Source organism: Tyto alba, unplaced genomic scaffold (genome assembly GCF_018691265.1).
Source record: "Tyto alba isolate M040663 unplaced genomic scaffold, T.alba_DEE_v4.0 Super-Scaffold_6, whole genome shotgun sequence".
In the NCBI taxonomy this organism is placed as follows: Eukaryota; Metazoa; Chordata; class Aves; order Strigiformes; family Tytonidae; genus Tyto; species Tyto alba.
Genome location: NW_024881327.1, coordinates 12,132,659 through 13,252,988, shown reverse-complemented (window position 1 = coordinate 13,252,988; position 1,120,330 = coordinate 12,132,659). Strand labels below are relative to the sequence as shown.

The 1,120,330-nt window shown below is 39.3% G+C and overlaps 5 protein-coding genes across 14 annotated transcripts; 1 reads left to right on the top strand and 4 right to left on the bottom strand.

Annotated features, from left to right (window-relative positions):
- Window positions 1-30,462: 30,462 nt before the first annotated feature.
- On the bottom strand, window positions 30,463-70,967 carry LOC104357003 (melanopsin). 7 transcript variants are annotated; one of them, XR_004408796.2, is made up of 13 exons: window positions 70,406-70,471; window positions 58,143-58,321; window positions 57,255-57,397; window positions 54,687-54,820; window positions 52,995-53,198; window positions 52,396-52,567; window positions 50,437-50,592; window positions 49,205-49,312; window positions 43,148-43,322; window positions 40,852-40,938; window positions 38,142-38,291; window positions 37,580-37,666; window positions 33,847-36,268 (listed from the first exon to the last, which is right to left on the bottom strand). XR_004408796.2 is itself a non-coding variant. In XM_033004494.2 (12 exons), the coding sequence occupies exons 3-12, from the start codon at window positions 57,386-57,388 to the stop codon at window positions 33,576-33,578; spliced, it is 1,710 nt and encodes a 569-aa protein (XP_032860385.1). In that variant the 5' UTR covers window positions 57,389-57,397; window positions 58,143-58,321; window positions 70,907-70,967; the 3' UTR covers window positions 30,463-33,575. The 7 variants fall into 7 exon arrangements, 4 of the variants coding, with proteins under 4 accessions (XP_032860385.1, XP_032860384.1, XP_032860386.1 ...); XR_004408797.2 differs by having other exon boundaries at window positions 33,847-35,643; XR_004408795.2 differs by having other exon boundaries at window positions 33,878-33,965.
- Window positions 70,968-102,937: 31,970 nt separating this feature from the next.
- Window positions 102,938-130,289, top strand: HPGDS (hematopoietic prostaglandin D synthase). Its single transcript, XM_033004490.2, has 6 exons — window positions 102,938-103,069; window positions 115,147-115,288; window positions 122,895-122,987; window positions 125,612-125,721; window positions 129,095-129,193; window positions 129,876-130,289. Exons 1-6 carry the CDS (start codon window positions 102,941-102,943, stop codon window positions 130,038-130,040), a joined length of 738 nt encoding a protein of 245 aa, XP_032860381.2. The 5' UTR covers window positions 102,938-102,940; the 3' UTR covers window positions 130,041-130,289.
- Window positions 130,290-132,990: 2,701 nt separating this feature from the next.
- Window positions 132,991-177,521, bottom strand: SMARCAD1 (SWI/SNF-related, matrix-associated actin-dependent regulator of chromatin, subfamily a, containing DEAD/H box 1). 2 transcript variants are annotated; one of them, XM_042808073.1, is made up of 24 exons: window positions 177,076-177,521; window positions 176,672-176,894; window positions 166,738-166,912; window positions 163,385-163,559; window positions 161,312-161,375; window positions 157,771-157,859; window positions 155,658-155,747; window positions 154,925-155,009; window positions 153,066-153,457; window positions 146,029-146,231; window positions 144,677-144,767; window positions 143,331-143,430; window positions 141,827-141,886; window positions 141,541-141,616; window positions 140,951-141,086; window positions 139,845-139,982; window positions 139,446-139,541; window positions 138,465-138,582; window positions 138,082-138,203; window positions 136,744-136,932; window positions 135,762-135,880; window positions 134,624-134,806; window positions 133,826-133,935; window positions 132,991-133,535 (listed from the first exon to the last, which is right to left on the bottom strand). In XM_042808073.1, exons 2-24 carry the CDS (start codon window positions 176,871-176,873, stop codon window positions 133,474-133,476), a joined length of 3,075 nt encoding a protein of 1,024 aa, XP_042664007.1. In that variant the 5' UTR covers window positions 176,874-176,894; window positions 177,076-177,521; the 3' UTR covers window positions 132,991-133,473. The 2 variants fall into 2 exon arrangements, with proteins under 2 accessions (XP_042664007.1, XP_042664008.1); XM_042808074.1 differs by having other exon boundaries at window positions 154,931-155,009; window positions 177,076-177,518.
- Window positions 177,522-270,960: 93,439 nt separating this feature from the next.
- On the bottom strand, window positions 270,961-271,887 carry ATOH1 (atonal bHLH transcription factor 1). The gene has a single exon (XM_042808357.1). It carries the CDS (start codon window positions 271,885-271,887, stop codon window positions 270,961-270,963), a length of 927 nt encoding a protein of 308 aa, XP_042664291.1.
- A 17,620-nt stretch (window positions 271,888-289,507) lies between these two features.
- GRID2 (glutamate ionotropic receptor delta type subunit 2) lies at window positions 289,508-1,036,193 on the bottom strand. Of its 3 annotated transcripts, XM_032999395.2 has the most exons (17): window positions 1,035,459-1,035,513; window positions 977,854-977,942; window positions 883,601-883,756; window positions 601,386-601,670; window positions 583,853-584,058; window positions 528,878-528,931; window positions 520,795-520,968; window positions 515,554-515,715; window positions 507,429-507,548; window positions 448,640-448,741; window positions 432,155-432,352; window positions 424,962-425,274; window positions 403,320-403,458; window positions 392,785-392,980; window positions 360,648-360,814; window positions 296,400-296,640; window positions 289,508-292,243 (listed from the first exon to the last, which is right to left on the bottom strand). In XM_032999395.2, exons 3-17 carry the CDS (start codon window positions 883,707-883,709, stop codon window positions 291,821-291,823), a joined length of 2,889 nt encoding a protein of 962 aa, XP_032855286.1. In that variant the 5' UTR covers window positions 883,710-883,756; window positions 977,854-977,942; window positions 1,035,459-1,035,513; the 3' UTR covers window positions 289,508-291,820. The 3 variants fall into 3 exon arrangements, with proteins under 3 accessions (XP_032855286.1, XP_032855285.2, XP_032855287.1); XM_032999394.2 differs by lacking the exon at window positions 977,854-977,942 and having other exon boundaries at window positions 1,035,459-1,036,193; XM_032999396.2 differs by lacking the exons at window positions 977,854-977,942; window positions 1,035,459-1,035,513 and adding an exon at window positions 910,193-910,260.
- Between the last annotated feature and the right edge of the window lie 84,137 nt (window positions 1,036,194-1,120,330).

The window sequence follows — 1,120,330 nt, the reverse complement described above, 5'->3', positions numbered from 1 at the left end:
CGTTGGGCTGAGGGGGGGGGGAACAAAGGGGCCCGGCCCCCAAAGTGCCCCCCCAGGCTGCTCGCACTATGTCAGGTGTACAGTGTCTTCTGTACAGCCCCATACAGGCTGCTGCGGCTGCAGCGGAGCAGGAGGACCTTACAAAAAAAAAGGGGGAGTTTGGTTTATTTAATGTGGAGTAACATGAGGACCGACAGGGATATACTCGCCTCCTGAAGTACATCGAAGTGGGGAACAGCAGAGAGGCAGAAGAGCTGTTCAAGCTAAAAGACAATGCTGTCACGAGAACAAATGGGTATAAAGTGGCCACGAATAAATTCGGCTCAGAAATCAGAAGGGGTCCACCAGCGCGGAGGAAAGGGAGGTTTCTGTCACAGCCCCTCCGGAGGAGTGGGTGCAAGAAACCAAACTGGTTCTAAGGCAATGCTTAATCAGATTATGCTATACAATATGCTTGCCGGCGATCAGAATCATTCCTTAACACGGAGACTATGGGTTTGACAATCCGCAAGCTGGCTGAGCTTGACGCAGGCCAGACGGGCGGGCAGAGCGCGGTGCTGAGCTTAACAGAGCCGGGCCCTGCGGGGGGGGTGCAGGGCTGGGGGGGGAACCAGGCAGTGGCAGAGCATTTGCACTGCATTTGGGGGTTCGGCTGCACCCCACAGCAAGGTAAGGCTTCGGTCATACCCCTCGTGTAGTAGAAGTCATTCCAAGTAAAAATAACAGTGAAAGAAATAGGCATCTAATTAACGGTACCATTAGCACTACGGTTCAAAGGATTTCAATCCCCTCCTCGAGCATGGATTTACCGTGGAGAAAAAGTGCAGAAGAAAGCTTTAAATTCGTATTTATCACCAGATGACACGACACGCAATCCTGATCACAGACGGCCCTGCCTTGCCCCTCTGTCCCCATTTAGGAGGGAGGGACCATCCCTTGCTTTGGTTGTCCCCTGCAGAGCCTGGAGACCGAGTTTGGCCCTGCTTGCCCATGCCCCCAGAGGATACCCCAAGTGGGACCCCCGGGGCTGGAGGTGGTGCTGGGGTAGGAGAAACGAGCCCCATGTGCCTGGGTGTGCGTGAAACCAGGGCCCGACCAGTCCTCCCAGCCCTAGTTACGTGAACCTTAACAGGGGTATTTTAACATTGCCCTGCTGAGCTGTGCATCTTCTCAGTTGCTGTGACTAGGACGAATGCATCTCAAACCGCATCTCAAAAATAAAAGCATCTCAACCCCATGCTAATGTAGCCAAGCCACTCTTTTGGAAATCTTTCTTCTTTACTCTGCTCTTTTCCTATTAAGCATTTATAATCAGGCAAAACTGAAAATCCCCATTACACGCACAGACTCTGTCACATGATTTTAATTCATGGAGGTGAAAATTCCCCAACACGGAGATTTTTTCATTGTGTCACAAGGGCCTTAGGTCCCTCCCATGCTGTTTTATTTATTAGAGTAGAAAAAGCTCCAGGACCCCACTCCCCGACATGACTCATGTGACATCTCCCGGGTCAGCGTGTCCCTGTGCTGACCGGGCAGCAATCTGCTCTCGGTTCACCGGAGCACACAGCCTGGGGTCCTGCTTGATTTTGCACTTAGCCTGGAATACTGGCTAGCCACATTAGTGAAAAACATCCTTTTCCACTTCAGTTCTCCAAAAGCATTCAGCTTTACTTGTTGGAGGAGAAGCTTGCCCGAGCTGTCTGCACAGGCAGCGAGCATCTCAAGACCACATTACATTAATTCATCAGGACTGAAGGAGAACTTGCAGAGAGACTTCTGCTGATAGGTGTTGCAGCCCGTTTCACCCTTGGCGAGCCTGCGTGCACTCTGCACCATACCCACCCACTGCACCCAGGCCAGTGCCACCCCCAGCTCCAAACTGGCAGTCTTGCCTTTAAGTCAGTCATCGCTTTTCTGCAGTGTGATCAGTTTGTGACAAATGAATCTGTTTTCCTTTGCCTCCAGAGACAGGGCACAAAAATCAGAGGCAACTCATTGGTTTGAGTTCTCTCCATTCTTGGTCACTATTCAAATATTCTCCTCTTTGAGAAAAAGCTTTTCATTAGAGCTGAATAGTGAAATAAGAGATAGCAAGTTGAGCAAGAAACCTCAGCAGCAGCCAGAACTGTGGCCTGCCTGTTCTTCCTACCACCATCGGATTTTAGACAGAGCTTGCATTTTTCCCTCTGAACAAGGAAGGAAGAAGTCTGCAAATTAATTAAATGCAGTAGTCAGCTAGCCATGCAGATACAGCCTATCTCAAAATTACTCAGGCACTTAAGTCTTGTTTAAATGCTAATGAAATGCCTTAGGTGCCGGATAATGGGCACTGCAAAACTCTGACAGACAATATCACCTGCGGTCCTGAAGTACAAAAAGGCACTTGTAACTGGAAGAAGCAGCCCATAAATTATGGCCAGATTAACAATGCACAGTAAAATGATTCTCAATTAAGCAGCAGTTAATCTAACATTAACTTTCTCGGTGCTAAGGCACTGAACTACGAGTTGTGATTTTTACTGCACTGCTACTTTCGCTTTTGCTTTTCTTCCAGAGGCAAAGCTAATGCAAGTATTTACATTCAGCATATAGCTGAAGTTCAGCATAAAGTAACCCTCTCTCTAAAGAGGTTAGTGTGAGTATCGTCTATAGCCTAACAGCTTGCTTCCAGTTCCAAGATAGCTCTCTGGCCAAACAATTAAATAAATAATTCTAATTATTAAATTAAATTCAATAATTCTAAGTGATTCTGAGAAGCAGGGGCTGCAGTCAGCTTTTGACAGGGCAAGCTGTTACACTTAGGTCATGGTGAAGCCCAGTCTGCCTCGAACTGGTACCACAGAAGCACTTTTATTTTTCTGTTTGTTTGGTGGTTTGTGGGTTGGATTTTTTTTGTTGGTTGTTTTTTTTTTTTTTTTTTTTTTTTTTTTTCTCTTTTCCTGCCCCTGGTTTGGAAAGATACCCAGTGCTGAATTACAACCTCTCTCATACATCCTGTCCACCCCAGTATCTCCAGTTAGCTGAAAGACTTCCTCATGCCGGAGGAGCCAGCGGTGGGGCACAGAGCAGCTGGCTGGGGGGATCAGGGTCTGGCCAGCTACACTCCCCCCCCCCCCCCAGTTCATTTTGGGTCAGCTTTGTCAGCCAAGAAAACCCCATGGTCAAGTTTAGTCTTACTTGTCACCTCTTTTTTCCTCCTTAGAGCCCTGTTCTTCCCCTGGCTGTGCCAACCGTCTTTACTTTTCATCGGCCCGTTTCTCCACCAGGCACGTTTTCTCGCATTACTGCTTCGGTAGCTGTCGTTCTCTCTGCCTGCAGCTCACTCACCACATCCATGGGCAGGCCAGTTTTTAAGCTCATGGCTTTCATCAGATTGAAATGTTAACAGCATTTGTCTTCCCACTTTAGGTAGTTAGCCATTAAAGCTCTTAATGTTGCAAAAATTGAGTTGTGGTCTTTTTTGTATCCTGATTTCTTCTTTATTTTAGCTTATAGAGCCTTCTTTAATTTTTCTTTATTGGTGCTTTTGTTTTTAAGGAAGAAGTGACATTTACTAATGAAGTACTCTTTATTTATAATGTCCTCCAGAATCTTGGTAAATTGTGTAAACAAAGGAAATAAGCATACGTTATTACTGAACTCTTTTGTAGTGACTGAGGGCATGCATCCGGAGCCTGGTCATTCCTCAAGAAGCTCTAAACTAGGCAAATCTGGTTTATTCACTCTTTCTCAGGTAAAAAAAAGGGCCACCTACCTGGAGGCCACAACCCATGCTACAAGTTAAACATTTCCTCCCTGTGAGTCCAAATCTATGAAACAGCAACTAAATCTTTTCATTCCGGGGAACACGAGAAGCCTTTTGAGGAACTGCAGGTTACCTACTTATCACGTTAAACATGGCCCATTTTAGGGACTGAAACCAATCTGAAGCTTCTCAGTACATCACAGCCTGGACAGCTTCATCCTCAGCCCCGCTGTGAAGCATTAGCCTCATTTTACAGATGGTGACCAGAGGCAATAAACATTTATACATGTGAGGAATCAGCTGTCAGATAAAGAATTGAAACCAGTTCTTCCAAATTCCTGCGCAGCTCCTAACTACCGGATTACCCTACTCTGGGCTGACATAGCCCTTTCTGCTTTTTCAACCACAGCGATGCATGGGAAGAGAAAATTTAAAAAAAAAAAAAAAAAAATCAGATTTCATATTTACCTTTTTTGACAGAGCCAAGAATATTACGGGAGTAACACCTTCAATCATCCACACTCTTACTTTTTGAAGCGAGCCGCCTACCCAAATTTCCTTTTCCTTAATGGCAGGGAACAGTTAATACAGAAATCTGTGTCTTGGTGTGGTTTAATTACAGTCCACCAGCCGTGTGGCGTGGGAAGGGCTTGCTGGGTGATGTTTTTGAGCTATGTTTGACATACACTGCGAACACCAGTTAAGTAGGGCTTGGCAGGTAAACATCCAAACTTTCAGAGAGATCCTTGCAGTTATTTATATTAATTAATGTCATGGGAGAAGAGGTGCAGCTTTGCCTATAATCTTTTATGTAATGTATTGCCTTAGCGAGGGAGGGAGCGGGTGCAAGCTGTGGCACGAAGAGTGCTTTGCCCGGCAGGTCGGGAGCAGCCTGGCGTGCGGGTTTGGGCAGACGTGGCAGGAGGGGAGCAGGCAGCTCCCCTGCGCTATTCCTACCGGCACCCCTGGTTCACACAAGCACGGCTAATTGACACTGCCTTTTCACAGGACAGGTCTGTTCTGCAGTTCAGGCACCAGCACTCGGTAGGTGCCATCTGGGGCTTGGCCACCACGACCCCGCGTCAGCTTCACCAAGTCAAATCACGTCAGCCTGTTCACGTATCTGAACTGGTACAAAAATTAATGTAGTCCAAACCAGTGAAATCCCAGTGCATTGACAGGTCAAACAATACATTTACAAGCATATGGAAATAAACTAAGGGGGGGAAAAAAAAAAAAATCAACATAGCTTTCCTGCTGCGTTGACTCAATTGACCTGGATTTTATAACTATTTAGGTAAAACCATACAAAACCCTCTGCATGCAGAGAAGCCTCTTTAGGCTTTTGTAACCACCTCTAGAGTTATAATTCTCTGGGAAAAAAAAAAAAAATATAATGAAACCACGAGAGCAGTAAAATCTGAGAAAACATCAAGGAGATCTTATTTTAGCCGCTGACCACAAAAAATATTAAAGCAGCTAATAGCTATTCCCACAGTAAATAAAATATGTCTAATCTTTACTGACGGAGGAGAATGGGGAGAAAAAAAAAAAAAAACAAAAACACACCAGAATTTGGACCAAATTTGCACACACCAGTGGCATATTTATGTGTGAGTTACGTTACAATGATTTATTTGTGAAAACTCTGGTTCCTGTTGGCTTTGCAAGGTTGGCTACCACATAGATCCGGGTGTTATCGTCAGAAGAATGAAACTTGGATTGTGCCAATATTTTTGGCTGAAATGCTGGACATAAATCAAGACAAGCAGGAGGGATGGAAGGGACCACAGGCACCTAAGAGCATCCTGCATCCCCGGCTGGCAGTTGGAAACTGTCACCTCCCTAGGCACTCCCTGGGTGGACCCAGGAGTTACGCAAACGTGAAGTGTCACCAAGCCACAGCCAAAGTCCTTCCCTTCCGAGCTGCTATAGCATTTCTTCCCAATCAAATTTATGTCTTAAAAGCGCTTGTGCTTTTCTGTTCCCAGCTGTTCCCATTGGAAGGCTATCCTCGCCTCTGTTTGTTTTAATGGCCAGCAACCTGCATCTTATTTCCAGACTAAGTTTAGTCACAGACAAGTTTAAATAGTTTTCCCTCACCACTGTTTCACTCCCAGTTATTTTTAGGTGGAAACCATATCCCCTGTCAGCCTTCATTTTCCTGGGCTGAATAAGTCGAGCTTGCTTTGCCTCCATTTGTAAGGAAAGATAGTGGCACTCCGGGTGATGTCAGTAGCCTTTCTTTACACCTGTTCAGATTAGTATTTTCCTTGGACACGAGACATCGAAACTGTATATAACATCCTGAGGACACCTTACCGATGTAGTCTTCTGTGACGGATTTAGTGTTTCCACTGGAAACTTCTTGTTTGACGTGTCCCAGAACAACATTTCTTTTTTCTCCAAAGAAAAGTGTATTGGTGCTCCAGGGTTACCAGAGAGTTGCCAAGTTGATTAATTATTTCTACTCCTCTTCCATATTCAGCTTACTGATAAGTAATCTCCGTATGTGTGTTTTTGTCATCTATGCTTCCAAACTTAACGTCATTGCATTTTTGTTATTTTCATAACATTTTTCAGATCTTCCTTCTTCCTGATAGTGCCTCCCAACCTGTCATCCACAAATGCCATCAGCAAACTTGTGGTCTTTGTGCCTAGATTACTCATTAAAACATTAAGCAGGAAAGAGTCCAAGACCTTTTGATTTTATAACCACATATTTATATAATTACATATATGTATGTATATAAACTCTATTAACTACCTTCCTGCCTGGTACTTTTTTTTTGCAGCACTACCTGCTGTAGGCTTCCTGCTCACCTTGCACAAAAACAATGGCCTTCAGCAAAAGCCAGCAGGAGTCAATGACCACTCAGAAGTCTGGGTGAAGAAGGAAGCAGAGAGAGCCAGTATTAAAATATGGAGAAGTTTCACGATGTCTTAGACACGAAACATTATCATGTCAATGCTGGCAAGGCAGCAGAGGCAGAGAACTTAGCAGCGTCATAGAATCATAGAATAGTTTGGGTTGGAAGGGACCTTTAAAGGTCATCTAGTTCAACCCTCTGCAGTGAGCAGGGACATCTTCAGATAGATCAGGCTGCTTAGAGCTCTGTTTGTTTCAAAACAGGACAGGGAACAAAAGGAGGATGGGGAAAACAGTATTTTTGAGTTGCTTTTAGGCTGTTAAAGCAAGGATAAAAAAATCTTTTACATAGATTAAGGGAAGAGGAAAAGAAAGAAAAAGCTGTTGTTGATTGAGATGCAAGTGTCTTTCAACCATGCTTTCTATCAGCAAGGTGGTGGGCTAACATGGATAAATCAAAACTGTGGATATCTGTGTTATTCTCTAAGAGCTTATTTACTATGCCCACCTATGGAACAAGATATTAGCCAGTTCCTGTAGAGGATGGACAGTATATAAACAACTGCAAGTGAAACAGAACCTTATGCAATTGGCTTTACGTGCTGCCTTGTGCAGTCCGCTGCATCTGGGGGACATGTAGTCAAATTAATCAATCCAGGGATAAACAGGAGCTGACAGTACTTTGGAGGAGTATGAAGTGCCTGCAGTGTATTAGCTGGGCACAGGCCTGCACTTCTCTTCGTATGAGGACAACCCTCCAAGCACAGGGATATAATCCCCTCATTCTCTAAGCTTTCATTTTAATGAAAATATGACAGGAGGAGGAGGGTGGCATCAATCACCTTTGGCATGGTGTACATGTCAAATGTGTGACCCAGGTTGCACAGCAGTAGCTGCTGTGTCTGTGCTACATGATGGAAACATATATTAGAGACTAATTAAAGCAACAGTTAGAAAGCCAGTGGAAGGGGAAAAAAAAAAAAAAAAAAAAGTGAAAATAAGAGGGGGAAGAGTGAAAAGTTTTTGCCACCACCCATTGCCTCTAAGCTCGTATTATTTCTAAAAATACAAAAGCAGAAAGCTGGTAGGATATGTTGATGCTGGTACAAAACTTCCAGCAAATAGAGCGCCATGCCGACGCCCAGTATAAAACTGAGCCTCCAGAGCACCGGGATCGAATCAGCCAGCCACGTCCTAGCGCTGTTGCTCAGCTCCACCATCAGCTTGACTGAAGCTTCAAAGTCTATTAAAATCAAGTCGAAACTTTCTGTGGCTCCGGCTCCCAAGTTTAAAATTGTCACTGGGCTTTGTCTCGCATTTCACCTCTTCCCCAGCCCTGTAGCTCGATACCCCTTGTTAGCCTGCCCAGGACGGCTTCTGTCCGTCTCTCTGGAGAACATATGTCACCCGGGACCGCTCCATCCCCTGCTCATTTTGTGGAGAAGGAATTTTGGCAGCAATTAGCTGAAGTGAGTTTCTGGACCTTCAGCCTGTTTGTTTGACCTCTGGAAGTAGGTGGCTAATTCAAGGACAATGGAAGCTGTCATGTTACCTGTTTCCAACATGAAATCAATCAGGGGAGAGCGGGAGTGAAGTCAGCTTTTCTGTTTTGATAAGGGGGTGGCCAAAGATCTCTGGAATGAGAGGCACTCCAGCAGCCACCAGGGCACAGGGATGCCTGCTATTTATACACTCAGGGGCAGGGCTGGGGAACAAAGTTGTTCTTCTGCTCCCATTTTATTTTTATTTGCCTGAAACTGAAGGGGAAGGGCATAGCTTTTATCATCCAGAAGCATGCACGGGTAACGTTCTTTTTTTTTTTTTTAATTTTTGGTTAAAAGAAAGAAGTTATCAGGATAGCATTATGTTATATACATATTATTATTATATGTCTAAACATTGTTTTAACTTTCAAAACCAGAATTGCCCTACAGACAACACTTTAAAAAAAAAAAAAATTAAAATCCAGTATCCTATGTATAACAACAATGTACCTGGTCTGTGCTCCGCACACCAGCAAACAGAAGACCACTTCACTCAGGAACTGGTTGCCTGAGTGACACAGAGGGTCTGGAATAGCAAAGCAGAACAGCTGAGAGACACGAGGCATGTACCTTTTCAGCTTTTATATGACAAAAGCAAAGTTAACAGTATTTCGTAGAGTTTAATTCGCGTGCAGAACTGTTTGAAACTCAATTATACAGATATTTAGGCTAAGCCTCATTGGAGCCAGATCCAAGTCATCCCAAGTGTTGGGATTTGTCAAACCAACCCGAGACATAACTTATACCCATTGCAGTGTTTTTTGCCTTTGAGGAAGGGAGCAGTAGCAATTTCAGTCAAAAGGGCTCTTTTCCTGTTGACAGAGATAAGCCCCAAGAGAGTCACATCCAATTCTCCTGTGCTAAATATGACAGAAAAGAGTCCTTGGGAAAAGCAGCCCAGCACAGAACCGTAGGGGACACTACTTGTAAGCTTATTTTAAGCATCTTGCATGGTCTGAATAGTTTACAATGCTGTTCCAGTTGCTGAGAAGTCAGAAGTCTTGGTAATAAAGACCCTTGGGAAACTGATCCATCAGTTTTACAAGTTTACAGCGCTGCTGGAAAAGGGCCAGCAAGTTGGTCCCTGAAAATGAATGAAATATTTCTGTATTACCTCATATAGCTTGCAACACCGTAGTAGCTGAGCAACTTGCAAGCGTTACCGCATTCATTGTTGCAGTATCTGAATAACCCAGGGAAGTGCAAGCACAAGCAGCTATAAGAATAGTTTCACCTCTCTTTTGCGGGCAAGGTTTCCACCACTCCTAGTCTAGCAGGGAAAAGGCTCCATCAGAAGCTTCCCACCACGGGGACAGCCCAGACCCCAAGCGTGGAGCCTGGCCCTCGCCAAGGCAGGCTGCTCTCCCGTTCCCACCCCAGCCTGCTCTAGCAGGGCAGCAATGCTCACTTAACCTCAATTCCTGTTTCTCAGTGGACTAGCCGGTGGATTAATGATAATTTACTGGGGAGACAGAGGCATGTACAAGAACTACCAGATTAGCCTCTATGGGCTGGTTTCCCTCATGCCACAAACTGCGTGAACTGAGACAACATGAACCAAGTATGTTGGAAAGGGCACTTAGGAGCCATAGGAGCTTTTCATTAATAGCTACATGACCTATAATGTAGGCTTTCTCATAGATTACCACCATTATGTTATTTTTAACATATTTTAGCAGTCACCCAGTATATATCTATGTTTTCAAACAAAAGCATGGCTCCAGCCCAGATGCTTTTTGCAAAACAATTTGCGGCTCCTTCCCCCTCCACCTCCTCTTTTCCTTCCCTCTCCACCCATAAAATTTACATCCAGATTCAGTTGTCTCTGTTTAGCTGACAGGAAGGGCAGAAGGAAAAAAAATAATTGATGATAGATTTAAGAAAATAACACATCGTGTATGCAGTACATACCTACCATAAAACACTTTAAAATGCCATAAGCCAAAACGTGTGCTAGGAGGTGGCTAATCAGACTTAATTCAAAATAGCTGCTGTTAGAAGAAAAAAAAGATGAGAGGAGCTGATTGCAAACTCAGAATGGAGCACATTTTTCATGTCTCACCAAACTTTTGCAAAAAAAAAAAAAAACAACAAAACAAAAAAACGCTTCTAACCAGCTCTATTTATGAGAGGGAAAACAGCAGGAGAAATTGCTTTTTTCCTTCTTGCACAAATCAGAACTTGACTGCTGAGAACAATACGCCCCATCCCACAGCATTAACCTTACAGCCTCGGGCGCTCTGCTTGAAATGCCTCATAAAGCAAACAAACCCTTCTGGAGTGAACCACCTCCTTATCTCTTCAGCAAGAAAGGAAGACGTAAAGGATGAGCGATGGCAGGAAACTTGCATTTCATTCCAGTGACGAATTTTGACCAGCCTTTCGTTCCTGTCGCTGGAGGTGCAAGCACTTAAGAGGACCACAGAGACAGGAATGAATGTGCACACCTCCTTGTAAGGAGGAGAGAAGCTAGCTTTTTGGCAAATAAACATGTTTCCACTGTCGTTCAGTCATCAGGATCACCAGACGGAGGGTGTGGGCTTATGTTTTTTCTTTTTTGGGTCTGTCTAGCCAGACTTCTGCGTAACTTCCCCCACCACACCTCGCTGATCTCTCTGCAGCGATTTGGGCAGTCCATCTGCACAACTTGTCTGTTTGGGCTAACCCGATGAGTGAATTCCTAGGAAATCAACTGTGTCAGGAATGCCTTAATCCTTGCATAGGTGCACCACCACGCCAGGGGCTGGGGTAGGTCCCTGCATCGCTGGGTACAGCTCTCATCATCAGAGGCAGCTTCTGGGGCTGGAGCAGCCTTGGGCAAGGTGGGCATGCCAAACTGTGGCTACCAAAATTGTGGGCACCTCTAGCAGGTGGGGCTTGTAATCAGTCGCTTGAAATGGTGTTAGTAAGTTCTGAGTTAAGAACAAACGCATGGGGAAAAAGTTGAGTTTAACAGCCATATATAGTTATTGCAAGCCCTGAAATATGCAGGAGTGTAAAGAAGCTTTTCATACAATGGAGGTAGATACAGATGTGAGTGAAAGATAGGACAAAACAAAGCATATCAGCTAAATACAGGTGCTGTAGTGCTCACTCCATAGCTGTCCTGGATAGAAGAGTCCCTTTCCTAGACTATAGAAACGAAGTAGATTTTATCTCCTTGCACTTCAGGAAAGCATCAGATCTAGGACTGCTTGGGAAGCTATTAAACAAACTTCAGGAAATGGAGATGTCTACAAATAAAAAATGCAAAGTTGATAAGAAACTACCAAAGGGGAAATTTCAAAGAAATGCACGAGTCTTTCTAACAGCACTGAGAAGGGACGTATGGGGCTGCAGGAGGATTTTGTGTTGAGTTACTCAAGGTAAGTTTTGAAATGGAACATGTTACCTATCTCATTGGCTGTACTAATGAAAAAAAAATCTGTTTTCTTCTTTTTGATGGTAAATAACTAAGTGTGTGGGGGTGTATTCTTAACCCAGAGAGAGAGGGGGCTAAACTGAGGCTGGGTCTTGGCAGCCTTGCAGGACTGAAATCCTGGAGCAAGCTTCAGAGCAGATGGGACAAGGCAACCTCATTGATTTTTCTGGGTGGCATTTGTTCTGTTTACAAAAGAGTGTGTGGTACAGCAGAATAGTTAAAGCAGTATAAGACCAGTTGGCTTGCTGTAGGAGAAATCAACTTTAAAGAAAATTCATTCCGAGTTCTCCACCCGCTTGAATACAGGTAGATTCTCTTCTCACCCCCAGAGAAAATTCTTAAGTGTATTTTCTGAGGCATCTTCAGTTTTCTCCAAATAAGAGCAGCCAGGCCCATCAAACTTACTGCTGCCCCCTCAATCAGAAAGAAAAACTATTGAACCTGGAAAACAGTTTTGGCTGTTCGTTTCAGCCTGTGACTTTGTTGATTGCTGGCCAACCTCTTCACAGCTGGGTGTGGCTTGTGAACGGTGACTTGGTCCCTTCAGCCTTAGGGAAGGGACCTTTCACTCTCTTAAACATCTCCCTTCACGTGTTGAGTCTGACAAAGGGTTGGTGTCTACTGCTAGTTGTGATGGGAGTTTGCTCTTTAGGAGCAAAACCAGGAGCACCTCTTTTCACACAGCCTTGCAACTTCCTGGCGGAAACCTGCAATTACTCATCCGTGAATTGGGATTGTTAAGGCCAAGAAAAAAGCCTGACAAAAACCTTGTGAGGTGGTTTAATATTCAGACTGCAGGAATTGATAAAACTAGAACCTATTGTATCTGTTATCAGGAATAATAATACACGCTTGGCCTTTATACTCATTAATGGGTTTTGGAGGACAGCTATTTTCAGAGGGGAATGGCCTTGAATAATTTTACATTTTCCCTTTGTCTTAAAAATTTGTGATATTGAACATAATCTTGAATCCTTGAAACATTAAAAATATCATGAATAAATTATTAGTTTATGGCGTTTGGCTCTTCCTCCTATCTTTGGGAAGTATCGATTTCTCTAGCTAAGGACAAGATACAGAACGTATCATTCCAATAGTGATCGTTCTTCACATTCAGCTTTATTCCAATGGCTAGAAACCTGGCTTGACCCTATCTAAATTAAAAGAAGGAACTAAAACAAGAAAGAGTTTTAATAAAAGTAACATTGCATCAGGTGCACAAACTTTCTGGCACAGATAAAATTCGCAAACAGAGTCATGGATTTTGGCAAAGTGCTGGCATGCCTTGATGAGGTCAGCAAAGGTGTAAAGTGACTGCAAGACATTGTATTTGATTATCTCTTAGATTTATGGAGGATTTGCTTGCTTGGAAAGAATTTTTAGAATGATTGGCATACACAATTTGTGTAAGCTAACGGTGCTGGGATTTTATATACAATTCTATTTATATACAAACTGGGGGTAGTTCTGCTTCTTGATCTAAGCTCGTGCGTAGGCAGGGGGTGTGAGTCTCCATTTGCTGCTTGCATGTTCATTTGGACACATCCCCACAGCAAATGCCAAATGATCCCACGGCAGAAGGGCAGCATTTTACTCCCACTCCAGACTGCCAGAGACCTAGTCAGCAGCCATCAGGGCAATAACAAAATTGCTCTACTGAGAAATGGCCTTGGCCAGCAAGGAACCAGACAAGATTTATTAGTGGCCTTTATGTAATGGGTGGAGAAGACTCTGTGTACCTTTATTCTAATAATAGCCTATCCTAGTGACGATAGGGATTTAACGGAAAGATAGCTGTAGACCCTTGGTGCTTTAAAAAACATGTCCTAGGTTCTGAGTGTTTATCTCTTTGCTCACCCTCATCTTTCAACTCCACTCAAAGGTATGCTTAAGCCATGTATGTATACATCCATAAATTCCCCGAAGCTTAAAGTAAAAGCAAGGAAAGAAATATTCGTTTTAAGATATGAAGGGGACTAGGTGGAGTTATGCTGCTGACATTAAGTTATGAGCCCTCTTCCAAAAGACAGTGGTCTCTTCCCAAGGTCTCACCACCTGCCCCAGAGTTTGGTGAAAAAAGGATTGAACAAAATCCTCCATTTTCCCATAAGTGTTCCTCAAAAATGGATCTTGAGCACCTCTAAAGGTAGCTAACTGCTTTCTTCCCTCTGCAAATGAGTAAAACTACACCTAAAGGCACAACCCCAGCATATTTCAGCAGGAGCAGAAGAACAATGGCAAAGGACTGAACACAAACACTTCCTTCTTTAGAAGAAGTGATTGCTTACTAGAAAAATGGTGAGAAAGGAGGAAGATCATGCCATAGGTCTTTTAGCTTTTGTCTTCTTTGTTTTTAAATGCTAGGGGAAGCATTCTAAGGATGGAACCATGAGGGGGGGAGGGAAGCAGGCTGAAGATGGGGAAGCAGAGGAGAATCAGAGAAACAAAGCCTCTTACCTGTGTGTTGAGTGTGTGGGTAGAAGAGAAGACATCACAGGGTTTGTAAGTGAATTTCATGGATTCACTCTACTGTGTGTTGCTCTCCAGCTGGAGCAACCTAAGTGAGAGGCAACCCTGTCATCCCTGTAGATAGAGTGTTCAGACCAATAGAAATAAAAAAATGTGTATTCCAGCCAAATTTAAAAGAGAAAAAAGTGACTGAGAAAAGGCTGAGCTAATGCATCCTATAGGTCCACAATAGCTTTTGTGCATCTCTTGTTTTAAGAGTGATTTGTAAGGCACATTGTTAGTTAAGGACTATTTTGAGAGCTGAATCAGAGGCAGAAGTATGGTCAAAGAACGGACAAAATGGCCAGCTCTACCATAGAGGACAAAATGTAAACAGCAAAACATGATTTTTTGCAATCCCTCCTTCTGCAGAAGCACTGACCTTCTCCCAGAATGTACTCAGTGTTTAGTTGCAGTCACTGAAAACCACATTGCCCACCTTCCCTCTGGCTTTGTGTAACGCAGCCAGTGCTCAGCAGCACGCATGGCTGAGAATTACCACCTAGGGTCATGCAGGCTGGGAAGTGAAGCAGACTGTGGACAAAGATCTGTTTCCTCATCAGATGGGGAAGAAAAAGCGCTGTTTAAAAACCATTCTAGTTAGGAAGTAGCTATAGAAACTGGATGCTAAGTGCAGAATGTGACAGAGGAACATCTCAGCTAGCATGGTTCTACATGGTGTTCCTTTTCCTACCAGGGTCAACTCAAAACCTGCTTGTATGCTTAACCATAACAGAAAGCCATTTTATCATTTGCAACTCTCTAAGTTTTATTTTGCCAACATCTATTTATGGTGGCATTCTCTCCCACAGATGCTGCCATCTCTTTTGCTTACATCTAATTCCTCACGCACTGCAATTTCCTGAATGGCTTCTTGTTTTTTCATGAGTTAAGTGTATTCTCACTGTCTAATCCAGAATTTGCACCAGTCAGTTAAGGGGAACTGGACTAGGCCATACATTTCCTTTTCAGACTCTGTGAAGAGTGTCTGCTTTAGTTTCAAAGATGCTAGATTAGATTTTATCTTAAATATAGATCTTAGTTTTATAGATGCTACCACTTGAGCTACACTCCTTTTATAAAAGGGGTCTGAGATATTGCCAAAGCTGGTAGGGGAGGCAAGAGGGTTTTCTTGTAGCCCAGAGTGAACAGTCTCTTGTGCAATGTGATGTTATAAAGGTTTTTGAACCTAAATTATGGCTAGACTGTGTGGGTGCCAGCATTTGGAAGTCTCTAGTGCCACTACAGCTGACACCTGCAAGAACTTAATTGAGAATTTGAAGCATCTGTGGTGAGTTTAATCCCTAAACACAAACAGATGAAACTCCCTCATTCGTAGCCAGCTCAGAGAATGGATCTCCAAAAAAAAAGGAAATAAAAATCCTAGTTACCTAGAGTATACTGAAAAAACCCTCTTCTATTTAGTATTAATAATACACATGCACAAGTCTAGGAGAAGAAGTGAAAAGTAGATAAAATGACTTTTATCTTTCTGGAGTTTTTATCTTTCTGGCTGCCACCTCCATCCTTGTAAGCTTTGCACCAGAAGTGACCAGGAGGGAGAGAAAAAGAGCAAAAACAATTGTCCAGAATGAAAAAAGTGGTGGCCTCCTTGTGGCCAAAAAAAAGCCACTTTTCTTCTCTGGGGTCTGGGGACAGTGAAGCCAGAGCAGAGGAAAAAGGAGATTTTTTTTTTTTTTCCCCTGCCTGAGGAGTTTTAACCTCTTTGAAAATTATCAGGGCAGCTTCAGCTCCTTGCATTTGTCTCTTTGTCTCTGTTCTCTTTGTAATTTTTAAAAAAACAACCAACCAACCAACAACAACAACAACAAAAAGCAAGAAACCACATAATCAGTTATTTAGTGAGTTCCCTGCCCTTTCTGGGGACACAAAGTTCCTCTCAGATGCGGAGGCTGACCTGTACAGGTGCACTACTGTTCATGTCTCTATGACAGAAAATAGCCTCTCTGAACAAGGCAATTCTCATTTTTTTTTAGGGACACAGTACTGCAACAGGGAGAGATTCATGCAGAGAGGAGAAAGAGCTACACAGAGAAAAGGAAAAAAAAAAAAACAAACTCAATAAGATCTAACTGATAACTAAAAAACAAATAAAAGACAAATTCAATTACACTTGGTATTTTAATAATGTTTTCATTCTTCATCAAAGTCGGCTTTTAAAAATAGCCTTCTATGCACTTAAAAATCAAACCTAATCCTGACACGGTTTTTACTGTACAACCTGAGCTTTTGGCTAGACTTGTCTGGGACCAGGATTTCAGAGGCTCTTCCTGGCTTTCCGATAAAAATGCAACGACTCTATCAACAGCATCGCTGGGGGTTCTCAAATGCAGATGTTACTGCTGGAAAAAGAAACCTCACTGATGACACCTAGTGTTTTCCCAAATCGCAGCTGAGAAGACTTTAAATTCAGAAGAGGCCTCTTCTCCCATGGGTGGCCCTGGGAGGAGGCACGGGTGGGCGAAGCTGCAGTCTATGCCCAAGGGCTCACTTTTCCACAACTCCAACCATGAAACGCCCCAAAACGACATCGCAGCCATCATGTCAGTGGGGAAGGACACCAAATCTCAGGGAATTCACATCTGCTGACAAAGCACAAAACCTCACTGATTACAAGGCTTTGCCGCTTTCCCAGCAACCTGGTAACCAAATCTTCATGAGAATGTTTGTGTAAGGAGGCTTACTTGCGTAAAAATAAAATCACAGTCTTTGATACAGTAACACGCAACCTCCAAGTTGATTACATTTGCTGTAAACCCATCACAGCATCTGATAATAAAAACCATTGGAGGTGCAAGCAGTGGTTTCTAATAATCTTCAGTAGAAGAAATGGACTTTTAATTTTGGATGTATAATGAATGGACTTTTAATTTTGGATGTATAATGAATTTAGGAATTAAAAATTCTCTTTTTACTAGTTTGAAGAAGCAGCTATAAAGAATTTAACAGTGACCACTTTTAGCAGCAGGTATACAACTGTGCTTCCTGACAGAGCCTATTTAGCAGCTGTACAATAGCACAGTAGAAAAAAATTTTGAGTCACACTTTTCAGCCAATGTGAAGCACTCAACATCAGTATTATGATATGAAGTCCAAAAGCACAGCTAGGAAAAAGCCCCATCATACAGGAGTTCTGCTGGTTCCCTCCAAGTGACAAGTGGGAGGTTTTGCTGGTTGTGAGGAACACAGTGTAGTCACACATCTTTGTTTTCCACTCCTGCCTTCAGGCAGGCAGAGAACCAGCCAAAGCAACTGAGAGGATCATGGAGGAAAGAAAGAACAAATGAGTTTTCCCGAATCTCTTAATCCTCAGACACCAGCCCAAACAAACAGGACTAGTCACATGCATCACAAAAAGCCAGTACCCAGACTAATTCCTGCAGTTACAGACAGTGGATAAAGATTTACAAACAAAAACCACCAAAACCCCAAAACCCAACATGTTTTTAAAGCATAAGAGAAGAGCACAGAGACTAGCTGAAAAAGTGAGAGAGCAGACTTGTCTTTGCCTCGCACTGTTGCACACAGCATCCTGTAAAATTCAGCCTAGGTCTATACATCTTGAAGGCAAATGAAGAAAGATACAGAATTACAGATAAATGTGGGAATGCAGATGCTGCGAATAAATCAGCAGAGACATTTCAATAGAGGTACAAGGCTGGCAGAGCAGTGCATTGGCACAGCCTCTATTTAACAAATGAATCCTCAGGGCAGTGTATTTCTGGGAAAGCTTTTGGTCATTCCTTTCTCACCACTCCCTTGCACCCTGAGAGAAGTGATGACTGAGTATTTGCAGCCTGGCTGTGTCAGAAGGTTGACAGTCCTGCTGATTTAAAGCACGATTCTACTAGGAAAAGTGACGCTGGGAATGATAACCTCATGGCTGTTTTTTTATTGCATCTCACTGATTTCCAGATCAAATGAACTGGGGAAAAAAAAATTACAAATAACTCATCCAGATTAGGTTCTTTCTTATTTACCCATCAATGGCAATTAACAATCCATGAGTCTAGCTCTGTCTTTTTTCATAGCTGAGCAAACCAAAACTGAAAGGTTCAGTGTAGCTTTTTTATTTCTGCTGTTTAAATGAAAGAAATGCCTCCCTCCAGAGCTCTCTTCCCTGTAATTTACAGGTCCACCTTGGGAGCCAGGTGCCCTGGAGTCCTCCCCTGAAGAGGAGAGTCTCCAGAGTCTCCTCTCCCAGATAACAGAGGAGGGAGAAGGGGATGCTGTACCTGCTCATTTTTTTTTTTCCTTATTGTAAAGAAAAGTGAACTTTAGGCACAATTTTAGTGAACACTTTCTCCTCTACTATTTTTTTAAGCTCTCCTCCCCACCTAAAACTGTCCTATACACTTGAAATGCCTGTTGTTCTTCTACGGTAGCCCTACTCTGCTACCTATATATGTTGCATGGCAACATAAATCATTAATAACTCCATCAAAGTAGGTGGAACCAAGCCAGTAAAAGAAAAAACAGTCCCATTTTTTCCCTATTAATCTGGCCCATGTGTTCTCCATTTTCTTTTCCATTAAGCAAATAGCCATTGAGTATTAAATGCTGTATATAACATATTGCAAAAATGTAACCAGGCAGCTTAGTTCAGCTGCTTGAATCATAAGAGGCTGTCAGCATTTTAAGACTGCCTCTCAATTTTCTCTTGATCAAACTAGGGACCAGACCTGGCCACAGAATGTTTTTTTATTATTATTATTATTCCAATTTTTCTCTTATTCCATTTTTGCACAAAAATAAATGAATGCGGAAAACTATTCTGAAGAGATTTTTCAACTTTGTTTTCCACCAAAGCAGAAAAGGCTGGATTTTCCAATGTGTTTTTACCTCCTGCTCACTCCCTTCACTCTGCTACGTGGTCCAGAGATCCTCTTCCATCAGTTTGCTTTGTTATGCTGCAGCTTTTCAAAAATTGGCTATGTTTAAGAAAGCATTGGAAAAGAGCAAAGGGAAAAATGAAAAAAGGGAGAACTGCCAAGCCATTGATGCAATTGACTCTGTTACCTTCAGTGAGGAAGCATGGAAACCAAAGAAGAATGCTTTTAAGATGTAAATACTTCCTTTAGAAGTATTTCATGAGAATTGGGAGACAAACAATCCATATAAAGCAAAGTTTTAACATGTTTAAGGAATCTCAGCTCTGTTTTCTCACAGGAAGCTGAACTCAAACTTTGACCTCCACTTCCTCCATCTCTCAGCTTTAGGTAACAGATGGGATCCTGAGGCACTCTTAGAGCAATGTTTCCATTTTTAACTGGTAAAAATGGAAAAGAAGGGAGCTCTGGTAATCCCCAAGGAAACATTGCTTCTCTTTAGGCAAGTTGCATGAATAATAGATTATATTAAAAAAAAAAAAAAAACAACCAAAAAAAAACCAAAACAACCAAACTTCTGAAAGAACACAGTGCAGAACCAGCTATTTTCTTTCAGCTTTTTCTTGCTTGTGCTCACTTTGTGTTCAGGGTGCACAGTCACTGTCAGTTCTTCTGCAGGTCAGAGCACATGAAACTAGGAATAGACTGACAAGCACCACTTCAAAACTGTCTGGTTTAAGATGACTGATTGCTCTTCAATTAGCACATGGCTCTTAATAAACTCCCTTGTATCTCTGAACACAACTAATGGTGAGCTGCAGCCTCTCCCAGAAAAGACCCTGAAAACAGTTAGTGGAAAAATTAGTAACTACTATTAATAGCTACATTTTCTACACCTACTGCTTTAATAGCAACTCCTGCTGCTATCTCATCCATTATCTTCTAACAGCATGATGGGTGGCCACAGATACTCCTCAGACTGTTTTTTTGGTTTTTTTTTTTTTTTTTACTGCACTGAACAATCAGCTCTTGATAGCAGAGTACCCTTTCCATCTATTTATAAATTTTATCTGTCTATCTCCTTCATCTGCCCTTTGTCTCCTCCTCATCACTGCCAGCATTCTACCTATTGGAAGAATTGCGACCACATATTAATTCCAGCAACAATTTGGTAGCAGCCTTTGCAAAGCACATCAATACTGGGATGCAGAGCATGGCAATCAAGGAGCATCTTGATTCAAAGCTTAATTTGCCTGTACATCTCACAGTTACTAACCTATTAGTGGCTTTGTATATTATTAGTAGTATTTCACAGGCAAGCTTGCAAAGCCACAGCAGAAAAAAAAGGTATTTTTCCTCGTTTAGAGGATATATTAATTTTCATTATAGTTTCTCTCCAGCTTCTCTGAAGCAACAAGGTTATTAGAAGCCAGTTCTGTACTTCTTGCTGGCTGCATAAAAAGTTATCATCAGCAATGATTTTGCAGAAGAAATTCAACTCACCTATCACCTAAAGCTCCGCTAACTGAAGGTATCTTATTTTCACCTGGTAGCAAACATCAAGCATTTTTGAATCCAGATGTAAGTGAATAATGTCCAGGTGTAACAAAGTACCAGGGGCTGCAGGACAGACTGGAAAACAGTGCTAGAGACTTTTTCCAGGCCTCATACTTGTGGCTTATGAGTATCTGAGATTGAAAAAAGCACTACATCTCGTCGGTATCTCCTACACTAATAAAAGCAGCTGAGAAACACCATACATACCTTTTATACAACAGAAAAAGGGCTCAACTACAGATGTGTACTGAAGATTTTTCTCCTGGGAAAATAGCCCTGTAACCCCTTAGCACCCTATTTGCTGGGCCTCAGGGAGATAAAGCTACGCTGGGAGGAGGAAGGTGTGAAGCACAGCATGAACCAGAGCCTGTGTAAGTGGGGGAACAGTAGAGGCTCACGCACACCCCAGCCCCCCCTTACTGCCTGCATTGGGCCATCGCAAAGGGGATGCCAGGAACAGCAGGGCCGTGACAACCACCCATCCCCAGCATGCTGCTCAGCCACACAAAGCACCAGGGAGAAATCAGGCCCTCCAACAAATTCTCCCTCAGTGCACTAATTGAGCACTGTATATATGTATATATATATATATATATATATATATATACATGCAGCATTTAAAGGCAACACTGGCAGGCATATCCTTAGATGGCTGCCTGCTAAAGGGATGCAGTCTGCAATCACATTATCTGCCCCTTCAAATTTGCCTGTTCTTTTGAATCTTTCTTTACAGCATATCTGAACAATTTTTCACTTACCACATCTTATTTTGTTCACACTGAAATATTCCATTATTTATTTCTTGTAGGAACTGAGATAAATAAAAAGAAGCATTACCTAACTCAGACCTATTTCTTCAAACCCTTTCTTTGCAGAAGTGCCCCTCCGAGCCCCAATCTGTAAGAGGGAGCAAAATCACTCTGGTTTGCTTGATGTTAACTTGAGACACCTGCCATGGTGGCAGAGGTGTAGCAGAAGAGTGTCTGAAAGAAATACTCAAGAGCTGCAACTGGCTGTGAATTGTTTTCCAAATTACCCTCCTGTGCCGGTTTTAGGCAGTTTTCATCCTGCATCCCTTTATTCTGCACTTGTGTCTTCCCCACTGTATTCCCAGTCACTGCTCTCTTCTGTGCAACTCTTCCAAGTTTCAGCTCATACCACTAAAATTTTCTAACTTCTTGGTCCATATATTTCATGCTTAAAATGCCAACACCTCTGTCTCTTCCCCCAAAACAGTGTGCCTCCGCTATACAATAGCTTTTAGCTGTGCTGTAACTTTCAGTTGCATTGCATATTCATCTTAAAAATTAAATTTAAGAAGGCAATGATCCCTGCTGCTTTTCCGCTGGAATGGGCTTTGCCAGACACTTTCTTGTTATGTCACTCAGATTCAATTTCACTTTCCTTCAGACTAAATATTGCTGCAGATACCTAACACTTTCACTCTGCTATATAAAAATAGAGGGACCTTTTGTCCACCTTTTTTTTTTTTTTTTTTTTTAATATCTATTGCAGTTCATGTGTAATACAACAGAAACCTTTGCAGTGAGCGTTTCTGATTTCTCCCCAAACTACCAACCAATTGCTTGTGTTTAGATGGCTGGAGTCTAGCCCTTCTTTATTAATGCAGCGAGAAGTGTTTCCATTCACCCCAGTGCCCGGGAGCTGGATATAGCTTCTGCGTCACCTGAAATCCAAGAGGACCCCTGTGGCATGTGGCACAGGACATTCCCGGGAGCTGCAGGTCACTGCCTCAGTTTTAATGTGCTTGTTTCCTCTGAATGCTGTAGAGCAGAATGAGAATAAAAGGTTATATTTTTAAAAGATATCACTGCTTCAAATTGCAGTAACATATGTGGATTTTCCCTTGATAATGCCGCTAAAGGGCCTTGTCCTTTATCTATAAAACAGCCTTCTTGCTTTCACTGCTCCCCTCTTTGGCTGCTAGTGAAGCTGGGAGAAGATTTTTTTACTGGTAAAAAATCCCACCAAATAGGTGTTGAGACACTCATGATGAATTCGGTGTAGTGAGGGACTTGGGACAAAGTTCAGGCATGATACAAAATCCCTAAATCAGTGATGAAATATTTTAAAAATACATGAAATACAGTTGTGGGAGGGAAAAGACTAAGCCCAGGGTCCTGGCCTTCATGCCTAGGCACCCTTTGCAGACAGCCAGGTGATGCATAGGTGGGTGCATTTTGGGTCATAACAGCATGAAAGCACACAGAACGTATCAGCTACAGAAGCTGAAGTTATCGATGGAAAGGTTTTTTCCATAGAATCATAGAATGGTTTGGGCTGGAAGGGACCTTAAAGATCATTTAGTCCCAACCCCCCTGCCACGGGCAGGGCCCCCTTCCCCCAGCCCAGGCTGCTCCCAGCCCCGTCCAACCTGGCCTTGAACCCTTCCAGGGAGGGGGCACCCACAGCTGCTCTGGGCACCCTGGGCCACTGCCTCACCACCCTCACAGGAAAGAATTTCTTCCTAATATCTAACCTAAATCTACCCTCTTTCAGTTTAAAACCATTATCCCTTGTCCTATCCCTACACTCCCTGATAAAGAGTCCCTCCCCATCTTTCCTGTAGCCCCCTCTAAGTACTGGAAGGTGCTATAATGTCTTCCTGGAGCCTTCTCCTCTCCAGGATGAATGACCCCAACTCTCTCAACCTGTACTCATAGGAGAGGTGCTCCAGTCCTCTGATCTTTTTTGTGGCCTCCTCTGGACCCACTCCAAGAGATTAATGTCTTTTTTATGTTGTGGGCCCCAGAGCTGGACACAGCATTGCAGGTGGTTCTGATGAGAGTAGAATAGAGAGGAAGAATCCCTTCCCTCAAACTGCTGGCCAAGCTTCTCTTGATGCACCCCAGGATATGGTTAGCTTTGTGGGCTGCAAGAACACATTGCTGACTCATACTCAGTTTTTCATCCACCAACACCCCAAAGTCTTCCTCAGGGCTGCTCTCAATCCACTCTTCACCCAGCCTGTATTTGTGTTTGGGAAAACCCTGACCCAGGTGCATTTTCTATGTAAAACACTTTTGCTCAATGGGGGTGGCAGCAGCAGGGTGGAGGCAATTACCACAATATTTGACCATCTGCCCAAAAGCAAACCCTCTTCCCTGGAAGTTCATGACCCTCTTTTGCTCATGTTTCTGCTTGCGGGGCTACAACAGATCTGGTGATACCAGTATAGTCACCACAGCAGCACCTACCTGTAAGCATTAGCCAGGAAGAACAGCATATGGAGAAAAGCCACTCATTAAATAGGCTATTACTTCATGTAACACATTCCAGGAAAATGCGTTATATTTTGATTACAGGCATTCGGAGCGGGAACTGCTAGTACAGCACTTGAGATAAGGAAGAGGCCAGATAGACTTAAATAGAAAATCTTAGTATGACTTCTTATGTAATTATCTGCCCCCCCATCCCCATGAGGTCTGTATGTCTCAGGCAGCTAAAAATAGAGCAGCCTTCCCCCGCCTTTCTCTCTGTCCAGCCTGTGGGTGGAAAGACTTGACTCATTCACTCATGTTCGGGTGAGTCCTGCAAGCTGCGTGGGCAAGAGGAAACAAGGGTCACGCATGCTGAAGCAATACTGGTCTCTTTCTATGCTGCAGCATACAGGCAGACAGAGAAAATATCGTCACCCAAGTTATTAGTTGACCTGAATGGATGAGAGGCTGCCCTTGGAAAGTGTCATTTCTCCGTGCCCTGGCTCTGGGGACATGATACCTCCTGCAGGGACACGGTATGCTCCCAGCTGCTCTGGGCCGTAGAAACCAGACAGGGCTTATAGATACCTAACTTTATTTTTTGGGGGGTTTGCTGCACCAAAAATAGACCAAGGGTTTTCCTCATCTGCCTGTCCACGAGCCTAAGGGAGGCGATGCCTGCCTGCAGCGGTGGCTCTGGCACGGCAGGATGGGCACTGGGGATAACAGTGATCCTCCTGCTTCACCAGGGCAGCACAAGGACATTTAGGCAGATGTGCTGCATGTCCTCATCCTTACGCCACCCTCAGCTCTTTCCTTTCAAAGACAATATAAGCACAGTACTGATTTTCTAACGGGACATCCCATGCGGCAGACTCACAAGATGCTGGGACTGTCACTGTTGCTGCTGATGTTTTATAAGATTGAGACTAGAAAGTTCAGTTACTATGCCAAAAATAAAACATCCTATAGGCTGGAATAGAATCATGGGCAACACTTTATCCAAATTAGCTAATAAAAAAAGTTATATTCTTTGGGAGAGAAGGCTTGGAAAACTTGCCCGTAGAAATACCATTTTTATATTAATTTCTGGTTACTGCCATAAGGAATGCCAGATTAGGGAGTGAGGATAATATTAATCCAGCGCCTGCTATTTAGTCATGTGTCCTAGAGTGGGTCCCAGGTGTACGTTTTGGTGACAATTCCAGCTGTGCGTTTGAATCCATCACTGAAATTCACTGTGTTATACAGGTACAAATACTAAGTGGCAAAATTTGGATCCCATTTGAGATCCAACATCACGGTTGTTGTACTGTTTGGATCTAGGAGTTTGTTTTGTTTTTTTTTTGATGTGATATCTACAGCTGAAACCCAAATATTTTAGTGACTTCTTGATCACGTGCTGCAGTCGGGGAGGGTGAAGGGTCTGGTGCTTGGGCTTGGGACAGGAGGAGACTGCCACCACACTGCTACCATCTGGGCACATGCTCACGCCTCATCCCAGCCTCTGCTAATGTTAAATGAAGATAATTATATTTTTCTCCCTCCCAGAAGAGCTGGGAGACAGCCTGTTGATAAATTATTCCCCAAAGTGCTTGCCAACTGCTTAAATAATCTGTAAATATTTTGCAGATACTCTTTAACTGCAATCACATCACATTTCTACTCCAAGCTTTTCAAGCTTTTTCCCAAATTCCCAGTGATGCTGTCAGAAGAGCAGGTGGAGGGCAGGGACACTTCAGGGTGTGAGAGGAGGGGGCAAGGGTCCAGAGCAGGGTGTCCAGGAGCAAGAACAAGGACAAATGACCCAGGACCTCCTCCTGGGATGAGCAACCAAAGGAACTCTGCAGTTTGACTGTGGTATCCAGTGGCTTCACTGCGCTGCTTTGTCAATGGGATGGAGCTCCTGGGTTCAAGTGGACAGAGTGGGACCCCTCAGCTGGGACAGGAGACCATCAGTGGAGATGATGCAGCCTCAGTGGGGCTCCAGGGAAGGTGCTCCCCAGGCAGTGATCACCCACTGTCTCACACCCTATGAGAAATGGAGGGCACCAAATGCAATTACCAGACATTGCCGCAAAACAAGTAAAGGGAGGCTTTGCTCGTGTAAATCACAATTAAACCACAGAGTCCATGGGATGTTTTGGTACTTAGACTCTTACATGAGTCCCAGAAGCAATTGCCACAAATCTGTGGAAGAAAAAGAGGCCTATGAAAGCTTATTAAATACGATTTTGCTATAGAACTGCTGAAGGCTGGGAGAACATAGCAGGAAAGTATCAGCACCTGGTTTACGTCTCTTCCTAGACACTTTTTCCTCATCACTGTTGCAAACAGGATATTAAGTCAACTGGACCCTTGGTCTGAGTCCATATGATTTTGTTTTTTCATTTTTCTGTGAAAAAAAAATCATGTTTCTGTCTATTGAAGCTGGTGAGCAAAGCTTGAAAAGAAGGTCAAGACTCATAAAAAGTCACTGTGGTAGTCCTCTGCTTTTTACAATTTCATGGTTGTTTTGGAGTCTGGTTTGTTTGGATGTTTGCAATTAGCCATCCTGAGCCTCACTGTGTCTGCCAGAGCCCAGGCCTGGACTTTAGGAGCACAGTGGAGGAGACTACTATCTGCCCTTTACCTCGGACATGTCCATTGATTCCCACCTACACACTGATTTTCTCCCTTTTTTCCTTGAGAAACTGCTGATTTCTCTGTAGTTTGTGGTATCAGAGTTTTCAGTATTTTAGCAATGATAATGTTCCAGCAGTGCAAAACAGCCTTTTCTGAAACAGAGGCATATGAAGAAGAGAGAATCAAACCAGCAGACTTTGTGGGGTGGTTAAAACCACCCTCTAAATTTTCCATTTTCAGCCCTTCTCTTACAAAAGTTTGGAAAGAGCACCTCAGTTAAAACGGAAACATGCCGTGGGAGTTTCTCCTCTGGAAATCTGAGTTGCTAACCCTTGCTGGACAGGAAGATTTTCACCCAAAAGCAAATGTCTCGGTGCATCAGAAACACCAGAGTGTGGCAGGACAACCCAACTGTGAAGGACCATCTGCCAGGCATCTTCAGCGGTGCTCAGAAGCTGTTCCAGAAAAAATAATCACATGGGGAAAATAAATCCAGACCAGCACAAAAACAAAGGCTTTCTGAGGAAGCATCCTATGCCAGCAGGGATGCATGCCAAGGGATCCATGAGAAAAAAAAAGAAGAAAGAAAAAAGAAAAAAACAACCACTCACTCCCAAAATAGGCAAGATAGTGAAACCGTGGAAAACCACAGAAGTCTTCTTTTCATTTGCCCATTTCCCTTGGCCTCACAGACCAGCACATCTGGTAGACTAAAGGTTGGAAGGATAAGGCATGTAGTGGAGAGCCCCGGGGGCCTGTCAGGGGTTCGGCACTTGCTGCTGGACTCTCTGATGTTGCAAAATACTGTCTTAAGCTACACTCTGATTGTAAACACAATTTGGGGTCAGGAGGAGAAGGCCAAACCAACTCAGCTCCCAGCCCCAGAAAAGTGTGTGGATTTTAAGCAGCATGACGGCAAGGAGGGAAATATAACAAAATGCAGGTTTGGTCCTTCCAGGCAGCTGAAGGTCAAGTTATTTCCACACTGCAAAACACCTTAAGGGACAGGCAATTTTTCCACTGAAGTCTGAAAAAAAGGATGACAGAGATCCTTCTGGTTGCTTGGCAAATTTTCCCCTCAGCAAATCAGAAGCAGTTATTTGCTCGACGGCTGTACATTGTCAGGAAGTTTGCTGCTTTTCTCCAGCAAGAATCCTGCCTTGTGCACTCTCCTGACAGTCACCTGTGAACTGAGACTCAGAACAACCTCAGCCTATTTAAAACCATCAGCAAATTAGTCAGATCAAGACATTTTTAATACCAGGATTTGTTTGTGTGGGCTTTTGCACTTAAAAAAAAAGTTTACTATTAAGCTCCTGAAGCAATCAGTGTCTGGGACTGGCTGCTGATGGCTGTCACTGCAGCTACGGCTGGCCAGATGTCACCGCTTGTATGAGGCTTGACCTCAGTATAAAATACTAGAAAAAGTTTCTTTTGTGTCCCCACAATTCACATGCCCCAGGCTCAAAAAAATCCCCAACACTTAAAACCCCACGTAATTTTCAGAATACATTAACTCACAGACAGTTTATGCTAACTTATTCCTGTGCCAAAATTGCCACTTCGCTTGAACAGCCTGCTTTCCTCCCCAGACACGTATAAAGATAGCAGTCATATCCCCCTCAGTCTTTTTCTGCTGGGTTTAACAAGGTGAATGAAGTTTGCTCTTGTAAGAGAAACTTTTCATCCCCCTTTCCTTCATGCGCTGCTTCCCAGATGGTCAAACCTGGTGACAGTACCCAAGTGTGACCAAGCTGCCCACTTCTGCTGGGTTGTCTGCAGGTGGAGTTAGACAAAAAGACCTGGGTTTTATTAACTGGTTGGATACAGCTTTTTACATTTTTTATGAAGATGGAGTTGGCCATTTTGCTACACTCCTGGTGGCTCGACAATTTCCACTATAAGCTGCTGTTTTCATTTGTTTCACATTTACCTAACTTGAATGTGTTCAGTCTCACATTTTCCACACTTGTAGTGTGCTCTGGGCTGGATTTTTTTCTCCATCTCAGGAAATAGGGATCATTTGTTTCCAAGTGCATGTCCATGGAAAATTAGTTCCTAACGTTAAATACATCCATCTGTTCCTTTGAAGAACTTTACCACCTGCTTACAGTGGAAAGGAACCTGAAATTTGGCAAGGAGAAAATCTAGGGAGTCATCTTCTGCTGTCCCCATGAAAATCTACCCACACGTAGTTCTCCATTAATTTCTGGAAAATACAATTTCCACGTGCACTCACTACACCACATGTGTCTGACTTTTCCGTGGGGACCAGACCTGCTCCTCGGCACAGAGGGAGAGGGGCTGGGGCACATCTCCCTAAGGACCATGCACTGCTGGAAACGGCAGAAGCCCATCTCCTCGTGTATTATTACCTATGCCTCTGGCTCATTTAGTCCAGCACAAAGTCCTGAAGATGACAAGGGTCTTCTGAAGCTTTGCTTTGAGGTGAAGAACACATCTGACTTTTTAAATAAAAATGTCTGCATGACACATAACCACAAATAAAGACCAAAAAAGTTTCAGAATAAAAATGTCAGTATATAAGACTCTATCTCCTACAGAATTTTTCTCTGAGGATATTTCACCGTGAAGTATTGGCACCAGGATTGCTGGCACAGTGATGTAGCCCCATGCTGGCACAGGGGAGAATTAGTAACAGTGGATTTACAACTGACTTTGCCATTTTGTACTTAGCTTTTCATGCCCTGCTACCACCTGTAGCATTAACAAGTGCAACCAGAGTGCAGACATGAGTGCAACCCAGATACATCATAAAGCAAGTAAAATATACAGACAGATATCTAAATTCTTAGTAAGTCATAGTGTATGTTAATACACGGGTAAATGTGACAGGCACAACAGAGGCATCCCAGCACTAAACTCTCCACTTAAATATGTGTCCATTCCAGGTGTGCAGACAGAACGCTGATTTATAGACTGAGGCTATGGATGAGGCACAAATCAAGAAATAATCATCAGCTTGTGTTGAGATAACCCAGAAACAATAGCTGCATCTCAGCTGCTTCCACCTTGTCTGAGTTCATCCTAGAGTTACCTGGTACAGGCACTTGCTGAACCAAAGTGCTGTGGTCAGTTTTGGTCTACTCCTATGAGAGAAAGGTGTCCACAATTAAAACATGGCAAAATACACACCTAAGTATCCGGTTTCCCAGTAGCTAACATGGTTTTCATGTATATCTGAAAGAACCAGACGAAAAATAACAAGGATAACCTACACAGGAAATCAGTAAAGACCAGCTGTAAAAAAAGGAGGGGGAGAGGGGAGAAAGAGTAAGGAAATTAAAAAAGGGGTTATTTGCCTCCCTGTATTTTCCAGTTTTGCACACCACGACATAAACCTTTTCCATACAGCAGAGTGAAAGGGTTTTCTTGTTCAGGGGTGTCTCCTGAAAGGAGGGAAATGGATGCATGTCTGGGAACTGAATGAGCTTTCCGGAAGAAAGTGGTTTTAGGTGCTGCTTCATACCAGCCCAAGGCAGTAAGTTTCACTAAGATCCAAATAATTTATTTCTTTCTTATTATTTGGAACCTTTATCTAACCATTGATTTAATTATAAAAAATAAATTAAATGTCCGTGGTAAAAGAAAATGTTTACACTTGTGGTCTGAATTTTCTTTTACTCATGAAAGTTGGAATATATCCTATAACTGTTATACAAAGATTTAGCAGAAACAAACAATTGCTGGTTAACCGTCATTCAGATTTAGGACAAAGATCAAAGACCGCTGTCACAGTTTTAATGTATTGACTTTGGTTAATTTTTTTCCATTTTTTTCACCTGATTCCTGACATCCCAGTTTAAGTCATCGTATTTCAAAAGTTGCTGGGCAACTTCAGATTTTACCAAGTGAGTGAGCTCTAATTTTGGATGCTCTGCACTGAAGTAGGTGAGTGCTTGGTTGCATGTGAGCAGTCTAAATGACTTGAAAGGAGCTGCTCATGTAAATAAAGTTATATATGTACCTTAGTATTCACTACATCAGAGCTCAGGTTTCAAACGCTTTGACTCAACCTTTTCATTCCTCTTCCTAGATCCTGAAATTAATGATTAAATAAGAAAACCAAACAATGGATAGTTTAGTTTAACTCCTAAGTATTTTTTATTCCATTTGAATGAACTGATACATACGTAAAATCGGAAGCAACAGTTAATATTGTACATTTTTATGTGCCATCTATTCTAATGTGGCAACAGAGAAGTTTGCAAAATTTTTCTACATTGTGGTAGTTAATTTAAGACTCATTTACTCTGCAACTGTTTCTGCAAAAGTCTTACATTGAGAGTGCTAAGTCTATCTGATATTTCATATAACTTCATGTTTTATCTCTCTACTGTTATCTCATTTGGCATTCTAGCCTACATCAGTTGAAGTAAACAGTAATCTTGACATTAGCTTCAGAAGCAACAGTACTAATAGTATAAGACATTAGCAGTATAGAAGTGAAACACTTCTTTGCACATATCTCAAAGCCCACTAGTTTTCTGACACACTTTATTAGTACAAGCATGTATGCAAGACATAACTGGAGAGTCATCTTATAGGCTAACAAGGAGAACACAAAATGTGTCTGGATACAGAGCAGTTTGTTGACTGTTACTTTAGTTCTTACTTTCTTCATTCCATCAGAAACTATGGCAATATCCTGCCTACAGTCTTACCAGTACAAATCTGTCAACATCTGAATGTAAAATTTGCTCCAGGGTATGTTTTTCTATCTTGGAACATCAAATATATTTTCTTACTGTTATTTAGAGTAATTACAACAGAAAAAGTCAGGTATAAGGCTTGGAAGCCTTATAAGAACACCTGCTTCCCAACATCTGGCTCAAGAAGAAACGACATACAGCAGCTGAGGATATCAAATGCAAGAGAAGGTAAGGTTGGTTGACGTAGGAAAAACAAACAAACCAGAGAGAACAGATTCAGCAAAAGAATTAAAAGAATCAGAGGTGGCAGGACAGTATGTTTAGCCTAGGATTAAGCATCCCCCATTTACCATGAATGTTATATTCAGTTAGCATTTGATTACTCATTGTGGCCAAAACCACGCCCCAGACGAAATCCTGGCACCGAGGAACTGCAGGCGACCACGTCCCCATCCCAGTCCGCAGCAGCTGCCCCACGCTGCCCGCTCACTGCACCAGCCCTCGGATGGAGGAATTGCCTTTGGAAACACTGAGCTGATTGCAGATCACCTTGGCACGACTCCTGGCCCCGGCAGAAAACCTGGCAGCAGGAGGGCAGTGCTTGGGCAGTGCTGCCCTGGCTGAGCCCTGGCCCCGGCACCACGCACCGGGGCTGCACGCAGACAACCACACGCTTGGTGTGGCTCCACCACCCTTTCCCCCTCCTCTCTACAAGGTAAGGAGGTATGTTGGCCTCGTTTCTGATGAGGGTGCCTAGACAGCAGAGCACCTCGTGTAATGGCATCATTAAGAGTGTTAGCATTGGACTGGGCAGCCTGACTCAGCAGTCACCTCTAACCCACCAGTGGCGTTTTTTCCTAAAAAGACCACAGCCTATACCAAAAGCAAGTGTCTCAATCCTCTCAAAAGTCTGCTGTGCTGACACCCTGCAAAGTCTTGGGTGTGTGAGTTTGGAGGCATTCCTCTGTCTCCTGTGCTGCTTTGGGGTTTACTTTGCTCTTCAGTTGTGTTCCTGTCTAGGTACTTGTAAACAAGATTTGTGTTATCTTCTTTTGTAATAAAAAAATAATTTAAAAAGTACTTCTATGCTTTCCATCTTTCAGTCTGTTTTTTGTATCAGGAGAACAGGAAAAAATAAATTACTTCTCAAGACCAGCAAGTACATATGCAAACCTTGGAAATGCTCTCAGTGGTGTCTGGGCAATCTAGGGTACAGTCAAGGGAATAAACTGAGACTATGAACATAAACTCTTACTCTCTTGTATGTCTGAATGCTACCAGACTCACTGGACCAAATATTTGCACTGTTATATCCAGAGAAACACCTGCTTTCTACTAAGACATACTGACATTATGTGGAGAACAATATAGTTCAACTTGCCCACATTTGAAAGCCAGAGACTTTAAAAGGAGGATGTGGAGAACATGTTGTAAAAAGGGAAAATGAGTAATGAAAGGAAGAATGCGGTAAAGAATAAAATGGTAGGAGGGTCTTGTGAGCATGAGGCACAATATGAAGCACAGATAAAACAAGCACAATCAGTAAACACAGATAACAATGTGACTGTAGATTCTATAGCAAACACCACAGTATTGTGGATTTTTCTACCCGAGACGATGTTTTACCCACTCTGATAGTCTCCTGTAAGTGACCTGTAGGAGAAGACATCTGATGGGACATTTTAGAAGAGGAGAGGAGAAGAATCTCCTCTGAAGAGACAAGTGATATATAGCAGCCAAGGCTTTATTTTTATCAATGACTTGTCAAGCCAGCTGTGAACATTCACCATTTAATCAGAGACTCACTAGGATCCATACATATTTAATTAAGACCATAGTTCTGAAGGTGCTCTAAATGCTTCTACAGGTAGCAGTGTATGTTTTAGCATATAGCACTATGAATTTCAACATTCAGCTCATCACACTAATGCTGAGGTAAAATCCAGACTTCTAGCACTAAACTTTAAAAGCAAGCAGTCACTTCCCAGTTACACCATCAGTTTGTTTATTTACGTTTAGTAAGCTGCCTATTTAAAAACAAATTAAACCAAAACCAGTGCTGAAAATAATTTGATTAAAAGATAGTTCAGATTATCTAGCCATCTGCGTTACCACCGGGGCTGGTGAAAGCTGTGGTGTTGTGGTGCTTTTTGTCACCGTCCAGAGGAGAGTTGCCAACACAGCAGTGCTGTTTCACATGCAGGTAGCAGAAACATTCAGCAGCTGCCCTGCTCTTGCTCAATCGTTTTTCCTTCTGCTGGCACCTCCATCTGTGGTTGCAAATCAGGGCCCCATGAAGCAGGCAGCCGACCTGACCAGTCCCACTTGATCACGCTGCCAGATCTTCCACTGCTCATTTCCTGCAGCACAATCTGAAAGAAAGCCTGTTTCCATGCCTGAGCTGGTCTGGACAAAGATAAATCTGAAGGCTGCCTAGTGACTACCATATAAACATACAAAAAGTCTGATGACCTAACCTACAAGGCTTTGGTTATTTGGTATAATTAAGTGGAGAAGATGCCAAGAAAATAATTACCGGAAAGTTTTCCTTTGACAAACTTATGATAGAAATTTCTCAACAGCTTCAAGGAACTCCGCGGATGAACTAAGTCCTTCCAATTCCAGCAGATTGCTCTTTTTGTCATGAAAGTGGAATAATTCATTCTCCTCCACTTCCAGTTCCTCTCGAAATAGGTTGGTTTCTGAGGTAGGAATAATAATGATACGAGGGACTATATTGCTAATGGTAGACCCCAGGACTCCATGAACTTGACTTTCTTGAGTTGCCACCTGTGAAGTATCGGAGCCTCCTCCTCTGCTGACACTGCCGCTATTCAAACCGACAGGCAGAGAAGCTGCTCTGAGGGAGCTGGTCACACGTGTTGCAGGGGGACTGTGTAGGGATGACCGCACAAGCACCTTCTCCAAACAGCTGGAGGAGAGCGAAACCTGGAGCAGAGACAGGACCTTCAGTGTTGTCATACAGCATATGATTATGGAAACCAGTATTTGAAATAGTCACTACCACTAGTCGCTATTTGACTCACCAGTCATATTTTCTAAACAGCTGAATCACTGACTGGGAAGTGGGAAAGTCATGGTGTGTTAACATCTACAGCTTGGAAAGCAGGATGTCAAATGATGCAAAAGAAGACATGCTCAAATATCAGCAGAGACCAAAAAGAAGCAAGGAAAACCCCATTCCTATATATGAATTACTTTATGTTTTAAAAAAAAAAAAAATTCTCCATTTTTAACACATCTCAAGGTACTAGATAATTGTATGTTTGTCTCTCTCATGGAAGAAATCTCACATAAGACTCTAGCACATTGTATTTTTTATTTGCCTAAAGTTTCACCATGCTTGTGACAATCTCTATCATGGTGTCCCCAAATGGCTCCTGGTACTGCCTTGGGGCAGTCAGTGGCTTTGCATTCATACGTTGGAGAGCGCTTCCACCAACCAAGAAGGGAAAAACAGTGACTGTGATTTTGCTTTGCAAAATTTCTCATCTGCCTACTTTGAGAGAACTCTAATTTCTAGCTTGGCCCTGATGACAACTCCCCTGTGACCTTTCCATTATCTTCATGCATAGTATGCAAATCAAGAGTAAACTAAATAAGCTTTGACAGTTAGTTAATATTTAAATACAGTGGCAACAGAAGGCATGAGTGATCAATTTTGGCTTGCTCTAGAAAATGACAGTTCAGGTTACAAAATCACTGTGCCAGATACAGACAGAAGTTAGAAGTGTCTCCTTCCCAGGGAAAAATCAACATTTAAAGTAGAATGCACGTTTTAGTTCATTACTATGTGAATTCCCATGAAGCCTAATGGAATTCAGAGTACAACTAAGCTTTACTCAGAATGCTATAAAGCCTCTTTCAGAGTTATAGTTCTATTTATTTCTCTTAATACAGTTGTAAAGCATATTAATTAGCCACACTCAGTCTCTCCATAGCTTGAGCTTCCCATAATAGTTTTGTAAATTTTTTCCTAAATTGCAGATATTCCTTTTCTAGTCATAAACATCATCAATTTAATTTTGTTCTTCTTAAAGCATTCAGGCATGTAATTCCAATGGATTTATAGAGGTCTGGTGCTGAAACATCTTTTAGAAATCCTAGATCAGTTTCTTGGACCCCTTCGTCTCCGCGTAGTCCATGGCCTGTGATACTGCCTTTATACTGACAAACTAAATGGTTCATTAAATGAAAAAGGGAAGATGGGGTTTTTGTTGTTTTTTTTTGCTGTTTTTTTTTTTTATTTTTTATTTTTTAAGATTTAAGGGTCATCATCTCATTCTTGGCAAGTAGTTTGGCAGAATATGTTATTGCATAACATGGGTGTGGTCTGATTTTTCAGACATAAAATCAAACACATTTGTTTTTCACACAAATATTGTAGTCTAAAAAAAAGAAGTAATCAGAAGTTTTAGTCTCTCTCTCTCTCCCCTCTGTCAGTCTGGACTTAAAATTAGATACTGGTATATACTGACGCATTGTGTAATTCTACTCCACAAGCAGAAATCATTCACCAATACCTACTGATAACAATTTCTCCAGCTGCTGTACCTACCCAAATGCAGGGAAGCACAATGTGCTAAAAAAAGTTGTTTAAGTGACCCTGAAAGAGAAGAAAAGTCCATTCTTCCAAGTCAAAGATAACAATAGAATGAAAAAACCCAAACCTAGAACCATTCCTCCCTGCTTCAAGTGCTGCTTTCACTGCAGCAGAAGGATGGGTTACTTTTGGATATGGCTTAGTGGGCAGGACACCACTTCCAAGGTTTTTTTAATAGTTTTCACACTGGGTAATTCCCTTGACATAAAACCTGGATGCACAAAGAACACTTTGTAATCAGGTATCCAAACCCATCTTATCCTCATAATACATTTTAATGCTTCCAAAATGGCCTCTCCACTGCCATGCCAGGTTTCCAGGTGTCAGTCTATATCAAGCCTGTTACCATCCCAGCTAACTGCAGTAAGTCATGGGGTTTGATCAAATCTTTGCAGTAGCCCAGAAAACAGTCCTGTGTGTTTTTATGCTCTGGAAAGCACCAAGCCTGGGACGCTGATTGGCTTCTTTACATTCACTTGAGGGATGCCGTTTCTTTTTGACAACTCATCTGCAACCGTGCATTAAGTAGTCTTGATCTCAGTCAGTGAAAAGAATTCAGAGGTACATAAATTTTTCAGATGCTGGTGAGATGGCCTTTTTAAAGAAAATTAAGTGTAAGATTATTTTCCTAAAAAAAAAATTATATTTTGTTAAATCAAAAAGTTGGGTGAACTTGCACCAAATTCACAGTTTTATTTCCATAACTGAGCATTTTTGAGCCTGCTATAATTGGAATTCAGTCACAGACAATCCAGTAATGTTATTAAAACCTTAAAATAAATACCTAAACATGCAGTTTCTTCAGGGTTGTTTTTTTTTTTTTTTTTTTTTTTTTTTTTAAGGAGAAATTGGTGAAACACTCAAATATACATTTAATTTGATAGAATGAATATTGACGCACTGCATTTAGCTAGCACACAAAGGACCTTCACACCACACAGGAATCTTTGCTGAAAATATTAAGTAAAGCAAATGAGGCTTTGAACACTCAATGTAAATAAACTCCACACATCTCACTGAACACCACTGAAAGACTCAGCATGAAGGTACTCTGTTTAGAGGTTATTTATCAAAATAATCTAACAGATGTCTTTCAAAGACAAAGTATAGCATCTGAGCCTTCTTGCTGCTAAATTCCAGAATACAGGAATATTTATTTAATTACTGAACACTTTTATGCAGACCACCTCGGATTTATTTTCCTTCTCCTTCCTTGTGAGACCAAAAGCTAGTGGTCCTCCAGAACCTGGAGACAGTCTCTTGTCTTTGCCACTTGCTTACAACCTTGGACACACTGTGCTACTGCTGGAGGGCAGCAGAGGTGGGTGGTAGATTTGAGCCCGTGTTGCCTGCCACCACGTTTGAAGCCATTGTTTCCATCAATATTATTCACAACAGTTATGGGAAAAGACCGAGGTTTCTCAGGACTTGATCTTAAGGAGACACATGAAATAAGACAGGGCAGACGCATGCAGGAACCGGGTCATTGGATGGCTGGAAATTTCCAGAACAGCTCCAGCTTTAAACTCTGCTGTCTCTAGGCAATTAGCCTCAGAGCTGGAGGGGAGCACAGGGGACAGAAGCAGATGCTGTAGCTGCCCAGGGTGTGGGTGTTTGGTTTCACGCACTAGACTAATCTCATGGAAGGGTGCCTCCATCAAAAAGTGAGTGTTACTCAGTCCAGCCACAGAAAGGGGATTGTAAACCTATGTCTGTCTTTTCTTGAAAATGCAGCACTGATATACACTTGATATTGTGCCACCCATACAAATACTCGCTTTGAAACTGGTTCTGGCAGAAGCTGGCTCGTGCATGACCTACTGCTCCCCTCCTCAGCAGTTCCTCAGGGAATGGGGTGCTCCTCAACAGCATGACACCAAACCTCAGTGGTTTGGGCAATGAGCATGATGCATCCACAGAAGATGTGCTGAGTACTCACCGTCTCCTCTTTCAGTGAGGGAAGGGTGGCAGCTGCCAGACTCTCCCACCCTTAGGGAGAAATGGGAGTTTCTTTCTCGTCTTCCCCCTCAACAAAAATAAAACATTTTAATGTACACTGAAAAGAAGAAAAAGGGTGGCTTCTATCATGTCAAACTCTATTTTACAGACCTGACTTTCTAATAAAAAGAAGCTGCCATAATGTGGACACAAGGGTCAGGATGCGAGGAACCAGAATTGGGGTAGATAAACAGGCAAAGAAGTCAGCTTCCTACATTTGATGCTACTGATTGTGTTTTAATGCAACTTTAGAGTTATAAGCTGATGCTGGCTTTCAAAAAACACGCAACATATCAGAGAAAAAAGTTAATAAGTCATTATTGGCATTCTCATTAGTCAAAAAGAGAAACAACAAGGATGTAGTGGACATTGGAATCAGTATAAATAAAACCAACAGAGGAAACAGATGGGTATAAAGGCTGAATTATTATTCCAGAGATGATGTACTGTAGCAAGATTAACACTGAAATGGAGAGTCCCTGGTAGAGACTTTTTCCCCCTACCTTTTCTGCAGTTGCTGCATTGCAGCTGCAGGTCTGTGGGAGCAGGTCTCTCTTCTCCTGTCTCAGACTTGTTGAGAAAGAATAACTTCTGCGAGGCTGCAGTTTCTTATGAGCTGGCTCTACAGGATCAAGCTCTACATCGCTCCAGGCCTAATCACAAATGATGGAGGATTTCAGATAGTTACATCCTTTCTGAAATTCTAAAAGTTCTCAAACTCTAGAAGAAACCTTGCACACTTACAGAAAAAAAAAGCTGTTGTAACACAGATCTCACATTCAAAACACCCCTGGGAAGAGGCTTGAATTTTGTTCAGTGTAATCTTGTTGTTTACCCTAAACTATTTTTCTGAACAAAAAAATTGTTTGAAATAACGTAAAATTATTTAATCTCTTTTCAACAGCATGGTTTTCACCCCTTTTTATCTCATTGCTTGTGCTATGCTTATAGCTGCATAACACCTGAAGTCTAAAAATGGGAGAAAATATCATAGGATCATAGAACTGTTTGGGTTAGAAGGGACCCTAAAGATCATTTAGTTCCAACCCCCCCTGCCCCGGGCAGGGCCCCCTTCCCCCAGCCCAGGGTGCTCCCAGCCCCGTCCAACCTGGCCTTGAACCCTTCCAGGGAGGGGGCAGCCACAGCTGCTCTGGGCACCCTGTGCCAGTGCCTCACTGCCTGCACAGGAAAGAACTTCTTCTTTACATTTAATCTACATCTACCCTCTTTCAGTTTAAAGCCATTAGCCCTTGTCCTACACACCCTTGTAAAATGTCCCTCCCCAGCTTACCTGTAGCCCCCTTTCAGTACTGGAAGGCCACTCTAAGGTCTCCCCGGAGCCTTCTCTTCTCCAGGCTGAACAGCCCCAACTCTCTCAGCCTGTCTTCATAGGAGAGGTGCTTCAGTCCTCTGATCATTTTTGTGGCCTTCCTCTGGACTCGCTCCAACAGGTCTATATTCTTCTTATGTTGGGGTCCCCAGAGCTGGATACAGGATTCCAGGTGGGGTCTCACAAGAGTGGAGTAGAGGGGGAGAATCCCCTCCCTTGATCTGTTGGCCACCCTTCTCTTGGTGCAGCCCAGGATATGGTTGGCTTTCTGGGCTGTGAGTGCACATTGCCGACTCATACTTAGTTTTTCATCCACCAACACCCCCCTCAAGTCCTTCCCTGCAGGGCTGCTCTCAATCCAGCCTGTATCTGTGCTTGGGATTGCCCCGACCCATGTGCAGGACCTTGCACTTGGCCTTGTTGAACTTCATGCAGTTTGCACAGGCCCACCTCTCAAGTTTGGCAAGGTCCATCTGGATGGCATCACTTCCCTCCAACGTGTTGACCACACCACATAGTCTTGTTACTGTTTAATAGGGCTTATGGCTTTCTGTGTGACCATCCACTGGTACAAAACCATGAACATGGACAGGTCCAAAACCACATTTATATACATTCCAGCTGGACACGCAGAACACCCAGGGCTTCTCAAGCCCCATGAGCTTGCTTCTTTGAACTGTTATTAGTGGATGGAAGGCAATGGGTGGGTTCTGCACTAATTTTCTAAGAGCATGCCAGTAATGGAGCACAACTGTGACATTGCAACCATGACGTTCATTTACAGGCTTTGGCAGAGGCCATTCATTATCCCTAACTTTGTGGTGGCTTTTTATTGAGTATCAATGATGAGACAATTCCACTATTTTCGACACCAGATTTTAGATATAGATAGACAGATAGATAGAGCTCCACACAAGTGGGAAGCTAATGCATAATTCCACTGCATCACCTTACTCATACATCTATGTATTGCCACCTGTTTATTTCTCTTCCCCTGTAGAATCAAACTGTAAATACCACTTTATATGACTCACAGATATCTTGGCTCCCTACATCAACAGGTAGACAACACACAGAGGAAAGTGTTGGTGGCAACAGCTGTGTCTTTTACAGTGTTCCTGGTGTCATTCCTGCCTGTCAATACTTTATTGGAGCATTCCAGAATTTCACTCGGTCCTGCTGTCATGCAAGAGTCATTGAGATTAACTTTTATTTCAGCAGCTGCTGTTTCAGCTAAGAGCTGTACAACTGCACTGAACTGTCAGTTGTCCCAAGAAGAATTACCTTTGCTTGTGCCAACTCAGGACAACACAGCGCTGTGCATCGCTAACAGGAGGTGTTTTACTTGACACTCTTAAGCCAAAAATTGTGCTGAAGGCTGAAGCCTCTTATTCACATTAACCTGTCTCTTTAAACAGCAACCCCAACCAAACATACACAATAGCATGCTAATCCAAATGAGCCAAAACCAAGTAGCAACCAGCAGTGAAGAACAGAAAGCTGCTTGGATCAGGATGGGTGACCCAGCAGAAATTACCTCATTTGACATCAAACAAAGGATCGATGGGGAAAAAATTTAGGAATAAATTTAAAGTCAATTTAAAGAAAATTAAAAGGAGCAAAAAAGGTTGGAAATAAGTAAATTAGGATCTTCCCTGTTTTACCTATGTCAACATATTTCCATGTCACTACACGTGCTATCTACAACCACTGAGTGAAGCACAAGTGTAAGAAGACAAGTAGTCACCATGATCTCAAGGGGGGATAAAGGTATGTGTGGGTGCTCTGTTTGCTTAAGCTGTTAAGCAATCCCGAACAAAATATACTCTTTTATTATTTTTTTTTTTTTAATGGTAAGATATTGGAATGTTGCATATACTAACCTCATATTGCAAGGATAATCTGGGTATTTTACAGTTTGTGAAATCATCACAGTTGATACTCTCATGCCTCATTGTGCAATCAGTGGTCTGTGAATGGAATTAAATCAGCAGGATAGATTATCTCATTTTCATTTACATTGCAACAAAAATATTTATACATTTATTTATATCTTCAAGAGCCAAGGCAAATGCTAAATTTCATAGCCCCTACAAAGCAAATCACTCTTTGTTTCAATCTCATGAAGGTCTTTTGCCTTAATATAGCATCAGCCAGCTTAACACGAAAGCTGAAGACCATGAGAGCCTAGGCAAGCAAATTCGGGAAGCCTTGTGCTGTGCGATGTGGTAGAGTAGCATCACACTCCACAAGAGTCCCATCACACAGTTCAAACTCACTTGGGCTCAAATCTGAACGATGGTAGGCTAAAAAGGGCTTTGCCCAGGCTAAGAGAGGCCTTTCACTCTTCTATTTATTGCTTTAGTTTAAAAGAAATTTTATGGTAGACATATTTTATGAAGCACTATAGAAAAAGCTTGTCAATTCTAGGCCAGGTCTCCCCTGAGAAAAAGCTTGTCTATTGCATGGTATTTAAACACCTTCTAATTTTGAATGACAAAATGTGCCCCATTTAAGAGAGTTCATGATCTTTAATTATCATCATTATTACCTGTCTGTAACACAGTAACCTGTAGGCTGTTTAGTGATAGCTGGAAATGCTGCTGGTACACGTGATACACAGTCACAAAGTGGAAGAGGATCCTTGTACCCAGACAGTTCACAAGTTGTGCAGCTGAAGCTACCCAGAAAAGTGCAATTAGTCATTTTAACTAGAAGTCTACCTGATGCAGCTGTATGATTAATGTGCAAGAGATGCAGCAGCGCAGACTGCAAAATACCTTATCTTTTGTAATGGGACAGATTTTGTTTCATTAGATCTCAGGCAGTAAACCTTCTCTTCAGGCACTTAAAGTGTCTTTTTGTTCTGTTTTTTGATTTCACAGCCAGAAGGTCTGAATTTCTTGTCAGCACTCTGAGCACAGTTCTAGCATTGGCTGAGACTGCTTGGTTTCCTGGTAAACAGTGCATTTTTTCTCACGTGCATTTGCTTTACTGTCTGTCTGCCATGAAAAAGTTCAGAAATCTCCCAGGTGCTGTTACCTGAAAAGAGCAACTTCCATTCTCTAACAGAAAATTCAGTGCAAAATTATCTTGTTTGAGAATGGTGCACTGTTCATGCTGATTTTCCTGGTGGTCCTAGGTCCGTTTCCAAATCAAGGACCCCAGTCTTCCCATAAATACTCAACATAGTTACGATCTCACTGAAATGCAGCTCCATGGCCTGACTCTCAGTGACAGCACCCCGAAAGCAGCAGCCTACAGGCTACAGCACGCAAACAACTGAGCCCCATCCTTGCTCAGAGCACTGCCACCCGGCTCAAGGGGACAGCCAAGTGCTTGCCACTCAGCCCATCATGGTGATCCAGACCTTCGTGAAAGGCTACTGACTGCAGCCATCACTCTGGGGGGTTTCTTATGCCCAAGCTGAACACGAAGCAGTGCGGGTTCCCGGGAGGGCCAGCCCCAGCCTGGCCCCCGCCATGGCTGCCACCCCACCCCGGGACCCACCTCCCCAGCACCTCTGTGGGCAAGGCTGGCTTCTTGTGACCTAGAAAAGCAAGCCAGGTCATGCCCAGGGAGGCCGTGAAGACTCTGAAGGGAATCCTTTTATTTCTAATTCCCTCAGCCACCAGCCTTACCGAGGCTTGGGGTACGCTGCTTACAAAACGTTCCACTTTGCTCCAGGTGCAGGAGGCTTCCACTCCTCATGGTTAAAATCCAGAGAAATGAATCAAAAAGTCTCCTGTCTTACAGAAAATGAACTTCCTTTCAAATAATAATACAGCGTTTAGATAGGTCAGAAAACTTTGGATGGGAGACTGTTTTTCAGACCTCCATCCGTCTCAGACTTATAGGAGGTGGCTGATGACATGGGGAGTGCCTGACAATGGTTCTTTGTAATTCACATTAAAGACTTAACCTGAACATCCATGGTCCCAGAAAGCATTTGAACGACACAGATATGCTGGCCTGGATGCTTTTTCTGGTCATAAATCATCACACATGAACTCCCAGAAAGGCTTTGCAGAAATGACCTCACGTGACCCCAAAAGTTTAGCTACTCCCTCCCCATTTTCCCATTCTCTAATTTTGAATATGTATTTATAGCATCATTTATTCTGGGAGTCAGAGAAACATTATACTCACTTCCCTTCACAGAAACAAGAAAAGACTTACAGCTTCTCCAGTGGAAATGGATGAAACACAAGTGTTCTTGGTCCTGCCAGCAAGAGACTGATGGCTGGAGAGAGAGGTCCTGAATGATGACTCATTTATGGATCCTCTCAGGAGGTCATTCTTCGATAGCCGTATTAGGAACCTCAAGCAGGGAACAGCACTGTGGATGGTTTTTCTGAAGGAAAAGAGAAGGAAAAAAACAAATGACATATTGATGACACGGCTTTGAAAATCATATGGTGAAAGTACTGTCTCTTTCCATAACCTCAGCACAGCTTCCATTTCAGTTGAGGAGTTCTTAAAGACTACATGGAAACAGCATGGTCTATCTAGTGAAAACTGCTCAACAAGATGAAAGGAAAATAGCAGGTGGCTTCTGAGCCTTGGGTCAAAACACATATGGAAGAGCTGCATGGATGAGTTGTAGGAATTGAAAATATCTCAAAGAGCATGATTGCTTCTTATTTAGTTAAAAGGTTAAACCAGAAAACTTTCAGGTTAGCTGGTACAAATGCCTTCCCCGTGCAAAGGCACAGGACAAGTGGAAAAAGGAAGGGGGAGAGTATCAGAAGGATCAGATACTGTTATTTATTTGTATCACAGCAGCTCCCATAAACTCCTGGTAGGAATTAACACTCCATAAAAGCACAGAGAAGAAGGATGATCTAGGCCCCAAAGAACTTAAAACCTGCTTTATTCATTAAATAATAATCTCAGTCATGAGTGTGAGTCTATTCCTCCTGGCTGCAGCCCTGGCCTCACATGGAGCAGAAGAGCCCAAGAGCCTCCCCTGGGCGATGCCAGCTGGCCTTGCCCCTTGATGCTGCCGAGGACTGGCAGGGCAATGCTAGCCAGAGAGCTGCATTTCGTGTATCACCTCCCCAGTGCCTCCCAATCCATTATTTCAGCCCAACAGGCAAAGCTAATACTGGCACAAAACTGAATGAACAGCTGAAGAAGAGAGGGCAGGAAAAAGGCACATAGAAAACAACTGATGCACGGGACTTACAGATCAGTGGAGGATGCTAGTATATTGACTTTACACTGAGATGCAAGTCAAGTGGTTGTATTTTGTAAAATCTTTGCTTCTATAGTGACCAGGTTTCTTGAATAACTAGAACATTTTAAATCATCATCTCTATTCTCAGAAAAGATAGACCTGATCCTATTTGGGATGACAAGATGAGACCATTAGTTTGTCAATCCAAAAAAAATAAGAAACCCACCACCACCAAACCCCAATATTTGGTATCATCACCACTCTCATCATAGACTTCTACGTATCTTTCCTCTCTAAATTCAATGGTGACTGAACAAGCAGCTCTGTGGCTACTGTGGAGGTGAAGACTGAAGACAGATTTCTGCCCACACCATCATTCCTGATTCTGCTGAGACGCCTGCCGGTGAGATGGCAGAGCCCCACCGGGCTGCTGGGGGGTGCAGGAGGCTGCCCACATGGTGCTGGATAGAACAAAGAGCTGGTGTTATGCAGAAAATAAAAAGTTTTGAGAATCAGCAAGGGTTTACAGGACGCAAGAAAATGCCAAGCCCCCATAAGTTCATTTTCATGTTGAAGACCTCAGACTGGTGCTGAAAAACCAGCTGCCAGCTTTCTTCCCTAGCTGAGAAACTGAACCACTTCTCTCAGACATAGACATAGCTTTTGATGTTTGCCCCACAGACTACCTGGGACTGTAAACTATTTGGTAACTTCAGGCTAGTGTAAAACATACCATTCTGTTTATTAAGTGGGATTTAATACAGAGATCTCACGCTAGAGATTCAGGAAATGTATGTCTGATGATAAATTTTCATGGACAACATAAGTACATTTTTGATGTCTTGAGGTACCAGGGTTTCAATTTTACTAAGATGTGAGGACTGCTGAAGGACATTTTGTGGACTGCGATGAAAGTACAGATTTTGAAGGGAGCTTTAATACCATATGTGTGAAATACAGAATGGGTACAAACTGAGGTGCTTGTTTAATGGTATTTTTATAATCCTCTGAAATAAGAGTCACTCAAAGTAATAGTTTGCACAGTAATTTCAAATGAATTTTTGAGAAAATGCTGCAAATCAAAATTATTCATGATTATTCAGTTATTTATGATTGAGCAGTTTTGAAAAAATTACTTCTGTATAGTTGTGCTTCACTTGGGAGAAAATTGGAAACGTAGAGATGCAGAATTTCCCTGTTTGCTATGAGCAAATGATTACAAAACCTAAATCTTCCAAAATCAAAGGAAATGTCTGCAATAACTCTAACAGAGCTAAGCGTCATTCTCTCACATACAAGTTGTAAAAGGAGTGAAAACTTTCTTCCCCCACAAAATAACATATCATGAATTAAAACTTCACATACATTTCGTCACTTACATTTGTTGCTTCCAGTGATACCTATCAGGGAGGTAAGTGGTTTTCCCCTTTATACTGGTGGGGAGTGGGTGGGCAAGGGGATATATAACAATTAACCTCTCAGACCAGTTCTTAAAAGCCAAGTGCTAGCATAAAGGTCACTATTACATTTTCAGTTACATTAATTGCAATGTACTTGTTTCGTTGCTTAAGGTAAGGAAACCCCACAAAAAGACTTGTTTGATTTGTTGGTGTTACGATACAGTGACAGCAATTCTCTGTGCAAAAAAAAGCATCTTGCTTTGGTAGCAGTACATCACTGGTTTGAGCCATGTCTGAATTCTTTAGATCCTGATTTCTAGATACCTCTTTCCAGAGAGATTTGGAAAATATCTTAGATTTAGCTCAGGTCAGTAGTTCCAATACAAAATAGCAATTTATCCCCTGCCCGAACCCTTAAGTCTTGGACCTGAACACACTGGCCCATTTATCCGTCATCGGATAATTGACTTTTGTGGAATAAGGTGAATTATTAGAAGATTTGGAAGTTATCCAGAAACACTGATCTTTACCTACATATTAATCATTCACTGTTCAGGCAAAATTGGTCCTGCCAACATATTTTCACCAGCTGACTTGATGTACTGTAGCTGCTTTTTTAGTTTTAAAATGGCATTCATGATTCGTCACGATGGACCCAACATTACTTCTTTTCCTGACTGGATGACTCACAAGTCTATGAAACGTTTTCACAATAACTCCATAAACACTTCTCTTGTTGATATGTCTAGAAATACAAATTGGGAAGCAGGGGAAAATGAAATCAAAACAATTTTTAAGAGCATGGACTCCAGCCTTTTCCTTAATACAGTCTTAGAAAAGCCAATGCTGGTAGAAAAAAAGATTAATTGAGGCAGTTCACTATATGGTATCTGCTTTCACTTGACCTTGCAAAAATAGTACAAGGAATCACTGAACATAATAGATTAAGGTCAGAAAAAATCACCAGATTCAAAATGTGTCAGCCAGCCATGCAAAACTTCTAATTCAACTTCTTCAAGCCATCAGAGACTAGTCTTTCTCCTATTCTAAACTGAAATGCTCTGCAACCTTCAAAAAATAAGATGGACTCGGGTTTCCGGAGGGTGCAAAATGGTGTTAGTCATAACAGACATTTTCAAACAAAACATATGTTTTTTACCATTTCTGGGTGTGTTTGCACGAGCTTTCTGAGAAACTTTAACTGTTCTTACAACCACACTGTCATTCGTCAGACATTCAAAACAATTAACTCAATTTCCAGCTCCCAAATCCTAGTTTTCAGGCAATATAATTTAGCAGCTTTTCCACTTCTTGAGTGAGACAAACCTCATACAGACGACTAACCCTGCCATCTAGTGGTCTTTATACATCGATCACATTTATCACCGCGGCATCCCCGTGTTTTGTCCAAACTTCTGATGCATCATCCCTTTGTGGGAGATATGCTTTGAGAGATTTGCAGAAAATTCTAGAGATATGCTGAATAGCAGTTCTGTTACAAGCGTTTCTCCTTTTGTATAATAAAGTATTTTTCACTGCTGGTGTTTCAAAAACACATTACATACAGCTCTGCAAGGAAATTGCAATCTCTGAGCTGTATCTTCTGTGTGAAGTGTAGCTTCGCCTGACTACACTGCTGTGAGATGCAAAGGTGAAAATCAAATATTTAGGAGCCCAGCTAGTGCTGGAGATAGGGCTGAGAGCACAGTGGAGTTGTGTCCCTTTCCTTATGTTAAACAAACAAAAACTCCAAAAAAAAACACGAAAAAACAAAAACAAACACACACACACCCCAAATATTTTTGCTGGATTTTGGAAACCACCAAGTATTTTAGAAGTTTTAACAGAAGTGACTTACGTTACCCGTACTTGAACATGCTTCTCAGCTGAAGCTGGGAGTACATTTCTAAATAAAATGTTGACTTCAAAAAAGTTTTATCTTGCACAGTGCCTGGGAAGCGCAGGGTGAGTTTGCCCTTGTTTGAAATCATTCAGCGGAACACCACACCAGCTTGTTCCTTTGCAAAATTACTTTGCAACTCCTTTTAGGACCACACAACTGAAGACACAGTGATTTCTGATGTGTCCTCCCTAGCTCAAAGAGCGGGTGTCCTTTCTGAAATGCAAGGTGGTTCTTTCTCATGCTTCCCCTAAATGTTGAGGCTGTCTCAGCTGGGCACTGGAGACCAAATGGGATGCTCTAGAGAAGTTATTAACGGAGATTATGAAGGACCTTCTGCAAAGGGAAAAGTTTCTGATTCTTTGGAGGAGGGTCTATTATGGTATATTTAATTACCATTCTATTCACCTAATCTTGTAGGTTTCCCATCAGAACAACGGTATGAAAATTTTTTTTTTTTTTTTTTTTTTTACTGTCTACTCTGTGGAAACAAGTTATCTTTACACTCTCTATCCCTTACCTTACCGCAGTCAGAGGGCCTGAATAAAAAGCAGAATTCATACCTCTCAGCTCAGAAACTCATTCACTGGCTGTGAGAGGCTTAAGAAGGAAATAAAAAGACAAGAAAAGTTGGCTAACCATGCAGCTTATTGAGATTGAATAGTGTTTGATTAGTTGTTAATGAAATTGCGCCAGGTTGGCACAGTGTTCTGTTTTAAAATATAGAGTAATTGATACCTGTAATAATAACTAGAATTAAAGTCTAGTATAATTTGCTTATGAAGGCATAGGTTCGGAAATATTTCATATCTGCAAAAAACCCCGAAGTATTTCAGAGAAGTGATCAACATCATATTTTGTCCACTGAACCCCATCAGTGTAAAATTTTTTCTTTTAATTCAAATTTAATGTTTTTGAAAAATGTAAAGAATGGAAAGACTTTTCCCTGAAAAAAATCTAAATGAAACCAATATGAAAACATCCTTCAGAAGAGACTTCTCTCCACAAAGTAGAGTAATTTCAGAAATGTCTGCTTTAGTTTTCGAAGGCAAATACTTGTTAACCCAAGTTAGCAAGCCTGATAATGAAAAAGCAATATATTCAGCATATTTGGAAAACTTTCTCATTTACAGGGAGCTCCGTCTGAATGAATGTCTTTCTACAGCTCTCATTTTGCACAGAACTTCTATGAAAAAGCTGTTTGCTTCTTACAGAGCTTCTCCCAAAGTCCAGTAACTTGTTTACGTTAGTACTGAAGTTGGTGTAAAGAGAATAACTTACATGCTTCAGAAAACAAATCCTCAAATACATGCCTATGTGGCTTCATAAATCGGAGATGATGTGATTTTTGAGCCTAGCTGGTTGGGACCTGTTATCTGGAGAGTGCTCTTCAGCGGCCGTCCCTGATATGGCAAAAGCTGACCCCGAGCATCACCCCCGCCTCCGGTCAGTCACGGTGCGGTGCAGCTCCACAGGACAGAGCAGGGCTGTGGGGAGAGGGATGGCGAAGGGGGGGTCTGTTCTCCTCTGCGGGCTGCCCCGAGGCCGTGCCCAGAGCTCCACGTGCCCAGAGCTCCACGTGCAGCCTGGGCTGCCCCGTACCAGGTGGACGTGGTGCAGGGTCTGACCACCCGGACCCCATCATGGGGTGGTCAGGGCGGGAGCGCGCACTGCGTGGGGTGGGGCGGAAGGAATGAGGACAGCTCCTTCACTGTAAAGAACACGTGCACGTACAGTTACACACATGTTTACTGTACCTGTATCTTGGATGAATTATTGCATATATGATAGGGTTGTAGATTGCAGAAGCTTTGGCAATAACTGCTGGCACAGATTTGGAATACGGTGTTAGGGTGTTGCCTCGACTAAAACAGAGCAGAAACATTACACACAGCTAAGCCATGGATTATCACTAAATTACCAAAACATATTACTCTTTTCTTACTGTTTTTGTGCTGTGATCTTTTTACGAGAAATATGCCTGAAATGTTAATACATTCAAATGTATTCTTTGCTCAAATGAAAGGCTTGTGTTTGACAGCACACACTTGGCTTCATTCATTTGGAGAAGATGAAAGACATGCAAGCAATCTATTTAAGGATGACCAGGAACACAAAGAATCACCTTCTCTGTTTCTACACTAGACAAAAAAAAACACCAAAACTACCCCCACTGTGACCATCCGGGAAAAGGGAATGGCAATAAAAAAGAAAACAGAATCAACCTAAAAATCTTTCAGCAGCACCATCCATGCTGCACAGTAATGGGTGTCAATGACTCAGTTGCAAACACTGCAGAAGGAAGAGAGCACTGGAAGTGGTTTGAAACCAATATTCTCCTCTTCACTTTAAGCTCCCACAGTCAGTCACATGTGATTAACACCAGCGCAGGATAAGCACGATTAATATCATAGAACCACAGGATGGTTTGGGTTGGAAGGGACCTTTAAAGATCACCTAGTCCAAACTCTCTGCTACAGGCAGGGACAGCTTTCTCTAGATAAGGTTGCTCAAAACCTCGTCCAACCTGACCTCGAAATAAAGAACATGCACTGACAAGACAAAAGATCCCTTGAAGTGGAGAGCAGTTGGAGGAAGACGGGTGCTATGGGCTGAATATCAGGGATTATAACCTCTTTTCTACCCTCTGTCAGAGGCAGCAGTGTATGGAGGAAGCTTCTTGAGAGAACATATATTGGGAGAGGATAGAGGTAACTCCTACAATTCATACAAGGAAAGTATTATGAGGGAGAAGAAACAATGCATACCAAAAAAAGCTGTTAAAAAGTCATAATAGTTCTAAAATACATAGACAAATAATCCCTTTTCTGGCTTTATTCACAAGGATGTAGTGAAGAATGCAATATCACCTCTAATGTAGTAAGTATTTAAAACCCTTTCAAAAGGGAAATCTGCTTCTTGTGAGCGACTACTGATCATATTTATAGTTCAGAATAATCCATACTCTTTTGATTACATTTCTGCTTACCCTGCCCAGGCAATCAGGGTGACACAAGCATACGGAGACCAGGACAAGACAAACACAATGATGACCACAAAAGCAATTTTTGCCAGCTTCCATTCATTCTTCATGGACTGAGAGAGGTAGGATTTCCGGCTGCAGGACCCCAGTTTTTGAACATCTCTGAGAGGGGAAAAAAATGCAGATATGTCATCAGGAGAGTGAAAAAGCAAGGTGCAACCTCTCTAATACATTCTCAAAAATATGCAAAATTAAGCAGATTTCATCTTTCCCTGCTCTAACTCTTCTTTTGTCCTCTGACATTTAAAAACTTTAGAAGGTAATTAATGTAGTAAAATAGTCCTAGGCATTCTGTCTGAGCTTTGTTTACCTGTGAGACTGATCCAGAAGAACCCCTGGGACTACAGGATGGAACTGCTCTGTCCTTATCGTAACACAAGGAGAGTTTCAGGTTGGGAGGGTGAAGAAATTAGTCCCCCCTTGCCCTCCATTGCTCTCAGAGGTGGAGCAAGCAAAGGCACAGCTGGATGCAAAAATAAAATGTTATGGTTTTTCCTTTTCAAGGGAGGAACAGCTTGCAGAAATTGTAGCTCATGAGGTAACATGCCTGAATACCTTGACTACTCTGAGGAATCTGGCCCCAAATGCTTACAGGGACATTTTTACTTCCCTGCAGATTTATTCACTGAAGAAGAGTACTTTCAGGGGGGAGTACAACAGGCAGTACTACATTTTTGCCATAAAATGTCCCATCAAATTCTCTTCTCACATCAAACAAACACCCCACACTATTAAAAAGAAATGATTTTATACGGTTTAGCATTTTATATAGCATAGCACTAGAATAACAAATTTTAACGTATCAGTGTTGTTAAGAAAAGATATATTTCAGGCTGAAGACAGTAATTACCAGCCAGTAGGGTAACAAACCTCTTCCTGGTGCACTGTGAGCATACTCGTAAAGTGAGTTTATTGTGTTAATGGGCAAAAGGCATAGAAAAATCTTGTGGCCAGTGCTTCATGGGTGTACAAGACATCATTCTTTTAAGGATGCATTCTTTGCTCCTTTGCTTGGTATCAAATATGCATACACAAAGCATAGTAAAAACCAAGACCAAGGCCAAAAAATAGAGTTTGGTGAGAACTTCAGTTTAGAGATACAGCTAAGCATGCTTGCAAAAATGGAATTCAGCGTTGTTGAATGACTTTGACAAGTGCCTGCAGATAGGCACAGAGAAAAGCTCTCGGAGCTACTGACACTGCGAGCATTGGGAAGGACTCACAACTCCAGCTGGTGCTGGATAAGACCAAAGATAAGTCATGTACTCATTAGGAAAAAAATAACCAACAGAATGAAGTTACTTTACAGATCTAACACTATGCTGATGTTTTATTTCAAATATAGACCAAGAATTTTGGAAAAAAAAAAAAAAAAAGTATCCTAAGAACCATAGCCATCTATTGTGCATGTAGTTGTGATGCTTGAGTGGACCACGAGGTTTTCTGGGATGCCTGCCTTAAATAAAACTGTCAAAAAATATGAGGATTGTTATGTTTACAGAGCAGCTCAAGGGCAGATGATGTCCCCATTGCTACATGCTATTTATCATCCCTTGGGGCTGAAAACTGTGCTGGAACGCACAGGACCATGTTCTTTGTATTGCAAATCTGAAATACAGATAATCCAAACTACCAAATTATCTGATATACTATTAATTACCATTTACTCTACGATAAGGTTAGAACCACCAGAGACTTCTTTCCCTATTCCAAAATACATACATCCATTCCAGTTTTTCATTGTCAAAAATATTTATCCAGTTACAGCCATTAATGATCTGCCACTTTATTTCCAATTTCAATTCAGATTAATTTTTGATTCATATTTTTGTGCAGCTAAAAAAATTGATAAAATCTTCTAATACAAGAAAAGAGAGATTTACTTATTTCAGCTACATTGCTTACCTGCCAGTACGTCTTATGGCCAGGAACATAAATAAATAGCAATGGAATATTATTATCAGGGGAATAAAAAACACGCAGCAACATAAAATCATGGTGTAACTTCTGTTTGCAGGGGAGTAGGTTACATAGTCCCACGTACAGGATATCATCAAGCCCTCAGGCACATAGGAACCTATGAAATACATGGAATACATTATTCAAACATACACCCAAAGCTTGTGCAGTTGCTGATCCAGCAACTGAGCACTTAAAATAAACCCTGTACTGTATACATAGTCCTCAAGAGCTACGCTGGCTGTATTATACATGTGGTCTGAGAATGAGAGTGCACATGTGGAGAGGAGATCCCGACTGCCAAACTCTCAGATACATCTAATACTCCATCTGCAATTTGTTCTGCTTGTATACAACCTGGGGGCAGCAGGGAGGAGGGTATCCGCACTGCAATAGGTGCAGAGAGACAGCATGACAACAAGCCATCAGGTGGTGGCTAAGCATCCACCCAAGGACTCGCCAAAACCTCGTTTTGTTATACCCCGAACAAGGCTGAAACAGACCACATAGGGAACGTCAGAAGAGATAGAGACCGGACGACATACTCCACCCCAAGAGCGGAGCCACGCTCCATCCCAGCGAGTACAGCCACACGACGGTGATGGTCTGCACGGTGCGCTTCTTTGAAGTCCACTGTATGGATCGCAGGGGCTTAGTGATCACAAGGTAGCGGTCAACAGAGATCGCTAATAAAGTCATCATTGAGGTTATTCCAAAGAGTGCCCCACAGAAAGCGTACAATTCACAGCCTGAAGCAGAAAATGGCAATGTCAGCGATTTTCTTAAAACAGACACAAATTTTCTCTCAGAGCCTGACATGATAAACCTCCCACTTTTTTCCTGGCTCAGGTCTTCTCTCCCGTTAGAAGAATTTTCTTAGCCTCACGATTTCATAGTTATTAGATGTTTATTAGAAAAAATCATAAATATTAAAATACAAACATATGTACTTAGCAAGTCCTACTCTCCACTGCAGGCTGCAACTGGGAACCTTTTGTCAATGGAAAACTGCCTCAAGAAAAATCCAATCTAATTAAAGTTACATTTGCCTGGACTGTTGCCCAATATATTGATCTTTAAGAGACAGATTTCTGCTGCAGTCTGTTATGACAGATGGGTGTTTCAAAAAGTGACTTTGGTTTATGTGGCTTAAAAATGTAGAAGTGGTTTAAACTTGATGGCTAAAAGGTCAGATGTAAAACATAGCTCCAGCTCCTATTTTTATCAGCAACACTTTTTAAAAAACCCGACAGTTTTTACATGATACAGGACTTTCCCCCCCTCTTTGCATTAAGTCATTGTGCTTGCAGATGAAAACTTGCAGAGATACACTGTCCCTAACTTGATTCAGAAACGTGTGTTGAATGATCATTCACTTTTGTGATCTTGGGTCACCCCATATGATTACAGGCGACGGCCCACCAGGAATGGGAGGCAGTCAAAATATGAGATTCAACCTTAAATACAAACTTCAGAAGAAGTCTGATAAGTAACCTGCAATTAAGGACCAAATGACACTCAACTCAAATCAACGGCTTCATTTGTGGCAGCATGATAATTCACACTGATCCTATCTAAGGGGACGAGTAAGTCTAAAAACATCCTTGAACTAAAGAGCCCCTTCTGTGCCATTAAATAATACATGGTCTTTGGGCTTGCTCCACCAACACACAACTACTACTTGGTGCAAATATTCTCCCACTGATGTGATGAGCAGTACCAAGCAGATCATCGAGCCTTCTGATGAACATGCTATACTCACATTTTATCTATAATTTGAGCATGTATCACCTTTTCTTTCTTGCAGTTGGAAAGAAAGGAGTTTAAATCTGCAGAGTCCTAAACTGACTGTCATTATTTACATCTCTTAATTAAATGTGGGATTTCTAGAAGTATGCTAATGGATTTAACTCCCTCTTAAACTAACACAGAAAAAAATATTTACAACTTAAAACTGTTCTACCCATCTTCAGACATAACATCTGCCCTTATAAGCTGAAGAGTAATGTGATTACATGTTGATGTTGACCCCTTTCTTTCTAAAATAAGTAAGATGAAAAAATCAAACCTATGACACAAAACATGTACCATCATGCTGACTGATGATGTCAAGAACTGGGGTTGTCACTCAAGAGTTTTGTGCTGCTGTCTCCATGGCACAAGCCAAGATTGTTATGGCTAAAATATGCTGCAGACTGCTTAGAGCTGGTGAGGTATGAATTAGTGTGGAAAAGTACCTATATCTCCAAGTATCCACTCTCTGTGCAAGCTGTTGACAAAGCACATGGGTGCCTGAGAAGCTGACATCAGGAAGTCACTCACAGCCAAATTCATTATAAAGTAGTTCTGGGATGTCCTCAGTTTCTTGTTGCTTAAAAACATGAGAAATACGTGATTTAAAATAGACAAAGTGAACAGTTAAATTTATAATTTTGCTTACTAGCATAAACAAATACTATCCGGGTTGGAATTGGTGGTTACTTACAGTCAATCAACTGCTAATTGTCAATCAATTACTTCAGCTACAGATGCGGTCATTTCAAAATGATGACTAAAAATAGCAGGGGGGATAAAATGGATTGTTTCTTCAAACTGAGGAGAATTCCAGCTGTCTCAAAAAATATGGATTTGTTTATTTGTTTAAAATTCTAGCTGTCTTGAAAAAATATGAATTCCAACTATCTTGAAAAATATGGCTTGTTTCTTCAAACTGAGGAGAAATCCATCTGTCTTGAAAAACATGGATTTGTTCAGGAGAAAAGCTGTTGCCTACAAGTGCAGTAACACTGAGCATGTCCTGTACTGCACAAGACCAGGATCCAAAGCAGGTTAGAGAGCCAAAGGACCTGCTTTTGGTGAATTTTTAAAAGCTGTTAACCCAAAGAGTCACTACATTACTACCACTAACTAAATGACCCTTTGCAAAATGCTGTGGTACAAGCAGAGATTGCACAGAGATTTTGTTCATATACATATAAGAGAGAACAAAAGCTCTCAGCTGCAGATGAACAGACAACATTAAATGCCACAACAAGGAGTGTGAAAGCAGCAGCCAGTCTGCAAGCAAAGTTTATCCAAAGAAAACAAACATCAGTTCCAGGTTTTTTCCCCACATCTCACCACCTCACATAGTCTCCCTTCTTAGGAATATCTGGAGTTACGACCTCCTCAGAAACTTTCAGCTGGTATTCAAGATTACCCTTGGCTCTGGATAAGAGGAATAAAGATACCAGTAACATGATAAAAAAACCTCGCGCTTTTACCTAAGGTTATTTGGTTGAATATGCCCTTGTTGCTCTGATGAGCAACAGAGCAACAGTGCCACTAGGAAAGTTAAATTAATTTGTGACTTCAGCTCACCCCAATCTACCTTAAAACTGTCACTTTTAAGGGATATACTGAGAAGGTGTAATGCTAAACTAGCAGTCCCTCACTGTGAACCACTATATTGGTTGCATGGCGAGGTAAAGAGCTTTGATACTTTGAGTTAGAAATCAGGACTTTTCACAGTGTTAGGTACATATAAGACAAAAAGACATGACTTGGCACACTCTGTGAGACGTAGAGAGGAAGCAGGATTTTAGAAATAGCTTTGTTCGTGCAACCTGAATGCAGTAATTCTCAATAGTTTGAGATAATTGTTTCTTTTCCCCTAAATGCCTCCTTCAGAACAACTGAGGCCATTCTGATGTGCTCTAAGATACCAGGATTTGCAGATAACATGAATTTGTTTCCTCATGCTCATAAAGGAATACTGCAAAAGAAATTGAGAAAACCATCTCAATGCTGCTGCAATTCTAACAAAATCTTAGATCTCATAACTACCTGCAACAACTGGGTGAGAGAGGGTGCAGAGTTCACATCTTCACAGGTGCTCATCTGCCTATGGCAATTTTCCTACTTTGACAATTTAATGCTTTTATTACACCAGCTAAAAAAAATAAAAACAGATTTCAGGAAAAATGGAGAGCTTGTGCTGCATTTCAAAAATCATGAAGGTATCTATGGTTGCAGTGAATCCAGCTTCTCCTCTATGTCATATTAAGGGCCAGTTATTCAAAATCACTAATTTATTTGTCTTAAACATTTAAGAATAGGAATCTAACTCTTCATAACCCCACCTGTGTTTCTAGCATTGTAACCCCCCTCTGTATCAACATGTATGATGACAGCAAGTAGTGAGTGAGGAGGATTTTGTGTCCCACCACAGTATGGAACAGAAGTCGGCTATTTATTTTTTCCATGAGACTTTTGTATATGGTATTTGCAGTGGTTTTGGCTCTCTATAACACTGTCAGAAGTCAAGCAAGCACACAAACTGACAGAAATCCTATGATCTGCCTGGAGCAGGGAATATACTGATGGCATAAGCTCATTTCATGTAGCACATTGCTTTCTTGGTCTTTCCAGGGCATCTGCACTGCTGGGAAGAATGTCAGGTTTTGTAAAGTATTTCTGCAAATTCTACGGGGTGAGGGAAGAAGTTTGCAACAGGAAGACTGTGGTTTCTACCATTAAAATTATTAAACTTTTCTTTTGACTTTCAACTGGAATTCTTTATAGAACGAGGTATTTATTTTCTCATTTTCTTTGGTTTCTTAAAGCATAAGGAATTTACACTGAAGTTACCAGTGATGTGCATGGATGGGGGGGGGAGGTTGCCTGCCTCCCTCCTCCCCACCATTTGTTGCTATCAGCCTTTGCTTGGAGATTTAATCCAAGAGGGAACCAATGCAGAACATCTGCATGCAGGTACACATGAACCTCAAGGCCAGACAGGTTAACTGTAAAAGGAATTTTTGTACCTGTAAAACGCGTAGAGAACTAGGAGGTTTCCGATGATGCCAATGGAGCCAATAATGAGCACACACGTTCCTACGGTGTAAAGAACATGGTCGGGAATCTCTGCCTTAGTAACAGAGTAGGACTGCGTGCCCATGTTCAAACCCTGAGTGGAAAATAGAGGAAAAGGAAAATTTAGACCATTCAGGACACTTATTCCATTCGCTTCCACAGTTTGTGCAAATCAAATACACATTTCTGAGCTCTTCTCACATCCCATGTAATCAAGTTTCCCTCAAGTAGCCTTCCTTAGTTTAACAGTACTTATTTATATTAAAAAAACAACAGAAAACAGACTGGAAAAAAATACTAAGGAAGTTATGATGATGATGTGAAAAGGGCAAAGATGTGCTAGCATAAAACTTGCTCTGGGTAACTGCTGCACTTTGGGGTACAGAGCTAGCTGACAACACAAACCTCAGTTCAGCATGGAATAGCCCATCATACTTTGGTTTTATTAGGAGCAATGATGCCAAATCCCACACTTACAAATATTAAATCCCCTGGGTCTCCCCAAGCTCCTTGTCCAGTGATGTACAGTGCTGCAAAACCTGGGAATTCCCCATGGAAACAGTAGTGGACCAGAACTAAAACAGCAGTAGCAGCATTGCAAGTGTAAGCACAAATACATTAAATTGTCTTGACACCTCTTGCACTGCCCTTTATCTCCAGCACATGAATAAAACCCCACCAACTCTCTACATTTTTGGGGGTGTTTTTTTAAGCAAATTCAGATTTATCACTGGCTAAATTCAGCAGCGGGGCAGGGCAGCCTACAGCTAATCCTCTCAGCTCTCATTAACATTGTCGATGAGAAGAGTCTGAATTTCCTGATGAAGATTCTTATTTACCGAGTCAAAAGCAGCTAAGCCACACAGAGTGCTCACACACGCGGTCACATCTGGACAGCTCAGTCAAAGATATGGCATCTTGTCACAGCGGGGGATCTGCTTCGCATCACCTTATTTTGCTGCTGTGCAGCGACGTGTCGGGTGTGGGACAAGGCTGATTTTGGCCTGCGGGAGAGGAGCTGGGTGACAGAACAGGTTCAGAATGATACTTATCACTGGTAGCATTTAAGCAGGCATTTGAAAATGGTGAGAACAGACTTTCTTTTTCCCCTGTTGCTAGCTTCTAATCTCCCATACTGCTGCTTCTCCTTTCTGTCTTCTATTATTTCTTACTCACCTATGAAGTGCACACACTCCAGCTTTCTTTGTGTACAACAGTTCTACCTGTGGCTATTATCCCCTTAACTGCATGGTCCCACTGTGGGTACTCCCACAGATGGGTTGCTTTCAATGATAGGAAGTGCCCGGTGAGTTGCGTAGCACACCCCGAGCATCCGCAGAGCAGCGGGTCTGGAGCAGAAACGCTGACAGCAAAGCTCCTAGGGCTGAAGTGAGGTAGAAAATGGTAAAAAAGCTATGGCTTCAAAGCAGAAAGCTGCTTGCAAGCCTTCTCGGTGGTCTGACAGACTCTACCCATAATAGGATGGCTACCACCAACCTGACACTTCGCCAAATATAAAAAAAAAAAGTAAAAGGAAATTAAAGGGAATGTCTGCTGGTGCTGGCCGCAGCAGGGGGTTGTCACTGCTATTCCCAGCGATTAGGCAGCAAGGGAAAACATCACGCTATGCAGCATTTAAACTCGAGGAAGGTGCGAGCAGCAGTGTAAGAGCGGGCAGCGCGCAGGGAGGTGGCCCAGTGAGGAAACAAAGCCATGGCCGCTCAGTGGCACCAGGCACCGACGGCGCAGTGCTCTCTGAGCAGGGCTGCCTGGGCAGCATGCAAATTAACCATGTTAAACTCCTTTCCTCTTCTCTCAAACCTAATCTTCTTAGCAGCGTGGGTGCACCACATGGGTGCCCCGCCTCATTTCTGGCAGTGCATACCAAAGAGGATAAACTGGGAAGAAAGGAAAAGGATCCTTTTTTTTTTTTTTTTCTCCCTTTCCAGCTTATCTGTCAGGCGTGCTAAGGATTTACCCCTGTTTAGAGGGTTAATATATAGATGCAGCAGTTCAGGGCAAGTAGTATTTGCCTGTCATATGCATTATGCTTTATTTTATCACTGTTGCAGAAACTCATTTGAGAAATGGACTATGAACTTCACACCAAAAGGTTTCTCGCCTTATCTCTCTGCTGAAGAGAAGCTGACTTGGACATTTTGGCCTCATTTATTCGGTTACGGGTGGTGAGCTGTGTCAAAAGCTGAAAAACGTCTCATGTGACACATTTGTAAACTCAGATTGCAGTTTGTTGGCAATACTGGAAGAAATATAAACTGTTGATGCTTACAGAGTAGAATCTGGAAGGCAATAAATAACAGGGATTACACAGACCCTGTAATCTCAGCGAGAGTCTAAAGTGAGGGATGTTTAGATTACACAAGCTTTGGAGAAAGAACCTTGCCTTCAGGGGAGTCCATAAAATACCATGGTCACTTCTGCTGCAATGTTAACAGCAGTTAAGAACAACTTTAAGATCTGAATGAAAAGACAGCTACTTATTCACTCTGTCGGTGTTACCCTTAGACAGCAGGATGTGGCAGGCATCCAGCTGTATGAAAAGTGGCAAACTGATAAAGGCTGAAATCCATTTATAACACTGTAATTTGGATCTAAGAAGATAAATGTACATATCTATGTGTGTGCCTATATATATTTCAACAGAAAACCTCAACTTTGATAAAAAATAATCTCATTAAACTAGTGGAAATTTTCTAATTGCTAAATGCAATTGGAAAACTTACAAAGATAAAAGACATGCTGTGAAATGCTTCCTCAGCTTCAGCTGTTTCACACTGCCATGGTAATGCACGGCTGCCCTGGATTCAGCACATCTATCTCAATAAATTGGGTTTATGGGTGCTCAGTATCTTCGCAGCCATGTAATATAGAATGAAAAACCTGTTCTGTATAAACCACAGTCTTGCTCCTCCTCTTTAATGATTTGATTTAACATAAAGATAATGAAGGCAGGCATTACGTATTATTCAACCAATATATTGAATCTTTAATGGGTGAAGTGAGTTTTCAAGGGCTCATGTGAGATGTATTCACCCGCCCATTTTTCCCCCAGGTTGGCTTTTCCACCTTCCGTTTGTGGTCCTGGGACAGAATCCCAAGCACTCTGCTGAAGGCACATCCATTTCCTAAAGTTAGATTTTAAAGACACTGTCCAGAAAGACCTGATTGTTTCAGTCAAAAATAAAAATGTAAATAAGCAGCCCTTGAAGATGCCAGTAATTGCAGCAGGGCCAGCTTCTGGCATACTTGCTTATCCTGTACTTGCTTTGTTTGGCTCCTTTTAAATTAACACTACAATCACTTGTGTTTTGACCCTATGGGATGCTAGACCTGACAACTCACATAAACGATGATGTGGCCTTACCCTTATATGCGATGTGACTACAACATCAATATGCTGTCACCTACGTGGCTGCTTGGAGGGCTTTCCTGGCAGGGTAACTAACAGATCTGCAGGCAAATGGAGGATAAACAAATAACTGCTGTCCCTCAACTAGCTGGCAAAGGAAGCAGACACTAGATAGAAACATAAACTTGATCTATTTCTCCCAAAATAAAGATGGAAAATTTAACAGATGAGGAAAGTTATTCTAAGAAAGCTTTTATAATTTGATTTTTCAGTGATAAAATGATGTCCAAATAATCGGACCCATCTGTTTCTGCTTTCCAGCTGGTAAGAATAATAAAGATTGCAATGCAGAACACAAAAATGTGGTTAAAAAAGGAGGGCAAGTGCAGGTCTCCTTCAATGGGTAGGGATAGAAAATAATGGATTGAATTCAGAAATGTTTTTCTCATTTACATTAGATGCATATAAGAATAGCTGAAGCTCTGATTTTGGTCATGGATGCAAGCTCATCTTGTGAAAACGGTTTACACTGAAATGAGCTTAAGTAAGGGCTTGCTTACATGGAGGATTAATGTGCACTAACAAGGGAGTGAATTAACATCATAGCAGCCTCCCTGTGCTGACCTGCTACGTGGATTCACAACATAGGAATTTGATTTTACTGTACAAAAAACCTTAAGTTTATACAGTTATGCTTGGAAACTTTAAATAAAAATAGTCAACAATACTTAGGTATGATGAGATAGGAGCAAATCCATACGTGCCAGCTATCTGGCAGTACTTGCCAAGTTCCTTGTAATTTCACTCATGGTTGATGGAAGAGGTGCTTTCAGTATGAAGCACCATCTGGTTTAAAATGACAACAAGATTTGGGGCTTAATGAATATCTTGTTCGTAGGAACTTTTGAATCAGTAAACAGAAGACCACTGCTATGTGGTGACTGTAGTGATGGTTAGATATTTTTCAAAAGATGGTGTATCTAGAATGAACACTTGTGGAAAATATTATTAATAGCTTTGGGTATTAAAAAAAGAAAAAAACTAAACCAAAATCAAAATAACAGTTTTGCTTGTTCTGGTTAACAGTACTGCATTACAACACCAAACAGTACGTACAAATTAATTCAGTCCTCAGAAAGTCAAATCAAACCACTATCATCCACATGTAGAAAAATTACTTTTCTTATCAGACTCTAGGCAACACTCTTCTTCAACAGCTCATTCCAATCATTTCACATGCCAAAGCCAGGAGCACTCAAACACATATATAGCATGCATTTAATCAAGATGACAATTGGTTTAGCAAACAGAACTGTGAATTTGATGCAGTACATCCAAAAGTGACAAACGAGAACAGGAACTGCCGGTGCTGTGTACAGGAGGACAAATAGCAAAGGCAGCCGGGTGCCAAAGTCAGGCATCTGCTTCAGACCTTGGCAGGTATTTATCCCGACCAAGGTTGTAAGTTTGTGGAAAAACCTAGAGAAGTTTTTTCTATGATAAAATATGTATCTGGCTAATTCTATTCTAGCAAGTGCTTCTGGGCTGTTACTGAAATGAACAGCAAATGGAAAAAAAAATATTTAATATTTGACTTCAAAACTCATTTGGGGTTTGTACCCTTACGATACCATGTTTTGCACAGCTCCTGCTTTGACAAAATGCTTTCTTTTGGGCCCTTGATATCTGTGATATCTGTGCTTAAACTTCTCATAGTTGCAAGCAATCTAATGGCACATGGCAGAGGGGTGGAAAAATCTCAGAAAAAAACCCAAAGAGTAAACCATCAAAGCCTGATCAAATTCTCAGTATCATGAGATACTCAACAAGGTAGGTAAACTCTGATGTCCACATATCCAGCCTTATGAGTCAATGTAAGCAAGGCGTATTAATAATTCATATGTTTTATAATTAATAAGACATGATATAAAAATGATTCACATGAGAATAATACAGCAATCAGAAGCAAACAATGAGAGTGAAAATAAGTAGTTTTAATATCTGTCTGCTTACACACACACACACACACACAGCCCCAACACAAAAAATCAGCCTATCTGAAAACCAAACTGGCTTGTGTTCCAGCTCAAACACTGTCTGCACCACTTGAGCAGAGGTTAGCAAACGTGATGGCTTACTCGAAGTTTTACAAGTTATTCTACTGAGCGTGCCTGCACAACCTGGTCTTGGGAGGAACGCTGTGTTACTCACTCCCTTGTTTTTGTGGGGAAGAACTGGCAAGTAACTAGCACATTTTTTTTCCCTGTCTTAATCTGAGTTACTATAATCAAACTTTGAGGCAATGGATTTTTATTCCAAGACCTGAAAATTTTAAAGCAAGATACCAAAGGCATGTTTTCTGAGGGCACTACTGGTGCATTTGTATAATCAAGACAGGTAGCGTTAACCAGGTCTTCACAATACTTTCCTCTATAGAATTTTCATGTTCTATTCAAACACATCCAGTTCTAACCTGAGAGCACAAAACCTAAAAGAACCAATTTCAACCACAACTTAAGCGTTTCTGAAAAACAATCATATAAAAGTCCACTACCAGAAGCTGTTAATACTCAGTTGTGTTGAGGGCTCAATCCATCTTCTCCTTCTCATCTCCCACAGGCTTGCACATCAGCACGGCCTGCTCTTTAATGTGACTCCCTGAGACACCATATTGTCCCCTTGGCCATAAACGCCTTCAAAATTATCTGATGCTACGTCCAAATGCAGCTCAAATTACAACACAGGCATGCTTGCTTAGGCAGGCAGCGCACTGAACGAGCCTAACCAATGTTTACACTGCATCAAAATCAGCTGGACTGTTACAGTTCAGTGCATATTTGTTTGGCCGCAAGGGAACAGGTGACTTAGCACAGTGCAACAACAAAACAGAAGGCAGAAATATCAGGATATATTTTTTAGAGCATTAGAGCACGTTAATCATGTGCAGTCAAAACATGATATCAGAATTATTTCCTTAAATATAAGAAATTTTGCAGTCTTCAGGGAGAAATTATTTCTATGCTACCGCAAATATTTATCTTACTATGCATGATACTTTCATAGGTTATTTTTCTCCCTCTCAGCATCTTATTACCAACTGCAGCTCTTTAATAATCACACAAAGTTCACCTGAAAAAAGAAATCCCTTTATTCTACGTTTGCCGCTCCATGGTGAGAGTGCTCCAAACTCGCTGGCTCTGTAACCCTTTGGCATAACATGGGCTCTTCACCTGAGCTGCTCTCCCCTCTCCACCTCTTTTGAGCTCCTGTAGCTTGCCCTGGTCCATTTTACTCATCCCAGGCTGCCAGATGGCTGCTGCTCCTGTTTCACCAGCCATGGATGCCTCTGACCAGGATGCTCCTGCGCCAGCCTGCCCACCACACATCAAAAGCGACGTGATGGGCTGCCACTATTTGCTGATGGGAACCTGGTTGCCTGGACCAAGCCCTCTCCAGCTCCTGCAGCTTCAGGCCAAGCTGCAGTGAGCACGACTGACAGGTGATGCCCGCATGTTACTGGCTTTAACAGGAGCACACAAAGAAATGTCTTTGCCTGCCCACAAATGTCACCACAGTTTGAAATACTGATCTCTGCCAGTGGATATAACATCCTGCCCTGAGGTTTCAAAGAACTTGAACATACACTGGTTTCTGGACAGCTAAACTTTGTATTCTATTTAAAAAAAAAAAATAAAAAAAATTCCTTACTGTTGATAACTGAGGGTGAATCCTTCACCAGCCACCTCTGGCTTTATACATCTTGTCTAGACATTAGTCTTTCCATTGCACTGTTCCGCTTCTCAGGGAGACCCACTCAGCTGCTGCTAGAAGTGTGTGAAAACTGCTCTGAGAAGTGGGCCCTGCATTTTAAATAGATCCCATGTAAACGTGTGCTTATTTTAGGGATTGTGGGAAAAACAAAACAAAACAAAACAAAAACATCAGCTGACATCAGCTTTTCAAAGCGTGATTACAAAATGAAAACACACCCTAATAAACCTGTTAAGGCAAGATATTAATAACTTATATCCTTATCCTATATAGTCTTTCTAATGCTACTTTAAAAAATGCATATGCTAATATTATTTGTCAATGTGTTCATCTGGTTCCTTCTGGATTCTCTGCTCTATATTTTTTCTGTTCTGCCACCAGTGATGAAATGTGGTGAATGATGAAGGAAGAACAATGATAACAGTAGAAATACACTTCCCCTATTAACTACATTTCAGTGATGTTTTATTTACAGTTTTTGTTAGCTGAGCAAAAAGAACTGCAGTTTTACCAAAGAATCCATCTCTCTACACTTCCCTATTTATAAAAAAATTGTTTTTTCTTCTGCACTAAATATATTTTGGTCATGGGTGGTAGGGTGGGGGTGGAAGGCAATTTAAAGCAACCCCCCAGCTTCTTGATGCTTTTTGTATCATTCCATCATGTACATTTAGGAACACAAAAACTGCTAAAAGTAGTCAGATCAGAAGCCCACCGATGCCCATATCTTACCCCTGACAGTGTCTGGCAACAGATGCTTTTAGGGGAAAAACATGGGGAATACAGCAAATGCTCATTCTCAATCTGCTAACTTCAAGCACCTTTGTGATATTAGTACAAACACTGTATCCTTCCATTTCTGTTTATATCAAAGAAATGTCTAATAGCTTTAAGTTGAAGATTATTCCCATGCAGTATCTGCTTGCTTCTGTTTAATATTCCTCTATGCATGGAAGGGGGCTACGCAGAAGGCAGAGCCAGACTCTTCCCGGAGGTGCCCAGTGAACGGACAAGAGGCAACAGACTCAGGTTGCAGCAGGCAAATGTTTCAATGAGATTGGTGAAGAACAGAAACAGGGGCCCAGAGGGGCTGCTGAATCTTCATCCACAGAGAATTTCAAATTGTTGAAGTTAGCCCTGCCTGGAGCAGGGGTTGGGACTTCATGATCATCTTTCCAACCTAAAATATTCCATGATGCCAAGAATAAAACCCTCCAAAACTTACAGTTGAGAAAAAATGGATTTAAGCCACAAGTAAAATGAAATATTTCAGTTACTTGAAGACAGGTATGCTGTCTCAGCAAACTGAAAATCTTCCTACCTACTTTCTTTTACTTTCACAAGGAACTGGGGACAGACAACAAAAGACAAGTGAAGCTATATGCATGTTTTGCACCCAGATGCTGCAGACTAACTTGAATAGTAATCTGTACATGAATCATATTAAATAGGAAGGCTGCAGTAAGTGCTCCACTTCATTTGTAACAGTTTCTCTGACTGTGGCTTTAGGTCCCACATGAAAAGACAGAATTCCTGAGGTTTTTAGGCACTTCACACTTAATGATTGCACTGGTGGCAATACACCTACTCTTCTGTGTTGTTAAAAGTACTCCTTGGTGTTTATCTGCTCTGTTAGATGCCTAAATATCATGAAAATCTGGCTGTGGAATATTTTATGATTAATTTTAGAGAAATCAGCTGGATCACTGATACACTGTTTAGGCTAATAACCTATGCATTTTAGTCTGACAGATTCCTATTAGATATTGTAAATACTCTGTTTACAATAAACCACCTAGCCACCACAGGTAATGGAGGTGACTGGGAAGAGAATGAAATTATCAGGTGAGATGTATTCAAGATGACCTATCTCTGCAGTGAAAGGCAAACTTTACTGACAAGTGAAAGTATTTGGCAGTAGTGCAACCTTCCCTAACTCTCCAAAACGAGAAAAACAAACTCTCATCCAGGAGGAAGATAATTGCTTTTCTAGTCGCCTGGAGAGTGAAGCACTTACAAATTCCTTGTGGATCTAGCATTGCTAAAGGAACAAACAGACCAACTTCCAATCAACAATAGAAACTGGCAACTCCATCTATGATTAGCAAGCTGCTGCAGTACTGAAGACTTATTTCAGAGGAAGACCGAAGCAACACTGGCAAACTAATAAGAAACGGCAACAGGCGCAGAGAGAAATTACAGCAATCACAAGACTCCCAGATTTATAAAACAGTAAAATAAGGGAGCACACGTTGATACCTTTGGTGGGAATAGGTGTGTATATTAAAGGTAACTTCTGTATCTCAGAAAACTTAATTATCTCATGGCAGTGCTCATCTTGGAGAAAGAAACAGTATCTCACACAAAAGCAAGTGCCTTTACTTTGATCTGGAGAAGCATCAAGGCAACTTTGATACACAGTAAAGCAGCTTCATCCTTTCCCTCTCCTCTGCTGTGTGTAACATGCTGAAAATAAGGGTCTCTTAATGTGGTCGACTCAGCAAAATGTGAGAAAAGTTTTAGCACATGTATATTAGGAAACATCTTCCTCTCACCCTCACAATAGTCTCCAGATATGGGATGCATTTGAAGCAATTCTTACATTGCTATTGCATCATCTTGAAACTGTGATGAACTACCAGAAAAGAAAATCTCAACAAAAGGCAGCTTCCTTTTCTGAGTTAAGGAAAAAAATGCCAATTTACAAAACGAGAAGCCCACAAGCTGGTTAGGTTCAAACCTGTTTCTACTGTGCTAAGTCAGAAAGCCTCAGGGAGCTCCCACAAGATTTCTCTGCAGAACCCTATCTCTCCTCTCAGACAAAAACTAGCCTTTTCTGAACATTTATTTTTAAAAAGCACATAAGCAAGCCAGCAAAGTAATATGCACTGGAGAATCTCAAAAAAACAAACAAAAATAAGTCTAACAAAACAAAATACTGTGTGTGTCTTAAGTTATGTTCATACTAAATTTAAACCCACACTGGGCCTTTCACTGTCAACCCAACTCCAGAAAAGCATTACACTAAAGAGCATCTCTCCACAGAAAAATGGGTGAAGGGACAATCTGCTCACAACTGCCATGAGTGTAAGAGAGATACTAATTTAAGATTTCTTTGCAAGTAGAGAGCCACTTGAAAACAAACAGTTACTGTTGATTGAAAACTTGTATTGAACTTTCACAGTAGATTATTGCTGTTAGTTTTGTTCTGTTCCAACTGTAAACACTGAGCTAACAACAGAGTTGAAAAGCAGTTTCACAGCACTGGTACTGTCATTATGGCTGAATACAAAATAATTCTATTGCAAATGGATTACCTCAGGGTCCTGAAGCCTCATCCAGGACACCATCAGACTGCTCCCTCATGCACTGTTGAGGAAGGACTGCAAATACCGCAGATCCTGCAGCCCTCTGGTATTTGAGACAACCTGCCTTCCCTCATCAGCTGCTTTAGGAGCAACTGACTGGCACTTACCTGCAGCAGCACCACTCGAGTTTTCCAAAGCACCAGTGCTAATCCAGGGGCTCTCTGGTGCTCTTGCTGTCACTGCTAATGCTCATCTTATGTGCAGTGGTCTACTGCAATGCCAAGCCTTCTGGTCTGCACTCTCTATTAAACTCAGCAGCCTCTCACAGTGCTCTGTCTGTTTGCATGGCAAACATCAGAAAAGTCCATCTGCCTATTTCTTGGGCTTTCTACTAGGGCACGTTTCAACTTGGCAAATGACCTCAAAGGAAGCAGATGATACCATTCCTTGTGTCTGCTCTCAGCAGGGGAGCCGGTGACTCCAGGCTCAGGCTTCTCTTCAACAGGCTGCCCCAGAGGTGCACACAGTGATCCAGCTGCACAGTCCGCATACCCGAACCATGGCATGCATTCTGCTTGTGCCACATCACATGCTGGACTGCTGGCTACCATCCTGTATCAGGCATTTCTGACTCGTTAGTTATCTACTTGCTAAGCATGCTCTCAAGTCACAGTATCTACCAAAGATGCACATGAAGTTTGAGCAACATCTTTTTATTTCAGTGTTTCCCAGGATGACGGGGAAACATCACAGAACTTATAAATGGTGTCTAGTGGCCATATTCTCGAATGCTTTAGTAGAGTGCAAGCAGTTTGTGCAAGTAAGCCTGACGGTTGCCTCTCAGATGCATTATGAGTTACTCCTTCAATTCACTTGCACCAGTATACTAAGATTTCCTTCATTTCAGGGATCAGAGAGCTTGGCTTGTATTGCAGCTCCAGCGTCTTGCAGTTCCATACTTCTTGTCATGTCTGCATAACTTTGAGAAACTCTTGGGTGCAATGATACCAAAGGCTGAATCATCTCATCTAATAACATCGCTTTGTCATGCTCTGGTGGTTCAGGAATGTTATCAGCCTCATTTAATTACCTGCAATGATAGGTGAGCACACATTTCTATTCTGGGCCCAGTGTAGCACGTGCAATGAAATCTGCCTCAAACTCTGCTTGGCCAAGGACTGCTGGATTAAGCAGATCATCTACAGCAGTCACAGTCTGCAGGCTGGCACCCCAGCACACTGGAAGTACAAGACATCCCAGAGGGGATAATTTGCAACCTCTGAAGGCAGTCAAACAATGTCAATAAAAAATTTCAACTTTAAATCCATCGATCAACTTACTGAGGTATATTTGCACATACGCATGTTTTTGTACAGCTAAGTTCATGGCAAGAGAAAGTAATATAGAATGTGAACTGCTTCAACATTTGGTGAGTATAAGACAAGGAACAAAACTTGGACTTCCTAGGAAACTTTAGAGAAAGTTTAACAGTAAAAATAACCCACACAGCCACCACGATAAAGATCTGATTAAAAAGACAAAATCAATTAAAAATGAAGACCCCCAGCAGTGACAGAAGGCACTCAGTGCTTTTAAATAACTTGGAGTTATGAGTTACATGCTCAAACTCCTGTTCACTTGCCACTTATTTATTACTTAACTTAATGGGACTCTATAAAAAGCTTGACCAAACTTTTTCTTTCTGATTTATTCCAGGACAAGAACCTGTTGTAATGAGATGGCAGCCACAGCTTCCCTCCCAAGCTGGAGTTTCTCCCATACCATTCCCATAACCCTTTCTCTTCCATGCTCAAGACTAGAAAAACAAACAAATATTCTTGGTAGACTTCTTTGAGTGCCAGGGCTGGGCTGGCTAATGAAATTAAGTCCAGGCAAGTTATCAAAGATTTAGGAGGAAATATTCTATCCTAAAATCAATATAAAATATTATAATGGTATAAGGTCAGGTGTATACAGGAACAAGGGTGTACGAGGACAGGGGTACACAAATTCTTCATATTCAGTTTGCTGACCTACCTCAGTCTTCTGCCCCAAATCCTCATAACTAATTTGCAGTGCACAAGAAAATCCTCTTTTCTTTACAAATGTTTTCAAATAATCCTAGCTAAACATATAAACACATGACAGACCTTCTTATAGCACTTCATTTAGGTCACTTTACATTACATTAATCAGTTCCACAAAAGGATGACTCTGAAACCTGATTTAGGGCTTCATTTATATTTCCTTTTACATTGAATCCTTCCTGCTATTAATGACCAGATCACAATAAGGTTTAATCAGCTTGATGATGCGATGAGTACCATCATAAAGCAATGACCTGTTACATCCACCCCTGTATAGCCAGTTTTCCCACCAGCCAAAATTCCAAATCCATGCTAAAAATCTAAACAAAACAGCACAGAGAAAATACATTTCCTTTTGGGGAGGACTAGGTCAGCTGCACAAAAAAATAAATCAAAAATCATTACATCAAAACAACTTCAATGTGATTCTTTTTTTTTTTTTTTTCCTCTTAAAGGAGAAGCAATTCATTTTAACCATTCATTAGAAAATAAATCAGAAGAGAAACGCCCCCTTCCCTTCTCCCTGCCCAGCTCCCACTTTCTGAAGCCTTCCTCCTGGCACATACTTTTTGGGTTCAGCCGAAAGCATCTCCCTTCCCTCCGCACATCTGCTCTGTGCAGGACTGCCGAGCTGCAACTCATGCCAAGGAGCATTTGAAATCCCAGGGTTTAAAAAGCCACTCACGAGCAAGCCCTCCTCCGCTCCCAGCCTGACAGCTCCGGGAGCATATCGAACCTCAGCTCTAGCCCCCAGCAAACCACCGATCCCGTTATTCAGCCTGACTGGCTCCACCACGACTGTTAAGTGCAAAAAGATGACTTAAAAATAAAAATAAACCACAAAACCAAATACCCCACACTTCTTAAAAATTGTTTTTGGTTTTGGTTTTTTTTTTTTTTAAAAAAAAAAAAAAAGGACAGACACTCAGAAGAGCTTGTTTCTATGGCATCCCAGCAGGCTACCTCTGCCCAGTCCAGCCCAGGAGCATCCCAAGCCCCCAAGGGTACCAGCCCCAAGTCTGGGCATCCTCGGGCAGTCAGTGCCCGGGGATCAGCCTGCTCCCTACCTGCTCCCCGCAGTCCTGGGCTGTCAGCGTGGGCAGCCAGGGATGGAGGGTGGTGTCTGGGATTTCCCTCGCAGCGACTCACACCCTTGGCCTCTTATGCTGTTTCTGCGAAGAGCCTGGCTCTGCCGTCCCTGTAACCCCCCTTTAGGTGGCTGAAAACAGCAGCTGGGCACCCCCCCACTGCCCCCCCTGCACCCTCACCTCCCGCCTCTTCTCCTGGCTGGTCAAACCCGGCTCTGCCTTTCTCCTTGTGTGCCCTGTGCTCCATCTTCATGGCCTACAAACACCCACGGCTAGGTTAGGGTGGCTCTGTCCTGCTGCAGATGTGAGCCTAAACCCACGTCTGGGTTTCTTGCCAGGCTGTCAAGGAACAGGGACTGGGTATAAGATGTAGTTGCTTCCCAGCAACTCACCCTGGAGTTACCAAAATTTCATCTGCAGAGTATGCCTTGACATTCAAGCATTGCCTGTCCGGGAGACACTTGAATAACCACAGAAAAAGAAAGTGAATGGCACCAAACAGGCACAGGAATTTCTTGCCTCACGGCATCTTGCTGGTGTCATGTTTGTAAAGCTGAGCTCTTCAGAAGCACTGAAACGTGATGAAGAGAGCAGGGATCTGATGGCAGGCATGCTCTTCGAGAACCTCTTTCTATTACACGCTGGCCACAAAGACATCACAAAAATAGTTACATTTCTATACCTATCATTATTTTCTTCAATGCGTTGACAGTATTTTCAGTGTAATTGGTTTCAGCGTTCCCCTTTTCAAAGACATGAATGGAGAGGAATTGTGAGACTGAGCTTTGTCTGGAGAAAAAAGGCTTGAAGTAGGAGAGAGAGGAGTAGAAATAGCAATTTAAAAATATTCAAGAAGTTTACATGCCCCCTCCATCTAGGGCATGACAGCAGTCACAGCTTGGCAGGAGAACCTTAAAACTGTATCTGCCCACAGATTAGCTCTTTTAACTGATGATTTTAAAGACAATAGAAATTCAGCTACAGACATAAAATTAAAAAGTATAGTGAGCATATACCACACAGATAATAAGTAAATACTGGAGAATACAGCAGAACTTCCTAAATTGGAGGTCTAGATTTCAAAATAAAGTTTTCTTCTACATTTAATATTCCAAATGTGAAAACACAATATACTGTTATGCACTGTATTATAAAAGCCATAATTATGGTATCATCTTCATACATAAATGTTTAGACATTGGTATTATATATTGCTCGTTATTATTTCATCCTTGGTTTTCATTCCTACTGAACTACCCTATCTCCATTCAATTATTTGACTTGCAAGGTTTTACTTCCCTACTCTCAAGATGCTCAGTAAAACAAAAGATCAATATTAGCTGCTCTCTCTTACACTCAGTTGTACCTTGGCACCTTGATGATTTATTTTTCATGTCCACCTGTTGACTCGATCTCTGTGATCTACCAATTACAGATAGGTTTGGAAGCAACTGACGTTTTTTCCATTGCTTTATGTGCTCCAAGCTGAAATCCACCAAACGACACATACTTTAGACACTGTAACAGTCACATAATTACTTTTTTTCTTTGTTCATTGCATCTCTCTATTACTTAAATTATGTGGTCCATTAGATTACTTTTGTTGCCCTCAAAGATATTACGTTGATGGTCTAGCTGTACTATGAGGCATAAAGTTTTTGCTTACCTTACAACTTTTTCCATAAACATTAGCTTTCAGAAGAAAATTTATACACAATTTCAGAAGTACTATATACTGTCCTTGCAGTTTCTGAACTTAATTTATTGGCTGGTAGCGTATTGTGTCACTAATGTGTTTTAAATATTTTTTAAGGCAACAGAGGTCACATGAGAAATGTTCAGGCCTCTAACATCTACTAGTAGGTTCCCTTTTTTTTCTTTACTTACAGAAATGTGCAAATGTGGCTCTCTGAATCAATGAGACCCCTGACAAACTGTTCAGATGTCCTTTCTGAGGAACTGCTCGCTTTGCTCATGTTTTTCACTCCTACATCTGCAAGTTGGAGCTGAAACTTCTCCGAGGTCAGGCCACTACACACAATACCTCACAGAGCTGGACTCCAAATGAACCCTATTTTGTGTGAGATACTCTAATTAAAGCTAAGAACTGAATGACAAGGGAAAGCTAAATGCCAACTAAAGCAAACTTTTTCAAGCTTCAGACTTGTTTAGACTGACAGGGTTTTGATTGAAGGTTTGAGTTGGCTCCATGAACGACAGTGTTTAAATGCAACTAAGCCTCCGTCTAGAGGCTTACTGGACAGCTGTCTCACACATCCCTCTTCCCTGCACTAACACCAAGATTAGTTCTTCATCAGCTCTTTTTATATCAGCTCTTTGTCATTAATCCTGGGACATGGGAAAATATGGTAAATCAATCAAGTGACTACAACCAAAGTATTTGGATTCACTGAGCATCATGAACTGCATTTGCATGCTTAAACTCACAATATGTTTGAGTAAAAAGCACTGAAAATCAGTGCCTTAAAATTAGTCACAGAGAACAGATTGTTCAAGTAACTCAAGAAGTAGGTAAGGTAAATAATTGTCTAAGCAAAGGTCAGAAAAATGTCCTTTCTGAGGGTAGTCAACATCCTAGGCTAAAGGACTAATGGTAGTAGTCCCATGTGGAGACTTAAACAAATCAAACAAACATTCAACAAAATGCAGGAAAGAAGCATAAGTACACCCTTTTTTTTTTTTTTTTTTTTTTTTTTTTTTACAAAATGGAGCAGAGCCATTTAGGATGAATAATAGCACTTTACATTTCTATGACACCTTCCATCCCACAGGCAGCTCCCAAAGCAGTTGGCAAATTTAACAAATTGAAGGACATTATCTACCGTACACCAAAATCATTTTATCTGTTGCTAAAGGCATCCCCACTGGAGCAAAAAGCAGTATCTGTTTAACAGGTTAGATCTGTTGTGACAAACACCGCATCTAAGCCAAGCTACAGGGAGAGTATAATTCTCAACAGCTGGAACTGCTGCTGAATCCTGGACTGAGTGGTTGTCAGGAAAAGTCTGCTAGTTCTCCAGTTACCACTGGTGATGAAGGCTTTATCGCAGACCTTGCAGACCTGCCGTGCCCAGGTCATGGGCAGCAGCTCCTCACCAGCCAGCTCCTCGGGGCTCCCGCCTCAGCACCAGGTGCCTTCACAACCCATAGCCCCCCCCTCCTTGCAACACTTGAGTGTTATATTCACTGGACAGGGAGAGCAAAGATTGACTGTAAACATCAAGGCACAAAGACAGACCCAGTGGTCATTCAAGAGGTGCTAAACACTTCAACAGTCAACTTTGATCTGAACCTTCACTTCACCAAGGTCATCTTTCTTTCACTGCAGCCTGAACATGGGCCCTCCACAAAATACATTATTTCTAGCAACACAGCGAGGTTCAAAGGTGTGTTCACGTCCAACAGACGATTCACAAGTGCTGCTTCCTGAGGCACATGGGTCTCACAACAAGCCTGCCTGACCAGCTCCTCGGAAATCTGTGAACACTAGCAATACAGAGTGGCAAAGCAGGATAAATTCAGTGTACATTAAGGAAAATTATCTGGAATTGGAAAGGAAACAGTCGAACCAAAAAGCTCCTCCGGGCTATAGGTTCAGTGGGATGGGAGCGAGTTTCACAATCCCTCTCTCTCACAGTTGTGTCAGGGATCTCAGTCCTTTTAAGGAATTAAGGCCATGCTTGTGACCACCGATGCTATGATCACTGAAGAGTGTAAAACAAGGCAAGCACAACGTGATTATTAAAAAAAAAAAAATTAAAAAAATTTAAAAAAACTGGCAGGGAGAAGAGAGTGTAATGAAAGAAAAATACATGGCCACTGAACTGGTATATCCTATCTTTAAAAGGAAAAGAAATATCATCCAAATTCCTTTCCAGATTCGCTGTAAGACCAAAAGAAAGGCTAGGCTGTCAAAGATTGAGGAATAATCAACAGCCTCATGTTCATTTTGGGATGGCACAGAGACATGTTTGGAAATGTGTTTTGAGCTGTAGAATAAGGAAGAGTGAAATAAAACTGGGAACAGAATCATATGCCAATGAGCAAAATGGATTAATTCAGCAGTCCGTACCTTCCATTGGTTTGAAATAGCTACCAGGTTGATTTGGGAATTAATTTTGGGATTGTTACAAACTGCAGTGCTAACACTCAATGTCATCCTACTGACCTTCCGAAAACTCTGAAAAGTCTCACATATTTCACATGGCTGCTGAAACATTTTTACCGCAAAAGAAAATGAAGAGTGAGCATGGGCCAGGCCAGCATGTCTTTTGAATGAAAGAACTATAGAAACTGAAGGGTTTAGAAAAACTCTCAAAGAATTGCTTAATCAAGTGCTTCTTAGGTAGGGTTAGTCATCATGGGAAACCAGTAATTTTTCCATTTCTGAACATCTAAAGTAGAATCTAAGCTTTGGGATATGAATGAAGCCAGTTAACATCAAGGTACTGGTTAGACTTAATCACAGGATTAGACTGTGTGTCTCACTGTTACAGTTTGCTCACAAGGGACGAAGAGGAAAACATGGCACTTCTTATCTAAGATACCTCTCACGTACAGGTCATTACACTAGCAAAAGGGTAAAGCTGTACAAGTTTTGATTCTTTTCTTCTCCTCACCCACTAACAGAGGGCATATCTTAATGCCAGTGGTGGAATTCAGTTACGCATTTGTCTTTTCTTCCTACTTTGCCTATGGCAAGCCTACAGAAACCCTTGTTTGCTGTCACTCTGAGAGGGAGAAGCTGGAGGTATCTAAGGTGGTAGCCTCTGCTGGAACAAGAGCTTCAGCATAATTCCTATCCCCTTCTCCCAGACTCTTTCCCCTTACCCCATAGGGGCCAATATCTCTCCTAGCCCCTTATTCCACCAGCAGGAACAAATTATCAGGACTCATCCATGACTTTTCATGCCAGATGCATCCTTCTCTAGTGTCCTTCTGTGGAAAGAACAAGCCAGTCAAGATCCGCTCCCAATCTCATTCTTTGAGTGAGGACATTAACTTTTTCAGGTACAGCAGTGGATTTGTAGCTACATCTTATAGTCTCCATGGCCTCTGAAGCTCCTGTCTCCCAGGAGAGGGGCCTCAGCACTGAGCCACAGCCAAGGAATGTTATCTCTCTTGGAGACAGACAATGGCAGAGGAAGAAATGCAAGTGTCAAAGGTCTAGAGGGCAAGGGAAAAGGAATTCAACTTCATAGTTTCCTGGGAGACACTCAGGGGATGGGAACCTTGGCTCTTAGTTGCTGCTTCAAGCGCTGTTACATACCCTCTAGAACGGCTGTTTGAACTGGAATGGAAACGGAACTGTCTTGGAACAGGGTCCTTGGATTAACATTTTTGCTGCACCACCAATCCTGTAAACCAACCCCAAATTATGGTTGTTTGACAAAATTTCAGTAAATAAAATATAGTATTTTTACTTTTAACACAGATTTTGGTTGAAAAACACATTTTATGATACCACAATTTTCCACAGGAAAGACATTCTGCTTTTTGTGAACTCACAAGTTTTCCTCTGGCCCCATTCAATCACAAAGTTTTTTCCAACAACTTTGGAAAAACTCTAAAAGTCACAACTTCTGCTGTCAAAGTCATGACAGTGACATCCATAAAGACTTTTTTTTTTTTTTTTTTTTTTTTTTTTTTTTTTTTCCTGTGGTACTCTTATCTTCTATACTGAAGTTTTCTATTTCTGGCCAAAGGTGACTTATTTCTATAAACAGAAACATTTTCACACTTTAAATGTTTAAAACAAGATCCTTTTGTGTAAAAAGCTGGCCTAGAGGCTTTCATCCTGGAAGCTGAATGCATCAGAGTCCTATCAATGCTTACAAGGTTTGTATCTTGCTTACCAATGCTTACCTCTTGATAGTGAGATTAAAAGAAAGGAAACCCAAACTTGGTATTGCCTCCCCAATTCAAACCCTGTTTTAAAAAGAGACATGCAGAAATAAGGAAGCCCTTATAGGTCTTCAGTTTCTATATGCTAAAGGAGGGAAAAATATATTTGGATGTAAAGTGACGATGACCAGCGCATCCTTGAAGAGCCAGAGGGACAACTGTTAAAATCCAGAAGGAATACATGTTAGGCAACAGCTGTGCCACCGCCCTGATGTCCCAGCCCTGAACACTTAGCAGAAAATGCTCTGCCCTGTTAAGTGTTGGCTCCTGGGGATCCACCACGGCACCTAACACAGCTCCGACCGTCCCTGGTGATGGGGTGACGTCGGCTCTGCGTGTGCCGGGCATCACGCTTGCGGGTGATGGCCTGCCATGTCCTAGCTATGGCACTGCACAGAGCACGGTGACAGAAGCACGTGTGACCTGACCTTCCTGAGCTTTGCCCTGACAGACAGCACCCCAGTGGTCAGACACCAGCTCCAGCTCGGCAGGCCCCTTCATTGTGATCAATTCCCACCCGCCAACGCTCAAATCAGGGGAACTAAAATCCAGTTCTCATTAAAATTAAGGATATGAGATAGTAATAAATTTCAGAAGCTCTCAAGATGTATTGTGACACAAAGATCAATACATAACAATTTCTTCAGCCATTTAGGCCCAAAAGTCCTGTATTTTGAATTATTCTTCCCATAAAATTGTTCCAAAACAAAGACTGACTCATAATAAAATGGAATTTAAACGACAAACTCCTTTAACATACTGCTTAGTCTTGTCTTAACTATCTTCAAGACTCAATGGCAAATACAAAACCCAGTGTTGATTCTTACCTCAGAAAAAAGAAGCAATAGTGTGCAGTAACTGAATTAGATGTATAATAATACATTTATCCTGAAGTGAGAAGAAACTCGAATTTCATCTCTGCTCTGAAAATAAGCCATCAGCAATACCTTCTGTATGACAATTTGACATGTGCATCTGAGATTGGTTTTCAAATGTAGGTGTTAAAATGCAAGAAAAACAAACTCACATTATCTAATCTTTCTAACTCACACTATCTAATCTAATCTAGGGCAGGATCTTCTGTGATTTTTATCGTCACAAATTTCAGTTCTGCTCCAGAAAAAAAGAAACACAATTTGGAAGAAACTCCTTAGAAAGAGATTTAATACTTAAATTCACATTTTTTTCCAGAAGAAACAAACAAAAAAAGCAACTCAAAACCCTGTTCTTCCCTTCACGATACAACCTCTGGTCTATAATCTCTTCTGTGTCACTGATTGAGCCCATTTCTGGTCTTTTCTTGGTCTAATGCCACATGAGTTTCTGTAATCCCTAGCCCATCTGGTACAGAAGTCGTCAGGGTGCACTCACCTTCTTCAGCAAAATAGATATTACTGAAAATCCAGCACTTGACTAAAATCAAGCATTTAAGATAAAACACCTTTCCTAAAAGCAGGGCATACAAATGAAGGAACTTGATGAATACCACGAAGGAAGTTGGTATGGGACTCGGGTGTCTGGGCTTCTGTGACCAGCTGGTGTCCTCCTTCCCTTTGCATCAGGCATAGGCAAGAACAGCTACTTCCAGAGCTTCTTTCCCACATTTCTCAGAGAAACCAAAACACAAAGGTGCATGTTCCCAGAGAAGGAGACGAAGCTTTGCTTCTTCTAGAAATAATTCATGAAGAAAGCTTTGAAATGAGTTAAACCTTTTTCCCTAAACACCCAGTGAATAGGAGATACCTGAATGTAAAAACAGCTATCAGCTCTAGGTGGTTTCAGGGACAGATACTATTCCCAAAGCTCAAAACTGCAGGGCAAAGACAGCAGCAGATGGAATAAGATATTAAAACAACAGGCTAAAAGGAGATGTTTGTCAGGAGATGTGGTGAGTTACACAGGACTACTCTGAGGACCATTTCAGCTATATCTGAAACAAGGTTCATATTTCTTTTAAACATTTTAAATAGATTGGGGTTTTTTAAACCACAATTTTATGCATAAATGTTACAGAATATTTTGGGTTAGAGCTATAAACAGGTCAGATTATACACCCTAAACTGCTGGGAGTGCCGGCATGCACGTACATACATATACACACTCTGATAAAAATCTATTTAAATTAAAAAAACATTTCCTAATATAGTGAATAATTCTCATTACGAAAGTTAAATGTGTCTTTACTGATCATTTCTTCTGACAATCACAATTCTGAACTCTCCATCTGACTGTTCAGCTCAGGAGAAGGCTAATCTACAGAACAAAACATCCTTTGCTCTTTCAGAAACAATGGGACGTTAGACTATAAAGTAAGCTTTGTTACATCTAAATTCAAGAAATACAGCTGCATAGGATAACAGGGAAACAGTACTGAATAAATACTTCAGTTCTCTTATTCTTTTTAAGCTTTTCCCAATGCTCTCAAGTAGTCTCCCCATCTTTTTCCCAAATGATACAAAGAAAATTAAATAAATGTTTCTTTGTCAGAGATATACTCTGGCAGCAAGGCATGTGTCTGAGATTTAAACAGTTTAGCAACAGCCATACTTCTGTCCAAACTAATTTCCAGATGAAAAGAAAGGTACAAAACAGTGAGAAACCAAAAATTCAGAGATGGAAAAGATCCAGCTAGATCATCCAATTCTCTCTTGCCCACTCCCATCAGTCAAAATGGTGCATTGCCATCATTGAAGGAATGACTGAAACCATTCATTTTTATAACTGGAATACAAGAAGCATTTACCAAATTTGCTTCAGAGGAACCTAAGCAGCCAGTGCCTAGTGCAGGTTCTGTCAGGCAGAGAGCATAAATCTGTGAGCTCTTAGGTATGTTTAATGTTGTAGTATTTGTCCAGCTACACCATTAAGTTCAGTGTTGCAGCTCTGTCAGAAACCAAGAGATAATGCCCAGGAAACAGATGAAGATGTTTGATGCAGAATCACAGCTACAGCGTAGCTTCATAAGCCAAGGAGGGAAAAAACTCCTGTGCTCAACTGGCAAGATTTGCTATGGGTTTTTTGTTATTAACAAAATAAAAATTAAATTAAAATGTCACTCCATCCATCTCAATCTAGTAAAGCCATATGATGGCAAATTTGGGCTTGGTACAATACACAAGAGAAACACTAAGCTGCATTTCAGCAAAACCGTTTCATACAAAGTTGGTTTCTCATTTAGCCATTAGGACCTGAGTAGCAAATAACTTCCTTTAAGTTATGGAACCCAATTCTACTGATATATCACAAGCTTCATTTGGTCTTATGCATTTGTGCTCAAGTAGTGAGAACAGAAGTTGGTCTACAGCACTGATCTTCACACATGCATTAAAAACACAGCCTTATTCTATTTTCACATTGCTGATGAGTGCTATTTTTAGGCACAAATCACTATTTTGAAAGTAGTCGCCCTTCTTTTTCGAACTTCCTCACTCTGCTCACTTTTTTCACCACCTAATTTCTGAATTTAAAAGCCTGCCCAACACACAGCTGTTCTCATTAAGTCCCTGCTGGGGCTTCTGGGCATTGCGTAGCTAACAGTCCTGACAGAAAATGAGAATGTACCACCAATTTTGAAGGAAACAAATCTTCCAGGAAGCAACAGACCCTGAGCAGATATTGAGGTGCTAGCAGAAGTGGCGATTTAGGCTAATACAGTTAACTGCCAAAAGGAATTAAAAGTTATTGCAAAATAATGGGCTGTGCTAGGAACCAAAAATGTGACTTCTCACTTAGGGCTTCTGAATTTCAACAGGAAGGTTAGATAAATCTAAGTATGTGTCACCTGCCAACAGAGACCTGATCCCTCGGGATATCTAGAATTCTGCCCCAAATCTATATTCAGTGACTGGAAAACAGTACATTGTTCCATCACCAGCAAGATCTGATCAGGTCAGGTTTTGTAAGGAAGGCGCACAGTAACAACCAATGTCCTGAGAAAGAAGGATTTTGGCAACTTGGCAGTGCAGAAGAAAAGTAATACATTAGACTACAAGAAACTGGCTGTTGTGGAACAACAAAAAAAAAATGCTACAGCTCATGTTTCATGGCACTACCTTGCAGATTTTAGAAGCGAGACAAAAACCTGCAAGTGTCATGTAGCCCTCCCTCTCTGGGCAACTTCTACAAAGAAACTCACTTCAAAGTACAAAATGGTTACGTACTGGCTAATATATTCAGTAGCTAGCTAGGACTGCAGAGATACTGGAGTGAGGATTATTGTGCTTTCCCTTCAAGATCAGATCTCCACTGAGCCTTTGCTGCCAGATCTGCCAGGGAGGTAGTGAAGGGCCAGCTGCCTGTCTTCTCCTTCGGTTCTATAGTTCTTCACATCACTGTATTTTTTTCTTGAACCCCTGAGCCGCTAATCTTGCCTCTGCCTGCAGTTTTGCCTTTCTTATCTTGCACAGCTCTCATCTCTGTACTTTCTCACAATTAAGCAATTTTCTCAGAAGTCCAGGCCAAGGTTTTGCAGCTGTGCTATATCACAGCAAGGTCTTGGACCACAGACAACTGAATCCTTTGGAAGAGGGTCACAGCTCTAAGATCAGGGCTACAAAAGGTAACTGGAAGGAACTGAAGTACCAGACAAAGTGGCCAACAGACTAAGCCTTTGAAAAGCTAGACAGAAAAAGGCTATCAGGTAGGTAAAGGAGGAGGAAGTAGTGAAGAGAGGAAATGTATTACCAGGTGGCTGGGCTAGTAGGCTGGAGACAGAAGTGAAAGTCATTACACGAAGGAATCATAAGGAAAAAAAGCAGAGCACAAGACAACATCTGTCTGACTATGACAAAGAAACAGTGATGAGAAGCAGATTGGAGAAGAAACTAAAGGGTAATAGAAGAATATGGTCAAACACAGAAATAGGCCAAGACTGTTTAAATATGGGATGTAACATCTTTGTATGTCTTTTTACTGCTTCTCTTCAGAAAGTGTTGCAGTTACCTTAACAAAATAGCTTGAATCCTGGAATATTATTTTGATTTTAGTTTAAAATATGGCTTTGATTTAAAATGAAGTTATAGTAGCTATGAGAACATATGATATGTTAAGATCTTAGGAGCAATTAGCATTGTGTTTGCCTCGATTACTATGGAAATCGTTATGGACTCTGAATCAAAACAATGGGCACTGGCTATGGATCTTGATTTGAAACAATAGGTACCAGAAGAAACTGGGTTTGATTGGGAAGATCAGCCAAAGATAAAATGAGCATGCGCAGGGATGGAGTTCAATCAGCAGGCACAGTGAGGAAGACTATCGATGACCCCCAGAGGACCCCCATCCAACACAACCATGCATGCGTTAGAGACATTTGCATATGATAATGATTTCCAGGAAATAACATGAATAAGCTAATCACTACCCTCCCCTCATTCTATTCAAATCAATCAGTAAAGATGACCAATGATTTCTGTAGAATAGGAATACAGGTAAGGTGAGGTAACTGAAAGCCAATCATTATTAAGGTCAAACTAAACTTTGTGAATTTTGTTGATCTTATGTAACCATGACTCTGCTGAAAAAGTGTATAAATATGTTGTGCTTTGTACCTGTCGGTGATCACGTTTTTTTGGTGGAGCTATCCCCCGTGTTCCCCAGCTCTGGAATAAAGAAGTGCCTGCTTATCTGCTTTATGTAGGTAAGTTTTATTCACGATTGCAACTGCTAACAGAAGCAGCCATCTCAGACATGAATCTGCCCCAAAGGATCTTATTTATATAGGGCTTATAATGGAATGAGAGAGAAACCTCTGCTTTCGGATCCTTTATAGTTGTGGATAAGTACACAGAGATTTGAAATACTCCCATATATGTTTGTAAGATCCAGTTTTTCCCTTGGACAAATACCACATAATGATCACAGAAATAATAGCTGAGGATGTAATTTGGTATGACCAAACTGTTTGCATCCAAAACGATTTGAGAGTTTTAACAGCAACAACAAGAATTGATAAATGGAGATTTGACCAGAATATTCCAGGCTCTCTAGATCCCAGCGACACTGGACGGTGAAGAAATATATTCTCACGCAGTCAGCTGGATGCCTATGTTCTACTGATCCTGAAGGACCATCTGGCCATGGGAATGCCTCTCAGAATACAGGGAAGCAATAGCACCTGACAGTGTTACTGCCGTCTAATGAGTTCCTGACTTGACTGAGCAACATGAGCTGATCACCCCCCTTTGCTCCTGGTCCACTACATAACAAGATCTCCTTTTGAAAGCATATTCATGCATGGTAATTTGCAGCTGAAATGGGCTAGAAGCATAGATGCAGCCATTCAGTTAATTATAACATAGAAGACTGCAATAACCAGGTCGGCTGCAGTTGCCCCTGTCTGGGCAGGGACATGAGACAGGCCCTTGAGAGTCTGTTTCCACCATCTGCTGTTGGGTGCAGCTTGTGGTTCCTCCCCTCTGCTTGGGGAGGCTATTTGTACTAGCTAAATGTGGCCAGAAAGGGCTGCTCGCATGGCTGACATAGGAGATCCCAACAATCCTTGCCCAGGCAAGCTTCAGCCTCCCAACAACTAGAAAATTTCCAGTAGCCAGCTGCCTGGTCTCCTGTTGGGAGTTGTTTCACACTGTATGTAAATGATACTGGTGGGCCCCAAAGCAGCTTTTCTACCAGCAAGTGGTATGGGAAGCACATGCCTGGGGCTTGGAAAAGCCTAACCATGAGTCACCTCACTTGACTTTAAATGCTGGAGAAAAAAAAAAGAAAAGAAAAAAAAAAAAAAAAGGAAAAATGCCAAGTTTATTCAATGGAGTCAAGGCTTAAATTTTGGATTATGAGCATGAAACAATGGTAGAAGAGAAAAACACAGACATGACAACACTTAGAACAAACCTAACCTCAGTCTATCCTTCTAGCTTGACCAGGAATTTCTTCGAGGCATATCTTGGCCCAGGAAACCAGGCTGGTGTCTCAGCATGCCATGTCCACCATCTTGTCTTGCCTGCCAAAGCTTATCTGTGACCTTGTTCACCCACAGAGCCAAGATAGCAGCTCCCAGACCCATCTTCCTCCCAGGCACTGTCTTTCAGAGCCGACTTTTCAGTGTAACAGGCACCTCCACCCCAGCTGCCCTGGAGCACCACTGCCTGAGATGCAGCTGAGGCTGTATCTTCTCTCCCGTTCCTGTTTCTTTCAGTGCCTCTTGCTTCAGACCTCCCTGATGCTGTTTTGGTCTAACAAGAACATAGCATGGTGCATAGCGTGGCACCATGCAAAATCGTGCAACTTCAATTTTACCCATGCATCAGCTTGTTTTTATTTCATTTAAGTGGTGTCACTGAAGGCATGACATTCTCATTACCATTGTAGCAGTTTAAAAACCATACTTCAACCGAAGGATTAAACACATAAACATCTTGTTAAATTTGCTGTCACTATTGCACTGTGATCTGATGATAACTGCATAAGTTATTGCTAATACTAATTATTAGGCTTGACAGATTTGGCATGTATAACTATTTCTACAGTCCCTTCCCAGCATAAGCATTTCCTGGCCTCCTGATCACCACTGTGCCTTTGCCTTTACCTGAGGGGCCTCCTGCTTTCTCCACAGGATTTCTTAACTCTTCCATCTGATCCCACAGCTGCTCTACATCCACCTAATTGAAGTGGTCACATCTGGAAAAGAAATGTAAGCATGAGTTTTTACCATATGATTGCTTCTGGACATGGTATTTCCTAGTGATGTCATACATCTCATGAAAAGACTGCAGGCAAAATGTATCTCAGGCAGAATTGAAAAGAAGAATTCAAGTCAAAGAAGAATTGATGAAGGCATCTTTCTTTTTTTTTCTTTGTGGCAGAAAAATTACAGCCACTGACCTGATTTAATAGTTGGCTCATTAAAAGATGTACTACAGTCAAACCTCTAAAAAAGTAGAACCATTTTTAAGTTTATAAAATTTACTTTAATAATTATAAAGTATTTTTGTTTGAAAGTGGCAAGTCAGAACACTTAACAACAAGGGTGCCAAGTAAACTGATAAATTTAGTTCCACAAATACTGCTACAAAAATGTCTTCCAAAAAACTTTTGGCTTCAAGGTATGAGAAGTAGGTAACTAGCAGACTTTGCCTGGGGTTCAGACTTAGTTTCCAAAACTATGTTTTTTCTGGATGTTTATACTGACAAATAAATTTGTGGTTAACAGAGGTTAAAAAAGGTACTGCTAAACCCTCACTGTTTTAGAGAAAAGGATATTTGGTAGATTTTGAAGAAAAGTATAAAAGCAGAATTTCTGAATGCGAGCATGTTAGCTAGTACATGTCCGTCACATTTTATAGAAGGCAAAAGATTCCCAAAAAGAGACCAATAGTTTCCAACTATGTGTTTACTGTATAGATTTATCTTGTATCTTTTTAAGAACAAAATTAATTTTGTTTCAGAGCAAAAAAGTATCCATATATATTCTTTTAACATTACTAATGTAGTAAAAGGCACATTTCTTAAAAATATATTTCTAGCATATGTTAGCTAACAGATTTGCATGAAGCTTTAAACCCTTGAGATTCTTGCTTAGTATAAAGAATTAAAAAAGTCTCTTAAAGCTAGTGTTGTTCTGTTTGTAAGGTCTAGCATAAAATGATATTGCCTTCATAAAATGGTATTACATTCACCTACTGCTTTGCACTCACCCACAGCTCAAAACGTGTATATAGAGCAGTACAACTTTGCTAAGCATAATGGTTCTGTGATTATTTCACCTGGCAATAAAGAACTGTTGAAATGTGATTAACCTGTGAAAAGTAAAGAGACAATGAGCTATGGAGGTAGCACTTGCTTCTCCCATAGTAAAGCATCTGTCCCATTATGCTGTTAAAATAGTGCTACTATCTGGGAGGGACCTCTCCCAACAGAATGGACACCTTACACACCACATGGTCTGCCCTTCAAAAACCATTGCTAGACAGGAGATATCCTACCTTATCAAATGGACTGCTGCAACAGTTCACATCCCAACATTAATGGTATGTTTTTGTCCATCAGTGGTAATATCCCATCCAGACTAGCTTTAAAAGATGTAGGTAAATGAAGATAGAACCATTATAAACTTATTACATCTAAAAATACATTAAAATGCTAGAAATTATTCAAATGGATTATGTTTTGCAGCCATATTTAATTGTATAAGGACTTTTACTTTTTCGCTTTGGCTTGCCTGCTTAAGAGCTCTCAAGCTGTCTTCCAAAATGTATTCGCAGACATTTTCTATACTTAATCTGTCATTGGCTAAAAATTTTAAGCATTTAATACTACTTCTTAGTTATAATTTAGGAAGTCAGTAATACAGTGAAAAAAAAAATCAGTGTGATATTGCAGAGATGTATTAATATTACTCAACATTCAAAGTTTCGCTAAAACCAAGAACTCAGAAAAGGACAAAATACATCTTGAATGTATTACATAGAACAAATGAGATCTTTATTCGGGTTATTTCAAACAGAAATACATTTTCAATTAACTTTTTCCGGGGAAGCACAGATTTTATGGGAAATTTTCTATATTAATCTAGAATATTAAAAAACCCCAATGGCATTTCTTTTCAGGTTGGCTCATACAGAAATTAGTGTATTTCATTTTGCAGAGCTGATTGACATGATTTACTTTCTGGCAGTTAACAAAACAGGAAGCTACTTCTCCATTTACTTCTGAGGAAATATATTGCTCGAAATATTCTCATCGAGGGATGACATTACAAGTTCCTCTCTTGCTGAACTGCTTGATGTGTGGGAGTCACACAAAAGTAGGTGATTCACAAGAAAATTATTTCTATAATGGAAATGTATCTATAAAAGATTTTTTTTTTTTTTAAAGCACACTTTTTGCCTTGCCCATCCCTCCAAGGCACTCAAAATAGGAAAGCCTGGCTAAGTACTGAAATTACAAAGTGCCTTGGGAGATTTCAATAATTCCACTCATGTGCAATTTACAGACTTTTGAGTACTAAAATACCTTGTTAAGATTGAAAATATTTCTACATTTATAAATTCGTGACTTTTAAGGACTTTGATTCCTAGGAAAAAGCCTTGAAACATGAGCATTTCATATCAGCAAAGTTCTACATGCAAATACCAGACTTCCTCATGCGGGGCAATTGCAAATCCTGCTTACCTCTCATAATAGTCCACTTCAGTCTAAGAGATTTCTGTAGCATGCATTATGTAAGTGTAATTATTACTCTCCTAGAAATTCTTCTACTATCACTTTCTGCTTACATTTGAAGGTAAAGCATATTTCCTCACCCAGGCTACTACTCAGTGATACAACTGCAACTTCCTGGAGCTGAAATTTCTGTTTATCACACTATAAATACAAGAAATCTGTTAAAGACCTTTCTCAGCTACATCCTGATTGTGCAAACACAAGTCCATGAGGCATCCAGGTAGAGAAGCTTTGCCCTCTCAAACGTACCTTTCCCAGATCACTGTCTGCATGGAAGGCACCATGGAAAAAACAAAACAAAACCACACCCCAGAGCAAAAGCACTTAGGAATCTTGAATTTCTTTGGACCTGCTGTGCATTTAAATTATTTAAACCCAAAAAAATTCAGAGTCTACTTATGCCTAACATTTCTACAAAGTACTCTCATGTGTTTACCCATAAGGACATGATGGATTCCCCATTCCAGCTCAGCAAAGAACTTATTCTGTGATCAAAAGGTAAAGGAACCATTGAAGTTTTTTGAAGTCCTGTTTTTCTCCCCATGACACAAGTCTGGCCACATCAAAACAACCAGTCGCTATTGCACTTGTCCTGGGTTGAGTGAGTGGTGGAGTTTTTTGGTGGCAGGGGAGGGGGCTATCGGGGCGGCCCCCTGTGAGAAGCTTCTCGAAGCTCCCCCAGCTCCACGTCAGCTCCACTTCTGTTTGGGAAATTGAGCCAATCAGCTGCGCCTCTGCGATAACGTATTTAAGAAGGGACGTGGTGACGGGCAGTCGGACTTGTGAGGAGGAGTTGCTGCAGCTGCATGAACACCAAGGTCAGTGGGGGAACGGAGGAAGAAAGGAGGGGGGAGGTGTGCCGGAGCAGAGACCCCCCTGTATCCTGTGGTGAGACGGCAGGGCAGCCCCCCCTGACACCCATGAAGATCTACGGTGGAACAGACATTGATTTATGGCCTGTTGTTCCTGCTCAGCTGATCAAGGTTCTGTGCCCGAAGAAGGCCGGGGTCTCATGGGAAAAGGCAGCCCCGCTGCTGTAATTCAGTGCTGGGAGGATTGCAGCATGCGGGGGTGTCCCACGCCGGAGCAGCTCGGGAAGGGCTGCAGCCGTGGGAGGGAATCCAGTCGGAGGAAGTTAGTGACCCATGATGGAGCAGTGTGGGGAACGCTGCGGCCCATGGGAGGAATTCAAGTCAGAGAAAGTTTGTGGAGGACTGTCTCCTGTGAGAGGGGGACCACGATGGAGCAGGGGGTAACAAGTTTCGGACACTCCCCTCACCGAAGATGAAGGAAGTGGCAGCACTGACTGCACCCCCCATTCCCTGCCCCTGCGCCACTGGGGGAGGAGGTAGAGATATCGGGAGCAGAGCTGAGCCCGGGAAGAAGGGAGGGGTGGGGGGAAGGTGTTCTCAAGATGTGGTAATGCTTCTCACTGTCCTACTCTGTTATGTGTTGTTAGTGTCTGTAATAAATGTATGTTCTTTTTTTTCTTCCCCTAATGAGTCTGCCTTTTGCTCGTGATCATAAAAGGGGGATTTTCCCCCATCCCAGTCCTATCTTGAACCCCAAGCCTGGCTCTCTGTCCCTTCTCATTGCCGGAGGGGAAGGGAGAGAGAGCTGCTGCATTGTGGTTGGCTGCCAATCAGGCCTAAACCACGACACACTGATGACCCCTCAGACTGAGCGTTCGCTTACATATCACTAAGTAAAACTAGTCAGACAGTTCTATGACAGCTAAACTAAGACTAATGACTTCTTCACTAGCAGCCCCTGGGCTCTAACCACCAGAAAGTGACATTGATCTTAATCAGATCAGACACCAGCTTCTCTCAACTCTCTCTCACAGTCTATTTGACTTCATGTTTCATTATAAAATCAATTAATTGTTTCATTGCCTAGTCATTTTATATGTTACTTATAAAACATATTATATTGATATTCAAAAGATAGCAGGCAGGCAGAGTATTTTGTACTAGCCTCAAACAGTATGCACGGAAAACAGCATTATTTTTAAAAGATGCAGCGCATGCAAATCAATGACACCAATGAGCTCACCTGATCATCCACAGTGGCTGATCAGTTGTACCAGCCAGAGGGCATTCCCTGCACACCCAAAAGCCCTGCTTTCACAGGGTCTTCACAGCCTTTGACAAGGAGAGAAGTGCCTCTCACAAATCCATCCTCAGTGTCACCTTTTGCCAGTGCACTCGCACTTCCTCGCAGAAGAGCTCAACATCCTTAGAGCTGAGAGCCAAAACATCTTCAGTGCAGTGAGATATTTTAGAAGCTGAAACTAAGCATGGAACACCAAGTTAATAATAAGGACATTACAACATGATGGACATGTGGACAATTTAAGCCACAATGAGGCTCTTTTGTTGATTTGCAATAATTATTTCTTTTTCCAAGCAAGTTGGAAATTTGAGTGGATGTTTATGGAAAACAAGATCATTCACTCAAGCATGAGTTTCCAAGTGAAGTTTATTTTTAAGTAAGTTATTTATAGTTTACACTATAAAGTTTTTCATTTACATCTAGATTCAATAAAACACTCGGCAATGATACATTTGTGTTCAAGATGCACTTCCATGAATATAAAACTAGAAACATTCATTTCAAACAAACAGGATTCTAACACTAGCAATAAGAGAAAGAATTTGATAAGCTTCAACCCTGCAAAAAATATGCATATATCTTTTTCTACTGCAGATAGTCACTGCAATATGTGTGGACTGGAAAACTGTATTTCTGGTCTTATCTTAACTTTTGTCCCAGCCGTCATACGTATATTTCAAAGAACACTTCGCCTTATCTTTCCTGAATAAGTGCTCTTATAACAAATATTTGATGCTTTTACCTTGGATTTAAATTATACAGTGTAGTTTCATCCACTATTCCTTAAGCTTATTCATTGAAAATCTGCCCTGTTCTCCTCTTCTGTGACTTATAAATATTCTCTGGAAGTGGCACAATGACATCACTTTAACTTTGCCCTACTTCTGAGGTATCAATAATTTATATAACCCTGTCTTGCAGCTCTTCTGAAACTGTTCCTTACTCATATTGAAGCTGTACAAGTCACAGTCAGAGCTGAGTTTCACCCAGTACAGTATCCCACTTTTGACACTAACCACCACTAGTTCTTTCAAAGGACATGCACCCAGACTTACAAAAGGCAGATATGGAAAAGCCTGTTGCCTGTAGAACAACTTTTTGCCCTCTTAATTAGAAGTTGATTTAGGTTTCCTCCCACATTTTAATTTAATTTAATCAATATCATGCAGCTTGTGATAGTTGAATTATCTGTAAAAGAATATACCTTTTTTTGGAGTCCTAAAGCTCTGGGTGTGTAACGGGGCATGTCTGACCACCCTGGGACACCCACAAAGGCAGTCCACTGCTTTTCTCAGGCAGGACATCTCTTGCCAGTCAATACGATCAACTCCACAGACATCTCTGAAGTTTGGCAAGTATCCTACTGGCAATGCAGAGGAACGACTGGAGTTACAAGTGACTTGATGGCTTTCAATAAGCTAAGTAATATTCACCCAGAACACAAGTATTCAAGGGGGAAATATTAATCTCAAACCAGCTTGAAGTATCTTATGTTTTAGGTGTTCCTTTTTCTTTTACACAGGGGCAGCTGAAGTCCACAGCGTTTCACATCCTCCCTGCTAGGTTTGTGTCTGCCAGTCAGAGACTCATTTCCATCCATTCCTGGAAAGTGATCCTTACACAAACTTTTTATTTCTTGAAGCTTCTTCACTACTGTTATGTCCTCCTTTCCCAGTACAAAGCCCTAACAGCTGCATTTAGCTGCACGGCTTTACCGCTGAGCAATTGCCTTTGTCAAATTTGACCGACTAAGGAAACCCCCAAGTGTGTAAGTTGAAGTCACGCACTGAGAACCATGTCTTGTGGCAGATACGCCCCTGTGAATGGGATGAGCACACTGATTGCTGCTCGGGAACCTGCCTTCCAAGGACAAGCTCCAGCAGCTCACATACAACCTCTGCTCTGGCTCTCCAAGGGGCCTGACATATTTGGCATATTGAGTAGAGCCGTACCTAAATCATGGGCTCCCAGGATGGGAAGGCAGCAAAACTTCCATTCTACAACTGTAGTAAATGACAGGTGGTAATCACTGGGAAACAGGATCTGAAGGAATGAGTCTCTCAACACCCAAGACCAATTTGACAAGTCCTCAGCTTCTGGAAGATGAAAACTATTACTCTTTTGGAGTAAGGATCTGCATATTACAAGTAAACACTTGGCCTCACTAAATTACTGATGGTTTCCATTGACTTGGTGAGAGATTTAACAATTCTTTAATTTAAACTATGCGCTACTAGGAGGCATTTTTATTTAAATATAAATTTCCAATATTTCTCTGAGGCATAGAGGTATAATACAGCTGGATTACTTATTCATCAGTCCTTGTTCTTTTTGCTTGAAAGATACCTATCTCTAAGAATAAGGTAACATATTTCTTCTGGCAAATCTATTTACAACAGCACTTTCATAACCTTCCATAAGTTAAGTTGATTATATACAGTATTCATAAGCTGAGAATTTCATTTCCGCATGTATGTCATCCATGAGAACATGAAACTTTGCTTCCAGGCTTCTGCCTTCACTATTTCAGAATCAAACAGTGATTCAGAACTTGCTAAATAACACTCCCATCCTGTGACTAGGAAGATAGTCATTGATTTCAAATTCAGAGAAGGAACTGCTTTCAGGACTGTGCCCCAGTAGAGAAGAGGAAAAAAAGAGCCATAGATTATAACATCAGTGCTTTTGACATCCATGATCTGTCTACTCAGTTTATTAAAAATTAACATCACCATTTGGCTGCTGCAAGGATGCCATGTAGGAATAAGTGGGTTTAAGCCTAATTTAATCATGAACGGTCCAGGTTATTTTCACATTTCACATGTGTAGGATTCAAAAGGCTTTTGCTTAGTGCTAAGAACTCAGATCAAGTGCTATTGAAATTGGAATACACCTTCCTGGAATAAATTTGCATAATTTACCAGAGGACAGCACAAGTCCATAGTTTTAGCTTTTCACGTCTGGTGAGTGTACCTTCCACCAGATCCAGTCACAGTTCTGGGCATCCCAGTAGAAGACTTACTGGAGTGGGGTCAGCCCAGGGCCACAAAGATGACTAAGGGATCGGAGCATCATTCATACATGGAGAGGCTGAGTACTGGGGTTGTTCAGCCTGGAGAAGATAAGGCTCAAGGGATCTTATCAATATATATAAATAACTGAGGTGACGGGGGTGAAGGTAAGGGAGCCAGACTCTGTTCAGTAGTGCTCACAGACAGGAAAAGAGGCAATGGATATATATTAAAGCACATGCAATTCCATCTGAATAGAAGAATACACCTTTTTACTGTGAAGTTGGTCAAACACGGGAACAGGTTGCCCAGAGAGGTTGTGGACATATTAAAAACCCAACTGGACATGCTCCTGAGCAATTGGCTTTAGCTGACCCTGCTTGAGCAGGGGGGCTGGACTAGAAGATCTTAAGAGGTCCCTTCCAATTTAAATGACTCATTAACATCAGAATCTGCAACAGCAACACTAAAAATTTATTTTATTATTGCTATGTTCTTGCACACATAACATCAATTTTTGCATCATCTGTAGTTTTTATTGGGCTACAAGTAACTGCAAATAGTTCCTATTGATTAGCCTGTAGTTGGTGGATAATGTGAGGAAATGAGGTCAAAGATAGCTTCAGCAACGGAACAAACATGTCATCGGCAGCATTAGTGGTTGGTTAAAGTGTGTGCAACCAAAGTCATACAAAGGGCAAATCCTCTTTCCAGCAGCTCATTGTGCTAAAAGGGATAATCTTTGCATTGCCTCTGACTGCTTTTGGTTCAGTTCTCTGCTTAGGAGTAGAAAGCACTACGGAAAGTAAACCTTGTGAGAAAGTGTAAACTATGCTAAACTCAGAGGATGCATGCCAATATTTTTTACCTTTTGCTTTTTTTCCTTGAAGAATGCAAATACATTCCTGAGCTACTGAATAACTAAATCAACAAATGTACTTCTGCAGGTGGCAAAATTCTCCATTGCTTTCAAACACTAACATGCATGTATAACTACTCCCAGATAAATTCTTACTGTACTTTCATTCCAGAGCACTGCGCTGTGTCTCATGCAGTGTCCTCGAAGCCCTTACCCCTTCTGATTTCTATCAGAAGGTGACTGATCCATCTTGGGTTGGAAAGAGAAATGTCACTCCTCAGCTTCTGCTGGGGATAGAAATCTCCACAGACAACTGAGAAAAGAGAGATCCTTACCTCATTAGCTGGATTTTATCATCTGCAGACTCTTTTAATTTCCTTTCTGGCCGGAATTATCCTCACTCTTGGTAAGAGCTCAGCAGTGTAGGCAGATAACACTGTTCCTCCTTTTTTTAATATCAATTTTCTTAAATGAATGTACAACTTCAATTGCAGTTACTTTAACTCAACAACTTTCAAAAATTTGCAAAATATTATATATTAACTATGAAAACCACAAACCTACTTCAATTTCTTTTAATACTGTGGTAAAAAAAAATCAAAAGAACTCTGCAATGATTTTGTTGTTTCTTTAGAGGAAAAACAGAAGCGTACTACTGAAAGCCTGTATAATAGCAGAGTTTGGCTAAAAGAAAAATTAAAAGGAACTTAGTAAGTTTACTGACGTCTTAACAAAAGTGGAAATTTCAAAGCAAAAAGTATTCAGGAGGGAACATTTTAGTATGGAAGAAGAGCTGTATGCAGCATAGTTCATACATTCTGAAATGTTTTTCTATTGCCTGAAGCCAGGAAACCAATTTATGAGGATTATGTATTCTACAGTGAGAAGCAGATAACGTTCACTACTTAAGCAAACTACACTTTTCACACCCAGCACCGAAGGAAATTATACAGTACCATCTCTTGTTGGGGAATGCAGCAATCGTGCAAAGGGAATGAGGGGGAAATTGCATCTGAAAAGAGAGAGCAGTACCTGAGCAAGCGCTCTCTGCCTCTCTCCCATGTCACGACTGCAAACCCGTTCACACACGGGTGGGGATCCGTGCAGGACCCGGCACTCAGCCTGTGAGCTCTCACTTGGCCGTGAGCGTAGACTGTGTCTCTTCAGCTCCGACTGTCACCCTGCCAGGAGGGATCTCATGCCCTGTCCGAGCTGCTGGCGTTTGCTGCGTGATGGGAAAGAAGCAGCTCTTGCTATATGGAGATCAGCAGGGAGACTGAGATGGAGACGAGATGAGGATGGCTTGGGTGACTTCCAACAAACTCAGGAGACTATCTGGATAAGCAAAAACTCCCTAATCACTCATTCAGACAGGCCAGGAGATCAGTAAAGAGGTGAGAAATCTGCCTGCAGGCAAGCTGTCGGACTGACAGCTAACATTTAGGGTTGGACAAATACCTCTGCTTTATCCTTAGGCATGTAACCGACCGGGTGCAGCCGTACATCTGATATTCAACCCCACCCTAACAATAAACTCAGCTCCCCCGAGCCCCATGTTGCAACCTGCTTTCCTCTTGTCTTGCTGCTGTCTGAATCAGTGGAAACAAAAGGGCGCATTGTCTGAAGGGGTGACCGGTTTCATCACCACTTCCAGAAAAGCTAAGCACTGAAAATCAAAACAGACAGATAGATTATCTTGCCTCAGTTTCAGTCCCCTGCAGAAGTGCTGTGATTATTTAACACACAGAGGACTGGGGGGACCCTCTATCACTTGTGGGCTGCTGTATATTCACAATTTGGATGCTTAATGTAAAATAGCATTGTATGCCAAAGCATGTGCCATGCAGTAAAACTTTGATAAATAGAACTCCACAAGAAATTGTAGGTAAGAAATTATCTTAGTTATCAAAACAGTAAGAAAAACAAACCACCATGTACACAAGGACAAGTTGCACAGGTACTTAAAGCTCTTGGAAAAATATATTTTCACTAAGAAAAACACACTTGCAGATAAAGATGATGTTGCGAAAGCATTTAAGATTACAACCAATATTTTGGATATCACATCAAAATAGTTGTAGTTCAATAAATTTGTCTTCCTACAATTTTATGAGGGTAGATGGAACAGTCCAAAATACGTACAAGTAAATCAAATGTTTTACATCAATGTCCAAGCATTTTTCCTTCCCACAGTAGACAATGACAAAAATATCAACATCTACAACACTGCAGAACTTGGTCTCTTCACATGGTGCACTTAGAACTTTTTGTTTTGCTTTGTTCCTTTCTGTTAACAAAGGACTCTCAAACACCAGTTGCACCCGAACCCAGAACCATTTCTGGTGAAGTGTCAATTGTACTCATCTAACCCTCTAAGTAGTGCAATAGTAACACTCCCAGTACGCGCAGCAAACATGAAAAGCAAACGGCTGTGCAAATATCACTGCAGTTTGCCACTAAGACTTCCTGTAATTCAAAATGAACAACAACAAATGGTATAAATTTAAACAGCAAAACATATGTAGCCCCTTCAGAGTCATCACAGTCAGGATTTCCTGGATGTGTGAAGTCAGTTATATAGCAACATCTGCCAAAAACAGGAGTCTCTTTTCTGATTTTTACTCCTTAGAAGTCTGCAGTTTACAGAGAAAAAGGAGTGGAACGATTAAGTAAAGAATGTTGGCCATTTAAAAGTATTAGTATTTCTCAGAGACTGTTATGCTATCTGCATCTCCGGAAAAGAAAATCTGAAGGAGGAGGGAGGGCAGAAATAAACATTTTCACAATATCATGATTTGTGAAGGAGCAAAACCAGAAACCTCTTAGGAACAACTCACCAAATAGGAATCTTGATCATTTGAGGCTGTTGCAAGGGAGGCAGGTGGAAGGTGGAATGTATTCTGATTTTGGCAAGGCAATAAAAGTACTGATACTGACCTTGGACGGCTCATCTTTGGAAAGTTGGAGGCATTTCACATTATTTTCTGTTATGTTGAGGAAAAAAGAACACAAATCCAGGAACACTTACAGGGCAAGCTCTGGTCTTCATATGAATTAAAGCTCAAAACACTGAAGTTGATGAATAATTTTGCACTGACAGAAGACAGTCATTGAATTGGTTTTATGTAAGATCACTTTACCCAAAAGTGACTTACTTCAGCTATGTCACTTTGCTCGGTGCCATCTCTGTCACTTTGGAAACCGTACTGTTATAAGCAAATATCTCTAGCTCATTGCTGACGATGGGCACATCATGGCAAAACACTCAGCAATAACTTCAGATATCTCCCCAAAGATAAAATGTTACCAGAAAATACAGTATTTCTTTAATTTTACATCTACAGAAGCAGTGTAAAGCAGTTTGCAGTTTTGCTCTGTGCTTTCATACTTACCACTATGTCTGGTTACGAGAGCAGGAACATAGAACACAACTACTATTGGAAAATGTATTTTGACTCAGATCATCTTTCCAGCACCATGCTGACAGGGCTATTTTATGCTCTCTGGCACCTGAGAAAAAGTAGAAGGACAGACATCCCTCTCTTGTCCAAATCTGTGAGAGGAGAGTCTGAAGCCAAAGGTAACCCCTGTTGCTCTCCCTGCAGAGCTTTTCCCAACTGATTCCCATTCCAATCATGCTTGGTATTTGTTAATTTTTAATTAGTTTTGCAGTTTACACCTGTCTAACCAAACAAATACTATGTCTCTTCCTCTTCTGCTTCACTTTAAGCCACTAAACAAAAAACACTGCCTTAATATATTTAACCTCTGGGCCTCAACAACTGCAGACAAGCACAAGATAAAGCAGTAAAATATTTATGGCTAGATTTAGAAATGGCCTCCAGGTCTATGTACCTCGCTTTATGCTTCTTTCCTTTCTATGGGTGAATCAGGAATGCAGCTGCCTCCCACGCACAGTTATCTGTTGTTTTGCACCCAGAGCTTCAAGCAACTGGAAACAGGTACCCTTACAGACGTGCCCACAGATCCAAACACAGCATCAGTCCCAAAGAGGATGCGAATGCAAGGCCGGGAGGTGGAATGATTGAGCCATGGGCTAGGGCAGCACAGGTTAGCTGAAGCCCCCGTAAGCCTCAGCCAGCCTGAGCATCACCCCAGGCTGCCTGTGGCTCGTGTGCAGCACATCCCACTCATCCAGAGCACACACGCTACCGGATCAAGCCGTGCTTGGGCAAGAGCTGTCTGTCTGCAGCTTCAGAAACCATCAGATAAATGCATTGGGCAAAGAACAGAGGAAGATAAACCCCTTTTACCCACCTACTTTGCTTTTTCCATAGCCAGCATAAACTCAGACAAAGAACATCTGAGAAACTTCTGTTTAAGCACTTCAGACTATTGCTTAATTCAGGGAGGAAGGAGAATGGCTAGTAATCCGAATACGAGATTATTTTTATTTTGCCATTGCCTTTGAGAAGCAGAACACACAGAGTCCCCCTCTCCTTAAGCACAAAAGAATAAATGGGTTATTTCCTTGCTCATAAATCCAATACAATTTTCTATTCACTTCTGTTAATCTTCTATTGAGTTTCACACTCAAAGCTTCCCTGGGGTTTGGGTTCAGATTTGTTTCTGGTGCGCAGAGACAGAGTCACCATTTCCTCTTCCTGTCTCTGCAGTTGGCTCTAAGAACTGCCTCAGTCCCTTGGTGTTAATTCTTCCTCAAGACTAACCATTAATCAAAGACATCCTTTGTTTCAGCTAAACAAGTGAATTCCTCACCTAGTATTTTCAATATGGTTTTCTTATGTGTATTATACATATGCTTCCTCTAACCTCCTTCAGCATACCAATGCAAGGTGGGGACAGTGAGCTTTAGATGTAGGCTAGCTACGGGACCAGCTAAGTTCTGTCATCTGGAAAAAAATGCAACTATTCCCCTAGCACAATTATGTTGGATTTACCAGTATTGGTTTCTATCATCTTTAGAGCAGTTGTTGCTGGAAAATTACTACTGGAGCCACAGACAATGCTTCACTCCTTTAAAAGTAGAATTCTGGTTTTAGGGCAGGATGAAGTATTTCACTAATGTGCTTCACAAGGCACCTACGGATCTACTACATGGTAGCAAAAGTAAGGCTTAGACATTGATCCTTTTGTCTCTCTCACTTTGCCAGATCGCCCCCACATACTTCCAGAAACAGAAATCCGGAAAAGACAAAAAAAAAAACAACACACACCCCGCCCCGCCCCCCCCCCCCCCCCCCCCCAAAAAAAAAAAAACCACCAAACAAACAAAAAACCCAAACAAAAAAAAACCAAAACAACAAACAAAAAAACAAAAACAAAAACAAAAAGCAGGTTTTGAACCCTGTTCTTCTTAATCCACGTTAGTTTTCTTGAAAGTGATTATGACATTGAATGATTCATCTTACTGAATCACAAAGGACGGCATAAAAAGATGAGGTTTTTTGGGAACTCTCACATTTCAAAGGTTGAAGTAAAGGATTTATCCTCCTTTAGCCTTTTGATGCATATATGTAAATGGGCAGTGTGCCCTCCCTGCCCAGGTCTTGTGTTGGCTCAGGACTCCCTGGGGGCTTCCCGGTGAGACCACCCAGTACTTGCTCATGAGATGAAGCAACTTAATGATTTTAAGAGGGCTTCTTTTTAAAAGTTTCTGATATTTGCTTGTTAAGTAACACATTTGTGTAATGTTATCCTGTTGAAACTGACGTGGATGGAATCAGGCAGACAGCACATGTTACATTACATTGCTAGGCTTAACATTGCATTGGCCTACTTCTGTGAATCACACATTGTTCTACTCACAAAGCACATTTGATGCCTTTACATAGTTTTTCATGCACTGTGATACAATTGCAAGGGTCCATAGGGGGATGAAACCTCGTGATTTAACTATCCAAATAAAAACAGAAAGAATCTCCAATTTTCATCAATACTTTGATCATTTGCACGAAATGAGGAACAAAACTCTCTTATCTTCTGCAACTTGTACACAGATGTTTATTTCTTAACTCTTATTTCCCTTTTATAGAGGGGTAACAAAACATTAATTGAAATAAGAAAAGCAGCTGACTGGCCCTGACTTGGCTATGTGGTTTTTTCAGTTCATGAAGGAATTTCAGCAGGATGTAATGGGAAACAAAGCATCAATACAGAGACCACCAACGGCTACAGGTCAGCCATCAGCTGACATGGCAAGGACTTCCACTGTGTGTTTCTATGCTGAACTGCATTTTCTGAATAGATGGCAATTCATCAAGAATTTGTGCTTAAATGTCATGTATGCATGTAACTCCCTATGAGTTGGGAACAGTGTCATTGCTCCCCTGCTAAGCTGGAGAAGCTATTAAGATAAATGCATTCTATAGGGTAACTGGCTTTTCATTACCTTGGCAAGTTTCTCATAAATAAGTGTGCTAAGATAAAGAAAGTAAATAGTCTGACAGATAACTCAGGACTGAGCATTACTTACATGAAATGTTGAAGGAAATGCACTAGAAAGAGTAATTCCAAACTCCTCAGCTAAATGAGCCATTATGGTCCTGCCCAAATTCTCAAGTGCAAAACCAGCACCTGAGGCAAGAGCCCACTGAAGTCAGCACAAGTCCTTAAGCCAGCTTCACTGGGCTTTGGATCAAGGTCTTTCCTATACAACCACGGGCACCCATGAACTTTCCTGATTCTTATGAATAAAGCCAAGACACCACTTCTGAACATGAAGATCTGTGTCTAATTGTCTGCTTTTCACTGCTTTTGCTCTCCGTCTAGCAATTTGAAGATGAAACTTTCAGATGATGCTTTTCATTCTTCTATGCACAAAAACTTCCTGCTGCCAGGAACAGAGGAAAAAAAAGTTATCAACTAAACTCAAAGCCCCAAAATTGCAGAATTCTCTGTAGTTCATTACTTCTTTAATCTGCTCTGCTTCAAAAGCAAATCTCATTATTGCTCATTTAATGATCTCATTGATCATTAAACATTGCCTTTTACTAGAGATACAGTAACACTGGAAGGGTGTTTGATCCTACAATAGCCTGTGTATGCTCTGAAAGGGACATCTGTTGAACTAAATGTTGGATTTAATTTTAATCCATGTGAATTCCTCTGCATTTATCTAGGGCTTTTGAACCGAGAGGAGAGCCTCCATGCTGACCAAGAAAGAAAACGTGTCATTTAGTGAATGTCTTTGCATCCCAGTATAAAATGCACAGAAAAGATCCCTTCACTCACTTGGTGACTCCACTCGATTGCTAGACACACACCTGCAAAGTTGTCCACGGGGCTTGGCTAACTGCCAGAAAACTCGATGATGCTCTGTGACCAAAGGGCAAATTGTCAAAATGCAAACTGCAGAGCCACAGGGCGTTACACCACAGATCCTCACAAGAAAATGCCTCTGCCACAGCCCAAGGGGAAGGTGTCTGACCTGAACGGATGTCTCTCCTCACAGGTTTTATACATGCTTCATTTAATACATCATGATCTTGACTGGTTTGTCTTCCCTAGAGCTTTCAGAAGTTGGACAGAAGCTAAACACACTGTAGGCGAAGAGCCTCATGCAACAAACTCATACACAGTCCCAGCTTGGCTGCATACAACTGTCAGCTCAGAAAATTTTTCATGCCATCAAATGTGGTTACAGTCCAAAAGGGCAACAGAAATGGAGAACTTAATCTGTAAGAAATCATCAACAGAGGGAGCTAAGGTTAAATCAGTTCGGTGCATTATTAACTTCATTATTTTAAACTTGCAGACACAAATCACTTCCCATTTTAAGAAGCGCAGGAATTTATTTGATCGTTCCCACGCACGTTGAGCAGAATCAGGCAGTAAGGCAGTATTACTTTTTCTGCAGGAGAAGAAACCTACCTCCTGATCTTGTAAAGAGCTGAACTCACCTGAGTAATAGGTGCTCCTGAGCACAGGCTCTGTAAATCCCCCTGTGTGGATAACTGTGCTCCCTGCCAGACCCGAAGGTGGTCAGAGCAGTGCTGAGGGAAGGGAATAACGCCTGCCCACGATGCATGGCCTGAGCACAGCTTCCACTGGACAGGGACTGAGTTACCCAGTCAAAATGTGAAGTTAAAAATTTGGTACCAGCACAGATCTGCCACAGGTTGGAAAGCTTTTCTCCCTGATACACATTAAGATTTCCTACAAGCAAAGGGAAAAAGGGTTTTTTACAACCTTGCCAGTCATTTCAGGTATAATTTTAGTGCAAAGAAGTGCTTGTGCTTCATACCAACTCCATGAAGGGAACTCTTGGAGTGAAGGTAAAGATTTAACTCATTAATCACCTCACATCAAAAGTAAAAGCCAGATTGCCAATTTTCTTACTTATGCTTTACCATGTGTTATCCCTTTTCACCTTGCCAAGATACGAGTAAACTGCTGTCTGTTGAAAACAATTCCTGGAGAATACCTTCTGCTTCTCTTTGAGAAAGCTGAGAAACAGATCCCGTAACATACAGAACGCTCCATACTCTGCTCCAACTTAAAATAATTTAAACTTCTTAGCGATTCAAAATCTTGCAAATGTTTGTAAAATAAGTTGGTTTCGTATTCCTTATACTTGCCTCCAACAGTAAAGTTTTTGAGAACCACAAATATTGCTTCAGTTTTCTGCTAATGAAATGAAGAAAAAAATGTCAACTGCTTCTCTACAACTGAAGGAACTGTTGTACCCCATAGAGGCTGCTTTATGTACAATCAACAATAAAAAACGGGTGAAATACGTTATTTGTTAAACCACTTTAAACTTCCTTTTTTGAGATGTACTCAAAACCAACCCCCCCCATTAACGTTTCTTTTGTCCAGCACGTGTAAGTATGAATCTGCAGCCAACACAAGGCCAAAAGCAAGGAAGTGTCACCAATAAGGTAAACCTTGGCAATTTGTCTCAAAACTCAGATTATACCAGTCCTGGTCAGAAGACACTTTGGGGTTTTTTTGTAAACTTTCTCTTAGCTGTAAAGGCTGCCAGTGGTTGAAAACTCACCTGTTTACACCTGGGAAGAACACATATTGCATGGAAATGAGTTGACACGCAGCAAGTGACGGGAACTACAAGGATCTGGCACCTTCCTCATCCCAGGGGAGAGCGCTTGGTTAGCACTGCTCTCTGCACCTACAAAGAACACCTACAACCATTTATTTATACGAAGTGAACAAGGCCTCAAAGCAGATTTGTGTGGCATACACCAAGCCTAAGTCTTTAACACCACAAAGCTTTGTTCCAATGCTGCTGTGTTCAGGTCACACACAAAGAGGAAAGCAAAGCAGACCAACGTTGAATGGACTTTGTTAAGGTCAAAGTACAAATGAATTGGAAAAATCAAAAAAAAACAAACAAAAAAGCACACCATCCATGACAGATAAAAAGCAGTAACAACACAGAGGGCTAACTACTAATGTGCATCACTAATTGACAGATTTTGCTTGAATTGTCTTTCCTCTTCTTCACCGATACAGGGGCGGAAAAAAAAAAAAAAAAAAAAATTAAATCATTTTGTCCTTTATCACAAAAACTTGGAAGTTATATTTTCTTTTTGTAGTTCTTTTTATTTCTGACTCTGTTTTAATGAGATTGCAACTGTTTAAGACATTGTTCTATAATTAGTTCAGATACTGTAGGGCTTCACATTAGTTAGAAATAATCTAAGACAACAGACATTTCTTGGCTTGCTCCACACTTTTTGCATTTTAAAAAAACACCCATCATCTGACTCAGCTCCCCAGTGTCTATTTCTTAAGTATTATTATCTTTCTTAAATGTCACTTTAAAGTATTTCTTGCCTTTGAACACAAGCTGAAAAACTCCAGTACTTAATTTGCTGTACTAGTCCAAAAAGTCACAATGCTTGTTTGTTATCTGAGGAAATGATGTGTTTGCTTTGTGTGTGTCTGTGTGTGAGAGAGAGTGTGGGGGGAGAGAGAATCATGATGGCATACTTGTCACGGGGAGTGGTTTGCATATTAATAAACAGTATATATGAGGCTTTTGCACCGAGGTTGGCACTCAAGGGACTCCTGTGCACTGAGGAAGGGACCACGTATCGCTGCACCAGAGTGAGTTCTGTTTTGGCTTTGCTTACTGCCACAGCCTGGCTCCTCTCTTTCCCCTTTCTTCTTCTAATCCTATTCTGCCCTCCCTAGGGCTACTGTTACACCAGCTGCGAGGGGTCTAGTCTTGTCAAATTATGCCAATGTAGAGCAAGTATCGAGAGCATTTAATTTTTAGAGTTTTGTCAGATTTATTCAACATGAGTCTCTGACTATTTCTACTGGCATAGAGAGGGATAACCGTGAGCTTTATGCAGCGGCTGCAAGCGTAACTCAAGTCCCCCATCTGTATACTTTTCTCGCTACTTACAGGCATCTTTAAACTGCCTGCTGTATTTAAGACATCTGTACAATCACAAGCACTGCTACAATCAGACTTCAGAAATTATGAACTGCTTTTCTAAAGGCAAAAAGATCACTAGCCTGCTGTTACAGCAAGCCCCTGTTTCTCACCAGTGCCTGATGCTGTCAGTAATGAGCTACTTTGATAATTAGGGTAAGTATCAGAGAGACACTGCCCAAAGAAAAAACAATCCCATCAGCATAGCAGCAAAAAATTGGTGTGGGAAAGCTTCTGGCATTCTGCAGGGAGTTTTCAGTAAGTGAAAACACATTTCAAAGCAATATTCTATTAGATGTAAAGTCTGACTTATATGCATTCACTTACATAAACAAGCCAAGCCTAGACTAATGTCAGAGGAATTAGATTAATATTAAGCAGCACTAACCAGTTCCTCTAGGTCGCTTTTGTGTACTACTCTCTTAGTTTTCCAAATTCGTGTCTTGAAGTTCACCAATGGAATAACATCCTCTTGTCCTAATTCCCACTATTACTCTATAGAGGAAAACGTCCCACATCTGCTTCCACTCCTTCCATTTTCCCCCTTATCAAAACTCACAGGGTTTTTTTGCTGTTCATTTTGTCTTTTACTTCAAAATGGTATTCTGAATAACTGTTCAGGATTTTTTTTTTCTTTAAATTCTAACTGCTGTCATTTGCCCATGCACATAATCCTCCTGCACTCATTTCCTCTGTTAAAAGCCATCCTTTATTCACTGCTCATTTCAAACTATCTAAGCAAACAAACTGTAGCGTTAAAGTATTTTTCATGGACTTTTATGTTCCTTAGAACTGTCTGTAAACACTGGGACTTTCATACTCAAAAGTTGCAACTTTTGTAAGGGAAAAAAAAAATAGTCACAGAGGCCTTTCTAAGTTTACTTGTGTTTATTCTTTTGTTTTCTTTAATCCAAAATAGAATCCACCTCTCCCTAAAAACGTGTACATAGTGTGAATTACTCCCTGATGCAGAAGCACGCATACCCAGACACATAATCAAATCTATCTGAATAGAAATAAGACTGAAGCTCTCCAAATTTTAAACTGAGAATGTATGCAAAGTAATTCCTAAAATTCTGGGTTTCTGCACATGAAAGCATGTTAGCCAGTCATCTTCAGTGCAGCACACTCCTGTGCCACTGACAAACATACTCTGCTGCTCTAAGGGTTTGCTCTTAACATTTCTGGTTGCCATCTGCCATGCACAACCTTCTTCTAAGAAGTTAGAAAGCAGAAGGAATTGAAGATGGCTCTCAGTTTCAAAATACCTTCGATCAAAATCTCACGGGCAAGTAATTACACTGCCTAGGAGCCACTGACATATCGCTGATGTTTGATTTGCAAGTGGCATGCCATGCCACAAAAAAGCTCTGCTTATTCACATCAGCTGAAGACTTATCATATATGCTGCAAATCTCAAACAGGTAAATTTTTCACCCTTTTGCCAGTGAGTCCAGGGGAGGCGGGGGGGGGGGGGGGGGGGGGGGGGGGGGGGTAGGGGTGTGTGTAGAGAAAGAAGGAAAAAGGGGGCAGAGAAAGAAGGGGGGGAAAGAAGAAGAATAAAAAAAAGATTCTGCCAAATCCAACATGCACATTTTAAAGTGCCCTCATTTTGAAGAAACTCAGTTATCTGCAGTCAATCTTCTACAAATCCCATAAAATAAGCTATGAATGACGTAACAATGAACTGCAAAAAGTTAAATGCTTAATTTTGCACCTCTTTAGAAGTGACATAAAACACTGCTGGAATGACTCTCTAAAGCATGAGCATGAAATGGAATAGGAGGGAAAGCAAGGACATTCAGCAATACCAGACACACATCTATGCTTTGGATTTGGGCAGCAGATGGCAAAGGGAGAAGGAAAACAAAGAAAGGTATACAGCAAGGATGATTTGAACTGTCTCACAGTCTTTCATTAGTTGATGTTTGACAACAGGAAAGAACAAATATGGGACACCAGCCTCTGTAACTGTATGCCTCAGATAAACAAGCATCTTTTTTTTGTGCAAGGAACCTGCAGCAATGAGCACTGCCCCAGAGCCAGACTCTGCCTGGTGTTTCCACGAACAAAGGTGAAATTGGCTGCAAACCGCAGCTAAAAGTACTTTCTTCTTAAGTGTAGGGACACAGAGGTTAGAGGTTTACGTACTGAGCAGTTTGTGGCTATAACTCATAGGGTCTTGGACATTTACTGCTCACAGCCAAATTTAGGTGGTCCTTAAGCTTCTGGCCAGGTGTTGTACAGGGCTGTGGGTCCACACTTGCCAGCACTGATCCTCTCAAGAAGACTGGCAATGTCCAAAGAGCCTTTTAGGGAGGCCCTGCATCTCCTCAGGCTCACTCTGGCCATGAAAACAATTTCAAAATATCTGAAAATACATGAGATCTGTGCCCCAGGCCACTGTGTTCATGCCTCCTGGGCAGGGCAGTATGTGCCAGGCACCCCAGGGCAGAGCCAGGGGCCACCAGGAATTCCTGACCAGGAGACCTGGTGGGTGGTGCTGGAGAGCTCTGCAAAGTGAATAAAACCTTGCTTGGTCTCACCTGTGCCGGCTACAGGGAACATATATCGTGCTGAGAAACCTACATAATTCTTTTTCTTTCATGCCCGTAATCTTGTTTATTTTTGGCAAATTGTGCAGCAGATTCACAACATGCAACAGTTCAAGAGCAAAGTAGTTTAGACTAGCAGGGGGAAGGATTTGGTGTTTGTACTCCCCCTTGCAGATATACACACACATATACACGTGGCTGGGATAGGAAAAATGCTTGTTTTTTTCACATCCAAGGAAAGTTGCTAGGTGGCCAAGACAGTTATTATACAAATTACTGTGCTGGACACACTTGAAAGTTCAGGAATGGACATGACATCATCCTGGCAAAAACAGCAGCTGCCTTTGGAGAGCTGACAAAAAACACTTAACACACAGCAACATGATTCACAACTGCACTCCTTGCTTTGTAGGGATATTGTGAGGGGGCGCTGGTTTATCTGAAGACTACAGAGACAGATGCAAGGCATGAATTTTACAGGAATGACTGGTGTTGGCAAGAATTAACATTATTTAGGCTTTTGCTCTACCACAAAATGCTTCAGGGAATTCTTAAAACATCTGATGAGGAAATAAAAGACTTAAATAGTCTCTCCTGAGAAACCATCCTAACCACTCCTTAGTCTGCATATTTCCTGAGATCTCTCCTCTTGCAATTTTCTTTACCGGTATTTCGTGGTCTCAGGTGTGCAATTTATTCATTTGAAGTTCATTACAGCTTGGGAGGCCGCACAAAACAATTTAAAAAGTTATTTACATAAAACTGGGGCCAAGTAGCTGCAAATCAAAAGCCTGAGGATCAGACAGAAAGCAAAATCATCACAGATGCTCAGGCCCTAAACCGAAGAGCCTGGCACACAAGGCAGGAGGAGCAGCCCAGCGAAGCCCTGTCCATCACCGCCTCTCTGCCTCCTTGTACCTGCTGACATGCAAGTGCTCCCTCATCCACTTCAGTTGAAAGGAATGGGGTGAACTCCAATTATCTGAAGTCTTATCCTTCTGACTGCAGTTGCCCGAGGGGCAGTCAGATGAAGAGCAGCAGCTGCAAAGTCAGGTTGGAGAAAACCAGTGGACCCTGGTGTCCTCCTTCAACAGCAGTCTTGACAGTTACCATCCATTCACTGTCGAGTCACATTGGACTCTCACCTTCAGAAAACCCTCTCAGAATAAGTATTTTTCTAATCCTCCACTTTCACCAAGATGTGTTTTCCCCCCCTGTGTCTTCAAAGGATTTTTCTAGAGCTCCGATTTCCCACATCAGCAAACCAAGCCTGGAGCTTCCTTGGACAGATAATTGCTTTAGGGTCTCCTACAGCCTCTTTTTTTAAACCCACATGTTGACAGATCTGACTTCCAAAATCCCTCACCCTCACAGCAGAGCTTTACTCATCAGGTCACTTATGATACTCATATCATTAGTACTCCTCAGTAATCCCACAGCAATGCCTTAAAAACTTTTCTTATGTTAAGAGGCTAATTTTCACCACAGGTTGTAAATAATGAGCACAACTGGTTAAAGACATGAAAAATTCCACCAAAATAAAAGAACAAAACAAAACAAAAAAAAACCATGTGCTTTAAGCCATGCATATATCTAATCTTGAAAATCATGCTGAGAAGTATCAGGCCACAACCAACACATTTGGGATTTGCTATTTTAAAACTCAATCCTACATCAAATTGCATAAATATTTACTTCAGATGATTTATATATTAAACAAAAAAGAGTGTGCAGATATTTTTTTTTCTCTCAAAGGTCCAGACTACTATCTGACATAGAAAAAGAAAGGATCAAATTAAAATGTTTATTTTATATAATTGGGCTGGAGCGGGAAAAGAGATCATCACTCTTCAGAAAGAGAGTTTACCTCAGACTGAGAGCTGACAGGAATTAGAATTACTTAAAACTTTTCATTTTATTCTCTGTCAAAGCAGACCTTGCTATGGAAATCTTTCACTGAAAGATTTGCAGTCTTCCATTAATCTGCCAATGTTCTTCAATCCTTCTCCCCCAAAAGAGGGGCAGAAATTTTCTTATTTTCTTTGCTAAAAAAATTAATAAAAATATCTTTTGTCAGAAAAATCCACAAATGAACAAATCATTACTATTTTTAGTTTTCAAAGGCTGAAAATATCTCTTAATCTTCTAATATTTTCTGACTCTGTGTTAAAAGCAGAAGTTTATGCCTGAGAAAAGGAGAGTGAGCGTTTTTCCTTTTTGCTCTACCATAAGAGAGGACCATCACGATTCTTCAGTTCTCTGTTTCTTAACAGGAATCCCAAAGTCATTAACTTCCCCAATCAGGGAGTACGTCACGTAAGATAACTACTTTACCCACCCCTCAGTTTTTTCCAGGGAAAAGGCAAAAGTTATTTATCTTAGTGCTACTTACATCTGGATAAACAGCTTGGATTAAGCCAGTGCTTTTTCCAGGCAGAGTCACTGACCTTTCTCACAAGTGAGGACTAACAGAAGGGAATCAACAGCCACCCCAAGGCTGGTTCTTGCTGGCATGGATGGATTTCTCACCATCAAAATCTTTTTTCTCCAAAAACAGCCAGTGTATCACTATTTCTGTTTGTAATTTCAGCTCTGAATTTAGACATGAAAAATAAACAAAGAGAGTCTTTAGAAAGAATAATTTTTCATCCTAGGGAAAAAATTTAAGGCATTTCTGCAGCAATCAATTTGACCAGCATTGTGCCCTGCTTTCCAGCTGGCTCCTGCCCTTTCAGCATTGCTCAAGCAAAAGTTAACCAAGCATGCCTTTCCCCAAACCTTTCTGACCAATAAGTTATGTTGGTTAAATAAAAAGGAAGAAATACTGGACATGGACATTTTCTCTTTCCTACCTTGCTAAAACTGCAAAGTGCATATTATAAAGTTATAGCTGTGGAAGCTTTTCTTTACTTGCCTTCTACAATAACTACTTAAGTCTTGTCTCTCTGGTTCCTTCCACTGAAAATTTAAAAAGTGAAGTCAGGAAGACTAACTTGGACAGGGAAACATTTTTTAAAACTGAGGAAGGAGAAAGCTGCTTTAATACTCAGCTCCCCAAATACAGAGATGAGGAATTTGCATCTCTGAGAAGGACAATAAGCAAGACAGACAAAACTGAACTTATATTCCTAATGTGTCTCAGGTGAAATAAAGCAGAGTAAGTATTTTACCTGGTTAAAAATCTTTATCTGTACTTCATAAAGTAACACAATTATTCTCAACCCCTAAGGACCAGAACGAAAAATCCAGGCCTCATATTTGGATAGGTCACTCCTGAGATAATAGCCTAAGGAAAAACTCTCCTTTAATATGTAAAGACTCTTTTGTCTGTATATACAAAGCAAAAAATCCCATAGACCCACCCAGCTTTTCTCCTTTCCCTTTCTAAATTGAGTTTCCTAATTGACATTAGCACCACTGGGCCCTGTGACTGGTACTAAGGAAGAAAATAAATAGTTTTCCCTCTGAAATCCCTCTGTTACCATTAATGGAAAATGCTCAGCTGATACTGGTCATAAGAACTTCAAGCTGTATATATGTGGCGTGCTACATCTATGACATCACAGAAATACATGAGTAAATATATGAATTGGCTGAAATTTCAGTGCCCCCTCCAGCTCAGTAGGATACCCAAATCAGGTTATTGGGTATGCATCTATTTCAAACCTACTCATCTAATTTACAGGGCAACTTTGCAGAAACACCTTGTAAAGAAGTAGAAACTGCTTTAAAATCAGCACTAAGAAAAACAAAACAAAACAAAAGAACGAACAGTGTCTACCAAGCTTTTCAGCTTTGGCTAGATTACTGGTTAGAGAAGGCAAAAACTCTGTTTCACACTTCATGAAGCAAGATACTTCTTGGCAGAAAGATACCCGTAGACTTATGTGAGTGGAAGCTGATTTGTTGTTGCACTTTCATCTTATAAAGTCATGAAAATGGAACTTATAATATCAACTCCAGCAACCCAAACACTCCAAACGGATATAATGGCTTAATCTTATAAGAACATAAACAGAGGTATCCACTGACTGAATCATCACTCACTACTCAGAGGGACTTTTTCACTTTCCTCATGAGACATGGCAGCACATTCCTTTCTCATGCTCTTCAGCAAGCACTGGCTTTCCCCAGGAGATCCTAAGGTCCAGCCTGCTCTTCTGGTGACTGATCACAGGCCCTGAGTTCACAAATGCAGCCCCAAGCACAGGGAGATGAATGGGGCCTCCCTCAAGGACCACATCTTGGTCTGGTCACAATTCATGTGCAGACGATGACACTAGGCAGCCAGGACCTCCAGCTTCCCCTTTTTGGCAGGCCCATGGCCAGGGCAGCGTTGTGTCGGGTGCTAGCTGTGGTGTTTTCCATAAGTGACTCCTCAATTAATGAAGGACTCTCATGTTACATAAATAGACATACAGTGCAATGCATCGTCTCTTCCAGGCACACAGCTCAAGCCCCAAATTTTTAGAAATACCCAGATGAACCTTAACCCAACCCCACTGGTTCTGCTTTTTGAAGGGAACAGTTGAGCTTTTTCAAAACCTCTAACAATGCTGAAACTTTAAGGCAAAAAAACCCTTAATTTCTCACAGGGCAAAGTACAATTTAAGGAAACTTTGCACCATGAGGTCTTTTGTCAGAATTTGGATGGATGTGAAAAAATAGCTCAACTTAGCTGGTTTCTCCCCCTCCACCAGCAGCTTGGGGGAAATCTCTCTGCTGCCTGTTGCCTCAAATATTAATAAGCTTATCCAAGATTTTTTTTTCTGAATTCGCATACTGAGTATATGCATCTAGGTTTTCATGTCTGTTTCTAGCCTGAGGAATATTTCCTTGTATTACTTTGAGGTCTGGATTTTCCAAAACCCACCAGAGTTTTGGTGTTTACTTTCATGAGGCAGAGCTCAGGCTGGGCATGCAGGACTGCACACTGGCTGGCAGAGGGAACCTGCTCTAGGTTGCGCTGAGCACACAGCTGAAATTCATCTTGAGCAGGAGAAATGCAGGCGGTGTGCTTGTGATTTACCCTTTAAAACAGAGCAGGGACACGTACACTGTCATCCAGTAAAAACAAAAGTATTGCATACCTTTCAAAGACCAGAAATGTCTGCTTCTGTGTCCTATTGGTATGTTTATACAGTTTCTGGTGTGACAGTGTTTCTTCTCTTCTGTGCCAGTGTTTCTTCTCTTCTGTGCCAGTGTTTCTTCTTTTCTATACCAGTGTTTCTTCTTTTCTGTACCAGCGCTCTCTGAAATTCAGCATTTTAGTTCTCGAAGAATGACGCTGATTATTTCCTGGGCTCCCTTTTTTCACCCTAACCTGGCATGAAGTTTTCAAACTGATTTCTTGGTCCTGCTTCAACTGGAATAAAAGCATACCAAATTAATTAGGTAATACAGTATCTCCATAAAGTCATAAATAGTTTTAAATTATTTGAAATATGGACTAAGATGTCTGAGATACTTGTAACTTCAACATGAATTTTGACTCATGAGTAATGTGGAAACCACTTTTCCACACTTTTGACCTCCTCTCAGATTTTCTGTTTGAGTTTGTCACCAAGTGGCTTCAAAAGTTCAGTTTAATCACAAGATCCATTAATCTTTTGTTTAAAGGTATGTTAAAGCCAGTTAAGCCGGCTTTAAGAAAGCCGCAGAGGAAAGCTAGAAAATCAGCTAAGTGGGTCAACAACTTTAAAGTATTAAAGCTAAATTAATAGTAAATTCAGACTAGTTGAGTTCACTGCTTTGAAAGTTGCACGTGACAAAACTGGGGCTGAAGTTTCCTCAGGTGCTGACTGTCAACATAGGGCAGGGCAGGTGTACAGATGGGACGCAGCCATGTATTCATGGCTTTAGAAACTGAAAAACCACTGCTTAGATGGCAGATTTATTGGTGGAAAGTAAATCAGCCCGCTCCTGCACTTATACACACTTGGCTTTGCAATGAACTCAGCCAGACAAATTTAATAGCGCTAGGCAGGTGGCTAAATGGTTGCAAGTCTGAGCACTAAGTTTCTCCCTCCATCAATGTCTTCTAGTGCTTTTAAGTCATGACCAAAAATAAAAAAAGAAAAATAATTTTCAAGAGTTTTAAAAATTCTCCTGTCCCCGCCAATAAAAACAAAAGTATAACATTAAAGACCCAAAATAGACCTTCTTCCCTGAAAGTGACGTTTTTCAATCATTTGATCACCTTGGGTGATTTTAAATTGTTTTAATTTGTTCCTTGTGTTCTGTTCCTTTACAAAACACACTGACAGAATGGGGTAAAGGAGGATAAGGAGAAAACCCAACAGTTTTCTTTGTATGCTTGGAAAAAGCTATTCTAAACACAACCATTTCTTTTCTTTAGAAACCTATGTGGAATTGTTTAGGAAGCGCTACTTCTGACATTTCACAGTGAATACAAATATAAAATAAAACCAACAAACGTTTACTAAAACATGCTTACAATAGATTTATAGAGGCATTTAAAATGTCAAATATTTTTTGTAAACTCCTTGTAGGGTTGTGTTTTGTTCACAGATGGGAAAAAAAATCATAAGTTTAAATGTGCATCAGCACTGCAAATATTTGATTATTTCTTACAGTGCATTCATTAGAAATCTGTTTAGCTTTGCTTTAGACAATTCAAACAATAGTTTCCACTGCTTTCTTGACAGACCAAAATATTCCACAGTCTACTACAACAGCCAGGAGGACTTCCTGGTCTTCAGCCAAAATTCCCTTTTCTTTACATCATCTCACTACTCCTGATTATACATGTCTTTGTATACAAAGTTCTCCCACAGTAAGAATCAGACTCTTTCAAAATATTCACCCCCAGAAATCTTATGCTTCACTCATCTCCAGCCTGCTCTATATGTAGCTGTCTACTGCCTTCCTCACGACTGTAACTTCAAATTTTCTAATCTTGTGCTTTAAATGCCTTCCAGTTGTCAACAACTCCCCACTAACCCAGGGCTAAGCAGGACAGGGGTAGCTGAGGTACAGGAGCCACCTGTGAGCAGTGTAGTAAGTCCAGGGCATTAGAACTACTAACGCTGTTTATGAAGAAAGCTCTGCGGACACCCCTACAGAAGGGAAGCAGACACTGGGGGTGTTGCATGTTAAAGGTCATATCCTCTCCAAATGTAAACAGAATCACTAGTATTCTCTTGACTCTAAAAAAACCCGTAAAGTAAGAATCAAGTGTTTGTTTTTTTTTTTCCCCCCCTTTTTACTCCCAAATCAAGAAGTCATGCCTAATTTGAACCTCAGATAACACATGCTCCTTTAAAAATGCCATTCCTTGCTCTCAAATAACCACACAAAATCGGAAGCAGGGACATATAGAGAAAAAAAAAGAAAAAAAAAGCTGCAATCTCATCCTCCCTTCTTACATTACCTTTGTAGACATATAATCCAAACTCATCCTGCATAAATAAATAATAAAGAATAATAATATATACTATTATTATATAAGCACAATAAAGCATAATAAGTAAGAAAACTGGGCACAACATCTGAAAATAGAGAAGCAAAGTTTTGCCACTTACCTAAAATATGCTTGAAAAATTTGGAATTCTTAAAATTTCTCTCTCTCTTGAGAAAGAAACAGTTACACCTGTAATCTACAAGCTGTGTTTGCCAAGCAGCAGACAAATGTATTTTCTGGCAATTAACACATCTAGAAAACTAATCACATCCTAATGTAACCCATTTTGCCTGAGGCTTTCCTCTTTTATATGGTGCAGAGGAGCATACTTGCTTGGCTTAAAAAAAAAAAATAACTGTAGCTGTGTCTTTGCTTTGAAGCACTTGCAGACATCTCCATTGGTAACTCTGTCTCTGCTGGGCCATCAACTGTGAAAAATACCCATTTACTAATAATGTCTTCTGGCCCTGCTGTGTGTTATAGGGGAGCAGGTAATTTTCACGATAAATTAAGCAGCCTCCACTGTGCTCATTTCCTGTGATTATTTTTGCCTTTGTTACTCTGAGGACAGAAAGTAGATGTTTTGACTTTGGAGGAGAAAGCAGCAAGGGTAATTTGTTCTTTTCAGCATGAGTTAAATGCAAGCTTTCCCAGTTTGTGAACAAAGAGCCTCTGCCTCTAAAGTGGGAGCTGATGATACATCTGCCCTGAAGTGTATGTTTTCAAAGGCAAGATGACTAAATAGGGGGTTGTTTCTATTGCCAGATTGTGTAGTAGCACTTATTCATTTAAAAAAAACAGTTCCCTTTCTTCTCTAGTACAGATGATCTGTGATACATGCTTTATTAATAACACTGGATCTGATGGATAGAAAAGAAGGGTAAATGACATGCAAGGTCTACTTTAAGGCCAAAATGTGAAACGGTTTTGCTTTAGGTGAGGAAGTGGATGGTTTTTTTAAATTTCCTTGAGCTGGTACATTTAAATCTCAGCTGAACTCATAGATCTCTCTTACTGAGATGCTATGTGTGCATAGTTTAAAAGCTTATTTTTTGGTTTAAAGTGGCCTTAGCCATTCACCTTTTCTGTACCATCCTTGTTGTGCAAACTCTGGAGTATTGTCTTTTATTGCTTGTTAGTCTGAGAAACAAACAGAGTCTTCCTGTTACATGACTTCTAACTAGAACTGAAGGGAAAAAAAAAACCTCACATGAAAACCTAATACAGTAATTTCAAGTTTTCTTATGTCTTCTTTACAAGAAAGTGAGAATTTGATGATGACTTTCTCAAAACAACAGTGTAGACTGGTTTCCATAGCAAATTTTCCTTCTAAAATAACTTGGGTTGACTGTCTATGTGACTAGGGTAATAGTTAATGAGAAAAGTCACAATAGTTTGGCAATTCTCGTGATTTGGTCTTGGATGAAAGTCTCCATAAGCAATACAGGCTGAGTCACAGGAAAAGTAAATGAAAGCTGAAAGTTCAAAATATGTCTGAAAAACGTCAAGCCATCGTTCTGGAGATACACAAGGAGGAACTGCAGGTTTAACTGTCATTGTCTACATTTGAATATTGTGGCTGACAAGTGCAGAACGAAAAGGTGTGACTAATGCAGTGATTGCAAAGTACAACACACCACGGCTTAGCATAATATGTCCTTTGCATTGTACAAGCATGTGTTTCAAAAACAAGCATATGATGTGTTTTTGTAAAAAAGGAGTCAAGTTACTCATACCAAAAGCAACACGGTGTCTTCCCTTTCAGGGATCCAGCATGCCACAGTACAAGCTGACATACTTCAATCTGCGAGGACGAGCAGAAATCAGCCGTTACCTGTTTGCCTATTCGGGCAAGAAATATGAAGACAACAGGATAGCAGCAGCAGACTGGCCCAAAATCAAACCAAGTAAGTAGCATGGGATCTTATATCCAATGCTCTGCTAGAAATGTGGTCAAAACCCAAAGCGATTGAGGTAACTATTTGTTTCATGACCAGAAACACATTTAATGCCTGGCTCTAGTGAAGCTTATGGGAATTTATTGACTAGACAGTCAAAACATCATTCCTGATGCTCACACAGAATTCTGGTTGGAAATCTTCAGACTGTCTAAAATGACTGACCAGCTGTCATCCAGCTGGGCTTTTACTCCTTATCAATTCACTTCAGCTTTTGTCTGCTTGAAGCTGACCAGGTGTGTGATAATCTTCCCAGCTTCTTTGGAGGTTTTGGTCTCAAAAACCACACTGCATCCTTCACCCCAGTTTTAGAAAGCCAAATCGGAAATAAATGTCAAGGATACTGCTTTGCAACCAGAAATGTCTTCAGAGAAAGAAGGTGATGAGAGAGAACAAAAGAAATCGGTTGATACAGTAAAGAGAAAACAAAAGAATAAGAAGAGTGCTAAAATATCATTGTTCCTAAGAACAGCCCTTCTGAGAGTACTCTTCAGGCTACAATACTCCATTTCATGTTTTTTAGTTACAAGGAACCTCTTTCCAGCTATTAAAACTTATTTCTTAAAAAGTTTGTTATTTCTCTTCATGAACCTTAGTTCAAATGAAACAAATCTTGAGTTTGGAGACTGGGGATATGAAATCAGAAATATCTGTGTCTTCATTTCATGGGTTTGGCCTGTGTTTTTCTACTTTGCATGTCTTGAATGAAGAATAATACTTTAATTTGGGGAAAATACACAACTAATGGACAATGTGATTTCCATTGATCAAGCAATGTTTCTTGGTATGCTTTCGCACCATTTAAGAAGACCAGCCAGCAAGCTACCAAATTCTTGTAGGGTCCAGTAAAATTTGATCTTTCCCATAACATTCTCAGGGACTTGAATGACAAGTACTCAAGCATTACTGATGTCCAAGTGCCAACTGAAGCCCATCTGTGGCACTCAAATCTAGACAACACTAGCTAACAACCCACAGAAAGCACCGAAAAAGGGATATTTTCACTTAGGGATAGCTGACTTCAAAAACCTTCTCTTTTTAAGATCTTAAACCCGTTGACCATGTGATACAGCTTATATATCTCCCACTGCAGTTCTCAGGGAAGCAGGGCAGAAGCTAAACATGAGACTGAGAATTCAGAGGAATAGAGGAAAGCTCTGCATAGGATTTTTTCATACTTAACTACACATATATTCACATGTACACACACCCACTTATGTCCTGAAATAAAGTTCAGAGTATATTAGCAAAGTATAATTCTATGCAGAGTTTTTCATACTGATTTTTAAGTAAGACAAATTAAAAAGACAAAGCATAAGTAGTGACTTAGGCTACAGAGGCATTCATATCTCAGGACAAGATCTATCAGCCAATGTTGATGATGTCCCCAGTGTCCAAGCCAGCACAAGCAGCAATGAAGGAAAATCCTTCCCATGCCTTTACTTCAGTGCTCACATCATGAATTTCCCGGTGAACCTTTACATGTACGGTACTTGTTCACCACAGCATATGCCCAGCTGCAACACAGTTACCACTGAAACACTGGGAGAAGAGGCATCCTAGAAATCCTAAGCCATACAGTTTTTAGTTCTATCTACTTCATTAACCAATGTTGGTTAAGTCATTTAACTTTTGGATATCTTTGTTTCTCTTTCCATATCATAAAAAGTTTGTTAACAGGTTTACCAAGGGTTAATTAACATTTTTAATTTTCTCCTCATAATGGCCTTTCATAGCAGCCTCTACGATGATTGATGTCTAGATGAATTTCCAAAGCAGTTAAGAAGTTTAGTAAAACGTGGGAGCTGCTGAGTTGTAATGGCTACAACACTAAAGCTGGGCTGAAGTTAAATCAGAGCACCATTCTGGTCATCCTTTTCTAGAAAATATGGATTCTGGATGCCTCCCAGCTCCAGGCCAATCACTTCCCAGGGAGCTTGCTCCTCTGTCAGCCTTACAAAAAAAATGTATCTTTCATATACTACTTATTGGAAGATACAAATTATCTCATATTTTTTCCTCATGATCCAATTTAAATATGAATGGAAAGGAAAAGAAGTTACAGTTAGCTTTCAAGGCAAAGGAAAATTTATTTTGACAGAGATATTGTAGTAAGAAGCGTGGCGGTGACATTTATTTTCCTCCATCTTTGTCCAATCCAGCTGCCTTACTATGGCATTCAATCTAAGCTTCTTGAGAGCAAAACTATTAATTATTCAGGTTTTGAGGAACAATCAAATGCTTAAACACAGAAGTTAAGATGAGTGGAAAAGGAAGAAAAAGCTAAGGAGCACAGCGCTAAGCTCTGTTTTCTCCACGCCAGCAGCCAGCCAGACTAGCTGCCGGGCTTGGACAAAACTGAACTCAACTCAATGCTGTGTTCGCCCTCCCTGTCCTTGACAGAGAAACAGGCCCACATGAACACCATCCAGTGTCATGCCCAGGAGGAAGAGAGACTTGTTCATGGTCACAGGGAAGGCCTGAACACTAGTGAGAACCTATAGGCTTGCCAGGATGGGAATAGTTACCCCAAGCCCTTAGGGACTTCATGGGATGGACACCATTTATACAGATGTCCTTGCTTTTAACACACTTCAGGCCTCATCTCCCCTGCTTAGTATCCAGCAGAGACTACATAAACACCACAGTTCTAGTCACAAAAGCCAAGCAAAATTAAAGTATGTGTAAAAAGGAACTCATCCAGCTCCTAAACACTGCATAGAAAGTTCCTAAAATGAGAAAAGACTGCAGATCATTTTGATGACTTACACTCACCCTCTGTCAAAGTTTTCTTCGTGGGGTGTGTAAAGTCTGTGCAGATTTCATTGCAGCGTGCAATGTTGAAGATGAATAACCAAGATAATAGGAAAAGCAAGAATTTGCTGAAGAAATTTCAATTTAAAGAAGGCTACAGGATTCGTTATCTAAACAGCATGCTTTTTAAAAACCCTGTTCCTCTTTTTAGTGAGCATTCAGTCTAAATCTGGAAATCAACACAAGTGTTCATAGCACCTTCTACTTCAGATGAGCAACAGCAAGCAGAAACTAAAAGGGAAAGGTCATATATTTTGTGCATTCCTGAGAAATGATGCTGTTTGTACAATGACGGCAACAGATTTTACTAGTTTTCCTTCTTAAAATGGATTTACTCAAGTGGGAGTCGGAAACTTCGCAAGACAACATTGTTTTGAAAAACATGGAAAGGACATCCATCTGGATACACAAGAGTATAAACTGACGTAAGTACGAAGCAGCCCCCTAACCAATCAAGGTTAAAGAAAAAACAGCAAAGTGACATGCACATCCTTCCAGTCTGCACTACTTGAGCTTAACTGTTCATTCACTATTGCTCTCTGACGCATATTGTTTCACGATTTGCCCCCACAACCCTCATTCTACCCAAATGAGATCCCTCTCACACTCCAGCTTCATGGGCCACCTCTTTCGCTTGCTCATCTAATGTAGGAGCCTGGCAGGAACCAACCTACATGCTTTGTTCATCTGGAGTTGCACAAGCCATGCCTTTCACCGAAAATGTGTAAAAATTAGCAGTTTTAATTCAATGCTTATAGACATGGCACACTTGAACATCCCCAAGGGTTCCTTAAATGGGCGTTGTCAACAAGCAGAGCTAGGGCCAAAAGCACCACAGGAGGCTCAAAGCACGCCACAGCAGCTCATTATCCATCCATGAGTCTAAAGGTAAAACCGCTTCAATTCATGTATAGACAGATGGTTTTCCATTGTAGTTTGGAGCCCCTGAGTAGGTGGCCTGGCTGTGGTTTTTGCTGCGCTTTATAAAATGGGCTACAGGGCAAGGTGTCTCAAGGCCACATCAAGGTCATTTGTCAAACCTTGACCTTGCCTCCAGCAATCAAACTGCGCCCGCTCAGTGTGAAGGTTCTTCACATTCTTCCTTAGGATGAACTGCGTGACACAAACCCACCCTCCTCCACTTGGAAAAGGAAGTCTTCAGTTCTTACAGGGAACACATTCCTGCCCACAACAGCCAAACTTACCTACACAATCAATCTCCTGGTTTTGCTATGAATATATCAATATAGGAAATTGTTCTTTTAAGTTACAAGAGCCAAAAGATACTTCACTGCAGGTTACTAAAAACTTTGGTCATGTTGCAAGAGTTTTGGATAATAATGTTTCAAAAGCAAAGAGATTTTCCTTTTTCCCTAATCTTTTCCAGACTGAAAATGCAACTTCATAAGCAATTATACATTTTTCCTCTAATACAGAGGAAATGTACTATAAATATTTTCTGCCCCTTGACTGCTCTTTGCTATTCTATTAATCTGTAAAGCAGCCTGGATATCTGCCATACTTTCTGGTGTGCAAGAATAGCATGCCCTGCACCCAGGAAGAAATAACAGATTTTTACAGCCATCTACACGGCAAAAATGTGCTTTCTTCAAATCTCTCAGAATTGCATTCATTTACAGCTTATTAACTCAATACTCACCAGAAGTCAGTGTACAATCATATACATACATTTCATCAGCAAGAAAAAAAAAAAAAAAATCTATGTTTACATTCACCTTTTTTTTTTTTTCCTTTTTTTAATAAGAAAAAATCAAATGGCATTTTGAACACACAAGAAAGGAAGAAACATCTCCCATTTGCCATCTGTTATATTTTAAAGAGTCTATTGTTTAGTAATGATGGCAACCGATATGCTGCCTCTCTTTTTAAAAAAAAAAAGCAAAAACCAAAAACCACCAAATCCAAGATTCATTATAGATCAAAGCATAATGTGTTTGGATATTTAAGATGCTCGGGACAACGTGCAATAAAATTTGCTCTCATTTATTAATTTTATACTTGCATAATGAATGATGCAAGTGTATGAATATTTTTATTGCATACAAAACTGTATTTGTATATTTTTAATTGTAAACTCAGGTTCTTTTCCAGGAAAGAATAACCAGATCTTAATGAAAATCGTTCAGCACTGAGGACAAAGCAGTTTGTAGGCATTATTCATGATCTCAAGGAATGAAAAGCAATTCCCCTGAATCTTATGGACTGCTAGGAAAAAAGAAAAGCGAATCCAGAAATGGGCAGATTCCTGAAAACAGAACATGAAATTACTATCACTCTGCCACCTAGCTGCCTTTCACACCTTAATCTGTGTTTCTCAACTATCAGAAAGATGCGTCCCTCCCTTTTGCTTTAATCAAGGGTTTCTTGAAAAAAAAAAAAAATCTATACAAACAAACCATTTTTCGTTTTCCTTGTAGTGATCGATGAAGTGAAATGTCTGTCAAAGATGTGGCTTTTAGACTTTCCCCCATATGTAAACACAGTGGAAAATGGTCTGTTCAGTTTATGATGAAGCAATTGTCGTTTCCCAACCTGAGCAGTGATCATCGCGTTTTGACAGTTATTGCTACAGCGTCTGGCTTAGTCACTTTGACCTAGCCAAGACTGCATCAGCCCAGTGGTATTCCTACTGGGGCCTCCGAAAAAGGCTGGTTAACTCCTTCAGGGGCAGCAGTTAGTTACTGCTCCTCAGCTGGCTGCACCTCCCTGCCAGGCACTTGTGTACAGCCGTTTGGGGCCGGGGGGACCTGAAGATGGCTGTAGGCTGACCACGCTGGCACGTCCAGCGGTCACGCAGGCTCTCACCCCCTCTACTCACGCTTGCTTGAAAGATGTGCTGGTATCCTGCATAAGCAAACGTTATTTCACAGCTCTGTGGCTTTGGAGGCAGTGGTGCTCAGGGCACTCTGCACCGTTAATCCACAGCGCAGAAACAAGGCTCTTCTCATTTTCACAACCAGAAAGCTTTTCAGTTTAGCATTTGGGGAGGCATCTTTTCCTCTCTGGATTCTCAATGAAGCAATAGATGGACTTGCCAGGACCTTGCTGCTCTCTGGATAATAAACATATGAAGTCTTCTGTACAATAAGTCTATTATTGTTTCAGTAACAACTAGTAGTGCATGCTTTCTCCCTGGGGTACAGCAGCTAGTGCTCTTTCAGATCTCTTGTTTCTGCTAGTCATCAGCATCAAAATGCATACTGGCTTCACAGTGTGCTGAACTCGGAGAAAAAGGAAAAGGGTATAATGAGTACTGTGTTCAGATGCAGAGAAAACATGCATAGAGGAGTCCTGGATGTCTTGTGCAGCTGCCCAATTAATTTTGTTGATAGAGATTTGACATCTAAGATCCCATACCTAATGGAATTCACATACTTTTATGCTAAACCACAGAGCTACGTGGCAGTGTTTATCGTTGATGAAGTTGCCTTGGTAAAGAGGTCACAAATGCATGGGGTTTCATCGTTTTTCCCTTTTCATTAGGAACTAAAACACCTCATGGAATACAAATGTCATTCCAGCTGTCCTATAAATACAGTTTTCCTGGGTTTGAAAGCACCTTGCATGTTTGAAGAGCCAATGTTCTCACTTTTCTGCTACTGCCCTTTTACATTACAAGACAGACTTAAAATTGGCATATATCTTATTTACATAAAGTGTAATCCAGATGAAAAAAATTGGGTACAAAGCATTTGGCTATGACCAGCACTTGCAATCACGTACTTGGAATTTATGAAATAGCATCCTCTGAAATGCAGAGATTTAAAGTTTCTCTGGTGAACAGCACCGAGTTCCCACAAGCAGATTATCAGTGCCCTAAACTCAACAGTTTTTCCCAGCTTAAGCTTTACTCTGAGGTTCCAGCCCCGTTTGATATCATGCCAGCAGCTTCTCCAAAACATGGCAAAACAACAGTCCAAGTTTTCATGTAAGTTATGCTACTAAAAAATAGTAACTGGAAGATAAGATTGATTTCTTACCTCAAACTCTCTTACAGATATCCATGACACCTGTTACGGGGTGTTCTATATAGGGGAAGTTAGTCTTCCCCTATTCTTAAGGTCTGGAGGCTCCTTCCCCATGACTGACAGAATTTCTTTTTGAATGCAAGTCGAATAAATTTGAGTATCTTCTTAACATTTGCAGTTCATTGTGAAAGTTATAACAGTCGTCACCAAGAGACAAATAAGTGAAACATCACAGTATAAGTTCTGAAATACAGAATCACTGCTTCTGAGTTTAAAACAAGTGTAAATGAAAAAGCACTTTTGTAGTCTTTACCCAAGCTCTTACTTCATACTTCAACTGGATCCTGCACTACAAAATCTTCAGTACTACTTTGCTTAACCTTGGCAGTCTCCTGGGGAGGAAAAAGTAAGGAAAAAGCAAGATTCCACTGAAAAGTTTCCCTGCAAAAAGAATTCAGGGTCTGTAGGAACACATTCAGGCTTTACAGCACAAGGCTAGGAAATAGGAAATACAATACCTGGTTTCTACACTATAGCTGCCTTCTTGCAGTGCAATCTGGTTATACCTTTAAACTTTTTTTTTTTTTTTTCAGTCCACGCATTTCCCTACAGAAATACTGCGAAACTCTTAATTACTATAACACCACATGCCTCTGAGTGGTAAAAGTGCAACTATTACAGACTCCCACTGTTAAGGGCTAAGATTTAACTTTTGGTTGGTTTTAATTTTTTTTTTTTTTGCCCCCCTCAAGCTATCCCGTTCGGCAAAATCCCCATTCTGGAAGTGGACGGAGTTACCATTCACCAGAGCTTGGCAATAGCAAGATACCTTGCCAGAGAATCAGGTAACACATATTTGGCTATTTTCGTGCTCTGTTCTGAACCCACCTTTAAGGCTCAGGAAAAATACATCCACAGCAAAAATAGAAACAAACCAACAGCTTGGCAAGCCCAGCCAACCAGAAGTCAGCACCAGTGTAGCAATACTGGCACTAGTGCTTTTCCCAGGCACAAACAGCTAATAGTTACCAGTCTCTTCTTGCATCTGTAGTTTGTCTGCCAGTGCCAAGTGCTGACCACAGAAACACAGCATACCATATAGGATGCCATTCTATGCGATGCAATTAGAGGTGCCACTCACAGAGCAGTGGATTTAAAAAGCACCGAGCAGCACTGTGTGGTGGTATGCCTGTGTTCAGTGGCCTTCCTTACTGTAATTTAGCACCAATTTTGCTCGCTGGATTGGGGCTGCTGTGGCAATCCCAATGAGATCTTGGGCTACATCCCCTGTGGTTCCAAGATCAGAAAGAAGAAACAGAGCAAGTACATCCACAAGGATGATGTACAACAGGGTTTAGGGTTTCACTCAAATGTCACATAAAGAACAAATAAAAGACAAAAAAAAAAACATTCAAAGTAACAGCCTGTAGTGTGAAACGCTATGATGTTCAGAGCTGAAGTCACATGGCTGAGCTCCATATTTGCGCTTTAAGTGTGTACACCTAAAAGAAAAGTGTGAAATAATTCCCCCCCTCCTTACATCTGATTGAGTTTCCCCTCTGCACACAATATCTGGAGTTTGGGCCGACTTCTCCAACCAATAAACTTTAGTCACCTGTCGCTGCACGACAGAAAGTGTGTACCTGTGGCTTCCCTAAGGCTCTTGGGGCAGCTTCTTCTGGAGCTAAACTTTGAGTTTCCAGGCTAACTAGAGAGATGACCAGAAGGAAGAGGTTTTGGAAGCATGAGAAATTATAACAGTCAGCAGGTCGAGCACTCTGAAGCAGATCTAGGCAACAATTCTGAGCTGGCAGAGAGATTAGATCGGATGGTGACATCACTTACATCTTTAAACGCTTACATGACAAGGAAATACTCAACTGGTTAAAGTGATATAAGACTTAGTAATGCAAGTAATCTAAGAGAGTAGCCAGAGCTTGCTTTAGGTCAGCAAACTGCCATTCAAAAACATCTGCAAAACTGGTCTGGCTGAAGGCAGACGTGTTCGTGGTATGATAAACATCAATGAATTAAAGAGGGGGGGCTAGGAAGCAAGTACTATCCTACTGTTGTACACTCTGAGAAGAGACATGTAACCTGCCTTTCAAAATATTTCACATATTCCAAATGAGGAAACAAGCAGAAGCGCAGAGCGTTATTCTTCAAGGCACTAGCACAATGTATTTTCAAGCATATCTGCAATGCTGTGATCCTGCCAATTTCCTCCATCCTTGATATAATCTGCTACTTGCAAGAGAAGTATGGTAATGAAAAACGATGAGAAAGCCTGCCTTCCACCCACGCTGCCTCCCTCCCTGCCCCTTGTCAGGAGGCTGATCTGGAGCTGTGCTCCTTTTACACTCTAAAGTTCTGATTCAGGCATTCTCCTGACAATTTTCCATCAGCTTGCAACAGCCCCAAAGGCTAGGGTTCTAGGGCACACCCAGACCATGCTGTTCTCCTTTTGAGTTAGTCACACTGTCAGATACAGCAGGAAAAAGAGCATGAATGGAAGGGGAAAAAGTATTTTCACCTTCATAGTCAAAACTTGATAGTTCTGCCATTAAGCCTGCACACGTGTCATTAATCCTTTAAAATTAAGAAATCGCATTTTTAGGTGCCCGTCACCAACAACTCTTTACTGAAAGCTCAGAGAACTTGATGTCCAAAAGGAGAGGTGCACCCCTCGGCTTCAAAAGCATAAAGTTTCAGCAAGGGAAATGACTTGGCAGAAGAAGGGCATATGGTTTATGGGAAAAACAGAACTTCCAGGTGAGGCTTGAAGAACAGAGAAGAAGATAAGGATGACCTGAACCCGCAAAGAGGGGAAAGTATGAACGCAGGTCTGTGAAACATGAGCAAGGGCAAAAAGCAGTAGCGTTAAGAAGACTGCAGGGGGAAGGAAAGCAGATTTACAAACATGACAAAGTTTGGCTAAGGTGCCCGATTAAAACAAAGTAATCAAAAGCAAGCAGGATGTCACAAAAAGGTTATAAATGGGGCTGAATGGGCAGGAGAGGGGGAAAGAGAAGCAGACTTCCACAGAAGCACTTCTGGAGATTGGGTTGACCGAGATGGAGAGATCACGAGATAGAGAAGAACACTGAAAGCTGAGATAGGGAAAGATTAACAGGAAGGAATTAGTGCTGGCCTTCACTGAACATGATAGGATGGTGGAAGGCAGGGAGAAGGATAAAGAAGCAGTAGGCAGGCTGTGGGCTCAGGTGGTGGAAAGGACAACTCACTACATCAGATGGCTGTATGGGGTTGGAGGTGGGAAAAAGCAAAGGTGGGTGCAATAGCACCTGGATGCAAAGACTCAAACGCATGTTGTCAGCATCAAAAAAAGCTCTGGAGAGCATGTATTTTTATGGAAATGTTCACAAAGAACAGAGTTTACCTTTCGGGGTATCAACAAACCCCTGCTGATGCTGTCTCTAACCTGCATTCACATGCTTGCTTCCCACAGGGCTGGCAGGTCAGACGCCTGTGGAACAGGCACTAGCTGATGCCATTGTGGACACCATAGATGATTTCATGACGCTGTTCCCTTGGGCAGAAAAGAACCAGGATGTGAGAGTAAGACAATCACTAATTTAAACAAAGATAGCACTTAAGTCATGACCCCACCTGAGCATCTTCTCTGGAGAAACTGCCCTGTGTCAACCCCTGGGTCCATCACCTCACCTCAGCAAGGCTGAGCTGGAAGAGCCCTGTGGGTCTTCCTTGAGGCTAATCCAGCCAAGGTCTTCTGCTCCCTCCCACCTCATCCTTCACCAGATATTTTTTCATCTTGAATCAAGGATGCTATATGTGCATACATCAAACTGTTCTTCAAAGGGGAAAGACAGGACATTTCCACCCCAGCAGCACTGTGCAATACCTGTATCTGGTCACAGACTAAGCTCAAATCTTTTTCTGCTAACTCAACAAGATTAACCGCCTCATTCCATCTTCTTTTTGCGCTTCTGCGTCTTGATTTCTTCTTGGTTTTTAGTAAGTGCCAATCTTGGATAACATCAGCTGCCAGGGACAAAAGCTTTTCAGTTACCAGAGTGGTGTAAGCCAGCGGGTGCTGCTAAAGAGAGGAGGTAGCACATCCCTCACTGTCACTGCAGATGTGCTCTTCAGACCCCTGCAGCCCCACCTCGGTCCTTTGTGGTGCTTCTGCAAATACTGACACCAGGCTGACGGGCTGCCATAGCTACTTTAATGCACAGTTACGGGCAAGTCCTACAGCATTTGTTTGTGGGGGTTTTTTGTGTGTGTTTGTTGTTTGGTTGGTTGTTGTTGGTTTTGGGGTTGGTTTGTTTGTTTGGGGGTTTGTTTTTTTGTTTTGTTGTTGTGTGGGTTTGGTTTTTTTTTTTGGCATCCATCCAGTCCCTCTCACAGAAGCCCCAAATTCAAGCATGCAGATCAGCTGCTGGGAGAAGAGGGTGATGGATGAGTTAACTCCAGCCTTACAATGGCTCCATGCAGCTCTGACTCAAGCAGATGACCTGACCCTTCTAGGGAAATGATAGTATAACAACAGATTTCACTATTAACTCCCAGTACAGCTACCTTTCACTTATTCAAAGGTAACATTTCAGATCAGCTAGGGTATCTTATAGAAACTACAGAGTATAAAACGTTGCCCCAAACCAACTAAATAATGAAGCAGTACAAGAGTGCTCTGAAATCTTGCAGGGGAAAATCTGAAAATTTATTTGGAGGTCTTATTATGCAGAAGTATAAATTATTTAATTTCCTGAAGTTTCCTAATTTGGGGAGGGGATGTTGAGTCATGATTTTTAGTCATTTGGGCACAGCCACACTGTTGCTAACGTGTCCGTGTGGAAGCAGCACTACCATGCCTTCACAGGGAAACTCCCACAGTAACGCCTGCGTGTGTTCCGGCTCGTACTCAAGCACTTCTCCAAAATGAGGACCCAGATCGTGTCACCGCTGATTAATTTAAAAGGGAAGAGAGAGTTCACAGGCAACCCTTATATGCCTGTTCGCACGTATGCATGCAAGGGAGTGTTTTGGGGCCAAAGAAGATGGAGAAATTTTACTTTCTGGGACTCTCTAACACTCTTCTGACTGTTAGCTGTTCTCCCTCTCTCCTCCTGGGTCCACTGCCACCACCTTGTGGTAGAAGAGGCATCTCATGGTCTCACAAGGCCAGATGTAAGTGATTTACACACAGTGAAGTCAAAAAAACTCCCTCAGGCCTGCCAAGTGACTACAGAACACACATCCCTCAGAGAAAGACGGAAGATGGGTTATGCTACCTAGCGAGCAGCAAAAGAAAACCAAAGCAAGGTAAAAGGATCAGAGGTCTAAGCTGCTCATGGAAGCTCCCTCTGTGTCAGGCACAGACTCTCCCTTCACCCTACACCCCCCCCCCCCCCCCCCCCCCCCCGAAAAATAGCTGGCGTTACAACAGCTTTGTCATGCATTGCTGGAGAGTTTCAGGGTTGAGACAAGTAGGTTGTGCCACTCCAGAAAGTGGATCCTGGTCACGTCCCCACCAGCTCCACGAGTTGACTGTGTACTTGGGGGAGGTCATTGCCGCCGTGATCACACAACAGGGCGCCGGGGGAGCATGGGATCTTACCTGAAAAAATGAAATGCTACATCACCGGGTACAAATATGAAATTTCTTGACTGGAAACCCGGCTGTCACTTGCAGTCACCACATTCAGTCATTAAGCTCTTAATGGACAGCAGAAAACTATTGTCACATCTGACCAAATCTGCAGAAAACCTAACTTTATTTCAGCCTGTATTTTGGGGACTATTTAGGCTGCTGCCTCTTCTAAATTTTATTCTTTTTTTCATTAACCTAGATTTCAAAGCTGTTGAAATAATTCCATTCCTGTACAGCAGTGCTTATTTAACCAAGCCCAAGTATGTTCCTCCAAACTGAAGCCAAGCACATTAACTGCACAAACTGTGCCACATGGGTCAGACTAGATGTTCCCAGCAGTTTTCAATCTCAGTTGATTCCGTGCAGGCCAGAAGAGAAAACCAGAAACCGTTTCCCTCTCCTAAGGAAACGGTTAACCCTTTAAAAGCAGGCTTAAAACTTTCTGCTCTGGATAACCACCACCATACACAACCTCATCCTTCATCCATTAACATACCAAGGCCCATACCCTTCAGCCTTTGAAAACATATTTTAGTCACCTCAAATCTCATTGCTGTAGAGACAAAAAAGCAGAACAACCTGCTAACATAAAAGTTCAAAGACAAATCCTGCAGAATCTCAAAACTCAGGTTCCACATCTCGCACAAGAAGGGCTGGTAAGGAAATATAACTGACCAGCATCTGACTGACAGCACAAAGACTGAACTTAAGGGATTCTGGAAATTTGAGACTCTGTACACTAGAAAACATAACATCCAAAAGAGCCCTCCAAAAAAATGACCGTGAGACACTGGGAATGTATTTTATAGATGGATTCTTCCCAAATCCAAGGCAGGGCTCCTGTCGTGCTGTGGCTGGGTGGCTGTTAGCACAAACAAGCAGCATCACCCCACACACCATGTCTCAGCACCTAGCTCTCAGGTGCTCACCAAGGGAGCATTTGGCATAAGTCATGGCTCACTGAGCCACGAAATGCCATGTTTTGGGCACCTAACTCTCTTCATGGGTAATTACCTCAGCTTTCCTATATTCTAAAGTGCCTGTTCGCATGTATCCAAATGACAGCTACTTCTGCATTTCTTTACTTACCTTAAATCCTTGCTGCTTGCTGTATTAATCCTGACTTGGATGTTAACACGTCTTCTTCCAAAGGGAACTGAGAGTACTCTAAAGTTTGGGTGAGACCAATGATTTCAGCATCACCTTTTTCAGATTTCAGCTTTCTTTTTCACAAGTAAGAAATCCTCAAAAATTCAATTTTGCTGACTGCTGTGCTTACAAATTGGTGTGTATCTTTATGTTTCTTTCTTCCCCCAGAAACAAGCATTTGATGATATCCTCACCAACAAAGCACCTGAGTTACTGAAAGATCTGGATACTTTCTTAGGGGATAACAACTGGCTGGTAGGGAAGTCTGTAAGTATAATTTTTATTTCTCCCATTCCAATCAGGTCGCCAGAGAAATAAAATCCTTGAGTATTCTTGAATTTCATGAAAGTCCATGAAACAACTCTCCTCACTCGTTTAACTCTTTGTTCTTACCAATACACAATTGGTCACTCAATTGTGAAGTGAAGATTGTTTTCCATACTACTAGCAAAATGGGGCAAACCAGGACTAGGATCTGAGTTTTCTAAACCAGTTCAGAAAGAAGTATGTTGACACAGAACATTAAAAATACTTTTGTACTAGTCAATACAGATGAGATTTCTCTAGAACTCTGCTTATAATCACTAATGAATTTATAGGAAAATGTGAAAAAAACCCTCTGAACATGTAATCCCTTTTTTTATCCAAAACTATTTGGAAACTGATTAAAACACTTTTCTACAGTAGTTTCCGCAGGAAAGATTAATATTACAATGCAAGTAGTTGTTGTAGCAAGGGCTTTATTTAACCAATTTTTACTTAAGTCAAGCCTTGCGTTACAACCTAATTACTAGCTCTGTAATTATAGGCTTTAAATAAAAAACTAAAAAAAACTTACAGAAAACAGATCAGTTCATGCTTCATTTCTGCAATTTGCTGAGAATACTAGTAGTCCCTGCTTTTGAGATGGCCAACTAATATTTATTGCTTTCTGTCTCATTTCCACCAGGTAACATGGGCTGATTTCTACTGGGATGTGTGCAGTACGACACTTCTGTCCTGTAAACCTGACCTGGCAGACAACTACCCCAGGCTTTTGGCTCTCAGAGACAGAGTGGAAGCACTGCCAGCTATTGCAGCCTGGATCCAGAAAAGACCGAAGACTACCATGTAGATCAGCTGTTCAGACTGGAAAAAAACAAATGCATGTTTAGTTTTCAACATGAAAAGTGTCCTAAGTTATTAATTTTAGAATAATTTAAATTAATTTCAGATGTGTATGCTATACCAATTAAAAATCTATCACTTTTATCCATTTGTAGGAGAGAATCTAAAAAGCTGATTTAGTAGAGTAGAGCCTGAGGGAGAGGTGTGATTTCAACCACATTCCCCCCACTACTAATAAAGTGCTTGATCAACCTAATTAACCTTCTGTGGGCTCTCAAAGGGAAGAGAGATGAATAAATCTTCTGGGAGAGATGAAATCTCAACAACAGTTTACTGAAGATATTCAATCTGGAGGAAAGCAGGCTAATTAACAGAGAGGATAAACCTATGGGAGGACTAAGGACACTAAGCAAAAAATGTGAAGAAAAAAAGACCCACCTAGTCAACAAACTTCAAGCTTTTCAATCACTTTCCTCAGTCTCTTGAAGCTTATGCTGTCCCATTCAAAAAAACACTCCCCAAAACCCCCCAAACCAACAGAACAACAACAAAAAACCCCCAATAACAAAAACAAACAAAACCCCCACCCAAAACAATAAAGAAACCTGACCAAATCAAAAAGCAGCTGCCCAGCTGAGCTGGTGCCCATACCAGCACCAGTTCTCCCTAAGCACACCAGCTGCTAAAACTGAGCAGTTCAGTATCTCTTCCAGTAAGTAGGAGACACAAATTGGGGGGGTGGGGGTGGTTGTAGGGGTATAAACAACGTTTAGAACAAATGAATGAACAGTTCTTTCTTCTGGCACTGGGGAGAACAGGTAGGTGGAAATCCTGACAGATGTAGATGGAAGTGGTTTACACAAACTCAAGGGGAGACAATTGCTTGCAAGAGGGCTCCACTGTGTGGTGTAAGCACACAAACCACAACAAAATTGAGCAATCCTCTGGGCTGAAAATGGCCACTGTTGGGAAAAAAGTATTTCCCTTCACACTTGCTTTTCCCTCCCACTGTAACTATTATTTCATTGAATCATATGAACGACAGAAACCAACCACTAGCAGTTCAGGTTAAACCAGGTATTGGCAGAACTGAAAGCAAGGTCCAATCTTTTGCTCATACCAATACGGTATCTCCACCTGCTTTGCATTTCCTTGCACGCTTTGTTCTAGTACTTCACAGACTTCAACTTCTTTGGCTCCCACACTCTTCTTCAGCAACAGACTTCAGATAGGGGGGGTTTTTGGGGTGGTGTTCCCTGCCCCACCCCTGCCCTTCTTTTACCCCCTGTACATCTTTCCCAACCAGAGACAGAATCACAGAATGGTTGAGGCTGAAGGGACATCTGGAAGTCATCTGGTCCAAATCCCCTGCTCACGCAGGGCCACCCAGTCAGCTGCCCAGGACTGTGCCCAGACAGCTTCTGAGTATCTACAAGAACCATGACTCTACAATCTTTTAAGACGCACAATTAAAGAGGGTAGAAACAGTTACAATAAGCAAAAAAAAAAAAAAAAAAAAAGGCAGAAACTTACAAGCTTCATAGAACTTAAAGACAGTTATTGATCCCAAGGATCTAGGGATGAGATTGTTTAAGGAGCAACCACAGCTCAGTCAGATTATGGACACATACCAAACCAAACCACCACACAAAGCACACTACAGGTCAGGCATTTCGTTTCATTTCACATTTGAAGCAAACAGGTGAGAACATGCAAACACAATGGGCTAAGAGCTGGGTTAGGATCATGCTCAACAGAAAGACAACCTATTTAACTGCAGCATTAAACATGTGCGGTTGGCTGTTAAAGCCCATTATTTAATCTACAAAACAGGTGGAATTAAAGCAGCACAGTAGACAAGCTGATTCTTACCCTTTTCCCTTCCCATATAATAAAGTACTTCACCCTGTTTCAGCTGTGCGTTTTGGAACATGCAGCACAGCCACAGATTTACAGTAAAAGCCAAGTAATGTTTAGTTCAAACTCTGAAAACATTTTAAAAGCTTTAATTTTCTATCCATTTTGTACTTGCAGTAATCATGCACAGTTGGAAAAAATACCCACAGCCGTAACTGAGCCAAAAAAAAAAAAAGATGCCCCACTCACAGACCACCTCACTAGCAGTATCTGAAGACAGGCTGAAATACTAAGCAACCATGGACTCAAGCTCCTCTTCCCTACTCTTCATACAAACCCGTTTAATTTCCTTCAGAAGATGCAACAGGTGTCTTCTGACTGTGATAACCACATATGTAAAAGTGGCAGCTATCAACCCCATATTGCAAACCAGAGTGAATTCTAGGACACAATCCTCCAAGAGATTCAGCCTGTCACAGATTTGCTGAGCCCTTCACAGACCATAGAGCAGCTGAGGCTTTAATAGGAGTCAGGGGCAATATGAACTTCCCCATACTTTGCTTTTCCCCAGCTTCTAAAATAGCAGCTGTCTGCATCGTACGTACTCCAAGTTCAAAAGACCAAATTTCAGTCTTTTCATCTGTCCAGGGAAATGGACATCCTCCTCTCCTACGTCCCCAAATCACATCCTTGTCAGCAGATTATAAACTTCAGGTGGAGGCATGCCTCATCACTGATACCACTGAAGCTCTCTTCATTTCACTGAGATGAATTAAAAATTCACCGAAACTTCAACCAAGAAAGCAAGTATATAGGGCACTTCACTGGCAGAACACAGATGGGATATCTACTCCAAGGACTGACAAAATAATTGCAAGCTGGATGGAAAGTTCCATTTGGCAGGAATTCTGGTTTTACAATCAATGTTATAACACAACTCCAATTAGAGTATAATGAAACATTAGTAATTAACTACTGCTGCATAAAGCCATGTCAGTTCAAAAGGAACGTTTCAGCTAGTTTGTAAAGCTGCCTATTTGATTTATAACATGCAAGTTATCACCCCCTCCCCCCACAAATAACCACAAAAATGAAAACAATTTGTTAATCTATGGAATTTTATTTGAACAAGTTGATACAAAACCAGTACGGTACATTAAATGAACCAGAACAAGCAGAAACAAACTTGAGCATTGTCAAATAAGGCACATATAAAAAAAATCTACACGCGTAATCCAGTGAAACAGACATTTTATATATATATATATTTGGAGGTAGAAATAATTACAAAAATACTGACAAATCTTAAGCAGTAGCAGATTTGTTAAAACAATTACTACTTAGGTCCCTGTTTTGAAAAGTGATCTGTATAATAATGTTTATTCAGCATTTGATGTTGGCACGTTTGGCCCATTTATGTTTTTAAGCATCAAAAGAATGCTATCGGTGTTAAAAATTTTCAGTACCATGAGGAATACAAGGGAACTACAAAAAGTTTGTAAAACTCATGGTCATCAGTAATTTAAGAGTCCTTGGGGTCCAACATCACCTTTCTTCCTTGAATTCCACAACATATTTACATTTTAGAGACCTAATGAAGCTTTTAATAGTGTGGCTATATCTGCTGGAATGGTTCCTTCTTCTCCTGAGGAATGAAAACAAGCATTAGTATAGCTCAAAATACTTCACATAAACAGAATTCTAGATCCCCAAAACCGTACAAAATCTTCTATTTGTAGGAGTCTGTCCTTTATTTGTGGGTCAGACTCAGGGGCACTTTCTGTCAAACTGAACAACATCTTTCTAGTTTATTTAACTTTTAAAATAAAATAATAAAAAGGCTTCTCTGCATCAATCAAGAATGTTGTTTTGTCAGAATACACTGCAGCAACCTGAATTCACTTACATGGACATCGTTATGTGCAAGAGACTTACCTGAATCTGCTGCAGTCATATCTTGTTCTAACTTCAATTTCTGCTGGCTGATTTTGAGCATGGATTCTTCAATAGTCCCCTTACTGATTAGCTTTATGACTTTTACTTCTCTGAAAACCACAGAACAGGATAAATCCATTTCTACAGTTACTTTGGATTAGTGTAAAATGGAAGGATGATATGCCTTTGCTCAGTTGGTAGTGGTTTAAAACAAGAAGGAGGAAATGAACAAACGGGCAATACAAAGAGCTTCTAGTTTTTCTGTCTGGACCAAGTGTGCCACAAGACTTTTTTCCTGCACTCCCAGCCCCTGCAAAGTCTGGACAGTCACAAAAATCTCCATTAATAGAAACAAATCCCCCCTCATCCCAAACTACAGTTGAAATACCAATTATTAGATGCATTCCATTGCTCACGTTAGCTTATTCTGATGGAGGACTCTAAAACAGTCCATGGTTTCACTCTTTATGATACAGTGGCACTTTAGAGCTTACAAGTCTCCTGAAGAGACCAATCAGCTTCACTAAACAGTCCCAAAGACTTCAGATCTGCTTTGAAATACCTCCCAGCACTACAAATTTGAGAGTTATAGAGAAATGGAAAAAAGAGGAGAATCTCAGTGAGGTTTGTTCTGGCAGCAACATGCGCTAAGACAATTACAAGCTCCCACACAACCCAGAGCTGGTTTACACAAGTCTCTGCTTAAAATGGAACTCTAATCATAAAATATTGTCCTGCTAGTCTCCTTTGAGAGCTTGCCTCTAAGAAAAGCCAAGCATCATAACTAAAAAGTCTTACCTTGTCTGACCTACTCTATGACATCGGTCTTCTGCTTGCTTATCATTGTATGGGTTGCAATCAATGTCATGAAGAATAACAACATTTGCTGAGGTCAGATTAATTCCCAAGCCACCAGCTTTGGTTGACAGGAGGAATACAAATATACCCATATCTGTATTGAACTGATCAATTAGATGTATCCTGCAGAACACAAGAAAACACACATCAGGCCTTGGAGAAAACACCGCACTGGCTCCAGAGTTGAAAACATAAATTAGGATGATCTTTTGAAAGGGAGGACAGTGGCATTGCAAAGCAGTTGAAAAGTACTGGTGTTACGCAGAAGTAAAAGGGTACCAACAGTCCTTAGCAGTGACCAGAGAACAGAGTGACAGATCAATAGCAAAGAATGAAGAGAGGCTTGGAAAAAGATTTTAGATGATCATAGAGTACAAAGAGCAAGTTGAAGGACGAGGGAAGACTTAAGTACATGAAACCAATTGGTGGGTGTGTCAGGGTGAGGCAGGAGAAGGAGGAATTTCACTTCATGACTGTCTTCTATACTAATTGCATGTACAAGGGAAGTAACAGACTTCAACTGTAAGTGGGAAGCAATACCACAGCAAGAATTACAGTTTTTTGAAACTAAGGGAAGAGCATCTAAAAAAATTAAAAAAAAAAAAGTCATGAAACAGGAAACAGCAGAAAACCAGCACAGCTCAAGTGCCAGAAAAGCATTGCAACATTTTCAGCTGTGAAGGACAAAGTAAATGATTAATGGTTTGTCCTGGAGAAATGAAGGGATTTATCTGCCTATTGTAACAGAGATACACTATACTTTTTCAAGTAACATCTACACAAGAACTTCTGCTACGGCATGCTGACACACAAGGAAATCAAACAAACCATTAACTGTTTAAGACACAAGTCTTCCATTTCAATAGCTGAGACTGTAAACCAACTGTCTAAAACACACCTTTCAGCCTCACCCTTACTAAGGTGATCTGAAATCCAGTATGAAACCCCTTCTATAGTCAATGTCCAGTGACCAGAGTTCTATACATTGGAAAACAAAGGTAAGATTTTTAAGACACCTCCCCCCCTTCATGCACACATCCATTTTTTCTCTCTCATCTTCAGCCAACAAGTAACATACCTATCAGAAATCTGTGTTTTTCCATCCAACCTAATATATCTATGTTGCCAATGTTTTAGGAAAACTTCCAAAATATCCAACATCATAGTAAACTGGCTAAACAATACAACTCTGTCACCCTGGAAATGACAAAGCAAAACAAAAGTTTTAAAACATTACAATTACGGATAACGAACAACACAAATATTTTACCGGTGTAAATATGTGATTTTACTTTGACTGAAACCCTATTTTCCAAACTAAAAGACTAAACTGAAGTTCATCAAGTCAATATTTCTGGTGCATTAACCAACCTTTAGTCAGTGCAATAATTTTAGTTACTTTGCACTCAGGTGACTCAAGCAACCTCGAAAACACGTCAAATGCATAAATGACAGATCTACACCATCTATATATATAATGAAATATTTTCATTGAAAACTTAAAGAGAAGCTATATTCCACATAATACAGAGCAGCAGCACTCTTTCGTCTGAAATAATTGAAGAGATGCACGGCACACACTTGTGCAAATTCAGGCTACTCTGAAGTATTTTGGTACATCCTTATTTGTAAAATAAGCCCGTTTGAATCTGTGACTCAAAGCAGTGACTTCTTGTCTTTATATTGGCTTAACACATACATGACTATTTTAACATAATACAGTCTTACTCAGTTGCCAAAAGGTCAAAGTTCATGACCTGTGAAAATGAGTCTAGTCCTCTGTATATTGAGAAAGTAGTGTTAACTTGGGATGAATATTCTGAAACTTAGAAAAAAAGAAAAGCTTGCTTCAGCTGCCTCTGAACATGTGTAGGCAGGACTGCACATTAAAAGCTGCAATGCTGCTTTGCAATACTGCACATGAACTAAATCACACTGTAATACCCCACAGAAAAGCAACTGGGTTGCATATACATCCAGCAGACATTAATTTAACCAGTCATTTAGAGCCACCCTTTAGAGGGACAGGAAAAGATGTTTCACCTATCTGTAGTACCAACCTTCTCTTTAAGGTCAGAGAGAATGCGTTCCAGTGCTCTAAACTTTCCAGAATCCAAGATCTGATCCATGTCTAACTTGAAGTCACTGACGTGAGAATATTGCTTACAAAGCAAATGTAGCTCAAAATCTGTCATTACTGTCATATCTTCAAAGATAAGGTCAGGGTTAGCATCACAATGTGTGGGCTCCTGTTAGCAAAAACGAAGGAAAAGAATGCAATATACAGTCTCGCCAGACAGACGAGAGAAAACACACACACACACCACACAAGAACATCCAAAATTTCTGAAAGAACGAAGCAGGACAACTAGACATGGACAAATGCCAGAGTGAGGCTCATGCAAGCAACAAAAGATGAACTCTGCAACCCCAGGTTTAGAGTAGAGGATCATTACTTTGCAATTTAGCTTTTACAAGAACTTGTACTACCAAAAACTAGAAGTATATGCTCAACCTCCATAGCATTTACCTAGTTCCCATCAAGCCCTATGACCTTTTACCCCTGTATCAGACCTCTTCCCCTGAAGACACATTCCCTAAAAGGGAGGTCCAATCCTTGGATAGATGGTAGAAGACATGGGAAGCCCAGCCCAAGATGTAGGGTGGGTAGAGGGATGTCATGCCTGGAAGAAAGAGGAAAAGAAAAGCCACATCTGGAGAGTACGGTGGTATGAGTAGGAATAAAAAGGGACAAAAATCCTTCATAAACCAATGGGTCACTTCTTCCCTTCCCCACAACCTTGACTGGCTTTATGTTAGAACAAAGCTGTAGATATTCAAAGCCAACTGCAACTTTCTTAGAGCACCTGCTGCACAATCAGATTTTTTTTTTTTGCATACTTTAGAAAGAAGTAACAATTTTCCCCAAACTCCACAGGCATTAAACCCAGCCAAATTACAAAAAAAAAAAAAAAAAAATCATCTTAAACAGTTCAATACTTCCCTATTTTAGTTCCGTACAGCCTAGGTTTCTTGCTACTCAGAAAATACTAGTGAACTCAAGTGCCCACTGAAGATTTTTTTCCTAAGTACTTTGGTTTTAAATTTTGGGGTGGAGGGAAGAGGTGTTAAGGGGGAGATAACAAAAAGCAGATCACTGCAGTCCCACAACTGTTCGCTCCATTCTAATATCTGATACAAAAATCAGTGTTAAACACATACAGAGCTTGATTAGAGCACTGGATAGATGCAGGGTAATAAAAAGCAGCAACAATGAATTAGGTTTTGCAAAGACACACTTTTGACCAGAAGACTGACAATACAAAAAAAAAAAATCTATTTAAGAGTTGCATTTAAAATTCTGAGAAATTGACTGCTTCTCAATCTCATCACCTTACCTTGAGCATAAGCATGGACATTGTTCTGAGCTTGTCAGTTGTGAAATACTGACGATGTAAGAGAGGGTGATTAGCCATTTTTCTAAGTTGCATCATTACATTTCCCATATCAGAGTTTTTCTCTGTAAACAAAGAAATTAAGTATATTCACAAGTAGTACGTAAATGCCTGTCTGACACATCTTCATCTCTCAGGACAACTTTATTTGTAAGAATTGAATCTGACATTTCACCTATTACCTGAACTTAGGACAAATGCATAGAAGGGATATAGTCAGTTTTTGAGTATTAGACATTTCTACAAAGCAGTGGCTTTGTAGTCAACATTTGACATACGTCTAGGTGTGAAAAAAATCCAGAGAAAGGAAATGAGACCTCACATACCATTACTGTTAATAGTTTTCTTGAGCTTGTTTAAGAGATCACAGTATAGTTGTTCCTGTTTCTCAGACATGGCACACAACTCAATGAGATCTTTTTTGGGAGGTAGTTGTTTAAGGACCTGACAACATAAAAACATACCAGGTAAAAACTTTACTGTACTTAAGTCAGTAATTCTGTACTATCTTACAAGCCTGCCTTTAAGCTACTCTAAGCTACTCTATAAAAAATTCTCCCCACCCCAGCTCATTGGCTGCAGCTTCACTGAGTCAGCAGTTCAACTTGTTCAGAACTTTATTTGGATTATACATCACCTCCCGCATCGAGTAACATGGTCTGCACAAACCTGAACTGCACAAAATATTAATACATGCAATACCTGGAACCCACTCCCCTGCTAATCAGAGATACCCTCTTTAAGCCACTGACTAGTAAATTATGCAAATACACAGAAACACTTTTCAGATCGCTATTAAGTTTTCTCTTTCTTTTATATATGCAACTGCAACTAGAAGAATTTAAGAACAGTTTTTTTAGAATGAAAAAGAAACATTTTTATGATAGCAAAATAACTTAACACATACAATCCTAGGCATACATATACACATGCACAGTCACTGCCTTATCCTTTCAGTTAAAATAAAACATCATTACTATCAAGTCACAAATATTTTTGTCATTAATTTGGAGCATTTCTCACTTCTCATTGCTTAGCAGTGTGCCAAATCATCTTTCAGTGACCCTTCCTAACTAAAATTCTCAACTGTAAATAGTGACCAAATAATAAACATCAAAACCCAAAGCTGCAGAAGGTCATATTTTTACTTGCAAACTCCTGAAAGGTAGCTCAAGTTTCTTGCTCTTCCTAGATTAACAGCTAAAACTAGCACTGAGAGAATTTGACCTTAAATTCTACTATTAGTCGCAAAGATTACCAGGGCCTTTTGATAATATGAAACCATTATTTTCAAGATAACACATTACCTCATCTTTTACTCTTCTCAAGATGAATGGTTTTATTATCTGCTTTGCATGTGCAATCCTCTCCTTTTCATATATGCTTTGTTCTTCAGCACTCTTCTAAGGAAAACATTGCAAGAATTCAATTGTAGTGTGAAGCTTTCAGCTGCACCACCACCTTAACTATTCTAACTTGATGAAAAACCCAGCCAGAACAGACAGATCTAACAGGCTCATTAGTATTCCGAGATCCTGTTAGGACACGTCCTTACTTTAAATGGTTTATTTCACTGTTTCATTTTTTAGATTTTCTCAATCACAGTACCTATTTCCATAAAATACCAATAAAACATAAGTTATGCAGCAACAGCAGTGTTCAAGCAAAAAAAAAAAATGATCAAGAAGAGAATATATAATACTTACTGTTTTTGAAGAAAACATCCTTCGGATTTCACTTGTGCTACTGCTGAACATATGCGGCATGACAAAATTCAAGAGGGACATCAATTCCAAGAGATTATTTTGAACTGGAGTCCCCGTTAGCAGTAAGCGATTCTTTGCCTGTTTGTCCGAAGTGGAAAACAGCAGTGAGAAACATTAGTTGAACGGGTTAAAAATTAATACTGACAGAAACAGTTACGGAGAACCAAGAAAATGAGCTTGCTTTAAGTTATAATTATTTAAACTTAATATATAAATATGTATCATGGAATAATTTCCTGGTTAAGGCAACAAAACAGTTTATAGATCTGTGAGGAACTGAGCACGTATCAATTTAAGACTATTCAAGAAGCCTAATACAGATGTAAGAAAAGCCTTCCCAGCTCTATTATGATTTTTTGTTGTTGGGTTGTTTGTTTGTTTTTTGTTATTTTTTTTGTTTGTTTTATTTTTTTTAAATTAATGTGCTAATTGTTTTCTAATGTCATACAGTACTTATGCAGAAGTTCTGAATTACAGGTACAAGCCTTAGTTTAACTGCTTAAAGAGCAGCTTCTTAAAAAGGCTTTTGATGAAAATATGATCTTGAAAAATAAGTCATAATAAGTGATCATAAATATATTATTATTGTATGACTATTACAGTGTTAAATCACAATCTTTTTTAAAATGCTGCTGACTCAAGCTGCAAGCTAGAAGAAAAAAATATTTTAAAGCTAGCTTTTCTTGCACAGTCCTATCGGAGTAGGTCCTTAAATACTACAATGTTCCAGCACAAGTCATCAGAGTAGCAGTTTTACAATCTTAACTACTGTGGGATAAAACTGGAAAATTGCTTAATACTGAAACTGAATCACTACCCTTATTGCAATGATGCTCTAGGAAACTGATTACATTTCTTGGGTAGCTTGTCTCACAAAGAGTTCACAATGCAGGATCCACTGCTAAGCACACCAATATCTGCATGCTGTTGTTTCTGAAACATGTATATTAACTTTACAGTGAATACTCCATTTTCTCCAGCCTGTAACTACAAAACAGAAAAAAAATAGTTGTCCCCTCTAACCCAAGAATAACTAAACCTCTTACATTGATTGTCATAAGGTGCTGGTAGCGTACAGAGCTCATGTTCTTGAGCATATGACCTTCATCAAAAATTGCATAGTTAAGTTTCAACCTGCGAAACAGTCCTCGATCATCTGAGCTGCTAATCGCACAGTTGTATCTGTCAGAGAAAGATACATTAAATGCAAATTTAACATGAACATACTGTTACCACTATCAAATTAAATTCTCTAAAATTGTTAAGAGTTATGGGGAGAATACATGAGGGGCAGTAAATAAAACTGCCTAGAAGTAACCAACCATAACACAATTTACTACCGATAAATAATTCTGGTTTGATGACCCAGTGCTCTCAGTAACACTTTCAAAAAAAACCTGTTCACATCTATTACAAAGTAATACGTACCTATTAGCATGTATTATATAATTATTACATAATATCTAAAGCATCTATTACATAGTATCTGTTACACATTAATATAACCTTAGTTAACCATCACCTGAAAACAGAATTAAGTTCCCATCTCCCCAAACTCCAAACATTGTTTTGTTGTACCGCTAGAGGTCAGTAGGAGCTAACTAAATCTCACTTGTGATTTAATCACTGTACTTACGTAGTTACTATCACATTGAAATCAACGACTTTATTATTAATGTCCACCCTGAGATGTTTCCTATCTTCCTGGGATCCTAGAAAATGACAGAACATAAAATGAGTACAATTGCATATATTTATACACATATGAAAAATAAGACAATACACAGAAACACATTCAGCAATAAATATGTGGATTTGAACAACTGTCTTAAAACAATGCTTCCATGAGTAATTAATCTTTTCTTAGGTTGACCATGCAAGCAACTATATTATTGGATTCATTTCTAAATTAGATTCCTCACCATAGTAAAAAAGGACATTCAGTTCAGGACACCACAGATGAACTTCTCTTATCCAGTTATCTGTAAGACATCATTAAAAAAAAACAACAGGTAATTTATTACGTCTTGCATAACTTCAGGTACACTTCAGCATTAACAACCAAACAACTGTTTTTAAAGCAAATCACTTTAAATTCTCCTGAAAGTTAAGAAACTTTCCGTCTAAACGCTGGAAAACTGATGTTTAGGGAAATTAAACAACCCTTCACAGGGCTGTCACTAACTCTTGCTTAACCTGTTTGCCCTTTGAATTCCTAAAGAAACAGACCCTCCATGGTCTGTAAGGACCGTGTAACAACCAAGCAACGCTTAACCTTTCAGCCTGATCTCTTCCCTGGGCAGTTAACTCCCCAGAGAGCAAATCCCTTGATTTGTCAGTACGGGCACCCAGCAGTGCTTCAGCGGGAGGGGCAGTGCCAGGAAGCCTGACACCTCCACCCAGCTCCAGGCGTGGGCCACCAGCGCCCTTGCTGTGCCCGGGGGGAGCTGCCTGACCGCCAGCACAAGAGCTGACCCCACACCATGGCAGAAGGGGGGGGGGGTCTCTGGTAAATGCCACTTGACCCGGGCCCGACCCGCACCAGGGCTCAGGAGGTGCCTCCACAGAAGCGCTGGGAAAGGTGCAGGTAGGCTGCACTTCCCAGGCATCCCCGTGGTCAGAGGGCTCGGGCCAGCCTGCCACTGTAAACCATCAGCCTCTACAATTCACTTCACAAAAGATGGGTTCTAGTGGATTTTAAACGAACACTGAAAACAGCAATTTCAAACTGACTTTGAACAACCCATCAGAAAAGCTTCCAGTTCAGAAATTTTGGAAGCTCAAACAAGCGTTTTATATTAAAAGCATTATTTTCTTTCTAAATTAAATTTGCTACTTTCTGCTTTCTGATATTCAACAAAACCAATTTTAACTCCACAGAGAACTAGTTTCTGCTCAAACTCACCAGCTTTGCTGACATATTTCATTCCACCACCCTCTTCCTGGTTTTGACTGGGGTCATTAAAAAAAAATCAAAACATACAACTAAAAGAGAGTCAGCCTCATCGTTCTAGAATTTTGATCTGCTTTGACAGATTCTGTGCAGCAAAGAGGAAAAAAGACACTGAGTCTCTCAAATGCCATGAAACCTAATCCTAAGCACAGCCTGAAGACTAGGAATTTCAGCCAATATTCATTAAGTAAAATGACTACTTTGCTAAACAAGTTCAAATTGTAACAAGTAGTTCTATTTTTTGTGAAGCACACAGCGCACATGAAAAAAAATTCCATGTTACGTCTAATTAATTCAGGACAAGCATGCCTTCAGTGTGGTGGGCATTCCAATTCAAATTACTTAAGGAGTTGAATATCACCAGAAGAAAATTAAGTTCTCTTTCACAAAATTATCTTTGCTTCAGTCTATCCATGACTTTTAAAAAAAAAAAACAAAAACAAAAACAAATAATTTTGAAGCTTGTAACTTACCTAATGTTGAAGCTGGCACAACTATCAAATGGGGACCCCTGTTGCCCTCTTGGTAAAGATAAGCTAGAAAGGCAATAGCTTGAATTGTTTTTCCTAAGCCCTAAGAGAAAACAAATCCATTTCAACAGAATTTACAATCTGTAGAACATAATAATGTTTTGTACTTGTAAGACAATTACAGTGTAGTCCATGTTAACTAAAGATTATAAATCTGCACAGAAAAATTGTTCTGTTTAATCATGCTGTTTTACAGAAGACAATTCCTTAAGTACAACTGCAGTCAAACTCAATTATCTTTTCAGCTCAATATTTGCATATCAGGGACTCATCTTTTCTATTTATGAAGGTTTTCCACTGCAGTTCAAGTTCATCCCTCAAACCTTCTTAAAAAGTTTACTTTCCCCAAACAGTGCTGCAGACAAACAATTACTTGGAAACTAATTGTTTCTTTCCGTTTGAGCTGTTGTACAAAGGATATTCCAGGTATTTCTGAAGGGGAATTTAATATGGAAATCAGATTTCTTTAAGATAAGCCTATGCTTCTCCCAGTACTCACTTTCTTGTCTTTTGTATCATGGATTTAAAAAATTCATCTTATATGCATGCACGTAAAATAGTTCTTATAAATACGAAACACATGGAAGTTGAGAAGTACTGTGTAAGTCTTAGTGAATCAAACCCATCCATTCACTCACAGCTTGTCACAAGATGAACAGCAGCCAGGACTAAAAGCAACTGACAACACATTTAGCATTTAGTGGTTGCATCCCTAAGTTTGTTCTGCTGTACAATTACTGGTGGCGTCAGCACCAACCAACCTCAAACCAATAAACTCTTCTCTCATTTCAAAACTTAAGGGGAGCATAATGACAAGAGATGGTTGAAATGCTGAAGAAGGAAGAAAGGTTTCTACCTGCTTCATTTTTTCTGTATTGTTAACTACCTGTTTGAAGCTGATGAAGAAATGTAGAAGAAGAAATGCAAAAGATAGGGGCTCGCTACAATTAAATTCTGGACAAGTAGAATGAACTCTATTTATGGGCAAGGAGCTATTAAAACTAATGGTTTGAGGATAATCTGTTGTGGTAGAAACTACTTCCATTGCCTCAGAAGACACCATGTGGCTTTTAATTATCAGTGTCCATCAATCTTAGGCTACCTCTGACTTTCAAATAGAAAGTAAGAGCTTAGCAGCTTCTAAACATTTGGAGAAAGTGTGTGCAATTTAAGCCGTATTAGCTAAACCGAATTACAATCTGCTTGGAGTTTCTAGGAAATAAAAGAATTTAACAAAGTCTTTTCTGCAAAACTTTTAGCGATTCTTAAATAATCAGGTTCACACTTACCATTTCATCAGCCAATATGCCATTCAATCCATGTTTATGCAGCAGAGCTAACCAGTTCAAACCAATCTTCTGATATGGCTTGAGTTCCAAACTGTTAAGAAATCAAGCTTAACGTGTGACCAACTTTTATTTGTTTCTCCACGAAACACAACTTTACACTTAGGTTTATCACAGTAGGTTAAGTTTAATGTTGCCTATATTTTAACGTGCACCAGATGTCCTCTTGTAGTGAAAAACACACCAAACTATTTAATCAGCCACATGAATACCAAAGAGTTTTTCTGAACTAAGTAGTTTATCTGAATTTTCATACAACTTAAATAATCAAAACGAACATGACAATAAATATCTATCTTCTAAAATCAGTGATCCAGAGTCAGTTAAAAGCAGTTACACAACTGCTAATTTTTAAAACGCACAAAAAATTAAGTGGCATTTAGCAGCTACATCACTAAGTTTGCTCTGTTGTACAACTACATGTGGTGTCAGCACCAAACAAAATAACAGAACACACAACACCCCACAGAACACACTCAACAGCAAGTCACCTAGTTCAACATCTTTTCCAAAGAAGAAACATTACCAACGAGCCCCCTCCAAATATTTCCCTCTTCCTCTCGGGTTTTGTTTTGACACAGCTGAAAATACTGTTGCTATTTACCACTAAGATTCCAAGTCTAATCCAGGTTGCTACTCCAGCCATTCCCACTTCACCCCTATGCTTCCTAACCCCGATGATAATGCCCCCCACAATATCCATTTCCATTCCTCCTACGCTCTTTTTTCCCAATATCCATTTGGAGATCCTTACCAATTTACCGCTCTGAAACAAATCCTTCCCCACAACACATCCCCACTGCCCTCTTCCCCCGCCAGCTACAGAGTTCCAGGTCATTTTGCACATCTGAACCTCCCGACCAAGGTCTTCGGTCCATCTGACAAACTTTACACATTTGCTCAGATTCATTCCAATTTGGCATCTTTGAAATTTTAGGTCCCCTTACAGAAGCAATTTTGTTTGGCCTTTTGTTTGGAATAACCTGACAATTCACGATCCCATCACTCAAGGTTGGCTTCTACATTCATCAAAAACTGGAGCAAGTAAAACAAGGTATTGAGCATTGTTATATATTTTTGCGGTTATGTTCTTATCTTCCTCACCAGCTTTCTTGATACACTTAAAAACATTTGTTGGATTCCCTCAGGCGTTGCACATCACTATCTAGCTCACTAAGAGCTGCTAAGTGTCAAGCATTTGCAACTCTACTTTGGGAGATTACAGTTTTGAAAATCCCAGCCTTCAAGTATACTTCAGCATCCAACACCCCTGTAAGTATAAAAAAGGAAGATACCTCTGATTCAGAATGGAGGGTTGCTCTATGTTCCATCCACATCCTCCATCTTCAGTAATCCTGGTTACTTGCTTTGTCAGTTTATTTGAAATGTCTTCACATTTATTCATGAGCTTTAGAACCACATCCCTCTCCTTCAGCAATATCTTGCAGTTCCACACTATGTCTTCTGACAAACCAGTAGTCTTAGTCATTTTTGTAAACTGTAAAATAATAGGAAAAAAAAATACTATGAACACTGGTAATAGCAGCAAAGGTGCTATGGTGAAGATCCACAGCTGCTGCAGGCAGCAAGTCATTCAAGTAGCAGACAGCAACAGCAGCCTGATCTCCTCCCAAAACTTAAAATACTCCTGACACACTTGGCCCACTGCAAAACTGTGTGAATCCACACTGAAGGTCATCATTACAGCTCCTCACACTGTAAAACGTATCTTAAAATAAGAGGCACAAATTCTCTGAAGAGTTTCTAATGTAAAAAAAAAAAAATAGGAGTTTTAAAATTCTTATAATCCTCAAGGGTAGGCAATGCACAGCGCAAAGCAAGCTTTGAAGGTCAGGCCCACTAACAGAACAAAACCACAAAAGGAAGAGGGAAAAGTAGTACTAATTATCATTAGATCTCCTTTTAAGCAATCCCTATTCGATAGTAAAGATGGAAGATATAAGCATAATACAAGGCATCAAGGCAAGCCAGATATTAAGATTTTGTTATGAATCTGTCCGGAGTTCAGCATTAGTCAATCCCAGTTCTAACTGTACCACAAACAGAATATTCAAGTCAGACTTCGGCAGATCGAATAAAAAAAAAAATAAAGATTTAAGGGATAAAAAGTTTCCCAAAACTATGTCAGGTTTTTGTTGTCACCAAGCACTAACAGGCCCAAAAGATCATCAAGAACTGTTTAATTTTTTCCAGTCTTCACATTTCAGTGCTGGAGGAGAATTTCTTCACCAAGCTAAAATTCACCTAAACTCTTTTTCTTCTTGCAATTAACCCGACCTCCTGAGAAATCTATGAAACACAAGCTTACACAAATCTACCAGGTCATTAGCACTCGCCAATACATTTTCAGGGGCAGTACCATCATCCTGATGTGGTTTTAGCACCATTCAGTTTCTCTGTTTTTTTGCATGTACACACTTCAAGGCAGTGTTATCCTCATTTTACAGAGGGTCAAACCAGATAAAACACACAAATACATTTTCTAAACATCATAACAAACAAGCTGGCACAGGACAAGTCAAGATACCAGAATCTCAGTGTAAATATAAACTAACAGGAGGACTGTCCACTGCTCCCGAGTGCGTGTGCCTGGTTTACAAAGATGAACACTGGTGTCTGAATCAAAAGCTTGCAGCTGAGCCATGTGGACAGCCCACAGCCCTTATCACTGCAGCTCCCCATCCCGCAATAGGGTAATTCCCTCCTATCTTGGCTGAGAAGAGATCTTTAAGTGCTTTAACTGCTCTGCCACCGTGTCCTCATCTTCTCAGAACACGTGTTCCCACCTTGACCAAGGTTAACTTCCTCCGCTGCTTTGTACCCTGATTCTGCTACTAAGAGCAGAGGTTGCTTCACCCACGCTTCCTAGAAGATTCATTTAATCTAGCATCAATTTTTTTTTCCCCTCAATAATGGCTCGATGTTACAATCCTTCCTACATCAACCATGAACAACACTTTCCCCCAAGAGTTCTCGATCTCTTTGTTGTGAGAATTGCTACTCCCGAATCTCATTCTCACAACCTTGTGCCAGCCACAGACCTATCAAGCGACACTGCCTTTAATTAAAACTTAAGTTTGCTATTAATTTTGACACAGAAGCCTTACTCCACCACTTGTTTCCTCAAGTCCACACTAGTTACTTTATATTTTGTTCCTTTAAACTTTGTGTCTTCACTATAATATGGATATTCTCAGTTTTAGAGCCAAGCAGCCTGAAGTTGTGTTGAAATATGCCCTTCAGGCCCATCAGCTTTGTCTGGATTCCATGTAGGGCCAGCTGAAGAAAGTATAAAACCTTCTAATAAATCTGTTTCTGCAGTAACTGGGGTCATATTTGCAATTATAGTACTTTTATGTGTGTTCATGCATGAAGGTATTCCACGGTAAAGAACAGACAACTTCCTTTCTTATTAACTGATTTAAGGAGTTGAAGAATACAAGATCCTTTGGATTTGCCATTCTTTTGTTAAATAGAAGTAATTTCCACATAGATTTTTCTGAATTTTAAATCAGGGATTCGTTAAAATTTAGCACAAGACTTCACAGGCATATATCCTCCTAGAATTCCTTCCTTAAAAAAAACAAGTGGGTCATATGATCCAGCTATTATGTGTTAAGTAACAGATCAATATTGTCACGTTGCAGATTAAAAGAAAGCTTTGTTAAGGTAAAGTGTATGAGCAGGCTATGCTTTGACTCTAGAAAGAAAAAAAAAAGGAGCAATGCCCCCTACTGACAGCTTGCCATTACAGTTTTGGGTGTTTTTTGTTTGTGGTTTTGTTCCATTTTAAGCAAAACCCAGCAAGTTTACCAACACACAGAGGTTCAACCAAGCTCAAGCACACATGTCAACACTTGTGAAGAACTTTTCTAAACAGACACCTTTATTTAGGAATAAAAAGAAATGTAAAGGCAGCAATTAAAAAATTTCGACATTTGTTTTGATGCCTAAAGCTTTGGTTGGCATGAATATAAATCCTGTAATCTATAAAGGCGTGGGGAATGAAGCCATCTGTTATGAACAGAAATTGTATTGTTTCACATCAGCACGTTAACATTCATCTCCCAAGTTACAACAAGAAAAACTTTAGCCGCTGGTTTACACGTGAAACACACCATGTCACCCCGTCATGCAGAACACAAGGCAGATCCTCAGGTAGCCTTTGGTTTACTAGAGATTCCAACATCCTCCCAGGTTCATATTTTTCAAATGAGGTTCAAAAATGTGAGACCATCATGGACGACTGAACCCGTGAGCTCCCACGTCACGCTTTGAGGAAAGGTCCACCGAACTCCCAGGCTGCAGCAGAGCCCCACGGTGCACAACCACCACAGCAGCACGCTCTGCTTGGACTTACTTTACACCACTGGAAGGCCATTTATGACTTCACTTTACTGCTTAAGTGTGAAAGTCAGCCTGAATCTCGACCAACAAACTTCAGTTCCACTTCAAGCAGCTCCAATTTCTAACCTGATGCATTTGTTGCTTCCCTTCGTTTTGCTTTGGTGCAAGGTGATTCTGGATTTCCTGCTAGTTTGGCCTTCACAGCAGTTTGTACATGTGCAGCCCAAAAAAATGAGAGAGAGTAAAACAGCCAAAGCTACCCTCCCTGGAGTTTACACCTCCTAGCTCATATACCATTGCAGCGTGCAGAATATGATGGACAAGCAAGTCCATCTGACTGCTCAGTCCTCCCATTCCCCTAACAGGTATAAGCCAAATATATGCTATGTCAGAATCTCTACATAATATTTGGCATCGGTTTAACTTGCGCGTACTCCTTAAGAATTTGTATTTTTTAAAAACAACTGACATTGTTTAATTCACAAAGTCTTTTAATGCTAAAAGAGGTGGCTTCTTTTGCGATAGAACAACACTGTCAATGAGATAATACGGCAAAACTCATACAGATACATGTTTCTACGCTAAGAGGAAATTCAAGCAGTTAATTATAAACCTTAAAAATAAGGAACTAAATAGCATTAAACTCCCTCCAGTCTGTACCCAGAGGCAACATGAAATTGCGTTGGGCATACACAACAGGCAAAGGAACAGAACACATCCCCAGACCCCAGCAGCTCAGCTGGGCTCCTTCTGGAGCCAGCCTTGGCTCTCCCTTGTTTCTTGACACGCACTGAACACAGGCGGGTATTGCTGTTGTGTGATGGTGTTTACAGCCTGTCTGCTGAGGAAACAGCACTGAGAGCTGCCGTTTCCAGCACTGGCCAATTCCAACAGTCTGGAAAAGAGAGGGCTGTAAAATATAACTAAGTGCCAATGAGTTTTTTAGAGGACTGAGGGTGAGGAGGAAGGGTGATGGGAGTCCAGAAGTGATTCCACCAAGGGAAGAAACCATGCTGTCTGCCAGCCCACAATGAGTGCCAATGGGGCGTCACCAGGACCCCAAAGCAAACAGGAGAGGAAAGTGGAAAGTCACCGTAGGAAAGGACCCACCAGGAGGGGTGGTATCTCTAATGGCTGTCAGTTTACTGACAGCATGTTTATCATGAGGAGGTGTAGGGCACGAAGCTGGCACAGAGCAGGCCTGCACTGCCAGAGGAAAACACTGCTGAACACTGACCCCTTGCACAAAAGCCACCCAACACGTGAAATCAGACCAAGACACAGGGAGCTGAACCTTCCTCCTCACCCTGTCCTGCAGTCTGCTCTAAACCCTCATCTTCGCCTCTGCCCTCCCCAGCCAGCCACGTTCTTGGTGCTCCTCCCTCTCTCTCCCCCTAGCCCCGCTTTCTGCTGACCACCCTTTAGCTTACCTACTCCTGCATCCCATCTTCTCCCCTTGTGTTATAATCCCCAATTCCCAGCATGGGAGAGCTGATCCTCATAAACTTCAGCTCCAGCACCTCCAATTTGGGCACCACACCCCCCCTTCTGTCTCAGCTCCATGCTTGCGCTTGCTTCTACAGCACAGGCACCTGGGACCACCCTTCCATGCCTTCTGCCCTCAGAAAGCAATGTGCAATCGGGAGTTGTGAATACGAGTAGTACTCAGAAGGGTGCTCCCTCAGAGCACACATCCCAGTCGATTTTGTTACCTACTACTCTCCCTACATACACAATGCATTCTGGAGAGAGGCCACAAGCCCTTGCACAGAGAAGCATCGCTTCCCGGAATGAGGAGACAGACACTTAAAGCCTCAAGGACATACCCGAGCGCTCTTTATGCAAGTTAGCATTTGAAAGCAGGCACTCCCAGACTGGATAAAAACTACCCTCCCGGAAAATGTAGTTTATCGAAAGTATAGACATTTCTAAAATGCCAAATGAATTAACCTTGCAAGCAAGGACCTTTTCAGCGCTCTCCATTTATTTTTTGAGAACCATGTTTGGTTTTTTTGTTTTTTGTTTTTTTTTTTCCCCTGTATATTTTAAGTGTTACTAGATGAATATCTGTCTTAAATATCTGCTCCAAGGAAGTAGTATTTTCAAGCACTGTTAGTAACTTCACAAGCTCGAAATTCTCTTAAGTCCAACTGAAAAACATCTTAGCCCAACTTAAAAAGTTTCCCTAGAATAAGAAAGCCATTTTAACTTATGTTTTCCTGGAATAAGACGTTCTATTTCCAAGTAAGTAGGCTTTAGTCTTAATCTCTGGCTGAGAGCCTTAAAATCTTCCTCAATTCTAATAATGAACAAGTGGTAACAACTTCTAGTGCTTCACATTGTGTTACAAAAGATACCATTACAGTAAAAAGAGACCTTATAACTAAGCCAATTTCTTTAATGCTAAAACTGAATCAGCTCTCTCCATTATTCTACCACTCTTATTAATTAGTAGGAAAATGTTGGGTCACTGAGGTACCAGGTCTTTATAAACAATTAAATCCGCACTGATATGAAACATCTGCTAAAACATGCTGCAAACTACTTCTATTCTGGGCAAGTATTCACAATACTACACAAACACACAGTTGCTGACAGCAGCAGTCTTTATGAAAGAAAAATTCTGAACACAAACAGGCCCATACAGCTTTTCTTCTGTTAAATATTTTACACAGAGAAAAGGAAAACAGCCCTGTAGCAAATATTTCTGCAAAGAATTAAGCTCAGGCAAAATCCAACAAGTTTAGAAAGGAACAGCCGTGTGACAGATGTTCTGTGAGAAGCCAAAGGCTTGGGGCAAAACGGATTTCTCTCGCAGCATACCTGCACCTTGTATTTTTCTCAAGTATCCTCCTCTTGTCCCCCCCCTTTGCAACACAACATACAAAGATCATTTTGTTTTCCTTAAAAATCTGTTTAGTATCTCCTACTGTTTTGTGGTAAAACATTTCACACACTGAACAATAAATGTTATTGTTTTTACACACATTCAAGAAGTTCTATTCTGCTCTGAAAAAATCCAAGCGGATCTTGCATACATCTGTGGGGGAAGTTTCAGAACACATACTGATGAAAAAACATACCGATTACTCTGTAAAAGGGCCTACACACAGTTACTGCTGTAAAATCCAAAGCATTAATAAATTAAACCAAGAAAATCGGCTGTAATGCACTTCAAATTTCTTATCAAGACATTTGTCTTATCAAGTCTGATGTCTTGCAGTTAACTGAAACTGCATGAAAAGTGAAGGCAACAAACAAACCATGGGAAACATTTGAAAGTAACATCCCAGTGACAGTAGATAATCTACTTACCAAGAGATATCGTTTTCCCTTCTGTTGTGGATTGTGGTTTAGCCTTCTGATGCTTTACCTTTTATTAATAAAAACACAGCAACTCGCTCCACTAAAAAATGGCTGCATTGCTCAGCTAGCAAAACCATGCTAGAGACTGAGCTGCAGTAGATTAAAGAAAAAAGACCCCAAAAAAATAAAAGGCAACGACTGTTTCTTGTATGAAACTGAAAATATTCGTGCTGGCACCTCCAGTCATGGCGCTATTCTGGAAGCTGCTGCTGCTGCTGTTCAAGTGTCTGCAGTAAAGGTCCTGCCACATTCTCGCCTCCTGCATGGGTTTTCAGCTACAAGAGCTCAGAACAGGCTAGCAAACACCTCCTTCCCAAGTGAAAGCTCTAATTTCTTCTTCTGCAGGGGAATCAACCAACTTTCTATGCTACAGAGTGAGTGACAGTAATGTCAGCCAATCAGCTTGAGTTTTCCAGAAAAATCACCCCTTAATTCATTCAAAATCAGGTCATATGACACTATTTGAAATGCTATTGGCTTAGGAGGAACATAGCATTTTAGCCTAATCAGGATAAGGCCACCCATCTAAGCCTCCCTAGGCTGAAGCCACCTTGACTCTAGGCAGGCTGGGGATAGAAAAAGAAGAATGCAGACCTACCAGAGCCTCCCAGCTGTTAAAGGGCCGGAGCGCTATTATCTTCTGAGCCTTTTTCTGAGAACACTGGGGAATCAAAGTCAGTTCGCTCGGGGAAGCGTCCTGCAAGAAGCTGAGGATTTTCACTTTGTAGCCGTCCTCCATCACTTCGTCGCTGCTGCTGTAGTCCTCGTCAAGGGAGCTACCACCGTCTTCGGAAGCTGACTCGTCTTCCGAGTCTTCTGTTTCTCTCTTAGTACTCCAAATGTTCCTTCTGCCTTTGTCCTTTTTCTGAAAGCCATTCTGTTCTTTCCCAGAAGATTTCTGCTTCGGCTTCTCTTCACTCTCATCACTTCTGCTCTTGGTGGAGGCTTCGGTCCAGTCAGAAGCTTCACTTTTGGGAGGAAATTCCATGCCTATGTATGCAATATAGAAGGCAACAAGCCAACGCATACTGGTTAAGGGTGAATCAAACCCCACCGTTCTTCCAAAGTAAAACACATATAGATATAAGACACCATTCTAGTATTTATACACAACAACTCAACAGCAGGTGTTACTAAGAGAAAAGAGAAGCAAGCTCCATGCAAGTCTGCTTAAAACATGTAAATAATACCAACTCTGAGCATACGATGAGCAATGCTAATTTGTATACTGCTCAAATAGCAGAAGGTTTTAAGTAACTATCATTAAATACAGATGATCAATGCTCTAACGCGTGAGCTGCAGAAGCTCTGAGGTAAGAGCTAATAGTTAAGGACTCTGATGTATCCCTGGGATGAGACACTGGTCCCGCTCCAACCAATTGCAGAGGTATTAATTCTGCTGATTTCAGAAAAAAAGCTTTTCACAACAGAAATTATGTATTTTTGCCATTTTAATGCATCTCAGTACAGCATTAGAGGTGGGACAACAAAACCACGCGGCTGCTAAAGAAACTGGAAGAATGAGGTACTTCTGACCAAAGTTAACTGCACTGTCTTAAAGTAAGGTAGAGGTTATTTAATGGGATGTGAGCAAGTCATTTTCCCAAGTAACTTGTAGGGGCTTTTCCTTTGGAAAAAAGTGCTTGCAATGCTTTATGTTCTGCCCAATCCCAGCTTGCTGGTTGGATTGACTCCAACCCCCAACATCTACCTTCTCAGAAGCAGCAGCAGCAGAGACCCAACCTCATGCATACTGATAGCTCTTTCCACTTGTAAACAATTCAACCAAGAATACTCTCCTATCCCAAGAATACTTAAATAGCTGAAACAGCAAAACATAGCTATCTGACAGCTGTGTAACACTCTGGAAAGTAATCAACTCATTAAATAGTATTCAAATTACAACTCAGATTTACCAGGATTCACGATTCCCTACCACACTTAATGCACTGGTATTTAATAAATTGGTTGCATAATTTCAGACATATTTCCAGTATTTTTCTCTCTATAACATATTTTAGAAGGATAAAATAGCATATGTCACTTGTCACCTATGCAGTTATTTGCAATTACTGATTTACAAATTACCAGTTAAAAAAACCCAAACTTATTTTTAAACAAGCAGAAGGGGAGCAGGTGTCAGCTTTGACACATTTCAAAATATATTTTATGATATACCCATAGGTAATTACAGCTTCTTATGTAAATCTATATTAGCAAGGCAAAGATATTTATCTTTACTTACAGAGCAAAAGATAAAATAATCATGACACTTAAAAACACAGAAAAATTTAGTTTCCTTCCTTTATCCTCCCCATAATACTAGTTTCAAGTATCAGTGAAAGTCTGTAGGCATACCGCTGTCAGGACCGTCATTGATGGACATTAGAATAAGATTTGTATCACAAGTCTGTCTGTCTTATCTTGGGATAAAATGGATTATAAATCTGTCTTTACCCTCACCATCTTCTGCAAATACTCTCAGGGCCTCCAGTGCTTCATGAAACACCCAGTTGTGTTCCTGAAGTACATCTCTCAGCTCCTAGTAAATAAGAAATTTTGTATTATGTTAAGATAAGCAAAAACTAAATTTCTATGCATTAAGGCACTAACACTTAATTTGAATTGCAGAAGACAAAGAAAATCCCTGTATATCAGATAATTCAAAATAAAGGAAATCAAAAGGAAAAACACTCTTCAGTTTATCCTTATACACTCAGTTTAGATAGAGCTGCACTCCAGTTTTCAAAAGGGCAAGAACACACATAAACAAGCTTTGCTTCCAACAATTTCAAGCACAGCATTAAAATGTCCTGACCAGTTGCTGAGTATCATCAGGTACTGAACTAATACAAAATGGACAGTATATCTAGTTGTCTGGGGGAGAAGAGTGCAAGTGAGGGAGGTATAATTTCCCCATGTATTTTTATAATAGGCCAAATTTGATTATGCCAGACTTGTCATGGGACCAAAAAAAGTAGGAGGAGAAGTTTGATATAGTCCTGATTACATCCAACTGCTCTCATTTCAGGGCAAGTTACATTCCAAAAGCAGCAACAGTGAAGACCTTCCTACCCTGGGCTCTTTCCAAGAGTGCTGCTGGTGTAAGGACTGTTCGTTTGGACTATCAAAAGCTGCAATTTTCTTAAGTCGTCAAGACCTGACGTGCCATCAGGAGACACGAGCTCACCTCCTTATCCAGTCCAGGGAATGTATTTTGCAGCTTCTTCACAAGCATCTCTTGCCTCTCCCATTCTCTCTGGGGTTCTGACTCATCCAGCTATGTTAAAAAAAAAAGAATCTATTAGATTTAATGTAAACTACAAGCATAGAAAAAAAAGAAAACAATTAAAGCAATCAAGCCTAATCAATATTGCTCATCCTTAAAAAGCAACTCTAAAGAGCAAAAGTACTTAACATAAATCCAAGCTGCAGAAGTGGTTCTTCATACATACCCAATGATCAAAATAAAACCAAAACTTACAGAAGCATAAAAAATGTCTTCAGTCAAAGACTGGCATTCTTTACTTGATAAGCATACACAGTGCAAAGTTACATACCAAAATGTAAATAATTTAGAACTATTTAGTTTGTATTTCTTCAAAATAAGAAGTAGAGATTCTGAATGATACTTAAGGAAGAAGATAGCAGAAATTACCGTCAATCAGATTAGATTACAAAGCGTGCAATATTTAACCCACTAGAGTCTATAAACACATCAAATGGTGTGTTTATATCAAGTTTTAGGGGTAAAAAAATCCACAAATATTCTGTCACAGCACCATGGAGTCACATTAAAAGCTGGCAAAAGTTTTCATCAGTAATAGCTTCACTAACAGATACTATCAGCCTGCAAAAAGGGAGGTTTCTTATGACCGAGTGCCAAAACTTCTCCGTGCCACAAGCTGCTCTGTAATATTCACCACAAAGAATTACGCAAGTTTCTTCACAGAGCATTGAATGTGAAGTGGTTACAGACCTACTTATCTACAGCAGAGATGCCAACAGGTTTGATCAATATTTACTTCACTGAATGATGCTATTTGCTGAAAGGGCACAAACCAGATCACCCAGAAGCACTCCGAGCAACAGAGGATGTGGTTCTTCCCTCGGTGAGCCTCTGGTATCACTATGAGTGATACTATTCTACAGTACGTAGAATAGCTGGCAAAGTACACACTAGTCTTAGGAAGCAGCTTAAGAACCAGAGGAAAAGCAAGAGTGAGAAAAAGACACCCTGCAAGTTGTCTCGCTACAATTCTCTATTAGAATTCTAAAAACCTGTGTTTTAGCTTTATTTTTCCCAACCCTTCCCCTTTTAATAGTAATGGAACTGTTAAGCACAGAAGTTAACCTGCTGCATGAAACCAGGTCCAGGGAAGCATTGTTTACCAAATTGCTACCTAGACAGCCTAGCAGTCTTTGTAACCTAATCCAGCGGTTTGGTGATGAAGGATAAACCCAAACCCCAGCAAATCTTGCCTCACAAAATTCACAGCTCTCCTCCAGGAAGTAGGGGAATATCTGAGTAATATTATTTTTGCTTTCATAGGAAACTCTGTTCTCTTCATTTTGTTCTGACCGAGGACAACATTTGGTTAAATTTCAACAGAAAAACAGTCACCATCTTCTATCCAACCTCCAGTATTTACTGTAGAATTCCCTTTCTCTATCACAAGTGGTTTTCAGGGATGTCTACTGGCACATCTGGGAGCTGGCCTCATGTCAGCGCTGCAGGACTGTGCATAAGATGGGCTAAATACCAACCTGAATGCACCAGGATAGTTACATAGTTTCTGTTTATTAGCAAAGGTCACAGTAATCTTTCCCTTAAATGTAAACAACGTAATTCCTTTTAAAGATTTCCCCTAGTCATTTTCAAATATATAATTAAACATCACTTCTGTAACACAGAAGAACAGTAGCAACAGATGCAGAACTTCATCTATTTGAGGAAACACAAGGAATGAGGTGATGAGGCCAGGTGATATGTAGCCTGTAACTCCCACTGATGTCCAAAAGAAATGAATGGTACTCAGCACCTCACATACTGTTACCTGCCATCAACAACTTCCACAAAAGCAGTGAATGGCTATTGGGATACACATCCACAAACACTAAAGAACAAAGCAGATAATTCCATTCAGAATCACCAAAGGGAAGAAAAACCTCATTCAGGTGGCAAGATTTGAATTTGACTGGATTTTCTGATAAAATATACCAAATTCATGACACCACTGTCTTTGACCAAGTCAGGTAATTACACTTGTTCTACAATGCACAGAAAGAAAAACAGTACTTACCAAATTAGCTTTCGGCTTTTTTATAACTTGCTCATTTCTGGTTTCGCAATTTGTGGGAGAATCTTTCAGTTTCCTTTTACGAGAAGCAGCTTTAAAAAGAATCAAGGCAGAAAATAACTAATTAAGTTCACCCCAAAACAGCAGGATCATTCAAACCAACACTACAGTAACTACTCATTAGCTGTTCAAGATGTTTAGCAGCCTCCATAAGAGCTACCTATTACAGTCCACTGATACATTGAAACTTCAAGCAAAGCAGCTGCTTGAAAGTACATGGGTTTTTTTACCTCTACGTTTTCTTTAGTTTTCTTTAATAGTTTGACAATTAACCAACCAATTACCTTTCTGATATAACAATTGAAATAGTTTGGGTTTTTTTAATTGCCAAGTGTTTTACACACAAGTTGTATAAAGGCATATGTCTGTCTGTTTTTATTCAAGCTGACTGCTTGTGGAAAGTTGGTATTTAATCAAGGCTGAACCCCAGCCATGAGTTGGAACCTATATATCACTGCCAATTTGGAAGCACTGATGACTGATTTCTGGCTCAGGTGCACACCTGAGAGGTTACCACCACACCGTTTTCAACATTAAATCCATATGTCTGAAATAAAACTATGCATATTAAGTCACTGATAAATAAATATCAGTGATAACCATATTATTTATGAATAGTTCATATGAGCCAGAACTTTCTGAATATCTTTGGGTCCTGGTGATTATCAAGAGATTATCATCTTAGCATTAAGACCTGCCCAGTCAGGTGCATTTTCTGACTGCTGCCTTGCACAGCTCACAAAGGCAAGAACGTACTGCCACTATTTCTGCACATTAGGTTTACTTGAAGTAGCAACTGTTTCCAGACCAAATTATTGTAAAAGTTCCTAGTCCATGATCTGAAATAATACTGCAGGTTACATCTATTTTTACAGAATAACTGCCTGCAGAGCTCTGATGTCTGATATCAGCACCTCTGCCCAACCACCCTTCCAACTGCCGAAGGAGACCAGTGAACAAGCATGCACAGACACACAGACACTCCATGCTTGCTTTCCAACTGAATGATCAAAATAGTTTTAGTGGGGGGAAATTATGTAGCCACATCTTTGCACAAGAGGACAAAACACAGCACTGTACCAGCTACTAGGAAGAAAATTATCCCAGCCAAAATCAGGACAGATGTACCTGTAATTACTTCCACCGTTATTTGCCACTACCACTACAAAAAAAAACCCTAATTACCGTGACTTGCCCCATCATTACAAAAGAAATAGTCATTTATGCCTGTTCAAAAAGCAGTGGACAGGTTTTACATGAGGCTTCCGCTCAGAAACGCCCTCACTGATTTCATGGTTTTCAAGATGTACAGAAAACACCACCAGAAACAAATCAGAAGTAGCAGCTATTACTATAACTTCACATCTTTCACTCAAACGTATTTTCAGTGTCTCATCTAATCTTTGTACCAGTAAGTCATCTGTAATGCTTCTTGTTTTAGCTATGTACAACTACTGAATTCAAGCTAGAAATAAAAGGGTTTGTCATTTCAACAGGACAGAAAAATTTGAAGGTGACTCGGCCACACTTTTTTAGCAAAACCATGCTTCACAAAACTTTATCTTGTCCCTGACCTCTCACACAGTCATAACACTTCACAAGTGCATCATAAATTGACATAGATAAGCAGATGTTCAGTAATGTCTCCATTTTTAAAAAATGTGTCCAAAGCAAGGTGATTTATACCATCACTTTCAGGCACGTTTACTCCTAACTAAATATTTTACAAAACAGCTGTATATTAGTTAGAATTTTGCTGCCAAGAAGATATTTCTGCGGGCTCATATTTAAAGGATGTGAAACAGCATTCTCAGATCAACACAAAAATGGCCAAAAGGCAGGGCCTACATACCAGAAATCAAAGTATTCCAGTTCAAACACTGAACTGTAACAGAGTTTAAGGATATATATTAAATTGGTTTAATGTTAATCAAAACCCTTGAAAAGTAAAGTAATCTTAGTCTTCCAGGAAGGAATCTTCTAGGAGCAGCAGCACTCAGAGGCAGCGTGTCCCTCAGAAATATGCCAGCTTTAGTTTTCTGTTGCCAGGATCCAACAAGTCCCATCTATAGAATCTGATCACGCACACAGTGATAACCTCAAAACATTGATCTAGCTGGGTAGAAAACACCCAAACAAAACACAAAAGCAACCCTTTATTAAAAATAGCCCAGTGTTTTAAAGCTTTATGATAATTCTTAAAAAGCTTTGAAGTTGTATATAAAAAACAGAAGATGAAAATATGATAAGTAAAATAGGGGCAACTGAATTAGCAAAAAATAACCTCCTTTAGAAAGGGACTAAAACTGTTCTCCCCCAGCACATTAGCTTCCTGAACGTATTGCTTCCAAATCCACAGGATACTGCATGAGAAGCCATATGAACTGCATAGAACAACTGAAATAATCAAGAGTGATCATAAGTAGTTTCTTCTACCACATCCAAACCACAAAGATCTCTCAGGAAAACCACAGACATCTGAATGGCAAACAGATGAAGACTGCTGAAACAGATCAGCTTTTTAGAATTACAGTAATATTCATATCAGCCTTCTACTCCTCCCTCACCAATCCCAGTAAATCAGTCAAAAGATGAATATAAGACAAGAGATTTAACTTTGGACTTAGGTGAAGTCAAGAAACAAACTCAAAGCCCCAAAATGACAACCCTTTTACATGCTTACCACTTTCTACATACTCCCACAGTCATGTGCTGGGTTTTTTGGCTTCGGGTGGTTTTGTTGCGGTGGTTTTTTTTGTTTGTTTGGGGTTTTTTTGTTTGTTTGTTTGTTTTGGTTTGGTTTTTTTTTTTGTTTGTTTGGTTTTTTGTTGTGTTTTGGTTTTTTTTTTTTTTTTTTTTGGACAACAGCATGAGACTGGTCAAATTCAAATGCAGAACAAAAAATCCTAAATAAGCTTTAAGGGCTCAGAAGCATGGTTTGGTGGATGTTTTGATAGAGAACCATGGGGATTTGTCTAACGTTTGAGACTAACAGTTCTTATTCAGGTTTACAAGCAAGTCTTGAAGTCAGCCTGAAGAGAAAACAGTGATGGGCTTTGACACAAAAAATATCTAGTTATGAGTGTCTACATACTCCATTATATTTATTCCCTGCCACCAGATTTCTCACCTACAATATTTAGAATTACTATTGTTAACCTGTAACTATTTGCCTAAACTCCCAGGCAAAAAAAGAACCAGAAAGAACATAAATCAATTAAGGACCCACATGTAAAGCAACCCTGAGTTTCACATAACAAATTCCCCGTTTTTGCTCTATTTTTGGATTATGGTCCGCATACTCTTTTCACCTTTCCCCTCATAAAGCCTGTTATTTCAGTTGCGTGTTATTCAATAAACAAACAATAGCATAATTTTTAGTGTATGCTTTATCACCTTTTAAATACCTACTAATCAAGTTTACTTCACTGAATTAGCTAAAGCTTCTAAAGTTTGGTTTGGAGGCTTTTTTTGTTACACATACCTTCATCACTGAACTTCAAACCAGCAGCTATTGCTTCATCTATTGTGCGTGCTGATTCTATCAACTGCAAAAAAAAAAAGTCAACTGCTAAGTGGTGAGATTTGATCCAGTTAAACAGAGGATGGCAAAGATAGATCAGCGTCCTTGAAATACACTTCAAGAAACACTCCAAAAATACATGCATTCTAACATACAAGAACAAAATTACCAGGTATCAAACTAACTAGACTGATCATATAAATCTGTATTTGGAAACACTTTAACTACTGGAAAACATTTTTAATGCAATCTCATTTATTATCGCTTTTTTCCCTACTTCACAAACTTACTGTGCAGTTTTACTTAAAAGCTTTTTTTCATGAACTATTTGATGTTACTATCACAAACCCAGATGATTCAAAACCGAATTTCCCAAGTCATAAAATCTCTGTATACTGTTATGTCACATTGGTCAATTTCCTGCAAGTATCTGCATAAAACTTACGCCTCAAACTTTATATATACTTCTTTGCAGTTCTAGATTCTTTCTCCATCCATGTGTAATCTCCAAATAGATAATTTTTACAAATTAATTGGATGTTGAGACTTTTAAAATGCTTTCTGCAAGTGAGGTAAGTGCTACAGAAGCAAATGGTCTAAAGGTTATAAATATGAAAAAAAAAAAAAAAAACAACAAAAAAATGAAGTTATAAGGGATCCTGATTCCCAAGCATCTGTCTATGTTTTTAAAGATCACCTTACAATTTTGCTATCAACACACAACTTCCTTTTCAAAAGGCTCATGATTTTTCCTTAATAGCCTTCATCAGTTGCATATGGTTTGTCGGGACAGTCCATTACAGATCCTTCATGAAAGAACAATGGTTTTGCTTAATATTCCTCTGTACTGTCAAAAATGTTGTGGATATGTAACTGCAGATAAAAACTTGCACAGCTTCTAGAGACTACAAAACTCTGCTGACACACAAGCTATCTTATATTCTCCTGAGATAAATACCATCAGCACTATGTATCACTGAATAGTTAAAAACATAACTGAAGTCACAGAAAAGCAGTCAGACACACCATGTGCCATTTCTAGCTAGATTCTAAGCTACAGTGTGCTGTTACCACTCTTTGGTGTGAATACATCCTATGTGGCCAAAAATTGAAAATTCATACATTCTGAACATCTACAACATAAATTTTATGACAACATCCAGGAGAAAAATTCTAAAACTGCTATTTGCAACCCTTTCTTTCTTCCTGAAGCAGAAAGCCTAAACATAGAGCTTGATCCACTGGGGAAGAAAAGCACCCAGCAAGGAGCACTGGTAAAATTTTCTTTAATGACATTTCAACAACCAGGAAACACTTAACAGATTAATTTAAACATGTTTATATTTGAAAAGTAAAGCTAGTGAAAACCTAGTTACATACCAGCATTGAAAAGTAACTTGCTAAAATTGTATTTTATTGTACTGAAGATATTTTACTGTAATAAGCTACTATGTTACTGTAGATTTGTACTCTACATTGGACAATGGCCAAGAGTATCTTGGGTTCACAAGTCCGCATAATCAGAATAAATTATAGTAAATTCAAACTTACCCTCTTTTTGCCTCACTTTAAGTACTAAGGGCTTTGCACATTAAATCTTATAAATGTGATGGTGCAACATTTCATCTACCAGAGAAGATGGCAATGATTTCACTCATTCTGCATTTAATCTGCACTCCAGCAACAGCAGTTATCAATAGTTATCAACCAAGACAGCTATAACTAGACTAAATGTCACAACAATAAGTAGTAATACAAAAATTTTCTATACACCAGGATTCACTGTTGCCAAGTTGATCTAAAGGTTTATATATATATATTATACATATATAAATAAAAAAACCACACGTATATATACATTTTTATATATAGGTGTTTGTGTATGTATGAATGCGTATATAGAAACATTACATGGCTGTAGTTCCCCTAAAATACATTACTTTGATATACCCTTTTGCTAATAAAGCCAGAGGCTTAGGAATACTACCTATGAAACAGTCACCAAAACAGATCAAAAGAACAGAGTATTATTACTTGTAGTAATTCTTGGTCACTTCTTTGGGGAAAAAGTTCCTTCAGTGTTTGCAGCTTTGCACCTCTGATATCTTCCTCTACATCAGTCTTCACAGCTGGCAGCTGATCCCCGCCATTCACATATGCCAACTGGGGTAGTTCTTCAGGCTGTTCATCATCATCAGACTGTTCAGATCTGATGTATGGGAGAGGAAAAAAATAATTAAAATTTATTTTTGTTTATGAATGTTTTACTCTACTGGAACATTAGTGTAAACCAAAACCAACAGGATCACACAAAATGTGTTTAGAAGCATCCAGTAACACCGAATCAACTTGTACCCAAAGTGATATCTCCAATTCAGAACAAAATAAAGCATGTATGATTAAGCACAGCCTTTCGTTTGCAGTAAACACATTTCAGTTTAGCAAAGAAGAAAGACGACAAGGGAAATACTATGACTTATCCTTGTATTGTGCTATAAAAGGTTACTTGCCCATTTAGCAGCAACCATCTTAATATATTTCATCATGTCAAATTTGCCTCAAACGGTCTTGCTAGTTCTTATTTGCCCAATAGATAAAAAGATGAGCATAAGTTCTTTGTAAAAATTTTCCACGTGAAGTATCAACTCTCTGTCCTAGTTCTCAGCTCACCAACAAAGAAAATTCCAAGATCCTTATGCATCACCTTAAACAACTCAACAAGGGAAGAACCTTACTGAAAAAATCAGAAGTCCTGAATTTACTGGAAGATTTATTATTAGAGCTATCTTGCAGGAAAAGCAATCCCTATCTATTTTTCACAACATTCAGTTGCACAAACGAGAGCCAACATAAGCACAGGTCTCCCGTCCTACCGCCTTCCACAGACACATATAAATCTCCTTTCCTAATGATAATTAATTGAACTGCATGGAGTTGGCCATTTCAGAGAGACTTCATCATCGGGAAGACTTGCCTGCAGGTGTGCCTATGCAGATATTGCTACAAGACTAAAAAGAAACCCGGGTTTCCTCACTGTATCTTTCTTTAGCAGTTCCAACAGGCAGGCTGCAACACAGTTCTGAAAAAGTAGTAACATGCAACTTACATAGAAGATAGACACTATTTGAGACTACTGTTCATCAAATAATCCTTTTCTCCCTATCCCATTCAAAAGGCACACACAGCCACATAGACTCCCTGGTTGTGCCTCTTACAGTAAAAAAAAAATATCTTCAAAACAAAAAATAACCCAAACTCCTCTTGAATCCACCAAGCCATCTGGTTTCATGCTTCAGAAGGTGAATCCAGCATCCACTTTAAAAAAAGTCTTAGCTAAATGGCGTATTAAAATTCTGTTAGCATATTTTAGACCTTTTTGCCTTGATATGGAAAAAAGTTTTTTTATAAACTCCATTTAAAAAAGAAAAATCAATCCAAATGGATATGGTAGTGCTGCAATTACCTTATCCTTTTCTATCAGGGATTAACTTCTAGATACTTGTCAACAAAGCCAGAGTTGCACGTATCACAAATCTTGTCCTCTCGGTATAATCACATTCTTATCAAGCACAAAGAAACGCTCATTTAACCACTAAACAAGTACGACTCCAACCCACGAAACCTTGTGTTACAAATTCTGCTTTTTTTCCAGCAGAGTCCAAACAGTAAGTCTGGTAGTGAAGCTTGCAGCACACTTCCTTTTAGGAAAGACATGCTTTCTGCTCTGAACTTTCTGCTTTTTCCTCTATCCCTTATTTAGGATAAGGGCAGCTGAGATACCCTGCAAAAAAGGAAAAAATACACAAAACCCCCAAACACTAGGTAATACATAGACTAAAATGCACAGGGAAAAGACATTCAACTGACTGATACTGTGCAAAGCCAGGCTCAGTTCAGAACAAGCCAGAGCTCATCTGCCTAGCCAGTTCCAAACTCACTCCTGCCCCTCAACGCATTTATTAGCTCAACCAGAACAACACTTGTGAGACAGCTTAGTGGCTTCAGTACATGCCAGTTAGCACCTGAGCCAATACACCATGCCAAAGCGTCAGGCACAGGGGTGCCGGGTGTGTAAGAGACCAGTGACTACACAGGAATAATGAAGAGTACATCAATCCCACCAGGAGCCACTTCGCTGTTTCACACGTCTGGTAATTCGGAAAACAGTATAGAAATAGTAAGTTGTGGCTCTGCAAGTTGGATCCTGCATGACTATCTACATGGCACAAAACTGCTTGTACTGCTTCCAAACCGGGTTGATCCCAGAACTAGTGTAACTGTGTTTACACAGCACTGCATACAAGCCAATTCAGTGCACGCAGTCAGCTTGCCATCTCCGTATCCTTACACAATCTCCAACTTAAACCATGGACAGAAACAGGAGTTCACTCTGCTAACTAATAAATTTAATGTTTTTTCTTACTAAGTATCTGCATTAAGTGGAATCTTCAGGGAAGATACATTCAAAAAAAAAATCAAGAATTTCAGATAACAGCAGCAGGGTCAAACGTTATTTAATTTCTGCTGACAAGCTCCAGTAGCTTCATGTTCAGTGCAAGGATTGAAAATCTGACAAGAGACTACCCCTGTTAAGGTTGCTATTCCCATAAAACTTCTCCACTGATTAGTTCAGTCAGAATATCAAAAAAGCAGGTTAAGCCATCTTGTTTTTCTTAGTACAAGAACATTTAAGGGGCACAAACAGTTACCACTTTTCAGTCACACAGACATTTAACTAGCAGATAATAAACAGCAGGGGTTTCTTTAAACCATTCCAACTGGTTGCGCGAGATGTCTGTCTACATCTTGTCTCTCCTACACTCCCAACGCCGCCTTTCTAGCACCCACGCAAGTGACTCTTGCACACTATTCTCTCCCAGCTTATTCAAAAATCCAAATTCCAAATCACTAAATAAAAGGTTTCCACTAAGCACAGCAAAACCACCATGAAACTAGTACTTAACTTTAGCTCGGGAACTTTTATACTACACACTGAAGCTCTACTTGGTTTCCTGTCCACTATGGTTTCATAAAAAAATGAAAGAAGATAAAATCAACTCTGATATAGTTTAAAACCAATAAAGCAAATATTTCACGGTTAAGCTTTCAAGTGCCATTAGAAGAACTTCAGAGGGGCAAATGCACAAACGTGTAACGAATATTACACGTATCATTCAACATCACAGAACTCCTCCCTCGTCTTCTCTGAGAAAATGTCTTAAGAGTTCAATTCTTCTTACCCTGGAAATCCAGAAAAGGTTAGTTACGGGCAGGTGAATCACAAACCAGTAAACCAGAACCTCGCCTCTGATTTTCAATTCAGTATTTCAATTTAGAACATCACATCAGGTTGTACAAACATTACAGAAAACTGGCTTAAAGCATACATTACAACCACATCTCTCCTTGGAGCCCTGTTTTCTTTTGCAGCACTGAAGTTTCTTGGTTCTTCATCTTCACTGTCTGAAGACATATCTAGGAACTGTACTCCTCTTCGATGCTTGAAGTAAGGTTGTTTCCTTGTCCTTTTGGCTTCAGGAGTTTCTGGGATGGCAGTGTACCCTGTGCGAGACATTTCAACAGGAGAAAAGATAGGAGACAATGACTTATGACTTACAACTTCCAATATTTGCCTGTACGTAGAGCAAACAGCTATGATTTCTTCCTTACACGTAGCAACCATTTAAACAGAACTCACATCCTTATGCATGGAAAATTCCTGTAAGCTGTATTCCCTAAAGTGGTAACTTACCTGGCAAAAGATCCTCAGCCCTCTTACACCAAACAATTTTTATACCACTAAGTTGAAAAGATCATGTATTTTATGTTAATAACTACTCATAAATACATTTTTATCTTCCGAAAAATGAATGATTGGCAAAATCCTCAGAACTATTCCAGGCTGATCAGGACATGGATAGACACATACTGGTGTATCTAATGGCTGCTTTATGATCTGCTTGCCTTGACAGCTTTTCAGAAAGGGAACATCAGTGTTATACCGCAGAAAATTAGGAAGCTACATTGAGAAACTTGACAGGTAAATTGCAGCTCCTGTACAGATATAATCTACTCAGCCAGTCTTTCCATGTGCTCCAGATGATTCTTAACAAGGAAACTCAGCATATGGAGAGATGCTTTGTGCTATATATGAAGCATCAAGATATACAGAATCTACACATAATCAGGATACGTCACTGTGAAGTCATATCACAAATCATATACTACCTTCAGTGACACTTGCAAAATTCACCCACTATGCGTGCATTAGCATGTGTTAACTTCTCAGTTCTGAACATGCTTGTAAGACAACCAAAAGTATAAGCAGCCAGTCTATTAATATAATTCCTGAATTAGTCATGAATAATATACAACTAAGTCCCTCAGTGCTAGCTACACCTGAAACCAGCTCCATGAACATATCTAGATGGGGAAAACATGACCACACAGGGTAATCTACACAAAACATACAAAGTAGGTTCTGAACCTGAAGCAGAGAGAGGATTAAGACACTTCAAAACAAACTCAGAAAGCCTATGCTTTTATTAGACTTTGCTCTGTCGCCCTCTTTCAGCACAGTACCAAATGCAGCTAAGGCACAGTACACTCTAATTGCATATATTGTGTATTGCAAAGGTGGTTCCAACTAAAACTCTGATGCTCCCATATAAGTCTGGACAAGGTAAACACACAGTTCAGTCCATTGCCTACGGAGGCTAGAACTGTTGTGCTACCATCTTTAGATGGTAAGAAAATAAAAAAGAAGACCCTAAGAAAATAAAAAGCGATTCTTAGTTGATACATGTAGACTTGAATGTGCAGCTTCTAGCTCTTCTCTCTTTAAATCTGCATTAAACAGAACTAAATACTTGGATGCAATTGACACCTCATAAGTGTGCTATTTCATGTCAGTAATTGAAAAAAAGCACTCAAGGTGTTTTGTGAAAAGTATAAGCCAAGAACCATACCTAGTACAGCAGTCCCATGCATTCAATATTTCATTCCTTTCTACCATTTTTACAGCCAGTGATGGAAATCAAGAAGTTGGTAAACTGAGTAATTTTATTTAAGACCAGAGAAAGTATGGACCCCGGAGGCATATGACTGAAGAGAGGAAGAACGCATGGAGCAGACAACGTGACAGCTGCAGAAAGCATTTTCTGTATTAAAGTAATCTTGCAGAAAATAAATTTGAAATAACTCACTGTGGCAGCATTTGATGGAAACAAAGATAAATCCTAAAAGTACAAGCAATTTGCTGACACAGGAAACTATCAGATGATCCTGGCACTTTGAAAGGGAAAGGTACCCAATAAACTAAAAAATGTAGTACCAAATGTTACATAGTGCATTACTGAAAAGGAAGGAAAGAACTTGAAAATGGAGCTTAACACTGGTTGAAGGGATTGGAGTAAGCATAACTCATTTCTTTAATATCCATGAGGAAATTTAAATAATGATTCAGTGACAGTTCAATAAAACAATCATTGAAGCCTTAAGTCTTCAGATGACCTTAGCTACACACATGAAAAATCCTACTGAAAATATGGAACATGCTTCTAACCAGTCATTAGTCCATCAGTTTGGAAACCGAGCAGGAAGGAGAAGGAAAAGCTCACAATTATCATCATCTCAGCTTTTAACTCACGAAAGAACATCACAGTCTGTCAGAGTTAGTTACAAGAATTGTCTTGTTTTGGCATCCTGTTTCAGCAGAGAAACCCATGCTTTAAAAACCTCTATAACCTAGCATTTCCATATTTCTTACTGACCAGGTTTAATAAGAAGGGGCTTGTCTTTCCTTCGAGCCAAAGAAGAATCTGCTTCCCAAGTGACCGGTGAGTTTTACCTCCTGCCTGCCGCTGCTGCCACCCAGCCCGCGCTCACTTCTCTGCTCCAGAACCCGGGCACACAGACAACGCCTGCCTCCCGCTCCCCTCCCGGCTGATGGGGACAAAGGCCCGCTGGCAGCACACACAGACATATAACAGAGACCCCTCCACTCACCAGCCTCAGGCACCCAGCCCACCCAGGATGGAGCCTCAGCCTCCTCGCTTGCTGGCACCAGAGCACAGCAGCGCCCAGAGCCCACACCCCACTCCGGCTGTCGGCACAGATGCCCTTGCACAGGCTCGCCGACGGATCTCTCTACCCCGTGGCTGGCACCAGGGCCCCTCATCTTGGGCTGCCCCATGCCCAAGTGGGCACCTCGACCCTCCGGTTCCTCCCTGGCTTCCCAGGTCGCCCCAAGGGCTTGCTGGCTCACGCCCTGGTATCTCCACTCCCTCCGCAGGGGCTGCACGGGGGGCGAGGGGCACCACAGACACGCAGGACATAGCTTGATTTTTCCACTCCCTTCGGCCCCTCCAGCTGCCGGCATCCCAGACACATGGGCCCCTGGGACCCCCCGTCCTCACTCCAGCTGCTGGCACTTAGACCCCCCTGCACACAGAACGGGTTCCCCTCACTCAGGGGAGCAGCTAAAAAGGATTTTAGCAAGGAGACAGGACTGACTATGGTGATCATAAACAGGGTATGGCCAGACAAGCATACTGACCTATGTGTAACCAACCCACTACCCTCTTATCTTCCTCATATTTTTTCCTCTTCAAATCACTCTGAACCCCACCTTTCCCTACCTTCAGTTCCTTCCCTTAAACATGCCACAGCAAGCTTCAAACCTAAAAAGCTCTTACTTGCATCTCGTAAGTCCCATACCCCCAAAGTTATCAACCCCTCTCGGCCCGAGTGGTGCTCCCAACAGCCGTCGATTCACAGCGATGAGCATCACCCTGAAGCCCAGGGGCTGACGGCCCTCCTGTGACAGCTGTGGGAGAAGTCAGAGCAGGGGCCATTCCCCCGATCAGGTTATTCACCCTCCCCCCCAACACCACTGTGTAAAGCCTTTTACCCTGTGACACAATACAGCAAATCCCACCTACGTGGTTGGTATTGAAGAAACAGGAGCTCCCCACCGTTGATAGCATCTGATTTACACTGTAAGATAGGTGAGAACACAGAACATGATAGAAGAGGCAGAAGAGACCCCAAAATTAGAGAAAGAATAGCTATGATTTATTAAGAGCCTCAGTGAAGGACAACAGAAAGTCCCAACTCTGGATTGGAGTGGTGGATGAGTAAAAAAAAATTTCCACACTCATTTCCTTCACCAGAGGGCTTTGAATCACAAATAAGAAAACAGACCAAAACAATTACACAGGGAAGGTGCAGGAGAGTCAGCTACACAACTCCTGGGAGAGTTAACTTTTTATGACATAACTGCCAGTGTAAGTCCTCATATAAAACGATTTTACATCTTCATAATGCAAATACAGCATCATGGACATCCCCTCCCCTCTAGCACGCCAATCCTTCCTTAAAACTCATATGCCTATAATCGAGACACCAGTGCTTTCTCAGATGCTAACTCTGGAACCATAATCTCCGCTGGAAATAAAGGTAGTTTATTCTGCTTCTGTTCACTAACACAGAAACTTTCTGAGACAAATTACTACAGAGCATAACACCAGTTTTCAAAGCTGATTTGCCAGTAGAGTCTAGAATAAATTCATCTGATTACCAAATGTATAAATGAGCTACATGGTGTCTAATTCCTTCGTCTATGATAAAAGGCCTCAATTTTAATTGAGTTATAAAACATCTAAACTTTTTCTATCGCTTTCAAAACATGACAGAGAATTTTGGTAATGATTTTTAGAAGAGGCAAAAGTCTCACTTTGCAAAGTAATCTTGTTATCTTATAAAGCCCATATACATGTGAACTTAGGAAGGCCTAAAAATTACTAGTTCTGAAGCAGTAACATACTGTCCCAAGACAGGCCTCCATGCAACTAAGACCTACGTGTTGGCAGTAGAAAATTACTCAGCGATACCTTCTCCTATCTGTCCATGTTTGGAAGGAGACACGTTGTCCTTCACAAGGTTGCTTTGCTGTGTATCTGAAAACCATTTAAGTTTTAAGATCAATACAGAAGGACAAGAGAGACCTTTGGGAATGTATCAAACATTTTTATTGTATTTAAATAAAGATGAGGGAAAACTTATTTCAGAAATTCCTCTCTAGCAAAGAAAAATAAAGCAGAAAAACTCTGAAGATTATAAAGTTGGACTAGCTGAGCAAGGGCTATCACAAAAGGACAGAAATATGAGATGCATAAAAAGATGCAAATGGAAATGCCAAAACAGGTCTAAAAGAAAGATGGGAAGTTCACATCTCTACTGAATTAACAGAACTGATCAAGCCATTTTCACCATCTTTGTCATGTAGGTTAGGCTATATACCAAACATATTCCCCCCAGCAAGTAGCACGGCATGCAAATGACAGGTACTCATGACAGCTTTGCTGAGAAGTATCCTTATTGGGTTGTTTAAAAAACAAGCAATCAAAGTGTACAGAAATAATATGGTCTTAACAATAATTTTATTCTTTACAATACAAACCTTGAAAGAAGTTTAGATTTAAATAAAAAGAGCATTTACTGTTTCATTTGGTGACTTCTCATTTGATTTTTACTTTAAATAGCAATCACCATCCAATCTTCATGACAACTAACTCCTATGCCCACGAAGTGCTGAGTTGTCTGGAAAAAGTGTTCTCCCTTTCAAAAGGGCACCATTTCCTTCTCCTGCTCCTCCACCTATGCCACTGAACAGAACGGGGGCAGGGAAGAGAATAGAAATCACATATGTAATGGAGTCCTCATATTTAGAGCAAATTATAACCTTGTAGAGTGGTAACAGATTAAACAGTTATTGCCACACCATGTAATTACTGAAGGCAGAATTTCCTGATCATAGGCGATTAAAAAGGACTATTATGGAATGCCTGCAATCATAACACCAGTGTTTGATTACAAGGCCAGAAATAAGAAAACACAGAAGTATCCCTCACTGGAGGTGTAAACAACAAAAAACCCAATAGCAACTGATTTTTGCTATCATACAAAGAGAATCCATGAGAACAACTGGATCAATCTGTCTGATTATATGGAGACAGTGTTAAGTCATGGATGAAGGTACACTAATGCAACTGTTTTTATAATGTTAGAGGAAATGTTTTGTTTAGCTTGGCCAGTAAACACACAGCTTCAACTTCTCTTGGAAAAAACTTCACCCTGAAAATGTATTTTTTTTTTTTAATCATACTCACCACAGTCTTTTGAGAAGCATATACCTACTGCAGAACCATAATACATTGCCCTGTAATTCTAAATATAACCTCCTACACAAACCATACATCACACTTGGAGAAAGCCAGCCTCTTCTCTCCCAGATAAAGACAAAACTGAGGTAATACTTACAGGCTTACCACATTTACTAACGCTTCACAACAAACACTGTCAAATGGAGAGTAATTTCCACCTATTTCTAGAAAGCAGTATCAAATGCATGCTGCTCAAGTCTACAGGCTAATTAATGCTCCATTTTCAAAGGAAAGTCTTTTTCATTCACTAAAAAACCCTAAGTATCAGTGCTACTCTAAAATGCTTCTTAAAGAGGCCATTTTAAAACAACTACTTCACCACATCTTCCCATGAATCCTCAGAAAAGTTCACTAGGTACCAGTCATTATTTTTTTCCAGAAATGCTTTAGGTAGAATTATACTCTATGACGTAAATGGAAGATGGGACTTCATCTGATCATAAAGAAAATGACAACAGATAAAAACAAAAAAGAGAAGCCCCAGTGCAAGTGAATGATGTGACATACTAAACATCATAACCCCATGGTATAGTAATTTGGGTTATTTAAATTAGTAATACAGCGAGAATACCAACAAAATCAACCATCAGTAACAGGATTTCATCTACAACTTTTATTTCAAGTCATTGTTGAAGCCTAGTAAGCATGCTTTTGAATAAAAATCTCATTCTGGAATTCATGATCACAATTATTCTAATTTGTGTATTTCCAATACATTTCTGCTCCATTTCTACAATTGAAATGATGTCATCATCATCTTAGAATACCAGGCTATTTACATAATTAAAAACATCTAATTGAAAATTATAAAGATAGCTTCACTGTTTTCTTAACAGACTAGTAGAAACCAAATGTGTTTATTATTTAGTAATTAATAGTAATTTTTACAGAAATTGTAGTAAGCCACTCCAATGCATCTGTCCAACTTTTAAGAGAGGTATCTTTCAGATATAACTTGATAACTGCCCCCATAGCTGGTTTCTACCCCTCAGTTAAGTAACATTCAGAATTACCACCTACAACTTGGCCGCAAAGTCACTGCAAGCCTGTGTAATTTTGAATACAGACAAGCATATGAAGATGACCAATTCTTCTGGCCACCATAATGCAAACTGCTTATTAAAGTGTAGGGTACGCACATTCAATACAAAGCAACAAGAAGCATTACATACATACATGTCCAGGGTACAGATCAATATTTTTTTTTCCCCCAGAACAAACTAAACACAAAAAATTTTGCTAAAAAGATAATGGTGTTTCATTATACAATAGACACCATCTGACTATTTTTTTTTATGAAGATGAATGAAATTAAAACAACCCTATATTTTTGTTAGGTGCATATTTCAGGACACTTGACAAAACAGAAACCTAAAGAAATCCCTAGGAAGTGATACTGAACCATTTGCGCTCCGTAAGGAAAAAGTCTCATGTTTTGGGTTTTGGTTTTTTTTTTTTGATTGCATGATACAAAATGAAATAGGACAAAAAAAGTCATGAGGTATTTAATAAAGACCACATTCCTCTTGTTTCCTCTGTTTGATGTACAAGTATTTTGTGAATCCACTGTGTTCGTCTTTAGAAGAAATACAATTGTTGTCCTCGATTTATTGAGCATTAGGGCAAGTTACATTAGTTAACTTGGCGTAAACTGCTCTTACACAAACCAATTCAATACTTTGACTTATGTATTTAGCTGCAGAGAGAGCACACAGTACCATAAGATGGTGATCTCTGTACTTTTTCCATAATACAAGAAAAACAACAAATAGCTGTCCAATTTATTTGAACCAAAGCAAGAAAACTTCTGTCTTCCTGTCAAGAATTAGGAAACATGGAGGACAAGATTTGCTAATCTAATCTAGTTTCTTCTTTTACATTTAAGTGCCTTATATCCCACGGACAAAATCAAGAGTGTTTTATTTTCAGTTAACTTCTATAGATGTAGGAAATTTTTTTTAAAGGTTAATTCCTTTAAATGGGTGACAAAACGTGCAAAAAAGTGAAAAAAACTCAAACCAATCCATTTCCTTTAAACACTCAATATCCATGAAAGATGAAGTGTTATGTAAATTTAAAATGCTACTACTTACATCCCTATTTTAAATGTTAATGAGCACCCCAGTTCTACACCAGCATCTGTGTCCGTGGACTCTAAGTCAGCCACTTGCTGCCATTTTGTCTGCACTTCTACTCTACTCTGTTTCACTAATAGCTACCATCATCTCCCACGAGTTTTCACTCACAACAGCTCAGCCTTCCACAACTGGTCCGCTTTTAGGCTGCCTTTCATCTTCCCTTTCACTACTTCACATCTAAACTCATATTCATGCCTCCAAATTGGTTATGACATCCCTTTTCCTCCTCAGGCCTACCCCTGTAGAATATAAGCCAAGAGAGACGAGTATTTTGAAAAACAACAAGCTCCAAAGTTTGTTGACTTTGGTAGCTATGGTCTACCTACATGCTTCCACCGACAAAGTCAAGTCCATAGGCAGAATAAAGAAAAAGAATATTATATTAAAAAAAAAAAAAATCACAAAGATAAATAAGCCACAAAACAAGGAGCACCATCCATGACTTGACATCCATGTTCACAGTTCAAGAAGGGTACCTGCATTCAGTGACTCCTACACCACACAAGACGGTGACTTCTCACAGACAGGAAGACGACACCTGTTGCAAAGTGCACTTCCTCAGAACGTCACTTTTTCACAGAATCCATTACTAAGCACACACATGCAGAAGCCACAACTAACAGTTGATTGTTTCTTGTGTTAATGTCTCTCTGCCACCAAAGCATCCTCTCTGACAGTGGACAGAATACTTAACTCCATGCTGGCAACTCCCAAGCCAAGATTTAGAAGTTGTTTGGGTGGGGTTTTTGCTGTTGTTGGTTTTGTTTTGTTTTTTTTTAATACACAGAGCACCAATTGATTTTTACCACTGTAAACACAAAAGCACTCCAGTCAACTGAAAAGTCAAGCTGTATAAAAACAAAACTCACAGAATCGTAAGTATCAAACTACTATAATATTGATTTGGCTCACCTTTAAAAGAGAAACTCCTCCTTGTACATGAAAGGTTTCCCGTTATCACATAGATAAGGTACTATGATAAACTGCCTTCCATCAAGGAGAAGTTGTATGCAAAACAAATGTAGCCAAATCACACCAACTCATACTGTTCTATCACTGACTAAATGCATAGGCAAAGTCTACCTTATCTCTCCAATAACACTTGTATACTGGCATCTGTATCAGAAGTTATATGGAATGCCCAAAATGTATAAAATAATCAACAAGTTATTTTTGTTCTTTCATTCTTACTCCTTCAGTAACAGAAAAGCTACTGGTGAATGTGATTATGCAGCTGACAGCCATTACATATGTTTATTAGTATTAACCAATGAATCCAAACAGAAACAGCACATCTGCAGTGTATCAGCCAAACCAGACAGTAAATTACTACACATGCAAGTTCTTCTCACTTCCACAAAACCCACAAGCTACTGACAGCAAAGAGGGCAAACACTGCTACCTCACCGTTAACACAATTGGCTTGTGAGGATCTGCAGCAGGTTTCTCAGCTCTTTATAAAACCAGACCCAACTGAAAAGAAACTGTTATTTTTCTTTTCAGCTTTATCCGAGATATTCCACACTGTATTAGTCTAGGACTTCAGTGAAAAGGTTAAGTCTGTGTAGTGATGCATTTATTAGAAAACTAAAAGGGTGGGGTTTTTTCCCTTTTGAAAATCCTGAGATACTATATTAGCATGAAATAATTATCAGTAAAAATAATTAATAAATAGGATACCATAACATACTTTAACCATTTAAGTTACAGCTTGTTTGCTTAACTGAAAAATTTTTTAGCTTTAGTTCTCAGAAGGTTTTGACTTGACCAATTCAATTAGAGCAAGCACCGTTACAAAGAAGGATACTTTCAGGGAAGTTGCTGTGAAATATGTGTGCACAGGAAAGCCCACTTGTAAAATAAAAGATGGGGGGAAAAAAAAAAGACAGCAGTGATTTTATTTCTAGAAATGGAGTATTTGCGCTGTTGTTACGCTACACGCACAGCACCTGACTCACCAGTTGCCTCCGTCACATCCGAAGCCGGAGTACCTGGCCTGCTGCTGTCATCTGTAGCTTCATCCTCATCCCCTCCAGCAGCACCCCCCGCTGCGCCGCGATCAGCTGCCGGCACCCGGCCCGCCGGGGCACACGCCGCTTCCTGCTCCGCGTTTTTCCTCTTCCTCTCGAAGCGAAACCGATCCAGGTTGTACAGGCTCATGTTCCCGGCCCGCCGCGGCGCCTGTGGGGGGGGGGGGGGGGGGGGGGGGAAGCCGGGCAGAGGCGGGAGGCGGCGGGGCAGCCGCAGCCCCGAAACGCGCCGCCGCCCGAGTGACCGCGGGTGGGGACGGACACACGCCCGCGCCCACTCACCTTCCCCCCCCCCCCGCTCCCCTCACCACCGCCGGCACCCCGCCCCGCACCGCCCCGCCGGGCCCCGCACGCACCTGCCGCGCACCGGGGCCGACACCGACGCGGCGGGGAGCGACACCGGCCGGGCCCGGCCCGGCCCCCGCGGCGGCGGCGGGGGGGGGGGGAGGCAGCGCGAGCGGCGAGCAGCGCAACACGCTCCCCGATGGCGGCAGCTACGGCCCGCTCCCTGCTGAGGCAGATGCGCGGTGGCGCCGGCGCTCGGTTATGACGTCACAGCGTCGTTTTCCCCGCCTCCAACCTCCCCACCGCCACCAATCACCTCCGCCCGGACGGAGCGCGCGGGCGCCTTCGCGCCTATTTTGCTCGAGGCCGGCGCGGGCGGGTTCTTTTCGCGCGCGTGGGGCGGCTTGTCGCGGAGGGTGTCGTGTCCCTCTCCCCCCCTCGGTCTGGTAGCGGATGAGGTGTGTACTCCTGTGATAAGTAATAGAAAAATTTTGCTTTCGCTAAAAGTAATTAAACAATTACTTCCTAGGCTAAAGCTATTATTAGTACAATGATCCAAATTTTAGAAAAAGACTTTACTACTGGGAAAAGGGGGGAATTGATCTGAGGAAACACCAACCCAACAGCCCCCCCTCTTGGGATGCTCACCAGATGATCCATATCAAAGGGCGGTAACTCCTTTGCAATGGATTGAGAAAGAACAGAATGGGCCATCCCTGGTATCCCTTGTCCTTGAGATAGGAGGGGAACTGAAACCACTGAGCCATAAGAGACAAAGGAGCTGCAAATTGGCCCAGACTTGAAGGACAAGGTGTACTGCCCACGGGACTGAAGAAAGAAGATGAGATTGTAGAAGCAGCCAGGAGGCGTGCCGAAGGTGTTGAAACCGGCAGCTGGGTGGATAAAAGGGGGTTTGAAACTTAAACAATTTGGTGAGCCTGGACGGAGCTGCGACTCCTCGGCCACCCCAGCGCTGCATTTGCTCTCTTACCTTAATAAAGATTCATTAATCCATATTTGGATGTGATTTGCCTTAATCTACCTATAACACTCCTCTTCCTACCACCCCCTCCACGAGTGGAAGTGTTGGGGCGGGGCGCGGCGAAAAGGCCACCAGAAAAGCTCTGGAGCCGTAAAGCACAGGATTGAGGGCAGTTTCCAGCAGCACGCCTCCAGGATGGCATGCCTTCGGCAGGGTGGCTGGAAAAAAACGCCTCCCGCCAAAGCCGTGGGTCAGGGCACGCTGCCCCGATGGGGTTTGATGCCGCGTGGTGGCGGAGCGCAGGCAGCGTGGTCTGGGCTGGCTGTGGCCCGTGGGGCCAGCTGGCATCCCACCGAGGACGCCAGGGCTGAAATGGCGCCCTTAAGTACTGTAAGTGGCAGAGAGGTACCGAAACTGCCTTTACACATCTGTCCCTTCAACTACTAGTCACCTGTGAAATAAACTGCTTCAAGGCCTGGCAGAAATTATTAAGTGTTAGAGCGGGGAGCCAGGTGCAGCAGCTATTGAAAACATTCGGCAGAGGTTACGCTAGTCAACCGAGAAAAAAAAAGCCACTTCCTTATCTGTCACACCAGCTCTGTAGCACTGGGCTCACCGAGAGCTCCTTCACCATGGATGATTTTTGCCATTCAAATTGCAGTAGCCAGACCACCCGAGCGAGGGTCATGGCTGGGCTGGGCTGGGCTGTGTGTTGCTGTCAGCACTACTTACTACCAGGCTGCATGGAGGAGGCAGGGCTGACTGTGCTGTCTGGCAGACTTGCTACAGCCTGAAAGCTGGAGGTGATCCAGGTACTTCCAGAAATGCCACCTACACATACGTTGCCTCTACCTGGAAATTTCTTCCTATCAAAATTACTTTCTATCACCAGTAGTCAGCAAATCTAGGTCTTGGCTACCTCATACTGAATCATAATTATACTAAAGTCTGGTTTCCTGAAGGAGACTCTCATGGAAGTTGTTTGGTGCTCCCTTTGCCACTGCATCTTTTACAACACATCGTGGTGCTTGACAGTCACATTCACTCAGCTCGAGCAGCTGCCTTGATTAATTTGTGCCTGATTCCAGTTGTCCTGCCCTTTCTATCAGGCAAACGGCAAGGAGAAGTGGTACGGGATTCCAAAGGCTTTTCCATCTCACACATTTAAGTGACAGACCTATCTCTCATATTTATCAGTAGTGTCTCCTCTTACTCCAGCCTCAGGGCTGCGGCAGAACAGTTTGTCATTTTGTTCTGTGCTAGAGCAAGAAAATAAAACTCAATACTGAACAAGCAGATAAGCTTTGAGGACCAAAAGGATTTGGGGGAACCTCTTTCCAAATCAAGCTTTAGTGGCAATGTCTTGCCTCCAAATCAGATATTAATCTAGTATTTGGATAGCAGATGTGTTGAAATTGGTTGGAAGCTGCATTGTGTTAATCCCAAAGTCAAACATAAGTTGCAGCTGAACGTGTAAATTAAACAGAGGGCAGGTTTCCCCCCACAGAGATGGATGCCAAGGCACGGGTGGATTTGCAGATGTAGCTGGTGGTAAATGGTGCAGAGACCACCTGGGGTTATCCTCTGAGGACGGCTAAATTGTGCTGGAGAAGGATGAGTGCCTGGGCTGGAGACACTGTTGATGTAGAAAAAGGCAACTGGTTTAGGGCTCTTATAGAATAATTCTGCTTTGCATCTCCTATCTAAGATAAATAAGCAAACAGCAGGTCGGCCAGAAAAAGAAGAGATGGATCTGCCTGTCAACACAGGGTTGAGCTGCTACCAACTTGAAATTCCACCCACTTGAAAGGCAAGTTACCCTCAAAAATGAGAATAAGTCAGTTCATAGGTACATCAGAAGCTAAGCTGGGTGAGGGTTACAGGAGGAAAAATAATGGACCATGAGGACCCTTTCACTTGAGCATGTGGGTTTAGCTCCTTCCTGGGACCTGATAACCATCACAAAGTTCATCAGCTTCTTTGTGAAGTGTCAGTACTGGTGTTAGCAACTCTGATGTGTCTGCTTCACACAAACTTACAGCAACACATATAAACATCTATAGTTTAAGAATCCTGACAAGACTTGGACCATTCTTCCCATGAGGAGAAGATAACAAAATACATGTGTGGTAGATGTTAAGCCATATTGCTTGACTGACTTTGAGGACACTGTCAAACAGTGATGGTAAATGTACAGAGAGAAATAGGCTGTGAAACTAAAAAGCTGAAAGAGTAATAGGAGAAGAGTTGAGAAAAGAAAAATAAAACTGGAGAGAGCAAGTTTAAAGGGGAGCATACAGTCAGGTCAGTCTGTATTGGTGACTCAGCAAGGCAGTTAGGACCACCAGTCTTGTGGGGTTAAAAAAAAAAAAAGACATAAATCCTAGAACTTGGGAGAGAAATCAAGTACGAGCTAAGAAAAAAGTGAAAATGAAAGGCATTAAATTCAACACTCCAGAACATGTCAGATTTTAAAAGCATTGTGTTTAACAGGAATTAGCATGAACCTAGAAAATGCTGCAGCAGATTATTTCAGTTTCTTACAGTGCTTTGAACTTGAAAAGACTAGGTAATTGGTAGGTATTAGTATTATTAACAAGCTATCATGAATTCCTGGCAAGCAAGGCAGGCAAAATGTCTTTTTTGAGGTGCTAATGACACTGGTTAGACAGCTCATACTTACTGGAGAACTGACAGATTGCTGTCTGCTATTGTTTTGAAGGTTGATTTGTGAGATTTTCTGGAAGAATGGTAACAAAAATTTGAAAAAAACTATTTATATACAGAATTGCTTTACATGCAACATTAGAGCTGTTAAATTTGACTTGTTTTTTCTTAAGCTACAGTTTTGATGCTACGCCAGTAATAAGGAGGAGCATGCCAGATGGTATGTAGGCCCTCTGAAGTAAGTATGAAGGTTTATAGAGCAGTGATATATATTAATGGCCCAAACACTGAGAGGAGCAAAAGAAAACAAAAATATCAGAGTAAAAGGACTCTTTTTGAAATTGACACAAACTGAATTTGCTTTGTCTTTAGTCAAAATAAATTCAATTTTAAGGGTTTGATAATAGAAGGTAAAATCTGTCCAGATACAAAGAGTCGCATTTTATATTACATTTTACAAATTGGCAAGGTGCTAGTAAAATTGTTGTTCATTAGTAAACAATGGGCCAAGACAAAATGATCCATAGCCATTCCTAACAATTCTCTTTTGTTTCAACTATTGTTCTTTCATCTTTGATTCATGCCCTTTTTTGTGCCCCATCACTTCAAGGAGTATTGGTAGGGGTGCTGTTTTGTATAAAAAAAAGAGGAGGGGGAGGAGGGGAGAAAAGTTTACGTTAATTACAATGTGAGAACACACCAAAGCTGCACTGAGGTATAAAATCAACAGCGTCTGTGACACAGATAGATCCTTATAGCACATCTGTTGGGGCTTGCCCCCAAATACTGTATAGGATTGGTGGGAAGTGTTTCTGCTTTGTTATAAATTGTGAGCAACGAGACAAGCTGTCAAATGCAGATGGGTTTGTACTTGATCATAAATTAAAAAAAAAAAAAAAACATAAAAAGAAAAAAATCTAATAAAATGTTGAAACTAGCTCAGCTGCAGCTGGAAAAGCAATGGGAGTTATATGTAGTACATGATGTTGCTGTAGCAACCTCACCATACCTAAATACATGAATATCCATACTATTTTGATGTGTGAGCTGCACAGTGACTACAGAGTAAGGCCTCAGGTCGGAACCGTCCCAGAGCTGTCTCTTTCTCTCTTACCCAAGGGGGTGTTCCTTTTTATTGTCCATTGAATAGACAGCTTATTCTATTCAGCAGACAATAAAAACGAATACTCTATGGGTAAGAGTAAGAGGATAAGACTGGTTCTGCAGTATGGCTGGTTTTGTATTGGTATTACTTTACATGGGTCTCATTTTTTGGTGCCTGAAGATACTTTAAAAGTGTCTAGTGTGGTTGATGTTTACTAGGAGAGTGTTATTCTGATATCTTTTTTCTTACCTGAGATTATTCGAGTTTATTTCAAGCACTATTATTTCAAGATTAATCTTACAGAAATATTTTTTTTGTTGTTTTACTTGTAAAAAAGTAAACGCATCCTAGTTATTTTAATTTCCTCCACTTATCTGAAGTAGTCAATTGCTCTTTTTGGTTTTATCTGTATTTGATTAAGAAATGAGAGAGAGAAAAACTGACTAGAATTTAGGACACTGTGCTTGTTAGCCATTTCATTCACTTGGGCAAATGCTATCTTAGAAATCAAGCTAAGCGTATTTTAAAAACTGACTAGCTCTCAACTGTCTATGTCTTGTCAGAAACTGCATCTATGATACTTCCACTGTGGGTTTTTTTAATAGTTTGAGGTTTATTGTCATGTATTTTCCAGCATGATGCTCCAGAAGAAATGTGCAATATGATTCAGTACTTAATCATAGCATGAGTGGATTCTGCTCCGGTAAGGATGTTGGTTATCCCTCCAGAGATCGAAATGGCAGCATGCTCAAGTTGAGTATGCACAACTTTCCACCCTTCCATGCTGCAGGCACTCCTCCTCCAAAGACTTGCGTGCATGTTAAGCAATCCTGCTCCTTTTTCTGCTCCTGTCTTTGTAATGGCTCAATGAGAAGGTAACTTTACTTGGGAACAGCGGAGTTAATGAAGCTGGGTTTCCTATTAGGTTAGGTCTTTGCCTTTCAGCTCCTCCTCTCTCCCTCTCTAGGAGGTGGTGTCCCAGCTCCCCATTTAAGCCCTCACCTAGCAAAGAGCTGCCTTGCCATTGCACATGCTGCAAATGCCGAGCAGCTGACTGAGGAACGGAACAGTTCTCCCTTGTCCTCTCTGAGTTTCGCTTCCAAGGAACTTCTGCTTACTGAGAAGACGACTACTTCTCTCAGATTTGGTTGAAATGTGCGTGTTCATTTCAGATTTTTTGTGGAGAGCAGGAAAGAGTTTGCCTGATTGGAAGCTTGTCCTCCCTAGGAAACTGGGCTAAACGTTACAGCAGCCAAACAGTCCCCTGTAGTAAACTACATTGAAGATACCATTTTGACACTTGTGAAATTACTTATTTACAGTAATAATTATAGGAGGAAGGTGCTAGATTTTCTCTAAGCTCTTAGTAGAGACGATTCTTAGACATTTCCATTCAAACTTTTTTTTTTTTTTTTTCTGTCTAAACTAACTTCATTTTTATGAGAGAAGGTTGTATTTGGAAAGAGCAGAGCAACAGCAGGATATTCTCACAAAGCAATCTTGGAGAAAAGTCCAGAGGGCATTTCTGGATGGTTTAGATGCTGAGAAGTTGCATCAGCACTTGATACCTTACAGGATCATGATTGTGTGCCATGGTTAGGAGTGTAAACCAGGGTATTTGCACTGTCAGGCTCTCCTTGGGCATCATCTCTGGCTTTCATTTGCAAGGTCTTGGAAGGGACACAGCATGACCGTGGCTGCATCAGGGAAGTTCTTTGGCCAGATATTACCTATTAATGCTCCTGCCTGTTTAGCTAGGCTTTCCCCATTGTTTCTGTATCTTGCTCTTCATATGTAATACAATTCTTAGAAACTTTCTCCACAAAGCAGGAATTGCTCCTGAGGTGTGCTAAATGGTACCGATCCCCAGAAGTAATGCCCAGTCAGTTGCTGATTGAACAAAGAGTAGAATTCCACTAGTTATTTCCCCAAAATACTTTCTACTTATGAAATACGATTTTGAAAACATTTATTTTATCTAAATATGGAGACATTTATAAATTGTTTGCTTACAAAAATATGAATATTAATTTTAAAGTGCTATATATTTTCTCAAAGTCCATTCATGATCTTAACGTAATAAAACTGTGTGCAATACCGGCACTGGAATGATTGCTTAAGTAGGGGATTCAGGTCAGGGGAAAATAAACCCAACCCAAATCTTTGCTGCTTTCCGTATCTGTTGGAGAAGCAATTTTATTGTGAGTGGCAGCTGCAAATATTGGTACCGCTTCCATTCTATGTACCTTATGATATTACAGTTGACATTTCCTCTTGTTGTTCTAAGAAATGGAAGCAGATTAGTCTGAACTAGCCTTGTAGGTTGTCTGATGAAAAGCTCAGTTTCACGAAATACATTTAAATCTATGGTTTATACCAGAGGACTTTCTTCTGTCCAGATCTGTTCCTTACAAGAACATGCTGAGTTGTAGATAAATCTGTCCGAGGCTGGAATATTAGTTTCATTGGAACAATCAAGGAGTTCCACATTTCATTCTGCTCCTGCGATACTTGCATTTGGACACAGCAGATCACCCATGCAGAGTTCACCACAGGACTGCAGACTATCTTTAGATCATTTAAAACTTTCTTGATAGAGCATAGTCAAGGATGATCATCTACTGCACAACTTGTTTTCCCTCAACACCCCTGATTTAGTGGCATCCTATATGTCCTAAGAACTTAGAATCAATATTGGGTCAGAAAATAATGCTAGAAAGGAAAGCAGTAGGTGCTGTTTAATACATAAGGAGTTAAATACATTTGAAGAAAATGCAGCTTCATTAAAATCAGTTTTGCCTGCACTGCTGAATAAATGACCTTCAGAATAATAAGAAGGGACATAAATGTCTTATTCCTGTAAGTAACTGCTGGTGTTATTAACTAGCAAAATACACAGTATAATAGTAAGCCATTATTTTTAATACAGCACTGGTCAGGAAGCACACTGGGTTACATTTGAAGATTATTCTAATGTTAAGACGTTATTTTAAAACCTGGGGACATTTCTTACATTATAGGTCTTTGTAAGACAAAACCGGCTGTAATAACTGGGGAAGTTTCTTTTAATACAGATCTGTGGATGACAAAACCTGTTAGAATGGTTCCTAAATTGTTTAGTTGCTCCAGATTTGACACATCTAAAAAAATCCAGGCATGTGCTTAGGGTTTGATTCCTCTAGGTGACCACAGGATGCTATGGCGGTGAGCTTAAGCTGCTCTCTAATGCTGAGAATGGACCTAAGTGAGAACCTTAGAAAGACTTTTTGAAGATACTTTTCTATGCAGCACCTTCATTTGCTAAGTTACTTTGCAAAAAATGCCCACAGTTTATTAGTTAGATGCAGTTCTTCAGCAAGACAGTTTCCATTGTTTATAAACACATTTTTTATTTCTCTTTATACTATATTTAGAATTTGTACATTACAAGGAAAACTACTAGCTATCAATAAAAGCCCAAAGTCAATGTCTGGTGACTGAAGAAATAAACATATCAAGGCTTCAGAGACAAACTAGTTCAGTGTGAGAAACTGGGTTTTCAAGGTGCTAGTGATCTTGTGGACATCAGTTTGCCAGTCCTCAGGACTTAAAAGGGAACTTAGATTCAGAAGTGTATGGACGTACATCATCCTCAAGGATCTTGGGTTGGTCACCCACAACTGAGACCTCCCATATTATTTGCACATCACAGACTAATCACTTTTTCCTTCAAGGAGCAACTTGAGGGATGTAAGCTAGAAAGTGCATGCAAATAAAAATATTTTAGTCCTTCTGACACAAGTGAAACAAGTAAGTTTCCAATGTATGCTTGGATGCTTACTTTTTGGCTTACTGCCATCAGGCTACACTGCTGTAAATCTCCTATACTGTTGCATATTTGACACTGCGTAGTACATAAGCTGAGAGGGTAAAAATTATCAGAAAATAAAAGTTCTTTGGCCCAGCATTCATATAACTGTCCCCATATTTCACCAAAGCCATGTCACAGGGGCTTGCATAAATAAATACAAACATAAACAAATAAATGTAAACAAATACACATTTGCACAAACACCTTTTTTTTTTTTTTTTTTTTTTTTTCAAAAATTGTATTTGTAAAAACCGGACCTAGCTATTTTTTTCCCAGCTACTTTTGAGAGAGAGGAGGACTGAACTGGACTTCGGAAAGAGTATCTTTCAAAGAAGAATTTGGCCTTAAGCAAATAAAATTTACTCACTGACACATTATTAATGCATAAGCAGTAACAGAGTTCTGTCGTGTACTGTTCTGAATCTCAAAGAAACTGGAGCAAGAAATATATACAGTCTTTCATTAGATACATTTACATGTCATTTTATGCTTCTTCCTTTGTCTTTAAATCATGCTTTTAAATTCTAAAGCCTCATTTTACTTCAAATAGTTACCTGCGCTGGATAAAAAAAATAAGCTAACTCTAAATATACTTAGACCAGTTCTTTTTCTAGAATAAAAATAGTTCTTTGTACTATTTTTATACTTTCATCAAGTTTCTTTATAACCTACTATAATTTCTTGCTTCAATTTTTGATATTTAAAAACTTGAGTAAAGGTTTGTGTACATGCCTTATTTTGCATACATGAGTAGATTAAGTACAGGTGCACTGCCACTTCTAGGATCAGTGTCGCTTCCTTCACTTCTGTTTCTGTAATTGGATCAATTCACTTTGTTTCATTTTATTTTGCTTTCCAGGAAAATAAGACTTATTCCCCCAAAACACATCTTAATATTAGAAAAATATTTTAACTTCTTGTTGCCAAACTTGATAATATCGTTAAGAAGCTAGCTTTAAAAGTTTGGGATTTAGAAAGCTCACATAGTTAAACTGGGATTTACGTAACATTTTTTTTAATAGTAACTGCTTTTTATTTCAATTTTGTCATATTATTATAAGCTTTGCAATTAACAGTTATTGTTATTAGACTGCATTTCACTATTTGCACATAGTAAAATCTTCACAGATTACCAATTTCCTGTTGGTATCTATGTAGTGAGTTTTGTATTTACGCTGAAGAGAAGGTAATTTTCAGTGCCACACCACCATCAGCTGAAGCTTGAAACACTTTTAGTGAGAGGGAATGATTATGCTAATAAAATGCCAAGAAGTTATAGGAACTTAGCGCACACCCACATACACTCCCCACACACACACCTAAGGAGCAACAGCCAGCATGGATTTGTGAAAAAGCAATGTCAAACCTATTTATCTTGTCTTGAATCAGAGCAGAAAGGCTTATGAATATGAGGAAAACAGCAAATGTTATGTATGTTGACTTCATTAAGGCTTTTTGCAGTGTGTCATTATGACACATCCATAACTTGGGGTATCCTGTAGCATACCCATACACCATAGAAACACGGTCCTGATTAAATTCCAGAATTAGTTAATGGCCCAATAGTGAACGGTCAGCATAGAAGAATGTATCAAAGGCGGGGTGTTCACATGGCTTCTGTCCGATCCTTGTATTTACCACCCAGATCAAGGGATACATAATGCACATACCAGATTTAAAGATGACGCCAAACTGAGACAGGACTAAGCGTGCTGGAGGTAAAGATTAAAATTCAAAGTGATCTTGCAAATTAAAGGCGTTTGGAAAAATTACGTGTTACGCAACAGCAGAAAGCACAAGTTCCACACAGGACAAATACCCCAAACTGAGAAGCACAAACACAGTTGAGGAAAGGAAAAAAGCCAACATAACCACTCTGCAGATGCAGATCTGGGAGCAGTAGCAGGTCATGCCCCTGAAAAATGGAAACACCACGTCTGGGTGTATGGAAATGAGTACATTCCCAAGACTGCTCTTTGAGTAGAACCGTTATACCCAGTGCCCGGTGAGAAAAGAGCACTGTGTCCTGTTTGGGACATGGAGCTTTTTTTGTTGCAACTGAATTGCAGATCAGAAAAGACCTCTGTTTATTCTTGTTTCCCTGGATCGTGGCCTTTAAATAAAGATTAAATAAATGGAATGTGCTGAATATAAAGCAGAGAATACTGAGACGAATATGCCTGCAAGTACGCAGAAAGATACTGGAAGAGGTAGAGAAACATCTGTCCCCATCTTCATGAAAAACAGAGCAAGTAATGATTGCATTAGGCTTAAGAAGTTCTTTCAAACCATAGAGATAATTAAACACTGGAGTATAACATCTGGTGAGTTTGTGAATTCGTCATCATTAGAAACTTTTAAGAACCAGTTAGGCAAACATCTGTCAAAGCCAACACAGGTATAGCTGATCCTGCCGCTGGGCAGAGAACAGACTGGATGATCTCCCGCAGTCCCTTCCAGCTACATTTTTTAAATGATTCTTTCTTTTTCCCTCTGTTTCATCTATATGCTTTTCCCCAGCCTTCTTGCACCTGATTTTAACAAGAACAACGCAGGACAATTCAGGAAGTCATGTAGACCTCATGGAGGCTTTCCTTAGTTTAGCCTTTTAATAATTTTTGCTGCGTAAGACGACAATATCACATGAATAAGCCCATGCAGTTGATTTTAGCACATTACAGTTTTCTTTGGTCAATATGTATATACTTCAAATGGAAAAAAAAAAAACCCAATATTTGAGTCTACGTACAACATGGGTTATAATTAGATTATTAGCGATGTAACAAACCCCCAAATTCCCAGCTCCTGCTTTTGAAGTAAGAACAAAAAGACGGAAGAAGTAAATGCTGAGTAAGGACTCTAGTTCTCAAGCCATGATGAACTGAACTCCTAGAGATAGATATTACTGCCTCTAGCTACCTGACTCTTCTTCGCTGCATGGTCTCTGCCTCTCTGTAGCGTAGGGACAAAAGGAAAGACAGGCCACAGTTTTGTGGGCAGAGTTCACAGCTGCTTACGGTAACTGCAGCTGTTGCTGAGGTCCGATATTCACTGGTCTGCTGAGGTCTGGGGCTGACAAGAGTTCTCTTATCCCTGCTGCCATCCACAGCTTGTGATGAACGTCAGAAAGACAGGCAGACAACCATGGCCAGCGTGGAAACAGGGAAACTTCCCTTCTCCTCCCGCCATCCCAGCAAAGCCAAGAGCTGGAGCACAGAGGTCATCCAGATCTTGCATCTCCAGCCCCAGAGATGGGGAAACCAAGCTGATAGAGCCGTCCATAAAGCAGCTATCGACTAAGGACATGGCCCCTTGGAAATACAATGTTCTCCCCGGTTTGTTCCTGTACCACATGTTTATAAAAGGTCCCTTTTTCACCGTGAGAACCAGCACAATGGGAGCTCGGTACCACACAGAATTCATCTCCAGAGTTTTTTCAATTACTGTTTTTTTTATATTCACTTCTTTTTGGAGGGCAGGGCAAGGGGAATATTTAATAAGTGTTTCTGAAGACATGCTTCACATTTAAGGCTTTGTTAAGATTTTCAATTAAAACAGAATAAACCTTTTGGGATGAAAACAAATGTGCCTCTTAATTGGCATGGCACATTAAACACAAATAAACACACTGTATTTGCCTACATAGCAAAAGCCAAGAGGATATTTGCTAAGTATTCCCTAGCAAGTACTGTGGTGCCTTATTTTCTAACTCACTGCTATGCTGACAGCTCAGTTTTCAAATACTCATTAAGTGAAGTCATTAACATTTCTGTCACTTCCATCTTAGCTTTATAAACAAATGAATTGCAAGTACATTCTCTCCTTCAAAAAGACTACTGCTAATAAAATACATATTCTTAGGCCTTTGTCTTTCTATGGTTATTTGGATAAGCAATCTAATCATAGCAGAATTTTCCACCAGAGCAAGGCAGGCTCCATCATCTGTGTGTCAAGAGTTTCATTACTGCTCCATTAACGTCACGAATGGCAGTCTGGAGAAATCTCTTGCCTCTGCTGATCTGTAGCAAAGAATGACTCTGGTGCTAAATACCGGTCCACTAGCAATTTTCATTTTCGGCAGAAACCCAGTCGTCGAGCACCTGAGCAAGGCGAGCGGCACTGGAGATGCTGCTGGTTGGGAAAGCGGAGCGAGCCCGTTCTCACGGCCGCCAGAGGGAGGAAACTGCTGCCAGGATTTGTAATGCACTCAAATCCAACTTAAAGACACACCTTTTTTTCTTGCTAAGACTTTTCAGAGACTTACGTCCATCAATTGTAGTAGTAGTCTTACTGAATTGGTTGTGAGAAAATTAAGCATTTTAGGTTTTTTTCTAAAGTATTGTAAAACCCCCATGTAAGACAATTTCACTTAATTAATAACTATAAAATAATTTAATTATTAGATGGATCACGTCCTCACCTTCTGTTGCAGATTACCTTATTTCAAAATCAGTCCTATTTTAAGAGAATTAAGTGCACAGTAAGATATAACTTAGTGTGAGTAAGTACAGCGAAATATTGCTCTAAGTGAAAGGAACAAATCTATTCAAAGCACCTATGCAACATAACACATACCTACACCTGGGCCTCTACTAAACTCTGAATTAAAACATGAAAGAAAAGAAAAAATAACGTAACTCATTTAAATGTTGACTTGATACTTGACGAGAGTGATGTGCACTTGCATTAAATTCAGAATGTAAAGAAAGAAGAAATTTAGGGGGGTTCACTTCATGTTGGAACTACTAATATAAATACAGTTGGCATTAAATGACAATAATGTGAGTTCTCTTAGTACCTTTTATGGATATTGTATCTTGCATCTCTCATTCTGAGCAGGTGTTCAGAATTATTTCCTCATATACCTTCTGACATTGTTTTTTCCACACATTTATCTTCATTGTGGTGAAAAAACACAGAAAATAGGATGTACGGCACAAAAAGCAAGTCCCATGAAAGAACTGTTTAAAATACAACTCAATTGCACCTTTTTAAGTGGCAGTTGCTCAGATTTAAGAGTCGGCATGAATATTTAACCTCAGTTAGGACTAAAGCTCACTGCAGCTTGCGGTCAGGCACATGAACTTAGGGTCAGGACCAGCTTTGGGGTGATGTATAGGTAGCTCTCAGCTCTACTAACCAAAAAGGTAGAAGTGATGCAACAGCTAAATGTCCACTAGATGCCAGGCTTCCTTTGCGCAGCAGAGCAGCCGCGCCAGCTTTCCACACGCTTCACACAGATGGCCTCTGTTCACGCTCTCACTGATGTACTGGACACCAGCTTTAGTGTTTAGCACCAAATCCTGATCCCACTCAGGTTCCATGGCGAACCCTCCGGATTTACCTCTGGTATCTCCCAGAAATTTCCGAGAGAGGCAAAACACTTTTCAGAAGGATTAAAAATAGGAGTCATCGGTGAGAAGAATTGGGGGGGTTTCTGTGTCCCTCTCTTCTGCATCAGCAGAAAGCTCCCAGTGAAGAGAATGGGATGAGTTTTGTGACTGACATTCTCAATCATCAGACAAACCTAGTTGAACAGTGGCAAGGAAGATTGCTGACTTGGCCTCCTGTGCTCCTGGTGCCGTCATCGACAGGTAGGTGACCTCCAGCCTCCGGCTGTCATCAAATAGGCCAGGCAGCAGCTCAAAATATTGACTTAAAACTACATCGGGGCAATATTTGCTTTCTGATTATCTCGCTTCTGCAGTGGAGAGAGGCTTCCAGAGTGCAAGCATCCCTCTGCACGGGGGGAGCAGGGGGTGACGGGCCAGCAGCTCTCCCACCACCAGCAGCGCCCGGGGCAGGGCGCGCTCCGTCTCACGCGATGGAGCAGCCAGAGCATCAGCGTGGGGCACACCACGCTCGGGCAGGACCGCATACCTCTCCAGGGGCTCACGGCTCTACACGGTGCTACTCCCTCGTGCTGGCACAAATTCAGGCTCTCCTGTTGGGATTTGGGTTGCCTTTAAGAAAACGGTGATCGGAAACCACACTGGCTCCAATTTCTGAAGAGATTGGAGTTGTGCACTGCTTGTTGTCTTATTAAACGGAGGATTCAGTGATCTGACTCCCCCATCATCAGTTCAGCACACCTTAATTTCAAAGGGCTGCTTGCAGGAGAAGAAAATACCTGATTTGAGTAGGGGCCTCTGGCAAGTTAGAAGCTACAATAGTTAAATTACCTATTGCTAACTTAGAACATTAACTACTCAAAAATGCCTACCTCCATTATTAAGAAAGCCCTTTCATGAATTCAAAATAGGAGGATGGATATGAAATCTTTCTGGAAAACAGAACAGTTAATTTGACAAAAATTACTACTGGAAAATAAATTAATAATAATAATAATAATAATAATAATAATAATAATAATAATAATAATAAAAAATATTATTAATAATAAACGCTTGTTTCCATCTAGGGCAACATAACTGACACTCTGCAACTAACACATTTTCTTCGGTTTCATTTTTAAAAAAATGAAACTTCTTTCATTCCTTTATTAAACTGAACTTTGGTGAGCGGCCGGTTTATATGTATTTAGTATTCATATCCATATTTCTCTCAGCTCTCAGGTTTTGCCTCTGGCTCTGCGGTCCCTGTGTAGCTTTATGGCTTGATTTGCAGAGAGCATGCTGCACAGCTCCCACAGACTGAGCAGAGATCCAGGCGCTTGGGGGTTTTGAGAAAACCACTCGGAGCAGAGCAGTTCTCTGCTCACCTACTGGCTCTTCCCAATAATCCCGCCACGCACTACACGCTGGAAACAATTAGGGGGGATAGCGTAGGGCTCTCTGCCACTCTGCCTCTTGTCAGCTTCTCTGCTGAGATCAAATTGCATAAATGTTAATGGTCCGGCCCGGTCTTGTGCTCGTCATTGTCACATCCCTAAACGCAGCAAAACTCTGGTACTGAGTCAGAGGAATCAATATGCGTGACAGGATTGCTGCGGTATTAAACTTTGTCAGCACCGTGAGCTGGAGATTTATTTTAGAACTTGATTTTCCTTGTGAGTAAAAAGGAAAACCGATAAAATCGGCCACTAATATCGCATACCGGAAAAAATGTTATTCTCTAAACACATTGGAGGAACAAGCCTTTTTACACTGGGCAGATCCTCGTAGATAGAGACATTTCTTTATTCATGTATCTCAGTGAGTGGTAAATGAGGCATGCTCATAGAAGTTATTTGGGATGGAAATGAGTCTAATTAGTCTATCCAACTTAGGAATAGCACTGTGAGGCAAGTCTGGGGAAGATGGGAGTTAGCAACAGAAACAGCAGTGGAGAAACAGAGTTATGCACTTTCTGCAGTTAAGCAGAATATTTATTTGAGGTTTCATTTGACAGAATAAACAATAGATAAGGGGACAGTACAAGCAGGCAAACACTTCCAAGAAACTAGTTTAAAAACATTCTTATTTTAATTGCAGGGTCTATAAGTAGCCTCCAACATATTCCTACCTTAGTTTTCAACTGCATAGGTTGTTGTACAGTAAAAAATAAAAAGCTGCTGTCACTTCAGAGCTTTCTGAACGGAGCAGGGGCAGATGTGCTCCAACCTTATATTACACTAATAAAAATCGGTGTCTTTTAAGGCTAGCGAGGGCATAACAATGATTTTAAAATAAACTGCTAGAATATGTACATGTATTTTATATACTGATAAATCTTTTAATCTGCGAGAATCACATCTAGTAATGAATCACATTCTTGGGGTGAATAATTCAGCCCTTGACGCCAACCTCTGAGGGAGAATATTGTGGTCATGGTGTCTGAACAGTGTGGTAGCTATGGCTACCTATATAATTCTTAGCAATGGAAAAAAAAGTGACAATGACATTAAATTTAATCAGGTTCCCCTTTTCTGTGGTTCCCACTGGGATGAGCCACTAGTGTCTTGCCTTAAATATTCAAAGCCTTCAAAGTTTGCATGTGTTCATATACTGGGACAATATCCTGCTAATACAGAACAATGGATCTGTCATGTATTTCTCCTGTGGGTAGCCGTAAGTCTGAATTTAGTTAGTATAGGGTATTATGATTGCTGCTTCTTTAGCGATTGTCTTTACATTAGTCTTCACTTAGAAGGAAGAAGAGCAGTAATGAAATGTAGGCAAAAATACAATGAACTTGGCTATTTTGGTTTGGAAATATGGAGCAAAAGACTGTGTCTTCTTAAAAAGGTCCAGCTTTATTTCCAGTCACACTTCATCTGATATGAATGAGCTGGTACTACATATCACATGGCTGAATACATTTGGGAAACACGACCTAACATATATTTAGGAAAGAGAGCTTAGAATCAGAGTAGTTAAATGCACAAATTCTTTGGTAAAATTCATAAATATTTTTTGTGTTTTGTTGACAGGGCTGTGAAAATGTGACTTTTATTAATAGTTACTAGTGCAGGAACTTTCATGTAAATTTCCTTAATCTGTAGTAAAAGTCAGTACTGAAAATGTTGAGACTGACTATAAATATTTGTGAATATTGATTTGGAGTAAATATCTTAAAACATAGTCCTTAAAAAACATTTGCTTTGTTTACTGGTAAGTGGGAAAGGAAAAAAAAAAAAAAAAACCAAAGGTATTTTTTGCTATTAATTTTGTAGGTAAAAGCTTCCCATCAGGTAAATGTTCCACAGCAAAAAACTGGTGCCTGTAACTCTTACGGTTAAGCACATTTGACAGAAAATTGTTCCATCAGCTTATATTTCTTTGAAGAGTCCCTGTAATTAGAAAATTATCAGATCTGTGATGATGTTATGTTGTTTCTCTGACTTTTTGGTAGCTTCACGGTGCTTATCTCTGTTTGTCCGGCATAGTAAATCCAAGCCTTTCTTAATACTTTCTCAGAAAGTCAGAGGCACAATTTTGAAAGCAACCCTAGTAAAGTGTACCTTCTTTCACACATATACTCGCAAATGAGTACTAGCAAGTAAGTGAACACATAAGCACCTGCCGCTATTTCCACATACAAACCCAAACACTTGAGAAGAGGTGACTACCTCTGCATGCCACATCCTTACAATCTATAGCTCATTAAATGATGTGCAAATAGGATACCTATTTGCCCTGTTGGAGCTCAAACTAAAGAAAATGACACTCTTCTACAATACAGTACATCATAAATGAAACAGGATGTTATCCACCTTTATTTATTTTCCTAGGTTATTATATGGTCATATATGCTACTCGTGATCTTGCTGCCTGAATGCTTCTCATAGTTTTGATGTGTTCACGTGAAAAAAAATTCTCTCGCTCTTTCTTTGCTCTGTTCAGAACAGATCAAGGACCTAGCTTTATTTTATTTCGTTTAGGTCATTTAACATTGAAGAGTTAGATATATATTGATCATGTAGCAAAGACTACATGCGCTTCCTTTTATTTTTACATCATAAAATCCATTCTCTAGGGAAAACAATTTCCAAAAATCTTGTCTGAGCCAGCACAATTTGCATCCTAGCTAGAAGACCAAGCTCCATGATATGATCAGGGACATCAGTTTCACCAGCTTCAGTCCCTGAAGCTGCAGCACCCTACTTACAATGTAATGGTAGAAGTAGATGTTTAAGTTTAATTTAAAATAACTGCATCTTTTTAGGCACAGTCTATCCCTAAGGAGTCACAGAAATGCTTGCCCAAATAGTAGCAAGAGTAGGACTGTCCATATTTCCCAGATACACTTGCTTTCTCCACATGGAGATTTTCTCCAGGTGGGATACAAAGACTTTGGCCTTTTGTCTAGGTTTTTACAGGCTGCCCCACTTAGCGCGAGCCTCTTGTTCTGAATGCAAATTTCACACCAGTGGCTTTTACACATGCACAGACTGATGACACAGCATGCGTGCACTAGTTACAGTTCTTCCTCAATTTAACACACACATGAAGGTCGGATGTCTCGGGCTCCCCATGGATGTGTGTTGCATAGCACATGCTTCCGTCCAGGAGATGCCAGATAAAAACAGCAAATCCGCTCAAGACTTCTCGTTACTTTTAGCGATGAAGAGAAGAATGAATTCAGCCTGCTTCTCTCTCCCTCCTTGCGCATTACCCAGATGTTCTTGATGATGACTGCCCAGCCCTGCTGCATATAATACAGATTTTGGTTTGACATCCATCTACATTTTAATCCTGTGTTTGGTCCTGTTGTATGGACACCAGTTCAGATTTTGACCAGGAATAGATAAATCTATGTTTTCGAACATCTGTAGGACTAGTAATCCAGTTTTATTTTAACATACATTTTACTTATAATTTTCCTTCAAGTCCCTCCTATCCCAAACCAACCTACCCCTCTTATTGCCACTTCAAAAGTTCTGTTTTACAGATTATATCACTGATATGATAATGTCAGATAAAAGGCTTAAGGGAATAATCACCCCAAACCTGTTGACGCCACAAAGTGATATCTGGTCTAATTAAGTCCTAATAGTGAGCCACATGTTAAGAAACGGAACAACATGAAGCAAGTCAGAAAAACTGAACGAGTTTTACCTCTTGCCAGGTCGGAGTTGTTAACTGGCCAGTCAAGTGCAAGAGATGTCATCTGCTTTGACAAAACAACTTTTGCATCTCAAAAAAAGTGACACCTATTTAAAGGAGTTCCAGATCTTTCTCTTAAACAGAGCGGTAGCAAATATCTAACTGCTAGTAGCAAGTTTAACAGATCAGAAGCAAATAAAGAGCTGGTCCAGTTGGTTAAAAATTAGTGTGCCCCCCAAAGTGGCCACATACTTCCTACCTCTCTGCTGGCACCAGGGTTTCCCTAGGAGCTCGGAGGTGTAAGGTGGGTCAGCTCAGTTTGCCGATCCAACTGAGACCTAAATGGATGGCAGGCGGGAAAAAAATCCCATTTCAGATCTAATCTTGATGCAAGTAGATGGTGTGTTTTCCTTCAGCTGTCTCTGTTATGACAATTGGGAAGTGTATCAGCTAGTTGCAGTGCTTTAAACAAGAATTTTTATTAGCATTTCCCCCTGGAATAAGCAAAGGGTGAGTTCAAAATAAATTACTCTAACAAGGCATTTCTTACCCAGCCATGTAGCAACTCTATAAGCTTGGGCACCTAGATATGATAATTCCTGCTAGCCAGTAAGTTCTTAGATGAATCCAAATGATGAAAAGGTGTTTCCCCACAGAAATTGTATAAACTGGTATGGGAGTGGAACAAGAGTAGTTAAAAGGAAGTAGTGACAACAGGAAGGTTCACTAATGGCCAGCAAGGTGTGGGCACCACATCTGAGCCACAGAGATGCTAGGGGAAATTAGCATAATCATGAAAATATTTCATTAGAAAAACACTATTCTCTCTTCCCTGGACAGATCACATCAGTGGTGGTAAAAACACCACTCTTAATTGCTGGATGATTGCTAATTGATACCTAGTTGACACAACTATACATCTTACAATGAATTTGTCATAAAGACCTTTTGGCTGTGGTTTTTTTTGCTGCATTGATGGTATAATGCCTCCTGATAGCTTTAGTTCTTATTTGAAATTGAAGGATATATTACCAAGACCAAGAAAACAGCAAACTACAAAAAGAACACATTTGCTGTAGGAGAGAGTAGAAAAGCAGGTTGTAACAAAATGATGTGTTCAATACAGAGAGAGAGAAATTCAAATACTGGTGCGTCAGTTTGAATTTCATGAGAGATTCCTACAGCAATGGCTACAAGAAAGCATAAGTTACCATTATCAGCTTTTTCTGAAAATTAGTAATGGGCCAAGAGAGAAATGTCAGGGACTTTTATCTTCCCGCTCCTCTTAAAAGTCAAGTCAGGATCTTAGCATTAATACAAAATTTACTTCGTAATTAAACTTCCTTTGTGCATTTAGGGAACCAATAATGTTGCCATCATTTATTTTCTTTCTAATTACACAGTCAAATATTAACGCAGGGCTGTTTTAAAAATGTGTGTATTTTTCTGAGTAACTGCATACTTTAAGGCATGGTTAAATGAAACCTTTACAGGAATACAGCTGTGAAAATGTTTAAATCATCGTTTAAAAAGTATGGATACTGGGATTCATTCTGCTACAACATGACAACTAAATTTACATTTGATGCATTTCCAGTGACTACAAAGAATATCACACATGGTTCACTTACCCTCATTTGACTCTTAAAACTACTTCACTGACTGTTTCATTATCACTGTACTTAACTTCTAAGTCCTAATGTGGGCCAAAGACTGAAATGATCAGTGTATACATATCATATACATCTACATATATGTATATCAATGTACACTCTAGGATCTGTACATGCCTGCTAAAGTATTCATTCCCAGTGTATCAGCTTCACTCTTCGCTTTTTCACAAGGGAGGCACAAAATGTTTTAGATAAAATACCCAAGGTGGTAAGCCTGGCAAATGTGATCCCCAAAGAGGTAAAAGCAAATGAGATGTACCCACACTGACTGCTTCCAGAGCATAGTAACAGTCTTTACAGTAGTCACATCATCGATAAAACCATTTAAACCAGAGGAAAGTCTGATAATCTCAAGATTTGGTAAAAAAGCTATGTTACTAAAATAGCATTACCAATGGATTAAAAACAAACCAAAAAAACCAGGAAAAGCCTTTTGAGTCAAGGCCGCTAACAAGGGTCAAGGGATTTCATCTTGACCAAATGGTCAGAGAAGATGTAGACTCAGGCAGAAAAGGGGGGTGGGATCCTCACCATCACACAGTAGCCGAGGCACAGGATAATCTTATTTGATTCATAATACAGGTTTCAGATTATATGGTTAATGGGCCACAAATTAACACTTTTGCCTTCAACTGCTAGCTCCTCCAGCCTTTTTGTAAGAAGCACACATACCCCATCTATATTTTTGTATTTTAGATGTATTCCCTTTTTCATGCAAACTTAGTCAATCACGTAATCTTATCTGAGTATGATGAAAATAGTGTTAGGCCAAAATTAAAAGCTCTCCCTCTGACTTTCTACATTAACCGTGGGGAAAATATCTGACTCGCTTTCTGAGGTATAAGAATACTAACCAAAAATGATGCTGCTACAGACTGAGGCTAAGCAGGCTTAATGAAGGTGTGGGGTTTTATTGCTCGATTCCCTGGATCCCTGTGATAGCTCTCCAGGGGGGAGCAATATAATAAAAAGGGTAAGCTGATACGGCCCTTCAGAATAACAATCTTCTTAATTGCTTTATGCATCTCTTCCGTGGACTTGCCTCAGAGGAGCACACCCTGTTGGCAAACAGCAGGTTCTGTAATACAGGTATTAAACGACAATTCCAAAGTGCACCAACTTGCGTGTGCCCAGCAGAGCCCGGCTGATCCTTTATCGGCTCAGCACAGGGGTGATAAGTTTATTTATTGTCCCGCAGCGCAGCAAGGTTAGTTGTAGCCAATTCCAAAACACGTTCCTGCAAATCAGTATAAGATTGAGTGTTGGGACCATGTTAAGCCTGAGGCACAAGCTGCATACGCACAGCTCTGAACGTCCTTCTGAGCTAACAAAACTTCTGACCTGGCACCGGGTGTGTCCCTGTTTAATATCCTGAATCCCTTCGAAATTGGGAATAGCTTTCCTGGGATGCTGGGGACCACAGCGGTACTATTGTTGTCACAAACTGAAACATACAGCGCGACATCTTTGGTGCCCTCTTTTTGGGTAGGATTTGGTGACAAATAAATATTATACCATTGTCATTATGACAAAGACTCACTGTTCTTCTCATTGAGCTAAAATAAACCAGCTAAATCGACACAGTTTGGTTTCAAATTCCAGGGGACAGTGAGTCTCACTTGGGAGAAACTGTTTTTTATTACACGGACAATATCAGTTGGGGACACATTGATTTTGGTTTGCTTTTCTGCTGTTTGTGAACTGGCCTGTAAGCTCTGCTTGCTTCAGAAGCCAGTCACTCCAGAGCTTCTGGGGTGCATAACTTCCTCAGTCTCTTGAAATATCAAAGCTCCAAAGCTTGCCATTACGACAGGAGGAATTTTTAGCTGTGGTGTTTAAATTGAGAGAATCTGTGAGAAATCCAGGAACATCTGAATCATTTATGAACGATTAACACCATTAGATTAATCAAGGGTCAAAAGGGAGAAGTAACTACAATATACAGTGATTAGAAGTGGTATTACAGGCTAAGGATAATTTGATACAGTTGAAATGCTGGTTTATACAGTTTGCACAGATGCCACAAACACAATAAATTATTTACAAAAATCATCCTCTCAGATATGAGCACCACTGTCCTTTAGGACAGTAACCACAAGAGTAAGGTCCTTTTGAAAGAGGACACTGGCAAATTAACTCTCACATGTACCTCTTCCCAGTATGATTCTGTGCTAAGAGCCAGGAAGTAAACTTTTAACTTCTCTTCTGGGCTTAGCATAATAACTGACTAGATGACTAATGGCTGGAATACATTTGCACTGCTCACTCCTCCCCATGACCTTGCAGGGCTAAGGCAGCTCTGACAGGAGGAGTGGATTCTGCACCATGCTAGTGGGCAACTGTCTACAGTCTCCAGCTTCCTCCACCTTGCGCTAAATTTATTTTAAAAGGAAGGAGAAGAAGGTCCTCTCTTTTCACAGTGGGTCCTTGTGAGACTGAAGACAGCATTTCTTTTGTTCACTTTGAGACTGCAAAAGTGTTTCATGGGTGCTTCTCTCCAGCTTTGGGAGAAAGTCTACTCAGAATTGCAGTTAAGATGACCTAATCAGGATCTGTGCCTGCAGGGGTGGCGGAAAAAGTTATGCCTACTGCTCTTGGAAGCCAGAAATCTCCCAATAAACATTTTCACTTTCCAATGAAGTAAGAAGGCAGAGCTGTAACTGAGTAATGAAAGAACCCTTCCTTAATTCTTGCAAACACACATTTTATGCCTCAGTGTGTACGTCAATTGAATTCTGAAAGATTTTTGCAGCTTTCGTAATTTGCTTCCTTGCAAGTTCAATATCAAATGTTATGTACACTCTGCTCCTAAAAATATTTTCCCTTTTTTTTTCCATACCTAATATACTTACAAGAGCAAATTTAGTTGAGGAACAGGGAAAAAATTCTCATAGTAAGAATAAATAGAGAAAAACAGCTTGCTGAGAGTGGCAGACTGCTAAAAACTCACCAAGGGCTCACCAAACAACATAAGGGCATTTGTTTTCTTACAAGATAAGAGCTATCTGTTGTGCAAGTATGTACTTCAGTCATTCATCTTTGTTCCTTTTTGTCACTGCACATTACATAAAATATATATGTGCATGCATTTCCTATATTCAGAGTTAATATGAGCTAACCAAAATTTGTCCCATTAGAAATCTTTGGCGTATTCCTATATCTTGTTGATACTGTGATAGAACAGACACCCATAGACAAAGCGGGTCATCTCTCACATCGTGCTCCCCACAGCCTCTGAACCTGCAACTTCAAAAAACAGTACCATGTGGCGATGTGGGTGCACAGTGAATCTGCATCAGTCAGGCAAAATTCCTCGTCTAAGGGTTTTTGTTGTTTGTTAAAATGCACTGACTTTCTCTGACCCAACTGAGTGCTGTTTGCTTTTGTGTGATGTCAGGGAAATTCTTCCCGGTAAATAATAAATATTTAGTGAGACTCCCGTAGATTAGATATGTCAGCTTCTAGATGACTGAACATTTTGAAATGGAATAGGAAAGAAGGGGTTCAGTTGTTCCCTTAATAAAACTACATGTTTCAGAAGGCAGCTTGGACCACTGAAAACGGTAACACAGAGCCTTGGAGTTTCTTCTGGTGGCTTTCAACCTTTTTACCTCTGAAAGGGTCTCCCAAATTGCACAGATTAATGTGAGAAATCCCGCAGCCGAGTCGCTCTGTTTGCGCGAGCCCCGGAGGAGCGGGGGCACCTGACTCCTGCCCGCCGCAGACATTGATGGATGCCCCCGAGCCGCGCCGGGTTCAAGTGCTGGGATCCCCGGCGCACAGGCCGAGCACCGCGCTGCTCCCAGATGCCGTACCGAGAGCTAATGTGGCAGCAAGGCGCGCCAATCCCTGAGGTTCAGTGTCTGGTAGTTAGACTCATTACAATTAGTCAACTTGATATATTGTTTACAATTTACACCAAACAAGGTTGGGGCTAATTATGACTTAGCTAGTTTGTCTCTTTGATGTCAAGATCCTCCGCAGGAGGCCCAGCTAGTGAACAGCAACTACGTTTAGTCTCAAGCTCAGGTACAGAGAATCAACGTGGCCTTCAAATTCAAATGTAGCTATGAAAAGTCCTCAGACATTAAGAGTTATATTAGTGCAGCTGATAGACTTGCTGCGAATAGATTTATTTCTACATCCTCTGTCCAGGAAAGCAGCTATTAAGAAAAAACCCCCACAGCTGTGAATTTCAGGCATTGCTTAGGGTGTTCAAACACAGCAAGACTTCAGCCACACAAAATGCAATGAGAGAGTCCCAAATATTTCTTCATTGCTCTGAAATTTACAGATTGCATTTCTGGTTAAGGTTGCATTATTATGAAAGCTATAGCGTAAAAGATAGGTGGTTTGACACTTTCGTGTAGAATTCTAGGTTTACTCTACCATTGTGTTGCCAAAATAATATTATATGAATGAAAGCTGTATGATCAGGCAATGCCAGTGTACTTATTCTACAATTTCAAATTACAGAAATGAATTGGGAAAGTTTTTAAGGAAGAAACTCGATCAAGTCAGAAGTAGAATAAGAAAGTTTCCAACAAAACACAGTGCTTCTTCCCTCAATGAGAATAGTGAGTGACAAAAATCCCCTCTGCTGTGGACACCACTGTCAGATCGTTGACCTTGACTCTCACTCTCACCTTTGGCACTGGCTGCATAACTCACACCAGAACCAATTATCCCATCGACATGTCCACAGTGGCAAGAAACGTTATGGTAAGAAAAGTCTAGCATCATATAAGCTCCTTTAACAACTTCTAGATCAAATTTGTACATTTTGTAGCTACAAGGTTGGGTTTTTACCCTTCATTTTTGCAGCTCAGCATAGGAAAAAAAATTTCATACTTCTTCTGACCTGCTGGCAGTAATAAAGAACCTGCAGCTAGGTTTTAGCTGACAACTGTGGTGGTGAATCACGAGACAAAATAGCATCCCCTTTGTTCTTGCATACTTGGATGGAATCTGCCCTGCCTCTTGCGGAAGTCAAAATATATGGCTATTCCCACAGTAAGGCAACATGCTGGAGTGGGAGTTTGTTCAATAATTTGTCATTTACAGTTCTAACCTCACTGGGATTATAGACAAAACATAAAAGCTATAATCAGAATTTTTATTTTCACAACACCTAACCTTACAGAATCATTTCTGAACAAAACCAGAAAAGATCCTAGCCTCGGCCTAAAATATTGTCACCTTTGGGTGACAACTACCACCAGTCGGGGGTGGGAGGAGGGTAGAGGGAGTGAATTCAGTGGAAAAAGCTTCATATCTCTTCCTGAAAAGTTAAGTAAAAACCAATAAACTCTACCCTGTTCCTGAACAGTAATTTTATCAACTAGTACATAAGAATTAAAAAAAAAAAAAAAAAAAAAAAGAGAAAGATGGGTGAAAACAGGTGTTAGAAACGAACTGAATAATTTGAATTTTACAGTAAATTCCCAGCCACTTTGTGTTCTTTTACCTGTCTCTATTTTTCTGTAATTACAGCAAATTTTTTTTAACAATAGTCAGACAAGATGATGCCTGTAAATGCCACTTTCCTTGTCTGCCTCCAAAAAACCAACATGTGAGTAACACTGATGAGGGAGAATCCCACTTAAAGTGCTGGAAAAAAAATACCATGCCTGAAGTGAAATCAACTCAATTTTGCAGACCTTATTTTTAAAAGCTATTTCAGTTGCCGCTTTATCCCTTCAAGTGTTAAAAGAAGAGATATGCCCCAAACTTACAGTCTGAAATTGGATGCAAACTTTCCCCACCATTTTAGATAGCCAGTCAGCTTATGCACAGGCATGGGCATTAACTGCAACTTTCAGACCTATGTTTGCTTTAACCCATCTCAGCTACACAGAGAAACCTGCAGATTGAAACACCAATATCTGGGAAAGTCCTAACCAGTTTCCTCATGAGACTTTACCACAAAAAAGGAGCTTTCTCCTGCATCCCTTTGGGGAATAGTACACTGGGTCAAATTCTTCACGAGGACCTAACTGAAGTCCTCTTGAAACCTCACATGCATATCCGAGAAGGTAACTGCAGTCACAGCAGCTATTTTCAATATCGAAAGAAGTGTAATGGAAAGTTTACTAGTTACAGATGGGATTTGCTGTTTCTTTTGAAGCTGAGGGACCATTGTTTTGCAGCTATGGCTGCTGTTATCTGCTATGTTTATTCCACTTGAAAATCTCTGACCTCTGCATTCCCTCTGTCATAAAAAGAACAAAGCAGTGAAAATTGATTAATAAAAGTCTTCGACTCTACTAGCAAAGCATCTACGAGCATCGGGAATTTGAGCTGAAGGATATGCCATCCAAAACCAAACATCTCTTCTTTCTAGTCTTTTGACCCACAGGAACCTGCTCATCTCTCCCTCCACTGAGTAAATTCACCTGGCCGGCTGGTAGCAAAATTGTATTTCCATCCCTCCTGCAATAGAAGAATAAAGTTAAGGGAACGTTATGATGCCTTTATAACATAAAAACAAGTGGTGAATCTGAACCACCTGAGTTCTGTCTCTGCAGGACAATGATAAATGTCTGCTTGAAGTGCAAAGATCAAGTGCTGGGAGAGCAAGGTCAGATGCTTTACATGACATCTAATGTGACTGTCATTTCTCAGGCTCCGTAGCCGATGGAAATGTGGCGACAGGATGAACCAATCACTAAGGTACCATGTCTGGCATTTAAATAGACTGCAGTAATTCCAGCAGTGCCAAATGATTAGAGATCTAATTGCCATTGTCTAATGAATTCCTCTGTGGCGTAGCTTGTATGTCTAAAAAAGTATGTTAAGCTGAGTCTGGCATGGTACTCTCACTAAAAATGCATTTTTAAAAGATTAAATTATATTTTTCTACTCCTAAATAGTCTCATGAATTAATAAAAGGTTGTGTACAAGCATATCTATAAATAATAGACAACCATTTTGCTGTTTTATTGGGAATTACCTTTCTATACGTTCCAACATTTGGCTCTAGGGAAATACTGTTGTCTGTATTAAATGCCCCTCCAAGAACACGAGAATTATACAACTCAATTTTTCTGCTTTAAAAATCATTATCAACTTATTTTCTTTGAAGAGTATATCACCTTATGATTGTTTCAATGTACTAGTGACAGATACAAGATAGAAAGCATCGATTAAAAGAGTGGATAATATAATTCATTGGTAGACTGGAGACCTCTGAGTATTCCAGTGGAGGTAACTTGATCACACCCTCTGAGCACCTCTAGGGGAACAGAAATTTGGCGACAGGTTGCTCTTCAGTTGATTTAACGCAAGTCATTACACCAACCAGTGGTGTCATATAACAAGTGTAGCTTGGGTAAACTAATCCGCAAAATTAGATGTCTCTTTTTAAAATGGGATAGTAGTTAACCAGTCACACAGTTCCAAAAGACTGTCATGACCTTTCCCTGTTCCTGGCAATGTCTAAATACAGAGGAATTTTTACTTTTTTTTTTTTTTTTTTTTTTTTTTTCTAGAAATCCAGGTTCTGTTTCAAAGAAACGCAAACAAAGTCAGGCAGTCCAATGGCCTGTGAAACGCCACGGAACCCCACGGGCTGTGGCAGTGCGATTCCCATCTGCTTGTGTAACCTAAACATTTCCACTTTAGATTTGGATTTTCACACTTGCCTGTGCCACCTCCCCGTATCAAAAAAATGCTTTTCTCTAGAATCCTGATTTTGATTCGTTCCTATTCCTGAAAACTTTAAAGATCATGCGGATAGCTTAAAAGTCTCCTCAGCTGAACATCTGCTGACGTGGGGTTTTATCTGCCACCAAGTCCACCTTCTTCATAAATGGGGAGGTCTTACAAATGCCTCTCCACGTCACTTTCTGATCTCCTCCTAAAGGTCAGATCACAGTGAACAAATGTAGGCAGATAAAGTTGAATGCAAAGGGGTCTGAGCTTTTTTCAGATCCTGTGATTGACAGCTAGGGCCTTCCACAGTGACAGTGTCACTTGAGAGACCCTACACTTTTTTTCCCAGGTTTTCTGCAGTCTCTGGTGTCACAGGGGGACAGCCCCCTGTGGTAATGCCAGGCTCCTCACTGTCAGGGGGCTAAGACCTGGACTAATTCATTGCGGTGCAGTTTAATTAAACTGCACCGGAGTTGTTTCCCTGGTAAAATAAGTGTGGGAAGAGAATGTGTGTCAAAAGAGACATGCCTCTTACTGTGTGTGCTTTATTGTTACACCACAGCTAATATATTGTGGGAATTCCCATGGAGTCAATGATAAACTATATTATCAAGCTCCATAAAATAGGCATTCTACTAGTGAGGGTTACTGTAGCCCACAATTCCATTAATCCTCCTAATTTATTATATTATAGCTGTATGTGAGGTCTCATAAATTTATTATACCCCTTTCATCTTGATAAAAATGCTTGTTTCTCCTCTCAAATAAAAACCCTTATTATTTGTTGTGTCTGTCTGTAAAAAATAAGTGTATCAGCCACTTGCAAGAAAATATGATTATTGGCTGAGAAATGTAAACTGCACTTGACATGTCTTCTGCCATAAAATTAAAGAATTTTATTAAACCTTGCTTTCTGAGTACAAAAACCAGTATATGAAGGCCCATTGAATTTTTATTTGCTTTTGTTTTAGAGCATTGCATTCTCTTTTATTTATATATATATATATCTTTACAAGGTTTTTTAATTTAAAGCCACAAAACCTGCATCTGTCAGCTTTGCCTTTTATGAAGAAGGCAATTTTTGAGACTCAACATTACATGTCTCGGAAATTGATCTGGGTGGCATATAAAACCATTCCCTCTTTTAGAGCATTTACACATGAGTTAAATATTTGACGATCGGTTACACTGCAGTAATCTATACTAAAACATTTGATGTATGCTAATACATATGCTATGTTAGGTAAGTCTATATGATGAAAATAGCAAACTTTTCCCTTCGAGCTCATGTCCCTGAAGGGTGTGTAGAGTGGCCTCTGTCTTTCACTGGGACTTAATGGGTGGGATAGAAAACTTGATCCAGCCACAGTCTAAAGAGAGTAAGTCCTCTATCATGGTTCAAAGCAAAATATGAAGATGATCTTGATTTAGTGAAGTCTCACAATAAGTGATGTCAAGTTTAGTTGGGGAACACTAGGGAAAGGTGGTGGGGATTCAGCCCAAGGGCCCCTCTAGGCCAGTGTCTCTGATGGTGGCCAGCAGCAGGTGCCTGACTGAGGAAAGGGCGACGTATATGACACTTTTCCCAGCTACTCCCTCATACTGCTTTCAGCTCAGAAGATTTCTCAAGGGTGACGTGGTTTGTCTCATTTACTAATCCTCCATGAATTTGTCTTTCAAGCATTTCTCCATTCTCCTTGTGAACCCATGTAAACTTTTTAAAATTGTCAGCGTCTTTTGGCAAGGAGTTCCATGCAGCTACTTCATGTTGGGGTGAAAAAGACATCTTCTTGCATTTATTTTGACCCTGGTTCTTCCTCAAATCATCCTGACAGTCATAGATTTTGTATTAGATGAAACAACAAACAGCACATCCCTGTCCGTTCTCTCCACACTGTTGTTGATTTTGTTGATCTCATCTATCCTCCCACTAAGTCCCCTCTGTTGCAAGCTGAAGAGTCCAAGCCTGCTCAGTCATTCCTTGTGCAGAAGCCACTCCTTGGACACCTGCATTTTAAAAACAGGATTACCTCACTCTCCTGTATCTTTCTTCCTTTTTGGATTCTACTCCCAGTTATCAAGTTATATTATAAGCTTTGTTATGTGATGACCACCTACTAATCCAGCTCTCCTTGAGAGCAGAGTGCAAGTAGTTCTTACCTGGAGCAGCCAAAAATATGTGAACTTTATCAGTGGACATATCTCTTCTTACTCCTTGCAACAAATAAGTCTACCAGGTTGGTTGATATTTGTGCACTTACCACTGCAGTGATGTTTTTTCCCTGCATATTCAGATGGTTTGCAAAGTCTTTGTTCTAAAACTGTGCTGTGAATGAAGACTTTTGTCAATAACTTGCTGAAAGAATCTCTCCATTTTCTCTCAATCAGACCTTAGATTTATATTAAAATACAAAGGAGGAACAATTAATAAGCCCACTTGCTTCCTGCTAAAATCTAAGAAACTGTAGAAATGGAGCCACCTGTATCACGTAAGAGGTACACAAAGCTGGAAGGTCTTTGTGAGGAGCTTGCAGTATCAGTACATTAAACCGGCTCAGACTATTTCAACAGTCCCCAGGCTTTCTGCAATAGTAGTCAGGAATAAAATGAGTCTCACATCACCTGAAACACAAGGAGCCAGTGCTCGTAGTTCTTAATGCTGGAAATGGAAATACCTACCACCCAAGGTACAGACCACGGCATTCACTATCAGTAAACACAGTACCAAAATCGGATTCCAAATCCTGATAAAAAGATTTGAAGCATAAGGAAATCGTCCTGAAATCCTACTGAATAGGTGACTTCCAATACTTGAGACAGGATAGTCTAAATGAAATCAACCAAATGTAAACCTTCCCTAGGCCACATTATAACAAATGTCAAAACTAGCATGTCATGTGGATCTATAAATTGTAAAGAGTTGCTAGTGCTAAAGATTACTTTTAACCATAAACAAAAAGGCTGAGGGAAAAATTTTGAAGTGTTGTGATATGGTCTTAAAAGAGGAACAGGGAGTAAGGGTAAAAAGGCTAAGAGGTAAAAAAGGCTAAGAAATGCTCTCTGCAGAAACTAATGTAAAAGAAGATTCAGTGTTATCTCAAAAGCCACCCAATTTTCTGTTTCAACATAGTTTCCTGTTCCAAGCCAGAAAAAGCCACTTTTTTGGAAGACTATTATTCCAATAAAAATGAAGCTGTGAGAAGATTCTGATTTGATGTAATTAACTGTAATTCAAGAAATGAACATGAAGAATATTATTTCATTGAGAACCTGGGAGGAAAAAAAGTTTTGTTTTCCTAACAGCCTGAAAAATAATGACTGGTAGGTATTTCCTAAGCATGCCTTTGCTGAGATCACAGGGGAAGAAAAGGATAGATTTAAAACTGCATTGAGAGTGTAGCATCACAAGCCGGGGTAATTAGTAAGAACAAGAACAATGCTAAAAGAACAGTACCTAGTATCCAAGCTAGCTCTTACCCGGGCTCTGTGTATGGGGAGTGGGAGGTGAAAAAAGCTCCTGTTCTCCAGAACAGTTGATATGTTTTCTCACCGTGGGGGAAAACACTTTCCCCCCCTCAAGCTGCTTAGAATAACCTGATGAGAGTTGCTTTCTATAAATCTTTATGGAAACCTTCAATGTGGAAAGTCTGAGTCCAAGAGTGGACTCGCTCATTTCTGTGCTGATCTGCATTACAGTTCTTGTTCAGACAGTGCTACTAAAACTAACAGGGATTTTCTTGGAAGTGAAAGAGATAAGAATCTGCTCCATGCCGTAAAGTCTGCCTCTCTCCACAGCAGTCTCTTAGTTGGACCTGGATGGGATACTGGACTCTTAGCTGCCTTGAAATAACACCATATTTGGTAGGGAATGAGCTCCTACTCATGTCACTGCTTTTAGACTGTTTTGTGTCTAAAAGCTTCTGATATCATAATAGAAGAAAAAAATTTTAGATATTAAATTCAGTACATGCCTTGAAAAACAAGAACATGTTATTCGTTCAATATTTAAACTCTTTGGCCACATTTCTGCTACTTCTTCTGAAACCACAGCGAGACTTACATTCCATTTGGCACCAGAGGACAGAGAAATAGTTCTGGAAACCTGAAGCAGATCATAGGCTGTCTGTGCCATGAAATGTGACACTACTTCGGTTGTCTGTCAACTCTGTTGTTAAAATTTCAAAGAAAACTGTAAGGCTAAATAAGTGTGATGTCTTAACCACAGAGATGGTACATCCTGGGACAGATTCATAAACTCACTGTTTGAATGGCAACGTTTCACACACTCTTCCCCACCTCAAACCCTTTCTTTTCTGTCAAAAGATGGTCCTCATTATTTGAATAAGTACATTGCTTGTGGTAATTTTACTGTGCAGAATAGCCCTGTGCTAAATTGTTTTCTTGGTTAAGGACATCATCCTCCAATATTAGGTGCAGATTTCCACTGGCCAGTAGATTGTTTTCTGCCTAAAGATGCATGTTTTTTTAAGTGCACATATCCACATCCTGCTTGTAATGACAAATCAATCAATCAGTCAATCAGTATGAGCTTCCAGTGTGAGACAGTTTGTCATTCTGTATTGCAAAAATTGCACTTTTGTCACTGAACAGTGTTCAATAGATATTCCTTAAGCTGAAATCTTAAGTTTGCAGTACTATTTTCAGTATTTTACCTAGTCATATTTAGCAGCCAGGTAATGAAAGCAACTGAAGTCTTTATTAAACCTCTGTACAATTGGTATCCTCAAACACGGGCAAATTTGTTCCGTGCTATATTAAAACAATCCATTTTCACATAGGAAATTGACCCATCAGAATTACTAACCGATAAAAAGCTTGCTTCAAAATTAGTTTTGTGTAATACCCATTAAATATGATCACAGTTTATGACTACCACCTTAACTGTTAGCACTGAAAGACTTTTAAGCAGTAGATACTCACCATCCAGTTGGAAGACATGACACTGCTTTCACAGAGAACATTTACTGAATCCAGTATTTGAAATAGAAAGAACATGGACCAGAATGTGACATTTTATCTTATTTATCCTTTTAGTATGATGCTAACAAGATTGAGTAAAACTCCCTTTTTTTAATGGAGATTGGCTGATTTGGGTCTGATTTGCATTGCCCAAATGTTTTGGGATACCTGTATGACCTCTGCCATCACTGTACAGGGGCAGAGGAAATGGTCTTCACATAACTGAAGCTTTGCATTTTTCTGCCTAAGTATTCGAAAACAGTCCTTCATGTAGAAAATACTTGGCTTTTAAAACCAAGCCGCACAGGCTGGGGGAGAGTGTAAATACACTCACTGACTTGCCTTGGCTAACACCTCCCACGGACGAAGTAACACTCCGTTAGCCACAGATACAGGAGACATGCTCAGTAGAGAGTTTAGTACTCACATAATCCAGTAGAGAGATAGGATTCCGATTCAAAAAGATGTTTTGGTATGACTGTCATCAATTGCAATAGAAATGAGTCATTGAGGTAGTACATGGATGTGGGTATGAGTACTTCTGTATTACAATAAGATTAATGAATACGCAAAGGGAGCAGGAAGAACTTTTAGGACAGTTTTCTAGAGATCTAACTTAGATGTATAGACTAGAGCAAGACTAGGACCATGTGGAGATTAAAGCTTTATTTTCTCAAGAAGAAGGAAGGAAAATTTGGTAGGATTTACTGTGGACAGATACAAAAGCACAGTTAGTGATTTTCACATAAATCAGTAAGAGAATGCAAACCCCAGATTTTTCACCAGTGTTTAACTCAACTCACTGAAACTTGTAAATTCTTTTTGCCTTTTAGAACAGATCCTATTATTAATTAATTAAGTTGGGAAAATGCATGCTTAGCAAAAACATTGCCATTTCCATTTTGTAAGCACCCTTAACTCTGTAGGCTCATACAACCCAACTGAAATTGAGAAAAGACAGAAGATGTTCACAAAATTAATCTATTTTTATCTGTAGCATGATTTGATAATAAAATTGGAATTAATCAAGTTGGAATTTGATATATGTTAATCAAATTGGAATGAACCTGTCATATAAGACAATTTTCCTTGACTGTAGTAGCCAAGTATAAATCCATCACGTGCTGCACATTCTATCTTATTGACACATTGAGAAACTACAACAGGGGCACATCTTGTTCAAGAAGAGAAATGCACTAACATACTAATGAAGTTACCTCCAGGCAGCAATCCGTATCTCAAAGCTCATCTCATATACAAACGTTTGGAAGAATTGATCTGAGTCATGCTCAGAAGGTTGACAGTGGAAGGCACTGTGAGAAAAGTGAACACTAACAGAAAGGATAATTCAGAGAAACAAACATGCCACAAGGTTCCTTGCTTTGAGTCTGTAACTTGGCTGAACTCAGTTGTGACGTGAAGGGGTGAGAGGTGATGCAGGCTAACAGTACAACTTTTATGTTGCTTTCTATTTGGAGCCTGGAAATTCAGTTGGGAAAAAAAGATCAGATGCTTACATGACTAGGCAAGGAATTAGATATTCGGGGCAGAGAGGTGTGTGGGCAGAGAAAGGGTCCAAATGTGAATTACTCTAATAAAGCTGAGAAACATTCAGTTCATATGAAGTTCTTCCATGTTTACTGGCAGCAGTCCTGAACTGACAGCATACAGTGAGGCTTGAATTCAAATAGCCTCCGATGACAGCCACTTGAAGAGGTTGTTCAATCTTAAAACAAAGCAAAAATAAAGCCATTCCCTGTTCATTCAGAAAAAAAAAAAAAAAAAAAAAAAAAAAAAACCAAAAAAAAACCAAAACAGAAAAAGGATGAGAAAGCTATGCAGTTGGTCAAGGTTAGGAAGAAGATCTAATAGAAATATATGACAGAGTTTCTCAACCTGGCAAATTATTTTCACTACGATTCCATGGGGACATTGTTGGACTTTGGTTTGGTTTGGTTTGGTTTGTTTTTTTCAGTACTGCTGTAACTTGCAAGTGCTTTTATCACGACTAATACCTAGTGAATAGGTAAAGTGAATAAAATTTCTCCTCTGCTTTCCAAATCTGTATATTACTGAGGTGGGTTGACCTTGGGTGACTGACAGACACCCATCCAGCTGCTCTCTAACTCTGCCTCCTCAACAAGACAGGGAGCAAAAATAAAATGGATGAATCTGTGGGTTAAGATAAAGACAGGGAGATTGCTTACCAATTACCATCATGGGCAAAACAGTCGACTTGTGGAAAATTAATTTAATTTACTGCCAACTGAAATAGACTTGGATGGTGAGAAACAAAGATGAAATTAAAACAACACCATCTCTCCTCCCTATATTCCCAGGCTCAACTTCACTTCTTCATTCCCAACTCCTCTAACTCCCCAGCCCTCCTCCCTGAGCAGCAGAGGGGTATGGATTTGGGGGATTGTGGTCAGCTGGTAACAGCCCCTTCTCTGCTGCTCCTTGCTCCTCACACTTCTCCCCTGCTCCACCGTGGGTTCTCCACAGGCTGCAGTCCTGCAGGATGCGCCGCCTCCACCGTGGGCCCTCCATGGGCTGCAGGGGCTCCAGTGTCTGGAGCACCTCCTCCCCCACTGCTTCTTTCACCTGAATACTTTCAGGGCTGTTCTTCACACTGTTTTTTTCTCACTGCTGGGCAGCGTCGTGCCCTTTCTTGAATGCATTTTCCCAGAAGCACAGCCATGCCCTGCAGTAGGTCCACTGGAGCCAGCTGGTACCCCCTGTGCCCAACACAGGTCAGCCCCCAGCCTCTCCCCACACAGGCCACCCCCAGGCACCTGCCCCCAATACTATTACTCATGATAAAGCCATAATTTGGCCTTTTAAAAAATCCAACCAACCAACCAAAAAAAAAATTAAAGAGACCGAGTGTGAGCATATGCCAAGGGACAGAAACCCAGATACACGTGATCTCCCTCCAGCTCCTCCTGCTTTTCCGGTGCTTGACTGCTTACACTTCAAATTCCTCTTAATACATTAAAAGGGATGTGTTAACGTGTTTGCCATTGATAAATTACAGCAATTACAAATTATGTTGCAGGTGACAATCCTGCCCCTTGACATTCAAGGAAACTTCTCCCAAAGACTTTTTAAACATTTACCAGTGAATTGCCATCTTGGTGGGAAGAGAAAGGACTCGCCACTAGCAGTTTCTGTGCTTGCTCTCAGGCAAGCTCGTTTCCCATACTTGGTGCAAGCACAGCCTGTCTTGCAATAACCCGAAATTTGAACACGCCCGATGCAACTCAAGTCCCGCTAGACATAAATTTTACTTTCACATCTCCAGCCTGCCGCCGGGGCTGGTAGGAGCCTTGTGTCTACACTGAAGATGTGCTTCCAGGGGGTGGTGACAGCTCTCAGAAGAAAGCAGCAAGTGAAAGGGGAACATGACAGGGGGCTCTGTCTGACATGGACCTTAGCAGCATGGGAGAGGTTGCAGGGATGGCGGAGGGAGTCAGCACAGCCTGGCAGGGGACAGGACGGTCGGCATTAATTCTCACCCTCAGACAGAGCCTTCTACCAGCAGGTTGACTCAGAAAGAAAGTTTGCTTTTAAATCATAAGAAAAGTTTCAGAGTGTTAAAAAAAAAATAAAGTAGTCCACCATAAAGAATGTAAATTACAATGAAGCAAAATCTAAAATAGACTAAGAGTAATATATATTCCTGATCAAAACAAAGACCATTTACCTCAAACCAGTATTTTCTGATAACAGGATCACCTTCTGCCTTGACTGTTTATGCATTTTGTGGATTTGTTTGAAACTCTTTTTGGGAGCTGTTAAGAGTTTGGAGTAAAGCAGCACGTTGCTAGAGACCAGAAACACCACGTGTGTGAAATAACAGAGTGTGTCCTTTAAAACCTCAGGAACAGTCTAAGAAATAACGCGAACATTTTCAAATATAAGTTTTTTATTTCTAGAACTAAGAAATGAAAATTGAAATCGGAGAACATAAGCCTAGTGCTAAAATAGTTAAAAGCTGATGCTCAGTGTTTACGCGTGGATTAATTTCAGCAGTTGTGATTGATTACCCAAGTCAGAGAGCAGTTCTGTTTCCACTATAGGCTGGCTTTATCACTCACAGAATTCATCTTTGCTTAAGTGAGAGAGATGCCTGTTCACAGGTAACACTTTAACCACCCCATACACACTCTGGAAGGAAAACAAGCAGTGATTGTAAAGGCAACGGCAGCTCTCGGACAGGACTTGGATTCCCTTGATTTCGCATTGCTCCGCCTGCTCTCGCAGCTGGAGCGGGCTGGTGGAGCAGGGGCTACGAAAGATGCACCCTCCCGCATATGTACCACAGACACACTCGCTGGCCGATGAGCTGCCAGCTTCATCGATCCAGCCTTGAACTGAGACGTCTGAGTGCTGTTCCTTTGCTCTTATTTTGCTGGTTTTGTTTTTTGAGGGAAAAGTACTAATGCAGATCTAGCATTCCTAGATAAAAAACACAGTACAAAACAGGGAGTAAGGGCTGGCAGGGTTCTCTGCTTTGGTCTGAGAATAAGGGGAGGTGGCAGTCAGCTGAAGGAATAGTATCTTTCAGAGTGTGCGGGTTTTGGCTCAGGGTGAGTTAATTTTCTTCAGAGTAGCTAGTATGGGGCTATGTTTTGCATTTGAGCAGAAAACAGTGTTGATAACACAGGGATGTTTTTGTTATTGCTGAGCGGCGCTCACACAGACCTTTTCTGGCCTTTTCTGCTCCTCACCCCACCCCACCAACAAGGGGACTGGGAGTGCACCAAAAGTTGGGAGGGGGCACAGCCGGGACAGCTGGCCCCAACTGACCGAAGGGACATCCCAGACCATATGACATTGTGCTCTGTGCATAAAGCTGGGAGAAGTTTGGCCGGGGGGCTGCAGCTCAAGGACAGTCTGGGCATCAGTCAGTCACTGGTAAGCAAAAGTTTTCAATTGCGTCGTTGTCTCTCTTGGGTTTTATTTCTCTTTATTATTTTCCTTTGCATTATGAATTATTATTATTTCAATTATTAAACTGTTCTTATCTCAACCCACAAGTTTTCTCACGTTTACCCTTTCAATTCTCTTCCCTCCCATCCTGCTGGGGCAGGAGGGTGAGCGAGCGGCTGTGTGGTGCTTAGTTGCTGGCTGGGGTGAAGCCACAACAAAGAGGTGCCCTCGAGGGATATTATTATGAACTGGCCTCTGATGACTAGTGATGTTAAACATAGGATCAATTCTTCTGTACAGTTCTCAAAACATAACTGCACAAATTTCAGTAAGTTTTAAGGTCAGAGTAAATTAGAAATATGCACTTATTCTATTACAAAGTTCAGACAGAAAAAACCCCAACAGTTTGTCGTGGAGCAAAACCACCAGTATTTTGATTTTAACACAAATTCTTGGAAAACTAACTGAAAAACAACTTCCAAAAAACATATCTTACTTTCCTCATATATGTCAGCAAGCAGTGAACATCTTTAAGTGCAAAACACAGTCTTAATAAGGACATACTATTAGCGTCACTGAACAAAAAACACATAAAAACTGATTTGAGATGTACTGGAAGTGCCTGTCAGGAGTAGATTGCATTGCTATATATTCAAAGGCCAAACTGAGTCCCTGCATTACCAGGCTGGTAAGATTTGTGAACAGCACCAAGATAATGCCTTAAGTTTTTTAGGGAAAAAAGTATGTCATCTGGCAGCTATCGTCTTCGGCCAGCATCTGGAATAAACCAAAACAGCTGTGCAAGCGGGCTTCATGCAAGTCTCCTCTGCCACAATGCTGCAAGCACAGGAGGAGAGCTGGTAGGACAACTTGCACAACAGCCTGGAAACCCATCTGGAAAATAAGCAGTTAACAGTAAGAAGCAGCTGCCAGTCAGTGGCCGTGCCCTCAAGCCCTTTCTGAGCATGCCATTAGGGCTGTACGTGTCATGTCTGGCATCGCCAAGCATTTTGCTTGGCGAGAGTCTTAGCGACAGAAATTCAACCAGGAGTCCCAGAATTAGTCAGGGTCCATCCTGAATGAACAGAAACAGAAATACTGTCTCAGAGGGGCTATGCTGGCAGGTTATAACACTTGAATTCACATAAACATGATGCTTCACTGGACAGGAACCCAAACACTTGCTGGCGCAGACTGTCTCAAGAAAGGAAGAGCTAAGAGGAAAAAGTTCTTCCAAAAAAGAGTCTTAGTTGGTCAAAAATCAACCCAGATTCACCAACCTGGCCACTTTCCAGGTGTTTCCTAATATAAGCCCAAACAAAATTGAATTTTTAAAAATGTTACCAGAAAAATTACAAGAGTAGTAATTCTGAGCTTTTGTCCTACATAAACATATCCTCCATTTGAGGGGTAGGGGAAGGGCTAATTCGGTGCTCTGAAGAAACTCAGCTCAGGTAATTCCATGTTCATTACTGACTTTCTCTGCAGAGTGCCAGCTGGACCCCAATAACAACAAGAGACCACAGTCCCTTTCACAAGGAGCTCTGGGAAAGATCTGTCTGAATTAGTCTTGCAGTAATGGTTTGTGAAACTATGAGCTCTTCCAGGTGCTCTAGCACTTATATGGCAATATAAGTGTAGAGCAGTTGTTGTTAAAGGACAAATAATTATTTAGCAATGGGTTGAAGACAAAAGAACAAGTAATTGCTTGTTTTCTTTGTAGATTACTTAGACTATAAAATAGAACTTTAGACAGAAAGTATCATTCGCCATTAATTTCTAGTTCAGTAGATGCAAAATACTTGCGGTACAAAGTGAATGTAGACCCCTGTTAAAGTGCAGTATTTAGTCCTGTCTGTTTAAAGATATCTGAGAGGGAAGTGCAAAGGAGAAATGCCCCTAAGAAAAGCCAGCTAAACTCTGCTTGTGATGAAAAGAGCCTGGAATATAACATGGTACCAGCTCTCCAAACCAATCTTTGTGCAAGGAAGTAAATGTTAAGGCTTGAAATGGGAAACTGAAAGAGGTCACTCTGCTTTTATTGAGATTTTCCTTCTTGTCAAACCAGCGGGTTGTGTGTAGTACTCTTTATGGGTCACTGATAGCCTATCACAAAGCCCCCTCTGTTTGGATACCGTCCCCGAAACCCCACCAGCCAGCAGAGCAGAAACACTAAGGTGGAGCTACCGTCCAAAAAGCTTCCCGGCACAATAGCTTCTGCTGTCACGGTAGGACAATAAAGTGGGTTTTATGCTGGTATATTTTTCTCATCATATGCATGACAGAAAGTCTAATGGACCTTGCTAGTTTCTTAGTGGCTTTTAAGGCCCTATAAAATAGCCTACTATCAGTTCGATCTGTGTTCTCAAGATGTCTGCCTGAACATCAGAGAGCTCCAGCAGGAGCTATGTTTTCATTCCCCAACGTGCATGGAAGAGATAAGCTAATTAGCTGAGAAATTAGAGAGGGAAACTATTAGCATCACAGAAGTGAAAACGAAAGCACTATGAGAATTTATAGATGGGGAAGACCTACCCACCTACTGCTCTCTGAGGTCTGGAGGGGTTTTATTAACATACCTTTTATTTTCCAGGGGAAGGCAGTTCCTGCCAACAGTCCTGATCAGCAGGGATTTGTTTAATGTTGGTGGAGAAACACTTTATCCTTCATTAGTCTACTTGCAGTTGAATCTCCAACTTCATGGAGTTTCAGAAGGAGCCTATTTCTAGACAACAAAAAGACTGAGCATCAAAATTACTGATGGCAGGAGCTACAGACAGAGATTTGGGACTTCATGTCTGGCCACTGAAGTCATACTCCTTTGCCTTTCTCTCTTGGCAGCCTACGACTGTCCTGTCAATTCAATTGCTGCCATCTGCTTTTATGGGACTGGTACATCCTCATTATTACCCTGTATCCATCGTTATCCTCAATTCAGAACAAAGCACGGTTCTTTTTATTTTTCCTTTCTCTCAGTCTTGATTATACTAGGCTGAGTTACTGCAGCTGAGTCCACAGGGACAGTACTCCAGGAACAGAAGACAAATGGATTGCATAATGTTTTTGCAGCATAACTGGAAAACTTCATTCTTAGAAAACAAAGAGATTGATTTATCCTGCTTTCAGTTTTACATGGATCCAGATTCGCTGTCTTGCTCCTACAATCACACCTGATAACTTGTTAATGGAAAGATGCAAGTCTGAATATATCTGCTGCACAAACACATGCTATCATTGACCCAGGTTCTGCCAGACTCCCTTACAGTTAGGAATACCTTCCTTTGCAACAGTTTCCCACATATTCAGCAAAGCTTTTGTAGACTAATCCTCATACAATTTGAACATCTTTAGCAGAGTCAGAACGGTGGTCTGGATGATGCTGAAGTTTCACAGAGAACAGTTAAAACTTGTTTCTGAAATAGCTCCCATGCAACTTTAGACTTTGAAAACTCTTAGGTTCAGGTTAATTTCTGGAGATTCCTTCCATAACTGACATTCATCCTATCTGAAATTAATGCTACAGAAAATGCTACACTAGTGCAACATTTATCTTGCAGCAGCTTATATTTGGACCTTGCAGACTGATGGCAAAATGTATCTTTATCCTGCAAGCAAGTGTGTCTAGATGCCAAAGTTCTGCAGAGCAGACACATGGGGTTTGATGCTACAAATCAGGGAAAAATTGGAACAATTAAACTTTTGTCTTCTCTTAAAAAATTGCAAAAGATATTTTAAGTTATGTAGCCACCACATGAAAAAATAGGCAAAACAGAAGCATACAGTCAGGGAAAGTCCAACAGACATTTCACACGTACTGATCATACATATAGAAAGTCAGCTGCAAAACACTTGATTTTCAGCTCCTTTCCTGGGAGATACGAAAATGTGCTTGTCTCTGCTAAACACTGCAGAAGTCAAGGTTGGTGGTGGAAAGGAACAGAGATAGAGCAGGCCTTGTTCAATTAAAGTCATTTCCCTCAGAAATTTTGTTCCTAGCCCTGACCATGGTTGACTTTTCTTTCTGACTGATGAGGAGACCCCCTTTCCTGTCATATCTCCTGCCACAGCTCTTTCCCAGGTTGCTTTCCAGGAGGCTCCAGACCCCTAACAGAGGGAGTACTACCAGCCCTGCCCCAGACTGCCCTAGCAGCACTTCTGCATGACTATTCCCATGTTCCAATCTTGCTGCTGGGGTGGTTCTCTTTGTTCCTCTTCCCTGTATCACCGCGGATACATTCCCATAAATAGATGATAAGGACCAAACTCATTCCCTTACAGGAATTTAAGGGAACTGTGCTTCTGAATAACTCCTTTTGTTTTCCCCCAGCTCCCTCTCAGAAAACTTTTGTAAATAGCAGCAAAACGAATGCAACAATTGGTGCTGTGTCCCTTTCCACTTAATGTTCCTTTAAATACTTAAAATGTCTTCCTTTAGATATGCCAGTCTTTATCAGCGCCAGTTCCTGTAATTCGTCTTAATTTCATGTGATCCTACAAAAGCAAGAAACCATCTAAGGAGAAACATGCTCCAGGAGCCAGCTCACAGAAGGAAAGATACTGCCTTGCTGCTATGGTAAATTTGACTGCGGGATTCCCAGAGCACTTCAGGCTGAATGGGTGTACGACTGCACTAACTCTGTCACTGTGCATGGGACTACTCAGCTCAGTGAGGTAATTGAAAGTTAACTTTGCAGCAACGTGCCCAGTATTTCCCGTGTTGTTATATACAAAAAACCCTTGCAGCGGCTACAAGCGCTTTCCCAACATTGTCATGAAACAGGGTGCAGGCAGAGACTCCCCCACTCATGGAAGTGCAGAGGTGTCTCGGTTTTTCCAGAGTCACTAGGTCAGAAGAGATGAGTATGCATCATAGCCTCTTTTTCCTGGTGTGCCCAGGCCATTTTCGGGACAGAAAACACTTGTTGTATCACCTAAACATATGTATTACAAGTAGTACCCAGGTCTTTCACAGACGTCTGTGAACAACCCAGCTTCTGGCACTCCCACCTCTCTCCTATGCATCGCAGTGTAAAGACATGGGATTATGTGGCCCAGCGTCCTACAATAGTCCCTTTGAAGAACACGGAAAAAAAGTAGATGTTAATAAATCTCTCTCAATACCCTCCTGAAAAGGGGGAAAGTTTTTCCTCAACTGTTAATGAAATGTTTCTTCTGTTGACCAGTACTCACACTAAACATATATATTTACATAAACATTTTGTATATTTACTGTTGGTTTTGAGAGACATGATACACGTGTCACTGAGGTCAATAACATTTTAATTGCTAAAGAATGTTTTTTCAGAGCCACCTGGGAATGGTTAAAACAGGATACGGGGCTTTTATTCCTGCTTGCCTTCACGAAGCGAGCTCTATTCTCTGCTGTACACACGATAGTTGCTATGCATACAGATAGAGCCTTAACAATACTATTCTGACATTTAAGTATTTCACCCTCTATGCAGGACAGCCTGTTTGTATTTTTAAGCTTGATTCTTGGGCCAAATGCAAAAAGACCACTGTGTGACTCTGAGCTTATCTTCTGTCCTCCCATCTAAAAAGTTAATGCTTGGGTGTGTCAGGTATCACCTGGGGATTTAAGCAAGAGGCTTTTTGCAGTTAACCCAATCCCGTGACCTGCTCTGAATTACCTTTGATTTGAAGGCAGTTTAGTTAACTACCAAACTGCCCCTTCCATTAATTGGAATCAAATTCTCCTGAAATGTGGGTGCACAATAATTCCTATTTTGCCTCCTTAATGGCTCTATACATACTCTGTTACACCTTAGAGCAAAGGTACTGGTGAGACACAGGTGGAGAAGGTTGTTTTGTTGTGCTCACCTTCTCGAATCTGGTTTGCTTTGCTGAACATTTTCTCAGTATCAGCACCTAGATATCCCAGCAGTTGTCTACACAGACATTAGTGCCTCTTTGATAAAAGTGCTTTGTCGTCATTAAGAGAAACAATTTATTCATCACTATTTTCTGTTTTACCTATGCTACGATCAAACTCACTTTCATCCATCTTTCAGCAGCTGGAAGAGCAGGGTAATAGGCACGAGCTCTGTCTCATTTCTCCTCATTACTGATTGCAAAGTTGGTATCCAACCTGCATGTGAAGAATGGTGGTCCTGGTTGCTATGCAGGCACTCTTCTTGTTTGTGGGCTAAATAAAACCCTATATATGCCCCTAGTCAAGGGCTGCAATAGGATTTTGCATGGATGCCACAAAGGAGCTGAGCAGGTAACAGAGGAAGACTGTCTTTATAGCAAGTTGCACAAAACAACATAGGCAGCAGCTAAGTTATCAGCTGGATTTTAGACTCAAGCAGGATGCTCTGGGGGATTTTTTCAAAAGGATTGTTGCTCCAGTGTCACTGTGAGCCAGGCTCATCATCTCACCCTGGGTCACCCCACGCTGCCGCTGTGTTAGCCCACGGAAGGCAGAGTCGCCTGTGGCTGCACTGATGTGGCTCCTGCAGTGCCCTACAGCGTCCGTGGGATCGACTCTGCTGCTACAGCCAGGATCAGCTTCTCTTGCAAGTCAGATTACTCCATTGCTTTGCAGCAGTGCCTCCCTAGTTCTAGCCACAAACTATTGCATTGTGCAGAATAAGCAGAAAGGGGGGCATTTTAAGAAGTTGTTTCAGAAAAGAGGGATATGTGCTGCAACATCTGTGCCATTTACTTTCAACAGTTTATCAGATTATAACTGTTTTATAAATACTTAATTTGTCAAGAGTAAATAGCAACTGTAAAAGGAGCATCAACCAGAATTGTGCTCGGAGGGATGGGATGTTGCTAGAGTCTCCAACCTTCACTATACCTGCTGGTTTTGTCACTTCTATAATTAGACTATCAGAGACACATGGCACATATCCTGTCTCCTTCTTCTGCAGTCTGACTTCCCCACTTGGGGGATGGTGTATATGATAGATATTCTGTGTCTTTCTTCCAAGCCACTGCAGAGACAGAGGCTTTGCAACAGAATCACTTATATTGACCTAGGGGACACACAGACATGCTTGTACACAGCAGCTGTTACCATTTTGCCACCCTAATAATTCCTTGAGGACTGATGCCTTTTGCTTACTGCCCTCTAGGTTTTTAGAAGCCAAATTAGTGGTTATATTTAAGATATACATTAAATATAACTTTTGGTAAATGAACAACACCTCTTGAAAATCCTGCTAGGAATTGTCCCCAGGGTATTTCCTTTGGGAGAAACTAACTCAATTTTGGTGATTTAAAGGTTCTGTCTAGTTCTTTTAAATATTCCTTTGACGTTGTATTGCTCTGCTTGTAATAGATTGTTATTGCCCTATATTGAGTTTGCAGAGTGAAGGTAAATCTTTTGTGATGTGATTGTGCTACCCTAAACTCAATATTGTTCCGAGGTCCTTTATAACTCTCTGGTTTCACTGCAACAAGCGGGACAAATTTTCATTTTTACTCTTTTAGATTTTTATTCTCTGTTCTGAAACTCTAAGGGACTATATTTACAGGCAATGTCTAGTGCACTTTTCATGAACTGAGAACTCAAATGCCATGGTGGGACTGCTATTATTCCATTTCCCCTCACACACTGATTTACAATATATATAGGGAGAGAAGGAGAGAGAGAGAGTGCGCACAAGTGTGTGTCCTGACATCCTATAGTAGTATTCCTAATACTGTAAAAAAACAAAAAGAATTCCAGTTCTGATATCAAGTATAACAGCAATTCTTGCTTTAGAAATATGCAACCTATACCTTTTCATATAACACCAGCTTAATTCCTTATATTGGTACTGTAAGTATGGTAACTAGCTACCTACCACAAAAGACTTGTTGATGTAGGTAACAAGCAAACAACAATCACTATACTATACTATATATAGCTATGCTTTTTCTATACCGTATCTATCCATGCAAATGCATACATAAACACACATACAGTGGAAAATTTGCCTAATTTTTATGTCTGCCCAAATCAGGTTTTTTGAGGACCCTTCCTAGATTGACGAGTGGAATTTCACAAGCATGGTGTCATAGGTATAAGCACACAATACTGACATCTACAGCCCAGGAACCTTTTGGTTTTTGATGTTATGGGTCCAAAGTGTCCTGAAATCATTCACAGCCTCTGAGTGCACCAGACTCTGGAACAGGTCTTGAATTTCTTCCTAGATTGTACGCACAGAGCCAACAAGAGCACCCTCTTGACTCCCCAGCTCTTGTCTGAGATTGCCAAGAACTCTCCAGATCAGGGAGGATATCCCTAAAACCATTCTTGAAGTAGGCTTTGAAATTGCATTTCAACAAGTGTGTATGACAATCCCACTTCAAGGGCACCACCCCCACGCCTGCTCTTGTTCATCATACACCTTGTGTCCAAAAGGCTCCCCTGCTGCCCAATTTCCTAATAGAGGCTTAAATAAAAACCAGCAAAACTTTGGAGGCAGGTCACATTTCTTAAATGAGACAATCCACATATTAAATTTCCTTTCCCCTCTTCTTAGAATATTAGGTAGTGACAGTGAATGTAGGATGGGGTTTTAAAATTTTGTCATGTAATTAGTGTATTTTTGTATGAGGATATTTTCATTTTGCATTCTGCTAAGTAGCTTAATAGAGAGAAAAATAAATGAAAGAAAACTCCCAACTTATGGAGGGATCTCTTTGAACATCAATTGTCCCCAAAGTCTTTGTGTTTCCCTAAATGCTTTGACCCCTTTTAATGTTCAGGTTTAATTTGGAAAGCCACACAGACTGCAGAGGCAGTGTTTCTTCTGAGGAAAAAAGAAGCATTCTTTTTTTCTCATCTTTGTATTAGCAAAAAATATCTGTACTGCCTAAGGCTATTTAGCAAAGAGACTCGACATTTATGCAGGTTAATAAAGCAAAGAAAGAAAATAGTTTGTCACTATTGTGTAGCTCTTCTTGTTTCATTTTGGTTTTCATTTGGGGTCTCTTTTTTTTTTGTGTGCACACATACTTCTAGGGAGGTAGGATTTCATTAGAAATGCTAAAGAAAACCAACCTTAATTAGTCTGAAACACATCAGTAAACTCAAGCTTGCTGGCGCAGAGTCATGTAGTGTGAAAGGACGATACACTGGGGTCAGTCACGGTGAGTTAGTGGTTTAGTAAGACTCCCATGAGTCTACCTCTCAAAACTATAAGTGGTCAGCAAGGCAAAATAGCCTTGATCAGCATTCAAAGTCATGCCTCTATGGACAGGATGGTTAGCTACAGTTTTCTGCCTACTAATGTTGCAATTATTCGTGGTGCCCTTTGTATCCTGGGTCTCTTATTCTAAAATGTTTGGCTCAAACCCTTTTCCCAGGTGAGTGTGCTTTGACTTTCTGTAAGTTAAAGGTCCTTTGTGAGATGTGTCTTTGACTCAGAGAACACGACCTACAAAAATTTTGTAAGATATCTTAGGTTAAAATCCGCTCCAACATTCAGGCAAACAAGCCACGCAGTACAGGCAATGCTGGCTGGGTCAACAGACGTACCTGCAGTGTATCAAAGATCTTGGGGTGAACTAGTCTGAATTTTTACTGAGACCCTCAAAACATTTAGAACATGGCAAAAAGTTGTTGGTTTGGTTTGGGGTTTTGTTTGTTTGTTTGTTTTTTAACATGCCCAACTGAAAAACGGAGACTTTGGACTTGTTGGAAATGCTTGTAGGAAAGTGGAGATTGACACTCATCAGGAAAGGAAGAAGCCAGTGGGCAGGGAAGTCCCAGGTTGGATGCAGTGAGGGTGCCTGTGTTTGGTATTGGGCCATAGGTGTTACAGAAGGGGATAACGTCCTCACCCAGACCAGTAACTTGACTAGATTCAGTCCATTTCAAATACTGAGACTCCATTCCAACAAGAACAAGGCGTTTAAAACCAGAAGTCTCTTGAGGGTATAATTTCTTATTTGATGACTTTTCTCTAGTTACAAAGTTGAAGCTGTCTTGGGAGGGAGGACGAGAAGGTCTAGAGCAGAGATTGCTGGGAAGTCACATGAACTTTGGAGCAGAGGCATGGCAAACACATAGGAAAAAAAAAGTTTCAGTGCTACTCTCAAAATCCTGGGTTCCGCAATAATGTGAACTGACAGAAATGCCTGGTATCAAATAAAAAAATATCAACGTTGTGAGACACGGAGCAGCGCTGCAAAGCACTGACAGCTATAACCTGAACAGACTCAACTAAGATAAGCATCCATAACACCCCAAATGTGTTCCAATATTAACTGTTTCCTGAATACAAAAGCAACAGACTCACCAAGAACCCCAAAAACATCCTTGTATCCCCAAGAGCTTCTGCTTCCTCTAAGAAAACAAAGGAAGAAAAGGCATGTCCTGGTATTCCTGCTGTCGTGACTGGAGAAGCCACAGAAAGGACCCCGGAGAGACCTCAGGGGGAGGTGTATTGGATTATAAGAAGATGTCCAGATCACTGCAAGGAACACGGTAAAAGTGCAAGGTGCTATTGGAGACAACCCCCAGCACAGCCTCGTGGGGTCAGGCTCCTGGAGAGGCAGGGAGAAAAAGGGGCCCCAAGGACAGTTTTGCCTATTTTGTTGTTTTTTTACTTCTGTATCTATGTGGAGATCTCTCTGGCTGATGTTTAGCTTTCTTTGTAGCGATTTTATCGCTGCTACATAACACATCCCAAGGCATTAACAAAAGAATAAAGCTGCTGGGACAGCCCAGCTGATCACCAGGCTCCGATATGCTGAGCTGCCATCATCTGCCTTTTCACCGACTGCCTGGACTGAAAGGAAGCTGGAAATAAGAGGCGAGGAGCCAGTGCCCAGTGACACTGCAGAGACCACAGGAGGAAGATCACCTAACGCATTTTGCTTTCTTATTGTTAGCTTTGTCTGATCCTGAAGTACAGGTGCTGGTAGGTGAGTTTTCCTAAGGTCACTCCCCCTCTTCACACTCCGCATTAACTCCTTCGCTGCCCCATGGTGACAGCTGTCATGTACCCCATGTACAGCATTTTGAGAAGTTATGTGGAAAACTGACAAAGAATTTACCAAAATCTTCCAGTGGTGAAGGACTTGGGAAGACAGAAGTACATTGGAAACAGGAAAGATTATACTTTTAGTCTTCCTGGAGCCTACCTACTTTGGGTCACATATGTGCCATGAAGATCAATGATTTTGTTTCTTAAGGAAAACTGTAGCTTAATTTACACAAACTGGAATTTCTGAATTGTGATAAGATAGCAGAGAAATAAAATCAAGCATCGCCTTTCCCTCCTTTACAGGTCCTTTCCCCCTCTTCCCCAACCCTGTGGGATCTGTTTTTCCAAAGAGTTAAACTGGGTGGCTCTCAAGGGTTTGCAACAGGCATAACTATTCCTGAAAAACAATCTGATACATTCAACTTAGCAAGGCCCTGCTCTTTCCCTCTAATCTTTCAGCAGGACCCAAGGGAGGCTAAAGCTGAGATCAGCCTATTCTCCCCTCGAACTTTGATTCACTATTAAATTCCGCCTAATGACGATGACTTTGCCATCTCACGTTCATCAGTGGGCTACACGCAGAACAATGCAGGCCCGGCGGCGTATAGAGGGACATTGTTCCTGCCTCCCGGTTGCTCTGTTTGAGCAGCATCACGTGAAAATCCTCATACACGAGAGACACGTAAAACCGGCAAGCGGTATTACTCTCCAGGGTGCGACAGTAACTCAAGTCATACCTTGTGCATGGGCGTTTGTATTTATGTGATCTCCTGTTGAGTTTAGAAAAACAACAACAAAACCCACAAAAGAAAAACGTATAAGGACATACCAGAGAACTTGGTGGACAGTGAAATGCAACACTGTGATGGAGGAGTCTCATGCACATCTTCTGCCCAAGTGACTTAATGATCTGTGCTAAAATGCTATACCTCAATGTGTACATCTCTGCATGGCAGAAAACAATTTTTATAGCCTTTTAAGTCCCTGATCCTTACACGTTTAAAAATAACACAGCCTTTAGCAACCGAGCATGTTCCCCATCATTGCTAACCACTACAAAAAATTCACATGCAGATTTCTATTCAGATTTTACAGAGGCTCCCTAGCCAGGAACAGCACTCATTACTGCAAAGCATAATTCGGTTTCCTTTACTGTCCTGAGAGTTTATCGATTTCTGTCTGAGATTTCCCAAGCAGACACAGGTGCATGTATATCTTATGTGATCTCTGCAGGGTGCCGCAACCCAAGCCGCACGGATCATGCTGTGGGACACTCTACGCTCAAGGTCGGCACGCACGACAGCACGATCCCTGGCACTGTGGGACAGTCAGAAGGTCAGGCAGGTGGCCAAAGTCCTCTTCTCCGACCGCATTATTCCACCAGGTACCCAGCCCTACCGTCCTGTAAAATAAGAACCGCAGTTCCCAGTGTTTGCTCATCTGTTTTCTACATCCCTATTCCGCACTTCTGAAGTTACGGGTAGGCCATTACAGGTGCACATAGTAAGCAGCAAGAGCTGAATCTTCCATGTTGCTTTAGTAGACACAAGGCAAGAAAACAACAAAAGCCTCGCGTTTGCTAGACTCGCTTTCCTCTTCACACAATATGTAACTCTTTCACTGCTTTGATCCAATAAATAACCTGCTCAGTACGCAAGCATTGTACACTCTCTGGGGAAAAAACGACAAAGACTGGAGAGCAGTAGTCCAGGCATGAAGCATTTTTGATGCCAGCAATTGCTCGGAAACTACAAGGATTCTGTGTCTTTCCATCAGTCCCTCAGCTCTGACTCTGAAAAAAAAAAAAAAACCCATACCTTTAACAGCAAACTGAATTTAATTATTTCAAATGTTTTTCTAAGCTACTTTTGCAGCTAAACCAACTAGTTTAGTTTGCTGCTCACTGAAGTGTATACAGCTACTCAAACTAGGTGCTTTTTTGAGCTGGAGCCTGAATGTATTAGCTCAACTTTTACCAATCCAGATCAAAGAGCATCCAATGCAAACAGGAGTTGTGTGCACTTCATTTATCTTTCTGCCTTCTTTACAGTAGCAAAGACATTTTTAAACATTTCATATTAAGCAGTTCAGCCTAAAGGAGTAGTTCATTACCCAGAGGCAGCAGCAAAATAAAGTAGAAGGAAAGTAAAAGAAAACCTCTAATGTAACATATCGAAAAGTATTAGAAATTTTTAGGTTGCTCTGCATGCACACACAGCAGCTTGACTCAGGAACACAATGTCTAAAATCATGCTAGCATCAACATTGCTTAGGGACAAAGAAATCCATTCCCCCAAGCTCAAAGTTTAATCAGATTTTTCTCATGAAGGCTATTATGAGGTTTTCACTTGAGTCACTAGAACAAACCAATGCAGACATCAGATCAGGTACTAGACCCAAATTTATTGAGAATCAAATTTTAACAGGTCTGTGAAAGTTTAATATACAGTAATTAATATCCAGAATAACTGATCAGAAATAACTGGTGAAAATAGAACCTTATCCATGGGAATATCAACATCACTAAAATAACCAAGGTTGAATCTACTTGTTCATTTATGAAAGGACGTAACATAGGCTCGCATTTTGTGAGGGTACTGAAATCTGTGCACATGAGAACACAAAATACTGTAATGATATTACCCTCACAAGAGAAGAGAAACCGAACTTCAGAAGCTGGCTTTTTTTTTTTTTTTTTTTTTTTTTAATTATTGGCTAAGGTCTTTTAGTCCTTTTTCTGATTATACCAACAAAAGAACAAAGAAAGATCTAAGAACTGGCAAAGAATGTTTTAACCCATGTTCCTGTCAAAGGGAAACAAATTACTCTGCCCTTATCTATGAAAGGAGATCCAGTCTCAGAGTAACTTGGCCTCATGCAAGGATGTGCCCAGTACCAAAAAGGAGAGCTCCAGGGTGAAAAGGAAACCATTTGGCTTTGTGATTATTTTTATTACCTGCTACATCCTTTTCCATATCAGGCACTCACCTGTTAGGACTCATTCACCCAACTGGTCACAATTAAGACAGTGACAAATAAGCCTCAGCTCACTTTGAGTGCACGTCTCAGCCATTTTGCAAGATAAGGCACAGCCCTCCTGCGGGATTATCGCTCAGGTGTTTATCAGTTAAATGCCAGAAGAGAGAGTGCACGGGCTAGAGAGTGCGAGGAGAAGTGCCTCGTCAAAACCGGCCTTTGGAGGGGAAGTGCGGAGTCCCCGTGAAACGCCTTTGCTTCTGCAGTTGCCATTTCATTCTTCTGTTTGGCTTATGTTGTGCAGTTTCTCAGCTGCTTGCTCCACAAGCCTGTTTTGTACTTTGGAAGGTGACTGAGTACACCGAGCAACCTATCGAACCTGAGGTCCTCCAATTATAGCAGTTTAAGTTGAATACCAGGCGGCTCGGTTAAAGCAACGCACACCTCATGTAGATGAGTCCCTGCTTGCAATGTGCCAAGTTTCTGCCCCGCTTCCCCTAGGACAAAAAAGTCCCACCCTTATTCCTCAAATACCCCAGGTTCAATCCCACACATGTTACTCCCAACATTATTGGTGGCCCATGATGGAATCCACACCAAAAATTAAACTCCAGTTTATCGCCTATCAAAGCGGCACCCCTATTACCACTTCTGCTCAGCTCAGACTACCTCATACTATGCTAACACCTTGACTTGTCATTGCAACAGGGACAGAAAGTGGTGTTTCTCTGCTACATAGAAATATGTAGGCAAGACACTTATAATAGCTACACAGATTATTGATTCCTCAACATCTAAAGCCAACCCACACTGTCAGTTACATTTATGCAATGACACTGAAGCCAAGACAGGTAACAGAAATGTGAAAAGACATTGCCAGCCTTTAGGCAAAATGCACTCCTTAAATATAGGCTACTTTTTAAAATGTCTTTGAAGAAAATATAACTGCTTTGATCAAAAATATGTCAACTATTTTTTTTTTCATGTTGCTTGTTTCTTTGGCAGAAGTGTTTACAATCAATAATTATTTCATAAAGCAAATATTATTTCAGATAGAAGGCAAATTTCAAACCTCCAACCAGCCTATTAATCATAAAAATCTGAAAATCCTAAACTTTGGGTCAATTGTTCCCTGTGCAGGAGAAGCAAAAAGATTGCTGTAATATCATGTTTTCTTCCATCTTTCACTCATCTTTCAAAACTCGGATGTGAATGGATTTTTCCCCTCTCAAAGCCTCTCCCCTTTAAATGCTTGTTGTCTCTACCACTGATCAAGTTTCTGAGAAATGACTTTATGTAAGAGATTGAGCAAGATAAAGTTGCCACATTTCGTTTTATCTTTTTGGTTGAATTATTAGGACTTAAAGTTGTGGTGACAAGACTGCTACCTTCTAATAGGCCTTGTTGCCATGGGAGTGGGCTTTTTGAAAAGAACAAGGCCCACGGCCACCAAGACCTTTTTGCTATTATTTCCATCCTCGGCCAACACAGAAATCCTTAGTCACAGACAGGAAAATGTGGTGTAGTATACACAGTAACACTTGCTGACAGTGAAAAACAAAAGGAGTGGAAACTAATACTGCAGAAAGCCGAATTGCATCACAGCCTACAAGCAAAAGCATTTCTCTTCTGTAAAAGAAATGCTTTGTGCATCCAAACAATTCCCTCACTCTGGGTCTCTTCAGAGATAAAAAGGAAAGAGGGCTGTCATCGTACAGAGTAGGCATTTTGGAACCAGCAGGAATTTATTTTCCTCTGGGAAAAGAAAACACCGTGTGGCAAAAACAAGCAAATAAGCAAAAAGTGTCTGCCAGTGGTCTGCAGCCCTGGTGCCTGGCCACCACGTACACCTGAAGTGGGATTAGCCACACAGAGAGAATTAACTGGGAAGGTTTTGCTGTTGGCGCGGACAAGGAGACCTGCTTCTGCCACCCCCATATTAAGAAATGCCTTCAGTCAAATAAAAAGTGTTTAAACCCAGCTGGTGGACTCCATTCAGAATCACCCATGGGAATACAAAGATCAGGACAGAAGTTGGGAAAATCTGGTGCCTTTCTGTAGTCAAACGTTTCACAGGCTTAATGTCTGCATTCAGTTAAACCTTTAATTAAAGAGGTCTCTCAGGTAAAACTGATTACAAACTGATTTTTGTGATTTAGCACATTCTACATGGGTGAAGACTGATATTGGTCTGTAGTTCAGCAAAGCACACTGCAGGCTTCTGGTAAGATAGATGTAACTATAGTGTGGTGGCTGATGAAAACTGTAAACAGTTTACCTGTGTGACAGACATTCACTATTATTTTCTACTCACAGCAATTAAAAAAAAAAAAAATCAGCTTTTTTAACACCTAATACCTAAATATTCTTTTTGAGGAAGACATTAATTTAGCTGCAGTCTAAAAAAAAATAATCAGAAAGCTAGAAAGAGAGATCTCCATAGAATACACCAAAGACAGTTATCCATGTGTTCTGTCCAACTTTTATAAATACAACAAAAAACTTAAGTGTCACACTCCTCAGGAATTTCCTATATCGAAACTGGGCTTATAAAAGCACAAAAATATTTTTGAAAGAATGCATCAGTAGCAAATTGCAACACACATACTGACATGAACACGCACACACTTTCCCAAGAATCTGTCTTTCCAAAAATAGGATAAGAACAGAAACATGCAAACAAATCATCATGAAAGAGTACCTTAAATTGTAAAATGCATCTCATTTGGGAATGACAGGTTGCTCTCAAAAAATATTCTCCTTGGCTTATCCAGTCAAGATTTGAGTTATTTTTACTGTACATTCTCAGCATGGCTCTGAATATGACGTGTTTATTTGAAACCGGGTATCATAGCAAGAAAAGACTTAATTTTTATTCCCCAGAACTACAAGTTAAATCAAAATGTTTCCCAAATAGACCATCATATTGCACATCTTTTGCGATTTTCAAATTCTTCTCAGCAACCTCCCAGAAGGAGGGATTAGGCACTACCTCCCCCATAGTGCTCTCCTGAGAACAGTTTTGCTGTCTTGAGGTCAGTTAAAGTCCAGTGTCGAAGCAAAAGTAGCAGGTCACCTCTGCCTCCCATGTCTTCAAGGATGACTGTTTGAAATTCAAGCCCCACTATTGTGACAAATGCTACTCTGATTCTGCAGTGCATCTCCTGTGGGTACCTCAGAGGGGTAAAGTCTCCACAGGGCAGTAACTCACACACCTGAGCTGAGCCTTATGGCCAGAAGGCAGGGAAACTGCTGACAAGTGACTTCTCTTAAAAGAAAAAAAAAAAAAACAAACTATGATAAAAAGGAAAACTCAAACCAGAACATCAAGACCGGTGTTGTATTGCACGCCAAGACACAACAAGAACAAAAAAAGAACCAACACGGTTGCTTTCTCTTCCTGTTTGTGTTACCATCTGACACACTGTTACATAAATAAAGTTACTGGGTAGAAAATGCCTAGTAAGTGTCATCATTGCTCCCTTGGGAAACAATATTCAAAACCCAAAATATAATTTCTCTTTTTTTTTTTTTTTTTCCCCCAGCTCTGGTCCTTAGTACTCACCTTTAAAGCAACAGCACCAAGAAGGAAACTTAACCAAGCACCTTTACTTTACTGACACTTTTTGGAGCACGAAAATTTCTTTATCTGTCTCAGATAATCTACCTGAAATTTGAAAACATCTTAACAAATTAGCTCAGCTAAAGCCAGGTTTATCAGAAAAAGAAAGCTTGATTAATATAAAAGAAACAAGATGTTCAGTATATGCCACCTATTATTGCAGTATGGCTCCTTAATGCTTAGCTCTTCCCATTTTTGCTGGTTGGCAATGCTACTTCTTATCAACAGAATGGAATTTTTTTATTCCTTTCCCATGCCAGAAAATTTACTACCAAGTCCTATGAAATTAAATTGTATACAATGGTATTACTTCAGTTTGCACTAGAAGAACTTGCTTAGGATATCACCCAAAGGCATAGTCCTGGAGAAGAGTTTAATCAGGCAAAATTACCACTTACTGGTAGTTATAAGAACTGCAAGAATGTGTAAATCTAGGTAAATTAAGCTGTTCCCTTGTTACTTCTGTGGATCTATACTAGTTTAGTTGCTCTGTCTAGAGCAACTGTTCAGTTTAATACTCTGTCATGAGCAGTTGACCTTGAGCAGCTTTTATTTCCTCTGAACAAACAACCAGCGCATTGAAATAAGAGACACGGTTTTAATTGGAGAAACAAGCAGCTGATACTACAGGTCAAGCTGGATGGATCAAGGCCCCTCAGCAGCTCTGGAGCAGAGTCAGGAGGTGGATGTGGATGCTCCAGGCATCACAGGGGTCTGTAGACAACGCGGTTTCTTTTCCTTTCTCTCCCCCTCTCCCACTACTAATTTGTACTGCTCCTGCAACACCCTCCTCCTCCTCTTATGCATGGGACACCCACCTTCGGTCAACGCCTTTTGCTCAAAGAGGTGCCTCTATTTGCATTTACACACCTACAAAATACTCTCTTGATTCTCAATCTCCAGGGCATCCCTCACTCACTTTCAGGCATCTGCCAGGTTTTTGGGAAAAGGGTTATAAATAGGATTGGGGCTAAGGGGAAGTGACCAGATACACTTTTAAGAGAACGGTCAGAACCACAGGACTTATACTCCTGTGTTGATGGGAAAAAGCACATTATAGCTGTTGAAGCTTGGGATAAAATGTGAAGTACTGGTATTATCATCAGCTATTATATATGCCACTAATTCATGCTTTGAGTGTAAATAGGTAGTTCATAATGAAACAATATGTTGTCTCTGAACCCTTGCTTACTGTTTAATGAGTTTACGGTTAAACTCAATGATCTTAAGGGTCTTTTCCAGCCTAAATGATTTCATGCTTCTATGAATGCAATTTTTAGTCAAAAACTGTAAGCAAAGAGAATAGGTGTTACAATGTGAAATAATCTGATGGTTGTCATAATCTCCTTTCAGAATATATTAAAAAAAAAATCAAGCAAAATAAAGTCTCTAAGTAATGACAAAGCAAATCAAATAAATGAGGCTTATGAAACATAGATAAGTCACTCAAAATGTACTGAAGAAAGATGCCTATTTTAAGGATTAAAAAACTGTATAGGGAATTCAGGTCTGGAAAGTACTAGTAAGATATTCACTAGGCAAGGAACATCACAGCTCTCTACTTACTTTTCTTCTAACTACAAAGAAAACATCAATTAATTTCCTGGAACATCTGTGTATACAGTGTTATTCCTCGTATACACAATGTTGTTCTTCCCACTGAAGGAAGTATTTCATATAGAAATACTTACTAATAACAAAATGTCAGCAGTTTTCTTGAGGTGCACAGGGAGATGCCTCTAATTCTCTAATCCTAAATTACATAGATATCACTTCAATTTAATTTATGTAGGAGAAATGTCAAGTGTCCGTACAAGTAGACCTCCTGGGAAGCATTCAGAAATGTATATGTAAAGCCCATGCTTGTTCCTATTTAAACACATACATCCTTAGAAGCAGAGACTTGAAACTGAGTAGGAGTAGTGTCTTGATCCTCACCTTTTTCCAGGCATTTATTTCATGACTGCCTTCATTTTTAGTGCTCAGCTTACACTTAGTATCGGTCTTCTAAGATAGTTTTATAAGGATCTGGATATAGCACTTTGTAAAGAAAACTGTCAAGTGAATATCTCCTTAAATGCCACCATAATAAGTCCCACCAATATTTCCAACTATGCTCAGGTGGCCAAACATGGACCCGGAGCACCTCCCATGCAAGTAAACAGCTGAACAGATCCACATTTCCATCTTACCTCCTGCCTCCACACCCCTACAAGCACGTGTTTTTACACCGACTTTCTTCTTTTCTCTGAAGGGATGGTGTACTGGGGGGAAGCACAAATAAAAAGCCATGGTCTTTAAATTTGATTTGAAGGTGGCGAGTTTTGTGGTGGTTTTGATCTGCTCCAGGCATTCCATAATCATGGGCCAAGTTGCCTAGAGATCTTTGTCTCCCACACTTCCAAGTCTCTCTGTTGTGGCTGACAGATCCATTGTTTCAGAAGCATGTAGCTGTCATGGGAGGTCATGATCTCCCAGGCGTGAGGCAGTCCCTTCCCTATTTTGGGTTGGGCTTTGAAGATAAAAATGGTAAATTTGAACTTGGGCGCGAGCACGCTTGATAAAAAGCCTTCCCTTTCACTCCTTGAAAGCTCATGCCAGTAGACAGTGGGCATCGCAACAGCAAACCACAGATTACAATGATTATTAACACTATTGTTTAATAGCCGAAGTTGGCTGGGGCAGGGCCCATAGTGCCTGGGGAAGTGCAAGCATATAGTAAGTGGCAATCGCTTAGTCAAAGCACTTATATTTGACCTTTATATTCTTTCCGTTGCATCCCTTACTTGTCACCAAAAAACATCTGCAATATCAGCATAACGTCAATGTGATATTGTCCGATAAATTTAATCTGAGGATGAAACCTGGAAGTTCCTGAAAATAAATCCCAAGCAAACCATTTAGAAATATAGACTTGAGCCTCATGCTGACTCCTACATGATAAAATTAAAGAAAACCCACACCAGACATGTTTCTATTACACCCCTGGTCTGGACCCTTATGTCTTCCTACACTGTATCTGTAACATGTACCATTTTGGGACATATTACCTCCCTCTGCAGAGGGGAGGTAACAGAGATATAAAAATACGGGAATATTTGCTACTACGCTGTCACATGCTCAGCTGGTCCCGACAGAGCCCTTATGGTTTTCTCAGGAACCAGCTCTGCCACTTGTTGTGCAACTTCAAATATTATTTTTTTTTTCCTTCCTACGCTGATGCTCTGTCATCTATGGGTACCAGCAGAGTGGATTAGAGCTGCCTGTCAGCTTTCTCTGCCTGTGTGAGCTCACAGAATAGCCTGGGCTCATGGCGCGCTGGCCCTGCTCCTGCTCCTTTTGGCAGAGAAATGAGCTCCGGTTTCTGGCGGTGCCTCCCCCCTGGCACATGGCAGATGTGGGGCTGCCCTTGCCCTGGTGCAGCTGGGTAGCCTAACAACAGGACTGGCCGCATGCTCCCCCAGATTTTTCTGCTGTTATACTGGAAAAGGAATAAAGCATGGAGAGAGGGACTTTGTACAAGGGCATGCGGTGGTAGGACAAGGGGTAATGTCTTTAAACTGCAAGCGAGTACATTTAGGTTAGATGTAAGGATGAAGTTCTCCACTGTGCAGGTGGTGAGACACTGGCACAGGCTGCCCAGAGCAGCTGTGGCTGCCCCCTCCCTGGAAGGGTTCAAGGCCAGGTTGGACGGGGCTGGGAGCACCCTGGGCTGGGGGAAGGGGGCCCTGCCTGGGGCGGGGGGGTTGGAATTAGATGGTCTTTAAGGTCTCTTCGAACCCAAACTGTTCTGTGATTCTATGTTTATAGCGGTATATCAGCGTGCATATGAAGGACTAAACCAGTACAACCAGTAAAGCAGAGTTAAAAAAAAAAAAAAATACAAACAAATTCTATGAGGTTTATGGAAAACACCTTTAAAGCCACAGAGTTATGTTGGCACAAAAACTGGTTAATCCTGCCGGCACCCAACATCACGCGCCCGCCTGCTCCCCGGCCTACATCAGCAGCTTGGGCTTCACTGAACGCTGACTTTTGGTCACATAACCAGAGAGCCAGAACTGAAAAAAAAAACGAGGTGTTTGTTCTCCAGTCTGCTCTGAGCCACCTAAAAGAAACTGCAGGGCAATCCCTCTGCTGACCTCTGTCACACCTGAAAGCTGCTGGATCCCCACTTCCAAAACAGAGTCGCCCAATATTCACCCCCTTCCACCAAGGGCCACGACAATATACTTTTATCAACCACCACTGCCTAAAATGTAGGCTACTGCTGGAAAGGCGCCCTGTTGGTGGCCCGTTACCCTAACGGGCAAACCCCACCGGTGACGTGGCTGCCCAGTACCACCACGGGCACATAGGGCAGCCCTGCATCGGGTTGGGGGGAGCTTTGGGAAAGAGCTGGCCACTAAAACCCCCCTGTATCCTCAACAGTGTCCTGAGCTGCACCGTACAAAGGTCAAATTCTCCTCCCTCGGCCAGGTAGTGCTGCTGCATTACGAAGCCAGGCAGATGAGAACATTAAACTATAGTAGGTAAACAGACTCATCTCAGGGGCCAGTTTGGGTGATTCAGGAGGAAAGGAACCTCACTGGCATTGTTCATCCTTTGTTCACCCATAGAGACTTTTATTTAGATAATTTGCCAGCCACTACTTACTCACATGGTTTACAAACTCCACATATAAGTTGTCATTTAGAGATGGAAGTGTCGTTAGTCATACTAAAACTGGAACAAACAAGGCACTGTATCATTTGTCCTCGCCAGGAAGGTGCACTTGGCAGATGCTGCAGGTAGAGGTAGTTCAAAGTGCTGAAGGAAGCCTTACTGAATCAACTAAATCCTCCCAGGGAGTACGCTTGCTAAACTGTTCAAGACGTGCATCAGTTCTTCACAGGGGGTTGGTTTTGTGGTGCTTCCCCTTCCTCAGTTTCTGCACAGAGGGAGATACTCTCACCAAAGTCCAGAGCAGCCTTTTGTTCTGCCTCACGGGCAGTGTCTGCAGGGCAGCGTGCTTGGGATGAGGCAGCTGCACCACAAGTGAAATTTGAATCAGGAACCCAAACTGCAATACCCCGATCAGTATGGCAGAGCAGAGTATTTTGGCTTGGGGACAAACACTGTGGGTTTAGATTTTAATTTGCCAAAATGTCAAAGAAATACTATGGAAAGTATTAATGAAAACACAAAATCTTTAAAAAATAAACAATTGGCTTTTCATGTCAAAAGAAGGGCGTAACATACCTTCTGCCCAGCTTTGCTTGCAACAGGCATGAATGGCACAATTCTTCTGTTTTTTTCTTCTACCTTTTTCTACTTATACAAAACAGGAGCATTAAAGTACAGCAAGAAATAAAGAAATGTTAGTAAAAAGCTGAATTACTTAGTGCAAAAATTGACATTCCTGCTAGTAATGTAATAATTTTTGTATTTCAGCTAAATTAAGTGATTATTACTTTTAGGTTAAAAAAAAATAAAAAGGTTAGTGCTGAGTTTTAGATTTTAAAAATTAAAATTCATCCATTATTCAAGTAATTAACTACTTGATAAGTAACACTCCTTGGAATCTAATTCATTGCAATATCACTGTTTCTATTTCATAATCATACTTTCTCCTGCTGTTTTATGGTATGAGATCCTCTGAAAATGAGGCAGCTGTGGGTAGCCCAGATATTGGAGAAGACAGAAATTATCACCCAGAGTGGAAAGGGACCCGGGGAAAGAGTCCACATATTAGTGGTTGAAGGGCATTGGGTAACTGTGGTGGAGAAGTGGGGAAAAGAAACCTGATGCAGGAGATGACGCCTTTTGTGATATCCTCTTGTGTGAACAAAGGGACAGGGGCAGCAGGGAGAGCTCTCGGCTACAGCTTCCAGTGACCCACTTGCTCTGGCAGGGCCTGAATTTGTTGACCTTCAGCATCTAATTCAAATGTTAACTAAACACTTGGGCTGCCTGTGAGGAAGATGTTTGCAGAGCTTTGTCCTCTGAATTTTTATTTTGCCAGTTTATTCAGATCCATCTTTTTGGGTTTATATCATGTGTATTTGTGAATATCAAAACTGACAGGCTGCAGTGCAAAAAAAAAATACATAAAAAAAAAAAACTTATTCAGAGCAAAGACTGGGAAGAGGGAGTCTCAAGCGTTATAGGACAGGAAAATGCAGAAGAAGCAGATCAAATCTCAACCATGATAGCTGATTTTTCTTATAGCAATAAATAACTCTCCTTTTAGTTTCATGTACCTTAAATGCAAATATGATTTTCATAGGTGAAGTCAAGAAACATGATTCTTTGAGAAGTAGTCTGGGATGGGAGAAAATGAACTCACCTGACAAAGTACAGCAGAGAGATTCAAAAAAGAAATGAAAGACAGAAAAACCCCCAGCAGGGAAGGATCAGGAAAGGTCTGCCAAAAGGAGTGATATTCTGAACATCTGGCTTCTCAGTTGTTGATATCTTTTATGCATCTTTCATTTTTTTAAAACTAGTTCGTTTATAGACAAAGTACTTAGGGACTTTTTCATCCCTAAAACTCGAGGCAAACTGCTTTCTCTCTTTTAAATGGTGAGGAAAGTGATTCACAGGTGCAGTCATTTGTTCAAGGTCCCCCAAGGAAGTCACTGACAAAGTCAATTAACGTCTTGTCCACTCAACTACGGCGTCCTGCAGAGAAGGCGCTTCTACGTGTTGTGGGTCAAATTCATTGCATGAGCCATACCCACAGATATTTTAAGTCTATTCCTCAAAAAGATGGATAAAGCACAGATAACTTTTTATTTCCAAGCATTCCAAAACTTCATCCTAGCTCAGAGCTTCATCTCGTGCCAGTGTTTCGCCATCGTATGTTACATTTATGTAGATGTATGTATCTCTCCATAAAATATACTGATGATGCAATATTTCCATTGTTAAGCTGTCAGAGAAACTTTGACCTTTGCTCCTTCTAAAACAAACTTTCCTGTCAATCAAGATCTTGTTATACATGGATATGACATTAGACCTACGAATAACAATCTTATTGATGGACAGCTCATCTGCAGTGACTCTCTTTTTAAATTGTCCAGAGTTTAAAGCCTTGAACAGCCAACTAACCACACTCCCCTCTAACCTGAAAGCTATGCTTGAAAAAAATACAGTTAATAGCCATAGAGACTGTAATTTCCCCAAATCAAACAAGCAAGTTGGAAGCATCTGGGTCTTCACATGAAAAGTAGAGGAAACAGAGAAAAAGTGCAAGAAAACAGTAGGTGGTTTTGTAGAGCTTTCCCCCCTCAAGAGGGCTGAAACTTAAACTGGGAAATTTTCAGCACATTACTTTTAGCAACTACCAGTCTAGAAAAAAAAAAAAATGGTGAAACAAATAGTAAAATTTAGATTTTAAACAAACAAACAAAAAATCTGATTTCTAAGCCAAGAGAGTCAGTGACAAAAATTACAGTCATCTTGGGACTACTACAACTTCCACCAATTTGATGCCGTCACTATCTAGGAGACCTCACACCTTCTTTACCACAAAAGTAGAAGTAAGGAGTTAGCACCACTGATTAACATGCATTTACCACTCAACGACTTAGTACATGGTTACAGACAGAATCCTTGACTACAGGTCACAGACTAATTTGTGTTGAAAGGGACAGGAAAAGGTGTCTAAGTCCAACCTCCTGCTCAGATCAGGGTCAGCTAGGAGGTCAGACCAGGTTATTTAGGGCTTTATCCAGTCAGGTCTATGAAAACCTCTGCATTTTGGTTGAAAATTATCTCATTACTAGAGTACTTCCATCGAGCATGATTTCCAAAGAACTCTGCCTCTCCTACCTTTTACCAAATAAGGACACCAAAAATCACTGTGATAGAGGGGGGGGGGGGGGGGGGGGGGGGGGGGGGGGGAAGCATTCATTTATCAGTATAAATTAGAAAGGATACACTTGTTTGAGCCAATCGTGATAGCTTCCAAATAGACACCGGACAGCGTTTTGTGCCATTTTGCTCTCTCTGCAGCCAGAAGGACATCAAAAAGTCTTATCTGTGTCCTGCTATACCATTCGTACGCTCTTACCCTCCTTATAACAAGAAAGGCTTCAGTTAAGTTGCCAGCAGTCATTCAGGCTCAGCATCTTACTTTAAATGCTCCAGCGAAGGAAAACCACGTAGGAGTGCAGAACCACAGGGGCCCATGCAGCAGAACCCATTCACACCACAGTTTCCTGGCATCCAAAACTCACGCACCTCCTGGCTCCTCCTGCCCAGCCAAGAGACCTTGCCCTCTCCTGTGCCCCAGACTCAAAGTCAGCTGCAGCAGAAGAGAGAAAGGTACTGCTGCCAGTTTAGTATACTGAAACAGCTTGGAAGAAGAGCACTAAGTGTCTGAGGTGAGTGAAACACTGTGGTACTGGTATCTATGGGAGCTCTTCAGCATCACTCAGCTGTAGTCGTGCCCTGGCCAACAGGACTCCGCCAAGGAGAATAATTCTCAAAAAACAAAATGTGGTGGAAAAGGCCCAACTCCTACACATGTCAGATGCTGAATGATGCAGAAGCGCCACATTTATTAAGCACCCTATCAGACACTCACACCGATACCTTTCACATGTGTCAAGACCATTTAACCTCACATCTTCCTTTGGAACACTGAGGATTTCCTTGGGGTGTGCTGGGATTAGGAAGTGGACTATTTCCCAAGAGCCCACAGTGTAGCTTTCCCTTCTATTCTCTTTTGTCTTTCTCCCATATACTCCCTTAGCTCTAACTGTAGTCCACGCTTCAAAGTTATGGGAAGAGAAAGCTTTAGAAAGCAGAAAATGGCTTGCTGATTTGCTTTTCTCCAACTTCCGCCAGTTTTGCAAAGGCAAACAATTCTTTCATGACTAATGAGACTTTTCTAGTCATAGGGGAAAGACAACACTTTTCAGTTTTGTATGGGAAGAATGAAAGTTCTTGGGCTCTCCAAAGAATAAAGGATTTGGGGGTTGGGGATGACTGTGAGGCTAAACCATCTCTTCTCTCACTGCAGGAACTTAGTCATTGCTGAATACCAGGACATTACCACCCTTGGTCAAAACGTGGAGTGCAATGACCAGGGATTCTCTCAAGCTTCTCAAGCCTTGATGCAACAGTCACTTTGTGCTGACTTTGTGGAACTGCTAAGACACTGGATTTTGGGACAGTCATTGTTATATTAGTGCAGAATTTGTTGTGTAAAATTCTCAAAGTTGAAAAATGCTGGGTGCTCTTTGACATCAACAGGTCCACCCCTGCTTCTGTGCAAGGCAACAAAAACATATTCCATCACCTACAACAGGAGCAGACTCGGGTACAGCCAGGTGGCTTGCAGGATAGATTACCACAAACCTACCCCAGATACTTAGCCACAGGGCTCCTCCATTCACACCTCCTTCCTTTCTGCAAATCTCTTCTAACAAAAAAAAAAGTCTCCTATCTTAGAGAAAGTAGAGTCTACATTATTCATCAGGGCCACATCACAGGTCTGTATGATTTACAGATCCTGTAACTTAGGAGAAGGCAAGAGAGGGGGAATTGAAAAAGGAATCAAGAAAGAATAAAGAATTATATTATTCTACATTTAATAACCATAATGCTATAGAAACACTACTGTAAGCATCAGTGCTTTGGTGTAACATCAGAAGATTCACTTTTACTAAACAAAAGTTTTGAATTAATGGAAGCTTCTGATGAGAATTAAGAACTGTACCCCACAAGGAAGCCAAAACAAAAAAAAAAAAAAAAAAAAAAAACAGTTGAACCCACAGAATGCCATACTCGAAATATTAGAAACAAAGTGTTGTTGTTTTTATGGGTGTCGCTTTCAGATTTGGGAAATTACAGGCACCGTAATAAATATTTCAGTCAGATGATTACAATGAAAAGTAATTAACCCAGCTACAACAACAGGTGTTGTATGGGGAAATGCTGGCTTTTATCATGAAGTTGTGGGTGCATGTGCTAAGTGCATTCGTCATTTTCTCCTTTCTTTTATTCAGAGAATGCCCTGGGGAAAGTATTCCAGTGCCAGCATTTATAGGATAGAATGAAACCCCATTAAATATGTATCTGACTGCTAACAACTGTGTAGAGAAAGAATAACTTGACTATGGTTATGCAAGGCTGTCCATTCAGCTGGCTTTGGTAGTAGTAGTCATCCTGCCTGATCTCATTTACCCTGTACTTAACTGCTGCTTTTCAGTTGAGAGGGAGAACTGTTATTTTTTTGTGTCACTTTATTTTGTTATCTAATTAACAAGTGCACACAAAAGGATTCAAAGCTCTGCTTGTTTTAACAGAAATAGTCCAAAATACCCGTAAGCATGAACATGGCTATCCATAAATAGTTAGGGAAAAATGTTGAAAGTGCAAAATAACAGACGTTCAGAGAGCTAGCGCAGAGCACACGCGTGGGTTTGAATGCTGTTACACTTTTTAACTCAGAGCCCACCCCTGACAGCCAGGCTGAGGGACAGACTCAAGCACTTGCCAGAGGAGGACACTGGAGTCACTGTCAGGATCAGACTCACATTTTTGACTCTCTTTTACCACAGAAGTCGACCTTACATAGAAAATGTCAATGCACATGCTGCAACCTTTCCTCCCCTCCACCCCAGATAGTGAGAAGTACATGCAGAAGCTTCACTCTCCCCCTCCTATCTGCATTGGGAAGGAGACAGAGGAGCTGTGTGTCTGCTTTTCCTGGCTTCCTCTAACCTGATATAACCTTCACCGGGCTCGGAGGGTCTTGAACAGAAGATGAAATTAAGGTAAAAAACAGAGCAGACAAGCCAGGTGAGCTGCTGCAGCAGGGTGGCAGGGGGAAAACAACCCTGGTTTTACTGGCTTGAGCTGTCTTCTCTTCCAGACAATGAGAGCCCCGATCCTTTGCTTTTTTGCAAGAGATGTCTTGGGCCAGTGCATGATTGGCAATGGGTCAGGCTCAGCAGTTTAGCACAGGGCATACTCTGCGCGTACGCACTCCTTGTAGCCCAGGGGGAGAGGTAAGCTCTACTCTTACGGGGGGAGAGAATCATGTATAGGTAGCATTGGTGAGCTGCAAACTCTCTGCACACATAAACTTTGCATTTTCTTTCCCCTTCATAGGCTATTTCTCATTAGGACTATGTAGCAAGATAGAAAAGAAAAACAGTGGTATAGATTGCTATGGTTTTCCTCGCCGATAATAAACTTAGCTGCATGCATTCCCTAAGGAAAAGGGCAAAGAAAATGTTTATGATGGCACTTGTTATTTTTCTCCAGTAGGAGTAGGTATAGGGGATGTGTTTGCAAGGCGGGTTTGTTTGTCTAAAGATAAGCAGAGTTGTCTCTTTTAAGCCAGTTACATGATTTATGAGGAAACACTTTTCAGCCTCTAAACAGCCTTAACAGCCTCTAAACATGCTCATAAAGTGTAATGTTCCTCCTGTCTGAGGCTGCGTGAGTTCAAAAGTCATCTCCCGCTTGTGCAGAGATCACTGCTGCCTCATAAACTGTGAATTTACGGGGAACGGGTTACATCCACTGACCCCCAGAGACAAAAGCAGAACCTGACATTGATTATTTAATATCTTACTGACAAATGCAGCTCAGAACAAAAAAATATTTGGCTCGGGGAACTTATAAGTTTCAACTTTCATGTTTGGGTTGGACTTTAAAATTGCAGGATTTTGTGGGTTTTTTGGTGCCTGCCATGTTACTTCTGTGATTGTACACAGACATGAGCATCTTACTAAAAAAAAAAAAAAAAAGAAAAAAAATAAAAAAGGCATTTTCATTATCACAAACGTAAAGTGGTTCAAAGAAGCATCCAGTCACATGAAATGACTATGACTGCTTACGGTGCCTTCAAAAGCACACTTTGGCAGGTTGAAAAGAAAGACCTGACAACTTGAAGCAAGTAGAAAAGATATTTGAGGGTAAAAGGCCCATCGCCGCTAGCAGATTTGGGTTTCAACAGTAAGTGCCTATCTTAAACCTGCTACCCGAACAGCAACAAACAGCTTGCAATCCAAGTACAAACACATTTATCTGTCAGAAAAGGCTTCTTGCGAAGACCGTGCCCTGACATCTCAATATCGACTGATAATTTGAATAAAGCCTGTTATCTGGCAGGGAGTTGTTTACCCCTGACACTCAGTAACGCCACGTCAGCCTATGCGCGCACGTGGGCCGAGAAAACAACACGGTCGCTTTCTGGCACCGGGAGCCTCTCCCTTGCAGGAATCCAGCTGTGCTGACAGAAGCGGGACGATGCTGCCCGGACGGCTCTGCCCTTCCCCGGCCCCATCCCCGCAGGTGCCTGCAGCCCCCCTGCTCGGCACGTACCGCCCTGTCGTCGGCTCCCCGGCGTGCCTGGGGCTGCCCCTTGCCAGCCCGGCTCTGCCAGGCTCCCCGGGGAAGGTGCGAGAAACCAAACTGGAGGAAAGCGGCTCTCTCTGGTCAACCAAATCCAAACAAGTCCCACTGGAAGGGAAGGATGGGCGCTTCCCAGGAAGGGCCCAGCCGCCCAGCGTCTCAGGCTGTTCCGTGATGCACTGGGTAAGGTCTTACGCTCATTTCTGCCCAGAGATTTCTGCACATCACCGCATAATCCCGACAGCCAGAGGAGCTGGTGAATATACTTGCTATTCTACGCAAGTATTTTTGAGAGAGGAAGTTAAACCCATCATCAAAAAAAGCAAAGTAGCTGTAATGACAGGCAAGTGCCAGGTAGCTGTTGAATAAATTCCATGGTCTGAAGCTAGTAAAAGCCAAGTAATTTTATATCTTTGGGGAGATTTTTCTTCCCATTTTATAAAGGAAAAATTACAAAGACTTCACCGTTTTAGTATTATACATTGCACAATTTTGTTCACTTTTCCAATTTGTCTTTGGAAAACCCATAATCCAAAGTGGAATATCTAGCAACAGCTTGAGAAATAGCAAGGCTAAGTTGTAGCATCTCTTGCCATACGTGCAAAAGTCCACCTGACTTGACCAAACTATAAGCCACAGAAAAACTCTGCTGGCAAAAATTCAAATTGTTGACAGGTGCGCTCGCTGAGCTACTGAAAGGGTGCTGCCTCCCACGGCCCTGGGGACTAAATAATCCTCAAGAGGTTCCCCTGCAGCTACAGCCCCTGGCAGAGGAGCTGAGGGCAAGGAGACCACGCTTGCTCACACTGCTGCCTCTCAGAAAGCGGGGGGGATGGCAATGGGGACAGGCAGGGTAGCACCGGGGTGGGAGAGGGGAAGCAGGTGAAGCGCGGGAGGTGCCGGGCTGCTGCAAGGGTGGGTGGTGGGTGCATGAAGTCCTGGCAGACAGCTTTGGACCTGCAAGCCTCAACACCTCCTGAGGGCCACAATGATGTCTGAACTGAGAGAAGAATGGATTTTTAAGCACCGGTAGCAATGGTTTCCTTCCAACTTGAGAACTAGCTACTCTTATCTATAGCCCGTTAGCTCAAGTCACAGAATGATCTAGTCCTGTTGACAGCCAACATAAATGTTAATATGAAGACACACAACAGAAACTCTAGTTTACTAACAACTTAGAAAAATTAAACCTAAAAATCACAATAAAGGCATTTGATCACAGCCTAAAATTCAGGAAATACTAGAACTGAAATTGCTGTTACAAACATACTTCTATACCTCCTGTGGTTCTGTCAGCGTGAACCATTTCTTTTTTTTATAGGTTAATTGGCTCCTTTAATGCATTTGGGGAATGAGTCAGGATTTTGTAGCAAGAGAGGCTGTTGCCTGTCTCAGGATTGCAGAAATCACAAGTGGTCTAGAAAGCAGTCAAGGGGTGGCAGAGTGTCCTTGCAGTTCAGAGCAAGCACCAGAGAGAGCCCTCCTTACACTGTAGATGCATCCTCTGCTACAGACGTGTTCTAACACTGGTGGGCAAAGAACATGGCCAAATTCTTCACAGGTGGGATGTGATTTCTGTCCCTCTGAGAAAACCCTGCTTCTGAAAAGCTGAGTAGCAACAGCTGGAGCTGAAGCAGCAATAGCTGTGACGCCCGCTACCGGACCGTCAGCATCTTGGACTGACCACCCCAAGTTAGTCCAGATTTTTTAGGCATAGTCTCATTTTTTCTCCTCCTGTGTCTGCCTTCCTCCCCCCCCCCCCCCAAAAAAAAAAACAAAACAAAACAAACAAATGCCCCATTCTACTACCTTGTCCCAAAGAGTTGTCTTGGAGCTAAACTGATATCTGTGAAGCATTTGAGATACTGAAAAAAAAAAACAAACCTGCAGAAAAAAAAAAAATCACAAATAAAATAGCTGTTTTGTGTACAGAGTAGGATATAAACTGCATACAGTAAGGAAGGTAAGGGACCAGCTGAACCATGTATTCAGTAGGTCAGTACATGCAATCACAACAGCAGATACCCAGCAAACAAATGAAGTAATTAACCAATATTTGCATCTTGTGCAGAAGAATAATACTCCATGATCAAGCAAATAAAAAAAAAAAAAAAAAAAAAAACAAACCAAACTTGTGTTTAAAGACACTAAAACCAGCCCTAGGAAGCGAGTTTTCATGACAAAAATTAGTCTGGCACCCTGCAACTTCTGAAATATTTGTCTTTACAACTTTTATATTGCTTGAAAAATGCTTCATAGATGGTTACTTTTTGTACGTAACTGGGTGTGCAGAACACCCTTCAGAGGGATGCGTCAGCTCAGCTCCCATACACAGGGCGGGTTATATTGCTTCTGGGAACCAACTGCTAGATGACTGCAGAACACACAGTTTTGTTTTCAGAGTATTTTTAGACATCAGTTTATTTCTAGAAAGAACCCTTTTGGGTTGCTTTTAACTAACTAAATTTAAAAAAAAAAAAATAAAAAAAAATCAGAGCACTTCCTTTAGCCTCGGCTTTATTTTTTATTATTTAGAAAAAATAAAAATCAATAAACTGACAAGTGAATCTTTTGTAATACGGACTCTAATTTAAACCTCACTTTAGCCATGCAGCAGGCACAGAATTTGTGGTACAAGCTGTCAAGAGATGCTGAAAGTGCAGCCTTGGCAAAATAAAGGTTTGAGGGAGTCTATCTGTAGTATTATTTACAGACAGGACAGCTGTGCCGGTGACTGAAGTAAAACACCCTGACTAAATATAATCTGAAGCCAGAGATAAGTAAGTGTTTCAAAGCTACATCCCTACAAGAGGCACATGTTTAGCTTTTCATGCATCACAATGGATGTCCCACATGAACTTTTTTCTTCTTCAGGTTTCCTTCAGCCCCCGACTGTCCCTGTCACCCTGTGCCAGATGGGAAGTGAGAGCTAAGCTGATCCACCTCTTTGTGGTGGAAACCCCCCGAGCTTCGGCTACAGGTTACTGAAGCCTTCATGAAAAATTCAGAGCTGGTATAACAAGCTTGCTGAAAGTAAAATGCGTGTCACATTATCCACCCTCCCTTTTTGCTAGCACCGAACTACCATCGCTGAGGGTAGAAAACACGCCTGCAACAAACTTGTACAGGGAAATAGATGCAAAAATAAGCATTAAACTCATTCATGCTTTCACCTTTTTATTTTAGTGATAAAATCGATATACTGTGAATACTAAAGAGCACTAAATTGACTGAACACAGAAAATTGATTTATAGAGATGCATAGGGGAAGGGAACACCGAAAACTGCTAAGCTGCTGAAAAGATTGGGATGTGAAAATATTTTGTGTCTTTCTCAGTAGCTAAGCTTTTATGGTTGTTATGCATTAGATGTCATGTAAGAGCAGTAATATACCACTAGGCTTCAAAAATTTATTTCAGATGCTAAATTCAGTGCATTTTAAAGGTGTAATTTACTATAAGAGGAAGAGAGCAAGCAAAACAGTGGAAAGCAGAATGGCCCAAGTAGAAACTGGCTTTGTAATTTGGCCCAACCTTCCCTTTAGTGCTTATGTCCTGTGAGTGCGAGGGGGCACATGCTCCCAGCCCTTACTGCGGGCAAACGTGCGAGCTCGTCCCTGCCATCCGACATGCAGAATAGTTGAGATGGGCTATGGAAGTAATACAAATGCAGCACGTGGCTCTGTTCATTAGAGACTGCGGGCTCGGGGAGGTGGGGAGCAGCGTTCCCCTTCCAGCCAACTGCCTGCCCCGTCACCCCCCAGGGAGTTTGCCTCTTGCCTACATACTCTGTATTTGAGTATTTGTAGGGAAAAGCATGCATGAGAGAGGTGGATAACCCAGAGAGAGGCTGTATAGCGATATGTATGCCCTGGTTGGGATAAACAAGGACTGTGTAGGACATTCCCTCTTTCCTTATCAAGGCTCCAACTGCCAAGACTTTGTCCCATACACATTTGTCACGCAATATTTTTTCCCCCTGAATTAAAACAGAGTCAAGCATGTCTCTAGGTGCCCCGCCAAATGGTGGAGAAGAAAGCCAAATGCAACGGGTGCCCCACATGCCACCTCTGACTCTGCCTGCCGGGGGAGCCCCACGGCAGGCACGCACCCCCAGCTCGCCGTGGGGGATGCAGCAGCATCCCAGCTGTGGTCCTCTGAAGGAAACACAGCTCCTTGAAGATGCAGGTTGTCCTTCACCTGTGAAAATCCCATGCAAATGAAGTGTGGGCAGAGATCTCCCCACGGCCTTCTTAACACTTGACCCAAATCAGTGCTTCTTTCAGCCCTGGTGCCAACGTGCAGGATTCATTTTGGGTCACACACAGATATTCATGGGGCTCGGGCACATCTCAGAGCCTTTGGAGTGATCACAGACTCCTCTCAGCTGTTTCAGAAGTATGATCAAGCTACGGAGACTACAGGCAAAACAAAAGCCCTACAGCAACTACAGAATTTGAAAACTGATTCTCAGAAAGTAGCATTAGTAACAACTGGTTGTTTAAACAGAAATCACGTTATTACAGTAGGGAGAATAATCTCAGCAGAGCTTTAACGCTGGGCAGGGCTTGACCCAAGTATGAGGAAGGTACAGGGAAAATCAAGCATCAACACACAAACACTCTGCAACTTCCTACAGCACCAGTACTCTCTTCCCAAGTAAAGGGAAACCTCTGCTTCATCCACAGCCTACACAACTCGCTGCTCCACATGCTGGTGAGTGTTGCTCTTTTTTCCTTTTGGCATTTTAGCCTGTAAGGGTCCATTAAGTGTACCAATACTTGCATCTTAATTTACAAGTGCATTTACCTCAACAGTTTCAGCTCTGAGGAGTAAAGTTATTTCATAACTTTTTTATAATAATAAAATTTAACAATAAAATTATTGCCGGTGGGCTCAGCAAGCCATCAAAAATAAAAAATTCTTGACATGTTTAAATGTACTGTGCATATATATTGTATTTCTAAACATTCAGTAAGCATCAAAAGTCTTCCCTAACCAGAGAAATGAATACAGGGATTCAGGATAAATATTCATGCAACAACTTTAATGAATCTCACAGAGGGTCTATTGATGGAACTAATTGAAAAAAAAAAAAAATTAAAAAAATTTAAAGATCCACGCAGGGATCTTGTTATTTGCCACAGAAGGGCAGCCGTCTCTGAGGTGAAACAGCAATTGCCAGTGCTGTGCTGCGCTGCAGCCTTGCACAGCAGCTTGGGTCATAACTTACGGATGTTGTATTGATCTGAAATGGCATGGGTAATCAAATAGGTTAAAAGAAAAAAAAAAAGGAAACATAGCTGCAATGTGGAAAGGCCTTGGTGGTGTTAAAAATACCAGGAGACCATTAAATACTTGAGATAACCTGAACTGCAAATCTGAACATCACCTTATAAATCAGCTCTGGCAACAGGGTCCTCTGGGGACAGTTGATGCACAGTGAAGTTCAAGAGCGTGCTTCAAGTCTTAAAGCCCTCTCCTCATTAAAGCATTATTGAAATCATCTTCACTTCTCACATCCCCCTCTACTGTGATGTTTTATGCTTTGCTGCTCATCGGGTTAAAATATTATTACTTACAGGCATAATGCAATCCAATTTAACGGAGACAAGCATGTCATTAAGTCACCTAACAGACCTTTTATAACACTTACATGGTAGTGCATGCTACCTTAGACTCTGGGGCCATTGGCAGATCCTGAAATTTGATATTTCATCTCCTGTTTAGAAAAGTAAAAAAAAAAAAAAAGCCTCCTGGGAGAATAGAGCAAGTCTTCAAGGCATTTTATGTGCTGTCCCATGTTGTGCCAAAGCCTCACACCTGCCAGGGGGGCACAGGCATTGAGTGGAGCCTTCTCCTGGGCACGCGGGGTGGTGGAAGCCAGGGTGGAGGGCAGCCTGCTTCCACTCCGTCCCCATTAACTCCTCGCAGGGGCCCGGGGCAGCAGGTCACACCACAGAGCTCCCCTGCGCCCCGGGCAGGCAGCAGCACTGCCAGGCTGGGCAGCCCTTCGACCTGCCAGCTCGCCTCGGCCAAGCCAGCACCCTGTGTACAAGAGACACCCCAAATATAGTCCCTCTCACAGTTTAAATTGTGCATGAGAAAACAGATTCCTGGAAGGCAACTCACTTCTCGTACATACAGGCAACAAGTGTTGCTCGGTGTCATTTGTAGCAATTACTTTCTCCTGGGAAAACGGACCTTCGCCTTTATTAAACAGCATTTGGATTAAGGCATAATTATATGCTTGCTTGGAGAGTTTGGGTAAGAGGTTTCAGGCTAAAAAGTAGCTTGTGCAGATATAATGTCATTTCTACACGTGTTTCCTGCTTTTCCAACTCCTTGCCGAGAAAACTTCAATGTAATCATTTCTGCATGAATACTCACTGATAGGACACCACACAAGACTGATATGTACACAAGCTACATGGTAGTCTCAGACACACTGGATAGAAAACCACAAAAACTAGAAACTTTTATGACATCTGCCTTTCCACTCTCTACTTCCTCCTCTTGCCAAACTCAGAATTTTTTTTTTTAAAAAAAAGGGGGGTGGGGAAGGGGAGTAGAATCCTAGTATTTTTTTTGTCCTAACCAACTCTGAGATTTGTGACATGGTTTTATGCAAACTTGAGGTAAAATATGCTCGCAACTGTTTCCCCAAGTTATGTCTTTTCTATTGATGTTTTGTAAAATTCTGGCTTTTGAAGTCATATCCACCATATCCAACTCTGTTGTCAAATGCTGGTGCAATTACCTTAATGAAAATGATTAATAATTCACTGGTGTTTTCTTTCACAATATAGGAAGACTTGTGACAGTTATGAATAACATTCAGTTGTGTTTGCTAAGGATTTTTTCCTTATTTTCCCCTATCTCTCTTATCTCACAACCTAATCCCCTACCTACCTGCCCTGGCTGCTTTTACGCTCCCTCATTGTTTACAAAATGAATAATTAATGGCTGATAACCTGCAGCCAAATCCCTCCCATCCTATTTCTCCTGCTTGGTCTATTCCATTTTCTAGTTTATTCCAGCAGCTTGGTTTACAGGACTTGATATCACTTACATGTTTGAAAGAAAGAAATGGGAGCAAATAAAAGTGTAACACAGTGAAAGTTCACGTTAATATGAGCTGTAATACTTACCTATTTGTACGTCATTTTTGTAACATTTGTTATACAGCAAAATTAAATATGTCTACCCTTATCTTTATAAAGTAATACAAAAATGCACAGACCATCAAAAGCAGCAAGAAAATCACTGCAAACATCTTAACCAGTTTCTGAAACACTTCTCACATTTTCTAGCACTAGCCTATGTCATCCATGTCCCTCGGGACGTCTTCCCAGCATCCAGAAATGCCACTTGAATTCTCCACCTGTCATGGCTCAGCAAAACACTCGAGTCTGCTTATCACTTGTATTACCATATTTTGTCAGTCAGCGCACAAACATCAAAAAATTATCTCTGCCCCAACCAGCAAGAGACAAGTTACAAGAGTCTGTGAAGCAGAGCCATCCCGTGGGCACGCACAGCCCTCCATGCAGGGACAACCTTCCGCTTCCCTGCACAGCAACAAAAGCTGGGTCAGGGGATGCTCATTTTGACTTTCCTGTGATGGCCCTGACTTCAGAAGACTCATTTTTAATTTAATTTTCCAGCTCAGCTTCTAAACTAAGACCTGTCCCTCTTCTTGCTTCCATTACTTTGCACTAGCAGCAATTTTGTTCGAGTCACTTGTGGGCATTGGAGCCCAGGTGCTGGCTCCTGGCTTGCTCTAGGTGTGTTCCTCAACACCTGCACAAGGAAGATGAAGCTGCCCAAACTGCAGGTGAATAATAAAAAAAAAAAAAAGGAGTACATGTGATTCAGACTAAGCATGTCATGAAATGCAAATATCAGTCATCCATTTTCCTTTTTCAAGATAAAGTTGCACGCATTTCCTTTGGCATCAAAGAGGCACCCAAACTTTGGCTACATCTGTAACCAGGAGTGTTTGGATACTATACTAGCAATGAACGCACATCAGTCTAGTTTAAACCAAGCGAAATGGGATTTTGTGTACATAGTAGTGCTGATGAACTTCATGCTGCTCACACGATACCCAGTCAGTTGAAATTTTGTGAACCAAAACAGTAAGGCATGGGTTCTTGGGTTTTGTTGATGGTTCAAAAAGTGAAGATGACACGCTTTTACAGTTATCCCACTGATATGCATCATAAAAGCAACTGTAAAGACTGTTCAAATTGTTAATATACATATATCATTAAATGCATCACATAGTGTAATCTTACCAACAAATAGAGCATGATGATAAAACAAGTGAAATGCAAAAAGTGAAGCTAAGAATTATTAAAATGGACATACATTATTAAAATTGGTAATTTAGAGTCTACACTTTTCATGGGAAGGCCAAATTCATGCCCGCTGACAAATAATAAAGGAAGAAGGCTCTCTTGCTTCCATGTAATTTGGGCCCTGACCCTCTGTGGTGCCTTTAGCAGAGGGCAGAATTAGGTTCCTGGGTATCGGCAGGACTTTCACCAATACAATAGGCTGATGGTAAATCCTCTGCCTTTCAGGAGAAGGAAATTAGTCGAGCTGGCTGGAAGATCAGTGCTTTGATACTTGATTTTGTTCCTGTGCCCATTCACTGGAAATTCAGAAAGAAACATGGTTTGCAACATGCCACCTCAGAGTTTCTGAAGTGAAATCTATTTTGCATGATGCCTGTGCAGCAAGAGAAACGGCAGCACCGGAGAGCAGCTGCCCTGCAGAGACCCAGGCTCTAGGTAGATCATGCCAGGTCCAGACGCTGCCACTGCTTCAAATCACTTATCTTTCAGGCTCCTCGAGACAATGTAAGACCTCCAGAACCATGCCCTATGGGATTTCAGGGACTTGTGCTGCCACAGGTTAACAATGGTCCTGACACTGAGGGCTTCCCCTGGAGCCTTGCACAGTGGAAGGTCCGAATCTCTCTTCATCGTGGCTGACTTCTGAAGGGCAGACGACCTTCAAGCCTCAGTGCCTTCGACAGAGCTACAGGTTCTGGGCAGCTTGCAAAACCTACTTAAATCTCAAGAAACCGAGAAGTTTTCTGCAGTTTAGTTGTTTAAACTTAGAAATTAAACAGGGGGGCACTTGACAAGGCTACCAGGGGAAGAGGGCTGAAGAGATGAAGAGCAGCCAGTGGGACGTGAACACCTGGCACTATATTCTGAATAACACCAGCCAAAATGCCGTTGCTGCTGTCTCAGTAGGAGGCAACATCTAACTTCTGACGGCTTCTGCTTTTAGAGACTAGCACGTAGTGGTAGGGTGTTCAGCTGCGAGTCAGGAGGTGTTGGCTCATTCTTGACTGTATCGCAGAGCTTAGACAGGCAGCTCTGAATCAGATCCTCCACACCTAAAACAGAGATGTTCATTCCAAGCATAATTCAGCAGGATACTTAGGCTTGCTTAATCCAAGCGCGTAGTAGGACTTGTAGTTTTTGGATGTCAAATGCTATGAAATACAAGCAAGGTTAAAAGAAAATGAGGTGGAGCCCTGTTGAGAGGAGAAGAACAGGAAGAAGGTAGAAAGTTTCCTGCAGTCACGGGTGAAGGAAGCGTGTCAATTAAAGATGGTACAGGTATATGGCAGATAAAGAGAGCCTGAACATCTTCTTTAGGGAAGAGATAAGTAAACACATGAAAATTTAAGATGAAACATGAAGACATAAACAGGTAGTACTACTACATGAAACAAAGGAGCAAGAAAGGAAGCTTTTAGAGGGATTTCAGAATAGGCAACGTTATGTCTAGTCCAAATCCCAGATGCTGAGGGAAAAATGGAGAAGGGGAAGAAAAAGATACACTGGGGAAAGAAAAAGGAGTAATGATATCATCATGACAATATAATAAACCAAAAAGTCATATCTTGCTTAACCTAGCAAACAATCAAAGCATTTTTATAGGAAAATATGGTACTAAAAAAACACGTAGTTGCTTAATTTCCAGTTAAATCCAACAGCCCAACATTTATGTTCTTTGCATTAAAAAATTAAATACTGACAAAACAACTTCTGAAAAATTTAATACTCTAATCCTCTCAAGAGACTTCTGTAAAAGGATTTTTAGACTCAGTAGTTAAATAATTTCCACCAATAAGACCAGAAACATACAAAGACATTTTGAAAAATTATATCCACCTGTGTGTCGTATGCAAGCTTTGGTGGTTTTTTTTTTTTTTTTTGTGTTCATGCTATTGCCAAAGTATCTGAGAAATAAAAGTAACCTATTAAGAAACTAAACTTTTTTCTTTTCTTTGTGACGCAAGTTTTACACGGAGCTTCAAAAGGAAACTCTTTCCTTGTGTTTTATTTCAGCAATAAAATACACATTCGCCACTGAAATGCTACAAGACACGTTTATGCTGTGCTCACATGGCTTTATGCCACCTGGCCAAGAAACGTTGGTCAGGCAGTCGAGCACACACCCTGTCGTGTGCACTCAGTTTTTATTGCACATTCAGAAAGCATACTTTTCATAATTTTGAAAAGGAACAGAACTAACACCAAGAAAACCCCAATCTGGATAAAATTAAGGTCAGCTAACTTTACAGTGAAAATGCAAAGAAATTTGAGTATCAGCTCCCTGTGCTGGAAAAACATTTAGCTGAATCACTGACTTTTGCACTGTCACACTGTACCTCCCCTGTTACAAGCAGGACTAAACCTTTTGGTGGTATCGTTATCAAGTGAAACTGCTCTTCAGTTATACAATTTATGACCTTTTCTTGGGAAGTACTTACCATCTCTCTTCAGACTGAAAAATAGCATGCACACACACGTGCAGCTACGTGAATTATCAAAACGGGCCCAGCAACAGTCTGGGCTCAGTAGCACACGCCAGGCTCTGCCTACCCTCCCAAATCCCCATCTGCTAACTGAATAGGTATTCATTCGTGTAGGGGGCTTTTGAAACACCCCTTATGGCTGCGTAGCAAAGGGCAGACACCCACTATAAACACCATTGTTTTGGAGCCCTCTAGTAGAAGATTCACACAGAGTTGTAGTAGCAGCCCTTTCAATGGGCAGTTCCCGTGCCAGAAGAAATTGCTGTGCTGGCAAATTAACAGTTGTGTCTGCTACAGAAATGGGAAGGAAGTAAATTCCAAACTGAAGGAGATTAACTTTACTATTTTGATTTCTTCTTTTTTTAAGCAAGGGTCTGTCCCACATGACCCAACCAATGGAAACCCTCATGGAAATTGGTGCTTTGATACTTAAATAAAAGTATGAATTTGGTAAGGGATCTATTTCTTCTGTAAGGGGAGAGATGTGTTTTATGACTTAGAAGATCATCTAGTTTTCAGAAACCTAAATGGCAAAGATTGACTTTTACAAGTTTCTCTCAAAACACACCACGAGTTGGCATTTGTGCAGCATGAGAGAGACTCTCAAGACACTGATCCCGTCAGTTCACCTGCTCTAATTGCTTTCAGATACGTTCGCACATTAGGTGCATAAACAATTCCGAGGCAGTCAAAGCCAGGGCTTACCACCCTTATCTGAGTGATCACATTAGAGACCTAATGAGACACCTGTATGACTCCAGCTAAAACACACATACGTTTGTTTGTATGAGCAGGGCTTTGCAGGCCCTAAAGCTGGCCATGTGAAAAAAAAAAAAAAAAAAAACAAACAAACATCAAAGGTAGAAATATATAGTGAAACTTCAAGCACCAACATCAACATGAAACATGCTATGACTGTTTTAATAATGTTTTATAACATCAGCAACAAGGGCTTTCCCTTCATGCATGGGATCCTTGCTTTAATTACGTTGGATAGCTTCTTTTAGTTGGGTTTATGGGCACATCCTGTGCACTCTTGCACAGTTGAGCAATTACATTCAATTCCAAAGGCTTATTTATGAGCTCAAAGATGACTTACAGTAATAAAGAGCTACACCCTTGTCGTTCCAGCGCTCACCTGCTTACTGAGAATGTTATCATAATACAAACAATGGAAAAAAAAAAAAAAAAAAAAAAAATCAGACTCCGTTTTCAGCCATACCTGAGCAAAGCACAACTACGCAAAAAAGGATAAACAAGGGTCCTCCCACATCTTCCCATTCCTGCACTGGTTCAAGGTGAGAGAAGGAAATTGGAGCTACAGTTCTTAGAATGATGAAAAGTTCTTATTTTCCTGTGGACCCAAGACATACACTTCTGCTGTTGGTTTCTTCATTGGAATGAAACACCTACTTTTGAATGCCATACTTCTGGGGTTTGGTACTTTGGGTTTTTTTCCCATGCCATGAGCATTTCTTTCTTTCTGATTTTATATCAAAACTAAATTCTTATGCAAAACAACCTAATTTTATCAACATGCTTATTTGTAATGTAGTTTCAAATTCAAACAGATTATAGTTCTGCAGGAACTGTTGTTTGGGTTTTTTTTTTTTTTTAGTCCATGCTTTTGTTGGTTTGGTTTGGTTTTTGTTTGGGTTTTTTTTTTTTTTTTTACATTTCATATCTACTTATATCAGTATTTTTATTTCAACCAGTGATAAGCTTCCATGTCTCTATCTTACCTTTTTGTTTCCCTACGAGAAATACTCCTCTCCTACACAGTTTTTCAACCTGTTTGCTCCTTGTCTCCCTCACACGGAGGGCCTGCTGCACCAGAGGACAGGTCAGCATCCTGGGGGTAGAGCCAGCTCTAAAGGAAACGGATCTTTCCCTGCCAGCCACAAACTATTGGGATTCTCCCTACACAGATGCAATTCAGGGAGAGGATCCTGACAATATAAATCCACTGGGGCTGTGTAAACAGAGAGAAGGACCAGAAACTATGAGCTCTGGAGGGAGGATTGCTTCCTTGTAATAAACTAAACTAATAAGTAAGTCTTAAAAGGACCAAGAACTCAAATGTTGAGAGCTTCAAAGAAGGATCCAGTTATGCAAAATGTGTGGGCGATTTTTCAGGCAAAAATGTTCCTTTGCACTGCCCTTATTTAGGCTTCAGAGACTGATGAGAAGGAAATCCAGTTACAGAACGGAGGAAAGGAACAAAAGCCTTGCCTGTAACTCCACAGCTCGCCCCTGCCAGTGCAACAGGCTGTGCTGGCATGCCAGAGCCAGGTGGGAAGACACTGGAAAAGTCTGTCTGCTGATTTGAGCCACCTCCTAACTGACGTTACAGCAGAGAGCGGCTGTTTCATATCTGCTAGTAGACGGAGGCACTCAGAAGAGCGAGAAGAGACTTACAGTGATTTCAAACACCCGCACTTCTTTTTTCTCCGGGGGGTGGGATGGGCATGTGCTGAATTTTTCCATGATGCTTTGGGTCTACCAGCTCTGTACTCTGAAAATGTGATCCATACCGCACACAATTAATTAATTATTACTGTTACCAGTCCCACCCAGTCCTTGGATCTCTCCCTCATGTATATGTCAAAAATCACCCACTCAACAGCCCAGAGGATTTACTTTGACATGGTACTTTTCTTTGCATTAACAATATTGTTAAATTACATCACCAAACATAGATCATCGATGGATGGAATTTCTGAAGATCTAACAGTCCTAAAATTGATCCTTAGCACAGTTATAAGAACTTTTTATATTTAATTCTGAGCACTTATTTTTCTTCAATATTTTGTTTCATATTAAAGCTCATAAATTGAAATACAGATTGGATCAATATTGTCAGTTTTCAGTTATATCATAGTGAAAAATCATCTTGCACAGTTTACCCAAAAGGCAATCTATAGACCCCAAAAGAAATTACTGCTCTGTCACCTGTGCAATGAGCCAAGCTTCTAGGCTTCACATATTATTCAGGTCTTATGGCCATGGATGCTATGGAGATTCAAAATACACACTGCGTTAAACAGGGAGGGTTGAAAAGGTTTTCACTCTGGTGTGTTTTGTTTCAGTTTTGGGTTTGTTTGCGGGTTGGGTTGGGTGGGGCGGGTCTGTTTTTGGTGGGTTTGGGGGTTTGTTTGGTTGGGGCTGGTTTTTTGGTGGGTTTGGGGTTTGTCTGGTTGGGGGGGGTTGTTTTTTGGTGGGTGCTTGGGGTTTGCCTGGTTTGGGCTGCTTTTTTGGTGGGTTTGGGGTTTGCCTGTTTGGGGGGCTGGCTTTGGTGGGTTTGAGGTTTGCCTGGTTGGATTTGTGGGGTTTTTTTGTTTGTTTGGTTTTTTTTGGTTTTTTTCTTCCTTTTTTTTTTTTTTTAATTTTGTTTTTTTAAGGAGTCAGCATTAGCAGGAAGGAACTAAACTGCGAAAACAAAACTGATGTCGATCAGCAGAAATAAATAAGTTTACAGACAGACAGACCGCCCCCCCCGCCGAGCCCGCAGCGCTACCATGGACAGAGCCCGGCGCGGCCGTGGCCGTGGGGGCCGGGGCCGCGGTCCCCGGGCGGAGCGGCCGTCCCCGCGGGGAAACGCGTCCCCGCGCGGAAGTGTCAGGGGCGGGTTTGCTGGCGCAGCTTCGCGGGGTTTTTTGTGGCGAGTGGTGGCGTGGGCCGGGCTGGGCACCCTTCGAAACACCTGCCCCGGAGCAGTTGCCGAGCTGGTACTGGGCGGGCGCAAAAGCCGTGCAGTTCAGTTGCAATAAAATGTCAATTAAAAAAAAAAAAAAAAAAGTTTATTGCGGGCCGTGTAAACCTAAAATTTTAAGTTTATCAAGAGAGCAGCTTATAGGCAACTTCAAAGGCTATTTTGTTATCCATAGCTGTGCCCGAATATTTACAATACAAAAGCTTTGTTAAATACGTTATTTGGCCAGACTATTCTTCCTGCAGAAGAAGTCATGACCCCTCGTGGATTTTCAGTCTGGATATACAGTATACTCTACGCAGGAATTCCCCATTACCAATTCTGTAGCCTATTACTTCCGAAGGATGACTGCCGTTAACACCTAATTTTCCTAGACAATGTGATGCTAAAGGAAAATCTGAAAGGGCAGTAGAAAAGCTGAAGCGAATCTGCTGACACTGCGCTTCAAACAATTTTTCAAAAAGCTCCAAAATTAGAGCTAATATCTTTAAACATTTCTGTAGGGGTCAGATGCTAACCCCCTGTTATTCGAGCCAATTAAATATCAAAATCCAAAACTGAACTCAGAGGCAGAAATTAAAATATGTAAAGCTGCTTAAAGTATCTAGTGCTGCCCATGAATAAAATAAAATGTTTCTTGCCCAAAACAAAGATTTTCTGAGAGTATTGATTTTTTTTTTCTCCAGAAGATTAACACTCAAGTAACCTCAGCAAGGAGCCAGTGCTCTTAAAAAGAAAAAAAAAAAAAAAAAAAAAAAAAAAAAAAAAAAAAAAGAATAACCAAAATGCAAAAATGCATTAAATTATTTGAACCAGTTTTCTTCATCTTACCATTAAGATTTGTAAGATTTGCAGGAAATGCAAACTGAGATTGATGTGGAATTGGGCCACAAATTTTGGTGCCACACAGCATTGCTCAGAATTGACTCTGTAATTTTTCTTCTCTGTTAAATAGACACCTAGACTTGATATTTTGCATTTACATTTATCAAATTTTAGTTTTTGAAAATCAAGGGGATCCATCAAAAATTGATGTTTTTATGGGAAAAAAAAAAAAAGTTCAACTTTGATAATCTTTTGGGGTTTTATTTGAATAAACAAATTAAAGATCTGATAAAGGAAGACCAAAAGCTAATTGTTCCCAATATTTGCTGCAGACTTCGAAGAGTCTTACTGGGTCTCGCCTGCCGATCCTCTACAGAGAACCTGATGCTGCACCACCATCTATTTCAAGAATCTCTGGGTCAGGTCCCCACGTCATCTCCACTGATGTTGCCAAGGTGTGTAAGTATAATAATACCATTGCAGAACTCACCCACAGATACCACTTCAGTATTTAAGTGGAGGCTGAGTTTTCCTCCCCTGCTAAAGCACCTGACTGCCACAGAAACAACCGAAAACCTCTGAACACTCACCAGCTTTTGAAAACCAAAAGCCTGCCTTTAGACACTCACCTTTCTTTTTTCTTATTTTTATTTTGGCGAATAGCTTTCCTTGGTCCTTCTTTTAAAGAAGACTTGAAATGATGACCACGGAGTCTCTGCAGTAAGTTTTGACCCACTCTTTTCAGTTAAACCAGCACAATACCCTGCTATTTACTCTTATTGATTGCTTGGAAAAACAAAAGGAAACCAGAGATAGAAGGATTCTTTCCAGACACCTCTTCCCATGGAGGGGGAGGGAATACTAGTAAAAAAAAAAAAAAAAAGAAAATATGAATCACTTTTTAATTTCTTGTTTAACCAGGGATAGGTAGAGGTTAGTGCCCCCTGCACACACCCCTCCAGCCGAGCATGGGTGCAGCCAGGGACCCTTTGGCATTGGGGAGCATCGGGGGGGCCGTGCTCCGGGGCTGTCCCCACAGGCTCCGGCAGCACCGCAGGTGCAGGCCCTGGGGTGGGGGGTGTGGGGGGGGTCACCCCCGCATCACCGCGGCCCCAGGCAGCTCCGTGGCATTCCTGCAAACTTCCGAGCTGCCAGTCCCTCGCAGCTGCTTAAAAAAAAAAAAATCACACTGAACCCTGGCCCCAGCCCCTGGCGCAGCCCAAACCCGCAGGCCGAGGTCGTGAAATCGCCATCGAAACCACAGCCCGGGCTTCGTGCCCCTAAAGGAGCCCAGCTGGGAAACGGGCTCATCACAACGACACCCGGTAGCTTTTGCAGGACTAGCTAATGAAACCACCTAAAACCACCTTTCCTCAAAACAGTGCACCACTCCTGCAGCCTCAGCTTTGAGCGCTGCTCCCTGCAGTTCCCCCCGGGAGTGTGGGGGGATCAGGGATGGAGTCAGCAGCCACCAGCAGCATCCAAGCGAGGCCATCCCAGTACTTGCTAACCACTAGAGTTACAGCCAGCAGTGCTTCAGAGCTTTCCCTCTCTTTCTCAGCAGGCAAACCCTGGGAACCTAATAGCAGTTCAGAGCCATTCTGTCCCAGTTTCCACTCTCACAACACCAGACTTCAGTATTTCAAGCTTTTTTTAACAAAAAGCTTTCAGGATTTTCTGCAATGCATAGGAGTTACCAACAGTAGGGAAGAGTGTTATTTAAATGCTTCGCTAGCCAAATAATAGAGGTATAATTGATTTCATCCAAAAATCTTTGCACGAGCACAGAAGAACCATATGAAAGTCTTTATAAGAGTATTTTTACAAGGCATTTTGGTAAGTGGTACAGCATAACAACACAAACCCAGCTATATTTATCACAGCTTCACTACAAATGTTACATCAGTAGTAATTTCAGATAAATAACAGATAATCTTCCTACCTGAGAAGTGACCAAGGGCAGTGGGTACCGCATATTCTGCGCATCAGGCTGTGCCTTACCTTCTCCCATGCCCCAGAAAACTACCTCAGGCCCATAATCTCACCCACACCAGAGAAGAAGCTCCAACAGGAGCAATTTATGCAGCCTGGTTTTGCCTGCCTCACCTCCAGGTACTCCTCATTAAACTTAACAAGGAAACAACCAGTGGGTCAGCAGAATGATTTTGCTTGCAGAAGCTTGCATCCAGTTGCCATCCATCCCAAGGTGTTGCTCAGCTTCACCTGGCAACAGAAGACTCCACCTCGCTTGCCATCCCTCTCAACCCACCCTAAATAACAGGCTACAGCTGGGGCAAGGGATCTGCTCCGCATCCTGCTTCCCTGTGCGTTGGGAAAGGATTAACCATCTCTCTGCTGGTGAAAAGCCAGCCCCAGGCTGAAAATCCTTCACTTTGCACGAAGTCTTGGGACTGGAAATGCTTTTGAAGTGACTGGAAGAAAGGCTGTGGTGCAAGAATGAGGTGGCGCACAGCCTGCACTCGTGCCCTGGGCTCCTGTCGTCCACAGCAAGGCACGTAACGTTGCTGGGCCTTGGGCCTGTCTCCCCAGGAAGGATAATACCTCCCCAGGACACCGAGGAGCAGCTTAGGGACTGAGAACTATATAAGTAACCCCTATATAAGCTTTAGTCAAGCTCTCAACTGTACTGTTTCTGTAGGGTTGAGTACATAGTTATGACAGCCAACCTGCAAATCATCACAGCTTGCTGAGAGTCAGCATTTTGGGGGACCTTTATATAACACTGGCCCTTAGTTCAGCACTAGTACTCACATGAGAAAAATAAGATAGTATGTGGGTAAATACAAAACAAATACTAAAGTGATATTTTTGCCCACAGAAACTGAAATCCAAAGAAAACCAGCTGCATGGAAGTACTTAGGCAACTTTCCACTGTTTTTTTAAAATGGATTAAGAAGCCCAGGGCCCGCTCTGACTGGGGGCTCCCCTGGCTCTCAGCTTTGCTCCAACCCTCTGGCCAGCCTAATCCTGCTCCAGTGGAAACCAGCAGCAAGCCTTCTCCCAGCCTCACTGCCGGCAGTAACTTTCCCTGCAAAACACTTATGCTTTTCTGTGTTTAAAAAACAAACAAACAAGAACAACAACAAAAAAAAAAGCACCACCACTAACCATCCCTTTTTCAAAGTGAGACTTTAGAGAAAAGATGATGCAGGAGACACTATGGTGCACAGCTCTTTCAGAAGCTGGGCTGGTGTATTAAGTAAATAAATTAATTAATAATACAAAAGCCGGGCTCCTCGCCCTGCTCCCGGGGAGAAGCGGAGGCGGCCCCGGCCGGGGGGGTGGGAATGGGGGGGCTGGGGAGGGGGGGCAGTGCCCGCCCGGTGCGGGGGGAGCAGCGGGAGGCCGGGGTGTAGCTGCCGGTCGCGGTTGCCGCCCCGGGGCCGGGAGGGAGCAGGATCGCTCTGCAGGGAGGATAAAAATGTTGACTGTAGATAAGCGAGGTGCAGGTGGGGACGGAGGGCACGGCGGCGGCTCCCGCCCGGGTCCCCGAGCCTGGCTTTGGGGGTTTTATGGGAAGCAGGTGACGCCTCGGGCTTATTTCAATGTGTCCCTTGAACCAGAAAACTTTACACCTGGGAGGGGGGCGCGGAGTATCCGGAGCGCTTCGTCGGTGCCTCTATCTCCCGGCTCGGCAGAGCTCCTGGAGGAAGGAAGCAGAATAAATAAATAAAAGTTCGGCAACTTGCAGAGTCGAACGCTTTCCTCCGTCTGGAGCCCCGACGGCTCCGCTGGCTCCTTGTCGGGACGCACCCCGGGGGCAGGCTGGCTCCCACTCGGAATCAACCCCTGGCACAGCGGTCCCGGACGACGTAGAGGAATCGGCCACCCCCACGCACACCCCACCCCTCCACACACACACACACACACACACCCCCCCACGGCGTGTCCCGCCCCGGCGCGTTGCCAGCACAGCCATCACCGGCAGCGGTGCCGGGGTCCTGCGCTGCCCGCCCGCCCCCCCACGCGTGCCGGGGTCCCGCAGGGCCGGGGAGCACGCCGAGGGGCTCGGTTACTCTCTTAAGCAAGAGGATTTTGCAGCGCGGTTTCGCACCGCAGACCGCGGGCGATGCGCTGCTCGCTGCCCGTCCTCCTGCCGCTGCCTCTGCCCGCACTGCGCGGCGGAGCAGTGAACGGGAATAAAAATAAAAAACGACGCCAAGCCAAAGATCTCGAAAGACAAAAATATTAGTGGGTGGCTGGAGATGAAATGATACGCCCTGACCCGGTGGGATCGAGGGATTTGTTTGTCTCAAACAGATCTTTTTAAACACCAATCTGACAAGTCGAAGCGGGGCTTGCCGTGCCGATGGGCTGGGTGTCTTATTTCCGCGGGTCACGTACCATTCAAGAGCCACTCTTACAAGTTTGCGGTGAGGCGTCGAGGCATTAAAAGCTGCTCGCTGGGGAGGAAAACCCGCGGCGGCAGCGCTTGGGGAAAGGGTTAACCCGCTGGCCGCCCTGCCTATGAAATGATGGTAAATTACCCGGCGCGTTCTCCCGGGGAAGAAATTAGACTTCAAAAGGGCTGGAGCCCTCCTGAATATCTATCAAGCAGATGGGCTGATGCGCTGTCTCGCTGATGTGCAGTTGATTAACCGCCCCATAAAAGTGCAGCAGCCCCGCTCGCCCGCGGCGGGTGCGCGCCGCCGCTCTCCCGGGCACCCCGGCGGCGGCAACGCGCCTCTCCGGGGCTGCTGCCCCGGTATAGCGCGGGAAGGGGGTGGCCGTCGCAAGGGACCGGGAAGGGAAGAGAGGAAGGGAGCAGAGGGGAAAGAATGAGAGGGGAGAGCCGGGGGAAGGAAGGGAGGAAGGGAGGAAGGGAGGAAGGGAGGAAGGAAAAACAAACAAACAAAAAAAAAAAAAAACACAAAAAAAACGGGGAAACAATTTGGGTTGAGATACAAAAAAAATGTCTTCGTAAACGGAGGGGATTAGCTCGCCCACTCCCAAATCTCGCTACAGAGAGCCCATCCCCACTTCGGCACAAGCTCGCACGGCAGGTCCCGGCGGGTCGGCGCCCCCCCGCACCGAGCACCCTCGGTTAAACGGAGCCGGGGGCCGAGAGCTGTGCGGGGGGGCGGCAGAGGGGGCCGAGCGCTCCCCGCTGCCGGGACGGGGCAGGGCGGCCGCTCCGCCGCTGGCACCCCGCGGGCACCGGGCTGGGGGGGCCGGGGGGTGTCCTCCCCATCCCTGCAGCAGCTCGGTAAAAACGCCTTCTCCTTCCTCCCGGTCCTGAGCGGGGAGGGAGAAAAGCACACGCCAGAAAGCCACCCACTGCAGCGTTTAAATGCCTCGCCGCTCAAACCGCCTTTGACACGCCTTGGCTGGGCTCCCGAAGGCGTCCTGTGCCATTTGATAGCGCTTCGGAAGAGGCCTCTCTGTCTTCCCCGCTCCGGGCCAGCCTGGAAATAGCCAACGCCGAACGCGGCAGGGTATCCACGGCACACGGGCGGCAGGGTATCCACGGCACACGGGCAGCGCGGCCCACGGAGACGCGCCCCCACCTAACTCCCCGGGGGGGGGGTGTGTGTGGAGGGGTGGGTGCAGCAGCACGGGGACACATACACACACGCACACACACAAAATAAAAATACTTTGGGACAGTCAGTCTGCAGTTAAACGGGGGGCTGGCGGCAGGGCGGCATATGGCTTTCCGGGGCCAGACCCCAGCTCCGGGGGGGGCTGCCGGCCGCGCCCCCCGGGCAAAGCCCCTCGTAGCATTGCAAGGACTTGGCCGGGGCCGGACACCTCGCCCCGTCGTCCCCGGGGGTACGCGGGCTCGTGGGCTGCCCGCGGAGGTGATGCTCCCCACGCCGGGCTGGCAGGGTCCCCTCCCCACCCACTCACAAGCTGCCCCCTCGCCCCCTTTCCCCGCATTTTGCTCTCCCCGCTGTCCCGGGCAGATGCGGCGGCCGGTGGCCGGAGCCAAGGACGGCTCCCGCCGGGTGCCGGGGTCGGTGCCCGTGGGTGGCAGTGTCACAGGTGGGGCCACCTGTGTCGGGGGGTGCCCCACGCGGGGCCGGGGCGCTTCCCCCTACTCCTGCAGGGTAGGAAGCGGGGGGGGGGGGGAGACTGCGTGCCTCCATCCGCGCTGCAGAGGCTCGGACCCCTGTGAGCGTGTGCAGGCGTCCACGCGTGTGGACGCCCGTGCGTGCCGTCCTCCGCGTGGGCTCGCCCGTCCCTCTGTGGGCGCCTGCCCCTCCGCGCTGCCGGAGCAGACACGCTGGGCCGTTCCTGCGTATCCTTTTCTCCTCCTTTGTCTCCTTTTCTTTGGCTTTGACTCTTTCAGGTGCCCCGGCGGTGCCCTCGCGTGCTGCTGGTTGCTGGGAGGTGGCGTGGCTGCCACTGCGCTGCTGTTGTGCGAGGGGAGGGAGGGGAAGGGGGGCTTGAATGCTGGCTGTTGTACTCGGCTGGGGTGGGGGGCCGCCGAGGAGGAGGAGGAGGCCGATGGTGATGATGATGGAGGGGAGGGGGGTGACGATGGAGCTCGCGGCGGGCGCGCTGCTCCCTGGGGAGCCGCCTGAAAGGCCGCTGCGCTCACCAGCTGACAACGCGTGCTCCGCTCCAGACACGGCGCACCGCGGCCGGGAGCGAGGCCAGACCCCCCCCCCCTTACCCCCCAAACCCCCCCCCCCCCCCCCCCATTGTCCGCCCCATCGCATTGTCCGCCCCGCTCTAATTAAGAAACACTGGCCCCACGGCCAGCTCCCCACCCCCCCACCCCCCCCCCTCCCTCCCCCGCCGTGGTCCTTGCGCTTTTCTGGTCTCCCCTCGCCCGGTTTAACCCTTTCTCCCCCTTCCTTCCCTCCCTCCTCCCTCCCCGAGGCCAGAGGTTGAGCAAACAGCAGCCGGAGAGCTGCAAGGCAGCGATGCGCTCCGGCCGCCGCGCTGCAAACTCGCCCCCCCCCGCTCCCCTCCCCGCCCCGCCACGGCTGCGCCTCGCCGCCGCGCCCACCCCCCCACCCCACCCCCCAACCCCCTCTCCGGTCCCCCGAAATCCCCGCGCTAAACCCCGCCGCCGAAACGGCCGGGCAGAGCCCCGCACCGGAGCCCACGGCTGAGCCTCACCCGGCGACCCGGGCTCAAAAGGCACCGGAGCCGCCGTGCGCCTCGCACAAAGGCGACCACCTCCCCCCAGCCACCCCCACCCCCCCCCCCGCCCCGCGGTCGTTCTGCACACTCCGGAGGATGTTTTAGCGTTCAGCCAAAATTTAACGCTCGGGTAGTGCGCTTCTGACTCGCCCTTTTCAAATAAAAGCCCGTTTAAGATGATAAAACCCCAACGAAGCAAACCGGGCGAAACTGCTTCCAGGGGCTGGTGCGCGTCCCCGCTCTCGTTAAAAAACTTTGCGCTAGTCTATACAAAACAAACACTGTCGCAAGCTCAATAAAGCGATTTATCCATCTTCATTACTTAAAGAAATGTTGTCTCTTTGTTTGTTTGGGAGATATTAAGCATGCTTAGCTTGCAACACATAGTTGATTCCTTTGCTAGTATCTTGGATACTTGGATCTGACTTTGGAAGGTAGGAGCTAATTGCTAATAATGGAGAGAAAGGAACCAGCCAGCATAGCGGGAGTGGCCTGGCATATGGGGAATGAGCAGTCTGAAATACTCAATATTCAAGTTTCCAAAATATTAATGAGATTAGAGCAACCTGCAGCTATACGTTACAGCTTGTTAACGGAGTGTAAGGGGGGGCGGGGGGGGGGGTGCTGCCAAGCGGTTGTTATGCAAAGTCTATAGCTGAACCTTAAAATGGAAATGCGGCTGGGTATCTCTTTCAAAGAAGTGTTAAAAAAAAAAAAAAAAAAAAAAAAAAAAAAAAAGAAAAATCCCCTCGGACGGCGAGTGCTGCTGCTCTAGGGCTGCGAGCACCGACTGCGCGGTGCGGTGCGCGCATCTTCTCGGGGGAAGGGACCCGTCCGAGGGAGCGGGGAGGATTTTAGGCTGTGCCTTTCACTCCCCCTCACCTCGCCCGCAGCCGCAGGGGCAGCGTCCGGGGCGGCGGGGCCGGGGTGGCGTGGGTGAAACCCCTTGAACCCTCCGGCGGCACTGCCGGGACCCTCTCCGTGGGGGATCCTTTCCGCGGGGTGATGCCCCCAGTGATGGTGGCAGCCGCTTCCCCCGCGCTGGGCACATACCCAAACCAAACCAGATCAGCAGAAACACCACTCCCAGCACCCCCTCCTCAAAATCGGTGCTGTTTTACGCCGCCGTATTATTCCCGTGCTGGGAGCCCACGCGTGCTCCCTAAGAAGCGAGACCGGCTCCCAGAGCCCAGAAATAAGTGCCGTAACCCAAAGGTGACCCACGCCGAAAAAGCTGGCGGGTTTTAGGAAAGGGGAATGACCCTACCGATGAACTTTTCACCCTGCCGGGACCGTACCCCGCCTCGGCAGGTACGCGGCGGCGGCCGTGGGTGTTTGCGGCGGGCAGGGCGGCAGCCCCCGGTTACCGTGGGGGGGACGGGACGGAACACGGGGGACGGGGGCAGGTGCCCCGGTTCTGCAGGGGAAAGCGACACTTTCACGGGCTCCGCTCCCGCGGGGGCTGCGCGATCCCGGCCGCGCCGGGTTAACTGATCGCCCCTTAATACACAACACCCCCCCACACCCCCCCCTCCAGGTGTCACCCGCTGAACCCAGCGGCACCCCGGCACCGGCACGGCTCCAGTGTAGCCCCGGGTCTGGTGTCACGGCCAGGCTCGGCAAAGCATCAGCATCTCCCCCCCCCCCCCCTCCCCCGGGGTTTAACCCGAGCCCAGGGGCCGCATCCCACTCCCCCAGCGGCGCGGCTCGTGTGTCCCCAAAACCCCGCCGGCTTTTCCCAGCCCTCTCCGCACGGCTTACATTTCCCACCGCGAGACAGACGAGGCTCCGTGGGGAGATCCGCTCGTGTCCCCGACCGGGCGGGAGAAGGGAACGGCGTGACTCGAGCAGCGCCAAGCCCCTCACCCCGCACTTGTTGCGATTATCGCGGCTCAGCTGGGCACGGCGGGACGGAGACGGGCAGCCCTGCTCCACGCGGGGCACAGACACCCGGGGGCCGGCGCGGACCCTGTGGGGGGGAGCCGGTGTGGTCCCGCTCACCCTCCGCCGCCGGGCTCCGACACCTCCCCGGCCCGGGCCGTGCGAGGAGGAGAAAAGCTAAACCCGACCGCGCGTTCCGGCTGGTTTTGTTGTTTTCGTTTGGGTTTGGTTTTTTGTTTGTTTGCTTTTTTTTCTTTTTTTTTTTTTTTTTCACGTTTATTTGATCTCAAAAAAAAATCTTAAAATTAAAATACATAAAACAATGGCAGCTGGCTTTGCTAAAATTAAAATAAACGATTCTCGTCGTAGAAAAGTTGTGTTGTTTTTTTTTTTTTTTTTAAAAAAAGAGAAGCAGGAATAGTAGCAAACACTCCATAATAAATACGTTTCCTATTACCACAAAAGCAAAATAAAACGGACATAAAAGTTTGACACGACAAAACTGTTTTCGTTTTTAAGAGAGCGTTAGGATTAAGTGGCTTAATTAAATATTGGTCTCCAATTGGCAGTTAATTAGTAGCTTTCCTCTTGCAACCGCATCTCCAGCCGCTGATAAAGTGCTTGCGCCAAGTTTCCTCCCTCAAAAGACGCCGACGTGGTGCGCTAAGGAAAATCCACATTTCCTCCGCTATTTACAGGACAAGACGGTGCGTCATTTACTTGGGTTTGTTTTGTTTTGTTTTGTTTTTTTTTTTGGTGTGTGTGCGCGCTTCCACAGCAATACGACCCAGGGCAGGATCGGTGTCCTGGAAGACGCGGGTGCCCGCCCGGGTGGGGAGGGCGCCGGGGACACCCCCCGCCCGCCGAGCAGCAGCAGCAGCAGCAGCAGCAGCAGCAGCAGCAGCAGCGGGGCCAGCCTCTCTCCCGGTGCATCCCCTGCTCGCCGGCGGCACAAGCCAGGCTCCGCGCTGCACGGTGGCGCGTTGGCAGGAGGGAAAACGGCAACGACTTCTAGGCGAAAGAAACTTTAAAAGTGGTAACTAAAAAGGAAAACCAAAAAAAGCCACCCAACTAACGCGGGGAGATGGGGCCGGGTGACAGTCACTCGCTATCAGCCGTCCGCCCGGCCGAACCCAGCAGCTGCCGGGGGTGGGAGAAGACGGGGCGGATTTCCAAGCGGCCGCGGGGGGCCGGTGCCACCCGAGACGGCCCCGCGGGCGGCCGCTCGCCCCACGGCGGGGTCCGCGCTCCGAGGGGCAGGCCGCGGCCCCGGGGCGGGGGGGGGGGGGGGGCGCTGGGGCCGGCGCCCCCGCCCTAGCTGGCCTCGTCCGAGTCGCTGTAGTGGGAGCGGGGCGAGAACTCCCCGTCGCTCCTGTGGGACCGGGGCGACGTTTTGCTCCTCTCCTGCGGCGGCTGCCCGGGCTGCGGCATGAGGAGGGCGGGGGAAGGGGCTCTCTGTCCCATCAGGGCGCCCTCCGCAAAGGAGGGGAAGTGCAGCGGGTCGAGCTGCACGGAGTAGCCCCCCGCGGCCGGCGGCGGCGGCGGGGGGAAGCGAGTCCTGCCGTGCCCGGGGGGCGAGGCTCTCGGCGGCCCCGGCTGCGGCGCCGGCGGCCCCGGCGACGGCCCGGCCGCGGCGGCGCAGGGCGGCTCGAAGGGAGCCCCGCGGTGCTCGGCCTTGCCCGGGGCGTCGGGGGGCGCGGCGGGGCTGTGGAGCAGCTCGGCCAGGGCGCTGATGTAGATCTGCGCCATCTGCAGCGTCTCGTACTTGGAGAGCTTCTTGTCGTTGTTGAAGGAGGGGATGACATTGCGCAGCTGGTCGAAGGCGTGGTTCAGCCCGTGCATCCGCCGCCGCTCCCGCGCGTTGGCCGCCAGCCGCCGCTGCTTCTGCACGCCGCTCACCTGCGCCCGCAGGCCGGGCCCGCCGCCGCCGCCGCCGCCCCGCGGCCGCCCGCCGCCCGCCGCCGCGCCCCGCGCCCCGCCGGGGCTGCTCCCGCCGCCGCCGCCGCCGCCCCGCGCCGCGCTCCCTTCCGCCGCCGCCGCCGCCGCCGCCGCCGCCGCCGCGCTCCCCTCCGCCGCCGCCGCCGCCGCCGCCTCCCCGGGCAGCAGGTAGCGGGGCGAGGCGGCGGGCAGGCGCGCGCCGCAGCACACGCCCAGCCAGCCCGGCCCGAGCGCGCACCCGCCCGGCTCCGCCGCCCCCAGCTCGCGGCCGCCCTCGGCCCACGCGGCCCGCGGCAGGCTCATGGCTCTAGCGCGGGCGCCGCGCGCCCATGGGGGGGCAAGGTTGGGGGGGTGTAGGGGCGGGGGGGGGGGGGGGAAAGGGCAGGGCCGGCTCGCGGCGCGACCGCCCGCCTCGCGCGTGGCGGCCCGACGTCTCCGGTGTCGGCCGGGCGCCGCGCCCCCCTTTAAGGAGCGGCACGCGCCGGGGTCCCCCCCTCCCGTCCCCGCACTTCCCCCCCCCCCCCCCCACACACACCCCCCCCGCCTCCTCCTTCCCTCCCCTCCCTCGCGCCCCACCCCTCCCGCCGCCCGCCCTCCTCCACTCGCGCCGGTCGCGTGTCGGAGCGGCCAATGGCGCGCGGGCGGGGGCCGGCGCGTGCGGGGAGCCAATGGCGCGCGGGGCGCGGCCCGCCCGGCGCGCGGCGCGGGGGAGCGGAGGTTGGGGAGGGGATTTGGGCGGGGGGGGGGGGGGGGGGGGGGGGGGGGAGGGTGTGTGTGTGTGTGCGTGCGCCAGGCGGCACGCGCGGCCCCGCCCCGCCCCGCCCAGCCCGGGGAGGCTCGCGCCTGGCGGCCGCCCCGCGCGCGACGGTGCGGGGGTGGGTGTGTGTGAGGGGGTGTGTGTGTGAGGGGGGGTGTGTGAGGGGGGGGGTGTGCGAGGGGGTGTGTGTGTGAGGGGGGGGGTGTGTGAGGGGGGGGGTGTGTGAGGGGGGGTGTGTGTGAGGGGGGGTGTGTGAGGGGGGGTGTGTGTGTGTGAGGGGGGTGTGTGTGTGTGAGGGGGGTGTGTGTGTGTGAGGGGGTGTGTGTGAGGTGCGGGGGGAGCGGTCTGGCAGCGCGGCGCCCCGCACCGGGCGGCGCGGCTGAGGACGCTCCGTCGCGCCCACCGCGGGGACAACCGCCCGTTTCCTTCCCCGCCGGCTCCGGTAAAACCGCCTCCCCGCGCCGGGCGGCGGCGGCCGCGCGGAGCGGAGCGGAGCGGTGCCCTCCCCGGGGAGGCGGCCGCGGCCGGAGCGCCGCGCTTGCTGTGCGGGGCGGGGGAGGTGGGGGGGGGGGTTTGAGCCGCTGCGGGGCTGCCGGGCGCCCGCCCTTGATTTTAGCCCGCTAATCCCCGGGGCGGGTGAGAACCGGTGGCGTTCGCACCCGGGGCCGCCGCGTTTGCGGCAGGGTCCCGGTCCCCCCCCGCGAGCAAGTGCTTTTGTTCGGCCAACAATAGCTCCCCAAAGGTGGGGGAGAGGGAAGGAACTCCGTGCACGCATCTTAACTTCCCTTCCGAGCAGCCTCCCCTCCTGCCACCACCGCCCGCTTCAAGAGGAAAAGTGGAGGTTTACTGATGTGAATAGGCGTGTTGAGAACAAAGTGATGGGCACAGTATGAGGTAGATATGTTTTTTCAAACGTGAATGACTCGCCAGCCACGGAGGGAGCGAGGCAGCACAGCAGCTCCAAGCCATGCGGCGGTGACATAAAATGAGCAACCTTATTAGTTTATTAGGCTGGCTGAGCGCGGTGCTGGCGCCTGGGGCCCACCTTCCGCAAACAGCTGGATGTTTTCGAGCCAAACAGGACGTCGGTGGTTTGCTCTCTTGAAGAAGAAACCGAGGCGAGCCTTCGCTGTTCTTTTCTGCTTAAAATTATGTTTCAAAGGCAAAAGCTGCTGGTTTTGGTTTTGTTTTTGTTTGTTTGTTTGTTTTGTTTTGTTTTTTTTTCTTCCCTCCCTAAACAAGTCGTCAATTTCTGGTCAAAATGAAAACATTTACTTGGTAAGAAAGATGAAAAGGAGGGGAAGTTTATGCCTTGTTTCTGTATGTTGTCTATTAAGCTGGCAGGCCATCTATCTGTATCTGGCAGCAACTTTTATAACCTCCTATCGTATTATCACACACACATAGATGCTTTTGTCATTAAAAAAAAAAAAAACCAACCAAACAAAACCCACAACAAAAACCCCTCTCTCCACCGTGCTGAACCGTGCTGTTTGCCAGCTAAATACTCAACCTTCTGGCTTTTCATTCCATCCCCAGGCACCACGTCTTCCCTCACCGGGTCCTGGGGGGCACAACCTCACTTTGCCAGGAGCCCCGCCGTACCCTCTGCGGGGGGGGCGGGGGTTGAGCCTGCACATCCCCGTTTCGAGCTCCGGGCGCTGCGGCTGCAAGTGGCTCGACGTGAGGACCAAAGCTTGGAGGTGAGCGGGAGCTTTGCCAGGCGGGGGCCGCTGGCAGGCGCTTCCAGAAGCCCGGCAAGCGCAGGGAGAGCGATGACAGCGCGGTGTTGAAATCTTAAACACCTTGCACCCGGCCGGTGGGCCACGGGGCTGTTGTTTCCCTGACAGCAGGCCCAATCCTCCAGCCCACGCGGCACCTGCTTTCTGAGGCTGCCTGGCCACGGCCCCGAGCACGGGGAGGGGGAGCGGCATCCCATTAGCATCCCGTGGGTATAGGGGAAGGCTGGTGCCCAGGAGAGGCCCTGGCCTCTGGGCACCCCACGCACCCGACAGGGCCAGGGCTTGCGGCTGGTGCTGGGGGGGCTTCCCTTAGCAGGACCACCCCGGTTTTAGAGAGCGCAGGGGAGATGAGCCTAACACCCTGGCACGCTCCTCGGATGGTCAACCCGGCTGAGAAACGCTACCAAGCAGCTTATTTTTCAAGCGCGTATCTTGTGAGCGCGCGCCTGCTTTGAAGCAGGAGGCATTTGAGACTCGCGCGATAGTTTGCCTTTGAAAGGGCACGCACAAAAAGCCCTTTTCCCCATCAACACCACCGCTCAGAGGGGGAAAATAATACTTCATGGAAGCCCACTGCTCTGCGTATGCCCGTATCGGCTTTGCACGCACATGCACTCAGAGTCAAAGTCAAAGGCAAAGGGTGGTTTATGTCGGCGCTGGGTTTAGCTCTGCTCTCCCGGAATAAGATAAATGTAAGTGATGAAGAACTCCTGGGGCTGGCTGAACTCATTTTGTATTCAGCACTGCCCGGCCCTTTTCTCTTCCCTTTCTCCCTCTCTTTGTATGTTCAAGCCTACTTGAGTTTCTTTTTTTCCTTTGTAGAAGTTGGTTCTTTTGAAGCGGTTCGAGGCACGCCCTGCCGCAAAGGGAACTTCACGGGAGTCAGAAACACAAGCACACCGGTCTGAAACACTTACTGTACAATAGCAGGAATGTAGGAAGCCTTGAAAATGAATCTGCTCTCTCTAAGAAAGCGTCAAAGCTTTCAGAGGAAAACAAACTGAACTTACCCCTGTATCTTTATGCAGATTTCCCCCCTGCTCCTTCATCCCCCCCCCCCCAGTCTGGTTGAGGGCCGAGGCAGCAACTCGGGGTCAGGCACATATTAGTGTTACAGAAAAACGGGTTACAAAAGGAGGGGAGAACAGACTTGCAAAAAGCCTCCTCTGTCATTACAGCCAGAGACATTTTCAAAGCGCACAAAGCACATGGGTCAGCCCTCAGCTTAATTGTACTCAATAGTCTAATTGCTCATTCTATCCCATTTCAAGATCAGCCGGCTGCTCTGCAGGCATCACCACCAGTTAGGAAGCAGTTTATTCCTCCTCTTCCCTTGTCCCACTCTCTCCACACGTTCTCCCGTTTTTTCCCTTCCTTCCTTTTGAAAAGCAGGGGGAAGCCTCTCCGTGCCCCTCCCCTGGCTTGCGATCTGGTCTTCAGGCAGTCAGACGCTGGAGTGGATAGAGACAAAATCGTGAGCGTTGCTTACCCGAGGTCAGGTAATCCTCGCCGAACCCCACCCACAACCTGCCCAGGCCCCCAGCAGGAGGAGGGGAGGGGGATTCCTGCCCACCGGGTGACCGACCCGCACCCCGGAATGACAAACCCCACCTAGAAGCTACTACAGTGAACGACGAAAAAAACCACATAAAGACAATGCACAGCCTAAACATTTTCAGCTTCATTGACTGCAGCATCAGAACATTCCCCCAAAGAAAGCGTTCGTATTTACATTGTTGAGAGCAAGTGAGCTTAAAGCAGGGGAGCGTCCGGCAGTGAGGCTTTCTGAGACCCCTCCTACGATCAGCGCCTGACGCTTTACTGGCAAGCGTGTTCTAAGTAAACATTAGAAGTGATGACTGCAAGGAACGCAGAAGCCCAGGTACCCGGGACATTGTTATGGACTCCAGCGTTTGTGAAACCTGCCCCTTTCCACTCGTGGGTTATCAGGACCATGTTGCTGCCGAAGCAGACACGCCCTCATCTCTGCAGAGCAATCTTCCTGGGCAGATCTTTACAATTCCCTACTGTCATTCACTTCGACCCTTGGAGGGTCTATAAAACTAATTCATATCTCTCGGTGACATCTACCCCCGTAAAGATCTAGTGCAGACCTACGCTGTGGGGCTAGCCCTGCAGACACTTTCGGTTGTGTACAGTTAATTCCAGTGCAAGTAGTCCCACTGCCTCCAAGAGAAATGCAAAGCATCACTACAACAATACTTGCCTACCTCCTGGGGTCATTGTAAGCCATAATGTATTCAGCTTTGTAATATATTTGGAAGTCTTATCTATAGAATTTATACCTACATACACTTTGCCCTTTTATTTAAATGGCTATAATTGTTACTGAGAATTCAATTTATGCTCAAAAGCTTTGCATTCAAGGAAGCATCACAAATAATAACAGTTTTCTTTTGGTCACTGTTTTAAACACTGTCTTGTTTTCAGCTCAGCAAGGAGTTCCCACTAAAATTGTTAAACGCCTTCACTCCCACCAAAATCCCGGAGAGCTGAGGTACCTTTTCTGCCGTGGGACACTTCCAACAACAGACCTCCAGGAAAACAAAACCAAACCATCAAGGCCCACCACGCAGGGTTTTGCAGGGCTGTTGCCATGGTGTGGTAAGCACTGCCGTGGCCCCAGCTGATCAGAGGACCCAGATCGGAAGGCAGCAGGCAGTCTCCTCCTGTCCCAAACTCGGAAAAATCCGACCGCAGAGGCGCAGAGGCCTGCATTTGCTTGGTTACTGCTTCTGGCAGAACTGAAACCCAGAGAGCTGCCAGTAGCTCAGACAGGCAGCTTTTGCATTACCAAGTATATCCCAGAGCTAAGCTCTTGGAGGAAGAAGAGTTAATGACTTGACAAATAATTATACACTGCACAGAATTGGAAGCTTTTCCTTGCAGTGCAAGGCTGCTTTAATGCAATGGAAACACTAGCACCAGACCCAGAGGATCTGGTTGTGTCAGAGGCTTTATACCTTACCCATCCTCAAGCTCCGTATCTCTTTAACAGCGGTTATTCCAGGTGTGGCTTGTTCGCCCCTTGCAGCAGGAACAGTCCTGCTGCCTGTGTGTGCTCACACGCACCACCCGCAGGTCCATCATTTTAGTCACTCTTGAAATAAGCAACAACAGAACGCTAATAACTGTCCCTGCTCAAGACACTGCATGTTAGAAAGTGCTTTAAAAACAACTGTTGTCTAGTGTGTTTTCATTAGGCTGTTACTTAATGTTTTACTGATATAAATCACTTAACCAAGAAAATGACCAGTGCCATCAACAGTTTTACAGCATAAGAACACTTAACTCTCTGCAAGATTGGAGAATTAACAACCATCCATCCGTCCGTCCGTCCAATATATTCCCTTCAAATCACATCTGGTCACCTACACTTGCTCTCAATTTCTCTTGCACAACAGCCCAGGGAGTGTAAGCACTCCAGATTTCTAGGCATGTAGAACTGCTGGTACTAGATTTTTTTTTTTTTTTTTTTTTAAACTTACTGCCACAGTGTTTCCTCTTTCACTGTTGTTTTAGCCATTGCACAGAGTATCATTAACAAAGGTTTGCTCTGGGAAAAGATTCTAATCATAGGCTTGAAGGATAAACTAAAAAGTTACCTTGCAGACTCTCTGGGGCACGGTAGTAACATATTCCAGTTGACAAGTGGGAAAAAATAACAGTTGACGTAAGCAAGAGGAAGAAAGAAAAAAATCTGACATCTGAAACAGTCTTCCTTGCCTTGCAACAACAGCGTTACGAGAGCAGTAACCTGGGGGTGCTTCAATGATACTAGGCCTTCCATACGGTGTTCTCACCTCCATCAACCACAAAGCGCTTGGCAATTACGCAGCCCCATGCCTGAAGGAGGTTTCTTAGTAGTGGCAAAGCCAGCCTGGAATTTGAACTTTTGCAGTTCTGCCGAGAAGGTTTCTAAAATGCCGAGAGTAAATATTTACAGTCACAGAAACCAAAATAATGCAGAGAACAGTGGTCCCTCTAAGGGGAGAAAAGCAAGTGAATGGACCCAAGCTGGTGCTGATCAGCACCTCACACCAATCCACTAGAGCAGAGAATATCTCCCCACAAAAGAAACACTTGTCAGCCAAGAAAAAAATACTACCTTGCCACCCACGGGAAATACTCCTGTTTAATCCCTGACAGCAAAGAGCACAGGGGCTTCTAGGAGCAATCAATTTCCAACACAACACAAAACAAACACAACTTTCAGGAACTATCACTGTGAAAGGCTGTGAAAACAAACCTCTCTGAAGACATCTTCATCTGGTCTACTACCTTGTAAATTAGGATGTCTTAAGAATTTTTAAAAACTTGTTAAAACAGTAGAACCAGAATAATTATTTTTATTACATTTTTTTTTCCACATAGGGTTAAGAAACACATACATCCCTCAGCATAGAAAGATTTAAAATGCTCTTAAACAATCCCATGTATGACAAAAATGAAACATTTTTAAGAGGCTTAAGCTTTAAGGGGATCTCAAAATGCCAGGCTGTGCAAAAGATTCTTTCCAGTCTATCAGACGACAGCTCCAGTGGAGCGTCGCTTGCTGTGCCCGAGACGGCTGTCCTCATCGGTTGCGTCCAGAGACAGCGGTGCTCGCTTTGCAGTCCTGTAGCTCTTGGGAAGCAGTTCTCCTGTGGCTGTAGGCTTGCAAAATCCTGCCTGTGGCAAGATCCGTACCCCTGGCATACCCCCCAGCTGCAGATCCGAACGCTTTGGAGCTGGAGAACCATCTGCTGCCGTTTGTAAGCATTTCTATTTTCCAGGCAAGCAGGACACTCTGAACTCTGTCAAAGTTTTAGGAGTTCCCATGGTGCGAAGCCTAACGTTCATCTGCAGCGTGCGAGAGCTATGCTGAGGCCGAAGGCGAAGCAAGGCACAGCAGATGGCCTGCTGAGGCCGGGCAGTTGAGAGCTGCTGTCAGGAACCCTGTTTCCACCAGCCTGGGCGTACAGCTCTCCCAGTCCACGCACCATCCCTACGCGGGTCACGCAAGCGTTCAGCGCGACAACCCGAGCAGCTCAGCTTTGGAGGGAGGGACGGCAGAAGTAACCGCCATCCCATCCCACCCCACCACGTCGGCAAGCACGACACCCCACCGCTTGCTGCGGCGCACCCGTTGCATCCATGCCGCTCAAAAATCATTTTTGCTGCAGGCCTTTGCGTTTGCATCTCGGACCGAACGCGAGGAGAAGGCAGCACGCAAGCAACGTCCAGCAAGAGCTGGTTGGCTAAAAGCCTGGTGTCTCCATGCGTCCCGCTGTGTCCTGCCACAGCCACTGCCACGGGCCTGCGGGCATTTCTCCCGTACCCTTCCCAGCGGGACGGGTCCCCCCGGCTCGGGGCACGGTCTCTCGCTGGGCTCCATTTGCCAGCCGGGTTTGCAGAGCCCAGGCCACGCACCCGAAGATGCCCCCGCAAAGCCTCCCCCCTCGTGAGACGGCGGCAAAGCCCACCGACCCTCCCCGCCCCGAGCCCCTCGGGTGGGGTGTGCGCCCCGGGGCTGCCCCTCTGCCGGCAACAGGTTGGATATTGTAGGTGTGGGCGATTAAAGTGTCGCCGGCACAATGGCGGTCTGTGTCCCATTCGCCACGCCCGGGCTCCTCTTTGGAAAGCGCACACAAGAGGTGACACGGCGCTGGCCCCCGCCATTATCCCGGCGGCATAGCGGCGCGGCTCGCCACGTCTCCCGGGAAATGGGGCTCCCCCGGTCGCCGCGGGACCACCGCGGCCGCGCACGGCTCCGCGCCCCCCCCCCCGCCTCAGCCGCTCTCCCCTCAGGGAAGCGCGGGGGGCGGCGAGAAGCCGAAAAGCCGACAGCGGCGGCGCCCCCCCCCCCCCCCCCCCGAGGCACTTCGCGGGGACAAGGAGCCCCCCCCCCCCCCCGCCGCCGCCGCCGCCTTCCCCGGGGCCGGAGCGGGACCCGGGGCCGCCGCCGCCTCAGCGGCACCGGGATGGCGGTCGGGAGGCGGTGCGGCAGCGCCACCACCCGGGCGGCGGCGGGCGAGGCGGCGGGCGGTCCGCGCTGCCGGTCGCCGCCGTCCCTTTCCCCTTCAGCCCGGTTTTCCGCCCGGTTTCCCCGCCGTCCCGCTCCGCGGAGGGTAGAGGCTGGCCGGGCGGCAGCCTCCCCCGTGAACGAGTAGCTCCTACCAGCTCAGGGTTGCGCCCACGCAAGGCGCAGAGCTGAGGGAGCACGCTCTCCGTCTTCCGTTTCCCCGAACGGCGGCGTCGGCACGGCCGAGTGCGGGCCCTCGCCCGGCTCCCCGCGGGCGGCCGGGCCGCTGGCACCCCCGGGGCCGGGCAGGGCCGGCAGCCCCCCGGCAGGTCCCGGCCCCCGGGCGAAGCAGCGGGGGTCCCTTCCCGGGGGGAGCCCGGGCAAGGCCGGCACCAGCGGCGGGGAGCGGGGGACAGCCAGCGGCGAGCGAACGCCGCGGTTTGCCGAGGCAGAAGACGCGCGGGAGGGAGACGGCAGTAAGTTGAAGCCAGGCTGAGAGACGAGGGCAAATTTAGCCCCTTCCGTCTGTGCCGGTGACAGAAGCGCTGAACCGAGCAACGCCACTTTTGTTTAAGAGTTAACCGCGTTAAAGCCAAAACTCTCCGTAAGGGAAAAAAACCCAATCCAGCTGGGTGTTGTACGAAGGAAAGAGCCTGCTGGGCTTGGGGGCTTCTGACTCCAGCAGCAGAGCTCCTGTGCTAACAGCGGGGCGTTTTCCATCTTTCCCCCTGGTTTTTTGGCCATGCTTTTACAAGTCATCACCATTCACTCATGAAGAGGTGTGGGGCAATGAGTGGAGATACGTACGCAAAAGCACTGCCCCTGCAAAAGCACTGCCCCTGCTAGTTCCTTACATGGCTTCAACCTATGAAATAGAAATTCATGCCTGTACTCCAGGCCAACTTCTATTTATACTCCAACTAATTACTACATACTACGGATAATAACCTGCCGGCTTTTAGTAAAAAAGCTACTTTTATGTGTCAACAGTTATGGAACAAGTTTTAGAAGTATTTATGGAAATAAGTTTTCCCTTTTCAAACAACTCCTATAAGATACAACAGGCCTAATACACATATGACTAGGCCTACATTCATTGAATGACAGAGCAAGCCTTTAAAACTGATAATCGCACTGATATTTATTGAACACAATAAATATGTCTTTCAAAAGTCAGATTTCCAGGTGTATCAGCTCTGCTTCTACCTTACCTTTCATCTTCATGTAGGAAAACCAAAACTCCCTCTGTCCCAGATCAGCTATACCTTTGCAGCGTATGAAGGAGTTTAAGCTGCTTCAGAAGCGATTAATACTGAAGCACAGCTTCTCTTCAAGAGGGGGGAGAGGGGGGGGAGGAGGAGGAGAGAGGAGAAGATGAGGTGGTAACCACCTCCACCTGATCTCTATGCCTGAGTGAGCTGTGGGATATATGAAAAGATTTCAGCTGTCATCAAGGTGAGCACATTGTCACTTGGCTGCTCAGATGCTGGGATAATAGGACCCGTAGATTGGATTTAGAGGGTAAATCATCATATGCCAGCTCATTGGTGGTACTAGATTTAGGAGGAGACAATGAGACACCCCGACTGCCAGTGCTGGGCTGGATGTTTGAAGGGAGGGTCCCCTCTACACACGGTGCGACTGGTGCCATGTGGAATAAGTGGGTCTCACTGGTCACACAGCGGGCTTGAATAGGGAGCCCTGGTCCCCGGGAATATTGGAAGTGATTGCAAATTGGCCAGAAGGCAAAGATGCCACCAGAGGAAGGGGTGATGCATACTGAAGAGGCCCCACCATATAATAAACTACCAGATAATGAGAAGCAAAATGCCCTGTTTACTGATGAGTCCTGTCATACTGTAGGGAAAGATCGAAGGTGGAAGCCAGCTGTGTGGAGCCCCACACAACGGGTCACAGAAGCTGCTGAAGGAGAAGGTGAATCAAGTTCATTTGCAGAGGTGAGGGCCAGCCAGCCGGCCTTAGATACTGCTGAGCAAGAAATGTGGCCAGTGCTCTCTCTACACCGCCTCATGGATGGTGGCAACTGCCCTGTGGGGGTGGTTACAGCAATGGAAACAGCAACTGGCAGCTCACGGGCAAACCCATCTGGGCTGCCGCATTGTGGCAAGATATTGCTCCTCGGGTAGAGAACTTAGTCTGTGAAGGTATATCACGTAGATGCACATGTACCCAAGAGTTGGGCCACTGAAGAACATCAGAACAACCAACCAGTGGATCGAGCTGCTAAGATTAATGTGGCTCAGGTGGGTCTGGACTGGAAACATTAGGGTGAAAAATTTATGGCTTGTTGGGGCCATGAGTCCTCAGGCCATCAAGGAAGGGATACAACCTATAGATGGGCTTGTGATCGAGGGGTGGAATTAACTATGGACTCTTGCATAGATTATCCATGAGTATGAAACATGTGCTGTGAGCAAGCAAGCCAAATGGTTAAAATCTCTTTGGTATGGAGGAAGGCGGTTAAAATATAAATATAGGGAGGCCTGGCAGATTGGTTATATCATGCTCTCACAAACCCGGCATGACAGATGCTATGTGCTCGTAATGGTGGAAGCAACCACCAGATGGTTGGAAACATATGCCATGCCCCACACCACCACCTGAAACACTGTTCTGGGCCTGGAAACGCAAGTCCTGTGGTGGCATGGCACCCCAGAAAGAACTGAGTCAGATAATAGAACTCACTTCTGAAGTAATCTCATAGCCACTTGGGCCAAAGACCATGGCGTGGAGTGGGTACGTCACATCCCCTGTCATGCACCAGCCTCTGGGAAAAGCAAGGGGTACAATGGGTTGCTAAAAACTACACTGAGAGCAATGGCTGGTGGAAAATTCAAACTTTGGGATACACATTTATCAAAAGCCACCTGGCTAGGCGACACTAGGGCATCTGCCAATCAAGTTGGCTCTGCCAAATCAAACCTTCTATTTACTGTAGATGGGGATAAAGTCCCTGTAGTGCACATTACAAATATGCTGGGGAAGACACTCTGGGTTATTCCTGCCTCAGGTAAAGGTAAACTTGTTTGTGGGATTACTTTTGCCCAAGGACCTGGGTGCACTTGTTAGGTAACACAGAAAGATGGGGAAGTCCGATGTGTGCCTCAAGGGGATTTGATTTGGGTTGAAAATAGCTGATGAATTGAATTGTATGATGCTAAATAACCCTGTTATTGCATATCATCATTGCTATGGTTGACATTTATTATACTAATGGCATTACATGAAGAATCACCTGGGTTAATGAAAAACTCCATACAGTCAGGACTAATTTCGGCAGTTGGTGCCCAGCAGTTTCCTCCAGATCGACGACTTCAGCCCGCAGACCGTGAGCATGGACCGCATCAGAGATACCAGCTACGAGCTCCAAATGTGGCAGAGGCTACATGCCATCCTCCTGTGTCCAATGACACCCACTCCACTGACTGAGCAAACTTCACCTCACCCCTCCTGCCTTGAAAGACTGTCACGAGGGGTGGAACCCAAAGTTACAGACTAAACAAACTCACTACGCATTTTGGAGGGATGGCCCATAGACTAAGGGAATGATACCTGTGTGTGGACATCAAGAAACAGGAAAAGGGATGGTGGTTAATTGGGGTGTATTGTAAAACGTGGAACCTGAGCATAAGGTAAATGGTATGGAATAAGGGGTGGGTGTTGTCCTGGTTTCAGCTGGGATAGAGCTCATTTTTCTTCTCAGTAGCTATAATAGTGCTGTGTTCTGGACTCAGGACAGGCTTTGGTATGAGAGAAGTATTGATAACACACTGATGCTTTCAGTTGCTGCTAAGAAATCAAGGACTTTTCAGCTTCTCATGTCCTGCTGGTGCGGGAGCGCACAAGAAGCTGGGAGGGAGCAGAACCAGGGCACCGGACCCAAACTGGCCAGTGAAATATCCCACATCATGTCGTGTTGTGCTCAGTATATAGGTGAGGGTTGGCTGAGAAGCTCGCAGCCTCGCTTCTGGGATTGCGGTTTCAGGATCTTCTCTGGGATTGCTGGCTGGGAATGGACTGGGCATCAGCTGGCGGGTGGTGAGCAATCTCACTGTGCATTAACCATTTGTATTTTCTATTGTTATTATTATTTTATTATATTTAAATTATTAAACTGGTTTTTATCTCAAACGATAAGTCTCCTTACCCCTGCCCCTCCAATTCTCTCCCCCATCCCCTGGGCTGGGGCGGGTGTGTGGTGCTAGACTGCCAGCCGGGTTTAAACCATGACAACCTTCTGTATTGTACAGATTGTCTAACAGGATTTTTTTAAAATCATATAAAGTGTTTTAGTGAATTCTGTTTTGTTGGGGGAGGCGTGGGGGTGGGAGAACAAGACTTCATCCGCAGTCTCCTAAACCTGCAGAGATATAAAACTGATCCGAGCAACAGCAGATGTTATTCAGAAAGGTCTGTAAAAGTTGGAGCAAGACAAACCATTCCAGTGTTGCCTGAGCACTATTTCATAAAGCAACATTCTTTTCTGTTACACTACATCAATTTCTTGCTGTGTTTGCTGTCGTGCCGCAGAGACTACTCCTTAAAAATATGTCAGATAGTAGCAAGTAACCACATTATTAGCTTTGTTCACAGTATTTGCTTTCTCTCTCCAGTTCCCCTGTGTGTAAGCAAAAGAATTAATTAGTAACAACACGGGTCAGCTGCGATTACTCTTACTGTGGTCCACAGTGAATATTCATATACAGGGAATATTCAAAACCAAACAAGACCTCCCCACTGTGTGTGTGAAGAGGCATGTCCCTGTTCAGTGGGGGAGAAAGGCAAGCTTACCAGCAGTGGCAGGGCTACAATGCACTCACGGAGCTGCCCACCCCCCCTTTTCTTTCCTGGCACTTGACAGGGACATGAGCTAGGCTGGCAGAGCGAGGCACATACAACACAAACAACCCGTGAGGAGGGTTTTTCCCCAACCGTGCTTTTTAATTTCTAGCAGTCGTATAACATTCACCACCTTCGCACCAGGCTGCCAGGCAAAATGCTCGCCACAGCATCTTCTGGCTGCTTCTGGCTGTGCCGAGTGGGAAAGGAGGGTCCCTCTGCAGCCGAGTAAGGGGAGCAAGGGACACCTCTCAGCCTCTCTTGGAGTGGCAACAAAAGTTAGATTCAGGTGGGGCAATTTCCTATATGTAGAAGGAGGATATAGTATTTCCATTCATGAGCCTGGTTCCCGTGGATGTTTGCAGACGGGGCTTTGCTCTGGTTGGCGATACACCCCGTCTATAGGCAGAGAGCTAGCGGGAAAGCCTGCGTAGTTAGAAGGGGCTGCTGCTTTCCGCCTCCTTGGCGTGCTACATTTTTCTAGTGACGTCCCATCTATAGTCGTGTGCCAACGTGGGGGCCTGGGGTACTGCACCCTGCGTAGCGACGATGCTGCCGCAGCCCCGCGGGGAGGGGAAAGGCAGGCAAAGTTTGTCTGTCCTAGCGGGCATCCAGGTGTGAACCCTCACATTTTGGGCAGGGCGGGGTGCATCTTTGCCCTGAAGTAAACAGCCCTTTTCTTTCTCCTCCTGCTCTCCATAGCCTCCCCTGACTCTGGTGCTGGGGGGTCAAATGGAATTGGGCGGGGACGGGACGGGACGGGACAAGCAAGCAGCTGACACAGAGCTGTGGGGGGAGATCCCCGCTGCAGAGCACTCACCTGGTGGGTTGTAACAGGAGGCATTTACGGGGCTGCGAAGGGCGTTACACCTTGGTAGAGGCTGTATCGGAGCTGCCGGGTTCCAGGCACTGCGAGGCCAGGGTGTTGCTCTGTCACTGCCAGCTGCGGCACCGGCCAGGATGCTCAACCTCGGGAAGCATCTGCAGCTCTGTGGCTACTTGAGGAGCTCAATGGCTGTCTCGTGCAGTCCCGCCCACCTTTTAGTAATTAATGAGTTTGCCTTAAATTCCTCACTTTGATTTGGGAGGGTCAGTCTTATAATGGATGATAGCTGCATTTGCATATAAAGCTGCTGTGTTAATTTTTTGTTTGGCACTCTGCAGCAGTCCCTTAGCCCATGTTGTGTTGGTGCATCACCCATTTAGAACAAGGAAGGGGACAGAAGATTTTGATTTTTTTTTTTTTAGAAAGAGGCAAAAATTATCCTGCATCGAAGGAAAGGTTGGCCTTACTAGTGCTGATAGGAGTAATCAGCTGCAGGAGCCCTGAGCTGCCATGGCGTGGGGGGAGGGCTGTCCTCTGCTTGCTAGGCTGCAGGTAGCTTTTTTTTTTTTTCCCCACTGGAATGGCAGTTATTGATCCCAGACGTTTGTACCGGGGCTCGTACGGTCACTGCGCCTGCTCTCGCATGCCTTGCTTTGGGCAGCGTGCCCAGCACCTCTGGGGAAAGCTCCCTGCCGTGGGGCGCTGACCTGGCGTGCAAAGGCCTCCCGCCCCAATACGTGGCACTCTCCAGCTGTTTTGGGGCTCACACCCCACTTCTGGTGGGAGCCAGGGAGAAATGTGTGACCTACATATCTGCCTCTGCTTACCAGCGTCAGGTGTGGCACGTAGGAGCCCCCGCTGTTTTTTAAGGGGACAAAATTGGTCTGAAATGACTGTTGGGGCAGAAGGAGCAGTGGTGAAACCATGTCTCTGGCCTGTGAACAGGATAACCATTGCCTCTTCCCACTGTCAGCCCACCCGGGTGGTGCAACCCTTTCCTTGGCTCCCTGCTTGCCTTTCTCTCGCCCCAGCATCCTCAGCTAAAAGCCCTTCCCTGAGCATTCAGGGAGGAAAGATTTATTTTTCCCCTTACAGCAGTGAACTGGTTCTGAGATGCTGAATTCTTGCTTCTGCCTCAAATTTCCTGTGTGACCTGGAGCACAGTAGTTAATGTTTTGACAGTTCAGTTTTCCGGCTGTGATATTTTCCTTCCTTGTGATGAAAGTTACAGAAATAAATTCTGTAGTACATGCAAAGTGTCACACCACTGTGATAAATGGGATGGGAGGGGGCAGATTCTGTAAGTCTTGACAGACAGTAAATTTGTTTTTCTAACTATACCTCTTGAAAGGTGATTCTTTTCATGAAATTCATGGCTTTTGTAATTTTAGGGCATTGGCACAGTTTTTTTGGTTAGGAATTTGTTAGGCCGCAAATCATTTTGCCTGCACTGATCTTCCTTTGGGGGCTTCTGTTTCTGACCTCATGAACAACGGCTTGGGTGAGACATGACAAGCTGATAGGTTGTGATGATGCATTCACAATTGCCCACTGGCCTTGATGTGACATACAGATGCGTGTGTTCATGTCCCAGTGTTTACCAAAAACTTTGTGTATGACTCATGCTTAGGAGCAGCTACTTGATTTTGACTTCTATTTAAAAACAGCTCTGCAGAGCGAAGAGGAAACATGGATGTTGGGACTGAGAGACAAGCGGATAAATTCGGGCTGTGTTGGTACGATACCTTTGTTGTTTCGGAGATTCTATTTTTGCATTAGCTAGACCCACGAGCTCACACAAGGGAAGCTGGTTTACTTTTCATGTCATCAACTCTGTGCAGGTTTGAGAAATTAAACTTATCCAGGGTATTAACCTCCGGTTTGCTGTACTGACCCACCTACGGCGAGCGTTCACAGAAAGGCAGCTTTACGTTCTCATCACTTCCTAGCATCCTACAGGAGTGGGAAAGCGAGAGCAAAAGATACTGCTAAAAAATCTGATCTATTCAGGGAAACGATACCAGCACTTTGTTTTGTGAAGATAGGAGGGAAACCTGGGAGACTTTGGCTCTGGTCATGCTGCGGCTGAGTCAGTGACAGCTATAATCATTCATCTGATTGGTGCAGCAGGACAGTTTTATTTCCAGGTATTTCACCATTGGTCAACAGAAACATCTTTTGAAGTGATTCTTTGAAACTTGACAAATATGTTTTGCCAGTTTTCTTCCACTGTTTGGTTTTTTGTTTGTAGCTGGTACGTCAAAATGATTGTATGACTGGAATCACCATGCAAACAACTCATCTTTATATACAGCTGGCTTGTATTTCCAGCAGAGCTACTGCAGCAGACACACCTGACAGTTTTCAACACCATTACTTCACTGGATTTTTATTTACAGGAGGGGAGGAGAAGCATCACATAGGGTTCGCCTTGTTGTAGCCTGTTATAGAGAGTATGTATGTAGTATCTGTAAAACTACCCAGCTCTAGCGGGGTGTGTCTGTTGAGCGTAAGCGACAGGGACAACGCCTGTGTTAAAGTGAATGACTTAGGATGCCAGCAGGATGGCACTTCCAAAGAGGTCGTCATTACTTCACAGATCAGGAACAGCCTAAAACTTGGACCTTAATCATGCAAGCATCTTTGTGGCTAAGGGAACCCCAACTAGACACACTATCATGTGCATAGGGCCTTGTTGGGTCAGTGCCTCAGTTTGCCATAGCTCTGCCTCAGAGAAAATAAGCAGAGCTTGTCTCTTGACTGACTTTTATGAGATAATAAAGGTAGCCTGATCATAAAAGCTCCTAGCATCCTGTTACTAGGCATGTAGTGCCCACTGACGTACGAGCCTATTGGGCATTAGTGCGTAGGCAACTTCTGATTTTAATCTGGAGTCATTTTCAATGATCTAACTTCTTTTAGATTTTTATGTTATCAGGATTCAGATTTTTTTTTTTAATGTAGCAATGAATTGAGGACTCCTTCCATTGTATTTTTGAAACTATACAATGAAATCCCCTGAATGCTTGCTAAGCTTAATAGAAAATTGTAAGAGGTCAAAAATCTTATTAAGTGAATAAAGTATGCTGAATATAAAAACCCAGCAGACAAAGTTTGGATGCTGCAAGTTAAATCGTCATGGCTGATGTAGTACATTCTGCACAACTTACTAATGACTAGGCCATTAAGTTTAACATGTTCATGAAACTTAAGGATTGAGAAGGCCATAATGAAATATGGGCTAAATTCCCTCACACTGAAACTTTTGTCAAATCCAAAGGCAGTGTATGTCCAGCATCAGAGAAAACTAACTTCTGTGCAGATAAAGGTGGCAGAAAGTGATTCTATGAAAATAAAGACTGCATTCCAAGAAGGTTCCTAGATTACACTAAAAAGGATGGAGATGGGATGCAGTATTTCTACAAATCATGTCCTGTACGTGTCAATGCCAATGAACTTTAAAATCATTCTCCCAAATGCCACTCACGTATGTTTCCTGAAACCTAAGCCCGACATTGATAACCATGGTAAATCTCAGTGATTTCAAAGGATGCTCTATACTGAACTGACTCGTGGCAGCCTGGCAAGCTGATCCTGCCTCCATGGGCCAAATACCCTTCAGTAATGGTGCAGCAAAAACATTCACAAGTGGGTGCCTTGCCACAGACCAAAAATACCACAGCACTCAGCAATTAAACAGGAGGAAACGCAGGTTTAGAAAACAATTTTATTAGACAAATTATTTAGACAAATTATACACAGAAAGCTCTGCCACTTGTAACTGAGGCCTCCAAAAAGTGTTTTGTGTATCTGTATAATAGGCAACACATCAAAATAGGCCTATTTTAAATATTGTACATGGTTAACAGGTTTTTTTTTTTTAATAGCTAAAATCACTGCAACATCTGGTATGTCCCTACATAGCTTGTTGGAAAGAAATTTTATTTTTTTTTTTTTTTTTTATTTTACTCAGAAGTGTGGATGAGTTCATGAATGTTACAAGGGGGAAGCAAGTTGTGCATGCTTTTAGACACTTGCTACCCTGGAAACAAAATGGCCTTTTGCACGATAAGAATTTGTTCTGCCTTACACAGTAGACAATATTTGAAGATTTAGTACAAAAACCAGTGACAGTACAAGATGCTCCCCCAGAACAGAATTAGCATCAAAATAGAATAGATCTGAAGAATATACCTTTTAATTTATCCTAAAGCAAATCACATAGGCTGATTCCTATTAATCCTAGCCAAAGAATGAGTTAGGTTAAAATAAGTGTATGGTTGCATTAAAAAACAAACCAAACAAAAAACCTCACAGGATAAACTGCTTGCTTTCTACTTAACCGCATTTTTAGTTTTAAGGATTACAAATTGAAAGCTCTTCCTACGTTTCTAACAGGTAACAGTGTTACTTTAAAAAGCTGGTGCCAAAGTGGGCACTGGTTTTGCTCTCACTGCTGTTCTTTCTCTTGTTCTATACAGTTGGCACTAATGTAAAAAATGCATAGCTCCTCTAAATCTAACTTAACATATAAAGGGTTAAAATGAGTGCCTGTTCATGTTGGTTTTTTTTTTTTTGTTTGTTTGTTTTTTTTCTTTAGAACAATATGTGATTATAATTAGGCCACATCTGTATTTCTCAAGGGCTTTTTTCTTCTCCACTAACATCCTTATTGTATTGATCAGCTGTACTGATTTGGACAATAATTTATTAACCTTTGATCTATGTTTAAACTTCTCTAGAGCTATATTAGTTGTTCATGAACGTGGTATACCTAAGAGAGAGTTCCATTTGTCTAATTAATTAGAAGTAAAATTATCAAGGTTAGCCTTATAGAATGCCCAATAGCCAATGCAAAACCTAACCAAAGGAGTTACATCTAGGTACAAATGTTAAATTGCCCCGGATGTTCTAATAAAAAAGTATAAAATATGCTCTGTTGGCAAACGATGCAAGTCAGAATAACATTAAAGCAACCTGTCTTTTCTAAATGAAAAGACCCCCTGCACTGTACATCTTTCCTGTATACAACACATTTTTACTAAAGCTTTATTAAATGAATTGCAATAGCAACGGCTGCCATTTTATAGCTATATATACATGTATATATATATACATACCTGTGTGTATATATGTATATATATATATGTATGAGATACTAATTTATTTAACACAACAGAGGCTTCTGCCATATGATACAGTTTACTGTACATAAGAAAAACTTTTAACACTGTACAACCACATAAAGGTCATATGCACTGTTGCAGTGCAAAAGTAGATTTAACTGTAGTCTTTACTGGCATAGTAATGGCTTTTTGTAATCCTACAAAACTGCATTATCATATTATGGGGCCTGAATGGTTTTTTAACTTCATTTGTTTTGCTTGCTTTTTTTTTTTTTTTTGCCTTTTTGCCTTTTTTTTTTTTTTTTTTTTTAATTTTTCCATTTTCTTAAACTGCAGGGTTTGCCTTTGGTCCACAGTTAAAAGGACACACAGCAGTGGAGCGCTGACTGGATGCAGCAGAATACATGAAAAGGACTTAAGTTATTGCAATTATAGTAAAAAAAGGTGGTGGGGGAGGAGGAGCGAATGCCCTTCTGTAAAGTAATCCTCAGGGTTTTTCTATGCACGAATCGCTGCACGTTTCCTATATTTAAAGTATATGAAAAGCCTGAAGTAACCGACACCTAGTGTGGTGATAAACCAAAAAATAAGTGATTCAAGTAGTAAAGAGAATAAGGGGAGACAGAGGAGACCAGACTGAGAAAGCAGAGAAGAGAAGGAGGAAGAGTTGTTACTAATAATCCTGATTCTTAAATTAAATAAAAAAAAAAAAAAAAGGAAAAAACCCAAACCAAACCAGAACAGAAAATAACCCCCCAAACGAATTAAAATATCCCCTCAAAACAAAAAAAAATAAGGAAAAGAAAAAAAGGTTACATCCATGTTAGTCCCACAATATTACAGCCGCTCCTTGCAAAGGGAGTCCTAGAAAAGAAACAGTGAAGAAACTTGGCGTGATGCTCAGATGGAGGTGCCTCGGTCGGGGTCACTACCGATATTCAGCCCCAGAGTAGGAGTCGGTTGGTAAGGGATAGATGACATTGTTTTGATGGGGCTTCTGAAAAAGCCACCGTTGGGTGCCCTGTGCCTGAAAGGGCCAGTTCGGTGCTCGGGCACGCTGCCGAAGGAGAAACCCGAAGCGGCTTTAGCAGACAGCGTGCGGCTCAGAGTCTGGATCTGTTCTGGTATGAAGGTGGTTGTGGTGATGTGAGTGTTTCTGAAGTCACTGATTTGCTCCAGTGCCTGGCGTGTGGGTAAAGTGTCAATGTCCAGCGGGGTCAAGTCAATCGACGAGGTGGAGAACTGTTTATGGGGGCTGTCGTCGTCCGTGCAGAGGCTGTTCACGCGCCGGTGGAGGTGCTCCAGGTCGATCTCCTTGTCATCCTGGGGAACGAGAGAAAACAAGAGGCACCGCTCAACCATCGCCATTTGCGCCGGGTTGAAGCTTCAGGGTGCGATCAGGGCTGCTCAGGGAGCACAGCGCACAATTAACCACAGCTGGCTGATGGCTGACGGCGTCCCTGAAGGTCACTGGCAAACGCTCCCACCGCCTGAGGCTGGGTGGGCTAAGCCAAGCCGAGGCAGACCCTTACACCACAGCCCCCTCCAAACCCCGAATCCGAACAACAAAACTCCAGGCGCTACCGGTAGGTTTCCACCAGGAAAAGCCAGGCTTGGAGCTGGGTGGGTTGGACTAGCAACAGCTGAATGACAGCAAACGGTGTGCCGTGACAGCAAAGCGTAATCTCAAACGCCTGGGATGATGCCAGTTCTTCAGCTCCGCAATGAGGACTAAATTTGGATGTCAACATGGGAGGCTCTGAGGGATCAGGCTGCCATCTTTGCCATCCTCTCAGGGCTGGAAGAACAGCTCAACACGTCTCGGGGTTGCTTTTTGCCTTTATAATGTAAGCTGTGGTGTAAGGAAAGCTGAACTTCCAGACAAAACAACAAGCACTGGTGACTCACTGACATCACGCAGAAAGGAGGGCAGCAGGCAATTTGAAATTGCAATGTCAACAGAGGGATTAATTCTCTCCTTACCTACAAAGAAGCAATTCCATCGATTTTGATGGAATTACGCTCTTGTGGGTGAGAAGAAGAGAAGGCGGCCTGGGGTATTAATTATAATATATCATCCCTCCTCTTACCTCTGTCCCTCCTCCTTCTTAAATCTCTCCTTCCAGAGAACTCAATTAAACAAGTTCGGTTGTTATAATTGAGAATTTAAATGCACGGAAGTTAAAAAAGAGGAGAAAGTCCTGGGTGATGCAATAAATCACCTGTATTGTACATACATATTTCTCCTGAACTGCAAAGCTTAATTCAAAGCAGCATTAAGTATACACGTACAGGGGTGTTCTCTCAGTTTAGGTAGCACAGCTCATTCAGAACAAAAATCGATTTCAACTAACCTTAAAATTTACCTTAATCTCTGTGAAATCTACTAGCTCTTCCAGGCCACTAGAAATAACTCACACTCTAGGACCTCACAGAGGTTAATTAGGCAGCCGACAGATGCTCACTGATGACTTCCAACCTTGATTACTGCAACTCAACGACCGGCTTGATCCAGAGTTCCCTGAATCAATGGCAAAACTCCTAGTATACCCAATGGCCTCGAGATCCCTCATTTGTCTAGGAATGAAGTCAAGCACTCTGAAGGAGTCCACACCTCGAACAAACTGCAGGATTTCATCTACTTAGCAAAACGGATCACCGAATATTTGCACTGGTACCACTCCAAACGCAGAGCCTGACTGGAAGGAGGCTGAGAGGCCAGCCCTCCTCCCGGATTTCACCCTCCGAGGGCAAGGACAGGCAGAGAAACTGGGGGAAAAGGGGCAGGGAACGGGGCATCAGGGGCTCTCCCAGGGCCTGGGTGATCGCTGACCACAGGGGCTTTGGTTTGAGCTCATCACGGGAGGGAAAAAATGCAGTGCTCATTTCTTGGACTTAGCTTTCTGTCTGTAGTTTATTCACATGTGGACATAGACACGGATGCACATAACAACCACACGGGTGACACCAAAACCAAACGCATTCACCAAACGTTCTCTCCTAGAAACTTTGGAGCTGCATATGGATGCAGGAGAACTCGGACCACATTGGAAGCCAAAGAAATATACAGAGGCTCTGTCAGCGTGTGCAAGTCATGACTATATCTCTGAGGGACAGTCCTAAATATTTTTCCCATTTTTTGGTTGGATTTTGTTTTTTTACTGTATTTTTTTTTTAATTTAGTGTGTTTTTTTTTGGTTTTTTTCGCTTTAAATTTTGAAAAACGTACAAACACTTTATAATTTAAAATGCCAATTGGGAATTTCATCACTTCTGAGCCTCTATACGTTACTCAAAATATTCCTCTTTCTTGTCTTACAGAGATGCATTTGGGGCTAGGGTCAGACCAGTGAAAATATGTAAGTGGTGATATTCTCCCATGCTTAGCCCACAACCCAATCTCCACCCAATCGATACACCAAAATGAGACCCACTCACAGTAAGATTGTGCATATCTCCACAATATGATCTTTCCTCTTCTCTCTTGTGTGAGCAGTAGTGAAATAGTCAGCAGTTTTCACATTTAAATTATCATCAGGCTTCAGAGACAACATCCCATTGAGATTACTGGGGCGGTTCGTACTTCTCTCAGAGCTACCATTTAAGGCTGTCTGCAGACTCAGGCAGACATCATTGAATGGATTACTTCTGGTACGTGACCGAAATGTTATCTTCACAACCATATGACAATTTTTTTCAGTATAAATGCTTGCATTCTGGAGCACAAGATGGCAGCCACCAGGAAAAAGGGTTGGCTTGCTGACCACAAACTGGCCCAATCTGACCCCCGACTCTGGACTAGTGGCCTGGAAGAGCCAATGGATTTCATGGAAGCTAAAATGAATTTTAAGAAAGTTAGTTAAGATGTATTTCTTTGCTGAATGACCCCCACATCCAGGATAGTAGGGACATTCAGCACGTACGTCCACGTTAAACTCAGTTTTGAGCCAAGCTTTTCAATTTAGCATTGAGATGCAATTTTAAATGCTGAACTAATGACCATGTAACAAAGATCAAGGAGGCCAAATTACACCATTTGTGGAAAGTATACACTTGAATTTCTCTGTGTTTGAAAACTGAAAAAGGAAATTTTACCGTTATATAAAATATCCAGGTTGTTTTTTTTCTTTTCTCTTGTTATTTATTTTTATGTTTTGCACCAGATAATATGATGTATGAAGTTCTGAAAATTTGGGTAAACAACAGTCTAGTAAATTTTAGGTGTTTTTTTCAATAATTTACCAGTTGAAATTATATGGTTTCCATTCCTGAGAAAGCCAATTTAAAGACTAGAGATTCTTTTTTTTTTTTTTTTTTTTTTCTTTTAACAATGGTCTGGTCCAGATCTTGAACAAAAAAAGCTTGGGAATTAAAACAGGCAAGAAAAGTTTAAACGTATTCTAACACCAGTGCCAATGCTGTCTAATTAGGTAGCATAATTAATCCTGCCTGATTACACAGCATTAGATTAGCAGGAATAAACACAATGGAAAAACTGCAGAGAAGGCGAGACCACTGCACACAGATTAACAGCAATACCCCACAAGCTACACAGATGTGTCTAACGCATACAGATAGAAAAGCTGTAACTGATAGTGCTACATTAAAACTCATATTCAGGTTCAGCTTTGGGAACTGCTGCCAAGTACATTTTACTAACTTCCCCGCCACCACCCCCCTGCAATGTTTTTCGAGTATTTTGTAGAGCTAAAGACTTAATTATGGAGGTGAGAAATTTGTTGTAAGACCGCATATGGCTCAGATGGCTGGTAAAGGTACAGGTAAATTGCCATGGGAAGGAAAGCATTATACATGCAGGTGTAGAAGTAAACTCTGGTGTAAACTAACTTATCTCCCCATGGTCTCCATCCAAGATTTTCTGAAACAAGTCTGCAGCAGATTTCAGAAATAAGTCTGGACTGAATCTGAAAAATTTAACATACCTTTGCTTCCCTGGACTTCAGATGAAATAATGAGAACTGAAGTTCATGGAAGTCTTCAGGAGGTTAACATTTCTGAAACTGGGGCCACGCTTATTTAAGAAGCTAACTGCTGATTAAAGGGCTAAACTTTGCAAATCTGTTTTGAAAGACTCAGCCACTGAGCTTAGGGGATATATTTTTCAAGAAGAAGCCAAGAAACCTTTGAACTTTATGGTAAAAATTATCTCTCACCAATGGGAAAAATGAACTAAATATTGATGTATTAATAATGTACTGTTCTACAAGTATCAGTTGTGTTTTACTCAGAATAGATGCATATTTATACATCATCAATGTACATTTTTTTTTTTTTTATTCATGCTTTTCTAGGAGGAATGGCTAAAGAGATTTTGAGGAGTAACATTTACATTTTAAAAATCAGGAAGCTAAGGAAATACCTCTGAATTTGATTCCCCACCCTCTCTAACACTATGAAGTCAAAGCAACAATCTCTAGGGTGCATGAAAATTCCCCAGGAGAAATGGAGGGTCTAATACCTCTTTTGATGGAACCCGGGAGCCTTTCCTTTTATTCCACCACGTTTCCAACATTGCAATGAAACAGGATAGGACAATCCCAGCAGCAAGGATGCAGAAAACACCTGCAAAACTTTTTATGTCCAGGGCACCTCCTTTCTGTTTGGTATCCACAGATGAGTAAAGATCACATTGACCGTTCTTTGGCCACCACTTATGCTTCAGTATGTCCATGTCGCCATTCTGCTGCAGCTCCAAAATCCTTGAGGAGAAAGCACAGAGTCAGGGGTTACAGTGGGGCAGTGGAGGTGGCACCAGAGAGCATGAGGATGTAATCCGACTACTTGCAACCTTCCCGTGCATCTTGGAAAGCCAAGCAGCTGATGAATCCGTACGGACTGATTTATCCAGAAAAGAAAGCTTGCATATGGGGGTTGTGTGTAAGATTGAGCATCTGGATATCTGTGCTCCACCCTAGATACAGGAAAGCACACACAGGCCCCTCTTTCCTTCTTTTAAGACCCTTAATGAAAATGCTTTACTTAATACACAGTATTTTCTTAACTGGCTTTCACGACAAACTATGTTAATTGACTTTTGCAGTGCATTAGATACTTGACAATGTATATTTTGCATTTTAATCACTGGAGAAGAGACTTTTTAATAAAAAGAAAAAGGAGGGGGAGGGAAATACAGTTCAGATGTACCACAGAATACACGTTATTTTATTGGAAAGTCATCTTTATCAGGTTACCTACTTGCGGCTTTGGAGAGAGAGCAGAACTGTATTAGCTGCAGTCAGTGACGACCTAAACTAATCTTGCTCAATGGGACCGTGTGACCTGCTGGTAAGTGATTTCCACAGGAAGGTTCTTTGCTGCAGAATTCACTCACGCTTGCACCTACGAACCCAGAACGACACCAGAGATGTACTGGGCAGCTTGCAAGGCCAACGTGTTTCGCTAGACTTCCTGTGGGATGAACAGTTGGAGAAACAAGAATTTTGTTTGGAAGAAGATTTTCATATGTAGTTCATTTATTCCCAAGGAGAGTGGTTTTTAAAAACGTCCAGAAGTGACTAGAGTAGCAGCTGGGTGCATCTGGTTACCCAAAATGAAAAATTCAACGATTTACACTTAAAAATAATAAGACAGGGGAAATGTTTTCTTTCATGTAATAAATTTGTTTTTCATTTCAGTGTTGGAAGGCAAACAATTACTTGTGCAATCATTTGACACAGCACGCAAAAAATCCAAGCGCACACAAACCAGCAGAGGTCTGGGATGTTGCTACCAGAGACTGTACTGCATCCAAGGGTGAAGAAAAGGTGTCCCACTGACTCAGGGCTACTGTAACAGCTCAGTGCGGCGGTCTGCCTCAACCTCAGAAACACACAGTGGTTGTGAAAGGGAGTTTGAATGCACCTCAGAAGCACAGGGCAACTGCTCTATACAGGGACCGCTCAATCTCTAATGCCACTTCAACAGGTAGTCGTGCCAATGAAGCCACTCAATTTTCTATGACACATCCAAATGACCATCTACTTATGCTGTGGTCCTACCAGGAGTGGGAGAGCTCACGCAGCCATCGGGGGCTTAAATCCCAGCACAGCTCTGGAGTGAGCTTCTGCTTTCTACCTTGGCGTACATCCTGCGGCTGAGCCCCCGACCTGTTCAGAGGGGAACCGCTTGCCCATCTCTGAGCCGTACCAAAGGGAGCAGCGCCCTTGACGAGCAGACTGCAGGCGATACGTGTGGCTTTGGAGATGCCAGAATCACCTTGGTTTTGCATAGCTTTGTATTTATATGACGTGGGGCAAATTCTGGGCAATGCCTGCTGACAGAACATCGCTGAAGGTCCAGCCCTGGAGAACGGCGAACAAGGTCAGAGTTGCCTTGGCTGTATTTTGAATTGTCCCAAACCCAATGCCATCTTAGGGAAACCCCACCCTGAGGCTTCCTGAGGGGCCAGTGATAAGTCAAGGATGGGAGGACCTTCCATTGACTCTCCATTCTGTTGCAAGAGACAGAGTAGCTGTTACGAGACATCCATGTTCAGAGGAGATGTGGAGGCACAGGGACCACACGCGGGACTGCTGTCATTGCTGCCTACAGCTGCCTCGTGGGAGCGTGTGGAGAAGCTGGAGGCAGACCCAGTGACAGGAGGAGATGCAACTGGGACAAACTGGAACATGAGCAATTCTGACTAGATCAAAGGAGGATGGGAGAGGTCAAAGACTAGAACAGAGAATTTGCAGCAACTCCACCCCTGGCGATACTCAAAGGCCCACTGGGCAAGGCCCAGCAACCTGACCTAACTGGACCTGGACTGGAAGCCTCCGGAGATCCTTTCCGAGCATAATTACTCCTCTGTGACTACAAACACGGCCTCTATCATGGCATACAGTGCTTACAGACATAACTCATCATAATTATGGTTCTCGCTGCCCCAGCATCCTGCGTTAGGACTGACGTGAGCATGCTGGCCCAAATACTCCAGTCTGTCAGGTTAGCAGGTGCAGCAGATAGTCAGCATAAAGAGAAACCTTTTGTGTAAGCTCTTGCGGAGTAGCAGAAGACAAATTTTTGATGCCAAATCCAAACATTTGGCAAATGTATTTTTATATTTAGAAATTACTGTACTATCTACACAAGGCAGTAACAAAACAACATTGTGAGGTTTATTTCTTCCAGCAGCAGCTCTAATCCCTGAGCAGGACTATTTTCTTTCTTTCATTCAGTCAGTAATAGAAGGAACAATCCACATGATTGCTCTATTCTCATTAATTAAATGATTCTTCACTTGTCAGTGTAATTCCTGATTTCACAAGACATCTTTTCAACAATAGGCATTTGCATAAAAACACTGAACTTTAGCTTGTTCCTTAACAGATATTTATTGATAATTGTGCTCCTGCTAATTACTGGAAATTTTATTTATGGTTGTAACATATATGTTAAATTATTTAAAGGAAAACATAAAAAAGAAGCGGAAACAAGGGACAGTAATTTTATCGTTACATGGGTGAGCTTGACAAATGGAAAGTTTATAACGAAGTCTTGTAAAACTGCAGCAGAAAACAGATGCTGAGAGATAAAAATACCTATCAAGAAAAATTATAAGAGCAGGAATATCTAAGTATATTAGCTTTGTCCAGAGAAAAAGGGAGATCCCACTTCTATTAGACTTAGGAAACACTTTGTTTTTGAATCAACCCATTTGTGGAGCCAAAATAATAGTTAACATATTAAGGAGATTTAACACTACCAACCTGTTCCTAGTTATGAAACTTCCTATTTTTGTAGCACATTTTCAGATATTAAAATCGTACTTTTACTGGAATCCCATGAAAAACAACATGAGGAAGAGAGGTTTCTTGCAAGCGTGCACAGCAGGTAGGCACTGCTGTACTTGGGTGCTGCAGGAGCTTCCCACACGATGGCACTCTTTCCATAAAAATACGTGCTTTGGCTGCGGTTCCTGGTGGGTGCCCTTACACACTCTAATCAGATACCTGTTGGGTGGCAGACACTACAATCAGTTTGATATTTGGTTTTCAAATTTAATAGATGACTAAAATAATAATGCATTAACTAAATGCTCTGAATGATAATGATGCGCTAAATGCTGTAATTCTAGCAAGTGCCTCTTCTCACAAACCCCAGATTTTTACGACTGAACTTTTCCTTGACAGTCTTAGCTCCTTCTTGCCTGCTGTATTGGCATGGAATAGTATTGCAACACAAAAGCCAGTAGTAAGAGTGGTGGAAAGTAATAAGTAGGGCGCATGAGTTCCTGCTGTTTTGAAATACCTTAGCCTTAAAAGGATTACAGAAGAAGCCTGTATATTGAAATAATCTGATTTGTCTGAAAAACATGACCTTTAAACTTGCTTATGGATAGAGTGCAGGTCTTAATATATTTTTCTCTAGCAGGCAAACTGTTATAGTAACATTTTTCAAGGCAGTGATGTGAAGTTATTAAGTGGCACAAAAGAAAACGTCTGCATGGACTTTAACTAATTTGGCCCTGAAATCCCAGTGCCAAGTGATGTCTGGTGGCTATGAGCACAGAAAACTAAACTGTCTGTGGTTTCCAAATCTGGCAGCGATGTGAACAAATCCTACTGAATCAATGAGAATAGGGCTGGATTCAACTCAGTAACTACGTACTTTGCTGCTGGCAATGAAACATGATTACTCCTGCAAAATACCCACAGATAAAAAACCCACCCAACTTACTATGATAGCAAAGTGTCACAAATGCTACAAAATTGAGACATCTGTGACAACGCTGGCTTTTTTAATCTTGTTTTAGTTGGAGTTATCAGTAGCAAGAAATGCAGCAGGTCATTTACAATGAGATCAGAAACGCCAATGCACAGTCTGAGATGTCAAAGGTTACTGAATATCGGTTTTCTGCACCAGGTACGTGTTATTCAGAGGGATAACTTCACCATCAGTACTAACAAAGAAGAGATGAGGAGGTGCTACTCTTTCCTTAGCCTCCAGTATCAGGCTGCTGCAGAGAAGAGCTGTGCACAGCCGTGTAACAAAATGACCACTATCGAAAGGGGGAGAAAAAGTAAATAAATTAAAAAAAAAAAAAAGGCAACTATTTGTGTACCTCAGTGGGCTGCACCGTGGGGGCCTGAGTCAAGGTCCCAGCCCTGGTGCCAGCTCCTGGGGAGCTCTGGGGAAGCTCACATGGGTCGTGTTTGGGAGCACTCGGTGCCTGCAGATGGGGCCATGTAGTTAAAAGAGCTGAAGTAACTTCTCCAGTGGCTAGCCAAGAGTCAAACTCGTCAGGCAAAAGCTCCGCACCGGAGATTTTCTAACAAAAATCTGGTGCCAAGTCTTTGTAGAATTCGGTTTCCCTCTTGTAAAACAAGATACAAAACTATTTGTGAGCTGATTTGTGACCAGCCTTCAGTTATCAAAGTAGACAGGTAGGAACCCACAAGGAGGTTTTTTTTTTGGTTTTTTTTTTTTTTTTTTTTTTTTTTTGGTTTGTGGTTTTTTTTTTTTTTTTGTTTTTTTTTTTTTTGTTTTTTTTTGTTTGTTTGTTTCAGTGAAGCTACTGCCTGAATCTTTCTTATTCACAGCAATAACTGGAGTGACGCCAACTCCTACTGTGTCTCCCTGAGCAGGCTTTAGGTTTTGGCAAAGCAGCCCCCGCTCTCAGCGGCAGAGCAGCTCTCGCAGGTGCCGCCGGCCAGGCTGGCTCGGGGCTTCGGTGTCGGAGAGGAGCGGCTGCTGCCCGCCCCGACTGCTGCCTTCTGCCTGGGAAAGAGGCAGTCCCAGCCACGGGGAGGGAAACTGGGAATAAGGATGGAGACAGGCAAGTAGGAGGTTCTTGAAGGTCCTTTTCACCTCCCCCCTGAGCAGCAGCACCTTGTTGTCTCGGAGACCTGACACATTTTCATTATTTTGACCTTATCCTTGGGGCCTTGTAGGAGATGCCTGTTGATGCCCAAAGCCTTGACTTGAATGCTGTCTCCAGTGCCAACAAATATTGTCATTCTCCAGCTGCCCAACAAGTCACATTTGCATCATGTTACAGCCACGGACTATTATAAAGCTGCTGAGGGGAGTGAAGGATATAACTACAGGAGGGGAATATTTCTGTGCAATTCTGTCTTGCTCAAACACACAGAATAAAGAGATAGGGAACTGTCAGAAATAAAACTCAGAAGTGTTTAGAGAGCTAGTGGGAAGGTGTGCATCCAGAAATGGCTGCTTGTCTGGCACCAGCTGCACTACCCAGTTACCCATCCCTAGACCTAAGCCTAACATTAAAAGGCTTAACATTAAAAAACTAGATCATTGAAAAATACAGCCCAGAGGTGAAGCAGGCACAGGAAGGTGTAGGGCAGAAGCAGCTGTCTTGAGGTGAAAGAAAGGGCAGCAGTGACAGTGCCTGCTCCCAAGCCGACTGAGGCGATGCTGGGAGAGCCTGCAGGACCAGCAAAGCACGTGGAGGCAGAGAGAGCATTGCTATTCCAGTCCTTCCTTCAACTACAGCTCTTGATATCTGTAAACAAGAACGCTGGTTTTTGAAGAGACTATTTTCTGGTTTTCTGTGGTTGTAGTTTTTTTTGTTGTTGTTGTTCTTGTGTTTTTTGTTTGGTTTTTTTTTTTTGTTTTTTTTTTTAATTTTTTTAAGCCAGTATTTTAATGAGCTGCCAATCACAGGCTCCATGAGAGGAAATTTTTCATGCCAGCCAAATGCAGCTCGGGCTGCCAGATTAGATGAAGCTGCACTCCCTCTCCACCCATTCCCACCACTTAACCCAGCAAAAGAGTGCCCTTGGGTCCAGCTGTGAAGCCTGTTTTCTGGCAAGGACTCCAAGCAGATTTAAAATCTACTAACTTGTGCCCCACGGGGGCAGGCAGGTGGTTGCCTTCTGATCTGCCCTTCAGCAGTTCTCAGCGTCACGCTGCTGTCGCTAGGAAGTCAGCGTGCAGAAACAAGGATAAGCATCACACCTTCTAGATATGATAGAAGCAGCAGTAATAAACCAGACCTGCTGTTCAGCATTAAGGATTTGCGTATCAAACAATCCTAAAAGAGAGAAAACAGCTGACCTTCTGTTTTGCTCAGCAATAAACCTTTAGCTTCAGAAGATGCAGCACTCATGACTTGGATCCCATAAATTAGTATCACTTTGTGCAAATTAGTGAATTTCTTTTTACTTTAGTCTGTTAAACTTACGTGGTCACTCTCTCAAATACAGAAGGCTAACCTTAGGCGGCATATGCAGTAACAAGAAATGAAACATTAACTATACTTACTATACAACTGTGATGGAATTTTATAGGGACAGCTCCATAACAGTTTTATTCAAGCTACATAGTTTTGTGGAATACTAATAATTTAGAAACCTAGATAAAGACAAAACCCACGTTATTCAAGATCTTCTGCTTACTTTTAATACAGAAAAAGTTGAGGTGAGCTTAAGTGGCCTTTCACCATGCAGATCCTTCCTGCTTAGGAGAAAGCAGTGACAAAAAGTATTAGTACCTATTTATAAATCCCAAATGACAAGAGAACATCTACAGACAGTCACATAAATATCAAGAGTTCATTAAGCTCAGTGCTGTTATGATAAACACTAAATTAATTCATTACGGTGAGTCATGGTACACTGCCAACCTTATTAAAACAAAGAATGTACTTTCAAGGTATATTGGTTCCTGCGCACCACCCGTGCTCCAGTCCTCATTTAGAAAATTACTTGAAAAATTATAGTTACTAAGTTTTATAAAAAATTCAGCACTTCATGGGTATATGAATGCCTGGGGCTTAATTTTCCTCTTGCTTTCATTACCATAGACCAGAAGCAAGTCCGTGCACACGAAGGCAGGGACAACTCATGGAGTCTGCAGAAGAATGACGCAGACTTTGATGTGCTCCCTGCAACCAGGACAGCTCTGCACCTCCTGTGCTCGGTTTGCACTGGGAAAGGCTGTCTTGCTGACTGCCACGCTTCCAGCTTCACCTCTGAGATCCAAAGATCGGCTGTGATGTTGCACGTGATTGCCACGGAATGGAGGTATCACTCCTTCCTAAAACTACACTTTCTTCAAACTGTCCCCTACAATAATGCTTGTGCAACACTGGAGGCAGACATAAATGACACTTTGGCTATACGAGGAGACAGTATGATGACACAGATACAACCTGAGGACTTGAGTCACAGGTCCCAAGCTGCATGTAAGCACATCAGTAGCTCTTTTCAGAACTGAAATAATTGATGATTTCACACAAAATCAGGAAACCTTCATGTTCAAAGTCAGCAGGAGTTTCATCATTAACTTACAGACAGCAGAGACCAACATAGAGCACACTTGGGAACCCAACCCATCTGGTTAGGCTGTGACAAAAGTGGCATTTCTCTGCATCAGTACAGGATACCTGGATTAGCAAAAAACTGAAAGCTTTGCCCTTTCAGTTACCACATACTTCTTGGATTCTTCTCCCCAAAATCTCACCTGACTGAACATTTCCTCCAGTGTCACTTGTCAACTGTCTCTGCCTAAGAAGCCCTGCGGATAACAAGCCATATAAAGAACTGCTCTCCTATTTAGCAGGAGAAAGCAAACAATTGAAAAAAGTACTTTAGTTTGACTTTGCTGTTGTTTTTTTCAAGAGATGCAAAATGGACACTTATTTGGGTCAATTAATGTTTAACCTAGTTCATTCTCATATTTTTTTTTGAACACAAAGCGATAAATTAAACGCCAAAAGTTTTCATTCAGAAAACACCAAACCGAAATGTTAAAATATTTGTCTTCTAAGGAAAAAATAGTTTTTTTAAAAATTAGATCATAAGGAATAACTTTAATCTATTTAGATCATCTGCTAATGTCCTATGAGAAGGTTAAACAAACAAGTTCACTGAGCCTGACCTAGCACTGAATGAATATGCAAGCCTCATCTTCAGTTGAGAAGCAATTACATGAGAAATGAAATTACTAACGTGATTAATCTTAAGAGTTGTAGTGACTAGTGAACTTTAATTTTTATATTTTGTATACATTTGTGCTACCTTTAAAAGTCAAGCACTCATTACAGCTATGACAATATGGTCTTTACTAATGTCAAAGTTGGGCTCCAGTGAACTGGTAACAGGCAGAATGAAAGCAAGCCAAAAAGACATGAGAGACCTGATAAGGAAAAGACAGTAAGTCCCATGAGACCCAAAGCGTATTTTCAGTCAAAAAGGGAGCACCCTGGGTGGTCTTTGAAAATGTCAGCATCATCCTTAAGCACACTGTGATATTTGGGTTATTGGGTGCAGGAAAAGATCTTTAATTTTAGATTAAGAATCTGGAAATTTTCATCTTTGCTTGGAGTCACGCTTCAGGCAGTGAAAAGTCTCATTCTTATACAAACTACCTACATCCACACTTTGAGAAAGAGAAGACACATCAGTCACATTAAGTCCTGTTAACTGGGAGTCTAGAACACCTCGGTTTTAAAGAGACCTAGATGGCACTTGAATATTTGACATTTATTTACTATTTACATGGGCAATGATGACATAAATATATAGCTGATGATTCTTTCAGTTTTTTAAACTGTTTGTCCAGTGCTTTTTTTAAGCCCTTAAAAATGAAAACCAAAGCCTTCAAAATTTTCTTTTAGATAGTGTTTAAATAAATGATTTACGTAGCTCGATTTCACTATCATCGCCATTTGGATTATAAAGAACCAAAATCTATTGTCAGAGTTGTACATCTGTTGATGTTTAAAGCTATCTCCAAGGTAAAGAGAGTTGTTGATAGAATAGGAGAAGCTAGACAGATAAATAGAGAGTCTGAAGATCAAATCACTGTAATATGCTTTGTGTCTGAAATTTGACATTTAAAAATATCTCAAAGGCTTTTATCTCCTAGGTACTTGGTTACAGTAGTGAAAGCTTCCCAGATCCATTCCCATCTAGGTTTTTAAACATATTGGGGTTTGAAACCAGCACTTCTGAACATGAACACTGCACTAACCAGCTTTACAGATTAATGTTATACTGAGGAAAGCCCTCTCCAAGCAATCCTTTGGATACTGAACGTGAAAATACTTAAAGGTATCCCACATGAGAGATTAGTGCTTCAAAATATAATTCATTACTTCGATTTGTGGTCTCAAACAAAAGCGTTTCACAGAACCACTATTTCTAGAGACACCCCCAAAACACGTTCTTTCTTTAAAGCCTTTCTCAAATCATACTAACGAATACTCTTCAAACATACACAGCAGTATAGTGGCTATCTGAGGAAGCCTAATGAATTTCCATAGTTCTGCCTAGGAAATTACAGGAGTCAAGAGTCCCTGCCAAACGTACAGAAGGCACTGAAGAGTGAATTTGACCATCCTTAATAAAAATTAAGATTTCTTACCGTAAATCTTGCAGTTTGAGAAATGCTACTCCTGATGTTCAGGCTCAATGTGTGTCAGACCACGCTTCTGACACAAGCTTGGCCCAAGTTACAATAAGTCTGCCTGAGATGGGTGCCCCTGGAAATCCTGCCTCGGGCACCTCGGCTGCTCTTGGGGCTAGCTCGGCCCTGCTTTCCCTTCCAGGGTGCATCAGGTAAGCCTTCCTCAGAGACACGTCAGATCATAAGTTTCTCGACCTTGATGAGCATTCAGATCTTTTAACCCCTGGGTGTAGAAGGAAATGCTGAAAGATAAGAGTAGTACAGCTCTGCAAGCCAAGCAGCTGCCTGGCTGCTGCGCTACCCTCCCTCTGTGTACAGCCCTGACCGATGCTGCCTTCCATAACCGTGCTGGTCTTCTGTATGGGGAGGTAAGCTGGGAATTGGTCTAGCTGCTCTTCTTCACCAGACCTAGCGATTACCTTCAACGACGCACCAGTGTGCCAGACTGCCAACGCTGTGTATGTAGGTTTTCTGCCGACAGGAGAGCCTAGCCGACAGATTTTGAAGACAGATCATCTTTCAGTGCCCTTGCAGGACTACCAGCAGTACAGAGAGGTGAGGAAGCCTGGCACAGAAACCCTGCAAGTTTTGGGGGGTTGCAAAAGTTAATAATTGATGGTTTATTGCCCACCTTCCACTAAAGTGTGTGTCCTGAGGGACTGCAATCTACTTTGCATGACAGGAATCAGGGCTTTAAGCAACATGGTGTTTACTCCCAGGATCACACCAAGTGAGATTTCCATATTACAGAGAAATGCTGTGATAAGAACCGAGTGCCATTCAATCCGGACAGCCATCTGCAGGAGGACTGAGTTTATTTTGTTAATAAAGACACCTCCCTGGCAATGTTGCAGTTTTCCAAGAGCCACAGCCAGCTAGCTTGGCTCTATTCTCGTCTCCCAGACTTTGCTTAATCAGGGTTCTCTGGTCCCTTCTGCACTGCAATAAGCAAGGCCTGAACCTGTTCATGTGCATGATGGTATTTTTTTTTTGTCCTCTTAGTTTTCATGCTTTGGGACAACGCAGCGCAATCCAGACCTACCATTACCTCCGCTGCTGAAGGAAGCGGAGCAGAAGGAATTGGCAGAAGGATCTGAAGCTTTGCAATTCACCTAACACCTTTTTTTTTTCCTCAAATCTAGGCCCATATTGTTCACAGAAATTTGAGCGATGCCTGTTTCGTGCAAAACAAGTTTTTGTTAGGCAAAATACACACACAGCAAAGCCACTAGCATACCTAAGTCTTCTGTTGGAAATTTCAGCCCAGGCAGAAGCAGGAGGAAATAATTACTTTTCTTTCAACTCATTCATCCAGGTCAGCACTGAGACTTTTCCATAGAGTAAGACGACTAAATCAAATTGCCTTCTTATGCCCTATATTTCTAATATTTCATATTGGAGTGTCCAATGATTACATTCAACAGCGAATGTACCTAAGCATAAGTTAGAAATAATGTAAACAGGAAAAGTTTTGAAGAGTAAACTAAATCTTAATTTTTAAATTGAATGTTTAAAAAATAAAATCAGCTTCCTGACAGAGCAATAGTACAGGCTAGGTTTTTTTTGTTTGCTTGCTTTTTAAAACCCCTGAATGATTTTAAAGAATTTCACATTCTGTAACAAAATTTAGATAACTTCATGAGGCATTTTGCCTTCTTTTGCTATGTATCTTGGTTGTCAAAGTCCATGTGGTTAAACTAAGCAATCTTCTTATGTTCTGTTCTTAAAATTAATCAACATAATTTCAGTATCTAGTTCTTCAGTCTTAATGCTCCTAGCTGTTTCTCAGGGTTTGGGAGGCTCCTGTGGTTTTAGGGAAGTTTTTCCTCCCCTCTACCCAATCTATTGATAACTGACCTGAAGATTATATTCCATTCAGCTGAGGGAGACATACGAAACATAAGCTTGCATAGCAATGACAGCACACATCACTTGTATCCTGAAAGTGTTTTACAGCTTGACCAACCAAATCTGCAATTACAGGAGATGCCTTGAAGCAAAAATCTTTCATAGTCTGCCAGATCAGATAATGGGCACACTTACCTTCTGTTATTGTACCTACTGTCACTTCTTTTATGAAATGATGAATCCCACTTGCAGTTATGCAATTTCTACAATCCAAATCTCAGAGGAGGAAGCTTGGGAGCAAATAAGTGAACCTTTGCTGCCTTTTCCCTTTCCTCCCTCTCCTGTAGGCTCAGCCCTGGGCTGGGCTCGCTCCTGCTCTCATGACACCGTGCCACAGTGGCCTGGTGTGGCTCGCTGCTACTGACAGAAAGCAATGCCGGGGTTTGACGCGTCACCTGACAAAATGTATCCCATCATTTTCCTGTGCTTCGTGCCAGATAAAAGGTGGCCAGAAGAAACAACCCTGGAAATAAAACACAAGGTGCTCCCAGGTGCTATTCTGCCAGCTCCCCTCTGCAGAACGCCAACGGCTTTGTAGGGAATGTAACAATTTTATAGCATATGTCAAAACCAAGCGACTTGGCACTGAGATTCAATTTGGATAAGCTGGTGAGCCTGCTCAGACGATCTGTGCATATCTTTTTCAAGATCAAGGGCATGAGGTCAAATCCTGCAGCTTCTTTTTGATGGCAGAGGGAAGCGAGCTCCGTCTTTCTGCCAGCAGAGGCAGATCCGAGAGCCAGACGAGTGCTCCTCTTGCTGTCCCACCGCACGTTGCTCGGCTCAGAGCATGGGGCAGGTTTGGTGACAACCAGGTTCCATCAGAGAGTCTCCCTAGCAAGATCCATTTTAGTCAAAACTAGAGTTTGGAGGAGAGACATAAGAGAAAGGGAGCCATATGAAAAAAACAAAGTCTCCCAAGTTTAGAGGAAGAATTGAGACTATCCCAGCTTCTCTTGAAAAGCTGTCTGCCAGGAGAGATGGGAGTGTGAGCGGTGGGATATTCCCAACCCTAATTTCCCAGTTCCAGAAAGTAAAAGTTTATTTGCGGGAGGGCAAAGGAGGATATTAACAGGTTCTTATTTTTATCCAGCCAGTTCACCTTTCTCCACCTCTGTCAGACTGAAAATTAGGATTCCACCAAATTGCCCTGTTGCCATTCTGCAAATTCACAGCTGCAGATGATGACACACGGTAAATCACTGTCCTCTCACTGAGAGCTGCCATAAATAATGCCACAGGAGTTCTCCCCCTGCAACTAGCAGCTGCTTGCAACTGCTGGGAGCTGCACTGTAACGCAGCCCCCAGGTAAGGAATGGAGAGAAAGTAAAACAGAACAGTCTGAAAAATAAGATCCTGGCATTTATCATCACATTAACTTGTAAGCCTTTCAAAATATTTGTCTCTTCTCTCACAGGAGAATTTCTATAAGCAAGTTGTCATAACTTCAGACAAATTTCAGGAACGCACTATGTTAATTTTCTAAAAGTACCTAATCTTAAAAGTATTTTCATTAACAGCAAGTGTTATCACTGCTTTTAAGGAGGAGAAAGCTGAGGCAGAGACCATGAAGCAGGCACGGCAAGATCAAACCTCAGGTGAGTAGTGGAAGCAGTGGCTGAACCCAGTCCCTACTCCCTCTGTTCCCTTTTGCAGTGGGTATATTTATTTGTTTTACTACGACACGGAGGGGAAAAAAAGAGAACGTAAGGAAAAAGAGCAGTTTGGCAGGCTACATGACAGGTGGAAAAGGCCAAAGAGGTGCAAGTGTATTAGCCATGACTTCCGAGCAAGCAGTTGGCTGACTCTATTGCTCAACCTCTGCATCAATGACAGCTTTTAAAGGCTTGTGCTGCAGCACAGCCACTCTCTTGCTGGTCGTAGGTGTTTCCCAGGCACGGGCACAACCCCAGGGTTACTGGGCCCAGCTCTGGGCAGGCTCAGCCCAGAGGGGACCCCCGAGGCAATGGGCTGCAGGGGAGCTGGAAGGAACATGGCCTTCACGGTGGCTGGGCAGCACTGCAGCCCCTCTCCAGCTCCAGAGGGATTGGAGTGGCACTGGTGGCCGGGGACAAAAGGGAGTGATGGAAGATCCTTCTTGATATTCCCAGCAAAGCCATAACATTTCCCAGTCCTTTCCAGCCCCGCCTGGCACCAGCCCTCCCCTGAAACTCTGCACCATTCCCACTTTGCATAACGTGCTGTTCTTAACTACAATTTTTTTTTCACCTGATTCAGATCAGACCTCACAAACACCTGGAGACAAGCTCCAGGGGATACTTCTCTTGCAGCACACCCTTGACTGAAGGGAGAAACCAGTACATCTCGTGGACACCACCTGCAGCTGGGGGTAGATAGCAAAAAACCTCAGGTAACCTTAGATTCATTCCTCTCATGCTTGGCAAAAAGTAGGAGCATGGGCTTTTGGCAGTGCACTCATGCTGCTCGAAGACTCATACAACTATGATCAACTATATAAACCAGTTTTAATTAGGATTTTGCTAATCACCATCAGCAGTATCTGGCCAAAGTTTCCCTTGATTTTTTTTCTAGCCAGCATGGAAGGAAAGTGGATTTCCCAGAGTTCTGAAAGTGCCTTTTTTAAATGAAGATGTATCCAACCTCTGAGAATTGGTTTAAAAAAAAAAAAAAACACAACCCAAAAAAGACACCAGGAACATTTGGATATATGTCTGTGATTGACTGTGGTAATAGTGCTGACAGATGAAGTATTCTATGGAGATTGTTACATGGATATTTAGGGCTAAGCAGATTCCAATGAGGTTTATTTGTTTAGACTAGTTTCTAATTCTGATTTCAAACATAAGCTAAGATTTATTTTTTTTTTTTTATTCCTTCCAATCATCCCTTTTTGGTTGGGCTTCAGGCCAAATTGGATATTTGGGCCAAATTTTTCAGAAAGACACACATGCAGGATGTAGGCAAACTGGGCTCCTACCTTGTTTTCCCAATTCAAAGTAAGGACTGAAAGCCATATCTCCTTTATAACAGACATTATCAGGTAAAGAAGTCATGCCAGTGATAAGAGACTCTTGTCCCTATAGGTAAATCTCTAGTTTAGAAAGCTACTGAAGGGTGCAAGAAAATCAGATATAGGAACCTGCCTGAATTAAGGAGAGCTGTAAACCTCTGGAAAAAAACAGATGCCAAAGCTTAGGTTTCTTCTTATTTTCCCCACCCTCTGAAACAGAATTTTTGCTTTCTAGCCAGCTCTTCCAAAAACTGGAATTAACTACCCAGCACAACATGTGTCTGTTGGAGAGGGCCACCTTCAGCTGCACTGCTGTTGGACCAGAGCCTGCGCTAGCCACTCAACACCCTCTCCAACACAGGGAGGGCATGGATGCAAAAAGACAAAACTCACCCTTTTTCTCTGCTGAAGAAAAGCTCTTTATATCAGTTAGAAAGATTACAGAGGGCTGACAGCAGCACTGACCACTTTCAGAGCAAACCCTCTTCCTCACAACACCTACTTTCTGTCCATTCCCATCTCCTGGGATGAGCAGAGTGCCACTGCCAGAGATCCCAACCAAAAACTCGCTGAGCATGAGGCCATGCCCACGCTGTGGGAATGAACCAACACCTGTTGGCCAAGGAGCCTGTAGTCACGGGATGTGTCTTTTTATTGTGTAATTCCAATTACAGGTGAATGGGAACAAAGGAAGTGGAACCAGCTGCAGAATAGGGCAGCAGAGATTTCCCCCTCGCTGGAAACAGAAGCTAGCACAGCAAGGCAGCAACTAGTGTAGCAGGGGTAGGAGGCATATTTTGTTTTCATTCCACCACTGGCAGAGGGGAAAGTCAGGCCAGGCAGCCCAGCACAGAAAGCTTTTCCAGGCAAAAAGGTAGTGGTGAATTTTCCTCTTACATCCATTTTACTTTAGATCAGTAATACTGACAAAACAGTTGGTTCTTGTTCACATCTGCAAGAGAAGTCAGGTTTTACTTCTTTTCCTGATAGATGAGCTCCTTAAGACTGTACACATATTTGCAAATTGAATTAATATTTAACATTATACACAATGGATCTTTTAAACTTATTTTTAGTTCAAGCTTTGAGTTTATCCAGGTTTCAAGTGAAACCCTTTAGAGTTAAGAATGAAGTTCAGAGTTACTGCTTGCTTTTTGTTCCTTTTTCTTGAATAAAGCAAAGATGAAATCCCATGTGAAGACTCGCTAGCTGACGGGAGGTTTCAGTAGAGAAAAAGATTCACATTTCATCTTAAAATAATTTTTGGGACATTCGGTATTCTTACGTTCCTCTTTTGAAATTTTTGTTCGGAGGACATGGACCTGTTTTGCATTTGGCACTGTTGTGTGTCTTCCCAGTCCTGTGCATGGCCCTGGGGCTAGAGACACATTACAATGGCTTTTGGGATGCTTCAGTCTTGTTTACCTGCTTAGATTTTGAAACCAGGGAAAGGCGGGCTCTGCTTGCAAGGGAGACATTTAAGTCCACAGGGTTGCTTTAAAGTCTTATGCCCAGAAAACACATGGAAAAGCCTCCGTGCTCCTCGGACACGCTGACACTTTGCATTGGCAACTCTCATAACAGAGCCTTTTCCCTAAAGTACACGCTGAGAAAGGCCAGTGAAAATTTCAGGTTTGCATTTCGTTAGCCGTTCATTGCTTGCAGTCTGCCTTGATATGGGGGAGAACCACCAGTGCCACTTTAAGATGCTTAAAAACCAGAGAGGAAAATTAAGGATGCGTTTCCTCTTCTTTAAATGTATCCCATTTTAAAAGCCAATATCCGTTTTTTTGGAGCTCTTATTCGCAACTCCGGGCTGTGCAGTGCTTTAGACCTTCACTATTTTTCTTCAGCCTCCAAACGAGGGGATGCAATACACTCCTGTTGATCTCATAATACTACTTGACTTCTGCTTTATAGATCACAAATTAAAAAGGAGGCAAAACAGGTCACACGCAAAGCCAAGAAAGATTAGAGGGTAAAGGGTTATGAGCTGAGGCCGACACAAGCAATCGTACACTCAGGAAAGAGAGGTGGAGATGGGACATGAGTGGAGACTGAACACCTGACAGGTAGCAGCACGGCCAACGGGAAGTGATTAGGCCAGTAGAGATAATTGGGTGGCTGAAGCTGAGACAGGACGTTTAACTGAGGCCACCTACAACAGGGGAAGGAAATCTCGGTGGGGGACAGGACCCTGTGTCACTCGCCCTGGCAAAGCCCCCCTCAGCTGCAGGGAGAGAGGGTCGGCGCGCTAAGGAGGCACGGCGCTGGCCGAGCCAACAGCAAATCCCTCCCCAACCAGGGCACACGGCCCCATGGGCGTTTAGTGCCTAATTCTCTGTCAAGGAGATTCTGACCTTCCGTGCCTTGTTGGAGCTGCTCTCTGCGCTAAAGGTTTAGTGGAGGGGATGGGGTTGTCAAGGTGATTGACCTCAATTGGCTGGAGAGGGACTGGTGACAACATAGCTAACTGGCAAGGAAAGTCAAAGGGCTAATTTTATAGCCTCCCTGCTTGCCATCTCAGTGAATCACATAGGAGGGCTTTTAATGATGCTCTGATAAAACCAGAGTTACCTGGTAAGTGGCACTGAAGAGGCAAGTGCTCGTGTGCTCCATAGAGACATGGAAAAATAGCACAAAGCTTGTTAGCCATGAGGCCTTCAAATGTAATTAATTTAATTTCTTTTCATACTGACACACAGTTTTTAACATCAGTACGTTATCTTCCAAGCTGAGAATTTCAGGCATTTTCCAAAGCAGCTAAATAACATCAGCATCTCAGGATTTTGCAAAAATAGACCATAGGTTTGAGCAATTTTGCCTTTCTTGCCTGATTATGAACAGTGGCAGAAAAGGTCTGCCCAGTTAATCTCTAACCACCAGGACAAGCCCTGCCCGTCACTGAATCCCTACTGAATTTTCCTTTATATGACTGCATTTTAGACACGACTCTGTTCATGACTTATATCTGACTCTGCCTTGTATGTCACTATATTGCAGCAATACCTCGGTGGAGTGCCGGCAGGTTTGGGGAACGCCAGCACTCCAAACGGGGTGCAACTAGATCACAAGGAGCACACGTTGCAACATTTTCTCGTGTGCAGGTGCTGCTCAGAGGGAGATTAACATTTCCTGCACTAATGCTTTTTGCTTTGGTACGGTACGAGATGTCAGTGTGGGCACTGAGACCACCAGACAGACACACGAACGCGGCTGTGTTGGAGCAGGGTAGCGGGCTAATTCCATCATCTTTATGGACCATGCAGTACTGCACGTGGCAGTCAAGCAGCAAGGCCATCTTTCCTGTTGTAATTACTTACAACAGCGCTTCTTAACCTGTGCAGCACCGCCTCTCTCCCCATACTGCCCTGCCGAAATGCTGTGAACAGCAAATGAGGTGTGAAGCCCCCGCCTCACCTCAGGAGCCATCAAGTATGATAAGGTACAAAAAGCTCTTAATTAGGGTACCGTGGTTCAGTGATTTATACAGGAGCGTGCATGAAGCTTTTGAGAGGCGCTGAGAGAGGTCCCTGTCTCGTAGTGCTCATACAACGTGGGCTCCAGGTCATTACTGACCTTGACAGAAAATACAAGATGACTCCCCAGCTCCCTCTTGGTTACAAGGGGCAGGAGGGAAGAGCAGCCCTATGAAGCTGTACTTACAGTGTCAGATTTTCCTCCAACATACAGCACCCACCATGCAGAGATAAAAGAGATGCAGCCACAGATATGTCTCTTAACTAGATGCCTTTACGGTTTGCATCTGGTAAGACCCTGGTTCAGAAAAGGTCTCCAGCACTGCCACTTCATTAGGAATGGAGACCACAGACTTTCAAACACGACTCTTTCTTATTCACTAGATTATTATCTGCACCCACTGGGTAAAGTTAAGCAAAAACACCTCTCAGCTGATTCATTTCAGCAGCCAGCAGTTGCTTAGTTTTCCTTATTAGCACCTTGTGAAGGATTTCCCAACATGTTTAATTTAAAAAACGTAATAGTTGAAAAAAAAAAAAACTGGCTAGAAAAATAAGATAAAAGACAACTACAGAAAAAAATCATTATCTTAATTACAGAGCAGCTTTGTCCTCTAATGGGAAGGCGATTTTTTCAATAGACAGCATTGCTCTAATGGAGGATGCACTTTAAATAGGACTGCAGTTTGCACACTGCCCTGAACTTCTAACCCCTCACAATTTGTATTTACCGCATTTCAGAATTGTACTAGTGGATAAAAAACACCATTTTTTTTTTTTTCCAGGATTACAGATTAATTTTGTAGAGCTGCCTGCTATGGAATTAAATATCCCACGATATTCAACAAAGTAAATCAACAGCAATGGACATTTTGCTCAGGGAGGGGTTCGGGTTGTTTTGCCATGGCAGGCATTGCTCTCTCCTGTCTGCAAATACAACAGACAAACCTGCAGTGGTGGGAAACGTGATCTTCTGTCTTCTGGCCCCTGTGTGGCTGTCAGTCTGGTAGGTGATCCTAGGAAATGGCAGCTGAGCCAAAGCTATCCCAAGGAAGTATTACACTGCATCCACCCATCCTTCTGAGATTTGGTGCCTCAGCTGCAAGCTGAGGGCATGCCCTGGAGCCCAGGCTCCCTCTTTGCACTTGGAAATGGTGCCACCCCTCTGCCCCAGGTGGCAGGCTGTGCATTACTGGCTGCTTTCGTCCCTGCTCCCATCCCCTATGGTCCTATTATGCTGCAGGTCTCCAAGGTCAAGCTGAATGTGGTGGAGTACTGTGGATGCCTGCTCTGTGATCTCTCTCCTGTCTTCTTCCTCCAGCAAAACAGAAACCCCCCACAACACTCCTTGATGTAGGTAAGTATCCCTTTGCTAATACTGTGTATTGGAATGCACTATCCAGTTGGGAACTGATCTTGATGTTAATTCTGAAAAATCACATCAGCTGAAATCACATAACTTAGAACAGAGTTGTCACTTTGCATGTCTGAAAATTCATTAAGGGCATGCTCAGGTGGCTCTGGCCAAGGAAATGTGTAGCAGATTCTGAAGATATAGCACTGTTTTATACACCTCATATCCTAACAGAAACATCAATAAGAACATTTCTCTGCTGCATTTGTTTCCCTGCAGTTTGTAAATACTTGAATAAATTCTCTAATAGGGTTATCATTTTAGAGGAGAATACAGAGCCTGTCTTTTTCAGATCTTGCAGAAAAGCATGCTTCTCTTGGGTGAGAGGAAAGACTTGGAGAGCATCAGGTTACCTCTGAGACCCGAGACCATGTGTCCTGAATGAGATCTCGTAAGACTTACAGAGGATATACAGGATGGAAGATTCAGGCAAACCTTAAGATGAATTCTTTACATGGGAGGCCCTTCTGATCACCAGTTACCCCTAAAACGTTCAAGGGCAGTTTATAAAAGAGGCATACTCTTTGATAAAGACAGAAATGCACAGCTGTAGCCTTGAGGAACCCATTGTCAGTGGGGTAAGAAAACTCATGTTCGTGATTACAGTGAGAAGATGTGACAGCTATGGGGACTCCTGAAGAACACTGAAGTGACTTAAAAATAAGAAGATACTTTAAGATTCATATCACTCCATCAGTTGGAAAAGCTGTTTTGTTGCCAGTAGCTCACTCTGGTAATCAACATCACCAGGACGTTGTCTGCTTCTGGCAGACTCAGATATCCTTTAGCTGACAGAAAATACATCCTACCTACTTGCCTGGATGTAGGTGGGACAGAAAAGTGTTAAAGGTGTTAAAGGATAGAGCCACAACTTCCCAATAGGACCTGTAATACCCCAAACAGGAAGATGGAGGTGTTGTATGATGTGACTCCTCCTTGCAGCTGGAAAATATTTATTATCTGCTCCAATCGCTCCTGAAGACTGTCACAGTAGAGAGAGGCCTGATGCACAGATCTGATCTTCTGGGGGTATGCCAGTGTGAGGATGCTGGATGAATGGTCCCAACACTGGTGCCAGAAGTTCTCTTGAAACTTTTGAAAGTGTCACTGTAGAGTGCCACAGGAGCAGCTGAGGTCTGAAGAAGGCCAAAAGTATACTTCCCAGCAGGCTTGTAGTCCAGTTTAGTAATCCACACTACCACACCTTTCCTAAATATCCAAGGAACTAGGCTAAAGTACACCCTCTGGTGTGCCACCAAAATTGGATCATTGGATTTGGTCACGAAGGTGACCAAGGCTATTATCAAAAAGACTGCTCAAAGAGCAGTGGGACTCACGGAAACATACTGGTGGCTTTCAGACTTGTGGAAGATCTGAAGTAGGGTTGCTTAACTCACAAAAGCATTTCCCACCTGGCATGTACGAGTGGCTCAGCCACAGCACTGTCACAGGCAGGGATCCCACAGCACAGTCTCAAGCCACTCACCTCTGGCAGACCCTCAGAGATAACAGAAACAGGATTTCCACCTTCATCGGGGATAGACACAATTTCAGGTGGAGCGCTGTGTGGAGAAGGTGCACCTCCTGAACCTAAGAAGAAGAGTTAGGCCCAAGGGTCTTTTTTCCACTCAATTTTCATGAATTAGGTTTTTCTCTCAGTGGTCCACTTCAAGTTCACGAGATGATTTATGACAAGGACGTTTCCTTTTCTGTCAAGAATGCATCACCCACCACGGACCCAATCTTGATATGGACAAACCGTAATAAGATTTACTTCTGATCCTATCCTAATCACTTGGAAAAGTAGTTGCAGTTTTCTAAATTTATCTATGTGAAAAAAAAAAAATAAAATCATTTACCTGCTCAACATCTGTTCAAGACTCTTTTTGGTAAAATCCATATATAGTGCAACATAAATAGGAAATCTAAAGATTCTGTGCAAATGTCAAGACACACTCCAAATATTATGATCCTACACAATGCAAAGTGTCAAACATGACAATGAAGGCAGAATTTACTGATCACGATCTAAATACATAAGCCACCATTAATTCAAGTGCTGCCAGTGGCTGATCTACTTTGTGTAGAAAAATTACACTCAAATGTGAATCAAAATTTGAGCTATGCAAGCTGAGCTTTCAAAAAAGTACTTGAAAATATAGTGCTGCAATGCTAAAACAAAAAATACAAATGGTATTTTCAGCACCCAGCTTGGCATATATAATTACTCATTTCCGAGAAGGCAGTTTGGCTCAATTTCTGATAATTTTAACTCAATATTTTATTCATCATGGTGGCTTGTGGAACATCAGTTAAAATGGGAATGCTCATACTTGCAATTCCTCTTTTTGTTCAAACAGAACTGCTCGCACTTGTAATTCCTGTTTTTGTTCTTGCACTTGCAGTCATGGCTTTCTCGCAACATTTTTTCCTAGGGATAGGTGTAATATTTTTGAATGTTACCATCCGTAGGAAAAGAGCTGGCTCTGTGTTAAATATTCGGAAGTAATAGTCAGGCAATACAAATTCAGGGAACTTTACCAGGGAACAGCCGCCCTCTGTTCTCATATAGGAGAGCCTGATTTGCAACTTCCTTGAAGAGGAGGCAAAATAATGCAAAGTACAAACCAATTTTTTATTCAGAGCTGCCAGGGAAAAATACATTTCCTTTACAAAAATGTAATTCCTTTCAGAGTTTTTACATCCTCATTCAAATACAATGAATAACGAATAGGCTATATCTACTCTCCTGTCTTGATCCATAAATATCATTATGGAAAGTATTTCTGCAAAAGAACTTTGTCTAAGGGATACCGCAAAGCTTGACTCTCAATTCTAAAAATCTGTGTTCAAATCTTGGAAATTAAAATTAGGTCTGTACTAATGTTGACATAAATGGCTTCTTTTCTTTCTATACTAGAGTAACTTAAAAATATGCTATCTCCAAAATTGAGATGACAGAGTCTCTTGAATCAGGAATTGAGTCTGGACATTCTTCCTTTAAGCAAAAATCTAAACTTAGACATTAAGTAATGCTGAGTTTAGAAAATAAAATACCTCCTCAAACTTCAAGGCTATTGAGGCCAGAGAGGATTACCATCATAGCATGGTCTCCTGCAAGAAAGAGGGAGAGAGAGGCAATTCCACCCACAGCTCCCAACACAAGCCCAGGTGGTGCTAGAGCCAGGGCACATCTTTCTGCAAGGTAAGATTTAAAATCACTAACTAATAGAAAATCTTTCATGCCCCCCTTCCTTGCCCATGGAATTGTCCCAAAGCTTAATTACCATTGTTCAAAAGAAAAACACAAACCAAAAGTAACCTACCTCAAGCTTTAACTCATGACCGAGCTCATCTGGCTTCCATTTCCAAACTTTAGACTTTGCTATGCTTTTCTCTTCTAGATTAGAGTACTCTGTTATCAATTTTTTTTCCCATGTAATCACACTATAATCACGCCACAATTGATCATCTTTTCTCCGTTTCTTTTGATAAGATGAATATCTCGAGCTTCTGACAATTTTCATTATAAGTCATGTTTCTCAGATCCCAGACTGCTTTTATAGCTCTGAATTTTTATGATGTATCTGTACCAGAAATTAACTTAGTATTAATGACCAATAAAAATCTCACCAGTGTTGCACACAGAAACAACAACTCCTTTTTGCCTGCTCAGTAGCGTCAAACTTGCATATTCAATTCCCATTATTTGTCCTTAGGACTCTCCAAATAATTAATTTTAGGGGCTGTTTGTAATTGAAAAAGATAATTTAATTTCTAACAAAATATTTCATCTGGCCTAGAGTAAAATGGTTTGTTTCAGATTTAAGCATCTAAGAACTTTAGCTTTTTAAAGTGAAATGAAAGACAACTAGATATAGAATTAATTTTGAATAGAAAAACTGTTATTAACATTTTAATGTCAATATTTAACATTCATTTTTGGGCCCAATCTCCGAAAGAGAAAGGAATTTATATCACCATCACAGTGTATTTTGTCTCCTTTTGCCTTCTTTTCCCTTTTGAAATCATCTCAACAATTTCACAACTTCTATGAGGGCTAATCTGGGTCAAAGTAAACTGCAAAACTGAGACCCAATGACTACAAAGGTCTCATTTTCATGCAGTTTATTCTGTTTCAGAGTGAACCAAGATAAGTAAGAACACGGTACTCATCTTTCTAAGAAATAATCCTAACGCGCGCAGTTATTTAGACAAAGGTGGATTGTAACAGCCTGAATGCAGGGCCCCAGTACATGCCAAAAAAAAAAAAAAAAGGAGAGTGCACTGAGCCACTCAAGGCAAAAGGCAGCTTGGAGAAACTTTATTAACAACAACGTTGAGTTAGCACTGAGCTGGTGCAGTTGGAAGCTAGGGAAGAAAAGAAATATTCCCGTTTGAAACATGAATACCAGTGATTTGAAAATTTTTGAAACTATAAACATTGGACCCAGCAATGTAATTTTAAAGTCAATTTTCAGAGAGCTAACACAAGAACAGTCAACCAACACACCTCACTGAACTATTTATTGTCAGAACAATAGCTACGATACACACTACAACTATTCTGGAAAACAGCCTTAGTATTACCTTTTAAAAGGGAAATGAATGCAATAAAAGGTTCTCAGCCACTGCAAGAGCAATAACAATGTTAATGTCATTTGAAAAGATGGTCAAAGCACTTTGCTAATACTCGTGAATCATCAGCTTCTTTTGCAATGTAACTGCTGTGTTTGGAAATTGCATTTCCCCACTCATTCATATTATTCTAACCCTTCTTCCAAGTCTGTCTGTTTTTTAAAGAGTCACCACATCTCCAAGAGCCTTGGATGTGATTTTCTCCTGCTCTCATTACAGAAAGAAAATAGAGTTGCAGGTGCCCCCTCTGAACAAGAAAAACTGTCCTTCCCAACAAGCAGCTCTACAACATGTCCACGAGCTGCTGATGGAGTTGCTATGGTTATAAAGAGGTCCTCTGTGGGAGACATCTTCACTTGTGGTTAGGTTTTGACAGAGGCAGAGGGACGCCTGATGTAGGAAGGAACAAAGGATGAAAGAGCTTCAGCCATTTTATCCACGTGAAAGAGGAGTTACGCTACATCTGAAGTGTTTCTGGAGAAAGTCCTGTTTCTCCAGGAGCAGTGCACCAGGATGTACCTTGTTTCTGACATACAGGGGATTTCGGTACAGGCCAAAAGTGATGACCACACACAGAAATAAAATAAGCAGAAGTGGAGCTGCTCTTGATCTGTGGATTTTCCTGCAATCTTATGCAACAGATCATTGCACTTTCTGAAGGGCAATGAGACTAGAAAAGAACTAATAGATGAGCAAGGACCTGGATGTGGCAGGAGCTAAGTGAGGTTTTGTGACCCTGCACCAGAAGCACTAAAGGAAAAGCGTTTGGGCTTTTCATCCTAGCTGCTTCTACTTTTGCTCCTGAAACCATGCCTCCTCGCTAACGAAGGCTGCTAACAAGGGGAAAGGCAGAGAGGAGCCAATGAAGATGGAGATGGCTTGCCCCAGTTGGGGCAGAATTTAAAGGAATGAAAAGGTGAGCATGGGACTGAAGCATTTACAATCGGCTGAGGAGACTAGTTAAATCATCAAACAAAAAAGCCCTCTGCTTCTCCTCTGTCTTTCAGGATCTAGCCCCTTGCACAACAGTCCTCCTCTCTTCCTGCACACTTCTTTCCATCCATGTTGCCAGTCCTGGTCGAGAGGGATGACCACCTGAGATAGTGCTGCAGGGGAAGTTACACTCCACTTTGCCATTTATTAAACTATTTGCCTCATCATACAAAATGTGCGGGTTTTGTTCCCTTTCTTCACATCCTCATCTTAGATCTTCAGAGTGGTCTTTTCTGTAGGAGGATGGGATGGGACAGCTACATCTGCTCTAAGAGAAAGCCACCCTCATAAAAGGGAAAAATGAACTGAAATCTTTATTTCTAAATACCAGGAGAGCTCAAATACTGACAAGCAAAAGTCCTTCCAAATTAAGTTTTAGAGAAATAAAGGCAGCTAACCGGAATGTTTCCAAGCATGAAAAATTGTGAATAATAAACAATATGAGTTCTGTTTTACTAGCAAATCTCATCACATAAAAAAATCGGTCCTGTGAATCATCCTTGATGCTGGCTAGCAGACTCTACGTTCAGAGCACAATGTCTATACTGTCTATAAATATTACTACGGCCAGTAAACTCAAGGCAATGGCAAGGGGGCCGTAAAACTATTGAGGCTACCATACACTGCAGTGGTTGTAAAAAATGCCATAAAAGAAAAATGATCTTTTATTAAATCTTTTGTTTGGGAGGAACTTTGCATTTTAACAGGGCATTTAGCAACCAGGATAACTTTCCAAAAGCAGCAGTCTCTCTGCCCACAGTTCAGATTTGGAGCCCTGTGAAGTCCTAAAATGACTTCAGCCAAGAGGTGAGGACCCATCCCCATCCGAAGAAGTAGGACGTTTGGTGCTAACACAAAGACCAGCTTGCCATCTCCTCTTCCCTGGTCTCTTACAGCTTTTATCACACTTGATGTAAGGGCGAAGGCGAGGTGCAGCAAAGAGCCTAAAGCAGCCTTTCCTGTTACAGTTTTGCTTTCAGCAAATGGAACCCCCAGTTTGCAAACTCGCTCTCTACCCAGCTGATGCCCGGAGCCAGTGTGAAGCCTCCCTGCAGGAGCAGAGGCAGGAGCTGGCCCCGTGGCACGGTGTGCAGCGTGGAGGGCCACCGTTGCTTCTGCAGGAGCTACTTCTGAGCTGCTGCTCGCTCTCAGGTCACACCTGACAGCTCAGGGTCTGTGGATGGCTGACGGGGCACATCTACCTGCTGGCTCCAATCCATCCATAGTTGGTATGGCAAGGCAGCGGCGTGCCTTTCACCTGGAATGAATTCAAGTGAGAGTGTAGACTGCTAAGTACGCCTGTAGTTTTGTATGTTCTCAGCTGAGACCAAACTTTCGTCGCCTCACTCAAATATTCTGAATTCAAATACGCCGAAGTTCAGGAAAAAAAATTATTGTCTTCTAAAAGCTCAATACTCAACTGGAAAAGCTCAGTACGGATCTGCAAAGACTGACGTCTAAAAAGCTACACCCACGCCAGCTAGAACTAAACCCTGTCCATTTTATTTATCCCATGTACCTAAAGACAGTGGCAGTGTAAGAAAGCTGCATGGGGCCCGATGGGCCAACTACTGTGCTGTGGCTTAGTACCACAGCTGATAACCAGGCTTTTATTATTATCTTCCTGCAATGGAATATATCTGAAAGCACTCTGGTGTACTCAGGATAATCAGAATAGTGGGGGTTTCTGAAGTGCATACATCTTATGAGATGAGAGAAAAATTTGGTCTTGACCTCTAGACTGTTTTCTGGTCCTAAGGCAAATGCTAAAGGACCTTCTAATGCCTTGGCCAGGGTGGAGACAGATCACATGAAGACACAGATGTTATAAAACTCTTTTGAGATGCCTTCAATTCAGGTGTGAAGACTGACAGGATTATGACCGCATAGAGGGAAATTTAATATTACAAAGTCAGATGCAGCATCCTCTCAGACTAGATAGACAGATGTTGATTATTTCAGTGGAATAAAAATAAATATATTGCTTACAAAATAAATGAATATTTTAGAGGTTTGATAGCATTTGTCAACATGTGCAATCATAACAAAACACTATACACTCTAAAGATTAAGTATGACTCTCTTGTAATGCCAAATGAGTACTCTGGGAGTTGTTTTTTTTTTTTACATATCAGAGATATAGAACTTAGCCCTAAGAGTATAATATTTCCTTTAGGAATAGCACATTAACAGCAAATCCAGCAAAACTCTTCATGGTACACTATAAAACGTGTCTAAAACAAACTCTACCTCACCCACAGAGAGGCTCAGTCTTTGGATAATTCAACGCTTCTCGTTCCTACTAAAAAAAAAAAAAATCCTTCAGATTGACAAAAATTCAATCTGTATCATATTTGCTATTACAACACAGTCTCTCTATATTAGGACATGTAGAGCCTAATCAAACACAAATGTTTACTTAAGCTTGTCAAGCTCTGTGTATTTTCTACTAAAGCCAGCATATCGTATCTGATTAACCCTTCTGTTTTTCTGGCCATGTTGCTTGGGTTGCATCTAAGTACTAAAACTGTCACATTGGAATTTAAGTAAGGAGCTCACGAAGGAAAAATTGCACTCTGCTCACCTTAGTCTTTTTTCACATCAGCTAGCAACATTTTTAATATGGTCTGTATTCTACCAAAATGCATCCCACAAATACTTCTGCAATTGTGCTGAGGGGGAAGAGGGCAGCACCACTTGCATCCAAACAAGATTTGCAGAATCACACTATAGGATATAAGAGCAGTATCTGCTCCTGCAGGCACAGTAACTGAATTTCCAGGCTATAATTAGATGATGTGGTTTGCTCCGTCTCCAGAACCCCTTGATGGAATTACATCTGCCTGATAAATTATATAGTTTTCAGAACTGTATTTTACACAATGCGTGGAGCCCTGTGTCCTAAAGTCCTGATGGGTATCATCTACCTTCTGCTCCTGACATCCCAAGAGAGGCTTAAAATACAGTGCTCAGAAGTGAGGCAGAAAGGGAATGCCCACCAGCTAATGGGAGCCTGCTCCTTGCCTAAAGGACCTTCCTTTCACAAAGCGTCATTCGTTCTCCCTCCCCAGGCTAACGAGACAGGAGGTGGCAGGGAAATGGGACATCTGCTGCTGCCTGCAACTCCTTTTCTTCCCACAGAAAAGCAGTACAAACCCACAGAGCATCAGGTTTTCATGTGCTCAGTAAACTTCAAGCATGACCAGCATCAGGGACAGACTGCTGAGTTTGGTTTGACCCAGTATGTCTTTATTAAAGAATCCCAGTGTCATTTTATGGCTGAAATTTTAATATGCCGAAATAAAGTGGGAATGAAACAGGATTAAACTTTGGGGTTCTCTGATGCCTTTAAGTAGAGGACAGTATATGCCAAGGGAGTGGATTTCAATCGGAGAATGCAGAAGGAATTGAAAAATAACCTATGTATAACTGTAGTAGTCCTAATGGCAGCCTATCCCCTGACTAAAAGAGAATATTCAGTGAGGTTGGACAGAGAATAAATGAATGAGAAAATAGTAATTTAGTATACTTACTTAATTAGTGCTTTCTGCTTCTAATGGTAATGTGGCAGAATACGAGACAACAGAACAAGGTAGCTGCCTATGGCATAATTAGGCCTTTTAAAGATGGGGAGAAAGGCATCAGTCTGCACAAGCTGGCAGAGAAGGGAACTTCAGTGAACAGTCATTTGCCATAGCTAGAAACATGCAGCCTCTTTAATTAAGGCATCTGATAAAGCATTTACGTTTTTTAGTTTAATTTTGTTTTAAATTTTAAAATAAAACACAACTGTTATCTGTCAGTTGAAAAGTACTTATCAGGTGTTCTTTATGTAAGATGATAATGGAGTCCCCAGACTAAAGGATGCTCCCTAGCCCCTAATAAATACAAGGTAAGTTTTAACACCTGAATGCTTTTTAAAGAAGAGAGTGAGTAGGAATGGGACACAAAGAATGGAGGTCACCAGAAGGGAGGACTATCCCAAACCTCTCCTCTTCCACTTCAGAGACAAAAATAACCACTTTGGATGCTGGCAGAGTGCCCTGAAGCTGGGCTCTCCCCCTTCTCTAACATACATAGCAAGGGGCATCTTAACACAGAGGCACACACCCCACTGCCACCCCTTGCCCTGTGGGAACCCTGAGGCAAACCAACAGAGGTTATTCAACCCACTCAAGATACTACTGGAAACACATAATTTTGTTACTAGCAGCTTGTAAAATAAAAGCAGAGTAGGATAAAAAGCTGACCTTGTAAAAATGCGCTCGTAGATCTGCATGACCTGTTCGACACACACTCCCATGTATCAGGAGCAAACATGCTGTCAAAAATTCTAGTTACAATAAAGAAGCAGTCTTAACTAGAATTCTTTAATTAAAAATATTATTTTGGGCAAAACAAAAATATTTTCATTGGGCAAAAATGCATATGCATACATACATATACTCATCTCCAGGTGAAGTGTAACCCTATTATAATCCTACATCTATAGCATTAAAATCCAGAGACTCACGTAAATTGATTTTTTAATGGATGTTTGATTTCTTCAAAGAATTCCCAAATCTATCTCTTTGCTGAGACTTCTCCTAATGTGTCAAGCTTCCCAACAGCTTCAGTGTCCATCTGCAACATACATCACAGCTTGACAGAACTTTTTCCCTTAAATTAATCAAAGTTTTCCTCTAATCTACACTCTTGTGAGACATAGGACAAGCATTATCTTAAATGCATCTCTGTTCATTTAACAGCCTAATTTAGGGTACAATAAATATACACAAGCACAGATCAGGATCGTATCTGGTAAGAAGCTGCTCTGATTGAAGTTGATAAATACCTAGCAACTGATTTTAGTTGGAATTGGACTGAACTACCCAATAGGTCTGTAAAATTAGTATCTACCTGAAAATTACTATAACTACTCCAAATTGTCTCAGAGTTGCATAAAAATAACACACAGCATCAAATGAGGAATTCATGCCAGGACACTGAAAACAACCTAGAAAGTAGCATTAAAAAATGTGGTCTGATATGGATGACAGTACTCTATGTATTCCTAATCCAGTGACATTAATGTTTACGTCTGTTTTGGTATTAATGAAGCCACATTTCCCTGCAACACACAGAGAGATGCTTTACAGATCCTTCAGTCTTGTTTATCAGGTAGGTAAGCATTTAATGAAATTTTTTTGCTTAGCCATGCTTTGCACAGTAGTGTCCTTTTATCTCTTGCAACAGTCTAATTGTGCAATTAGGAGGTTTTTTTCCTTTTTAAAAATTCAGCTCAGACTTGTATGTCAACACGTTATCTTTTTCTGGGGAGACGAGTAACATCTCAGCTTAATTTTTATGGTTAAATTTTCCATGTTTGGTGCTGTTAAGCGAATTCCTGGCAGGTGTTTGGCATCAGCTTGCTCCTGTAGAACAGGTACCTGGGTTTATGCAGCCAGCCACCCCAGCTGCTCGTAAATTGCTGTATCAGGTACCTCCACACTAATCTCATAACCCACCACCCAGAACTTGGACTTGACATTTTCAGTCCAGTCCATACAGAGGTGCAAATCGCCGTGACCGCAGGGCATGTCACTTGAACCTTTGTGCAAGCACAACAGGTACTGATTAGATACGTGGGGGGCTGACTGCACCCCAAAATCAATCTCTCTGGGCATCACGATAATGTCCATTGTGCCTGCGTAGGAGTGAAGACCCAGAATTGCACTGGTGGGAGTTTCCAGTTTGGAAACCAGAGCCGAAAGCCGGGGGGGGTCAGCCCACAGCAGGCCGCTAGCAGGCACGCTGCCCTCACGTGCGCGCCGCAGCGCTTGCGGCAACAGCCTGATCCATTTTCAAGGACTCATCCTTGTTTTTTTTCCTAAAGGGGTAAAAAATATCAGCAAACAAGCTGATAGGTGATGGAAGACTGAGCCAATGTCTACTAAATTCCTGGAAGGGAATAACTGACCTTGGTGTGTTTTGGATCTCTCCCTCATTTTGCAGGATTATTATTTTACCTTATGAGTGCATTGCTTTATATAAGCTTCAGTGCCACTCCTGCAAACATCCTGCTATACCCAATTTTGAAAAACCAGCAAAGTATAATATCTTTGGAGAAGAGAGTTGGTAGCACCACTACAAAACAGACTCTGTATCTTGCAAAAACTTAGTAGTATCTGAAGTCACTGCCATTTCTTTAATCATATTAGTTAAGCTGCAACAGAGATTTTTCAATTTTTTGAGTGAGATTTTCTCGCTGCCAGGAACAAAAAGTGAGCCCAGTTAACACAAGGCTGGGCAGTGAACCTTCTGGACATGTTTATAAGCTTCTTACTGGAAGGAAATAGTCATATGCTTTTCCAATCTCCATGCTCCTTGGACAAAAAGCATCTCTTTCCCCTTTCAGATGGGTTTTACTTACTACAACATATTTACTGTTATATGTACCAAAGGGAACAAAACAAGTAGGTTTTGTTTTTTTGTCAGGTCCAGAGCATCGATTTAAAATTGCTGCACCTAAGTATCACTTTAAAAAACAGAACAGGTGAACATAGCATTATTGTTTCCAGAACAACATACATTTATCTCAAAAACCAGAATAATGGGTTTTTTTTTATAAGCAGAACTTTAGCATCTCACCATTCTATTAAAACTGGGATTTACTAGCTGAATTAATGGATTTTGTTTACAGCTTCTATGATTTTTATTTATTCTAAATAAATATTAGGTGAGAATGACACCGTATCAGCAAATTGAAGTGGTAAGTTTCATAGTGGTCATCATGTTACTTCTTTTTTACTATTAATGTATTAAAATGATAACATGTTCTATATAAAAAATCAATATATAGCATGTAAATATTTTAAAAAATTTACATAGCAATCATTATTTATTACCATCAGAAATAGCTTCTTTCAGGGTTGGGTTCATGGAAGTCAGTGCAGAGCCCTGATCTAACCTGAATCAATAACCTTGAAGAACTGGCAGCATCTTTCTGAATATGAAGCATTGACACCAACCCAGTATGATGGTACAGGAACACTAAAACTATTATTCTTTGAAAGGAGTTTGGCCCATAGGTTTCACACAGAGAGTCTCCATTTCTTCTGTCCTTCCTTCCATTTCCTGCTCTTGCTGCCTGCTAGAGCCCAGCAGTGCATGTGATGAGGCTGTTCAATAGACCAAAGTATGAGGAATACTTAATAATGACTTTTTCTCACCACAGTTAGCATGCATGAAATGAATGAGGCTTCCTGCACAAGGGATAAATCTATAACTAAATGTCAAAAACTATAACTCTCTCTGAAGGTAGCTTATTAAGAATTTGCTATGGTTCATTTTACAGTGACACTTCCATATTCAGGAGTGTCAGAGTACAGAGAGGCTGCCTGGGATCAATTCATTCTGACATAAAAAAAAAAAGGAGATTAAAAAAAGGGAAAGGAGGGAGAACAGAACTGGTATCTAACAAAGCATCTGGACTCATTCAAAGATAAAGCAGATTCCAGATTCATTACTGAGCCCCCCAGTCCCAATCAGACAGGCTCTGTGACACAGTCAGGGTGATTATAGCTCACTGGAGGAATGCATGGCAGTCCTAAAGCCCCATTTGCTTAAATAGCATGATGTAGTTCTTCCTTCCAAATCATGTATTAAAGCTCTAGCGTAAGAGTGAAATACACAGTATGCATATGCCAGAAAAGACCAACACCAAGGCAGCTGGGAGGAAAGTAAATTAATGACTACAGTAAACTCATTTTTTTTTTGATGCTATTAGTTGTTAAAAGCAATACTGGAAGCAATGCAGGGTTTTGCTTAAAGGCAATAGCAAAATGCAGCTCTGTTTTTACAAACTGAGAGAATGAGAGCAAGAATATAGGTTTGGGGTTAACAATTAAAAAAAAAAAAAAAAAAATTGTTCTAGGGGCTGGCTAAAAAACTGCAAGTAAAAACTTCCCCTCTGGAAAATGACATCTCTGTAGCAGTGTGCTAACCTCACCAAAACACTGATGGGGAAAGTTTCAACACCACTGGAAAGGGAAAGGTCTCTCTATAGTGCCTCCCTCAACACACAAACAGGATTACTGTCATCATCTTCTGATTGGAAAATGAGGAATGGGCGTTTTCAACCTTTTCAACCTCTCTAAAACAGAGAAATTGCAATGGAGGCGAGGCGCAGCTCCGGGGAGCACTGCCCAGCTCATTTGCTACCTCCAAACCGCTGCAGAGGAAAATGGTGAAATCGAAGGGGACGTAGGAAAAGCCACAGTGTGTCCCTGCTGTCTCAGCAGGACCCCCCTGGCAACGTCTGTCAACAAATGCACGTCCTGAAGGCATTTACTTATGAATTTGCTTTCACAACAGCTGTCTGACAGCTGACATGGGACAGTTATCAAACTACCTGGGTGGTTACTGGCTACGTACTCAATAAAAGGGATTAAGACATGTTCTGGCAGCTCTGTGATGTATCGCAGTATTCCTGGGAACTACTGTTTCTTACTGCCAAAAGCCTGATGCCACCTTGTTTGCATTTAAGTGCAAACTCCTGGAGCAAGCCTGAACCAGAGATGTTTGCAACATATCTTGGCTTTGTTCAGCTCTCGGACTTCGCCAGTTCTGCAGCAAACAGTTTCCCCACTCACATATCTTGTTTCCAAGTTTTTACACTGAGCTTTATATCCCAGCATTTGTAAATAATAATAAAATAAATAAACAGCCATCTCTTAATCCCTTTTATCTTTTGGGGTTATTTGTAATGCCACATCAGAAACTAAACCCATCTTCTAATGAACTAAAAGCACCAGCACTCCCAGACCTGTGCATCTTTTATGGAGGTTGGTCTGTAAGAGCCTGATTATGACAAAGAAAATTACTGTCTGGCCCAGATTTTGGACTTTTAGGTGCTGCCTGCCTGTAAATTTGCAGACTATCCATAGGAAAAAAGAGACACAGGGAGAAAAATTTGGGATGCTATTAAAGGTTCATAAAAGCAATGGTAATTGTAAATCACCCAACATACCTTTACGGTCTTGGGTGGGGATAATGTTATCAGTAAAGATGTTCAAATATCTCTAATCAGCTAGCAATTTTCCCTTGGGGCCTCGCATCCCGTATGGGCAGCATCTCACCTCCACAGCTCTGCCTTCAGGCGTCAGCGAGGCTGGATGTGGCCTGCAAAGGAGAGGTGGTGCAGGGCTGAGGGGAAGCCCCAAAAAAACATACCTGGGGAGAAAGTTAACACCAAGGGTCTCTTCTCATATTCGTTTTAAAAAAATGTAAATAAATGTAAATGCAAGGAACGGCTCCTGGCTTTCCAGAATATAAAGTCTGGTCCAGGCCATGGGAAATTACCTGTGATTTCTAACAAGTGGCTTTTCACGGTCTCTACTGGAGAAGATACCTCAAACTGGTCATGGCAGCGTTACCCAGGCAAGAACAGCTCAAACGCTGCTTCTGCCGATTTTGCCCTCATGAAAATGAGCAAAATCTGATGTTAAAGAGTCACCTGACGTTGCCAGGGTACTGCTGCTGCATCCAGTTTCTCAGATGCTTTATACTGTTTTTTAACGGAGAGAAAAAGTTAAACAAGATTGAATATTTTAAACAATGAACAAGCCAACAACTCTCCACCAGAAATAGATACATAGAGATCAAGTGAACACAAAAAGATTAAAATAAATAAATAAATAAATAAAATCCTTATTTTAAAAAGGATGTTTAAACATCTTGATAAGGAATCTCCCGATTCCCGGGGTGACTCTGCGTGCTGCCATGGAAGATGCTGGCAGCACTGGCGTGCGAGTACCTTGCTGCCTAGAGACTGTTGCTACCTGGACCATACTTAAATGCTCCCCCATGTTTATTCTCGTGTGTGTAGGTACATTAACCCTGGCTTCCTTTTGGCAGAGTACTGCCCTGCTTATTTGCTTCTGTGCTCCTAGGTGGCTGGAGCTGACTGATGGATGGGCCATCAAAAGCAGCGTGAAGGGCAGTGCTGGTTAGGGGATTGTTTCAAGCCCTACGCTTCTCTACACAACTCTTCCCAAGCACATCCCAGCACGGCAGTGACTGTACCCACGCTTGGGTCCTGAGCCTGATGTAAAAGAAGTGCTTGGAGAGGGACCGCCGTGGTTTAAACGGATGGGAGTGTGAGCACTTCTAATGCCCTAATGCTGGATAAGAGGCTTCTTTAGTAACACCGTTGGAGTTAAAGGATGATTCACATCAGCAAAGTTAATTACAGGAGCACACGTTTCAGGAGAAAGCTGAAAAAGATTAGATAAATACTTCACTTCAAAAAGTCTTCCACTCGTGTTTTTGAAGTGGCTATCATCCATCATAGCACTTCTGTGCATTTTTAATTGCACAAGTTTTGAGTACAGAGAAACAGAATATGTAAGTAATATATATATTACATGTATATAACATTTTATATTAAGATGATTAAAAAGACACCTGTGATGCACATAATGCAATAGCGGGGCTGTGCTCTCTCCAAGAGGCAAGGCAGAAGATTTCTTCTGGAAACCTCTGGGTGGGAGACAGACACGTTTGCAAAGGAACAGACTGAGCAGCTCTCTTCTCTCACCTGACATTATTATTTTCTGCCTGCTTTCTTCTGACTGCTCTAGAAGAGCTACATTCTCAATCACATAGAGAACAGATAATACCTCTTATCCAAAAAAGCTCCCATTCTAATCACATTAGCATTAATTAGCAGAAAAAAAAAATGGATAGTCTAATGATGATACTAATTACTTGCCGAGTTTTCAATACCTTCAAAGCATTTCATGAGAATTAGTAGAGTAATGCATAACCATGCATGCCTTTTATTAACTCCAGTATTATTTGATGTTCATTAAATATTTTCTGGAATTAAAATGCACAGTGCTTTATAACTGAAAGCCTAATTGTTTAAAAGAATAGATGCCACAGAAGCAGCTTTCTACGATGGAAGAAAGTTTAATTTTCTCATCTGAAGAACAAAACACGTTTAGCTCAGTGCATTTACTGTTTATCTTATTAGTGGAGGGAGCACTGTACATTGCAGTTGTGTGTCTGTTTTTCAGAGGAACTGTGGATAAGTACAGTTTATTAAACCCTGCTGAGACAATCTGTTGTGTCTGTCTGTTTTAATGTTGTTATAAGTCAGTTAAGCATGTACCATACTTGCTAGCTGCATATATACTAATTTAATGTATTGATGGGCTGTCAGTACAAATACCTAATGAATATTAAAATACAAACTCAGATACAGAAATGCAAAGCAGAGCCAGCATGTGGTCAACATTTTGAGGGACAGGCAGAGAAAGGAAAAGACCAGAGTTCAGAGTAAATGACAGTAAACACTCATGAAATGAACCTGAAAACAAATCACTAGCATCTTCCCAGGAAAGATGGAGGAAAATAATAATTAACGGTCTCAAAAACACGGGCTCTAAATATATGCTGTGAACTTTGTCTTCTGCCAGCTGATTTCAATATAAATGAAACAAAGGATGGTCAGAAGACCAGTATGCCAGTAAGACAAAGAGAACTAGAAAAAACAGAATAGAGACACTGTACCAACGGAGGGAGGGGAGAAGGAGAAATCTCCCACTGTCTCTTCCACGATGCTAATTTTCTGTTTAACAATGGCTCTAAAAATGGATAGCAGTCAATACTTTGCATGCTCCGCATAATATAGTCTTTCAGCAAAAGCATGTATGTACAAATCTCTCCTGCTTCAAGTGAATGTGGCAGGGGTTTGTCGGGCATGTTTCTCTCTGTTAGATCATATTGATAGCTGCAGCCAGCAGCTTGTTAGAGATTCAAAGCCTTGTGCACCATTCAGTCTGAGCTCAGAGGCACGCTGTCTTTCCTTCATGAGGTTTGAAGTGAAAAGCCAATTACAAAGAGAAAGCCCTTGGGCCAGAGGAGAAAATATCAAACCGCTGCGAGCAGGGAGGCAGTGGGGTAGACACGTGAGCAGCCGCGGGGCTGATGAAACCAGGAGAAACAGACCAAGTCGTGAAGGATCTGCCTGGAGTTTGATCACTGCTTCCTTCTTTCTCCCTGTCCCACCTCTCCGAAATCATGAAAGCGTCTTGAGGGTGACAGGGAACCAGTACATCTATCAGTTGCCAAAAAGGGAAGAAGAAAAGAGCAGTTAAATAGCAGGACAACAGGAGGGAACTCATGGTGGGCTCCCACCTGGGAACACCCTGTCAGTGCAGAAGGGACACCGAAAAGAGCCCAGTCCAAAAAGCTACCCCCGGAGCTAGTGGCTCCTTCATGGGTGGAAAGCCTGTGTGGACCTCTTGCTCTCACCCTGCGGGGTGGTGACCCACCACCACCCCTCCAGTGGGGACCCTCAGCATCCCAGGGATGAAGGGAGTGCAGTGCAGATGCTGTGTGCTCATCAGCGTGCAGGGACACACGGAGGCATTGGGAAATCTCTGCTTTGGCAGGTGGCAGGGGAGTTGCAAAACTGAAGTGGGATCCCATCCGTGGTCGTTAGGGAGAGCGGTCAGTTTTGATTTAGAGGTGAATGATGCTTCTCAGTGGAGACCTTCATGCAGGAGACAATGGGGGGAAAACCTGCAGATTTATCTACGGCAGAGGCTTCCTAGTTTGCAGGCAACAGCTGTGTTTGCCGATAGGGAAAAGAATATGTCTTCATGGATCAAACGTACAAGGGCTTGTCAAAATTTCAAGCATTACATAAACACTCAGTGGAAAGACAGAGAGCAAGCGTTTGAAATGAATGGAGAAATCAGTGAAAGTGTAAAATTATGTTAAGAATCAGAATCCCACGTTACATTAAATATACGCTTGACTGGTGGCATCAGTCAGAAAAAGATTTAACAATAATCTTCTGATTTAAATACAACCTAATATGATCAAATACTTCACACTGTTTGAGCTAGAAGAGAAGGGTAAACATATAGGCTTCTTTAACATTTCTCTTCCTGCTTTGCTGCTCCTCTTGCCCGGTTCCTCTTCAAACGACTTCAAATGTCTGTCTATAAAGTTATGAGGTGTGAAAAGCTCTATGCTTCCCCTACCATTTGGGCTCTGGCTGCTCCTTTTCCAGCCCAGGAGAGCAGTCACAGCGGTGACCATCGGAAATCTGCTTGAGGAACCGCGGCTGGGTGGCAGGCTGGGATAGTGAAGCAGAGGAGGAAGGACTAATCATAGTGTGGCAGGAGGTACTTCATCACCTGGACTTTACAGGTAAACATTCCCCCCGCGTGAAGCAGTACGGGCAGGGACTTTCCGGGTAGAAGAGCAGAACAACCTGCTCGGAAACTTCAGGAAGAAGCAGCTCTTTGGTCCATTGGCAGACATTGGGTAGACGATGGAAAACCCAGCTACAGAGACCAGGCAGGGAGAAAGAGCATGCGTTTTGAATCCAAGGGGACCTATAGTATTGGGATGGTGAAGAGCTTAAGTTTGCACTCATTAGAGCATTCTTACTCAAACCAAAATGTGTGTTGTGCAGAGCTCAGTGCAAAGCCACTGGCCAGACTTTTAGCAAAGAAAGGTGGGATCTGGACAAGCACTACTGCCTAGGTCCAACCAATCTGGAAGTCACTGTTTTTCTCCTGATTTCCAGGGTTTCTGTATTTGCTTTCTGCCATCAGAATGAGGCCTGGTACACAAAGGTAGATGTCAAGCAAACATTCAGTTCAGTTTAATATGACAGAGTGCAAATAATACATACTCTACATTCAACACTCACTAAATAAGACTGCATTATGCCCGTCTCTTGTGGCTTTTTTCATTGTTTCTGGCAGTAAAACATAGAAAGGCAAGAAATCACTTACTCTGGGGTAGAGGCTTTGCTTCTGTAATAACTCACTAAAGGCCTAATCCTGTTGGGTTTGAAAAACTTTGGCGGGAAAAAGGATGTTTAATTTAATCAAGTATTAAGGTCATGTGCAAAGCAAAAAATAAGGAAAATAAAGCATAAATAAAATGGAACCCTTCCTCCAAGAGAATGAAGGCAGGAAAAAGAAGTAATAGTCTAACTGATGGCTTCACGGATGAACAGCTAGAAATACTTGATATGCGCAGGAAATAACGGAAACATCTGAAATCACCCTTTAAAACAGCCAACAGCTCCTATTGCTGAAAACGGACAAGCCCGTATAATGCTTCACTGCGCAGCAGCAGCAGCGGCGCTGGTCTGAGCAGTGGTGCAACCGTGAAAACAAGGCTGCACGCACTAATCTCCCTGAAACTAGGCAGGAGAGGAGGAACGCAGGCTCGGCCCCCCGTGCCTCCACCCGGGGAGGGAGGGCGGCTGCAGCCAGGTAGCGTGTCTCCCGGAGCGCGGGGCTGGAGGGGGTGAGGCCAGGGCACCACGGGGATGCGCTGAACGAGGCAGAATAAATCCCTGCTCAGCCAAAACTGACCTGGTGAGCAGGGGGAGGTGTAAGTGTGCCCACTGGGGCAAAACATCTTCGAATTCAAGCAGCCATCCGCGCATCCATCATCCAGGCACTGGAGCAAGGAAAACGACCTCATAATGACTCACCCATTTGCCTTGCTCAGTCATCTTAACAGCAACAACAACAGGAGAAACCACCTTGAAAGCCTGGTGTCACTAATATATGCAACCTCAGGTTCCCATCAGTGTCACTGCCGCCTTCTGCAGCCCTGCCACATGCCAGGCCCACTTCTCTTGCCTTGCTATTACCTGGATGCTAGGCATGTGGGTTAGTCACTTTACAATCCTGCTGCTTCAAAGGCAGACTCGAGCATCATCTGCTGAGAGTTTTCAAAATGCCTCTTTTTTTTTGCATTGCTCCGGTCTTGCAATTTGCGTGTTGTTAGAGGCCCAGAAGACAAGCGGGTCTCTGGCACTGTCTTTGGAGGAATTGAGGAAATGGAAATGTATCACAACTAAATTTCACATTTGAAGCTATGTAAAGTTAATTCCAATCAAGCCATCACTTGTCAAAAATTAAGAGAAGGCCATCATTAGGCCTCATTTCAGCTGGTTCGAAATCAGTAATTAACTTCTCAGAGAAAACAGATGTTTTGCAGGGAATCAGAGATGACATTTTTATGTGTGATGTACTTTTTGCGCCAAAGGAGGCTGCATATTGACAGTAAACATTATGCCAACAAACCTCAGTAGATTGGAAAAATCTTCTTCTGCCCTAATTGGGGATGGTTTTCAACAGTGGGGAGATTAAAGCTGAAGTAGGGCAATAAATTCAAACTGCAGCAAGCAGAGCATTAGCAGTGTGAGGCGTTCCTATTAACCATTAACAGAAACGAAAGAGGAACAAACACAGCAGTGATCAGCTCTGCCCTGCACTGCTGCCGGCTGAGGAGCCTTGATCCGGGAAGAAGAAAACAGGGAGGGAGGCAAAGGCAAAGCAACATGAGCCCATCACAAACCCTAAATTACAGGGCCCCCAGGGTAGGAACACTCCGGCTCATGGGTGCTTTGCTCTTGCTGGGATCTCACACGGACCAGACTGAGGAGCAGTTGGAGGCTACAAAACCGCTGGCAGACCTCGCTGGGCAAGTCACACCAGTGACAGACATGGAAAGGCTGCGTTTGTCTGTAACCACAGATCCCAGTTCCTTGGTTAGTCGTTCCTCATTCATTTTTTGTTGTTTTGTTTTTTTTTTTTTTAAGCTGGGCATTTGGGAAACAATAGAAAGGCCTGTCTTACCTCACACTGGAAAATGCTGATACAGGCTAAAATCAGTAAGCTCTCAGGCTAAAATCAGTAAGCTCTCTAAAATGCTGCAACTCATTTAAACAAACGCATCTGCACACACAAGCATAAGTATTAAGAATACAGCTGACAATCATAAATCATGCCAACCCACTGTGCATACAGGAAGGGAAACGAAAGCTCTCACTTCGGTGCTCAGACACCACAGTGATGGGCACCATACGAATGGCTAGTGCTCATCTAACATAAATTAGATAGTGGTTGCCTAAAAGACTACCATTATGGAGTACAAAGCACTGAAACTTGGGTAAACCAATAATATATTTCCTGTAGCAAGACAGACAGGAGTGCCACAGAAGAGTGAGGTTTTTCTTATTAATGACTAGATAAAATATTTGATTCATTCCACTTTGAAAAAACCCAAGAGAGCAGAAGCACAGGGAAATGCAGAGAACAGATGAAGCACCAGGAAAGGCAGAGGACAGAGCTGCTTTGTCAGGGAAATGAACTGAGTGATCTAACAAGCCTTTTCCATCTCCTGTTCCTATTTCTGCATTAAGAGCAGGGTTTTCTTCAGTTTGGAGAATTGCCTCAGCCCCAGTCCGGGCAGTGTGGGAGAAAGCATGCAAGGGGAAATTTCCTGGCCTCTTTCTTGCAGGGGTAAAAGCACGCAAACCTGCTAACCTGCACCCTTGCCTCGTCTCGGAGAGTCTCCGCTGCCACGGCTCTACCCCAGTGCAGCCTTTGCCACTCCAGCTAAGAATCAAACCAGTAGATTTTATGTTGTAAAGTAAATTTAACACAACCGGGAAAATAAATTTTATTTTGTTTTGTTCTAAACTGGGATCTACTTGCTGACATGGATCATTAAGTAAAATATAATGAAAAGGACTGAGAATGAATGAAAACCTATTGAACAGAGCAGCAGCACTACCTGTAAGGAATAACAACAAAAAGACAATGCAGAGTATTTAAAGTGGAGGATGACATTTCATGTTCATCTCATCATGCCAGTGTAGTCCAGCTACTCTGAAATTTGTTTATGTAAATCAAAAAGACAGACATAACATACTGTGGCAATATGCAATTTGATGAGAGAAAATTAAATTCCGTACAACAGCGACACCCAGCACTGTTATGGATGTAGACCCTTGGAACATTTTTTATTATAATCTCTGTTATACAAGGCTTTGAACTGTGGCCATAAAAAAATTGCTTCATTATAAGACTTGGCACACAGCACAAGAAGATCTTAGCTCAGAAAAGAGTTGTTGATTTCCTTTCTTCTCCCTGCACAGACTAAGTCCTAAATTCACTTACAAAACGAAAACAAATAAATACATTTTCATTAAAGATGAATTAAGCTTGACAGTTTGGCCTGTCTTACACATAAAAGAGAGAAAAGAAGGTTGTTCCTCATTTAGAAATATACTGCCTTCATGGGCCACAACGGCAGCTGGGACCTAAGCAATGAAATCTGGTAACTCTGCACAGTGATTTAATTGCTTAGGGTATTTTAACAAGTTCCATAGCATACAGGATAGCTATCGTTAAAAACAGTTTACTTTCTTAAAGCTCCCTATTGTGCTTCATCTAAATACCTAATCAGAACTGGCCTAAAGCTGCTGAAGCCCATAAATCTATGAGTTTTGTATTTCTACTGGGTCCTGTGGGTAATTCAGTCCAAACAGACCTTACAAAACCAGGGTGAGGGAAGGAATCTCTGAGAATTTGCTGAGAGAGAAGAGCTCCACATATCCCTTGTGGCAGTACAGCCCTTGTTTGGTCTGCTTTCCCAACAGGGACTTTTTGCAGAATCTGACTCTTTTCTCTCCACAAAACGGGTGCTTAGCATGCTGGAACACATCTGTGCCAAATGGCAAGTAATCTTGAAGGAATAAACAAACTAGGGAACAATGTTTTTTACAAACACCCTCTGTGCAGGTTGACTTATACAAAAGATCTAGTTTTAAGGTGACCAGAACCTGCATACAGCTAACTAAAAATGAAGTTTGAGCATATTTATACTTATTAAAGAAGCGGCTGTCAAAGGCAAGTATCAACTTCAGCAAATACTTAGCTGCTTCAGTAACAAATGGCACAAACAAAAAAAACCCCAAAGCTTGCTGCAATGAGCCGATCCTCAGGGATCTAGTCAATGATTGAGAATAAGCTAGAAAAGACTTGCAAAATTCTGAATTATCCCTGCTTTTTATCTAGTCAGTCTGGAAGGTGATGCTTTAATACACTCTTTTTAAAAAGGGATAGAAATTAAAGCTGATTTTGCAGGGCATATGGAAAACTGTGAATTCTGAAAAATTAAAATACAGCTCTCCTTTGTACAAATGTGACAGTGCATGAAGTTAAATGCTTTCCATAGTTACCCATGCATGATTACAAAAGATTCAAATAGCAGCTTTATGAGTTTTAATGAAGGCAGAAGGCATCTAACCTGTGAGACTGCTGTGTTAACAATATTGGCAGGGACTGTACAAAGCAAGCATTTTCTAGTAGGACTGGGTTGCTCAGTATATGTAGCTCAGACTTTTGAAAAAAAAAAAAAACAAAACAAAAACCCCTCTCCATTTGGTGAATTTCATTCCTGGCTATTGTCTCCCAACTTTGCCAATGGCTATTATATACAGGTATCCTTTATGTAATAGATCCCTCTACTGCATTTTATTTTCTTGGCTCCCACCAACAGTTTCCAGAAAGAATGCACTGTTACTCACTTAAATTGGACAATTCAACAATAGTGGAGGGAATAATGGAGAGGAACCACAATCCCTCAAAGTGATAATAACCTGCAGAGATATTTCACTGCTCATTTTTTAACCAAAACCTGACATTTCTCATTATTTCAGAACACAGACTGCCTAATCCAGAAGTATATCTATCACAAGTAATTCAGGTACAGAACTGACATTGCAATTATTTTTACCAGTACTAGCCAAAAATGAACTATGTCTAAATGACCACAGATCAAATCTTTCCTACAGATATAGCAGTATTCCTGCACTGAAAACTTCCAATTATTGAAATGAAAACATGCAGTTGTCGATCCAAAGAAAGTGTTTAGGGAAGAAAGTGTCTCTGTTTGACTCCATTTATTGCCTTCCAATAGCCCATCCCTGTCAAATAACAACAATCTTTTATATGTTATTTAACATGTAAAAATCCATCAAAAAGCATAATGAATTTATCTATCAAGGAGAGGTAACAGTGGTTCTAGTGCAAAATGCTCATAATAAAGTTTCAATCCACGGGAAACGCACTGGAATCTGGCTTTTGCTGGAGACTCAAAAGCAAGCCCAGTTATGCTAAAAGATTCAGGACCCAGGTGAGGATCACTGGGGCAATTTATGTTTTTCATCTCACACCTCTTACATGAAACCAGGCTCTTGGTGGCAATCACAAACACTACCTCTGACTAAGAAAAAGAGAAAAAGAGACAAAATTTTGGTTTTACCAAGGCTGTTCTGCATTTTTTTTTTTGCAATGGAGCGTAGTAAATCTCAATGGTACCATAGGAAAATTCACAATTCCTGTAATTGTGCTACTACAATGAATAATCAGAGACCAAACATTGTGTTATTATCATCAGCTACATCCCTGATGCAATCTGCATTTATTATTCTCCAGGTTTGCAAAGAATATGGACTTGCTTGGAAGAACTGTAAGCTTCAGTTTACAACAATGACATGTTCTTCTCTGCTACCACCCTCTTTATGCTGCAGGAGTGTGGGTGTGAGAAAAGTGAGTGGAATTGAGCTCTCTTTAAAAAAAAGAATTGAATAACCAAATAAAGTTTTTTTTTTGCTGAACTACAGTAATGGGTTCACATCAGGCCTTTTCCTACACGAATGAACAAACTGGTATTGCTACATTGCTACTTAACGATATGACCGGGATTTTTCTACCAAAGGCCATCTTCAGTTTCAGAGTAAAACGAAACAAAAAAAAACAACCCCTCTATGTACACCTCCTATATTTATCATTTTTACTGAGGTTTCAGTAAAAATTATTTATGATGTTGAGGGTCAGAGGGCACAGATGATGAGGAGCAGGATACCATACCAGCCAGGAATTCATTGCTTAGACATGAATGAGGACAACAGAGTTTGGGGTGTAAGAGTGACCAACAACCACCAGCACGATGAAGTTGCAAAATGGGAAAATGCTGTGCCAGAATACACCAAGCAAGGTATTTCTGATTCAAATTGTGGAAGGTACAGATGTGATCTCATCCAACACACTCTGCACAACTGCCCTTACCCACCTTCAAGAAACCAGAACCGGTGCAGGTAAGAGATACAGGGATGAACAGGAGAACAGAGTCCTTATCCCAGGAGAATAAAAGCCTTTCTGATGTACATGAAAAAGAGGAGAACTGGGAGTGAGTGAAGGCAGAAACAGTGACAGAGGAAATCAATACCAGGGAAAAGCCAATGTTAACAAAAGCAAACAGTTACACACTGGCTATGAAGAAATCTGGATTGTAAAGAATGTCCTGGGAGTAATGTGAAGGAGGAAAACAGTACCAGAAAAACAACAGAGCTCCCAGGGAAAAACACTCAAGTGAATAAAAACCCCCCAGACTGGTGTTGAGATGGCACTTGATGAAGTAATGAAAGGACTCATATGCTGTGCTTGCCTATCATAGCAGGATAATGGATTCGGTGACCCAGCAGATCCCTTTGATTCTTATGGTCATATAACAGCAATAAAGCAAATTGCCTGTAGCTTTGTCACTTGGGTGTTCTATCAGACAAATTAAGATCTTGGACTGCAGATCTAAACCAAGCACCCCAGTGCACCAGGAATGGGTTTTGGCACGCCACACTGGTGTTCCCCCAGTAGTAGGGGAGACACGATGAAGGACACCAGACCTCTCATCTCACTGCTCCTCCCCTTCTCTGCTCTGCCCTCCTCCTGCCTGTGCCCCTTGGTGCTCCATCTCAGCAGGCCTGCCTGGGAAACCTGGCTGGGGCACCCAGCTTGCCCTGATGCAAACCCCAAACTGAGCTCCCTGGGTAGCCAAAAATCCCAGAGAGGGATCTCTGCCCAAAGACCACATCAGAGGCAACTTGGAGCACCTAAGGGCAAGCAACCTATGGAGACCCTTGTGTGGTGCACAGCTGCCAATAGTTGGCTTTTGAAAATAGTGTAGCTTTCAACGGCCTAGACTAAGTGGTCTTTCTAAATAAAAATGTCTCTATAATAGTAATGAACCATTAACTTTATTAATGCCAACCAAGCTTACTTAAAATATTATTATAAGTGAGCGTATAAATAGCTAAGTAAATGCAAAGCTATTTCAGAGCTCTGCAGGGGATATTAATAATGATAACTTCACTCCAGTGAGACCCTGAAAACTCTACTCAAAAATTAAGGTTTTCTTATTAAAAATACACTATAGGCTTCATGGTCCAGCAGAGATTTATTTACAGCAACCCACTTTTAGCACTGAGGACTTATAATACTATTACTCTGGCTTTATTAGTGGGCAAAACACATATACTAGTGAGCTGAATATCGAATCTAAGTGTTGGATGGATGGATAGATGGTTCAGGGACCACCTCTCCTTTCTGTGAGGATTTTACACTCTACTCTGTACTAACATGTGATACTGAGAAGCACTTTCTTTCCTCTCACTCATTACACATCCACAAAGGAATAGAAGATTAACTCTCACGTCATCAGCCCTCTAAATAGCTGTAATCTCAAACCACTATCTCTAGTGACTTTTGCGATAATAATCCTTGATATACAATGTCAGCACAACTATGAAATTAAAGCATGTTACGGCAAAATGCCTTCCAACACTGTTAAAAGTTCTGGTCTCCCACATGAAATAAATCATTACAGTATTAGTTTCCTTTTGGCTTTGCTGTCAAGTTCTCTGTAGCAAAAAACTGCCAAGAGTTTTATAATGGCTCCTGTCACTTTGTGTCCAATCATCTCAGAAACACATACAGTTGACTCCAGCCATGACTTTACCCATAATTTCATCCTAAACAACCCCAAGCCCATAAAACCTCAAAAGAAAAATTCCCACTTTATTAGCATATTGAACATGTCACGTTCTTGAAATAAACTGGCATCATGAGGCTTTAATCCTCTTTCAAGTTCCCCTAAATGCCATCAATCAGAAAACTGTCAGCTCCAGTGTGACAAGAAACCTGCTTCCATTCCCCTGAGACTCTGGTGAAATGAGTATTATTAGCCTATTTTTTTCCTTTAGAGGAGTTCATTTCAAAAGACCGAAACATCAAGAAATTCAGTCTCCAGCACAAGATCAATATCGATACATCCCCTGTTGAGAGGTTTTAAAACGCTACCCAACACATGGCAAAATCCTTTGCTGGTTTCCAAAGCGCGTGGTTAAGACAGACGCTGGAAAACTCCAGCAGGCATGTGACAGAGCCTCCCCTCAGCAAAGCTGCAATATGTATGTGACAACCTGTGTGCAGAGACTCCTCTTTTCCCTCCATTATGAAAGTCAGATTCTCAATAGACAGGTAGACAACGTTTTCACAGACTTCTGACAGTCAATAAGCTACAGATCCTTCTTCTCTTCTTTGTCTAAATATAAACCGACCATCAAGCAGCCTGTGACATTTCAAAACAACCCTGTTTGTGTCAAGTTGCTCAGTGCAATATGAAATTCATACCAAGATGAACCAGAAACATAATTTTGTCCTGTTAGGTTTATCCGACTCAAAGGGCTGTGAAGCATTTTCTCCAAATCTTGACAGAAATTAATTTGATCCTGTCTATGGAGCTATGGACTGAACAAATTTAATATGTACTTCTCCTCCTTCCCAGACTTTTTTTTTTTTTTTTTTTTTTTTTTTTTGCATGGAAAGAATTGTTTTATTTTAAGAAAAGAAGATCCTGGGAGAGCATGTAAGTATAGGTATATATTGTAATACTGCTTCAAGGCCCCACTCTACTAATTTTCTCTGTCATTGTTTTACCAAAAAGAGCGTTGATCAATCACTCTTATGAACACATGGTGTGTTTATATAATTTTATTTATCTTCCATTTTGTCTATCAATTTATGTCTATTTACAAGGATTTCAACTTCCTCAGTCAATACAGATAAAATTCCCATGAGGGAAATTTAGTGGGTGGAGAGGCTTGTAGTTGAGGGTATGAAGCCTTTTATTTTTTGTTTATCATCTGTTAAAAATAATCCATAATTCAGTTAGTGATAATGGTATGCTGTTATCACATGCAGATCTTCTTCAAGCTTATGCAAAGAAGTTTCAGACTTAGTTCTGCCTCTGCTCCATAAAAAAAAAAATAACCAAACCAACCCACCTATGTCAGGAGTGTCAATAGTCAGGCCTAATGTTCAAAAGCACTGAGATGGAAATATCAGCCTGTGGGACCCATCCACAATGTAACAGGGTCAGATGACAGGAGATGTGTGGTTAGCCTCCATTTCTGCAGTCCTTCCTCCCCAGAGCACCAGGGAAACTGGGGCGAAGGATTGTGGAGAGGCTAAAGGACAAGAGTCCGTGTTTTTTCAAACATGTTTTGGGGATCCTTTGTAAACTATTTCCTAGTATAAAATGGCCAAATCACATACAGGATGGGCAGATATATGGCTACTATAGCAACTTGAAGAATGACTTCACAGAGAATGACCCATTTCTTTAATCAATCATTTCAAATGTCATTGTGATTATTAAAAACCAAAGCAATAATCTTTATCTAGGAGCTAATGTGAAAGATACCCAGGATATTGACTGTAGTTAAACTATTTACCAACTGCTACAGCCCCAAACATTTTGGTCACTAAGCAGTATTAGTAACTGATATTTTATGCTTTTTTGAACTGCTACTTCTTCTGGCCATCAGCTTTCCTACCCTCCTCCAAGCATACAAGTTGCAACCATCTGACAGTAATTGCCATGACAACTGATGCTGGTCCCAAGAGTACAAAAGACAATACCGCCAGCAAAATTCAATAAGCCGTGTAATGAAGTAGAACAGATCATGGAAAGTTAGTTGTGGGTTCATGGTATGGACTGTGAGCAATCTGGAGGATCCCCTGGGTGTCCTGGGGCTATCCACGTCCCAGGAGGGAGCATGCACGTATTTTGCTGAGGGTGACCTAAGTGCCCTGAATAGGATGGAAAGACGCTGCACAGAGCAAACTATAAGCTTGGAGGAGAAAGCAGCAGCAGCATCAGCAGGCTGATGGCAGGGGAAGAGTGCTTTAAAATGAAGTGAACAGATTTGCAGACCGTAGGGCCGGAAAGGCAATTACAACACCTCGTCCAGCATCCCAGTCCACAAAGGATCTCACACCGATGTAGGAAAAGCTGGAGGGAGATTTTCAGAGCACACATCAGGATCAGGCACCCCCCTCCCATGCATTTTCAGCTTCCTAAATTTTCAGTTTACTGGCCTTTCCATCCCTGCCACAAAGTAACCATCTGAAAACAAAAATCAAACATGTTCTTATAAAATTGAAAAGAAAAGAAATACGCACATTTGTTTTTATCTACTAAAGTTCTAATAACTGAGGAAATGCTTTAATTATAAGCATAGGTTAACTGCATGGCATTATAGGGCTGATTGGGAGTTGGCTGACTGAATTAATTGCATCCCATACCTTCAGGTTTCTTTGATGTGGAACCTTAATTCAGATTTTCCTCATTTTATGATGACTGATTCTGGAATTATTATAAGCATTCTTTTCTATTTCTTTCTATCAAATAATGGGTTTCTACTTTCAACTTTAACAAAAATTTCAGTTTAAGGATTTCTAATGACATTTAAGTATCTAGCTAATCTAACCAACTACATGTGTTATTGTGGAGCAGGCAGGGTAATGCAGAAGAAATGGTGTGCTAAGAGCAGCAGTTCTGATTGACAAGGTCTTGAGAAATTACCTCATAATTTCGTAATTTGTCCCCTATTTTGAGTTAAAAAATAATCACTGAATATCATACTATTTCCTCCTCCAACCACAAATTACTCCATTTCACTAAAACAAAGTCCAAAAACCTAGCTAAAATTTCTTTGAAAGAAAGCTCAAGTTCAGAGCGGGTAATAAAACTCCAGCCAGGAAACAATTCTCTAGAAAAGCAAACCTTGCCAAGAAAGCTTCCTGCAACCCTGCTGTCAAAGCACTATGACTCAAGGCAAGCACCACTAATGCCTCAAATGAAAGCAATGCAGGCAGCTGAAAAGAACAGCAGACAGAAATAAGGAACTTTCTTGCCCAGATGCACTGGCAGTACAGCAAGAGGCTCATGAAGTCCAGCAGCAGGCCTACAGAGAAGACTTTGGTTTGTAGGCAGCACGCCAAGTATGCTGCCATATCCAGGAACAGCAAATCATCAGTTTTACCTGCAAGCATCACAAACTGAACTTTGAGAAGGTGCCTCCAGATAGGAATAAACTATCCTGTTTATCCAGATCAATGTATCAGTGCAGACCTGCAGCATTTCTCCTGCTGAATAAAGATACCGTGCTATTTGCACAGAGATAACCCGCACCACTACTATTAAGATTCAGCCCTGTGATAATTCCAGCTGTAGTGAATTGTCTAGATGTATATTAGTGATCCAAAGGGCTATCACATTTAAAAATTTTAGCAAGGATCTTATTGCTGCCAAGCCAAGATGAAGGGCTGGCATCTCTACTTTTTCGTCAATTTGAGAAAAGATACTGGTGCGCATGCAAGTGCCTGTGGGGGATGAGAAAGCTTCTCTGTGAGCAAGCAAATCTGCAGAATTGAACCTGAAATGCAGCACTGTGGGAATCATCTTGAATTGCAATAGGCTGAAAGGAGCACAGCGTGGTCTGCTCCCAGGCCTGCCAGCCCGGGACAGAAGTCTCCTGGCGGGAGTTGTTTACCCAGGCTTTATTTCAAAGACAAACAAAAAGATGATGACAGTTCAGCCCAATGAACAGACAAACCACTCACATTTCCTCTTAGAAAATGGGAAAAAAAAGAAATAAGTCATCTCTCCTTCACAATGAACAACAGTACTGATCCCAAACACCAGTTTCGTTTTGGAGGCGGTTTTGAGACCACCGCCCCAAGGGGCTTACAGCCCCCTCTGCAGCCCCTGGACCCAAACCTTGCCCAGCCGTGATGGGGACGGCTCCCTTGCACCCACCGGGGGCGTCACCCCAAGGGCCCCCCCCCAGACCCCTACCCCTATTTGGCACCACAAAAGCCAACAGGTTTCTACACAACGCTTAAGCAGCCAAAAGGGTCTGTGTTAACTGAAGCAGCAGTAGGGAAGTGCTTTGGGCGGAGAAAAGAGAAACAGCTGGTGATGCCAAGGCACCAGGTACTTTGAAATAAAGCTGGCAGGAGGGAGAGGAAGGATGCTGTGCCTGGACACAGCCCGCTGCTGTGCCGGCTCCGCAGCCTGCGGCCTCCCTTAACCTCAGCTACTGCAGCTTTTGGTGGAAGCAGAGAGGCTGCTTCTCCTAACATCAGCCCTTAAAAAAATACTCAGTGCCAAAACCACCCTGGATTTCTTCTACAAACAAAGGCCCCAGAGCAAGTAAATAGTTAAACTATGTGGCCTGTGCTAGGAATAAAGAAGGAAAAGCTGGGAAAACAGGCAGAAAAAGTGCGGTGGGAGAAGCGACGGCTTTGCTAGCTGGCCGAGTGATTTGCAGAGTTACCTCGGATGTGTTGTTCATCCCCTCTGAGCTGAGTTTCCTGCTGCAAGTTGGAGAGACAGCCACTTTGCTTGTAAAGCAGGAGAGGGTATTGCTACACGTTATTCCTCTGCTCTCTGCTGCTGGCCGAGCTGCTCACACAAACATTTCATCTTGGGGGTGAGAATAAAATATAAATGCTGCTGCCAGCACTGAGACTTATATATACAACCACGTACGTATTTGTTCTTGGGTTAAACACCTGTCAGTGGTTCTTTCTATAAACCCCTATTTTCAAGAGGCCTTATATATTTAACTTGAAGCAAGTTTCCTACTCTTAAAAAGGAGCATTGTAGGTGTTTCTAATTTAAGAGGGACATGAAGAAGATCAACAAACCTTCATTTCCTCTGGGTTTTAACCATGCTTCACTTTAAATTGCTTTTCTTCTATGGATTTTACAATTTTCACCAGATTTATATAAAATGGTGGAAGAATGCAGGGGAATTGGATGCTGCGGATGAACCCTTATGGCTTTTTTGAAAGCCCTGATCTCTGCACAAGCGTGTCTGTCAGAGCTGACATATTTCTGTAGCTTTGCATAGTACTTCACAGGCAAAAAAATAAATGAACATAAATTCCCTGTTTCATGGGGATGTTAATCTTGAGCCTTACTTCTAAATTATGCCAAAGACATTTTTATAGGATTAAATTCTCCCATCAGCTAAACTAGTATATATCTGGCGTAATTCCATGATCTGAAGATCCACTGCTAATTAACTAAAGTCCCCCCAAATCCAAGGAAATGAATAAAACCAAACAATATTAAAAATAGAATGTATACTTCTCAACTAACTCAAGGATCAGTTCTGCAGGCTTCCTCTCACATGTTGCTGTAGGAATACTTCAAGCAAACCAAAAAAATCAGTCCTGGGCCAGGAACTTCTAATCCCTACTCTCAAGGCTGCAAATCCATGCCTACTGCCCTGCTACTTTTCTCTCCAATTATTACTCTTTGTTTGGGTTTTTTAATTAAAAAGTTTGATTTTTTAATTAAAAAACCAAACAAACCCAGAACAACAGCTTATCTGTCTTATGGACTTTCTGCAGGAATCTGATGTCTTTGGAGATACCAGTGATCTCTTTGGTTGTGTTTGGGCATCCCACCTATGAAACTGCAGCCAATAAAGTTATTTTGCCCTTTCATGCTTGTTATTAGTTGAAACCTTTTTGCTTTGGTGGGAGCAGCTGTAATATGTAGTTATCTACAAAGACAGGTAATTAAGTGGCAGCTTTTCTTCACTGCTTTGGAAATTCGCCTATTGTTTCAGCTGAAGAAAACAGTAGCAAATCTAAGGGAATTGTTTTTTTGTTTTGTTTTTTTGGTTTTTTTTTTTGATTACAATAAGCATTAAAGGATCATTACCCTTCCAAAAAAGTGTGTTTTGCCCCAGGCTCAGTCCTAAACTGCCAGGGCTTTTAGAGTGAACTAGCAAAGCCCCTGCATGCTATTAAGCACATGTGAGAGAGAGATGTGCTCGTGTGCCATGATAAATTACTACCACTAGGACTTAATCATGAGTATAAGCACCCTCTTGGGCTAGGCCAAAACCTCTCGTTACATTGTGCTGTGACTGTAATGGACTGATTATTAAAATCCTCCTATTGAGAGTGATCATTAGAGGAATATGATAAAGTATTTGATTAAGAGAAAGTCCAAGTATGACATACTATTAGTGACTCACTACCAGGCAGAAGCAAAGAGCCATTTTAAATACCTTGTATATGAATTTAAAAAATTAAGATTCTTCTTGCTTAATTCTATTGTACAGGATTATATTATAAATCCTGCCTTGCCCTCTTCTCCTCTTTTTTTTTTTTTTTTTTAATTTAAAATTTTTTTTTTTTGGCTGGTCATTTAAATCATCTATTTCTGTTCATTTACTCTAATTTTATTCTGGTTTATCTTTTGTTTTATTGACTAATTTCAATATTCTGGCTCTATTTAAGACTTTTCCCTTAGTCAGGAACTGCAGTCTATAATAACAGCAATCAAGGCAGTTCATTCTGACAAATGTGTGTCAGAAAAAGACTGCTGTGACTTTGAAATATTGAAAGTGGCTGATAATGTGTGAAGCAGAATAAATGCATACAAATGGAAGTTTTAGCTGAGCAGTCAAAGTATGAACTAAATACAGTGTCAGAGCTCTGCACTGAAAGCTCTACATGCAGGTGGCTACAATGGCAAATTACTAAATGCACTTTGCAAAAGTGTTTTATTAATAAAGTGGCAAGCACAGTTTTTCCTCTGCCATATCATCCTTTTTTTTTTTTCTGCTTGCACTTAGTCATAAAGCAGAATGAAGTCATGTTTAAGTACAAAACCTGGGCCTGGAAAGACACTTGGTTTTTAGGGAAGTCATCAAATCTACGGCTTTATTTTGGGCTAACCTCACCTGATTGGCACTAAAGCAGCATATAAAACACAGTGTGCAAACAAGGGTCCCCAACATGTCCAACTGATTCATGCTAGCAAATGCTTCTATCTGCTTTGACCCCACCGAAAACCACAGAGCCAAAGTGTGCTTGCCCGGGAGCCCGTTCTGAACCAGGCTAATGCTAGGGACCAAGTCTGTGAAATATTTCAAGGGAGGTTTGGATCAGACTGATACAGCTTTACTTCAGCACACCTGCTGCCCGTGCCTGGGTTTCAGCGTGCTGCAGCCTCGTGCTCCTCGCCGTGCTCACGGCCAGAGCAGCGGCCGCGGCGCCGTCTCCCTGCCTGGGCTGGGCAGAGGCTCCCTGCCTAACTCCCGCGGCAGCAGGACAGCCAGACGTGCACTCCAGGAGCCTGCGTGCCCGCTTCCCATCACTTAGACCCTTGGGGGCTCTGGTACACGGTGCAGCCCAGCCGGGCTACGTGGTAACTGAAGCACACAGCACACAAGTCTTCCAAAGCCACTTACTGTTTATACCATGCCAGACAAAAATCTTGACACAAGCCTCTCTGAAGCTTACTGACTGGGTTTCCTTGCCCTCCAAGTCTTCTTTGGGATTTGGACAGAGGTCCTGAAGACCTTGTGATACCTCATCCCCAGAACATTTTTTCCTCAAGGCTACAGAGGTCCCATACATTCAGAGAGTGAAGGCTTCCCCACCCCACCTTCACCTTCCAACTAATCCAATCTTCTCTAACCACCACACTCAGACATACTGGTGACCCTGCTGGGGACACTGTCTGGCTCCTCTCAGTTTCCACCTGATTGCTCTGGGGAGCAGCCTATCCCATGAGCTTGCTCTGAGACACAGCAGAAAGCTTCCCTGGGTTGCTTCCTTCAATTTCTCACTTTGCCAATCTCGTCCTGCATGGAGCTGAGCAATAAGGAAGGCTCCATTTATTCACCCTTGATAATCATTCACAAGCACCCAGCTCCTCCCTTCTCCTCGGTGCCTTTCCTCTCGCTCTCTCTGTCCCTACAACCAGATTTCTTCTTCCTTGCATCCTATTTCAACAAGGGAAGACACCTCTGCTACAAACCCTGCTACCACTCTTCCTTGGCTCTACATTCTGGAGACTTTCCATACACTCCTTCTTCCTTTCCCTACATCCAGACTTGGCTGAAGTCATCAAGCAAGGCTAGCACCTTTCTTCATCTACTGACGATTCAAGGATGGGTGACAAAGAGCAGATTGGTGTTCTATGGCAGGGGAAATCTCTGCAGGTTGAGGTGGCTCCTGTTGCAGCAGTTCCACAGACAGAAGCAAAATTCTTAGCTCAGATGTGGACAAATCCCTCCAGTCATCATACCATCAAGTTCACTATTTACCAGAGCGTATTTCAGCTTTGAAAACAAGCTTTATTTTCAGGCAAAAGCCTTTCATTTTTATTAGGAAAAGAGGACCAGTTGAAGACTAGCTTTATGGTCCAGATAAAGGTTAATTACCTTTTAAGCCAACAAAATGGGTTAGGAAAGATCAATTATTCTCTCCTGTTTTGCTACTCTTGCTCATTTTAACTGAAATAGGTTGACCACTGTTTTGAACAACTCGGGTCAAGAGTCAGGAACCTTTGACATGTAGTGCTAGCACGGGGTAGGTGAGCTAAACCCTTATTTGTGGTTATTATGGTTCCGTTGTCAAGACAGCTGCATGGCTGGATCCTTCCTATATCCAGGGACAGCTTTGCACTCATTTTCCACACCACTTTAAAGGCAACATTGCTGCTCAACTGAGTCAGAGTGAGTAGTTAAACCTGTTCCTCTCAAGACTGACACACACAAATGTAGAAGGTAGCCAGAAAACAAAAAATGTACTACAGGAAAGTGTGCATTAACTGTAAACCTAATCTCTTATTTGGGAATTCATAAACACATGAGTTCTTGGAGGGAAGCCACTTGTTGACACTTCTTTTAGCTTTACTGTCATCAGATTTATAACGAAGCAGTTTCAAATTCTGCAGCCACACACTCCCTTTATGAAACTTCAAAACACATGAACAACTCAGCTTACAAGAAATGTTGCTTCCATATAGTTCGATGAGCAACACTGATTCCACTGACTGTACTGCACACATGTCGCTGCGCAATATCTGGTCATTTTACACGCCAAGTCTGAGGTGCCTAAGGCTACAGAAATGGATAGAAAGTAGTAGGAAATAGCTTGCAAAGTGATATCTACTGGCAATTTAACACATTACAATTAGATTGTCTTCTTTGGCATGGTTAATGGGTAATGATGGGGAATTAATATGAATAAATAGCTTACTTTTTTGAAACTTTGAATGCAGTGCCCTTTCTGAAAGTGAACATTGATTAGGAAAACGAGAAAGCATGAAGCTGTCTGTCATGCACCTCTCTTCCAACATGCAGCAATTCCTTCTCCACTGCATCATTTGGATGCAGAGCTGCCTTCCGAAGATGAAGCTGGCAGGCAGCTCTCTGATTCTCATAGCTCTATGCTACATGAATGCAAGAAGATCTAATGCTTTTCCCTTATGATTTTCTCTCTCATGCTTCATCTAAGTGCTGCTACTTCAGGATGCTTTAACTTACCCCGTCAATTAATATTATGGTATATTTAAAAAGCCCACTAATCTGCTCCCTGCCTTTATATGATTCATTAATTAATTTTTCATTATGTGCATGTTATAAACTTCAGACCTGCTGCAGAATCTTTTAACTCACCTCATCAGTTAATACTACAGCAGATTAAAAAGTTGCTAAAGTCTCTGTTTCTGTAGGCATCTCCATCTCTTTCAACTTCTAATCATGAATTTACTGTGAGACCTGCAAGTACCAGATGCACACCATCAGGAATCAATAAAACCATTTTTCCTGCTCTTGCAAGGCGATATGTGGGAGTCACAGCTTCTCTGCAGTCCTACAGCCAGCAGCCCCCACTAGCAAGTGAGATGCGAATGGATAATAAAGCCAGGAGACGCTTCTGATGACAGTGCAGGAATCTTCAAAACCTGCAGCTCTGCATTAGGCAGTTAGTGGTGTAGGATGCGAAGGGACAACGCCAGATTGTCTGGCCGCTGGGGAAAGCTATTAGCAATGTTTGCTCATACAGGATTACAGAACACTGTAAGCTTGGATCAGATGGTTCTGGGCTTGGTAGAAAAATGAAGAGAGAACAGTGGTGGGAGAAGAGCTTTCTGCTAGGGCATTATATGAAGTAATGGATGCAATTTTTAACAAATCAGAACGAAGCTGCGTGTTTTCTTACAATCCATTTGAGGTTACAGGTCTTCAGCCTGGATTCGGTGGCCCAGGAGTGAGCTGTGCAGAACGCGACCGCGCCGCGGCTCCGCCGGGGCAGGCAGCTGCCTGAGCCGCGCTCCCACAAGGTGAGTCTCCTGGCATGAAGGCCAACTGCAGTTTGTCTTGGAGGACTTGAGTCAGGAAAAAAGAAGGTGGATGCGTTTTGAGACCTAGGGCCTGGTGCAATTCCCAGTTTCACCCCTATGAGTCTAACATAGCAAAAAATAAGGATAGAGTGTGTTATTTTGGATAGTTAAGAAATATTACATCGGTGTGTTACTACAGGGTTTTTTATTTGGTATCCTGAGATACAGCTGAGAAACTATCTTGTTATTATGAGCTACTCTGAAGTTAAAGCTTTTATTAACAGTGATTATATCTGAATCAATTAAGACTGGATTCTCATGTCAGATTGCTCAGAGATCTGGAATTAAATTTGATTTTCTTTCCTCTCAGTAGTGCAATTTCAGTTATATGAACTTGTGACATCTAAGGGAAGGCTCTAAAAATTGAAGTTTTCTGTTTAAATTCAGAAGTTTGCTTCAAGTCCAATAATTTTCCCAATTCACAGATTTTTCTAATTTCCTGGAATAATAAGAAAAAAGTTCTCTGAGTGGGGATTTTACTAGTTTCTCTGCTATAGTTTTTAGAATGTGATATATACAGCTCAGAATAGTATTTTAATTCTAAACAAATGACTGAGGCAAAGCAAAGCTGAGGACTTACCAAGGCATCCACCATTCTGGAGATGATCACTGTATTTAATCACAAAAAATCCAATTAGATCATTATTGTCAGTCCTCTGCAGGGTTAGGTTGTAATCTAAAACTCTTATTTTCCCTGTAGCTGGTAAAAGATAAATCAGAGAGTAAGGGACACTCTCTTGGGTTTTCATACAAAAAAAAAAAAAAAAAGAGGAGGATCTCCTCATAGAAAGGGATACATAGTCCCAAGGACTCAGAAAAAGAAATCAAGGTAGTTAGGAAGGATGTAATTTTCCTTGTGCTGGAGTCTTTGGACATCAGTGACCTCCAAGACACAGAATGACAATCTAAGGAGAGAGAATTAATAGCGAGGAGACAGGAAGAACACATATTTATGACTCAGGGCAGGAACTTTCTAAAACTCAGGGTTTTGCTGATGAGATAAAAAAAGGACAAGAGAATATCCCTGCCATTTATTTAAATCATCTCACTAATGGTGTGCTAAGCGGGAGTCTGAAATGCTACACGATGGCTCTCTTCTTTGCCTCCAAAGATTTGGATATCTGAAAGTACAACACTTGCTGCTAGTGAGGTGTCTTTGGGCTTGCCATGGGAAATCATTATAAGTGTCCATTTCTTTTTCCCCTCTGGAACAGAAAGCAGAGACTGGTTTCTCTAGTGGTAACACAAATTCTTTGCGACCTTTTGTGATATATACCAAATTCAACCTGAGGCTTCTGCAGAAGCTATATGGTAGTTGTACCTTCCATACATTATGCCATCGCATACCCCACCTCTCACAGATGACCACCAGGAGCTATGCAACTGCTGCTTCTTTTGGCACACAGGCAACTTTCAGTGGCCATAAGCTTGTGCTCGGCCAGGGTGAGTGCCATTTGGGGAAACACAACCGATGAACAACAAGCAAGAGTCCCACACTGTGGGCTCTGAAGGCAACCTTGCCTTTCCCCCCCCCTCATTGTCACTGTTTCCTTTTACTTAAAAGTGAAGTCTCTGAGGCAGAACGGACATGGCTGCTCTTGGGAGATGAGGAATACAAAACAACTACAGCTTGATTTTTCAGCAGTACTGGGTGTTGACAGCTTCTGGTTACTTAAGTGAAAAGCTGGCTGCTGGCCTCTGATGAGTACGAAATTAGTGTTTCCTCTCCCTCTGGCTCTAACGTGCTGTGTGGCCAGGAATGTAGTGCAGAAGAAGAGTTGGCCAGCAGAAGTGGGGAGGCAAGTGAGATCCAAACGCTTTGCTACCACCCCCTCCTTGACCCCCACCAAAAGCCAGCCGCCAGCGCAGCGCCCGAGCCTTTGCTGCTGCACTGTAGGAAGTGCAGACGTCCTATGAAATACTCTGAAAAGAGTTTGCAATTATATTTATACCTCCCAGGGGTGCAATGGAAATTTTAAAGTTTAGGGCTGAAAAGACTTCTTAATAGGTGTCAAATTTAGTGTCAGCAGACAGTTCCTCATGAACCAAATGACACATCCTCTTCAAACTCTCCTAGGAAATTTGGCAGTTCCTATTATTAAAGCCTCTGTCATTACTTTGAAAGAAAAAAATATATATAGAGAAAACTGACACACTGCCTGGAGGCTGCTGGTGCTCAGAAGGTTAAGTCTTAGTGGCAAAGAAAAGGGGACAGCAATTTACCTGAGTACATCAACTGGCTGCCTAATGGCACGGCCGGACATGTTTGTAAAGACCTGCAACACGTGAATGAAGTCATCAGGATACTATGGCAGGTCCATCACTCAAATGATACCCAGATTATTTTCTGTATTATTTGTGCTACAGCCACACACCTATTTTCAGGATGGACTTAAAGCACCTGTGTTCAGAGAGAGCATTAGGCAGAGAGTGGCCACAGGTGCTTCGCAGGACCTCAGCTGGCTGCTTTGCCATACCAATACAGGAAAATGCCAATCTCATCCTGCAGTCAGACCACTCGCTTTTGCTCATGTCTTTGTTTTGGCCTAGAAGAGATTTTCTGCATGCAAAAAAGAAAACTCTGAAAGATCAGTTTATTTACAGTGCTTTCAGCTGGTTACCCTTCTCCTTCACTAAACCATACCTGCACAAAATGTTTTTTTGAAGGCTTATTGATATCGCACTTTGAACGGTATATATTTTCTCATAAAAAACTTTTTATTCATCTCCAGAATATTAGATTTCCTTGAGTCTAAAAAGAATAATCCTGAACAGGGCTTCATCTTCTGTGGTACGGTTGGAATTAATTTTTTTAAAAGCCCAACAAATGTGCATGGAGTTTCTAAGTGATGTGCATCTTGCCACAATCTCCACTAATATCTCACTATACCCAAACCTGCATTTGTAAGAATAGTTCTGATTTTAAATTGCATCAGTTCAAATATGTGGGAGCACTCCCTCTTCTCTCTGAAGGGTATAGGCACCACCTTACGCTTGTAAAATTATAAACAGAACATGAACCAATGCAAGCAAGCATACCACTACGGCAGCACGTTCCCATACGATACTTGCTTAATTGCATCTATTTAAAATCAAGTATATATTGAACCTTTTGTGTTAACCCAGCTGTAGCCTAACATAAGCATTTTCACTTTCTGGTTCCTTGGTAACTGAAGGCTCCTTCCGTACTGGCAGGACTGCAGTCCCATGCACACGCAGGGGCACTAGCTGGGAGCAGCAGTGTGAGCCTGGGGGCAGGGTGGCTGTCACTCCACGCCGTGCTCGGGGCACTGCAGCTGGTGTGCTCCTTCAGCACGCTGGGTACCAGATAACCACCAGCCGCGGCCCCGCAGCCCAAACGCAGGTACACGGCCGCTGGGACCATCACCCTGGCTCTGGTTCTCACCATGGTCTCGGTTGTTTCAGGCTTCTTTTCAGTACCTCTCAAACTGCCTGCTGTGGTGTAAAGGGGCACGCCATCACGACTGGCTACGGGAGGAAATGACATCAGGGAATTTAATTTTTGCGAGGCCCGGGATGTGTTTTGATGGCAACTCAGCATTTCAAACTCATCACAGGTTTAACACCTTTCTTAAATAGCCTAACCGATGGGTAAACTCCTGTAGAGACTGGAATACTTCACAGAGCAGGTGAATATTGCTGCAGTCCCCGAAGGCCACAGTATTTTACATGTGTTAATCCCCCTCAGAACAACATTGCAGACATCCGAAAAATAGAGGGTTTTCGGAAATCCCAAATGCCTAAACTTTACCACAGTGTTATCTTGACTGCAACTCATGCCCCACAGCACTGGAGAGAAGGGGTGGGTGTTTACACCTATCTCTCTTTCTGTTTCTCTGGGAATCGCCTGAATGTTCAGAAAAGGTAATGAAAAGCCTTAAACTCATGCCCGTGCTTCCTGCACTGAGACCAAAATCTCCTGTAAGCTTGCCAGACCTTTTACAGCTGCACCCTAGGGACTTAATACTGTGCAGCTTATGGGTTTATATGAAATTTCATAGAAGCAAAGCCCTGTATTTTCACATAAATATATTTATTTCAGGAAAGATCAAGAAATACCAATATATTTCAAACCAGTTCCCTACTGCATTAAAGAATGTGAAATATTCATGTGAACATTTGCTAATCCTATACAGTGAAATCTATTTCTCTCTCTATTTAGCATGCAGGCTGCAGCAGCTGAAGGTTGTTCAGCCTTTTCATTAGGAAGAAAAGTAAGGATGATTTGTGAAAACTACATGGAAGTAATCATAAGGAACAGTACTGAAGGGCTTTTAGAACAAAATCTTGTAAGCTACCTTGTAAGCATGCTTTCTCTTTCACGTGTTTGTTTCTTATATGGTGTTTCACAGCTTCAAATCGTAAATTTATATTTATGGACATAATTAGAAGGGCAGTATAATATGCTTTCATAATACATAAACAAAAATTTAAGGGGCAACACTCACATGTTCAGAGTATGTATCTCAGGTTCTCTAAATTCCCCCGTAGGTAGCATCACTCCAAGCAAATACCATTTTATCTGTTCAACCATTACTCTTGATAATGTAATGAGTTACTTTCTCATCAGTGCTAAGGTTTGTGTAACCATACAGATCCTCCTGTGGCCCAATATCTCACAAATAATCCCCTTCTTCATCCACCTGAACTCTGATAACTATAGCAGGAAATGGAAAATGAGGAAATCTGAGTGCCTATGATCCCTGATTCCACCATGGAAAAACATTTAACCTTGGGAATTCATTTAAGTCTCCTTATGCTATGGATTCCCTAAGCGTTAAATGGAAATGGCATTTACTTTCCACTGAGAGATGCTAATATTTAAATATTGCTTCGAAGATCCTCAGATAAAAAGAGCTATATATGTGCAAATTTTTATGCTGCTTTCTGCTTTCCTACAGCTTCAAGATGTAATAATACACTGAAATGCTGAATTTTTGTTACGAAATAAAATTGTACTTGGAAATGTCAGGTCTGCACAGACCAATGATCTAGAAGTTGCTAAAGGCAGTGTATCAGAAGAAGATGTAACCTAGCCTCGCCAGGTACTGAATACTGGATGAAGAAGATAATCACTTACCAGAAACAGCCATGACCATTTCCCCCATGTACCAAGAACTATAACAAGTATATAAATGATGCCAGAAGCAGTCCCTAAGGGGCAGTTTGAATATATCCACCCTGACTTGGAGAGCAGTGGTGGTGGGGATGAAGAACGCTCATGTGTGCAGGCATGAGCCATGCCGTGCTGCTTGGCAGGTTCACTGTATTTAGTAGTAAAGACACAGACTATGAAACTCCCCTATGTCTTCAAATTTTTGTACTCAAGCTTACATGGGCAGTGCTCTGAAGAGGATGACTTGGCACCCTGACTAGCACCTGAAATCTCTAACAGCTGGAAGCATTTCTTGGAAAGATTAGAGGAAGAAATTTTACACCTTTGTTTTGCATGGAGACCCCGAACATTACAGAGCCAGAGATTTTTAGCAGAGCCAGCCTGGTCATGTCTAGAATATTAAAGTATTAAAGTATTCAGTAAATAATTGTCTATAATGCTAACTGTGATATAAAATGCATATCTGTTTCATTGAAACCAATTTTTTTGTTGATCCTGTGAACTTTTGTATTACGTTAGTGCTATGTCAGCACAAAATTCAGCCAAATCACTCCCCAAATAGAATAGATTCAAAGAATTCAAGCCTTCTCTGTTCGTGCAGTATGTATGAGCAGACAGTGATTGCTCTGAATCTGCATATTGCTACTTACTGACTACTTTTTCCCCTTATGTCATTGTGTGGACCGAAGGCAAAGGCAATAGCCTGAATGAAGCATATTCGTGTGACCACAATGGTTCACGTTCAGTATGGCAACCGCACAAAAGAAATTCCATCAAAGCAACTGTAAATCTAACATCTAAGAGAAACCATCAGAAACTGGGTTGAGAGGACAGGTTCAGAGTGAAAAAGGATCATGAGGTTATCCCACATCTTATCCTAAAAGCCAGACCACAGATGTTACACTTTAAAAATGTTTGGTTGTTTTTAACATTTCACATGCATCCTGATTTAGGAATCAATACTTGAGTGAAGGCCATGTACTGCAAAGCCACAACACATACAGTTAGTTTAGTATTTCTGATCGTAGTAAAAACACAGTACCTCTAGAGATCTCACTTTTTAGCCCAAGAGATCAATCAGTATTGAGATATGTATCTAAGCTTTTGGGTACTAATAGCAGTCTTTTCACTGAAACATCAAATGTCCTTGTTCATCACCTTCAGTTTTCCCACCAGTGTCCAAGTTTACTTTTTTCTATTTAAGAAAAGTCTTCTGTAACAGGAAGGGTTGAGTTATGCTGTCCCTCTATAACAAATGAATCAACTCTTTTCTTCATTTTCCTGCTAATGAAGTTCAGCCTATCTCATGAATGTTTTCCAAAAGAAACAAGAACAATTCAAATAAGGGCAACACAAAGTATTTTTAATGCAGTTTCTAGAAGAGTGAATAATCCTATGTCTCTGAGGAAATGAATGCCTATATAAGAAATGAAGCGGATTGCAAGCACAAGATATCTTCCTCTCCACAGAAAAATAAATTAAAAGAAGGGCCCAGAGCTGAGAGGGACCTTCCATTAGGACTTGCTCCTCCTTCTCCAAACCCTTACCTTTGTGAGAAAACGTCTCGGTAGGGGCTGCCATGCTGCAGTGCGATTCCATATCCTCTGTCCGCAACGGTGTTCCCGACTGTGTAAAAAGAGCAGTCAGCGTCGTTGATGGCCACGTACTCCAGTACTGCTGCATCCCATACAAAGGCATAGTTCCCATATTTCACCTGTGGTAAAGAGAGGAAGAGTTCAGACTGTGGATGGTCAAGTCGAAAAGGAGGTCAGCGCACCTAAAAACGTGGCAGTTTCAGCACGGTCTGTTCTGTAAAGGAAGTGAAGTTTGGGTGCCCAACATGTGTCAGCACAAAAAGTGCCCTGTGACTGGTGCCAGGTGGTGCTCTGGATGAGCACCTTGGCAGAAATGGAAGAAACATGATCCGAGAACAATGTGAAACAGCACCGTGCCAGAAACCTGCACTGTTCCTCTTCAGGGCACAAAGGAAATATCAGGCTTCCCCCATCAATGCTAAATTCCACCCCAAATCCCCCACTAAATTTTTCGTTGAGCTGTAAAAAGAGCCATTTAGAGGGAAGGAAGGTATTCACGCTGGGAGAAGTGTGGGAGGGTGGGCATGGCTATCCAGGTGGAAGACCACCGTTCAAGACGGTCCAGATTTCAGTCAAGTTTCAGATAGATGCCATGAACACCCATCTGTCTTTTGGGATCTGTGCATGATTTTGTCAAGATCATGACAACTAGACTTTTGGGGATTATTTTTCTTAGTATGAAGTGTTTTCACATATCTTTGAAGACTTGCATACAGGAAGATCATGTAAGCGATTTTAGCTGTTTGACTAGGATAAATCCAAAACAACTCATTATACTGAAAAGCTTTTAAAGTAACATTTTATTATCCATTCAATTTGAAACAGCATTTATTCAGCAGCAAGATTATCAAAATAAGCTATGTCAGTACATCACTTAGATTAGGCTTTGACAATGTAGGCTATGTTTTTAAAGACTGTTTACATATAAAAGTTACTGAAGCAAGCCACACCGGCTGCTTGCTCACAAGATGTAGTACACAAGCAACGATTGTATTTGGGACATATTCTTTTTCATGCATAATCACTCTGAATTAGACACTGCAGGCCTGGAAAGGGACTATTTTGTATTTCCATTCGTAAGCGTAGTACAGGGAGAACTTGTACAGATTTTGGAGCAGAAAGGGAGCCATATTATCTGTGGACTCCACATGATTGGCAGGATAAAGAAAATTCTTTTCAAAATATACACATGAACAAATGCAGGATTGGGTCAGTTTTAATCTTCAGGGTCTGAAAATGGTCAAAAATGTTGTTTGTTTGTTTGTTTGTTTGTTTGTTTGTTTTTTTGCCTCCCAGTGGAGGTTTAGGTCTATCTAAGTGGCCAGGGAATAAGGGATAGAAGTGAACTTGCTGTTAACAAACAATACAACTTGCATGCTTGTCTTACAGGCACTGCAACTCACAGAGCTCTTCCTAGCTTGGGTTATTCTGATCTTCCTATAGGCACCACTTGGATAAGAAATAGATAGCATGACTGAGAAAAAAGACCTTCCTAGGAGCAAATAAAAGGATAATGACTCAGCCTGAAAAAGTATCATGATGTGCAGACAGCAAGGGAGGGAAATAGGAGACAAAAGCAGAAAATCAGAAGGGGTGAAATAAATCCTGAAAAGGATCAGATGGACTTTCCAAACAAAGGAATTAAGGAAAAGTGGGTTTCAAAAGACAAGTAATTTTACATGCAGGGAGATAACCTTTGAGGTGATGGCAAGAGCAGACAGTTATGTTTTGACGCCTGCTTTTGTCCTAACCCACCCTTTTCGTGTCCTAACCCACCCTTTTCATGTCCTAGTGCATTGAATTCACCTAAGTGCTTGTGAAGAGACTTATCTGCTGCTCATCTGGTCAGGAAAAATTCTCTTGATTTGGCTGCCTTGCTGTAAAACAACTCACAGTGAGAATATATAAAAGTGGTAAAAGCACTTACTGTCAATAATATCTGTGATGAAGTAGTATATATAAGATTCTTAGAGCAGACCTGACAATATCAGAGTTAAGGTTCCCACAAAGATATTACTTTTCATAGATAAGATCACAGTGAGCCTCCATTAAAGCACACAGGGCAGGAAAAAGATTGAAAAGCCAGAAGGGATCATCCCAGCCATCCACCTTCAACACATGATTGCTCCATGCAATAAAATACATCCCTTTTAGCATTTTTGCCCTATCTATGCAATTCAAATCCATGGAGCAAACCTAAGCTGCAATTGTCATGCTTGCAATCACACTCTTTATGGAACTACTCTTCAGTCTAACAGTTTTCACTGCTATTCAAGGTATTTATTTTTACTACTTTTTAAAAAAAAAACCCACTTTCTTATGTGATTCCTAGCTATTTTTCCTTTTGCAGTTCTAAATACTCTCCATTTGAGGCTGACACCTTTCAATTACTGATGAAACTTTCTGTTAGTTAGCTTTCTTTAATCTTTCCTTGAAAATCTATCAGTTTAGCCCTCTCGTTAGCAGTGACACTACTTTTGAACTGTCTCCAATTCTTAATTCTTATATATGAGAAAAACACCTGTCTTGCTAAGAGAGAATCAGTTATCTGGCATCTCAGGAGGCATGAGATTCCCTTTTTAGCATACCCTTCTTCTGAGACTCATAGCCTAAGCCATCTGCCCATGGATCTTTCACACAATTCAAGACCGGTTTTAGCCCAAAGATCTAAGAATAAAATTTTGCTAGAGTATAGCATATCTGGAGCACTGCTGATATTTTACAGATTTTCACCTACAAATAAGGGGTAGATATAGTATGAAAAGAGGGGGATGATGCTCTGGGTGAAAGGAGAAGGAAATTTTAGAAAAAAATGTCAATAAAAAACCTATATCCTTCTGTCTCTACCTCTTTCTATGAGAAGCACATACTTTGTAGCTTTCCAATAGCTATGCTGAAGACTTCTACTTTGGGCCTCAAAACGAACATCAAACTTTCCAGCTCTGCATTATGAAAAAAAGCTAAGGAGCTTTCAGTCAGTCAATTATGGGGGCTAAATGAAAGCAAAACCTCCTTGGAAAAAGAAATGGTTCTTTGTAATATATACATATAACTCATGATTCACAGAAGATCTGCATCCCTGATTCCACTCTTCCCCATCATTACATTGGCATTTTGTGTTGAGATAATAACATTTCAGGCTGGTGGCAGATCTGAATGCTGTTCACACATGACCGCGCAGCCCAGGATTGCCAAGGAAGCGTTTGTAGGAGGGCAGTGAATTATCATTCAGCAGCAGCCTCAGCTTTCCAGTCCGCCAGGCCCTGGTGAATTGACACTTCAGTCTCCTTCCCCGTGGCATCCTGCCTGTCAGTATGGCAGAGGCTAAAAATGATTTTTGGAGTATTTGATGACTATTGTCATAGGAAAAAAAAAAAAAAAAAAAAAAAAAGGGAAAAAAAAAAAAGAATTACAGGCAAAATTGAACTTGCTAGTTGTTCATCAGGATATTTTGAACTCATGTGCTACACAGGTCATTAAGTGAAACTGGTAGGTACAGTACCAGACAGAAATGCTTGACTTGACTTCATGATTTTCTGAACAATTCCAAAGGAGTGACTGTAAAAAGAGCTGTTACACAGAATAGGGGCCATCAGCACATAGATGGTAAAACTATTTCTCTAAGGCTGTTATATTTCTATTTTCCATCACTGCACATTTGCGAGATTTTTATTTGCTGAAGCCCTGCCTGTAGATATTAGTTAAAATTTATCTTAGGTGACTCCACCAAAAACCAGTTGAGTTATTAGAGGAAAGCATTTAAAGCCATTACACTGTTGCATATACACATATTTTATGCCAACACGGATGTGGATAGTATTTCTTCTTACAACTAACCCATTCATGCAGAGTAGGCTGAATAATGTATTTGTGTACAACCCCAGCATTCTAAAAACACATTTCTAGGTCTAGAAAATGATAAATTTCAGAAAAAAAATAATTGCAAGTAAACAGCAACCAACTACTGCAATTTTTCATACTTGACTTCACGGACAATATATTTTCTGTATTTTAAATTTGTCTTTGAAAGAGATACAAAGAATCCTCATGAAAGAAAAAACGTACATGATAGGCTGCAGGTTAAACAGAACTGGCAGTTATTTTTCTGCCTGCAGACCTCTTTTAAATATTTCATCATACATAAAATGTGTTACCTGTTATAAAAACAACACAACTTTTAAGGCCAGGGAAAGCTTAAGTTAAGTTTCAACTGATTAAAATTATATTAATTTATTGGAAGAAAATCTGAGAAATATTCGATAATGCTGATGAAGCACATTTTTTGAATACCCTGTGCCTACAACCTGGTGGCACAGTGGTGGTGTTTTCACCACTCATTTCCACTGAGTCAGGTGTCATCCTTCCCCTCCGACTGCTGTACACCTTTCTCTGCCTACAAAGTTGTCAGTTGTATTTTAGCCAAGAACACATGAACAGAAACAGACTCTTCCACAGCACAGCAGCAGTGACTCCAGCTCTGACCTAAAACCAATCAAGGACACTGATTAATCACCTGCTCCATACAGCGCTCTGAGGGTCATGTTCTCCAATATGGACCATTCGATTGCACCGACTGCAAAGGGGAAAAACACCATCCGATGCTGCTAGCCTACCAGTGTGAACCTTAGACCTTGGCATACATACAAACAGAAACTGAATTTTTGACATGAAATTTGTATATTCAGCAAGCATGCAGTAGCTGCAGCCTGCAGATGGCTGCACTCCATTCCACAAAACAGCCTTGCGAAGACTTCTCTTACACGAGGAATGAAGAAGAGGAAACAAAAATGAACGAACATTGCAAATATATGCGCGAGAGCTAATATACATAATGTGAATATTGTACTCTAAAATGGGAAAAGGCAAAGATAAAATTTGTGGTGGAGGCTTAAATCAAGATTTTTGTGTTGTCAGATGTTTCCAAACAGCTTGATGGCATTCACAACAGGGTTTTTTTTCAGCAGAAGGGAATGGAGATACATTGATCTCCATAATCCCCTTGCAAGAGGCCAGTGAAGTTGCTGTTTATCAGCCTAGAAGCAGAAGTCAGGTATTCTGCCTTCAGAGTAATCCTCATTTGCTAATTTGCTTTCCTCCAGAGACAAAGGTTTCAAGTCTTGGTTTTGTTCACAGAGGGCACAAAAATTTACAGTTCTCTCAAAACTAAACTTTCTGTAGTTCTGAAGTACAATTCTGGAGCTTCTTGCTCCATACTCCCTCACAGGCCAGGGCATGTGGCTGATCTGCACAACTTAAAAGTGAAATGCAGCCATGCAACTGGGGAGGAAGAATATGAATCTGACCGACAGCTCTCTGCGGTGCATGACGGGAGTTGGTTTCCCTTGGTGGTATCAGAGCACAGAATAAAAATTCCTATATGCATAAATCTCTGTTCAGTCATCAAAGCAAGCAGCCAATTAAATAACAATAATAATAATAACCCTTTAGGATGTAATTTTGCAGGGTCTATAGAAAGCTATTTAAATTCAAGGGGCACTATTTGACAAACATTGAAACTTATTCTTTGTACTTACTCAAACAGAAAACTGCAGATTCATTTCTAAAAGTGTTATTGAGCTAGTGCCTTGGAGCAAACAGCAGCAGGAAATGAAACACCGGGGAGCTTACGGGAAGAAAGAAGAGGTTAGAAATCCCAGCCTCATCTCCTCTTCTCTATGAAGTTTATCTTTCATTACACTGTCATATCAGCTTCAATGGCATGTCTATTTGCTCCAGATAAAACTTCATCAGGAAAAACATTAATTCCTCATATGCAACCTGCCACCAACTTTTGAGAAAAGCCTCGTGATCACACTTCTGCTTGTTACACTGAGCAACCTTGAATAATCCATCTGGAATTAGAAGAATTACTCAGGTATGAGAGCTCTGTAATGAGACAGTGTCTTTGTGTTAGAATTTTTCAGTGCTCAGTGCATTCATATTTAGCCATTGTAATTAAACGCGTCTTGTAAGTTACAAGAAAGAAAACAACAAGCAGAGCAAAACAGAGCAGAGGACAATCTAAGGTACAATTTCTGAAGGTGGTGGGGGAATGGAGCCAGCTGCTTCTCCAGGTAATCACAGCGAAGCACTAAAAAGGCAGCAGATCACACTGGTCACTGACATGCAGCTGACCCACAGGCCTGTTACATCTAACATTAATTTCAGATGGAAGAGAAATAGGAGGAAAAAAACAGGGAAAAAGAAGTCATCTCATCAAAACAGACCTTTGAAAGGTAAGAAACCATTTTTTTTTTTTTTTTTTTATGCCAGCATCTCATTTGTTTTATGACTACTAAGTGCTGCAGATAATAACGGAGACTATTTTAAGGGTATCACCAGTGAAGGTCATATACAGAAATGATATGAAAGCACTTCAGGTTCCTCAAAAACATAGATCTGTGGTAGCCAAGTGGCTGTCTCAATAATGAGGCAAATTTAAACCGCTAAAATTGATTCCCCCCTTCTGTTATATTTATATTTTTGTGTCAGCTAATCCCCAGTAAAAGAATATTTAAATGAGGAAACGTACACAGATCAATCCTCTTGAGTGAAAAAGTAAAATTCTGTGGATTAAAGTATCATGAAGAAGATAAACGCAGGTGAATTTAGAGAAGCAGCATCCTTCTTTGAATTAAATCAATCCAGCATGACACTAACTGAAAGGTTCTTGTTCCCATTCTTTAGAATAGAAGCAGAGTCAATCTAACTGCAATTCTTGAGCAGCATTTCTTATTCAAAGAAATACTTACTGAATACCAACTTCAAGGATACAAAAATCATATAAAGTCAAAAAACTACTCATCAAAACCATTCATCATCTGAAAAAGAACTTTAACCACAAGAAAAATCTTTGCAAAACTTCCAACATTACTGAAAAATCCTCCAGCAAAAGCTCATTTGAAACAATACTGTTTCATTTTAGAAACTTATTTTAAAGAAACTGACTTAACTTTCAGTTTTTTATATTCCTTCTACAAAAGCTCTGGCAACTTCCATAGCTGTAATAGGATTTAGGCTGTCCTGCTACTCTCTCAAAAGAATTTATCTTATTTTGAACCATTTTATCCTTCTGTCTTTGGTAAGCATCTCCTGCCTAGGTTTGGATGGAGCCAGCTTGGCATCGCAAATCTAGACACAGTATCTTGAAGCTCAAAAGAAATGCTTCTCAGCCTCTCTTTCTCCCCTCCCCCTGAAATGACACTGCACATTTTAGCATGTTTCCCCTCATTTTGGTACCCTGCAGGAGACAAAAAGCACTAACTGCTGGCAATGTGCGCTGCACCTCAGAAGCTTGGGCTGGGGCATAAAGGAACATGTTCAGATCACAAAGCTCAGTGCTTCCACATCAGTTTGCCTTTCATATAGACTTTGGTGGTCTTGAAATCTGCTGCTTCCTCTGGAAAACCTACACGAAACCATCAATCTTCTTCTTTAGCAGTGAATCTTCCCCTTAAGTTCAGTGGTTCATGTGGCTGGAGAGAGAAATAGACTGAGATTTGTCCAGTTCCCGTAAGGTTTCTACCTTTCAGCGATACCTGGCATCCCCTTTACCTGTGAGTTCAATAACGGCTACCACAAGGTATCTCTAAGTAAGTGGTTTTTTCAGGATTTAAGTTCAGGCTGCTGCACAGACTGGTTGCATGGACTGTTTCCAGCAAAGCACTCTGGAAAAGCTCCACAGAGGAATTTCTGCCCTATGGTATGCCCAGCTAAAGCAACCCTTTAAAGCCCTATCAGGTCTTCTGCAGGTGGGTCAGTCCCTTCTGGACATGCGGCCCAGAGGGCAGATGGTGCACAAATAGATGTTGCTGTATCTGCAGGTCAGCGCATTGTTAAGATCTGTTATTCCTCTGACGTGCGGATTCCCAATGCCACCACACTGCCCCTTGTCACCGGCTGATCAGGTCTTTGGAGACCCCACTGCTGAATGCATTTAAATTCCTGCAAGAAGGTACTTTGAACCCACAGGAAAGGAAAACATTATAGATCTAAGCTAAGAAGGTTTGCTCTTTCTTTTGGAGTTTAGGACCCACCGAAAACACTAGGAGCTGTGGGGGGAGGAAGACCAGTGCAGCACCACTTTTTACTCAGTTCAGATTGCCTGCTTGGTATCACCACGCAGACAGCTGAGAAGATGACACAACCTAACAAGTTGCCATGTATTGTCCCCCTAGTCTTAAAAGCTAGCTCCCCTCTGCTGCTGCCCACCCAGCAACAAACTGCTAGGGGGGAGCAGGGTACTGGGGTGAAAAATAGAGACAGCTCATCTCGCACGATCCAAAACACTTCAGCATTTTGCAGTCACCAACTAGGAAGTCAAATCCCTGATATAAAACAGTTAATACAAAGAAAACAGTTACATTTAGTAATTTAAAATGCACAATTAAGCCTCTGCCAGGCAGAGCAAGTCCAGGTAAAGGAGCAGGCACCTGGGTCCTTTATGAACAAAGGTAAATAAAAATGTAAATGGTGTTCAGAAGCAGCTTCAAGTTCAGACAGCACCCAGACCAGTGTCATTTATACATCTGAACACTCTTCACATCCAGCTAAGGATTTTATATGTTTATTGCAACTCTAATTTCAGGTGGTAGTTGGGCTTTCGCATCCTTACAGAGAAATAATTACAGCATTTCCCTTAAAGTGTACCCAACTTTGTTAATCTCTGGCTACAACCTGTGCAGGTATTTCCACTTAACCAAGGCTGCAACATATATTTTGCACACCTTTGTAAGTAACAAAAGAAGCACAAGTCACAGATTCCCATTATATTGGTTTCTAACTCATCCCGACCTGTCCAAACTATAGCTCAGATGCCAGAAATGAGCATACAATTGACAGAATTAGGAAACAGCAGCCAAACTGGAAAAAAAAAAAAAAAAAATGTTGCAAAACAATCACTCGGTTCCTTATCATGACAGAGGATTCATTCAGGACTGATATTTTCATGAAAGATTTCTAATCCCTTCCTTCTCCTGAACCAGCAATCAACAGAAATTCCTGGGCAGTACACTTGACACAGAGAGATTAAATACAGAGCTTTTGCTTGATGAAAGTGATAAATGGAGCTGGACAGAAACTAGTTATCTTCCTGCACAAGCAGTTTCAAGATTTTGAATTAAGGAAAAGTATTGCAAATTTTGGGACCAAAGCCAATAAAAAAATTTAAACTGCCAAATATTTTATTCTACCAAGTTGACTTCAACCTGAATTATTTTCCCTGAAATGGATTAATATTTCAAAATGAGATCACAAAAGTTAATAGTTCAATATGGAAATATCCTATGATATGTTGGCAATTTTAGACCTTTTAAAGATAAACAATGTTTTATAAAAATACCTCCTTCCTTACACAGTTTCAGTTTCAATTACTGTAATATTCTAGTGGATAAATCCCTAATGACAACTCACTATGGTTTACTTGATCTATTTTTGTAGGCAACTTTAAAATATCTAAACATATAGAAATAGAAACATTAATACAATAAGAAACTGTATTTCCTGCTTCACTCTAGATTTCCCCTAAGTCTGCTAAATCATGGAAACATGACTCCTTATATTTCATCCAAGCCTCTCAGATTCAAACTTGGACCAAATATGCTGTGAAATCTCATAATATCATAAACAAGAGGAACAGTTGTTTGGTAAGTATGCAATACAATTATAGTCAGCCAGACATTCATTTTCTTAATTTGAGTTTGATGTGTATACCCTGTGTCACTGGTGTTCCTTTGAAAAATATACAATTGAGTTAAATTCAAGTAGTTGTTCTAGTCCGACCACATTAATAAAAATGCCAAGGTAGCTTTGAGATGGGTAATGAAAAAAGCGGAATTAAAATATTTATGGAATTGAAAAAAATTATGGTAAAGGATTTTTAAAATTTTAATTGTGATGGTACAATGCAATCAGCTGATTCACCTTTTTAAAATTAAGTAACATTTCACCTAGAACTAGGAACATCAGTTGAGATTTTCTTAGTTACACAATACACTTGCAAATCAGGTATTTGTGCATGCAGCATGGACAGCTATGTGCCCAGCTAATAATGTACACCAGTAAATACCTTACTCCAGTGAATTACATAATTTAATTAGTTAGAACTGAACAATAGGAAAGGAAAAAGAAAAACACAAGCAATAGCATAAAAAAATCATCAACTTGACATTCTAGCACTTCATCCAATGTGTGGCAGGTATCACCTCTTGTCTGTGTGGGGAAGGCTTGAAAAATGCCACTACCTGGTTAGGAAATGTGATCTCATTCAGTGTCATCTTTTTTATTTTACTGAAAACCAAACTGAATCTTGACTATAAGAAGAATGACTATTTAAACTGATGGTTAATTGTTATATTTATATGATAATTTAACTTAAAAATAACTTCTCTTTTACAGAACTATGCTCTGAGAGGGATAGTACCTTGGACATATGTACTAAATGAGGGGAAAAACTGCAGTTTTTCTCTGGCTTCAGGATAATTAGAGAGAAGCCACAGTACTTCACTGCACCTGGGAACATTTCAGCTGCTAGCACAGTGGCAAGGCCTTAAGTGGTTGTCAAAGCAAAAAAATAAACATTTACTTGCCCAGGTTTATTGTATCAGCATGCTCCTTGTTCCTTCAGTACAGATTTTTAAATGGAAAACAATGAACACAATTTTCTTCTTCACTTCTTTGGGGACATATCAAGGGATGCTATGCAGCTTCTCACAAATTGGCAATATATGCCTGACCAAGTTTTCAGGAAAAGCAGCTGCATGGCTGAACATGTAGGCATGGCCCACACAGGCAGATATGCAGCCGCACAGTGCTCTGTGTGTAGATACATCTCCTTTTCTCCTTTCTGTGTTCAGTTATGTTATTAAAACATCATACACAATGAAACTGCACACACATAGGTGGTTCTGAAAATATGATCCCTTCAGACACAAATGGAAAGCATAATTTCTACTGATGGACATTTACATGAAGTCTGGTGTAGTATCTTTGTTGCTATAGCATTCATGTTAAATTTTAGAAAAAGTTTCATTGACAAGATATGTATAAGAAAACAGAGGAAATACAATGCCAGGGAAATATATCCTCCTTTATCTTATGTATGACTTATCTATGAAGAGCCTATTTTATTGTAGCTGAAGAAGATAAAACCACAATAATATTTTATCTTGTCTCTTTTGACTTCTTTTTAGTTGTGTTTATTTTTTTTTTTTGGTCATATTTGAAATTATTTAGAGCCCAAAAATGCAAGTTCAATGGGAATCTAAGGCCCAGTACAGGCATCTAAATTTAGCAGCTACTGAATAATAGGCAGGTCAATGGTCTTATTCTGTACCTTCATGGGGCACACAGTCAGGGCAGAACCTAGGTCTAACAATGTTCATCTGAGTGAACTGAGAGATAAAACACAGACCTCTAAGGGCATAAAATACGGCAAGGGCATAATAAAAATTAAAACATCTACAGATTGAGTACAATATGATAAAGATTAAATCAAAACTGCAGTCAGATAATGTACATAAAACTCGTCATGGGGTGTTAGAAACACCTCATAGTTTACAAATTTTATGGAGTAGCAATAACTAAAACATACTGAAACCCATACAGAATGTGTGCAGTATAAATCACGACAGGATACAATACAATTTGATATAGTATCTGTCAAAAAGTGTACCGTGTAAAACTCTATGGGGACAGAATAAACATCCCCAGTTCTGGAACTACTATTAGAAAGAACTTCTAAAGAAGCCTTCTGCATTTCTCTTATTTGGATGCAATTTGTCTTTGTTCAGCTAGGAATGGGTCTGGATGCTATACAATGTTACGTAAAGTAATCCTTGCTCTTATGAGAATTTCCTTCTGTGTTACTTGGTTCATGATGTCTGGAACAGTCAAGTCAGCTTCCAAATTGGTGGATGCAAATACAAACAGAGCTGAGGTCTGTCATTGACTGTATTCAATGGATGCCAAATTAGAGCTAATGATTTCTTATGTCAGATGTAGGGAGCAATTCACTTTGAAGATATGAGAGTGTTGTAGAAAGACAGGGGAAACCTTTGATGGGATATTCTAGGAAGGTGGAGAAGCGGGTGAAGAAGCCAGTTGATGAGAAGCTGAACTGGGTGATTCAAGATTCTGAAAAGTGGGACGTTAGTTTGGGACCGGAGAGGTACAGCAAGAAGTGTAGTAAAATCCATCAGATGCGAAGAATTTATGTGATCTTGAGTTACATGCTTGGCTGATGTTTCCACTCCTTTCCACTAAACTTCATTTTAACTTTACAAAATTGCTATCATGTCTGATAGTCTGGGGAGACTCTCAACATCACAGTATGAGAGGACACATACAGATATACAATTCTCTAAAGCAAGATTATTATTGGCACCTATGGAAAGACAAAATAATACCCTGATTATTTTCCACAACTGTTTTCACTCCCAAACATAAGTTAGATGTCATTATTTTAGCCAGAATTTTGGTATGAGCTCTTCTGATTTTCTTTTGGGTTTGTCTACTTTGATTCTTTTCCATGATCTCACATCGTGTTTTATTTTTCGTTGTTCTGCTCTCTTTGTTGTGCTCCATCTGCCACTCACTTTGTTAAATTCAAAATGACTTAATGATCAAGCTAATCAAGAATAAGAGACTGCTTAAAGAAAAACATCTCCTTCATTTAGCTTTCAGCACAACTATAGCATAAGTAAAGATGTTCAATTTAATAATAGCATCATCTGAAAGACTGAAAGCATTATGCAAACATTCATTAACTGATGCTCACATTTTCCTTTTAAGAGAGACTGTTCCCACGTTTGCTGCTTGCATCTGCTTGATCTGCACCTACATTATTGTGTGTTGTCCCCAGACTACGCTGTGAACTGCAATATTTGGGACTCCAAGAGAGATTCATATAACAATTTGTGTGTAAAGACAAGACTTGAGCAATATTTTAGCAACCGAGGCCAAAAATTTGATTGTGAAGATACTACTGCTTATAAGCACCTGATTTTTTTAATGTCAAATTCTGCTTTTGAGCAAGCAGTAGCTGCATGCCTCTCCTCTATAAGTGAAGGACTGCTGTCCTCTCTCTCATACCAATGCTCGGTGAAGACCCATGAATGAGATGAAAGGGTACCAGTACCCATTGAGAGGCCAAGTCCAGCAGCCTCCCCTGTGTATACTTGAAGTGTCACATAAAATGAAACCATGCTCAGAACTCCTGCTTGCATGAAACAAAACTTAGAGGTTTACAAATTTAATTGGTCATCTTCTTCTGACCACCTGCAGTATAAGAAGCTAGCTTACATCATTTCTCCATGCTGCAGAACACAGATAATTTTTTTCTCAGTGTCTCCCAGAGGTCACAAATGCAGACTGTTTTGGACCAAGGTACGTTGCAGTACATATCACAAGTAAGATGTCCTGGCTATCTGTCTCTTACACAAAGGAACACTCAGGAACTGCAGCCAGTGCTTAGTGGAAGACTGATGAGAAATTTTGAGGTTTCCTGGGAATCTTTGTATCCTGATTAGGGAACAAGACTCACTAACAGGAAGGTGCCACGTCCTAGGTTATTTTACTCGCAGTTTGAGAATTCTAGCTAGGAAGGCATCTGTGCTGGTTTTGGCTGGGTTAGACTTAATTTTCTTTACAGTAGCTAGTCTGGGGCTATGTTCTGGATTTGTGCTGAACACAGTGTTGGTAACACAGGGATGTTTTCCTTATTGCTGAGCAGCGCTCACACAGAGCCAGGGCCTTTTCTGCTCCGCACCCCACCCCAGCAGCGAGGGGCTGGGGGGCACAAGAGGTGGTGAGGGGGCACAGCCGGGACAGCTGGCCCCAACTGACCGAAGGGACATCCCAGACCATATGACATCGTGCTCGGTGCATAAAGCTGGGGGAGGAAGGAGGAAGGGGGGGACGTTCAGAGTGATGGCTTTTGTCTCCCAGGTCACCGTTACGTGTGACAGAGCCCGGCTGTCCTGGGGATGGCTGAGCACCTGCCTGCCCATGGGAAGGGGTGAATGAATTCCTTGTTTTGCTTTGCTGGCATGCGTGGCTTTTGCTTTACCTACGAAACTGTCTTTATCTCGACCCTCGAGTTTTCTCACTTTTACCCTTCCGATTCTCTCCTCCATCCCGCTGCAGTGGGAGTGGGTGAGTAGCTGTGTGCAGCTCAGCTGCTGTCTGGGGTTAAACCACAACAGTATTACAAAGAAATTCTGTCCCGAGGTCAGAACGATAAAACAACCAAAGCTTCCACTCTTTGATTGATGTTATGACCAGAACCCCTCGGTACTTACAGACTTGTATAATACAGCTGCTTATCTACTGTTTTTTCATTATAGATGCACTGTATTTTCCACACATCTTGATAGAGTCACTGGTATTTATATCCCTCCCTCTGTTATATTCAGCAGGGAATGGGGTCTGTTTTATTTGATTAACTAGCCATTCTGCAAACAGCCATAAACACCATTCAACTCCCTTGCACTGGGAAAGCTTTAGAGCTGGGAATGGTAAACAACCCTCTCCTGCCATTGCAATCCCAGCAAGGGAGTTGTGCAGCCTATCTAGATCAGGTGTTTTATGCAAACTGATAGAAGAATGAAATGTGATTACAGCCTGGTTAAAATGCTTCTTAAAATACTCCATGTGGCACTTTAATCCTCTCCTCCCACAGCTTGGCTATTAAAGAGAAACTGATTTATTTCAGTCACATTTTCAAACCGGACAACTCTGCCACCTAATTCAAAGAGACATAAACTGCTTGCTGGTAATTTAACTAAAGAGAGTAAAATGGTGGAAAAAAACACAATTATTATTACTCTTCAGCCTAAGGACAGATTCTGCTTATTTAACAGAAAAATTTTAGTTTTATTTTTAGTTGACAGTTTAAGAAAACCAACTTATCTACCTGGCATACCTTCCTCAATGCCATGCTGTTACTTCTAAATTTTTAACTTAATGGATGGAAAGTTCACTCCATCTATATCTCTTTCCAAGAAAAGCACACAGAAAACATCTCGGTTGCTTGAATCAGATCAGAAAAAGGCAGTAGCAGGAGGTATCATAATATATATGGTGTAGAAAAAACACATTATTTTGTTTGGCTTTCTAAGGACTGCTTATGTAAGGTGCCAGGCTAATGCCAGAGAGTGAAAGGTCTTTTATTATTTTCATTTGTCGCCACCTATACAAGTACACCACTGACACATGCCAGTTTGCAGGCTTGAGTAACAGGAGAGACAAAACTATTTTGCTACATCCATCTGGTCTGCTACACTACTCAGCTGGGACTGCCACACTGGTGACTATAACCATGCAAAACCTTCAGGAGCTGAAAATACTGTTTAGGTAACGTGAGGTAATGCTCCTCTGCATTCACCCACAAAGCAGCTCAGAGATGCAACGTCTGCAGGGAGACCACAAAGAATGCCCTGATGGGCTACTCCCTGGTCCCTCCCAGGAGCCATCCACAGCTGATCTGCACAGCCACGAGAGACATGCAGAGTCCCATTTCAGTTCAAAACACTCCTCTCCTAGATTTCAGAGCCCTGCACAGATGTTAGGAAGAACGCTGTGTGAAACCTCTGGCTGAATGGGATTTGAACCCCCCATGAAATATTTAGCGGGAGTTGAAGAGGTGCGTTTTGATTTCATATTGCTCCAGAGGAGGCAAGTGAATAATGCTAGAGAACAACACACCCGCAAGAGCCACTGATTGTGTTCTGACACCAGACCTTATTGCAGCCCAAGAGCACTGGAGACTTTTTGTTTACTATAATTGTCCTTTAAAGAAATAACGCCCTACATCCCAACCTCAGGATTTTGTTGGCATGAGTATGGTTTAAGCCCACAAAAGTTAATCGTATGTTCTGGCACTCTGCTGAACAGCACACCAATTATTTCTGTGTAACAACTATCCATTTTGAATCACCAGATCTGGTGCTTCAAACCGGTCCTCTTCCTCCTCTCCCACCTTAAACACTACTCTTTTTTTTTTTTTTTTTTTTTTTTTTCGAGTTCAATACATTGATATATTCCAATAAAATGCAGTTTTTCTAGAATATTTCTCACTAGGTATAATCAGATGACTGAGGACAATGTCAAAAAGCAGCCAGCAGTAAAAGTCTGCTCAGTCTCCAGTCTCTCAGACCAGATATTTTAAGGATCAGACCTTAGAGATCTCTCTGGCTCTACAATCTGTGCTTGCATTTAAATGCACATAAGTATTTAGAAGCACAGGCCTGGAGTTTGTAAACATGAACAACATTTTGAGGATGCATAGGTAAAATTTTGGGTTCCTCTTCTGTATTTGAAAAATTAGCCTTTTCTGTGCTTTATTTTTCTAGATGGTATCTTAAACCACACAGAACTTTCTCCTCCCTCCTGTTTTGATACTAGGATGACTTTAAGGGAAATTATCTGTTTTAATTAAAGTTTCTGATACTTAGATACTTGATACTTATATATATATATAAGACTAGAAAGATTAATTCTCCTAAGTATTCTGCCAGAGCTTTTTAGTTTACAACTTATTTTTCCTACACCATCCTTATTACCTGACTAATATTGCATTGCCTACCAGTATGCTTATTAATGTATTGTTTAAGAATGATAGTCTAAAAATTTGCTGTCAGAGCAGCTGTCGGTTCTCCCTGAGATATACTTTTTTGCTTTCCCATTACTTACAGTTGTAAGAGTATTAGAATTAAAAAATTCTGAATGATTTAATGAGAGACTATTAGATGTCTTACAGTGGGGACTTGCTACAGATCTACTCACTACAATTGCATTTGCTGGTCTCTGGACCAGACTCTTTGTTTTTTAGTAACAAGTTATTTAACAGAAGTTATATAAATCTGTCAAAATGTTCTATCAATGATTGGTATATCAGCTCCAAAAATATGAAACAAGATCTCTCTGCTACCTCTTATATCTCTCTCACCATTTTAGACTTGCAGCCTCATCGTCCAAGCCATGGTTTAGAGCTGGAATATACAGCACATTTCATACATCCCTTTCTCATTACTTCTATTTATGTATTTTTTCTTTACATATGTTCTTTAAACCTTATATTCAATCCTACCATGTGCATTTGTTAATGCATCACAATGTATTTGGGTATTATTAAAATATGTTAATACACAAAAATGATAGCTGGAAACATTTAAGCAAGAAAGAGAACACATTACCAAGTTCTTTGCCTGAAGCAAGACTCTGCTCTCCTGTCTGTATCTACTGATCACTAGACAGAGTCTGCATTTCCCCTGATCTGGGTGTGATATGTCCCCAGTGCAGCCCACTATACTCTGAACCTGCAACTGGGCTTCAAAGTGACAGTCAGGTTTTTGGAAAGCATCATCTGACTGCAAACTGAAAGTCGCAGAATTCACTGCACAGATAAACAGTGAGACAATGTAAGCCAATGGAGATAGCAAAGGGTATGCGTGACTGTGCAGAGAGGTGAAGGGTGGAAAGAAGAAAGGCTCAGAGATTGGGGAAAAGGTTGGTGTAGCTGGTATGCAAACAGAAGGGGCAGAGGGTCGAAAAGCAGAAAAATGAAAAAGTAAGAGGGAGGGAATAAAGTGAATTGAGAATCCTGAAGGAAAAGAATGAACCAAGGTTGATGGAGCTGCGTAGGAGTCTGTGTAGTCCTCAGACACCCTCAGTGTGATGGTTTTATTCATCTTCATGAACCTGGAAATGTTACAGAACCTCTGTTGGAAAAGCACTAAGTTAATGGAGATAAAACGTAGAAATCAGAGCTCGCAGGACCAGAAGAATAGATGCCTAATACCTCTCATGTCCCCTGTAGCCAAACAAGAATGCACCAAATGCCAAACTACTCTTCTCTATCAGGCACTTTATAGAGTTTTTCTCTCGTAGGATAACGAGAATCCAAAATGAGGAACCAGAGCACAGACACATCTCTCTGGCATAGAAAGGGATGTTAGCCACAGAGAAGGCTCAGTTAGGGAGCTGTGGCTTTACTACTTCCTTTTCATGAGTGAGTTAAAAAAGCAGGGGAAGGACAGGAAGAATCAACAAAAAAGGAGACATAATCCAATTTCCTATTTCTCCCTGAGGCAGCAATTTTTGACAAACCTTTTCCACTGATGTTTTTGAAAAAGGGATATGAAACAAGATCTGGGCACAAAAGAAATCGTGTGGTTGATAAACTCCACAAATCAAAAATTTTTCGTCACCCTCCCATAGGGAAATGGCTACAAGACTTGACCTGAAGTAACAAAATACACTTCAAGGATGACATTTTACTCATCCCAAGCTTTGCTTCCCCATAGGTTGCATGGAAATGGCCCACATCTGATGTGACCAGACTAGGAAAGCATATTCGTAGGAATTTGCAACTTCCATCTGAGTCTGTCATGTTTAAAAAAGCACAATCTCAGAGGCCTAAAGGATTACAGGGTTTGTTACGCCATATTCATTCCAACTCCAGATAAATCAAAATAAATGACCACTTGCTGAAGTGGAATCACATGCAAGCAGCACGCCCAGTTTCTGAAGACACCAGGCACTGACAGAGCGGAGCAGCGAGTGCTGAGCTCAAAGTCACCCTGCAGTAATAAAACCTGAGATAATGTATGTGCTCCTCAAAAACGCAAAGAAGGGTATATCCTTCCACAAGCTTCTGACACACAAGGGGAGGTTCACTGCTCTGCTAGCATCCCAGCACAGCTTGCTCATCCCTCTACAGTTTTTGGTCATTTAAAGCTGCTGGCCATATTGTTTTTTTGCCAAGGCAATGCCATAGATGGAAGAGCCTAGGAAGGTAATACATACAATTTTAGCAACTGCATTAGAAGTAGATTTATGGCTTGAAAAATGTAGCAAAAGTTTATTATCTAGCAAAAATTTCCCTGTATTGTTTTTTCATGATATATACCTAACATGCTTTCACTGAAAGATGCCACAACATGATCAACAGCACTCTAGAAGCGGTGCCCAAATGACAACTGACACCCTACAAAACTGCCCCCTCAGCACCTTTCTGCCCCAAAGAATATTCCTCTCCCAAACCCTTCCTGGCCTCTGCAGCTGATAAACAGATGGGAGAACATAATCTTGTTTTGGATTTAATTGAGAGAGTAACATGCAACAGAACTTCCGTTTTGCTGCAGATATACCCATAAAGATATCTCCTGTTTTGCACTCTTTACCAAAGCCTGTATTTTACTCATTAGATGGTTTGTAACAGCACCCATGAGAGCTGTTTCTCTTTCAGACCTCTCCTGTGCTAATGCTTAATAAATGCACTCATCACATAGGAAATACTCAGAAACATTTTTTTTTATGGAATATGACAATAGCATTGCTCTGTTAGACCCAAATATACACAAATTAAGCTACTCATTTGTAGGGGTGGGTTCCTCATCCTTTTCTGTTTATGCCACTCTTTCTAACTGGTGCCTCCCTAATACTGAGTGTGGCCAACTGAGAAAACTTCAGCAACAGATAATGGTAGCAAAAAAATTTTCTTTGAACATTATCCTGACATACTCATGCTCAACTTTTACAATAACTGACTGAAAATGCACTCTTCTTCTTAAATTGTTTCCAAATTGTCAGTTTTCTTACTCCCTGCTCCCTTCCAAAATTTCCCATCCCCTAAAAATCCCAGCTTCATGAGGGAGTTCAGAATTTCTACGAGTCAGTGCATTACAACCAAAACCAGATATGAAGCTTTAACAGCTATGGATACCCACAAGCAAGTTCTGCAAGGAAAAACTGTACCAGCAGCACACCATGGATACCACAAAAGGAAGTGACGAGTGCTCGTAGTGTGTGACTCTCTTTCGAGGGGCACTGATGCACCCATCTGCTGGGCTGATGAGAGATACAAGAGGGAATACTGTCTTACAGGGGCTACAGTCCAAGATGTTACTGAGAGGGTGTAGCAACTTGTTAAGGACACAGATTACTATCCATTGCTACTCTTCCATGTGGGCATGAATGACACCACAAGCCGGAACCTGGGCAGAATCAAGGGAAGACTACAAAGCCCTGGGTGTGAAAGTGAAAAGTATTGGTGTTCAAGTTACCTTTTCTTCCATTTTTCCAGTTAGAGGTTAGGGTGTATCCAGAAATAGATGTATAATGCAAATCAACTTCTGAATTTGTGGGTGGTGCCATCATGAGGGTTTTGGCTTTTATGACAATGGGACATTCTTCAATGACTATAGCCTGCTAGGGAGGGATGAGATTCACCTGCCTAGAAGAGTCAAGGGAATCTTTGGCAGTGGGCTGGCCAGTTCGGTGAGGCAGGCTTTAAACTAAAGGACTTGGGAGTGATATCCAGAGTGCCAACGCTCACGCCATTGCAAGCCAGGCCAACCAGAGCATCAACAAATGTTACTTAGCTGCCTCCCAAGATGTGAACCAGAAGACAAACCACCTCAAGTGGATGTATACCAATGCACGCAGCCTGTGGAACAAACAGGAGGAACTGGAGCTCTGCACGCAGTCAGAAAGTTATAAGAATAACTGAAACATGGCAGAACAATTCACATGACTGAAGGATTGTGATGGATGGCTAAAGGCTGTTTCACAAATACAGGCAGGGAAGAAGAGGTGAAGGAATCACACTCTATGTTAAGGAAAACCTTAAATGTATAGAAGTCAACTACAGCAGTTGTGGAAGCCCTATCAAATGCCTCTGGGTCAAGATCAGAGGGGTCATCTCCAAGGGACATCTTACAGCAGGCATCTGCTGCCAGCCTCCAAACCAAGATGATAAGGCCAATGAAGCAGTATTTGCGTCACTTAAACAAGCTTTGGATCAACAGAACCTGGTTATTATGGGTGATTTCAACTACCCTATTGTGGTTTAAACTCGTCCAGCAGCCAAACACTATGCAGCCACTTGCTCATCCTCTCTGGTCTGTGGGATGAAGGACAGAATTGGAGGGGTAAAGGTAAGGAGACTTGTAGGCTGAGATAAAAGCAATTTAATAATTGAAATAAAGTAAATAATAATAATGATAACAGTAATAATAGAAAATACAAATGAGCAATGCACAGTGGGATTGCTCACCACCTGCCAACCAATGCCAGCTAGCCATTCCCAGAGAGGATCCTGAAATCACAATCCTGGAAGCAAGAGCATGAGCTTCCCAGCCAACCCTCATCTATATACTGAGCATGATATTGTATGATATGGAATATTCCATTGATCAGCTTGGGCCTGGTGCTCTGGCTATGCTCCCTTCCAGCTTCTTGTGAATCCGTACATTAGCAGGACGTGGGAAGTTGAAAAAGTCCTTGATTTCTTAGCAACAACTGAAAACATCAGTGTATTATCAACATTTTTCTCATATCAAATCCCATACTGAATCCAAAACACAGTGCTATTATAGCTACTAAGAAGAAAAATTAGCTTTATCCCAGCTGAAACCAGGGCATACCCAGACATTTGTTGGAAGAACAATACAGCAGATCACATCTCATCCACCAAGTTCCTGGAATGCGTAGAGGACTGTTTCCTCATACAAATGTTAGATGTGCCAACCAGGAATGAGGCACTGATAGACTTGCTACTCAAAACCCAAGAAAACCTGCTTTGTAACATCTCACTGATAGCCTTGGCTCCAGTGATTACAATATTGTGGAGTTTGGAATCCTGCTGAGCATGCTAAAGGTCAGTACTAAGACAAATGTTTCAGATTTTAGAAGAGGAAACTTCTGCTTGCTCCAAGATCAATTGGGAGGGGTTCCATGGGAAGCTTCCATGGAGGATAAAAGAGCTAGTGAGTGCTGGGAGTTTTTCAAGAACATTCTCCTGGAAGCACAAGAACAGTTCATCCTCTTTAAGGGTAAGGGAAGTAGGAGAAGCAAGAGACCCCTGTGGCTTAACTGCAAGCTTCTGAGTTTGCTCAAAACCAAGAGAGAAGGGTACCAGAGATGGAAAAGTGGATGAATACCTGTTGAGAACTACAAGGGCAATGCCAGGGTGTACAGAGAAAAGCAAAAGCTCAGTTGGACTTGAAATTGGCCAGAGATGTCAAAAACTACAAACAAGGGTTCTTCAGGTACGTAAACAACAAGCAGAAAGAGAAGGAAAATTGTGTCCTGCTGTTGAACAGGAGAGGTGAATTTGTCACCAACAATGCTGAAAAGGTAGAGGTTCTAAACACTTCTGTCTTTACCAGCACTGTTGGGTGTCAAGCCTCCAGAACAAAAATCCAGATTGGTGCAAACACAGATCCATGGTCAGTGAAAGAAGAGTTGGTATATAAAATATTATAAGAGCTGGACTCCTACAAATCAGTGGGTCCTGACATTATCCACCCAAAGGGTGTTAAGAGAGCTGGATGATGTAACTGCGAGGCTGCTCTCTATAATCTTTGAGAAGTTGTGAAGATTGGGGGACATCACAGAAGACTGGAAGAAGGCTAATGTCATCCTCATCTACAAGAAGGGCTTAAAGGAGGATCCAGGAAATTATAGGCTCATCAGTCTTCAGTCCCTGAGAAAGTTATGGAACAAATTCTCCTGGGGGCTATCACAAGTCAAATTAAGCATGTGATTGGGACAAGCCAGCACAGATTCACCAAGGGAAAATTGTGCTTGGCAAACCGTCTGTGACAAAGTAACCTGCTTGGCTGATGTGGGGCAGCAGTGGCCATTGTCTACCTGAATTGCTCCAAGGCCTCTGATATAGTTCCCCACAGCCTCCTCCTAGAGAAACTGATGTGTCTAGACAGTCTGTGTGGTGGGTGGGGAACTGGCTGACAGGCCACTCCCAGTCTTGGGAAATACCTCCTTTTCAAACTGGGACCCTGTCACAAGTGGGGTCCCCCAGGGCTAATGTTGGGCCCAGTGCTGTTTAATATCTTTATAAGTGATCTGGATGAAGGGATCAAGTGTGGCCTGATGAAGTTTGCTGACAATACCAAACTGAGTGTGGAAGTGGACACTTTAGAAGGGAGAGCCACCCTGCAGGAAGACCTGGATAGGCTGGAAGAGTGAGCTAACAAGAACCTTATGAAGTTCAACAAGGACAAGTGTAAGGTCTTGCACCTGGGAAAACATAATCCAGGAGTGCAGCACAGACTGGGACCTACCTGGATGGGGAGCAGCTCTGTGGAAAGGGAACTGGGGGTCTGGGTGGCCAGCAAGCTCAACGTGAGTGAACAGTGTGCTGCTGTGGCAGAGCAAGCCAATGGGATGCTGGGTTGCATCAATAAGGGCATCACCAGCAGAAATAAACAAGTCATCACCCTACTCTACTCAGCGCTTGTCAGGCCACCCCTGGAATACTGTGTTCAGTTTTGGTCTCTGCTATACAAAAAAATTTGTGGACTGGCTGGAGAGGGTCCAGAGAAGGGCCACAAAGATGATCAAGGGACTGGGAAGCCTCACATGCAAGGAAGGGCTGAGAGAACTGGGTTTTTCCAGCGTTGAGAAGGTTTGGGGGAGACCTTATCACCATATTCTTATTTAAAAGTGGCTACAAAGAAGATGGAGACTCCCTTTTTAGGAGTCACATGGAAAAGACGAGGGGTAATGGGTACAAGTTACTCCTGGGGAGATCCCTGTTGGACATGAGAGGAAAGTTTTTCACAATGAGAACAACCAGACACTGGAATAATCTCCCCAGGCAAGTGGTGGATTCCCCCCACATTAGACATTTTTAAGATTCAGATGGACAGGGTGCTGGGCCATCTTGTCTAGACCATGTTTTTGCCAAGAAAGGTTGGACCAGATGATCCTTGAGGTCCCTTCCAACCTGATATTCTATGATTCTATGATCACTTGCCAGTGCAAATGAAAGTAGCATTCATGCTGCTTAGTTAGTCAGAAATGTAAAGTCTCTCGTATACAGATCTTAGGATTATGGTATTCAGATGTGATGCAGCCATGGCAACGAATGGGGATACATACTACCTTGGCAGCAATTCCCAAAGTTATACACTACCAGAAAAAGGCACAAGGAGATACAAGGGGGATAAACTAAGCATTGACAGCTACAAACTCCTCCTACAGGTAGCCATGAGCAGTTACATTGCATGGTGATGTGATTTAGTTACACTCGCTGTCAGAGTGTGGTGCTGTGGTCCTACCTTCCCAACCTATCAGAAATATCCAAAGTTCTCTAGAAATCAAAAAAAAAAAAAAACCCAAAAAAACCCGAGGGCTATTTTACACAAAATTAGTTCTATTTTTTGCATGTGCATGAGGATTGTTTTAGACCAAAAGCCTGGCAATGCACCATGTGCCTTATAGTGGCAGCTACCCACACACTTCTACAGAGCTGGTCTCCTGCTGTCAGGACAGGGATGTACTCCAGGTGTTTCTCTAATGACGCCACCCTAATTAGTTAATTTCTACACAAGAGAAACCTCAAATGAAATCTCTACTGACAAAGGAATCAATTTTCCTCTCTGGACTGTTTTGCCATGTGAAAAGATGACTACAGGGTTAGGAACAGGCTAAGGCGTGAAGGACTTAGCTTTGTATTTGGCCATAAGGATGAAGGGTGGGGACCCCCCCATCCCATGTTCACTCCTCAAAGGGCTGTCAGCCAACCTTTCTCTAGCTGAAAAGTCTGGACTCAGCTCTCTGCAGAATGCAATTCTACAGGATACAAGCTAAATTAGTTCCTCAGGGTATATTTTGCGATTTCTTATTTTTACTGCCATTTCTAGTCATGGAATATGATCTTATTTTGATAGGTACTGTACAAAATCAGCTTCCAAGAAAAATAGGTTCCCAGATTAGGCACTCCCAACCACTCTCTAGAGAAGGAAATTGTCTGTCTGTGGTAGCTAGGAAAGAAACTTGGGCACCTAAATTAGGCACCTAAAGTTACACATTATGGGAATATAGTTGTAGCCATGACAGTTTAAGGATCTAAGTGAAGCAAGGTTTTAAGAGAGAATTACCTTTGAACAAAAGAAGGGAGGCAACTGTAGGAGGACCCCTAAATAACCAAGCTTTTAGGCAAACAAAACTTCTCTGAAAACAAGCAGAAAAATTCCAAGATTAGAAAACTGTCTCTGAGATTAATGCAATTATGATAATCAATGAGACAATTCAAGAGAAATATGTAGCCGGCATCACTGAAGCTGCAGAAAATGAGAGATAATAAGGGCCAATTTCTCAATAAAATTTCATTTTTTTCCCATATCTTTTTATATTGTATTAGACTGTTACAAACTTTAGCTCCCACGCTCATCTTTTGAAGTTAGGCTGTAGCTCTCCTTTGAGGATGAAGGCTGAAAAGTCAGACACAGAGAGATTATTTTCTGAGAAATACTCTTTGACCGATAATGGTTGTGTTCATTAACTTGGTTCATTCTGGGGTATAGTAGTTTGGTTTCACCCACATCACATCTGTGATGATATTTAGATTGCTATAGTGTGAGTTCCTCTCTCCCCTCTTATTTGGCAGCTATAAAATAAGCCAAACGAAGGGAAAGAGCATAAAGAAACAACAAAACAGTGCTGCTCAGTTGATGGGTAGCGACCATAGTACACCAGAGACCTAGTTGTCAAGGTTTTTGTTAGTGTAATAACAAAGGAGAGTGTTAAGGAGTTTAAAGAGAAGACAAGACTACTGTCTTGAGGGAAAACTTCATACCTTACAGAAGAGTTCTTGGAGAAAGCATAAAGAGGCTTGCTTGAAAAAAGAGTTGCACTGGAAGCTCACATGAATGATTTCCAATTCAGAAATGAGAGAGCTACAGTGAGAGTCAGAATCAACTGTGAAGAGCCTTGAAACTCAAGACAACTTTTATTTTTTTAATTTTTTTTTTCCACGAGATTTTTCAATAGAACTAAATGGAGAAAGAGTGCTCTATAAAGGCCTCAGAAAATAACACTGAAAACTACTGAAGCGATAAACTGGAAGTTATATGGGTAAATCATAGACATGTTATGAAAGGTAAATTGGCAATACTAAAATACTAAGCAATAGAAAGCCACAGGAAAGAAAATTAAGATGATGAGGTCAGCTGCTGTAGGTTTTAGTTGAACTAAGGTAGCGGTCAGACATGAAAAGACAGTAGAGGAAAACACACACATTTTATTTCGGATAAAAGGGGCTCAGTTCAGTGTAAGAGAAGCAGAAGTGCAAGTCGTCTCCCTGGAGCCACTAGCTGAATTTGTTTGGACTTGAGAATACTCAGAGATGAGCTACAGATAGAAAAAACTATGGTCTTGGATGTAGAATGGCCTACAAAAATTGGAGAACAGATCTGGAAAATTCTCCAAAATAACAGAGAGAAAAGAGAGAGAACAAGCAAAGACAGACGTGGAAGGTAGAATGGCACAGCACCACAGGAGGACATCAGTCAGTGACATCTGAGGCTGTTAAAGTGACTGGTAGGCATATGGAGACAGACCTTTGAACAGAAATCATGAGCAACTTGGATGGCATTTCACTGAGAGCAAAAGGGGGAAGGTACATTTGAGAGCATGTAAAATGAAACAGGAGAAGATTAACTCAGATAAAATTTTCAGGATCCATTTCCTGATAGGCTGACTCAAATTTTTACTTACATTTCTGTTTGAATAAAGCCAAACTCTGCAGAAAATAACTTTTACAGGTGTTCTACTCAAGATAAAACCTGTGAAAACTCTACAGAAAGTCAAAGTTAAATCAAACTTTATACATGCTTAGGAGTGTTCGTGAGGGAGAGCAAGCCTTTTGTTAAGCCTACCTTGAATTCTGATAAAATGAGGAAGCAGGAAAACATTTTTACATTTAATTTTTAAAGCTATGCACAGAATCTTCTTTACACTCTGTTAACTGTCACAGATCAGTTATTATACATCCAAAACACACTGACACCCTAAGCTAACTCAGATAACTATTAGCCTTTTGATAATGCCTGAAAGTAACATCACACTGCGTTTGTAGTGCTTTCTGGTCAAGATGCTAAATTTTTGCACTGTTGCAAGTTTGTTTAAGCCGTAGATATGGAAGCAAAGATACACAGGATTATAGGAGAAAAAAAAATAAAGTATTTCCCCAGGCTGATTATTCTTTTGACTCATGAAAACTGAAGCCAATTTGTGACAAGTCTATGAGAAATATGCTTTGCAATGAAATATACCCCACTGCCCCACCCCCCAAAAATGACATGTTGACAAGCTATGAGACATTAAGCATGCTAGAGTCTGTGGATCAGTCATTCCTCCTGTCATTATTAAAAGCACTTCACTGGTAAATCTGGCTCAGGTTTTAGGTTGAGACTTGCCTTCCAGGAAAAGGACACTATATGACAAATAAGACGGAAACAGACCACCCATGATAATACAAAGTGAGGACAGCAGGTGCATTTGGTACCCTAAGGCACCTGTCAGCTCCAAGTCATGGACTGTGCAGAAGACAGTAATTGCAAAATAGATAAATTGCACTTTCAGCTGTGGGGCTGAATGTGCCAAGGTCTTAAGGGTACTCCTGAAGCTTATTACTTGTAGAGCAGCAACAGAACATATATCTGCCCAAGAAGCATCACCTCTGGAGGCAGAGGGGAACCAGCGTCTGGACTGATAATTAGTTTGCTAACCAACAGCTGCATGATGTAGCTGATCCCCATGTAGTGAATTAAGATATATGAGGGACTGGAATACAGTCCCAGCATTTTTATGGGCTCTTGCCTTTTTTGTTTCCTATTCCTTTCTTAGCCATTGTCAAACTGCTGAATCACAGTATAGATCCAATATCCAAAAAGTCTATCTTGGTTATCTCTTGTTTTCAGTGTCTTTTTATTGGCCAACTCCATGGTCACAAATGTTCACAACGAAGATGTGTGGACTTGCATATATTAACTAGAACTTTTTGTAGTATGATCAGTGTATCTGCTGCCAGAATGGCAATTTCAATAGCAAATTTGTGAGTAACTCAGGATAACTAGCTATTTTAGGAGTTTTTGCCCCATCAAAAGAGATCTTCATGCTGTAGCTATTGCTGAAAACAAATTAAGAACAACCATGTCCAGTTACTAACAATTTGTTCTAACACAGAACTGCAAATCATCGTTATCCCTTTCTTCTGCAGACACATCATAGCAAAGCTTTGTTATGGCCTAGTCATACATAGTTTAAACAATATTATTGCTATTACAATATTCGCAGAAAGGTAAAAGTGCCATCCATAGTGTCCAGGGAAAACAAACAGACTGAGCAGCTGCTAGCATATTTCCACTGGCAGTGCAAGTAGGATCACAAGAAAATAAAAATCTCAAGACCAAATTCCTTTTGATACTGTGTGCAAGTTTAAAAAGAAATATTATGAGAGCCTAAGAGGAGTTTCTTCTAATGCACCATCCAGAAGCATTATTCCACTTGACAGGAACACAAGTTTCCTACCAGCTAAATATTTTGTAGAGAGTTAAATAGGCAGAGGTTTCAAACGCATTCAGATTCTGCCTATGCAGCCCGGGAAAGGAATTTTTCACTTGATAATGCTGAGAAAAATGCAGACGTAGGCTATGGTATCATGTTCAGAGGAACAAGGTGGGTAGGATAGGGCATTAGGAACTATTATACTCTAGGGAAGAAAGAGCAGACAGGGGCACAATGGAAGTGGTTCATTATATTTTAAATGGGAATAGTTCCAAGGATAGGAAAGCCTGTGGTGCTTGTAAAGGATTAAGCAGGGTAATGTGATTTTTAAGAAGACATAAAGAGGTATGTAATGTGATATGTTTAAGTCTAAACGATTTTTCATGGAGTCCTCAATGAATGTTTAAGCAGGCATGACTTAGGCCTCTGTAAATCCTCTCCAAATAAATAACTTCCCTGAAAATAGAAGTTCCTTTGACAGAATAAGATGCATATTTCATAACCTATGCAAAAAAGGAAATTCAATTTGAGATACACTAAACACTTGGGAATAATAAAGAAAAAAAAAGAAGATAAAAGTGAATATTTTTCAGAATAATCCAAGCATGTATAGAAATACGGCTACCTCCCCATCCATTTTGATTTGACAGAGCAGGAAGACAAACAACTGAATGCTTCCCTACCTTCAATTCAGATCTTCAACTGCTTTTTTTGCCTTCTGAGAAAGGAAGAGACAATAAGTGGGAGAAAATACCTAAAGTGCCTGCACTTTTCAGGCTGTCTCCTCTTTGAGGTATTTAAAACTCTGTTCTCTCTTCAGGATAAATCTACTCAGCTGCTCTCTAACCAGACCTGATGGTGTATATAGCTGTTCACTATGGATGGAAAAGGAGCACACACAGTGATAGGTATGCACCTGATTTATGATAACAGGACCAATAAATATAAAACCCTGAAAACTTAAAACGGCATGATCTTCCCATCTTATTTCTCTTGCCTGTCCTGCCCTCCTGCCAGGAAAAGCAGGTCAAAGTGGTAGATTGCCTGATGCAAAATGGGGCTACGCAATCACTGTCATTTGTCTGTATTGTATTTTCACTCACACAGGTGCCATTCCCCATGAAGTCACCAGTGCAGCAAGGATGCAGTCCTGCTGAGCGAACGGGATGATGTGATAAGTAAATCAGTGGTCGATTCCCCTCCTCCTCTCCCTCCCCCTGGTTATATATATATGTTAGTATTAAACTGCTACTTTCCTCAAGATAAAAAGAGTGACAGCGCCACTGTAATTTGCAGAATAAAAGCAAGGCCAAACTAGAAGACTTTTAAGATATTAAAAAAAGTGCTTGGCAAGGCCTCTTCTGCAGTGGCTACGTACAAACTCCATTTATCCTCAGAGAGGGTGCAGCAAGGAGTGTTGTTAAAGAAAAACGTGTCCACCGTGTCCATAACATCCTTCCTGCACCCCTCTCTCCCATGATGGTCCTTCCTTTCACAGTCCCTTCATGGTCATTAGGCGGCCTAGTGGAAATCCCCTTCCCTGTATCCATTTGGAAGCACTCGTTAAGTCTCAGCCCTCACTTGGCACTCCAGGAACATGTGCCGAGCTAACGACCTCGGAGAGCTTGGACAAACTGCTGTTCAGTCATGCTTTAGTGCTGATTAATGGCAGAAACAAAATAAAGCACAGAGGGAGACCTGTTGGTTTAGTTTGTCCAGGGTTATAATCTGGTTAATAGCTCTGATGTGGCCAGTTAAATTCGTTCAAGACCCCGAAGAACATTATGAACTATATAAATAGGCTAAGGGGACCCATGAATTGTTTCCTCTGAAATGTTTCTTTTTTTTTTTTTTTTAAGTATGTTACAGAGATTATAATCTCTGCTGTTTATCAGACACCTTTTTAAATATTAATTTTCCTTGCCTAAGATTAGCTTTTAACATCACATTCTTCATCCAGCTTTCTTCCTGATCAGGCTCAGTACAGTCTCTCAAAAGCTTCTGCGTGAACAGCAACTGGCAAATAATCTTTTTCTGTGTCATTTTTTTCCTGTAAGGTGAAAGAAGGGGAGAAACTGCGAACACAAAGGTGGAGATGTATGTTCATTAGAATCAGGCCTACGTCCTCAGGTATTTTAAAATTGGAGAGTGGTTGGCCTGCTCACACACTGCAGCTTGGTTTTTCAACATCATCATTTGCAAGCGTTTATCCCTGGGAAGCAGAGGCATAAGAAATTAAAGAACTCTGATATTTCTGGTTTTGTAGGTTTTAAGGCAGCAACTGCCACATTTCCAGGAATGAGAAGAAAGAAAAGACTAATCTGGAATTACCTGCCAGCATGACACACCAGTTGTTTTTTTCAGCTAAGAGCCATTAGTCAATACAGCTGTGTTTGATGTGCTCTGGGTTTTGATTCTTCTGAAATCCTCAGTATAACTTGGCAAGGCAAACCAGAAGGAGGGCAGCTTTTTTTTTTTTTTCTATACAAAAGGCAAACCCAAGCTTTATCAGCCCCTTACAAACTGAGCTAAAATATATTTTCTCAAAAAAAGCAATTTCCTCTAGCCAATAAATCTTCAGACTGTTTTTTTTTTCTTGCTTTTTCAGCTTAGGACTTTATCTAAAGGGGTTTCAAAAGTGAAGTTCCCCAGGGCCTCTCTTGCCTCTTCTTTCATGCTGCTTAGTCCGTCAGAGGAGAAAATACGATCTGTTATATAGAGGATGGATTAGTGATTTTTAAAACTCCAAAGGATCTTTGCTGTTTTGTAGTACTTTTATTATCAAGGGATCACCAGTGATTTCATCATTATTTTGAATATCCTCTTTTCTCTTATGTATTTGTACCCAGTGTGAAAGCACCAGAAATTACAGGTTTTCCTGACAAACAGATTTTGGTGGATACAAAAAGCAGAGTTGGTCTGGATTTTTAGAAGTCTCTAAATCAAGCTTAAAACAAGAGCACACAAATTCATGGATATTTGCTCTAATCAAACTTCACTTTTTGAAGTTTAAAATAAAATCTATAAAATACTATATTTCTCTAATTTGATTTAAACTCTGAATGTGAAGATATAATGGTAGGGAAAAAGTTTGTATACAGTCACTCATTATCCCATATTCACTCTCACACTAAACCCTTTCATGGACTAGTGTTCTTATTAAAAAAGTTGTGGCTGTCAACCAAAAACATGGGAGGGAACTACTGCATTCACAGATGTAACGACAAAAATTGACTCCTGCTCTCAAAGTATTTTCCCACTGCTAAGATCACTACAGCAGGTGGCTGTGAGGTAACTCTTCAAAGCCAGATCATCTTTTCCTGCCTGCCTCTCTCAAAACATACACAACTCAGAGCCATAACTGAAAGCCAAGATTTTCAATGTCAGGAGCCCACAAAAATAAGTTAATCAGTCTCTTGTATTCAAAGTGCTTTAAGCTTTGTACAGTACATTTCCATGTTTTCTGGAGTTCTAAGTCCAGTGATCCTATTCCCATTTTGCATCCTGAAAAATGTATTAATCTCTCATACCTATAAATCCTTTTCAGAGCAAATGCTCCAGGTTCTTACATTTTAAAATGTCATTGAAAACAACCTATATAGCTGAGAAGTTGCAATCTTCCATGCTGATGCACTGGGCTTGCAGAAATTGGTACCAGGCATGATCGTTATTTGGGTGCAAATGCATCCCTTATAGTTAAAAGCAACAACTAAGCAAATGTGCTGTTACAGCAGAGCATCTCCAATGGGAAGCAAGAAGTAAGTCATACTAGTACCTTTTGAATGCCTGCGGTCGACTCCAAGACGTTGTTCTCTGAGCCATTACTTCTGTTAATCATCCGCCACATTTGGGAATACATGCTGTCCCTCTCAAAAGGATTCATTCCTTTCACTCGGACGTGCTCATAGACTGCAGAGTCCAAGACAGTGCCATAAGGAATATCCGTCTGCCTTGAGAGATCCTGGAGAGACCTTAATTGTTGGTGAAGAAAAGAGATACAGGAGACTTGAAGCCACATTTTCAAGAGGAAGGAGCTGCAGGCAAGCAAAGGGCAACACATTGGAAGACAGCTGTCAAGCCCATTTCTTTTCTTGTTTGTTTTTTCTTTTTTTGTTTTGTTTTGTGTTTTTGTTTTGTTTTGTTTTGTTTTTTAAAAGACAAGATGAGATTGAAAAATTGTTTTTATGTTTTAAGACACAAGGAGGAATATGAAGTGAAAGGAACAGGTAGAGAAAATGAAAATGGATGAAAAGAGAAAATGGAGGGAGTGACAGGATCCTGTCAAATGCCGAGTTCCTTTGAGCAGGGGCAAAGGAGAGAGGGGAGCATTGCACTCCCTCCAGCCATACGCAGCAAGTTCAACGGGAGTTGGGTGCCACCACACACCCTGCTGCTGTGGAGCAGGAGTGTTAGAACCAGCACTCACCAAATTTAACCCAAAGTACCTGGGATGAGTACTCCTATGTGATACTGGGTTACACAGTGAAGAGCAGCCTTTTGGTGGTATTCCTGCACTGTTCTGTGCACCCATCACACAGGTCACATCCTGTGCTATTTTCAGCACTAGGAAGATTTATATTGTGGTTTCATGAACTGCCTTTTCATCAAGTTCACTTTATTTGGTCCAATAAATTTGTTCTATTTTATATATTATGTAGTCCTATCCATTCCTTATAAGCAAGAAAAATTAACCACCTTAGAAGTTTCTAAAGAATTCCAAATATGGTTTTGTCAACCCTGGTTTGGACTTAAAAAGGTATATTGGAGCCCTTTAAAGTCTCCTTACCTCTTGGCCTTTGCTTTTCTGTCCTATAGAATTGCTCTCCTGTACCTTTGGTTCTTTAATGACATTCATTAAAGTTTCAAAATAACTACTGTAATATGTCTGCTGCCTAAAATCCATTACAGCTTTCCTGGCACAAATTAACTTTCTATAAACTGCACAAATCTAGTGGATGACACCTAAGGACAAATCAAGGTGCTGAATGTTGTCTTAAAGTCGACAATAGCAAATTGTAAAAGCTCATTGCAGCCACAGAAAATTCAAGCACAAATGTAGGAAAGTCATCAAATTTCAAGTTGTGTTTATGAAACATGTAAATATAGAAACAAGAGAAAATGGCCCTACAGGGGGGGAAAAAAGGAATTCTTAGGTGTTCCAGGGATCACACAGAAGAAAACAGTAATCTGATCTGAACACAACAGAAAGCAGGAAAAGAAGAAATCAATAGAGCTCAATGGCAAGGGTTTAGAGGTTAGTTGAGTCAAAAAGAAATCCTTTGAAATTCAGACATATGGGATTAGAAAAACATTGAACAAGAGCTAAATTCTAAGCAGATAACATATAGCAAATATAAGAAATGGATAAATTTAATTTTGAAGAGTAAATAACTATAGGTATTAAAAACCCCACAATCCTCTCCTCTTTCTCCAACAAGATGGCATTCCTCTTCAAGAACATAAGCAGCCGGGAACCTGAAAATAATCAGTACACATATGGGATCATCAAAGGTGAACTGCTAGATGAAACTTTTCCTGAAACCAAGTATATAGGTCTTCTACCAGAGGACTGAGATGTACCCTTTTCTAGGAAGAAAAATGTGTGACTCTAGTAGACTAAGGTATCAGGAGAATAAGTACTGTGGCTAATTTGTAACTGAAAAGTAAAAAAAAAAAAAAAAAAATCAAGTCCAGATAAACACCTATGCGTTCTGAAAAATTAAATATGAAATGGCTGAGCTGTTAGCAAAAATGAAACCTCATTACAGCCAGTATGTCAAAGGGAAGCAGTAAATATTTTAAAAAGGTTCTAGTGACAATCAGGGGAATTACAAAAGTAAACTACGAAGATGTTATTGTTAGGTTTAGTAAATAGACTGAAATAAGGATTGATACAATTTTAAAGATCAGTCCCAAAGATTAGATATATCCACCAGTAGGTTTTTCCAAGGAAATCAATTCAATTATCTATTACACTTTGAAATTACTAGAAAACCCCAATTATTCCAATAAGGCCTTCATCTCATCAAAAAATATACAGGAGGTGCAAGTATAGACATGCTGCAAAGAAGGAATTTAGAAACACTTCCTGGCAACTCTGGATAGCAGTAGGAAAGCCAATCCTCAGCTAGAGTGGATGCTCTTGAGGGACTTCAAGGGTAGCAAGAGCAGCTTTTGCAGAACTAAAAAGCTGAACAAGGAAAGCATGGACCTCATGAGAGGAAAGCAGACACAGCTGAGGCTGAGTTGCTCAATGCCTTCTTTGCCCCACTCTTCTGCAACAAGGTCTCCCAAATCTCTGCGAGTAGAGGCAGGGTTCAAGGAGGCAATGAACAACCAGCAGTAGGTGGGCAGATAAATCCAAACCAGACAAGACATGAGTTGGTTGAGAGCACTAGACCCGTAGAAGTCCATGGAATATGGCAGGCTGCAAAGCATGCCGAGACATCTGGACAACGTCCTTGCAAGGCTGCTTGCTTTAATTTTTGAAAGGTGAAGGAGATTGGAGGAGATCCCTGACAACTGGAGAAAGGAAATGTCCAGACTATATTAAAAAATGATAAAAAAGACGATTCATGGGATTAAGGCTGGTCATCCAACATCATGGAGTGAGTCCCCTCAATGCACATGAAGGAGAAGCAGCTGACTGGGAGAAGTCAGCATCAATTTACCAGAAGTAAATCATGCCTGACCAATCTGGTTGCCTTTTACTGTAAAATGACTTTGTCTGTGGATAAGACTAGAGAAATGGATGTAGTTTACATTAACTTTAGCAAGGCATTTTATACTGTCTCCCACAATATCCTTGTATCCAAATTAGGGCATTAGGTCTGGCTGGGTGGGAAACCAGATGGATAGATTTCTGGCTGGATAATCAGGCTCACAGGTTATCTCACCTGGAGGCTGTAACGGGTACCACAGAGGTCTATCATGTCGTTAATAGTAACCTGGAGCAGGTGAGTAAGCACCCTCTTGTCAAGTTTGCAAATGTCATGACACTGGGGGGCCTGTCAAGGACAGGCGGCCGTTCAGATGGACCTGGAAAGGCTGGAGGAATGGGCTGACAGGAGCGGTGTGAAGTTCAGCGAGGACAGATGCAAAGCCCTAAACCTGGGGAGGAATAGCCCCCTGCAACAATCCAGGCTGGGGCACAGGTCTGCAGAAAGGCACCCTGGTAGACAACTCTGGGCTTTGGTGAGACTTTTTCTTTGTTTCACCATTAGGCAAAGTGTTGTGTAGAAGTAGGTGCATTACTGTTGCATTGGCAGTCTGTCTATCTGTCAAAAGCATCACTGATGAAAGGAACTGGATAAATACAACATACCATATTTATCCATCCTATATTACTGCTACTGCTTCCAATGAACTTCCGTATCTCCTGGCAGGACTCATAAGTGCAATGAACTGTCACAGGATGCATATTGTAATGTCCTGTAATTGCTGTGCTATTTGTCATACATATTGCTAGAAAAGTATACAAAAAGTATTAACTGAGTCTCCAATTTCTAGCAACAACACCTAACAAAACTGTAATCACTCCTTTGCAAGACTCTGTATAGCCATATAATTTCTAATACAACAAGCAACAAAGCATTTTTCTGAAATATTATTGCTAACTGGTATATAAATGATATGTGCAGCTGCTGCCACAAAACAGTATGTATGGTTAGAAACAGCACAGAAGAAAAACAACTCTGTATAACTTGTGGCTATAAAAGCAACCTTACTATTTTCAGAAAGGCAAACCAACAGAAGACACAAGCTGTTAGTCCAGAAGCATACTACAATCAGGCATGGGAAGTGTACTACAAACAGGCTGAGAAGCAAGAAAGAGTCTCATCACACACAAAGGCATCACCACCAGCAAGGAAATAACAAGGAGGAGAATTATGCTGATGCCTTCAGGAAGGCATGTTGTAGCTGCCAAGTCTGGCATTAACAGTCTGCTGTTCTTTACTGTTTGGTGTGCACTAACGCACAGGATGCCTCTCAGCTGCCCTGCTCTGGATCTTTTCATGGCTGCAGGTGCTGCTCTATGCTGCGAAAATGATGGCAAGAGGACAAGAGCAAGAAGAGTATGAACGTAAACTCTACGGGTGAGCTAAATGCTGTTGTGAGCAGTAAACCCCCAGTTTTGATTCACCTGACCCTACGCTGAGGAGCGAGAAAAAGACATTTTGCAGCCTTTGAGGTGTACATACGTGTATGCTGCTGTGTAGGCAAGCTGCAAAAATGGAAAAGACCTATCATATCAGTGACTTCATCCCCTTACACAAACATGTCAAATGGGATCATAAGACATATGACCTGCTTCAGAAACTTTTTTATAACCTGCTAGTCTGCAGACTACTGGTATGACATTCACAACCTAGCAGCTAAGGTACAGCAAAACAAAGAGAAATGACAAACCTTGACAGAAGTAATAAAATTATTAAACCATTGAGGTTCCTTTCCAGAAGAAAGAATTTTTATAACTGCCTTGCCTCCAGCCTGGTTTGTAGGTTACACATTGTTTGATGTACCTTTATTCCTGGATTAAACAAGTCATTCTCTGTTCAGACAAATACATTTAATGGAGACATAAATCCCCAGCCTCACTATGCCACCCACTCTCACCACGCAGCTGCCACATGAGCTCTTGAAATAAGGAAAAAGTATTTGTCAAGCTGATTAATTCCTACAGAGTATCCTTTGATGCCAAAATTCTGATACCATTATCCACACTGGATGGGAATTTAATTTTGCGATATTTTTACTGATCTCAGTTGAACTACCTGCAAAGCAAAGCGCACATCTGATACGAGTAAGGGAATTATAATCCCACATTTTAAAACATTTATCTCTTTGAATTTCTAATTTTGAAGCAATAAGGTAATGGATGATTAAAAAAAGCAGATATAGTTGAAAAAATTGTTTAAAAACAAAATACCTTTAACCAAGCTTGTATATAGACTAATTCTACCCCTAGGTAAATTACCATGCAAGCAGGTCACAGTTCATCTTATTTTTAGTTGTCACTCATGAAGCACTGTGGGGGAAAATGTTATGTGTGGTCTTTACAGTAAGGTTTTTTCCTCATTGCAGTTACTGTGATAATACCAATGGGATACCAGTATTATCTCATACAAATGGGATACCAATATTACCCTATGCAAATTCATTACAATGTAGGGCTATACTGAGAATGAATTGAGTCATCCGAGGATGAATTATTAATAGATATATGTATCTTTCAGCATTTGTTGATTTTGTTTAGAATTCTGCACCTTAATCAAGCAGTAGTTGTCAGGTCACTTTCATTTTCTGGCTTAGTACAAATTAATTACTTTGTAATTTAAAAAAATATCTCTGCTTTCGACTCGAAGGAAAAAGAACCATAAAAGGATTTGCATATATTTCTTTCCCTAAAGCATATCCTCTTCTATAAATTCAAATCCTAAACTTAGAATTGGTAACATGTTGTTTATATATGTCAGTCAAAAGTGTTTAAATGGTACACAAAAAATGTAGAAAAACAAAAGGCCAGCTTCATAAAGTAATAACCAAATTCCTTTTCAAGTGCTTAAATACCACTTAGGTCAGAGGCTTGGGCATCAAAGAATCTTTGTCCATCTGGGTTATAGATCGATTTAGGCTCGCCGTGCTGTTAGACTGGACTGTTGCACAGAACTGTCTGAAAGAAGTAGTCACTAAATTTCAGGAGAAAAGGACTGATGTCATGGCTTACACTGAAGTCTTTGTTTATGACTAATTCAGATAAAGCTTTCCAATGCTTTTTTTTTTTTTTTTTTTCCTAGGACATTAAGGATTAATTCACAGGTAGGCTTAGGGAACAGGGCACAGTAAGCCAAGAGATTTGACTATCAGCAGTGACGGCTACGTCAGAAACTAGTAATACTGCTTGCTAGCTAGTTTGAAGATCTGGGTGAACCATGTTAAAGGAAAAGTTAAAGAACATTCTGATTTTCAGTGTAAGGAAATATCTACTCCAATTACTGCATTCTTGTGTAACTCTCCTTGCAGTTGTATAAAGCTGTTTGAAGCCTTAGGGGCATCTGTTTCAATTGAATCATGATTTAGGAAAAATGTTGTGAAAAGAGTGACTAGGCAAAACAAGGATGACAAAAGATGTGCTTTACTGCTGTCTCCATTATTTGGAGAGAGAGGTCTCACCTATCAAACAGGACATAGTACTTATGGAGAACTTAGTGTGAACTTCTTATTTCACGGAAGACACGAGACAGACTCTCCCCCATAATGCATACAATCTAAAGTCCTAATCAAGCTCCCACACTTTAAGAAGTGGGTTAGATTTAAACTTGAAATCACCTAACACTGACCTTTCATATGACAAAGCCTTTGGCTTCTCCTCTGCCCACTCCACTCCCCCAGCCTTCCTGCAAAATTTCAGTGCCCATGAAAAGGTGGTGACACCCTCCCTTTACCCAGGAAAAGAGTGCAGTGGTCAGTCTCTGCCAATGGACTCTAATTCTGTCCTAAAGGAATCATAAAACACAGTAATGGCAATACTGGCTCAGTGATGAAATTCACAGCATCAGCACCTATGAGAAATAGGTTGACACTTCCAAATTTATTTGGCATTTACCAAGAAAAGCCACTCAATTACATACATTCACATTGCATGTGAGACAGTGATCTAAAGATTTAAGGAACATGGAAATTATGCTTTGCTTTGCTACCACAATGTTTTGGCATTTGAAGTGCTGACTGTCTTGATTTAAATGCCATCTGCAATGTCGGTCAAGTGTGAACAAAAGATGCATCTAGGAACTACTTTATGACTTGCATTCATGCCTCAACTGATATTGCCTGTTGGCAGAAGATGAAAAGCTGAACTCCCAAAGGGATTAAGGGTAACCATTTGTCTGGTTAAAGGAGATTAACACCCACTCTTACTCTCCTTGTTCCTCTAAATTCATGCAAAACTTGTAACAATTTGATCCAAATCCATCAGTGAAGCAGAGAACAAAGGCCATCAACTTCGAGTGAGAATATACAGCAAAGATCTACTTCAAGACTCTAGGGAAAGGGAACATTTCACTAGTACTCCCTAGTGCATTGTCTAACAAGCTTCTGTATGCTTTTCTTCCAAGATAGGCTTCTGGATACCACGAGGGACTGATTAGGAAGAGTTGCCCAAACTTCATACCAGCTGAGAAAGGGAAACTGCAAGAGCTCTGAACACAAGCTGGTTACACATCCATAAGCTGAAATGCAGCAACTACCAAAATGATTAATGGAAATGAAATGTGCTGTGGGCTGCCTGAATCCTCCTGTCTTTTGTAAAAGATATCACAAGGACCATGCCTTTGACAAGACACTGTAATATCTGATGCTAGCTGGAAATCTGAAATGAAAACCTATTAACTACTTGTTACAACTGTGAAAACCCACTGACTTCAATTCCTTTCATTTTTTTCCGACTTCTCTGACGCCGTCTGGATAGCACTACAAGAAGAATCTGTTTTGTTTTGTTTTTTTTTTTCTTTAATTACTTAAACTCATTTCCATTCTGGCCTTCAAAGCTCCCCAAGGTACAATCTGATGTGTTAAGAAAAAAAAAAAAAAAAGGAGCATCAGCTTTTTTCTTTATTGCTTATTCATGTTTCCCACTTTGCAGTAATTCAGCATGGTAAACAAACAGCCTCTCTCTTATGTGCTGGTTTGAGTTCCAATTTTGGCAGTTTTGTAAACTAAAGTTTTACACTCCCACCGTAGTTAGGATAACTTCATTCCCTAATGGGTACTTAACACATCTAATTACTCTATTTTTGAGCTGCAAGCGCTGTTGAAAAATGTCTCCGTTCTTTCATTCCAGGAGCTTCCCAGCTGCAACATTTTCAACTGAATAAAACATTTTCAGTGACTTTGCCTGTAAATAATACAGCATAAAGACCAATGTAGTCCCAACTGTACATAATAACCTCAGAATTCCACTGAGGGTTTTCTAGTGACATCATAATAAACTGCAAGAAAAAGCTGAATATGTATTAAATTATAGCTTGGGTATACTTTATTCTTTTTTTACATATGATAAGAAAACAGACATTTGTCACAGTAATTTACAATTTTTTGGACTGTCTCAAAACTAGAAGGGACATAATTTCAAAGCAGAATGCAGAGGCATATTTCATATTTGTAAGTACAAACTGAATGACTGAATATATCATTATTATTTATTTTGCATGTACAAATTCCCATGTTGTTTCTTCATGCTCCTTAGTCAAATGTAAAGTTTTTTAAACTTAAAAAAAAAAAAATCAATTTCCCTCAAAACCTCAAGATCAATGTTGACAAACATTGATTCAGAATATCATCTTACTTCCCTATAAATTGTGAAGGGACTATAATTGGAACTACAGAGTCAAACAGTTGAGTTGTGACAAAATACCCCTGCAGCACTCCATGATCTCAAAGTTTGTTATTCAGACCTCAAAAGAAAAAATAACTCAATTTAATTGGTAATACAACTGTATCCAGGGAATGATCTGCTCATGTGATTTTAGTCTGTTTTACATGTCTCTATCTTACAGTGCTTAGTCCTCTAATAGATGAAAGCGTTGATGTTGTTAGCCCAGAAAGGGAGGATAACCCCTCGTTCCTTCATTTCCAATTGGGAATGAATAAGGACCAGTAATGCCTGGGCAATTTGGACCACAGGAAACCAACTTCTCCCTTCACCTCCCCTCATCCAAGGAGCAGGGAAAAAGAGAAGGGGTTTATGAAGTGCAAGTGGATGCTCCTAACGGGGAGAGTCAGCAGATAACCATGTGCTGAAAGTGAGGGGCTGCTTCTGCTCTTGGGTCTGAGATTCGGCTTCCACCAGCAAATAAAACTTGGCTGCTACTGCAGATATTTACTTGTCTGTGTGCTGTTAAAGCCTGGATTGGTTTTAGTATGTAGAAAATCTTCACCTAGAGTAAAAGTGCCTTGTGAGACCGGGGTGATTGGCTGGCATGCAGTGATGCTTGAACCTAACCTATTAATTCACAGGAGGCCCAGGCTCTCCCTGCCTGGTGCATACTAGTGATTCACTGTCTCAAGGAGCATTTCAAAGAGATTTGGAAAGCAGCTGAACTAGAGGCAGCAAGACCTTAGGTGACGATACAGAGATGACAGGGACTTGAATCAACAACTGGAGCAAGAAAACTGAATTTTCTCTAAGGTCAACACTGATCCAAGTTCTTACCTTTCCAGGGGAAGAAATACAGCAGAATGTGCCTCTTCTTTAAAGTCACTCTATCATTTTTGCAAAGAAGGATTTATGGGAAAAGCTAACTTTGTCACTCTCACATACTTTTGTGGACTCGCAGCTTCAAGATTAAAAAACTGCGATGGAAAAATGGCCAGCTTCCACTTGGAATGCTTGGCTAGCTAATGCTTTACTGTATTTTCTAGTCTTTGACCCAAGAGGGAGGCTTTGGGGTGGGGGAAGTTACTGGAGCAGTAGGAGTGAGGATAACTCAGCATGCAGCTTGCTGAAGAAGAGGAGACTGGAGAACAGTTTTGCCAAGAGTAGAGAGAGAAGGTAGGCAACCTAGAAAGGTTCCTGTAGTATGGAGATGAGATGGTCTGGAAGAAAGGACTGGAAGGTGTGACAGAAAAGCAGTTCACTGTAAAACGAACAGAAGACAAGGGCATTCATGTTAGGGAGGCGTGAAGCAAAAGAACCGACAGACAGAGAAAAGAGAACTATGTGATCTGTTAATGTTGTAAGAGAACACCTGGGAACAGAATGAGCAAAGATGACTAGTAAGTGAATTTTTATTCTTTGTTGTTATTAACACATCTTTGCCTTGGTGAGAAAAGATGAACGCAGCTTTGAGCTCCCCATACACTGAAGAAGCATTGGGCTCCACCTGATCAAAGTGTCAGAGCACAAGTATTGTGGGATGCATTTGAATGGAAAGCATAGCCTGAAAACACACAACAACAATTTATACTTTCTCATTTCAAAGACTGATACACTGATTACCTCAAACTCAATTGCTTCTTTCAAAATATGTATGTGTACATACATATGTATGTATATGTGCCACAGAAGAGTATCTGCCAGAGGCCAGCAATTCTGATCCTGAAGAAAAAGTGTTTCCAGGGAGACTGTCAGTCTATGATATATTGTTATTTTTTAGATTTCAAACTACTTCCCAGGGTGATAAAAATTTCTTCCTTTTTTCACATTTAAGTAGAACATTCACAGCCCTCTACATGTGTGTGTATATATACATATACACACATACACGTGTATATTCACTCTCCTTTCCCTCAATTAATTCTTTATCAACTTACTGGATGGAGTTCTCAATGCGTGTGATGGTGAGGAAAGCTGCTAGGTTTGCTGTGTAGGAGGAGATGACAATCAAAGCAAAAAGCCACCAAGCTCCCATCATCAGTCGGGTTGCCAGAGTCGTGTATGGAACCTCTCCTCCTGTGGGGAAGAAGGAAAAGCAAGAGTTTTAATTTGGCAGAAGGAAACCCAGATCCTCGTTGCTCAGGAGAGCTAGGCCCCAAGGTCAACAGGGTAAAGCAGGTTACTAAAGCAAGCCACTTTAGTAAACTGAGCAGGACTTGGAGCCACACTTTCTGTGCAATGAAAAGTACTGAAGGAAGCCCACACATTGTCACCCATTATTACTGTATTTACTCTCTTTTGCCTTTGTGCCTTTAATTGCAATTCATCTGCCAGTCCTGTCCAGTAATGGAAATAGACTTCAAGATCTCAGAACAAAACCAGCAGAAGTAAATTCTTACAATGTTCTTCCCTTAGCGATCTTATCTACAAACCTTAATTAAGTTTTCCTTGCATTATTGAGAACATAAAATTTAGAAAAAACCCATCAAAACACAATTACTTTTCACAGTTCTGTAGGCAGGCAGATGCTCATGAGAACTACATGTTTGTGTACAACTTGCTACAAGTGAACACGGACATGCAAAAAAAAATAATCACACGTATTGAAGAATGCATAATTGTTTTCTATTCCCATAGTTGCTTTCCTTTAAAACCCAACTGCCATGTAAACAGAACATTAGCAGTGATTAAACTTACCAGGATGAGCTGCACACCATTGCTTGTGTGACCAGAGCCCAGATAAGCAAGCCATGTAAAGCGTTATTTTTTATTCAAATAACTGCTCCCAAAACACACTAGTTGGGAGTCTTTGAAAGAGCTCTTTCAGTTAAAAACATATGAAACACAGGTTTTTAGCTGAAGGAAAATTCATTGTTTAAAAAAAAAACCCATTTTTTTCTGCAGTATAAGTTTTGTCACAGCTACAAGTGACTAGGGGGGGACAGGTGAATGCAGCAAACACTCAGTCAACTGCTAAAGATGTTCACCCTTTTCCTCTCCCCCTATACTCAGAAATTTGAAAAGTTGTCATTATTTTTGAGGTAGACGACTCAAAAATTGTATGATGCTACAATACCTGGGATTTGTAAAAGCAGTTAGCTACAGATTCATTCATTTGTAAGTATTTTGCGCTGAATCTTCACTCATGTAAAAACTCCTTCACATTTCCCCAGCAAATAGGTTTAAAGGGAATACAAATTGTAATTATTCCAGGTGTAAATAATTTTCAGTTATGTACACAAACTAGATATTTGATCAACACTTAAATATGACAGATCACCTTACTGTTTTGTTCAAAGTTTGTCCCACCTATACAAAGCATTGGGAACTCTGCATCGCCATACGGTAAACAAATTTGAAGCTTTTCTCCTATTTCAGTGACGTAGAGTTGTACCATATGTGAAATAATAACTGACTCCATTAATTTATATTTTTGGTATATAAGTAATGAAATCCTTTGCCCTTTAGGAATTCCAGTATCGAAAGACAAAATCTGTATTAGACCTGTGCAGTTGGAAATAAATTTCCCTTTATTTCCAAGATGCTGTGTAGTTATCGGAAATAAGAATCTACTGATCAGATTGGGAGATATTATTTCAACATAAGGACTTTCAAAGATGAACATTAACTTCAACATCTGAAGATCTGGTTTTCTCTCCCGTAAAATTTATTATTTTAAATGATTTTTAATAAAATATTTCTGCTTCACTATAGGTTTTGCAATGTCTTTCTAACACATAATTTAAGATTTATTTTTAATAAAACAAAAAGAGCAGACAGCTATTTTAATTTATCAGAAAAGGCTGTTTGTCTTTTTAACTTTCAGGTGTGGATCCCTGCAGATAGTTTTAATACTGAATTGAAATGGGTAGAGTGATGAAGAAGAAGTCAGTGATCTGGACATCCTTGCATTTTCATTTTCCAGATTAATAAGTAAAACTTTAAGTTCTCATATTTTTTTGTAGAAATTAATTGCCTGAAAAGAGAGGACCACTGAAAGTCACACACCTGCCTTCTAGTTTTCAAGCGAGGATGCTGTGTAACAAGTGACCATGAAGGCCATCATAGATGCCTCAGCCACAGCATTCCCCTACTGTTCATACAGTGTAGTTTTCCCATAAATAGGTAATGTTGTCCCTACTACTCACTGTTACGTTTTCTTTTTTAACGCCCATCTTAACAGACTTTAAAAAACTGTGAGTGCTCATTCCAGCTGTTTTTATTTCACCCAGGTGTTTGTGAAGTCTTTTTCCTAATTCACAGTTGTACCTTGTATATCAGCAGTCAGCAAGTGAAACTTGAGGAGAAAGCTTGCATCCAAGTACACATACAATAGACACATATCAGAATAATTCATCACTCCTGTGCCTATTCTGAAATCTTTGCACTGACGCTTCTTAAACCACTACTTCCAAAGTGGGACTGATGTCGCAACCGCACAGCTGCATCATTTTTAAGTAATTAATACAGGCAGGGTACTCCACCTCTCCCAGTGAAGGAAAAAAAGAAAGAAAAATCAAAGGAGATCTTTTGCTGCCATAGTATCATTTCTTTGGCATCTATTAGGAGACTTAATGCAATACAGTCTTGCTCTATTGTACTGTTTGCTAAAACAACTCCTGCACCATGACAGCTTACCTTAAGAAACCTCTTTGCTCCCTTCCCCCAGTTTGTTTCTAAGGATAAAACTTTTCAGAGTTTTCTTTCAGTCCAAATTTACATGTTTTCTCAGTGCAGAAGATGACCAAGTCATTCAGCAGAGCAACCATCATTGGTTTTCCATTAACATTACCATGAAAAAGAGCTACAGAGCTAACTGTTGTTATTATTGACTGTAAATTAGTATGCAGAAGGCACATGCATGTAAACCTCCCTGGGCTCTGCTTCCCAGTATCTAGTATGAATTTCAGGTGCACAGACATCTTTATGGATGACAACATACGACGGTTACGAGGGGCTATGCACCAGACACACAGAGCAAGGGAGGAGGGAGCCAAGAAGATTAAAGAAGTCTTTCCCTGCTATTGTCTTTCATATCATACCAGCAAAGTTAATAAACCCTAATGGCAAAGGGGGCCACATGGTGCCACATAAACACATGTTGGTGATCAGAGAAAAATCTGTCCTATCAGACCTCAGTCCTATAGCAAAATTCATCTGTGGGCGTTAATGTACTGCTTGGGGTTACACTAAAAACACTGCTGTTGTGGCATGCTGAGTAACACCCATGAAACAAATGGAAATCAAAGAAGACAGTCAGCAGTCCTGGAGTTGTTTTGTCATCTTAAGTGACAGACCTCAAATACAGAGGCTGTATTACTCTTTACACTTGGCCCTTCCAATACACTGGCAGAAGGGTATAATGTGGCACAAAATGCCGCTACCTGTAGATCTCCTATATTGTGGCTACTGCTCCTAGTATAACTCAGCTGACACTTTTGATGTGTACTAAAAATCATTTTAAAATCTAATTTGCCTTTAAAATTTTCAGATTGCATGTGCAGGAAGGAAAAGATATTTTCCAGAGTAAACTGAACTAGAAAAAAAAAAAATCAATCTTACTGGGAGTTTTCTGAAAGAGTTGAATTACTGTAGAAGTGACTGTGAAAGAAATTGCTTTTAGTCCTCCCACTCTCATCTAATGCAGCTGTCTTTCATCAATCCTAGACGAGTTTAATGTTGGCCTACTTTAGATGACAGACTTAGACTGCAACTTATCTTATGAATTTTTGTTTATTCCCACCTCTTTCCAAGTGCTTCAAGTGAAATATCAGAAGGTAGGAAAAAGAATGTACTGTCTTGACAATGCAAACAATATAATGCATAATTATGACAGACCTAAAAATCAGGAAAAACCCACCTTAGGGATAAAATGTGAACCTATATTATGATTCCCATACAGATTTCTAATACCTTTTAAGTTATCCTTCCTTGTTAGAGGCAAGTTTATAGTTTTCTTCCAGTCAAAAATTGCAAGGGAGGACTAAAAAAGAGAAGAAGGAGGAATGAAATAATGAGAAAAATGGGCAAAACTGGGAAATTGAGGATCACAGCCTGGTGAGATATTGGTATTCTATAATTCTGGACTAAATTTGAATAATTCAAAATGCATAGGCTGTTTCTCTGAACATCTTGTTCGTCAATTGTTTGCCAGAAGAAAAACTGCATTCATCTGCCTAGTCCAGAACTATAAAAGTGTTCCAGATAGAAATGGAAAAAATTATTTGTTGTGGACAAAAGGAAATGGTGCAGTGTTTCTTGGAGAATCTTTAGCCACAGTTGACATTTCTGAGATCAAGCCTGGTGGCAGTTGTCTTGCTGAAAAGTGATGCAATTTTTGTTACTAGTCATCCAGGCAGTAAATGTGCAAGATAAGGTGTGTCTCTGATTAAATATCAATTTAACAACTTCACTGGGAATGCACACTATTTATAAATAAAATTCATTTGCTTAACACTTCAAGAATATTTTTTTTACTATTACTAAAGCAAATAGCTTGGCACCATAGAGCCCACAATGTTGAGAATACTCAGAATTGATTATTGAGAACAATAATGTCTTCTAAACATTAGCTATTGAAATGTACTCTCTAAACAACTACACACAGAGAGAAAAGCCATAAACCACCATTACTCCATGTCCTGAATTTGATAACTGCGATAAATGACGTTTCTGGGGGAAGCTGAGAGCTGGACTGGGAGTCTGCTGCACTGGTGAAGAGTGAGGCTTGAATGGGAGGGCTCTACTCTTCTCCTACAGGATGGACATTACAAGAATCACAGCTTGCAATTTCTATTTGTGATAACCACAGCTGCCAGGGAAATTCCAAAGACTAGGTTCTTATTATAGACAAAACTTAATTGGTCATTGATGCTTACCATGGTAGAGTAACCATTCTCACTTTAAGAATATATCTCAGTTGTGAATAACTGTCAAATTTCAGTCATTTAATCTGCAATAGTCTCTGCTAGAGGTCTGCAGTGAGCTATATTTCTGTGTAAGGAGTTTTAGCCAGATTTTTTTTCAGATAACTTTGAGAGCTGTGAAAAAGATGTTAATTATGACTGTTTTGTTAAGGAACTTTAATACTATCAAACTTGAAAGCAAGGATCATGATTGTGCTTGGAAAAGGAAGGTGAAGAAATAATAGGGAGGGTTATCTGGGGACAGATTTTGGTTTTGTTTTTTCTTGCAAAAATTCTGTCCACATTCAGTGAATTATTGGCCTTTAGAAAAAAACACAAAGGACTGGGAGTTGGCTGCAGTTTAGCCTTTGGCTTGTTAGAACAGTCACATCAATTATGCTGTGCATCTGCAATTTCCATTTGCACAAATATAGAGTTCTGTTGCAAACAGTTTAGATCAATGTATGTCTTATGTTTTCTTTGTGAAAGGGACATTTAATAGAGAGTGGGTGTAAGGGGAGTAGTTTGTATTAACAAAGAGGCAAAGGCATTTTATATTTCAGCTATTTTTGATGTGAGAAACAAAACCTAAAGTTTGACTGAGGTCTGTTATCTTTACAAAACTCTGCAAAGCAGAGCTCTTCAAAGCCAGAATCTTTCAGGGCATTAGCTATTGCTATTGTTCTTTTAAAAAACTTTCTTGATAATAGAAAATCTCTCCTGTTTTCAATTGGAAATGCTCAATTCAATATAGGACAAAAAAAATACTTGACAGTCAATGAAGCCTGTACCTGTTTCTACCAGCTGTGAAATAAATGCAGCTTGGAAGTTGTTGGAAAATCTCTCATTAATTTTTCTTCCTTTCTCTTCATTTTTCACCCATACTTTTCCATTCTTCCTTGAACTGTGAAGAATGCATTCATTTCCATAACATATAAGCTGGCATGTCATAACCTGAGTTTGTAATATTACATTATGTGCTGAAGTTAACACCCATTGACCACAGCAGGCATGACACATATTCTTCAACAGGAGACTACAATCCCTTGAACTGGTAATGCCTTCCAAATAAGCTTGTAAATCAGTGGCTGAATTCCCAAGCCTTGCAAATATTGGCAGATTTCAGAGGACTGAGAATAGGGAAGGAACTGAGGCTGAGACAGGGCTGATAGCCAGACTCTACATGGTCTGGACAAGTTCAAGAGCCAGCTATTGCTTTTATTCACCACATCACCTGTTTCTCCCCTAACATTTTGCTTTTATTAAAATGTAGTGGTTTGGGGTCTGTTTTTTTTTTTTTTTTTAATTTATATATGAAAAGAGACATTCAGTTATTTTGTTTCACACATGACACATTTCTTCAGGTCTTACTTCCTAAAGAGAGTGCACTGCATCTAGGTATTAGTACTACCATTACTATTAATACTGTGACAATACTCCAAATATATTAGGTAGTAAGTTATAGGAATTGTTTTTTTGGTTCACTGGAAGTAGTAGGATTGGAAGGGAACCAACTTTTTTTACTTAAGTGATTATAAAAGTTTCCATCAAATCCAAAAGAACAAGTAACTCTTTTTTTTTTTTTTTTTTAATAAAATAATAAGTGTCTTGTGTAGCATGAGTTTTCATTGTCAAGCTATTCTCATATATTAGTTTTCTAAAAATAAATGTGAAGCAAATGAGAAACAAAAACCAATTCAAAAGAGTTATTTGAAACATTTAATAATGAGGAAATATTTAGAAATGTTCATATTTTCTTCTATTTATCATAAAAATAATTTACTGGAGCCATTCTAAATTCATGGAAATATTGGTATCCATTAATGTCAAAATTTGAAATATTAGAAAACTTTTTATGTCTATCTTCCTAGCATACAATTCCTAGCTTATTCTTTTTGCTGAATGTGAGTCCTTTATATGTCAAACACTGTGCTTAAGGGACAAACCAAACATATCCTATCTCTGTCTATACTGAAAATCTCCTTGTATATTCTCTGTTGTCAGCTTCCAGCAGTATTCTTTCTCTTCAGGTACTGTCAGTGTCTGGCTCAGGTGTGGCTCTCAGCATTACATTATAAAGCATTTTTCTGTATGCCACTAGTGTACTGACCATGGACATGCTTTGGCTTCCTTTTTCCCATTATTTCTGCAGCCTTCCTCCTCCTTCTCTGGATGATTTTGAGGAGAAGGACTGTTATACTCATTGAGAAATACTAGTATTTTGTATAAATATATATCTTCAATACCAGGCTTTTTAATGGTGATATCTTTTGGAACTGTTAAGTATCTGTCTATATTTGTGAAGTCTTACATGTTGTTTCATCCATATATTAATAGTTGGAAGTTTCAGTTTGGCCTTTATGTTTTACATTAGATTTTTTTTTTTTTTTTTGTCAGCTTTCTAAACCTGCTCAATGCTCCAGGACTCAGATCAACAAACAGTGGTCCTGGAAGCTCTTTAGCAAGCTCTTCTAAAATATTTGGGTGAAATTTGTCTAGATTTGCTGATTTGAAAATGTCTGACAGTAGTAGCTGCCATTTAACATCCTCTTGAATTGCTCTTGACATGGACAGTGTTTAATTTGCTTTTTCACAAATACAGAAGAGAAATATTTATTGCCTTTCTGGCATAACTATTTTGAATGGTATCACTTTAACCAAAATGCACCATTATCATTAATGCTTCTTTAACTCCTAATAAAAATTTCAAAGCCCTCCTTCCTGTTGCTCTCAACTCTGACACATCTGTGTACACTTGCTCTCTATGCCATTTCTCCTGAAGTTTGTAACTTCTCTTTGGTGAGATACATGTTCCTTTTTCTTTCCATCTGCTCTACATGTGCATTCAAAATGCTTCAGCAGCCTAAGACATACATCATTCAGATTGAATGCCCCTATTTTATCTCACATTTTCCCTTATGCATTACAGATATGCACTAGGGGAATCAATCATCCTCTACGCCAGTACGATTTGGTGGTCTATAGCAGACACTGACTCCCATCTCATTTTGTGCTCCAGCCATTAGCACATGGTCCCACAAGAAATCAAGATCAATTCTTTCCAAGTTCTCAATGCCTCTGAAACACCTAGTGCCATTTTGACACAGTGACACTCTTCTTTCCCTTTTGCCTACCTTGTCCATCTGTCTTTCAGTACTTCATAGTGTCATATGTTCCTACTAGATTTCAGTAATACCATGAAGACCAAATCTATCTTTGAAACTGCAACTGTTCTTGTTTATTTTTCAGATTTCTCACACTGGTCTATAGGCAAATAAAGAATGTGCTCGCTTTGTCATTTGGTGCCCTGATTATTTTTTTTTTTCCTTAATGTCTTACTTCTGAACTAAACAATCACTTACTCTCCCATTTGTTGTTGTTAGTGTAACGATCCCCTGACTAATCTCGTTACCCTTGCTCCCTGGAAGATTGTTTCCTTTCAGCTGGGTGGGAAGCACTGCCCTCATTGCCCTCCCAGAAGGGAAGCAATGACCCACTAATGAAAGCTCTCCTCATTTATTTCTCCTCTTTATGTGATGGGGAGAATATCTGAGATGATATTTCTTCTCCTTCAGGCGTATTTCAAATCACTCCTGGTCATCTGAAATCTGGAAAGTAGTTTGAGAAACTGCATTTTATACGTGCTTATAGATCCTTATCAACAACTCTGTAAGCCAGCTAACCTAAGGGCATATGCACAACCTCATGCAGGTAAACGTAGGCTCCCTCCAACCTCCTACCAAGGAGGCCAGGCATGATCCAGCTCCAATCTGAAGGAGAGATTACCATGCTACCTTGTCACTCTTGGTTACTGCTGGCCAGTAATCACCTCCAAGTTATATTTCATACCTTGCAAAATCCCTTTGAAAATCCTGCATTTGCTACTGATGTGCATTGTTTGGATGTGCCTTTCAGATTTGACTTGCATACTAAGGCTCATTGCTCAGCTCTGTTTCCTCATTAATAGGAAGAGATTACCCATGCTGACATTTCAAATGCTGGGGCCAATCAAGGACCAGTGGCACTGCCACAAAGCCCTCATCAAGTTGCAGCCTAGTGTACCCATCTCCTAAATCTGGACAGAGGGCCTTGACACACAACTTGATGGACAAATGGAAACAGCCAAAAGATGGCCCATACGACTACTCATAAACTATTTTGCTTGAAACACAGGATCATAAGTCACGTTCTTTGAAATCCTCCTCTCTGACGCTAAAAAATTCTCTAGCACCAAGTAAAGGGCTAGTGCTACCCAGTGTAAAGCATTTCAGTCTACAACAGTGTTGGCTCACCACTGGATTAGCAACCTACATTGTGTTTCTAAGTTTGAGTTTCTGCTACTTCTATTGTCAAATTATTTTTCCATCTCTCTTCAAATACCAAGCCCGCCCACTTTGCTGTCTTTCCTGCAATGGCTTCATTCTAGTGACAGAGGGCTAATCATTTGGCCACCAGACTCTCCTGTAAAACTCTGCCAAAATACAGCAAATTAATCTATCTGCAAAAGTTTGTCAGACACAGCTATTTACTACATGCTTCCAATCACTTGCTTATGCAGAGTCCCCCTTTTCTCCTTGGATCTAATTTATACAGAATGGTAGTTAGAGACTCTATAAAGCTGAAAAATAATTTGTGACAATAGCACTACTAAGGGAAAATCAAGGAGGGCAGCCAGGTACAACATCCCTTTAGGTAAATGGGAGTTGTACCTATAAAGGTCAGCTTTAACTCTGTCTTTTTCCTCAGGTACTGAATATAGGCTTTCTATAATGTTCACCATTTCCCTTTTGAGAACGAATGGGTCAGAGTCTCTTTTAAATCACTCCTAAACTGTGACTAGACCTAGGATTCAGCCTCAGAATAATCTAGATAGAACTGTGCTCCGTCTGCTACTACTTTCTAAAGCTGCTGCTTTTTTATAGCTGTAAAACCATTCCACAAACCAACCCTCTATTCATCCTAAACATAATGATGAGGTTTGGAGAAGAAAGCAAAGAATGAAAATGAAGAAAATTTGTTTAATGAGAGAAGCAATAACAAGTCAAACCCAAAATCTAATGGACTTTGTTTAAGGTTATATTAAATAGAAATTCATGCCTCTGATTAAAAATGAGAACAGTACAATGATGAACAGTTTTACTTATTTTTTCTATTCAGGAATTTTAAGATAAACCCCAAACATTTAAATATATACTGGAAATATAAAAAAAGGCCTAATAACTGCATTCCAGAAGAAAGGGATCTAATATGATAATGGAAAGTATAACCTCTTTTCAGCTGAGCTGAGATTCCAATTTTCTGCATCAGTAGCAATGATAATGTTACACAAACAGTGCTCAATCATTAAATTAATTCCCATTAAATCAATGTCCTTAAAGGCCAAACAGTCCTTTAATAATTACCTGATTAAAATTATGTTAGCATAACGTATTAGTTATAGTATATTTATAATTCCCGTCCCAACAATAAATCATTTCTTTCCACCCATCTTGCTGAAATAGTAACAATGAGGCAAAAGTTGGGAAGGGAAACATGTCTTATCACCACATAGCAAATGGCTGTGGTCTAGCCTCTCCTGGTAGCAGTGACACTTCAACAACATACATCAATCAGATTTGCATTTCTACTATGTAGCTTTTATGGTATGAACCTTCAAGAGCTATAGGAATGCACTCCTGGCTTTTAAGATTAAACCCACAAAATAAATAACTTTTCAGATATTAGCAACTTTGAGTGGTCAGATTCCACTTTTCTGCAGAATTAGTGAAATATGACATTTCCAATTGAAAATCAAAGTGCATCTTAGATAAAAGAAAATGTTACAAATAATATGGTATGCAGTAATTTAATGCCAATACACTGTAGTGACTTGTGCAATATAATTACACAGAGACAGAGGATGGATAGACTTTACAGTGCTTCTAAAAGTTCTGAAAGATGTACCATAAAATTATATTTTGTTTTTCTCTTCTGCTGTCATTACAAAAGAAGAATAATGACTGCAGCTAAAGGTTGAAAATTGAGGCATCTACTTGTATTTGCTGAAGTTTCTGGGATCTCTTAGATGAAGCATTACTAGATTTATACCACACATACCCAGATGATGAAATATCATGGAAGTGTTGATATTTGAAAGTAATCTTTTGATTGTTATAACTATGACCAGATTGGAAATGTGAGGCTTGCTGCCCACCTCTAATTAATAAGTTAGCCAAAATCTCTCATATTAACACTGCTGAAATTCATTGTTTTCTCAGAATGCTTAGCGGGGTTTCAAATTTAATTTTGGGGTTACCAAATACACTACCATTCAATTACATAACCATAAATAATTGTGCAATAAACCTAGCAGTTTTACCAACAGCTGTTTGCTCAAAAGAAGCTCTGACCAGATAATCTTTCACTGCCACTTTTAAAACATAGGACAATAATTTTATACAATATAATTATAAACATACACACACGTGGAGGCAAACACAGGCTAGAGCTCAACATGCATGTGTAACAAACACAAGGAGCTTCTGGAGATCCTCTCCTATAGCCCTGTAATGTGTACTTCGAAGACTGCGCCTGACTGCATGACCACCTAAAGACTCTACACTTGTGCCTCTGCGAACGCATCAAAATGATTTATGCTGGCTATTATTTTAGAGAATATTGACACCTGATCTTAACAAATGACCTTGCACACTGGCAACCTTCTGATTAGATTTCAAGAGGTGCTGAGACCCAATCTTCCTATTACTAACGGCTGTATTCGAATGCTCTACAGCCTCAAACAATCAACCACAATTATCATCTATGGTACATATTTATAAGTGGCTAAAAGGCTAACTGTCACATACAGTATGCATAGTGGTGGCCTTTCCATAGACTACTGACAGTGTTATACGTAGAACCTTCCAGGATGGCAAAAAGAACTGTGCACAATGGACTGAAAACAGGCCATCTGTACATACAATTAACAATAAACTGAACTATGTCACTAATGAGGTATTGAAGTGCTGATTTAGCTGAGAGCCTGTCAGGGAGGACATTATGAACACAAGGGAGAAGGAGTCCCCTTTGGCTCAAACCAAGCAACTGTGAACCAAGCAACGCAAAAGACAATTCAGTGAGACCAAAGGACAAACAATAATTCCAGTAAAACCTCTGTGTCTTTTGACAGATACTTTTTCCCACTATCTTTTTTCTCACCTCTACACTGCTCTGTGACTCCAGAATTTGGGGGTGAAGGGAATTTTAAAAAAAGATCACATACTGAAAGACAGTTTTTTGCTTGAACTTTTGAAATATTATGAAATGCTTTATAAGTGTTCTTGCAAGATTTACAAGCATCTATCACCACAGAGTGGCACCTGACTACTTCAGAGGCAAGTGAATCACAGACATTTCTGATACATTAGTTCAGTTTTCATGTCACTAATTCTAGTTATCCTTTAATTTTCAGAGTACTTGTCTCAAATTAACTCCTAACCTTACAGAATTCAATCATCATTAATGCAGGAACTCTAATTATGTTCCTAAATAACACATTTTAAAATTTAGACTAAAATTCCCCTTCAGATATATCCTGTAATGTTGTTATCAAAGTGATCTTTAAAACTCACATGACCTGAAGTAGTACTATAACGGTTCATAGTGAACAACGGAAAGAAGAAACCCCTCATCCTTTTAAGTTTCACTGAGAATAATGCTATGATGTCATTTATTGATGACAATCACTAGTACAAATGCTTATGTTTGGAAGTTGAATAACCTGTTTTTTACTGCAAATCAGCTATCACCCTGCTTAAGATCGTGACTCAGATTTGTTACAAGTGAAAAGCGACTTCAAAGATGGCTTTACTGGATAGCAAGGATTTTTGTCTTTGGGGATAGATACAGATATGAAATAAGCTATTGTAAGAATGGAATACATGCTTGTATCTAAAAGTGTTCTGTTAGCAAGTATATCTGGGCATGAACAACGAACACTACCCCTCAACAGATTTATTATCACCGTTCCTTAACAGCCTGCTTACAGAAGACTTTCTATCTCTCCACTGTTATCTTTACTCTAACCTAGTGCAAGGGAAGCAGACTCTTCAGTCAAAACCACATGCGTTCCTTCATCTCATTTTTTGTCTGGTAGAAGATGTATCACACATTTTTAACCTAACACCATCTTACTAACTTCAAAAACACTGAAAAGGTAAAAACCTACTTTATGATCTCTCCCTCCCCCATTGACAGTGGAGGAATAAAAATTAAGCAGCAGGAGGTTCCTACACCAGGATGCTGCTGTAATGAAGGCAATCCTCTTAATTTGCATGCTGGGAAGCTGACTAAATAAAAAATACAAATAAAAAACCAACAGCACTCATTTTCCCATATTTGCTGAGTGGACCTTCATCTAAGCAATCAAGGAAAGCAACAGTTGGCTAACTTAATCAAAAGATTCATTTGGTATCATTATTTGCTTCCTTTCAATATTAATTTTCACCTACTTCTTTTATATACATTTTAATATTACAAGAGGTCTGAGGAATAAAAACCTCAACAGCTGAAGAGGGAAGACTTTCCTGGCAGCAGCTTCAAAACCTCTTTGCTACTCTTGCCTTTACAGTTTGCAGACAATTTTCCTGGCACCTACCCATCAGTTGGTGTTACGGAGAAGAGCTGCACGGGTAGATACAGCTATGGCACAGCTGGTGCAGAGGAGGGACTCCCCACAGACCAGAAAAGCAATGGAAGACTACCATGGGTTCCCCTCTAAACCTGTATTCATCTGGTGCCTTGGATATCTTCCGCTGAAAAAGGCTAATCAGTTTGTAGATGGAATTGCTGTCATCCAAGCAGCCAGGGAGCATTTTTAATGGAGCTAAAACTAATTTCTCACTTCCTTCCTACCTTAAACAGCCAAAATTGCCAACTTAAGTGTACGCTTCTGTGCAGGAAAATCAAATAGCAGGACAAATAAGGCTTGCCTCTTCAGCTTCTAAACCTCTTTGCACATAAAAATGTGGGTTACAGTCCTTCTCCATGCAAGAAACATTCAGTCCCTGGCTAAATTCTTCTTCCTTGTTTCTTCAATTAAATATGTATTCTGCACAGTCGAAGTCTGAAACATCAAAACTGATGACTCAGAATCTAATTTATCCATTCTTTACACAAATATAGTATGAAGTCAGATAAGAAATCATAACAATTATGTTCTGGGTAGAATATTCACTTTAGAATGCTTTTGAAAGGACACAGAAAGATGGATAGATGCCACAGACATCCAATTCTACTTTCCCTTTTGCCTCATTTGGTCTCGATCAGCATTTAGGCTATAGCCAGACAGACATTATCTTCTCACAGTCAATTAATCAAGCTTGGAGCTACTCCTAGGGGAATGAAGGTGTTTTTTGGGCTTTCACACCACCATTCATTCTCCACCTCCTCACAGAAGGTGTGCCAGACACAACATCTCTAAATATACTGCCTCATGTACCCAGTGCTATTACTCAAGCAAGCAGGTGCACACAAGATATAGAAATCCATTATTTTATCTGTCTCTGAGAACTGCCTGAGTTTTAACTTCAATTTAGGGGAAAATCCAAGCATATCCCCTGACAGTTTAACACTAGTGATATCACACTGCTGAAAACTAATACCCGTCCACTGAACATTTCACTTGGAGCGTGGTTATTCCTTGGAATTACATTTTCAAAAAGAGACAATCAAATAAACTTCTGAAAGTGGTATGCACATAAAGATACATCCAATGTTTGCAAATCTGTACTGTATACATGACAATAATTCTCAGTATATGTTGTCCATCCCACTGATCACTTGTAGTTTCCAAACACATCTGAGACTCAGGACACAATTGCCAAAATTTAGTAATTTTTTGATGCAGTCAAGAGGGCTGGCCAAACCACTGAGACGTGTGAAAAAGGAGCATGGGTACCCCAGGGCTGCAGTACCTCTTTCAGAGAGATGACTTTATGAAGGTACATATACATATGAATATGTAATTATAGATTTAATATAATAAAATGAGAATTTGGGGGCTTCATGTTTAAAGGTGGAACTATAACATCACAAATATACCTTCTAGTATAGTGTTACATATTGTATATATATTGGTGTATTTGCTACAAAAACATGGAGACTGGCTTGTTTCCTAACATGTCTGGTATCTGACTTACATTTTCCCAGCTTAGTGCTGTGCATTTCAGGCTCAGTAAGTCTGTTCCCCTTGTTACAGGAATATGTTAAGATCTGGCATTAGTTTGAAGAGCAATTAAAATTGTTAAATAATGAGACTGTCATTTAAGTTTTGCTTCCTATCAGAAGATATAAAACATGTTTTTATGAAGGAAGATACGTAGTATCTCCATTTTACAACTGAGAACTGACATACAAGATAGTAAATGAAATTTCTACGGTCATCCAGCAGATAGGATGCAGTGTTCGAATTAGGAACTAGGTCTTAGTCCTAAAGCCTTTATACTGGATCTTTTTTGACTTTCTAAACTTAAAAAATAATTACGTATCATCACTAAATATCGCATGTGAAGATATAATTGATTTCTAACACATTTTTTTCAAATGCTTTTAGAGTTCTTCTCTGAATATTAAATACATAGAGGTTGGTGTACAGTTAATTAAGAGAAAATGTCACTAAGAAAATACGTTGTTACAGCATAATGGTTTCCTGCTGATAGGGATATGCCAAGAGTGAGATAAGCAAGATGGAGTAATTTATTAAGCAACAACACACTCCAGGCAGTGCATTTCAGGAGGATTATATCACGCTTTGGGTGGTAATACAAGGAACAGGACTGAGAATTCTGAGCAGCATTCACCATCCGCGAAGTATTATAATGACTTAGAAGTGCCAAGGATTGGAGTCAATTTTATTGCTCTTATGAAATGCAATTTAAACAAGGCAAACAGTAAGACTGGCTCATTTACTGGGCATTATGAACATAATTGGCCATTACTGACACCACTGATGACCAATCAAAACCTTCAGTTGTGACCAGCATTTTAAAATAAGCAAAATATAACAAGATAAAAAAATGGCCCACCAGTGATGCTTTCACACCATTCATCTCAAAACTTTGCTAGGTTAAATGAGAGTATTAAGATCTCTGAAGAAAAGAATGCTTTTGCAGGTAATATTTCAAGCATCAATTATCTTATGGTAAAACCCTATTTATAAAACTATAATGAATGTCTGTTTTGTTGTAATCACTGAGAAGTTATAAAATCTTGAATGATTCGGTAATTGTAAAGCTATTTCCTGTTATAGCAAAAAAAACTCCAAACCATCCTCTGCCTGGTTCAGTTCTCTTTCTTACAGACATTTCCAAGTGAAGCAGAGCCTTGCATCTTTACCTGCATAATCTAAAATCCTGCCAGCCCAGTTGAGAAATACCTCCTCTTGCAGAAAAATTCAAAGTAAAATGAACAGAGTAGGATAAGAGACACAAGATCTTTCTATCGTGTCTTTCATATTAAATACAAAACTTTATAAATTTCTGTATACCTTCATTATTTTATCTACATTCAGTTGAATTCTATTAAACTAAGTAAGCCTATAACTGTATTCTGAGGCAAAATTTGAGAGGCTGCTCTCAACATAAAATCCTCTAGAACATTCCTTGGCAAGTTCTTGGTAAAAATTATGCAGCATTTCACTCATCCCAAAAAATGATCTATTATACAAAAAGGGTTGGGAATAACTCTAAATCCTGAACTTCTATTTCTTAAATCATTGGTTTTCTCCAGCAATGGTAAGACTCGAGTGCTCTCTAGAATATTTCATAACAAGAGCCTGTAAAGTAGTAGGAAGCTAATAGAAAACCTTCAGGAGATTAAACTAGCTTCTCAGCAAGGATAAATAGACATTGTGCCATTGCAGCAAGTTGATTCAGTTAATCACGATGAAGTTTTTAGTAAAGTTTTTAGTAAACTCAGTTTTCTCTCTGAGACAGTTCTTTCGTCTCTGTTCATATGTCAGGTTTCTAACATTGGCATGTTCTAACGAGGGCAAAATTTGAGGGAGCAGCAACAATACCAGGGCTGAAGAGAAAGAAAAACATGGTACTACAGAATATCACAGAAGTTGAGCAAATACTATATAATATAGCATTATAATATATCACTTAAACTGGTTGAGGTAGGAAGGGACCTCTGAAAGTCATCTTGTCCAAACACCCCCTTGCCCAAGCAGGGACACCTACAGCCAGTTGCCTAGGGCTGTGTCCAGATGGCTTTTGAATATCTCCAAGGACAGAGACTCCACAATGTCCCTGGGCAACCTGTGCCAGCGCTGTTTCAGCTGGGTGGCCCCCAACATGCACTGGTGCATGAGGTTGTTCCTCCCCATGCAGGAGCAGGACTCTGCACATCTCTTTGTTGGGTTTTGTTGAATACATAATAAGAGAGGCCTGTGGAGGAGTCAAGTCAATGGGGAGGAGCAGGCGCAGCAGGACCAGTGGAGTCACAAGTGATACCCAGGAAGAATGCTACAGCAGTGGTGATCACCAGCTGCAGTGAGAGCAAAACCTGTGAGGAGTGGATTGAGAAGCGAAAGGGAAATATGGAGGTGAAGAAAGAGAGAGAGAGAGAAGAAACCCACTGAAAAGGAAACCTTATCATTTTCTGTCCAACTGACAAAAGGTAATTTTGAAAAGAAGCAAAATACAGAGCTTTTGCCGCTTAGTTTTCTAAGATGAACAAGTGGAAAAGAACAACTTCAAAAACCATGACGCTAAATTTCAACATAACTGAAATCCTCCACAGTCTGAATCTATGAATTTGCTTCACATTTAGACATAAATAAACAACTCAGAGATAACAGATGTTATTTGAATTACTCATGCCTGAATGAGCAGTTCAGAGTCAGAAGCATTTGTTTTTAATATAATCCAAAGCACCGCATGGCCAAGATTCTCTGTCTTCTTAGTGGTCACAGTACACTGCAGGTTCATTTGGTATATTGGGTAGTAAGACAAATCATTTCAATGCACTGGACATCATTTCTTTTTAAATGAAGGGCTTGAGTACAGAATAAAAAATGCCACTTCGCAGTTTATATACTTCTGTGTCAATTTAGCCTCCCCAGTTATACTGCAGCTGTATCCTCAGAATTGTCTCTTCAAATCAAAAATCACATGTATCTTATAAATACAATAATAATGTATATAAATAGATATCCAGTGATGTCTATAATGAATGAACATAAAATTAAAAGGGCAACTGAGAAAAAGTATACCTATATATAACAAGAACCTCAAAATGATACCTACACTAGTCACTCCAACATGAGGAAAAAAAAAAATTGAAAGCTGAGTTCGAGACCTAAGTTTACATTTATAAAAAGAAGCAGTAACATTAAGTTTCAGTATACCTTTGCCTCTAACTAAAAATACTTAAATTTTGCAACTGAGTATGACAGTAATCATAGACCTGGTCTGTGCTGACTCTAGTCTACAGACAATGACAGAATATTTTTCTCTGTTGTTTCAAAAATTGTAAAAGTTTAAAACTTGTTAATAGAATTTGATCAGAACATCAGAGTCAAGGCTGAAAGAAAATATGAAGTGGAACACTGTATAGGAGCTACCTGCTAAAATCTGCAGAGTTTTTAAATTAATTCGGAAGAAAGAAGCAAAAGTCCTTTCTCTTTCAATCAAAAGAGGTTATGAGTTTCCTTAGAGAGTGACTTGTATTTTCACACCAAAGGAGTCTTTCATCTTCGGAACTGTGTCAGGTCTGGAGTCAGCCTGTGTGCTTGCAAATCTTTCCTCTCGATAGAGGAAAGAAAGCGAAGACCATGCCATAATGCACTTGCTAGCGTCAAAGAAAGAATTCAGCACTATCAGTCCTTGGTTCATGATGCTTTGTTTCTGTCAGTGCAGGATATAAAAGCATCTTTGGCTGTATGTTTTGATAACAGAAATGAGTACCTTGTCATGTTTTAAATCAGCAGCTGAAAGACTTCTTAAGTGAACGTGACAGTATTTGAAATGTCCCATGCTGCCACACTTAAGATATGCCAATCACAATTAATAGCAACAGATTTGCTATTCCAAACAAATAAAACCTGCAATGTTTTCCTGCTGAATGAAGAGCTGCTGAGTGAAAACAGAAGCAAAATTACCACAATAGCCAGTTAGCCTGTCAATGGAAATTACTTTCATTTGTCTGTATTCACAAGGGTTAGTAAACAATAATGCTTCAGCTAATACAGTTTTTGTTATATTCAAATTGAATGTGAAATAGAGGCTGACATTATAAATGGAACTCTTACTCCTTTGCACTGGAATTCTGAGGGCTTCTGAGTCTCTATGTTTAAACTGGTCTATAAGTTGCATATAATTTGATGTCAACTCTATTCAATTTGTGTAATTGTTCCTTCTAGCAAATTAAGGACTGTCCTGCTTGTTTGAAGGAGACATGTATCTATAGCTTCCCCTCACTCAGTAGGAATCAAGTAAATATTTTGTATTATTCTAGTGGATTCTAAGGAGATGTGTTGAAAATCCACCTGATAGGTGATAAGATATCTCTCTCTGTAAATAAATGCCTCTCACCTTCCAAGTTCCATGAATTTATTTTTATGAAGTCCCACAACAGTTTTGGGGCTCTCAGCTGCCATATCCAACCAGCAGGTTTTACTAATACTGAGTTGCACCTCATGACCCCCTTACCATGGGAAGTGTATACAGCTCTCCTTGAGCGATTTCCTTTTCTTTGCTTTCTCCAGTGAATTCTGCTTTTTTTTCCACCTTGTCCTACTTCTCATCTAATTTCTTCCTCATCTTCATGCTTAGTTCAATGCTTCCCTCTAAGCCCTCCTCCAGCACTCATTTTTACTGACTACTGAAAAAAACCCTTTTCTTTGTAAGCTACTGAGCATCTATCAAGGAGTTCCCTTGTGGGCTCCTACTCTGGGGATCTATGACTTAGGAAACTTCGGGACACCACGCAACACAGGCTTACTTGGATAGACATAAGGCAAACAATTCAGATAATAATTAATGAGATTGAAGTGTGTGATTAAACCAGTTCTTCCTCCTTTAAACCGTTGCTGGGCAGTCTCCTATAAAGCTTTTAGGGACTAATGATGTTGGGAGTACAGCAGGGATGCTAAGGCTAATATCAAGCAATAAACCTATGTAAAATTACTCACATTCATGCAATAAAGAAACTAATTCACAAGTTTTAACCTAACAGGCAGACAGATGTAATGAGTCTAGTTCTGTAACGGACCAACTGCTCTCTCACAGTTGGATTCCCTAAACAGTTACACTGGGAATATTTTGGACAGAAAGAAAACTTTATAAACCCACCCACATACATTCAAAAAACTTTTGTAGCTCTCAGCTGGCTCTGAAGTCTTTGATTTTTTTGAAAAATATCTACAACAAACATGAAACAATCTTCAGCTTTCCTCAGCTGGCCATCACTGCTCAGTGCAAATGATAATTTTAAAAGTAATGTCTCTAGGTCAATGTGTTTAAAATCATACCTCTTGTGGAAATTCTCAATGCCAGCTTTTATTCTTTTTTTTTTTTTTTTTTTTTTTTGGATGGTGATGTTAATTTAGCTTTTTTTCCTTTCTAGGAGTTTCATACTTGATTCTCATGCATACACTTAGTTTTTATGGATATTATCTGATTGTTTCTAACAGGAAATAATGTAATTTCTAAATTACATGTTGCCAGTGTAATGTTATTATGTTGCTTTTACCTACGGAGTTCCATCCAAATTCATGTTAAAATCCAAAAAAGTATCTGGGAATTTTGAGGCTGCCGTGGCCACGGCTCTTTGTGGAACAGATGCTCCGTGCAATTATGAATAGGTGTACCTGCAGTGCCAGTACTGACTGACAAACAATTACACGGATATGCCACAGAAGGTATTCGTTCTGGTTTGTTGTCAAGTGTTATTATCTAAATCTTCTTTGTTCTCATATGAAACTGTGATTCCTTACTCCACTTTGCATTACAACTGCAATTTGTAGACCAGAATTTTAAGCAGTATATACCAGGCCAAGATCTGTAGTCCCTGGTGTCTTTAGGGTCTATGGTTAAAGCTCTGCCAGAAGAGGTAGACTATGAAGGATTTGGGTATATGAACAGAATGGGGGAATATCCTGGGCTACCCGAGGTGGTAGAGGGGATTGAGAAAGCATCCAGGAAGGCCAGAGAAGTTTGAGTCTAAACATATAGGGAAATTGAGATAAATCAGAAGAGGGAGGAAAGAATATCAGATACAAAAATACCACTTAGCACTGGTGACTAGTCTAAACTTAGTTGAAATGCCAAAGAGCAACGTTTCTGTTTGACTGCATAAAAACACAGAACTCACATTAACTATGAATAATTCTCCAGCAGATGAGAAATACTGTTTTTTGGGGTTTTTGTTTGTTTGTTTTTTCTCCCAGAGAAAAATCACCTTTCTCTAATTAGACATCTACAAATCAAAACAAGCTAGCAGGTAGTGCTCCTCATGGTTCCCACACTACACAGCCAAATGTTTTAGAAACCCTATAGCACAAGGCTTTCCAGTACTCCCAGTTGTCCCTCGTGGGCTGTGGGAGAGAGGCAGGGAAGAGAAAGGTCTCTGTAGCAATGGGGAAGATATATAGGTTTTCTCCTGGAGGCAGAGTCTCCCTCTGTCTCTTACCTTGTTGCACAAAGGATCCGTAAACAAACCACATGGAGTTGTAGAGTGTTGTGGAGGTCATGGATCCCATCTGAAGACGTGGCGGATTGAGCCAGTTCAAGAGGTAGACCAGTAGCCCTACTAACAGCACAGTGCCAGCTATGCATGCCCACAGGGAGAGGTCAAACGGTGCCAAGCAGGCAAACATGTCCACTGTCTTCTCTGCCTTTCGAAGCAGCACACCCACTGAGTAGTCCATGTAACGTGTTGTGAAATCCACCACATTTTCCCTGTCAGGGGTGATGGTTAGGGCAGAGATCCCTATATCAGCTCTCTGAGGAAAGAGGGAGAGAGAACAACATGCGTAAGTAGGATCTACAGAAAAGATCTTCATTCCTCTGTGCTTTATAGCACCTAAACGTATGGAGAAGCAGACGTGAAGGCCAAAGTCTCAAGCATCATATGTGAACACAGAAATGCGACTAAGGCTTGAACAGAATAGCTGTACCATATGTCTTAGTTTCTACAAGCAAACCTCACTTGGACTCGGGCACGTTAGCTTTCCACATTGCTATTTTCCAAGGAAACAAACAGATAACAGCTGAAGGAAATCTACTTCTGGTCATTTTTCTCAGCCTGGCTTACTGAAGCCATCATAGCCATTGTGGCAAAAGGCAGACCTTGCGTATAACATTTCCAATCAGAGGAAATTAGTTGCCTGACAGCCACATGATATCCAACATTTTGATGACATGATGATCATGACAAAGGGCCACTGCACTGAGGGCACTTGAAATTCTGAAAAAAACATCAATTTCAGCTGCAGAGTCTGAGGTGCAGAAGAGCAGATATTCCACACAGCTCCTTTACTATTAATTCCCCTGTATCCTCCTGCTAAGCAATTCCTTTCCATGACAACCTGTCTTGCAGCTACCTTGGACTTTGTTTTACATTTTTTGTAATTTAAAGAACCCATTTCAGATGAGAAGAAGATGAGTAACATTGCTTGATCTAATCATTGCATTTCACAGCATGTCTGGGTATTAGGTCTCCAGAGACACCAGGCACAACTACAGCAGGTGCTATTTTACTTTTCACAGGTACAATTACAACAGCAGTGAAAACAAGAAAGGGTATTTAAAACAGACACATTAACAGCATTTAAAAAAGCCTGAACACTGAACAAAAAGACTATAAATTCTAGATATTTTAACATGAAAAAGAGTACTTAAAATACTTTAAGCTGCTACTAGCTTGATTTAACCCACTTCTGTTCTGCCTAAAGCAGCATGTGGGCCTTTGGAAGGAGTTGAGGAGAGCAAAAAGCTTGAAAGTATTATGTCACATTTTAACAACTCTCTTGAATTTCTTTCTTCTTGCCGAAAGAAGGCAGATATTACTAGCTCCTTAGAAATGTGATGTGAAATATTAAGTGGGAAGGTATGGCAGCTGAAACTTTTTAGAATAAAATTTGCAAATTGTCTAGGCTCTTTTAATACCATCTTCAGAACACTCTGCAGCCCATGGTACAAACATACTTTTAATCACAGTGCACTTAAGACTTTGGTTTACACGATGTTACTTTATATTAATCGTTCACTGGCTTGAGAAAGTGGCAGAAGATAGTTGGAGGCCTGCTGATTTGAACAAAAAAGTGTTAGAAAATATTGATTTGCTTAAAAGCCATGAATTACTGCATCAGCTTTAATTTGTGGGTTAGATTCTCTGGTGTCTTAAGTGAAGCTGTGTTGATCTGCACAGCTGAAAGCATGGTTTTATGAATTCATTTCATGTCCCTTCCTAACAGTTTTCTGAGTGATGATTTAACTGCCCTTTGCCCATGGTCAGTGGCAAAGTCAATCAGTAATCCAAGTAAAAATGTAATCAGAATTTTCCATGGAAACATTCAGATCATCTGAGCCTCAATCTGGCTATAAAACTTCTGGTTAACAAGTGACTCGAATTATCTGCTAACAATTGTCCTAGCTCCAGGGAGCAAGTTGAAAAGAAGTCATCATTTGAACAGTTTTCCACAATTGTGAATATAAATGTATTTTTAAAATAATTTACAAATGTAAAAGTCTAATGCTCTATACCATTGTCAAAACGGGAAAATATGCTTGTATTTAATGAATAGGGTTATTTGGGGTTTTTTCCCTGAATGCATATCAAAAAGTGAGCTAGGAATTCAGGGTTAGAGGACGACACATGGAAACAAAAAGTCCTAGACCTAGCCGCCTCTGTTTAAATTTAGCTGTGTTATTAATTATCAGTGTGCTACTAAAAAACTTCCCCACCACTCTAGATTATTGTGAGGTGCTAATACAAGTTGTATTTGTAAGATGTTTGAAGATTATCCACTGAAAAACAATATACATAAGTAAAGATACTTTTACCAAATAATAGATTAATGTCAGACTGAATGACTAATATAATTTTTTTCTGCATTTTTCCCCCTTTTTTTTTTTTTTTTAAGAGAAACGTATTTATCCATGAAATACAGTGAAGGGTATTGCATGAAAAAAGCACAGCATGTGGTATTCGTGGAAATATGACTTCCATTTTACATCTTCTGAGAGCAGTCTCTCCAAATCCCCCAAACATTATGGTTGCAGTCTGGTTATCAGCCAGCTATGTCAGAGGAACAATGTTGTGCTAATGGAAATGTTGCATTTCTTTTGTCATACTGCAGCAGCAATCATAATCTAATTATGTCCTGTGATTAAAAAGTGGTATTAAAGTAAAAAATATAAAGGAGATAAGTCATGACTTCTCAGTACTCCTATGATTAGCTGTGTTGTCTTTTTCTTTTTCTTTAAAAGAATTTTACACTGAAATATGACAACTCATATTCTTAGCTTGCTAAATTGAATCATAAACACTAGTTTACCAGAAAACTGTGTGTTTAAGGAAAAACCAAGCTTAAGCTTAACTTAACAGTTGCTCTACTGATGGTGAGCGTTCTCAATTACAGATAGATTCTGGCAACTTCTATCAAAATTGGAAGATAAAAAAATTAAATGCTTGTCATTAACATGTCAAATTGGATCAGAGAAGACATCAGTTTGACGAAGTCAAGGTTCACACGTAGTGCTCTTTAGATAGAAAGGCAAATGGATGCAATTATGTCAATATTTAGATGTAAAGCTGCCAATTCGAATTATAAACATGTAAAACTCTCCACTCACTAAGTTTCTGCAGTGCCAAAATCAATTAACTATCAGCATCTTAGATGTCTGTTCAACGCATTTCTGATGAATGAAACTGTGGCTCCTGAAACTGACTGACTGAAAAAAACAGCAGAGGGCATTATTTTTCTTTATGGAACCTGCTTATGAATTTATATTTCTTAATAGCATTTCTCCTGAGGTCATTGTAGAGCAACAATACCGGAATCAGAAAATCCAAAATAAATGACCAAATGGGACTGGTAGCATTGTTACTGGTGTCACAGAATCAGCTCATCAGCAAGGCCTAGAAATCCCTGAAATGCCCCTATGCTATTGCTTAAGCAAGCACATCTCATATACGTAGAAAGCAATCTTGTGATGATTCCTGTGGTTAGTGATCAAGACCAGGGAAAGTAAATGAATCTAGTTTAAATTTCTCCTGTGAGGCCTTTCATTTCATCCATTTTCAATGTTAAATCATGTTTCAATGAATGCTGGAAGCAATAAACCACAGTCCCACATGTTACGCAGTTATTAATATGGACATGCAAAAATTAATCAGAGACACATTTTTTCTGAAGTTAACACATATACATCTAAATAACTATCTTTTTACTCAGCTATTTTTCCTTCTTCTCACTTTGTCCTCATTGTATGCTTTCTTCCTTCCTATGCTACTCATCTTAGGAAGATGCATTAAAAAAAGAGCCTCATAAGAGGCTTCTACTTGGCTTGCAGTTTCTCTTAGAAATGTTTAGGCATGTATTTAGTTTTCCTTTTCTGATGGACCTCTTTGGAATCAGGCAGTTTTCCCTATGCTATTTGCTTCCTGATGGCTCCTCACTGGAAAAAAATCCGAAAAATCAAGGTAGCGTGGTGAAATGCGGGAAATAATGGTTGATGGGTGTGAACATCACCAGGAAGCCCAGAGCCGTGTTGGAAAGCCTACTGTCCTCTCCCAGAAGTGGCATTAGCCACTTCTCCTGCCTGTCACAGGAGCTCATCCCTCTGGTAATGTGGACTTGAGGGCAACTAAAGGAAGTGTGAAAAGCCACCGATAACTAACAGCAAGAAAAAGATTTGCAGTAAAGCACTGGTCCCCTGAGATGGTTTTAGCGTCTCCACAGGAAGCTGCGGCTCTCTGAACTAATTCTTTTCGTGAGCTGAAGCTCTGCAGGATGCACTGAAAGTCCATGTCATTTGACAGGAGAAGGGCAAGAGCACCATGTGCTTCTCTCAAAGAGCATTTATCCTCCATAAACCTTCTGGTTCAGGCGCTCACCAAACAGAAAGCTTTCTGTGGCATGGTTGCGTTCAGTCTGACAGGAGAAGGTGTATGGAGCAAGCGTGCACCCAATATAGATTTTGACAATCAAAGAAGGGGAGGCTTTAATCAGTTTCCAAATTCAAATTAACAACCAGATGCTTTGATCTGCTGATTCCAGCTCCTCTTTTAGCAGCCAACAGGGACCTTGTCTTCGAAGCTGGAACAGAGGGAACTTGGCATAATGTCATGTCCATGAGGCCAGCTGTGAACCTAGGGCATGTACTTGGCACCGCAGGGCTTCTGCTCTCCACTGCAGCTCAAGCAGGGCTGCTGCAAACGAGAGCAGCTCGGGACTGCTCTCACTGATACCAGGGCCTGCATCAGGTTAGTGCAAACAGCATATACTGATCTTGAACACAGAAATCATGTGCTTGCGACAGCAACTGACATTTCATATGGCACATCTTCTGTAGTAGTCACAGTCATCCTTCTCAATGAGATGCACTGAAAAAGAGATGGCAGCTACTCTCCATTACCCTCGACTGCGGCTTGTCTTTTGCAGAAATACATTGCTCCCAATTCATTTCTGGCTCACACACCAACAGGCAAAGAGCGCTTTCTCTGTTCCTGCATTTACTCCATGTGTTGGCCAAGCTATCATGTAAGACTTGGTTGGGAAAGCAAGGAAACACTCTGTTTTAAACAGGTTAGACCTTTGATCTAAAACTATACACAGCTCCTTGCTACCCCCCCTTACAAAGCTGCCAAGCAGATAGATATTTGAGTTGTGAACTCAGTTCGCAGTAAATAAGAAACCAGTCTTTCAAGAACAGCTTGCACTTGGTAAGAGGTAGATACACACTGGCTGTTCACCCAGAGGTTCTCCTTTGCCTTAAGAGGGACAGAGAACGGGAGAGGAGACAGTGAACCTTTACTGTTAATTATATAAGGTGTAAGGAAGATGAAAAAATTATACACTGCCATAGTGTTGGAAAACCACGTTTTCAGATTTCCAAATTCAGTTCCATTAATTCTTCATATTTTATAACTGTACAGAAAGATTTCATATCCATTAAGACTCATTTACAGCAAAATTGTACCAGAGCAGTAAATCTGTTCCACTCATGACATCTATTTACAGATCTAGGTGGTTACCACCTTAAACACATTATTAGTTATATGAATCCCTGTCTACTAAGGGGACAAGAATACCATACACTTTTGTCAGTGAACCATTTGATTTCAGTTTTGAGTTCTGCCTTATGAATCATTCATTTCAAATAAATAAAAAAATGTATCAGGCCCACATCCATCTCCAGAGCCATCTAGGAATAAGATCCCTCTAGTTTGTCTTAAGCAGTGGCCTGCTGAGTACTGTAGAGATGAGGGTATAGTGTAACATCAGATTTAAGGAGCAGAAAAATTGGTAAAAATAGACCAATAGGCCATTGTGGTGTTACGTCTCATAATTAGATGAGGGTTTTTTAATTCTTAAAGTTTACAAGGTGGAGGAAAACACACTTTTCTAAATGGCTCCAGCTTACCATCTGTGATGACATCATTCTACCTTCCATCTTCGTAAGGACAGAGACAGGCAAAGGAAGTTTATTACTACAGTGTAGATGTATGAATCGTGCCATAGGTATGACATGTGGATGTTTTCCATTCCAATAGGCTTCCTACTCCTCAGGAAGACAGAGTAAGTTAATCAATCACTATTTCTTTTTTCCCCATGGGGGTTGCTGTTTCGGGGTGTGTGTGTGTGTTTGGTTGGTTATGTATTTATTTATTTTAATCTCTTTTTTTTTTTCCCCCAATAACTTCCCCCCCTCCTTTTTTTTTTTTTTTTTTTTTTTTACTTTTTTTTTTTACTTATATTTATTTTCCAGCATTTTTCTAACTTTCAGCTGAAGTATTTAATGATTAGGATCTGTTTCTGAATATCTACTGTAGTTATTTAAGGAAAAACAACAAATATAGGTCTCTACAGCTGTAAAAACTGCCTCTACAGGTTACCTAAGAGCAAATAAAATATACATATATGTTCATGGCACAAATAAGACATCAGCAGAATAGATCCTGCATAGTCTTTTCTCTCTCAGTGGGAGAAACTGCAAGCAGATAAGATGCGAAGAGTGGAAAAAAAATAAAAACATGGCACCATTATTTGGTTTAATTTATGATACAATATTGAACATTTAATGTAAAGTTAAGTAGACTAAATGGTTTATTAATTTCCAAACAGAGAATATACTACTCTTGACTCATACATCTACATAATTTAAGTGTTATTATATAACAATAAAACATTTTCTGTTGATTATATACTTCATGTATTCATCACGTCGATATTTTTCTAAGTGCTATACATTACTTATGTAATGTATCACTAATTACTGCTACACCAATTTTTCCTCTTTTGAACAGCCTCTTCAACTCATGTGTGTCAGGTCTTGCCAAATTAATTAGGATGCTGTGCATCCCATTATTTGACTGTATTCAGATTTCACACTGCTGTACTTTGGTTGGAAAAAAGAGATTGCCTTGCTTCTTAAATAGTTACCAGCAAGAACTATTTCCAGCTTTTTGCTTTACTGCACAGTGCACCTGGACATACTGTCAAATGCTGGCAACACGTAATGAACAAAGGACTATCAATGACTCATTGAAAAAGGTTACTGGCTGATGCAAACCATATATATTAATATACAACAATATACCATGTATTATTTAGATTTATCACATGACCTTGTTTACTAAGTTATTAATAACCTTACCTTAAATACCAGTTCTCCTATCAGTCCATTCCATGACCCATCATCCTGAGGACTCCCGTACTTGTGATCGGGTGCAACATAAATTTCATATTTAAAGCCGAGGTAAGTGGCCAAGGCTTCCAACACGTCTATTGAGAAGCCCTGATACTTCTTCGGTTTTCCCAGAACATTTTCAGACACCATGACAAAGGGCTCTTCCTAAACAGAAAATAGAGGAGGCAACAGTTAGCAAAGCAACATTTGGGTGCTGATTTTCTAAAAAGTAAAGGAGGAACTATTTAAATACTGCTTATGCAAAACTTTCCTAGAACACATTGTTAGTGCTGCCTCTTACATTCTGTAAAGTGCTATTTTTCTGTGTATTTACTTCAACAGAGACATTTTATTCTCTATTATGTATTTCAGAAGTAAATCTTCTGTTGTAACATTACAACTGAAATGCTTTTCAGTAATGCCTTCTGTCCACACTTATGCTCGGCAACACAGACATCCACTCATATGTCTGTCCATAAATACAGAGGATTCTACATCACTGCCAGTTTCCACTGGCTGGGCAAACACTGTGTCTGACAAACACAACTACTAATTCATGCTGTAAGGAATGAAAAATATGGCAAAATAGGCCATACTGCAGAAACATGCAGTGCTTTTGTCCTTCTGCTGTAATCTGAATCTCAATACAAGGTGGTTGATTTTAAGTAGTTCTATCCAAACAACATCCACTTGATTAGTCTAGGGAGAATTGACTAAGGGAGTTAAGTTTGTCTGTAAGAATGACTGGTGAATATTCATGAAAAAGATGACCATAACAAAGGATACAAATAGAAACTGGAAATTGGAATTGGTTGGTAGGATTTCCAAACAATATGCTTTTCTTTTCTTTTACCTCAAGATCTGTAACTGCTTCCTCTATTTTTTTTCATTATTATTTTTAATAACATTTTCAGAAATAAATTATTTCTTGGCTAACTTTAACTTATTTTTCCCCTCATTGTTATTCTTCCTGTTGAGTATTTAATTTCTAAACATTCTCCTTCACATCTTTTTAAAATGAAACATATTATTTTAATGTATTTCACATTATTCAGATCATATTTCTGAGCACAAAAAATATATTTGCTATAGATGGATCTCACTTATGTTTATTCTTTATTTTCTCTGAAAACTTCTGTCTGATCTACCTAAGTAGAGCAAAGATATCAAATCCCCCCAAAATGCATGAGGTCACTCTAATACTTAATGTGTTTTGTTTTGCTTTTTTTTTTTTTTTTTTAATATGCTACATTTCTTCCTTTTAATTCTTAAAAAGGTGCTGTAACTTAGTATGAATTTATCAGCAACATTTATTCTGAGATGCAAAAAGTTAGTTCTGGCTCATCATGGCTTGGCCATGATAAGCACATGAAACCACTTCCTGACCACTTCCTCCTAGTCTGCATAACCCACAAGCATACAGAAGAAAACAGTTGATTTTCTGCAGTATTTGTGACCCAAACTTTAACTGTATCTCCAGAGACATTTTTGCTGGTGTTTAAATGTTTTTTTTTCTTTATTATTCTATTCTTCATCCCTGTCAATGACTTCAAAGCCAAAGTATTTTTCATAAATTATTCAATAATATTTCACTAAATATATTTATTTTGTTACTATGTTACCCCATGCGAACAAGTATTACTGAATTGCAGGCAGGATGTTCTCGGAACAAGGAAGTTTCATTTGTAAATGATTGAGTTAACATTCATGTCGATAGCCACATACTGAGCATGCTGACAAAGCAAGGGTGCAACCAGTCTGCACTGGCAGGATGTTCTTTTTTGACTGTAGTAAATCCAGAAAAAAACAACCAACCAACAACCCTCCAAAACCAAAACAAAACCCTAAACCAACCAATCAAAAAAAACACAGGAGGAAAAAAAAAATCAGAAGGGTTGACTGTCTCAAGCTATTATTTCCCAGCTGTCAGATAGAATTTCTTTCTTCCAAATTATCCAAGGTCAGCCAAATGGAATAAAAATGGAAGACAAGAGTGACTTTTTAAAGTAGTTTTCCAGTGCTTGGTTACAAGAACACTGAATTAATTGAGATGAAGTTGATGAAAACCTCTCCTAAATGAAAACAGAGTGAATTCAGCTTTTCTGAGCACTTGTATGAGAGATTCCCTACATACAGACTCAAAACTATAGGAAAAAAATGTTTCCACAGAAAATAGATGTTGTAATTTATCAATCTAAGCACACTATGCACAAGATTCTAAAGATTTGTATGTACAAAGGGTGTTAGAGAAGTTGATAATTTTCATATTAGAAAGGATTTATTCTTATCACTTCTAAGTTATTAGAAAAGAGTTGCTCATAAACGGAATTTTATTAAGTTAGTTAAAAAGCAATTGCTAATTGTACTGATTTAAAACACAGTTTAAAATGCAGTTTGTCACAACGAATTTCAGTCTTCTATTAAGCTATGTAATATTGTTTGCTGTTGAGAGATTTACCAAAAATCCTCAATATCCAGTGTGCTATGTATTTAATGAAATATAAAGTCAAATAACTTTATGCAAAGCAACTAACAGTTCCCAGTTTCTGTTGAAGCCTGGAGCAGCAAAATGTTTAATCATATTCTAAACAAAACAAAACAAATCTATTGTTATGAGGCTTTTTTGGTAATAGTTTACATTTCTCAGACGGCATCGAAAGAGGACAAAAATATTTGTCTTGATTTTTTCCCCCCCATAAATGCTGCAGGCTGAAACTATCAGTTGTCCTTTTGTACACTGTGAGGTTGTTATGGGAGCTCCCGTGGAAAGATGTATACAGCCCTACAATATTGATCTTAAAATGATTGTCTCCATCCTTGAGAAAGCAGATCTTGTAGAAAGAAAATACACAAACCCAGCCAATACATTTCATACCTACTGAACAGAAAAATAATGAGAACAAAAAATAAACTTGTAGAAAGTAGGTGTCAAAAACTGACAAGCTAACCGATGAGTTTGGAGGTGGCAAAATTCACTTGGATGATGAAGCTTCGATTCTAACAAATTCAAGAAAATCCTGATGCACTTTCTCTCCAAAGCAAGTGGTAAATCAGACTATATAAGCAGGTCTTACTCAGAGAAGCCCTACACTTGCCATCCTTGGAGATACTTAAAACTCAACTGGACGCTGTCCTGAACAACCTGCTCTAACATTAACCTCGCTTCACACAGATGCCAACCAAGGGCCCCTTCAAACCTAAATTGTTCCAGGATGCAGTAAAGTGATCCAAGGAAGGCCACTGTTCTTCCTTCTTTTCTTCCACTTTTGGAGACACCTCTCTAGGGGACTGATGGGCCTCTGTGGGGCAAGGGCAGACTTCACAGCCTGCGAAGTCAGTGAAGTCTGGAAAAGCAAAGAAGTCACAACATGCATGACTGAGGAGGGGAAAAAGAAGGAAATTAATGGATTGCTCCCACTTAACTTCTTGCTTTTGCAGGATGGATGATTGGCCACACTGGGCCTCATAGCCCTCAGATATATTTAGGGGATGGCTTTGCATCCAACCTCAGTGGAGATCCTTTGGGAGAGGAGCTACTTCCCTTCTATTTTACCCACAGCGTGCCTCCTTGTCAACTGAATGCAGCACTACTAAGCCCATGATAAGGGCTCCTTCTCAAAATAGCTCCCCAGTTATGACTGGTTTCTTCTTGGGATCTAAGCTGTGCTACCCTCATACAGAGGAGGATGGATTTAAGACTTGATGTGGATCAAAGGATTTTACACAGTGTTGTGGGTTAACCCTGGTAGACAGCTAAGCACCACACAGCCAATATCAAAGTCAGCAGCAAAATCAAAGTCAGCAGCAAACAGGTAAAGCTTATATTGGGTGCAGCTGTGCATACTGAGTTTTAAAGTTGTAAGAAGGCAAAGTCTGGTTCCAGAACTGATTACCCCCTGAGCAAGAGAAGCTGAAAAATGCTATCAGACTAGCCCCCTTAGGAAGGCTAAAGGCAGACTCAAGACTGAGGCAAAATGGCATAAAAAAGGTAAAGTGTTGGGAAAGATGACATGATAATACAAGTACATTGGAGAAGCAGCTCACAAAAACACTTGTCTCCATTAATTTACCTATTATCACTAGGTTTCTAAAAGTTTTTAAAGAAGCAGCTGCACATTAATATTGACATAGGTTAACAACATGCTACATATTATGACTGATATAATTTAACATCTTCCTCTCACCAGAGGAACTAGCTACCTTCTTATGCAATAGCTCTGCTGATGCTTGGTTCATTTATCAAAAGTAAGTCTACTAATCAACTATCACAAATATACTCAATTTTTGTAAGGTGTGTTGATCTAATTGCTAGGAGTCCAGACAAATGCCAGTGAGGGCAAGCACTGAAGTAAGACTGTACAAGCAGAAGTGAGGGAAGTACTAAGAATGTGCCCTCTGTGGTATCAGGGAATGGTTAAACATCTCAGACATCTTACCCGAACCACTTTTCAGATGTTCAACACAATAGTATTGTAGGACATTTCACAAATTAGGGTTTATCATTGAAATACTTGGTTGAGTAAGAAGAGCTATCATCACTGATTTTCCACATCCAGAACAGAAATGCATGGATTTCATGACATATGCAGCTGAGAAGTGAATCTAACTGTGCTAGATAAGGGACAAATGCCTTAGCCATACACTGTTTTCCCTCTACCTTATTTTAATGCATTAAAACATTTGTACTTACATATGTATCTCTGTTCTGGCAAACCATGTGTGTAAGAGCATGAAAACCAATAGTGGAAAGCAAGCATTAGATGAGAACAAAGGAAGGTGGGATCCAAAAATTAGACGTATGCACCCAGGGAGAGAAAAGTCTTATTCTTGAAAGGACTGCTTGCCAGGATAAAACTGCAAGTGGACAACAGAGATTGTAAGGTGCCCTTGTTCAGGGATAACTGATAACAGGGAAGTATACGCACAAGAAGAAATGTCACACATCTAAAACCCAGCCCTCAAATTCTGCCCTGAATTTTGCACAGTGGGAAGTAAGGGGTAGAGAATTTATTTTGTTTTATTTTAAACATATCGGTAGAAATCAGAGGTTGATAGTAAAGAGCTTGGAGCAATCTAGATTCAAGATTAGTAGAAAGAAATGCTACACTTCATATTGCTTTTTCCAACAAGATAAAAGGCTAACAGTTTTGCCTATTCAGGACTAAAGGTTCTGGTACATATAAAATGAAGTGACACAAGGTTTTCTAAGGGCTTCAGTAGCCTAAGATTAAAAGCACAAAATATAGTATTTATTTACTCTGATGAAATTCTCAGACGTGCCAATAATTTGGATGTAACAGTTGGTCTGAAGTAATCTTTTTATATCCTTTACTAGACCACCTAATAAAGTTAAAAATAATAATGAAGAGAAAAGCTTTTGGGCAGAAGAGACCTTCATGTTTGAAAACAGAAGGAGCAATACTCAAGCTAAATAGAAGAAAAGAACAATTACTTTGAGTTTAACTTGGTTATGTTAATTAATCATACATTCAAAGAGGAACATTGGTTCGTAACTGTGCTACAGAGGTGGGAGATAAAGTGAAGCAATAAATGGATGCCATAGAGCAGGCAGGGAGGAAGAGCAAGAGAAAAATTGCTTGTGAAACATTTGGGGACAATTTACATGTAGGGAAAAAGTATACCCCTAAACCCAGAGTCTCTATTTGGGATGATTTTTAGCAGCCAGTAGAATAGTAACTTTAAATTCCAAACATTGTTAGTCATTTTCTAGCTCTTCAGTGAAAATCAGGTTTTAGAGATTCTGGTAATTTTTTACTGATTCTCTCATTTTTGGAGAAATTACAGAAAACTGTCTTGAAAGAACAGAAGAAGCATAATTCAAATCAGCACATTACTCTAAATACGTGAGAGGAAGAAAAAGTTGCATTCAGTGACCTGTTTACAATGAAGTAGTGGTCTCAGGCCAGATGTTAATGATTTTACGTGCACACCACATCATCAGGAGATCACTGAATGGGCAACAAAGCAGATTTTCTCTGTAATTACAAGAGTGGATCCTGTGGCTTTAAATTGAGACTTATTTCAGGACTGAAACTATATGGAGCTATGATACACTGCCCTGCTGCACTCATTTATGAGAGTCATATGCTAGCTCTAAAGATAAAAATACTAAAAAGAAAAGTCAGGACATAATTTATAAATGGAAAAGCAAAGGCAAAACAGAATGTTTGGGATTATCCTCCTGCTCAATTTAATCCTCTTCTCCACTTAGCATGGGCAGAAAAACTTCCTAGACAGGAGGCAATATAAAAATTAAGTGAACAAAAAGTTATTGGCTTGTGAGAGCAGAGAAACTGTTCACTGCTGGGATTTACAACGCATACTGGGGCTTGACTCTAAAACCGAAGATGGATGGCCTTACGTGCTTCTACTGTGTTTGGAAGAGAGTTTTGAAATCAGGTAATTATATGGGTGGTTAGAATTCATAAAGCATATGAAAATGACCTCTGTGTCTACTCATGAGAAACTTCTGAACACATTGGAATATAATACTTTAATATTGACACTCTGTATTAATTAAATGGGTCTCTCTATTCATTAAATCTTCCCTTCTTTTCTACTGAAAGTAGAAAGAAAGAGGAAGAACAGAATAAAGAAATGGAACTCAGTTGCGGGTACGACTCCTAATCTGTGCTCGGCACTGACTCTAGAAACAGTGGACAGGCACATTAAATGATTCACATAGCCCAAGCAGAGCCTTGGCAGTTACATGAAGTGAATATTCACTGTGACATTTTAAAACTCCCATCACCTGCAAATGCTAAGAAACTGCTCCCAAAACTGAAATTCACTCTCATTACTGGACCTCTCAACTCCCTTCCAATGGCTGCTGGATGACCAAGCACAGCCATTATAACCGATAAGCACTAACTCTCATAAATGATAACCAAAACATTTTCAAGCACAGGATGCTATTGTCTTGTTGCTAGGCATAATTACTTTTTTTCTTGACTCATAAAATAATTAACCCCCCACTTTTAAATGTTAGCCATTTTGAATTTATTTCCCCCAAAGATTTCAGTGAAATGTGCAGCCCCAAATATTTAATTTCCTCAAGTGCTTTATTGACCACTGTTTTGGGGATTTTATTTGGCTAGGAACAGCACAGCAGCTTGTTATTTTTAATTGAACAGCTACGTGCATTACTTCATGCTAGAATCAATGACCAAAATTTAATTGAAACATTTCATTCCCTCATTACAGAAATTCTCCCAGTAGTAACTGTTATAAAAGTTGCTGCAAAACAGAACAAAATCCCCACCCCTTAATAACAGTAAAACAAAGATGAAGGTTTCAAACCTACAATATCTTGGATAATTAAGGTACTATACTCATACAATATCCTATTGTGCCAACAGGCTGTGTAACAGTATTGGCATCGAAAAGCACTCTTCTCAGATCCTGTGCTTTCCAAATAGACTGATTGGAAAGTCAGTTGTACTATCAGAAAAGTTGCCTTGCCTGCAGCAAGAAGCAAGTTCATGTCCCAGAAGCTGAATACAATATTAAGGAAGGCAGTTTTACATTTGGCCTTTGTTCACCACTGTCCTTATGCATGTGCTTAGTCTCGCACTTTTTTTAAATGACAGTTTTATTGTAATCTTCAACAAGATATGAGGTGGTGCTTTCAGTTACAGTACTTTAAACAATACTTTTTCTCCTGAATTAAATGGTGGCTTCTAGATTTATGATGCTATTTAGTTTAATGCTATTTAGAAGAAACAAACAAAAAATGTTAGCCCCTTTCCCCAGTACATCCCATTGCAAAGCAATGGGACTAGGGCTTGTTTCAAAGTGATCTGTGACAACGGTCTATCAGGATGCAGTCAAGCTTTGTGTATTGATTTTAATTCACAATAACTTAATGCACCTAATAGCTCTTTCTGAACCATTATAGTTATATGATAGGAATATGGATTGAGATTGGAATCGATTGGAGTGTTTCAGAGTATGTCTAAACAGCACAATGCTAGCTTTAATGTAGCTAGCTCAGATACTAGAATTAACAAAAGCGTAGTATGGGTATATTAACCTGCTGGGAGATGCATTATACCTCTTCCAGCAGCCATGCAAGAGCCTCTACTCATAATGAATTCACATAATACTTCATGACATTGCCCTGTCACGCAGTTCACCTCCCTTTCTATCTTGCATAGTATGGAAGGATAATTACAATTGGAGTAAGAACCTCTTTCTGTTTAAGAGCCAGGTTTCCTGTGTGCTCTGTGAACTATATGAATCACTCTGGAATGCAAATGTGCCCACAGAGCAGGTGGGTGAGGGTCAGTGAGGAGATAAGAGCTAAGGAGCCTTGAGATGTAGCCCCTGACTTACAGATGAGGTAGGTTGGTCCTACCAGGTTTTGCATTGCACCTACCTTGCTGTCAAAATGTGGCCCCAGCCAGGTCCCAAAACATTTGAATTCCTTGATATTCAACCTCATCTAGTATATAGCACCTGCTACTTCAGAAAAATGGATTGGAAATATTAATTGAAAACAAAGGGGGCTGGGTTTCCCAGCAGGCTCTGAGATTAAAGCTTGTAAAACAAATTGTCACAGTAGGCATGTGCAGTGTGAATAATTGTAAGGTTTATGACCTACCCATTTTTGTATAAGCTAGGTAGCTCAAAGAAACATAAACCAGCTATTAAATGTAACCTGTGTCCAGTCAGTAGCAATTTCAATTTGGCCCTTGTACAGGTGTGGGGGGGGAAGAGGAAAGGAAAGACAGGCTCTGCCTCTATCAAGGGATATTAGCTTCTGTTGTTATAATAATTTTAATTATTAATATTTTGAGGAAAGCTCATCACGGTACAGTATCACTTGAGAAAAAGTATTTTCCAGAAGAAACCCAAATACACATGCAAATTATTTTCTTCATCTGTGTTTATGAGTCATCTTTCTTAGTCCCCAAGAAAGAAGTGCACAAATTCCACTCCTCTCTGCTTCACTGCTTTAATACTGCCACTTTCTCTGTAATGATAAACCACATTTTTTAGTAGGGCCAGTTGCGATAGGACAAGAGGAAATGGTTTTAAACTAAAGGAGCGTAGATTCAGACTAGATATTAGGAAGAAATTGTTTAGAATAAGGGTGGTGAAACACTGGAACTGGTTGCCCAGAGAGGTGGTAGATGCTCCATCCCTGGAAACATTCAAGGTCAGGTTGGACGGGGCTCTGAGCAACCTGATCTAGTTGAAGATGTCCCTGCTCATTGCAGGTGGGTTGGACTAGATGACCTTTAAAGGTCCTTTCCAACGCGAACCATTCTATGATTCTAGTTTATATTAAAGATTCAATTTCTTCATTAATCACCCAAAAATATTAAATACATTGATGTGCATATAAATGTCACATGCTTACTGCATATGTGGAGGGGAGGTGTAGTGTTGAAACATGGCCAATATAAAAGCAGGGATAAGGTTGCAGAGGTGTGGAAGGGACTAGCATCCCAGCTGAACTACCACAGTGTAGAAAGTTTGGGCTTAATTTAGTATATGGCACTAGTGTATTCTGGAAGTTTGTGCCTATGCAGTAAGCTAGGATGTGTACAGTCAGTGCCAGAAGGCACCAGAGCTTAAGGAGCAACTTTTATATGCCAACAGCTCCTGAAATGCTGAATGGGAGTGCAAGCTAAAAAACAGTAGGTTATATTTGCTATGCAGAGTAAGTAAGGAAATAGGGTGAAGAGGGAGAAAAACATATAACAAGTCTCTTGACTGTCGTTAATAACTCTAAGTGCCACATAATGCAATTATTACTAACTTTCAGCCTTAAAGTTTCTGTCTGCTTTAGAGCATAAGCTAAAAACCAGGGAACTTCAGAAAAAAGCTCTCTCACTGTGCAGCTAGTATTTCCCTGCACTATCTCTTTGCTTTCTAACAACACCTGGCTCAACTAAGTCCAGAGAGCTTTCCTTATTTTCAGAAATTAAAATCTCTATGTGAAGAGCATGAGATAACATGAATTGTTTCTAACCAGCACCTTCATAAGATGAAATATTTACTTAAGAAGCAGAATAAACTCATACAGAGTCTGGGGATATCAACGCTATGAATCCACAAAGCAGAATCCACAGCCTTCTTAAAACTGAATGCCCAAGTATTCTTAGCATTAGAAAGTGTAATAGGAACTCTGAGAGCTACACTTAGCTTGTGATGGGAAACATTTGCTGTAACTATTAATAGTTTACTTATCCTTAAAATCATTGGGAAAACTTTTGACCAGCCAAAGAACAATTTAGTTCCGTTTTTAATTTTAAAGATATGGTAATAACTTTTTAGGAGAGTAAAGAGCGATTCATATTGTCAGCATACATCCCAAGCTATTTAAAAAAATCCTCCTTACATTAGGAATGAGCAAACTACTGTTAAAACCTGTAAAAGCAAATAATTATTTTTTTAATGCCAAAATTTCAGTTTCAATAAATGCTTGTTCAGAAGCATGCCCTGAAATCTGAATTCAAGTTTCCAAATTGGAAAATCTCCCCCATGAAAAGATATTCCAATACCAACCAACTTTTCCATAGGTGAAAGGAAGCCTCATCACACATACCTCATACTGAATGACAGCTTTCATATCAACAACCAGATTAACTATGAAGAATAGTAAATAGTGAGCCTAATCCTGTCATGCATCGTTTCTCTTGATGTTTTAAATAATTTACCAATGAAATAAACATCTCTACCACTGTTGCTAGAATCTACCACCATTTCACTGGACATTTTTCTTCATGTATTTGTCTATAAAAGAGCCATTCTTTCCAACTTTATTTCAAAGATGGCATTCTTCTGGGCATCCTTTTCAACTAACAATTCTATGGGCATTTTTTTCAACTAACAGTGGAATATTCTAAAACTTCAAGTATTTTTAAATTATTTTAACTACAGCACATATGGTATATACTAAATACATTACTGAGTTACAGTATATAGAGATTTTATGACATACTGCAGATAGAATCACTCCCAGCTTTTCTGCTGTTCAAACTCAGGTGCAGAAATAGCCATCAAAGAAGGATTTATCCCTTACAGGTAAAAGAGTAAAATATGTTTGCTCATAACACAAATACCACAACTGATGAAGATAGTCAATATTCCTTAACCTTACCAACTCCTAAGGCATTTCTGCTGCCATAAGAAATTCACTATGGTGCACTATAGTCCAATATGCTGATAATGTTGAGACACAAAGAAACGTATAATTTAGTATAATACATGCCTTAATTAAAATTATTTTTATAAAAAGATTGTAGGCACTGCTGCATAGAAAGTGCAGCCTGGCAGAATGAAGAAGGATTCACAGAAGTGCACACTATTCAATTGTGAAAGTGAGGAAAGGAATCAGGACTACATGAGAACAGTGAGAGCAAAAAAAAAATGGGAGAAATAGAAGGCATTATCTGAGACTATTCTGATTGTATACTATTATAAAATCTTTATTCAGTATTTCTTGAGGTATCCCATCCATAATCTTTGCTGCACTTGATCTTTATTTTACATTCATTCACTGATAGTTTTGTCCTGTCCTTTTTTTTTTATCCTTTATCACTTGTTTGTTCCTCTGAGACTTTTTTTACTTTGTTTAAACTGATGTTGGAAGTCAAATCCCAAAGACTAAAATCTCTGCTTTTAAAGCCAGCACTTAGCTTCATATCTTACTCTTCATCTTCTCTTTGACTGGTAAATCCAATAGAAAAAGGGACTGAAGATGCAGATCTCCTGTCATCTCATGTCCCTAAAGATATTGTCCGCTTTTAGGTTTGTTTCTTTCCTAATCTGGGCAACAAATGCTGATGCATTTAATGCCAACCACTGAGAATTAAACTAGTCCACACATGATAATATTTTCCCTGGTGTAAATGATGGCTTATTTTTTTCTTGCTATGTTTGTCTACCCTTCTGCCAGCCCTCCCACTACACCATGTCCCATAGTGTCCTGGAGCCAAGGGCCACCAAACTGCCTCTGCTCCACCTAGCTCTGTGCAAGTAACCTAGGTAATAACTCTCGAGAAATAGCGCACAGGGATCTATGGCAAAGCATAATTCAGAATCACTTCCTATTATTTTTCTTTCTTTCATCCTGCCTGCATTTTCAGAACCATCCAGATATAAAATACATGCCTCTTGTTTGGGAGCTGTATCGAATTTTCATAATTCATCACAAACATATTTTGCACCATTAGGAATTTGTATCTTATGCACTTTCAGAAAAGGCTCTGTACTTTTCAATCAAGGTGTTAATTCCTTAAAATGGAGAATTTCAAATTTTTTCCTTTTTCAAACAACAGGGGCTTTTTCAGAAACACAATTTCACGAATACCTGCTGGCCTATTCATTGTCAAACAGAACAAATCTCATTCCATTCCTGATGGCTTAACATTCATATGAATAATTCATTAATTGCCACTGATACTAAAATGATGTTATGAGAATATCTGCTTTATTCTAGCTCCCTTTCAATAAAACTGAGCAGATGAAAAAGAGGAGGATGAACTGAAATAGCCAAAATGTATATCTAGCTAAAATTGTTCTTGGGCAATTGTTCATTCAAGACACTCTGAATTTGTTTGGAGTTATTATGCTGACCATTGATTGATCTACATTTCAGAAACTCAGAATATATTTCAGAAATTCTCCATCAAGTCACTTGAACTTGAAAGTAACTTGTCAAACATGAAGTTCAAACTTTGGCTGCATGTGGGAAAGTAGTCCAAGACAGAGACATTTGATATTTAAGTAAGACAAAATAGACCTCTTCTAGCAGTGTAGAAAGTGTGGTACTAATCCAAGTCAGATTAAAATGTTGAATCACATGTACACAGACATGACTATAGTTCCCCTCAGAATAAAGCAGAAAATTATTTCTTATTTCTATTTATGCAGAGGAGAATATTCCCATTAACTTCAGAGGAGCCGGGATTCACTGCCAAATGAAACCAGAGATTTCCAATTTGGAGACATACTGTATTCTGTCACATTTACAAAAAGATTTTGTTTTGGAACTGGAAATATGTAGCCCATAATTATTAAATTTATCTAGGGAAAGGAATTAGTAGATGGATGCAGATGATGGGAATTGTTCAGCGCTCATTTTTTGAAGGACTGCTTTGGGGAAATTAGTCACAATCATTTATCATTTTCAGACTGCAGAATGTTTCATCTCATAATAAGTATAATGCAGTATAACCCAGGTGTTGCAATTTGCTATCCTCTCAAATTCTAGTGCAATTCTTAGAACAAGTCTTTTTCAACCTAAAGGCATAACAAAATGAAATTTGAAGAGAAGGGTCGCTATCAAGAAAGACATGAGAGATTCGAAGCATTAATAGAACAAATTAACAAATTAATGTTAACTTCTCAAATCTCAGTGAAAAATAAACCTATTTATATTAAAAGGTATTATTATTTAATTTTAACATAAGCCTTCTTGTTTCCCTGGATTAAGACCATGCTGTTAGAAACAGGAAGAATTAATAACAATAACTAATCATTCATAGTCAATAATAGATTCTATACATTTAACAGAAATATATTGAGTTAACTGAAGAACTCTGAAAAATATGAAGAAGGATAAAGATCACCTCTAAAATAAAGTTGATGGGTGAAATCCCTCCTGCACTCATATCAAAGGCAAAAATAGCACAGGTTAAATATGAATCTCTAGTTTTGTTCCATCCAGAAGATATAAACGCAGATGAACACTGATCATAGCTGTAAAATGAGTAATTAAATTCTAGCCGGTGTCTTTGTTGATGAAGTTTTTTCTAAGAACAAGTTTTTCTAAATTACATAACAACAAATAGAAGGACTAAAAGTCTCAACTTAAAACGAGAGAAAACAAGTATTAATACTTTTTTTTTTTTTAATAGCTTTGCTTCATTTCCAGTGTTATGGCATTCCAACTAAGATTCCGCTCAAATTCAAATATTATACCCTATTTATTCATTCTACTCCAGTAAAAATAACATAATTGCACCATTCTAATAAGCTATGTGAACAAAGATGGGAACCAAGCTATAATTAGCAACAAAGACCCTATAAATTTATCCTATAGCAACATATATGTTTGAAGTAATGATATGCTAATGACAGTTATTTAGAAGCCAGAAAATCCTCATGAATAACCTTTACTTATGCATAGTAAGAGCAGTAAGAGAAACTGCTAGAGGCTAAGCACCCTAAATAATGTGCTGTCACCCCCTGGGGTGGCAGCAACATCTGTGGGTATCCAAAGATTAGAAGAGGTCAGAAATAATTATCACTTTGCAATTTTGACATCTGCACTATCCAACTTCTCTTCAGGGTTTTGGTTAGTAGCTTGATTTTCTGTCAGTGTCTGTCTGCCTGCCTCTCTCTCAGCCATTACAGCTTGTGGATGAGGGAGAAACGGTACTTTATCTTCCCAATTTCTGGCATCTGGGGGAAAGTACCATCAGTCAAGGGAACTGCTAGTGAAAAATACTGTTTCTGGCTCACGAGTTTAAATAAGTATTTGGTTACACCTTTTATTCATGCGGTTTACAAAATCCTTGCCTCTCATCTTTGCTGAGTAAAATCAAATGAATCTTGATGTGCAGTGTGGTTTTCACTTGGTTTTGTCTAGATTGCACTGACCAGCCATGCAAAGCTCTACAATTTTAAGAGAACAAAGGAAGTTTTATGCTATGAAGCCAATATGAATCATTTGCAACTTCCCCATATATTGGTTTCAGTGCACATTCTACATAAAACATGAGTGAGTCAGCAAAATGGCAAGTTAGCAGATTTTAACAAAGCACAATGCAGACCGATTGTGGTTTTCACTAGTTGTGCATGGAAGTTGTCACCAGTTGTGCTTTAAAACCGTCAATGAAACCAAATGCCTTTTGTATGCTCATATGAGTCATTGCGTGAGGACTGCAGTGAGGAGACTGAACTGTGGTGTGCTGAAGTTTAAATATCTGTGTTCTGTTTTTATTATTAACATAGAATCCTATCAACATAACTAATGACTTTTTTTGTATTTTTGCAAGTTGCTAAATATTCATGCTATAGCAACTTGAAAGAAGAATGCTCTCTGACAAGCTAACTGAAATTACTGGGGATGAAATCAGAGGAATAGAGTGGGGAGAGAAGGAAGAAGCAAAAAAAAATCCAAGACTCTAATTTTAATTTATTTTGCTAGATGATATATACAGATCATTTGTGTCAACAGAAAATTATACTGAATCGGTTAACATGAGTATCAGGCAATACACAAAGACCAGTCACTGCCACCATGATGCTGCTTTGATGAACATGCAATTAAAGTATAAAAACCCCACCCTACTGCTTTGTCTTGTTCTGTGCATTTGTCCTTCTTACTTGGTTGGTTTTGTTTTGTTTTGTAGATATTATCACAGGAAGTTCTCTAGTGTAGTAAGAGTTGGAACAGACTGGACACCCTGACAAATAATAGGTTTTAAAGACCCATAAAATAATTGGAGGGGTACAGAACTGCCCTGTCTGTGGCACTGACACACTCTAGTGATTACACTTTCCACCCCTGACCGAGCCTTCTCCTTCGTTGTGCAATGTCAGCAATGCAAATCATGGAAACCACCCTTGCTTTCTTCTTTATAAGCAATCGGTCAGGCCCTCAAATACCAAACTGGTAATGAAAAATGAGTAGATAGCAGAGAGAGGGAAGCTCAACATAATCTTTACTGTTCCGTAGCCCTTGGGTCAACTTTGTGTTTGGGCATTGGTCCAAAGACGCCTATACATCTCATATTAATTTATTTTTCTTTCTTTCTTTTTTTTTTTTTTTTTTTCCCACTCTAACAACTTCTGATCCAGCAGCCAAAGATTATGACAGGGAATACACTGGCCTCATATCACAAAATAACTTTCTATTCTGTAGACATTGTCTGTTCAGCTTTAAACCAACTTTGCTACAGCTGCCTGACACAAGGTGTCCCCACAGAGGAAGAACCTAGCTGAAGAAAAGCTAGGAGGGGACAGTAAATGTTTTACTGAACTAATGTTACTCACCCTAAGCTGACCTTGAATATTTACTGAGTGCAGCAATTTGTGTCAGACTGCACTCAATTTAGCAAGGTAATTGGAAAGCAGCTACATCTTTTGAATCATTTAGAGTTTCAGCTAGGTAACTTTAGCTAACAGGGCACTTGAAGTTGCCCTTTATCAGTTCATATGGTTGTGTTATCTAATTTAGTATGTGTCTGTGGAAGAAACAGGTTTAAATGAGTTTGATTCACTCTGAAATGAACTGTATTGATAAATAACTTTATTCTGAAGAAATTGCTTCATTGCTCTGATATTGACAAACTGAAATCAGACACTCAAACACCAGCTAAGTTCTTGGTAAAATGGTGTACTTAATAAAAAGATGAGGCAAAAGTAAGAAAATACATTCCTGCTAGTGCAAAAGGATGAGCATCTGCTTACCAGCACAGTCACCACACGCAGAACCACTCCTCTCATGTTATTCTCCAACTTTCTGTCTGTTAGTGACCCATTCAGACCAGTGATGGGATTCCAGCAGCCAAGCTGAAAGAGAAAATAGAAATCATTTCCTCATTGCCCATAAGATTGTGCCAGTCATTCCTCCTAGGCAGCTCCAAGCAGCAACATATGAAATAAACAGAACACCTTCTGGAATCAGTGGGATGGAAAGTCAAGGAAGGGCTCACACACAGATTCATCTTTAAATTACAAATGAAGTAATAAGGGATATCACTTTGTGTTTTTAAGTGGCAGTGTGCAATGGATGACAACATCCAGGATTTGAGGCCATATGTATTGCTTTAGAAGAGCTCAGGAAAGACTTCTATATTAATGAAAAACATTTAAAAAGTAGTATGGCTGTAACAATACTTCTACTTTACTTTCAGTAATACATTAATTGGACAAACAATAGCTACCATAATTTTAGCATGCTGTTTTCTCCAGCTCATATTTCCTAGCAGAACTCTGATGAAAGGAATGACGTTAGTTTTAATGAAAGCTTATACTACTCATTGATACTGAAACAGCAGTGATTTTTAGCCAGGTTAAAAATCACATTTAAAGATGACTGAGGGAAAAAATCATTGGATAGGCACATCACAGTATTGAGAAAGGACTGTGACAGATAATGTAGAAAAAAATAATTCAACTGTAAGATGCTTTGTATTGGTGCTATTGTATTTCTTGGGCTTCTATGGACTGATTTTTCTCAGGGATCTCTCTAGGACTAACTGCTTTTCAACATGAATTCAGTAGATACTGGCCTGTAATTTAGCTTCTCTGAAAATATAACTTGCCTGCCTTTTTACATGGTGGTAGATGCTTATCTTGGGTACAGAGAAACAGACCAACCAAACACTCATACCTTAGCACTGCATACAAACATTACTGTTTTAATTTTTGGAATTCATTACCACATTCATCTGGCCTGTACAATTAGCAGTTTTTAATCCAAAACCCAACAGAAGGACAATGACTGACTTCAGAGAATTTTGCAGCAGTGTCTCAATCATGGCATGTAAACTAATCGCCTATATAAATGTGTTATACAGCCAAAGAGATAGGCACCTGCCGGTACCAGTTCTTGCTCTGAATTGTCTTTTCTGTGGACACTTAAGCCTCTAAACCCAGGTGGTTTTCATGTCCCTATTTAAAGGCACAAAGGGTCTTGCTCTCACACAACCAAGATTAACATCAGTAGGTTACTGCTGGGATCAGTGGCCTCTACTAAAACTAGTCTCTCATATAATTCAACCCTATAATCTGTGAGGAATATCAACTGTGAAACTTCCAAAACCATACTGTATTTTACTGCACAGTCACATAAATGGTGGGCTGCCTGAACCAGCTGAAGGGGGCTGTGAAAGAAGGGGAGTACCTTTGCTAACTATGATCGAACACATATTTACAGAAAGCATTATTTTCAGTCCTTCTTGGCAAAAGCCTTTGCATACGTGTTTCATAGATCTTTCAAAGAGAGACAAAACAAGCAACGAACTCCAAGTACACAGATTTAACAATTTAAGAAGTGCACCGTTTGAAATTTTTCTTCATTACACCTGCTAGGCTATTTTAGAGAATCTTCTAAATTATTTAACTTCAGTATATTCATATCAATTCTTTGAAGATGCCTCCAAAAGTAAAAAACCCTAAACGTTTCTGCAATGATATAGAGGCTAGGTTTGACCCAATGATCTTAAAGGTCTTTTCCAACCTAAATGATTCTATGATTCCCAATAGAAGATGGCCTTAAAACAACATAGGCATTTCTCTCTGCCATTTTCAGAAGTGCTCAGAGCTATCCTAATTTTCCCACTTTGAAGTTACGGTTATACTATTGTCAGGGAATAAGCAAGGGTAATGCCGAGCATACTTTTAATTTCAATGAATAACTAAATTAAGGATCTACTGCATTCAGAACTCCAACAGAAATCGTTGGAAGTAACAACAGGATATGAGGAAGAAATAAAGTATGAGGCGTCTTATTAATCTCTTGCAATTACTCATCTTTCCAACAGCTATTTCTAAATAAAAGCACAAACTATCACTGCTTGGTTTCCTCACTTCACGTTCCCATCTGATCACAAAGACCAACAACAGATTATAGTAGCCATCTCTACTTCTTCTATACCTCCAGAGCGTGTCTAGCTGTTCACAGCAGCATGGGTAGACTGCTGAGATGTTCCAGGTCCTGAACACTCCTCTGGCAAAGCCCTCCAATGCTTTGACCTGAATAACCCAATTGCTGAAGTGTGTTACCTGTAATAATGCAGTGAAACGTAGTGAATGTAGTTGAAGTGTGTGCACGCTGTACACTCTATGTGATGAACCATTATCATCCAATAAAGCACAGCGTTTGATAGTCTACATTTTCTGTACCAAAAATATTGAAAACAGCACTAAGTTCAGAACAAAAGTGCATTAAATTAATTCGGCGATTGTCATTCTTAGTCACATAAAGAAACTAATTAGAACTTAGATTCAATTAGCATATCCAAATGTGTTGGAAGTATAATTACCACAGAAACTCTACTGCTTTTGGCAGATTTAAAACCCTAGGAAGTTATTGAAGAGCCTTTGTATCCTTTTGAGGTTAAAGTCCATTTTTAATTATGTACATTAATGTGTACATATTTATATAATTAACTTTTTAGCAAGACTCATTCTACCTTTTTAAGGAAAAACACTCCCAACATAACTGATCCTGGAAATTTAGCATAGCACTAATTTTCCTTTAAAAAAGCACATTTTCAATTACTGTTAATTTAATTTTCATTTCAATTGTTCCTTTATGCAGCACAGTCATGGTGAAGACAAATGTGCAGTGCCTTGCCAATAAAGTTGAAATTGGTTTTGAGTGGAAGCTGCTTACTGTTATTAGGTGAAAATGAATCAACATTTATTGATGACAATTTGAGCTTGTCATTGCAGCTAGGAGCAACTGTAACTATTGCTGAAACAGCAAGATAGCTGTGGTATGAAGCTACCTCTTCAGCTCTACCTCTTGCTTAACCGCTTCGGCAAAAAATTTTTTGTTTCTGCATTTACTTCCTTTTTCTTTTGTTCTGTCTCTGATAGTTGAAATGAGAGAACAGATCAGGCAATAACAGAATCTCACATTAATTCTGGTTGACTTCTCTACTGAGCACAGTACTTGTCATCTTCATATCATATGAATTTTGTCATTTATTGTGCTTTGTACTTCAATTTCAGTTTATTTTATTTATTCTAATGACAGCATTCACTCAGCTACATTCAGATATAGAGTGCTGAAGATGGAAAAGCTGTCAATGTTTTGCTTCATTTGATATCCAATTCATAATCTCTTTCTGATCATCCCACCTCCAAGCTTGTTATCCCCTCTATCACCATTATTAGAATGGGATTTGCTCTCCTATTTTCCTGGCAGGGTCAAAAATTGACCTCCCTTCTTCATCAGAAATTTTTGCCTATATGAAGTACGCATTATGGAAGGGCTGTAATTTGTATATTGATATTAAAATAGGCAAAGTCTATTTTATGTATATCTGCAATTTCTGGACACTGATTTATAAGGAGCTTGGAACATGAAAATCTATAATGCCTTTACGAGGGAGCTTACAGACAGATTTTCTCCCCTACTACATCCTATGAAATCAGTGAACTCTACTGAATACCCGAGAGCTTCTGATTTTTTTCTGGCAGAGTAATAATGCATATTAAAACTGTATCAATTAATCGAGAAAAATAAGTTGGCCTGCTGTGATCACAGTTGAGGACAATCACAGAAAATAAGTAAAACCAGAGTACTGATACGAATGCATTACTTAAGTGCTTGTCACTACAGGAGAGTGTAGCGTGTTCTGTTATGTCAATTAATATAGACAATATGCAGGTAGTGGTTCATCCAGCACTGCAATGCAACCACTTCTGAACTCAGACTGCATCACAGCAACACTACAGAACAGGCAGCAGTCACTCTAGAGAAGCTGCAAGGGAAATCTGAAAGATAAAACACCATTACATCAGCAACTGGAATTGATCAGGACACCAGGATTACTATCACTCCTTTTTTCTTTAGGTTTCTGGCATTTTAAGAAAAAACAACCAACCAACCAACCAATCCCTTCCCCCCCCCCCCCCCCCCCCCAAAAAAAAAAACCAAACCAAAAAACAAAGAAAGAAAGTAAGAAAGAAACAAACAACAACAACAAAAAAACCAAACCAAACCAAACCAAACCAAACCAAAACCAAAACAAAAAAACCCAACCAACCAACCAACCAACAAGAACACCCCACAAAAAAAAACAAGATCAAGATCTTGGTTTTTCTACAGACAGATTGATGAAACATTGCCAGTGGAAATGCCTACCACAGAGTACTGTTGAGGAACTGCTACGGTAGCAGCTCACAAGCGAGCTGGTCACCCAAAGAAATACCAGCCTCTTTGCCTGTGGTACCACATGTTCTTCAGGAACACCCTTCTCAATTTTCACCCAGGTCCAACATGTTTTAGGAACTGACTTTTTCCGAGATACTACTTCAACGGGAGAAATGCATGTTAATAATATCCTTTTCCATTCCAGAGCATAATAAATTCCCGTGACTGGAAAAGACATCGTGAAGCTGTCATGAAACAGCACTCATCTAGGAAATTCTAACTCCCAGGTGTGCTGGGAAGACTCAAAACGGGATACACAACAGAAAAAGAATGAAGAAAGATCATTTTTTGGTGATGTGTGGATTCAACATTTACAGTTTCCTAGGACACCAGTTTAGGCAAAATTCAAGCAGGACAACATAGAAACAGTTTTGCACAGAGTATTCCTGATGCCTCTTGTTCAGCTGTTTAACATATCCACCAGCAACTGGGAAATCAGAGACAAAATCCTACAGATTAAAGATTATGTCTCACAGTAGAAATGCCACAAAAGATATGCTTTGGTTACCATTCTGATACTGTCAGTTATGTAAAATGCAGTCAGATACTCTGTCACCTGGTTAAAGAGTCCTTTCAATTCAGCTCCCTAGCCAGCACTCAACAGTTGGTCAACCAAATCTGCAAAAAGTCTGATGGCCAGGGGTTAACCAAGGGCCTTTTTAGTCCTGGGTTTGATTAAAGAAACAAGGATCAGTTTTGATTCTCACAGCAATTTTATAATACAATTGGTTAGCAGGAAAGCTTTCTGTGTTTAACTTCTCCCTTCACTGGAGCTTAGGTAATAGCAAATAATGAGTTGTTAAAATCAATGGAAAATACTGTGTTCAACAAATTAGACAATGTATAGCAGCACTTGTTTCTCCTACATTCTGTGTGGTGAAACCTATATAGTTCTGTGCATACAGTTAATTATTTTGTACAGTATGTTTTATTGCTTTAATTTGTCTCTGGACTAGAAGGAATGACCTGCCCCTGGACTCACTCTGTTATTTTTAAGCTATGTTAGGAGACCGTGAACACCCAAGTTTTATATCCAGCGGCTTACGGATCATAATTGCAGCAGTCAAGGTGGTCTATTTGTTTTATTAACTGATCATAGGCACAAGTGCGTGACCTAAGTGAAAATTTCTTTCCTCAAAGCCAGAGTACATGCCAGAATAATGCTGCACACAGTTAATAAAATGTTTTGCTTTGGGGACTGCACAAATTTCCTTTTCTTACTGAATCAAAATAAAGAAGTTAATGGAAAGTTACCTGCTGGTAACCTGCTGTTTGTTTGCCTACCAGTTCTTGACTAAATATTTTCTCCAGGTCTTATGCACCCACATTGGTACATGAAGTTATAATTGGATGTTTTAGACCACTGACAAATGTTGAATATATCTGGGGAAAAAAAACATAGACTGCAAAGCTGTTCTCACACTGCATACTCCATTCATGAAGCTCATGCCTCGTGCTTAGGCCAAGCTTCCAGAGGAACTTTAATGATATGATTTTTGGAAATTATAGTAAATCACCACATCTCAAAGATAATGAACCATGTCTCCAAGACAGTGCTGTCATTCTAATGGTCCCGTGCTTTTTTCCCCTTCATCTCTGGCTTACTTTCTCTATTACTACTTTCCCTTTCATTTGAAATTTGGTGGTTTTAATCTATCATTTCCCACTTCTAAGTGTCTTCTCTTTTATCTTTGGAAAACACCCTTTCTTCCTTCTCTAGTTCTCTCCGCGAATTCAGTACTCCCAGTGGTTCCCTAACCTGTGGTTATCTCGCTCTTTCCCAGATTGCAACGCCTCTTGCCATTTCTCTGTGTACTTTCAGCACACTTCCTTTCCTCTGCTTTTCTTTCCCTTAAACATCCCTGCTGTTTCCTGTGCCTTTTTTCCATCCTACTCTTTTTGAGGGTTTTGGTCCGTAGAGGGTTCTCACTTTTTTACTTCATCCAGCTTTGACTCATCTTTCAAATCACTTTGGGTCCTTTCCCCTTAGCCTTTGGCTCTCCTTTTCTCTCAGGAAACTTCCCCTCAACTCTTCCCTCTCCTCCTGTGTTATGAGGGAGATAGGACTTAACAAAATACATTATTGTATAGCCCTGCTTCGCTTGCTTTCACCTTTAATTTTTTTCACCTCTGTCCCCTGAAATCCTTACACAACTCCAAAGACCCAGACAGGGATATTAATGACCCAGATGGTGATCTCTTTCCCACTGCCCCTCTATTTCAACTGAAGTCAAATACCCAGAAAAACCTGTTTTTTGACCCAATACAGACATTACCCCTTTGCCATTTGATGACTTCACTGTGGATCACTGTGCAGGAAAAGCTCGCCTGGAAATCCCAGTGATGCTCAGGGATTGAGTGGCAGCAAGCATTCCCTGGGCAAGTATCCCTCCTTCTTCATTTGTCCTGTACCGCATCCCAGAGCACAGAGAAAGCACAAGCATGAAGGCTACTGTCATGTTCTGGCATTGCTTGAACACCAAAATGACCTTTGTGAGGAGGCAGGTTTTGTTCTCCTTTTGCTGAAAACATGTAAGAATGTAACAGCTGACGAGAGCATGTTGCTAGTGGCTGGGGTTTTTGCTCAACAGCTATACAGAGGCCAGTAACCACCTGAGATGAGTAGCATATTTGCCTTTCACACTCAACTTCGCCGTGTATCACCCAGAATATACAGTGAGCAGGAAGTTAGGAAGGAAAAAAAAAAAAGCTTAACTGAAGACAGATATTAGCCATTAAGTCTAACATCTACTTTTACGTGATTTTTTAACAGTATATTTTACTATCTATAGTCCATGTTATCATCTTGTTATGGTTTATCAGGTGCCGTAAATAAATTAACTTAAAATTTCATAAATAGACTCTTTCTCCTCCAAAAAAAAAAAAAAAAGAGAAAGTCATAACCTTTCCTCAAAGCACACATACACACACTTCCTTTACTCTTCAGGAGACAAGCCCTCCTTTAAACTGCCAAAGTTTTTTATATTGCTGGAATAAAACTCATGAGTATCACTTTCATTTTACACTGAAAGCTTGCTCACTGATGTCTGAATTATTCCAGGGAAATTGATAATACCAAGTAAGTTCAGGTTCGTGTGCAGTTTAAATACAGTCACTTTGATTTTTAATTGCAAATCCTCATCTCCCTTCTCATTAATCATATTAAGAGTTTAAAAGGATGTCTTTTCTCTAAATCATGTAAGGTCTGAAAAAAAAATTAAAAATCGTGGTTTATAAGTGGACTTGGTCCATTTTGTGCTGGCACACCACTGCATCTCTATGAAATCAAAGAGAAAAATATTCAAAGTTACTACAATAGCTCATATTAGATTACAATATATAAGATTTTTGTATCACAGTAAAACCTTTGATCAAACCTGATCAGTGACAATCAATTAAAAATATTGTTTTCCACTGGAGTGTGTTAAGCTCCCTCTCTAAATGTAGCAATGAAACATATGTGGCATGTTTCCACTTCCCATCAGCTCCTGGTGAGTATATGAACATTCTTCAATAGATTTTCAGCTTTCCCTGAAGTTTAGTAAGGTGCTTTGGGGGGACTTGATTTTTCAGAAGGGGTCTGACAAAGTGAAGTATAACAAAAACCATTTGTGCTGTTGCAGGACTCAAAAAATTCTGGGGTCAGTGTTCCAGAAATAAATCAAAATTGTAATAGCATGGAACAAACTCAGCACTTTCAGTTGGAGTGAAGTGGGTTTACAGAGCAGGATTCTGAACAAACCCAGTCCAATAAACCACATAAGTGAATCCTTCAGAGTAGAGTAGATTGGTCTATGCTGAACACCCTGCTTCTGCAGCAGACCGCTGCCAGTGACAAATTACTTGGGTAGCTCCACACCATTTCGGTCAGCTCTGTGAGCAGGCATGCTGAGAAGCACCTTGGCTTTTTTTTTGGCAATTAAAATCTCCCCTTGATTATAACTACAGAATTAGCAGTCCAGGAGTCAGTTCTGGAAGTAAATTCACATGGAGAATTGTGTATTAGCTTCATCGCTCTCTGATCCGGGAAGAAAAAGAAGGGCTGTTGTCTAGCTCCAGCCCAGGAGCTGCAGCAGTACAGCAGCAGTACAGACCTGTGCTTGTACTAAAGAAATCTGTGCTTGTTTTAAAGGCAGCTGACAAGGAACGCTGTGTTTAGGTACACGTGGGGCCCCATGAGGCTGTAGAACATCTGGACTAATCTGTGACACCTCTTTGGCCCTATTTTTAAGGTGTAAGCAGAATTATCACACCACTGCTTGCACAGAAATGCAACAACGAACTCTACATCTGGTTATCTTTTCATATGAAGCACAACATGAGGAAGTACCCTTTTTTTCAGGTATAACATATGGGAATCTCCCCTTTTCTTTGGCAAGCTAAAGGATTTTAAATGAAGGAATACTCTGCCACTTCTCACTCAAAAGTAGATGCATTTATTATTTAGCTACTGAATGCTCCTTGAACAGTACTGCTGCTGTGGTTTTCCTTATGCATGGAAAACAAGAGTTTCATTCACAGGACTTGGGTAAACGGTGGAAAATGTTCCTAGGATACACATACCGTGGAAATATGTGTTCTGAATACCTTCAAAAGAGGACACCCTCATTTTTAAATATATACTTACACTGAGCATGCTTAGCATTGCTATATAATTCTTAACTTCAGCATGAAACACAGAATAAGAAACAGGCACAGAAAAACATATCCCTGCCTTACTCAAGGCACTGATGCACTGGCATGAAAACACTCCTTCCAAATCCCACATACATATCAAAGAGAATCATGTGTGATAAGATATTATTTTTATTCCTAAGAATGCAGGTCCCTGTCACCTCAGAAATATTCACCCTCTCATCACCAACATGAGAGGCAAAGGAGTTAGTAACGAGGTAAGTGTGAGAATATGCACCCCTGCTCAGTACAGATGATATACATACCTTAAAGCATATTTATACATGTCTAGAAGATGTTCAAACTTACATAGCATCAAAGTAGCTTACACTCTCTGTTGTTCCGCACAGAAGAATTTGCCAGCTCCTTCTTAAAAGCAGTACAAAGAAAGAGAGATCTGATGAGGACATCTCCTATTCATACATGCCAGTGCAACATGCTTTCCAGGCACACGGGCTACGAAACACCTACTCACAAAGCCTCGACACCAATGACAAAAAAAAAAAAAAACCCAAACCACCAAAAAACCTAACCTGATGGAACATGAGAAATTCACATGAAAGGCAAATTTAACTCATTTTCATTTTATGTGAAGTATATGTGAAGGCACTCCTGGGAGTGCTGGAAGAATGAAGACCTTCAGTGAAAAGGGGCAGACCAAACCAAGTTGTTACTTGAATATTGCCTTCACATTTCTCACTACAGAGAAGTTAACATGACAATGCAGCAAGTATAGCACTGGATGATAAACTGCTTTCTGTTGATTCTCTAGATTCCTGTGATGCTTAAATGGGAAATGCAAAGATTAAAACAACCTTTGCTTACACATAGATCAGTACTCTGTTCCTAAAATTCAGAATTTATTCTCAGTGTTGACAGAAAAAACGAGGCTTGCTAAGTTGGTTATGTCACAGACTTACTAGCTTGATGCTGGCTAGTAAATCAAAGCAGCATTTTGTCACTGATATGTTAGAAAACATTGTTCCAGTATGACCCACACTCACAGGGTGCATGGCTAGAGTATCACCAGTTTTCAGTGCATTATGGGCCAGATATTACAAGCGATTTACTGGATCATATACTTTTGAGAGTTTGGTGGTAAAGAAAATAAGGTTGCGGGGTGTTTTTTCCACTCCCTCAGGACAAAGCCGCTTTCTTAGGAATCGGAACTGACAGTGAAGAAATAAAAAAATTTAGCACAGCAGTGACCAAGCAAAGTACCAGTAGCAAGCAACGAGTGAGAAGAAGCAACAGCTTCTTCTGAAGGCTGTTTTCGGACCATGAGGCTTGGGGCAGCGGAGAACAGAAAGGTCAAGAGTGAATTTGAGGAGATGGCCGTGGCCAACAACCTGGATTCTAAAAGGGAACTTCTTTCCACAAAATACAACTGCAATAAGAGCAGATGCATTCACATAGCATCCTAAAGATCAGCACAGAGGCCAGGAGCACTGAGCACTGGGAAGTCTTTGAGGAACTGGGTCATGGTCTGTCTCATACCAGGGGTCCCTCTCTCCATGGGGTCCAGATAATCCTTTCTAAGATTTTTGCTTCCAGATGATCTAGCTTTAGTTCCAAAGCACAAGCATTTTTAGCATCAATAAACTATTTCTGAAATTATTTCTGTGCTAGAGGCCCTGACAGAACTGCTATGTGGATAACTAAATGTTACACTGATAATGATCAAAAGCAATTTCCTCTCTAACTACCAGCACCATAAACTCACCTTCAGCACAGACAATATATTCAGCTTCTTTCCTTTCTATATACCACAGGACATCTGCTACATCATTATGTGGCAGGAAGGCTGTCCCTAAGACAGACCTGTGATCCTCTGGCCTTCTGATGATGTCCTCAATGACACTTCAGGCCAGGGAGTCTGACCACCATCATCTGACCACCATGAAAAAGCGTAATTCTGATTGCACACTGTTTTTTTTGCTGGTGGTGTGCTGTACAGCAATCACAGCTGAAAGTCAGACTACAAAACCTGTTTAAAATGTTTGTGTTGCACTTGTGTGCATTACACAACATACATGGTTTAAGGCAAGTTTGAAGCCTGCTGTATTTACTAGTAACCAGTGCTCCACAGAAGAATGTCTAAACCCTAGCAGGATCTGTTAGTAGCTAGTTCAGTGAAGCCACCTACAGAAGTAGGTGCTTCTGTATTACAGAAACAGGGGCATGAGTGAGCGTAAGTTTCATATGTTGAGGTAAGGGTGGGAAAAAAGGTTGCCTATTATAGAAGGGCTTAGATGAGTAATATAACATTTTGTAAAAAAGTTAAACACTTCTATATGCCTATTCTTTACTACTGAAAATTTTAAAAAGCACCACAATAAAACATCATTACAGTGTCTTGATTTCAGCTAGGAGAGTTAATTTTCTCACTAGTAGCCGGTACAGTGCTGTGTTTTGGATTTAGTGTGAGAATAATGGTGACGTTTTAGTTGTTGCTAAATAGTTCTTAACCTAAGTTAAGGATTTTTCAGTTTCCCGTGCTGTGCCGCTGCACAAGGATCTGGGAGGGAGCACGGCCAGGACAGCTGGCCCGAACTGGCCAAAGGGATATTCCATACCACAGAACATAGTCATGCCCAGTATATAAACTGGGGAGAGTTGGTTACGGGGTGGATCGCGGCTTGGGCATCAGTCAACGGGTGGTGAGAAATTGCATTGTGTATCACTTGTCTTTCCTTGGGTTTTATTTCTCTCTCTCTTTTGCTATGTTAATTTTCATTACAATTATTATTATTATTATATTTTATTTTAGTCATTAAACTGTTCTTATCTCAACCCACGAGTTTCACTCTTTTGTATTTTATTCTCCTCCCTATCCCACTGGCAGGGGAGGAGTGAGCAAACTGCTGAGAGGTACTTAGTTGCTGGCTGATGTTAAACCGTGACACAGAGGCAGGCTATGACTCTCTGATGCATATAAAAATGCTCTGACAATTAGACACAAAGTTTCTAAGAAGTCTTTGAAAACTGCTAGCAAAAAACCTTTACCATCACTCGGACAAAACTGGAAGGTTAAAGAATTTTGGGAAGGAAAAAGCAGAGTTTTGTCGATCAAGACAGAATATTTTTAGTAGATTGCTCTGGAGAACCTGAATGGCTGACAGTATGACTGATTTTACAGACTCATTGCTCCAGACAGTGCAAGTATTATTGGCTCTTATTATGGTAAATAAACTTGTCAGAAGAATCTACATATCATAAACATTTAAATGGCAAATGATATGTAGTAGAATACCTGAAGGCTTAAATAAAGGACCCTTGTGGAAAATAGTAAATCATTAGTTTAAAAGATGAATTGACACTTCTAATAAGCCCTCTTCAGAATAGCTGAATCAGTAAAATACAATTTTATTACAAATGAAAATCACTGCTTTAATGACACTGGAATTTGCCACAAAAATAAATTAGCAATATATCTTCGTAATTAAAACAACAGATACACATTATAAATCTATCTTGCAAAGGATGGGAGTTGTATTTGCTAGTACACTATATTCCCACAATAGATCCTGTTTAGCATATACAGTGCTGAAACTGTATAAAGAAAGAACTTTAAAACACTGAGATTCTTCTGAGTTTAATATTGCAAAGATTCTTCTAAGAATGCATTGTGGCATATATGGCAGTGATTATTTAATCAGCTAAGTAGTTACACTGCGCTGATCACCACAGTGTTTCTAGAATTTAATTTTGAGGGATAATAAGAATTTTAAAATCATCTTTCCATTTTAAAAGGTCTACTATCTTAAGAAGGGAGAAATGTCTATCTTATGATTATATTAACAAATCAGTAATTGTGCTCAAAATATATTCTTGAGCGCATTACAGCTATTATACTTGCCCTGATCACTTGCTGCTTCCCATTTTCAACAGCACCCACTTGATATGACTGTAAACAATCTGAGGTAGGAACTATGTTATTGTATGCATTAGTAACCCACGTAGTGGAACTTTTTACTGTAATCATAATTATCATTAGAGATATAGCCAACATCATGTATTTTATCCTTGTTTTTCCCCAAGTTTCAGTTATACCTTGTTTACGTTGCCAGCCTGATAGCTACTAGGCTGTTTCTCCTGTATAACCAATTACTGAGGGGTTGGAAATACCCAAGAATTCTCCCTCTGTATGCTCTACCCGTGGATATGCCACAATCACAGCCTTCATGCTATGCTGATAAAAGTATGTTAAGCTCCTTCCCACCAGAAGAGAGAAATTTCTTCAATTGGAAACGTGACTTAAAAATAATAATATCCCTTCAAATGTCAGACACAGCCCAGGAAGAGAATTCCAGAGTCCTGTGGGTACCACTGAATTATTTTCCAATGAACATGGGAAGCTTTTCGCTGGGGGCACTAATTACCTTTCAAACAGTAAGCCCTAAAGTTAACAGCCACACTAGAGAAGGTGTAAATATCTTCAGGGCTAAGAGTGCTTGCTTGAAAGCTGACTTTTGTCTGGACTACTTTTGTTTGAGTGTTCATCTCCATTATAGTTGTGTCAGAGAATTTTACTGGTTTACATAAACTTAGAGAAAAGACATTATTATATTTTAAGACTTTAACATACACTTCCCCTACTTTTTTTTTTTTTTTTTTTTAACATCATGGTCTTTAAAAATTTCACTGTCAGACTAACCTCCATCTCCATAATCCCAGGTAATATGCTGTAAATCCTCTACTTCAGGCTGAAAAAAGAAAAAAAAGTCAAAAGAGCCTATTACCTGGTGTGACATCTATCTGTTGTCTAAACCAGAGATGAAGGCTATTAGCCTATCAGCATTAGTCCTGATTTAAACACTTCAGACACTTTCATTAACTGTGTTGACATAGCTATATATTATTCATTTAACCTGCACTTCATTGCACTCCTAATACGCAATCATGTTTTGCAAGTGTGAGCCTGACTATAAGGCATGCAAGGCTAGAGTCTTGGTTGGTGTAAGAGTATTTGAGTGAAAACAAGATTCATTAGTCTAACTGAGGATACAACCCTATCTCTACACCTGCAAATGCAACTATATTTCTTCCTAGAATAAGTCCTGAATATGTCTCCATTTTTAGTACAACACCTTGGATTTATGCTCAGTTCTCTTTTCATTGCATTAAAACACTCATTAAAATGAGAATTTGTATTATTATAGGAAAGGTAAAATGCCTCTATGCAAGATGTACTGAAACTAAGTGAATAATTCATCTATTTTTCATATACAAATTTATTCATGGAATAATATCCTCTAATAGCTCCTGTTATGGAGATTACAGGCAGTTTCTCCAGAGCATTCAATAATCAGAAAGTTATGCTGGTTTATCTGGCTGGACACATTGCCCTTAACAGAACATCTTTGTCTCATGATTGGACTACCAGGTTTCTGGCATGAACATCTGCATTTATCAATTCAATTCTTACCAGCTTTAGAACTCATGAAAATATAGACCACATACTTTCTAAAGTAAACATTAACAGTAACTTAGTGTAAGCATTACACAGCACATGACAGTCCTACTCTCAGTAATCGTCATACTGTGTTTTTTGCAAATTTAAAATCCTTGAGCAATCAAAACTAAGTCCTTAGGCAAACAAGCAGTGGTAAGTCCAAGCCCCTGGCACCCAAACCAGCCTGTCTAGTTGCTTTGTGATTTTTTTTTGAAGATAGACGTGAAAACTCAGAGTACTATTAACAATGTATTAAACTATAATGTATTCACTAATGTCCTTCTCCCCCAGATAATGGGATTCATAATCATCTCACTTCAGTAGCTAGGAGAATTTCCTCGATTTTTTTTTGCAGTTACTTCTTATATGCTATTTCCCTGATGAAAAAAGGGTTTAAGTCACTCCACCAGGTTTAGTCCTACCTTTAATGCACTGGCATCTTCTATTCCCATTTCCAGAGAGCTATTATGCTCATACCTCTTTTGAAAAAAATTCTCTCATCAGACCAGTCTATTTCTGTGGAAACTATTGCTATGCTCAGAATTACTGTATTGAACAGATAACCTTAACATATACACACTATTTTGAACCGTGTAGGCTTCTGTTCATATAGAAGTGTCATTGTAGCTCTGCTGGTATAACTCCATGAATGGGCCAGGCTTGTAGAAAGAAGTAATATCTTTTATTAGACCAAGAGATAGAGTCAGGGGAGAGAACAAGCTTTGGGCTCAGAAAACTAACAAAAGTCCTCTGAGACAAAAAAGCTTTCTTGTTTTTCCTCCAACTGTATTATTTAGCCCTATGAAAGGTACAACCTTTTCCCTATAGTCCTGACTATCCTTGGTTATAATAGATTACTTACAATGAGGATAGGTCAAAAAGGAGTTGTAGAATAAAATAAACCAAAAATAATAAAAAAAAAGAGGTAGGGAAGGTAAAATTATGGCCTAGATGAACACCAACTCCTTACATAGAATAGCCTGCCTGACAGTCCTGAAGATGGTCTCTTCAATCTCAACACTACAATAGGATTGCTTGCCAAGACTACTAACCTCTAGATCAAAACACCACGATCAGTTTTTTGGAGAGGGTGCACAGGCAAGTTGCTCATTAGCACACTGTCAGCTATCTACAGAATGCAGACAAGAAACTGGATGGCATTCAGGTGAAGTTATATGCGTCTAGGAGATTTAAGGATATGAAGACATTGAAAGAAGGTCTCTCCATGCATATTTGTAGCAAAAGGAAGACTGTGGAAAACAGGCTTGCTGCTGAATGGGCAGGGGACCTAGAGACAACAAGCACAGACACAGCTGAAGAACATGCTTTCTTTGCCTGAATCTTCACTGGCAAGGTCTGTTTGTAGGCTTTCCAGCTCCTGAACCTAGTGTCAGAGTCTGGTGGAATGAAGTACTACCTGTGACCAGGGAAATCAATGAGGTGGTGCTTAAACAAGCAGATAAGACCATGAGACTGTACAGGATATGTCTGATAGGTCTGAGGGAGCCGGTGGATGTCACTACAAAACTCCGATGCTTGAAAGGTCATAGTGACTGGAAAAAGGCAAACATCACACCCATCATCAAAAAGCACATGAAAGAGGACCCAGTGAAGCAAAGACCGGCCAACATAACATCAGTTCTTTGAGCGATTATGTAGCAAACCCCTTTGTGGGGCATTTCCAAAGACACAAAGAACAAAGCGGTGCTGCGGAACAGCTGGCAGAGCTTTTCCAGCCAAATCATGCCTGATCTGCTGATTGCTTTCTGCAGGAAGGAGGACTGGCTGGCTGGATGAAGCAATTGCAGTTTGCTTGAATTTGGCAAGGCTTTTGACATGGTCTATATTTCTGTAGCCCAGACTACATTAGCAATAGCATAGTCAGAAAAGAGCTAGGCTTGTTCAGCCAGGGGAGAGAATATAAAGAGGAATCTTATTGCTGTCTATAACTGATGGAGGGGTGGATTACAGAGAAGATGAAGCCAGACTGGTTGGTGGTGGTGCGCAATGAAAGAATGAAAAGAAAGAGTCATGGGTTGCAGCAAAATAAATTATTTGCTGTTAGAATGACCGAACACTGGAAACACAGGTCCTAAGAGGTTTTGTTTAAAAGAAACAGCCTTTGTATCACTGCAAACTATGATTTTCCCAAGAAAGGAAAATCATTGTAGATGTCATTACTCAAAGGCCATGTAGTCATCATGGTTAATAAAACTAAGAATTGGAGGGAGAAGGACGTGATCCAGGTTTCCAGTCAGACAACAGTGAGATGCCAGGCATAATCTAAAAGAGAAGTGAAGGACAGCTCTTTCCATCTGAAGGTGATGCTCTCCAGAAATCAAGGCAGGACAACCTGTCCATGTGTTCCACAGACAGTTGATGCCTTTGAATTGGGAAAGCAAACTTCTGTAAGTAGAATGAAGAAAAATGGTGGAGATTTTAAAGCTTCTCCTTCATCCAGGCAATTTCTATCTGTATCTTCCACCCAAACAATCATCTTTTCCTATAAAACTCTGATTCTTCAAATCCCAGTTTATTGACTAATCCAGATTTCTTTTTACAGTACACAACTGCTCCTCTTCTTATTTGCAAATTTTACCAATGACAGTTGTCTAGTTTCTGGAAGAAGGTTGATAAAAATGTATTTAAAAGGAAAGGCCATTTTTCTTGGATATAAATAGACCTCAGAACTAACAGCAGCTGTAATACAGAATTGTATCATAAACTGATGTATTACCAGACAGTTATAATAGATGAAGGTTTAATCGGTAATTATTAAGGTTATACCATTATTTGTGCTACGAAGCATCCTTTTCTCATGTTTGATACAGGCAATTTGAGCTACATAGGCTGAAGTTTTCCATACCAGATATCAGTTCAGGGTAAAATAAACTCTGTCATAACTCATATACATGTATTTGAATCACAAAAGCTGGTGTTCAAATAAATTGGCCATTTTCCAATTTCTGCATAGTATTCAACCTTGGAAATGCTTTAAATCTCTTTTTTAAAGTGATAATACAGTAGGTAGTGTTTTAGCATAACTTCTACCAAGTTCCCCTCCTACTATTTTTCTACTTGCTTCACACTTTCTGGCTGGAAAAGCTCCAGGTTTTCTCTTTGACTGACATTTAATTTATTTTTTTAAAACTAGGGCAAAATTTTTCTAACTCTGCAAAAGGAAGATTGTAGAAAAAGAAGTATTCTCAAAATTAAAAAAACTCTAAAGGTGTCATGACCTACTTTTAATGCTATTCAGGACAGAAAGCTCAATTCAGCAAGGAAACAAACAGCCTGTGAAAAGTTTGCATCTGCTAGCTGAAGCATTTCTGAGACAAGCAAACAGCTCCATTCGCTATTTTCACTCTTAAACTCTCCGACAACTCAGGTGCTAGATCATCTTGGTAAAATCTGATTTTGACAAATTTTTAAATCCTGCTAATATACCTTTTCTTCACCGAATGAGACAGAAGTCTTAATTTGTAGCTCAGAACACTAGAATTAGAGCTTTAGATTTCAACATGCTTTTTACAGATTGTTTTCAATCACACCACAAAAGGCACTTTTAAAAGTATGTGTTATTAGCACTGAAAACCTGAAATTTCCTGTGGACTTCATGAACTTGTTTCTGACAGATTAGATAATGGCTTGCTACTAAGCAGCCATAAAAACCCCCACAACACTATTTTATGGGTTTGGTTTCTGGCGTTTCTTCTTTGATGAAACAATTCTTTTAGCATCATTAATGGCTGTTCTTTAAAAGTATAGATCCCTTTTTTTTCTTTTTGTTTAGTAGAGCAGAGGGTTCTCATGTAAAATACCTAAGGAAGAATGTATTTTTGAATAGTATAAACTTGTCTTGTCTAAGATAGGCTTGACTCAGTGATTTGTAATTTCTTGAGGCATCAGGCTGGTTATTTTGTTCTTACTCGAACTATCCTACTTTAAAATCAATCATAGGTGCATATTATAATTTGAATTAATACCTTAAAAACCAACAACATAACATTCCTTGAATGTAGAAGAAAAGATAGAGCAACTTCTGACACTCAGGAAATAAAATCTTCTCTATTCTTTAGCTAGTGCAGAAATCATATTAATAAAGAACTCTGCAAACAGCTAAGTCTTTCATTCAGGTCCTATATCAAAGGCCCAAGAAACTGATTAAAGTCTACTGACTTCCAGGCATCTCTGGCTTAGAGGGTGAGCACCATTTTCATTTTGCTCTTCTCAAATTCTTAAGGAAAGTGGCTGAAAAATTCACTGTGAATAAATTATCTCACAGTATGAACTGCCCCAGTTCTTGGTGATTTGTTCATAGCTTTTAGGTATTGACAGAATTAATAATAACCAGAATATGGCAGAGCCTCAGACTGTCACTTCATTATTTCACTTTTTTGACTCAATATCTGAAACTTTATCAAATCATCTAATAGGAAAGGACCCTGTGGTGCATCCTTGGCACAAGTATTTAGCAGAGAATCCCTAGCTAAAGAGGGAAGATGAGCTAGGATAGATGACTTCAAGTTGTCCCCACAGACCCCTAGCTCCAGGCTGTGCCATGGGCCTGGCAACAGCACCAGCATTTCTAGCAGACCATGTAGACTACAAAACTTTATGAAATCAAACTAGTATCTGCAAATATTATTTTTGGAGTCACATATTGGCTTTAATCCCTGCATCTCTTAATCCATCATTCTTAGACAAAACACATAAGCAAAAGATTCAGCATATTGTTAGAATTTAGGAAACAAGTTAATAAGCAAAGAGAGTGAAATTCCATAAGAAATAATGGATGTGCAGTGGGACCATAAAAGATAGGATTAGTTGGAATACAGAAACGCTCTCTCCTGAATTTTTTGTGTTAACAATTTTGTAAAACCTCTAATTATTACAGCACAAGACCTACAATTCTAAAATCTAGAGTTTAATATCGGGCTTTTTGGATTTGCTTTTGTTCTTATGCCAAGCAGATGCATTTGCTATGTATTTTCTCTTCGCTTTCTCTACAACAGTGAAACAGCACAACAACAACAAAAAGTAATCCAAAAACCAGAAGATGACAGAAAAGATACTGTGTGTCATTAGAATTGTAAAATTCATTGCAGCTGCAGAAATCTGTATAATCTGAGTACATCTGCAAGTATAGAGAATGCACAGAGAAAGAAAACCGAAAACAACTCTTTTGGCTCAGAGCCAGGTTGCATAAATTAGCTAGTTCTCACAGACTTCTTCCTAAAGCTTACTCCTGATGTATCAGGTACCTCCTTAAGATTTATGGGTAATGGACGCACGTTAATGCAATTTACTTCTTTTTCTTGCCTCATTCCAATTACATGAAACCAGCAAAGCCAATGAACACAAGGGAACTGGAATTATAAAGTGTAAGTTAAAAATGGAGTTAGCATTTTTTTCCTGTAATGAAGCTACTGTCATCTTCCTCCAAAACATAACTAAAGTGAACACAAAGCCTCTTCTGTAGCTCAAAAGATTCTGCACTTGCAATGCCTATAGTCCCAAGTGGTATATGTGGGAGAAACTTAGGGTGATAGAGTTTCCCACTGCCCCACATCCAGTATCTTGTCCAAATTAACAGAATCAGACATAAAAGTGTATTCCTGCAAAAGAGGAAAACACAAAAAAAAAGAGACCCCTCAAGGAAACCCACAAAAAATAGACAAAGGTCCTAATCAAGCAGTTCTGCATCCAATTAACTCAGTGAAAATTCAGTATCTTTTCATAAGTCTTCATTATCTCCTTTGATCATGATCTGCCTTTTTATGACCCATTCTAAACCTTAAAGGGTAGGTTATCATCAACGTCACATTAAAGAATCACTGTTCCCTTCGCACCTCACACTTCTACTTTTAAAACCGTAGAAATATAATGAACTTCTTAAAATGTATGTAGTCAAAATTAAAATGTTGACAGCTGTGATGAGAATTAATTTCCCTTTATCTAAGAGTTGTGCTTTTTAAGCCAGATATATCTAAGAGGAATATAACTGTTGAACTTCTATGAACACTGAAGTAACACAAGTATTTGGTTAAATAACTACAGGCCTAAGTTTAAACTGGTAAGTTTAAACTGAAACAGTTCAGAATAAGACTACAGAACTCACTTTTGTACCAAAATTTTGCATCCTTTTAGAAGTTTGTGACATTCCAGCATTCCCTTTGCCACAAAATTAGCCCTGAGCTGATTGCCTAGAGAGTCTGAGCGCTCCTTGGCTTCCCATATACATTGACAACTGTAATACTGACCTCACTACCTTCCAGTACAATCTCCTGTGAAGCTGATTCAAGCAAACATTCACAGAAATTCAATTCACAGTCCCTGCATATAGCACTCATGACAACACCAAACATCCTATTTTATGATATTTTGGTTTCAACTCTGTGGCTCTTATAATTACATGGTTTATTATGTGCTGACAGGCAGTTGATGCTATGGAAAACACAAGTCAAACACCAGATTACTTTTAAGAGAGGCTGAAAACTGATAGATAACACAGATAGAATTCTATTAAAACAAGGTATGGGCTGGCCTGCAGATTTAACGCAATAATAGATTTCTCTTCTCCACTTCGTAAATTCAGTTCCCACTGCTGTTAATGAGAACAGTACATTTAATTTTCCTTGCACCATATCAGCAATCTGATATCACAAACATGATCAAGTTAAATGTTTCCTAGCCCGAATGCTGATTTATCAAATACACGAAAACATATCCGTAGTATGAGACTAGTTTAAGTGCTATGTTAAATAATACAACAATATTTTAAAAGGGTAAATCAAACAGGACTTGTGAAAGAAATTTCAGTTCAGTGATGCAAAATGAAATACGATGTAAATGTGCCTAACTTATAAATTCCTGACCGACACAAGATGGTATCTATTATATCTGTACTTTAAAATAAACGTCATAAATTGCTGTGGAGGCCAAGGAGATTTCTGAAAGTTTCCAGAGATAGTTCTAATCTTGTCAAGAATTCAGATACCTTTCTTTGCAAGATTATGGTCCATCATCATATATGAAATCCCAAGTGGTATGCATTCTCAGAAATAATGACCCAATATTAAATATTTCATTTACATACTGAATTACCTGGGGTAACTCTATGTGATTGCCAAAGATTATTAATCATATCAACTTGATTAATTTTAATGTGAAACCCAGTAAATCTTAAGATTTTTGGACAGTGCTTCTATTTTAACAGAGTGATATTGACTAAACTCTGTCCTCCACACCCTAAAAATAATAATACCGACAGAGAAAAATTCAGGGATCAATAGGCATAAGACTGAAGAAATTCATGACCCAGCACCAAATGAGCAGTCATGCAAGAATTTTGATACCACAAATACCAAAGAAGAATAAAATCATAAAAATGAAACCTGAGTAAAACAGAACGTGGCTTTACTTGCCTGAAATAAAATTTTTCTTGTTTTTATTTCTTTTTTTTTTTTTTTTTTATATGGACACACTAAATCATTCAAGCAAGATCTCAAACCCTGTCTTGACTATATTTTTGAGATACAACAGATTTGTGTGATTAGACTTGATAGTATTACTTCAAAGCTTGATGTAAAGCAACTAGGCTTCACCAGGTTTATTTCTATCTTTTTGGAGCTTCTAAAAGTGGGTAGAGAAGAGTATTGGCATGTTTGCTGAGACATTCCTCTATTTCTCATTATTAGCAGTAATTGGTAATAGTACTTTCTATGTAAATTACTACCTTTGCTATTTATTATGTGATGACATTATTATGATTATTGCTGTTGTGTTTAGATACCTAATCAGTAGTAATATTATCATCATAACGATGACTGGGAGAAGAATTAAAGCTCCCATTTGCTGAATTAAAATACAAGAAGAAGCAACCTCTGTTCCTCAATCGTTTTGAGATGTCACTGTCAATCAAGCACTGCCTTACAGTTCAGCATCTGCTGGAAATATTTTCCTTTTCCAATCAAGCTCAGCTGCAGCTCAACTACACCATATGTGAATTTTTAGATTTTTCTCATTCACATTCAAGAAATATTTAATCTATAAAATTAAAATGATTAAGACTCTCTCTGGTTTCATAAGGGTTATTTAGGGATGACAGCCAGTCACTAGTGGCTTGGACTGGATTCAAATCAGTGACGTAAATAAAGGACGTTCTGTAATTTGTTATAATTTCCTGAGCCAAGCACAATGCTGTTTTACATGTTGACATCAAGGAAAAGCATGTAATTTGATCAAGTGCAAACTTCTTGGCAGAGCCTGAGGGAAAGCAATGACAATAATAAAATGGATAGGCAGGTTGTCAAGAGAAGTGAAAGTACTCTCAACTGCACACTTTTAAAGAAAATCCAGCAGTGGAGAGGCTGAAAATATTGTCTAAAACGGTGCCCATGGATATCCTGGAGGTGAAGGATTAGTTTATGAACTGAGGACATGCTATTATTAAATGAACTCAGAGTTAAATTCATTCATTTACTTAACTCTGTTGTTGGCAGTGGAGCAAATCCTCAGTGATGTAAATTGGAATTGGAGCTGTGACAAATTCTAGCATGAGAGTGTCTGACCCTACAAGTATTTATTTTGCTTGAAAAAGTAAAGATAGTTTATATGTAAATGAGATGCAGCTTTCCAGCTCTGTATAATTTGTCAGTATGGATGTTGCTTTCACAAAGACTGAGCAATCTCTAATCTAGACTATTAATAGGACTTGATCCCACCAACCCTTACTTGTAACAGTAATCTTATTATGGTGGTGGGACTAGAGGAACAAAATAAAGGCTACTGTCATGAACATTTTCAGATGAATACATATTACACGATTCTTTCTTTTATATAACTGATTTGATGTATTTCCTGCTCTCCTTCAATATAATGAGTGATGCTAAGAGCTAAAATGAAATGTCTAGGGCATCTATTAAAAATCAGCTTTTCAATGGATTTTCAGGGAGCATTATTTTTTCAATCGGATCTGGATGTAGGTAAAAATACGATTTTTTAGGGGAAATATGATATCAAAACTGCTGCTACCCTTTCTTCTCTTCATTACAAAACGATTTATACCTGAATGTAGGAAACATTATGGAGCTTAAACCTGTCACATGAAGCGTTTCTTGGGAGAATTTCCCCTCCTGGGAGTTTCAGGTATAAATCGAGATTCTGATTTATTCCCAGTCTTGATAGCACTGGCCTCAATCTGCAGACTCTGCTTTTAAGGCTCTGCATCTTTAAAAGCAAGAGTGCTAAATCCATTTCAAGGTATGTCATAAGATCATAATACAGGCTATAGACATAATATATTTTTCAAAAAGGACACATTTAAAGTGTTTTCTCAGATACAACAATGAATCAAATCACTTCACTTGAGAACTACCAAGAGAAAATGCCAAGTGCAGAAAATGACTAACAGCATATTTCATTTCCATTTTCAACTCACCTTCTCCTTAAAACATTTGAGCAAATTTGGTTTTCATTTTTTTCTGACCTAATTAGCATTGACTTCAGGATTTTCAGTTGACTAACAAACAGATCCTTCCTGATTGTAACATATATGTTGTGATACTCTTTTGATAACATTATCTAATAATATTTCTCCAATTCTTTGTTTGTCATAAAGTTTCTAATAAAAACAATGCATATTTCTGTGTGATACATGCAACCTGTGATATAAATTTAAATTACCGAGAACTCATCTCAAAATAAAACTTAGAAGCATCTCTTTTGTTTTAATAATTATTCTAAGCCTCTGTGTTTGGAGTACTAATTTAATTGGTGAATTAGTTAACTCAGTTAAATTCACAGTCTTGTTTGATTTTGCTTTGCTTTGTTTATTACAAGTTCTTTTCTAATATGCCAATATTATTTTTATCCTCTTTGGGTCTATGACTCTATCTTTCATTCACTCTTTATATCCCTCCCTCTTTCCTTTCTTATTTCCTGCTGTCTGCTAGACACAATCTCTCCATCCCTGCAGAAAGCAGTGGATATTATTGAGGAACATACTAAAAACACATTGTTAGCCTTGACTTTTATCTACCAAAATGCCATGGATGTCACTGGAATTTTAGCTGGCATTTAAAAATAAGAAAGTGCCAAAATACTCAAGTGCTTTTCAGACTGCGATGATTAGAAAATGGTAACCTAGGAATCACAGCAGTAGTAACATTTATCTGGACTCAAAAGTCAATTGCCATAATTAAAAACAAAGGAGTTAATTAGCTGGCACTGGCTGGAGAATAGCTAACTTGTATCATACTGACAATATTGAAAACAGACAGCCAGAGTCTTGCATAAAAATTTCTGTTTCATACTCTTAGTGTCACTTAAGTATGTGTCAGGTCATTTACCAGCACCAAGACAAGTAGAGTAAATAAGTATCTGCCAGCACCATGTGGTCACCTGAAATATCTGCAGAGCACAAAGCCAGAATGCAGTAAGACACATCAACTTCTTTTAATACTTTTTCCTTAGCAGCAACTACTGCTTTTGTCAGAAACAGGCTATAGGGCTAGGTTGATTTTTAGTCTGACTTCATAGAGCAGTTCTTGTCCTACAAAACTGAAAGACCTAAATGCTCTATCATAGAGCATTACCAAAAGAACATCGCCGATGTTCAAACCTCATCTATCAACCTTATTTAGGAAACTAGCTTTACACAGGATAACACATACCACGTAAGTCTGCTTAGTCCTATTGGAACTTGAACACATTTCAAACAACTGAATACATGCTTCATTGCTCTATTCTTATTTTTAGTAAGGATGAATTTGAGCATCTCCTTAACTGTTGTGTTGGGTTTCTGTGGTGGGGTTTTTGGTAGCAGGGGAGGGGGCTACAGCAGTGGCCCCTGTGAGAAGCTTCTCAAAAGCTCCCCTGGCTCCAGGTCAGTCCTGCCTCTGGTCAGGGCTGAGCCAACTAGCGATGGTGGTCATGCCTCTGCCAGGAGGTATTTAAGAAGGGGAACCTGGGAGGGGGTTGGGAGTTGTGAGGAGGACGAACACCCAGGTCAGTGGAAGGAAGAAGGAGGAAGCAGGGGAGGTGTGCTGGAGCAGAAGACACCCCTCTATCCTGTGGTGACAGAGCAGGGTCACCCTGCCCTGCCACCCACGGAGGTCACTGGTGGAGAAGAGGCCCACCTGAAGCCCGTGGAGGATCTCACACCAGGACAAGCATCTGTGCTTAAAGGAGGCCAGGACTCTGAAGGGAGAAGCGGCTCCTGCTGCTGTAGTTCGGCACTGGGAGGACGGCAACACGCAGGATGACCCACGCTGGATCAGCATGGGAACGGCTGCACCGTGGGGAGGACTCACTCTGGAGAAGGTTCACGGAGGACTGTCTCCAGTGAGAGGGGAGCCCCGTGGAGCGGGGGAGGAATGTGCGACATTCATCCCACCTCCTGAGAAGGAAGGAGCAGTGAGCTGACTGTAACCCCCATCCCCTGCCCCAAGGGGGGAGGAGGGAGAGAGATGGGGAGCAGAGCTGAGCCCGGGAACAAGGGAGGGGTGGGGGGAGGTGTTTTTGGATGTGGTGGAGCTTGGAGCTTTTCCCTGTCCCAGCTTGTCTGTTAAGTGTTGTCTTTGTTAACGTTTGAATTAAAGTGATGTTGTTTTTTCTTCCCCTAATGAGCCTGTCTGTTGCCCATGACTGTAATGGGTGAGCCATCCCTCTGCGTCCTTATCTAGATTCCTTAGCCTTTTTGCTTCATTTTCTCCTTCCCATTCCTCAGGGGAAGGGGTCACTGAACAGCTGTGTGGTGCTTGGTTGCCCTTTGGGCTCAAACCATGACAACTGTTTGCCTGAATCTGGTCCTGTACATATTTACTTCTAACATCCATACTTGAAACTTAAATCCCCCACAAATGGCCTTGTGCCTTCAAAAACTAGAAAACATGAAGCGTATAATCCAACATTGGTTGCCTACCTTACTGGAACAAACATTGTTAAATCAAGCTCAAAAGCCCAAAGGCAGTTTTAAATAAATAAATAAAAGCTTTGTTTCTTTTCACTGAAAAAGGTGAGTTACCCAGGGAAAATCTCCTTCCCTTTTCAGCCCCTTCTCCCATTGCCTTCCCTTCACTCCACAAATAAATAAGTAGCAGTTATTTTTTCCAGTTTGTTGCACACCTCTCCAGAAGACTCCTTTTACATATGGAGCCACGGGATTGCAGAATCTGGAATAGGGATTTATGAGCCCTGTTCTCTTTGATTAGGAAGATGTTAATAGCTTTTAAAAAAATACGGGAACATGAGTATCTTATTAAAGAAGATGTAGCTGGAACCTTCATGAGCCATGCCTGTGCAAAAATATTTTAAGAGTATAAAACCAGAATCCTGCAGATTATTAAATAAGGTTATTTTTTTCTTCTTAAATTATTGCTCATTAAGTACATTTTTATTTCTTTAAAGACTTACTACAATGTTGTCTTAGCAGGCAGGACATACCAAATTTGAGGTCTTCTCTTGTGTAGATGTAGGCCATAGGTCTATATAACATATATTTTGCAGTCAAACTTAAAATTTGCAAGTTGTGAGATCTCTGTACCATTTATTATTCCTGCTATCATCTCAGAATATTTTTATGAGCCAAGACACTTATTTTTTTTTTTTTTATCACCAGGAAAAAGAGCCAGAAAATATACCAAAAGCAACATTCACATTTTCCAAGAGAGAAGTTTCACAGAACACAGATAAAGGTGCCCTTGATGTTTCCAAAATACATATGTTCCCTCAATACTCAACTGACTAGGAAATAAAAATGAAAACCCCAATACTTCTAAAAAGACTTTTAAAAAAAATATATTTGTTGGCCCAAGATATCCTTTAAAAACACTCTTACTAAATTTTCCAGTGAATGAAAAAAATTGTATACCTTGCCTGTCCTGATAGGTTATCAGGCAACTCAGCCCATTCTCTGATAAGTGTAAATTACTCAGAAAGAAGAAAAATAATAAAGGAAAAAATTCCTTGGTTTATATCACACATTTCATCAACATACCTGATCATCATGTAAGGAAGTGGAGCACAAAATCATGACAGATACAAACAGATGAAAATAAAAGAAATATGGCTACAATTTAATTGACAATGCTGAGGTTTATACTTCTTTTAGATATCTTTACAAGAAAGTGACTGACATCTGTTTCTGGTATATGGTTATGTCAGTGGCTAATAGGGACTAAGCTTTATTACTTTTATATAGATGTGCCTTTTTCCAAAAAAGAACATCAAATCAAATGTTGCCCAATTTGACTACATATAGTGTAGTTATTTACATATTTTATTTGTTTTTTGAGAAGAGCCTGAAGTAGATCTCATATACTGTATATATCTATGACTGGATGTCAGCACTGCAATCCCCTTTTTTCCTTCCTCTCAAAGTCAGTTTGATTAAATTTCTTTAAGCGCAAGATTTTTCAGCTCACTCCATTGATTTATCTGTTTTCTTAAGTAAACACTGACCTTTCCTTCTACTGCCAACTTTTCTCTTGAGGTGTTTCAACATATCCCTGTCCTTGGAAAAGTAAACCTGTTAATTTTAGCCAGAACCAGACAACCTGGCATTTCCAAATTAATGATTTAATCAAACAGGCCTATAATGCTAAAACTGTGATGACAGGTAACTCGGTCATTAATCTAGCTGTTTGCATTTTGCTTGCATTTCTTCTGGCAGGCATTTCAGATCAAGTTAAGAGACATGCAGCTCCCCCAGTCTGAATAATACCAGTTCCGTGCTTGGGTGAGGGGATACATGAAGAAAACCCAAACTGCATGAGGAAATGGAATCTTCAAATGCTGTAGTTTGGAGAGAGTTAAAAGTATCATTTCCAGCACTAATTTTGCATGGACATACCTTAAACCGCGTGTGTCCTAACTGTACACTTATACTGGTTTTTATTGTATTGAGCTACTTCTCTACTGATACTTTCCTCTTACTTTTGAAGAGAGATTTCTTCAGCGTATCAAGATGATTTTTTTTTTTTTTTGCAAGTGGAAGGAGACTATCTTTCTAACAAGATGTAGAATAATGACCTAAGCACAGCAAGGGGTTTCAGATAGGAGTGAAAATCTCATCTCTAGAACTTCAATATAGGTGGGCACAAGCCTGTCTCACAGTATGTTTGTGGATCAGGCTCACTTGACAGCTTCTTTGTCTAACACCCTCCCTGAAATTGGTTGTCCACGAAAAGATAAGGCAGTAATTTCTGATGAAAAAAAGATTTCTTTTTCTGGTTTCAAAGGGGTGGAGAACACCAACCTCTTTTGCACAGGCTGCTAGAAACCCATCAGATGGTTGTAATTTCTACAGTAGGGTCTGAGCCAGGATTTAACCATAGGCTGAAAGAAAAGTTCACACTATCATTCCATCTCTAACATAAAATCCCAATGCACAAGGAAAATATTGACATGTATTTTTTCAATTCAGGTTGCTTCTTATTTAATCAATGTAAAACTTCATGAAGTCTCTGGCAGAAAATACTCTAAGTACCGTAAAAGGACAGATTTTACATTTATATTGGTAATAAACCTGAGACAAGTTTACACAGTTGTAGGTCTATCTCACAATGAAGCATTTTCATCCAAAACTATTTAAGGAAAATATATACAATTCTTCATCTACAGTCAGACAAATAAAAGTGCTTTTAGAGTAAACAGGCAACATAAGATATTTAAGAGCAGCCCAAAAAGAAGCTATAAAACTACCACTTTCAATTTTAATGGAGAAAAAACCACTGTGATTTCACGATTAGCCATAAATGCCATGCAGTGCAGAGAACTTCCTTTACAAAAAAAGATGACTCAAAATGAAACACAAAGTAATTCAGGCCACAGCTAAGATGGGGAAAGATAGCGTAAGAGGAAAATGAGAGAAGAATCAGATGTTAAAAACAAACAAACAAACAACACAAAAAGCCACCCAAACAAACAAAAAAACAAACAAAAACCCCCCAAACAAACAAAAAAAAAACACCAAAAAAAAAAAATGCCATTTAGAAAAGAAAATGTTGATAGCAGTTTGATTTCTAGAGTTAACAAAGAATTCACCTGCACAATATCAGGATGCCTTAGCGCAAGGAAGAAATCGCACCAAGTGCTGCAAGAGGCAGGCTGCTCTGCTCCACCATGCCAGAAGCTGACAGGAACCATGAAATATGCTGCAAAAAGACGGGGCCATCCCACTGCCTTGCACTCCATAATAACCTGAAGAGCTAGTAGGCAACCTCTGCTGCAGCATTATAAAGCTGGATTGCCACACTTCTCCTGTGTTGAGGTGTAACAGCCCTCTCTCGCCAAGGAGGATCCTTATTCTAGAGTAGCCTATTCTAGGGTTTTTTTGGCTCATATATTATCTATTGGACGTCAGTTCAAGACTTATAAACAGAGCTGCAGGTGTACCTATTGCATTTTTGCTCCTCTTCTTCAGACTCTTAACTAATCACTGCTACACTGCTGCCAGCAATCTTTCCTTTTTTGGGGTATTAACACTGAAATGTGCATGTGGTAGAACTCAAGACTATTTGCCGTCTAGCTGGTGCCCTCTCTCACCTTGCTCTTACTATAGCTTTGTTGTACACAAACTGTGCAAATCAGCACAGTACATAGATTAACTTCTGAATATTTTACTAGTAAAACCAATATTTCACAGTAATTATTTTTTTTTCTCAGAGTCCACAAGTGGTTATCAGCACTCAGAATTAAATCCTGCTATTTTTACTGTTAGGACAATGACTGCTGACCACAAATGAGTGTTTGCGCATACAGGTGAACGCATTGGTGTGGAACAATGAGAGAGAGTAACTGAAGACAAAACCACATAGTAAGAAATTAGGCCCTGTGGAACATCAAATTTTGCAACCTATCAGATACAATTACAGAGGGATGAAGAACTTTGAAAAAGCAAAGCAAGTATAGTTGATAACTATGTTCCATCTTGCAGCAATATCAAGTTTTTACAGTTGTGTTTTAAAGCATTTGACTCCAGTCATTCATAAATATGGTGCTGAAAACTTGAAGCCAAATATTACATTTATTACTAATGTGTGTAGTTTCACTGGTTTCAACCACTGGAATAAATGAGGATATGTAAAAGGAATTACACAGTTACACACATACTTTTCATCACACTTTTGCATTTCTGATGCACTATATTACAACTGACTCTTAAAATTAAGAATTAGGGGAAAAAAATAATCAATCTTTCAAAATCACTTTAACAGAAGTTTACATGAACACACACGTCCATGAACTTATACATACAGATATATTAATACACATCTGATGAACATGAGAAAGTCAAAGACCTGTGCTTACAAATACGGCCACAGATTTAGAGTACGTACATTTTCAAATACTCAAATTTCCACAATCTAAGCCTGATTTTCATAGAAGTTCCATGAAGAGACAGTATCAACTGAAATCAACTGAATCAACTGAAATCATTAGTTCAATCCTTAGTGGGTGAAACAGCTAAATCATTTTACATCCAGAGGACAAAGCACACAGCTTTTTGACCTGTATAAAACCCCCAAAAATCTCTAATGGAGTCCACAGACTTGTAGTTCTAATTTAATCTAGAATAAGCATGGAACAAGCAAGACACAGCGCATAGGTCAAGTGAACTTGGGAATATGGTATCCACAGAGACAAATTTCTCCTACCTTTCTTCTACCCATGTCAAATAGGCGGAACTCACATCCAGGAAATAGGGAAAAGGAAGAGGCCAGGTTGTCAGTGACCAGAAGAAAAAGAAAGAGATAGAAAGATTACTCCCTGCCTAATAATTGAGGGAGATAAAGAAGAAATAATTGAAGGAGGAAGTGGAAGGGACCTTGCAAGGCCACCCTAACTTCACTAGTTTTTATAAGGCAAATACTGTAAAGACAGATCTTTGGCTCATATGAATGTATCAAGTCATCATATACCCATGCAATGTTTGCTTAGCAAACTGCAGTTCACCATCAGAGTACAACATGATGCATTTTATTTTAAAGTTCTGTATGACCCTAAAGAAGGAAGGGGTTGGCTTCTGGCTGTTAAAGGTAGACACATCATCTTTAAATACAGGTCAAGGGAGTTTAGAGCATTCTGTGACTGGATGCACTGAGCAGTAAGATAAAAATTTTTATTATTTTCAACCTGGCTGTTATTTTCTAAGGACTTTTCACACTAAGAAATCTGAAATGACTCTATTCTTATCCTCCTATGAATTAATCTGTTAGAAAAATCACAGTCAAAACCATACTGGGCATAGTTCGTTCTTATACAGCATCATATTCAAGCCAGATGAATGGAAATGTCTACATGAATCAGGCTTGCTTATTAAAATACATCATTCAGTTAAGAGGAACACATTACTTGATTTATTATAGTCCCATGGCACATCAGTAGTCCACAAGTGCCATGTTACATTATTTAACAAAAGATACACTATTAAACAAAGTATTTGTGAATAAATCAGCAGCAATTTGTCTGCAGTATCTAAGTAAGAGCGAAGTATTTGGCTGATGACTTTTTTCCTTTTGGTACAGGATGAAACTGCAAAATAAATTTTCAAGTCTTCAACTATGTTGCAAGTTGCAGAGTTTGTCACTGGCATTATTAGTCTGACATTTATCCTTTTGTTCAAATAGCTCTGCCTAATAAAATGCCCGTATCTTTTCTTAACTACATAGCTTTCCTATACACTTGAGGCTTTAAATGCATTTTAAATATTAACAAAGCTTTCATTAAAATGCAGAAACGGGGTGGGGGGAGCTACTGGAAAAGGCTTTATTCTGTCTCCTTTAGTTTTATGTGGAAGTATTAATCAAAACCTTCATTAATATTGTATGAATTCAGAGCCTTCGCACAACTGGAATGCACATTACTTCTTATTTACATTACTTTTACTTTAGGTTACTCCATTTAACAAAAAATGTAGGATCCTGGGGATATTTATGCATGTATAGAAAGTACTATATTGCAGAACTCATGTTCCAGGCAAACTTCTGGACTTATAAAATGGAAAATTGAAATTCAGTAGGAATCTCAAGCAGCATTTCCAAAAATATGCATTTGATATGACAACTCCAGCTCTGGGAGAGACTGATTATTGAGTGCTTAAGATTTATGGTTAAGGTTTCCTTCTTCCCTTCCAAGACTTTGGGTTAAAAAATGTGCACTGTTTACAGACAGAAACATCCACAGCCTCCAAGAAACTGGGAGAGGTTAAACAGAATTATGAATGGTGCTGCTAAATACAGAATTATGGGGGGAAACAACATGCCTGCTATAAAGTCACAAACAGCAGAAGCTGTCATAGCATGTAAGGGAAAGTCCTTTCTTAGATAAACAGAGTTAAAGGACAAAAATGATAAGAAGAAAGGAACAGTTTCATATTAGCAGGATATTACTAATATCCTGATATCAGTACTAATCTCCTGGGATCTGTGCTGTTTGACATATTCATACATGATCTGGAGAAGGTGATGAACAGCAGAGTGACAAAGTTTGTGCATTGTACTAAATAATTCAAAGGAGTAAACGTGAAAACAGAAGACAACAATTTCAGATAGATCTCATGCTACTGACTGACCACGAAACAACAACAGATGACATTCAAGGTTGATAAATGTTATTGTCCTGGGTTGAGTGAGTGGTGGAGTTTTTTGGTGGCAGGGGAGGGGGCTATCGGGGCGGCCCCCTGTGAGAAGCTTCTCGAAGCTCCCCCAGCTCCATGTCAGCTCCACTTCTGTTTGGGAAATTGAGCCAATCGGCTGCGCCTCTGCGATAACGTATTTAAGAAGGGACGTGGTGACGTGCAGGGGGACTTGTGAGGAGGAGTTGCTGCAGCTGCATGAACACCAAGGTCAGTGGGGGAACGGAGGAAGAAAGGAGGGGGGAGGTGTGCCGGAGCAGAGACCCCCCTGTATCCTGTGGTGAGACGGCAGGGCGGCCCCCCCTGACACCCATGAAGATCTACGGTGGAGCAGACATTGATTTATGGCCTGTTGCTCCCGCTCAGTTGATCAAGGTTCTGTGCCCGAAGAAGGCCGGGGTCTCATGGGAAAAGGCAGCCCCGCTGCTCTAATTCAGCGCTGGGAGGATTGCAGCATGCAGGGGAGTCCCACGCTGGAGCAGCTCGGGAAGGGCTGCAGCCGTGGGAGGGAATCCAGTCAGAGGAAGTTAGTGACCCATGACGGAGCAGTGTGGGGAACGCTGAGGCCCGTGGGAGGGACTCAAGTCGGAGAAAGTTTGTGGAGGACTGTCTCCTGTGAGAGGGGGACCACGATGGAGCAGGAGGAACAAGTGTCGGACACTCCCCTCACCGAAGATGAAGGAAGTGGCAGCGCTGACTGCACCCCCCATTCCCTGCCCCTGCGCCACTGGGGGAGGAGGTAGAGATATCGGGAGCAGAACTGAGCCTGGGAAGAAGGGAGGGGTGGGGGGAAGGTGTTCTCAAGATGTGGCAATGCTTCTCACTGTCCTACTCTGTTATGTGTTGTTAGTGTCTGTAATAAATGTATGTTCTTTTTTTTTTTCCCCTAACAAGTCTGCCTTTTGCTCGTGATCATAAAAGGGGGATTTTCCCCCATCCCAGTCCTATCTTGAACCCCAAGCCTGGATCTCTGTCCCTTCTCATTGCTGGAGGGGAAGGGAGAGAGAGCTGCTGCATTGTGGTTGGCTGCCAATCATGCTCAAACCACAACAGTTATGTAAAGTACATCAGAAAAAACTAATTTAACTATAAAAGGACAAAGGAAGAAGTGGGGGAGTTTCCCACATTTGCATGGATATCAAAACCTTAGAAGTCTTCAAAAAGCATAAAGAAAAATCCATTTACCCAGGTTCATTAAACACAAAGGCACTATCTTAGTCTAAGAGGTCTGTAAAGTTGCACTGCTGGAAGGCATGACAGTTTATGGAGGGACTGCAATGTTTTCCTATTCTTCCTTAAACTTCCTCCATCAGTCTTCAACAAAGTGTATTAGACTAGATGACCTCGTCAACCCTTTCTTACATCATCTGAAATAGATCTGTTGCAGCCAAAATCAGACCCCTTATTTATTATTAAATACTACCATTATCTTTTTGTGATAATTATATTCCACTGAAAACCACTGAAGCAATATATGCAAATACTCACACTTGCCCTTTCTCCTATTAATGCAACTCTACTCATTCCTCTATAGTACTGCCTCCTCTCCCATGCCTACAACCTTTGCATACCTAGACAGAAACTTCACAAATTGAACAGTTTGGGGTTCTTTTTACAACATTGGTCCAGCTCTACATATGAATTAAAAGTAAGAAATTACTAATTTGTAAAGAACATAGCCTGGAAAAGTGAGATCCTGTGGGAATTCTGCTACAGAACTTCACTGAGATAAAAATTTCACTTGTGGATTCAAACAGGTAGTTAAGAATTTCACTAAAAGGCTGTCTAGAATCAAAGGAAGGAGAGGACTTATGATCAGGCTTTTAGTTGGGGAAAAAAGATTGCCCAATTGACAAGTTCTACAAGGTAAGAATGCAGCAAAGCTTACGTGAATCTTTAGGTTTGTTTTTTTTGTTTTTGTTTGTTTGTTTGTTTTTCCAGTAGGACTTACTAATCTCTTCCTGGCTGTGACATTTTTAATTCCAAACAGCAACACAAAAATGAATAGATAGATATGAAACCCACAACTAATCTGTGAGCTCCAGTCAATATTATGACTGTACTGAGTGAGCCAAATGATACAAGTAAGCATATTAAATTTATATTCATGGTTCACTTTTATGGTGTAGACTTATCGCTATTCAGTATGTGAATTTTATAAACAACGTGTGCAGTTATTTGCCTCTGCTAGAAAACCACTTGAGCATTTTCATTTTATGTATTACCCCCAATGAAGTTAAAGGATTTTTAAAAATTGATTTCAAGCATCATCATGTAGAGACATAGAGCTTCTAATTTCCATTATTTTTATCTGATTTTGTCAATTCTCTACATACATAAAATACAAAACTCATCTATATTTACACTGGATGATGAAAGGCAGCTGCTTAGCTTACATTCTGAGATAAAAAAACAATAGAAGAAAATTGCCTGTGTTAGGCCTTCTCCAGGACTTTTACTAAGAATCAAGTTTACTTAGTTTAGGTTTGACTGCACTCATGTAGCACACGGATATTTGTCAGTTCAGAATGAGCTTATATTTGCCTACGAGACTACACTGTAAACACAGATAAAATCTCCATCCCAGAAAGCAAAAAGGAAACTAACTTAACAGTGGTTCCTCTTGAAAAACAGAGCTATTAGGTAAGTGTAAATAAGATGATTAAGGGAAAACTTTGAACCTGATAAAATCTCTCAGATTTATATCATTTGCCTTATTTTACAAAAGATATATGAAACTTTCCTACCCCAAATCAGCAGTACATTCTATAATACGTGAAATACATTAAAACCACTTTGTATTTTGTGGATTATAGCACTGTCTTCCAATGCAGATGTCCAAGGTGGTACATTTACAGGCTGCAACTTTAGATTTTAGTGTATGAATGTATCCAAGGACCATGCTCGTTGAAAAAGCAACTAAAATTGTCTTATAAAACATGTTTGACAGTGCAAAATTTTCAGAATTTTTCATTTGAGATTGTTTTTGTAATCTTCAAACCAGAGGTTACTCTAATTCAAGATATACCAAATTACTGATGTTTGTGGTGATGGGGATATATTTCAAGATGGGACAAGAGAGAAAAGCACCTTAAATTTATGCTAATAAAACCATTCACATTCTGTACATGCAAAATCAGAAGGGGCTTGAGGGGGTCACTTGTTTGAAGAAGCTACAAATCTTGTGGGGAACAGTTAGTGTCACACCCCACTTCAGGCTCCTCCCTTTGCTTCGTTATGCCCATCTATTTAGAGTTAACTATTTGGGAATCCATTTCCTGGTGTCTTTCTAATTACACACCAGAGTCCCCATGGCAATGTGCATACCAGTTATGAATTTAAAAGCACTTCTGAATTTAGAAACAGCCTACCAGTCAGAGAAATGAAGTAAAAAGGAAATGTGAAAAAGAGAGATGCGGTGTTAGAACTTAGGAAAGATGTATTACACTAAAATAGGGGCAATTTTTTTCTCCAGTCAGAATAAAAATGCATAAAACTATATTCACATGGTAATTAAACATCAAGAGCTATAAACACTAAGTTCAACGAATAAGAAGAGATAAGATTATCTATTTGTTTGTATATATATACGTGTATATATATATATATATATATATATATATATATATATATATATAAAAACTGGTTGCGGATATCAATGAAGAAGCCATGATGCACATGGGTCTGGTACTCTAAAGTTCATATTGTGAATTCCAGGAAGCATTCTAAGCTTAGGTGGCTGTGCAGCTACCTAAAGTATTTCCAAGCTCCCATTTTTTTGAATCAAAGTACAAAAAGAAAATGTCTCCATTCCAAGTTGGAGTACCACCTCAACCTGATGCTGAAGATGTCGCGTAAACCATCTGATACCTCCCTGCCTCTGGTACTGCTGTGTAGATATTAACCCTATACTGCAGACTTGCAACTTTTCCAGTTCTCTCTCTCCATACAGCAGATGTCTTGTCCTGTCTTTACATCCCATGGATGGCGTAGCTGAATAGCTGACCTTCTTTGCCAGTTATCCAAGGATTTACTATATGTCCCAACAGACTTAACAGGTAACAGCTAATTATCAGGCAAGACAGCTCAGGCAATCAGCTCAGTTTCTTAAAAAGAATAATACTAAGAAAAAAGATTATTTCTATCAAGGTGTTAAGTTCCATAGAAATTGTAGTGCAATAGAAGACAAGAATGGGATTGATTAGAAGCTATGATATGTTCACAGATCATGCTGGGAATCTCTGGTAAGCACAATGCATCTTTAATGCAAATCAATATAGACAGTCTGACGATGGCCCTTGAGAAGGGAAGTGCAATCAAGCTGCTGCTCTGAAAGACAGAGCCGGTCCAGCAGTGAGCACATGGGTTCTCTCTTCCCAGCGTCAACATGAGTGAAGAATTCATCTGATAATTACGGCCTTTCAAATGATTTTTGCTGTTAAGTAGGCTGTAAAATTCAGGAAGATATTCTGGGTTTTGCCTTATAATGGCACAATTACTCATTGACAGAGCACAGTAGCACCATTGTGGTGAGCCACTAGCAAACATCAGCCTCAGAAGCTGCAGATGATGTATAATTTGAAGCAAAGTTGTAAAGTTTTCCCATATTGTCTTGGGAGCTCCAAAACCCCACTCTCAAACTCACAAAGTTTTGCAGTAGCTTTTTCAAAGAGAGAAGTTACAAAATGAAGGCACATATATGCCTCCAAACTACCCAATCTTATTTTCAGATGCTTAGCTGTAATTGTGTAGGCTCCGTTCACCAAAGAACAGTAGGTGGGTAGTAATTTGTACAACATTTACTCATTTATTTCAACACGGTGTCTAGATTTATACTTCTTTCTATGAAAAATCTTCAACAGTCTCACTAAGTCCCTCCAAAACATATGGTTCTAACACTACTGTTTTTAGTAACAAAATGGGGTGGGGTAAGCAGTGATATTCAGCAAAGGAGAAAATGCTTACGTTGAAAATTCAGTAAACTTCTAAAATGTACTTTACATTCCACATTTATTCAGGACCTTGAATTAAATGTAGATTTCAAAAATAGGTTGAACTAATTTCCCCTACCCCCTTTTCTCTGTAAATGTGTATGTAATTAAACTTGCAGGATTTTGAAATTAAAATTGGAAGGAAGAAAAAGGCATACTGCTCCCCTAACAACCACATTTCTGTCTGAAAACATTGATTTCTTAAAGGTATTTCACTGACATTTTAAATGCCACAAACTATATATAGGCACACTGGTGGCAGCAAGCTCTGTTTCTGCAGACCAAATGCAGGAGGAGATGAGAGGGCTTGCACCAGCCCTTGCAAGAGATGGTCATGGTGATTAATTGACTCTATCTTTTTGTTCCCCTGCCTGAGTAAGTGTGGTGGGGGACAAGTCAGGAGAGTCACATCTGAGATCACTTCAGACAGGTCCAATGCAAATGGTTCAAATTAATTGCTTGTGCCCAGGCCCCCAGATCATGAAGAGCTATGTGAAGAGTGGCAAAATCTCCAAAGCAACTGAAATGAGCAGAAAGCTTTCCAGGACTGCACTGCACATGCTCTCTGCACACCATGTATCTTCACTGGAGGACTCATGCAGGGGACAGAAAAGTTTATTATCACCTCAAGGAGTAAAACTCACTCCATGTGATCTTTGAGACTAGGGGCTGTCGTTTCCCTTTGGTTTTTCCAAGATACTACACCATCTTTCAACTGGTGAGGCATCTGAAGGTTAGACACTCAAATTCACAGGAAATAGCTTTGCTACTAGAAAGCGCATTTGCTTTTAAGTAGATACTTTTTTTTTTCATGGTAAAAATAAACCTCAGAGAAGTAACCAAGAAATCACAAATTTATATCTAGTACTTCAAATTCATATAGATAAATCATCCTTGGAGCTTAATTGACCATACAGTTTTGAACATTTTGTTAAATGGATTAAATACCTGTGAAGTTGTAAAAATGCCTTAAGTGTTATTATTTCTGCATCCAAACATAAGAACTTAAATCTTTAATTGGCCATATAAATCTAAATGCTTCCATCTTCCAAGATATTTAAGAATCTTAGCTCCCATTAACTTTGTAAATATAGATATCTAACCCCTACGAAGCAAAAAACAACTCTGTATTTCTAGTGTTTGCATCAGGTATATTTTAGTGTAGGATGGTTTCCCTCTCCGAGGAACAATTATGTACATAAAATTGACATGTATGTATTTATTTACATTACACACATTTAAAAACACGGCTAAAATTGCTTTTACACAGCATACTATTTCATCTTACAATCTTAGTTTAATGATTAGTATGTGCATATTTTTTTTCTTTTTTTAATTACTGTTGTGTTAATTATATAAATATCCTACCGCAAGAAAGAATACGAACTTTGCCTATATGAGATTTTTTGTTTAGTGTATATTCCACCACACCATTTCTTAAGTACCGTAAAGGGCCATAAATGAAAATTTATACCTAAAGCGGGTCCAACATATCTAAGGGTTTTCAAGCAGCTTTTCTGAATTTTCTGGAGATAATTTAGTCTTGTTGGAAGAAAATAAATTAAATTAAGCATTCCAGCAAAATGTATATATATGTATGTATTTGCGTGTGAGATGAAGAATTCTACTTAGCATACAGGAAGATAAAACCAGCTTACAGCTAAGAGGATCTATCACAGAGTAACACAAGCCAATAGAAAAATCAATCCAATATGCCATAGATAGACCATGCAGTCTAACAAATCCACTAATGCTCAAACATCAGAGACAAAATTTGAAGAGTAAACATTATGGAGTACCACATGCAGAAAAAATAAATCTAAAACAAGATAGAAATGACCATGGTAAGTGATATCCAATCATGACCAGAGACCACAGCATGACATAAGGTAAGAGCATAAAATAAAATAATGTCCTCCTCATAAATCTGTTGTCAGAACTCACAGCAGCTCTAATGAACTGCTCCATCAAAGCCTAAAACCAAAAATAAACGGCAAGTGACCCTCTTCTAATTCCCCATCCAAGTCACTTGGCTCATTACACACTTATATTAGAGTGATAAAAGTCTGGTGAGTGAGTCATTTGGCAGAACAAGAAGAAAATACAATTTGATAGCTTCCCTGAGTCAGTCTATCAATCATCACATTAGGGAGGGGCAAAAAGAAGGAAAAAAACTGATGACAAAAATATAAAGAGATAAGATGGTAGGGATAAAAGTGCTGGAAGTTAAGAAGAAAAGAGAAACCAAGAAGTAAAATGGCTCCCTGTAAAGCTATTAATCTCAGAAGTTAAACCCCAGGCACAATTTCCTACGACTGTCTCAGGCATAATGTATTCATTATTGCTATAAAGAATACTGTGATGGCAAAGCTCTGCATTCACCATCAGCACTTAATAAGAGAGGAGATGGGATGACTTTTCATTCAAAGAGGGGTCAACGGAAAGAACAGGAATAAAAGCAAAGAGAGGCCTATAATACGTGCTCCAGTCCACAAGCAACCCATGAGTCTTTTGCAGATGTGCAGCAAGCCATCCCTCTCAGGAACTCAGGCACCCTCTGAAACAGAGATTTCCAAAGGATGTATGATCTCCAGGAGGGAAAAGCCTCAGGGCTTTAGAAACAGATAGAAAGACCTGGATTCAGAATTCCATCTCACCTTTAGGGCATTCCAGATTTCTGAACATCCTGTATTTGAGGCTGGACAATCTATTTTCACACAGAGAACTCCATGGCCTAGGGCTTTATAGGAACACTGTAGGCCACCAGCTTTTGTGTGCATTTATCTGTATGTACGTGTGTATATGCAGATACATATTAATGAGTCTCTGTATGAACTTAAAATGAAACTGAGATCAGCCAAAATTTTTTCTCAGCTATCACGTCTTCCTAGTGCTCTGCGCTTTAAGAGAGGGATGTAATTTAAAGTTATTATAACTATTTCTACATAAATAAGATATACAAATAATAAATTATTTGAGTCTTAAAAATCACGGGCAGGCACTACATCAGGAATTCTTTTCATTAGGTGAATTACTGGGAGAAGTCTGAGGACAGCAGCAGAAAGCTTAAAATCAAATGTTTCCTCCCGATTAGTTTTTCAGCTGATTAGGAAGTCTGTAGTAAAAGCTGGACAGTGATCTTCTAACTAACTGTAAAGGGGAGCAGAAGGGATATCTGTATCCAGCTTTTGGCATTTCACACTTACTGTGTGTACTTGGAACCCTTGGACAGCAAAAACAAAGCAAAAGAAACAACATAGAAAGCCAGCATAAGAAGCAGCCAAATTCATTCCCTTCCCACACTTCTCCCAAAACACTGTTTCTTCCTCAAAACTCTTTTGTTCCCACATTGACAGGAGCACAGGAAAATTAACGTCCTTGCTGCTGCATCACCCAGTGCTATCAGAAACTAAAATTAAAGAGGAAAAGAGGTGTCTTGCCATTCCAAAACATTGAAGGGCTTCTTGCTACCACCCACCTTGATGTCCTATGTGCCTGCCCCAGACTCACGTCTCAAATTTGCACCAGTTCTCAGCCTAAAACTCATCTTCAAGTGGTGACTGTCCGGATTAGTCAAATCTCACATATGAGTTTTGTGGAGAAATGCACCAGTCAGACATGTTTGTAATTCCAAATTAAAGCGTTGGCCTTTCCACTAGTACAGAAATGGTCAGTAGAGAATACCAGCTAGTCATGAATCTGTCTCCTTCAAAAATACAGTAGTGGATGGGACATATCCCACAAGACTGACTTGAAATAACAGCTATACAAGAAAGAAGGCAGGGAACGGTGTACCAGCCCCGAGGCACTTCGCAACACTGTGTACCAAGATTGCTGCATCAAATATATTGCATTTTTAAAACATGTCATGATTCTTCTTTTTCTGCTGTGTTGAAAGAGATATGATTGTTTCACCTTTCAGTAAAGACACAGACAAAAAATTAATAACCATGTCTCAATCTGGTGCTTGAATTGTTTTTGCTACTTCTAATTTCCTGCCAAAGCATGTAGTCAGTTTGCAAGGTGACATTTGCAGAAGCTCCTTACAGATTGATTGGCTAAACTGCTGGGGAGCCGAGAGAATTTGTATGAAGAATGACCTTCGTTCGTTATAAAGTCAGACCTGCTGATGTTGCCATGTGCCAGAAAAGCCCACCCGCTCTCCACTCGATGCTCAGAGAGGGCCACTGCTGGATGCAGATCACAAGCAGGACAGCAAACAATAGGCTGGATGATCTGCAGAGTTTCTGATAACCCTCTGGTGAAAAGTCAGGTCATGGTGCTGCCCACTGAATGTTAGACAGGAAAGGAAAGAAGCAAAGTTTTCTTGGAAGATATCCTGCATAGTAACAAAGAGTTACTTGGATGGTAATAGCAACTTCAGGCAGTAAACATGCAAATCCTTCCTCTTTGTGAGCATCTGCAGGCTAACACTGTCTTCCCATCACAATTTGCCTCCCTTTCAGCCTTTTCCTTGGAAGTTGCTGTGCTCTTGGTGTAGCACAAACCTTCTACTGCTGACATGTCTACTCCTCTGTCCTTTCAAACCAGGCAGCTTGGGACAGGGGTACTTGCCAAATTTGCATGTGGTGCAGAACAAGTCATTGCTCTATATAAAAACATCCAACATGGATTAATAATTTTGTTATGCTATCAACAACAGCAAATTGTGTTCTAAGTACTCCTCAGTACAAAGCAACATGTCTGTGCTTTGGCAACAGAACAGACTCTGAACTGCTTACGTGGCTCTGGACATGTACCAAATTTCTGGTTTCTTTTTCTTCTTTGGCTTGAAAAAACACACTGGCAAAAGACAAGATGTGTTGGTTTAATTTTGCCCATTCACTCCTCTGTAAATATTGCCATACCATAGACCTCCTGAAATATATGGCAAAACATAACTTTCATCAAAATTATGCCTTCGGGAGTTCCAAACTATATATACAAAATACATGGCATTTCTAATTTACAGTCCCTCCTGCAGTATAAATTCACAGCCTTTCTGAACCAATAACGTTATCATTGAAGAATTTGCTTGATTACTTCAAAGTAAAACACAGAATTGACTGAAGTTTAAGTACAGTTTTGATTTAATTTAATCAGATTTAATCATGGCAAAGCTCATGTTTTTGTGATGTGTTTCACAAAACCTTTCATAGTAGCATGTGGTTAGGAAATCAGTCACGATTTAAGACTCCACATAGGACTTTTCAGTTCACCCAAATATCAGACAAGAGGCATCAGCTCAGGGGTAACTTCGTGAGCTTCCAAAACTTGATCTTCTTTTCACAGAGATTTGGAGAAGGAAAGGTATTTATAGGCTTTGAAACTAAACCATGAAATTAGCTAGCTAATATTGTCGGATACCTTTTGCAGTTTTGAACTGTCTTCTAGGGCAGCACTTCCCTCTACATGTTTTAGAGGGAGATTACTAGTTAACATACACACCTGAATTAGCTGTCTAGAACTGAGAGGTTTTAATAAAATAGTGAATAGCTCATTATTCCAGCAAGCAATTAAAATGTCATTAGCTTTTTCACTTCTTCTAAGACATACAGACTTTAAGGTGTTTTTAAAATATTTCTATACCATTATGGAAAAGGATATATTGTCACAACATTTGTATAATGTTGAATACATAAATAAATTTTCATGTACAGATATGTCCACACATCATAGACCAAACTAGCGAGCTCACTCAAAAACTTCAAGCTGAAATAAACGGCACAACCATCACAACTTCATGGATACTTATTAATCCACAGTATTCAACTTGTTATGGTTTCCTAGCAAATAACACTCGCACCCAAGGAAAAATCCTTTTATGCTCTTGGGTTAAGGTTTGTGAAAGAGAGACAAGTTTTAACTTTCACCAAGAGAGGGCAGTGAAATATCTCAAATTATTAGAAGATCCCACACAAGAATCTTATACCTTTATAGCAAACATGATAGCAAATAATCTCTGCAGATATTTAATTTTAAATTCTGTGGAGCATTCAACTGATGCTGTATTATTTTTAACTAACATCCTCCCACCCTTGAGTAAATGTACTGTTGTGTTTGGAACTGGAAAAAATAGAAAGAGATTATGGATAAAACTATGAGTCCTTATGAAGTAAGATTTTACTTTTTTTTCCTATTTCAAACAGATTTTTTGAAGCAGAATGTTAAGAAAAAACTGCCTTCCACAGCCAGGCTCGCAGCAGTGTGCAAGTTTTATTTTCAATTTTATCTGACTCCTCCAGAATGCAGGGACTTTACCATTTAGCTCTATCCCATACCTTCTCTACTCTCAAAACCCAAAATAGCAAGTTAGAGGACTGCTTTTATTCCCAGCTCTTAATGATCTTGTTACAGGTAAGCAGCTGTGCTATGCTGTTCAGGATGCTTGATTTTTTTGAAGAAGTCGGTATATCCATTTTTTTGCCTAAGGTTCTCTGAAGACTTTTAGGTTGAGAAGTTTAAATTGTCCTACTCCAAAATCACTCATTAAAATATCTGTCAGAAGTCTGATATTTGTGGTTTCCAAAGAACTGCAACATCTTCAAGTCAATGGCCTCTTGCAATTCTGCGTCTACTTCTATCACCACAGATTAAAAAATATAGTTGGCAAAAAGCCAGCACCTTTCTCTTTTTTTTTTTTTTTTTTTTTTTTTTTCCTTCACATCCTGGTGAAGATTACTGTTTTGCCAAGCTAAGATAATAACCAACAACTGAACATGTAACCTTTCACTGGATAGATGTAATCCACAGGAAAATATTCTGTCTTCTACAGAAAGATTTTAGGGTTTCTGTTCAACAGGATTTAAGAGCAATCACACTGGTGATAAGAACTGGCCAGTCTGGCACATGATTATATATGATTATATTTGCACTTGCCAAGGCACCTTCCAATAGATATGGTAAGAGAAGGTTTGAGTTTTTTTAAAGAGAGATGGAGAGAGAAATACATTTCCATTTCATTTTATCAATAGTCTTTGAAGGTTTAGAGCAGTTAAGTCTTTTTTTTAAAAATGGATTTAACTAGAGCAGACACATATACGTGCTTTTCCTCTCTTTCGAAGGCAAATGTAATGAATAAGAAAATACAAAATAACGATGAGGACAAACATTTAACAAGGTATCACAACATTCCATGTTTTCTTTATTGATGTTTTCATTTTCTCTTGCAGAAATTATTTGCCTCAATATTCTAAAGTAGTACAACAAACTAGAAAGCAGTTTCTCATGACTAAAGGACTGACAGACAATTCCAATGTTATAAAGCTGTTAAGAAATATACAACTGGAACCAAAAAGAATTTACAGGAATCGATCTGTAATAAATGTTGAGCATGATGTTAACTACCGAACACATTAAACAAATGGTACCTACACAAAAGTGGTACACTATCAGAAAAAGATCAGAATTTCTTGGTAAAGTTTCCTATCATGTTTGTCCTCATCCCTCCCAAACTGTAAAAGCAGCATGAAAATCTTTGGCATGAAATCAGTTTGTTGTGAATTCACTCCCATTTGGACTGAACAGAAATGCTTCAGCATGTAGGGATGCTAAAAACATTTGTATTCAGTGCATCAATCCCTGCTTAATGCAATCTGTTGGTGGCCTACAGTCACAAAGGGACATAAAGATTGTATTCTCATGTGGGAAGATATCCATCACTTAGTCGGTCTTGTCATGTTTGCTTTCCTGCAGACAAAAGAAGTGGCAAGGCTAAAAGCAAGCTGGGTGTAAGGTCTTCAGCAGTAAAGTTAGCAGCAAGAGAGGACCGTAAGTTCCTCACACTGTTCAGTGTACAAAATGCCCCAAGGCCAAACAGAGAAATCAATTTAAGTATCCAGAATCAAGCGTATCAAGAGACTCATTATAACTTTACTGTAGACCAAACTAACGGTGAGTTATTTTAGTCTTTCAAACATATCTGAAAATGTAATTTGTGAACAAATAGGTCACAAAATACTGGGGAAATACAATTTACCTTAGTCTACACTGGACAAAAGGTTGCACTTCAAAATCTTCCTGCTAGTAACCAGACACACTAACTATCCAAGTACTGTAGACTGGGCTTTGGATAAAATACTGCCATATATCATTACCATTACAGAACAGAAACTCCACCTTATCTGATCCTTCCTCTGCAACAGACTGTTACAGAGATAACAAAAATCCATCCATGTAGCACTTTGTTTTCCAGGTTGTAGCCCCATCCTGGAATAAACTTCGTGGAATTACACCCACCAACCCCCATCACTAGCTAAAATCCACTGTGTGAACAAAACTGCTCTGACAGCGAACTGGATCCCCTCTCTAATTCAAAGTTTGGACTACCCCTCCTGTTCTGAGCAGGTTTTTCCAGTGTGCAAATGAACCCTTCATGCATTTCATGCCATTGCCTACATCCCTGAAGCAAAGCATGGAAATTCTCAGACGTTATTCTTTACAGATGCAACATGATGCACTTTGCAAGACAAAGCGGGCTCGTGCAGTCTCCAACGTCAGAAGCAGAACTTGTCATTTAAGGAAAAAAAAAAATGAATGAAGCAGCAAGAAACAGATATGTAGCAGCAGGCCTGGATAGCTGGTCCAAGGATTACAAGGCAAGGTAGTTGCTGCAGAGCAAAGATGAGTATGAAGATAACTCTTAATATGTAGACAAGAATGGATATAAGGAAAAAGAATTTATAAAACTTTTTAACCTTTGTGGCACCAGTGGTAAGTGTGGTTTAATAATGCATATATACTCTCTAACTAGATCTTAACTAAAATACTTATTTTCTTACTTTGTATGTTTATGTCAAATATTTGTCTCAAGTAATAAAATACACAGCTTAAAATAAACTGACTAATGAGATCTGACATGCACATTCAATGGGGGAATCACACATTTTATCAGTAGTTAGTAAATTAAGAGAGCTAAGAGCAGCACCTGAGTACTAATTCAGAATACAAATAAGTTTAGAGTATTGAAACACTCTAGAGCCAAACTTATGCAAAATTCCAATATCAAGGCTTTAAAATATAATCTATTATTTTTAAAAGCAATCAAGTCCTAATGCAGAATCAGTAGAGGTGTATACAAACTGCATGTTGCATGAAAATATCAATGTAAAACTTATAACTCATTACTAAGGCACTCCATTAGAATGTATACTTTAAATCAGATCTTTGAGCTGTAAGCACAGTAATTATTATAAAAGTGCATTAAAAAAAAAACCCAAAACAAAACAAATCCAGCATTTTGGACCCTGAAGTAAGCAAATCCAGCATTTTGGACTAATAGCTTTATGACTAAATAAGGTGCAGACATAGCCTGGTCTGGTATGGATCAGGAAAATGCAACAAATTTGAGACTAGATCTGAGCTTCAAGGGACACAGTGAAGAAGCAAGAACAAGATGGAAGAAATACAAAGAAGCAAAGCAGCACGTAAATAAACTCGAAGCACAGAAAACTGTCAAAGATAATGCACATATAGGGTAGCATGATTAGCACAGAAGAGCAGGGTGTGGCAGTAATAGAGAAGGGATAACTCCGGCAATATCTGCAATAACACTGGGACCACTCGTGAAACAGCGAGGGGTCCAGCAATAGCAAAGCAACCCTTAGTTCTTGCTCTAGCTGTGGCTTGGCTCTTAATCTCTGCTTTGGCTTCTTTATACACCTCTCCTAGATAGAAATGTCAGATAAATTCATGAAAAATCAAGGGGCTTTATTTCCAGGGGTTTAAGGGAGACACCATTTCCTGTACCATACACTTTATTCTCAACATGTTTCTGCTGTTTGCAAATATGTTAAAATTGTTAGTTATAGCTAGTAAGTTACTAGTTTAAATCCAAATGTTATCAACTTCAATTTTTTTTTTTTTAATTCAAACATACCAGTTCTGATATGCTACATTTCTAAATCAAGTCATAAAATGCTTTACATATATGACCAAAATGAAAGCTAATTTGAGCTCAAATTTGAACAGAAGACCTTCTGCAATTTATTCCATCCTATCCTTTTCTGTTTACACAAGAAAAATGTTCTATTCACTGCTATACTTAAGAAGGAAATGGCCATACTAATTTTCACAGGTACTGAAAAATGGAGAGAAGTAGTATTGGAAGCAATGATGAGACTATTTTCTAACAGGTATTTCCTACAGTGCCAGACACACCTTGCTAAATTTCTTAAAACATAGTATTTCCCACCATTTACTTATAGCCTAAGGAGTTTCAAAGTCTTGTTACTGCTTACAATTTAATGAAAAGCTTTATTTTGCAGAAAAAGAGGTTCTATCAAATTAAATGCATTCTGTTTACTGAGATGAAAACATAAAGTATTTGAGACTTAATACATAGCACTTTTTCTATTACTTCTGCTGTGCATTTTAAAGCAGGAATATACCATGATAAGAGTATTTATTATTAATTTTTATTGTACCTTACCCTTTGATTAAGGCATTATATCATAACTAGAACAGGCAAAAATCTGAGCACTGTAATTTTAAGGTTGAATCATAAAAAACTTTCAGCACTATGGAAGAACCATAACTATTATGAAGTCAGCAAAAATTTCATCATCCTTGCCTTTATTATTTGCCAAGAACTTAAAAGGTGCAAGGAGGTCGCCCTTACCGATTACACAGAAGTAACTTTTTATCTATTGAAAACACTTTTAGGATTCTTTTAATTTCAGGATACAGCTATAACCGTTCTTTGGGATACATCTCTGAGCACTGCCATAAATGCAATACTGAGACAAAATGATATATCACTTCTACTTCTGAAGTTTTTTGGCAGATAAGAGAATGTAATTGAAAACTTTTACTTTACAGATGATGATATATGCATAGTAAACATATCTGTCATATTTTGAAATACATGAGCTGAGTAATTTAGCTGGAAACTAAAGTACATTATAAACAATGATACAGCGTCCAAGTTGAAATCACAAGGATGCCTCTCTTTGTCTTCCCAAATATCGCTATTAGTTTCTTATCTGTCTTAAAAACACGACAACAAACAAAGATTTACTGTACTTTCAGCTGTGTTGTGCTAACAAGAATGGAAAGCAACTTCCACGGTCCAACACATCATTTCTCCTCTTTCTCTTTAGCCAACCACTGTACCCACATGCATTTTCTGACCCAACCCAAACATGAGACGCCCGCCTGCTCAAGACGTTCTCCCTGGTGGGCACCACTCTCCTCTCACCAAGGGACAGCTAACCCATGACTCTCTCCTAATGTAACTCTTCCTGACACTTGCCTATAGATGCCTATGTCCTTCTGATGAATCTGGGAGCCTGTAGCAGCTTCCTGGATGTTTTCACATTCTTGCCCACGGTAAATCTACTCCCACAGCTGTGGATGCTGTGGGTGGTAGATATTACACAGAAAGACATATACACAGAGATTACAGATATATAGAGAATGTTATCGGTGGAAACCCACAGGCCCTGCATTTTCACTGAGTTCTATTATCACTTTCTCAAACAGCTTATGACTTGGCTAGCTCCTCTAGATCCCACAGCCTGTAGAGGGAGGACTAAAGGGATTAAATATTTGAGTTTGGGTTCTCCCTGCTTTCATAGAAAGTGACACTGAATACTCTACAGCCACAGAGGCCAAGGTCATTGGGCTTATCAGGGCTGCTTACCCCACTGCAGGAAAACACTTCCTACTACTGTCAAGAAGGTATCTTTCAGCATCGTGCTCCATGTAATGCAGTCTTTCCACAACTCCCTCAGCCCTACCCCAAAAAAACAACCCAAAACTAAACAAAAAAACAAACCAACTTGTTTCATCTCTCCTATACACAAATATTCAGTGTCTAACAAGACACATTTTCCAGCTAGCTTGGCACAAAGAGATCTTACTGCAAAAGACGACAGTTCTGACTACTTTAAATCATGTACCAGCAAAGTTTTAATTAATATGAACTTTCCAAGTCCTTCAGATGTATCATAGGGGCTCATCCAACATTCTTCAGCCTATAAGACAACACAGCCTTTAAGGAGAAGTCCCTCGCAAAATACACAAGTTAGAAATGATTTATTGAAAGGTTGGACCAGATATCTTTGAAATCCAACCCAGGCTGTTCTACAGTTCTGTGATTCATTGTTGTGAGAAGACATGATTGACAGGACATAGTAGGACATTTAATTGTGTCAGTCTTGGTTTGAGGTTCTTGGGAAAAAAAAAAAAAAAATCAAGTCTTGTGAAATCTGTGTAGATCTGTTTCCATGTATTATGGACTAAAATCTGTTACAATCCATGGCCATATCAGTCTTCCCAAAGCTGTGCACTAAGCTCTCAATTCTGAGAACTGAACAATACTCTTCATCACCCTCAAAAGCTAAAGAGCCTACTTCCTACTAGCAGCTCAATTTTTTATCATCCCTCTCTCCTGTCTACATGGTTTTCCAATTACTATTTTTTTTTTTACTAGAATATCCAATTTACCTCCAAATTTGGACAGAAATATTTAACTTACTGAAGATAGAGTTATTATCTCCCTCTGCTCATGTTAAATTAGCTACAAAACTTGCTTCTTTTGGATTAATGAAGGACTAAACATACTTATTCCTTCTTCCTACTACTGGGAAATGTATGTTTTATCCAGTTACAAGTATTCGTGAAATGAAGTAATTTTCTCCTGATGATAGCTTTGACCGAAACCAAACCAATTCTAAAGAGCAAAAGCCAATCATTGAAAACTTTAATTCTGAAAGGTACCTATAATTCATTGAGAATCACCACCTTAAAACAAGTAATTCCAAGTTGAGCTAAGTGTTTTTTTCCTATGAATTTCAAGGATGATGAATCACATTCTTGAAACAGCACCCACTGAGTGCTCCCTTAAAGGTGAAGAGAAGTCCCTAACAGGATTTCTAAAACTTCATAGAAGCATTTCTGCCTGAGAGGCCAATGAAGCATTAAGTCCATTCTTAAATCATACATCACTCCTTCTGACATTATTCAAAATATCAGTTTAGAGGCACTTAAAAGTTCCCAAGCACTTCAGATCTCTGAATTGAGTTACAAAGCTAATTTGCTCAGCTGAAGTCAAATAGCTCAAAAGCTAAAGCTAAATGACTAACAGGGAAGCTAATGAAGATAAAAATTCAACACAGCTCGCCAGCCAGCTCTGCAAATCCATGTTCATGGGAAGGTTTTCACAGCTACTCAAGCAGAAGAAAAAGCCATGTAGCCATAGTAAAGGTATTTCAGGAGTGGCCCATCCAATTATCCTGAAAACTATAAAGGGTTACTAATTGTAAATATTGAATTTGGAAAAACAAAAGTGTTATAATCCCTTGGCCTGGTTGACTTGCAGCCAACTGCAAGCAGTTCAAGAGGAAGAGAGGAACACAAAAATGAAGGAAAAATATCTAACAGATACAAATCAAGTTTTACATGCTACATTAACGTGATCAACATTCAAATCCAAATTCTTTTTCCCCACTGTAGTTATAAAAAACCCCACCATGCTATTTCTGCTATTCAAAATTTTTCAGGACAAAAAAAAAATCTCTGCTGCAAAAAAAGAAATTAAGTTCTATATTATTCTTTGCTCTTATGCCCACTTAGAAGGACAAAATAACCACACAGGAGCCTCTGTGGTTAGGCACTTGCCTAGCAGCATCAACAGAAAACAGGAGTTACTGATAAAATTCCTAGCCTTTTTTATTATTATTTTTTGACTGATCTTTCTCAAGTTTCCATTGTCATAACAAGATGCTAAAGGAAATTAAAAACACAGTTTCGAAAGTGGAAAACATTTCTCCTGTTCTTTGCTGTCAAGACAACTGCATTTTCGACAGTAGATGGGTAAAATGTAACCTCTTATCCCAATGAACAAAAATTAATAAAACCAATGAAACTATATAATTTAAAGCACATAAAAAAGATTTGTCTCTTTCTGATGAAAGCAATCAGTCAAAATATGCAGTTCCCAATCCACTGAAAGCAGTCTTCAGTAAGAACATTCATATCAAGTTTTGACAAGAACCAAAATTCTGAGCAAAAGAGAGATGGACTCATCCCTGCCAAAATTGCCAAAAGAAATTCTACAGAGCACCAAGGTTGCAAAGGGAATTTCTGCTTGACATCAAATGATTCTCCACAGGGTCCCATTGCACACATTTTCCCTTTTTTCCCACTACTCCCAATGCAGGATCAAACTCCTCTTCACTCCAGAATGCTGCACTTACTCAGTCTTGAAAGATTTTCTGGGGGTTCAAGTCCAATTCCTCTAGCACCATAAATGTCACTGCTAAAGGCCATCCAACTTGCATGCTGAAAACTGAATAAACCTGTATCTTATATGAGTTGAATTTTAACCCAGGCACTTAACCTTGTTATTCTAGACTGGAAAATCTGAACACCTACTTGCCTTACAGCCTAAAATCACCCTTCTGTTTTACAACAGGTCCCACTATGTTCAAATGCCTGAGCACACTGGAGCTCAGCAGATGTGGCTGACTGTGCTGCTTCTAAGGAGAAATAGGTGGGGTAATATGTCTCTATTGCACTATGCTTTGGCTTTGTGGGCATTAGTTTGGAGTTTTGAGTTCTGGGTGATTTTGTTCATACACCTGATCCTGGTTCTCACATATTCCTGGTGGATGTCCTGCTCCACAGGTGAATAATTCATGGAGAACAAGTTGCTCATAACACTGCCTGTAGTACCAGCTCTGCTCTGCGTTTATTAATGATCACTAGGAGGAGGACTTATACCTTGGTCTTCTATTCCTGTGGCAGCATCCACCGAGCCACTGAATCCATCTCTGGCTTCTTTACTTTGCACTTGTTATGAACACTGAAATACTCACTGATTCAGACAAACAGCCTGGGGTCAGGGCGGGCACCTGGACAGTCCAGCACCAAGATTTAGATTTCTCTCCTCCCCCAATTTGATTCAGAGTCCAAAACCTGACAAACCCTCCAGATGGTACACTATTGATTACTTTAGTCAGTCTGTCTCTCTTTCTGCAGTCTCAGATTTTAAAATAAAATGCTTTATTCAAAAGCAAAGATAAGAAATTTTTTTAAGCTTTTAATTTTTTTTTTTTTTTTTAAATTCAGGAATGCACTTATGTATAGAGACATTTTTCCATTTTCCATTAGATTCAAATATGCATTTAGCTGGACTTTTAAGCTAAAGAGAAGTATACTTTCAAGTAAATCACAGTTCTCTACTAACACTAGTTTCACTGTGATAACATGCAAATTCCCAACGCTTTCCAGCCCAATTACATTTCACTGAAATTTTACAAAAGATTTGCAAAAGCTAGCAGAAAGTAAAGAATCAGTCACTGTACCTTCATCTACTGCATAGCATTAAATAAAGGAAGGAAATGGTACTCTTCAGCAGGTTTACAGCAGATTTAAGTACTGTGCTGAACTGGAACAGCAGGTCCCAGTTTACCAAGGTATTGAACTACCTCTTTACCTTTAGTACTAAGTAGTTTGTTTCATTTCTAGAAGGCTGCTTATGTATTTAAAGTTGCTTTAGAGAGAGTATCATGTTAGTACTGTGCCAGATCCATCTTTTCTATCAGCACAGCAACATAGGCAAAGCAGTCAGACACAGCAACATTTATTTTCAACTCACTAGAAAATGCACCATCAACAATGTCTCTGTAAATTGCAAGTATATCTTTCAGTCACACCATAAATTGCATGTCAGCCTTTAGAAACAGCTGAAACAGATCACAGCTTAAAGTACCAGGTGCTGATATATATACATTTTAAAAATCACATTACACAGCTCTACCTTTTATCATGAACACAAAGGGAACAGGTGAGCCATTCATTTACCTCAAGTAGCTAACCAAGAATAAAATACTCAGTCTGCTGTTGGTTATTAAATACTGTTAGTTAATAAGTATCATCAAAGCTGTATAACTTATCTTTTTACCTAATGAAGCAAAAAGGAGTACGAGATAAAAGATGCAAAAATTAAGTTTTAATGTTGTAAGAAGAGAGAGCAACTTAATTAAGATCAAAATATACACTTGGAATATCTGTTGCTTTGTGATGCAAATATAAGAAAAAATTATATACCAGATAACAAAGCAATGCCACTACTGTAAATCAACAACTGTTCTCAGGTGAAGTGGAAGTAGCAACTATTTTTACTAGAATGAAAAACAAAAACTGTAATACAACTTTCCATCTCTGAACAAATAACACAACGATAAAATGTTCCACATAACCCTTAATAATCTGTAAATTAAGAATCTGCATGCACTGACTCCACAGGGAAGGTCCTGCCATTCGCACTGGCAGACAGAGGAACAACACATCTGTCAGGCACTACTGCCAAAGGCCTTCAGTCACATTAGCACAACATTCTTTGGGATACAGATATCCCTTGGATTAAAAAAGGTAACATTTCCTCCTTAAGGTCATCAAATTAAAATAATTTAGGACAGAGCTGTACAATCCTACTGGACAAATGAAGAGGGCTTGAAGCATCCTGGGTTACCCAGGTGCCCCACCCAGGGTATCCATTTTCCTGCATGCCCACAGCTCTATCCTTGCTCCAAGGCATCCCTAGGTGTCCTGAATGCAAAGAAAGCCTTGACATGGACATCCTGGTGCAGAGTGGAAGAGATGCAAGAGCCTGGCATGTCATCTTATTCCCCCACTGGAAGGAAACAACAGCAGCCATCTTCAGAAGAGAAGACAAACCCACAGGAGGTGGGTGTATGCTAACAGGGATATGGAGGCAGAGCAAAATACACCGTGATCTCCAAATGTCCACACGTGGTTAAGACTGGTGTGGGAACAGGAAGAAAGTCCTCTGAACTTCAAAAGATGTAGAACAGAGCCTTTGAGGATGAGCCCATTCTGAATTACAAGGAGCACAGTGAAAAAACATGAAAATCACTTCATTTTTGCAGTGCTGTTTTCTACAACACTAAGATATAAGACGGTACTCCTCTGAGCTATCAACTCCCTTTTGTTCATTTGTTTGTTGGATGGTTATACACAGGAATGGCAGCTTTTATTTCAACAGTATGGATAAAAGTATTGCACTGAAATTTAAATGTCAAAGAATACATACTCAAATGTCAAATACCAACAGACAAATGCCAACAGAGAAATGTCAGAAATACGCCTGTGTCTCCCCCTGAATACAACTATATCTGCACAAATGCAAGCCACAGCACGATGTGTAAAAGGAAGAGTTTTTCTGCAGTTCCTTTGGGATGGAAACACCACCAGTGTCAATAAAATCAGTATCTGTCAGCAATCTGACTGCATTACGCCAAGTACCCGACTGGCAACATGTCTAGCCTAAGCGATCCATGGCCTGCAATGTGGTGGATAGCATTTACAGACATCATAGTATAAAAATCTGTATTTCAGGCAAATTCCACTCCTGAATTTGCTAACTTGTCACTAGACGAATGACCCCAACACAATGAACTTCCACATGAATTCTCCCACTGCTTTCCAGGTATGACAGCCCTTGAAAGTTGAAGGAGAGGACTTGCAGCCAGTTTCTAGTTTCTGCTGAATACATGGCTTCATTTGGCCAATAAAACCAAGCAGGAACATGAATTACTGGTGTTTCCTAGACTGTTTGCTTTTTTGAGTAGTTGGAATATTAACCTGTGAATATAAATGAACTTTTCAGAAGTAACCAAAAGACTCAAGAACCCAAACAGACTTCAAGCAGAATTTGGACTCTTGAGAAATTCGAGTGCATTCTAAAATTTTACTTGCTTTAATTAAAACTGATTGATTGTTCCTTAGGAAAAAAAAATTAAAAAATTATTCACACACTTGGTGTGAACTTCTGGTCCCAATGACTTCAATGGGCCTTTTGTCATTATTTCACCCTTCATTATGTCCTATAAAAGTACTTGGAAACACGTTAATTAGGGAAGATGCATTTGTTTAGAAATTTCAGTCAGTCTGCTAATTGCATCTGCTTCCACTAGAGTTGAGAAATAAAAATGGTTATATAGTTCTGTAGTCAGACCACTAAATACATGAAAATCTGAAGTGCACTTTAATTAGTGTAGCTAACAAGAGTATATTTGACTCCTGTAATTGTTGTGAATTGCTTCCAACATTAATGGCTCATACACTGTAGAGTAAAACTTAATCAAAGATTAAATGTGAACTTTTGTCAAAAGAGTAAAACTAACATATGGCATTTTCCCCTTAAAAAATTTCTTCTCTATCTCTGATGTAAATATTTTCGGATCCCCAGCTTGTTTTTTTTTAACTTTGTGACATTGATTATAAATGCCATATTTATTTTAAATCCCTTTACTATTCAATTTAGCATAAAAATTTACAATATTTAATTGGAATAATTTTGATATATTTTTTTTAAAGATGTTTCCAAGAACAGTCATCACATTCCGACAATAAATACAGAAATTTCTTTCTAAAGAAAATTCCTTTCTCTACATCAAGATGCTTTCTAAAGCTGTCTCTGGATCACTGAATGCTGTTTAGAAAAAAAATTGGAACAGATCAAATCTGTTCTGCTCTGGACACTTTCTTCTTTTTAACCAGCTGCAGCGCATCACAAAACTCTAAGGATAGACATTTATAGTTCAACCTTCAATGGAAAATTTTCTTATAATCTCTATATTTCATTTTAAACACTCATCTTGCCAAACATTCAAAAATACATACTTTCAGTATCTTGCTTTTTAACTTTGCTTTTCTCCTGAACAGGGTCCTGTGACATTGATTTTCATGGTCTAACTATATTCTGTGCAAAACTATTCTCCTTGACAAACTTCAAATCTATTTCTTTTCAAAGACAGTGAACATCTCTTTGTCCTGGAACTATGATAAAGGATAAACAAGAAAGGTTCAAAAAGCCTGTTCGCACTATCTCACTGTTTTGTACAACTTACGTGTGTCCACAGTCATTAATCTCTTCTTTAAAAGTAAATGTACCACAGTTTAAATTTGCACTATACATCTAAATTACACCATCGGAAAAGTTGGAAAGGCCATGAAATCTTTTTGTACTTCTATATTTCCAACACCTTTCTGTGGGTCTCTCATTCTCTTCTTTTTGTGAAATGGAAGAACACAATCTAATGCTTCATTCAAGCATGTACCCAGACAGGCCTGAAGTCAAAAAACAGCCAAAGTCAGCCAATTAAATTAAATAAAGAGATAGAGAGTTGTCTTAGGAAGGACTACCTGGTTGCTTTAAAGACTAAATAGCTTCTCGATACACAGCGTGGAAAATAAATCAAGTCAAAATATGTAGAAACAGACTGAATTTATAGGTGAGGGAATAAGGACTCATCCAACATTCTGGTCACCTAAAGACTTTGCAGTGTGCCCCTCCAAACATCAACAAGATCGAGCTCTGTTTAGTTTCTGACGCATCTGTCAGGAACTCTGCTCAAAGTGACGTAACTATAGGCACGTGTGTACATTGAGATATAGACAAAGATGAAACAGCAGGGACAGAATAACGATTCCAATGAATAGTGGAGTAGAAATTTCAGGATTTCAAAGACACTTTTAACTTATTTATCTCTTCCTTCTTTCAGAGCACTTATCTGTTACTGCAGAAGGTATGCAGACAAATGATGTACTTCATCATATAGTGACACTGACACATGGAACCAGTTTACATATATTAAGACAGCTTTCTCTTTCATTTGCTTTCCGACAATCACTTCTCACATATAAAAACCAGTGTGATGTAATACACTAAATGAAGAGATCTTGGTATTATCTTTCAGGAGGTCTGTCTTTGAAGGAGAGTTGCTCCTGGGAAAGCCTATTAGTCTTTCATTTTACCAAGAGGTACCCATATGAATTTTGCTGCTTTTGCCATCCCAGATGGGCAGCTGTCCAAAGTTAAGGATATACATTGCAAACAGAGATCTGCTTCCACCATTCCTTACATAGGATTTAAATTTATTTTTACAGACTAGCAAAACTGAAATACCAAGAAAAACTAATGTTGCTGGAGATGTATGCCATTTCCTCAAACAATTGAAGTCCAAGTATTTGGACTTTGTCTGGCAGCTGAACACATAACATTACACTTATTCTGTACAAGTTAATGTCTACTAAAACATCATGCCCTTATTTCATGAAGACAAGAGATTACAGAAATTTTGTCCATGTTACAACAGATTTTCTCTTTCTGTACCTATAAATTTTAATCATCTAATCGTTGCAGCATCCCACTCTGACCATAACTAGCAAATGCCAATGTCAGTGCTCTAAACATTATTCAGTGTAAAATTCGTTATTTTGGAAATTAGTTGCAAGGGTTTCAAAACAACATCTTTCACTGGTCTTTTGAGACAGGCAACGGGCAGCTTAGCACATCCTGTATGACAAACACCACCTTGATCAACACAACCTACTGCAAGGCTTCTTTGCAATAATAAAATAGATGGGTATCTAGAAGTTCAAGACTTCTCTCCCATTTCTTAGTGATACACAACAGCATGTTATCTGCCACCAAACACTTTTCCATTAACATGGAACATAAAAAAGGTTTTAAAAAAATCAGTAAAAATAATCTCTTATTTGAATACATGTAGCCTCACCTTGCGGATCCCTCTGCCAAGATCTTCTCCATAATTTGTACCCAAAATTTCAAAATGCACATTGGGATTTCCCCCGTTTTCTGCAAATTCCAGTTCTCCAGTCAAGCCATTCACTCCACCCTATTGGAAAAAAAAGGAGAATGGAGTGAAAATTCAGAAGTAGACAATTATAATAACCTTTTGTTTCTCCAAGGGACTTGTGCACTGACTATGTAGAAAGCAAACACAACTACCAGAATTTGAACCAGAATTTTCCAGAGACCACATTTCCCTAAAAATTCTGAAACCTAAATTGCTCTTCACAGAAGAATAAAACTCAGCAATGCTAAGCAGATGCAATACAAGCAGTAGTCTTAGTGTATCTGCATTCCAGCTTTTGTTCTTTGACCCATCAGCATATATGTATAGACATTATAGTCCCATTAATAAAAAAAAGTTTTGTAGCTAATTTTAATGGAAGAATAAATAAAGATAAATATATAAAAGAAATTGCACAAAAATTAGCTTTGTTTCTTTATTTTTTCTTTCCCCCCTAAATGTTTCTCACCCCAAAGAGATTTCCACATAAGATCAGGTTGACTTTATCCAAAAGTTAAGTGTTTTTTGATCCCAACATAAGTGATCAGCACAAATGAAGAGGACTAGTCTAGCTGAATGCAATACTTAAAATATATTCCGAGGTTAATTCAACATGACACTCATTTAATCTTTTTTTAAGAACTGTGACAGCCTGAACTGTAAAATCAACAGAGCCATGTGAAATGCCTACAATGAAAACCTTTAGCCTTAAAAAATTCCTTCAGTTTTCAGTATCAGGAAAAATTAGATGTTTAACTCACTCCCTCAAAAAAATTTTAACAATATTTTAAGTACATAGAAGAAAAAAAATATCTGACTTTGGTGTAAACCCATATGAAATACATACCTTTTCTTCAAAACATAAGGCAAGAGTTTTGCAACTGTGATTGCTCTTTCAGTTGAATTTTATTATTTTAACTGAAAAAATGGAAAATAAACTATTGCTAGATAAACTACCTAGGAAAGCACATGAGCCCTTGCTGAATCATGATTTTAAAAGCTCTACTGTTTCACCTTCAGTTTGGAGAAAATTCAGGAAGGAGTACAAAATCTGCATCTCCATTTCAGATAAATATGAACTAACAAAATTTTTTCATCCTTTTATAAAACATTTATATGATTATAATAAAAATAAGGAAGTTGACCATTGAGATAATACCTTTAAAACTTACTAGAGATTAGTATTGACACATAAATATCTCAGGAAGTGCCATTTTCAGTTAAAAACAAGATAATACCTAGTGCGTGTGTGTATGTGTATTTTTAATATTTTAAAAATATTTTCTATAATATTTACTTTTTGGATGAGATACTAGATTTTTTTTTTTTTTTAAAAGGAAAAAACAACATTATGATTAAGTGTATATCTGCAGAGTCTTTTGCAGGAAGATTCCATGTCATTTTGCTCTTGGTGAGAGCCAGCCAAGCAATTTCAATGCATGTCGCTACAGTTAGCATGACACTGAGGTTACTTATTAGCTTGAGCACAATCATGTAATAATCACACCATCCTGGCTTTTATATCGGGGTTAGCCCACCTCTGGCTGGTTCCGAGTAAGGACGGAGTGAAGCTTGTGTTTACCTGCAAAATCGTTTGAACATATCCTTAGGTAAACAACTGAGTTTCACAAATATGAACCTTTTCCACTAACTTAAATTTGACTACATCCTATTCATGAACCAGAAATAAAAACCTGTTCCACATACATTTTTTCTCATATGGTCTCATCTGGCTTTTTTGATTAAGCCAGAATTTCATGGTACATGTGATGTAGAAATGCCTGCAAAGCAGCATCGTTCTGCAAGGCTTGGGATCCCCACCTGACACCTGAAAACCTCCATCTGGCTGACTTGCCCTCCTTGACATCTGGTCCTAGTCCTGCACCACACTAACCCCTTACTATATACTGGTTTTATTACATTATACTTCATATTTCCTATATAATTTCCTAAAACTTTCCCCTTCAATATGAATTAAAACTGTGGGTCTGAGGTAGGTAAGGTATAAACATTAATTAAACTGTTAAAGATCATCTGAGCTGCACTATGATTTCTAGTGAGTCACAAGCAAGGTCTGGAAAAAGGAAGGGAAAACTCCGAAAAAAAAATATAAAAGAAAGGAAATATTCAAACAAAAAAATTAAAATCTGTTAACACAGATGCTTTGTACAGCAAAAAGTGTTTTTCTTTTTTCTTATTTTGTGACACAGTAGTTTTAAATTGGGAACTTTCAATATAGAAAATTAAAATTATTTTTCACATCAAGAGTGCTCCAAATAATTTATGGGAAATGAAGACAGAATAATGTCTAAAATGTAAATGATTTTTTGACACTTGAGACAGCAATTTAAAATTTTAGTCAACTTTTTGTTTGTTCGTTTTTTGTTTTTCATAGTCTTTGTCCCTCTTTGAGCAAATATGACAAAAAAAAAGAAGATCATTTGAAGAAGCATTACACCTCACGTTATATTTGAAGTAATGAAATTCACTTTTTAAGAAAACACAGAATTCTTTGGAAATACATGGCCCCTAACATACAGCACAGGTTAATGGACTTACCTACCATATTTTGGAATAGAATCTCTATCCAAAATCATTGTGTAAGCTTATTTACCTTGATTTTTAAATGGCTGAAACTGTTGGGGCAAGATACAACCTGCAAGTCTGTTAGCTATTTTTATTTGTCTGAAATCCGCCAGTAACCATAACAACAATTTTTCTCCTTCATCTAGTTTGGTAATTTTACCATGCTTTGAAAATTCCTCATGTAAGAGTGTCTTTGATTAGATCTTTCTCTCCTATACTGTGTACATCTGCAAAACAGTGTAACAAGAGTTCTGATTAGATGAGAATGCTCCTGGGTTGGAAAGAGCAGAGGCAGAAAGACAAACCAGTGAAAAACCACCCGTATAATACCAACAACAATACAAAATCTGGTAGAAACTTCTTGGAGGTCCTGATGCCTCCCCTCCGCACCTGGGACCTACTTTGCTGGACCTGCAGGCCAGGCAATCCTGTTATTGCTCTCTACTAGTCCTCATTGTCCCACTCAGCCTTTTTACAAGACTTACACAAGCCTATTTTATTGCTTAGAGCTGATAGAGTGGGACAGCATGCTGCCTAGGAAGAGTTTCAGGACACTGCTCCAATTTTTCTGCATAGTCTTTCACAGTGTGGACCCCTTTAAAACAGTTACTTGATTTATGGAATGTGTGTTATCCCTCTGCTAATGCAGAGTGGAAGGAGGTCACAGAGGAAATGGCCATCTGTATGACAGCTACTGATCCCATAACTTCCCGATGAGATTTTTTCCAATTTATTTTAGTGTTAATTATGATAATGGGTAAGAGTCAAAGAAATTTTTCATTTCACTTAACTTACAGAAACAATGCTATTTGGGGAAAAATGAAGACGCATTTATTATCTACTCTCTCAAATTCCTCCACGGTTGAGCTGCAACCATGGCATTTCCTGACACATTTAAAACTGAAGAGTAAAATGTCAGTTGTTAGGACAAAAATGTTTTACTTAGGTTTCTGATCACTGCTCTGGGCTTTGCAGAGCTGCTATAAGGCTTGACAATATAGTTAAAGCCTACTTGAGTCCCATCTAGACTGGCAAGATAAACTACAGTTTATATATACTTAGGCACTACTATACTGTAAGTCCCTGAAGAAAGCACTATTTACCTAGCAGTCAGGACCTCACTAGGGAATGTCGGCTTGCCAATCATCAGTTATAAAATATTGCACTTTCTCTCACAGTTCCTGTTCAAACTTCCTCTTTTTTTTCAAAATATAGTTATGCTCAGACACTAGCTATTTTGCAGTTAAGGTGGTTACAGTCAGGAAAAAATGCTATAAGCATTAAATACGAGTTTCACATTCTGTTGTTGAAAACATATGATATTGAAAAAGTTGAGTTTTTAACTTGACACACCATTTTTAGCTTCTAGTGAAAAGAGTCTAATCTACCACCTGAAAAGCAATTTGGCATCTTTTTCACATGTTATCACTGAACATCACTGACATTTCTGAGACCAGAACTAGCTGACAATTCCACCTATGGTTAATGAAACAGCATGAGGTACAGCTCATTTTCCATAAAGGAATAGGCTCTATGTTGCTGCTAGCACTAAATATTTGTTGTTTGTTAGTGAGCTAAACAAATATGACTGGGAAGAGAACAGGTAAGCATGAGAAAAGATATATTCAGTAACTTGATGTCATTTTTCCTGGTTGATCCTCCATATAATCCTACTTACGATTATTCTCAGGCTATTTGGGAAGATTAATTTTTTCAACAGTAGAATTATTTTCTCGTAATAGTTATTTCTCTCACTGTGAAATGGCTTTACTGAGAAATAAACAAGTGAGCATGTGTTTGAGGATAGTTCCTATTACAGAAGTGAATTTAGAACTAATTGCTAGAGCTGGCCAAATTCATTAGAAGGATTGTATTTCCTGATGAATGTAACTATTTATTCAGTTCCAGAATGGGTAGAAACAGATATTAGATTTTAATAATTGTAGTGGGCTTAAGATGTTTTTTCAGGCTTTGCCCAATCAGCTGGAGTTGTTTGTAGAAATAGTGATGCAGGAATCAAATGTCCAACAGTGAAAAATAACAAATTAAAATAGGGAATGATTAAGACAGCTATTTTGCCATTTCAAGAAACATTTGAAACTAAATCCCCTTATTCCCTACTCCTCCCTACTCATTAGCTCATTAATCATAAAGGAATTAGTTTATTTACTGCCAGAATTCTACTATTTTTAACCAGTGTTGCTGCAGGTAGAACGTCAGCATCCCTTTCTCTTACCTTCTTCACTGTGGAGCTTTATAGAGATTTCCTATCTCTTTTCTCATTTTCCCATCCAGAAAACAGAGAGATATTCCCTCTGCACCTGAAACACTGCCAAATATTCTTGTTTCTGGATCTCTGATTCTACAAGACAGATTTTCTTCTAGAAAAGCTTCCTCTAGAACTAGTTTCTCCTGCTTTTTTAGCAGCAAGGGCTCAGTTGTGCGGAGCAGTAGATGGCAACGTCACTTCCACTTTGATACTGCCAGGAGAGCAGCCACTTCTGTTGCTAGTTGCTAGTCCTTTTTTAAGGCAGGCAGGTTGGAATTAGCCATTTCTTCCATAACTCTTTCCCCACCACCACCATATTTGGGCTACAATGCAACACCCACTGAAACTACATCTGGGGTGAGGGATAATCTGGAACAAAATGGTGATTCCAGTTCTGCAATGGAGGACGTTATGACAATAGACTTAAAGTTGTGCGTAGGATGGAAATTTTTTTTCAAGGAGCATTTAAAAAATTTCAGAATGAAATTCAGCCTGAACTATGTTTTCTTATGATATTCCATTATACATTACATCTTTGAAACAGTGGTGATTTCAAAATTAAAATGCAGAACCTTTTATTCTGAAACTATTTAAATACCACATGGTAACTTTCTCCTGTTCTGTTTCAAAACTAAGGAAAACTGGTATGTTTTTGAGAAAAACTTTTTACTTCAGCTGGTTTTAGAGGATGTTCCAAGATGACAAGAGAGAAAAGATGTTTAAAGAAAAAAAAAAAAAAGATGGAAAAGGAAGCGTTCTCAAGAAGAGAGATGAAGTGTTTTTTTATTTTTCCTTTTATTACTTAATTTTATTGTTTTTGAGATACCTCATCAAACATTCATCAGTGTCAACTTTTTAATTTAAGAAGTACACAGCTGTGATCCTGGAGCTCTACATAAGTGCTTTAGTGAAACAAAAGGGAAAGTAGACCATGAAACTAAAGCAGAATTCCTCTTTCTTGTGTGACTCAAGCTTTCAGCTGCAATCTTTAGCCTTCCTCTGCCTAGGGACTGAAATGGTACAGACATACACACAAACAGGAAATGTCTGTATTACATTTTGGATTAAATTTTGACTTTTGATTTTAGCATGTTACTTCTAGAAATTCATCTCTGTCAACACAGTGGAGTATAAGGAGTATTTGGATTATTCAATTTATACCAGTAAAGTGGCTTATTATCAAAGCCATCTCATTCAAATAGCAGAGAAATCCAAAAGCAACAGGAGACAAGCCTGGTTAGCCACACGTCAGAAATTTCCTTGGCATTTGATTAATTTTATATCAAGCTAACCACAATCCCGGAATTTCCACTTGCTCCAGCCTTCTTGGATGCTTTTGTATTTCTCCAGGCCATTTCTCTTCATGTTTCAGGGTTAAGAGCTACATAAATTGATCTTCAACACAGTACAGCTCTTCTGTGAAAGGTCACCAAAGTTTGTTTTAATAGTCACATTATTTTATGAGGTGAGATTTGGAAGAAGATAAACTGGATAGCTAGGATGACGTGGCAAATAATGGAATAAACTATTCGAGATGCAAAGAGATGGGATGGTAGTAAGAAACAGCATAAAAGATGTTTATGTAGGAAAACAGGATCAGTCTTCCAACCACACAACTGAGTAAATGACTGTGATGCAAAACAGTCAGCAGCCCATTCCACGATGGAGTACCTATAAATTTAGAGATGCTAGTAGGGCTACCAGACTTTGTCTTAAACTCCAGCTCAGATAGCAAATTCTAATTTAAAGTGGAGGTAGGTATTTTGCCTTTTCTGGCTGAGGTATCCTATTTGGATTTGAGTAAGTAGAAATAGCTTTTAGTTTATTAATGAAAAAGTGTGCAATAGTATTTACAAAATGCAAACTGAGAAGAAAAGTCCAGAACTAGCCTTGCCTGAGGCATAGCTTAAAACTCATGGGACTGCCAGATGTGATTCTGAAATTGCTCTAATAGGTTAACAGCAATACAGTTTAGAGTCCCTTAAAGCCATATCTTGCCCCTGAAATAAGAAATGTGTCCTGGATTATCCTTGCAGTCTCATGACTTCAGACTATTAGAATGGCAACTGGAGACAGCCACCAAAAAAACCCTTGAGCTGTTGCATTTTGTAGCTAAGGGAGATTGACCTGGGACTGGGGAAAAATTAAGTGGTGTTCAAAGAAGCCTTACATTTTGCCTGCATCATCATAATTTCTGGTGTAGTTAAAGACCTAACACGGAACGGTAATTTCTCGAAACAACATTATATTTTAAAGTATTTTTTACGTCCTTTTAATGAAAGCCATAAATAAAGTACCTTTTTTTTTTTTTTTCTTTTAACTGGCCTGGGTTTTTTTGTATTTACAATGTAGGTACTGCCAGCACTTTACATGTAAGTATACATTACCAGGAAGTACATGCAGATAAATGAGAAGACAGTTTTATGAAAGACATAATAACATCAGAAGACTGAGCTGAATAACTTATAGGGAAGGGTAAACTACCAACCTATGCATATTTTGACTAAATACTGACCCAGAAGGCTGTGATAATTGTCTCTAAGTATACAGAATCTGTAAACATCATGAAGAAAGGGAATAGCTAAAAAAAAATACCTTTAAAGTCTGAAGAACAGCAGAAGCATGGGCATGAACATGATTAAGGTACGAAATAATAATCACAGGGAAGCAGCAAGAGCTTAACATTGGTTAAAGCTCAATAGAGACTATTATAGGGAACAGTTCTGCAATGGCAGGATATAGACTACGTGAGTTAGGGTTTTCTTCACTCTCGTTTCTATTATTTCACTATACTGATGTCAATAGCAGTGCAACAGCAAATTCCAAAGAACATTACCCAAGTGTAATTCTGCAACCTTTTTTTTTTAAAACAAATTCAGTAGTAAATTTATCTGCTTTACCTCCTAACCTCTGACACTTTTTCAATAGGATATTATTTGTACTTGAAAATTCTACTAGTTTGGTAATTTTGGTAAACAAACTCATTGACTTAATTTCAAATGTGCTCATTACGACATGGAAATAAACCCCAAACAATTAAAGACTATTTTCATTCAGAAACTGCATATATCAAAAATACTGCTTTGAAAAGACACTGCTGGTACTGGCAAAACCAGTATGTACCTCAGAGGAAATACTGCCTAATGTAATTATTATAGAAATCAAAGACAAGGAAATGCAGGGAAAAGGTACCTTCTTGATGGTTTCCAACATGGATCGTCCTCCTTGCCAGGGTTTAGAGTTTTTCCTGATGCAGGTGAGGCTGGCCATGCTGTGCCACTTCCTGTCCTCCAGCTTCTTATGAAAGGCATTCGCCAACAGGAGGACAGTGTCGTATATATACAGGTTTGAAATCTGCAAAGGCATTAAAAGGGGACTATTAGCATTATTATTTGTGCTCTCCTGCAAGCAACCATAATTTATAATTTGTTTTGTCTCACCCACGATCCTCTGCTAATTAAACCACTTATTTGGTATTAAGAAGAAACCGTAAGAGTCAAAAAGTCGTATCTTTGGGTCTGGTAAAAACTGCAGCTAGGGGCTCTCACACTACAAGTGATTTGCAGCAACGAGCTACACACGTGTGAAATACAGGCAGCCCAATCACTGGCACAGCTCCACTTGCAGGATTTAAAGCTCTACTCATGAATGTAAACAGAATTTATTTTATTTTTAATCAGTTGCCTGCAACTTTCAATTTTTCAGTCACCAGGTATCTAGACACCATAAAACTCTCCAAGATTGTTTTGTTCTTTTGAAAAACAGAGAGTCCAAAAATTTAAACCAAATCATTTTATTGTGTTTTTTGTTCCTGATTTTTGCAGTCAATTCTGATTGAGGCATTTTCTGGAATTAAATATGACCCTATTAAATCTTTCTCATTGTGCACTTGCATGCTGATTCTGCAATTTATAGTGTTTCTTGTCAGAGTATTCGGCAATGACTGTTAATTCCTTGCAGGACAAAACTCTTACCGAGTAAATGTGTATATGTTTCACTGTGAGCAGAGTTACATACATATGGTGTGAGGAAGTTCCAGTTTGGCATCAAAAAGAGAACAGTTGAACTCAAGAAAAGAAACTACTTGCATGCCAGTTCCACTTACCCATGTACTATATATGTACTTTTAAATGCATGCAGTACAAAGTCGGAATTGTATCTTTTAAATCTATGTAAAAGAACAGAAGCTGATAATACATGAACACTTCTGAAACATGTAATTTACAATACAGCTTTATTTCAGTCATTTCTGTCCTCAAATGGCAGGAACATTTAAATTACTAACAGTGTCATAAAGAGAAACCTCAGCTCTCCTGAACAGAGGTTATTGGGAAGCGAAATGATGTTCAGAAACGAGAATGACCTTTGGGAATATTATTTTTAGATAACCTATTTGTCATTTGAAGCCATGGGGCCTGAAGTTATTGAGGGAAACTCAAGTTTCTTCAGCTGCACTATGAAGGAGGCTGTAGAGCATTCCTAGTGCCTGAAAACAAATTAGCCAGCAGCAACTTGCTGAGGCAAGGTTGCCGGGTTTTTTTTCTCCATCAGTCACAGACAAGCCAAAAGACATCTCGAAGATTTGTGGAATATGTCCACTGCTCTGTGTGAAGATTTCTTCATACAGGTGGTTTGCTCAAAACCTTAAAAGATGAAGAAAGCTTACAATAGGAAAGCATGGCAATTTTGTGGAGAATGCCCCTACTCGGCCTCTTAAAAACATCCAAAGACAAGGAAAGTCCTGCATCTATTTGGAGGGGGTGTATGCCAATGACCTGGAATAACGCTGAAGATCTGAGACACTGATTGGCAAATCCACACATAACTTTAAAAAAGGAAAAAAAAAAAAAAAAGAATAGGCTCTTTTCCTGTCTAATTACTCATTTCCATATAACCTGTTCTTTATGTTTTTATTTTCTTATGTTAATTCAATTTTTATGCTGGCTTTGCCTGTGTCATCTGCAATCTACTCCGTACAGTTCTCAGAGGAAGGTTTAGTGACAGACTTCTTCCTTGCCTAGCATCTGGGAAAGAGGTCGTCTTTCTCTTTACCTTGCCAGAATTTCCTAGGACATTTTGTTTTCCACATTTTATTGGAGAAGATCTAATGGTCTGCTGCTTTCCCTACTGATAAACTCCTGGGATCCTCCACTGCCTTTGTAAGTCTACACTGTTAGTACCACAAATGCACACAACTTCTGATTCTTCTTTCCCTTTTTCTCTACATGACAATGATCCTTCAACTCCATCTTTCTGAAAGATGCTTCTTTATTCTTACTCAAGCTTCTCCCATGACTCCAGTGGCTGTTAATATTTCCACTTCAATATTCACCCAGGAACTGATTTACTTTCTGCAGATGCACAGGCTAAGCATCACTGAATGACAGGATTAAAAGCATGGACTGAGGATCTGGGTTCAGATTAGTCAAGCATTTTTAAATTAACTCGGATTATTTGTCTGTGTATTGTAAAGCTACAAAGAATTCAAAGTATTTCAACTAAAATCATATTTCCCCAAAGAAGTCAGCACCACAGGGACATTTATTTGAGGGGAGAGAAGGAATTACTACTATGCTGTCAGGCAAGTTTATTTTACATAAGCCTTTACCAAAGGGAAAAAAAGCCACGACCCTCTAGAGAGCAGAGACAATAAGGTCACTAATGAGACTAAATTGGTACATGAAGGGCTACAGATGCCAAGTCATCATTTCCCAACAAAATGACATTGCTTTCAAGGTAGCTTCCGTAACCTATTATCATGGGAATAGAAGACTATTGTCGCAGGTCATGAGGAAGGATGCAATCACTAATCTAAGAGTAATATAGCTGGGCCTTCATCAAGTATTAACAGGGCTCAGGAGTACAGAGTTCAGCAATTATTAAGCATTGCTATTCTTTCACTAATAGTTCAGCTTAACATTTGCAGCAATCTATCACTGATAATGCAAAGATATAGACACTACGATTAATTTCTGCTTCTCAGAATGACCCTTCCTTGTCAGTACCAGGAGTATGCTTCATTAGTAACTGTCTGGATGCACAGTGGGGCTGTAATTTGAAGTCACTTTACACTTTTATTCATTTCCCATGTAAATTTACTGGGACATTTAACGCATTGCCTGGTACCCATTACTGATCCTTTATTTATTTCAAGTCTAGCTAATGGCTGTACACTTGCATTACCAAGTACTATCTAACTGCATAGCTTCCTGTTGATGCAATTCAAAATTCAGATGTGATTTTTTGTTCCAGAATGTAGAAGAAAGCTATTTAGCAACCAGATTAAGTATGAGTGGTTACTCTGGATTAATGGCATTTATTTTATGTATACCTAGACCATTGCGCATAGATATTATATAGAAGGGTTATAGCACTAAATACTTCTGTGAATCCAGTTTTTAACTTCCTGCTTCCAAAATGATACAAATTTATAGAAAATGTTGTTTCAGCTAGGACAATCCCAGACACATAATGAGAGATCTTCACCAAAATATTTTTCAGTGTTTTAATAAAGATGCTGAAAAAAATTAATTATTCACACAGACTTTAGTGGGAGTAATTCAGAAAAAAATAAATCAAGAAATCCACCCTTATAATTTCCAGAGAATATTTCTGATTAGTCACACTTTGATGGCACAAAATAAGCATTAGAAATTTCAATTTATAAACTGTTCCAACTCCCCACTGGAACAGAAGTTAATTTATAATATTGTTTGGGAGAACAAAGAAACAGCGAACAAACCCCACAGCTACTCAAAGCTCTGTGCATCAGACGAAGACACAGGGGAAACTGTGTCAGAGTTTTTATTCCTTTCGCTTCTTGGTGTTGTATCAGCTACTAATGAAGTGCAGCCATCTTGGGGAAAGCATGAAAAAAAAATCAACTCAACTGTGCAGAACAGTTAAACCAGTCAAGCTTCCATCATTCCTTTGAACTAAAACATTATGAAAGCTTTCAATAGGAATATTATAGCTCTCAAAACTGATTAAGAAGCACAGCTTAAGGTATAAGGTCCAATGTAACACATTAAATGGAATTTGCCAATTTGTAGACAGTAAACTTTGATTTCTAGAACTTTTCTTTCCTAGAATCAGTTCAGTGTTGAAGTGAAAATGAAATGAAAGTGAAGTTGAAAAGAAAAATAAATCAAAACATGAAGACTCCCATCAATACACGATTCTTGTTTTCTGCCTTGCTGTAGTTAGCAACTTTGTTAACGAAAACTGTTCTTTGCAATCTCTACCAGCTGCACACAGTCACAGCCTCAGTTTTACACGTTATCCATAGACTACCACAGTTCTCCCTATGACCATGCTGCCATAACATAATCGTGCAACCTAAAGAATTTTCACAGTTCCTAAATGGCCTCTAGAGATATCCTGTGCATCTGCTGACCTTACACCACCCCATTTATGCTAAGAACTCTAATAGGATCATGTGCATTGTACTATGGCCAAAGTTTTTCATGTCATCAATAGTTGCTTACTGGCTGCTTTATGAACAATTAGTGAGGCAAAGACTCTTACAGCTAACCTGAAATGGGGCTAGATGAGCCACACTTCTTCTTTTCCACTTACATATTTTTAATTTATCAAGGACACCCACCTATTTCTCTCCCATTGTTTTCTCTCAGTCCTTTCAGCAGCACAAGATGACTGCTCTTTACTGCTAAGTCAGATATTCTCCTCCTGCACTGTTGCCAATTCAGACACATTTTCACAACTTCATAGATGACCACACAAAAAAACCCCAAAGTAAAATTGACATCTGAAGCCACTTTCACACTCCTGATTTGCCATAGCTTTGCCATGAGGAAGCCTAACCACATATATGAGAGAGATCGAGGGCTTGTTCTTGGAAAAACTATGTGAAGGCAGGAGGACAGTGACCATGATCCTGTCGCTGACTTCATGTGGTAGGAAGGCTCTTACAGTTAATTGTGATTTGTAATTAACAACCCTGAAAATATGGCATCTTTGGAACATAGGCATAGATTTATCTGTGTACACCAAGACACTCGAAACAGATGATATGGGTGCTCCCCAGGAAGATTTTCCTATTGATAACACATTTGAGGCTTAGAGAAGCACAGTAACTCAGGAAACATTGCTTTATGGGGAAGAAATTATTCTCGGTGAGAAGACATAAAATAAAATTTATCAGGGCAACAAGCAACTACCCCACTGCCTGGAGATCAGGTGGCTTTTTTGGACTTTTTTCTCAATTGCTGTGGAGCGAGCAAGTTGTTCTTGTCCATCAGTCACACTCACCCCTCCACCCAAGTACCTTCTTGTCATGCTATAAGCCATTAAACTACATGTCAGAGAAAACATGAAAAATAAACATTAAATTACACTAAGCCCCTGCAGAAAAACTTTGAACCTATCTAGAAAGACAGTTCCCAAGTGGGAGTACACTGGTATATGAACTACCTCCATGCTTTGGGAGAAAGGGTCCTTTGGATCACAGAGTGATGAAGATATTCTGTGGTTGCCACGGAAACAGCGCTGACTTATGTTTTGGGGGACTGGAAACGTCTGTCGAATAATTGTTAATCTTCCGATTGACCTTCTCACCAGCTCCTGCACATCCACATCATTTATCTCCTGAAGGATAAGGCAAGGGAGAGAATATGCATAAAAGTTAAAATACAGAAATGTTACCATGAGATTATAACCATAAAAATAAACTGAGAGGACCAAGAGGTGTGTGACTGATACACAGCTATTGTCGAGCTCTGCCATAGCCTCAGAAAGAATGTATGCATGCTCATTAAAACAACTGAAGTACCACCTTTATGGTAATTGCAAAAGTTTAAAGTGTCCTGTGTCCAGACTTCATTGAATCTTTGTAGATGGCACTGGGCTTAGTTATTTCATTTGGGGTTTTCTCTCCCTTTCCTTTTACCTTTGATCTTTTACGTAAAAGTGTTTCATAGCATTGTTGGCAGATAATGTGTAAATCAGTAGGAAGCCATACCATGATGTATTTCTAAGTGTAGCATTACCTAAGAGCTGTGAAGGTACAGACAATTATTCAGTCCGTGAAGGATACAGACAATTACTCAGGCCTTAAGTGTTAATTTCCTGGAAACAGAATATCAAGAACCTATAAACAATGTGCAAGTTAGCAGAGATCATTTACCAAAAGGGCAAGGAAAACACATTAGGGCATTTTAGGTGTGTATGTGCTTGTTTATAGCAAGACCTAATTTGAACCCAACTTTTTGCTCCATAGGGTACTTATTAAGGCTTACAGCTAAACACTGCTTTACAGACACAGGCTTTAAAGAAAAAATAACTAAGTAAATACATCAATATGTGAAATATTAAGCTTAAAATATTAACTTTAAGGCAGGTTAGGGAAACCAGCAAAACAGTTCTTTACATGGTACAGAATCCTGCAGCTTGGAACACAGTGTTTTACACCACTGAATGATGAGATCCTCGGGGAACATGGAGAAAGAGGAGCATGGGCTCACAAGCAACAGCAACTGACTCCAACCTTCACATAAGAATTTGAACTTTAGTTAAACATGGGCTTTTTTTTTTCCCAACAAATGGAGTACGCTGGTAGCTTCCAAGGCAATTCTGTGTCTGTATTTTTCTGTAAAGCAGGAGAAATAATCTATAAAATTGTTCAATCTTTTTACCTAGACTCTATTTTTCATCATGCTAAACTGTTTTTCCCTAGAGGCTGACGCCCCAAACTTTCTAGACATTTAAATTTGTGGACAGGCTCCCAATAAGGGAGGTGCTCGAGGAGCTCCTACTAGTGGCCTTGCATACAGCCACAGTTTATTGCCTATTTCTGATCATCATTTGTGTAGTTACAGCTTTTCATTTTTTAAAGGTTACAGCACATCTGCACTGTTATATCTGTAACTAAACACCATCATCTTTTTTTTGCCTCTAACTTCCTGATCTATACCCATAAATCAAGAATTTAGGAGACACCAGGAGATAGACTTGAACTCAAATTAAAGACTCTCCCTTGTGAAAAGGAAGCCAAGCTTTTGAAAAAGCAGCTCTTAAATGTTAAGACAACTATTCTGGTAATTTGGGGTTTTTTTTTGAGCTCCAGTTAACACTCTTTAAATTAATTATTTTGAAGCCACTTCTTTGGACATACTGCTATTTGTTTATTTCCTCTAAATCTTGGAAGAAAAAATACATGAGATGTAAATTTTAACTTCTACTCTCTTGACCGCAGTACAAGTATTTTATTCTTTTTTACAGATTGTCATAGTTTCTGAATTCATCTGTTATTAATGTTCTTTATGAAATACAGATTTTTCTGCAAACAAAAATAACACATGGCATCAGCTGTGTCCATTGTAATATCTTGCATTTCTGGTTGATTAATTCTTAATGTACCGCAGATAATGGTTTCTCTCAGCTTAAGATGCCGTCTTTTCATTTAGTCTGTATCATTTCACTAGCTGCTAGGTAAAAAAATACAATAAAATGTTGTTTTAGCAAAATGTATGTTTTTTTAATAATAATTTTTAATAATAATCTAATCAGAGCGCAAGAAACTTATCTTGATTTTAAAATATATCCTTTCTCAGTGTATTTAAAAAAAGTTTGCCTGGTTTCATTATACAACATGCCCAAACTGTAACAGCAAGACTATTAGACTCATTCTAATAATGTAAAAACTGATACCTGCATGGACATGTTCTACTGCTAAATAATACTTTAAAAGAGATTTCAACTATCAGCTGCTCAAATATTTCTCTTTTCTGTCTCAAAAGTGCATTTATTTTTCCTGTATTTGGCATTTTTTGGTGCATTTTAATTAGAGCGTTCTCATTTTAACCTTTAGGTTACTACCTCGTATTTTTATACAGCACCAGGGAACTAATAGCAGAATCCAAACACCAAAGAGATTTTTTGTATGGTTGCCAAGGAGGTAGATACATCAATAGATTAATGACAACTATTATTTTAAATGCTGTGAATTCCACTGATTATATCATAAATTCAGATTTTAGGTTAACAACAAAGCAATGCCATGCAAACCCAAATTCAACTTTAGTCATTTGCTATATATTTCTTTGTCATTTTTTTAATACTTGGCATTGACTGAGTGATGAGCCTTTTATATAATGACTCTCCAATATCATCCCTCATTCTTGAATTTTGGATCTGACTTAAGAAAACTATATAAAGCAACTATTGTATGAGAGGAAACAATTTTCGTTTGCACTTCAAAGGAGGATACAGTATAATGATATAAGGATGGCAGATGATCTGTTATACAAGCAGCAAATGTCAAAAAACCTTACAAAGTTGGCCAAGTTGTACTGAGTTGGCACCTGTATAAATTTAGGCTAAGTTATGCGTTTTGTTTTGGGTTTTGTTTTTTTAAGAAAATCAGAAGTTCAATATATTGTTCTAAACCTTCCTTTCATTAGTCTGAACTTGGAAAAAAGGGGAGGCTGTCCTATTTCAAATGGAACAAGGACAAAATTAGATGTACTTTTCATCTAAGTAAGCAAATAAATAAGGAAAGAAGTGATATTTTAAATTAATATCTCTTTACAGATGAATTAGGAAAGGGGAACTGAAGAGGATCACCTTGACATATCAGGCAGAGACTCCAGTGGGAAGCAAGAGTATATACTGGACAACCAATACACATTGCCATTCAGTTTTGACTCATTATTTTAATATAAGCAACCTAGGCACGCACTTACTATTCACCACAGAGAGACCGCACCAGCAGTGAGAGACAGGGAAGGAAAGAATTTATTCACACGCTCCTGTAATAAGCACCAAAGGCAGCAATACCTTTTCTTATGGAAACATCTTAACTTTGGGCCAAGATGTATTTATCCTATACTGGACATGCCCTGTTTTCCAGTTCATGTCATGCCTTTACATCCTTCGTGACACTCAGAGGAGAGTGTTTCTTCCTCCTCCAAAATCCAACAGCAGTGAGCAGGGGGCAGAGCAGGAAAGGGTGGCCACTGCACACCCCCTGGAGGCCCCTGGACTGCCACTGCTCATGCCATGGTATACTTGTGCTATAAACCCTTCCCGAATTTCTCAGGACTTTCCAGAGGAGTAGCTGAAGGGAAGGCATAACTATACGAAGCTCCAAGACAAGTAAAAGGAGATCCCGAACTGCATAATCATTTGCTCCATTATATCTTCCTTAGGTTTCTTAGCTTCTGGGGAGGATAATGAAAAAGAGAAAATTGATAGGACAAGAAGTCAATTTTTAGCTTTCACAGAGGAAAAAAATCCATGAGTTTGAAGAAAGCAGGGTTAAGTCAATCTGTCCGTTGACTCTCACCTGTCTAAAAAGAAAATCTGGCAGCTTGGTTGCCAACCTGTACCAAAGAGGGTGGCATTTCACACCAGAGCTGCTGCTATTAATCAATTATCCATATTAAAATGTAGAATTATGCGAGATCCTAGGATTGATCTGTGATTTTAGGACCTGATCTAGCTGCTCAAGCTTAAAAGATAGTTATGCTATATGTGCTCATCTTCATGGTAGAGTGCATCGGGATTAAACACAGTGGAACAAGTGGAAAGCACTGGCCCAGGACCAGCCCTCTTCTAGGAAAAACAGGTGTTCATCTGAAAGTACCCTTTGAGTATGACCTTGTGGGTCCCCTGGTCTTCTCTTGTGCTATGATGGACAAACCTGCTGGATCTTTTTCCATAAACTGTTCTTTAAAAGAGTTTGGGTTTTTTTTTCATTCTTTCCTCAAATAAGGAGTTTTTCCAGACTTTGATGTCTCTGGCAACTAAAAACCTACTATCAACTTTTGCCCTCAACTTATCCATAGGCAATTTGAACTCATTTGTTCTTGTGCTAACCTTGTCCTCTAGCCCTTGACAGTGATGCATTTATTCACACTCTGTATAGATTTATATACAGAAAGCATATCCTCTTTCAGTCCTTGTTTTCATAGGCTAATCAAGCCAACCTTTTCAGTCTTTTCTCACACAAATCAGATTTTATGTGCACCCATTCTATTCTAATTTTAACAGATCTGGACACAATTGTGCACATTATTGCAGATGAAATCCAACCAATCCTTTGTATAGTAGCATTAATATTTTCACCTCCTGTATGGTAACTGTAGGCAGTAGAAAGTGTTTTGGGCTGTCCTTGAGTACACTATACTAATAGGGAAATGATGGCAGCCTTGGACATAGTAAGATGACCCTGAATGTTTTAACAAAGGAAAATGCTTGATTTAAAAACGTGGATTTAAAAAAAAAGAAAAAAAAAAAAAAAAGACATTTCTTTCATTTAAAAAGAGCAAACAAAAGAAATCTATGCTTACTGTACATGTGTGATTTAAGAATCATAGAAGAAATACAATTTTACTATCCTGGGCTTTTTAAGGTTATATTTACTATTGTGCAGAGGAAAAGAAGCAAGGAGAAACAGACAGAGGGAGAGTGTCAGAAATCCATTCTCACATTTTGTTAAGGCATATTTGATCATGACTACACTGAAATCTATGACTCCTGAAAATTTTAAATAAAGAATTGCACCATCTGCTTTAAGGCCCTGAAGAAATAGGAACGTTTATTTGGAGAATATTTCCTCAGCTGACTGCACTGATCACAAGAGATCTGTATTATTTGCAAAGGATTAATACAATGTACTATGCTTTAGCAAATTATGAATCCTTTCGTTTTATGGGAACAAACCCCCTCCTCCCACATACACATTTCCATTATGATACACAGTCTTCAAGCAAATTTGCTGTATTACATTAAATAGCAACTAATGGGACAATAAAAATTAAGGAACTCTTTCCAGGCATTATAGCATTTAAAGTGAGCAATTAAAATAACAGATGTTACCTCACAAAGCCTAAGCAGAAGCCTGATCACAAAACTAAAGGTGATATTTCCTTTTGTATTACTATACTCAGTAAGTGTGTTGTATCCCCTTGGCACAGTGATGGAAAAGAGAATTCCGGCTTATTTTGATATCTCAGTGCAGGGAATTATTTGATTCATATGTGAATTTTGCAAAACAATGCATTTTCACTGTAATAGATCATCTTAGAATTTCAAAGTAGGAGGCCAGAGAAGCAGTGTTACAGTTACTTAGTTGACAGTCTGATTTAGGCAATACAGACAAACACAGATGTCTAAGTTGTCACAAAAGATGCATACAAGCAACAAAAAGGGCAGAGCTCTGAGATCATTTCACAGTCATATGGAAGTACTGTGGTAAGCAATAGCTAATGGACAACCATATCAAATGGACTTGGATGTGAAGATAACTATTTTACATACTACGCAGGAAGGGTTCCCTACATCACTGCGTTTCCAAATCTTGCACTGCAGAAGTGGAGGAAAACTCATTACTGAACTGGGAAAATGTCACAATAAGCAAGTAATGCTATGCAACATTCATCATTCAGGAAATATTTAAATTTCTGTTTTAATTTGAACACATTGGTAAGTAAAAATAGGGCAAAACATGATTTTTTCCATATCATTATCTACAAATCTGATTTATTGCTAATCTGATTTTTATGTCCATAAAATATTGAGATTATTAGCGTTTTGAAATAAACAGATCTTGAGAGTAAGTGGGAATATGGATTTAGGTCCAGAAGCAGAGTAAGCCAAGATGGCATTACACATTTTCACCGTCATTAAAAATGACAGCAGGAATGACTGAATGAGATACAGAGATTTTAACAACTGTGGTTTACAGCACAGGTTGTCAGAATGAACTTAATCGTGGCTTCCACCCATTTCATATACAAGACTATAAAACTAAGACAGGATGATGTATGCTTCTCTGAATACATCATTCAGGTCTCCTAGTCCGCAGCCCAGAGAAAAAGTTCTGGAGTGGAGAAAGCAGCTGAGTGGTAACCACTTTGATCGCTCTACCATTTAATCTGCTGCAATGTTCAAACAACAGTGCTCAGAAAACAGGGGTTTTTTTCACAGAGACACTGATTTCTGAATAAAAAAACAAGCGAAAGCACATACACTAGGAATAGATACTCAGTTTTATTTTGTTATTTTAGAGTGGAGGAGCTGACACAGCTAAAAGCAAGCACCTTCTTTTGAACTTTCCAATTCAAATAACATTTCAAATGAAAAACCAGTGGCAGCGTGTAACTTGAGCAGCAAGCCAATATCTGGGTTCTGCCTAAGAAATTGTTGTCTAATCTGCTGATACAGAGGCCAATGGCGGGCTGCTTTAGATTTAGTTATCTCCTTTTGAAATAGTAAGCGTTAACTTTGAAGACTAGAGATGAACACTACTTCAAGATTTCACTCACTGCAAGTGAATTCTAGTTTAATCTGACAGGAAAAAGAAAACATATATAGTTCACGTGACCATCTGTATCTTAAAGCTTGGTTCTCAACCAGTGAGGCCCCACTCAGTGCTGGAAAACACACACATTACTGGTCAGGAACAATTCAGTGCCCAAACCAGTAATTTCTGCTATACCTGGGTTGTCTTCACAGCACTTTGAGGCATAATTTTATCCAAGGGAAAACTGGTTAAAATTCCAGTGGTTTAAACCACTAAGACAAAGTACAATCCCACTGCAATATTATATTTCAATATAACATTAAAAAAAAAAAAAAAGCTTTGGATTAAACTACCTACTAGCACACGGTGCTAATGAAAATTTAGTACTTAAATATGAAAACAGAAGTGCATGGTAAATCCAGAGAGTAGACCTGGAATTTACACACAACATCTCCAAGCAATCTTTTATCCTGAGAATATACAGGAGTTGCAAGATCTACATGTTAGGAGAGAGTTATCTCCCCAGGGAATTCAGAGGTTCTGGACGTAAACTGCTTTTCAAAAAACAAAAGAAAAATCTGATTGTTGTCAGATCTAAGACCAACTGCATTTTTCAGTGTTTTATAAGTGAATCTACTTCACACATTGACTTGTGATATTTTAGCTGACAAGTGTTCATGGAAGAATATCTCAATTTAACTAACTTTCTTTTTTCCCTTCATGAACATTCATATATGACCTGATCCAGAAGTCCATCAAAAAGTATCCCACTAATATCAATAGGTTTGGGTGTTAATCATGACTGAATTCTAGGGGAATTCTTAAAGGAAAGAGAAAGACGGGATTTTATTATTGTTATGTTTATCATCAAGAAAAATCATTAGAACATAAATGAAACACAAGCACTCCACTATGAAAGATTACACATGACAAAAGACCTTAAAAAGATCCTCTAAAACCAGTCAGCCCAAGTCAAATGTGAAATCTCCAGATACGCAGAAGGAAAGGGGGTTTTCACATTTTATTTTCCATTTATTCATTCAAGGATGTCTGTTTAAAATAGGCAAGACAAAACAGTGGCGTCCAAGAACTTGTCATTCTATTTTTATTAAGCAACATCCACACTCCCAGCATGCCTGAACTTTGTCGTAGCTACTGCTTCCTGTTGGCAAAGTCAAGATCAGCATGAATTTTGTCAGTAAGCCTGAAAACAGGATTCATGGTTCACAACAATGTTCACTTGACAGTTACCTCATTTATAATGATCCAGTGACAGTCAAAAGCAACCAAATTAGTCTCCACGACCTGAAATAGAGAACAAAGCAGCTATCAGTCAGTTTGCTTGTGAAAGCCAGAAAAAAAATTAAATGGATGCTCTCTGCAAATGACAGAAACAGAAGCACATGCTCTCGAAGACCTTTGTTATTCAGCTGAGGATAGAGAACCTTTAGCAAAATTCTGCAGAAGCATTTGTGTTATTATTTGTCTTGCTAATTAAACTTGGAAAATACATTTCATTGCCGGCATCACAGAAAAGAATATGTTTCAGTTGACTGAGGAGAAAATGAAATCGTTTTTGCCTTAATATTGTGTGTTGAGAGGGAGCGACAGAGAGGAAGGCAGAAAATGAATGTCAAGTAAGCCCTGTCAGATTTCTATGGCTTTTGCCTCTAAGGCCTCTCCTACCCCCGAAGCATGTGAATTAAAAAAACTGAAGAAAACCCAAACCAAAAAAAACACCACACCACAAATGCTGGGGTTCACAGATATGCAAAGAGCAGGGTAGAAAGGGTTCTCTTGATAAAGAGGGCTGTCACAGGGATGATGAATGATGGCCTGTCCTAGGCACCATGCACAGAGGGCCTCTAATCCTCCTCCCATGCATCTTCTCCTTTCCTTTGCTGAAAATTATTCCAGGAGCTGCCTCCATGGTGGACTGAAAATGCACTTCCTAACTCATCTTTCACTCAGCCCCATTCCTTGTCTCCCTGAATCCACTACACTTCAGTGGTGAGTCACGTTTGATTCACCTTTGCAGTGAAAACAAAGAGGGAAAAAATACTTTTGGTCTGCTTTCATTAGCTGGGAAAAAAATCATTGACAGGAGGGAGGCCAGAAACAAAGTATAGAAAAGGCTGGACACCGTTAAAGTTTTCTTTTTCTAAATGGAATTCAATTAGCGTTGACACTGAAATAGTTTTAAAACCAAATTCATCCCTTTTTATTCGAATAATCACCATGCTCATCTTGACTCACAATTAAAAACTACTGGATACTTAAAACCGTGTTGAATCCCAGAAAAAAAACAGACAAAAATTGAAACAAGGCTTGGAACTTACAATGTTTTAATGATCAAGTAGATGACTACTACTGGGCTATTTCTTGGACCATTGCACAACAGTCATGTTTGGCTTTTAATGATGACCAACACAAATAGTGGTTGCTGAGGATGACTGCAATTTATACTGTGCCATGTCCAAAGGAGAACAATTTAATCGGCCACAAATCTTAAGAGCAGCAAGAGACCCCATACTGATAACCTTCATTATTAATTCAAAGGCTATGAGAATTGGGGTCACTGCTTATTTACTAGAATGATAGGCAAGATTGGAAATTCTGATCTGGAGAGACTAGGGGTGAGGGGGAGGGGAGGGAATTGAGAGCAGCAGTATATGAACTAACTTATTTGAAACTCTCACAGCACCAGTAAGAAATGAGGGGACATAAAAGCCATAGCTGCTAATGTACTCCTGAAAAATTTCAATATTATTAGCAGTAGGAATCAGGGTCCTCACTTTATGTGGAATTTAGACTCACTAGTCTTTCTCTGTGGTGACAGCGGTATATTTTGTCGTGTTGCTTTGACATTTTCTTGCATTCTCCACAGTAGACACCCACACAGTACATATCAAAGAATGGGACAGAAATTGAATAACTAAGTGATGGGAGACATCACAACAGGCCCATCCAGGATGCTTGAACTGGAGCATGACTTTTCTAATAAGATCTCTCATATCAAACCAGTTGGAAGACAAACACGTCCAGGAACAGAGAAAGGTTAAAAAAAAAAATGGACATAATAGTAACAGAGTTCTCAAGGTAGTATTTGCTCCTTATATAAAGTTCCCAAGCATAGAAAGTTTATTACATTTACAACATAAGCAATGCCATTTAAATTTTCTGAAAGACAAAACAAATCAACACCGTAGTGAAGCAGAAACAATTCTGCTAGTCAATCTACATACTTTCCTGCTGCTGCTGAAAGCAAGAAGAATTAAAAAAAAAAAAAAAAAGCAGCACATCTGACATTCTGACATATTTTCTGGTTTCTTGTCAGGTTCCTGGCAACCTTGTCACTCTTAACTTTGTGCTCCAGGATGTCCCACCAGGAATGTCTGCCCTTGCCCTAACTATTCTGCTCAAGATGAGGTCTCCTGAGGTTCCTGTGGCTCCGAGGCAGCTTGCCAGAGGGACGCCCTCTGAGTCAAGGTTCCCAGTGGTGTTAGGAATGACAATGATAATTATGTTGCACAAAGGGCTCCTAAGCTCTTTCTCTGCTTCAAAATGGCAGTCAACTGAAACTACAGAATGAAGGAATCCCCAAAATGAAAATTCACATTTTCTGTTCAGTTTTTAATAACACAGTAAAAGTGAGGTTGATCACTGACTGTGTCTGAAGCTTTGGCTGATCAGGTTTTTAATGAACTTTATCTTCCATTAAAAAACTTTGGTTTCAGATCATTTAGTTTCTCTATAAATACTTGGTTCTGTGTAGCTACTTTGCCCATGCTCTCAAATTTCAATTAGACAAGGCCTGTTCAACAGAGTATGGTTTTAAGTGTCACAGTTTTTATTATGTACAGCTCACAGACCACTTAAGCCAGACTCGGGTAGAGACTTACTGGTCTCACAAGTCACTCTTATTATTTCCAACAGCTCAGGCTACCTGTGACAGATTTATTCACAACTTGCATATAATAAAATGAAATATATCAATTTTTTAGTTAGAGTTGAAACTCCTCAGCAGAAAGATCATGTTTTATCCATTAAAGTTTATGCATTCATGAATCTACTTAATATTGAAGCCATTTTCAAAACGCATATGTCAAATTGAGATGAACTTGTAATGTACTCAGAGACATTCAAACTAATATATTCTAAGTTTAGATGGGCTACGAATAGACCCTGATTTAGGAATTTACTTTCCCTTTCAGTCTGTCACAAGCTGCTTTTTGGCATTTTCATTAGCCTATCCAACTAAAGCTTGTTTTAGTATTGACAGTAGTTGCTTAAAAAGATTACTGCTGATGTCCTGAGAAAGTTGATAGACTTTTTTTTTTTTTTTTTTTTTTTTTTTACATTTCATTTGGTTTGATGAAATATAGATTTACATCTAAACTTCTAAACTGGGACTCTGCATTAGACTGGGGTTTCAAGGCCATCCTTTCATCTTTGGTTTGTTCAGTCTTATGTGTTGAAATCCTAGTCCCACTGATACCACTCACTGAAGAGCTGTTGTCACAAACTGTTTGTAAAAAAAAAAAAAAAAAACAAAAACAAACCGTTCATAAAGAGGATGGTTCAAAAAACTTGAGTGGGATGCCCTGTGGGCGAAAGGCAGAACGAGCTCTGCAGACATAAGGTGATGGGTTGTTCCTCTCTCTCTCCCTTCTGTTTCCCAGAGACAAAACTTGCCTAACTGTGCTGGGGGCAAGCCAGAGAAAATTAGGATCTTCCGTAACAATCTATATAAAGGCGTAAGAAAGTCTATGTAAAGAAAACACCCCACCTGTGTTTTTGTCAACCCACCACCTATGGACCAAGCTCACAACTCTACAACAACGCAGGATCCAAGGATGGTGATTCCCCTTTTTACATCCTCTAATTTTCTCTTTTCTCTTTCCGCTCTTTCTCTCTTCTTCTTCTTACACATACTCAAGTATATAAGTTTTGTATGAATTGTGATAGGTTGTTAGGAAAATAGTCCCATCACCAAAGTGCCTTTATTCATTCACTGAAGGTTATCAGTTTATTGTTGCCAAATTTTCTCCGTTCACTCACTAAAACTATCAGTTAATAAAGTTACAAACAAAATTGTTCCTGAGTCACTGTCGTGACTCGACCTGCCCTGCAGCTCTGCCAAGCAGAGACCAGTTTTTCCACCAGCATGTATGCTCTTGGGGAATTCAAAAGATTCACCCCGCCTCGTAACCCACCGCATGGGACGAGACAGCTGTCCACTTATGCCGCATCTCAGTCCCTCACCTCTGAACATCTCTTCTCCCAGTATGGCCTGTACTGTCCATTTAACTCTATAGCTGGGCAGTGCACATTCTGACTATGTCCGTACGAACTGAAGGGCACTATACTATTATCATCAGCTGCAATACGCTTCCAATGTTTTCCAATTATTGTGCTTCTTAGGTTTTTCAGTGTAAAAGAATGCATAGGCACATGCACTATTTTGCAGAAAATAAATAAGTACAGTATGTGTAAACCTTCAGTTTTGATGTTTGAAGGAAAAGGTTGTTCAACCCTCAAGTTTTCTTCAAACACCAACGGTAATCATATGCCTAATTTCAGTCAGGAGATTCTCTTGATCAGCAGTCATTAAGCACAAGTTTACAAGTTTGAGATTATAATAAATCAGTTCAAGAAAATCCCCCAAAAAACTAAAGCCAGTAACACAACCTACATCCAATTATCTGTCAGTAAAACAGTCATTACTTTGACACAGCAAGCCTTTACAGTCATGACATAATGTTCCACAGCACCCTTGTCTATCTACTGAGTTTGCTGTTTTGTTTACTTAAAAAAGCTTCTGCATTTTCACTTGGATGGGTTGATAACAAATAATTAAAGTAAAAAACAAAAACAAAAAACAAACAAACAAAAATAAACAACAAAATAATATGGCTGTCTGTTTAAAATTGATCATAACCTAAAAGCACATATAACACAGCTTTAATAGAAACATATAATGCAGTTGAGTAGAGGGCTTCTATGACTAATACATTCAGAAAGCTAAACCACGTATTTTTTATCTGAGTGATGATCTTTTTCTGGTTGAAACTCACATCTGCATGCATATCAAATGAGCTGGCATGAACTTGTGTTCTGTGCCAGGGAAGAATGAATGTACAAAAATAATGCTTGCAAAGGCATAAGGGCAGTAATGAAAAAGAAATCTGATATCCTGTATATTAGAAGCAATAAGACAATATGATGTGGGTGTGTAGGAGGCAAGGGCTTCAAGACCTGAAGCATCTGAATACAATATAAGTTTCAGATTCATCTACCAGCTCTGCTGGCTCTGTGACAGGAAGCAGCGCTGTGCACTCCTGAATGGCAAGGGACAGATTGGAAATTTCCATACAAGACAGAAGGCAGGTGAACGTATTGGTTATGCAGCTCACCTCTCACGCTAAAACTGAGAAAAACTAGAGTGTGCATTCATAATGAGGGCTGAACACCAAAATCCTACACAGATATTAAATGGAGGAGAGCTGATCCTTACCAAAACAAAGAAAACCAGGCACATAATTTGACAAATTCCCTTTTCACACTTCTTGTAGGGGAAATCATACAAGAATTCAGCTGTGGGTTACTGAACACACAAATCTATACTCAGTGCAGAAAGCTCTCTAAAGCTAAGCATAGATGCTAGCTGGGAGAATATTAGGAGACAGTACTGTATATGCCTACCCTGTTCTTAACTGCTCCCTCATGCATTCGCTTATGACCACCTTTGGAGATGAGACACTAAAACAGTCTTTGGTCTAACCCAAGGTGGCTGCTTCTGTGCTTCCGAATATATTTTGCTTTCTTAAGTGCGATGGATCATACTAGCAGTAGCTAAAAGAAGCAGAAACATTAATTCTGTAACAACTGTTGTGCAGTTCAGACCGATCTTATTTACTGAAAGGGTATATCTTTGAAGTAATGCTAAAAAAAAGCATTTTGTGCTACTGAGATGGCATTTCTGCTGTGCCACTGAGTACCTTCGCTGTGCAGGAACATACATAAGCTGATGAACTCCTGTACGAACTGGGAAGATGCATCCTTGGAGTCTAATGCCCATAGCAACTCACACTTCCCTGTCTCACCCAATTAAATCGGTGTCAGAGAACAAGCAGAGGACAGCCAATACAGCAAACAACTTCAGAGAATGATTTTTCAGAATTTAGCACTTTTTCATCTATAAGCTGTTAGCATTCAGTTACTTTTAATGCCATAACACATAATTTTCCAGTACTAAGAATCAAAGCAGCAATTTAGCAGGCCAGTTCTGATATAGACTTCATGAAATTGTGGAAAAGCTGAAAAAGAAAATCACTCTCTACCTACTCAACCACTGCTCAGACTGAGAGTTCACACCAGAGTATTTGAAAACATTGTGTCACTAGTTGTGTAAATCCTGCAGCATAGGATATAGGCTGTCGAGTACGCAGTACCATTCACACAGAGTCATAGAAATCCACAGCAATATATGTAAAAGATCCTTCTTAACATCTTTGTAAGTTTAGAATACATTAATGCCAAACTCTAGCAGTTCTCCTAACACCCCATTAAAATAAATCAAGCTTTTGCTTCATGAGGAAGGTGTTCCACTTAGTCAAACACAGATGCTATTGAACCAATGAAGAAGAACGTGGATGAAGCAGAAAATAATTTTCTTTTTCTAACGAATTCAACTACACACCGAGGGACATTTTGCAGAGAGAAGAAAAATGCTGTCAAGAAGACAAGTGATGAGCAAGGACAAACCATCTGTCATTGGCAGTTTCTCCACAACTTCTGAATCTTTGGAAGAGCCTGACAATTTATCACAACTATTTCTATTGTTTATGCTCAAACCTTCAAATGGGCTAAATGCAAAACAATCAAAAGCAAATAAAGGAGTAGTCACCATGCAAGCTTTTTGCATGTGCAATAATAAGCAAGAAAGCAAAATTGCTTCCCAACAAAAAATGCACGTTATTCAATGGAAAATGACATAAAAGGTTCTCTGAATCTTTTCTTCCTTGTAGATATGGGCCCCCAAATGTGGGCCAAAACTACAAGATACAGATCAGAACTCTTACAAAGGAAACCCAGGCAAACAGTTCTGGATCTTCAAAATTCACTTCCACACATATCCAACAAATTGAACAAGTCTTGCAAACACCTAATGAGCAGTAATGTCGCATGTATGAAAAGATCTATACAGAACCTGACCATCTCAAGTAACTCCTGTTGGAAACCTAGGGCAGAGCTCCTGGGCTCCAGTTTTACCTTTGTTACAGTTGGGACTGCTCTATGACAAGTCTCCCAGGTGCCATGATTCATTTCTCAAAATGTTGAAGAAAAGCATCTTCAACTAGAGCGGGCCTTCCTGTTAATTTTCTGTTCCACAAAGAGCTGTGGTGGTGACTGTGAATCTCTTTCTGCTAGACCACCAATGAGAAAACCACATTTTCCATTTGATTTTTCACAAAAGCCAACAGATGGCATTGCATAATCCCTTGTTTTGGAAATGGCTGGTATTGAAATAATTTACAAAGTGATTTAGAAAGTTAGTTTTCCCAAGAGCTGATGTGGGACACAAACTCCCTGCTAACCTTCTTCCAAACATCCTCTGTCTACAATATGTCCCATTTGTGTGGTCTTGTAATCTGAACTGCACTCTTCCAGCTGGAAGACTGGTAAATTGCTTTTGTCTGATACCACTAGATTTGCTGCCCGTGCCTTTTCATAGACCCAACTCTTGGAGTCACCACTGATGTTTTGTAGATTAATATATGCATTGACCTTTCTCTCAAAGGGACATAGCAATTTGCTGATCACTAAGGTAAGATAAAAAACAGGCTTCCTGTACATATATGTGAGACAGAAAGCACCACCCAAGCCTCCCAAAAGAAAAACAAAAGAAAACAAAAAACAACCACCAAACAAATAGAAGAAGTGAGAGGCCATTTCTTAACCTTTTCTTTAACTGAAGAAATATGATCTGATTAGTTTGGGCATGTAGAACAGTCTGCTGTATTATAGATGGCTCCTCAAGCAGTGGTATGCAAAGCAAAATATGGAAGTTAAAGACTATCAAACAGGTAATATACAGGTAGTACTAAGAGAGTGAGGTGGTAAACTGAAGACTGCCTTAACTGATCTGAAGTTTGAAAAGGTAAATGCATGAAGTTGTACTATATAGTATGTTGTACTATGTTAAACACTGCAGGACTTGTGTGTGGAAATCCTGAGGTTGGCTCCAAGGTTTTTTTTTGTCATTTTTTTGTTTGTTTGTTTGCTTTTTTTTTTTTTTTTTTTTGTTATTGTTTTGTTTGTTTTTTGCTTTTTTTTTTCCTCCCCCCCCCCCCCCCTTCTTCTAGCTGCTAGTTCATTAAACCACCACCATTTTACCAGGCACTCTGTACCATTTCTTCCTGCTGGTGCCACAGCAAGACCTTTTCTGTGTCTCTGCTCTTAGCTTTTGAGCTTCTCAGTAGGGAAATCAGTTGCTGATTTATAAAGCTCATTCTTGCACACCAGAAACTGAAGCTCATAAAAATCTCTCCTCACCGAAGGCAATATTTTTGGAATCTAATTTTAATCTCTACCCATTTCCACTCTTGAGAGGGAAAAAACCCACACATGGCAATACTGAATTTTATTCTTGTGGAGCATCATCTCTTTCTGGGATTCCTTCTCCTCAATTCCTTCTAAGCAAAAAAAAGAATACATTGAGTGAAACCTGATAGAGAAATCCCTAGGCCACTAGTCATCTAGTTAAAAAGGATTAAAAAGCAAGCTTCTACAGTGCTTGGGGGTAGAAAGATGTCGTCTAGTCTTCTCCTAAGGACAGGTGAGATGACTGACATGGCTTTGCTTGTCTCATTAAAGCACTATTCTTTGAAAAAGAAAGTAGCAGTTGATCACTTTCCCCCTTTTTTTCAGATTTATTTCACAAAATGATACTTCTAAGACAAAATAATTGGGGTTGGTCCAATAAAGAATTAGTTCTATATAGACTTGGCTTGCCATTCTAATTGTATTTGAAATAAGCCAAACTCCAGGGAAGATTTCATCTTTCTTGCCCTAAGATTTTAAGAGATGGAGGCAGTTCAGTAGAGGAATCAGCCCCGTGCTAAAGAAAATAAGTCAACAGCTACGTGTTCAATGGAAGTAAATAAACACAGCATTAATACTTCAGTGAATATAACCATCAGCTTGTATTGAGAACACAAAGTAAAAATGCATTCTGTCTGGTAGAAATGGCGATTTAAAATTTTTCAGTTCCTTCATCATTGAGAAAAGCTAATTATGTATTTATTTTATAAGAATCTAAAACCATGCATCCCCCCCCTGAGAGCCTGTAGACTATAAATTTAAAACAATATCTATAAGTAATTTAAACACCTTTCATTTTAGGGTTTATTTTAGTCTTACAGCTGGATTTTGTGTTTCCAAATTTATGTTTTGATTTATATTGTGATTATCTTTGTGAAAAGTGTTTCTAATACCTACTCTGAAAGAAATAAAACACAACATCAAAACCAACGAAAACCACAGATCTGTTCTGAAACTTCTTGAGTTCAACTCAGAACCATGAGCACATTACACTAGCTGCACTGGAAGACAGTTGCTAGAAAGTAGAAGAATAGTATTCTCAATGAACAATGATGTATCTCCGACTTAGAAACTGCTTATTTCAAAGTAACAAAGTGATTCAAACCCCCACGTAAATTCAGAAATTCAGATTTGTTACTGTTTTACAATTGCCTGTACCTTCCTTTCTTGTTACGAATTTCTTATAATCTCTTTTATACATAACTAGATTTTGTTCACAGTGATAGTACTAAATTGATGCCTGAAGATCTCTTCTTCTTTATCTGTTTGGGTTTTGTTTGTTTGTTTGTCAAAAGCTGTTTTCCATGTGGAAATCTGAAATCTAAGCAGAAAACGTGAGTACTTGGGCTGAACGTAGACTTTGAATCAAACTGGTTGTCGTCACCTTTGAAGGTGAACAATCAAACATAAGAAGTCTAAATATATGCTCAAGTCTCAAAATTTCCTCCTCCCTATGGATTAAGAGCTGGAATCAGAGATTTCTCCCAACTGTGTCTTTTGTTTTAAACACTTCACCACCCCCCACAATCGAACACATTCAAAAGCTACCCTTTCAGTGAACTCGCTCTAGTCTGAAGACTGCTGACAAGTCCTCCAATATACAGGAAATAATTGCCTTGCTGATTTTGACATCTTTGTAACTGACTTCACAAAGGCCAGAATTTCTCCACACCAGGGAAACCTGGGGATTAATGAAGCTTTTTCATAGATTTAAATTTATTCTACCTGTACATGTAAGTTATTTTTCTAAGCAGAATGAAAAGTTCCATTCGTACTTTTAACCCTTTTCAGACTTCATAGGTAGCAGCAGGTTTATGCCAAGCCTTACTGCTATGAAGAAACCTTTCAACCTGTTAACATGACATGAGAATCTCAGAAAAACAGCCATTAACTCTAGGCTTTAACTTGTAGAGGCAAAAGGAATGTCAGTTTGACAACAGATCATTCTTAATGTATGCTTTAGGTAATTAGGCTGCTAGTGAAGAGAACTTTGGAGGCTGCAGAAAAAAATACAGATGATAAAAAGGTATCTGTCATAATTTCAACATATGCTCTTTTGGGAGCTCCTATACAAATATGCAAATTCATATTGACTATCTCTTTAAACCTATTGACAATATGGAAACATATACATAATGTTTCTAATTGGGAATAATGATAAAGTAATAACTTTATCTGGTTAAACAGTTAAAGTGAACAGTTAAGACTGAAGAAAAATACACTTGTGAGGCACAAGATCCCTTCCAGATATGCATTAACAGGGGTTAACTGCACTCAGCAAAAGGACCAATTCAAATAAAACTTGTAAAGGAATCATGTAAGTGTAGCATTTTAAATAACCTTGCCCTTCTCATCCATATCTGATTTTATACCTGAGTAATTCCACAGACTGCAGTGCTGTTACTCTTGCTTTACACCCATTTAAATGAGAAGAATAGTTAATTAGGATGGAAACTACTCTCAGAAAGAGGGTGAAAAACATGGGGCTTCAGGAAGACCTTGAAGGAAGGAAGTGAACGGCAATACAAGAAACAGGGTGACTGATTTAGGAAGCTATTTGGTAGTTTGAACAAGTACTTTTAGTTTGTCACTGTTTCAAAGCAAGCAAACAAAAATCCCAATTACAAAATACCAGTTTTCTTAATAGCAGCAGATTTCCATAAAAAAACTTCCTGTCCTGTCCAGGTACTAGCAACCCAAAATAATAAAAAAAATAAAAATACCGATTAAATTTAAAATAGTCAATTTGAGCTGATTTTTTTCAATTGTCTTCTGATACCAGGTGTGAGTGCTGTTGTTTTTAAAGGTTTGAAAGAATTAAGTGTGAGAACTATTAAACATATAGACTGAATTTATATCTTCAAACTGAAAATGCAAGACTTAGTTAATATATTTTTTTTTTTCCAAGAGTATCAAGGGAATATTTTAGGGCTAGATCCTCTGAATGGCTCAGCATCCCTAAATTAGCCAAATTTTCCTCAACAAAATGTAAGTTGAGTGCCTTGAAAATCCAGCCCTGATTATGCTGGCAGCATGTTGTGTATTTTATCAGTGATAAGGAAATGTGGTTTCAACTCCTTCTGCATCCATTAGCAAACTGAAGATCTAGTCTGACTGAACAACAGGGAAAATGTTAAACACTACAGAATATTACGGTGCTGCTTTTTTTTCTTCTTCACTGTCTGCCTTAAAAGCATTTGTTGTCAAGCATCAGATCGACGTTACTGAAACAGAAAATATTTCATTTTCCTATCACAGGCATTATTAACGAAGGTCACCACTCAAGTGACAAAATATCACTAAAGTCATCAGCTCTTTTTGCTCTTCAGCTTTACGGTGGTGCCTCTCCTGGCATTTCACATACCTGTAGAGAACAACAGTGGCAGAGGTTCAAGTGAGACAGCCTGCATTTCTGACTTGCACATAAACTTAGCATTCAGCTCCTCTCCAAGTACACTGAATGAAAGCATTTTTTTCTAGTAATAGGAGTCCAAGAATCAAGAGCAGTTCAATAGAGTTCTAACTGGCTGCGGGCTTGAAGCTCCCTATGAAAAAGATCCTCTCAAAAGCACACATACCAAGACAAAATCTATTCTAAACATATTGAAAATATTCTGACTAGCAAATTGCAATATCAAATGTGAAGCCCATCAGCCATTTGTTTCTGTGCCTCACAACTAATAAAATGGTTCAGTCTTACTAAGGGTCCAAAGGCATTGCAAGCCCAGATGACCTGCACAAGGAGTCACTGAGTCTTAAAGAGCGTATGGGTCAAAACGGCAGCCTTTTTCATAATGGGTGTAAATTTTCCTAATAAAGTACGTCTACATTTTGGGAATTTCTGCTGTTACTCTACTTTCAGCCAGTCAACTACATGAACCTAAGCCATAATTTAAAGATTTGTAATATTACCATAACTTATTTATGTTGAGCAATATTTGTCCTAACATCAACCATGCAACACAGTTCAAATTCAGCTTCTCCCCAAAAAACTGCTGCCCATAAATCTCTTTGCATACCTTAATTCTGAAATCCTTCATATATATCATTGAAAGTTGTTAACAAAATAAGGTTTGAGGTGAATACAAAGTACTCTGTGTATTACCATGTTCCTATAGCTGCTAATTGTTAAGTTCACAGAAATACAATTTAGCAGAAACTGACACAGGTTAAATTATATTCCAACCTAGAAAGAAAGAAAATATGTACATTTATTTCATCATTGTTTGAGGTTGGTTTAAAAGCTGGTTCTACACAGTAATTGCATCTGGATCCAAAGTGTCCAAACAGCATCTATTTTTTTGAAGGACAGACACTGGGGATACAAACATGACAGAACTGCAGGCCCACGCACACCTAAAATACAGCTGTGGCTGGGACACCAACCCAGCTCTAATACGGGACAGATCCTAACAAATTGAAAACAACTTTATTAGTAGAAGAATAGCACAACTGGCCAATATGCGTTCATTTACAGAAGAAGATGAAACTTTCTAGCTGTCAAGTATGGGTAGATATTTTAGAACACTTCTGGTTTAAGGTATTACAGAAAAACAGAAAACTATCATCATTTAACATACACGGTGTAATTTGAGCCATTCGGTACAGTTCTTTAATAATTTATAGGGATTAAGTTGCTAAGAATTGTTTCTCAAATTTTCATTGTGGAACAGTTGCCCATTTCTTTTGGCTTGCTGAACACAGAGGTTTAAATTAGATCCTTGCTATCGTATTTCAAAAATAAATTTGAAAGCTTTGACGGAGAAAGGTAAGAAGAGTGGGAGAACTTTAAGAGGATTTGAACTTCCAGAAAAGGAAAACCAACATGCACTTTGTTAAAAATACAATTAGTTCTGCATTTTAAGTTTGTGAAAGCAATGATAAACTTCGCAAAATGAACTATAAAGAAAAATTAAGATATTTTTGACTTTTGCAAAAAGAAGTATTGAAGACTATTCTAGTCACAGCCTGAATTCCAACTGTATTTTTTCATGGAAAAGGAGCTATACCCCTAATTTTTAATTGCTTTTTTTAGTGTTTAGATCGATAAACATCAGTAACTTGACTCATACTTATGGTAACAGTCCTTCTGAAGTCAGTGTAATTACTTAGTTGATGAAATTACTCATGTAAGGAAAATAATTCATATGTATAAGAGATTACCGGCACTGGTATCTTGATGTAAATTATGAAAGACAAATTACAGAATGTCATAATTTTTTTAAAATCACATTTCCTTTTCCCACAGGTAGTCAAACATTTTCTTTACCTTTAAGCACTGCATTTTCGTAGCATTCTTTCAATCATCCTTTTTGACTAACCTGAACCAGAACAGTGATATATCTCTCCTGTTCCAACTATTAATATTATGGGCATATGGTCTTTGCTTTTGGACAGTGATAGAAGCAAACTGACAGAACCAATAGCCAGGCAATCCTTGAAGTGATACATGAACTTTACACAAGAATGATCAACAAGATAGAGCACTATTCTCTCCAGACTGATTGATAGGAAAACTAAGTTGGCTATAAGGCTGTATCTTCAGCTGGGAGCAAGTACATCAGAAGTCCTCTGTGGGCCTCCAAGCATAAAGAGTGCAAAGATGAGCCAGTCAGTAGAATAAAAATAAAGAAAATGGAAGAAAAGCAGAAAGAAAGAAACCACAGTGATCTAGGAAGGTCATTATTTGGTCTATTATGCAGGAAGTAGGAGAAATACACATTTGTCATGAAGAAATAAATTACAGTGAAGTTTGCTGTTCACCTAAGCAAAATTCTGAATGTGGGAGCATAGTTATGGGTCACCTCAAGCCCAATTAAATCCCAAATTACCCAAGGCAGACCTGGTGGAGGGCCCAATAGCTCTGTGAAAAATGTCAGGCAACTTCCTGAGCCATTTACCAAAGCTAAGTCAGGGACAGGGTGAGGGAAAGCCCTTCCCATGTCCTTCATCCCTTCCCTGTAAAGGAACCTCACCTGCCAGCAAGAAAGGACTGTCATCACTGCACACTGCTGTGCAATTAAACATAACTGCTCAGACACTGCTACCTAACTGCAACTGAACACATCTCTAGAGCTGCTTTTGGGGGTACGCTGTCTTCTCTCTATGTGCTTTATATATGGCACTGCCTACTCTGACCACGGGCATTTATGTTCCTGTCAGCTCCAGACCTCTGCCTGGAGTCACCATGCTTTGTCATCTGCCAATGCCACATTTGATATCCACCACTGAAGCACCATCAGAATAAAGAAGATTTCAGAAGCAGAGGAAGATTGCAACAGCAGAGCTTTTGCTGGGTATTTTATTGCTTTTTCTGGGTATTCCCTTGCTCTGTTTTTTCAGCCTTTTTGGCTGTTGGTCCCCTACTGAACAAGAGGCCTTCTCCTTGGCTGTCACAAGAGCAGCCAGGGAAACTGTGACATGTTTGTTCCTACTTCTTGCCACTTTGATAGATAGTGCCTTCATACCACAACTTTTTCTGGTACTTTTTCTTATGCTCATACTAAGCATCTTGTCTAGAGGAGTCAAGAGGATTATTAAAAAAAATAAAAAAAGAGATAAAATTAAAAGTAAAATCCTTTCTGCAATCAACCAGAAACTTGGAAAAGAGAAAGGAAGGAACTTCGTATAGACATGCATTAAATTTAATGAGACACAGATATGGATTAAAGCTCAGTGAGAGAAACAAAAGCTCTATGGAATCATGAGAAATTCACGTTCAGATCGTATTTTGCACTGGCATCCTGGACAACTGCAAGGTTCTGCACATGGGTCAGGGAAATCCCAAGCACAAATACAGGCTGAGCAATGAGTGGGTTGAGAGCAGCCCTGAGGAGAAAGACTTGGGGGTGTTGGTTGATGAGAAGCTCAACATGACCTGGCAATGTACATTTGCACCCCAGAAAGCCAACCATATCCTGGGCTGCATCAAGAGAAGTGTGACAAGAAAGTTGAGGGAGGTGATTCTTCCCTTTACACCACTCTTGTGAGACCCCACCTGGAGTACTGTGTCCAGATCTGGGGCCCCCAGCATAAGAAGGACATGGATCTGTTGGAGTGGGTCCAGAGGAGGGACACGACAATGATCAGGGGGCTGGAGCAGCTCCCCTGTGAGGCCAGGCTGAGAGTTGGGGTTGTTCAGCCTGGAGAAGAAAAGGCTCCGGGGAGACCTTATAGGGGCATTCCAGGGCTTAAAGGGGGCTACAGGGAAAGGTGGGGAGGGACTTTGTACAAGGACATGTAGTGATAGGACAAGGGGTAATGGTTTTAAACTGAAAGAAGGTGGATTTAGCTTAGATATAATGAAGTTCTTCACTGTGCGGGTGGTGAGGCACTGGCCCAGGGTGCCCAGAGCAGCTGTGGCTGCCCCCTCCCTGGAAGGGTTCAAGGCCAGGCTGGACGGGGCTGGGAGCACCCTGGGCTGGGGGAAGGGGGCCCTGCCCGTGGCAGGGGGGCCAAAACTCAATGATCTTTAAGATCCCTTCCAACCCAAACCATTCTGTGATTCTATGATTACTGCAATTTCTAATGCTTGCAACACAGGCTACAAAATACAGCTCTCTGACAATATAGCGTTGTGCTGACTAAACAAAAGCTTGTTTTCATCTTGTCCTACAATACAGTTTGTGTATACATATATGCACACACCATACATTTATTCCTGTATTTCAGTTACCATGTCTTGCCCTAAATGCTGTCATCTTTTTTTGAGAGATCAGAAATGTATCTTTGTACATGAGAAAATGTCCTTTACATGAGTTATAATTCAGCCTCTAAATTTATTTCCCAAACCAGCCATTTTCCAGGTTCCCAGAACACATAAAATTTTCCTCAAACATCTTAGAAAATTTCTTCTACTGAAAAAGATTTCAACTTTGATCCATGACCCTCTGCACACCATAACATGTCTCCAAAATGGAAGAGGTACCATCAAAATTGCTTATTGTGTGTCTATTTCACTCTCTCCTGGGCAAAAGAAGATAAAAGCAGAGCAGTCTTGTATTTCTGTCAAAATACGACTCTTCCTGAATGTATGTTTCAATAGCCCATAAAGGACTTTTTTTATAGATATTTATGGCAATAAAAAATATTTTTATCACTATTGTTCTGCACTTGTATGATGTCTAACAATGTCATCCTGGCACATGACTGTGCAATAACTAAAAAAAATTTGATACCTTCTCTAGCAAGAAGTTATCACTGTTATTATAATTATTCTATGACATTTTAAGAAAGGACTATAATTTATGCCTTTACTTTGAGAAAAAAATGAAAGAAAAAACTTGGAATTAAATATGCAATACCATATCTCCCAACCCCCAAATCAAATCTGATCTTAGAGTAGCTAGGATTAGAGGTATCATGACAAGAACTTGTGCTTTGGTTCAATACGAGGAGGGATACATGGAATAGAATGAAAAGACATACTCCTTCACCTAATGCAACTAAAATAAAGGTTGATGACTTGGAGTATTTCATACTGTAAGCACAAAACATCTTTTTGGATGCAGCAGGCATTTCATTACATTCCAGGAGCGACTCCATTTGTAGTATACACTTCTACATGCACCAAGGCTCCCCCATAGCTACCCACAGGTGTGTTTCACTTGTTTAAAGGACATTTAAAGTACAAATATACTTGGCATCACCTAGCTGAAAAAAAGTGCATGGACTGCCTCCTTTAGAGGTCTCTCAGGCTTTGTTCAATTTGTGGATGTATGCTTCCTGAAGCCCTATGGTATATTTTTGCAAATGCATACATATTCAGGGAGATGGAGACACTGAAAACATTATGCTAGGTTAATCAGGCCTGTAAGTTAAAGTGCCTACAAGTACAAATACTGCAGCTGCATTTTTTTTCCTGCTTTTTCTCTGGTCCTAGGGACAAGCGGAAAACACAGGAAGGTGCCACACCATGCTCTCACATACTGAGTGAGCCCGTATTTCATGTGCAACAAGATCCCATCTGTTGCGCTTGAGACAGGGCGGTGTTTTGCAGATATGTAGGCATGGTGAACACGCACCAGACCTCCTGCATATTAGCATGGGTGCTCTTTCGCACCGGGGCATGCAGCCAGGGTTTTACACCCCCTACAAGAGTCACAATTCATTACTGAGACACTCAAAAAGGCTCTAAGTAGGGGGTGCTAGTTCCTCTCTGCTCTCTTCAGATTCTGTCACATTATCCCCTTACTGATCAGAACACTTATAAATGGGAAAGAGGAGGGAGGATGTACGGTTGTACCTTCCTGTCCAGGGGTAGATAATATTGAAAGGAATAATTGTGAAATGTGCTACAGCAGCTACATGGAACATAATGTAACAGGGAATGGGTTTTATTAATTTTTAATGCAATTTTGTCCTCAGTGAGATTCCAGTCCTAGACTCAGTTGTAAAACACATTACTACAAATAGATGATACTAATGGTGAGGCAAAAATGCAAGACTGAATTTTCTGAAACCAGTCTCCTGCTTTGGAAAGCAAGCAAGAAGGTATTGCCTACCAGCTACATGAGCAAAGCAGGAGAATTCTCAGCTGTATTCACATGACCAAAGGTAATATCCAGTTTCCCACCACTGCTGCAGATGAGCTGGTGGGTGCAAGTGAGCACTGAAACAGCTTCCAAACCTTATTAATGCTGACTGAACACTGCCTGAGGCCTGTCTACGTTAGAGTGTGTGTTGGTGCTAGTATGAATGCACCTACAGAAGTACTAAATCAGATAATAAAGCCACCAACGTTGATGTAATTGTAACACTTTTCTCTATATTCTAGTCTGGAAAGATTCCTTTATCATCTCAACCACATCAATTATCAGGAATTTTACCATCTCTGCTGTGTATGCATGGAGGAACCCTGAAGGAAACCATAAGAAAAAGAACAAGGATGAAAATGAACATGGAATCATCACACTGCCTCTGGATTAAATGTACACACTAATAAACCCCTGATAGCTGTTCTGTATAAGCGCCATTGAAATATTATTACTCAGTATCTATAGTAAGTGCCACTAACTACAGATATGAAAGAATACAGCCAAAAAACTGTATCTGATTTGAAAAATGTGACCTATAAAATAAAGCAAAAATGATACTCTCCCTAAAGGGAAGGGAAAGTCAGGGAAATTATGTGGATATTGAATTGCAAGAACACTGAGCATCAGACAACAAAAAACCTCAGAGAAGAATCATTTGCAATTTACACCTATGTGGCTTATCTGACATTGTGTTTCCATCTCATGAAGGGAACACAAATCTTTCAAAGTTTGCACCTTCTTTTTTAACCCTCTACCTTCATCTCTGCTCTAAATGTCGATATAAAATCAATAGAAAAAGGGTATGTGGCTATATTAAATTTGGATCCATATTATATCCCTTACAAAGATAATTTTAAGAAGCTTTTACTCAAACAAATTATGCTGCTTCCATGACAGCACAGAAAACATAGTAAAAGGAGTTTATATTATTTTATGTGAATTATTTATGACAGTGTCCAAAACTTAGAAGTGAAGGATTTACGTCAGCTAGTGAGATAATGAAGCAAATATCAATTGATTCACCCTTTGTCTTTACATAACCTGGAAAACTGCTGTGTAATGTTCATTTAAACAAGTGACTTCTCTTTACCACAGTACTGTGCTGTAAAATAGGTCCAATAAGCTAATACTTTACTATCTGAGCTTCTGGTCCCCAAAAGAGAGCTAAGTCAGCAGACCTCTACCAATTTATACTTGCTGAGCTCAGACACCTAGGTTTTAACATACATAGCTAAAATGAGAGAAGATTTTATATTTTTTTAATCTATCTATATACATATTTATGTTGTGGAAAGTAGGTGCAAGGAAGTACTTCCCCTAAAGGTCTATTTGCTGCCTCAATCTTAACAGTAGGAACAAACCTTTATCTACAGTCTCAGGACCTTTGACCATGCTTCATGCAGTGGAAGCTGACTGTTTTTAGCCAACTACTGTTATTTGCCAGTGCTATCACTTATTCCCAGAATAATGGGATAGTATTAGGGGTTTATTAGGGCAGAAACACAACTTGCTCATGGGAACAAAGAGAAAGTGTCTTTGAAAATAATCATACACAGATACTTAAAAAGACTTTTCCAAATAATTTTGGAAAATGCAGAGTTTCAGTGTGAAAGGCTCTTATCTGTCCTTGCTATTGTGACAGTGATGTTTTACCACACTGTTACTGTGTCTTTTCTTCACAGATGAATACCAATGCAAATGACTAAGGACAGAGAGGACTATAATGAATTAACTTCTTAAATTGTCTCTAGCTCTGTAATTAAGTCAAGTAAAACATGTAACAAATACTGACAAAGAAAAGGTAGCCTCTACCAAGTTTATTTTAAATAAATAAATAAAGATCAGTCCCAGGCAAACACATCCCCATGTGGCCATGTCTCATTTTATTAGCTGTGTGGTCTTTCATGGTTTACCCAGTTTCATATCGAAGGCACCAGATTCCTGCAGTGCAATGTATTGAGACAGATGGTGGTACAACACCCCTCACTCCTACTGCATAATCATGGAAACTTATATTCTATTTAAACCAGATCACCTATGAGTGTTTGAAAAAGGCAGCATTCTTACAATGACCACAATCTGCCTCAAATGCAGCCCCAGACAGAATACAGTATTCCCTGTGAACTATTACTCCATGAGATTTGAAGCTGGATGTGAACTTTGAATTCCATAAGCAAACTCTTTAGCTCATGGCTTATGGGAAGTTGCACACCAGAGCCCAGAACAGTATCAGTACACCAGTTCAGATCTTACAAAATAAACCAAGAATACACCTTCTCCTTCTGAGGACACTAATTACTGACACACCATGGCAATGCTTGGCGAGACACAGGGAGAACAGAGGTTTGGGTACAAGCTGTTTAAGATGTCTTGATTTACTTGCAGTTATTCAGTCCTTTCTATTCAATCAGTTACTGTGTTAAAGTCCTTGGGGTAAAACATTTACAGTTAATTATGGAACTGGTATAATATGTCTTGCTTTCAAATTAACAATTTATCATAGAAACAAATTAATTATCTTTTTTTAAAAAAAAAAAAAAAACAAAACCAGCATATTAGTAGGGGCTAGCTTCATTTCACTCCTATTAAGACAGTTTTTCCTTTTAATTTAGAGAAAGCATGAAATTTTACCACAGGATCTACAACTCAGCTGCGAGTTACTTGTTGAAACAGTTTTCATGTTAAGTACAAAATGAGTTACAGACACAGATTTATCAAGACTAGGCCAGTGTACTTAGCCCTGCTGATGAAATAATTAACTTTCTGGATAATAGAGAGTTTTTTATTTACTTCTTGCTTAGTTACTACTTTCACACAACATACTAGTGATTCCAATAAACAGACAATTAACAGTTCTCCTAATAAAATGTTTTATTATGGTTCTTTTCACAAATTCATTGCCTTTAAAATTTGTAGTGCTAACTATTCATAAAAAAAAAAAAAAAAAAAAGAAAAAGAAGAAGTAATTACAGCAAGCAAAATGCTTTCATGTAACAAATTGGCAGTCTGACTGAATCAAAAAGTAAATGGAACTAAATCCAAATTATTCCACAAAGTTTTGAAACGAGTTTTCTTCAACAGTAGTTGATTTTTAGTTCCTAGCATTTGACTGAAGTTTTAAAATACACCCTGAGAAAACAGTTATTCTTGTAGTATCTCTGATCTTAAGAGAATATAGGAATTTTCCAGCACTCATTGAAAACTGATTTTTAGATGTTTTCCAGACTGAAGACTGTTTAGTTAGCTGGACACGCCCCCCTAGTGCCAATTTTCACCAAATGGGGACTGTTTGTGGTCTACCCATTCATATTACAACATACTGAAAAATACTTTGAATAATCAGATAAGAGAGCACTTTATTTCTAGGTTTTTCTCTCATCATAATTGCTTCTCAGAGTACTCCTGCAGGAGAGTCAACAGGGGCATACTGCTGAACACAGAACAACGGCTTCAATGTTAGAGGCTCTGAGCACTTTAGGAGAGTTAGGCTACAGAAAAGTACCTAAGTTACCCCAGTAAAAGCAAGCATTTTAATGCTAATTACGTTTACTAATATAAACATGTGAATATGTTGTCACAAATTGATTCTTTTGCTCATAGGCAATATGTACACATGTCCTGCAAAACTATGTTTGAAGAAGTGTTTTGATATGCAAACCAAAGTATTGTGTTTTTAGGTAATACCGAGAAACTGAGATTTTTCCAGGATAAATTATTTTACTTAATTTTATAGCTGTATGATTTTGAAGAAAATATTGTAGCTACAGGGGAAAGTAGCTCTGCATATATGTATACGTAGATGCATTTTATGCTAAACAATCTGTTTTCTATAGTATAGTTGCAGCAGAAATGGAGGAAAGTCAGAAGACTCCAAAAAGTAATTGATTGAATAACTATTTGAATGAAGCACAAAAAGCAAAAATCTCACATGCATCATATAGAATTCTATTCAGAAGTCTCTCTCTGGCCCTGATCCAAAATGAGTTATACTCTAGAGACCCACTGAATTCTCACGACAGTTTTTAATCCACGTATAAGAATATATTCTCTGTGGAGTTTACTTTAACTTGACAATTTAAAACAAGAAAAGAAGACAACAAAGACAGACAGTCCTCTTGGCCCAAAGCCTGAAACAAAACCCTATTAATTACGTATAATGACTTTTGCCTTGGCCCATTTGCTGTTGTATAATCACCAGATTACTTGTTGCTAAACCCTTCTCTTATTTGTCCCAAGCAGCATGCTGCTTTTTCATATCAAATTATATATATCCAAAATGGAAGTTCCGTAACACCTAAGGGAATGATTCCCCACAACTTGAACCAATGATAGCAATGCTGAGATCCCCATATATAAGCTTTCAAAGGGCATGTTAAAACTACCTTCAAAACTACCTTCAAAACTAGTATAAAATACATAGTTCCACAACTGCACGTAAGAGTATGTGCATACAAAACACCTAAACTTTCAATAATAAAGCAATTGGAGAACACTGGATGTATGGCCAACACAACCTCAAAATGACCAAGTCACCCGCCCTCTCAGCCTAAAAAAAATCAAATAGGAAAACACAAGAAAGAGCAAAGGAAGTAATAACAGCTGACAAGAAAGATAGACATAGGGCATCTGTGATACTGACCAACTAAGAGGGAAGAGGACCAGCTTCCTCTTATATACTCACATGTAATAATTCCCACAGGTTTGTTAATAAAAAAAATCGCTGTTGGATAATCCACAGAGACACATATAAAAATACAGATTCTGTATTTATGGCAATGCTTACTACAAGATGCCTTTAGCCACTGCAGTGATGTTTTCCCCCCACCTCAGAGCTGATGTTGTCAGAAGCAGAGGAAGCTCAACAGAGGAGATGAACATAACTGTGTGGCACCTCAAACTCCCCCTTGTACCTTACAACCTTTGGTCTTTTCTTTCTCATTTTCTATTAGTTTCCCTTGCGGTGCTTTTCCTGAACTCCAGCTCAGCATAAAATCCTATTACCAAAAGGTCAGGGCAATAACCTTATCTTTATCTTTCTCCTTCCTTTTTTCCCCCTGCAAAATATATACATACTGAAGGTGTTATTATAGCTTTATTATTTTAGGTAATTAATAGTTCCAGTTCAGGGTAGGAATCGATTATGCTCCATATTCTGGAGAGCTCATAGTCCATATTAATATACAATGTACATTACCGCTTATACGTAAAACATAGTTTGTATTCAGTGGAGAAAAATCGAAATAATAGTATGGCAACTATGAATTTACTTAAGAATCCTAAATCTTATGTAAATAGTACCAGGTCAAACTCAAATGCTATGGATCTGTAAGTTTATTTGCTAGAATAGACAGTGTTATGAAAACTGATTTCTTGTGCTTTGCCTCAGACACTCAACACAACTTGATAAAAACCCGTAAGAAGTCATCTTTTCTGTGGGAGAAAGGACACTTCTGGCGGTCAGTGGAAAGTTCTCTCTCATTCCTTACACGCACACATCCTGCTGACTTCAATTCATTAAACCTCCAAATAGAGCCCCAATCTTTCTGTGATACTGCTGACTGACAATTATGAAATGGTGAGAATCCCATCTGGCAGCTCTGTTGCAGCAACAACACGAGCCCATGAAGCCACTGTGTTCACCTGTGAGAAAGCCCCCTCCCAAAGTGCCTCCTCTCCTGTGCTCTCCTGCTTGGTGAACAGGCAGAAGAACTGATTCTGGTTTAAAATGATCACAGAACTCTGTGTACAATTTCTAAGCAATCATTCCTTGTTGTTGTGGTTGACTTTTTACATCCTTTCCCTACACAACAGGTCCTTGCAGGTCATCAGGCAGAGATTGCATTGGTCAAGAGTAAATGGAAGAGCAGACAAGGCCAGTTCAGTGTGTGTATATATATATCTATAATATATACGTACACAAAGTCCCACTATCTTCTATTGCATACTGAATACATAGCACAATTAGCAGTGGAGTATCTCAAAAGCAGGAACTCATCAATGGATATGTCTGTCCATCTGGAGTAAGAGAGAATCTTCAAGTATTTCTCTATACCACAGCTTTCAGAGCTGAACATAAGAGACAGAACAGAGCCAATTTTCCTGACCATCAGTCAGATCACTGTCCAGACATCTGTAATTTCAGGTACAGGATTTTTTCTCTGTCTTTTTCTAAAGCAATGAACATGTCCCTGAATCCCCTTCAAAACAGGTTGCCTCAGTGCAAGGAACCTGTATACAATTCTACTTGAAAAGACGTGGACACACCACTGTCAGTGAAGAATCTCTGCTGCCTCATGTGAGCAAAGACATAATGCCCAAACATCAGAAAGGAGGGACAAACTGTTAATGAGAAACAGTGATAATATTTTTCTGGCTCGCTTTACAAATTGTAGACAGAAGACAAGGCCCTTCAGCCTTTGAAAATGATGGCATAAGCGTTACCTGGCAGATCAGGGCAGAGAGCTAGAGTATCAGATCTGTCATTACTTATTAAAGTAAATAAATAAACAAATCAGGATTAAAACCATATCTGAGGAGTTTCAATTTTTATTTTAAGACAGGCTTGCAGTGTTGAGATTGAAACATTGTTCTGTGCCAGGCTACCTACTCGCAATTCCTGTAAACAGCGTGAATTGACACCACCAGCAACCCTTCCCCCCTCAAATATCACTGCCAAAAAATGCTTCTCGTGAAGGTCTACACCAGCAGCACTGTAATGTGGAAAAAGATTAAAATGCACCGGTGAACAGCCCACATTTCAAACCCAGGGTTTCTTTTGCTTTGCCTGCAAAAAAGGAACCATTGCCAGTCCTATAACGCAAAATCCCTGGTGCGTGGCTGTATTGCTCTGGGGGCTGCAGGGTCCTGCTGACTCTGTGGCACCCACTTGGAAACACGTCCCTCCCTTGGGAGGGAAAGGGGGTGGCACAAGGAATCCCAGGGTAGCAAGAGCCTGAAGACCCTACCTGCCTTCTCTCAGCACCGGTTGTATTTTCAAAGAAACAAATGCTGCATCGAATTTCTTGCACAAAATGACAGCTGAGCGGCTCCTTTCTCTTCACTGAGTTAATAGCATCAGACACACATGCCACTGCAGAGTGTGGCCTGCTTGGTGACTGATTCAAGTCTCTTGCTTTACACATTACCTGGATTTTTAAGGTTAAAAGGCTGTCACAGTGCAGGGACTATGTAATTCTTTGCATGCTATAGAGAATCTAAAGTTGGCAGTAAATTAAGCACAAGACAAGGACAGGGCCGGAGGTTGAGAACTACCTGTTGTCAAAAACTTCACCATAATAATAACCTTTTCTACTAAAAAACCCCACCACTCTGCACATTTATTGTAAAACATTTCATTTTCTATTTTGGTCTTTAGAGATTATATACATCTTGGAGCCTCATTTTCTCAGCTGGCACATTCCTAATAAGACTGCTGATGCAATCCATCTTAAGACTAAATTTTTTTAAGATACCAGGAAAACAGAACAGCAAGCTGGGGATAAAAATAAGCCATGCAACTTCAAGGGACCACCAAAATTTCTTCCTCTAATGTAAGTGTATGAAAATTTACCTCAATTCCCATTCTCTCCCACCTCTTAGTGCACTATTTGAATCCTAAATGCAACAAAATCAGTATCCTGAGAAATAAGGAGGAATACTCTGTAACACATGTAACACATGATTTTTTTTTTGCTTCCCGGGTTCATTAATTAGAAAACATTTTCTTCTGAATGCCCACAGACTATGTCCAGTAGAGTGTCTAAGAGGAGACAGTTTAAAATAAGCAATGGCAGAGCTGCTGTAACACCAGATAATGAGGTGCTATGAAGCCTATAGGGGAACAATTCCTACTGTCTGCAGTTTGAATTTACAATGATTTGTGGGGTAAGACCTTCTAGTATTAGAAGCCATAAGCTACTAGCATTCTGAAGAAAGTAATAGCAAACAAAACTTTTGAAGTATTTATTCTCCTGTTTCATCATGCGCTGGTTGTTTAAACTTCAAGGACAGGGCATCTCAGAATCCCTGTTACCTGGCCAATTTAAAGCAATTGTGAAATTCTATTTCTGTATTCCCAAGATTTTAAATTCACTAATTCCTAGGTGTTGCAGTAAAAGAAAGCTGGGAAGCACTTTTCTAAAATGCTCAGGAATCTGAGTGGAAAGAACTACTGGATTTCAGAAAGGAGACCGGTATCAGCTTCTATAATGTTCCATATGAGAATCACAATGAAAGAAGCAGTTTAACAGCACAAGCATTTGCTAGTAAAGCTACAAATGATAAAAAGAGGAAGACAGCTATTTAGAAAAGCAATATTAAGGAAATTATAAGAGTTTGGAACCGATATCAAATTTTCATATGGGAGGATTTAGCTTCATGTGTATTTACACTTGTCAAGTTCTCATGTACAGGCATTAGTGTCTCCTATGTTCTAAGATTCTAATTATGTTTCCATAGCCAAAGACCTAAACTGACCCAAAATTAAAGTACTTTTCATCTTAAGATAACCTGACCCAGTTCAGTGGAATGAAATAACCAAACATGAACAGAAGTGAGGTCCAGGAAAATAAAACTCATTGTATTTATACCTGAAATACAACTAATACTGGGTTCAATGTTTTTTAAAAACCACAACAGATACTATGCCTCACCATGTATCTAGGAGTTAAGCCCAAGCTATCTGCATCTTCATCTTTGGTTTCATCATAAACCTTTGCTTTCAGAGAGAATTAACTGGTAATAGAATAAATCATTTTATTCCAAGTAGAAAAGTGGATTGTAGAGAAAACATTCTGGAATAGCTTTTCTGGAATAACTGTACAGATTGAAAAATCCTTATTCTTCTCTCATACAAACTACTTCATTACCTTCCCCTCTTACATTTTCAGTCACAACTGAGTAAAAAAAAAATGGAATATGAAAGTAAAACTAAGCAGAACATCTTCAGATGTAAATGAGAAGAGGTAAAAATACAGAACTTGCATCCTAAAAGTATCTCTCAGTTTTAACTTTAGTTATAAGAAAGTTATAAGAAAGTTGGTGGAAAAAAGGAAGACAAAAAAGAGGTGCAATTTCTGTAGGTTCTTGACAAAGCCTGGCAAATTGCTTTATTAATCAGACGGAAATCTAGTGTGGTGAAAAGGGCACCTCAGTTAACAGAAGAAAGCTCTTGAGTTCACTCTACTAAACTGACATCCAAGGAGAGAAAGATACGGCAAACAGAATGGGAGGCATGATAAACACAATATCCCAGGACAATATCATAGATACGTCAGGCACAGTATCACATTATAGCTCATAGACACTTAACTACCTCTGGGCTAGTTCTCTTGCTTATACACTTCTTTTTTTGAAGCTGTATCCTGGATTTTTCTATGTAAAAAGAAAATCAAACCAAACCCCCCCCCCAAAAAACAACAAAAACCCCTGCACCCCATACCCTGTTCTCTCCGACATGATTATAATACAGAATTTACAAGGGGACAGTAAGAAGTAAACCATGTATGACTAGGATGGTAGCCTGAGGAGGATGATTAAGTCAGAGTGCTAATTTTCTAAAAGTAATAATCATTTGTGTTGGTATTTAAGGGGGGTGGCCACATTTTCCAATTAGGCGGTAAATGTTTTGCATACAACAAATGGTTTCATGCAGCAAATCACTCTGTAGTCTAGGTACTTTTCATTACTCTAATTCCACTGGTCTAATATTTCAAAGTGACTCACCCCTACTCTCTTGTGAGGTGTTTATTATATATATTTTAATTTCTGCTGATATTTTCTTGTAAAATATTGCCATTTTCTGGGTAATAATTTTAGTCATTGCTTAGCTGGGATGCTGCAAGTGAAGCCAGAAGATCTCAGAGAAAGCTGCATTCCTTTTGGCATTTCTCTCCTGAGAATCCGACAACCAAATATTTTTCAAATGATATCCAGAAACACTTGGCTTACCAGATAGGGAGAGTATTTTTTCTCTTTGGCAAATGCATCAAGCTGTTTGCATAGCCTGAATTGCCCCTTCCTGAAATAAAGAAACCTCATGAAAACCCGTTACCTAAATTCCTAAGGCCCCTGGATTTACAGCATAATAATATAATCATTCCCAGCTTACTGACAGTTAAAAAAGACAATTATATGAATCTGATGCTCTGACCAGAGTAAAATCCATTATGTCCAAATATATGCAAAGGATTATTTTTCCCCTTGACATGTGGAACAATTCTGCAGATAAAATCTGTTTTAAATGCCTAAGGACAGGATTAATTCAGAGAACAACAGAAATACCAACTTTCGGAATAGCCATTTGCATCTACATTGCTATCTTTACATCTTAGTCTCCAAAATTATTTGAGTGGAATATGAAGAAGAGGTAGTGTGAGCCTCCTCAGGGCACCCAATTGCTGGTTCAGTTCTTTCCTCTCCACTGCCCAGCTCCGCCAATAACACACTGAGCTTAAACTGTAAATCATAATAAAGCCAAGCTGAAAACCTTTCCCAGGGGCAGAGCATGTTGCTGCTGTACCTTTTTTGGTTTTCTTTTTCCAGATTTATTTCAGTATAAAATACAGTGTTTTCTGTAATTGCAATATATGGTTGACTGGTATTCTCCAGAGAGCAAGTCGGTTACATGTCTGGCTTCTAAATCCATCTGCTGTGTTTGTGAGGAAAAATCACAATATATACAGAAATATTCCATGAACACCTATTGCTTTTGTTGGCATTATTTTTACATTTTAAATAGTATTGATTCTATATAGTATAGTACCTTTTTTAGAATGCTCTACTATAGGATGATTGCTGGGGTAAGATATAATCTATACTATGAAAATATAGGAGAGTTGCTTTTAAAAACATGTGTATCAATAATAATATCTCTGTAGCTTTCCGCCTGCAAAGCTTCTTACGTGACTACCGCTAAAGGGGGAGTCGTTTCTTGCTCTGGATTTGCATGTTTCTGTTATTCTGTTTTCTCCAAGGTACTGTTAATGAAAGCTTCTTTACATGACATTCACTGCCAGTTTTCAGGATTTCTTCATGGTATTTAATATGCATATAATATTAATATTGGTCAAAATTTAGATTACATGCTGAAATAAACCAGATAACTATTCAGCATTTTACTTTTGCATAACTACACTTGCTAGAAGGAACCAAAACCAACAGTTAATGACTGCTCAGATTACTAAGAAAAGTATTTTTTTATTACCTAATGCGAAAAGCCAGATTAAACAATCCACTGGTGTAGAGGCTGGAAATTGGAAGACTTTTAGAAGAAAGGAGAGGAGCAAAGGACTCATTCTGAAGGGACTGTTTCAGTTCATAGCCCTCTGTTCCTTGAACACAGCCGAGATAAAAGAAGAAAGGAAGACCTCTGCGCAGATTCTTTCTTCTCTACCTTTAGTGGGAAAAGGTGCATTAGCATGACCTTTCCTTTGGTAGCGTAAGACAGGAGGAAATTCTAATAGCTTATATGCACTGCTTGATGTCAGTAAGAAACAAGTGCTGGTTTAATTTCTAGTCCAGCTTCCCCCCTCTCCATAAAACAACCCCCAACACAACAAACTATAAAGAAAACCCTTCAAGGGTGATTATAACTTGCTAGGAGCATCTTAGCACATTGTTTAGGGAAGGACAGCAGGGACTCTTCTACCCATCGCAGGATCACGCCTGTGTCTCTTCTCCCACAGTGTCTGAGCATGTCATGACCATTTCTCGTAGCTTGCTGTGCTAGCTAGAATCAGGTTAAAAGAGAGGGAAGACCCAGAAGACCTTCTTCCCCTTCTTGCTTAGCTCTTCTCTCCACTGTAAGCAGCTACCTTTCAGATAAAGGCACAGCAGGGCTTTCCCTCTCCTGGACCTTTCACTACTGCAGCTCACTGTTTTCTAAAGATGGAAAGAGCATTTCCTAGGAAAACAGTTAAGCTGCTGGTACTGTCTCTACCAGGCAATCAGGTTTGAACTCCAAATATGCAGCTCCTCTAAAACACCAAGCCTCTACCAAAAAGGCAGCTATCAATCTTCTACTGTTCCTGAAAGGACCTTTCATTTGCTTATAGAAACTTGAGCCATGTGTTCTTGCTGTAGAAAACCAGAAATTGAAACACACAGAAATGCCAGAACAGCGCCTTTCTTCAGCATTAATCCATAGCAAAAGGTCCTTTCCCAAGTACTTGAATTTCAAAAAGAGAAAGGTGTGGCGACCACTAAGAAGCAAAGGGACTTGGCCACCTTTACAGAGCAAGTCATTAGCAAGTGTAGGAGTTTACCTACCCCTACAATTAATGCTATAGGTCATCATATATCTTCAAGGCTCCTTTTCTCAATTTTATTATAAAAAACCCTGCTTCCATGATGACAGAAGTTTTCAATTTTAATTGGAAATAAATTTTAACTTCTGGTTTTACATAACTCTGAAAGCCAGGGCTTGTAAACGGAAATATCAGCAGACCCCGAAATGCAGCAAAGCTATAATGCTTCTCTAATTACTTCATCTTGGCTAATGCAAGGTATTGCCAGTCAACAGAGGGTAAAATTTAATTTTGTTATTTATGCAACATGAATAAAAAATAAATTAGTTTTTTGCTCAATGGCATAAAATGAAAGTGCTGAATTTTAAAGTCTGTAAATCTCATGCGGATTTCACCTCAATTCAGATATTATGCTGGTGTTTGGAAAAACGAGCCTTTCTGTGAAATTTCCATAAAAATCCAATTTACCCACTTTATAATTTTAAAGGCTTAAACTATAGTGCATGGTTTGTGTTCACTGTAGCCCCGAAACTGATTTGGTGTTTTCCTAAGCTTTGTTAAATAGTTTGTGACCTTCCTCCTGTCCTCCAAATGTCTCTCTTTAAAATATTAATACTCAGAAATCAAGGAAAAAAAAAAAAAAAGCATGTATGTCTGACAGAGATGAGGACAGTAAACCATTGCTCCTAAGATGAGAAAAAAAAGACTCGTGAGAACAGCTTTGAAGTGTAATTAAAAATAAAAAAGCCTAATGAGCAAACACACTCAGAAAGAGGCTTCCCCTACTCTCTACATTATGTAATTGTCCAGTTTGGGCTTACAGCATCAATTCAAGATAGAGAAGCGATCGGTGGAGTTGTGGTAAATAACGTTACTTATTAGTCAATAGAAAATAAATACATTAAACTGTGGTCAGTCCACTAAGTATGAAACCTTCTAATTACTGAATTGGATTTCCAAGATCTCCTATTATAACATGTATTACAATAATCAAGACTTGTAAAGTGTTCTATTCCTGCAAAACGTCACTGAAATTTACATTATAAATACACTGGTTGTACCCAGAAGAGAGATTTAAAATCCCGGAGGAATTGTGATCAAGTTTTAGCTCTCTCAAATGGTAAAACCACTCAAAGATCCATTTAATCTGGTCATAACCTCAGGAACCCAAAGCCACATGTACTCTAAAAGTATTTCCTAATGGTAATTTTATTAATTTCAGGTTTTGCATCTGCACAATATATTATGAACAAATATGAGCTTGCTCCACCCATGCTCTGACCTGAATGAGAGTCAGGAGAAGCACATTCCATATTAATATACCCTTCCTGTCAGCAGAGATAATTAAGTGATGTTCAGCATCATACCATCTGAATCTAGCTATCTTCCTACCTGCTCTAATTGTGGACAAAGAAAGGTCACGTCTGCCTAAAATATATTCCATAGGCACAACTCATCAGAAATTCATCTGTTGCTAACCTCCTGCCCCAAACACAAAGGCAATTATTTGCATTACAAAACCTCCTATGCTTGTGTAAACTCACAGGTTTATGAGAATGTGCTAGTTGTAAATGTGTCTCTCTAGTGAAATACTGGAACAATTTACTTTGACTTTCTCATTTCATCCACATCTAAACAACTTGACGTTGTTGTTATAGATTTCATGCCTGTATATTTTTTATTATTATTATGGTATTGTATTTATGATTTTAGTTATATTTTAGCATCATGAAAAAAAAAAAAATGCTCCAGAAGGGTTTCGTTTCCTAATTTTACGAACTTTCAAGTACTGGCTTTTCATTGCAGCTCATTACAATTTAGAGATCTCAAAAATTATCTCTTCTGATCAGGTTCTTTTACAGTTAAAGTTGAAAATATTCCCTTCTTTATATACACTTAAACATGTAATGGAATTCATTTCAGATATTCTGAATGAGTAATTTATAACGCAGATAGTTGAACTTGCCTATTATTTGAGAAGCATCTTTTGCCTCTCGAGTCTCTGCCATCTCCAGACATACTGTGCTGATGCTTGATCAGTACGCTGATAAAATAGCAGAAGTTTGAACACATTTCCTTATGACTCGGGATTTCTAACCCAACTGATTTCACACCTACATTACATCGTCAATAGTGATTTTGTTATAACATATATGCATTGTAAACAAAAAAATAATTAGGTACACAAAATAAAACACAGGAGTGTATTTAACTCTCAGAGATACCTAAGGCATGTGTGATATTTTAAGGGCATCAAAATATTATACCATAAAGCCAACATTTTTAAAGGAGTGTAGCCAAAGCAATACCTAAACGCACACTTGAACACTAACCCAGCTGCTGGGACTCAAAAACGTATACACCATATAAATTTCCACTGAGGAAAAGTGGGTAAAAGTCAAGGTAAAAATTTAACCTCTCTACATGTCACCAATTTATTTTCAGGTATCAATATAGATTTAGTGGTGATATTTTAATGTTTAATATATTAAAGAACTTAAACAGTGTTGGCATGCATCTCGAGTCATTTTGCCTTCAGATTTTGAAACCAGATGATTTAGCCCCATCTATATGAATAGCTTGGTGGAGTATTGACATTTCATAACATCAGGATCCTGCTGTAGGTATCTAAATTTAGATTCAGAGCTTACTTCCATGTCTGCATTGTAGAGTAGCAGTTACCTTAAGGACTGATAACACTGAGACTGGAAACCTCAGTGCTCTCTGAGTCAAATGCATGAATATACCTTGGCCTTCTTTAGTTGTGAAATTAAAAACATGACCTGTCTTGATTTTCCTGTTGCAATGTGAAAGCTTGTTGAATTAACTGTGTCTGACATTTTTTAATGAGACTTTGCTTACAGCCCTAAATTCTTTCTGAACTAATTTCAAATAACGTACATAAAATCACATGAACGACACACATGACAGAGGTCCTGATTATTTCTGACTGTGAAGGACAGATTCTTCTAGGAACCCCAAGTGATGACAGGCAAAGTCCCAATTTTAATGGTAATTTGATGCCTAATTCTCCTAGGTTCTTTAAATTTTATGTCAAATTTCAGTTTGAGTCATCGTGGTTTTCCTCTACAACTTGAACCAATCAGAATATTTCTGACTTTCTGCTACATGATGCTACTAAAACAGCAGACCTCATCTCAGGGATACACTTCAATTCTTTAAGGGTCACGTCTGACATTTAGTGAGTTTTAATTATTGTTGTTGTTCAATTATATGAAGGGCAAAGCACAATTATCAGAATTACAATAAAGGAAGTTAAGGACAGTACTAATCTATATCAATCAAAACAAAGACCATTTTACATTTGCTCATTATTTAGACTGTATATGTTGTATGTTATGTCTAAGCATAAAAAAAAGACACAAATGATCCAGCAACTTAGTGACAAGGAATGAGCTTCAGCAAAGAAAACTGCAGGAAAATATACATGAAATATCACATACAGCCAGAGATCCGCCAGAGTAACCATGTCCATAATGGTTCCAAACAGACTTATGAACAAATCTCTCTTTAAAATTATTCCATAGTCATAAAAAAAACTCTGAAAAAATTATATGAATTTTTCATTAAATAGCTCTCCAAATCCACTCCGCAGCTTCCAAAAACTCTTGAAAGTCTCAGCTCCAGCCTAGAGATTACATACGTCTAATACAAGATGATGGGCACAATTTACTGTTGTAATCGTGAGGTCTTTTACTGGTTCAATGACTGAGACAGGGTAAATTGATACAGTTGTGAGCTACCATATTTGAAACAATGGGAATATCATATTTGCTGCTTTTATAATGAACTTGACATTTTCTAAGTAGCTGTGTCACTTTGTTCTTGCCCTCTTTTTACTGTCTTTTCTAATGCCTCCAAAATCAGTTTCCATTATACAGCAAGGAAGTTGCTACAACAGTGCAAAACACTGGATTTCTTAGTTCAACTGTTAATACTTGTGAAGTTCTTTGAAAATGTAAAAAAAACATGAATGTAAAGAGTAGTTTCACTAAAAATAATAAAAGGGCAATGGATTCTGGCACTCTTATTAATATAGAGTATTTTCTTATTACGCATCTAATTGTTTCAAAAAAGGAAGACAGACATTGTGAAATCACTGTACAATTAAAACTGTTGTCAAGCCTGTGCTTAGAGCTGCATGGGCAAGAAAACCAGTTCCAGTGTCACAGGACACAATAAACTAAACTGCCTCTCTCCAGGAGATGGACATTGTTTGAATAACCTCCTCAGCACAAGGGTTCCCTGTGTCAGACAGTAACTGGCACAAACTCGTGCCAGAAATAGCAGTCGCCTCTTCAGTGTGAAAAGGCATAGGTTAACACAGCTTCAAGTTCACAACAGCAAAAGAAGTGTGCGCTCTCTTGTCACTGAACAGCATGGCAAGCATCTTCAGGAAAGTCAGTTCAACACCAGGTCCTTGAAACAATTATTTTTTTTGGTAAAGAGGCAGCCTATTTTGAGGCCACACATGCTACTTGAATGAACTTTGCTCACTTATATTGTTTGTAGGGGTTTTCTAAGCTATGTATGATTTGGCATCACTAATACCACATAAACATTAAAGTAAATGACCTCTTATTTTATCACTTGAATTTTCTGTTAATTTCAATTTAGGCAATAAAGATTTATGTTTTAGGCCATCTTCCATTCTCTTTCTCATACTGGCAAATAGTTATGTTAATCTCACAATGTACAGTCCTACCAAAATAAAGACACTGCTTTAATGTTATCAAGAATGATGTGACTTGAAAACACTTTATTGTTACTGGAAACAAAGGTATATTCCTTGAAAATAATTTCATAAACTGTTTGGGGTTTATATGCATATACTACACTGCACAAGTGGAAACTGCAGTGTGAGAGAAGATGGTCCTCTGCTTTGGCACATCATGTAGACTCAGGTAGTCTGTGATACTGAAGTCCACCTCTTATTAACCTCTCCCTTAGAGTGACTTTGATATTTGAGTCACCTTCAGCATTGCTGAAGTTTACAAGCATAAATTCTTGTCACATTTCAAGTGAGACTTAAGGTCCTTTAACATTTTACCAATTCTGAAAATTTTTCCTAGAGACTTACTGTGCCAGTTCCACCTTGTTTGTGAGATGGAAACAGTATAGAAAGTTTAACAAATATGAAATAAATGTATACCTCAAAAGAGTTTGATTTAAAGACTGTAATTAAGTGATGCCTCAACATTCCACATTACCAGAAACATTTGTTGTTGGTTAACCATGAGAAAATATTTACCCATCTGTCACACAAAACAGCATTCCTGAGATTATATGAGGAACTAATTGCTAGGGATAATTTGGTATTTAAAAATGAAAGATCTGTGGTTCCATCATCACCAAAACTAGAAATGTGAAAGATAATTAATTTGGGATGCAAGAGGGAAGGAAATGCAACCTTAGAGACAGAGACGCATTGTTGTCTCTTTATAGGAACATACAAATATTGAAGAACACACTCAGTTTAGAAAATATTAAAAGTGAGAGCACAAAAGGCTAATTTCTCTTTCCAGAGAATGCATGTATGCAGGTCAACTGTGGAGGTCATGTTGCACTAGATAAATGAAAATGTATGCAAGAACCTACAGGAGACTAACAATAGAAAGAAACCCACATGTAATCAATGTGTTAAAACTGCAGAAAACTAAATTTTACCAAAGATTTAAGAATTTTTCTGTAATAGCTTGGTTTATGAAGAACACCTAGGATTTAATCTGAACAAATGTTTGTGGTGTTTTTTTTCCTTGCATTAATCACAATGGATAGATGGAAGATGTAAGACAATAATTTTGCACCTCAGTGGCTATGGCTGTAAAACATCCCAAGAAATTAAATTAGGATATGCACACTGATTAACAGTTCATATCCAGATATAATGTTCTGATGTGTACAACTAAAGCAAACCATGGTTTAGACTGAAGTACTGAACTGAGTCTTAGAGCAGAGGTATTTTATCCCTCCTATGCTTTTACAGTACCTAATGCAAGTAGGCACTCAGCAGGACTCGCCTACAAATATTATGTATGAACATGCAGTGTCTTCTGTAGCTAAAATTCCTCCCCCCTCCCCACCAGAGGAATCAGATTTGACAGAGTATGTTGTTGGAAGATGAGGAGTTATGACCAGGTTAGGTATTGGAGAGACAAGTGTCAATGAACAAAATCTTAGTAAATTAGAAAAGATAAAGTTTCATGGTGCGGTCATTACAACTGCACATACTTATGCATTCAGTGTTACTCAGCTCTTTTAAATATCATTCTTTATGTTACAATATATTTGAATACATTAACTAGGGGAACCAAAACCCCATTCTTCCTTCACAATAGTACAAGATTTTAATCTGCTAGTTTTATTGGAATTTCCCCTTTCACTTTTAACTGTAAGGGGTTTTGTCATATTTTGTGCTACCTGAGATGGTTTTTGATTACCTATTTTATTGCCAAGGTTTTTAGTAATAATTTAGTTTGCAAGCTCTACACACATTTTAATACTTCTTTGTACCAACTAATTCATACTAGAGTTACATTAAATATTCTTATTATTGGACGGCTTTATGACAATATCAAAAAACACACTTAACAGTTTTAACTGGTGATACAGATGCAGTTAAAAAAGGCATTTCATCTATTTGAGGACTGTTAATAGAAAGTAACATTGTAGCCATTTTACATGGAAAAGTGGATATCTACTGGGTTAGAATCATAGCATCATAGCACTTTGGAACAACTAAGCAAACAGTTGAACAAGTGAAAGAGTTGGCACAAAGTAGCTGTAACATGCAATTATGGACAGAGAAGAGGGCAGGACCACAGCAGTCAGGAAATTAGGCTAGTGTAGGACCTCAGCACTAGTAAATTCTTAATAGCATTCCACATTGCACAAGCAAGTCCTACAGGACAAAACCCATCTGGGCACATGCATAAAGATGAGAACTTGCCTTCTGAACATTAGCATCTGAAGTGTGAAAACAAGATAGATAGATTATGTAGGTAGACAGGGAGACGGGTAGACAGGTGGATGGGGAGCAGAAAGAAGCAAGGGAATATTAGTCACCACAGTAGGCAGTTGTCTCAGCATAACAACTCCCTGTACATTGTCAAGTTAATCATAGTCAAGGTGACAAAAAAGTTCTGAGGAGAGGTTTGAAGAAGGGTAACAAACTGGTCTAGTGTGAATGAGTAGCACGCTCTTTCCATGTGCAAAGGAAAGTCACAGAAGAAGCAAGATCACTGAGACAGCAAACAATGAACAATAATAATTGGGCAAAGCAAACAAGAGCTGACATCTGAACACCATTCAAAATATAAAAGGCAACATTCAAACCTTTAGAAAAGGCTCTGAGAAAAATTAAAAGCTTTGTATTCTACACTACTAAGAAGGCAGACCCAAGATCATGTAGATAATTAGAGCAACAAGCTAGAAAAATAACCCTTCATCAGTATTTTGAATAGCTTCAAATGGGTGGGACTGTATTTATCAAGACCAGAGAAATAGATTTTGCAATTGCAAGGAACACATTGTAGCTGTGTGCCTTTTATTGAGAAAGGCTGCACCTCAAAGTTACTTTCTGGATAGAATTTGCTATATTTAAACAATGGACAGATGTGAAGATTGTTAGGGAAAAACTGAGCAATAAAGTATGGATGAGAACGTAGTGGCTTGTCCAGAATGATTAAAGTAAACAAATAAACATTACAGCTTGCTTAAGTTAAGGTGATTAGATATTGAACAGATGTCTGAAAGACAGGGAACTCATTTAAGTTGGATGAAGATCCAGAGAGAGAGAAAATGTGAGTCATCATCATGTAGCAGATTCCAAATTTATGTTCACAAACAGAATTTTCCAGACATTACATACATAGAGAATATGGCAGGAAAAAATTATGCCCAATTGCAAATCACCAGCATCCATACTGTGAGAGTCATCCATAAGATAAAAGCTTGGGTTACTAAGATCTATTCAATCGATAAAGCTCATTGTAGTAACCTTTGAGAGACAAGGGACTTACTGATGCTGATAAATTTTCTTGATTAATAAACATTATCATCAAAATCTTGATGAGAAAAGAACTTCTCTTTCCATTCTAAATGTAATTTTTCATATTTTAGGATTATCATGTAGTGAAGGGATGAAATGAATATATATTTATACCTTTGTAATTGTCAATAAACAAAGAACTTAAATTCATAAGGAATTACCAGTATGGAAAAAAACAATACATATCACTAATGTAGTAAAAATGGAACATCCTTGTGCAGAAATGTGACGTAAGAATCAAATTCTAAACACTGAACAAAAGAGATTAAAAGCAATGAGTTATGTCAAACAAATCCACTCTACAGCTATCATGTGAGATATGAGATTCTTGAAAAAATAAGCACCGCCAGGAAAATCAGTTAAAAGTCATACAAAAGTAATCAGGGAAGACTTTTTGTGAGAAACATTCATTGGAGAAAACTAGAAAAATGTTATTTATTTGCACAGATATTCTTTAGTGTGAAGTATGCTCTTGTGAAAAATATCTAGTACTTTACTTGTCTTAAACTCATCAGTTGTCTTCTGTCTCAAAATAAACTTCCACCAGTGCTGCATTTTCAGGCAAAAGTGATAAAATTTCCCTTGATGAAAATCTGGTATTTTTGTATACCGCATAATATTAAATCAAAATAGCAATACCCATCAGGACAAGAAGTGAAATCCTTGAGCAAATAGAAGTGCATGACTAAGCAAAGTGCAGAATGAACTCAAGTCAGCACAGTAAAGGAGAAGCAGGATGTAACGGAAGTTGAACTATGAGCTCTGAGGAGGTTACGGGGTTCTCCACACTGACCCTTGAGGAATACGAAAACAAGCATCAAATTTAATAGGTGGATCAAACAAAGAAAGCCAAAAATCTTCAAGCAACCAGAAGCTAAAAGTCTCAGTTTAGTCTTACTGAGTACAGTAGGTGTGATTGATTCAGGCAAGCAAGAATGTGTGCAGAAGGCAGACAAGTCATCATCTTCAAATCCCAAGCACTCTGTCTTGAGGTCAGATTGACTGAACTGGATAAATTGAAAAAGACAAAGCAGAATATTGATAAAGTTTGCAGGGACATCGTAAAGTAGTCATATCTCCACCCTAGCAGGCTTGTGTCTTACTAAGGAGGAAGGGCATCTCAAGTCATCAGGGCACCAACTCCTGGCAAGGTAACAAAAAAACCTAACCAACCAACCAAAAAAACCCCCATAAATGGTACTTTCTGTGAACACCACCAGATCATCACACAAAGGAGGATCTGACTCAGTCACTCCATGAAAAGCATGACGTCATCTGATCAGAAGTGACAAGATATGGAAAATTTTATTGTCAGATGCAAAATAAGTGGGTGTGGCATGCTGACTCCCTCTGACAATATGAGGTAGGCCCCACAAAGAGTGAGCTGTTGGCTGTGGTCCATATGGGCACCAGCAACAAAGGGAGAGAAGGCAGCAATGTACAGAAAGGGATCTATCCAGAGCAATATGGAATCAAGCAGTAATCACTCAAGACAGAAAAGCTGCAAATGATTCCACAGTTAACTATGAGGACAGTCAGACTCTGTATTCCTAAGTAAAGGAGGTGGCAAAAAAATCTTTAAAATTGATATAGAAAAGGAAACGAGACCATAACCATATTATATGTATGTTTCCATTCAGTTCTTAGAATTTAACAAGGCAAGAAGGATGAAGTGATATACCTGATTTAAACTAACAATTGAAGTACAGGACATCTCAAAAATCTTGCTCAATGGAAGATTTATCAGGCTAAACATTAAAGGAATTTCTTTATATATGGTGGTAAAGGGAAAATTCACTGTAGTAAGAATTACCTTAAAAAGAAGAGGTAAATATATACAAAAGAGCAGTCAAAATAATAAAATGCTCTTAAGTGGAAACTGTATAAATTGTGTTGAAGTATAAACTATATCAAGTGTTCAGAACGGAAGCAAACTATGGTAATAAATTTATTTTTACTCTATCCCTTGTCCTTCATTGACGCTTTCCACTCTCAAGTCTTTCTGCAACAGAGTACCTTAATCAGAAAAGTAGCTTTTCCCATCAAACAATATTACTTCCCAGTCCTGTGAGGGGATGCACTTTTGTATCAGGCTTAAAATTGTATTTTGCATTCTTAATACATACGTGTATATTTGAACTCAATTTAATCCAGTTGAATTTATTTTAAAATTCAAACAAAGTATTTGTCAAAACTGAAAGCAGCTCCAACAATTTCTCCCAGGGGAATTCTACACTATTCCTCTTCTCCCAAGGGAAAGCATTATGCAGTTGAGACATACCTCTTTTCCCTATTTTTTTTAACATACATTAGAATTATCAAAAACCTTGAGTATATGTACCTTTTTAGTGTCATACAAGCATAATAAAAATTTCCTTGAGCAAATACTAACAGCTATACCTCAGTGAACATCACTGCACTGATAGACAGGCAGACAATCTATTTTAAAACCTCTGATTTGGCTGTTTGATATAACAAGGACAGCAAATAGAAATGACAGTAAGAGATTAAGTTTTAATTTTGGGTTCAAATAAAAATTCAGTTAATTTCATACATCCTTAATACTGTTTTGTGAAAATAAATCTCAATTCATCTCTCCCAGATCTCCAGACTAGAAAAAAATTTAGCACAAATAAAATAATCTGTAAGTTATCGGAACTGATCCTGTATTTCATTACTAGCTCTTTCGCTGAAATTCTGTACTATCACCACCTACACATATTGTATGTATGTTTACTTGTGGCAAAATAGCTGTAAGAAATTAGATATTAATGTCCTTCCTTCTAGACCTCAGGCTTAAACAGGCATTTTCATATTTCTTTCTTCAGTTCATCATTTCCCTCTGATAATGGACAGAATTCAGATCATGGCACTAATTTTTGTAACTGCCAGCAGCCTTTGATGCGGTTCACCAAGTTTACCATGGTTCATCTCCATGGCAAAGATACAGAATATAGTCTGAGAAGTTTGTCTCACACTTCAGTACATGCCTCATCCCTGGAAGCGTTGGACGGGGCTTTGAACAACCTGGTCTAGTGAAAGTTGTCCCTGCCCATGGCAGGGGGGTTGGAACTAGATGACCCTTAAGGTCCTTTTTAACCCAAACCTTTTCATGATTTTTGATCTCTCACCCCATTCTTTCTCCACTCTTGTTCAGTGTGCGTGTGGTGGGTCCAGCTGCATTTTAGCCTGCATAAGTCTATCAACCAGTTTGAAGACAGCACTTAGCTTTCTGTGTACTCTTTGAACACTGGTTTGACAGTCTGATGGGACTCACTCTTGTAAGCCTAATTAGGATGTTCAGTAAGAGCAGGCTGGCAGCCACTATCTAAGCAAGATTAAAATGAAGATTGATGAAATGAACAATGAAAAAGTACTTTCAGCCCAAATTTAGCAATTGAAAAAAAGAGATACTTACATGCCCTAACATGGATGCCTTAACAGCAAAGACAGTAATGTTCTCTGTAATGAAAGACTCATGACCATAATACACCAGGCTGAAATGTAAAGCGCTCAGCTTGGAAGTAAATTTAAAAGCTAGTCAGGAGAAGAGTAGCATGAAAACAGGTCACATAACTCTGCATAGGATACAGATACTTGAATACCTGGTTTCATTCCCACTTGGAATGAAACTCAAGGGGTTTGAAATTCTATGAGAGATTTCAGAGGCCAGGCTCTCAGGTACACTGCACAACTATCTTGGAACCACAGACCATAGGAAACTTGAAATTTTTTGATGAAAAAAAACCCTCTTAGCTGTCTTGAGTCAGTATCTGAGGTCTTAAAGTCAATGAAATTTTTCCAACATTTAACTAATTTACAGATTAGAAACCACAGGCTTTATTCCTTAAATATTTATTCCATCAGCAGTGTACTGCTGGCATGATTTCTGCACTACAAGCACACTTTTTGGCTTATGCATGTGTTAGACAAATATATGTGAAACAGTATATAAATAAAACATGTTTTTATTTTATAATTATTAATTTCTATTTCCTAAAATTAAGGCAAACTGTTTCCAAAATAAAATAAAAAAAAAATAAAACCAAAGAAGCACAAGTCTGATCCACATTTACGCTGCTTCCATGAGGATGCGCCAAAGAATTAACAGGGGATATGTTAATAACTGTGGTGTAATTTACACATTTTAAGTGTACATTTAACCAGCTGGTGAGCGTAGTTTGCAGACTTTTCCCTGTGCTGATCTGCAGAACATGGCTTTTCCAACACTAGCTAATGCCTTTAGCTCTAAGGTGCAATGTTCAAAGCTGGCTGATGGTTATCACACACTGGTTCTTCAAAGTTGCCCAATTTAGAGTCAGACAGAAAACCACATTTAAAGAGCTAAGCATGCACCACGCACCTTCCAGAATACCACTTAACTTCATCTGAGACCAAACTACCAGAGCATTCAGAGAAACAGACCTTCACTGAGAAGGCAAAAATGACTCAAATATTTTATAAACCACAAAATGGTTTATGGCCAGACTGACACATTGAATCACACTCTGAAAGGGACTAGGAGCTACTGTACAGCTCAAGTTTGAAGAGCTCACATCAATTTGAACATCTAAAGAGACAGAAAATTATATTTTGCCCTTGACTGAACATCAAAACACCTGGAAAAGTTCTGACCCAAAGTATTCTGCAGCTTCTAAGAGTGTCTACTGTCTACTTCTAAGAGTGTCTTCTAATGTCTCTACTGTGTTATCACCTGGGGGGATGCTAGAGATGCCAAGGGCCTCAGTTGCAGGGTTCTCCATGAAGCAGGAATTCTGAAGACCCAACAGGCCATCTCTCCCAAAAGAAGAAAATTTCAGTTCTACAGTATTTATTTATGAAAAACATATCTATCTCTGAAAGCTGTAAGGGCTATCAGGATGCATAATCTCTTCATTCATACATATCCAGGCAATTCAAATATGAACTCTGTTTTAAGGAGATCACACATGAAAATCTTTCATTCCTCAGAGCATCTCAAAATGCCAAGTATGATATTTTTGAAAGTGTCTGTTTAAATTAGATCTTGTGGGAAGCTGCTTTCATTATTGGTTGATTTAAAATGGAGAAAGCTTGAATCATCCACTTCCCTTTTCCTTTCCCTACTTGCCCCTCAGCACATCTCACTTCTCGTTCAATGCAAAAATGGCAAATAACATATGTAATAACCTGTGGGATTTTTTCCCCACTATAATCCCACAGTGAAATTCCCAGCCACACTATGTGAATCTGTGTACTTCCCTAAACTAAGGCAAGCTGTTGCTGCCTGAGGGCCTTTTTGTGGCTCATCTCCAACTACCTAAGGAGTTAAAAAGAAGCCCTTGCTCTGTTGCCTTTATAATGAAATTAATGTCTTATGTGAATCAATCTTTAAGGCTATTTCATTTACCGAATTCCTAAAGGAAGTTGACAAAAATCTATCCCTTCATTTAATCTCTTCTGAATTTGTGTTCATCTATGTCCTTCATAACGCTGGCTCAGAACTCAGATAAAGCACAAAGAGCAATGAAAATGGACTTCTTTGCTCTTTAAACACGGAAGGCCAATAGTATAATCTTGCAGATTTCCTTTTCCTCTTTCTATTTCTCCTTGTGTTTTCACATCCAGCCACTGCTTCTTAAATTAATTTATGCTGATAGCATAAACTCCTACTGCTTCTCATTCTTTATTTGTTCTGAAATAGAGAACTTCTGTTAGGTAAAAATATTTATCTTAAGATAAACATTGATTCCTTTCCTTAGAAAATCTTAGGTGGTTCTCAAGATTATGTTTCAAGAAACCCTAATAGTCTGTAGTATGGTATCACTCTGAGACTTTGTTTCATAAAAATTATAGAATCATAGAATGGTTTGAGTTGGAAGGGGCCTTCAAAGATCATGTAGTCCAACCCTCCATTGACGACCACTTCAATGTTCAGGTTCATTAGTTACCATGTATCACAACTAGTGCCAGACCTAAGTGATGGGTCACCAGTGGAACATACCAGGAGCAAAAAAGATGCAGTCTAAACCCCAAAGCGCACTCAGTGACTCCGTGGCAAGTTCTATCCTAGAGGATCCTGAAGAAGTTAACACCACGTGATGCCCTAGTTACTTTATATTACCATGTTTTTTTGCATTCATCAGAGGACAAACTTTCTAGCAGCTTACGCCAGAGAACCTGCTCTCAGAAGGCTCAATGTTACCAACATACCAGAAGCAGGTTATCTTAATACATACACTTAAGTACTTGTGCAATTTGCTTTTTCATAAGTAATAATTAGAGAGGCTTATGTTTTTTTCATTGTGGAATTTGAGTTTATTGACAGCTTTAGTAGTGCTGACTGACTAGTCACTTGTAAGTATGGATAAAATGAGTGAACCCTTCAAGCAAGCATAGAGCTCATTATAAGATAGGGTCCTTAGTGTGGATGATGTGGGATACCCATAGATAACATGTTTTTACAAAATCAAAACTATACTTTTTACATCAATTCTCACAATCGGCAGAAGCAGCTGTTACTGTCATTTATGGAAATTCTGAGATGAATCACAACTTAAATAATTTTCCATTTGAAATGAGATCATCCAGGACAAAACCCCAAACCTTTTGAATTTATAAATAAGCTAAATAGTAGAAGTCCTAACTAGGGAAAAATTATGTGGAGAGGGGAGAAACTAGTATTGCCTAAAGCTAAAATCAGCTCTTAATATCAGCAGTCCACAATTCCTTACGTTCTGTGGAGACCGCAAAGTCAGCTACTGTCTACTAAGTACTTCCAAACCAGAATAAATTATTTTACACCAGTCTTCAAAAATATCACTGCTGATTATGAATTGTCCACAAAAGCAATCTGAATCTTGAGGTACCCATTGTTTTAGCAATCATTTCTAATGGTGTACTAAGCATTTTTATTAATATGCTGCTAATCTATTTGCAGATAATTAGCCAATTTGGTTGACCAAATTTTAAAAGATACAATTTAAATTGACATGAAGATTATTGAAGCATATGTGGCAAAAATGTTACAGCAGAATAAAACTGCCACATGCATACTGAAAAAAGGAGAAAAACATGGGAGACCCTGCACAGCTACATTTCATAAGCAAACTCCAAGCAAACAGTATGAAATGGCTGACAGGGTATAAACTTCAATCTTTACTCCAAAGCACAATAGGGCATAAACTTCTGTCTTTACTTTAGAGGAAACTAGTGAGATAGCTTCATCAGTGCCACAGGGAACATTTTTAAAATAGAAGAAATAACGACTATTAGTTGTCCTCATTTCAGTCTAACAGATGGACAAAACAATTTAGATATTAATTGATTATGAGTCAATTAATTGTGCTTCAGGGTTAGAAACATTCAACACTGAATTTTCATGGTAGCTAGGAAAAAAGTTATATTTTAGGAAAAACTAGGTAAGTTAATGCCCTGGCTATACGTCTCTCTTCACTGGTGGGAAGGAAGGAGGCAGAATAGTTCTGCCAAGATAGTTCTGCCAAACAGGCAACATGACTTTGGAGGAAGAATTGGATTAGAAATAGTTCTGTCAGAACTTTCTTTTTATTATTATTATTTTATTCTGTTTGGCTGGTTGAAGAAATTAGCTTTCTATGGGAAGACATTTGTTTCTCAAGAGGAACACAACAGAGGTGTTTATAGTGAAGCTATAAAAGCAGGGAGGAAGGATAAGCAGTAACCAAGACCATCAGATCCAATTAAGTTCCATAGTATAACAACAGGAGAATATAATTAACTATGATAGCAACTTAAGAAAGCAGGCCAAAGAATAGCCAACACAAATAGCAGAAGAAAAGAATTATTACTTCTTTAAAGGTCATGGGAGGTCATCTTCTCAGTTATTCTATTCCAGAAAAGAGCATACACAGCAAAATCCCAAAGAGAATGGCAGTGTCATTAAAATCTATGTAGAGTTAAAGAAATAAATTTATAGGAAAGCATAACCAAATAGTTGTCTGCTCATCAGTAAATATTATGAGATTCTCATAAAGTATGTAATACATCTAGTCAGTACTTAATCACTAAAGCACATCATCTTTTCTCTCAAATAAACACACTAGCAGTTTAACTATAGTTTTTGTAAATATTTGAAATGAATTATTTATGAAATTCTAATGAAAATACAGTTGTACTTAGACTCATGAATCTGCATTCCAAGTTACAGATTGGAATAGAAAAAGAATTAAGGATAAGAGAAGAGATTTAAAAGCTCATTAAGTAGTTTCAAAATTCAAAGAAGAGAGTAGGATTGAATCCAGAATACTGGTCAAATCTTACATACAGCAAGGTATTTTTCTTGTCTTACTATATTTCAGGATGAAGAATTTTATTATATAACTGCAAAAATTGTGATATTGTAAATTTTTGTACTGATAACAAGACACAGAGCAACTATAGTCACGCATATTGTCACCTAAACATCTATATAATGAACATACGGACTTTTTCATTAACAAAATAAGTTTTGTTTTTATAAACAAAATAATACAATATAGATTTTGCTATTTGCACCAGGGAGGTAGACCTGGTTCACATCTCACAATTGTGTTACTCTCTGTCATAGGCTAGAAACCAGCATCAAGTGAATATCCATCTATAATATATGTCATATCACTAAACACCATAAATCCAAAACGAAGAAAATCCAGAAAGAAAAATGCAGAGATACGCTGTGACTTTATGTTGTAAAACACACAAATGCTCCAGTTCATATCGTCCCTGGACACAGACTTCAATGAGGGTCTCCTTATACCACCAACACCACAAAGTAAAGGATGTAAAAACACAGCCCTCAATGGTACAATCCACAGGGTATATTGGTACCACCAGACTTAAAATATTCTGTCTCACTTTTCACATCACAAACATATGAGGCATGGCTGATTGCAAGATGAGCATGCCCATATCCTGCTTCTCCCCAGCTGCTGTTATTAGCAAAGTTAATTAAAAACCAAAACCAACATGAAGCCAACACAAATGTGCCAGCTGAGCTCCAGTCTACTGATATGCAACCTTATGTTTCAGGAACAATAAGGTACAGCCCTAGTTCTAAAATTTGTATCAGTGCAAAGGGTCTGCAGGTGGCTTCCAGCTCCTGTTCTTCTAGATCTAAACCCTCTGTGATGGGATAGATTTCCCATTTTAGATACTAAAATAAACCACCTTATCTGCAGTGAGCACTGCATTCTGCCCCAAGAACCTCAATACTACATTGTGACCTGAATTTCACTCTCCTCCTGATACTTCCTGAAAATATCAAAACAGAAAGGATTGCTTTACGTTACAGTCATGGTAATGATGCACACTTCACCAGTGAGACTTCCTTCTTTCATTTTTCTGTAACTGAAATATTTTATCTTTGAATTTATACTCAGTGGTAAGGAAGTGCATACAAAATCTATACCAACATCACTCCATTCACCAAACATAGGAAAATATCAGGAATTTTCACACCCAATCATTCAGCCATCAATTGGATGGTCTATACTCAAGGCTGAAAGAGTGTAAGTAGTCAAGGAATTGGACTAAGTGATAAATGCAAGAACTTTCACAGATTTTTACTGAAAGGCAAAATCTAGAATCTTCCAAGACCCCCGCTTCCCTTTTTGAAGGTTAAAAAAAGTCAGCGGAGACTCTCCTGCTACATTTAAAGGATGAAAGCTTCAACTTGTTCAGCATTCTGAACATGTTTTCTGAACATCCCCTTTACTAGAGATTTGGAAGATCCTATGAAGTAAAAAATCCTTTAAGCCTCTTGCTCAGTTTGCAGCTATAAATTCTGTGTTTAATGCTGGAGAGACAAAAAAGAAAAAAAGATATATTTCATTATATTTTCATTATCAACAACAAATTGCAGTGGAGCATGCTGAATGGGATTTATCCTACCACATGCTATGATGTAGAGAATGAACTCAAAAAAGGCAAGTATGCTCTGCAGGAGAGTGCAGGTCTAAAAAGCAAAAACGCTCTGCAAAAAAAAACGGTGAGAAAGATGACCTTAAAGATTAGAGCATTCAGCTTCTAAGAAAGTCAGAGTTAAAAACAGTCACTGACAGTGCAAGATCTGATTTTGGCCTCTGAAGACTATCTCTCCTAGATAAATTCCAGTATAATCAACATATACACTTATGATAAAATGATAGGAAAAGGAGACAAAAAAAAAAGCACTAGGCAAATTCATATGGCTACTGCTGACCCTTCACCTTCATCACTGCCACCTAAAAGAGAACTGCTTGATCAGCTATTGCCTTCAGAGACTTCAGACTTCTATTCTATGTAAATAGGATACTTAAAAAATTCCTAGAGGTCATGAATAAACTTTCATAAAGAAAACACTGAAAAATCTCAGAAGGATATGATTTTCATATCTGTATGATGGAAAAATTACCTTTTTCATTATTATTAGTGTCAGCTAGCTACCACATACTAGCCACTACTACATTCAGCAGTGTCCAGAAAATTACGATGTACATACAAACGTGATAAACGTCACCTCTCAGCCTAAAGGGAAATCCAACACGCTTCCCATGAGACTTGTGGATGCTTTTCCAGTCCGTCACTGGATCAGTTCATCACTGCTGAAGTCAACTGACAAATACTTTCTCATCCAACCTCCACATTGCCTTTACAAGAAAAAACTCTTCAGGCAGTAGAGTTAATTTAAAAACATAAAACCCAGGGTGAGTTATCAATGGTAAATGAATGTGCTTTTGCTTTTACAGAAAATATATGGATGTACACAAAATAACGTTACTATTTAGCTCTTACGCACTATACACAGGTATTTAGGCATTACTTTTATCAAAGGAAGAAATAATGAAGTATAATTCAGTAACACCTTCAAAATCACATAGCACATGCATGGCAGAAGAAGAGAATCCAGCTTTCCTGAATTCCAGTTTGATTCTTATTCCTGAATGTAACTGGGACTGGCAGCCTATGGCACACATGTAAAAGGCAAACCAGCAGATTTTAAATGGCAGAAGGTCAAAAGCTCAGATTTACAAGATTTGAAAGAGACATCTGTGGAAAACATTAGCTAATATCTGAGCTACAAATGCAGCTGTGCTGCAAACAGAGGCAAGGTACCATCTAATACATGCAGTTAAGGGCTGCATTAGATGGTAGTGTCTTTTCCAGAGCTAATTATATGGACTTGATACCTATCTGGAGTCTCCCACCTCTTCCTGCTATGCATGTTATCTGTCCACAACTGAACAAAAATCACTGCCAGCTGCTCCCACTGGAAACTACAGAATTTTTGCCACAGGCTTCAGTGGAAGTAGCACTCAGGTACAGTGGATTCTTAAGTCCTATTTTTAGCTGCATTCACTTCACCTCATGTCTGTATATTTTGACAGGATAATTTTCTTTATTAATAAAAACAAAGAGAATAACTAACTAGCTAAAGGTCATCGTAACATTCCTTAGGATGTATGTAAATGCAGCATGCACAGCATCACAGAATAAGGTTAAAAAGAAAAAAAGACTGAGCTTCCATAAACTTCAGATACACAAAGGGTGAATAAACCTTGTGGAGAAGTTGAATAAACTTTCCTAATTCACAGCAAATAAGTTGTTTAAAGAAATAAGTATGTTTAGAGTGCTATGTAACACTAAAGAAAATCCCCGTCTTTAGATCTAAATGATCTGTGACCAAATCTAAAGCTGAAACCTGATAAAACAATAACTGCCACTATATGAAAAAATGTGGGTTGGTTTTTGCCTTTTTTTTTTTTTTTTTTCCAAATATTTAAGTTTAAAATTACCTATTATTTTCAGTAGAGGAATAACAATCAAATATAATAAAACACAGGACACTTGCCACCAGGAATAATCTCATTTCGCATAATAAATGTTACTTCTCATTCTTTTCGCAGTAATCATTAGAAAAAACACCGTGAAGGTTCAATAGCATAAGGCATTTTAAAATTACATTTTCTCCTTAAACATTCACTTCTCTTTGTTTTTCGCTTGCCCACTACATGGCAAGAGCTCTTCAGTACTTAATTTATATGCTTTATTCTATTTTCCCTGTCTATTCTAACATTTCATTTATAAAGAGTTCTTTTATTCATGAAAGTAGTAGTGTAGCTTCTCTTTATCCAATGTAACCTTATTTTAGTGCTTTCCCATATCAGCCTGGGGTAGAAAAAAAATACATTTTAATTTGCAAAAATCATGTGTAGTAGATGGTATTAATGTCTAAAAGCTATATAATTTCAATTTTCTTTGAAAATTAATAGACACAAATAAAATGGAACCCATAGAGATTGGTTCAATAAGTATGTCTGCATACATACAGGACTTATTGCTACAACTCTCAGAATTAGCAGCTGCTAGTTTTGTTGAATATACATTTTAAATAATTATAAGTCAGTTTTGTGATGCATGTGAGCTTAACATTAATTAGATATTTAACAGTAAATGTTTCCAATACCTCCAGCATAATCACTTGCATACTTGAAGTCCTGACATTATGAGGCTCAGCAGATTCAAGTTTATTGCAGAACAGAGCCTTTGAAGTAATAAAAAGTTAGTATTTTTAATTACACAAAACATACAGTGTACAGTGAGCTGAAGAGCAGGACCCTCTCCAGCCTGAGAAATGACAATACTGTTTTGATGGCTTGAAATTGTCAAGCCCTCACAACAGCTATGTTGGCTGATACACATTGCCAATGCTCTGAATTTTTTGCTAGATAAACTGCTGAATCTTTCTGCGGCAGTTAAAAAGTGTTCTCCTCTCTTTTCATAGGAGGTCAATAGTCCTGCAACAAAGCCAAGAGAAGGGATCTAGCAAGGGGGGCAGCAAGGTGTACCGTCACATCTCCCGGGTTTGCTGGTGGGGTAGTAATCTCTCCACCGAGGGGGAACAACTGACAGCTGGAGGTGACAGTGTCTTCAGCTCCTAGACCAAGGCCTTCCACAGCTTGCCTGTCCAAACTCCAGCAAAATCCCTGGCTGATGCTAGGGATTCACACTCATGGCTTACTAGATTGTCATCGTGTAAAGTCTTCTCCTAGTCAACATAATTTTCCTCTATAACTAAAAAACTAAATCAGCTGCATCATGCCTCCTTTTCAGTCTTGCTGTCAGCTCCTGGAGACTTTGCATAGAATACCACATTGATATTTCTGCACACAGTTGATAAGGTAGTTTCTATAGCTAAACAGAAAAAAAGTTGTAAGCAGATATGTACTGGCAGTATTTTGGCCCCATTGAGGACACCTGGCTTTTTTCCTGAAGTCTTGCTTCCTGAAGTTGCTTTGTGATCTCCAGAACCTTCACTGCAACCTGAGTTTCCCGGCCTGTTCCTCCCCTTACCCAGCCTCCTCACACTTGCCTGTAGAAGTCCTTGCTTTGCAAAGCAGGCTCAAAACAGAGGTGGTTTCTGTCTTCCTGTTCCTAAACCTTTCCTATTGTTCTTTTGAGAAGCCTTCCTGCCAAGGCTGACTTGGTGATAGAGACTTCTTGGCCCAAAAAGTCCCTGCTCTTTTGCTACAGCACCAGGTGATTTTTTTTCTACTTTTGTTTTTTTGCCACATGACACTGGATTTTTGCTCTCATACTGAGCTGGCAAGAACATCTTAATCCTTTTCCCCTGTATGGCTCTTTATATGCTGCATGTTTATCACAGATAAGAACACGTGCAAAAAAACCCCACCCCAAAATCAAAAGCAAACAACTGGCACACAGTTCACATCAGATACCAGTGCTGTCAGATAGCATAGCAAATTTTGTGCAAGATGGTTAGTTCTGAGGTGCTTTTCAGTAATCACATGAGGTTCAGTGGGAATATTTTACTTCACCTGTGGGACCTTAATGACTATTTGCGGGTACAGGAAGTCCTCACCCTACTGAAGAAAACTGAACAAGTCACCAGTAAAAGTCACCTGGCAAAAGATTTTCCCAGATGCTGTGGTAAACTGATCTGGAAAAGGTCTCAATTTATGCTAGCTCCATACATCCGCAGTCCTTAGCCCCACTGAACGTCATTATTTCAGCAAAATATTTTGTCTTCTGTCCCTCTATCCCCAGCTCAAACCAATGAAGGACATCAGAGAATTTGTCTGGCCTCTCTCGCTCACTTTATATTAATCCTTTATCCAGTAAGAAAAGGTACTGTGATACCTGCTCCCAAGTCTTTCCATCTTTCCAAGTCCCAAGGAGGTAAAATTAATACATAATGGTTAAAGAGAAGGTGGGGTTTTATCTCCATAGCCAGAACAGTCTATTTACATCTTCATCTTCATTTTCTTGAGTGAATAAGTACAGATCTCATCTGCAAGCTTTACAGATACAAAATGTGGAGAGAGAGAGAGGAGAAAAGGGATCTAAAAGGCAATGCCGCTTTAACAACAACAAAAAAATAATTCAAACTGAGAACATAAATACTTAAAAATAAAAGTTTCAAAGGATTAGAACGAAAATAACTTCTACAACAAGGAATCTCCAATTTACAGACTGCCTATTTACACAAGCCAGTGTCTGACTATTTACCCTGGAAAAGTTGTTACTTGCATAGTAATCAAGCAGACACTTACTACAGCTGTTGCAGAGTGAATGAACCCTCTTCTCAGCTAAACAATGAGGGGGGTTCAGCCAAATCAGTCATCCAAGAAGGGACCAAGCAGCAGAGACTATGTGAAGTCTGGGAAGAGAGCTGACAGCTGAATTGAACTAGGCAACCAAAAGCATCTCCTGGGCAGAAAAGCCAGAAAAAACCCAAGGGCTTGTTGACATATGCAATTGTTTCTTATTGACTTTATAAGTTTTACGTGCTAAATCCACTGGGCTAAACTGAATTTCGAAGTTAAACTGATTACACACAAAGCAGAGTCTTGGAATAATCATGTCCATGCTTGAATTGATTAGGAATATCTTAACCCACTGGCAATTCATAGGCTTTATAACTTGTTTGCCCATACAGTACAGCTGCTGGTTCAGCTACAAAATAACAGGTTTTGACATCCATTGACAAAGCTATCCCAGCAAAGTTTTTGCATAGTTCATTCTCCGCTAAACAAAAATAAAGACGGCAGTAATCATGCTTCTGTTTGAGTAACTCTTCCCATTGAGAGGCTCCCGCTGTCAGTTTTTCCAGTCACACATCATATTCCAAATAAACGCGGTTATGCTGGCAAAACCTGTAACTTAGCACCTGATGTGAGACAATCTCTTTGAACCCCACTCACAAAAGAAGTTAACAACCCTTCCTGGTAGTCTTACAGGGAAGTAGAAACATTGGGAGATTTTTGGTGGTGTGGGGGCTTTTTATGTTGTGTTTTTTTTTTTTTTTTTTTTCTTCTGTGTTTGGTTTCGGATTTTTTGGGGGAAGGGAGATTGTGGGTTTGGTTTAGTGGGTTTATTTGTTATTTTTTGGGGTTTTGAGAGGCCAGTGCAAAGTGAGAACTCTAAAATAAACTGTTTACTTTTTTGGCAACACATATATGGCAACTGCAAAAGACAACAATGACTTTGTTACTATGCTCAATTGTGAAAAATAAATGATGAAGAAAGCGTATTTTCTTAAAAAGTGTGTTTCTCTTTAGGAACAACACAGGAGTTTTGTTTCACTGAGTTATTGTAGTTAGAGCCCTGAATCCTATTGCTTTCAGACTGAAATGTGAAATATCTTACTATGCCACTAACCAAAAAATAAAACATTTATGACCGGGGTGATGAAAGCAGTGCAGAAAAATCTCAAACATGCCCACAAATTGTTTACATCTTATAATGCACTGCAGACATTTGGATAGAGCAGCACACCCTCATTATTCAGAATTAGCAAGTTTCAGTGTGTGATGAGGACAGCAGAATGCCTAGTCAAAAAAAAAAAAAAAAAAAATCACAAAGAAACAAAAAGCCCTATTCTAACTAATGTTCTTAAAAGGCACTCACTCGAGACTACATATGTAGAGATAATTTTTAAGTCTCAGTTTCTGAAGACCTCGGCAATGGGAAAGTATAGAAGTCATGCAAATTATAAAGAGATCCAAAGAGAAACTATTGCAGAGAGAAAGCGTATATCTATGGAACAGAAAACAAATATATTTTTAACCATTAGTTGATGATGAAAAGCATACACACATGTAAAAAAATAATACATTTGAAACAGCAGTATTGTGTAAAAAGAACGATGCCACTCATTTAAAGAAATTACACAAGTCATAGTTGAATGCAATACGTAAGTCTTTTGTCTCTAAATCTTGAAGAGTTTTTTTCAAAATTCTGTCCATACTGCTTGCAGGTTTTGTATAAATGCATAAGCATAACTTTATAGCCTATCTTAAATTCTTCATTCCGATCCAATCCTTCATAAATTCCATTACCTTATTACTACTCAGTGGTACATAACAGATCATTATCAAACATTATATCAATAGCACATTTTATCCACAAATACATATTATATATATCCAAATAATAATAAAATTGTCAGAAAGATTTTTTAGTGAGGGACACAATGAGCAAGGAAATAGCAATACACCGTCCACAAGCTTCAAACAGAAGTCTGAGGTCTAATTTTTCTGCATATTTCCTAAATGCTTTTGGTCATGCAGAATGTAGTTATACTGCTCTATATGCACATTTATGAACATGAAAAAACACCCTTGCATGATGACCTTTGAAGAGAGAATATTTCAACTTTTAGGTTGTTTTTTTTTTAAATTTTTTTATGAAGTCAAATAAACTGAATCTTTTGAGAAACAGCTGCACTCTTGGTCAACAAAACAAGAAGTTACCAGTGACAAACACATACCTCTGTTATGAATGATTTGGCTGTCGAGGGGTTCATTATAAGAATAGCTCGTCTCAGAGTATCCCGGTAACGGTTCAGTTCTTCTATTCGCATAGTGGCAAAGAGCCCCGTGATCATTTTATTGATGTTGTTTTCTACTTTCTGCAATGCCACGTCCATTCCCTGCTGAGATACTTTGTCCAAAAACTCTTGTATTCCACGGATATCTAGGAAAATCAAAAGCCAAACAAGATGTTAATTGGTAAGTGAAAAAAGACACACATAACTGTTCATCTCAGAGAAGCATTTTGTTCAGTGTCAGGTAGATCTGTACGGGCTTTCACTTAGTATTCATTGGAGCTCTTCCTGAACTATGCTCCTGGAATTTCTTGAACTAAAACTGGAGAAATAATGGCCACAAATCAGCTACTATCCAAAAGAACCACTAGAAAACAAGCCTACAAATACTTCTAGCACCTCTCCTAATTTGGTCATTCAATCACCACACTTGTTCCTTATTTTTAAAGGACTTGCATACTAAAATCCATAAAGATCAGTGAAGCTATGAGGACTGCAACACACAGTGCTTCCTTCAAGTGAGGATTGCCAGATGGCAGATGAGGGAGAGAAAGGTAGAATAAAGATTTTCTTTTGCAGGAGTCAAAATTATGTTATCCACTGCAATGATGTTTAGCTTCATGTACCAAAGTGAAGCTTAGGTTGTTCACTCATCAAAAAGTCTTAATGTTGTTCTAAATTGCACAGCTATTTATTTCCTTCAAAAACAAAACAGAAGCCAGACATACAGTTGCAGTGGTATTGCCTGCTCTTGTCTGATACCACCACTGCTGGCAGAATTTAACAAGTTCTTCCATAACAAACTGCTATAATACAGCTTTCTGGCTCACTCTCAGTAAATCCTTCTTTAAAAATTACTTGGAAAGGAAGAATTGATGAGCTAAATGCTAACTGTGTTGACCACCTAGCTTGTAAGGTCTTTAATGTCTCCCAAACTTAAATGGCTGGGTACTCTCACATTGGGAAGCTATCTCAAGCTGGTCAAAGCCTTTGAAAGGCCTTTTCCATCAGTGAATTCCACAAGAGTCAGCAAAAAGCTTTTTCGTGTTTTTTCCTGCTCTTTTGAATTGCTTTATCTGAAACCCCAGTTCCCTGATGGGACTCCTCTCCCCAGCAGCTGCTCAGACCAGCCTCCCAAAGGACATTCAGCAAGACATCATTCCTTCCCTGCTGGCAAGCCAGCCTGCTGCACACACATCTGATCTCCTTTAGGGGAACAAGATGCAGCCTTAGAGCAAACAAAACAGACACTGTCTGACACAGGCACAAGTTAAGGAGGAGGAGGGAAGAAAAAGAAATGAGTAGCCTGACATAAAAAGGAATTTCTGAAGAAAGATTTATTTGAAAATAAAGGTTTCTGAGGTTTAGGAGGGCTTTTGTGGTTAAAATCCACCAAAAAATATTACTCCCATTAGAACACCAAATCTAGTTTCTCCTAGGTACATGGTGTTCAATCCCATTCCTGGGGGATTGCACTGCTCTGCTTCCCTCCTCCATCCCTGGTGCTCTATCAGTTCCTTGTCTCGACTGCATATTTCCCAGGGGAATGGTCAGACCTTAGGCCACAGACTGATCATGTCTTTCTTCACTGAACATCTTATATTTGAGAAAGCTTCCAACTAGATTTTCACAACTGCTTGACTACGGCGAGATTTTTCATCCTCACCTATCATCTTCCCCTACTCCCCATCCTTCTTATGTGGGGTGGAGGGGGAACAGGGAGAGGGTCTATTTAATCCTAACGAGATGAATAAATATGGGATAAAGAATCTCAAAAACATTCACACTACTGAAAGCACCTTAGATACAGTTCTCATGTGATGTGAGGGGAGAGCAAAAGGCTGGAAAACCAGACTGAAAGCAGACTGGAAGGATGCCTGAGCAAGATAGACTCTAAGCCCTAAGAGACGTTACATGGAGAGACAGAAACTCTGTCAGCTCTTGGCTGGCCCTTAGGGTGGTCTATTTTGCAGGTGATACAAGTGACACCACACTGGGATAACAACAGCTCAGGGTAACCCCAAGACAAACCACAGAGAACAGTGGATCATGTAACTATTGTTTACTTTATCAGGATTGCAGTAGCTACGATCTCATACGGATACACTGACGTGTGACATCTTTTAGAGGAATTAAGTTCATTTTAAGACCAGAGGAAATAATGAAAATCACTTATTTGGAGGAAAACATTGTGAGGAAGACTTCTAAAATTTTTCCCCCAAACCCTGGGACTCTCTGCTAGCCATTGAGAGAGCAGTGCTATCAGCACTCAGCTGTGGTTAGTCCTGCAAGTGTGAGGCAAATGAGGCCCAAGGTCCAGGCTGTAGGGGGAGAATTACGTGACTCCCCCCCGCCCCAGTAAAGCATCAGCAACATGACAGACCCATGTGCTACACCTTGAGAAGATTATGGAGATGCACACATGGATTTAATATGGGAACTATGACAGTGAAACTGTAAGACCAATGCACTAAGGTGTGTCTAATAACCAAGGCAGATGAACGGCACATGGCTCATAGGGAGTCTAGCGGGAACACTCCTCCACCCAGACCCAAGGGGCCTGCAAGGAAAAGCTGGAAATACCTGAGATAGAAATCTTTATGCTGACTTTGCTGGAAAAACTGTACCAAAACTAAATTCAGGCTTTCTCCTTTTCCAAGTGAATACTCTTTTTACTGAGCTATATATTTGAGGACTTGGGGCGGAGGGGAAGGGGGCAACATATTCTGAAGTCTAAAGGTTCTGACAAGCACAGGTAATGTTGGCATCTGACTTCAGGTTATGGCAAAATAAAATATCTCAGAAGTTCTGGGTTTCACAGAAGTCCAGCAGTCCCATCAAAAATATCTGAGGGCTTAGACACTCACACCTTGATCTGCTTATTTTCAGACACAGACAGCAGCATAAGGAAAACAAAGTTCTGTCTCCACAGTAGAGAAAACGCTTTGCATGTCTCCCCAGCAGAGATATATTAACTAGAGAGTATTACAGATGGCCATCCTCCTCCGGCAACTGATCACTGAGATACTTCAAATTATGCAGAAACAGGCATGTAATAGATTATAACCAAACAGTCCACAAGAATAATTCAGCAGGGTTAGTCTTGGAAGTCAGACTGTCACAGTCAGCACGTTTGGTCTCTTGTCTAGAACTCTAAATTACCATGAACTGGAAAGAAATGGTATTTTAGGCGTTTAGCCTATTTTAGGCATTCAGCACTGCAACCCCATTCTTCAGACACTGCTGAAATACCAGTATTACTAAGCACTTGAATAGTTTAAACACGAATAAAATACATGCTTACCCTAAAAATAAAGTTCCATAAGAGAATCAGATACTAATTACAGTTTCTATTTAATATCTAAATCAGGAGAATTAAATTCAATCTAATCAGAGATGTTAGAAATTTTTTTGGCACTTTAAATACCAATTTAAGAAGCAACAAGATTATTTGAACTGCTACAAATATGCCTAGTTTTATGCAAATGGTAAAGTAACATCTTTCCACTTTAACCCCTTCCTTCTAAAGTTCCTGAGGCTCACCCACTTTGAGAGTTACTCAGCATCCAGAGATATAAAAACTGTATAAAACTAACCAATTGGAGTGAAAATTATTGAAGTACAAGGAACACATATAGATGGGGTCTAGATACACCACTGAAATATCTGGGGGAAAGCTACTTAGGCTATGAAAGCCTTTTTAAAATCTTCTGTAGCATAAATCCATATATTCTTCTCCAACACAGGAACAGGGTAAGCAGGAACCACCAAAGTTTTATTTGTCCTTTCAAAACAAGAGCATAGTTTCACTTGACCTGAATTTATAAACACACTGGAGTTATTGACTGATATTCTGTATAATCTGTATTGTCCCAGAAGCGAAATTATGGGATCAAATGGCTTTGCTTGCCACGAATATCTGCAAATATAAACAGTGAAATAATTATATTGAATCTTCACCAAATGAAGGGACAAAAGGGACAGAGATCCAGTATTGCTCTACAATTCTACGTTTATTAGTCCATGCCAACAGTATATGGTGATATGCTTTTAGGAAAACAGCACTGTTCTAATGGAAAAGATACCAAACTAGGATACATACAACTTCTTTACTACTTCTGCCTCTGGCACTGATACAACACAAAGCTCTAAGGAGGAAATAAATACAGACTTTGCTTATACCTCAGCTTACCCGGTAAAAGAATAGTGGTATTGGTGATTTTCACCTGCTGCTATGAAACAGCAGAAAGCACATTAAAAACACCCTGCTATTGAAATGCTATTTAAATCACGATGGTGCGTCCAATATTTCAGCAGCAAGTCACTAGCAATGATCATATTCAAAGCGTATGCCAAAGAACAGATGCTGCCACTGAATGGACAGCATTATCTTTCCTGCGTGGATTGTCTGAAAGTGGCACATATCCACACTGCACTGTGGAATCATCTTCCTAATAGATAAACTCCTTCTGCAGAAAAATCTGGCAGGCAACCTGTGGTACAGATGGCTCTGCTGTGGAGACACAGGGCTGTTCATGTCTGGAACACAGGTGTTTTTCGTCCCAAATTTGCTCGCCATCCTGTTGCCCAGCCAGAAGACGTGTTTCTATTTTCTATTTAAATCAGATGAGTCACAGTAATTTCCAGAAATGCTGAAGAGCTGCCAATTATCACCAGTATTAATTATCCTCCTTGCTGATGAAAGCCAAAGTTACCACATGGAGACAGACCAATGCCAGAGCCAAAGTTGCTATCTCCTCTCCCAACTCAGTGTTACTATCAGTATTACGTCTCTGTTCTTCCACTGTACAGCCATCACTTCCATTCTACATGTGTACACAAGAAGATAGTACCATTCTGCAGTCAGACACTCAGCACCAGCTATAGGGTTAAACCAGGCTGGAAATTTAAAAGAAACATCACCAAACATTATATTTTTAACCAAAATTGTAGCTGATTGAAGAGACTGTGAGGTTGGCGAGGGAAGTCTAATAAACACAGAGCAAGTCAAGCAAAATTAATCAAGGACTCTGTTGGAAATTACCTCCCCTGACTGCCCATACATAACGATGCCACCACAAGGCAGAGGCCTATAGGAAGGTCTTATGCTCTGCACCACTGATGCACAGAAGGTCCAACACTGGACACACCAGACTGGCTGCAGCCACAGCTGAGGTGCATATGCAGAGCACCCTGTGCAGGTGAGTTCAAGGCCTGTAGTCTCCTAAGCTCTGAAGACCCGACTGATATATTCAAATACAAGTACTCAGCATAACACCACACCGGCCAAGATCTGAATTCAAGTGCCAGCTATACCACAGACTTGTCATTACCGTTCAGTTATTGTGGACCTAACCTAAGAAAGAACTTAAGGAATTAAGCACAAGTCAAATCGAGTGCAAGCACTGTCTTTTCCTTAAACAATATTTTGATACTGCAGAAATCACAAGAAACAGGTAAGTATCTTAAATGCTGTTGCAGAGCATGCTCAGAGCAGAGATAAATATCCTTCATAGACTACGGGTTCTATACCTAAATGTCTTTAAAATGACCAATCCATCAGGAACACCCAGACCTCACATAACAAAGCAATAGCACCATTTAATGGAAAGCTCAGCAGTTGCATGGCATAAAGCATGCACAGACAGGTGACAGGGAAAAAGAGCCACTATTTTCAAGAGATCAGGACAATTTAAAATCCAGTTTCTTCAACACCAGATTACAGGACAAGTTGTGTCTTTGCTCTCTCTTTATTGAGGTCTGTAAATGTGATAAACCTGGAACAAGAAGACTCCTGACTTCCATGACCTTATCTTAATATAAAAAAAATGTGGTCCTTTCACTAGGTTTTCTTTATCACTCGCTTACGTGTCCCTCTCACTTATTTGTTCTCTCTGGCCTTATGTAACTTTCCTTTGCCATCTTTTCCTTACATCATATTTGAGTAGTCATGGTAGATGCAGCGAAGGTCACACTGGAAAAAGGGAAACATAACCCCATTTTTAAAAAAGGGAAAAAAGGAAGACCCAGTGGACTACAATCCAGTCAATCTCACCTCTGTGCCCACCAAGGTCATGGAGTGGATCCTCCAGGAAACTCTGCTAGAGCACACGGAATATAAGGAGGTGATTGGTGACATCCTGACGGTCAACATGGATTCACTAAGAACAAATCGTGCCTGACAAATTTGGTGGCCTTCTACAAGTGTTGGTGAATAAGGGAAGAGAAACTGATGCCATCTGCCTGGACTTGTGCAAAGCATTTGACATAGTCTCACATAACATCCTTGTCTCTAAATTGGAGAGACATGGGTTTGACAGATGGGCCGCTTGATGGATAGGAATTGGCTGGATGGTCACACTAAAAAAGTTGTGGTCACCAGCTCAATGTCCAAGTGGAGAACAGTGATGAGCGCTGTTCCCAAGGTGGCAGTACTGGGATCAGCATGGTTTAACATCTCTGTCATCTTTGTCCCACTTTGACAGTGGGATTGAGTGCACCCTCAGCGAGTTTGTTGATGACACCAAGCTGTGTGGTACAGTCAACACGCTGGAGAGAAGGGATGCCATGCAGAGGGACCTTGACAGGCTTGAGAAGTGGGCCCATGCAAACCTCATTAAGTTCAACAAGGCCAAGTGCAAGGTCCTGCGCATGATTTGGGCAATCCCAAGCACAAATACAGGCTTGGAGATGAGGGATTGAGAACAGCCCTGCAGAGAAGGACTTGGGGGTAATAGTGGGTGGTGAATTGACTGTGAGCCAGCAGCGTGTGGTCGCAGCCCAGAAAGCCACCCATGTCCTGGGCTGCATCAAGAGAAATGTGGCCAGCAGGTTGAGGGAAGTGATTCTTCCCCTCTACTCTGCCCTTGTGAGACCCCACCTGGAGTACTGTGTCAAGCTCTGGGGTCCCCAACATAAGAAGGACATGGACGTTTTGACACAGGACCAGAGGAGGGCCATGAAAATAATCAGGGAGCTGGAGCACCTCTCCTGTGAAGACAGGCTGAGAGAGTTGGGGGGTGTTCAGCCTGGAGAAGAGAAGGCTCCGGGGAGACCTTATAGTGGCCTTCCAGTACTTAAAGGGGGCTACAGGGAAGATGGGGAGGGACTCTTTATCAAGGAGCGTAGGGATAGGACAAGGGGTAACGGTTTTAAACTGAAAGAATATAGATTTAGATTAGATATCAGGAAGAAATTCTTTACCTTGAGGGTGGTGAGACACTGGCACAGGCTGCCCAGAGAATCTGTGGCTGCCCCCTCCCTGGAAGGGTTCAAGGCCAGGTTGGACGGGGCTGGGAGCACCCTGGGCTGGGGGAAGGGGGCCCTGCCCGGGGCAGGGGGGGTGGAACTAGATGGTCTTTAAGGCCTCTTCCAACCAAAATCATTCTGTGATCTCCGTTTCTGTGCAGAAGAATAGTTTCAGAGGGAGCAAGTTCCCTAATCCATCTTGCAGAAGGTCTAATAATCAGGACATGCTAGAACAAAATATGCTGGGATTCAGGCATTTCATATAGGAAAACCCGCATGTATATGCAGCGAAGATTTTAAGCTGTATGAAATGAACAGCAAATATTAAATAAACAACTCTTATAACCTTATTAAAAATGAGAAATCTAGAAGTTAGAAGTAGATGCAATGTTTCTAAAAAGTTCTGAGATCACACTATGACCAGGAAAAGTGAAAGATGGCACTATTCACCAGTGGTAATAATTTAACCCATCTACTTCTATCACTGTATTCCACCTAAATTACAATGCACTCATTCAGCCCTTTGGTTATCTCAAACCTGGTTTACAGTCATTAGCTCATCCTCCCTCTGATACCATTTTAGATCTGAGAACATCCTCCTCACAGTATCCAGATGATAAATACCAACTGATTCAGCTGTGGCAGTAAAGGTGAATGCACCTATCATAAATATTCACTGGCTGATTTACACAAAAGACTACTTTATTTGTACAGCTGATGAGAAAAGCCATTGTATAACAAATGACACTGTTCAAATTCTTATCAAGAAAGCTTTATAAGTCTAGCACAGTGATTCTTCCTTACACAATGATGGCTAACATGACAGCAACTATTAATTATGGAAATGCACTATACACAAGAGAGATATACAGCTCGAGCCAGACTCTGATGGTGCCACTGCTCTGCTTAAAGCCTTGAGCAAAGTGTTCAGATTCCTGTGCACGTGGGGATATTTATTAACATGGTTAAGATCTAGACTGAGGAAAACAACAATTTAGCATGATGATTCAATAACAGTCCTTCATCCTACTTTCACAGCAGTGGGATTCCCTCTCATTAGTCAGTTTATATGTAATTCAGTGAACCTCCAAAGTAAAACAAACAAATTAAACAAAAAAATCTACATAGCTCTTTCATAGTAGCATTTGCAAACTGAGAGGGAGCAGTTACCTGAACTATTTCAGCTGGATGATTTAGCTTCTCAGAGACTAACATGGTAGTTCAAGATCACTATAAGTAAATTCAAGCTCAGATGTTTAATTGCATATGAAATTCCACTTATATTATCAACATTTCTGAAACTTAACAAGTGGCGATAATATGTCTTCAGGGAAACTTGAAAAATTGTCAATTGTAAGAATGACTGGGTTTTCCTCCTTTGCTTGCACTTTTATGAAATTTCACACATCCAAAAAGAGGACAACACATTTTCTCAAAATTCTTAATATCATTCAGTTGAGAAAAAAGAAGGAAAATATATACTTTTTTTTTTTAACTTTTTTGAAGATGTTTCCATTCAAACAGTAAGAAAAACAAGTAATTTCAATGTTATTGTTCGATATGAGCAATTGTGATATTACTGAAATGCCTATGTAATCCTCATTTTAAAGGATCAACCAAAAAGTAGCTAATGTCATTCACATTAGCTACTTTTTGTTTCATGCCATGTATCAATTATTAGGGATTATCCTTTACATAAGAAAAATCATTACATAGTCTCAAGTAGCTGAATCAGTGTTGGGGGAGAGATATTAGCTTTTGCAGGTTTCAAATCCTGCAAGATTTAAGTTTCCAACCTTCCTGGTGACTGACAGAAGATTTTTCCTTTGAGTTTAGCAGTTTTTTAACTGGAAAGAAAAAGGGAAAAAAAAGCAAAGGATAAAAAAGATAAATAAAATTGAAGCTAGAATTAATCCCCTAAGAGTACCAGGTGCTACCTTAGCTTCTCAAAAATAGAGAGTCAGATTGTGATCACCCCTCACTCGTGGAGGCTGACAAAGCAATATATTCCATAATCATGTACTTTTGATTGTGTAACCTGCTTTCTACCTTTTCATTCAATTTCTTTTTGACTACAGTTTGCATTAGAGATTTCCAAAAGGCTTCTAGGAGTTGCCTTTGAGTAAAACAATCTCTTGGAAAGAAATTTTCCCTGCCTAGTGCCTCCAAAGATGATAATGGCTTAGAGCCTAGAGCTGTTTATTTTCAGCATTTACTCTCCTGTTAAAAATCATGCCAACCTTGAGAAATTATACTTAAATCCTACAGAACTGTACAAGAGGTCTAAGCCTCTACCTAGATATATGCCTTTATTTACCAGCAACTAATCTATAATTCTGTCTGTATGATACACCAACTCTCCCTGTAGGTCACTACTGCTCCCTTTTGGTTTTCATGAGCATGAGGAACCATGCATCTTCTTCCAAGGAGGTGGTGATGAACAGCAAAGTAACTGTCCTTGCAGACTTCCTAGTAATAAACCAAGTGTGACTGCGTGTTATAATCTTACTTAAGACAAATTGTCCTCTGACTGTCCATCAATCTGTTCCTCAATAATTTTATCAGTTGATTACAAGTTTACCCTAGTGAAACAGGAATATTTTGAGTGGACTGGTGCTGTGAACAACATAAGCTACGAAGGCAATGCTGATAAACTAAGATTTAGAAATACTGTAATAAATATTTTCTGTTTTTTTTTTTTTTTTTTTTTTTTTTTTTTTTTTTTTTCCTGACTCTCTGCTTCCTCTTTTTCTTGTCAGGTTAAAACTCCCAGAGAGAAGTCATCTTTTCAATTTTTTATACTACTTGACATTTATGATATTATTATACCTAACTCATGCCTTTTATCCAATAGCGGTATAATTCCTTCCATGTAGCATGCACAGTACTTTGCTCAGTAGTTTCCTCATTTGATAACTGTTCATTCATTTAGCTGCCAAAATATCAGTTTACAAACTCAATTTTAATACTTCTGAGAAGATATTAAAACGATGTGTTGACAGTTGAAAAATATTTAGCAAACAGTAGTGGAAATCAGCACAGTGTTCAAGTATTCGCATTCAAATATTCTTAAAATAAGTCAGTTCTGATGCTTGCAAACTGTGCATCTACAAAAGAAACCTCATACCGCTGCAAAACTTCGATAGCACCTCATTTATAGAGATTACCATTTACACAGATATTAGGAGAACATCTACAGTTTTACTTTGACCTCATCTCCGAAATTTTAGATATAACAGAAAAAAACCCAAATGGCCATTGTTCCACTAGACAAGTTTTATAGAATAGTTGAGTTACCTCAGAAGTTGAATAGTTTTAGAGTCAACCAAAATATATATTCAATTTTCAGTGGTAATGTCAACCGGCAAAAGCAAGTTGTTATGAAGGTTCTCACAAACAGCTTCTAGCTTGCAATATAATTGATACATTGAAGTTACACAGATGAAAAATATATGCTCCTTTCCTTATCTGAATGACATAATAAATACTAATGGAAAAAAAAAATCAATAATAAGCTTGAATTAATTATGTGTTTATTGAGGCACTGGGAAGTAAATGAGTAGGGGAAATTGGCAAAGAGCCAGATGAGTAATAAACAGTTTTAAGACTGTCTGGAGACAGACTTGAGAATATTATATTCATCAGGCAGCTGAAAACAGCCTCAGGGTAATTATAAGCATTTGCAATCAATTAAAGAGAGCATGATTCTTTTACGAATCTTTATTAAACTTGCATTAAAACTTTAAATGATTTGAAAGTGTTATGGTTTCAAGCATCATTTTGTCAGTGGTCATCATGTATTTATTTTTGGAAAATGCGTGGGCAGGAAAGTGTCAGTGGAATTACTCTATATGATTCTTGAAGGATATGCTAGGAATTCAGGGCCCATATGTACAGATGGGCATTATCTCAGAATATCACCCCTTTGGCAACATAAGAGGCAGCATATCTGCAAGCAGCTCAGTCTTTTGAATTCCACGTATAATCCCTTCTTTTCCAGGATCTTTAAAGAACAGTAGTCTGATCCTATAGCATTACACTGAATTTATTTGAAAATAACTACCTTCCTGAGGCAGGATGGGGAGAATGCTCTCTTATCTTCATTGTTTCACAGATCCCTTTTCTTAGGCTGGAATCCCTCAGTAACACAGATCTCACTGCTCTCCCCCTTGAAAATCCTCCCTCAGACTGAGTTTGAAGCATGTTTTTAGTGACGCGACCAGGTACCTCACGCCACTGCCTTCATCCTTTCCTTGTGCACAAATAATCTGAAACCCCCGTGTATTCTGGGGAGCAAGAGGGGAGACCCATGAGTAAGTTCCTGAGAGACAGATGCCCCCAAAATGCTTTCCTACTGCTAACCACCTCCCTTTCAGTGAAGTCCTCAATCACTTCTTCAACCTCCATCTGCTATGGGAATGCCTCTCTTAGCATAACAGACCAAATCCCCTTCATAGCTTTAACGTTTGTTTTTTTTTCCTTCCTTTACAGAAGTTAATATTAAATTACCACCTAAGGGAATGGCAAATATCCATTTACAATTATATGCAGTATTAGTAGGACAGTTAAAAAACCTTAAGCAAAGATATCTTACTCCTGGAACCTGTAAGTATCATATAAATCAACAGTGATGGTTGAATATCAAAGGTATGCTGTGCTGAAAAACACAAGGCTAGGCAGAAATTTGGACAGAGAAGTGGGGTTTCTTAACTTGTTTGTTTGTTTGTTTTTAAATATAAAATACAGAAGAGTTTTAAAATGTTACTGCCACCACTATAAAAAAGAATAAGAAATAAGACAAAATTCATTCTCCACAAATTCATTCTCCATCTTATTCACCCAAACTTTTTAGATAAAGTGCAGAATCTTTCTGCTTTGGTACCAACAAAGCATTAAAAATAAATGTTTTCAAACAGCAAGACTTTCTCCCTTTCATGTTAGAAATGCAGCGATACCTACACCGTAAATTGCACAAAATTCACAATTATGTTCTTGCAATGATTGACTGATTTCTTCATTGCGTATAAAGAATTTACTACTACAGAAAAGTATCTACATATTCCTGGAAACATATAAGACAGACATGAATTACAAAAGCTTGCACCTTGTTGATACATTACAGAGATAAATACCAACAGTATGCTGGGATTCTAGGTCAATTACTCTGCTTATGTAGCCTGGTCTTACACATTCAGATCTCAAATGACTATTTAATTTGTTTTCCTCTGTGACTGAATGTGTAAGGGTCTTTTTCATGTTACTATTTGGGGACTGGCCATTGTCAGATGCCAGTCTGTGGTTGAGGCAGAATTGTTGTTTCAAACTGCATTTTGTTTGCTTTGAGCTTGAAACCATAAAGATGTAATAACTTGGCAAAGCTTGCTGAAAACGTTTACAGATGTCAGTGGTTCTTTTTACAAATCTAAACCTTGCAAATTCCAAAGGTATAAGCTATACATTTATAGAGCCCAGTCTGAAAATGCCTTCACTGAGAAGGGTGCTGATGGGCCTAAGGAAGAGTTCAGAAACTTAGTGGAGGAACTGCCCAGTATCTACACCTGCTTGTAGGGAGGAGATGCACAGATACCCTCTGCAGCACAGCGATCCTACGATATGAGCTGAGCAGTCAAGAATGAAAAGAGTAGGAGCCGATTTGGCTGCTTAAGTGAAGTAAATTTGGCTTGTACATACTGTGTGGATAGTAATTTTAATAGCAGGTTGAGAAAGGCGTCAATCTACTGCATAATTTTGCTGCATTTCACGCCGCCTACTCTTTAACTCTGCAAGAAGACTGTCCTTAATGGCATTTGAAGAAGCACAGAATTGTCCTTGAACACTTCTAATATCCTCATATGAAATTTTCTTATACAAAATCAGATTTCATGTCCTGGGTAGGTCTTTATCTTGTTTTACTTCAAGGAACAAAACACACTGGACACAAGGGGACTGACTATGGTATTTTCACTGGGAGTTTGATACAGATCATCCTAGCAGAGAGCAAGGGCAGGGAGAAAGACAACTCATCTCACTCTGATTTTCACAAGTTCATCTGAGTTTATACTGTAAAGATACAATTGTAGGAAATTGAATACAAACAAACATCACCTATGTTTGGTCACATTAAAATACTCTCTTTTCTCATTCCCTCACTCATTAACAGTTACTATCTGTTAGCCTCACATTTGTTATTGGCAAGGCTCTACCGCTGACAAAAAACTACGTGCTTTACTAAAATCTTTCACTAGTTACTCAGCTTAACTAAGTCAACAGCAGCAAAATACCTTTTTGATTATTATCAAGTTGTCTTCTGTTTTGTGTTAGAATAGTCTGCTTACCTACAATTTTACTTGGAAAAAAACATCAGTTAAAAACTTAGATGTCAAATATTTCATAGATGCATTTCTACATTGCTTCTTCAACACCCAGCTGATTACAATTTAATGAAAGAATTGCTTCCTTCAAAGACTAGCTTTCCTTGTTAGTAAAGAACCTTTAAGTAAACTTGAATCTTCTAGCATTTAGATAGAAGTGTTAAAATGTTAAAACTGAATATACTAGTCCACTTATATTCAAAAAAGAATTTGGGAGTGTTAAAAAAGGATAACATTGGACAGAACTCTTGACTCTGCAGAAAGACACATTTTCAATTATAAACAATTCTCTAACTCTCTGATAATGGAAACTTATCTATGATACACTGAAAGATAAAAATCAAAAGCAATTCAATTAATGGGATTAAAAAACTATGATATTGATAAATCGACACATTCATGGTTGCAGCCTCTTTTAAAGGTGCAGGGGGTCTGGTTTAGCACAGTATTTACTTTGGATATGAGCCCAGTTCTGCTGTAGGAAAATTTATTTTAAATTTGAAAGGCACATTTTCTTTCATAGAGCAAAACTATTACCAGAAATAATTTCAGTAATACAACTGAAGTATTTTGTTATAAATTTGGAATTAAATCACTATACAAAATAATTTATCAGAAAGGAAAGTACTGGAATTCTGCTGGTTGCTGGAAACAGTCATCTAACAGCATTTTCGTGTTTTCTAACTTGCAAAAAAGATGGCAACCATGAGAAAAAATAAAGGATTAGCACATATCAGAATCTATATTCCCATTTCTTATCAAGTGCCATTTACTGCTGTGGAGACATCACTTAATGTTATGATAAACACCTTGAGAAGAAAAGACCACCACATACAAAAAACCCCAAGAGGCAAGAAATTGCTCTGTTTGCACAAGTGTCAGTTCTGCAGAGGACTGTGCAGAATGTATCAATAATCTCTTCCTAATAAATGTTACATTAAAACATTTAATATTAACTACTGCAAGCAGTTAAATAGAACAAGGCTTCCAACCAGAATTTGAGTTTAGCTCTGTATGAGCTGAGAAAAGAAATAAATGTTCTGCTGCAGATCCTCTCAGGCAAATTAAGGAGCAGGGTTGAGATCTTCCAGAGGGAACTGCCAACACCTTTAGCTGCACTGACAGACTGACAGGATGGCTTACCCCTGGACTTCCAACCTCATGTCTACATTCTGTCTTGCTTTCTTTCTAAAACAGGCACAGAGACTAATGGTAATGTTCCCTTCCTCAAGTTCTTTTGGGGTTCTTGGGCCAACACTTTTATAAAACTCAAGCTGATGCTGGGATTTTTTAATTTTTTTTTTTTTTAAAGTTTTTCACATCTATAGACCCATCTAAATGAATGGCTGTCTTGAATATAGAAGAACCACAGAATAATTAGAGCTGGATGGGACTTCAGGAGGTCACAGTCCATCCTCCTGCTCAAAGCACGGTGAATACTGAATTCAAACTTCTCCACTCTATAATCCATTAACAAGTGATTCCAGCTCCTCTTTTCACACCCTGAATTTCTGCACACCACCCCCCCCACCTCTGTGCAAGCTCATCTTCAGTCAATACAGAACCCAGGATAAGAAAATGTGCACTGCTACTGTACTGGAAGTGCTTTGAGTATATCCATAAAATGGCATGAAAAGGGGAGAAAGTGACATAATTTGGTGAGACTTATAATAAGGTCCTGGCAAGATTGCTCTCTAGGGACTGCTAAGAAAATCATGTCTTCACAGGTACAAGAAAAACTACTGCTATAGATCAAAAACTGGCTAAGAGAATTAAGAACAGGCAAAATACTGTGTCAAGCCTAATGATTTCACCTGAATCATGGTAGTCGAGATTTAAAGTGGCATTCCAGTACAAGCAAGAGGAGGGACAGGAAAGAATAGCAATAGAAATAACAAGAGAGGCCTCGCATCAGAAATGGTGATCTGAAGCTTCTGCTCTCTCATTCCTTACTGAAAGCGGAGGAGGAGATAGTCAATGAAATCAGCAACATAAAATTTTATTAAAAAACTGTAGCAAGCCCTAGGATGGCTGTTGAAATCAAGAATTTTAAAGAAACATTATACCTTTGCACAGATAATAGCCCTATTCAGAGTTGCAGTTTAAGTTAAAACTCAGGTTGCATTTTAAAATATTTCTATCCATGGTATTAGTTCCAAATTATGCACACGTGCAAACAAAAGAAAAAAGACAACACAAAACCCCCAAACCACATAAATGGTTCAAAAGCGGACAGACTGCTCAATATATATTAGATGCAGAATATTTATTTCTGCATCTTCTCCTGATGTACATGACAGTGATCACTGATCAGATCACCAATCTGTCTTGGTCAGTATGGCATTACTTGTAGACTACTGAAGTCAAAATGCCATAGAGCCTGGTAGAAAGACTTAATATCTGCCACATGTCACATCTGGGGATGATGTGTCACTGAATGAGCTACTGGTCTGAACCTTATTCCTTGCAGGCAGGCATCTGTGTTATGTAAGTCACAACACAATGAGATTCCTACCCAAGAAATCAAGGACAAAATGACATGGTGTCTGAACTGCATTCTCAAATTAAATAATGAAACTCGAATAGCTTAAAACCAGTATCTACAAATATAATTAATCAGAAATATTTATTATAAATTTTGTTTGATGTTTTTGTACTAAAAAATACATGCAAAAAGCTATCTTCTAGCTGGCTAGATTATAGTCTTCTTCGCACAATGGTACTTAAGTGCACAGATTCATAAACCATGAACAAACATACTCTTTGCAGCAAGCTTTTTTGGGTCTTTTTCTCGGTGTGTGTCCCTTACCCTATGGTTGGTGATTTTAGGTGTCCGTTTGTTATAAATAGAAATTCTTCTATTCATCATTTCCTATTGTTCTAATTTAAGAATTTATTATGTAGCCAGGGAACAAAAATCAATAACACCTGACCTGAATGAATGAGATATTATGCACAGCGAATTGCTGAAGTGAGCATTTTTCAATAACTTAAAGATTTAACTCTGAAAATAAGTTTTAAAATGTTCGTCTAAACCAGTCATGATTGCTTATGAATAATGGATGTATCTGAAGAAAACAGGTCTGGTTGCAAAGCAATTATCTGTGGAAAAAAGATCATAAAATTAGCTAGATAATGCTCTTATACTGGAGAAATCTGTCCAGCCCATCTCAGCTGTAGAAAATACCTGTACCAAGCTCGGCTAAGTTACCAAGCTGAATGTCACAGCCTTGTGTAACTGCCGTCTGTGTAGCACTTACTCTATCACACAATAACCACCAGTTCAGCACCGTTCAGGAACACTGAATGGACGCAAAAAAGAAGGAACACTGTCTTCTCCAGGACCCCTCCTCAAGTTCTTTGCTCTACAGGAGTTCCCTCTACAAGCTTTACATTTATGCATAGCAGCTCACTCTTGCAGAGGTGTGTGACCTACATTCACCACTTCTTCAGCTTCTGGCCATCAAATGTAAGACAAAAAACATGAGAGATCCACTGCGCAATGAACAACTCTACAGAACATAAAATCTTACACATTGCCTCCTGAACTGTCATTTCTACAGCCAAAAAACAAAGGAGCTTGCTAAAAACATTTATGCTTCATAAACACTGGCAGAATAGAAAGCCAGGCAAGTTCTCCATTTATCAGCTAACTCTAACAAAGAAATTATCAAATAAACATGCAAACATTGAGGGATTTTAGAACTAGATTTCTCTGAGGTGTTGTGAAATGCTGACAGCACCATAAATGTTCACAAGCAAAACATAATCTATCGGAAGACTATAAAGATGTAATATGACTGCTTTTGACAGAATTATCGATTGGACAAAAATCACCCCTCTAAATAAATACTTACCATAGTCGTTATCATAAAAAATAATGAATTTCTGCCAGGCATATTCTGTGACCACCCTCAAGATGACATCGTTTAAGTAGACAGGGGGACGGACGGACAGCGTGTAGTCATCGTTGCGGTTGCTCCTGGTGAGCCCGCAGCCGCTTCTTGGTGTTCCTGCCGTTGAGCGCTGGATGAAGAGGTGAGGGATGTGCATGGCATCTGCCAGCGACTGCAGGGATCCTGCGGACGTGCAGCCGATGGAGCTGACAAGGGCCAGGATGCCTTGGTTCATCAGGTCACAGGCTGTAAGAAAACACAGCGATATTCGAGGTGAGAGCAGTTCAGTGCCTAAGGCATATTTTGCTGTTGGAACACGGACTCTGGGAACTGAAATACAACAGGTTCAAATCAAGTGAAAGACGGATAAAATTTTGCACACTGAGTAATTCAGAACTAGAATTCACTAAAATCACAAGGCTTCTCTATTCACTTCGAGCTGTCTTGTGGTGAAAGGTAGAAGAATGCCCTGTCCACCTTGCCTAAAAATGAATTAGCTCATGAAAACAAGACCCATCCCCGGGCCTTCTGAGGCACATTAAGAACTGATTCCAGGTACTGAATTAACACAACAACCCAAGGAGATAAGCACTTTGTCAAGTCTAGCACAACAGCTCCATTAATAGGATCTTTGCATTATACAGCGAAAACGAAGAAACAACAGCTCAGGCTTGCTGTCAACTTTTGAAGACAAGTGAATACAATTATGTCCACTAACTTGTCCAAGCAAAAACCAAGTTTGGTTTTCAGAGATAGATGCAATCATCTTCTGTAACTTAATTGGGTTTTTTATAGAAAAACACAACAAAACAAAAAAAATCTAGTCTTATAAATAGAAAAATGTTTTCAAAATTCACCATACACTATACATTTATTCTCCCCACTTCCATAAGAAAGGCATGGAGTTTTTAATGCAAAAACCCAACACCTTGTAACTAATGGTCCTGTTAATGAGGGCTGAGTTACAGCAGACAGTCTGAAGTACAATACCAATGACATCCACATCAATACCGAAGGTGTTTATCATGATTAAGATTAATGTTAATGCAATCAATAAATATAAAAAGAATTAGTAATGAATAGGTCTGTAATTTTGAAGGATTACCCTGTGAAATAAAGCAGAGTCAAGTGTTTATACTGAGTTTCTAACAGACTTGAGAGCTTGAATGAAGAAACAACACAGGCTTGTAGCATAATTCCTCTGAGCACACCCAAGGCTAAATTTTGAAATACTCATATTGCCACTAGCAAAGCTACACATGCAGTTAACCCGCATTTATACATTTAAATTAGGTAATGGGATGGTAAAGAGTAACGTGTATTTACATATGAATATCTAATACTAAACTGTGCAATTACTTATTTAGAAAGAATATTCTGTGCACACAACAGGTGCAGGCAAAAACAAGAAATGAACATGTGAGAATATATTCCCCTAAAAATATGAAAACATATTTTAGCGCCAGACCTGTTGTCTCATATCATATGGCTCTTACTCACAGTGAGTAATGTTTTACTCCACAAACACTTAGTGATCTCAATGGGAATATTTACAGTGTGAGGAATGGAGTTCCACATCCAGGCCCACGTGGAGATTGACTTTGTAGGCAAAGGACAGTACTGGAGGTAACGAATGCAGAGAACTACCTTCTCCTAAAGCCAATGTGTTATTCTCATTAAGATACAGACATCTGGAACATGCCATGGTGGATTCCCAGGGCATACTGATGCCACGGAGTCTCCATCTGATGGGAACACTTCTGAATTCCTTCGTGCAGGTAAATATGAGGGCAAGTGTTCCCACAGAATGGTTTCAAAGTGTTTTGGCTCAGGATAATGTTCCCTCTGTATATGCTCTGAATGTAGCTCAGGTTTTGGGCCAGTTTTTGGCCTTCAGATTAAAGGTAATACATTTTCAACAACCACAAGCATCCTTTTTCAGAAAAGGACCAGATATCACTGGTAATTGGACAAAAAAATTATCATTATTTCACAAGTTTCTAATATTCAGAACATTTCAAAACAATCTTATCAGCTAGTCATCTTTTATGCTGCTTGTTACATTCTTCACCATCACTTTCAACAAAGATAAAAGGCTCGTCAAATTATCTTTTAAGGGAGATACTGAATCTCTTTCTTGATATAGTTCTCCTGCACCAAATACTATAATATCTAGGTTGCATATCCCAGTGAGAATGCTACTGCTTAAGAAACACTATTTTTATTTATACATTGATCTATCCATTGATAAAAACCTGTAGCTATTTACATGTCAATAGATATCTTCATAGCTAGTTATCAATAGAAAAATAACATCACTGTTAGATTTTGCAAAAGCCTGATTTTAATTCAATGAAAATTTAAGTCAACATGGTCCTGATGCCACCTGTTCAAATAAAGTATGTAGTGTGACCCCACAGTCTCTCAAAGACGACGTTTAAAAGTATAGCACAGTTGAACTGCATTACAAAAATAGTTTGAAAATGTCTAAATTTCCAGGGACTTTCAGACTGAGAATAACCAGTACACTCCCTGTAATGCTATGAAGTGGGAAACATGCTTTTTTGCGAAAATTCTTATTGAAACATGAAGGGGAAGAAAACAGCACGGAACATTTAACTCCACAGGGCCAAATGCCAGTACTGGCAAACAAACTGAATAAAGGATTAAAATCATCTCTCTTGACACTGCACCACATTTGTTACAATAGCCTCAGGACTCAAATTGCCCATGTGGTTCTTTCTTCCATGATGCGCTTATGAGAATCATGTGTGCTGGATTGGGGCAATATGCACTTAATTATGCCGCAAATAGACCTTATTCCTGTACACTTGGAGACTATTTAATACACAGAGTTAGCTGTTGGAGAAAGGGCTGTTATCTCAGAGGTGGGCTTTTCTAGAAAATGAGTGTGTGAGTTACAGAGTTTGCCTCTAGGTCAGTCTGACTGGATTATTCTTTGAACAGAATTGTGTTTTCTACAATATATACAGATACAAAGTAAAACCTATACAGTATGTCCAACTATCATGTATGATATTCATACATTCTTTAGTCCAGCAGAACTTCTGTTGGCTCCAGCCGAAGAGTTGATTGGTAAAAAGCATAAGACTGATGTCTACATGCTTTCTTAACGCTTCTTCCTCCTCACAAACAAAAGCTCTATTAAATCCTTTTCCTAGTGATCCAAATCTCTCAACTCTATCTTATCAATTGATTAAAAGCTCTAGTTCAAACACATTTGAAATCCTGGTTGCACTCCCTTCCTGAGCCTGCAATATCCAAGTTGTATTTTGTCCCATCTGCATTTAAAAATCCACACAATCACACACACACACACATATATATATATATAAACGGACTGAAATACTATCTTGCCATTCAAAACTCCGTTGCAATTTCATTTACTACAAGCTCCTTAGAGATTGTATTTCTAACTTGGCATTTAGTCTACTGCCAATACGATCAAGGAATATTAGTTTTCCATCAACTAGAGAAAGAAAAATATTGCTGTGTCTTAAGTCCTCAGTCAGGACAGTAGAAATGTCAAATCAAAATGGACTTGTACACAGCTCCATTGCAAGTTTAACAAAGAACAGAAAATTGGTAATAATGTTTAAAGAACACCATTGATCCATACCATAAGTTACGCTTTAACGTGAGTTGTCCAGACAGTAATTCCATCTCATAACCACCAGACTGCAGGTACTATTAAAAACTGGATCTTCACCAGTTAAAGGAATAAAACTGATGACAGAATTTTACACATTGTGTGGAGAGAATATCAAGAATGTCTATGAAATAATTTAAAATGTTTCTTCATTATACATATATATAGCACATAGCATGTATAGCACACACTGGCATGCAGCCAGCATTACATTTAACTCTTAGGCTTATCTTGTCTTTCTCAAAATTTCAAGTTACTGCATTTATAACACTGGTGGTCCAATCTCCAGTAACAAAAAAGTGATCTTCTAGAGTAAAATCTCTTTTAAGTTAGGTTGGCATGGCATCTAAAGAAAATTAAACAACTAATTTTGTGTTCAGTATGCTATTTTTAAAAATAAATAGTTTACATCTAGGCCATCAGCTTTTATAAGCACTTCCAGCAAAGCAGAATTTAAATGGCTATGGTTACAAATGTGTCCTTAAAGCATGTTTTCTGTAAAATGGTACCACTGGTAGGTCCTTAAATAACTACCAGTTGCTATAATTGATTGATAACCCCCACATTATAAATAAGAGCAAGTTTGAAAACAGATGCAGGAATAAATAAGAGGCACCAAAAGACTACTACGATCTAACTATTGCTATGAATGTGAGCATTTTCTTACTTGTTTCTCCTTTTCCCTGATAAAAAAATCACCCTCTTGCACCACAAACTGATGAACCAAATTGAAAAAAAAATTAGTGTAAGATCTCCGGAGACACTTCAGTAACAGCCTGATTTTGCTCCCATTTAAATGGTTAAACAAAGTCAGACCAACTCTTAACTTTTTTTTTTTTTTTTGAATAGGCTAAATACTGTGCATAAAGAGTAGGTAGTATCCCTATAAATAATAAGAGATGCATTCTAAGGTCCTCTTCATCTTCCATAATTTAGAAACTATCAGGTTCCTTCCCGAACTGTAGTGTTGTTTGACTGAGTATATGGTGAGCGAACAGAAATTAGATCTAAACCCTGTTCCCAGAGTCCCGGTCCCATGGGCCTGAATTGGATGCCCCAACATCATTCCTCCAGATGTCCTTTTCAAAGCTGGCGTCATTTCAATCTCATTGCTCCTGGATGGTTTCCACATATTACCTACATAGAGTAGTGCCTCAAAGTTATTTACCTGAACATGAAGCTGGGGAAAAAAAACAACAACTCTCTTTACCAGTATCTCTGGGGATGGAAATTGAAGGGTTATAAACTGTTTTTTAACCTGGGCATCTACTCTGTGTTTTGGAAATGCTCCAAAGACTCTGAAACCAGCAGGGCTCCATACAATTGGGCCAGATTAGCTTTCTATTGATTTCTGTAGAGGGTGGGTACAACCTTTCCAGAGAAATATTTTTTATCTTCTTACTCATTTTTGGGGCCTGTACGATTCATCACTGGTTAGATCACAGGTTCCCTGGAAAGCTACTCAGATTTGTTCCCCATTCCAACCAAATAGGCAGGAACCTACAGTCTAGTCAGAAGTCAGGGAGAAAAATCTAGGCCATGAGAACCTCAGGTTTTTGCCATACATTAAGCCATGAAGAGAGTATTTACAAATTTATTAATGCATTCTGGAAATTCATCATCCCTTCCATCACCCTATATGTACTACTCCACATCCAAATCAAGATAAACAGCTGATTCAAGTGGAAAAATACACCAGGCAACTTGAGTACCTATATATGGATATTAGGCAATCAGAACTTCTATGTAGCTTTGAAAATATAAGATAGTATTTCTTGTTTACTTTGAGAATAATATGCTGCTGGCTGCTCCTCAAATCCTTTCTTAGTTTCAGGATGCTAAGGAAAACCAAGGGAACATAGTATGCAAATTTCCTCTTGCAAATGGCAAGGAATAGGGTTAAAATCTATTTCTTTCAATGAGATGTTCAGCTTCCTCCTCCTCAAGTGGCCATGCTAGGTACAACACAATTTTTTTGGTCTTTGTCACCTTTAAACAATAGTTCCAAAACATTCCATAATTCATTGCAGAAAGATAATGTATTCACATGAAAAAAAAGCCATGAACACCTACAAGAAGTTTAAAAAGATAAGTACAGGTCTTTTTGTTTGGTGCTCATCATCTCATATGCAAGAAGTAAGGATAAAAATGGGATTATGAGGCCCATGATCAAGTGAGCCTGGCCTAAAATTTTCAAAAAGTCTTTTTAGCAACTTTTGGATAGCAATTCTGCTCTTGCAAATTATTTTTCCTTTACAACACAATGGTTCATCCCAGACTTAGAACTGAATTATTTTGAGATGAGTGACAGCACATTTTTAATATATCCTGAAAAATATTCAAAAGGAAAGAAGGGTAAGATGGGGGGGAAGGACGGATGGGGCGGGGGGTGGAAAATAGTATTGACGGGATTTTAAAGAATACTCTTCTCTGCAGTGCAGATAACACACTCTGTCCTGTTCCTCTTCTTGATAAGGTTATAGAAAGCCATTTCATTTACATAATCTCTGCAAACATTAGTCAAATTCTCCCTCCCCTCCACTACATTATACACAACTCAGATTGCTAACAGTATTTTAAATTCATTTGTAATTAACCTTTAAGGGATTTTAGTTTGTCATGACTGTAAAACAAACTTCTGTTTGAGTCTTAACAGCTGTGCTTCCTAAACCCTGGGATTTCTTTGTTTGGGGAAAATAATCCAAACTTCTGATATCCAAGAGTAATAATATTACCAGAGAGGGCATTTGCATCTCCCTTGCACAAAACACCACAACCACTTTTGGATATTTTTATTGAAAAGCATTTTGTAAGAGTACTTTCTGGGTTAGATTTCTTCCTGTATATAGGCTTTGCCAATTATGGTAACATTATATCTATCACATTAAAAATTAATATTTCATCTGAGCCTTGAAAAAATAAACTAGAAGTTTCACAAGTTTGGAGGGAGGCAAGATTTGTCTACAAAAGGTATTTTGACACCATCTTTTGCAGGACACAACAGGAGAGCCTGAAAGAAGCACAACTTGCAACAGCTAAATGGAGTGCTCCACAACTTTTCTTTTTGGACAAAAGTTCACTTGTATTTATCTTTTCCTGCTAGCCAATCTGCAGCTCTTCTGTTCAGTTCTACAGAGGCACACATGTCTTGCCAGATTATGACACCAGCTAGAGAAACAGCAGTACAACTTATATTTTTCAAATCTGGTTTCATCTGGCATTCAACAATTTGCACCCAGGCTCCTAGCCCTTCAAGAAGCCTGAACTGCTTTGAAAAAACATTTAAAACCCCCCAACATTTTAAAGAAGTTACACAGCCTCAAATCTTTAGCTGAAGAGTGGCTTTAGCTGCCATCTCCCCTAGCACGTGAACACGAATATACTCCCAAAACAGTGCCAAAGATTTTCAGGGTGCATATGGATGAGAGGTAAAAGCTGTGGCTGTATTGCTGACAGACCTAGAAAGATGAGACTGTGCCAGTCAGCACTGTTGTAGAAAGTTTTGATACAAATGAAAGGAAAGAAGGAGGTTAAATTCAGGCCAGGCAGTGACATTCATTGGAGAAAGGACTAGAGGCACATGAAAACATTGACCTCTAGGATGCCAGCTTCCCAACTGGGATGACTATTTGCAAAGTTAACGCAGACCATTGGAAAATAAAGAATGCAAGGAAATCCAAAATCCTCCCTTTTTTTGTGCTGATCACTCACTGACACAAGACAAATCTCACCTACTGCCAGCATCCTTGATCAAAGTATCGCATGAGCAATTTCCATTCATCCATTGAGCAAAATTAAAACTTTTCATTTAATGTGTAACCACTGACAGATTACACTTGATTACCTATTTAATGATGAACAATACACTAACTTTAGTCCACTGTGCAGCTTCCTCCATCTCTTACTTTGTTCATCCTTGCCTTTGCACTGTTGCTGAATCTTTTAATTTCTCTAACCAGCACTGTTTGAGAAGTTATTAAGCAGCACATAGTGTCTGATACCCTTTTTAACAGCTAGCTTGCCTGCCGCAGAGCAGACAATTGCTGCATAGCAGCAATTATATGGAAACAAAAAGGGTGAGCCTTAAAGCAGCTTAATATAAAATTAAAGACAATTTTACCAAAAGATAACATCCTGATAAAAATCATAGGGACTTACTCTAGTTCGATGTTCTCTGAAAGTCTGTGCAGAAGTGTTGGGGAAAAAAACATCAACAACAAAACCTTGAGCATCAACAATTCTCATTTTATGGACTTGCTCAAAACAAGCCAGGGCAACATTCTTGTTAAGAGAATAAAACACTGAACTTGATGCCATTTGACAAAAATTACACCTTCCTTGCCACCTATCAGTCAGATTGTCAGGCAATTTTCCCTTCCAGCCTTTCAATCTCAGATCTAACTTTACCTTCCTATCTGCTTTTTCTTCCCCTGAGCATTGCAGAACATTGGCTTTCATCCTCCCATTGCCTGTTCTCCCTCTCTTCTTAGGATCTTCTCCAGCCAGGCAAAGCAGCTTGCTCTCCCTCTTCATGTTTCTCCTTCCATCACTTCTTTTTCAAAAATTTTTTACCCCCCTACTTCACCCCATCTCCTCCAATGTCAAGAAACAACAAGATCTAAAGGACTTGGCACCGGACTGAGAATCTGAAGGCTCATATCCCGGTTCCACCACTGCCATTACTTTGTTGCGTGACTAATTTGATTTCTCTTACACTTTGGTGATTATGATACTTTGACACTTTTGTAAAACACTTTTCCATGATCTAAATACAAAGGATTACATCTGTGTTCCCCACCATTTTTCCCCAAGGTTAGAAGGCGCATTTCTTCGCATAATTCACATTGCCAGAAGTTCCTTTACATCCCATCTTTTTTCTGAATGCTCATGTTTCATATCTCCCTTTTCTTGCCCAGACTATTAGTATGGAGACAACAGGCTCTGCTGGAGAGATGCAGTGCGAAGCACAATACCACAACCTAGTCCAGGGCAGACAAAAGAACACACAGCTGGTAGCGTTAGTTTAATTGGAAACCCTACAATGGAAAGAGCTGCCTGTGCTGCCCTGGATGAGCTTGGCATTCTCCCAAGCACAGATATTACTGAACAATACTGCTCAAAGTAAGACCATCCCCCAAAGGAAAAGAAATCTGTGAACAGCAATCTGGAAGAGCTTTCTTTCCTACAGTGCAAACAGCAAACATCCAGGGAATGTTCTGCTAAGGGGACAGTAGAGTAACTTTTTTTTTTTTTTTTAATGGGGCATTGTAGAGAGAGAAAACTATTTTCATAAGCCAAATAAAGGCACACTTTTTTTTTTTTTTTAAAGGAAGAAAAAAAGAGGCAATTCTACTAGACAAGTGAACTGAACAGAGCAATTTGAAGAGCAAACAATAGTAAGGCCAGATCTTACATTTGCCATGAAAGAGGGAAACAGACTCTACATCAAGATAAAAGAGCTTTGTATGAGAATAAAAAGAAAGCAAGGAAGACGGTACATCAGTTGCAAAAAATAAATGGGTGTGAAAAAACTGAGAAGTCTGTAGGAGTTCGGAACATCAGTTCCATTAGCAGCTTAGCCACTCAAGAAAACCTAAGATGAGTCAAAACAACTATCACCATTATTATTTGCTAAGAATAGACATTGTGCTTATTTCACTGACTGACACACAGAATAACAATCATGATAAGAATAAAAATATCAACTACCTTTTATAGAACACTTTTTTATTTGTAGCTCTGAAAATGCTTTGCAAAGAAGCTCAGCATCTTCATCTCTATTTCACTGAAGAAAAAAAAAAAAACCAGATGTGCCAAGGGAATTACTTGCCCAAGGTCAGAAAGCAGAGCAAGGAAATCGTTTTCCATGCCAAGATAAAACATGCACAAACACTGAAAACAAAGTCTTTTGTTGCAGCTTTTCATTGTTTGTTTTGCACATTAATGTGCCATTGAAAGCGTTTTATGTTCTGAGCCCAATATAACTAAGCTTTATGAAAAAGAAAGATTTGAAAGGCAAGGCGATGTGGCCTACAACAACAGCATTAAGTGACAAAGTTCCAGATGCATAGGGACCCCAGAGCAAGAGCACTGTTGATTATGAGGGATGGGGTGCATGTGACAATACTGAGACACAGACATGTATGTAATGGGGAGTTAGCGAGGTAAATAAAAGCAGAGCTGTAGGTGAGGAGACAAAGGCTTGGTGAATAATGCAAAAATCCAGCAGACCAGATGTGGGAAATGTATTATAAGTAGAAGTATTCAATAAAGGAGTAATCAATTCACAAGGAAAATAACAGATATAATTTCCAACTGAAGGGAAATTGTAAGGTATTGAGGTAAAAGTGAGAAGAAAACCACACATTGAGAATTCAGCTCCTGGGAAACAAGCACCCATGAGCAGGTGATTTGGAGAAAGGCATGTAATCACGGCAGATTGGCTATCTGGTACCAGTGACAGAGGAGTCTAGAATCTTAGCTTATATTACTTAATCATCCTCAACATGGTTTCATATTTGACCTGCAGCATGATTGGTCCTATCAACCTCAGGTAAGCTACATATTTACTAACAACTACATATGACGATGAAACCCAGAGCACCATGTTTAAAATGGGTCGAAAGTGCAATGCTTATATAGTGAATGTATGAATTCAGAAAAGCTAAATCACTACTAGTGGAAGGCATGAGGATAGCAAAAAAAAGACAACCCACAGGTTTTTGCAAGGAGCAATAAAGGAATATGAAGAGTAAAGGATGTAGTCACATCTTTGAGGTCATAGAGAAAGATGTTAAATGTTAGCCGGTAAGTGATGAGGCAGTGAGGTTTGCAGTTGGGAAGTAATAAATCCATTTAGACATCAAGGAGGAGGATGCGGATTGCTGCAATGTGGGAGTAATGGAAGAGAACAGAAGATACAGCAAGGAGGCCAGTGACAGTGATACTGTAACAGCTGAAGTGCTAGATAGTCAATGCATTGACAAGTGTGTCAGTTAACAGGTCAGTGAGGAAAAAAATCACCTTGGTGCATGTTATAGACAAAGCAGTAGCAGGGCTTGGCAGCAGCCTCAGTGTGTGAAGAGAAGGAGAGAAAAGACAAAATGTGCCTAAGTCTGAAAGTCTATTTTTGCTCTCTTACTCCAGGAATAAGAATGGTGTAGTGCTCCTTTGGTGCCAGTTGCAACCTTTTACTGAGATTGCTTTGAGTTTAATGGTTGCAAGAGGCACCAGGAAAAGAAGGTAATGCAGCTTTTCCTTTTCCTTTGACTTTTTCCAGTGTCACAGAAAAAGAAATTTGCATAACTCTGAAATGGTAAATATACATTTTCAGTAAGGAGCATTTGGGTAACACTAAACACTTAGCTTTAACTGGAAGCAGCAGTTCTAAACCATGCACACCGTGGTAAAATAGGATCGACAAGAGATTTAAACCCTATCTCTAACAATTAAGAGATATGTGTCCAACAAAATATATACCTAATCAACTATCAGAAATCAATTGACAAAAATCCTATTTGGAATCAGAGACTAAGCTTCCCTTTGGCTGTAAGTAGCATTTTAGAACTGTATCTCTCCCTGACAAACACAAAACCATGTAAGGAGGAAAAAAGAAGTGGTCTCAGCTTCCAAAACTGGAGCAATAATTTTCCACAGCCTGTATAGTGCAAGGCAGCAGTGCCATGAGCAGGAACACCACATGGAGCGAAGCAGCTGAACTGCTGAGCCTACTCACTCGCTTTTCCCTCAAATGGAAGTTACCGTTTTCTTCCTACGTCTCCTAAAAACCTTTAATTGCTATTGGATCGAAGCACCAGTGCTCACTGCGTTACTTCAGATGCCAGCAACTTTATTCCCTCACTGCAGTCTTCAGTCCTGTGGGTGCAGCATTTCCTGTAGTGACGGATGTGATTTTCTGCCCTTTCTCCAGATCTTTCATGAAACACACTCCCACAATAACTCCGTATGACGAGAGTACTGACTCCACGACAGGGTTCTGCCTCCTTGGCACATTTGCTCATTTTGCATTGTTATCACCTCACGTGTTTCAAGTGAGTTGGTCTGTCACTACTGCATGTGAATGAGAGGGGAACCAGGCTTATTGCATATATTAAGAGCTCCTAGCTATAGATTGCAAATAATGTCGTTCCCTTCAGCTTGTTTCTTCTACACAACTTCACAGGGGAGGCACAAAATTCAGGGATGTTTACTTCAGATGTCAAATGCCTCTCAGGCATCACACCTGTGTGTTTAGCTCCAGTACTGAGTTCTGCACCCACGTGGAAGAAAGAACCCGCCATCATTTAGCTTGCATAGCTTGCAGGGATGCCCTGAAACTGGCACTAAACCAGAGTGCTACATATCACCGTCTGATTTGCAGTGTTACAAATATCATGCTGGGGGAAAGCAGAGAGGCAAAAAAGGCAAAAGAACCGACAAAGTGTATCCTCATTCAGGCATGTTTGAATAATTCAGGAAAGCAAGGAAGTATAGTCATCCCCATATTACCACAATATCTGAAGCACAGAACAGATTACGCATTACACAGCGCATGTGAAAAGCTGGGGATACAAAAGAAAAGTCTGTTTTTCTGCCTAGTACTTAGATAAGCTGTAAAAAGACTGGTCCATATATTTGTAAGCGGCACTCTAAATGCCCAGGTGTGCTGTTTGAATCCTGCATGCACAGTAGAAAAAATGCTGAAGTTTCAAAACTGTTCCTTTAGGACTGAGTAAAGCACAAGTTTCTTAGTAATGTGAGCACTGCCAAAGGCATTGTAGTAATGCCTACATGGTCTTTTTGCCACTGGGCTAGTCTGATCAAAGAACAGACACTGCCTACCTTTCCACTGCATCTCATTAGTGTGCTGAAAAAGGTGTTCCATGGAAAAAAGGAAGAAGGTCAGTTTCCAGAAATTTAATTACCGCTGACTAGCTGCCAAGAGTAAATAATTTCAAAATGCATTGTAACACATGAGTTTGAATAATTCTAGTACATTATTCCATTGTCTATAAGTCTGTTTCTGCAGAACTCATATAAAATAGGAGTCTTACGCTTAACAAATAGCCCTGATCTCATTTCACCAGTTTTGAAAGGTGTGAAGTTTTCTGACTTTTCCAAGAATTACACCTGATCTTTACCTATGAATTAGTGAGGAGAGAGCCAAGTTCACTTTGTCATTTCGCAAGTTCCATACCAATTATTTTCTTTTGTTATTAGGAGAATTTCAGAGTGCTATATACTAAGGCACTTTTAGCCTGCATTTTTCTCCCATTCTCTCACCCTTGTTGCTTTTGATACCAGCTTATTTTTAATAGGAATGTAGTCAATACAGAAGAAATTGTTTTTAGGAGTTAGATGCAAGCATTTTCCTATTTGGTATGTCTGCAGCACCCATACACACAAATATGTATGTATACAAAGAAAAATACCACGCGTCCGTCTCCAAATTCTCCTGTGCACAGCAATACTCTGGGACAAGCTGCATGGACCAAATGCAAAACCAATAGAAAAAGACAAGCTTTAACTCTAAGAACACAGTCTCCATCATTTATGGAAGCTGCCTGAATTTATAAGCCTTTAAGTCATCCAACCACAGAAAAAGTCTAAGGTTAGTATTTTGTAAAGCTTCAATTAACACAGGCGCATATTTAGTATTAGTGCAAGAGATGACCCAAAATCCAGCAATTTTGTCCCCACAATAGAAAAAGAAAGCCATTTCTAGCCTGAAAATGACATGTGAATTAATGCTGCTTTCATTCCTTGTTATTTTGTACGAGGGCAGATGAGCAATGTCAAATACCATGGAATAAGATGACTTGCACAGAAGTTTGAAACGCATATAAGGACTATCAAATTACCACACTTGACAAAGTAAGAAATAAAAGAGGAGACAGAGCAGGGAGAGAGAAAAAAAAAAAAAAAAAAAAAAAGAATCCTCTTACTCTCAGCATTGCTACCATTTCTAGAGTCAAAACCAAACAGTGTTAAAATTGAGGGATGTTAAATAAAGAATAGCAAAGATTAAGCCTAGTATCTTCATGCACCTCTAAAATTTGCAAACTGGTAGAATATTTAAACAGGAAAACAAAACAAAGCCCTGTTCTCAATCTTTCTCTATTTGAAAAATAAGGACACGGTCGTGAAAATGCAGTAAAGACCTGTTTAAAGCAATTTTCCCATTAATTTAACAGTCTCAACAGCGTCTTCCAGGAAGAACCTTTTTTTCCTATCACCTCTTGTTTAGACTCCTTGGTGCCAATCAGCAGTTAGAGCATCCCACAATTCTGAGATTTTGGTGGTAATCTAAACTTTTGACTACAATACCATCAAATGCCTTGGGAACACCTCCCAGGTCTGGCATCACCAACATGCTTTATCTCAACTCCCTCTTGAGAGGTCTTATTTCCCCAAGACTTCCTTTCTCTTCAGAGGAGATGCAAGTATAGAGCCTTGAAGAGACCTACCTAGATGAAGTGCTTCAGCCTTACCCTTACCAGCGGAAAAAACTGCAGCCTCAATTTCACCATGCAACTTGTGTGCTACCCTGATTTTCATGTTTGTCATAAAGAGAATTAACTATACAGACACTCTTCTACATAGTGATTTGTGGAAAAGTCCTCTACGTAAACTTCCACAGTGGAGCCTGGGAGCTCAGTTCCCTTGTATTTCCAGGTACATGTTCGTGAGAAGGTCTCCAAGTCTACCACCAAAAGCCAGATTTAAAGATTTCACTGGAGAACAACAGCGAAACGTACCATAAGAGCTCTTATGAGATGGGAGGAAGTTTCAGAAGGCTGCAGCCCTCAAGCCATCCTCATACATCACCTTTTCTAGGATCAGATTCAGCTGGTTTCTCAAAAACAAATGTGCTGTTCAGGCCATGGTTAGTTCTGAGATACAACCCCCAGCTGATCACATCCTACTGCCTTGTAACCACACGTATACTGAGTTGTCACTGTATCGTGTGTTTCTGTCAGCTAAAGGACAGCTTTCTTCACATGCAAATTTTTTATACCTGGGAGTATAACAGAAATAGAAACTCCTCTGGCTGCAGAATATGTAAACTGCCCACTGCCTTCAGTTACTGTCTTTTTGCTGTTAATAGGAGCTGGCACAGGCTAAGGGATTCACACTGGCACATCCTGCTGCAGACCTAGGGACTACTGTTATTTGTGAAGTGTTTTCTCATTTCATGAAGGAAGACTACAGGCACATCATACTGTTTCAGCGGACTGATACCATTGTTTCAACAGATACAACTGCAAAAGGAATTGTTAATAGTACTGCTGTTATGAAAAATTGATTGACAAAACAATACACTTTATAGAGAAAGCTGCTCATGTGAAGAATGTTAAAATTAGTAGGGGAACTGCTTTAAAATACAGGCTGTGACCACTTTCCGGCAGCTGAAAGGAAGAGGATCAGCAATTCTGCAAATCAGAAAACTGACTGCATGTGAAAGCATTTCTAAATAGCACCTTCTTATGATGTTAAGTGAGCCTGGACAAACTAAACCAGGGAAACCTTTACATAAAGCCAGACAGCCTGGCACTGGGGAGGCAGACATCTGTGAGAGAGAAGGAGGAACTGCTGGCTGGCAAAGATCACTTTTTGTCAGACTTTACCATTAGTTAGAGATGGACATGCTTCTTTCCACATTCATTTAAAACACCAGCCAAGAGGCACTCCACCTTTTTAGATTTTCCTGTTTTCACCCCATAACTTCCATCTATAATACTACTTGGTTTTCCAAGATGGTATGAACAGGAACCAGATGTATTATAAATTACGGCAATTTAAGCAAGCTAAAGACCAGGTCTTACAAATTTAACTAAGCTAGCACATACCCAAAACAATCTAAATTACAGAGGAAAAAAAAAAAAAAAAAAAAATCACAGCCAGTCCAATGCAAGCATACTGTTGTATTATGTTTACTTTGTATGCCATGTATTTACTGTGCAATGTAATATTAAAAGAAAGACAATTATAATTCATAACAATTGCATTATGAAGCTTACCAATTCAGGTCAGTCAGTAAAGATTTATTTAAAGCTGTATGACAGAAAGTGAAATTGAAAATAAAGCCTTGACTTCATCTTTTTAGGAAATCTATTACTACCATTGGAGTTGTTCCAGGCAGGATGGGTAAAAGCCCCCAGCACAGACAGGCTGCTGTAGGGTTTCAACTATCATGTTACAGACAGTGTTTTAGAAGAGATAAGACAGGACCTCTGCACAGCTCTTACATGCAGTTGCCTCTGCAAGCAAAGGTCACCAGTTTTTCATCTAGAAGGCTGCTGATGCCTTCAGATTCCAGAATCCATAGAATAGCTTGGGTTGGAAGGGACCTGAAAGACCATCTAGTTCCACCACCCCTGCCGTGGGCAGGGCCCCCTTCCCCCAGCCCAGGGTGCTCCCAGCCCCGTCCAACCTGGCCTTGAACCCTTCCAGGGAAGGGGCACCCACAGCTTCTCTGGGCAGCCTGGGCCAGTGCCTCACCACCCTCATAGGGAAGAATTTCTTCCTTATATCTCATCTAAATCTACATTCTTTCAGTTTAAATCCATTGCCCCTTGTCCTATCCCCATACTCCCTGAGAAAGAGTGCCCTCCCCATCTTTCCTGTAGGCCCCTTTAAGTACTGGAAGGCCACTATAAGGTCTCTCAAGAGCCTTCTCTTCTCCAGGCTGAACACCCCCAACTCTCTCAGCCTGTCTTCATAGGAGAAGTGCTCCAGCCCCCCAGTTATCTTCATGGCCTCCACTGGACCCACTCAAGCAAGTCCATGTCTTTGTTATGTTGGGGGCCCCAGAGCTGGACACAGCACTACAGATGGGGTCTCAGGAGAGGAGAGTAGAGGGAAAAAATCCTCTCCTTGACCCGCTGGCCACACTTCTCTTGATGCATCCCAGGACACGGGTGGCTTACTAGGCTGTGAGCGCACATTGCTGGCTCATAGTCTGTTTTCCATCCACTGATACCCCCAAGTCCTTCTCTGCAGGGCTGCTCTCAACCCACTCTTAGCCCTGCCTGTATCTGTGCTTGGAGTTGCACCCACCCATGCATAGGACCTTGCACTTGGCCTTGTTGAACCTCAGGAGGTTTGCACAGGTCCACTTCTCAAGCCTGTCAAGGTCCCTCTGCATGGCATCCCTTCCCTCCAGCGCACTGACCGCACCACACAGCTCGGTGTCATTGGCAAACTTGCTGAGGGTGCACTCAATCCCACTGTCCATGTCTCCAACAAAGATGTTAAACAGCACTGATGCAAATACTGATCCCTGAGGAACCAATTAAAGCAGTTCACCTGAATCTGGGCTTATAAACCCTCCTCTTCACCCACTTGGCTCTGCCACCGTAACAAATTATTTTTCCATTATGTCATACAGCCCTTGTAACCCAAACTCGGATATTCACTGAGGGCCTGCAATACTAAGAAAATGGTTTTAATTAATTATAAACTTGCTGAAAAAACAATTTCTGTGGCCCTGCTTACTTGGAGAGAGTTACCACTTGTGAGTAATGCCTACACAAATAATAAACACATAAGCTATTGAAGCGATCATTCGGGATGTGGAGGATTTCCATCTACTTTTCTTCTTTACTTAACAAGACCACCTCATGTGCTCCAGTCTAAGGGAGCCTCGGACAGGAACATACTGGGTGGTGAGGCCCCTGACTGCCTCTTTGAGCATTTCACTCTGCATAGGCTGTCAAGCTTGTAACGGAACAAGGACTGGAACCCAGAGGTCCAGCAGTCTGCTATTCTCTTATCAGATACTCTGTCCTTATAGTACAACTATTATGAGAGACATAAGTTGAAATCTTTTGCGGCAGAAACATAATTTGTGCCTCCTGTATTCTGACTATGTGCACAAATCACTCAGCTATCATGCAAAAGAAGAAAATCTCCTCCTGTAGGAATTCTGTGAATCTAGACTCTCACCTCCCTTGCTGTCTCTTACAAAAACTTCAGACAAACCATTTTGCTTTGGGTAGAGCAGACACTTCTTGTCTACTGGAATAAAGTTTTCTTTTCTTATTTTATTCTTTTAATCTCTTCTTTACAGAAGCCAATCCAAGTAGTCTAATTGCACGCAGGCATGAAATCCCCCATCAGCCAAGCCATCTTTAGTAGACTGCTGAGAAGGTATATGGAACACATAACCAGAAAGCATCTTAAAGGAAAGGAATGACAATTGCCTCGTTCCTCCTAAGGACAAAAGATATGGCATGCGAGTGAGGTAGGGTAAATGCACATCACTACCATTGTAATTCATGTATTTAATCTTACCCTGTTGTGACCTGTGAGAACAGTAAGGTAACTTATCCCCCTTACTGCAGATGGTCACGGAACATTTGACAAATCAAAAATTTACACACTATCCTAGTACCCAGTAACACACACTCTATGCCACAGTCTCTTAATCTTCTATTCAAATGTAAATGAGATGTTCCTCTGAAATCCATGTACAAAAAAAACCTGATATAGATTCTTCAAATCCGACAATATAAAGAATCCTGTGGTAATATTTTACATGGAGTTTGAAAGACAAATGTGTATTAATTTAATTTAGGGTAAATTGTAATATAAAAATCAAACCAAGTATGCAGCAGGATTTTATGTTTAACCAGTATTTTGTCATTTTTTAGATTTCCAGAGGGAGTAATACTTATGAGGAATTGTCTAAGAGTGCCTACTTTGTGCTATTCAAATTTAAATTCAAAAAACCACAAACCAAAACAAGATACACACACACACCAAACTCTAACCCAGCTAAAAACCTGCCATGCAAACAAGATATTAAAGTGTTTGAACATTAAAAAATAAACTAAAACCATATAATGCTTCAAGGATTATATCTTACCCTCAAACCCTTCAAAACTTCTGCTGCCATCCCAAATAGTCTCCTACAGAAACTAGGGATGCTTCTCCTCATACTAAAAACAAAAATATAAATATGAAAAACCTCATTCTAGGCACTTGGAGGAATGCACCCTGTACTTCCTTTAACTCTGCTTTGCTTTTATTCTTTCCCAAAGTGAAATTTCTTGGCTGTACTTGTTTACAAGACAGGTATGCTTTTAAGCAGGGACTGCAAATGAGCACACACAGCTTTATTCATGAGGCAGTGATAACAGATATTGAACTCAGAGTTACATGGGAGACAATTTACCTCACCCACATATACTGAGATTTCAGTAATCTCTATTGCTTTGCATCTGAACAAAAACCAATATATCTAAAAGCTTTGCTGTCAAAAACATTAAAACCACAAAAATGACAACGATCAATGTTCAAACCTTGTCTATATTTAGTGAAAGAGTGCAGGTGAAAAAGAGAAAAGTTAAAAGGATCTGTAAGTATTTATTTTATAGATTGAAAATGCTGCAACAGGAAAGACTGAACCAGGGTCGTCCCACAATAAGCTAGAAATAATGCTCAAGGCACTCCTCTGGGATAAGGGGAAATCAAAAGTTCAAGATGCTGATCCAAAAAAATCACTGAAAATAGAAATAGAGAGGCAAATTTTCTATATTCTGTCACCACATTAGCCTGTCTAGTTACTTTTTTGGGGAAAAAAAATCCATTGTGGACCTGCATAAATATTTCCAAATACATTCTGCTGGAGCATTTTTACATATAATGGAAAAAAGTGTCAGTATAATTCCCATTAGCAATAATTAATTTGGTTCTGAATGGAAAAACTGGGTCAAAAAATCAAAGCTGGTATAAGCAAATGAAACTCCATGCTGTCATGAATTTGTTTAAAAAAAAAAAAAATCCACTCTGCTTTCATTTGCCCTCTTTTTCTTTGGTACCATTTTTCCTAGGGGAAAGCTGCCTTATACCATAACGCTTACTAGAAAGATAAGAGAAATACTAAACCTACCTGATAGTACTGCTCTGTATCAATTGGGATGTACCGTTCAGCACTCTGAGGTTAAGAAAAGCACTGTGTAACATCAGAAGAATCATATTCGATTGCTGGAGGTAACACTGTTCCTAATCCTAACAGAGAAGCTTCATCACTCCTAGTTATCCCTCAGGAAGCAGGGGATAACAACATCAAGGATGTTTTCCTCCTTACTACACACAGGCCGTTTCAGGTTGCTGAGTCATCGGATAAGATCTAAGCCACCAGATCATCCTTAAAACATCACATTTAATTAGAACTTTCCTGTCCCTTTACTTCTTTGTCATCCTTCTTTCACCAAGTACAATCCTGGACATCGAACCTCAGAAGAGCATCTTTCTTTGCTGCTGCCAAAACTAACACTGGCACAAGGGATATTTATGTTTCTAAGTGGCTTGGTGTGCTGGTTTTGACTGGGAGATTTAATTTTCTTTACAGTAGCTAGTAAGGGGCTATGTTCTGGATTTGTGCTGAACACAGTGTTGGTAACACAGGGATGTTTTCCTTATTGCTGAGCAGCGCTCACACAGAGCCAGGGCCTTTTCTGCTCCGCACCCCACCCCAGCAGCGAGGGGCTGGGGGGCACAAGAGGTGGTGAGGGGGCACAGCCGGGACAGCTGGCCCCAACTGACCGAAGGGACATCCCAGACCATATGACATCGTGCTCGGTGCATAAAGCTGGGGGAGGAAGGAGGAAGGGGGGGACGTTCAGAGTGATGGCGTTTGTCTCCCAGGTCACCGTTACGTGTGACAGAGCCCGGCTGTCCTGGGGATGGCTGAGCACCTGCCTGCCCATGGGAAGGGGTGAATGAATTCTTTGTTTTGCTTTGCTGGCATGCGTGGCTTTTGCTTTACCTACTAAACTGTCTTTATCTCAACTCACGAGTTTTCTCACTTTTACCCTTCAGATTCTCTCCCCTATCCCACTGGGTGGGGAGTGAACAAGCAGCTGTGTGGGGCTTAGTTGGCAGCTGCAGTTAAACCACAATACTTGGGCATGTCACTAGCCTGAATGAACTTACCAAAAAAACCTACAAAAAAGCAGCAGCATATTAATCTTTTTTTTTTTTTTTTTTTTTTTTTTAATAACGATTCCTTGTACTGCCACACTTACTGCTTCATAGTATCTCTCTTAAGGACTTGGAAACAGAACATTGTTAGCGACCCATGAATCTACACTTCAGCAGGTTGAGAGAAACACAGATAAGAAAAAAGTGGAGCAGGGAAGAAAATATTTATTTTTTTCACTCCCTTTGGTATTTGTAGAGAAGCTTTGGAGGAATCAATATTCTGAGATTTATAAGAAAAGCAAGCAGGGGGCCCCAAATTTCATGCCCTTTACAGAAGCAGACTTCCTGTTAGCTCCACCAAGGAAATGTCAGATATACAATGACAGCCCACATCAGCAGCTACCTGAGAGCCATCACATTGACCAAATATCTTGGAAATGGCAAACTGCGTGAGTCATCAGCTGGAAAGTGTGAAGAAGCTGTCAAAAAAAAAATCCCCAAACCCAAACCACATACACAGGATACTGTGTTGTTTTTAGCCAGAAGTGAACACAGAAATAGGTTTTCTCATTATAAATTATTTTTGGTGCTACAGAGAAGTGATGTGCAAAGGTGATGTCACTAGATAACAGCCCCCTGCAGAGCAAATTGAGACTGTAACTACTCTTGGTGTCTCACTGGCTGTGGGGTGATTGGCCATGATGTGCCAAGTCCAACTTCAGGAACAAAAATCTTCTCTGTGGGAAACAGTGAATGACGTTTGAGTACAAGCATTATGGTAGCATTATCATAGAGGAAGCAAACAGCAGAGGTACTGTATCCCTGCAGAAAGAAATCAGAAAGCTGCACTGATTTTTTAGCTTGTTTAAAAGAAAGAGGGGGAAAAAAGAAAATGAGGAAAAAAAATGCATGTAAATGCATATTAGTTATGAATGCAACCTGTGAGAATGGTTGTTGGACTGAGTGCAGGCCAATCAATCCATTATAATTTAAGTGCAAGCTGCTCCAATAGAGGCTTTAGTTCCCTACTACACTATATTTGCCAGTTTAAGGGAAGGAAAAAAAATAAATGTTGGAACCAGAGACCTCTAGGACTGAGGCTTGCCAATGACTTGCAGATGTCAGAGAGAACCTTGTTCATCAGATGCAACAATTTGTCAAAATGTCCCATACTTGCAGCACATGAGAAATATTCACTTTTCAGAATAAGTGATTTCCTACGAGTAGAGGCACCTAGATTATATATTCTGATAACATCTAGGATGGAAGAAATTAAATTAAAAAAAAAACCTGTTGCCAAGCCAACACGTACTAACTCTCATCAGAATGCAATTTTCAAACAGCACACCCCACCCACCATGATGTGAAATATGTAATAGACTCTTTTCCAGAATGACAGACAAATATTTTTCTTTCAAAAACAGAATCTGGGGGTGGGGGAGAGGAGTTGAGATGAATATAACCAAGTAAACATATATATAATCCAAAAACTTCACTAAAATCAAAGTATGGAAAGAAACATCCACATGGCCAGAAGAAGATGGCAGTACATCCTGCATTCATTAACAGCCAGCTTATGGCTTGCCAACTACCTGAACTGTTTCCAAATGCTTTAGCTAGCTCAAATTTGACTGGAGTCCATTTTGGCCACAAATTTAAAAATATGTCCTTCCGTTCATGTATATTGCAATCATTTTGTGAGTGCTAAAGCTAAGCATTACAATTACAACATGCATTACTCAAGCATTTATGTGCTCTATTTGGTTATTTTTATCACATTCATACATGCAAGTGTACATCTCAAATCATTCAGACCACATCAATTTCAATTCATTTAAAGCATAGAAAACATCTATGTTTGCTTCAGAAATTAATACATCTAAGAGATTTCTTATTCAGGAATAGGAAATATTTCTTTAAATACCTTATTTGTAAGGCAATTTGTGTTTATTATTTAGCTTAACTGGCAGTCACATTAGTTTAGTATGTGAAAGTTGCTTTCTACAATCAAAACACTTCATAGACACTACCAATCTAGGGCCATTTTCCTAAAAAAGTTTGATTTAAGAAGGAAATGTAGGGAAAAGTTCAAATGATTTTCATGAGACTATTTCATACTCCATGGAAACTTGTACAGCTGACCTGAACGTGATTTTTTCACGTGGCAGTTTCTCACAATACTTCCTAGACTGAAAAATGTCAGTAAACTAAGAAGAAAACACCAGAATGATATCTGTTGGCTTTTTAACAGCTGATAACTTCTCCTCATTATTTTTTTTTTTTTTTTTTTTTTTTTTTTGCATTGATGAACGTTACATTGCCAGGACTTACCACTCTGCATGATCTGCGTGGCAGGAAGTGTATACAAATATACGTACCTAGTCCCATTATTTAATTTAGTACCTGCAATGCAGCAAATAAAGTCCTGGACCCTTGCTTGTTTGTCAATGTCCTCTGATGAATGTGAAGACCAACTAATACCATCATTATAAGTGCAAAACACTGTATTTTCAGGGTGGCCTGTTATTGTTCAACAGCATGCTATCTCCACCAGCAATACCAATATCGTGTCTTGCCTTTCAGTGTCTGCATGTGGGTACACGCATGCAACTACCTCCCCCATCTTTTGTCAAACCCATGATTCTCCTGAGGAATTATTTTCTGCTTCTTTAAAATAGCAAGGTTGTGTTGGAACAGTTTTCCAATAAATTGACTGCTTTAATATTCTTGATATCCTCGTAAAAAAAAAAAAAAAAAAAAAAAAAAGACAACAACAAATAAAATTACCCTTGCTAATGGGTGCATGTCACAAGGCGCTGGCAGCGGGGGCTGCGGGGCGGCCTCTGTGAGGGGAGGCCGGGGCGGCGCGGGCCGGACACGGCCGGTTCCAGCCGGCTCCAACCCCCCCCCCGCAGGGCCCGGCTGGGCCCCGCAGCCACCGTGGCAGTGCGCTGGGGAAAGGGAATTCACCCAAGTGCAGAAAACACAGGAAAAAAGGAGGGGGGAACATGGAGAGGGGGGAAGGGATGATGAAAATAGCAGTTAAGATGAAGGTTGGGGCAGGAGGAAGAGAAGGTGCTCCATGGCAGAGCAGAAATTCCCGAGGGACTGCGGCATATGCACGCATGCAAGATGAACATCTGGTACCTGAAGGGATCAGACTGGGGAGACAATGGTCACTGCTCTGGGTATATTTGTAGCCTGCTTCCTTGTATCATCAGATTTACCACAGCACGGTAGCAGCGAACAACTCATTTTCATCATGTGTATTGTTACAAATCTCACTTAAACACGATTCTGACATTTTCTAGTAAAAATGCTCAGCTCTTCACCGATCTCTTCCACATCAGTAATGAGTTTCAGCAGTGACAAATGATACCCTTTGTGGTTTTTTTATCTCACTCACCTTCTCAATACCTATTCAGTATTCCCTACTGAGTACCCTTTAAATTTTGAATAATCTTTTGACATAATAGACAGGCTAGTGGTGCAATAAAAAAAATATTAAATCTTGCAGGATCAAAATTCCAAATACTACTGGAGGAGAGAAGGAGGCATTCGGCAGGTGGGATGTCTATAACAAATCAAGTTGTTTTAGCTGAAAAGCTCAGATAGATGCTTGTTGAAGACAGAGGCTGGTTCAAACCTTAAACAATTTATAAAAGAAAGTATTTCCAGAGGTGAACCATTTTACTTTAGAACTGTTAAAAGGCATAAATATCTTGCAATAGAAAGCTATATAGTTTGTTTTGCTTTGTTCATCCCTTGTATGAACCTCTTTTCAAGTATAAGGATTTAACATTAGGAACCTGCTTTTCATACTTTTACACTTTTCATTCTAACAGCTAATATCGAAATGCATCACTTCTAATTTTGAAACATGACAGTAATTTCAATGTTTTTTTTTTTTTTTTTTTTAAAAAAAAAAAGTCTGTAGAACTAATTTTGTGTATATTTATCTAGGGGTTAGATACTTACATATGTTTATTTCTGTTAGCCTATGTCTCCTTTGCCATACATCGTTCCAAAGAATATTTACCTCAGATGGCAAATAAGCTTAAAAATTTGCTGCAGTGTACCATACGTGGTAAGTACCTGTTAAGCAAGATCACTTAACCAAACAGCCAAAAGTCTCTTCACCCAGATGAAATTTGCTATCTAAAACAAGCTCCTCCTTTAACAGATAGCACTTAGCAAATACAGAGCAGGCTAGAAATACAGACAAGACTCTAAACAGTATCCACGGTCAAATTCCTCTCAACTTGGGGCAAAATATGAGTATAAAGACCCCAGTTTCCCTTTTTGTGTGTGAATACTCACAGGCTGCCTTGCTGCCTGACTGCCTAATTCTCTGTATGTATTTGATTCAGAAGGAGAAATGTCCTACATCCCTGGTGTCACCAGTTCAGTTCATGGTCTACCTAGCCATGACAATACCTGCAACCTGGAACATACTTGGCTAGAGACGCTTGATAGACAAAAGCAGATGGAAGCAGAAATTGGACAGCAAAGCTGTTTAGAGTCAGATTTCTGTATTTGGACATGACAAATCCTATAGCAGTTCAGTAATAATAAATGTATTAACTAGCTTTATTATTATATACTACTGCAATATAATTGTTTAACTTAGTGTTATTAATGATATAGAAACCGTGAAAATGAAACAGAAATTGTCATAAGAAATGCATGACTGGGCTGCAGCACTTGGAAGAAGACCAAGATCCATAGAGAAAACTTAGTTCTAGTGAAGGCAATGGCTAAACTCTGTTCCTTCCTAAACTCTATTCCTATCAACCTCCATTTTCTTAGAAAGCAAGGGACTGCTTGCTTACTGCCAGACTCTTGTAAAGTCTTAATCTATTAGAAGGAATGTAAAAAAGTTAACAATTACCTACTCCAAAGTATATCTGAAATGACAAATTCTGCTTTTTGTTTCAATGACATCAGAAATTTGGCTGAGTTGCACATCAGTTATTAAGAAGGGTAGAAGAAGAGACTTGTAAACTGTCACTGTTTCTGAATTTCAGTGGTAGCCTCTCCCTACTTACATGGGTGTAATAAATGCATATGTATTATACACACACAAACGTGTATTAACACTTGACAACATGTATTTATTATATAGAGGTCTCTGATGATAGATAAAAATAATGCAAGACACAATAAAAAAAAGACTAAAAGTCCAGGGTGACTCATGTCATCAGGGCAGCCTTATGAAAAGTAGAATCAGGCCTGAAAAACCCAAGATGTTTTAACATAATGTAAAACCTTCCCTTAAATACAGTTTTAGATTGATTTTTTTATACCGTAGTACAGTAGTCCTCCCTATAATGAAGAAATCTTCTATTTTTTACATGTTATAAAGCTATGAATTACAAGACATTCATGGTGATGCTAGCAATCCTTCCAATACCTCTGGAAACAGTAATTCACCCATTAAATAAAAATTTCTAAAATTTTACCATCTTTTTCCATCTCTGTTTCTTTCCCTCCCCCTCCTACTTTTTTTAATTAAAGCTTCTGAGGAGCACTGATTGAAAGGTCTTTTATCCTCTTAATGCTTTTTTAATTCTTTACCTCAGTCCTTTTATACTCCTCCTTAATCATGAATGCAAATAAAATTCAAAGTGTAATCAGCAGCTGCCTAAGGAGCACAGTGAGCTCTGTTGCCATGGAAACAGTCAAGTCAGTCCTTGACCAGAAGAAGAATCACACCTACCTTTTTCCCTTCACCATCCCTCACCCCCTTCCGTTCCAAACCATACCTGCTCCCCTGGAACATGCAATATCTGACAACAAATATTTGCCACTGATCTAATGACACATGATCACCAACATGAAGGTCTCTTACATACAAAACCAACCACCAGCAGCAGCTTATGGTGGTCCTGTACACTGAGCGTCACCCTAAGGCTCATGGGTAATGGGGCAAGAGTCCTGGCTGACCGGAGATAACCACTCACCCAGTCTCTGTACATCTACAAACAGCACTTCCTCAGTCAGAAGAGCTATGTCTTTTTCACTTGAGCTTCTAGAGATATTACATTATTGCCTTCCTATTAAATGTCTCCAGAAAGGTCTAATTGACCTGTTAAACTTCAAGGCCCTAAGACAGAGGAGTTTCCAGATACAAATAGGAAAAATCACATGAACTCATGACTTCTTTTCTATTCTGAGTTTATTCGTCAAAGTATATCATCAATTACATCAGCAGTGCCCATTGCATATTAGGTGCAGCTAGCGACTAACGATGCCACCAAAGTTAGAGCCCTAGATTTTAGTCCAGTTATTAACAGAAGATGAAACTAGATAGATGTTCCTGCAATATTATAATACAAATGTTTTTAATTCAAGAGAAATGCTTCTAACTACCTTTATCTTGGTGTTACTCTATGGAAAAAGAGGAGCAAAGTACAACAAAACTGCACAGACCGGGCCAGAGCACTGTTTCCCCCCAAGTCTGATGGTGCCCTCATGAGGTGGGTTGGCCCTGGCTGGACATCAGGTGCCCACCAAAGCTGCTCTAGCACTCCCCTCCTCAACTGGACAGGGGAGAGAAAATCTGAGGACAGACTCATGGGTCAGTATAAAACCAGGGAGAGATCATGCACCAATTACTGTCACAGGCAAAACAGTCTTGGGGAAATTAGTTTAATTTATTACCAATCAGAGTAGGATAATGATAAATAAAACCAAATCTGAAATACACCTTCCCCTTACCGCTCCCTTCCTCCTAGGTTTAACTTTACTCCCTATTTCCCTGCCTTGCTCCCCCTGAGTGGTGCAGAGGGACAGGGAATGGGGGTTGAGGTCAGTTCATCACACCTTGTCTCTGCTGCTCCTTCCTCCTCAGGGAGGGGACTCCTCACACCAGCGTGGGGTCCCTCCCATGGGAGGCAGTCCTCCATTAACTTCTCCAGCATGAGTCCTTCCCACAGGCTGCAGTTCTTGATGAAGTGCTCCAGTGTGGGTCCCTTCCACTGGCTGCAGTCCTTCAGGAACAGACTGCTCCAGTGTGGGTCCCGCATGGGGTCACAGGTCCTGCCAGCAAACCTGCTGGAGCATGGGCTCCTCTCTCCGTGGGGTCACAGGTTCTGCCAGGGGCCTGCTCCAGCTTGGGGTCCTGCACGGGCTGCAGGTGGAGATCTGCTCCACCATGGACCTCCATGGGCTGCAGGGGCACAGCCTGCCTCACCATGGTCTTCATCACGGGCTGCAGGGGAATCCCTGCTCTGGTGCCTGAAGCACCTGCTCCCCCTCCTTCTTCACTGACCTTGGTGTTTGAAGAGTTGTTTCTCTCACATATTATTACCACTGGCTACAATTGCTGTTGCACAGTTGTTTTTTTACTATCTTAAATACGTTACACCCCAGAGGTGCTACCACCATTGCTGATGGGCTCGGCCTTGGCCAGTGACAGGTCCGTCTTGGAGCTGGCTGGCACTGGCTCTGTCGGACATGGGGGAAGCTTCTGGCAGTGTTGTGATTTAAACCCAGACAGCAGCCAAACACCACGCAGCTGCCCACTCCCTCTCCCCGTCACGGGGTATGGGGAGGGGGAATTGGAGTGGTAAAGGGAGACTCGTAGGTTGAGATAAAAACAGTTTAATCTTTGAAATAAAATAAAACAAAGCATTAACAATAATAGAAAGTTCAAATGGGTAATGCATAATGTGATTGCTAACCACCCACCGACTGATACCCAGCCCGTTTCTGGCTGGCAATCCTGAAGAAAACCAAGATCCCGAAATAACAATCCCAGAATCAAGAGAGGAACCCCCTCTCCTTTATATACTGACCATGACACTACATGATATGGGATATTTCATTGGCCAGTTTGGGTCCAGTGCTCTGGCTCTGCTCCCTCCCAGCTTTTTGTGCACTTGAGCACAGGCAGGATAGGGGGAGTTGGAGAGTCCTTGATATGTCAACATCTGAAAACATGAGCGTATCAACATTCTTTTCATACCAAATCCCATACTGAATCCAAAGCACAGCACTATTCTAGCTACAGTGAAGAAAAATTAACTCCATTGCAGCTGAAACCAGGACAAGCAGCTTCTCACAGAAGCCACTCCCTGTAGCCCCCCTGCTACCAAAACCTTACCACCCAATACCTAGATATTTTGCATAGTGGCCTTTTCTTACTAATGGACGCCACAGTCTTCAGTGGTGCTGGCACACTACAGAAGCAACATATTCAAATAAACATACATTATATGAACTATTTGTATCTTTTTCAGGACAATTGTTCTAACAACCTGCACTTCTACTTGCTCACTGCTTCGCTGAGGTTCTCGTCATACTTTGATACCTAGCATACTTTATCAGTGTAAACAGCTTAGCCCACTGTTTCCAAAAACAGGGGAGAAAAGGACATTGAATTGTTTCTAAGCTTTCCCAAACAGGGTTGGTTAAGATCTACCAACTACAAAACTAAAACTACAGAGACCTGAAGAACTGGAACTATCTGATAATGATGGCTAGTTTTGACTTATTTCCATATGCTTTACCACAGCTGGAGCTTTTGCCAAGCATTTGGTGAATGACTGACTCTTCTGTTGCTTTATGTAAGCATGCTGGGACTCAAGAAACTGTAAATACACTTGAGTCATTCAGCACTAATTAAACTTTTCAATAAACAAGTAAGAAACCCTGTAATCTCACAAACTCAGACAGATTCCTCAGTGGACAGCCATTGTCCTGACTGATGCAAGTGGATATTTAAACCACTTACATACACACACACACACATATATATACCTAAACACACATTCAAGAAAGTAAATGAAAACAGAATAATAAATACAAAAATAATAATTTATTTCCTTTAACCTTTATTTGGAAACTAAATTAAATGGTCAAAGTCTAGAATTTCATGCTTATTTAAGACTTGGTTAATTGCAATTTTACCCCTTGGCACTTGTTGAATGCATCTTCATTAAGTGAAATTCTTAGTTAAAACATCCCAATTAGGCCACAGTCATCTCCATTCACTCTCATTATGCCAAACCAGTCTCATCAGAGATGTCCCACTGGTGTCCCAACTCTAATAAGTCTGTTCTAATGAAACAAAAGTAAATCGCACAGGATGCCACCGCACACATTTGGGAGAAGGCAAAACTGAAATACACCACGTTCCCCTGCTTGGTGAATTTCATTCTGAGACGTTCCCAATTATATCTCTGGGAACAGAGAGAACCAGCTTGCTCCTTCTTTTCAAATTGAGATCTGACAATTAACTGTACACGATTACTTTCCTAGAATATCTTTATTCCTCTTTCAATCATTTAAGAGCTGAGTACAGCACACAGCATACCTGCAAGGAAGACAAAAAGGCAGGTCCTTGAACAAAACTGTGTGCTTTCTAACACTTCATACAATTGACTCTGTCATATTAAGAAACTAGGAGACCCTTAAGTATAAGCAAAGCTCGACATTCAAAGTGCTTGTTAAACATTGTCTACATAATGCCTGTGAAGCACAGTGCGAAGTCTATGTTGTGGTTATAAACAGTATTTTTTGCTGGCAATTGTAAACTCAGTTTGCTTTTTGAAACATCCACCAAGGCAAGAAGTCTCCAAAAGTTTATTCTGAATGTTTAACTTACCTTCAGCAAAGGCGGCAACTGAGAAACCATTACTAAAAGAACACAATCAAAATAGGAGATAAAATGAAAGATAAAAACCAAGAGAAAGAGAAGCAATCTGAGAAGAAATTGCTCTGACACCCTATAAGAATGACACTTGTTTAGGCACCATGGCTTCCTGGCTTTATGCCAGATACTTACTCCAATAAAAATATCACGCCCTGCTATAAGACTTGATGTAAATATGAGCAAACCATAGCATAATCTAGCAGATTCATCTAACATTGTAATTTCTTATGGACAGACATTGTCTTAAGACAGACAGATATTAAAGAAAATAATTTAAAGGGAATGACTGCAAATGGCAATGAGGAAAAGAAACGAGTAAATGGGAATTATATAGAGTGTATAACTTCATTCTTAATTTCTCTGATTGGGTACGATTCTCCAATGAAGGAAGCACAGAATATCATTAGTATAAAGGACTCCTTGATGTGGTCAAGTTTCCTGTTTTCTGGCAGAGTGGTAAAGATGGCAAAAAAGGTGAGATAGCTTGAAAACACATTCTATCTCCAGTTTTTGTTAAAAAAAGCCCCAAATCAGTTATGCATCAACCTCTCTATACATATTTGGTTTGTTGAGGCAGGGCGAAAGTGGAAAGTCCAAACTCTATTAAACATCTGCAAAAAAAAAAAAAAAAAAATCACCCCTCAGAACAGTTGGTAATCACAAAAGAAATAGGGGCAACTCTGCCCTTCTCTTACAGCCTGTAATTCTTAACCATGATAAAACGATGTCTGTACCTCAATTATGCCAACACTGCCTCTGGAGAGCCCATGAGTTCTTTCCCTCTCTCACTGTTTATTGCACTGTGTATTTATAATTCATGTCCTTTAATTACACTAATATATTTTATCCAAAGGTTGCTATTGTTGCTCTTGTTTTTTTACTCTTGCTCCTGCTTAATAGATTATTTCAAAACCAAACCCAGATGCTCACGTCTCTTTCCTAGGTATCAAATTTTAAATCAGGTTCTCTTGCAGTTAGTTGCAAGCCTGTTAGCACTGTATATATTTTATGCTCTCGTGAACGTAGGATGTAGTGCTTACAATGTCTTGTACCCTTCTGTTGCTGTACATTCTCTAGAATCAGCTTTGTGGGAGCACAGAGAAGTTACCTGCACTAAAAGAAAGCTGCAGAGAATGACATCACACACTGCCTTCTAGAAACCACCTGGAGCTTCAACTGGATGATAATGACTAGCAATTTACTCATTCCCTTTGTACACAGTACCTAGAAACAGAATCCTGTACAGCACTTTGCATGCCAATCCCATTGGTTTGAGGCACAGACAAGCTCCTAAACTTTTACAGGGTCTGAAAAAAGGAGGTGGAAACACTATTGTTTTCAGATGAAGCAATGAAGTCCCAAGGCTTCACCTGGTCTTCTTGAAGAAGATCAACTCACACATCATTTAGCTAGGGAAGGAGGAGCTAAACTTTTAAAAACTTAAGTTCTGTGTGTAGAATAATTTCCCTTTTGTTTGTTATTTATTTATACAAGACAGATGTGAAAGATGCATGGTTCAGTTCTATTGAATATTTTCTCGCATTCTGAAAACTTCAAGTCAATATGTGGGGCTGCTTTTAGAACAAATCTGTCTTTAATTTCTACTAGTGTTGTGTTATGTCATGCTTCCCCTAGAAATATATCAAAACTATTTAATATTGCTGAAAGTAACACCCATATACAAAATGTATATTCATGATTTGCTTTCTGTGCATTTGGATGGTTAGAAGGTGAATTGAGAAAAATTATTTATGGTTTTTAAAAAATTTATTTTAGGCTTAACTGTATTGTGCCCTTTTCAGGTAACTTCAGCTCATTTAATTCTTGCATAAATGTTTATTTATTCCCACTTAGCTTTTTAAAAGAACCCTTTATTTTCCCTTGTAAAATCTGATTGGAAGAATTCTCCATCTTGCATCAGAATGAGGGGCAGGCTGTGAAGAAAAAACACCCTTCAAAATGAAGTCCGAATGTAATAATAATTACAGCAAATGCATTGTAGTACACATTTGCCTGAATAAGATGTCAAAAGTCACCTCACCATTAATTGTTATATATCTTCAATTTTAAATTCTGAAACAGTTTTGCTTGCCCTGTCAGTATCAAAATAAGCCAGTTACTCTTTTAATCTAATAGCCTTCAATTTTTCTCTTGTAATAAAATGTTACTTTAAAAGCAAAGGCTAGTTCAACAAAAACATATTTTCTTCTATTTTTCTTTTCTGATCAAGCATGTCTCTGCAATTTCAACATTAAATTATCTTCATCCTCCTGGAGTAATCTGCATTAAATGGATTGTTTTAAAAATAATGTATCATTCTGACTGTGGAATGTAAAGGAGGATGGTACAGCAGTCAATTTTCCAGTGCAGAAGAATAGGGTGTAAGGTACTGAAATGTTTTGGTTAACAAATAACTGTGATATGGCTTCAAACAGCATAAATCTGATTACAAGGTCAAATTAGAAAAGAACAAACAAACAAAAGCCAAGAAAACATCCCACATTCCAAACACTGAACTTCAAATCTGCACTTGGCAACTACTTATCTGACTGATTAACAAAAAAATTGCACCTTTCTCTTCTCTTTTACAGCTGAAAGGCGCTTCTGTACCAGTCGTCATCGCCCCTTTCTCCTTCCCCAGAATTAAAAAGGATGAAAATATATTGCACTCTCGGTAACTAAGACAGCTGATAATCAACACAAGCCATAACAATGTTAGAACGCCTAGTAAAGCAGTATGGGGTTTCATTGCCATTTCTGGGAGTTCAGAGCTACAGTAAGTACATACAATTGCAATGTAAATAGCTTAAGTAATTCTAGTTTAACAAGTCTAGTTCATTTAAATTATTTTTTTTCTAGTCACTTCTGTAAGTCAGAGTTGGGTGGATTTATTTCATATAAAAGTAGAGTTTAGGGACATGCCAGTATCATTAGACAAGTTTGGGGCATTTAATTGACTTTTATATACTCCACAATTATTGCTAGTTTGTTTCATCTTGTGTTTGCATACCCTTGGAAGTTAGAAGTTAAAACTCCAATCTATGTGGGGGGAAAACAAAGCAATTTATTTGCATCTTGTTTAATGCGCCTATTGAAACTGCTAATATTTTTCCATGGTGGTTGCTTTCCTATGTTTCTTATTTATATGCTTCAGCTGTCCTCTTTAATAACAAAGTTAGTCTCTTATTCAGGAAGAAGTGCCTGAATATGAAATATTATGGCTCAGATTGATTGTTTCTAATGTAGATAAAAGCATAGCACAATAAAATAAAAAGTAAGTTGTAGTGACTCCAAAAAAAATGAATTTATAACCCAAAATCAGTCTTTGCAGATAACGCTTCATGATCACTATACTCACTTTGTTTTAACCGGAAATTAAAGCAATATTTACACAATAAAAATACAACATTAATTATAAGCTAAAGACGTTAGAAAAGAGCAAAGACCCTAATGACAAATCAAAGACAAACCACAGGAGGAGGTATTTTAACTTTTATCCCATTAGTAAGTTTTCCTTTGCTTGCAAAATTTCTTAACATATCCCCATTCCCTCAAAGCTACCTTCCAGAATATATAACTTAGTAACCAGTAGGCTCATGTTAATGGCTGTTTCCATAGAAAGGCAGAATTCTGCATCTCTCCACTTAACCTGTAAGCATAGGAGGAAGTTACCATGGATGAACATAAAATAATGTTATTTGTAACTAATTAAGGCACAGCAAAGCAATCAAAAGACATAGAAGTGAATGAAATGCCACAGTTCCATGGCCACTAACCAAAGTGTGAAAAACAAATGCAATCGTTTCACACCACAATATAAAAAGAAATAATTTCTGATTCAAGGGACTGAACTGGCCCTGAGCATCAGTCTTCAGGTGATCTTTTTTTAACTATTTGAACTAAATAGAATTGTAGTTCTCGGCAATAATCCTGATGCAGCAAAACTTACATGTACCTGTTAGGATGCCCTGATGAATCAGGCCCTTTCAGCACTTACAGGCACTTAAAGCACTGATCTATAAAAGGAAAACAAGCATTTGAAGTTATAAAGAGCTAAATGTTACCTGGTATATTGAGAGAAAAAAAAAAAATACAACTGAAGGTAAATCTTTAAAAGCACTAGAAAGATAATTTCCTCCAGTCAAAACTCTTAACTGCTGCTGGAAGTTATGTAAATATTTAAGCATACCAATTACCTGCCATGGAGTTCTTAGCTGTAAACAATGCAATGCTTTACAACATGTTAAATATACTACATTACATTTCTTTTATACCATATCTTATATGCAAATATATCTGTGTTCTTCTCCTATGGCATAACACGATGAAGACTGCAGCTCAGAGAAACAGCTAAATGTTTTTTTTAAAGGACTGATACTTCTCTATGTTTTGGTCTCTGCTGCCTTCAGGAACCTCACAAACATTTATTGATTAAATCTCCAGTGGACAAAGGCTTAATACACAGATTTCACTTTTACATACTAGCTTAATGGCCTCTGAAGGTAATACATTTAACCATCTCAGATGGTTCCTTCTTCCTCATTTCCCATGCTGACTCTTGGCTCAGTTTACCAACTATCATCTGCTAGTCAAAATGGTCATGCTAATATAGAACTATGGTCAAGGGCGATGGGTCAGTTTTACCTCTGTCTGGTGACAAGTGATTTTTTTGGGGGTGAGAAAATACTAAGAGAGGGACTACAGGCCTATATTTCCCAAATTATAACAGTGATTTTCAGGTTTTATTTATTTGGTTATAGTTAAGACAAAAAATATTACTTCTAACTTTACAAATGTTTAAGGTGCAACTCTTCCTCGCCCCTCAAGAAATGGATACAGAATCCATGGCTTTCCCCAAAGGTCTGAGCTATGCACTAGAAGAAAGAAGAAAAGTTTTTCTTCTCAAACAACAAAACAAGCGGCAAATCTGCTTGACATATTTGGCAACTACTTAGACTCAGAAATATCTTCTCAGAGTTGACATGAGGATTTCTTTGAGTATCTGTTGACCATCCTAGATCAACATCTCATCTGAAGGACACAACACAACTTCAAGTGAGAATGGTACTCACATTCCTATTCTGTCAGATGAAATGTAAGCCTGCATAAGCCCAATCAACAGACAGTGAAGCGCTAGAGGTAGGAATGAATACCTTAGAAATTATGGGTTAGATGGATATTTTGTAGAAGACAGACTAAAACCAAAAGTAATTTTCTCTGTGTACAGCATGGGGAAACCCTTTGTAAACATTGATGCTATTATATGTACAGTACTTAATGCTTTCCTAGTTTATGTTTGATTTACAGATAAAAATGTTCTGCAGATTTCTCCAGCTGTGCTCCCTTAGCAGATTGTGAGATGCAGCAATCTGTTTGAGAGCAGCTGTTAGTTCACATGTAGTTTTATTTGCATCAGTTTAAAACTAGCAGCTTGCTACATGAATAAACCATGCTTTCTCTTTGCCCTATTCTGGTAGAAAGATTTATCTTTTCAGTTTAATTTTATGTGGAGGAGAGCTTTATTTTTACATAAGATTTATTTTTAATTTTTAAAAAATAAATTTCTTTTCAATTATGTATTTTAAGATTCGGAAATGTAATCTTTTTAGAATGTGTGAGATTTCACTTTAATCTGAACAGAGATACCTCTGCAGATAGATTTAAAAAGGTGTTCAGTCTATACTTTGAAAAGCTCACCTCCATGCCAATCATCAAACTGAGCAAACGCACAGTACACTTGCAGAGTTATATGCAGAGAAGTGCCATCTTTGATAGCAATGGTGACTACATAATGCTTTGGAAATTTTAATTTAGTAGCCAATTCTAAATATATAGGGGCACATTAATGATAATCTGCTATCCCAATGCCACAGGTGCAAATCAGCAAGTAATTTCAGTTGAAATAAGCAAGCCATAGCAGACCTCAGAGAGGTTTTAAAGTGTTTAAAGCCCACTGAAATTTGATTCATGACCATTAGCTCCCAATGGGACTGATCCTGACCTTCCACACTCAGCAACATCTGTTAAAACATAAAGGCTCTTGCTGCACAAGGCCACTGATCTCTCCTGTAATTTCCCTGGGCTTTCAGTCTCTCCCATCAAGCTAGTCTGGGACTAGGCTCCAGCAGGCACCAAGGGGAAACACTCCAAAGAGTAGCTCTCAACAGCTGTGAACCATTTTCTGTGCTCTCCTTGAATGCTTTCAGAACAGCTCTGTTTTCTAGAGAGCACCCACCCTACTGGTGCCTTAATTTCTGCCTTCCCTTTCTTTCTTAACCCTGCCCTTTTACTATTTAGTAATATGCTAGACAGTTTGGATCTGGTTATGGCATATAAATTGGATAAAAGCATTAACCTACTCCCTGCTCCACTACCCAATGGGCAGATTGCTCTGCTTCTCCCCCTGTGCTTCTTCCCTCCCAGGCAGTGGGGGGTATACCAAGATGAGTGTAAAAAAGCACCACGTTTTGAACTTATTTCACCTTGTTGCCTGCAAAAGTTCCTGGAGCAATGAATCCCAATGCCTGTAGACCAACTGTTCTTTTGTTTCTTTAGATGCTCTGAGGTGATTTCATGGATTTTTTTTGTCCACCACACAACCTCCATTGCAATACTGTGACAAACAGTGAGTGAATAAATGACTAATTCTTCATCTTGTTTATACCTCTCATGATTTTCAACAGTATGATTGTGTTCTCTTCAAAAATCCTGTTCTGTTTAAACTCTGTGCCTAAAAATTTCTAAGTACAGATAATCAGAATTTCAGCTGACCATCTTTTAATAGTGATGTGTTTGAAAAGTAAGTCACAATGCCTCAGCTGAAACCGACTGCATTTGTATACTGCCTCTACCGATTTGACATTCCATTGAAGTACCTATAAAAAGGCTTTTCCCATTTAATCACAGTGAACCTTAGGCTAGTAGGAAGTCATTGATAGGTTCAGACTCCTGTCCCTTCACGGTTTCAGGAGAGAGATACACTCCAAAATAAGCGTATAAGGTAGAATGGTGAACATGATATCAACATCCTAATAACATCACTAAGAATGATGGGAACAAATGTATTGGTGACTTTATTCAGATAATGAAGGATAGGCATTACTTAAGCTAATGGGAAGTGGTCAATAAATTAAAATAATATGAGGTTAAATATTAAGTAAAAAGACTGGAAGGCAAGCAGAAAAACTAATACAAGTGAGTTAAGGTTTATGTTACTGAGGACAAAGATATGTCAGGTCTTTTTACCAAACACTTCTTTCATACTTACTGCTGATTCTTTTTGCCATATTTCTCTACCTGCAGCATTCAGCCAGCATGAGCTGTAGAAAGCAATCTATAGTTCACTGAAGCAGACTAAATGCCCAAAGCCCTTGTTTTGAGTTTTCACAGCAGTTTTCCAAGTCATTTCTTATTGGTATTAAAGATATAGCTGCTAAAACTGTCTGAAAATTAGTTTTAAAATATACCCTTCATTCAAAGTGCTCAGGAAACTCAACACCCTCAGGAGCCAGACTAAAAGAAGAGTTATCACACTCATTCCTTCTCCATTTTTCAAAGAAAAGGCATTAAATTTTCATTCCTGGCCCAAAATACATCTTCTGGTTTGGATCTTATGAAGCCTTATGAGAAATGAATAACAGCATTTGAAATCAGATAGAGTTCAAAGTAACAAAAACCTTGTGGAACCAGTTCACTGCATAGACTGACATTTGAGCTGAAAGCCACCAGAATGACTCAAGAGATTTTTGTGCCCTCCAGTTCAGATTAGACCACTGACACTGACTTTCAAATAAATTTTATTACAACTATGAATTTCTCATCTGCTCTCAATTTCTTCCTATCTTCTATGATGCATTAAAAAAAAAAAAATCTTAGGAAAAAAAAAAAAGGCAACAAACCAAACCCCAACCCTTAGTATCAGCCACAAGGCAAAGTATCCTGAAACAACCCAGTTTGCCAGACCTTTACTACAAGCATTGGAGTTTACAGGGTCTTCCCACAATCTTGTTAGATCTCAGTATGGGTCCCCTTCAAATTGCTATCTCCTTTATACGTGAAACAGCCTCTATGCCACCTACATCCCATCCGTCATATTCCCCAGACCTTCCAAGTGGCTAAGTGCATGATGCATGGTTTGAAAAGGATAATGCAAAGGTGAGATAAGGACCAGAACAATACAGGTACTAAAGCCAATCTTTGCTGCTTCCTGCCTTCAGAAATGAGCTAAAGCTCTTCCACCTTATGCACTCCACTGAAATGCAAAGCAAGCTATTCTGACAGCTCTGTTTGGTAAGACATCTGGCTTTTGTGGCTGAGAGACTGGAGGTGGAGTGGTTGGCGTTGACAGAAGGAAAGTAAAAGCCCTACAGAATTAGTTATTTTCAGCTTTCCTGTAATTACCACGCAACCTGAAATACATCACCAGACTCTCACAAGTAACTTGAACCAGAGTGAACTGGCCTTATGCTCTACACAATACTGAGCACAGAAAACCAGACCACTTTATTTGACTTAGCGTAGATAGAGCTGCTGCTGCTTCTCCCTTCCCTATAGGTTTTAGGAGAACATTTGTAGTTCAACAAAGCACCCAGTCACCACATCCTTGGGGGGGATAAAACAGAGCACCTCAGTTCTGAACTCAGCTCTTAAACCCATGTCGTATGTCCAGGTTTGCTCCACAGCTGCCAAGGGACATTTCCTCCTGCTGTAGCCTTTGCCATTTTTCTGCTGCAGCTAAAGTGTAAGGATCCACGCCAAAGGGAATATCTTAGCAAGCAAAGAGGAGATGATACTAGTTTCATTTCTAGTGGCAAGATTCTGCCACTCTGCATCAGAAAGATTTGTGCCTTTTTACCGTAGAAGACCATGAGGCTATACACAAGCTCAGGCACAGCTTGTGGCAGAGCTCTGCTTTTTGGGAAGGTCAGCGAGAGAAGTGTTGCTGTAGGCCCACACAGATATGCAGGCTCACAAATCCCCCCATTTACAATTTTTAAAAGGATTTCTTACAACTATACTCATAAACAGTGACATTTTTTTTTTTTTTTTTAGAAACGCTACATAGTAGTAAAGCTGCAAAGCTATATACACTGCAGAGTAAAAATTGAGAACCTGCCTGCAAGCTTTCTTAAAAATACATGTTCTCCCCCAAAGGTAATTCAGTAGAGTTCTCATAAATGTTCCCGTTTGATAATTAAATGGAGTATAAAAAAAAATAATAAAACCTGGCATAACTGCAGTCTTAAAATAATCCTGCATCTGCCCAATGCACTGCTTGGCAATAAGCCAGATGTTGCATTTTATTTAAATGCTCGTATCACAACATTGACAATATCCGTGTGCACCTTCTTTATTTTCTTTTCTTTCTCCAGTAACACTGATACTCTCAGAATGCCTCCTGTGGTTGATCCCAACAGTTCAACATCAGCTTCTCAGTTTCGACTGACTATATATTAGGCCTGGATCTCAGCCAACTTGAAATTATATACAAAAAGTGCCATACAGAGCAATAGGAAAATGAAAGAAGCACATGCTTTTCACCTTAGGATATAAGGTTACAAATGCACTACTACAATTTATTGCAGTATGAATTACTTTCTCAGCTATATCACAGCCTCCTTCCCCTCAAGGAATGTAAAGACATAAGCAGAAGATATCAAGCAACGGGCCTCGATATTGTAATTAATTAGTATGTTTTAACTGCATAATTTAACAAAGCAGGAAAAAATAGTATTTGGAACTGACAAGAATCCATACATTTCCTCAGTTAGCAAATGTGTGCCGTAAGAGATCTTACTGCACATCATTCCATAAAACACACTTTTCCCTCCATTTTTCTTATTACCACAATGTCATTGTGCTTTTGTCTCAGTATTTGTTTAAATAAACATTACTTTTATGGTTTGCAAATGTGAGCAACAAAATCAAGCCTGAAAAAAGGCATCTATCTTCTCAAATGCCCTTTTCATTTTCACTTGTAATAAAATAATTTTCTCCCAGAATTTTCTTAAAAATAAAAACTGATGGAAAACACTTATCTGTGATTCAGAAAGCTACCTGTAATGAAACTATTACAGATGGCCACAATGATGTGTTCATACCCCACTGAAAACTCCAAAAGGTATGTTATTACAAAGCTTTAATCACCCCAAACATTTGGCTAAGATCAAGTTGAGCAATAGTTTAATATCAGATATACCCACTCTGTCTGAGAGATGACAGAAAACCAAATGTTAAGGTCTAAGAAGTTTTTTCGTCATCTCACAATATTTTATATTTCTAAAAGTTCTGATTCAATGAGGTTTTCACCAAGGTCAAGTGTCTAAAATTAACTATTACGAAGCATTTTGGAAGAGCCAGTCTTCCTCATCATGTCAATAAACTGTGTATTAAAAAGGATTTATATAAGACAACACTTGCAGACTAAAGGGTCAAATCCGCATTTCATAAGGGAGAAAGTCTCAAAACACTGTCCAACTATAACTGTGAATGTTCTTGGTCATCAAACTACTAGAAAAATTATATGCAGTCTCCAAACTGTATTTGTGCTTGTTAACAAAACAAAGGAGCTATTTTAACCAAGTGAGGTTGCACACATATATATATATATAAAAAAAAAAAAATCAAGTGAAGCTACTCTTTTCCTACTGCTGACTTTAGAGTATTTTTATCAAACATACATAACATTTTTATTTATCCAACCTGAGAGTTCATAAGGAAGCTTTGGCTTCAGAAAGTGCCAGGTACTCCACTTCTGAAAACACAGCTCTCCAGAGTTTCCCATGCTCCTTACTCCAAGTGAAGCAATGAAAAACACTAGTTACCTTGTACCTATTCACTATTCAGTGAGCCTCACACTTACACTAACACTAAAGTATGGGCTTTTATAGGTCTCACTTACCTGGGACTGGCACAGGTATTTCATTACAAAGCCAATATAAGTGAAAACATTGCTCTTTTCCCCTCAAACTAGGATTCCAAACTCCAAGAAAAACTGAGAGCAGCAAAACTTTACCAGCAAAAGCAAGCAAAACATTTCCTCTTTCCCCTCTGAGTTATTTTTCTAATTACACTCAGTTTTAAAATAGCAAAACTTAAAAAAGGCAAAGTACACAGCTACTGATAAACAGCGTATTTTTATATCCTGTTATCCCCTTTTGATATTTTTTCCTGCCTATTATTTATAATAACATTAATTAATGCCCAGCCACCCACCAGGTAATTAGAGAGCACGAGGGAATCATTGTACCTACAACTAGTCTCTGTACAACAGTCAAACAGTGGTGAGAGAGATTTCCAACTGAGGTATCACAAAAACAACTTCACATGGTAGTTTTAAAAAACAAAGCCAAACCAAAAAAGGAAGAAAATTGCCTTTAATGTTCCTCACACTTCAGAAAAGTGCTGCAGCTGCCCATGTACCACCATCACCACAATACAAATTTAGCAAAACATGCATTTGCACATGATATGAGCACACATTAGTATCGTGATTTAAACGTGCATATATAGCATCCAGTTTTCAGGTAACTGTGTTCTTGCTGCTGACCTCTTGATTTTCCTGGCCTGGAGGGCAGAACATCCACAGAAGGACTCTCCTCTGACATCCCTGCTCTGCTCTTACCCAGGTCTACGGGTCTGCAGCTGTCACACATTAGAAGACTTCAGCAAAAAAAAAAGGAAATGCCAAATGGCCAACTCTACACATTACAAAACCAATAACTGCCTAGACCACCACCTGTTTGCTACTCTAATGCCATATTTTACACACTAAGACAGTACTTTTCTTCCTTCCAGAACACCCGATGGCTTTAAGCAGCCCAAATGAGTTAGTTGATTCTGGTCATGGTGAGATATAACAGACCATAATTGATTTATTTTCTCAACATTGATTGAAAACTATTTTCTCATCTCAGATACAAAGATCTAAGCTGTTTCTATCTAATCTCTCCTGTCATTCCTCATCTAAACTGACAACCTTCTCTAAACTATTTCGTTACCCATTGTTTTTTTTTTTCCCCCCTAGAATAAAGTTCAATCTCTTCTGTAATTCCAGCAAGCAGAATACATTAATACTTTAAATATATTTAAAAACATTATTTGTAATGAACTGTATAGTTTGCTTTTGATTATTCTAACAGATTATAACTACTTCTTTACCCTGCCTCTGTATTACATTCATGCTGTTTCTGTTAAACATGTAAAAAGAGATTAATTTACCCACACTCAAATCTTCCTGGATTTCCTTAAATCCATTACACTACTTACTGCTTCATAATCCTATTTCTGTACAGCAGAAAATTCACTGTAAAGATTAATTATTATAATGTTAATAATACTCTTACACTTACCTTCTAGAAAATTTTTCATATATAGATGCATCAGAAAGTCAAAAGTCTACCAGCTCCTGTCAGTTCTTTAGCTCCAAGTGGCAAAAGTAAAACACTCTCTGAAGAACCAATTTATCTGTTGCTTCATTTCCTGATACAACGAGAACCTGATAAACCCAGGTGGTAAACTTTAAAATCAGGTGTAGCAACACTAATGATCTACAGAAAAAAAAAATTAAAAAATCACAAGGGAGTAACTCTAGCAAGCCCATAAGACAAATCCCTCACACTCTACTTACAACATTTAATACTTAATCTAATGTTTTCTTAATAACATGTGGCAAATAATTGAAAAAGCATAAAAGGAACAATTTCACTGTTCAAATTCTGTTTGTTCACATTCACTAGTTTACACTATTAATTTGTCAATTATTCCACCTGTAGCATTAACACTGGTTATTCTGTGGCATTTTTCAAGGAGGCTAAAGAGACCAACTTCCTTGAAAGTGATAGCATGAAAGGTGAAACTAAAATGTGATTCATTGAAATTGAAATGCAAAGGGTGTACTGATTTGGGAAGAACAGGCTTAGCAGTCAGTGTCCTAGCTCAGTGAACAGCTCTTTTCAGTAACACATGTAGAATGTTACATTAAAACAAGGTTATGTCATTGCACTGCATCCAAGTGTTTCACTATAAAACAATCAAGAGACAATCTGACCAGGAAAAGAAAATTCCCTTATCTCTACTAAGAAAAAGTTGCCTTTACTGATTTTCAGAACTTTTTTTTTTTTTTTTTAACAATTTTGTCATATTTTGACATATCAATCACATTGGGGCATGTCAAAAAACATTGTTGTATTTTGTGCTTTGACTTATGTCATGAAACACTATACAAATGAAAAAGCAAGGCTTGGAATTAAAATGAAACTCTGCTTGAACTGAAATTTCATAAATTTCACATTATATTTCTTTGAGGGAATTTTAATCAAAGCCTGTACGAAGTATTTTTCTGTAACTTTTCCCACTGAAAATTTCTTTTGACAAAAATAAAAATAGTCCATTCATTTCTATTTTTGGGACACATTAAATTATGTTTTCACCACATCAAACTTCTTTACTGTTAACTTTTAGCAATAATTAGTGTTATCCATTTAACACCAAACATAAAGACCAAACGTAATACATAATCCATTGCATTTTTGAAAACAAAACATTTATGATTGTGGCAATGAAGATAAGACAGAAAATTTGATTTTCAGCAAACATCTTGAGAAGTCTGCACAATTTATGCTATTCATAAGGAATCAGGAAAAGAAGCTGGAATGGATCTTGAGAGGTCATTTAAGTCCCCACAGCAGGATCAACTATATATAAACTATTCCTGTCAGATATTTGTCTAATCTATTCTTAAAAACTTCCAAAAGATGGAAATACTGCAATCTCCCCAGGCAATCTATTTCAATGCTTCACAAACTTTAGTTTAAAAGTATTTTTCAATATCTAACCTCAGACTTTCTTGCTGATATCTACTTCCGTTATTTCTTGCCCTAAGTACATATGGAGAATCCTTCATTCCTGCACTTTTCCAGCTGTTTTTTTACATCATTGAACAGTGTTACTGTCTTCATTTTTTTTTTTTATTTAAATAAACCCAATTCTTCCACCTTGACAAATTTATTCATCTTTTTAATACGGACAATCCTTTTCGTTCCTCTCTTCTTCATCCTCTGTATAGTAGTTCAGTTTATGGAATAATACAACAAAGGAATCTTCAGATTTACACAAAAGCAATTAATTCAGCCAGACAATTTACTATTCCACTAACTGAGCTGCATTTCTGGGGTAGGACCAAAAAAACAGGGACAACATACTCACACAAGTCTTGTTCCTAGTCCATACCTTCTTTTCACTTCTCCTACTAAAAACTTGTCAAGGGGTTGCACTAGTCAAAGAAGGAAAGAAGGAAAACTTGTGCAAAGGTACACCCACATCCTTCACTGAATGTGGTGCCCTTCCTATAAAACACAGTTCCTGAGGCTTCTGTGAAATACAGGCTCTATTTGTCTCTTACAGTGAATTATGGAAGTTCACCTGGAGTGGTCTTGCAGCTTCTGTGCAAGCAAGAGATCAACAGGGGCAATGGGGTTCCCTGTCTGGAGGACTAGCTTTATGTTTTAAAGCTTGGAGATGTAACTAACTTCGAGGTGGGAATACCACAGACTTCTAAAACCAGGGATCTTCACTGCTTAGAAATGCTCTCTTCAACAAATGGCTCTAAAACATAAATTTTACTGTGTTGCTGATATCTTTAATGCCTTCTCCACTTACTAGTTGGTAATAAGCTACAGAGCAATTTTCAGTTGATAAAAGGAATGGAATTGTGCATGGTGTACACATTCTTCTTTGCAACAGTAAATAAATTTCTTTAAGGTTAACTAAAAGCTCGTTTCCTCCACCTCTTTTGCTAGTCAACCGAACTAGCAAGTCACATCCTTGGGACAGCTCTACAAAACTCCAATACAATATCCATAACCTCTTTGTAACCCATCTATTAAAGACATTATGAAAGCTTATATAGGGTAATTTATTAACTGTTTGTAGGAATATAATGGAAGGTTGGCAAGGAGCACTGTAAACGTGCTCAAGGGACTTGCAGCTGGGGTGTCAAAACCCACATATATCACACTAATTGTTGTTTAGTTTTGTGTGCTTGACAGGTAGAACATCTGTCTTTAGATAATTTATGCCTGTGATAGACTCAGAGGCACCTTATTGAACATGCTTGAGATTCCTGCCCTGCTGTGGGAAAGATCAAGGCACAGTGGAAAACTACACCTATGAAAATCCCTGATACACAGGCGAAAACAGCATATTTGAGATCTTTCTTCTTTTCCCTTCTTCCTGGTTAGCAAGGACTGAGCTCCATGGTGCCTGCATCCCCACTCGTGTGCCTCTGCCTGGGTGCTTCTGCAGAGATCCCCTGGGTCACAAGGTAACAAAAATAAATTTACTTTTTGCATTTCATCTGTGGTTTTGTGGATGTTCCTGCATCCTGCCTGTGTCGGCTCACACACTGTTCTTTAAGCAGGCTGACAAACAGTTATCCGAAAGCTATTAAATATAGGAATGCTCTGTACCTCCACATTAGAAGTGATCAGAAAATATCTTAACTTGTCAGGGTTGTAAACAAAACAAACTAAACAGTTGTCATCATTCCCAGTTTCTCTGGGTTGGAAAAAAATGAAACAAATGACGGGTGGCAGAGATTCCAGTCAAAAAAGACATCTGTTACTCCTCCTTCATAACCTATAGTCGTGATGGTTTAGCCCTAAACCATCCATCCCCCCTATTTGTCTGTAGGTCTCATTCCTTGTTTATGTATTTAAGAATGGTAATAAAAAATTATTCTAGAAATTAATTATATACTTCCAACACTTACTCCTGTGCAGAAATAGATCAGTCTCAGGGCTATCTAATATCACCTTTATAATTATCCTGAAAAAAACACAACTCAGTTCTAACAACCACGGAAAAGGCAGAAAAAAAGTATGTTGGAAGAGACCTTTTAAGGTCACCTAGTCCAACCCCCTGGTCAAAGCAGGGCTAACTTCAAAATGAGATCTGATTGCTCAGGGCATCATCCTGCTGAGTTTGGAAAACCTCCAGAGATGGAAATCCCATAGCCTCTCTGAACCCCTCTTCCAGGATTTGACCTCCCTCATAAGGAGGATATAAGGAAAGATGTTCCTCAATATAAACCAGGACATAATAATGTGTGGGAAAATAGAACTCTAGCTCTTAAAACCATCTAAGTTATACAAGGGCAAAAGGAAAAAGAAAAATTTTCTCATCAGAAAATGCTACCAGCAGCAAAAGAAAACATAATACATAAATATTCCCATGTAAACAGCGTCCTTCCCTGTATCCAGCCTGCAGAGGATGGCAATGACATTTATTTTATAGTACCCTAACATCATGTCTGAATTGTTTCTTTTCTACAGATACGGCAAATGACTCTTACAGACATTTATCATACTCTCAAAACAAGATCTCCTCCCGTTAGACATGCACTCCATTTTGCACTAAATGTGATTTGGACAAGCCTGAGATGCGGGGTGAGAGAGCTGCCCTTGCTGCTAGATCTAGGAAACACCCAAGAGGCTTCCCTATGGCTGTGCCTTTGGGAGTTGTGATGTAGCATTACTCAATAAATTGCTGACTCCACAAGAAGCACAACTCTACAATAGGAGTGTGCTTTTTTGTTAAAATAGCTTTCTTACACTTACTGATTGATTAAACACAGAAGCAAAATCTGTCTGCTTTTCTTTCTCTTTCTACAGCCTCATTTTTTGTAGCACAGCAAAGTGAAGCTTCATTGCTTTCTTCTTTCAGTAGAAGAATATAAAACAATCTCCAAGCATGACAGCTACCACCATGATGCAGACTAGCAAAACTCTACAAACATCGTAACAGGAAGGTAGTTTCCTGAATTGAGACAACAGTTAGGCCAGCCTTAGCTATGGAAATTATAGTAAGCATGGTTTAATTAGTTTCATTTTTCAAAGGAATTCAAGTGACTGAAAATTATGTAATTCATTCAATTATTTTATTGAACAAATGCCTATATTCATTTGACTCCCATGTAACAAAGAGACAACCATACTTACCATTTCCACTTTCAAAATTAAAGTTACTATAGGAATGAGTTGCAGGACTTGCAGCTATTATTGCCTCTCCAGCCCTCACTGTGTAGAAACTAAAAGCAAAAATCTGCTCACACACAGAGTCAATTTTATGCTCAGATGTGACTTTGTGAAGTAAACAGGCAGCAGCAGTGCGCAGAGGCAAAGCAAGCAATACGTATATTCAGAAGCTGTGCTATCTTTTCACTGAGAGAACGGAAAGTATTTCATTTAAACAGAATATGAAATCATTCCAAATATTGTATGGAAAATTAATACTGACAGGATAAAAGTGATCGCATTACCTAGCCCCATTTGCTGATTTTTTTTTTTTCTAAACTGCAGACTAAAATGCAATTTAAAAATAAACTCTCTTTGAAATATGATTCTTGAAATGTTGAACATGACAGAGGCACACTAACCAGCAGCCTCGGTAGACTAGTCTGCATTTAAAGCTATTCAGTTCTATTAAAAAAGATAACACAGCTCAGGATGTATCTAAATACATCTCCAAACTGTTTGGACAATTCAACAGATATGTGGGTGTTCTAAGTATTCCCTTAGTTAACTACAAAATTATACTTAAATTTCAACTTTGTTATTGCTGTAGAATCAAAGGTGTAAAGAAATTTACAACCAGATATTTTTACCACAAACTTTTCAACACTGTGCAGTTCTTTAAGGCTGGGATCATATGCAGATCTCAGCATAACTTTTTTTAAAGGGAATGATGAGAGCATTCAAAATAGTAACTGGAGATAGCATCTAGAAAATATACCCTAGAAAAGGGTAAACCAAAAGTCTAAATGTCAATGGAGAGGGAGAAAATAAAAAATACTCCCTGTGCCCATCCTACAACTATGTTTGAATGTGCAAGATCGATGATACTGAGTCCATCTCTCGGATGCTTCTTCCTGGAAGACTCATCATCAGTTTGAACTTAACACAGCCAAAGATTTGCTGTCATTTTGGGAAAAGACTTTTTTCTTTCCCAGAGCCCCTTCTCATTTTAGCTCTCTCTCCCCTGAGGATTGGTTGGATTGGTATTTTACTTTTACAGAAAGCAGGAGAAAAGGCAGTTTCAAGGAGGGTTCTTAGTAGAGGAAAGAGCCTGTATTTTGTGCTTCTAAGTATCCTCTGTGAACCCAGCTTTTCTCCTGATTTCCATACAGCAAAAATTCTTGTTTATGCCTTCATCAGTATAAACTGAGGGTATCGTAACTCCTCCCACCAGGGCCTTCTTTATCATCTGCGTTGCTCTACCTGTTCAAAAGAAATTTAACTGAGAACCTCAAAACTTTTCTGGAGTGTAACAGATTCAAACTTCAGCACCTATTTTGGGCTACTTTCCTTTAATCCACCTGGTCATCACTAACCAAACTCACTACAGATCTTGCCTTCCTAACAACAGAAATTGCCTAATCTCGCCTAATAATGCTGCCTCATTTCCTTGTCTCCAGGCTCCTTACCGCTTGGGCTACTGCTTCCACTGTTTCAGCCAGGCCAGTATCTTCTAGTTTTGGACAGCTGCTTACACAATCATTTGGCTGGATTATGATGGCCAGAGAAGGCAAATTAAGCTTTACTGTTTTCTTCAAACAAGCCAAGGTAGAACTGAAATCTGCACAGCAGCAGTATACACCACCTGACTAAATCTTTCTGTCCTTAGAGGGTTTTTACAGACACAAGAAAAAGCTGTAACTTCTTGGGAAATGCTGCTGAAATTGGTTTTCTACCTACAGCCTTACAAAGAATCATAATAACAACAGATGAAGTTCAGCCACTGTGGTAGGTATCTGTCATTATCATTTGTTGAGTGTAATAAAGATTTTTCTGTAATTAATCAGTCATTAATTTGTTGTGCTTGGTTTTGCTTATTTGTTTTTCCATGCAGGCAGACTTTTTCCCATGTAGAAATGGCACAGAATTATGGCTGGAATTCCAGTGCTATTTTTAGGTAGAATTTCAGAGTATAAGAACTGTGTAACATCACATCTTCTATGTGGTCTTCAGAACAAATATTGTAAAACCACATACCACTACACACATGGGGCCTGTGACCACAAATTAACATTGGAGTAGCAGCTAAATAGTTTATGTTTTCTGAACAGCTCATGCAATCTAAATCTATATTTAATGAGTGCATCAAATATAAACAGAAGCAAATGTTGGCCTCATTTACCCAAAACATCTGTTATTAATGTCATTATTTTTCCTTGAGGAAAATTCCTTGCTTGTTGTAATCAGATTCAAGACAGTTTTTATCAGATGTCTTCCCATTTTGTTTTTAAGTAATTTTCCACACAATTTGCCATAAAATGATAAATTAATACCAGGGGAAAAAAGGGACATGCTTCTTAGCCCCTGCAAAATTGAGAAATGTATTTAAAAATATTTGGTTGATGACCAGATTCTAATATGGAGCAAGCCCTGCTTTTGTTTAGAGAAGGGAAAAGAAATAAAGAAATCAAACTCCTTCATTTTGCACATAGGGATTGGAAGTTGGCATAGCAAACTTCTCTCTTGGCCAGCATCCTCTTTTAGGTCCGACCAACGTGTTCTGAACTCACAAGGGAGGAAGAGATGTGGGGAAAAAAAAGACATGGTATAGAGGATGAACAGTGTGAAAATGAAGAAAAAGTTGTCAGGAAAGTAGGGTTGAAACAGATATGAAAGTGAATTTAGGAAAGAAATGGGACAAAGAAAGATATATATACTTTGAATAGCAAGTAAGAGGAGACAGTATTGTAAAACAATGAAGAAAAGATATATAGGATATAGACTGAAGAAGAGTAGATCATGTGAGTGCATGGCAATTGAAAACCTAGCAGCCAAAGCAACATCAGGAAGAAAGAATAAGAAAAAGAGTTGGCATTCAGACAAGCTAAAATTAAGAAGAAACAGAGGCTGTTATACTGAAAACAAAAGGCAATGAAGCTATTGGAAAGTGCTGAGAGGGGGAAGAAATAGCGTGGGAGAATTGAAGAGACAGTGTAGAGACAATCTAGACTTTCACATTTAAAGTGGTTCAATTACTTTTGAGAAGGAAAGGCATGGATTTATTGCTTTCAGTAAGTGGAGGAGGAGTGGGGAAAAGCTCTTCAGAGTAGGATCAGTTTTGAAACTGAAGAACAGCAGATACAATATTCTAAGAACAATTAGTATATTAATCATTTACTGCATCACACAAGAAATAAAACCAGACACTCCTGCAAGGTGAAGAATCCTATCTGAGCAACTGGGGAATCTAAGAATTTAATGTAACACATACAACATCAATTCATCAGGCACAATGGCTGTTTGTTTATGTAAAATAATGTATCAAAAGCTTTATGAATTTTGGCTCAGGGGCTTGGAACGTTTGATACTTGAAATCTTAATAGGTTTGAGAGAAGAAAATACTCCAATGAATAAAGCTGTTTTATTTTACCGGCATCTCATAAACTGCTTAAATGGAATTTAAAATGTATTAGCTATCAGAACCAAAACTGTTTAAAAAATGAACATATGATGAGTTTAGGGGTTAATTTTCCCACAAGAATCTCAAATGCATCACAGAAGTATTGTATAATGCATATAATATGTCAGCTGCTTTTGTAGCTTTTCCTAATCTATTTCTTAGCCTTTTGAGATGTTTGCTTCTGAAGCACACACTCCACCTTTACCATGATGCCATCTCTGGATGCCAAGCATTTTTACTATTGGAGGAAGTGGCGTGCATGCAGAATTATTACGTAGCTCAATGAGCTATGACACAAGGTACAACACTATTACACTCAGGGTTGAGTGGTGAATTTTAAGGCAAAGCCCAGATTTGAGCGCAGTTAAGAGCCTTGTCACCATGTCAAGGAGAGCTCTGAGTAGATGTGGGTGTAAGGAAGGTGGGGTGCACTGTTTGGATGTCAGGCACTGACCACTGGCAGTGGTCGCCCTAAAATGATGCTCACCAAGTTTGACCTTTTGCTGCCAGGATGATGCATGCTTGTGGGATGGGTTAAATAAAGAACAACACTGACTACTGCTGCTGGACTCCAAAGAAACGTAGCAACAGCTCTTCCTTAGGAGATGAAGAAGTGGACTGCATCTGGCTGGGATATAATTAACATTTTTCCTAGCAGCCCGAATGGTGCTCTGCTCTGGATTTGTGGTGCTGATAACACACCAGTGTTTTGGTTATTGCTGAGCAGTGCTTGCACAGCTTTGAGGGCTTCTCTTTTTTCTACTCTGCCACCCTGGTTAGTCAGATGGGGGTGAGCAAGAAGTTGGGAGGGGATTCATTTGACCCAAATTGAATGAGCGGATATTCCATACTATATGATGTAGTCAGCAATAAAAGCTCAAGGAAAGGTGGAGGCATTCAGGATGTTTGCTGGTATGGCGTTTGCATTTCCAAGCAACTCATGATTAGGCCCTGCTTTTCAGGAGGTGGCTGGACAGCTGCCTGCCAATGGGAAGGAGTGAATAAATCCCTTATTTTGCTTTGCTTTCACACACGGCTTTTGATTCACTTACTAAACCATCTTGATCTTGATCCATTAGTCTTCTCACCTTTCTTCTTTTCTCCCTATCCTTTGCGAGAAGGGAGTAGACAAGCAGCTGGGTGAGTGCTTGGCTGCTGGCTGCAGCTAGCCCATCTGAGGAACAGTTTTTTATTTCTCACAATATAGTTTGCAATTACAATCAGGAACAACTTCTTCCTCCCAAAATCACAATGAGAAATGCAGGAACTTCTCTTATACCCAGGTGCTGCAGCACAAATATCGCAACAGGTTGATAATAACAACATAAAAGCTCTTCCTCGTTCCAAAATTCTACACCACAAGGTGCATGGTTCCACTTGGGAAAATAGCTTTAGGCCTTTATAAATATGTTTAACTTTTCTGACTGACTTGTTTGACAGATATTTGGCTACATGAGCCGGAGGTAGAGGAACAAAACACATGATTAGAAATTTAACTGTGCTTACACAGCTCTGAAATATGATACAGCACTGGCGCAACCTACGGGCTCAGACTCCCAGTAATCTATCTGGAATGCTAACTAATGCTGAAAACATATGAAGCCAGTTTAACATTCCTCCTGGGTGAACTTCCTCAGAGATAAGGATTACTACATCATCAGTCTGAAATATTTGTATTGTATTTCTTGAAAATATGGCATCTTCTCAAAAATAAATATCAGCTTGCTGAGCTTCTGTGAACCAGTGCAATTTTGTCTGCTGCTATTTTCCTATGATAGGAACATGATGAAACACTGACTGGAACAATAGATCAATGCAGTACTCAGATGAAACCCAGTTAAAGCCAACAGTTCTCACCTCCACAGTATCTGTGCATTGATCTTAAAATTTTAGATCCTGGATTCAAATCTGGAAAGCACTTTAATTTCTAAATACAGCTGTCAGCAGACATCTGCCTGCCTTTGTATTGAAGACAGCTGGTGTGGGAGAATTAATAACAAGATAAAAATATAAAAGGAACAGAGTCCTCCATCATGACTGAGAGTCAAATAAAATTTTCAACTACAGACAAGTCCAACAAGCTATTATTTTTATCTCTTATTGATCAACACAGTCTTAATAAATCCTGGGTATGAAACAATGGGTAGAAGAGACAAGGAAGGCCATAATGTTATACATTTAGCAATAGTCTAAAGAAAGAGCTGAAATATGTAAATTATGCTGCTATTTTCACTGGATCTTTTGTCATTGTTCTTTCAGTGGATATGAGGGACAGAAGTGAGTAACTTCAAAAGAATAGATAACATCTGAAGAATGGACAAGCTGAGAAAAGAGATTAGTGATGAGATGCCAGAGATCAGCTCAGCCAGATAATCCTCAACATCTGTGTAAGAAATGAAGGAGAACGTGAAGGTTATGTACAGGATTACTTTTCCTAGCAAGAAGTGTTTGAAGGACAATAGGAAAAAAAAAAAAGTTAGCATTAAAGACAGTTACCATAAAAAGATAAGTTTAAAAGTTAAACAGCAGTCACAGCGGCTTTATAAAGTGGGAGCCACAGGCTGCATGAACAGGACTTATCACATGTGAGGCAAGAGGTCTGTTCAATGTGGAAAATGCCACAAGGAAGAGGAGGAAAAACAAAATAGAAATGCATATGTCAGGAGGTTACTAGTCTTCATTGTCCCTTAACATCAGGCGTCTCTCCCATCCACTAAGTCTTGGCTGTATTTCATGGACTTTCCCTGTCTTCTTTCTTACACGATTTTCTCAGTATGCTCTGGTGCTGATACTGACTTCTGGAATTAACACCTTACTGCTATGTACAGGAGAATTTTATACTTCTCAAGTATACACTTGCCCAAACATCCTCAGTTAGGGTAAATGCTTTTTAGTTTATACTAAAATGGCTACTGGTGCAGTTGTGTGAGCTACAGGCCTATTAGAAAAGCATAGTTTCTGCTGTGCAACGTGGCAGCTGCAGAAAAAGCGATCACTGATTTCCTAACCTACATTCACACATCAGGGAAATAACAGAACTTGTCCATTACATATCACCACATATCACACTGACATGCAGTATGTATTAACTAGTGACAAAGAGCCACGTAGAGTGAGGCAGACACTCAGAAAAGGAAATCTTGCGATTCTGCACATGCTTAGCATTTTGATGTGCCTCAGTAATTTGACACACATATGCAAACAAAATTGAGAATCAATTCGGAAATTACTCTTTAGAAATGGCATGGGACTGTAATGTCTCTCCTACTTTACCAAGAATATTAAACTTTGATCACAATCATTTGTACAGGAACCATTTACACCTGAGAGCAGAAATTCTCATCAGTCCCAATACAGAGCCCACTGAATGTTGCACATGCCTTGCTCAGAAACCTGGGTCATGCCATGTTACTAATCCATAAATTGTAATGTCTGTCCATCTAACTGCTTCTTCTATGACCTAATGGATTAGTGTTCTTAGCATCAGTGAAAGGTGCTCAGACACCTTAGTGAATGCTGCATTTTAAAAAACTGAATAGTATGCAGTTCGATTTTTTAGCATTACATCTCAGTTATAACCAAGCGCTTCGGAGTTTATGTGAACATTTGCATGTGAAGAAACCTGTATGAGTGTTAGATGCAATACATTAACTGGAAATATTTCTTCTGTAAAAGTTTGTTCTGTAGCAACAATCAGATGCTACTGTATCATCTTATAGCTATCATCTTTCACTTAATTGTTGTAGGAGCAAGTTCATCAGATCATCCAAAAAAACCCTTTGAGAAACAGAACTAATATAAATCAGTGTAGCTCCAGCAATTTTAATAGAACCACACCAATTTATGCCTGCTCAAAGAAATAATTCAGGCCTTTCGTTATTGTTGAAACTTGCACTTGAAAAATAGTTTTACACATATGCTGATTAAAGACTAGAATCATACTACATATGGCAGACATAACTAGGCTACAGTCAGGCTCCCTCCAAAACTCTAGTAAATCCTACAGTGCTACAAAATGCATCTCAGAGTATGACCTGCTACTAGTGTTTCTGCTGTTTGCTTGTTTGTTTTGTTTTCAAATATATTTGAAATATCTTTGAGTTTACCACTAGTGTTGTTTATATGGCAGCCCATACAGAATGCTGTTAAGGTATTTTTTCTAAACATCTGCAGAATTCCCCTAAGTAATTGCTTGTAAGTAATTGCTAGTGCTACACCCACCTCTTTCTGGTGAGGTACCTTACATTCACATATTAGGTCAGTTACAGATAACTTCCACTATTGATTCTTTTCCTGTGTCTCTGCCAATTCCTGAAGCAATGCTACAGATTCCTACTTTATGGAAATATATTTTCAACCTTTTCCTCATTAGTTGGATCTATCTTGATTCTATCAGCCTTGGTTAGGAATGCTTTCCAGCGCTTTCAATGTCTGACTACTGCTTTACAAAGGGAAAGAGGAGGAAAGACGTCTAGGATTTAGAAACAGTTGTGAACCCTCTTTTGCTTCCCAACCAAAGGACTATTAAAATGCTTTAAAATGAATGTCTGAAAGAAATGTCATTGATGCAACTATAGCACAGTCATTAAGATAAAATACAGTGGCATCTAGAGTGTCCATTGACCATATTTTCAAGCAGTTACAAAGATTTACCTTTATGGATGAACAAACCCTGGCAGAGGAATTCCTCTGCACAGAAAGATTATAGAATAATAGAGAAGATCTGCTTTTTTTTTTTTTTAGGACTCAAACTTGTGCCTTGCACTCTGTGAACCCAAAATACACTGTATAAACTGTATCACTGTTTCCCTGAAGGATCTGGTTTGCCACAACAGGTAAGTATGTATATAACCTGGATTGAAGTCCCTCCTACTGGTGTATCTGTTTTTCTTAGGTTTCTGAAAACATAAAGATTGAACACTACCCAGTAATACAGTGCCAATTTTTTGGAGGAGCTATCTGTAGCTGGAATGGTTTGAAGATTTCTTAGTAATGTCTTCCAAGCACCTATGTAAGGCAACACCAAAGGCCAGAAGTTTTTAGACAACAATAAGCAGAGGGTTCCTGTAGTCCAGTATATTGACACAGGCTCATACAAGTTTGCTATGTAATTGCCTTCACTACAAGCTTTAATTTGTAAATTAAAGCCTCTGTATTTTCTACACACTAACCGTGATTCTCTTTATAAGTAAAGTGATCAGAATATACCAAAAGGTCTGCGCATAAGAAAACTGACCGGAAAAAGGGAACTTAACTTTGAAAATAACAGCTTGGCCTGAATCCCTGGACAAATTATTTCTGTGCTTTTCATTTCTATCCAATTCTAATTTTATTTAGATTGTTTTCTTCAGAGAACTGGAATATTATCTCACAAAGGTTTTTCACAAACCCAGTGAGCTTCATTGCTACTCCTCCATAAACTTTCTTTTAAGTTGTTGGTATTATCTTTACTTTTTTTAGAAATTATTTTTACCCAACAAATTCCCTCCAACCCTTACATATTCTTTTTGCGAACATTAGTGTTCCGTGGTAGACATTTTATCATCAAAAAAGAATTAAAGGAAAATAATTAGAAATGTATACTTGATACTAATTTTAGAGTGAAATTTCATTGTTTTATATGCTTATTGTATTTGGAAGAACATAAGGGTATCAGAGAGAGAGGACTAAAGTCTTAAGACCTGTCAGTCTTGCTATACGTGTGGAGCTCTAGCAGTGACTTGACCTCAATTCCCCCATGATACTTCCTTCAATAATACTAAGGATGCGGGTAGAGTTTTCAACCTCTTCAGCTTTCTGCTAATTTGTCACTCTCCAAGTCCTGCAGCTAAGAAACTCCCAGGTTTTCTGTCTTCTATTCATATTTTAGAAAAAAGTTAATTCCAAGACTTAGAAGTCAAAAAGCTGAATGAATCTCAGCTGATTTTAATGCAAGGACAATGAAAGATAATTATCTAATGTACAGCAAATTCAGTGGCGTGTACAGCAAAATAAAAGGTTTTAAATATATATTTGAAAGTATACATTTGTTGGCAAAATACTAATTTCTGAGAATGTTCATTTGATGCAAATTAATTTCCTAGCCTATACATTTTCAGTATTTAGAAAATACATTTACAATAAAGTAAAAATATATTTTAAAGCATGCACCAAAAACTCACCACCCTTTTTACAACTAAGTAAGCATATACCAACATAGCATCCCCTCTTTTTTTTTAGATACATCTTCTTTGATTTATGTCATTTACTATACTGAGGATACCACAGAGCCCTACGTTTTTAATAATCTCTCTAGATGTAACTTCAGATCTTCAAAGGTGTTTAGGTACCTAATTCCCTTTAATTTAAATGAGAATTAGACAGTTAAACAATAAAATGTGCTTGAATATGAAAAAAAAAATTGTCATCTTTTTCAGGAAAACATTATTTAAAAGTTTAAACTATACCTTACATAACTATAATCAAGCAAACAAAATGTTATCACAACTATTTAGGATGAAATTTTCAGCTGGTCAGGATGATGTCTTTACTGAATTCAGTGGATTACTCAAATGATCATTGACACCAGGGGGTTGAATATTTTAAAGGCTGTTTTGGGGAAGGTCTGGATAATGAAAAATGGCACTACCCCGCTATCTGTGAAAGTCTTCTCCCCTTCTAATCTGCCCTCACTTGAGATATCTTCCCCTTTCTCTCTTTCCCCAGGCCCCTTTGTGTTACTCCTCCTCCCCCAGTTTATGCCCACACTGGGATGTGGAACGGTCCCCCCATGCCAGCTAGCAGTGATTCCCACTCATTGTGCAGAGGTTAAGAACTTCCAGGGACCATCCCCAGTGCGTGATTTTATTTAGCGCCCTGCTTTTTGGAGACAAAGTGAACTCACTGGAATACACATGGCTATTCATGTCAGTTAATTCAGTGTCTGGGGACACAGTGTCCTTTGCATCTCTGTCTATGCTGACACTATTTCTGCTCAGCCTACTACTTATTTCTCCCATTAAGTTAGCTTTTACACATCCATGTCTTTCTAGCCTGGGGAAAGGAAAGGGTGAGGGTCTGCTCCTGGGCTGCAGTAGGACAGGCAGCACAGGTACATTGAAAAAAAACTGGAAAGAGGAGGACTGAGAAGAACCAGAGGTGAGATTAATCAGCCTTTCTCCTGCTGACACTGGCAAAGAGGTGACTACAGTTCCTTGGAAAAGCTGCCTTCTGTTGCTGCACAGGACATCAGCAGGTGCAAACGATTAGACAAAGGCAACATTCAGGCTGATCACCTGCTTGAAACACCCAAAACTTGTCCCCTTTGGCTTCAGCAACACAGTCAGTCTGCTTCTGTCTTTAGTGCTACTGCCTGTTTTGTCTGCCGTTTGGAACCAACCCTTCACAAGGACGGACAACAAAGATCTGAGGACTGAAGGAAGGCTCAAAAGACAAGATAAATTCTTTCTTTTTTTCTTCTTTCCAGAAGTGAGTACTGCTAATGAAATCATCTTGATTAGTCTTAGAGGCAACATCTGAATGACATAATGAATGGATATCATACAAGAAAATTCAAAATGTACATTTGCCATATTATCTTTCAGTTACGTAAAAAAGATGCCAGTTGAATGTGAACCTTTTAATGTATGATGAGTAGGGGAAAACCACCGTTTGAAAAGTTCCAAAATACGCATTAACACTAATTAGTCTTTTGTAATAGGATTAAAGAGCTACAGTTAAGTACAATTTAAGTTTACTTTATAATGATTTATTCTTATATCACATTTCTCCAAAGTGCCATTTCACCATCAACCTCTCAAGTTCAGTCAAATCAACCCAAAGTAAATCTTCACCAAACAATGAAAGTAGTTAAGTCTTTTTCTTCTTGGCATACTAGTTACATGCTTGAAGAACATACAAACAAACTGAAACTGTACTATGGAATCTGTGTAGGTGTAGAAACACTATGTTAGGAATACACTTTCATAAGGCAACAATATATAGGTCCCACTGGTTTCAATTAAATGTCAAATAAAGCTTAAAATTACAGAAGATATTTTCATTTTATAAATCAGAACTAACACCTGTCATGAAGCAATATTCAGAAGTGGATCTAAGCAAGCCCAAATAAGCCCACATAAAAGATCTGAAAAGGTATGATGCATGTGTTTTTCCAGCTCTCAGTCACATGTGACATCAACTTGGGCTTCAGGTTCACATTCACTTCGTATTGGTGCAGATCACTGGATCCTCTTGTCCAGGCTGGTGTACAGTATGGGAGGTAACAGAAGGTGAACCACAGAAGAAACTCATGAAAAAAATCCAGCCAGCAGAAATGACTAAAACATGTAGATAAAGCACACATGAGAAGAGTGGAGAACTGCATTCTACCATAAATTTAGAGTTTCTTTTTTTATGGCTCAAGGGCATATAAATTACATTTTGATAAGTGGTACTCATTGTAATATTGGAGTCCAAGTTATGAACTACATCACTTTCCATATCAATTCTAAATTCAGCCTCAAATGACTACTGTATTATCATAGTCTTCTATATAAAATACAGCAACTTTCAGAAAAATACTGTCTTAGAATAATTTACTCAATGTTTATATACTGTTTGGGTTTTTCAGAAAAAATTTTCAACAAGACTGAGGTATGAAACAAACACTCTCTTTTTAATCTGAACATACTCCCACAGTAACGCCTTTTTTTAAAGCAAATCTGGTAAGTCATGTATTTAAAATGTGCCCGAGATATATAAATCCTTCTAAGACTTTGAGCAACAAAACATGTAGAACAGTATATCACAGGAAGCTTTTTTTTTTTTTTTTTAAAGATTCAGGGGCATAGCTGCCTAGCTCTTCTGCTTCGGTATGTTAAAAGCACGAAAGCACATCAATGGTTGAGGCTGAAATATACAAATCCCTTACATTTGCATGTAAAGTACTAGGGTTTGGATGTGCCAATGTCTTGAAAAAATTCCTCCTTGTTATATCATACGTAGGCATTGCATTTTCTGAAACAGAAAGTGTAATGGTTTAGTGTCTGGCTATATTCCAGTGTGGGTAATTGCATCCTACCTGCATAAATTGCATTGGCAGTTTTCATTAGGCATGATATTATTCTTTATTTCTAACCTTACACTATTGCTATATGCTATTAACAGACATCTTTTTGTGCTTCGGCTAAGAGGCAGCTGCATGTCTGTAAGGAAAAGCCTACTTTTCCATTGTTTCTTTTTTGTTCATCCATTCTCCACTGCTCCCCCAAAATAGTATTCTGGATAACATTAAGAAGCAACTGTGAAATCAAGAGTACATTGCAGTAAGTCTCTCATTTTGTACACACACCCCCTGCCTTTTTAAAGTTCTAAGATAACGTTAAAAAATTTTTTTTGTTGTTGTTTTTCAGACAATTGTTGAGGCAGTTATAAGATTTTGCGTGTTTGGTTTTGTTCTGTTTTGAATGTTTAGGTGCTTGATTAGCTTATGGCAAGAGCAATGAAAAATCAAAATGGGATTCCATCAGCATTTAATCCAATACTAAATACTAAGTTTGGAAAAACCTAAAAGAAACTGTGCCCCCTACATCACATAAAACATGCAGCCCAAGTCCTGATGCAGAACCTGAGAAAATCACCATCTGTGTTGATGGACTGAAAACAATGACAGTCAGGCTGCGTCTCCAATACAGAATCTGTTCCAAGAGAGTTTTCTGTTTATTTTGATATGCCTCTGCAGATTTATGTTTATCAGTCAAAGTCTGCACCAAGGTAGTCTATTTCTTTACAGTTATAGTGCAGTTGCTTTTGCCCATATTTTGCAACTGTTTATAAAATAATGATTTTCAGCTTTTCAAGGTCAATTAATTAAAAGCATAATTAATTAGATATGCATTAGGATCTCTTTCATGATATTTGATGTGAATAAAAGTCTGAGCAGATTTGGTTCAGAAAAATTGTCATTATGTAGGAAAATTCAGATTCTGGTAACAGAGTCAAGCAGACAGTTTGGATTAAATTGTTGCAAAGAACAGTATCCCTAGCTTGTTTTGTTTTGTTTTTAACTCTATGGCCTTTGCAATGGAAGATAAAATATCAAGACAAAAGCATTAGCCCCATTTTGCAGCATCAGCAGCATAAATAAAAAGATAACTTAAAGATGGTTCTCATTTGTACATTCTTCACTGCCTTTGTTCTGCTTGACGTAGAAATTAGATAAGGTAAGGTAGTTTCATCTTCATTTATCCAAAAATCCTGTTGACATTCCATAAGCTAGACTATTGGGAGACATTTTTTATAACATCAGCCCTGATGAGATGAAGACAGGAATGAATGTGTTCTTCCACAGCTGCAGAGTTTTTCAGAACATCTACCACAATTCCATCATAAATGATAACAAAGAGGAGGTTATTATTCTCTCTCTCTTCAAACATATGATTAGACCTGAAGATATACCCACAGTTACTGATCCTAGAAAAATATTTTCTTGTACGTTAATATGTGAAACCAGTAACGGATCTAGGGGAGGAGGAGGGGAGAGGAGGAAGGCTGTAAAGGACACATTATCCAGCACAGTTAATAATCAAGTCTTTAGGCAATTATATTGGGGGGGAAGTTGCTCTAAATGGACTTCCATCAGGCCCTGAATTTTTTTTTTTTTTTTTTTTTTTTTTTTGTTTCAGCAGCTTTATCGGATCTAACATAATGACTTAATATCCCATGGAAGATGTGTTATTGATAAAAGAGCTCCATAATGAAGTGGCATCAGTAAAGTCCCAGGGTTGGAACTAACAGCAGTATACAACATGGATCCACATTGGCAAGATCATGGCTGTCCATAGAATTCTTGATGGATAATGAAGAAATATCATTTCTCTTAGCAGCCTGAGATTACCGACACAAGAATTCCAAAGGCATTCTCTCATAGGTGCCCTTCACTATATGTGACAGCCAAGGCAGATAAAGAAGCCATAAATCCTTCTAGATAAAATTTTATCTTTGCCAATAACTTTTGAAGATTTCTACGAGATGGAGATGGCAATGAAGAATGGCCGGCACATACTTCAGGACTGCAATTAGCCTTTCTGGAGACACACCAAATATTCCTTGAAGTGCTGAACCTATAGAACTTCATTACATTGCCTTATAAAGATTAGCTAAGATGTTTAAAGACTAACAGAGAGATTGGGTATTACTATGAAGTCTCCATCCTCTGTTTTAAAAAAAGATCAACAATGCTACAGTCAAAAGCAGAAATCACTTCCACGGATACTTCAAGTGGCTTAGTACACACATATAATTAAAACTAAATAAAAAAATGGCAGAAAATGTGCTTGCCAAGGAATGCTGTTTCATAGCTAGCAAGTCAGGTGAGCACTAAGAGTTGTAGTATGAAAAGATAGACTGACAGATTGAAAATCTTGAAGACTTGGTTAGCAATCTGTTGAAGAGCTATTTGATCTGCAAATCACTTTTTCCTCCCAGTTCCGAGGAAGTGACCTTTCCTTTGGGGCTTGCCTCAAAGGTGATAACAAAAGAGGACAGCTCTCACACTGTAAAGGTTGTAAAACACTTTAAAGGTGCTCAGTGTCTGAAGTTTTAGCTCTTTCAAATTAAGACTACAATTTTTATCAGCAGAGATCTAGCATTCATAATTACAGAGTTCCAATAAGTAATCAAGGAGCTGTTCTTTTATCAATGGAAATACATTTTCTGTTTTTCTAAATATATAATGAATCTATTCTACCTCTAGGCCTGTGCTTTCCTAAGTTTTTACTGAAAAGAAAGTAAAGCTTTGTATTTGTACAACCAGTGCAAGCCTCCACAGTCTTTGCTGGACATAGCAATGAGTATGGCCAGGGTAACCCATCAAGAATACTGCTGAAATCTCTGTAAATTTTAGTTTTGTTTTGTTTGTTTCTTTTTGTTTTTTTTTTTTTTTTTTTGTTTTTTGTTTTTTGTTTTTTTTTTTTTTTGTTTGTTTGTTTGTTTTGTTTTGTTTTGTTTTGTTTTTTTTTTTTAATGATAAATCCTTTTAAGTGAGCAGAACTCCAAATATTACTTGTCATCTTGCACAGGTGAATCCCCAAGTCTCAACTGCCTCCGCTGCATCTAGAAAGGATTTGCATTTCCAGCATTGCTCCAGTGGATGTCAGTGGAACCTATAATTTGTTTTATTGTGATTATTCTATTAAGCAGTCTAACTCCCAGTCTTCTATGATTTCCAAGCCATGATCTTGCGAGGTTATAGTAAATGGCAAAACCATTAAAGTATTTTCAAATGCAACTCTGATAATGGTTTATGGTGGTTTGAATATTATGTCTGAGAACCAGTCATAGTCCATTGGTTCATAAAGTCAGTAATCACAGTTCTGAACAGAAAATACTTTTACCATAGCTACACATACTACTTCTAGGACTATATGAATTCTTTATCGGTAACAAACATGAATGCTAGTGACCTATTAAGCACATAAAACATGACTTACTATCAGCAGACAACATCTCTACATCAGTGAGATGAAGGAGCAACATTACAAAAAATTAGAATTTAGGTAATGTTTCAGCAGCAAAACTTGAAATAAAATCCCTCCCTTTCACACATATTTTAGTACACTAAGCATGCAAATTAGATTTCACAATTAAACAGTTATGATAAAAGCCTCTTAATTTTCACATGAACTCTTAAAACAAACATAAAATATTTCAAGGAGATGACTTTGTTTTCTCAGTGTTTACTTCGCATCTCTGCCATAAATTATTCACTTTCACTGTACTTCCCTGAGGTTCCTCATTTTAGTAGCACAGTAGGAAAAATTAAGAACTGCTTCTTAATTCAGGACACAAAAAGTTGACCTCTTTTTTTCAAATTGGGAATAACACACATATCCTTCACTACAAATTCATTCTGTCCTATTTGAGTTTTATTTCCATTTAAACCTGTAAGGCATACCATCTGCACTGTCAGCCTACATTCAAGATTTGATATTTGGGTTCAGGTAAAGTTAAAAAAAAATCAAAAATATATCCTTACCTATTGAAATGTGATTAGCCTAATGCAAATCCCCTTATTCCTCCTTCAAGTCCTGACATGATCTGACTGACCGCTCTTGAGGCTACTAGGTTTTTTAGAAGTGGGTATTCAACCATTTCAGTGTGGGTTTTTTGCCTCTTTTTGGTGCCTCTAGAAGGAATATCCATCCCAAATCAGTAGCACTTTTGGTTTCTGACCAAATGCTAGTGCACTCAATATCTCCCACAGCTTACAATTAGAGCATCTTTCTCCTCTCAGGGAAACTAAACCCTTGGCAATAGATGGAACCAGAGCACTTCCATGGCTTCCTGGAGGTAACTGACTGATCAGTCAATCCATGGCTTTATGAAATGTCTTTCATCTTCAGAAGATCATTGGGTGTAGGAAGTTTTCTTCACCAATTGTTTTGCTTATATTCAACAAAAACGAAGTTATACTAACCTTAAGTAGGTGGCGAACTGAAAATTTCTTTGCCTCTGTCAAAGTTTACAAAATCTTGATCAATAGTTTTGTTTTGGGTCCTTGACGTTTATTAATATAACAAGTTTTCACTAGCTCACTGACTGAAATGTTTTGCATCTTATGTATAGTCATTATTTTAAAGCATTTTTTCTTATTAGGCTATAATAACCATCTGTGAGAAGAGCATTTGACTTCAAAGAAGGTATGAATTCTTCACATGTCTTTAAGCTACTACTGCTTCCTGAGGTGTACTGGGAATATTGCAAGATGTTTGAGACAACTCTCAGGCAACAGAAGAGCTTCAGATCTGCTTGGCCTGTCTAAGCCCATGTGTATCAGTAACTACATTTCCGTCAGCTGTCTGTCAGTGTCCTAGTAAGTGGGCAGCGGCCATCTGCCTGTGCTAATTGCACCACAGAGAAGCGCTGCCCCACGACTCAATAAGCGACATCGGGACTTGACTTCAGTTGTTCCTGGGTGTAGGAGGAGATGGTCTTTGTGGATACAATTTCTTATCTATTCAGAATATCAAATGGAACTCACTCACTAAAGCATTGTGGCTATGCCTTTTATCCACTTTAGCAATGACATTATCTGGAAGACTGCCGTAACAATGTTTCTCTCCCTGAATGCCCAGGAATAATGGACCAAATCTCAACTCAGATAACAGATATCTCTTACGTAGTCAAACACCACCTCTTTGGGTATGCAGCAGTATGAAGGTGCTCTTCCTTCTTGTTTTTAAACTACCACACTGTATCTGACAGAAACTGAATTCTAATATATTCTGGCAAGAAACATTAATCAGAGGACTATAGAAAGGATAAATACACATGAAACCCACATTTTGCCTCACACCTGCTACCATCAGATAAATAATGTTTACTAACCATATTGCTGTGTATACATTTACTATCTGCCACCATATAAGCTGAGAAGCACAGACCAACATATGCAAGGAGCCATACAAGCAATGACAAAGATAGACTAAAATATTTTTCAACATAAAATAGTGAGAGAGCTTTATGCACTCAATACACTACAGTTCCATTTAATTTCAAGAGTTCTATTAAGCATTGCTCTAATTGTACATCATTTATAGTTCTCGATCTGTGAAGGGGTATAATAGATGTCAAGTCATTGTGCTAGTAGCCATTCATTCAATTTATATCTTCAAAATAAAAATCATACACGAATCAAAAATCCTTATGAGCACACTAAAAGCATCATCACAAAGCCATCTGTTTTAGACCATGTAGAGCTCAGTAACAAAACAAATGTTGCATTTCATTTTCAGATCCGGGCTTATTGATTATTTTATCTCCTGTGCTGCAGAGTATGCCAGAAGGCCCTGCTCTGGAGGCGAGTTGCAATGAAAAGAGACAAGAATTTTATTGGTGCTAGAAGACACATAGCTCTGCTTTGAGAAAAATTACACAGCACTCCAATGAGAAAAAATAATACAAATGAATGAGGCCTAACTAAAGGCAGAAAAAAGACTGCAGCTGCCATAAAATTGATAAATGCTGAAAGGGATCTCAAAGATAAGTGTAATGATGCCTAAGCCAATGACAGTTTGTTATTATCTCTCTGTAGTTGTCTAGGAGAGCCGGTGAGTCCTTGATGCATTCTCTACCATGCCGATCACTATTTTGCCAACAGAATTAGAGATGAATCACCCACAGGATCTGCAGAACAGTCTAGTGCCGCTCCTTTTGAGAGAACAGCTTCTTTTGACAAAGCAACACCTACAGTAACAGCATTACTGCCAGTTTTACTACCTGCTAACAGCACCTAGAGAATTCATTGCCTTTATACATCTACATTTTTTAACAGTTCCAAATAGCACATGGAAATGTTGAATACTCCATGATTAGCTGTGGTTTATGGCACTGTGATCTTTAACAAGACATGGTAGAGTCTCTCTCTGCTTCACATATTTTCCAGTGGAAGAAAATAATTTGTTTGGGAGGATGTTTTGACATACTGTTTTCCACAGACGGAAGGATGACTTCAACACACATAGCTGGGAACAGCAAATGGTCTAATGACTGCTGAAACCCATTCAGGCATGCAGGTATTCCCTTACTTAGGCAAGTGGGTATATGCTCCTCATCCCCAAGTAAGAGTAAAGGCAAGTTGCTGTTTCTGTTGGTTGTGCAAAGGTGACAATTGGACACCAGCTCTAGTTTTAAGAAACCTTGATAATTAGCAAACACAGCTGGACAAAACCAAATTTGTTGATAAGTTAACTATTTCAAAATCTTGCTCGGCTCCCTTCTGGACTCAGTTTGCTGAATGCTGACTCAGAACATTTGGTCTGTTTTTCACCTACTCTTTGCATAGAGAAAGTGATTCAATTTCTTATGAATTATTTTCTTCTCACTCCACAAATACTTAGATATCTTGGTGGTTTAAATTACTTACCTCTAATAACAGCATATTAGCCTCAATCCTGTTCCCTCTCTCCCAGGGTTTTATACACCTTGATGATACCCCTCTCATTCTATTCCTCCTAGAGCTTCACAGATCAAATTTGGCTAATCTTTCACATCTTGCAGACTGAAAATTAGAGGTCTGTACTGCAACCTAATCTCTGCAATGTCCTTCTTATTATAAGGTCACTGAAAGTTCACAAATTACCCCAAATGTGATTTTATTATTTCTTCAATTTGTGCCAAAATAATTTAAAATTAATTATAAGCGTAATTGTCTATTTACAACTCCATATCAAGACTTGCTTCTTTTTTTCTGATGCTATGTAGTATTCTATGCAGACTGTGTTACCTACGGATAATTTTCTCATTTAAAGTCTGCATTTCTCTTCCTTCTCCTGCTGTAGGGTGTGTATTATTACTTTGAGGTGTCAGCTTCATTTAAACTTTTTAAACTCAGACCTTTAAACTTTTATGCCTCTAATCCATTATAATAATACAGTACTGTCTTCTACTGGCATAGAAAGCAATACTAGATTATTATAATGCATTTGAGACATACCGTTTTTAAGAACACAACACAAACTTTGAGTTATCAGCATCAGTCAAAGTTTGGTTTTGCCCGTGGCACAATCTTTTTGTAATAGGTCCTTCGCCAATGTCATTTACATATGAGGCAAACATAATAATTTCTAAAAATGATTGATGCTGCCTCAAAATTGAGCCAAAATTTACCAGCATTTGCCCCTTAAAAGAAACAACTACCAAACCCTATATTTTAAAGCACTTGAAATGTTTCTATTTGTATAGTGTGATTTAACTTTTTTATAGCAGGCCATTTTGTATTATGGTAACAAATATTTACTTGAAATTTAGCTGATGAATACCACATGAAATAGTCTTATAAACAGCAAGGCTTTGTGGAGAGGCAAAAAAGGTTTTACAGATAACAGAAATGAATGATTAAATTGTGATAAACTTTCTACAGATTCTTTTTATGATTCTATAGAATCTGACAGGAGGGATTTAATTCTCTATTAAATTCAGTGTAACAGTTGAAATATTCAGGCTGATGTACGAAGCCTACTTTGAATTACAAGTGAAATGTCTTGCCATTCATCAGCAATTATGCCCTTAATAAGTTCTGACTATTGTCAAAGCTTTCTATCTTGCCATTGAAGGTATGCAAGAGCTGATCTCTACAGGAAGATTTATGAATTCAAAAAACTCTCCAGAAAGCTCTCAGTAAAATCTGCCTTTAGGATCTACCAATAATTTTTATGCACAGTTTCATGAGAATCACCCAGTCTGCGGTCAGAGTGAATAATTCAAAGGAAATGCATATTCATCTCTTTAGGAAAATATCTGTAAACAGATCACAGTTTCTCTGAATGTATTCATTACCACACAGAGCTGCAGTCAGCACAAACTCTTCTAATAATTTTAGTGGGCTCTGGATTTGATCTTATTTTAATCTCCTCTAAATGCATTTCAAGTAGGATTTTAGTTGCTTAGAAAGAAACTTCTACAGAGAGTTCATTGACAGAGCACTATTTGCTGCTTGGTTTATTTGGGTATCACGTTGTTGCTCATGTCAACATGAATGACATAACACCATTCTTTCCCATTGGAGGGACGTGACTCTAATCTTAATGAAAGGGAGCATGTAAAGGTAATGGGATATTTTAATCTCTCTAGAAAGGCTCGGGGATGAACTGGATTAGGTTATTTCACAAAATTCCTACACCAAGTCAATATTGCTTATCCCCAGAAAAACTATGTAAATCGTACTTACATCACTATGTTATACTGACAGTGTGCAATCTTTATATTCAAGTCATTCTATCCTTGATGAAGATTTCGAGATCAAAGAGGCAAAAATATAGAAGCAATGGTGAGACTGTCATTTCCAGACCATTAGAACTCACAGATAGAAACCTGGGGTCCTGCTCCTTAAGCAATTTTCCCACATGGAAAAAAAAAAAAAAAAAAAAAAAATCATTTACTTACTTACTGATTTTTGTCTTTCTCTGTACCATGAGCCTAACAGTTTATTAGATTATCAGCATGCATGGAGTATCCTGGTTAGAATGGACAGAGGAATACTAATACCATGTTCATTTATGAACTTGGTGATGTTTTCAAGTTCCTGGCAAAATCTCTGGGTGTGCCTGCAGTACATAAAGCCTACCTCTATCCCTGTATACTCTGAAAGAAGTTTAGCATTCTGATCTATGAGAACATCTGTCTATGCTAGCATCTTAGGAACACATACACAGTACTCACCCACCACCACAAAGGATATAATACAAAACTTGCTTCTCACTTATATTAGTTCTGAATCAGAGAAGTTCAGCCAGAAAGTGCTTAACTTAACAACTCAGTAAAGCAATTCTTCTCTCTACGCTCTCTTGGCAAATGTACAGAGACAGGAGTAACGGCAGCACCAAGTTATGTAAACAAATGCAGTCTTGGCTATCCAATGCAAAGTTGTAAGTCGATCATTTATCCACTAAGAAATTTGTAAGATCATGTATTTTACTAACTATATTCTGTTTCTTAAAGATTCAAGAAACCTTCCTTTAATTTAGCTTTGAAGCTATTTGCCTATTCTTTGTTACTTTCCTATACATGGAATTTCTCTCTAGATCTTGGAATTACCAACAGGTGTTGATGTTGATTTTGTCTCCCTTGTGACTGCATCTGTCATGGTTTAATCCAGCCAGCAAATAAGCACCACGCAGCCTCTTGCTCACTCCTCCCCCCTCCCACTGGGACAGAGAGGAGAACTGAAAGGAAGTAAAATTCATGGGTTGAGATAAGAACAGTTTAATAAATAAAATAAAACAATACTAATAAAAAATGTAATAATAATAACAACAATAATAATGATGATGAAAAGGAATAGAAAAAAAAGAGAGAGAAATAAAACCCAAGGAAAGACAAGTGATGCACAATGCAGTTTCTCACCCCCCGCTGACCGATGCCCGAGCAGCGATCTGCCCCCCAGCTGACTCCCCCCCCCAGTGTATGTACTGGGCAGGACTATGTTCTATGGGGTGGAACATCCCCTTGGCCAGTTCGGGCCAGCTGTCCCGGCCGTGCTCCCTCCCAGCTCCTTGTGCACCGGCTCGCTGGCAGAGCACGGGGAAACTGAAAAATCCTTAATTTAGGGTAAGCAAAACTTAGCAACAACTGAAACATCAGCGTGTTATCAACAAATCCAAAACAAAGCACTGTACCAGCTACTAGAAAGAAAATTAACTCTATGCCAGGACAGTGTCACATTTCATTTTGTAGCAGGATATTTTTTAATCCTTTCATCCTGAAGTTCTTCTCCCCTCACCAGTAATGATTTTGGATATATGTATGACAGGTAGTCGATACTCTCCAAGCACTGGTCAATGCAAACTTAACTGCATAATGCTTCTTGACTCACCATCCCCCAAATCTGAAAGCACCTACAAAGAATCCAAATTATTTGTCTTATTACTTATCTACCAAAGCTGTGCATTTGGTTCATCTGAACTCTCCTGCAGGCTTGAAGGAAAATCATGCAGAGACTTTCAGCCAGCCAAAGCCCACTAATTGTACTGTGTTCCCAGCATGTGATTACTGAAGTGGATTGTAGGAGTAGAGTAGGTTTTGTTAGTTTTATTTCCATAATCACACCATCAGAGAACCATAGATAATATCCATTTGCATTTATAACTGAAGACTGTGTTTTATATTGGAAGTCAGTAACAGCAATAATAAGAGAAAGCATCATTAAATGGATGTGATTTGGTTTTCCTCCAAAGCTACGGTCCAGCTGTATTTCATAGCTAGATGGACAAGATACAACCTGTTACAGAGCTCTGCAGTTGGGTCAGGCAGCACTTCTTGAGTTTATGATCTGTCTGGAATAACACTACACAGATTTTACAACAAAATTATGAAGCGATTCAGAATTGTGCAAGATTCGAATGCGTGTATATGCAATACATATGCTTTTATGTCACAGGACTAAGACTGGGTAAACTTATACAGGGTAACAGTGGGGAAAAAGTGAGACAGTGAATGAAGCCCTCTGGAGATTTTGCTCTTGCTGTATGTATGAGAAGAGAACACATTCTACAAGTGATAATGGCAAAAGAAGACCATGAGAAGGCAAACAGACCAGACAAATTATGTTTCAAACTCAGCAACTACTACTACACTTTGCTGATATTTTTTAAAATGCAGATTTACTTAAGAGCGTAAGAAATGTCCTACCGGGCCTGCTCTTTTGATCAATGATTGCTCTACCCCACATGAAACCGAGTACACTGATCTACTCTGTCTGTCTGACTGTGGCATTAGGAAAACCTGTTTGGGAGCAGATATCTGCAGTCCGTCCATTCCCACTTGTCCTTCCCAGGCAACTCCAGTCACTCACCCGGGAATGCTGGAGGGAAAAGGCTTCCCTACCCCTTCCCTGCGATGTCTACTATGAACCTGCTGCCGACGGGCCTGACTAATTCTCTGTGAACCTCCCAGTCTTGTCTGTCTGCATTTTCTGCTCTGGCAACAAATTCCAGAAGTTCAATACCACTGTTAAAGAAAACAAACAAACAAAAAAGGTACTTTCTCTTCTACATTGTAAATGGATTTTCAACAGTTTTGGCACATGCAGCCCTGTTCTACTTTATGATTTTGTTAATTTCAGTCATATCCCCACCACAGCATTTTCTTCTCCAAACCAAAGAGCCCCAGCCTTTTCACTCTCCCTTCGATAGCTTATTTCTTATGCCAAGATGACTGTTATTTGGCAATTCTAGAGCTAACAGCCTTGCCACATTCTGTCTAGCTTGATCCTAGCCCCAGAAAGTGTTTTTATCAGCAAAATAGAAAAGACTGTGGTCTGAGACTCCTACTGGAAGAATGTTTTTTTACAAAGTCCAATACCCTTTAAGAACAGAACAGCTCTGAAATATCAGATATTTTTTCTGATGCTTTGGAAGATAGCACACACAGATTCATGGAGCAACTTAGAGTAATACTTTCTGCAGTCATGAAATGAAGCATTTAAAAGTGAAATAAGCAGAATCACATTTTCAAGAAATAATTGTTATCCCTAGCGTAACTCCAAATCCTCAAGAGCTTTGTGCATTTGTCATGCATTCCAAAACAGGAAAAAAGGCAGATCTTAGTAATCCTGGTGAAGCTGAGGGCTACAGAGAGCAACTTGGTGAATTGCATTATTAGTGTCAATGTTGATAAATACATTCAAATATTTCCTCATTTTTGCTGTCTCTGTAGATTTCACATTGCTATAGTAGAAGGATAAGCATACACTGTATCTGTAGAAAACAAAGATTATAAAAGATACCTAAAGTGGATCATTATAACATAACAACTGTGGGTCCTCTGGGACAAGGATATATTACTGTACTAATACCTGAAATCCTAACACTTCAAGATTAATTTAGTATTTATGAAATACGACATAAAAGCTGATTTCAGGAGACCTTTTCAAGACCTCAACACTTTAACACAAGCTATTTAATAAGTAAGAAATAAAAATAAATGCTAATTCTGTGCAACTTTCAAAACAAAGCACTATGGGATAGATCAAAAAATATAATTTAGGTACTTACTCTGTCAAAATCAATGGACCCATGTAAATCTTGGCTGAAGGTTTATAATTTGGCAGTTTATCAAATATACTTTGTTTAATGTGAAATTACTGGTAACGTTTAATTGGTTTTTAACATCAATGCAAAGTATTTCTGTAGTCAATTTGCCAATTTCTGAACTGAAATAAAGATATACAAAATTGGTAATTTGTGAGAACTTTGTTTTGCAGGCTATCAAAACTGGATACAATTTTCCTTAATTAAATCTAATTATTAAATTACGCAGTTTTAATTAAGTTACAGATTTCAGATAATCTTTTCACCAGTGTTGAAAGCACCCAAACCATGTCACTCATATATGCATTCCTTAGCACAAAAGTTATCCTAACTAATGATAGCTCATAACCGCATGAAAGATTTCCCTTCCCTCTCCTTTTCATTTCTAAAAAAGAATGGAAATTTATTGCTCTTTCCACTTCAACATAGTGACTTCTGAAAGGAGCCACTCAACTGACACAATACAACACAGTACAGAGGAGCTCATGCTGTTGTTTTTTTCATTCTCATCCTCCACACACACTCCTGGGCTTTGCGTAATGAAACATCCACTATCTCTCTCATTGTTAGCCAAGAGTGATTTTGAGCAAATTAATATGACAGGCACTTTCCATAAGTAAATAAATGAAACTCTTGAAGGCTCCAGTACAAGATTCAACTATATACTTACTCAAGAAGAAATGGTTTGTTCCTTGACAACATTAAAAATAAAGAGTCCATAAAGAGAATAATTTTAAACTAGAGACAAAAAAAAAAAAAAAATTACAGACATCACAAACAAATCTTCAGTTCAGATTTTCCTCATAAAGACAAAAGGTCTTTTTACTTGTGCGTTTTACCGTCAATAGAAAGTCACTGGTTCTAAATATATAGCATTATGATTATTGTAGACTTAAATACCTTCATCATGCCCATGAAGTAAACAGGACTAATGGTGACACAGCAGATCTGAAACACCAATCCATACACTCTCTTGAGTATTTGGAAAGAGACATAAAGGATTACAAGTAGGACTAAGGTAAAATCCTTCACTAATTTCACTAAGAATTTACAGAAATCTTATCTATTTACTAGTCTGGAGCATCACAGAAAAATGAAGGGTTGGACCACCAAAAAAACAGAGGGCCCATATCCAAACTGAAGACCATGAAGTTGCTATATTTTTACATCATCTTTAACAAAAGCACAGTGTTTTCTGCCCCCATTCCACCCCTCCACCACTGGGCTCAGCTGGGACCCAATTAAAGCTGAATATATACTTTTTCAATACCCACAAGTTTGACCCCAGGCAAACATTTCAAAGCAATTTTCATGTTTTATGTATTTCTAACTCAGTTTAAAGTTTCAAAATAACCTAAATAATATACCCTCTTTTAAAGCTGTTTTTATTTTTCAAATCAATGTGTTCCTTTTAGCAAAACTGGTAATTGAGGGAGAGGGGAGGGGAGGGGAGGGGAGGGGAGGGGAGGGGAGGGGAGGGGAGGGGAGGGGAGGGGAGGGGAGGGGAGGGGAGGGGAGGGGAGGGGAGGGGAGGGGAGGGGAGGGAAGGGAAGGGAAGGGAAGGGAAGGGAAGGGAAGGGAAGGGAAGGGAAGGGAAGGGAAGGGAAGGGAAGGGAAGGGAAGGGAAGGGAAGGGAAGGGAAGGGAAGGGAAGGGAAGGGAAGGGAAGGGAAGGGAAGGGAAGGGAAGGGAAGGGAAGGGAAGGGAAGGGAAGGGAAGGGAAGGGAAGGGAAGGGAAGGGAAGGGAAGGGAAGGGAAGGGAAGGGAAGGGAAGGGAAGGGAAGGGAAGGGAAGGGAAGGGAAGGGAAGGGAAGGGAAGGGAAGGGAAGGGAAGGGAAGGGAAGGGAAGGGAAGGGAAGGGAAGGGAAGGGAAGGGAAGGGAAGGGAAGGGAAGGGAAGGGAAGGGAAGGGAAGGGAAGGGAAGGGAAGGGAAGGGAAGGGAAGGGAAGGGGAGAAGAGAAGAGAAGAGAAGAGAAGAGAAGAGAAGAGAAGAGAAGAGAAGAGAAGAGAAGAGAAGAGAAGAGAAGAGAAGAGAAGAGAAGAGAAGAGAAGAGAAGAGAAGAGAAGAGAAGAGAAGAGAAGAGAAGAGAAGAGAAGAGAAGAGAAGAGAAGAGAAGAGAAGAGAAGAGAAGAGAAGAGAAGAGAAGAGAAGAGAAGAGAAGAGAAGAGAAGAGAAGAGAAGAGAAGAGAAGGGGAGAAGAGAAGAGAAGAGAAGAGAAGAGAAGAGAAGAGAAGAGAAGAGAAGAGAAGAGAAGAGAAGAGAAGAGAAGAGAAGAGAAGAGAAGAGAAGAGAAGAGAAGAGAAGAGAAGAGAAGAGAAGAGAAGAGAAGAGAAGAGAAGAGAAGAGAAGAGAGAAGAGAAGGAGAAAAGAAAAGAAAAGAAAAGAAAAGAAAAGAAAAGAAAAGAAAAGAAAAGAAAAGAAAAGAAAAGAAAAGAAAAGAAAAGAAAAGAAAAGAAAAGAAAAGAAAAGAAAAGAAAAGAAAAGAAAAGAAAAGAAAAGAAAAGAAAAAGAAAAGAAAAGAAAAGAAAAGAAAAGAAAAGAAAAGAAAAGAAAAGAAAAGAAAAGAAAAGAAAAGAAAAGAAAAGAAAAGAAAAGAAAAGAAAAGAAAAGAAAAGAAAAGAAAAGAAAAGAAAAGAAAAGAAAAGAAAAGAAAAGAAAAGAAAAGAAAAGAAAAGAAAAGAAAAGAAAAGAAAAGAAAAGAAAAGAAAAGAAAAGAAAAGAAAAGAAAAGAAAAGAAAAGAAAAGAAAAGGAGACACTCTGGCCTTGATGATGGATATTTAGGAAAGAAATGGCTGAGACTGATCACCATGCCACTGCAGTCTGGTTTCCCGAATCATCACTTCTCACCAACCACATTTGCATGCAAACATACATCTCTTGTAGAGCTGCTTTTTTAATGCCTTCTAGTGCATAACAATCTAAGTTGATCAATGTACTACGTGAAGGTAGGATTTTAGCCAGGAAGACAATCCCATATTAGCTTTCATTTGGCTAGCACAAGGACAACAGCAAAGCCAGAGGTGTGGCCTTCACTGCATCCATCAACCTGCCAGGTACCTCAGGCTAGACACTGCCGAAAATCTGTGCTCTTTCAGTGATCCTGCTCCCTTGGCAGGCTAAAAAAATGACCACGTAGTCCCACATGGGGTAATCATATATTCATTGACTAGCTAGACACATCCTCCAAATTGAAATAAACTGCAGGAGAAATAGACATCTTTGCCTCAGATATGCACTGTCTTTCCAAATGTTGTAAAATGAGCTACATGTGCCCAGAATTTGCAACGAATGGATGATCTTTTATCCAAAAAAACCCTGTAGAGTCTGAAATTGTATGGTTGTGTATTGTAAAAAAGGGACTTTTCAAATGTCATGTACATGATGCACATCCATTCCTTTCTTCTTGAGGAATTAAAGCCTGTGATTTTTACAATTCAAGCTAGTCATTACATTCACTAGTTCTGTGTAACCTACCTTTTAGATGTCCTCATCGAAATTTAAGTAAGCCTCAGTAAATCTCTGCAGATTAGATAGTCTAAAATTATAATAGCAACATAATAATGTATTTTCTTCATACAAAGCTGTTTTTACAATGAAACATGTAAGTCTGGGGTTATTAACCCAACTATAGCACTACACTAGTGCAGCTGTACTGTTCCTCCGGTCAGCATTAAATCTGTTGCTGAAGCTTTGTTCAAGACACATGCCACTGTACAATGCCATTTTTATACAGTATCTTTCAGAGCACAACGTGTTCTGACTACAGGTCCTCGCTGTGATGAACAGAAGGTCACTAGGTCATTTTCTAGCAATTAAAGTGTTTTCACAGAACAAAAGTTTGTTGATCAAACCAATCCTTTGATATTATAAAAAAAAATCCTCTGTGACTTAATAATGGGAAACTGTACACTGATGTTCTGTATGTAAACAAGATATTTGACATAGAACATCATGAAAGTAGAGGGGTAATGGAAATAAGCCAAATGTATCTTCAAACCTCTAATTTTTACCTCTGTTTTAGTAGTTTCGAAGTATGAAAGGAAAGTAAAATTGTATGAACAATATGTTTCAGTCAGCACCTGGTTTAATTTTATTATTTAGACATACAGTAAGATTCAGCTAAAACTTAGAAGTGAAGTTCACATGCCCATTCACATGTAAATAAAGCTTCAAAAATCTCCCACAGACTAGTTGATTAATAAAAACATGAAACCAATGTAGTAACATTATTAATATAAACAAACTTAGCCAAGGGTACACATTAAAATGTTTCACATGTGGCATCACCTCTTCACACACAAATTGAGATCACTTTGCCACTGTCTCATAATAAATAGAAAGGAGGGCAGGAGGTGGGATTGCAAAGAAATAAGGACATTTAGCACTGAACTGTTTCATACAAAGCAGGAAACAGTTTCTTGCTGGAAGAAATACTTTTGTGAAGCACAGATGCCATGCTGTTTGTCTAATGACAAAGCAGTTGAACCAGAAAGATGGATAGATTCTCACTGACATTTCCTGCTGACCATGTTAAGTACCATAGCTGAGAGATTTTTAGTCTTTCCTGGAATTACTTTCCCTAAGACTTGATTGAACTAAATGTGCTGTATGCAAATCCCTGAACATAATAAAAACTGGAATCAGCTGAAAGGGTTTTCCTTGCACTCACTCAAACCACAGCAAATATAGCTATGTAGCCCAAAATGCAGAAATAGTGCTTGCACAGAGACTCCGTGGTAGATAACAACCTTTCTGTGCATCATCAAAGGAGTCAGGCGCTTTAAGATTTCACTCTGAATCAAAGAGGAAATGAGGTTGAGTTTCCACATTGCTACAAGTGCAATCAATTATAACACTTTGAATTAAAGTGACTATCCCTACAAATGCTCATTGCTACCCTGCAACATGATGTAGACATGCTAATTTCATTAGGACATTCTGAAGCCTCAGTTACACATCTTGCAATGCAGTCCTCCAAATGACTTGCTGTCAGATTTGCCAAAAATGGCTGAGAGAACAGTCAAAGGCAACTTTGCTACTACAAAGCTTAAACAGAATCAAAAGAAAAACAAGGACTACCACACTGCCAAGGTCTACAGCCAGCCAGCACCCCCTTTCCCCCGCCCAAACAACAAAAAAACTCAGCTACAGTTTAAATTGCTATAAGCATCACTCACCACTTCGTGGCTAACTCAGTGGCTAAAGTAACAATGCAGAAAATTATCTCAAAGGACTTTCAGACAAGAAAGAATATGATTGCTATCATTGGTCAACTGTTGAGACTATTGTCTGAATACTTTAGCCTCACTCAGATCTACCCTCCTGTTTTATTTTTTAAGTTCAATTTATTTTCTTTCATAGCTGTGAATCAGTTTGCACTAGCCTGTGCAGCCCTTCTCAAAGCACTGGAGCTGTGTAGATGAGCTGCACTTATTTACATCATCTCAGAATTGAACTCAAGACTTTAAGTAGCATGCTGAGATCGGATATGTAACATCTATACCAGAGCATCTAGAATTTGATTGCAATATAATGAAGAGTCATTTAAGTAATTACTTTTGCATAAATTACTCTATGCTGGTATGTTCCAATCTATAATTGCTGCACATTACAAGCACCATGGTTACTAATCAAGGGGAGAAAGGAATTCGAGACCTGGAAAGAGCAAGAGAAATTAGGTAGAGCAAGTATACGGTTAGACTAACGAACACATTATTCATCTGCCACCTTGACATGTAGTATGTGTGCAAGCAGAAGGGTAAGAAAAAGGACCCAAAAGTGACACACGTATGTACCCCAGCCCAGATAGCACATACTTCCATGTGTCACAATATATAAGCAAACTGACTAGATATGATCAATATAATAAATTCCCTCATCATGGTTTAAATCAAAAGATAAATCAAGATGCCAATGTTGCTATGTTCTGTAATTCCATAAAACCTAATAACCTTAAAAGAAATTGTTCCATTTATTAGGGAAAACCCTGTGTCCCAGATGAAGCAGCCTCCTGGCCTTCCCCTGTTTCAGGAAAGGAGCCTGTGGCCATAGCAGAAGTCTTTATATTGATTTCCAGTAACAGATGAAACCACCACGCAGGACCCCTGGCAAATGCAAGGCGAGTAGCATTAAGTAGAGCACTGGTAACCTGAGGGAAAGCCCACCCACTCTACAGACAGCATGGGAGCAATAGCAGCTGCTGATTTCTGATGCATATTTGCAAGTTTTTTATGATCCTGGCCTGAATTGCAGGCTTTGCAGTCAAAGCCAAAGCAGTTTTGACTGGTACTCATTTTTTGTTAGGAATACTTGGCACAGCTGCTCTCTTACGAAACTAAATGTCTTGTGACAGTAAGCGTAGCATGATGAAGGGGGTCTGGCAGAGATGCTGAATGATCTTTGGCCTTTATTTATATGTGACATTTCCAGAAAAAACATTTTATTAGATAAGCCACTAAGGAGCAATCCTTCAGTAGATGGCTATGGCCACGTTCTTCTGTCAAAGATAAGCTTCTGAGAATGCAAACCACGGGTTAGGAGGATATGTTCTGCAAAGCAAAGTATAAATGTAAGAATAGGAGGGGATAACCCTTAATGGGGAGTCATATTTGGACTGAATTACTCCTGAGGCATCACCACACTAAGAGCTGCCCATGGCGGTTATCCTGGTAAAGTACTGACACTACCCACCAAGCTCAGCTGTCCCACAGTTCATTGACTGATGTTATATAAACCATCCATACGTCACCATTAGCACAAATAATGATTACAATACCCTCAACCCGTATTAAAACTGGAGTGGAATTTGATGTAAATACAGGCAAACCGACAACAAAAGATGACCAACATGATACCCTGACATTTCAAAAACACCACAACTCAAGATGGTTTTCTTTCACAAATTCCATCTGCAGTCCTGTCTCACATAAAAGTATGTAAGTAACAAAGTCTGTAAGTTTACAAACTATAAAAAATAGCATGTGGGAGAACATACCATGTCATTGATAACAGCATCAGCTAACATCAGAAAAAATCATGACCATATATTTGGGAAACTGGGTCAAAGTTTGAACTGTTTCCCTATCATATGGAATGGAAGGAGATTCAAAGTTTCTGCGTAAGGCATAGAGAGAGTAATTAATAATTAAAAGACATAATTAGTGAATACAATGTAGGGTGAGGAATACAGGAAAGAACAGGTTCCCCCACCCCCTGCTTACACGTTGTGTTGGTGAGCTATGTTGTCTAGCAATCTGAAGTGAAAGTTAACAAAGTCTTCTGTGTGGGAATAGGTTTATATACACATATCACACATATAGCTACATAAACACATATGCCCAAACACAAGCTAATCCCTTTAATGAATCCCACACACAACAGTTTAATCATTACAAATTTTCTCAATAACAGAAGCTATATTCAGATGGACAAACACAATGAAATTTCGCCTGTAAAGTACTACAGGCTTTATCCTTTTACAATCTGAAAATAAGGCCTGGTTAATTTTTCTCCTCAACTTTCAGGTCTCCTTGGGCTCAGATTTTAAATCTTCCTGCAGCTTAATTATGCTACCATGATTCTTCTTCCCCACTAGATATACAGTGTACAAATCTAAAGAGAAAGCATTAATTCCTGGCAAGAGCTCTCAGCAAAGTAGTGATCCTCCTTCTAAGAGCCATTTTGAACGTTAAGACTACCCACAGAAATACTAAAATTTGTCATGAGATGGTTAGAACTTGTTGCAGCCCCCTTTGAAGTCCTGTTGAAACATCTGAGTCAGGTTTTGAGCTTGGCCTTTTCCTTGAGATGGACAGAAGTGCAACAGAAAGATGCGGAAGAAACAGGGGAAAACTACAGGAATGGGAAAATATCTCAGCAGACTAATTCCTCCAAACTTCTACCCTTCTAAAACTACTTTGAACAGATGAGTAAAGGTGTATCAAGCCCAAGCTGTTACTCTAGGTGAAACCTGCGTTAGCTTTAGAAGTTTCTGCTGTACGGTAGTACTACAAGTTGCACAAAGAATCAGCTTGCAGTATACTTATATGCCTGAACACTGCTGGACCATATTGACTATGGCCAGATATTGGAAGTTTCCAGTTAGGATGCGACTAAATATTTGATTTATATATCCCAGCTGATATTATAACCTGTATGATAGGAAGGAATTTTTTCCCAGAGGTAAATAAATAAATGGAGTAAATGAGATAGTGACAAAAGCAGAACTTCATTAAGCACATTATGGTTATTCAGTCATTATTCCATCTCATAAAATAATTTTAAATAAATACAGACTTCTGAAAGTGAAGAAATTAATTAATATGGGCAATCATGTAACCTTAGCTCTTCCCTCTACTTTCCAAAATTAGTGATAACCAGTGTGATTTTTTAGGGTTTTTTAGCAAGCCTCCCAGCTTAACTCACTGTTACACATATCTGTACATGTATTGAATCATGAGTAATTAATTGTAACCAGCTTAAAAAAAAAAAAAAAAAAGAACAAACCCAAACCTAGAGATGAAGCTATCAGGCTAGTCATGATCAGTGAAAATCATCACTGAGATACATATTTATTTCCCAATACCTCTGCCTATGATATGGAAAATTCCTGAGAAACACAGCATTGCATGCGTAGATTGTGCCAGTTGTCAAGTAGAGGAGGTTGTCAGCAGTTGAAAGGGAAAAAAACACTATCCCAGATTTTACTAACAGAGAAATCCTTGCTTTCATTCTTTTTCCAATGAAAAATACTGCATGACAATCCAACACTGAAAAACTGTTTTCAAAAGTACCAAATTCACTTATTAGAATAGAGGGCATCTAGTTAGTCAAATCAGGGTAAAGCCAGTCATGGAAACTGTTAATTGTCCACAAGGACACAGGCCTTGTACTATCTTTTTCATTCTGAAATATGGTATCTTCTGCAGACAAATAAATCAGACATTATGGGGGCCAGATTTACTGTAGTTACAGGAAGAACTATGTTTGACTTGTAGATTCTTGCAGCACTCTTTTCTTCATCCCTATCAGCTAAGCGCTGGCTAAACAAGCTGAAGTACTGATATAGTATGGCTATTTTTGTATTATTCAGAAATAACAAAGCTTTTAATGCCTAAAATGTCAAAAGCAAGACAAAATTATTTTCAGTTGCCATTTATCTTTCAGTGGTGGTGGTAAAAGCTGCTGAATTTTTTCTCAAAAACAATTTCAAGTTTCAGATTATGCCACTACATATTGTTGCCTATACACCAACTATTGTTTTCAATACCCAAAATGAGCCACAAATGCTTTTTTAGCCACAGATGCTAAGGGTGCCTAAGATTTCATTTTAGATGAGCACAGAAAATAAGCTAAGGTTTTTCACCTCTGTCTCCCTAGGGAAGAACCAGGCTGCATGTCATCTCTGCTCATCTCAGTTGTGAGCAGATTTTAATACACTGTCCATGTTACACATGGGACACAGCTTCACTGGCCATGCAAACTAAGCTCATGGGCTCTTCTGTTTTACATTACGTTTTATATAACGTTTATCTGCTCTATTACTCGCACAATAGTTTTGTCTGATCTACACAAGGATATATGGGCTGTCAGTGTCAGGTGAGCAGAACAGACCCGGGACCAGAAGCATTCCCCCATCTTGTCTGCATTATTCACTTGAATTCAGCACGTGACTGCCAGAATAAATCACAATTTCCAGCTTATGCAAAATAGCCTTTTTCCCCCCACCTCTTATTATTAAAAGTTATGGCTGGTTTATTTAAAATAAGCTCATGGAGTAGTCATGGAGGAAGCCATGAATTAGATTCAAAGTGCTTGGTTTCTCACTAAAATAGAGATTTTAATTTTTATCAGCAAACAGAAAGATTTATCACCTAACTCTAAGAAGGAGGATTCAAGTTTTACTTACACACTGATACACATGGCCAGACCCCAGAGCTATCACATGTGTATTTTAAAATGTACCACTGCTAGAAATGGTATTGTAGTAAGCCAGTGTAAAGCGCATTCCTCACAAATCTCAGTCTGGAAATAACTCAATTCCTCAGGCTCTCCAGTCACAGCTGGTTGAAGATTACTGCGCAGCGAAAAGGCTTGCTGGAGATTTTGTTGGGGTGCTGCCAGCTTAAATTGTGGTGCAACAAAAGGCATTCTTTGCTACGAGGGAGACGAGGACAAGACACAGCACCTGATGTGACCATTCGCTGCCTGCTTGTTTGCCTGCATTCCCCAGCAGCGCGTGAGGCGCGGGCGCAGGGGAGAGTTTGAGACAAAATGCAAGCTCCCCTCGCTGTGTAAGTGATGGACTTGTCAAAAGACGAAACAAAGCTGCAAAGTACTGCCTTATCCACACAGCTCCACTCCAACCAGAAGAAGCAACTACATAAAAATGACATGGCAGCAAGGAAGAAAAGAGAAAACGAAAAAGAGTACAAAAATGTAGAGTGCGACAGAGATGGCCACCGAGGATCCCTTTTAAACAATGAAGTGAACTGGATGTCCCAAATTGCCCAGCTAGGACCCTAATATGACCTGTACGTTTGAAATCTAAAATTGATTGTGGTTTTAGATCCTTCTAGAGCACTAGTATACTGGAAACACGTAGCTCTCACATCACTTCTTTCCCCTCTGTGCACGGAGATATGTAGCAGACGAGTGCAAACATCTAATTGTGTGACCAGGTTGTGCACAAGCAGACAACTGCTGAAGATGCAAGGAAATGGAAAGATGAGGACTTAAACAGCCACAGGGAAAAAAAAAAAAACAAAACAAAAAACAACCAAAACAAACCATGTCACAATCAAAAGAGCATAGTGCAAGTGACTATTATAATTTAATGTGTCAAAATAATAACTCTATTAACCAGTCTAATCAGCTTCCAAACTAGGAATATTTCCTAAAGAATATTTACCAGTGTTAAGACAAGTTTCTTATTCAAAATTGTAACGACTTAACACCAAACAGATAGAGTCTATGTTGCAAAGAAATTAGAACTATCAATCTGGAAAGTATTTATGATTCCCAGTTGAAGACGATGTTTAATGAAGCCAGTAAAAATGTAAAATTATCTTCTGACTGCAAACTCTCCAAAACATTTAAATGAATTTATGTTGAGAGCAGCCTGGTGAAACAGTTACTAATACAAAACATTTCACTGCAGTCCTGGAAGCAGGCATTTCAGGCTTCTATGGCCGTATTTTCCAAGTCATGTACACTTTATGCCACAAACACATCTGTTTGAAATTAACTCATGAACATGACTTTTTAATGTGCACAATAAAGTCAAAGGGTCTAGCTGACCATATGCTAACAACTGAACTGTACACCTGCCCTCAGCATCACTATAGATCAGTTTATGCATCAAACTACAACAGCCTGGGGAATTTGGGTTTTTTTCTGGTTTTATTTTTCCCTCTGCATTTGTATACCACTGACTTACAAAACATAACAAACTTTGGGACTGGGATTTATGTTTTCTTACATGGTCTTCAGCACTTGGAGAATACTATCAGGGAGGGCTTGCTTTTCAAAGCAACTCTGACAAATAATTGCCAGCATGCATTTAAATGTGTGTCAGTCATGACAAACCTTACAGTCTGTAAATATGTAGGAAGAATTCATTGTGTAATTTCATGTGATGCTACTCAGGATTCACAAGAAAAAAAAAAAAAACAAAAACAAAACAAAACCAAAACCAAACAACAAACAATTCCAGAAAAGCTATAACCTGTAATGATCTGCTTCCCAGTTACAATGAATCAAATGTCACTATGAAGATTTATGCTGTGCTATCAAACATTAATGTTGATGCTTCCTTACTTTATGCTGCTCTTAATTAATTTATCAGCAATATCCTTCAGAAATGCTACTATGCTCAAGAACTTTGTTCACCTTTCATTGCTGAACTTTACATTGCTAAAAGCAGTAACAAGCAACAGCTTGATGTCTGACACAATACATAAAATATACTTTTTACAAGATTCAGAATCCCAGTGTTACTTGTGAATGAAGAGAATGAACTGAAGAATCTTTGGGGTTTTTATATAAAAAAAATGACTGTATCACAGGAGTTACTTATCAGTATTTACACTAAACTTCTAAACTGAACCTGAAATAATTTTTCTTTCAAAGTACAAATAGAATTTTATTATTCCATGAGCATACAAGGCAATCAGAAAATATATCCAAGTGTCTGGTAGTTTAGATAATGCATGATATCATACTGAAACAGATATCTGAATGGATTTTTTGGTATAAACTGGTAGCGCCCCTTGCCTGACTCAAAATGTACTGTAATGTTATAATTCAGAAATTAGATTCAAACAAAGCCCAGGACACAAGATAATTAGAAAGTGTCCCGCCAGCTTATTTGTCCAACCTTCAAATACTGTTGGCTAAACTAGTTCCTGTCCCCTAGATAATGGTCCTCCAGGGATTATTTTGTCCTTGAATTTGTCTAATTGCTTTGGATTTTTTAAAAACCTGTATAAACTTTAAGTATCTACAACATTTGGCAAGAAGACGAACCATATAAATATTTGTTGTGCAAAGAAGTAAAAATGTTTTGTCTTCAAAATGTACTTGTGTGCAAGTTCTTGGCTGTTACTTACAGGATTCTGAACATGCTACTGGGTCAAATAACACATAATTGAGATAATTCGGGTTAATTCTATTCTGGAGAATATCTTATTATAAACTACAACTACTGGAAGACTGTAGTTAATACCTGGACCTGAACTATGTGATAACAGTAAATTTTCTTTTCAAAACTAAGACGGAGGAGGATCTTTTGTTTGAAATGATGGCTAATATATATGAAAGAAAAATCATAATACTTAGCTTACATGAAAATAAATCTAGAAGAGTGAATATATAGTAATGATAATTCAGATGTGCTGGAGGACCTGACCCTTTCATATTAGAAGAAGCCACAGATCTACAAAGCCAATGTCTTGTGGATTATAGCTATGCACTCTCAGGTGCTATGCTGTAATGAGGACAGACTTGTTTAATATTCATTATTCCTCTTCTTGTTTGCTCAGTGGAGAGGGTATTTGAACTCTAGTGTTCAAATGGTCTTTACAGACTAATTTCCCTTGGGTAGTCTTTTTGTTGAAATTCCTATAAATTGATATCTAATCAAGGGAATAAAAGAGGACGGGGAGAAGTAAACAGCTGCAAAGCTTGCTACGGTTCATGAACTGAAAAGTATTTTTTTTTTTTGTGAAAGCACTGAAATTTCAGACATCAGAAGATTATTTGAATTTTAGCACTAAATTAATTCTATCAGATGGTGTTTTCTTCTTATGTTTGCACAGGTGAGGAAAAGACCAATTTTTAAATTATGTTTCCTTAAAATAAACAAAATGCACATTTGTGAGTCATTCGTTACAGCAAGAAAAAGACATTAAAAACTTAAAAACAGAAGACAGCCCTGCCATTCTATTGATCTCAAAGAAACGGCCATTCTATTGATCTCAAAGAAACGGAGTATTTGTGACAAAAGATCATCTATTAAATGAAATAATGCAACAGGTTGTCCCTGACAGTGACCAATAGATGATGCTTTATAACACAGTAAATAAAAACACAATGCATTTAGCCACCCATGCAGTGTTGTATATAGAAGAGAGTTGGCACATTTTTTGAAAAATTGATTCTTGCATCAACTGGCTTATATTTTCTTCCATAATACAAGAACAATCCAATGCAGAAAAAATAAAATGATAATCCATAATTAACAAGACAACAAACAAACATGGCAATATACCACCTTGAATATAGAAAAGAATACTACTTTTAAAGGCTTTCTTGGTTATCTTAGCCTGGTGGTCTTGTGATTGTTCACATCTTCCAAATCATTTTATTGCTCCATAATCCATCATTTGCCTTGAAAAATAATTTCTCAGCATCTATAAAGCTTCTGCAAGCAGAAATGTTTTTCTTTGCTGTCTAAGATTATTTTTTTACTCTACCAAGATAAACAGTTTGACTGAAGCAAAAACTCTCTGAACATCCATGGTGAGCCAACAGAAAAAGGCAAAATTGAAGACAGGGCTGAGGCCACCTGATCAATGAACTACATGTGTTTAGGTGGCAGAAGTCCAAGGTATTGTACTGAAGAGACACCTCTAACAAGATGATTGGATTTCCAGCTGTTATTGTTAATACTGAAACACACTAAATGCTGAAACTTCTACACTAACTTGTAGATGGTTCTTATCCCTAGATCTCCAAATGATATAATCGATGACACTGGAGCATACTGAGCAGTGCAACATTGAATCCTCTGTAGTGGTTTACCACTGCAACCAAAGCCTACAAATAAAACTCAAGAGCAATTAAACAAAAAAGCCAGGTGGGTTGTAGGGCTGTAGCCTTTGAGTGAAAAGATGAGAAGGCTTTATCTTACTTTAATACTGACTTTTTGTATGACATGAAACACCACACTTCCCCTTGCTCCTTTGCCTTTCACTTCATTGTCTGTAGGATCAAAGAAAGGGGTTAGATTTTTCAGTAAATTTTTAATATTTGAACCAAGTTCAACTCAATGAGCACAATTCTGCAAACATCTCAGTAGGATGAAGTCCTCTGATGAGAAAAGTTGTGCTCCCAGAAAGCATTCATAAAAGAGGGATATGGGAACTATGACCCATAAATTAGATGTCACTGAATTTATCCAGAAGAAGTCCTGCAATGTAGAAGTGTATCACTGCTGGAACAATTTTCAATGCTTTACTGGGGATTTTTTGTTCCTTTTAAATAATTTCTAACCCAGCAGGGTCACATTAACTCTGAGTGCTGGTTCTGTTGGAGTTTGTCCAATTGTAAACTCAAATTCGCTGACCTTTGAGGCTCAGAGAAGACCTGTTAACATAATCTGCACTGATCACTTTTCCTAATTTAAACTGTTTGGGGGTTTTCCTTCATTTTCTGAAAAACGACCACAGTGTGTGTTACAGACACTTTCAGACTCTATAAATTAACCTGGCTTGACCTGCAAAAGAGAAAAATGTTTTAAAAGGGAGAATGAGTAATTATTAAGCTTTTTGTCTGTGCTGCTTGTCAATTTGCATAGCATTATCTGTAATGCCTTGCAAAGCTTTTTTTGGAGGTCATCTAATCTTGTTAAATCTGTCACAGGGCTGCCACTGTATCGGACTTAGATGACACATTTGCACGACACAACAAGTGCCTCAGCAATGGTGATAAATGTGTTTGTTTCTGGCAGTCCGACCACACAGATGCTTATTATGTATGTATGCATGCATTTACATTATTTAATCAGCTTCAGAATGGAGAAAAAGGTCTTGGGCACCCAATATGTAGTTTGCTTTTGTATGCACTTACAGTCTGCTCATGATAGCTGTAAGCAAGCATTATTTGCTAGCTGATCCAGAAAGATCATGAACTTCTTAGGGATTCTACACTGTTAGTATTGTTACTGTTTATTTGCATAGACCTAGACATGCAGATGGAATAATAACCAAGTGTATCTTTACCCCGTCTAAAACACACCAACTGGAAACTAAAAAATAATAAGTGACATCAACTTCAGAGGAAAACAAATGTTGCTAGCTAGACTATTTGTACTGAAAATTTCCGGTGGCTAACAAAATACATGAAACTAGTAAGTGGACTGTGCTCAACTCAGCTGCTTTTATAAAGCATGAAGGACTGAACTCAATTTTTCTTTAGGAATGCAGTCCACAGGCTTGCCAGGATCACAAACATTTGAAGGGAAAATCTACAGAGATCAATCCTGTAAACCCACACAGACAGGGAAAAAATGTTTCAGGTACATGTAGGACTAAAAAAGGCAATTAAAAAAACCCAACAAACCAAACCTCAAAAAAAAAAACCACAGACACTATTCAGAAGTTGGCAGTTAAAAGGTAAATTGCAATGAATCCACTTATTCTCCTGAATATTCTCCTGAAAAGGGAGCATGACTGTGTTTCAGCATTTCATGAATCCAAAAGCTAATATCAACCAACCTGTTTCAAGAAAGGCATAAGTTCATAAACTGCTACCAATAGAGACAGAAAACTTCACTTTAATTATTGTCCTGAAGGAGTATTTCTCACTGCTAGATTTTAATTGCTTGAACATGCTGATTAATATTGAAGACGGTAGCATTTATTTTGCCAAACTTAGAAAACCAGAAAATGTTTATACATATGGAGACCTAGGTTCAGCATACCCACGCCACATGCATTTACAGGTGAACAATCTCTTAAAACCCATAACTGCTTAGAGATAAAACATAATATTTCCAGTATCTTCCATTTCAGCTTAAATTGACACAGTAAGTAGAAAAATGGAACAATATGAGCTACTGTATAGGAAAAATATCACATACATCTAATGCTGTCACCAATTAAAAATGTTTTGATGGGCAAGTAAATAATTAATTTGTTACTAGTTACATTTGTGATAAAGTGTAGATGAATTAAGGGGACACATTTACAATTTGGTAAACTGCTGAATCAGTGTAATTACCAAAAGTATTATCTTAATGTAGCCTATGGTCTAAATGGACTTCACAGTTTGAAAGACAATTATCCTTCTAAATTTAGTGACAGAATGTGAAGAACTGAAAAAGACAAGCTCAGGCAGTCTGAATACTGACTCCTGTTCCTTCATCTCCTGTGAGGAACTTCTGAGAATACACTGGTGGAACAACTGTTTTGAGATCAAATGTTGTTGCCCTCTGTAGAAAGGTCTGTTTGCTGGGCTTACTATGGAGTTAAATCTGTTTCAAACTTGATGTTAGGTCTTCATTTTTTTGCATGTGGTAGATTGACCTTGGCCCTCTACCAGATGTCCATTCAGCCACTCTCACTCCGTCTCCTCAGTAGGGTACAGGGAGAAAATAAGATTAAAAAGCTCGTGGGCTGAGATAAGGAGAGGAAGATAATTAACCAATTACCATCATAGCCAAATCAGATGTAATATGGGGAAAAGTAATTTAATGTATGGCCAATTAAAATAGATTGGGATGTTGAGAAAAAGACAAACACTAGAGCACCTTCCTGCCCTCCCATCTTCTTCCCAGGCTTAACCTCACTCCTTCGTCCCCACATCCTCATCACATCTCGACAACTTACAGCAGACACTAGACATGGTTAGGTAAACAGTGACATTCTATTTTTCATTAAAACACTGATATATCAATTCCAGTTTATGCTAGACAATTTCCATACTCAGAAGATATCTCTAAATGACAAGCTGCAGCTTGAAGATCAACTTGACTGAAGATCGTAATAAGGTACTAAAGTCTGTAGATCACTTTTACTTATTTGCCTTTTCAAATCAAGACCTACTGTCAAGTAAGAACTTATGAAAATTATGAGGAATGTGAAATTAAGAACTCAGGGTTCCATATTACCACATTAGAAACCCTGTTAACAAAAGTGTACAGTGGTGGTTAACACAAACACTACATATAGCAATCTTCACTGAAAATATTACTTTCCTTTCTAAATAGCAAATGACTGGTAAAAGCAGCATGAGTATTTACATAATTTATATTTAATTGGCATAAGTCTGGTAATTTCAGCAGATTCTCCCCTATTTTACAGGGGACACATCTAACAGTTGATTCAAACCTAGCTTTTCAGTCTGTGTAATTGGTTTGGATAGAATAAAAATGACAAATAATACTTAATTTTTATGGATCAAAATGACTTTCACTCTATTTCTAACATTTAGTAAGTTATTTTAAGTAATACGGTAACTTAATAAAAAGAATACTGACCTTTATTCCAAAAGTGAATTTTTAGTGTCCAACAATACTTTGCCAAGATTCTCGCAAACATAATAGATTTTTAAAAAGCAAGTTCCTCAGATAGTATCATGCAGTGTCCTGCATGGATTGCCAGAAAGAGAGGATGGCAAAGTGACAACATTCACACTACTGCTGGTAAGCTGTTCTGCCAAAGGTTGCAATGAAAACCAATTCCTAGCTCTGCAATTATCCAAATACAACACTAATTCATGTTGCAACCTGAGAAAACTGTAGAACAAGACAGAGATGTATTCTGGTTATTTTTATACAGGTTAAATAATCAGTAAGTACAGACTGGAATCAATCACTTTTCCACTGATACAGGCCAGCATTTATATTTCTACTTGTACAGCATGATGAGGTGGATTTTCAGAAGAGAACTGGGAGATATAGACCATCAACAAATTGTGTAAAATGATAAGATATGACACTTCTCTCAGTACTTTGAAAATTGCCCACATCAAGTGTTTCTACTTCTAAAATAAAAAGTGAAAATTATAGTGTTTCCAGCATGGCCTTCAATATTTGTCTCTTGGTTATGATTACAAACATCTAAAGTATCTGTATATATTTTCTGAAGTGAGAAAACAAATATTCATTGGCCTGAATATACTGGTAAAGGAAGACATATAGCACCGATCATTTGCCAAGAAAAATATTTGTAATATATACAAAATATGTGTCTGTGCAGATATACCTCATATGGTAGACGATGCAGCATATAGTTTATATTATTGCTGCTTCTGTTTAAGAAATAAGTGAATTTCTTCACTACTAAGTCATGAATTCCAAGTTTCCCATGACAACCTTACTGATGGCATAGATACGTTGGTGATAAAAGAAAGACTAGGGAAAACGTGGGCCTTCTCATGAAGGAAATGGGAGACCTGGTTACCCAGGACATAAAGAAGGCTGAGGTACTCAACGACTTTTTTGCCTCAGTCTTCACCAGTAAGGGCTCCAGCCACACCACCCAAGATACAGAAAGCAAAGGCAGGGACTGGGAGAATGAAGAACCTCCCACTGTAGAAGACCAGGTTTGAGAACATCTAAGGACCTGAAGGTGCACAAGTCCATGGAACCTATGAAATGCATCTGCGGGTCCCAAGGGAACTGGTGGATAAAGTGGCTAAGCTACCATACAACATATTTGAGAAGTCATGGCAGTCCAGTGACTTTCCATTGACTAGAAAAGTGGAAATACAACCATATAACCCCTATTTTTAAAAAGGAAGAAAAGGAAGACCCAGGGAACTACAGGTCAGTCAGTCTCACCTCTGTGCCCAGCAAGATCATGGAGCAGATCCTTCCTGGAAACTATGCTAGAGAACATGGAAAATAAGAAAGTGACTGGTGACAGCCAACATGGCTTCACTAGGGGCAAATTGTGCCTGACAAATTTGGCAACCTACTAAGATGAGGTTACAGCATCAGTGGTTAAGAGAAAGGCAACTGACGCCATCTATCTGGACTTGTGCAGAGCTTTTAACACTGTCTCACAAAACATCCTTGTCTCTAATTTGGGGAGACATAGATTTGATGGATGGACCATTTGGTGGATAAGAAATTTGCTGGGTCGCCACACTCAAAGGGTTGGACATCGAGCCATTGACCAAAAGTGGAGACCAGTGACAACTAGCAATCCCAAGGGGTCAGTGTTGGGACTGGCGCTGTTCAGCATCTTTGTTGAGGACATGGATAATGGGGTCAAGTGCACCCTCAGCAAGTTTGCCGATGACACCAAGCTGTGTGGTGCAGTTGGCACACTGGAGGGAAGGGATGCCATCCAGAGGGACCTTGAAAGGCGGGCCTGTGCAAACCTCATGAAGTTCAACAAGGCCAAGTGCAAGGTCCTGCACATGGGTCATGGCAATCCCATGCACAAATACAGGCTGGGTGATGAGTGAATTGCAAGCAGCCTGTTGTGTTTTGAGCCTGGTTGGCAGCCAAACACCACGCAGCCACTCTCTCCCCCTTCTCTTCTGGCAATGAGAAAGGACAGATGAGCCAGGCTTAGGATTCAAGATAGGACCAAGGAGAGCAGATCACCCATTATGGTCACAAGCAATAGGCAGATTTATTAGGGGAACTAAAAAAGAACATACATTTATTACAGACACTAACAACACTTAACAGAGTAGGACAGTGAGAAGCATTGCCACATCTTGAGAACATCTTCCCCCACCCTCCCCTTCTTCCCGGGCTCAGCTCTGCTCCCGATATCTCTACCTCCTTCCCCAGTGGTGCAGGGGCAGGGAATGGGGGGTGCAGTCAGCGCTGCCACTGCTTCCATCTTTGGTCAGGGGAGCTTCTGGAACTTGTTCCCCCTGCTTCATCGTGGTCCCCCTCTCACAGGAGACAGTCCTCCACAAACTTTCTCCGACACGAGTTCCTCCCATGGGCCGCAGCGTTCCCCACACTGCTCCATCATGGGTCACTAACTTTCTTCGACTGGATTCCCTCCCACGGCTGCAGCCCTTCCCGAGCTGCTCCGGCGTGGGACACCCCCGCATGCTGCAATCCTCCCAGCGCTGAATTACAGCAGTGGGGCTGCCTTTTCCCATGAGACCCTGGCCTTCTTCGGGCACAGTCACCTTGATCATCCAGGTGAAAATCACAGGCTATAAATCAATGTCTGCTCCACCGTAGATCTTCATGGGTGGTGGGGGGGGGGGGGGGGCGGCCCTGCTGTCTCACCACAGGATACAGGGGGGTCTCTGCTCCGGCACCACCCCCCCCTCCTTTCTTCCTCCGTTCCTCCACTGACCTTGGTGTTCACGCAGCTGCTGCAGCTCCTCCTCACAAGTCTGACTCCTCCTCACCACATCCCTTCTTAAGTACATTATCACAGAGGCACAGCTAATTGGCTCAGTTTTGGTGCAGAGGTGGAGCTGACTTGGAGCTGGGGGAGCTTTGAGAAGCTTCTCACTGGGGGCCAGGCCTATAGCCCCCTCCCCTGCTACCAAAAAACCCCACCACTCACTCGAACCCAGGACATAGCCCTGTGGAGAAAGACTTCCTGGGGGTGTTAGCCGATGACAAGCTTAACATGATCCAGCAATGTGGACTTGCAGCTCAAAAAGTCAACCGTATCCAGGGCTGCAATCAAAAGAAGCGTGGCCAGCAGGTCACAGGTGTGAACGTCCCTCTCTACTTGGCTCTCGTGAGAACCCACCTGGAGTACTGCGTGCAGCTTTGGGGCCCCCAATATAAGAAGGACATGGACCTATTGGAGTGAGTTCAGAGGAGGGCCATGAAGATGATCAGGGGGCTGGAGCACCTCCCCTATGAAGACAGGCTGAGAGAGTTGGGGTTGTTCAGCCTGGAGAAGAGAGGGTTCTTGAGAGACCTTATAGAAGCCTTCCAGTACTCAAAGGGGGCCGACAGGAAAGATGGGGAGGGACTCTATCGAGGAGTGTAGGGATAGGATGAGGGGTAATGGTTTTAAACTGAAAGAGGGTAGATTTAGATTATATATAAGGAAGAAATTCTTCCCTGTGCGGGTGTTGAGGCACTGGCCCAGGGTGCCCAGAGCAGCTGTGGCTGCCCCCTCCCTGGAAGGGTTCAAGGCCAGGTTGGACGGGGCTGGGAGCACCCTGGGCTGGGGGAAGGGGGCCCTGCCCATGGCAGGGGGGCTGGAACTAGATGGTCTTTAAGGAACCTTCCAACTCAAACCATTCTATGATTTTATAGTTATTATACTAATATTGACTCAGATTATCTGTCAGTAGAGCTTTTCAATCTTTGCTATATTCTAGAAATTAAACATCATGTGAAAGAACAAATTCTTGCTCAAGAGTCTGTATGTTTTGTCCTCATGAAGGCCAAAAGTGACAGAGGAAGGGAATGGAGAAATTTGCCAACCAATCAAAGTCTGAAAATTGTTTAGGAGAGAACGACTCCAATCCACTGTAAATCAACTTTTGTCCAGTGTCATTACAAAAAGGCTGGCACATCTTCTTCTGAAAAGAAAGGAAGCAGTGAAATCTTAACAGTAATGGTAATATAACAGTATTAAGCAGACAGGATATTTTAAAGGAAAATCCTGCCTAGTGCAAAATATGAGTACTTATCATCCATTGAATAAACTCCTTTTGAAATAGCTGTTGAAGCAAAATTAGCTTTTTTTTTTTTTTTTTTTTTTACAATTCCATTGACGCAATCACATAATTTTGCATAAATGTGAAAACAAATTGGAGTACTGTCATAACTCTAGAAACTACTGTTTGTCTGATGGGGTCTCCCATCTCGTACAGTGTCAGCAACTTACCATTCAAATTAATTAACCCTCCAGGCAAGAAATTTGCGTCAAAATAGACAGAATGAGGGGCAGGAGCAGGGAAGATAGTACACATGTTTGAGCAGGCCTGAAATATTTCATCTGAAATATCTCTGTACCTTTAAATAAGAGCTGATTGATAAAAGACTTGATCCAAAACTTTAATCACATACAAAGATCATTTTTTGCTCTGGTCTGCTTAGAAACACTTACAGGACAATTACCTTTGACTTTTACTTTGGAGCAATTTAGCACATCAGTGAAAGAGACAAAAAAGCGTTCGGTGTTAAGCCACGTGTATGAAAAATATAAGTCAGTCATTTAACATTACTAACACTTTAAGTGGGCTGTGAACTAATGTAGCTATGAGCAAGGCAGAACTCTGGATCCAGATGGGGGAATAGGCAATGGAGATGGAAAAACACTGAGCTGAAAAAGAGATTAAGTTGACTTTTGCTGGTAACTATATCATTCTGTCACTACATTTAATTATTCCTAAAACTCTGCTTATATCTGAATCAACCCATCCACCCCTCCATACCCCCCCCCCCCCCCCCCCCCCCAGTAAACAAACTTGATAATATTTCTTAGAATAAAAAACTAAAAGGATGGAAAAAAAAAATCCCCTACATCTTCCATTTGTGAGACTATTACAGAACTGATTCCTAGAGTAGGCTTACGAGTAGGGACAGATTTTATTTATTTTTTTTAAGTTTGCTTATGTTACAGGTTAAAATATCCACCATTTCAATTTCAAGGTCTTCAAGCAGACAGGAAAAAACGTTCCACTTTCAGTCGCACAGATATAAATGTGTTTGAAATTGTAAACTTTAAGAAAACATGAAGAAGGTAATCTTTAGGAGATGAACTGAAAATCATTTTGAGAAAGATCTCAATTTTCTAACCAGCTAGACTGGGGATGATGTAAATTGATGAAGTATGTTCTTTTGTGATTTTGACAACATTGTAACTTCCTAAATATGTCAAGAAGCACAAGAAAAATCACAGACTCTGTTGCTGATCAGCTCGGTGAAGATGCTACCAGAATGAAACAGAAACTGTGAAAGACTTATGAGCAATTTCCAATAACTATTTGTCTACTATGGATATGCTCCATGGGATTCACAGCTCAGGTAGACAAAGCTACTTAGTCATTCCAGAAATATAGCACAGTCCATAGATAAATCTGCAAGAGGATCATATAAAATAAGTGAATAATTGAATGAAAAGTCAATTTTTACTAGGTGGCTTCACAATGACAAAGCTAGAAATTTCAGAAAGAAGCAAGAACCCACACATACATTTAAATATTACAAGAATCAACCCAAACCTTACTTCAAATCACTGAGGTTAGAGAAGTCTAATTAACTTAGCAAATATTTGTGCTGAATCAGGTTAGCTGTGATCCTTCAGGGGAGGACAGGCTGATGAATCTATTACTCTCCTCTGGGCTCATGTGTGCTCATTGAAGAGTGAAAGGTTGTGTTTTCAGAAGGGCACAGCTCTGGCAGCGAGAAGGGGGACTCTCAGCAAAGACACCTGCTGATAGTTGGCTAAGTGTGACAGAGCAAAGGTTTCAGAGCTGGGAAATGTCCAAACTGAACTCCACAGAGCTGGAGAGTGTTTCTATTTATGTACTTCATTTATCCAATATATTTATAGTTGGACTGGATGATCTTAAAGTCTTTTCCAGCCTAAATGATTATATGATTCTGTATGTACTGTGCAGCATGAGGTACATACATCTCACTATACCAAGTTGCCTTTGAACACAAGGCACTTTTAAGTGCTTGTGACAATTCATTTCTGGGTGATAGGAAAAAGACTTGATGATGTAGGCTCACTTATAACATCATTTATTTCCATGTGCCATGTGCATATTCTTTCTTACTATGTATATAAGTCCTGTTACCCTAAGACAATGCAGAATTCTGTACTCCTTCATATTTTCTGTTTCCATCAGAAGCTCAAAAACGGGGGGTGGGAGAGTGTTGGGGAAAGAGAATCTAGTCTTGCTTATTTCCATCCCAGAAAAAAAAAAAAAAAAAAAAAAAAAAAAAAAAAGCAGTAACAGGATACTTTGCAAACAAGCTGTCCCTGTGAAATTCCTGCCTACTGCAGATTCAATTGGCAGCCTGAGCTTTGAATAAGCTTCTCAATTTCTAACATGCTTCTCTGAAAAGCTGCTGCACATCAGAGTTTCCAAACCTGTGTGAGACATGCAAACTGTGTATTTTTATTTTTCATGTCAAGATTACTGAATTATTCAAATCTAGAAATACATACCAGCAAAATACACTTGCCTCTTTGCTTTGCTGTTTAATCATTTATCAAAGATATTTGATGCTGGAAGTTAATGATGCCACCAACTAGATGGTCACACAACTTATTCTTCTATGTATTAAATATTTACCCCTAAATCACTGTCTGAATTCCACCTCCCCAGAAAACTCCCTCCGAGAGCCTGATTGCCTGTATCTGTTACAGAGACTTTTAGAACCCTCTCCCAGTGCTAAGATACACTAAGATGCCCAAAACATGAGAGGCCCAGGTCTCCGTTTAATATTTCTCCCACAACTTATCAACAATTTTGTGCACCACAGGCCAGGGAAAAACAACGTCCCAGGGCTTTGTGTGGGTTTGCCACCTTCCTTCTCCCATACTGTCAAATTATCTGAAGTAATAGGATCCTTTGTTTACTCTTGTTACATGGGGCTCTGGGCCACTCAACATCACTCTTTTATTGGAGCATTCTTAATTCTTTTCTTCCTGTATGAGGAGATTGTATATTTAAATATAAATTCAAATGACAAGCTGAAAGCTAGTAATGATAAACTGGAACTATCAGTGGTTTCTAGCAGTTAGATCTTTTTCTGTACCTAGAGTCAATTATATAGATGGTGGAACCTGCTGTTTCCCTGAAAAAAAGGCAGATCTCAAGGATAAGCCCCAGTTCATTTTAGGTTAAATGAATCTTTACATACCTTCATATATAAAGATAACTATAATTCACTGAAGATGACTTCCAATTCACAAAACCAAAGATGTCTGGCTTTAGACTGACTAGGGATGACATCATCACCAAGGGGAAATGCGTATTTCCACAGCATAACACATTCTAGGACCTTCAGCATCCGAATAAAACTGATGCTTGTTTCAGTGAAGTGCTACAAACTCAGGGGAGCGTGTCTCTGGCAGGCAGTCCCCCATGATGAATCACAGAGCTTTGCAGGTTGACACTCTGATGTTACTGGTGTGTAAGAGCACCCACTGGACAATTCCTGTGAAGATTTTTGTCTGCTGTCTACCAGCAGCTGCTATAATACATCTTCTATAGCATACGCGCAATACAGAGTTGCGGCTTGTCAAACATTCGGAGATGCTTGACTGTTAGCCTGTAGCAAGTGCTGACATGGTGTAGCATGTCAATAATCCATGTTACTCAGAGTGAAGCATCAATGGATTAAAACATTCCCCAATTATGTCATACAGAACAATAGACTGTAACAGCTGTGAACCAGCCATTGTGTCACTGTTAAGTGTTTTGTCATGGTCTGTCAGCAAATACTAAGGAAAAGTCAAGTCTGTAGATTGCTGGTAAGATAAAATGCAATGTCTTATTCAATACATATGAAATCTCCTTGTGAAAGATTTACATGCAAAATTCCTCCTAGTATTATGGGAATTAGGTCTATGAATTGCCCACACACTTATGGCAGCAGGACAGACCCTTGTGACAGCAGGGCAACAAAGGATTTGGAAATTTGTTACTGAAAAAGCACTGAGAATTTACTGGTAGGTCGGCTTGTTGTCTTTTATTGGCTCTTTTCTTTGAATGAAATAGCAAGTTGTTTTTTATCCTTTTGTACTCAAACACCCAAAAGGCACTGTTATTTGTCTTGCAAAACCTCAACTAAGTAATTTTTTCCCACCCCCTCAAGACTTCCTTTGAAAAGCATCTATAGTCCTAAATTTCTCTTATTCCCTCCTTCTGAATATAAAAGAAAACATTTGTAAATGGGTATATACAAACTTATTGGTACCACGTTAATTCTCAGAGCTTCCAGCAGTTACAAGGAGAGAAGATTTCCTGAGACTTAAAAGAAAACAGCATTGATGGAGTCACCCTACATTAGCGAAGCCTACCTGTGATACCAGTGTGGGCAGCTCATCCAGCATCAGTTTTATGGAAAGTCCAGGTTGACTGTGGTCATGGCACGTTGTTATGAGCCTTTAACCAGCCCCACCACAGGAAGATATTGAAAGCTAGGGTGTACGAAACATGCCAAAGCTGAACCAAAAGTCATTCCTGTACTGCCTGTGTATGCTCAAAGATTACCACTGCAACAGGGTACAACAACCCCTATTGTCACAGCTGAAAAACATTCCAGGGAAGAATTCAGCAATATTCAGAGATTTACCTTTATGTCTTGTCTTTGCTGGTTTCAGATACAAGAAAACCAGCTATGTAAACAAGACTTTTACATTAGGAAATATTGGGTTAGTCCTTGAGGACCTTGTTCATCATCTCTCCCTTTCAATTTATTCCTTTATATACTATTCTAATATGACGCTTCATACCATCAAAAGCTTCCAATAAGACTTAAAAATACATATGACACCTCTAACGTAACTCTCCTTCTTCCTTTAGACAGATGGTCACACATTACAACCCACTCTGTTTAGATTCACACAAAAACTAAATAAATCTTGTGCATCGTACTCACTTTAAATAGCACCCAATCTTAAAACTAACTGATCTTAGGTAAGATATTTAGGGTGGTGTTGTATATCAGATACAACATGGCAGGGCACAGGAAGCATTTTTACCAAGTCTGTAACTCATGTAGAGTTAGAATTAACACTAGGTGGTTTGCTTTGGGCACCTATTATTACAGTCTTATGTTTCTTTTTAACAAAATTTGTGCTAAGTTGTCCTGTTCACTTTTATGCAAACAACAAATATGCCACCTGTTTTTAACTTGCAGATTTTTGATTCACCAGAATAATGGAAAAAAGAAAGTTCGTCGCCAAAAGCAGTCTGACAATGCCAGACTGTCAGAAAACACATTAAATTAGAAGTTTGTATGGTTTCTGGCCTCAGATAACGAAGCAGAGAACAGCTTTGGCTTCAGGGCCATTCTAATACAGAAAGATGTGTTTTAATAATGGATGCAAAGTATTTTATCAGCACAGCGAGTAGGGATGAGGGTGGGAAGATCATGAATGACTTAAAATTCTGCAGGGGGTTTATACTGATGTAGTTGTTTAGAAAGATGCCATGCTCTGTCACACTGCTTTCCCTTTCTCCAGGCTATAATGAAATGAGTGCAGCTAGGGAATCATAACCTCATGCAAGAGCACGACATGGTCTTATCCATCTTTAAGATCTAGTGCTTTACTATCTGCAGTAGTGTGGCATCAGCTCAGAAGATTAATTTCTTCAAAAGAACCAAGTGAGAGTCTAGTCCCCTTGCCTGCAAGAAGTGCAGTTTGGACTAGCAATCACAACATGACCTTTTTACTGCACTCGTAGACACAGCCTGTTAGGACACACCAGATTTGTTTCAGACTCTTTACCTACATTGCAAAACACTGGGACCTTTTCGTTAACTACCTCTATGCTAAATATTCAGGGGACTAATTATTTATAATTATTGTCCATGAGTTATATCAACTACACCAACTTTACACACTTTCGTGCAAAGACTTTCTTCTTTTGATAGAACAACTACCGTGTACTTGTCTCTCTCACAATTTATTTCATGGTAGTGTTCTGCCTAGTGCCTAACCTAGATATTAAACCTTAATATCATCATTAAAAGCAGCTGAACTTATACATACATACATATTCTGTTTAAGACCAATTCACATCACTGCCAGTGATCTCAGAAGTACACACTTATATATTACTTTCTCTGGTACCAGACAAAAATGAACGAAATAGAAGCTAAAACTTCAAAAAGAAATACCTACAAGTTGGATGTGGAAATTTGAACCTCACTATTCTTTTAAATGTGGCTTGCTTCTAGAGAGAATATGCACTTAAAGAATATAGGGATGCTTACACCATTTTAGAATCAACAATTCTGTACTTACTGTACAACAACAGAAGTCATAAGGGCTTGATTTTTTTTTTCCTTTTTTTTTTTTTTTTTTTTTTTTTGTTTTCTGCTAGCCGCTAAAGAAATATTCAAACCAGAATGCTGTGTTTCAGCAATATATATATATATGCCTAGTTTAAAACACAGGCAGTAAGAGAGTGGACTTTCACACCAATTTCAAAAGAAACACTGTAAATTTCTTTCAGCTTATTTTTGCTCATTACTGATTAAGAAAACAGTACTTTGCTAACTTTTAGGATGACTATTACACAGGTGTTCCAAGGAAACAACTGAAAAGATCCAAGACTAATTAACTTTGGAATATGTAACCAAATAGACAGTTTCAGATACAGCACCTTGGAGCATGTCACCGTATTAAATGACACATGCAACACTAAACAAATAACAAGCTGCAAATGCTGTGGCTAAAGCACGCAGGCATTAGTCAACAAAATAAATCAGAGAGGAAAAAAGTGGTACTTGGGCCTTTAGTGAGGAACAAACCACAGGAACACCAAGTGTTGCATACAACATGTATCAGGGATTTCACACAGCACACTCCGAATGCAAATCCAGGGGTCATTATATGGTGTCCCATTCAGCTGCAAATTGGAGCAAACAAGCAGATCCTGAGTCACAAACCGCAACCCCCCCCTAACAAAATACACATAAAATATCCAGGACACCCATCAGAAAAGACACTTTAACAATATTGGGGATACAAAGATTTAAAATCAGTCTGGATTTTGAGTGCAAGACCTGGAAACTACAGTAAAACCCACATTAAAACAAGTTCGAGACAGAGAGAAACAAACACAGAGAGCTGGAGCTGGCTCCAGTGCTTGTGCAGGTGAGTGTAGTTGCCAGTATTTCACCTGAGCTGGGAATCTGACTCCTGGCCCTCCTGAAGGCAGGAGATCCAGCCCATTATCTCCTTTGTACATTTATCTCGCAGAAAGTGCATGAACAACACACAATCTCTAGTCACAGGTTATGCTTTTGAGGGTCTACATGGCTACGTAGCCAGTCATTTGCTGACTGAATATGCTGTGCTTAACATGCTTTGAGCACTGCAGAAGAGGCAGCACCATTTGATCTATTGAACCGTTAAAGGTCGTTTATTGCAAATTTTAGGAAAATACATGCTTATATTAGATTTAAGAGAGTAAAAGGATGTGTTGACAAAGGGCACATTTATTAAAGGAGACCTAATTGCATACTTAACCTTAGGTACATGCTGTCTTAATGGCAAATGAAAATACACCAAGCATTTTATATGCTTCAGAACAAGGGCCAAAGGCAATGGAAGAACCAAACTCTCAACACAGAAAAGCCTTTTCTTTTTCCCCATTTCATTACGGCTAAAGCAACCTCTGTATGCCCTTCGTTTAAAGTATCTGAATACTAATAAATAAGATGCTTCACAGAAGAGGATCTCTGTTCTCTGCAGTCCCAGTTGTCCCACCCACTGCTCTGCATATATACTGCATTCTTATGCATCTCAGTGGTAAAACAATTGTTCTTAAAACTAGTGGACAATATTTGGTAAAAATGGTGTTATACTTAATCAGTTTGCACCATCCTAGCTCCATTTTGTTGAAATTCCTATCAAACCTTGCCTTTCCTACCAGTGCATGGCAAAGCAACATGTCACACTGAGAGAAATTACCGCCAATCATCTACAATTAACCACTATGCCTCTCAGCAGCTGCTAGAATCACAGGGGCTACAGGGACCTAAATTGTCCTCCAAGGCTTTAGAGGGAGATGATGCATGATTACGTATTGAAAAGTCCTTTCTGAGGGTAAAAAGAAACAAAACAAAACAACATCGACATTCACTCCAGAATGGAAAACTGAATTGGGAGAAAAATCACAACACTGATCTTTCTTCTGCTTGAAGCTGATCACCATGATCACGTATCAGGGAATCGACAACTCAGTCCCAGAGTAATGCTGCTGGTTTTAGAAGTCTTTAATGAACTAGTCCCTGAGGAAATGAAGGGGATAAAAACTCGACTCACAGTCATGTCCATCTCCACCCAACAACAAGGGACAAGCGTGGACATTTCAGAAGAAACCTGCCTGGAAAGTGTACGGGGAGACAGAATTTTCTTTCCAGGGTGAGATGGGAGGATGTGAACTTCTTATTTACAGAAAAGACACTGTATGCTCCTTGTTCTGTGAGCAAGGATCATGTCAGCAACCAAACAGAAGTGAAAACAAAAATTGTGTGGAAAAACAACCTGTGAAGTATCAGCAGCTGCAATCCAAGCCAAAACAGACAAAAACATCGTGGAAAAGCATACATGTCTCTGGTTTCACAAATCAACATTTCCTTGTGGAGAAGAAACCCTTGTTACATTGGGCCGCAGAAGCTCCTGAAAACCTGGGTGAAAGAAGCCTGAATGTAATTCAAAGCAGACCAGCACAGAGGATGGTGAACTGGCACATGCAGATTCGGCTAGTCACCCCAGTACATCAATCTTTAGGGTTGTTCCCCTCTTCTCACCACTTGCTAAAGATTCACACCAAACCTGGGGCTTAGTCCCAGAAGATATTTGACTTTCTGAAGAATTCAGAAAAGAAGGAGAAGAAAAACTAACAAAATAATAAACACATTTTTTACTGTATTCCCTCCATCTTCACTCCCAGCTTGTGCATGGCTCCTAGGGGTTTAACAGTAAGAGCTCTGTGTGAATATGTGATGGCAAAGACTCCTGAGATTGCCAGCCGCTGAGATGTGTGTGCTGTGCATGCACCCTCCTCTGTTAACACAAGAAACCTGATGGCAGAGTGACATATTTGCCACAGTCAAACATCAGAATATAAAATAAGCAGGCATTTGAATACTAGCAGAATAACTTAAGATGCCATTAAGTTACCTAAGTGATTATTAACTCTGCTTCTTCCTGTGACAATGGCAATCTGTACTAAAAATAATGCTTTATCTCCTCTTGCAATGCTGTAAGCAGATATATAGAGACTGAAATTTCACTATGTGACAGAAGTTGTGTTTTTATATTCTCAAAGGTGTGAAAGTATGGAAAACAGCAAGTATCGCAAGATAATATGAAATACCAATAATATCTGAGCCCAAAATAGTGTTTCCTATTGTGAAAATAATTCACAAATATTAGGTAATTCTAGGAACACTTTAATAAGCAAGCACATATTTTCCTAAACAATTTCAGATAGAGAATGTGGGAAGTGAATCGTGCTTCTGAAGTCAGAGACAGCCAGGATCCCAACTCCAGTCTTTTTTCATCTTCCAATAAGGTGTGTATTAACTAACACCATGCATTTATTCTATTATCTTGTATTTTGAGACTTCACAGGGAAGGAAAGGTTTGCTTGCTTTTAACAGCCTTCTGATATAGTTGGTTGGGCTTAGTTTTTTAAAACTGTCACTTTTTTAAAACTGTCACTTTTTTCTGTCACTTCCATTGAGTCTTGTAGATTTTATCAGTGGTGTTTGTTACTTCTTCAATTCTGTCCATATACCCTTCTAAGTTTACTATGAATGGATGGACAGATCATTTAATTCACAAAAATGATTATGGACTATTCCCAAGATGAGGAGGCAGGGAAAGACTGAAAATCCCTTTATTAATGAGTCATGCATTATTTATCACTTCTATGAAACTAGTCCAAACTGTTCATTAAGATGCAATTAAATTTTAAGGTATTCTGAGAAAGGTAAAAAACAGACTATGCAGAGGAAAAAATGATAAGTTTTCTACAACGATGAAAGAATACATGAAGAATATATATCAGAGAAAGAGGATTAAGGAAGAATTTACTTAAGAGAAAAATAATTAAAAAGTTGACATGTGCCAAGGCTGGAACTGCAGCTTATCTGAACAGTCTTAGGCTCCTATAAATAAGCAACTAGGCAAACAAATGAAATCTACTTCTGGTGAGTTCCTAATCCCCTAATTACCTGAAAGAAATCTGTTCACTCCCTGAAAGTTCACTTAATAGCAGAATGTGTACTTTGTGGTATAAAAGTGTATTTAAAAAAGTCTTGGAGTTATGAGTGTAATTCTGAATATGTTTGATAGAAGATGGTGTGTAATATATTGTCTGACTGTAAGCAACTCATTTCAGATACTGAAGGGATGTCTGAAGAAAAGGAAGTTTGACATTTCTCTGGTCATTTCTCCCTCCTTCAGCTCCTTTAAAGTTTCATTCAAAATAAAACTCAAAGCTAAAACAACCCCTCAGTAGGTTAAAAAAATGCTGATTTCATCAGTTAAAATAGCAGAGCTCTGTTATCCCAACCGAGCAAACTGAACTCATGATTTAACTCCTCTGAGGGCAACTAAAGAGAACCTGTAACCCCATGGATAGCTTACCTGGGTTGAAGCCGAATTTAATAACAAGTTTTGCTCTCTTTCCAGGGACCAGTCTGAACTGTGGATCTAATTTTGAGGAATTGCAGTATTTCATAGTCATTCAAGTAGAAGCAATATTGCAAGATTAAAAATCCCTACTCCAGAAAAAAAAAAAAAAAAAAAAATAAAAGCTTTCAGGTTGACGTGTTACCATTTGTGAAATGTTTAGCTACACTACCCTCACTTTTCTTTCTACTGAAATTCAAGTACTAAAGAAGAAAAGTACTGTCAGTTTATCTCTCCTCTAAGTGATATTTTGTAAGGTCTTTTATTCTTTCAACATTTTCCACTTGCTTAGGTCCAGATTCTGCTGCTAATACCTACATTTTACATTTTGTCACATAGTAGGGTACAAACATCAACATCATCAGAAACAGGGCAACTAATCTTCTTATAATGAATGCTTTGCAGTTTTAGATTTAAAAACTTGTCTGTACCCTTACCAAATTTCAAAATACACTTTATAGGACTTCTATGCTTATTGCATTTTTCTTCCATGAAGTATGTGTTCAGGCTAATTAAACAGGCTCCTAAAAAAATTCCGCTTCCATACAGTAAAAAACTAGGTACAGAAAGCTTCCAGAAGAAACCTTTTTCTCAGTGATGATTACAGAAATCAATACATCACTCATGATTTTTCAAGGCCACAAAAATAAACCAGGAACGTGGTTTTGTCCTTATGGAAAACTTTCATTTAAGTTTAACTTGGAGAATTCTAGGAATATTTTAATTAAAGCCTACTCTGTGTTACAAGCAATCTGAAGGTGTAAATTCAAGGATAACTGCTGAACATAGGAAAAGATTCTGTAAAGTATCTTTGATGCTTAAACAGTCAATAAGGGTACAAGTCTTTTTAATCTATTTAATTGCAAATTTTAAAAACTGAATATCATCATTATATATAGTAAGTTGTTTAATGCATAAATATGTCAAGGTCATTTGGTGCCATTACTAATGTAAGAAGTCATTTCAGTATACATGTTATTAATTGGAGGATTAATCAGTCATACAGCAATGCTTAAGCAATTTCTTCACAAACCTTGCAAATTCAAGGGTAACCTCTCCAAATATTTAAAAAGGACAATTACTTCTTTACCCAGTTTATAAATACCTCAAGGACACTAAGCTGGCTCTCAGCTATCAACTTATGAGTAAATTCTGCCTCCACAGTTGAAATAACTTCATATCTTTCAAGCAGCAAATAAAATGGTGGCTGTTATTACCACTCTCTGTCCTCAATGGTTTATTTCTTGTCTGTTACTAATCAGAAGCCCTTACTATAGTTTCATACAAGTACGTTCACCGCTACACACTTTAGCTTACTCATGACAAACTAAAAAGGATCAAGTGTGGCAAAACACCTACAGACAGTGTACCTTTTCCAGGTGAACTGGCCCTATAAATTTTAAAAATAAATAAAATCATAAATAATTATAGAAAGGGCTTACCTTAGTTTACCCAAGAAAAGTATGGCTCTGTGAGACAGTCTTGTTTAATGAGGTAATCATGGTAACAAAAAAACCCCACCATGACTAAAATAATGAAAGATGTTTTACTGACAGATTTAAGAAATGACTGAGACTTGACCTACCCTTTATGTTTTGCTACTATGTAACAGTTTGTAGCAAAGAAACCCTAAAACCATGATGTGAACAGAAGTATCTAGAAATGAACAAGAACCTTAGGACATAAAAATTATTTTATTTCTATTTCTACCAGAAATAATTTCAACCTCTTGTTTCTTTCCAAAGGCTACTAAAATTGGAACAATAAAACCAGCACAGATGTTAATCACCAGTGTTAACTTCCAAATCCTATGTACTGAGCTAACACACTACAGAAGTTATGAGTTTAAAATGAAATACAAAAGAAATTACTGTTCTCATTTCTAGGGTTTGTGTGCATCTTTTTCTAAAGCTTGATAAATTTTTCAGTTTTCGCTTTATGGAAGGGAAAAGCTTTTGGGTCAAAGAAGATGAAAGAAATGGAAGAAATTTTTAAGCTGCTCATAGTGCACTTTTAAAAAATATTATGAGAAATTTTAAGATATTTGATAAATATTTTTTCATAACCACAGTCACTAAAGACTTACCTGAAACTAATTTGGGTAAAATTAATAGGCTTTGAATTAACGCCTAAAATTAAAGATTAGGATGTAATTAAGATAAAATCTGAAAAGATGGGTATTTTTAAATTTTGGAAAGTCTTCAAAAGCCTATTGCCTTTCCAGATTCCTACCATGTTTGCTGGTAACACAAAATGGAGATGAATAAAACAATATTAAGACAAATAACAAGAAGAGGAGCTCTAGTTTTTAAAGCATAAAAAAATTAGCAGATACTAGTAATGAGTTAAAGCTACCCATCCTATTGCAAATACCGTTCACTGAAACACCACTCATCTGCTTTTTTTCCTTCACTAGAGCAACCTTCTCCAGCTAGAAAGCACAGACCCAATTTAATTGATTGGAGATTGAGATGAAGCCCATATAAATTCATGTTTTCTCATGGTGCCAATAGGCCTTGGGCTGGTTCCCTTGGTAATGTGAAATCATAGGATTTCACCTCACTCAAAAATGAGTCATTAAGTAATGCACACACATAAACATTGGCAGCATCTACCCATAAGGAATACAAAACCCTTTAAGAAATTAAATAGGTTTAATATGACAGTAATACTTTTATACAGGATTTATATAACATTTTATATGCACACTTATCTGTATCTATAAAAATTTATACACACACACTGTATGTCCTACCATCTACTTATGGTTTCTTCAGACAGCTGTGCAGCTGAAAGTATCATTTAATTTGAACTCAGCTAGCAAAATATCTTGCAAACCGTTACTTCCCAACCATCTTTTCTCTACTGTTCACTCTTGCCGGTAACACCACAACAGCTTCAATACACATATATTTACAAAGGCTGTAGTTTCCAAAATGGCCTATTTCTGTTCCTCTCTTTTCCATCCTGTATCTACCACAAATGCAAATCCATGACTCATTTATAGGTGGCTTGAAATAACCTCTTCCTTTCCCTTCATGCAGCTGGGGAGAAGGCAAAGGGTGGGAAAGCAAAGCATTGGCTCCTACCATCAGACACAGCTGGTGAGTCAGTCTTTTCATGTCAAGAACATGTATGTAAAAGATAACATGCTCTATGTAAAATGGGGCAATTGGACCAAATTTGCAGTGTGACACTTTCCAGGCAGGAAGATACATTATGCATGTAAACTATTACCTAGATAGCACAAGTGCCCCGAATGCTGTCTGTCTTAGGTTTTATGACTGCAATCCTTTTTCAAGATCCACACCCGAACTCAACATGGTAATTCATCTGCTATTTTAGACAGGAACTTCACCACACACAGCTTTACCTAAAATAGAAGTGATACTGTCAGCATGAGTCTGCTGCTCTTGGTCTGCTTTAATACATGACACTGTGACACAAAGTGCCTTTTTACTCTGAGGTGGGTTTGCTGTGTTTTTTTTTTTTTTTCCCCTGCCCATTTCACATCTACTTTTTATAGTACTTGATGAGTCACAGCAAGACAGACAACTTAGGTAAATTGGATCATAGCCAGGAAAACCCATCTCACAGCTGCTCTCTACCTCTGCAACAGAAACATCCTTCATCATAAGATCTGTTAAAATAAGCTGTCAATAAAAATTCCCCACATTTATCTGGAAAAGAGTTGCTGGCAGAAAAGGCCAGTAGCAATAAAATCAGAGATAAGGCACTGCAGCATCAGTCAGCATTCAGTGAGGAAAGAGAATCAAGCCACTGTTTTACATTTAATTAGGATTAGGCAGAAGAAAATATGGGGTCAAATATTCAGCGTTTGTAAATCACCTCAGCTTCACTGAGCTTAGCCTACTGACTTCCACTAAAAATAAAAGTCTCTTTCACTGGAAATTAAATGCCATATACATTGATCTGGAAGAGAGAAGGTGGCATTTATACACTTATTAATATCCTGTACACCTCATCCAACATTTCCCTTTCAATGCAGTGCCACACAGTCATATACCAGACTATCCTCAGCAGGTCAACAATTTCTACACAGAAAATGGCAGTCCCTGGATCTGGATGTGGCATCTAGCTTCGTTACAGACAAGAAGCTGTACTGCCTGGGCTGCTCTAATGCTGGGTATGAAACAATACACTATTTCTCTGTGTACTGCACAGCCTTAGGAATAACCTTAATAGCCATTCTAGTTGCAAAAGCACTAATATAGTCATTTCACATGTGATAGAAGTAAGGCAGAGAGACAGTAAGTAAATTGTCCAGCCACAGGCAGAGCCAGGAGTAGAAAAGAGATTTTCAAGTCCAAATCCATTGCTGCCACTTCTAGACTGTATTTTCGTCTTCCTAATGGTCCACTATTGATCCCATATAGAACTCCTTTCAGACTCCATATGTCTTAAGCAGAAAAGACAAAACAAGCTCATCTTTATTGGCACGAAGGCACTCCATTGTCCCAGACTGATCTACTAAGAACAAAACAATGTTCAGAACAATCAGCACAAGGCACTACAGCTGAGGAAAAAATAATTAATCATCTATTCTTCCAAGGTTTCACAATACATCTTTTTGCTTACAGAAAACTATTTTTGCAGCATGTCTAGAATTGCATCAGTATTGTTTAGCTGAGCGCTATGAAGAGGCAAAAAAATGACCCTCAAAATGCCAGTTACATAATTAGGCTGTTTCAGACCTTTGAAGAAGCTTGTCACCCCCGCATAAGCTTCCTAGGTCTCAACACTTGAATTCCTTATCCACTTCACACTAGTCCTGCCAAGGTCATTCAAATTGGGTGGACAGAGGAGGTCTGCTTTAAAAAGAGCACGTAGAGTTGCAATTCTCCATGTATAATATAAGTCCTGGTGAAGCCCTCAAAATCGAATTTAGAGAAAACTGGAGTACACAGATCTCTCGCAGGCTCCTTATCAAGGGATGCCTATCATTCAGACATCACAGAGCATTGGTTTGATTAGCTTCCAGCTTCATACCCAGTCTTTCTAAGAGTCTGGGCAAGAGGGTGCACCGTCTTAGCTAAGAACGTCTACTCTCCTTCACTGAGGACTTTGGAACCTAGTGAAACACAAGTGCTTTTCGTCAATTTAGGGTGTAGAAATTTTTTTTCACTTCTGACATTAGCTGCTAAGCGAAGCCATATTCACATGTTGTTTGAAACCAGATGTTAAAATTTGAGGTGTGATTGCAAAACTGTCACAAATAACATTGCTTGGTGCTATTTCCGACCACCAATAGTTAGGGGCCTTGCACAGGATACGAAACTCAGGTTCTCCCCTTTTCATCAGAGGGAGCTGAAGCTGTAGTTCCCACTGTAACCATGCGGCTATTTCAAAATCTTGGGTAAGGTGCTCCCCGTTTCTCCCACTGACACTGTTCATTAAAAAAATGGTCTTGAATATTTTAAAGAAAGAGGACTACAAGTCTGCTGTTCATCTTCCATTCCTTTTAAAGTGACTATGGATTTGGCCTCTGCATTTGTCTTTCGGCATCCTGTTCATCCAGAGATAAAATACTGCAACCCACTCATAGCTTGAAATTTCTGTGTATTCGTTTCTGAATAGCTTCAGTATAACTTGGTTTTGTTTACCATGAATTCCTTTTTCTAATCACTGATTCACTGATCTGAACCCTTCCCTCTGTGCATAATCCTTACTTGAAGAGAAAAAAAAGTCTCAGTGCTTTCTTATTGTGTATTTTATTCTTGTACTGTGAATCAATACATTTTGCTTTAAGGCATTTTCCTTCACATTCTTTTAACCAGCGATGAGCTGAATGTTCATCAGTAGCTGTGGGATACAGCAAAGAGAACAAAACAAGAACTATGTACTGCTTGCTTTGGGAGCAAGGGATCAAATCCAATAAAGGACTTAAATATCTTTAATCTAACTTTCCAATGACTGCGTCACAGAGCACAAACAACATTCAGGGTACCCTACCCTGGAAATTGGAAGATTTTGTGATTCCATTGACACTACAAACTGAGCAAGAAGCAGCCTGAAGTCTGCAGATTGATCATACAACTGCCAGAAGTTCACCAGCAGAAGTATGACGAAAATGCTGTCAACTCTTGTCATGCTGCAGCTTCCATAACGTGAGGCACCTTGAAATGACATAGTCTACCACTCACAGCATTGTCCTTGTAAGGCACCTACTTGCCCAAGACTATATAATATCTTTGTACATTCTTACAGTTTCATAGTGAAACACAGCAGAGTGGAAGAGGCGGCAATGCTGCTGACCTTACTCCCCTTGCATATGCAATAACCTAGTATTGGGAATTCACAGCGAGGAAAGGACAGCTTTTAGTTCATTCTTGCTCCTCTGCTAGAAGGGGCCTTAACTCTGTACCTTCAAAGGGAAAAATGCCCCATGCAGGATGCTGAATAATGAGCTAGGCAGTGCAGCACAGTGAAAATAAATCAAGGTTTACAAAGCAGAAGAGGGAGTGCAACTTCATATTTGAGAAGTCACATGAAAGAAATTGCCCTAATCCATTTTTCTTGGACTGTCCACGTGCGTCATCCAACAACTGATTACTTGGGAAGTCTACAGCAAATCCAGAATAGCAGTCAGGCCTCCTAAGTGCTAAAAATGAAGCGCTAGTCAGTGTGTCAGAGCTCTGTTCCCTGCAGCGCTGCTCCACCCCTCAGTTTCACTAAAGCCCTTCAAGCCTCTTCTCCGCTGGTCTGAATGAGGTCAGTCACTTCCAGGAGCCTCTTAATAATGACATTACTCAACATCCATTTTTACCAGTAAAAGTTTGATGGACTTAATAAATAAATTTTAGAAATAGCTTACTAGAAAAAAATCTTATGACTCTGAAGTCTACAGCATTTCCAGCTAATTTCTTTCATTATTTAGTATGCTTCCTACTTCATAATTAAAACAACTTTAAAAGTAATCTGCTAATTTTTATACTCAAACCTTATTAACTGTTACCATTTTTTATGAGTTATAACAGCCTTCCATTTATATAGCATTATTATATAAGAATTTTCACATTAAAAAATACGAACTTTCCACACATGCATGGCATTTTTTGTCCATATGACTCACACAGGAAATTACTGTTTTCATATACAAATTCGGTATGAACCAAAAATGCTAATGAGCACAGTTCTTACACTGGTAAAACACGGTTAGGAAGTTTTACTTCAGAGACAACACTCAGTAGTCACTTGAACCACCCAGCTTTGGGAGCCTGCTTTTCTTCTGGGCCCCTGTGAATAATGCTTCCAGCATTACATTTGCTGTGGCCATTACAGCTGAATTTCATTTAAGTTATGATTACATATAAATATGTGTGTGTGTCTGTGTGTATTACTAGAAACGGTGACAAAAGCTATCTTCTGTACTAGCTGTAGAAAAATAAATTTTGTTCCCCATGCTGACACCTTCAGGGACTCAGAAAAACAGTATCTCTTGCTGACTCTAGGCCAACATATGATACAGAGAATGCATAAGTGTGGCTGTCTGTCCCATATATATACAGATGAAAAAAGATTATGATCAATAAAGATTAAAAAACAAAAACAAAAAAAAAACATCCAAAACCAACCAACCAACCAACAACAGAAACACACACACACAAAAAAACAAACCAAACCAAAACAAAAATCCTGAAGACTGTAGTAAACATTACTTTTGGAATAAAAAGGTGCAAGCAGCATTGCAAGAATACAACCTTCATGCTAACATAAGTCATCTAGCAGAACCTTTTATTGCAACAAGTGAAGTTTAATGTTTGACTATGTAATTTTACACCAGAAAAGGCTCAATAAACAACAACAAGCACTACGCTCCCCATCAGTAATATATCAGTTTAATTGGACCTTTTTTCACAGAAGAGTTTTTTTCAGGCTCAGAAGAGAATTTTCACTGCACAAGCGCAAGCAGAGCAGTACCACTGAGGTTTGAAGAGTTTCTAAATGATGCTTGAATTCAGGTCTGTCATATTAAGGTCAATAAACTAATGGATATTTCAGGCTAGGCTACCATTGTACTCTACTGACTTCCACCTACTGTATCTAGCCTAAGCTTCCTGCAGGGCACTGGATGTACTGGACTGCTGTGATAATGGCAATTCCTATTTTTCACTTTTGCTACTTTTCACATCCTTTTTTTTTAGCCTAGCTGTACCGGGTCTGGATGGGATGGAGCTAATTTTCTTCATAGCAGCTCCTATTGTGCTGTGTTTTAGATCTATGACCAAAACAATGCTGTAACACACTAATGTTTTAGCTATTGCTGAACAGTGCTTTCACAGCATTAAGGCTTTCTTTGCTTCTCACTCTGTCCTCTCAGTGAATAGATTGGGGGGTGTGCAACAGGTTGAGAGGGGACACAACCAGGCAGATGACCAAAACTAACCAAAGGGATATCCCATGCCATTAAAAAAGGGAGAGGAGAGGGTTTAGGGGAGTTATCCATCTTTTGCTTGAGAACTGGCAGGGCATTGGTCTCCCCATGGGAGGTAGTGAGTGATCGCCTTCGCATCATTTGTTTTAATTTATTTTCTATCTCTCTTCTGCTTCTTCACTTTTTACACATATTTTATCTCGACTCACAAGTTTTTTTGTTTTTACTCTTCCTTTCCACTTCCCTGTGTGGGGAGGTGAGTGAGCAGCTGTGTGGTGCATAGCTGCCTTACCAGGGTTAACCCCCAATGCCAGTGTAGTTCAGTGACACATAAAAATTGTTTCCTGCTCATTTCTGCTGCCTGGAACCTAAGTCAAAAGAGAGGAGAGGATTTTCCTGTTCGCAACTGTCATGGTGTGTGACAGGGAGGGAGAAGAAAATGGCAAGAGGTTTGAGCAAGCCCTCTGTCACTCAAAGCACCACCAGGAGTAGCAGACTCACAGACATGCAATAAATAACTGACTACTACTGCGACACATTTTGAAATTGCAACCAGTCCTGTGTGAAGACATTAAGACACTGGAAATTTCCCTATTTCATCTAATGCCTTATGTCACTGCTGAATTAACACATCTTCATCATTAAATCTTTTGAACTTGCGCACCTTTAGCTCTCCATCCTTACCTTTTGTTATGCTTTACTCTTCTGATTAGAAAAATATACCCTGTATTTTCCTTCTTGAGAAGGTGTTGATGCTTTGTACTCCTCCTATATTTACCTCTCTATTTTCTTAAAAAACAAAACAAAACAACACCAAACCCTGGTGATATTTATTTTATCACCCAAAATATTTCTTTAATTTTTTCAACCTTTTTTTGGATCTCTTTTTTAGAGTTAAGGATGAAGTCATCAGTAGACTAGAAAATGAAATCTGCCAAGGATTCAATGTAATGATTCAAAACATGGGTCAGATGCCCAGCCTGGTACACAAGGAATATCAATATTTGGTATTTCAAAGGGCCCATTTCCCAAAGCTATTCAGGATTATTTTCAAGAGCTCTGAACAGAAGAAAAACTTTAGGAAACTGACTTCTTTAGATTGATATATCAGGTGACATCCTAAACTTTCTGATGACTTCCAAATAGCTCCATAATACCATACTGATGGGAAATGTCACAGAGAGGTAGGCGTACAGAAATATGGCCCTGTATTTCAGACAGTGATGTATTCAAACTACTTGTGAATCCTTGAATCTTTTCACTTGCTGTTTCCATCTTTTTGCTGGAAAGAGCTTATTTTCCCTTCTTCCACCTTCCCTAGGGAGCCCATGCTAGTGACAGATCAAAATACTCAGTAGAGATTTTTGAGGCTTTCCAGAACAGGTGGAGAACACCCCAAGGACATGTTGCAGAGGCCACCACCTTCAGCGGGGATACCCATCCCTTCAGCACTGCGCTCATCAGGTGTATGGGGAAGGGACACAAGGAATGTCTTTGTGGCATGGGTTGGGAAGTAGTCCCCAGAGACTGCCCCAACGGTTTAAAGAACTGCTAATCATATTTTGACCACAAAGAAGGAGGAGGAGGGAAGGAAGATGTGAAGAAAAGCATTTGAATCTCAGGGCGTGCACCCACATCTCAGTGGGCTGGACATCTGACAAGCCTTTGTCAGAGTAATGCTACAATTAAGTGGGTCAGCCAGATGAGGAAATTTGAGTAGCTTATGGCTGTAGGAACTTCTTACAACCACCCTGTGCCATTATCTTCACACATATTGTAACATTGTATATATAGGTAGTGAGGAACTACGCACCTGTGAAAATTCAAGAGTATTCAACATGAAAATAACTCTTCGCTATCATTTTTCAGTATTAAGAAGAGTATTTTTGATCTCCTAAACTGAGAACAGAAGCTGTCATGAAATGGCTGGTGTACTTTAGGGACTTTTTTTACCTCGAGGGCTGAGAGCAAAGTATTTGAGCATGCTCAGATCTCAGAGCTGCTCTACATTTTCCAGGAAGCAACACCAGCCCATCCAACTGCACTTCCCCTAGTGCTGAAATAACCATCAAAACCCACACATTTTGTGGGGCAAGAATTCTCAGGGATTACCCTTTGATTTCTCTTAAAAATAGACAAGATGCATGAATAGTTTATATTTTAGCCTCTTCTAACCATCTTGTAGTGCTCAACTTGGATGGCAATTTTCTTCTTACACACTGAAAATATATACCCCATGAGTGTAGGAATGTGAATTTCCATATATTGTGCAATACCTAGTTACTGACTTTGCAAAACCAGTAAATTCTGTTTCTTCACATCTATCTAAAAATATAGCACTCATATTACAAGCAGTAGAGCCTACTAGGAATAAACTATATTAAATACCTTCTACTTAGGCATAATGAATTATACTTTCTAGTAACAGACAATTCAAAAGGCTTCCTGTAATTGTTTTACTGATAAAAAAAGGCTTCACTTGTAAAATGGGTAAGTCTAACCTGAGAACAAGGTAGCTTAAGGACTCAAAGAGTTTTTTCCAAGAGAGATTCACTAGCAACAAGCCATTACTATAATCTGTTATTTGTGATCTGTGAAATGGTGATTTTACCAATAGATCAATTTACTGATTTGGAACTTCTGCAATCTTGAAGTCAGTAACTCATCTTTAAATTAACTAAACCTTACGTATGTTTCTCTAAAAAGCCTCTTTCAAAACAGAGGAGGTGAAGAGTTGACTGGATAAATGATTCCGTTACCCAAGAACAAACACAATACAAAGCTGTTTATATTATCTTGCCTACACAGAACAGTGTAACATTTTCCTTCTATGTAATAACATATTCTGCATTTACAGAACAGAGACATTATATGTTATGACAGAGCTGTTTTATCCTGTTCAAAAAATGACATGCATCAATGGGAAAATATCAAAAGAGCACAAGGAGGAGATTTTTTATTATTACAGACATTGTAGTCTGTCGTAAATTAGCAAGGCCATTATCAGCCAGAGCACCGATATATGCTTCCTGACAGGAGCTCATTTCAGAAGCTGTGACATCTTGATTAATGCTGTATACTAGCAGTGCATTGTACATGCTATATATCTTTAGAAAAGTGTATCACCTTGGACAGGATTTCATCATAGTTCTTGGCAGCCGACATTAAGGAGATGTGTATATGCCTTAGTTAAACATTTGATTATGACTACTAATTATCACTCAAATTAAGACAAGGAGCAAAACGTCTAATAACTGCTTTTTGGAAGAAAGGGTTTCTTGTTTTTATAGTATGGAAATAAATGCACAAACAATATTCATTGAGCTTAAGGCATTAATAAGAAAGAATATATTTTCAGAAATTAAAACAATTCAGTTGATTGCATTAAGCACTGCTTGTGCTTGCAAATTTTCTTAGATGTTGTTTGCTGGAAACTGTTTCACAGGTGATCTGCTTCTGTAACAACTTTATTGTTTCATCTTTCATACAAAAGGAAGTCTGGGCCTTATGAGAAAATCTGCAATGGAGATCTGAGATGTAATGCTACTGAGTCATAAACACACCGTGTGTTTTGTAATGTCTGCATTAAATTTGGAATTACTGTTCTGCTTTACCAACATGGCTGAGCTTGAGCTGCAGAGATACTAGTCAAAAACAAGTAGAAAACAAGAGATAGCTGCCATTTTTTAAAGAATATAGAAAGAGATGTTTAAAAAAGAGATTTCCTGTTGTCCTGCCACACCTCCCAGGAAGAGGTTCCTGCTACATTTATTCCCATGTTAGGGATTATTGATGAGCAATGAGAAACAATGTGACCAGTGCCACATACAAATTGTAGCTTAACAAAACCAGTCAGAAGTAAAATTCCGTAGCTTATCTGCCTCCAACTTGCTAAACCATGTCCCTGATACTCCCTTCACAGCAACAGCACTGCACCAACCTCATCTTCACAGATGCCCTTCCCACCTGTCAGGCTGGATGCTAGAAAAGCAAGATCAAAAAAATACAAGTACTTTCATCATATGGGCAATCTAAACAAAATCAAAAAGAAAAATCTAATTTATTTTGCAGGAAACAAGAAGGGAATAGTATAGGTTTTAAAATAATGCAGCTTTCAGATCCCTTTGGCCAGCAGCAATAGTAAGGCACCCTCAAGAAGCTGAGACAGTTCTGTGGGTTGTTGATTCAAGTGAAGCCAGTGAGACACGTCACTGTACCAGAGGTGCAACTTCTGCAGACCTGCATGATTTTCATTTGGCTTTTTTACTTTTAAGCCAATTGGGTTTCAGTTTTGAGAGACAAATTGCCTATATGTAGTGTAATTTATTCAACTGGAAGGTACAGAGCTCCAGTTGTATTTGAGCCATGCACGGTACAGGTTATGTCCAGAGATAGCAAACAGAGTATGTTGTGGTCTGTAAACCTTGGAAATTTGTGTTTCAGTAAGAGCCACCTGAGAAGAGGAACAATAATCAACTCACCTTCAAGAGTAATTCACAACCATGCAATGTAGATGGCTGTGAACACCTTGCACAGTACACCCTATTTCCCCTACTGAGAACCACAGGAAAGAAAGCAGACACTAAGAAATTAATTTAAATCAATAAGGAAAACACTGTCAGGGGAAAGCTGATTTTAGAAATATAAGGGCATGCATCCTCTTGGTGCTTGTTCTAACTGCAGCTTTATTTGAAATGCATTTGTTACTGCTTTGTGGGACTTTACAGTGGCTTAGGACTTTGGTTTCTTCACAGCTTTCCTCGACAGTCTTGCCCCTCAGGCACATATTGGTGTTTTCCCTCCTTGCAACTTGTGCAGGTAGGTCAAATTCCTTACATTAGGTCAGCCCAAGTCTGTATTTTTCTTCTTCCTATGTAGATACTGTCAGATGAGGGGCGACTAATGAATTATCACACAGCCTTTGATTTAAAATTAGCTTATCTAATGAATCTCTTTCAATTGGCCTTTTGAAAAGGATAATATATTCCAGCCACTGAGTAAGGATGTCTCCTCTGGCATTGACTGAAATAAAAGAGCAGCTTTGCTCGAAGAGAGTTCCCTTTCTGACCCTTCTTTCACTTGAGACTTTTGCCTGCAGTTTTGATAACCCAAAGCAAATCTCTAGCATGTAGTCATTAACTTCATGAACCAAAGATTGACACTTGGCAAGAGTCATACCTGTTTCCATACTTTCCCTTCATGGGAAAATCCCCCATTCTGCTCGGTTTTCTAATTACTGTTCTTTTATGCCTTACCAACTAATCTCTCCAGTCACAAAAGAAATAATTAAAAGATTGCATTCATGTACAATTAATGTTCAATTTGATTGCAAGTGAAAGTCAGTTTTTGCTTTGACATAATTATGGAAATGAACAGTAGAAAGAGTTAGACAGATGAAGACCACAGGGTTTGATATGAGAGCATGTTGGCTTAACCCAGCTGGGTTTCTTTTCTGCTTTGATGCACCCATACAGAGATTTGACAATTATTTTACAATGGAAAGTCTTTATTAATCCCATTAGAGCCTATACTGCCTGCCTGTGTGGACAAGAATACTATATACTGGGAATAAAGACTATAAAAGTAACTCAAGCTATACGAAAATTAATCTATCACACCAGAAAGGCTCACTAATGAAGTTTGCATAGAATCAAGTCAAAACTCTCACTGACCACATATGCCCACAACAGCATACATGCTTTTATAAAATAAAAGGGAAAACTCCACGTTGGATCCTGTACTTTTGCTGTAGAGCATTTGTTGATAATTTTAGAGATGACTGTTTCCTACTGGCAAGTAATTTAGGGCCAGAATTAACGCTAGGTGTGCTAAAGACATTTAACGAAAACAGAATTTTTAGAATGCCTTTAAACAATAAGAAAGCACAATCAGCGGAGAAGTGTGAGGTACAACATTTTTAAGATCTTACTGAAACTTTCTTCAGACTCTAGCTAATGTTCAAGATCTAGTACATTTACTACTCCCACAGTTGCCAGCATTATTGTAGCTGTTTCTCATTGAAGCTACAGAAATCAGAAAGTGCAATGTTAGGTGATATCAGCAGGAAATCTCCTTCCCACTGTGAAACTCTTCTACTTCCTTTGATAGACCGAGATTCGTAAAAAAGAACGCTTGCCATCGCTGCCTCTTCAAATGCATGGCCCAAGTGAAGGTGTGCCGCTCAAAAGGCAGTGCCTTGCAACATTCATTTCCAAGTAGATTGAGGATGCACCGAATGCTTACGTACACTGTAAGGCACTCATGCTTGTTTCAGTTGTAGTGAGCTACCAAGACTCAAAGGCCCTCAGGTCTTTAGAAGACCATCAAAAGTACTGGCTAGGAAAGGATTTTATTACTTGGAAAACAGACCTCCCAGATGTGCAAGTTGACACAATGCAAAATAGCATAAAAATCTACCCCCACTCCACAATATCTGCCACGTTTTTTCAGTAGATAAGACTGTTTTTGCTTCAAGCAGATATACTACTAACAAGTTTGAAGTTTGAGATGTTTTATCACATGGTATGAAGCGGGCTTCAGCATTTTTAATAGAACAGTTGATTTCAGATAGTGCATAGTATTTCCTCTTTGTCAAGCCTGTAAATTATAGGAAGATTATCTTTGGTTTTAATAACCATTTTACTGTGATATTTTCCAATTATGTTTTTCAAAAAATCTTTCATTTCCAGCTTTTTTACAATTATGTGTTTTAAGATTAATGTGAATTACCATATGGTTTAAAATGCAATAGACATCATTGAAAATTTGCATGAAGAACACCTGGCTAAGTTTGGATAATGGCATTTTTGTCTGTATCCTATTCAGTGCTTAGCTTGTAATCAAAGCCTAGTATAGATCACACAAAACTCTTGATGAGCTGTAAATGAGCCTGCATCAATTCACAACCCTAAAAGCAAACCCCACCTTGCTGCTCCAACATTTTTGCATGTGCCACCCTAAGTGAAGGTGGTAGATTGGTGATAGACCCTATCAGGGTCAAGTTCTTCATGATAACTACCTTTGAGACTCAGCAGCTGAATTCAGGAGCCAAAAAACTAGTGGTTATGTGCAAAAGTGTATGTGATACTGCTTTCTCAGTTTGTACCTACAATTTGTATGAACATACACACATACTATTTCCTCATGCAGACTAAAGACCTGCATACAGAAGATCCACTCAGATATTAATCTGTCTTGGTAAGTCTTACACACTAGGTTAAGAAACCTCCTGTCCAGACACTTATATGCCAAAGCATCTAAAAGTGCCTAAAATTATTGTGCAAATCATACCATGATATAAGACATTTTGTTACCTCACATGACTACAGGCAGTGTATCGGCCAACCTGAGTATCATGGTGCTTCTACTGCATAAGGCCAGTTAGGATTCATGGACTACATGCCACTGCACTTACATCCTGTTGTTAGCTCAGCACACACCCGACAAGCTCACAACACCCAGTTAAGTGCAAAGTAGAGCAGCAGAAACACAGTAGGAGAAAAAGAAATATGCATCTTTGCAGTAACAACCTATTGTTAGCAGGTGAAGGATTGCAGGCTAATCTTTTCCCTACCAGAAGCAGTTCAAACCTCCTGTTTATTCAATGTTGGTCAATACAAAAGTCTAAAGTGGGTCCCTTAGTGCATTTTCTCTTGAAATGGAACAAGTGCCTGAGAAACACTGCAAAACTGAAGGGGACAGAAGGAAAGAGGTGACTTGGTACATGAAGAAAAGGAAGAATCTAAAGTGCATGCCATTTATCCTATCTCTGTGAACAGCAGAAGCAACAAGAGACCCGTTGGTCTCTTCCTGGGGACAGAGCTTTATCTATTGGGCTACAGTCATGCATTTTCACAGCTATTCCTGTCCTTACTGGAAGGCATGCTATTCATATCTGTTAAATAATGATGAAATGAAGTAAAAACACTATTCTGCAGCAAGACTCTATTGCTCCTAAAGAGCTGATCACAGATGACTGAGTAAAGCTTTAAGTTCTACCTTATGCCAGAATAACCCCTGTATGTCTCAAGATCACTTTTTTAAGTGAATATAAAATCATAAACTTACCCAACAAAATTTTATCAGGTCATCTATTTCCCTACCAACCACTTATTTATTCTGGAAGAATAAAAGTAAATCTAAACATTAGAAAACTTTCCTGGTTTCAGCTGGAATAAAGTTAATTTTCTTCCTAGTAGCTGGTAAAGTGCTGTGTTTTGGATTTAGGATGAGAATAATGTTGATAACACACTGATGTTTTACTTGTTGCTAAGCAGTGTTTATACTGAAGTCAAGGTCTTTTCAGCTTCTCATACTGCCCTGCCAGCGGAGGCCAGGAGTGCTCAAGAAGCAGGGAGGGGACACAGCAAGTACAGCTGATCTAAATGAGCCAAAGGGGTATTCCATACCGTATGACATCATGCCCAGCATATGAAATGCGGGGAGGTTGGCTGGGCATCCGTCAGCAGGTGGTGAGCAGTTGTATTGTGCATCACTTTTTTGTATCTTCTATTATTATTTCATAATTTAATATGTAATAACATAATAATATTATTTTCCCTTCCTTTTCTGTCTTATTGAACTGTCTTTATCTCAAGCCATGAGTTTTACTTTTTTTTTCCCCAATTCTCTCCTCCATCCCACTGGGGCATGTGGGAGCGAGTGGCTGTGTGGTGCTTAACTGCTGGCTGGGGTTAAACTATGACAAAGCCTTAACCTGTTTGTCTGCACAACAGTTGGCTGGAGACTCTTTGACAAATTGATGTGCTGACCTTTCAAACACAAAACAGAAAGGGGGGAAATACATGAAAAATTATAGGAAGTTGCAATGCATTTAGGCTGTCTCTGCTGTAAGTGAAGCAGCACCTGAGTTCTGAGCCATACGCCATCCCACCCAAGTCAGGTAACTGTTTTGCCAATAACAGTCTCTGCAGGGAAGGCTTTCCCTTGTAAAGGAAAAAGTCAGAGAGCTAAATTTTAATGCTGCTCTCATATTTAAATTGCTATCAAGAAAGAATACTATGCATTTTTATAACACCTAATTTATAAGAATTTCAAAACACTCTGCAGATATGAATAAATTCCGTTTCTTACCACCCATGAAGTGTGAGAATGTTATCCCCATTTTAAAAAAACAGAAGCTTACAGTGTTGAGATTAAGCAATTTGCCACAGGTTACAGAGGAAGTCTAAGGAGGAGAGAGAACAAATGCTACAACCCTCTCATCTCCTTTTCCCCCCTGCTCTACACAACTGCAACTTTTCAGAGCAATTTAAAAATGTATCTCTGTTTTTTTAAAAAATAAATTGAACTTTATGTTTGTTCTCAATGTTAAAAGAGATATCCCTCTGACATAAAGGGGAATGCACAGCATTAACAAAGGGGAGGAGATACATTAGCATGTTCTCAAGGTCTTCCTCTCAGTAGTCTTCTCCCAGCTGCACAGTTCGTCTTCAAATATTCTTCCAGCTTAACTGACTCCAAACCACCCCATCTACTAAACAACATACTGTTCTGTTTCTTCTCAGTGGGAACACTGAAGCATAAAAGTCAAAGGTTATGCAAAGGTACCCAGTGACTCACTGTGAAACATGTGATTAGCTAGAGGTGAATGAATACATACAAATATATTTATTTGTTTTGATGGTATAAGTGAAAAATACTTAAAAAATTTTGTGTGTGTGATTTTGGGTCACTCTGGGGTTCTTTTTTCCTCTACTGTTATAGTGGGAGGAAAAAAGTAAAAAAAGGAAAAATAAATAATTCTCCTCACCTGAAATTAAATTTCAGTTATTAGAACTGCTAATAGATTTCACTTTTTCCAAAATAAAAAAAATAGAATTAAATAAAGATTATATGTTAGTTTAAAAAAAAAAAATGAAAACTATTTTGTAAATAAATAATATCTTTTAAAACATTTCTGCCACCTTCACTCTAGTTTGCAGTCTGTCTGAACTAAAGCCAAAGATCCAACTTTCAGACACCACGTACAGGGGCTATGCTGACCAAGGAGCTGAGAGCGTCGCTGAATAAAGAGCCTCCTGCCATAAGTCAAAAGCCACCTGTGCTTACCCCACCATTTCTTCCTTAGGGCTAGCCACCACTGTCCAAATGAACTGACCCCGTTGTGCTTCGATGACCTTTTGATATGTTTTTCTGACATGCTTTCTGCAGCAGGGAACCAAGTCAACTATGATAAAAGCCTACTTACAAGCCTTCTTGTTGTGTATGGCCAGCTGTGAAAAAAGGAGAATTGGTGACATACAGACCTGCAGCTCCAAGCTTGTAGATGTTATGCTATGGGCCAAAACTAATCTGGAAATCACTCCCTCTATTCTAGTCAGATACTTTCAATTTCTCCTGACAATAGTAAATACATGGATAAGTAAAAGGAGCTGAAGATAAGCCAAAGGGTCACCCCCCTTATCACATCGATTTTCTCCCAAGGAAATTGCAGGACGTAGAGATTTCCAAGAGTGGATGAAAAAAGGCAGAAATATGGTTGAGATGTGCAACAGTCATATAAGCCAGAAAAGTCAAGTTGTTTAGTTACAAAACCAGTAAAAACGTATTGAAGGATTGTGTAGCTATGGAAGTCAGCCTAATCACAGGATTGCAGGGACGCTCCCCAAATATTTTACCATGCATTGAAGTCTGTGTGGCTCTTCATAACTCTGGTCAATATGTTTCAAAAATTTCAGCTGGATTCCACCCTGAGTTTGTGTGCAATAATAATATAAAAGCCCTCTTCTGAAACAGCACGTTAACCGTGAACCTCCTTAAGAAGACCACAACAGGGCTGAAAAGTCAAGCTTCAGCTGCATTAATGAAACACCAAGGTGACAGGGAGTAACAGAGAATGGTGAATTTAAATATCATTAAATATCATCACACACACACACACATACGTAATTTTCTTAGAAATAGATAAACCAGTACGTTTCAGTGTGTCAGCGAGTATTCAGATTGTCATGAGCGGCTGTGAATTGGGCTCAGAAATGAGACACAGGATCGATGGAGAATTTTTAAAATACCAAAAACTTAGAAAGAATATATATATAGAATTATTTCCACACATCTAAAGTAACATCTCTGCTCATCATCACCAATCAACAGTTGTGCTGGTGATTTACTCAGGCCATAATGATCCTTGTTTACTATACGAACCTAGGCAGATGAAACAAAAAAGCCCAGTTCTACCACTTCTAGTACCAGAGCTTTATTTTCCACTAGTTCGGAGTGCTGCCCTTCCTAAGATGGTGTATTGTCCAGCATCCACTGCTCTCCCCGTATTCGCTCCTGCCCAGGAACAGAAGGCAGACAGAATTTAGCCTCGGGGAAGGCTTTCCTGCATGGGATACAGAGCTGAGGAAACAACCCTGCGCCATACGAGTGCCATGGCCCCAGCGGGGTGCCGGGTTTTGCAAGGGCAAGGGGCACGTGGCTGTTCGAGGGATGCAGGTCAGCCGCCGGCCATCACCCGTGGCTGCTGCAGGGGGGGGAGCACAGCCCACCTGAGCCCGAGCCAGGGTGGCTCTGAGGGTGCTTGTGGCCTGCACCCACTGTTGCAAAGGCTCCCACAACAGCCCCTGCAAGCGAGGTGTCAAACACTACCTGAAACCCACTTTATTCTCTACTCTGACATCTTTTCCCCTCTTCCTACGGGGGACACGTTAACCCAGAAAGAGAATCCAGGGTGATATTTCTTAAGGAAAGGCAGAAAAATTGGCCGTGAATTCTTCTGAAAGGTGCTGACCAGCTGCTGGCCACACCACTTCAAGCAATGTCAGTAGCTGAAATAACAGCATGTGGCAACTAGACTTTGTGCTTTTGAGAAACTGCTTGCTCCCCAGAGGTAGATACTTTAGTTCAGGCCTGAAAACCATTTATCTTCAGGCTAACACAAAGAATCCCAACAGCAAAGAAAATTCAACAAGTGGAAAGGAAGTAGCATGGGTTTACAAAGACCCCAGCCCTGCAGAACCTACCCATTTCACAAGACATGAAGGAAGATTTCTTATTTCCACTATGGAGTCTTAACAAGAGATGAATTCAGCTATCACCCATCTAATTTGTCTCACTCTTTATTGCTTGTAAACCAGACTGTCCTTTGAGGTCAAAAGAAGTTGTAAAAGCATTTATTGCCCAGCCTATACCAGTGCTACAGCTCCCCAAAAGACAAGTTCCCTCCCTGAGATAAGTCATGGAGTCAGTAACTGAACTGTATTATCTTAAAAACCAAGTGGAAACTCAGTATTGTTAGCTTTCTAGAGAAAATCCTTAAAATAGCAATACTACAGTTTATCAGAAATGAAGTTTTAAAAGCTGAGTGAACTTTTCATCAGTTTTGCTCTCGATCCACTTGGCTCTGAGCCTCCTTGAATGGTTAAAATAGTTTAATTAATTGTCATCCTAGGTACAGATTCAATTTGCATGAACAACCCAGTCATACTCATGCTGGAGATGATATTAATACATGTCTGTGTTTAATTTATTTATTTATTTAAGTTCTCTTCCTTAAAACCCAAATCTTAGCATTTTTATACTCTTTGAATACTACCAAAAATACCCTTGATATGTTATTTATTTAAAGAAACACTGTCAAATTAGGTTTCATGTTTTAATACAATTTCTATCAAAAACCATCAATAACGAAGGAAAAATTAATGGATTGAAACAACCCAGCTCTAAAAATCATATCTGGAAAACATTATTCTACAGTGACACTGGTAACCACGTAATATCCATAAGTTCCCAGAGGTGAGGGGTTTGTGCTTTTCTTTAAACCTGGATGGAAAGTTATGTTTTTGCAAATGTAAGTTATTTCAATCTATACAGGAATAATTCTGGGAAGTTCTATGGCCAGTATCATACAGCATTAATGATTTATCAACCTTTTTTTCTTCCTTTTCTTTCCTTTTAATGAAAAGGAAACACATGCAGTGTTTTCTGATTCAGGACCAATTTTACTAATGCAAGACAAACTGTAACTCAGAAAAAACAAGGCATGATACATGTGGGCTTGTAGTTTTTAAATGGTCTCTGTGTATAGTGTCCAATATACTTCCTGCCTACCAAATTACAGTACCTGAATTTTTCAAAACATTGCATGGGTGCTTGTTTCTTGTCTACTTAAATACATTTCAGGTCATTCTAAGTATTTAATGAGAAGGTATAATGGGCAAAAGAAGAAAAAACCTGTATAGGTATTTTAATAGACTACCATTTTCATTCACTTCAGTTTTTAAAGTGCCTTTTTTAGCAGGTGAGATGACCTACCTTCCCCCTCCCCCCATTTTTTTCCCCCTCCTCATTTTAAGGCTAAATTAAAATTAAATCTGTCATTTATATATGAGAGTAAACCAAGGATATTTTGGTAGGGAAGATACTGTTCTGACAGCTAGGTGTTCCTTTAAACATTTTACTTGTTTTCACTCTCATAACCTACAGCCTACAAAGCAGAAACAGGAGAAAAAAAAAATTCCATTGCTATAATTAGTGAGAAAGGATTTCATCCTTCGTGCATCTTAGACCGGTCCTGGAGGAGATGACACCAAGTGCCTCTCAAGAACTGCACCGTGCCAGCAATCCTCACTGATGTCACGTGGACGCTGCTGCCACTCACCAGCATTCAGGAGGGCATCAGCACCTTTGAGTGGGATCTTCATGCAAGCGGCAAGACGATGATTTTCTGTGTAGCACCCACTTTCCAGGGGCACTGGGAGGGGTGCAGAAGGAAAGCAACATTACTACTGCATTCTGCTCTCCTGATGGTTTATGCAAAGAGGAACGGCATTTTCTTTGTAAAATGGAAACAGTCAGTCAATTGTGAGAAAAGTAATTAAGCCTCATGCAGCTGCCAGACATATTCCCTCTGGACAAACATTTCAATTCAGTCATGTTTTGTAAATGGGCAATGACAGTTTGGGGGGACTTTTTTTCTTTTTTTTCTTATTCTAAAACCCAAAAATTTTGATATAAAGTCACCACCTGAAATCCATAACAGGCTTCTTAATGAATAGTACCAATACCTTAAATGCAGTTAAGGAAAAAAAAAAAAAAATCACCTGTTCATCTCACAAATTCATATATGAAGACTTACTAGAAAAGGCTTTAATTTCAGATTCACAAAACGCTTTGTGAAATAAAGGCTTTCCAAATTTCTTTTATGCAATCCAAGTCTGTAAGATGAAGCTGTAGGGATGAGCAAAAGGGCTGCTGAATGGGTTAAGAGAGTAGCTAAGAACATCCTTTGCTCACCAATCTGATTTGTCATAATATGTCATTGCTTTAGGAGGAAGAAGACAAAACAAATCATGTCCAGTTGCACTGTTGATATGATTTTAACCTCAGGATAAACATCTGGACCGGCTCTCAGCATCATCATTATTTGTTGCCACTCTTATCCCATAATCCACAATTCTGAAGCAACACCACAGAAATGCTAAACCAGTGTGTGTTGGAAAAATAAAAAGGATGTCTTTTTCCCAAAACCCCACAAATACAGAAACAAAAGGACAGAAATTATTAAAAAAAAAAAAAAAAAAAAAGGCAAAAACCAAACAAACAATAAAAAAATCCAATGACATAATACAGATGAGAATGGTATATCTGCTTCCTTTCTATTGTCTCCTTTCATATATTCATTTATATCTTTTCATGTCTCTTCCTGGTACACAGAAAGGCTTTTGTAATTTAGGAGGGTCCTAAAGGGAGCTTTCTGAAATAGCACAAATTTTACTGTAATTTCCATCACAGAGAAGGAGCCCAATAACCACATCGGTAGGCAAAAAGTCTTGAGAAGCACCTGTATCCCGAAAGGATTAATATGATTTGACTCAAAAACCAACAAGGGAATGTGCCTGTTCCCTCTCCCAGAAACTGAAACCAAGATATAAACTCAAATTAGACACTCCAATACCAGACATTTTCCTCAGACTCTCTCAGTGTTCATTATACAAACCTTTGCTAAATTTTTCAAATTGAAAGCTGAACAGCCCTTCTGCAGACCAGAATTACTGAATGCGTTTACAATGTGTCATAACTGTGACTTTAGCACATTATCTCCATTAGGTTTAAAATGCAATCTAATGTAATAGTAAAATTTGCTCGTATATTATAATCTATATGATTATCATCAAAACTGAAGAGAAACTGTAGCTGAAGTCCATGCAACTCCTATAACATAACTTGAGACTGACTCCTAAGGTAGTGAAGCCCATTGGCATAACAGAGGCTCCATCAGTGCACCCAGACTAGAGAACAGACAGGCGTTAAGGTTGTGACAGCATCCTGATTAGGCAAATGAAAGCTATTTGCTTCCCTATATTCAGGGAGAATGGGTTTCTCAAAAACATCCAAGATTTTTGCAACAAGTTCTATTTTGAAATAACTGTCTTATTAAAACAGTAGAGATTTATCTTTACAGATACAAGGTACGTTATACTAGCTCTTCCTCTTATGAAAGAGATCTTGATTTATTCTGAGAGGGGTTTTTTTGGGGGGGTTGTTGGGGGTTTTTAAAGTATTTTTCTGAGCCTTAAAGATTTGTTCTTCCACCTTTTCAATCTGAAAATATGATCTCATTGTCCTTGTGTTTTGGAAGCCTGTAAGCCTTCCTCTGGAAAAGCAGTTTATTCAGTTTATTCACAAGCGTTGAACAGTACCAATTGACAAGTTTATGGTCAACAACCTCATTTCCCTATCAGTCAGGTCCAGTATAGGAATGCAGCTACAATGCAGCCCTTAAGTCAACTCGAATTCAACTGAATTGTAATGGAACTTGGGAATCCATGTACTAATAAAAATTCCTTTCATTATTAGAAAATTTCTGCATCACTGACTTCCTGAATGTTTTTTTTTTTTTTTAATTCACTTCTTCCCTGTCCCTCATTTCACCTACACACAGGACAAGTGTCTTTTCTCTGGTACAACTGGGGGCATGCTGAAAAGTTTGAACTTGCAACTCAGTTTTGTCAGGTTTTTCTGTGAAAATTAGATTACTGTAATCATTAACCATAGAACCAGCCACTGTCTCTGAAAGAATGCCGATATGTCTTCATCAAAATGCCTCACAGTGAAGGAAAGTATTCAAATGACCGTTCTGTTTAGATATATGCACTTCTCATGCTATTTAAAATTAAGAATGACTGATTTCAGAACTTTCACAAAATGTGAAATTGGGATGTAATTAGAAGGAAAAAGAAATACTGATCTTTGAGACCTAGGCAAGTAGGATCCATACCAGTGAAAGACTCGTGAGTCACACCATGTCTGAAAATAGAAGAACAAGAGCTGCAGCCTCCCCTGATGAAGGATGGTTGTAAACACATAGGAACAACAATATGACACCCAACACAATGATCTGGTGAGCACATGGTGATAGATTTTCAAGTGGATTTATGACAGATGACCTATTATACTCCCTCTTACCTAGAGCAGCACATCCCAAGCTCAAGAAAGCTTATATGGGTGGTCTAGCAGGCTTTATTTCTTATATAACAGCTCTAAAATGATATTCTTGAAGCTGACTTTAATTTCTTGGAAGTTTTCTAGCTTTTTCTTTTTTTAATGTTCCTGTGACACTGTGTGCTGACTCCATCAGGTGTGACACAGATTACAGAACGTGTCTACTTCAGGAAATATGTCTTCAAGCAAGATGGGCTTCCCCCCATACGTCGCACCTCAGAAAAGTGGTCTTTCCCCATCTATTCTATGCACGCCAAACACGCTGCAAAGATTGCTTGCCAAGGTGACTGAGAGCCAAGGTACTGTGATCCCATACAGATGTGATATCTATGCAAATCTGCAGCAGCAAACAAAAAGGCCAGGATGAAGCTCTTTTGCTGCCTAATCTTGTTGACATTTGAATCACTGCTGCTGATGGTGCTTCTGTAGGTCACCGTGACAGCTCATGAGAAGTCGTATCACCTAACTCACAGACAGAGATCTCACATGCTTAGCTCCTGCCTGAGCAGGACATCAGCATGAAAGGACATCCATTCTGAGTCCTGGTTAGCAGTTCACAAAAAGTCAGGCATCAGACAAGCTTCCCTACTTACCAGAGAGGGAGCCTGCAGGGAAACATTGCTACTTGCTGCCTCTGTCCTGGATAGAAATGAGCTCACCCACACTGCTGAAATGAGGTAACTATTACCACTACATCATTCATCACATTCCCATTTCAATCCACATTATTTCTCCTGTTCAACAGCAAAGCCTAAAAGGGAAAATGTGAGAGCATGGACCAAGTACTATTGACATGTTCAATGTAATAAACAAAAGTTTTATGAGCCCTGTAAATCAGAGTCATTCAGACTTTGAAGATTTCTGACAAATATTTCAGCCCTCCAAAAAGAACATTTGAAGAGATTAGTCAGATGAAACATCTTTGTGAGTCCTGAATAAAAATGGATCATTATATGCAGTGGTGGTGGGATGTCTTACTATGTCCATAAACACACACTTCCACTGATATTAATGGAGAGAACAACAGTCTCATTAGTGTTGTATATATATATATTTACTTCTTTAGTCTGGGAATTTCTCAGATAAATTTAATTAAATTGTGCCTGTGCTTCCACACTTTGAGAGCTTGGCATGGGTGGTTGAAATGTGCATGCTTACTTGATAGTCAGTTCAATTTGCTTAACAGTCTTGGAGGAAGGAAAAAAAAAAGGGGGGGGAGAAAGAAAGCATGTCCTCCAAGTCACTCTGATTAAAAGCTGCATTTCTGCTTCACTAAAGATTTACATAAAATCATTAAACTTACTTATCTGATTATGAAAGCACAGAAACCGATTTTAATTCCAATAACCTCATCACTCCACATTAGCACTATATAGAGAGGACATGATGACACCATTTTCCCCTTCCTTTTGAGTTTTGCAATGTGAAATAGGTTACATACCATTGCATGGGTCTGTGATATATCAGTACCAGCCTAGAAGCTGAAAGCATAATATGACCTTGGCAAGCAAGTAAGAATACACAACACAGTTTTTAATTCATTGTTATCTAATTGCTGACACTTTTTCTAGAACAGCCACTATTTCTCTGTTTGTCAGTTTTTTCACTGTGAACTCTGAAGTGGGTAATCTCACGTCTGAGGTGCTTATTTGGGCCTAAAAATTGAGGATAAAATCTAGGTCCTGTTGTAGTCAAAGGGAGTTTTGTCACTGACTTCAAAAGTGTTATAATTTCACCTTGTGAAATTTAAAATCCTTGCCTGGTGAATCTTGCATATGTTTTCCATGAATACCCAATTCTGTCAGCTCTGAAATACTAACTGTAAGAGGATGGTGCAGGAAAAGTACAGGAGAAAAATGGAGCACTCAGTTTAGATGGAGACAGATCTGAGTGGAGGACTTGAGTGAGAGGCCAAATTTGGGGAGTCTATAAAAGAAATAAGGGAGAAAATAGAAATGTTGTAACATCAACAATTTACTTGAGTCTCAGCTTCATGTATGCATTATAAGTACACTACATGTGAAGAACTATACCATCTCACAAGCTGTTAAATTCTGCTACAAAAATCTTTAAATGTGGGTTTTGGTTAAGATTCTTTTCATCACTGAAAGCCACACAGAACATAGAAAAGCAGTTTTAATTACTACCACCTTTCTGTTCATCCTATACTTTTCAGGGAAAACAATAATGCAACAGTATTTTCTGACATTTTACCTCACAATATGATGAGCAAATCTTTTCAATGCATAACCAGTCTGCTGTAAATTTTCACCTAGAAAGAAGCTCTGAAAAAAACCCCACGAGTGAAAATTCAGTAAGCAAGAAACACAACCATACTGTTATCCAAAAAACACAAAAGTACTCAACCTAGATGTGCAACACCGGAGTAAAAGCCATTCTTTCACTTTATAGTATTTGAACCAGTCTCCCATCTATTTTGGTTTGACTGTGGTAAAAGCAAAATAATACTCTTATAGACATATTCATTAACATGCAGACTATAGATTCATCTAGAAGAGGGGATACAAGAGTGGGAGCAAGCTAACCCCACAGCCATCAACACAGATCATTTACACTGAAGTTGACTGCAAAGCAAGTTTCCCAGTTTTGCCCTGATTTCACTTATGTCAACCAGTTTAGCAACTTTAGCACAAGGTCAACCAAATTCTGTATGCAAGTCACATATATGGCAGGCTAAGGGGCTCTTTTCCTTCATTTTGTCCTCAAATTCAGCCAAACAATTATATTCACATGTCCCAACAGCAAAACTTCTGTGAGCCAGCGCATACTTATGCCCATATAGATAACTAAACACCTAGAGCACACTACATGCAAACACAGAATAAAAGTGTGCAAACGAACCTCTGCATTGCATTCCCATAGATGCAAATTATAACCACCTCGTCTTTCACCTTGCGGCAAGGAACAAGGACACCCCTGTGAAGCCTGCTCCTTTCCAGAAATACAGACAGTCCCGATCTCCAGACACGATGATTGCACAGATTAGCCTTCTCTCAGTATGTTCTTATCAAATTTAGATGTTTCTCAGTTATCTGTGCAACTTAACTAGAACTATCCCTGCAGAACTATCTTCCCTGCAGAAAGGTGCTTGCACCCAATATCCATTCATCTCTGCGTTGCTATAATTAATGCTAAGCTCCAAATTGGATTAGCCATGTAAGGCAGCTCCGTAAACAAGTTAATAGGATCTCTCTGCTAACATCACTGTTACCCATATCCAATTACTGTGACCAGGTATTAATCTAATGCTGTTAATCTGTCAGATTCTAAAACTTAGAGCACCCTGCTGTAACATTTTAATACAATTAAAAAGTAATTTTTCCCCTTGACTAAAATATGTGTACTAATTAACATTTTATTTTGATATCACAGCAATGGAGATGTAGAAAACAAACAAAAACCACAGATTAGATCAAGGCCTGGGACTTCCATTACTGCACTAACCAAACAGCGATTTTGACCTTTTTTTTTTTTTTTGCATATTAGTTAGAATAAGACCAATGTGTCCAACACACTTCTTTGAATAAATGGCAAGAAGTTTATAATAATTCTTCTAAATTCCTTTAAAAACAATTAACAAAAATAATGATGATTACTACCTGAACCTATTGTGGAATAAGGAGAAAACCTGCTCATTATTTAAAACTTTTTTCTCCTAGCTTTTTTTACCCAAATGCTAAATGCAGTCTATCAAAGAAGAAATGGCAGATTACTAAAAAGAGAGGCAACAGCTCATTTAGAATAGACCACAAATTATTAGCAGCCAACTGATTGGTTTTGATGTTCTGTATAAGATAGGGACTAACATTTCTGTTTGCTCGTTCACTTTTAGCATAGCAAGTCATAAGCTTGCTAAGTGCTTACACCATCTTGGGTAGCGGAAGCTATTGTAATATATCAAGATACAGCAAGATGAGCACAAAAGAAAAAAAAAAAAAGACCCACTAAGATGTGCATTCTGGACAGCACAGTTATTGTTCAAAAAACCATTATTTTCTGAATATCCTTCCCACCATTAAAAATAAGTAAATAAATAAATAAATAAAAGAGCAAAAAAGGTAGCAATAGTTGACTTATCACAGATTTCACATTTCTGAATTAATACTAATTCCATTCCTGCTCCCAGCTGAATGTGCTCAGCTCACCTCCAGGCAGGCAAAGAGATGGATTCGGCTGGGCCCAGCAGCTGTGGGCTCACCCCACACCTCCTAAGGGCTCCGCACTCAGGACCTCCGGGGGAGCTCCATCCCTCCCTGCTGCAGCAAGGAGCCATCTGTGTGCGCCCACCAGGCTGGTGGGGATGGCCAGGACCTTGCTGCCACCCCGCTGCCCCCGGGGTGCTGCTGCTGCTATCTGGTGATGGGGATGCTGGAGAGACAGACTCAGAGAACCTAGTCACAGCTCAAAGCAAGCCAGACCACAGTGCAAGGTTTACACACCATAGTACAGGTAAGGGATTCAGCATGCCCTGGAGCAAAAAGCTTTTAACTTCGCGTGGGATCAGAAGACTGATATTCTCCAAGAGGCTGAGGGATAAAGGAGATATTAATTAGGGGTAGAGCAATAGATGCTACCTTAGCTCCATCATGAGATTTCTTTTAAGCATGAGAAAGAAGCGTAACAGAAAATGGCAACTAGACTGCAATTACTAAAGCATGAAAAAATAGCATGAGGCCGGTGTACAAGCCAGAAATCTGAGGCACAAAATCAGATTAAAGTAGAAAGAGATATCAAGGGTAAAAGAAAACACAAGTAGAAAGAACTAACACAAGTAGCATCAACTTCAAATGTGTAAGACAGATGTCATGAACAACAGAGAAAGAAAAGAGCATGTTAGGGGATATGTAGAAGTTTCCAGTCCATCTGATCCAGCTAACATAAAGACACCTTTGCTAGACACTGACAGAAGCACTCTCATGGAGAAATGGGGGAAGAGTGGAAAACAAACAACGAACTTTAAAAGCCAGGGACTTACAGACCAGCAGCACAAGGGAGCACAATTGCATGGCAAATGCGTAAGCCCACATAGATTCAGAAGTTGCAGAGGTACATTCCCAGTGTGGCAGGGCACAACTGATATTTCCTGGATGCCAAATTACTTAATGTGGCTTTAGTGCTTCTTGACCTGAGTAGGCATATTCACTTTAACACTTACTCTTCTGGTACAGACTTACTGACTCAGCTTTCTGCTTGATCTGGAAGCACAAACCCATGCTCCAACACACAACACTGGTATGTCCTACAACTCTTATATGGAAAACAACTCTACTCATGTCTACACTATATTTCCTTTATGAAAAATCAATAATTTGAGAAAGACTTAAAATATAAATATCATAAATAATAAGTAATGTAAAGGTAATAACCATACCATTCATCAGCTTAAGTACTACTAAAATGATACATAATGGTATATGCTAGTAAATTCCCAAAGAAGTAGTCCTAACTTTCTATCGGAGAAACTGGTTAAGATTAAAAAATTGTAAATAAAACACGATCGTGACATTACAAGTCTGAGGCACAAATTGTCAGTGGTCCATCACTTCTCCTTATACAACACAAGCCGTGAAAAATCACAATTTAAAGACTGTGACTTGTTATTCCACCCTTCTCTGACACCCAACATAAATCTGGTTTACAATAATAGGAAAACCCCTTAAACTGACAGAACACAAGGTCACTCACTGGTCCACTAATAATGCTCAAGGAAACCTTTCTGAGAGCTTCTATATACCTTTCTTCATATGTTGTAGCTCATGTTGCTTGTACCGTACTATAATAAAAAAAATGCAGTTATATATTTTTAAAGGCCTGATAAACAAATCCTTCCATCTCTTAATACAACCCATAAGTCTTTGTTTCATTTCATACTTCCTTAGCTAACATAGCTGATTGAAAGCGCACCACATTTGAAAGATATAAGTATATAAATTTACAGTATGTTCTAAATAATACCACCAAATTGTTAATTCAATATAATTACTACTTACTCAGGATCAGGAGAAGGACAACTTTAGCATGTGTAATCAAAACAATTCAGGAGGATCAGGACATGCAGGAACAGAAACCTAATTAACATGTTGCAGGAGAGATAGTACAGGGAGATTGCCACATTTCACCATCAAGCATAGATCTGACATCGAAAAGAGACTTCATAAAACTTCTTCTCCATTATACCATTCTCTACCGGACAACTTTTACCTTTATCTCCATCACTCAGTCATGGGAGGTCTTACATTTTCCTTCAGACAGTTGCTATGAAGCAGAGCCACTGAGACACCCACATTCAACATATCCACATATACTTGTATATAAAACACTGATTCTTCTAGGATGAATGAATAAATTGTATAGCCAGCAGAAGTTCTCTGAATTTGAGATGTCTTGCTGTCTGCAGCAGACCAGGTCAATTGTTCAGAAATCTCTTCCTAACCCTTCTACAGTCCCAAAGTGCCCTACATAAGAACAGAGACAAGCTGCAATACTTGCCAGTGCTTTACGGTTTTATTTTAGATTTTTCATTCTCCAGGCTAAAAGGCAAGAAATGGGAAGAGAGATTGCTATATGTCTAATGATTTTTCAACCTAAAAATCTAGACTTAAAAATACTGTGTAAAGTTACCCTTTCTAAAAAAATCTGTATTATTTCCCCATCTATAATTGGATTTTCAGTGACTATTGGCATGAGAAGTTATATAAGTCTTGACAAAGTTAATAAATCAACTTTGGCTGTATAGGTGAGGTATTATAATGGCAATGGGTTAGACTGTCCTATACACTATCCCAGCTGCAAGATCCTGGAAACATTCTGTACCTTGCCTATTGTTAAAACTATGACCACCAAAGGATGCAAGTTTACACTGAATCCCACTTATGAACAGCTGAAAAGTAATATCTCCAATCTAATTAAATATTAAACATGTTATATACACTTGTTAGGGCCATATAACAATGAAGCAGATGTAGGTTTGCATTTTTTATTCTTTTATAAAGAAGTAGATTTGAAAAGTAGTCCATGGAGGTGTGGATCGCCAGATTACAAAAACATAATACCTTCATCAAAACACATTTTTGTTGTGTGGTCAAGAACAGTTGGGAACAGATTTCCATTTCATATAAAAATTAAATTGGCTATGTTTCTCTCTAGGACCACAGTAAAGGTAGTATGGTCTGTGGACTGGGGCCATTAAGAGAAGACACTTCCACTCCATTTTGATTCTTAGACCCTCCCCAGCTATCAGAAGAATAATGTCAATATCAGGCAGACAAGTTAGTTACATCACAGTCATGTCTCAGAAATTCACGTGTTCCTCCCAGGACACGCCAGGTACATTGGGGCACCTATTCCTACTGCCACATTATTTCAGGCCTCTCCTGATGGACAGAGTACCCAAGGAAATCTTAGCCAAGGGCATGTTTCCTGCCAGCTGCCTAATGGGTAGGTCATCAGTTACTGAGCAACCCCTCAGCACTTCTTGACTCCACCACCAGCCTTTGCTGGACTTCCCTGCCTGATCTGTTAACCCTTCCTTCTCTTACATCATAAATATAACATGTTAGGAGCACTTCTCTTCTGAGTTACTTTTTAACCCGTCTACAGCAGAGAAGAGGCCTGCTTGTACCCTTCCTCCTCATATCTTTCCAAACAGACAAAAATAATTTCTCCTAAAAACACTGGACACTCCGTAGTGCCTTAGCCCATGTGAGCCTGTGTCAGGGTGAGTACTCTTTTCTAATACAACAGTCCCTTGTTGGACTTTGTAAGAAGTCCCCACCTCATGCACACACCTTTCCCAGCCTTCTCCCACTTGCTGGAGGAGGAATGGGAGAGTAGGGGCACAGCAAGCAGCCTACCCCCATACTCATTCACCACAGGGTCGGTGTACAGTGTTACCTATACGCTGCCCAAATCTTTGCCTACCCATGGTCCTATCACATAGTCTGGACCCAGGTGCTACTGCCCTCCCCCAGCATTCATTCTTCATTTTCTCTCCTGTACATTCCCTGTCTCTGTTGTCTCTGCTCCTCTTACCCAAAGTAGTAATTTTTCAGATACAACCTACATTCAGGTTAGTTTTATTAAGAGTAGGCGATCTACTACTCAAGCAGAGATGTGCAGACTTCTGGGGAAACACTCCCTCAGAGACAGGCAAACTCAAAATCCCAGCTGTTCAGCCGCTGGGCCAGAAGCACTTGGAAAGTTGGGGTACTTGAAGCCCACAGTGTTTTGCAACTTCATCTTAGCATGTGGCAAGACAAATCCTGCTGGCAGCTCCTGGTCTTAGACCTTTTATAGTTCCCTAGCTGCCAAGCCAATTCCTTGCTGGAAGCTCCTGCAGTTGCAAAGTCCCACTGGGAGCCACCACACTTGCATACAGGAAGGTAAATCCAGAAATGTTATAAAGCATAGAAACACTTTGTTATCAAGTATAAAAAAATATCTTGCTAAGTGCAAGAAAACTGTATTGGCCTTGCAGAGGGACTACTTAACCTTGAAAGAGGTGCTACATTCAGCAGCACTGCATGGATTTACCCATCCTCTGAGAGAACAAAAAAAAAAAAACAAATACAGAATAGAACATTTATAAATAGGTAAGTCCCTTTGCAGTGACACTAGAGTATTTTACTCACAGCACAGTTAGATTACATAAATAAATTTTTTTTTATTCTTCTTACTGGACAAGTACATAATATTCAAAGCACTGCTATAATACACTTTTATACAGGCCACCTTTATTTACTGTGGTCAATACAAAATGGTACTATTCTAAAAGAGAGCACTTCACCACAGAAAAAGATCCCTCAAGATCTTTTCAGATTTACTTCTATACTAGAGGCTATTTCCACAGAAGGGCAGACAACTCAGAAAAGGAACATAAATACAAACTATGTTTGTCTTGACCCTCATAGGAAGTTGAAAAATAAAGCATTCCTCGGGAAGACTGATAGTCTGAAAGACCATCTGACTATGTCAGACAAAAATTAAGTTACTAGGCTCTCCTCCTTGTCTTTTTCAGTCCTTGCTTCAAAATTATGAGCCATTACACATGACATTACAAAATATGAGCCATTCACTCAAAACATGTTTGCTATCAGATTATTCATCCCTGCTCAGATGTGTGTGGCATCATGACAAGCCATGGTCACACAGCTGAACTCAGGTTCAGCAATCCAGAGAGTGCAGGACATAGCCTGAGAGCAAGTACACCATGGAAGAAGAGATGATGGCTGATCTCCCAGTCCTGACCACTGGTAGACAGAGACACATGGTGTTATATCCCAGTGCCAGTTTAGATGCTGAGGGATCTCAACCTCCAGGTACTACTCCAAAAGGGCATGACAGTCTTGTTGGTCTTATGTTATTGCCTCCCTTTGTACCCTAGGCAGTCTGAGACATTCTCTGAAGAATTTGTAATCTGAGATGTAGCTCTCCACCTCTTGTTTTCAGATTAAAGTCCACCTTGAGTCACAAACAAACAAGGAGTGCACAATAAGGAGACGTTACTTTTTCTGCAATCTCATCCTGAACTAGAGTGAAAAAAGATGACAAGGTCAGCATAAACCCTTGTTCTCAATACGCAATATTTTGAAAAGAAAAAAAGATGAAAAAGGCTGTCACTCCTTAAACAGGTCACCCGTATTCCTCAGCTTTTTAATTTTTTTAAACCATATTCCAGTCTGGAAGAAGAGAGCACTTCTGTGAGTTTTGGGTCAGGGAACAATCTGCACTGGCACTGCCTCTTAACTCTATCCTGCAGTCCCCTCTCAGGATCCCTAGTTTCAATTCATTTATAATATAAGGTGATCCAGAAGGGGATTCACTGACATGTTGCTCCTACTCCTTAAGGGGCTGCTGTGGGTTCCCTAACAGGTCCCTATTGGTGCAGGCCTTCCCTCTTCATTCAGGGTGAAAAAAAGGTATGGTCCAGATGAACCCTTGTATCTCACTGTGGATTCCTCCTGGCTACCTTACCGCTCTAGAGAAGAGCTGGTGAAGGTATTTTCACAGCTTCTGCTCCACAGATAGACTGAGGCACACCCTTCCCAGAAAGAGGCTTTGCATCAGCCATATGACATTTCTAAGGGAAGCTTAAGGAAGGGTTAAGGCAAGCTTGCAATTGTGCAGATGTGCAAGATGTCTGACCACTTTCCTTACAAGACACACCTCCATTCTTGAAGTCTGGTGTGCTTCCTTTCCCCCTCTCTTCTCCTCCCAAATATGTGCTTATGCCACATTTCGGACTGCAGCCTCTTCGTCAAATCCCTTCTGGATCTTCTCTCAAGGATTACCTCCATGAACAGTTGTTATTACTTCAGAATAGACGTCCTTGACCTTCCCTGTGGCTTTCTGGATAGCTCTGTTAAAGCCATTCGGCATGTACACACTCTATATTGAAAGGAAGGCATAGATCTTCTCCCTGAGCTTTGGGCAAAGCAACTCTCCAAGGCAGCACGCTGTGCACGGAAGCATCCCAGCAGCAGTGGGAGATGGATGGTGTGGGCCATGCCGTATGTCCTTTAGAGAGATGTGTTGGCAGAATTGGGTCGTTCCAAGTGGATTGCTGTGAGGTGCGAGTCATCCAAACTGTCTGCACACACTTGGGAGGGTGGGTGCTCCTGAGGTTTCACCCACACGCGCCAGATGGGGCACACTACCAGCACCGCTAGGCAGGGGAACCGAATCCCTGGGGAAGCCTATCAGCTCAGTACAGACATGCCAACGAGCACCTGAAGTCACAGTAGACACACTTTCAAGACTGGTGGATGGCGATGACTGGTAAGAATCCATAGCTGCTTTTATAGCATTTCGTAGTATAATAGGTGCACAGCAGAAATAGCCAAAGTGCTTTTTCTTGGGCATTTTCCCAAGGTGGTGATTATGAACATGGGATAGACTCTAATGTCTAATAATGACAGAGGTTCACCAGCTATACAACCTATTTTTTAAATGATTCTTCAGTATCCAAAGGCTTTAGCCAATAAAAGTTCTAAGCTGTCAAAGTAGCAGTTAAGATTGAAAAGGAGCATTTTTCATGCTCCTAACTGCCCTTAAAAATTTCAGTTAGTCTATATAACTTTAATAGAATATACAGCAAAAATCATTATGCACTATGCATCTACAGATGGCAAATGTGTAACTGATATCCAGTGCTTATGGTACAGAAAAAAAACAATCAGTTTTCTAGTGACTTGCTGTCTAACATAATGAATTAATGACTTCTGGGATAAATTATGGAAGTCCTCTTCTGTAACAAAAGAGTAGTGTTCATACAGTACAATTTTCAATGGGAACTACAGAAGAAACTGATCTATCCAAGCACTGTGTGGATTTACTGAGACTGATTTATCGGTTTTAATTTGTCTATGCTCAAAAGCATCCTGAACTCTCACAAGATGAGAGAAATTACTTCTATTTGGCTCCAAAATAAAGCATTAATTCAGTGCAGTTTTTCTTGAGATTTATCAAAATAGTTTTATGACCTCATCAAGACTCCTAGATTAATTCAAAATTAAGTTACAAAGAAATGCCTGAACAGAGGTATGTTGTACAAGTCATACCAGAATTTCAGGAAAAGAGTTTAAATTACTCATACTGGAATTTGAAAGACGCTGAATTTAGCATACCTTTTCTTGTGAAAGTACCACTGGGTTTAAAATTCTCTGCTCAGTGTACTTTAACTTGACCTCTCCCCATAAGTACAACAGTGCAAATAGCATGATACTTTTAAGCCCCACTGCAGTATAAAATAAAAAGGAAGATGACACCTCACATTATTTCCAACAGTGCCTATGCTGATACCAGAAGTCACAGCTAAACCTTGTTAAGCTTATGAAATCCCACAGAAGCACTACACAGATTATTAGTAGTATATACAGTTATTCTGTACACCAAACTACCCAGAAGTATTTTGATTTATTTAGATTAACTCAGGTTTGATAACATCAAAACTTCAGGTAACTTTGTTGGTTATACATGGTTTCTGCCTAAGGTTTAAAGTGGTATTAAAGATTTAACACAGAAACTGTAGTTTTGCTGGTTTTACTCTCTGGTACCAGCTCCCAGGTGTCTCTAGGTCACCAACAACTGAATGCCCAGATATGTACACAAAATTTAATCCATTAATTAACTATAGGCTTTAACATAAGAAGAAAAAACATGGTATTAATCGCAAACAAGAGCAAATCAATACTATTTTTTTCCCCAGAGAAGTTTATACTATTACTCTACTTGCCTACCACTTGACCTAGAGATTACCTTCAGGAATGATGAGACAAAAAGGTAAGTCGCTTCAGTTCAATAGACAATTCCTACTACATGGAACTGTAATTTATACTTCAGCATATTAGAAATCTCTTACCTCCAGGGTTTTCCTCCCCCATTTTTCCAGTTAAACACAGGATAAAGACTATGAAAAATGTGAGTCAAAACTGTTGCTTTAAACTCAAATATTCACAATCCAACTATAAAATTTACAGTATAGAGAACTTTCCCGTAAGGCATTTAACATTATTGATCCCAAAATGTGCAAGCTAAATATAACAATGCTGTGTTCATCCTACTCACCCAGGGATTCTCCTAACAGTGCCTTTTGTCACTATTACATAGTCTCTATGGACACGACATCTGTAGGAAATGACCACGTTGTTCCAGGAAGAACATTACTACAGGAACAGCATTTAGAACAAAAGGTCTTGAGTTAGGTCTCCTGAATTTTATTCCTAATTAAAACGCAATGTGTTACCTACTATGAAGCATTTAATTGTCTCTCATTTGGATTGAGGATGGGTACAGTAACATTTACATGCAATATATGCATATGAATCATATACATACACATGCATTTTCTACATATTTATCAACATCACTGATTTGTTACCAAGTCTTGTAAACAGTATCCTTGCCTAAAGTTCTTATGCAGATATATAATTATTATTAGTAGCCCTCCAGAAATATTATACCCAGTCATTGAAGTGCCATATAAAAAAAAGTTCATTTCAGTTCACTACATTAAATAGATGAAAGAGCGCAACAAAAACTGTTGTGTCAAAATCTGACTTGGCTCATGACTGCCATCACTAATTCAAATCTTTTTTCTTTTCTTTTCTTTTTTTTTTTTTTTTTTTTTTTTAATAATATTGCAGTCCCAATGCTCTATCCTGCATTGGTAATAAAACAGATAACCGTGAGCTGTCGCCATTTTGCTATTTATGTGGTGGCATTAAGCAGCCATAAGCAACAATAACTGTTGTTGCAACTGTAGGTCTGCTGGACTCTATTTAATAAAAAGCGTCTACAGAAAATATCCTAGACAATAATCCACTCCTGCTGCCTTGGCTCTGGATAACTTAAAATAATAATAAAACCAAGTACCATGCCCTTGTTAGTACAACGATGAGTACATAACAGGTCTCAGAAGTTGACAGTGTGGTCACAGGACTTTGGTTCAGCTGCAAACCCAGCTGCAGCACGCTTGTGTTTACTTGGAATATACCATTTAACACACCAAAAGTGTAGTGACCCATGGGGGACCAGCAACTGAGAGTCACAATCGAGTGATGTTGTTTACACAGATGCTGGTGAACATCAAGAGCTGTCTGACTGTTTTCAGTGGCAGAAAACCCCGAGTGCAGAAGGGCCCTGAAGGCAGAAAGCAGAGTCTGCAGAATAGGACACCTGAGAGCTTTTTTTATACACAGAGACCCTGGTGGCTTCACTCCAGCTCTTAGCTCTTTGACTCACCCATCCCTGACCCCCATATTCTGAACTCAGCCGTCCTGCTTGCACACCACCTCCCAATGCTGCCGCCCTCAAAGCCTCCACAGCAGAGCTCACCAGTCAAGTCCTGCAGGTATCCCATCGCACACAGACAGCTAGGTTTGAGGGTTTTTCCCTAGGTTATCTAAGCAGTTAACTTATCTAAAAGTCTTAAGTGATAGCCTAATAGTTCTGAACATCCTACTGTCTAGAAAAACTACGGGGTTGTTTTCAAAGCTCTAAATCTTGATGAAAACGCATTTGGCAAACTGATTTAGACTAAGCAGTGATCTGTCTGAGATTCAAGCTGTTTTACCGGCATTTTCTTGACATAGAATCTATTATTACCAGGTCCTCAGGGAAACCTGAAGGAGACAAGAAACTCCACATCTTCGTCTCTCATCTCCAGACCTTAATGCTCCTTGATGGGCACTGCAATGGAGCAAATTGCCTCATTGCAGAAGAGTAAATCTGTGAAACCACGGCATGCTTCACACTAGAAACATGAAAATACTGACTTTCTATATTTAAGCTACCTTCCAGGTATTTAGCAGAAGAATTCACTATTCAGCTCTGTTCTTGAAACATTTTTCCTTGGTACTATCATTTTGACATTCTGTTTTGAATTAACTCTCAAGGCATATTGATTCCTCTTCTCTCTTTGTCTTCATTTTCCAGATTAGTAACTGTTCATTTCTACTCTCAAGTCAAAGCTTAAAATAACTACTACTACTACTAATGTCAACTTCTTCCCAAACTCCTCAACTATAAGCCTTACAGTACCTAATATTTCGAATGTATTTATGGGGTTGCATATGATTTTAGAAACAGTTGCCATTATTACAGAAATTATTTAAATACACAAGCACACAAATGCGCACACACACACACACACATATATAGAAAATAAAATATTTCACACCCAAAAGTCCTGCAATAAAAGAATATTAAGGATGTAATGCCAAGTACTCAAAACCTAGGCAAAATGCCTGTATTCGGGCTCTCTCTACACTGTAAGTTTTTAATTTCACTATGGTACTTTTTATTCCCCTCCCGTGAGATGAGTGCTTCATCCAGTAGCGTGAGACCATAGGACACAAATGAATCAGGGCTGAGTAGTAAAGGTTGTTGTCCATGCCTCATTTGTTACCAATGCTGCAAGGAGTTAATAAATGGAGTTGGAGACAGACGGAAGAGAAATGAGGGTTTGATGGTGAAGACAATTGAATGCTACTCTGGAGAATTGGATTCCATCCCCATCTCTGCCATCAAGCTCCTGTGTGATGCTGGACAAACATTTCACAGATGGTTACTAATTGTGTCTTTCTCATTTCCTGCATGCACAGTGGGCAACACCTGAGGCTAGATTTACAGAAGTGCTAAGCATTCAAACTGCAACTGTATTTGACTGAAGTGGTTTTCTGAATGGAAATACTGACTTAAAAACTGGGTACTTCTGAAAATTCAGATCATGCCTCTTCAAACAAATGCTTGTCAATTTTGGTCATAATCTCCTGAAGAGTAAAACGTGTATTTGTAAGATAGAGATAAGGCAATAACTTCCCTTTGGGTATGGTTAGGACAGATTTATTCAGGTTTATGCAGCACTTCAAGACCATGGCCCTCTAATACAAAATTCCCACTACAACACTGATAATGATGATGTAGAGTATTTCATGAGAAGTTACAATGAAGTGCACTAAATACAACATTCAGATATACATTGGGGAGGATTTAAGGTACAAGTACATACACTGAACAGCTGACAATTTCCTCACTGTAAAACTTCTGAGAAAATAATGCGTCACCGTATAGGAAAGACTGTTCTACAATGTAACTATATTAAAAAAGGTAATGGATGCTGATAGAAGGTAATTTTAATTCTGGTATCTTCTATCTTTCAAATATTTGATTTTTGCAATCCTAACATTCATATTTTCTGACACAATTTGTACTTACATGAATACATATACGTTATAGAAAGATATCTGTTGTATTTCATAACAGTTTGCAACTGTTGCCTTGGCAACTAAATTTAAACAGTTCAGCTGGCTGCAATCTTGACCCTTTCTTTCTGAAGTTGTGTTGAAATTTAGCTTTTCAATGCTTCTCAATATCCTTTTGCTCTGAAAATGAAAATATACCACAGAGTGCAGCAATAGGGTTCATATGAGATTATGAGCAATTTCTGTCCATTGTTGTCATGCGCTTCATAAATCAGGCTGGCTGATAGTAGAAGTCACACAGGTTTCCTGTTCTCATCTAGTTCACTTGAAGAATTATTTCTGAAATAAGCTATACCCCCAATTCACACTGCAGAACAGGTATGGAAGTTTTATCTCTGTTTTTCAAACTTTCTAACTGAACTCTATTATTTTTGTCTTTACAGCTTGTGCATGCTGCCTTTCTACACTGATGCTAAATAAATTCAAGATGAATGTTTCACAGTAGGGCTTATCCTGATCCAGTTGATGCACTTATGGCTATACCTTGGCCTTCCCCTTTTCCTTTTTATCTTCAAATTACAAACTGGAGACACCTCAAGGCTGCTCCAAATTGTGCCCAAGTGCTCAAATCCGGAATCTGGGATTTACTCTAGCTAATTTTATTTTCCCTCCCCCTGCTCTCCAAGGTGTCCTCTGACAAGTATTTCATATTGCAGACTGCAAAGAGGAGTGAAATAAGACAGCTCTCCTGGCACAATGCCACTGAGGGATTTTCTTCCTTCCAGCACATTCCCTGGGCAGTAAGCCTTGCCAGCTGCCATGCTGCTCCTGAACAGCACAAAGCAGCGTCAAAGACAACAGAAGATCTAGGCCATGATAACTTTTTAAACAAAGCCGTAAATTCCCATTCTGCATTTCGAATTCAGGATGTTTCAGATTAATGCTTTTAAAAGCATAGCTCTTAGGTTGAGAAAAAGAGAGTTTTATGTTCCTCTCCCTTTGCCTACAATAGGCTAAACTTTAGGGACTGTGGACACAGTCAATGAGTAATTATTAGCAAATAACAAACACAGATTTGCAAAAATTGGCTAAGCAGTTGTCAATATGTCACCAGCAGCAAGAAATATTATGCACAGTTTCTACGTCTAAGGTATTTTTTCAGTGTTTCTGTAAAGAGCTTTCTTCCTATAGAAGGAGAACCGTGGTTTATTTACATGCTATTTATGTCTAAATAATTACATTTGCAGGCTATTTTAAATAATATAAGGTAGCTTCTATTAAAAACTCAACAATAAAAATTTCTGCTGATAATGGTATTCACCAAGTGACAGTTTCTGAAGAAGCACCGTGTGAAGAACTGTCAGTTTTCATTTGAGTTTTGCATTAGAAGGATGCATTTGGAATGATAAAGTGTAAATTACAGCAAACTGGAAGAAAATTTCATAAGTGTTAGTTATATTAACCAAAGCATGATTCCAACACACTTAATACAAGACAATCAATCAAGCTCAGGTGCAATTAAGTTCAGCTACTAACCAAATAGCTGCCAGTGTCATAAAGAGTGATTGCTTTTGAAGTTCAGAGTTAGAAGTAGAAAAAGAGTTTTAGCATGTGGTACGTCATGTGGAAATCCTTGTGGCTTGGACACACTGAGAAAAGGAAACCCATGTGGCTAGGAAACATTGAGCAATGTTATTAAGATGCAGCTTATGCAAATTTAAACTTCAATCTAAACCACTTCAGTGTGATTTCTTTGCCATGGCTTGTCATATTTCTCATTATGCCCTTTACTTTTTGACCAAGCTGTGCTCAGCTGAAGTCATGCACTGAGTGAGACTTAGATACATTGCTATGCTGGCCATGGAGGTCCACATTTCCCTGTGACTATGCTGAAAAAAAAAACATCAGGCAGATAGATGTATTTCATTCTGAAAGAAAAAACTTCAGTAAGAGGCAAACCAGACATGCTGCATGCTATTCTGAGTTTGCATTTGATCCTGTCTAACTCTGTACACACATAGAGACCAAAAGCCACATAGAAGAAGAAAGCTGGCTTTAGAGATAGCGTTTTTTATTAAAGGGCAAGACCTGTACACTTTGATTCATTTCTCATTCGAAGTGAATAATAATGATTAAAAAAATAAAAATCAAGGATGGTACTATAGTATCAGCTATTTTAAGATAATTGTCTCTGGAGGAAAATGGAATGATGGATGTACTGGCAACAAGTCCTCCTCAGATTTACACACACTTAACAGTTAAAGTGGCAACAGATCCCCAGCTTCATGATTCCATCTGCAGCACTTCAAATTCTTGTTTATGCTCCTTACAGAGACACGTGGAAGTGCTGTGCTTATCTATCAACCATAGTAGCCTGTGCCGTAAGCTTTCATAATACAGTGCCTGAACTCCTTTATTTACCACAGCTTAGCCCTGGAGCAAATTCTATTTATTTATGTTAAATATACTTAGTTTTAGCTTAATGTTCATGCTTGTGACAGAAGACTCTGATCCACTTCATGCATGGCTATGGTGCATCAATGAGAACACAGTAAACCTGTGTCAGTACATCCACATACATTAGCTTTAGTGTAGTAGAGTGTTGCTACAACTGTACCTTCTCTGCTGCTAGCTTGTCTTCATTTACTTAGAATTTCAAATTTTATTCCAATCCCACATTTTAAAATAAGAGCCTGAACTTTCCTCATAGCTTTCCCCATTTAGAAATGTAGTTCTGTATCACCTTTAAGTATTTCTGCCTAGCTACATGAAGGATGTATCTAAATTTCTTCTGGCTGTCAAAAATGTTACAGCAACAACTTCCCATGACATTATTTCCCTTTATACTGAGCTTCTAGCCTACGAAGATAAACAGGGCATACAAGAAATTGAGGCTAGACATGCACACAATGAAATGATAATTGTCTTCGCATGCACTATAGCCCTTATTAAAGTCACGGTTCTTTCCCAGATGAAAACTGCCCTTCTCAGGGCAGGGGTTATTTGCTGAGGCTTCACACCATGCTAGCACACTCATACCACTTTTTTTCTCTTGCTCCAGTCACTGGAAAAGGGAGCTGAAAGGCAAAACGAGCTCAGACAAGTAGAAAATATGAGTGTATGAGCAGAGTTTGCATCCAGCTATGTCCCCCAAATACTGCTGTACTTCATATTATTTCCCCCCAGCATGTTTTGCTTTCTGACCAGAAGACTAGAAGTCTGCAGTTCGACCATGAAGTTTTTTGTTAAAATAGAACATAACCCCACACTTAAAAAAAATAAAGTCACACACAAGAACAAATTACTTTAGGTTCACAAGGATGCAGCGGTGTTGTATAATTTAAATGCAATACAATGCCAAACCAGCACACCTCCACTGTGCTAGATACTTCTTAGACATATTTTAATGTAACCTTCCTGGATCAACTTTCATGATCATGTTTATTCACCAAAACGTATTTCCAGACAGTGAATTTTCACTACAAAATACCACCTTCCAATAGGATCTCTCCAATACACCATAAATCACTAACTCACTACTAACCAACACAAACTAAAAAAAAGTAACCAAAAAAGGGGCTGCATGTAGAGTCTTAACATAGCCATTCCGGAGTCCTCACACACTTTTGGGAGGGATTGTTGAGCTGGTTGAGAATAGAAAGGCTCTGCAAAGGGATCTGGACAGGCTGGATCGATGGGTTGGGACCAACTATATGAGATTCAACAAGGTCAATTGCTAGGTCCTGCACTCAGGTCACAACAACCCAATGCAATGCTACAGGCTTGGGGAAGAGTGTCTGGAAAACTGCCCAGCGGAAAAGGACCTGGGGGTGTTGGTTCACAGCCAGCTGAATGTGAGCCAGCAGTGAGCCCAGGTGGCCAAAAAGGCCAGGAACATTCTGGCTTGTATTAGAAATAGTGTGGCTAGCAGGACTAGGGTAGTGATCATCCCCCTGTAAGACTTAGCACACCTCAAATACTGTGTTCAGACTTGGGCCACTCACTACAAGAAAGACATTGAGGAGCTGGAGTGTATTCAAAGAAGGGCAACGAAGCTGGTGAAGGGTCTAAAGAGCAAGTCTTAACAGGAACAGCTGGGGGAATTGTGGCTGTTTAGTCTGAAGAAAAGAAGGCTCCGGGGAGACCTTATCACTCTCTACAACTACCTGAAAGGAGGTTGTAGAGAGGTGGGTGTTGGTCTTTTCTCTCAAGTAAAAAGTGATAGGGCGAGAGGAAACGGCCTCAAGTTGCACCAGGGAAGGTTTAGATGGGGTATTAGGAAAAATTTCTTCACTGAAAGTGCTGTTGGAACAAACTGTCCAAGGAAGTGGTTGAGTTGTCATCCCTGGAGGTATTTAAAAGATGTGTAGATGTGGTGCTTAGGCACATGGTTTAGTGTTGAATGTGGCAGTGTTAGGTTTACGGTTGGACTCAATGATCTGAAGGGTCTTTTTCAACCTAAATGATTCTATGATTTTAACCATAAACCTGTGTGGTCTGCTCTCTAGGTTCCCATGTTTGCACACAGAAGCTACGCAACACTTGAAGATGAGCTCTAAAGACAAGAATATCACATCACGCTAAAATTAACAGAATTTCCAAAGCAGATTGAAACAATAAAGCTTGACTTTTTTTTTTTTTTTTAATTATTATTTATTTTGAATTTGCATTCTCGGGAAATGAAGCATAACAGTATCTATGTCGATATTTCACGTTCTGTGTTCATTCAGATTCAAGAAATCAGGTTTCCCTGGCAACCTCCATTGCTCTGTCTCCACAGGTTGCTTTAGTCTACCATCACCTTGGCACCTGAGACACAGTGCAACTGGAACGGCTTGCACAGAGCTGCTCTTGCTTGTGCTGCTACCCGCAACAGCCACTGACCTTCAGCCGGCTGTAAAGCCCACCACGAAAGACCAGGGCTCTGAATCCTGACTTTGCGTTCTTGGTGGGAACACAACTAATTTTCACAGATCTTTCCCACAGCTTCAGGTTGTCAAACCACACAGTACCAGGCTGGGTTAAACTGCCTCCAAAGAGACAGCAGGTACAGCTACAGGTCAGCTCGTTCATACAGCTGGCAGTCTATTTAAATGAGCTGATATTCAAGAGCTGAAGGGAGGGAATTTGAGAGAGTGACAGACAAGCACATGGTGAAGTCTTGGCTTCCAGAGGAATTGCCATAATGTGTCTGAGCATGTGGTAACAATGAGAAGGAAAGCCTATAAGAATATGAACTTAATCTCTATCACAAGTCATTAATAGTAGCTGAGGCACAAGCCCTTTCACAGCTGAACTGGCATTTGGATTGATCAGTATTGACAGCTTGTTTACCGGGAAGACCTCAAGAACTAGAAGTGCTCACCAAGTAGTTTAAGCTTATTCCTTCCAATGCAGCGAAAATACAGCGAGGGGGAGGCTAGCTCCTCACACTCTGCTGCTGCAGGAGGAAAAAGAAAAAAAGAAAACCTTTTACTTTCTGGTTTTGCATTGAATTTAGAACATTTGATTTGCTAATCTTTTATATGTTGGCTTTCTTTCATCTTCTTGAGAGATAAATATTTTTAATCAGGCAATTCCCTTCAGGACAACAATGGTTCAAATTATACTGATGAATGATATCAATCAGTTATTAGGCATAAAAAATGTGTATATCAAAGCCTAACACTGCTTATACTAACAAAACTGCAAAGCTTTTCCCCCTTCTTATAAAAAAAATAGAATTCTAATAGCTTTCTTATACACTCAAAAGGTTGGCTGTTTTTTTTTTTTTCAAATGTTAAAGCAAATCCAGCAGTTAACTGGTGAGTTCTATTTGCAGTAGAACATTATTAAATGCGGAATTAATCAAATTAATGGGAGATACCCTGCCATATCCCTGCAGATATACAGAAGATGATGTTTTCAAAGGCTGCTTTTTAAAATGGAAAATTAATATTACAATGGCATTGTTGACTTTAAAGCCCTAAACTAGGTTGCCTTTACTTCCCTGTTATTTTGCCAGATATTCACCTTGACTCACACAGCATCTGACTTTTAAGGAATTTAAATTATCAGCACATCAGGCCTTCTCCCTAGGTTGTCCAGGCACAGAGCTCTTCCTCTCTCTTTCCCTCATCCTGCAAGTTGGACTGTGACCCTTGTTGCAGAGAAGGTGGTTTCAGCAAAACAGGAATTCTATCAAAGCTGCTCATCACTCAGTTCTTTCATGCACAAGGGGAACACCTGGACCACACCATGAGGTTTTTATTGGCAAACACCATGCTATGCAAATGGCTGCTCCAGGGCACCTTAACTACATCTGGTCATTTTGCAAACCAGCTAGGAATTTGTAGCGGGCTGCTGCAGAAGATGCTGTAATGAGCAGACAGTGATTTCAGGCAGAACCTAGGGTGAGTATAAGCACAGATCTCTCTTGCAGAGACCCATAAATTATCATGAGTAACCACAATATAACCTGAGCGTATACCATGACTGACTTACACATAGGAATGTGCCGCTCTCAGCAGATCTCAGTGGCTTCTGGACAAGCTTATCTGATGAATTTGTAATGGAGGAGCCTGTATGTGGTTCCCAACTAATGCATGTGCATGACACAATCTACATACCTTGTCTTACCTTTAGATTAAGCCGCATACCTACGTGTAAGATTCCTTTACCCAACAGAAGAAACAATTAATACATTTGTTTACTTTTAAGAAAATACTATGAAACCCCCAAAGACCGCAATACCAACAAACCTCATCATGGATGTGGATCTGTGTAGTGTGATCAACTTGAAGGGGTTCGTCTGATGTTCAGATAGGCAGGGTTCTCAGAATCAGGAGGGACTTAAGCTTGCTAACACTTTTTCCACTACTTCTCTTAACATAAAGAGTTTGAAGAGACATAAAATCGCTATCACCTTTTCTATTATTGCTATCACCTTTTGTACTATAATTCTTTATGCAATATACTCAGCCTCGAGTATCTGTGCCTTTCTTATTGAGATCCAAAAAGAAGCTGCACACCCTCTGTGAAAAAAAGAATTCATGATGTCTATCAAGCTATTCACATTCTTCTCTCAGCTCTTCTTAACTCCTGAAGTTAGAAGAACAAAAAAAAAAAAAAAAAAGAAACAAAGAAGAAAAAAAAAACCAAAAAAAACAAAAAACAAAACAACCTCTCATTAACCAAACCATTTGTTCTGAGGGTAGCACAAGGACTAAGAACGGTAACTCATCAGACCTGGTCTTTCCAGTTGTGCTCAACATGCTCTGTCTTCTGCATGAGACCAACATTAGGAGTCTGATCTCATGGGCCACTTGTGTTTCACCTACTGTTCAGAGAAGACTTGTCCCTCCCCACCTCCACGATCACCATCAAGAGTAAAGTGTTCCATGAAAACCAGCTTGACCATTGCCATTACTTTAAGATCCTTCTCAAGAAAAACAAAACTTAATGTTATATCTCTGGCATTCAGAGTAAGGAAGGCATCTTAATGGGTGTTCACAAAAGGATCTCAGCAGAAGATGAAAACACTAAGAATCTGCCAAAAAAAAAAGACATTCTGAAAATAAGTCCGGAAGCACTTTCAATATCCAAACTCCCTAAAGAAAGGCAATAGAGGACAAATAATGCACATCTAGATTGAGTTATAGTAAAATGAATTAATTCTTTAAACAGAAAATTAATATCAGTAATAAGCAGTATAAACACCTAAAGCAAAGCAAGAGGCAGCTGCAAATTATGTCATAACATCTTCTTTACAGCTACTTGCTTTGTCATTATGGAACTAAGCATATTGTTTAGCTGCTGGTTGCAAGAGTAATTTTTACAAAACAGTATTTGTTTTATGCACAATACATCTGGTGCTGAAAATAAAAAATCAATATACAAAATATATACATATAGATATTTTGCTTAAGTTAATGCAGTCATTTGAAACATCCCACCTTCATAAAGAAAACCTGAAGAACTTTCAAATTGTCTATGTAAATTATACGTATGTTAACAGGGATTTCTCACAAACCATAAATCAGGAGGTGTTGTTCAAAGGAAGGTATTTGGAACGGAGAAGTAGTAAAGAAGACAAACAAAAATTCTTACTCAGAAACATTTTCACCTAGAGGGTGGTCAGAAATATAGAAAATACAATCCTGCACACAGAGTTCGTTTCCCAGCAGTGGGTAAATGCCTAATCCAAATTGATTCTGGCCAATATTTCATACTTTAATCAACAAATATATGTTTCAGAAAGCTATCTGGGGAAATTGAAAAAAAAAAAGCAAAACATAACAAAACATGGGTCCTGATCTGATGCCATGAAGGATATTCATTACTGCAGCAACAGATGGTTAATCTGCAGACTTAAAATATGTCAACTTCATTTAATTAAAAGTCAACATTATTATATTATTGCCATCATAAAACCAGGTTCTGACAGCATGCCAAGTTCTATTGCTGTTTTACTTTCAAACAGAAACTTTTTGAGGAGAAGCAACACTCACCACTTCTCTGTGAACATTCATATGTCTCAGTGAACACAGAGCAATTTCTCCTGTGGGCTCCCTCCTGCAGCGGCTCTCCCACACACAGCAGGATTTTGATACCTCTACGCCTACACTTGGTAGCATTTCAGGCTGCAGCAGGTTCTGGAGCCAATACAGTTATGCTACTACTGGTACTCAAGCTAACTGGTTTTGTGTCAGATAGAACAGCTCAGCTGTCACCTGTAATTTGCAGTGTAAAATACACAGCAGTGGGTCTAACTAAGTGAGGTGTAACTCACTGTAGGGGTATCAATAATTTGCTTAAGTTCTTTGTAAGGAACTCAACACAAGGATGCATCCAGCATCAAGTAATACTAATTCTTTAATGTCACATGACACCAAAATAAACTGGCACCACGGCATGAGGGGTAACTACTAGCGCTGGCAGTTAGCACTGGATAGAGCAGCCATCACAAAACACCACGCCAACAAAGTTATCCTGATCTCGAGTCTGTTACATGACCAAAGGTTTGCCCAGGGCTTCTCAAATATTTTATTAAGGAACACCTCAACTCATTCGCTAACATTTCTGGACTTAAAATCTCACATGGCAGGGACTGTGCCACTGAGGCACTTTAGCCTTTGCTGCACCTATAAGCTCTGCAGGAGTTTTGGCTTTAAAACCTCTCCACAGAAGACTCCAGGTTTCAATGGGAGAAAAGCACGAGCCGCAGGGCCCAGCAGAGAGCAAGCACTTGGCACCTGCCAGTATCAGCGCAGAAAGGAATCAAATCCCAATGTGTGGGCCCTGGTGACAGCTGGTTAGGGGTTGCAAACCCTGCTATAAAAGTGATAGAGAGACAAAGTCCCATCTCGTTACAGACCACTTCTACACTCTGAGGTTTGGTGCAGACCCCATTCTGTTAATAATATGAAATACGATCTTACTGGCTTGGATTAATTTGTCACCGTCCCAAGAATAAGAAAATAAATATAATACTTTCATCTGGAGGAAAACCAAAGCTTTCTTTTTTTAACTAACAAAAAAGCATCCAATAGTTCTGAGGAACAACCCCCCATATGTCACTGACCCACAAATATGAAACATAAGTAACAGCGGCACCAGGATATACTGACTCAGGGGCCAGAGCATGAGGCTTATTTTTATGTTCCAAGAAAAAACACCTGTAGGCAGTCTTTTAAAACCATTACAAGTCCATGGTCTGCAGAGAGACTGTGAGAAAACTTCAGAATGATGTTTTGCTGTATGTTCCCAAACATCAAACAGGGAGCTAAATTCCTGACAGTTGCATCTGGATAATTACCCAGCAGCCGCCTAACCCTTCGCTAGCCCCTACGGACAGTCTCACAGCTGCTACAGGTCTGAGCAGTGGAGCCGGACAAGAGGTCAGAGAGGAGGACAGAGCCAATCACCCAGATGCCACGGCTGGAAACATGCAGCCAAAGCCTATGTTTTGCAGCCCCTAAGCACAACTCTTACCTGAACGCAGTGTCTGATTTCAACCAACACAGCAGGCAACTGCATGGGGACAAATTCATCGCTGCTCCAGCAGGAAGGTGTATGATGACAATGAATGATACAGTATTTACACGTGCCTCAAAGTATTAAAAGATGCTAAGCAGAACTTGGTAGATACTAACTCCTTACTTACATTTTAATAACTGTGCCTTCTCCTTCAGAGGTTTTGAAGCTTAGTCCTTGAATGCACAGAAGAGCTGTGACAGACACACTCCTCTTAACAATAACAAAACAAAAAAATGTACTAAATTCTTCAAAGCTGAAGGAAGAAATGGGCTGCAGTGTTGTCTTAGCAGTTTGTATTGGTTCTTCTTTTAATTAGACACTAGATCAGCCACTCCAGATGACAGTCCCAAATCTGGATGCCACAAGAAGAAAGTATGAGAGTTACATACATAGATGGTAAGAAGGCAGGTACCAGCAAATGCTGGTATTGCAAACCAAGTGGGAAGGCAGAAGCTGAAGGGAGCTGATGCACTCCCAACTCCTACTTCCCATGCACAACTTTGGGTGAGTTTGCTGTTAACAGCTGTAGATACATGACTGTGCAAAAGCAGCAGTCTCTTAGGCAACCACATCCTAATCCACTTGAAGCTGTAGTATTCTGTAGAGATTTTCTATTATTATCAGTGGACACATAAAAACCTCAGTGGAAACCTGATGTACAGATCTAAAGACAAAATACAGGTCTAAACCAAACATGATTCAAACAACCCATCCAGCATTCCCTTAAGTCCCATAGAAGAGTGGAATTCAGTGGGGTCCGACTGTGAGAGAAACATACATTCTGGTAGAAAAATGTGCAGTGAACCCACAGTCTCTCTATTGTAGGTTGTGTGCTAAGTATCACAGAATTTCAGTAAACATGATACCTTGCTGGGTACAGAAATGTACTCAACTTTTCCTGATACTCTAAGTAGTAAACCTGGAGTGAACATTATTTATGAGTAATACTGCTGTTTGCACAAAGAAAGCATTTGGGGAAATAGGACTTTCTCCTTTTTTGTAATTGAATTTTGAACACTGTGATTTACTTCAGTATAAGAAATCATCAGCCAGTTTTAATGGTTTGGTTGGTTGGTTGTTTCTTTTTTTTTTTTTTTTTTGGCCATATAATGAAAAAAATATAGTTTTCATATAGATAGCAAATGTTTTCACCAAAAATCTCACTGAGATCAACTACCTTAGTAACATGTGTCTCTTAGAGCTGGGTAATGCCCTGATGCTTAAAGGCTTTTTCAAAGCAAAAGATGATACTCCAAGGATATCTCCAGTAAAGACACATTTTTCAGAAGCAAAACAATTCAGTTTCCAGAGCACCTCAGGATACCTCCCAAGTATGTCACTAAGTCAAAGAAAGAAGAAAGAAATTTCAGGAAAACATGAAATGCTTACAGTCTGATCCAAAGGTCACAGGGATCAAAGGAGACACTCATAATAACTTCAGCAAACTTTGGGATTTGATCACAGTCACTCAGACAAGGACATTTCAGAAATTTTACTATTTTGTTATGTTATCGCCAATCTAAAAATCAAGAATATGTTCAAAGAACTAACAATAAATACATACAAATCATTGAAATACTCAGTACTGCTCAGTGGTAATGCACTATCATTCTCAAAGCGTCTCTTATTAAAGTATCGTGAGTATTAAGCTCATATAACTCCTATACATTGTAAGTATGATAAAAAGAGATCATGTTCAAAAACAAAACATATGCTGATTACCTGATATTTTTGGATATCACAAACGTCACTTTCTAGTTCAAGTCACTTATTTTAATTCTAACTAAAAATAGCAGATTTGACAATTCCTCTGCTAGCCTGACAAGTAGTCTAGACATGGTTAGATAATAGTGTTCACCTCTGACAGTTCCCTCTGAGCTATTAAACATTTGACAATAGTTTAATAAATTTCAGTTAAATTGTGCTTTATGACAATCACATCAGTTCATACATTCCAATATGCTTATAACTACAAAGATCAGCTTTGTCGTGAGACACCTGAATTAGCATAAATTATGAACATACAGATGTTATTGACATATGGAATAGAAACGTAATTGATTAAAAATGTATTGCAAAATTCCCTTCATGCTCCTACATACAGGCAAGTAACAGTTATATTTTTTTATAACAGATTCATGAGCAAGTAAACTTTAAAATATTCTGTGCCATTCCAGAAATCTCCAGTTTTGCAAAAATGTATTTAAAATTTCCCTAATATTATTCAGCATTCTGTAATCCTCATGTATGAACAACTTTAATGAGAGGCAATTCTGAACAGCACTTAGAGCCATAAGTTCACCACACATTCCTCTACATCCTGAAGTATTTCCTGAAACAGTTTCTTTTTTCCTCAAAATCCATATATGTTTGCTTTACTAGAACTACCTGGTTTCTCAAACTATGCCCAGTATCTCTGAATAACATGCAGCATTTTACAAAATAAAGACATGGTGTGTTTTCGTACAAGTGCAACAATCCACATAGCAAAGAAATTTTTCACAATATTGAAAAATATTTAAAGCATGCATGCTATTTCCAGGATATGTATTTATCTAAGCCTTGTCCTTCAGCTTTCATATATAATTTCAAGCCATCACTGCCCAGCAGCAGATGTAACAACAAGGAAGGAAATAATGCCTCTGTGTGACTCAGAAGCATCCTAGTACGTCGATATCTAAATATGTGCTGACCCTAAACCTGCAGAGCATCTGTATTAGTTGATAAGAGCTCTATATAATCATTAGGTCACAGATCACCCTACCTGAATGTTTCAGTTTGTTGCAGTAAACCCTGGTAGCTTCAGTGATCACAAATGCTTTCCAGCTCCTAAAATAAAAGTTTTGATATTGCCAAATACATTTATTCCCTCCAGCCTTCTTTACCCCTCAACACAGTGCATGAAAAACATCAGCCTGTACTGTATGACTACAATCAGTAAGGATATGGGTCTCCATTTAAGGATAAATTTGTTCTCTGTTGATTACTTACATAAATGTAATTGGTGTCCAGCTTCTGCAGCTACTGCAGAACATCTGGGTTTCCTGTACCTCTCTTTTTCATAGACGGAAGAAGGATGAAAATGTCCTTTCTGCCTAATGACTCTGCAGAAAGAACATTGCTGGTTTTGGTGGTAAGGAAGGAGGAAATATGATTTATTGATGTTAATCTGAGAAGAGTTTTGGCTAGGATTATTCCCATCTATTCCAGATAGGCAAAGCAGGGAAATTAATCCACTGGCAATTAAACTGAGAAAAGCAGAGTCAAAAGTGATTTCCTGTACAAACCTTTGTTATTTTGTGCACCTGGTCACAAATCAAGAGATCCCATCACAGCAATCTCTGTTTGGAGAGTCAAGGTCCACTGAACTAGTACAGCACCTGTTCTGGTCAGAGGTTGATCTTCAATGCGATAAAAGCTCATTTGTCTAAGAGAGAGCAGGCATGTTTTAGCCTTTTCAGCAAAGCTCTTCCAAAATATCTGCAACTGCTTCAGGATCTAAAATACTGACTTACAAATTGGTTCAACAAATGAAAAGGCTCATGGCTGAAGAGATCTAGAGATGGCCAGTCCCACAGCATTACATTTCTCAACCTATCACTGCATGATTAATGACTATTACTTTCCCTTTTCCATGTCTCATTAACTCTTTGTCCAAGAGTACCAACATCAGTCAAATCATCTGAGGAGTCATGTCACCTTGCACTAAGTCTGTAACATGGTAACACAATATGAAAAGGAATAACATGCAGTTTCACAGAACCTAGCACATGTGGCCATGCTCAGGTCCTACAGGACTTCACTAGTGTCAAAGCCAGGAGAAAAGGCTGGCCTGTGGTTTGGTGTCAAGTTAGCCACAGCTTCTAGCAATGGCCAGGCAGAATCTCATAAATTAAGAAAACAGCCAGGAATTGTTTTCAAAATACTGTACTGCAATTCATTGCAAACTGTAGTCAGGAAAGAAGCTCCATACACCCGAAATAATGATGAATCTATTACCCTGGGAGCATTCCAAGACAGTTTCATACACCTGAATTTTTCCAAGTAGACCACTGGACACCAAAACTAGAGAATTCCTACCCTTTGGATGCTAGCATGTAGCAGAACGACCAAGTCTCTGGGGCATGACCACATTTGACAGATAAAGACTAGCTGCATTGGAGAGCTGCTAGACTAGGTTTACATACTAAGGGGATGGGGCAGGAGGGAGGTTTGGAACATGAGAGGTGCACATCATCAGGGTGGAACAGTTCAGGGCAATCTGCTCCAACCATAGTATGAAGAAGGCACTGACATGCTTCCCCTTGCTGTGATGAAGCCTGCTTAGAGCCCTACCCAGACACCATACCAGCAGAGGAGATTGTGCCCTTTCTCTGAGGGGCAAGTGACGCTGTGTAGATAACACTCCCTCTGACACATCCTCTGCCTGGAAGTAAAAAGACAATTTGTACCTTTACACAGTGCCTGCTGGGTCCTGCTGCACACAACCCTGAGGTCAGCAAGCCAGCCACGCTTTGGATCTAAATAGCCTGATTTTTCCTGCCACCTCTTCCCGCCCCCCCGCCCCCACGCTTCAGAAGTTCCAATAATAATAACGCTAAAATAGAAAGCAAAATATCCTCCTGGAGATGGTTTAAACACATTTTAAATGCTAATGGTGAGAGGGGCTCAGGGGAGACCTTATCACTCTCTACAACTACCTGAAAGGAGGTTGTAGAGAGGTGGGTGTTGGTCTTTTCTCTCAAGTAAAAAGTGATAGGGCGAGAGGAAACGGCCTCAAGTTGCACCAGGGAAGGTTTAGATGGGGTATTAGGAAAAATTTCTTCACTGAAAGTGTTGTTTTTAATTGGAACAAACTGCTCAAGGAAGTGGTTGAGTTGTCATCCCTGGAGGTATTTAAAAGATGTGTAGATGTGGTGCTTAGGGACATGGTTTAGTGTTGAACGTGGCAGTGTTAGGTTTACGGTTGGACTCAATGATCTGAAGGGTCTTTTCCAATCTAAATGATTCTATGATTAACATCCTAAATTTGCCTCTGTGGCTTTATTTTCCTCCTCCCCATCAATGTCATCCTCTGTTTCTCACCACCACCACCACTGCTTCATAACCAACCCTACAGGGCCAGATTTTCCCCTTCCCTCAGGCCTCTATCCTTTTGCTCCTACCTTGGATGGATGCTCCTCTCCCCTCAGACCTCCATCTCTCTTATCCTTCACCTCCTCCACTTTCCCTTGTTCTTGCTTTCTCCTTGCTCTGCTTCAGAACTGCCTTAACACCACCCTTCTCATAGCACTCAGTAGCAATTGGATTGATAAAACGTAAGCAAATTATTAATTTTTTTTAAATCCGTGATTTATCTAGGTTTGCAACATCTCTCAGGTGTTAGCTAACACCTAACTCTTCAAATCTCTTTCCTCTGTTACTCTTGCACTATGAAATACACAACCTACTTGCATGTATCTTTGTTCTTAGTTGCAAGCTAGTTATATGCAAACATGAACCCACAGACACTGGTGTAGGTTTCTGAATTTTGGGATTCTTTTTTCCTGGAACATATTTATCCAGGTGAACAAAACACTCAAGAAAAAGCCCCTTCAGACTGTTTATAGTTGAATAAATTGTACAGTTCACTAGCAGCTACTCCCTACGGCATTTGGTTAATACAAGCTAAGCAGCTCTATTTGCTTTACTGCAACCCTGTCTTGTTTGCCCTTTAATGTTTTGTGTGTGTGTGTGTGTGTATGTTTTTTTCCTCTCCTATCACTCAACAAAGAACTTTCAGACAGAAAACAAAATCAGGAATTCCTAAATGTTCCTGCTCCCAAAAGGGAGCTTCTCTTATTGTCACCAACACTTCACTGCCTCAAAAGCATGAGGCTATTTTTGCTTTTGTTTACTAGAAAAAACATTAAAATGTGATAAGGTTAAAAAAAGTTTTTAAAAAATTTAAAAAGCGATAAAAATTACAAAGACGCTATCCTCAGGAAAAGGAGCAACTTCAGTTTGGTACATGTTTTGGAAATGATCATGCGAAACTTACTCAACAAAGCTAGAAGCAAGACATCTTTGCAGGTGCATAACTGATGATTTGACACAGACACTGAATAAACAGCAGTTTTCCAGATGTTATGCACCTGAGTTCCCAGATAGAACCAGCAATTGCATGTTTAACTGGGAACACACACACTTAACATCTTTCACACACAGAGAGCAAAACATTTTCCTTGCCTTAAAGCAATCACTCAAACATAGGTCTGAGAATGCACAGAAGCATAGAGGGAACCACGCAGAATTACGTATCTTATCTAGGTACTATGAGACTGATCTCAAATTCCTGGTGAAAGTTTATTCAGTAGAGAAAACTTGTAAGTGTCAAACCCTAGCACTAGCAGATAACTCCTCTTGTTCAACGTACAAGTGTACTCATCACCCATCACCTCTGAGTTGCAGATGCTGAGCACTCTTTTTTTTTTTTTTTTTGGGGGGGGGGGGGGCAGGGGCAGGGACTGGGAGGGATGGGGGGCAGGGAGGGGGGAAGTCTCCTATAAGCATGATAATGAAAGTAATGAAGGCAAATGCCTCCAAATCCACTTGAAGAAAGAGATATTTAAAATTATATATGTTTTTATATTCTGAAATGGTTTTCAGTTCTCCCAATCCATTACCTCGGAAGGTAAAAATTCAATATTAAACAGATGGCATCAATACATCTTATAGTCTCTGCAAATGATTTCTCCAGAACAACAAAATAAGTTTAACAATCAAGCAAAGAAACAAAATTAATGCAGAAAACACTAAGAGAGAACTGGAGAAATCACTGGTAACAAATTGTAAGTTATTTGATTCTCATGTATTACTTCTCAAGTGAAAAAAAAACATGAATATGTATTGTAAGTAATACTTTTGGGGCTTCTCTATGTAGGATAAGTATGCATATAAATAGGCAAGGACTAAAGAACAGCTTGGCCAGTTTTCTCTTCCCATCCAGTTCTTAGATTACTTTTGAAATATATCTATTCACATGAAAACACCAAACTAGGGACTTCACTACATGATGCCAAGTTCATAAACAGCATTATCTGAGAAGTACATCACTTTGGTTACTTTTTCCAGGAGAAAACACTCCTCTTTAAACATAATCCCAGAATAAATCCAGTGCTGTTAACAGAACGCTTTCTGATTTGCACTGCAGTACCCAATTCTGACATGTAACCCTTGTTGCCACTGGCGTGTTTTAAGAATTTTTACTCTATCTGGAGATCTAATGCACAGTGGAACAAGAAGATAAGGACACCACACCAAAGACTTCCTAACACATATACTTAAGAACTACTGATGAAAGGTAGTTAGGTTTTCTTTACTGTTTCCATGCCTGTGTGCTCAATTCCAAGCCCTTCACTTATATCTAAGAAGAAAAAAAAAAAGCATCAGGGACAAGATTCTCCCTTCCTGTGGTAATTTCTGAAAGTGATCTTATTTAATTCATTGCATTAATTGAGAAATAGATCCCATTTTAAATAAAGTGCTGAGTCATTTTCACGTAAAATTAAAACCGATTTCCTATACTAAGTCTATTATCTGCAGTGCACCTCGTTGGCACCAGACTTCTTTAAACAGTATTTATCACGTCAAATGGTAGGGTGTAGCTTCAGTTTTTGTTCTTAGGTTGTTCTTTGTCTGTCAGTTCACTAACAAAATAAAACCCAAAACTCAGACTTTCTCTTTCTTCTTTTGCAGGATCAAACACTTCCGTAAGATATATTATGAAACATACCTGGAGTCTTTACAGTAACATTGAGCTCTGTTATGTTTCTAAATCAAACTAAGGGAACTCATTAGAGCTATTCAGAGAGCGCAAGAACAGTTCTTCAAAGAAACATCAGTAAATTCTAAATATACATATGCTTACTTCAAAAGCTCTCAGTTTAACAGGAATTGGATCTTCAGAAATACTTCAGGATCTAAGCAATGTCAAGGAAAGATGAGAAAAAGCAGAGAGGAGTTTTTTCTAAGAAGTGACAGAGAAACAGACTGAGCAATAAAAAATTTTCAGAATGAGGCCAAACAACCAGAGAGGAGAGAGCTGCTCTCCCAGAGGTGAGAAAAATGCAGAGATTGCCTCCTAGGACTTACTTGGGCATCCTAAGACCAGATATTTAGTTTTCATTATGCTGTACTGATGTAAAGATGACGAAGAGGCTTCCCATGATACATGTGCTACTCTCCTATCAAGTTCAGTGTACTTATCTGTACAGTCCCGATGTGAAATCACATCTTCAGTGCTTCATCAGTACAACGCACTTGAAGTATGTCTAAATACACAATCTAAGGCGTTAAGGTTTTGGAGTTTGGTTTTGTTCGTAGGATTTTTTATACACTGATTTAACTTAATCATATTACAATTCCTCCTTAGCTCATTTGCAAATTAAACTAACATTGCCTCTGTGACATCCCCCTTGCGAAGCAGGTTGTGCACTGTAACAGGAGCCAGTCACAGCCTCTGGTTCTTTCCAGGCTTAGATTTCCAAACCATTATTATGCATCTTGCTGTTCCTCACAAAGCAAAGAACATCTTAACAATAGTCATCCACTTTAAAAAAACAGGAAGGAAAAATAAAGTGTCTGCACAACTGCAGTAAATACAGATGTTTCCATGCAGTTGTTCAATTTAATCTCCAGATGTGCAAACCTACCCACTTGACATAAATTACCTGTAAACTGAGATGATTACTAGGGGAAGGAACCTGTATTACATGTCCGTATTACAAGTGGCTGCAGGCGAACACAATGGTGACCAGTCAATTTAGCTGACACTGCACTGAAGGGATCAGTTTTCAGGACTTTGTCTAAATCCTGATGGGAAGGAAAACAGCTGTACAACAAGCTGTTCCAGCTTACAAATGTAAAAGTCGTGAAACCAGTCAAATTTCATCTTGCAGCAAAGTGCAAGAAGAAAGATGCAATAGGCTCAGTTGCAATGTTGCTTTTATCACCCTAGTAAAGTCAGTAAGATTCAAAATATCCATGTATCCAAATCAGAAAATTACATCAAGATCTGAGACTGAATTTTACCTGACAACTAATCACCCATTATTTCCTGTTATTTCATCCTCTTCTTTGCAAATAGCTCGATGAATCATATTACCCTGCCATACAAAATAACATACCTGCCATGAATTGTCACATGCAATATACTGAAAATTGAATGTCTTCCCTTACAAGAAAGAAGGAGCATGCATGAATACTGTTGCAAGCACTTAATCTCAATTAACTTCATACAATATATAGTTTATATAATTTTCTTCCTCCCATATTCATTAGCACCGATTCCTTTTCCTTCCACTTTATTTTGATTGATTTTTCATCCAATACCTCTAACAATCCCTGTAGAGACTATAGCATATGCTGAAACAAAATATGGGCTCTGCAGGACTGTATTCTGAGTCACACAAAGCTTTTGTATCTTTAAAACATTGAGGGGCGGAGAAGCATGTACCAGAGAATCTGAAAGCTCGGTGATGTATAAACAAGTACAGATGCTTTCAACCAAAGATCCCCTGACCCTCTAGAAGGCACTCCAAATACAAGTGATAGCTATATAAATGGAGAACTGGTGGTCTTCCACATCTGACCCTGCTTTCAAGTTCACCCTATATGCACGCAGGTTCTGTTAGGAAGCAATTTCAGGGGCAAAAGCCTAGACTAGACTTCAAATCCAAATCTTCTTGTGCTTGCATGTATAAATCTTTCCCCTTTTTGTGACATCCAGCCACTGGGATTAACCAACAGTTTCAAAGGTGGGAAATTGTCCAAGGCCAAATGAAGTCAAAGAGGATCCTTCCAGGCCCAATACAGGTACCATCTGTGATGCCCAGAAGCAGCAGGCATGCTGTAAATACTAACAGGGTAGCCTCCAAAGTCAACAGCAGATTTGCTACTCATTTCAGAGGTGCATGACAAAATCTCAGAGGTGCTATTGCAATCCTCAAAAATTGAAGAAGATCATAACCTCTTGGGTTTTTATTATTACTATTATTAATGATTGATCATCCAAAGCACACTGAAGTGAATAGAAAATCACTTGAGCAGGTTTTCATGCATATGCATTTACATATTTAAAATTTCTACAGAGCTACCAGTGTCAAATTATATTATGCTATAATCCAAACTCAAATAATTTCAAGTACTGGCACTGGGGATGCAGTTAAGCATTTCAGTAAAAATCTGTTGCTGATCATGAGTATAGGGCTTCCTACTGAAGCTTATTTTACCTTTTAATTTGAAATACAGGCTCATCTACTATGTAGTTAAGAATAAAGCTTGTTTTTCTAGCTACAGCCAATGTATTCATGCAACTATTTCATATATACACAAAATTCAAAACCACAAATTCTGATATTTTTGCTTACGATAGTTACTCTAGTAATTCCATTTCTTGACTATGGCCAGCTGTGAAGTGCTGAATTCAGTCCAGACTCTGTTGTTAATGATCACTCAGTGGTAGTGGTACTTTTCGTGATGCTCTTAGCAATTATATGCCTGGTCTCAAACAGCCGCATGTAGCAATAACAGTTTCAGGGCCCTGCCCAGATTCTGCCTGGAAACTTTTAAGAGAAGATTTCCCATTAGTGAAAGATTTGACCAGGCAGGAAGATTACTCACTAATGGCAACCATTATCAGAGCCCCAATAAGAAAGATGATTGCATGCTAGGCGCACAAGAATACCTAAGTCTGAACTTCATGCCAAAAAGTAAATAGCAGCTCCTTTATTCAGCCTTAGCAGGCCACAACAGAAGCAGAGTCATCTGTGTTACCAGCACATGGTCCTGTAACACCGCAGAGACCAGCAACGCTGTTCTTTTCTGATGAACAAGGACTGACCACCTACCCTTCCACAGCACCAGGAAAAAACAGAAGCTGCCTAGAGCAGGTGTTCCTCTGCTGCATCAGAAAGTTAGCAAACTATCCAAAGACTCAGCAGGTGAGCTTTAGTTACTAGCCTATGCAATTAGCAGATCCAGAAACAACCTCATGGCTCTTAAGCCATGACTCATAAAACCCTTTACAGAACCCAAGCTGGCAGACCATGATCTTGGAAAAGAGGAGAAAAACACTTAAAATTCAGCTGAACGCACCTCCTTGTTTTTTCCCCCTGAAGGATTTTTTTAATACCCTCACCATCTTAGGTGGTCACCTTATATGTATACACTAAATGCAACCTATGCTCAGTTACAGTTATGTCAATTACATTGGATAAGTAAAGCTACAACCTTAATTCCTGTGTCATCCCACTCTGTGTGTCTAAGTCAATGAAGCCATGGTTGTCGCAATCAAGAAGTCTCAATTTTTTTTTTTTCTTCCTAAATTAACATTAAGAATCTCAGTCTCTCTCTCACACACTTAATTTCACCTTGTAAAACCCTCTTAGAAACGTTTGTGGTAATCTCCTATCACCTGCTCATATACTTACACGAAATCTCCAGCAACTTAACTAGAAGGCCCTCTATCACACTACCAAGTCTGGCTGTAACCATCCAGATATACACATAAACACACCAACACACATCAACTAGAGTGCTCTGGAAAAAATCACCTTGACCACTTCATCTTTCAAAATCACTTAATTTCTTCTGGTGAAGGAGACTGTATGAATCACTGTTATAAGCCCATCGACAGAATGCTTAGCTGACACTTGCTCAATTAAAGGAAAATGTAAAGACCAATAGAAGTCGAAAGTAGAACAATTCAGAACGTAATTGTCTAAGGTCCTTTTTTCTTAGTCCTTCTAAATCACAGCAGCGTAAAGGTTTATGTAGCTCCACTTTGTCTATCAAACTATCAGCTCCATCTGAGACCATTTTAAGCTGTGCATTGTTATGGATACTAATGCTTCATAGACATATGAAGAGTTGCTTGTAAGATGCAGTCATAAACCTTTATATTAATTTCTTGCAGTCATTTTTTTTCAAGTTGCTTATCAGTTCTAGCATGAGGACTCAATTATCTACTATGCATTTTCCTATTCCTATAGGCATGCTGTGCTCAGGAGTCTCTGAAGCTTCCCAGATGGATGTTATGTGAAAGAAGCAAGCAAGTAGGAAGAAAGTATATGGACCAGAGTCTGCCCAACCACTTCTAAATGATCACATTCTGAAAAGAGAAGCAGAAAGCTTAGACATGTATATATTGCTTCTGGCAGTAGTGCTTCATTAAAAATAACCCACAAAAGTGAGACAAGATCAATAATTTCTTACTGAAAAAGTAGGTCTTAAACATTAACTCTTCAGGCCCCTTACTGAAAACCTCATCTTTAATACCTCTACACTGTACAGAAACGCAGCTTGGCGTCTGACAGAAGTGTAAAACAATGTAGGGCTACTTGAAAGTCCAACCCTCCCAGCACAGTTTGTTTGGTTGTGTAGCGTTAGGTTTTTCAGGTTGCTTACTGCTTGTCTTTGCTCTGAATATGTTTCCTCTTCATTACATTCCCTCCCCACCCCCACTCCACCTTTAACTCAACTCAAAGCCCTTCATCTTTCATTTTCTACTTCATCTTTGCACATGATATTTTCTTTGTTCATTGTTCTTTCTCGTTTTATATATTCATATGCAATCCCTTCAACAAAATGCATTTTTTAAAGTCCAGAGTAGAATAGATTTGCATCCAGCCACCAGCTTAATTCTGCTAACACAAGCATAAATCCTGCTTTAAAGACGTCCTGTACCTGCAATGCATACAGCACTAACTTAAAATTACAAAAGTCCAAGAAGCTTCAATATAGGACCTAAGAGAAGTACCACTGCCCTACAGCATTTATCACATTTGTTCAGCACCCTTCTCTTCACCCACAGCTCTGCCACAATCAGTTGTCAGTAGCTTTGCAACTACATCTATTTGAAACATTTATCCTATGTTTCTATTCACCTTCCCCCCCTTAAAGTCCCCTTGCCACCTTTCTTGACTCACCTTCTCAATCCCACTATAATATGGCTTTTGCATTCTTTTATGGCCAACAGACCTACTGTTTCATCATGATTCTGTTCCAAAACACATCTGTTAAAAGAACTTGAAAATTCAGCTTCTAATTCATTAATTCTTTTTTAAAAAACAAAACACAAACACTTCTGCTCTTGGAGCTGGCTATTTTCCATGAATGCCCAGTGATATTTCTCTATTTTGTGCATTATTCTCTGCTTTTGCTTCCAATTCTACAAAGATATCATGTGAAGTTGTCTAGCTTCTACCTGGCTTCTTCTTTTTCTGAGCTGCACCAAGTACCAGTACTTTAAAGAAAATCTTGAATTTATAGAACAAACAAAACATTTTTCTGTTAGGGTCTTACAAGAAGTCCAACCACCTGTCTGTTTCCAATAATACCATTCTCTATATTAGTTAAATTAATGGGATAAACTAATTCCAGCCTTTTTAAATAACCAGGCCCCGTGCATCCACCTTGTGTTGCTCACTAAGTATTTTAACATACCATGATGTAAATAAAATATTGGTTTCCATATAAATTGACTGTGTTCTTTAAAAAGATGTCATTATCTCCCTGACTTGACTGGATTAATTTTTCTCAATAAATCTAATAGTTTAAAATGTCACGTACATTTTAGCAATGATGTCTTGAAAAATATTATTACTGCATCGGCTTTAATTTCCATGAGGACATTACATTAGAGAGAGAAAGAAAGAAAGGAGAAGGGTCTGGGTGAAGAAGGACATGAAAGAATCTATTATCCAAAAGACAAAATGAGGGTGGATTGAAATCAGATACCAGCCACATAAATTTCAAAGCAGAAAATATGATTTCCAGTGATACATATTTTAAATCTCTTCAGCTAAACTAAATTTTCAGCCAAAATAAACCCAAAATCAAAATGCAAAACAAAAGTAAATGAGAAACAAGGAAATAAACCCAACAGAATGTCAACTCTTCTCCTTAGCTGCTGAAAGAGTGAACTTAGCTTTTCATACTGAAGGTCAGGATACAAATCAAGTCGGATTAACAGATATTAAAACTTGAAATAATTTTAAACTGAGGAATTATACAAAGCACATATAATCTGAAATATCAAAATACATCTCCCACACACCTTATGCAACCTGAATTACTGGGGAAATATTAATTAATTGTACTCCATCTACAGTTGCTATTGTAACAACAGAGAGAAAAAGTGTAGACAACACAGAATATTTTGAGAATCATCAGTAACGGTATGTGTTGTCTTTGGAACCACATCCTTAACATAAATCAACAGGCAGATAAATAAGAAGTGCAAACAGGACTGGATTTCAACAGCCCTGAATCACTCTTCCCTTTGAAGGTTGTCCTACCTGTACGTCACTGAGGAAGGAATGAAAAAGAATCACAGGATAAGCTGTGCTGAAAAAATGTTCTTGATTTTGGTTTTGTTTGTGTTTTTGTTTAGGGTTTTTTTTTCTTCATATACTTAGATACCTTGTTGGTTGGGTGGGTGGGTGGGTGTGAGGGTGTGTTGCCAACCCTCTTCTGTGTCAGTTTATTCAGGCATGTGCAAAGATACTGCACGAGCAATACATATAGAGCTTAAAAGTATAAAGCAATTATTTACTGATAAGCACACACACAAGACAGCAAGTTTAAGAGTTGTTCGGCTACTCACTACCCTGATATAAGACTCAAAGAGGTTCTTCTGATCAGGCAGACCCAAGCCTGGAGGAGAGGGGTCAGCCTGGGGAGCTCCCTGGAGCAGATTCCCCATGTGGACAAGCTGCCACCCTCCAACACCTCTGCTGGCACCAGTGACCCGACTGGCTCACACATCTGCTGACCTCCAATCAGCTTCTCTATTTTCTTTATTTTCTTATACTTTTCCACACCATATTTTTTTCTCTTGATTCTTTGAGATACTAATAATACTTGTCTCTACAGTTCTGCCTCTGCCTGTAATTTTACCTTTTTATTTTTTTTTTTAATTATTTTTATTACAGTCTGTCTCACAGATCTTTCTTATAACTTCACAATTTTCTCAGACATCTGAGACCAGGTTATGTAACTGGGCTGTGCTGGAGCAAGACTTTGGATCCCTGGAAGATACATAGCTGAAATGGGTAGTTCAGGAAGAAGTTGCAGGGCAGGTGCAGGTAGAGGGGATTAGACTGTACAGAGAAATCAATACTACAGGAGTAAAATTCCCACTTTGACACTAGCGTCTAGATCCAGCCTAAGCCAGAAATAAAAATACCTCAAAAATTGCATTAGGGAAAAAAAAAAAAAAAACAAAACCAAAACAAAACCAACATCACCTCCCTCCCAAAAAAAGAAAAAACAGAAACAACAAAAACCCACATACAACTAAAAGACCTAAATATGGCCTAGGCTCATATATATTCTAACACTTGATCAGACTTCAGCATTTAAAAAATTATGGAACTTTCCTGATAAAACAATTTGACGCAAAGGACCAATACTCCCCTCAAAATCACGGGAAGACTTTTGCCCTCCGGCAATTTCAGTAAAATATCAGAGCTTATAATGTTGCTTGTCACCTTGCCCTGATTTCTAAAGAACTCCTCAGAAACGCTTTCTAGCAGTTAAACTACTAAACTCATATGTTAGTGAAAAAGTCAAATATAAGGATTTTAGAAGAGCATTTTTTGCCCTTCCTTATGACCCCATCCTCTGTTGAAAATTGGTTAAATCTTTAGAGTATCTGGTTAGATTTGTTTGAAAACATATTTACCTTATTTTCTGATTTAATCTTTACTTTTATCTTCAGTATTCCATTGCCCTTCTGCCCCATAAACCCACTTACCATTACAAACCAAAGCTCATGGGGTACCCTTGCATGCTGTGCCATAATTCCCATTTCTTGATATGTACACAGGATACTTTGGTTCCTCTTACTGTGCCAGAATAAGTCTAGTTCTGTGCATTAATATATCCTTATGTTTGGGAACTTCTTGTTTAAGCGTTTCGTGTAGAAGTTCCTAATTTCCCTATTTCCTGGAATGAAAGGCTGAATGATCTGAAGACTGAAATGCAGAAAACAAGTCCAAAGCTAGAAAACAAATATAATACCATCTGAATAAATACAAATTTACACTTTTCTCTTGAACTAGCATATCTCCGCTCTGCAACAGCTTCTTGTAATTTTTTCAGAAAGCAGAAATAACGTTTTGTGTCATGAGAACAATGTCTAAGTTTCTTAACTGCACGCACAGATACTCTGACGCAAAGTCAAACCAGTTTGCCTGCTAAAAATACACAACTTGTGTATTTTATGTGTAATCTTCAAAGGCAGCTGAACTGAAATCTAAGTACATATGTACTTCTGGAAGTCCTAAGAAATTACAAAGAAAAGATCATATCTGAGATCTCAAACTACTATGTTTCCCTATACCAACACCCATATCGATACTGAAATGTGCCTTTTTGCCCTGAAAAGCCATCCCTTTAAATGCCATGGAGAGGTAACAGATTTGCCTACAAGTCTCCCTTTTCCCATTATGTATCTGGCTTCCAAAATAAGAGTGATCAGCTGAAATAAACTTCATAATAAATGATGCTTTCTTCAACTCAGCCCCAGTCATTTATGCAGTCTAAAATATCAAGATACATCTCAGGATTCTTCCGGAATCAATAATCAGTTAAGAATGGATGTAAATAAAACAAAAGTAAAAAAAAAATCTGCTTTTCAGCCAGAAATTAATACCTTCCCTTCGTTTTCAACTTGAACTTCAGAGGTTTAAAGACTTTAGCAAGGAGAAATATTTTTTCTGTAAGACTAACTGACAGATATACAAGGTACATTGTCAAAAGTGACAGAAACACTTCAGAGATTCAGAATAGCAACGTACCTTTTTGAAAGGTACCCCGTCTGTGCACTTTAATACATCACCAGTGAGATTGCTGTTTTTATGTTCAACATGTTCTCATGAGTTTTACTAAATCTCAGCAGCAATTTATTTATTTTTAATCTCTGTCATATTATTTGCTCAATAGCATGAGGCATTTCGTTTTTTTAAGGTATCAGCACCCCTTTCAGAAGAAACATTTAAAAAAATATATGTAATTATTACCAGAAATGCTTGTGGGTTTGTTATGATTCTCTTTCTGACCACTGCATGAGTGATTTAAAATTATATATCACAGACATACTTTCAAACCTTCAATTAGTATTTCAAGTTTTTAAGATAGTCTAGAGAGGTTTTTCAGAACTCAGTTTTATCATCATAGCTACAGAAAGACAGAAATTTCCAGCTCCCCTGACCATTACTCTGTAACAAAGATCCCAAAATGACATGTTGAAGAAAACTTCCACTTCATTTTGGGTCATAGTTTCTCAGATAGTAGGGGCTGTCTAGATCTTACTTCAGTACAGTTTATGAACACAAAAGAGGAGAGAGTACATTGTCTCATTTTCAGTTGCCCTTGAAATTCAGAAACATTGAAGTTTAACATTGTGTAAGTTAGCACCTAAAACTTCCCAAGCAGCAAAACCTTCCAGTTAACCTCACTGTAGCACTTCAGTACTCTCTCCTTGCTATTGCTATTACCTCACACATTTTGGGAAGGGAAAGTTAGGCTTTGTGTCACAGAGTAAGACAGAACATAAAGTATTTTAAAACTAAGCTTAAGTCATTTATTTTGTATGAGGGTCAGCAGCACTAGAGCACTATTGGCAAGTAATACTTGTTTAGCTGTTCTTTCACCCGAAAAGCTGTCTGATAGTATGACTTCAGTTGCTGAAAAGGATAACAATGATTTATAAATTGCAAGAATATGAAAACAACCGCAAGGTAAGTTTTCACAATTAGACATTTTACAAGTGCAGTTGATAACTTTCAAGTTTGAGACCATAATACTATGAAAAATGCTTAGGCTAAGAGGTCTTGCTCATACCACGAAGGAGTTGAAATTTGCCTCAGAAAGAAGTCAAGAGTAGCAAAGTGGGTTTTTTTGACAAACACTAGCATTTCTTAACCTCACCTCATCACTAGCAGATGATCCAGTTGAACAGAAAACAATTCACCTGTGCTGCTTCTCCTGGTTTCAGCTGGGATAATTTTCTTCCTAGTAGCTGGTGCAATGCTGTGTTCTGGATTTAGTGTGAGAACAATGTTGATAACTCGCTGATGTTTCAGTTGTTGCTAACTAGCACTTACCCCAGGCAAAGGATTTTTCATTTTCCCGCGAGCCGCTGCACAAGGAGCTGGGCAGGATCATGGCCAGGACAGCTGGCCCGAACTGGCCAGAGGGATATTCCATAGTATAGAGCGTCATGCTCAGTATATAAACTGAGTGGAGTTGGCAGATCACTGCTCTGAGACTGCTGGACATTGGTCAGCGGGCGGTGAGAAATTGCATTGTGCATCACTTGTCTTTCCTTGGGTTGTATTCCTCTCATTTTGCTATATTCATTTTCATTACAAATACTGTATTTTATTTTATCTCAGTCATTAAACTGCTCTTATCTCAATACACAGATTTTACTTTTTTTTTTTTTTTTTTTTTTTTCCAATTCTCTTCCCTGTCCCACTGGAGGGACGAGGAGTGAGCAAGCAGCTGCAAGGTGCTTAGTTGCCGGCTGGAGTTAAACCACAACATTACTGCAAGCAGACTCTGCTATCTCATTACACATTTAATCCCACACTGGGTTAAAAGTTTGCATATTGTACCTCGGTAACTTTTACAGGACAAAAACAGGTAGATTTGTGAAAAAAATTTGTTCCTGTCTTTTACCTTAGTGCAGTAATTCACAAGTATTGGTGAAGACAGGAAAAGCTATTATCACACAGTTCTGGAGTTGTTTTTAAACATAACTTTTTCGAAGTTCTGTTGGGATTTTTTGCACTGTTAACCTCTACCTTTTCCCAGAGTCAGTCTCCTATTTGGAGAAAGTAGCAGAAGCCAGAAAAGAATTCTTTTTCCCCGTTAATAGGCCTATCTCAATAAACACTGATCACTCCACTTCTATAGATTCCTGAGGCTCACACAGCTGGAAAAGTTGATGAGCACTGAAAACCAAGCTAGACCAATGAAGGGAATTTGAATTTCTGGAGGTATCACCCATGCTCATCTCCTACCTAGGCTCTGGGGAAGACTTAGGTGACTCCAAACCAGAATCAGCAATATTCAAAGTATAATCAGGACACTGCCTATGGCAGCCAAAACTAAATCAAGGGAAATAAAACCTAATTCCATCAAGGCCAGGTTCACAAAGAATTTTAGAGATGTAAACATGATTTCAATGCACCTAATCTCAAGACAAGTTAAATAATCAGTCAAATCTGAGCTCCACTACTAGGATGGGGAGAGATGCAAAGAATTTCAGGTTTAGAAAGCCCATAACTTTCTGTCAGAGTCAGGTGCTTAAACTAATTTCTACCTAAAAAAGAATGTCACTCTTCTTTGTTTAAAATATCTAATAACTCCGTAGGAAGAGGACTTATACCAAACGTGAGGCACCAAGAGTCAGTTTCCTCCTTAAGCTTTCAGTCTTTTCCCATTAGTCTCAGGAATACATCAGTATAGACAAACTTTGTAAATTACTCACTCTTCAAAAAAGAACTGCAGAGTGAATAGGCCATTTGACATGTCTGTGGTCATCTCAACTTTGTCAGTCTTTACCTTACATGTAAGTATGCCAGGGTATGCATCCTGCATTGCTTTTGTGTGTTAAATTGAAGAAGTAATGGCCAACATACAGATAGGGATCAAAACAGATGCACAGAAAATGGCTCAATGCCTGTTGATATAGATTTATGTGTGATGACTGTGCCTGTTTTAACTTATGTAAAGAGACCGCTTCCTTCTCAAAGACATTTTTCTACTGAGATTAAATTGTTGACATACCAGACTTCCACAGCAGTTACTTATAGGTGAGCAGGATTTTAAAGATTTTCTCTGTTTTCTACTGATAACATAACTGAAAACAAAATAACTTCCCTTTTTAATTTTACAGTCACTCAAACTTAAACACTCTCCATTGTTTCTGGGATGACATCGAAATGCTTCCTTTTTATATTACTTCCAATTCATTTTGATGACAAAACCCTGAATACTGTTAATTTTCTCTCATTTTGTAAAAGCCAATGCTATTCAGACTGTTCCACTTCTGAAACTTTCATTACAGCATTTTAATGACATTTTCATAATCTTATGAGTGTCATAACTGGCAGCAAATCACACAAGTGACATGGAAAACTGAGGAATTCTTGTCTATCAGCATAGTTTTAACCACCTCACCGGTTATGGTGAAATTATGGGATTGCATATTGTACCTCAGTAACTTTTACATGACAAAACTATTATTTTTGCTCAACATGTTCTCATGAGTTTTACTAAATCTCAGCAGAAGTTATGGGAAATAACTGAAGTCTTCCATTGCAAATAGACCTATCTCTTTCTTTAGTTCTTAACCTTGCATCTCGTATTTTATCTTGTCAGAAACAAAAAGCCAATAATTCAGAGGGAAGCACTATTAATAGTGAACACATTCCATATCTCTACTGTTAGTTTAAAAAAAAAAAATCAACCAAATAAACAACTTTAAGTGCACCCTGGAAATGCAGAATCTCAAGATAAGAGTAAGTTCAGCCGCACTACTACAGTCAACAGGCTTTGGAATTTAATCAATGATGTCTTCCATGAGTGGCAAAGTGAATAATTGCAGGTGCCCTACTGTAGTCAAAAACATCATTTACAGATTCATTTTAGCCTTCTCTGGAACAACACAGCAAGTAAATCTCCATCAAGTCACTCAGCAATGCTTTCCAACTTTTTTTAGCCCTTGCAGCCTCAGGTGAAAGAATTAATTTAACAACAAAGCACTCCATCTGACTGGGAAATCATTGCCTCATTGATTTTTTATCACTTCATAATATCACAGCAATATTTCTTAAAGAAAATTTACTAAGCCTTGGAATGGCAAAGTGCACTGGGCTCAGCCAGGTATGCAATTCTGTTGACATCTTGTGTGTTTGAGGTTCAGATTAGAGACTTATTTCTCTAAGTAAGATAACCTCTCACAGAAAATAATTATGATCTCATTTTGCTAGTCTCACATCCTACATGTGTCATTTTAGTTTGTGATCCCTATATCCTTAAAACTTTAATTACTGCCCAGCATAATTTCTACTGATAGCAGGTTTCCTAGACTTGTCAAGCCTGAAGTAGCACCTTAAACAGATATGTAAAATAAATGTCAACTTTACTTTCAAAAGTGAACCACCACATCCCCTTACAGCTTTGCCTTTCTCCTCTTCACTTCAGACAGTCCAGCTCAGGACTCATCCATGCAGTATCCCGCCTCTATGGGACTTCCTTTTGAAAAGGCACAAAACATTTCTCATGGTAATGTCTACCAGCTCTCCTAATGGAAATCTTGACCAGGAAGCCACTGAGCAGTCAGCACAGAGGAGAGGAGGAAGTAAAGATAAATAGGAACTAAATCTATCATAATCAACTTCAAGAGGGCGAATTCTCTTGCTCTCTAGTTATCAGAAAGGAAACGACACCTTATCTCACATTTATTAAATTATTACAAGGCATTCAGCCACAGCTGCCTAACACACTAATTCCAAGTACATCTGTGACTTGTTACTGCCCTATGCTGTCAAAGAAACTATCAGAAGTCTGCTTTCCAATAAGCCTGAGTAAATCTCATCTCAGCTCCTTTAACAGATTCATTAAGAGCTCATTACTTTTATTACTTTCTTCTTAGTTAAGAAGGTCTGTGCTTTTGAAGCAAGTTATTGCATGGAGTTTGGATCTACAGCTGAACCATCTCACTGCTGGAAAACATTACATTCTGAGTAATTAATTGCCTCCAGTTCTATTTGGAATTTACTTCTTTGAGCGTAAACCTCTGATAAAGAAAAGAAATCCAAAAGAAAGTACCACACGAACAAAGTATCATGAAAATATACTACAAAATTCCAAAAAATGTCCTTACTTAATTCTTTAGAAATACTAATAAAAATCTACAGTGAATTTCAAAATTGCTTCAGTTACTTACAAATACACACTCACGCATATGCATCTGTCCTTCTATCCAAAGTTATTAACAGTCCTGGTCTAGAACCTGCATTTCAGATAACAAGGCTGAAGCATTTGTACACAACTAAATTAATTTAAAATACACAATCGCATGAAATAGTTAGGAAGACACACCTTTGAGAAAGCAGAGGGAAGATTATAGTAATTTATAAACAATAAAAGTTTTATTAAAAACTTGACTATATCAATTTAAGGAATACATTCTGACAACAGCAATTAATTTTTAGAGAGTTCCCAGTAAACCAAATAAATTACATTTTGGACACTTACCAGAACAGTTTCTGTGAAAGATTACTGTCCCTTTAGAATAAACCATTCATAATTGTCATTATCATCCCACTAATAAAAAATTGCCAGTCTCTTGACCATTCTCCTCTTAAGTCTCCAAGGTTTTCCTGAAAATTCAACATTGTAATCTGTTTACTTGAAACCGATTTTTCTGTTTAAGTTCTGTCCAAAAGCTTGTGAAAATAAAATCAGAATAATAGATGCTATCTAAGCTCTCTAATAAAATCATACTGCCATTTTTTCTCATGACAGCCCACAGAAGCATTGTATTAAAATTTAACCTATCAAGTTTCCAGTAAGGTTTATCAAAGTAAACAGATGTTATCTTCATGTGTTAACTGTAAACTACTCTTCCCTTCTTGTAAAATTAATGAGACAAAGGCTCAGTGGCTCTCCTCTCTCCCCTTGTTTTGACAGAAAGCAATTTTCTTAGCGTTTCTGGATCTGATAAACATCTAATAATGAAAACATTGATTTGTTCTGAGCCGCTTTTTAGCTGGGCAGGAGTACACACAACCAGCCTAATTAGAATAAAAAAGCCCACGTTAAAATCTCAATATGTGTGCAACATTAATAAGCACATTCTCACAACACGTAAAGTAGCAGTTCCCATGGCAACCATAAGTCTCACTACACATCTATTGAAGTAGGACCTTATTTCATATATGTGCCAAAAGCACAGATAGCTTGCCAACAATTTGTATGGTATGTATTTACATAAGTGTACATGCATCCTCTATTGCATAAGTATGAATCTTACTAGCTACAATTAATACCACAGTTGTTCTCTCCCCCACAATCACTGAAAAAAGCCACTATAAGAAATTGTTTATCATGTTATACACCATATCTCAAATATTTTGACATGCCTGTCATGACTATGTGACCCTCAAACTGCAGATACTCTTTAAACATCCCCTGATGCCAGTTAAAAGGGTCAGAGTCAAGATTTCAGAGTAGCTGCTAATACTGCATGCCTTGTCCTCTTTGCAAATACAACTTCACGGTTCATAGTCCACTAATACTATTTTTGGTTCCTAAGAACCTTCCCGCTTTCTCCTGTCAACTTATTTTCCCTTTGACAAAACAGGACTTCAATTAGTATTTAATTGAAACATGTAAGTCCCAAGTCTCTCACCATGGCACTGACAGCCCAGACCTCACTCTTAGAGCAAGAACTCTTCAGTTTGATTTCTCTGCTAATTTTTTGTTTTCTCTACAGCTGTCACACCCCCCCAATGCCCTTTCCAGTCTGCTACAGAAAGCAGAAGAAATATTCAAGCTACTGTCTGAATTATACCTTGTGATCTCCACCATGCAGCAGAAAATGCTGGAAAAAGCTTCAAGAGCTAACAACACACTTTAACATGGGTCAGGTTCAAAACCCAAAGCATAAGCATGGACCAACTGTCTCAAATACTCTCCCACTCCTGACTAAATATCTCCTTTGGCAGCCTCTTAATTAATCCAAAACAGAAATCTGTCTATGAGATTATTTAGATTAGGTATATGATAAATTACTGTAATCTCAGTACTCTCATCCCACTTTGCATCGTTTATAAATACCAATGCTCCAGGAAAACCTTGAGTTATGTACTGCAGGAGCAAATTTTGAGAAGTTTTAGTATGCAGTTACATTTCAGTGCTTTTCCAAACAAACTCTATACAAAACGACGGACCTTTTGTAACTCTCTGAAATCTTACATCCCCTTTCTAGAAGCAAGAAGTAAATTGAGGAACACTATTCTTTAGGACATCCGGAAATTCTCACCATGGGATTCATTTAAAGGACTAACAGAAATGATGCATGTACCAGAAAAATCACCATTTTAAGTCTTTGTCCCAAATAAAAAGTCTAAGAAACAAAGAAAACCCCTCCATTCAGAATGACATACAGATCAAATCTGAACTCACTAGACATTTTGAATTGTTAAAAGACTCAAGTATTTAGTTCTGACGTTGAAAACATGCTGGGAAGTACACTGCAAGTCTGACACTGAAGTCAGTTATCTGTATTGCAGATATGAGTAAAGTCATGCTTTTGAGAAACATGTGGTATACATGTTTCACCTGCTATGTCTTAAACTGAGAGTAAATAACTTGGTGATGATCATATTACCTAATCATTGCAACAATGGCTGAAACACAGTGCACTGAAGATTCCTTAAACTAGTAAAACGCAGTTAATTTCAAGATAGCCATATGCAAAAAGCTCTTCAAAACAACTTCCATTCCTAGCTTGAAGTTTATCAGAACAGAAGTTCAATATTTAAAATGAAAAAATCCAGAAACTCTAAGCAGTTGCAAACAGTTGAAACTTAATAGTCAGGCCCTATGGTACAGTAATAAGATACCTAAAAGAGAAGTAACAAGATTTCCCTTCTGTGTTCCACTTCTGAGTCTTATTTTTCCTAACGCTGAAAGGGAGCAAATTTGAAAAAGGTGGATGATGTTCTCGTGATCCTGTGTGCACTTGAGTAGTGCATTCTGGATGACCAGCAAATCCCTGGAATTGCAGATCTTCAGTCTAGACGTTCACTGAGAAACACACTTTCATCACATTTTATTATAACCTCTCCTGTCTACAAGCCCGACCTAGAATTTAGGAGTTTACTACTTTAGACATGTCAAGATTAGCAAATGTGAGATCAGAAAATAAACTGCTACAAAACCAGTGAAGCACTTTCCTCCATAAGTATTAAGTCAAACAAGTTGGTTCTCATGGGCAAAAGCGCAAAACGTATTCCATCCACTGGCCTGAAAATGAATAGCAATACCACCAGCGCTTTGGGTAACAGCATGCTGTGGATCTTCACACCTCTGCACATTCATTAATGTATTCTCAAAAAGCATTCAGTTACAGAAGTATGACTAACCTTCTTACTGGATTAGGAAACAACTATGTGGTGAATTTTTGACTTTTCAAACTGTTTATTGTTAGAATCATAGCCTTAGTCAACAGAGATGGAGGAAGTCTTTTAGGAGACATCAGAAGACAGATTTATATAAAAATTAGTGCAACTCATCACTCCTTACGTCTGTGCTCTTAAGAAGTTGAAAATGACAATTTATAAACCATACCATATCATACAAATCTTACCAAAAAAAAAGAAAGAAAAATTGTCAGGGAGTGAGTCTCACTCAAAGAATTTCAAGCATGAATAGTATGGATTTCTGAAACAAATTACAAATGAAGTGATTCCAAACAAGGAGTAACAGAAATATGAAAGTAAACGTTGAGGGGGAAAAAAAAAAAGTAAAATTTCCCATTTACTCTTAAGGAGCTTCAGATATGGCAGACAAAAGATAACATACATGTAATGCAGTTGTGCTAATAATTAACCTGTATTTCTAATATACCAGAATATGTATACTAGGCATATTTTAAGAGATATTGCCAAAGTGCCTATGCTACATAAAAGAACACTCAGATACAGATTTTTTCTTCATCATCTTCACTTTTTTTTTGGAAGCTACTCTCCTGATTTCCTCTTTTTAAAAAAATCTCATTTACTTCTCTCTTACTCTGTGTAATTTCTCCCATGTACTGACCATCTCTTTTTTTTTTTTTTTTTTCCCCCTTCTGTACATGTTCTTTGTTTACATTCTCCCCCATTAACTAGGTAAAAACACTTGGAAAATAAATAATGATACAAGATGTTCCTGTAGTGACTGTCATAGGAGGATTACAAAGCTGTTCATGAAATTTAATTAAACTTAACAACGTTCCTCTGCCTGATGCAAAGGATTACAATGATGAGTTTAAGGATGGAAAAAATGAAAAGGTAGGGTCTGTCCACAGCTGTTGAAAGAGGGGAGAAAAAAAAAAAAAAAAAGTGTTGATTTGAGCTGCTGATGACTCAGACTTCACATTTTTTTTCAAATTCACTGATGGCTTCCCTCCTATGCATTCTGCTGAGCATCAGTGTTCTTATAATGTAACGAGCATACAGAAGGATGCTATGTAAGAGGACTACAAACCAAAGGCATGTACTGCCATAACTAATTCTGAGATAAAGGGTCCTAATTCACTAACAGAATTCACAAAAGTATAGGATACATCAGGCATTAAGGGTAATGTTCTTTGATTAGGAGAGCTATAAGAGCATCATACCCTGAGGGCTGTCAGGCAGGCTTTGTGCAGGGGTGGAGTACATGAGACCAGAGCACAATACAGAAACTTCTGCCACTGAATTCACAATTAGTCATACCTGCATGGCCACAATGACCTGAACAACAGCTTGGCTGGAACATAACAGTCTAGAAAGCTGAGAACCTATTACAGATAAAATTAGAAGTAGAAATAAGATGCTTCTAAAGGTTCAAATACGTTTGATCCAGGCATTTGATATGGGAATTTCTCCATGCTCTATTTCAGTTTATATGATATCAATTCAGCTAAAAAAAAAAAATAATTCCTTTAAACCTCAAGCTGCAGCAAATTAGCACACACTTTTTGGGTTAACCGAGCGGTAAATTTTCAAACAGGAAAGTCAAGAGCTATTGAAGCTATGCAAACTGGTGAAGAGTTACAGAAATCATTATGAGCAGTACCACAAAACTTCAAATAATAATACATTTAATACTCAGTAACACTAGCCTCATAAATCACATCAACTAGATGTTGTCCCCCTAAAAGAGGGGTGATCTTCACTTTATACATAATCAGTGTTGACACTTGGTCACATGAATGGGATACTATCCAAAGGACTACAATCAGATAGACATTTCTTCTAAAATGGAATCAACTGACAAAAAAAAAAAAGGAAGACTCTATTCTTTTTTCTTTATGGATATAAAAGGAAAAAAAAAATAAAGCTTTCTACACTGTGGCACAAAAGAGTATTTACCTCTAAATATTCTAATATTCTTCTGTAAAATTAGGAATTAATTTTGACTCATCCAGAAAACATAAAGGATTCAAGTAAGAACCATGACTGAACTCATGGCTGATTTTAAAATCAAAATCAGGATGTCTTCCTTCCCTGACCTTTGTACTCCGTTGCTGCGTCTTATACCATCTTGATTGTCATTTAGAAATGAAGGAACCATATATACAAGCAAAAGTCCTATCTTGTAAGGGCAGTATTTTTGACTTTCAAGCAAAAGTGAAATGGAGCTTTACTTTTTCTTTATAATTAGCCTATTGATTTTCCAGGAAATATCATTCATCTGGTTCCATCCTGTCCATGTCCTCTTAGCCAGAAGTGTAATTAAAAAGCCAGTTCCCTCAGGTACTGGTAAAATTAAATGGAACATGGGATCTCAGAACCCAGGGCATTTCCCAAAGCTAGCAGATAGCAAAGAGAGGTTAAATCTTTTTAATGCTCTGAACAATATGGGTCAAATTAATTACTAATGTGGCTGTGTGGAAGTCACAGTAATTTGTCCCAAGGGTAGACTCAGAGAATATATAGGACTGTCTTAGTGTTTATGATTTCCTGAATTGCAAACCAATGGCTGACATACTGCAGGTTTAGAATTCTGAAACTTTTGAAATGCGTTTTTGTTGCTCTGGAAGAAAACAGCACTTGTTATTCCAATAAATATGTCACTGTTATGGTCTCTAACAAGACTCTAGTTAATTAATATACTTAACTATAACAATGCACAGTCTGAAATATAGCTGCTTAGTCTTTATTGTGGTACTAAAAATTTCTTAATAGAAGTGAGGATAAACAGGAATACAAATAAAAAGTAGCATTAATACTAATAAAATTAAGGGAGACTGATGCTAACAGGGAAAAAAGCTGCCTAAATTCACACCTTAAGCGTTTAGTCAACTTGAAAGTGATATAGTACCTGAGTTGAATGACACCAAGTTATAGTTGGAGTTTACATAGCTCATGTTCAGCATTGATTCTGTCAATTTTGTAAGGTCCATGTTTTCTGAAATCCAAATGATATTTCATTGCAAGGCTTTCTCCTTGGAAATTGGGATTTTGATGCTAAATATTAATGCACTCAGTGTCTCAAAGTTTGTAGACAAGAGCAGAAAGCCTTAAATAATCTCTTTTAATAAGCTGTGGTGTTTGCTAAGAGAAAAATAAGACCATTTAGTAGATTTCCACCATCTATAACCCACGTCCCTTGCACACTAACCCTATTTGATGTAGGTTTGTCTGAAATGAGGCATAAAAAGTGAACCTCATGTTCCACAAAATACTGTACCAGTGATGTACATGACAGCTTTATAATATTTTCCACATTTGTCTCTCTTACTTTCTTAACACAGCCTAATGTTTTTATGGTTCCTGAACACTAAGCAGACATTTTTACTGGAGTAGTGACAATGATATCTAACTTCTGGGGGATGCAGGAGGTCCCTGACTAGTTACCTTTGATCAGAGCTTCTTAATGCATCAGAGTTTTTGTATTATTATTTTGGATCTACTTAAAGGAAATAAGTAAAACAAGTTAATTTCCAGATATTATAGGTCTTTACCAAAATTTCTGTCCATTTACCAGTATTCAAGATATAGCCTGAGTAAAAAAAGACTGTTTCCATAAGTTTTTCCAGGTATGTAACTATCATAGTATTTTTTGAGAGCTGTTTAAAATTTCCTTTTCAGCTATCAGAAGTTGAATAGGTACACAACCATTCAGTTATGAAGAGATAAAAATGTTCCAGTATCATTCCAACAGCTTTCCATGTAGATTCAGTGTAGTGTCTAACATGTCTCACTTTGACCACACACTATTGCAGTTCACTGATGACTCTCCCTACAGCTCATTTTTAGTAATGTGATATGTACTGCAATTAGATGCCTGACTTCATATGTCCATCTGTTCTCTGGTGCTCTGCCTTTCGTTTCATGTGACTCCTTCTCTCCATTGGTACAAGCTGCTCGCTCATCTAGACTAGAAGTACTTAATGCCACATCCTTACTGGTTTGCACCAAGATTTCTGAGTGTGTATTTTTGTACTGTCATCAGAGGATATGTTACATTTGTGCCAAATATGAACTACATGCGCATTGCACAGCATTACACAGGCAATACTCTACAAAGGAGATGCTTCTGGCTGCTTCCTTGTGCGTTCCACCATCAAAATTTCAATATCTGTAGCCGAGAGTATACACACAGAAATATGGCCCTATTGAACATTCAGTCTGCTTCAGGCATCCTGAAGTAAGAATGTACATATATTGACTTATCTTTAACAATTACAATGAATTCCATCAAACTGGCATCAATAGTCTAAGACAATCACATCTAAGAGTCAGATGTGCAGTGTCACTGGGAAAGACTAACAATACGAATGAATAGAAGACAAGGTAGTATCCTCCTGTTAGCTGCAGGACTTTTGTGCAGAATCTGTAGTATTTTATATGGTACTTTTATTACTTTTTATATAAGGTGTATACAAAATTTGGTATGGATGCTTATAGATGCTTTTACAAGTCTAAAAAAAATAAAATTGGTGATCTATGTCATTCTTAAAATGAGTTAAAAGTATAGTTTTAGGTGCTACATCTGCCCTAAAACCTTTCTGCTAAACAAGAAAAACAAGGGAGTAACACTACTAACACTGGCTAATTGGTTTCTATGATATACAATGAACTATGAAACCCCAAAATCACCTGTCCAGAATCTGCGTCGCTGTATTTACACTGGTTTTACTAGGATAAGAATTTGTCCTTAGTTATCTAATTTATAAGTCCCTGTTTTACAAGGAAGGGTTTGAATGTGGTACAAACTGCCTGCACAAGTGACAGGCATCTTTGGACTGCATCCAGGGGCAGCAGGTGCATCTGGGAAAGTGGAAGTCAAAGAATATTAGTTGTATTTGAGAATTTTTAAAATAAACTGACTTACAAATATAAGTGGATTTTTATTTCAGATTGCTATAAAGAAAAGCAGGAAAATCTTTCAGAACTGTGCAAATCATGTCAAATTCTATCTGCCTGAGATACATTAATTGGGTATTAGCTAATTGGAGAGTATACAACAGTTTAACCTCGTGACAGTAATAGCCAAAGCAGAGTTCCTGTGTTTTGCCAGTGAAAGTGCCTGCTAAGAAATAACTGCAAACATTAATAATCGATGAAGGTACTTATTTTCTCTTACGTATACCTGTATCACATTCCTTAAAGTACCTACCAGGGGACAGAGTGAAACCTTGATGGGACAAAAGGGTGGAGAGATGCACAGATCCAGAGAAACTGTACACAAGTAAAATTCTGGTCCCAGTGGTGTTAATGTAAATGTTTTTCTGCCTCTAATATGGTCAATGCATTTCACTCTAGTAAGTTTGCAAAAGCGAAAGAGCTTCCGATTTCTCCCTTCCTAGCTGCTCAGTCTGTTATATACACATGTATATCTCTCATTTCAGTGATTTTCAATTACAACACTTTGCTCTTTGTCTTCTGAAACATTTTCTAAAATCTGATTCATAATACATAGCTTGCAGCTAAATATTTTTCTATAATATGATTTGCTAACAGTCTCTTCAACAGAGGTTTTTGCACTGTTGTTGCTGAAGAAAGAATATTTTGCCTCAAAAATGCTTCTGTTTTTCAGTTTGCTGTTGGACTGACCACCGTATAAAAGAAATCTGAAATTGAAGAAACCAGAAAGCTTCCAACACAAAAAATATTAAGAAATACAGCTGAATATTTGGACATTCTATGAGAAGGCACATCTTAATGTCAGATTTACATAATCTGTCTGAAGATAAAGGTAAGTAAAAGTCATCTTTTATCTGATCTTTTTATTGACCTTCAAGCAGTGATGTAGAAACAGTAAAAACTTCATGGCCCTATTTAAATTAAGGTGAGTCAAATGCATAAAACCTGGTTATAATCAGTTACTGCAAAAAGCATTCAGACTCAGGCTTCCTGGTAATGTAGATTTTTGGGTTGAGTTTGCTGATGGCTGAACACCATTCTGAATAGGACTTTATTTCTTGCTTGGTACTTAAGCTCTTTAAGAATTGAGGTAAAGAACTATTCTTTAAGAAACACCAGGAATAAGTCTGATTTGAACTATTTACTAGTGACATGAGTGATCTTCACTGTCTGAAGATCATGGATCACTGCTGCCTAGGAGTATAGCATTCTGTCTCTGCACATGCATACAAAAAGGTGGAACCTGAGAAAGTGAGATACCCTGATGTCAAAACCCCTCTGACTATCAGCATTCTGCACCACCCTTAAAGGTACGCATGTTAGCCTGTAGGATGTATGGCCATACATTTGTGTGCATAAATCTTATCTGTTCCAAGAGAAAAGTAAATCTCCCAACCAAATCCTTCAGCAAGGACAGACTGAAGTTATGGGAAAGACAAATCCTTCCACTGAATGGAATACAGTTTTTCTAGTACAAACTTAATTTTATTTATATGTCTATAAAACCTGTCCTACAGGGAAATCCACCCAGCATTAGACTATTACTCTCTTGAAGAAGAACTGTCATAAACATGCAAGTGTAAGAAGCATCAGCCCTGAGATACTATCAGTGCTACTCTCAGAACTAGGAATGATTTTACTGTAATCAAATAGTACTAGATAAATGAGAACAACGGTGGGATATTATCTGGGGTTGGACAGAACACTGAGAGTCTGAGGCTTAATTAATTTGAGCTGAATTAGTGCACCAGATATTTTTGTTTAACATTTCTTCTCTCTTAAAAAGAGTAAACTCCACAAAAAGTATATTCTTTTTGTGCTTACGGCAGTACATATAACAGAGCAGGAGTGGCAACCTTATCATTCCTAGCATTATCACACATCTGCTAGTAGAACATCTGCTCAACTTTCAGCATAAAGTACGTCCATCAATAACGCTCTGTTGAACTCCTTAAATTAATAAGCTTATTGTTTATAAATTGTCTAAAACAGTGTAAAACATTAACTGATCACCAGTGAGCACTTGGTCTGCAAAACTCCTACAGCTCTTCCTGATCATCTATATATCATCACAGTGAAAATACCCGGACTAGTCTATATTGAATGGTTGTTCTAGTATTACCATTATTACCTAATTCAGAAACCACAGGAGGGGATGTTCTCCACTTATGATGGTGATAAGAGCTATGTAGGCTGCTTTTGCATTCTTACATGATGTACGACACGGACCCCTGATCACCTGGGATGGCATCCATACAAAGTGACACTTGGGCCCATACCCTTAAGTTTTCTGTGAAAAGCAACCCGTGTGCAACAGGAACAGGGGCAGGAGGCTTGTGCACATTGCAGAATCAGGACACTGCTGGATGCACTTCTGGACTCAGATCGGTGTGAAACAATCTGTGAAATGCTCTGAAATACATAGTATGAAGGTCTGCCAACTTTCTTTTAAGCAAGTATCCCAGAAACATATACTTGCTTAACAACAAGAATCATCTGACAAGTATATTACATACCAATCCAATTTATAAGTACTTGTGAAGACAGTACAAATATGTGAGGTTGACTGGGAAGAATGGGGAAAAAAGGCATGAAAATAAGTGAAGTAACTTTGATATCCCATTATCACTACATTTTATGGATACTATAGATCTATACCTCAACAGAACTGTGTTCTTCCTTTAGCTAAGCAATAACCTCTCTCAGCTAAATTATCAGGCATTTGGACTGTACAGTAATGTATTACAGACTAAATACAATTACAGTATCCTTGTTTACTTTCTGATACCCGTGGAAGTAAAATAGTCAGATGAGAACACAGTAACTCATTTGATCAAAGTCATAAACTGCTAGGTTTTTAAATATAAACCTACTTTGAAGACTAAAAGGTCTGTACACGAAGTACAAAGGTTGGCTGGCCTTGAATTAATGTATACATTCAGCAATTGAGCTGATAAACTAGACATGATGATGTTGTGGTTTGAGCCTACTCAGCAGCTAAATGCCACACAGCCGCTCACCCACCCTCCCCCCACTTGGGAATGGGGAGGGAATCGGAGGGGCAAAGGGAGACTCGCGGGTTGAGATAAAAACAGTTTAATAACAGTAACAGAATAATACACTGACAGCAGTATCAGCGGGTAATGTACCATACAGCTGCTCACCACCCGCCTGCTCCCAGCCAGCAATCCCAAACACCAAGGCCCCACAGCCCCACTCCCAGAAGTGGCAGCCCCTCCTGGCCCTCTCCTGCCTTTATATGGTGAGCACAAGGTCACATGACATGGGATATCAGCCAATCGGGGCCCAGCTCTCCAGCTGTGCTCCCCCCGCCCCCGCACACAGGTGAGGGCACTGGGACCTGGGGAGCCCCTGGGGTCTCAGGGGGCTGCAGCACTCCTCCAGCTACTAAAACAAACAGGAACTCTATTCCAGCCCGAACCAGGACAGATGACATTAAAAAAAAAAAAAAAGAGAGCTAACTAGACTCTAGCTCTAAAATAATACACAAAGAATGACAGTAAAATGTGCTAATTCTATTGTTTTTCATGACCCTGTAGCAAAAGTTCAAAAGGCAAAACTTGAGATGTGGTTGCATATAAAGAGATGGAGAGACTGGTTCAGCTAAAGTGAGGAAAATCACAGACCATAAATTACTCATTTTTCTGAAATGTATAAGGTTCAGGTTTAGAGATTTTTTTCCCCCTCTAGCTTCGTTTTCCCAAGCAAATTAAAATTTGAAGAGACAAAATTATAAACATGATTGAAAAACTCAGCACTTTTCTGCTTCATTTGTGACTTTAAGGAGCTACCAGAAAGCTTTTTCCAAGGAGATTTCTGATAATTTTTCCAAGAATCAAACGTCTCGGATAAAATTTGAGATTAAAAAAATCCCTTAGTATGTTATCAACAGCATTGTTGCTATACGTATAAAAGTTACCTATTTTTTAAGAGAAGAGAGATAAAGAATGAAGTTTAACGCTATACAGTCCAAAGTCAATTAAGAATAAAAGCACAAAAATTGTACTTGTATACCACTTGTCTCTTCAAAAGGTCTGAGTTGGGAGGTTCAATACAAATGCTATTTGGACTAGCCAGCCTCTAGCATTCAGGACAGGGGCATCATGTCAAAGCCTTTAAGAAGGAGAAGGGGGGACCAAAGCCACACACTTTGGTGCACACATCTTAACCAGATTTAAACAATTTAGTTAGCTGCCTAAAGAATAGCTGTTTAAAACTAAGCCACTCTCACAGACAATCTTTTTAGTCAATGGAAGGAAGAAGGAAGCTCCAAAGGGTTCTTGAGTGTATCTATCTTAAAATAGGATGCATTAACCTTGGAAGATATCTACCTTTCCATTCATATTAGAAGGGCTTAGATAACTATCTTACATGCTGAATTTAACATAAAAACCTTTGCATCAGCTGGTGAAGGGAAACAGTTCCCCTCAGCTGCTGTTATACATTTCAGGTAAAGGTGCATCTGCAAAAATTATTAACATCTGGTTTGCAGCACATATGCTTCAACTCTGCAAAGTGCCAGAGCTATACCTGTAGGCCTCTGAAATTCCCCTTATACTGTTAAATCATGGGAACTATTTTTATGTGTTCCTCGTTATGAAGAAGAGTTTCATCCACGGAAAAAAAGAGTGGAAAAAAATCCATCAAGAAATGCTGGGATTTGGAATCACAGATCTATCAGCCTGTAGCCATGAACCTACGGTGCGAGGCTGGGCAAATCAAAAATAGAAACTGAAAGCATCCAAACTGTGTTGACATTTCTAATTTGATCTGGTGCTGAGAATAGGCTGCTTTTAAAGGGGCTGTGTAATTTCCCACATAAAAGGATACAGAATGAGCAAAATGAGAAGCGTACAGTCTTTAATAGTTTTTCCTCCCCAGCCTTTAAGTTGTTGTAGCCCTTGCAGACATTTGGAAATACCCTGCTTAAAATTAAAGTAGTAAACAACACCCATCTCTACCAACTTAGCAGTACCAAGAAAGAAATGAAAAAGCAACTCAAAACGCACAGGAAAGAGAGAAAAATAAAGCTGAAAGGGTCATTGTAGACCAGACTGTAGGTTATAAACTAATCTGTGAAGATTAAAATGCATCCTAAAGAATGCAAATAGATTATCATTATCTACGTTAGAAACTTGCTTCTTATTGAGAAGCTCCATTCCTTGCAGCATATTACTTAATCTTTTCCAGCAGCGTCTCTTCATCCTTTCTTTGGCTTTAGTGAGAGCTACTATACATTATATGGGAGAAACCCATAACTCAAACGCTCATGGCTACCGCTTTTATGGGATGCTGCCAGCAACACAGATGTTTTCTTTTTAGGTCTCAGATTAACTTTCCACATTCTAGTCAACCAACCACATGAGACCCTCTGGCTACCAAAAGGAGAAAAGAGCCCGATTTTCATTGACTATATTATGATCTGTGAAGGGCATTAAAGTGCAGAAGTTTCTTAAGGTGAACTTTTGATAAAAGCTGACAGAGGTCACTTTCTGTTTAGATTGTGAAGTGATGCTACGTTATCAGTGACCTTGCAAAGCCACTTTACCAACAGTATATACTGGGAAAGAGAATATGCTTGACTACTTTTTCTTGATTTCTATCGTGTTTCTTTTAAACTTGAGTAAGCCATGTGCTGCAGTGTACATTATACCCATTTTCCCACTTGCGTTTTCCCCGAGATCATAATTTTTGGCAATACGAGGCTCCTCCCATTTCCTTCAAAATCAGAGTTGCTGTTTACTGCATGGGAAAGCAGTAAGCACGACTCCTCAGCATCTCTGCAGCCGAGGTGGTGGCTGCTGAGAGATGCCAGGTAAGCTACATGCGCTCCCACCTGCCTCACGCTCCCCACTCACACAATGGTGATCATTCTCTTTACCTGCTTCAAGTGCCACAGGGACTAAATCGGCTTTATTGGGGACGGCCTTTTGGCTCCCAGGACAAAAATAGTTCTGCATTTTACGTTGACATTTTAGCTGATTAGGGGGCTTTGTTGTACTACTGTGAGCTGCTTTTAAGTATGTGCTTTAATTCTAAATAATAATTCTATTGTGAAGGGTACCAAATTTGCTGTCATTTCATCAGCAAGATCCAAGCGACAGCTTCAGCCACTGCCATCCTCCAGCTTCAAAGGGCAATTTGGCTAGCATCAGTCTATGGGAAAGATGGGACAATATTCTCAAGTATGTTTGAAACAGGTTCCTTTTTTGATACTTCCCTTGAGGGGATGTAGCATATGACTTCTTGGACATACACACGCTCTATTGGCCCAACCAACAACAGAGCAAAGATATTTCTAAATTTAACTTTTATCTAAGATGGTAATTCTATGTTTTTCTATTACAAGTAAGAATGATTAAGATTTTTACAGAACCTTAAGCATGATTTTATTTTTCCTGAGCATAAAAATATTTTAAAACGGCTCTGTCAAAGAGTAGTGGTGACATAAAAAAGCATAAGATCAGCAGATACAGAAAAAAGATGGAAGAAAAAAAAAAAGCAAAGAACAAACAACAGATAAACAGCATGACAACAAGTGCATCATAACTGTTTTGTTTCCTAACAAGGAGAGATAAAGATAGGCCAAAGCGAGAGAAATTTTGCAGGCTTCTCTTCAAAAGGAATGTATAGGGTTTGAGATTTTTTAACTGTGCAAGTAAAACTCAGCTGGACTCTGATGATTGGTGATAATAATTCAGAGCATACAGGAGACAAATGGCTTGTATCCAAAGTAAACCAAAATGTTACTTCCTTGGCAAAACAGTCACAATGCAGTCTAAAAAAATTAATGCAAATTCATTCTCAGAATGATATGTCAGATTAAAATAGTTACTTTCTGGTATCATTATGATGAGACACAAATCTAACATCTCCATCATGCTATAGAACAGTGATAAGCTTTATTGGCAAAGCTTTCACAGTATTTACTGTAAAATTGTCAGTTTGCTCTTTTCTGGAGATAGGAAGACAGTTTGTGTATAATTCAAAGACAGACAACCTTTGCCTGACAATTTATTGTATTTGGTTTCAGTGAGTTTTTCTGTATGGAATAGAAAGTGTCATACACTATCAAGCTTCTCTCTCTCCCCTGCAAGACAATCAAAACAGTTTTCAATGTGGAAACAAAACTGGTAAAGTGAAAATATCCTTTTGAATTGTATTATCCAGTTCCGGATACAATACAGGGGGAGAAAGGTATTAAATGCCCCATAATTCACAGTTGCATTAATCGAATTTAAATTGCTGAAATTATTCTACAGAAAGCTATACTAGCTTACATCATGATCCTTCAAGCCACAGTATGACCCAAAAAAACAGTAACAAGGAAAAAGAGCTCCGGGGTAAGAATTGTGTGGAGTAATTAATTATATTATACGTAATTTCACTTTCTTTGCGTGACTGGCTCTATGAAGTTTGGCTAATGCATTTATAGATATATTTCTCTAGTTAGTTTTTAATTGCCAAATGGACCTCCTTCCACTCAGTTACTAAGATTTAGTACAACTAATAAATAAGATTACAAGCTCTTTTGAGCAGGACTCACTTTACTATTTGTGTAAAACCTAAGCACAGTGATAACACTACAGCAAGAAAACATAATATTTTCTATTCATCATGGTCTGTTCCAATGAGCCAGTGAGAACTGTGGTCTTCTGCAGAGTTTTATTTTTAAAGCTTGAAGTATTCCCATGGTTCAGTACATACGGAAAAATAAAACTGTAACTGTTTCATAGTGGATAAAATGAGGTTCAGTTATTCATCATGCAACAAAAACAGGACAATGTGCAAATTTCTGGTCAGAGAATTGGTCTGAGGCTTGGCAGTGGAACAGAGCAATGATGAACAGTTGTACAGATTCGCTAAGTGCAACTTTAAGTGACTTTCAATGTTTACTGATAACTAGGATCACCACCAAAATTACACATTACCACTGAGCAGTTTAATATGCCTACATTCTGCTTGACAGTTATTTCAATACATCTATGAAATATTATGTGAATTTAAGTGTTTTTAATTCTAAACAGTGAGATTATTTTTGTGATACGAAAACCTTACATACAGCCATAACATTACTAGGTGCTCTCATGCACCTTTCCTTTTTCTATCTCAAAATGTATTCAAAATAACATTAAGTTTTGAAATGTCATCATTATTCTTTTTGGTAGCTTTTAGCAGCAGGGCAACATCCAGTCAGAAAGTAAAAGTCAGCATTGGTTTATATAAGGATGATAGCTATATATGGAATATGTCTGAAATTAGCCCGTCACCATAAGGAATCTATCAACAGAGGGGCGCGTGCACACACATACACAGGATGGGGATCCAAGAAAATCCTGGTGTTCATCCCTCCAGCTTTCATCAATTTAGAGAACCCACGGTAACGTAAGGACAGTGTAACACATCAACAGCTAATGCAAATGTTGGATTATGACTTATGCATTAAGAAGCTTTGCAGACAATGTACCCAGAGTGCCTCTTCTCTGCAGGAAGAAAGTTCTTCCCACACTCTCAGGCACTGCCGGAATGCACAAAAATAGAAATCAGCCCCACAGAAAACTGCAACTGGTAAGAAGTGGACAAAACCAAGGCAAATTTGGGCTCCCTGTGCCTATATCACTCCACAAAAAAAAAGTAACAGAGTGAACTGGCTACACTGCATTGCAAAGGGGAGCTTCTGCTATACAAGTATTTCTCAAAGAGTTTTGCAGTAAACTGAAGCTATTTTTAAGTTGGAAGCACTAAAAAGCACCTGTACAGCCAGACTTATAGATCTGTTTACTTCAAAGCTTCTGAAGCCGAGTGCTCCAAAACAGTGTCATAAAACTGAGCTAGCCTCACCACCATACCCACACAACTTCTGATGTAAATACTAGAAGGCAGTGGAGAACCCTTGGCCTCTGCAGCAGGAGTTTTGCCAAGATCCACCACTTGTATTCAACGCTGTTCTCCTCCCTCAACAGAATGGCATTACAGTCTTGCCCTCCTCCAAAACCATTATAATTGAATATTATTAATGGTTCCTTCGGCTACAAACAATTTTTCTGAGTATCTGAAATGATTAATAGCTAAAGGGACATAATAAGCATCCCTACAGATTAGCCATTCAATCCTAAAGTTGTCAGGTATGATGTTACTCTGAAGTGAGATAACACAACTTGGGTTCTTAGGTGACAGCTGAACAAATAGTAGATTAACATGATGTGCCAGTGCTTGAAGCAACAAGACAAATAGGACACAATTAGTTTTTCCTTTCTTTCAAAAATAAAAGCATTAAAAGTACTTGTGTTAATATCTGCAGGTACAATTTATAAGAGCACGCAATGATTTGACAACGGGTTTCTTTTTTGATAGAGTGAGGAGAGATGCAAATGTCAATGGGATCTAGAGATTCTCTGCAGCTGAAAGTCAAGCCTTTAATTTTCAAAGTATTGGTGTCTGTTTTTGAAAGATTTAATAATGTTTTAAATCCAGAAGGCTTTTTTTTCCCCAAAACGGTCATCTCATTTAATTTTTAAACTCCCTTTTCCAGTTCTCTTCTTCCCCCTCTCTCATCATTTCTGTTTTCCTCTATTTTCCTCCGTTACAGAGGAGACTACTTTGAGGCCACTTATGCACCTGGATTACAAGGAGCTGCTCAGAGCTCCTGCTGCGAGGAGATTCAAACAAAGAGTCAGTTTAATCTGTGTATGTAAAATAGGCCAGTGCTATTTAAAGAGACAAATTTAGGCCTTGATTTTTTAAAAGAATTATGCACATGCCTAACTTGACACACATGAACAGTCCCTTTGTTTGAGTTTATTGTAAGGCTAAGAACAGTTTGCAGTGGCTTAGGGGTTTAATTCCATTTTCAAGTTTGTCTTACACACCTGTAAGACTTCATGGTTTTGAAAACGGAACTTAGCCTTGGTTGTCATTTCAGCTCTTAATTTTTTTATACTAATTGAATATATATTGAACAGTACACTCTAGCCATTTTTCTTATCTACCAATGTAAAGGAATGAATTCTTAATACAGCACTTCTTTGGAAAGGGACTGCCTGCTGCAATAAATAACACCTAAAATCAATGACAGTTGTATGTTGCTGAAAAAATCAGCTCTGCTTTTTTGTCATCTCTGTTCATCGTTTTCAGGCTTTGGACGTTTGGTTAGGAAAAACTTGTGGACTGTCTGACAGACAAGGCTTTATACTCAGGTCCACGATTAATATGACAATTAAACTCACTGTACAAGTCCCAAAATTTAATATTCAAGAAGTAGGTGAGCTAAATTAGGTAGGGGGGAAATAGAAATTCATATTTTTATATATATATATTTATATATGTACATGCTTAAGCTGTTGAAAACATGATATTGGCAAAGATCTAAGATATCAGAGGCATTTCTGTGCACATTAAAGAAGCTGAACGATTATGTATACTTGAATGTGATTTCAATTCTCTAGAGAACTTTTATGGATTATATGTTCACAGATGAAATATAAAAGATGATGCAAAATTTTAGGAACAACCATAATGTCTTCAGCCAAAGGTCCATTTGCTCAGTGTGCTGACTGCGACGTTCAAAGATGCAAGATACCAGAAAACTGATATCTCCCCTTTAGCACACCCCTTAGCTTCTGAAAATCAAAGATTTAGAGATATCAAGAGCAAACATCATGCAAGTCATGTTTTATGCTTGGAGAGTTAAAAGATTTCACATGATAGACAACGGACAAAGGGCCAGATTGCAGCATTTATCTGAGTATTTATTTCTTTCAATGACTTCTTGTGATGCCCCCTAGTATTTTGGAGCACATCAGATTTCAGTTGCATGCTAGCTCAAAAATATGTACTAACAGTGGTCAACACCTAATTTAACTTGATTATGACATGCAGAATTGATTGCTTTTTCAAAAATAATGCCATAAAAATTGGCTAATATTGTGAGAAAATGTCACTTGTGGACCCTATCAACCTCTTGCATTTTCAGCTGACAAAACACACAGGTTTTTCTCCTTCACGAAGCACAGTGCTTGACCTGAGCCTCTCAAAGAGTCACTGAGATGAAAACAATAATGGGCTCAGCAAGTGGGACACTGCTTCACCATGCCCACACAGCCCTTCAGGAGGTATGAGATGTCTGCATAGGGCAGAGAGAGTCCTTGCACAACCCACCACCTCAGCTGCCATCAGTGACAGGCTGGTGAACCCCCAAACACAAGATATAAAATTCTCCATGTTTTTAAGTTTTGGTCATTAGTTAAGTGTTTTCTTATCCTGATGTCCATTCTGATCAAGGCCTGAGAATATCACACTTCTCCCACCCTTGCCTGTGAGGGACAAGGAACAGGAGCTACCAGGTGGCCAATCAAGACAATCCTCTACTGTTTTTGTGATGTAAACAGTTCGCTAAGAAACTGCAGGTTTTTCTCCTTTAGACATGTTCCAGGTGCTTCATAATTCACAGTGAAATCTGTGTGAATTTTTGGAATTCCAGAAATTCTGGAAATTTAATTTCCTGGAATCAGTGGAATTAAATTATTCAAAAACTTGATATACCTCCAAAAACTTGATAAACCTGGAATACTGACTTCCAGACTGCATATGCATTTTGGCACCCCTCATTCTAGAATAAATGATTTTAAAAAAGCTTATACCATGCAGAGATGATACCATTCTGTTACACTGAAGATTAGCAATGATACCTCATTCTTACATCTCATTCTCACATAACAAGAATTAAATTCAGTCTAAAATAAATTATCAGAAACAGTAATTCTGCCATAGTGAATCAAATTCTCTTTTCACTGGAAATCCTTTTCAACTTCCAGTTGTTGTTTTGCTGCATCATGAAGGTCAAAGCATCTTCAATGCTTCAGCAAATCACACTGTAAAAATGACAATGTGAAGGCTAAAAGATACCAAACATTTGCCATGTCCACATGTCCCCAGTGAAAATCTCTTCCACTTCGTGAACTGGACAAGCTGTATGCTTCATTAAGTCACAGACAGCACACTCATTAAAGATCAATGGCATCTTCCAAATGCATTTTGTTTTTCTTTAGTCCTAACATATGGTCATAATAATGCATTTAACAGTAAGCTTGGGCACTGATTTTTAATGAAAAATAATGTCCAGACTGGCCCATGTAATTTGCTTTTATGTTTCTGACCTTGTTCTGAAATGAAACCCCATAGTTCCAAAACATTCTCATTCCAGGTTCTCAGTTCTCTTGCCAAGAAAGGCAGATGTCATGTTTGTAACTTACAATGTCTCTATTTAAATCATACCCTATCATATAATGCTGGTATTTGTTTTCCCTTCCTATGTGCCCACCAGCTCTCAAAGAAGAAAAAAAGAGGTCCAAAGCACTACCTGTAGACTAACACCAGTGATAGCAATACAGATATTCCTCACAGAGGCACTCTGTGGTTCTTTCTAGCATGAGAAATGTTGTAATTTCAAAGACATACTATATCAGCCTATTTTACCATCTGTGTAGCAGCTCTGCAAGCCCAGAAATTATCACAGTGAAGAGTGATCAAAGGTCTGGCAACTATAGCGACATATTTAATTTTTGAATGGATAAAAAAAGTCCCACCGAATTTGCTGCTAAGGCACTGCAAAGAACAACTTCATACATTGGGGTCTTCTTCCAAGTGTTCCGGCCTAAAAGCACAAACTTTCAGCTTACATTCTTGCTTTTGTTTCTGTTGCCTTTGCTAAATACATATGCAGGCAGTGTCAAACCTTTCTCCACTCATTTTCTTTTCTGGGATCCAGATGATGGTTAAATATAATGTGCACAGTCAAAGTAAGAGTGATACAGCTGTAAGACAAGTACATTGGTTTAAGGTGTACCTGGACTCTGTGCACAATATTTTGCACAGATGAGTTGAAACACCACTTGTCTCTAAGTTTCTTCAGGGCTGTATCTAAGCGCTAGGCTTATGACCATACCTCTCTTAGGGTTGAATCACACACATTTTCAGATCGACCACTGGACTAAACTACATACTCAGCTATCTAGCTTTTAATCAGTCTTTAGGTACTACTTAACCTTCTATAGAATAACCATTAGAATTTAAACACTCACCTCCCCTTGTGGAGATGCTGGCTTCTAGAAGAAAAAATTAATGAGGACATGTTTTTTATTCCACATTAGTTTAGTTGAACATTACTCTTTCCTGAAATACTCACTAAGTCCATAAACGCTTGCTTTTCTAAGCTTTAACTGTAACTTTGGCTTTAGCTAAAGTTCTCCAGCCCACATATTCACCACAGGGTGCTTACATTACTCCAGGCTTTTCTCACTAAACTGACCTCCTAGATTTTTAATTTCCCGATCTCCAACCCTGACCCAGAAATATAAGATACTTGTTCCTCCAATACAAGGATTAGGACCCAATGCTTTGGATAATCCTTACAGTAAAGAGGGCACTTCAGTCGCTGATTTCCTGCGCTCTGATACTAACCATAATTCTGTACTTAATCATAGTCCACTGGCCCCAGTTCTGCACCAAAATAAGGCTACACGATCTGCTTTCATATCCATCTTCATCCTACGTGACTACTACATTAATATTTTAAGTCTTGTCTTCCCATAACCCTATTTCAAACTTACCAGAATGGCAATGAACCAAAGTGACACCAAAATTAAGACAGCTGTTTCTTGTCATTTCTGTTATTCCCTGAGACTGTAAAAATCTGCAATAAACTGAGTTTCTCAATCCTTTATTCCCAAAACCTAACCTGACCTCTAGCCTTAACCAGGCAGCACAACTAGCACTAGGTAGTCCTGTAGGTCTTCTTTTATTACATAATTGACAGTATCTTTAAGTTCTTCCTTTCCAAACCCCTTACTTCAACCATAAATTTGGACCAGAGCAATGCCTCATACTTTTCTTACATAGTGAAAGCAGAAGTCAGCTACTGCTCCTCCTCATACCAGCACTCATCCAAAATCAGGGGCACTGGCACAGCACAAAAAGAAATACACTGCTTCTACCTGACTGCTGAAAACCCACTCCTAACTGCAGCCCTAACTCTAGTTTCTATCATAGCTGAAGGGATCTTAACTTTACAAAAGCACACATACTGTTAGGTGCATTATTAATGAACATATGTTAGGAGTAAAGAAAGACAAAATATATCTGGAAGATGCCATCATATTTAAATTCTGTAAGCCTAAAGAAAACTAATAACCAGTAGTCTTCAGTAGCAAATTTCTCAAAGCAACCCTAACCTTTGTTTTAATTGTAGTCTAATGATGTGTGTAAACACATGAACCAAAGCATCCTTCAGATGCTAACCACCATCTTAATCCTACCTGTCCAGTATCTGAATTCCCAAATTATTATTCTAATCCTAGATTCAAGCATAGTTTAATGACCCATAACTTCACCAATACAAGCAATAAAAAGAAAAACAGCAGTATTTTGCAGAAGGGCCAATCTGTTCTGTTGATTATTTAATGTTGATTTTTTAAATCAATGACAGGTGCAATGTACAAAATGTGGAGTGATGTCACTAAGAAAAGCATTAGAAGTATAAAACCAGGATTAAACCTGCTCCAAATTTCCACATAATTTTGTTAAGTTAAATGACTTTTCTTTTGTTCCTGATATTTTTTCCTACAAGGTGTATGGCTGTACTTAACTTTTTTATTGCATGTCATTAACATTCAAAACTGGAAATGAAGTTTGTATCAAAGTCAAATGAACTAACAGTAAATCAAGGAAGAAAAATGTCCAATTAAATTCCAATACTTCATTTTTACAGCTGGATTTCAAGCTTACATGTCACAATAGTACAAAAGAGACAGGACATTTAATCACTTTCTGCTTTTATGATGAAGTAATATTTGAGTAGAAAAATACTTCAGCAGTATGTTTATCTCCAAACTCAGATGGTTTGGACTGTCTGGAGTTCGCATACAGAAAACCGCTCAGACATTTTGTCCAATATTCAGTTTTGTTCAAAAACTCTCTGTCTCTACTATCTAACTGTATCTTAGAAAGCTGCCACTTTTAATGCAGAGATGTGTTTTTAGCAGTGTTGCCATTAGGTTGCAAAGCACTTCAGAACTGGGGGTCTGGAAGACACTATGCATAGATAAGTTGTTATTATCACATTCAGGAAAATTTATTCTTGACAAGAGTTCTTTTGTAGGTTTAATACATTATTTTTCTGCTTTCCCCCAATTTGTACTCTTTTCCCTAATCCTTCAGCTGCCTAGAGGGTTTTCTAAGTGGTTGGAACAACTGGGTGTTGTGATATTCCTCTACATTTTCCTACAGCTAATGTTCAGCTTCACTCATTTTGTTGCTTTTAGAATTATGTTAGCCTTATTTGAAGATATACTTGTTTTAGACCTTAGAGCGATCTACCCGCTGAGTTAACAGTTACTATTATCTGTAAGAGAAAAACTTATTTTGAAAGAAATGAATTACATGCATTAGTGTAGAAGCTTTTATATCAGCAATTAAATAACTTACTCGAATTACAGTGACGGATTTGCAACTAAACTAAAACGTCACTTAAAAATGACACTTATGAGAGCATCAGAGTAGCACAATTATTTAACTTGCTCTAAAGGAATGTAATTCCTCTAAGAATGAGCATACTGTAGCAACCTGAAGTCCACATACTTCATTATTTCAGAGTGGAAAAGACACACTTTCCCCTCACTTTTTCATATTCACTTAACAAAGACATACTTTGTAAATGTAAATGCATTTCTATATCAACTGTTGGGTAAGATCTTGGTGAAGCCAACCATGAAGCCAATTCTTGGTTTAACAAGAGGAAACACAACTGATGAAAAAGCAAAGACAACTATTGCTGAAATGTCCTCATTCTCAGAGACGGAAGTTTTTAAGGAGAGCATCTTTGGGAAGTTTGCGAAGAACCAGAAGTACTAGCACATACATCTCCCCTGATAGCAGCTGAGTGTCAGCGAAATTACTGGTACACACAGGATACCAACACTGGCTGCATACCACTGCTACTGACATGTCCAAATTCTGTGCAATTTTTCAGTTGTAATTACACTGACTTCACTCAAACTATTTAAGTGCTTCAAGTTAAGCATTCATTTGAACGCTGTTGCTATACTGGAGTTGTAATTTGTGACCTGTTCAGTACCTTCCTAGGATTAAAGATACAGCTTAATTGCAAAATACACTGATACCAGTGGTAAAAAGTATTTTTGCATTATTCGCATATTGCATAAATAGCGTATGTATAATTTCACTGCAATCAATGGAAATCACAGATTTCCATATCACATTCTAAATGCTTAGGCTGATTACCGTTATATTTAATTTATACTAATCAGTGTGAGCCAAGTGGGGCTTTAATATCACATGGAGATTTACAGCAATTATCTTTTTTTTCTTTAATGGGAATAAAGCAAATTTATATAGGAACAGAAATGGGTGCTCATATACAACACACAATAGGTGCTTAGAAAAATATAAAATGTATTTTTAAATCATTTGAATGTTGCTATTTGAAAATATTTCAATAGAAGGCTTTGTCTTTCCCCTTGGAGATTTCTCCTGAGCAATAACAAAAGAAATTAGCAACCCTTTTCACCCCATTTATTTCCAAAGGTCTCTAGAAATAGCTTGTCATCTTTCGCAGAATTCAACAAAAATAAAACAAACCTCCACACATTTTTTATGTTGGAGAAAATTACAGATTAAAATCATATCAGCAGATGTCAGCATATGGTAAGTATGTATGTTACCTCCGTATAAATTGTTTTATTTTATATTCTGACAGTTCTAAGACCGCATGTGTCTTGTATTGCATGGACACTAGAGAAAAAAAGAAAATAGAGTGAATTAAAAATAATTTTCTACCATACTAGCACAAGACTTTTGATCTCCCAAGTGCTGCAGCTGAAAGAAAGAAAATTTCAGTTGGCACGGCAATGACAAATCTATGATTCTCAAAATACCGTCAAACAACTGACAACTCTTATACAACTGAGATGACCCCTAGAATTAATTACATAGAACAGAATAAATCAGTAATGGCTTTTCATATTTTATAATCTGTTTGTTTGGGGTTTTTTTGTTTGCATATTTGGGGTTTTTGGGGGTAGGGCAGGAGGTTGCACTTGCTGGGTAGGGAGGACAATGAAACAATTGGTCTATACAGCCTTCCATGCTATCTACTACTTCTACAGGAAAACAGAGGCTGGTTTTCCTCGTTGTGCTTTGTTACAAAATGTAGCGTTCATAATAAATTAAAAATAACCATATATGTGCCTTTCTCAACACATCTAGATTTTCCCTTTTATTGAACAGATTGCTATTTATGACAATAGTGTTACAGAAAAAGAAAAAATCAGGTCCAGGTTTTTTACACAAGCTTAAAAGCTGCTCCCATACAAAATAACATACAGTCAGCTGAATTTAATCACTTCTGAGGTCACAGCTATTAAACATTAATGCTGAAACTTCAATGGTTTAAGAAGCTAGTGGGGTAGAAGCACAGACCAGATCTGGAAGGCCAATCAAACATAACAAGATTGTAGGATGGATTTCAAGTCAAGCAAGCTTACATGGCACATAAGATGATACAGTCCGTTTCAGGCCTATGAGGCAACAGGAAAAACAAATCAATGGGTTACGTGTGAAGAAAGCAAACGAAGGCTGTTGAAATAGTGTCTACTGTTGACAGTGTAAGATGCATTTGATGCATGGGAAAAATAAAAGCTTGCTCACTTAAGACAGAGAGGGTAAGTATGACAATTCTGAACTGAAGTCTCTGGAAGGAACTCAAAGGAAAAATATGGTATCTTCTCACCAAGAGAACCTGGCAACCTACACTGGGATCATGAAAAATTGTATACATTCATATCTTTCTGCTGGAGCCAAAATGACCATTTACTTTATTCACCCACTGACTTGCAGAAAATATGTTAGACTAAAGATATATGAGATGAGGATTAAATAATTATCTTTTTGAAATTGAACTATCATGAAATTCTGAATTTAGATCCAGAGCTCTGGATTAATTCTAACATTCAAATTATTACTTCTTGAAATACTCATCTCATTTAATACTATCAATAGATTAATTAAAAAAAAAATTCAAAAGAGGAGAGAAAGTAGAAAATAGTATTGAAGGTACATTAGAAACAGTTTTACATGGACAAAAGTAAAAAAAAAAATCCTTTGAATAGGCTACCTGAACATTTCAACTATTTGAAATACAATAGCAAATGAAAAAAAAAAACTTTTAAAAAATTAGGCAGCCTTTCTCTGGGACTTTTTTTTTTTAAAACAAGTCTCCAAAGCTAACTTCACATGAACTAGTTCATGCCATTCTGATTTAGAGATAAAGGACAGAGTCAAAGAAAAGGACAGTTGGCAGAGAAAGAGAGGAACTCTGATCAATCCACAAGCATTTCCTTCAGGAGGGAATGTGGAAGGCAAAGGTAGAAATAGCAAGTAACACCTGATGAAACATCCTTTGAAAAAAAAGATTTGTTTCAGTAAACAATATGATGCTCAAATTCATCCATTTCAATTTCAAAGGCCAAACTACTACACTTCATCACAGCTTCCACCCTCTGTCATGTCAATTTTTGAAGGGGATTTCCAAGACCTAGTAGGCTGCAGAAGACATTTCAGAAGCAAAATGATTTCCATAAGGAAATACCTTTTTATAGTAAATAAAGAGCAAGGTACTGCAAGATACTCCCCCAAACTTCATCCCCTTGCACCACTCAGAGTGGAGAAGGAGACAGAGGAGTAAGTGATGAAGGACTGAATTCAAACCTGAGAAAGAGGGAGAGGCATTGTTTTACTTGTTGTTTTTGTTTATCACTAACCACTATTTTAATTGACAATAAATTAAATCCATTTTCCCCAAGTTGAGTCTGTTTTCCCCTAACAGTAACTGGTAAGCAATCTCCTTGTCTTTATCTCAACCCACAAGCTTTTCCATCTTATTTTCTCCCACTATCCCAGTGAGAAGAGTCAGTGAGAGAGCAGCTGGGTGGGCATGTGGTAACTGGCAAAGGTCAACCCACCACAGTTACAGAGGTTGTAGTAACAGGGACAAGAAAAGCACAGTCAGCAATAAAATCTTCAGGATGTACTTTAATGTGTAATCCTAAAATTACACGCTGCAGGAACGTGAACTGTGATGAAAGAAAAGGTGCCTATATTTTTAATGCCTTTCGCTGTCAAGGTTACTTGGAAGCTAAAGTGACCCAATGTCAGAAGGCATCATATCATAGCATGTGCTTAGCACTGAAGGATTAGGTGGTGTTAATTTTGCTTAACATTAATAGATGCATGGGTAAGGAAATGTCAGGTCAAGTTTGCAGGTCCCCATATTATCTACACTAGAGCACATGGTTCTGCGAGTTCCCATGTGAAATCTCCATTGTTTGTTGCTCAGAAATACATGGATTTCCTGATGGTTATGCAGTGTCTACTGTCACAGAGCACAAGTGGAAAAGCATAAAAGAGGACCAATATATAACTGTAAGTTAGGTCACTATTTAGAGGTTTAAAATTGTATTCAGGAATGCAGAACACATGTATGATCCCATAAAATAATTAATTAGGAAGTGTACATTTTTTTATAATCCCTTTTACCTTTATCAATATTAAAATTAATGCATAACATTCATTAGACTTTGCAATACCAATCAGAAATGGAGATCAGTTCTCATCAGAGTATTGCTACATTGTATTCTGGTAGAAACTGTTTTCTTATAATATGTCTTTTGCTCTTTATGTTACTACTAGATATTAAAGACAAAATTACCTTTCTGAAGTATCTTACATGAGTCTGAATACAATTATGAATCAGCCAGTGAAGTCTGAAACTTACACTCATGCACAGAGAACGGTATTTTGGGGTTCAGGTGCACTGAATATGCCTGAAATCAGAATTCTATCTTTATTGTCTGCTCCTCACTACACTCTAGATAAGACTAATCAAATATTTGCAGATATCTTTTTTAAAGATTAAGGAGAAAAAGCACGGGGAAGGGAAATAGTCTTGCCTGAGTGCTCTATAAGAGAACTCTAGACACTCTTGCTTTTAGCATGTGTATCGTATTTACCAACTCAGATGTTAAGCATCCAATTCTTACTCTCAGTGGAACAACACAGAGAAATAGAGGATTTTGGATCAGATTCTGTTCAATGGAAACAATGTATATCAAGAAGAAACACAAGGCTGTCTTCTCAAGGATAGAAAAAAACAGTAGTTTTATTGTAAAAACTTTAAAAAACAAGTTCACCGATGAGATCAAGCTGTGTGGCGCGGTTGGCACGCTGGAGGGCAGGGATGCCATCCAGAGGGACCTTGACAGGCTCAAGAGCTGGGCCCATGCCAACCTCATGAAGTTCAACAAGGCCAAGTGCAAGGTCCTGCCCACAGGTTGGGGCAATCCCAAGCACAAATACAGGCCGGACGATGAGTGGATGGAGAGCAGCCCTGCGGATGGGAGTGTTTGTCGACAAGAAGCTCAACCTGACCTGGCAATGTGCACCTGCAGCCCAGACAGCCAACCATAATCGGGGCTGCATCATAAAAAGAGCGACCAGCAGGTCGTGGGAGGGGATTCTTCCCCACTACTCCGCTTTTGTGACACCCCACCTGCAGTGCTGTGTCCAGCTCTGGGGCCCTCAACATAAGACAGACATGGACCTGCTCGAGCGGGTCCAGAGGAGGGTCACAAAGATGCTCAGGGGGCTGGAGCAGCTCCCCTGGGAGGCCAGGCTGAGAGAGTTGGGGGTGTTCAGCCTGGAGAAGAGAAGGCTCCGGGGAGACCTTATAGCAGCCTTCCAGGGCTTAAAGGGGGCTACAGGAAAGATGGGGAGGGACTCTTTATCAGGGGGTGTAGGGATAGGACAAGGGGTAACAGTTTTAAACTGAAAGAGGGTAGGCTTAGATTAGACATAAGGAAGAAATTCTCCACTGTGAGGGCAGTGAGGCACTGGCCCAGGGTGCCCAGAGCAGCTGTGGGTGCCCCCTCCCTGGAAGGGTTCAAGGCCAGGTTGGACGGGGCTGGGAGCACCCTGGGCTGGGGGAAGGGGGCCCTGCCCGGGGCAGGGAGAGGTGGAACTGAATGATCTTTAAGATCCCTTCCAACCCAAACCATTCTATGATTCTATGAAAATTAACTGAGTCTCAAGAGAAACCAGTGTCAATACTATTTGGTCCCATTTATGTCTGTTTGAATAGTCTGTTGATTTCGAAAACAAATTTAAAAGAAAAGCAGTAATTAAGATTTATAACAGCATTCTTTGTTGTTGTATCCAGTTGGATATTTGTCTTTCAGTTTACTTATCTTGATTTACTTTCAATCTCTGAGAATATTAAGAAAGACTACAACTAATGTATAAGCAATGAAGAGTTACAATTAAGATCCAGAAATTTCCAGGAAAAAATTTATACTCAAAATTATTACCTGAGATACCAGTGTCAGACATGAATGTCTGGAATGACTAAACTATAAGTGAGATCAGAATTTATCTGGTTACTTTGAAAATGAATTCATAGATAAAATCTCAATTAGCAGTTCAACACAACACTGTATTTCCTTCCCCTCCATTACTGATTCTTACATTATTTTCTTCTTAAAAATGTTTCACAATTGTATTTAACAATTCAACTTGTACTACTGATACTGAATACTGACACTGAATTCTCATTATTGTACTGCACAGTTGTATAATCACAGCACTTTTCATGGTGAGTTACAAAATCAAAAAATAAACCTCAATTTCTGTTTTGAAATGTATCATCCAAATTCCAGCAAGAATATCAATCACAAACAGAAGAAACAGCTAGAAGAAAATAAATTATAATGGTTATTAATATACAGATGTGACAGAGGTTAGGTGAAACTTGACCAAAGCTCTCATGTGATCCTGAGATACTGAAAGTTTCACAGAAATCAGATATGTAGGAAGAGCAGTGGTGAAGCTCATTAATACTATAAGAGAATCAGACTGAATATTATTCTTTCATGTTGCATGGGGAAAGTCAGGATCATGACATTCTGAAAAGTGTCCTGGGTTGAGTGAGTGATGGGGTTTTTTTGGTGGCAGGGGAGGGGGCTATCGGGGCGGCCCCCTGTGAGAAGCTTCTCGAAGCTCCCCCAGCTCCACGTCAGCTCCACTTCTGTTTGGGAAATTGAGCCAATCAGCTGCGCCTCTGCGATAACGTATTTAAGAAGGGACGTGGTGACGGGCAGTGGGACTTGTGAGGAGGAGTTGCTGCAGCTGCATGAACACCAAGGTCAGTGGGGGAACGGAGGAAGAAAGGAGGGGGGAGGTGTGCCGGAGCAGAGACCCCCCTGTATCCTGTGGTGAGAGGGCAGGGCGGCCCCCCCTGCCACCCATGAAGATCTACGGTGGAGCAGACATTGATTTATGGCCTGTTGCTCCTGCTCGGATAATCAAGGTTCTGTGCCCAAAGAAGGCTGGGGTCTCATGGGAAAAGGCAGCCCCGCTGCTGTAATTCAGCGCTGGGAGGATTGCTGCATGTGGGGGAGTCCCACGCCGGAGCAGCTCGGGAAGGGCTGCAGCCGTGGGAAGGAATCCAGTCGGAGGAAGTTAGTGACCCATGACGGAGCAGTGTGGGGAACGCTGCGGCCCGTGGGAGGAATTCAAGTCAGAGAAAGTTTGTGGAGGACTGTCTCCTGTGAGAGGGGGACCACGATGGAGCAGGGGGTAACAAGTTTCGGACACTCCCCCCACCGAAGATGGAAGCAGCGGCAGCACTGATTGCACCCCCCATTCCCTGCCCCTGCGCCACTGGGGGAGGAGATAGAGATATCGGGAGCAGAGCTGAGCCCGGGAAGAAGAGAGGGGTGGGGGGAAGGTGTTCTCAAGATGTGGCAATGCTTTTCACTGTCCTACTCTGTTATGTGTTGTTAGTGTCTGTAATAAATGTATGCTCTTTTTTTTCTTCCCCTAACGAGTCTGCCTTTTGCTCGTGATCATAAAGGGGGATTTTTCCCCATCCCAGTCCTATCTTGAACCCCAAGCCTGGCTCTCTGTCCCTTCTCACTGCCGGAGGGGAAGGGAGAGAGAGCTGCTGCATTGTGGTTGGCTGCCAACCAGGCCCAAACCACGACAGTAGAAATGTTTATTCAGAGTTATTCAGATATGTTATTTGAGATAAATGGGCTTGTGATCAAATGCTTTTCACGTCCAACAACCAAACCACGTACTCAGTAGGAAATCAGAGACGAGAAGATCATGCATGCCTTGCCCAGTTTATATAGGAAAAGCAGGTCAAAATTCCCACTGAAGCTGACTCCATGCATATAACTGGAGGACAATAGTGAGAATGCAGCAGATACAGTCTGTTCCAAACAAATGACAAATGCAGTTTGACTAATGTTAGCCACAAGAATCCCATTCAAGAAATCTACAGAAATCTAGCACATAGTAGTCAGTGATAATCTGCTGGGTTAGACATTTTCCTGTTTCGAGTGGTATAGCACCACTGGAAACACATTTGGCACACTTTTACTGCTTTAAACAATACAGACGAGGGGAAAAAAAATATATATAAAAAAATTACAACAAACTGGTTCCCAGCCAAATCCTATTATTTGGAAACGTACATTTACATGCTGAGCATGTTTTTTTCTTTCTTATCTCCATTTTTTCATTTTGCAGCACTAAAAGTAGATTCAGGATGCTTTAATATTTAATTCCATTGAGAACCTTCAATGCTTACATCTAGCTTTGTAAACTTAAAAAAAATTAAACAGAATATTGCAAATATCTTTGCTAGCACTTTAACATCTGGAAAGATGAAAAGAGAGAATACATGACTTAATACATCATCCAGAATAGTTTTTAATGCTAATAGTTACCCAAAAATATGATTGCCACTCACAGTATTACAGTAATTTATCTTACATTTAACTTTGACACAAGACAACATATCTCCATGGACAAGAATCAGGTCACACAACAGAGAAACTTGGATGCAATTAATACATTATATTACCTTTACCTTTTCTTTTTTTTTTTTTTTTTTTTTTTTTTTTTTGCATAAGAGATTTTGAAGAACCCAAGAACATTCTCCAATCTAGGCGAATTCCACAGGATGTTTTTCCCATTTTGTAATGAGAGTTTACCCTCATAGGTCTATTGGTGCTCTGATCCAAGTCACACCAAAGAATCTTTCCAGTGAACACAAATTTCTTAGGGTGAGGATCATGCATAGTTGAGAAAACTGGGGATCATTTAGCTGGAAAGTTGCTGGGAATAACTTTATTTTAAATAGTGAACTTTATGCCTAATTACTGATTTGTGTTGAGAAAAAAATGGACTTATTCTGTGGTTATACTGAAATGACAGAAATAAATGACTCAATGCACTCTTTTAAAGTGTTACATAAAATATATACCCCAATTATGCCAGCAGTTCTCAAAATATTTAACTGCAGAACTGTTTTATCTTCTTCAAACCAAATTTAAACTATGCATTAGCTTCTCTACAAGTCTATACATATATATTTTTTTAAAGTGTATCACACTTTTGTGTCCTAAAATGTGAAATCAGTTCTAAAAGAACAATTCTATAAGGTGCTCCTTTTTCAACAAGTTTTATGGGGTTGAATGCCTTTCAGCCTACCACCCTTTTCTTTTTTCATTTGCCTCTCAGACTTAACAAAAGCATTCACACTTTCCTTTAGAAATGCAGGTAAAAACTTCCCCTCCCCCCCCCCAAAAAAAAAAAAAAAAAAACACAAGAGGAAAAAATTTACTCTACCTTGTTTTGAAAGCTATCAGTCAGAAAAAATATCTGATCCATTCACTAAAAAAAAAAATAAATAAATTGCACCATACTACACCCCTCTCCTTCACTGTGACATTAAAGAATTGTACTAATACTTGACATTCAATATCTCTTTAAGTTTTACTTCTAGGACATCAGAAGCTGTATTGATTGAAGTCATAGAATACCACATGCAATGCGCTTGTCTCTGAAGTCAAGAGGAAGGCTACAGTTTTGTACATTGTTTTAACCTTAAAGGTAAGAGATTTAATTTTTTCCCCCTGAATCAAAGTAAAGACTAGAAAATTGTAATCATAGTCCAAGAATTAAATCAGTAACTGGTTTCAATATTGGCAGCATTAGAAGGGAGCTTGCTATTCAGGCCTTGTTCAAAGAAGCTGTAATCACAGTGAGTTTCTTTCCTTGACCTGGGGGTTGAAGGGTTCACTTTCTCAAATACATTTATGAAAATAGGACATATTACTGTTTGAGGAAAAAAAAAATTGTTTTGGAAGACTTGATTATAGTTAAAAGTACATACTGAATTTGTAGATACCAGTTCAGTCTGAAGACCTCGCTAGAAAAATGTTTTCACAGCAGATAAGTAAACCTTTATTTGGTGCCTATATTGAATGATTTTTCTGAATTTTAAAATGTTTAGCTGTGTTTTTATCTTCTCAGTTTTGAGAAGATACTAGATCAATTTTCCCGTGATTTGAGGGTGCAACCATCAGCTGAGAAAACAGGTCAACAAACACTCAGCAGCCTGCAGGCGAAGCATATGAATAAAATAAAAATAAGGTTTGATAATATACAGATAAGCACTATACATGGTACCCTATGAGGCTTCTCCAGCATTTTTTACAGAAACGTATGGCTGAAAGTATATTAAAAATGCTAAGGAAAATTTATGCTCAACCAATTTCACTAAATCCTAATTAATTTCAGTTTACTGCAACAAACTGCCGTCTTGCAATGTAAGACAACCTCACTGATGACAATGCTACTGTTCACCAGAAAAATGTTCTCCCTTTAAATCAGAGCAAAGACATATAAAGCCTAGCAAATACATATATAAGGCATAAAAAAAGCTTGAAAACTTCAGATGTCAAGAAAATTGCACCTAAGGAAGAACTAACAACTTAAACATCATGAATTTAATGTTTTCATCACAGATCTGGAACTCCTCCCTAATTTAGCAATCTAAAGGTTGTACACAACATAACTTATATGAAATAACATTTGCCTTTAATGCCAAATCAAGTAAGATTTTGTAGTTTTAAATGGGGGTTCTTTTTTCAAAAGTGAATGCCAAAGCAAAGCTGAGTTGGTTTGAAAGAATCAATTCAATAAATGAATAAAAGTTAAACATTAACCTTAAGGATGAAATTTGATCAACATCTGTAAGAGTGTATACAAGTTTATTAACTGGTATAATTTATGTATTAATTCCTTTCCTTACTCCATAGCAAAGCAATAGCAAGATTAAACCAGTATGTCCATACAAGGATTTGGAAGTATAAAAATACCTTGATATGGAGCTTATGTATCTCATAAACTATTTCTTCCAATTCAGAGCTGTAATTTTTCTCCTTTAATATGACATCACAGAAAAGCTTCTAACATAACATAAAAATTGTTAATAACTAGAACTGAAATGACCCTACTATAGGTCATTTCAGGCGTGGGCAGATGTTTGGAGATATGGCTGTGAGATATTTCCACTTCTGTCTCTCTAGTAAACTTAAACCCTTTAAAAATCCTACCCACAGATTATCAGAAAAATAATAACCTTTTTTGATTCCAGAGTATTTTACAGTTAGAAAGAAACAGTCTCAATGAAAAATGACCTGCAGTCATTCATCCTATCAAACACATGTTTTTTTCTTTACCATGAAGGAAATGAACAATGAAGAAAAACAGGAAAAAACAAACAAAAAACCAAACAAATGAAAAGAGCAGACAGTGTGAAATTTATTGAGTTCTATATTTGCTTAAGTGTTAAGATCACCAGTTGAGGATGCCAGTTTTGCAAGAAACCCTTCACCTCACATAACATTACAGGGAACCCTCACAAGCATGGACTCCTAGAGCAGGGTCTGAGCAGGGTCCAACTGTGCAAGCCACAGGAATGCAGCCACCAGCCCATACAGAGGATCTCCTGGGTGGCACTTTAACACTGGAAAAAAAAAACCAAAAACAACAACAACAAAAAAAAAAAAAAAAAAAAAAAAAAAAAACCACAAAAACAAAACCATTCACTCAAGGAGTTCATCTGGGAAGAGAAGGAAAAGTTGTGACCATGTCTCAGATTTCTTTCAGGGATACAGGCAGTTAGAGAAGGCTAAGGGCTGGATTTCATCTGGAAATGGGGAAAAAACACATCTGGAGACTAGAAAGCCCTTTTTGGTTCAAAATTACAGGTACAGTCAGAGAGAAAAAGAATACACTTCAAAGGTAATTGAAGTCATTAGCAGTACTTTGAAGATAATAAACTGTATTTAGGAAGATTTTTAAAATTATTAATGAATCTGTCAACACACTGACTTCCCTGGTTGTTTAGTGTTTGTTTATTAAACAGGAAGTGATCACTTGCCATGGAAAATGAACTTTTCAAGATAGCACACTTGAACTGAAAATTTCTTTTTCTATTTAAAATCATCTACTGCATGTACTGCTTATTGCATGCTTTCAGTAGTAAATTCCTAATTGCAGCAACTCTTTTATGGGTTTTACAGATTTTAGATTGAATTAGATAAGTTAATACAGCTTCACTGCTGAGCGCACCTGTGCTAAGTATCATTCCTAATACCTACTTCTCTGAGCTAAGAAAATGCATCACAGAAGCATACATTGCCTTTTTTTCTTTTTTTAATAGATTCCATGTGTAGGTGAAGGACACAACAATGAAGTATAGGAAACCACTGTTCTAAAAGTTGTACTGAGTGTCTTTAGCTAGTCTGTGAATCTTTTGTAAATATTCTCATACAAAGAATTCCAACTGGCTGATGTAATGGATTAATTTGCTTCAGCAACCGCGTGGTTCCAGTCACAATCCATCTAAAACATAATTAAAATACATTTGGTAGATTTGAGGCTAAGCTTTTTGAGAACAACAGATTACATCAGAAAGACTTTAATGAGGACAGGGCTGATTAAATCCTTGCTTCCTCTTTTGGAGAGGAACTGGGGAATCCTCTGAATGAGGTTAACATACCATTTACGAACTGGAAGTATATGGAAAATAAGAAGAAAGGAAGGACTAAAATAATCATGGTGTCTTTTGAGTTTTTAGTAGCAAAAAATGAATGTGTTTAGCTTGTATTCACTTCACTAGAAGAACAACAAGTGGCTGTTATGTATCACTGTCATCAGAGCTCTATTATCTACATATTATTCCTGTATCACTTCCAGAAAATACTGTTGTTTTCATATTATGTCAGGTATGTTTTAGCATGCATCATCCTCCACAGCCGAACTAAATGCTAAGTACTTGGTGAAATAAAAACTGTTTGGGTAGAAATGTGCTACACTTGTGAAGTAATTTACATGAATTAGAATTCACATTAGCAATGTTAAATACCCTCTGATACCTCTACATGAGAAGCGTTGAGTCTTCTGTGGGATGACAGGATGCTTTTATAATTTTCAGAACTTATTGAACAAGACAGAGGTAAGGTCCTCTGCAGAACCCAAATGCTGTGGGTTCAGTTCCCAGCCTTGTCAAATATTTTCTATTTCTTTCACTTTAGGCAAACCACAGATAGTATCTTTACTGTCTTCAGCAGATTTAGGAATGTAGCAATACTCAATATTTACTCTCTGTCTGCAAACTGGAGATATTTTTTTTTAATACCATGCTGCATGGATGCATTCATTAGCATTTGGGAGACATCCAGATGCTAGGGTGGCAGAGATCATATTAATAATCTCAGTGTTAATGATCTAACACTTAGAAATTTCAAAATAATCACATGAATAAATGTCCAGATGTTCAAAAGGATTTAATACCTCAGGGTGCCTGTTACAGACATCTTGCTGGCCCTTCCATCCCCACCAGTACTAGAAATTCAGGCCACTGATTTTGCCCTCTAACTTTGAATTCAGAAGACCATGTTATTTTTTTTAAGATCCTATCCTAAGCCATTTACATTTCACAGAAAGAACTGGTGAAATAGAATATCTGGAATAGAAGATTTCCCTTTGTCTTCTTTTAAAGCCCACAGGAAAAACGGCAGGCAGTCACAAAGAACAAGCCAGGACTTCACAGATTCAGAGGTGTTTTAAACAATGTCAGCAGGTTATCAAGCAATAAATCTTCAATGGCTCACTGTAATAGTTTGAATCCCTATTAGGATATTTACATAGCAAGACGAACATTGCCCAATGTTCACCTGACCATTTAAACTTCCCCATTGTCATTACACACAATTCCTCAAAAATTGCAGCTACTACAACCTCCTTGAGTATATGATCATAGATTTGTAAGATATTACAGAATTATTACTTAGTACCCAGTGTTGCACCCAGTTACTATTTTATCTCAAAATTTTGTTGCAAAAATACCTTTTGTAGATCATTTATGTAAATTTTCTAATGCTATGTACAAAGAGCTAAATACTGAGTCCCACCCTTGTCTAACTTGGAGACATGGATTTGACAGATGGACCATTCGGTGGATAAGGAATTGGCTGGATGGTCACACTAAAAGAGTTGCCGTCAAGGGCTTGATGTTCGAGCAGTGAGCAGTGATGAGTGTTGTTCCTCAGGGGTCAGTGTTGGGACCAGTGCCGTTTAACATCTTCGTCAGTGATGTGAACAGTGGGATTGAGCACACCGTCAGCAATTTCACCGATGAGATCAAGCTGTGTGGCGCGGTTGGCACGCTGGAGGGCAGGGATGCCATCCAGAGGGACCTTGACAGGCTCAAGAGCTGGGCCCATGCCAACCTCATGAAGTTCAACAAGGCCAAGTGCAAGGTCCTGCCCACAGGTTGGGGCAATCCCAAGCACAAATACAGGCCGGACGATGAGTGGATGGAGAGCAGCCCTGCGGATGGGAGTGTTTGTCGACAAGAAGCTCAACCTGACCTGGCAATGTGCACCTGCAGCCCAGACAGCCAACCATAATCGGGGCTGCATCATAAAAAGAGCGACCAGCAGGTCGTGGGAGGGGATTCTTCCCCACTACTCCGCTTTTGTGACACCCCACCTGCAGTGCTGTGTCCAGCTCTGGGGCCCTCAACATAAGACAGACATGGACCTGCTCGAGCGGGTCCAGAGGAGGGTCACAAAGATGCTCAGGGGGCTGGAGCAGCTCCCCTGGGAGGCCAGGCTGAGAGAGTTGGGGGTGTTCAGCAATGAGAAGAGAAGGCTCCGGGGAGACCTTAGAGTGGCCTCCCAGTACTTTAAGGGGGCTACAGGAAAGATGGGGAGGGACTCTTTATCAGGGGGTGTAGGGATAGGACAAGGGGTAACAGTTTTAAACTGAAAGAGGGTAGGTTTAGATTAGACATAAGGAAGAAATTCTTCACTGTGAGGGATGTGAGACATGGGCACAGGTTGCCCAGAGCAGCTGTGGCTGCCCCCTCCCTGGAAGGGTTCAAGGCCAGGTTGGACGGGGCTGGGAGCACCCTGGGCTGGGGGAAGGGGGCCCTGCCCGGGGCAGGGAGAGGTGGAACTGAATGATCTTTAAGGAACCTTCCAACCCAAACCGTTCTATGATTCTACGACCTCAAACACCATGACTTTGTTGTAAATAGCCACAACGATAATGCTCGCGTTGCATTTTAAAATTGAAGCAATCTTTCCAACAGTAAGATTCAGCTGGACTTGCAATCAATAGTTCTTATGGCTGATTTAAAGATTAAATGGTTTTTATGGTAGTTAAAAAATGATGCTAAAAAGGACTACTGAGCTTATCTGCAACAGATCATAACCAAGGGAATGTATTTCTCTATGTTAATTTTTTAGATCATTTATTAGGCATAACTGGAGTACCAGACACACAAAGACTGTAGAAGAAGAAATAAGTTTATGCACAGATGCCAGTTAGAACTGGGATCCGTTTAACATTATTTTTCAGACTAGAGCTATAATATCTCACAATACTGTGAATGTATTTTGCTAGGAGAAAAAATTAACTTCTAGCAACTCTTAGAAATGTTTCTCAAGAAATAAGATGATTTTTCAACAATACACTTGAAAAAATTTGCAAAACCCAACTAATCACAAGTTAGGAAGAGCAAAGGTCTTCAAATACCAAGATATATTCTAACAACCATACACATATTCTTAATGCCACTTGTAAACAATCCAAGGAATAGTTCATCATATGCATGCAGACTCGGTGTCAGAGAACCCAGAATCAGTCAGTATAAAACTAAAGGCAAGCAAGCAAATTCAGCGTGACCCACCATGTGACTCAGTCATACAAAAATACAGATGTTATTTTCCAGATAGGCACACACTTGCCCTGTGTGCACTCACAGTTGAACAAACAAGTGAGACTGCCATTAGCAAAGCCTGAGGAAATAATCTGTTCAAAGAGACGGGGCATTCTAACCCAGGTTCAGGACTGTGCTTACCACATTCACATGGCCTGCAGGCAGCTCAGAGCACAGGCGTCCCTCTGCCCAAAGCTGGGCTGGCACAGACACAGACAGAGGTGTCGTAGGAAGAACTGAGCAAAAGAAGGGAGCAATACACAGATCAGAATATGAAAGGAGGAAGGCCTAGAGAAATGGAATTAATTAGCTGGCGCTCTATCAGCAGACCACCATGCACATGCTTTAGTTTTCTACCATGAGCTTCTAGATTTCTCAATTCAAGAGTCTATGACATTAAGATATGCCTTATTTTTATGCATGCCACACTATACAGAGTTATCTCTATTTTTAAAAACTGCAAGAAGAACTACTACAATGAGATTTTCCCCATTAAATATTAAAGTTTTTCTTTACTATAAATATTTTATATTTTAAAATGTTGCGTAATACTTTTAGTACTGAAATTCCACAGCCACAAACACTTAAAGTTATATTGTATACCTAGAGGATTCTTTCAATCCAAGTTGCTCAGAGAAGTTCTGCTTATCATCTTTCATTTAATTAGTGATTCAAGTACTAAAATCGTTTATATTACTTCTGGGGAATCTCATGTGCAAAGGGCTTCTAATGATTTAGGGGAATATTAAAATATAGTAAAAACAACAGGCTGGTTATTTTTTACTGGGAGTAGCACATCTTTGAGCAAAGTGAAACCAGTCAAATGCATATGATTTAAAGGCTTAACATAGTGCATAAAGACTAATCCTCAAAATTTTTGGTTCTATTAATTCAAAAGCCATGCATCCTCCAATTTTCACTTCATTAGGCTGTTTAAATTTCATAATTCCTTTCCTTTTTATATTTTAATTAACTGACTTCCAAACTTGCCTTGATTTCTGATAGCTCTTTATGACTGGCAGGATTCAGGCAATGACTTACTCTCTCTTGCAAGCGTGACACATGAAAAACCTGTCCTTCAATTCCAGTGATCCAATGTGTCCTTGTGCAAACCAAATCAAACCAGAATTTCGTTCTTTTGTAGCAACATAAACATTTTATACTGGGTCACTCCAAGAGTCTTCATTCTCAATATGGCGAGTATGACACCTTTCTGAATGTGCAAGTTTTTTTAATATGGAACATTAAAATAACATTAAAATAAAGCAATACATAGCAATGTGACTTATGAGAAGTGAAATGTTGGAGAAAATCTGGGATGTATACATAGTCCAGTGACATTACAAAACCAGCACTCACTTCCACTTCATTTGCATTACCTATTTTCCCCTTTGTTTTGTTTTCTCTGTTAATGTATGCTGTGACATACAATTACTTCTCTTAGGTTCCAAGCTCTCTAATCACTTTGAACTACATGCTTGTACTTCAGTGAGACACACTCAAGAAGGAGTGAACATTTTTCATTTCAGAAACTTCCAAAGAACTTTTATTTCATTATACAAAGGTCAAAATACAAAACTGCTTAATGAAAGATGGGCAGATTCCTGACATCCCAGAGAATACAAACCAGCAGCAGTTGCTTCTTTACATTTCACCTCAGGGACACTTTCATTATTTAAATGACTACCAAGTACTATTTACCAGTATTTTCAGTAGCAGTACTTCTCAAGGTAAGGAATGCGCCATTCAGGATACCTCTGACTGACCACCTAGACTAGCACTCCCGGAGCTATTAGCAGTATTTAGCTAGATCCAAGTGATGGCTGGGGTTTTTAAATAGTATTGCTAACAAGGCTTATACACAGTGCAAGTGAAAAAGGGGCAAAAGATCAGCAAATCTGATCTCTACAAAAGGAAGGGTTTCAAGCATTGTCTTTCTAGAAATTGTACATAATGTTTCAAGTCTATTTCCTTTAAAAGTAGAGAATCATGTTTTTCAGTTTCTGCTAATAATAGAACTATAGAGATAAAGGAGAGCTATGAGGAACTGTTCACATAATTAAAGATTTTCATAAATAATCTCTCAATTTGCTATACAGCTGAAATTTCCTACCAAGTCTGAAAGGGAATTATATTCCTTCCACTGAGCACTGTGGGAAGGTTCAAGAAAGCTACACAGGGTGTTATTCCCTATCCAACTTCAGAGGTGTTCTAAATTGTTTCTTTAGACCTCTGTTAAATATAAAATACAAATTATAAATATAAATTAATTCATATATCTAACATATCATATAGGCTTTTTTCTCCTTTGGAACTATTTGATGGAAAAATCTTGGTCTTTGAGACTGTTACCGTTTGTATAGAGTTATTTTGAAAAACTAGCAGTTTTTCAGTGTAAAGACTGTTTGCTGATAAATGAGGTTTAGGAGTCTGAAAAAGAGCAAAGCCATACCGCTAAGCAGAACTGCCAAACATCCCAAGCTCACCTGCAAGATCCCAAACCAAGGTCCTGAACAGACCAATTTAGGCTGCACTTGAACCTACATCTCCTTTGACAGAGGACAGTGTCCTAGCAGCTGCACTGCTGCAGCAATGGACTTTTTCCCTCTGCCTGGCATTATTACAAATAATTAAACATTATTTCATGTCACTCACCTACAGCACAGGACAGCAAGGCTCAAACTCCAGATCTAATGAGTAGTTAAAATTATTAATACAACGTGCCACACTTACAAATGAGAGGTTTTGAAAGAACATGAAGAAGGAATGTGGCATATTAGAGACCAAGGTTTGAATCAGGCAGGGTGGGAATCTGCATCCTGGATTTATGTATCTGTACTTTCGGGCCTTTACTTTTGATGAGAAGTCTTAACACTGCCAAAACTGGCAGGAGTATTCCTCCAGAAAGTTTTGGTTTGAGAAACCTGACTGATCTTTAAAACAGAAGCAACAGTTTTTCTTTTCCCCAACTTACTCCAAACGTTGTTGGGAATTTGAACTACAAGAATTAGATGCTTTCTGGGCTATCTGACAAAATGGAGATACACACTTCAGAATTATAGAAACAACTACCAGTGCGCCTAAATAACTTAAATAGAAAACAAATTAAACTGGGAAGGATCTCTAATCTCAAAAGGGTATGAAGCAAGTCCCATGCCCAGATCACAGAAGCAATAAAGCAGGTCTAGTCTGGAGACTACAGAAATGGCACCTTTCTGAAGAATGTAGGACTTGAGAAGTATATAAGCAAGAGGAGGGGGTGCTCCTGACTGACAGGAACAGCATTCTGGTCAGCAGTTGACAACCAGATCTCACTAGTATCAACCTGGTATCTAATGGAAAGTAAGATATAGAAAAAAGAACACATCCATGGTGCCAACATAAGGTTTTTTATTTAGGGTTTTGGAAACCACACCAAGCCTAATGCTCAGAAGGCCACTGGTATGGCTCTTGTACTGATGACACGAGACAGGACATTCCTGTGATTTGTTTATACATGTTTTGACTATATTTTTGCAAGACCAGATTGAAAGTGCACATTCCCATATAATAAATACAGCCCAGTCCATTTCCTCACCACTTTGCTACCCATTCTTCGTTGAAACTGATATGATACAGACTCTCAGTAATAACTGAGAAGGAAAAGAATTCACAACCATCACTTTTGCTGATAAATACCCATCCTACCTTAGAAAACTTTACTTGTTGATACACATTAGCCTCCCAGTGCAGAAAGAGGATCTATCTTTGAATTGTACAATGCATATAACAGATTCCTCAAGAACTAATTCCTAATCAAAGAAAAAAATACATTTACAGCATTCAGCTGCTTTTGTAGGAGAGTCTGCTTCTTTTCACTGCATAATCTCTGTGCATACATATAGGCTCTTTATGATATGAAAGGAATACATTCCGTCACATTAAAAATCAGTTATTGAGAAATGGGTGACGTAAAAACATGTTAGACAAGCAATGAGGTGTAATGGAAAAAACAATACCCATATAATGCGCTCCTCTGAGTTCCCCAGCATTTTCCTAGCACCAATTCACAAGATCTCATCTCTTGCCCTGTGTTAATCAAGGCCTCTGATACTGACTCTGCAGAGTGTACTCATAATAACACTAATAATAAAAATGTTTGGTGCTCGGTTCCCTGTTTGCTGTTACATTTTTGTGACAGGTATGACACACTCAACTTTCCATGATGGTTGGGGTTAAATAGCCAACAACAGATGTAACCTCCAATGCACTGCTAGAACTGTTCAACCATAAAATAAACACTGTTTAGCACATTTTAAATAAATACTAAAGAATTAGAGAGCACATGGTAGAAACATTAATCTCATAATCCTCCTAGTATGTCCACTGTTTATGCGAACACAGACAGGTGGTTCGGGCTGGGGCTGACGGCTGCCATCAGCTCCAGTCTTGAAATACATGCAGGTCCTAATCTTAAAAAAACAATGAATAAACACATTCTGCCTGAAGCTGTTGGATCTGGCCTGGCTGTTCACAATAGCCTGCTAACTGATGAAGGTGAGATGTGGGTAAGCCTGGCCTGGACACGTATCAAATAAAAGATGCAGTTCTTGTGCCCAGAACCCCTTACAAAGAGGATAAGCATCTTCCTGCTTTCTGTTTGGAAAAACGTGCAAAATACACAAGTGACAGCTATATCCAGATTTCTGTCTGTAAGACATATCACACAGTAGGATGTCATTAATCATTATTTTTTGCAATCCACCACTGTTGCTGTTTTGCACCTCTTTCTAGAGAGCATAAGTAGCTACTTGATGTAACACAGGAAAACCACATACATGTCCCTAAAACTTGACATGCAGCAACTAAAGAAAACTGATTTTCTCAAAATCAAAATCAGCATGTCACAAAACAAACATATTTATTGTTCTTTAATTTGGATATGATATTTATGACACAGCCTGATTTTATTTCTTTCAAAATACTGGCAAACTATGAATGCAACACAGATCAGATTTCCATTGAGATTTTAAAATCTTTTGAGGTCTTTTCTGATCCACCAGCTATTGCCTATCAAAACACTGGACCTGCTATGCACAAATGCATGCAGGGGGAAAAAACGCAGCTGATTTGTATTTTTATTACTTGACACTAGCAGAGTGCACCACAGCTCAGAAAATGCAATCTCTGAAATGATTTAGGTCTGGATGATTTTATGTCATTAACATATTATAAACAGAGCCCAGAGGTGATCTTTGAACTGGAGGTATTATTTCCAATTAAATGGAAACTGACATCTGTTAGTCTTGAAAATAAATTAATTCCCTCCATAAGGAATTTAATTCCATTTCTACCTGTAAACTCCACAATTCTTAGTTTCTCACAATTGCCAGCAAGATTTCTACAGCACGACTAGCTGATCTTTCTTAAAAATAAAAAATTTCCCCCATCCCTTTTTTTTCTTTCCTCTTTTTTTTTTTTTTTTTTTTTTTTGAATTTATTTAACATATCCCCAAACTAGATGCTAGGACACTGCAGAAAGATTGTTACATGTGGTAGCTCATTTTGGCAGCTGGTTTCTGCTAGCTACAGCAAATACTGATGGTAGGAGCCTCTCAGAAGTAGAGTAACTAGTGAAAATGGGAGCAGAACTGGTCCTACAAGGAAACTCTTAGTTATTGTCAAATCCAGAAGGAAATTTAAAATCAAACCCTTAGAATTTTGATTGTTATTTAAAAGGAAAATTATTTCCTTACTCTTACACAGCTGCACTTACACTATTCATCATCAGGGCTTCACTTAATTTATAAACTTCCGACTTCATCCCTCTAAACTCTCTCTGCTTCATTGTATTTCTTCTTTTGTTGTTGTTTTCATATAATGGCCCAGAAAGAAGACAGGAGTGGAAAGAAGAAAAAGAAACAGAAGACAACTTACACAGGTTTCTCTTTCAAATTGAGTTTTAGGGTATGTGTGGATGGGGAGGGAGCAGCTAGAGCAGTGATAGCAGGGGAAGTGGTGAGAATCAAGGAATTGCCAGTAAAATGGTTCTCTTAAGTGACAAACTCCACAATATTTTCTCTACTGAACCTCGCAATGCTTGCTCTTTCTATCAGTGCTGTTCTTTCAAACTCACGCTGTCTCTCCTTCAACATGATTTTGCTCAAACCTTCCACTGCCTGGAGAATTTGGGTCAAGCTTTGCATTGCATTGCAATTTTTAAAAATCATGCAGCTTTCTCCATCCCTTGCCAACTCTCCAAAAGCACAGGAAAAATAGAAAAGAAGCTAAGTTATTTTGCAGAAGCAATGAGCCCTTCTTCAAATACAAAGACAGTAATATTAAGGCATTAACAGCAATATTTTGTGGCAGTTTTAAATTTATTTATTTTCTTCTCACTGTTATTTCATCCACAGGAAGTTCTATGTGAGGAAGAATTATGATCTTTCCAATGAAACTTCTAGTGTTAGTGAGGTAAGATTTGGGTATAGTTCTCATAACATATAGATTGCTTTCTAATTTACAACACAGCAGAAGACCAAAGCATGAACCAATTCTTAACAACTCGAGAATATTCTGTGTTTATCATTCCTTTATTTTGATAAAGCTAACTACGTCAGCATGCATTATAAAATCAAATAGTGCATGAGCTCAGCAATGGGTGAATTAGGTCATGCAAGTATACTGAAGATAATTGCTTGCATGCAAGAAAAAGCAAAATACATACTTGAAGAGAGTCTTTCTTTTTCCACCTTCCTTAAAATTCATTAAGCAACTCTAGGACTATTTACTGTTTAAAAAGCCTTCAATGTTTCACTGGGATTTTCAAAAATACCTACATGACATGGGAGCACAACTCCCATTGATTTTTCCAAGAAACTGCTTTCAGATTACTTGTACGCTTTTGAAAATCCAGCCTCGATGCTTGACCCTCCATTCCGTTCCAGTCAAATATATACGAAAGCTTTTGTGTTGCAAACACAGTATGCGCTGCCTAGGATGAGCAGTGATTAAACAGAAGGGGAGGGATGAACCATAGTAGGGGCACCCTCAGAACTGAGAATCTGAGAAGTGCATCTTACAGTTGAAGGCTGCTCGGGACAAAAGTGTTTATTTGCAAAGACCAACAGCACAGTTCCCTCATTTTTTTCTTAAAGAATACTTTGTGAAAAGAGATGCTCACGAAATTCAAATAAACTTTCCCAGATATCATACACTTAAAGGAATCATGTCCTAACATTTCCCAGCCCTCTTTGGACAAAGTGACTGACTTTTCCAGAAGTACCTGGAACAAGTTGGCTGGCAAAAAAAGACTGAAATTTTATTGATGCGACAAATCAGTAAATAGATATGTGAGTGTATCTTTGTTTCTAGTTCAGGATCTGTGATTCTCAGTACTGCTTTGAACCAATTCCTCATCTGTGCAATGTGAAAGTGTCTGGAAAGCCTGTGTATTACTTATCTCTTATTTTTTAATTCATCCTGAGGGACTCTGAAATAGCCTGAACCAAATTCACTGCTTTAAATTTAGCTGCTAAACACTGTAACATACAGAAAAGTAAATTTCAAAGAAAGTGAGCTTCATGTACATATGCGCATGAGTCCTCCTTCATACAGACTCGGAACATTCAGAAATGACAAGCCATATCTTTCACTCCATTTAAGATTCAGCTTTACTGTTCTAATAGCAAAATGTGGAGAAGTATTTCAGGAAGATGGGAAAAGAGGATGTGGGTGATATGGCAGCACTAGGTCTCACCAACACAGTTGATCTGGTGAAGTCCATGCTGCTGCTCAACCTGAAATCCCAGGTCATTTCAGCCCTAGTATTAGGGAACAAAAGAGAAAACTGCAGTTCACCTGCCTCTTAATTGCACAAGGTGAGGACAGTTTTGCTCTCAATATACAGCAGTCCCTCACACCTCAGTTGAAGCGGGGCTATGGACATACTGCATTAAAGAGTAGATGCCACCTATTAGCACAAATGAGTCCCATTAAATAATTTTTAAACTATTATCATTATGACTATAATGGAATGAATAGGGATAAAAATATTTAATAATATTGATAATGCTTTGGAATAAATAATTTTCTCATGTTTTTGCCAGCCACATTTCAAATAGAAATATTATATATTGGAATGTATTTTACTGTATGTGTGAAAGAGAAGCTTAAGTATTGCACAGGTTAGAATTACAAATCCATACCTGTTTACTACAATGATGACAAATATAACAGCTAGATTTTCATATGAACTACTGCTACAGCTAGGCCTAAAATAGGAATGCAACTTCATACTGCCAAAAGTAATACTGCAAGCACAGTAGCGCAATCCTTTTAACAACCTGAAGCTGTCTATTTCACTGGTATAGGAAATGTAAAGATAAATCACTATGATAAAATACAACAATTTCTTTTACAAGTGCACTGAGATAAGATTTACTTCCCTTCCAATTTGTTTTCTGCAGAAAATATATTATGAGTTTGTAATTGGTAACGTATAAAAACAGAAAACAGGTTTTTTTTTTTCATTTAAAGCAAGAAAGCTGGAATGAAGAGGCAATGTCACACTCTTGGTTGTTAGGACTTCACCACAGAAACCACAAAGGAATACTTCCTCTAGAAATAGCTTCATATCTTCAACAACACAGGATATATGTTTCCCTGACTTGTTTACCCTCTGACACATCAAGCATTAGCCATTGACACAAGCAGGATCACGGCCTCAACACGCCAGTTGCTTTATCTTGCAGATCAAGTTCCACAGCTGCTCCAGTGGTGGCGAAGAGCAAAAAGAGCATTAAAAAACAAAACAAAACAAAACAAAACAACCCCAGGAACGAAAAACCAGCTGGAGAACCCTGAAAAGTGACGTTGTACTTCATAGGTTGGAAATATCACTGTAGTTCTGCTTCCAAGAAGAAATGAAAGCAGCAAAGCTGCAGTAAATTACTGGAACTTAAAAAAGTGGAAGGGTAAGAAAAAGATGGCACTGCAAAAGAGAAAGACTCAGAGAGGTAAAAAGAATAGTCATTGGATTTAGCTCAAAAATTATGTTCATCAGTAAACTCCACAAGGTGGAGGCCTGTGTCATCAGTGCCTGGCTCCTAAGGTCCCCGGATGCCAAGGAGAGGTCTCACTTGGAAAGGCTGGAAAGTAAAAAGCTGAAAAAGCTCGGTTGCATTGGTATTTACATTTGGAAGACAAATTTAATTCGCCTGAATTATACCCTGTTTTTTTCTATTCTAAGTGAATATTATTACAAGTAAAACATTTCATTGGATTAGTCAGAACAATGAGCTTTATGCAAATATTTCCCAAGTGTGTAATCAAAGAAGTTATCAACAGACACCTGATTCTCTTCAAGTTATATTTGATACAAAGCTATAAGTTTGATACATATATTTTCATAGTTCAAGGTAAAATTATGTGGAACTATCTTTATAGCAATTTCTAAGCTTTGCAAGTTTTTTTTTTCTTTGCTTTCAGAATTCAATTTCTTGGGATCACCTCAAATTTTAGAAACCTACCCAACAGGTGGGGGTTTCCTAATACTTCCTTTTCCTTTCCTGCAAAAAAATTTCAGCCTGTAGATGTATATTTAAATAAGGCAAATAAACTATCCTTTTAGTAGATATAGATAATAAAATTTTAAAGCAATGATAGTATGTGAAAAGGGGAAAAGACAAAGCAAATTATCCATTCATCAAAAGCAACAGACTCCAAAAGCATGGCTCTTCTATTAAAAGTAGACATTATATAACTACCTACTTGTACACCGGTCATTTCCAATATACATATTTCCACTATTTTGAGGAGTTTTTTAACCCTCTTGTGCTAACTGGGAGCCTTTCCTGAGCCCCCCTCAGACTGCAATTACAGAATGAAAAGGACAGTCTCTGCCCTAAATGCCTGATAGTCCAAGTACAAGGCACAAGACAACGGATGGAGAGAAGCCAGGGAGAATACTGGTAGTCAGCATGACTGTTGTCAAGCTTCTTCTAGAGACAAATGGTGTATTAGTGAAAGATATAATGGAGAAACAAGGTAGTGGACATTTTTATGTGTCATCATAGAACGGTTTGTGTTGGAAGTGACCTGAAAGACCGTCTAGTTCCAACCCCCTGCCCCGGGCAGGGACACCTTCCCCCAGCCCAGGGTGCTCCCAGCCCCGTCCAACCTGGCCTGGAACCCTTCCAGGGAGGGGGCACCCACAGCTGCTCTGGGCACCCTGGGCCAGCGCCTCACCCCCCGAACAGGAAAGAATTTCTTCCTTATATCTAATCTAAATCTACATTCTTTCAGTTTAAAACTGTTACCCCTTGTCCTATCCCTACACTCTCTGATAATGAGTCCCTCCCCATCTTTCCTGTAGCCCCCTTTAAGCACTGTAAGGCCACTCTAAGGTCTCCCTGGAGCCTTCTCTTCTCCAGGCTGAACAACCCCAACTCTCTCAGCCTGTCTTCATAGGAGAGGGGCTCCAGCCCTCTGATCATCTTCATGATTCTCCTCTGGACTCGCTCGAGCAGGTCCGTGTCCTTCTGATGTTGGGACCCCACAGCTGGACCCAGCACTGCAGGGGGGGTCTCATGAGAGCAGAGTAGAGGGGAGAATCCCCTCCCTCGACCTGCTGGCCACGCTCCTTTTGATGCAGCCCAAGGTACGGCTGGCTGTCTGGGCTACAAGCTCACACTTCTGGGTCACAGTCACTTTTCCATCCAGTAATACCCCCACATCCTTCTCTGCAGGGCTGCTCTCAAACCACTCGTTGCCCAGCCTGTATTTGTGTCAATGCAAGCGTCTCCCAGGATGAAAGGAGGAAGCATACGAGAATGCTAACATGTGGGTGACAAAATCCTTACATCACAGGCTGTCTGAAACTGGATGCAACAGCATGGTTTCACACAAACAATACATAGGCTGTGAAAGGCCTTCAGAGGCATCAATAGAAAAAAGCAGCACCTTATTCTGACATCATAGAGAAAGGGGGGGGCCATGAGACAGGTTAGCTGAGAGCAGGCAAAATGCTCTAATTCACAGGTTAAGAAAAAATTTTGGCATCAACTCTGAATAGATATGGATAAGAAAATATGACATCTGCCAAGTCCAGAAAACAGAATATTGCATTACTATTACTGATGTCTAGATTTGCAAATGGCTAAGTGTTGTGGTTTAGGCCCAGCTGGCAACTAAACACCACACGGCTGCCTGTACACTCCCTACCCCTGGTGAGATGGGGGGGAATATCAGAAAAGAAGTAAAAGCTCGTGGGTCGAGGAACAATTTAATAGGACAACACAAGAAGAGAAGAAGTAATAATAATATTATTATTATATAATAATAGTGATAGACAATGCAATTTCTCACCACCCAGAACCCAATGCCCAGCCTGTTCCTGAGCCATGATCCCTCCTATCCCTCAGCCAACTCCCACAGTTTATATACTGACATCATATGGCATTGAAAATTCTCTTGGCTAGTTTGGGTCAGCTGTCCTGGATGTGTCCCCTCCCAGCTTCTTGTGAAAATCAACTCTATCCCAGCTGAACCCAGGACACTAACAAGCTCTATGTTAGTGCTGTCACGTCAAAAGAAAATCATGTAAGAAGAAAGTAGATGCTGGGATATGAAAGGTAAACAAAACTGCGAATGAGATCAAGGTTATAGGCCAAACAGAAGAAAAGAGATGATACTGTTCACAGCAACTAGGAAGGCTTACCCTGTGTTAATGGAGAGGAGATAAAGCGCTCTGCTTTAGCCCCTTTGAAATGACAACCAATGCCAGGTGAAAATTAATCATTTCCGGAAGACAAAACCACTGTGTAGAAGGACATGAAGAAAGAAACAACACTGTGATCAATGTGCTAATTGTTTCTCACAAAAATATCTTTCAAAGAAAGAAGCTGTTATAGATGCTACTGATACCTCAACCACTAGCTGAACCAATATTGATAAAGGAGAGTGAGCTTCTTCTTGCAATACTTGATATGGGGACCGGGGGTGTGCAAAGCAGCTCTTATCCACCCCTACTCTAACTCAGATACAGTGCCTTCATGTTTTGCAAAACACCAGAATTTCTCCAAGCTAACACCAGAATATCTCCAATCTAACACCAGAATATCTCCAAGCTAACTCTTTCTCAAGCTGAAGAGGGCAGAGCGCAGCATCCTTATCATCCTTATAAAAGGCTCCAGAGCACGGACTACTTCTGTGCGATATGAAGTTATTCTGAGGGACTGCAATCACAATCTCCAAAAGCATCACACCACTCCTCAGGAAAAGTTGTCATTAATTCCAGGAATCCAAGTAAACTTGAGAACACCATAAATGTAGTTTGTTAAACAACAATCACAAATAACTCATAAAAAACAAGAGACCTGAGGCAGCTAGATAACAGATTTTAAGAGCTGAATAAATTAAACAAATGGTATCCCCCACAGACAGTTTTTCTTACACGTTATAAGTACTTCAGCTTCATTGATACAAAACAATGAAAAAAAAAAAAAAAAAAAAAGAGAGAGAAGGAAAAAAGAAGACATTTCCTATGATGCCTTTCAGTTCAGTAAAGCACAGGTTAGCTTAACCAGACTCTCCTTTTGAGAAACATGTGGAGATTGCACTGTGTGTAAGAATGGACTGAAAAGAGAGAGGGATAAGATGGACAAGTGATAGACTGGTGGGATTAATACATTCACAGGGGGAAGTGAGCAAGTGCCAGTCTAGTCTTATCTGTTCTGACTCCAGATAATTCCCCTTCATGAGAGTTTAAAAGAAACCTCTGTCCACAAGCCATGTGAAATCAAACGTTTATGCAGATTCTAACAAAAGTGCTTGTACTTGCCTAGTAAAAACCATTAAGAGATTGGGAATTAAACATTAGTTTTCAAACACCAAAAGAACAAATCATCATGCTTTTAAACCCACACAATTTTGTGCATCTCTAAACACACACCCACACTATTCTGTACATACAGGAAATTCTCATTAAATTAAATCCGAGCCCATTTGTGGAGCTTGCAATGTCACCACAAACAAAGTGAAAGGTATTACAGAAAGTCCAGGAATAATTTAGGAACAACAGAACAAGCTGTCTTAAGTGTTGCCAAAATGCAATAACATTAATTTTGAAACTGGAAGAAATATTTAAAACATTATGTTCTTAACTAACCACAGCACAAGCCACACTGCCATCCTGAAACTAGATTTGTAGGTGTTTCTGTCTGTATATAAGTACAACAAGATATTCTAAAGACTTGAATCTAGGCATTTGTCTTACCATCAGAGGTAATTATAGATACACTTGCTGCAACACTTCCGCATTATCTTCCCACACAAAGAGAAAGGATCCTCCTCTTTTTCATCACCATTGCAAGACATTTTCAAAGGTGCTTTTTTGCACTGTAGGGTAAAGCTGTGACTTTTGCAATGTGCTCGGTTCTTTGGAAACAATTTGAAAATCACAGGTGGGTTTTGAAAGAAATTTATTTCTTTATTAAATTGTTTCATTGGAATATGAAGAAAAAGAAAGTTTCCGCATTTCAAGTATTCATTACTTAGAGATTTAAGGTCAACCACAAGCACCACATGAGAGCTTAGACTGTTTTATTCCTTCCACGTGTATGTTTCTGCTACCAGTTACTATGTTACCTCATTTACACTTCATGCATGATCCAGTATTTTTCTATTTTTGTCATTTTTTCTCCTTCTTAACAAGGGCCTTTCATAAGACAGTCATCCAATCTGTATGTTTAGTCAGGTTGACCAAAGCCACTTTGTAGTTACATTTAACTACTGGGACTTCCCAGCTTCTCTTACATACTCACTAACCACACGACCTCCACCAACACACCTGGCTATGTACAGAAGAAGAAAATTCACATCACGTTTATGCCAGACGACATGTGTCATTATTTACAGCTTTCTATTTCAACCCAATTACTTTGTTAAGACCACTGTGATTTCCACTATTAGGACAGTTATCTGTATCTTCCAAGTTTTATTTCCTCTAACGTCTGGCAGGATATTATACTGACAAAAGATATTCAGGAGCCACTCAATGAATGGCAAAGAATTTAGATGCAAGATAAACAAATAATAGGACAACCGTAAAAAAGGCCTGTAACTTTCCTAAAACAACCCCACAGATTCTCTCAGATTGGAAAAAGTGTGACAAATGGATTAATGGAAATGAAGGCAAACAATTCTTAGTTGCAATGAAATCTGTAAGAGTCCTAAATTTTCAAAAAGTGAAGAAGTCACTCAAGCTCCATAGTCCTGAACCTTCCCAGACCAAGATGTAACACTTTGGGACTAAGTAGGTATATCTGAAAGAATTAAGAGCCTAAGACATAACTATCAGAGATTCAAGAAAAGAACTGATGAAAGACAATGGCAAGTGGCCTGAGACTAAAATGTTAAACCTAAAGCTAGAAGTACAAAAGGAGTAATTCTGGTGTTCCCTCGCATCCCTAAAGTGAACTGATCTTTGAAGTATCTTTTTCCAGTGGGAGGGGTGGGAGGGCTGTTTGGTTTTTTTCATCCATAAAATACTGTGGCAAGTGTTACACTTAACTGGACAGCAACACAACTGCTCCACAAGGATGCATAAACCAAGGCCACAGTTTGCAGGACAATGAAGGCAAACTAGTGATTTTAACACTGCTCTTAAGTACCAAATCAGCAGTTCCAAACAGAATTACTCATATTGACTGAAAATAACAGAGCTGCACAGGTGTAAGTGGAGGGCAATTATACAATGAAAAATATCATTTAAGCACAGCAACATCATTAAAGTTGCATCACAGCCTGATTTACAGCTCCCAGAGGTACTATGTAGGACTGGCAGTTTAGAAAACACATATTGTTACTTGGAAATTGAGAATACTTTATATGAAAATCACTGAAATACAGAAATGAAATTCTAAAATGTCATGGTTACAGATCCACTTCTCAGTCTTGGATTTTCACCCTCTAAATAGACTAATGATTGAAGGAAAGGCTTGCACACAGGGATGCGAGAAGAGGAAAACAGAAGGTTCCTAATGCAGAAATGGTGCCTGAACTTTGACCAGACTCAAAAGGCTTAAACCTAACGTAACATTTCTTCCTAGGTGTCTTTCAAGCGTGTGGGAACATCAGAAATGCATGTTCTCCCAGCATTGCTGGTGAACCCAGTATGCCTTCCCTATATATCTTCAAAGCCAATATAGGCTATATCAAAACCAGTTTCTTCTGTAACAAGCAGAAATCTGAGAACAAAAACAATGGATCATAAAACACCTGAAGTTAACTTAAGCATCATCAGTATAACAGTTTTCGTCATTCTTTAATACCTCTCTAAAGACTGCAGAAGAAGACAAAGCTTCCAGAAAGCAAAAATCAAAAACAATACCAAGAATAAATTAAACTTTGAATTTATTGCTAGGCATAACCATGGAGCATTAACAATGTACAAAATTTCATTAGAAGTTATGAAGAACATGACCAATCTCCAGTGTTTTTTAAAGAAATTAAGCAATAATTTTATTCTAAGTGAATGTTCCAGAGGGTAAATGACTTCTGCAGTGCAATAAATGGTACAGCAAATTGAGGAGTATATTTTAAAAGTAGGAGCAATTTTCCTTCCATAACCTTCACTTGAAAGAACATTATTGCTATTTTATTAAATGGACTAAATGAAAAATAAATTAGCAGGCATTTTATAGGGTTTAAATACACTTAATATCACAGTAAGATACATGGATTTAAATGGCAACTTTCTAAATTATACTGCATTGGCAGCACAGAGTACACAGAACATTTCAAAGAAATAATCAAACAACATGATGGGATATTCACTATTGTTTCCTAGAGGACCCATGAAGAGTATCAAAGATCTATTCTGTCTCTGCTTATGTAACTTATTATTCAAAATTTCGCTTCATATAAATCCAAGATTTTGTCATGTTATTGTTCCCCTGATAAAAAAATTGCAGCAAAATCTAATATCTTCAGGACATACAGTCTGTACAACATATGTATGGGGGAAACGGTTAGATAAATCTTGCATAGCAATCTGATAAATTTCCCAACTAAGAAAGAACATACCAATGACATGCCAAAACAGTTGCTGATCAAGGTTTTTTCTTAGTACTGGGAGATAGGTTCAGTTCTCAGAAAATATAGAAAGATTTTTTGATGTTACAAGATGTTCTACAACATAGCATAAAATAGGAAAAAAGGTTTTACACTGAAGGTGCACAACACAACAATAACTTGTGATTTTTTGCCAAGTTGCCTAGTAAGAATGTCAGAAGGAAAGACTTCTTGTTTCATTTCAAGAACACTGTCATGTTTACCTAACTTGTAGATTACTAGAGTATTCATGTGTCCATTGATTTAGTTTATTTTCATGATGTAGTTAATAAACTTATATAAAATGCCCAAAAAGTATGGGGCTTGTCCTAGTTTTGGCTGAGATAGAGCTAATTTTTTTGTATTTTTTTTTATTCCTTCTTAGTAGCTTGAATAGTGCTGTGTTTTGGATTCAGTATGGCATTTGATATGAGAAGAATGTTGATAATACACTGATGTTCTTAGTTGTTGCTAAGAAATCAAGGACTTTTCAACTTCCCATGTCCCACTGGTGTGCAGGTACACGAGAAGTCGGGAGGGAGCAGAGCCAAAGCAACGGACCCAAACTGACCAATGGAATATTCCTTATCATCCAATATCACGATCAGTATAGAGATGAGGGTTGATTGGAAAGCTCATGCTGGCTTCCAGGATTGTGGTTTCAAGATTCTCTCTTCTCTGTGATAACTCACCAGGTACAGGCTGGGCATCGATCAGCAGGTGGTGAGCAATCACATTGTTCATTACTCATTTGTATTTTCTATTATTATTATAATAATTTTATTTTACTTCAATTATTAAATGTTTCTATCTCAACCTATGAGTCTCCTTACCCTTACCCCTCCAACTCTCTCCCCCACTCCTGGGGGGTGGGCAAGGGTGAGTGAGCAGCCGCATGGTGTCTGGCTGCTGGCTGGGTTTAAACCACACCACCACTACACCTAACTCTAAAAGGAAGACATTGCCTTATGCAGAAAGAAAAAAAGACACTGAAGGAAAAAAGAAAAACACATCATAAAAAAACAAACAAACAAACAAACAAAAAAAAAAAAAACAAGAACAACAACAACAAAATCAAATAAAAACAAAAAAAAAATGCCACTGTACAGTATTATTTTTCATTGGCCTGTACTTGAGTCCCTGAGGATTTTCCAAGCTGTTTCATGGCTGTAAGTTGACTCTGGAACTGTTGCTGAGGTTGACAGTGAAACTGGGAACCTTCAGGTGAAAAACTGTGTGGCCAGGAACAGTTTGCCTTTAGCACATGTGAATACAGAGTACAATGTCATGGCATTTTACTTTCTCACATTACATTCATTGCATTTCTGTACAAACCTACACTAACATGTATCCTGCTCCTTTTTTTGTATGCTGTCAGTTTTAGACTGCCTCTTTGCTTCTGTTTTGTGTATTTTCTTGGCTGAAAGTTTTCATATGATGCTTCACGAAGTTGCATAAATATGAATATTTATTACTTGAGCTGCACACAGTGAAAAGGCATGTGCAGAATCATGTACAGAAATACTCACTGCTGATTAGAAGTCTGTAACTGACTACTACTAGAATTTTTCTGTGATGGTGTTGTCAGTTTCTTGTTAGTTCCCATCAGGATATTCAGCCTACTATTGGCACATTCCCAGTTTTGCAACAGCATGCAGATCTTCACCCTTTTACACAGACTGAAGGCCGCACTTCTTAACATACAGAGTATTTTCTCCGTATCTGCGTACCAAAGAAAAATGTTCACACCTACAAAACCAAATATTTAAAAAACCAGCACAGCATGCTTAGCCTGATTTTAAGGAAAAAGCACGGGTCCACTATCACTCTTAAATCTTTTCCCCAGTATCTTGATTTCACTGGTCAATGCATTCTCAAAAAAAAAATGTGCAATACCTGCTGGGGGGTAGAGGAGCACCACCACTAAGAAGCCACTCTAGGAAGGCTTCTCTAGCCCTTCTCCAAATGGCTATTCCTCTTTGTCACCAATCATAAAAAGTTGTCACACGTGGGCTGAGCTCCACAACCTGAACTAGGGCCCTCTGCTACAAAGTCAAATAGTATCTTTGGAGAGAAGGACAAGAGGAGAAAGTGAGACAAACTTTATTAACATTTCTTTCTACCTAAAATCTCTTGAGATATCATGATATTCAAACAGGCTCTGACTGAATCTGACAGGAATTTCTTCATAAATTATGGGTCTATCCTAGGCCTTTTGAGCTAATAACACTTGAGGCACAGATTTTCCTGTGGTATAAAAATGAGGAACATCTAGAATAATTTTGAGACTTCCTCAGACTCCCAGTTCAGAAAAGTGAGTTACCAGTAATAGTTTCAAAGCTCAAACCCACTAAATCTACACTGTGTTAATTGAACCACTTTCCAATTTCTCTGATAGAGCCTTCTTATAACTCTTCCTTGCAAACAAAAATTGCTCCAAATCCTTCAGAGTTCAGACACGACCTGTGCTCCTCAAATGTATCTTAAACATGGTTTCAAATCTATCACAGTACTTTCCAAACTAGGGATAAAAATCATTTGAATGTCAGGAAGAAGTATAATTCAATGGAATAGCTATATTTGTAAAGTATAATTATAAAGATTTTTAAAGATATATGCCTTTTTAAAAATTGATACTTATAGTTTAAGCAAATATTTGCTTCTTAAAATCGCAAGAGAGAAATTTGGGCGTAAAACAAGAAGCCTTGAATATAGATAGTCCTTTGTACATGAATGTAACAAGCTGTCCCCCATCCTGCAGAATCCCCACAGGCAGCTTTCCCTATGCTGAGACAGAGTTTACAGTGGCAGACGTCTCACCCTTGTAATCCAAATTAATCTGGCATAGATTAGAGTAAAGATAGAGTGCATAGAGTAAAGGATGCAGTCCGAAAGGGAAAAAAAAAAAAAAAAGTCATTTCTAAGGCAGTTTTGTAATACACAAGTTGGTCATCTTTTTTTTTTTTTTTTGGGGGGGGGGGGGCGGGGGGGTATCTTGCTTTTCTATGCACTCTGACTTTTTATTGAATAAATCTTTCTTCAGGATTAATTCTTGCCTATGATTCATAAAAGCAATTAGTTAAGAAATTATGGCCAAACTGAGTGGCACTTGCAGAAAACTGGTAGAATTTATTTACTGACACATGTAAAGCAATACTTTGAAACCAAAAAGCTATCATAAACCATGCTCATATTTTGTTATGCTGAACTGTCATTCCTCCTTTGTCCTCCTGTTTTTTAGTCCTAACTGCTACATTTTCCTTTTAATGGGACTAAAAGACTAGATGGCCCATTCACAGTCAAAGGCAGCTAAGCACAGAACAGATAATGTCTGTTCATTTCTGACTGAGGACCTTTGGTGCTATCACAGATAAACCCATAAATCACTACCAGCATAAAAAAAAAAAAAAAAAAAAAAAAAAACAAAAAAAAAACCTGGCTCTTTCCACATCAAAATGGTTACAGAAAGCCTACAAGCTGTTGGAGTTATGTGAATAACACATCTGGTGTATTTCTTCAAACACAGACAAATGTAGGTAAACAAATTGTGATTTTTTTCTCACCATTTTACGCTATTTCAATTTCTTGAAGTGAAAAATTAACATGTATTCCCATTATAAACAGCAATAATTAAATATCCCACCACAAAGGTACTTGTCCATTTGCTCTATGAACAGAAGAAATGCAGTATAAAATTTCTTCTTGATAAAATCTTCACCTGAAATGTATATCCAGGAAAATGTCAAAATTAAATTTTAAAAGGTTGTCCAGAAACTGGAACATGGTCTATCAGGTATTTATTTGTCCTGGGTTGAGTGAGCGATGGGGTTTTTTTGGTGGCAGGGGAGGGGGCTATCGGGGCGGCCCCCTGTGAGAAGCTTCTCAAAGCTCCCCCAGTTCCACGTCAGCTCCACTTCTGTTTGGGAAATTGAGCCAATCAGCTGCGCCTCTGCGATAACGTATTTAAGAAGGGACGTGGTGACGGGCAGTGGCACTTGTGAGGAGTTGCTGCAGCTGCATGAACACCAAGGTCAGTGGGGGAACAGAGGAAGAAAGGAGGGGGGGAGGTGTGCCGGAGCAGAGACCCCCCTGTATCCTGTGGTGAGACGGCAGGGCGGCCCCCCCTGCCACCCATGAAGATCCACGGTGGAGCAGACAGTGATCTATGGCCTGTTGCTCCTGCTCGGTATAATCAAGGTTCTGTGCCCGAAGAAGGCCGGGGTCTCATAGGAAAAGGCAGCCCCGCTGCTGTAATTCAGCACTGGGAGGATTGCAGCATGCGGGGGAGTCCCACGCCGGAGCAGCTCGGGAAGGGCTGCAGCCGTGGGAGGGAATCCAGTCGGAGGAACTTAGTGACCCATGACGGAGCAGTGTGGGGAACGCTGTGGCCCATGGGAGGAATTCAAGTCAGAGAAAGTTTGTGGAGGACTGTCTCCTGTGAGAGGGGGACCACGATGGAGCAGGAGGAACAAGTGTCGGACACTCCCCTCACTGAAGATGAAGGAAATGGCAGCACTGACTGCACCCCCCATTCCCTGCCCTGCGCCAATGGTGGAGGAGGTAGATATATCGGGAGCAGAGCTGAGCCCGGGAGGAAGGGAGGGGTGGGGGGAAGGTGTTCTCAAGATGTGGCAATGCTTCTCACTGTCCTACTCTGTTATGTGTTGTTAGTGTCTGTAATAAATGTATGTTCTTTTTTTCTTCCCCTAACAAGTCTGCCTTTTGCTTGTGATCATAAAAGGGGGATTTTTTCCCATCCCAGTCCTATCTTGAACCCCAAGCCTGGCTCTCTGTCCCTTCTCATTGCCGGAGGGGAAGGGACAGAGAGCTGCTGCATTGTGGTTGGCTGCCAATCAGGCCTAAACCACGACATTATTAAAGTAAGTAATTTAGAAGCACAAATGCAATAACAAATATGGCTTTGTGCTCCAACAGTAGCAAGTGGGCTGAGCTGCAAAGAGGTGAAAGACAATAATGAAAATGTTGTGTAGACAAGTCATTTGGTTTGTCATTCATTAGTTATCTATTTTGAAAACTAAACTATATTAAAAGATTACTTATACTCCAGCTTGATTGATGATTTGTCACTTTTGCTACCCTTTTACTGAGCAGCAGACCAATAAATAGATAGTAACTGTGACAATAAGCCCAGAATGTGAAGTAAATTAGAGGAAAATAATCTGTACAGATAGGAGTACAAAACATATACCAAAGTCTGATTTCTTTTTTCTTCTCATACAAAATTGGGATGTAATTTAATTTTGTAATGACAGCTTTGAACTAAACCATCTGGTTTCTTTTATTTTTTTTTTCCCTTATTTTTCTTATTTTTCCATGCAGACTATTATACCCTCATTTTCCTAGGAGTCAACAGCAAAGACCAGATTTACTGAATGGTGACATTCACCTAGGGAATAGCGTCTGAAGATGAAGGCTTACAGGTCACAGCACATACTCAGATGAACCTGAGCAACACTCTGAAACAGTGAAAATCCAAAAATGAGCTTGGATGTGAATAGGTAGGCAAATACTGAGTAGGCTCAGGAGGGTCCTGGTTTTTCTACATCTGTCACTGAACCAAAGTGCTACTGGACTTCTGGGTCCTGCCTGGTCGTTCATACTTCAGAAAAATTGTTGAGGACTGATGAAGACTCAAGAGGCAATCTGGAGCCCTGAGCCTAAAGAACCAGAAAAGTATGTCATAAAAAGGAGCGGTAATCTGTTTCACTGATCTAAAGGAACATGAAGGAGTGACTTGATTACAGTCTTTAAGAACTACATGAAGCAGAAAAATTTGATAATGGAAGATTCACAAATGAATGGCCAAAACCTGAAGCAAGATTAATATAGTCTAAAAATAAGGAGGATATTTTTAACACTGGAGGCAATGAACCACTGAAGCACCTTATCATGGGTTGACATCAGCTCTGCAGCATTAGAAACATTAACATTAAGCTCAGTGCTTTCCAAAAAGCACAGTTCTATAGTTCAGCGACAGTTCCTCAAAGAAAGGTCTCTGGTTAAATGGCAATAATGACCCCTCAAAACCTCCAGCACTGATTTTAGAGAAATGGTCAGAAGGGGTGGGGGGAGAAACAGCTGAAGTGAATGTGTCTTGGTTAGGTGACAGTCCCGCACACTGAAACCTTGTAGGAGAGCAGATGATAAGAAGGTAAGATACATTCAGTTTCCAGCAGATAATATAAACAAATTGTTATAGTATCCACTTCTTAATTGTTTTATTTGAACGTATTTCAAATTCAGTGGCATCCCTGAATGATTCCTATTCAGGGGGAAAAAAAAAAAAAATGCAGCTTAATTAAATTCTATGAACTCAAGAATTTGAATTGACAAAGAAGGCCAAAACCAAGATGCGTTGTCAAGGCAACATGGGCCAAGAATTGCCTTTGATATCTGTTAGACCTGACAGTTGATAATATTAGGCATCATTTGTACAGAATACTGATGCATCTAGCTGTAATTTCAATTTATAATGAGAGGCGAAAGCAATGCCTATAAGCAAAGATAAAAATCTCATGTTTTAGAAATGTGATGTAATTTTTAGTTTGATTTTTACTTATGCCAATCAAGCAATACTGAATATAACCCCTGGATGTTGGTGTCAGATTCAACACAACACTGGTAAAGAAGTGTTATCTCTAAGGGCCCAATTTAATTTTTACCAGTGTAGTATTTGATAAGTGTTGGAAGTTAAGCAAAAGTGGAATTCCTTCCAGCTAACTCATTCAGATAGTTTATTACAACTTTAATAACTCCATCTTTGTCATGTAATTAGAAAGTAAACTGCAGAAAGGTATTTGAAAAACATACCTTCATGAGCAACCCAGTTTCTAAAAAACAGCAGAAGGAAATACAATACAGGAAAAGGAGGAGGGGTATCATTCTAATACGTGACAAGCACTTGAACAAGCCAGAAATAAAATCAGAGACATTTAACATACAGAACTACAGCCATTTCAAGTTTACTTCTATAGGCTGAAAGACAAGATTTAACCCAGACCATTATATCATAAAAAAAAAAAAAAAAAAAAAAAAAAAAAAGACGACGAAATTAGTGTTTAGGGCAGAGTGTGAATATTTTCATCAGAATCCCGGGGCATTCACTAACTCTGTTTTTCTTGCTCTGGGAGGTATATCAGTAGTGCTGGACAGCAAATGTTTCTGCTTCTACTAATTATTCATTCCTAAAAGATCTAACAGGAATAAGCACAAACCTGGAGCTGTATAGTTGTCAGAGAACTTCTGGTTTTCCCTCCTTCCCGCCTTCCCTCTTTACTTTAGAAGAAAAGCATGACTGACAAAGCAACTGATAATATATCCCTAACACTACACTGTCCCAGATGGTGTAGAAAATAAGAAAAATCTTGTAGGTATTCAAGAATAGGTGAATAGAATAATGCCCAATATTACTGTGTAGATTCATCTGTATCCAGATGTTCTTGAACTCCCTCAAACTACAATCGCTTCTTAAGAGACAGCAGATTAAAACTAGTTCCCTGAAGCTTTTCCACTGAAGTTTGTTTTGTTACTCTATCCTCAAACAAGCAGAAATATTACAAGTTCATTATAGCTTTAATTACAGTTTCTGCAGCTGATCTTCAGAGAAAGAGTTTGGAGTTTCCATACTACTTCATTAGAAAATTAAGGTTCACTGAATCCCTTTCTACCACAAAGCAAATTCAGACCCTACCACATTTGTCATGTAGGTCTGCAACGTATCTGTTAAAAGTTCCCAGAGATCGTGTCGTTGGATGGAGAAGGTGCGTTCCTCCATAATCCCTGCGCATTTTCCCAGCACCTTGTACTTCTCTACTAGCTCAAAGAGTAAACTGTGCCATTCTAAAAATAACTAACTTTACAAGCTGTGGTGGATTTTACCTTGGCTGGATGCCAGAAGCCCACCCAGCTGTGCTCTCACTCCCCCACTCCTCCACAGGACAGGGGGAGAAAATTAGATTTAAAAGCTCATGGGTTGAGATAAAGACAGGGCGATTGCTTATCAGTTACCGTCATAGGTAAAAAAAGATTCAACTGGGGGAAGATGAATTTAATTTATTGATAATTAAAAGTAGACTAGGATGGTGAGAAACAGAGATAAAACAAAGCTACAAGACAACTACACCCAATACACAACCTGAAGGCGAAACACCAAAGAAAGTACAGGCCCTGCATGTCAGACATAGCCATAGGTCCATGATTGTTAGCAATTGTCCAAATGTCCCATCCAAAGCGTCCCATATCTCAGGTAAATGACAAAAGCCAGAAACTATTTGCCATAATTGCAATGGACTAGGTCTGCAGCTTTTGTAAAATGGTTGTATATATCTGCATTGCAAACAATAAACATCAAAACAAAACTTCTCTTCCAAGCAAACTAGTGAGGAGACGAAGCCCTGGAAACCAGAGTCTCCTAAACTGGCAAAAAGGAAACATTCCACCCTGTTGCTTGAGCATTTGCTAACAGTGGTAGCCAGCACCAAAGCAGTGAGAGGAAAGTTATGTCTGTGCAACCCTAGGCTGATGTCTGTGCATTTCCACTTGAAAAAAATTCATATAGGGTGTTGGGAACAAACAAACAAAAATATATAAAATGTGGAAAAGAGCCTTGCATACACAGTACTCTGTGAAAAAATGTATAGAAAACTAGTCTGCATGATGGAACATAAGTCAGATACAACACATTTGAGGAGAAAAAATGTATGGAAGTGAACTTGAGAGAGATGCTTCATTTCTGTGAAGTAAACTGAACCTCTGGAAATTTATACATTTCTAATTAAAAGTCCAGAGGAAAGAAGCAATTATGTTTCTAGCCTGGCCATTTCTTCTTCTCTGTGCTTTTCTTCCTGGATCTGATTTCCAGTGCTATGCATGTAAGAAGCTTCATTATTTTGTTGTTTTAATAAAGTAGTGTGAAGATGAATGGCCCTTCCCATGCTACTGAAAGATTAAATGATCAAAATAAACCTACAGTTGTAAGTTAAAGGCATGTAAACTTATAACAGACTAAATTAAGGATTATCACAATACATGAAAGAATATTACTTCCATGAACTATGCTTTTCTTAAAGCCAGGCAGCATCCCAGAACTGCATTTAATTAACTGAAAATGAGCACAGCTATCTACAGTATCACTAACACTTCACTGTCATAATTATGTTTTGCGAGAGAGAACACAAGGAACAATGAAAACAGAACTGTCTATACAAGACCAAAGATCCACTTGGTACATTCATGTCTTTGGAACAACATCAGCCTGCTTAGCCCATAATTAGTGCACTTGTATGTCCTAAGACTTCACTTTAAACTACAAAATACATGCATGTAGATTTTCAAACTGATCCCTAAAGAACTTACAGTTGAATTTCTGATCCTTCTTGCTTCATGTAACTATGAAGTACATTCATATATTTTTTGTGGATAACATTTTAGGTAGAGAGAGGTTGTTTGGTATTTCCCTCGAATAGACATAAGTTTTGCCATCTTGGAAATTCATAGCAGAGAAACTAAGATGAGAAAGGAATTATTGGAAATTAAGTGTGTAATAAAAATGCACACTGTTTTTTTGTTCTGGGGTATATTTTTACAGGCTACATATGCAAGCATATGTGCATTCAAGAAACAGGTTAACCAACTTAATGGAAGCCCACCCAGGCCTGCAAATCACAAAGAAGCAGCAGTAGCAGGCAGGTGAGAGGACAAACCAAAGTACTTGTCTATTCTTTTCCTAAAGACTTGCCACTACCACTGCCAGCAAATGACTTCACAGGATAGTCATATTGTTGTATTTAATGAATTCCCTAAATTGTTTTGGTTTCTTTTAGCATTGCTAAATTACATTTGAACACATTTGAACCCTCAAACATCAGCTCTAAAACATCATAACGTACTTAAGATTGCCAAGAAAAACTAGTCATACAAAAGAACAGCTCTTGATATGAAGATGAAGATAGGCAAAATACAGCAGAAAGAATAGAGAATACTTTTATTTGTATCTTTTATCAACCATATAGAGGTAAGACATATTCCTTAAAAAAAAAAATCATTCTTTGCCACTCACATTTGAATGACTGAGCATTATACAACAAACTGTTCTGCAGTGTAAGAACTATGGGAAAAGAAAACTCATCGTATACCCAGCCCAAGCTTCTACTGCTTCCAGCTGTGACTTAATTACAATTACAGGTCTTCCCTGCGAGTAGAAAAGAACAAGTCATATTTCATATTCTTTTACAGTGTATAATATTTAAGGTGTGTAAAGGAAAAAAAAAAAAAAAAAAAAAAGAAGAGGTAATCTCTCAGTCTCTTATCCCTCATGTAAAATTTTATCTTTGTACTGCTTTTTCATAAAATACATTTTTGTCACTTCCATTAACCTGATCACCACTTGTGTATGGTCTTGCTTTTCTGCTTGATAATATAACAGGTAGTTATATTAGACAGACAAAAACATGCATAGTATGTATTTTGAATCTGAGGTTAACAAGACCATATATCATAATGTTAAATAAATTTCCACTTTATTGATGTTTTTTCTTTTCTTTATCCACTGCACTATCCTTTTCACTGCAACTCTGATTATTCTATTTATTCCTCAGGGTGTTTTAAGTAAAAATTACTGAGGCCAAATCCAGTTCTAATGAAATGAAGGAAAGATTTGCCATTGACCTTAGTATTACCGTGAATTGGACAGCAGTTAATAAAAGATGTGCAACTTTGTATCCTCTGCATATTATTCAGTCTTCACAGCACATCCAACACTCCAGACTCTTGCTAATTTTCTAATGTATTTACGTTATTCTGCAAACGTGCAATGTCATGCTGTGATGACCACCATCTGGTTTATTTTTAATATGCCATTTACTATATAACATACATGCATATTGTATGAGGCATGTCATAACATAGCACATTGGGGGTGCACATTAGGGAGAAAGCTGTTATTTCCTTTGTTTTGCTGCTGCACATTGGGTCATGATGAGGCCTCTGAGGACAGCAAGTATTTCCTTGGGGCTGAGATGAAAGGTGAGTGAAGAGAGGGAAGGAAGGAGGAGGACTGGAAATGGGACCTTAAAGAAGGGACCTGAGCCTGCACAGCAGAAGTGGCGGACAGAAGCAAGAAGCAGACACACAGTCAGGCCTTGGAGGCAACGACTAAAACCCTTTATCTGCAGAGCCAGAGGAGACCACAGAAAAGTTGCTCTCTAGCCACAGAATAGCTGGGATGAAACCACACCTGGAAAAAAGGCTGTGATGGTATCAGGGAAGGACTGTGAAAACTGCAAGTGAAGAGAAGTCAGGCAGAGTAAAATTTGTAAACTTTTAGCATGAGTTTCAGTTTACATAGCTATTTTAAGGGGTTTTCTCTGCTTTAAAATATTACTTGCTATAATTTATACTCAAGGTCAGTTTGACTTTTGGACTTAAAGCCATTTTTGTCTTTTGGGCACACTTGTTACAGAGAAGAGTCTAGGCAAATCCACCAAGATGTAGCTGACTCAATCTCATCGCACCTAGAGAATGCAAAATATTTGTGACAGTTTTCTATCATGCGAAATAGGAACTCATGAGCTCTCATCTGAAGACTGAGGAACTTAATTACCCCCACACAAACTTCCACTTCTCCATGCACCTTCTCTCTCATAGATGCCACAACTGTGCCAGGAAGTCTCCTAAATTCATGATTCTTGCACGTAGGAACTGCAGTCATGTTTTTAAAATTTATTACGTATGCTCACTGGAGAGCTAGCTTTCTACAAATGGGTTTGTGTACAGTAAGTTTTATTTTCCAAGACACTTGCCCTATTCTGCTCAGTGCCAGTCTCCTTGATGACTTATTATTATTAAATAGAACTCCCTGGATTTTTCCTGCAGGTAATGCTTGATCTCTCACATAATTTCAGCAGTAGTACTGGCTTATTCTTATTCTGCATAATTAAAAAACTGTTCTAGCTTATCAAGTACTTTGATGAAATTCACGTTTACATGCATTTATAGTGAGGTGTTCTCTAGAACTTCATTTCTGCTTCAAGTAATTAAGTCTGAAACATTACCCCCCTCATACCTGGCAAATATTCTTCACTATTTGGTAAATATACCAACATGCAAAATACATCAGCTGTTTGGTAAGCACGGTTGAGTTTTCTCTGCTAAATAACTGAAGAGTTTGTCAATAAAAGGAGAGGAGAGGCATATACAAAGGTGGAACTACCTTACACATGATCTGTTTTAGTCATGGTTTGAGCTCAGAGGGCAACTGAGCACCACACAGCTGCTCACTTCCCCCTTACTCCCCCCAGTGCTGAGAAAGAGAAAATAAACAGAGACTTGGGATTCAATATAAGGACAGGAAAGGATGAATCACCTATTATGGTCACGGGGAAAAAAACAGACTCATTAGGGGAAGAAAAAAAAGAACATAAATTTAATACAGACACTAACAACAACAACACTTAACAGACAGAGTAGGACAGTCAGAAGCACTACCATATCTTGAGACCACCTTCCCCCCAGGCTCATCTTTGCTCCTGATATCTCTACCTCCTAACCCCATCAACATAGGAGCAGGGAATGGGGGGTGCAATCAGTGCTGCTGCTTTTTTCATCTTCAGGGGGGAGGGTGGGGTGTGTGTGTATGTAACTTCTGGAACTCCTTCCCCCTGCTCCAGTGTGGTCCCCCTCTCACAGGAGACAGTCCTCCACAAACTTTCTCTGACTTGAGTCCCTCCCACGGCTGCAGCCCTTCCCAAGCTGCTCCAGAATGGGACACCCCCACATGCTAAAATCCTCTCAGCACCGAACTACAATAGCGGGGGCTGCTTCTTTCCACAGGAGCCCAGCCTCCTTCGGATGCAGACACCTGAGATGGCCTGTCGGTGTCTGCTCCACTGCAGACCTCCATGGGTGGCAGGAGGGTCCCACCCTGCCATCTCACCACAGGATACAGGGGGGTCTCTGCTCCGGCACACCTCCCTCCACCTTTCCTCCTCTGTTCCTCCAGTGACCTAGTGTTTACATACATGTTGCAACTCCTCCTCACAATTCCAACTCCTCCTCCCAGGTCCCTTCTTAAATACGTTATCACAGAGGTGCAGCTGATTGGCTCAGCCTTGGTGCACAAGGTGGTGCCAGGGGAGCTTCGAAAAACTTCTCATGGGGGCCACCACTGTAGCCCCCTCCCCTGCTACCCAAAAACCCCACCACTCACTCAAACCCAGGACAATTGTATAATCTCTCAGAAAGATTGGTGTATTATCTAAACGCTACCCAAATCCATTAATTTTCCAGACAGATCCATGACAGTTTTTGAAGTATCTTTGGCCTTTTACATTTCCCTGCCTTCCAGGAGGTTTGCTGTTATACTTACAAAGTTACTGCAGCATGAAAACTTTCAAAAATTAAGGCTATTTACCATCACCTAAAAGCTCTCATGGAAGCTTCCCTTACCACTTCCTGAGAACTAAAAGAACTTTTCTTTATCCAGGTTTCATAAAAATCATCCAAGGGTTTGGAACACAGTCTTCTCAGTGGTTCAAGGGGTAGATACAGTAACTAGTATTTTGAGATTCTGCCTCACTGAAGACCAAGAAAATTTGGATGAAACATGAATCAGAGACAAAATTTTGAACAGAGCCCAGACTATAAAACCTGCTCAGGACAGATAATCCTACCAGGGAAACTGCCTGAGCTCACCAGAGATATTGCCTTACCTTCAGATTCAGCCTCTGACATAGTAGATTATGCACTACAACACCAAAACCCAGCCCAGAAACCCACTACCCACCTAATCCTCTTTCAGTTAGTCTGCTAAGAAGTTGAAAATATCTGCCTGGAAAGGAATAAAATGCAGGCATCCGCCTGTGAAAAGAGTAAATCGGGAAAACATCTTGACAGTAGTGACTGGTCACTGTATTTAGTTTGTAAGAGAAGCTGAAGAAAACCATTACAAAAATGAACAGATTCCTGCAGACTCTGAACTGCAATGTCAAGATGGGACTGCTCCTCTGTAGTTTCTGCCAACTAAATACTCCCAGATGGCAATGGCACTTACATGTAGAACTTTTACAGAAGGAAGTGATGAAAACCTTTATAATTCAAATATTAATCTAATTGAAAATTCCATTAACAAAGAATGTTGGAGTGGTGGTGTAATACAGATTAATCAGAATTCATTACAACTCTCTCCTGTGGTGCTAATGATTCATTGGTCTTTCAGCAGAAAACTGAGGGATATGTCTAGCAGCTTACAAGAGTTGTCTAAGAAAAAATGTACTAGCACTAGCTCAAACTAGCAAGATGCTAGCAAAGTATTCCATCTTACAAGGTTAATACAATACTGAAGAATAAGTATATTTATAGCACACATCACTGTGGCCAGACACACAAAGAAAAGCAGATGCTTTAATCACTGAACTCTAAAAAAATTAAGAACATGCTCAATTCCCTTAGTTTCAACATAGCAACAAAAATCATAATCATATTAGAAATCAGCTAAAAGAATGCAGGCAGTAAGAAAGTAGATGTGTGCAAGTTCAGTTTTCAAGTCCCAGTGTTTACTTAAATTCTGGAGGGAAGCAACTCTAAGCATGTGTATTTTGCATCTGAGGATTTGGGTTTTTTTAGTTCTTTTTCTCTGAGGGAATGGACGTTTGATTGTAGTGGAATGTCTTTTAATAATTGAAGGCATTTAACCCGAGTTGCAGCCCAAACAATTTTCTGCAATCTAATTTACAGCTCTTCAAGGCACAAGTTCTTTGCACAAGAAAAAGCAGGAGATGCACTGTGGGCTGCCATGATTTTGCTATTTGTTTTTTTGTTGTTGTTGTTGGTTTTTTTTTGTTTTTTTTTTTTTTTAATTTTTCTACTTCAGGATGTGTCAACTATGCAGTAAAACTAAATAATATTTTGTGGCATATTATACAGTCTGTGGTACGTACACATACTGTTCCAGAGTTGTGGTGACAGTGACATGAATAAAAGCAATTTGATCTTCCCTGGAACACGTTACAGCAAAAACAGGATGATAACATGAATCAACACTATATTCTATTTTCAACAACAAGAATATAGATAACTGTATTTGTAACCTTCCTTTTTTCCCTCTCCATCCACAAATATTTATACTTTTAAATGATACTTTCTGGTATATGCAAAACCGGTAAATAAATAGCACCTCAGACATAAGAAAATGCATGTTCTGTAGGCTTTACCCAAAGGCAATACAGAAGTCAGGTAAGCACCTAAATTATTGTTCTGCAAAAGACATAACAGCATACCTGCTTTTCATCTTCCATCAACATATATTTGCCAGTTGCACGGAATGATATGGAAAACACATTTTTATAGGCCATAAGTCTGCATCTATCATACTAAAGTTGAGGCAATGCTGAAAATGTCACCGAATGAGAAAAGGCTAGATTTTATGTTCAGATGATATGTAACATGCAGCATGTCCTGCCATATGTAGTTCCTTTTTGCTCTCATAAACAAAATCCTTACTGTGACATCAATTAGTACACATGCTGGGGAATGAGGGAATAAATAGATGCTAATGAGGCCTAGCAGAAGAACAGACTTAGATGGCCTGATATTTTCTTCCCAATTCTGAATTGTCCAAATCTTTGAACCATTTCACTGTACTTCAACTTGTACGTCAGTAAGAGAAGAAAAGAAAGAACATGGATATCTTAAGCAAACTGAGTTTAACCTTAAGCAAAGAAGCAGCTGAAAATAACCTACATCAATCTTACATTTAAGACACAGAATCATACCCAATTAATTTTAATTAAGTTACTCGATTAGCACTGATTTTCTTTGACACTGCAGTGCATGACCTCCTCTACACTATGGGTTAGCACCAAGGCAGAGCTTCCATCATCGCAAACTACCTCACTTAAACTTCATTACGTTGTTGCACTAATGGAGTGGAAAGGATAAAGAGAGCATTTTACACCACTTCTTTTGTTAATATCTCTGCCCTCAGAGAGGTATTCTGATAGTTCACAAGCTCATATATGCACTAGAAAGATGCTATTGTCTGCTACAAAAACTTCAGCATGAAATTCTATCTTCTGCACAACTTATTTCTATCATAAAGTGACAACAGGAGGCATAAGTTAGCATATCATTTTTTTTTTCCATTTCAGATGCTTTATTCTAACACACTTGTAGCAATTCTGATTCCCCTGCCATCCCATGTGCCTCTCCTTCTCGCCCCAAACTTCTTCTCACCCTTGCCTGGTGTTAAAATTTAAAAGCATTTTGAAGTTATAATTTAAAAGAATACAAATATACACCCCTTCTGTTGTCATCACGCAACATGTCCCCTGAGCAGAGGACAGCAGGCTTCACATTGTGCCCTACAGGCAAAAGAAACATTCACTTGCAGGAACAAAGGCACATTTCTACCTCAAATTTCTATATCCAATTTACTGACACCTGAGATGATAACCAAGAGGAATTTAGAGAAAAGACATCAGCCTCCTTTTCCTTTCAAATATATTTACTCAGAGCATTGGCAGCTAATCCAGGTGCTAAAAGGGTCCATAGATTTTCATAAGATCTCTCAGATGAAGGCAATGCTTCCTGAAACCTAGTAACTAATGGAACATTTTATAGCTCAATCTACAGGTGGCTGAAGTCTACCACAAGAGACTGCTTTAGACCACGTCAATCACCAGAGATCATCTCATTAGATCATTTGAATACTAGGCTTTAAATAGCAAAGAATGCAATTTTGAAGAGACTGCATTCTTAAAAACAGGTCCAAAAGTTAAATTATAGGCAGAAGTTAATATTAAAGCCCTGTAGACTCTTTAAAGACATTTCTCCTAAGAAATGAGCCAAAACGTCTTGAATTATCAGAGGTGGCAAATCTGCTTTCAGTAGAAACTCTCCACAGATCATTTCATTAAATCATTTGATCACTAGCTATTAAATAAAAAAGGAAACAATTTTGCAGGAGAGCAGAGAGGGAAAAATAGCTATAATTAAGCATAGCAATTTAAAGTTGCATTCTTCACACATCATTACTGTCATTAAAAACATACTAATATGCTAGCAAAGTCACATGCTAGAACTAGTGAATAAGGAAAAAATGATGCCGTTTGTTTGAAATTCAGCAAAGTCCACTTATCCCCACAAATAGCTGAATTGCTTGCTTAGCTCTATATGTGGAAATATTGAAAACAAAACTGTTAATCAAGTGCCACCTGTGGCCAACTTTCTGTACTTCTCCATCACTATTTAGTCTGGAATTATTGAAAAAAGTGAAAAAAAATATTTCAGGATTTTGATTCATCTTCTGCTTGGTACAAATTGTGTTCTACTCTCCTTTTTAAGAACTTGATCCAATTTCAAATAATTCATATTATTTGTACATATATTAACAAATTGTAATGGAATTCATGCATTTGTGGCATGACCTTGTCTTCCATTATACAACTTTGGGTCTCAGAGGGCAGTGAGAAAGCACCAGTATGGCAGCTACATTTTCAGTAATGAAAACTGGAGACAGATGAGGGAGGAAAGGATAATTCAGCTGTGTGTATTAAGGGAAACGAAAGGTGACTGTCATGCAGAGAAAAGGAGATTACAAGTTTGCTAAAATGAATAATTTACAATTACATAAAAATGCATTCAAATACATTTTTCCTTAAATGAATCTTTTAAAAAAAAAAAAAAAAAAAACAAAACATAAAAACCTGCATTGTTGGAATCTTTCAAATCAGTAAACCAGTGATAGAGGCTTCATGGAGTTTGACCATGCAGAATTTACCCAGCTGCTTTGGACAATTTTTGTTTTCTTCCAGTATTTATTATGCATTCTGAAAGATAGGTTTTTCTTATTTTTTCTTAGTATGCAGAACTATAAATGTTACTGAACATAAAAAGAATTCCTTGTATTACAGGCTGATTCTGTTTTCCCTATCTTCATTGCTGCAAAGCACAGAAGAACAAAGGAAACTGTACCAAATAGATGAAGACAACTTCTTACTTCACCAGACCTTTAGCAGACAGTTCAGAAGAAAGCAAAAACACCATAATGCATCCAATTGTACAACATTATACTGTTACAGAAAACATCTTTGTACATGTTGAGGCTATTAATTCTTTTAAGTATGAAGACTGAAAGTCAAAGGTAGTTTTAAGAATCAACAGTGCTGTAGATCTTCCCTATGTACGTATAAGGAAAACCTTATTCCAAAAAGTACGGATCCCATACCAACTGAATTAACGTACACAATTCCCTGCATCAGAAACATTTCATAGGACTTCAGTCACTTACAGAGCTTAGTAGATGTCAACATAATGGGGAGATTTTCTTAAATTATTTTTTAAAAAAATAGGCAAGAGCTAATAAAAATTATTTTTTACAAATTATTTTTTTATACAAACCTGGACTGCACTTCGCTGCCAGGCAGAAGACCTCTGCTGAGCACCCTAGCAAGGGAGTGCTGATGCCTTGACTCCTGAAACTGCTCTGAGAGCTGATCCAACAAGCTGCTGTTTATGAAAACAGGTAGCTATCAAATCTTAGTCTCCTGGCCTCCTACTCACAGTTGTATCTCCACTGAACAGGAGACTTGCTTCTCTTTGTCTGGGTTTGTTCTCTCCTAGACTGATAAAGTGAATTGCCTTGTCAAGGGACTAAATGACCAACGGAAAACAATCGGTGGGGAGGGGAGAAAGAGCACGTGGCCAGGAAGTTGTTAGATTATGCAAACTCGCTTGTGCAATACATGTCATGATTTAAGCCCCAGCACTCCCAGGTCAGACTGAGATAATGCATAGCCACCTTCTCAGGTAACAGCCAACTCCTCAAATACCTGTGAGGAATGAAGTCTGCAAGACCTGCTCATTTATTACCTGGCAGTTTCTGCCAGGTAATTCATTTACGCTTGCACAAAAAGGGACTGCCACCAAGTTTAGGGGTTTTTTATATCCCTTTGTCACAATTTTAGTGATAGTACAAACATGTAATACACTGCTCTAGTCTGTTCCAGTAGGGAATACTAAATATATATTTTTAACAAATCAACTGATGGATTGTATGAAAAAGCTGCAACACTTGAATAATAGAAATACAGAACTCTGAGATGCTGACATAGGTGACTTCGCTGATAATCAAACTGATTCCTTCTTAGGCGCTGGAAAAGGACAAAAAAGTCCCAACAAAAATCAATCAATATGAGCATTCTTCTCAGTTTAAGATATTTTAGAACTCTTACCTACAAGTCAACGAACAATCACCATGATTAAAAATCCCATCTTGAGTCTTGGCATAACTTTTTTCTGTCAGGAGTTTACTCATCTGCTTAAAGCCCAATGCTGCAACTTCCAGTCAGCAAAAGGTTTGCGAGGATGCTGTTAGAGCATCGGATTGCAACACAGATTCAGTTTCACATCCACTGGCCTAAGACACAGGGCTGTAATGTCATCTTTGCAATTTTTTTCACGTTTTTCATTTCTCAAAGACTTCCTTGTCTGTGCCACCATCACACCTGTGCAAGATAATGCAAACACCTGAGTAGTCTACCAAGTCATTCCCTTTCGTCGCAGTCTGCTTTACATCCAACAGACAAACAGGGGCATATACTTGCAATGACCTGGCCTTATTTAGCTATTGCTCACATTTAGTTCATAGCTTGTATTTAGTTTGTTGAGACAGATGACAGGCAAGAGAGACAGACATTTTAGTGCCTCTCACCACGGCATCTAATCATGGATCTAAATAGTGTTTTGGGCAGAAAAACGAAATGAAGGTTGCAATGTGAGAAGGATGAGATTGAAACTTCTTGACCTCTGATCTTTTAAGCTGAAGAGTGATAAGTCCTCTAAATTTCAAGCCAAGAAACATAAAAGGAAAAAATATGTGCTGCCACCATGGTCTAATCATGCATAGTTAGGTGTTCCTAGCCATCAGCACTTTAGCATACTTGACTAGTGATGTATGAAGTGGGCCACCCCTGGAAATTGGTTTTCTTGCCCTGTGTCCAGCACCAGTGTAACCAGGGGCCATAAATACTTAGGCTGTTCAATATCCTCTTACTTTTATTTTTTTAGAATGATTTATTCACGTAACCAGGTTAAAATTGCAGCAGTAATTCAGATTGGGGATTGAAAAGCTGTCTGGCTTCAAGGCACTTGGGAGTTATTACCCATTTAGACTACAGGCAGAACAAGCCCTGTAGCCTGATTTGCTGACATTTGTCCAAAAAGGTTTCAGCACTGCTGTGTTAATCGACTGGCCTTGATTTGGGAAGGGGACAGAGCACAGATTTACTTGCTTCTTTCACCATCATCTTAATTCCTACTGCCATCCTCTTTTGGACCACTTAAAATCTGTCACCAGAAATAATTAGTGATACTGAAATGAAATGTTCCTGTTGATTCTGTTACTCAAATTGTTTTAAGAATTGTGGTTCACTGAAATAAGCCATTAGCTACAAAGTACAGTAAAATAAAGTTTCTAAGATTACAGCCCTGTTTACAAAGTGCTAGCTATTGGCCTCAAATTGACCCTAGAATAAACAAAAGATATCGCAATAAAAAGAGGATGCCTGCTTCAAGCTTTCATGGAGCCAGCCCATCTTCATTTTCAGGCACATCACATCTAGAAAGCAATTGCTCTGAAATTTTCATAATTTTCAGACTATATTCCAAAAAGTGACTTGCCTGTCTTCCTGACACAATCCTGTCACCACAGAGTCAATTTTGAAAGCAGAATTACTCACACAATTCATGGCAACATAATGGCATAATATATGGATTATATCCCCCCCATTTCACCCACTGGATTTAGTGAGCTTTCCATAAGGCCACCTAGAAAGCAGATAAAAATATATCTTCTTTTCTAAAGAGTAAGACAATTTTGATTCTTCATGTCTGCGAAATAATACCATTAGCTGAGTTGGGACAACAGTCCCAGGAATAGCATATTTAAGGGAGCTGGAAGATCAAAGGACATTCAGATTGATTATCTACAATTAGCTGCTTTCAATCCTGCTTTAAAATTGGATGAACAACAGCCTAATTCCTTCCCCACACAGAGGTAACCCCACTGCAGTGAAATTATTTTATAAATATGGGTCTATGAGTTCTCTTCATGGTTCTTGTTCTCATCTCAACACGGGTCCCATATGCAATTAAACACTTTCCTAAGCAACATGTTAACGCGAGTGTGAAAAATGCAAACAGCAGTGAAGGAGGTTAACTGATCTAGGAACAAAAGCCAACCTGACACACAAAAGTACTCTGAAAGACCCTTTGCACCTCCTTGCCTGGATGCTGGGGTAGCCCATCCTGATGAGCACTTCGGATCTGCATCATTTATTCTTATGTCACCACTTCTGTATTGCTGACATGCGATCAGTATTTGCCCAAAGAGCAGATCATTTTTCAAATGGACTCCATAGAGTACATACAAATCATGCAGAACTGGAAAGAATGAGGGCATAATCTGTTTTATTTTGTAGAAATATTACTTCTACCTCAGTTTATCTCCTTGATGCTGAGCTGGCTAACTGTACAAATTGCAACAGATGAAGGGAAAAAATATTCCATCCCAAAATGATTTCTGAAGTATCCTGGCGACCTGACCTGAGATAGGAAATTTCTGCTGAGCTCTAAATCTGGTGACTGATATCTCCTTTATTTTAACACAACTTATGGAGAGGCACTTGGGAGAGTTTTCTCTGCCTCCTCATAGCTTACTTAACTTACTTAACATCATATCTTAAGCCATAATTGCAGAGCTTATCCGCAGGTATCCTAACGCTGCCCTCTGCTTGGAGTGCGTGCCTGAAGGTCTTTCCAAAGGTTACACATTTGTCTCCCTTCATTCTGAATGTATCTGATCAAAGAAGCTATTTTAAGTCTTTTTAATCAGATAGTGGCCAAAGTCCTTTATACTGGCATGCAGGAATTAGGAAGCTGAACCTCTGAGATCCGCCTACAATTGGACAGTTAGCTTTAAACAAACAAATCTAAATAACTGTAATGGCACAGAGATCAGCAAGCAGTATTAATTCAGTACTGGGCAGCTCTCAGAGGTTCTGCTGAGCTCGATCCTCATGCAGTCTTCAGTATAGGCAGGCTCTGTTCTTAGTGGGGTAATAAACTTTCACTGGGGGGAGAGAAGGGAGAAAAATGCAACAGCTTCCATCATCACTCTGGAACCCACGCTCTGGAAAGGTCCTGTGTGCGTGCACAAAACTGCAATCCAGGCAAAGCACTGAGAGAAACGCCAGGTGCACCAGAGCTGCATCATACTCTGTCCAAAAACCTGGGAAAACTTCACAATACCCACAAATGCAAAAATACCAGCTCGCACTTGACTGCCTGCTCTTCATGTCACAGGTAGCAAATATTAACATTACTTACAAATCTCCTGCAAACATAGGTATTTGTGCTAGACCTAATGGGGCTTTAATTCATGTTGCGAGGAACACTTGGCTGGGCAGTGTGAGAGAAGCTAGAAACTCTGTGTATATGGAGATAAATGGAATATTAAACAGTGCAATAGCACACAAACATTTCCAATGATTTGGAAAGTGTTTTCAATCACTGGAATACAGAATCAACTTGAAAAAAAAAAAAAAAAAAAACAAAAAAAACGAACAAAAAAACTCAACCCAAAACCCGACCTCACCACCAGTTTCACCAGCTGGAAGGAATGCTTGAAGTGCTTTCCCTACAGATGACTGCGATTGCCAAGTCTGCTTTTTCAAGAAAATAAAGGTACTGCAGGATTTTCAAGTGTTCAGCACAGGAGTGCCTAAGAAACCCTGAACTAATGTTGATTATTTCTGTCAGCAGCCAAATGCAAAATTTCTTAGTTAATCTCTAACTTCAAGTTGTATTTTTCTGTCCTTGTACAGTTTTAGTCACGGACAGAGTATCCTGCACCGTCCAACCAGCATGGTCATTACGCTATACAAAAAACATATCCATGAGAAGTGCAGATTTATAAGGCATATCTCCTTCCTTCTTCACTTATAAACAAAGGTATTTTGATGTATGGCTCTGGCTGCAAAAGCCTGCTAGAAATTTAACCCTCAGTACTAGGTTCTGTATATGTACACGAGAATGTGTATGTACATATGAATGGAGATTTTCACCCATCCTACACTTGACGGGGATGACTCTGGACAGGTCAAGTTGCCCAGCTGCTTATGACAGCCCACATCAGAAAGCTTCTTCAGGTAGAACAGATATAAAATCCAAAATAAATGTATTTTATTTACATATATATGTATAAGCTATATATGTTATTACACTAGCCTCTAATTGCTTCTTGCATCTTGCTAAAGATAGAAATATATTCTGATTCCTACCTAATAGATAGGGTTGATAAATAAGTCACTTTACTAATTTATTTGATGGCAAGTCTCCTCTCTTTGGTGCCTCGTTGGTTTCAAAGCAAACTAATCTAAAGTCTACGTGCAGACTGCCAAGTGGGATGGCTAATGAGAATCTATGAAACACATAGTAGACAAAGGCAGTGCTTTACCTTGCTTGCTTTCATACCAGATTGCTTTTTTTTTTTTTCCTTTTGAAGAAATTTTTTTTTGGAGTGAGATGGAAGGAGGCAAAATCGCCACTTAACTAGATTTAATGAGCCTTTGCTTTTCCCATTCAGTAATTTCTTTCACTGAGGATAACTTGGTTGGCAATACATATTACAATCTACACGGCATTTGTGCTGTTCTAAATTAAACTTTTTTTGATATAATACCTTTCTTATTTTCCCAGTCTAGGTAACTTGGTCAATAACAGATACAACAAAAATAAGGAATACGGACAGCACAGGGAAAAAAAAAATATTAAGTTCTCCACTTTTTTATATGGTACATGAACTGTATCTTCTTGATTTGTCTGTATATTACATTAGAAAGATTCTACACAATACACAGTACATATAATTCACATGTAACTATCTCATAAGAAGCTGTCACTGATTTTTCAAAGGTCTAACTCTCATTCCAATATCCTCAAAGAATATTAGCAGAAATTAGGAATCTAAATACCTTACCAGATCTGAGAATTTATCATTATGCTCAGCAAATATCTAACATTCATTTGTTATAGTACAATACACATATTCTATAGTACAACAAAGCTATGTGAATCATGATGTGGATTTTATACATTTTACTTTTCTTAATATGTCTGAGATCTGTTAAGGCTTCTTCTGTTTGTAATAATAAAGGAATATTTTTCCTTTATAATTTATATTTCTTAAGGAAAATGGGCAAGAAAGAAACAATAATAATGAGAGCGAAGACAATGTAAAAATAATTAACATTTAAAAGTACCCTCTTGAAAATATCACTTTTTGCATTACATCCCAAATGAGAGAGATTAGTACTAATTGAGAGCAGTATTACTGCAGTAACTCCAGGAATAAATTACATGGCCCTGGTTCAAAACTAAGAGAAACTCACTGACTAATACACACCATACCAATTAGATACACTCTCAACAAAGAGAATCTTTTAAAATCTCGGGTCTCTCATATCTATGGGGTCATATCTACCTTTGCCAAACACTGTGTTCATTCCTGTTATTATTTTTATATATCTTTTCTGGTTTTCTTTTGCTCTAACTGCACTTAATAACTTTACTGAATGTATTACTAAAGGTAAACTGAATTTACTGAATTATTTTAAGATAGACATTGGGCTCAACAGCGCTCATCGTGTCTTACGCCCTACCAGTGTTCATAACATCATCATTGCTCTCCTTTTGGAAGTCACAGACAGAAATTACATCAAATGAAAATTAAATGCTACTTGTTAGATATACCAGGCATGTTTCCACTGGATCTGCTGCTCAACTTTGATATTTTCACCTTGGTTGACAGGGGCTGATTTTCTCCTAATTAGCACCTGCATATGGTCCTTCACAAATTATGTCAACTCGATCAAAAAATACTGTCTTTTTAATCTGGTAATTTTTTTAATCTAGATTTTGCACATAATTAATTTGGAAAAGTTTCAGAGAGGCACTGATTTCTTTTTTATCTGGTATGCCTGAGAGATCTCATGTAAATAATTCTAATATTCCTTTGTTTTATTATGCAGATATGCATATAGATAATGCAAGTCAGTGGACAATCACAGATATACATATGGTAAAGTTAAGGGTATAAATGGCTAAGTAAGTCACCGACATCATATTTCTTTTCAATCACAGAGCAAAGGTTAAGTACATTAAATAGAAATTGTAAGATTATTAACTGGGGTTTGGATTATATAACTCAGCTACACAAATCTGAATTTCCCAACTTGCGTACTGCTCAAATGAACAAGATTTCTTTTCTTGGAATAGGGCCATCTATAGCTGGGATGCAGACAATGCTGCTATTTATCATATACTTGCTTAGAATTCGTATAATGAAAAAATTCCCACATTGGTATGAAAGATCCGTAAGAATGACAGTAAATTATGATTTGTAAATCAAAAAATATCCAATCTGGTGAGATAGACCATGGAAAAATAGCAACTGTTGCACTGGTTTGTGGGAAAATAGGAAAACACTTCAAAAACAAAATCTTACACTAGACTTATGAGAAAGGAACGGTATGTGATCAAATGAGAAGCCAACATTGGACGTAATAGTGATTTTTTTCATGAGTTTAATCTATAGTAAATCTCTATTCACATACACACATTTAAAAAACTGGCAGTTTGGCTAGGGTCTGTCAATAGATTAGGTCACTATATAATTCAAGAGGAAAATAAGTTTCTGATTATTAATATCATTACATTCATCAATTACCAAAATTTTCTAAATCCCAAGGAACTATTTGTACTGACACCATTTTACTTTCCCTATCTCAGGGAAATTGTGTTTAAGTGATTTGACCAAGGTCACAGCAGGAATAGAGGTGGACTACATCCTCCCTGGTTTGCCTATATCTGCAGTTAAACAGTTAAGGTAAAAAAGGAAGTAGTCCATGATGAACACTGACTTTGCAAGTGTGTGAGTAACTTCGTACTTGCAAAACGCTGAACTGAAAGCAAAATACTACTACAATATTTTTACAGCCAAATTTTGCAATGCACTGCATTCCACTCTATACTTTCCTGAATCCTATGGACATCTGTTTGTAAGTATGGATGTTTTCCTAGTAATGAGACTGGATACAGAAACTTATCAAACAAAAGAAGAGAAGGAAGCAAACACCATTTATTCTTAGCATCTTTTCACATAGGTCAAGAAATCATAACTGAAATTTACACCTGTCTCCTCTTTCTCTTGAAAAAAACATATAAACAAAACCCAGCAAACCCTAAACTTACTCAAAGCCAAAACACAATGTCTATAGTCTTTCTGTACCAGAGGAACAATGGGAGACACAGGGCTGCTAAGTGAGGAGAAAGTATAGGTCAGTGGAATAAACTTCTGCCAAGGTAGCCACATACAAAAAGACAAATGACTTAGAGAAGCATCCTTCTGCCAGTATATTTTCCTTTGTGCCAGGAGCTCTCCCAGAACAGAGGTGAACTAATTTTTCTTTCTCTGCGTGGTTCACTGGCTACTTCATGCTGTTGGAAGATTTCTAGTACAGATTGGCTCTCAATTATTTCTGGGATACATCAGCATACACTACAAATGGTCTTTCCCTTGCAAGCACCACACAAGATTTTGTGTGAAATCAGAAACTTGTCTCTAGCTGTGGTGAAGGAAAGAAAGCAAGGCTATATACTCTTCGGGTGTGGGACTTTGCAAAGGCACACACAACTGCCAGAATACTCATTACCAGTGATAAAAAGAAGCTCCACAGAAACACAGGTGCTTTTCCACTACCTCACTGTGAAATCTGGCACGAGCCTCTGCAAAATTGAAATTGCTGGTACTGACACATACAAAAATAAAATTAAGTATAAATCCTTCTAGTAAACAGGTATGAAGTTCTGCTACTCCTTATACGCTCAAAAAAAATCCCTTTTTACCATAAAAACACACAAGCAATAAATTGACATTAAACAATAAAAGCAGCTTTTTAACCATTTTGAAGAAGTGTCATAATTTTGCTTGTACACTAGTTTGATGAGCAGAAGTTGAGCTTCTCACTATACTCAAAGCTGCACCATTAACATAAAAATGTATGACATCTATAAAAGTTAATAGGCATAACTCTAAAAGCTGCCAACTATAAAAGCAGAATAAAAATGAAAGCTCTTGCCTTCAGAATCCCCGTAACTGTGAGATCCATACCCATCACAGCACTGTGCCCTAGGTTTTTCTGCTCCAAATATAACACTGCCAGAATGTTATTTAAGCAGTGCTGTGAGAGCTCATTACATTTTAGAAACACAGCCACTCTTCAATAGAGAAACTAACAACAACAACAAAACAACAGATACAAAATAGACATATTTCACAAAGGGATTTCAAGTCACACACCAAACTGGGAGTAAGTCTTTCCACTCTATTTTAAGTACTACTGTTAGCTTGCTTAAATGAAGTCTGGCATCATGCGTTATTGGTATTCATGCTTCCAGACTGAGGGCAATACCCAATAAAGAACAAACCCAGTGAGTCCATTAACAAAGTTTTTCTTATTACCATGTTAAAGGGTGGAATGGTTGATGCCTACAGTCTGTCAGCTCCTCCAGCAAGATCTGATCCTCAGAAGAAGGTGTAAATTGCTCTCTAACTGACCTACTCATCTGTATGTAGGCATAAATTATCTCACAGAAATATATGGGAGATCAATAACAATAGAAATTGGATTTTATGCATGTTTATCTCATTTCACAATTAAGCTTCAATTGTTCTACATGCCTGTAACAGTGCTTGATGCTGTCTCTGACAAGAAATATAAAACAGAAGCTCAAGCCTGTGTTTAATTAAGAAATCCCTACACTCCAAAATAGATGGTTGCTTAAATTAGACTTATAAAATCACCATGAAAACTTATCAGTGCAGATGCAAAGACTCATTGTTTCCACTTATAATGATAATGAGAGAAGAGGATGATCATCTTAACAACAAACCAAACAATGAAAATAAGCATATGCACATTAACATCACATCAAACAAGTTTGATGGAGGAGGCTGACTGAGTAGAATTTTATGATCCTTCTAATAAAATATTTGTTGAATTCCCCAATAGGTATTAGTGGAACAGGACATTAACGGACCAAGAATTAAATTTGGACATTTGGTCAGGCAAAAAATGTTATCTACTTCTCATCCCTGTTACTAACCCAGCAATATCATTCTCCCAGAACCATTAACAAATTCCCCTCTGACTGTTCTACTGCAAGCAGAAAAGGAAAAAAAAAAAAAACAGTTTTCAGACATCAGTAAAGCCCACGTGATCTGCTCCTCTCTTCATAGCTTGTCTTATCAAATAGGAGCTCAAATACAACCTCTTATGTTACCAGAAAAGTTACTGTTCGGGCATCAGTTTGTCTAAGTCAATATCCATCCACTTATGGATGGAAACAAAGAACCTATCTGATAATATACAGTAATGCTTTACAGACTTCAGGAGGCATAATTCTTATTCTAGCTAATCACATATGGAGTTAGAGAAGATAATCTCAGTTTATCCCTCCAACCAGTTTGGCTTTTGCTCTTTAGTTCCAGAAAGACAGTGATAGGTAGACAGAAAAGGTGGACGAAAAAAGTTAGCTAAGTCAACACATATGGGAAGCCCAAAGCAGGCAAGAAGAACTAGAGTTTGGAGGAAAAAGACATGGAGCAAGACAGCAGCTTGCGGGGACTTGGCACTGAAAGCTCTGCTCAACAACCACAAAGAGGATCCTGCAAAGGAAGCACAGGAAGCCATGTGCAGCAAATACAGCTGTTGCCCAGCACTTCTCATGTGTGCACATCTGCCACTGCCTGTAGAGCTGAGGCATCTATCTCTACAGTGCTTTGGAAAGAGTTCTTGATTTAGTACTACGCTGGTTTGATGGCATGAAGAAATTTCCTCCCTCCCAGTAATGCCAATTTCAGCAGCATGGCACATACCTATGTTAGGACACAGGACATTTGTACCTTAGTGGAGGGAAGAAAGACATTACTTGTAGATTATAAAAATGGAAATACAATAAGTATTCTTAACAGTTTCTCATCAGTCACCATTTTCTTCCTTCCATTGCTGGAATCAAGACATTTGACTGCCAGTAACTCTTACCTCATTCCTCTCACTTGTCTGCAATAATGGGTATTGTTGCTCTTTTATCCCCTTCTCTCTCCCTATAGAGAGAGAACATTAGGGACCTTTTCAGTTTTCAGCAGCTCTTTGTATCCTCAAAAGCTTGCCCTGTGCTGCCAGGTGTATGTGTACCAAGTTGAATGTAAAGTCTTCCTACGACCACATAGAGCGATGAATGAAGTGATGAGATGAAAGGGAACAGCAGCTCCTTCAGTGTAGGAGTATCATGAGGCAAGAAGGTGTCGTAAAATATGCTCCTCTAGTCTAAAACTGTTGGACTGGAAGAGTGGGATAACAGAAAGTTGCATGCAGTTACATTTAACGACATCCTGAATGTCAGTCATTCATAGAAAGTTGTTATACATCTCTAGTTTTGGGTTCTGTTCTTTCCCAGGACTGTGGAGCTTATTCAGTATGTGGATCTACAGTGAAAGCACAGACAGAACTATTCCTTGGATAAGAAGTTCTCATTGCTCACCCTACAATTTCTTACGGAAATAAATTCCTCTTACTCTATGTTGAAGTCGCACAAATTAGTTTCAAAGGTATCTAGGCTAATAACAGAGTGGGGCACTTCTCTAACTTTCCAGGTATGAAACTACAGCCTGCTGAACTGCACTGTTATGTTCTGCAAGCACTGGCGGGGCAAAACCTACCACCATGGGAAGAAAAGACTACAAACAGTCGGTCTCCCTCCCCATGAGGCCAACCCGTTGTTACATGCTCTGCATCAAAGTCAACAAGCCATACATCAGTTCCTCTCCTCCTTATCCAATCATGCCTTCTGATTTGCTGATTTGGCCTATTAACATAGTCAAAGTAAAACTCTCAGCTGGAAAAGCGGTTTAAAGCACTACTGATGTATGACAAATAGATAAGTAATATCTTAATACAGATGCCAAGTGTTACAAAAGGTTGCTAAGCCTCCTCTTCACTGCAATCTCACATTTTATTTATATACATCGCAGCGCACAAATACAAGCTCATATCTTTAAAAAAACAGATAAATAAAACGTGCAACAATGTGCAATAAATTATTTGGTGCCAAGATTATTTTGACAGCTTCAAGGACAATTCTCAGTAGCCACTCTTTACATGGCTCCCTATATATGCCGTAGTTTTTTAAATAAGACATAATGTCAAAGCTTCTTGCTTTAAGAGCTTCTGCTTGAGGCCTTACAACATTTTCTTGTAAAAATGTTTCTAAATTATAAAATCTCCTGTAAAACTGTATCTAAATTAGACAATTTATCAGAGAGCTCTTTGGATATAACCAAGCAGGGTAATCTTAGGGGAAAAAAACCCTGTATCATGAATGAAAGAGCCTAACACTGTCTGTCTTTTGCCAAAATACCACGTAGAACTCTGCTGTTTGTTTTAATCATGATGGTGTTTATTCACTAATGTCATCTTTTAAACAAATGCTTCAGACCCAGAATTATTCTTTCACTATAAATACAGAAACCTCTTTGCACAAGTGTTTAACCATCTCTGCATGGTGCCCTTCAGGCCTCTTGTTGTATAGTAAAGTTAAAAATAAAAGAAAGGCACATTTAAAGCAGCACTGTGTCCATCAACCTTGGAGTCAAATTCCCACAATTGCTTTTTTGGGCTTATGTGCTCATTTAGCCAGTGGATGCTCTTCCCAGGGCTCCCAGTGCTATGCAGGAGTTGGCTGGGGGAAGTTATCACTCGTGTTGTGGAGTTACTTGGTGAATTGTCCTGCTATTCCTTCACAACCCTGCACTGCAGTATACATAAATGAATTACATGCTCTCTGGCTACTCTTGATCTGAAAGCACTAGTTCATCACATAAAAAATTACAAGTGTCAAATAGCGTAAGTGTAATGAAAATAAATTTGCTGTCCCTTGATTTTCTCTTCATATTTTTGAAAAGGTTATTGCACTGTATATGCTGTAATAATACAATTTCCAATGGGCCTTGGTAACTTGTTAGTAGAGAAAAATATATTACACTGTGTGGTAATGTCTTGCAAAGACAAATATTCCTGGGGGAAAGAAAAGAGTGACGGGTAGAAGAAATTATAACTCAATAAGCAATAAAAATTAAGTAACTTTCAAAAGAGACCAGTGACTTCGGAAAACAGCCACAACTGGAGACAGCTTTGACTGCAGTTTATTACTAATATACCTGTAATAATAATTTTAACAATTGCTTGTCGGTGGGATGACACAACAGTACTAATACAATCCCCAGTCAATTTTCTCTCCTCCCTCTCTACCTACATCTGGACATTAAAAATGATGCTGCAGATCTGCATTTTATTAATAGAAAGAATAATTTAAATAATTTAAAAGCCTGACAGACATTTTTTTTTTTTTTTACGTTTTGTGCTCTAAAGCCAAATTCTCGAGCTGACTCCAACACACCACAGTGGGGGAACAGGATGTCCTCTGAGTGCTTTCTTGGCATGTTGCCATTAACCAAACTGCAGCTGGTAATTAATAACCTTTATCTAAACAATAATTCATACAGAATTAAACTGTTTTGCAAACACTACGGGCTTGATACTGCTGAAATTATTGTGACCTAATTTTAAATCATTTTTTTCAATGAAATCATCCGCTGACCCATTCTATGTGTATATCTTGGCTTACAAGGGGTTGGTATGAGGTGCAAGGATATTTGATCCACTGAATCACAACACACCCACCTTCTTCTGGGTGATTCTCATGTCAAATATACTACAGAGTTAAGCAGTGTAAAAATGTGCCTAATGAACAGAAAAGTAATGGACAAAACGCCAACCTCCTGCACATAGTACAGAACAACTTCATCAACTTCAGGTAGGTAATTACTAGTATATTCATGATTCTGGATTCCAAAACAAAATTCACCAGAAGGACAAAAATAATAAAGACAATATCTCACTGTAGGAACAGGCAGAAGAGGAATCTCAGGAAGATCCACTCACTTCAGGGCAAAAATGCTGTTTTAGACACCTTGGCTATTTTCATGTCCATGTTGTAACTATCAACTTCACACTAAAAAAATCTTACATTTCAGGAACCCTTTACAAGAATGGAAACTTTAGAGAAAAGAATAAAACAGTGGAAGATTTGTATTATGCACTAGTCTAGAACTATAAATTGGAATGAAGATGCAGAAGCAGTCTTGGAAGATAAAAGGATATATAGTGCCTCTGTATGTATGTAGTTCAGTACTAGGACACCAGTTTTGTTGACATACATCTTTTTAAGCAAACGGGGCTTACTTTTACCACCAATGTTATAAGTAGTACAGAAAAGCAGGCACTCAACCATATTGAAGAAAAACTGTAAAAACAGTACCCGATTTCTTTTTTAAGTGGTCTCTATTTTGGTAATCACAGCTTGATATAACATGAGCGGTATAGTTACACACTATTGATAAATAGCCTCTTTGGACCAACTTTAATTACTTTAATTTGATTAAACAGACTTTTCTACCTGAGTTTGCACTTCAGAACACTTATTAGCTGGTTGAAAATATTATAACCTCAGCATCTAATTTGGCGAATGCAGATCCTTTTGCTTGACAGAACTGTCCCCATCTCTTTCAGTCAGGAACAACATGGCAAAAGGCATACACTAGCCGTCCGAAGTCCCGGGGTGTATTTGTCTTATCTTATTTGTGGTATCTTTCACAACACACAGTCCACACAGGTACAAAATGCTGTCTTGGAAGCCTAGATCCTGCAGTCAGACACTGGATGAGGAGACACAGATTTCACTATCTCAAATCTTATATACTCCCCTTAAATATGGGCCATTTTTTGTTCCTCCATTTCTCAGGTTCACAATAACTTCAAAATTATAACCTCAACCATTTCCAGTGATGAAGAATTAAAGGAAGTGCGGAGACACGGAAGAACGACACGCCGAGACGGGTTCAATGTGGGTGATAGAGCATCAATCTACTTTATTGGTCCGGGTACATATATTTATACAGACAACACTAATTTTTATGCCTACTAGTCACTAGCTGATTGGCTTAAGCTCTAAAGGTCGTATTCGCACGGTCCACCTACTTGCAGTTAGCTAACAGCACAAGCTTCTCATAACACTAAGTTTCTCATGTTACTATTTCTAATTCCTCTTGACTTGTTTTCGATACACAACAGTACCATAACACAATGTTTCTCAGACCACCGTTACCATAACACTAGGTTTCTCAGACCACTATTCCTAATTCCCCTTAACCTGTTTTCGACACACCACAGTACACAGGGCTGAAGCGTCCTTGACATTCCTCATGTATCAGCAGCTGCGAGCAGCTGCAGGCAAACCCTAGTGAGGTCCAGCATCACCAAGGCCCAGCATCAGCCCTTAAAACAGGCTCTGATCGTAAAACTGCTCGGTGGGCTCAGGACCCTTGTCTCTGAGCCATTCTCCAACAAGGAAGCATTCAGCAGTGTTTAGCATGCCTTGATAGCCTCTATTCATCCCTTTAGATTTTGTTTCTCCTCCTGCAAACATCTGAAATTAAATGAAATCAACAGGCAACACTGAGACAGCTGCACAGTTGTAACTCCCTGCTACTCTATAGGGTGAGGGTGACAGTTTAATACAGGTGGGCTTTTGACTGCTACACTTGTTTAAGGCTCTGCAAGACTTCCCAATGAAGCCATTTCTGACAATCTTAGGATCGCCCTACAACCAATTAAATTACCACGTTCAGCACTGCTGAAGTTGTTATCCTTTACCTTTGAAAACATTAAAAATGCAAATTAAATATACATTATATTAACTGAATAAAACATGAAGCTCTCTTGCCCTCTTACAGTAATGCAGAGCAAGGAGCAAAAGTGGATCAGGCAATAAACTTGGGCTTGTCTATCCCGTATTCAGAGTTTTGCTTGGAATAAACAGATTTGTTTTGTTTGTGCAGCTACTGAAAACAACTGGAACATGATGCCACAGAAGCGGATGAAGGGAATAGAATATATCTGTGATGCTCAGGGATGACAAATTCTTGCTGCTCAGGTACAGTGCCTTTCAAGTGATAGCAATTATCATCCTCTGAAATATCTCCTCTACCCCATCCCTGGATTTCTCAGCCTCCAGCAACATGCGTTATGCTAAATGGCACACTCGGGAGCCTCCAAAACTTGTGAATGGCAAATGGTGTTAGCTCAGTCAAGGGAACATTTCTCTCTTCTGATTGGACATCTGCATTACATTATCATAGCCTTGCTTTTTCCAATGGATCATCATCACACAGTGTGGACAGCCCCTTCAGAACAGCCCAAAGACTGATGCTGTAAGCAGATAGGAAGGCTGGGCTGCTGGCTGTGAGCTACTGCAAAAAGAGACAGTGGGGAAAAACAGCACCACTGATCATAAAAGGACACCTTTTTAGTGTCTGTTTGTATAATTTTTTGGAAACAATAACATTCATCAAGGAGAAATACTTCCAAATGAGTAAAGTTAAACATGTATAATCCAAGATTCCTAAAAGTTACCTGAGAAAGTAATTGCTAACATGCCAGTATTAGATTTTAAAGTAAAACTTGAAATAGTGGAGATTTTCTGCAACACTAAAAATGTTACTATTGCAATACTGAAGGAGGGCGACCCAATAACTATAGGCCTCTCACTGTGGTATCAGCCATCAGTGTACAGAAAGTATACAGTATACAGAAAGACAAAACTTGGTTCAGCTATTTCAAGAAGCAGCATGAAAACAGCAAAGGTAAACCTCATAAAACAGACCATTTAAGTTTACACTTATATACATATGCTCTATATAATTCTATAGCTACAGTCAAGATATGAATTCTTAATATTAAATTTAACTTACATTAATCTGGAGGTAAAAAACAATTTAAGAAATAATCAGATTGCAGACTTTGAGTGAGCTCTAGGAGTGCTGACAGACAAGCTACTAAAAGCAGGTAAACATTTCAAAGTTCACTATCATCCAAGTGTAACATACAGCCTGGGTATCATATTTTACCTTTCCCAAAGTCTGATATGTCCAAAACTGCAATCTATTCTATCTAGATATATATTCCTGCTGCCAGAGGTAATGACTCTGCATGACAGGTACTTTTGCCATCTAATTTTTATGCCAGGTAAAGCTTTAGGAAATGTCTATTTCAAATGCTCAGGTTGCTACTACAATGATAGGTTTAACAGAACAGATTATTGATACATTTTAAGATGACATAATGAATGTTCTTGTAGCCTTGGTAACTACAAGAATTTCATCACAAGTTAATATCCTCTACGTACCCAGACACATCTCTACCCAAAACTATTATTTTAGGTTTTTTTCTAATTGCAGTACTTTCTTTTCCATTAATGCATTGAAACTACAGGCCTCTTGTTGAGGCTTATATGTATATAAGAAACTATTCATATGACTGATTTGAAGAAAAATCCTTAGATTCCTTATATTAGTTAAAAAATGCAAACCCATTCCTTTCTTGAAATGTCACCGTTCATGCTTTCTGCAGTCCAACAGAGGTTACAGGCACAGGTTTCTACTCAATTACTATTTTGAAAATAAGAGATAGAGAATTAGGCTTAAATCCTTCATATCTGTTTCTGTACACCAATTAAAAAGATATAACCCAATCCCATGGGAGACAGCTTTTCAACTCTATTAACGGAATTTGAGAGTCCTCAGTAGAAATTGAGAGGAAAAAAGAGATCCTGGGTTAGTCAGCCACATCAGACTTAAATTATTCGACTCATGACAAGTAGGGGCATTTCATTTTGTGTAAGTTCTTCTGCGCATCACAACTGAGATCGTCAAAGGCTGCAATCCTTCCTTCTTCAGGTTCCACAAAGAAACAGAAAGAAATAGCACAGATTTTTTTGTACACAAGCATTTCTCCATCTTTGTAAAATACAGCTCTCCACAGAAAAGAGATGCAGACACCCCAATGCTTCAAAAGCTCTCCAACTTTGCAAAGTCTGAGGAGTAAGATCTGCATAAAGACTTACATTTATCTTTTGAATTCAAAATGGCCAGCCTAATTCACCTCAAGAAACAGCAATTTGAAAAGCTGAAGGAAGTGATAGTTTCCTAGATAAGAGAACCTTCATTCACTCTGTAATCCTGCAGCTCAGTAGCAAGTAGAGATCTCCTGTGATGCAGAGATGTTGCCAAAAACTACATACAAAATGTCTTGCTTCCAGCTGGGATGTTTGTTTCTCAAAAATGTACAAGCCCTCATAAATAATATGAGTCTTGCAATGAACCTGCACTGCTTCCCAATTAGCTTCATATCACCAATAAAGTTCAAAAGCCATTTTTATTGTGCTACAGTCAATAAACACCTACATTTTGGTTTACTTCACTTCTGCATCTTCTAGGAAGCATTAAAAAGGCCACCATGAACATTCTGTATTTGCCCTCTGGATAGTTTATCCAAATCTCTACCATTAACACCACTGCAGTCTAACATGTATGATATTAAGCATGTTTGGAAAGGCACTAACAAATCTTTATATTTTACTTTCACATCTTTCACTTTGTACCTTCCCTATTTTCCTACACATCAATGGCACAGTTCAGCTTGTCAGTTTGTGAGAAAGAAATCTTCTCTGAAAAAATACGATGGCAGTCTGTCTCATTTGCTACATGACTTCAGTTGCTTTTTGACAGACCTTTCTTCATTTCCTATATTTCAACTAGTTTTACTAGGATTGAACACCCCCTTGCATTGTGAAGTTGAACTCTGAAATAAATTCTACTGAAGTGACACCCACCAAGACCTCATGCAGCAAGAAAACTTAGCAAAACAGACAAAATACTACAGTAAGCTGATAACTTATGTTGATTCCATTTTGTTTCTCTTATTTTCAACCTTAACTTCAAATAAAATCACTACAGCAGACACATCATTGAGTCCCTGGATTTTTTACATGTAGTATTTCCAAAGTGGTACTGTACAACTGATCACACTGAAGTTACCAGAAAGTTTTGCTGAGCCTGGTGCTTCCAAGCATGAGTAACCATACTGATTTTCAGAGGAAATCTAGAGTCTGGAATTTTTATTCTTTCATAATTACAGATAAAGCTAAGTACTTTTGTTCTAGATTCTTGTATAATCATGTCATAAAAATTTGACAGATAAAAACAAGCACTTTTGGAAATAACAAATGACCAGCCAGTAATAACCAACAGGAGTAAACTGGGCAAGAGGAGAGGAGTGTATAGGTTATGGTCATCCCTTCAAGAAAACCTCAAGCAATTTTCTACAATTTGTTTATGGAGGAGGATATTGTAGTCTAACAATACAAGAAGCATTCACATGAAGAAAAACTACTCAAACTTCTGCTTTTCATTATCAAATCAAATGAGAAATCACTTATCCACGGTCAGATTTGAACTCATTTTTAATGTTGTAGAATACATTACTTCTTCAGTTTCAGATAAGAAAACAGGTTCTACTGATTCATAACAGCTTCTATCTTTCCCATATAGTTAGACTGCACATGAAATGGATATCTGAAGAGCAGAATATCACTCAGAGAGTAGAAATGTATGTGAACTGGTAAACCTATTACGTGTATCAACCTAGTTTAGGGACTTGACACAGAAGTCAAAGTTAGAAATTCCTGAGATATGATCTTGGCATGGTCAAATACATTTAACAGGTACATTGCATTTTAAAAAGTGATTTATGCTTTAGAACTAGTTCTGCTCAAATCCCAAGAAGTCTTAGGATAACAGCACTTGCTGAAAACAAGTATCTTCACACACTGCCTTTCTTGCTAAGTTTGCTGAAAGAAGAAAGAATGAATGAAGGCTAGCCATACCTAGTCCCATTTGTTACATCCACAACTGCTTTTTATATGTGGAAACCAATTCTTAAAGAAGTTTGATGCTACATAACACATTGTGACCTGTCAAATTATTTTTATGGCATTTTTCATGTGAAAAATCAGAACCTTCCTCAGGCAAGTCTTACAGACCTAAAGGCTCAGCTGGTGAAAGGTTTAAGTAGTACTTTACACAAATTATGACTGCTTATTCTCCCTTCTGACACAAAAAAACCCTTCGCAATACATTTTAATAATACATTTTCAAGCATGAATTGATGAGGGTCAAGGAATCCTATGAAGAAACAAAACAGTGCTACAGAAATTATTCATGGTATATTGCAATATAAACCACAAAATGTTGATTTCCTCCAAGGCTCTCCAAAAAAGGAGTTGACAAATATTGTAAAGGAAGTATGTTTTATGCTTTAAAAATTGTGAATTGACTGTGACTCAAAAGGCCATCCAATAACTGTGCACGGGGTTCCCCTGGACAGCAACTTTCTCCTTTTAAAAGGCTACTCCTCCAAATAATGAAAGTCAATGAAAAAAATGTTCCAACTACAGAATTCCTGTGAACTATCAATAAAATGCTGTTATCTGTTATTGAAAGATACAATTTGTCTATTAGGAAGGAAGCTGTTGTTAATAGCAAAGACTACAAAGAGAAGTCTTGCTTCCTGGGATATAGAAAAATGCTTTTCTGTAGATCTGGGGGTTTTTTTCAAGATAAAGATAAGGTAGAACAGTACATCTTTTGATGCCATAGGTGAGCTAACACAGCAAAGAAAATTACTTAAAAATGTTTTCCTAAGTTAGTTTTCAGAGGATTTGCTTTACACTCAGTTACTACTATTCTAAATCACGGTCACTGTGTTTGACTAGCACAACCAAGTTAGGCAAGGTACTACTTGCTCCTATGCCCCACAGGTATCTCTAGACTCTCTCCCTCTTATCAGAGGAAGCTATTTCTATCCCATTATATGTGGAACTCAATGAGCCAAGCACACAGAGGAGTATGATTTTGCCTCAGCTTTTGATCCAAATTAAGATGAAATGAAAAACATATTAAAAAGATAGAAAATACTGGAAAGGCAAGAAAACCAAGTGAAACGTGTCATCTTCCTTCATCTATATCTATTTACTCCCTTTTATTTTCTTCTATCAGTGAATTAGGATTAGCAAAGACTTCAGGAAGAAACTCAAATTTCCTGTGTTCCAAATAGAACTACCAAGCCTTTTTACAAGTGTCCTGACTAGTCTGTCTCTTTGCATCACCTCACACTTCAGACTGCACCCACTAGAGAGCATGTTAGCTGTTATTTTTTTAAAAATACTCCTTCTATCAGTCTGAATGGATTTGTTCTTCTCCAAACATTCCACTTCTCTGCTCAGAAAACAAAGTTTTGACACCCCTTTTCACTGAAGTGCCATCTCAGCAATGCAAAAATCTCTTAGGGCAGCTGACTGCTTCTGTATTTGACCAATTAACCACTGTTTGCTTGCAGCTTCTGGCAACCAACATTACAGCAAAGCTGGTCCAACATCTGGATGCACCTGTAAGGGGGGGAATCACACTCCCTTCCTCTGCCCTTTGCAAGGGCTGGCTATCACAAGGCTTGCCACTGAGCCACTACTTGGTACTAAAGAGACATAACATTTCAGAAAAAGGAAGTAGCTTCTTGCTGCCTTTCTGTACCAGGTCACAAAGGAATGGGGTGAACATAAATTGTTTACCTGTAACATGAAACTGCAATTTCTGAATACAGCTCTCTGGTATTTTGTGATGACCGAGCCCAGCACACCATAACCCTCTTCTCATAAAGCACAGCGTCAGAAGGAAAACCTCTGTAGGCTTTTACTTATTTAACTGTGTTTTGTGGTCTGGCACTCCAGAAGATTCATCCTGATTTCAAACTTTTTTTCCAGATATCACAGGTCATGGCCATGACCTGCAGCCACATTTTCTGCTTACTGCAATAACAGGGGAGCTACAGCTACCTGGCACAGTCATTCAGGCAACCAGAGGTGCAGGACGTGAAAACACTGTTAAGACCTACAAGTTTCTGGAGAAAATATGTCCTTAAAGTAAACAAAATAATGATTACCAGCTGCCAAAGAAAATTAACTCACTGATTTGGGATTGCTTAAGTATATCCCTACTCAGGAAAGCCCTTAAGCAGGTGCTTAATTTCCACATGAAGTTAAGTCCCATGTGTTAATGCTTTATACCCTTACATAAAGATCCCAAACCCAAACTCCCTCTTGTGTGTCAACAGCACATGAGAGACTCTGCAAGGCTCCCGTGTCTACTCCAGGCTCAGAGTAGATGTCTCCCGATTACCACCAACCTGTTGCATCTCCCCCGTGAGTACTCTGCTTAACGGCTGCATCCTTCAGCGTGGCTTTGCTTGCCTCAATACTCTTTCAGACTACACAGTGAAGAAGTGTAAAAGACTGGATTTTAAGAAGTAAAAAAGCCTCAGCAGGGCCAGTAATCACTGAAGCTGAAGGCACACCAACAGTTGAATAGAATGAGCACTAATATCCCACAGAAGATGTGCTTCCAAAAAGATAACATGTAAGGTTATGGTTTTCTGATATGATTAGTGTTTTAATAAAACATTGCCTAGTTTCAAAATCTGTCCTGTAACTGCCCCCTTTTCCTCAGATAATTTTTCATAAATTGATATTTAGTCAAAATTACTTGGCAGTGTACAATATAAAGGGTCTAAGTAATAGAGAACCAGGCTAAAATATAATTAATTTCCCCATCTAAGAGAATGACCTTCATAATTCACTTCAGGCTTCACCTCCAGAGTGTCATGGCTCATTTCCTCATTATCAGAATTAGATTTTAAAACACTACTGTCCTCCATAAAGTACACTGTATCTGATTATATACATAAAGAGAGAGGAGTATGTTTAAAATTACTCACATCACACAAATACCCAATTGTCTCAAATACAGATCAGTGTACTTACTAAGAATACAGCCTGTGCCCAAAGAGCTAACGGATTACAACAACAAAAAAACCTTGTAAATGAAACAAAAGATACTTGAGAAGGGAAGGAAGAAGAGCAAGGAAGGTTCAAGGGGAGAATTAACTTAAGCAATTAATTACAATCAATTAAAATTATTTACACTGACTTAGACAAACAGAGACACAGATAAATACAGCAAATACAGGTCTGTATGCAGTCAGATACATATTTGTACCTAAACTGTCAGGTGAAACAAAGACTTGGTGACTTTTGCTTAAGTCAGAGAATTTAGTCAGGGAAAGCAAAAGCAAAATCTAAAATTAGCACTATTTCACAAGAGGACTTGGGAGGACTTCATATAGCCAAAAACAATTGAATGCAGCAGTTTATTGCTTGGTAGTTGCCACAACCTGCTTCAAGCTTGCAGGCTGTGAGGCCTGTGTGGGACTATACATTTCTGGTGGAAGAGTGATGATTGACTGCTGTAGTGATTTTGGAGGACATTGCTTCACAAAAAGATGGGATGGAAATCTACATAAGGTGCCCATTACTTATTTAAGGAGATTACTTTGAGGGACTGATAGCCTAGGGTGCTAGCTAAATAATTGGCATCTATGAAAATTAAGCATCTCTCATTTGCTCTGTCTCTATATTTCTGTTTGTTAAAATACCCCAAAAGCCTTCAGGCACAGTGGCTTTAAACATCTAAATGTACCACCGGTATTATTTAATCACATCACCATTTGTATAGCTCTCTTAAAAGTAAACGACTAACTGTGTGTCTGAGTACATTAAAAGAGCAGACTGAAGCATCATGTTTAATGTATGAAAACATATATTGGGCACCTGTGAACTGCAAGTGGAAGTATACATATTGCAATATCAGAAATTATCTAATCTGGATTTAAAGAGTAAATGCTACAGAATATCAGCCTATCTACCTACTCCTTTAGTAATGTGAAAAAGTCACTGCACTCCATCAAAGGGCATATCACACTTGTCCAGTTATTGATTCATTTATTTGAATCACCTTCTTAAAAGAGGTAAAGAGGTTAATAGCCTGCCTCACAGTCACATGTTTTTAAGCAAAAGCCTGGGAAGGAAATTCTTTCAAGCCTATTAACATTCCTGCCTGACATTTTGAAGTGGACTCTCTGATAAAATGTCAAAATCTGCCACAAAAATTAATGTTGAGCCAAACTTTGGCAACTGGCAACAGCAAATGGGATCAGTGTTAGGAAATCACTCTTTACGTTTTAAAGTCATGAGAAAGTAGAAGAAGACTGAAGAAAGGTAGTGGAGTAGGTAATGCAAACTCTTAAGCACTGGTCCTTGGTTTGATGTGTGGTCCTACGTAAATACCTCCAGCCGTATCGTTGCATCTGAATCCTGTGATGCGGCCAAGGATAACAGTGTCATGGCTACTGGGTTTCCTGTCACCTGAAGAAAAGTGGTTTCCATAGATATTCATAGATAGACTTTCCATAATATTCTTTCCTTAAACTACAGGAGAGACAGGCAGCAGTCATAAAGCAAATGTTGGGTGGGTTTTAGGTACTCTCTGAGACAAGATGGATAACAGTAACTAAAAGATGGCAGGATCTTGTACTAGCCTGCACTGTAGAAAGCCCACAAAGCGATTTGGAAGTCATACTTCAGAAAAGGATCTTCAACCGCATTGATACCTGCAGTTTAAATTTTCTAGATTTGCCAAGTCTAAATACTAGGACTGTGGAGGTTTGCACCTCTTTTCCTCAAACCACGTTTCTCATATTGCTTAAACTACCCTGGAGAAATCCATTCTTGATGGACTGATTCTTTTTTTTTTTTTATTTTTCCATAATTTATTTGGATGGGGGGGGGATTTTTTGGAGCTGAAGATAAAGGATTTTTTTTTTTATCTACAAATATTTGAAAGTCTAGCACAGCTTAGAGCTGCCAGAGTTTGCTTTCAAACTGAAAACAAAGATAATGGAAGCTGTCTTGCAGTTGGAGAAAACATTACCACAGAATGAATTAAAAACTAGAAAATATTGGAGTCCAAAACGCAAAGACTGGAAAGCAGTGGAAGTCTTGCAATTACTGTAACTGCTGTAACAGTATGAGGCCTTACTCAAAATAAATCTGATCCCCTTTTACAGTTTGCAGTTTGCTCTGGGTAGATTCTTCCAGGCAAAAGAAGGTCACAATAGCTTTGAAATTGTTGCTGAAAATGTGTTAAATATGCATCCTGCTCCTCCTAAACTAAGCCTCTATTACATGTCCCTTTTCTAGTTCAGTCAGTGCTCAGTATTCCCTTCTCCCTGATCTTCTCCCATGCAACCACTGTCTTTCCTACTGTCATGATGTTACCACCAGTGTTGTAAAATCTTTTTTCTTAAGCTGCCAACACTTGGACTCCCGCAGCGCATTTATGCAAATTGGAGATCTGATTGATTTTGTGGGGTTGACAGAACTAAAATGAGAACAAAGCCTGTGTAAGGGTACCAGGCTTCTAACCCAGCACTTTGAGAGCAGGGCACAATGCCACCACTGCTGGTACATTATGTGGATGAGCAGAGCATAGGTAATTCAAAAGATTTTTTGCCATATTTTCTCAAGTATTGATGACACAAGCAATTTGCAATTGCAAACATTTCCAACAGTTTCTGATTTTACAATGGAATTTTATGTCACTATTGAAATGCTTCTCCTCTTCTCCCTCAACTTTTTATAGTTCAAATCCCAGTTGAATTTTTTTTTTTTTTTCCTACTCAGTATTAGTAATATCATTCCACATCAAAATCCATTTTATTGGGAAATAAGAAAGCAAACCTGGAATGAAATGGAAGGGTAGTGAAGAAGTGCAACCCCGTAAAGTTTTAATCTCAAACCAAACACATACTGGTTAATAAACAGTTCAAGGAAGGCTGAAAAATTTGAAGAAATAAGTGACACAAGGTGAAAGGAAATCCAGAAGTCCATGAAATCTGTGGATTTAAACAGGTTTCTACAGCAATCAGAATAACGGGAAAGGACAGTCTTATTACATTCATCTAGTCCCTAAGGCCAAAGCAGATGTATCCATCAAGCCGTAATTTCTGACCATAAAACTTTGCTTGAATAAAATCCTGCATGTGACCTTCATACATACTGCTGCCCTACGAACCTCTGTTACTCTACAGCTGAATCCCATTTAGTTATGACTCACTGCCTTATTTACTTCACTGATCACAATAAGCTTTCAAAAGCCATTACGAAGGCTTGAGTTGGTGTCTGTAAGCATACTCTGGTGACTAACCTGAATGACAAAAAGGTTGGTTTAAAAATAAAAAAAAAAATAAGTAAAACCCACATATATATGACTTGTCAAACAAAGTGGATATCAAACAGCATCAGTCAAATCTATTTGCCATGCTTTACAGATAGCCTATAAAAGAAAAAAGTGAATTACTATAGAGGTATTATTTAAGATAGGTAAAATGTGATGATGTCAAAAGAGGAGGTGGGAGAAAGGAGCAGAATAAAAAAATATCAGCACCAAATAAAAATGAAATGTTTGCCATGAGGTTTAAAATACTGGCAGTGGATCTCCGAGGACCCTACCCATCTTTGGACACGGGTCCTGCTGAGGCCAGACAACCCTCCAGGTGCTGCGGATGCCTCAAGCACTACAAACACCTCCAGAGTCTGCTCGGTAACTTCTGGCGTGCCAGTGGAAACAGCAGCATGGGGGCTGCAGGAACTGTGCTGCCCAATGAGGCAGATCAGCACGAGCCAGAGTGTTACCTCTGGTTCAAGTTACCAGAGCCCGGTCTCCCTCCACTTGCCCTGCAACAGGAATTACAGCATACAGGAATACCTGCACTCATGGAAAACACCTTCCCCCAAATGTAAGTAAATCAGTATTGCAAGAATACAACTTCGTGGAAAATGTTTAGAAGACAAGGAGGGTTTAGAGAATCACTAACAGCGAATTGAAACAGATACTTATTTAGTAGTATGTCTACCAAGTTATCTCAGCAGACAATCCCAGAAAAGTGCACAGGCTATTGCATATTTCACTTCAGCCATTCAGCAACCATCATGATATTATTTATGATAAAATAAGGATTGGAGGAAATAGCAGGCTTTGAACCATAACATTTAGGCTTTAATTATTAGTGTATTGAAATGAGCACAAGAATAATAAAAGTAAGAGAAAGATAAGAGACCACAATGATTTTCTGACAAACAAGGAAGAAGCAATGTATTTATTTTGACCAAATTTCCCATTGAAAGAAAAAAAAAAATCTACTTCATTAAAAAGAACTATAGAAACATGATTCTTGAAAAACAATTACAGTTTAAGTATATTGTAGAGCTCAAAGCCTTTTGAAGGCCTATCCCACCCCTATCTAAATACTGCTGTAAACTGACGTCTCACAAGAAAAGTAGCGAAGTTTTCTCTAATGTGTATCATTATTGCCAGTAGTATGGACCTGGCATTATAATTCCTTGTTTCACAGCTCTAAAATACCTACTTGCCACCATGCAAAAACTGACTATCCCTACTTTCTTTACTGTCTATACAAAGAAAACTTGAATTCCTGCTTTTCCTCTGTAGCACCCAATGTGGGCGCAGCACAAAAAAGCCAGCCACAATATTCTTCCTCTCTCAATCACACAAGCCCACAAATATTTCGAGATTTCACATAAAGGAGTATTATAAATATTGTGAAGTATTTTGTATTGAAGAAAGAAAGAAGGAGAGGAAGGAACATGCCACGTTGGACATTTCCACAGACGCGCGTCACTGTCACACGTCTCAGCGACTGGGCTGCAGCTGCGGTGAGGGCCTGGGATGCACCATCTGTGAGCCTCAGCCACCCTTTTCAGCCACTCTCCTCCTCTGCAAATTCTCCCCTGCGCCCATTAGGCTGGAGCTACGCGCACCTGGCCACGCACCTGGCTGGTCCTCACCCCAACCTACCAGCCGAGCTCGCCCTGGACTTGCCTCTCCTGCCGCAGGGCAACCTCAACCTCACCCCATCCTGATGAGTGCCCGTGCCACCCCACGCTGCTGATATGAAAACATCAGTCACACAGTAAACCACATGCATCATGCTCACTGTTGGCCCTCTCTGACAGAGCATATACCAGCGGGGAAAAAAATCTTCCCTACCTTAAAGAAACTCAATTTCACCTCCCATTTCCATGCACTAGAACATGCCTATAAATTGTCCCTGAGGGCACTTCCAGTGATATTAAGGGGCATGTCATTCACAGCTCTTCTAGGATAAAACCACTCAGCTTTGCAATACAATCTCATCGCTCCAATCAGAACTGTTAATGAGATGCCCTAAGGTACAAATGGAAGGCACCATAACAGTTTACAAAAACAGATTCAGAGAGAACAGGAAGTAGCACGCAGCAGCCGATCCTCTCAAATTAATTATTTTTACATCCCCAAATCAATATCAAGTATATGAATGTTGTTGTTTACATTGTTTGGGAGTTACTTGATAATTTAGCTAATGAAACAAAATTAAAGTTAGAAATAATACATGCTGTCCATTAGTGGATCATTATCAAAAATAAATTTGTAAATATTGCCTTTGTACCTAATGTCTTGTTTTATCAGCTCTTTGCTCATGACTTCTCATTTTTTGAAATTCAAAATCCTAGGCAAGTTTTTAAGAACTTTCTCTATTCACTAAAAGGGGCATATTTTAGACAAATTTAGACCAATTATAAATTATTATTATTAATGTTATAAATTAACATTGTACCAAACATTAAAAGCTCTTTTTTTAAAAAAATCTCTTCTGTAGTTTAGACAAGAGGGGAAAAAAGCCAAAACCATAAAAAAAAAACCCAGATATTGCAACCTAAAACAGAGCAAACTTCAAGCAGTTTATATTAAAAATAATATAAATAAATATCTAGTAAAATATAATAATAAATAAATAATGTAATTTTTGCACATTAGGCTCTACCTGACAGGAGAGGCCATGGTACCTCAGACTCATATTAGTGTTGTTATGTTTCCAAGGAAAGGGTCATGCTGCCATGAAAAGAGCCATTTTAGGCATACTGAATGCCATACACGTTTAAAAATATGAGATTTAGCCCCACTGTAGTACTTCTTTTACAAATGGAATACAGAAATGACCTTGTTTTTTAAATTATCTTTCTCTGGTGTTTAGTATAGCAGATTTTGGCTAAGTGTTTTCCCAAGGGATAAACCATTAACTATGTGGCAACAGTTACAGAGGTCCCCTTCCCTGCTACTAATGCTTGTAAGAAATCCAACTAAGAAGTGATGTAAAGATGTGGAGGAGAGGAGAAAGTGAGGAAAATGGTGCAAAGAAATTGAAACATTACAGTACGTCTTATGCTTATATTCAGTTAAAACATATTAAAAGAATACAGAATAACTGCGGTAAAACAGTTCAACAAGCAACATTTCATAGATAGATGCATGCAAAAGATGTAACCTTTGGTCTTCACTCAAATGATACCAAACAAAACACAGGGCACTTAAAATATAGAGAATATGAGGCTTTCCTAGCTATGCAGCTGTATTTGACCATGCATTTACAAGAAACAATTTTTAGTGGCAAATACATTAATGAAATCATCAATATCACAACAGAACTGTTCCCCCTCAACACATGGTAATAAAATTTACATCAAAGCTACTGCGTTCACATTTCAAATACTGACTATAGCAAGGTATTTTCAAAAATGACAAATGTAACTTTTGCAAAAAATAGGCAACTGACTATTGAAATATGGGATCATTAACTCCTTTGGAATGTTCTACTTAACTAGACACTCCTACTTTCTTTAAGTTAGAAATAAAGAAATAATTTGAAACTGCTCTAACACAGTGATAAAGGAAATTAATTGTTAAGTTTCAGTGTTAATCGATGTTAATCACAGAGCATCTTCTAACATTATCCATACTGGGTGAATTATTAAAAAAATTTTAAATACTAACAGTGTAGAAATTGTCTAAAAAACCATTGACCTCACTTACCCATTTTTCCTCTCTGGATTCTAAATGTATCCAATAGCTTCAGTTTGTATGTTGGCCTTTTCAGATTGAAATAGATTGAATTGATTCTGATTGGAATACTTTCAAAATCACTACTTCTTCTGCCTCAGCCTTATCAAGCCCAGACTGTAATACTTCCCATTACACAGGTCTCGCCACTTGTAAAATTTAACAAAAGTTTTCTAAATTCGCAAAAATTAAGAATGTGACTGATAAAAAAAGTCATATAAGCATTAAAGACCTTTTCAGTAACATTGGCTTGTCAATAGCCCATTGAAGCCAAGTACTGACCTTTGACTTCACAAGTATCAGAGCAACTATACAGGTTTGCTGCTTAAATCTCAAATTCTACCTCAAGTGTCAATGCAGAGCCAATAAGAATACAGAATGTCATCAAAATCTTGTTTTCTTGTTAAGAAAGGTTTAATAATATACATACAATAAACAACTTCTGCATTTCAGACAGAAGTTAGTGTGCCAGAACAGCAAAGAAATAATGAATGCTTAGGAAACAATTTTGAATTCATATTTCTAAAGACTTTATATAGCTGTCTTTCCAGACAACTGTTCAGTCACACCAGAGATTTACTAATCCAGCTCAGAGGGATTTCAAATATTGAGTCCTGTTATCATCCTACCGCTGTCACAGGAGCCCAAAGCAACAACCTCATCTCTTGTCCAATAATTGGGCAATGACAAAGGACAGACTGAGCACAAAATCACATTGGGCACAGGTGGCTTTCTAAATCATCAGATTATCTCTAATCCCTCCTATAAAACAGGTAACTTCTTCAAGTATATGTGCTGAATATGTTATCCACACAAAAACCCACGTTTTCCAACTGAGTGCTGTTAGTTGCACAAAATTAAACCAAATAGTATCATTAAGAAGTCATAAAGTAAGAACTGTTGGTTTGACAGTAACTTCAAAACAGCCTGCAAAAGACGAAGATGTAGGCAAACTGTCTGACTTCTCTACCATTTTTCAAGAGCCTTTACTTACAAAATGGATAAAAGCTAAGTTTATAGCTCGAAGTCACCAGACCAACACGAACCATAGTAGCTAAATCCAAAATTAAATGCAATTTGATATTCTATGTAAAAAGAAGCCAACAAATCCTACAAATTTCTCATAAAGATAGGAAGTTATCAGTGTGGTATTTTGCACGTCTCTGCAGAAACAATAGCAAGAAATCTGTTTAGATGTCCTACCTTCTTGAACCGCCTGAAACGGATTGTTGCCATCCACAAATGTCACCGAACATGTGATTTTCTCCGTTTGTAAGATTTCGTCATTCTGGTTGAGATCAGCAACTGCCATTCGAAAAACTTCCTCATCTTTTTTGGCAGATTCATCAAAAATCGCCCCTGCGGAAAAAAAAAAAAAAAAAAAAAAAAAAAAAAAAAAAAAAAGAACAAAAATCACGTTGCACCTTTCACCTGCAGTATCCCAAAGCATTAATCATAAGGACTTAAGGCATTTTACACTACTAACACCATCCCTTTGCTGAGCCCTGAGGAGCAGTTCTCTCAACACAAAGACCAGGAACTACTTCACAGTATGCTGAATTGCTACATTTTGACATAATTTGAGACATAAATTGAAGAGAAGCATTGGTTTTATACAGAAATATTGGGGGAATCTAGTTAAGCACATAACAAATTATCTGTACAGGAACATTGCCAAGAAATGAGAACTATCTACCTTTCCAAAGGTGCCATTTAATAAATGGAATGTCTGCAACAGGCTAGGATATACATTTAACATCATGTCTAGTGACAATTAAAAACAATATAAAGTTCAAATGAGGTGAGAATAAGCCTAAAATGGTAGCAGCACTGGGAAAATGAGTTAGAATTGACAACCATGATCAATGGACACGTCGGCAGCTGATATAAACTATTTAAGGTCTACTTCTTACTGGATTTGTTAAACACCCACTGCAGCTGTCTGACTCTTGAAGTCAGTAAATTAAGTTTAAACAGTTAATTAAAATAATTTCTGCCTTGATAAATTTGACAAAAAGTGACTGTTCTGCCTTTTTCCCCAAAACATTAAAGCAAAGCACTGTAAACAGGAAACTGTTAAACTCTGGAGGAGTCGGCAGAGTAAGGGCGTCCAACTCTTGCTCAGCCAATTCTTCGGGTGTTTTGGAAAAGAACTTCAAGGCTAACCCAGAGGTTTTACATTTTTTGCTTTCTTTAAACTGTAGTGTCACTTTTAGCATCACTAATTTCCTATCACCTCACATTTACTTCTTGTATGATGCAGAGATAGCTCAAGTTACACTGTTACAATTCTATGAATAATGCTATATTGTTTCAAAACTTCAAATCAGGGCTGTTAGATTTTCAAGCACCTTTAAATCTTTCATTTCCAGGCAGTAGATTAAAGAGACAGAAGTGATGCTTCAAACACGGACTTTTGAAAACTGTGTTTAATCATTATGAAATTTCTTCAGTTTTCAGGTTTGCTTATTCTTGAGTGTCTGTTGTCAATACGTGTATGTGGCAAGGCAGCCAAAGATAACAGAAAATGCCGATCACTGATGATTTCAGGCAAATACCTGCAATCAGTGCTGAAAAGAACTGGAAGAGATTCATTTACAGGAAATGGCTACTTTAAGAGAAGCAAACTTCACACACAGTATTTATTGTGTTTTTCCCACTGACCTCCAACACTCATCTTCCTGCCAGCACCACTCATCCTACATGAGCATCATCTCTTCCTACAATCTGACCGCTTTGACTCAAGCATTTTCCCTCCTGAAGCTGCTGCCATCTGGAACAGCTGTTCTTTACCTCTCCACCTCATTCACCTGTCATCTCTGTGCAAATCTCAGCTGAAAACATTAATTTTATCTCTTGCCCCTGTTTCTGTTTCCTTTGTTTTATTTAGTTTCATAAAGCAAAGCTGCACATGCCCAAGAATATACTCGTTATGCAAGATGCTGCAAACCATGTCTTCTCCACAAAGATGACTATTTGTGTATCCAGATAGCATTTAAGGGTACAAAAGACCTTGTCCAATGATATACCTTAAAACGTGTTTGTTTCTAACCTTTTGGAACAGTTCAAATCAAAAACACATATGCTTCATTTTGGGGATACACCTATACTGATGATGATGACATAGCCCAACATTGTTAATAAACTTTTGAAGGAATAATTTTATATAGCTACTAAGTAACAAGGTTAAAATTAAGACAAAAAAAAAAAAAAAAGTTGGAAAATAATGATAGTAATTAGTCAAATTCTATCCCTGTAGAGTAATTCTGTAACAAATGCCACACTGAAAGGTAGTGAACAGGAACAGGTTTCACTCACACACACAGGGCAGCTGTTGTCTGTGTTGCAGAACAGCATGGAAAACAAAGACCTTCTAGCCAACACTGCAGAGTACAGCTTCTTATTCTACAGCTGGGAAATGTCATCTTAAACCTGGCTTTGTCCCCAGAATAATCCAGAGGATACAGAAAAGTCCAAGTTATCTAGTGTGTCTTCTGCACATGCCATCTCAAAAATCCCCGTCAGCCCCATAGCCCTTCCACCGGGCAGCAGAGAACTGCTCCCAAGACAGTGCATTCACCAGTCTAGCAACAAGTTTCTCAACAGATGAACATTCTTGAGAATCTTTCTTGTTTCTTTCACAGACAGATATCTCTAATAAACTCCTATGGTTTTTCTCCCATTTTTCAGGCGGACACAAATCCTACCTCTGACAGTATAAGGACTTAAAAGGAACCGGATTAGATGAAACTCCATGCAGCCTTCACGAACCATGTTCTTTCTCACTGTAGTACAATTTTGCTCTGACTCCTGTTTATTTCCATTTATGGCTCCACGTATCAGATGCAAAATTTTGAAATTCTGAAATCCTATAACCAATACTACCTCTGACATTTTAAACCAGCTACCCCACAGAAACAAGACACTACCCATGCTCTAGTGTAGGAGTATCTCCATTGGTAAAATAAATAGATATAGAGGTGAATCGCAAAAGAAGCTGTAACCACAGATCCTGCTTGAGTATCCTAGAAGAATTACATTGTCTTCCTTCAGAAACAAAGACCTTTTTCATTAGCGTATCTAACAGCTACACAAAAAAAGCCTTTTAAGATATAATAAAGATGACACTGTTCCTTTCAGGAGATGGCAGTGCACAGCAGCACATGTATTACACTTCAAATACTGATAAGAGAAATTTTATTTCATAAATTAAATAGAATTGGAAAACTAAAACAACAAAACAAAACAAAACTAAAAACAACCAACCAACCAAAACCACAAAAAAACTGAATAATTATAAAATTGTTTCTAATCTCATATATACATTTTTAGGCCCCTGTGGTTTTTTTCAACTATATTCCATCTGTCCATATAACTCTCTATATTACACAAGTGTGTGGGGGGTATTATTTTTGTTTGTTTCCTAAAAGAAAAGTCATTTCAGTGAAAAGGTAAAAAGCATTCTTTGAATTGTGCTAACATTGCTGGAATATTTTCCTTTTCCTGTGATTCCAGGAATTATCCTCTGGTTGACAGGAGTGAATTTTCTGGCATGAAACGGGTCTATCGAAATTTTTACAGCTAGCCCAAAATGCAGCCTTTCACTACTTTTTTATGAGGCATGATTTTCTTTCCTTGCTGAGGCCTGAAATCACACTGAAGTTTTGATGCCTATTCTTTCAAAGATAGTCTTTTAACCAAGTCAAACAAACAACCAACCCACATGAACAAATAAGGGGTACCACACCTTAAAATTACTTCTGTAGTGAGACCTACAGACTCTCTCATTTACTCATTTACAGCTGTAAAATGAGAGAACTGGAATGACCACAAACCGATTTGGAGTACCTGTCCAAAATGAACCCTTTTAGCTACAAGAAGAATTGTTACAGAAAATAATGAACAGCTGAGAAGAAAAATCAAATTATTCTTATAGATACTGTAAGACATCTGCTTTCTAGAAAATGATGCAACAAAACTATTTACAAATGGAAAACGTCTTCAAAATTATACAGAACTAGATACTGTTCGTTTCTCTTCCACCCCCACTGCTCGCCAGAGCTGAAACAGGTCGCACACTAAACGTGTCATTTCTAACTATATTCAAGGAGTATTCCCATGATTGCATCAGGAGCTAACATGCTGACACAGCAACTACTTTGCACCAGTTTCCCCCTCCTGTTTTATTAGCATGTCATTACTTCCAGCTTTATTTCAAAATCTGGATGAGGACAGCACAAATAAAATTCTCTACTGGCTTTTAAAAAAACCCACAGCACATCAATAATGTCCTGTAACTTAGCAGAGAATTATTTGTGTTTAACTATCTCATTCTCACTCAACCATGTCACCAGAATTTTGTCAATCTAAATGAATATAGACCAAATCATACAAATGCTCAATAAGTTCACCAAGTCCCAATGACATCATTAGAAAGGCTTTTCAAAGATCATTTGTCCTACTGACCCATTCATATACAAATATAATCCAAACTAGATATTATCAGCTATTTCTAGAGTAATTTGTGCAGTCTACTGGAATCAGCCCAGAAAACGTAAAACAGGAGATTAACACATCATGACTGCAAAGATTAAATGTGAAGAGATTTAAACCAGTGTTCATCTTTCTATTGACTAAGAAAGGACACAGTCCACTGCTTGCAGTGTTTTTAAGTATCATAATTTTATTATCTACGAACATATGCCATTTCTGAGCTTCACTGGCCCATATTAGTCTCAGGAAATTAAGTTCCTTGCTTCAAAGAGGAGGGGGAGCACATGGATTAAGTGCCATTGTGAATTGAGGTCACAGTTCAATTTCAGCACATAAATTTGGTTTTCACTTTACAACATTGCACACACATACCTCACCAATAGAAGCAATATACACTTTCCCCAATAATTTACTAGTTCACAAGTCCATGAATGTTTGGAGAGAAAAGGAAGAAAATAGGGCAGTGTAAAATACAGTAACTTTTTGAGCGACTATCTCATGTTCTCAGCAGCTGCTGATTCTATACAAATTCTTCGTCCCACCAATATTGCCAGCCTGTACCAGTGTCTGAAACCAATTCCACTGCATTTTCTCAGCTGCTGCTATTACATTATTATTCTGAATGAGAAACTTAACACAGCTGCTGGGAGAAGGATGGCCATGCTGTTAACACTCAGAACTGGAAGCTGGGGATTTTGAATCCTCATGGCAAACCTCATCTGAGACACCCTTCAGGGCTATGAGTATATTACCACAGGTCTAGGTTCCCATTATGAAATAAGGTTAAGAGACATTAATTTCTGGGGGCTTAAATCAACAAGACTGATATCTGAGATCCAGAGATACATTGTAGAATAAAATCCCATGTTATTTCTATGCCATATAAGTGTCTGGTTGTGAAAATTTTTTTAGATTCCTCTTTTTAACTGTGATGGCAAATACCTGGCTATACAGCATACTAACATGTCTGATTGAATGAATATATACATACAGCTTTAGAAGGCAAATTATATTATAATGGAATTACTGTCAACAAGAACAAGATGGACTTGACGTATTTGAGAGCCTGGCTGTGCTCATGTAGAAACTGAGAAGGTCACATAGAGAGAACCTTCCATTGTGCATGCAGCTCCCATTATCGTGGTATTCAGCATGCACTAATACAGCTGGACCCTAAATTTCACTTGTGACACATTTAGAGCTGCCATTAAGTTTCTCTATTGACTGATAGGCAGTCAAGTACGTGCAATCACATCTTGATGTTGTCAATGAAGGCAAAACATCAGCATGCTTTGCCTTTCTCTTTAAGTTGACTATATTTTAGAAACCCTCTATATAGGGTTTAGAAACCCTCTATATAGGGTTTAGAAACCCTTTAGAAAGGGCACAATAAGCTTGATTTTGTCATTGCAGCACAAAGGGAGTGGAAATCCTCCATCTCCTCTGCATCAGGAGGGAGTTTGCGGCAGATGTGTCCTCAGGTACCTCACACGCCACACTGCAGATGCCAGCCACGGCACAGGGCTGGGCCACTGAGCCCCCCAGCCCTCGGGGACCACGGCCGGCTCACACGGGGCCAACGTGGGGCTCCAGCTCAGGGCAGAGCAAGTCCCTTGCATCTGAAGCCATCAGCTTCATGCATTCGCTCCCCAGAGCTCTGCACCAAAGGGATCTCGGCACCAGAGTGCATCTAGGCCAAGCTAATGTTTTTGAAAACACTATTTGTTTGTTCTTTTTAATTTTTCAAGACTTTTTCAGCTCCCACGGTGACAGTGAAAGGGACAGCAGGGTAGGCCGAGGAGTACCTATGCCAGCTCCTTCTGCAGAGTGAGCAATGTCCCCCTGCCCACCACACTGTAAAGGTAAGATTTCTCTTTCTACTTTATATATATCCCATATTTTTACAAACACAGCTCAAGAAATTGAACATGTCAGCACGTATCTTTCACTACTTATCATCAGACATATAAAAGAAAATTAAAATAATCAGCTTAACAGAATGTATTTGCCAACGCTAAATCTACACATGCGTATGGAGGGTCCACTTGTGACTTTAAGTGGCACAGGTGAGAGCAGAGAAACTTCACTGCAGTTTCTGGATTACCACTGATACAAGATTGCTCAAACAAAAGAAGTATCAGCCCTACTGTATTTTTTTTTCCAATGGGCTTTTTTAAAGGTCTGCTTCTAATAGAGAAGAGTCAATGTTTTTCCAAGCCACGCCATGAGCAATGACAGTTTCCCCCCAGATCACTTGCAGTGGTTGAACATATTATTACACATGCCTTCATACAGGCTGCTGCTATCTCCAAGACACATTCTTTAATCAACCTCGATTGCATCCATTTTTAATCCAATTAAAAAAAATAGCAAAATTAGTAAATACACAGTCCCCAGCTAATCAGAATAACTGAAAAAAACCCACCCCAAAATGAAAAAAAACACCACATTATTTTCCAGGGAAGCCACCCTTCCTGAAAACCTTGCCATCTTCTTCTTCAGTCTCGTGGGATATACAAACAAATCATATATTACTGGTATTTACAGAATTGGAGAAGCTATCCTTTTAATTGGACACAATAATTCAATCAAAGATTAAGGAGCTGGATTAAAGAATGAAAGAGCTTTCCACTGTGTTTCCCCCCCTTCACACCCAAGTTCAGTAAATGCTTTGTATGCACAAACCTCATTTAAGGCATCTAAATAATCTCTCTCAAGTCACACCTTAAAATGAGACTCTGCTCAGCTTAATATGATGCTGCCAACTTTGTATGGCACCACTTACTCCAACCACTTTAGGAGGTACCTCTGCTCACTCTGAGAGCTACACTGTAAAAATACACAGTCCACTTCTGTTACTTTTTTAAGTGATTAATACCCTGTTCTCAGTGCAGCTATATGACTGGAATGTCATGTAAAAAAAAAAAAAAAAAAAAAAAAAAAAAAAAAAGAAGGCAATTCCTTCCCTTTGTTGCTTTTTGTTTTCTAACTTTAAATATTTGAAACAAAGAATTGAATGAGGAACTTTACAGGTCTTTCCAGTTGGCAAACTGCTAGAGGCCAAGTCTCAAATACAATGAAAGTAAGAGAAGTGCAGTGATCATTTAAACACAGAAAAGTCTCTCCATTCTTCTGATGAGCACAGTTGTTTTTAATGTCCCCATCTCAGAGTAAAACAACCAGTATACCTCTGCTTGTTTCTGCAGTGTTATTCGTTTTAAATTATTTGACTACAGGAGGGTATTCCACTGTATTACACCTTTTTTTCTATTTTTTTTTTTTCTCTCTAGAGTATACTACCCAGTTTTGAAAGTATAAAAGTGGCTTAACAGGTTGACAAGGAAAATAAAGACTCAGTTTTTTATAAGCTTTTCCGAACAGATTTGCATACAGTAAGAGCCAGTGTTTCAGGTATTGAATATCAAATCTGTTAATTATGAAGCAATACTGAATTTCCAGGAAAACTGAAACACCAGCCTAAAGATATGAAATCAATCGTCTTTGTGCTGCCTTTACAGAATTTAATTTTGATACATTGAGAGGTAGTCTGGGGTCAATTAATTTCGCCACAACAGGTGCTGAAGATCCATAGAACTCTCATGATATTTTGAGAACTACTGCTCTCACGGTTTGCAATACTAGTACACATACTGGATTTTTTTTTTTTTTTTCTGCTTAGTTCTACTGCAACGTTGTGGATGTACATCAGTGTCATCGACAATTACGCTCACACTTGGAAAGGACAGACTCTAAGATCTTATTCTCCTTATTTACACTGTCCATTGGGCACATATGCACAAGCACAAACACTTTCCAATCACCACTGTTTTATTTTAAGCTCATCCTGGCAGACATTTCTAATTGTTCTCAAGTTCTAAACCACCATTTTACACTTATATTTAATATAACAAATGGTACAATTTGTCAAAATCATCTGCTGAGTCTCGTTAATGTCATTAAAAAAAGAGCTGTCATTTGCCAGTCCCTTTTTGTGAAGGATTATTGTTGGCTAGATAGTACAAGGAGAAAGAGGGCAGTGAGAGAGGAAGGCAAAACACAGGGATCCTACTAAAAAATACATTTATTCAGGTATGTTTTTTTTCTATGCAACGTATAATCAAAGGCATCTTAAAAAGGCAATTCTAGAAAATCTCCTTGTAAATAATAAAGTCCCTTCTCAATTGCTCTACATTATCATTAACTGAAGTGATACTTCAGTAGAAAAGGAGTGTAAAAACTACTATATCAAAGGAATAACAACTGACATATATCTTGCATTTTTTGTAGCCAACTAATTGATTGCACAAATTGCAGAGCCACAAAAAATTTGTTCCTGCAAATTGAAAAATACTGCACAAACACCTGTTGTGGCATTGGAGATTGCTATATTACCATCATATAAACAATACATTTTATACACAATGTACCTTTCACACGATAAGAATTAAGATATCTTCTGTACACTGTTCCACTATGAACTTGATGTGGTGATTAACTACAGTGATAATATCTTCACATTCATTATGCAACAAATGAGCTGATAATAATGAGAAGCTTTTCATGTTTTCTATCATATCCATAACTATCAGTTGGGGCCTAGCTGTGAAAAGCATCTGGTTTGGTGGGTATTATTGCCACATTATTAATATCTAATACAGAAAGCTAGTGTGATGATCATAAATTTGCTGAATAGTATTTGCATTTGTGAAAAAAATATTAAAAAGAAACCTTATAATGCACATTCAGAGATTGCTTATATGCTTTCCTAGAACCAGAGCAACCACTGATTCGATATACTATTTCATCTTTTTTATTAGCCCTTATTTGTGAATGCAAGAACAGCTTACAAAACAATGTCAAAAAGGATGACTGCATCCTAAAAAAACCCTAAGTTGTTGTTAAATGTTTGTCATTGCTTACTGTCTTCCACTCTCGTGCTCATTGCTCTGCCTCTACGTGCAATGCTGCTTTGAAATTTTTTGAAGACAAACTAATGCTTTAATTAATCAAATGATGCAGACTGCTAGACAGAGATGGAGGGAAGACTGATGCCAAACCATTTCTTTATGATGTGAAGCAGCTGCAGCACCTTACTCCACTAGGAGCTAAACTTTGTGGAGAAAGAGATTACCAGTATGCTAGAAATGTTGTTAATACATAAACATATGCCTACATACACATACAGAGAGACGTAAAAGTGTAAAGATTACAGTGTGAGATTTTTCGGGGGGGGGGGGGGGGGGGGGGGGGGGGGGGGGGGGGGGGGGTGGGGGGGGGGGGGGGGGGGGTATTTTTCCACTTTTTCCTTCCTATTTCACTTGAAAAGTTACACAAGCCTTTTGCTGCAAATAGTTTAATAATTTCATGCAGTAGAGCAGCCTGGCTTACAACACTGAAATACAGGTGTTGACATTAAAGATTGTTATTGGGAGGGTACTAGAGGAATAAGAGGTTATTTCTTCAGTACCACACAGTATATAAATCCAGCCGCCTATTCACTGTAAAAAACATAAGACAGAGAGGTGCCAAGTCAGCATATCATGTTTTGGGTTGGAAGGGACCTTAAAGACCATCTAGTTCCAACCCCCCTGCCCCGGGCAGGGCCCCCTTCCCCCAGCCCAGGGTGCTCCCAGCCCCGTCCAACCTGGCCTGGAACCCTTCCAGGGAGGGGGCAGCCACAGCTGCTCTGGGTATCATAGAGTAGTACAGACAGATTCTTCTTAAACACATTGCTTTTAAAAATCTATCTGATACCACATGTAGTGTTAGGAATGACACAGTCAAGAATTAAGTAACAACAGGGAGGAAAGCAACAGTGAAAAACTGTTTTATGTGCCTGAGTAAAAATGCAAAGGCTGCCTCCAAAATTAACCTTTCCCTGAAACAACTTTTCTACCCTTTAGACCAGGTTTTCATTCTGCTAGAGTAGAGGCATTCAGCAAATTTACACACTCTTTGAGTGGTAATGGGAGAAACAAAACAAATTAGTCTCATAGTCATCTAGCCCATATTTTTGCCAAGGCAGGACCATCCTGTAGAGTTTACATTCCTGTTGAAAATTAACATATGTAACCTCTTTCACGCTTATGTCACACAGAGAGTAACAAATCTGGAAGCAATTGGCTTCCAATTGCAACACAAAAAATACATACAGAAATGCCCTAAGCCATTTTCCAAAAAGGGTACAAATGACCCTGTTTCTACTAATGTGTTTCTTATTTACTTCCAAATACAGATTTTGCCTAACAAATGTTATTCCCCTTAGCCATAAACTTTGTATTTTATAATTTTGGTAAAAGGACAACCCAAGCTGCTCCAAAATTTGCTCTCCAAATACTCAGGGCTATGGGCTCAAAGTGACTCCGTGATCATGGATGTTGAATACTTAAATTCCTTGTCAGTTTTTATAGAAGATAGTGCCATATCATCTTTGTAGTTCTTACTCATGTTAGAGAGAATCATTTCTACTTTGACAACTCATAATTTACATGTGTATATAAAAAAGTAGACTCTCAGAATATAACTGACTGATAAGTTGAGTTAAACTCATTTCAAAAATTTCACCCAATAAATTCTGGTAATGATGCCTCGATTTTGCAAAATTCAAAAGAAGTGGAGAATAAGGAAAGCTTAATGTCATTCGACATGAGACACACCAACTATGACCAAAAAGGCCTGTTTTAAATTCCTTCAATTCACTGCTGCAATCTGACTTCACGCTTTGTTTTTAATAACTCTACAGTTCTTCAGCAATGTAATGCTCTTTGAAAATTATAACGCTGTCATATGAAATGCCTGTGAATTTACATTTCCCAAAGCCTCACTGCAACTCAATTAAATGTAGTCAAGTTCTGCTAAAAAGTAGTTTCCAGGGTGCAATATATGTCTGTAAAAATATATATTTTTTAAAAAAAATCAAGGCATAATTTCTGATTTTAAGACAGAAACTGTGTAAGGAATGAAGAGCAGCTGTTTCTTCCATTGGCTTCTATTATTTTTGTGCTCTTAGAAGGCAAAATTAAAAGGTAAAAGTGAGGCAGGGGCTGAGCTATTTCCATAAACTGTGAATGTGACAGACACCTCTTTCAATCCAAATATTCCCTTCCTCTTTCCCACATTTGTGGAAGACTTCCTAAGGTAGGTAGTACTACACCATAGGCTAGTTGCAAACCTGAGGCTGAGAACCTACTGCTCCAGCACTGAATGAAACAACCATAGAAGAAATAAATAAAACAAAATGTCAACCTCCAGCTCCAGGTCCACAAATGCTATAAACTCAAATCACCACAAGTTAACAAATATTTTTGAGAAACTAGCCTGGTTTTTGATTTTTTTAATGAAATCTGGAACCGTGCTTTAGGTTTAAGTTATCTCCTGTCAAGAATCACTTATAAAAAGCCATATGCAAGAGAATAATTATATTCCTGTTTTAGGGATTAAGGAATATTAAGCAGATGTGCAATGACTTGCTCAGACACTCAGTAATTAGCCACCTGTCAAAATTAGAAGAATCTAATAAAAACCTGATTATTCAAAGTACCTGTCTTTACTTCTATCACTTAACACATATAATCTTGGAACACTGATATTAAAATAACAGTAAGTATGCTATTATTATAGATCCCACTTTATCTGAAAATTTCGTAGGAAAAGACATTTGGGTTTTTATTTGTTTGGAGAGGGTTAGGAGGAGAGGTTGTGGGGTTTGGTTTTGGTTTGTTTTCTTGGTTTTCTTTTTTGGTTTGGTTGAGGTTTTTTAAGTGAAGTGGCTGTAAATTTAAGGTGACAAAAATCTTGTGTATAATGTCTTGAAAATTATTCTGAATTTCAATAGACTTGATATCCATTAACTTAGGCAAAGACTTCTTTTAAACTTTAACATCTAACTGAAATAAGAAAAAAAAAATGCAAGCCAGAAAGTAAATAAAGAAAATAAAAGTTAAAATTATACAGGAAAGACAAGAAAAAATATTGTGTCATTAACCATATTCAAATTTAAACATGCGGTGTAGAGACTGGAAAATGAATTTTTAAAAATTCCAGAAGTAATATTTGTGAAGGAATAAAAATTGTTATTACTGCATGATCTCTACTGATCAGTTCAAGTTTGTGAGGAGACGAAGTGAGAAGCACTTTGACAGCAGCTATTTGTAGCCAGCAGACAATTCTGAGAAAATTTTCTTATTAAATTACAAAAGTGATAAAAAGGAACAAGCAAAACCCCCAATATCATAAAAAAATAGATTTTCTTTTTAGCAAAGCACTACTATAACCTAAAACAGTTCCCGTTATCAACATCCTGGGAACAGATCAAGGTTTTGTTTTCTTTGAGTCAGCAGAACAGTACCTGTAAACAATGTGCATTTTATTTTCTGTCACATTTGGTAAGTACCCAAGTGATAAATGCACAGGGAAACCCATGTGAGAAGTATAACCTTTGTACTATTCTTGTAGTCACTTTTAGTATAAACAGCTCTCCCAGCTCACTGATTTAAGAGAAGACATTTTTTATAAACCGCTACTACAACTTTGAGAAGACAACCCCAGTAATCACTGCACATAGGAAATACTATCATTAAAGGAAATTGTGAAACTGTTTTACAAAGCAGAAGGATACATGTTACATTCAACCTTAGAATCCAAATTCTGCCCTCCTTTGCACTGAAACACTTCAATGGATACATTTAGCTCCATTTTCCAGTTACTTCTGCCTTAATCAAGTCTCCTTATGGCTTAGGAAATGATGAGTAAACCTAGCTCGCACTGACTTTGCATACAAGGCTGTCCCACAATTAAACACAAAGCTTTAAAATTTGTCTACAGGTTTTGAATCTCATTATTATTGTATAACTTAATTATTACCGCATAATTCCAATTAATTATTACTGTATTATTACCAATTAATACAGAATACCTTATGTATATTGTGGCACATTTTATCGAGGAGAATGTTGAATTAGTTTGCCAAATTACAAGATTATGCCAGAATTCAACCTAACATAAATGCTTCTTGCGCTCACAACTCCTGCTACTTGATTTTCTCACTAGAGGTTAGTAAAAACCCTGAAAAATTTAGAACTGCTACAGGGATTCCTCAGCAGACTGTTCCAAACACAACTGGTTTCTTAGAGGTTTTTATTTTTATATATATTTCTCTTGCTGGCCTTTTTCCAAGCAAAAAGAGAACACCTAAACATCCTATATCTAATAGTAAAGGAAAAGGCATCTATAGGAATTAGATCACAGCTGCAGGCTTGACTCCAAATCCCTCATTTTTAGAAGTGGGTATTTCTTTTCTGAAGTCATGCTTTCCCATCCTAGATCATCATTGTACATTCATTTACTGTTTGTAATGAAGTGAAGCTTACTGTAAGATAAAATTCCTGAAGAAGAAACCTATACTGCCCAGGATTGGAGAGCTATGTACATGCTATGTAACAACAGAGTATGTGTACTAAACTGGCCCTTAATGAAGAGGAATATTTACTGAAGAAATGAGGCTACAAGTATTAACATCCAGATGTCCTCTTCTATATCCTGTGTTCCAGATACAATGCAATGTGAGCCTGTACTCAAATATGCAGTTCTAAAATGAAATTGTAGGTTGCAATCCACAGTGTCATAAGCAAAATTCAGCTTCCTTCCTCGGGGGAAAAAAAAAAAAAAAAAAAAGTAAAATATCAGGATTCAAAAATAGCTAATACTCTACAGGAAAAAAAAATATTCATTGGATTTACAGGACAAGCAAAATGTTTCTTCCTGATTCTTGGATTGGAGAGGTTTTCCCTTCAGTATTACTCTTTCAGTCTCTACTCATCCCAGTGTAACATTTCCTGATGGCTCCTTTTACAGCTTGAAAAAAAATAAGTCTCGCAAAGTATCTTACACACCATTCAAACATAAGCATTTCCACTTTTATCTTTTTTTTTTTTCCTTTTCTTCACCACATAAAGATAACATAATTTTCCTCTTTGGTCTTAGAAATAGAATGCCAAAACAAGACTCTGAAGCATGAAGTAAAATTGACACCAGAGACTGAAGAGGAAAAAAAATGCAGAGCCCTGCCAGTTGTGTCATTACCCTACAGAGTCTTCACACATTTTTCTTCCCATCCCTCCTTCACTTCCATGGGCTTTGCATCAATAAACTTTCAATGATTTTCTGTACAGCAGAACATCTTCATCAGTGCTGCAAACACATCTGCTGCAGAGTACCAGGACACTGTGATGGTGGCTGGGACATTTTCATGGGACATAGTTTAAATTCCTGAGATGGAATAAAACTGTGCAGAGATCTTGAGCACTTTTTACAAGTTCTTCGATAACATCCTAGCATACAAGAGGAAAATGCAGGACCCCGCCACATTCCACCGTGTTTCATAGTCAAGGGAGTTCATGCATCTGACTTCTGTGGAGATTCCAGGCTGTAATTCCCAAAGGACCTTCACGCTGTATTTCTCTGCTTCCCACAACTTGGGAAAGAGACAGATTTAAAAGCACACCTTCGTCATCAGCTATGCTTACAGAAACCAAGACATATTCTGGCTGAAGTTTCAGCTTTCCTTTTTGGTCATCTCAGAATAAACATAACCACAACACACACATGCAGACCACAAATGTTTCTTCTGATCTAACTCCCAGCAGCTGATACAAGTTTGATGCCTGGGTAACTTTCTACCCTGTTGAATACATAAAGCTGGCTGTTCCACCTCCTATAAACTGGCTTTGGAATAATTACCTATCCCCAGAATAAGTAGTCTCTGTTTTAGTCTCTATTTCTGCTTATCTTATTTCTCTGTGTCTGAATATGTATGTGCAGAAATTGGGTAGAAAACTATTATTCAGGCTTGAAGATGAATGACTTACCATATATTGCTTCTCTAATTACTTAAAAAAATCCCTCAATACTTCTTTAAAGGAAGTTCCCTTTCCTATCTATGCAGGATATATAAATAAAAACATCAATCTAAAAGGTCACATTGTTTTATTTACAGTCTGCAATAAACCACCCTGCAATATGAAATTTATGGAAACTTTGATTAAAAAATGAGAACACATAGATAAACTTACAGAAGGGGAACACTGTATAGAATTATCATCTGTGCATACTCATGCATATGCACTCTCTTAAAGAAAGTGAAGAAGCAAAAGTATATGTTTCCCCAAAGAGAAATGGCACATCACATTTTCAAAGTCAAGACAGAGCCTTCTAAAAGTGTAATAAAAATTGGTCAGGTAGAAGTAATTTGGGGTTTATAAGCACTTGCCTGGAACATATAAGAACGATAAAGCTAATGGAGACTAACTATTCCATTACTATTCTTCAGTGTTAGCATATATAGTCCGTTATATATAAGTTCAAGCCTCGAGCTTAATTTTTCAGAGATGTTTGTAACACCAAAGTATAAGGCCACAAAAGTAAAAAAGCAGCAAATCTTGGGGAGGGGAAAAAAAACAAAAAAAAAAAAGCTTGAGGGGTCAGTTCTGTTCCCTTTAGGTAAACACTTATGCTACTGAGTCATTATAAAACCTTATAATTTTCACCTAAATTTCCACAAATAAAATTTTCCAGCTTCCTCTTCAATACGACTCTGAGTCCATTTATCATACTACAAATATAGATTTGCATATTACCTGCCTTTTTTGCACTTGTTCTTTTTATGTTAGGTTACTTTTTTCTCAGAAATATGCAGAAGAATTAGAGAAAATTTCAGGAACAACAATAATTCCTGAATTCATAGTAAGAAATGGAAAAATTTATGTACAATAAGATCATTAGATAATGATTAAGAGTGACTGAGCAGCAATAATCACTGCTTAAATGCAAAAGGGAAAATATTTTCTAATAAACTCCTGTAACAAGATAATATTTTCTAAGAATCCAGCAGTAAACAGCTATCCATGCACCTGTCATCAACAGTATCTTTCTTTTGTAGTGTGTTTCCAAAAACATTTGAAGAAAAAATTATAATCCGCAAGTCTACTCTTGTTTAAGTAATAAATAAATCTGCTTTTGAAAATACAATTCAGTATCTCCTGGGATGCTTTTTACAGCATTTTCACCTATCAAATACTATATTCAGTTTTTTGCAACCATATCAAAATCTTGGTGTCGTCTTCTGAAAGTAAAGGGGAGTAGAACCAAGTTTGAACGAGTGTGTGGTGGCTCTACTGCAAAACATGTAAGTGCCAGGTTACCCTCAGATACTGGAAATAGTATCTGCGTTTTTTAAAAAAATATTTATCACCATTTCAATAAAAAGACAGCCTGTGAAAAGAGGATTTTTATGCAGCAAGCAGGAAAGCAATCATGATAATCACTGAAGAGGTTAACTTGCCTTTCAGCTACTTACACTGTTCATATACTGAAACAGTCTTGGTACGGATATAATCAAGTTCTTGTTTGAGAAACTCAAACTAATTTTCAGAAACATTAATTGTGACACATTTCCTGAGAAACCTGAACAACTCTGTGGGTTTCAGGAAAAGCTTGACACTTGGCCCATATTCTTTAGTAATTATCTACGTGCATACGACTGCTCGATACCTCCATATGGCTCGAGTACATATCATTATCTTTAAAACAAAACCATTCAAAACCAGATTCTCACCAAGAACTGGAGACTCAGTGCTGGTAGGGCAAGGAAATTAAACATACAGAAAGGTTTTTATCAACCTTAAGAAACCAATGCTAAGAGCTTAGCTCTTACTCCAGGGAGCAACAAATCAGCAGAACATACAGACTGGAACCCTTCATCAGGAATCCTCATACGTCCATCAATTTAAGTTACACTATAAATGAACTGAATATATTTGAATATAAATTTATATATATATTTGAATATATATTGAATATATTTGCTTTTTTAATTGCAAATCCTACAAACAGGAGTCAGTGTGAAAAGAGCAGCTCTGGAAGCTGCAGATGAGATTTTTTTTTCAAAAAAAAGAGGCAGAAATGACAATCAAGTTACTAAAAAAGACTTTCTAGCTTTGCATTACTTCCCATGGATTTGCAGTGGGGTTGGAGGCATTATCCAGGCAACCTGAAGTGGCCACAGTTGTTTTGCAACAGAATGCTATTGTGCAAGTGAAGTACTGAGCTAAAGTACTGAAAATATAGAGTAATTGGAGGTTCACTTTTTACATGTCATTTTCAAGCATGTCTCTTGCCAAATTAAAGGGCTTGGCAGGTGATTAAATAGTGGCCTGAGGTTGTACTTAAAGGAAAATGTGGCATGGGCTGCATGGTAAACACATTCTCAAAGAGCAGCTGATCATGTCCTACCCTAGGATGCAATGGAGTTGAGGTAATCTGAACCAGAAAAACAGCATTTATAGGGTGCAAACAGTTTTTCCTACACATTTCCACAGACTCAAATACTGTACTGTGTAGCACAAGAGAAAAGCTTACCCAGTCAACATTTACTAGGCTGATTTATATAATAGGCCTTTCTCATGCACGCATATTATTCTTCAGCATCTTTATTATTAAGTTACCAGATCTTTTAAAGCTGCTCACTAATCAAAAACCCACCAGGACCATCCATTCACAGCTGAAGAATATCGTGTCAAGGAAATTTCTCTATATATTGTGTGAGGAAGAGACACTTCCTGCAGCTTTGCTGCCTTTGAGAGGCAGGCACGCCAAGTGCTGACAGGAGAATGAATAGAGCCAGTCATGCTAAACATGCATCCTATTGTTTTGGGCTGTGTCGGTCAGATCCACTGTCAACACATTTTCTGTTTCTCCCTCGGCCTCCCCCCCCACCATCTTTTGTTGCTGTTGTTGGCAACTTATACTCATCCCGTTGGATTCAAGAAGAATATGCTGTGAACCATCCTGCATCTGCAGGAGCCACTCTTTTAAAGAAACACATGCACGCTTAATTTAATTTTTTTTTTTTTTTCAAAAGGGCTCCAAAAATAGCCCCTTGGGAAACAGGAAGTGTTTTTCCTCTTTTGAAATTAAACCAATCTCTTGGGGAAACTCACTGTGTTCCCTCCTCACTACAAGGAGGTGCTGGCTGTGGGGACACAACTCTCCAATGTATGCATGTGCTGCCATACACATACCTGCACATGTATACATATAGGCATGCATCTATTATTACCACTTTATAATGACTATGTCCTGAAGGGATCAGTCTCCCAAAATTTAATCACGCTCTTTTTAAAGATAGGCAACCTGACCAGACATTTGATCAAGAGCTCAGCCTAAGCCAGCTCTGTGTTTGTGGGCAGAAGGAGGTCTTTTTGAGTTAGAAACCTCAACGTGCGACATGCAAATTGGGATTCACACATGGGCAAAGTATGAATGCACTACAGGTATCAGAGACAATTTCCATTCTACTACTTTTAATGAAAAACTACAGTTTTTCTATAGTGTTTTTTTTTTTCATATCTAGGTGAAGAAATAATTTTTTAAGCCAAAATAAAATGAAAAAAAATTAATCTTAGTAAATATTAATGAAAACTCTTTTATCTTGTGAAGAGATTTATAAATGATGAAGTGAAAGCAAGAAAAAAAAAAAAAAGTGTTATCCTCTAGGAAGATATTTTACCTGTAGTGTTACAAACAGACACATTTCCTGAAAAAACACTGTCCAGGAATTCAGTAAGGTCTGGACCTTATTCACATGTTTTTTTCTACTGGTAGATGAACATGTGGGCGAACCATTCCTCAAAAAGCATGAGGCCTAATGTAGACTCAAGCTCAGAACTTCTGAAGGAAGGACAGCAACTTGCAGGACTTTAACAGTCAATGACAAGCCAGAAGGCAGCTTTAGTTTTGTTTCATTTTCAAAACAGATTAAACTGGCAACTAGCCTTGAGCTTGAAGAACAACAATAAAACCCACGCACACTGCACACTCGTTCCTTTCAGGTTTCCCCTTGGGACAGCAAGACATTTGTCAGCATAGGGAACGCCATCTCTTGCCTTCCCTGTGGCCAAGTAAAGGAACTGCCTAAAGAGATGTTTATACCACAGCCACTGTGAATGAAATCAAAAGATGATAAAAAGATAAGTTTCCAGGGTTCTGGCCTACGTGCATTTGAAGGGGACTGAAATTACCACCTACAGGGAAAGGCTGTCAAAGCGATGGATGGCATAAAGTCACCTTGCTAGACCAAACAGGAAAGACTAAGATATCTATTCTTTATCAATCACACAGATTGCATCACACTACTCTTTTTAACCCTCAAGCTTCAGGAAGGAAAAGACAGGCTTCTAAGGACCCCTAGGTTATTGCAATGACAGGGAATTAAATGAGAAATAAATTATGTTAGGGAGAGTAGGATGAAAAAAACCAGAGGCTTATCCATCTGTTTCAGGAAAGCTTGGGCACCTGCAAAAAAAGAATATTTTCTAAGCTGCAAGATATCCTGAAAGTGACATTCAGAATTTGAATAAACAGTGTAGCTCCTCCTAGGAGGAGGGAGGGAAGGAGATGTTCACTTAAGGTTCCAGGACTTAACAGGCTAGCCCTAATGAGCAGGTTAGTCATGGAGAGATTTTTAAATGTCACTACTGCTTCCCAACCTTATGCTGACATCACGACCTTCTGATGACACCACTCAAGTATGAAGGATTGGCTAGATTATGTACTAGTCTCATTTTGCTTCAAATTCTATAAATCTATGAAGAAATAGGGAAAAATTAAATGGCTTTCCAAGGTTGTGTTCTTTAACAATTGTTTTGGGTGGTATTAAAAGACCAGATAGTGCATTCCGCACTGATCATGACCCAGTGCAAATGATTTAAAAAAAAAAAAAAAAAAAACAAAAAAAAAAAAAACAAAACAAAACAAGAAAACAAAGTCAACAAACAACAAGAACTCCATGTATTTTTAAGGGATTATTGAGCAAAATATCCTGACATTTCTGGGGTGCACCATCTGCAGAGTTTGGAAACAAAAGAACAAATTCCCCTTGGCCATTTTTCACATCCACATGCTTCAACTTTAACTTGCTAACTGGGTAATAGGCTTGATTACCAAATAATATTGTTTTCATCCTATGGGAAATGTCCCTGAAAGAAACTTGTTATGTGACCTCAGCCTAAAACACCATCAAGTGTGGGTCCTCTTTAAAAGTCTCAATTCCTTCTTTAATCTTGGTTTTCAGAGTTCTGTTCACCAACGCCTGGATCCTTTTTTACACTCTCTCTTCTCACCTCCTCTTTTTCCATTTCAGCCTCAGCTCCATTTTTTTTCCCTGCTCCATTTACCACACTATCTCCAATCTATTCCTAACGTCATCCACTAAGCTCTTGCATTCCCTTGCAGTCTCTCTCTGGAACATGTTTTTCAACCATACCTCTAAGTCTCAGTGTGTATTTAGAATATAAATATAATGCTTACAAATTAAATAGGAAAAGGTAACAAGTCTAATCACTTCTATATGGTTTCTATTTTCCATCCCAAACTTTTACTCTCAGTTACACATTTAGAGTGTCTTCTTCAAAACAAAGGTATTTAGAAGAAATTTTGACTACAGTTTCTCTGGTTTTCAGCTGCAGTATACATCTATCTGTTTTCCATGACAAACCCTAACTGATGTGCTCCTTGTACATTCACTTTCTTGCAACCTAAAGACAAATAGGTGGGTGGAGAAGTAAATGACGGTTTAAAGAAAGGAGCATAAGTGCTAAGAGAAAACTCTATTTTTATTAATCAACTCAATTCAGAAGCCTACATCAGATTTAAACCAACATATTTAAATTACTGGCTGCTTGCAAATGGGAATAAGAGCAGAATAGGTCATCGTTTATATTTTGACCCCGTATTTTGAAGGAAAAAAATAACATTTTTCCAAAGGCTTCTGATAATAGTCGCTTTCCAATCACACAGAAATTGTATGAAAATAAGTACATGAATAACTGTGCAATCTTTTGATAGTACACTGTTTTGGGCTAAGTATCATTCATCACCATTGGAGCGCTAAGGTGGAATTTGGCTTGACCTCAGATTTGTCTAGCAACTCAAAGAAAATCAGTAAATGTCCACATTAATGCAAATTAATCTACCAAAGTGAGAATTCAGAAAGTCAGGAAACCTTAGCCTGGATTGCTCTCTGGAGCATTTGCTTGCTCTTATCACCCAATAGCTAAAATCATAAAAACTTAGCAGTTATCAGTTTTCTTTTTCAGACATGCACTAGGGTAGACTTGCCGCATATATGAACTTCTAGTAATTGCATACTTGCCATTTTATCAGGAGATTTTTACCAGTAATAATTACTGTTATGACATCCTGCAGCATTGCTAATCTGATGTTACAGGTTAGTTCAACGATTCCAATATTAGGTATTAATAATGAAATAAGTTGTAAAGATTTTTATATAAAGAATTAGTAAAGTGGGGTATACATTTTTACTTATTCTAGAACTTCAAAATAACATTTTACATGATTTGACTTAGTCTGGCTTTATTTAATTTAAACAGAAATACTACATTAAGACTGAAATCAAACAGTCCCAGTGCAACAGCAAAAAATTCTATCATTTTGCAGATATGCTGTTATTTCAGAGATGTCATTTCTCTTTTCTGAGAACAATGTTGCTAATTACAATATTCAATGAAGAGCATCTGGAATCTAAAAATCAACTTATGCCTGTGAAAAGACATCCATTAGCTTCACCGGGCATTGAATCCGGCTGTTACTGCAGATCGGTCAATGTAATTCTCCTCGATGTGTCAGACATTAATGAAGTTAACATGGGAAAGAACAGCACACAGCAAACAGCTGACAAAATTGCCCAAAGTGCTCACCTACCACTGAAGCCTGCCCATCAGGCACGATTTCACAACCTTCTGAAAAGCTTTCAGACTCCAAACAATATTCTGTTGCTCTCATTAGAAAATTACTCAGTCACTTTTCTTTATCCATTAAAGATTAGTACTCACTGCTATTTCTGGTTACCAAGAAGCAGTATTTTGGCAATGCTTTACAAACACTGATTCCAAGCGGAAATTCTTCAGCCCAAGTTTATGCAAAGTTTCATTCTCTGGTGTCTACATAATCAAAGTAACAACAGAACAGATCTTTACCACTTCCAAACCCACCCCTCGAGCAGACAAAAGAGATTCAAAATTCATATATTTATTTCCTCCTGGGGGCATGCTGCTCTAATAGAATTTATGTCATCAGCTTAGACACCCTGCAGTGCAAGAATTTTACCTCCACTCACTTGGGAACAAATGGTTTTGTTGAAAAAGACATAGAGATATATAAGGTACCATTAACCTCGCAAAAGTGAGCTTGCCTTTGAAGACAAGCTTTTAGATTCCTCTCTAACTCAGTAGCTACTAACTTTACTGAAAGCCTAGTAACACTAGCCTTTGCAATCAAGAACCTAGAGTCTTCTGGTCTGCTGATAACATACTGACACAGATGGAAAGTAACAGCAAGTGAGTCAGCCTAGTGCCTCAGTACAGAGTTCTACATTAAGGTATATACGTCCCCAGCCAGATTAACCCTAATGAAATATTAAAACAGGTGCAATACATCTAGTATTCAAATTACCTCATTTCGATAGCAAATGATCTCTGGAGCACCGCACCATGCTGTCTGGACACTCTCACCGGTTTTCCTTATAAAATGCCTTCATCTGCAAACATTTTAATTTATGTTCTCTGAAATCCCTCATACTTGGAACCTAAAACACCTCCCTTGCTCTGCCCCATGTCTTACAGGTGTGAACACAGACTCCGCATTTTATTCCCTAATAAGGAAGGATAACATGTACTTAACTTCATGTCATAGTCTTAGTAAAATCAGTATTGCTCTGATTTCTAAAGTGAGGCATACACTTGTACGCTAGCAGTGTTTTTAGAAGGCATTTGAGATGTCCTCCATTCACCTTTTTGTGGGATATTCTGGGTACTCAGCACTGCTAACCATCAGATCAATACTGCATGCTAAACAGTCTCTTTGTCAAAGGCTCCTCTGAGCTGGCATGCTCAAGGAAGTGAAGATCAACATAAGTGATTCTAGTGTGAAATATTTCTTCCAGAGTATAATTTTAAGAAAATTTCTTCCTCTACACGGCTATCTTCCAGTAAGGACTGAACTACAGAAATTCCATCTCTTTCATTTGATTTAGGCTCATTTTTCACTCTCCTCTTGCATTGATTCACCTTAACTCCATTTCCAGCCAAAACTGAGCAGCTACAAGAGATGTATTTCTGTTCTGCAGAAGAGCTAGCTCACTGATGCCTTGATTCCCCTAAGTCAAGTCTTCAGCAACAGATTCTGGAGAACACTGCCACAGGGATAGATTCTTTTGGGGTTTTGTTTTTATCCTTTTTACATCACTGTTCAGAGTAGGTGTGGCAGTACTAAGACCACTTCGAGCACCTCTTAAAAATTTACTTTGTCTTACAGGGGAAATGCAATAGGTCTGAAACAAACTGGAAGGTCTTCAGATGGGAAGACGGGTAAAAATCTTACTGAACATAAAGACTAGAGAGCTCTGGCACCTTTGGGAAACTTTTTTCTTGTCTGAGAAACACTGAGCCTAACAACTTCAAGATCTGTGCTCTGTAACAGTAAGGGCATGGAGGGGTCTTCTAGGAACTGGAAGCAAGGTTTCTCCACTCAAAGGAATGAGGCCAAGGCAATGAAAAGTAGACACCCGTCAGTTCCAGAAAAGGGCTCATAGATTAGAGGAACATACCAGTGAAGGATATTGGCCACAATGGATTTGGATGGTGACAGAGAACAAACTCTGCAATCATTTAGGCCAGTTGCCAAGTATGCAGAAAAAGAATTAGCAAGGAACTAGGCAAGTTTCCTGGAGTTACTGGAGGTATCTCCTCTCCAGTAGGAAGGTTTTTGTTGGAAACCTGCCCGTCTTCTACACAGTTTTCATCACTATCAGTTTCTTATCAGAACTGAAACATCTTGCAATTGGCAGTTTCTGTAGAAAATGGTAACTCTGATTTTGTAACTCAGACTGTGAATTGCTCCACATTAGAAATATCTTTCTGCCCTTGTTGCAAAACTATTTTCTCTTTGTACCAAACACAGTCAGACTGAGACTTGCAAGGCTACTGCATTAAGGTGAACAAGTACAACTTCAGCTGACACTGCACACCATCCTCTACTCAGTAAATTCCAAAGACATTTTACGATTCTGAAACTGCAGTCTAAATTACTGGGCTTGCCCTCTAACTCATGAAATCAAGGTTCATGTTTCCAGACAGAGGGGCCAACAGTTCTCTCTTTTCAGATGACCAGTCCAAGGAACATTATTACAGTTTGAAGATGTATTAACCTTTAGTTGCAGTTTCTCATTTACAAACACACTGTATGGAATGGATTTTCTTCAGTTAAAAAAGGTTGACGTTCATTTGAATAGGTGAGTGCCACTTTATCAGTGTTACAAGCACACAACATTAAATATATCCAAAAATACTGATGGGGGTGAGAAAAAAAATATCACATTGCCTTTTATTCCTTATCTGAACTTTATGAATTACACATATAGTTTCTTATACAGTAATTGTCACACCTCTCTATAGTTAGAAAGTCAGCTTTTAATTTCATCGGTATATTGCTATTTTAAACAACACAGCAAGGGAGATAAAACACATGAAATTGGCATTTATAAGAACACAACAAAATTGGCAAGGTGATCCAGAATCAGATGCCATTTCTGAAATCACTGTGAAATCTATCTTTTTGAAAATGACAAGATTTTAAATTGTCAACATCCCTTTAAAGTACTACATTCCACCAGTGCTTATAAACACATTTCATAAAGGCACAAAGAAAGAATTACATTGTAAATTAATGTCACAGTAAGGTTAAAAGGGGAATCGAAGGAAAAAAAAAAAAAAAAAAAAAGACAAAAACAGAGCACAAGTAATCAGACATTCAATGTCAGTCAGCCCCCATGAAGAGAAATGGTAGATGCTTCCATAATGCTACTTTCATTGGACCAGCAACCTGCATAATTTATGTCCAAGACAGGACAAGCCTTGACACATAGTAGAAAGTGTTTTTTCACAAGTTTCAGAGAAGATAATTTTACCAGATTATATAATCCTCCATTGACATTTTAACAGTATAAAAAAAATAAAATATAGTCACACATAGTTAGTTTACTGCCGAGCTATCTAAGTACTCAAGGATCTTAAATCATAACCTGTGTGATCACCTGGAATATGTTGTTGATGGTTTATTTTAATCCAAATAAAAATGAACCGCACAGATTGATGTAATTTATTCAGGCCTAATTGTGGTCAAATTTTGAGGGACATAACATGATTTATGAAGCCCTGGTGGCATTTCTTTTATCATCACAGGGAGGGAAGAGTAGGTAAAGATCTGTCCTTTGAATTCAATTGCTTATACTGTTTCTGTATAATAAACTAAAAATAATACACAACCTTATTTTGCTGTTCTTCAACCACACATAACTTATGTCTACCTCTTCCTGCAGAATGTTTCCAAAATATCAAGTTCTCTTCACTCGCTTACAATGAACTGAGCACCTCATTTATGATATATAACCCTACAAGATTTCAGCTTCTATTTGAAGGAATAACATAACCCTAAAAAAAAAAAAAAAAGGAAAAGTGTAGCCAGCAGACCTGCACTTCTCATCCTGATGTTAACTAACCCATCAGCATTTCAGGACAGCTCACCTACTGATAAAGAAGAGGTTTGCCAACAGATTACAGCATGAAAAAATTCATAATGCTTCAGTTTTCTCTCATATGCTTTATTAATGAAGTAAAAAGGTCTTTATTCTCCAGCTAACTGTGCTGCTGTGGCGTGTGTCTTTCTCATTAAAATATAACTGAGACAGGAGTGAAGCAAACACCTGCTACCTGCCAAACACAAAATAACCAGCATAAAACTCAGCTAATATCCCTTTCTGCATTGCAGAATGCATGCAAACCCTAGGAGGGGAAAACTGAAGGATTCACTCAGATACAATTAGCTCCTCAAAAGGTATATATTAATAAAAAGGTTTTAAAGAAAAACCTTTCAGTAAAAGACTTAGAGAATTCAGTTTAAAGAGTTATGAGGATATATCTTCTCTCAGCCTACAACCTAGATGAATGTGTAAATCCTCACCGTAACATAAAAACAATTTAAGAATGGCTATGGTTGGGTTACCCGAATCATGAACAGACTTCTCCCTAGAAATACTCCTACATTCACTTCACCAGCAAGCCAATGCCAGAATTTTAGTCTCTTATCATATTAAAAAAAAAAAAAAATAAAAAAAGAATAAAAAATAAAATGCTGTCAGTCATAAACCAGAAAGAACTTGGGTACTCAGCTTACCTGAGCACTGCCGAAGCTGCTAAAGGTCTAAGAAAATGTTCCTCCTCAGTGTTCTACCTCTTGAATGCTTTTGTCACTCATCTGGTCCAAGAACAGATGAAGAATGCAACCCTGCATGGACACTGCAATTAATATTACAGCTGATAGACAGCAACACTGACCTCTAGAGATGGGCCTGGAGGGCAAACATGCCTTTTCTAGAATAAAAAGAGCTATTTCATTGAATGCACTAGCAGACCTGCTGTCAGCTCTCTTCTAATTGACTGCCATGGGGTGTTAGAACCAGAAGCCCTTATAAACTGCATTGAATATGAAAAGTACTTATGTCTGGGGCATGTACAGCTTCGGGTAATGTACAGCCATGGTCACCTTGACCCTAAGCCACTCATCTCTCTGATTCTTTTTCTCTACGTTTTTGCCAACTAACAGAATAGATGTGGCATCAAGAGATGACTGTTGTATTGTAAGTATATATTACCACATCCCTTCTTAAAGTTAAGAATGCTTGTCTGTCAAAACTGTCTTCAGGTGGGAACAGAAATCTCATTTTAAGAAAGCCAAATCTTCAACTGGCTCTATCACCTTGTTGTTAAGTTATTGCACTACCAGATAATATGCTCCAAACGAACAACTCAAAAGGTGGAAAATTCCAATAATAAAGATCATCTTAAAGTCAGCCTAGCAAACAGCAGACAAATTTCTTCTTCTGTTTTCTCTCTTCCTCAAAAAAAATGGCTCATCATTGACACCAGTAAGTGATTAAAGATGATTGCTGTCTGCTATAATAGGTAAAATTTTGGACATCCGTTCAGGTTAACAGTCAGGTAGATTGGGTGGGTCACAAAGAAATCTGATGAAAGGGTGTTTTGCATGCATCAGTTAGAGAGGGAAATTGGAGCAACTCAGTTTGAGAATTAGCTAGTGATTTTTGCCTGAAGCCTGAAATGTAGATAAAAACAGAACTAAGAAAGAACAATATAGACTTTAAATGACAGGAGGTTTTGTAACACCAAACACAAATACTTAACAACATAGAAACAATAGTCTGCATGCATTTAATTCCTATCTTATTAACTATATTAACATAAATCAAAGAAAACTCATTTGGTGTGAGGATATGCATCATAAAGCAGATACGTCTGTATCCGACCTAAACTTATATGGTTTTGTAATTAACATGTCTAACTGGTAGTAAATATTATGATAATGAACTCTCACCTGCGAAGCTCAGACCTATGGCTTACAGTCTTAGCCAGCAAGATGAACGACTGATGCCTGAATGGTAAGCAAAATTTGGTCTTGATGACTGAACACTATCTTCTAACCAGAAATAAATGACCCAAAATAAAAAATAAAAATAAAAAATTAGAACTAGGCTCTCTTTTGCATAGAAATTCTTCTATAGAATAGGTATTAATTCTGCATGAATGCTGTAAAATCTTTCCCTGTGGCTGTCTTCTGTGGGATGACCTTGTGCAAAAAACAAGAGGGTAAAAAAATGGATAGCTGAACTCTGTGTAGCATGGGAGTGCTAAAAGACCAAAGCTGTCCATGGGGACTAAGAATAGAAAAATGCTTTTCCCTACTGTTCAGTGATAAGCCGTGGCCCTTGTACTTGCTTCCTCATCCAGACAAGATGATGCTTGCTCCTGACATGAGTGAAACTGCAAAGCCACACGTACATTTTCTATTTAGCTGGCTTTCTGATTTCAACAGTGTTTCATGAAGATAAGGAAGACCATTAAGGAAAAAATAAACAAATATCTTATAATATAGTACACTGGACTTTGCAGGTGAGGCGACTTGCTTATTTCTGAAGAATCATTAGCATGGTTGTGCACCAGCATATTATAACAAGGACAACTGAAAAGTTCACATCCAAACTTTTAAGCGGGAAAAAAGGTGCTGTTGGTGGGGGCTGGAAACCTTAAATACCAGAGACCTTGATGATACTGTTTCTACTACCACAGAAGGAAATAAAAGTCAGAGTTATAACCGAGATCCCATTTTCTTAGCTCCTCCAGCAAAATGCCAGCAAACTGACTCAAATGACACTGGCAGTTGCTAAACCTTTCTTCAAGGAGTAGTTCAAAGTGTCAGTGTGAAACAAACAGGACTCTCATGTTTTCTATCCAGATGCTCATTGCTTTTCTACTGTACAGGCTTTTTGTTCTCTTATGTTTCAGCTTGGGTTTGTAGCTTTTTTTTTTTTTTTTTTCCTCCATTCATTTTCACTACAGCCATACTGACAGGCTAAATTTTAGGTTGAGAAAAACAGTGAGAATGTTTCTGAGAGCTTTCAAAAAATACCAGCATAATAAATTAAGCAGTGTCTTCATAGAGCTGTGTCTTGAAACTCAATTCTTCCTGATCCCAGCAGAGCTGAGAGATGATCTGGTATTTCCTTGGAAGAATGGACAGGGAAACACAATTTTGTGGAAGACCGTGAAAAACATTTGAAACCTTCACAAAGCTGGTGTTCAGTAATTTTTGAGGACCAGACTAGAAAGCCCTTAACAATCCCAGGGCTGATGTGAAGCTCATGTAGCTGGCAGAGTGCCACAGAAGGTGGGCATACAGGGTGACTGGCACCTGCAGCTTCCACATCCAGGAGACAAAATTTAGTTTGTTTTGATCCAAACCAGAACATCAGTAACACCTCCTCTAGCAGATCCAGTGATCCTACCAAAGGGAGACTGGCTTCCACGAAAACTTTATGCCAGCAGTGTGCCCACCTCAATGCCCCAGATGTTCTCTTTCATGACAAGAGACCAGGAGGGAGCTGGCATAACATCCAGAGTCTGACAGCAAAGCACCCTGCCTTGCTGCCAGCCAAGATGCAAGTGCTCAGTGATTTCTAATGACCCAGGGCGCACTCTAACCTGGAAACCCAACAAATGCTTTGAAATACCAGCCAGATTTAATCTGCTAAATGCAGCACCTGAAAGCAGCAGTTCTCTGGACTTAATACTTGACATGCAATGACATACAAATAATATTGCCTGTTCTGATTAGCTTAGTTGTATCTGTTGTACTCTTCTGCTGTGTCTCAAAGTTTTTCAAGAACATGTTTTCCCCAAACAGTGCTGGTCCTTCAGATTTAATGCCTTTGTTTGGACAACAGTCAAGAAAGCTTCTGAAGCCCAGGATGAAAATACCCGTTGAGACAGAGCTCAAGATTCAGTCCTGATTTGGAGCTGAATCCTTCATATCTGAAGTGAACATGATATTCCCTACTGGTTACCTCAAAACGCTTTCCCTTTCATTTATTATTTTCTTCCAATATGGATTGAAAAGAAATACTAAAACAAGGAAGCTTTTAATGAACTAAAATGACTGATTCTTGTCCATCCTATCATTAAGAACTCTGGGGTCAAGTCTGCTTAGTGCAGGTTTAACCTTGATGGTAACTTTCAAGCCGAGAAATCCCTTGGCAAAGATCTCCCCATTTTTTGACATGGATATCTGAGTGATACATACAAGTAGGAAGTAGCAAATGTTTTATATCTTTCTGTATTTTAAAGTGACTCAATAATGAGTGTCTCTGGAAAGACATAGAAAGGTCTCTCAAAAAATATTCTTAGGAATTTTTTTCCTTAGATGAATATGCACTGGAAATCTTGTAAGAATTATGTCTTCAGAACAATGAAGAAGTGATATTTGACTTAAGCAAGAAAGTAACTTTTGTTCAGGTTTCTTAAATATTCTGTGTTGGTGAACCCATATTTAACTCAGACATCTGGCAAAGCAGTTGGAAGGAAATCCTTGTGGTTAAGGGCCAAACAAGCTATAAGCACTGGGAAGATCTCCAGCAAAAGAACTGATAAACTAGCAAGAACAAAAAAATGTAAAAATAATCTAAACCTTCTAGGCCTACATCATAAAGAAGCAGCAGGAAAAAAAAAAAAAAACAAAAACAAAAAAACACACACACACCCCCCAAGAAAATCACAAAAAACAACCAATTAACCAAAACAGCACAAAAATTCTATATTCCCCTCTTTTTGTTTCGAGTTATTTTCAGCTCTTTCTCAGTCCGACCATCTGATTTCTTAAATTTTTTTTTTTTACCATTTTTGTCACCAGTCTTTGGATTCGGATCACACTTAACACCATCACAGAATGGTGGAATGGTTCAGCCCTAAGGTCACAGTAGTACATGGTAACACACTTTTCCTTCAAAAGAGTGGCAGGAAACCAAGCTGCCTCAGCCTTTGAGTGTTCTTCTACGTGCATCACTCAAAGGTTGTGTGCCTCATAGGATGAGCTGTTAAAAGTAGTGTCTGCTCTAATGTCTGTGTTCCACTAAGATATTTAGGGCTGTCAGAAATTACTTTCAGAGTCAACAGTCAAACACACTGTATATAAATGTGAGCCTGAACTGCTCAACTCAGCTGTATTTCTGACTGTGAAGAGGATGCTACAGCAACTTAGTTAAATTACTTAGCAAAATCTCATGACTCTCTCCTGTTCTATTTAATTCTGAGTTACTTATATTACTAAAAAAGAATAATGAAAACTAAAACCAAATAGCTGTAAAAAAGCAGCAGACGACCGCTTTTAACTGTTCACTCTCCCAGCTGTGTTTCACCTTCTAGATCTGTCTTTAAAACTCTTTGACAGCTGAGTTGTAGACTTGATAGACTTCTAAGACCTAACTGTTCAACTCCTCTCCAAGATTTCAAACTGTTCATTAAAACAAGATAGCTATAGGCAACAACAAAACTAAAAGAGTGCATTACAATCTGGTTGCTTGAGGGAAACCAAGATATCTTTGAGAAACTCAAATCCACTAATACTTGAGAAAGAAAATAGTTCTCTGAAAGTTAACTTTCTATAACTTTGAAAGTTACAGATCAAGCTCATCACGTTCTTTTTCAACCTTTATTTCCCGCCCTCCCATGCTTCTCACTGTATTTGCTAACCATATTTTCTTCATTCTTGTACTTAAATTAGAGGAAAATAGCTCAGAGCAGTAACTACTTGCAGCTAGGAGAAACTGTGACCAGTGCATATTTCAGAAGGGGTATTTGGAAATCTATTCCAGATGTCATGCCATCTGTATTACCATGTTGAAAAGTTCATCTTTGACTTGTCTGGTTTTATGTTCTGAAAGGATAATGGCACAGGGTAGAAGAAGTCAAGAAATATTTTACTCATTTGTCTGGATTTTTTTTTTTTTTAATTACTGGACTAATGCCCCAGGTTCTAGATGAGCCCTCATGTTATTTTTGAAATTTAAAATACCTTTTCCCATAAACAGTAATTACCACAACATATATATGTTGATATAAGTGGAATCTGTATCTGAGTGCAGGGATGGAGGCTGGTTATGTGAGAGGGGAAACAAAGATCCAAGCAATATATCAGTCAACTATTCCAACAGACTTTAACCAACGGCGGAGGCTTGACTGAGACATTTTGCCCACTATGCAATATACATGAAATCATTGGATCAGAAAGACACAGCACTTCCTTTGAGGTTTCATGCCTGGATATGCTTGAAAGCTCTGAAGCAAGAAAACATTCCTCTGCACTTTTAGCTCAGACATCTCTCTGTTGTCTCAACACTCAGCCCAAAGCAGCTATGAATGAAAATAACATTAAACTGAGCAGTTGTCAGCTGTTTTGCACCAGATTATGTAATGACATATAATCTGAGATGCTTAAACTCTTGGTGGTCACCCTATGAAAAATGGATTAATTAGTTCATTAATTAGCGATTAATTAACTCATTAATTAGTTCGGTTCCCGGATATTTGAAAGGACTGAAGAAACTCCAGAGAATTAGACTGGAGTCAGAGAAACAGAGTAGACAACACAAACTTTTCAACCACTAACAAGTTTTCCATACTACAAAAGAGAACCCAACCATTCCTTATGCCTGACCAGCAAGAAGCAAAAGGAGAGGACATGAGATTTTGATAGGTAAGGAGGGGAAAAAAAAAAAAAAAAAAAAAATGAGGGAAGAAATGGACGCAACTGTGCCTGGGAAACAGGAAGGGTCTGTGACCCAACATATTACTCCTTTAGACAACAGTTTCTCAACAGTTCCCCAAATGAACACTAATATTTATACATACTTCTTCCCTTAAAAGTTTATTAAAATGTTAGATACTTTCATGTGAAACTCTAGGGAAATCATCTGAGAAGACTTTCAGCAAAATTTAATTTGAACAAATTTAGTGATAATAAAAAATAGAGCAATAAACATTGATCATTATCTTAGCCACAATTAATTCCTCTGTAGATTTTAAATAGGTACATTTTATTCTATATTTTCAAAGCATAGTAAAATATTTACTGTGAGCTGCACAAGACACGAATCGTACAGATACTGAGATTTTGCTTCAGTGTTGTTTGCCCAAATGGAACTAGCTCCTCACAGCTCCTCAGATTTAGTACATGACTGCATGAAAGGGCCTTTCTAATTTCTGGTTTCCCGCTCAAGATGACCTTATGAAAATCCATATTTATTAATATATTTCCCTTTTATACTTTTAATTGTAGTTTCTGCCAATGTTAGGAAATTATCACCTAATTTTGCAACAGTTATGACCATTTTTTAACTTTAGTCCAAAATGTAGTATTTCTCAGGCCTCTGGGCTCTCCAGAACACCTGGAGAGCAATCAGAAAAAATATCTGAAGAACATTTACATAGAGAATAAAAGAAAAAATCAGAATACCCAATATATCTTCTATATTGTTGCTACTTTAAAGAGCCTCATCCTATTTTTTATCATTGCATTTGCACTGGCATTAAAAAACAACTCTGCAGAGAATGTGCTACTAAGAAATGCAACCCAAGGGGTACCATTAAAATATAAAATAAAATAAAAGAGAAGGGAAGCTGATTTGCCTGGGGATTGAAAATAGCTCTCAAGTTTAAGCCAAGATTCTTATTCTATAAAGCTGTATCTTAATTCTGACAGATTTCTCTATTAGATGGTTCCCCTAACAGTTTTATAACGCTTGTTCAAAGAAGAGTCTGAAAAAGTTTCCATTTCCTTTCCCTACAAAAGGCTCCCTTCCCTTTGCAACTGACTTACTTCAAGGCCAGAATATAACATACAAGAAAATCTTAATTGAAAGCTGTAAACTCTGTAAAGTGGCAACTTCACTAGCTAAAAAAAACCCACCGTCCTAAAAAATTAAAAAAAAACAACCACCAAAATAAAAAAACCAAAACAGAACAACAAACCCACCAGAAAACCCCAATCTTATTCAATATGTGCATTTATTTGGCAAGTATCTAGTAACCAGAAGCTTTTCAGGATGTTAATAAAGAAAAAGGCGAAGCACAGTATCATCAGGACAACCATCCTCTGAGCAATTAATACTAAATGGAAATCACTCACATACTAAATTATGTTTGCTCTGGAGGGATTGTAGTATTAAGAAGAACGGGGAAAACACTACGGTGAACTGTAAACTATTTGTAGATTATTTCTAGTTCTTAGATCTATTCCTTCTGCTGCACTGAAACCTGTAAGTAAATTTAAGGACTTAGAGCTTGTTGACAACATCTTGTATGGCTCAACTAAACCAGATTCTGGGCCAAAATTTTGACTTGCTTCCTCTTTTTAGAGTGGTCTGCACTGGGAAATCCCCAGATCTTCCAGTGTTGAAAACCTGAAGCTGAAAAAGCAGGAGATAAACACACATCTGAGTGTACGGTGCCTAGGCACTGAGAGAGATATTGTTATGCAGCATTGCTAGAGCCCTCTCCATAAAACATCATCCAGAATGGCAAATATTAGGCAATCCATGCCTCAAAGCACACTGCACTTTTCATCCAAACAGAAGTCTTAGCAATTAGAGATACTTAAGTAGCACTTTACTCTCTCAAGAGTTCAATAATACCACAAAACAGGCCGCATTCATCATGACCAGATTCTAACTTTCTACGATACGCTGACATTTGTGCTGGTCCATATCTAAATTTGTCTAATTTGGGGTGATAAAAAACAAAGATACACTCCACATTTTTTTGTCACAACGCTAAGAAGGTCCACTGTTGCTTGGATGTTTAATCGTGTCCATATTCTAACATGTAAATGGACATAAAATGTGAAGAGAATACAAACTAACAAAGGTGTATAAATGCTTGCATGCCAGATAAAACTAGATGCTCATGGTTATCACCTCTGTGTGCACAGCTAGAAAAACTGGACATGATTACTTTATATATATATTATTGTCATGATCATAACTAAGAAGAGAAACAGAAACAATTAAGGAGCAGCATGTATGACAGTTCATAAGAAAACCCATCACAAAATCTTGACAGAACTTTTCATTATCAGGAGGCTTACTGCTATGCAAAAATATATTGAATGTCATGAAAACAAGTAAAATTGAGAGTATGTAAACGGTAAAGACCTAATGAAACCTGATAACATCTCACAATATGTAAGAGTAAGTACTTTGACTAATTTTGCAGACACTGTCCTATTAGGTTGACAAACTGTTCCTGTGAAAGTTACAGTGACTGTTAACCTGTCACTTGGCTGTTTCTGGAAGCTTCCACAGCCCCAGCAAGATCATAAACTTAGCCACAGATATCAAGTACTTGCACAATTCACAGATACTTGTTCATTACCCAGACCACCTGATTCATATTAAAACTAAAACCTCTCTTCCACCAACAGAACTTCATCAAGTGAACTACAGGTCAGTTCCCTTGATTTTAAACCACAGGTTTTTTGCTTCATACGAAGTGAGTACAGGAGAGTTCAGGGCAATATCAAAAGAGCCTCTACCTATAAAGTCCCCTATGAGCCATAACCATTTTAGCTGCAGAAAAAAAACCAAGGTGCTCTGCTAGAAACTCAGTGGTAGACATGACTGTGTATCTACAGAGTTCACCTACTGATAACTGAATGCATAAGGTGGCACACAGATGCCAAGTTACCAGTTAACTGCATCCAACAGATTCATAGATTTCTCTTTCTCCCTCTTTTATTAGACCTGGAAGTTGACCTGCATGTTGAATTGCATATACTAAACCTAGAAAGCTTATTTTATCTTGTAAAGGTCACACACGTACTCAAACTGGTATGAAAATTTAAAACACTTAGTCCATTTCATTTTCACAATTTATAATCTTCATGACTGATTTAGTACTATTTAAGAGTTACAAAGAATATATTCATGAGACTGAAAATATCCATTAGGTTTGGATGCCAGAATATGGATCAGCAGTCATTATTTGACTTCTTCCCCCTTCTTTATGTTGGTCTTTTCTCAGACTTTTTAGTTTTGTATCTTGAAAATGCAGACCTAGCCCTAAGCATGACAGCACAGAGTTGACCACACTGTTCATGATGCATTACAATTACAAATCAGTTAATTTTATGTGCATGCTACGCAGTTCTGACTTAAAGAATCACCAGAAAACAGAAAATTGGTTAGCGGCAAATATTGGCTTGAGAAAAATCAGATGGCACCATCCTGAAGTTGAAATACATTACACTTGCCTGGATATCCCTGCTAAGCCTCTCTTTCTATCACAGGAGATAAATTAAAAAAAAAAAAAGAGAGGGAGAAAAATTACATGATTTACCAAAGGTCATAAAACACATAAGTGGCTCAGTGGGGAACAGATTTAAGGATCTCCAATGTCATTCTAAAACTGTGAGTTAACAGTATCTTCTGGGTACGTGTTCATAAGGGAGCATGTGTTACACAAAAAAAAGAAACACACAATTTGAGTACTTAATTACTTGCTTCCTTCACGAGATAGCACACTTTGTCCCTAATCCTGAGAGTATGCTACACATTTATACATAGTTCATTTTGTCAACTAAAAAGAAACGTATATATATATATACACACACACCGCAATCTAAAGCAGATTTAAATTCAAACAATCCGCAACGGCAGATGATCATTAGCTTCAGGTAAGATCAATTCCTTAAAGCACTTGCACTATGTAAAAACAGAGTTTTTTGGTCCAGGGTTTTTGTGACAGAAATGTCAGGATGCTGCAACCTTGACTGAGCCGCTAAGAATACAGAATTGTGCTGGCAGAAAATGATATGGAAAGGTGCCACACAACTTTAAGCCAGAAGCATCCTTTTATCAAGGAAACTTAAAATGCAAAGAATATGAACTCTCTGAAGGAGAACCAAAGTGAATTAACTAAAGCCTGGCAGCTTGTATTTTAGTGAAGCATGCTATATTTATACAGGAGGTGGAGACACCTCTTCCACAGAGTGAAGTAGAGCTCAAGTAGCATCAAGCTGGCATCATCAGTGTCACTTTAAATTCAAGGACCAAGGTAACCAAAGTAATAGTTCTAATTCAGGTTGTGAGTTACTTTACTTCCATGTTAATTCTTCTAATATGTTATTGCTCTCAACACCTTCTTGGTCTTTCAAGTTATCAGTTTCTATTTATGAATCCTTCAAGGTAGTTCAATAGGAGTGTCAGGCTGTGTAAATGAATTATACACCCCTGTATTTATCTATTTACTCTCTGGATATTCCTTTTGTTTTAAAAAGTTGCAGTGATATAAAACAAGAGATGATGGTGTAATTAATTTCAAGGAAGAGAGCATCACAATACTGAAAACTGAGTGGGGAAAATTCACCATAAGCCCTGAAAAATACAACATATTCTATTATTTTCTAGAAAAATATAGAAAAGGTAGAATAATTATAAATAGATTTCATCTATTTTACTTCAAGCTGATTGATTAGACAATATCAGAGGTTATGTCAGATCACCATCTACAATTAAAAATATAAAACAATGTATAAAATGCCAGTCTCAGATGTCATTCAATGGCCAACCCAACTCCTCAGGAATGAAGCAAAAATGTCTGTACAAGTGTACCCTCCCTCTGGAATGAAAAAAAAGCTGAAGAGTTAAGAAAGTAATTATTTTTTTTTTTTAAAGCTGAGCATACAAACCCAAAATCCAGTGAAAAATGTTTGACAGTAACTGAAGGTGATCAATCAAAGTATCCAGAGGCAAAAGTTATAGCTGTGGCACTAGAAACTGAACTGTAGTTCCTGAAGAAGCAGTAAAGGTTCTTCAGTGGTAGAAGACAAGCAGGATAGAAAAGGCAGGGCAAACAAAGTATACGTGCCAGATACATGTCAAGTAATAAGAGACGGGGTTATCCAGAAGCACAGCTGATTAGCCATTCAGAACTCTGTGAACCTTCTTTAAGTAATAAATATACAAAGAATATCACAGAACTCAGTAGCTTGGCTATGCAAGTTGCATATGCAAGCAACTAAAGCTTCAGAAGTTTGTTGGAACGCAGACTTCATGCAACAGCTATGGTAATAATTTTCCCTGAGCCAAAGAGATAGGCTTTTATATGTAAATACAGAACCAGGAGAAATCAAGTATGGCCAGCTCAAAAAATTTTTCCAACACTTCCAACCTCTAAAAGAGACATCTGGAACCTCAACAAGATTCTACTCTGCTTTTTATTTTTGCTGCTCTAGTTCACACAAAGCTATCATCAATGATTTCAGAAGAACAGTGTTGTTATTTTTTAGAAGGCAAACAACGATTTTTTTCCTTTCTTCACATGTGAAATTTTGTCCCACCCTAATCTACAGCAAGACTCCCACTAATGTAAATGGAATCAGGATCTGAATGATACTTTTCCTGCTCATCCTCTAGTGACTGAGCTACTGGTACTTCAGTTACCAGTTATAGAAGAGGAGCAGGAAGACAGCTGTTTTTTTTGGTTTTTTTGGTTTTTTTTTTTAATCATGTTGGTTGAGTTACCTAGCAATATGTCCTAAAGTAAAAACCAAAATAAAAATAAAAAGAGCTAGTTACACATATGAAATACTAATAATCCAGATGCTCTAACTCACTTACACAATAGTTCTGAATGCTATCTTGGCTGAGAGCAAAGCATAGGGAGAGGACATTCCCTATGGTCATTTAAATTGTAAGAGACTTATTTTGACATTTCAAATGAAAAATCCTAATCTTCAAAATGGGTTTGCCAGCAAAAGCTATCTTGAATACCGTCTTCCAAAGGAGAAAGCTCTCACAGTCATTCAAAAGCTTTAAAGGTTTATTCCTACTGGAAAATCCATTTAGACAAACATTCAGGCAGACTCCCCTTAGTGCAAAAGGAGCTTCTGAAAACTTTAAAGAGAGGTATAGGGTTTTCAGCCTCCTGAGGTCAGTCTTCCTTGTACAGTGACTGCCAATCTCAGTACCAATCTTCTTTGAAACTGTCAAACCTATAGCACTGTTTGAGAAATGGTCTGCCAAGTGGAAAATATTTCTGTTGCAACACTCAAAAACATAATCACAAAACAAAGATCAGTTATCTTTACTGAAACAATTTAGTCATAAACAACTTAGCAGAGAAAGACAGAAATCCACTATATGAATGACATGACAAGTATCTAGCATTGGTCTATAGCTGACTACAGCAAAAGGTTACCACAGCCTTAAACACAGCAAAACTCATTACAAGAATTGAAGTATCCAGAAGGTGAAGTATTTAATTACAGGACAAAACATAGGTCCTTGAGAGAGAACAAGAAAAAAAAGGGTGCTTGAATGACCATGTGAATAAAAACTGTTGTTAAAGTTTGCCAGGTTTCAAATAATCCTTTCAGAAACTGTTTACTGGGAATGCCAAACTAAAACAAATTAATTTACCAAAAGATAGGTTATTTCTGTAGAGTAAATGTGTATCATACTTAAATGCTACTAGAAGGTGACGTAACTTCCTTGTTCTTCATAATTTTTTCAAAAAGCCTCCATAGTAATTCTACTTGATTTACAGAGTCAGATCCTTACAAATCACCAAACTGACATTATACATATATTAAAAAAAATATATATATATATAATATTAAGGAGGGTTTTTTTTTTTCTTTTTATAAAAGTTCACAGAAACCTATCCAAATGACTTACAGCAATCTCTCTTCTGCTGTTAGGACATTTATCTCAACTCAGTTAGAAAGAGGCAAAAGTAGGAAGCACTTTCTTCCCATTTTTCCCCATCTACAATGTTCTGGGTTAGACTCACTGCTTTTTCAGCAGTGTCAAAGTAGGTATATTCCCCTGGGCCCTTATACAAATCGGTTATTCATTATTTTTGTTTGCCTGATGTGCCAATCATGTAGATGAACATAATCATAGAGGATTATGCCGATTTCTTCACTGCTTCTGCCTCAGTGATCATTACTTAGGGAACACTGTCATTAATACATCTCTTTCAAATTTTATTCAAATAATATAATGATTCTGCTGTCTTGGTATTTTGCAGGACTTGAGTCTGTGCTGTAATTTGTAATATTTTAACTTGATTGCTTCCTGACCTTCCTACTTTCCAACACTGTGTGGGGAGTTCAGGAAACTACAGTTACCCATATGCTACTATGTGGTCCATAAATACTTCTATTACACTTTGCTCATTCAAATTAACAACTTTTCTGCTGTATCTTTGCAATCATTCTGTCATTTCTTGGATTTATTATAATTTCATATAACATTTTCTACCTTTCCAATCTAGTCCTGTATTGAGGCCTTAGGCTCTCTCTGGATGCTTTATTTTTACTTGCAGGAAAGTGCTGTTGAAGCACCATTAATACTGATTTTCTCTTTTTCGCTCTCACCCTGCGCATGTGTGTAGATATAGGTATATAAACACACATATGCAAGCCTGTGTGTATACACATTTGATTGTAGTAAACACGTTTATGAAGTAGCGTGAAAAACCACCAAAGTAATTTCCATGTTTCACATTTCCTAATTTTACTCTTTAGACCAGATACACTTAACAGCTTATGAATATGTGCTAGCAGGCTCCCATTATCTAGCAAAGACTCCTTTTATCGAAGATTGTTAGTCATAATGCCACCTTGAGACTACTAATATTTACACCTCCCCCGAGTGATGAGATAAACGCTATTATCTACTTTCACAAAACCAAACCAGAGTGGCTGCATCTAAGCAGGTCTGTGAGTAGCAGTGATGATGACCTATTTGCCTGGCTGCCTAGATTCAGGTCTTGGTCAGACTTTGGCTTCCTGATGTGATGCTTTGTAGCAAATTCTTTCCATCTCCAGAAGAGATCGCTCCTTTTTAATTTTTACTACATCCCATAAATATTCAGTGTGTCTAGCTCCTTCCTTTCTCTTGCTCACAGATCCAGCGCCTTGGCTCTTGGGGTGGGGTGGGGATGGAGATATTCAGGTCCTCAAAAACTACCAGCAAAATGTTGCTTTCTCACTTTAGATACAATGATCCTTGCTACTTCCCACTGCCACTCTGTGAAAAGAAAGGAATTGAAGTATAACATCAAAATGAGAATGCAGAGAAAACTAAAATGTAAGCTGCAGTTAGAAAAAAGGGCTCTTCCACAAGCTGCAGGAAAAAAGCAGGTTTCTCTTCCTCGGGAAGGCATTCAGATTCTGCCTCCATTACTGCTGCAGGGGCCAAAAGAATTGTCATTACAAGAGGAAGTTATTTTAACACAAAAAGCCATGCTTTAACTAAACTCAAAAGAGACTGCAAATGGTTTTCTTCTGCTGCGCCTTCATAGTGATCCCTCTCTAGGTACAGCACGGTTGAAAGCTATGGATGAGCCTTTATAGAAGAGAACAGGTCAAAATTAAAATCTCCATCATCTCTGCCTACATGTACTTAGCAGGTACTATTAAAATAGGGAGTGCTGACCATCAGCTGTTTAAAAATTAAAAAAAAGGAAAAAATCCATATGGAAAACTGCTCACGGCAAAGGCTCTCAGCAACAGCATGTTCCTGCCCCAGTGCCAATTCCAGCTACAATGATCTGCATTCAAGGATCAACTCACATCACCAAGGAGTAGGAATAAAAATTAGGAAAAATGCATTAGCCTTCGAATGAGGTATTAGAAGACTAAGAGACAAAGAAACATACTGCTAAAAAGTACCTCATCCCCCCTCACCAAGAAAGTCAGACAATCATGTGCTTGTTTTACCTGTTCTCACATCCCCTCCTAGCACTGAGAACTCGCAGCCTAGTCCAGTACTTAGCCATTCTTGCATCAAGAATGTCTCCTCTTTATGTCCAATGTCTCCAAACTAGTTGTCTACCTCTGTATGCTTTAAATAAATCTCAACTTGGCCAAAACAGTTGATTCCTCGAAGACAGATTTGAATACTTCCATTTTTGTGAAGGGTTTTTACACATAAAAGTCAGATCTCATCCCAACACTTTTTATTCCAAACTCTTTAAATGCAGATATTCCAACAATCCACAAAACCCCACATTTTCTACCCCTCCTACTTTGATCACCTTCTTACACACTTTGTCCAAACTTTCTTGAAGTCCAGAGGCCAGAATGAAACAGAAGACTCTGCACAGGATTTTCCACTGCTGATAAAGAAAGTGACATAAATGTTTGCAGATTCACAGTGGACACTGCAGTCCTTAATTAAATCCTATTTTTATTTTGGGGTGTTTTTTTTCCTCATTATCATTACCCTGTTAACTTGTCATGAAGTTTCCACTCCATTATTTCATTTTCAACATCAGGTCCCTGATGATTTTCTATCACACTGTTTTCAACCCAGCTATTCTATTTTACAGTCTTGAATACATTTTTTTTTTTTCCGTAACTAGGAATATAAATAAACCTTTTATATTTGCTCTTATTCAATTTCATCTTATTGATCCTAGATAATCTCTGAGAATTTATAATAATATAGTTTTACATCCTTTGGGATTGTGATTCCTGTTTCTTAGTGAAATGACAGAGAAGTAGTAATGATTACTGTAAACAGGGTTACCAACAAGGCGTAATTATCTTTGAATCATGTTGCATTTGCATTATTTACAATTTTCTTTTTTTGAAAGTCATGTGTGAGACTACCAAAGAATTCACTGTATCGTATGTGCTAGGCAAACTTTCCCACAAAGAAGGAAGTCACATTGGTTTGACATTATTTTTTCTTTGTAAAATCGTATTGGCTTATTCTTGTTCTCTAGGTTCTTAAGAATTGGTTGTGTGTTAATTTGCTCTAGCCTCTTTTCTTGAAGTCAGGAAAAGAAGACTGTTAGATCAGTCACGCTTGCTTTTCCTCTTTTGAAAGATTAATTACTATGTTTGCCCTTCTTCAGCCCTCTGGGGCTAACCCATCCTCTATGAGCTTTCAAAGATAAACATCGCTGGTTTCTGAGCCATTGATTCTATTAGTTCCTGAGGGATTGTAGGTAAACCTCATCAGACCTAGCTGACTTAAATACACCGAGTTAGGATAAATATTCTTTGACTTGTGCTTTTCCTGTTCTGGCCTATGTTCTCACTTTCCTGTTGATCTTAATTATGTTAATTTGTTATAAGTAACTTATTTTAAAAAATCTGAAACACAGAAGAAAAAGGAGCATTTTAGCTTCATTTGAGCTATCCATTATTTTCTATTCCTAGCGCCTGAGCAACGGTTTTATGGTTTTCCTTTGTTTTCTTTTAACAGTTAATATGGCAAACAGAACACTTTTATGGTCTTTTAAGTTCTTTTAGTCACCGGAACTTTCTACATCATTTTAATTTTGTCCCTACATGTATGTGCCACCCTTTTATACGTGCCACTAGCAAGATGGTGCTATTACCACTTACAATGTAGTTACTTCTGATTTTAGAAAGCTCTGATTAAACTATATCTTGCTCTTAAAATACTTCCTACCTGTGTTTTATATCAAAATAATTTTTTGTTGTGCTTTTGATATTGCCTCTTTAAGGAACTTTACAGAAGACCTTTATCCCTTAAATGACTTCTTCTATCTAATTATTTTGTAAGTTGGCTGAAGTCTAACTTTCAGTTCTCATTGCCACTGATTTTCTGCTATCACTCCTTCTTTTTCTTATAGTCATAGAGATGGTACTCAGTGGTCCAAGTGGTCCTTTGATGTATTACGTTTCTAAGGTGTTTTCAGAACGCTTTCATCCTAATGGCCTTGTGCTTTCAGACTCCAAGTTGTATCCTTGCTATTTGTTAGCATCAAGTCTGAAATAGTTGCTCCCTTGGTCATTTTCCCCACCATAGCAGGTCACCTTTGTTTGCTGGAAATACGGAGAAAATTAAATTTATTTCAAGATGTTTTAGCAAACATTGATTCTTCTAGAAAATCAGGTACTTTGATCTCAGCTGCACATGTCAACGATCCCCCCTTGTACAAATCTATTATAACAAGTTTCCACTTATTATTTCAATGTACCTTCGTTTTTTAAATCAATCCCTAAAACTGTTTGATGTGAAGCCAGCTTTAGGGTGAAACTGCCTTCATGGTATTTAGTACAATTCTGCAAATATGTTTACACAGTGAATGCATTTTTTCAGCTCCTGCCTTTCAGGTAGGAATACAGTAAGTTCCACATATTTAAGGAAATAGTGGAAAAATGTTTGCAAGAAAGCTGTGTAACTTCTTACTAAAAACTGTGTGAAACCTCACAGCACACAATATTGTGGCAGGTTATGTGAAAACATCAGCTCAATTCTTCAGACAGGAAGATAGAATAAAACAGAAATTCTTCTCATATTCTGCAAATCCTTGGTGTAGCCACCTGATGAATACTGCATGCAGCCGTGATCATGGTATCTCAAAAAGCCTATCCTAGAACTGAAAAAAGGAAGCTTCTTCTATCATGAAGAGTTCATTGGGGGAGAGGAGGTAAGAACAAGTGGATATAGCAGATTAGGTGACACGTTCACTGATATAAAAATGCAAAATAAAGCATTTGATAACTGCTATGTACAACTACATGAAATCTCTCAGTTGCTTCGCTTTCAGTTTGTTTTCTGTTTGTTTTTGTTTTGTTTTGTTTTTTTAAGTTGGAGTGATGCACATGTGGATAACATTTAAAGACCAAAGAATCTGCAATGAAGTCTCTGTTCTAACTTTCCCTTCAGTGCTTTTAAAATCACAAACTTCTGTATATATTAGAGAAAATGGTCATATTTTTAAAGTAGTATAACATTAAAAAGGTACTTCAGAATACTGGAAAATAAACAGTGTTCAACAGGGAAGTATATCTTTATCATTACAAATTGCATCATCCCTAAAGAAGAAATGGGAACTCTTCAGCTAATGTAAAAAAATTTTGTATTTTTGTCATGCATTTTTTTGGTACTAGCTGAAAAAATACTGTACAGACCCAATTGCAAGTGCACAAAGGTAACCCACCTTGCTACATACCTTGCCTCAACACTGCCTTACATTGAAGGCCAATAAAATGAAGTGCCTCCTGAAATTTGGAAACTGTTTTGGCAACTTCCCAAAGAATCCCCAAGGAAAAAAATATCTGATACTTGGTAATTGGGATTTAACAATGACTTCTTCTTTGAGCAATTTTGTCATAGTATGTAGCATATGAAAAAGGCAATTACCTAGAAACAAAAATATTTTTTTCCTATTACACTGTAGACAGGGTAGTATCATTCAGAATTAATCTGTGCGTTATCAGCTGCAAATAAGAGTGCATTGTCAAAGTTCAAATGTATAATATTTACTTTCTCAAATATCACTAAGCATTTCACTGCTCAGCTGATAATGTTTGATCAAACAATAGATTAGTCCCCTTGCAACTGGATAATAATGAGCAACTATGAGAAATATTTTGCTTTACTCATGGACTGAGGCACCAGAGAACAGTATACTCTTTCCACAGAAGTCTGGAATACTTTTTTTTCTAAATTTGCCTAGACTGTGAATAGCACAGGACAGAACCCTCCCTAGCTACTCGAACAGGGTCTATTGTAACAAAAATGCAGTCTACATGAAGCATTTATGCCAAAAAAAATTAACAATAGTAAAAATAAATGATCAACATTACAGAGATTAAGGCCTGAATTAAACATTGCATAAAGAAAACTGAGAAAGTTAAAATAGACCTCATGGGTGTAAGGAACTGAAGACACCAATGCCTCAAACATTCCTTGACACAGAAAGCCTCAAGGACAAGTTCTGGCCTTTGTGATTAGTCTAGGGAATGCTGTCCAAGGAAGCATGGAGTGTATTGAAGAATGCATGGCTCCATTTCCCTGCTGCTGTAGTGACAAATTCTTTAGATAAGCCTCAAAAGAAGGAAATGAAGCCTGAGTGAAGCTATACGTTCAGACTGAGTGAAACTGTATGTTTGGGGAAAAAGACTAATAAGAGATAAATAGCCAGCACCAGATGGACCTAAGCAAAAACTGAGGAAAAAATCAAGGCGTGGGGGGAGACTTGAGGAGGCCAGTGGGAATGGGACAGGGATGGGACATACAACACAGGAGCACAACCACCAACTCAACTGACAAGGGGGTTGGAGCACCCCATTCCCCCTCAATGCATGTGCATAACCCATGCTCCACCCTTCCCTTGTCTGTCATGGAAATGAGTTCGTGGAATATCTGCCCCTCTTGGTCTAGTATGATAATCATCTGATAAAGATGAACTTAAAAGACGACAGAAAACTTTGCTGTGTGTGCATCCACCACTCAAGATTTCCAGACTTAAGACAACAGTGGAACCATGGATGGTTACCAGACTCTTTTCCTCTCCTCTCCTTTCTTTTTCTTTTCGTTCTTATATATTTATCAATAAGAAACCACATTATTTACTATCCTTTTCCAAGTTTCTATTGCAAGTAAAACATTTTAACAGGTTCTTTGGTGTTGTTTCACCTTAATTTAACCCAAAGGGATCACAGAACCTTTACAACTCCCTGGGCTCCCAGTTTGGGTCATAACAATGGGAACACTTGATTAGAAGTAAACAGATGCAGTCTGAACAGGCATGTGTTTGCTACCACTTATATTTTGCTGGATTTATATCACCAGAACTTGCATTCTAAGTGTTTAAATTACAGCCCTGTTATGTCAGTGCCACAGCTTTCTAAATTAAACACTAGGATCAGAGTGCCATACTTCACTGAGCAAGACACATCTCTCTGGTGCGTTCTGGGCCAAGTATTATTAAAATATAATCTATTGTTTCAATTCAACATTCCTTTCATTGCATGAAGCCCTGTTATCTTGATAAGAAAACAGATTTGAAGAAATGCAGGGATGACTCCCAAGATGACATCTAGAAGATTTCACTCCTGGTATTGTCATCCAAAAAGCAGATTCATGCCCGGAATGCGATAGACCGATCTTAACACAGGAGAGATACTGTATTTTATTCAAGGCTGGGTGTTTGGTGGATTTTCCACAAATCAAGCACACCTAACAGCATGTTCGGGCGCTTCTTTTACACACAAAAACACAGGTTAGTACTTTTCCAAACACACCTGTTAGATACTGATTGCTCAGTGATTATAATGCAATTATAATACAGATTACATAAAGCTTTTATCACTATGCACACTCAGGGGGAGGGTCTTTAACCTGGGCAGGGGTCATTCTGATCTGGGGGTGTGTTTCTTAGTATTATAATGAAGGTAGTTCACTCCAGAACACTTTAAAAGTAAGTTTCATTGCCAAGCTACTTAATCGAATAGTCACTTTGCCAGGTTGCCCTTTTGATGTATGCTAACTGTTATCTATAATCACCTGCAAGCGCAGAGTGTACTTCTATCAATTATTAACTATGTCCACTTGCAAGCGTGAAGTATACAGCATCAGTATCAAATAGACTATTCTCAACTGACTACAGAGGAGCCCACAGCTAGACTTCTGCAATATGTCAAGTCTTTTGCATCTTCTCTGGCTAGAAGCAATGCATGATGACAACAACAACAACAAAAAAGTAAAACTTAATGCAGGTTCAAGTATTTATTGTCTTTTGCACTACTCAAGCAGTTGAAACTTCTATCAATGGTGAAGAAAGTCTGATGACACAAATACCAGATAAGACACAACAGACCCGCTATGAATTCCACAATGTTTTTGTGGTAGAGGGAGAGATTGTAGTAAATAAGGATGGAAAAAATATTACAAGAAATTTTATCTCTCTGATGGAGTAACAACATTTTGGTTTTCCTAGATGAGGCCCAGTCCATCTAAATTACTTGACATTAGTTATGACATTATGGTGGCAGTCTGAAATCAAAAGACCCTCTAGGAAAAAAACAAATAAACTCAACAGAAACAAAACCCTCTCCACAGTTTGCAAAAAAAAAAAAAAAAAAAAAAAAAATTACAAAATTACAAAATTACACACACCCCAAGACAGTTTTGAGAGGGTCAGAGGGTTGGGATTTTTATTTGTTAATCCTGTATTTTCTTTGTTAACCCAAGATGTCCAGAAGGTGGATTCTGGAAACCAGACATTACTAATGATTGATGTGATTAACAGTACTGAGATAATAATCACACAAGCCTTTATAGTTGGATTTCAACTGCTAGATGAGCCCTTACAGAGGTATGATCCTTTCAGCTGAGAAAGATTGTTTCCTACTACTAATCTTGTTAGCTTCACTGCGAATAAAAATGATGCTAAACTTTACAGATCACTGACTAATGCTTCACAACATACGGGAAATTGTTTGACCTGTTTGCACTCATAATAAAGAAACTATTTCCCCCTAAGGACCTAGAATGTCTATGAAAAAATTCAGTGCTGAGGTTTCCTACTTAATGCTTGTGAAATGTGCTGAGGTCTGGGATGGGAGCCGCTACAGAAATGCAACAATTTCCTATTATAAAAGAAGACAGGAATGCACAGAAAGGAAGCCTCTAATCTTGAAAACAGAAGTGTCATATGAGCTCTTAATTGTTTAGCATAATTATAAACATATGAATTCTTAAAAATCTATTGCCCCATTGGGTGCAGCATATTTTCTATAATAGAAGAAGAAAAATGACAAGTTAGGTAATATTTTTGAAGAACACAATTTACATATTATAATGGATCACAACCTCAACATAAGTAAACACTTATGGTTTTACAGGGAAAAATAAACATCACACTGAGATGTACAAAGCGGTGTTTAGCCTAAAAAAACACACATCAATTAATTCTTTCACTCTCTGCAGTGCTCTCAATGAAGCTGCAGGAGTGTATTTCACTTTGCACACATGACTTAAAGAAAAATATAAGGCCAGTGACAGATCATAAAACGGTCCTCCGGAAAAAAAACCTAAACACACACAAGGCAAAAACAGGACATCAGTGAGGACAATGAGACCTAGAAATCCAGATCTGTGAGGAAACATTGAAGGAAAGAATGTGTGGTGGTAAAATTATTAATGTTTAATGCATGAGAGCTCTCACTAAGAAGTTACCCTTACTAAAATAACATTCCTTTTCACAAAAAGCTAAGGGTCTGTTATTGTTTCCAACTCACCCCCACTTCTGAGCTAAGGTAATACCTAACACTGCGTGTGCCACTGCTGTGGGCTCCACCAAGAGGCATTTCCCCACACCATCATGTTATTTACTGTTTGATTCTTTCTTTGAACTGTGGTGGCTAGCAAACCACTTGAATTCATCCCTCCCAAGGACGGGTACCTGGCTTTGTTAACACAGAGGGGATTGTTTTTCCCCACCTCTTCCTTCTTCCCTAAAGCAGTCTATAGGCTGGGTGTCTGCAACCACCTGGCAGAGCACAGGGGTGCAGAGGGGGAGATGCTGTCGCAATGTTCTCTCACTGCGACCATAGGGAAAAAAAGCTTCTGTCTGACCTGTCCTAAAGTGTACTTGCATGGTTACGCACTTGAAGTACCCAGATTCACTGACAGCACTGTTAATGCTGAAGAATTAAAAATAGCCATTATGTGTGAAGGAAGAAAATTCTGCTTCCCTGACTTCTGAAGACAGAAGAGCAAGGGGTTTTCACTGGGTTTTAAGGAAATCCATACAGAAATCCTTTGCTTTATTTTTGTTTATTTATTTTCAACTTGTTTTATTTACCTAACATAAAAATGTAACAGTTTTTGTGTTAGGATTCAGTAGGGATGAGTGCCCGACCTCTTCAGGTCCTTTCCAGTCCTATTAATTATGATTTTACAAAATGAAACCTGCTCTGGGGGGAGGATACAGAATGATCATGAAACATATATTTGCTGGGTGTTGACAGAATGGCCCAGGACCCTAAGACAGATAATGACAATATTGTACTCCACAAACAGAATGCCTTATAGCCTGCCTCCCTTACCCTGAAATCAGCCCCAGGGAAAAACCATCAGAGATTAATTTATTCATACAATCCAAATACTGACAGCATACTTACAAAAGCTTTAGGGATCTCTTAGAACATCCAAGACTAACATTTGATTTGATTAAAGAAGGAAAAGCTTCCACAACAGTCTTACAATAGTGCTCTCAATACATTGAAAAGATTTCAAAGCGAGAAAAGAACTCATCTTAAATTTTCGTATGACCATTCAAAGCTTGCAATTACCATATCTACGATTTATATTGGAAAAATCGAATAGCTTCAGCTAGTAATACATCCAGTTCAATTGATAAATAAATTTATCATGTCTCTATTAAAAAAAAAAAAAAAACAACCAAACCTTAGTAGAAAAAATAAGCTAGACAGTATTTCTCACATTTTCTTTTGATAGAGTAATGATTAGAAGGAAAATCCTCAAAAACTTTTATTTTAGAGAAGGAACGTTAGGGAAAACTCTAGATGTGTGAAAAGTGGGAGTTACAAGGGAAAGTATTTTACAGCAGTTGCTACTAGCAACTGATATATTGTTTCACACACACTATAAAATTGGTCTGGTTTGGCTTTAGATATCTTTCTCTGAATATTAACTTTTGTATTATATCCTTTACTACGCTCTCTACCTTCAAGAGGAAAATTAAGAAACTAAAGAAACACCTCAGGAGCTTATATTTTTAACTAATCAATTTCCTACTCCATCCTTGGAACATATTTCTTCCTTTTCCCCCGAAATATTTTGATGAGAAGGCAAAGTTCAACACAATAATCCCAAAGACAAGTAAATGATACTTAATTCCTACAGACACCAAAAACCACCTCATCACTAACCAAAATCTTTTACCCTGCTTGTCTTGAAATTCCAGGTTTCAAACACAATTGGTCTGTTAAAAGTGCATGCTTAATAATTTCGGAGTTCATTAGAAATTCTGAGAAGTTGAATAAATAGAAATCATTAGCATTGGGCTAAAGATGACCATTTTGGCTACTCAAAAAAAATTTATGTTGGGTTTGTTTTGCTTTCAGAAATTGTAAAAAGATTAAGAAAAATAATGGATTTTGGAAATCATGTAGCTCTATATCATAAAGAAAAGGGAACAAAGCATTTGGGGTGAACAATTTACTGAATTCCTTTATTAGAAATTAATTTTCTGTTTTACTTTAAAAAAAAAAAAAAATCTGCAATTTGTAGTGCAAGTAATTTTGTACTAACATCTCAGTTCCACTAGTCCACTCTAAGCAATCTGGCCACAGCTCAAGGAAAATACTTCTTTTTTGGCCAAAATGTTGCACTATCTCTTCTATTTGCATTGCAAAAAATCATCCCCTCTTGCATTAATTGGAAAAACAGAAACAAGGTTTAGAGATTTTTACAGCATTGATTACATTAATCACTCTTGCTAGTTCAAGTCAATATCCCATTATACTTCTTTTTTTCAGAGCCCTCAATGCCACAGATAACATCAATTACTCATTCCCTTTCTGGTCAGTAGCCTTCTGACCCAACCACTAAGACAGAACTTTTCTAACTATGCAGAACTTGAGATTTCAGTTATTTCATTTCATTTAGAGATATTTCAAATATAGATAGAAACTGAAATTAACACACCCACGAAATATGTGTGGGCACATGGACATCGCTGGTTCCTCTTGTCCTCCTTTCCCCCCAGATTTTTCATAGAAAAAGGTTAATTGTTGATGCTAAGAAGCTTTTCAGTTTTGAAGTATGTATTCTTTCCAAATTTTTAAGTCACATTTGTCTTCCACAGAAGCAGGAACATTTTCCCATGGGCACAGATCATGGTGTGAGATACAAAATGAGACCCCACAGCCTGACAATCAAAAAGACTTTGCTCCCTCCCTTGTTTTTTCTCTTAGTCTGGCACCTGGGTCTCACAGGCTTTGCTGCACACTCCGACACGACATCAGTAGCCAGAAGATTTTTGTGACAATCGGATAACAAGTGAAAGCACTTGCTCCCAAACGGTAAGAGTCTAAGATATCAACAATTAAGGTGAAAAATTTGTAGTTTAAGTACAATTTTTGACATTTGTTTATCTCCACTGTTGTTCCCCCTGCTGTCTTGAGGGGTTCATTGCCAAGTCTGTGCTCTCAATCCATTCACCAAAGAACATAGCAACATATAATGTAGTAGCAGATGCACCAACGTAACAAATAATGTGCATTTCAACTCTCAGAGAAGAAGCCTTCCAGGGAGTAGAAAACTTAAAATGTGAAGAAAAAGCACTAAGTACAAAACAAAAACTCATTTCTTAAAAACAGTTTACTCCACATCACTCTGAAGAAGACTGTTTATGCTGAAGAAAATTCAAAGCATGGAAAGAATTGGGTTACAAATAGTTTTATTAGGAGAAACAGTATAAGCTTGTCATAAAACTGAATTGAAAATTTATGACAATGAAATTTCCAGATCTCAAGGAAGTTTCAAACCAGAAGAGTAAACAGATCAGTGCCATTTCTGCTACCTATAATATTCCATGAATATGTATCTTAACATAATGCACACTTAAAATAGATACTCCTACCGGAAAGTCATTACAACAGTCAATTATTGGTAAAAATGATTAAAAAAAAAAAAAATGCCTGAAAACAAGATTTCTAACCAATTAACTGATTTTCAAAGGTTACTCAATGACACTGAAATCAGTAGAGCCTCGCCTCTGATTTCCATCAGACTAGACTGAACTACTGGGGTCTTAGTCACTAAAACTTTTTTCTTTCTGAACTAAACTGTTTCTTTTGCTAACAGATTAAACTATGGTGTAGACCTCCTGCTTTCTGAGCACAGTTGTATTTTGTGGATGAGTCACAGACACAGCTCTATTTCTTTAGCTTCAGTGAACAAATCACACTAGTGTGCTAATTAGTGAGGAGATGACTTATATTGACAGGCAAATATCATTCTAATTACTAATGATGAGAAAAGAACTACAGAAAATAACCCTTGTGATTTAACTGTAATGCCATCATTGATGAATAATATAAATCCTATTTAACTATATGAAAGTTGTGCATGGACTATTCTCCAGCTCCTCTTTTAATCAAAGCAATCGCTACAACCTCTTTTACATACTAGGCTCTTCTATAGTTTCCTCTTCTGTCTTCAAAACGGCAGAAAAGCCTGAATCTCCCTGCTGCTCCTTTCAGTAACTGGGTGCCTTATTCTCTCCACTGATATCTACACATCACATTTTGCCCACCCACCGAGCTCTTTCTAAATGGCTCTGAGCCCTGACTATGCCCATTCCCCAATCCCAGATTAGCTTTCCCATACAAAAGGCTGGTTGTATCCAGTAGTGAAGAAGATTTTTTTAAAAATATATGCTGTAGCTGAAGAGATTTGTAGGGAGGAGGTATGGAAAGTGGCAACCGAGACATAAAATACCATAGCAAGTTACAAATATGTATTTGACCCTAGCCTAAATCCAACATATTTCCAGATGAATTTACAAAACTGTCTCCCACCACCCTCCCATTTGGCTAGAAATGATTCAATAGGTAGATTAATAAGAATTTATAACATGCTTATAGAACAGAAAATCAGATCAATCAGGTTTTCCACTTTTTTCTACTTTGCTTTTTTTAAAGTTCATGAATAATAAAAATAGATTGATAAAATTAATATCCATTAATTTTATTTGCATGTTCTCAAGCAGCTGGACACTTGTATCATCTGGATCTCAAACAATCTAGGGAAGTACTTTAAAAAACTGAACAGTGATGGTGTATAGGAATCTGTAGTAGGAGTTGTTTGCCTCTAAGAAGTCATTACAGTATTTGGTGTTATTTCACATTATTTCAATTTTAGATAACCTAGATTTCAGGAAAAATCTGGCAATAGCAGCCCCTCTGCAAGAAATACTAAGACATAGTTACATATTTTCCTTGCTTGCTCTGAAGACACATTTGTTTGATTAACAACTTCCACTCAATATCTTAATGCCTCTCACTGACCATCTAAAACAAATGGGACATCCAAGCACCACTGAACACCTAGGAACCAACTTCATATCACTGATTTTTCTGTTGTCAGTGTAGCAGTAATTCTCCCCTGCTGCTACTACTGTTTTTCATGCATACCTTGGGACTTGTTCATCTGAGAGTGCTCAGCACTTGTGCATGAATAAAAATTATCTTATTAGCAATTCAGCTTTCTGTCAAAGACACAGCTCTGGGGATGGTTACGACACCAAGGAGATTGGTTAAAACTGCAAGAAGCCACAGCGGGAAGGATAAATGGTGACACAGAGTTCACAAGATAAGCAGTTATTCATAATGACCACTTCTATCATTAAGCAAATACAACCCTGTTTAAAGTGTGAGAATTGGAATTAAAAAGCCAGGTATGACTTTTGGTATATAGTACTATCCTCAAGAGAATACAAAGAACTTGCTTTGAACAAGCAAAAAAGGACAGACATTGGCCCAAGACACTGCTCTAGTGATAATTTTCTAAAGCATTTCAGCACTCCAGTAGATCCAAGTCAAAAATTACCTCGACAACAAGCAGACTGGTGCTGAAAGAATGTCCAGTGTGTCATGGCTTGAGCCTGGTCAGCAGCCAACCACTCTGCAGCCGCTCATCCACCCTCCCCCCCTACACACCTGGGAACTGGGGAGGGAGTTGGAGGGGTAAAGAGAGACTCGCAGGTTGAGAAAGAAACAGTTTAATAATGATAATAAAATGAGAACAATGACAGCAATAGAAAATATAAACGGGCAGTGCACAATGCAATTGCTCACCCCCCGCTGACCAATCCCCAGCCCGTTCCCGGCCGGCAATCCCAAAATACCAAGATCCCACAATCGCAATCCTGGAAGCGAGAGAGAGAGAGAGAGAGAGCTCCTTCCCGACCACCCCTCCTCTATACAGTGAGCATGACGTTCCATGATATGGAATATTTCACTGGCCAGTTTGGGTCAGGTGCTCTGTCCGTGCTCCCTCCCTGCTCCCTGTGCCCTTGCGCACGGGCAGGACAGGGGGAGTCGGAGAGTCCTTGAAGTCTCGGTAGCAGCTGAAAACATCAGTGTGCTGTCAGCATTCTTCTCAGGCCAAACCCAGTGCTGAATCTAAACCACAGCACTATTCTAGTTACCAAAAAAGAACATTAACTCTATTCCAGCCCAAGCCAGGACACAGTGTTACAAGAAACTATTGAGAAATTGCTAAAACTGTCTGGCATGTGTTTCACCTCTGACAATCTTTACCTCCTTCTGCTATAGTAAATATACACTAAGGTCATATTTTGCCTTATCACTTTATAACTCTTTCATATAACTTGGTAGTTTTTAATAACTAAGGTTCTAGGGGAGATGAGGCTGGTTGTTTGGAAAATTAGTTGGGCTTGTTAATGTTCCACAGATTTCTTTTTAATCCTTTAGAGAGAAATACAAAATTTAATACAACCAAAGAAAATAAGCTGATGACTGCCACTGTTAGTCCCTTCTTTGGAATAAAAAATTAAATGATTTCAAAGAATTGTTGGGAATTTCATCATGCCAGAAAAAGCTGTTCTGAAGAAATTTGTTTTCAAAGATGATCTATTTCATTTTAACTCATCCATGGCAAGTTGGTCACGGATAAGATAGCAAAACTCTTGCCTTCTCTTGGACAACACTTAACCTCCAGATTTCACAGTTTTAGTCAAGTCTTTGAGGTGGTTACTTCATTTTTAGCCCTGCTGCCACATTTTCACCTATGTGGACATCAGGAAGATGTATTTCCTTCTCTTATCCTTAAACTAGTTGTTGGTCTCAGGAACCCTAACTGCACAACACTTCTGCTTCCCTAAACTAAAGCCATCCATCCCCATTATAACCCTGTCATTCTGGAAAACATTGTTTCCTATGCATAGTACAAAAATCACTCTTTTTACTGGAAGACCTGAGTTAGTAGTCACTTCTTTCAGCATCCTTTTCTCATTTTTAGCGTTGAGAATAGCATTCTCCATACACACTGATTAATACTGAATGAAATATTCAGGTGCAGACAGGAAAGGTCTACAAGGTAGAGGAGTAAAGAGTAGACACCACTTTAATAAAAAGGGTAAAAGGCAGAGGACAGCCTTATTAACTACGGATGACTGTATTTCTAAAGTTCTTTGCCCTTTCGGTCTCTTTCCACACTGTGACATCTAGTCCTAAAGCTACAGATTGTTTTGTGATTACATTCGCATGAAAAAATGCAAAGCTAAATGAGGTTGCACTTGTTTTTCCATGGTCAGCTGACACATCTCTAGTTTTCAGCACCCTGTAGTCTTCACATGAAGACTACTCGCTATGCAGTGCAGGCTGTACTTAGCAGTCAGACTTTCACACATCCACTGTAAGCCCAGGAATGGAATGAATCATTTCATTGGGCTTATATTACTTGATTGCTTCACAGTTTCCTAATGATCTGCACACTGAAAGGAGAATCCAAATATTGTGAGAGGAATAGCAATGACACTGTGTTTTATGAGACTGTTCAGAAGTGCCTCTCTTGTACGTAGCTCTAAAGTCCCTACATCTTTACCATTAGCTATACTGCCTGCTACTTTCTTATAAATAATAATGTGGAATACTACCTTTTAACCTGTTTTTCAATCAATTGAATTAAGCAATTATCCTTAGCTGTATTTGAGATAGGTATTACTGGGCTCATTGTTTTTCCCTGGAATTTGGGGCCTGGATGGCAGAACACATCGAGAGAGATGAAGCACAATTTTATCCTGCTTTGCTGAAGAGAAAGGTAATAATCTAACATATTATCTGATAAAAAGACTAATTATTTCCTAAGCAAGTATCCTACACAGCACATATACTTAGCCCTTCTGAGCTCTTGTGAGTAGCACACGTCATCTATTCAGACTATATTTTTATCTAGCCTTTAGCCAGCATGACTTGACTAAAGGCGTATTTCAATTAGTTTATATATATTTGATTTATATAGACATGTATACACATACAGAGGTGTACATGCTCAGGCACACATAATCCTTTTGCCACAAAAGTAGAAAATGTGCTTAGAAAGCAAAGCAAAAACTACAATTAAATATGCGATTTTATTAAGTTCTCTCTTTGCTTTGTTTTTAGGGGCTTTTTAAATTAATTCTTGGACAAAAAAGTCACATCATTTGCATTGATGCTTTACCTAATGTATACCTACCATAGAATACAGAAGGTTTTTTCACATTAAAGAAAATCACCCTAAGAGCAGAGACACCAGGGGGAAAAAAAAAAAAAAAAAAAAAAACAAAACAAAAAAACAACCAAACAAACAAACAAAACCACCACACCAAACCACAACAGAATTAGATTCAGGCAGATGTCTAGAATCAGCTTTGTGATAACTGAAATAAGGAGTCTGCAGCATGCATTAATGAACTGGAGACCTATGCTGCAACAACTGCAACAAGTGCAATATATATATTCGAAGATACTGTCTCTGCTTTTTAGTTGTCACTGCACTATCACAAACAGGGTATGAAGTTTACCTATATTGTATCTGTATTTGCAGACTCAATTATATTTGATATGTTGACAGGTTTTCAGTGCTCATTCAGAGAACTATTCATCACCAATTTACCATCTAACTTTCTTTTTAAAAAAATAAGAAGGAAATAATAGGTTGAGGAAATAAACACTTCTTGGGAATGTTCTTGAACATCACCACTGCAAACTAATGAGATCTAAGCAAGATGTAACACTTCTGTTTGATCTAATGGGAAAAGAAAAACCCACTGCAATAACAAAAACCAAATGAGTCTAGTTGTGTAAAAGCTTTGGTGACAGGTACAAGAGCTGCACCAAAACACCTACTTTGAAATTTGTGAGGTTTTTTCCCTTTTTTTTTTTCTTTTTGAATTAGAGAATTAAGTTAGCAAGTAAACCAAAAACCAGCCACTAAAGGAATGCTAGGCATGTGCAATGAGACAGAGCCATCTCTACATCCCCTGTGTAAAATTAGCATACATTCATTTCATGTGCATCAACAATCTGGTCACTTCTTTCCAACTTCTATGGGCAGGCAAGTGTCTTTAACTCATCTACTTAAGATTGTCTCAAGCAGGTAGGACGTCCATTACTGAAAATAAACTGCCAAGCATGACATGGTTTACTGTTTTTTTCTGTGCTGAGACTAAGGTAAGGAGAAACTTTTTTTCTGGATCCATTATTATACTGGATACCTGAACTTAACTTCAAGATTGAGGTTCTATAGTCAAAGCAGGTTAACAAAGATATTGATAATCTTTATTTTTACAGTTCTGTGACTCTGTTCTCAACAATGTTAAATGCAACAACATTAAGAAAGGATGACACTTCCCACAGTGGAAGGCTGATAAGAAGAAAATTATACTGGATATCTAGTAAAGAGATTCTTCATTACCTTCCCAGATTGCTTTCACAGCTTTGGGAGAACTGGAGACTATTAAAGTGTTTAGTAAGATTTAGCAGTTCTCCAATATTGATGCTTGCCCAACTGTGGCACAAAGCTGCAATTTCTTCTTACTAAAAACTGCCTGGGCAGACAGTCTTCAACTCACTTTTACTTCCCTTTTTGCTTCTTCCAGCTCTTTTGACATCAGAGAGGTAACCCTGTTGAAATGCATGCCAGGCTTGGAGGACACCTGTTAGAAATACGTATTTCAATCATTCTTCCACCTCAGAAACTTGAATAGACAAACCACAGCGTGACAGCCATATCCGCACACTTAGACAGACAACTTCCATTTGAAATTCCACCATGACTGTGGAGCCTGGCCCGAGGACTGAAAGCAGTTATAACACTTTCATTCACTTCCAGTAGAAGGCCTGGGACACAGTAGGCTACTTACAGCTAGCTTAAAAGAATCTTCTATGAAATGGCTTCAATAAGTGTGGCTAAAACCATACCTTTGGATACACTCGTGGTAAATATACTCAAATTTAAGGAAAACCAGCTTTCTCCTCCCTCTGGCTCTAAGCACTGAGAGAACTACTGAGTCTCACACTAGGAATTCTTTACATGCAAATGACACAACCCATTATCACTAAAAAGAACTCGAAAGCATTGAGTCAAGTACAATATTGATGTCTAAGAACCTTGAAACTGTTCTTCCTACAGCAGGAGCTTTTCAACTCATGTGTCAAGTTCTCTCATTGTCAAGATGGCAAGCTGTTTTGCTGCTGTTGCTCTTCTAGATTATCAATGGGAAGACTGAGATTTAAGTTCCCTTAGGCTTAAACACACAACTTGCTCTTTCAGCTGACTGCCAGAACTCTTCTGCTCAACCACATTTATAATGAATGTTCTTCTCCCAGGTGGGTAATATGCAAAGGGAATCCAATCAAAGCTTCCTGCTTAGAATTACCATTACAAAACATAATCATTACATAGTCAATTCTATACCAAAAAGTATACCAATATCATTCTGAGATTCTAAATAACTCAAAGGAGAGATGAATATACAGAACCTTACTTGTGAAGTCCTCCATCCTCATGTGGAATGATCTGCAGTCTGTCTGCACACATATGCCATAGTAGAAAACCCGAGTCCTTCCTGACCCACTACTGCTTCCTTAGCCACATCTCCAAGACTAAGCTACTTCTAGGTTTTTCCCCGTAAAGGGCTTTCATGCTTCCTTTCTCTAGATCTCCGCTCTCATTGCAATGCACTTCTATTAGCCCTGACCAGCATCCCTAAGTAGCTAAGCGTACCAATATCAATGAATTATATAAGAATTATCGCACCAGCGAGATTTCCATCAAAGGAGAGAAATATTAACGTAAAATGGTAGGGACGTATCCTTTCACTTGCCTACTCTGTCTTAAGTATGAAGCCAAGAACAAAAATTAAGCTGCTTACCAGCACTTCCGTGTGTCATTTATGCTACATGGCTACTATCGCTAAAGAGCCCCACAGCATAAAAATAAGTCTAATAAACTTGCCTTCATGTCTGTTTGCATTATTTATAATAATTGCCAGAGGATGGGATGCTAGCATGTTCTTTTCCCAGTTTGGCCACAGGCCCTGCCAGTTGGTAACAGCGATAAAGCTGGGAGTGTTGGAGGAATTACACTGACATTAAAACTGCTTTGAGATCTTTGTGCTTTGATGAAGGATATCCAAGAGGAGTCAGTATTTACATAAGACACAGATTAAAATCTGTGGTTTGTATTTTTACCTTGGCAATAAAGGTGCCTGGATCAGTCCACAATGGTGAAAAGCTTTCAGGATCATTTAACTCCTTCTGAAAGTTTTCTACAAAATAGTACAGTAACACCACATTCAGGAGCAGAAAGACAGATGAAGTAACTACTAGAATTAATTTTCTTTATCAAAGCAAAATTATTTTAGGTGGCCTATTGCACATACAAAGACATATATAGAAAATTGAGAAACTTCATGCAGCAGGATCTCAGCAGGCCTCAGAAATGATAGTCTGTAACTAATGAAATAATTCTAACCAGTTTGGGATAGAAGATGAGCTGATTTCCTGTCAGAAAACAAAAATGCTCTCATTTATCCTTCCTTGATTTTTTTTTTTTCCCAATGGAAAAATATTTATTATTATCGGTCATTTCTACAGAGTTTACTATCATACCCATAGTACTTAACAAAACACAACATCACACAAAGTGCTCTTAAAACCAAGTCATTATTTTGGGGGATGGGGACTCCTCTAATAGAGAATTGACTGTACAAGGCCCACGCCAGGAAAACTTGAACAAGACATAAATGGAAAAGGAATGCAAAGGATGCAGCCTCTCTAACAACAGATGCATATGTTTTGAGGTACTCCCCCAACTGGCTGCAGGTCTCACTCTCACTCCCATTCTTTTTTCCTTTTTATTTCCATGGAACAGACCAATTGTAAATGGATGAACATAAATAAAACAGGCTTCAACATCACAACTACTCTTCTATTTTCAGCTATATCTTAAAATGTGTATCATCATACGTTCTCAGGTTCTATCCTGCACATAACCTATTGTGTATTTTACAAGGACACATGAGTAAATCAGGATCTCCTCCCATAGGATTATTCTGTGGCTATCCTTCTACAAGAATATTAGGAAGTACGGATTCTTAAATGGATAAACTGATGATGCTCTGGAAAATAGGTATATTAAAAAAACAAACAAACCAACCAACCAACCAACGGCTAGAATTTTAACTCACCCTTTGCAGGAGAAATGGCTGGTAGCAGAGCAGGGAAATCAGAATTCTTACTTTATATTTATTTTCTGGTGTGATTTAGAACAATTTAGCATCAAGGGTGAACTGTACTAGCAAGAGCAGTAACAGTTCCTGCCACAGACTAGGGTCATAAACCAAGATAACCAAAACATAATCAAAACTTCAAGAAAGCTGAGAAGTTTAAATTCCCAATTGATTTCAGTCTCTGCTAGGCTCTTCTGAGAAATAAAAATGGAAGTCATAGCCAATCATTGTTTCTGCAGCAAAACCAACATACAGAATAGGAATAGCCAGGTGAGGAGGAGGAAGACAAAATTATTCACATGCTGCTTTTATTTATTCCTCAGAGAGCACTGCAGCTGCAGGGAATCCTGAGTAGATGCTCACTTCCAGAATTAATGTTCTATAGAAAGAACAAACATGAAACTCTTCACTCTCTGTTTTGCTGCTAACATGCATCCTTTACGTACCTCTCTGCATGCAGCCATCATTCTTTTAAATACTTGACAAACCACTAAGCACAATACCTTATATCCTTCCCTGAAAACAGCTCAATAAAAAACCTGACAACAGTTGGTTTGTAAGTACAGCCATCAAACTAACAAAATGCCCTTTTGTTCAGGAAATCCATCATTTAAGGGGAGGCAAGCAGGCAAGCATAACCATACACAGCAACCTAATTGGTACGATTACGTATTTGTATGAGTGACTCATTTCTATTCATACTTAAGCGCACATTGTACTAATGGAGTAATCCATTGATATTCAAGCTTTGTGTGTTAACATCATGCATCCTTTTCAACTAGATTAGAATTGAAGTCAGTGAATCATAAACGATACAGGTGGTAAAGGAGGAAGACTATTCATGTGTCTAGATACAATGACTCACTGTCCTTCACAGGAAGGATTCCCATCAACAACAGTTAACTTTATGACAATAACCAGTCTATCTCCAATAAAACCAAACCAAATCCAACCACAAACCCCAGATAAACTAACAATGCAAGGGATCGCATAGTGGAGCATGGGAGAGTACAACTTTTATATTCTTACCAGCCTCATTATCAGCATGCCATCTGTCTTTACAGCAAAATTGCTCTGTGCTTGCTTTTCTTTTGTTCCCCTCCTTCAACATTTGAATTCTTCCTGCTATAGACTGTTGTGCTAGATTCAAATTTGCTCACACAAAAGACATTTTAGGCACTACTAGAAACTATAAATCAATGGTGATGTCTCTGTAAAACTCAAAAATACTTTTTTAAGAGTGTATTTCTACAAGACACTACATTTGTCACATTTTTCTTCCGAGAAGTGCTACTACATTAGTAGTTCAATAGATTTCTGTGAGATCATTACCAAGGTGTCAGACACATGCTAGAATTATTTTTATTCTGACGTTTGTTTCTGTCCAAAACAGCCACCTTGTACAAGATGATGAGGACCGATCCTATTTATACAAGGGGACCTGGACAGATTAGATATATTCTTTATAGTTAAACATAGAGTCCATAGCAGAAGTGCAGACAGAACTAGTTGTATGACCCTGAATCCATGGAATAAACAGGATAACACCTACAGGACTAAAAGAAAGTAAAAAAAGAGAGGTAAAAAAAAAAAAAAGAAGAACATACAGGGGTGTTCCCTGATAGTTCCCTATTATCTTAACTATTTCAGATTCCTTACTTGAAGTTGTAAAGCTGTACTCGCACAATGGCATAACCCAAGGGGTGTACCAGAAAGAATATCCGGCACAAATAAAGGACTCAAAACAGCTCAAAGAATCAAAAGCCTAATATTGTGTACCATAACAAAATATTTTTCAACCTAATCTAAAATAGCCAACTATGGAAGGAGATACCTGAGGCTATGTGGAGTTCTAACAACTATTATGACTCTAACAACTCCAATACTATATATAGCTAGACAGCTATTGGTACCACAAACTAAGGCAAATGTGAAACTGCCCAAAGACCAAAAGCATGAAGTATATGTGAAAGCAAGCAAGAGAGAAAGGAGTATCAGAAGAGAAGGAAAACAAAATGAAGCAGCAACATAAAAAAGAACTAAGAAAAAGTTTAGGAACAGACCCTTGGTGTATTTTAAGACAAACGCTTTCTGAAAAGTGCTGGCTGATGTCAGCAAAGCAGATCCCTCTTATTTGATTTCACTAATGCATGGAAAGATTGGACTTAATACATCCTTTGTACTTAACTAGAATTGCAGAGATACCTGCTTTCATCAACAACTCCTCCTCACTGAAACAATCCACAGATAAGGCTTTCTTTTTTTTAATGTACATAGGCAACAATCATGTGAGGGGATGCAGTCTCCCTTTGTTAGGCTGCACTAATGCTGAGGACCTTCATTCTTGCTTTGGTACTAGAAATAAATAATCAGAGGAGATAGAAGTCTTATATTCTGGAATGGGGCATTTTTATCCACTTAAAAAACAGTATTTTAAAGGTGTCCTTTGTAATAAAAGGACATCTTTATACTCTAAGACTGTTTCAGACACCCCATAAGTTCAGTTGCCTTCTCTCAGAACTGTAATACAGAGAAATAATGAAAGCCTCAATTTGTATAGCCATGATGTCTGGTGCTGGAAGCAGAATTTTCCAGTTATCTTCCAAGTCATATTCACTTATATTTCCAGTTCTAGAAGAAATGAATTTCAGTTATCTACTGAAAAAGCTTATTCTTTCAGCCCAATACTGTGAAGAGCTGCTGACAGATGGCATGACAATGCATTGTGGGATTTATAGTGTAAAACAAAAATTATTCCAAATACACAAAATTATTTTTGCTGGATGGCTTTTATCCAGAAAACACCTTAATGTTACCTCAGGAAACTCAGCTGGAAGGAACTACCCCATCAGCTTGTCAGCTAAATCCACTTTTATAACTGCAGTCAGAAGATTACTATCACAAGTGATGCAAACCTAGGACCCAATGACCCTGTACTCATGCATGATCAAACGTCCCTTTTCCCCCCCCCCCCTACAGTGGGATATAGTTTTAGTGAAAAAGCCAATGACATCATAAACACTGTTGTCAGAGGCAAGACTAGAAAAACTGACCCTAAAATAAAAAGAGATTTGGACAGAGGTGACCACCTAACAACTCTGGTGGTGTAGCATGCAACACTGTGTGAACTTGGAAGCCCATTTGGCCCATCACTTTCTTTGGTCCCACAGAACTACTACAGAGGGGTTTTAGAATTGGCTGCAGTTTCCACCAAAGCTGCCATATTTCAAATGAAGGTGTGTTAAATCTTCCTCATATATACTGAGCTTAAAAAAAAGAAGAAAAAAAAATCCACACACATACCCATGTATTTACAACAGACGTCTCACCAGGCAGAGAGTATGTGCAGGTATGCATGTGAATGCACACTTGTATTATCCATGTGTGAATCCTACCTAGGTGAGCTTAGGCTCCAAGCATCTTGCAGAAGAAAGGAACAGGTGAAAATACGTACACATTTGAGGGTGGAGAGAAAACGTTCGCTCACCTCTGCACGCAAACATTTCATAGGTCAATTACTTTCAGGTTCTCATTTACAGGATTTACCCAAAATTCAAAGTTCCGGAAGAAGATATAAGACTTACTATTGTCTCAAATTGTTTCTCTGTCTCCTGGTTTCAACTCTAAACAAAAGCAACCTTTTTTTACTATCAATCTTAAAAAATAATGATCAAAATCCTGATGTTTTACACACATCTTGATTGTGTTTTTCTCTTCAGTATTTAACCACATATTTTTCTGTAAGTAGCCCCAGTACTATTTCCTCAAGGAAAAAAAAAAAGACATTGTGGTTGAACAAGACCTTGTCACTTCAGAAAGCAAAAATGTCTCCATGCACTTGTTTTTCCCTTAATACAGTAGAGCCATGACTTGCATGATACACCTTTAATACACACAGATGTTTGTTTCTGAAAGGACACTTAGTATCAGGCTGACTTCTCTCCTTTACAAAAACAACAGCAGTCATTTCACAATTCTTAACAACTCAGTAGTTCACTTCCTATTCTGCAACGATTTTTCTTTTGAATTTATTCTAGCTCATCTTGCTTTTTAAATCCCCATAATCCCCACACAACTGCAAGCTATTAGCATGTTTTTCAAATTTCAAGTTCTGTCCAAACTCCATTAAAATTATCACCTTCTTATTCAGATCCTGACATCTTATCTTTTTATCCTCTACCTGTCTCTCTATCACATTGTTCATCTTTTCAGCATGAAAAGATTCCTTGACACAACACTTTCTCACAAAACCCTACATTTTTTTTTTGCTGTGCAGCTAATTCAACAGCAGCAATTTAATTTCACATGCATTACAATTCATTATTTTATTGGTTACATTTATAATTTGAGCTACTTTTTAAAATAATAGAACTATGAGAAAGTAAGAAGCATAGGAGTCTTTAAAAGTTTATATTTGATTTCATATGTAAAAGGAAGAAAACTATTGCATTCTCCACTGAAGAACTGTTGTCAGTCACCACACTTTTTGGATCATGAAAGAGGCAATAATTGCAGACAGGAGAAGAGGAATACGGTTTGCATGCAAAGGCAAACTGCTCTCCTGCAAGGTTAAACAAAGATAATTTTAGAAGCCATTCCCAGTAATGTATTTAAGCAGGTTTTACTGACCTATGTGAAAACTTTAAATCAAAAAATTTCACAGTCTTTGAAAGACAGGAAAAGAAAAAAGTCTTGGACATTGTTACTTTCAGCTAAAGAAAGAGGAATTATCTCTATTCACATATAAATGAAGCAGCCAACAGCTTAAACATGAAATATGAGAGCTTTGTGTAAGATTAGTCTTACTTAAATAGCATTTTATTACAGTCCACTTATTAATAAAGACAGGATCATAAATACCAGTTCATTTATACATTTAGATATAGAATTCATCCCACAAAAAACATGCGCTCTCCTCCCCCACACACACTTCCTCTCAATTATTTTGAGGTCTTATAAACTTGAAAAGGCTGCAAACCTGGACAGTTATTAGATAATAAAAGAGACAATGCAGAGCATGTCAATCTTTCTTTTTCTTTCTCAGTATTGCCAAATTCTGATTTCTAGTCATCCATAATCCATTTACATCCCTATATATGCATGTCATAGATATCTCCATGGAATGCAAGTTCCAAACCACTTTTTCCATCCTGGACTGGCATTTTGACAAACCACCAGATTTCCATCACGCTGCTGCTGTTGTCTTCCAAACTGTTATTTCTACTGAGAAAAAAGGACTAGCACTCGTTACTGAACCTTACTATATATAAATATTTCCTGAAATGTATCTTCAGCAATGATAATGAGAATCATATCACTTCTAGGTACTTCAGCCATTTTTAAAAGGTAAATAATATGCAACACTTAAACTGTCTCTTACCGATACTGCAAGTATATGATAAACATCACTGATAACCTCAGATGAAAGACCATACACACACATATACAAGCCAGCATACCTGGAATCACAGCTAGAAAAACACATTTACAAAATTTCTAAAATATTCTAGTAATATATATACTATCAAAAGCATTCCTACTTATCCTGGGTACCAGAAACCTACGATTGGAGAATTCTGTTCTGCAGCTTCAACTGACAAAATTAGTAGTAATGCAGAGTAAGAAGCTCCATTTCAATGCAGGTGAATGTGGTATTGCACTTCTGCTGGCAAAAAGGATGCAGAAATCAGCAGGCAGAGCACAAGGACCTGCATGGCACTTTATGCTGCCCACTGGTTCACAATATCGCCCTTAATGTTACCTTATTCTGTGATGAAGCAAACACCAGTGCTCAAAGCCAGGACTCTAGCACTCTAAATTTTCACACAGTCTGTTACCAGCTGCTTTTTCAATTTTTATTTATTTTTTTAGCAGTACCCTCAGAAGTGGTTAGACAGACCACCGCCTGAGGTCATCAGCTTCCTCCACATTCACATAACATTAGTTTAGATAACTCAAGTTTTCATCAAAAAAATATTGTGTGATGAAGTATTTTATTTCATTTAGCTAGTTATAAAATTGTGATGTGAAAAGTGCAAATCAAACACTTCTGTAAAAACTAAATCAAGGATTTTATTATCAAAAAGGAAGAAGCAGAGACACTTCTACATCTCGGTATTCTCACATTCAGAACTGTATTTCAAAACAAACCAGTACATTATCATGTACACATAGCATTCAAATAACTTTCATAAGAAACAAAATATGAGCCTATACTTCCCCCAGTGAGACTGAGAAGTCCATCGTTAAAAGAAGATATTCTCCTTCATGATTTTGTAATCACTGCAGTGATATCCATCTTTATACACCATTTAATTTAACAACATTTTACGGTAAACACATAACACCAGAATGCTGGATATCTCAACAGAGACACAGAATACTGAATAATAAGTAACAAACAAACATAACATTATTTTTTTGATTTAAAAACTTGAAGGTCTGGATTTTTCTTTCTTTTTAAAACACGTTCACAATAATCTTGACTCTCTTCCATTACCCTACTCCAACATACAGTCCAAACACAACTTCAAAGCCTTGAATAAATGAAGGGTATAGCCAAAAAGAATAGTTTTCCATGTTGTGTTCATCCTTTCTGTTATTTAGGAATGAGACACAGTCCTACCGTTTCCATTATACGACTCTGTGATGTTAGCATATCTAAAGAATGAGGACAGAAAGGTAGCCTCTGATGTGAATTTGCTACACTTAACCAAAGTATCAGAGACCTACATAATTTGGAAGAACTTTTGATGGTTTGAAACCTTCAATTTTAATGATGCTTTACCCTTGAGATGTTACTTAAAATCTGATTTGGCATTGGACCAAAAAGTACTCTGCTAATGCAGAAGAATAAGAAGTTCCACATACTGTAGCAGCAATTTCCTTGATACATTTTCTTTACATAAACTTGACATAGATTTATAGTGTTGACACTCTGCAGAGAATGAAAGTACATGCATTGTTTTGTTTTCTTTGTCTTTAAAAAAAAAAAATGGAGTGATTCATCCCATTTAAATTGTATGCAAAGGGAGACTGGGTAAACAGGTCATGCCATTAAAAACTTAGGAAAAAGATATATTGAATGGTATATAACCACAAATTTAGGCTGTTTCAAAAAAGGAACACGCTGCATCTCTAGGTTTTCTAGGAGAATCAGCATTTTTCAAGATAGTACATGTGTGAATGAACACATCTTCTGTCTTGCAGGCAGGTGTCTCCCTACTAGAAGTTGAATGCTGCTGGCATATTTTCAGTTTGCCAGTAGCAGACAATACTATTTCTTGTTGATGGTGTTTCATTTCTTTAAGCCTTGAAGTTGGGGGATTGGGGATTGCTACATAATTTCTTTGTTGGAAATGATGGAGGTTAAAGGAAGCCAAGCTTCTCATTCACACACAAATTTACATTTGAGAGAAACATAAACCAACAAATCAGCCTGATGGGTTAAAAAAAATATCAAATTAAAAAAGCAATTATTCAGAATGCACATTTGGAAAGGCAGTGCGTGTTAGTTGTGCAGCCATGCACGCATACAGAAAATCATAGGTGTTACCATGAAATCATTTGCAAAACCTTTAAAATTTGGATAGACCGATAATCACAGTGGCAGACTGGTCCCTTCTCTTTATTTTACGGTGAACTCCTATTCCTACTCATCAGTGGAAAGACTAAAGCAAGAATCCAACAGCACCTTTGTTACAAAGCTGCCTTTCATAGAATAACCCAACATTTCAGTTTTTCTTTGTTTTGACTCCAACAGAAGTAAAATTTTCCCATGAAATTCTATTTTGAAAACATATGTATTTTTTTGACTACTGAAATGTGAATGTAAACTTAATACTATTGAATCATTCAACTCAAATTAAAATCTTCTACCTCAGTAATCAACTCTGCTGTTCCGTCTGTATATTTACAATTCATTTCATTCTAATATTTTTACTAGAAGATTTTTATTTCATTTTAGTCTGAATAGTCTACATTTACTGGCATTAAAGTATTAAATGTTTTACCAAAGGAAACTATCCTTGGATTCCAAATAGAGCTTCTCAACTCCTTTGCATTTTTTTTGCTATTGAAAATTGTCAAAAATACATTCACACAAATCATGCAATTTTTTTAGATGAAGTACATCCGAAAAGAAACTGTTCTGTTTGAAAGCCTGAGTCAGTTCTAGGTGTCAGGTGCCTGCGATGGAAACAACATGGAAACTTTTACCCTGCCGTTGCTACACCCACCCAGTGCCAGAGATGAGAACTGCAGCATCACCCTGTAAGACTTCCAAGAGTAACGATGGCCTTCACCAGAGAGAAAAAGCCACCTTGCAGACGAAGAGTGCACAGGTTCAAGTGAAAAGTAACTAGAAAGGAAAAAGTATATAAAGGAACTGGGCAATAAACACTTGCCTGAAAGATCTACATTGGAAGTATCTCAAACTTCTGTAAATTCCTTGGAGAATTTATAGAGTTCTGATTCTTCAGATAGGAATAGAAGCTTAAGGCCTTTATTTCAAGTACGATGCATTTAAGTTTTTTAAGTAAGGATTTAAAGCATTTTATTAAAAAGTCTACAAATCTCTACACAACTTTGTTCTGACAGAGGGAAGCAAATTTCACTCTAATAGCTTTGCAAGCTGGACTTTTAAAGTGAAAGACAGACATGTATTTAAGCTGTGATCATAAGTTTATGTCTCAACAATATAATATCTTTTTGTGGAAGAGAACAGGATGTACTAATTTGTAACTCCCAACCACAAAATAATGAGGTGGCAGAACAGAAGCAGCAGAAAAGACTGGTAAATTGGACTGTGTGCTTAACTCCAGTCTCAGCCTACACACAGAATAGGTGGAAAGAGACCTGTATTGTTCCCTTTTGCTTCATTCAATCAGCTTCCTTTATAGGTTAGTTTCATTATTTTTCACAGCTGCAAAAGTTCAAATATCCCAAGAGCAAAAGAATGTGAGATTCCTTGGAGGTTTTTAAATGGAATTTTGGGATGCATCATCCCCAGAAAAATTTCCAGTGCTCCGCCCCAAAGGTGATCCACCAAAGCAAAAAGATGAATTAGAGCTGCTGGCTAAAAAAAAAAAGCAAAATTTTCTGATATGCTTAAAACATTCAGAAGTGGTCTGGTCTCTGATCAGTGCCATTTAGTTTGAAGGGAAATAAAAAAGATTTTGACTAAGACAGCTAGATATAACTGAAGAGATTATACCTTTATTTAATTTATTATCAAAAAACATTCACAGTGCAAAAAGAAGAAATACTGTGATTCTCATTTAGTTGCAGTTTGAAAGTCAGCCCATCTTTATGAAATTGCCCATGAAAAACTTTTAGTAATTTTCATTTGCTCTATTCCATTCCACTTCTTGAAGAATAAGCTGAAAACCAGTTACTGTTTCTAGACACACTCAACATACCAGTAAAATGCTAGTTTTATATAAACACCAGTAACACTCAGGTCTGCTCAATGAAGCAACTATGTTGAGCTAACCTGGGCTAAGCAATGGATTCATCAGCTTTCTTTGCTTTTTTCTGTTGCCAGAATGGGAAAAGCAGTTACCTCAAAATAACCACATCACAGAACATTGTTCATTCTCAATCAGAGTGCCATTATTATTATTGAAAAAGAACAAGAAAAAAAAATAACAAAAACACCACATACTGAAAAACAAAACAAAACAAACTGTGAACACTGACAAATTCCCACCACAGGGTCAACAACAGCATCTCAAGCTGCTTCCTAAGCTCCAAGGACAGATGGCTGAAGACGTTGTAGGAATGACTTAAGGGACAGTCACTGCTAAGAGATTCTCTCTTTTAGGAAAGAATATCCATCACTGCTTTTATTGTGCCAATAACATTTATATTAAAAACACAACAATGGAAAGAAGCAAGGTCACTCCTCTCTACCAGTAAACTTCCAAATTCCTCCTATATAATTTTCATGACTGAACTACTATGATTGCTTACTTGGAAAAGTAAGCAATAGAAATAAATAGAAATCTGCAAAGTGCCAATAAGAATGAACAGATATGAGTTTTATTAATGAAACTGTACCATGCACCACCATTATGCACTCCCTTGAATGGTATTTTCCTTTAACATACATGCATGTACTGCATGCGCTTGCACATTTTGCACACATACCTATATAGTAACTTTTTTAAATATTAAATTTGTATTTATACGTAAACAAAACATTGAAAGTTTTCTACATGAATTAGCAGTTTTAACAGGCTTTGTCTGAAATGCAGAGGTTAGAAAATACCAAAACCAGGTATAAATGTACCCTGTACATGCAAATAAAAGTAATTTGCATTCTTGGCAACGTTTGTAGTGCTTATCTCCTAAGTACTGAAGAGTACCAGACATGTCAACCGAAAGCAATTCTTAGTCAGGGAAGCGTTGCTTCAACTCAGACTTCAGTCTCATTCAGACTGGAGACTTGTTCTTTTTTAAGTTTATACTACAATGCTAAATGTGCAAACATCTAGTATTAGTGAACTAAACTGAAATCTTAATCCTAATTTCACACTTGAAAAATGCCTCACAGAACTCAGAGAGACAAGATTGTCAGATTTTAAATTTAGACTCCATGGCTGCTCTGGGAATTGCACGATGAGCCAGTACCACACAATGTTTGGCCCCTTCTTCTGACAGCCCATCTAGAAAAACTACCAAGAATCCTTCCCCTCAGTAATTTGCCATCTGACTTGAAATTTCTCACTGCCTGAAAACTGTGGGCCTTTTAAAGTGATGCCATGACCACACAGTGATTTAAGAAAAAGTTACAGACACTTAATCTACTCCCAGTGAAAAACTGAAATAAGATGGTTAATAATTAATGTATTATAACTGGAATTTATAGATATTTTCCACAATTTGGGACTTTTGAAGACAGTAACATTGTAGATCCAAACGGCCTACAACAATCTCTCAGTTATTTCCATTATAACTAATATTACAGTACTCAACAAAAGATTTTTAAAGTGTGTAATAGCTTCTAGTCCCTCTTCAAAATTTTGCTTGTTTCAGTTGTAAGCTATGACAAAAATACCGTGGCAACATACTTGTAAATAAGTATTAAATTAAGGACAAATGAGTACTGAAGACAATTTTCTAAATTGTCAGTTTCACTTATGTGGACTTGTACTATTTTATTTCACTCCTTCCAGTTATTTAATTTCTTTTCCATTAAAAAATAGTCTATAAAACTATAATCTGCATGTAATTTTTTTCTTTTAAGTTATTATTATTCTCCACATACTTACAAGTTGCCTGTCTGCAATAATAACAGGGTAAATACCTCACATCTTTAGTGCATGAGACGAAGAGATCTAAAACATCGCTTCCTTGCTGATACAGCATTGAGCTCAGCCTTTTATGAGTTAAAAGACTTCATTTAAGCATGGTGTTTCACATACAGACCATTGACTTAGAGCTGTGTTAGCCACAACAGGTCACATCACACCCCAAGTACAGGAGTTCATCTCTATGCACTGGTGTTCTCAGTCTTTGCTTTCTTACTGTTTTGCTTCCTGCTACATCCAAGTTTCAAACACAGTTCTCAAGTTTCCCTTGTTTTTTTCATCTACATTAGATAATCCTTTGGCAGCAAATGATAATTAAAAAGAAAAAAAAAAATCAGCCTTAATTAAAATATCTTAAATTATTATTTCATTTCAAAATTCTTTTGTCTCCCAAGAAAAATATTTAGCATGAACACTACAAGATTGTCCTGTTGCCTTCAGGCCCTGCAAAAGGAGAAAAGGTACCATCCTTCATCAAGCACAAAATGACCAGTCAGATCTAGGGGAAGGTGTCCCTGTCCATGGCAGGGGGGTTGGAACTAGATGATCTTTAAAGTTCCTTCCAACCCAAACCATCCCATGATCTCTTTTCCTCCCTTCTCAAATACTTTCGGTGTGTAGCATAGTGCCCTCAAAAGGACTCAGAGAATCATGTAAATTAGAGAAGCAGTATGAATAACAGAATCAGTCAAATATTCTAAATTGTGAATACGGTGGGCTGCACCTAAGACCCATTGGCATCCCTAACCAGAGCCCTATACAAATCCCTTGAGTTTCTACAGCTGCCTGTGCACACCCTGACCGTCACTCCCCAACAGCAGAAAAACCTGTTTGAGAGTAGCAGGTCTGCAAGCCAGCAACCCCTTTTGTGTTAAACTGGCAATAATCCATCTTAATAGCCTTATGGCATCATATGCAGAAACAGTGGAATTCATATATTAAGGTCTCAATGAAGACCTCAGAGATGGAAATGAACACCCTATTCCTATACACAATCTTCTTGATTAGCTGCTACACTAGGAAGTAATACTTCTAATTTGGCTTACCACAATTTCTGTACAAGTAGAATTCCAGAATAATATAAGGAATTATTGGGAAATAAACTACTCAAACTCCAGAAAGAATCAATGACAAAACTCTGCTTTCTCATCTAACAAAAGTACAGTGCTTTGGTACATGATCTTTTTTTTCTTTCGCTCTAGATCTCCTTTTTCCTCTCCTGACAAGCTTCAGTAAACCATTTGGAAAATCATTTTTGTTTGAAATACTGATAGCTGTAAACTGATAATAATTTTATTGGGTAAGGGATACAATTTTATAGGACATACCAGTTAACAAAACAACGCACCCCACACCCAAAAAAATCCCACAACAAAGCCTATGAAATTGTAGAGAAAGGCAAAAAATACCAAATTGCATTTTGTTGACACTGACCATCACTTTCCCTGATAAAAAATGAAAACTACAAGGTTTCCATGTGCCCTTGAGGAAGCTTATTTCACAGTTACCATAATTTGCCATCTGTAGTTTCCTTCTTTAATGAAGTATTCAGAATAGACTTCATTGCGGCTGAGTAGGAACTGTTAACTCTCCATTGTGGGGGCTTTGACAACTTGTGCAAGCTCTTCTAAATTAGAATTTTTTGCATATTAAAGTGTAGGTTTATCCTTTCCTATATGAATCATTACACACTCTATTTGTTAGCCTGTTAGTCAGGAAGAACATATCAGTTGCACTTTAGAAGCTGCAGATTTTATTACTATCTAATGATACATTCAAACAACTGAGTACCCAGAACTTCACATTTAGATATGCCATAATAATATAGGCATGATTGATGCTTCATATATTCTGTTGTTCACATTATTAGATGAGATACATTTAAACAAATATGGCAAAGATTCTCTTAAAACTACTGTAGGTTGCTTTTGTACTTTGGCAGTCAGGATTAAAATCATCACAATGCTTTATTGGATTATGGGAGAAAAATCTACTGTTGAAATCGCTCAAAGATCACTTGACAAGTATCATATATTACAAAAATGAATCACCTTCAATTATTTTAAAGCCTTATTTGCTTTCTAAATAATCATCTGCATCAACATGATGCTGAGCTGAGATCTACATTCATTGCTTTATTGTCACCTCAACCTTTCATTCTCCATCTGTCTCTCTTTCAGTCTGTCATGACCTATACAAGGAGTTCTTTGAGGAATATTCTGTAGCTATTACAGCAAACTAAAATGCATAAAGTATACAAGCAAAATATGAACAGGTGATATTGAAAATGACAAACATTAAACTGTGTCATTTAACTGTTCAAGTCATGGTTGAAGTCATGGTTCAAGTCATTTATTTTCATAATTATGATCATCAGCATATTTGTGACAACCCTCATTTTGCACCTGTGACTCATCCACTTACAGCCCCTTCCTCATCTGCAGACTTAACAGTCTGTTAAATCCACAGGCTATACAAAGTCATAAAATTACATGTAGGTAGAAATCCTGCTTCCTACACAAACACACCGATTTCCTCTATAGTCATCATGCCTCCAAGACACCAATTAAAGGAGAAAAAGAGGTAAGAAGCTAAATCATCAAATACTCCACTTTCCACCCATCAGTTCCTCTTTCCAACCTCACCTATATCTTTTTCACTCCCCCACCCCATCTATGTATTTCAACTCTTACCTCCTCCTGCCAGTGGTGATCATGCTTCATGAAGGCTTAGACTAAAATCCACACAACTGTGTATATATTTATGGCCCAAGTTAAAGCTATACGCTGGCTGTTTAGGAGGAAGAGTGATTTGTCAGACTAGCATAATGGAGGTAGAGAATAGGAAAATAAGCATGGAGTAAAATGGGAAATGGAAAAATTAATCAAGTTGCACAATCTCAGTGTGTAGGATATCCAATGATAGACATAGAGCTAATAAAAATTAAGTGGAAATACATGAAGAATCACATATAGCTTTTCAAAAAGTATGGTTAACCCTAGAAAGCAGTAGACCTGTATTAAAACGTTACTATTGCCTTCCTTTAAAGCTGTACATTTATGCAAACAGAAGATAGCCTCCAACTGTTTTATATTTAAAATCGCTGCAATATAATCTAATAGCCAGTCAAATATGAATCATAAAATATTCAATAAGTAAATAGTTCCACTGTAATTTTTAAGCACTTCCAGTTAATAATACTGTTTTCTTGATTTATGATCAAGATAGGGAGATGTATTTCCAGTGTTATCAGTACTATACTAATGGAAATGTAATTTACTAAAACAATTTAAACATACCATCCAGCTTCAGAATACAGTCTTATAAAATATGTCAATAGCAACCTTTTATTTGTGCCATTTCTTTGGATACACCATGCATAATGAGTTCATCTATAAAGTTTTAGTTTTACAGCCACTTTTCACACCACTATTTTCATTTACATTAGTAAGTAAACCTGAACTTTCAGCAAGATGTTACCTTTTTGACACCATATGCTTGAATTTCAATTAATGCCATGTGAATGAGAACATACTTATTTTCCTTTCTTTCCTCTTGCCAGCTACAATGAGAGAACACTAAAGAATGTAAGGCAGCATAGTGTGTGAAGCTCTATCCAAATTGCAGTTTCAGAATATTTGATTGCCCAGTTCCCAATAATCTTTGATTCCAGACGTTACAATCAGTGTTTCAATATACACATGTTGTCCTAAAAGCACGAAGGTCAGATGACTGAACTCCACAGAAAATGCTGGTTAAATGCCAAAGCTGTTCTCTTGCATTGAAATAACATTAAGTCAGTAAAAGACGAAGGAAGGTTTATTTACAATAAGGCAGAAAAGTAGACTTCTTTTTGTTTTTATACGGGACTCAGACACTGAACATGTTATCCCCAGGATTTCAGAACTAAAATATAAGCCAACTTCTAAATGAAATATTGTTTGAATACATAAAGTATTAGACTTTGAGAAAGTAGCGTCTTCTTAGTCAGCCTTCCTCACAGAACCGAACACGTTCTCTGCATGGGGGAAGAGTGGGGACAGTTGCACAGTTGCAACCGTGTGATGATATACTCCTTGTGACATGAAGTGCTTGAGTAACCCAAAGCAAAATCTAACGACTTAAAAAGAGTTTAATATGCTTGAGTAAAAAAATACCGTAACTTCACATTACATTAAGCATAGCTAAATCCCAGTCTTAACTTGATCAAAATCTGCATAAGATAGTCTGAGAAAAGGGAAAAAGTGCAGAAGAAATCATTTAGGTTAATTATTCTTTCAAAGATCTAAACTTGAGAAAATCTGCGTCCTGCAAAATAGCAACTGTCCCAAACTCCTACTGGTGCTGGAAAGCTTTACCACTCTATTGCACTTCCTGTAAAATCTTCAGGTTAGTGTATATATCAGGTCTATTGTCAGTATGAAATTTATAGGCATTTTGTAGATAGAATTTAGAAACCTCTATGGAAGTTACACATACTACTGAAACACAGGTTATGTGATAAAATAATAGTTTTTAAAAATCAAATATTATAATAATGTTTTATGAAAATTAAATCTATTAAATAAAATCAGGGGAAAAACAGAAGACAATTTGCTCCAGTGTTGTATCCATGTTCCAACAATAAACTAAACCAAACCAAACATCACATTTTTCTTCTTATACTTTCCTTCCAAGTGAAAAAACAATATAATTTTCTGTGGGAGAAAGAGTATACATTACATATACTCAAGCAAAAAGAGGTACTTCCAAGGTAAAATAAAGAGTAGTGAAAAATATTGTGACTTCTATGACAGGAAGTTCTATAATTATTTCTTCATTTCAATGTTAATTGATTTTCTTGTTCCAGAGTATTTTGGTTTCCCACAGAGACTTCCTTCACAAGCCCTCTCAGTTCACAATTCATGTCAAAAAATGAAATTTCCCATTTTGTGTAGCAAATGGTAAGTAGATCTATAAATCAAGCTATAGGCAATAAAATTAGAGCTTTTCACATTTAGCGCAAAACAGTAGTAAATTGGGCAAACCTCTATATTAACTTTTCCCAAGCTCATAATTTGTAATAACAGCAGCCAATTTAGAACCATGACAAAGTGGAAGTACATGTCAAACAGGTACAATGCTCTGTGAACTACATATACGTATTTGACAGGAGTATGTTTTGAAGATTTTTTAAAGATTCGATTAAACTAAAGCTGATCATCTTCCAGTTCAAAAAGAATCAAGATGTACTTTCACACTTTGTGAGAATTAAGTAAGAAGGACACCTTGAAGAGCTAGATAGTTCCTGAAACAACCCAAGCTTTTATTAAGCCATCACTGTAAAAAAAAAATAAAAAAAATAAAAAAATAAAAAAATTAAGCTTCTTTCCTGTTATCACTTCTCTGTTAAAGTCTGCATGAAAGAAAAGAAACCACCGGTCTGCCCTCAGCCTCTCTATTGCCATAAGGAGAACCTCTAGCATACCTTAAGTAAAAACTGGGAAATTTTCTCAACAAAGAATCCAAAGCAGAGTGTAAAAAGAAAATCAGGCAGCAACTGCTAGCAGTAGACTGTTAAGGCTGTTTGGTATGCCAGTTCTTTTCTAAGGACTCAGTCATGCTAATGGTCACGTACATCCTGCAGGGCTGAGCACCCCAAGTTCCTGTTTGGATTTGGGCCTCTTAACTGCAGTGCTGCTCTCTGCCTGACTCAGCAACAGCGGCTGCGCAGGACCAGTGTACAAGGATAGCATATGAAATGTGTAAGAATCCAAGGAGGAAGACTTGGGAGTCCTGGTGGACAAGAAGAATAGCACAAGCCCGTAACGTGCCTTTGCAGCAAAGAATCCTGGGCTGCGTTAGGTAGGACATTGCCAACGGGTCAAGGGATGTATGAGCCTTCCCCTCTACTCAGCACTGGCAAAGCCACGCCTGGAGAGCTCAGTCCAGTTCTGCACTCCCCAGTACAACACAGACACGGGCACACGTACTGGAGAGAGTCCAGCAAAGGACGTCAAGAGAAGGCTCAGAGCAATCTTCTGGATGTGTATAAATACCTGATGCTGGGCAGAAGAATCATGGAGCCAGACTCTTCTCAGTGGTATCCAGAGAAAGAGCCGAAAGCAATGTGCAAAACTGAAAACACGGGGAACTTCATTTAAGTATAAGAAAACACTTACTGTGAGGGTGGTTGAAACCTCTGGGCACAGGTTGCCCAGAGAGGTAGTGGAGTCTTCATCTTTAGTGATGTTTGAAACCTAACTGGACATTGGACATGCTCTTGATCAACCAGCCCTAGCTGACCTTGCCCAGAGCAGGGGGTTGGACTAGATGACATCCAGAGGCACCTTCTAACCCCAACCATTCTTTGCCTCTGTATGTGATAATTTGAAATCAATAAAAAAAAAAAAAAAAGATTCAGATTAAAATTCAGATGCTATTCTTTGCAACTTTGTATTTTCACATTTCTGGGCTAGCCCTCAGGAAAGTAATTTTAAAAATCAAAGCCTACAGGATTAATAGTCTACAAACCTTGCTTGCAGATTTTTGCATGCTCTTCAATTTTCTTCTGATACCTTGTAATATTCCATCATACTTTCACATGCATCAAAACTATTAAACACTGTAATGTTCAGGTCTCAATGTTCACAGGACTAAGATGCCATCTTTTTCTTGCCTCAGTAGGGAAATATATTATGTTAATCAATCACTCCTATTTCCATCTAAAGAGAAACAGTGAGTGCTAACAGAAGAAAGTGCATCAGCTGGGTTTACCTTTGACACAAAGTATTTTGTTGGACTTAAAAGGCAAGCCTGTCTTTGAGTCATCTGGCTGCTCTTGGCCTTTTTTACCATCAACAGTGACACTGAAACCATTTCTGAGACCATTTTGTCTCAGAAAGCAGATGATTCTTCTACAAGCCAGACAACGGTTCAAAACACAAGGTTAATTAAATACAACATATATACAGGGATATAAACAATTATTTAAATGTCCTATAACTAGAACAATCCCTGGAATGGGGTGGTGTGGAGGGTGTATGTAATTGTGGAATATGGAAAAACGTGTATCCTGCATTGGTATTTTTAGATTTACACTACCAGAAATGGAATTCCCACCTGCTGGAATGGAAGAGACAGCATTTCTCCCTTCCCGTGCTTCCACATACTGAAAATCAATTACATATTTTTTTAGCAATCAATTGCTATAATGCATACTGCTATTTGTTTCCCTTTTCAACACAAAGAGAACTATTTACTTAAAAAAAAAAAAAAAAAAAAAAACAACAAAAACAAAAAACATCTGCAGAGTCAGAGGAGAAGGAATGGGGGACAAAAGTGCTAAGAAATTACACACATTTCCCAATCTGTCAAAAATAGACCTTTTAATTTGTAAATGTCAATATGTACAAAAATATCTAACTAGGAAGAAGAGCATAAACACAAGCTTGTTATAGATAATGAACTGAAATTGCCCACTCTGTAAATAAGGCAATACTGCTAGAGTCAGTACAGTGTTGGTAAAGTGAACAACATATCCTCCTCACTTACTCGACATTTCAAAGCTCTCGGGGAGAAAACTGCCCTGTAAACCAAAGAAAGTCGATTTAGACATACTGGCTTACAGGTGATCGCTATTGTGAGCTGTGTCTAAGGCTTCTGAATTAAGCCCTGACCTCAAAATTGATTCAAAACATAATCCTTTATGAGTCCATTTGAAAGCACCTCCCCTCCTCCTCAGTGGGTTTTAAGATACCTTATAAAATGATAAAAAAAAAAAAAAAAAGAAACAAATTTAGATCAAGTAGGAACAAATAATCAGAAATCAGGATACAGTAAGAAAATCAAGCATTACAGCCACTACAGGTAGGATTTTCTCTTTCAAAACCAGTAGCACTCAGTTTCAAAGTAGGCAACTCTGTTCCATCTTCAGAGAGTCCTATATATTAGCAGCGAGTAGTTCTTTGAACACCGGTGCCTCCAGGATGATATGGCCACTTACGTGGGAGACTTAGATCCTCCTGACTACTAAACATCCACTCAGTTCTGTTTTCCTTGCTTACTCTCCCTCCTTTTTTTCCCCCCTCTTCTTTTCAATGACAGCAAATATATGCAGTCGAACACCTTCCTTTCAAAATATCCTCTTGCTCTCCATCACAGGAACTCCTGGCTGAATAGGTCATACGTGGACTTAAAGCAAGGCTAACACTCAGACTAAGTTCTGCATCAACTAACCTATTCCTGAAGGGGTATTTTTATAACTTTTGCCACCACTATGAACTAAAAGGTGACTCAACTAAGACTCACTGACCCTGTTTTGCAAGTCAGATCAGTTACTCTAAGTCTTACAAGAGGACAGAATCCATCACAAGTACATTGTACCATGGCTGTACAGTCTCCAATAAAGACAGAAGAGACAGAAGGCAAACAAGAGTAGTGACACACAGTAGTACTAATATTTCCAAGTGTGCAGGGAAACCTGGCCACATAGTTCTGTAAAAAAAATCCAGAACTTCAAGGAATATTAACCACTATAAGGATGATATAGCACCTCTGACATTCTCTGAAGTGGGGAAAAAAGTCAAAGAAAAATGAAAAACAACTGGTTATGCTAATGACTGCTGAGGTCAAGTGGATATTTGAAGAAAAACTGTCATTTTTAGAACCTGATGAAAAACAGTACTCAGCATGTATGACCTAAAAGCACAGGCTCCACAAGAAATTAAGTTTTTATTTACAGTAGCAACCACCTTTTCCAAATGTTGCCTGAGAGAGTGTCCCACAGCATCAACTACAAAAGGAAATTGCTGATTTTTCTGTTGGTTTTCTAAATGTCAATATAACCACAACCTGCATAAAGATGTGTTCTTTCATCTCAATTATATCCATTATTTATTTTTCTGTGTTACCCCATACCCCAGCTTGTAAACCACTGAAGAACATAAACATTAAATTTAGAATTAAGGTTCAATAGTTTACTAAGCTTTAAAGCAAGAAGAGGCCATAGTTCTACTACTTGTTCCCTAGAGGTATCAGGAACGATGTTGTACCACGACAACTTGATGGGAAAAAAAAAAAAAAAAAAAAAGAAATACAGGCAGAATCTTTGTTAAAGGCAGATAATAAGACCCGTGACAAGATACAAGTCTCTTAATTTGCAAGTGAATGTCTTACTAAGACATTGTTTCTCTCCCCTCATAGTGATAATACTTAGTATGCAGTATTGTAAAAAATACAAATACTTTTACAGTTAATGCATACTACTATATGAAATTTTAAAAAAATGAATGTGTGGTACGTCTCAGCGTCATCACGCATCATAACCCTGCCTCAAGCAGACAGAAAGAACTATGTAACTTCCCGAGACTTTCCCAGGTCTACCTTTCTATGTTTTATTGTGACTATAGGTTGTAAGACACACAGTACAATGAAGTACAAATTAACTAAACAGCACACTACTGTTATATAAATAAATACTGCAAAGTCCTGCACCTGGGATGGACTGACCCTTTCCACCGGTACTGCTGGGCCTAAGTGCCTGGTTAAGAGCTTCGCTGATAAGGACCCAGGGGTTCCTTGTGGATGTTTGGCTAGAGATGAGTCAGCACTGGACTCTGGAATAAAGAAGGCCGATAGCCTACTGGCCTGTAACAAGAAAGGTTATAGTAAACTTGAGTGAATCCACTGGAGGGCCACCAAGATGGTCAGGGGCTGGAGAAAAAAAGCTTTGTTCAGCCTTGGAGAGAAAAGGCTCCAGGGGTCTTAATGGCAGACGCCCAGTTCCTACAAGGAGGCCATTGGGAAAACAGAGCCAGGTTATTCATGGTGGTGCACAGTGGAAGACTGAGAGACAACAGCCATAAATGGGTGGCTCCAACTGGATAAAGGCAGGGATAAAAAAGGGTTTCACCATGAGGATAATGAAGTATCAGGAACCAGAGAGGTTGAGGAAGGTCTGTTCTCAAAGACTTTAGAGCTCTGGCAACATAGTCTGAATTTAATGCTGACTCTGCTCTGAGCAGGACCTTAGACTAGGGACCTCCTGAGTTCTCTTCTGACCTGAGCAGTTCTGCGGTTCTACATCATGAAAGTGCAGTGAGAAAATCCTTTCGGCATCATTATTTATATAACCCTTGTACTGCTAATGAAGCTGTCTTCAAATGTCTGAATAACTGATTCAGGGGACTAATGTATTTGACTATGCTACTATCAGAAGAAGAAAGTTGCTCATTTCTCAAGCATTATTAAGTTTGGAGGGGCAATTCAGTAAAAGCATCATTAATGTTGTATGAAGAATAGAAACATCTGAATCACCAGCAAATACAAGCAGTGGTTTAAATTTCCTGCTAACTCTTGCACGCTACGTAGCTTGGTCACTCTCAGGAAATAAACAGTCTAATACACAAATACTTCTCCTTATTTGAAAAGCCATTATAAACAACAAGTGAACTAAAGAAGAAAAAATTGTACGTACTCTTATTTCACCCCAAACTATGACTTTTTTTCTTGTGGGATGCAAGAAGAACAGATAGAAATGAAAAGACAAAGAGTTAATTTTGAAATGCTCATTTTAACTAAAATTGATTTTCACCTCTTCCTAATATTTATCTCCAACTGCTACAACAGTGATTTTTCTAGAGCTGCTTCCAGCACACTATATCCACAGAATTCCCCAGAGCATGTACGTGGATATTCTGTAGGAAGATAATACACCCCCTTATTAATTAAATGCAAAAATACTAAGGTGGTTCTCAAACTTTAATTAGCACTGACATGAGTTATTCCTGAAATATATCAAATTAGTCGGGTTTTTTTCAGTGATTTAATGTTAGTTATACATGATATACATTAATTCATGCAATGACAAAGAAAAAAATATTCTATATGCAACCAGTAATTTATCACTGAAAACAAAACAATAGGGTTCCCAGAAGTATAAACGAATGCTTTGCCCTCACACTGGCTTCCCTGCAGCAAAATGCAGAACGTGCCCCTTCACAAACACACAAATGTACTGATTTTACATGCTGTGATAGTAGACTTCGAATATCCTCCTTTTTCCTACTTTCCTGAAAGTCTCACATTTTTCAATGAATCATCCAAGGGACCATCTCATCCCAGAAAAAAAGCAACAAACCACACCCAAAACCACTGACACTTCATGAACAATACTCCAGTCAGAAATCAAAAGACAGCACTTACTTGACAGAAAAATAGGTAAAAGTGAGAACAGTAACCTCACTTTCACTGTAGAGGAATGCGCTTGGTTATATATTAACTAGGCCCACTTATTTTCCAGGCCCAGGTGCTACTCAGAGAAAAGTTTCCCCAGAGGTCTCCTGTAGCAACTATGAGGGCCACCTTTTTCTACACAGCATTTATTTCCCACACTTCTGCTAGGTAAGTAATGAAGAAAACTGATTTCCAGTAAGCTTTATAAAAAAGCAATCCAAAGCCCAGCACTTCTACCAAGAACAAAATCGTATTGATTAAACAGAAAAATCATTCTAATAATAACATGATAGACATGTAATTGCGATTTCTTTCTTCTGTACAAAACGGGGAGGGGGGAAAAAGACAAAGAAGATCTGGTAACAAGGGAAAAACAAAAGACTGGAGCAATTACAGACAAAACTGCAGCTCAAATCTGAAAGTGACATTTCAAAGTCCCAGTCAGACCAGAACATGTTTTTTATTTTCAGAAGATGGCAGGTATTATGTTCAAGGTACCACTAAGTAAAATTAACCTCTCTGTATTAAGATCAACAATGACAGTATAAAAAAATCTCATTTAATTTAGCTTAACTCTGTTCTCAATCCAACTGGAACTTGGCCAGCAAATTTCTTTATTTTGTAAATTTCATAAATAAACCTCAAGATGGAGGAAGAAGTTTCTGAGGACATGTTGTAGCACAGAAAAACTGAATTTGCGGTCAACATTGCTACTAACCAAAATATTCCATTAAGCTGAGGTAGTATGCTAACAGAACAGCTGTAGGAACAGGTATTTGATAGCAAATACTGTCTACCTATTTTTTTAGATCCCCTTTAGTAAAAAGGAAGCATTACAGCACACTACTTAAAAATATCACTGGAAGGGGACTAGGTTTTCCTCTCCATGTCTTCAGGGAACTGTAATCACTATGTGATGAATTAGAAATAGTCAGGAAAGGTGTTGGTTTAAACTCCAAAACATATTCCTAGTATTGTACTACCTGCCCATGCTGTGGCAGGTGCACCCACCCAATGAAATTGTGGCTCCCTGGCTGTTGAACCTTTGCTGTGCCCTTGTTCCCAGGGCTTTATGGTAGTCGGGGTCTTTGGCCAATAGGGGCTGATATTGACCACAGGTCAGACTTGGCTCGGGTATCAATGGAGTCCCTGGTTGGTGTTTTGGGTTGTTGTTAAACCCCAGAAACTTTTGTGGTGATAGTTTGTTCTCCTCTCACGGACATTTGGACCTGTTGTTAGTGTGTTTGCGGAATGCTGATTAATTGTGTATAAAAATAAATTTTGCTTTTTTGTATTGTTAAGTGGTTTGGGAGTTTCCGCAACAATGCAAGATAAAAGACCAGATCCAGATAAGACAATTAACTCAGAAACTTGAAACACTGGCCCAGGGATTGAAAGCAGTACCAAACTGACTTGGTTTGGGTGACTGTGGCTTATATAAAGAGGCATTGAGAAGCCATTCTTTCCTAAAGAAAAAAAATCTTGAAAAAACCTAAATGCAGTTAAAGTGTGTATACTCAGTTTGAATGCCTGGACCAAAACAGGAGAGGTCCTTTTTGAAGTCACTTAAAGACAAAAAACCCAAACTGAGTCAAAGTAGCCTTGAATAAGTGATTTAAACTCCTCTAAGAACTTAAGCTTAGTTCAGCTGTAATCTAGGTAGTGATGTTAATTATACAGCTGAGGTAAAGCTGTCAGTGGATGGGCACAAATGGCAAATTTGGCATCTGAACAATGTTTCTGGCACAAGTAGGGAAGGCAGGGGAAGTAGTAGCAGGAAAAAGCAAATAAGCTTGGCTTACATACCATTCCAATGTGCCGAAGCCAAATACATCTTTTGTGAAAGTGCCTCCCTACTCCTATTAATTTAAACACCAGTTGTGCCATTTACCAAAGTGCTCAGATTCAATAACACAGCATTTTGGTCATGCAGATTATGGAGTGATGGCTGGAATGCTTTACGTGCCCTTGGCATAAAGTCAAAAGCCACTGTCCCACCAAGTCTTATTTTGCCTTCACAAATAATGGTGCAACTAGAGATGAAATTATATAATAACTAAGTTCACATTCTGCAGTGAAGAGGTCAGTAAGCTAGATATCAATAATTCATTTCAAGAAACAGTTTGGACTCAGACTCAAATACTTCTAAACATATACAACAGTCAAGCATCTACTTGATATATCCTAAAATAACAATTAGCACTTTTGGAAGGGCTAACTTTAAATTTTATTCATATGTACACAACATACATAGGATAAGGTCTTTTACTAGAAAAAAAGGAGTTTTCGTTTTCACATACTGAACTGAGGCTCAGAGATACCTGATTGTTTTTTTCCCCAGGACTTGCCTCCCTCTGCAGCCTTCACCAAAGGACTTATCTCTCAGCAAAATAAATAGCATCTGGAAATGAAACTCACTTACCATAAATAAGTTGTGACAATGCTCATATAAATGAGCTGACTCAGAGATGTAGTCACATTACACCTTCCTCCCTTCTACACCAGCACAAACTGTGTCCTCACAGAAAAGTCACCACAAAAAACCTCTAAGCTTTATCCCCAAGGCTCTTCCTCCACTATTTCTACAAAGCAGAAATTGCTTTACAGAGTCTTAATGAAGAACTGGTGCATACCGTTTGACCAGCATGTTTCTATTACATCCCCTCTTCATGTAATTGCACCCACATTTCAGATGCTCTCTTACTTTCTGAGTAGGAGTTGGAAATAAGTTATAGCAGGGAGGTGCCCTCAGAGAGGCCTTTCTACCACATCCCATCCATCAGGTAGATGACGATGCTCAGCTGCTGCGATTTTAGCAGTTACGGAAAATTTGCACATGATTACAAATACTGTTCTGTTCTACAAGGAGCAAGCTGTGCTTACTTTCTTTGATTATAAAGTGGATAAATTCCTGCAGCAGCGATGCAGATAGAAATGGTGCAAGGTAATTTTACACTAAGTAACATTCATCATAAAACTGTTAACATAGATGACAGCATCCAAACCTCTTGCTAATTACTTGAGTGTAAAACTTTAAGAGCTTTAAGTTGACAAGTGTTCTCAATGGAACAGACATAATTAATTCCCTAGGAAGGAAAAATAAACAAAATATAAAAAAAAATGCATACTTCTGTGTAACAATGCAAATTATGTTTTTCACATTTCTACATCTTCCTTCCCATCCCCTCACAGAACAGAAAACATCTGCGAGATATATAGCAACATTTTAACAGCAGAAGTAAATATAAAAGTTAACTTTCCAAAACTTCAACGACAGTAAATATGAGGTATGAAACAACATTTAGAACTAAGAAAAATATTATAGGAAACAGTCTGTAACTATTGTTGAAATAAAGAGTATATGTCATAACAGTGAGGCCAATTTCTATTACTACTGAATAGTCTTTACTAACTACTAAAACCCAAAACAAAACAGAAAACCAAAGTCAACAAAATAGGATCTTCCAGGTATGCCACATATTCTCACATGGCTTTTAGCTTTAGTAAGCAAGACGTGAGGAAAACATTGAAATCCATTTTTTATTATTTATTTTTTATTATTTATTATTATTTTATTATTATTTTATAATTATCCATTTTTATTATTTATTATTATTTTACTATTTCATTTTTCCAAGATTTCTAAGTGACAAGACCCAATACAATGTACTATAAGTAAGTCAGTGGAAATTGAATTAATTAAAGCAGCAGTATTTTTAGAGATGCTGGGAGGAAAACAGAAGGCAGCACTTGCTGTTAGCAAACTAGTGACACAGGATTTTCTTTTAAACAGCAAATGGATATTTGAAAAATAATACGGTGTTTTAAGTAAACTATTAAGGGCTAAGTCTCCCATAGTAGAAGCAAATCTCATTGTTTGCAGTGTGCATTTTTTAAGGACAAATCAGAAAAAAAGGTCAGTTTTAACTTTTTATGTAATAAGGTGTGACAGAAGAATATTCGTCATGTTTTATACAGGAAGAAGTGTATGTACTGTTAGTTTTTCTTCCTCTTCCCTATCATTTTTTTCTCCTACTCTGTAATTTACCATATTGGTCCTTTCTCTTCTCTTATGTCTTCAGAAAAGATCCTGACTTTTTAGGAGCCTGATCACATTAGGTGGAGGAGACCATCTATTTCCATCCTACACATTTACCCTATTTAAATTTTCTAGATATATTCAACAGAGCTTGGAAAACTCATTGGGTTTTCAGTCTATTACCAAGCTTACATTATCAATCATGACTGTGTTACCATGGAACTGAGCTCCTGAGCCCTAGTTTTCTAATTTTCCACATTTACAAACAGTCTTTACAAGCAAGGCAACCAGCTTGCTCTGAGACAATTTTGCTCCAGACACTATTTCCCATATGCAGTACAGACAACATTACACCACATTTGACAACCCCAAACCCCCAGACACACCTGGAACATACTTCCAATGCTTTCCCAGTGAGCACTGTGCCTTTACATACTCTCATGTGTTCTTATACCACGTCCCCGTAACACCTCATACCCCATAACACCTACCCTTGTTCCGTTGCTTCAAAAATACTTTAGCAGACTGCAACACAGGCTTTGCAGTATTTCAGTTAGTGTGTACCAAAACCAAACAAAAACACCCACCCAGAAAAGACCTGAAATAATCATTACGATAAAGGCATGTAGAGATTACCAAGGGCAAGCACTCTGTAGTGTTTGTTTCACTGTAGGACCAAGGCAACTTTCCATCTGGTTTGGAGGTCAGCCATAGTGTGGACAGAGTCAAAGACGACAGTAACATCTAAAAGCACATTTCATTAAGAACCAAGGTAAAAAATTACTAGCAAACTAGAAAATCCCTACTCCATTTCCCACGGGGTTAGTAAACCTTGACTTTTTTAGACTCAAAGGGGCAAAATTAAGGCTGAACTGTGAGTAGTTACAAGGAGACATAAAGGCCGTCTGGATCACTCAGCTGCCCCTAACAAGGTATTCCAATAGATGGGTTATCTAAACCTCATAGTAATTTGCATGAGGTGATACTGATTTTGGATGACACGTGGACTCACAAAAGCTTTGTTTCATCTTGACACTATTTTGCCCCCAACTTTTGCTGGCAGACAGAACAAGACAAAGATGCTCATGAATGCAAAGGGCAAACAGAGAATGATCTTTCTTCGTTTGCCTTTGTATCTCCTTCCTCAGACTGCTCTTGTGACATGTCTTAAACAAAGGTTCTTTCTAGGTGTGCGGTGACAATATTGAGACAGGAAATACAAAACTAGCACAAGCAGAATATAAGGAGTATGTCTTTGCCATTCTCCTGCATATCTTTTCCAGAGCTTTCACATATGCCAATGTTGCGTGTCATGAAGTACTATATTGAATGTCACAGTGCATGACCGAAGTATATAATTCTCACATTTGGAAAAGTTGCTGTGCCTGTGGCATGAAGGCTTTTCTTTTTTTTTTTTTTTTTTTTTTCAATCAGTATACATCTAATACAAATTTTGAATAAAGATGGTTATTTACACAGAATACTGTGAGCAGCATACCTATCCTGATGCACAGCAAACCAGCATGATGGTTGGTGCCGAGAAAGTGTAGTTAACTGTGATTATAGCTGGAAAATAAGGTTTAGGACTTCTGGATTCTTTTCCTAGCTCTGCCACTGATTATTTTACAACTGGAGTCTACGGTACTTTATAATATTGCAAAGAATCTTGAGGCACAACTAATATTAATAACATAATTTAAGGCCCGAGGTGACAAGGCATATTCATCAGGACATAGTATGACAATTAAAATTTGCTAGTTAAGAATAAGTCATTAGTGATATAAAAAGTCATGGTATATGTGAAGTGACCTGGGCTGATTGTTTCTGAAGGGAGTCTTCTGAATCATGCCAGATGAAGATCTGCCCATGGCATTTGGAAATGTATGCTAACAGTTTTTCATAGAATCACAGAATATTTCAGGTTCAAATGGAACTCAGAAGGTCATCTGGTCCAACCTCCTGCCCAAAGCAGGGTCAGCTCTTCTTTAATCCGTCATAAAAAGCCATTTATCATTCCCTCAGAGTTATCAAGACCATCATGGATTGTTTAGTAACCTGATTACAATGATGAATTAATCAAGCCTGAATCTTGCTAATCCAATTACAGTACCCTCAAAGAACTCAACACATTTGGATGCACAATGCAGTTGCTAGGGATCCAAGGCAATTCATAACATTTTGAAGATAAAGAGAGTGTGGTTTATTTAGCACTGACTCTGCTAAGAGACTGTAGACGTAGGCATTCTCTGTTAAGGAGCCAAAGAGTTTAATACCATGTGTTAAGTGTATATAATGGGAAGAAAATGTTTACAACAGGTCTTCTGTGGATGGGGAGCCAGAGCTCAAGCTGCCATCAGGAAGGGGGAACATTACTACAGGTCTGAGAGTGAAGGTGCACTTCACTAGCAGTGGTTCATGATTTATACACCGGAGCACATGAGTCATAAACAGCACAGCTGGCCACAACTGCCTTTTAATACAGAGCTATTGGAAAGCAGCCTTGCCCTGAAAATATGGAGAATCACTTAGAATATATTTCCACCATGCACTTTAGGAATGGCTGTGAATGACAATCTCTTTCATTTGAGCTAATGAGAGGGTTTATTTTGGGGGAGAAGAGCAACAAGAGGAAAAAAAACTGAAACTATCATCTTTGACTGACTGATCACAGAATTCAATTCATGCAAATCTTCTTCTTTACCTCAGTATGTCATATATACCATAAGATCAGTACTATTCTGGTGTTCCAGGAAGACAATATTATTAGCAGAGAAAAGTTATGAAGACACGCTTCTGTACAGACTTTTGCATCTACTTGGAAGTTAACATATGCTAAGTCAGATTCTCCGGAGAATTTTTTTTCATTGTTACACCTGCTGATTTCTCTCTCCCTTTTTTTCTCTCACACACACCCTCCTCTATTTTAACTTTCCTCCACTTCCAAGTCTGTGCTTGCACTGAAGGTAGCCTTTCTGGGTATCTGGACTTCACTGACACCACATGGAATCTAAAGTATCTTTATTTAAATAATGTTTTAAATTGTACCGTAATTTGTCATGAAGTCACAGCAACCTGCTGGTTTTGTTCTGCTCCTGGGATGTTCACAATTAACCAGAGCATAATGCTCTAATGTCATCCCTCTCCTAAATTCAAGGGTGTGTGAAAAGAACAGACAGGAATACACACTGCACTCCAATACATGTATTAAGTGCTCCTCAGCCCTCAAGTTTAAGGAGGCTACATTCAAAGTCCTCTATAATACTAACATGATTAAATGGCTATGTTTAAAGGCTATAAGTTCATAAACTGTACTGACATCATTTGTGTAGAAATGATACCATTTCTCTTCCCAAGCACAAAACTTGTCACACTTTACCAAGAAAAAGCAGTATTTTTCATTCTTTATACAAAGGAAGCAGTCTCCCTAAGACTCTATGCAGGTAAATGCTATTTATTTCATACATATCCAACAGAGTTAAAGAGCAGGGACACAGCAAAAATAGCACTTTCTGGGTCTGTAGAATTCCACCAGGAAAACAATTAAGTAGTGCTCTGACTGATTGGGACACTTTGACCAAAATTTGCTCTTTCTCATTGAACATAATAAATCAAAGTATATTTTAGGTCATGCCCAACTCCATTAATATAAGTATAGTTGCAGCTTTATGCACCATACATAAAATATCCCCATAAAGCCAGCCACAGCAGTGGTGGCACTATGCTCCTTTGCATAGTCATTCTGCCCTTGCAGATTGGGTCTTGTACAGTCATAATTAAATTCAATCAGCACTAATTTATCTTGTATTTTAGCCAAAATTATTATACTGAGATGGGCTGAAAGTAGCTGTAGGGCTTTCTTTATTCAGTTATTACAGGAATCAAATTTGTTTCCAACAACTAATAAATAGTAGCTAATACAGCTAGAGGAGAATACAATGGCAATGATGCCAAGATATGTAGGTTAAAAAACATTTTCAGATACAAGTAAGAAGAGCACTTAAGAGTGGACGAAATACCAACTTTCAGTCTAAATGTACCATTAACAAATTCAACTTTTTATTAACTAGAGACAAAACGAAGACTTCCAAGTTGTCTCTTGCTACCATAAAGGAAAGGACTGCTCAGCACAATATGTAAGGGTCAGACTGTGTGAGCTTTAGACATACCAGTCAGGCAAATATCTAAAAGGGAATAAAATAAGTGAAAACAAGCCAGTACCAAATGCTCAACAATTATTTTGAAGTAACAAGTAGTCTTGACATCAGATTAAACTTCTCTGGCTCTTCTTTTCACTCATACCAAAATAAATTAATCAAAATGTAAAAACAATTGCACAGCAAATAATAAAAAGGCACATAACTAAATACTTCACTATTTCATTATGTAAAATTAAGACTAGCTGTATTAAATAATGTTATATTTTGACCATCTAATGCTATTGCTATTCTGCTGTATGCTAAAAATACCTCCATGGATACAGAATTATTTTTGAGCATCCACATTACTGTTCTCCATGGAGCTGTAATGATTTATATTAGATAAGGATCTAACCCTGTTTTCTTTACTTAAACAAATCCAACCTTTCACATGAAATCCATTTTGCAGAACATCTGTTTACTCTTCATTATTAATACATGATCATCACAGATCTCGTTCCGTTATCTTCTGTAAAAAACTAGCATCATAAAAAAAAACAGCTTGCTTATGAGGATTTCAACATCTTTAGTACATTCTGTCCTTCCCAAGTCATAACATTTTTTTCTAACCAGATGACCAGTTTCCCCGAATCAAATTATATTGTAATAATATCTGAGGTAATTTCACCTCTGAAATTGCTGTTTAGGCATTGTAAAGTATGATTAAACTTATAGTGAGATGCTGTCAGGCCAGGTGAAAAAACTTTCCCTAAAGCTACTACTGGTGGGCAGGTCAAAAAATATTCTACCACCAGTGCATAATGTTTACCTTATTATGCTAACAATGCCTTTTAAAAGAGTTCATAAACAAAAAATATACAAGTAGATCAACTGAATGAAAGGAAGCTAAGGACAAGAAGCTACAGAGAAGCATTTCCTAATCTCCATTAAAACCACACAAAAAAAAATGTTAAAATAAGTTGAGTGACCCTAAATAGCATCGTGGATATTACATATATTCAGTTGCTGTACCCAAGTGATGCAAATGATAAACTAGAGCTGAACGCAGGTAAGAAATATTGTCTTTCAGAAATGTTCACTTTTTTGAGATTTTTGCTGATACAGAAGATACCGTAGTCAAAGACATCCCACAGCCTCAATCGTTTAAGTAGACCTACTTGGCAGTAGTGTCACAAGTACTAGAAATGCTGGCTGAATGCTTGCCTCAACAGATGAAAAACCTTTCAAAAATTGCTCTGTTGAGTTCTGCTTATTTTCTCTCTCCAAAATGTGGGGAAGGGCTTCCAGTTCAGAAAAAAAAAAAAAAAAAAAAAAAAAAGGAAAAGACAGAAAGAAAGACAGGAAAGAAGGAAAGACAGGAAAGAAAGAAAGAGTAGAAAGCTATAACTAATGGAAAGAATTCAGAGTCTCAGTCATTAAATTTATATCTTCATTAGATTAGGAAAAAAAATAATTCGGACACAGCATACAACATGTCGGATAAAGCCTTAACCATGAAAGCAGCCCCACATCATGGACATATTGAAGTGCTTTTAGTGAGTTATCCATAAACTTTTAAAAACTTAATTGTTTTGAAATCTGTTATACTATTTTTTCTGTTAATAATGGAAACATAAATGCCAGTGCTTTATGTTAATTACATGTCCTGATAACAATAAGTATATAACCATACTTCTCCAGTTATCTTTTCTCTCTCTAACTTGTCACCTCCACTACTAATGTTATAAATAACTTCTGTGCAAATACATCTAGAAATGCATGACTAAGTCTTTCATTTGCATACTCCACTGCATCCTGTGCATCCGGCCAAAAGTATCGTCTTGTTTTCTACTATCATTCAGCTGTTCCCACCTAAGACTGGGATATCAAGCAGTACCCTGATCTGTAACTTTCTGTACTCTGAGTACAGAAACTTCTGTCCATTACAGATCCAGCTGTCAAAAGCTAGGGAAAGAAATTTCACTACCCCCCAAAATAAATCCATATTAAGGACCACTCAAAGAAGAAATGATAGGCTATAACTTAATTTTGTATGGCATTCGGGATACTAGAAATAATGTTATTATTTTGATAACTGAAGTTATTTTAAGGTAAAACTTTTTGAATCTTACTGTGTTTCAGTCAGCACTTTCAGGGAAGGGCAAAAAGTCCATTTTTAAAGCTAACAATTAATAATTCACTTACTGCCAATTACTTAGGAATTGGGTTAGTTCAGGAAATAACAATTTTGCTGCATTCATAACTCATACTGAAAAATACAGAAGTTTTGTGTGTGTTTGTTTTTTCACATAAAACCCCCAATATCCTTTTCTTCTGGAGAAATAGCCAATATTGCCCCAGCCCTGCTGAGGCCCAGCAGGGGCCCAGAAGCAGAATGATCTCTGGCATTTAGGCTTCAAAATTTGACTGTGTCCTAGCGACAACATCTATCTACAGCTATTAATCTGCTAGTCATAAAGCAGTTCTTACAGTGGTGGCCCTGATTTCTTCCGTAAATAAATATCAACATAATATCTCATCTCAGTCTTTCCCGGGCAAAACACTGAACTGGCAAAAAGACTTGGAGGAAATCTTCACAAATTTTTTGCATCATCCTAAGAGAAAAGTAGAGCTTCACAACAGTATTTCATTTGTTGAACACGGAAATCTTAATATTTACCTCAAATATACATGTGTGATTATGACTGCTTCGGTCAATTCACTGGTGATGCTTTCCTCCCTACTGTGGCTTCCATTACTCTGACGAGCCTGTGAGACCCAAAAGACACAACTTAATACTGTTCTTTCCCTTCCAAAAATGAGGAAAATCTTCCTACTCTCTCTCTCAAAAATATTTTCGGGTTGCCTTCCAAATGTCCAAAACACCTAAAAAAACCCGCGGGTTTTTCCCACCTTTGTCAATATGTGATTACGCAGAAACAAATAAATACAGAGTATATTTATGGCTTTTTACACACCATCAACTTGCTTGTGCTGCTGTCAAGTCATGCTCTGAAAGAAAGATTTTATTTTGTTCCCCACTGTACACGAATGCTTAAAGTTAGGAACATTTAATGAAAAACTCTATCACAAAACCTACGAAAGACAATAAACTACCATCAGATGGCAGAAAGGGTTGGACACTGTTCCAGGGGTGGGCGCCCAGGTTTTGGTAGTGGTGGGGGCTGCAGGGAGGCCTTTGTGAGGGGAGGCCGGGGCTGTTCCAGCCGACTCACCACAAGACATGGCTGAGCCCCTCAGCCAAGTTGGCAGCACCCCAGGAAAAGTGTATTTAAGGAAGTGTAAAAAAATATGTGTAGCAGTTGGTAGAGAAGAGTTGGGGGGGAAAAAAAAAAAAAAAAAAAAAAAATGTGAGAAACAGCCCTGCAAAAACCAAGGTCCGTGAAGAAGGAAGGGTAGGAAGTGCTACAGGCACCTGAGCAGATATCCATGCTGAGGTCCATGGAGAGGCCACACTGGAGCAGGTTCATCCTGAAGGACTGCAGCCAATGGAGAACCCATAGTGGAGCAAGGGAAAAGTGTGAGGAGCTGTTATGGACTGACTGCAAGCCCCACTCCCCATCCTCCTGGCACCACTCAGGCAGAGGAGCTGGGAATGAAGGAGTGAAGTTGAGCCAAGGAAGAAGCAGGGGTGGGGAGAGAAGGTGTTTTAGTTTTTGTTTCTCGCCATCCTATTCTGTTTTTAAGTGGCAAAACATTAATTCCTCCCCAAGTCATGTCCGGTTTGCCCATGACATAACAGGTAAGCGATCTCCCTGGCTTTATCTTGACCCACCAGCTTTCTCATCTTGTTTTCTCCCCCATCCTGTTGAGGAGGGGGAGTGAAACAGTGTCTGGGTGAGCACCTGGCAGCTCTCCAACCCACCACAGAGAGAAGAGGAACATGAAGGCTGTGTGCTGCAGATACGGAAAGACAAATTCTCATTGACTGCAATATTCTGAGGCAGGAGAACATTTCTCCTCACAGAACTGCTGATACCTTTTTCTCATACGCTGCCCAACATGAGCACCATGCACATACAGAGGATCAGACAACAGATTTCCTGTGTAAATTAGAAAATGTTATCGACCATTACAGCTATGGTAAATTTTTTCATACTTCTGTGACAGACATACATAATGGATATGAACTTTGTCTTTAAAAGTCAGAAGACTTCAGTGTTCTTGCAAATGAAGATCACTCTATTACAAAGTACATAAACACATCATTGATTTTAAGCACATAATCCCACTTACTTCAAAAGAAAAACTCAATGAGTCAAGTTAGCTACTCAAAATTTAAAGTATGGAAGATTATTATTATTTGATTCTTCATTTCTTAGAGATACCTGGGAAATGTCTGAGGAGTGGTTTAGCCAAATGTAAAAATAAAATACAGAACTTAACTGTTTTAACCAAATATTTAAAAGCACAGATTTTATTCCAGTTTTAGGTCTATTTTCTTTACTATGGAGAGTAAATTTCTTCCACCACAAAAGAATGATTCTACATGTGTCTTGCCAACTGTCATTGAATTTTAGTTTTCCTATAGGCTCTACTAACTTGCCCATTAGGTAGAAAAAGCTGTACAAAAATAAATGTTAAGTATGACTTGAAATTGAGTTTTACCAACTCACTGACAGTCTACTGCAAAATATAAATTCTCATCTGCAAGAGAAACTAAGTGTCCTTATTCCAGGAAATCCAGTTTGGCCATAACTTTTATGCCCTCGGAAATATGTAATTTACATTATTTCGATTTAAAAAGGTCACTGTAAAAGGTGTCACCTTTATAAAAGCTGTTTCAATAAAACTTTACTTCCATGCTATATTTTAAAATTAATTTGACCTTGAATTCTAAATTTCAAAAAGGTGAGTATATAAGACTTCTTTCTGGATGACCATTTTAAAAATATATATAGATATTTGACAGTACCTCCTACTGTGTCTTAGACCACAAATTAGGACACTTGGCAAAGAAAGGTATTTTCCACCCTAGCTTTGAGGAAAGTATATGCTATAGTTTGGAGTGTACTACATCGGTTCACTTAAAACAACTACATTTTTTAACAACTAAAAAGCTTAGCAGACTTACATTTCTGGTTTCCCGAGATGGCAGAAGACAAACCAATCATTTTACATAATTATGTCAAAAAGGGGAAGGATTTGAATCCCTTCCACAGGAGTTTAACCCAGATCTTGCAAGGAAATGTGTTAAGGTACACATCAATATACAGTAGCAAAGCTAAGATCATCAAATAATGGTTTAATTAAATGAAATAAAATTTTAAAAAATATATTTAAAAAAATCAAACAAAACCAACAAAAAACACAAAAAAAAAACCTAAAAGAAAATCAGCTCCTTATATTTCTTACAGCATGTATCTCTCGAGACAGAGATCAACTGGCAACTCTGAGTGAACATCTTCAAAATATCACATTCCTTATTTCCCCATAATGTCCAACATAGGTGCAGTGAAACAACACCTCTTGCTAAGGTGTAACTCACCACAAGACAAGTTGGTTTTATGTATAGCCTGCCTCCTGCAGTAGTGTAATCATTTCTTAATGGTACTAGCATTATGGGCTAACATCTTTTCTTCAAGGATCACCAGATCTGCACTCTGAAGTGTTTTTCTCTACTCAGACATTTAGCCTTACCTATGTTATTTCACAGTTCGCAGCTATCAGCTGCATTCACATAATTCTTTTTGTACATTTCAGTACAGAAATTACATATAATGTATCACAAGTCCTCGCATGCCCTTTTCTCCTTGATACTGTCTTACAAATCACTAAGCCATTCTTCATAGTTAATCTGTTATCCCCCTACTAACTAAACATGACACTATACCCTTAGTTTAGTAATTGCTCTTGTGCATTTGTCCTCAGCTGAAAGATATCGTGTCAGTAAGTTGTTCACATTTCAGTTCTCTCAAACTTTTGGTAGCACATGACATCATCTGTAAGAACCAGAGCTCACGAAATGACTGAAATGATTTTAGACTTCAATTTCTATGGCTCACTTCTAGGATATATCTGACAATGTATCTCTCTTGGAAAAGGGAAGAGAAGCACTCTCCTTCAGATTTAGGATTTTTCTCTTCTTTCTTATACATAGGCTGACAAAACAACCACATTTGTCCCATGGTCAGTCACAAGGAAAGTACTAATTGGAAAAACGGTCAATAGCAACGTACAACTAGTGAAAAATACCTGCCCACTGAACTCCTATTAAGCTGGTTTTTAATTTCTATTAGAAAGAGCAGGGCATCTGTGCAGACAGGAAGATTTTTTGTTTGAACATAATGCCTGTTTGCAAATATACTACACTTCTTACTAGCAGCTGTGTTTGCAGTTTGGATGTATGCTATAGTTGATGGTCCCATAAATTACTGATCTAAATGGTACATGTGAAAAGCATGGGAAGATATTCCTTAGGCTTGCAAAAGTATGTAAATAAATATGCTATAATATACACATTATTTTTCTTAAATATTTTGTTCATAGTGCTCTCAGGGTTATCTATTTGCACTTTATGAACAGAAGCACATTAGTCCACTATGAACATTTGCAATAAATATTTTATGAGAGTACTTTCAAATGTAAGGCAGATTCTAAAATGTACAAAGAGCTGTACATTGGTGGGTATCCATTCAGGAAACACTTGATGGAATATTTCATTTTTATCTTCTTTCTCTATATAATTATGCATTTACTCTATCTGTTGTAAAGTCTATTCAAATGAGGGGAAAACTTTTGGAGCAGTACTACCATACTTTCTTAAATACACAGAAAGAAGTGAAAAATTAAGATCAGTACACACAGTCTGTCAAGAACATCTACATGTCCTAATCTCCCATTCTATAAAGACATATACACATCATTTTCTACACATGTCCAGATTTCTCTGTAGATACCTGAGTTTATGACGTATTTGAACCTAAGCATGATGTGTGAGTCTTTGCAGGTCTGGAATCTTTTCAGCTCCTACTGACTTCAGTGGGAATTAGTTTATCCTTCAGCATATATGCTCTAACAAAAAGCATGTTAACGTAATTAGTCTAAATGTAAGAATAGATCAGCTAGAAGTATCAGTAATAATTGGGGCTATTTCAAATGCTGCAACACCTACATTTTCCTGCAAATCATTAAACAGAGAATTCTCTAGCTTTTCACGTTACCTTTTCTCTCTGCTTTTTGTGCTTGCAAATGCAGGAAGATTTAACCTCTCCATTCTCAAGTAATGTATTTTGCATATCAATACAAACACAATACAAAGACGGTAAAGAAAAGAAACATCACCACTTATAAAAAAGGATACGCCAGCAGTTCATTTTCCTCTGCTCTTTGAATTACCCAGGACATTATAAAAAGACATTTCTCCTCTCTTACTGTAAAAGAAGATTATGGTACAAATTTGGACTGTGAAGACAGCTTCCAAATTGAGAGAATCATCTTTAAGACTGTTGCTATTGAGTCATAAAGAGAAGTTAGTATTTTTAAAAAACTTTTTTTTGAGTGTGAGATAAAGAGTTCAACACTGGTTTTATGTTAGAATCAAGACATCTTTATTAGCAGGCTAAAACTAAGCATACTTCTTAAACATCACACTTAAAGTCAGTGGGCTGAGACTGTCAGCTATTTCTTCGTATCATCAAAGAATCATGCTGTCATCATTAAGACCATGTAGAAACAAAGAAGCCCACAGTATGGACCAAGGATGATATACTTCTGGCTGAATAAGCAAGGATCTTAATAGACATGGCACTTAGATCTACCATCTGGGTTTCTAGAAAAATTGAAGAGGAAATTGAGGTTAGGAGATTAAGTATTCTGAAAAACTTCTCTAAAATGATAGGATAAGCCTAATATGTATATAATAAACTAATACAATAATCCTAAATTATTCCTAAATAAACTAAAGATTTGAATGAGGTGATAATGCAATCTTGATTTTATTATATTACTACAAATTGCTCATGACTAAGTCCTAGCTGAGAAGTGGGAAGATCAACTGCAAAGTGATATTCAATGCTGTTGCGACTAGAAATTTCCTATAAATAGCAGTCATCCCTACCGCCTCCTCTATGATAAACCCATAGACTTGTCCTTCAGTGAGATCCCATCTGGACAAACACCTTTTCTCACAACAAGTAACAGTCCAAATTTTCTAAACCACATTGTTTCACTGCTGCAGTCCTTGAAATACAGCCAGAGTCTGATCCAGTGGACTACAAAGCAAATAGGCAGGCCTTCATGGCCAATACAGAACCATGACAAATAAAGTGTCTACCACTGCACAAAAGTCATTGTAGCAGGTTACTCTAATTGAGTATCTGCATGAAAATGTCCAACTATCCCGTTAGATCCTTGATTTCAAGCCAGGGCTTTGTTTATATTGCCAAGTGCCACCTCTTTTCCACAGATTTCTCTGTGCATGTGTGCATATATACACACAATTTAAAATACTCTATTCACAGGTGTGGGAAGAGGTAATTGGCTTTCTGACAGTGTTAGGAGAAGCAAAATAGTTAGGCAGTTCTAAAAAGCAAGTAGAACAGTTCTGCTACCGTGGTACCGATAATTCCTTTTCTGAAAAGGACAAATTCTAAAAAGCTTTACCAATTTTGGCACTACTAGTCTCCCTCCAGTTAATATATTTTAAATCAGAATCTCAAATAAGGATGATTTATTCAGAAATAATATAAGATTTTGGTTCATTATATTCAGCCTTTTCTCAGACACAAATTGGAGATCACCAACTTGAAAGACTAAAAAGAAAAGCAACACACTTCTGTCTGCATGTTTTGTGCCTTACTTGCAGGAAAAAAAATGAAAACCACAGTTGTTTTGCTACCTGAGATTAAAATCTTTTCATTATCCTCCAAGGAGTGTATTTTCTTTGTGCATGGTTAGTAAACTTTCTTTTAAGAGGCGAAGAAAGTTGAAAATTCCAGAGCTCTGACGTTTTATGTTATTCTCTTTCAATTTCAATGTATGTTCTTGTATAGAATCTGCAAGAATATTACACTTGTATTTTCAAAATGGCTTCTCTATACCAATTGTCTTAAAGATCAAATGACATAAATTATTCAAAAGAAAACAGAAAAAATGAATGATAAGTTTTTCTGCAATCAATGTCTCTAATACGTATGAGAATGGGACATCATTTCACCAAAACAATACATCCGTGAAGTATGCTAAGGGATAACTGCGTTTGGATACAGCAATTAATCACCACATTATTTATAGTACTTCAGAAGCAGCTTACAGTACATTAATCAGGGATAACTTCTGCTTAATTAACAGAGCTGCCAAAAACGTCAAACAAGACCATATAAAATAGAATTGAGTAAGAAAGAATTAGCAAGGGACTGGTAATGGTAAAATACTCAAAGCTCCTCTTCAGCAAAGGTCTTCTCCCAGTTTCACTTCTTACAGCACCAGGAAGCAAAAAATTCCATCCACAAACTACACTGGGTGACTATATTAGTAGGACTAGATACTCACAAGTAAAAAGAAAAGAAAGCAGCAAGAAGTTAACTGCATCAGTTTTGGTGCACTGCCAGGCACACAGCCATATGTCTGTGGAAGACATAGGAAAGTAAGAAGCAACTTTTTTTTTATTATTGTTTTTTAAAATCCTCCTTTGTGTAATTAGAAGGACCACTGGAGTGAGAAGGTACATGGATTACACCTGAATTTGTTGTCTCTGCTAATGCATAGACTATGTTAGAAGGAAAGGAGTAGAACAGGTTTTGCTATTTAATCTGCTTCTCAAATCATGATTCAATGGAAGTCTCTTTATTGTGTAGAAGCTCATAAAATAAAATCCTATTTGCCAGAAGTGTGAAAGACAGTGTAACTCTCCCAAAGTACTTGAAAAGAAGTTTAGCAATTAAACCCAAGTAAAACATTAGTGAGATATGGGGAACACGAGTAATTTGCATGTTAGGCATATGCAAATTAGAAAACAAGATCTGGTTTAAAGTAACGAAGAACTTCATAAAATTACATGGCTATTAAAAGTAGCTTATATGCTAAGAAGTATTCTGATTTACATAAGCAAATTTATTTCAATTACTACATGCAAATGGTAATTATATCAAGTAAAAACAAATTTTTATTGAAAGCACATATAATTATAGAAAACATTAATGAATCTTTCAAGTTTAGGTCTTCAATAAGAAGGGATGATGAATAAAATATAGAAAAAATGCTTTTATTATTCAGTGCACAGCTGAAAGTTTAAGTTCAACTATGAAGCAACTGTAATTAGGTTTCATCAGTCTTTTTTAGCATGGTGTCAATAGATCTCCAAAGGAATTAAGATTTCCACTGGAAATATCAGTGAAGTGTTTACTGTTACTTGCCATACTGTAACATCCCATAATAAAAATACTCGTTCACTCTGTTGAAACTGTGTCTGTCCTTATGTAAATAAAGATAACTAAATCTATGACTAGTCTAACACTTTGCATGTATAAAGATAGGCATGTTTAGGAACTTATCTTTAGTCTAATAGCATTCACAGAAGTCTTCATGAAACTGTCACTTGACACCACAACATCTATGCACAAAAAACTCTTTAATCTCTATGTTTGTGTGTATACTGTGTTTATGAAATGGAAAGAAATGAAACGGACTGAAAGTGGAACCCTCTACATTTCAGAAGTGGTTGAAGAAAGTTCCATCAACTGATATGAAAAAAAATATTTCCATGTCACTTACAGCTGAAGGAAAAAGAATCATAGGACCTATAAAGATGAAAAAAATTCCACCAATGAATTCATTTGCAAAATACAAAACTACATAAATACACCAAGTTCTCATAGTGCCCCCAACCTGTCCCCCCGGGTTAGATGCTGCTTGTCTAGTAGTAGACTTTTCAGCAGTATAGAAGAGCACTGTCAGTGCTTTTTGTATAGTCATTTCAAATAGTATTGTTCACATTATTTTAATTTGTCTTGTTGTGCTGGTAACAAAGACTACCATGATTTCACTCAAAACACACCCAAAGGGCTCACATTAAATATTCAGGTTACGTGGTAACAGTAATGTCTCTAGCCAGATCATTTCAAATTATTCTGGAAAGCAATATTCCCTTCCCAATATCTCTGTTTTGATGACCTCACTGAGCTTTCTCCTGATGACTCAAACGCATTTGAGATCAATGGGGCCTGGGGTGGGGGGAGGGAACCCTCTATAGTTACATACCGAAAGGATTAAGAAATATGGTTTAAACAGTACTGTGACAAAACAGTGTGAGTGAAACTATCAATCAAGAGGCCTATACATTACTCCATTTTATTATATCAGGGTTGTTTAATATTTTCTTAGGACTCCTCAAATGAAGGATGACAGCGTGTGAGCATGTATAGTAGCATTCCCTGTCAGTGATTCAGAGCAACAAAACACTAGATTAGTCAATTCTCAGCAATACTGGGCAGATGGTATAGATTCTTCAAATAGTTGTGGGGACCTAAAACATACCTCTACCTTTATCCAGAGACAGTTCACTACAAGAAATTTCAAGTAAATAGATAGATAGATAGATAGATAGATAGATAGATAGATAGATAGATAGATAGATAGATAGATAGATAGATAGATAGATAGATAGATAGATAGATAGATAATCTAAAGTGGATCAAACAACCTGATTATTCTTCAAGTATTCCAGACTCAGCACGACTTAAATGGCAGTCCACAATGTACTAGAAATGGCAGATCAGTCTCTAAGGAATCTTACAATTCCTACCTAAAATGTAACTCAGTTTGCTATTTCCTGGCAAACCCTTTATGCCTGAAACCAAACACTATTCATCTGAAATCACTATTTCAGTAAAAATTGCATCAGGCCCCCAGAATCACAAATACAGAACATACTCCTGAGTATCTCTACAACTCATTGTAAAATATCCCTTCCCTTCTTTTCCGCGGAAGTCCTTTTATCACTGATAACTGTTAGACAGACAATATTCTTTCACCACTGATAAATACTCCTAGACAGAGAGACTATGCCAGACAGATAAAACTGATGCAGGAAGGCAGTTTGAGCATTTCATAGAACTACAAATAAAAAGGTTTAGAGAAATTAATGGTAACAGAAGTCACACAAGACCAGTGAAAAACCTTTAAACACAATGAGGAATAGAGGAATTATATTCACTTTACACAGAAAATGTGAACAATACAAATAAATATGACAGAAAAGGCTTCATCTGTAGAAAATCAGTATTCTGCTTTAAATCAGAATGCATTTAAAAATGCAATGTAAGAAAACCCAGTCAGACAAGACCTAAGTTCTCTGTAAATATACCAGAGTCAAATCAAATAACTCGCCATATTTGGCAGCAAAATCAGACGTAAAAACTGAGACTGTGTGAAGGCCTCTCTGAGGAAGTAACAGTCACCAAATGGTTTTGTGAAAGGTTCTGTGTGACACTGAAATTAGTTACCTGCAAACCAAATGACACGGCATCAGCTTTCACTGACAACCTCTGAGACACCTTAAAGTCAATGGGAGGTTTCTCCTAATCTTATCCCCAGAAAAAGGAACAGATTATCTCCTTATCACATGCCAGCTCTGAAACAAGAAACAATCTTCAGAGGACCAGCGAAAGAAGAAGAGAGAAATGGTTTTGCATCTCTCAAGGAAAACTCAAACTCACTGAACCTCCCCAGGTCCTAGAAGAGCTGCAGGTATCTATACAGGCAGGTAACTACCAGCTGCCAGGCACCTTTGCCAGGCTGGCCCAAAATCACAATCACAGTCCATCTGAAGGACAGGTAAGACCTAAGCCTCAGAGTGAACTCACTTTAGCATGAAGAACTATTGTAAAATGGTTATTCCTCATCCAAACCATAAAACCCCAGGGTTACTTGCATTTTCACATGTAATCCAATTAGTAACACTGAGACTAAGCTAACTGCAGTAAAAGAGCAATCATCAGGTAAACCTTGTGGTTTATGTGGTTTCACACTTTGCTTTTAATACCTGTCCAACACGTAATACAGGATTTTCATTCTAAACCAGCTCCCACTGCAGTGGGACAGATAAATAACAGAACTACTTAGGAGTTATGTGCAATGCATTCTGCATAGAATATTAGGTTGGAAATGAAACCGTGCATGCTAGTAATCAAAGGAATCAGCTTTCAAAGGGAAGTTAATCCTCTTTTAAATCTAAAGGAGACAAATAAATCTAGTAAAACCATAACCCACAAAATCTTTGTCTTTCACTAACAGATGTTAGAGAGCAATCAACATGATTTAGCAGCTTTCCTGGAACTGATGTTTTACTGCATAATTTCTAATTTTTATGAAATGTTATTGGTAAGTATTTTGCATGTCTGAATTAACTAAACATTGGAAGTAACTATATTAAGGATTAACCAGGGATTTGTGCCAAAAAGTTAGGCAGTAAGCAAAATGTCTTCTTCCCTGCTTCTTCTATTAGCCAAGACTTTGAGCTTAACTTTAGCATGTCTTTGAAAGCACTGTGTTTATCAGTCTTAATTTTATGTCTCAGCCTAATGTAAAACATTGCCACTTACCTCATACACAGTGGTCTTCCCTGAGCCTCTCCGTAATCAACTCTTTGGAAAGCTTATAATATCATTTCATTCACTGGGGAATTTCTTTTTAAAGAACATGCAGCAGTGGAGTTCATAGAAATCTCTATTTTCTTTAGCTTGTATACCTGGAAGATTTTGATGTTTCTGTTGATCCTTACTATGCTAACAAGCTAATCTGACTGTGCTCTGACAAAAGAAAGAACTAATGAGTAAGAGAACAAAACAACATAAAACCAAAATAATATATATGCTACTGATATAAGAGACGTCCGTGACAAGACCGGAAATGAAATCACAGTATGGGCTGTGCGAATCTACTAAGCTACCCAATAATCCCTATTTCATCATCATATGTGTGAGAAAACACTTATATATTAAAGAAACTTCCACTGTACTTTAATTTACATCTCAACATAGTTCTGATTCTCAAACTTTTTTATGCTACTTTCTTTAAACACAATAGCCTACCAACATATCTTAAATACAGTTCTGGTACTTTAAAAACATTCAATCAAACATTCCAAATCAAGTAACCTCCAGTGTACTGTTAGATTAGGACTATTAGGGATTTTAAGACTCAATCCAAGGAATAAATATTACTATACACACAACATACATGCATTTTCAACTCCTGTCCTTTGCCATTCTCTTGTGGTTTTCACGCCACTCCTTTTCTTAATGACATCAGTGCTACTCAGCATTGGTGACAAAATCTCATTCTTGTTTTTTCAGCCACCTGCAGTTTCTACCAACTCTTCTCACTCCTCCTCCTCCCTGTCTCCAGACTTTCTCATATAGTACATTCACACCTTCCCATTCTTCAATTCTGTTATTATTTATTTCCTTCCATCATAAATCCACACTTGGTCTTTCCTTTCCCATACGTGGGCCATCATTCTAAAGATCCTTAGCTCCAGCGATTTGCTGCTTAGGAGCTTTCTCAGTTAGTGGTGGTGTATTTACATTTAACAGTCCTCTGAAATCTCTTTCTCTGCGTTTGTGCACTTGCTTTATCAGATCCATAAGAACCACTCAGCATTCCTAGCACCCAACAGCACAGTTCTGCACAGATTAATGTCTTCCAAGAAGCACCTTCTCTTGATCATTTTGAGACTGCCTTCTGCTAGCTTCATTTGATGCCCTATTGTTCTTGTAGGGAGAGAAAATGTAAATAATAATTCCCTGTTCATCTTCCCTCATCCTAACAATGATTTCTAGATTCCTGTCACATACCCCTAGTCATATTTTTTCTTAGTCTAAAGAGTCCTCAGTTATTCAATTGCTACTTAGAAGAATGTAATTCTTTAATAAACTTTATCATTCTTCTTAACTTTTGCATGTTCTAACATACCTGTCTAAGATAGTCTTCAAGACATGGGCATACTGTGAATGTATACAAAGCCACAAAAAATGTTTCTGGGTTTTTTTCACACTCTTCCCAATAATTTCTAGTAGCCTAGAATTATTCATTGCAGCACCTACATCTTATTCTTAAAAAGCAGTAATTAACTGGTTATACATCATTGTGTATGACTGCAATTGGTGTTTTTTTCCTACCTCCATTTGGACCTCCTCATGTTTACTTAGACTGAATTTCAGTTGGTTTTTTGCAGCTCTTAGAAGTTGCTCCTTCTCTTCATTATCCCAACAAGCCTGGCAATTTCACAAGAATTTTGTGATTAGTCACTGTAAACCTGTTTCTCCAGAATATTCAGATTCCGGTGCAAAATCCTATGATGTCATCTCCATTAAGAAAACTGAAGAGTAATCCCCACCCTTTTGTTTTCAGGTTTTTTTCTGATATTTCTCCATGCTGAGTACTTCCCATGTTCTCTCATGGCTAGTTAGTTTTTCAATCATCTTTTTGGTGAGAAACCTTTTCAAGTACTCTCTGGAAACCTAAATGGATCGTATCAACAGGACTACTCTAGACCCCAAAGTGAATTCTAACAGGGAATGACTAAATAAGCCATGTTGAGTCTTCCCCAACATATCATATTTATTTATATGTCCAATAACTACTCCTTGTTATAGTTTTTACCAATTTGATGAAGTAGTTCCCTGGATATTCTCAAGAAACCATTTTATGGCTTGGCATCACATTAATCTTACTCCAACTCTTTGGTACCAAAGAAGTGTTATGGAAGAGGCAAGACAGTAAATACTGTTGAATTTATTTCACCCTTAAAGGTCTTCTAGAACTCTTGGGCAAACGCCACCCAGTTAAGACATTTTTAACCAAAATTTACTGCTTATTTTATCAGTTTGCTCTGCTACTTCTTCTACTGAATTAAACTCCCTGATCAACCTCTGCAAAAAAAGAAAAAAAAAAAAAAAAAAAAAGTTGTCACCATGTGGGAATCTGCCTGATTTATTTTGCGTTTACTGTTACTGCAACAAACCCTTTCTGTGAGCGTGCACATTCTGCTTCAGCTCCTTATACCCTGATCATCCATTGGACTTACAGGCTGCCTGACAGGCTCCCCACACCTGGTGAGTTAAAGTCTTTGGAATTTCTTCCTCAATCTTGTCTGCTCTGTCTTAAAGCATTTTTTAAATTTAACATTTTACATTCTTTTTTATTTTTGATACTTGAATGGGGATTCAATTTTGTGAAGAATATTTCTGTATTTAGTAATCTCTCTAATCTTGGTGTTTAACAATGATGCTTTTTTAATTTGGTCTTTCTAAAATGCTTTAATGCATTATGGTTTTTAGCTTCCAATACAGTGGCTTGAAGCAATATCCATGTCAACTATAAAGATGGCGTTTTTTAGCTGCCTCTCAGTTTCTTTTTAACAAACAGTCTCATGTATATGGGTCAGGGCAATCCCAAGCACAAATACAGGCTGGGTGATGAGTGGATGGAGAGCAGCCCTGCAGAGAAGCACCGGGGGGTATCAGCAGATGGAAAACTGACTGTGAGCCAGCAATGGGCGCCTGCAGCCCAGAAAGCCAACCGTCTCCTGGGCTGCATCAAGAGCAGTGTGGCCAGCAGGTCAAGGGAGGGGATTCTCTCCCTCTACTCTGCTCTTGTGAGACCCCCCCCTGCAGTGCTGGGTCCAGCTCTGGGGCCCCAGCATCAGAAGGACATGGACCTACTCGAGCAAGTCCAGAGGAGGCCACAAAGATGCTCAGGGGGCTGGAGCAGCTCCCCTGTGAGGCCAGGCTGAGAGAGTTGGGGATGTTCAGCCTGGAGAAGAGAAGGCTACGGGGAGACCTTAGAGTGGCCTTCCAGTACTTAAAGGGGGCTACAGGAAAGGTGGGGAGGGACTCTATCAGGGAGTGTAGGGATAGGATGAGGGGTAGCAGTTCTAAATTGAAAGAGGGAAGATTTAGGTTAAATATAATGAAGAAATTCTTCACTGTGAGGGTGGTGAGGCGCTGGCCCAGGGTGCCCAGAGCAGCTGTGGCTGCCCCCTCCCTGGAAGGGTTCAAGGCCAGGTTGGACGGGGCTGGGAGCCCCCTGGGCTGGGGGAAGGGGGCCCTGCCCGGGGCAGGGTGGTGGAACTAGATGATCTCTAAGGTCTCTTCCAACAGAAACCATGCTATGATTCTAATATTTTTCTAAAACTCCCGCTTGTGGAATTAAGTACTGCTGTATTGGTTCTTCTAACTTCTGTTGTTTCTGAAAGGATATTGAATTTAAGCATGTTGTTACAGAATGTACTTTGGTAATAACGTTGTGTCAATAAACTGCCCCTTTATTGATTTTCTGATTAGTTTCCTCAATACAAAGTAATTTACAGTGTCTAAAAGTTTAGTCCAAGTGACTTGACAACTACTACCCAACTGACATGGGGAGGCAACAATCAGATGAACTGAAATAACAAATTTTTCTTATGTTTCCTGGTAAGTGTCTCTGACATCTCCTGGTATGCCACATTCATTGGCTCCCCTAATCAAGCACTTACCAACATAGTCTTATTACTTATACTACATTTAGGCCTGAAAATTTAATAGGAATTCTTAATTACTCCCTGACATACTTTATTTTATCTGATATAACCTTGCATTTCATTTACTAGATAGCATTATTTATCCATGTGCATGACCTACTGTTTCATATATTACCTTTTTATTATCCCAGTACTTGTCTTCCAGAAAATTCCCAGTATGCCTTTTTACAGCAATAGACTAAATTAAAGCTAGGCATCCTATAAAATGCAGGTATCATGAATTTTAAAACACACACACACCCTCCCCTCAACTCTTAGCATTTAAAGAATAAAGCAGTGGCAATTTCAATACCTGAGACACTGAAAGATTCCAGAAATAAACCTGTCTAAGCAAACTCTCCCTGACATCCTTGTATGCATATGGCATATTCTCTATTTACTGTCAAATACTGTATTTATACAGGACAGCTGTTTTGTTCAAAGCAGGTTATGGACAGTACTCAGTTAATAGTTATTCATCTTTTCTTTCCACATTCACTACCCAGAGTGTAATCCCACAGTGTATTTACTGGACACGACCCAGACCCTGCACTGAATACAGAATTACTACTTTCCTCATGGCCTTTCTACAGTCCTCTTATTGTATTAGCTTAGTGTGCTCCTCTTTTAAACAAACATAATTAATCTAGTTTCATAACTCTCCTGTAAAACAAGGTGGTCCGTATTATACACATGGAACAGAGGGGCAGCAATCAAATGTAAAATTGTCCATGAGTCAATTAATTGTGGCTGACTAATTAGGAAACAGTATCTTAGAACCCACTATATAGCTCTATGAAACACATTTTCAATGACGTGATTAACACTATAACCACTCAGAACTTCCTCAAGTGAAACATGTATATCAAGTGGGGGAACCAGAAAAGAACAAGCATGAAAGTGTGTGACTCGCTGCATAATCAGCAAATGCTAGTTCTCTGTAGCAAAGTTTTCCAGACTACTTTGCTTTCTATTCCACTGCCTTTTTCCATGTGCCTTGCATCAAATAAGGAAAACAAAGGCCAAGCTATGCAACATTGCCTCACTCCCATAGCACAGGCTGTCACGTATATAGCATTTAAAAAACAAAACAACAAACCAAACAAAAAAACACCTGATCATATAATTAGGTTGATACAACAAGCCTGTGAAATAATTGTTAACAAGCACACTGTGATCTTCTGTGTAGACAGTCTGTAGAAGAATATGAGATGTCTACCTTACCCTCAGGTCTTACCTAACCTCACCAACAGCTGTGAATAAATTCAAGCCCAGATTCTGGTGAATAATACATACAAGTTCAGCTGCTCTCCCATTGCACTCCAAGTGTATTCCTGTCCTCCTCTCCTCTATACACCTGCTTACATGCAAGCTCATGCTTCTTTACTGTGCTTCAACAGTGGGGACTGCCAACTACTGAAAACTAAGACAGGGAACCTGGGAAAATGGAGGTGAGGAATGAACAATCCTCTTGCCATGCAAGCAGGGCAACAAAATGTTTAGCTCAGCTCACAGGATGGGGAGCACTGAAAACAAGTGCAGCAGGTCCATGCTGCTGATCAAAGCAATTGAACAGACAGTTGTACTTAGGCACCAAAGCCACATGTTAAAATGTAACTATGTTCTTAGTGTTCCCCCCGCATTGTTTGAAAAATGTAAGGGAGCTTAATGGCTTATTATATCCTCTGTGGTTTGTTTGCCAAACCATATAAAATTTGTCTACATTTCACACATATGAACAGCCATTTTCTTAACAATTGGTTTCATTTTTTTTTTTTTCAGAGAAAGATGTAGAAGTATTTTGTTGAAGCAAAAAGTTTTTCATTTAGCCTAGTTCTTAGCTATTGCTAAAATGCATTGAACTCATTATGCAGTTACAGAAGCGGAAACACTTGACAGTCTGAATTTAACGCACAGAAAAAGTCACTGAAAAACATGCAACAGAGAGTGGAATAAAGTCTGTTAGGGACAACAAATTGGGTATGAAAATAGTCCGAGAGATCTGAAAGAAATGTAGTAGTGGAAATTTCTTCCATGTAAATAAGGAAGGCTTTTTTCAGTCCTTTAAATCTACTCATCTGCCTGCCTGGATATAGTATCTGTCTTTTCAGAATTTCAGTTAAGCACCAACAAACAGTACTTAAGAAGTTGGAATAAAATTCTCACATCTGAGATCTCAATGATTAGCAAAAGAATGTGTTGCAGCATTGAGAACAGGCTATAGATAAACTAGCGTTAATGCAGGATGATAATCCACAGATACATAAAAGGCTGCTAACAAAGAGGATGGGAATAGCCTGTTTTTCATGTTCATTAATGGATTCAACTTGCAGCAAGAACAATGCATATTAAACATAATGGAAACTTTCAACAGTGAAAAGAATAACAGACTGTGACAAATTGCCTGGTGAGGATGTGGAAAGTCTGTAATTAGAACAGGCAAGACTGGTATCTGCTAGGAGCAATACATGTAAAATGACCGGGGGCAGGAGGGTTACTTCTTGAGGCCCGTTCCAGTCCCAGTTTTCCACTTTTCTTTATAAAAACATATCAAAATTAAAACTATTTCCCTAAAATTCTCTCTGTAAGGAGATTATATTTAAAAGAACTCACCTTTCCTAGTAGCCATGACTATTCAATAGAAAAGGAAAAAAATAACATTTCAGGTTTCCTTACACTAGTATCAACTGAAATACTGACAATCTAGGAAGTGCTTTCACTTTCATATGTACGAACAGATGGAATAGTTCTCTGTGCACTCAGAAGTCAGGTAGCTGCATGACATGCTGATGACAGTATCCAAATACAGACTGATGGCATGGTAAGTCAAAGTGCAGTGACACAACAGCATTCCTCGAAAAGTTGATTACCTGATGTGAATACACCTCATCTACCTTTGGCGGTTGAAGAAAAAAAAAAAAAAAAAGCGGTGGGCGGGTGCCAAGGGGGAATTTGTATGTAATAGTGTCAATTTTTCATTCAGACAAATGTATGGCAATATGGCAATTCCTTATCACTGTTATAACCACTTGAGCACTTTTTTTTCCCCTCTAGTGAGTATTTGTCCAAGTTTATCTTTTTAAAGAAAGGCAATTAAACTGGTAAAATTGTAAAAGAGACAGTGCTCCCCACGTTGCCGCCTCAGCATCCTTTCCCAGTCCTGCCAGATTTCATTGCAAAGGTATGCTGCAGCCACCCTCATGGACCTCTGACACAAGAGGCTTCAAATGTACACTGACATCTGATTCACAAAGTCTCTCCTGATACGAATTCAATACCTACTCCACACTGGTGAGCTCCAGCCCAAGATTGACTGAGACTGTCCCTGAAGCTGGAGCTCTAGTAGACTTCAAGCAAATCAGGCCCAGGAATTGGAGCAGAGAACAGGCAGCTCATTTCACCAGTACTTTTCCACAATTTATTGGAAGAGAAGGACAAAGCATGGTGAAGGAACCTTCATGACAAGAATACAAAAGGGGAACAAGAAAGACATCAGGATGGTTATGGGGGAATAAGGGAAAAATGGAAAAAACCTAAAATCTAAAATTGTGAGTGATAGTCCTAGGTAGGCAAGAAAAGTGACTAAAGAAGGAAACTGGCAGTGGGAAGTTGAAGGGAAATGGTGATGGGGGTCTAAAATTTAAGAAAAAGATGCTTGGGAAAGGCATGCAGAATGGCTGTGGAGGGAAACTGGGACTTCTTTAGAAGGAGAGGAAGCAGGAATGAGCTAACATTTTGGGCGAGGATTGGGACATGCAGGACTATAGAGCAGTGGGATATGAGAAAATGGAGATGATTTGGAGAGTGGGAGTCTGAATTTGCTTTGCAAGAAACCTGAGAAAGAGAAGCTAAGAGGAAGAAATGTAACTGATATAAAGGAAAAAAACCCAAAGATCTAAACTAAACTTAAGACTGTTGGAGAGCCAGAGTGGTGGTGGGACAACGAAAACAGGGAGGAGACAATGCAGTCTGGATACAGATCCAAAGGATAGGGAGAATAGGACAAAAATTTCATAATAAGAATTGAAAAAAGAGGAGGAAAAAAAAAGGAAAAACAGTCTGACTCACAATGGCAGGAGGGGGAGAGCAAGACTTGCTGGCAACAAGCCTAAATAGTGAAAACAAGGTCTCAATAAGTAAAGAGACTAGAACAAGGAAAGGAGAAAACTGGAATCAAACACAGGATAATTTGGAGTAAATGGAGTATACTCCACACCAGAGCCTGGAATGCAACCAGAGAATCCCCAGTCTCACCAACATTCTGCTGTCAGCAAGCATCTATGAATCCCATCTGAGAAAAACCCACATATAATGGGCTTTCACAGATAGTCAGCAATTGCGTGCTCTCATTTTCTGGTTGCCTGCCTGGAGACCCTAGGGTCTGATTTGCAGAAGTGCTCAGCACTTGCAACAGTGACTGAAGTCAACGGAAGTCACTGTTGTGAAAATAAATTCATTAATGTTTTTGATGCGCTCAGATAGTATGGCACTGCGTGCCATGGAAAAGCTCATGAGAAAATGAGTAATTCTGACTTCAGAAAGAATTTAAATGGAGTGCAGTAAATAAGATATAGGGATTCACACTGAACATCAAGGTAAAAACAAAGTATTAAAGTTGTTCACAGAGGGAATCCACTCAGTCTATGCAATGCAGTCAGGTAGAAGCTGTATAGAGCAAAAAATAGAATAACATAAAAACGGACTATTAATGTAGTTACACAGGGAGAGTATTTGTCTAGCATCATGAATGCTTGACATTTAAACCTATATTAGCTGATTGGTGTTATTTATGTGAATGTTATCTACATACTCCACTTGCATAGACAAGTAACTGGTATGACCTCAACATACAAGCCACGTGTAAAATGCAGTTCCTGTCTTGCAGACTTACTAGTATGGGCCATGCACACTAAAGCCAATGGGCAGTTTGGCAATGACTTCCATCAACATGACTTCAATTCCATTAGTTCCAGTTAAAGTTTCTCAAATTTATAAATACCCTGGAAAAGGATAGTGCTTACTGGCCCATTACAACCTAATACACATTAACAGAAATTAAACAATTATTATGGTATTCTAAAATAAAGAAGTGATAGTGTTGGAGGGGTTTTATTCTGCTTAGTACTATCTGACTCCTCTTTTCATTGTTCTCAATTTGGCTAACTGGCAAAGCCATTGTCATACTCACAATTCCTGAGGCTACTTAAAATCATACAGTTTCTCCCATATTTGTTTGCTAGACTGTGACTCAGGACAGTTTAATTTTGACCTCCTTCACTGCTAAAATTATTTTCTTCTTGTTTTACAGTCAGTTTACCATTCTGGTTTTCAAATACTGGTACAATTACTGTTACATGACAGTTTTCCAGTAAATAAAAATTCAGCTGGCTTAAGAACTAAGTAAAAGATTAAAGTCAACATTTCTGGAAGGGACTAATGATTCTTCCCAAACCCAGAAGGCAGATGGTTAGCAGTCCCGAAAAGCAGGCTGTATTGAGTTGGGCAACCCAAACATTTACCAGCTTAGGAAAAATCTCCATCTGATTGCTCAAATACAAAATAAGATGGAATGTAAATCGCATGTAAATCCAATTCCTTCACTTTGAAAAATCCAACCCTTTGATTTGGAATGGAGCCAAAGATGCACAAAATCATTCACTCCTGATCCAACTGAAGCATGAACAATTTAGATCCTTATCAGGATCAGCATTTTTTCAAGCTACAGTCAAGGCCTATTAGTTTTTCACATTATTGGATAATTTTTTATCTGTTTGACAAGACTGCTTACATCAACTATTCCTGTAAAAGCAGTGAGTCCTGTGTTATTTGTACAGCATTGGCATTTTGTACTTACACATTGGGAACACCTTAGAAAACAATCTGAACTCCTGTGATTATCAAAGACACTGAACAAATGTGATTTTCCTAAATGTTTATGTAGCATATGCATATGAGCAAACACAGACCCATAAAAGATGTGTCTTCCTGCTACTTCCAAGAAGCAAAACAGCAAAACTTCCGGCTACTAGATAAGAGCTTTTGTTCAGAACTTTAAAGTGTGCTGTTCCCTAACAAAGCAGTCATTATATCCATATTTTATAGTTTGTTTTTTTCTTTAAGTACAACAAAGATGAAGGCTCTCATGGAACTGTTCTACACATTAATTTTCACTCTGAATGTATGAGCAAGTTCAAGTAAGATATGAAAGAAACTTCAGCTGAAAGCTTTCTGAAATTCCAGTTTTTCAGGGCTTCCTGTCTCTCCCCAACAACACGCCTATTAGGACTGCATTAGCACCCAGTGTCTCCTGATGTGGACCAGGATCCAAATTAACATTATTTCAGAACTTTTAAACTTAATTTAATAAAATATATACTAAGCTTGGTGTCTACCACGGGTGTCAACTAGAAATCCATGTCTTAAACGTACACACAGCTAAACAGAGATCAGGAGCCTTGGCAGCCATGAGCAACACCCTTGCCCATCAGTTCCCTGTCATCTGTGACACACGTACACCATAGATGTTCTAATTTTTGAGAATTTAGTCTAATTCTTTAAGCTGTTGAGGTTTTTCTCCTTGCTTAAATCAGAGATTAGAATGGATAGGATGAAATGGGTAAAAGGACCGCTGTTCTGAAGATATTTAGCAGATTTAAACAGCAATATCGTGCTATTTTCATCTGACCTACAGCTTTACCCCATCTGCTAAGAGCTGGAAAGAACAGCCAAAGCACAAAATATGTTCTCTTGTGCTGTGGCTAACCATGTCCACAGAGCTACTTAAATCCCCACAGGACATTCAAAATGGAAGCAAACAATAAAGAAATGGTTAAAAGGGTCTAAGATCACCCCTTAAATTGCAAAGTAGAAAACATTTGTAAAATTAAAAATAAATAGATTTTCACTCCTGGTGGAGGAAGGAGGCCCTGACTAAGTATCAAGATAAAACTTAAATTAAAATTTAAAACCAATGAGATTTACCACAATATGCTTGCTTCCCATTTTAATCAGCTGCATTAAAAGGGATCAGGATTCAGAATTTCACACTTATTTATCACCTGGTTAAACAACATTTAGTAGCACAGCACCAGGGAGCTGCTGTGCCACTGAGCAGAACATAGACTAATTCTACCCTGATCAAGCAGCAGTCATTGCATCTCTGTATCATTAGGTTACCCTTAGAGAGATTATCCCAGTCCTGAGGCTATTCCAATTAAGTTTGCTATGAGCAAGTGAAGTGTGGTGCACAGTAATTCAAACATTTCTATGGCAGAACTATAGAGCTTTTCAACAGGTATGTGAAAAAACTTTGGTGGTTTGGGGTTTTTGTTTTGCTGGGGGTTTTTTACCTAAAAGCTTACTATAACTCTGGTTTGCAGCTACACGAAGGAAAAACGTTCCAGATTTGCATCTTCAAATCTGCCTTCAGAAAGCCAGGACCAAAGTCAGCTGATAAACTTTAAGGCTTAATTGAAAGGAAAGCCTGTCAGTAGCTTTCAGTCTCATTTTGCTTCTGGGTAACAGCCTCAGTTTAATTTGTTGTGCAAGATGAGCATGAAAAGGTAAGACTGGGTCACCTAGTGAGTCACCACACAAAATAAATGACTAATGGGTCTATCTGCATTTGACAGAGTGAGGTTCAAATCCTGCTGCTTCTTCAGAAAAGGCAGATCTACAGCTTGAAGGAAAAGGGGTTCATGACACAGGTTATACAGACAAGTTAAAAAAAAAAAAAAACAAAACAAAACAAAACAAAAAAAAACAGCTACTGTCTACATGCTGCTTTGAAAAAGTTCCTGTTAACTTTATTAAGAAAACATGATTATTGTGTGTGTAATCATTTGCCTTCACACAAACTCTTACACTGACAGAAACCACCTTCTTAATTGTGCTGATGTGACCATGGCTCTCATCTGCCTCCTCCACTGACTGTCCTTTGTACAGTAGAGATTAAATTTTGTCATATGCTTGCCTATACAATGGTTTTCCTGTTCATGTTTTACCCACAATAAACCAGTTTGTTCAGTTTCTGTATCTTCCTCTCACTTTTGCTTTTCTCTCAAATTTTGAGTTCATCAAAATTCAGCATTTTACCGTACCTTCTTTAAATCCCCTCTCAGAAAGTTCTGTTTATCATACACATAGACTATTTGCTAAAAAACAAAATTATTTTCTGAGGTTATCTACTTAATTTCACAGCTTCTTTCCAGTACTGAAGCCTTACCCCCAAGTTATATGTAGGAAAAAAAGAAAAAAAAAAAAAAATACACAAACCCATCCCACCTCCAAAAAAATATCTCGAAGAAAACTGTTTAGAAGACCTGCAGCAGCCCAGAGAACCAGCAATCACACCTCGATTAATACCTGTTTCCAGCCCTGGTGTTCAGACCATTATACATTCGTTCTGCAGAATGGAAATATTTTGTGCGTGTACACACCAGCCATTCCTAAAACCCCACACAATCACCCCTATTATTTTCTGTTGATCTGCAGGGAACAATCATCTCTGTCGTTGCTCATTTTTAATAGAAGCAACTTGAACATACAGGTTAATTAAGATCCTGGAATGACCGAGACTGGGAGATACCTCTGGAGATGGTTTGGTCCAACCCCCCTGGCTCAAGCAGGGTCACTGAGAGGTGACTGCCCGGGACCATGCCCCCAGCTGAAGTTGCTCCTTATCAGGTGTCACAGTAAAAGGGAAAAAAAAAAAAAAAAAAAAAAAAAAAAAAAAAAAAAAAAAAACCAACAAAACAAAACAAACAAACAAAAAAAACACAAAAAAAAAACAAAAAAAAACAAAAAAAACAGCAACAAAAAAAAAAAAAAACGTGGGTTGAAATAACAACAGTTTAATAGAACACAAGAAGAGACCAAACGGTAACAACAAGGCTGATAAGAACATATATCGAGAACGAGAGAGATAAAAACACATGTATGCGCAACACAGCCGCCCGGCAGCCGCGCTCAGCCCCTTTCCTCCCGCTCTGAGCATGACGTCAGCATGGTGTCAGCCATCCCCTTGGGTGCTTCCGGTCACCTGTCCTGGCTGTGCCCCCCTCTCAGCAGCTTCTAGGAATTAACCCTATCCTAGCCGGACCCAGGACACACCAGGTTTGGCTAGCATTCTGGAAGGGATGCTTTACCCCAGCTTTGTACAGTGGATCCTGTCTCTTCCAAGTAGCCCTCAGGAAGAGTCCTGTGGTCATAAAATCTGAAAACTATCCATCAGTATTTTCTCCTCTAGAGTGAATGAGAGGACACAGGCAGAAAAAAATCCCCGGCACAGGTCTAGTCATCCTGTTCAGATGGCCAGCTTACTCAGACTCCTATTAGAAAGTTTTAGCTGGGTAAAATAAATCAGCACTGAGACTAGGAAACTACCAGAATAGCGTGTCCTCTCTTCCTTGTACAGTTCATTCAATAAGGAAGCTATGTATAATTCTTGCCACTTCAGTGTTTAAGCCAGAAACCTCTAGTGTCAGTGTCTACCTCTTACATCAGCTCTGATTGAAAGTACTTTGCTAACGTTTGCTTTGAAGTTGGTAATATTTTCTTTTAGATGCCACCCTCGCTGCAGCAGTTGAGGACACTGCTATGACAGGATCCAAGTTAAACATCTGAGACTGAGTAGAGCCTTTCGTTTGTTCCAAAAAGCAGCAGAGTGGTGCTGCATAACATTTCTAAGAGAAATCACCACTTGACCGCACCTGCATCAGCAGCTTGTGGGGAGGAAGACAACCAGACTGAAGGAAGGAAAATTATGGCTAACAGCAAAGAGGAAGAAACAAATCAGTGACTTACATTTTTATTTTACTGCCCACAAAGGCGACCTGAGACACTTATTTATTCTAAAACAGCAAGTGTTTTTGTTTAATTAGAGACTTAGGTTTTCCTTATTACACAAATCTTTATGATTTGGTTTTATTTAATTTGCTGGGTGTTTCAGAGATGTGACCAAAATGCTGTTTTTCATGTCTCAAAATGGAGACAAAGTAGTGAATTCCTGTCAGAGATGGCTTCTTAGGTTTTTTTCTAATCCTAGTGCTTTCATTAAACAGTAAGAAAAATTTTGTAAGATTAAAATTTGATTCCTCTCACAGCTATTCAAGTGTTATTTGAATAACATCTTTATGTCAGTGCTTTGTTAGCCAATTGTACTACTTACAGTGCAAATATGTAACAAAGACCTTTACTCCAAGAAGCTTATGAAGGATAAAACTATAGATAACAGCTGCGTGTAATTAAAGTACAAAAACAAAACTGGTATCTCAGAGTTCCACAGTCAATCAGTTCCACGGTACATCAAGGTCTGAATTTTTAATTAAATAAAAAAAAAAAAAGAGAGAAAAAAAATTAAAAAGGAAGTTAAACCTTTCTTGTGTATCACAGATCCAAGCAGTACTGGAATTCATTGCTGGCAAGAAAAAAATTAATTCTGCTGCACCAGAACGTGCATAATATGTATCAGCAGGAATACGCCTAACTAGGAACGTGAATTGTCACCTGCTAAGTCCACTGAGCTGAGTAAGCACTGTAGTCCAGACCATTAAAACAGGTATGAGTACATCTTTGCTCATCTTTAGACTGCTGAACTGTTTCAAGGCCAGTAACTTCTTCACCTTACCTCGTAGAGTTAGGTTACTAGCTGATAATAAAGAAAAGCCAATACAGTATCAAATGCCACTAGAAAGGAGAATTCAGTCAGAGGACTTTGACAGACTCCAGGGTCTCCATCTGAAAAGGTCTGAAAGGCTTATCAGCCTGGTGGGGTTGTGCAAGCCAAGGCAGATTTGCCCGTGACAAATGGTAGAAATTCTGGCACTTCAGCAGACTAGATACCTGTGGAAAAGTCACCAGCATCAAACTAGGAAAAGGTGTTTCAGCTTTTGCTGGACATAAGCAATTGTGCTCCAAGATCCTACTACAACGGCTTTTTGTTTTGCTCAGGCCTCGTAGTCAACTTTGGTGAAGGGAAATAGGACAAAATATCCAACATAAGCTTCAGTACTACCTACTGACAGATTCCACAAGGACTCTTGAACTAATGAACAATGAAGAAAATATGCTACTCTACCATCTGAAGTTCCTGTGCTTGTTTCTTCCTTCTTTCTACACAAAAAACCCATCATGCAGCATTAAATCCACCTTCCTCCATGCTGGTGTTTAATTTGAACTCAGCAGCTCTATCGAAAGGAAGGATATAGACAGACTGCAGTATTAGCATCCTTTTCTTCCAAAAAGTTATACAGTAAACAGACTCACTGAAGCTTAAAAGAACTGTTTAAAATCAGTCACTCCAGCTAACCCAGGTTTATCAATTAAAAAAAAAAAAAAAAAAAAAAAAAGGCAACCCAGAACACTGTTAACAGTACTTAATTCCGGCTTTTCAGTGGCAAATGGTTTAGAAACTAAAATAGCAAAATCAGATTTTAAGAAATAAATAAATAAAATCGCATCTAGATAGTCATGCAACCTCTGTTTCCTAAATCCCTTCTTCCCCCACTATTTTATTCCTGTCATACTGGTTTGTAAAGCACTGCACTCTTCTTGGCCTGCCTCCAGGAGAACATCGGTTTGAAGGTAAAGTTTCCATGATTTGACTGTTGAGGACGTGCCCCTTACAGTCACAGTATCCCCAAGCTTCTGTCAAAATAATCTCTCTCTTTATTATTCGAAGCTGACATGCTGGAAAACGTTACTTGAGAAAAAAAGGCAAACACACACACACACATGTACACACACTTGGGAGACAGATTTGGGTGGGTGGGCCTATGTGACGAAATATAACCTTCCATGGCAACAAATATGAGAGGAGTGTGATGCTCAGCACCATTATAAAACTGCTTCAGTTTCATTTGGGGAGCACTGACGTCTGGTTTAAAATGACTTCTGAGACCTTTAATGGATAAAATAAGTTGTTGGGAAAACAGCATATCTCAGAGCAAGTGTCCAGTCTTCCGTCTGTGAACATCTCTTCACACTGATGTCAGTTCAGGGAACACTGAAAAACTGCCTTTCTTCCACCTCTGACGATCCAGATAATAGCAGGAAGAAGGAATGCCCACATCAGTGGCACTTATCAGATACTGACAATCAGTGATTATAAAAGGTCATAAGGTCATTTCAAGTGAAACACGTACCTCCATTTTCTTTCAGAAAGAAAGTCTGGACTTGTTTCTCCTCTCCCTTCTCTCAGTAATGTTTCTGGGACTGCCCACAAAGCTGACTAATACAGTCCCACAGTATCTGTCTGGATGTAACTGCCTACATGCAGCCATTGTCTTATTTTATATTCACACTGTAGGCGCTTTAGAATCTCAAGTTATCTTTGTTCTTTATCAGTTTAGTAGTAGCACACTAGAATCTCTGGTAAAGACCAGAGTCTCCAAGTTTTACAGTACTACTACTCATTCCAGGACCTAGAACTGTTCACTGGTTTAATACCATTCTGTAGTTTTAGTCCAGATTCTTAACACCGCAAGAGTAAATAATCAGGTATACTCTATATGTAAATACAATAGTTAAATCCTGTTGTCTGGGCTGCTCTCGGTGTACTATAAAATGGCTTCATGATGCAGAGAAGTGTGTCATTCATAGAATAACTTCTAGTCAGATTTACTTCAAACAAGCAAGCTGAAATAAACCTTTCAAATTAAGATTTTAGAAATCACCTGTTTCCACTAAACAATATAATCACCTCATAGAGACTTTGACAAAGACTAGTGACTAGAAATAAACAAATATTTTTGAGTTCTCTTCTATAGAGTGTGACTATTTTATTCCTCTTTGTAATATGCAACTGAGAATAGTAAAGCCACTGGTAACAGAAATATCCGAACAGCATTTAGAATCAACTATGAAAACATGTATCTTCCAGTTCTCTTCCCACTCTACCTTATAACTGAAGGAGAGTTTAATTACTAAATTCAGTCAGAGCAAAACTAAACTCTTAAAACCTCCTGAGAGTACATGAGGCACTGTTAGTGCTAGGAGCATATCTGTCTGAGTTACAAACCTGAACAAGCCCAACTCCATTTTTGCCAGCACCATAAACGTTGCTGTAAATCCATGGCTTTTGCCAAGTCCAAGGCAAGCATGAACCCTTTCATTTCCTAGATTACTTCCTCATGACATGGGTTAGAAAGAGACCAGGCCAGAGAGCTCTGAATGCCTGAGAGCAGACCTAAACATCCTGCCTATGCATAAGCCAGACTTTGGCTGCTGAAAGCCTATCATACCCAGAGTTGTTCCTCCTCTTATGAGCCCAGCTGCACACGGAGTTGACACCTAATAAACCCAATATCCATACTGTCAGACTAAGTCTGAGTCCCATGCAAGTCTACTCAGCTACAGTTTAGGTTCCATTGTCTGCATGTGAGTATCATGATTTAAGAATAAACTGTTCGTTTAAGTGTGAGCACAGTAGTAGCGTAAGCTATGGAAAGCAACTTTAAGCTCATTCCATATGTGTCAAAAGCAGAACAAAACATGAGGAGATAGATACTCAACTGTCCTAAATTTCAGTCACTACAGCTTTTACAAATTAGTTCTAAGTACTTCCTTGAATATCCTCTAATAGCTAGCTGCTGCTGCAGGAGAAGGTTACATGTACTGGCCAAACAGAAGAACAACCAACTAGGATAGGCTTCAGACGCCATGGTCATGCTCTCTGAATTCAGAAGCCTAGGAGCATTCTGGAGACGACATAAAATGCGAGCATACATAAATGCTAATTTTGTCTCTCAGTAACTTTTGCTCAAGTATATTATAATACATATGGTCACTCATGAGCAAAATACTTAAAGTATTTTAGAATACTGAAAAAAAAAAAAAAAAAAAAAAGATTATACATCCAGTTTTTTATTGGAGGCAAAATAATAATGACTGCTAAAATCACACTAGCATATTAAAGGCAGTTGCACTCTCTGAAGTTCCTGGAAATGTCAACAGTCATGACCTCAGTTTTCAACGAAGAGGTAAGATCTTATAGGTCAGAACGTGTCTATTGCATAAGATTATCACTGAAGAAGGGCTTTGTAACTAATTAATAAAATGCACTCACTTTTCTTCTCAAATCCCTAAAACTCTATCAATCTATAGGGGTGCATTCTTCACGCTAAACCCCAATTCTTTCTTATTGCAGAGTCCATAATCTTCCTCTTTTAAATCTATGGTTTACATTCTTAATTCTTCTCTTTCTTAACTTCTTTCTCTTTCATGTATGTTTATATTCCCTGGTTTTCTTCTTAACTGGCAGATGCCCCCTCATAATACTATCTTTCTTTTCTGTCCAGAAATCAAGACAGTGAAGAACTGTTGCTGTACGGATGATAAGCTCAAAGACTTTTCCAAAGACCGACTCTGACTATCCATAAAAATATTTCAACATAAAACCCAAAATCCATCTGTCAAGACAGCAATAGGTCTGAGATTTCACACAAACATGTACATGTAATACTAAAAAAACACACTAAATCTGTTTCTTTGAAAGATCCATCTTTGGAGTATTCCTCCTCTGTGCAGCTGTCAAAGTCTTTATCATTCCTACAATCATCATAGGTTTCTTACTTGCAACTAAATTCTCCGAAAGCTAAAATTTTGCCTTGTTTAAAATAATACAGAATGACAGAAAGTACATTACATGCACTCCTAAATTATTTAGTCTTGTGGTGCAAATATAAACTTCTGTAAATATGAAGTTTATATCAGTAGTGACTCTAATGGATTTTTGCCAGTAAGGATCTAAAAATAAATAAATAAAACTATCCCGTTCAGCTTGATCACAAAAGGGAGAGCTGAGACACACACTTGGATTTTAAATCACTACCATTCACTCCAGAACTAAAACCACAGGGCAGACAGGCTGCTGGGGTCCTGTAACCTACCCCGATGCATCACATTTTCTGCTCAGGCATGCCAGTCTCTGAGAACAGCCACAGAAAGCCTCACTGATGGCTGCTGATGGTTTGAGGCTTCAGGTTTAGTACTAGCATGTGTGCCATCCTCAATTAACAAAGTAGGGAAACAATGCTCAGAAAAACTATGAAGTGTTATAAAGCTCTGGTGGCATTGGACAACCCTGATCTCAAGGTTGCAGCCTCCCTGGCTTCAATTCAGACCCATAAACTCATCTTCATCTACTCTTTGAAGCTCAAAAAAGCTATCCCTATCCCTAGGTTCCTGCCCACTATCATCATTTTGAATATATTCTTCCAAATAGTTAGAAAAGTTTCTTCCCTCCTGAGACCATCTATTTCATTAAGCAGATCTCAGTGGTTTAGAAGCAAACACTTATTCTATTAATGTAATACACGGTAACCTCCTCAGCTGTAGGATTATAAATTACCCAGTCCCTGATCTCATTAAGAAATGACTCTGTAGAAATGGTAATGAAACAAAGGAGAGATACCAGTTCTCTCATATGTGTTACAAAACCAGGCAGTTAGTGTTTGTCCAGAAGAGGGTCAAACAAATTCAACAAGGGCAAACTGATTTTATCTGGGCAGCATCCAGTTAACTCAATGATTGCAGAAGAGGAAGTAAAAATAAGTTTGTTTTCACTATGGTATGAATCAGCAAGCAAGAAAAAAAAAGGGGAATAGGAGCTAACATTTCTGTTAAGTTGTGCATGTATCTTTGAAACTCCAGTATAAAGGTCAAAGGTGTGGTATTCAAAAGGAGGGACTTTTGGCATAGGGAAGATAGCCACATAGATGAAAAGAACAAAATAGTGTGCATCTAAGGTTTCTAAGTGAAAAGGCTTGTTATGATGAAACTAGAGAACATGCCTAGTTCTTATAAATATGTTTAGTAAAGACAACTTTATCCATTTTATTGTCCACTGACAAGCAAGTCACTTCTAATTAAAGCAAAAATTAGAGCTCTAAAATAAAGCTGGATGTTATGTTTTTAAGCAGATGCTACTTGAGTACCCACTAGAAAGCAGAAGATTCTGACTCTCAACATGTAACTGATACAATTTCTGCACAAGCCCATATGGCTCCTGATTTTGAAGTTCAAATATAGACTATTCTATTCCTATTCAACAGAAACAATAAAACTGCACATTCACATGAGTACTTCTCAATATTCCTAATACTAATGGTACTGGTACTTATACTAGAAATATCTGCAACTGTGTGCTTACCCTGAGTCCCTCACCAACTCAGCGGGCAAAGCATAACAGTAATATGTCATTGCCCTGTTGTTTTGCAAACTGCGCTATAGCCGAGTCCTGGGGCAATGCTGCTAGGCTTTGGAGACCTATTACGGTGGAAGTATCGTGGGCAATTTAATATTGTTACAAGAAAATCCAGCCAAATCAGGAGATGCTGTTGGAGGGATGTCACACACCAATAGAATTGCATATATGAATCAATACGCATTACTCTAGTTTGATATAAATCAATATGTCATGCAAGAAAGTTATATGCTTTATACTTCCTAATCCATAGAGAGTCTTGTTTTAAGCAGCATCAAATAAATGTTATAACAGCATTTGATTTCCTTAGCTCTCAATTGATTACATGTAACCAGTGCTCCATCAGCTCTTCCTTCACACAGAGAATCCTAAGTATTAATTTACTATGGTGTTCCAGTGGGGACAGCAAAACCCTGTATAAAGAGACAGGATGCTTAGTGAAACGTTTAAGCTTTAACCACACTTGCTTCAAGCTGTCACACAGAGAAGTACATGCAGTGCAATAAAAATAGCAAGGCAAAATTGCACAAGTGTGACCATGCATTCATCCCTGGCCTTGAATCTTGTCACAGCTCGAGCGTGCGCCGCTCACCTTGAACGCTGCCCAAACTCAGCAACCCTGAAAGCTCCTCTCCTTGAACAGGACAAGCTGAAACACTGAATCACGTAAGAAATTGACACTCACTGGGCAAAGAACACCAGCTCATGGTATGACCTGCACTGCCTGCGGAGAATCCAGCTATAAATACAAGCTTGCTTTGCTAACCCTTCAGGCTGGGAAGAGGCTGCTGATGGCTGTGCTGGAGGGGCTCCATTACCCCAACAGGCAGGGTCACCTCCTGTAGCTGTAAACACCTACTTCTTTCTGCAGCATTGAGAGGGCAGTGATCAAGCCAGGAGGCTCAGAAGTTTGTTACTACTTGGTATGAAACTGTTCCTACTTGCTGATTACAGGTTATTGTTAATCCCAAGTGAGCATGTGAGTGTGAGATCTGGTCCTTTCACCAGGAAACCCATGAACTCAAGTCACAAATCATTAAAGGCGGTGTGACAAGTCACTCGGAGCCTTGTCATTTTTACACTAAGCAGCACTGGTGAGATTCAGTGCATTTTCTAAGTGCCTCTGTAGTGCTCAGACAGTTTCAAGTCTCTGGAGAGCTAGTTTCACCCAGTGTGAGATCATCCTCTGAAAACTGGTCATGTTTGTGGGGTAAGCTACCAGTGTGATAATTGAAAATTTTACTCTCATCATTCCTCTGGAGCTTCATTTACACCAACTGCTTACTGAAATTCACAGACCGTGGTTTATTCACTTCAGACATGTGAGAAGTTCTTAAGCAATCCTTGACCTGCAAAATTCTGAAAAAGCAATTTGAAGTTGTCTGTCTGCTTCCATACCATTTCCCCAGACCTAACACTTTCCTCTGCCAGGAATTTCAGTTTGCTGGGACTATTTTGTTTTTACTCTACGTCGGCAAACGTGGCAGAAAAGGATAAAACAGCTGCATGCTACTTTTCGTCCTCTCAGATGAGGTGTATTTCCCACCTGGAAACAAACAGCACTGTACAGAAACAAACCAAAACACAGCCTTGCTGACTGAAAATCAATCACTTTCAAATACTTTACACTTTTTATACATAATACATTTAATTTCCTGTTTAATTCAGCAGGATGTTCACAACCAGTTCGTCAATTCATGTCATTTGCAATGCACCTGGAATCTGCAGTTTAAACACAAAAGTAACATGGTGCATATGAAGCTTTTTTTGTTTTTACAAAATATATACATCATTATAGAAAAGTTATTTAATTTGAGTTTGGTTTAAATTTATAATCACATTAAATTCAATTTGCATGTCAGCAAATTGAAAATCTTTGAAGTTCTCTGAAAAATGTTCTGCATAGATATGCATGCCCCAGTCTGTTCTAAAGTCAGTATAGCTGAACATTAAGTTGAGGGACAAAAGATATCGTACTTTTTAAACTGCTAAAAATTACAGAGAAAGGGACTGTTCAAGAAGACACAATCCATAGCCTTTTCGAGACCCTCTGATAAAACCTAGTGTCTAAAGTCAAATACAGAATAATCTGCGTATTTCCTATGCTGTAGTGATTTTTGTTTGTCTAACTTAGCTGCATTAGTGGTAGAAGACCTTTCTAAAGAACATCAGTAATGATGACAGAATACTGTTAGGAGAGGTTTGAGGAAGTGGAATGAAGATTTTTTTGTTTCCCCCAGGATGGAGGTATATTACTTTTTATTTAAAGACTGCTACAGGTGTTGTCCCTCAAGCAGAGATTGGTGCCAGTCTTACACACAGAGACGAGATATTTATTTATTCCATGTTTGCACAAAGAGAGGTGGTGCTGGGTAGTAATTCCACAAAGCTAGCACACCACACAAAAGAACTTAATATATTTATACACTTCAAACTACACAAATACATGTTTCATGTAATGACCATTGGTTAGTTTCTTATCACTTTACCCCTCATTGGTTAACAACAGTTCTCGGATCCATTTAAAGTCACAATATCTCTTAATTCTTCTGCACAAACTCAGAGGGTGAGGAGGGAGACATGTCTTCTTGGTCTTAATTTGAGATGGTGGCCATGGTCTCCCCCTGCCACCTTTTCACTGACTTCATGCTTCTTGGGCAATCATCCTGACTTTGGCATCTTCTGGGGGAGGATGTTCCCCTCTTATCAATATTTTAGCTCCTCTTCAAGGGTATAGTCCTTAGCAAGGCCTGCATTGTTTGTATTATACAAAGTATCAGACTAACACAATAGATCCACTGATCAGTGGCCCTCTTTAAAGATCCTAAATTAAAGTGTCACTATAGTTTAGGCATTAACCCAGACATACAGTATTACTTAGTCTACATAGGTAAAACATATACTTGCAATTTAAATTACAGCACAACAGAAATGAAACCCCCGAAACTTCTGAAAACTGGAAGCATATATTAATTTTCCTTTAATTAATGCAAATTACTTTTATGTGAATAATGAATGAAAGTTTCTTACAGTTTTGTTATTGGAACCACAGGAAAAATTCTCACTTACAGATTCTTTTCTATGAGTACTGTGAAAGATACAGCTTGAATAGTCTTTTCCAAGGCCAGAAATAATCAGAAAGAATCAGTCTCAACTTCCTCACTACAAACTAAACTTAGTTCCCAGGCCATTAGATCAACAACAGTTCAGTCAATAAGACATCAGTAGAAAAGGACCAACCTGACCAAGAATGTTCATCACCACCAGGCAATTTAAGCAAAGTCCTCTTCTGTGTGGTTCCCCTGTATTTCTTGGGTTAGTAAATACATTAGATCACTAAAGTTAGTTATTTTTTAACAGTAAAGGTAGTAATATTATTTATATTTCAGTTGACATCTTGCCACTTAATTTTACTGAATCTGTATTCACTTCTGTCTCTGCTAAACTGAGGGAATGGGCTAGCTGGTCATCTAAACTGAATTAACGCATATTCCTCCCCTACATGCCAGTGATATCACCGCAACTTCTTGCACAAAGGTCTACAGTTAACAGTAGCAACCGGAAGTAAGATAACTGGGAACCCAGATTCACCTTGGATACTTGGATGCTAACAGGATATCCAACTCAGCTGAGTAGCTGAGCCAGGTGTCTTCATCCAAGAGCACTGTAGTGTTCAGTGACTAACCCTGTAATTATTCTGTGACTTTGTACATACACTGAGAGAGAGAGTGTTTGTAATTTGGCACATGCTGTGGACACTGAAGCCATTTCTTTACAGAAGCATTAATGAAATATGCATGAAGAGTTTACCTTGATTTTCAAAAAGTCCAAGATTCCACTGATTTTTCTAGCAAGTTACCTCAAAGCTGTTGCCCTCAGGGGAACTACTTGAGCCAAGAAATTATTCTCAAGAAACTGTGGACTTTCTTTAGTCCAAGAACATATTGAGATAACCTGCTGTCTGTCCTCATCCACCATTTACTCCAAAAGCAACAATTCTCCTCGGAAAACATCACAACAGAGTGAAAAGGCAGCAGTGGCCTGGCGCCTGTGATTAAAAAGAATGTGATATTTTACAGAGGGCTGTAGAACAACTAGAGCCTTTATGGTTTTTCTTTGTTTCTGCTGCAGAGAAATCTTCTGAAGGCCATCACTTGCCAGACAGAAGAAATTAAAAAAAGAGTTTTCCTACTAGAAAACAAAGAACCCAAATTACTCAGGGCAGAAGTTGTTCAGCAGTTGGAAGTCAAGGGGCCATGGCGTCTGAATAAGATGCTGTATAAGTCAGATTTTGCTCACATTTGACTACAATCAGCCCAAAAGCTATCACAGGCAGCAAACACTGCTGCAAACAAGTACTACAATGCAATTATATTCATATTTTGAAAGTACAGATTGAATAAATGTATTACATATCATGTATTCATTGTTCACTTTCCACACCAACCTCACGTATGGTAAAACACACAAATCAAGCAAACAATTCTGCAAACTGTATTTGTCTTTTTGCTCTTCATAACCTTCAATTATTTTGCCTTTTGCAGACATCAGATAGCTGCACAATGGTATGGGGATTAGCAAACCGCAGAGTAGTTCTCTCTAGCATTTTAAAAATGTTTCTAAGCACAACAGCTAGCACAAAACCAAATATCCTGATGAAGGCAAGTGTTTGACTCATAATCTGAAGCCTCCAACTCCTTAAGTGTTTTTCAATTGCTCCAGCCATACATGTTGATGGAAATACATCACCTAATGAGTTTCCAGCTACTTTGACTGATCCATCAGCCCTGTTAATAGAAGTGTGTTTCTTTCTCTTTTTCACATTGCTAATGGCTAATATTTATCATCCTTCAGCACAGCTCTGACCAGCTAATCTAACAACTCGCAGTATAACTCCAGAATGACTTAAAATATTAAACTATATATAGGCTAATCTCATCTAGGACATTCATTTGCTTCATCTTCAGAGTTCAGGGAATTAAATTCTCCTACCTTTTTACATAGCAAAAAAATATATCTTTTGCATTCAGAGTAAAGTCGAAGGACAAAGTTGATACAGAGTCTTGTAGGAAGTTTAGAGAACTGTTGTGGGTCCAGAAACCAAATTACTTGCTTCCTACTGAACTGGATATTGCACTATGTGTAGTTTGAGAATATCAGCAAAATATTACTAAAACCAGTAGGGTGCACAGAAATAACACTATTTACATACAGAAGGCCGAGTTACCTGCTAATGCTACCACCTACCTGCTAATAATTACATACACACATCCCCCTTCACAAATAAACACTATGCTTAACTGATAAACGGAGTTTATAGCTGACTGTCCCTTTTAATAGGCAGCTATGGATTTAAAGAACAATCAACACACTACATTTCTTCCCTCTTGTCTTAATTATTGTTCTACATCGTTACAAACGATGAATAAGGAAGAGGAAAATTAGAAGACAAATTAATTCCTTAATCTATCAGAAAACACTGTAGGATTATACAAACAAATACAGAATTGAAGAAGAGCTACATATGCATATTGGAACAGAAGGAAAAAATACTTGGAATGCAGGAAAAACAAACATTAGTAACCAGAAAGAATTGTTTACCCTCTGCAGTAACAACAGTCTTAACATTACCAATTTGGACTGCAGATATCTATATAGCCAAAGTACTCAAGTCTCAGCCTTGGTTGAGGCATCATTTTTAAACACCACAGTATTAAAAAAAAAAAAAAAAAAAAAAAATTTTACAGGGAAGTTTTCATTAAGACATAAAAAGAACCAATGCCTACCAATGTAATTTGTCTTTAATAAAAAGCAAAGAGTCAGGTATGGGATTTTTTTCTTTACGTGTAACTCCCCTCACTTTTGATATTTGTATGTGGGTCAGTCATGGTTCTGTAACAAAACTTCGATCAGAAATGGGGAAATTCTTCAAATAATTATTTTCAATTAGTTGCTGAAATGGAAGCAATATTCCATTTTCAGTGATGGTGCAAGTAAATTGTCTCTCTGAATATTGTTGGGGGAACAAAATAGTAGAAGCATGTGGTTGCATGTGACTATGGAAGTAAATATGTGTATGAACAGTCTAGGAAGTATTCCCACTGCCACACTAAAACATTTTATATATATGCTGTCATCACCTTGTCAAGATCTGGCAATACTACCTTAGTTGCATATTACAGATCATATCATTCAGAGGGAACAGAACATTCTGAGTGTGCCTCAGAGTGACATAGAAAAGCTCAAGGCATGGGTTTTGTTTGTTTGTTTTGAAGCTCCTGATACTGCATATCTGTTCAGGATGCTCCAACTTTTCTATGTTCCCTAATAATTGCAAGATAATATTCTGAAGGAAGTGGCAGAGCCAGCGCTACTCACTGTTATTCACACAAAAAAAAAAAAAAAGATGAGTAACTCGACCGATGTCACCCAAGAATTTGTGGAAATATCAAAAAAACACAGGAATCTCCCCAGTGCAAGTCAAGTGCTTTAACCACAGCATTGTTCTTGCTTCTAAAATGCACTACTAATCTGATCTTGTTTGCTCAGAAGATATTCCTAAAGCTAAAGTACTACAGTGAGTGCTAACATTTCTTCCTATGAGTATTTTAAATAGGATTTGACTAATCCAGCCAGCATAATAAACAATCCAAATCTTCCTAAAATGTGAATTCATGCTTAACATTTAAGACTTACAATTGTCGAGTAACTTTAAAAAAAGCCTACTTTTACACTGCTTGGCCTGACATGAAATACCACAAAAATACTCACTATTTTACCAGGACTCCCAGATGAAGACTCTGAACTACTTTAAAATATACTATGAAGTACATGAACTTTTGAACGCTTATTCAAACTTAATCCCTTCAAGTATTTTAAGTATAAAATGTTGCAAACCCATGGACTTCAGTGTACAGACAACCTCATGAGGTAACAAATAAAGGAATACATATATGATATTCTTTATACCTGTACACCTCAGCTACCTGTACAATGCAAGTACAGATGAAACAGGGAAAGAAAGTTAAGGGGAGTTTGCTGTCATTAGGAGACGTGACTGGAGATACCGACACTTGTACGCTAGGACAGGCAGATGAGGAGAATGAATCGCAAATTATAGAAACTCCAGGCAAAAAAAAAGGAGAGCAGAACATCCTTCAGAACATAACAATGGATATTATCTGAATCAGAGAAAAGGTGAAGCTGATCAAGTGGCAGCACACAAGAATATGCAGAGAAAACACTCATTTTGGATGCGCCCTGTTCAGTGGAAGAATACATAATATTTTGTTCTCTGCTCAGACAACATGGCTCACCTTTTTTTGATACTGAGGTCAACTTTGAACTGTTTTTCTATCTTCCTCCCAAATCTGTCAAATTAACATAAGCAATGGCGCTACCAATGATTTTTATCAGTTGATGAAAGTCAGCTCATGACTAAGATTGTTTTACATGTTGTATACATTTCACAGGGTGCACATCTATCTAGTGGTGCTCTCTCTTCAAAAACACATGACGTTTGTAACAAGCTATTCCTGTTAACTATTACAGTGTCTTCTTTTAATGCTTCCAGTGGGAATGCAATTCTCAAAAATACTTTTTTGTTTAAAAACAGCACTTTGATAAGAAGAAAGAAAGGTGTCACATGAAAGAAGCTTGTAAAGCCCACCCGAAATATAACCAGAAGTTCAAAAACAGATGTGCAGATGTGCACTTCACACTAACACTTGCTTTGCATTGTAGACTGTATGACAGGGTTTTAATTAGCCTGCAGTTTGGTGGATTTACAATGCTGAAGTAGTGTATGCCAGAGAATAAAAAGCAACAAACAACTCTCTGGTAATTCAGGAAATAATGTACATTTTTCAGTTTTAGGTTTTCAAACTGAATATTTCTAATTGAAAATGTTGCAGCAAATGCAAAATAGAGCAATTCCTTCAGGTAAACGTAAGTTTGTCTGCAAAAGCAGATAAGAACATGTGAAAAAGAAACATGTAGTTTCCTATACCTGTGGAGGCGCATTTACAGTGCCATTTGAAACAGTCATAGCTACTTTTACACAAGCTAGAGCTTGACTGCTTTCATAAATACACATATATATTTGAAACTTGCACCTAAAGCCCGAATTTCTGGCCGTAACAGTAGTAATCCACATCAGCACTTTCCACCCTCCAGCATAATTGAGCGAACAGCCCAGCTCCATCACTCACAAACAAGCCATCTTAGAAGTATATCATAGAATAAGATCATTGCCTGCATCTAGATTTTGCATTCCTGAAAAAGAATACCTTGTTCTAGTCACTGATGCAAAAAAATACATTTTTAAAACTAACAGTTGTGCAGTAAACTTCAAAGCTCTCAGCTGAAATGATATCACTGTGATTAGCCATGCAGATGCAACACAGCATGAGACAGAACTCTACCTGAAGAGTGCATGTACAGCAGTAAGACAAAAGGTGTTAGTTAAGGGTATATAATTACCCACATGGAAAAAAAGACGTCCAGCAAGTCAAGGCAACAGCAACACTAGCTTGTAAGGACCCCTCATGGTTTCATTTTGACAGCTCATATACTTCAATCATTATGCGTCCTCCTCAAGGTCAGAAAAGAGTCCAGCACTGAATCCACCTTTCACAAATTCTAATCTTCTTCCTTAACTATAAAATTGCTTTTTGTCTCATTTCCTATTAGTGAAAATAAGTAGAAAGCATGGAGTAGGAGATATACAGGGGTTGCCCTGGACAGACATCAGTGTAGACCAGTGGTCCATCTTGTCCTGTCGTTGGTAGCTGACAATGATTGATGCTTCAGAAAGGCATTAAACCCACTGAAAATTAACTAGCTTCTGAATAAGGTTTTTGCCTCTTGAGACAAAGACACTTAAAGCAATACAAACTATTATAACAACAATAGGAATAATATGTCAGTGGGATTTCCACCTATGTTTAAATCTTGAAACTTGAAGACTTCCCTAATCAGTCTCTTTCAATTCACACATGCATGAATACTCCGCATGCATTACTGAAAGACTGTTTAAGAGTATTGGCAGCTACTAATGACTTTGAATTAAAAAAGGAAAGGAAGTAGTTGATGGGAGGGAGAAGAGATGGATAAAAAGACAAGAAGGAATCACATAGACACAGAAGATGTGATCCAAAGTCCAATAAAGCCAATGGAATGATTCATACTGACTTCAGAAGTCATGCGAGATGGAATCTGAAAAGGCAGAGAACAGATTTCAGGCCTAATGGTAGACATGTTATTTCTCCAAATGTTCTACAACAGAGGACATGATGTTTACTGTAAAATAATCATCTGTAAGTAGAGAGTTATAGCCCATTTTGTTCTCTTTCAAACGGCTCTGGCAGCTTTTTCCAACATGTGATATGGGAAATACTTTCTTTTTTTCCCCACCATATCTCTTAAAAAAGACACTATCCACACACACTCATACCTATCAGACTGTGTTAGTGGTCACACAACCAAAGCCCTTAGGGATTATGAAAATAACACAAACTGGAATTACATGCCCTGCTTGAAAAAGTGGCAGTCAGTGACTACTTTGAAAATCCTGTTAGCCCTTCATCACATTCCAGGTAGAAATGAGAAAAAAAAGCATGGCCAGCAGTCTTTATCCTGGTGACCATTCCAGTAGGACCTATTACCTAGAAAATAAATAATACAGGAATAAAGTTCCATCTGAATCCAGCAACGCGTTCAAATGCACACTATAGTTTGAGTTGCTCAGGAGGTGAGATGAGACCATGACAAGTTCTTTCAAATTTTTACAGACTAGGAAAAACTTTATAGTCTGAGAATATTTTAAGGCTGTATTCAGTCAGCAGCCTCAGTGGTCAGCAGCCTCAGGCAAAAATATTGTTTTGCATGACAAAAACAAATGCATGCAAAAGCATTTGTTGTGACACTACATAAACTTCTTGGCTGCACAATTTATGATTATCAGTTAGAAAAAAACAGAACTTGCCTATCTGCTCTTCACTTTTGATTGTGTATAAAAGCAGCTGAATACAGACTGTACACTGCACATAAGATCAAGGAAAAGTGAGTTTGGTACTGTGCCCAGGCGAGTTAGCCCTAGGACCCAAACCAGTGCCGTTTAAAGGCATTGTAATATACTATGGAAATTACACTAGCAAGAACCTAAAAAATCCTATTTTCCAAGGAGCAAACCAATAAATAAGCAATTTAAAGAGGATCTGAAAAAGTATTTTGGCTTCAAAAATTATGTTGTGTTAATAAATATAATCTGTTGGCACAGATGGAGAAAAATAAGAGGTAATAGAAGCAGAAACATTTCCCGAATAGTTTCGGGCTAAAACTGTTATTGAAGCTTTCCTTTGCCTTTCTGGAAACATGAATACAACAGCATTGTCCTGGGGCATGAGACCAAGTAAATGAAGCTGACAAGAAACAACAAGACTACAGAAACTTCACCCCGGACTGCTTTTTACTATGTACACAGACAGCACGTAAAACAGGTCTATGATCTCAGGTACTATTACCACAACATGGATACCAAGCAATGCTACTAGGATGAATAGCACCAGGGAACACAAGGCACACTTCTCTTGCTGTTCAGCTACGAACTTCACTGACAGCTCTTGCCTGAAAAACTGTTGCCCCAGAAACTTCTCCATTTCCTTCCTATCATTATGCCAGACCCCAACATAAATATACTTACACGTCAATCCAAACACATAGTTACATTATCTTAAAGGTCTAGATCTCCATTAAACCAAAGGTAAACATTGGTACTGTGATGATAAATGTCATTGCAGGTATCGAATTCAGTCTGGAGGGACTGGCCACAGACACGGTGAGAGAGACAGACAACGGCTTGCAATAAGTACCTGCCAAGTGGCAGAAAACTCATTGCTTGCTTGGCTTCACCCCTTGGCATTTCATGAGCACAAGAAACTGCTGGCATGCAGATAAAGCCTTAACTCTCCCCTGGAAGTGGCTTCTCTGGTAGGAGGAGGATAAGGGCAAATCTGGGATGGGATGAGATGAGATAAAGGAAGCTTGCTGGGAATGTGAAAGGTAGGCAGTAGCACACACAAAGCTGGATGATCAGGGGTGGCCAGGAGCATGTCCTAGGTTATCTGGTGAGAAGGTAATGAAAGGAGGGCGACATTACACCTGCCCTGTATTACATGCAGCCCAACACAAAGCTGTGAGCTGGCTTAGCTACCATGAGCAGCTTCTCAGCAAACTGTAGCAGGATATTCCTGGGCTAACTCACTCTCAGTTTACTCTCATTTAGGCCCCTGACACTTTCAGCCGGGCTGCTCTACTGTTTGTCAATCATGCTTTTTAAAAAACATTTTGTTATCTATAAACAGAGGTAGATACTGAGGGGGATTCAATGTAAGGACTGTTTCTGAGCACTTCTAAAAATTTTTTTTTTTTTTAAGAAAGGTGCTCACAAAACACCGTTTGGAACAATTTAAAAAAAAAATGTTTAGACCAAATGATTCTAACGGAAGAAACAGATAACGAACATATTCCCTGTACAGCATTTCACCATTTTTATACTCCATCATGGAGACATGAACTCCATGATGACCTACAACCAAAACACATCCCCCTTTCCCTCCCCCCTTACTTTTTGGTGCTACTAGAACAAGCGCTTCCTACCCTTGCTCCTCATGAAATCCATCTCATTCTTTATCAGGGTACTGGGAATGAGAGGGATCAATAAAAAGGAGGCTGCTAGAAATAGCTGCAAGTCCTTCCAGAAAAAAAATAAGGGATTCATGAACTGGAAATTGCCCTCCCTAGCCCTATCACAAGTTGTTTCTTAATAAAGTTAAGTTCCTGCTCATATATGTTTTGAATCTGTCAGTACTAAAACAGTTTTTAAAAGGAAGGCTAAACATTTAAGAATGAGGACAAAAGCAGGGAAAATAATGTGGGAATACATCTGACTTCACTCTCACACAGTCACCATGCAGTAGACCTGATAAGGATTACTCAGCACCAAGTCACAATGAATGGAGATCCCTTGAAGGGGCAGGTTTACTGACTGACAACTGTGGACTGGCCAATTTTATTTCATCAGCCTATTATTCATTGCAAATAGGTGGAAAATCCATCTGTTCTTACTCCTCTGTATATACTAGATACAAAAGGAAACAAAAACCTGTCTAAACAAAAAGCAAGAGCATGACAAGAATACCCTTAAGCTAAGGCCTTATTCTCATAGTACAAACATTCTCCGTTCCCCATGCCTCAGACAGACATGTGCTAACACAATAGGAAGTGGCTCTCTGTACTCTCTCTCTCACATTGGATAAACCAAAATAACTCTCAGTGATAGTACAAGACAAGATAGTTGCTGGGATTGATCAACAGACAACCAAGAAATCTTTCATTTACCCTGGCTCTACAGTGACTTGTCTCAAGCAAGTAACTTTATGGGTGATCAGCCCATCTACATGAAAAACAAGGAAAGCACTGTGGGTTCTTGAAGGGCAGCCTGGAACAGGTGAAGACCTTTACACCTAAAGTAACAAGTGAAAGACACCTGGCTCTTCAAACAAGCAATCAATTCCAGTTGTACTTCCAACATGGAAAAATAATAAAAAATAATAATAAAAAGTAGAACTGGTATATCATTCAGGAGAGTTCGTCATAGTATGTCTTAGCTACATGCACCACAGAGCCACTGTACCAACAGGTGTATGTACACACACACACTACCTGTACCCTATCAAGAAATACTGATGAACATTATTTCAGCTAAAGGCATATGAGAGATATGAACTAGCTCTGCAGAGAAGTAGGTAAGAGCATTAGTTATAGTCCATGCAAGACTGTGAATAAATAAAATTCAGTGAATCATTTTTAGGAGGGGAAAGACACCAAAAATGTTTCTGGTTGGACACATTTTCCTTTCTCAACTGGAATTTTTATAAAATGCATCTTTTAAATACAGATCTCCAAAATCCTTCCTAAACCAGGTGATCAACAGCTACATGTAGTCTGTCATTACTAGATTTCTCTTTTTGCTTCCTTTAAATATTGTGCAGGATTTAGCCGTTCATTAATATGATTAAAGCAGCCTTAATACTGCCACAGAAAGCATTTCCTAACAGATACCAGTAAGTTACTCTGGCTTTTGGAATAGGTTCAAAACTGGTCTGACCCTCCTCTTACCAGACATTGACTTAGTTCTACACGTTCAGCTGAGAGAAGTCTGGTGATAGAGATGTTCTGCTACTGAGAACATTTCCAGCAGCAGATCATCCTCTAAGTGTAGACCAACTTTCATGTACAGAAAAGGCCAAGTGTTTAGGTGGTGTTCAAAACCCCCCAGGAAAAGTAAGCAAAGAACTGTTTCTCAGTCCACAAGAGCTAAATGGTAAGAAATTAAGCTTTTTAAATACCCATGGTAAGCACATTCCCTTGTTATTTTGCCATACAAACTATTTGTAGTTAACACTGAATTGTTACTGTGATGTGAATGAGAAGCAGCTGTAAATAGAAAGGATTCTGCTGCAAAACTGGGGGCCAAGCTAGAAACTTAGAAACAGGCATCACTCCAATCATATACCACAAATATTTACTCCTTTATGTGAGCTGAGAGTGTGACACAAAATCTCTAGTAGGCAGTGGTCCCCACAAAGAGTTTGTGACTCCTTGAACTAAAATACTAATTTAGAGTTAGACTTTTCTTCACGCCATGACTCCTCTGCTCTTTCGGGGAATTATGGGGATTTTTAAATAGTACTAATCCTCACTAGCAGATGGTAGTAGCACTTTGTCAGAGCATTATTACATTTAAGTTAACACTTTGGAATTTTAATGCAACGGCTCCAAGATAGACTCCTCAAACCCCTCCATAAAAGAGCCATTTCAAAGCTTACATCTACATCTGCTGCCGTCCACTGACTTCAAACCATCATGAGAAGTGGCCTTTGAAACAGCAGTAATAAAAAGTAAAATACCTTCAAATCCAAAACAGTCAGGGGGATTTTGTGAAATGAACCGCAACCAGTAACCTCTGTTGTATTGCTAAAGCAATGCTAACAACAAAACACATCTCCATAGTACTTACTCTTGAAGCTGCCTCAACAAACCCAAATGCTGGTTATTCCTAAGTAGCAGACATTTGATTATTCATTGCAGATGCCTGGAGGTGAGAGGGAAAGAAAACAGCACACGCTTGTTCTAAAGAGAGGATTAGGCAGAATGATGGGATGGGGGTTACAGGGACGACTTCAAGTGCTTTGAAAGCACCAACACTGACAACTTCAATATTCTATTTGTTACTTCAAGCTAGTGGTACAAAATGATGCAAGGATCTTGTTTATATAAAGTTAGCTTCTCTCCCTCTTTCACGTTCTGGATAGGAGTCTACAAACCAAGTATTTTCTGAAAACAGTTGTACTCCTTACTTGACACAACACAAAGACCCAATTAATTCTAGCCTCAGATACATTTGGCAGTCTTACAAAAAATGGGGGAAAAAATGCATCCCTTTAAAAAAATGCCAAAAACCCCACAGTACCTTAATGAACTGCCTTTTTTTTTTTTTTTTTTTCCTCCTAAATCCTGCAGGAGATCATTTTCAGCAATAGCAGTTTGAAATGCTATCATTATCTACCTTCCACTGAGGAAATATTTACCTCCTCCTCCCATATACCATTCAGCCCTATTGAAGATCATTGATCTCAAACAGAAAAATATTTAAAAACCTATTATTCCCAACTTTTATTGTGTCTCTTTTAGAGGAAATACAAGTCAGTGTATTTGTATCTGTCCCTCTGCTGCTCTGAATGAGGGTTGGACAAGGCCGATGTTGAGAGAAAACCAGACTTCAGCCTCAACAGCCCAAATGAGGATGTATGTCACAAGGTAAGTGTGCAAGTAGATCCACTCACCACTCTGGAGCTTCACTGAAGAGAGGTCTGACTTTTAACGCTAGCTATGCAGCTATCTGAAATAAGGAGAAAGCTAGAGCTCCTTCCTCTCACTCCATGAAAGACACGGCAAGCTCTGAATCCAGAAACACACTGCATTAATTTCCCTTTCCTTCATTCCTAAATTAGGTCAAAAGTCAATGGAGCAGAAGCTGTGGCTGTGTGCATCACTTCCTCCCACTCACCAGCCACAGAAGCTGAGCTTACATGGAGGCATGGTACAGACCGGCAATAAACGGCTGCACAAAGGAAGCAAAGGGAGATTATTTAATCAGAGGGATAATGCTAAGGCACAGGAAGGTACAATAAGCTCAGAGTTATCCTGGGAGCAGAGGGGTGGAAGATGACACTTCAGTACTCATTGTTTGTATTAGTGTACAATGGTACTAGGCAATACAAAGATACAATGGATCTCCGTTTTCTACAAAGTAACCAGGTACAATTATCAGCTAAAGAACAAAAAATTAAAATCTATTACACAAATCAAATGATTTAAAGTAAAACTATAGAGGCTGGATAGAGAGCAACAATCCCATTTTCTAATCTATAATTTAGTTTCTTTAAAACTTAATATTATCTTCTAGATATATTGTTCTCAAAGCATCGTTTGCATTATATTATTATTCTTTTCAGTAATATTTGGGCCATTCCAGTGGCTCACTTGTTTGGATTTCCCAACTTTCCTCATATGTGTACACATATACCTCCTCTACACAGCCTGTCCAAAACGTTTAAAGCCCAGTCTCCAGCCCACATAAGTGTAACATTACTTGCTATTCCCTAGAGGTATCCGGTACTCTTACAAAGCCAGCCTGGCCCATCACTCAAGCTAGTCCCCTCCAAATGCTTCCTGCGCCTATTCACCACTCAACCAACTCCCACCAGTGCTAACCACAACCCTCCATCCCCTGCCAAATCTCCCACATAGAAGGCACCACCAGAACCTTCCCCACAGTACTCCTGCTCCCAGAGCCCCTCTGCCGCAGAAACCCCTCTCCGGTAACACTTTGTTTCCTGCCGACTCATGCTGTCCTTTACCTGCAAACTCCTCCTCTCCTTGCAGCTAGACACAGCATTGACGGTGTCCCTAGGACATCACCCTCCATGATAGTGACACCCAGCACTTGCTGATCATTCTGTCTAGCATATACGTTATATACGGGACACGCTTTTCTCCTGCCCGCTCCCCTCAGCCATTTTATTTGACATAGTCCCCACACTCTTTGCAGCACTGGCAAAAATTAGAGAATTTTTTCAAGTAGATGGTGTTTCTCACGTAGCTCCAGAATGGAATACAATTCTCTAACAGGAGACCTACTCCAAGGAGTTAGAAAATAATTTATTTTAGTAATATTTCAATAATATTCTAGGAACTCCACAAGGCTAGCTAACAAGGCTGCAGATGCTTTCAGAATCACTGACTATTGTTTAAAAGAGATTTAAATAAGTTGGGCATTTTGCAACACATATTGTTCCACTGTTCCAAAAAGGACTCTTCTTTCTACCTAGACATCTTCCAAAACTGTACTACAAAGTATCTGTCCAAACAAAAGAGACAGAGAGTGCACACATGTGCATAACCATGCATTAAGTTCCTGTACTAGGTGAAGCCAGAGAGTAATATGTTGGCAGCTGAGGAGATAATGACTTGTTTTTATTTTGCCAATGTAACCAACGTTATTGGCAATAAAGCATTATAGGTAATCATTATATACACATCGCTGGCCTTTATTTCCCCATCTTACCTCATAGCACTGTAACTTTTGTTATCCTGTGCCCCAAACCAGGCAATACCGACAAGCAGCCACGCCACATCTGCCCTGCCAGAACATCCCTGTAGACATATCCATGTGCTTTCATTCCTTCGTACCCAGAGTGCTCATTCTCAAACATGAATGAATGAATCTGTCTCTCAAAAGACACCAAAAGATTTACAACTTTGTCTCCTGATGTACAAAATATCTGAGTCACAAAGAGATCCAAGCCCTCTCGTTTTAGTTAATCTTCCAATCTTCTGACAGCCAACTTTTTGTTTCACATCTGTACAGTTTCTAGCACAGTGGGGTGCCATTTCACTATTTGTATTCACATTATTCCTTCCTGCCTGTAAGTAAAAATCCTCCCAAATCTCTGTGTTGTTACTTAAGGTGGAAATTAATGTCATCCCAAATTAAAGAAAAATCTAGTCCAATATTTTCAGAAAGAACAATTCCTCTGATTATTGAAGAAGTGTGTGCTTATACATTGTATATACATACCCCATTGCTTCTTATTAACCTGTAGCATGGAGCTGGAAATTTGAGTAGTACCCAAAGAGTACATTTTTAAAGATATTTATAACAAATATGAGTGGATATACTGCAGTACTGCTTGGGTCTGTACATTTACAAAGTGGAGATTTGAAGAAAGAATAGCCTTAAGCATGATAACCAACTTTTGGAGGTATATTTGTCTCAAAGGAAGTCAAATAAGTGGAATTCCAGAGAAATAAAAAGCAGCTTTATCTGTCCAAATAGCAGATACCTGTGTTACAGTGTGTTTAACTTTATTCTTCCCGGACAGAAGAAACCCCTCTATTTTAAGAGTATAGAACATAGCGACCATCACAACTGCTTGCCATGGAGTACAAGAGAAAGGAATTAATAAAAATAGTGAAAGGGAGAAGTATGTGTATTTTAATACAACCAGTAATAACTATCACCTTTCACTCAGTATTTAACGCACAGTCCATACCTCACACTGGCTGTACGCTGCCAGTGCTCTACAGTGGCTTCACTGAGCAGGAACTGGGTCTCTTCTACTATCTTTTTCCCTTCAACAAATCTCCAGTACATGAAATGGTTTAAAAACTTTCTCAAATATTTAAGCTGAACACTATACAGATTGCAAGAAGGCAGAGGGTATACAACAACTAATAACCTTGCTTAATAGTGTTTGGTCTGGAGATGTCCCTGCTGTATGCTTTCAGCCCACGATATACTGCCAAACAACTTTTAATACTGGTTGCAATCAGTGAGGTAACTCTGCAATAGTCTCTTGTCACCTGAGAAAGACAACTGACATCTTCAGAACATCTCAATGGCTCAGGAGCCTAAGCTTAACTGGCAGTCAGTCAGACTTGAGCTCCTGCACGCTTTAAAAACAAATCAAGTTACTGTCTGTCATCAGGTCTGGGTCCCGAACTCAGGTTTTGATTTGAAGTCCCAAAGCAGAGAACCCTACCCTGTGCACATTTTCATTTCTCTATTTAAAATGGATTTGCAAGAGTGGTCATTGTTACACCTATACACATTAAAATAAGTCACAGCAAATCCAGGCCTGACATTCAAGTCTGCTGCTACACCGTCCTCTGCTCTCTCCAGAGCTACCCTCCACAGCATCAGAGCGGTGCTATTTGATTTTGATTTATCACAAGTGAATTATTATAATTAAATCACCAACTCAATTTAAGCCTCTGAGAAAGATATGGTTGGACTAACAAAAAAATTTTTCTGCAAAACAAGCAATTATTGTTAGGTTCACTGCATACTGGCCTTCGCAATCCAACTGATTATAGAAAGTTAATGATTTAAAAAGCAATGAAGAAACAAGAGATTAAATCCTTTAAATCTGCATGAAAGACTCCAAGAGGAATTTTACAGTGATTTTCACTGCATATTTTATTAGATATGTGATATTTTATTCATGGGTAAAGCAAATATAACAATTAGGAATAATTAGCATTTCAGCACAGAGTGTTATCTAATAGGTTAAAATACACATATAATTCTTCATTTAAATTCTGTATCTTCACATTTTCCCCCTTCTGGTTCAGAACTTTACCATTTAGCATAGCATTTACAGGAACATTATACAGCTCCCAAAGAAACAGAAACAGAGAGAACTAATGGCTCTCGCCTTTGGTATCTTATTTTCCTCCCCTCCTTGCATTTTTACTCATTTTCTTTTTCAATTTCTTCTTGAGCATAGCTTGTCAGATAAACTCAGCACAACTTTCAGAAAACTTTCTCCCTTTCATCTTTTTTTCCACCCTACTCAGAACTAATGTGTACAATGGAAATCTACTTTAAATCTAACCCTGCACTTACAAATCCATCAGTTTACAGTTGACTAAAACTACAATATCGGTCTTTGTACCACCTCCTCCACTATAACTTTAATGCTACACAGAAATGCTGTAGTTACTGTATTATTCTTTCTAATTAAGTGTCACCTTTTACATGGGATTTTTTTTTTTAATGCAACACAGCTCACAGAATGTCCCTTCCTTTAGCTGATGTGGTTACCCCAGACCAAGACTGGGGAACAAGACTCTCCAGCTGAAGTGCACTCTGTGGTACAATACTGAACACGAAATACCTCCTTCTCTGAATTAAGTATGTGATCACTGAAACTAGGATATAAATTTTGAACCTTACAAAATTACAGCACTGCACAATTTCAATCCCCGTTCCCTTGCCAAGTTTCATAACTGCCATCCAAACATCAGTGCATTTCATCTACTAACCTTCAATTTCAGCCTGTGTCCTCCCTGTTACATAGATCAGTTATAACACTCCAAGTCACATAAACCATTATTAATTATAGTGGTTGCAGACACAAGAGAATCTTTCCCTTACTCCATTATCTCTCACAACTTCTTGGCCAACAAAAACCAGAAACCAAAGCCTGACTCCTACAATGAACAGCAGCAGAGAAAACTGCCCTTTGGGTGCTCATGGGCAGAGACTGAAGTACAGAAAGATACAGCAACAAAGACACCTTTTCCTCATCCACTCTTCCCCTAAATGCTTCCATTTTAGTCTCTATGCTTAAATTGCTATGTCAAGAACACACAATTAAATTGTACTGTGTAGTGGGAGACAGTAGCACTTGCTCTTTTCCGTGTGCTGCTTCAAATGCGTGAGCCAGCTAAGAACTGTACCCAGAAGGTTTTTCCCAGGCCTTCCTTACCTGGTGTTGGGGATGGTTTAACCAGCACAGCATCACATTTACTTAACATTTAGTATTTAGCACGCATTCTGTGCCAAGTATCACATTGCACCAGCTCAGTCTTTCACTTTCTCCAACACCGTCTGCTAGCCTAGACAAGCAACAAAGCCACGGTCAACATTAATCTGCAGAAGGCCAATGTAGCTCATTTTGGTAATGACTGCAAGCAACAGGTCAACTCCTACTTATTAATGGACATCGTAGATGGTGCAGGAAGATAAAATAACATCACAGAAGTAAAGGAATTGCATCTGAATCCAAGAAACCCAGTAGGAAGCCAACTGCTAGACAGCCAGTCAGTCTGTGGTACAAAATGCCCCAGAGAAACACAAGCTTTCATGCCCAGTTCCCAGTCACTACAACTATCTGCCGTCAAACTGTGTGTTATGCTTTGCTGTTGGGCTGTGACTGTCATGCTTGCCTCCTGGCACTTTTAGGTAGCACAAACGAGTTAGTATACCTGGGGCTTTCAGAGATGGGTGTTGGCATGACTGGAGCCATGAACTAGGCTGTAAGGCCTATAGGATGTACAGGTGTGGAGCTGTACAGGTTTTGACAGACATGCCAAGCCTGCCTCTGAAGTCAAAGTTTTCAAAGTTTTCTTCCAATTTCACCAGCTTAGATAATAACTTATTCCCTATGGAATTCAAATCTAATTAAAAAAAAAAAAAAAAAAAAAAAAAAACACCACAAAAAATCCCCAAGAAGTGACATCTGAGTTTGCAGATGCAGAAAGGTATCCTAGTTTGCCTCGTTACCAGTGTATCACCTGAAGTCAGTATTTTGCACATACCAAGCTATTGGGTATCACAATATACTTACATAACATCTTTTCAGAGTTTGGTTACTTTCTCAGATTTGCTCAAAATACAGGAAATTTTATGAATACTGTTTCCTTTTCCTATTGGTCACTCTTAAGTTCAAGCAGCAACAGTAATTGTCTATGTCTAATTGTTTTTTAAACATTGCAGATACAAAACACAAACTATGTTTGGAGAGTGTGCAAATGAAGAGCATTTTACTATGCTTTCATACATAATTTACGTAATTAGGAAAATTAACTAGAAACTAATAACCAAATAGAACTACTCTTTCACATGAACGGTTTTTAAAACCATTGTTAGTGTGCTGAACACAAAATAATCATGCAATGGAGTAGCAGTAACAGAGTGAAAATAGAAACCTGAAAAGGCAAAAGCCTCCAATAAATTTCAGCAAAAAACAGTCTGTCATGTCAGATTATAGATAGCTATATATCAAATGGAAGAAAATGATGTAAGTTCAAGTCTATATCTAGGGAGTAACCTAATGGCTTACGAAAGTCATCTGCTGCCAATACCACTTGCTTTACAGGGCCAGCAAGTGGAAGAGAACCATACTTAATGCCTTTGTTCATTAAGTTAAATGAACCTTAGTTGGTAGGTTTATGTAGTCACAGTCTTAAAAGATTTTTCTCCAGTGTGTTTTTTCAAAGATGGCATTGTGAGAATAAAGACTCTGTGCATCCATAAGTACTCATCTGAAAGCACACAGCAGCAGCAGTGATTGCCATGTCAGGCATTTGTTAGGACACCACTTGAAAATAGATGGCTGGGTTTTTTTCTGTCTTTATCAAGGGCAAAGAACTTGAAATAACGCTAAGAATTATTTAAGAACATGAAAAGGAGCCACCTGCTGTAGTCAGCAATCCACAGGCTCAGTTTAAATCTTCTGAAGTCAACTAAGTGACTCACCTGGATTATGACAGACTCTGGATCAGGCCCTGGTGATCACTAAGAAACACTCCAGAAAGCAGTGACACCTAATGGCAAACGTGCCTTTGGAGGATAGCAAGATGCAATCTTTGGCGTGCGAAATTATCCCTCTTTAGCTGCAGAGTAACTAGCACTAGAACACATTTACAGGGACTGAAACTCTACTGCAAATCTAAGCACCTGGGAGAGAGTTTAAGAAACAGCACACACAGAAACACAGAGTATGACACACATGCTGTGCACTGAGGTAGAACTTAGTTACTAATAAAACCTACTGGCTGCTAAGCCACAGTATGCTGTATTCCAGGTCTTTATTCATACATATGTTTAAAATAAGCACCTTGGCACATTCTAAAGCAGGGAAAACAGAGACCTGACCGCTCATCTGTAGACACTATAGGCACATTGAGATTTATTTGCTTTTAATAAATTTGTTTTGCTTGCTTGTCCTGTGTTTTACAAAATGTATGTGAGAATACTGTAGTGAACAGTTAATGACATACACTACATACCTTCTAATGAGGCTTTACCAATAGCACAGCAACTTACATTCCTTATACCAAAGCGCAACACCATACAAGCCAAACTGCATTGTAGTACACCAGTTTACAAGAAAAAATGTGGACGTGCATACCACCAAACTCCCTTTCCCTTACAAAAAATTTTTACATCTTAAGGGCACTACCAGTATGAACAGAAATAGTAAGCAACAGAACCCATGCTGGAATTGCCTTGATATTATTATCCATGACACAGAAGACATTAAAAGTATGAACCAAAACTCAGGACCCAGCAATGCAGGGAACTTGTCTAACACAGGGAGTGCAGCAGTCCTGGCCTACAAAGTCTAAAAGCTGAGAGGACTAAGGGAAGAAGAGAGCTAATCTTCTCTCTCGGAAAAAAAACAAACCAAAACAAAACAGTATATACAAAGAAATTATTTATATATATGCTTTAAATATATATGCAGAAGCACATATATATAACTATATCTCATACATATATTTCTGAATTTTCCATTAAAAATAAAAAAGCTAAAGGTCAGTGTGCAACTGACTGTGTATGACTGAAGGCACTGATAAACATAAAAAAAAACAACTTGAAGTAATTAGGATGCCTGAACCATTGCTGCACACTGCTGCAATGAATTAGCCTTTAAAAATACTTCAGTGTATTTTTTCAGCAAAAACTCTTGTACCATACTATGTGACTGCTACCCTAGGTGATTTTGCTGCCCCTAATACACACATATTTGCATAGATGTTTCTACAGGCACAGAAGGAAATCCATATGCACGTACAGATGTATTACTATGTACATGTCAAGGGAAAAAAAAAAATAACCACAAAGTACAAAATAGAAAAGCATGAGACCATCAGCTGTAGAAGACAGAAAGCAGACACAAATTGTGCAGTTGACAAGGAATGCCACCTAATCCCTGCTTAATTAAAGCACTGTTCTAAACTCCTGTTTAGGGAGTGAGGAGTGTGGGACGACTGATGTATGAAGAAAATATCAGGCAGCGTGGCTAATCTCAAAGACTTTGGAGCTTTCGAGCTACATAAATCAGAGCGACTTTTTGAATAGCCTCATAAAACACAAAATCATTGTCATTCTACTCACGACTTTCAGATTCTTCCTACAGCATACAGATCATTAGGAAACTTCTAAGCAATCAAGTAATGTGGGGCTGATGAAATTACTCAATCAATGCATGGGCTGAGAGAAGCAGCATAATACAGAATTGCACAGTTTTGACATGGTAACCCTGCCCCTTCCTTTTTTTTATATAGGGGTAAGGAAAATTACAGTGGAGTCGATTCACTTCAACATTTTCACAAGAGTGCTTAATGTAGTCTTTCTGAACTGCCAGTTCCTATTTATAATAGCAGGGCAGCAGAAACGTACAGACTATGAGCAGCCCTAGCAATGTTTAAAATATGATATAGAAAAACATTTATTTTTAAACGTGCGCATTTGCATACACACAGACCTGCTCTAATGATCAAAAGCAGCAGCTGTAACTACTCAGAAGACAGAAATATGAAAAAGCATATCATAAACACCAGACACTCTACCCCTCCCACTGCCATCACCAAGTCGTTAATCTCTACTCACTAGATTGTAACATTTTTGTCATTGTCTAAGAGATGGCTGATAACATACTTCGATACAGAAAACATCCATTTACAGGAAACACAACAAATAATACATAGGCAAGCAAGACAGCTGGTGCATTATACTGAAAAACTATGTGCTATCGGAAAAAGGATATGCACAGGTAACATGTTCTTAGGACCATCTGCCCCCTCCCGAACATGGGAAAATATTTCCCAGTTGAATATCTTAACACGGTAGAATGAGAAAAAGATAATGCAGTTTTGTCCGTTGCCTAAGGCGTTCAGTACTACCACCTCCGGTAGTATTTCTTTTCCCCTGAACTGAGCATTTTGGCTTTTTCTTTGGCTATGAATACTTCTGTAGTTAATTTGTTCATAGAGTACCCTGCTACTACTTTTGCTAACTCATATAAATAAATACAATATATTATTTATGTCTAAATAGTTTGTACATAAATTTACTCAGTACAAGTGGAAGAAAACAAAAGGGGGTCAGAACATCCAGGTCACTGAATACAGTGGTGTTACTATGGGCCAGATTTTCATCTGTGAGCTGTACAAGTTGGAATATTTAGCTGCCTACCCATTTAGCATTAAAATAGTTCCAATTTCAGGTCATTTATTTTCAGTGTATTTATTTTAATAGACTTAAAGCTCTGCGTAACAATTATCAGATTGCCATTTTGATGGCAACATAAACCAGACTATAAAAAGAGGTAATCCCCTTGTCAACTGTACTAATTGTCTCTCAAGACAAATTAATCATGTGAGAAACAACTACTTTGGTAGGGGTGGGTTGTTTGGGTTTTTTTTTTTTGCTTTCAATAAGGATTTACTGTGTTGATGCATCTAATCGCTAACAGCATTATAAAAAAACATTAGCAGTAAAATGCGTTGCATCCATCATCTATAAACAAGTGAAACAAACAAAATGGTCATTAGCACGAAGAGAGAAAAGCTATCATCTGTCTCCCCTGATGCTAGTGCAAAGGCACACAGCCCGCCCAGCAACACTCCTTCAGCCAGGAGGATGGGAGACGGGGGATTGCAAAGAAACTCCTCATCTGCTACACAGTCAAAATTTCCCCCCAAATCCTAAAATGTGATCGGTTTGTTACAAGCTCCTAAGAGAGAAATCGTAAAACATAACCGTCTCCTAGTGTCGCTTTAACAGTCTACAACTGGGAAGAATAAAAAAAAATAAAATAAAAAAAAAAAAAAAAAGTCATTCTCCCTTTAAAAGGAGGGCATAAAGCGCTGCCTCCCCTGTGCAATATTTGATGCTCCAGCCGCACACAGCTACAGGGACTGGCCCCTATAAAGTTGCGGTAGCCAAGGAGAGCGGTAGCCCGTGGGCTCGGGGGTGGGGAGGGCTGCACGAAGGGCTGGCGCGTCGCTGCCCAAATACGGGCGCCCTGCCGGAAAGCGCTGGACGACCGACCGGGCTTCCCAAACGCTCTTCCCGCTTCCCCTGACACAGAAACCCGCCACGGGTCCCCGCGACAGGCGCCGGCAGACATGTTTATACAGCCAACCCCAGGGGGGAACGGCTGCTGCCGGCACCGCGCCGGGGACCTCCCCAAAACCCCGGCGGGCCCCTGCCCCCAAATGCACCTTCCCCGGGGCAGCGCGGCGCCGCCCGCCCCCGCCCCGCCCGCGTGCGGTGCCTGCAGATGGGCGAGCGGCCGCGGGGGATGCGCCCTCCGCTCCGCTCCCCGCGCAGCCCCGGAGGGCGGGGGGGGGGGATGGCCTAGGGGTGGGGGAGCGACCCGCTCTCGCCAGTCGCGGGAACGAAACGCCGCTCGGCAGCGGGGCTCGGCGCTTCCCAGGGATCCGCCCGCCGAGCAGGAGAGGGGCCGGGCCGGGGACGGCTCCGGATAACGGGGAGAGAGGGGGGGGGGACGGCCGCCCTCTCCTTGGCGGGGAGCGGAGGCAGCGCCGTGCGTGGGCATCACCCGAGCTGCCCCGCCGCCGCCGCCGGGGGGGGGGGGGGGGGGGGGGGGCCGCTGCCAGCTGCACCCCCCAACGCTCCCCCCTTCCCTGCTCCTGCCGGCGGCGGGGGGAGGCCGCTACCCTTCCCGGGCTCCGCGGCCCCGGGAGGCGCCCACGCGGCCGGCGGGGTGGCGGTCCGGTGGAGGGGGTGGGGGGCGGCCAGAGCCCCCCCCCCGCCACGGCAGCCGCCCGCGGGAGGGGAAGCGCTCACGTTGCCAAACCACCTGTTCCGCCGCGGGAGAGGAAGGCGGGATGGGGCGCGGGGGGGTGGGGAGGGGGGGTGTGTGGAGAGGAGGGGGGAAGGAGAAGGAGGGGGGGCTTTGCGTGGCTCTCACCGCGGGGGAAATACGGCGAAGCGTGGGGTCTCCTCCCGCCCGAGGGCGAACGGGGGCAGGAAGAATGCAGGCTGGAGCTGAGGGGCGGCGGGGAGGGATCGGGGAAGTGCCCGAGCCCTGGCCCCCCCACACCCCAGATCATCAGCCGCGCAAAACCTCAAGGTCTAAAGCACGCACATACCCCGCCGCCAAGAAACCTTAACACAGAGCGGTAGGGGGGAAAAAAGAGGATGCCTAAGATCATGGTGGGAAGCAATTCTAAGAGGGGAACAAGCAAACAAACAAACAAAAAACGAGCAAGGGATAAAAGAGAGCGGGGGCTGCGGGGGGAGGGGGGTAGGAAAGCCTGCCAAGAGAGGGAAGGTTGCAAAGGAGAGCTGGAAAAGTGTCCAGCGGCACCGGCAGACGCAGCACCTCCTTACCGATATGAATGATCGAATCTGCAATCGCCGCTTTCCAGGTTCGAGTCCAACAGACGGACACGACCAGGATGAGGGAGAAAACTTCCATCTCCTCCGGAGGTCCAGGCTTTAGGACAACAGATCTCTTCGCCAGACGGTGCCACCGCGGAGGGTAGCGCGGCGCAGGAAACCCAAGAGTTTGAGGTGCCGCCGGAGGAGCGTGTAAAATCCCGGTGGCTGGCGCACGGCCGCGGCTGGGCAGGGAGCGAGCCGGGGCGGGGGGGGGGGAGCTCCGGGCGCCTCTCTCCTCAGCGAACCCCCGCGTCACTTCGGGGGGCTCCTGGGCAGCACCGGAGTTGCTGGGAGCGCCGGCAGCAAATCCATCCAGCCCGGGCGCCGCGGCGGGCAGCGAACGCCTTGCGCCGGTCAGGCGATCCCCATCCTTCCGCCGGGTCCGGGGATCCGCTCGGTCCCGGCTGCTGCACAGCAACTTCCAACCCACACCACGCACACGCTCACACACACACACACAGGCACGCACAACACACGCGCGCACACACACACAAACCCTCTTGGCCAGAGAAGCCCCAGGAGCCCGCAGCAAATAGCTCGCCTTCAGCGAGGGGGGAGGAGCGGGCAACCGGGAGAGCAGGCGATCCCGCTTCCAGCCACCAGATTCCTGCAGGAAAAGCCCCCCCGGAGGCCAAAAAACAAAGTGAACTTCAAGGCAATGCAGATAGTAATGCAGAGATTTCCCCCCACCCTTCGCTTAAAAAAAAAAAAAAAAAAAAAAAAAAAAAAATTGCTTCCCACAACTGGAGGGGGAAAAAAAAAAAAAAAAAAAATCTGCAAATCAAGCCCAGCGTGCTGTCTCTGTCGCGCAAGGTAGTGGTTGGACAGGGCAGGAACGAGAGGAGGAGTACCCGGAGCAAGGCAGATGATGGTCTGCAGGTTGCCTTTGGAGCTTGCTTTGCTGGTGGGATGCGGGGAGAGCTGGCAGCTCCAGCACCAGCCAGCACGTTGCCTAGAAATGGATCACCTAGGAGAAGGAGAGAGAGCGAGAGATAAGTGCTATCAGCCAGAGAGGGAGAAACAGAGAGAGCGAGCGAGTGAGAGCGCTTCTCTCTAATAACCACCTCCTCCCCCTATCTGCAATACAAGGGAGAAACAAAATCGAGCTCTCCCTTGAAATCTTCAACTGGGACTAAGGAACAGACATAGGCAGGAGTGCATACAGCCTAAAAATACATTAGGGGGAGGGGAAGCGTGTGTGTGTAGGGGGGAAGATCTTTTTAAAGTGTTACGTTCAGCTTAAAAAAAAAAAAAAAAAAAAAAAAAAACCAAACTCAAACCACCCCATTTATTTAACCTTGTAACTCCACTGCAGGTATCAAGTTCAAAGCTACATGGGCACTTTTGCTTCTCGGTCTCTGACAACGGAGTCAGGGACATTGCTTGAAGGGGAAAAAGAAGGAAAAAAAAAAAAATCAGGGACACCTGGCCTCAAGGGGAAAATGAAGACCTAAAAATCTATTAATATGACTTTAATTATCTGTGTTCTTGATGAAATTCTCACAATTCTTTAAAGGAATGAATTGGCTTTTTTCTTCACCTCTCTTTAGGTAGTGGAGAAATTTCTAAGGGAAAACATTTGGAGCACACTTTTCGTGCTGGGGGTACTATGAATTCATTAACTGATTAATCCTCAGACTTCTCATGCTGTAGTTAAATACATTATCCCCATTACACAGATGGAGAATTGCACAGAGAGGTTAAGTATGTTCCTATAAACCAGTCTAAATCCCCACTTTATGTCTTATTACACTTTCTTCTGACTTTTATTTTTCTAGTCACACTAGAGACAGGATGCAGAAGTCAAATGATTGCTCCAACTTAGTGGTTATATACTAAACTGACATAAGCCATTGATAAGACCTAATAGTCCTTTTGTAAGTCTACACAGAGGTTGATCAACCCCTCCTCTTCAGAAAGAACCTTCTTTGAAGACATCTTAAGTTATAGCACTCAGATTAAGTTCATCATATCTGACTTGCATATTTCTCCTGACTTGCATATGTCTTCTTTCAGCCAGGGGACTAGTTAGCAAGAACATTTTCATACCTACAAAATTTAAGGGTTTGGTTCAAGAGGAAGAAAAAAATTTTTTAAGAAAAGGCAAACTAAATCAGTGTTAAGGAGCAAGATAACTGAATCTATTAAACAAAAACCAAAACAAACCACCAGCAGCAATTTCTACTTTGCTTAGTTCCACATTGGCAGGTGAGTACTTCCCTGAAAATGGTAACATCAAAAGGCTTCAAAGCCAGATCCAAAGAACAAGGCAGGGCTTATCTTTTCACTGGCTAGAATAAGCTTTCTCTCTCTTTTAACAAATCACAACTAAAATTGAATTTAAGAGACAAGAGGTACATGAAGAGAACAAGAGATGATGAGCAGTGGTGAAGCAAAAGTCTCACAAATTATGTCACACACATGCTGCATTTGAACATATCCTCTGTGCAAGTCACAAATCTGTTATTGATAACAGCAAACTGTAAAAAAAGGATTTTTTTCTATCAATGACAGTTTGTGCATGGTATCAGCAAGTGTAATGGGCATTTACAAGTAATAAATTCTGATTCATCTGAGAAACTTTTGGAGCTGCTCGAGTCATTATTAATTTTCCACAAAAGAACAAAGTTCACGAGAAATGTTAATTCACTTCTGGGGGGGGGCATGTCAGAGCAGTACTCCTTAATAATGTACAATGCACAGTAGGCAGAATAGGAAGTGTAATGGAAACCTTTGGAAAATTATAACTTTTTAATCCTCAGTTTAGATAATACTAAGAATTTTGAAGTCTTATCTAGAAACCAGCTATCCTTACTGACTCTTTAAGGCATCCAGTATACTGAATTGGCCACAGTAAATGGAAATTTTAGCTTAAGCCTGTGGACATTCTTAACAGGGCAGGAAGCACAGCCAAGAGTTTCTAGCTCACAAACACCCTCTAACTAATAAAAAATGTTTTTGGAGTGTAGCTCTGAATAATAATTCCAGTGGTAAAGAACACTACCTGAAAATTTGAGAGGAAGAAGATTGAAGTAAATTTCAAAAGTAAATTGAAATAATTTTCTTTTAAATAATGAACACATTATTGACAATATACATCCACCACAGATAAACTCATTTGCACTTCCTCACTTTCATTCTCTTCAGTTCTTATTCATTAAAACCAAAAACTGGTGTCATCCATTTAAATAGGCTGAAAAAAATCTTATGCTATGTGGTTAGTTCAAAGTGTCAGAGAAAAATGTTGAAAAAGGATAATGTTTTCTTCTATTTAGCTAAGCGCTTGCTCAAAGTTAAAGTTGGGAGGGGAAAAAAAAAAAATTCCAGAACAGAAGTTACTGATAGTATGAAAATATTACAAAAAAAAAAAAAAAAAAAAAAAAAAAGAAAAAAAAAGGGAAGACTACTCATCAGACCTGTGTTTATTAGAAGCCACAAGCATCATTCTCAGGACTTCAGTGATTGTTGCCTCAGGTACTTTGGAAACTTAAGTCCCATGGGTTTCAGTCACACTGCTCTTCCTTCACTACAATTTCGCTCCCAAAACGTCCTCAGGTACATCAACATCACTCCAGCTCCACCATTATCATCCACGGGAGAAGCACCATCATTGACCAACCAATGCTTCTAATGTGAGGGAGTAGTTCTTTTCCTTCTAGTAGCCTAACCAAAATGTGGTTAACAGGTAATGTACCTTATGTTTCCACTGATCAGCTGTTATGCTGTTGCACATTAATGCAACTCCTAGAGGAGCAGCAGCAAAGAAATTATATTCTTGTAAAAAAGATGCAGCAGGGGGGAAAAAAAAGCATCCATCTAATGTTTATTTCCTTACACATAACACACCGCTACCTTAACCAAGTCAGCTTGGGACCTGAGCTTCTATCTACAGGGGACAGATAGCTAAATACAGAAGTCTCACATGCCTTTCACTCATCTAAAGCCTTAATTTTGACAGTGCTGTGCTCCTTTTCCCATCTGGCTGGCCATACAAACAGATATGACCATGCAGAGATCAACTTTTTATTTGTTTAATTTCGAGTCCCAGAATTTCCTTCAGGTATTTGAAGAAATTAACAGTGATGAAACAATCTCACTTACAACCTTCATTGTTGGGAGGTAAACAGAATAGCTAAGCCCTACAACGTCAGTCCTAAATTACATAGCAAGTATTTACCATTCCCACACATAAGCATTAAACACCCCTTTTGCACATTATAATTCAATATTTTATATTCAAGCGTATTGCTTAAACTTACAAAAAGTTTAAATGAGATGAAATCAGGTTACACCCTAGGTTAGTCCACCAGTGAAGACCTGTAAATTATTGCTTCAGAGGAAGAAAAAACAATATGCACCTGTCCCACTGTTCTGTGCTGTGCACAGTGGGAAAGGGAGTGTCCTGGGTTTGAGTGAGTGGTGGGGTTTTTTGGTGGCAGGGGAGGGGGCTATAGGGATGGCCCCCTGTGAGAAGCTTCTCGAAGCTCCCCCAGCTCCAAGGCAGCTCCACCTCTGCTCAAAAACTGAGCCAATCAGCTGCGCCTCTGCGATAACGTATTTAAGAAGGGACGTGGTGATGGGCAGTGGGACTTGTGAGGAGGAGTTGCTGAAGCTGCGTGAACACCAAGGTCAGTGGGGGAATGGAGGAAGAAAGGAGGGGGGAGGTGTGCCGGAGCAGAGACCCCCCTGTATCCTGTGGTGAGACGGCAGGGCGGCCCCCCCTGCTACCCATGAAGATCTACGGTGGAGCAGACACTGATTTATGGCCTGTGCTTATCGCATGGCTGATGAAGGTTCTGTGCCCGAAGAAGGCCGGGGTCTCGTGGGAAAAGGCAGCCCCGCTGCTGTAATTCAGCACTGGGAGGATTGCAGCATGCAGGGGTGTCCCACGCCGGAGCAGCTCAGGAAGGGCTGCAGCCGTGAGAGGGAATCCAGTTGGAGAAAGTTGGTGACCCACGATGGAGCAGTGTGGGGAACACTGCAGCCCATGGGAGGAATTCAAGTCAGAGAAAGTTTGTGGAGTACTGTCTCCTGTGAGAGGGGGACCACGATGGAGCAGGAAGAACAAGTTTCGGACACTCCCCTCACCGAAGATGAAGGAAGTGGCAGCACTGACTGCACCCCCTATTCCCTGCCCCTGCACCACTTGGGGAGGAGGTAGAAATATTGGGAGCAGAGCTGAGCCCGGGAAGAAGGGAGGGGTGGAGGGAAGGTGTTCTCAAGATGTGGCAATGCTTCTCACTGTCCTACTCTGTTACATGTTGGTGTTAGTGTCTGTAATAAATGTATGATCTTTTTTTTCTTCTGCTAATGATTCTGTCTTTTGCTTGTGCCCATAAAGGGTGATTTTTTTCCCCATCCCAGTCCTATCTTGAACCCCAAGCCTGGCTCTCTGTCCCTTCTTATTGCCAGAAGAGAAAGGAGAGAGAGTGGCTGCGTGGTGTTAGGCTGCTAAACAGGCTCAAACCATGTCAGGGAGACAGGAGAAATTCCTTCCTGACCCTAATAAGCCATCACCTCCTATCTCAAAGTTTGATATTCAATTAACCTTTTCATCTAAGCTTGCATAGTTATAAATCTTGTTAACAGTCAGAATTATCCTAAAAATAAAATTTAAAAAACAGTAAAAAAAAAAAAAAAGAACAACCCAACCCAGCAGCATTAAACTCGGTGACCTTCTGTAACAGTGAATTCCAGTAGTGCCAACTGGCTGTGAAAAATAACATTTCTTTTACTTTGTTCTAATTTACTCCCCTCTCTTTCATAAGATAGTTCAATATTATTGCATTAAGAGGTAGGATTAAAAAGAACTGATCATCTGTTACAGGAGAGAACCATCAATCACAAATGTGGAGCAATCATACCCAAATTGTTATTGATGCCACCTGAACATGGGAGAAAGGCCAGGAAAGCCCACCTCCTATTGCTAAGATTGGTTTCTATTTCTGGACTTTTAATATCATTTGTTTTAATTTTCACTGCAGCTTCTTCTTCAAGTCCTTGTGGGTCATTTATTAAATGAATGTTCCTGATGGGAAAATTAACACAAATTCTGTGAATCTCCATATTTCTTTGATGACTCTACAGAAACGCGTGCTTTTTTTTCTCTCTTTAGATGATATTTGGAAGTTCTATTTTGTCACCAAATAGTAACATTATAGATCAAACACAGGACCCTATAACACCCCCAGTACTACAACTCTTGAAAGATAACAAGCAGATTTGTCAACCGGATCGGCGTAGGGAGCTGCCTGCAGAAAGCTATTTCAGCAGGGACAGGATCTCCCCATAAGGGTGACATTCCCTGATCATACCCCAATTTACATGTGATGAGGCAAAAAAAAAGCTATCATTAATATTAATTTAATTCTTGTTGATCCTGATTATTATTATGTAGGCTGTGAGAAGATCTTCTTAACTTTAAAATTTGAGGTACTCAAGGCTGACCAGATATATATTTCATTATTAGAAGACAACCAATCATGGGCCTCCACCCTCTAATTTATGTAGGGCAACACATACCATTTGACAATATTATTTCAATTTAAATAACACTGAATTTCCTCTGTTTTAAAAATACAAACTGACAGATATCCCTTACCTTGCATTGGCGTGTTTGTTTTGTTTTGTTTTGTTTTTTAAAAATGCATTTTTAAAGTGCTGACATGAAGCAAGTGACTGACAGACCTATCCAGAGACCATGTGCCACAAGCAAATGTTCCTCTGCCATTGAACTGGCGCCCAGACTCTCCGGGAAAGCTGCTAGCTCTGAGAGGTTACTTCAGTTGACATGTCTACTCAGTCTTTGCTTTACCTGGCATAGCTTCAGACAAGTCATCTGGGAGGGCTTTAGTTAAGAGGACATCTGTCCATTAGGAAATAGACTTGCTTCAGTGACCGCCAAATAACCTTTAAATGAAGGCTTTAGCCTACTGCCAACTTTAAGGTTGTTCTCTGTATTATGAAAGAGGTCCAGGTTAATAGGACCATTTGAATTCTAAGCAGTGGCCCAGACATCGACTCCATCTGTCCTGTCACACTGAGTGAAACATGCACTCTTGGGCCTCTGTCACCACTTCTGAATAATGGGGATAATCTTGCCTTTACTTAATGGAATAGTCTGAGGACTTAATTAGTTTATTTTTTCAGATGCAAAGTATTATATCCTTTATCCAATTTCCTTCATTCTGTTTCTCTGTAGCTTAAACATGTGAACATGTGTATATCTGCAAGAGTATGTGTGTGTGTGTGCACATGCAGATAGATAAATAGAAAGTAATTTCATTTGGATGTTTTACAAATAAATAGAACATTAAATATTTACTGCATTTCAACAGACAGTGCATGTTGTGGCCTTGAATATCTTATCACAAAGGAACAAATACCAAACCAGAATCAAGAGTTACTCTGCTGGGCAGAAGAAACCAAAAAGATTTTGTGCAGTGCATAACAAGAATTTCAAAGCTTTTTGGTTTTTAAAAACTGCACTATTATTGAGTTTAGCTGAGAGCTTGTGTCTTATCCTTTAGCCTCCCTACACAAAACTCAGAGAGTAGTTATGAAGTAAAGTCAACCCTTAGAGCAACCAGTGTTATCAGAGTGAATTAGAGGCTGCTGCTGAGGTAGATTTATTTTGCCTCCCTTTAAACTCAAGTTGTAGATATGTGTTGCCTGAGCCTTCCTGTTGTGTACCTCACTTAGAAGCCGTTATGCTACTGGAGGGAGGACCCAGTGCCTAATAACAGTAAGACTTCTTGGGCATGCTATGAACAAGAAAAAAACAAACAAACAAAAACAAACAAACAAAAAAACCCAAACAAACAAACAAAAAAAACCTTGAGAAAACAAAACAGAAGGAAAAATTGTGTCATTTCATTGGCACAGGAGAGAGTGCCATGTTCTGAGATATCTATATATGTAACATCTTTTCAGTCTTACCTAGGTTAAAAGGAAACCAGAGAATAAATTCTCCCTTCCCTTGCTTCATTTGCCCAGTGAGTGCTAAGTATCAAGCCAAATTCTTATAATGCCAGATCCTTCTGTCTCTGTTAGCACTGAGCTAGTCACTCTCTTTCATCTCTGAGAATCTTGCTCAAACTCCCTCTTAATCACCACTCTGCAAAGTTGTTTTCTTCTCCAGGACTTTTCTGGTTCCTCCTAAAGATGCCTTATCGTACCTCAACACTGTGTACATATATATATATATATATATGTGTCTAGTTTCACTCTTCTCTCTTGCTGACGCTTTGTATCTTTCTAATAGTTTTTCTCCTATTATTCACCACATTTCAGAATCATGGCCCTTGCTGCTATCTTCCCTTTACCCCTTCTTTCCTTTCCCTTCAAGAGCTGTAGAAGACTGAAAGAGATGAAAGGCACTTTCTGCCAAAGCCATTTCACAATTATGCCAGGTGAAAATCAAGTCAGAAATGGTGGATAAAGCCAGTAGGAGAAACAAGAGAATATGCTGACACCTGCAGCCACAGCTACTGTTTCTACCTATGGATCTTCTGTTGGCAGCAGGAGAGAAGTCACTTAAGCAAATGCTTGGTCAGGTCTAAGAGCTTGAGTACAGTATGAATGGCAAATGCAGAGACAGCACTCCTAGCAACTGGGGAAGGACTCGTGTTTTCTGTCTCATGTCTCTCCATCTCACTCGTAGCTCCTCTCCTGATATCCATTAATGACTTTTGGCTCATTCTAGCCACATGTTTAGGTCGTAATAAAACTAGAACAAGGGCTGATTATGTACTGTACAGCAGCCACCAAGAGAAATACACCGGTCACTGGGAAAGGTGTGCACAGGACGAGGAGAAGTCAGGAAGGCTGAAAAGCTGGCTTTGAGAATGTGATGCGTGTATATAGGAATCTGTAGAAAAGCTCTGATGAAAGACCAACAGCAGAGCAGTGGCAGAGCACAGTGAAGTCACAGTTCAGATGCAAGTAGCTCTTCATGTAGCCTTTTAGTGTCACGCAGCTGAAGGACTCAGACTGTTCTGGATAGTACATGGAGTGAAAGACCCAACCAAGAGCAAACCATTTTAACTGATCTCATTCTACATCTTCACTGCTGCTGAGAAAAGAGGAGGGAGTTTCAACTGTGACAGCAAAAGAAAGGCCAGTCAGAAGTCATCACTGAACCAGAAATACCACATGCTGTCTGTTTGCTTCATGTCATGCAAGACCAGAATCAGCTCAGTCTTTACTACTGCAGGTGGTGGAAGAGATAGTTGAAAAAGCTTAGTATTGGAAAACAGAATTATTGTTGCCCTGCGAGCCTCTGGTTCAAGAAGAGGAAAATCCAGCACATCAGATTCTTTTACCTATTTGCAAAAGTTAGCAGAAAGCCTGTTAAATTAGGTGGTTTAACAAAAACATAACTCAATTATTTGTAAAAGACAAATAGTGCAAGCATTTCTAATTATTTGACACTGTAGTTAAGCTGGCACCTGCAAAGCTGTACATATTTTTCTATTGCATCTTTATTTAGTAGTAATCATTAGTGTTACATTGGGACTTCTAGCAAGACTAAGATTTCATTGTGGCAGATACAGCATAAAGTGCACAGCAAAATAGTCCTCACCAGAAATATAATACACTCTGATTACACAAGAAAAACAAGAGTCAGGAAGGGAAACAAGAAAGTCAAGTGTATTCCCAAGGTCATATAGAATCCAAAGCAGAACTTGGATTTCCCAAACTACAGTACAGGAAACTCCCTGCCAGAAGTATCCACTCTCTTCCCTGGGTGCATTTGAACACAATCTGGTCTTTCAAGCAGAGGCAGCAACATGAGAAAAATTATTTTACCTGTGAACTTGCACGTGTTTTCAGTATCAGGATCCCAGAAACATTTAATAAATTGTTGTAACACAAGATTTGAACTACCTGTGTGCTACTTTCTGCCTGCTGGTTTTTTTTTAAAATTCTCAGTACAAAATAAATCTCATGTCTGGCATAAGATTTGCAGTGCAATACAATGAGTGGTGCTAAGCTTTTCCAACAAACAAGAAGTTAACTGAACCAAGTGAAAACCCAGGTAGAGAGAGATGACTGCTAAATTTGAGAGCTGTACCTGAGAACTTCACTCTTTATGGGAAGAGTCAAATAATTCTCCATGCCAGAAGGCACTAATTGGTCATTACACAGTTGGATATTAGTATGTCTAGTAGTCTCTGAAAGAGTTCATATGTCCTTTATCTATGAGAGAAATGTCTCCATATCTCAGAGTCTTTAACCATTCTTTACGATGCACATTTTCACACTGTTATTTTCAATAAGAATTTCTCACACCTTCCCTTCATTCCTTTCTCCCCAAAAGAAATACTAAACCAAGGTAGCTGAAATAACCTATTTGAAATTTCTTGTTTTGATGCATTAAACATAATTTCCTCTCTGTGTATTTTCATCATAACAAACAACATCATTATAGTTGACATTTACCTTATTCCACAGTATTTCTGTCATAAATTAAGACTGAACCATTAGATCTGATGACATGGCGAGGAAGAAAGTGCCTAACTAAATTATTTGTGGTGATTTTTAAGATAATTCAATTTTGTCTGTACAGTACCTAAAATTAAAATAAACAACCTATTTTTCTCAGCTTGACCTGGCTTCTGCAAGTACTTTTTCACATAGTGTTTACCCTGTGTAACCATCCCAACAGGACTGGAAAGGCCACACAACTCTGAAATGCTACTATTTCAGTGAAAGCCAGGCAGAAAGACCCCATTTCAAAGAGCTTCTCAAAAACATACAGTTCTAATAAAACCCTACAGTACATGGAAAAAGGGAAACACAAAGTAAAATTATCTTCCTATTATGACCTACTTTTTGTTGATGCCTTCTTCATTCGCTTAAAATTACTAACAAGTGAATTTTGAAAAGAAAAAAGCTGCATTTTCTATTTTGACTAGGTTAAAAATTTTCTTCACATTAGTGAAGTCGTACTGATTAGATGGAAACAATTCCTATTAGCATGACTGCAAAATGTGTTTCAGATGACTCCAGATATTAAATGTTCCTGCATCATCCCCATCACACACACAAAAATTCTACACTATCTATTTTTATTACAAGCTTTCCAATTGTTACTGTTCTCCATGTTCTTTAATCTCTTCTCCTCCTGAATGTTTACTTTTCTGGTCTGCCTCTTCTTCATCAGCTTCAGTCAAAAAATAGGCTGATGGTCAGTATACATTTAGGTGGCCAGTGAAGTACAAGATATTTCTAGCATCTACATGTTGGGTGAAAGACTGAACAATTTCACCACTGGGAATGATGACAAAATGACCTATATCTTGTCCTTTGCCTTTCAAGTTTGTGGTCTATTCTGCAAAGGCAAGAGGTAACAATAATTTAGCTCTTTTAAGTGTTACTTGCACTGAGTACATTCTAAATCACAGTAATTAAGAGCATAACCCCCCACCCCCCAGAGTTATTTCATAAAGCCTCATTTTAACCTTCAGAAAATAAGATATTGACAGTAATATTGTCAAAGTGTAATGAATGGCTCAATGACATTCAGTACTTCTATTGGTCAGTTGGCTATGGAAAAAGAGGGGAGGTGTTCAATAAATAGAATGCTTGCATATGTTATACTATAACAGGAACATAATCTGAATGCTTAGCAAGGTCTGAAAGAAAAAGCTAAGCATTTTATGTACCTTTAAAAAAACCCACCTTTCAGATACTTTATTAGACAATTCTCCAAGCAGTGTAACATTGAAAATGCATATAAATTATTCTTGTAAATAATCAGTGGTGTATTTTATGACCCTCCTTACATGCACAGTTCCTAATGGACTTCTACTGATGTGAGCTACTTCTTTGAAAATCTGTAAACCATTTAGCCTGAGTACCTGTGGCCTGATTTCATACTTCTTTTGGTATCAAAAAGTTATTCAGGTTCAGTAAGTTCTGCTTTACTGAAGGTCTGCTGTAAATACTGTGTTATTATTTCCCACTTTTACTCTTTTTCAAATATACAGACATGGTGACACATTTATAAAAATACACAATTTTGGTACTTTAATATACATTACTCCTCAAGAAATTGCAGGGAAGCATAGTGGAATTGCTTAAGGACCAAAGGACGGCTAATAGTGGTATGTACGTCTGACTGTGGCCCTTCACTTGTCCAAGTTAACTGGCGAGCTCCAGTTTCAGATTTTAAACTGCCACTCTCACAAAGTGAATTTCAGACTGACACAGGAAACACCCAGTAAGGGGGAAACAATAATTGCATTAATTCACATTTAAAACATTTTTGACAGATGAATCATGGCACAAACTGGAAAGCAGGAACACCTCAGGGGTTTAAAACTCTCAACATATCCAGAAACTTGTGTTAGCTTCAAGACTTGGTTACCTGACTCTCCTTCAAATCAATTAAAATCTCAACTAGATCAAGGCTAAACACATCTGCTCAACTCTCTGCTTCAGAGAGTTTCAGTAAAATCAGGGGCTCCTCCCAGAAAGCTGAGCACACAGAAAGAAGTTTGAAGGGCTGGAGTTAATGGTATACGATTTGTCTATCAGTGCTCCATAGCATTTTTTTACTGCTGTTCTTAACAAAGTGAAGCATAAAAATCAATAATCCATAGGAACTGCCATGTGTCTTTTTTGTCTGTCAAAGTTAAATGCAAAAAAAAAAAAATATATATATACTTTAGCAGATGACAAAGCATAAGCAACTGTAATAAACACATTGTCAGAGAGATTCTTCTGCCCACAACCTTGGGCAAAACTACCAGGCACAATATGGAGTCCAATTTCAATCTTACTACAAGTAGAAAGCAAGCAGCTGCTCGTTTGTAAATTAAAGTGATTTTGCAAGAGGCTATCAAACTTGGACTTGAACTTAAATATAATCATTAAAAGGGTTACATAGATGAAGTACAGCGGGCAAAACTGAATTTTAAAAAATCAAGTAATGAATTAAGCACTTCAGACTAATTAGCTCTGTCTTCTATCAAGCTAGCTATAAAATGAGAATTATTTCAATATAAAAATCAGGCTTTTAGTAGAATGAAGTGAGAACTGAATTTTTGGGTCTACTCAGGGAAGCAGAAACAAGGGAATGACCTCTCCTATTTGCTAGAAAGCCACCTTTAAAGAAAGAAAAAAAAAGAAAAAGAATTATCTAGGGGATTTTTCATAAAAGCATACAGAAGCAGCAAAACTAGTTTCCTATTTGGCAACATGATAGTTTTCCAGCATTTTTGACTAAAGGGGAAAAAAAACACACAACATGTACTCCTTCTTTTGAATGACCTTTTGTTATCTAGACCCATGTATAAAACACAGGGCTGTGGATAAGGACTGAAGCAGGAAGGGACTCTTATAAACCCTATGGGAAATAATACTGAACCAATGGATAGATGTGAATTTTGCATCACAAAGGCAGTTTCCTGTGGTATACAAAGCAATGAAAAGGGACTCATCCAAGAACGGTGCACATTTGAATAGATGGTTGGAATTTTGCCATCAATTTAATTTTTCTTAAAAAAAAAGAAAAAAGCAAAACCTGCAAGTTGAAACAAAAACTTTGCATGATACTTTGCTATCCAAAATAAAAGCCAACCAAAAATAAAAACCGAGAAGAAGTAACATCAGCACAGATTAAGCTCTAAAGCAGCAGAATGGCTGGAACCTGAATCTCTGTATATCAGGCAAGTCCCTGAATTATTAGCCTATAAATAAGGTCTGGCTGAATGGTGATCAGAGCTCTCAGGTCATGGCTCCCTCAGAGGGGACCTGGCTTGGACAGAAACATTTGCCTTCCCTAGATAACCAAATCACTGGTGTGACAGAGACTCTCATACACACCTATGACTAGAGCTGGACGCAGCGAGGGTAAAAATGCAGTGCTAGGAACTCCGTGGTACAACAATTTAAACAATGCACCTGAGCTTCTCCTGACAGGGCTGTCCCATTTTCTATAAATAATGCTCTAGCTAAGGGAGACTGACTCTCTGCTTAGGCCATTCTCACATATGATTTAATTTGGACCTTCTACTTTTGCAGTGAATGGCCCTGTCCATAGGAGTAGCAGTTCTTCTGAGGTGTCTTTTTTTTTTCCCCTTTATTTCTGCCCTCCGCACCCCCCCCCTTCTTTTTTTTTGTTGAGGAGGCACTTGGTAAAATTAATTACAGGAAGAACATGGATTTAAAAAACTTTTAAAAAAACTTTGAAAACATCTGTGAATTGGATTGCTTGTATTACATACCAGGCCCATGTATATTATAAAATGGCTCCACAATTTTTTTGAAGGTGTTACACCGAAGCTGTCATAGCAGAGTAAGCCAATGGCACTGAAACTGTTTTCTGTTTTTAACTTTGGCTTTAAAAGTGCTGAGGGACATAAGACAAAATACAAAGATGTTCACCCATCTTTGTCTGAAAAATACAATAAAAAAAGAGGAAAGGAGAAGACTGAGGTGAAAACATCAAAGGTGTATTCAGCTGGTCTTTTAAAGAGTTTGCAATAAAAGTCAGTACAAGTAGAAGAGCCCGTCCCCAACTTGATGGATCCCCAGCAGGTCGTAACCGTTCAAAGGAAAGCCAGTATATAACATACAGCCTTCTTCCTGAACTCCAGCCTAATATCAGAGAGACTACCCTTTGTTTCAGCTGCTTTTAGCACACCTAGAGGAGGGACAAGAACACTTCATGAGAGGGAAATTGCCAGGGAGACAGAGAAACAGGGTCAGTGTTAAGCAATAAGTAACACTCCCCATGTCTCTTGGCTGTTTGTATAATTTCCACCCATTGGTAGAAGTCAGTTGGAAAAATCTTTAGAGAGAAAAAGCTAAGGAACGGTGCCATGAGCAGATCTAATGCTGTGCTATGAAAAAAAAAATAAAAATCTATTAACAAAGGTTAAATGTTAATGATACATAATAGCTGTCAGGCAACTTTCAGTTGTTATATTTTTAACCAACATTTTTTTTCATATGCATCCTCATGCAACTAAATGTCTCCACACATGTTTTCAAAGCATGCATCTTAGTCTCAAACATGGGAGGGGGTAGAAATCCCTCCAAAACATTTCATCTGGTTAGTGGCATTTGTGATACCACTTAGACTATCACACAGCAGACCTTCAGCTCTTCAGCTTTCAGGGATACCCTCTGCTTCATGATTTTTAATGGGCAATTCTAGTCCACATCATCTCAGTGTTACTAACGTATAATGTATGTGAAAAGCATCTTCGTCAAATAAGTTTCCATGCTATTTTTAACAGTGCCTGCTCAGCACAATAAGCCATATTTTTATCATAACACTACATAACAGTCAACACAGCAATGTAAGAGGCAAGGTAAGTTACTTCACTGGGTTCTGTCTCTGTGATTAGGAAACTTCCAATAAACTCACATACGTTCAGATAATGTGTTTTCCAAGTATGCCACGTTTCATAATTTGATTGTGGAGCAATTAAAAAGGAGGTAAAAAGGTGCTTACATTTGATAGGAAAATATCCACATATATTTACCTCCAGTATTTCTGTACACTTTGAATCTAAATGTACATATATACTGATATTGCACTTTTGAGAGTAAATTTGAGGTTTATTTAAAAAGAAAACCTATTCCCAAAGTACAAAATTATTCCAATTTAGAGTATTAAGATAGTTCTCCTAACTTCTGAAGCCAAGATAACTTTGCCTGCATTGTTTTCATATGCAGTATATAATATAAACACAATTTATTACTGGCTTTGAATTTACTTGGGGTAGTCAAGTTTACACTGAGGTAGCTCTCAGTTCTTGCTCAAAGTTCTGTTAATACTTGTTTTCTTTCTAGGTTTGATGCCTTGGATATTTATATGACAAAAAGTTATACTATGTAGTTATTGAACTGAGCAAAGCCCATTTCCTTTATAGGTGAAAATCTGCAACTTCCTTGAAAGATGCAATATTTTTGGGATTCCATCAAAACCTCCCAAACAAAACTTCTAAAAGTCAGATATGTGCTTATATTATTTTAAACTAAAGGAGATACCAAAAAGACAGAAGAGCAAAGCTACAGGCTGATATACCAGCAATAGAGTCCTCCCTCTCAACATTTCAGTAACTTCCATTTACTTTCAATAATGCACGCAAGTATTAGTTTTATTACGTAATTTCTATACCCCCAAAAATAGTAAAGAAACAAAGTAAAGAAAAATCTCAGATAAAGCTAGAAGCATTAATATTTCACAAGTCAATAAACATTTTTTAAATTTCAACTTTACATATATATACACACGCAAATATACATTAAATATATATATGTATAATATATATAAGCACACATATTTCAGCAACCAAGCACATTTTCTTCAAAGTCTGGTTTGCTTTCACTGTATGAAACATATCTTAATGTGATCCGCCATGCAAGGCAAGATTCAAAGTTTTACTTCAAACATTCATGAATTCCTAGAAACTTTAGGGTTTTTATCTGAGCTGCAGACTTAAACTACTCCTCTTCAGAGCATCAACCAACTACTTGCATTAATCAGCAGTAGAATGATGGTAGTTAAAAATCCAGAACTCAATCTCTGTATCCTGGAAATGTGCATAGTATATACTGAAAGGTGATTGGATACCCCTGAAGTATTTAATTTCTCTAAAAGAAATGTCTTATCTCAGCTGTTCTTCCATATCATGGAAGTTAATGACCATGGCAATAGTAAATGTACAACATCAATCAAACAGCATTTAGAAAAAGTACAACTTCCACTCCCAGTCTCTTTCTCAGCCCAAGAATTTTCCTGAAGTCTTTTCCTCTCATTAAATTTTCCTGAGTTCATCTTATGCTTACTTCACTGCTTATACTCATAATTTTGGCTGAAACACAAATATATGCTGGTGAACAGCAAGTGAGCATCAAGAATATAGATGAATCATAAGTCCACAAAACTTTGAGATCACTTTTAAGAGAGAGTTGGGGGAAAGAACAAGCTAATTTGATGAAAACAATCAAAAATATTGTTATGTATCAATTTATTTTTTGCTTGCTAATTTAATGACGATAGGTACGTATCAGTCATCCATTATCATAAATAAAATCTATTTGATGAAATCTAACAGGTTTACTTTTATATATTCTTTATATTTGTCTCATGTCTGACAATGCTACTTTGATCACCAAGAATACATGTGAGTGTGGGACCCTGACAATTAAGAGGATCCATATTTTGCTAATGTAATACTCTGATGACATTTTAACAACTTACCTAGATACATCAGACTGTTTCCACATCATTTGTTCACTTTCAGACATTCTGATTTTTTTCAGCTGATGTATTCATTTCATTCAAAGCTGTCAATTTATGGTGTTCCTTGACTGCATAAAATTTCTTTAGTAATTGGATCATGTATTTTTACATTCCATTTTTTAAACACACTTTGAAAAATTATTCCTCCTAACCTGTCATTCCCTTGGTCTCAAGAAGGTGTATGACTAAACTTTGTGCTTTCTCCAAATATTGATTCCATGTCTAATTAGAACTTCTCAAGTTGCCAGAGTCAGTCAACATTTTCAATAGATTTGCCAGCAAAGGAATTTCCTCCTTAACTGCCTCATTCCTACAGAGTTTGGAAAACACATGATTTTGGTTTTAGACGTATCTGAGTAATCTAAAACGTTAACATACAGAGCCACTTATTGTAGGTTCGTGATGTTCTCCAGTAGAACTGAGGGTTGTGAAACTCTTGCTAGGGAAACAGAATTTTGCATTAAAAAGACAGTACATTCTAAGCTTCCTCGAGCAGTTTCTGTACATAGGGCTTAAGCTCATCTTAATTTTTGTCCAAAGTGTTTCTTTGCAGTCTCTCCTAAATGCCTCATGGATGGTTCAGAAAGCCAAACAGCATTCACGAGAGCTCAGACAGCTTTACCAGCTTCTCTTAGTATTTCCTATTCTTCTCAATTATAGCTTCCTTTTTCTAATCATCAGATTAGACCTCAGATATCCCATATTGACACTGCATCTGTTATGTCAATTTTTTAATTGTTCCACACTATTCTTTTCTCTAAAAGATGACTGTTTTCTTTTTCTGTCTTCTGGTTTTGTGTCTGTCTACACATACACTTAAACGTTTAAGTGCTTTGAAAATTACATGAGACTACTGGATTTGGCGTATCCGAAGATCTACTTTCTAGGGCAAACCGTTCTTGTGGACTAAATGTGTGAAATTGAATTTCTACCTCTTTTTTTTTTTTTTTTTTATTACATAAAAGGTTTAGAAGAATCTGTTTAAAGACACATTACAAAAATATGTTTTGTGTTGGCCATTCTGAGATTAACTGGAGATTTCTGGAAAGATCTGTTAAAACTACTGATTGAACTCAAATAACATAGGATCAACTCAATAATCTCCTGTGTATATCATGCAGTATCATTGTTATTGCAGCAATGAGCTCACATCATGGATCTGGATTTCACCTACACTGATGCTATACACTCAATCAACATGGGAAACAACAGTATAAAACCTGGTAAATATGCACATTTTTAGTGCACAGTGTAAATAAGGACAAAAACCAAAACTGGTTAGATTGATTTCTGACCACTATCCTCTCTTACGTGTCGCCAAAAGCAAATAGCATAAGAAGAAAATACAAGAAATGAGCCAACCAATATTTTCACAAGGTAGTCTCTGAGCTTCCAAAAATCTAGCGTCCAGAGATTTCCTATACCTTTCCTTACCTCCTTGTACAACTATTCAGTTAAAAAATAAAGTTTGGAAAAACTGCTAAACCCAAGCTTTATTTAAATTTTTTATGCAATAAATTCAGCTACATAATTACACAATTTCTGCTCCATTATGTAAAGCAACACTGAATTTTTAATAATTTTCTATATAGAGAGATTTGCTTAGTCAAAATTACTACAAGCAAACTTTACATCTCTCACTTCTTTGGCGAGGCACTGACAATTGCTTGTTTCCCATGAACTCCACCAATTTCTCCAATTTACCTCTCTGTTTACAGTCAATTTTTTGTCATCTAGTGTCAGAGCAAGACTGAGGACTTTTAATTGTGCAGCATGTCACATTTTGGATTGTCATGACACTAGGGTAGGACTCTGAACTATATGCTCTCTTCTCACACATATCTGAAAGCTGACAACTCTTCTAATCAGCTATACTTTCATACAACAAAGTTGCCAAACAGAGCACATTATAGAAGTTCAGGAATAAATACATGCAAATTCTACATATTTTCCTTTCTTAAAATGTCAGTCTCCAAAGTATGAATAGTTTTATTTCTTCCACACACTGTGCGTATATATATATATACTCACACTGTTGAACTTTAACTGTGAGCGGTGACCATTACCAGCAGTTTAAGATATATATCACTTTTCAAGGGATCGTTACCCATGGTTGATGGTTTTGGAAATAACACTTCTTTTATCAAATAGTACAGATTAGGTCTAGGCTAGAATATGACCAAGATATTTTCAAAGTATTTTTAGCACTCTGTATTTATTTATTTCAAAATAGAAACAAACAACGAAAAATATTTTCCAACCAAAACCATCATTCCTATGAAACCATAAAACTTTCCAGGGAAAAACAGAGGAAGAACCAGACACTGAAACTAATCTGAACAGATTCATAAAATTGGGAAAATAAATACTCCAAAGAATTTGCTTCAGTTTGTCCACTTTAGACCATGGTATATAGGAAGAGTTGGTTGAAAGATAGACCCTACCACAGTGATTAACTGCATAACTAGCTTAAGGCAATACAAATAGAATAATTTCTGCAACTTGCATTAAAGCGGTAAGACTTGCATTTATAAACAAGTGTATTTAGTACATCAAATCTCAGCTTTCTGGTATATTTACTTAGTGTTACAATACAGTATTTCAGCCTAGTACTTAGCTATATCTAAATAGATGACAGTATGATCCATGTTCATGGGGAGCCGTGAACAGTTAGGTTCACTGACGCTATATTAAATTATTTGATTAATTCTTCAATCAACAGAGTATCTAGTAAGGTTTTGCTGTAATCACTAGGATATAGACATTTTAGGAAAAAAAAAATTATAATTCTTGTTTTTACTTCCTATGACAGGAACATCAGTTTACATGGAAATTAGAAAATTTCAGATCTTGCCAATCTATTTGCCACCTTCTTTCAGGAATAGCAAAGTCTGATCTCATGTGTGGTTCTTAAGAAAACACTTTTGTGGAAACAGCACTGGGAATTCCACAGGCAGAATTTTTTCACTGGCTTCTCTATAAAATATTTGTTATCTATAAAAACATTAGTGCTGTGAACTCCCTGGGATCAGATGCTCCTTTCTATCAGCTTCTTCTCATAGAACACATTAACCTAAGTAAAAGAGGGACTGCAGACCCACAGGTACATTGGCAAAACCCTCTCTTACCTCAGCTCATTCACTCAGTTACACATGTACATACCTATTAGTCTTAAATGGGTTTGGATTGACAGCCCAGGGGAATAATCCAAAAAGATTTGGATCGTGCAGGAAAAGTTAGGGAAAGCAACAGGCCTGCAGGCTTTCTCTGTCTACAGACAATACATGAAAAGGAAAGAAGTCAGTTTGACTGTTAAATCTAAGCTATGCTTGCAGAGCTGCAAGACAGATTTTATGCTACAAATGAGTATACATTAAACAGGTAGAATAAAAAAAAACAAGTGAAATATAATGAACACAGAATCCTACAAAACAAGTATATGAATAGCTCGTATTTTACCTGGAGTGACAATTTAAAAAGACATACTTCTGATATCTCTCATCTTCTGGCAAGTCCTCACTGTATAAATCTAACATTAAAATGCCTGTAGGATTTTATTTACAGTGATCTTGAAACTATGAAAGTTCATCCAACAGTTATATCTTTCAACAATAAAATGATAGGTCACTAAGTCCAAAGGCTTTTATTTATTTTTATGGTTTGTGAAGAGATATTTGAAGATTATTTTGCTCTGTGCCTTTCAGTAACAGATTCTGCTTGATATCAGCTTAGTGGGAAACTATGAAAAAAAAAAAAAATCTGGGTTTTAGTCTTTATTCAAGTTACTAGTATTTTTATATACATCATTCTGTATTGGTAACAGAGATAAGGATTTTCACTGGGATTTGTGCTCCTATATCAGTGAGACAAAAAAAAAAAAAAAAGAAAAAAAGAAAATCCTGTAAAAAATCCATGCAGGCGAATTTTATGACTCAAAGTGTAAAAAGAAAACAAAAAAACAAAACCACCCCCCCAAAAAAACATTGTCAAACAACAGACTATCAACCCATTGCTTTACTCCATACCTGAGAGAGTCTCTTAGCACAAGGCTTGCACCATTCATCAGTACTGAATCTCAAAACCTTAGGAAAGCACATGACTTCAATTTCTTGGTGGCTCTCATGATTGATTTTGTGTCAACCTTGCAAGATCTGCTAGTAATCCTGTGCAGTGAATTCCTTCCTGGCATTACTCTATTTTTCCTCAGCTGTACAGAAAATCCCATGAACACAGCTACATCAAGAGAGACATCATCTGACAGTTAGCGTAGACCTTGGAAAAAGGACACTTCGTTGTTCCTGAATCAACACAGAGCCTTTTATTCCTTGTGTACATATATCAGAAAAACATTGCGACCTATTAAAGTTTTAAGCAGATACTGTTTTCAGTGTTCCTTGTTAGATTATTTGCATTTGAGGCATTCAGCTGAGGTGTCAAATCCAGAGACAAAAACCTAGGCCTCAATAAATGTATAAGTGTTTATACAAAATAGGATCCCTGCCATTAGAGCAATGGCATTTGTCCTGCTGCTGAAAAGCATATCTCTGGGGTGGTCCACCTTTCGTTGTGTTGTGCAATACAAATATCCAAAGGTGGCACCTGCCAGCGGATTCCAATCACTGTCATGCTAGCATTCAATAACACCATGGGAAAAGCACCCATTAAATTCAAAAGCTGTGGCACCCAAGCAATGACTGCACAGCCATCCATCCAAGGAGTAGGATCCTACTTGATATTCATCGCCTTGTAACTCATGACAGATTTATATATTTTACTTTTTGGCCACATATATAAAACACTGAATGTAGGGGATTGTATATCCCTCTTTTTCCTCCAGTGATAACTATCTAGAGGAGAAAAAGGAATGGAACCACATGAGGCCTAAAGAACATACAAAAGTACATGGACATGCAAGTAGAGGTCAGCGTAGCATCTTGAAAGGGATCTGTACAGCAGTAAGCCTTCACCTTTCCACTGCCCTCTTTCTCACAGGATGTATGCTGGTTTATCACCATAATCCCACTCCTGTATGATTTGGAAGTCTCCCTCAAAATTTTTATATCTTGTTGGCAATAGTAACCCAGGGATTTTTTGCAAATCATCAGTGCTGAAAGAATTGGGGGAAATAATCTTTGCAGCCCTCAATGCCCAAAGCATGAGGATGGCTGCGTAGTTTATATAGTAAATCCATGGCAAAAATATTATTCAGGATATGCATCCTGGTCTCCTGCATACATTTCACATCATAGATATTATAGTCCTGCCCTTCTAGATTTTAGACCACAGGCATGAACCACTGGTGCTGGTTTACATTACAGTTCTGTTCACAGTACATCTGCACTTCCAGCTTTCACATTCATGATGTTTTTCAACATAAGTTCTAGACTTTTCACAGATAATCAGAGTCAAACAGTCAATTTCTTTTTTAACAGCTAGCGTCTTGTGCCTCTGTAAGCACTCCCCAGACCAGCACAGCAGCCTGTGGCCGGGGCATATTATCCTTGTCCCCAAGTTAACTGCACATTCATGAGACAGGAAGAGCTAGCAAATACCCTCCCTGACATCCTTAACACCGTAATGTTAATCATGTAAAAGGAGGAAACAGTGCTTGGAATATCTGAGACTCCTCTTGGTCTTAAATATCCTCCAACCCTTTTTTCCCTCAAATGTGAAGATGATGCATATACTAACATGCAGCAGATTCTCAGACAAGGGGATGTGACTGAGTATGACCTTCCTGTGCACAGACCAACTCTGTTTGTCACATAGCTCTTTTGCTCTGCATCTGTGAGATCCCTCAGTGCTGTAAGTGCTGTGATGCTCTCAGCAAAACAGTGACTGTCACTGTTATTTTGATCAATTCAATTTTTGTCTGTAATTTTGGAATGGGGGATAGACTGCAGCATTCTGCATATTCTGCTCCCAACAGCTTTTATAGTAATGACAACCAGTGAGAAAGTCCAAACAAAACACGGTTCTCTCTTATTTTGCAGGAGAGTACTGACCCAGTCTAAAAATTTTCACCACATTCTTAACACTTACATTAATTGCAATAGAATAGAATCGCACAAGCTGAGTTTCAAGATGGAGCTGAGTGTAATCATGATCAAACGGGTAGTGTAAACGAGCAATAATTTGCTCTACAACCTGAACAAATGTTTTGTAAGCTTCACATAGTGATACCTGGTTTAAATTAACAAATCTGTAATCTTCTAGTCCCAAACCTCTGGATCAGCCATTCCCACCACGAAATATGCTCCATGGAAGCCATGGGATGGTCTGAACAATAGCCTGTGTCTTGTACAGAGCAGCACTCAACAGCTGTCAAAAAAAGCCCAAACTAAATATTTAGAAGTCTGAAATCTTGAGTAAAGGAGAGAGAAAGGATGAGAATCAGTTGTACAGTGACTCTTCCAACAGAAGAACCAGAAATTCAGCTAACATCCCAGTTCTGCAATCACAAGAGAGAAAGTTTCTGTCTTCAGATATAGCACCCAAACTTGTGCAATTACAACAGCTGCAGGAAAATGCTTTATGCTTCTGGAACAGATAATTTTCAGCTACTCTGTAGAGCCTAAATCAGTCATAATCTTAATAATTTAGTTGATGAACTCTAAACTGAAAATCCAGTAAAGATCTACTAGAGTTCAACCTAACATAGAGAGGGAAAAAAAGCCAAAGAGATCATCTTTTCTGATAATATACTGTTGCACTTCAATATAAAGACTGTACTTACGCTGTTGCTTGTTCTGTCTCTTGCAGTGACTAATCAGAATCGTTTAGGTTGGAAAAGACCTCTGAAGGTCATCTGTTCCAACCTGGCTCTAGAAATAATAAGCCATTAACCTAGTTTCAATATATTTTAAGTGTTACTTAGGGTTTAAGCGAGTGAGCTGTAGAAGGCAGTCTGAGAGACCTGTCTTTTCTTAAGAAACACATCCCTCATTTATCAGTATTCATAAATGAAATATTCTACTGAACTGGAGCAGCAGACCATAGAGACATAGCGTTTCTATTTCATAGAAATACACATTTCTCCTTACTCCCATTGGAATTAAAAGCAACTCTTTCGTCCTGTTTTACATATGAGAACAGATACAGGCCAATGTGAAAGTAAGGTGAACTCTACACAGAAGAAAGGTGGCCTCTACTTGTAACCATCCCCATGTGGAATGGTGATTTCCTTTTTAGTTTGCAGTCCAATATATTTTCATCTCAATCTCCTTCTATTTATTCTGTCACTTAAAGAGAAGAAACCAAAATCTGCTTCACTTTATGCTTCTTGACACAGTGGAATATCTGGATTTATCTTCACCATGTACGGAAATGGGGTCTTGTGTCTGACATATGACTGTCTTAAACAGCTCTACTCATGTCTACTGAAACTGTGATGATGGCCTAGTTAATTAGAAGTTTCATCCTCAGCTGATGGGGCTGAATGACCCATCACAAAAAAAAAATACACATTTCTCTGCAGTTTGATAGATCTTCTCAGTAAGCCTCCCTGAGGCTCATTGTTTTTGTAAATCATGGAGAGAAAGTTACTATTGATATTTTAGGTTAATACAGTGCATTACTCTGGGTAATTGTGGAAAGAATTTTGGTAGTTTTACTATTAAAAGATTTTTCAAATTATCATTTTATTAGAAAGCAACACTTACCAACACCTTATACCTCAAGTTGCCTGTTTGCTACCTTATTAATTGGAGGAATGGCACTGTTTATTCAGGCAGATAGAGTACTGCTTATCTTTTGAAAGATCTGAGCCTTTTGACTTGCACATGAAAGTAAATGAGCATCTTCCTTTTGACTACAGTAGGTTTCAGTTCAAATACTTTGTTTTATGTGTATTTCAGACAGAGAACTGACATAATTTAAAAGACACAACTAGCTATCCACTCAACAGTACACCATGTTGCATACTGCCTTCCACTGTTTTAAAAACAACAAAGTAATCAAAAAATACACAACACATACATGAACATTCAGACACAGAAAGGAGAAGGGAGGACAAAATATACCATGCAAATTAATTCCATCACTGATGACTCTGGTATTCTACATAGGCAGTAAGCAAAGCTAAGAGCTGCTTTCTGCAGGACTTCTGTAGAGGTAATTTTTCTAACAAGGGAATTAAATAAAAATGAAGTCACAGTGCCACAGAGTTTTGTTGGTTGTGATAAAGCAAAGATTACTTCACAGACTTACATAATAGAATAAATAGTCTTTTGAGAAAAAGACTGCTGACATAAAAGACTGGCTGACATAATTGCATAATTAGGATTCCACTGGAATGAAATAAAAAAACACATCTAAACTATCAAAATCTACTACCAACCAGAGATCTTTTTTTCCCTTTTGTATAGTAAAATAACTACATAAATTAAGTTCTTGCCTTAAGGATGATACTGAGGTGCTCTTCAAATGAGCTTGCAAGTGAGTAATGGCCAAAGCAAAATGACTTCAAAAGGTCAAGAATCACCATGTCTTCCATCAATGTAAATGCTAAAAGCTTAATATTAAGGAAGCCTAAGATAACGTGGTCCCTTTGTAATATATCTATCTATGTAAAGAAAATTGAGTAAGTGCTCATCTGAAGTGCAAAGGGGAGAGGACAGTAACCCCCATATCATACAGGGAAATTTGTTACTGTTGCATTTTGCAGCCAGATTATATCAGTTTATGTGTTTCACAAGCAAAATTACTCCCAATGATTTCTCACACTCATTATTGTTAAAGAAAAGTAGTAAGAAATTGAGGTGATTGATTGCTGAGTATACCAGTCTACTACTTGAATAAACAACAGCTCTGTTTATTTCAATATGTCATAGAGCACCAAGAAAGATATTAAAAAGCTCTGAACATCAAACTGAAAGATTATTCATGTTTTCAAGAAAATTCTGTATATCAAAGCTCACATTATTAACTGCTCCAGCCTCACTAAGAAAATAGTTCTGCCTGCCAAATCAGAATCTGCATTTCCACCTAGACCCTCTTCAAGTTTCTGAATACTTGACTGCTACAGAAAACTCACCACATCTTTCTTTTACAGGATTCGTTTCCCTTTGAGGATTTTTTTCCAGATGACATTACTTAGAACTGCAAGCATCAGACATACTCAAATCCATTGTGTTTTAAGGCTACAATGTGTTGAGTTCACTAAGATTTGCTGCTCATCTATTTGTAGAATCAGGCCTTTAAACATAAGGGTCACCTCTACTCCTCAGACTAAAGTATTTTAATTATATTATGTATTAATATTATAATTTCATACAAAACACTACTAAAATAGTTTATGTAGGTTACAAGTATTAAATTATATATTCTGTATTAAGTTACTCCATTTACCGTGTTTTTCAGTGCTTCCTTTCTTGAGAAATTATTTTATTCTGTATACTTGCAAGGGGAGAAATCTTATTTTTACTTTTGTTCTCTGTCAGTAATAATAATACTTAAGATACATGATTAAGTATCCACCACAGTATGGCTATCATTTTCAATCTTTTCTGCTTTAGGTGCTTCCTCATAATTCTCTAGTAGGCCTTTATGGATAGACAAATACAATAAGCTATATTCTGGCTAGAGTATATATCCCAATTTAGTCAGCAATCACTGGTATACCAGTTCTCTTCACAGTTTTCAAAATGTTTGTTTCCCAAATACCCTTTAAGTTGTAAAGCTAGCTCAGCTGAAGATTCAGGTACCATGTATCAGAAGTTTCTCTCATATTTTACACTGTTATAATTAACTTTTGGCTTGTTGAATAGGAATTGTTTGTTGGGCTTTTTATACTATAAACAATGTGAAGATATTTTGTTGCCATAAACTGTAGTTAATCACATAAAATCAGTGTCTGCATTAGAAATAGTTGTATTGTAATATAAATATAATTTAAAAAAACATATGTGTCCTGATATACATATGCAATAGTTGACGTGGAGCATGGAATATTAACTCGATCATTACCTGCCATCTAGACACTTTCCTTAACCATAAAATTTTCAGCTTAAGACAACAGCATAAAATTAGCATTATTTGTGTTTTTGAAACAGAATTTTTTTGGCACATTCCTATTAAATATTCGTTCACTGGAGCATTCACTTGACAGATTATAAACCACTACTCATTATAAATTATGTTGTTTAAGAGCTATAATTGCTGGAAAAGTTTTAAAGTATTTTGTTTTGAAGAAGAGAAGCAATATTTCATTAGTTTCCTTGTATTCTGAAGCAACTTTGTTTGAAAGAGATGACTGAAAGTTATCTATCCAACGTGAAACTACTCAAAAAGTTTTCAGTTCTCAGTAGAGAGAATTAAAACAAAAACTTCAGTTATACTTATTGCCAGAGCTCTCACCAGCTCACTCTGTTAAAGATAACTGGAAGGCATTTTTCTTGCTCACTCCTTCTATATTCTGTAACATATAGAGACAATTAACCTACTGCTGCACGATCTTGTGCAGAACTTCCATTACCAAGTCTTTCAAAGTCAAAGATTTTTATTTTTATATGTACATATTAATTTTTAAGATTTGTAAGAAAAAGAAAGAAGCAAAGGAGGAAAACATGTTCAAAGTGACTGGGAAGGATCCTGCTGAAATGTGACCTTCGAAATTTTTTAAATGATGATGACATGCTACTCACATGCCACTAAGAATACTGTTCAGCTACTCATCAGAAAGAATCAGATTGTTATTCTTCAGCTATATGCATCACGGTAATTCTGCAAGTTACAGTCTGCAACTTTGAAATGGAAATGAAACTTTGAAATGTATTTCTAAGACAAAGGCTGCAATGAATTGTCCCTTTTTAACTTGACTAATTAGCTGCATTTCCCCTGAGTCCCTCTTTAGTAGTTTCTTTTAACTTCAATGTCACCCTTTCATGATGACACCACCGATCCACATACAAACCCATTATCACAAGTAGGCTCTTGTTTCAGTGATTAGTACAAAGAAAGAAAGGGAATAAATAACAAACAGGATGATTAGCTTGACAAGTACAATAAATGAGAAGAGTCTTAAAAAATAAGAATTATATCTGCCATCAGAGATCAGTCCTAAAACTTTTTAACATCAGGACATGCAATATAAATATCTTATCTTTCATTGTCTGGTACGTGAGAAGAACATACATTTATATGAATATATGTATTATACATTGCACTCGAAGTGACAAAAAATTATTCTTTTGCACTTTGGCTAGAACAGTACCACATGCTGTCCTAATCTAGCAACACTTTTTTTTTTTTTTTTTATTATTACCTTTCAAAATGGTCAGTAGTTTCTTTCATATACATTCATTGTGTTCACTTATCTATGCAGATCCTTTTCTACAAAAATATATCTCTAATTTATATTCAGGGCTTTCCTTCTCAAAATGTATTCTGATGAGAACAAGTGTCTTAAATGTTCAAAAACTAATATATGCTTTCGTAACCACTGGAGCTAATTGCTGCTATTCGTTTTTTTTTTTTGTTTGTTTGTTTGTTTGTTTGTTTGTTTTTTTTTTGTTTTGGTTTGTTTTTTTTGTTTGTTTGTTTGTTTGTTTTTTATTTGGTGAAATTAACATATTTTCTACACCTAAATGAGCTATGAAAATACTGTGGTATACAGTAATTTGTTATTTCCAAATACACAAACAAAAAACTTTCTGCAAAAATAACAATTCCATCCAATTAATTAGTAAGATCTGGTAATTTATTTGCTTGTTCATTTGCTATCCAACTATTTGGGATCTATTAATAACCTATAAGATATATCATTTTAATCATACATTGTTTCTGTATTTTGGGAGGCTGACCTAACTTCACACAAGGGTCTGGGACTACTGTTTTAATGCAAACTGCTCTGTGAACAGAGAAAAATTAGAATGCCTTTGTTTCTCTAACTCCTTGTGTGCCCTAGAGGGACAGAGCAGAAATAATTTTGTCTCATCTATGGAAAGACCTGCCTACCTCCTACTGTGAGCATGGACTGAAGTCAGATTTACTTCTGCTTTCCATTCCCCCCCCTCAACCTATTTACTCTCAGTTAGGAAGCTTGAAAATTAGAAGAGGCTTTCTACAATTTGGCTGGAGTCACAGAGGTGGCTGGGATAAGGCAAGTGCCTATTCCTCCATACTCTTCTCTACCTCAGAACAGGAGCAGGGATAGTCTGTCCTTAACCATTAAATGTATTCTACCCACAGTCTCAATTTTCAAATTTTAGAAGCAGTCTCCCTGGAAAAAATATTATCCTCACTAAAATTAGTAAAGAGCAAATGGCCATGACGCAAAGACGTGAAGGAAAATATCTGGAAGTGATTCAAACATCCAAAAATAAGTTTCTTTTTTCTTTGCCACTCCTCAAATTCCAGCTAAAAATTTAGTTCAGTGCTGCTCACTGAGCTGAAGGCCTGATCCAGATTTTTAATTGGCCACTAAAGCTATTTCAGCTATACTAGAGTTTGTATTGGTCACTAGTGACTTAAAATGATGAGTCAGGATTATTGTGCCTGGTGATTTTTAGACTCAAGCAAGGTGAAGCTGTAAATCAGATACGGGGTTTTTTAGGTTTGAAAGGAATTCACAACTGCGGTACAATGCCAAGGGAAAGAGAAGCATCTGAGTTTTCAGAATTAAACTGGATGCCTTTCTGTAAGTTAGGCATGATTCAAATAAAAAAAAAAAAGATAAATAAATTGAGAGCTGAGCAGTTGTAACAGGGCAAAATAAGGAAGTGTCTTGTAATACAAGAGCTAAAACCTGATTGAAGCTTGTACCTTGAAATGTACTACGTTGCTATTCTGTTATCAGTATCTTCAGTTTCAGTTTTTCCCATCCTGCTCAGGATTCCAGTTGGTCCATTCAGCTGGTCACCCCTGAGCACTGCCTCCTCCCCTGTGCTGGTTCAGGAGTCTGCACAGATCAAGTCTGTGAGATGAGCTCTTTTCTTCAGGTGGGAGCCTGCTGCTCCTTAAATAAGGAACCCAGAGAAATCCCACTGGCATAAAAATGGTCTTCGCAAAATCAGGCAATGGGAGAAATAACAGAGGACTGACAAAAAGAAGATGCACTAATCAATTATTGACCATGGAAGCAGGACACACAGCTCTATCTTTTAACAAGAGTAATCAGGCATATAATAAGGAAGATAGCCTGTGAACATCTGGGAGTAAACATGCAAAAAACAATAAACAGTGTGGGTTTGTTGAAAACCTAGTAGGTCATGCCAAAGAATCTAATAGCTGGCTTGTGCATGTTTATTTCTTGTTTTACTTTAAAACAGGAGCAGTAGATAACTGAAAACTGAGTTGGGTTTAGATTGGACCAGGAGAGCATTACAGGGTAACAATACAGTACCACATCATTGTGACATTACCTTATGGCATGCACAATGAGATCCAAGTGTAACACAATGTAACATGCTCTAACCACTGTGTAGCCCTGCATATGTTTCAGTGAACAGTACACCCTTAAAATAAAACAAAACAAAAATGAGAGCAAACCGACAAGTAAATGTTATTTTGGCAAAGGTTAAAAATGCCCTAACAAAATCCACATTTACTGTACCTTCTACCTTCTCTTATCTGCATGATGAACTAATTACTAAATGTAAAACACAGAAGTTTGTTTGGCAAGCCTCAGTAGAAATGTTGTAAACTCATGTTGTTTATCATTTCGACAGTTTTTCATTCTGAATTTTTACATGCTGCCATGTACAGAAATGGCTTTAGTCACCAGAAAAGTATAATAGCTCACTCAACATACAGCTCATTTACATTGAGATGTAGTGATAAAGAATAGTGCATCCAACTGACACCACAAAAAAAGTTGTAAACAGTTAGACTTTAATGAAGGTGTCTGAAATCTCACGACTAGAGCATTTGGATGAAAAATTAATTCATTCTATTTTTAGAAGCAGTGAATACCTCAAGACTACCTCTCAGCAGAAAGTCAGTATCAGAAAGTTGCACATTATTTGGGGAATTTTATCCCATTGTACAGGGTCAGAAAAATATATTTTTAGCAGCAGATTTGTCTTAGTATTTTTTGTTTGTTTGTTTTTAATACACAAGCATTAAACAGAATTACTCTGCTTTGCTTGGTTTTATCAAGCAAGGTATAGGAACCTAGATTTTCACAAAAGTACACAGTCCATCATCTTCTAAAAATATTAAAATGATCCACAGGACTATACCCAGCTAGGCTGACACAAATCAAAACACTTAATAAAGTAAATACAACTGGAATGCTACTGTAGTGAAGTGGTAGTGTAGTGTTACAGGATCAAAACCATCTATTTTTGGAATTATAAATCAATTACGTATACAAAGAAACTATTGGAGCTATTGCCTCAAGTATGTACTGATTGTATTGCATGGTCTTCTACACCTACGCATGTCCTACATGGTCTCCAACAATACATTCTGTATTATTTCAGCTTTCTAGAGAAGGCTGAACAGCATACAAAAAATGTTTTTCAAGATTGCCACCAAGTACAGTATAACATAGTATATCCTATAGATAAAAATGTAAATTTTAAAGAAAAATACCAATCCAAGAATAATCAAGCACTGCAAATTATATATATCACTGAAGTTTAACCCAACTTCACGAGAAAAAAAATGAAAGCACATACTGGGTTAGCACAAGGAAAACCTCGGAGAGTCCTGATGATGTATGCAATATTAGGTTTTTTCCACATCTAAAGGCATACTGTATATAGTGTATTTATGAACATATAGGTATTCCTCTAATCTCAGCTGTTTTAAAAGGAGAACTCTGAGTAGCATGGAAGAGAGAACCCAAATGAGATTTACCAACCCCATTAAAATGTATGCATATAGGTATATACAAGTATAGGCTCCCAACACTAGTGAATTTCATAGGTACTACAGAGCTCTCCTGAACCAAATTGTCTTTGGAATTAGGGTGTTTGATTATGTCAGAAAAATCATACACTGTAATAAAATACATACTGCAAGTCAGCTGGAACATTCCTTCCTTCTATGACAACCATCAGTTCCTGATTTAACACCAAGTTTGTAATTGCAGCAAACTTAACTAGTAGAAGCAATTTATTCTGTCCAGAAAACCAGAAAGCAAATTTGGCAACGATTAAATGTCAAAGCTGATGGAGCAAACTGAACCCCTAAGAACAAATATAGGACAGAAATGTGGAAAAAGTCATCTTTACCAAAATGTTTCAAGTTAACTGCATATTTTTAAAAAATAAAGATAGGCAAAACTTGCTAAAAATATTTCAAGTGACAACATTATCCAAGTGAGTAAATACATCTTTTATTTAATGTTAATATGACACACAAGAAGGTGGGGAGCTAAGGTCTCAGTGCTTTTGCTTTACTTATGACTACTGCAGAATAAAAGGCAATCAGACACTCTCTGCCTAAAATATGACCAATGAACAAAGCCCTCAAAATTCAGTTGCTTCTGTGAGACACAATCTTCACAACATGGAACAATATTTTCTATTTATCTGTTTTCAATAATTCTTGAAACCAGAGAAAAAGGTTTTTTCTTGTGTCCTGCGGATTAACTCCTTGTACCAAGGAGAGAACTGTGAGAACTATCTCCACCAGAGAGCACATGGCCAGGCTCCCTAGCAACCTTCAAATGAAGGGGTCAGCAGTCTCAGTTCTTTACTAACTCTGTTATTGACTCAATGGCTTTGCACGAAAAACAGCCTCTGAAAGAGGGAAATTCAATACCATTTAAGAGTCTGCAAATTCCTAGTGAATTCTGCTTGTAGTTTGATGCGTGCTCAGTGCAGATTCAGGATCACCAGTGTGGTTTACATATGGTCTGAAACAGCATTCTCCAGATGGAAGCTGGATGAAAGTTAGAGAAGTAAAAAATTAAACAGAAAATCCCTTACAACCAAACACCACATCTCAAACCCCCTTTCATGTATGAATAGCAATCACTGTAGATACAAAAGCATCAACTGCAACAGAAGATTACATTACTCCTTAACAACTAAACAATAATTGAAATAAGGCATGTGGCTATCCTGTTGTGTTCCACAATTCCTCATTAACCCTTCCAATTTTTCTACAGAAAAACTGAGGAAAACTGGGGACAACACCAGCTAACCAAATATAAGAAATTTCTTATGACAGAAAATAATTTTCCCAAAGTTTTTCCCAATTTTCCCAAATTCTGATAAACAAACATTTTTGATAGCCAGTATTATCTCCTCCTCCCCCCTTTCACTGGTAAGTTAACTCTATGACCACCATATATAAGGTAGTACTTTACACACATATTCACACAAACATGATCTCTTTTCATTTCAAGCACCTACCAGTGTCTGAACCACCCCCAAAGAGTTGTTCTGAAACTGATAAGTAATATATTTGAAACAGAACTATTCTGAATACGTCTCACTGAACCATCCTTAACACATTCACTGACATAAACTACAAATAACAGAAATACATTACTTTGAGAAAAGGAGAATAAGAAAAAAAGATTGAAGCATTTAATAAAATCAAATTGTCATTTGCAAATATGCAATACAGCTTTCAGTCTGTCAACACTCAGGCATCATACAAAAATTCGAAGGCAGATGCACCAAAGACCAAGACAGCTCTTAAACTTTCTTCCATCTTTGTCCCTTTATATTTGTGTCTAAGAGTATTTGCTTTATGAGACCTGAAAGCTGATACAACTGCTTTTTGATCATTGAACAAAGATATTCACCAATTAAGTGGATAGGTTTCTTTAAAGGGCAACTTACAGAAGAGACATCTATCTTGGTCAAATTTTGCTTCAGAAACTGTTTCTAAAAACACAGCTCCTTCACCTCAGAGCTTCCTCCTGAGCTTTCATCAACTTTCATAAAACTTAAGCAACTGGGGAGCAAATTACCTCACAGTATGTCTTATTTAGTCTGACCTTTTAAATGGTTGAGCCTTTTCTAGCTGCATTTGGTATTTTTGTGTCTTTATTTGAGTGACCTTTATTTTTTCTGAACCAACTTTTCTTTTCTAGCAATGGTTAAACATTTTATGAAACTACATAAAATCATATAGAGATAAGTGCAGGAAGGCAGGTGACAGAAATTCAAATCAACAGCATGAATTTAACCCTTGACATTTGACTAAAGATTCAGATACCTTGTCTAACTTTGTAAAGAACCATATCCAGACAAGGTTTGTAACCGTGAACTGAAATGTAACAAACAACCATGGATTCATGTAATTGCGGATTTAGGATATGCTGGGAAAAGATAGGAATAAAATGCAACATATGGTATAGCATGAGAAATTATTCCTTTGAAGAGAGAGTTTAGAAACATAGTGTAACCTTAAAAATTGGTAGAGTTTATTTCCATTAGGAATTGGAAATTAGGAGAGATTAAGTTTTATCTTCTTACATGCTATGGTCAGAATATAGATATTATGTCTAAATGTTTGTGAACTTGCTTTTATTAAGTAGGATTTAAGCTCGAGATAATGTATGTACTGTACTACACCAGCAGCTTTTTCTAATTTAAAAATATTTTTACCTATGTAACAACAAGGAAAGATCACATAAAAGTAAGAAAACTCAGAAGTGAAGAGGAAGGGGGTACTGCTGACCATTTCACTGCCCTATAATCCTTCAAGCATCTCTCATCCCAACAGATTAAGTATATGTCCATACTGCACAAGTGAACAGCAGCAGGCTTCCCCCCCTGACAAACCCTATCACAATAAGGGAGCAGTTTCTTTGATTAAAATTCTAGGGCAAAAGAAGAGACAAGCTTTTTATCAGATTTTGCAAGAAAAAGCAACTTGTCTATACATTCCTCAAAGACAGGATAAGCAAATAAAATCTGCCACCTGGCATTTATAGATAAGAGAGAACATTTCATTCAGTGGGAAAACACTTAATTCAATATAGACAAAGGTTGCTTTTAACTCTTGAGAAACAATATAATCTGACTTCATTACAGTCCTTGCAAACATATTTAAGAGTTTGCATTAAAGATCTCCAGAAAGTATTGCTTCTATCCAGTATCCTGGTAGCACCCTCAGAGAACTTCAGCGTGCAAGTCAGACACAGGACAGATGCCGGGCCTGTGCCACTAAAATACCTATTTAAACAGAAGGATGGCACACTGTGGACCAAGTGAAGGGTTTTAAAAGAAACCTTCCCCAAACTTTAAATGGAGTTGCTGCAAAAGAGTTTCCTGTCACCACTTGCAAAACTAAAGCTTTGCCTTTCTACCAGTCTCCTGAACTTGCATTCTTTGGGGATATCTCAAAGTACATGGAATCCAAGGTGGAACAAATTAAAGAAGAGAGTGAGTGTCTTCTCTCCTCCTTCACTGGTAGACAGAGCCGGCTCTCCTGTCCAGATGTTCAAATAAATGTGTCAGTATCATTGGGAAGGCACGTGTGCAGTCCGACCTTTTATGATATGGATAAGAAATGCAAGATTATACTCTCCAGCTAATTATTCCTAAGCACATATCTGTGAGGGAGATATTTCTGTTTATGTTATTCCTCCCCCACACACATATACACACACACACAAATTAAATACTTAAATAAACAGCTTGATAAAACTTACCTGACAAACATAGAATAACATTTCTGCAGGAATATAGTTAACAAGTACAAGCAAAAGTATCAAGTTTTATCTAGATAAAATATTTAATGTTTTGATAGAAAATATTTATGCACCTCTTGTTTCCATCCTACCTTCACCCTCCCCCCCCCCTTTTTTTTTTTTTTGCATAAACTCTTCTTCATACATTGTTCACTAAAAACCCTCCAGAAAATAGATACCTATTCTATAGGTAGATTTATTCCAAAGTGGAAAATTCCATTTAAACTTTCTCAGAAAACACATAAGAATCCAAGATGAGTGAGAAACACCTATTAAAAAAAAAAAATCATTAGAAATGAGGAAGCAAGAGGTCTATTTGTTTTGCTGGCTAAATGGATACCAACAGCATTTAAAGAAATTAAGAATCCCATAAAAGAAGTGTTAAAACCTTGAGGAAAACAATTACATGTGTTATAGTAATTGGTAATTTTGTCAGTTAGTGGCTTGCATTTGGTGGATAAGTCGTAATTTTGGTAACCCACAATTCATTACCATAAGCACACAAGAGAAAAATTCAGTTCCCAGTCTGGTATAATACAAATTACAGCAGAGATTTATAACAATCCCAGACTGTTAACCAAGTTCTGAGAGAGAGAATAACTTAAGTATTACATAATCTATCTTTGTAGAGGTAGATGGATGCCCTCTCTAGCATGACGACTCCAAACATACAATAGTTGACTTAACAACTGAACATTTCAGAAATAGATGGGTGCTAGTAAACAGTGTTGATTAGCTCATCCTCTAGATAATTTTAGTTCTTTAGAATAGTGGACCAAATTTATTGACATCCATGCACAGAAATTCAGAGGCTAATTGGCTAGATATTATGATCTTCGTATTATGCATAGGGAAACCAGCAGCAAGAGAGAGCAGAAAACACTCATTCAAGATTACATAGCTGACTCACACAGAGATGGGAGCAGGAACAATGATGAGACTCACATTTAGCCCATCAGCTCAAACGTCTGTAAGCATCTTTTGAGTTATGAGACACCTGTAGAGCACAACTACACAAACCTGTCATTTCTCCCCATCTGCAAGCTGGGGGGGATAATGGCACACACCTTTTGTTCCAGAATGCCATTGAAAAGTTCTGAAATGGTTTATGAAGTTCACTTTCTTCTCCTGGACTTTTCTCATAAAGGACAGAGAAGCATAAGGCTTTGTGGAGCGGTCCTCTCTGGCACATTTCCTTTCCTTCTCCATGTGCCATTTCATGATAAAGAGCTTTTCCTGTTGCTCCCACCATTTCTTACTGATATCATCCCAGCATCAAACCCTCCAGTTATCTGGAATAGCTGCCCTGCTGCCTCAGACTCTGTACCAAGGAACAAGCAACTTCTGCCTCGTGTATCAAACATGAAACAGTGAGATGGGGAGGAGATAAATCATCTGTTGCATCCAGATGATCCTGATACATAATGCTGGAAGACATATGCAGTGTCATGGTTTTCAGCTTGGCCACTCTGTCTTTCCTGCAACTCTCTTGCTCCCCTGGGCATAATTTTCTGTGAGGTTATTGGGAACAGAATACCTCAAAGGTCTTTCTGCAAAAATCAGACAAGAACAGGCCACCCAGGGAAGTGGTTGAGTCACCATCCCTGGAGGTATTTAAAAGATGTGTAGATGTGGTACTTAGGGACATGGTTTAGTGGTGGACTTGACAGTGCTAGATTAGCTGTCAGACTTGATGATCTTAAAGGCCTTTTCCAACCCAAATGATTCTAGGTTTCTATAAAAAGCAGTTGGAACAGGTACAGCAAAGAGTGGACATCTATGAAGAAACCAATGCAAGGAAAGGCCGGGAGCTCTAAGAGTCATAGCAGGAATCTCAAAGCTCAGAAGTGCACTGCGTAAGTCAAGCTCCTAACTGTTCACAGTACAGTACATTAGATATACGAGGCAAGTGTCTGACTGGGCCAGGGACCTGAATCAATATTAAAAGGGATCAAGTAGAAAATGTTTAACTGCACTTTGAATAGCTAATTTAAGGGAGATGAATCTTATCCTTAGGGCCACATTTCGCATCCTTTCTTCCTTTCGTGTAGTACATTGCTTAATCCAAAATGACTATTTGCAAAGTATATATCTTTGCAAAATGAGCAAGGGTATTACAAGCTGACACTTAAACTGTAACTCCAGAGCCAGGGACTAGCTTTTATTGTGTGCAGAACAAGATTTGATTGTGCCATTAGGCACTGCTAAATATACAAATTTTAACTAGGTAGTAAATAATTGGTCTAAGAAAGCAAAGAATCATGAACTTAATATTTGTTGCTGAGTTCTCTTAATGACAAAATTTCAAGTAAGGAAAGATTGATTTCTTTTTTTTGTCTCCCAAGCTTTTTGGTTTCTTACTTCTGCTAAGCTTTTACACTTGAAAATGCTGCTATACTCTTATACATACAAAAAGATGCTGGACAATCAAAAAAAGACCTTTGTTATCATGACTATAGTCTTAATGACAATTAAATGGTTTACAGGAGCCTGGCCATGTGAATGACGTATGATCCCATGAGATTGATTACAATGCTCTATACGCTATAGTCAGTGTTAGAGCACTGAATTTAGTACTGCACAGAATGTTGTATTTAATACTGAAAAATTACATTGCACATAAAATTTATGGTGCAATTTACAGGTGAACTTTAAAGACCAAAATCAAGATACACAAAAGAAAAAGATATATACATGTTTTCTTACTTTTTGTTATTTAAGAAATTGACAGGTAATAGCATTAAGTCAGGTAAGGTGCAAATTACTAAACAGATGTAATTATACCATTGGCATCTCCTATTACTACCTGGATACGAATTAATATATTCATAGTCTTTAAGGCATCATTACCTCATCTAATCTGTTTTCCTGTATTTCACTAATTAAGTTTTTGCCCATTTTCCCTGTAACATGCCAAAAAACTGACACGTGGCTGTAGTCAATGGGACAAGTAAGAAATTATAGTCTATGCTTATTTTGGCCCTCCCACTTCCAAACTCTGAACCAGTGTTACTGCTCCCTATGACCCACTGGTTACACCTTCTACTTAAACCAGGGACTGATACCAACTAGAATCCAAAAAGAAGGTCAGTAGGTGATGATGTGGTTGTAGCAAGGTGAGTGGAAGAAGCCAAAATTGACTGGGATAACTGTTAAAAAATAAATCCAAACAAATCAACTCCCAAAAGTCAAACCAAGACAAACATCAATTCCACTTCTAAAACAGATTAGAGTATTTGTGGACTGTTACCAAGCCTAACTAGAGCCTAACTGTCAGAAAGAACATTTGGCATTAATTTGAAATCTTCAGAAAATACACAGTCCACGTTTCCCCTTGGCAGTTTGTTTCAAAGGTTAATCACTCTCTGCATAAAAATTTGTGTCTTAGTTCTAATTTGAGTTTATGCATCTTCTGCTTCCAGTCATTAATTCTTGTTATGATTCTTCTATTAGATTAAAATAGCCGATTAGTACATTTTCTCAAACCTGTCAATCATTTTTTACAGCTCTTTTCCACATTTTCTTCAGGTTGTTGTTCCATTAAATACCAACATCAGATTGTTCAAGTGCAGCAGAATCAGTCTCAACATTACTTTTATTACAGAATGATAGAGGCAAAAATAATTTCTTGATTGCAGATCTACTATCCTGTGTAAAAAAGAACATACAGAAAATATCTACAAGAGACCATCTTGTGATGGCAAGGCAGTAGCTGGTGTTTCTCTATTGCTTTTGCAACCTCTTTCTAAAACCTCTAGTGATATAGATTCCTCTAGTCTTCCTTCCAGCTGCTTCAAAACTCCTAGCATATGACAAAAATAAAAGTAAAGACCTTTATTTTATGCCTATCATGTTGTGTTTGATGTGTAACAGAATATGGAAAATGATTCATTCTGTCATCGCAGCTAATTCATATACACTTGAAAATAATCACCTTACCTCCTCTGTCTTCTTGATATCCCAGAATCCATTGCCTTCAAGACTTCTCAAAACCTTACAGTTTCCTAAGCCTCCTATCATTTTGTAAGTGAAATTTTCTAGACTTTATTTCCTTAGTCCCAAATTCCATGAATTACGGTGCAAAAAGTTAGAAATTATAATTAAGCTAAGATTGCACCACTATTGATGAAACAGTGGGCACGTCTTGTTTCCTCATTTTGCTGATGATCAGCATCTGGGTAGTCTGTCGACCTTTAAGCACAATCACCAATAATGCCACGTTATTCCTCAGAGGGCTATGTGTATGACATTAAAGATAAGCCCAGACATGGCGCATATTTAAATAAGGCTTATATAAAAATTAGACAGCATTCAGCAATACACATGAAGACTCTGTTCAGGCACACTTCTACAGATTGGTGAAAAGGTATTTTCTACATTTGTTGAAGAAGTGATGGCAGATGTGAAAGGATGAATGGGTAATGGACTCTACACCTGCTATTGTCACATCTCACCTGACGCAAAAGCTTTATTTGCCCTAAGCAAGGGGAGAGGTTAGTCTGATATGACCTTAGTCTTTGTGTGATATACTACCTCTGATTTATATATTCTTTGGTGAAGAATGTGTTTTTCTGTAGCTTATTCTCTTTGATATTATTAGTTTTGGATCCTTGTCTATGTCTGGGCCATCTTTATATTCCTACCACTATGATCAAAAGTAACATACCTATGAACATACACGACCAATGTCATAAAAAGCACATCCAAACAACATGCAGCACTATCAAAAATTCCACTGTTACAGGTCTACATTAGAGATATAAAATTATAGTTTCCTAGGGTGAAATTTCAGATTTTCTACAGCCTGGTTATAGTTTTACTATTTACAATACATACAACAGAAATCTTGTGTGGATATTGAATTCCACAATTTAAACATATGCTGTGCTATTAACTGCAAAATGCTGTAATTTTACCCTTTGTCCCAGTTTAAAAGTAGATGAGGGAGAGTTTTTGTGTGATATGTTTCCTCCATCTTATATCTTTAATATCACCTTAAGTACAAGATCTTGTCTTTTAGTCTTATGTCATTATTATGAATATTAACAGTAGAAAGACAGTGACCACTTTTCCTATAAGTCTGTTGATATAATGTTACACTTCAGTTGAGAGCTCATATTTTCTATGTTCAGATCTTCAATGAGTATCTGTACTTTAACTGGAAAAAGTCTGCACACATGACTTTTCTTCACAAACACAACTTTATCATGTATATAAATCTTTCTTACATTTCCTGCCATTTAAATAGGCTAGTTAAAAAAAAAAAAAAAAAAAAAAAAAAGAGAGAGATAGGTAAAAATATCTAGGAAAGAAATCAAGAACAAAGAAGAAAACATAACACTCTACAAACTCCTAGTGCACTTGCATCTCAAGGACTGTGCAGCATGATCCTCTGTCTGTGCAAGCTCCAGTAAAACAGGGAATTCTTCAGAAAAGGAAGATGAAAGGATTAGGTGGATTTTGTACAAAGAAGTGTGGTTAGACTTGAAGAACTCCTGAAATCCTCCCAACCCAAATTATTTTATGAATGAATTGGTACAAGCTTATTAGTCTGGATAAAGAGAAGGATATGCAGCAACTACCTACTAAATCATGAATGGTGTGGAGGGAAAAGGTATTGAATGATCACCACCTCCTCTGATAGAAGAGCTAAGTCATCCCAAATAAAAATTACTGGGTGACAATTTTAAAATAAACAAAAATAAGTAGTTCATCACATAGCTTATAACAAAGCTGTGAGATTCCTGGCCGAGGGATGCTGCAAGTCAGTACAAGTTCGATGAGAGCCTGGGTATCTTCATAGAAGAGGAATCTTTTGAGGGTTAAAAAACACAAAAAACCCTCTTCTAGCTCAATAACTTTCCAAGTTATAAATGATTTGAGGCTGGGAAAGTAATGACTATACACTTGCCTCAAAAGTCTTATGCCCTCCCTCAAGCATTTCCATTTCCCCCTCAACCACTATCAGAGACAAGAGAACAGGCTAGATAAATGTTCAGCCTGTTCCAGTACAACCTCTTCATTATATTATCTTCCTTTGTCCTTAAGATAAACCATTGACTTCCAATGTTGTAACCTGAATTTTGCTAATGAATCTTTCTGCACACCCCTTCATTTGCCTAATTTAAATGAAAACAACCCCCCCACTAAATCTTGTCTCAACTTTGATCTGCAAGTGCAATGTACTTTCTTGAACCAGACTTTACAAATCATTACTATAATTTAATTACGTTTCTCAATTTTCTTAGAGACTACTTATCAGTGAATATGAGGGCCTAAGATATTTTCACATAATGCTACCTAAAGAATACATCTACCAGATTCCCACAGTTGTCAAGAAACACTACTCTGGCACAGCTCACTTGCTCTCAGTGGAGTTCATGTCAATCAATAACTGGAGCTGGATGAGGCCATCAGAGTGAAATACTACTCTCACTAATGACAGAAAACTCAAGTTACACCTGCAGTTCTGCCCAGGAGGAAAAGGCTGCTGACCACAAGGAAGCTAAACTAAGTGTCTGGAGTACTGTTGTACATCACCAGAATGGACAGTTTTGCTTTGATTGCCTTCAGTGTTTCTCCATTCTGTCTATTGGGTCTTTTAATTTACTTTTATTGACCACAATCCAATGGTGATATGACCTTCAGGCCTTTCCCTCCATCCACAGTATGCCTTCTGCACGTGAAAAAAAAACTTATGGAAGACATGTATTCATAAAAAACTCTCCTTTTAGATCTCTTGAATCCTAACTTTATTGTGATCATGATGCCTAGAAGTCATTCCTGTCTAACACTAGTTACATAAACCACTTTATTTAAATGAAATCCATAGTTCCATTTTTTTGCCAAGTGCTATGTTTTGTAGAGCTTGCCCTATTTGTGTGATCTATGCTGTGCTTCTGATACATATTTTTGTCTCATTGGGAGATCAAATACATTGGCATTTTCAGTAAAGTACGTAGTGCAGAGCTGTGTTACTCCTTGCTGTAGTTCATCTGCTACAATTAACATGTACTTCAAAAGTCAATTTAATCTTCAGATTCTTGCTGGAATGGATACAGTAATCAGATATTTAATACTATTTGAACATATTTACCAACAGTTCAATCCATCTCAGCTTCAGGACCTCTTTCCAACTTCAATTTTTCAGCTTCAAGACTTTTAAATTAAGTCCTCTTAAGACGCTTACAATATCTAAATAGAACTTTGTGATGTTTGAAAAAGAAAAGCACAACTCAGAGGGTTTAATACACACATGAAGTTTCACCTTCTATCAACATCTAGCTATACTAACCAAGCCCTTAACGTCTTGACATGAATGCATTAGTCTCATCCTTATGTGGTTAAAATTTAGAGTAAAAGTATGTGAACATTGATTAAGACACTATTCAAATCAAAGTCTAAGCTGGCATTAGGATCTATCTCTCCACTGAAGTAAATCAACACATCTGAGCAGTGAAAATAAGTTTTACTTCGTTTGCATTAACTGTCACATTCAATACCATTTTACCCATTTTATATTTTGCCTTCAGTTTTTTAAGTCTGCCTGAGTTCTGGGCTTCTTCATTCCTAGATAATGAAGGAAAAAAAAAAAAAAAAAAAAGGGGAAAAGGAAGAAAAGTAAACAAACTAGGGAAAGACACATCCCTGCAGTAATAGTTCCAAAGTCCAATCAAGAGCTTATGTTTGAATCCATTCTTAAAGAGTGCAACAAACCCTTTTTTGCTCACAGACCCATGTCTTTAAATATCTTTAAAGAAGATGACATAAAAACATGCTCTGTAAACTTGCTGTGAACAAAAAAAGTAAACTTTCTTTAGTTTGCACCATAAATTACAGCTGTTTTCTACAGAAAGGTCTAATCTCTTTCCTGGGTCACCTAATTCCATCACCTTTCAGATATCTTTTGTTGATAAGCCTAAGAAGCCTCTGTAACTACCTACAGTTTCCATGATGCTAAGCTATAAATACAGAAAACTAAATAAAACTGAAGTACCGTAGCTGCAAGCAAAGAGACAATAACATCCACTTAGAAATTTCATATACTCAGTTGTGCAGAGGTCACATTAAATGCTCAGAGCACAATGATTCAGGTAAAGGCCTCACATACGACTACTGTAGCAGGTCAGTGGTTATTGTGAGGTTTATCCTTTCAGCAAAATCTAAGACACAACTCTCTAGATATTTAAAAACAAGTTGTCATTCTGAATACTGGGAAAGTTACACTTAAAATGAAGCATTCTTTCTAATAGCCTGTCTCCTGCTGCCAAATGTACCCTAGTATGCTACAACATATGTACCTGGACATTTTAACATACGGGAAACACAAACTTTGAACCATGTTCAACCGCTAAAAACTCTACATATCAGTTGTCTAATTATGAACCAATAATTTTATTTGAAACTGTGATCTGAGATAGCAGTTCTTCCTGGTAGAAATGCACTGAAACTACTGGTGTACTTGATTACAGCTTATAGAAAGATCCTCCAATCCTGTAATATCTCTAATGAATACTATGTCTTTATTAGCCTCTTTTTTATTGACTTACGTTCCTGCTATCATGAAGGAAAAGTACCACAAAGTCACTTCAAATAGAATGCAATATGTGTTATGGGAGAAAAAGTAAATAAGCAGATATTAAAAAAAAAAAAGTATATAAACAAACATATTTATATTCCATTTTCCACTTCAGAAGACAAAAGTAGTTCAATTTTCTGCTGCATGGTGATGCTTTATAATCAAGTTTGTACTGAATAAGTACTTTTCCATTCAGACAGACAAATCCATGTTACAAAACAAAAGGAAGTGCTCATGATTTTGGGGCAGAGAATTAGAAACAAGAACTTCAGCTAACAATAATTGCTGGCTCTCAACATCATATTGAGGCAAACTCAAAAAAAAATCAGTGAGTACCAGATTTTCTGTAGCCCTTTGCCTGGTAGCAAAGTGATCTGTGCGAATCATAGCTAAAGTAATGCTAAAAAAAATAATTCGGTTCCGTGCTTTATAAAGCCATAAGTTCTAGACAGCTAGAACTTTATTTGCATCATCAGCAACGTAGCCAAACATTTAAAATGAGGAATTCATGCTTTAAATGCAAACAATTCTCATAATCATATCCTTCTCACATTTTGGGATCTGGTAAAAGGAATATTTTAGCATAGTAGGTTGACAACAAGCACACTTAACATAGAGAACAAGTTACAAGTGAACACTGCAGAGAAATTATAGAAGTTTTTTGAATCTAACATTTTTTGATTTGGAATTATTTTTCCCACTGCAGTTATTGGACTACTTTTGCAATATTACCTTAATAAAATAAAACTGTTTACAGGTTCTTGACAGTTCTTTTACATCACGGGGCTTAATAACACACATAGATTCAATTTAGACTGGAGTGCTAATGCAGTCATTTGGAAGTCCATGGTGTTGAGATTTCAACAGAAGTATGTATTGTGAAAACAACCCATAATAGATACAAAGACCAGGAAAAAAAAACCCAAAGCTGACTTATATGAGAGATGAAAAAACTCTTTTTTGTTAACTACTTTATCAGTGAAGAAAATTAGAGAATTAATACAACTCTTACATAACCATTAAGAAGAATGAGAACCACAGAGGCAAGAGAAGCAGATAAAGCCTTAAATAACATTAACAAAGTACACGTTCTAGTGATTTTAATATTGTGTAGTATATGAAATAGAACAAGAAAAGCCACAGCTTTCACCAACTGAACAGTGAAGACACGATGGCATTACAGCTGATCATTATAACATCACAGTCTGTCTGCTGCCTGAAGATAAAAACGCAGACCATTGAAAATCCAATTTACCTTTGCAGCACTATTAAATGTTTCAGAGCAGTCAGGTAAAGATCAGTTTTTGGATCCCAGTGCACGCCTCTGAAGTCATAAATTAACTAGCTAGACTAACACCTAGTTTCATTCTTACGGTTTTGAATTGCATTGACTGAACTTTACAAGCTTCCACAATTTTGACTGCTTTTACTCCTGCTGCTGGGAAGAAGGGCACTGGTGTGGTTACCACCACTTAACTTCATTCAAGCCGCAGCTTTGTCGAAGAGCACCCATATAACTGAGGGCAAACCGAAACCTGGCAGGAGAACACTGCTTCCTCCTCCATTGTAGGTTATATAGATTATTACTTTACAGAAGCAGTCTCAAGATCATCATTGGTAGCTGAGATGTTTACATGCTGTTGCATTACAAAGAGTAATATTAAGTAATTTCATGCAGGACCGCTTACTGATCAGCACAGACAGCCAAATGGTGTGTTCTTGTAACCTACGCTGCCCTAAGTTACAAAGGCTTAAAATGTTCTTGCTTTCAGTAATGGGAGATCACATTGGTGAAAAGAATTGTTCATGAATACTTGAGAAAAAATTTTGCCAGTTCTGAGATTAAGTTACTTAAAACAGTAATTAAAATTATTTCTCCTTTTTTAGACAGTTCTGATGCTGGGTACCCTGGAGTGCTTGTAAAGAATTGCCTGCTTCATTGAAAAGACTCTCATATTTCTATTACAGCAGGGATTGACCAGGTTATTATTATGAACCTCTTTGTTTTGCAATACACACATTGGCTCAATCACATGTTTTAACTTGCCTAAGCTTGAAGGTTCCTATAGCATGAAAATTTATAGGATAAAATCTCTATTAGATGAAACAACAGAGTATTTTTGTTCCAATAATTTAATTATTTTGACATCCATTGACACATACATTTTCCTACAGTTTCTAATTGTTTTCTATTCTCTAATGCTTAGAGATATCATTTGGAGGGGGAAGGAGGAGACAATTCCATTTACTGGAGAAAGAGCTCTACAAAATGGAGTAGCAAGTCCCAGTTAACGAGGCCTTAGTCTGCTGTTGCTTATAGTTTAACATGGAATGTTATATACGATCATAGTAATTTGTGATTAAGGGTGCCCAAGGAAAGGTTAACGTCTTCAAGGACAGCTAAGGATCATCTACAGTGGAGGACTAGAGCTCATTTTCTGAGATGGGTGAAATCCTGCAAAGCACTTGCATTTTGCACATCAAGTTTTTAAAACAACAAACTCCATACCACTCTCTTGAAAAATAGAGAACTAATCTATCCAAACCCTTATTTTTACAGCCTTGATAATTATCTTTTTTTGCTCAGTTATGAAAAATAAACTTGGTATATGTAATATATTATTTTTAATGTCTGTCTGATGACTTAAGGTAGTTTCTCGCACTGAGAACAACAAATTAAGACATTTATGATTTATTAATTGTTTCATCTCAAATTACAAATATTTCTGAAGCTAACACATAGAACAGCATCTCATTATTTTGAATATATCTTGTTAAAGGGCCAAGGTCTTGCCTCTTTCCCATGAGGAAATTGTCACTTCATATTGTGCACTTGAATTTATAGAAGCAGTAAGTCAAGTGAGCCAATGTTTCAATTACAGGGCATCATATGAGTATCAAAGTACTTTCTCTCTTCTCTCAGTTATTGAGGTTTCAGTCTCAACGGATCTGTGACTTGCTCTACATTGCACTTCCTCTCTTCATATTATAAGTTGTATTCTTCAAAGTCAAAATTCTTTGTGAGCAAAGTATTTCTAGGTCACAGAAATAACTGGGATAAAACACATGTGGTATAGGACAGCTTTACTTGACATAATCGGTCCAAGTCAGGCAAGTCAACAGTATCTGTTCAAAAGGAAATCTATTCACTTGTGTTCCCAGAGCCAACCTAATCAATCTTTATGTCAGTGCCTTTCCATCACAGAAAAAAACCCATAATAATAATTTATTATCAGATACTGTATATGACACCTAGCCTTTGCATTCTGGTCTAGGATCATACTCTAATCTAATCCTTATCCTCCTGTTTATCCTTAAGGCTCCCTGCATGGAAGGACTCCCTTAAGTCCTTCCCTCCCTGTTTTCTAGTAGTCTTCCACTCTGCCTTATAGAAATAACACATTAATCTCTTCTCAGTATGTTTGGGCTATATCCACTGTGCTTTTAAAGATTTGGCATCTGTTTTGGGATTCTTTTTTCTCTTATTTTTTTCCCCTCATGTTAAGTGTCTTCAAAAATAAAGGGGAAAACAAGAGGGAAAAGACACCTGCTTTACTCAAATTTCTAGTTCTGTGGTAGTCATGCTGCAGATATTGCACTCATGCAAGTCAATCATATGCAGCAAATTCACCAGTTTAACTGAAAATGTCATCATACATTCACATTTGTTATGTCATCCTCACCTACGAGTTTTCTGCTCAAGATGTATCTATCTCTCTTGTGTTTCAGAATGATGACAACTATACAGCATTAAACAAAACAAAGCAACTAAAAACACCCAAACAAACAAAAAACCCCACAAAAACAAACTATCAAAGAAGTGATTCTTAATCACTGATGTAGCTCTGAAAGTTTACCAGACTTATAGACTTGCTTTTGAGAGTCACGCTTCCCTCCCATTTACCTCTGCACAGCAAAAGAATCCTTAACGTAATATTGAATAAAAATGGAGAAACAATTATTTGGGGGCTTAGTTTAGTAAACTTAAAACAGACGGCAGGGAAAGCTGTTAGTCTAACTACTCGGGGGATAATCATTTCTATGGTAGCCCTCTCTCCTAGGGTTAATTGATAATGGTATCTCCAGCACAAAGAAAAACACTTCAAATTGTTCTACCAGCACCTCCCACTTGTTTTCTAGTTAACAGATCACCCATCCTAAAAGGTATTTCTAAGCATCCTAAGTCATACTCTTACTGATCTGTCCTCTTCACATCATTCTGAATATAATGTATAGGAAAAGCTACATGCTTTCTGTAAAGCAGGAGGATGTACTGGAAGTCTGAGGGGACGTTGCTCTTTTTGGTATTGCCATGGTTTTGCATGTTCAAAGAAGGACAACAAACCTGGTGAGGGGTCTAAAGTACAGGTCTTATGAGGAGCAGCTGAGGGAACTCAGGTTGTTTAGCCTGGACAAAAGGAGGCTGAGGGGAGACCTTATCACTCTCTACAACTACCTGAAAGAGGTCTCTTCTCCCAAGCAACAAGTGATAACACGAGAGGAACAGCCTCAAGTTGCACCAGGGGACTTTTAGATTGGATATTAGGAAAATCTCTTCACTGAAAGTGTTGTGAAACACTGGGACAAGTTGCTCAGGGAAGTGGTTGAGTCACTATCCCTGGAGGTATTTAAACGACACGTAGATGTGGTGCATAGGTACATGGTTTATTGGTGGATTTGGCACTGCTAGGTTAGCGGTCAGACTTGATGATCTTGAAAGTCTTTTCCAACATAAATGATTCTATAATTCTATGTTTTCTCTTTTTCTTGATCTGTTCACATGGAAGTAAGAAGTCCTTTTGTCATTTTTTCTCTTGAGATTTTGAAATCTGGAATTCAGACTGCAGCTTCCATTTCAGAAAAAGTAAAAGATTACACTACGTGCTGGTACTCTACACCCCCAGTAATAAAATATCCTTCTGGAAAGCATTTTAAACCTTATTCTAAATAACAGCACTTATCCACAAAAAAAAATATATAAAATTGTTGACCTGAGTATGGTAGTGTATATGTCTTGACGAAGCAGCCACGGAGATTTCTAGTAATAGGATGTGTGTCCAGAAAAATAGTACAACAGGATAGAGTGAAAAAGTAAGTACAGATCAAACAAATCTTTAAAGGTCAAACATAATATATAGGAGAGTAAGATCAAGTTCTGTATAGTCAATTTTCTGTTTTATATCCTTTTGCTTTGATCTGATTAACTTTTTGAATTTTTCCATGAATATGTGAAGAATTCTTATTTTAAAATGTACTACTACATTGCTAGATTAAATAGTATTGACTGAGTTTCTTTAAAATTTGGGTTTGTTTCAGTTAAAAATTCAGAGATTAAAAAAAAATTTAAAAATCACTGTTGTGGCTCGAAACAAAACAAAATGTTCAATAACCCTCAACAAAACTAACCAAGATCCAAAACAAACAGTAATGCATTTTTTTTTCCCAGCAAAGCCTGCTTATTGTTTTTGAACTCTACTTTTTTTACTAACTGTTAGATTAAGAAAGAAATAATGTAATTATCCTGATATGCTCTGTAGACTGTATAAATTTATAATAGACTACATAAATAATGTATTAAAATGATGAAATAAGGAATAACTGCGTATTATAATTTCTTTCCTTCATCTAAAAAAATACTTTAAAACAACTATTTAAGATCAAAACATTATATTCATTCTTTTCATTTTTTTTCCCGTGCATTAAGAACAATAGGATATAATTAGAAAGCTGTGACCATTTTTAAACCTTACAATTCTAAGCTACAATTTTGTAACAAAATAGACTTATTTTCTTTAGAAATCCTATCTTTTTTTTGCACTGTTAAGCATTTCTCATGCTCAATTTCCATTTTGTTCCCTTAATTTGGGTATCAGGAAGCCTCCATTCATTTCTTATGACACCATATGATCTGTAATGGATTCCCTGTAAAGAGCTGTTTGTCCTATAGGTGTGTGTACTACTGAGGTTCTGTAACATTTATGAAGTAAACTAACTCAGATGATCTAATAAAAAAACCCACTAACCATGGAACCCCATCGTTATCTGAGATCTTTTCATATGAGTGTGCTGAGTATAAAACAAAACCATCCCTTTGAGGTACTCTCAAGTTTTTATGCACATGAAAGCAAAAGGAATGGTCTTGGTCAGACAGCCACACCAAATAATGTATTTCCAGATACTAAGCAAGCTTAATTTTGAAATCAGCTAGAATTTGACCTTTACCATGCATACTGGACAGCTGTTCTAAAAACCTGACTTGTCTGATGGCGAATTTTTCATGTGTGTATGAGTCCTCATTCTCAGCAGGCAGCGCACAACCTTGTTACGCTCTGGTGACAAGCCTTTTGTTGCTTCAATGTTGTTTAGAACATGTCATCTTCATACTGGTGTGAATATCCTGTCTTCTCACATGCTTTTTTGTTTGTCTTTCCTCAACCCTTTCACTCCTCCTCTCTCTTCATCAATTGTCCTTAGTCTTTGCCTAAACCGTCTCCAAGCCCTCTGTTTTTCTGGTATTAATTACATTCTACTTTGTAAGATCTCCTGTCAAACCTTCGCTTCCATTTGTTCTGCAGTGCAGGAAGCTTCTCTGACAACTATTTTTTTTTCTCCTCTAGCCAGTATCATCTTCTGCCTTGTCCTTGACAACATGAGCTTCTATGAATTGCCCTTTTGCTCTAGAGTTGTGCCCCCTTAATATTTTGTTCAGTGAGCATTTGCAAGTCTCAAGATTATCATCTGTTCTTTTCCATCACATTCCTTAGCTGCAACCTGTCACTGCCTCCACTTGCATCTAAACACAGTATAAGGAACTAGACATAAGAAATATTAGACATCCCATTGGAATAGATTTACAACGCTATATCTAATATTAGTTATAATCACATCATGCTTTTCTTTTCACATTAATATAGTTACAGCTTGTTTACATGACAGAAGTGATGCTTCTGCTCTGCAATCACAATGGACATTCAATGTCTTAATGGATTTAGCAAAGGGTAGAAGTCCATTTAGAACTTGTAAGTATTTGGCAACTTTTCATGAGTATCTAGCTTTCCCAAAGTGTTTATTTACATGGTATGTCCATATCTTCTCATAAGTGAAGGGGAACCTAAAGAAGAAGTCATCTTTATCAGCTGGTATAGTTGTGACCGTGAAACTGACGCATCACTTTGCACAGTTTAACCATCCCCATACATATTTGTCTAACTTGTGTCAAAAAACTATTTTGCCTCAAAATATCTTTCCTCATAGTTTGCATAGACTGTCTGAAACTGTCTCTTTCACTGCTCCACCATTGCTTTCTTTTACTTTTCCTTAAGTTTAAGGTGGAAAGGAAAAAGATAATTGCCTTTTAAGTTCAACAGCAAAGTTGCTCTTTTTCTTCACCCACCTGGGTCCTGTCATTGCTGATTCTGACATTTTAGGATTTTTTGTCTAGTTCAACCTTGTTAAGCCCAGAAGCCCGATGTCATGACTAAGAGCAGGTAATCAACACCAAATCACCAAACCATCTAAAGACTCTCAAGGGCAGGAATTGCTGTCAGCCCCCATTTTGCATACATCTACAATCCCTGATTAATAATCAACCTAAATATAAATGTGAATTTAATTAGGTACAAACTGAACTATAAGGGATTGAGGGTGGGGATGGACCCTAAACTGTCATTCCATCCCATTGTGGATGTTCTAGACAATCATCCTGATAAGAACTAGACAAACATATTCTATTTGACAATCTAAACACAGGGTCTTTAAACTAAGGTATTATTGCTTATGTTTTAGTGTAGGAACTCAGGGGAAATGTCTACACCTTAATTGCTATATGTTTGTATGTTAAGTCACAGAAGGGGAAGTTCAAACTAATTTACATCTTTTGCACATCTATTTGGCTACCGAGTTTCTGTTGAGAAACATAGAAGAAATGTCCCTTATACCTTATAATCTGGACAAAACAAATTCTACTGGATGTATTCCAGTGTAGAAATCTAAATTTATCAATACTATATTTCTAACTCACTTTAAGAGATCAATTTCCCCCATTTCCAGAAAGCAAGAACGTAAAATGCAATAGTATTTGTACAAGATTAACAATTTATGGGGATTCCAATACCCTTAATCATGTTGAACAACACTTTACTTTGCCAGTAGTGTGAGTTACTATTTGCAGAAAAAAATTACTACCCAACAACAGAAAGAATGCAGATCCAAATAAAAAAAAAAAAAAAAAAAAAAGAAAAAGAGAAGGAAGCTATATAGTGTAATTACTATTAGGAATACTAATATAATAAAATGGTAATAGTGGAATACTAATAAAATAAAATGGTAATAGTGTTCCTTATACTTTTGTTAGCAGCAATTCAACATGCACAGGATTGTTGCATTTGCACTGAGCTCTAACTTGTTGAACCTTTATTGCTGAGAAATTACAGATATTTGCTTCCTATAACAAGACTGAGTCCTTAAAAGAGGAAGCATGTCCTGTAAGCCTGGAAGTCAAGTTACCACCAGAGGTGAAACGGTGTTTTCGCTGCAATAAGGGCAGCAGGAATAGGTTTAATGTAAGAGGTTGAATTAAGTTTAAACTGTATGCTTTATTTTTCAAACTCTGTTTAAAAGTATGTAATGTTGAACTCAAACTAGCTGGGTCTCCTTCCTCAGTTCTTTGCTTTTGTTACTTTCAGAACTAAATGATAGTTCTCAGTGGTTTCTTGCATAACATACCTTAATGAGACTGAAAAAATATTAGCTAGGAAGAGAGGTATAAGTGGAAACCGATACACCTTAATTGAAAAAAAAATCACTTATAATCACATTACATTACACATTCCTTGATAAGACCAAAATGAATATTGTATCATTATCTGTACCCTGCAATGATCCTTAAGACTTCTGTTGAACAGTATGCATCATTTTCATAGGGATTGAGATGGCCACATTTGTGAACATAAAGGTGTCATTATCATCAAAAAAAAAAAAAAAATCAAAAAATGGTAGTCAGCTATGTCAGGACAGAAAACATTAAAGTTTTAATAATTATTCATAAAGTTATAGCTTACAAGTACATTCTTTCTTGCAAGTTACTATTTTCAAAATAGGTTATCATCCATATGTCAAGTTCCGTATGTTTAAAACTATCAGCAGGCCTCGAATTCTTTCTGATTATGCTGGAAAAGTTTAATATCCTCCAGTTTCATGCAACTAAATAATAGTAAACAGAAAAACCTTCAGAAAACAGACATGCCTTGCCACCCTCGAGAAACAAAGATGAAAAATTATGTTTTTCCTTATACCAATGAACATTTTAAGATTTATAAATCTGGGAAAGCGATTGTTTACAAATTTTTTTTTAAAAGGTGAAAAGAAAAACATTAAATAATTCCCCTACATGTCATATTCTCACTGCATTGGAAAAATAGAGGCAAAATTAAAAAAACGAAAATGCCATCATGCAAAATACACATTTCTATTTTAAGAGTTGAAGAAAGCTCTAATCTTTACTATCATCTTTCCAAAATAAATGGAAACCATGGAATTTTTAACAAGAGGTCATTAAACTAAAATCAAGCACTACAATAAATTCCATCTTAATCCTACCCCTTTTAAGTAGGTATTGTAATGGAGATACTCATTAGTTATGTCCTCTTTTTCTCTTTCTTACAAAAGCTGTCCTACCTTTGGGATGCACATAAATGCGAAGAAAAATAAAAGTCAACATTTAGAATTAGTATTCTTGCAGTTAGCAGTATTGCATTTTCTTACTTTCAAACACTTGAATTTTGATACATTTTTGGAAGACTACACAGGACATTAAGCTTTTCAACCAGGAGATCCATCAAGGACTCACTTCAATTTAAGAGCTTAGAATTGATAACATCAACTTTAGAGTCACCTTGCCTCAAGAAATCCTGTATTTAGCAAACCAAAGGCTAGTACAAGGGCAGTTACCAAAGGCAGCTCTACCGGATTTTTGGGTAGGTGAAAATTAAACTAGATCTTTATGGAGGTTAATTCACTATGAAATTGCAGCTAAGTCCTGCAAACACAGGTACCATACCAGTCACGTAGCAAAAATGTGAAGTATCATGGTTAGAGTATCTTGCCCTGTGCATATTCTAGGGTTCACAGAGGGAGGGGAACAAGCATCGTTGTCCGCAATATCTCTTTGCAGACCTTGACTGACCTGTCATGCCTCCGAGGCCTGTTTAACACACTTGTCCCATGTTTCTGCAGCTAAAGCAATCAGCAGAGAACCAAAGCACAGAAGCAGCACGCTGAAGCCATAGTTTGCTGATGGGCTGCTTGTTTGAGGCCACAGACCCCTCAAACCAGCATGGTTCTAGCAATGCCGGTGCCAGCTTGCTGGTGGCGCACATTTACAGTGTTATTCTGAAAGCTCTTTACCAGCCAATTACAAGTACATAGAGCATGCTCTGCTGGAGGGTGGTCTCACACTGTCCATGCAGGAGGAGAGAGAGGAGCAGGCTTGCTGAACTGGGCCCACTGGTGTAACTTGAAATGTTACTAATTGATTCTGCAAGGATTATTTGGCTGTCTTTACCCTTTAAGAGTGCTGCATTGGCAAGGCATGCAAGGCCAGGATCCTGCAGAGCTCTGATATGCTCAAGATTGCTCAGGCTTGTATTCTTTACTGATGGCAATTATAATACATTACAAAGTTAATTGATGCTACCGCCAGTGAGATTCATTTGCTTATTATTCTTTCAAGGACCCCACTTATTTTCTACTGTTGTAGATGATGAAGCTGTAGTCGTATCAAGTACAAAATACAGTTATATGTTAAGCAGTTAGATGAGGGTGATTGAACGAGCACTTGAAAGGCTAAAGGCAAGATGGCACTAGCTCCCAGTTTGGATGTAATGGCTCAAAACCTTATTTATAACTCTCACTGGCTACCTATTGTTAGCACAGCTGAAAGTGGATGTTTTCATGAGGCATGTACCCTTCACACTTATTTAGTGATTTGTCTAACTTGAAAAATCAGCACAACTAGCAATGTCATCCCAGCTGCAAGAGAGGAAGTCAGTGATGGACACCATATATGCACATTTCACATAACATGATTTACATCATCTACGTACATCTCTTCTTGTGCATTACCATGGGATATATTATATCTGCATGGTACAAGAATTTAAGGTCACACTTACTTTAAATTTCTGGGATGTTGTGAAGTGTAATATTTGCAGAGCATGTTGTGCCTGTAAAGCTTAATAGGTTTCAGGCAAGTACAGATGTGCTGTTTAGCAAACTTTACATCAGAACTCTCATAGAAATAATTTCTATAGGTAATTAAATATTCTCCCAAAACTTTACTAAAAGATTTTGGCTTAGCCATATCTGAATTTCCTCATAGATATGATAAAAACAGCCAACTAATAAAAACAGAACTAAGCACTTTAAAATATCATGGAAAAATAAGTCCCAGACAGACCAGCTTATCACTAGCGATAATAGTACTGTCTCATGGTAATCATCATTTAAGATGAACATTCAAAATTTCACATACTAAAAAAGGCTACAAGCCACTAATGTCAGCAACTCTGCATCTCAGGTCTGGTGACAGCAGTCTGCCTTCCCTTCTCCCACATCTTGCAACACATGCACAGCAAGAACGCATCCCGCAAGAAGGTGGAAGGATTGTCCATCTCCATACGAAGCTTGCATTCATCAGTAGCTTAGATCCCACACTATCTGTCACCTAAAGCGAGGCAGGTAGAGAGCCTCATGTGGGCAGAGATCCTTGTGCAGCATCACGGGACGCTCTAGGGCTCTGTGCCCCAGCCACAGGCTGCCCAGAAGGTATTTCCAACTGCCACCATCCTCCAGGTAACAATTAAAGCTTGTGGGCACCCCTCAAACCGGCTACCAAACTGCACACCGTGAATACCTCTGCAGTTTGACACAGTAGAAGTCATCTCAAAACCCAAGGTGATAGAAATAACATCTGTAGTCTAGCATTGTCTGCAGGGAAAACAAGACTGAGCAAGGTGACATGGCATGCCACCCAGCTGCCAGGGAAGCAGGTGGAAAAGCTGGAAGATGATGGCACAGAGTGGGAGAAATAGCACCAAAGGTGTATCTGTAGTCAAACTGTATTCTGCTGAGATCAAAAAAACCCCACACATCTCCAGCTCTTCTTGAAATACACCAAACACTTCCTTTTTTTTTTATGCTATGCATGGGACAAACAAGGGAAATGAGCACAAACGCACAACTAATTTGGCACTGTTCTTATACTATGGATCAACAAACACAGGAAGGAACATTTTTGAGAATCAAGTTTTATGTGTCATTCCTTTTTTTTTAAAAAAAAATGGAAGATAGAAACATATCACTTATTTTCTGAAATTTTCTTTGTGGAAAAAAAATAATTTTCATAATTTTCTCTGCTGTGGAGAAGAAAATACCTGTATGGCTATCTGCAACATTGTTTAACAAGATACACTGAAATGGAACTACTTAAATGAAAAAGCAAGTGGGGGAGAAGGGAAGTTGCCCCCTCAGAGAGATAAAGAACAAGTGACAAAAAGGCAAGATATGACATTTTCTTAGTATGTTCAATTATAGGTGACCACTAGAGAGTGTCCAGAGCTATAGAAGCGTTTGATGAACTAATGGTTTACACAGTGACCTTTAAGAAGTTTGGATTTTTTCTTCCCCTAAAGACAGTGCCTGAAAACGTTAGTTACTTATCTAGGTACGTTTTCTTTCTGAGAGCAGTGTGTCTGCAGAAGGCTGTCTTCATTATGGTAGCTATAAATACAAAAAGCCCTCAAAACCAAATAATCCCTGAAGAAACCAAGTAGTGGTTAATCTGTGGTTGTTTTTAAACACATCATAATAAATTCCAGCTATGAGTTTACTCTGAAAATGTTTTATACTAACATGCTGCTTCTGTGTATGACCTTACAGAGAAAGGGGTTTGTCTCCATTCTAAAACACATATATAATTAATTCATATAAATAATTCAGATGTTTAATTTTGGACTACACTAAAATGAACACCACAGTCCACTTCATGGGCTGGTGCACAGCAATCTGACATGAACAAGCTGTGGATACTGCCAAGAATACACATTTACCTGCAGGCTCTATTAAAAAAAAAAGAGGTTTGGTTTGTTTTTTTTTTTTTTTAGGTAATTACAGAAGGCACTACCCTACATAAAGATTCTTGCCTGACATTCCCAAGGCTCCTGTACATGGTGAAAGCAATGCTAGCAGAGTTCCCCTGCAAAAAATTCTAGCCAGAACTGCAAGACCTGACCTGAAGTAGTTATTTCTCCATGGACAACCCTGACTTCCTGAAGATCTCAGGCAAATGGTTGTATAGATAAATAGCTTTGCTACTAAAGACAAGGAAAACCTTGCATCTCCTCATGTGATGACAAAGTAGAACTGATATCCATGTGTCCTGGTTTGGGCTGAAATAGAGTTAATATTCCTTTTCAGGGACTAGATGAGTGCTGTGTTTTGGATTTAGCTTTGTGTTTGGCATGAGAAGAATGCTGATAGCACACTGATGTTTTCAGCTGCTACCGAGACTTCAAGGACTCTCTGACTCCCCCTGTCCTGCCCGTGCACAAGGGCACAGGGAGGGAGCACGGACAGAGCACCTGACCCGAACTGGCCAGTGAAATATTCCATATCATGGAATGTCATGCTCACTATATAAAGAAGGGGTGGTTAGGAAGGAGCTCTCTCTCTCTCTCGCTTCTGGGATTGCGATTGTGGGATCTTGGTATCTCGGGGTCACTGGCCGGGAACGGGCTGGGGATTGGTCAGCGGGTGGTGAGCAATTACACTGTGCATAGCCCGTTTATATTTTTTTTCCTATTATTGTCATTGTTCTCGTTTTATTGCCATTATTAAACTGTTCCTATCTCAGCCTGTGAGTCTCTCTTTACCCCTGTAATCCCCTCCTCCATTCCCAGGTGGGGAGGGGGAAGGGAGGGTGACCAGCTGCGGTGGTTGGTTGCTGACCAGGCTCAAACCAGGACACCATGTAAGGATCATTCTTTTCAAGTTCTTCTGAGTTTTATAACAGAATGAGTCAATCAAAACCAGAAGCATTGTATAGAAATGCAGACAAATTGGATACTGAGCATCCTGTAACAATGTTTGTTAGAAGAGCCCAGGAGAAAAAAGGTCTCAATGTCCTGATTTTAACTTTAAAAATATTTTATTGTTCTTTCCAAAAGTATGACTTTCATATTTGGGAAAACTAAATATTTTACCTGAAAAATAAGAAAACCAGATAGTTACTGGAGAATTACAAAGTTGGTATTCATATACTTAGTTAAACATACAAGTAACAACTTTGAATAGTTCGGGTGTTTGTGTTGAAATCTACTGTTGATCTCCTATAGGAAGTGTCCACAGGCTAACAGGAATCAAAATGCAGATCATAAAGTCAAATTTTTAAACTGATTGTTGTTTAAATTTGCTATGCAAGCTTAAAACTTGAATTTCTGGCAAAAAATCATTTATTCTTACTACCACCATTAATAGTGGCCAAGGAAAGTGACAGCCAGTGTAATCCAGTCTCTTAAGAGGAATTAAAAAAACCTCATAATTTTTAAGGAATAAGGAAGCACCAAAAATTTCAGTCTGAAATGGGAAGATGCCAGCAGCTCTGAAAATCCTGGTGGGGTGGGTGGAGCCCAGGACACCACACTTCAGATTTAGTGCTAGTAGTTGTAACAGGGTACTGGTACAAAAATAAAGATAACCACACTCTGTATTACTACATTCTTCACATATACAATAGCATTCACTAATTAGTGTTCTGATAAATGTCACACCCCTCTAATTGGGACTCCTGTCGCAGAGCAGATCCACCACAGTGTATTGGCATGGCTCTAAACAATACATAAATGGTACACCTGCTTATGAAAGACTTTAATTATAACCCTGCACTAGGGACAGCACTAGATTATCATTATTTACCCACAAGGGAGGAACAGCCTGGTGATATGATCTAATAGTTGGAACATGGTTTGATGTAATGGATCTGGCTTTAATTTTCCTGACAGAGTGCTGAAGGTAAAGCGATTTTCAAAATGAATAGCACCTATGAATAATTGCTCTTGTTTAACAGAAGTGTTAGGAAAGGAGCCTCACGTTAGTACAGGTTAGATACAGAAACGTCCAAGTTATTAGGAGTCTGGCCTCTCAAGTAGAATTAAACCCAGTTTTAGGGGTCAAGGTTTTGCAGACTATATATGGAGAAGAGGTGGGCACCTCAAAAGACCTGTACAAAATGTGGCAAGGACTTAAAACTAGTCAATGTAAAATGCTATGCTAACAATGTCTGTGAAATGCTCACCTTCCCTGGGCCACTGAACCAGGCTCACACAATGCCTGCCTTTAAGCCCCAAATCCTTCCCAGGAGTCAAGGGGCAGAACTGTTCACAAGGACCCGATCAATTTTTTCCTTCCACTGATGCTGGTTCTGGTAATGCCAACAGTGGTTCCGTTATGCTAAAGACAAATCATTACTACCCTTAATTCAGGAAACTGGAGACCAAGTTCACTTTCTCTTCTAGAGCCAGAGAGAACATGATGCTAGGTAGCGTGCTCAGCCTGGGAGAGGGGGAACATTCTGTTCTCTTTCCAAAATACTTTATATATACACACAGAGGTATTTATAGCGATATATATACACACAATCTATACATATTTTGCAAACATTGAATGTTTGATAAAGAATAGAAACAGTTTACAGACCGGTGTCCAGAACTCCACCTCCCATCTGAGTGCCTTTGTCACTTCACTGATATCGTGGTTTAAACCCAGCCAGCGACTAAGCTCAACACAGCCAGTCGCTCTCTCCCCCTGCAGCAGGATGGGGGAGGAAGCTGAAAGAATAAAGTGAAAACTCATGGGTTGAGATAATGACAGTTTAATAGGTAAAGCAAAAGCAACGCATATCAGAAAAGCAAAACAAGGAATTCATTCACCTTCCCATGGGCAGGCAGGAGCTCAACTATCTCCAGGAAGGCAGGGCTCTGTCATGCGTAATGGTGAATTGGGGAGACAAACACCATCGCTCTGAACATCCCCACCTTCCTTCTTTCCCCAGCTCTATATGCTGGACATGACATCCTATGGTATGGAATATCTCTTTGGTCAGTTGGGGTCAGCTGTCCTGGCTGTGCTCCCTCCCAGCTTCTTGTGCATCCCCAGCCCATGTGCTGCTAGGGTGGTGTGGGGAGCAGAAAAGGCCTTGACTGTGCGAGCGCTGCTCAGAAATAATGAAAACATCTCTGATTTATCAACACTGTGTTTGGCACAAATCCAAAACAGTCCCACACCAGCTACTATGAAGAAAAGAAACTCTATTCCAGCCAAAACCAACACAACTGCCCACTCCTTATTTCTTATTCCTGAAGGGCTTATCATGCAGCTGTGCAGTAGATGCCTTACAGTACAGTTATCTATTGGATGTACAACTTTTCTCCTGTCAGGAAGCATTTAAGATGTTTTTGTATTCAGCTATCAAACAAATTATTTTTCACTTGCTGATCTCTATAGCTGTACCTTCCAGAGGGTGCTGTAACCACCAGGTGAAATACAAATTTCTTAATAAGTATTAAGACATTATTTGCAATTTTAGGACTTAACTATCCCCCAATATCTTTTCTGACTACCAAGAAAGAGATCTAAATGAACAAGTTAACTATACATTTTTGTTTCAAAACATACTACTGTCTTTTTGTATACCAAATATCTGCAAGTAGACAGTAGCGAAGACACAAACTAGAAAACAAATAGCTTTGTCAGCAAAAAGAAATATATGTAAACATAGAAAAGGACAGCAAGTTCCCAAAATAGTTATCAAATTATAAATGCAAGTAACAAGCACTTTCTTCTATTAACTGCATCTTCCCTTGTGTCCTGGTTTGTGCTGGAATAGAGTTAATGTTCCTTTTTGGTAACTAGAATACTGCTGTGGTTTAGATTCAGCTTTGTGTTTGGCATCAGAAGAATGCTGACAGCACACTGATGTTTTCAGCTGCTACTGAGATTTCAAGGACTCTCTGACTCCCCCTGTCCTGCCCGTGCGCAAGGGCACAGGGAGCAGGGAGGGAGCACGGACAGAGCACCTGACCCTAACTGGCCAGTGAAATATTCCATATCATGGAATGTCATGCTCACTATATAGAGGAGGGGTGGTCAGGAAGGAGCACGCGCGCGCTCTCTCTCTCTCTCTCTCTCTCAGGCTGGGTATTGGTCAGCGGGTGGTGAGCAATTACACTGTGCATTACCCGTTTATATTTTTCTTTTCCATTATCATCATTGTTTTCTTTTTTTTTTACCATTATTAAACTGTTTCTATCTCAACCGGTGAGTCTCTCTTTACCCCTCTAATTCCCTCCCAGCCCCAGGTGTGTAGAGGGGGAGGGTGGGTGAGCAGCTGCAAGGTGGTTGGCTGCTGACCAGGCTCAAACCACAACACCTTGTCCTGTCTAAGCGCATTAGTCAGTGAGCCCTAGACAGTATCTAGGGACTTGGGGCATATAACTATGCTACAACTAGGTCATATAGAAATAAAATTAAAACAAACAAGAAAAAAAACACAGCCCCAAAGTGTCTGTTGGCATAAACAAACAATTTCAGGCTGTTTTATTTTAAAGAAGATTTGGGGTCTAGTTCTTAGATAGGAGAACTGTACAATTGCAATGGTCTCCAATTTTCTGAATGAAAGTGCTTGGGATTCAGCACATCACTTTCTAAAGTCTTAAACCTCTGACTTTTTTTTCCACGACTCTTCAGTTGAAGTTTGTCCACTGAACTTGAGCAGAATTAGAGCCCTGCAGAATTGAGAAGAGAAGGGCTGGAGAAACTCAAATAGTGACATGCTCCTTCAAGACCCTCTGTGCTTCTGTATGGAAATGCAATTGGGAGACATGGAAATAAATGCAAATCCCCTCAAATATTTTTCACAGATTCTGTCAAAAAGTTGGGGAAACTTCTGATTGGCTGAAAAGCCTTAACTATCACAACAAAGAACCACCGCCTTACAGTTATACAGACAGAAAATTTTATTAAAAGTGTGAATAAACTCATCATATCTTAAGGTGATACCTCACTGATCTTTCATGAGAGAGAGAGCATACTCTTCTCAAAACAAGTCTTTGGGGCTAAGTCATTTGAAAGCTCCTGGTATTATTCTTTGGAGACTCATTTCTGCATTAATTTTTCACAATTAAAATTATTGAAAACAAAAAAAGAAACAAAAAGAAAAATCACAGACTTCCTTATCCTGCTAGTCATTAATCAGAAATGAAAAATATTCATTTATGGTTCTTGACAAAGTGTTGATTTTTCTAATAGCGATCTTCGTGGAATTATTCTCTGTCTACAAAAGCAACCCATGTGTCCTAGGTTCAGTGAGTGGTGGGGTTTTTTTGGTGTCAGGGGAGGGGGCTATAGGGGCGGCCCCCTGTGAGAAGCTTCTTGAAGCTCCCCCAGCTCCAAGTCAGCTCCACCTCTGCTCGAAAACTGAGCCAATCAGCTGCGCCTCTGCGATAACATATTTAAGAAGGGACGTGGTGATGAGCGCGGTGGGACTTGTGAGGAGGAGTCGCTGCAGCTGCATGAACACCAAGGTCAGTGGAGGAACGGAGGAAGAAAGTTGGTGACCCACGACAGAGCAGTGTGGGGAATGCTGCAGCCTGTGGGAGGAATTCATGTTGGAGAAAGTTTGTGGAGGACTGTCTCCTGTGAGAGGGGGACCACGATGGAGCAGGAGGAACAAGTTCCAGAAGCTCCCCCCACCGAAGATGGAAGCAGTGGCAGCACTGACTGCACCCCCCATTCCCTGCCCCTGTGCCACTGTGGGAGGAGGTAGAGATATCGGGAGCAGAGCTGAGCCCGGGAAGAAAGATGAGGTGGGGGAAAGGTGTTCTCAAGCTGTGGCAATGCTTCTCAGTGTCCTACTCTGTTACGTGTTGTTAGTGTCTGTAATAAATGTATGTTCTTTTTTTCTTCCCCTAACGAGTCTGCCTTTTGCTTGTGCCCATAAAGGGGGATTTTTTTCCCCATCCCAGTCCTATCTCAAACCCCAAGCCTGGATCTCTGTCCCTTCTTATTGCCAGAAGGGAAGGGGGAGATAGTGGCTGCGTGGTGGTTGGATGCTGACCAGGCTCAAACCACAACAGCCTCTCATTGGCTTGATATCAGAACTAGAAGGAAGATATATTAATTCTCACTGAAGAGTAGTGTATTTAGTCCAAACCCAAACTAATAGTTCCAATTTGATTAAGAATACATCTTAACAACTTTATAGCAGTCTACTAGGAAAACAATCCTCTGAAAATAAGTGCTAATTTGCAGTCTTCCTCAGAAAAATGACAATGTGAAAATGTCAACTTTCAGCTCTCTCCACAAGCAGCCAGTCTCACATCATCTGACTTCAGGTCAAATGAAAGATGATACGTTTTACTCCTCTTTGTCCTATAGGATTATGATAGATTGAATAATCTGCATGCTTTTTCTATATTCGACTGACAGAACAGCCACTAAATACTCATCAGTTACATTTTTCAAATGTATTGTGAAATGGATTTAAATTAGCTTGCAGAGCTCCATTTCCAGGGATCAAATGATGCTAAAAAGATGTAATCATAATTGTACCCATAGTTGTTTACAGAGCTGGCAGTTAGTTTGCAAGATGAATAATTTCTAAATTAACTATACCCATTTAGTAGAAGGACATAGTTGATAATTATTTAAGTCAGTTAATAGCTAATTAACTCAGTCAATAGACAGATGTATCTAGAATAGCTATCTTCATATCAAAGTCAATGACAACATTTTAATCGTACGTCTGCTTTCAAAATAAAACTCCCCTTTATCGCCATTATCAGTATTTAGGTGTTGAATGAAACAGCCCTAAAATGCAATTCTGTAGCCATTGATCCTGAAAGGTACTGCACAGTCCCAATTCCAGGAGGAGTTAAAGGTACCAGAGTAAAATAAAGGAGCAGCCTTTACTATATAGGCAATCATACCTCATGATTTGAGGCTCATTCTGTAGATCACAAGATTTCTGAAAAATTTTGCATCAGATAGGTGCAGATAGAAGAGAAGCAGTCAAAGTAAAAATTGATAAAATCCCATGAACCTTCCTCTAAAGGGTTTTTCTTGAAAGAAAAAGCAACAGTTGATTTATTTAATTTAGACAACATTCTGGAACTGATTGAACAGAAGTGTTTTGAACATACAAAATATAACCACACTGAGGCTTTTTCGCCCCCTTAGGATAGAGCAGCAAACCATTATTTTACAGTTGTATTCTTAGGATTTACCTTCCTTTACAAGGTCACCTTTTGTAATTAGCGATAATTGCTATTTTGCAAGTGCTCCATCTATAGAAGCATTCAGAACTGTACAGGCTTTAATACCGGCACAGCTTTCCCTACCAAGTTTCTTGCTAAAGAAAAAGACAGACTTTCCTATGCTGTCTTCCTCCAAGATACATTTAACTGTGATCATTGACCTGATTTGAGGATGCAGAGGCTAGACAGCCATTTCATACAGAATTATGCCTTCAGCCAGTAAACTGAACAGGCTGGACACCACAGGTGTGATAAACTGGGTACCTGCATTATCCATCCATGTCCTGACCCTCAGGTGCATTCACACTGTGTAGTCATATAACCTTCCAAATTGCCTCTGTGATGTAGAGTCCTCCAAACTCAGCAGATCAGGGGCACGTGCTTTCTTTCAGCAAGTCCCACGTGTTCATGCTAAAGTGCCAAGAGTACTTCAAATCTATAGGAGAGGAAGATGCAGGATTCGGAGGCAGATCTGGCTGCCAATGGGACAGGTTGAACTTCGGCATCATCCAAGAAACCCTGAAAACCACTTGTGATACTGAACACAAAACAGAAGGAGACTGCTGCCTGCAAGCACACTGAATGGAAGTGCAGTCACTAAAAACAATAGCTTGGTGAAAATACTTCATAACAAAATTGAGATTCTACCACACATTTTGCTTTCCTCATAGTAATAAACATTTCTAATACATCTACATGATCCTTAGACCTGACGACTGCCACATACCATGAATTCATCTGTATAGCTTGACAGTAGCTATCCTGAGCTACAAGGTAACATTCAGCCACACTGCACAGAGCTCTGTATGAGACAAAAGACTTACCTGGGAAGCATCTTGTTACTTATCTACTTGTGGGACCTGACCTAACCAAGTGATATTTATTGAAATACAGCTGCTGACCCACATATTCTTATAATACTGGTCATAATTCTTATAATACTGATGATTAACTTATTTTCTTTCTCTGATTTGTAGAACTGGAATCAGCCCCAACCTTCTGCTTCACTAACACTGTCTCTCCTAACATGGTACTAGGTCTAGACTACAGTTACAGGGGAAAGGTTTGAAACTTTAGATGGATAAATCAAGGTTCCCATCAATCCACAGCATAGTAAGCAAGCAGAAACTGTGTTACTATCACTCTGTATCTTAAGTCTTGTTAGGGATAGCATCAGCCATAAAAGAAAGCTATAGTGCTTTCATGCTAAGGTACCTTAAAGACTGTTTTGATCCCAAAACAGCCTAGGGCTGAGAGGACATGAAGATGCTGTAATGCTAAAGCCTACTTTGCCTTCTACTCTGTAAAGTTTTATCATGCTGTTCTGAAAAAGACAGGGCAAACTTCTCTTCTACATTTTTGTTTGTTTGCTTGCTTTTTTAATTCTGTGACTGGGATAAAACTGACATTGTGCAATACAAATAGGACAGAGCAGTGTTTCATAGTTTTCTAGGAGCCTGGAATTCACATGGCTCCAAGCAGCAGAGCTACAAAGACAGCACACCAAAATTAAGTAGTAGATATAACCTGGCAGTCAAAGTTGACTTAAAAAGCTTTATACACCTGCCAATATATCATGGCTCATTGCAGGTGAGCATAAAAGCCTTTAGATATTATAGCAGCACCTGCAGCAAAAAGTTATCCTCAAAGTATGACTCACCTTCACAGTTCCATTCATAACACAGCTAGCACCTACTTCTCAAATGCACAGCTTTGAGAAAAGCACACACAGCTACGTGCAGCTGAGTAGAAGCAGATCACTACATAGCCTGCAGTCAGCAGAGGGCAGTGGAAAGTATTTTCTTCTTAAAAACGTCCCTTCTGAATGTTATGCTTCTATTATGCTCTGCATTTAGAAACATTTTATGATGCTCTGCCCGAATACTGATCTCCCATGGCTTTATAATGAACTGGGTATAAAGCTCCATGGTTTTTTTTGTTTTGTCTTATGCCTTCAGGCTTCTGGAAGGTATTAGTCTCTCACCCCTCTTACGTTTTAAATTCTGCTTCATTAGAATGAATATTCTGGATAATAAACCTGCTCAAGTATTTATCTCACCACATACTAAGTAATCCGATTTTAAAAGATACAAAGCTTTAGATATAAAACGATTCACAGCTCCTCAGCAATCCACGGCAAGCAATTTCCCCAGTTTGATATTGTCACAGTACTTCTATGTGCAGCAGCAGAGAGTACTAGTTTAGACAGGCCAGGGGTCATCATCACAGACACTGCTTGATTTAGAGCTGCTTGAGCTAAAGCTAGAGCAGCAACCGTTAATTAAAATAGATCAGTTCATCATAGTAGGAAATACTTACAGACCACTATTTCATGGTATTTGGTCAAATTAGTTAGTTGCATTTAGTAACTTCAAGTTTTTTGTGGTTTTTTTTTTTTGTTGTTTTGTTTTGTTGTTTGTTTTTAAAAAGGGTAAATTAAAAATTAGGGCAGTAGTATTGTCTAATCCATGATTCCCATCTCTGCTGCATGGCAGCACATGACAACCTGGAAACCATTTTTCTTCAAGCTTCCCCATCATACTGCATATTGACAGACCATTAAATAGAAGTTACCAGATTTTTTAAATTATTCTTTTAACTGATGAAATGGTTAAAAGGAGAGAAAAAAACCCTCATTTTGCAGCATCCAAATACCATATTAACCCCATTTCCAATAAATGTAATTTCTTAGATGAAATGCTCTTTGAAGATTTTGAGAAGAACAGAATATTGCTACAGCAGAAGTAAATTCTTAAATAGGTGCAGCAAGTTTATTTTCTAAGGTAGAAACATACACAGCTAGAACGGCCAGATCCACCACAAACAAATCTGCATGCCTGGAAAGAAGCGAAACAGCTAAAGGGCACTTTGGTTTCTTAGATTTAGTTTCCTTACTGTACAGTAACTCTCCTCTATCTTAAGTGCAGGCATCTGCTTTCTGATAAGCCTTTACCATGTCTTCTACCTGGAAACAATTAACCTTGATTTTATCTATAAGCTGTAGAGGGGCCAAAGAAGGGAAGACAGACAGAGTGGGTAGATAGGTATACCTCAGTGGGAAATAAAGCTACCAGCAGCAGCTTCTTAGTGTTACTTTTAGGTCTTCAGTTTCTTTGCAAACCTTTATCCTGTTTCTAGTCCCCTGATGACTAAAGATTCATGGAAAAGTGTCTGAACAGACATTTGGCATCCATATTCTTGTGTTAAGATCTACATACTAATTTCTTTCTGCAAACATCTTGTAAATCACATGAACAAAACTAATAAAAAGCATTGTGACCAAAACCAGACAGCATGTCCTATTAAACTCTCTTTTATAATATTTACAGCCTGCACCAATGAAGTCATAATTAAGATAAAAGAACTATACTGTGAAGAGCCTACTCCTTTTACTACTCCTGATGATAGGAGCGTGACCAGTAGCTTCCAGCCAGGACCACATTGTACCACAGCTTCCAGAGTCCATACTGTAGACTGCCCTTAAATTATTATACTAACCACATGCTTGCTAGAAATCCTAAATGCAAAGGCAAGCTCTACATGTTTTCATTTTTCCCCTAACTTTTTTCTTGATATTGAGATAGAAAAATTACACTGTGTCTTGCTAAAACTTAGACTCATTCCTCTAAATTTCAGGTGTTATTGATAGCAGATGGAGATCATTTTATGTAACTTACATTAAATTGATGCAGAGGGGGAAAAGAAATTACAGTTTCATTTATAATTACCATACTTTTCCTGATAACCCAATTTATCTCAGTCATAAAGCAACATCAAAACCTTGCTTGCCTACTTTCTTGAGGTTTTGTGGGTTGTTCTTTTTGGGTGTGCTGGTGTTTTGGTTTTGGTGTTTTTTTTTAATATTTATATGTGTATAAAATGGACATCATGTCAGAGCAGCACAAATAGCATTCTACAAAAAAAGCTCTGTAAGAATATCAGTCACTGACAAGTAAATACAGCATATGAATTCTAATCTTTACAGCAGTATATCATCTCAGTGGGGACCACTGTTGTTTCCTCAGCAGCACTGCAAAAAGCCAAAATTAACTTGGCCTAACCTTTTCAAATTAAGCAGGTAGAGCCCAAAACTACCCCAATCCTGCCAAGTGTCAATGCTTCCACTAGTCACCTCAATATCATGATTTGTTTTCTAGACATACACACAAATGTCCATGATCTGATTACTCAGCACCTAGTTATGAGATCCTTGAAATGCTTTTCATAGGAAAGGGGAAAAAAAAAAAAGTTTTGGCATCCTAAAAGCAAAGCTAAAATTAATTAAACGCACCAAATAATGTTAAGGCTGCTTACCGTCACAAGGCACAGAAAATAAAGGTGAAGGAAGCACAAAATATCCATCCTATTCTCCATCTGTTTTCCACTGTTGGGTGCCTTATTCTCCATTTGAGCAGTTATCAGCAGTCTGATCAACATTCACCTTAGCTTTACCCAAATCTGACCTTGCTTATTTTAAAGTAAGTGTCTGTAGAACTCTTGCAGCTTGTGGAGCAGTTCCAGACAAATAACTTTGCTAGCTGATGGCTTCAACAATATATGTCACACCGCATGAGTTTGCCCTATTCTGAAAGAAGAGGTAGGCACTCACCTGCAAAGGATACTCAGAATTACAGCTCCAGGGTGAAGCTTGCAACCCTGTGAAAGAGCTTAGAAAGATCCCCAGTCAGTGCTTATTTATCAAAGCTTGTTATTTCCTATGCCTACAAATCCTAGACATTTTGCCTTAAATTTTAGACCTTTGTGCCTTCAACACCAGAGTTCCTACAGCCATATAGCAATATTATAACTTTAATGGGTGGTATTGGTCCAGAAATAGAGGTTTTAATGAATTCCAGCTGCTGGTAAGGTTATATAAAGACAGCTGTTGCAAAGCGCACATGTGGGGCACTGAATTAAGCCATAATGTCAGCAAAACTTTAAGACTGGGACCTTTTTTTTTTCCCATTTTCCTTAACTTTTCTTCATATGCCACTAGAAGACAACTGTCAAGCAAGAAACAAGAGAGGAAAAAAAAATGAAATTTATATAGGTTGTTCAGGCTGTTTAAAGCTGCAGGAAAGCACAACTGAACCTTTTTCATTATGCTAAGCAAACCTGTGCCCAAAAGAGTTACTGAGAATTAACTGTTTTCTAGGCCCATGGAGTTTACACAACCATTCACAACTGCACATATTATTTCTCATATTGAAAAAATGAACTTTTTTCATAAAAGTATTTTCCACACTCTGGCTTTAAATGTGAAAATTTATTTTGCTGGGTGCTGTCATATTGCAGGTGTCAGATTTCCTATTTCCAAGCATCTGTAGGGTCTTCATATGTCTGAGTAGGCAAAAGAGTCTCTCGACAGACCTTCATATTTCAGGTAAGCATGAGAGATAAAAAAAAAAAAAAAAACAGCAGCTTTACTCTTACCAAATGTTTTAAGTCCTCAATTTTCATGCCAGTAGCATTTGACATTGCCTTTTTTGGGGCATTCTTTGGGGATTGTGCTATATAAGAACCTAGCTTGCTTTCCCTGGAAATAAGGAATAATCTCCAAATGCACAGTCTCTGCAAAACCATCCCATTTATCCCAGGACCAGCAGCAAAATTTAAGAGTTTAAATATGGCTACACATAAGTGCATCTCTATGAACTCTGGAGAGTTTCACAGAGCAGCTACACAACTGGGAATACTCTTGCCTTTCAGGTTATGTACTGCCTACTGTGGCTAAACTGTATGGCTCTGAAAGGCTTCATGTTGTGGATTATGACAAGCCCAGGATATGACCTGTAGACCGCAATATGAGAATTCACTACGGCTCAAGCTTATGGGTTTGGTGTTTTTTTTAGTTCCTTTTTTGTACTCCTCAACTCTTTCTACTTTGTAGGCAAAATACAATGCATAAAATCAGCCTGACCCAATGTTATATCATCTTCTGGAAACTACCTGTACTGGGATATATTATAATAGATAATTATTCAGAGTTGCTCTCATAACCTTGCCATAAAAATGCTAAAATATTAAAACTGCTGTAAAGCAAATTATTTTTGAGTTAGAGAACTATTTGGCACTAGCTCTTTCCTTTGTTCTTGACTTCTCTTATCCTTAACCTTGAGTGATATCTGCTTACCATGCTAAGCCAGCAGTCATAGCTATACCTTGAGCAGTGAACACAACTTGGATTTAGATGCCAAGCATATGAATACATTGCTTTTTACTGCATCTCTACCACCCTCAAGAATAGACCCAGAGTCTGCAGATGATCTTTTCTGATCAGTTAGTTGGCAAGGTCTTTGGCAACAATAGACCACTGACAGTAGAGCAGCACTGACAGTAAGAAAAGCTACAGTAGACTCAGAGAATTGGATTGGGTTTGATACCACTTACTTAGAGCTTCTACTCAACAAAAAATGTCCTACCATACAGCAGTGTCCAACCGTATCCTCAAACTTTTATCACCAAAAGAGTTTCATGGTGAATCTGTTAGATGCTATGCCTGCTTGAAACACAAACATTTCTCTTCAGTAGACTCAGTTGGCAAGAGTACACTCCAGCCACAGTCTTCAGTCTTGTACCCTTTAAGGAGTGCTAGTGGACCAATTTCTTTCTTAGAGTATATCCTTACCCACAATGCTCAGAGTTGACAGTCTATATATTTCCAGCCCCAAAACCTATGGGAAAGACTGAATGGGAAATACCAAAGAAAGGAGTAATCAGAATTGCCTTTTTCCTCTCATTTTTTAGAATTAGCTTGGCTGACTGGGTCTGTACATTGTTAACAGATATGCAGAATGAGAGAAAAGCAGTCTTTGTATGTGGAAAGGGTTTGGTAGCTGAAATAACTGCTCTTTTTTACAGTGACTGACAAGCAATTTGGTAGGAGGCATTTTAAATAGTAGTCATTTTAAAGTAGTTGCTATCATTTAAGAGCTCATTCAGCTGTTAGAGGTAGCCAACATACAGCAATAATGGAATCTGTACCCGTAGTCATGTGAGAGGGCTGATATGCAGATTTGCAAACTCATAGAGAACTATCTGGCAGCTTTGTATCCACCATCACAGTTGCTTACAGTTAGGCTGCTGCAGCCATGGGGAGCCAGAGCTGCACTGTGCCTTTCTGCATTGCATTCCCAAATAATTTTTCATATATACGCTGCGGTGAAAGAGATACATAGAACATTCCTCTTGTTCCACAAACTGAGGTGATCAGTGTGTGTTCACAGAATCCATGCATGCAGTCCATTTAATCAAAAATTTGCAGCAGCAGTAACACAAGCTCTTTTTGCATATGGCATTATCAAGTCAGTTTTAAATGGAGAAACTTAAAAGCTCTGAAGGAATGGATTCGCACTCAAGTATCTTCATCAGAACCTTTGGGGGGAAAGCTGTAAATAAAACTCCTTTTTACTTTCAGCAAATCTATCATCCCATTTAGTCATAAGAGCATGGAGTGACTTGTTATTTACACATACAAACACTTCACAGTGAAGCACACTAGTAAGAAAGGAGGACACAAAGCCACAAGAAACCTCTAATAAAATAGCAAGTGCTAAATAAGTAGGTATAAGCCAGTCTGCAGCGCCATGCCTCAAAAAGTTAATAAAACATCTGCTTTTTCAACTTAAATAAGGAGGTCCTGCTGCACAGAAACAACCTCTGAATGACCCTAACAAGCACATAAGGGAGGGGGTGCGGGGGGAAGGAGGAATGGAAAGGATACAAGATTATTTCCTCTAGTGTTGGTATTTCTTTGTATTCACTCTATTCAAATATTATTTAGTATAATTCTGCCATTGTACTATTCTGAGAGGACAGAAACATATTAATTGCTCCTAAGCAAATGTTAAAGGATAAAGATTTTTACATCCCACAAGTTATTTAGTACTTGATACAGGAATCATTTTATCTTAAACATAAATGCAATACTTCCTAACACAACACAGGTTGCACCCTGCGAAGCATCACCCAACAGCCACCTAACCGTGAAAACCACAGATCTAGGTATCAATTAGATGAAGCTCAACCTACTTGTTTACAACTTGATATAAAGAATTCCAAGACATGGGGTCAATCTTACAGTCTTTCTTTAGGTAAAGTTCCCATTAATTTCTAAAACAGTTTTACCTTCTCAGGAAGGATCAGGCCCTCTGCTTGCCAAGCAAAACATACAAAAAATGAGTCAACTTTGGCATAACCAAAAATAAATATCTTCAATGTTTACAAGACATACAAGAGAAATTCTTTTAAATGGTTTAACTCCAGATATTATTTGTTGAAAAATAGTTGAGAATGAAGAGAAAATGGATGAAGGCTAGGAAGAAAACAGAGCAAAAGGACAGACCAAAACACTGAAAACCAAACTCACTTTGGACACCAGCAAGATTCCACTTGTCTCCTACTGCCATCAGCTCTTGGTGCAAAAAGGTAACAAACTGTTCTGTTTAACTTAGGGGTTAATAAGGTCTCACAAATACTGATCAGCTGTGCTTCATCAAGGCCTGATTCATGGGTGCACCAGTCAGAGCACAGCAACACTGACCTCTCTAAGGTCGTCTTCTCTCTTGCTTTTCAGGTGTTTCTATTTCATGCATTGGATTTCACCCATGGGAGCTGCTTAGAACATAACATCAACAGCACCCTCCTTTCAGAGTCCTCTGCACTCTTCTTGGGGTGTGTTCTTATCACCCAGTGCTCTCCCCTCTTTCTACCAGAGGCGTCCACAGTTGTCAGACTGAAGCTCAACTATGCGTATGTTCAGTAACCTCAAAAGATGTTCCTGCGTTTTGTATACATTGTAAAACTTTATGTACCTTTATAAATAAAGCCACTAGAAGCTTTGCCAATGGCATGTCTTCTGAAAAGCAGCAAGCCTTGCGCACATCTGATAGCTATGCATGCAAGCACCTGAATACTAGCAGAGATAAGGGGTCATTTAGGGAGGGGCAGCGACGATACCACAGAAAGCCTAAACTAAATTAAAACAACCTACATCACCCTTTCTACAATGATAGTAGGAACAAGTAAAATATATAGACAGTGTTTATAGTATAAGTAGAAGTCCAACGTCAATAGATACAAGCATACTTGAACAAAGTTTAGTCTCTTATAGATAAAAAAACAGTTCTCAGACTCACACAATCGACTGCCTAGAAGATTATCTTAGAAAACAATCATTCAACCTCTTTCCTGTCATTAGTCTTTCTGGTGTATAAACCTCTTCCTATCAGCCAGAAACTGCAATGATGCAGACTGAAGCTCATTGAAAGGACTCAGAATGAAATGATACCAAGACAGAACTGTAAAATACAAAAAAAAAAAAAAAACAAAAAAAAACCAAAACCAAAACCAGATCAATTCATTGTGACCAAAATAAAATCTATAAAGCAACAGATGAACTATAATAATAAATCATCTATCACTGAGACCAGTGAAGTATGCATATTTGTTGGAGGGAAGCAAACTTTGTTGCAAAGGACAAAGCATCTGTGATGTCTTCCATAAGAGGAACTCTACCTGAAGGGCTTCCCAGAAGAGCTGTGTGGAGCACCTTGGGGAAATGCTGACAGTGAGAGCTTTAGAGAAATCAAGACAGAATTGCATGCAAGACTAAACTAACACATGGCAGTCATCAGCAAAAGCCCAGCCAGCTCCCAGCTAGGAAAACATGCCTTATCCACAGGTTATAGAATAAACACAGATGCAGCAAAATGAGTCACCAGAGGAAAACAAAAATTTAAATTGGAGGCAAATGAAGCTTTTTGCACATGCATGACAAGAAATCCATTGAGCAAAACTAATTTTATATCTGTGCTGGAATAGCTGTCTTGCATGTTAAAAATAAAAAGACTACAATGCTAAGAAGGGAAGTACCATATAGACTCAGATGCTAGGGAAAAAAAAAAAAAGCCCATCCAAATAAAAAAGTAAATATATCCCAGAAATTTATTTCATAACAAAAAAAAGTACTAAGAAGAGAATAAAAATAATTCAACATTGTCAAAAACAATGTGAGAGGAAAAATTATGGTGCACATAAAATAAACATTCATACTTCTTTTATTGATTTCAGAAAAGTTAGGTTCTTTTCACAGAGCCTTATGTTAATATATTTTACTTTCTATTTACTGCAGGCTAAGAAAATACCATGGTCATTCAATGCATCTCAGCTGATAGGCAGTAGCTCATTAACCCACAATAACTCAGCTGTGGGTCTTGTATGCATACTATGTCTTTTCACACCAATAAATCTTACTTTGTTTCAAATGACAAAGCATGACTAGTGACACACTATATTCTGAGGCATACAGAAAATAAATGGTTTACAAAACACATAAACACATGAGGAACACATAAGATCAGAAAAAAAAAAAAAAAAAGAAAGAAAAATTAAAAGCCCCTCACATCATAATGATTTTAGTTTCTTTTTAATGAATAGCAGAACTGGTCATAGAATTAGACTCATTCACTTGTGCTCTGCAAACACTGAGTGAAAAGCCAGGTTCAGTTCCAGTGAGCTTAGTTCAAGTATTAATCAGGCATCTTCTGATTTGTGTGTTAAAGATAACAAATATTTTCATAAAGGCTCAAGTATGAGGGTTGTTTCAAAAGAATGTAGCATGTGATGTGGGTGCTTCATGCACAGCAGATCCTAACCCTGTACTCTATCAAGGGAAGTGAAAAATGCTTCCAATAATCTGTGAACATTTCCACTATAAAGTAAACAGGATTTATAAACTCTTTGAAAATTAAGAAAATAACCTACATCTTCTAGAGGGTTTTTTTTATACTATTATGATTTTACATCGATATATCTCCCCATAATAACCTTTCCAGTAAAAAAACCTATTCACAGTGTAAGAGCCAACTGTTTCCTACAAACCAGCTCTGCAAAAATAACTGCTGTCTAGGGGCGAAAGAAGAGTTTCAAAGTCAAGAGTGGGTCACCTTGCATTACTAGATGGTTTTAAGAAGTTGATCAGTATTTTGGTGGGCACCTTACCACATATGCATGCTGGTTCTTGGTTATCCAAGAAGAGAAGGAGCTGAATAAATATTTTGGAAGTGGTCTGCTGTTCTCTGATAAAGGGAGCTTTTCAGACATATACATGGGTATATGCATACTTACATTTGTGTGCGCTCATGGTTTATGTTTCATAAGTTCAAGTACTGCAGACTTTGGAAATCTAAATAAATGAAAAATACGTAGTTTGTATAGGAAGTGAAGGAAGCTCTTAACTCAAATATGTCACCTATTTTAAAAGATGTAGAATCACAACCAGTGAATGAATATAAGAAAAGAATATTCAGTTAGGCATGCATAGCTGGACCTTACAGAAAAGTTTGTCTTTTTATATGGTATTGAGTAGTAGTGTATGCAAGGTTGCAGTTTTGATTTTGGGCATGGACCCATAGGAATTGTCATGTATTATGTTAGAAGGCAGCTCTGGGTTTTGGAGTCTTTCTCCTCTGTTTGCTTGAATTTTAAATGGGTTAAAAAAAAAAAAAAAAAAAAAGAGAACAAAAAAACCCACAGCAAAATCCAGATAGACTTGCTTGGAGATATACTCGCAACAACAACAAAAAAAATTAATTGAGAAGAACTGTAAACGCTAGTTGCTAAGCAATGTAAGCAATGCACTTTTCATAGTCCAGATGGAGTCCCATCCTGCATGTGAGTCTTACTGTTTCCCTTTAAATACTGTATAACAACATCAGTTGAAAACGTAATCTCCAAATGGCATCCTGTGAGTCTGCAAAGTGGAGTGCTCGATTCAGCCTTGCTGAAGCCATGAGTGCTGCCTGAGGAAAGCCCGGCTGTCAGGCAGCTCCCGCGCCTGAGCCATTCAGCAGTTGTCCCATTAGGAGCTCATTGCATTTATGAGGATAGACAATTGCATTTGCAACTGCTCCGGGTTTTTTGTCTCTCTAGCAGGTGTGGAGATAAAAAAAAAAAAAAAAAAAAAAAAAAAAAGATGGAAACTCCACTGGTTCGTGCCTATGCACTGCCTGCTGGAATAGTCTTTCTTGCCACCTTATTTCCACTCAGGACAAAACTAGAAAAAAAACAAACCAACCAACCCACCCTAAATGCACACACAGACAGACAGACAAGCAAACTACACAAACAAAAAAAAAAAAAAAAAAGGAGAAAATCAGAAGTGGCAAAACAATTCATCACAGTTCAGCCTTTTGCAGTGCAGGCAAGCCTTCAGGACATCATACATCCCCCATCTTCAGTCGGCTCCACCAACTTGCTTCTCAAGTTGAGCATGCCTCCTAACGTACTATTACAGCTCAAGCAGAACAGAATAGACCATGCATATGTACTTGCACAAACATACAGGAAACTCCCTTCCAATCACCTTTGCTAGCTTACTTTTCTGAAATATTGATCAGTATTATCAATTTTCTAAGCAGATGTACCAATGAACAAGTTAAGCCAAACACTCAAATATTTATTTACTGACAACTTTCACATTTCCTGAGTATCACTCATACAAAAATAACTATAAGTTTTAAATATCACAGTGTGTTATTGCTGTGAGATGATGTGTAACAGCTGGCAATCTGCATTTTCTGGGTATTAAATATTAGTGAACAATGTTAAAAAACAGACTGTTCTCACAGGGCCTGATTCAGGAAAATGAGAAGCTCTGACTCCCAATCCCTTTGCTGGGAGCCAAGAGAATTCATCTCAGAGGAATTCATTGGAAGGATGAGCTTCAAATTAGATTATTTTTTTATTATTATTACATTCTGGATCTATAATAAGCACAGCTGTTTACTTATGTGCTAGCTATGTTTAAATAGACATAAGAGGTTAAAATCTAATTTTCTAATTTCAATAGTATGTGCAAATTATCTTGTTGCTGCCAAAAAGTCATAGCATGCTATAAAAATCCACAACCATCTCCATCTCTGTTTTCATAGTGCACATGTATATTAGAATGGATAAATGTGCTGACATTCAGAAGCAGCGATGAGCTTTTGGAATGTCTACTCAAAAATGGATACTGTAGCTGGATCTATATTGCAGCCAATGAAACACATTTGAAAAGATTATATGCTATTTTGCTTTCTCTCATGTTTATCAGAAGTTTTGCCAAGTGAGCCTATGTTATACCAAGAGCAAACCAGGAGTTTCGCCTTCCTTCCAGTTTCCTTCCATTGTTATGCTCATTTAGAAATTGCATTGCCAACACTTGTAGCCCCTGCAGCTACAGTATCACAGTAAAAGCATCAGAATAAGGCTCTTTTTTCAGAAAGAGGGTATGTTGTGCCACAAAAGAAAAGAATAAATGTATGTTTCTTAATTTTCCTTTCACTTTATTGCATTTTTCTTATTCTTCATGTTGTGCCTGAATGTGTTACAGTCTTCTCATTAAATAAGGTAATTTAGTGAATGTGTATTGTTTGGGTTTTTATCATCAGAAACAATCCAAGCAATTGGAGGAAAGAGAATTTATTCCACCATTTCTGCTGCAATTGCTGGTCTTTGTCAAGTTATTGATTAAAAAAGATGTTTCTTCACTGTTTAATTCTGTTATACTTTGAAGAGCCTGTAAAGAGAGTTTGGATATGAGGACCTCTCTTCTTTGTGACCTGCGGTGATATCTTGGTTGGATTTTCAGCCTGGGATAGATGTGTCATTTTTAAAATATCATGATATGTGTTTGTATTACTACGTATAGTATGTATATTTATGTGTAGATAGGTAAAGCCCTAAATTTTTGTTATAAAAGGGTAAATTATAACAAACATAAATGGCAGTATGCAGCACTGATAGAAAGAGCCTTTGAACATTCCTCATTTAACTATGGAAATCATACTTTTTAAAGGATTAATTATGTTATCTTAGCTTCCTCAGTGTTGTAACATTTCCAGTATTTCAGGACTTATAAAAGCTTTATTGTTGTCTAATGCCAAAAGCAACATCCCAGAAAAGTAAAGAAATATGAAAGTAGAGAAGGGGAGAGTGACCTAATGTGGGGCCAAACATCATCAGAAAAGGAAGAGATATAAATCAATCCTTCTTCCACATGAGTGAGCATGCTTATGCTACATCAATATTCTCACATATGTACTCTGTAGGTAGAGAGATGGTTGCAGAGTCAGGCTGTGCAGTACCAGGAAAGAACAGTCAGTTTGCAGCTAACAGCAGAGCACGCAGGGAAATCAAAAAGGGAATGGCTTTAAGGAAAGAAGGAGAAGGGGAGGAAACTGCAAAGAGTGTTAAGTGAGGACATAATTTCAAAGAATATCAGTAATCCTTAATGCAGTCAGAGGCCTGGTAAAATTGAAGTACATAACTGCTTTATAGCCATGGAGAACGGGGGCTGAGCTCTGCTGGTTTGGGGACAGCGTGCTTGGCAATCTGCTCTGCAAGATCCCTGATGACTTCTACAGGGTTATTTGGGGCTCAAAATGATTTTCGGTGTGAGCACAGGTTCATACTCAGAGAAAGAGGCCCAAAAATAACCAATTCAAATGGAAAGATGCAAAGGAAACAGAAAAGGGGAAAGAGACTGGCATTAAGATGATCTTTGAGAACATTATTATTGCGTTTCACAGCTTAAAAACTACAGAGTGCAGAACTCAAAAACAAAATAGAGCACTGACACACACAGCAGTCTGAAGAATTTAAAGATGGGTTTTGGGAATTGGGAGATGGGAATTAATTCCCTTGTTGCTGAAAGCTGAGTGCCATTCGAAAGTGGCAGAAAAGGAGGCACTGCAAATGCAACATCAAACATTTAAAAAACCTGACATTATATCATATTTCTACTCAAAAATATGGTGAATGTCTTAGTATGACATCAAAGGAAAAAAAGGAGGGTAATGTTATTACAAAGGTTGGTTCAAGGCTAACTTATATTAAAAGTCATGAAGTGTAACTGAACACAGAATAATCCTGTCCAGCGGAAAATATTTCCCAACAGCTTTTATTTGTCTGTGGAAATCACTGAGACAAGGCAGAGTGAAAATGTCTTCATCTGAGTTTTCTGAAGTGGACATCTACCAGGTGGAAAAACAGAGTCAGACAGAGTAGATGCCCTAACAGATAAAAATCTATCATATCAACCATATGAAATAAACAATGAAGTCTAACTTTTGGTGCCCTTCCATGTGGAGACAAATGAACGTTCACATGGAAGGTCCTTGTATCTTTAGAGTGATGGTCCAGTAAAGTATAGCCGTGGATTTAGTTTAACATTTTTATCTGTCTGAAAGTTCCAGACACCACCTTTTATCCTACTGGAGGAGGAAGATGGTCAGACTGAATCAAATTCCCTTTTAAAAAAGCCTCTAAACGTCTTGCTATCCTTCTTCAAAAATCTTTAAGACCACTTTTATAAGCTTTAAGATCTTTAGAAGTTTGAAAGTCTGTAAACTCCATTGTACTGAGACCTCTTTCTGCCAAACCAGTCAATATTGTCCCTGCCTGTCTCTGCAAATATTCCTGTGTTGTCCTCTGTTTAATGTTTAGATCAGGATCTATTTGGGCAAAAATTCCCTGTTTTGTAAATACTTCTACAAACCAAGTACAATTTAGTCATATGCCAGAATAAAGATTTTAGATATGACCATAATTAATAGTAAGAACAGTGGCCAGAATAAAGAAGCCGTTCTCCAATAAAGCCACGTCACTTGGAGAAGACATTAGCAAAGCAGTAATTGGGTTTTCTGAATAATTTTCACTTTATCAGTAGAAGTAATACAGAACCATGCAGTACTTCACGTACTAATACAGTCCTTGAGACAGGCCGTAAAAGAGATGAAGCATCTCATTGCTGAAAAATAGTTATAATTTAAAACTTATGCCAGGCAGAAATACGAACACTCATTTCTCCGCATATGTGAGAAGATACTCAAGATTTATAGATATTACTTGCAGTTGTTTTAACAAATTTCCAAAGTTGGGTGTAGGGGTGGGCAATAAAATAACTGCAGTTGTACTTTGTTTAAAAAGTTTAAACAGATTTTTTTTTCCCTCCTTTGTAACTGTGTAAGATGTTGGCTATTGACATAGAAAGTAAAAGAAGTTGTGCAAACTGGTATATCTTAAATGAAAACAAATGCCAACTCATGTCAACATGTAGGAAAAAGGTATTACATCTAGATGAATGTGAAAGATATTCTGGTGAAAGGAGGTGACTAGCAGAGGGAAAAATGACTGCTTACCAGCATTTTATACCATGCTACCCTCAGATTTTGAAGATAAAAACCCAAACCTCACAGAAGCTTAAAGTAGCAATAGCTTTCCAAGGGTTTAAACTGTTTGAAAAGCTGGCTGTAGTGAACACTGTTAGAAGGCACAAGGTGCACTGGAGGGGTTTGCAGTAAAGCCAAAACCGAAGTAGCTTTCAAGATCAATCAGAAACTGCTGTTTCAGGAGCTGTGCTAGAATTAATGCCAAATAAAATGCATGCTACTCCACAGAGATTTTAATGAACCTGCTTGGAGGCAACAGAATGAAGGTGCCGTTGGCATGTAGCAACATTTCAAAATAACCTGGAGCAGGTTGCTTAAAGTCTAAACATTTATCACAGTACTGTACAAAACACAAGCAGAAACTGGGAAGAGGTTAATGAAGTTCTGTAAGCAGCATCAATTGCTTCCTAAAACACACGGGGAAAACTGTTCAAATTTTTTTAAAAAAGCACCATGTGAGATACATTAAAATCCTTTGAAAAGGAAGGAAGTTTGCTTAGCTCCTTTGAACAACTTCAAGCATTTACATTCAGTAAACAAGACAACTACAGAAAAATTCTAGTCAAGCCCTCCTGTCCCTCCAAGCTAAGTTCTTTGGTTTTTGGCTCTCTTTTTCTTCTCCATCCACCCCACACTCCTTTTCATCTGTGCTTCACTTTCAACATACCACTTGGGATCAGTACACAGCAACTGCCGCAGAGTTTCTGTATAACTCTGCTCTGCCAGAGCTAGTGATGAGTTTATTCACATGCATGCCAAAGCAGCAATTCTAAGACCTTCCTTATTTCAGGTTTTTTTATGTCAGATTTTCTTGATGCTCCTGGAATCTGAAACATGTTTCAGTCAACTATGTCATAATTAGAAATTATGTTCTAATAATCAGTTTATTTTTCAAGAATCTCAGTGTTTGACAAGTGGATATTTTCAAAGGGGTCCTTCTATTATCAGCTGTAGTATATTTTACTTACTTTTTTTTTTTTCTACTTACGTTATATGCATGCTGACCCTAAGAGAAAATGACCATCACCACTTGGCACTTACAGAGCTGACCTGTTGTTGCTAGGACGAGAGTGCTGCTTGTTTGACCTCTGAAGACTGGCTAGGTTATTGCTCTGGTAGTATTAACTAATGGTGATGAGTTCCAGTTGTAGCAGGCACAATGAATGCTGGATCCTGGCACAGTCCTTGGGATAGCTTCTTTGTAGTCATATTGTCCAATGGTGAAAGCATGGGAGAAAAATCTTAGAGGGAGAAGAAAAGTCAGGCCATAAGTTCTTGCTTGCAAAACTTCTGGTGAAATCTTAGCTTATCCAGTGGGGGCCTTTCAGAAATTTATTTTTGTTTTGAGGAGTGTCTCTTTCCTTTTTATTTTTCTGTGGGCAGCTAGAGTGGATGATATTAATGTACAAGGTACTTCAAAGAGTTTTTTTTTCTGATGGAACAATTTGTTTTAAAACAGTTTGGTAGTTAGATTTTTCACCTTATTGGTAACTAAGAGGATGTCATCAGTTTCGGTTTCAGACACCACAAGGACTTGTAATATACTTAAAACAAGTAGAGAACATGTCCACACTTCAATTCTACTTTTTATTCAATTTTATTTTTCCTGGTAGTTTTGAACTCAGTTTTACATGGAAAGAATGCATTAGCAAGTTGCGGTTTATCAATGTTATCATCTTACCCAAGTGAAATGCAAAAACAAATAACACAAGTGGCAAAAAAAGGTAAATTAGATCCTTGAAAGTCTTTAGAACTCACATTAATAGCAATATGTTGATGATCATTATGAATGTCACTTGTTGCCAGTTCTTATTGCACTCCTGTATCTGAACCTGGGCTGGCTGGAGTTAACACTCTTCCTGAAGAGTAAGAAATTACAGTAATTGTTCTGTGCAGCTATTGAAGCCTGGCTTAACATGGCAGAGATGCATGCATTTGGAGCAGATGTCGAGCAGCTCACACAGAGCTTGTTTGGTCAGAACAAGGGAACCTTGTTTCATTAGGTTTGTGCATTAGGAACACTTAACTGTAAACAAGGAAATACTCACAATAGCAAACATGCTCTCTTGGCTATACCTGGCAGACGAAGGGGCTGGTGGTGGTGGTGTGTGTGTGTGGAGTTACTTCATTTCTTTCTCCTATATTTTTAGGCTTTTATAAGTGTTTTAATGAATTACAGTTTGAAAAGTTTCTGGGGTATTTGCATGGCCCCCAGCAAAGCTATGGGAAACAACTGGTTCTGGCAAGCAGGTAAATGTACCAAAGCTATGAATATCCTCAATAAGTGTTTTCCAAGGCATACAAACAAGTGTTAAGCACAGCTGAAAATCATCACCCTCTTTGTGTTTGGATTCATATCAAGAAATCTCTTTTTGTAGACGAGACCAGGAGGAACAAAAATGAACATAGCGCAGAAATGTTACGTGTTAGATGAAAGAATAGGTGACTGCCAGCAGAGCACTGTTTTCATTTCCCTCTTTCTTTTACACAGTATATACAGACATAAGTCTTGTGGACCAGTGGAAGTCACAAACAGTGATGCTGAAGAGGTACACAGCATAAACAAAATCTTTCAAAAGAAACAGTAGGCTGGGTAATATCAAGTTTAGGATCTCAACAGTCTTTCACCAGGAACCTCAGGGATTTCAGGACTAGGCTGCAAAGGCCTACTGAGAGAAACATTTATTATTTATGACCTAGGATAAGGATAAACATAAACAAAACACTGACAAACACATCAACAGCTCAGCAGAAATTATACCATGTGGTTTTACTACATTAGGAGTTTTGGTTAATAAAGTGTATGGGGTTTTTTATCAACAGTGTACCAATTTAAAATAATAAAACCTAATGAAAAATTAACAATAACATGAAATGTTTCAGTAATGTTCCCTGTAATGGCTGTTGACATGGGAAATAAATCATCAAAAGGATTTCTGAAGAACAAATTTAACAAAGAAATAAGTAATAAGAGTGGCTTAGATAGCTATATTCAGTATGTAGACTTAAAATGTAATTTCACATTCTCCCACATTAAATATTTAAATTCTTATAAGGAACAAAGAGTGTGAGACTAGCTCGCTCTCTCTTCAGGCATATTACATTTCAAAGCAAGTATGTCCTTAGGATCCAGCTAAAGCCTGGATCTGTGACTGTGTTCTATTGTCTGGCCTCAAACTAATTGTAGCAGAAAATTAATTATGTCCAACGTTTCCAACTTAAGTTTTTAAAAAGCAGCTTGATCCTGAAGGGCAGGAGTTGCTCAGCATGTTACATACTGAAGCTCTCAGTGGCCTGATTTTTCAGAACTGCTTGACTCATCTAGCACATTAGCTTTTGAGAGAACCAGATGGTGTTTAGGTCTTGGTATTTCAAGGCACCTTGACACAGATCCTTAAATGCATTTTTGTATCATTCAAAATGATTTTTAATACCTCTGAGGGTCTTGCCCCTGTGTACATAATGGCAAGATTTGAAAACTGCAGTTGAAGCATTAAAACTGTGTGTATGACTGTGTCTGTGTAACACATTTGCGCAGGACAAACACAATTTGAGTAGAGAACAAAAGAAATTGGTCTTTTTTGTATAAATCTGAAACACAAGGGAAAGATTGTACTGAAGTTCTGGTCTTTTTTTTTTTTTTTTTTTCATTTTACAGTCTGTGACTTGTAAAAGGACTCCAGGGTTAAAAATCTGCTTAGTTATCTCTAGCTGAAGATTTCTCTTTTTTTTTTTTTTTTTTTTTTCAGGAATATCAGATTGTGTATAACAAATAACTTTTAAGACAAATAACTGG

Bases quoted from the DNA above. Each gene is read 5' to 3' on its own strand.
- LOC104357003 (XM_033004494.2), bottom strand. From the start codon at position 57,388: ATGGGCACGCAGTCCTACTCTGTTACTAAGGCAGAGATTCCCGACCAT. The intron at 43,323-49,204 runs GTACAGTAAACA...CTTTTCCTTCAG, and splicing joins ATAATTCATCCAAGATACAG to AAAAACCATCCACAGTGCTG. The intron at 40,939-43,147 runs GTAAGTCTTTTC...TTCCATTCACAG, and splicing joins CCATTTCCACTGGAGAAGCT to ACCACTGATTGCACAATGAG.
- HPGDS (XM_033004490.2), top strand. From the start codon at position 102,941: ATGATGGCATACTTGTCACGGGGAGTGGTTTGCATATTAATAAACAGT. The intron at 103,070-115,146 runs GTGAGTTCTGTT...CTTCCCTTTCAG, and splicing joins CCACGTATCGCTGCACCAGA to GGATCCAGCATGCCACAGTA. The intron at 122,988-125,611 runs GTAACACATATT...TGCTTCCCACAG, and splicing joins ATACCTTGCCAGAGAATCAG to GGCTGGCAGGTCAGACGCCT.
- SMARCAD1 (XM_042808073.1), bottom strand. From the start codon at position 176,873: ATGAGCCTGTACAACCTGGATCGGTTTCGCTTCGAGAGGAAGAGGAAA. The intron at 141,087-141,540 runs GTAAGTACAGTG...TTTCTCTGACAG, and splicing joins TTCAATGTGATAGTAACTAC to ATACAACTGTGCGATTAGCA. The intron at 133,936-134,623 runs GTAAGACTTTTT...TGTGGTTTTCAG, and splicing joins CATAGAGTAGGTCAGACAAG to AGAAGTAAAAGTCATAAAGC.
- ATOH1 (XM_042808357.1), bottom strand. From the start codon at position 271,887: ATGAGCCTGCCGCGGGCCGCGTGGGCCGAGGGCGGCCGCGAGCTGGGG.
- GRID2 (XM_032999394.2), bottom strand. From the start codon at position 1,035,546: ATGGAAGTTTTCTCCCTCATCCTGGTCGTGTCCGTCTGTTGGACTCGA. The intron at 392,981-403,319 runs GTAAGTTGATAA...CCAACAATTAAG, and splicing joins CGCATTGAGAACTCCATCCA to GTCTCTCCAGGATCTCTCAA. The intron at 296,641-360,647 runs GTAAGGGTTTGG...TTTCTCCTCAAG, and splicing joins CGAGACGTTTTCTCACAAAG to GATTTTGGAGCTGCAGCAGA.